This window comes from Nomascus leucogenys, chromosome 9 (genome assembly GCF_006542625.1).
Source record: "Nomascus leucogenys isolate Asia chromosome 9, Asia_NLE_v1, whole genome shotgun sequence".
Taxonomy (NCBI): Eukaryota; Metazoa; Chordata; class Mammalia; order Primates; family Hylobatidae; genus Nomascus; species Nomascus leucogenys.
The window spans coordinates 78,488,885-79,642,317 of NC_044389.1; the positions used below are offsets into that span (position 1 = coordinate 78,488,885).

Sequence of the window (1,153,433 nt, forward strand, 5' to 3'; positions counted from 1 at the left end):
GTCACTCACTATATTTTTGACACTATCATCTAAAAATATTTTGCATTTAACACATATATTTAAATTACTCTGGTGAACATTTGTAAAATGACTAAAATATGGTTCTCAGATTTAATCATGCAAATGTCCTTTTTCACATGGAAATGTGGATTGAGGCAGCTAAAAATTTTAGTAGACGTATGGAACCTTTAGTTGTAATCATAATTACAAATAGTTTTGTTGCCAGTCATCACACATCTGATTATTTAAATAAGATGGGATGGACTTTCTGACTGAAAAGTGCCAGGTGCTGAAAAAGCATTAGACTTTCAATAATTTAAGGTATACACAAAATGTCTGAAAATGGTTAAAAACAGAACCATCTTAAATTTAGAAAGTCAATTAAAATGTGTTTTAGAATAAAGCTTTATAACACATCCCTGTTTCTAAGGTCATTTCTATGGACGAACAAATTCGTGAGAAAGCGTGAATGAGGCCCCCACAGCAGGATATAAAGCTAATCTTTTCTGATATTCTTAAAGATTTCTGTAACTTTCAGTTTCCGTAGTCTTTTTGTTGGGTGCAGTGAGTGTGCATGCATGCATACATGTGCATTTTAAGATAAGGCAAACCCATATTTCAGGCATAAAAGAAATGGAAGGTTTGAAACAGTGTGAAAGTGGTTCAGCGTAGCTGGAGGGTACCTGAAATCTTAGGAGGATTTGGATAAAAATATTTCCAGCTCAGTTTGATAGAATTCTGAAGACAGAAATTGCATCAGAACTTTTGAAACCAAGGCTTTGTTCCCACTGACTGCCCTCTTTGGAGCTGCAATGGGCAAAAGTAAAAGTATTTAGCACATCCAAAGTAGCTCGTTTCCGTATGTCACATATTTCTGTCAGCCTTCATTATTGCTGCTTATGATTTCTTCAAGTCTCTTTTGCTTGATAATTCTTTAGGATGAAATCTCTTCATTCCCCTTTCTAACCTCACTGTTGAAAGATATCTAGAAGGCCCACTGGGTGTGGGTTATTATTTCCTAGTCTTCCGTCTCCTCTGTTGTTCCCCACTACTTATAAAGTAAAAAAATAGAATGAAAGTCTTTAGGTTAGCATTCGTTATTTTCCTAGTCTTTGCCCAACATCATGATTCTTCTTTATAAACGCTCTGCTTCAGTTAGATGGTCTAACTATTGTTTCTCCCAAGTCCTGGCCTCTTCACACCACTATCATATTAGAGAGAAGCTGTCTAGATTGTTCTTCACTCTCAAAATACGACATCATCTTTAAAAACTCCATAAAACTGTCATGACCTATTAGCATCTACTTGACACTTCTTTGTAAGTTCTCAGAGGAATGTGTTATATAATGTTTAAGAAGAAAAGTCTAGATCAGGCTGCCTACACTCTAAACCTGGTGAGGCTAGGGATTAAAGTGACCTAAGCAAGAACTTCAAGCTCATTTGGACCTCTGATTCATCATTTACATAACTGCAAATTCTACCTCAAAGGATAATTGTGAAGATTTAGTATTATAATAATCTATGTAAAAGCTCAATGACCAGCACGTTATAAGCACTCAATATTAACTCTTATTTTTGCTTGGTATCTTTATCATGCCTTCCCTGTGACAGCTCTCATTACCTAACCAACTGCAATGAAAACAACAATTCCTGGTCTTAGTGGGTTAGTTTTTCCTCAGCAAAGCATCTAGTACAATATTCAGCACTCTTTAGCCGCGATAGCTCAACCTTATTCAATGAATGTGATTCAGAATATATATTTAAAAACCTCTTTTTAAATGTGGAACTCTAAAACAATAAAATACCTGAGGAAAGTATAATTTACTTGCAAATAACAACATAATACTTCCTGTACATGTGGCAACAAACCAGTGCCTGACAAATAGTTTAAAAACTATAAGAGTAATACAAGTAAACATGGTGAAAAGTTAATTCCAAGAGTCATTCTCAACTTAGTAAGAAAAGTATAATGTTTATTTATGTTCTGGCAAATTAGATGTAATATGAAGAAGAGGCATTGGTATAATTTTTTAAAGATGACAAAATTCCAATTTTTTTATAGACAGCGTGATTTTCTACTTGGAATCTTCAGAAAATAAAGAGAGTTAATAAAAGAGTTTAATAGAATGCCTATATATAACATAAATATGTCTAACTCAATAGTTTTCCTGTGTACCAGCAATGACCAATTACAAAATACAATGGGAGAAAAAAATAAAATAATGCATGTATTATGTATCAGAAGTTATTTCACTCTTCTGAAGTTATAGTTTTATTTTCTATATGTATATTTACTGTATATTCCGGTTTTTCTACAAAATATCATGACTACATTTTATTTTATTAATATAAAATAATGGTGCTTTTAAAAAATGGGAGAGTAAATGTTGATGATTCAATTCGACAGTAATAGCTGATTTTGAAACTTCCGTATTGTCTCTATGCTTAAAGTGTGATTCTTCAACAAGCTTAGAGCAATCCAGTACATAATAGGATAGTCAGTTTTGCTTAAACTAATTAAAAATTCAGCTTTTATGCAATATATCCCTGCATACATTATGAAATCCCCATATTTTCAAATACCATCACTTCCTTACATACATTTACTTTCTATAGCTGTTACATTATTAGTAATGAATTTCTTCCCCCCACAGAAACTAAACAAGCTTTCGGGCTGGTCATTCCCCTGTTATGGCCAATTCCAGCTTCTAAACCCTCCCTGTGATGCTGAGGCTTCATCTCTACAATTTTCCTGGACTCCCTTCTCAGCTGAGGTCTCGTTAGGTACTGATAGTGGGAGAAATAGTCTGTACATTGAGGGCAGGAAGAAGGTAGAAGGTACTTTTTTCCTATTCCAGATCCTGCAGCAAAGAACAACTATGATGCAAATGCCAACTTTTTTGGCATTCCCAGCCACAATCCCTCAGACATACAACATTAGATAGCTGCATCCATCTTGGTGACCTAAGTAACAGTTCTACTACACCCCATCTGTTAAACTTATGTCTCAGAAAAATTACAAGCTGCTTTAGTCCACAGACTTTCGTGATCACTTTGATAATCAAAATAGATCTATTGAAATGCCAAGCATCTTTTGTATTCCAATAGAGAATTATGAGTGCTGTGTTTCTTTTCACTTTTATGAAATTAATGAGGGGCTACGTATTCCTAATAGATTCTTACATTGTCAAATAAAAGTAATCCAACTAACAATCTGGAATATGTAGCCAGAAATAAATTTCTACCAAAGTTTGAAGATGTAAATGCTTTTGAACTACATCTGTAAAATTAGAAACAACAAATAATCATATCCATAATATTATTTTCATACTTCTAAGTATGAATAGACATATAAATTTTCACAGGCTTTTAGCTATATATCAACTTTGTTTTTTAAGAACTGACTTTACCACTGCTTTGTATTTTGTTTTTTGTCTAAGACTCAAGACCTCATCAATCTTTCCCTCATTTATCTTACTTCTTTTCTAATTTACCTCAAGCCCTTATCCCCTCAACTATGCATTTTTATTCATGGAATTACTGATAATAATAAATGATTCAAAGTAACTTGAAGGATTTTTTATGTTTTGCTTCCCTTGCTTATATACAAAAGATGAAATTGTTACTCCATCCATGAAAATAACTTTTACTCAAATAAAGCAATTAATGTAAGTAACAGGGGTTACATATTCAAACTGGCAGATAAGATGTATTTTGGCCTAAGGGTAAACTTTCTATTCACACTAAAATACAAATTTATTTGTTTTTATGCTGATCGCAATCTTTCCAAAATAAAAAACAACACTGTGAAAAACAGTTTAGAAGGAACTGAAAAGTTGTCTCTATCCTGCTTAACTTATTGCTATTTTTCCACTTCATAATGCAGGTGGAAAAATGATGTTGTATTCTTAACCTGGAGACCACCATTAACATTTGCATTTTTCCTATATTTCCTTGGGGAGTGGAGAATTTACTGATGAGCAAAGCAAAATTGTACTTCTAACTATAGGGATCCTCACTTAGATTAATCCTAATATAAATCTTCAAGGAAAAACAAAGATTTTTCTTTATCTTTGAGAGTTTGAGGCTGTGCTTGGAATTCTGCATTAAAAATGGATTATCTATTTATATACAATTGAGAAATAACTGCAATTTTAATATCTTTTCCCTTCAGAGTGATCAAAGCCAATTGGTCTAAATATATAATAACAAAAATCAGTTTTGATAGTGATAGATAAGTTTGCCCTTACCACATAAAAATGTAGAAGCATAATATGATTTTTGGAGGTCTCCAATATGTGTTTTTTATCTGTTTTTCAATCTTACGGATGTTCCCAAATGAATAGTCTATTGTTTAGCTACACAAAGGGGACCATTCCATTTGACCCACAAGGTGATCAGTCAGGGCCTCAAGTGGGAGAGTTCATTACCTGGAGCTTGGCATGAATAACGATGAATGCCATTAGTCATCATAGAAATTTCGAACAGCTTTCAAAATTCTAGCCATAGTATTTGATTCCATGACCTCTTGCGACAACGAACCCCACAGGCTAGTTGCATACTATGTAATGAAATATCTTTTCATTTACTCTATATTAATATACCATTAATTTCACACATATCAGAAGACAGTATACACATAAAACAACTGTTAGAACTTCCCAGTGATTTTCTGTATATACCGTCTTGATGGAAAATAAAACATCATTCTTTCCTGAAATACCTTTTAATAGGAAGATTATTCTATTTCCTCTGGGCTAAGACCAGGCTTCCTTGGCTTTTAAAATAGGTCTTACATCTATACTATGTTTATGTTACACTAAAACACCATTTTAGGATTTATAGACTGATATAAATAGTTATAAGACAACGTTTTCACAAAATATGAGCAACATTTTTGCAACCATGACATGATAGTGTGGACCATATTTGGCAAATATTCAGTCCCCTCTTCTTTCAATGTTGAGTGTATTTCCCTGATCCCTTGATGTTTAGCTTGGCCATGTGACTTGCTTTAGCCAATAAGATGATTAGCAGAGGTGATACAAGCGGGGTCTTCAAATGTACTTGTCCAGTATGGCTTGGTTCCTTCCCACCCATGATCTACCATGAGAAGAGCAGGTCTCGGGAGCCACTGCCTTGTCACATTAGGCCCCAGATCAAGTATATGTGGAACTAAATTGAACTGAACTGTAGTCTGGAGCCAAACTGAGCTGACCCTCAGCCTGAACCAGAACTAGCCAACCCACCAAGCCTAGATCAGTCCAACTGCCATCAAACTTCAAACCCGGAAGCATGAGCATAAATGCTTGTTGTTGTAAGCCACTGAGGTTTTGGATGGTTTGCTAAACAGCATTATTGAAGCAATAAACTGACAGGTAAACCATGGAGAACAAACTGTTCTAGATTAATCAGTGATTCTGAAGTTATTCTACGTTTACTTGCCAGCTCTGACATGGAAGGGAAACCTCACTAGGAACAGGGCATTTCCAGTTTTAGCTGCTTACATTAGAATGAATTTCAATCATATTTTCTGGAAACAACAGGTGAGGAAATTACATAGTTAATGCATGAATTGTACTTTAAAAGATTTGACACGATTTGGGGACAGGAAATAAGAGATAAATATGGACAGCAAAATGATATATATCTACCTTCTGTTAGACATTTGTGGTGGTCTAGATTTTTCCCAAATTGATTCTGATTTTTTAAAAAAATTTCTGATTAAAGTAATATATTTTCCAAGTTCCCTGCATATAAAAAAAATGATTTCTCTCCTTGCTTAGGCAAATCACACTGTACTATGTTAAATTTGTCATTTGTAAAGAAATATACATATATCCTTAAATTTTTTCTCATGTGTCTTTTCAGGTCACACAACCAGTATTTATTATGAAAGAAAACAGGAAGATAAGAATGGCATGAAGGAAGAGCATGATACAAGTGTCGCAATATTCTTTACCTTATTCAATTTCCAAATTTTTGTTGAGAACATTAGAAAAGGTAATATTTTTAGAAATAGCTAATATTTTTAGAATAGGTAATATTTTAGAATAGGTAATATTTTTAGAATAGGTAATATATTTAGAGGTAGGTAATACTTATAGAATAGGTAATATTTTGTTGAGAACATTAAAATAGGTAATATAATCACTTTTTTGGTATTAGGTTGGTGCAAAAGTAACTGTGGCTTTTGCCATTAAAACTAATGGCAAAACAAAAGAAGACTTAGAAAATTAGTGAGTCATGGAGTTTTAAAACAACACAGCTGTTACTTGAAGTAAGCTCCCCGATCCTATTGTTTTCAATTCTGAAAACCAGTTTTCATAATAAATGGTAGTATACTTATATCAATATATCATAGAATTCCCACCCTATAGGAGTTAAACAAGACCTTATTTAATTCTGGTTCAGATAGAAATTTCACATATATTTCATAAATTTTAAATTATAAAAATCTTTCCATATCCATTGCTGCCAATTCCAGTTCTCTTCCAAGATATTGTCAAATATCAAGTAGTCCTTTTGTCTCCTGCTGAATTCTTACCCTGCAATATTCAATTCATTACCCTATCCTAGTGTTTTTACACTCCAGATGGCTCTTGAATCTAACAATTTCTCTGCCTTTGTGTTGCCCCTGACCTCTTCTGAATAAACATAATATTTTATCTAAAACAAATTCAACGGCTTTGGCCCTGACATGAAACTCCCACCATCCTGGCTTCTCTGATGTAAGTTGGGACTTTTTTTTTTTATCTCTCTGATCTCCCTCTGTTCAGTCTGTAGCTCCAGACTGGGATCCTGGACCTAGGAATTAAAGAACTTATTTTGTTAGAAATAAGTTAGATTATTTATTAGGTTGTGTTAGAAATAGGGGGAAAAAACAACAAACATTTTTCTCTCTCTCTCTTCTCACTACTCACAACACAACACAGAATTATTCACTTCTGGTCACCAAAATGTGTGGAGATTTATCCCTCCCATGCTCAAGAAATTCTCTAGTGGAGTTCAGCGGGGTGCCCTAGAATTCAAGTCAATTCTGACAGTACCTACCTGGAGATAGCATCAGATCCCACAGGTTAAGGACTGAGACCCACAAGACTGTCCCTACCTCAAATGCCAGTCTCAAGTACAGTTGTGTGTCACTTAATGACTGGGACGCATTCTGAGAAATGTGTCGCTGGGTGATTTCATCATTGTATGAACACCATAGAGTGTTTCATACAAACTTAGGTGTTACAACCTAAACACTTAAGCTATGTTGCGATAGGAATAATACAGGGTGGGCACAGGAGAACAGAAAATTCCAGGGAGCAGTTTCACATGACTAGTAAAAAGAAACTGTTGAAATAGCTGCAGAAGCTAGGGGCTGATATGACCCTAAAAAGACAGGGTGTGAGCCAAATTAGCTAAAATCCACTGGACCCAACATGTTTCTGGATTTGACCTTAGAGGACCTCATTATACTCTCATTAACATACTGAATCACACACCCATCAGCGCCATGACAGTTCCAAGAAATCTTCACCTTTTTCCAGGAACCTTCATGAATATTCCTTTGGTTAAAGAAACTCATAAAGATAGAAGCTCCTAACCCTGTTGTGTGACACTTTCTTGAGTACATCCACACTCCCCATTCTTGAGGGTGTACTTTTCACTTTGCAGTAAATCTCTGTACTTTCACTATTTTCCAAATTGTCCTTTAATTCCTTCTTGTGATGATGTCAGGAGCCTGGGTACCAGCTGGGGTTGAGGTCCCACTGATGTTTGGGGACCTCCCCCAGCCCACTGGTATCAATATGGTGTAGCCTCTTGTTGCTCCTAGGCTACATATCTGTACAACGTGTTATTCTACTGAATATTGTAGGCAGTTGTAACACAATGCTAAGTATTTATTGAAACATATCTAAACATAAAAAAGATAATGTGCTGTGCTATGACAATATCAGGAAGTCACTAGGCCACTAGGGTGACATTTTTCAGCACCATGATGGGGCCACCATCACATATGCACTCTGTTATTGATGGAGATGAACTTATGTGGTGCACGACTGTAGTAGGTTGTCACTGATACTTCTGACTAGCTGGCTATAAATCAAGGGTTCCCACAAACCCCTCCTCGAGTTCTATTGATTGCTACAGCAGCTCACAGAACTCAGGAAAGCACTTTACTTAGGTTTACACATTTATTATAAAGCATATTACAAAGGATATAGATGAACAGCAAGATGGGAGAAATGCATGGGACAAGGCATAGGGGATAGGCATGGAGCTTCTATGCCCTCTCCTAGTGGCCTCTCTCCAGGAACTTTCACACAGTCAACTATCTGGAAGCTCCTGGAACCCAGTCCTTTTGGGTTTTTATGGAGGCTTCATTATGTAGGCATGATTTATTAAATGGTTGCTCGTTGATGATCAATCTCCCCTCCCTGAAAATTGGGGGTGGGGCTAAAAGTCCCAAACTTCTAATCATACCTTGAACTGATTAGCCTGCAAAAGACACTTTAATCACTTCAGAGATTCCAAGAAGTTTTGGAGCTACACGCCAGACGGCCAAATACATATTTCAAAATATCACAGTTTGCTATTTCTTATTATGGTCTTCCTTAAATTATTTTTCTGGGTACTTCATGGTTTAGCCCATTTAAATTTCCCCCAGTATTTTTGACATGAAAACTAAAGCAAAACAAATAAACAAAAAAGATAAGAATGAGAAGGCAAAAATGCAAGAAAGAAAGCAACAAAATGCTTTAGGTAAGTAAAAATTCCTTTACTTACCTAAACAAACTCCTGAAACAACCATAGAAGTAGTCACTGTTGCTCTCTGATATCCAAGTGTGAGTGATCTGAGGAACAAGTTTTTTAAGACTTGTAGTCTGTAGCACTTACTGGACTGGATGGTGAAAGTTGGGAACTCCATATCATTGCAGCCTTTCTACTTACTTCCCCAGGACTCATGAAGTAGAGGAAGATTGGTCTCTGGAAGACATAGGAATCAGTGTGAATACTGAAAGAGCACAGGGAACTTCACCCCAAAACATGGCTCCCTTGTATAATGAGTATTTTGAATTAAAGGACCTTAGAGATCAACAGATGCTGGAAGAGACTTTTTCTCTCTCTACGTAAGGAGACCAGAGGGACCCACTAAGAATAATAATCATTTTCCCTTCCCCTTTCCCACCTCTCCCAAAGACAGGATGAAGTTGTTTGCTGTAGTTCCTTTATCTGCCTAAACTCTGGACCTACAAAAGATGAAAGTAATAACTTCTGGGAACATCACACTCCGGGGACTGTTGTGGGGTGGGGGGAGGGGGGAGGGACAGCATTAGGAGATATACCTAATGCTAAATGACGAGTTAATGGGTGCAGCAAAACAACATGGCACATGGATGCATATGTAACAAACCTGCACATTGTGCACATGTACCTTAAAACCTAAAGTATAATAATAATAAAAGAAAGTAATCACTTCTCCTTCCTTCCTTGAATTTTCATTAACTGAACTCATATTCCAGGAAGAAAGGCTGAAGTTTGTCAACAAACCCAAAGAGACTATTGTCACAAAGCATTGCCCACTCTGCAGGCCCAAGAGAATTTTCCCCAGACCACTGAATGTTCTTCAGGCGTATTTAATTATCCTAAAAATCATTTACTACCCTCCTAAAATCATCCACACTTTCAGCACCTGTACCCTTTGTGATACTGGGCAACTGTCTGTGACTCTACCCCATGCACATTAATGAATTTTTATGGCTTTTTTCTAATTAATCTGCCTTTTGTGAGTTGATTTTTCAGTGAAACTTCTGAGGGTGAAAGGGAAGTTTTTCCTTCACCTCTACAATAACGTACCTAGGGATAAGCACTGTTAACATTATGGTTTCCTGTGTATATGCCCAGATCATTCTGTATATGAACCTGTAGGATTTTTTAAATAAAAATTTTAAATAAACAATAACAACAAAATGATATGGACAGGAGGCAGGGAAATACTGGGTAGAAGAGAACTGTTCCTGGTGAGGGTCACACCCTCAAGCCTGGTGTGAACCCTGATTTGGACCCACAGCCCAAAGTGAGAACAGGCATTCATGTTTTCCCACCTGAATATTGCCTTTTCCAAAACCACCCTGGTCCGTCCCAACCCCCATTCTGTACCCATAAAATCCCCAGGCCACTCTGGCAGACTGGCAGAGAAGGGGAGAAGAGAAGAAGCAGCCAGACATCAGAGAGAAGCATCTTGACTTTAGAGAGACGGCTTGATGGCAGAACTTCAGAGAAGAGTTCTGCTGAGTGTGGCCAAACTCCAGGGGAAGACTACCTTCCCACTCCATCTCCTTTCCAGCTCCCCTTCCTGCTGAGAGCCACTTTCAGTGCTCAATAAAATCCTCCACATTTAACACCCTTCAATCCATTCATGTGACCTGATTCTTCCTGGATGCTGGACAAGAACTTGGGTACCAAGATGGAAGGTGCAAAAAGGCTGTCACCTTGACCCTCCACTGAGCTCTGAAACACTTAAGCCATCCATGGACAGCAAAGCTAAAAGAGCACACTGTAACACACATGCCCTCTGGGGCTCCTGGGGTCATGGGTACCCCCCCCCGAAAGATGGTGCCCCGGGACCGCACAGAGTTCTACTCCTGCCAGTGCCTAGAAGCAATTGTCCCGGCCCCTGCACCTGCTCACCTGTGTGTTCCTGGTCCTGTGAGGGGTTGACAGCTGTGGGCTGAGTAAGCAAACCAACCCCTTTGTGAATCCCATGAAGGGGTCAAGGAAATTATCTTGTTTCATCAACACATCTTATATTTATATGCCAGAAAAGAAACAAAAACACATTGAGATAAGCAGAGTCCTAGAAACAGAAAAAGCCAACGGCTTTCCGGGATTTCACTCCTGAAGAACAAAGGGGCTCAGATAACCCCTGTGAGGGACCACAGGGCTAGGGATCTGGAACCAGGGTTAGTCCAAAAAAGTGGATTTGAGGCAGGACTCCTCAATGTGCACCAGAGGTGAGAAGAACTGGGTTAATTGCCTGGAATGGTGGCCTTTGAAGAGGCCCTTGCCTGGGGAGAACTTGAGAACAGAAAAGGCACATACTGAGAGCCAGGGCTACTGTGTAACTGGCTAGGATTTCTACGAGCTAGAAAGTCTGAAATGAAGAGAATGAAATGTTATTTGGAATTGAGTGACCCCAAAATCTTAAGTTGAAGGAACCATGAAATATTCAGACTTGGGGGTAGGGAAAAGAGAAAGAAAAACAAATTTCAAAATAAACAAAAACCCAATTTCCACTTAAAACAAATTTACATATGAACATTTCAGAAGTAAGGTACAAAATTAACTTAAAATTATAGCTCACAATAAATGTGTGAAGAAATTCCCAGAGCAATGAAAAAGAAAGTAAATAATTAAGGTAAGCACAGTTTAAGATTCTCAGGAGGTTGTGAAATAAAACCTCTTGATTCGTCAAGAACAAGTTGAAATAAAAATTAAACAACTAGAAATATTCAAAATTCAATATTAATAAATACCTTTAACACAACACAAAGAGATATTAAGTAAACTGGCAGATAGTAATCAGTATAGCAACGAATAGGTCGGAAAATAAAGATTCTATAGAGGTACACAATATTTGAATGATACAATTAATATTCTTGATTTCCTAAAAATTCTAGAGGTAGCTTATGATAAAGATAATATATTTTTATTGTAGTAAAATATGAAAAATATAAAACTTACCATTTTTACCATTTTTAAGTGTACAGTTCAATGGCATGAAGTATATTTCCATTGTTGTACAGTCATCACCACCATTCATCTCCAGAACTTTTATATCCTCCCAACTGAAACTCTGTATAATTAGATAATGACTTTCATTTCCCATTCCTTCACCCCTTGGCAACCATCAGGGGCTATCTCTATGAATGTGACTACTCTAGGTACCTCACATAAGTGGAATCATACAACATTCAGTATGTCTCCAAGATTCATCCATGTAATGGAATATTTCAGAATTTTCTTACTTACTCCTCAGGTGTGTAGAGGATAGTGGAATCACTCTCTACATTGTGGGAGGTCTGATCTTGTTCTCTCATTATCCACACAGGCCATGACTAGACTCCTTTACACTTTGTGACACACCTCAAAAAGCTCCAAGTAAGATTTTCTGTAACACACATGGAGACAGACATTCTTCATATTTTATAGTCTTTCTTACAGACTGTAACTGTAACTTCCTTCAGCTTCTTTTGAGGCCAGTTTAAACAGAAATATTCTCACACTGTTCACTGAGGATTAAAAGGGACAAGGGCAGCTGATGTGTAGATGATGAGCTATAGCCAGCCAGCCACAGCCACTGTCCTGTGGTGGATGGGAGGAGTTGCAGTTTGAACACCTTTTGCTTTCTTCAAATTTACTATTTCATTGTTAGGATTATGGCAGAATGTATTACAGCAAGTTGCTTCTTAAGATCTTGTTCCAATCTAAAATTATAATTCACTTATTCTGTCTGTAGACCACTAAACTAGGCCTTAAAATTATACTATAAATAGTGCCACTTTAGTTTATTGCAGCTATTTTCATATTTAAATGAGGAAATAGCATTAGTCTACCCTATATAATTTATTTTCAAATATGACTAATGAAATGATTCCAAAATATTTTTCAAGAGTTAAAAATAACGTAAATTTTTTTCCTTAGAGGTCTGCTTTATCAAGTAAGAGCTTAAAGAAACTCTAATTTTGTTTTAACTCTCCACTGGAATAAAAGATTGCCTACTTTAATTAAAAACCGTATGAAATATAACTATTAAGTACCCAACAGAAGCACTAGGAGCAGATCTTAGTAGATATTATATTAGCATTTTAGGCTTAAGTCCTTTTGATATAGACAGAAATTCTTTTTTGTCAATATCTTACAACTCCCAGAAAAGTATTTCTGGTTCAGTTTTTTTAAATTTCACTTTTGCTTTCCCCAGAAATGTTTAATGGGATGATTTCATATCTTGCATTTGAAGACATTGCTACTGGTGGAGTTAATTATGCTAGCTCTCATATTATTATCTGTTTTCTCTTTAGGTTGGGTTTAAAGTGATGTTAAGAAAAAGAGTAGCTTATTACATTGATTAATCAAAGCTTCCAGAGAGAAGGTAGAAATATAACAATGGCTATTTCTGCCTGCCTTGCAGATCTCTTTCATTTCTTCCTACTTTCATGCCCTTTTACTTACAATGCTGGTTTGAAATGACCACTTTCTCCACTCCCTGTGTAATATGTTCCTCCGATCTTCTGTTAAATGGCATTATCCTCATGGAGCATTAGTGACATGACATTCTCTGCTTTCACTGAATCCCCTTAGACAGCCCCCAGTTATTTCACAATCTCGCTGATAAAGCATGTGTTTTATGCCCCCACATTGGAATATCAACTCCCTCACTTTCCATATACCACATAAAATGGTGCTTGTATATAATACACACTCAATAAATGTTGTAAAATCAAGTACGATGTTGTTCAGTGCTTAACATTTGTTGCAAATACAAAATTTGATATGAAAATAATTTGGAATATTAAGAGATGATTTCTTATTGACCTTCTATACTCTTCACACCTATAGGCAGAAAGTTTCTCTTCTACCATTTTTTCCAACTGTGACATCCCAATGTAGGTGTAAAGCTCTACAGTATACCTATAAGAATTGATGCTTAATTGAAATATAAATGTTCTTACTAAAGAAGAAAACTTGGGGAGGAGAAAATAAAATATTAGGTTGGATAGTAGCATTGATTTCTCCTTGTAATATCTGCTTTTAAAAGTAGACATCTGTAGTAAGTAATGTGAGGGTTATTTGTACAGTCATAATTGGCTAAAAATAGTCCTGCATTTTGCCTCTTTCCTCTGTGTTAAAAGGAGATCACACAAACTTTGAAATCCTTCTTTATAATACTGGTTTTGAGGAAGGATTATTTTAAAGTGGCATTTTTACAGCATATTTGCTCTATAATTTTATCGAATAGGAATGAGAAGATAATCGATCAGTGACCACAACATCTGTGCTACTCTGAAAACCAATGCTGCTCTTCAAAGTAAAGGGCTATATAGGATGTGGAAGATAAATCCTAAGCAACAAGACACCACTTCCTAGCTTTGTAATCAGATGACAAAACTTTCCTCCCAATATGTAGTGGCCACTTTAGAGTCGTTTAATCTGTTTGATAATTGTGGTTCTGGGTCAAGTTACCTAGGCAGCAGACTCTGAATTGGACACCCAGCATGCAGAAGCTTATTGAGGAGTTCTTTTAGGATTAGCACCTGTTAGGGAAGTGTAGGAAGCTGAACTGGGCAAAGGGAGAAGTTGAACCCTAGTGTAGTCACAACAAAGGCGTGAGAGAGCCATGCCAGCAAGAAGCTCTGGAGCTGGACTACCACAGCAAGGGTATCATAAGTCGGTGCAAGGATACAAGCCTTTATATCCCTGTGCTGCTAGTCACTGGATCCAAGCTATCCCTGGGAAGGGAGCATAAACTTGTGCAAAGTGACTCTCTTCAAATAATGGCAGTCCCCCCAAAAGGGGTGAGAACTGTTAGCTGTCAACTCTCGCAGTAGTTGGGGGAATGAGTACTTTAATCCTCAAAGTGGGGAGTTGTGTGGCATATCACAGACCCACTATGATTGTCTAATAAAAGCAATTTCTAAATAAAAATATATTAATATGTTAATACATAAAATATATTTTTATGTTTGCATATATTATTTTATGATACATTTTCTTTCAACTATGAGAAAGTTTAAAAAGAACTACCCCTGAAATTCATGTGACGAATTATTGTTATCCAAGAATTCAAATGATGAATCCTAGTCATTAATATTTCCAACTTTATGAATTTTAACTAAAATAACACTTATTAAAACTACAAGATTCACACGTGATATATTTTATACATACATCAATATTTTAAATGTTTACTGTTGATCTTGGGTTTAGAACGAATAATTTCTATTTATGAAGTAATACTGTTTACGAAAATTTGCTAGAAAGTAGTGTATAAACTCACTGAGCCCAAGATAATTTATATCCTTAGAACTACAATTATAAACTGAAACTATTACTCTTTTTTTTAAAGGGCCAAATGTAGGTGGATGTCTATTGCCTAAAACTCCTTGGAGGACAGATTACAGGGGATGGGGTGAAGTAGGATATGAAAAGCTATTAAATGGAAAAAAAAGTATATACACACATATATACATATGTTTGAATGTATGTGTTTGTGTAAACGTAGAAGAAATTTCGTTAATGTGTTCATTATAAAAACCAAAAACCCAACAATTTTTTATTTTCTCTTTTTACTTTCCATATTTCTTGTATTTCTACAAGAAATAAACATATATACATATACACATTTGTCTATCCATATACCTATCAATCTAATGATATAGTTCCTGGAGTTGTATTATACGGAAAAGCAAGCAAAGAATCAACTTATTTTTCTTCTTTCTTAGCTTGTATCTGCTGGGGCATGAGGTAGAAGGAACTCTGGATAATTCTGTCAACTTGAAACAAGAGAAAGGAATCAATTTCTTACACAAGGTAATCAAGACCATAATGTTTTCTTTTTAATTGCTTGTCACATTTCCTCTTATAAAAGATGTCTAAGTGACAGAGGTGAGTGACTGAACAGACTTTTAAAATAGTTTTATCTCCTCTCCATCCCAAATTTAATAGTCATTTGGCTTTGGGATTTAGTTGTCATTAGTCTTACCAAGAATTGCTTCAATTTTTATTTTTTCCATTTGAAACATTTCCCTTATTTACATTCTTTGAACCTCAGTTCAGATGTCTCTTTTTTTCTTTCCTCAGTTTATATTTTCAGTTGTGGATTTTTATTTAATTTTGCCTTTACTTATTTTATTATAAAAACATTTACCAAAAAAGATTATTCAAGAATAGACTGTCGAAATATTTCAGAAATTGCTAAATGTTTTCTCACTTTTCATGTCTTTTGTTACTTGTCACCTACAGACATATTAAATGGCGTTTTTGCAGCTCCTTCTTTCCCCCACTTCAGCACTCCTTTACTTCTTTTACAGATAACACTTTACAGATTGGCTTTTCAGATAGTGGGATGTAGTCAACACTGATGCTTTTTCTGATCGATCAAACCAGCTTCCTTTGTTGCTCACTGGCGACAGGGTTAGTGATTTTGCTCACATCACTGTCAGATACAGTATTATTGAAGTTTTAAAAAATGTATTTTCAACTCTTTTTTTTTAAAGACCAATTTAGAGATTGGAGAAAAGCTATAAATACGCAATTATTTTGCAAAACTTCCTGCCCTAAAGAATTAGACATTGAGGAAAGACTTTCCTATTGCTTCAGGAAGTCACTTGACAAATCTGATACATTTCTTGCAGCAAAGTTTGGTGACTGTAAAGCAGAGGAATATCTTTTGATGGGTAGAGAAACTCATGTGCTCGGACTCCAAACTTGAGATTTACAACCATTTGAGCTCTGTTTCTCAGCTTTTTAGGCTTAAGAACTCATCTTGCCTGTATCTTAAACTTGATTAGATTCTGGGATTCTTACTTAGATTTGTCAAGTTCATAAGAGATCGATGTCCTTCTACGTATACATCATGAATATCTGTGTCTTAATTTGCAGTGAAAATTTTGTTACTTGGAAGAACTACTCACATTAGTTCAACATGAATGCTTCTCCCTATAGCATGCCAAATATCAGTAAGATTACTGGGTGATCACAGAATTAGAACACTGTAGCACAGATTAAGAATTTTCAGGTTAAGATAGCATATAAACTCATTTTCCCAAAAGGCATTTCTTTACCAATGTAATTCTACCTTTTGACGTCCCTGGTAAACATTTCCTTTCTCTTGCATAATTCTTGGAAGAATATTATGTCTTTCTTCTATGACTCTCCATTTTATGTTCTTCCAATGAGCATCAGCACTTTTTCTAATAGATACATGCTTTCTCTAAAGATATTAATGGCTTCAAGGCTGGGCACAGTGGCTTTCACCTGTAATCCCAGCACTTTGGGAAGCCGAGGCAGGCGATCACTTGAGGCCAGGAGCAGGAAGCAGTCCTGCCCTATTGGGTGCAGCTGCAGCCACCCAAGTCAGGGCTGTGGACCCGGGTCTCTCCGCACTCTTAGGGGCTGAGAAATCCCCCCCGCCACCCACCACACTGAGACCTTGCAGGCTTGGAAGTGCCTGCTCCTACTGCCTGGCTTTTATCTGCTGTCAACACCTGCTCCAAACTTGGAGCAACATGGAGCTGAGCCTGGGTGTTGTCACAGCCCAGCCAGGGATACACATGCTCAGGGCATTGCTGACACACCAGCCCCCTGCTGCCTCAGCCCCTCTGGAATTTGGGCACTAACAAGCATGGGAGGGAGGCTGATGGGGGGCTGGGGACAGCCTGGCACTGACCTGCAGGTGCCCCTTTGTGCAAGCAGCCTGGCAGCAGGAGGCAGACAGGCTCCTGGGTGGGAGGAAATGGGTCCCCAGTGAGGCCCCACCTTCAGGGCAGGAGGGCCTGAAGGCTGGCGGCCAGGCTGCTAGTCCCACAGACCAGAGTGGGAACTTGTGGTGCCTTTTCTGGCCCTGCCCATGGCTGTCCAAGGATCAATTGGCATGTACTTCTTCCCTTCTGAGGCCCATAAAAGCCCTGGGCTCAACCAGAGCTGAACAGATGACAGGACGACTTGCCTGCAGAGAGGAGCCACCCACTCTAGGGCTTCCTCTCTGCTGAGAGCTGCAGCGACAGTGGAGAGATGATGAGGAGATGATGGATGACCAGCTGCAGAGAGGAGTTTTCTATCCTCTCTGCTGATAGCTGAACACTTGTTGGGATGACTTGCCTAGCAGAGAGGAGCTACCCTCTCTGCTAGTAGCTGAACACTGTAGGGACACCCTGGCTGCAGAAAGGAGCAACCTGCTGCAGGTTTCCTCTGAGCTGTTCTATTGCTCCATGAAACTCCTCTTCCTCTTGCTCACCCTCTACTTGTCTGTGTATCTCATTCTTCCTGGGTGCAGGACAAGAATTTGGGAACCTCCGAATGGTGAGCTCTTTCAAGAGCTGTAACACAAACAGGGCTGAAACATGCTCCTTGCTCACCATGTTGTGGGCAAAGAGAAGGAAAGAAGAACGGCAACCCTTTGGAGACCCCAGACCTGGGAGCTCCCCCAGCCAGGGCTGTGACTCCCTCTTTGGGGCCCTGCAGTTCCTAGCATCTCCAAGCTTCTGGGAGCCACTGCGTCCACTGGTGCCAGCTGTGGAAGGTTCTTGTGGTGCTCCTGGTTTAGCCACAGCCTCACAGATAGCCTGTGCCCATGCTGGCACCTGGAGCTGCCTGCCCCACTGTAGCAGCCAGCATATCTGACTGAGCAGGGCTGGACCCCATGCTCACTCACACACCCCTTGGCGCTCCACACAGTCCCCCTTGGCAGGCATGGGACCCAGATGGGTAATGTGAGCCAAGCGCAGCCTGCCGGGTTGAGTGGGCGGAATAAACCCAGCAGGCCAAAGCAAAACTCGGGCAAATGCACCACCAGCCACAGAGATTTCTGGCCAGAAAGGTCAATACCCCAAAGATCCCGTAACAGAAGGATCTGGGGTACTACAGGCCTTAGCCATCTCAATGGGGAGTTGAAGCTGAAATGACCCTTCACAGTTGTCTCCTAGTGGGAGGAAGGTCTGGGCCTTTGTGCTTGTGATATGACATGCCTTTGGATGAAATAGTCCTTTCAGCTTGAACAATTACTGTAAGAGTGGCAGCTTAGGCCTTTTGGCCAGCAGCATTCACAGCAGTTGGTGGAGTTAAGTCCTCGATTTCTGAAGGGGAACCTGGGTGCCTGGGTGGTATATTACAGTGCTCAGAATTTATTATCTGGGAGAGCAACGGTCCTGAGCATGAGAATTAACTCAGTTATAAAAAATAATGTTGAATTTACTGAATCAGAATCTATCAAGGTGGAGCCCAAATGACGGAAAATTTTAAAGGGTTCCACAAGTAATTCTGTGTATCATTCAGATTTGGAAACCACTGATGTAAAGGGCATAAACTCTTCTCACAGAGCTTCAGAAATAATTATGCTTTTCTTCCTTGAATATTCAGTAATTTCACATAGTATACATTACTCCTTAATGGGCAGAGCAGAAGGATGAAGGAAGAAATCACATTGTGAATAGCTCTGGATTCAATGAAAGGGCAGACAGGCATTTTAAGTGTGTTCCACATTATATGAGAACAAAGGGATTAAGCACAATAGGAAGCCCATTAAATTGCTATTGCATTTGGAAAAAATTAAAGGTTATGTTCAGACTATTACAGAATAGATGTAAAGATTCATAAAACTGTGTTAATCTATAAAATCTTCAGATAGATACATAATGAGCTATCTGGGCAAGCAGATAGAATAAATAAAGCAAATTAATGATTTTGCAATGCGGGAGCTCTTTTAGTGTGGAAATAGCATGCTATCTGTAGAACTTTATTTGTAATAAGTGGAGGTAGACATTCAGAAAAATTTTACAAAGCAAAGTTAAAAGCATTTGTAACAAAATATTTTCTTTGTATTTGTGGTCTGTTGCTCAGAGTCTCTAAGTAAGAGGTCTTGCTGTCACTCTTTGTTCCAATATTTGTCAGTATTGGATAGTTAGTACTGCATGTTTGGGGTGGTGCCCTTCCTTCCTAAATACCTATTTGCTTCCAGAAATTTGTGTTTTCTCTTTCACCCACCCTTACCCCCTTACCTATTGGGATTCAGTGATGTGGTATGAGTTTTGTTGACTGGAGTAGATCTGACTGAGTCCTGATTGCTGAACAGAACAGTGCCCCTCTTTTTTCAGAAACAATGTGTAGCTTAGAGGTTGGGTGGATGTGACCGAGGCTCAATTGTTAGACACAGCAACAGGGCCCTGTCTTTTTGCACCTAGCATGCAATTGGTAGGCATTCATATCAGCCCTGAAATCATTGAGCCTGTAAACTAAATGGTGTCTGAGACAGATCTCAATCAGTTTAGAGGTTTATTTCACCAAGCTCGAGGAGGTGCATGGGAAACACAAGTTTCAGTAGAATCTGTGGCCTGTGCTTTCTCCAAATATGATTTTGAGGACTTCAATATTTAAAGAGGAAAGAGTGGCAGGAAGGGAAGGAGTGAGTCAATTATGCATTTACCTGGCATTCAGTAAATCTGCATTTTACATAAGATAAAGTTGACATAGAATAGAGGAAGAAGTAAAATATACATTTGTCTTGGGGTAGGTTGAGGGATGATTTTTAGTCCTATATTTGTCCTGTACCTGTAAAAGTAAGCTGTTAACTTGCATCATCAGGGTGAGATTCAACAGAACTCTGGTTTATGGTAAAGATTTTGGAGCTGATAAGAAATTTCCTTATGAGCAACTTGTGAGGGAGGACCCCTGGGAAGATATGTGGCCTTTTACTCTTGGAGCTATCTGTTTAAGAACAAAAGGAAGGTCGTTTTTGCATGACTCAGTTCCCAAGCTCAACTTTCCCTTTGGCATAGCGAGTTTGGGGTTCTGAGACTTTATTATTTTCCTTGCACAAGGCTTATACATGGGGGTACTACCTGAATGTTCATCAATTTTAAAAATCTGGACATTTAAACAACTGAACCAATTGGACCCCAGCCAATTTTCTGTGGAATACCCATGACCAAGTGAGACAGAAGAGTTCCCTTGAACCCCTCGTGCGACTTGCAACAGGGGTGTGGCTTGTTTACTCAGCTGCCATACTCAAACCCCTTGCAAGAGGTGGAGCATGCAGATGAGTGGAAACAGGAGCTGGGGTGAGTGCCTTTGGGCACTGGCAGGAACAAATCCTGTACTGGCCCGCAGCAGTGTCTAGGGGTTGCCTGAAACCCCGGGAGCCTCAGAAGGTGTGTGTTACAAACAATGCTCTTTTAGCATTTGCCTTCTGCAGATATCTAAGTGTTAACCAGCTCAGTAGAGGGTCAGAGTGACAGCCTTTTATAGCCTGTCCTCTTGGTACTTGGGTTCTTGTCACATGGACTTGAAGGATTGTGAATAATAATTTTATTGAGTGATAGAAGTGGCTCTTAGGAAGATGGGGTGCTGGAAAGGGGATGGAGTGGGAAGATAACCTTCCCCTGGTCTGAGGGAGATGATAGCCAACTGTCCCTAGCAGATCTCCTCTCTGACCATAGACTCTGATGTCCAGCTGCCTCTTCTCCTCTTGACGTTCAGATGCTTCTTCTCTCCTTCTCTGCCATGCTGCTCTGCTCCTCTGCCAGTGAAGCTTGGGGTTTTTATGGGCACAGGATAGGGGCATGTTGGGCCAAAAGGCAACATTTGGGTGGGAAAACGGGGATGTGACATTCTTATTTAGAGCCCCAAGTCCAGGATTGAGGGTGGAACACTTGCCAGGGACCCCAACTTTTTTACCTAGTATTTCCCTGCCTCCTGTACATATCACAAGCATTAGCATAGAGGTAGGAAATAGTTCCTTCTCGCCTATGTAGACCATCTCTTTTCTGAGCCAGATAGGAATTGAAGAGATTCTAGTAACTACAACAAAATTGGTGTTGGGTTTCTGAGTCTCTAGGTAGTGGAAGCTTCTACTGAACCTGAATTCTTCATTGACAGTTCAGTGCAGTTTTTTGATGCAACTGAAGCAAGTAGGAGGTGGTTTTGTGGTGAGCAGGAGTGGATCAAATGAAGGGAACTAGTGGGTTCTGAGTTTGACTTTGAGAGGCACCTCTGAGTTCCCATGAGAAGCTAGAGGCAGCAAAAAAGAGAACAGATACTAAGAAAAACTCACTAGGGAGCTTTGGAGCTATCGAGAGAAGGTAACCTTTTGAAAAGACAGAATTTCTATTCGTTAATTAACCACTGCCATTTAAGATATCGATATCAAAGTGCCTCATTTCTAGGAGCAGAGTGGTGAAGCCTGTCCATATGATTTATGTGATGAATCACTCTGCTTAGAAAAGATGCTCAAATGCTCTTTAGAGAAGGCAATTAACACAGGGCTTGCTTTTTGAAATAAAGAATACGCAAATATGCAAAAAAAAATACATCCATTTGAAAACTGCCCTAAAAAATTATTGTAGAGGGTTTTTCAGTGCCATACTTTAGTGTTAAGCATAAGACAAGTGATAGTAATTGTGGTTTTTGCCATTACTTTTAATGACAGAAACTGCAATTACTTTTGCACCAACATAATATTTCAATGGCTGGGAACTTTATATAAATTGGTGACTATAGGGCACAAGCAAGGAAATATAAACATGCAGTTATTCTTTAAATAACTATAGTCAATGTGTTCTTTTCATGAGTTCACGTTTCAAGTAAGAAAGTATTATAGTTGTTTCAGGCTATACTTTCTAGTGCAGAGAACGGATGGGATTTTCTAACTGTCTTCAGTGTGCTACTGGCCCATTGAAGTCTTTGGTTCCCCAGGCATTCCAAAGAACAACGTTCACACAGTGAGCTGTTCCCCTGAGATCCCTCAGATGATCAGAACCTGAGGTAAGACAGCTATTCATGGACAGAAACAAAACTTCTAGGTTCCACAAGCAGCACTTACCTACTGAGAGTTTTGAAAAGAACACTGCACTCTCTGGGAAAACATGGCCCCCTGAGTCCAATTCCCAGGTGACTGCAGCTCTTCAGTTCGTCTTTGCCTGCAGCAACTCAAAAAGAGAGGCTTTTTGCCAAAATAATGTCAGTTTTATTCCTAGTTACTACCCCTTCCCAGAATGATGTTAGTTTACGCCTACCAGAATTCTTAAGGTATTATCACAAGTATGCATCTTCTTAAAGAAGGGAGATGATTCGGCAATTCACATTTGTATGTACGTGTGTATGCGTGTGTGAATGAAAGAGACAGAGAGAGAGAGAAGAGCAAGAGGAAGCACATCTATGCCTTGAAAGTCCTCAGATTCATTATTATTTGAGCAAGATCATTTCAACAGGATCACCCTAGATGTGATACATCTAGCCCATTAAGCACATTAGCCACCCTTCCTGTCTTTGTGCCCAGTAGGGCACATACCTATTGATGCCAGTAAAGCTTGGGTGGCCTTGTCTATCTGTCTTTTAGCAGGAGAGTTCATCAAGGTTACTCAGGGGAAGAATATTTTTACAGTGTAAAGCCTCCACATCTAGGTACCAGAGAATTCTCTGGGAATATTTTGGCTTTCATGCCAATGAGTTTGAATAATCGGTCCTCACATCTCCAACACCTTGGTGTGGGATGGCATGAATCCTTTCACTGAACTTTTGTTCATTAGCACTTATCGAGCCATACAAAATGTGAGCTGATGTTGAGAAAGTGTGATTTAGAAAGGCACTGTGAAGCTTATCTTGTCCAAGAATATTTTTGCCTTAGACTAATATATTACCTTTCCTTTTGACTTAGTCTGAAATTTCCAAGATTGGAGTCAATTCCTTGAACTGGACAACTTCTAGGTTTCTGTACTCAGAATACCATTATTATAGTCCACATGTATTGCCTGAAGGTGGAGGAAGATCCTAAAGCCATATTTTAGTTTTCCACCAGGTACTAACTAAAATGTACATTTTAAGCTAATTGCCATTTTAAAAGTCACAGGACTTCTGAGATACTGGACTGCTAAGCCTCTCAAGGGGTAAATATGCATGTGGGGAATTCACATTAATGCATTCATCATTTTAAAGTAGTAACTGTCTGAGTTTCTGATGAATTTCTAGCTCTTATTCTGGTTCCTCTTATGGCTTGATATAGCTTACTGTTCCTGGATAGTCTGAGATGCTTCTCTATCTTAGCTATTTATCTCGTATTGATTTGAAATTAGCCTAAATAATTTCATGTTACTTCAAGCCAAAAAAGTCTAGATAAGTGACTAAGAGGCATCCACATATGTGCAATAATTTAGGAGTATATTGTACGTAATACAATGCCTAGAGTATAAGATATACATAAAAAATATTGAAAGAAAATCTGGGCAGGTGGTGGTAATAAGACCAGAAAAGACAGGATGGAAACCAGAGATTTGTGATAAAAGAAAACCCCAAAAGATTTGTCAAGTGATAATATAGAAAAAAAAAGATTGATATGGCATAAATCTTGTGAGGATTCATGCCAGAGAGACCTGAACCAACAGGTAGACTTCCATCAGTTTTTTTGCAAAATAATTCTATACAAATAACCTTTAAAAAACCTGAGAACACAGTAAGTAGTGAGAAAACACAGACCAAAATAAACAGTAATGTAAGTAATATATGAAGTATCTATGATTTAAAAATATTGGATGCTTTCTATGCATTTGATGGAAAAGCACCTCCCCCTCTCACCCCCTTTTTATCCTTTCCTTTGTATGTACAGGTTTAATGTCTCTAGGCATTAGAATAGAAGCTAAAGAGGGCTCTCTTTAAAAGAGAATTTTTTATTTTTAATGCAAAGTCAATTTAGCACTACACAATGCAATTCAAAATGGGGTGTTTCTATTTCAGTAAAGGTGTTGGAAAGACAGTGAGTGGAGGAGACAAGGTTGTAAATAGCCCCAGTCACAGTAAGTCATAGCTGAAGGACAGTGTATGCATTTATGGAGGTTGGAAAGGACCATTAGTCACACATCCATCTTTTCAGTCACTGAGAGAACAATCTCCATTAGTAACATCATTTTTGAATAATAAGAGAAAATGCATGTATGTATATCCTTGGAAGTTCAATAAATAGTGACCCTTACACCTGAGAAATTTGTAGGCACCTGGGAAAGTTAATTATCTCTTTTATACTTCACAGTTTTATAGAATATTTTCATATTACTACCATGGTGTATTAAGCTATATCTTGGTGACCATAAAACATAAATAAGAAAAAGCTGAGGGAGAAAATATGTCAAAATCACTTAACATGGTGTCTGTACAAGTCAGCTGCTTAAGATAATAAATTAAGGAAGGAAGAAATGTTTTCCCACTGCATTCCTGAGTTGATGTGTCCAGTGCAAGATGCGCTGGAATCCTGCAGTATAATATCTCGGGTTGCCTCTGGTTTTGATCAGCTCTGTGGACCCATGTTCTGGAGGAGCTTAGACTTACCATGTGCCGACAGTGTTCCATTCAAGTTCATGCTGCTCAGATTTGTGTTTTGTATCCAGGGCCTCCTCCCATGCTGTGGAAACCCACTGAGCCTGGGTATAAGCACAGCCTGGAAATGTGGGAGAATTTACATCTTTAGGGGCAACCCTCAAATGGAAGAAGAAGCCAATGAAAACAGACTTCCATCCTTCGGGTGAACAATTCATAGATAGTTCTGGCAAATTGACCCCAGGAAGCTTGCTTATGCCTTCTCACATTAGCTTTTCTTCCCTCCTTGCCTTTTTTTTACTCTTCTTGTTGCCTCATTCCTGATTTTTGCAATCACCTTTCAAATAAAACAACTGCGCCCAGGTCCTTGTCACTAGCTCCGTTTATAAGGGATCCTAAACTAAGATAGTTGGTCATTGCGTATTAATCTGACTGATGTTTCTCAGAAGGCATACAGTCAAAATCAAAGGCTACAAATCATAATTTGATTTTTAGTAGTTTAAAGGTAAAGATTTGGTAAATACTATACTGAAATACTTAACATACTTCATTTCACCTACAAAAATGGGTATGTTTTGTTTATACTTTACCTATGTCTATGCAATGCTATAGTTGAATTAAATTTTGCAAAACAAATCTGACATTAGGAATTTCCTGCATTAGTAAAAATCAGCTCTTATCCCTTTATGATATGAGTTTATGTTCATATTATTACTCATAAGTAGGTGATAATCATCTGTATAAATCAACACAATCACTCATTTAATACATTACAAGGAACATGTTTTTGTAAAGTGAATAAATTGCTTCAAAATAGAAATAATCTTCAGTTTCTCAATTCTGATTTCAATATGACAAATTTCTTAATCTGGGAAGCTATACTTATTTTGAAATGTACATAATCAAGATTTGAACTTTTATTTTGAAATAAATGGTTCCTAATTTCTTGAAGAATATGTGAACTTAAAAGGACAAAATAGAATTGTCATGAGTTAACTTCACTGCCATTAAAATTCTGTTATTATATTCTGTTATTATAAAGCTTATGAAGTCTACCTAGCACACATTTTATAAGCTCCCATTGGTAATATAAGAAAAATGTGCTTAAATAATCTTGCATATATGAAATATATGGAAAATATAAAAAACTTTAAAGTGTTATTGTTGAAAAATAATTTTTAAACTGTAGTTGTTGAAAATCATTTTCTAAAATAAATGATAAAAGTAATTCATAATGAAAGAGAATGCTAGTAACAGATTGTGAATTTTTCAATTTTTATAAAAATATTTATAGTTTAATTAAAATTCATATAACTTTATAAAATTAATAATTTTAAAGTGGAAAATTCAGAAGCATTTAGGACAGTCACAGTCTTGTGCAATCACCACCTCTATGCAGTTCCCAAACATTTTTATCACCCCAAAGGTACACCTGTGCCCAATGAGCAGATACTCAATTCTTTTGTCTCCGCAGCCCCTGACAACCACTAATTTGAGTTTTTTGCTCCAGCAATTTTTTTTATTTATAGTAATTTCTCACCATTTCTTTAAAGTGGTAAAGTTTTTTAAACTGAAAGTTAAATGAAGTATAATGTTCAAGTAGAAGTCCATATTTCTTATCTAAACTCCCTGTGGAGAAATGCATGTTAAGATTTCAGATGTTTTTGGATTTTATAAATGTTATATATGGACACATGTATATGAATTAATTTCCTAGTGGAATTTTTTTTCATTTAAAAAATATCTTATTTTATTGTGGTAAGAACCCAACATGGGTTCTATTCTGTTAACAGTTTTTAGGTGTACAATACAGTATTGTTGGCTACATGTACAATGGAGTACAGCAGGTCTCTAGAACTCACTCATCTTTAACTAAAACTTCATGTACATTGATTAGTAATGCCCCGTTTCTCTCACCTCAGCTCCTGACTATGACTATTTTACTCCAATTCTATGAGTTTAGCTATTTTTAGATACCTCATGTAAGTAAAATGGTGCAGTATTTATCTTTCTGTGACTGACTTGTTTCAATTAGCAAAACGTCCTCAAGGTTCATCAATGCTGCCTCATGTTGCAGAATTTCCTTCTATTTTAAGGATGAATAATTTTACACTGTATGTACCTACTACATTTTCTTTATCCACTCACCTGTCAATAGACATTTAGGTTGTTTCAACATCTTGACTATATTGAATAACACTGCAATGAATATAGGAGTGATGATAATCTCTTCGAGATGCTGATTTCAGTTATTTTTAAATAAATACCCAGATATGGAATTGCTGGATCATATGACATTTCTATTTTTCATTTTTTGAGGAAAAATGAAAAATAGCACCATTTTGCATTTCCTCAAATAGTGCACAACATGAGGTGATCTCTCATGGTGGTTTTGATTTGAATTTACCCAATGTTTAGTGATGTTGAGCATCTTTTAATATACCAATTGCCATCTGTATATCTTCTTTGGAGAAATGTCTTTTCAAGTCCTTAGCCCATTTAAAAAATCAGGCTATTAGCTTTTATTATCCTATTGAGTTGTAGGGATGTATTAGTCTGTTCTCACACTGCTAATAAAGACATACTCGAGACTGAGTAATTTATACAGGAAAGAGGTTTAATTGACTCACAGTTCCACATGGCTGCGGAGGCCTCACAATCACTGCAGAAGGCAAATGAGGAACAAAGTCACTTATTACATCGTGCAGGCAAGAGAGCTTGTACAGGGGAAGTCCCATTTATAAAACCATCAGATCTTGTGAGACTTATTTACTATCATGAGAACATCATGGGAAAGACCTATCCCCAGGATTCAAATACCTCCCACTGGATCCCTCCCATGACACATGGGAATTATGAAAGCTACAATTCAAGATGAGATTTGGGTGGGGACACAGCCAAACCATATCATAGGAGTTCTTTAGATTGTGGAGATTAACCCCTCATTAGATATATAGCTTGCAAATATTTTCTCTCATTCTGTACATTGCCTATTCACTCTGTTGATTATTTCCTTTGCTTTACAGAAGCTTTTAGTTTGATGTAGTCTCACTTGTTTATTTTTATTTGTCTTGACTTTACTTTTGGTATCATATCCATGAAATCATTGGTGTGACCAATGTGCTACTAAGAGGGAAGTTTATTGTGATAAACACCTACATTAAAAAAGAATAAAGATCTCAAATAAGCAACTTAACATTAGACCCCAAGGACCTAGAAAAAGAAGAAGAGCCCAAAGCTAGAAGAAGGAAAAAAAATTACAAAGATTAGAGCAGAAATAAACAAAATATAAAACAACAGGAAAAAATAAAAAAGAAGAGCTGATTCTTTGAAAAGAAATAAAACTGACAAACCCACAGCTAAACTAAGAGAAAAAGAGAGAAGAAAGAAAGAAATAAAATCAGAAAAAAAGAGGATACATTACAACTGATGTCACAGAAATAAAAAGGATCATATGACACCATTATGAAGAATTATATGCTAACAAATTGGGTAACATAAAAGAAATGGATAAATTCCTGCAAACATGCATCTACCAAGACTAAATTGTGAAAAAACAGAAAGTTTAAACAGACCTATAACTAGCATGGTTATTGAATCATTAATTTAGAACCTCCCAACATTTTTCGATTATATATTCTTTTTAAAATATATTCTCCCTTTGAATAACATCACTGAAAGACAAGTATATTAAAGATAAAATTTTCTCTATGTATAGAAATTAAAGGAAAACTTAAGTTGTTAAGAGACATAGGAATCTATTAATTTGGAAATATCTCTTATGTCAGTTGAAAAGTCTTTCGTATGGTCTGAAAACTTTATTTCAAATTATTAACAACAGATATATTTATAATGTGCCAATAGAAGATCAATAGAAAAGTATAATTGTATGCTTATTTGGAAATATATTTATAAATCCAAAGTGGTCATTAACTAAAAATAAAATAATTATAAATGTCAATTGGAAGTAAGCAGTTGCAGATATGAAATGCCAATTTAGAAGCTATTGATATTTTTAAGGTGACATATATTCTTACTTTATTCTTGCTTCAAACATCTGAGCTTTTATGCTCAGTCTTCATCAGTCTATGACATAGTTCAAAAGCTCAGACTCTTAATTCACAATTTATACATAATTCAATTATATATTTTATTTGGTCAACTTTGGTCAACCACATATGACTTCTGGTACCATGGTATAGATTTTTCCATATTTCTACACTGACACTAGATACATTCACCTAAATCAACTGTAAAGATATTTCCTCAAAAGTGGTTGTAAAAATAATAGCACATTTGTGTGATGTACAAAGGGAAATAAAATTAACTGTCCACAAAATCTTTTAAATCCTATGAGTTTTGGAATAAACTATAATTTACTATTTACTCTATAATTTTCAATTAAAATACATTCTATTTTAATTTTCACCCTCTGTTGTTACCTACAACATTATAACATCTTGAAATCATTATTCAGAGAACTTTTTGTTAGTATACATGGATAGTATATATATCAGCTAACCTCTTTCGTCGTGGGGATATGAGATCAAATACATTATGTTAATTATGTAATAAGGATCTCCAACTTTTCAGAAGGCAAAGTTATATCTGGAGTCAAACAAGACCAAATTAAAGGTAGGGTGGTAGGTGTGGTTCACCCTTGGTAAATGCAGTAAGAGAATGCATTGTTGGGAGGGAATTCAAACAAAATTCTAAAACTTATTAAATAGGTCTGCTTTTTATTAACATAATGTGTCAGCATTTTGGAATAATGTCAGTTAAAAAATACATTCCTCCACCCCATCAAAACCTTTTTTTAACTTCTCAGTTCTAAATAATTGCAGGAATTACTATCTATTTATCCACCCATATATCTATTTATCTATCTAAACCTATATACTTAAAATGAGCCACATTAGTACAGTGTTTATTTCTTATCATTTAATACACATTGTATTCTACATCGAAATTATTTAAAAATTTTTCAGTTTTAATGTTGGCCCATGGCACACACAGACTCAGATGTATGTGTTCATTTCCAGAGACAGTTGTAATGGTTAGAAATTTTTGACATTACTTCAGTCATCGTCTATGTCTTTACCCTTGTGATAGTAGATATCACATATGACTGTGTTTGAATATTCTATTCAAAATAAGCAACAATATCTCAGTGATTGTAAAGACTAAAAACTGAATTTTAGTTGTTCCATTTCTATTATTCGATGTAATTAAATTCAATGTAATAAAAATTGAAATTTTTATTCGTATTCAAAATTCGATAGGTGAAAATTTTAGCTCATACATAAAATATGTTACTCAGTTTGGATATTTTCAAAAAATAAAGTATGTTCTTCATTTTCAGTTGTCAGTTGCTTATTTTAAAACTAAAAAATGGGTCCAGAAAATAATGATTATTAATGATTATTGCATGGTTATTAAGAAAATTAGTTTTGTCCTTTAGCTGATGGTGGTGGGAAAGAAATGATATAACCCAAGTTCAAATGCACTATGTATGCCACTGTCAACATACTTACTAAACTAGATAGATACAATACTAGATAAGTCTATGAGATGTTCTCTCAACCTTCCTACTTATCGCTACATATCCTGAGGTACAATGATGGCATAAAAGTAATTTCAAAAAGGTACATCAATATTTTTAACAGGAATTTGAACAAATGGAAATTCTAATCATAATTAACAATGGATATTATATTATAACTTAATTTTGTCTTTAGTCTTTGGCAGATTAAAAGTGCTCTTTCATTTATAAAATGACTATGTAAAGAAACAAATGTAGGAAAAGAATAATAATACTGTCTCATTTCATTTTTAATACTTGACTACTGCCAGTGTCTAAGCGCTACCATTCCTGCTCCTATTCTGCTCCACAGCTGGGCAAGCTATTAAAAAAAGCTCAGGTACTCTCTAACTTAATGCTGGTGAATTCAAAGCATGCAATCCTTGTCCTATTAAGAGGAACCTTCACTCAGACCCATTCTAGTTCCTGATCTCTTTAGTCACTTTTGAATCTGCTTGGCAGCCTGCCTGCTCTCCCAAGAATCATTATGTGAGTCATAATTCTTTCCTACTCCCTTTGATGTATGTGGCATCTTCAGTCTAGACATCCAAACTAAATGTTAAGTGGAGACTTCATTCCACCTCTGGGGGAGGTACAATGCGGCTGTTCTCCCAACGTAGGACATACACTGAAGTGCAGTCAATATGAGGAACTATAGAAATATGAAAGAACCACTCCCCCAACCCCAACACATTAAATGTTGGATATATTACCCACACAACAAACATTTTATGCCTAGTTGAGCTCAAATCCAAGGCATAACCACCTAAAAATTATATAAATAAAAAATATGAGAAATTAAGTAAAATTTGAAGGTTAAATGGCCCACGGGGGTAAGTACACAAAATACAAGCAGCAAGAGCTGGTGACTGGAGTTTTTCAACTTGCTAAAAGAAAAGAATCTAATCCTCAATCCTTTATGTCTATGAAGAATAGCAACAAAAATACCTGAATAAAACTGGACATCATAAAATCCTGCATCAGCCATGAAATAGAACTAGGAAAGCTCATATCTCCTAGAACATTGTAGGAGAGCTTAGAGTACACCATGAGCCATGGGTGGATTATATCGTACACAAATATTTGGTCAAAACACACCCATCTCAAATTATCCTGGAGACTTTAATCTAAGAAAGTAAGATAAAATCTCTTTCCCCAAACCTACAGAGTACTACTGTAGGTATTCTGAGTCTTCTACTTTTTAAATGAAACATAGAAAGGTGAAAATATTTTTTAAATAAAGCTGATGTATATTTAATAAGAATACAGGGCATAGCCTTGTAATAACAGTTCTGCAATTCAGGACATGGAAAATACCCTTTTTAAACAAATAGCAACGAAGAATATATCATAGGAATATCAAGCACACACAAAGGTACTAGGCACAAAGAGAAAGTATCAATTGTTTTAACTAACCAAAAAGCTTGCATCAGAAAACTGAAAATCTGAAGGACATTTTTGACAAGTCTGCTGAAAATATTCAAAGGGGAGAGAAAAAGAAAAATCAAGGTGTTGTACGAAAATAATGGTCATATTTTTAAATTACATAACCTAAAAATCAGAGTATAATCAAGTAAAAAAACATAGAGGGGTTATAGATTTGATAATACCAGGCTGAAGAGTAAAATATTGTCATAGATACATGTAAGAAATAATTTAAAATGACACAGATATATAAAAAGATAAAGATATCTATCAGATATTTTTTAAGAATTCATGGAAAAAATAATGACAAGAGCATTGTTTGAAAAGTTGAGAACTTTTTAGAATTGAGAAATTAGATAAATCCTCATGTTGATGACTCAAAACAGATGCATACAAACACTTCATGTGATATAGCCACCAAGCATCAAAGTAAGAAAGAAATCCTAAATTAAATTGGGCATTAGTAATTACCAACTAAGCAATAATAATTATACAGTCATTATAAAATCAGGTAAAGTAGAAATTAGCCATGATAGATCTTATTTTTAAGCAGTGAGAAAGAAGAAATTATAACATAAAGTTTTATTACTAGCTGAATTATCATTATGAAACAGCCACTGAAAAAAAAAGTTGCTAATCATAGATACTCAGTAAAACATAGGCTAACCCATTTTTTTCACCAGGAAAGAAGTTGAACTCACAAGGAAATAGTGGCAATGTTAGGTATGCTAAATATAAAATTAATTTGGGGAATCAAAAAATAATGAACTAAAATATTGAACAATAACATTGAAGACGGAAGGTCAAAACCAGAGTTATAAAATCTTGAAGCTTTTGACTATTATGAAATAGGTTAGTAATGGGTAGTGTTATACATTTTTAGATTTACATGTTAAAATATATAAAGGTTAAACCACATAGGACTTACCATTATAAGCAGAGAAATTAAATGTTTACATTTAAAATGAGTAGAAGTTAAAAAAAAAGGCTGAGGCGGGCAGATCACGAGGTCAGGAGATCAAGACCATCCTGGCTAATACGGTGAAACCCCATCTCTACTAAAAATACAAAAAATTAGCTGGGCGAGGTGGCAGGCACCTGTAGTCCCAGCTACTCAGGAGGCTGAGGCAGGAGAATGGCATGAACCCCGGGGGGCGGAGCCTGCAGTGAGCTGAAATCTCGCCACTGCACTCCAGCCTGGGCAACAGCGAGACTCCATCTCAAAAAAAAAAAAAAAAAAAAGAAAAGAAAAGAAAAGGAGGGTATTTATAAAATTGATCAATCTAGTGGTATTTTAAGTGAAGGAAAAAAGTGAAAGAAAAGAAATAAATGAAGACAAATATATGAATAACTACAATAAATGTAAATGAAACAAACTTTCCTATTCAAAAAACAGAAATTATTATATAAGCTGGAACAACAACCAGACAAATCAGACTATATGCTGTTCAGAGAGACACAAAACAAAAACATAGGATAGTCTGAAAACAGTAGATGGAGAAAATATACCAAGACCATGCATACCTAAAGAAAGATCATTTAGAAACATTAATATTAAATTGAATTCAATTTAATTCAAAAGCTTTAATAGATATGAAAGGTAGTACGAAATGATAGTTGTTGAAATGAAAATGATAATTCATTATAAAATAATAAATAATTTCAGCGAGAATATTTGGCAAAAATAAACTCCAATTTTATATACATGTAAAATATATAATATATATGCACATTTAAATATGTATGCATATATATTCACATTTATATATGCATATACATGCACATTTATTTTATATATATATGTATATTATACATAACATGGTGGAAAGGAGCAGAGCAAGCTCTGTTTCCTTCATTTCCTTGTAAGGACACCAATCTCTTCATGGGGCTTTAGCCCCATGACCTAATTCAAATCCTATTACCTTCTCAAGGCCTCACCTCCAAATGCCACCATGCTACAGCCTCAATGTATGAATTGTGAGTTGAAAGGAAAAATCTCAAAAATAATCATAATACATATTTATGTTAATTCAATGCACTTCTTTCAGAAGTTAAGTTTTAAGAAGGTTGTTTATTTTCTATTTGTTTGGTGAATGTTACATTGCAAATGAACCAATCACAAACACTGACTAAATGTGAGTATACAAATCACCACCACCACCATCACTATGAATCACAAAAATATACCAAATTGATATATGCAATAGGTTCTCTGACTATAATGCAGTTAAATTAAAGAGCAACTATAGTCTCCCATATTTTAGGGAAAATACTTTCAAGTAACTTGTGGGTTACAAAGCAAACTACAGGAAATATTTTAGATTATTATATATAAAATTATAATACTTTTTAATAAATAAATGTGTTACTTAGAGGAACTTATGACTTTAGATGATTTGCTAATAAATAAGAACAACAAGAAATCAGAAAATCAATGAGGTAATTACTCAACTCAAAAAGCTAGAATGATACAAACTAAAATAATGAGGAATGTTTCACCCACATTCAGTCTACCCCAGTAGCAGTGGTACTGGAAATTTGAAAATTAGTGGAGTTGTCTTTTTTTTTTTTTTTTAATTGTGGTGTGGTGTTCTATTGACATTTAATGTCAATGGGGCAAGGATACAAAATGCCCTACAATACACTGGATAATTCTCTGTAACAAAGAAACGTCTAACCCAAAATGCCAAGAGACTTTCCATTAAAAAATATTTTATGATGATCAAAGTTTATTTTAAACTCTAAAAATTCTAAATTTGATAATGTTATGCAGTGGGAACTCTCGTATCCTGCTTGCGGGAATATAAATGAGTAAAACCATTTGAAGAGCAATTTCACAATTTCTGATAAAGCTGAAGATGTGCACTTCCCCTACTCATCCTGTGACTCACTCCAGTCTTCACTTATGGGTATATTGTCTAAAGCAGCCCTCACACATGTGTGCCAGGAAACACCAAAGTGTGTATGGCAGCATTGTTTGAAATAGTTAAAATGTGGAAATCCTAGGTATACACTAATAGAAGAATAGGTCAATAGAATATGACAGATTCACATAATGGAATACTGTAGGCCAGTATAAATAAATGTAATTATTTTATATGTAGATCCCAAATGGAGAAAGCAACTTGCAGAATAATTCAGGGAAAAAGGCCATAAAATCAATACACATATAATTCTATATATAATTCATAGAAATATATGTAGTAAAATATGAAATTATGAACAAGAAGTATAACTATCCAATTTATTATAGGGGCTATGTCTGGGGGGAGGGGGAAGAGTTATGAAACTAGAGCACATATGACTTCAACTCCATTTGTTATTTTACTATCCTTGAAGAAAGCAAATATGACAAAGTGTTAATTATCTTAGTTCAGGCTGCTTTAACAAATATACCGTAGACTCTGGCTTACACAATAAACACTTATTTCTCACAATTCTAGAGGTTGAGAACTCCAAGATCAAGACTCTGGTAGAGTCCATGTCTGGTAAGAGTCTGCTTCCTGGTTTATAGACAGCCATCTTCTCACTGTGTTTGAACATGGCGGAAGAGAAGCAGAGCAAGCTCTGGTTCCTTTATTCGCTTATAAGGGCACCAATCCCATCATGGGGGCTTTACCTTCATGATCTAATTTAAATCCAATTACCTTCCCAAGGCCCCACCTCCAATTACCACCATGTTACAGCCTCAACATATGAATTTTGTGGTGATGGGGAATGAGAACACAAACATTCAGTCCATAACAACCTTTGTTAATTTGTCTGGTACTTACATTTGTGAATATTATTCTCTGTAACATAGTCTACGTTTCGAAATAAAAATTTTCATTAGTCATCACAGCTCACTGAATTTAAATTTACAGGAATTGTATATTACATATTAGAGTCTGCACTAAAATAAGATCTTTATGTTACAGAGTCTCTGCTCTGTGTACTATACTACACTGTCCCTTTCATGTTTCCACTAATTCCTAAATATTCTTCCTGGTAGCAACATTTTGAACATTATTAGTTCATATGTTTGAAAATGTTTTCAGTTAACATGTCACCTGTAGGCTAAATTAACCTTTATTTTTTTAACTCTCAAACGCCAAGGCTTTTTCACCTACACGTTGTTTCTTTTTTCTCCCTTTCTTTATTGTCTCAAAGTCCTAAGTTGTGTAAAACTTATTGTAAATTGAATTATATTGTTTACCTATTGTATTAGGCCATTCTCATGCTGCTATGAAGAAGCAAATGAGGCTGGATAATTTATAAAGAAAAGAGCTTTAATTGACTCACAGTTCCACATGGCTGGGGAGGTGTCAGGAAACTTACAATATTGGTGGAAGGCACCTCTCTGCAGAGTGGCAGGAGAGAGAACAAGTGCAAGCAGGGGAATTGCCAGACGCTTATAAAACCATGAGATCACGTGAGAACTCACTCATTATCAGGAGCACAGCATGGGGAAATTGCTCCCATGATTCAATTACCTCCACCTGGTCCCACCCTTGACTCCTGGGGATTATGGGGATTACAATTCAAGGTAATATTTGGGTGGGGACATAGCCAAACCATATCATTCTGCCCCTAGCCCCACCCAAATCTCATGTCCTCGCATTTTAAAACACAATCATGCCTTTCCAACAGTCCCCCCAAAGTCTTAATTCACTCTAGCATTAATCCAAAAGTCCAAGTCCAAAGTCTCATCTGAGACTTCTGATGAGAGTCTGTAAAATCAAAAGCAAGTTAATTACTTCCTAGATACAATGGGGGTATAGGCATTTGGTAAATACAACCATTCCAAATAGGAGAAATTGGCCAAAACTATGGGGTACAGGCCCAGTGCAAGTCTAAAATCCAACAGGACAGTCATTCAACCTTAAAGTTCCAAAATGATTTCCTTTGATTCTGTTTCTCATATCCAGGTCATGCTAATGCAAGATGTGAGCTCCCTGGACATCACTGTCCATATCACTATCAGCATTTTGGTCAAAGCCTTTCAACAAGTCTCTAGAAAGTTCCAAAGTTTCTCCCATTTTCTTGTCTTCTGAACCCCCCAAGTCTCTAGGAAGTTCCAAACTTTCCCTCATTTTCCTGTCTTCTTCTGAGCCCTCCAAACGGTTCCAACCTTTGCCTGTTACCCAGTTCCAAAGTCGATTCCACATTTTTGTGTATTTTTATAGCTGCACCCCAGTCTCTGTGGAAGCAAATTGCTGTATTACTCTGTTCTCATGCTGCTATGAAGAAATACCCAAGACTGGGTAATTTATAAAGAAAAGAGCTTATATTGACTCATAGTTCCACATGGTGGGGGAGGCTTCAGGAAACTTACAATCTTGGTAGAAGGCACCTCTTCACAGGGTTGCAGGAGAGAGAATGAGTGCAAGCAGGGTAAATGCCAAACTGTTTTAAAACCATCAAATCTCGGGAAACTCGCTCATTATCATGAGAACAATGTGGTACCACCTTACTCCTTCAAGAATGGCCATAATCAAAATATCAAAAAATAGTAGAATGTTGGCATGGATGTGGTGAACAGGGAACACTTCCACAGTGCTGGTGGGAATGTAAATTAGTACAACCACTATGGAAAACAGTGTGGAGATTCCTCAAAGAACTAAAAGTAGAACTATCATTTGATCCAGCAATACCACTACTGGGTATCTACCGAGAGAAAAAGAAGTCACTACACAAAAAAGATACTTGCAGAGGCATGTTTATAGCAGCACAATTCACAATTGCAAAAACATGGAACCAACCCAAATGCCCATCAATCAACAAGTGGATAAAGGAACTGTGGTATATTAATATGATGGAATATTACTCAGCCATAAAAAAATGAATTATGGCATTCACAGCGAACTGAATGAGATTGGAGACTGTTATTCTAAGTGAAGTAACTCAGGAATGGAAAACCAAACATCGTATATTCTCACTTATAAGTGGCAGCTAAGCTATTAGGATGCAAAGGCACAAGAATGACACAGTGGACTTTGAGGACTTAGGGGGAAACGGTGGGAAGGCGGTAAGGGATAAAAGACTACAAATAGGGTGCAGCATGTACTGCTCAGGTGATGGGTGCAACAAAATCTCACAAATCACCACTAAAGAACTTATGTAACCGAATACCACCTATTCCCCAGTAAGCTATGGAAATAAAAAAAATTTTAAAAATAAAATGCAAATAAAAATAGAAAATAAATAAATAAAATAAAATGTTGGCCTTCTAACTGACTTTTTTTGTGGATGGCTTTTTTTTTTAATAGAAAAGAAAAAGAGCAATTTTAAAGCATTGCCTTTCTCTTGAACTTTAGAAAATTTCAGAATTATTAGGAAGGTGGAAAGGTGATTTTATTTTTGTTTTTCGAGTACTCATGTGTTTTATTCCCTAAGGTAGCTTCTCAATATATTTGAGAAAGCAACCAGAAACAAAGTAGTCCCTAGAGATATAAACCCAAGAGGAAACCAGTGATATTTTTCAAAATAAGTGCAATGTGACTTTTTTTTTAAGATACAACATAAAAAAGGCTAAAGCGTTCTTTTCTGTCTCGGCCCTTTCCTCTGCTTGATTGGTCATAAATGATGATGTAATTCATCATCTTCACTTCAGCTGTTAGGATTAAACCTTTCGGAAATGCTGACAGGACCAGGAGGACATCTTTTCCCCTTAGTCTCATCTAAAACTCAGTCATGGCTAATTTACCTATGGTGAAATGAGTGAACAGAAAATTCTAAAGGGACATTGCTTCATACAAAGTGTACTGTTTACTTCTTCCAGATGCCAAAACTTATTAAAGTAAACCATCATCAATTCACAATGATGAAATCATGAAGGAGCAGTGTACATGTAACTTTAAAAATCATGCTTGCTCCAGAAGAGATTGCCTCCCTCAAGAAGACTGCTTTTGATTAGAACCACACCAGAAAAACACATTGTGATTTTGTCATTTGAGAACAGCTGTGATGTTCTTTTCCTTCTTTTTGTTTTTTAAGGGAAGATAATTATATAATACATGCAAGCTATTATGACCTGAAATAGTGAATCTCCTATTTTTATTTCAGTTTATTGTCCCATGAGCATGAATTTATATCTTTTATCAATTTGAAAACGGTTGTCATCCTGGACAACATCAGCTTTGACCTAAAGCCTCTTGTATTAATTTTTCAAGTATATTTGAATTTTGAGCTATTAACTATTCAAAATAGATGGAGCAAGGAGTAACCTAAAGGTAACAGGGATAGCATGTAGAACATTAGATACATTTTCTGAGAGATACAAAGATTAAATAATGAAGTGGGTAGCACGTTCCTACATAGAAAGGCAGAATATTATAAAGAAATATGTTCTTTTAGGATGAATGTATTCAGTGAAGTAAATTTTCTTTTATAATTTGACAAAATTATTTTTAAGTTCATATTGAATAAGAACAGAATTCTAAAAACTGGAGAAAAATTTAAAAATAAAAACAATCTAGAAGAGTTTCCATCAGATGTTAAAATGTTGCAATTAGGTTCAGTCTGAAGACTGAACAGAATAAATAGTATTAAATGAGAGAAAAACCTAAAACATACTTAATTATATAAAATTTTAAACATAATAAAAGAAACTCATTAATCAATGGCTTTTGAATAAAAATAATTAGAGTACTTTATTAACTCCATTTTAAACAAATACATTTAGATCCCATATCAGACCATATCAAATTAAGTTTCAGCTGGATTGAAGTGCTCAGTGAATGATATAAACTCTAAAAACTTAGAAGAAATATATCTACCCTTTTGGTCACAGGGAGGATTATTCTTAGTGTGAAATTAGCAAGAGAAGACAAAAAAGAAAAACAAATGGAATGCATAATCCCTGTGAGAAATTTTAAAAATTATAGTCAGCCACAGCAATAGTTGAGAGGTCAGAAGACAGCGGTGTTAAGGGAATCTGAGGAGGGGTGTATATCCAATACAATAGCTCTCCCTTATGTGTTTTAATGTGTTGTAATTTCTTCCATTAAAACACAAATTAAACCGCAGACCAAAACAACAACAGCAAATCCAGTGAGCCCTATTCTTCCTATCTGTCATGCTTTCTCCCTTTTAAGGTGAACATTCTCAAAAGAATTATCCATCATCGCTGTGATGCCTCTAAAATCTCAATTTCCTACCAGTAATTACTCAGGACTTATTTTATCTTTTTGTTAAAAAGTACATTGAGAGTTCTAATCTGTTGATTCTATCTCTTTCACTGTTTCCCCTTTGGTCCTTGCATTCGTCTTTTCAGCTTGGATTCCATTTTAAAAATCACTTTGGCATCCTTTCTCTGTTCTTTTATCACAAATGTTTGGCACAGCTAACCACTCCCTCTTTTTTCTTCACCCTCTCGTTTCCTTGCTTCATTGATTATTTCCCTTGGTTTTGCTCCAGCCTCACTGGTTATTTTATCTTTGTCTGATTTTCAGGTTTCCTCTCTTCTGCTGAATGTCTAAACCCTGTCACGCTGCAGGGCTTTGTCCTGACACACAGTCAGGGTTGAAAACTATTTTTCTACGTGAAACAGCTGTATCTCCTGCCTGTCTCCACTGCCTGTAGCCTTGTTTTTCACACCAGCCACATGCTGTTATTTTGGTTTCTCAGAAATGACAATATTTGATCTTTCTCAGGGCTTTTGCACTAGCTGTCCAGGAAATCTTTTATTCCCACATCCTCAAAAGGATCTTTTTGTTTTTTTTTTTTCTGTACTTTAGGTCTAAAGTTAAAATATCATTAGGGAGGACTTTGCCAAACATTTATGCATAAGATCCTTCTATTTCAACTACATTTTCCTATTTATTTGTCTTCTTGGTATTTGAAAGAGTCTTATCTCCTTATCTGTTGTTCCACTAGACTGGGATCTTTCTCTTTCTGTTGGAAGACCAGCTGTTGAGAACAGTGCCTTGTCTGTCTCACTCACTAGTGTGTATGAAGGAGCCATAACAAGGCCCTACTCTCAGTGGGCATACAATGACTATCTTTTAATGAATAGCACTAAAACAACATTAGCAGATATTTTTACTGGTCAAATAACCTACAATTAAAGAAAAAAGAAAATTCCAGGTATGTTTTGTGGGTGTGAGCATTGTGGGATAGCCACTCTCATACTTGAAGCTGGATTATGACTTCTTTAAAAAAGCATTTTGGCAATACACAGCACTTAAAATATATGTGTGCCCCTTAATCAATGATACACAATAACCAATTAATTAATTAATGATTGACTTTTCACAGTATAGCATTGTATGCTTATAACAGCTATATTTTACTTACGACCAAAAAGTTAAGGGATACATCACACAATTGCACTTAGCTTGCTCTATAATGTCTTTACTTGTGGTTTAGTGATGTTTACTTGTTTTAATAAACAATTACATTGATCTGTCAATTAAAATGGCAAAATTTTTAAACAAATGGCAAGATTTCAGCTGAAACACACCTTATATTCCTCACAGTAGATAATTACTCTAATCCTTTCTATGATCATTCCCCAGAGAAAAAATATAAAACATTATGTGTTAGTATTATTCTGGCATTATAGGAAAAATGGAAATTGACTCCGGTCTCAATGGACACACGAGTACCAAATATCTTAGCTTGGCATGTAAATATAAAATACATAAATGCAGATATAAATTTGAAGGGCAATACAGATGACTGTGTAATCAATATGTTTACAAATATCTGAAGCCATTAGCTAAGCACAGTATTTAAACTATTTGCATTTTAAATTTCATAGTTCCTTTTCTCTTTTCTCTTTAAATATTTCTATTTAATAGGATGTGGTAAATTTTTTATATATATTTAAACTTAAACATAATTATATATCTCATTCGTAAATAAATCAAATAAATTGGGATTCAAATAGAAATGAGAAATGAAAGACTTTTCTAAACAATAAATTTACACTAACCTACTAAGGAAATAAATCATCTAAGACTGCCATAAACATACCACATTTGGTAGGAAAAAAGGGACTCAACAAAGGCGTTCATTTTAAGTGATATGTACAGTGATCACCAACACCAATATAATGCGATATCTTAGACAATTTACATCATTTCTCTTGTGTCTCTGCAGGCGATGTTGCAATAAATAGCAAGTAAAAATGGTTGTTAGGGATTTTAAATATATAAAGTGCTACATTAAGACTTAAAAAGCATGAAGAAAAATGGGAGATGCCGTTTGCTTTTGAATATAATCTATCAACACATATTATAGTTCTACTATTTCTTTGTAAACAATTCCTGAATAGATATAGATTTAAAATTAGCAGAAGCCTTTTACATATTTATTTATAGCAATTGAATTTACTTAAATTGTATAAGTTGAAACGATACTTAAAATTATCTTGTGTCTTTTTACAATAAAAATATAAATTCAAGACACAATATTAATATCAGCACCTGACTGTTGGTGCTCTTTATTAGTTCAGCCATTGAGTCATTGCAAATTCTTCTGTATGATTTAGACATACTCTTGGTTTATTAAGAGTTTTTATCAAGAATAGATATTGATTTTTAAAAGTGCATTTTACTTGACTCTTTTAAAGAGTTCCTGTGGTTTTTTTCCCTTGAATTTGTTAATATGGTGAAGCATAATGCTAGCTTTTACAAAGACAGATATCCTTGTATTACTGGGATAAACCCAATTTCATCATGTAATTATTATACATGATATAGATATTTAATATATATACATATAGCTACGTTTAATTTGCTAATACTTTATGTAATATTTTAACATATACAATCATTGCTAAAATTTATCCATACTTTTTCTCTAATGGATAGTTTTTGCTTGATTATAGTATTGAGGTTATAATACTATCTTAAAATGTTTGAAGTATGTTCTGAGTACCGTGTGGCTTTTATTTTCCTTTGGAATAAGTTAAAATTTTGAATGATCTATTCCTGAATACCTTTAAAATAGTCTGAGTTAAGACTTTTTTCTTTGTGGAAAGATTTTAAGCTAATTTATGTGTATAGTACCATTTATTGTTTCAGTTTCTTCTTGAACCAGTTTTATTATATTTTGTTTTTCTATAAATTTATCTACATTTTTGACATTTTAAACTATATTTACACAGAATTAGTTATGATGGTCTCTTATTTTTTTAAATATTTGCAATGTATTTGTAGTGATTATTACATCTCATATTCCTATGTCAACACTTTTTCATTTTCTTTTTTTAAAATTTAGCTCTCCAAATTTATAGTTTTTCTCTCATTTTGGAAGTTATACTCAATTTCTACAGTTTCTTATGCTTTTTGCTCATTTTAAGGTATACATCATACAATTGTATTACTTATGATTTCCTCATTTTATTTTTTTCACATATTATTTTTTTCAGATTTTTTTTTTCACATCTTAAGTGGCTTAAGTGGTTAATTCCTTAATTTGAAGGTTTATTTGTTTTAAATAAAAGCCCTTAAGTCCTCTAAGGACTTTTAGCTGCATGTCACATGTTTTGATATGTAATATTCATTATCATGCTGTTTCAAGTGTTCTCTAATTTCTGCTATGTTGACTCCATTAACACACAAGCTATTAGATATATAGGTTTTTATAGTTTTGTGTATTTTTAAATTATTAATGCCTCTTTTTATTATATTTTAGTCAGTTAATGTTCTCTGTATAAAGCCAATACTTTGAAATTTGCTGACACTGGTCCCACAACTATATTCTATTACATGTCTTTTAACATAAATGTTTCATGTGAGCTTGAGATGGATTACTGGGTGCAGTGTTTTATGTAAGGCCATTATATTAAGCATACAATTTGTGTGGTTCAAGTATTCTATAACCTTACCTCCTTACAGATTTTGTGTGTATTTGGTTATAACAATTAGAGGAAGAGATGTGTTAACGTCTTTTACCATGAGCATGGATTTATCAATGTTTCCTTTAATTACGTCAAAATTTTTAATGTATTTATTAGTTGTATACAGGTTAGAACTGTAATTTGTTTTCCCAGTAGAGTGTAAGAAGTTTTACACTAGAAAGTTAGTCTTATGAGGGTAGGGCTTTGCATTTACTTTTTCATTGTCATATGTCCGGTATTAAGAACTATGCCATGTGTATAACAGCTTTGTCATAAATATTAATTGACTGATGAAAGGACCATCTTGGTGAGGTAAAGGTTTATCATTAGATGGTAACTTAAAAAAAAAAAACAGCAATTTTTTTTCCTTAAAGTCTACTTGTCTGGTTTTAATACAGTGATAAAAGATTTTATTAGTAATGACTGATATTTCTATTTTCATCCTTTTTCTCTCAATTTTTAGTGTTAAGTATGTTTATTGTAAATAGCACATTGTTTTATCCATACAGCTGAAACTCTGACAACTAAACAGAGCATTCATTGTGATGTCACATATGTGCATTTTTTTACTATTTTATTTATTATATTTTCTTCCCTATATTTCTGCCTTCTTTAATTAATTTCATTTTGTTGATTTTTCCCGCCATACTGCTTATCTTCATATTATTTTGAAAGTTATGCATTCTGTGGGGTTTTATTTTAGTGATTACCATAGACATTTATGTGCATATCTATCATAACAAAGACTGAGCTGGAATAATATGCTTACTGTTCTTCTGAACTTAAAGGAAATCTACAGTGTTTAAATTTGGATTATCACCTCACACAGATTTTTGCTGGTGCATTTTGTCATTTTGATTATATGGGTTTCTTTAACCTCACTTAAAAAAATCACTATTCTTATTTTCAGTTAATATTTCTTTAGACTTATACTGATGTTTACTTTTTTTCCCTTGCCATTCTTTCTTTCATTTCACGTTCCTTTTCAGATTATTTTTCATTTTCTTAACATACATCTTTTAGGATTTCCTATGGTAAGGGCCTATTTATGCTAAACACTGTCAGTGTTCATTTTTCTTAAACCACCTTTACTTCATCCTCATCTTCCAAAATTATTTTTACTGGGTAAAAAATTTAAGTTATTAGGTTGGTGCAAAAGTTATTGTGGTTTTTGCCATTACTTTCAGTTCAAAGTTAATGCTATTAGGTAAGTGCAAACGTAATTGCAAAAGTACGTAAGTTTTTGTTATTACTTTCAAAGGCAAAAACTGCAATTACTTTTGTGACAATCTAATAGCACTGACTTTCTCTAGGATTTTAAAGAAATTATTCCAGTGTATCCTGATTTCCATGTTTGCCATTGGGAAATTCACCATTAGCATAATTATTGTAATTTGTGTTTTTGCTCTACTATTTGGAATATATTATTTGCTTTAAGCTTCCTATGTACAACAAATTAGTGCTAAGTGAACTAACTACAGAAAATCCAAGGTTTCAAGTTGTGTTCTGCATCCCCAAGAAGTAGTTATTCCTGTCCTTAAAGAAAGTAGTAGTAGTTTCTTTTTTTTTTTGACATGGAGTCTCACTCTGTTGCCCAGGGTGGAGTGCAGTGGTACGATCTTGGCTCACTGCAACCTCCGCCTCCTGGGTTCAAGTGATTCTCCTGCCTCAGTCCCCTGAGTAGCTGGGATTACTGGCATGTGCCACCAAGTCCAGTTAATTTTTGTATTTTTAGAGAGATGGGGTTCCACCATGTTGGCCAGGCTGGTCTTGAATTCCTGGCTTCAAGTGATCTGCTCCCCACCCCCCACCCCCTGCTCAGCCTCCCAAAGTGTTGGGATTACAGGCGTGAGTCACCATGCCCAGCCTCCTTTTTTTCAATAATGCATGGCTAGGAATTGGACATAAGAATTACAGCGCCCTGGGATCTCTCAGTCATTCTATATGGCGGGTGAAGATCTGATGGTCTTCACTGCTTGACATTCATGAATCGCCCTAGTGCTAGGCTCACTGGGTGTTAGCCCTTGTCCTCTGCCAAAATTGTTCTTCCTAGACCTCTGCAGTGGTGTGTTCTAACAATAAATCAATGTCTCTTTCCCTGCTTCTTGTCACAGTACCCTACTGAAATTCCTCTGGCTTCTTTCAGTCACTTGAACTGCAGTAGTTTTAAACTCTGCTTGATTGCATGTCCCAGAGCATTGAAAAATCCTTAGGATATCTGAGGCCAGCTGTCTGATCTAAGCAGAAGCTATGAACAAATATGAGCAGATCTGAGATTTATCTCTTTTCTCCATCCAAAAAAAGTATAGATAATAACTTGAGTAAAAATAAAACTTCCCAATTTGCAAATTTACATTGAATATTTAATACCATATAAATCATTTTTTTCAGTCTCATGCTCTCCTTAAATTGCAGTTCTTAATTTAGCATTGGAACCAGGATAGTTCTTGAATCTTTGGTTAAGTACTAAGAGCCACATGACTCATGTCTTAGGAATATATGTGCTTTAATACCATTGTCCAACACTTAGGAAGTCATGATAAATATATATCCTAATTCAGTCTTAAACTGATGAGTTTAATCTGTGATGCCCTTCTAATTTGTACCTATGGTACAACTATAATTTCTAAGTATAATTTGGAAATCTCTCAAATGTGATTCTAAAATAACCATAGGTTCTATTGTGGTTCAATCTCTGTTCGATGTCACATTCAAAGAATTAACTGTTCAACTCCAGAAGCCTATAGTTTTTATTTAAAAATGTGCTTCACATAGAATATCTTCCTTAGAGTCTTTAATTTATTCAGGAAAGTACCTTTTGGAAAGAACATCTTTGAAGTATGTAAAATTGATTCTATGGGGAATAAGTATTGAGTGTCAAACAATGACTGATTAATACATTTTTGGATGAGAGATTATTTCTACTTTAAGAATTATGTGAACTTTCAATTTAAGTAGAATAAGACATGGTGTCTTTTCACAATATTAGAGCTTTGTGAAAGAAAAAACAAAAACCAACAGTAATAGTACCTGGTAAGTGGTATTGTATTTATTTTTTCACAGTGTTTTACAGAAAATCAAAAAAAATTTTAAACGGGCTTTCTTAGAAGGAAAGATGCTTAAACTAAGATTTAAAAGATGGTGGAGAATGATTAGATGGAAGAAGGCAGAGTGGTCTTTTCAGGGAGACAGAGCAGGCTGGAGAGAAGCATAGCCATTTGAAACAGCATGATTGTTTTCAAGCTGTAAACACTATAACATGGCTAGAGTGGAGAATGCTTGCAACCCTCGAGTGGCAAGAGATCAGGTAAAACAATAAACAGGAATCATACTCTAAGGGGCTTCTTCTAGTTAGCTAAAAAATTTATTTATTCATTTAATTTATCTTATTTTATTTTTTTAGACAGAGTTTCACTCTGTTGCCCAGGCTGGAGTGCAGTGGTGTGGTCTCAGCTCACAGTAACCTCCATCTCCCGGGTTCAAGGGATTCTCCTGCCTCAGCCTCCTGAGTAGCTGAGATTACAGGTGCCCACTACCACATTCAGCTAATTTTTGTATTTTAAGTAGAGACATGGTTTCATCATGTCGGCCAGACTGGTCTCAAACTCTTGACCTCAAGTGATCTGCTTACCTCGGCTTCCCAAAGTGCTGGGATTACAGGCGTGAGCCCCATGCCTGTCAGAGCTAAGAAATTTAAACATTACCTTTGACTGCATTAATCACTTTAAATTAAGAGAATGACATACTTATTTGCATTTTAGAGCGAAATCATTTGGTTAGCATTATGAGGCATGAAACCTGGTTGTTGGGATGAGAACTATTGAGCCCAGGAGAAAAAAGGCAGAGGAAGAAGGTAAGAATGATTCTAAAGTTTCCATGCAAATATAAATGGGATCTACCAAAGTAGCTGGGGAATCACGCTTTCCAGTTTGCGGGATCCTAAAATCATCCCAGAATATCTTTCTAGTAATGTTTTTAATCTAAATTATTGAAATATTTCACAAGAATAAGCTTCCCAGATTAACTGGGCGTGGTGGCGGGCGCCTGTAGTCCCAGCTACTTGGGAGGCTGAGGCAGGAGAATGGCGTGAACCCGGGAGGCAGAGCTTGCAGTGAGACGAGATTGCGCCACTGGACTCCAGCCTGGGCGACAGAGCCAGACTCCGTCTCAAACAAGCTAACAAACAACAACAAAAAAAAGCGTCCCAGAACACAGATATACCTTCACTGCATGATGTATGTGAGACAACACACTTCTTCTCTAGCAGCATCTCAAAGTTCAATAAATTACAGTCTCCAGGACCACAGGCATACCAAGTCCCTTGTTAAGTCCTGGAGAAGCTAGTGGTTTCTGGACCTGAAAATTTCCCGTACAGCATTTAGGTAACTCTGAGCAATTGACTCTCCTACCACCATGGGGCCAGGTGGTAAGACAAGGCTGTGACTCATATGCTGTATCTCCTCTGGTTTTGTCAAAATCAAATTGTTTTCATCACGTAGGTGAAGAGAAACTTGAATAATATTTAAAAATTTCCTTAAAGGAAAAAATTATTTGCTATGCAAACATAAAACGATTATTGAGATACATTTACAGTTATAATAATGATGATTTTTACAAATGGAGGCAAATGGTTTGAGTAGTTTGGCTTATGAATAATCAGTTAGGGAAGTATTACATGCCAACAGATTTGAACTTCAGAAGTAATGGGGTTGGGGCCAGGTTCTGTGCCTCACAACTATAATCCCAGCACTTTGAGTGGCTGAGGCGGGAGGATTACTTGAGCCCAGGAATTCAAGACCAGCCTGAGCAACATAGGGAAACCCCGTCTTTACAAAAATAATTTAAGAAATTAGCCAGTCATGGTGGCACACACCTGTAGTTTCAGCTACTTGGGAGGCTGAGGTGGGAGGACTGCTTAAGCCTGGGAGGTTAAGGCCTCAGTGAGCTGTGAGAGTGCCGCTGCACTCCAGCCTGGGTGACAGAGCAAGACCCTTCTTGGAATAAAAATAAAGAGAGAGAGAGAGAAGAGGAAAGAAAAGAAAAGAAAAGAAGGGAAGGGAGAAAAGAAAAAGAAAGAAAGAAAGAGAGAAAGAAAGAAAAGAAAAGAAAGAAAGAAAGGAAAGAAAGAGAAAGAAAGAAAGAAAGAAAGAAAGAAAGAAAGAAAGAAAGAAAGAAAGAAAGAAAGAAAGAAAGAAAGAAAGAAAGAGGAATGGATGGAGGGAGGGAGGGAGAGCGTTGGTTTTGCCTAGCTCTGGCAGAGGATGACTTATTGGTCATCAGTGCCATTTTTGTTTCTCTCTGCTATATAGCCAGATCACATTTTGTAGCCTCCGTTGTGGTAAGTATGGTCATAAATCTGAGTGTTGACCAACTGAAGATAAAAAGAAAAGATATACACCATTCTAGGCATCACCCATAGCAAGATGTCACTCATGACCCTTGGTGTTTTCATATCATCACAAAATGCAGAGGACTACACTGACCTAGAACATAGTGGAGACACCAGATGAAAGCAGCCTGGGTCCTGGAATGCTTACCCAGTCTCTCACAGATTATAGGCACACTCACTTTGAAATTTAAATGTGCAAAAAATAGTTTTCAATTGTGTAAACCACTGAGAATTTATGGTTTGTGTATTTTGGCAGCTAACATAAAATTATTACCTGAACCCAGAGAATGTAAATTACTTAGTGATGAGTGTTTCTGAAACATTAAGATTAATATCAAGGAATGGACAGCCCTACGCAAAGCCTGACTCTCCCCTCATAGGTTTCTGTGAATGTGTAATAGTTTGCCAAGATTGTAAAGGGTCTGAGATTTTTGCCTTACTTGCAAGCTGACAAGTTAGCCTGCCACAACTTTATAAAGGCTGGCAGAAGTCACCGGACTCCTGGTGAGAGGAAGGAACTTTTTTATTCATAGCACAGCAGGTAGTACTGCCTCCAATTGCCTTGACCCTACTTCCCATAGGGGTGATAGTAGATGCGGGCCCAGATGAATTCTGCCCATGCAAACAATTTTTGCCAAAGCTGAGGAACCCTGAATCTAGGACTATTCAGTCTTCTAAAAGAGGACGGCCAGCAAACTGCCCGACTTTGCCCCAGAGTGGAAGTATTGTCTGTGTAATTCTATTCAGAAATAAATCAGCCTCTGCCCCAAAGAGTGACACTATTTCTCCCTTCCAATGCTGTTTGCTATATAAACATCCTTAAAAAGATAGTCTGGAACAAAATCTGATATGAGGTACACAGAAATGCTATGGAGGACTATCTCTCAATATGTGTTAGATTCCAGCTTAGATCACTAAATAGCAAATGATAGAAACATGCAATGTGGGAGCAATTGGTGGATTTTGGAAGCCACTGATTCTGTTCCATCATAGGGATGTGAAAAATGAATGTGAGAGAACAACTGGCTTGCCCAAGGCCACATAGAGAATCAGTGGGAATCCTGAGTCTATTCTTCATAGCTTGCTCCCAAAAGAATCATATCTAGGTGACACATGTATGTATATGATTGACATTAATTCATACATGCAATTCGTTTACATTCTGTGTTTTAAAAGCAGTACTATGAAAGTAGTGAGTATGTGTCGGGAATTGGGAAATATGTACTCTTACCACTGTCCTGACAATAACAGTTTTATGGAACCATTCGGATTTGACCACCTTCAGGGACAATTAACTACCTTCTTCTTTTCTTTCAGAGTACCTTGTTCATATCTCTATTATGTTAAGTTTATGTATATGTCAATCTCCCACATTTGATTATGAATTTCTTAAAGGCAAGAACTGTTTCTTAAAAAAACTTAACAAACTGAAAAGCATACATGCAAATATAAAAATGAGATTTGCTGGCCAGGTACGTTGGCTCATGCCTGTAATCCCAGCACTTTGGAAGGCTGAGGTGGGCAGATCACCTGAGGTCAGGAGTTCGAGACCAGCCTGACCACAATGGTGAAACCCCGTCTCTATTAAAGATACAAAAATGTAGCCCAGTGTGGTGGCACATGCCTGTAATCTCAGCTACTCAGGAGGCTGAGGCAGGAGAATCACTTGAACCTGGGAGGCAGAGGTTGCAGTGATCTGAGATCGTGCCACTGTACTCCATCCTGGGTGATGGAGCAGGACTCTGTTTCAAAAAGAAAAAGAAAAAAAAAATGAGATTTGCTACTATGTGGTTACTGAATTCCCACTCTTCTATTCAATGCTTTCTAATGTCTGGGCTATGATTTATGCCAGATTTCAGTTATCATGTTTTGCTTCCTCGCCAAAAAACTGAATATATTATTTCAATTTATGTTCTGTTACCTTGAATTGTAGGCTGAAGCTCCCAGAGATAATAATTGGTTGCTAGAAAAATGTACCTTGTTTTTTCCATACTACATTAATGATATAATTGGTCTAATTAATCACAGCACTTCCATTATATTTCTGAAGTTGGTTCATACTCCTTGTAGGAAGGAGATTGCTAAATTACAAAAATAAGAAAAATTAAAGATGTATTTTTCTTAAATGCTGTAAAACATTATTAGCATATGAAGTAAGGCTAAATAGTGAAGTCCCTATTAGATTATTGCTGTTATGAGGGTCCTAAAACAGTCTGTCCCACAGTGACTTCTCACATTTCTACACCCACCTAGAAATTTTGTTTGTTTGAACACAGTTGAAGGGGCAAAGAAAGGCAAGAGTTTAAAGTTTGGAACATAGCTGCAGTAAGTGGCAACCACTGCTTTCTCCAGATTATTCAAAGACATCCACTTTTTACATCCAGTTTGGCCCTATGTTTGCTTGTTTTTAATTCTTTCCCCTAATCATGCCAACAACAATTCTATTAGTCAATCACATAAGTTAATTAACTGACTGTATATTAGTATGATATTTAAATAAAAATACAAAAACATAAATATATATTTTGTATAGAAAGTATATTCTCAAAAATATCAAAAGTAGCTGCCAAATTGGTAAGATAATGTTTGTTTCTCATTTTTTTATTTACAAAAATATTCACTGAGAACCCAAATTACTTACATAATCAGAATAAGAATAAATGTTATTAAAAATATAGGCCACAAGGGGAGCACACTTCACCATCCCCCAAGAACATGAGTTGGTCCATTTTTGTGTTTCCATAAAGGAATGCCTGAAACTGGGCAATTTATAAAAGGAGGTATAATTGGCTTATGATTCTGCAGGCTGCACAAGCATGGCAGCCATATCTGCTCGGCTTCTGGGAAGGGCCTCAGGAAGCTTACAATCATGGCAGAAAGTGAACTGGGAGCAAGCCCGTTCCATGGTGAGAGCAGAAGCAAGAGAGGATAAAGGGGAGCTTCTAGACTCTTTTAAACAACCAGATCTTGCATGAACTGAGGGAGAACTCACTTATCAACAAGAGAATGGTTCTAATTCATTCATGAGGGATCCACCTCCATGATCCAGTCACCTCCCACCAGGCCCCACCTCCAACATTGGGTATCACATTTTACCATGAGATTTGGAGGGGACAAATATCCAAACCATATCAACATATAATCTCTTGTTTCTTAGAAGCTATTAGTAATATAAAATAATATGATCCCTATAGTTAGCAGATTAATGTCTCCCACCCTCCCCAAATTTTCATATTCTATTTATCAGAAACAGTGTATATGTTAGTTTACAAGGGAAAAGAGGAATAAGCTTGCAGGTGAAATCAAGAATGTTCATCAGCTGACCTTAATACTGGGAGGTGATCCTGGATTATCCAGGCAATACCAATGTTATCACAAGGGCCATTAAGAGAGAAAGAGGGAGGCAGGTGATAACCAGAGAGGTGGCAATATGAAAAAGACTCAGCTTGAATTTTCTGGCTTTGAAGATGGAGAAAGGGACCAGAGCCAAGGTTTGCAATCAGCTTTTAGAAGTAGGAAAAGGCAAGACAGCCAACTCCACCCTGGAGCCTGCAGATAGAACACAGCCCTGCCTGCGCCATGATTTTAGCCTTGTGGGATATTGGTTGGTATTCTGACCTACGGAACAGTAAAACCATAAATTTGTGTGGTTTTAAGCCCCCAAATTTGTCACCGTTTTTCACAGCACCAATAGAAAACTAGCAACATCTTTATGTGGTTTGACTAGAAATTCAGTTCATGACAGTTTGAAGGCCTTTACAAAGGAGATAGAACACACGAATTCATGTCGGTGCCTGGGAATATTACACAAATTGGCACATTTTCACCCCCTTTCTATTTAGGTAGTTCCTTTCCCACAAGAAGCTGAGTATATTTTACGAATCTTTGCCTTTGGATTTCATCATGTGATTTGCTTTAGTTAAGACAATGAAGCAGAAGTGAGAGGATGCTGAGTCAGACCAGGCCTCAAGAGAACTTGGAGTTATCTTTTTGCACTCCAACATCTCTATGAGAAAGGTGTGTCCCATCTAATCTGCTGGTCCCTGTAAGAGGGTGAGTGTCACATAGCAAAGGGGAAAATTGCCTGATGCAAGCTCAGCCCAGATCAGCCGAACACAGCTGACCCTCAAACATGTGAGAATAAATAAGTGATTGTTGTTTTAAGATACTGAGTTTTGGTGTTCTTTGTTATGCTGCAATAGTAAATTCATATAGCTCCTATCTAAGACTTTTTGTTCTGCTTTATTTCATATTTTTTGTGGGGTAAAGTGATGCATCATAGCAACTGTCATGCGATAATGACCAACGTTTTACTTGGAGGCCTAAATCTGGAAGCTGCTAAAGCTCAGTTCTTCTCACCAACAATCTTTCCTCCAGACTGACAGTCTGCGAAGTTTTCTTACTTGCCTACTTTAGAAAGGTCAGGCTTTTATTAAACATAACTGCCCTCCAACACCCCCTGAGGATCTTAGACATACATATCTTTTGGGGATTTTGGCATAAAATTTGCTATTTTAGTCAGTATTTAAATTGACATTTACATTTTTGTACCTTAATCCTCTTTGCTGATATCCTGGATGCCTGCCTATGTTATATATATATTCTTTCTGATAAAGTTTCTGAAATGAACTAGTGCCAGCTGAGGAGCAAATTCCTTTGCTATCACTGAGGTAAGCATTGGAAATTGAGGAACATTTTAAAATTTGCAAAGTTTCTCTTTAGCATTGGAGGAAAAAAAGCCCCTTACCATCAATTTCTGTTTAATTCAGAGGCCAATCCACCATAAGATATTTTTCAGGAAGACTGATAAGACAAAACTTTGTATGTATTTGTAACTATTCTTTCACTTTAGGGAAATGAGAAGAATGAAAAGTGAAAAAGTAGGTTGAGAAAACAGAATTTAACAGTTTTAAAAATTGTAACATGCTCTAAAATGGGGCGTCTTAAATTACTAAACACTTACCAAATTATACATAGTGGTAGGAGAAAATAGGATGCATATCATAAAAGAGACGTGGCAAGTTCAGATTAACTGTTAGGTTTTGAACTTCTGGGGTTTTCTTTCATTACACCCTTGTAGATAGCATCAGATCTTTGTTGATTAATGTTTTGTCCACAGTCATTAGCACAGGGCTTGAAGCATGTATCAGTGATCAATAAATATTTGGTGAATTAGAACCAATGAACATATGAGTTGTACTTTAGTTACCATGGATTATTTATGGATAAAATAAGACTATTTCCACTAAAATGGAGGTTCCACTGATTATACGTTGGCCCGGGTTTCCTGGCCAAGAACATTACTATACACATGGATGAACAGAAGACTATATGAGAGAAGGATTTGGAATCAGATATGAACCCTGGGAAGTATATATATGCTACTCTCAACTTTTGCCGAAATTGTCCTTCTGAGGAGCCATTTCAAGATAAAAGTCACAGTGGCCAAGAGAGTTAGATATGTAGTTGCAAATGGGCAAGATTTCCTAATAAGTGATAATCAGGTGTTTGCTATTAATGAGTTCAATAATAATCTTACAGGATGTTTTAAAGAAGCCTGACTATTAATGTAAAGCTTGTGAAGATACACTATTACTTTAAAAGCTAAACTAGATAATAGATAAACAAGATAATAGAGAAACAAGAACAGAGAAGTTGTTTTTCTTTAACATTTTTCCTCTTGTTACATAATGAGGATTTCTATGTGTGTAGGATCCAAGGATAAAGTGAAAGCTTTTCTCATTGTCTGAAAGGAAAGATAGCGTATTCTGAAAGACAGAGTAGTATGTTGGCATTGTACCAACTGACTATGCATTAGATCAGACAGCAAATTAGATATTGATAGAACTATTTTGGACAGTCAATAAGCTTTCTGATGATTGATATCTTTACACTGCCTGGTAATATCAGTGCCAGCATTTAGAAACTAGAGAAAGAAGCTGTAATACAATATTCTGTTTGTGGAATCCTTAAGTGTAATCTGAACTCAAAAGTCTCATTACTTAAATAGCAGGATTCACAGAGCTGACTTTCTCAGGAACAAGGGAAAGAAAATTAAAACATCATCCATTCCTTTGTGTACAAAACCGTCCTTCACCCTTCAATCTGAATCAGAGGGCAAAGAAGTCAAGTGGTTTAAAGTTCTTCTGATATGTGGCAAAAAAAAGTGGTTCACAAAAACAGTCAGCAAAAGTGTACCCTAAAGAATAAAAGTAAACGAAATGTGAAGCAAATGGTTCATTTCATTAGGTGACTGTTTCTGATAGGACATTTAGATTAAAACACAGTGCTCAGGAAACCACAAAATATATCACTGTCAGCTTCTAAATAATAGTTTCTGAAATGTAATCAGGAAAGTAGAAGATAATGATAAAAGGCACTGTGACATATAATGGCCTCTGTTTTTCTTTCTCCAATCTCCTCTCATCCTCCATTTTATTGTTCATGAAGAATTTTTCTACAAGTTTAATCAATCAATCAATGAATTAATTAAATGTGCGTTTATTCACCCACTTATTCAGCCAGCAAATACATATTGGCATGGTTATAGACAGTAGAATTCAGTAGATGGTGAAACAAATAAAAATACCTTCCCAGAGCTTAACCTCTAGTGGGAGAAGATAGATGATTAGCAAATAAATAAGTAAAGTATATAGGAGAGCTATTGATGATCAGTGCTAAGTAGATGAATAAAGTCAGTAAAGAAGTTACGAAATGCCATGAGATGAGGTTTGCTATTAGGAATGGCAGATGAAATATGAGGTCTTTAATTATATTTGGATTTCAATTAAAAAGCCACACATAATTATTTTAGTAAAAGTATATCCCAAGTATTACTAGATGAACAAAAAGAAACATGATTGGAGAAGAAGTCATCATGCATGTTGCAAGGAAATTATGTAATAGTCTTACATATGCTTTGAAGAAGTGGTGGAAATATTGAACATACTAAGTAGAACTATAAGAGGATATAAAAGTCCAAATTGGAATTTTAGATGTGAAAATTAAAATGTCTGAGATGAAAAATATACTAGATGAGATTAATGGCAGATAAGACATTTCTGAAGAAAAGATCAGTGAACTTAAAGACACAACAATAAAAAAGATTCCAAATAAAGCACACCAAGAAAAAATGAGTAGAGCGTTAGTGAGCTGTGGCAAAAGTTCAAGTGACCTAATATAACTGGAGTCCTCTAAGGAAAGCAGAGCAACTTTTAAAGAAGAAATGATGAGGTATTTGCTGAAAACTATGAAGCTACAGACATAAGAATCTCAACAAACCCTAAGCACAGCAATATACTGTTGGACATTATAACTGAAGTGCATTAAAACCAGTGATAAGAAAAATGCCCTAAAAGTATCCTGAACAAAATTACATATTACATTAGGAATGTCAGATGACAAATGACAAAGATGATGTATAGCAGATTTGTAGTCAGAAATAATGTAAACAAAAAGGCATGAGGCATTTAAAATGCTAAGAGAAAATAAAAACAAGATAAAACAAAAAAATCTGATAACCTATGATTGTATACCCAGGGAAAATATTTTTCAAAATATGCAAGAAAAATAAAGAGGTTTTTCAGGCATACAAAAGTTTAAAGAATTTACCAATAGCCAACAAGTACTATCAAATATTTGATGAAGTCCTTCAAGGAGAAGGAAAACGATATCAGATAAAAATATGGTTCTACATAAACAAACAATTACTGGACCTAACTTCTATGTGCATAAATATAAACAATCTTTTTTGTTTTAAATTTTTGAAATGATAATTTATTCTTTCAAGTGAAACTAGCCCCATATTGTAGACAACAATATCTACTTTATAATCTCGGTAGAAATAAACTGTATAGCAAAAATAGCATGTAGGGTAGGAGACGAGAAATGAAAGTATAATGTTGTGAGATTCTTATTTTATACTGGAATTGATATAATGTCACTGGAATTGTGACTGTAATAACTAGATAGCTTCCACAACAACCCAAAGAGAACCTCTTATTTCTAGTAGCCATGGGGCTGATATTGCTGAAAATCAAATTCGATTTTTAATCATGTGAGTTTCTTTATCACAATAATAGTTTAATTCAATCTCTCCTAGTTTCTCATATGAGAGTTAAGCCGTGAATCAGGAAAGAATTAAATACCCAAACTCTAAATGAGGCTCTCCCATTGGATTCACATGAAACTGACAAATCTTGAATCTTCTTGTCATTCTTATACTCCCTTAGAAGTACAAGAAGCTAGCCCTCCAAAGGCCAAAAAGACCAGCCTTCCTCATGTGGAAAGCTCTTTGATAACCACGAAAGGCCTTGCTAATTTTCCTCAAGCCACTGTAACCATGTCATTGCTATAAACCCATACTAAGGGTCAAGTCTCATTATGCTTCAGGAGGACACGTATCTTCCATATTTCAAGAAGAAATGGAAATAGCTTGTACGTTAAAAGGTTGCAAGACCATGCTATTAGGTGAGTGCAAAAGTACTTGCATTTTCAGCATTGTTGGAATTTACTGTTTGGTATTGGAAGCAAATTGAATTTGAAACAAATGAGAAAGGTGAAAAAGCTTGATAAGTGGCTGCCTCATGAGCTGAGTGAAAATTTAAAAAAAATTGTCATTTTGAACGGTCGTCTTCTCTTATTCTATGCAACAACCATGAACCATTTCTCGATCAGATTGTGATGTGCAATGAAAGTGGTTTTATACAACAACAGGTGATGACTAGCTGAGTGATTGGACCTAGGAGAAGCTCTAATGTACTTTTCAAAGCCAAACTTGCACTAGAAAAAGATCATGGTCACTATTTGGTGGTCTGCTGCCGGTCTGATCCACTACAGCTTTCTGAATCCTGGTGAAACCATTACATCTGAGAAGTATGCTCAGCAAATGGATGAGATGCACTGAAAACTGCAACTCCTTCAGCCGGCATTGGTCAACAGAAAGGGCCCATTTCTCCATGAAAATGCCCACCGCACGTTGCACAACAAACGCTTTAAAAGTTGAACAAATTGGGCTACAAAGTTTTGCCTCATCTGCCATGTTCATCTGATCTCTTGCCAACTGACTACCACTTCTTCAAGCATCTTGACAACTTTTTGCAGGGAAAATGCTTCCACAGTCAGCAGAATGCAGAAAATGCTTTCCAAGTGTTCATTGAATTCCAAAGCACATATTTTATGCTACAGGAATAAGCAAACATTTCTCGTTGGCAAAAATGTGTTGATTGTAATGGTTCCTATGTTGATTAATAAAGATGTGTTTGAGCCTAGTTATAATGATTTAAAATTCATGGTTCAAGGCTGCAATTACTTTTGCACCAACCTCAATAATATATATTTGCAGAAATATAGGAAGCATGAGTGGTAATGGATTTTAAAGTTGTTAGACCAAGTAAGGCAGTATATAAACTAGATTGGGCTAAATTCATTGATATGGATGTATTTAATAGAGACTCCAGGTTTAATGTATTGGCTTGTGCAGTTAGACGTGTTTTTAAACACTTACTTGGACGTTTGAGTGGCTGTGAGCTCACTGGAGCATCCATTTAGTGAAACTGAGATGCCAGAGCTTTTCTGACATTATATGAGAAGAGAACCCTAAGGCTTGGGAGATAGAAATATTGGGCTGAATTTATCATGTATGATCCACATGGGAGTTGGGTATCTCACAACTACATTCCATAAGGAGATCTAGAAAACACTCTTTTCACTAAGGTATTGATAAATATATCAGTGACAGAAGCAGCTCTAAAAGGCTCTGTGATTGACTCCATTGTAAGCCATGAATGGCTGTAGGAAATGCCACCATTGAGACAGTCTACTTGATTTCAAAAAAAGATGACAGAAGAGCAGAGGGAAAACAGCCACACTTAATCATCAAAGTCAAGGTGGACACATCATCCAATAATGGAAACAGGGACGTGGCAGTAATTAGCATGCTTTGACCTGCAGAGAATTTTAGTGGTGGCTAATTGATCGCAGTGTCCCTAGGAATGAGATAGACAGCTTGGTAGCATATTGCTTGATTTGCATAACAGGAAAAACTTTAAGTCTAGTAGCAAGAAACCTGACTTGGGTTGCTAAAGTGAAAAATGTAGCTTCTCATCCAGTTTCCAAATCTAAGTCTGTTCACAGATTCAGAGCCTCTTGACTGCAGGGGAGTCCTAGTCTCCTTGAAGAAGGACACTGCACTATTGCTGCAAGTACATATTAAAATCTTTCTGTAGGCCTTCCCAAAGGGATCTGCAGCCATTTACTAAAGTGACTGTGCACTGGGGAAAGGAGATACCCAGACTTTTCAAGGATTACTAGACACTGGCTCTGAATTGAAGCTTAATCCTGGTGACTTGCAATGCTACTGTGGCCCACCTGTCAACAAGGGGCCTACAATCACCAAATGGTCTTATGTATGAATCATAGTTATCCCAGTAGGTCTGCATACAAATCTTTTTGTTATTTTCCCAGATCCTGAATATATAACTAGAATAAACTAACTTGACAACTGTTAGAATACCCACATTGGCTACTTGACTTATGTGGTGAGCCATGATGTGGGAAGGGCTACACAGAAGCCCTTTGAACTTCCTCTCCCTGACAATATAGAATTTGAAATTAGAAGCAATTCCACATCCCTGGGAGAATGCAGAAATTAGCGCCACCGTGAAGACTTAAAAGAGGCATGGGTGGCAATGCCTATCACATCCCCACTTAAATCACCAGTTTGACCTATGCAGAAATCAGATGAATGATTGAACTATCAAAACTTTAATCAGGTGTTTACTGCTGTGTATTGAGTGAGAGTTGTTACATGGACAAAACTATAATCCTTTATGGGCAGTTGGTAATAGTTTGAATGGATCGTCATGGATTTAAAGGAAAAAACTTCAAAGATTGATGAAAAGAAAGTGTGACAAAGAAGTATGTAGATATATCTCTCAGAATAGACAGAGACTATAAAAATTTTGTGTCCTATGTGAGTGCCCACCACAAAGGGCATCCATCACAGAGTAAACTCTTAATAGTCACAGCTGACAAACAACAACAAGAATGAGTAAATAAATAAATTGGTAGACAAAATGACAAGTGTGTGGATGTCAGTCAGCTTGTTTGCCCCACTATATTAGCTCTTACTCAATGGGTTCATGAACAAAGTGGTCTTAATTGTATGGACAGAAGCTATGCATAGGCTAAACATCCAGGACTTTCTTAGACAAACTCTGACCTGGCTATCACTACTGCCAAGTGACTAATCTGTCCACACTGGGCTAAACCTTAAATCTCCCATACAACACCATTTCATGGGGTGATCAGAAGATAAGTCTACCATCTGGTGGCAGATTGTTTACATTTTAATTCATCCATGATAAACAGATCACAGGAAGATTTTACATCAGTGAAGTAGACATATATTCTGGATGCAGATTTTCCTTCACGTCTCATAATGCTTCTATAAGCACCATTGTCTGTAGAGTCATAGAATGTCTTATATACCATTATGATGTTTCATGCAGCATTGTGGCAAATCAAGAAAGTCATTCCTTGCAAAGAAAGTGAAGTGAGGAGCTCATATCTGTAGAATCAACTATCTTCTCATATATCCCATCATCCAGAAGTAGCTACCCTTATTGAATGGTAGAATGGTTTAGTAAAGACACCGTTACGGCTCCACTTGAGAAACAACACCCTGAAAGGATGGAGTTATCTTTTATAGAATAATGTTTATGCTTTGAATCAGAAATTATTTTATGGTGCTACTTTTCCCACAGGCAGAATACATGAGTCCAGGAATTAAGTGATAGAAGTGGGAATGGTGACTCTCACAATTACAACTAATTATACTTGCAGGGTTTTCTTACCCTGGCAGCTATACATTCTGCTGGCTTGAAGATTTTAGTCCCCAAAAGGAAAACGCTTTCAACAGAGAAACAACAAAGTTTCACTGAATCAGAAGTTGAGATTTCCATCGGACCATTTTGGGTTTCTTATGTCATTGAACCAAAAAGGCAAAAAGAGAGATAGGCCAGTTGCAGTGGCTCATGCCTGTAATCCCAGTACTTTGGGAGGCCAAGGTTGGAGGATTGTTGAGGCCAGGAGTTTTAGACCAGCTCCGGGCAACAGAGCAAGAGCCCGTCTCTACAAAAAATTAAAAAAATTAGCTGGGCATGGTGATATATGCCTGTAATCCCAGCTACTTGAGAGGCTGAGGTGGGAGGATCGCTTGAGCCCAGGAGTTTGAGGTTGCAGTAAGCTAGGATCCCACTACTGCACTCTTGTGTGAGTGACAGAATAAGACTCCCATCTCTTTAAAAAAGAAAAAGAGAGATCATCTACTAGATGAAATGATTGATCCTAATTACCAAGGGGAAATTGTGGTTGCTGCTTGCATGACAGAACCAAGTCTGGAACCAATAAGATTATCTAGGGTGCCTCTTAGCACTGCCACATCTAATAGTAAAGATAAATGAAAAATTAAAGCAACCTAAGTAAAAGCGTGGTGACTGAAGATTCACAACATTTGGAAATAAATATTTGGGTTGCTCCACCAGGTAAAAGAAACAAGAGAAGCATATGTTCTGGCTGAAGTCAAAGAAAATATTGAATGGATAGTTAAAGAAGAAAGCCCTGGGTATCAACTACAACCTTGTGGCCAATGTAGTTGCAATAGAGAACGTATTTGCTTTGCACATTTTCTCTATGCGGGTTATTTTCTCTCTCCTTCCCATTGCTTTTTCAAAATTTATTTTCTGCATGAATTATTAGAGATAAAATTTACAATTTAGTCTTCAGGTAACAGAATATTCAGTAGGACCATGGCTAAATTCAAGGAGTAATCAATATTTTCTTCAATGGAAACCAAACCTGTTGGGATTTTGTGTTTTTTACTTGGAGTAAAGTGAGAACTTCTTCACCTTAAAAAAAAGATATACCCCTCTTGTTAAGTGATAATAACTGGTTATATTGTTTTACTGTTGCAAGAGAGTTAAAGTATGTGTGGAAGAGCATATCCAAGCTAAATAGCCAAAGAGGTGGAGTACATCAGTTATCAATTTGCCCCCCAGCTCTCAGTGCAACTTCTAATATATGCCCTGTGATAAACAAGGGAATTATATTTAGCATTTACTCAATTAAAGTGAACACAATATCAATTTTTCTTGGTAAAAGGCACTGGAGGGACATTGCAGAAGGAAGAAACTCTCCTGCAGTTTCTGGCTGCAGCACAGGAGTTGGAAGTGTGGGTGCAAGTATATCTGGTTTACCTTCATGAGCCATGAGCCTAGAACCAGGTCCCTCTGGAGCTGTGCAGCCTCAACCTGAAAATAATCTTTCCATAACCCTTTCAGCATGGAAACTGACAACAAAAGACCTCCATCCTACACCTGTACCCTCGCTCTCCCTTCTAGTTCTTGTATGGTCCCAGTGCAGCCTGTTTGCAGCTCAGAAGTTTTACACCAGCCAAACTACTGCTCTTTCTGCAAGCCCGTGCACAGCTCACCTGGTATTTGGAAGGACCTCATTCCCTCTGTGTGCCCACTGAGTGCTCATACCCTGTTATTGATTTTCTGCTCTCCACTTATATTCTGGAGAGTATCCTGTTGTTTGTCCTGTTACAAAAGGTCAGCTCCAGAAACTTGGCCAAAGCAGCAAAGTTCTCTTCTTTTTGATGTGCTAAACTATACCTCCTCCATGCTGTTCTAAATTGTTTCCAAATTTTTTCTTCCTTCAGTGCTCTCCCATAGCCCTAGGTTACAATATCGAGTTTCTTTGTATTTTTTAGTTACTCTTTTATCATAGTTAATAATTATTTATTTTAAACTTCCGCTACATTTAACCTACTCTGTGATTTCTGTCTTCTGATTGGACACAGACTGCTATAGCCATATTAAAAGATTAAAAAAGAAAAACTACATGATCATCTTAGTAGATTTAGAAAAAGCACTTAAAATATTCAACATCAATTCCTGACCAAAAAAAATTATTGAATTAGGAATAGTGAAACTTCTTCAACCTGATAGGGCATTCTACACAACATTCTAGTTAATATTGAAAGACTAAATGCTTTTACCGTATATTAAAAACAAAGAATAGATCTCTGATCTCGTGACTTTTATTCAATACTGGATTTAACGTTCTAGTCAGTGCAGTAAGGTGAGATACACAGATAAATAGACAGATCAGATAAATAGACAGATATCCTGTGCAGAAAGAAGTAAAACTGGCTTTACTTGCAGATGACACAATCATCTATGTGAAAAATCTTATGAATCTGCAAAAATAGCTACTAGAATCAATAAGTGAGTTTTACAAGGTTGTATAATACAAAATCAATATATAAAACTCAACTATATTTCTATATAGCAGCAATGAACAATTAGAGAACATAGTTTTTAAAAAGAATATCATTTAAAATAGTATCAAAATGTATGAAATACTTAAGGATCTATCTGACAAAAAATGTTCAAGAGCTGCGCACTGGGAACTATAAAACACTGTTGAGAGAAACAAATCCCAAATAAATGGACAGATTGTTTATTCAATAAGTGTTGCTGGCACAACAGTAAAACCATGGAAAGAAAACGACAATACCAACACTACAAAATAAATTATTATTTAATTTACACCTAACACCATATAGAAAACATAACTTAAGGTGAATCATTAACGGTAAAACCTAATATAATACTGGTATAACTTGTAGAAGAAAACACAGGAGAATTTTTTGTGACATTGGGTCAAAGATTTCTTATATATAGCACCAAAGCCATGATTCACAAGACAAAGGATTGATGAATTGAATTGGATTTCATAAAAATTGAAAACTGCTACTCTTTAAAAGACACTGGAGAATAGAAAGACAAAATACTGGCACAGAGAAAATATTTGCAAATCAAATATCTCACAAAGGACTTGTACTCTAAATATGTAAAGATTTCTCACAAATAAATAGTTACAAAACATACTAGCCAACATAAAATGAGTTAAAATCTGTACCTAGAACCTAATACCAAATGGGCTAAATATACAACCTAATGCAAAATGGACTAAAATCTGTACCACTTCATCAAAGATGACATACAGATGTCAATACCTGAAAAGTTGGATTAACATTATCAGTCATTAAGAAAATACAAACTACAAGTTCATTAAGATTGATATGGTTAGGCTTTGTGTCCCCATCCAAATTTCATCTTGAATTATAATCCTCATAATCCCAATAATCCTCACGTGTCAAGGGAGAAGTGAGGTGGAGGTAATTAAATCATGGGGGCAATTCTACCCATGCTATTCTCATCACAGGGAGTGAGTGCTCAGGAGATCTGATAGTTTCATACAGGGCTCTTCCCCCTTTACTCAGCATTTCTTCTTTCTGCTGCCTTGTGAAGAAGGTGACTTACTTCCCCTTTGCCTTCCTCCATGATTGTAAGTTTCCTGAGGCCTACCCAGCTATGCTGAACTGTGAGTCAATTAAACCTCTTTCCTTTGTATTAAGAAACTACCCAGTCTTGGGTAGTTCTTTATAGCAGTATGAAAACGGACTAATACAAAGATATTCTTACATATACTAACTATAATGTCTACAATTAAAAAGTCTGACCATACCTAGTTTTGGCATTGATGTGAAGCAAAGGAATGCTGATACACACCTGGTGGAAATTTAACAACTTTGAGAAAACAGTTTAGTAACTAGTTTGAAAAGTTAAACTTACAACAAACATACGATACAGCCATTTCGAATCTTGGTATTTACACAAGATGATATATAGATGTCAATACGTGAAAAGTTGGTTTAACATTATCAGTGATTAAGAAAATGCAAACTAAAACTACATTAAGATTGATGTGGTTAGGCTTTGTGTCCCCACCCAAATTTCATCTTGAATTATAATCTTCATAATCTCCATAATCCACACCTGTCAATAAAATAAAACATACATTCATACAAAGATTTATACACAAATATTCTTAACAGCTTTATTTGCAATAGCTCAAAAATAAAAAAAAACAAATGCCATTCAACAGGTAAAAATGATAAACAAATTGTCCTTAAAAGAAGAATGAATTATTGATACATGCAACAATACAGATGAATGTCAAGTTAATTATGTTGTTTGCATGTAGTCAGATGAAAATGAGAATATACTATATTATTCTACTTATGTAAAATTTTGGAAAAGGCAAACTAATCTATAGTGACTGAGTGCAGATTAATCATTGCCAGTTGCATGATGAGTGGGAGGCAAGACAGAGTGAAGGCAATTATTTCACAAGTCTGGCTGTGAATGGGAAAAGAATGGGGGCTGGATGGAAATTTGTAGTCCAAAAGTATTATCTTCAGATGGAAAGATTAAGTATGTTTTAGTGCTGACGGGAAGAATCAAATAGAGTTTGGAGATACAAAGGGTGGGAGTAAGTGAGTAGAGAACTGGGAAGAACAGGGAGGTTGAATTGTAGGGTTCTTTATGGTCAAAAACAGAAGTTTGGATGGTGGGAACTGCAAGGTTGCTGAGGGCTCCTTGGTCAAGAAGCTGGCTATTCCAGAGGATGCAGGGGCAGTTTCCACAGCAAGGTGATTGTATTAGTCTATTCTCACACGCTATAAAGAACTACCTGAAACTGGGTAATTTATAAAAAAAAGAGGTTCAATTTGCTCACAGTTCCAGAAGCTGTACAGGGAGCATGGCTGGGGAGGCCTTAGAAAATTTACAATAATGACTGAAGGTAAAGGGGAAGCCAGCATGTCCTACATGGCTGGAACAGGAGGAAGAGAGAGCAAAGGGGAAGTACCACACACTTTCAAACAACCAGATCTTGTGAGAACTCCATCATGAAACAGTATTAGGAGGATGGTGCTAAACCATTAGAAACCATTCCCATGATCCAATCACCTCCCACCAGGCTCCATACCCAACATTCAGGATGGCAATTCAGTATGAGATTTGGGTGGGGACACAGAACCAAACCATATCAATGATTATTAGGTTTGGGATGAGGAAGATTTGAGGTCAGAGTGGAATGAAGATATGTGTGCCCTAGAGGCCTGATGGGGCTTTGCAATGCCAGGCCCAGAGTTGGCCCAGGATGACTAGGAATTAAAGATCAGCATTTGGCTTTACTCTTTAACTCCTGGTGTTCCAGATCTCTTTAAGACTTTAACCAAAGCATCACAAATCTTAGCCAACATCTTTGGGCATTTTTCCATTCTTCTGGTATCTCGGTGTCTCATCTGCAACAATTTCTTCTCTTCCCGATCTACATTTGCTGGTCTGTGGCTAACATCCATTGGACAGTAAGGACTCTGGCTGGGCAGTCTTCACTTTCAGTTTCTCATTGTTGTTATTTACCGCATGATATCTGGTCTCCCTCAAAGAACACTTTTCAAGCCTGATTCAAAGAAAAAAACTTCACAAAGCTTTTATAAATGAACCTCAGCTGAATATGGTGGCCTATGCCTGTACTCTAGAATTTTGGGGAGCTGACGTGAGAGGATTACTTAAGCCCAGGAGTTTGAGATCAGCCTGGGCAACATAGAGAGACCCTGTCTCTACAAAGTATAAAAATCAATTAGGCATGATGTTGTGTGTCTGTGGTCCCAACTAGTCAGGAGGCTGAGATGGGAGTATCACTTAAGCCAAGGAGATTGAGGCTGCAGTGAGCCATGATTGTGCCACTACACTCCAGTCCAGGTGACAGAATGAGTCTTTCTCTCTCTCCCTCTCTATGTGTATAGATACATATATATATATATATATATATATATATATATATATATATGTATCTTTATATCCTCAAACTATATATATATATAGTTTGAAAATATAAAGAGTGGGAATAAGTGAGTAGAGAACTGGAAAGAAGAGGGAGGTTGAATGACAGGGTCCTTTATGGCCAAGAACAGAAGTTTGGATGGTGGGAACTGCAAGGAAAGGAACACTTTCTTCTCTTCCCAATCTACATTCACTGGTCTGTGGCTAACATCCATTAGACGGTAATGACTCTGACTGGGCAGTTTTCACTCACCACATGATATCTAGGAGTCCAGACCAGATATCATGTGGTAAACAAAAACAATGAGAAAACTCATTGTAAAAATAGGAGAAAACTCATTGTAAAATATATATATATTTATATATATATATACACACACACACGTAAATGAAGAGAGAGATAAATATATATCTATATAAATCTATCTCTCTATATATTAATATCCTGTTAGTTCTGTCCCTCTAGAGAACCCTGACTAACACACTAATTATGTGAACAAGAGATCCATATAAAAGCAAGGCAGTCTTGAGAAGAATTATGACTAAAAATGACCTAGAAAGAGAAAGAGAAATGAGGTAGAAATTTTATGTTGCAAGAAGAGCAACTCTATTCAACTAGTAAGCTTTCGATTGGTTCATTCTAAGTTCTTTGACATTAAATATTTGATACATAAACAAAGAAGAGATTGGAATCAAGAATTTGAAGATTTGGATTCATGTTTAATCTTTGCCATTAATTGCTGAGTGACTGTGGATAGACAATTGAGTCTCAGTTTAATTATCTATAATATGGTAATAATTAAACCTGTGCCATTTATTTGTCAGAAATCAAAATAAGAAAATTTATTTGGGTCATTATTATGTATAAAATATATCGCTCCAAAGATAATTATGATTTTTGATTGTTTTTATTGTTTTTAATAGGTAAATAGGAGCTATAAGGCAACCAAATAAAGATATCTTGAAAGCAAAAAGTTCTAAGGTAATGAGATTCTCGTTCTTCTCATGCAGATCTGTGTTAAATCCTTCATTTTTGTAAAGCTTTTTCATAGAGGCCCACTGGACATGTAAGATGATGATATTTCAAACCTGGAGAGGTAGCACTATTTCTAAATTGGGAATACATGCCTGGCTGCTTCAAATATTAATCATAAGGCAGCTATCGAATTGACAAGAAACTGAAAACTGTTGTAATCTCAAACATGCTTTAAAAGAATAAATTAAAATATCAAATAAAAATAGTCCGGTAGACCTAGGTTTTGCTTTTTCTACTACTTATCTATTTTATATTAAGAAAGCCTATGCATTATGGCAAATTATTTATTAGTCCTTTATCTATTTTTTCCTTGATGATACCTCCACCCCCTAGCCAACAGAGTATATGTGTCACAATCTTGTACTTAGAGGATCATTGAATGGATCATAGTTGAACAATTTATCTGACTCATTATGGCCATTGTAAACTACAATGTGTTTGACAAGAAGCTTTCCATACATATGCTTTTCAAAGAGGAAGACAGATTTTGAAACATGTTAATATATTAGCTTTTCCAAGGTAATACATTTGGAGCATTGTTGGGATGGCTGACACAGTCCTGTATAGCCTGAGGGAGAACTGCAATGGCTGTTTTACTTCAAGATTTCATTAGATCTAAAATAGTTATATTTCAATTGTGCCTCATAATAGTTCAAAGAATTTTGGAAATGCCATATAGTCTTACAACATAGGGAAAATTATCAAATGTTAATTTTAGAAATTTAGGTGTCTTAACCATAATTGCTTTGTGGATAGAAAGTAGTATTATATCCAGTGCTGATACAATCAAAATGCTGTATTTAGTCTGCATGAAACTTTTCTTCTGGGAATTACGGAATGCTCTGTCCTATTTAACATAGCATATGAACATAGAATATACTATTATTGTAGTCTTCTTTTTCTATTAAAATGCTAATGAATAAAAAGGGATTTCATTTTTATTAAGGAGGTTAGAAGTACAAGTGTGGGAGAGTGAATTAAAAACAAATCTACTGGGAGAAGAGATAAGAATTCTAGACATCTGCATGATTCTTTCTTCCACATATCAAATTCGGAATCATACATCCATAGGGAAGAGGGATATTAAAATACAAAAGAAAACTGAACCCAAACTTATGAAATAGCAGGTCACACCAAAAGGGTTCAATGAAAGCAAAGAATTTTCTTATTTTATTCATAAACAATGTGGATATTCATAAAACCCAGAGACACACATAGTGTGCCTTTTGTACTTTTTGTCAAAGTACAAAGACTTTTGAATTAGCTTTTGTACTTTTTGTCATTTTCTTATTTCTTTAAGAAACATGTAATAATACCATCACGTTATTATTCTGGGCTTTTCTCGTTATGCTCCTGCTTTTTTCTTACTGACTTGCCTTTGCCTAATTCAATATTCATTATTGCCTCCTGCTTGCAAAATGGTTTGTGAATCTGATCCCACCCTAATCCATATCCCAAATCCACACCTCCATTCCAGATTTCAGGTCCGTTCAAGCATTCCTATTATATAGCTATTCAGATGGATAAATTAGGTATCCAGAAAAGCCTACAGGTTACTTTACTTTTTAAAATTGTTGTCACAAGGTTAGAAACTAGCACTTTTCCTAAACATAAAAATGCTTTTGTGCTGACATTCAGCTGAGTTATTTGAGAGACTTTGTTTTTCATGACAATCATGAACAAAGGTGAAGAACCTAAGAGAAACTGTGCTATTCATCCTGGTCCTAGAGTGACAGGAAAAAAAGATTTTGCAAAGTTAAACGTCTCTAAAAGCCGGTTGCACACGGTTTCTATTTCATAGCTACACACTTTTAATCATTATTGTTATTATTAATTTTATTTTAAGTTCTGGGATACATGTGCTGAACGTGCATGTTTGTTACATAGGTATACATGTGCCATGGTGGTTTGCTGTACCTATCAAGCCGTCATCTAGGTTTTAAGGCCTGCTTGCATTAGGTATTTGTCCTAATGCTCTCCCTTCTTTTGCTCCCCATCCCCCGACAGGCCCCTGTGTGGGATATTCCTCTCCCTGTGTCCATGCGTTCCCATTGTTCAACTCCCACGTATGAATTAGAACATGCGGTGTTTGGTTTTTTGTTCCTGTGTTAGTTTGCTGAGAATGATGGTGTCCAGCTTCATCCATGTCCCTGCAAAGGACATGAACTGATTCCTTTCTATGGCTGCATTATAATCATTATTAAGCAATAATAATTCTGAGAAAAAGCAAACAATAATTTATATATTTAAAATTCCTACATAAATGTAATGTTACTTTCAAGACTTAAAACTCTTTAGCTTTAATTACTCATTTATCCTGGAAATTAAGGTTTTTAAAACAAAAATACATGAGCTCAATATCCAAATGGATTTTAATATGGATGGCCTATATATTTAAAATATTCTGCCCAAGGTAATTTATAGATTCAGTGCCATCCCCGTCAAGCTACCAATGACTTTCTTCACAGAATTGGATAATACTACTTTAAAGTTCATATGGAACCAAAAAAGAGCCCACATCGCCAAGTCAATCCTAAGCCAAAAGAACAAAGCCGGAGGCATCACGCTTCCTGACTTCAAACTATACTACAAGGCTACGGTAACCAAAACAGTGTGGTACTGGTACCAAGACAGAGATATAGACCAATGGAACAGAACAGAGCCCTCAGAAATAATATCACATATCTACAACTATCTGATCTTTGACAAACCTGACAAAAACAAGCAATGGGGAAAGGATTCCCTATTTAATAAATGGTGCTGGGAAAACTGGCTAGCCATATATAGAAAGCTGAAACTGGATCCCTTCCTTACACCTTATACAAAAATTAATTCAAGATGGATTAAAGACTTAAATGTTAGACTTAAAACCATAAAAACCCTAGAAGAAAACCTAGGCAATACCATTCAGGACATAGGCATGGGCAAGGACCAAAAGCAATGGCAACAAAAGCCAAAATTGACAAATGGGATCTAATTAAACTAAAGAGCTTCTGCACAGCAAAAGAAACTACCATCAGAGTGAACAGGCAACCTACAGAATGGGAGAAAATTTTTGCAACCTACTCATCTGACAAAAGGCTAATATCCAGAATCTACAATGAACTCAAACAAATTTACAAGAAAAAAACAAACAACCCCATCAAAAAGTGGGCAAAGGATATGAACAGACACTTCTCAAAAGAAGACATTTATGAAGCCAAAAAACACATGAAAAAATGCTCATCATCACTGGCCATCAGAGAAATGCAAATCAAAACCACAATGAGATACCATCTCACACCAGTTAGAATGGCCATCATTAAAAAGTCAGGAAACAACAGCTGCTGGAGAGGATGTGGAGAAATAAGAACACTTTTACACTGTTGGTGGGACTGTAAACTAGTTCAACCATTGTGGAAGTCAGTGTGGCGATTCCTCAGGGATCTAGAACTAGAAATACCATTTGACCCAGCCATCCCATTACTGGGTATATACCCAAAGGATTATAAATCATGCTGCTATAAAGACACATGCATACGATGTTTATAGCAGCACTATTCACAATAGCAAAGACTTGGAACCAGTCTAAATGCCCAACAATGATAGACTGGATTAAGAAAATGCGGCACATATACACCATGGAATACTATGCAGCCATAAAAAATGATGAGTTCATGTCCTTTGTAGGGACATGGATGAAACCGGAAACCATCATTCTCAGCAAACTATCGCAAGGACAAAAAACCAAACACCGCATGTTCTCACTCATAGGTGGGAATTGAACAATGAGAACACATGGACACAAGAAGGGGAACATCACACACTGGGGACTGTTGTGGGGTAGGAGGTGGGGGGAGGGGGGAAGGATAGCATTAGGAGATATACCTAATGCTAAATGACGAGCTAATGGGTGCAGCACACCAACATGGCACATGTATACACATGTAACAAACCTGCATGCTGTGCACATGTACCCTAAAGCTTAAAGTATAATAAAAATAAAATTTTAAAAAAGGAAAAAGGTAAAAATAAAAAAATAAAATGTCTAAAATAAGAAAATCTCTTTTTTCTCCCAACTATTTTATCTCATATTCACTCTCTTAGTAAAAAATAATGTAGATTCATGCTAATTCACATATAAGAAAATTGAGAATCATCTTATATAAATCCTTCCTACCCAATAGCTAACTATTTAGCAAATCTCTTTTACCTTCAAATGCTTTCTGTTACTTCCTATTTCCACTGCTACTTTCTTACTGAGAAATCATCCATAATTCATCCTGCTGCCAAAGAGACCGCTCTAAAACTCAAGTCTAGTCTTTACCTTCTGAGTGCTGGAGAAGACGGCATCGCCCGCCACCATGACATCTGAAGTATTTTTATATTTAACTACTATCTCCCAAAAACCATTTTCCGCAGGTCTAATGCTTTATATTCCACTTACACTTCAGGAAATCTGAGTTTTTTCAAGTTTCCTATACATTATATTCCTTTTACACTTTCACAGTTTTCACACTATTTGTTACCTCTTTCTGCAATGTTTTTCTATCCTTCCTACTTAAGAAAATTTTTTTTAAAAGTACATTCACACTCCAACTTAGGCATTGCATTGCTTAGAAAATCTTTGCGATAATACCTCCACAGGCCAATCCATACATCCTCTACCTTACCTCTGTAAAATGTATATGTGCTTATTTTTGCATTTATCACCAGGACACAAAAACAGTCATATCAGCCTCCCCAACTAAGCTGAGTTCCTGAAAGAACATCACATTTCTATCTTTGCAATAAAACAAGGTTTATGAATGGAATAAATAAAAAAAAACACAGGAAAATATGATTCACATAGGTAAATGTTAGTGTATTGAAAAATGAAGAATGGCAGAATGATAATATCTTAGGATAGAATAAGGAACTATAGTTATTGAGGGCTCATTAGAGTACAGCGTAAAACATTATGCTGCCCCCTATGGGTTGTAACCATTCTGTGAGTTGTGTGTAATAAGGAGCCAATCTGCTTACTGTGGACTTAGTTCAGGTAAGTAAATTCCTTTCTTATATCCTAGGATACCTTCCTATAGTGATTAGGGTAGAAAGGTCCATAGTTAATGGACCATTCAAGCTTTTCTGACTCAGATGAACTTGATCATTGTATAAAGTCTTCCTATCTTAAGTGCTGCCTCAGATTTTATCTTAGTTCCAGCTAATTTGACTTTTTGGTGTTCTCTTCTCCTGTAATGAAATAACAGTCTTGCTTTCCATTTTAATTTTATTGAATATTGAATTCTTATTTTTTATAGACATTTTTGGCTGTTTAATAGATGGCAGATATGTTTTAATATTTATCCTATTTAGAAGTAATTAGGAAACATAACACTTATCTATAGGTAAATATCAAATTAAATGGAACAGTCATTCAAATGAGAGCATTTACACGTATTCACTTATATTTAAATTGTTATAAGCTATTATAATAGGAAATTTAAAAGGTATAATTATTGATACTTTTAATGTCACAGTCTGTAGAAGAACCTTACTTGATATATAAGGGTTTTTTTTTCTTTCTCATCAGATTTGGTTTTAGAATTAAAGTTGTGAGTGACTTAGGATTGTAATGTAATGTAATATTAACTGAACTAAAATGACAATTTCCAGACTGTATTTTAGGTAGCCAGTTATACAGAGACTTGTAGTTCAAATACATTTTACCTTTGCCTAATATATGCAGTGGAGCTTAGAGGAAAGAAAGAGGGAGAAAGACAGAGAGAGAACGAAAGCTAAATAATCAGTGTTGCAATATGGTGGTTAACAGTTATGATGTTTATGGAAGAGATTAGTAGTTAAATCAGTAGACTGAGTAAAGAAAATCATTCCTCACCAATGTGGGTGGGTGTCATCCAATATGAGAGGGCTCCAACATGGAGGAAGTGCAAATTCTTTCTCTTCTTGAGCTGGAACCTTCATCTCCTGCCCTCGGACATCAGATCTCCTGGTTCTCTGGCCTTTGGACTCCAGTACTTACACCAGTGGCTCCTCCTCCACCCCCACACCCCATCACTCCAGTTTTTAGGCTGTTGGACTAGGAACAAAGTATGCCACTGGCTTTCCTGGGTCTCCAGCTTGCACATGGTATATTGTGGGAATTTCCAGCCTCCATAATCACGTGAGCCAATTCCCACAATAACTGTCCTCTAATATATAACTCTCCTCTAATATATATTTATATCTCCTATTGATTATCTGGAGAATCCCAAGTAATACAAGAGTAAAAACGCAGAAGCCAGACTGTCCGCATGTTAGTCCCATCTTTAGCTCTTACAATCACTGAATTCAGGAAAGTCGTATAGCTTCTCTATGCCTCAGTTTCCTTTTCTGTAAAATTTAGATTACATAACAATTCATACCCATAAAAGTATACTTTTATGGTTCAAGTGAGTTAACAAGTATAAAGCAATTACAAGAGTGTCTGGAAATAATAAATCCTATATACATGTTAGGTATTATTATTATTTTTAAATGAACTGTATTTTGTATTTTTAATATTTTTCTCTCCACCCCATTTAAAAAAAAAGATTTAAAAATATTTCTTAATCAAGAATTGCACTTTAAATTAGCAGAAAATCAATGTTTTTAGAAAAATGCCCTTTCACATCCTCAAAGTGTTTCAGGCTCTCCAAAAACTTTGAAGGACATATTATATATTTCTTCACTGATTCATTTATTTATTCATTTATTCACAAATATTTATTGAGTACTTACTATGTGCCAGACGCCGTTCTAACCAAGAGAGATAGAGTGGTGAATAAAAACACATACATGTATGCCTCCCTGCCCTGTAAAGCCTTCAATAAAATATTTCTCATTGTCTAATACATTCAATAAAATAGCTAAACTCAGAAAATAAACTATAGATGAATCACCTTTATATTGTTTCATATGATGAGGAAGTGAAAGAATATTCCAGACAATGGTCATTTCCCATTCAAGCTTTGTGGTGGGAGTGGTTAAGGTCAGTTATCCAGGAAAGAGCAATGAGGACAACGTATCTGGACCTGGGTGAGAGAGTGACAGAGCACTAGGCGATGATGCCAAGGGGTGAAACACCACGTGTATATTTTGTAGGCCATGGCAATGGTATCGTTTCTATTCTGAGACAGGAGGTTATGAGAAGAGGAATGCCAGGATCAGACTGACAATTTAAGAGAATCACTATGCTTGAGTATAGACTATGGGGAGAAGAGAATAGGGTGAGTGATTCAGAGCAATTCTGAGTGAGAAAAATAACTTACTGCAAAGTGAATGGGCTAGAGCAAGAGTTCAGAATCAGTGGGGTACCAAGTACTCGAAGAAGAGCATCCAGTAATTCATATGCACACATAGCACTGTCACTTTGGTCTTAATTTAGCTCTAATAAAATATGCAGCATGAATAATGAATATGGATGCATGGATATTAATAAAATCTATATTCTTTAAGTGCATAGTGATCTAATAGAGAGTTTTATATCATTATGAATTGTCTTAATCAGTAGATTCTAAGAGAACAACTACTACAATGTAAGGGGCCCATAATTTTTCATTATTAAGTTTATGCTATTAAAAATTGGAAGCTCCTATGCTAAATAAGAGATCTTAACCTCTAGGTAAATTTTTTCCTCCTTTTCAAAAGAAAGACCTGAACAGTAGCCAAATTTCTAAAATAAGTCAGCAGACTGGCCAATATTGCCATATTTCTTGCTGTCTTCAAACTCTGTCCTAGGTGCTTCTCATGGCAGAAATTGAAGTTGATAATCTGGGGCAGGAACACCCACAAGAATACTGAGGATGCTGGCTCAGCCATTACTGCTCTGGGATCCCATTTTCTTAAATCTCAAGATCTGGGGGTCTTCAGGCACTAAATGTCTTGAATTTTCCCAAAGCAATACAATATTTCCATTTAAAATATATCCTGTATCTCATCCTCCATATCTGTTTATAGTGATACACAAATAGGAGGAAATAATTTAAATCAAACCTATAAACACCTAAATGATTTTAAATGGACATAGAAAAATTTCATTGTCACTGGTTGTCCAAACTACATTTTGGATTAATAATGAGATTTTAGAATGTTTTTTTTTAATTGGTGCTCTCTTTATTACCTTCCAGAATTGTCAGAAAGTTAGCATAATGATAATAAATAGCACTAAACAAGTAGTGTGACTTTTCTGTTTGATAAAAATTTGCTAGAAGATTGACAGAATTTGTTAAATTCATAAGTGAAAATGGTCAATCTCTATCCATAAATATATAGACATAAGTATAGGCATTTTTGTTTTTGTTGATATTTAGATTAAATCCTCAGTTTGTTGGTTAGAATGAGGAAGTGGCATTTTATAATATTCCCAGCCTCTATTTTGCTACTGTCCACTAAAATAAATCACACTGTAACTAGTATCAATATATTTTCGTTTCCTTAGAGAGCCCCCTTTACCAAGACGTGTCCTCTATTTCAAGGTCAGTGCATTAATGACAGCACATTACTCTGGTGAGTCAGTCCAGCCCCTTAGCTTGCAAAATGCTCACATTTTGCTAAAAGCAACTCTTGAATTAATTGTAACTATTCGGTCAGCTCAGATTCAAATGATTCCATCTGGATTTGCCAAATAGGACTTTGTAGAAGAAAGTGAAGCCTCTTTTAAACAGTAGGCCATGTTCCATTTCATTTTAGAAATAGCTACAGAATAAGGCTTTATCTTTTGTCTCCTGAATTACTATGGCACAACACAGGGCAATCCTTTCTGTTATTTCTCATGCTCTGTTCTTTGTCTCCTGACATTGGAAGCTTTTTTATTTATCTAGTATTTCCACTCCATGATCAAATTAATTTGTATCCACTCCTCAACTTGTCTTCTTTCAAAACTCCAGTTTAATTACAAACAAATCTTTGTGTTAGATAAGCAACAAAGACAGCAATATAGAGAAGGTTGATGGGAATCTGTCTGCATTATTTACCAAACGCTTCAGTATTTCCAAGCAGCTGATGACAGACTAGTTGTCAATCCAAATTCATTTCCAGGGAGACACATAAAAACTTTACTGCTTAACAGAGCTCAAAATATCCACCTGTCTCTCCAACTAAAGTGCAAGCAGAGACTATACTGCTGATGTGGGAGATCTTCTCTAATCTTTTACATTGGGTAGAACCATCTGATGCTAATTATATTATGGCTATTTGTAATTCTTGTTTATTCTTGAAATTTTTATTGCTTCAGGTTTGGCTGATTGAGTAGCTGGGATGAAAATGCCAGATCATGGAAACATGTGTGTGAATATGTACATGCATGTGATGCCTGAAGATATGTACAATTGTCCTGAACTCTACAAGTTCTAACTGCAAATGCTCTCACATCCCTTCTACATTTCTTCTTAAATGCTTGAGCACCCCTACTTCTCATTAGTAAGAAGTCTATTATTATAGTCTGGAGGAAACTCTCTCCCAGTACTTTAAGCAATTACACAGTTTAACAAGGGGTTCACCTGAACTTCCCAAATCAAACGCTGAGAAAATCCAGGATCAGCTTATCACTATCATAGCTTCTTGCTGCTGCACAGTGTGTGGCACAGTCTGATTCTCCTATGGCTCAAGCTGGCTGAGTATGGCTGCCTTTCACCTAGGTTCTCATAAGGCAGTTTTTTCTGTTTACAAATACATCTGCTGAGTGTCATGTTTGCACTGAGATGGCAGTAAGAGCTCAGGGGCTGGTTCTGTGCCCACTCCTCTTCATCCTTGGGTAAATATTCTCCTTGCCTCCATGAGATTCCAATCTAGAACAGTTGGGGTGATTTGCTTTCATAAGGAACATTCTCAAAAGGAGTCTAGGTGATTTTATCATTGGCTAATATATTAAAAAATATGTGTGTGCTTATGAATTCATATCAAATAAAACATGTTTATGTGTGATAGATGTACTCACACATTAAATAATTAGATCTAACATGCCACTTACATTTTTGGCAATGAAACAGGATCACTGTAATGTACATAGTACACAAGTGTTGCTATTTTCCCCATAATCTACATCAGAGGAAACACATGATTATTATATGACTCAAATATTTATTCTGAACTCTTGAAGAACCATTCCATACAGCATGAAGCTCTAGGTACCAATCTTACATATATACATTTGTAATGCATGATCTATTTTAGGTTACTTGTGATGATTAGATGAGAAGGGAAATGTGTAACAAAATTGGATCCTATCTAAAAATCCAGTAATGATTTTTAGATATATATTATGCTGTGACACATTAGGCTTTTATACAAAGTGAAATCACTATGCCAGAACCATGGACATTTAATAAAAACAAAGGAAAACCTGTTAAAGGCAAATGCCTCACTATGTAGTAATATCCTTTCACCTTTCCTTGCAATTTCTCCACTTGGCACAAAGAATCTTGATGCTTTTAAGTGTTTTTATGTAGCTAGCAGAATGGATTTTTCAATATATCTTGATTCCCAGAGGCTTTACAGGTTTTGCAAACCTATGACAAACTATAATTTGTATAAGTGTTATTTTCTTATATGAATGCCATTATTCCATATGATGGGTTTGCTGAGTGGACAGAGTATTGAATTTTCTTCTCTGTGGTATACTCGGGATCCACTGTAGTTCTAAAGACTTAAAAATTGAATAAAGGAGGAACGGGATGAAAATTAACAGAGCAGAGAAGCCCAAGCTGAGGGAGAAATAAATGGCTTCATAAACTTTGAATCAGTGCAGCAAAAGAGGTTACATCCAAGGGCTAAAGACACCTGTTAAAGGTTTTTTTTTTTTCCTTCTCTATCTTAGGATCTTATATTGTGGTATAAGATAGTTCTTATGTTACCTTTGTGATAGATAGCCATGTAACTAATACATATATGATCTAAGTAGGTAAAGTTGTTTGTAACAAATTTACTAATGCCTTCCCTTAACTTCCATACATCTGTGAATTCAATAAGTATTGGTCACTGTTATGGGAGGAATCATGTCTCCTAAAATGTCCAATATTGAAGTCCTAATGCCCAGTATCTCAGAATGTGATCATATTTGGACAGAGTAATCAAGTAAAATGAGGTCATTAGGATGGGCCTTAATCCAATACCATTAGTATACTTATAAAAACAGGAAATCTGAAGACAGACTCGTTTAGAGGGAGAATGTTATATGAACATGAGACATGCTTGGAGGGAGAATTCCATGTGAACATGCATAGTCATCTACAAGCAAGAGAAGCCTGGAACAGATCTTTTTTTCACAGCCCTTAGGAGAAACCAACCCTAGAACACCTTTATTTCCAACTTCTAGACACCTGACCTGAAATACAGTAAATTTGTGTTGTTTAAACCACCAGTTTGTGGTAGTTTGTTAAGGCAGTCCTAGAAAACTATATACAGAAACCTATCAAGTGACAGATAATATTCTAGGTGGTCAAGAGACAGATAAGAAAACATTATATAATGCTCTGAAGTTTCCAGTAAAGAGTAAAGAGCAAGAACATAAACAAGTGCCATCATTGTGACATATGCTGAGCAGAGGGATGTCCAAGACATTTTAGATGCGCAGAAGAAGAATAAACTACCTCAGTTAGGGAACCAGGGAAGTCAGGACCTCAGAGCTGAGTCTTAAAATAGTAATGAGCAAGATTGAAAACAAAAAGTCTGTAGTCTAGATAGGGTGGATTATAAAACCAAGGTGGTATAGGAAGTTGTAGTTCCTTTTGGAAATTTTAAGCAGGTTATTTGACCTAGGTTTGGCTTAGGGATGTTATAGGAAGAGTCTTTGGAAAGACAAGAGGCCAAGACAGAATAAGCTGAAATTAAAAAAAAAAAAAAAGAATATTTGGTATAGCATGCTAAAGATTTGAAATGAAGGATTTAAAGTAGGAAAGTATAAGACATTTTAACATGAAGGAAATTTATTTTGTTATAGTCTATAGATTGGATTGAATAAAAGTATGGTGTTAAGCTGGGAAAAGGGTAGCAAATTTGGTAGCTATTGCTATAACTAAATGATCAAGTTATTGACAAATCAGTTGTTGTATATATGGAAAAGGAGCCTGTCATTCTACAAATGAGATTGCAGTGGTTAGGCAGTTTATTCACATTTGTGCAATTGATCAATGGCATGACTGAAATTTGAAGTTGTACCTGATTCCAGAGCCTGTTCTCCACTCTGCTATATTGCATCCAGAAAGAGTCAGATGCAGGCAATAGTGGGACCTTGAGACACTACAGAAGAAGAACAGGGCGGTGTTGGGAAGAGAACAGTGTGATGATGCACGCTGGAGAGGCTTCTATTTTGGGATGTGGTTGACATCATTGGAATAAGGGGTAAGGCCTCTTCAACAAGCCTTAGGAATGAGAATAGAATTCCAAAGTAAAGAGAAAGGTGCTTGAAGAGAAGAAATGCACTAGCATGATGAGAGTTCATGAATTAGAATCTATGTGCAAGGATATTTTAAAGATGCTCCTTAGATACTACCTAGGATGTAACATGCATGATATGTTGCATGTTTCCACAGATTTGAGGCACCTACACAGTGAGAGAGGAATTTAGAAAGAAGTGACAAATGTAAAGCTTAGTTTTCCAAATATTTTAATCAATGAGATTTTTTTCTTACTATTGTCTTAGATTTTAAAATTACTAACCAAAGAAGAGTCCTTCTCTTAAGAGTGAGATTCTAAATTTCAGAATTGGAATACTACCTTTCTCAGAGTTGGATATTCACTTTTGCAAGGTGTATTCAGCAATTTATTAGATGGAAATCAAGTTTCAGAAGTGAGTCTTAGGCCTTTAAATAGTCAAGACAGGCTACTCTTGAAACAAACTTCGAAAGTCATACGTATTAAGGATAGGTAAGTCTTCTTACTGAATTGAACCCTTTATCATTATGTAGTTACCTTCTTTGTCTGTTTTTATTTTTGTTTGTTTAAAGTCTGTCTTATCTGATACAAGAATAGTGTCCCCTGCTCAAAGAACTTAAAACAGTACTATCATTTGATCCAGAAATCCCATTACTGGAAAATAAATTGTTCTACCAAAAAGACACATTAACTTGTGTATTTGTCACAGCACTATTTACAGTAGCAAAGATATAGAATCAAACTAAGTGCTCATCAGTGGTGGATTAGATAAAGAAAATGTGGTACATATACCCCATGGAATACTATACAACCATAAAAAGAACAAAATCCTGTCATTAGAAGCAATACTGATGCAGGTGGAGGAAATTATCTTTAGAAAATTAATGCAGAAACAGAAAACTAAATGCCATGTGTTCTCACTTATAAGTGGAAGCTAAACATTGGTTACAGTCGGACATAAAGATAGGAACAATACACACTGGGGACTCCAAAAGGAGGAAGAAAAGGAAGAAGAGAAAGGGCTGAAAAACTTCCTTTGGGCACTAGGTGATGGGATCAATAGAAGCCCAAACCTCAGCATCACGCAATATACACTGGTAATAAACCTGTACGTGTACCCCTTGAATCTAAAATTAAAATTTAAAAATGTCAGACACACTAGCTTATTCTACAGAAATATGAAACCTACACAATTCAGAGACTTAAAGAAACACTGATTTATTTCTCTGGAGACCATTATCTCACCAATTAAATGCATTAAAATGAGTGACCCTCATCATTTCTACCCCCATGTCATTGGCCGAAACAGTTCACATGACTACAATTAACTTCAAAGTGGGGGAGAACATTTTTTCATGAACACAGAAACATAAAAAAGAAATATTTGTGAGCAGCAGTAAGGCCTTCTCCAAAACAACCAAATATTTCAGTGACTTCAGACACACAAATGCATTGCTCCTGTCACTGTGTGCCTGCACATGCATGCATATATCTACACACCCATGTGTGTGTAGATATATGCACACAGCTGTGTTTCTCCAGTGATCTGTTCCACATCATCATTTGGAGACCCAGTTCTCTTGCATTTTTTGACTCTATCCCACTCCAGAGTCTTCATGCAGCTGCTGGATTGAGAGAAAGCATACGGCTTACACACAGAAAAATCCTATGGCCCAGGTCTGAAAGTGATGACATCTCTTCCATTTATATTTCATTGACAAAAATGCAGTCATTGTGCCACATCTCACTGCAAGAGGGGTTGAGAAACCTTTCCTAGGCACATGGTTTGCTAACCATGTGCCTAGGAAAAAGTGGTGAACAGACTTTTGGTAATTATTCACAGATTAAATGAACTCTAATTCTTTAAGCAAAATATCTCAATACACTTCCTTCTGACTTCATAGAAAGTAAGTCCCTTAATAGAGACAGAGAGGTCATTGGCCATTAACTCTAGAAAAGTCAACAAAATCTCTTAACACTTTGTGTTAAAGAAGTCAAAATGATTTATCAAATGGTGAATTATTAGCTTATTGCTAATATTCCCTCTCTCTCAACTCCACAGCTTCCTGATAACCTGAGTATGTGAAGAATAAACTTTCATTTATTGAAGTAATTTCATTTTTATTATAAGTAAATCTCATTGTCTGCTACAAATGGCCCTTTGACTCAGGAAGAGAGTACTAATTTAAGGGATAAATTCATATATGTTTCCTTTTTTCAGAGGGTTGGGATCCAGATGAAAGGGAAGGTCATTTTGTTAAATAGTTTTCTAGACTTTTGTAATCTCAGCAAAGCAGGAATAAATATTGTTTTAAATTTTCTATTGAGTGGGCATCAGAATATGGGAACATTATATACAGTAAATGTTATTTGAGCAATGCTGTATGAAAAACTTTGGTCTCACAGGCAGCATGAGAACTGTCTTCTTGCAGAATATGTGATAAAAAAATACATATTCCCTAGTATTTGCTATCTTTTGGTTGTAAAAGACTTTGCTACAGAATGGACAAGGTTTTGATTTTCATTGAGTGTACTAAAATATATCTTGAGGTTACTGTTAAAAATTCACGAATGCTTGTGAGGAAATACGAGGGTGTTTGTGAATTGCTCTGCACCTAGGGTCCATATTAATTTTAGATATTGTGCACAGAAACTCACTTTATACGTATCTGTGTAAGGCTACACTAGTTAAGGGAAACAGTTCATTTTAAAATTTTAGTAATCCAGACTGCTATAATTAGAAATACTAGCAATAATGTTTTCATTGTATAATTAGAGGAAATAAAAATTATACTTAGAACTTATATAGAGATTTCATTTGAGATATTCAAAGTATTTGTTAATATTAATTGCATAATAATTACTCTGCTGGGAACAGATATAGAGGTTCTCTCATGTATCTGGACATTCTTTTTATGTTTTATCTTTCAATGTTAATTTTAGGAGCAGATGGTTTTTCTAGTATCTGGCTGTACTCTATATTAAAAATACCCTACCTCTAATTGTAGATTAAAACATCATTAAAGTCAATGTTTGAAGCTACCATGTTTTGAGAACCTATTCTTAGGTAGGCACTGTAGCAAAAACTAGGCACAAATAACCGTAAGGATTAAGTACTATTTAGTTCAACTTTAAATCCAGAGAAATGGGGAACTAAAATTTAATCACCAAACTCCATACAAATATTAAACAGAGCAGGGATGGAACTCCAGGTCTGTCTTGCTCCACAATCCTTTCCCAATCTGTCACATTAAAAAAAAAAAAAAAAAGAAGAAGAAGAAGAGGTAAGGTAAGAAGATATTACTATCCATTTAATATATTGGAGGTAGCATAGGAAGTTGGAACTAAGCAAATAGTGGTTTTATATTTATTTAGTGTTGGAAATCAGACTCTTTAAAAGATAATGATCTAGTAGTCTAAAGTGTCCCTTGGGGTCATTGGTTATTTGGTAACACTATCAAGGTTTCCCGTGCAGTACCTTTGCCTGTATATTTTCTTATCTAGAAAGCCTTTCTCCCCTTCTCTGCCTGATAAACTCTCCCTCTTCTTTTTCGTTTCTGCATTCTTTCTTTTAATCCTTTGAATAATTCATTGCTCCTATTGTATTTTCTTTGCAGTTTGTATCTATTAGAAATTTGTTATGTTATTGTTCATTATTTAAATGTTCATTTTCCCAGGTGGATTTTGAGTTCCTTGAGGAACTCCTCAGTGCCCTTCACAATTGTTGCTCACAGTCAGTGGGTTAATAAATGGGTGATAAATAGCTCTCATTTATGCGGATTAAAGGGATAGTGTGTTACAATGGCGAGAACACTACCATTGCATGAGTCATTTAACCAGACCTCTATTTTCTCTTCTGTAAATGGTGGGTGTTGGGCTAGATAGCTTCCAGTATTATTTCTAAATCTACTGTTGTCTGATTTACCCAAGTGCTGTTTTTACTGTCAGTAGAAAGCATACATAGAAATCATTGAGAAATGACCTTTTGCTACATTTATTTATTTTTGCTATTTCTACTATGCCAAGCAATATAAGAACTCAAATCTTCTCTATCATGATAAAAATCAAATGTCTACAGATGTAGCATAAGGAAAAAAGTAATTTTCTGTATGCAGTTCTGATTTTCTCTTGCCTATGATAATTGCAAATCCATCAATAGAAATAAACTTTATGTTACAAATATATGTTTGTAGTTGATATTCCGTATCAAAGGCTCATTTTTAAGAGATTGAATTATCATCTTTATATGACTTAGCACCTAAAAATAATCTGGATCAGAACTTTGTAACTGTTGTCAGAACCTTATAAGTTCCAACTTTGCCATCTGCTTGCTCTATGAGATTGGGCAAATCATTTAAAACTAATAGCCTGAGGCCAGGTGTGGTGGCTCACACCTGAAATCCCAGCACTTTGCAAGGCTAAGGAGGATCTCTTGAGGCCAGGAGTTCCAGACCAGCCTGGAAAATATAGTGACACCACATCATTACAAAAATATAATTAACTGGGTATTGTTGGGTGTGCCTGTAGTCCCAGCAACTTAGGAAGCTGAAGTGAGAGGATTATTTGAGCCCAGGAATTCGAGGATACAGTGACCTATGCTAGCACCACTGCACTCTACCCTGGGTGGCAGAATGGGACCCTGTTTCTAAATGAACAAACAAACAAAAAACCTAAAAGCCTTTTCCTCATAGTTAAAAATTATTCAACTGAGCTAGATCTTCCATAAGTTTACTTCCAGATCTAAAGTCCTATGATTTCAAAGTTACATTATTTAGATAAAATTTTTTAGTGAAATCTATCACTTTAGGAATTTCTTTTAAAATCATAATATAATTGTTTGCTTTTAAAACAATGAACAGTTTCTTCCTAGCCTCGATGGTCTTTACAATTTGGCGTGTTTTTGTAGGGGCTGGTAACGGTTGCTCCTTTCCATGTTTAGTGCTTCTTTCAGGAGCTCTTTTAGGGCAGGCCTGGTGGTGACAAAATCATTCGGCATTTGCTTGTCTGTAAAGTATTTTATTTCTCCTTCACTTATGAAGCTTAGTTTGGCTGGGTATGAAATTCTGGGTTGAAAATTCTTTTCTTTAAGAATGTTGAATATCGGCCCCCACTCTCTTCTGGCTTGTAGAGTTTCTGCTGAGAGATCAGCTGTTAGTCTGATGGGCTTCCTTTTGTGGGTAACCCGACCTTTCTCTCTGGCCACCCTTAACATTTTTTCCTTCATTTCAACTTTGGTGAATCTGACAATTATGTGTCTTGGAGTTGCTCTTCTCAAGGAGTATCTTTGTGGCGTTCTCTGTATTTCCTGAATCTGAATGTTGGCCTGCCTTGCTAGACTGGGGATGTTCTCCTGGATAATATCTTGCAGAGTGTTTCCCAACTGGGTTCCACTCTCCCCTTCATTTTCAGGTACACCAATCATACGTAGATTTGGTCTTTTCACATAGTCCCAAATTTCTTGGAGGCTTTGTTCGTTTCTTTTTATTCTTTTTTCTCTAAACTTCCCTTCTCGCTTCATTTCATTCATTTCATCTTCCATCACTGATACCCTTTCTTCCAGTTGATCGCATCAGCTCCCGAGGCTTCTGCGATCTTTGCATAGTTCTCGAAACTTGGGTTTCAGCTCCATCAGCTCCTTTAAGCCCTTCTCTCCATTGGTTATTCTAGTTATCCATTCGTCTAATTTTTTTTTCAAAGTTTTTTACTTCTTTGCTATTGTTTTGAATTTCCTCCCGTAGCTCGGAGTAGTTTGATCATCTGAAGCCTTCTTCTCTCAACTCATCAAAGTCATTCTCCATCCAGCTTTGTTCCGTTGCTGGTGAGGAACTGCGTTCCTTTGGAGGAGGAGAGGTGCTCTGTTTTTTAGAGTTTCCAGTTTTTCTGCTCTGTTTTTTCCCCATCTTTGTGGTTTTATCTACTTTTGTTCTTTGATGATGGTGATGTACAGATGGGTTTTTGGTGTGGATGTCCTTTCTATTTGTTAGTCTAACAAGGAGAATAACCAATAACATCACAATGACAGGATCAAATTCACACATAACAATATTAACTTTAAATGTAAATGGGCTAAATGCTCCAATTAAAAGACACAGACTGGCAAACTAAATAAGGAGTCAAGACCCATCAGTGTTCTGCATTCAGGAAACCCATCTCATGTGCAGAAATACACATAGACTCAAAATAAAGGGATGGAGGAAGATCTATTAAGCAAATGGAAAACAAAAAAAGGCAGGGGTTGCAATCCTAGTCTCTGATAAAATAGACTTTAAACCAACAAAGATCAAAAGAGACAAAGAAGGCCATTACATAATGGTAAAGGGATCAATTCAACAAGAAGAGCTAACTATCCTAAATATATATGCACCCAACACAGGAGCACCCAGATTCATAAAGCAAGTCCTGAGTGACCTACAAAGGGACTTAAACTCCCACACAATAATAATGGCAGATTTTAACACCCCACTGTCAACATTAGACAGATCAACGAGACAGAAAGTTAACAAGGATATCCAGGAATTCAACTCAGCTCTGCACAAGGTGGACCTAATAGACATCTACAGAACTCTCCACCCCAAATCAACAGAATATACATTTTTTTCAGCACCACACCACACCTATTCCAAAATTGACCACATAGTTGGAAATAAAGCTTTCCTCAGCAAATGTAAAAGAACAGAAATTATAACAAACTGTCTCTCAGACCACAGTGCAATCAAACTAGAACTCAGGATCAAGAAACTCACTCAAAACTGCTCAACTACATGGAAACTGAACACCCTGCTCCTGAATGACTACTGGGTACATAATAAAATGAAGGCAGAAATAAAGATGTTCTTTGAAACCAATGAGAACAAAGACACAACATACCAGAATCTCTGGGACACATTCAAAGCAGTGTGTAGAGGGAAATTTATAGCACTAAATGCCCACAAGATAAAGCAGGAAAGATCCAAAATTGACACCCTAACATCACAATTAAAAGAACTAGAAAAGCAAGAGCAAACACTTTCAAAAGCTAGCAGAAGGCTAGAAATAACAAAAATCAGAGCAGAACTGAAGGAAATAGAGACACAAAAAACCCTTCAAAAAATTAATGCATCCAGGAGCTGGTTTTTTGAAAAGATCAACAAAATTGATAGACTGCTAGCAAGACTAATAAAGAAGAAAAGAGAGAAGAATCAAATAGATGCAATAAAAAATGAAAAAGGGGATATCACCACCGATCCCACAGAAATACAATCTACCATCAAAGAATACTACAAACACCTCTACGCAAATAAACTAGAAAATCCAGAAGAAATGGATAAATTCCTCGACAAATACACCCTCCCAAGACTAAACCAAGAAGAAGTTGAATCTCTGAATACACCAATAACAGGCTCTGAAATTGTGGCAATAATCAATAGCTTACCAACCAAAAAGAGTCCAGGACCTGATGGATTCACAGCTGAATTCTACCAGAGGTACAAGGAGGAACTGGTACCATTCTTTCTGAAACTACTCCAATCAATAGAAAAAGAGGGAATCCTCCCTAACACATTTTATGAGGCCAGCATCGTCCTGATACCAAAGCCTGGCAGAGACATAACCAAAAAAGAGAATTTCAGACCAATATCCTTGATGAACATTGATGCAAAAATCCTCAATAAAATACTGGCAAACCGAATTCAGCAGCACATCAAAAAGCTTATACACCATGATCAAGTGGGCTTCATCCCTGGGATGCAAGGCTGGTTCAACATATGCAAATCAATAAATGTAATCCAGCATAAAAACAGAACCAAAGACAAAAACCACATGATTATCTCAATAGATGCAGAAAAGGCCTTTGAAAAAATTCAACAATCCTTCATGCTAAAAACTCTCAATAAATTAGGTATTGATGGGACGTATCTCAAAATCATAAGAGCTATCTATGACAAACCCACAGCCAATATCATACTGAATGGGCAAAAACTGGAAGCATTCCCTTTGAAAACTGGCATAAGACAGGGATGCCCTCTCTCACCACTCCTATTCAACATACTGCTGGAAGTTCTGGCCAGGGCAATCAGGCAGGAGAAGGAAATAAAGGGTATTCGATTAGGAAAAGAGGAAGTCAAATTGTCCCTGTTTGCAGATGATATGATTGTATATCTAGAAAACCCCATTGTCTCAGCCCAAAATCTCCTTAAGCTGATTAGCAACTTCAGCAAAGTCTCAGGATACAAAATCAATGTACAAAAATCACAAGCATTCTTGTACACCAATCACAGACAAACAGAGCCAAATCATGAGTGAACTCCCATTCACAATTGCTTCAAAGAGAATAAAATACCTAGGAATCCAAATTACAAGGGATGTGAAGGACCTCTTCAGGGAGAACTACAAACCACTGCTCAGTGAAATAAAAGAGGATACAAACAAATGGAAGAACATTCCATGCTCATGGGTTAGAAGAATCAATATCGTGAAAATGGCCATACTGCCCAAGGTAATTTATAGATTCAATGCCATCCTCATCAAGCTATCAATGACTTTCTTCACAGAATTGGAAAAAACTACTTTAAAGTTCATATGGAACCAAAAAAGAGCCCACATCGCCAAGTCAATCCTAAGCCAAAAGAACAAAGCTGGAGGCATCACGCTACCTGACTTCAAACTATACTACAAGGCTACAGTAACCAAAACAGCATGGTACTGGTACCAAAACAGAGACATAGATCAATGGAACAGAACAGAGCCCTCAGAAATAATGCCGCATATCTACAACTATCTGATCTTTGACAAACCTGACAAAAACAAGCAATGGGGAAAGGATTCCCTATTTAATAAATGGTGCTGGGAAAACTGGCTAGCCATATGTAGAAAGCTGAAACTGGATCCCTTCCTTACACCTTATACAAAAATTAATTCAAGATGAATTAAAGACTTACATATTAGACCTAAAACCATAAAAACCCTAGAAGAAAGCTTAGACAATACCATTCAGGACATAGGCATGGGCAAGGACTTCATGTCTAAAACACCAAAAGCAATGGCAACAAAAGCCAAAATTGACAAATGGGATCTAATTAAACTAAAGAGCTTCTGCACAGAAAAAGAAACTACCATCAGAGTGAACAGGCAACCTACAGAATGAGAGAAAATTTTTGCAATCTACTCATCTGACAAAGGGCTAATATCCAGAATCTACAATGAACTCAAACAAATTTACAAGAAAAAAACAACCCCATCAAAAAGTGGGCGAAGGACATGAACAGACACTTCTCAAAAGAAGACATTTATGCAGCCAAAAAAGACATGAAAAAATGCTCATCATCAGTGGCCATCAGAGAAATGCAAATCAAAACCACAGTGAGATACCATCTCACACCAGTTAGAATGGCCATCATTGAAAAGTCAGGAAACAACAGGTGCTGGAGAGGATGTGGAGAAACAGGAACACTTTTACACTGTTGGTGGGACTGTAAACTAGTTCAACCATTGTGGAAGTCAGTGTGGCGATTCCTCAGGGATCTAGAACTAGAAATACCATTTGACCCAGCCATCCCATTACTGGGTATATACCCAAAGGACTATAAATCATGCTGCTATAAAGACACATGCACACGTATGTTTGTTGCGGCACTGTTCACAATAGCAAAGACTTGGAACCAACCCAAATGCCCAACAATGATAGACTGGATTAAGAAAATGTGGCACATATACACCATGGAATACTATGCAGCCATAAAAAATGATGAGTTCATGTCCTTTGTAGGGACATGGATGAAACTGGAAACCATCATTCTCAGTAAACTATCGCAAGGACATAAAACCAAACACCGCATGTTCTCACTCATAGGTAGGAATTGAACAATGAGAACTCATGGATGGACACAGGAAGGGGAACATCACACTCAGGGGACTGTTGTGGGTTGGGGGGATGGGGGAGGGACAGCATTAGGAGATATACCTAATGCTAAATGACAAGTTAATGGGTGCAGCAAACCAGTACGGCACATGGATACATATGTGACAAACCTGCACATTGTGCACATGTACCCTAAAACCTAAAGTATAATAATAAAAAATAATTAAAAAAAGATAAAAAAATAAAACAATGAACTGTGTAAAGATCACAATTCCTTTCATTTTGTCAATAAAAACACAAGTCTGTTGCAGGTGACTAGACACACACGCAGCAGAAAATAGAGTTTCACCTACATGACCCAAAGTAAATAAACCTTAATTACTTGGCATGTACTCATTTAAGTACTTTATATCAAGAGACACAGGGATGAAAATGAAGGGAGCAAGATAGTACTTCTTGTCTTACCAGACTAATATATTAAATACGTGAAAATAATTATTTCCCCATAAAAGCAAACTTCATACAATTTCTGGCTCTCACGGTTCTTTCCTTTTTCTATGATGACAAATCTTCAATGCTCTCAAAGACCATACACTTTCAAGCATAAACATGATAATGCTTCTACAGGTATGTATACAAGCCTATGGGATGAGATTTGTCCTTGGTGCCTTTTAATAAAAGGCCAGCCAGAATGTGCTGCTGAAGAAGTCTCAGATGTTGATTCTCAGTTGAACAAACCAGATGCACAAACTTTTGTAAAGCAGAGTGCAAAGTTTACCAGGAAATAGACATAAAAGGGATTTCATATGTGTTTTTTTTTCAAGTTGTATTTTACCTTTAGTGGACACATAATCGTGCATATTCATGAGGTACAGTGAGATGTTTCGATATATGTATAAATTATGTAATGATCAAATCAGGGTAATTAGCTTATCCATTACCTGAAATGCTTGTCATTTCTTTGTGATAAGAATATTCAAAATCCTCTCTTCTAGCTATTTTGAAATATATATATTATTGTTAACTATATTCCCTGTTGTGCAATAGAACATCAGGACTTGTTCTTCCTATTTAACTGTAATTTGTATATTGGCCAACCTCTCCCATTCCCCCCTTTTCTCCCCAGTCTCTGATAACCACTATTTTAGTTTACCTCTTATAAAAATCAACTCGAAATAGATTAAAGACCTACACAGAAGACATGAAACAACTATGAAACTACTAGAATAAAACAGAGGGGAATGCTTCATGATATTGGTCTGGGCAAGAATTCTTTGGATAAGGCCTCAAAAACACAGGCAACAAGAGCAAAATAGACAAACGAGGTTACATCCAAATTAAAAAGCTTATTACAGCAAAGGAAACAATCAACAGAGTAAAGAGACAACATACAGAATGGGAGAAAATATTCACCAACTATGCATTTGACAAGGGGTTAATATTCAGAACATGTAAGGAACCCAAACAACCTAATAGCAAAAAAAAAAAAGAAAAATTCAGATTAAAAAATGGGAAAAAGATCTGAATAGACAGTTCTCAAAATAAGATATGCAATTGGTCAGAGTATATGCAAAAATTCTCAACATCAGTAATCATCAGGGAAATGCTAATCAAACCATGATGATATATCATCTCACCCCAGTTAGAATGGCAATTTTCAAAAAGACAAAAGATAACAAATGCTGAGGAGGATGTGGAGAAAGGAGAACTCTTACATGCTGTTGGTGGGAATGTAAATTAGTACAACCATTATGGACAACAATATGGAGATTCTTCAAAGAATTAAAAATACAACTATTATATGATCCAACAATCCCATTACTGGGTATATATCCAAAGGAAAATCAGTGTGTCAAATAGATATCTTCCACTCTCATGCTTATTGTCACACTATTCACAATAGCCAAGATAGGAAATCAACCCAAGTGTTCATCAACAGATGAATAAATTTCAAAATGTGATATATACACAGTGGAATAATATTAAGTCATAAAATGAATAAAGTCCTGTCATTTGCCACAACATGGATGACCTAGAGGACACTATGTTAAGCGAAATAAGCCAAGCACTGAAGAATAAATACAGCATGATCTCACGTACATGGAGAAACTAAAAAATATATGTGGATTTTACTATCCAACCAATAGAGTAGTCAAAGTGGATGGTCACAGGTAAATGATAACACTATCTTCTTTAATTAACATAAATATATTAAAGAAGTTCAGGCAGTAAGAAATGGGCAACCAAGAGCTAACAATATTCTTTTCTTCACTAGGTTGATACCAGCTTGCTAAAGTGGCTGCTATCAAGAGTATTTATAGCACTGTGTAAACTAGTGACTTGAGTTTTACATCCAAAACCTTTAGTTAATATTACCGTCTACGTTTAAAGCTGAGTTTAATGTCTAAAAGCCGTTCAATAAACATTTTAGTACTGCTCTTTTCCAGTGATCTGAATTCAATAATGTTACCTTTTGAGAAGCTGCAAAACTGAAAGTGAAAGAATGATTTATGAAGCCTGGCTATGCATGGCCAGATAAGAAAGCTTTAACTGATGCTTGCAGGATTCTCTTTAATGAAGTACAAGTTGCCAAGATAAGTTTAGGTAAATGAAGCTTCTGTCACATTATGTTATAGTAAAAGAAATGACAGACATAGCACAGCAGATAGAGGTTAATACAAAATGGTAGTGTCAAACAATGTAGTCTAGGTAACTGCACAAAGTTGGAGCAGATGCATTAGTGTTATTACTACAAACAAGTTCATAATACCACAACACATTCATGGAATCCATTCGAATTAAGCCTAGCAGCTTTCTTTGTTTAAGTTGTCACTTAGGCTGCATGCAGATCATATTTCTGAGCCATCGACTCCTTTCAAGTAAAAGCTCCTGTATTCAGTACCAACTTGTATTTAGATTGTACCCCTGACCTTAAAACCTCTAATGTTTTGCCTTTTCAATGATTTCCTAAGGCAATGTCTGAATACTTTGTTGAAAATGTTACTTTCAGGGCTACGATTTTAATGAAGGAATTGTCACACCTTCATATCCCCAGTTTTCTCAGTCTGAATGCAAAGAGAAATTGTGAATACAATGTATTGAGGGAACTCAGCTGTGTCCCTTAAGCAATACAATGGGGAGTGGGTCTGGAAATCCAATATGTACTTTGTGATTTCAGTTCAGTATGGTCTGGGGGTTGACTTTGCTTGAAAGAAATAATTGTCTTAAATCCATTTTGGCATTCTTCTGTGGAGAATGCAGGTGGCCCACTATTACACCAGAAACAGTCAAAGAAGGAAGGAGGGAGTTAATTGCGCTGTGACATTTGGCATTGAACTTGCCTAACACATAAATACTAGATTTCCCTTAGTTTAAGATTTCCCTTAAACTCCCACAGTTCTAGATTTCTATGTATAATTACAAAGAAAACACATTGACAAAAATAGACATAAAAAGTACACACACACACACACGCATAGATACTAAAAGGAAAAAAAAAATAACCCTCGATTCCAAACAAATGTACTAGACAACCATCTTATGGAAAATATCCAGTCTTTCATTTCTGACACTGAATAGAGAAATCATTTGCTCATATTGCAAACTGAGCTGCACTCAGAAGTCTATGGACCACTCTTTCTCTGAATAATTTTAGAGCAAACTCCTAAAGAAATAATGCTATACTTTTGTGAAAGGCATGCAGCTACATTTTTGAAATAACAGGTAGTACATCATGATGGACTGTATAGTGTTAATGTTTCTATTTTTAAACATTTTCTTAATATCTGATCTAAAAAACGTGGTTTTTCTGTACTACTTTGACTTATTCTTTGTACTTTTCCGTTTCTTTCTTTCTTCTTTTTCTTTCTTTCTTTTCTTTCTTTCTCTCTTTCTTTCTTTCTTTCTTTCTCTCTTTCTTTCCCTTTTCTTTTCTTTTCTTTTTTTTCTTTCTTTTTTCTGCTAGCTGAGTAAAGCAGTCAGCTATGGGTGGTCCCTAACTTACAGCTAAGTTTCTTTAGAACCCAGAAATTGGATGCTCCTCGGCGGGGATAAAGAGTAGTAAGGAATGTAAAAATGGTAATGTGGATCTGGGCTTATATACTGATGTCTACAATCTACAAATGATCACAAGATACCACTTGTGATTTAGGCATTGCTTGTAGCCGATAGATGTCAGATAAAGGGCCAATGGACAAAAATAAGTAAAGTGTTCAGAATATTTTACATTCAATAATAATACACTAGGAGAAAGCACAATATCCAAGCTCAAAAATAGAACAGTTTGTAGCATATAAACATTTCACTACCCTCTCCCTTTTCCCATTTTAGAAGCCCTTGACCCAGTTAAATTTTAGTTTGTTCCATAGAGGCATCAAGCATTTCCTACAACAAAATTTTCCCACCAAATCATTTAAAGAACCAAGATGCAGATTCCGGCACAAGAAAAAAAAATATCCTCCAGCATGATGTGCTGGGAACACAGCACCCTTTACTCCCAACTGTTATACCACTTTCTAGAGAACTCTGGGCTCCACCCATCTAGAAACCCTCCCCTTTAATTATATTTTACAAACAGCCTGTGACTGGCATATTTCCCATCAATGTACACATACCAAGTTCCTAGTCAGTGGTATTTACAACTTAAAGCCTAACATTCTAAAATTTCTCTGAAATAAACTTCAATGTCTCATTTTCTCTCCCCACCCACAAACTGCACACACAGTTTTAATCCTGCTGAACACCATACTCCATAGTTTCATCTCATATTCTCTCATCCCAGCATTTTAAATATAATCTCTATGGAGCTGTGGCCTATCATCTTTTGTCACAGGATCACCTACTTCAGTCATAGGCACATACTTGCCCAGAAAATTTCAATTAAGACACACTGAGCCTCTGAATAGTGGAGTGTAGGCTGGAAATTATTCTTTATGTCTCTGTGTTCCACTATGGTGCCCTTATAACATTCCTCACATGCCCCAACCCTCACCACATGTACCAATTTCCTCTATCAAGGCTCTTGGGCACACTTGCCATGAGACTTCAGGTCTCCACATGCCCTGTTTGGTCTTAGTATGTGAGACTTTCACAGTGGCCAAATTCTCCTTGCAGCTGTCTCCCTTCAGTTGTACTGCCCTTTTGTTCCCCTGAGCTTACCAGCTTTCCACACTCTTCTATGACATAGGGTTTCAATTATGCTCTTACTTTTCATATAGTGAGTCACACTCCCTTCATCCAGTTAACTCCTGCTTATCTTTCTAGTCTCACCTTGAACTTGATTTCCTTCTCTTTAACAATCCAGATAAAGTTAAACCCTTTTGTACACCTTCTTCACAGCAATCATAATGAAGAAGTAATTTTTTGAAATTTTTTAGTGTCTTTTCCACTAAATTTTAAGCTTCATGACATTGGGGGACAAATTTTGCCATACTTACTGCTGTGGTTCCAGTTCTATAGACTCATTGGCTATTTCAGAATAGTTGTGGGATAAATGAATAAAAAAAGTATGTAGAGAAGAGTGAATAAATGTTCTGGATATATATTACCAGATTGCTTTCTAAATTTTTGCAAAGTTAATTTATGCTTTTCTTGCAGATTTGAAAGTGCCCATTTACCTGCACCTTTAAGTGTATTGAGCATTTTTATACTCACTTAAACATTTTTAAATTATATAATTCATATTTTTATAAAATTTTTAATAAGTGAAAAATGTGTAATTTTTCATTAATTTTCATTAATGATATCAATATTTTTCATATGTTTATTATTGATTTATCTGCTTATGTCCTTAGTATGTTTGAAATCATCACTGATTTATTAGATCTCTATTTGTCAAGAATATTACTCATTCTTTATCAATTCATTACAAAACTTCCCTCAGTTTGTCATTTTAATTTTTAAATAGACTTCATTTTTTAAAGTAGTTTTCAGTTTATAGAAAAACTGAGCAGACAGTACAGAGAATTCCCTTACACTCCCTCTCCTCTCACCATCAGTTTCCCTTATTTTTACCATCTTGCATTAATGTAGTACATTTGTTACAATTGATGGACCAATATTGGAACATTATTAAGTCAAGTCTACAGTTTATGTTAATGTTCTTTGAGTTTAATCAAATGTGTAATGTTACCTGTCCACCATTTTAGTATCATACGGAAGAATTTCACTGCCTGAAAAATCCCCTATACTCCCTCTGTATTTTTAGTACAGACGGGGTTTCACCGTGTTAGCCCGGAAGGTTTTGATCTCCTGACCGCATGATCTACCCACCTCGGCCTCCCAAAGTGCGGGGATTACAGGTGTGAGCCCCCGTGCCCGGCCAAGATTTAGTATTTTATATAATGAAATCTATTGTGTAAAAATTTCCTTCTGCACACCAAATAGTCAAATTTAATAAGCCATTCCAACAGAAATGAAATAGTTTTTGTTTTCTATTTACTGTACTCATGTAAGTTCTCCAATTAGAAAATAAATAGATTAGGAGAGAGAACTGGCTATTTTCTACAAAATGTGCTTAATCAGGAACTATGCTTTTATATATACCAAATATCCTAGAATTATAACCAGACATACGTATTGAGTAAAAAGAAGGCAGTAAAAAGGATACGCCAAACAAGTGAACAAAGTTCACTACTAACTTCCTTGAGATCTCTTTGCGATCTCTTCCTTTTCTCTTTGAGAACCAAGAAGGAATGAATAGCTCAAAAGATCCTTCACATCACTCTTCTGAGCCAAAATGCCTGAATTAAATAACAAAGAGTGACTCCTCATGGTAGCAATACCAGGTTTAATGGCTTCTGAAAATCTCATAACAGGAGAGGATTTAAAGTAAAACTGGTCTCCCTGTCTGCTAACTTGCCTTTTCTGATTCTCCATGATGCCTTTGGTGCCTTTTCTTTGGAATGCCTGAGACCCATCCTGCTTGGCTCTTCCATTCCTATTATTACACCCACCCAGTTTTACAATCATTTCAAGTATGTGCCTATATTCATTGCTAGAGTAAGAGTTCCTTGAAGGCTGAGATCATGACTAATTCAAATTTCTGTCTTTGTTCCTAGCACAAAATCTGACATAAAGCAAGCTCCTCTACACCTCAGTCTCTCCATCTGAAAAACAAATACAATAAAAATGTGAAAGCAATATTGAAATACATCAAGCATGGAATAAATTTTAATTTCAGTCACTGGCATTCTCTCAAAATATTCATATAACCTCTTGCATTGCATTTTTCAGATTTCTCAGAAAGAAAGAGGCAAAAAGAGAGGCAATTACATTAAAATGAAGCAAAAGTTATTTAGGAGAGAGTTCTAAATTTATTATTTAAGAAATTATGCTTTCACAGTCATATTTCTATCCTGCAGCTTTGCTTCTTCCAAGTTCATAATTTGTTAGTTGAAGCTCTATTAGCCAACATAAAAGGATTCTCACACATTCTTGGAAAGTATGATTATCATGATACAAGAATATCACAGTTCCAATTACTATACTGTCTATATGAGGATTGCTATGAATCATAGAACCAAAGATTTTTATTTCCCCAGAGGAAAAGCATGCTAAAATGCATTTTATTTATGAGGTGTTTTATTGTTTTATTGGCATTTCCTCTAAGAAATTATTGTTTTCTTAGCCATGTATCTACCTACACACACATATAATAAAATAACTGCTTCATATTAAGCACTTTTGATAGGCACTGCACTAAAAGGGTCTTTTATATAATTTTGTCAAATCCTCAAAACAAATGTATTAGGTAGAATTATTCTTTTTCTAATTTTATAGCTAATGATAGGGACAGGAGGCAGAGAAATTCTAGGTAGAAAAGTGCAGGTCCCTGGCGAAGTCCCATCCTCAAGTTGAAAGGCTTGAGACCATGGCCCAAAGTGAAAACTTACATTCCTGTTTTCCTGCTCAAATGTTGCCTTTTCTAAAACCACCCATGCCACTGCCCATCCCCCGATCCTGTGCTTATAAAAACTCCAGAACTCAGCTGGCAGAGAGAAGCAGCAGCTGAACATTGGATACTATGGCTGGATATTGGAGAGAAGCAGCTTGACTGCAGAGAAGAATCCAGATGGAGATGGCCGGACTTCAGGGGAAGATTACCTTCCTGCCCTGTCCGCTTTTTAGCTCCCCTTCCTGCTGAAAGTCACCTTCATCAGCAATAAAATCCCCCACATTTACCATCGTTCAATTCGTTCATGCAACCTAATCTCCCCTGACCACCAGACAAGAGTTCGGAAGCCATGAGTGCAGATGCAAAGGCTGTCACACTGACCCTTTGCCCTCACTGGTGGAAGAAAGCTGCCTCATGTGAAAAGACAGAGGGTCCACTGAGCTGTTAACACTTAAGCCGTCCATGGATGGCCGAGCTAAAAGAGCTCTCTTTGGGGCTTCAGAGGTCAAGAGAAACCACCTAGATGCTGTGGCAGGGCTGGCATGGAGTTGGCTCCTGCTGGCGCCCAAAGGCAGATGTACCAGCCCCTGAATCCACTCATCTGCGTGCCCCCTCCCGTGAGGGATAAAACACACAGGACTGAGCGAGCAGAGCTTGCTCCTGCTGGTACCAGAGTGGCTGGCTGACTCCAGTGCTCATGTACTCCAGTTCCTGCCTCGTTAGCTCCTGTGCTCCTTCACGGGAGGAGTTGAGAGCTGTGGGCTGAGTAAATGGAGCTCCCCTGTCATGCGTCCCATGAAGGGGTCTGGGAAATTATCCTGCTTCAATAAGAAAACCAAAGCTCAGAGAGGCTAAGTTTAGCCCATTGTCACATGGACAAATACAATAGTAAGGGTTCCAAATGGAGTATGTCTGATTCACATGCCTTCAAAAGCAACTCTGTACTTCACTAAAAAAACTCTTGACTGAATGTCCAGCACAAACCCTATCTTAAAAGACACATTAATAAACTCAACTTTGGTTAATAGACCAACTATAACCTGTGGAGTGAAAAATATTTATTTTAATACAGGATGAATGCTCTGATTCTGTCGTTGATATGGTTGTAATACTATGTATTTCCTTATTTACTGTACTTATTGAAACTTTCCCTTTCCATACATCTCTTTTCAGACTTTTGTTGAGTTGGAATGTAGAGACTTTTAGTTATGAGCATGGACTATGGAGCAAGATTTCCTGACTTGAATCCCAATTTTGCTACATATTAGCTTTTGATTTTGGGCAAGTTGTTTCACCTTTCTGTGCCTCAATGTCTACCCCTATGTAAAAAGAATAATAATTGCACCCCTTCATGGTGTTGTTTTGTGCTTAGTTTCTACATTTAAAGCGTGTAGAATATTCCCATAGCATAGGGAAAAATAAACAAATCTAAGCTCTATTTTTTCTTATCCAAAAATAACTAAATATTAGTTTTGACTGCATATGGCATATATGAGAGAAGCAAAGGATGGACAATGAAAAGGGGAAAAAGAGCAGCAGAAAGTGAACAGAAAGCTTCAGCAGAAAAAACAATAATTCAATGGGACCAAAAAGGCATAGATTCTTGTTGTAATAACTGTTTTTATTTCAAAATATTACTTTCCTGAAGCAGTGACTCTCTACCAGGGGTCAAACCTGGACTCTTAGTTACTAGCTGTGACCAATTGGCAAGTGTGCCCAGGTGAAGAGCCACTGCAGACCCTAATTCACCACTTCCTTCCCAGCTGTTTTACTCAGCATTCTTGGGTCCTTCCGACAGAATTGTTTTTCAAGTACTTTAGGAAATACCACTCCGCTTTTCTGAGGTTTTGGCTTAGCTTCCTAATTTCCCGCTTTATGAACTTGCATAATTTATCAAATGTCTTGAGGGGGAACCCAGCCATGTAGTTGAATGTCCTCAATTTCCCCATTTTGTCCACTCCAGCAGGTGGGGCCACCTAAAGCTCTGCTGTTTTCCATGTCCATTTTGGTCTGCCTAGCCCCCAGAATCTCAGTTTCTAGCTGAGTTTAGAATTAAAAACTGTCCCCTGGAAAAAGTTGAGCCCTCAACTCACCTCTCTGAAATTGTACTCTATCTCTTCTTTGTTTCTACAGCATGTACTGCTTTATTAACTTATTTCAACTTTCATTTTACGTCCATGGAGTACACGTGCAGGTTTGTTACATAGGTATATTGCACCCAGGTAGTGAGCATAGGGGCTAATAGGTACCATATATACATATATTTTCCCCCTAGTTGTTCTCAGAGTGTTTGCCTACCTATTCTAACCAACCCACTAGATTTTATTTTTTTAAAAATCTTCAGATAGATATTTTAGCTAAGTGCTTTGACTTTCTCTATGCCTCAGTTTCACATCCATTAAATAAGGCTAATCAGAACACTGTCTCATGAAAGTATTGTGAGGATTGGATGAGTTAATATATGTAAAATGCTTACAGTGGTACTTGGTGACAGTAAGGGATGGGGTAATAAGTGTTAGGTATTATAATTGAAGACAACTTCAGAGCACAGGAAATCAGATTATTTGTGTAATCGTTCATTTCATATACTAATTTGAAAAGTTAATTTGTAATAAATTAACTTATCCTAATAGTTCTTAACCCTATTAAACTCATTGTCTTCTTTTTAAAAGGCAATTTTAATGACTCATCTACTAACTTAAAGTACATAAATAACATAATCTACATGAAAATAATTATAGAAAAATGTTATAGTGGCCTATGTAAAATATAAATATAAAAGAAATAATTTATGATAAATTAATATAAATTTTGATATAAACATAATCAGGCATGAATACACTAGAAGACAAAATGTAGTCTGATGTTTTTATTTGCTTATAATGAGTAAATTTAAATTTAAAAAAGGTCAAAACCTTTTACATTAAAGAATACAGAAAAAGAAAATTGCAGTGGCATAGAATATTTAAATAAAATTAGTGTTATAATAAGTAATGACATACTTCTTGGAAAAGAAAGCAGAATATAACACCAATTGAAGTAGAATTTACACTCCAAGATACATTACTTGAAGTGAAGAAAAAAATGAGGTAGTGTATTCATGCAAATGTGCCAGGCTGTATTTGTATGTGTAGTATCATTTAAAATTGCGTTATGTTATGATGTGATTGCAGTAAAATATATCACAGAGAACCCAAGTAAAAGCTCTGGTGTCTGAATGTCTGGACACTTCAAAGTCATTATGGGACATGAAAATAGTTTTCATTGTTCAATGAGTGGATATTCAAAATATTTACCATTCTATCCAATAAGGATTGAGAACACTGTTATTACTGAAACTGAATACAAGAGACTTCTTTGAGGCCAGATAATAGCATTAAGTAGCCAGATGGCTACATGCTGGCAGGCCACGGGCACCTGGTAGAGGCCTGCATCTAGCGGAACAGCTTTTACATGTCTACCTGTAAAAGAGCATTTCAATGTTTTAAGAACCAATACAGCTGCACCAAAGTGACCCACCTAAATAGTAGCCCTCACAGTATGAAACTGTCCTGAACACCATAGGCACATAGGGTCTCTGGCCGCAGCCCATATTAGCAGCGTCTTTACGGTGACTGAACAGAGATTACTCAGAATTTAAAAAAAACAATCTGGCGGGGGAAGGGGCTGAAGCATATCACATTATTTCAGTTAGAGTAAAGCAAATACTGTATAATATCTATTATTAACTTTAGTAAGTCTCTATTTGCTACCTGAAAAGCAATATAAAAAGTTGGTAGAGAAAGTACTATCCCTTTCACATACAATCTGTTGCTGGTGAGAAAAGCATTTATGAGAGAGGGGCTTTCATTTTTCTTTTCATAAGAAGTATTCATGTGCTCACATTCTGCATATTTTGACATGTGTAATCTAGTGAATGCAACCTCAGCAAATGAAGCAAACTGATTATTAACTCAAACTCTCTTCTTATGTTATTTGAAGAAAAAATAATGAAACTGGATATTATCTCATTTTTGATATTTGAAACACTGTGGCCATCAGTTACTTCTTTATAGAGCAATTTAGAGACCGGAAAATACTTGTTAGTGTGTCATTTGAATACTGGATACCTTCCTCAGACTAGAGGTCCACAGTTAAAATAATCAAATAATATGAAATATATCCAAATGCAACTTTATTAACAATTTACATATAAGAAGATATGTTATTTCTAATTTATTTCTATATTAACAATTTTTTTTTTTTGAGACAGAGTCTCGCTCTGTTGCCTAGGCTGGAGTGCAGTGGTGCAATCTTGGCTCAGTGCAACCTCTGCCTCCCGGGTTCAAGCAATTCTCCTGCCTCAGCCTCCCAAGTAGCTGAGACCACAGGCATGTGCCACCACATTTTTGTAGGGATGGGGTTTTTGTATTTTTGTATTTTTTGTAGGGATGGGGTTTTCCCATGTTGGACAGGTTTATCTTCAACTCCTGACCTCAAGTGATCCACCCTCCTTCCTTGGTCTCCCAAAGTGCTGAGATTACAGGCGTGAGCCACTGAACAATTTTAACATGTAAATCATTTTACTTATTTTGACCTTGTGCAAAATAAGGTTTTTCCTTTTTCTTATCTTTAAATTATTCACCTGACCTGTAAAATGTATGCATTTAAGATAATTCTGAGAAATATATATTACTTTTTTATCTTCATACAGACATGTCAACTTTGTTTTCAAGCAATAGGGAAGTTGTCTATAATATGTCCAATGTCTTTATCATAAATATAAAATTAACACGTACTTTTTTGAAATAAAAAATACCAAATTTTATAAATCAAATTAAAATTTGAAATACTGAAATGAATAATTACCTTTTGTTATAAGTGGCATTTTAAGGAATATTTACGTGTGTATGTACTGGGGTTGTTATTAATTATCTTATTTTGACTATATACTACTAGAATTTATGTAATTTTGCATTTGGATTATGCAAAAAGCTGTTTAGTTTGTGGGAGATTTGGGAAAATATTTTGGTAAATTTACATAGAAAATAAGTAATACATTAATTCTCTCTTGTATTTTTAGAATAGTAAATTAAGTTCAGGGTAAAATTTCAAATAGCACAAAAAGTTTTTCTCCTACTCTTGAACCCTAGCCCCTCAATGACTCTACCCAGAGGGAACTATAATTTATAGGTTATTTTAAAAATATAATTCTAGAAAATTTCATGAATATTCAGGATATTTAAAAACACATTTTAATAGACGATGCCTATCCAGTTTATATTTAAGCTAAGCTATTTGCTTTTTCTCTCTCTGAATCCTGGAAATTTGATTAACCATTTTACCAATAGCATCTTTCTCCTTTGGAAATCATTAGATTGTTACTTGTTTGTTAGAATTTTGGTAACAATGGGGGAGACAGAGAAGTTGGGTCATAGAAGGCTAAGATTTGCTTAATTTCCAAGTTTTGAATCCCCATGGACGGAATCAAAACAAGAGGATGTGAACAAAAAAGATACAAAGGAGAAGCAAGTTATATACTCAAGTGTTTCCCTTTTTATTTATGGAGACTTTCCAAAGAATAGTAGAATCGTTAGATGCTCAATTAATATTGCAGAATGATGAATGAATGAATGAGTTTTTCTGAACTCAGAAAGAGGCCACTAGAACATTCTTCTTTGTGTCAACATCCGGTTCAATACATCTATAACTCAAACATGCTCAAAAGTAAAATTTTTCTCTGTGGATGAAGGATAGGAAGTTGACAAGATTAAAGCCTTACCCAGGAAAATAGAAAGTCAGAGATTTGTAATGGTCATAAAAGGCTTGATATTTGGGTTAAAAGCCACTATCAAAAAATATGTGAGAGCCACAAAACACTATTACTGGGTCTACATTTTAACTTATGGAATTCTTCTAAAATTTATGACTGTCTCCAGGACAAGCATTTTCAGTGTTGATTCTCAATTTGTTGTCTCTTGAGATAAAGATTTTACATTTAGTATCCAGCGCCATAAGCTCAAATTTTTCCCCATTGAAATGATATTTGCAGGTAAATTTATTATACTTGACAAAGGCCAGATTTATAGCTCTGGTACCTGAATCACTTGGTTATGCCCAGAAATAATACAAGTTTAACAGTAACTCCCACTCTTTGTTGATAGGATGGAATTATTTTCCAAAAGTGCCCTGTACAATACTACTATTTTCTCCAAAATCTGCCAGCAAGTGGCTTTCTGTACCTATCACTCTCATGTATACGTCTACATGGGATAAAATGTCAGATCATTCAGTTGATCATTTCATTTGTTCAGTTATGCTGAACAAAATCCACTTTTAAAAATTTTGCTAAGCTTTTCAGAATATTAGAGGAAGAGCGGGCTAGTTTCTTGTAATCTCAAACCCTAACCTAATTAGATTTGTAGGTGTTTTTCACTAAAGTGTAAATACAGAAAAGGGGGTAGATTGTCTCTTTTTCATTTGATTCTCATTTGAGATTACTCAAGATAACCATTTCTTCTTTGGAAGCTGTAAGTTCTAACCCAATCTCTGTCACATATTAGCAAATAATTAGTATCTGTGTTTCAGTTTTTCTATCTGTAAAGTTGGCATAATAATATCTACTCCAGATGTATTTTGTAACTATTAAATGAGATAATCAAATATGAAAATCCTAGAAAAAGATCTGATACAAAATAAGGACTTAAACAATAATGACAGTGATCATGATGATGGTGATGACTGACATTATGAAGAAGAATCAATATTATTTAACCTGTAAGCTAAGGTCCAATTTATTGATTCCTGTTTTGTTTGGAAGTATTTTTAATTTAATCCTTCCTGACAATTGAGGATAATAACAATCATCTATTAACTACTGTATAAAAGAATTCTGGACCACGTAAATGTCTGGTCAAGTGCTCACCATTTAGTTCTTGATGATCACACAATGGTTTCTGGTAGTCTAAGGGTGGAAAAACTTTAGGGAGTGTCAGGTGAGCAGAAATCACAAAATTTCCATCAATTTTTTTCAAGATGGGGTCTCAATATGTTGCCCAGGCTGGCCTCAAACTCCTGGGCTCAAACATTCCTCCCACTCCAGCCTCTTGAGTAGCTGAAACTACAGGAGCATGCCAGTGCTCCAGGTTCACCATTTTTAACAATAGGGCCAGACACAGTGGCTCACACCTATAATCCTTGCACTTTGGGAGGCCAGGAGAGGAGGATTGCTTGAGCCCAGGAGTTCGAGGCTGCAGACTGCAGTGAGCTATGATAGCTCCACTGGGCTTCAGCTTGGATGACAGAGCGAGACTCTATCTCAAAAAAAAAAAAATAGGTGTTTTAATACTACATATCAATTAAATGCCTGCCCTCTTTGTCATAATCATGATAGCAAGAATAAGACTGATAACTTGGGGGCTGAAATAAGCAGAGAAAATATCTAACCAGTGATACTTCAATGTAGTAAACATTATTTAATCACTTTTGTCAAACTGTGCAGAAAGGAATACCCTTTCTGTATGTTACGGACTGAATGTTTGTGTGCTCCCCTCCTCTCCATAAATTCATATGTTGAAGCCCTAACTACCAATGTGATGGTATTTAGAGATAGAGACTTGGGAGGTAATTAGGTTTAGATGAGGTTTTGAGGGTGAACTGGAGTATTTATAGAAAAGGGCAGAGAGGCCAGAGGTTGCTCTCTCTTTCCACCATATGAAGGCACAGTGAGAACAGGGCTGTCTGTAAGCTAGGAAGAGAGCCCTCACCAGAAACCAAGTCTGCCTGTACCTTGAACTTGGATTTTCTGGCCTCCAGAACTCTGAGAGATAAATGTCTGTGGTTTAAGCCATCCAGTCTGTGGTGTTTTGTTATGGCAGTCTGAGCAGACTAAGACTATCTTTTGAATGAAATAATCTTTCTGTCCATTTGTGTTTGTGGCAGATTCTTTGAAATTTTTCAGGAGGTCAGTTTTCTCATTCTTATCTGGCTGTTTAATGCAAGGCCCATACTGGCCTGAATGTGAGCAGAGATCTTAAACTCACTGCCTGAATAGTTATGAAGGTACACCTGAAAGATGTGCCTTGCTTCCTCAGTTATTCTAACATCTATCCCTTAGAAAGCCACTACAAAGAATGAATCCTTCTCACCTCATTCTGGACTTGCTCTCAAACAATAGGGTTTGGAGTGATGGCATCAGCCCATGTTGAAGTCTCTCATCAGAAATTGCTCTTTAAAGCTCATTGTTGCACTTGTAAGCATTATAAAAATATGATAATAATAGTTAACATATTTATCCATTCATTCATTTTTAAAATTTCTAATCTTTGAAGAATTTTTAGCAGCCAGGCCCTAGGGTGGACATTGCACAATGGAAATTCTCCAATATCAGTTTAGCAATATTAGCATTGTCCTGAAGAATTAATATGTGCTTTTATATTTTGTAACTGATTGGTCTCCTTCTCTGTGTTGGCTGCCAGAAGCTTATACTTAAATCCGAGGCTCATATCTGAACAGGTATTTTATTCTAAGATCATTTTGGTTCTGTTTCTTTCCAAACTTTATTTTCCCTTTGTCCCAATTTTAAATGCTTTTCATTCTTCTTGCTAATCTATATATTTATGTGCATCACCTTGAATTTATCCACAGCAAAAGGCAGAAAATATAAATATCAAATATAAATCACATGTAAATAAAAATGAAGAAAATTAATACTAAGGTAGGAATTAACATTGTATAGATTCAACTAACTGATAGTTGAATACCTTAACTGGTATTTCCCATTAAAATCTTTGCTCTTTCATCATCTTCTATTATTAATACTCAATTGAATGTAGTGAACAAATATTTGCCAAAAATGAATGCCATACAAAAATGACAACCTGTTTAATAAATCAGGGCCAAAGTGAAATTATCATACAAAGTATAAAATAAGTCAAGATATACAAAATACCAATATCATTCTATAGATAAAATACAGCAAACTCACATAAGGAAAGGGATGCAATGTATGACAGACATTCTGTAAACATATTAGTCATGCACAAAAAGTAAAAAAAGCATTGGTCTTTCTTTAAAGTATGACTACGCTTACTTAAAAATAAAAACTTAGTGCTTCGAATATTTACAGAAACAGTCAATTGTTATCTGAAAACTATGGGGAGCAATACAGAATTTATGAGAGCAAAATGAAAAATGCAAGTAAAGGAAGAATATATAAAGATTGTTTAATTAAGCTGCTAAAATCTGAAGGAATGTCTAGTATAATTTTAGTCTTTAGCTTCTTTGAGAACTCTTGGGGTTAAAATAAAGACTTTTTTAAAAAAAAAAAAGTAAAGAGGTCCCACCCTTAAAATTACAGCTATAAAATAGTCTTCAAAAAAGAGCTAAAATCCTATTTGTAAACACCTAGGCTGGAATGATATACTAGGAAACACACAGGGCTTTATGAAGAACAAATTCTGTCACAGTGGTAGCAGATATCTTTCTATTGACAGAATAATGGGATAGTAAATCAGGGAGAAGCATTAGATATAATTCATCTTAACTTCAGAAAGAGTTTGATCCAGTCTTGTACAAAGTATTAATCAAGAAATGGGGAAAAGTGTGCTGAAGGCCTCATTGCTGTTAAGTGGATCAGCATCTGGTCAATTTAGTCAATCAGAGGCACTCAGAATATTGCTATTAATAGCTCCATATGTCTGGAGCTATAGAATACATGGAATCATATGCAATTAATGCCAAAATATAAATATGGCATGAATAAAATAGAAAGTAAATGGGAACCAACACCTGCCCTACCAATACTAAATACCACCATTTACATAAATACATATGGATATTTTACTTTGGTCCTATGTTTTATTTCAAAAAGTCTTTCCATTATAAAATTGGAAGACAGAACAATTCATTGAGCCTATTGGATAACAATAAGTGGATGTAGGTAATTACTGTGTCGAAAAAAGGTGATATAACATTTTGTCATGGTAGAAGTGATAGACAACAAAAGAAACTAGTTTTTATATATTTGTGTATTTGAAAAACTATACCAGTAGCAATGCTTTTTTTGAGATGGAGTCTCACTCTGTCGCCAGGCTGGAGTGCATTGGTGTGATCTCGGCTCACTGCAACCTCCATCTCCTGGGTTCAAGCAATTCCCTTGCCTCAGCCTCCCAAATAGCTGGGGCTACAGGCGCATGCCACCATGCCCAGCTAATTTTTGTATTGTTAGTAGAGATAAGGTTTCACCATGTTGGACAGGATGGTCTTGATCTCTTCACCTTGTGATCCACCTGCCTCGGCCTCCCAAAGTGCTGGGATTACAGGCATGAGCCACCATGCCCAGCGACTAGTAGCAATCTTATCTAGCATTTATTGAAGCTTAATATGTGTCAGGAATTTTGTATGCATGCTATCTCTCTGAATGCAGACAACAAGCCTCTGCAGTACATGTTATTAGAAAGTATTTCTCAATCTCACAGACATCCAGATGAACACAAAAATAGAGGATCCAGGACTTGAAGATTTGTACAGAATCAGCTGGTTCCAATTTCCTTGAGGTGAAGGCACTACTATGAAATCCTTGTCATAAACAGGTTGTTGAGAACATGAAAAGATACCGGATAGGACACTGGGAAGAGAACCCATTGACCAAAATGTAATATAGGTGTTTTGTTTTCTTTTTCTTATGATAGAGAAAGGTCACCAACTGAATGAAATAGAGAACAAAAGGAAAGAAAGATATGCCATTTAAAGTGTTATTAGATTTTGTGAACCAACTTGGGTGATGACCTTGAACATTCCACTTTAGTGGGTAGGAGCAGAAGATATTGCACAGGGGTTGAAGGGGTGTGTGCATAGAGTATTGGGGTAAGGGGCACAAACCATGTCAGAAATCTGACGGCAAAAAGAATAGAAGAAGGTAATAAAAAGAGTCAAAGAACAAAATAAAGATTGTTTTAAGGGTTTTGAAAAAAAATGAGAAGGGAAGGCTTGTATAATAAAGCAGAAGTGAAAAATGTTTAGTACTAGGAATGAAAGTGAACTTTGGTGTATGACACTCTTAGAAGAAGAAAAAAATGAATGCGAGAGGCAGGCAAGCTTTCCCTTAATGTGATGATGCAGATTGGACAAATGCATAGTGAAGGACACTGACATGAAGGAAGAGGTAACTGATGATAAAAATGGAATGGGTATGGATTTAATAAGAACTTAGCTGCTATAGTAAGTAAGCCAAATAGTGATGAAGGTTGTAGAGTGAGGCTGACTGTATTAGTCTGTTCTCATGCAGCTAACAAAGACATACCTGAGACTGGGTAATTTATAAAGAAAAGAGGTTTCTGACTCATAGTTCCACATGGCTGGGGAGGCCTCACAATCATAGTGGAAGGTGAAGGGGAAGCAAGACATGTCTTACATGGCAGCAGGCAAGAGAGCATGTGCAGGGGGAACTCCCCTTTATAAAACCATCAGATCTCATGAGACTTATTCACTATTATAAGAACAGCATGGGAAAAACATGCTCCCATGTTTGAATTACCTCCCAATCAGCCCCTCCCATGACAAATGGGGATTATACAATTCAAGGTGAGATTTGGGTGGGGACACAGCCAAACCATATAATTCTGCCCTGGTCCCTCCAAAATCTCATGTCATGATATTTCAAAACCAATAATGCCTTTCCAACAGTCACTCAGTCTTAACTCATTCCAGCATTAACTCAAAAGTCCACAGTCCAAAGACTCATCTGAGACAGGGCAAGTTACTTCTGCCTATGAGCCTGTAAAATCAAAAGAAAGTTAGTTACTTTCTAGATACAATGAGGGTACTGGCATTGGGTAAATATACACATTCCAAATAGAAGTTGGCCAAAATGAAGGGGCTACAGGCTCCATGCCAGTCCAAAATCCAGGAGGGTGGTCAAAACTTAAAGCTCCAAAGTGACCTCTTTTGACTCCGCATCTCATACTCAGGTCACGCTAATGCAAAATGTGGGTTCCCATGGTCTTGGGCAGGTCCACCCTTGTGGCTTTGCAGGGTTCAGCCTCCCCTACTGGCTGCTTTCACAGCCTGACATTGAGTGTCTGTGGGTTTTCTAGGTGCACAGAGCAAGATGTCGGTGGCTCTACCATTCTGAGGTCTGGAGGACAGTGGCCTCCTTCTCACAATTCCACTAGGCAGTGCCCCAGTGGGGACTCTGTGTGGGGGATCCAACCCCACATTTCCCTTCCACACTGCCCTAACAGAGGTCCTCCATGAGGGCTCTGCCCTTGCTGCCAACTTTTGCCCGGACATCCAGGTTTTTCCATACATCCTCTGAAATCTAGGTGGAGTTTCCCAAACCTCAATTCTTGACTTTTGTGCACCAACAGACTTAACACCATTTGTAAGCTGCCAAGGATTGGGGCTTGCATCCTCCAAATCCATGGCCCAAGCAGTACCTTGGTCCCTTTTAGCCATGGCTGGAGCAGCTGGGACACAGGGCATCAAGTCCCTAGGCTGCACACAGCAAGGGGGTCGTGGACCCAGCACAAGAAACCAATTTTTCCTCCTAGACCTCTGGGTCTGTAATGGGAGGGGCTGCTGCAAAGGTCTCTGATAAGCCCTGAAGGCATTTTACCCATCTTCTTGGGGATTAACATTTGGCTCCTCATTACTTATGCAGTTTCTGCAGCTGGCTTGAATTTTTTTCAGAAAATGGGGTTTTCTCTTCTACTTCATCATCAGGCTGCAAATTTTCTGAACTTGTTTGCTCTGCTTACCTTTTAAACATACGTTCCAATTCCAAACACTATCTTTTTGAATATGTAAAGCTGAATGCTTTTAACAGCACCCAAATCACCTCTCAAAAGATTTGCTCCTTAGAAATTTCTTCTGCCAGATACCCTAAATCATCTCTCTCAAGTTCAAAGCCCCACAGACATCTAGGGCAGGGGCAAAATATTGCCAGTCTCCTTGCTAAAACATAGTAAGAGTCAACTTTATTTCAGTTGCCAACAAGTTGCTCATCTCCATCTGAGATGTGCAGAATTTGGTTAAAGCCATTCAACAAGTCTCTGGGAAGTTCCAAACATTCCCACATCTTCCTGTCTTCTTCTGAGCCCTCCAAACTGTTCCAACCTCTGGCTGTTACCTCGTTCCAAAGTTGATTCCACATTTTCGGGTATCTTTACAGCAGCACCCCACTCTACCAGTACCAATTTACTTTATAGTCTGTTCTCATGCTGCTAATTGGGAAATTTATAAAGAAAAGAGATTTAATGGACTCATAGTTCCAGATGGCTGGGGAGGCTTCACAATCATGGTGGAAGGTGAAGGGGAAGCAAGACATGTCTTACATGGCAGCAGGCAAGAGAGCATGTGTAGGGTAATTCCGCTTTATAAAACCTTCAGATCTTGTGAGACTTATTCACTATCACAAGAACGGCATGGCAAAAACCTGCCCCCATGATTCATTTACCTCCCAGCAGGTCCCTCCTGCAACACATGGGAATTATTACAATTTAAGTTGAGATTTCGGTGGGGCCACACAGCCAAACCATATCACTGACAAATTGTATTTTAGCACACATATGTAGTTTAATTAGTGCTGTTAATTTCTCCAGGTCTTCATAACATTATAAGTCATGGCAAATGAGGGGAAAAGACAAAATCATTTTGTAAAATAGAATACACAGGATATTTTGAAAGAGTAAGTTTTTTGGTTACTAATACTTCTATTTTTAAAGGAATCTCATATTTGCTTTATAGAATAATTTTCTTCTTTCTAAAGCACATGCCTCAGAAGTTTGTTTAGTAAGATTTTGTAGGTAAAAAAGGCAGACAACTGCAGATTTTTTTGTAGATATTTTTACATTCTGTAAAACAACTGTAGATATTTTTACATTTACTATAGTTTCTTATAAATTTATTAGTTATTATTTTTTAAGTTATGGTATTTTCTCCCTGGTAATTTTTTTCTACTGTTATACCTATTACGTATACAGTAGCAAAAATGCCTAGTTAATGAAAAATATCTTAAAATATACATCTCAGTTAATCATTGTTTTATTCTCTAAAACTACACATCATACAAATGAAAATTGTTTATCTGGAAAGAAAAGTAACTTCTTTACTTTACAATTTTGGTGCTAAAATATTACTTTGCTTCATGTGAAAATACCTGAATGGCTGGAATACTATTTGACTAAGTAGTCACTTGATTCAATACAAATTATTGGTCAAAAACACTGTATTTTAGAAATTTTTATTAAACAAATATCTGATGCTCTATGTAAAAAATGAATATTGTACCTCTGTTTTGAATATAAAAGGGAAATTTTATGATTATTTTATTATTTTATAATATTTTCCATAGCATCTAATGAGTGAGAGAGAGAGAATGGGATCAACATTGTATTGGTAAAACTTGAGTAGATGGAAAATCTTTATATATATACATGTACAGATAAATAGCTATAGAATCTCTTTCTTTTGTGCTGTAAATGTGTATTATCTATTTCTAGGATTCCTTATTAAAATCTTTGCACAATGTTGCCCTATATTTTCATCTACTTAAGATAGTCTTTCCACTCTTCACAGCATGATTTCTAATAAAAAGCTTGGAATCATGAACTATATACAGGTTTGACCCAGAAAGCTTTGACATTCAAAATCAGAGTAGTTTGAAAGGCTCAGTCAAGATGCAAGTCTAAATTAATTGGGAAATTTTATATAATAACCCTTGAGGGAAGAGATAATATATTGGACTTTTTCTTATTAAAATGGTATCTTTGTAATTTAAATGAATAATGGTTATTAAAATAGCTAAAAAGAAAATGTGTTCAGGTTAAATACATTAAATAATCTCTCCAGCCATTCTTATAATTCAGTATAGTTGCTTCTGGAATGAATTGGGCTTAAAACCATTGGAACAAAATATTTATGAATGTGTAATTACAGTTCATCGTACAGTGCAGAGATAAGTATGTATGTATTGAATAAATACTGAATTGTTTTGTAAGTTTTTAGCTTTATATGAATTGAAATAAAAAACTCACAGAAATGTTATCTACATGCATAGTGATATTTAACATAAGCGATTATATTGAATTACTTAGATATCTTTGTTTTCCTTACTTGGAATATTACTGAGTATTCTGTTAAGAGTCCAACATTGCTTCTTGTTCCTATAAAGCACATTTGAGTCCAAAGATTTAAAGAATTAGGAAGAGGCAAGATTGTATCTCTTTATAATTATTAGTCATCATTATAACTCAGCATCACAATAAACCATTTGATAATTTTTTGAAGGTAACGTTTTAAGTATGAAATATGCAAACTTTGCAAACTCCTCAAATTATGTCAGTTTGCTTAAGATAAAAATGTTATTAACTTGATCATTCAACACACATTTTATCTATCTCTATATATCGTTAATGACTAGAATTAGAGCAAATAAGAAGACAAACATTCTCTTTTCCCCTGCCTTCACAGGACTTACTTTCTAGTGGCAAAATAAGCTAGCATTCATTATGCAATTAGCATGTAATTTTAATTGTGATAAATGTTACAGATATAAAAATATTGCTATTAAAGTTTATCATGGGGAACTATTCTTGAGGAAATAACCATTTAATTGAACTTTTAAGAAAGAATAAGAAATAAATCCACAGAGAGAAGTGGATGAAAAATCTGCAAGTCATAGGAAAGTGATTATTAAAAAGTCCTGAGAGAGGAACATGGTGTGATGAAGAAAAATGAATGCAGGACAGTCAGTGGCTATGAGGCAGTCCAGTTCATGCCGACAACTTGAAGGTTAATTTAAGGCCCTTATTCCTTACATAAGTAACAATGGAGAGTTAATGAGGACTTTTAAGCATCAGAGGAACATACATTTTCTTTGAAAAATGTGTGCTTTTGCAGCAGAAAATGGATTGAAAGGGAAGAGATCTGAGAAGACTGGTTAAGAGGATCTTTACTGGTCTAGGTGAGCCATGGTTGTAGCTTAAATAAGGGTAGACACACTTGAGAAAAGAAAAATAAATCCCACAGATATTTAAGGAGTGCATTGGGCAGGATTCTGTGATTGATGAAAATATAGGGGATGACAGGGATGGAACAAGCAATATTTTTTCCTAGATTAAGTACCATTTTCTGAAATTTGAAGCCCTGAAGGAAGAACAAACTTAAATGATTGGAAAAGATAATGAGTTAAGACTCAGGCATGTTAAATTTGAAGGCTCTCTCCACATCCACTAGGATGGCTAGAATTTTAAAAATTAGATAATAACAAGTGATGGTGAGAATATGGAGAAATCAGAACCCTCATACACAGCTAGTGGGAAGGCAAAATGGTGCAGCCAGTTCAGGAAATGGTCTGGCACTTCTCCAAGTGATTTCATGTAGAGTTACCATATGACCCAGCAATTCCACTACCAAGCGTATACCCAAAATAAAAGAAAGCATATGCCATATAAAAACCTGTGCTCAATGTGATGGCAGCCAAATGATGGAAATAACCTAAGTGTCTATTAAGTAACAAATGACAAATAAAATGTGATATACTCATACAATGAAATATTATTCCAGCATAATGTAACTGGGAAAAAGACAGTCACAGAAGACAACAAAGCATGATTCCATATCATACGAAGTGTCCAGAACAGTGAAATCTATAGACAGAAAGTAGATTAGTAGTTTTGTAAGCCTGGAAAGGTGGTTGGGAGAATTGAGAGATGATAGATAAAAGTTATGTATTATTTTCTGAGAAGATAAATATTCTAAAAATAGTTTGTAGTGATGGTTGCACATATAGTTGGCTTTTGGTGTATGTGGGTTCATCACCCTGTGGATTCAACCGACTATGAATCAAAAACATTCAAAAAATAAAATTCACAAAGTTCCAAAAAGCAAGATTTAAATTTGCTGCATTCTGAGTACTATGTTTAATCCAAATAAATGAAGTGTAGGGAACATATAGGTATTATAGGTCATCTACAGATGGTTAAAAACAGATGATTTAAACTATAGAAGAGGATGTGTATAGGTTATATGCAAATGTTACACCATTTTATATAAAAGACTTAAGCACCCACAGATTTTGGTATCTACGGAAGGTCCTGGAATCAATTTCCCACAGATACCCAGGGACAACTATATCTTGAATATACTAAAATCCATTGAATTTATGTGATTATATCTCAGTAAAGTGGTTTAAAATGTCTGTGAGAATCTCAGCAATTAGAACTTAGAGAAGATTCTTGGACAGAAGAAATACATTTGAAGTCATTTGTGACTAGGTTGTAGCTGAAGTTGTTGGTGGGATTGAGGAAATATACTTAAATAAGGCCAAGAACAAAAATTGTGGGAATGCATATATATAGAAATTAAGTAGATGAAGGTGAGTCCATAGAAAAGTTTGAGAAGGAGCAATGAGACATGAAGTACAAAACAGAGGATTTAGGGCTGCGGTTTTAAGGAAGTCAATAATAAAAGTTTTAAGAAAGAGTATATGTAGATAGTTTTGAATTAAATTGAGTCAAGTAGGATGTCTGAAAAACATTCATTGCATCGAGTGACTCAAAAGTCATTATTACCTCAAAGAGAGACATTCTGTGCAATAGTGGTGGGAAACGTGATGGATAACGATTATTGGAATTCACTGAGCAGTAAGTATTCTCATGGGAGGATGTGGTGACAGTAACAGTAAAATCTCTTTGCTGACGCTGGGTGTGATTTTAATTAGAGATAAATCAGGATAAGAAGAATTTTATCTTTAAGTTGGGAAAATTCCAGCATGATTATATATACATTGGAAGACTCTCATAGAGATATATTTGCTGAAGATCCAGGAAATATAAGAAAGAATCAGTACTGGAAGATTCCTGAGAAGGAAAAGGATGATTTGGTTGTTGATTGACCTTAAATTACCCTGCTTACATACTGGAAAGAAAGACTTCTACATACATATCTGGCTGGGTGATTGGTGAAACAGGGTTGCACTGAGACTTCACTTTCTGAAGATTAAATTGATTAAAGAACATTGATACAAAACAAATGTCTGTATCAGTACTTAGTTTCTTAGAACGAATCTCCTAAATGTATAGAGTTGTCCTTCCGCATCTGTGAGTTCCGCCTCAGTGAATTCAAATGAGTGACTGATGGTATTCTTTATTTTACCAATATTAGAGTTACTCATGCATCAAAAATATTCAGGCAAAAAACAATAAAAATAACAATGTAACAACAAAAATGACATAAACAATCTAGATATGATTGAAGTATACTGGAGGATATGTGTATGTTATATGAAAATACTACATTATTTTATATAAGGGATTTCAGCATCTGAGGACTTTAGTATCTACAGGGGTCTTGGAACCAATCCCCTGCGGATACTGAGGAAAGACTGTACACAGATACACATGATGGTTAAAAACAAAACTCAAACAACTTTGTAAGGCTCATTACTAAGAATAAAAGGGCAGAATATTTTAAAAGAAGGCATATGGATATGAAATTGATTGTTTCTTATATGTGTGAATTGAATGAGTCATTTACTAGACAATGTCTTCGATCCTCACAAGAAGCTAGTCAGCAAAAGGCTTTACTAGTGAAGAAAAAAACTGATAGTATTTTTTTATTTTACAAATATTAGAGTAGCTTATAGTAAATTAAATTGATTCACAGTCCTCATATTCACCCCTTTTTATTCAATGTTCTAGCTTTATTTGTCAAAACCTTTAAATGAGTAATAAAGGCATTCATAGCTTAGTTATTTTTGTCTCAGGGACTCCAAAGCCTTCTCAATCTGAGAAACAAAAGTGCCAAAACCAAGTAGGTTTGTCATTTATGACAAATTTTGTTGAACACCTGTATTAGTTTTCTGTGGCCAATGTACAAATTACCTCAAACCTGGTAGCCTAAAACAAAAAAAAAAATTTCTCTCACAGTAATGAAGTCCAGAAATCAGATATCAGCTTCAATTAGCTGAAATTATAGTTTTAGCAGGGCTGTGCTCCCTAGAAGCTCTAGGGAAAATTAGTTCCTTGCCTCTTCCCACTTCAGGTATTTGCTGGCATTCCCTGGCTTTTGGACACATCAACTAGTCTCTGTCTCCATGGTCACTCTGATTCCTCCTCCTCCCTCTGTGTATATCAAAGTCGTCTGCCTCTCTCCCATATGAACACATTTTATGACATTCAGGGCTCACTCAGATAATTCTGGATAGTTGAATGATCTCCTTATCCCCAAATCTTTAACTTAAGCAAATCTGTAAAACTTCACCACATAAGGTAACATTCACAGGTCCCAGGGATTAGGACTTGTTATTTTTTGGGGATACCCACCATTAAGCCCACTACACCCTCACTGTTCTATACCTTTAATATAGTATCTTTAGTACTCTTCGTGTTTTCAGCCTCTTCCATTTCTGCCTTTGCCAGCCACTTCCCCCCGCTACACACACGTACACACACACACACACACACACACACACACACACTGCTCTCAATAAAGTATTCAAATGAAATATTCTCATTACTCCTGAGAGTTTTGGAAAAAAAACCAGGTATAATGATTAAATCTTCCTTAGCACCAGGATGAAGTTTCAATTTACTTCTATAGCATCAAAAGCCCATTTGGATTTTTGGTATGGTGCCTCTTGACCCAAATATACCAACTTCCTTCACTGCATCTTCCTTCCTTCATGAAAGCAGACTACTTGTACTTTTCTATCCTTGTCCATTCCCCCTGCTCAGAACACCTTCCCCATGCTGATATGTGAGGCAGCTCTCCTATGCCTGGTCAACTTTCCTTCAAGTTATATACTTGTTTGAATGCATCAGAAACATTCATCTCCCAAATACTTATAAAAGCTTAACAGGACTTGTTTCTTAAAAGGAAAGTATTTGGCTGTGAATCCATCAGGTCCTGGACTCTTTTTGGTTGGTAAGCTATTGATTATTGCCACAATTTCAGAACCTGTTATTGGTCTATTCAGAGATTCAACTTCTTCCTGGTTTAGTCTTGGGAGGGTGTATTTGTCGAGGAATTTATCCATTTCTTCTAGATTTTCTAGTTTATTTGCATAGAGGTGTTTGTAGTATTCTCTGATGGTAGACTGTATTTCTGTGGGATCGGTGGTGAAAGCCAAAATTGACAAATGGGATCTAATTAAACTAAAGAGCTTCTGCACAGCAAAAGAAACTACCAGCAGAGTGAACAGGCAACCCACAGAATGGGAGAAAATTTTTGCAACCTACTCATCTGACAAAGGGCTAATATCCAGAATCTACAATGAACTCAAACAAATTTACAAGAAAAAAACAAACAACCCATCAAAAAGTGGGCAAGGACATGAACAGACACTTCTCAAAAGAAGACATTTATGCAGCCAGAAAACACATGAAGAAATGCTCATCATCACTGGCCATCAGAGAAATGCAAATCAAAACCACAGTGAGATACCATCTCACACCAGTTAGAAGGGCCATCATTAAAAAATCAGGAAACAACAGGTGCTGGAGAGGATGTGGAGAAATAGGAACACTTTTACACTGTTGGTGGGACTGTAAACTAGTTCAACCATTGTGGAAGTCAGTGTGGCGATTCCTCAGGGATCTAGAACTAGAAATACCATTTGACCCGGCCATCCCATTACTGGGTATATACCCAAAGGACTATAAATCATGCTGCTATAAAGACTCATGCACACGTATGTTTATTGCGGCACGATTCACAATAGCAAAGAGTTGGAACCAACCCAAATGTCCAACAACGATAGACTGGATTAAGAAAATGTGGCACATATACACCATGGAATACTATGCAGCCATAAAAAATGATGAGTTCATGTCCTTTGTAGGGACATGGATGAAACTGGAAAACATCATTCTCAGTAAACTATCGCAAGGACAAAAAACCAAACACCGCATGTTCTCACTCATAGGTGGGAATTGAACAATGAGAACTCATGGACACAGGAAGGGGAACATCACACTCCGGGGACTGTTGTGAGGTGGGGGGAGGAGGGAGGGACAGCATTAGGAGATACACCTAATGCTAAATGACGAGTTAATGGGTGCAGGAAATCAACATGGCACATGGATACATATGTAACAAACCTGCACATTGTGCACATGTACCCTAAAACCTAAAGTATAATAATAATAATAAAAAAGGAAAGTAGCAGTTCTTTTCTTATTTTAAGGGCTTAATTTAAAAGACAGTTGCAACATCTAGTTAGAATTAATTTATTTTAGAATTAAATTCAACATAAGGCATATTAATAAAGAGGACAACACAAAAATGAATTAACAACCAATGCTTAGTTAGCTTTTTATTATTCACCAAGTTTTGTAAAACATTAAGTTTACTGCCTCATTTGCTCTTCATTTCTATATGTGACATCTCCATTCTACTGATGAGGAAAATTAAAAATTCACTTAAGTATTAGTAGAAAATGTGGTATTTAAACCTAGGCAGTCTGGCTCTAGAACCTTCTCTCAACTACTTCAGTATGAATATAAGAACTAACTTTTTCAGGTTGGCTTACATTTTGGACCATTAGGGAAGCATAGATTATTTCTCAATAATATAGCTGAAACAAATTAAAGAGCCCTGCCATAGACTGAATGTTTGTGTCCTCTCAAAATGCATATATTTTAATCCTAATCCCCAAGGTGATGGTATTAGGAAGTGGAAACTTTAAAAGATGATTAAGATTAGTGCCCTTGTAGAAGGGACGCCAGCGTGGTTTGTTGCTGTCTCAGCCACGTGAAGAAACAGGGAGAAGGGTGCCATCTGAGAACCAGGAAGAGGGCAGATACTTGGGCACCTTGATCTTGAACATCCCAGACTCCAGAACTGTGAGAAACTGATTTCTGTTATTAGTCACTCAATCTATGGCATTTTGTTATTGCAGCCCAAACAGACTAAGACAAGCTCTAAGAAAATTAATTCAATCATAATTAAATATGATATTGCTATAATTAGAATTAAATTTGATGTGATTAATAAAAATTTAATAACATATTTATAGTTAAAATTTATATAGGCTCTTTTAGATTTCTTTTATAGTGTCTCATATGAATGTTACGACAAACATGTGAAAGAAAAAAATAATTTTATTTAATAATTTAGAAATAAATGCGTTGAAACCATCCACAGAATATAAGGAATGGAGACACACTTTCTGCACACCAGGAAATTCTCCATTTGCAAAATGTACTGTTTCACAACTTAAGAAACTCTAAGTAGTCAGTCTACCTAGAAACCCTGCAATTTCAGAAAAAAACTGGAGAACTACAATTGTTTGTGTGTGTGTGTGTGTGTGTGTGCATGCGTACACGTGCTTCATTTTCCTACTTGTACATTTCATGTCTGATTCACCTTTGGCTGTGAGGAAGAAAGAGAACATTGGAGACCAGCTTTCACTATGAGGACGAAGGACAAGAAAAGTCCCCAGAGGAGTGGCAAGCACATCAAGCCTAAGGGACGTGTTGATTGGTGCCTATATATTTCTGCTATTTTCAGTTTTTTCACTGGTTCATATAATGCACAATTCCACGGTGTTAGTGAATGTGAGTCCCTTTAAAGTTTCTGATCTGCTAGCCAAGGCAGTTATCACAATGCATATTTGAGAACTATGGAAAGTCAAATGCTGAGGGGTTTATTTTGGGAATTACCTAATGTTATAGGCCTTCCTGAAAAATATTACTTTCTATGACATTACCGATTTTCTAAAATGACAACTTTTAAGTTCTGTGGACTTCCCCCCAACTGTATATTAACATACACCTTTGAAAGAATTAATGATTTGAGAAAATAGAGAAAAACATCTTTGAAATATCTTCCTTATTGCCATTCTTTTTAGCAGATTAGAAACACTTCTATCTTGCAGATACTGTTTGACCTTGAACCAAATTTAAAACATGACTTAAATGACTTTTTTGCATATAAATGTAAATTTTTTTTTTATATTCACAGACTGCTATAACAAAGTACCACAAGTTGGGTGGCTAAAACAACATAAATTTATTTTATCAGTTCTGCAGGCTAGAAATCAAGGTGTCAACAGGGTTGATTCCTTCTAAGAGGTATGACAGAAGGATCTGTTACAGGCCTCCGTTTGGCATATAAGTGACTCTCTTCAAGTTTGTTTGGCATTCTTCCTGTATGAGTCTGTCTCTAAACTTCCTCTTTTTTATAGTGACCTCATTGTAACTTGATTACATCTGGAAAAGGCCCTACCTTCAAGGTGACATTTTGATTGCTAAGGGTCAGGACTTCAAATTACAAATTTTTGGAGGGGTCACAATTCAGACCACAATGCTGTTTTACAGTATTTTACTATACTAGCTTTCTGAGTAATACGTATTTTGTGATTACTGACTCATTGGCAAGGTTTTTTTTGTGGTGTTGCTTTATAGCTAGAAAAATAGAGAATATATCCAATATAGAAATGCTGATAGAAATTAGGAGAAATAATTATTTTAAATGGAATGCTTCAAAGAACAAGAATCTATTAAAAACAGGCAACATATAGTTTGTGAATAAATGACTAAAGTATAGCAAAAGTAAAACCCATAATAAATCAATATACCTTATTAACAACTTGAAGGACATAATATAATAATGAAGGGAAAAAAAGAAGAAGAATTTTTCATGGGTGTTGGGATTTCCCTAAATATTAAATAGGCAAATTTCTTCTAACTAAAGAAAAGATACTAATGAGGCTAAATCTCCTGATTATTCATCTCTCAGCTGGAAATGTGGTTCTTATAATTACCATTTTGAGGTTAAAGAAGACGTCAATTTTAATGTTCTTCTCTTTTAGGTGATTAGATGTATTAACATGGAATTCCTTTGTTTACATTTTATTGTACAAATAAATTCAAATCTAAATATTTCAGAGTCTTTTTCACTTTGTTGAGAGTTCTAAATCTTTAATGGTATTCTGGTTGGTTTTAAAGTTTTAATAAGATTAGTTCCTTTTCTTACATGTATACATATCATATATTAAAAATAATGTATTTTCTATATCTTTCATTATACTCCATACTCAATATTGACCTTCAATTGACATTTTATTCATTTATTTCAGACATGCTTGTTGAGCATCTCTTATGTTCCAGGTATTTGTTTGGACACTAGGGATATAGAAGTAAACAAAAGAGATCAAAAGGATTTTTTTTGTAGAGCTCTAGTTACCATGGGTATGGTAGACAATCAACAAGTAGCTGAATGAATTATATAGTATATTGGAGGCTATTATGTAATATGGCTAAAATGAAGCTAGGGAAGGCAATGAGGAATGCTCTGTGTAGAGAGTTTATCGTTTACAGTGGGTACTCAGAAAAATCTATATTGATGAATTTGAGTAAAAACTTGAAAGGGCTGAAGAAGCAAGTCATCTGAAGATCAGGAGGCAGAGTATCACAGACAGAAGGTTCAGCTGGTACAAAGGCCCTGAAGCAGGGGAACAGCATGGAGGCCAGTGTGGTTAGAGTACAATAAAGATGGGAAGGAACAAAAATGATGAAATTGAAGAGTTAACACAGAAAATGAGAGAGTAGTATAGACAATTTTAGATATTTACATAGTTTGGAGGAGTCTCCAAGTTATTTACTAACTGAAGAAGATAGACAAGCTTCCTTCTGCAAATATCAGGATAGATTTCAACCATCCTTATCTCCCTCCTTAGCCACTACGATGCCAGATTAAGCTAACACTTTAGAAAGGCTCTTCCTAAGTGACAGAACTATAGAAGGATTATATAAAGTTCAGGTATAGGAAAGTTAATTTCCTTAAGTTTTGTCATTGTACTGATTACATGGCTGGAAAGTATCACATCCTTATCATTGTCATTGCAATTGGCAGCAAAGGAAGATTGTGAACGTAAAGTCGGAGGTTTGAGCCATTGAGGCAAAAATAAAACTGGTGTTTTGCAGCTTATAGATTCACTATGGTATGTTGAAGTAACCAGAAGGACATTTAATGGGGGCAAAATGCCTCCAAATTAGAAGCTCTATTAAAAATTGTCCTATACAAATAAGACCATTTTTTTCCGTAGTAGGTTGTATTTGGTTGTTAATACCAGAACAACACTAGAGTTATAAAAGACATTATATATAATTTGGTGGATATATATTTAACTTAACTGTTTAGGAGATATGTTTAACTCTTTAGTACACTAGAGAGTTGATTTCACAGGTTGGATTTTTTGTTTCTATTTTCAAATATGTGTTCTGTGTGTCTCTTTTGAAATTCCAAAGTAAAGAAAATCCCTTCTGATTTCTGGTTAAAATTAACCTCCACTGTTTTAAATTATCTAATAATTGCAATCAAAGTGCGGTGTCCAGAATAACATTTGTGGAATAGGTTCTGATTAAGGACTCTTTAGTCCATGTGCCTGCTAATGGTTACTAAGACAAAATAAATCTCATGTTTAAAATATAAAATGCTATTTGTCAAATTTGTATCATTTTAGTGTTTGTGGATGGAAATGCAAATCTATGAAGATACAGATTATTTCTATTCTCTGGAGTCATTTTCAGAAGGGATATTAATTTTTAAAGGTTGAAATTCTATAGAGATACTTTCTTTTCTCTAGCACTTGGGGAAGCAATTTTTACTGAGTGGGTATTATGCTAGTAATGAGAGCAGAATTTCTCTCCCTTTCCCCAAACTGAAAAATAAGTCTGCAGTGAGTGTTTTAACCAATTAAAACAGAAATTGAGAAATAAGTCTTCAATGAGTGCTTTAACCAACTAAAACAGATAGGAAAGACCATGTATAATGTCTCTTTATATTGCATATATACCACTTACCACATCCAGCCTCTTTTAATCCTGTTAGTCAAAAAGATCTCTGCCATTAGGCCATTTATTTGTTATATCCAGTCAACATTTTTTATTGAAACACTAGTTAAATGCAAAGAGGGTGACTTTTCAGCAAGATTTTTATGTAGTTTTTGCTATGGAAGAATGAAAACCGCACACTTTACCTGCTACTGAGTACAATTAAAGTATAATTAGAATCTAATAAATTTGCGAAACCATTTAATGATGAATAACATTTAATTCTGTATACTGTGAAAGGTATCACATTGATATGTTCAATTTGAGTAGTCAAATGAATACACTAATATGAGGTAACATTTAAGAACTGTCATGCAAACCACTGAATAATATGATAGCTTCATGTCTGATATCAGATGTCCACATAATCTTTTTAATCATACTTCTATTATTTAGGATAGAAAATATGATGTCTAGAGTAGAAACTAATATACTCTACCATAGGATACCTCTGGTTTTATGGCAAAAACACATTTTCTAATACTAGAATAAAATGTTTATTAAAATCATTTAACATTTTCCTTATAGGGAGCCTGAAGTTATTTGTGATTTTGGTTATTTATATTTTAGGTTATAAATTGTGAAACTAATTTAATCACTGAGGATAATGAAAAAAACACACAAAATACACATAAACTAGACACTAGAAGCTGGCAATTTTGCAGTGTGAGAAATTAAGCAAGCAAATCTATTTAGCAGTATGTTTTACCTGATAATAAATTGAAAGAGCTGATGTTTTATGCTAATGAACATGGACCTTACAATGGGGTCAAAAGGAGCAAAGTATTTGTAGATATATTCCTTCAATTTCACTTACTAGAATTGTCCTTTTTTTTTTGTTATCATAGTTGAGCCATAGATATAATACATGTTCAAAGTGTAAGGTGATCTTTGTAGCAATCAATCCCTCTGAGGGAAATTTAGCTTTCTGATTGGTATGCAGACAATGAGTAGACTAGTATGTTAACCAAGGTAAATCAATGGTGAATAGCCAGGAGTTAGAATCTATTATGAGATGTGCAAAAGGGCAGATAACTAGAGGTCTATTTTTCCCTAGCCATAATAACAATTATACTAAAGCAAAAGCTGGTGATTTTTAGCAACTTTCAAGAAATACTTGTGGTCCAACATCAACAAATTTTAATTTGGCATTCTTCATGTTTTATTCCATACATACATACTGGGTATATATTATGAAGAAGGTGCTATGACAGTTTCCATATAATATGTCAGTTTTTGATCCAGGCAATATGACCTAGATATTATTTTTCCTGTTCCTTTCAGTAAAGTACAAGTCTAACTCCTGGAAACAATGCAAGAGGCAACCAAATGAGATTTATAAACTGCATGAAGAGGAAGGTGGGAATGGTTAGGAACCCCAGACTGGAGGAGCAATAGAGCAGCAAGTGCCTTTTAATTTAACAGAATAAAGTAGCCCAAGTTTGGCCTTTTGTGACTATCAATCTAGCAAGAGAAGGCAAATCACATAGGCTCCTCCCTGGATCTAATAGGAGTCATGTCGACAACACCAGACAAGCCTGGTGACACCAGCAAGGACATCATCTGGGAGTTCTGCTATTAACAAAGAGTCAGGGGAAGTGCACCCTCTCCTTCCTCAGCAGGAATGGGGAATCCTTTCACCCACTGAACCTGACACAGCTGACTGGGCAGCATCAACTAGGAAAATTTTGCTACAGTAATCACCAGCCACAGGAAACTTCTTCCTGTGGGCCTGGGAACATTGTCCTTCACCAGAGGCAACTGGACAGTAACAGTAAGGGAGGTCCAGCCACAAAAATTGGTCCACATATGAAACCTCTTTTTTGCCAAGGGATGGTGACTCCAGCATAGAGGTGACGTGGCCTGGGCAAGCTCCGTCTTCCCTTTCAGGCAATACTAGAAGGCCCAGTAGGAGTCCCAATGGCACCAAATAAACCAAGCAGACCAAAAGACTACCACAAAGGTTCTAAAAATTAAGTTTTCATTGATGAAAGATGTAAACTACATATTCAAGATGCTGACTGAACCTCAAATGAGAAACACAAAATACCCATGCCAAGACACAAACATCAGTATTAAACTTCTAAAAACTAAAGACCAAAAGAGAATCCAGAAAGCAAACAGAAAGAAACAACGTATTGCCTACAGGGAAAGAAGAATTTACATTATGGCAGACTAATCTGAAATTACAGTGGCCAGAAGTGGCATATCTTTCAAGTGCTAAAAGAAAAAAAGTTATTTGCAGTAAATTCTATATGCTATAAAATTAATCTTTATAAATGAAGAGCAAGTAAAGACCTTTTAAAATGTAAGAAAACTAAAAGATTTTGCAGCTAGCAAATCCATCCTTAAAGAATGGGTGAAAGAAGTTTTTTTGTACAGGAAAGTAATAAAAAACAATCCTGAAATATCAGAAAGTAAGAAAAATAATGAAAATAACAAAAATCTGAGTTCATATAATAGACTTTACCTTTCCTCAAGTATTAGAAATTATATTTGATGATAGAAAGAAAAATTGTAGCATCATGTAATACACAAAGTGATGATATTTAAAAGTGAGGAAGGTAAAGGGATAAAATTAGAAATAAAGGTGTCCATAACACACGTATACTGTGATACACATAGCAACCACCAAGAAATACGTACAAAGAGGTGCATTTAAAAGTACTACAAGTAAATCAAGATATAATTCTAAAAAAAAGTTTGAGTACCCCTTGGTAAGCCAATAAAAGTGAGATACAAAAATTAATTGACGATGGATTAAAGACTTAAACGTAAGACCTAAAACCATAAAAACCCAAGAAAACCTAGGCAGTACCATTCAGGACATAGGCATGGGCAAAGACTTTATGACTAAAACATCAAAAGCAATGGCAACAAAAGCCAAAATTGACAAATGGGATCTCATTAAACTAAAGAGCTTCTCCACAGAAAGAAACTATCATCAGACTGAACAGGCATCTTACAGAATGGGAGAAAATTTTTGCAATCTACCCATCTAACAAATGGCTAATATCCAGAATCTACAAGGAACTTAAACAAATTTACAAGAAAAAAACAAACAACCCCATCAAAAAGTGGGCAAAGGCTATGAACAGACACTTCTCAAAAGAAGACATTTATGCAGCCAACAAACATATGAAAAAAGGCTTACCATCACTGGTCATTAGAGAACGCAAATCAAAACCACAATGAGATACCATCTCTCACCAGTTAGAATGGCAACCATTAAAAAGTCAGGAAACAACAGATGCTGGAGAGGATGTGGAGAAATAGGAACACTTTTACACTGTTGGTGGGAGTGTAAATTAGTTCAGCCACTGTGGAAGACAGTGTGGTGATTCCTCAAGGATCTAGAACCAGAAATACCATTTGACCCAGCAATCCCATTACTGGGTATATACCCAAAGGATTATAAATCATTCTACTATAAAGACACATGCACACATATGTGTATTACAGCACTATTCACAATAGCAAATACTTGGAACCAACCCAAATGGCCATCAATGATAGACTGGATTAAGAAAATGTGGCACATATACACCACAGAATACTATGCAGCCATAAAAATGGATGAGTTCATGTCCTTTGCAGGGACATGTATGAAGCTGGAAACCATCATTCTCAGCAAACTAACACAGGAACAGAAAACCAAACACCACATGTTCTCACTCATAAGTGGGAGTTGAACAATGATAACACATGGACACAGGGAGGGGAACATCCCACACTGGGGCCTGTCAGGGGTTGGGGGGCCAGGGAAGGGATAGAATTAGGAGAAATACCTAAGGTATATGACAAGCTGATGGGTGTAGCAAACCACCATGGCACACGCATACCTATGTAACAAACCTGCATGTTCTGCACATGTATTTCAGAACTTAAAGTATAAAAAAAAATAATCCCCAAGCAAAGGAAACAAATAGAAAAAAAAATTGAAAATGGCATCTTAAGTACAAATATATCAATAATTACTGAAAATCTAAATAATTTTAATATATCAATGAAAAGCAGAAAGTGACAATGTGGATGCTGTGGGCAATGTGGCAGTTGGTGATGAAAGACATTAAAGAAAATCTAAATAAATAGAGAGATGTACCATGTCCATAGATTGGAAGACCCAATAAAATAAAGATTCTATGAATCATTTCTCCCAGGTTGATCCATACATTAAATGTAATTGCCATCAAAATCTCAACAGAAATTTTTGTAAACATAAACAAGCTTTTTCTACAATTTATATGGAAAGGCACAAACCTACGGCAACTAAAACAATCTTGAAAAAAATTAATAAATTGAAAGAAATTACTCTATCTAATATTGAGGCTTGCTTATAACTACAATAATCAAGACTGCATAGTACTTTTGAAGGAATAGACACATAGATTAACGGAACAAATAGAAAATGTAAAAAGAGATCCACTTAAATATACCAACTGAATTTGACAAAGGTGTAAGAGCAATTCAATGGAGGAAGGATAGAATTGTAAACAAAAGGTGTTAGAATAATTGGACATCCACAAGTATAAAAAAATATTGAGGGCAACCCACTCGGGTCCCCGTCCACGCTGTGGAAGCTTTGTTCTTTCGCTCTTCACAATAAATCTTGCTGCTGCTCTAAAAAAAAAAAAAATTGAACCTTGACCTAAACTTAACACCTTGTCCAAAAATTACTCAAAATGGATTATTAACTTACATGGGACATATGCAATTATAAAATTTTTACGTAAAAAAAAAAGGGAATATCTTCAGAGTCTAAGTATATGCAAAGCATTCTCAGACTTAATACAAAGTGTACAACTGACAGAAGGAAAAATGAATAAAATGGACCTCATTAAAATAAATAAAAAATGTTCTGTGAAAGACTGTTAACAAGATGAAAAGACAAACCATAAGCTGGCAAAAAATATTTACAAGCCACGTACCCAAAAAGACTGCTATCTAGAATCCATAATGAGCTTTCAAAACTTAACATCAAAAAAACAACAATAACACAATTCAGAAAATGGCCAGAAGATACAAACAGACATTTCACTCAATAGGATATAAAGATGCAAATAAGCACATAAAAATATGTTCAATGCCATTGGTCATTAGGGAAATGCAAATTAAAACCACCATGAGATCCCTATACACCTATCAGAATGGTTAAAATAAAAATATAGTGACAGCACCAAATGCTGGTGAACAGCGAGAGAAGCTGCATCAACTGGATCACACATTCCTGATGGGAATGTAAAATGGTACAGTCACTCTGAAACACATGTTAGCTTCTCATAAAAATAAATAATTATCAGATTATAAAATACAATACAATTTATCATATGACAAAAAATACAATTATCATATGATCCAACAATTATACTTCTGGGCACTTAGTCCGGAGAAATTGATAACTGTGATCATACAAAAATATTTACACCAATGTTCATAGTAACATTATTAATATTACCCCACAACCAGAAACAACTCAAATGTCCTTCAGTGGATGATGGTATACCGAACAGTGGTATATACATACCATGGAAGACTACTCAGCAATAAAGAGGAATAGACCATTTATCTGCTTAATAACTTAGATAAATCTCCAGAAATTCTGCTAAGTGAAAAAGCCAATTCCAAACATTTACATAGTCTATAGTTTCATTTCTATAACATTTTTGGAAAAACAAAGATAGAAAAAATGGAGGAGAACACATTAGTTATTGCTAGGGTTTAGGGACAAGTATGTGTGTGCATGGGGTGAGCAGAAAGGAGAGGGCCAAAAGGAAGTGAATGTGGGTATAAAAGGCAACAGGAGGGATTGTTGGGATTATGGAACTGTTATGTATCTTTATTCTGGTGATGGATACATGGCTACATATTTGTTAAAATTTAAGGAACAAAATATAAACACAAATGAATATAATAAAACTGGGCCAATGTGAGATTGGTATATTGTATCAATATCAATGTCCTGGTTGTGATATTGTATTATAATTTTGCTAAGTTTTATTGTTTGCAAACTGTGTAAGGAGTACATGGCATCATTTTGTGTTTTTTCTTAAAATGCATTTGAATCTATAATTTTCTCAAAAATGAAAGTTTAATTAAAAAATGCCATCTTTGAAAAGCTTATGCTAGAGAAAGGATATAAAATGAATAAGATTATATCAATAAAATAAAGGAGACTGTTTATGTATAATAAAATAAGAATGAGAAAGTCCTAAGAAGAAAGAAATTTATTTCACCCATGTCAACTGGGTGATGGTCATTAAATGTTGGGAGAATTTTGCCAGTTGGAAAATGTAGATGAAATAGTAGTCCAGATAGCTAAAAATACAAACAAATTTTTCTATTCAAAAATTTTTCTGTGCAAAATTATAGTTTTAATATAAAATTATAATTTATATTTATATTATAATTAAAATATAAAATTATAGTTTTATAATAATATACACAGATCATTTTAGCTGATGTGAATATTACAGATCAAAAAGTGGTCAAAGTTAAGACTGAAGTGGGAAAGAGGATATTAAAATTAAAGGTTTCATCTTTCATCTTTTGTAATTTAGACAACATGTAAACATTGTACAATCTTGAGTAGGTAACACAATTTGCTTAGTTTTTTAGAAGGCTTACCTAGGCATAAATATAAAAGAAGAAAAATAAGGAGTGCTAGGGAGGGTGGAGGAAGGTTGAGTTAGAAAAGTTATGGCATAGTCCACAACTGGACAATGAGTCTCTCTGAAAGGAGGGAATGAAAGATGCATATAAGAGCTGTTGCAGTGGTTGAATCTGATCTAAAAGGAATTTTATTCAAACAGAGAGACAGGTCTCATGATTGAGTTTATGGTTTTAAATCTTAATGGGTGATTCGAGTACTGTCAGAAAAAAGTGGAGCAGAGTTTGTTGGGAGGAGAGGGGAAATGATGACCTTGATTTTAGTTGTGCATTTGAGATGACCCTAGTATATCCAGGTAGCATTGTTCAGTGCAGATTTTCTCAACACTGGCTGCTGTGTTGATATCTGGACCAGATTAGTCATGTTGGGGGCATGAACATTTTAGGATGTGTAACAGCACTTCTAGCCTCAATCAAGTAGATGCCAATAGCATGCCTCTGCTAATTGTCCAGTTTTGATAATAAAAAATGTTTCCTCACATTGCCAAATATTCCCTGAGCGAAAAAATTCATTCCAGTTGAAAACCACTGGCTGGTAGGGTGGGGGCAGTGGTGGATGATGGAAATCTGTGATTTAAATTTAACAGGGAGATAAAGATTTGATAGACAGTAGGTAATTCCTTAGCATTTGTTGATGATACATAAAACTTAATTGATGATTACTTTTCAAAGTTGGCCTTAAAATATGTGACAGCAATAATTCATAATTTGGGCCATTTCAGTAATTTCCTGCTATGTATATGTTCATGAAAATATAACATTTTATGAAGGATAACTTGGGTGAAATTGGATGACTCATAAATCATAAAATAAAAAGGGAATTAGCTTCAAAAAGTTACTCATCAGGGAAGAGAAAAATATGTAGGCCAAATTAAATCCAATTTTTAAAAATTTCACATAATGCAAATGTCTGCCATATGTCTATGAGTCAACCTTAGGATATTTTACATAAAAGTATGCTCTTAATGTAATTTAAATACTTGCCTTTTAGACAGTCCTTAAGGTAAGGAATAAACATAATATGACATACAGTCCTTAAGGTAAAGGAATAAACATAGTACAACATATAGTCCTTTTAGACAGTTCTTAAGGCAAGAAATAAACATAATACAACATACAGTCCTTAAGGTAAAGAATAAACATAATACAACATAGACACTACTGAAAACGTGTGTGTGTGTGTGTGTGTGTGTTTTACATTTTACTCTCTCATGCCTTCTGTTTTACTTTCTACTAGTTATTTTATGGGGAATATTGTTGTTTCTCTCCAAAAGATAACATGTTCTAAATTCATATTATTTAGGCTGTCATAAACTTAAAATATCTATAATCATTTAGTTATAAAATTAGAAAATAAAATTTTAAAGATAAAAGCTTATATAAACTTCTAATATCCTTTTTTGATTAAAAACCTTCATCATAATGGGTATGGAAGAAACAAACCACAAAATAATAAAGGTCATATATGGCAGACCCACAGCTAACATAATGCTGAATGGGGAAATTATGAAGTCCTTTCTTCTAAGGATTGGAACAAGACAAGAATGCCCACTTTCACCACTTTTATTCGACAAAACACTAGAAGTGTTGGCGAGAGCAATTAGGCAAGAGAAAAAAATAAAAGGCATCCACACTGGAAAGGAAGAAGTGAAATTAGCATTTGTTCATAGAAAACACAATCTTATACCTAGAAAAAGAAAACAGAACAGATACATTCATTAAAGCTGCAGGATACAAAAGTAACATACAAAAACCACAAGCATTTACATGTGCTAATAGCAAACAATATGAAAAGAGAAATCAAGAAACCAATCCTATTTATAATAACTACAAAAAATATAAAATACCTAGGAATCGATCTAACCAAAGAAGTAAAATTTCTATCCTTGGTAAACTATAAAACTTTGATGAAAGAAATGGAAGAGGACACACAAAAATGGAAATATATTTTATGCTATGGATTAGAAGAATGAATATTGCTAAAGTGACAATATTGTTACCTGATGGAAGGTCTTTACTGTGAGTGGTCCAGGTTCTGGGTATGTTGAAGAAATAATTGAACAAAACGCACAAAGAAACAAAAGAACGAGGCAATGAAAGACAAAGCAACAAAAGGAAGGAGAAAAAAAAAGGTGCAGGTTTGCTGAAGAAGTGAAAGTACAATTCACAGAGCGGGAGTGGGCTCGAGCAAGCGGCTCAAGAACCCCTCTCCACCATTAGGGTTTTTATTAAGCCAAAAGAATCCGGCAACACCGCTAGGGGCTGTTTTTAAGCCTCCAATTAGATACACCTTATGAAGGCCTGTGGTCAATCAGAGACTGAAGTAGAAACTTCTGTCTTGTTGTCTGTGTCTTCACAGGAGTGAAGGTGTGGCCTGTATGCAGCCCAATCTTGCCTAGAACTGCTGCACCTGCTGTTCTTTTGCTTATACCTTAACCCTTGGTTACCACAGTTCCCTATTCTCATGTCTCAGTACTTTCCAAAGCAATGTACAGATTCAATGGAACCCCCATCGAAATATCAATAACATTCTTCACAGAAATTAAACAAAAAAATTCCTAAAATATATATGGAACCACAAATACCCAGAATAGCCGAAGCAAACCTGAGCAAAAAGAACAAAACTGGAGGCATCACATTACCTGGCTTTAAAATTTACCACAAAGCTATGGTAACCCAAACAGCAGGGTACTGGCATGAAAACAAACACTTAGATTAATGGAACAGAATATAGAGCTCAAATATAAACTGACACATTTACAGCAACTCATCTGTGACAAAGGCATTAAGAACGTACAATGGGGAAGGAACAGTCTTTTCAATAAATGGTCCTGGAAAAAACTGGAAAACTATATACAGAAGAATGAAACTAGACCCCTACGTCTCTCCATACACAAAAACCAAGTTGAAATGAATTAAAGACTTAAGTGTAAGATCTGAAACCATTAAACTACTAGAAGACAGCATTGGGAAAATACTTGAGGACATTGGTCTTGGCAACTATTTTTTTGTGTGTGAGACCTCAAAAGCACAGGCAACCAAAGCAAATATAGATAAATGGGACTACATGGAGCTACAAAGCTTCTGCATAGCAAATGAAACAATCAGCAAAGTGAAGCGACAACCTACAGAATGGAAGAAAAGATTTGCAAACTACCCATCTGACAAGAGATTAATAATTAGATTATATAAGGAGCTGAAATAACCCAATAGGAGAAAAAGTAAATAATCTGATTTTTAAAATGAACAGATGAGTTGAACAGACATTTCTAAAAAATAAGACATACACATGGCCAATGGGTATATGACAAAATGTGATATCATCTCACCCCAGTTAAAATGGCTCGTATCGAAAAGATAGGCAGAAACAGATGCTGGTGAGGATATGGAGAAAGGGGAACACTTATACACTATTGATGGAAATGTTAATTCCTACCGCCACTATGGAGACCAGTATGAAGTTTTCTCAAAAAAAAAAAAAAAAAAAAAAAAACACAAAACTAAACTAAAAATAGAACTACCATATGATCCATAATTCCACTACTGAGTATACATCGAAAAGAAAGGAAAACAATATGGTCAGGAAGTATCTGCACCCTTATGCTCATTGTAGCCCCATTTGCAATAGCCAAAATACAGAATCAACCTAAGTATTCATCAATGGATGAATGGATTAAAAATGTATATATACACAATGAAGTATCATTCAGCCTTAAAAGAGAATGAAATACTGTCACTTACAGCAACATGAATGAAACTGGGGTCATGATGTTAAATGAAATAAGCCAAACACAGAAAGATCAATACTGCTTGTTTTCACTCACATGTGGGAGCTTAAAAATTGGATCTCATGAAGATAGAGCATAGATTGGTGGGTACCAGAGGCCAGGAAGGGTGGCAGGAGGTGGCATAAAAGGATAGAAAGAATATAAATATAATTATTACCACTGAACTATACACTTAAAAATGACAAAGGTGATTACTTTTGTATGTATATTTTACCTAAATAATTTTTTTTGAAAGCATAATACTATTGCAAAATACTTATACTTTTAAAATCTTGAATTTGTAACATTTTTTGAAGACAAAAAAGGAGCAAATCTTCTTTCATAGGCTTTTGGGGTTTTGCTAATCTGTAGAGCAATAGCCTCAACACTCCTACATAAAAAGGGGGTTGGGGAGGGGAGAACTGCTTCAAATTAAATTCTCCCTTCAGAGTTACATGGTACAAATTGGTATATTAGCAGCTCTGAGAAGACTTACAATAAAATGATATTTAACTTTGTTCAACCCAGTTTGTTGACTTCTATAGACACAATCTAGATTTTGATGTACTAAGGTTTCTTTTTATATATACTTGGTATCTAATTTGTACTGTTCCTCTTATGTCTCTTGACATTAAAAAGTGTTGCTCCTTCTCTGCACTGAATGCTGAATAAATGTTACTAATGGTTCTTCCATTATATCTGAAAGCAGTTACCAAATGTATTTACTCTTTTGTATTTTAATGTATTTATTTATATTCTTTTAATAGACTATAAACTTTTTCAGGGAAGAAGTCATCACTTACTCACATTTTTTTATGCCACTCTACCATGTGGTAGAGTATTATTCAGCCATAAATATGTCTACAGCTGCCATGTGGTACTAAAAAAGCACCTCTACTTCACCTATGAAAAGAGAGTTTCCAAGGTCTTTTCATTTTTTCAGTAGATTAGAAGACTGATTGAAGCACACAGTTTTCTGTACAAGTAGAAGACTAACAGCATTCAAAAGTAGCACATTAGTAAACGGCTATGAAGATAGCATAAAAGTGTGTGTGTGTGCATGTGTGTTGTTGGTGTGGGGTCTCCACATGTTGGCCAATCTTGGCTGATATTATTACTATTACTATTATTATCAATGTTACTACTATTGTTTAGCACTGAATTACAAATATAGCACACTGAAATACAGAAAACAGAACTCTCTCCTATCAAAGCACCCTGGTAGAAACTGAAGTTATCTAATAAGATAGAGGTTTCAGTTTAGTTTCTCAAAACCAGATAAAACAAACAAAATAACTCTACCATAGCAATTTGGAATTTCAATTCTAAAAACATACATGACCACACCTAGAGTCTTTCACCTGAAGAGAAAACCTCATTTAAAACACTTAGATAGCTGAATAGGAAGTCGTTTTATTGATTTCTGTTTCAAAAATATTTACTCAAGGGACAATGGAAAGTGTTGATTTATCAGAAAAGACAAGTAATATATTCACTACTAAGACACTTAAAAATTAATGAACTTATTACAACAATGATAGATACATAAAAATGTGCGTGTTTGCAACAAGGTTATGAGCTATAACATCAGAGGCTGATGGTAACAGAGTAACTAATTACTTTTAGAATGTAGACTTTTTTGTTAGAACCATGTTTTTATGTTTGCAGCTTTCATATTACTTTAGTTACAGTTTCATATTTATTTCTATAAACACATATTTCAAATACTGGGTGGAAACTAAGGCAGCCAGATGGCTCAATAAACTAAGTGACAGAATGGAATCTCAGAGATAAAACTTCTCCTCTGTATAACCTTAGGTCTAGGAAGATGATCTTAGTTTGAGTGGCTCTTGTTTGGTAACTCTTCTAAGTTCAGTATTTCTCTGTAACATAATTGTAGTTATTTAATAAGTATCATAGATATTATAAATTTGTGTCCAACCTATATTCTGATAAGAGAATTAGCATGAATCACAGATCTGCACCTAAGCAGCCAGCATCATCATCATTATCCTTCAACTACTTCTGTCTATGTGTTTCAAATCTTCCATTCAATTTGGCAAAATTTTTTGTAAACCTGCACAGGTGCAGAAGCAGTTGATAGCCCCAGGTTGGCAAACTGGCAGGCCAAAGAGGGCAGGGCAAAGCAAATATAAACATGAGTTTCTTGGAAGCCGTTTCCATCCACGTGCAATAGGAACAGCCAAAAAAAGTCAGTTTCCCTGCCAGAGTCCATGGAAGGCTATAAAAGACTGTGATTACCCTTGAGACACAAGGAATGTCTTTAAGGTTCAATGCTAGGACTGTAATACTACTTTGGTGCATGATTATGGGCAAGTCTCTTATATGTTCTGGGTCTTCTGTTTTGTTTCCTCTAAAATGGTTGGAATAATGCATCATTTAGAGGATTGGTGTGAAGTTTTAATAAGATAACATGCTTGATTGAGCAGAGACATAAATTCAACAGGATATTAACACAATTAACATATTTATATGCTATATATGGTGACAAATGGGGGGAAACAGTGTTCAATATCTGTCTCCTCTTCATAACGTATTTTCTGAGCTTTAGCTGGGCTTATAAACTCCAGGAGGAAAGACATTTTCTAGTTTCTCTTTATAGCCAAATGTGGCCATGTGGTTAAATTTTGACAGATATTAGCAAAAGTCTTGTGTACTGCTTTCAGTTATCTTGTTTAAAAAGAGGGTGATAACCTTTCTTTGTCTCTTGCTCCTTCTGCTGACTGAAATGTGAACATAATAGCTGGAGCTCAAGTAGCCATCTTGGGTCATTAAGTATATTTTATGTATTGAAGATGGCAGAACAACCTGGTCCCTGCAAAATCTGTGAAGTCATCTTACCAGTCACTTATCTATGCCGTGAAACTATCCTGTAACATGAATGGAAAAATATACACAATTTTAAATATTCTGAATTTTCTCTTGGCACTGTTAAGGGTCACCTTGCTTGATGTTGTGAAGCAGACAGAAACACTTCATGTCTTCATACAGCTTATATTCTAGTGGAAAAGGTTGGGAGGGGGCAGGAAATAGAATTATTCAGCCTGTCCATTTCTAGGGCCCACACTCTTGTGTGATGGAGAGCCTTGTATTGGGTCCTGTGCTGATGGTTAATTAATAATGCATTTACCGGGACCTAATATAAGACATAGTGAACCTAAGCCTTTCAGAATGAGACCTTTGATAAATTGAATTGTTCACAAAAGGCCAGTCTTTTGACGTCACACAAAACGATTCCCTGGTGTCTTCCTTAGATCTCTGAGTTAATAGGATTTTCAAAGCTCATTCCACAAAATTCCATAAAGACTGACTCTTCATTCAATGTGATATGGATATACGGTGTGTAAGAAAGGACTGGTGACCTTTAAAGCTGTGAGAAGTAGTTTCGGATCAAATAGTGAGGTGCTATGTATTCTAGTTAAAGGTTTAGAGTAAGCAGAAATTAGTATGTTTGTAAGCAAAATAGAATTTTTTATTAACTAAGTACAGATATTGTCAAATAGGGAAGGAGTGGACATGTGGAAAGCAAGTGAGGAGGCAGCTACAGTATCCTCAGTGCCATTTTTGTTGGGTCTCTTTTCCTTGACATTAGAAGGGCAGTGACCCTGCAAAGCCAACTTATATAATTGACTTCAATATAGTCATGTTAAGTTAATTCCCAGAAGGAAAACAGTATCTAATAAGTCCTTTCTAAGTTGTTCTAAACAAACATAAAAACATATAAACAAGTAACCAATAAGCAGTGGTCTTTCAATATGAGAAGAGTAATGAAAAAGCAATCAGAATTCCAGAAGCTGAAGGAGAAAGCAATCACCAAATAAACATCTATCTAAGAACTTATATTGAAAGTTTTTTTAAAAAGAAGCAAGTTTTGTAGACCATGGTGCTAAGCATCAGTTGCTAAAGTTTTAGGTGATCAGTTTGATTCCTTCCGATAGATCCCCGAGCCGAGCCATCAAAGGAACCTATGTCTTTATTCAGAAAAGAACAAATTGCTCACAACATCTTTCTGAATCTCGATTTTCTACTCCAGGAAACTAGAATAAGAAAGGATATTATTAATTTCTTTTTTAAGAAAAATTATAAAATGATGATGGAAGTAGGTACACAGGTATAAAAATTACAGCAGCAGCAGCAACAATAACAATGATTGAATTTAAGATTTTCAATACACCTACCTCTCCAACCTGATTTTGTGCTTCTTTTTACCTCCCTTACTCTTCTCTATCTTGGTCTTCTCTCAGTTCCACAAATATGCGAAGCTATATTGTAACTTGGAGCTTTGCACAGGCTGTTCACTCTGTCCAGAATTGCTCTTTTTCTGACCCTTTGCTTAGTTGCCGCATTCCCTCATCGAAACATTAGCTCACCTCCTTAACATCATCTCATCTCCTTCCCTCTATTTCCTTATCTATCTCTTTTTTAAAAATTATACTTGATTGATTTCTTCCTGTATCATAGAACATTGGTGTTGTCTTTTCTCAATTGTATTATCTATTTTTCTCAGCACTGAGCACTCAGGGACCAACTAGCACAGTGTCTAGCAGATTGTGGCTTAATGGTGATACTGGTTGAATGAGTGAATAAATAAAAAGTGTTTGCATATTTTTCTTGCTTAGCTTGCTGAAAGTATAGTTTCTAAAATATGAAACCATTTAGCATGTGGTACTGAAACAAATGTATTTAGTATAAAATGATAAAATTTCTTGTATAACAAAATCATAATTCTATTAAATAATTACTAGAATACTGTCATTATGATAATGGCAAAGTCTATATGCAGCAGTCAGTATCTTTTTGAGGCAACCAATAACACAAAAGATTTTTTTTTTCTTAAAACAATGTCAATTTGTAAGACTTATTTCTAAATAGAAAGTCAGTATCTCTTACTGATACCTACAAAGTAGCCTGTTTACAGTTTACATTAGCACAGTTTACTTCAAATATATGGAAGTAAATTATTTCACTTTCTCGACTTAGAATAAGCATGTAGGCAGATCAGTAAAATTATATTCTGAAAATTTTCTATTAAAATGAATTTGGTATGCCCACTTTCTATAGGTCAGCTGGTTATCATGCAAATTAAATAAATACTTCTAGTAAGAATAAATAAAGCCAGATTCGGAGAAAATATAACTGGTTGATAAATATTATTAGAGATGTCAAAGTGAGTATATGTATTTATAATTTTTCTTCAACGTTCATGCCTAAAAATTAATAAATATATACATCAATAATTGTAAAGCTATTAGAAACTGAAATTAAATAAAATATATTGCATGTAATGTCTGTGCTATAGACAATGGTTTAGGTGTCATATTAACTTTTGGTCATTCTACAATATGATTTTTAAAGTTATTAAAAACAAGATAAATTTTGTGAGTTGGGAAGCACTAAAATACAATTTCAATGTCTAATTCATAGTGAAATATTTCATTAGCCTTAAATAGAAACAAAATTGGAATTATTTAATTACGCTATAGTCTGTACTGAATAAGTGTCTACTATAAATAAAGATAATGAATTTCTAAAATATAGAATTAGTAGGTTATGCATTTAACAAATATAAAATGGTTCATAAAGTAATTAGCAAATGTATACATTGTTTTTCCCCAAATATATACCTATAATGCATATCCTAGAAAGCCTTAGTCTTAGAAACTAACTACTTTTCTAAGAATGAATAGGCTAAACACTTAACATTTACATCTTAAGGAAAGCCTTTATAAAATGAAAACAGCACCATTAAAATCTACAGTGAAGTTCAAAGCTGAAAATCAGGATAGATCAAAATTAAAACAACAACAAAAATAAAACATAAAGCAAAAGAAATATATGGTGATAAATGTATAAAGTAAATAATCAAGTTATAAAAGTATTCTAAGATTTATTAGGGAGGCCTTATAATTACATCATCTAACATTCCATAAAAATCTTTACATTAGGATAATGAAATCATCTGGGGAATTTGCTGTTCCAAGAAATTACTACATAACCAGAAATGTGTGAGTAATGTCCTTTTATATTTCTTTCTCTTTAAAGGTGCTGATACATGTTAACTGCATGACTGAAAGAGGGAAATTCTGCACCACAATGTCTATGGAAAGTGGTAAGTCCTCTGGCATATTTAACAACATGCTTTGTTTTGAAGATAATGAGGACATTACAAACTGTTTGTGCCTTTTGTCTAGAAATTCCTACCAGAGGCTCTTTTCAAACACCGTGGTTTTCAGTGCCTGATTCCTGTAGAGTCCAAGTCTGGTTTTGCTGCAGCATCAGCTGGTAAACATGCTTGTTGAGGCCTGTGTGCCACTCGTGGGAACATACTTATCTTTGTGAGAAATTCACTCACTTTAGGTGCTCTTCCAGGGGGGCAAATCTTTAATCAGCTTTTCAACCTAAGATTCTTCTGTTTGAAATTTTGAGCGCAGCTACGTATATTAACTTGCCTTGTCCCAACCTGAACAGGACTGAAACGAAAGTAGTAACTGGCATACTGTAATGATATGAAAGACCATATTAAATAAATACCATGAGATATTATTGAGCCCTTTGAATTTTTCAGGACAGTAATGTTCTATCAAGAAAATTATAGTTGAGTATTTTGATTGAGGTGACAAAGTTTAGTCTTAAATAATGAACCATAATGGGCAACTGGCTTGAACAAGGAATTCCTTTTTCTTAAACATGTCATTGCTCTGCAATTAGAACAAGATGATATATCATGGGGAAAACATTTCAGTGACACTGCCTTACCTACTGTAAATTTGTCCAGCAGACTTATGACTTGATCAGCACAGATAAGAGCTAAGAGAACTCTTTGAGGAACTACTAAAGAACATAGAAGAAAATTACCTGAATTCTGAGCGTAAAGTCTTGACAATAATCAAAATAATCGTATGGTTACAAAAATAGAAGTGATTTGGTATAGAAAATAGAACCACATAGAATATGGCTAACTACATGTTAAATAGGGTTTTTAAAGGAGATAGAAAAAATAAATGAGAAAGTGTTTTTTCTTTCTATGTATGTGTGCACACATAAAATGAAAGCATATAAGAATTAACTGAACATGTAGGAGGCTGAAATCATTATAACGTGGGATTAGAGCTATGGGATGATTTTTGCCAACATCATGTGAAATTTCTTAGTGTTAGAAATCTTTATACAAATTAAAAAGAAGAGCAAATAGTATAATGAACTTCCTAGTACCCATAATCTAGCTTCAAAAGTTATCAACCTTGGCCAACCTTGTTTCATCCCTATACCTTCCCATACAGTCCCACCTGTATATATAATATGACATTTTCTTGCAGAATAATACAACTCCAAAGACTATACTTGGTGCTTTCTTCAAGTACATAGGACAAGTTAAATGAAAAAAAATCCAACAACACACACACACACACACACACTCTACAAATGCACCCCTTATAATGCACTCAATAATATGAGAAAATAATTTGGTATTGTGAAAACATCAAATTATGAAATATGCCTTTTTAATGACTTCTAGATAATTAATAATAAATACACAATTATGCTCTTAAAATGACTTAATGTTGTATCTTCTGCTTTTTGAAGTTTGTGAACATTCTACTCGAATTTGAAGCCTGAAATTTAGATGTCCCTTACTCTTTCAGGCTTTCTGAGGAATTCTTCATGGGATTATTCTGTGTATTTTAAGTCAAAAGATAAGAAATGACCTAATTTGAATCATAACATTAACCCTCAAATTGCACAAAAGATTTCTAATAATTCTAGTATTTCATACATCAGACAAAAGATCAAGGGGAAATTCTAAATGTCAGGAAGATAGCTGATACAAAAACACTAATGACCGGTTAAATAAAATTATAAATACACTATGCTACTTCAGCGTCATTATTCCTTGTGAGCTACACATCTAATGAAACATATATTTGCTGAACATAGTAGGTGGGTCAGCAAAATAAAAAAGAAATAAAACAAACTACATATGTGAAGTCATTAGCCAGTCACTTTGGCTCAGTTTACTAACATGAGAATTGTTTCTGGCCAGGAAAAAAAAAAAGTCAGAGCCCATTGTTTACTCAAGATATTACTTGGTTCTCTGTGAGAAGCTCTAGAAGTTTTTACAGAAACCATTCTTGGTCTAATTTCCCTTGAGGTTTTTATACTAGCCAAGGATATGAAAGAAAGAGAGAAAATATTGGCCTAAACTCTACAGTGGTATCTAACTTGCTTTTCTTATGTTGCTAAGTTGATTAAAATGTATTTCCAGAACAAAAAACCCTCACTGTGATAGTTTTTTTTTTAGTAACGTAAATGAAAGACATATTTATGTAATCCTACAAGTGACAGGTAAATACTGCAGTATTATACTTACTGCTGTATTATAAAACATTATAACCACTTTGTTATTTTATAAAGAACCTTACAAAATACAGTGATTCCTTATTTCATAATTAATACCAAAAATTACAATTGTAATGGCTTTAGTGCCTTAAAACTATAAAATTAATATTGAGAGTGGTTTCAAACCCAAAATATTATTTATTTCCTGTAGTAATCATAAGACTAAAAGAGGTTTCGGAAGGAAAAACTGCCTCCAATGAAGGTTAGCCATGGAGAAGATACATTTGGATTAGGCTTCAGGAACAGACTGTCAATTTGCTTTATCCTTTTGAAATTAGAGGAAAAACATCTCTGAAATCCCTGGGAAAGTGTACCCTTTACTAGAGATGGCATCACCTGTAATCTTGTGCTTTTGGAAACCAAAATTTTTTAGTTTAATCTCAACAGAATGCTAAGAAGTAATTAGTGCAACAGAAGAAAGGAGAAAATAGGGAGGAGATGAGGGCGCAATAGCAGGAAGAGAAATAAATGGATGGATATAAAGAAGGATATAGTGAAAGGGGCTGTTAGAGGAAATTTCGGGCTTTGGCTCTAACTACCCATGTGACTTTGGATATGTTATTTATTTTATCAGCACCAAAGTATCTTTGTTTCCAAAAACAGAATCAAATACTTTTCTTCTAATAGTGTTGTCATCAAATGAGACCATTTGGTAAAGTACCTGTACACAGTGGATGCCAAATAAATAGTAATTATGATTATCATATACATTTTCCAACCATCAATTTTTTAAAAGTTTCAGAAAATAACTTTAAAATTAACTAATGAGCCATAGATAAATTAGTCTCATTAATTTATAAATATAATTCATTATTATGTTTTTTGTGTTTATGACACAGAGAAAAGAAACTTCAAGATTTTGAACATTTAATTGTACATACAGTTTCATGTTACAATTATATTGTGACACTTCAAAATGTTTGGTATCAGATTGTTTAGGTATTTACTCTTCACTTTATCATAATTCGTATGTCCTCCTAGGACAGAGTTCCTTAAGTAAAGGATTTTCTTCCATGAACATGAATTCTTAAGCTATTGGTGTATTACTAGGGAGTGACATAAACTATATCCTTTTTCTTAAGTTGATGCTAATCTCCAAATATCACAACCCATATATATAGTTTTCTAACCATTACTATTTTAACCTTACACAATCCTGAAATAAAGATGAGAGAAATGTTCTCTTCCCCATATAGCCCACGTTCAGATAACACAATCGGAGTGCTCAGTTGCTATGGTGAGCATCATTCTAAAAGTACTTTTATAGGAAGTTTGATATAATATCACTTAGCGTCTCATCAGATTTATGAAAATTTCTCAAAATGAGAAAGTACATTGCTGATCAGGAAATAAGAAAAATGTCTACAGTGAACTTATATATTTGGCTTTTTGCACAGCGACTATCTGGATTTACTGCAGCTTCAAGTTCTTTCCAGGGTGGGGAGAGTGGTTAAAAGAATGGTTCTACTGTTTGTTTTATACCCTTGGGTATTTTGTTTTCTTATTTTGTTACAGTGCTTCAGATGTTTATTTCAGCAAACATCACAGGAAATGGACAGGAACATTCGTTCGAGCCAGCTTTATTTTAATAGTTTTGCTCTCTCTGAGGCTGAAACCATTCTGATGGGCTCCCTGGCAATGATCTGGTTTGCTGTTCAAGTCTTCAGCACCATAGCGCTGTCTACTGACAGCAGCTGCGTGGCTCATTTTGGTTGCTTTGGCCTGGCAGCATTGCCAAATGGAGGGAAGGAAGAAAGCTTACCTAGTCTCAAGTTTCCTGCTTAACCTGCTGTATTAGTTTGTTCTCATACTGCTATAAAGAAATACTTACTTGAGACTGGGTAATTTATAAAGGAAAGAGGTTTAATTGACTCACCATTCCACATGGCTGAGGAGGCCTCAGGGAACTTACAGTCATGGCGGAAAGTGAAGCAGGCATGTCTTCCACGGCAGCAGGCAAGGAAAAGAGAAGTGTGAAAGTACAGGGAAAATATTTATCCAGGCAAAATGTGGGGTTGGAGCCCTCACACAGAGTCCTCACTGGGATATTGCCTAGTGAAGCAGTGAGAAGAGGGTCGCAGCCCTCCAAAACCCAAAATGGTAGATCCACCAACAGCCTGCACTGTGCACCTAGAAAAGACATAGGCACTCAATGCCAGCCCATAAAGGAGCTACTTAAGGCCATAGGAGCCCACCCCTTGTATCAGCATGCCCAGATGCTAGACATGGAAGTGAAGGAGATAATTTTTGAAACTTAAGATTAGATAATTGGACCTCCGGATTTTGGACTTGCATGGGGCCTATCCCCTTTGTTTTGGCCAATTTCTCCTATTTGGAAAAGGTGTATTTACCCAATGTCTGTACCCCCATTGTATCTTGGAAGGAACTAACTTGTTTATTATTTTACAGGCTCATAGGCAGAAGGGACTTGCCTTGTCTCAGATGAGACTTTGGACTATGGATTTTTGGATTAATGTTGGAATGAGTTAAGACATTGGGGGACTGTTGGGAAGGCATGATTGTGTTTTGAAATGTGAGGACATGAGAGACCAGGGCAGGGAGGGGCCAGGGGCAGAATGATATGGTTTGGCTCTGTGTCCCACCCAAATCTCATCTTGAATTGTCATCCCCACCTGTTGAGGGAGGGAACTGTAATCCCCACTGTAGAGGGAGGGAGGTGATTATATCATGGGGGCAGTTTCCCCCATGCTATTCTTGTGATAGTGAATGAGTTATCAGGAGATTTGATTTTTTTTTTAATTGGAGTCTTGCTCTGTCACCCAGGCTGGAGTGCAATGGCATGATCTCAGCTCACTGCAACCTCTGCCTCCCAGGTTCAAGCGATTCTCCTGCCTCAACTGAGTAGCTGGGACTTCAGGCACACGCAACCACACCTGGCCAATTTTTGTATTTTTAGTAGAGACAGAGTTTCACCATATTAACCAGGCTAGTCTTGATCTCCTGACCTCATGATCCACCCACCTCAGCCTCCTAAAGTGCTGGGATTACAGGCGTGAGTCACCGTGCCCAACCCAGTCTCAGATATTTCTTTATAATAATGTGAGAACAGAATAATACACACCACCATTTATCGCGTCTATTTAGAACAAAAGATGCACTCAAGATATGAAAAGTATGTGTGAGATGGGAGCAGGGTATGAGTATGTGTGTAAGGGGGGAAAAACTTAGAGTGTAGTCACTAAATTACCTCCTAAAAGTCAATGCTTTTTCATCTCAAACTGGAAGATACACCATGATATGTTTTTAGGAAGTTCATCATGAGGCGTATTTTGCTTTGAAGAGCATAAAAGAACTCCCCTGGGAATAGCAAAACAGATTGTCTGAAGATTTCTAAAGGTTATAGAGAAAAATCTGGGAAAGAGTCCTAATTGTTGCCCTAATGACTCACCATATTCATCCTCTCCCTTCCTCCCTTCCTTTCTCATGCTGCTAATGCTTATTTTATGTAAAAACCTCAACTGGAACTAACTAGGGCATCTTTAGGGTAATGTTAGTTTCTAGGCTATAGTAATTTTCAATTAAAATTGCACAGTGTACCAGTGAATTGAAAGTCAGATAGAAGGATGCTATATTATGGACTTTTTGGTTTCTCTAATCAGCCCTACATCCTGCACATTTCTCAAAATTGGCAACAAGTATTTGGTTGTTTTCAGTTTTATGCCACAGTGCTTATCTGGTCTCCATTCCTCTCTGTGGAGAGGAAACAAAATTCTCCTATAGATTTAGGCTCAGGTCTCCTCAGGCTGTAGTAATGCCTGCATAGCTCAAGATAAGAGAAGAAAGCAGTTCAAACAGCTAGGAATTAATCAGCCAGCTTGGCTTCAAGCTCGGTGTTATAACTGAGCAATTCAGTTTCAGAAGCTCACTTACATTAACTGAAATTAAATGAGACAGGCTTGTTTAATTCTTGTATATAAAAGGCTCGGGAAGCACAGTTTAAACCAGTTACTTTGTGATGTCATGGAGCAGAGGGCTAATTGAGCTCATTGGAAAGGGAAGGGCCCCTGGGTTTGTATCAAAGAGCCATTGGGCTGGCTTTTGAAACAATTTCCTTATGTCTTATTCATACCTATACAGCATTACATTTCGTATTGTCCATTCTCATTTAACCAGAATGTTCATCCCTTCCTCTTATGTCAGTATTATTTGTAATAGAAGAAACTCCTTAGGGAATACATATGATAGTTTAATTGTTCTGTGAACCAATGTGTCTTAAGGCCTTTCTCATTGTATCTCAGAACATTTCCACATGCAAGCAATAGGATTAGTTGTCATTAGTTTAAAGTATTCTAGAAAACAGACTTTTGTTATACAGATGGATTTTAATAAAGGGCTCAAATACATAATAAACACAATCAGCCAACATCTATCTCTGGCTGTTTCAAATTTTCTAATCAGATATTTTATTTCACTAATAACAATATTTTGTGTATTTAGGTGTTTTATTTATATATTTATGTTAGGATTAATTTTTAAATAATTTTTATTGAAAAACACATTAAATCTCAAAGATATATTTACACAAAATTGACTAATTCTCTCCCAAAGTTTGAAAACTATGTACTGAACCAGTTTAGTAACAAAAGTTATCTATTTCCTAATTCAATTATTAGCCAATCAGAGCAATCAATGTATGCTAATGATAGGGCTAAGAAAAATATCTCAAAAGAATTTAAACCTATGACTCTAAACTCAGAATCATCTGTTATAATGATTAAGCCACTTGCTCTCTATCAGATACTAGCCCATTAATTTAGTCAAAGATATTGAAAGCTTTTTGTTCTACAGGCTGTTAGTAAAGCAAATAAAACATTTATCTGTGTTATTGACAAGTTCTTAATAGATTCATTCGTTAGACACTATAACCATTCACTAAGTTTTAGCCATGCAGAGACAAAAATTTAGGAGCATTTGAATGATTTGGGTGTTAATTAAAATTTGGTTCCTCATGAAGGTTAAAGTTGTTCAATACATTCAAAATATGTTTTGTGGCTGTCTAGCCCAATAGTAACACTTTAATTGTGACTTCTTCAGTCATTTTTATAAAAATAAAATAGGATTTGATGAAAAGCAAATTGAAAATTCATAACTCTTCACAAGGTGGTAGATATTTTTTCTTAAATATTGATTTATGTGGAGAAATATTTCTATAGATGATCAATACATAAGGATTTAAATACAAAAAGGAACTGTATTCAGTAACTCATAATGTTTTACATTAATTGAGAAGAAATTGACAGATGATGTTCACCATCCCACATGTACACATTTTGTCAAGATAATGACATGAAATAGCTGAGTACTACTGTTTGTAATATAAAAATGTAGATATAGTCCAAGCATTTATCAACAAAAGAAAGAATAATAGTCATGTATTCATACAGTGGAATATTATATGACAGCAAAAAATGAATAAACCAAACAATCACATATATTGAAAGACTATCAAAAGTTTATTTTGAAAAATCAAAGCAAGCTCTACTTGATAGCAGTATAATCCCTTATCTGTAAATGTCAAAACCAGCCAAAATTCAGGAATATAAATAAATAAATATACATTATATATATATATATATATATATTTTTTTTTTTTTAAGGCACAGTCTTGCTCTGTCGCACAGGCTGGAGTGCAGTGGCGCGATCTCGGCTCACTGCAAGCTCCGCCTCCCGGGTTCACGCCATTCTCCTGCCTCAGCCTCCCGAGTAGATGAGACTGCAGGTGCCCGTCATCAAGCCCGGCTAATTTTTTGTGTCTTTAGTAGAGATGGGGTTTCACCATGTCAGCCAGGATGGTCTCGCTCTCCTGACCTCGTAATCCGCCCACCTCGGCCTCCCAAAGTGCTGGGATTACTGGTGTAAGGGAATGTATTTTTATAGAGATTCATACAAATAGGTTAAACTAAGTAGAAAAGCAAAATAATAGAAAATATATCTAAAGCACTATGTTCCAGACACTTTCAACAAAATACAATATATATTCTTAACTAATATTTTGATTCCCATTCAAATATAGGAAATGACATACAGAGAGATTAAGCAACAGCCTCTAAGTCGCACAGTTATAAAGTAGGAGATCCAGGACTTAAATCTAGCAGCCTAGCTCACAAGTTTTTGAGCCTAGCTCAATGAGCCTGGCTCAATGAGTTTGTGCTTATTCACTGTCCTCTGTAGTCTAGAGGGGATAATCAACAAAATTCACCACAGTGTTTACTTATTGGAAGAGTTGAGGAAGCAGTGGAATAAAGCGTTTGGGAAGGGACTTAGAGAAAGCTTCAAAGTAAAGATATTTTGTCTTTTAGACGGTATATATATATACGTTCATTTTATTATTTCTCTTTAAAACACACATATGCTACATACAGGGTTTATCAAATTTTTATGTTTTTATTTAGATTTATATATTTCACAATTACAGGAGAAAATCTGAGAATCTTGCTACTCTCAGCAGAATTAATCAAATCACTATGGTAACAGAAGTCTACTTTTCTTTAATGAAGTAAAAAAAAAGTTTTTAAAGATTAACACATTTGGTAATGAATTTTCCTGTTATTTTGGTTTATAGTCCATTTTTTCACCCTGAGAATGGGTAGAATGAAAAGTGCTGATAAGTGATTGAATGTATACCAACATTGAAGAGAAGAAATAACAGGACATATAATGACCTGGTGCTTTGTCTTTGAAAGCTGAGATCAGTACTTCACATATTTTTTTTTCTTTTATTTCAAGATATTAAAATCTGCAAGGTAGTAGTAAAAAGTTATTAGCAGCAAATGTTAATTGAGCACTTTATATGTCAAAGGCTTTGTGCTAGGTACTAGCATATATAATATTTTATTTCATGTTTACATCAAACTGAGAGAGGCATTTTATTATGATACCCATTTTCGAATGAGAACAGAAGGCTAAGATAGGTTACATAACACACTAATTTTCACCCAACTAGCAAGTTGCAGAGCTACAGTTAGGGTGCAATTCCTTATGATTCCAAAGGTAGTGCTCTTAATCATTAACTCTATTTGAATTTTTAGTTTATTTTTTAGTCTTTTTCATGTGAATTTTCAAATATATAACAGAGTTGAAAGAATTTTACAATAAACACCTGTTGTATTAGTCTGCTTGGGTTGCCATAACAAAATAATACAGACTGAGTGGATTAAACAACAAAAATTTATTTTCACAATTCTGGGGGCTGATAAAAATGTTTTATTGATATTTATTCAACTCCATTCCTTTATTTATCCATCCAACGATCTTACATTTGATGCGTTTAAAGGAGGGCCATGAACATTCCCATAGAAAGTTCCCATTATAGAGAGCCATAAAATTTCCCATAATACCTTACCATATGCAATATTAATTGGAGTTCAAAATTTGATGCCTTTTATGTGAAATTTACATATAACAAAATGCACAAATCTTAAGTGTGCAATTCAGTGAATTTTGGCAAGTGCCCATTCTTTTGTAAACTGAACCTCGATCAAGATACAGAACATCATTATCCCAGAAATTTGTCATCCTCTTTTCAAATTAACTCCTAATCCTGCCTTCTGGCAACCATTGTTCTAGTGCTTTTCTGCCATCAATTAGAGTCACCTGATCTAGAACTTCACATAAGTGAACAATATAAAATGTATTCTTTTTTTGTAAAGCTCATTTGACTTAGCATAATGTTTTCGACATTTACCCATGTTGTTGGATTTGTCAGTAGCTTGACTCTTTAAATGTGGAATGGTATCCCATTGTATGAATATATTATAGACTATTTACCAATTGTCCTATTGACAGGAAGCTGGGTTATTTCTAGTTTGTGAGTATTATGAACAAAGCTGTTTTAAAGTTACAAAAGTTTTCTGTGGGCATGTATTTTCTTTTCTTTTAGGGAACAATGTAACGTCAGATTGCTGAGTCTTAAGTATATATTTAGTTTTGAAAGAAAGCACCAGATTTTTTTCAAAGTGCATATACACTTTGGTACTCCAAGCAAACACTGTATGGTACCACCTCCACATTCTCACATCTACTTGTTGTTATCAGTCTTTAAAAATTTTAGCCGTTCTGATGAATGCTTAATAATAGCTCATTGTGGGTTTAATTTGAATTTCTCTGATGATAATTATGTTGAGCACTTTCTTATGTGCTTATAGGCCATTTGTGTAAGGCATAACTTGTTTCATTGTGCTACACAGATATTGTATGTTTTACAAATTGAAGGTTCGTGGCAACCCTGCGTTGAGCAAGTCTATCAGCATTATTTTTTTTTTTAAACAGCATGTGCCCTATTTGTGTCTCTGTTTTAGTTTTTGGTATTTCTTACAATATTTCAAACCTTTCCACAATTGTTATATATGTTTTGATGATATGTGATCAGTGACTTTGATGTTACTATTGTAATTAATTGTTTTGGGGCACCACAAACTGTACCCGTATGAGACGTCAAACAATCGGTAAGTTCTAACTGCACCACCAAATGACCATTCCTCCATCTCTCCTCTCCCTCTCTCTTTGGGCATCTCTATTACCTAAGACAAAACAATACTCATATTAGAATAGTTGATAACCCTACAATGCCTCTAAGTGTTGAGTGAAAAAAAAAGTGTGGTATGTTTTGTATTTTAAATCAAAAGCTAGCAATGATTAGGCTTACTGAGAAAAGCATGTCAAAAGCCAGGGTAGACGGACAGCTAGGCCTCTTGGGCCAGTTAACCAAGTTGGGAAAGGAAAAGTTATTGAAGGAATTTAGAAGTACCACTCCAGTGAACATATGAATGATAAAAAAGCGAAACAGCCTTATTGATGGTATGGAGAAAGTTTTAGTGGCCTGGATAGATCAAATTAAACACAACATTCCCTTAAACCAAAGTCTAATTCAGAGCAAGGCCCTGACTATCTTTAATTCTATGATGGCTGAGAAAGATGAAAAAGCTGCAAAAGAAAAGTTAGAAGCTAGCAAAGGTTGGGTCATCAGGTTTAAGGAAAGAAGCCATTTCCATAACATAAAAGTGCAAGGTGAAGCAGCAATTGCTGATGTAGAAGCTGCAGCAAGTTATCCAGAAGATCTAGCTAAGATTATTGTTGAGGGTAACTACACCACACAACAGATTTTAAACATAGCTGAAATAGCTTTCTATTGGAAGAAGTTGCTGTTTAAGACTTTTATAGCTAAAGAGAAGTCAATGCCTGCCTTCAAAGATTCAAAGGACAAGCTGACTCTCTTGTTATGGGCTAAAGCAGCTGGTGACTTTAAGTTGAAGCCAGTGCTCACCTATCATTCTGAAAATCTTAGGTACCTTAGGAATTATGCTAAATCTACTCCTCCCTGTGCTCTAGAAATAGAACAACAAAGCATCAATGATCAAACTTTTGTTTACAACTTGGTTTACTGAAAAATGTAAGCCTCCTGTCGAGAAATGCTGTTCAGAAAAAAAAAGATCTATTTCAAAATATTACTGCTCATTGACAATGCACCTACTCATCCAAGAATTCTGATGGAGATCTACAAGAAGAATAATGTTTTCATGCCTGCTAACACAGTATCAGCTCTGCAGCTCATGAGTCTAAGGGTAATTGCAATTTTCAAGTCTTACTGTTAAAAAACATATTTCATAAAAGTATAGCTGACATAGATAATGAATTTTCTGAGATCTGGGCAAAATACATTTTAAACATTCTGAAAAGGATTCACCATTGTAGTTGCCATTGAGAACATTTGTGATTCATGAGAGGGGGTCAAAATATCGACATTAACAGGAATTTGGGAGAAGTTGATTCCAACCCTCATGGAAGACTTTAAGGTGTTCAAGACTTCAGTGGAGGAAGTAACTGCAGATGTGATGAAAATGGAAACAGAACTGGTATTAGTGGTGGAGACTGAACGTGGGCCTGAATTACTGCAATCTCATGATAAAACTTCAATGCATGAGTTGTTGTTTCTATGGATGAGCAAAAAAAGTGGTTTCTTGAAACGGAAACTATCCTGGTGAAGATGCTGTGAATATTGTTGAAATGACCACAAAAAATTTAGAATATTACATAAACCTAATGAATAAAGCAGAAGCAAGATTTGAAAAGATTGACTCCAGTTTGGAAAGAAGTTTCTACTATTTGTAAATGCTTTCAAATAACATAACATACCACAGAGAGACTATTTATGAAAAATAGTCAATTGATGTGGTAAGCTTCATTATTGTCTTATTTTAAGAAATTGTCACAGTCATCCTAACCTTCAGCAACTACCACCTTGATCAGTCAGCAACCGTCAACATGAGACTGATCCTTCACCAGCAAAAAGATTATGACTTGCTAAAGTCTCAGATGGTTGTTAGCGTTTTTTATGACAAATTATATTTTAATTAAGGTAAACACATTGGATTTTTTAGACATAATGCTATTATACACTTAGTTGACTATAGTGTAGTATAAACACAACTTTTACATGCCCTTGAAATGAAAAAAGTTGTGTGACTTCCTTTATTGTGATATTTGCTTGTTGCAGTGGTCTGGAACTGAATCACAATATCTCCAGCGTATGCTTGTATCCCCTTTTATGAGATGTCTAGTAAGATGTTTGTCTCATATTTTTAATTGTAGAAACTTTTTATTTTGAGCTATAGGAATTCTTTTTATATCCTGGATATCAGTACTCTCTCACATATATGTGTTTCATATTTTTCTTTCTATTCCTATATCTTGCTAATTTTTTTTCTTCATGCTGTCTTTTGATGAACAGAAGTTGTACATTTTGTTGAAAATTTAATTTACAAATTATTTATGGATATTGTTTTCTGTGACTTCTCAAAATGATTTGCCTACACTAAGTCACTAAGATTCTTATGTTTTTGTCTCATGGCCATCATCTAGCTAGACAGGTAGATAGATAGATATTATGAAGAATTTGCTTATATAATAATGAGGACTAGAGAAGTCCCAACAACTGTATTTGGCAAGCTGAAGACAAGTGAGCTAATACTGTTGTTCCAGTTTGAGTCAGAAGGTCTGAGAACCAAGATAAATGATGATATAAGTTCCAGTATAATTATGGTGGCCTGAGAATCAGGAGAGCCAGTGGTGTAAGTTCCAGTTCAAAGGCAGGAAAAGACTGATGTCCAAGCTCAGCAGTCAGGCAGGCACAGTTTCTTCTTACTCAACCTCTTTGTTCTATTCAGCTATTCAGTTGATTGGATGAAGCCCATTCACATCAAGGAGGGTAATCTGGTTTAATCAGTCTGTGATTCAAATGTTAATTTTATCCAGAAACGCCATCACAGACTTACCTAGAATAATGTTTGACCAAATATGTGGGCACCCCATGGCTCTGTCAAGTCAAAACATAAAATTAACCCTCACACTATTTATTCCAGCTCCATTGTTGAAAATATATTTTTTCCTATTTGAAGATTTGGCATCTCTGTTGAAAATCAAATGACTATGTATAAGTGAATCTATATCTGGGCAAATGAAATAACAATTACTTTTATGAATACTTTGAACTTGTGGTGCTGACTCTTGCTGCTGCTTTCAAGAAGTTCAATGAGGATAGCAGGTATGATGGCACAAAGCGTCAATTGTCAAGTCAGATTTACTAAATGCAAAGTATTACCCACAGACTAAATTTCACTAATAATTTAAAGCAGAGGTTGATGAAAAATTTTTTTACAAATGGCTAGATAGTAAACATTTTAGGCTTTACAGGATACAAATGGTAGATATCACTTTTTTTTCATTTTTGAATAACTCTTTAACTCATAGGCTATTATTTGTTTACCCTTTCTTAAAAAAAAAAGAGTAATCACAAGCCACAGGGAAAGAATGATGAAATATGAAAACACTTAATACAGCTTTCCAGGTCTCTATTTCTGCATTAAAATGCATTCCAGCCCAGATTTAACATATGGGGTATCTGAATTATATGTGCATCAGTCACACAAAGTGTATTATTTTGATCACAAAACATCTCCATTTTATACTCTAGTAATTTTACCCTCTGATAATTATATAGTGGATAATGGACAGATAAATTCCAGCAGACAAAAATAGAATAATTCCAGCCTAGATAGAATAGATATATTCCTATAAAGGTGTTTTAGTACATACTACCAAGAGGTCTGGTTAGTGTGTTTGTGAGGAGATTTTCCCAGAACTTTCTTTTTTTTTTTTTAAGTAACAGATTCCTTTCCCAGATGTGTCCAAGGTAGAGGCAATGGCTTACAGACCAGCTACTGTTCGTTCCTTTTAAGCAAGATTGAAGGAAGTTTGCTGTTAATACCAAGAAGACCTGATGGTAGATTCACCTAATAGAAAGACCGAGTAGATTAAATTGTGAAAGTGAGTAAAACAAAGCCTTTGAGGATGTATGAGTGGGTAGGATCCAGACACAGATCTTGGGTCATTGACTTAAGTTGGACAAGCTTTATTTTTCCTCAGAGACTAGCCAATGTAAGAGAGGGGGTTAAATATAATGAAATGCTTTGACATGGAAACATGTAAAAAAGGTATATTCATGCTGGATAACCTTAATTTGAAGAGTGACAATGGATTTTGAAAATCTGTTACAAAAGAAAGAAGAGAAATAAACAGAGGACTTGAAAAAACTGGAAATTTCACTGTAAGAAACATGATAAACCATCAAGGTGCTAAAATACCTAGCAGTTGTGGTTATTTTATTGTGTAATAAAACAATGAATAATAGTCCTCTAATGTGATTGAATGTCATTAACGTGTGAGACGTGATGAGCAGGGCAATTTACAAACATTATTATTATTTATTTATTTATTTATTTTTTTGAGACGGAGTCTCACTCTGTCTCCAGGCTGGAGTGCAGTGGTGCAATATCTGCTCACTGCCACCTCCGCCTCCCAGGTTCAAGTGATTCCTCTGCCTCAGCCTCCCAAGTAGCTGGGACAACAGGCGCACACCACCACACCCAGCTAGTTTTTGTATTTTTAGTAGAGGCGGGGTTTCACCATGTTGGCCAGGATGGTCTCAATCTCTTGACCTTGTGATCCGTCCACCTCGGCCTCCCAAAGTGCTGGGATTACAGGCATGAACCACTGCGCCCTGCCTAATAAACAGTATTGTAAAATAAAATAAAATAAATTGTATCATTCACAAGTATTAGATTCTAAAGTCAGCCAGCATAAACATTTCACATACTGAAATATATTCTTGGAGAATTTCCAAAGAAAGACATAGATTGAACACTTTTCATTAAATCTAATGCAGCCAGCTTTTCCTTCAGCACTGAAACAGATTGCTAGTTCTGTTTGAAATTGGCAGCTTACATTTTGGAACTATGTTGCATGAAAAATATTTATCTTTGACTAAGAGAAAGAGATTAACTGATTTACATCCCTCATCTCAGGCTTACTCCAGGGCAGAGACTTATTGGGTGGAAAAACTGATGGAATCATTCCTTCCATTTACTTTATTCTCCCTTTCTCAAGCAAATGTATTTCACTTTAAGTAAGTTAAATAACCCATGTAATATGACCCTATGATTCCCACAAAAACTCTAAAACTAAAGATAATATTCTGATTTTACAGGTGAGGAAATTGAGGTTCAAACGGCTAAGTAACTTGAGGAAGGCCAAATAGTTCATAAAATGGCATTGGTTTTCAGAGTATTCGATATATTAATGAAATGGCTTATCTTAGAATCATGACTAGATGGGGAAAAAAAGAAGACAAAGTTGAACATGTATTAGGACAACTGGAAAGGATCAGATATTAAAGTTCAATATCATTTGGTACACTTAAATTGAACCCCTACTGTGTTTTACATATTAAACTAGGCAGTGGGATGCTGAAAATGACTAAGGTGTGGTGATTGAACTATTAGAATGTCGTATAAATGAATGTCAGCCTTACCAAAATGGGAGAATGAGCATTGTAGTACTTAAAAAATTAGGCTTATCCATTAAGGCAATTAGAATTGTAAATATTAATTAGATGCTGTGGAAATGAGTCATCATTTGGTGGCAAAGGAAAGAAAACTTTTGAGGCAAGTTTATGTGAACTAGAATTTTAGGGAAAGGCTTATGGGGAATATCATGGGCAACTAGAGGCATTTTATTAAGGGCTCATAGAGACAAGAATTTCATAAATGTGCTGTGATAATCTCACTATATTCTGTCTACATATTAGAGGTTTTTGTACATATGTTCTTCCCACCGAGAGTCTCTATAGTGGATTATATTTAATATATTAAAATTCATTTCTTTGAGACAGAATGAGTTTTCTGCTTAATGAGATTTAAAAAGTTGATTGAAATAAAAAGCTGTGAAACAACTTGTCACTCACAAGAAGGATTTGACAATATCTTCAAAATATTCTTTACTGACAGTTGTATGATAAAGGGTGTGATGCTGAAATACTTTGCAATAGTTACAAATTAACGAAAGAATCAGAGAAGATTAGTGCTCTGTCTTCAGAATGTGTGGGATAACAAAGTACACCATAGGTTAGCAGTTTTCAAAAAAGTCCTAAACTATTAAATTGAGAAAGATTAAAAAAACCTAAATGCATATGTTTAATGCTGCTAATCTGTTGAATTGCTTTATTTTAAGCCAGACTGTGCAAAATATTAGAAAATATATATTTCTAGTCACAGCTGAGTATATTTTTAGGAGTGATTTTCAAAACTTGAAAGAGACTTCAAAGAAATGTAAATATCATGCTCTGCTCTCTTCCTTTCCCCCTAAGGTCAGTTTCTTGGCGGTGTTCTTTCAGTCAAGACAGTTGTCTTTGCCAGTACCAGTCTACTGGGAGACAATTGTGTGTTGGGCAGCTGCCTTTTCAATGAGAGATGTGTCTTCCGAAAATGTGTTTTTGGTACCTTCTCAGGTCTGAGAAACCAGTCCTCTAGTTGTTATTCCATATGCTATGCCATATGCTAATTTGACATGAAACTGTATTGCAGGCAACTTTGTTTTTCCAAAGCATCACTCCAGGAGAGTAGACAGAACAGTGGGGCCACATCAATAAAGGGATCAGTTTCGCACCCGTGAAAGGGACCCACTGGCTATTCACATGGTCCTCCTAAGGAATAAGATGATTTCAGGATGGTTAAACAGAGCTTTAAATGAGAGTCCTGAAACAAAGCAGTGCACTCTAGTGATATATGTAATACACATGGTCCCAGAAATTCTTTGTTAGAATTTCTGATTTCAAATGAAAGACTCCCCGATAAAAGTGGGTGAGCTATTTACAGCATTTAGATGGATGTAATTTGATAGGGACTTTATCCAAAATCTGTTTGGAAACTTGGGACCTCATTGTGAAGCTACTCTTTTTAGAAAAGGATGAAAAGTAAATAAGAATGCATTTCAGAAATGGTTTGAGAAATTGTGCTGTTGTATCTTTGTAATAGTATTTGTGAGGGTGGATCCACCTTGGGTTAATAATGAATGATATTATTGAGAATCGAGAATAAGATTTGGTGGGGAGCTCACAGCCCAGGCTATAAAAGGTGATTTGCTGCAGGGAAAGCAAAACAAGCCTTTATTTTTGTATTAGTCCCTTTTCACGCTGCTGATAAAGACATACCTGAGACTGGGCAATTTACAAAGGAAAGAGTTTTAATGGAGAAGTCACAGTTCCACGTGGCTGGCGAAGACTCACAATCATGGGGGAAGGCAAGGAGGAGCAAGTCACATCTTACATGGATGGCAGCAGCCAAAACAAAAACAAAAACAAACAAACAAAAAGCTTGGCACGTCCCGTTTTTAAAACCATCAGATCTTATGAGAGTCATTCACTATCAGGTGAACAGCGTGGAAGAGACCCGTCTCCATAATTCAATCATCTCCTGCTGGGTCCCTCCCACAACACTGGGGAATTATGGGAGCTACAAGAGGAGATTTGGGTCGGGGACACAGAGTCCAACCATATCAATTGTCTTATTCTCTGAGATGAGTTTGAGACAACTCAACTAATAATGATAGAAACAAGCAGACAAAAATCCATAGCTTTTCTCTTACTGTGGAAATGTGAGAGGGTGGCGCACACTTGATTTCGTTGTGGTCATTTCTTTTTTACCACACCTTAATTAATTAAGTCAATTTTTATTTGTAATATCTGTCCTTGTGGACCTGGACTTAAACACATTATACCTGATCACTGCGCCTACTGGGCATTTTGTTCCAGGAGTTTGGAATTAGGAGACGTGCATAGTAGACACATGAGAAGTGCAATGTGTGTTTTTAATTAAAGCAGGCTGAAGAGGATAATGACAATGGTGTGTGTGTGATTTTCTTAAGTTGGAAAAGGAGGGAAAGTTGGATGGTTGTTATTGTTGTTCCTGATTCTACTTCAGGGACTACTTAGTATTACAGATACTGAAATTCAATTTTTCTGAGCTCTACCAGGGCTTACAGGCTCTGTGGATTCAATGCTGACTAAACTTTCAAGGGAGTAGTGATAAATGGCAATGTCAATTTATTTACAGTAGAATATCTATCTGCCCTTCAGTGGCTTCTCCAGTTTGTCCACTGGGGATATTAGCAATCCTCACTGGGAAAATGTTTATCAGAATTAAACTAGACTGTTCAATAATTTGGCCACCTAAGAAGGAGAAAGTCTCAGAGTTCTTTTAATCCATTCAAATAAGTCAGTGTCAACATCATGAATACCATAGTTGAAACCTTTTAAATAAAATGCTGGGAAACAGAGGCATTGGGACTTGGAGGCTTTCTCATCTTTCTTATTGTCATCAGTTCTTCTATTTCACATTTGTTCATGAATCATTGAGTTGTCCTTTCACCCCTTCCCTCACCTGTCCTGTGGCTGGTAGCCCCTCACACTGTGACACTTATTCCCCTCACCCTGGATTCCTCAGAATCTATATCCAAGTGTCAGACCAGCTAGAGAGCTGTTGGCCTAAAGAATTCGGAGGTATGCATTACTAGTAACAACTCAAACTATTTCAGATCGTCCTTAAAAAGTGATACTAAATTCAGAAGACAAAATTTAAGATTCTGCATGTGCAAAACTCTTCTCATGTTTAGGTAATGTGAGAGTTCTCTGCAATAATACATAGTAAAATTACATAATGAAATTTTTTTATACCCTCAAAAAGAGTACATGGTTTGTGCTGTAGATGTATAATGGAGGAAAAGAGACTTGATTATTCTCCACTAATCTCTATGGGACCAACTATAATATGAGAATTTGCTCATTTCTCGAGGTCCTACTCATTCATTCACTTATCCACCTAAGAATTAAGTATGTATTCCAGTCAAAACATTAAGTAGTGCAAAAATTAAAAAAAATCCATTTATGCCAAATATTACAAATATTACATATTTTGGGGAAGGAATAAAAATGATGATATACCAGCAATAATAACGATGACAGCATCTACCATTCATTTATTGATACCCACTTTGTGTCATGTGTTGTCCTCAATTGTTTTATAAGTAATTGAAGCCTCATAACACTATATTAGTAAATATTACTATCCCTATTTTACAATCAGAGAAGTTAAGTGAATTGACAAAGGTCACACAGCTTTTAAGTGACAAAGCTTGAATGTTAGTTTCTGCCTCACTCTGAACTGTGTAGTCTTATTCATCACGTTAGACTTTTAGTGAAAATTATGATATAGTACTACATAAAAGATATGAAAAGGATGGTCTGCAAGAAAAGAAGGAGGTGGTGAGTGGTTCTGCTCAGGGAATTTTTCAAACAGGAGGCATGACAGGAATTGAAGCTTTGAAGTGCCTTGGGCCAGGAGGTAAGACAGAGCAAAGAACAGTGGGGAGAGAGTCTAGCCCTTTAACAGAATCTCAAATAGCCTGTTTTACTGAACTTTAAGGGAAAGTAAAATATAAAAACTGGAGGGCTAGGTAAAAGCTAGATTCTAGAATCCTTCCATGTTTTCATAAGAGGCTTAAACTTTGTCCTCTTAGCTGTCAGGAGCCACTGAAGAATTTTAAAGCAAGGGAGACGTACACTGTGTATCTGAATATATGTCAAAATTTAAGATTATCCTTTACTTTCCCAGTTGGAAAATATATACAGACAAAAAATTGTTTTTCCCATTTTTGGTAAAGAAGGTATAATTTTATTAATTTAGATATGTGTTTATGCAGTATAATATTATATAAAATAACAAACTGATTTAGAATTATTGCCTTATTTCACTTTCTCATTTCAAACTCTCTATTCAGTATCTGTGGCACTGATATCATCCAGTTCACTTAAGATGCTTTTTGAGTTGGCCAATATACTTTCACTGAGCATGTCACTTCATTTCTATAAAAGTTGTATGAGATATAACATGTTGTGAATTCATATTTAAGGCTGTCATTAGAAATTATGTTCCAAGCTGCAAGAACCCCATTTCTGAAAAGAATTTATCCTATAGGATGCGATTGGAAATAGGACGAAATCTAACCCGCAAACTTACACACCTATATAGTATATTGTTTTTATAAGTGATCACATACAGACTTAAGTACAATGACATAGAACATTGGTAACTGTTAGCCCAAAACTTCAGGAAATATTATTAAATATGCCTTTTATTGAGTGCCTATTGTGTGCTCCACATTTAAGAGATTCCTTTATACATATTATCATTTTATCTTAGCCATTAAAGCCATTTTATCTTAGATCTAGGTGACATCCAACATGGATTCTTTCATATAGAATGTATTCAATGTATCTTTTATGATTGAGCAAATGATTATAACAGATACAGCTACTACTAAGAGCTATTTCTTAAAATATTTATTTTTCATTGCATATTTTCATCTTCACTTGTCATTATGTAATATTGCAAGCTAGGAGAAAGCAGTGTATGAGAGCTTCCAACTTTTACAGTGTATGGGAGTTTCCCATTTTTACAGCAAAACTGGGTTTTGTCAAGTTTTAGAACTTGGACCAATGATGCATATGAAATGGCATTCCCTTACTGCTTTAATTCGTAAGTCCTTGGTTTTAGTAATATCAGGAATGTTTCTCTGTGTTTACTGGCAATTTGGGCTTTCTTTTCTGTGACTTTCTTGTTTGTATTCAATACTCATTTGATTTAGTTGTTTCTTCTTTTATCACTTATTTTTAGTAATATTTCATATATTTTTAATTCACATTCTTGCCTATTATGTGTTTGATATGTCTCATTCTAGGTCATGGCTTCTCTTTGAACTTTGTTCACCATATTTTATATGGAAGAGGCATTTTACATTTAAATGCAGCCAAATACATAGAATGTTTTCTTTCATAGATCCATAAACATTTCAATTAACTCCCAATTACTAGAATCTTATTATATGGATACATATGAAATGTAAAAAGAATGTAAAGGAATGTAAAAAGAACCATCAAGTGTATTATAGGTCGAATAATGAATAAATCAGATAAAGGTGAAGAAAAAGGCATAATATACTTTAATGGGGAAGTTATGGAATGATTTAAATTGGTTTAATGAAAGGAGCTATGTAAATGCAAGGTATTATTGAACAAAATGATTAAAAATGTCATATATTGTTCAGAGTGCACATCTTAGTTACCCTTTTTGTTTTATATATTGGATATTGGGGTGCTTGATATTTTAAATATCACATACTTTCCTTGATGTTCTTTGACATTTTCTACAAACCTAGAATCCATTTTTTTAAGCAGGACAAACTTAGATTGTAAAATGTCACTTGCTTTACTTTCTTGAAATGTATAACTTAAGATACATGGGGTATATCACTGTGGTGGTATATGGATACAATGGATACTTGCAAAACACCTGCTTCAAAATCTTAATACTTTTTCTTGTACCTAAATAATAGTGGTGGCATTTGTCAAAATTCACTTCTTATACAAAGGAAAGTTAAAGAACCAAGAGTTAATACTCCCAAGAGGTAAAAGCAAATCTAATGAAGATAGGAGTGAATTGCTATTGCTATGTCAAATAAGGATGGTTTTGCTCTTTCATCCCCCACTCTAATAACAGAGCATTTTACCTAGGTTGTAGCATTCATAATGCCTTTACTTGTGTTATCTCTTCTGATTCTCAGAGCTTTGTGAGATTGACTGCAGAATAATTATTATCACTAATTTAGAGATGGAATAAGTGAGGCTTAAAAACTGTGCCTTGTGGGCCGGGCACGGGGGCTCACGCCTGTAATGCCAGCACTTTGGGAGGCCGAGGTGGGTGGATCACCTGAGGTCGGGAGTTTGAGACCAGCCTGACCAACGTGGAGAGACCCTGTCTCTGCTGAAAATACAAAATTAGCTGGGTGTGGTGGCATATGCCTGTAATCCAAGCCACTCAGGTGGCTGAGACAGGAGAATCACTTGAACCCGAGAGGCAGAGTTTGCAGTGAGCCGAGATTGTGCCATCGCACCCCAGCCTGGACAACAAGAGAGAAACTCCATCTCAAAAAAAAAAAAGTTTGACTTGTTTGAAGTTAAGGCCCAGTTAGCTTTTAGCTGAGCACATCTGGAATTAAGACCCAGGTCTCTGAAATTCTGGTCTAGGTTTGTTTTTTGTTTTGTTTTCTTTTTTGCCTTACTAGATTCCTAATTCATAAGTTGGGTCCCAGATATTCTCAAATGGGCTCATTTCTATATTCAACACAAAATCCTGGTATAGATATTGACACTGACAGATGGATGCACAGTGACTTAAAAATATGTGTGCAAATTCTTTGACAGTATGTCCATCAAGAAATGAAGTGTAATTCCTCTTTACTTGAATATAGACCGGCCTTAGTTTCTTACTTCTGACTGACATAATTTGGCAAAAGTGATGCTGTATGACTTCCAGGCAAGCTCATAAAAGGTAACACAACTTCCCCTTTGCTCTCTCTTGGACACTTGTTCTTGGCACCCATTCACCACTCTGTGAGGAAGCCACACAGCAACATGAAATGCTTGTGTGTAGGAGTTCTGGCCACAGCTCCAGCAAAGGTCTGACCTAGCAGGCAGCATCAAATGCCAGGCAGGTTTGTATGCAAATCTCACAATGATTTAAGCTCCCCAGGCTTCAGACCACTATAGCTGATGCTGAATGGAACACAGACAAGCTGTCTTCGCCAAACCAAGATCACAAATTCATGAACAAAATAAAAGTTGTCCTTGTTTTAAGTCATTAAGTCTTGGAGAGGTTTGGATACACTGAATGCAGCACACAGATAGTTTTACTTGTGTATATTTACTGTATTTAACACTTCCTATGAGCTGACAATGGTGCTTTATGCTGGGGATAAAAAGAGGAACCACAGAAGGAAGGCTATATGTCATGATCAAGGAACTGTGATTTGTGGTACCTTACATATATTTTCCCAGAGTATTCTTAAAATAACCAGAAAAGAAGGCATAATTATTATTTTAATTTGTTAGAGGAGAAACTGAGTAGCCTCAAGGTTATGTGCTTTGTTTGGATTACATAATTGGTAAACAGTAGAAGTAAGGTACAAATGTAGTTTTTAAGGCTCAATGTTGAGTTAGGACTCATGCTTATTCTTTCTCTCTGTCAGGGGGTGATTAGGTTGTGGTTGCTGAGTCTGAAGATATTATATTTGGGATCCACTTATAAATAACAATTAAGCAACAAATAAATGCTATCATAGAGATAAATAAATGGTGCTTCAGGAGCATCGAAGTTGAAATAATTCTTTATTCTGACCAAACCTCCGGAAAGAATGAAGGCTTCTTTAGATTTTGCATAAGAGTTAGTAGTCACTTGGATCTTAAAAAGAGGTTTGGAGAAGATGGATTTAGAAGAACACTCAGATAATGGTGAAAAACATGGCAAAGTCACAGAGATGCAAAGGCCTGAGGATAAGTGGGGAAAGACCAGTTGGGCTGGCGTGAAGATAGGGAACAAGACAAGGAGTGGTCAGAAGCAACATAGGAAGGAGGGAAAAGATCAGGAAAAGAGTGAAGAAGACCGTGTGTCCCAAGCTAAAGAGCTTGGACTTTATTTTAGAACCAGCAAGAGGCCAGGAATATTTAAAACAAGGGAGTGCTAGACTGAATCATTAGCCTAAAAAGTCAGCTGGGGTTGTCATGAGGCGATCCATTTCAGGGATTGAAACCCATAGGAAACCTGCTGTAATAATTGTTGTGAGAAATGAAGAGGCACCTAAATAAAAGAAAAGTAGTGGGAATGAAGATGAGAGAGGTAATTCAAGAGAGATTTAAAATAATTATTTTGAATTATTTGTGGTATGATTTTTATGGTCAGTAATTGACCCTGTAATGGATGCATGATAAGTCCCTAATTTCAGGCAGAGGGTAGAAGAAGATGTGTATGTGTTAGAGAAAGATTGAGTTTATGTTTTAAAATGTGGTATGAGAAAAAAATTTTAAGTACTCAATACAAAACTAAAAGTTTAACTCAGAAGCTCAGCAGAAAGATAAAATTTGAAAGGCAGATATTTGGGAGTCAGTGAAAGGAACAGATAAGAAAGGGAAATTAATGAGATTACCTGGTGACTACTAAGGGGAGAGGGCAGAGAATGCAAACTCAGGGCATAGGAGATCAGATTACTGTTTAGGGGGTTGATGTTAGAAATCAACCAGTAAAGGAAAATGAGAAATAGATGTTAGAAAGAATGAAGAGAAACAATAGAGCGTGGTTTTCTGGAATCTAAGTAAAAGGAAGGAGCCGAAGGCATCATATGACAGAGGGCTTAGGTAGTGATATAGTTTAGTTGTGTGTCCCCACTCAAATCTCATGTTGAAATGTAATTCCCAATGTTAGAGGTGGGGCCTGGTGGGAGGTAATTGGGTCATGGGGGCAGGCTTTTTATATAAGGTTTCGTACTATCCTCTTTGTGCTGTCCTTCTGATAGTGAGTGACTTCTCACGAGATCTGGTTACTTAACACATGTGCACCTCAGGTGCTCTCTCTTGCTCCTGCTTTCATCATGTGATGCGCCTGCTCCCCTTTCACCTTCTACCATGATTTTAAGGTTCCTGAGGGCTTCCCAGAAGCCAGGCAGATATTGGCACCACACTTCCTATAAAGCCTGCAGAATTGTGAGCCACTTACACCTGTTTTCTTTATAAATTACTCAGTCTCAGGTATTTATAGTAATGTAAAAATGGACTAACACAGGTAGTATGAATGCCATAAAATAGCCATTACCCTTGGCATGTAGAGTATAAGTACGGAAGTTCAGTTGCAGAAGTGAAGTGGGGATTTGAAGAGACTGAACAGAGGTGGACTTGATACTGCAAAAGGGCAAAGGTAAAGAAAAAGTTTCAAGAGCGCAAAGTTATTTTTGTTAAGTTCATGCAATCCAGCACAATCAAAACATAACCTGTCTCTTCTTTTTAACATTTTTGATATTATTTTGATATTATCATTTGATCTTAATAGAACTAAGTAGAAAGCATGAGTAAATAGTATCAAAAACTTCAATGATGTTCCCCTTCCTGTGTCCATGCGTTCTCATTGTTCAAAAAAAAAAACTTCAATGAAACTGAGTTTAAGTGAGAATGTAAAGAAATCCTGACAACATATACAGAAAACTCAAGGAGTTTGCTGAGAAAAGAAAGAAAAATAAGGCAGTAGCTTCTTGGATACATGAGTTTGAGATTTGTTTAAAATTAAAATTTATTTATTTTAATATGGGTTATATCACATTATTTAATATCTGTTTACATACACATATGTATAATATATACATGTAAATATATATAACATACATATATGTATACCATGTATGTATACATATATGTATAATGTGTATATACCATATATGTTTTCATATATATGTATATGCACATGTATGTATATGTGTATATATTTTTTAAGGTTAGCAATGTTGAATGGAGATGATATGATAGAAGAGGAAAATTAATGTGAGAGGCTAGAATTGCTGGAGTGACAGTCTTGAGTTGTTGGTAGGGAAAAGCCACTATGTATTAAGTGGAGACATTGTAGCAGTAACCACAGTTCTTCCAGGTTATCGGGGTGGTGGGCGGGAGTACAGATGTGTATACAACAGGGAAGCTGGCAGATGGGGTGGCAGAAATAAGTGGGAAAAGTCTTCTAATTTCTTCCTTTTCTCAGTGAAATTGAAATCATTGTAATGACTAGGGTGGGAAGGAGGAAAATGGGTGTTAAAGATTTGAAGAGAGAAGGACAAAAACAGTGAGCTGGGAGAGCAAGAGCACAAAAATACAGCATGCAGATGAATTGTTGGGCCTCCTTGCCCAGCGAGGGGAGGGTTTCGATCACAACAAGAACATGAAGAGACCTACCAGAGAATAGTTTTAGGATACGGGAGATTCCCTGATGATCGGGTGTAAATATCAGAGTACTCTGGACTAATTTTAAGAGTTTGATTAGAAGATGTTCAGATTCTTATGGAATGAGAGTCCTGGTGCGGCTGGGCGTGGTGGCTCACGCCTGTAATCCCAGCACTTTGGGAGGCTGAGGCCGGTGGATCACAAGGTCAGGAGATCGAGACCATCCTGGCTAACACAGTGAAACCCCGTCTCTACTAAAAAATACAAAAATTAGCCAGGCGTGGTGGCAGGCGCCTGTAGTCCCAGCTACTCGGGAGGCTGAGGCAGGAGAACAGCGTGAACCCGGGAGGCAGAGCTTGCAGTGAGGGGAGATCACGCCACTGCATTCCAGCCTGGGCGACAGAGCAAGACTCTGTCTCAAAAAAAAAAAAAAAAAAAAGAGAGAGAGTCCTGGTGAAAAATCATAATCTATCAGTGTGAAGTTTCTCATCATGTCTGAAGTAAATGGGAATGAAGAACAAAATTAGTTTCACACTGACCATCTCCATGCAGACTGCTTGGTGAGGCCGTTAGTCTTGGGGTGAAAGAGAGGCAGGGGTATTTGAGGAGCAATTAGAGACCTGGCTTTCTGCTTCCCTTTTACTTATAGGAGTGCGAAGGAAAGAGAAGAAAGCAGGACTTGATGTGCCTAACTCATTTTCCTTTTGCAATCACTGTCCCTGTGTGTATTCTTGAAACCAACAGATTTATACTGCAAACACTCATGAACCTTTGCTTGAAAGGTTTCTCTGACCACTGGAAAGCATTTGATGCTGTGTGAACACATGCCAGAAGTTCTGGGAAATTATGTTCCTAGAAGCATCTTTCAGCCACTAACTGGTAGGAGTTGATGCCTGAATCCCCAAACCGTTTGTCCCTGAGTCAACTCCAAGGATTACTCTATGCAGTCTCCGAAAGGTTCCCTGTGGGATTGAACTACAGTTGCATAAAATGGGTACTTATAAGTAATTTATAAGTTGTGGAAACTGCTTATCAAACAGTGAATGCCAATTTATAAAAATTATTTCCTTTTTAATCCAGCCCCACCCAGTTCACAATAGAATTATCGATAAAGAATATTTTGTATTCTCCTTTGATCCTGATACCATCTCCAATTAAACTATAAAATACATCACAAATGAAAAACAGTAGTTATATATCAGTAAAAATGAAAACAACAAAAAGAAATAACATTTACTATGTCACTTGCCCAGAAGTAATTAATATACTTAATTATCATAAGTTTAATATTGATTTAAACAAAAATTGAGACATCCATACACGGGAAAGACGGCAAAAAGGTGAGCTTCTCAAGAAAGGAAGCTAAAATTCTGCAACCATAGTGAAAGACAATAGATGTTGCCTGAATCAATAAACTAAGAATTGTTATTTTTATTGTTAAAGTCATAAAGATAAACTAGAAAAAAGCAACCAGAAGAAGCTAAACTTATTACCTCTAGGGCACAAGGCTAGGAGGCGGCTTTTGATTTCCAGAAAACTATGTGTATGTACATTTATGAAAAAGTTAAAATACATTTTAAGAATTCCTCTGCTATACGTATTTGTCCCACTGCTGTATGTATGTATACCACTTCCATGTGTATTTGTATTGTGTCCGGAATTGGTGGGTTCTTGGTCTCGCTGACTTCAAGAATGAAGCCGCGGACCCTCGTGGTGAGTGTTACAGTACTTAAAGATGGTGTGTCCGGAATTTGTTCCTTCAGATGTGTTGTTTCTTCCTTCTGGTGGGTTCGTGGTCTCGCTGACTTCAGGAGTGAAGCAGCAGACCTTCGTGGTGAGTGTTACAGCTCTTAAAGGCGGCGTGCCTGAAGTTGTTCGTTCCTTCCAGTGGGTTCCTGATCTTGCTGGCCTCAGGAGTGAAGCTGGAGACCTTCATGGTGAATGTTACAGTTCATAAAGGCGGTGTGGACCCAGAGTGAGCAGCAGCCAAGATTTACTGGGAAGAGCAAAATAACAAAGCTACCACAGCATGGAAGGGGACCCAAGTGGGTTGCCAGCTGCTGGCTTGGGTGGCCTGCTTTTATTCCCTTATCTGGCCCTACCCACATCCTACTGATTGGTCCATTTTACAGAGAGCTGACTGCCATTTTACAGAGCGCTGATTGGTGTGTTTACAAACCCTTAGCTAGACACAGAGTGCTGATTGGTGCATTTACAATCCTTTAGCTAGACACAACATTTCTCCAAGTCCCCTACCTGATTAGCTAGACACAGAATGCTGATTGGTGCGTTTACAAATCTTTAGCTAGACACAGAGTGCTGATTGCTGCATTTACAAACCTTTAGCTAGATACAGAGTGCTGATTGGTGCGTTTACAAACCTTTAGCTAGACAGAAAGGTTCTCCAGGTCCCCACCTGACCCAGAATCCCAGGTGGCTTCACCTCTCAATGGCATTCGCTTCGGGAATTTGCGGCACCTAGCCCGGGCACTCTGGCAGCCCAGAGGGAGCTCATCCCCCTCTCATGCCCAGCAGGCGCCTGCAGGCCCCACCAAGTGCTGGGCTTGCCAAGCCCGCGCCCACCTGGAACCCGAGCCACGCTCGGTGGGAGCCGGCGCCTCTCCCTCCACACCTCCCCAGGAGCAGAGGGAGTCGGCTCTGGCCTCGGCCAGCCACAGAGAGGGGCCCCCACAGCTCACCGGCAGGTGAGTGAGGGCTGCTAGCACGTTGTCACCTCTCATTATTACGGAGGAAATAAAGTTCTTTCAAGAAAAAGACATGGCAGGAAAAGAAAATGGGAAAGAAGAGGAAGAGTTAGAAAAAGAGATAAAATGAGAATGCATTGGTCTCCTGAGCCTTTTCATGCATAAGTTTTTCAATGCTTGTCTTTTACAAATTATTCAGTTATATAATTGTTTAATGTCCTTATTTCTTAGGTACCCAACTAAATTATATGACTCCTTTAGTTAAATTTTTATTTGTTTGCTCTGTAGAATATTATCAATAAACGCTTGGATTATTGACCTCTCTGACTATTACTATTTATCCTGTCTTCTCTTGCAAGGCAGTTCTAGCATGAAAGACAGAACTATTCAATTTTCATACATTGTGTTGGAACATATTCATCTTTCCTTTTTGGTTATCCTTGATATAGCTATTTCAAACTGCATTTTTAGTCCTGTTATCAATTAGGCCTTGCCTCTTCCCTCCCTCCCTTCCTTCCTTCCTTCCCTCCTCCCTCCCTGCCTCCCTTCCCTTCCTTCCTTCCTTCCTTCCTTCCTTCCTTCCTTCCTTCCTTCTTCCCTTTCCTTCTCTATTTTGAACTATGTAATATCTCCCAGGTATTAATGTCTTTTCTTCCTGTAAGACTTCTTCCCAGTTATGGTCAAATGATGATGTATATGGGAAAAATTTTATAGTAATCAAGAGAGATTACTGAACTGCTAATGCCCTCTTATACTAGTAATGTACTTAGCTTTAAAAAGCTGTGTTTTTAATACCTAAGAAATGCTTCAAACATTGTCTACAAAGCACAATTATATTTCATCCAACCGATCTGTGAAGAGTCTTCAAGTCACCAGAGAAAGGACAAGAAGGACAGGAGAGACTTTTCTCTTTTTCCTTTCCTCTCTCTTTCCCTTCCTTTCTTCCTTTTTATTTTTTTTAAATGTTTCTTCTTTCAGGACTAATACAGATGTCACGATCTCTAAATGCACATTTAGAAAGCTAATATGAATTACAAATAAAATGACCCAACTGTAATTAGTAAGTGAATGTCAATTCAGTGAAAGTAACCAACTTTCCTATGTATATTTTAGCTTCTTATTTGTAAATAGGCTTTATTAGAGGAGTTCAAAAGGTGCATTTTGAAAAATGAACACTTTTTTCAACTTTATTTGCAAATGTGCCTTACTTTTCTTGCTTATTGCAGAAATTTTCTTTTTTTGGACCATTTTAACTATTTTTAAGTATACGATTCAGTGGAATTAAGTATATTCACATTATTGTGCAGCCATCACCACTATGATTTTTCAAAACTTTTTTGTCATTTCAAACAGAAATTCTGCATGCATTAAACAACTTATTTTTTTCTATAAAAGTGTCAAAAATTCTGAAATAAATTTGTGGAGTTCTGAGAGTTTTAAAACTATGTACATAAAAAGGAAATCACAAAAACAATATTTAATTAAATAATGTTTTTCTTTTGACAATTTTCAGAACTGAAAAAGATACATTCTGTTAATATGTTAAAGCTTTATCAAGATCTGACTTCTTTCATGTCAATTATGTTATTAAGTATTTTTCTTAAAAGTAGAAAGTTGGTTCTACTTTCTAGCTCTCCATTTTTTTATTCTTACTAGCAATTGCCATTGCAGTGGTGACACAGAAGTCCTAGGTGGCCTCAATCAATGTAGTTTCAATGTCTGTCAAGTAGGTCTGTTTTTTTCAACTGACCTTTCAACAATAGCCTTTAAAAGATAGATTGGAGCGAGTAGATAGTTTCATTCAAGAGGACATAGATGTGGAATTGCAAAAATGTTTAAATTATTTTCTAATTGGAAAGACAAGTCCTCTAGTCAAGATGGGATTTAGAAAGAAGTTTACTGTGGCAGGGCATGGTGGCTCATGCCTGTAATCCCAGCACTTTGAGAGGCACTTTGGGAGGCTAAGGCCGGTGGATCACTTGATCAGGAGTTTGAGACCAGCCTAGCCAACATGGTGAAACCCCATCTCTACTAAAAACACAAAAATTTGCCCCACGTGGTGGTGTTTAACTGTAATCCCAGCTACTTGGGAGGCTAAGGCAGGAGAATCACTTGAACCTGGAAGACAGAGGTTGTAGTGAGCTGAGATTGCACCACTGCACTCCAGCCTGGGTGACAGAGGAAGACCCGATCTTTAAAAAAATAAAAATAAAAAAAAAAAAAAGAAGGAAATTTACTCTGTCCGGTCATGCTCGACATGTATATGATGATGCTTGAATCAAATCCACTACTGCACAAGGACATTGGACATTGCATCCTTAAAAAATAATCTGTGAATAGCCACTTTCCCAAATGGAATAAATGTAGTACATATACCTGAGGCCAGATACATTTGATGTGGACTTTCAGAACCAAAGCTTCTTCTCTTTTGCGTGAAAAGAGTTTATGTTTTCCTGAACCCTTTTTGGGCTTAAAATGTAAATTATAAGACTGCTGTGGCTACTCTGAACTTCATTAACTAAAGATGGTTTAATGTTAGTATACCATGGGATTGCCTATTCCAAGGGAGCTAATTAATGACAAGCCAGACCACTTCCCCACTGAAAATGATTCATTTTCATGAATATGTTTTATGTCTGATCTTTATTTCATTATTTTTCTGAGTGAAAATACAAAACTAATTTTCTGCTATTAAAAAATCACAAATTATAAAGATGATTTGATGAAAAATATTTTCAGATAAACTTGCATATGAGATTTAATTACTCATTGATGAAAACATTATAATATATATGATACTATATTTATAATTATTTACATATAAATATCTTTATAAATATATAATTAGTAATGCATATCTATATAAAACAAAATATTATAAGATATGTAAATGGGAAGATTTTATGATTCTGATAATTTTGTATAAGAAATTCTAGGATGAATGGTTGCTATAAGTTGCATTTTTAAACCTCTAAATTTAGTCCTTTTTTAGAACCAGTGTTGTAATGGATGTTCTATGAACACTTGGGAATAGAGTCAGAAAGTAACATCCAACCTATTGGTTGCTTAATATTTTACAGTACATGCTAAATATACTTTATGGATATTATATAATTTATAATGTAACCTTACCTACTTCAATAGAATTAGACACCTTTAATATGAATGTCATTAATTGAAAATAAAATACAGTTGAACTTAATTTAATTCTTTCAATTTTGCGTTTTGGAAACCACAAAACAGAGCTTGACTTTCGGAGTTCGACACGTTAGCATTTCTCAGGGTCGAATGAGTACATTTTCAATAAGAAACCAATGAGTCATGAAGCCTTTTCAGTGGTGACTTACAATAAGCAGTAATTCATGAAATTTATACTCTGTACAGTCTGTTTTCCTCCTGTAGAAATGTGGGTTGGTTGACATATCTGATAACCTGTTTAATCTTTTGTAAATATTTGCAAGTCTGAATCATTGGTATGGATTTTGATGCTACTCAAGAAGAAAGAAAGACCTCAAAGAAGAGGAGAGAGACTTAAATGACAAGTAAAGAGGAAAGCTTGTGAAAAATATACAAAGAAAATCAGTCATTCTGTTTTTATAATATAGCTAATGCTTTATAATTGAAATGTTATTTCTTGAATATAGGTAGCTAAGGCTTTGTTTTTAGTTTAGTTTTGTTTGTTTTACTTTAACAAGCCTTTTAGAGCCAAATGAGCTATTACACACACACACACACACACACACACACACACAGGCACGCACTAACTTCAGGAATTTTTTCAAATTATACAATCTGTAAAGTCATATGTTTCTTATTCTTATTCTTACCCCTTCAATGAGCTTAATAGCATATTTTGATGTAATACTTGAGAAAATTGATGTATCATTTGACAAAGCCTGAATTTAGTTTGTATAATGTGAATAGTTCTAAAAAAAGGGAGTTTTGTTTCCTCCTTTGTGAAACATGGTCCTCTCCACCCAATCACAATCGATCATTCCTTCCTGGTGCCAAAATCCAGGTTAAGTACACTTACTAGTTACTACATATAATAGTCTATAGTAAGATTAAATTTTCACATGCCTATATTTCCTACAAAGAATGCCTTAAGGGCACATATCATGTTTATTTCTTTATACATTATCTATTTTCTTCATCTGGATTATTGCCAATGCTCCTAAAGGATTTCCTAGCACTTACCTTTGCCCCTCCTTTAGTGGGTTAAAAACAAATTAAGATCATGTTGCTCTTCTTGAACTCCTTTCAGTGGCTCCTCATTTCCTTCATACTAAAAGCCACAATCATTATCATAGCCTTAAAATACCCTTTTTAATTTTACACTGGTATTTCTGTGCTGTCTTCTTCTATATTCTCTTCCTTACTCACTTTGTTTCAGCCACACTTGCTTCCTGGCTGTTTCTTGAATATGCCGAGCACACTCCCACCTCTCAGCCTTTGCATGGATTGTTCTTCCTTCCAGAATGCTCTTTCCATAGCCATTCCTGTGGTTGACTCCTTATTTTGGGACTTGGACCAGATGCTATAGTTTCAGGAAAGCTTCTCCTGACAACCTCATAGTATTGCAGTTCCAAACCTCCTTCTCTCTCCTCTTCTGCCATAGTGGTGCTGTGCTCCCATTTGCTTCCCTCTCTTTTTGCATAGTACTTTTCCTTTTTTAATTATTATAAAAATGAATGTTTTGTTTTGTGTTTTACTGTCTGTTTCTCCTACTAGGACTCAAGCTCTACCAGTGCAGGTATTTTTAAAATTCTTTTTGGTCTGTTTTGTTTCCTAACATATCACCAGCCCTGGTATATGTTCAATTGTTTTTGTTTACTGTCTGACTTACAAAATCAACAGATAAATAAACAGAAGATGTTAAATACTACCCTTAAGTGACTAAAGTAACTAAAAGTACTGAGTTAAGAACTCCAAAAACAGCATATATACCTCATAAGTGTTTCAATAATAGTATGAAAGCCTAATTTTGCATGCTAATAATATTAGTGTATGTTGCATAACGTTTCTAATCTCTAATTTGTAATTTTTACTTCTAGAGGCAAAAAATATTCTGTCATATGTGTTGTTTCCTCCCAAGGACAACATAACCTCTTAGAAGAATACGCAGGCCCCCAATGTAACATTGTTTCTGCCACATCAGAAAATTGTGGGAAAATAAGTAACTACAGTTTCATCATTATGATAGCTAATGGCTTCAGGGATGACCCTAAAGCAGACAATATGGTCCAAACATCTTCGCCATCTGTGTCTCTGCTGTCAAGGGAAATCGGTATATATCATTTTTTATTTCTTTCTTGGTCCAAATGACAAGTAGCCCATACAGTATTCAGCCCTGAACTTCAATGACGGGTGAAAGATGATGGATCGTGAATTGGTAAGTGAATCTAACTTTGCTTCAGAGCCATGAAACTAACAGAGCTACTCTTTTCCTATGAATAGTGCTCTGTGTGTTTGTGTGTGTGCACACAGAAACACGTGTGTGATTTCCTCTGGAAGTCTGTCAGAATAATAAAATGTTGTTTTCAGCATGATTCAGAAATGATTTAGAAAATAAGAAGACAGTACATAGAAGGCAATGAGGAATGAAAGGGACGTCATAAAGGTATTCTGTCATGAAAAGAGCTTAACAGTTTTTCATAGATAGAGCAGACTATTGCCCTAAGAAAACTGTAAAGTCAACCCTTACACAATTTGTACTTCATCCTTTCCTTCAGTGTAAAATTTCGGAGGGTTTTTATGTTCCAATTGTGCAGCTGGATATGTGGCCTGAACTATCTTTACATGAAATCATCATTATTAGTAGTGTCACCAGCAACAGAAATAGCTATTTAATTCTTCAGTTGTGCATGGTGCTGAAAACTGCAGATCTGTTATGGCTCTGGCGTCTGAAAAGTCCACAATAGAAAAATGAACAAAATTGTACCTGCACATAATAAACAAAATAATATGGCAAATTCTTGCTTACAGCTGGCTTGAAAGGCAGAGTTAAGATTAATTTTTAAAGTATTTTTACTATGTGTAATAATAATAATATATTTGCATAAGGTTGGTCTTGGCTGGTGTCATAACAAAGCCAACGTTTCTAATGCTATTCAGCGTCTCTAATAATACGCATTATTTTGCACTGTTCTGTTTCATACATGATATAATTTTGGTCTGACTTTCATGGATAAAAACAACCATGATAGAGAAAAATGGAGATAAAGGATTCTGTTCTGAGTAACACTATTTACATAACAATATCTTCCTTTCAATCTAGACAAAATATGGAGCAATAAACACTTTTAGAAAAAGTACATAGTTTGAAGGAACTTGAAGGTGCAGTACCAGGCAATTATATTCACACATAATAATACTTTGTTAAATGATTTGACATGGTTTTTCCACAAACGCATTGCTAGGTTAATAGCGATGTAGAGAAAGACTACAGGTTTTTTACAATTCATAGAGATGCCTCAGTTCCATAATGTATATCATTTTAGGAGTAAGGGATGAGGGTAAATCATCTTATATGGAACCCTCTGGAAAAATATTCTCCAGAAGCTCCTATCCAGTGAGCCTTGGATGTCAGAGTGGCCTTGAGCTGTGGCAAGGAGTCTGAAAAGCTGTACGCAATCAACATTTTCTGTTAATTCAATAGACATATGACCATTTCGACAGGACACCATGACCTGTTTGAAAATTTCTCATAAAGTGTGAGAAATACAAACATAAAGTGCTTTTAAAATCATGTATGCGTGGTCATACCTGTAGTCACTGACAGGGTACTTTTCAAATATCCACCAAATCCAGTCGACTAAGATAAGCACATACATTGTTGGGTTTCTTAGTGAATGGCAAAGAGGTTTTGAACATCAAGCGTGACCTATTAATTTTTCAAACTTTGATTATGTTTTATACAAATTTCGTCAAAAATCTCTCTTATGAAGTCTAGACAGACAGTAGGGTTAAATTCACATTTCCTCTCAGAGTTTAAACTTGAATTTGTTATATTATATATTGTCATAAAGAAAGTGAAGGCCTTGTTTCTTTTTACCTATTTTTCTAGAAGGTGGTCTTGGTTCTTATTTATAGCAATTTTTAAAAATGTGGAACTTATAATTCATAAATTTATTTGACAGCTGCAAAGGCACATATATTGCTTTGTGTAGAGTCTTTGGTTTGAATCTGCTCAAAAGCAGAATATTTTTAGAGACAGCAGGTTTCCACAGATATGGTGGTAGTATATTTTAATTTCTCTTGGTTAACTACAGACACAAATCACAAATATTAATATTGAGACAGGAAATGCAATTACTTTCCCGTTCTATATTTATACTGCTACCATACATGAATCATATCCCTGAAACTATATTTTGTAGTATTTTTCTCTGCTGAATACAAAATTTAGAGTAAATTTGGTACTCTGGCTCTACAGGAATGGCAAGAATTCTAATATATGGATTCCATTAGATGTGCATTCAGAATTCCTCTTGTGCTTCAAACAATTACTAGAAAACAATGCACACTGCTACTTGCCAACGTAACTGGAACTATATGGGAGAATTATAAGAGCATAAAAGTTTTGGCCTACTTAACATAGTGATATTAGGGCTTATGGATATAACATGATTGTGCTAGGGATATTTTTTATTGTTATAAAAGTGAATTGAAATTTAGTAGGATAGAAATGTTTGTATTGTTGCTGTTAATCATAGAACAATAATAATTATTGTACTGCTAATAAATGGATAGTAGGGATAAAGGCAGAATAAACATGCTATATAAGGGCTGTTTAAAGCTTCTGTTAATGTTCATTTAAATACTAATTAAAATCCAGTAAGAAAGATAAAATAGCTAGGTTAGCTATGATGTACAAGAACAATGGACTTTTTTCATTTGGTTGGGTTTTGTTTGTGATCAAAGGCAGCCTTGAAAGAAACAAGCTCAAGTGCAAGGAATCGCCAAACATATTTCAAAGATTATGTTTGTTTATCAAGAAACAGAATAGTGCTGTCATAGGTTTGTCAAAATAAACACAGAGATGCCATTACTCTCTCTGTCTTCCCTGGGTGGGTTTCACCTGCCCATCAGCAGAAGTAATTTTCCTATTTCCAGATATTTAATGTTCCTTGTGTGCTTTCTTTACAGGTGTTGTCTGGCATACAATATGTTGGTAGAAATAGACTTGTCACTACTTACTACTCTGTAGAAATGGAAGCATTTATGAAGTCTTGCTTTTGTAATTCTTCCTGAGATTCTCTTTGAATGAATTCTCAAGTAAAAAAATATATATATTTAAAAATTTTGCAATGTAAACACTTTAAAAATAAGCTATATATTAGCAATTCAGCAGTAAAGTGAATTTTCAGTGATATGCATAAAAGATTTAAACAGATCCTCAAAGATCCACTAAAAATGCAAAAAATAATTTATTCAATTTCCAGTAAAGCAGCTTACAAATATTTTTAAAAATAAATTTGGAATAGATATTTTGAAAAAACAAATTTTTCTGTATGTATGTTGATTTTTAAGTTGAGTTTTACTTTGCCATATATGAAATGTTTTTTCTTTTCATTTTTTTTGGCGTCTAAAAATTTGAAATAACCAAACACAACAGTGTCCATTTATCTTTTTTATGGCAACATTTAGCATTATCACCCAGGCTTTAAGTATCCTTAGTATCATTTTTAACTTCTTGATTAAAAAAACAAAAACAAAACCAGTCTTGAGATTAAGTTGATTAATTTCCAATTAATTTTTCTCCTTTCTCTTGTAAATTGAATTCTTCTCAATTTTGAATCAAATTAGCAACCAATAGTTGCCATATTGGTTACAAGAACCTAACTATATTTGCCAGATATCCAGCATGGGTCAGCCATCAGTTTAAGGGCAACTACAGGTAGTAGTGCATATATGCTTTTATAGGTAGCCCAATAGGTCTTATGTGATTCTGCGAAGTATCGTAAGTTCAGGAAACACTGCAGGCATTGTTCAGATACAACATTATGTTCCATTTACATTGACTATTTTAAGAAAATTTGTTTTTTCTATTGTTTTTATTCTTATTTGCCATTTTTATATTTTGTTTTATTGCAAGTTTTGTTTAAAAACACATCCCAACTCTGTTTCTGAAACAGATGAAATAACAGGGAGCAGATACACCCTCCTTCCTGAAACAACCAAAAACCCAAATATATGAAACAAAGATTTGCAATCCAATTCACAATCAGGCAATGAAGTACAGTGATCTCACAGAGCTAAGAAATAAACGAGGTGAGCCCAGTGATTTCCACAGTTTGCTGTCTTGACAGAGTTTTCAGAGTGATTCAGGAGGCAAGAACCACTTGAAAGCATTAGAAATAATAGACCGAGCCCAGCCAGTAATAGTGTCTGTTTCCATTTAGCCAGACAGAAAAATTTCGTAGTTCATGGGGAATAAGGTAGAGTTCTCAGAATACTCAATCCTAAACTAAATGCTGTTCTGGCCCTTCCATAAAACATAAAAGGAAGATCGAAAAGGATCAAACTCTTTACAAGTAAATCAGCTGCATCCTAGAATTTTTTTTTTCTCAAGCATATCTATAGGAATATAAAAATATTCAGCACCGAAAATGGTAAAATGTAGAATGTTTGGCACCCAATTATAAATAACCCTGTGCTATAGACTGAATGTTTGTTTGCTGCAATTCGTATGTGGAAATTCTGATCCCCAAGGTGATGGTATTAGCAGGTGGGACCTTTGGGAGACAATTAGTTCGTAAGTTCAGAACCTTCATGTTTGGGATTAGTGCCCTTATAAAAGAAGTCCCAAACAGCTAGCTAACCCCTTCCAACATATGAGCATAAAGTGAGAAGTCATGGTCTATGAATCGGAAAATGAGCCCTTGCCAGACACTGAATCTGCCAGTGGAATTAGACTTCCAGCCTCCAGTACTATGAGAAATAAGTTTCTGTTGTTCATAAACCACCTAGTTTATGGTATGCTTTTATAGCAGCCCAAACAGACTAGGACGCCTGTCATGCAAAGCAGCAAGAACATACTATCCACCATGAGAAGAAAAATACATAAAAACTGACTCAGAACTGATGTTAGAGTTATCTGGCAAATACATGATAACAGTTATTATAATAGCATTTCATACTTTCAGAAAGATAAGTAAACACTGAAGTAATAAAAAGACCCAAATCAAACTTCTGGAAACAAAACCTACCACATCTGGGATAAAAAATATACTGCTTGGAAATAAAAGCTGAATATTTATTACAGAAGAAATGATCAGTAAACTTGTAGACATACCAATAGAAACTATCAAAATCCAAATACGGCAAGGAGAATAATCAAAATGAACGTAAAAGTGAACAGAGTATCAGTAAGTTCGGTGTGACTTCAAGTGGCCTGGTTTGAAGCATGGGCTATTCTTGTGTTTTAGGTATTTATTGAGCACTCAAGTCATACATAGCAATATGTAGGAGACAGGTGTGGTGGTGTATACCTATAGTTCCAGCTACTAGGGAGCAGAGGCAGGAGGACCACTTGAGCCCGGGAGTTCCAGGTTGCAGTGAGCTATGGTCACGTAACTGCACTCCAACCTGGGTGAGGGAGTGAGACCCTGTCTCTTAAGAAAAAAAAAAGCAAAGTGTGAAGGCTATTGAAATATACAATAAAGATGAGATATGCTCGCTGCCTTCATTATCTAACATTTTAGTCAGGATCCCTCTATTACATAAATAATTATTATTTTATACTCCTTTGTCTACATACATTAATTTGATACACAATCAAATATCAGAAGGATGGCATATTCTAATTTATTTCAGTCTCTTAGAATGACATCATTACCTGGTCATTGAGACATCCTTTTTGTGTTAAAAACATTCTACCAAAATAATCCAAATTTGTTACCAAATGTATATCATGTATTTTCGAAGTTGGTGAACTCAATCGTTTGAAAAATTATTATTTCACTCATGTGACTCTCATTGTCTCAAATCTTTCTGAAAATCTATAATAGTCCATTAATATTTTGATGTGAGTTTTCATCATTTGAGAAATTTGATTTATACATTTTCGTTTTCTAATTTTAAAAAGAAACAAAAATACAATATACATTTATATTATTCTGAACAAACATGGTTTGTATTGTCAAACCTAAGTACGCAAAAATAATCAGATTGAGAATGAGAAAAACACTAAATGGAGAGATCTCACTTTTCTTTAAGGTTGTCAAGCTCACTCTTACAACACAGCTTATAAATATTTCTATTTCCTGTGGCGATCTATTATGAACACTCTTTTTAATTTTATTAGACAAGTATTTAACCTATAATGTGTCATTTGATTCACTTATTTCACTGAAAATTGGATCGTTCTGTGGTTATCATTGTTTACAATTTAGGAATGTCTCATCTTTTCCAAGAGAAATTTATCGCTCAAAAAATATTTAATAATGAAGAAATCATAAAAGAAAATGTAATTCTTTAAAAGTGAACGACAGAGACATGGTTAGTGGCAAATTACTTGAAATAAAAAGGAAAGTCACAGACAATAGTAGCTGTTATTTGTACAATGCTTTGGTGTTTACCAAGCACTTTCACATATATTAGCTTATTTAATCTTTACGACACAGCTATATGCTAAATTTTATTTTCTGGAAGAGCAAATTGACATGCATAAAATGAAGTAAATTTATTCCTTTCTTTTTTAATGGCACCCATGCTTTATTCCACAAATGATTTAGAGTGTCAAGCAAAATGGCTTGCTGCAAGTTCACTAGTAAGTGGCACAGCTGGGATTTCAATTCATGTTTTCTACTCCAGGTGATTGTTCGAGGTTGACAAAGTATATTGAAAGGTTTGCTTTGGATAAACAGCTTCCTAATGATGAATCCTGGCAGCTCAGGCTTCTGTGCATTTAACTGTGTGATCAATGTGGGTGCCAATGGGCATGAGAAGATGCCTAGGCCGCATGTGTAGTCTGATGTGGCTATTTGGACCCATAAAAGAAAAGGAACATAGTGTAACTGTGATCTCTCTATTGCATAAATAATTATTATTTTAAACTCCTTTGTCTACATACATTCTCCTTTGTCTACGTACATGAATAGTAAGGACATCAATACCAATCATAAATAATAATCACAGTGGGTTTATTAACTCCATTTCACTTAGATTGGTCAGTGAAATAAAAATCCACAAAGGTTTATGTTTCAAAGACTATTTTTTCATGATAGTGAAATGTATTACTGCACCAAGAGCTGGTTTATTTTGTCTTCAAAGTGCGACACTACCTGTTTCCTCCATAATACTAGTCAAACCTATCTATTCGCTTTAAATATTTGCCATTGTCTCTCCTAGAGAAGAGATGATTGTCAGATCACCCAAACTAGAAAAAGAACAAAAGTCACTTAAAATTAAAGTGAGTAGTCTATGAGATACATGAAACAGTGGGATAGAATTAGAAACATGCCAGCTGGGCGCGGTGGCTCACGCCTGTAATCCCAGCACTGTGGGAGGCCGAGGCGGACGGATTGCCTGAGGTCAGGAGTTTGAGATCAGTCTGGCCAACATGGTGAAACCCCATCTCTACTAAAAATACAAAAAAGGTGCAGGACATGGTGGCATGCGCCTGTAATTCCAGCTACTCGGGAGGCTGAGGCAGGGGAATTGTTTGAACCAAGAAGGTGGAGGTTGCCGAGATTGTGCCACTGCACTCCAGCCTGGGCGACAGAGTGAGACTCCCTCTCAAAATAAATAAATAAATAAATAAATAAATAAATAAAATAATAAAATAAAAATAAATAATAAATAAAGAAGTAGAAGCAAGCACCTGGACACTGTGTGCAATTTCCTAATTGCATTCTCCTAACTCACACGCAGAAATAACCAGCATCCTGAGTTGGTGTTGATCATTTCTTTGTGTACCTATAGTTTTATAAACCTGTTTATTTTCTATAAAAGTCACATCTCTTTATGAATAACTTATTTAAAAGAAGTTTCCTAGAGAATAATATGAAATGCATATTCCTCTGCATTGTCTTTTGCGGAATTGCTCTGCATTTCATATTTCCTTCTAGGAATGTTTTATAAAAATATACCATCTAAGAATTCACTGCAATATATAAACTAAAATTTTGAAGTGAAAAAAGAAGTATCATTTTTTTTATAAGGAAGTCACAGTGTAAGTTTATTCTTTGAATTTTTAATGTTAATAAATAAAGCTATTACCAAAATAAATACTAGTATTTCCATTTGGAGATATCATCTTGAATTTACCACTTTACTAAAACATGGCTAACTTAATATTAGACTGGTTGCAGATTTCATCAGGTGTGTTGTTCTGCCCAAAGTTCTGACAAAGCTCAAATCTTAATCTCGTCCAATGAAATCTAGTTATTCTGGACAAGATAACTTAACGACAAGTTCATGTGAACCCATAATATACTCTTCCATCAATCATTTATTTTAAAAATTGCAGGAAAATTACTGCCTATATAAAAGATAGTTGTTTAATTAAAAATGTTCTTAGCTCTAGAATCACTTACTCCTTAGTAAATCCATGGGGTGCTTTAAAAAATAAAATCATAATGGTATATTCCATTGTCTTCACTAGTTAGAACGTGAATACTAATCATAAAATGTTTCTATATAGTCTACATACTGCATATCTATATGCTAAGCATTGATACTAATTTGGCTTTAATCCAAAATTAGTATATTTCTCACCTAAAAATAGTAACAGTAATTATATTGGGGAAAGACAAGGTGAAGATGTCCTTTCAATAGGATAAATGCAACAAAGATGCAGAGACATATCTCTGAATTAAGTGAAAAGTATTTAAGAATGTTTTTACCAGCAGGACTATGCAGAGCCATCTACAATACATACACGTGTGCACGTGCACACACACACACACACACACACAATGTCTTTGCTTCTTTTGATTTGAGAGTGTAAGTATGAAGAGGATATAATAATCAGCCATTCTGTTGTTTTTTTTTCTTATATATTGCAATTACACAGAATTACAATGAGGAGTTCCTGGAGAAGAAGAACCCAGGAACACTGATGATTGAAACTAACCAGGGTTTCAATATCATTGTTAAATTACTTGCCATCCTATACTTTCATGTAGAGCTCTTTCTGTGGAAAAAGAAGAAAATAGTATGAAATTACCATGCTAAAATGTTGTAGTGTGAACCTACTAATTATTTTTATTGGCTTCAACAAATTTTTTAATTAAATTCTCAGGGAGAGGGAATGATACTGAACTACCCATTTCAGGTAATTTATTAGACAATTTGAAAGCTTTAAAAACATATTCAAGGTAGAAATTTAAATGTTTTGTATTTATCTTTTTCGGTTTCAGCCAATTGGAATAACTTTATTGAACATTTCCCAAGTCCTGATGTAAATCATCTCTTAGGGGCTTAAAACCATCAAGCAGCAAAACCTTGGCAAATCAACAAGTCATGTGGTATAAGGAAGACCCTTGAAATAACCACAGAGGAAAGGACTTTGGAGTAATGGCAGAAACCATTACGTTGGCAGGTAATAAACCAACTGGAAGATCGTGTCTCCCGTAAATTCTTTTAATCCCATAATCTGGGTCAGGGAGAGTACGGTACAATGAATGGAGGCTGTGATTCCCTTAATCATCATGGGGCATCAGGGGCAGGTGCAGCATAAAACCTTCCTTATTAAAGATACTTCCTCCTTCTTAATACATGGTTTCCCCTTGGCTCCCAGGACACTACAATTTCCTGGTTTTTCACTCACTTACTAGACATTCCTACTGATTATTGCTGATTTCTTTTGTTCTTTCATATTTCTCAATACTGCAGAGTCTCAAACCTCAGTCCCAGCCCTCTCCCTTTCTCCTTCTACATCTATATCCTCATATGAGCTAATCTAATTCCGTATCTTTAAATAATATGTATATGCTGAGAACTCTGAATTCTGCATTATTATTTATTTATTTATTTATTTATTTATTTATGCCTCTTGGCTCTCTCTCCTCACAGAACTCATCTCCATAAGTTTTCCTAATTCTAGTACTCATGCCACCATCTAAAGTATGTCATCTCTGGATTATGTAGTAGCTTTCTAATAGGTAGCATTGATTTAAACCCCACTACCTCTCCCCATGGCCCCATTCTTTATATTCAGCAGAAAAGCCAGAGTGATCTTTTAAAGACGTAAGTCCAATAATGTCTCTTCTCCATTCAAATCTCTATAATGGCTTCTCCATTTCACTCAGTGTAGAAGCCACTTTTCACAATGGCCTGAAAGTCAGGGCCATCATTAATTCTCTGATTGTAGCTCTTAATCTCTCTTTCTTACTCAGTCCATTCCAGGGTATTAGCCTCAATACAGTTCAAGGAATACTCTAGGCAAACTCCTTCCTTAGAGTCTTTCCTTCAGACCCCAAACTGAAATTTTCTTCTCCTAAATATCCTTTTGAGTTTGGAAAATATTTTCCATGTTCTTCAAGTTTTTCCCATAGCTTACTTTCTCAATAAAACCTAGTTTTTTTTTTTGCCTTAATATTATACCTACCCCACCAACCTCTTTTTCCTGATCTATGCTTATGTTTTATTTTTTCCATAGCACTTCTCATCTTCTTATGCATAATATAATTTATTGAAAGGAGATAAATTATATTATGGCTTAGCGTCTTTCACTTACCACTAGAATGTAAGCCAACCAAAGAGTAGGTATCTTTTTTCAGTGATGCATCTACAGGGACTAGAACAGGGCCTTGCATGTGGTAGACATCCATAAATATTTGTAAAACAAACAAAATTGGAAATAGCAGTGAGGAGATGTGGAACATGAATGTATTTATAAAAATTTTCCACATCAGCAAAGAAAACCAAGGAACTATTGCAGAAGATTCTCATATAGAAGTGTCAGAACTTCAACATTTGTGCAATTGTGGTTATAAAATAACTGTGCCAATTTTAATATAGTTGATAAAGACTATGTATTAGGAGAAAGGGTTAAAATTTAAAGGAATAAATTTCAAGCAATTAGAGAGATTTGGAATTGACATCACAGCCCTAGGACCTCAATGAGACACAGAAGTGGAAATGTGTGGAGCAAAGAATCACATAAAAACAGAGAAAAGCAGATAGGACATAGCCAGCATGATGAAAAAGAAGAGTATGTCCTAGAATTGTAACAGAAATGGCTATTGCTAATCTTCAGTAAGGGACATACTAGTGATTTATTTGAGAGGAAATATATCCAGAGCCAAATAGCATAATTCCTGGAGCCTATCTGCCTGGCTCAGCTGCTTATAAAGCTGTGTGACCTTGACCAGAGGTTTCGCCTCTCTGTGTTTTAATTTCCTTGTGTCTGAAGTAAGGGTAAGAATAGCACACCCTCCTCACAGAGTTGTTGCTAGAAGAGTCCACATGTGTCAAACACTTAGAACTGCATCTGGCACATAGTGCAGGCCATATAAGCATTAATTATTAGCAGTAGTAGTGGTAATGGTTGCCTACTGTGATGATACATAGAGTAATGACAGCCCAAACTTTGGGTCCTAGAAGGGACTCTGCACCTAGTTCCAGATTCACATATTCAGGGCAAGCAAATGTGAATGCCAAATATCCTAGTTGGAGATAGTGTTAAAGAAAAGACTGTGAACAAATATATTTGGGAGACACTATATACCTTATGAATCTCTTTAGTAGATTCATTTCTACAACCATCCACCTTGTTCTGTGCTAAATACAAATAGTGCTGTTTAATTAAACAATTTCCCACACATATTTGATTGCAGAAACTTTAGTTATAAAATATCAACTAACATTCTATATTTATGCTACAAAGGGAACTGACACATTTTTATTTGTAATATACTGTCACTTCTGAGATTGAGTTTCTTATATCTAATTAATGCTGTATTTTGCCAATACTTTGGTAATTGACAAATGTTTGACTTGGTCAGTGTTGTTATTGCATCCATAAAAAAGTGCTATAGCCATCATATCAATCTATTCAATATGTTTTCATTAAAAATAAGCATCAGTCAAAATGTATTTATGACTAAAAGTAAATATCAATTATAAGTAAAAATAAGCATTGCAATGATTTAAAAAACTTTCCAAATGGAACTGAGGCAGTCACACAAAGCATTAGTTATGTCCAAATAGCTTTTAGCCTCAGATGCTAATTCAAATGAGTGTACTGTAATCTGATTGAATATGATTGTAAAGAGAAACATGTAATATTAACAAGACTTAGAACATATACAATTAAAAATTATATTGAAATTTTCAGAGGCAAAGAAACTGTTATTAAGTGTTCAGGGGAAAACAATACTTTTAACTGGCAGGTTTTCATTATATTAAAAATAAAAATTATAGTCCCCATAATGTGGCTTCTTCTTATGAATTTGACTACACTCCCAACTAGTCTCCCTTTTTCTTACTTTGCTCCAGTCACATAATTACTCCTGGTTGTCACTTCAATACACTGGACCTACTCATAGCTACAAGGCCTGTGTACATGTTGTTTCCTGTGACCACAGTGCTTCCCTCTTCCCAATATCCCCATGGATGACTCTGAAACCCACACATCTCAGCTCAAATGACCCCTTTTCAGTGCAGCCCTCTTGGACCTTTTAACATTAAAATTGTCCCTGTACTTCCATTTGTCCTCCACTACTTTGTTACACAGCTCTCATAAAAATCTCTCATATTACATATTATAGCTGTTTGATTATTTCCTGACTTCCTCCCCTGGAATATAAGCTATTAAAGAACAAATATTCTTGCCCATTTTACTGCTGTAATCTTTTGGACTAACACAGTACCTAGCGTATAGGAGGTATTGAATAGTTGGTGAATAAGTCAACTAAACATTAAATAGTGAATAAATTTTTAAAAATCTCCATGTTAATTGCTTTTTTTATATTTTTAGCTTCTTAATAGTGATAGCCTCTGTGTTAGTCCCTTCTCACACTGCTATAAAGAACTGCCTGAGACTGGGTAATTTATAAAGAAAAAAGATTGAATTAACTTACAGTTCTGCATGGCTGGGGAGGCCTTAGGAAACTTACAATCATGGTGGAAGGCAAAGGGGAAGCAAGGCATGTCTTACATGGGTTAGGAGAGAGAGCAAGCACAGGGGAAAATGCCACTTTTCAACTATCAGATGTCACAAGAACTCCCTCACTGTCATGAGAACAGCATGTGGGAAACCACCCTCATGATCCAGCCACCTCCACCCAGGTCTCTCCCTCAACATGTGGGGATTACAATTCAAGACGAGATTTGGGTGGGGACACAGAGCCAAGTCATATCATGCTCTATCTAAAGACTTTCCTTTGAATCCTTTCTGTTAGGAGTGCCATCCTAGTGTGCCATCCTAGTGCTCATTCAAGAAGTCAGGGATACATGTGAGGTCTTTCTCTCTCTGTTCCACTGTCTGTAATCTTTCACAAGGAATGACAGTCCATCATCCTAATCTATCATTTCGCATACTGATCCTTTTCCGTGGTCACTGCCCCTGCCTTAGTTCAGGTTCCGGTCATATTTTATTCAGAATTTTATAATAGTTTTTTTCATGCCTCCTCGCCCAGTCTCCCTACACTACTCTCATCCATCTTACTATATTTATAACCAATATTTCAGATTGATATATCAGGTCATGTCACTTCCTTCATCAAAGTTCTTTTATATCCCTGTTGTCCATAAGAAGAGAAATAATGTAGCATACAGGTCCCAGACTAATTTCCTTCCTCTATTTTCCTGCTCTCCAGTGACAGTGAATTATGTGCAGTTTTCTGAAACTTCTCAGTCTCAGTGTTTGCATATATTGTTCATTCTACATAGGATACACTCTCTTTCCCAATTGTCCTAACGTTATTTCATTCATGTTATACTTGATGAGCTTAATTTTATTCCATTTGGTAAACTCTGTTTTTCCGTTTTTTTTTAATTGTACAAACTCCAGTTTCTTTGTTATTTATTAATTAATGTTCATATATCTATGAAAATCTTGCTTTCTCCCTAGATAAAATTTGAAAATAATCAAAACTTTGATATATATTTTACAATGAAAACAACTTGCTTTTTTTTCTTTCTAATCAGTAAAGAGCACAAGAGCAGTAGAATGACATTAAATAATGTTCATAATTTAAAACTTTCATTTTCTTTGTTCTTGACTTTAGTTCATTAATACCATAATAGATGTTTTTGGTGTATGTTTCAGCTAATTGCCTTACATATTTAAGGTTTTTACATGCATGTATTACAATCTTTTGTTTCCCCAAAATGTGGCTACAATCAATCAGGTAGTTTTTGAGTTTGTTCTCTTATCACCCCAGCCATGATTTCAAGGAAATTGAGTGCTTTGTTAGCTGTGTTCTCTTATGAGACCACAGAGAACTACAATTTCAGAAAGATGAATTGAGAGAAGGATAATTCTAATATTTACAGAACATGGTCTTTATATGATTTTTAACCATGTTCTAGTCAGTCTTCAGAGAACGTTCCATTTAGATTTATATATTGTGGCAGCCATGCAAATATGCCACTTAGATCTGCTACGAAGAGTGTAACGGACTCTTGACCCCAGCTGCGCCTGTCTGGATCCCCCATTGCATTGCATTTGTGACCACACTCTTCTTTCCATGGCCTGCTCCCAACATATGACTAAACAAGCAATAGTACTACTGAAGGGTTATTAAGTGAGATGCAGGATTCCTCTTACGAGGAATTTGGGCTTGAGTACTCACTATGTGCCTAGCCAAATATTTCTTGCATCTATGTTAGATCCTGAGATTCTCCCAAACTCTTTTTTCCTCTATCTCATTTTATAGGCATCAGACCAGCACTGTGGCATGAAGTCTCCCTCTTCCTTCTTTTCCCTTCTCCTATTCAGTCCCCAGTACATATTTTCTACTTTTAATTTCCTCTAGACATTTGTTTCTCTGTAGATCCAAAATTGAATATGTTAAGCAGGGTTGACTCACTTTACTATTACAAAAAGTTTGCTAAGTAAAAGTACAGAGAAAGTGTGATAGAATAAGAAGATTTGTATAGTATTTTGCCAAGGTAATCCAGCACTTTCAGATTATAATTCATTCATTCATTCATTCAATTAACTTCTTGAATGACTACAATACATAGACATTTTTTAAGAGAACTGGGATCAAAGATAAAAATCCTACACTTTACCGCGTTTTGTTTCTAAGAGTCAATCTAATTCTTTTCTTATTTTTATGATACAATTCAGCAATATTGAACCACTACTTACCTGGATATTTTATAGTCTCTCATTTCTGTATACCTATGTCAGTTGTTCCCTGCTTATAAAACCTTTTTCTACTTCTTGTTGTCCACTTAAACGTGTCATCTTTCCCAACTTCTGTCTACTTAACGCCCTCCTATCTCACCTTCAGACCTCGTCTCAAAACTCACCTGCTGTGAGAAGAGTTCCCATGATTCTTTCAAGTGGATTAAAACGTGTCCAGGTTGCCAAGTATGTGATTTTTAAAGGACAAGTGAATTGTTATCTCTAAAATCTAAAGAAAACGTAAGTTGGGATACATTTCTGTCAATATCATTTCACATCATGCCTCTTATTTTTTGTTGTTGTTCCACAATTCTTTCTATGAAATATATTTAAACATATTTATTCATCAGTAGATGCTCTATCTCGTCAACAATGCACTTTGTATCTATTGTCATCATGAGCATTTCCTGATAGTAATGGATGTTTTCAATGCATAATTGTTTTGCTGTGAGAATCTCAGTTTTCTAATCACAAGACAGATGCTTTTCATCTTTGAATCCCCAGTGCCTCTACAGCCAGTAAATAAATATCAATTTAATGAAAAAGAAAGATCCCAGTTAGTAGGGAGACATATGCATTCACAGATAGTTATAATTCAGTTAGACAAGTTCTTTAATGAAATTGGAATTGCTTGTCATTCACAATAGCTGGTAACTATATATATATATCCAATGAGTTAGAAAAATATCTCAGGGTTTTGAAAGCTGAATATCTACCAGTGATCAATGGAGTTCCGGGAAATCATACCTTTTCTTCCCCCAAATCTCATCATTTCAATTATCTTTGATTTTTGAAATATATATGCTATAATGAATATGTTAAATCAAAAATATTTGGCCAGGCAAAGAAAGATAAATACAGCATGTTCTCCCTCATATGTGGAATCTAAAAAAGTTAATCTCACAGAAGCAGAGAATAGAATAGCAGTTACTAGAGGCTGGTAAATGGAGAGGGAGAGTCAAAAGCTGGTTAAAGAATAAAAACGTGGCCGGGCACGGTGGCTCACACCTGTAGTCCCAGCACTTTGGGAGGCTGAGGCGGGCGGATCACGAGGTCAGGAGATCAAGACCATCCTTCGCTAACAGGGTGAAACCCCGTCTCTACTAAAAATAGAAAAAAATTAGCTGGGCGTGGTGGTGGCTGGCACCTGTAGTCCCAGCTACTCGGGAGGCTGAGGCCGGAGAATGGCGTGAACCCGGGAGGCAGAGCTTGCAGTGAGCCGAGATCGCGCCACTACACTGCAGCCTGGGTGACAGAGTGAGACTCCATCTTAAAATAAATAAATAAATAAATTAATTAATTAATTAAAAAATAAAAAAGTACAGGTAGGTAGGAATCAGTTCTAATTTTCTATAGCACTGTATTACTATAATTAATGAAAATTTATTGCAGATTTTCAAATAGCTAAAAGAGCAGATTTTGAATGTTCCCAAAACAAAGAAATAATAAATATTTGAAGTGACAGATATGCTAATTACTCTAATTAAATTATTACACAGTGTATACATGTATGGAAATATCACACTATACCCCATACATATGTAGAATTATTATGTGTCAATTAAAAAATAAAAAGAAATAAAAATTTAGAAGTATTTATAAAAAGAAGGGGCACTTTTGTTGAAAGTTTGCATATTCATTTTCTAGCAATTTCCAATCATGTTGCAGCAGAGTTGTATAAATATTTGCTTCAGAAATGGAAATGGAATCCTACACTTTTTAATCAAATCATCTATATATTTCTTGGGGGAGCGGGAAAAGTCATAGCCCTTATAACTCAAAACTTTTCATAAGTCAAACCTTTTCCTCCTATAAAAATGTAACTCATCAAAGATTCAACAAATAGTTACTGTATCTATGATGTGCCAGACACTCTTCTAATTTTTAGGGTATATTCTATAAAATTTCTGAAGTGAAGAGACACATTAATATTATAAAATAAAAATAGCCTTTTTGGGTAGATTTTAAAAGTTATTTTATGGGAACTTATATGCTAGACAACAAAATTAAATATAATTAGTTTGTATATTATATATCTGAGTTATATATAAATACTGTTAAATAGATGATTTGCAAGACACTCTTTCTGTGTATGTGACATAGTCATTTTTATAATAATACCCTTGCCCTGGAAACAAAATGGACAAATTACTTAAATAGCTTTTTCTTCACATACTTCAAGAAATAAAGACTGCTTATTACTACGGTTTGTGTGTAGAATTATAAAGATGGAACAGCCCAAAAAGGACAGAGAAGAGCTGCAGCATATGTTGTGCTTTCTATGTTTAGTCCCATGTTTGCCTTCCAAAATAAATAAAATATATGGTATTATCTGGAAACAACATCTGGGGAAGATCTTTAGGGGAAACATGTAGGGTATGAGCTACCAAAATGGCTGCCTGGTTGCTGAGGAAGAGGCTCCCAGAAAAGTGCAGTGTGCAGTGGAAACTTTCCCATCTTTTGCTCTGAGATGCCTAATTCAGATCCCGGCTGACATGCCTAATGGCATTTAGGTCTGTGACAAATCTGATTTATTTGAGTGTTCTTCCTCTGCTTCCATAAAGGAACTGCTGATGTGGTGACATATTAGTCATCGTGCCTCTAGAGCAGTTTCTTCTGCTGGTAGCGGAACCTCTGTTCAGCAGGACTATAAATTTCTTTCAGAGCCAATGTCATGTTGCTGTTGTGCGTGAAGACTCTGTTAGGTCCTCTGTCAAGCAAATCTCCCGACATCCATTTTCTTGAAATCAAGATGTCTGGCTAGACAACAATTTAGTTAATTAAGAAGAACGTTTCACAAAATGCTGATTGAGTGTGAGAGGAGGAGCTTGCGATGTGTGAGGAAACAGTGGGGCTTGCAATTTTATAATTTAAGTAAAATTAGAATTGAAATGTATCATTAAGTATTATTGCCTCTAGTAACATCTAAAGCAGTGTTCTGTTCTTTTCTCCTTTAAAATCTAATTACTGTACAACTAAAACTGCCTTCTTTGTAGTAACACTTTTCTTAAGTGTTATTTGTGGAGGTATTTTCTTTCACAATCAGAGAGTCTAGAAGTTGCCTTTAGACCACTAGACCACTGGGGGTTAAACTGCCAATCACTATATTTTTTTTTTTAAACTGATCCTCATCGTTCATTTTTCCTCATGCCATTAACTGAGCTGTATCTTCCACTGCATTCCTACTGTGCTTGCTTGCATCAGCTCCGTAGAACACTTTCCTTTTTTTTTCTTTTTTTCTCCTTTCTCCTCAGACTAATGAAAATTTTATTGTCAATGTTTCTCTTTATTTGGTAATATTTTAAACTGAAATATTAAAAATAATATTAACACCAGAGTAAACAGTTTCCTTTGCTTTTTCTTGTCATTGGGTAGACTTTAGTACACAGTACACATAATTATGGTCACCGTTAAATTCACATACTTTAGAAATAGTAAGATTTGCATTACTTTCCTTTTTTCTCATATTCAACTTTTATTTTTCTTTTAGTTGGATTTTTAAATGAAAATACATTTAAAATTGAGAAGGTTGTCTCAGTGGTGTGAAAAGTTCAGTGTGTTCTCTTCTTTTCTCACTGGAAGTCTGTCTAAATGTTTTTGTAATGGAAAATTTTCAGGCATACTGAAGCTCATGTTTTCTTTATCATGGCAAATATCCATTAAGTATGAATATTCAAGAAAATTATCTTGTATCATCTTTCATATTTAATTGAATCATACGTATTTCCTTTTGGCTAAGAACTATCAATATTATTTTATTCATATTGTGTAATGAAGCTAATTTGAATATCTTACTTTTTTGGAAACTTTTAAAATGAGAAAATAAAATAATGCTATTGTATTTTGGAGTATTTCTCTCTAATAAGATGCTAGTAATTTGTTCTTATGTGTGAACAGGACTGCAAAGCATGTATTAGGGTACCTGACATATAATAAATACCAAACATATTTTAGGAGCCAACAAAAAGTATTTTGTTAATAAAGATGTCTTTCTTAGCAATTATCATTACCTTGAGTCTTCCAATCAGTAATGTACATCTTCTTCTAGCCCCACATGGGTTTTAGTATGACTTACCCAAACAGGAATGAATAGCTTTCTCTCAGGTGCCATGCTGTAAGCTACAGAACTTAGCTGGTCTTTCTGCTTTCATCCAAGGTTAGCAATTATAATTATACACTTAGTCAAGCTGATTCCTAAGCATCCTCTGAAATTGAGACAACCTCCTCAATTTTAAATGTACTTTCATTTACAAATCCAGTTGAAAGAAAAATAATTAAAAGTTGAGTGTGATGGAAAAGGAAAGTAATGCAAAATCTAGTCATACTTGGCTAAATTATTTGCCACTGACTTTCTAATAAAAACAAAAGGGATTATTTGAAAACAATAAAACCCCTGCCATGAAATGAAGTATATACAGTTTAAAAATCTGTGAAGTGACAATTCCTGCTGCACAGCATCTTTGGTAGGATATGGTATTGTCTGAATTTTTTTTTTGTAAAAAGATTGCCATTGTAGTAGATGTGTAGTGGTATTTCCTTGTGGTTTTAATTTGCATTTTATAATGAACTAATGATGTTGAGTCTTTTTTGTATGCTTATTTCCCATCCTATATCTTCTTTGGTGAAGTGTCTGTTTATATAATTTTCCCACTTTTTAACTGGGTCATTGATTTTCTTATAGAAGAGGTTCAAGTATTATTTATGTATTCTGAATATGTCATTTGTAAAAATTTTCTTTTTCTCTTCTTTTTTTTCTTTTTAAATATGGAATGCTTCACGAATTTGTGTGTCATCCTTGCGCAGGGGCCATGCTAATCTTCTCTGTATTGTTCCAATTTTAGTATATGTGCTGCCGAAGCGAGCACTCATTTGTAAAAATTTTCCTCCAATCCATGAGTTGTGGTTTTATTCTCTTAAGAGTGTCATTTGCATAGAAAAATGTTTTAATTTGATAAAGTATAAATTTTTACTTTATGGTCATATTTTTGTTGTTGTATGTAAAAATTTATCAACAAGCCTCAGGTCAAATAGATTTTTCTTGAGTATTTTATAGAGGATTTGTAGTTTCATTTTTTACCTTTATGCTATGATTTATTGATCCATTTTGAGGTAAGTTTTGTATAAGTTGAGAGATATGAGTCAGGACTCTTTTTTTTTATAGGAGTGCCCAAATGTCTTAGTACCATTTGTTATAGAGGCTATCTTTTCTTCACTGATTTGATTTTCCAACTTTGTCAAAAGTTAATTGATTATATTTGCATGGGTCAATTTCTGGACTCTATTATGTTTCATTGACCTGTCTATCCTCATAGGTCTTAAAATTATTTAGTGATATTTTTCTAACTTTGTTCTTTTCTCAGAATTATTTTGACTATCCTAGTTACTTTGGTCTTCCATAAGGATTTTAAAATAAGCTTGCCTATGTCTATAAAATGCTTGCTTAGATTTTGAATGGAATTTTTTCAATCTATATGTTACATTGGGAAGAATTGTCATCTTAGCAAAATTGAGTTTTCCAATCCATAAACACTGTATATCTTTCCATTTTGTTAGAGCTTTTATTTTTTCATCAGTGTTTTGTACTTTCCAGCATACATATCCTGCGCACATTTTTCTATGTTAGTGGAAATGGTAAATGGTACAGGTACTTTGGAAAACACTTCGGCAGTTTCATATAAAGTTAAATATCCATTTGCTACACAAACCAGGAGTCCTATTCCTACTTATTCATCCAATGAATTAGACTTTCCTACATAAACTTGTAAGGGAATGTGTTATAGCAGCTTTGTTCATGATTACCCCAAATTAGAAACAACCAAGATGTTGTTGGATTAAAAGAAAAACAACTAGGTACATTTATACAATGCAATACTACTTAGTAATTAAAGGGAAAAGGAAATGAAGGACCTTATTCACTCAACCTGAAGGAATTGCTAAGTGAAAAACACCAGACTGCAAAGACCACTACTGTATGATTGTCTTTATTTTATCCTCGGAAAAGGTAAAACCATAGGAATGGAAAATACATCATTAATTGTCAGAGTTTGGTGTGAGAGGAAGGTTTGACTACATACAGTCAACCCATGTAAATTTTTAGCGTGATGGAATTGTGCTTTGAGAAACTTCAGTGGAAACTTGACTGTATACATTTATCAAAACTCGAAACTGGACATCACAAAATGAGAACTTTAATGTATGCAAATTTTAAGAACATCAACCAGGGCATTGGAGGATTCTAGCATGTAATACAGACTATAACTGGAAATGTATGACATAATCTCACCAAAGAGATGGGGGGAAAGGAACTGACATAAGTATCTTTGGAAACAGTGTTTGACTAGATACCACAAGGCCACAGACAAAACATCACCATACATAATAAGCAGTGTACTCAGCTAATAAATTTAATTTTCACAGGTCTATGAATTAGCAATTCTAAAACTATTTTACATATATTTAGATTTGAACAAATACATAAATAAACTATAGATAATGGGATTCAAGTTTCTCATTGTCAGAGGTAGAGTTTAAAATAAGTAAGCAGGGGAAGGGTAGGATAAACTTTGTGGTGCTGAATTAAAGTTGGAGATAATACTATGAATGTATGTTTCTTTTAACATAGATGCTGATAGGTAAAATACGTAAATAAATATAAACATATGTGTATACTTCTGCAGTACACATACATATGCTTCCTAACTCTATTAAAAGGGCCTAGAAGCAGTGAAACTTCAATAACAAAGATCTTACCTAGTTCCCAGATCTAAGATTCTAAATATCAGTCTCTAATAAAAGAAAACGAGGGTTCCTGGAGAATAGCTAATTCTGTGAACTAATCAGGGAAAATACAAGATTAACCTAAAGCATTTTTCAATGCCATTAAATAGAAAGTTTAAAGTAATTTTTAAATTAAAACTCTTTTTAAAGAGAATGTAGCAGTCAATTTGAGATAATATTCAGTAGCCAAAGCTGAAGCAATTTGAGAAAAAACACTCACCAATGATAATAATAGATTATAACCTAGGAATATCCATGAATTCATCTTGATATTAAATGAATGATTGAATAAATAAATGAAGGAAAGGAACAAGTATTTCTTTCATAATTCTAAATAGTGAATGTAGAAACAATGACAGAAATAGAAAATTAAACAGGAATGCTGTAATTAGAGGATAAAAAAGAGACCATATTTGTAATACTCAAAGAATGTCCTGAAAATAATTACTGTGGTAGTTTTAACATTTGACCCCAAGTTTTTTACTCCTTCTTTCAGGAAGTCGATTTTAATTCCCCTCTCTTTGTCTGGGACCTAGTCTTAGTGACTCACTTCTGACCAATAAAGTATAGAAAGGCAAAATTAGTAGTAACTTTACCATGGTGAAACCTGGCAACCACCACCAGAACCAAGCAACCAAAGCTAAACCACCAGGAATAAGTAATGTTGGTAAGATGTACCCCTGATGGGAAGGGCAGGACACCCCTGTGGTATTATTTCTCCAAATCTTTCCTATTAATCTAGTCTTGAGAAACATTCTATTAATGCACACTGAGTAATATTCTGTAAAATACCTAAAAGTTACCCATCAAAAGTGTCAAGGTTATAAAAAATATGGAACTGCTGAGAAACTATCACAGAATGGAAGAGACGAAGGAGACATGAATCATTATAAATAAGAATAAATTTCCTGGAGCAGAAAATTAATGTAAGTGAAAACATTGTAGGATCTGAATAAACCCTGAGTTTGATGAATATTTTTTGCACTAATGTTAGTTTACTAATTCTGATGACCACACCAGGGTTGTATGAGATATTATTATCAGGGGAAACTGAATGAAGGTTATACAAGAATTTTCTGTTCCATCTTCATTACTCTTTTGCCAGTCTAAAATTATTTCAAAATGAAAGTTTAAAAAATATCTGTGGAATAATTTCTGTGCATTCAGAATCATTAGTCTGCCACCAGAGAATAACTGAGAAGAGTTTCTCCCAATCTGGTTCTGGACTTCTGATTTTATTGTCCCACCAGTTTTGCACAATCTACTCAACTGTTTCTGCAGCCTATGTTCGAAGTTCTCTGATGACTCCAGTTAGAATGATCACTTCTCTATGTAGAAATAATTTTGTTATAATACAAAAATAATTGTTTATTTTCACCAGTCTTTTGTAGATTACATACCACATATAATACTCAGAATTGCCAGATAAAAGCCAATGCATATGATGTAATTCCTGGAATTAGTCCTGAAATGCATATATGTGTGTCAGTTAATGACTAGATATTGAGGTCTGAGAGGACATGGTACAGTTTTCATACTTCAGGTAGTTAAATTAGAAGGAAACGTAGGTGTGTATATGAGTGGGCAGAGATGTCGCTGGGAAAATGGGCAAGGGTCATATCTTAGAAATGTCAGTAGATCACACTCCACAATAAGATTTTTAAAATAGAAAGAATGAGAAGCCATTCAGGGATTTTAAAGAAAGGTATGAGCAATCAGAAGCATATGTTAGATAAATTCTTCTGCCAGTGTGAAAAATAATGCTCGAGTTGCAGGAGTGATTCTGAAGGGGTAAAACATATAGCTTCTACTAAGCAATTTAAAGAACTGAAACGTAAGAAATCTAGATAAGGGTCGTTCTTTACTTAATATTTATATGGCAAAGTCATGTCTAAAGGTAATTGCTAAAGGAATAATCCTATATATAAATTTTGTATGTCGATCATACATAAACAAAATTGAAAGATAAAAACAAACCAGAAATAAAATTGTCAGACATGTAATGCAGGTTTTTATTTCTACTCTTCTTAAAACTCATAAAAATATAGGAGCACACCAAAACAAAAATTAATAAAGATTACAAACTGGATATTATGGATTGAAATAAATCATTCCAAAATTCATGTGTTGAGGTCCTTATACCCAGTAGTACCTCAGAATGTGATAGTATTTGGAAGTAGTGTCTTTGTAGATAATAAATTTGAGATGAGCTCATTCAGGTGGGCTTTAATCCAATTTGAAGGGTGTTTTTACAGAAAGGGTTGGACAGAGATCCATATACAAGGGAAGACACCGTGAGGGCGCAGGAAGAATGCCATCCGCCAATTGACATTATGGTGCCACAAGCCAAGGAACTACCAAAAGCTAAAATAAAGACTTGGAATAGAACTTCCCCTGACACTTTCAAAGAAAGGGAAACTCTACCAACACATTGATCTGGAACTTTTAGCATCCAGGACAGTGAGACAATACATTTCTGTTGGTACTTTGCTATAAATGAATACACTACTTTTTTTTTTTTGAGACGGGGTCTTGCTCTGTCACCCAGGCTGGAGTGCAGTGGCGCGATCTCGGCTCACTGCAAGCTCCGCCTCCCGGGTTCACGCCATTCTCCTGCCTCAGCCTCTCTGAGTAGCTGGGACTACAGGCGCCCGCCACCACGCCCGGCTAATTTTTTGTATTTTTAGTAGAGAAGGGGTTTCACCGTGGTCTCGATCTCCTGACCTCGTGATCCACCCGCCTCGGCCTCCCAAAGTGCTGGGATTACAAGCTTGAGCCACCGCGCCCGGCCGAATACACTACTTTTTAACCAAAAAAAAGTAATATAAATGAGTAGTAAAATATAAAAACATGCGCTACCATATTTGCTAAATAAAAATTCAAATTAAGAAAGTAAAATATAATTTTTAATGGCCCAAGGTTTTTAAAATAATAGTGAGAGTATGTTAAAATTGACACTCTTTTATACTGCCCATAGAAGTACAATCTGTTAGACTGAATACATGTAAAGATACACTTAATGTATTACAGCACTTACCATAGTAATAGGTATATTGTAGGAACACAATAAGTGATAACTATAATGAATGGTGGAATTATATATCTGTATTAAAATTATACATGTTATATAATGATAGCAATAGCAATAAAGTATCTCTTGATAGAAACTTGGCAAAATGTATCAAGGCCTTAATATTATAGGCTTTGGTCCATCAATTCCACCCCTGGAAATGTATTTCCTTTCTGTATTTAATAGTACCTTCTCCATGCTGAAGAGAAAAGAAAAGTAATTAGATGACAAAAGAAGTGAACGAGATAAAAGTGCAAGGTGATCGAGAAGGACTGAAGAATGTTTGGGGTGAAAAGAATGAGGAGTATAATTTAGTTTTCTTGTCAGAAAAAGCCTCTCTTTTGAGGTGACTTTTGAACAGAAACTTGAATGAGAAGCAGAAGTCACTCACAGGCAGCTACCTGAGGAATGATTTGTGACCTCCGGTCTGTGGGACCAATCAGAGCAAAGAGCCCAAAGAGCGGTGAAATATTCTGCCTTATTTTAAGTGAAGTTGGGAGGCCAAGAGAATTGCACAGATATATCACTATGCCCCAACTCTCTTTCTTTCACACACACACACACACACACACAAACACACCCACACCCACACCCACACACTCAGGTTTTCACTATCTTTGCAATCATTTACTAATGTGCTATTTTTGAATGCTTAGTCTTCTAATCGTACAGAAGACTGTGCTATCAATCTACCAGTCTTCCAAACTCACTATAAACAAAAAAAGAACTTGACAATTTTATTCTCATAGATGAAATAGAGGTGCTTTTTGGATATCAACAGGAGAGGCCCCTCTTAAGCTCTCTTGAGGGAGAAAATACTACAGAGTTTTGCAAAAGAATGAGCAAAGCAATTAAATTTACCCACAAGAGTTCACACACACACACACACACAAGTCACAGACTATAACATTTTTGTCTTGGGTTTCAAGGAATGATTAGAAGTTACACAAGTGAAAATGGGAGAATCATCTATTAAAGACAGGCTATATCATACATGTAAAATTGCAGAAAATGTTTTATGAATGGAGAAAAGAGAAAAGGGGATGGAAGGAGACTGGGCAGAGGAAGTAAAGAGAATTTGGTTTGCTAAGTACCTGTGAGATTAGTTTGTAAAGGATTTTATACATACTGATAGATAATAAAATACTACACAAGCAGCAGGAATACTATATGGACTAAAGTATTTATTATTTTCCAGTCACAAAATTTTGAATATCATTTTATAATTAAATCCAGAACATGTTCAGGTTCTAAACCTAATACGTATTTAAGGTATTGCTCCATACATTTAATGTATTGCTCCAGGAAAGACTCTGATGAAATCCTTGTTTCCATCAAAAGAGTAATATGTCATATTTTAAATAAAGAGGTGTTTCAGTCTGTTTTGTGTTACTGTAAAAGAATACCTGAGTTTGGCTAATTTATAATGAAGGGGCTCACAGTTCCAAAGGCTGGGAAGTCCAATATTAAGGTGTTAGCATACGGCAAGTGCCTTCTTGCTATGTCATAACACGGCAAAAGACTTCACATGGTAGAAGGACAAAGAGAGAGAGAGAAAGGGGGCGTCTAACTCACCCTTTTATAATGAACCTGTTTCCACAATAATGAATGCATTCCTACTCTAATGGCATTAATCCCTTTGTTAGGGCAGAGCTGTCATGGCTTAACACCTCTTAAAGGTTACATCTTTTACTTCTGTTACAATGACATAGAAATTTCAACATGAATTTTGGAGGAGAAAAACAGCATTCAAGACACAGGAGGGGGAAGAACCCAAATCAGTGGGGTGGGATTTTCCTTTAGGTATTTTTTCACATTACTCCAAAATCTTAATTTTCTCCAAATGATGATATAAAAAATTGTTGTCCCATTTCTCTAAATTGAAATGTTATGCCAATAATTCTATTTTTAATAAAACTTTTTGTTTTTACTATTAGCTCTTAAAATAGTATTAATTAATGTGTCTTACTAGCCTTGAAGTAATTTATGACATTTTATGTATGTTGATGTATTTTTTTGCTTAAAATTGAACCTAATATAATAGTTATAAGAGTAATAGCAAACATTTATACAGGAGTTGGTGTGTGGCAGTAATTGTTCTAAGCGCCTTCTATGTATTCATTTATTTTTAGCCACTCAGAAACCCTATGAGGTAGTAACCATTGTTATTATCAGTTTACAGATGAAGAAACTGAAGTACAAAGCAGAAACCTACCCAAATCATGTATTAGATAGGTGAAATGTCAAGATAAAATCCCTAGATATTTTGTTTATTGAAAAGAAGAAATCTTGCTGCTTAATGTAATTGTATATATTTTAAATTATAAAATTATAGGAAGTGAAATCAGTGTTAGTACATTTTTCATAACATCTAACCTGATTTATCTCTAATTCTCATTTGGATTGAATGTCTAACATATTATTGAATCGATAAAAGAGAAATTTTTCAAATCATTTGAGCAAATTAGAATACTAATTCTTTGTAATAGACTAGAAAACAAAACAAAAAATACTCCCATAAAATCATAGGTTCTTTTGCATCAATTAACTGACAATTCTTATGTATGGTTGAAAACCAGCATATGGGAAAAATGCAGCAATCATCACTACTGACAAGGAGACGACAACAGAAGTACAGAGCTCAACCTCCCTGGGCCCTGGGAAGAGATCCCTTTGGAGAAGTAGGGTCATCTTCTTTTCTCCATTTTCTGAATTTTCATCTGGATTTTTCTTTTGAGTCTGCCTTATTATTAACAAATCAATCAACCAAGTATTAATAAGGTGCTTATTAATAAACTTCAGAAGCTCTAACAGATCCAAATAAGTAAAAATATGATTATTTACTAATATCATGTTATAATTAAGTGAAAAAATGATATGGATTGCTGTAAATATGCACATACTCAATTTTCATAAACAAGGCAGTGTATGACACGTGCCGAAATAATACAGATGTTTTACTCTCTAGCTGCTCTAAAATCGAAGCCATCACTCCTACTAGGTAGTAAAAAAGGTCTTCATTAAAATCATGTGAGAGAGACAGAGAGAATTGTAATTTTATCTTCATTATGCTTACCTCACATCCTGTGATTATTTTCCAGTCTTTAGGAATCTAAAACCATTTCAAGAGTCCCTGGGTGCAGGAACTTCGTTTCTACTGCTCCCCATCTTACTTCACAGGTTGCTCACTCTTCTCTGCAGTGACCAGGATGCAAAGCTCAACCATTTCACACATTGACACAAAACATGGTAATTTAGTAGACTTTACTAAATATTCAACTTATGGTGTGTTGTTAGGGAGCAAACATGGTACTACCAGGAAATTTCCACTCACGAAGTCCCCAGCCTCTCTCACCATTGCACTGCCTCCTTCTGTTCTCCTCCCTCTCAGCTTCTCCTTAACACTAACTGTCCAGTTTGCATCACATCCTCAGGCAGAACTCTTCTCATATTTTGATTAGAGTCTTTTCATTTTCTGTAGTTGATCCTAGAAAAAAAATTAAATTATAATCATCTTTGCATATCCTAATCGCAAACAGATGAGTCTTTGATTTAATATGAGGGATATTTTTGTCTATTATATTAGAATCTCATCATTTGGAATAATGAATGAAATAAGTTCCAAAAAGGTATAAGAGAATTAGCAAAGACATTGAGGTGTGATGATCCATTTGAACAGAAGTAAAGTTATGATGCCAATACAAAGGTTGTCAGACATTTACAAGAGATGGTAAATGCCAGTTTAATTAAAATAAGCTTTATATCTTAGATAGCAGGGATTTATTAGACTTTTTTAGTAGAATATAAAAACAATTTGATAAATGGGAAATAATCTAGATCCACAGACTCCTGTTAAAAGGTCACTGTAATTAATATGACCTAAGTGATAATATCAGAAGACAATGTGGTACCATCAACGGTCAAGAGATCAGAGAAACACCTTGAAGAAATTGTCAAAATTTTCTATTATATTGAAGGCAGTAAAATGCTAAGTGCTCCTGGATTTATAACTTAAGTGAACAAACACACTCCTCTAACGTGGGAGCTAATAATTTTAAACAGAAACCATGGCATACATATTTCTGAATAAAGCAATGTAAAGACAGGCAGTGTATCTAACTCCAAAAATTCTTTGAGAGGCTCTAGTATTATCGCCATGTAATTAAATATATCAATGATGAAAGTGTAACTTAACCTTGAAAATATAGGGTCCAGTATCATGAAGTGAACAAATTCATGCTTGTAAATCATTAGCTTATAACATTGAATGATTCATAATTTTCTAGCATCGGAATAATAAAATCCAGAATCAAGAGGCATCAGAAGTTGTTCATTCTGTAATCCCAGCAATTTGGGAAGCCAAGGGGGGGGCGGATCACGAGGTCAGGAGATCGAGACCATCCTGGCTAACACGGTGAAACCCCGTCTCTACTAAAAATACAAAAAAAATTAACCGGGTGAGGTGGTGGGGGCCTGCAGTCCCAGCTACTAAGGAGGCTGAGGCAGGAGAACGGCGTGAACCCCGGGGGGCGGAGCCTGCAGTGAGCTGAGATCGTGCCACTGCACTTCAGCCTGGTCCACAGCGAGACTCTGTCTCAAAAAAAAAAAAAAAAAAAGAAGTCATTCATTCAACTGTAGTACTGAGCAACTACTCTGTGCTTCAGTACATCAGATTGACAATCCATGCGTGCTGAAGGGCTCATATTCTAATGGGAAAGGTAATTAGGAAACAAAAAAATGTTGATGCTTGTCTCGATAAGATGACTGCATTGACCTGGGAGAAAATTACCAGGGGGAAGTGAGGAAACAGGTACGTCAGGATGCTCGGAGAGGTGAATTGTTATACACCTTATTGTTCTCTGAAAATCTGATTTAAGAAAGTATCTGTATGTTGTTCACATCACTGTTTCTAATTACAACTTCTCTTCATGTATGTAAGATGGAAAGAGAGAATATGGGAGATTATTTCAACCATAGTAAAAGTCTGAACCCAGAAAATAAAACAGAACTTCTAGCATTGGTATGTGAACCATATTGCTAAGCAGGAGTAAAGAATCTTCCTTATAATTACTGCATGAAGATATTCCTTTTTAAATCTATGACGCAAGGTTGCTGCAAACAAACTCTATCTGTTACTGAGGCAGCTTTTGTACCCACTGAAATATCTTCAATTTAATCAGGAGTGTCAAAATCTTCCCTCTTTTACTTACTGAATTTCTTCATTTTGAATTAATTTTATTCATTCAGAAAATATTTACAAGGTTTACGTCAAGGCAATATGCTGAAAGAGTAGGACCTCGTTCATAGCTTTGGAGAACTTAACCAGTTAGTGAATTAGTGAATCCCCCACTCCCCAATCCAGCCTAGCTTTTTATTTGCAAAACTTCTTGGTTCTCATGTATGGTCTTCATTCTATCCTTGCTCCTCTTAATTCTTAGGCTCTTGCTTTCTCCTCCTTCTCTTTCTTTCTTTATTCACTGAAAACCATCTAACTTTTTCCTCTAGGTACTGTCTGTCAGTGAATAGTCTGCCCTGCAGTTCCACAAGCAGAACTAATAGAAACATATGCGTTTAGTAAGAGCACCTGGGGTGGGAGGAGGGTAAGGGAGGAGATTGTGAGGGAGCTTTGTAGGAAGCACTAAATCTGCCTTCTTTTATCATAGGTTAAGTAAATGTGAAAGGAGCCCTAGAAAGCTTAAGTGCTTTTTGATGGTGCTTTCTTCAGAAGATGGAGAGACGAAAAAGAATGAGTGATGTAGCATCTTATGCAAGAAGCACTTAAGGTCAGATCTCTATATTATTACTCAGCAAGTCTTCCCAATCTTGAAGACGTTATCTGGCAGATTTACAGTCCACAGAAATTGTAACTTAGGCATTCTTTCACAAAATGCTGGGGAAGAGAAATATGTATTAAGAAAAAAATAAGAGTCAATCCTATGTCTTTTTAAAGATGTAGAAAGAAGAAACGTGAAAATAGTTGAAGAAAAAAGCTCTATTTCAGGGATAATAAATAAAACATCGTTATAACCTATTTTGCAGAACAATCAGATTATTTTGTGGCTAAGGTATTCTGTCAGATTACATACAAAACAAAAAGTGTATTCTCAATCTAAAGGAGATACAATGAAGATTTGTAGGCATTTACTAAGTGGAAAAAAAAAACCCACAAAAACAAAAACAAATGCTTTAAGAATCAGTAATGGTTATTTTTTCTTTTCAAAAATTTCCAGATAAACTTTTATTTTGATAAATATCTCATTTTCCTGGAGGAAGAGATTGCCATAACAGGAGTGTGTGTGTGTGTGTGTGTGTGTATACATAAATACACACACATATACATGTATACATAATAGGATTGTGTATACGTATATATAAAAGGTACTGATGGCTCTATCTCTGCAACTGAATAGTGTATTCATGAAAGATGCCAAGTAGCGCAGGGGAAAAGAAAATATCTTGTTTCACCCATCCCTAGGTTCATGGCTGAGGGCCTTCAAAAGACAAATTAACAAGAGAAAAGCATATAGATTTATATAATAAAAGTTTTATGTGACATAAGTGTCTTCATAAGAAATGAAGACCCCAAAGAAATGATAAACTTGCGTATTTTTATGCTTAGGTTTGATGTACGTGTGGCTAGTTTCAAGAACAATGGTTGGACAAAGGGAGTCTAATCTAAAGGCAATAAACTGTGGGGGACTTAGCAAGTCCTGTTTGTTCAGATACTTCTCTGTGTCTCTGTATCTTTAGTGAGAAGGATAATCCTTTCCTCTGGGTATAAGGAGGACACATCCTGAAAGAGAGTCTCATGACTCCTTGCAGGGGACAGGAGAGGAAGAAGGTCAGAAAGTGACATTCAAATTTTTATGACCTGCTTCAAGGGAGAAGGGCAAGGGGAAAGTAAGGGTGGCCTTCCTTCTGCTATTTTCCGAAATGCAAAGGTGCCGTGCCTTAGGGTAGTATGTACTGAACCCATCACCAGTGAATAGTATCCTCTGCCACACAACTAGAACAGAAGTTGACAGTCATTTCTGCTCTACCCATTGTTCTCGTGACAACTCTGACTGAGGTCTCTCCTTTCTCAAAGCAGTGCTCAGCCCACCCTTTCAGCACTCAATCTTCTTTATTATACATCGTATTTCCTACTTTTTCATGAAGTCTAGGTGGCAGCCTGAGACTCACATTAATGTTACTGTCCTCTAAACACCTGTGTCTCCTACTGACTGTCCATCATGCATTTTGATCTATTTTATTTTTTGACATTTTGTAATTTCCACTGTACATTTCGAGTGTTGGTCAAATGGAAATAGAAACTTTCACAGCATCAAACTGTGAAGCATATATTTATGCTGTTGTGTTTTCTGTTATCATAGTCCTTGCTTGGTAGGGTATTGTGGCTAGGACACACTGTGCTAATCTAATCATTGTTTAAAACATGTTGCTTTTAAAAGGTTTACTGCAGGGTGACTGAGCAGGGTGTCCATCTTTTGGACTTAATGAAAACTACAGAAATGTAGTGTCTTTTTTCCAAAGCAGGTATTCTTAATTATCATTCCAGTTGTTCATTTTAGTATTTAATTTAAGGACCTGAGATTGTTGGGTAGCAATGAAAAATGAATCTTAAGTTTCCTGCTGTTTGCACGATTTTGCAGTGGTGAATAAAAAATATCAAGGAATATGTGGGAGAATCTGTGTATCTCTTCCAGCCATATCTTCATAAGGAAATCATTTTAAGAATGCCGACCACAGATTTTTAGCCTCATTTCAACTTCAAAATCACAAGCTATACTGACAGATGAGTCATGAATCTCTTCTCTTCTGGTCTAAGTAAAGAAAAAATAAAACATCAGGAAATACAATGGTTTTAAAACAGTGATTGTTTTATTTAGGTCTTGAACATGGGAAGGTATTTTATTCCACTATGCTACAACCTAACAAAACATTCTACTTACATCTCAAAATTCCTGCCTTGTCATTACAGTTTATCACACATAACTTTTGGTATGTTTGTTTGGGGCATCTGATTTCTGTAACTCAGTGAAGCCTAATCTTTCCCTGTTTAATGCCAAGGGCAGATCCTGGGCAACAGAGTCATGCTTCAGAAATGTCAGGCATACTGAGGAAGTACAAACCACCACTGGCAACTGCTCCTTATATTGTCCTTTGAAAAGCAAGCACTCAGGCATCTCTAGGCCCAGCATCCTTGGCAGCTTTGTTCTTGTTGGAAGTAATTGCATACAATGACTTTAGTACAGAAGGGCATCTGATAAGTATAGAGTATTTTTGAAATGTGTTTTTTGCCTTGAAACACATCTGTTAGGTAGAAAGGGTGAGATTTTTGAAAAATTTCCATTTGACAGACATGGAAGCAAATGCACAAAAATTATTCAGGGTGTACCTAAATAGGTCATTTATTTGTGACTTACCAGACCACAAACCTATAATTGATATTATAATATGAATTATAATATCAATTATAATATTCACCAACTACTTAAGAATAGATTTTCGGAACACTTGGAATGGGAGAATAAAATTTATATTAGTGGTACGCATCTATTTTAACTGGTTTCCAATTTTAACATGTTAAAAGAAGCAATAGAGAGACAGAGAGCTGCCCTGTAGTAGCTGGTGCCAGGACCACAACCAGATCTCAAGGATTCTCAAGTGTTCAGTTTCCTTTGTTTCTTGAAAATGACCAGGACTATAGCCAATATTATAAGTAAACAGCAAAAAGAATAAAAATCAGTGTTTTTTTAATTCTAAAAATATAATGAAAGGTGAGAAAACTTAAAAATATTTCAGGTAAATTTTAACCACCTTGTATTTTTTCTTTACTACATTTTGGATGTCTACTATAATAATAAGCTAGAATGCCTAAATACAAAAAATATTGATAACAAAAGTTTTCAAAGGCATGTACATTTGGGTCTTTAAGACCATAAATAAGTAAATAGTATCTGAATTGGATATATTAAATTTTTTTAAGTTGAGACATTGTGCCTGATAACAAGGAATGATATTCCATATAAAAGATTGTTTTTATATAAAGAAAGTTATGCAAAGCACATTTTCTCATAGAGTTTATGGTTTCGTTAATGCAAGTGATTCACATTTATTGTCTACTATGAGCTAAGTTTTCTTCACATGCAGCCTTTCATTTAACTCTCACAACAGTTTCCCAAAGTTGAGATATACAGAGGTAAAGCTATTTGTCCAAGGAAAAAATATAAAAAAGTAGTAATTGGCAAAACCAGGATTTTATTTCAGATATGTAAGCCTTCAGAAGTCAAATTCTTTTCTTCATTTTGTTCAGTAAAAATTTTAAAAACCATTTTACAGAAAGGAATTTTTAAGGAGATGGTGACATTGAAGAATAACAACCTTAGAATTTTTAACAGCTCATTTGTAAAGTAATTTTTGTATTTAAAATATTTAATAGTCAATAGAAAAAGTGAAAAATACAAGACTGAAAGCTGAATTAATGGTTTGGGAAATCAAATGGCAAAGTTTCCCAGAACAAAACAGTACTCTATGAAGATTCAAGAATGACAGGAAGAAGAGAAACGTAGAAGAAATCCAGGGAAACTACTGAACAATAGGCATTCTGGAAGGCAATGAAAAAGACATTATAGGAAACACACAAACCATGAATAGAGCAATCACATTGGCTGCAAAAGAGTTGAGGTTTTAAGTCATGCCAACCTAGTGCCAAGTATGATTAATGAAAAGAAGGTACACACCAAGACCTAGCCTAGTGAAATTTTATCCACTCTAAGGATGAACTGAAAAAGCGTATAAACTTCATGAGAACAAAGTAGAGTCAATTTTGATCACACATCACATCTGCACCAATGAAGTCTAGAAGACAGTACAATTCTCTGAACCAAGAATTCTTCAATTTGTCAAGATATTAAAAAAAAAGAAGAAAAAAGTTAAGCAAGAAAGCAAGCTAGCTATGCGTATGCTTACACACATACATACACACACACACAGACTATACATTCTCTGGGACAATGTGTATATAATCCTTTATATATCCCTATGAAAGGGATATAGACATTCTTAAAAAATTACTCAAGAAAACACTAGAGTTGAATGAAAATCATGTCATTTTTAATTCATATAAAAAAATCTCAAAATAGAGGACAGTTTACTAAGAAAGCACAGTTAAAAATGAATCTAGTCGGCCGCACATGGTGGCTCAGGCCTATAATCCCAACACTTTGGGAGGCTGAGGTGTGAGGATCACTTGAGACCAGCCTGGGCAACATAAAGAGACCCCATTTCAATAAAAAAACAAGAAAGAAAACTAGCCAGACGTGGTAGTGCAAACCTGTAGTCCTAGCTACTTGGAAGGTGATGTGGGAGGATCACTTGAGCATGGGAGGTTGAGGCTCCAGTAAGCTATGATCATGATCACACCACTGCACTCCAGCCTGGGTGACTGGGCAAGACCCTGTCTCCAAAAAAAAAAAAATCTAATGGCATTCACAGTTAATCCAAACTGATGATGACAGTATGGTTGTGAACACAATTTTTGATATAAGAAGCGTTCAGTAAAAACAAAAACAAGAAAGATTACAGTTTTACAGTTCACTTAATGAAACACATAAGAGTTCATGAAGATTGGAAAAATAAAGAAGAAAATAAATATGCCCTGAAGATTTTGTGTTAGAGGAAAGACTTATTAATTGCTTTCGATGGACAGTATTAATAAATAGACAAATGCTTAACTGTTGTCATTAAAATGATGAAGAAAAACAGAGGAAATTGTATATGCATATGCATAAGGACATGAAATTACTGACTTGAGGAAAAACAGACAAATTACTTTGTCAAGTAATACAAAAAGGAAAAAGAAAAGAAAAAGAAAGAATATTGAATGAGAAAAGTCAAATAGGACAGGATGAATAAACTCAAATGTATTTATTATAAGAATAACTGTAAATAAGGTACAATTCTTTATTGAAGAATGGAGACTTCAGTTGGATTAAAAATTTCCAGCTCTATCCTGATTGCCAGAAAAAAGGCAGATCTTTGAAAGTAACAAAGGATGTTATAGGCAAAGATATCTCCAGGGTGTCAATTAAAATGGAATACTTTTATCTTATGATGAAGGAACATCTGTATTTATTGAGTGTTATGTTGCAAGAAATTTGTTTTGTGAAAAAGATTTTATTATCCTTGTTTTACAAATTAAAAAATAAGGTACACAAAGCATAGACGATTTACCTGTTGACTGGTACTCATATAAATAGAACTTTCTTTTCCTTTCTTTTCTTTGAGAGACAGGGTTTTACTCTGTCACCCTGGCTGGAGTGCAGTGACACAATTACAGCTCACTGCTGCCCCGATTTCCTGGGCTCAAGCAATCCTCCCACCTCATGGGACTACAGGCATATACCACCATGTCTGGCTAATTTTAGTTTTTATTTTTTCATGAGATGGGACCTTGTTATGTTGCTCAGGCTGGTCTTGAACTCCTGAACTCAAGCAATCAACCCGTCTCGATCTCCCAAAGTACTAGGATTACAGGCATGAGCCACTGCACCTGATCTTGAATAGAATTTCATTATGAGATTTGACTCACAATTCTTTATGCTATTTATTACACCAAACTTTATTATTTAAAATACATGGTTAAGCACTTGCACATATTTATAACAGCTAAGCTATTATGCACAGAATTCACTACTTATTCCTAACCTTTAAATAATCAATATCAATATTTTTATCCACAATAAAAATACTGTAATCAGATAGGTATCATAATGACACAGTGGCTCAATATTAGAGAGAACCAAAATTTATCCAAGTGTAAATGGGAATTTTATATGTGATATAGATTAAATTATCTGCTGGCTAAAAAAGGCAATACTGATTGATAATAGTGTTGGGCAATTGATGATCCATTTGAAAAATATAAAATTAGATCCAAACGTATACATAAGTGTATCCACATTGAATTAGAGCTCACAATGTAAGGATTGTTAAGTAAATAAATAAACAGGGTTTGATACAAATATCAGGGTATTTTCATAATTTGGGAGTGGATAAGATCTTCTTACTCCTAGAGTCCATGAGGAAATAAAACCTGAACTACTTTGTTGCACAAAAATTTTGAAGCCTCTAAAAAGACAAAAAAGGAAGATAACATATTGGGAAGAAGATATGATCTTACTACTCTTAAAATGATCCTAAAATGTCGAAGAAAAATGTAAACAAACATCTTAATGAACAAAGGATATGCTCAAGAAATTTAAAGAAAAAGAACTATAGAAGTCGGATAAACTCATGAGTAGATGTTCACTCTCATTAGCAGGGTGCTTCAGGGGCAAGCTGCCAGTGCAACCAAATAGATTCTTGCTCTGAGCAGGCTTCTTTGCATGGGGTTTGTTGCTCTTAAGCCATCATCTTGGAATTCTTTTTTAAATTATTTTATTTTATTTTATTTTTGAGACGTTGTCTTGCCCTGTCGCCTAGGCTGGAGTGCAGTGGCGCGATCTCGGCTCACTGCAAGCTCCACCTCCCGGGTTCACGGCATTCTCCCGCCTCAGCCTCCTGAATAGCTGGGACCACAGGCCCCAGACACCACGCCCGGCTAATTTTTTGTATTTTTAGTAGAGACGGGGTTTCACCGTGTTAGCCAGAATGGTCTCGATTTCCTGACCTCGTGATCCGCCCACCTCATCCTCCCAAAGTGCTGGGATTACAGGCATGAGCCACCCCCTCCCGCCCGTCCCCGCTCATCTTGGAATTCTTATAATTTTACTTTTGAATTTGGATTTTGTCAGTGAACTCTACTGGGACAATGGAGCAAACGCCGGGAACTTGGAGTTCCAGGCCACATGAGACCCACCTCGGGCCTTCTTCCTGCCTCCTTGCTACCTCCCTGGGTTCTTCTCACCACCCCGCCACCTACCGGGCGGGGAGCAGAGATCAGCTTGTGTTGGCAGGGAAAGCCCCCATTTTGCGGTTGCCCTCCCTGCCAGCAGGGGGCATACTCATGGGTACCGAAAGGGGCGGAGTGCGACACATTCCCCAGGTGGTCTCTGGGCGGGACAAAGCAGTCGATATCCCGCCGCTGGCTGCGTCACTGCTTGTTCAGCGGGCTACTCCGCGGGGCTCGCGTCCAGTTACTGTGTGCCCAGATGTAAAGGCAGCAGTCGCTTGAAAGTCACCCATCTGCAGTGGCGGTGTGTCTTTTCGTACTGGGCTCCACCAATCACATAGCCAGACTTGCTCACTAGTAGTTAAGGTAAGGACTTTAACAACTATTAACACACTGTGTTATGCTTATCAGACTGACCAAAAACAAAACAAAACAAAAGGGCAACATTCAGTGGTGTGGTGAGGGCGTGGGGAAATGGGTTTCTCTCACATACTGCTGGTGAGAGTGGAACAAGCATTTTTTTTTTTTTTTCAAATTTTTAAAAGCGCTTCTGCTGCCTCAGCAATGCCACTCCGGGAAATGTTTCAGACATTAAAAGTAGTATTAATTCAGGCCGGGCGCTGTGGCTCACGTCTGTAATCCTAGCACTTTGGGAGGCCGCGGCGGGCGGATTGCCTAAGCTCAGGAGTTCGTAGCCCAGCCTGGGCAAAACGGTGAAACCCTGTCTTTAGTAAAATACAAAAAATTAGCCGGGCTTGGTGGCGGGCGCCTGTGGTCCCAGCTACTCTGGAGGCTGAGGCAGGAGAATGGCGTGAACTCGGGAGGCGGAAGCTGCAGTGGGCCGAGATCGCGCCACTGCACTCCAGCCTGGTGATAAAGCGAGACGCCGTCTCAAAAAAAAAAAAAAAAAAAAAAAGCAATATTGATTCTAAATAAATTTCAAGGATGTTTATTGCATCATCGTTCATGGAAGTAAAAATCAGGTAAAACCTGCATTTCCACCTAAAGAGGAATGGTTAAGTTGGTTCATTTAAACTGTGGAATGCTGGGAAGCTAGTAAAATGAAATGGAAAATGTATGGCTCCAATAGTCAGGTGAAAAAACGCACAGAATGTTATGTTTACTATAACTGCAGGTTGTGAAAAAAACAATTAAAAAGCTATATGTGTTTTATATATGACTGTAATAGAAGAGCAAAATACATGGAATAATAATAATGTGTACTACACTGGCAGTGGTGGTAAAGTCTGGGGCAAGGGGTAAGGCCGAGGAAGGCAGAGGCTCATGATTTTAAAATTTCATTTTATATATTTTGGCATTTAAGTGGTGTGAACATGTTTTATATTTACCTTAACAAAGCATATGAATGGAATTATATATAGTTGACTCTCTGTATCCATGGATTCAGCATCCGTGGATTCAATCAAATGCGAATTGAAAATATTAGGGGAAAAATTTCCGCAAAGTTCCCAAAAGCAAAACTTGAATTTGTCACCCTCTGAGTACCAGGTTGAATCCATGGCAATGAAGTGCTATGTAGGCATTGTTTAAAGTATAGGGGAGGATGTGTGTAGGTTATGTGCAAATTTTATGTAAGCGACTTGAGCATCCTCGGATTTGGGTATCCTCAGGGATCCTGAAACCAATCCCCCAGGGATACTGAGGAATGACTATACATGTATATGTGAATAAATGAATACATATATATATAGGTATATGATACGTTTTCACACGTGTACAAAAGAGGCACAAAACCCAAAGAATTGAATAACTTCTAATTGCATAGGAATTTAGTTGCACCAAAATGTGTATGATTTTTGAGAGTAGACCAATGACAACAGTGAGCAAGTTTTTTTTTTTTTTTTTTTTTTTTTTTTTTTTTTTTTTTTTTTAGATGGAGTCTTGCTCTGTAACCCAGGCAGGAGTGCAATGGTGCGATCTCCGCTCACTGCAACCTCCACCCCTCCAGGTTTAAGCAATTCTCTGCCTCGGCCTCCAGAGTAGCTGGGATTACAGGCACGTGCCACCACGCCTGGCTAATTTTTGGTATTTTTAGTAGAGACGGGGTTTCACCATCTTGGCCAGGCTGGTCTTGAACTCCCGACCTCGTGATCCACCTGCCTCGGCCTCCAAAGTGCTGGGATTACAGGCGTGAGCCACCGCGTCCGGCCAACAGTGAGCAAGTATTAATAGTCTGTGCTTTGATGAATTCTGTGATCTGATTTTAAATATTCATCATGGCATCACTTTGAAGAAAACAAAGATAGGCAAACATTTTCCTTGCATAATTCTCCTAGGATTTAGTGTTGATTTTTTTTTAACTTTCTGGGGAGAAAAAGCCCAGATTTTGTGGAACGTGTTGATTTTATATAAATCTGTCTGTGCTGTTCTAATACACTCACCTAAGTCTTTAGTCTAACTTGTGCTCTACTTCTTCAGTTTGATTCTAAATTGATAAGCCCAGGAATGGCATCTCTTTCATTATTATATTATATTCGTAGGCTGTTTCAGACTTACTTTCTTTAAACAAAATCCCTATTTTCCTAGGTTTGGATCTGGTCCTCGATGTGTTAAATACTGTCCACTGATGCCAATACTCCTTTTCTTTATTTTTATTCCAAGGGACTATTCAGAACCTTGCCAGATAGTAGCTAATTTAGCTATGCTGCAAGGAATAGAACCAACAATATTCTTTATCCAAGAATCAGAAAAATATATATCCTTATAAATTTACCTCTATGAGTTGAAGGACATAGTTCCTTTTATATTGATTTAACAGTATTCTTTTCTGTACTTTAAAAATATTTTGCAAAGGGTGGAGATAATGTCACCAATTACACTACTCATTGTTATCAGAGAAAGCACCTCTTGCACTGAAAAATTTTATCTAAATAACCAATATTGCTGTAAAAATTATATGTGACTTGAGGACATGCAAGATGGATATGCTGCCTCTCTGCCATTCTGCTCTGAGCTTAGCATCATGCTTGTCACATAACAAGCTTTAAATATGTGCCTACATTTTGGTTATCATGTAAATTTTGACATCATTTTTAATAAAAGCATGCACAAAAGGCAGTGTTGCTTTATTATCATCCAACTCACTTTATACCAAATCACACACCACCTAATGTTGTGAGTTGAAAAATAATATAAAATTATGGGAACGAGAATAACGTGGACGTCCTTGCATGCTGATGCTGTTTATAGAAGAAATTTGGAGTATGTTTATTGCCATAAGGATTCAGTAGAACTTTCGCTCTCCGTGTCATGGCATCCATGTAAAAGTTACCCAAAATTTCTTCTACCTTATTTCAGGTGCAATATTTAGGAGTGCTTTCAAAAAAAAACCCAAAGCTTTCTATATGCACGTAATTAATATTTCTATGAAGACATTACTTCTCTTTGACTATCTAACCTTATTTGATGGAGGAGAAGGAAAGGGATTTATGACTTTCCTGTTGATTTTTATTTGTTTTTGTTGAGGTTGAGCCAGTGCCCTCTGACATGAGATTTTTGCAGACAAAAATGTTTTTTGATGTTTCTTCTTTCCATTAGATGTGTAAATTATTGTTCTCCAGTCTGTTCTATTAAGCTTTGTGACTCACTGCACTTATTCACTTGCCCTCAATCCTTCTCTCTCTTTTCTTCATTAGGTATTAACTGGAACCTGCTTTCTAACTCTGGGCAATTAAAGGGACATAGTTAATCTTGGTAGCTAAATGTAAGGTGACAAAATATGCAGTAATATCCCTTTAGCACTCCATTTATTCCAACGCGATTTCTGAAGAAAAAATTCCATAGTTCATTTACTATATAACTAGAAGTGAGATTGAGAGCAAAAACAGCTCTCCACAAAAAGAATCTATAGTTGTTATCGAATTATTTTTAAGATAAAGAAAGATATTTAGAATACTTCATTGTCCGAAGATCTATAAGAAATAAATGCTGTCCCTCAGCTATTGTTAACTCTATAGTGGTAAATATATTTAAAATTTAAGAATGAAAACCTTTAAGTCCAGCATTCTTACTTTCTCTCTCTCTTATTCCCTCCTCATTTTTCTCCTTCCTTCTTCTCCCCTTTCCTTGTTAATTTTTATCTCCTGTTACTTTGTAGTCTCAGAAAATACAATTTTGCTTGACTTTATCCACAATGTAGTTATCAGATGAAAAACTCTTTTGGTAAATTTGGTAAAGGGTTAACAGATACACTTATTTATACTAAGCCACTCTTTACTATCCTGGTATTTAGGACTCAATTATTTTCATAAGGTTCTAAACATTGCAACAGTTTTCATTTTATGTACAACTTTTTTAGGGTCAAATTAATTTTAGCTGTAATCATATTTTTGATATGAAAAGATATTTAGGACTTTAGTCAAATTTGAATTATTTAGGAATTTATGTAGATACCTCCAATGGTTCTCCATTCAAATTAATTTTATGTATTATTTGCATTAAATTAATTTTATTACAAAAAGAGCAAATGAGGAAGAAGTAGATTTTTATATTTTATATGCATATGCCTAAATTATTTAAACACTTAAACTTATTATAAATAAATGTTATTTGTGATTTTTAACATTTATAATTTCAGTTGGAATTATTAAGGCCCTGAAAGAGTTAACATATATGGGAATGTCTATAAAAATTCTCAAAATAATTTCACCAATATAATTCTATGAAGACTACTGCTAAGGTTTTAATTTAAATTTTCTTACATTATCAGATGCACCAAATACAAAAAAGGTTATGATAACAAGTCTTCAAATTATATTTAAGGAACCCTCTAAGGCTTTGCAGAAATATACAATTATGTGAAAGCTCTATGACCAGAACTTTGCCATTTAACGTTTTTACTCTGAGGTTAAATTATAATGTTTCTGCCTAGAATTTCTATGATGCTTAGGGATTTTTTTTTATAAAGTAGTATTATATTAAAATAATATTCATATAGGTAATGGAAATAAAATAACAAAATTAAAAATGGAAGAACTGTAAGGAATCATCCCAGACATCATCTAGAATGAGTCCTCAGGGCTCTCTCTGATCTGTAGAATGTTATTGCACCCTTACCATACATACATATATATGACTACATAACTCTCTCTCTCTATATATATATATATATAGAGAGAGAGAGAGAGAGAGAGAGACAGAGAGTCATATATTATGTACATTTGCTACTGTCAGCCCTGTTTTAGTTAAATAAAACAATTATAAAAGAAAAGCTTATTTTCTTTCTGTACTCAACTGGACTATTTTGTGGATTCTCTGCCTGTTGCTTTTTTTTTTTTTAAACTGGGGATATACAAAATCCTAAATACCAAATTTGAGAGATAATTCGAATGAGTTATTCTGTTAGTTAATTACTTGCAAAATCTAGTTGGAAAAACAAGTTGACTCTGTGTCCAAAAACTGCTTTAACATGTGATTACCTTCCTAATAATTCAAGTAATTTCATGTATCTCTGATTGTCAGCCAAATAAACATATCGCTCCCACTTACTGAATATCCATTAAGCACATGAAAAAATGTGAACCAGTTCTCTTATATGTAGAAAACAGCTTGAGGTTATAAAGCCTTAAGAGTTTCTCTGTGTCCTTGATAGTTGGCTAGGAAAATCATATGATTCAATATAACTGAATATGCTGTGCCACTGTGTTTTAAACTAATAGGAACAGAAAGGAGAAGAGGTAATGGAAAGAAATGATTCAAAAACACCTCTAGAGAGGAAGGGTCTGTGTCAAGGAGCCTTGGCAGTGAACCAACAAGAAATCTGCAAGGGCTTGTTGAGTCAAGGCTTTCCTGAGTCTGTAGTTCATGTTAATTCCTGTATTCATTCATTCAACAACTACTTATCGAATGCTTACTTTGTGATAGGCACCATGCCCTCATGCCCTCTGCTTCCCTTGCACAACCTTCTGCTGAGCCCCAGAAGTTCATTCATTGTCTTATGTAATTTTCACCTAGACAAATTCATTCTGACAATTTCATTGCATTCATTTCACCAAGGTTCAACACGTTTGGATTTTATTTTTATTAGTTGTAGGAAATATATTACAGCAAATAAAATCAAAGAAAATAAAATGACTATGCATTTGAGATCCCTCTGGGAGAAAGCAGCATCATCATTAAGAAAATCACAGTTAAGGAGAAAACAGGCTCCAAAATACAAAAGAATATTCTTTTGAGATATAAAGAATTTACTCAGAATTTAAACCAATCTTTGAAGATTTTTGGTCAGTTGTTGATGTATACGCTTATATGATAACATTATTTAAATTGGTGAATTGCTGTTAGTTTTCTAGTTATTACAAATACTCTTTGTGTTTGAGTTTGTATAGGATTTCAATATGAATTATAATTCTGGTAATTTCAATTTTTACCATCTAGTGGATTTAAAAGTGATTACCATACAACATGAGCCAAAATTTCCCACAAAGAAATCATGCAGTATTTTCACCATGCTTTTATTATGCTTTGTGTTTTGTTATGCCTCTGTCATATATGTTAAATATGTCATATAACTGTTTTGTGCATATGAAGGAAGTCTTAACCCAAGAAATAATTAGTTTAAATATAATGATTAACAACTGGGAACAATAGTTGTCTCTAAATATTCTTGCGATTCCTTGGTAGCATGTTTTTTACGTGCAACTGGTAGCAGTTATTCTCTAGCACCACATTATTTTCCTAAGCTGGAAAAAAACCCAAAAAGATAGAATACTATCAAACTATTGCACCATAAAATATGTAAGCTACCTGTATCTCTTCCAAAACCTTATTATGCTATAACTAAATGCATTTAAAAGCTGTAATTGGTAAACTTGAATTATAACAGAAAACATATTGAACCAGAAATATAGTAACAGAACACTGGCATTATTGAATATTTACATTGTGCCAGAGACTAAGCTTTATGTTTTAGACAAACTACTTAGTTTAATCTTTACAAAATTACTATGAAATTATTTTATTAATCATATTTTACATAGGAGAAACTGAGATTTTTTGAGATTCAGTGATGTCACTGAGCTAGTAAATTATAGATCCAGGAAAAAATCTAGGAGTGTCTGACTCTAGAATCTTCTTTTTTTACTTAATCACTGTTTTCACTCTATTACTTTTATTTAACAAACCCAATTCTGAAAGGGATAGCAAGTGTGACTTAGATGCAGTGAGACCCTCATATCTTTAATAATTGTCAATTATTGTAAAATTATAGGATTTTTCGTTAGAAGATTCTGTTAAAGGCTTATAAGACCAGTTATCTCAACTGAAAAGATCTAGCTGCATTTATTTTGTGCACCATGGAAAGCTATGCCTATCAGTTGCAGAGGCGACTGTTGATCATATATGTTTTTTGGGAAGAGTGGTCTTCAGGGATTGGTGGATTTTCAGGGGAATAAATGGGTTGAAAACTGGATGAGACTGTTGTTGATTGGTTAGCATCAAAGGTGGATGAACCTTGAGACATTATGCTAAGTGAGATAAGCCTGACACAAAAAGAAAACTACTGTATAATCTCACTAATATGTGGAATCTAAAAAAGTGTAGCTCATAGAAGTAAAGAGTAGAATGGTAGTTACTGTGGGATGCAGCAGGGGAGGGATGGGAAGATGTTGGTCAAGGGGTATAAAGTTTTAGTTAGATAGGAAGATAAGTTCTAGACATCTATTGTACAACATGGTGACTACAGTTGATAATAACGTACTGTGTACTTGAAAATATACACTTGTGAAGAAGCATCTATATGTTAAATGTTCTCACCATTAAAATTACAAGTATGTGGGGTGATGGATATGCTAATTAGCTTTATTTAATCACTCCCCTATATAATATATATAACATCATGTTGTGCCCCATAAATATACACAATAAAAATAAAGACAGATGTGTAAAAAAGTAAAATTATCTCAGATTTACTTGAATATTTAAGTTAAATAAAACATTTCAAATCACGTTAGACACATGTCTAAAAACAATCCTATCTATTGCTTTACTACAATGGCTTAATACTATATTTTGCTATTATGTAAACAAGATTTTGCTCTCTTGTTTCAGTCCCTTGATTCTACTCTCAAAATTTATTGGTTGTTCTCAGGCAGTATTTGTCTTTTAAAATAGGAAATATATAAATATATAGAAGAACATAACTAAATGAAATTCTCCCCCAAAATTACATTTGAGACTCCAGTTGGATCTGCACAGACATTATCTTTTGGAAATTTAACATATATCACATAAAATATTTCCATATGAGAGAGATACTTAGTCTTTCCATGTATTCAGATAACATTGTGTGACCTTTGTTGAATTTAAATACATTGAAATAGTTCATTTCGTCTTCTGCCTCTCTTACCAACTTTATTCTTAAATTTTAAAGTTTACATATTGACTTATAATTGAAACGACTTTCCCTTTTCCTTTTCTAGGAAGAATGCTAATACTACTGATGAAGAAACATAGCTTGTATGAGATATATTGTTAAACTGTGATACATGGGGGAAAACAACACTGAAATTGTAATAAATAACCTAGTTTTATGGAAGCACTAGTTGATTCAAAGAGTATGCTTCTTTTTACAGTCACATTGCAGGATCATTTTTAACTTACTCAAGTATATCAACCATTAACCGTAGTTAATTTAGCCACATCAAATAGAGACAGTTGTTACTTTTACATATCATTTTTCTTTGGTCAGATTTTAAAATATAGGTTTATCTAATGACAGGAAAAAAAGTAAAATTGCTTCTCAAGTGTTTTGTACTTTAGAATTTCCACAATGCTACCATCTACTAATTATACTTTATTCTCACAATCTTCTGAGATGACCTTAATTAATTAAATGAATGTGGAGTGGTTGCTACTATGTACTAAGCACTGTGCTGTGTCCCAGTGGGTTATAAATGTAAGCCAACCATGGTCCCTGCCTTAGTAAATCTGAGAGTCTATAGCAGAGAATAGTACTTTCTTAAATGCTAGTAAAACCCTCTCTCTATGTATATACTTAAATGCCTTCTGAATTTATAACTCTTTTTGTCTAATCAATTGATGATAATATTAAATGAAAATGGAACTACTACACGTTAATCAACATGAACTAATTAGGTCACTTTGGAAAAAAAAAAAAAAGCCTGCCTATGAAGCCATGGTGAGGTATTTGATAATCAAGATTAATTTATTTAACACTTTTCTATGATTGTAGACTGAACTCTTAAAGCTAGGCAATTCTTATAAGGAGGATTTTGCCAGAGATGGGCGATGTTTCAACACATATCTCCATTCCTAGAAAATATTTTTCAAGTTAACAAATAGCATTATTTTTATCTATACAGGGCAAAATATCTTCAACAAATAAATATTAATATTTTCTTTAAAATGTATTGCCATGAGAAAATCACTTTCTTATGGTTGGAGGACATGCCACATATGTCTTTGTCTCTGATCTCACCTTGTATAATACCCATTGCAGGAAAACTCTGAAGCAAACATAGTATCTTCCACCTGTATAGCAATAGCAATCCTCCTTCATAGAATTAGGACTGCAGCCTCCAACTCTGCTTTTCCAGTGTTGTGTTTTACTATGAAACTAAACGTTATGTCAACATAAAAGCAGTAATTTAACAAATGTATTTGAATTTAGCAGACAATCAATATCCTCAGTTACAGGATATAAATTCAGATAACAAATCAAATATCTCCAGAATAATAGTCATCCACTATCTTTTTCAGGTATGATGTAACGTAACAGTGTTATATTAAAAAGTTGTATTTTTGAAATTTGACATTAAAAAATTGGCAAAAAAAAGACCACAGGGTAAACATTTTACTGATAAACACCATATAACTTTTAGAAAGCTCAAAGATTGTATTGGTAATTTTGTACCTATTATTATATATAATAAGATGGCTCATTATATAGAAATCTGTTACTCCGTTTAGTTTTCATTTTCTCTCCCCTTCAAATCTCTTGTGAATGCCACCATTATTATTATCATTATTATTTAATTTGCAACAGAGTAGAAAGGGAGACCCTTATTTGCTGGGTGCCAAGCAAGGAATATTGGGGTAGTTCATGCTTAAGACCAAAACTTCCCAATGGCTTGAAGGTAAGGGTTTTTAAAGGCAGGAGTAAATTTCAGAAATGTAGAAGCTGGATATCTTTTTTTGAAATTTCAACTTGTATTTTAGTTACAGAGCCTAGATGTGCAAGTTTGTTGTATGGAAATATTATATGATGCTAAGGTTTAGGGCATGGAACCTATCACCCAAGTAGTGAGCATAGTACCCAATAGGTAGTTTTTCCACCCGTGCCCTCCTCTCTCTCCTTCCCCTGTCTGGTAGTCTGCAGTGTTTATTGTTCCCGTGTTTATGTCCATGTGTGCTCAGTGTTCTGTTTCCACTTATTAGTGAGAATATGCAATATTAGGTTTTCTGTTCCTGTGTTAATTCAGTTGCGTTTATGGCCTACGACTCCATCCATGTTGCTGCAAAGGACGTGACTTCTTTCTTTTACGTCACTGTGTAGGATTCCTTAGTGTATATGTACCATGTTTTTAAAATTCTGTCTACTATTGATGGGTACCTTGGCTGATTCTATGTCTTTGTTATTGCGAATAGCAAAGTGATGAATATATGAGTGCATGTGTCCTTTGGGTATAATGATTTATTTTCCTTTGGTTATATACCCAGTAGTGGGCTTGCTGGGTTGAATGGTAGCTGTGTTTTAAGTTCTTTGAGAAATCTCGAGACCACTTTCCAGAGTGGCTAGACTCATTTACATTCCCACCATTGATGTATAAGAGTTGCCTTTTCTCTGCAGCCTTGCCAGCATCTGTTTTTTGTTTTTTTTTTTTTTTTTTTTTTGACTTTTTAGCAATGGCCATTTTGACTAGTGTGAGATGGTATCTCGTTGTGGTTTTGATTTGAATTTCTCTGTTGATTGGTGATGCTGAGCATTTTTTCCTGTTTATTGGCTGCTTGTATGTCTTCTTTTGAGAAGTGTTGGTTCATGTCCTTTGCCTGTTTTTATTAGGGTCATTTGTTTTGTGCTTGCTGATTTGTATAAGTTCTCTATAGACTCTGGATATTAGGCCTTTGTTTCACTATCTTTTTTTTAAGAGCAATGTATCTGTTTAGTCCTCAGCTATTTTTGCCCGTGACTCTAGCCATCAGGTGAATAGTCAATAACTTGACAGAAATAATCGTTCTTTCTGTCTTACAGCACCCTCCCCGTGAACAGCATTCTAACTCCATAAGTATGAGAGCAGTAAGTCTGTTTTCTTAGGATTTGACATGTCAACCAAATAGTGGCTTACTGAAATGCTTTGGAATTAATGTGTGGTTGGGATGTAGGCATTAGGCAGGATATACATTTAGAATTTTAGCACTAAATAAAGCAGGATGGCTTGGTTTGTGGGATATAAATTTAAATAAGATGGGGGTTATAATTATGTAAAAATTTATCAATTATTTCATGTGGAAGTGGGCACTGACAACAAAGAACATATGGAACATTCAAATCTTATCTATATTTCTTTTTAAATAAGAAAAAAGTAACTTGGATTTTTAGTTTACAATGTAAATTTTAATTCTACCTTGATTTTATTAACTTATTGTAACAAAATCAAGCCAATTGTGTAAAATATTTTTAGATTAGAAAAGTATTCTTTATTATAGTAATGTGGATAAAAAAATGGAAAGAAAGATATGATGGGCAGGATTTTAAGTTGAATCTCAATGACCCCTGTTCCTGTCAAATTTTCTCCCCTTTTAGTGTAGGTAGAACCACTGACTATGATGCAACATGATTCCCATGAGCCCTTGAAAAGTGGGGCATTTTCTCCAGCTATAAACCATAGGGTAAATCAGAGAGATTAGAAGCATGAGAATGATTTCACCCCAATAGCTGGCTTTGAAGATGGAGGGGCCACATGGAGAGGTCACATGGAGAGAACCTGAGGGCAGCCTCTAGAAGCTGAGAGCATTATTTGTGTGACAGCCAGGAAGAAAACAAGGGCATCAGTTTTATAAAACAAGGGAATGGATTCCACCAAAAATCCAAATGAATCCTTCTCAAATTCTCCAGGTGAAAATGCAGATTGGGTAGCACTTAGATTTCAACCTTTTTAAGACTCTAAGCATAGAGTCCACCCCATGCTGCCTAGACTTCATTTAAAATGATTGCCTGACATTTAGACATTGACATCGACAGCCTATATAACTATTCCTTGTTATTGGGCATTTAGGCTGTTTAGGTTGTGTCAGTTTTTGGTTAAGAGTGTAGTCTTTGAAAACAGATTAAGTTTATATTTCAACTTCATTATAAGCTTACTGTGTGACTTTGGGCAAGTCACTTAACATTTCTGTGCTTCAATTTTCATACATGTAAAATTAGTCTAACAATAGTCCATATTTCACAGGGCTTATTAATTAGATTAAATGAGTTCATACTAAGAAAATATTTAGAAGAATTCCTGGCATATGAAAGGTCGTCAATAAATGTTAGCTGTTTATATTGTATCACAAATTTTTGTTTTTACAATTGTTATGACAAATGCCTGGATTAACATTGTAATGGCAAATAATTAAATCACTGAATCAAAGTGTTGTACATAGTAAGAACAAAATCATTTTCTACAGAAAAATAGCTTGTAAATTGTAACCTATGGAGAAACTTGAAAATGCATTCTTTTTCTTAAATGGAAGAGAACAATTTGCAAAAAAGTGTTAAGTGGTTGATTCTGCCTGCAATCTTAGAGCTTGAATAATATTTGAGCTTATACTTTATCTAAAATGAGAAATACTTAGAGTAGAATTATTTATTCTTATGACTCACATAACTTTTCAACTCATTTGCCTCTTCTGAATTGTTTTAAATTATCATAAACCATTAGAAGGAAAGAGAAATATAACCTAAAAATGAAAAAAAAGCGGCATATATACTGATACAAAATTATGAATCAATAGTTAGTGTGCCAGTAGAAATACAAACACAAATCCCCTAGAGAATAGAAAGGAGCACTTTCTGTCTTGGCATAGCTACACTGGTTGTAACAGTGGTTCTCAAACCCAAGATTATTAAAATGTAAGTTCTGATTCAGTAGTTCTGGGGCAAGGCCCAAGCTTCTGTATTTGTAAGAAGGCCCCAAATAATGTACATGTCGTTGCCCACAGACCATACTTTTAAGACAAGAAGTTAGAGCACCATTATAAACCACCAGAACTGGAGGTTCACTTGGTTTATTTGCCATAGGCTGATGACTTAAAGTTCATTTTGCTAAATGTTTAATGAAATTTCGTGGAAATAGAGAAATAAGTTCAAAATTTATGTTTGTAAGCATAATTTACAACAGCCTCTCAAATGACTATGATTTTTACAGTTGGTTTTAATTGTAGAGTAGTATAGTGCCAAAGATCAACATGAAAAACCTTGTTCATCAGAATTCAACTCTTGCACCTAGCTGGTGGCTTAGAGATCACATGTGGAGAATAGGCAAGGTTACCTAGAGAACGTCTTCACTACAAATAAACTGCTTAATAAATTCAGCAGTCTAAGGGCACTCAAAAAATAATATTGACTTAGAACCTATTGGTAATTCTTGGGCCACTGCCAACTGTACTGGAGAACCTGCTGTAGAGGCATATTTACACTGGCTTTGCTTTTAAACCTATTTTATTTACAGCATGAATTGAAATTACCAGGCAGTAATAAGCTTTATCTTTTTAATTTCCTTTTTTTAAGTTCCCGTCATGATTCCACTCTCTAAAAGCTTTTCCTTTTGTTTGATTAATTAAGCAAATTTATACACCCATTTACAAGGCATTTCCCCAAGTGTTACTGGAAAAACTAAGCATACATTTAATACTCCATGTAAAGAAAGCTTGAATTATAAAGGATCCATCTAAATGATACATAAAATTTCCCCTGTGCAATTAATATGTACACACAAAAAAACTATAGCTGGTAGGTTAAGGCTGGATTAAAGTGCTTTCACCGGATCCATCATTTTCTCAGCACCAATCTCTGGCCGACTCTCTCTGCTCTTAGATAATTAAACAAAGCTCCTATTAGGTTTAATTTCATTAAATCTTACTAAGTATTTTCACTTTGTCTCTAATCTGATGACAACTTAACTAAGGAAATGGAAAGTAAGGAAAATTCAGCTTGTTACACTTTCACTTTATGAACAAAGAAAGTATCCTGATTGCAACTTGATTTGTCTTCCACACCTAGAACATTTCACAAATAATCACAACTCTCAGAAGTCCAGGAAGTCAGGGTCTCTGAAGCTTAAGCTTCTTTAGCTTTATGGTAAATCCACTTCTGCTTCTCTCACCCACAGCCTTTCAGAATGAATTTGTTTTCTCCTGCTGCTTGTTTCCAGAATATACTTCCTTTGGTCTATTACATGGTCCCCAGTTGGGTATGGAAGCAGCTGAGATTGAATGGTTCAATGATGTTTGGAAATACATAGGTAGATTTTTTTTTCAATTGACAAAGCAATGAGACAATAGTTAAACGTGAATCATTTTTTAGTAATAAAAGAGAAAGTAATTCATAAGAAAATAATCATTTAGAAAAATAAAGTTATGATATCATATGAACTGGTAAAAGATATATGAACTGAAAATTCATGGAAATTCAGTTACTGTTCTCTTTCTTTGTGATAAGAACTTTAAACAGCATAATATCCCTGCTACTCCACACAGGTGCACAGCTAATACTATCAAAAGAAACCAGCAACTTGGCTCTCTCTTCAGTATGTGGTTTTGTCTGAAAGAACTAAACTAAAATTTAGTTTTTAAGTTCATTTAGCCCTCTGTCATAGACAAAGATAATGGGACTGGCCGTGGTCATTGTGTTGGGACTTGCTTATATGTGAGTTGGGGAACAAAGAAAAAAGCAGGAGGTAAGGGTAGGGGTGGGGAGAGGATTTTTAAAAACAAATTCTTCATACTTCAAAATTGAACCTAAATTTATCCTGAAGTAAGGAGTAGAGAGAGTGCTTCCTTTACTTCCTGTCTGTCTCTCCCTCACACTTCTTCTTTTCTCTCCACTCCTTTCTTCTCTTAATCTCCTTCCATTTCCTCTGTCTCATTCCCTCCTCTTCTTTGTCCTCTCTTCCCTTCCAGTCCTCTGCCTTTCCCCTATCCTCCTTCTTTCTCTCCTCTTGTGTCTCCTCTTTCTGTGCCTACCAACTCCCCAGTGGTACCTAGCCTCCCAAAATTATAATTCTGGTTATTTATGGGTTCAACACTTCAGTAGCCTGTGCTAAAAATATAACCCCTATTTACAGTGTTTCCATGGAAAACATTTCTGTATGCACACAACCAACCCAAGAATGCACCTGTAGAAGTTGATGCTTCCCAAAGCATAGAGCACTACCAATGCTATCTCTTACAGTATTATGTGTATTTCAAGGACAAGGTTCATGTTTTGGTGGGAGTCTGAAGCTTGCAGATTGTTTGATGCTCCCCATAAAGGAAAAAAATGCAAATGCATAATTGGGTAGAAAAGGTATATTTATTTAAAATGAAAAAATCACAACAAAGGAGGCGTGTAGATCCAGGTTCGTTTTTCTTTCCAAGGTTTTTAAGAAAATGTATCAGAAATGCTTTCATAAGAAAGTATCCTGATTGCAACTTGATTTGTCTTCCACACCTAGAACATTTCACAAATAATCACAACTCTCAGAAGTCCAGGAAGTCAGGGTCTCTGAAGCTTAAGCTTTTTAGCTTTATGGTAAATCCACTTCTGCTTCTCTCACCCACAGCCTTTCAGAATGAATTTGTTTTCTCCTTTTTTTTTTTTAAGAAATGCAATTTTGAAATTGACAAATAACAATTATATATTATGTACAACCTGTTGTTTTGCTATATATATACATTATGGAATGGCTAAATTGAGTTCATTAACATGTGCATTGCTTCACATACTTATTTTTTGGTGGCAAGAACAGAAAATTTCTTATCAATGTTCAAGAATACAACACATTGTTATTGTAGTCATTAGGCCCTACAATAGATCTCTTGAACTTATTGCTCCTCTATAATTGAAATTTGTTACTCCTCCATAATTGAAATTTGTATGCTTTGACCAACCCTCTCGTCTTTTAATAGAACAAAAGAATAGGTCCTATTAAAGATATAGGTCCATTGGGCTTTTATTTTTAATAATGTCAGAGCTTATAGAACACCAGCAGTGTTTATTGCTCTATAGATTTTTGGGAAAAATTCTGTATTTGGTATGTAGGAATAAAAAATACTTAAAGATTTAATATCACTACCATAGAATTTTATTTTTTCCAAAATATTTAAATATCTGTCCAATCTACATTCATCAAATGGTTTGCCATATTTATTTATTCTAATTGTAATTATCTCTTTATAGTGAAGAAAGCCAATGTGATTGTGATGCATATCAATTATTAAATACACATCCAGTCCAGTTTTTTAATGTAGTTTGAAAATGTGGGGAATGCACAAAACTGTGCATTTGCTTCCAACAACTCAAAAATACATTAGTGAATTCAAAAATAAAGCTTCTAATATGATGTATCACATTTATTATTTTAGTGGCAAGTTTTTCACACTTCATTATTGAACCAAGAATTCTGTCATCTTGTGAAAAGATAGCAAAATTGCCTACACTGGTGAGATTTGTAAATTGGAGCAGAGTGTGAAGGTAACATGATGAGAAAAGCACATTAACCAACCCGGAGTTCAATACAAGATTAACACTTCAGCCAAGACGTGTGTGAAAGGTTGCTAACACAAACTGAAGATTCAAAATTTAAGATAAGGGAGTTGTGGTTACTCAGGACATGAGTAAGAGCAATTTCTGAAAATGAGAAGCTTAACATATCTTGTATCTGAATTTGAGATAATATAAAAATGTATCTCAAAGTAAAATAAAAGTTACTTCATCCTAAACCAGATTTAACAAGCTACTCTAAAATCTGCTATTTTTATGTCTCCCCTCAAACAAAGAAAAGATACAGGAGTTGTTTAAGTTGAGGCACAGGAAGCTTGTTTAACAAATGGAAGAGTAAGAGAAAACCAGAGAACGTGGTTTTAGCTCTCAACCACCCAAATTATGCCTTCATTACTGAGTACTTATAGAGCTTTCAACTGCAGTGAGCTTCTCCAAGTTACCTTATCCCCAAGTTACCTGTAATGGCCCCCAGCTGTAGGTTCTTTACTTATCTGACACATCTTTCTCTTTTTGAAAAATAAAAAAGAGTATCAATCTGTATGGTTGTATCCTTTGTTAAAAATAGACCTTATGTTTTAGGGAAGTCTTGATTTCTCAGTAAAATTCAGCAGAAGATACTGAGACTTTCCATAAATCTTCTGCCGCTACACATGCCAAACCTTGCCCATTATTAACGTTCCCCTCCAGTGTGATGCATCTGTTACATTTGATAAACCTATACTGACATATCGTTATCACCCAAAGTTCATTCATTGCACTATGGTTCACTCTTTGTGTTTTACTTTCTAAGGTACTGATTTATACTGGACAAGGTATAATGACATTTATTTACAGTATCAGAGTATCAGAATAGTTTTATAGTAGTATCAAAGCAGTTGTTTCACTGTGCTAAAAATCCTCTGTGCTCTACCTCTTCTCCCTTTGTCCTCCCTCCAACCCCTGGCAACTACTGATTTTACCATCTCCATAGGTTTACCTTTATTTAGAATGTCATATAGTTGGAATCATACAGTATGTAGCCTTTTCAAACTAGCTTCTTTTACTAGTAATATGCATTTACTTTTTCTTCATGTCCTTTCATGGCTTAATAGCTCATTTCTTTTCAGTGCTGAGTAATATTTCATTATCTGGAAATATCAATTTATCTAAACACCTACTGAAGGACATCTTGGTTACTTCCAAGTTTTGGAAATTATTAATAAAGCCTCTATGAACATTGATATGCATGTTTTTGTGTGGACATACATTTTCAGCTCCTTTGAGTAAATACCAAAGAGTGTGATTGCTGGATCACATATAAGGAGCCGCTAAACTGTCTTCCAAAGTGGCTTCCTGTAAGTTATGAATGAGAGTTCCTCTCGCTCCACATCCTCAACAGCATTTAGTGTTGTTAGTGTTTTGGATTTTGGCGTTCTAATAAATCTGTAGTAGTATTTCATTGTTGTTTTAGTTTACATTTGCCTGATGACATAGAATATGGAACATCTTTTCGTATGCTTTTCGCCATCTGTACATATTTTGTGAACTGTTTGTTCAGGTCTTTGCCTCATATTTTTTAACCAGGCTGTCTTCTTGTTGATTTTTTTAGAGTTCTTTGTATATTTTGATAATAGTCCTTATTCAGATAGGTCTTTTGCAAATATTTCCTGCAGTCTGTGGCTTCTCTTTTTATTTTCTTGAAAATTTTTTTGACAGTAAGTTTTTCATTTTAATGAAGTCCAGATTATAAATCTTTTTTCTTTCATGGATTGTTCTTTGGTGTTAATTCAAAAAGTCATTGTCAAACCCCAGGTTATCTAGATGTTCTCCCATGTTTATCTTTAGGAATTTTGAAATTTTGAAGTTTTGTATTTTACATTTAGGTATATGATCCATTGTGAGGTTTTTTTTTTGGAGAGGGTCTCATCCTGTCACCCAGGTTGGTTGGAGTATAGTGATGCCATCTTGGCTCACTGCAACCTCTGCCTCCTAAGCACAAGCAAGCCTCCCACCTCAGCATCCTGAATAGCTGGAACCACAGGTTCACACCATCATGCTTGGCTAATTTTTAAGATTTCTTCTACAGATGGGGTCTCGCTATATTATGCAGGCTGGTCTCAAACTCCTGGGCTCCAGCAATCCTCCTGCCTTGGTCTCCCAAAGTGCTGGTATTACAGATGGGAGTCACCATGCCCAGCCATTATGAGTTAATTTTTTGAAGAAGCATGTGTCTTTATTCATATTTTTGCAGATGAATTGTTCAGTTGCTTCCAAGACAATTTTTTGAAAAGACTGTCTTTGCTTTATTTTATTGCCTTTGCTCCTTTGTAAAAGATCAGTTAACTATATTTATGTGGATCTATTTCTGGGCTCTATTCTTTTCCATTGATCTTTTTGTCTATTCTTCCACAAATATCACTTAATAATTGTAGCTTTCTCCTAAGTCTTGAAGTGTGGCAGTATTAATTCTCTACATTTGTTTTTCTCCTTCAATATTGTGTTGGCTGTTCTGGGTCTTTTGTCTCTTCATATAAACTTTAGAATCATTTTGTCAGTATCCACAAAATAACTTTCTGGGATTTTGATTGAGATTGCATTAAATCTGTAGACCAAGTTGAGAAGAGCCGACATCTTGACAATATTGAGTCTTCCTATACATGAACATGGAGCACCTCTCCATTCAGTCTTCGATTTTTTTGCAGAATTTTGTAATCTTTCTCATATGTATCTTGAACATATTTGGTTAGTTTATACTTACCTAATTTTCTTGAATGCTAATGTAAATCATATTGTGCTTTTTAATTTCAAATTCCACTGATTCATTGATAGAATATAGAAAAGCAATTGACTTTTGTATATTAACATTGTATACTTAAACCTTGCTATAATAGCCCATTAGTTCCAGAAGTTTTTTTTTGTCAGTTCTTTCAAATGTTCTACATAGGACATTAGTCTGCAAACACAGTTTTATTTCTTCTTTTCCAATCTGTATACCTTTTATCTCTTTTTCTTATCTATTGCATTAGCTAGGAGTTACAGTACCAAGTTAAAAACCATTGATGAGAGGTCTTTTGTCTTTTTGCTGCTGTTAACTTTTAAGATCAGAGGTACATGTGCAGGCTTGTTATATAGGTAAACTTGTGTCATGGGGATTTTTTGTACAGATTATTTCATCATCAGGTATAAAGCCCAGTACTCATTAGTTATTTTTTCCTGAACTTCTCCCTCCTCCCACCATCCACCCTCTGATGGGCTCCACTGTGTGTTGTTCCCTGCTATATGTCCATCTGTTCTCATCATTTAGCTGCAGTGAACATACACATGCATACATGTGTCTTTATAATAGAACGATTTTTATTTCTTTGGGTATATACACAGTAATGGGATTGCCAGGTCGAATGGTATTTCTGCCTCTAGATCTTTGAGGAATCACCACACTGTCTTCCACAGAGTGAACAACTTACATTCCCCCAACAATGTATAAGTGTTCCTCTTTCTCCACAACCTTGCCAGCATTGGCTATTTTTTTTTTTTTTACTTTTTAATAGTAGCCAGCCGAGCATGGTGGCTCATGCCTGTAATCCCAGCAGTTTGGGAGGCCAAGGCGGGCAGATCACTTGAGGTCGGGAGTTCAAGACCAGCCCGGCCAATATGGTGAAACCCCGTCTCTACCAAAAATACAAGAATTAGCCGAGCATGGTGGTGGGCATCTGTAGTCCCAGGGACTTGGGAGGCTGAGGCAGGAGAATCGCTTGAACCCGGGAGGCAGAGGTTGCAGTGAGCAGAGATCATGCCACTGCACTCCAGCCTCAGTGACAGAGTGAGATTCTGTCTCAAAAAGAAAAAACAAAACAAAACAAAAACAAGGTCAAGAAATTCACTCAAAACCATACAATTACATAGAAATTGAATAACCTGCTTCTAAATGACTTTTGAGTAAGTAATGAAATTAAGGCAGAAATCAAGAAGTTATTTGAAACTAGTGAGAACAAAGATATAACATACCAGAATCTCACACACAGATAAGACGGTGTTGTTGAGGGAAACTTAATGCACTAAATGCCCACATCAAAAATGTAGAAATATCTCAAGTTAATAACATAACATCACAGCTAAAGAACTTGAGAACCAAGAGCAAACAAATCCCCAAACTAGCAGAAAACAATAACTAAAATCAGAGGTAAACTGAAGGAGACGGAGACACAAAAAATCATTAGATCAGTGAATTCAGGAGCTAATCTTTTGAAAAAAATAATAACATAAATATCTAGTGTGAATAATAAGAAAGAAAAGAAATAAGATTCAAATAAACACAATCAGAAATGACAAGGGGAATATTACCACTAACTTCACAGAAATAAAACAACCATCAAATAATATTATTAACACTTCTATGCACATAAACTAGAAAATCTAGAAGAAATGGATAAATTCCAGGGCATATACTCATTCCCAAGACTCAACCAGGTAGAAATTGAATCCTGAACAGACCAGTAATGAGCTCCAAAATTGAGGCAGTAATCAATCGCCTACCAACCAAAAAAAGTCCATGACCAGATGGATACACAGCTGAATTCTACCAGATGTATAAAGAAGAGCTGATACCATTCCTAGTGAAACTATTCCAAAAAATTGAGGAGGGGAGACTCCTCTCTAACTCATTCTATAAGGCCTGTATCATTCTGATATCAAAACCTGACAGAGAAACAACAACAACAAAAAGAAAACTTTTGCAAATATACTAGATGAACACCAATACAAAAATTCTCAACGAAGTATTGTTTTTGTTCTTGGTGGAAAAGCTTCAAGTTTCTTACGTTTATGATGTTAGCTCTAAGTTTTTTGTTGATATCTTCTATTAAGCTGGGCAGGTTCCCTTCTATTCTTATTCCTAGTTTAATGAGAATTTTTGTCGTGAATGGGTGATGGATTTTTTTGAGTGCTTTTTCTGCATCTATTGATGTTATCATGTGATTTTTCTTCTTTAGCCTATTAATGTAATGGATTACATTAATTGATTTTTGAATGTTGAACCAGCTGTGCATACCTGGGATAAATCCCATTTGGTTGTGGTGGACAGTTCTTTTTTATATATTGCTGGATTCATTTAATATTTTGTTGAGGATTTTTGCACCTTTGTTTATGAGACGTATTGGCTTGTAGTTTTTTGTGGTTTTTTTTTTTTTTTTTGTAATGTCTCTCTGGTTTTGGTGTTTGTTAATGCTGTCCTCACTGAATGAGTAAAAAAGTAATAAACTCTTCTTTTCCACCACTGTCATGCCTTATTTCACCAATTCTCTCTTGGAATCTTCAATAATCATAAAATTAGCACTAGTTGATATTTTTTAAATGTTTGATATATTTTAGACCCTGTGCTTAAAACTTTATATTTAATGGTCCCAGTATCTTATTTAGTTTTCCTAACACCTATTTAAGTATTGCTTTCATCCCATTTCAGATGTGGAGACTTATTTGCCTTTTCCTTTTCGTTTGCTTTGTTCTAAATCTTTGCCTTTACATTATTTCTTCCTCTCCGTTTAAAAATACAGCCAAGTCCTTTTTCTTTTTACTTTCTTTCCCATAAAGTTATTTTTTCCTCTGTACTCACCATATCATAAGATTAGATGCCTCCAACGCTACCTCTTCCTCAGGCTACCTGTTTATTTTCTTTTTTTCTCTTCAGCAAAAAAAAATACATTTTTTTGAAACAGCAATTGATACTTTCTGTCATCAGTTCTTGAACTCTGGTTAACTTTGACCAACTCAATGTGTCTGAGTAGGTCAACCTGCCAACTTACTGAAACCACCTTTTAAAGTATCAGCACTGTTGCCCAGTCAAATTTTTCTTGTTTGGTCCACAGGACATTTGACTTCCATACAGCAAATAATAGCTCAACTTTAACGAAGATATAAATATAGACTCTCAAACTAAAAATTTCATAAATCAGTAGTTTCTAATGAGAAAGCTTCTCTGAATTAATAATCACATTATTATTATTTAGCTAATATTTATGAGCATTTTGCATGTGCTAAGCACAGCTATAAATATGTTACATATTTCACTCATTTAATCATCACAGAAATTTTATAAGTAGTATTACTTCTTCTTGTTACAGATGAAGAAACTGACACAGGAATAGGTGAACTAAACTTCCCAAGGTCATATAGCTAATAATTAATGGAGCCAGAATTTATGAATACACTTTTTTTTAGTTAAAAATCCATATTTATAACCATGCCACCGTACTGTATTTTTTTTTAAAATACTCATTCTTTTATGTTTGGAAAAGTGAAAGAAGACTTATGAGAAAGTTAATAGTATTTAGTTTTGCAAGGAAAATTCACAAGCAGATGTTCCATTTTTTCTAACTCTACTTGCATCATCAAAAAAACAAGCCAGTCATTAATGCTGATAAGTGCCACCCCTGTCTCTGACATGTTTTATATAACAACCTTGGGAAGGATGTTTGAGTCGAATAGACCTTCACTACAATAAAAGCAATGAAGTGAAGTGAAGGGAAAACTGTGAAAGACATAAGCCTGAACACAGACTGGACTGTTGCCAAGAATCTTCTGCTTCTTCAGAGAGAGACTGATATGCCTTCCTGGCCTCCTCACTAAACAAATCACTAAATTAACTTGTAGTCTAGTCATATTTCTTTAGCATTTTCTATCCTTGTGCCCAGGAAGGTTCACATTCAGTAAGGACAAAGATGTCCAGACACTGGAATGTCCTGCTTTGATACCAAGGCTGAGACATGATGGGAGATGGGCTATTGATATCACCACTTTCACTATTGCAGGTAGGAGTATGAATGGGGTTTCCAAAATTAGACAGTTGCTTCAGGTATGGATATTGCATGTACTAACTTTTACTGTTGACAATGAATGTGGTCCAGTGCAATGGCCATAACCTTTCTAAGCTTCAGCTTCCTCATTCTACAAGATGAAGGGTGCCAACTTAATACTAAATGTTAATTTATTAAAAATTAAATAAGTTAATATTTTAAAAAACAGCTCTGGTCTGTAAGAGTTTGATAAATGCTATTTATTACTACTAGCCTTTATAATATTATTATTAGAATTAAACATGATTTTATATGTTTATATTATACATACAGTGCTTAGTTTTTGATAAGCAATAGTTACCACATAGCATGATTATTTAATTTATTAGTATAATTAAAATTTTATAGTACACTTTTTTAAGTGCTTGCTGTATGGCTAAGTTACATACAATCCATACAGAGGCACTTCCTAGTTAAGATTTTGGAAAATAAAGAGTCTATGTGGTTACCACATAAATTACTGGAAAGTTTAGCATTCTCTTATTAAAATTGAGAAGCAACCTGGATGCTAGTTATTGGATTTCTGTGTGGAATTGGAGCATAAGTAGGCCTCTGTGACAGGCCAGTCTTACCTCAAGAAGCAGTTTTAGATCTTTTCAAATAAAATCAGGCTAAAATATGTAAACTATATAGTCAGAAAAATGTGAGGACTCATTACTGCCTGCATTAGTGGAGCACTGGAGATTTGAGGGGCCAATTCTGTAGCCCAAATTCTTTAGGTCCTAGACGTTATTTGGCACCAACTGGTAGGTGTTTTACTACCAAAGTTAAATATCAGTGATATCATTGGGGATACTTTATGATCCAATTTAGTAACAAGGATAGGGGAAGAGACTACCCATCACCAATGGCATTATATTAGTATTACTAGCGTTCACTTGAGGAAACATTCAGTTAACTCTCTACTAAACTTCATATTAGAATATGAAAAAAATCCTTTCAGTTTGGAAGGATTTAGTTATTGTCCAGAAGTTGTTGAGATGTTGCAACTGATGTTGTCTCTTAATATAGGCATCCAGGTAAAAAGGTAAGAATATGAACAAATGCTTAGCAAGTTGATTGGTGGTGTTCTCATTATCCATTAAGTATTGGAAATTAATGGTTAGTTTCTTCATGTATGTCCAGAAATGAAACATAGACATATTCTCCAGCTTAGTCTCAGCCTTAATGTTTTCCTGGCTCAAACTCACTCAAAGCAAGTTTCATCAAAAATATTCAGAGCAATTGAGTTATTCCCTGCTATTCCTCTAATGGAGGATATAATGAGTTTAGAGTGAGTAGAAAGGAGGATAAAGGGAAGTGAGGGCACTGATAAGCCAAATTGGGCCCTTTTTTAATATGTCAGAGTTGACTGAATAGCAGTCTGATAAACACAGTTGGTTTCATAAATCCTCACGGTAGTTAAAGCATTTTATCACAGCTTATTAGACTGTGATAAAATGAATAGTTCAGTAGATGTCCTCATATATTCTGGAAATTACCAGCACCCGTTTATATGGAACCTGTACTACCAGTTTTAATTAACTGAAATCATCTGCTTGGAATTATGTTCTCAATTTAGCTCACATTTCAATCTCCATAAATTCTTTCTCAGCACTTTACTCTGTAGAATGCAAATGGGTCCTGTGCCAATCCCCAGGAATGTCTAATGGCACCAAGCAATGGCACATTGTAGAGCATTCAGCAATCTTACAGCATTGGGGAATGCTATATTAAACTAGCTTTTTTACGTTGATTTAACCTGAAAAACAAACAAAATTTTCCATTACCCTGAAGTTGTCACCTCTTGTTGCTAGAACAATATTAATATTTGAATCAAAGATGGTTGACTTGATCATATGTCCTCATAAACTATTATTTTGTGTATTATATTAAGAAAATACAATTTCTCATCCAAGGAATGAGAAATATGTAAAATAATATTTGATTATTTCCCCTAAAATTGTGAGTAAAATTGATAGTATTCTATTTAAAATACTATTGAATGTTTTTCTACAATACAGTATCTGATGCATTTATCTAAAATAAAATGGTATTTTTTTTTTTTTTTTTTTTTTTTTGAGACGGAGTCTCGCTGTGTCCCCCAGGTTGGAGTGCAGTGGCGCGATCTCAGCTCACTGCAAGCTCCGCCTCCTGGGTTCACACCATTCTCCTGCCTCAGCCTCCCGAGTAGCTGGGACTACAGGCGCCCGCCACCACGCCCGGCTAATTTTTTGTATTTTTAGTAGAGATGGGGTTTCACCGTGTTAGCTAAGATGATCTCGATCTCCTGACCTCGTGATCCGCCCGTCTCGGCCTCCCAAAGTGCTGGGATTACAAGCATGAGCCACCGCGCCCGGCCAAAATGGTATTATTAATGTATCAAATTTTGGTTATACTAACATTCTTTACCATCCCTTTTCTTATTACCCTTCTTTTAAAAATCAAAAATGAAATATTATTAAATCTGACCAACATTTAACATGTTGATATATGAAAGAATATGAAATAAACATATAGACAAATAACGAGTATCATCTGTGAGTTAAAAAAAAAAACGGAATGTAGCTAGCTTTGGGAGGAATAAACTGGGGTGAAGTGAGCCAGGATGCTAGAAGTGTTAAAAAGAAAAACACTGGCCGGGCGTGGTGGCTCACACCAGTAATCCCAACACTTTGGGAGGCCGAGGTGGGCGGATCACGAAGTCAAGAGATTGAGACCATCCTGGCAAACATGGTGAAACCCCGTTTCTACTGAAAATACAAAAATTAGTTGGGCGTGGTGGCACGCGCCTGTAGTCCCAGCTACTCGGTAGGCTGAGGCAGGAGAATCGCTTGAACCTGGGAGGTAGAGGTTGCAGTGAGCTGAGATGCACCACTGCACTCCAGCCTGGGCGACAGAGTGAGACTCCATCAAAACAAACAAACAAACAGAAAACACCTTTAAGATTTTACTGAGTAAAGTTTACAACTGATGACGAGTTAATTATTTGCTTCTCTCTTTACTGCATGCCATCTACCAGTTTTGCAATGAAATATGTGCATATAAGGTGTTGCTGCCTTAATTTTGCAGACAGACTGAAAAAGCCAGAGTTTTATGGGCTTCTACCTGACTTGTCTCTGCATTAATATTGTCTAGCTCTTTTGGGACTATCATCATTCCATGGATAGTTCTCTGCAAACCGTAGGTGATTAATAAATATTATTGGCTACCTATGTAATTAAATTGGTAGTACATATTCCCTTTTCTTGTGCTTCTTGGCAAACAAACTAAAAGAATACAATGAGGTAATCAGCATCACATGGGTGAGCACAGAGAGTGTTTAATTCAGTACAGTGTTCTTTCCAAATAGTTCCATATTTCCTTGAATTGAGTCTCTTTCCATGAACAGGCAGAGTGAGTAAGATGCTCTTTGGGAATAAAGTGTTCATCCATGTGATGAAAATTAACTCCTTCAGAGCACCAGGGAGTTAATGGTAAATTATTTCTTCTATGGTACCAAAATGAATCAAATTGCCAATTAATCATTTCCCAGGGTATGCCAAAGTACAAGCAGCATTGATAGTCTGTGCCTTCTTACTAGCTTGCCATCTTGCGGGACCTCATGAGTCTTTCCCCTCCCTTTTGTTCTTTGGTTTTCCCCATCCAAACCAGATTTTAGACATGCGTGTGAAAGGAAGGGCATGACTATCTCTTGGGTAAATGAATTGACCTGTAATAGCAGTTGTTGCCTACTCAGCAACATTTACTTCCACCATGCTGGGAGAGTCCTGATTTTCTTCCAATCTCAAAATCTTTCCCAAGTGACTAAGATAAGCTGATAACTTATAGCCAGCCATGCTCATCTCCTTCCCCTTCTGACAGATTGGCTTAGGTGTGGCTCAGTGACTCAGTATGATCTACAGGATATGAGGAAAAATCTCTTGTGGTTAGTCCTTGGTAAAATTTCAATCACTGGTAAAGCAGGATAAAGATATAAACAACCTTTCTTCTACCATAGAATGTTTGGATCTCCAACTGCTGTAGCCATGTTGCCCCCCAGAGAGGAAACAGGCTTGAAATGAGGCTGAGACTAAGGGCCATAGAATAGAGATATGGAAGAAAACCTGTCCTTGAAGACATTGTTGAGCCCTCTGATGGTGTCAATTCCTACCTCTAAGCCAGCGCTCCCCAACCTTTTTGGCACCAGGAATTGGTTTAGTATAAGACAATTTCTCCATGGGTGTGGGTGAGAATATGGTGGGGCACGGGGTGGGGGGGTTTAGTTACCGGGGATGGCTTTGGGCTGAAACTGTCCCACCTCAGATCATCATTCTTGTAAGGAGCATGCAACCTAGATCCCTCGCATGTGCAGTTACAATAGCATTCGTGCTTTTATGAGAATCTAATGTCCCGCGGATCTGACAGGAGGCGGAGCTCAGGAGGTAATGGTGGCTCACTAGCCGCTCACCTCCTGCCGTGCTGCCGGATTTCTAAGCGGCCACACACTGGACTGATACTGGTCTGTGGCCAGGGGTTTGAGGACTCCTGCTGTAAGCCACAACTTTAGTAAGAGGAGTAAATGGAAAAATGAGGAAACTTCTGGAATATTTTAGAAATAAAATATTCTGTATTGCTTATACCAGCTGAGATAATGTTGTCTGCTGATTGTAGGCAAATGAAACACTTCCTCTGGACCTATCTTAAACCACAGGGCATAGATATGTGTTTTGATGGGATCCGGGAAAGACTCTAAAAATGATCGCTTCTGTCAAAACAAGTCCCTAAACACAGACTGGGTCCTGGTCTCAAGATATGCAGCAAAGAAGGCATTTCTTACCATTCTACACTCACCAACACACCATTGCAGAAAAATATTTAAATTCTCTCTTTATTGATAATTGTTACATATTCCTGATTGAAATCAACGTTACTCTTTTTATAAACTAAAATATATTTGTTTCTAGCGCTTTGAAAGATTTAAGAGGAAACTCAAGATCCCCATTTCTAGGAGGAAACTTTTTAATAGCAAAGTATAGCCAATATTTTGATTAGGCGTTATCCTAAGAAAAGGACTGTTATGTGCCTAGAATCTTCCTTAGAATGGGGGACTTAACAAAGAAACAATGACTTTGTTGCAACTAGTTTAAAAGAATACAAAAACTAGATGACCTACTCCAAGATAAGCACACATATTCATCAGTGTAAACTTACAGGAATAAAGAAGGGGGTCAGAGTTTGGAGGGTATACAAGAAAGGAACAAAATATAAAGGGGTGCCGCTGTGTATAAAGCATTTTATATTTCAATAGCACCTTAAAAATAATGTGTACTCTGGATTCTTATTACAAATCAATTTTTTTATACAAGTGGTCCTACAACTAAATATTAAAAAATAGTAATGTCATAATGACATTTCAGATGGAAGAAAAGCACATTACATTGTCCTAAAAATAATAAAACATATTTATCTGAACATCTGGTCATTTCAGCTGAAAAATCTAAAGAGTCTGCACAGTGTCTTCTTATATTAAAAGTCACAGACAAATAGTGGTTGAGAAAAAAAGAATCACTTGTGTGCTTTTACAATGTTAGACTTACTTAGATAGTTAATTTGTATTTGTTGACGCTCGTGAATGTTTTTAGTTCTCAATAATGCCAAGTGAATGGCCCAATAGATTGCTCACTAGGTAAAATACTGTTAACCTTGACTACAAAATGGAATGACATTCACACCGTACTTTTATCTATCGGTAAAATAATAATAATAATAATGTTGTGTTCTTTCCTTAAGACAATCCCATCTTTCATTGCTCCTGGCTGTGTGAAATACTGTTATAGTTGAAAGAGAATTTGCATAATACTTTTGAAAGGCTTAATAGCTATCATAATTTTAATCTATATGAAATGTTTATACTATATAAAAAGCTGAAGTTTTTTATTGTGAGAGAGGATTATTAAGGCATATCATCTAATCAAGAGAATGGTAGTAATAAATGGGTAGGTGACTCTTGAGGGTTTATGTTTCACAAATAGGCTTGAGATATTTCTGTACTGAATTGGCGGCCAATGACTCCCTTTGGAAAAGAAGTGTTTAGGAAATGAAGTCCCTTTATAATGGTTTATCTTAAAATTGTTTTGCTGTCCTCAATGTGATACCTGCTCTAGTCTTACAGATTTTAACTCATGTTGTATAAAAGGATCTCTGTAGAGAATATTGCTTACTCTTTTTATCCTGCTTTTGATCTGGCAGAACCCTTTTCTCATCCCAGAGTTCTAGATAACTAGGGTCAAAAGGCAAAGTGGAGATTCTGCTGGAATAATTTGCTTGGCATTATATAAATCCATAATCTGTAACATCACTCTCCCATGATATGTCATATAATGAGTTTGGTAATTTGACACTTATCATAATAATTAATAAAATCATTTTTATGGGAAGAACTAATTATCTCGTTCAATAATTTATGCATTAGATTTTTCTGAGTGTCTTTTCTCTATATCTAGCTACTTCCAAAACAAAATTTTGTGTCTGCATCTAGAAGAAACTTCATTAGCTAATTGTGTAAACTTTCTGTTCTTGGCCTTAGTTTTTTGTATATAAAATGAACATAATATTAATGACACAGAATTATCACAAGGATTACATGAGTTGATGTAGATGAAAGTGACTAGCATGTTATATACATCTCTATTTCTATATTATCTATTTATTGGCTATATTAGTAATGTTTCTTCTAAAATGATGCAATATTCTTAAATATTTGATAAATCAACTTTATTTTCTCATCCAAAATGAGTTCCTTTAATTTCAAGCATCAGTGAAAATGATATCTTTTCCATTGTCTAATTGCCCCAGAACTTTCTATAAAAATTAATGAATAAATCATTACATATCAACATGTACCTGTATATGCATTTATTGTTTTAAATAAAATTAATAGTTTGAAAACAACTTTTTAAGAAAGTAATTTAAGCATCTTCAACAGCACTTGCTATTTTTAGCTTTACCCACAAACTGATTCCACAGCTATTGTGCACCGATTCTAGAGTATCAAATTTTGTGAGCAACTGTGTTTGCAGTCAGTATGCAGAAAATGCCAAGTTGGAATTCTATATTATACATGTGAAATTTATCATTTACCAACACATGAAAGTGTGCAGAATCTAATGACAAAGAATATAGAAGGTCTACAAATTATATGAAAAATAAAATACTTCGGTAGCCCTACATGCTTGGCACATGATTTGTAAGAAATATTCTTTTATCGAATTCTGAAATTTTAGTGCAATCATTACCCAAGTTGATTTGTAAGAAATATTCTTGATTCATGATAAATCAGTGAAGGGACATGTTTCCTATCCAATGCTATAGAAGTTTGTACTTGAGTTACCTTAATAGGTTTTTATTATTAGGATTACATAAATTGATGTATGTGAAAGTGACTAGCACATTTTATACAGGTAGATAGATCTCTATCTCTGTAATCTATCTATTGACTATATTAGTAATGTTTCTTCTAAGGTGATGCAATGTTCTTAATTTTTATGGGAGTGGGTATATTTTATACTCCTTTACCTTTGCTTTTTTTTCTTTTTGCTTTTTTAGATACTTTGCCACATGTTTTATGGAGGTTTTGATTCTTTATAGAAATACTGCTTAGGCATTTTTAATACAAAGTTTAGTTAAGACTTTAAATGCATTAACATAAAAATTTCCAAATCTACTTGCTCTAGGCCGTGTAGATTATTTCTGTTTCTTCTGTTTTTTTGTATTTTGCACCATTAAGACAAATGTTGCCATAAGAGGATATTATACATAGCATATCACCCATTTTAATGAATGTATTATGTGTTTATTTGAAATGAAGCTCTTCTTATATCCAGTCCTATGTTATGATGCCACTGTGAAGCAACAGCAGTATTTCACTTGAGATAAGCCTTCACTTCAAAGAGAGTTGAAGTGACTTCTGAAAACATCACTTACTGGGTCATGGGAGACACGGTACTGTGTAAATAAAATAAAATTACATAACAAATGTAGTAACTTCAGGAGACAAGCTAATTTTATTGTAATGTATAGAATAATGTCTGCATATAAAATATAGAATCTATTCAATCATTTGGACATCAAAAATCTTTCATGTTTTATAAAAATAACTAATTTGCTATATACTGTACAATCATAGTATATAAATATGATTTAAAAGTTAATTTCAAGGACTTACCGGTCTTGCTAGCATTGTTCTCATTGGCCAGGACAGTGCCTGGAACATAGTACCATTTTATTAACATTTTTGAATGAATGTATAACTAAACTATCACATCATTATTCAGGGATATACATTTAGGACAAAAGGGAATGTTTTCAGATTGAAGTTGCCTACATGAACATGTCTGTTTGCCAAATGAATCTGCTAATTGTCTAAACAGAGACAATTAGGGCATGCCATGCTTTTTCCCTAATAGAATCTAACTGCATTCACCCAGAAAGAAGCTCTCAAACTTCAGTCTGTGTGAAAGTTATTTGGATGTCTATTGAATCATGTACTTTTAACTGTAAATGATTTTAGTAAAAACAAAATGAATACCTGTTTATCCATGCCCAGCTTAAGGGCAGAACATGACATCCAAGGCACTCTGTATTCATCCCTGTGGTATCGTGCTCTCTTCCTACCAGATGTGACCACTTTCTGGAGCTCTGTTTTGGACATCCCACAGATTTTCCTTTTGGTGTATCTAACATGAATGTATATAATAGATAATTAATATTTATTGGAATAAACAAATGTGTATGTATCCATTAATGCTTAGACTTCCTGATTTCGACCTCTATACAAATAGAAGGGATTAATTTTAAACATAGATTTCAGGGACACACCCCCATATATTCTGCTTAGTTAGGTGTAGGATGATGCTCAGGAATCTGCATTCTTCAGGGGATTCCGAAGTGAGTGGACTCTGGGCCACACTAACAAATACCACATCAATTAATGTATGTATTTATTTGTAGGCATAGAGTTAGAAAGAGATAATGATAGGAAAGCGGACATGGATCATTGCAGACAGGGACATCAGTCTTTTATCTTGTTTAACAAAGACTGCCAGTTTGGAAGACTGTGGTTTACAGTGTTTAAAATACAGGCTACATGACATACTGCCTTGGACAAAGTTCAGGCTATGGCACATACTGGCTCTAAAACCTTGGACAAATTATTTGATCTACATAGGTGTCAGGGATGTGTGTGTGTGTTATTTTAGCTGAATGAATGTAATCCCAGAGTCTACCTTACAAGGATGTCATAGGATTTGTTTATATATATGAAGTGTTTAGAAAATTCTCTAGTACATGGTAAGCACTGAGTTATAATTATCACCACTTTCTCAGATGCTGCTTTGCTAGTTGCTTTTTTTTTATTATTGTACTTTAAATTTTAGGGTACATGTGCACAATGGGCAGGTTTGTTACATATGTATCCATGTGCCATGTTGGTGTGCTGCACCCATTAACTCATCATTTAGCATTAGGTGTATCTCCTAATGCTATCCCTCCCCACTCCCCCCAACCCACAACAGTCACCAGAGTGTGATGTTCCCCTTCCTGTGTCCATGAGTTCTCATTGTTCAATTCCCATCTATGAGTGAGAACACACGGTGTTTGGTTTTTTGACCTTGCAATAGTTTACTGAGAATGATGATTTCCAGTTTCATCCATGTTCCTACAAAGGACATGAACTCATCATTTTTTATGGCTGCATAGTATTCCATGGTGTATATATGCCACATTTTCTTAATCCAGTCTATCGTTGTTGGACATTTGGGTTGGTTCCAAGTCTTTGCTATTGTGAATAGTGCCGCAATAAACATGCGTGTGCGTGCGTCTTTATAGCAGCATGATTTATAGTCCTTTGGGTATATACCCAGTAATGGGATGGCTGGGTCAAATGGTATTTCTAGTTCTAGATCCCTGAGGAATCGCCACACTGACTTCCACAATGGTTGAACTAGTTTACAGTCCCACCAACAGTGTAAAAGTGTTCCTATTTCTCCACATCCTCTCCAGCACCTGTTGTTTCCTGACTTTTTAATGATGGCCATTCTAACTGGTGTGAGATGGTATCTCATTGTGGTTTTGATTTGCATTTCTCTGATGGCCAGTGATGATGAGCATTTTTTCATGTGTTTTTTGGCTGCATAAATGTCTTCTTTTGAGAAGTGTCTGTTCATGTCCTTTGCCCACTTTTTGATGGGGTTGTTTGTTTTTTTCTTGTAAATTTGTTTGAGTTCATTGTAGATTCTGGATATTAGCCCTTTGTCAGATGAGTAGGTGGCAAAAATTTTCTCCCATTCTGTAGGTTGCCTGTTCACTCTGATGGTAGTTTCTTTTGCTGTGCAGAAGCTCTTTAGTTTAATTAGATCCCATTTGTCAATTTTGGCTTTTGTTGTCATTGCTTTTGGTGTTTTAGACATGAAGTCCTTGCACATGCCTATGTCCTGAATGGTAATGCCTAGGTTTTCTTCTAGGGTTTTTATGGTTTTAGGTCTAACATGTAAGTCTTTAATCCATCTTGAATTAATTTTTGTATAAAGTGTAAGGAAGTGATCCAGTTTCAGCTTTCTACATATGGCTAGCTGGTTTTCCCAGCACCATTTATTAAATAGGGAATCCTCTCCCCATTTCTTGTTTTTGTCAGGTTTGTCAAAGATCAGATAGTTGTAGATATGTGACATTATTTCTGAGGGCTCTGTTCTGTTCCATTGATCTATATCTGTTTTGATACCAGTACCATGCTGTTTTGGTTACTGTAGCCTTGTAGTATTGTTTGAAGTCAGGTAGCATGATGCCTCCAGCTTTGTTGTTTTGGCTTAGGATTGACTTGGTGATGTGGGCTCTTTTTTGGTTCCATATGAACTTTAAAATAGTTTTTTCCAATTCTGTGAAGAAAGTCATTGGTAGCTTGTTGGGGATGGCATTGAATCTATAAATTACCTTGGGCAGTATGGCCATTTTCACAATATTGATTCTTTCTACCCATGAGCATGGAATGTTCTTCCATTTGTTTGTATCCTCTTTTATTTCATTGAGCAGTGGTTTGTAGTTCTTGAAGAGGTCCTTCACATCCCTTGTAAGTTGGATTCCTAGGTATTTCATTCTCTTTGAAGCAATTGTGAATGGGAGTTCACTCATGATTTGGCTCTCTGTTTGTCTGTAATCGGTGTATAAGAATGCTTGTGATTTTTGTACATTGATTTTGTATCCTGAGACTTTGCTGAAGTTGCTTATCAGCTTAAGGAGATTTTGGGCTGAGACAATGGGGTTTTCTAGATATACAATCATGTCATCTGCAAACAGAGACAATTTGACTTCCTCTTTTCCTAATTGAATACCCTTTATTTCCTTCTCCTGCCTGATTGCCCTGGCCAGAACTTCCAACACTATGTTGAATAGGAGTGGTGAGAGAGGGCATCCCTGTCTTGTGCCAGTTTTCAAAGGGAATGCTTCCAGTTTTTGCCCATTCAGTATGATACTGGCTGTGGGTTTGTCATAGATAGGTCTTATTATTTTGAGATACGTCCCATCAATACCTAATTTATTGAGAGGTTTTAGCATGAAGCATTGTTGAATTTTGTCAAAGGCCTTTTCTGCATCTATTGAGATAATCATGTGGTTTTTGTCTTTGGTTCTGTTTATATGCTGGATTACATTTATTGATTTGCGTATGTTGAACCAGCCTTGCATCCCAGGGATGAAGCCCACTTGACCATGGTGGATAAGCTTTTTGATGTGCTGCTGGATTCGGTTTGCCAGTATTTTATTGAGGATTTTTGCATCAATGTTCATCAAGGATATTGGTCTAAAATTCTCTTTTTTGGTTATGTCTCTGCCTGGCTTTAGTATCAGGATGATGCTGGTCTCATAAAATGAGTTAGGGAGGATTCCCTCTTTTTCTATTGATTGGAATAGTTTCAGAAGGATAGTATCAGTTCCTCCTTGTACCTCTGATAGAATTCGGCTGTGAATCCATCTGGTCCTGGACTCTTTTTGGTTAGTAAGCTATTGATTATTGCCACAATTTCAGAGCCTATTATTGGTCTATTCAGAGATGCAATTTCTTCCTGGTTTAGTCCTGGGAGGGTGTATATGTCGAGGAATTTATCCATTTCTAGATTTTCTGGTTTATTTGCGTAGAGGTGTTTGTAGTGTTCTCTGATGGTAGTTTGTATTTCTGTGGGATCGGTGGTGGTATCCCGTTTATCATTTTTTATTGCATCTATTTGATTCTTCTCTCTTTTCTTCTTTATTAGTCTTACTAGCGGTCTATCAATTTTGTTGATCTTTTCAAAAAACCAGCTCCTGAATTCATTAATTTTTTGAAGGGTTTTTTGTGTCTCTATTTCTTTCAGTTCTGCTCTGATTTTAGTTATTTCTTGCCTTCTGCTGTCTTTTGAATGTGTTTGCTCTTGCTTTTCTAGTTCTTTTAATTGTGATGTTAGGGTGTCAGTTTTGGATCTTTCCTGCTTTCTCTTGTGGGCATTTAGTGCTATAAATTTCCCTGTACACACTGCTTTTAAATACTTTATTTGTGTAGTTTGACCTTTTTAAGAATGTATTTTTCTATTACTATTGTAGGTAGCTTAATTTTCATTTTATAAGTATAGTACTTTTACCTAATGGCTATAAATTGGCATTTTCACTTGTCACTTTTAATGACAATAAGAATGTCAGTGCAAAAGGAACATTCTTAATGCTCTTTCACACTCTAAACATGCCAGGACTGGAATGGAATTTGCTATTAAGACCCAAACCTATTCTAACATCTCGCTGACTTCAATATGCCTGACCTCTTTCCTTTACTCTTTTCTATTTTATGAAAAGGAAAAAAAAAAAAAAGCCGCCACAATGACAACCTCTAAGAATGAATTCACATGTTTATTACCTTTATAGGTTCTCCATGATTCTATGTGAGAGCAGTTGGAAATTAAAAACCATGGTCTCCAATATATGGTTTGCCTCCACTCATGCTTTTCACATGGACCATGCTGTGAGCTCTGAAGTCAGCCAATTACCAGCTTTAATAAACTGGTGGACACACTCAGATTTTTTCATTAAAACCCATGGAAAGTACACAATAAGTGATTGGAAATTGCCTTTTAAACTAAAGTTTCCACCTTAATTCTATAGTTACAATGATTTAATAAATATCCACATCAAGACACTATGCTGGGTTTTGGGTATTTAATAGTGAAGAAAACAGATCATGGTGCTCTACTCATCAATCTTACAATCTGATGTTCAGGAAGTGAGTTGGGAGACAAACATAAACAAATACATTTTTACCAGTTGTCAAATTCTTCTTTGTAATAAAAGAATTTCAGAATTTTATTATGTGGTCTGACCAAGGAACCTTATGCATTTTTTCTTTTCTTTCTTTCTTTTTTTTTTTTTTGAGATGGAGTCTTGCTCTGTTGCCCAGGCTGGAGTGTAGTGGCGTGATCTGGTCTCACTGCAAGCTCCGCCTCCTGGGTTCCCGCCATTCTCCTGCCTCAGCCTCCCGAGTAGCTGGGACTACAGGTGCCCGCCACCACGCCCAGCTACTTTTATTGTATTTTTAGCAGAGGCAGGGTTTTCACCGTGTTAGTCAGGATGGTCTTGATCTCCTGACCTCGTGATCCACCCACCTCGGCCTCCCAAAGTGCTGGGATTACAGGCGTGAGCCACCGTGCCCAGCCCATTTTTTCTTTTTTTAACAGGATTTTTCAGGTATTATACAGTTGTAACATGCAATACCAGTAACTGTGGACTCAATTAAGCTTAACTCAAAATAACGAATATAACCGTTTTCTCCAGTTCTGTTTTCTCAAACAAACCAGCTTACATTGAAAATTTCAGAGTCTGAAAGGATGAGGCTAACTCAACATCCTTCCTAAGTTCCGGTTAAAGCTTTAATAGTATTTGGCCATGAGATATTTTTATTTTAGTATAGTTCATTTGTACTGGAATATAGAAGAGAATTAGTATTAATAGAATATGGGTAAAACGTAGTGGCAGTAGAAATGAGGTTGTAATGTTTGGTTAGAAGCAAATGTCAGGGACGGAGAAATCAATGAATTTCAGACCAACCAAGGAGTATGGATTTTGATAATCTTTGAAGGTTTTTAAAGAAAACAGCAATATTTGTCAGGATTGAACTTAAGGGAGGTATAACTGCAGTGAACTATAGAATGAATGGTCTCCTCAAATATACTATTTCATCTTAAAAAAAGCAGTTAAGAACAACCATGCACTTTAAGACTAGTCTATTTTGATCTATCATTGCCCTCTTCCCATTCCCCATTGTAAGAATCAATGTCTGGGCCAAGTCATGTGATTCCCACATAAATGAAAATCTTATTTATTCTTTAAATCAGTATATATCAGTATAATTATAGACTCAGAATGGGTAGACAACATCTATTGGTGGATGTGTTCATTAACTTATTTAACACCTGCTTATTTATTGAGTTTTTACTCTGTATAGTGTCACCATTCTAGACCCTGGTATGTAGAAGAAATTAAAACATGAAAATCTCTGCCCTTAAGGAACAAATATTCTCATGGGGAAAGAAAAGCCAATGGATAAAATATATGTGTGAATTACACACTGTATTAAAGATGATAATTAGGGTTATTTGGAAATATGAGATGGGGAAGCTCAATATGTAATGTTAGAGTAGTAGTGATGGGAAGCTACTATTTTAAAAAGGGGAGAGGGTAGATAAAAAGACCTTGCTGAGATCAAATTATCATAGTAAATGGGATAAAATGGGGATATATTCCCCCCCATACATATCCACATGTACCTGAATATACTCGTTTAACATTTTAAAATAATTTGACAGAAGCTACATACCCTATCATCTTGCCATTAGAAATAAGAAAACCAGACATTTCCTTCTTTATAAATGACATCATTACACTACAGAAGTCAGAGTGTATCTTAAGCAGCCAAACAAGTTGGATGTAACACTCAGAGACTATCAACTCTGGAGCAGCTAGGCTAAAACTAAATTTGCATTTGGTATAGTATAACTGTACATGAGCCACAGTAAATAATTTCATCAAGAGTCTTTCAGGAGTACATTTTGTAGCTCATGGGCTCAAAACAAGACAGTGAAACTCACAATCATACATTCTAGAGAAGCCAATTGAGATTTACCTCTTCCAAAAATGATCTAAACCAGAGTCTTCCCAACTGTATGGTGCAAATCTCTGTGGGAGTAAATCTTGGTATGTAGATAAATAGCCTGCCTGTTCTCTTGTTCATGGCACATTTCCCTAATAAGTCCGACTGTTTTTTTTTTTTTTTTTTTTTGCCACAGAATTCTGAAACTGCCTCAAAATTCTTCTTAAGTTGGCCTCCTGGGGAGTCAATACCAGTCTAGCTTATATGGCTTTTAAGATAAAACAGAGAAAAGTCTTCAGCTGATGGAAATTGAAAGCTCTTTTTAAAAATTGGTTCTACCCATAGGTCCCCTACTGTTCACCTCCATGTGGACAGGGGATGATCCTCCAAGTGGGAAAAAATATAATTCAACTCCTTGATTTCCATAACAGACTGTAACCTTGCTGCCGGACCATCTGGTAGATTTTCAATCATCAACATAGAATATGTATGTGCTGGGCACTTGTCTGAGAGCTCAATCTTGAAATGACTATTTTATTTAGCTCCAGGCAAAATATGGTTGAGGCAAGTGCTTCTCATAAATATCCATCTAAAAAAACACGGTACCAGTTCATTTCTGTAGGTAGGTTCGAGTTAGAGCACTAGAAAACAATACACATGGGCTTACTTCTCCTTAGCAGTGATTTGTAGCAGTTGATTCTCTCATCAGCTTTCCAATTTTACCAATATAAGCAGTAGCTGAAGGACAGCACTTTCTGCATTTTCTGCAGATATAAAGACATTGTTATTCAGTGTCTTTTTCATGTGATAAATTATGTCTATGTTTAAAACCAGCAAATATTTATTTTCCCCGAAAGCAAATTATTTTCCTTTCAGATGACAAGAAGCTATATTGTTTCAGTTTGCTTCTTACCTTTAAATTTAATTTTCAGTTTCAGTAAAAATCTCCATATTTTGTAATTTATCTCTCATCTTTCCTGCTGGCTATTGTCTATACTGATTTTGATCCTTTAGAAATACTGTGTGAAGAACATTAGTTTAATTCATACATCTCCAGTATATATAGAAGTAGGCATATGTATATTAGAAATTAGTAAATCAATACAGACTTGACTTTGTGTATACCCCTAATGGATACCACGGTGCTCAACCTCCATTCTCTTCTCCAGGCTACTCTAGCCATGTCCAGCTGTTAACAATATAGGCTGCTGCCAGCTCTCAGCTCCGTCTCTCATTGAGGATTGCCCTCAGTATCAGGAAACTGCCTCACCTATGTCCATGTCCTTCCTAGTGGAGGACTCATGATCAGTCACGAGCTGCTGCAAGGATGTAAAGGCTCCACCATTCATTTCAATTAGGAATGAATGGAAGTTCTAAAGGGCCATTCTAGCGCCAGATCTCCCTGCAATCAAATCTCACTTGCAATCACATTGTAGATAAGCATTTCCCTCTGCTTAGTCTTGCTCTTCTGGCTTCGTGAAGGTCAACCTTCCAAGAGCACCTTCTGCACAAAAGTGCCCATTTCAGAGTCTGTTTTCAGGAAACCTGATCTATGTCAGCATCTCAGTTTCTTTTTTTTTTTTTTTTAGATAGGAACAGCATTTTCTAGACAGTAACAAGTCTAAACACAATGTTGATGAATTAATTCGGATAGTGAATGATATTTATTGTATTACTTTTTCTAAAACAGCATATTGTTTTACCAAATAGTACTGTGGACTCATTAAATTAGTTTAAGCTACCTATTATGTATCCTTTTAATTACTTTTTCAAAGCAGTTTTTCAGAGTTTGGATAGGATGTAAGCAGATATATTAGACATCGTTGTTTTCATTTTGTTTTCTTTGGTTAGGCCTTCAAAGCTAGTCTACAAATCTCTATGACTGGCTGCTCAGTATAATTAAAGAAAAGAAGATTTTCTGAACATACATAAAGTTCTTATATAAGTAAATAAAATGTATATGTCATAGCAATATATTTATCTTTGAAGCAGAAAAACTGATTGTAAATTTAAGAAATTACACTTCTGCTTATATTACTAGTCCCAAAGCAGTCTTTCCATTGACACTTTAATCATTAGTTAATGTTTTCAATTGATGAGTGAAGTTGCTTCTCCTAAATGGACTTTGCATGTTTTAGTGAAGTGTAGCATTAAGTAAATGTATCTAAAATTAAAAAAAGTGTCTATAACCCATCATAAGTTATGCTATTCCTACCATTCGCTTTGAGAAAATTTTAAGAAGAATATAGTTTTAAGTCTTTAAATTTAAAGATGTTATATATGTACATATTTTTAAAATTATAAATATCAGACTGGGTGCAGTGGTTCTCATCCCTAACCCCAGCACTTTGGAAGGCTTAGGTGAAAGGATCAGTTGAGGCCAGGAGTTTGAGACCAGCCTGTGGAACATAATGAGACCCCCATCTCCACAAAAAATTAAAGAAATTAGCCAGGTACCGTGGCACACGCTTGTGCTCTCAGCTACTCAGGAGGCAAAGGCGGGAGGATAGCTTGAGCCCAGGAGTTTGAGGCAGTGGTGAACTATGATGGTGCCAGTGCACTCCAGCCTGGGTGACAAAGCAAGTTCCTGTCAAAAAAAGAAAAAAAGATATTCGATAAGAGTTTACTTGTCAACCTTAAAAGTTTCCCTTTAAACAGTAACAACATTGTTGATAAATATTTACCAGTTGGGCAAAATTGGTAAAATCCTACTTACATAATTTCATCTAAGAAATAATCATTAAAATAAATTTAAATGTGAAAGACATTCTTTAATTATTACAGTAAATATTTATCTTTATTATTTCTCCATATATGTCAGGTTGTTAACAACTTCAATATGCTTCAGAATATTATGTAAGATATTTAAACAGTTATATTGATTTTTCCTGTTTTTATTAGCCAATTAATTTATATCTCTTATAGACACAATAGCAAATGAAGATAACACTTTTCTAATGAACTATCCTAAAATGTCATTATTTTACACATAATTACTAACATTTTATGATGAAATATTTTACATATACAGAAAGATATATGTGAAGCAAAACTTTTAACATTTTGCTATAGTAGTTCAGATTTTTTAAATAATAAAACAAATAATTAAAGCTTTTGTGTACTCTTTCCTATTTCTAGTATCCTTTTCCCAGTGTTAATCATAATTCTAAAGATGATGGCTATCTTTTTGTCATGTTTACTACATAGGTACATATCCATATGTAGTTATTGTTTTACATATTTTAAAATTTTACATAAGTACTTTATATTGTAGGTATTATTATGCACCTGGCTTTTAGCTTTTTATTCTGTTTTTGAATTTTAGTCTATTTTTGTACTTTTGATATCTACTACATTTAATTTCACTACAATTATGTACCATTGCAGAAATATGCCACCATTTATTTAAGTGTTCTCCTAGGAAAATTTAGCTTGCTTCAGTGTAGTTATTATTGTTGTTGTGTGTGTGTTTAACAAAAAATGCCGTAGGTCATTCATTTATATCATATACACATACCAAACTTCTTGGCGTCTGGGCGTGGTGGCTCACGCCTGTAATCCCAGCACTTTGGGAGGCCGAGGTGGGCATATCACCTGAGTTTGGGAGTTCGAGACCAGCCTGACCAACATGGAGAAACCCCGTCTCTACTAAAAATACAAAATTCGGTGGGCGTGGTGGCGCATGCCTGTAATCCCAGCTACTGTGGAGGCTGAGGCAGGAGAATCACTTGAACCCAGGAAGTGGAGGTTGCGGTGAGACAAGATTGCGCCATTGGACTCCAGCCTGGGCAACGAGAGTGAAACTCTGTCTCAAAAAAAAAAAAAAAACTTCTTCTTGGCTGTATTGGGCACATACCCAAAAGGGTAATTGTGGAAGATAGATATGCCAGCTTATTAGATAATGGAAATTATTAATCAGGTTAGTTTGAATATTTATACACTTAAATTCAGATTATAAAACATTTCTTTTAGAATCCCAAGCATGTGCATTTTATAGTCCTGTTTCTGATTTTTAAAGAATTTTTGTCTTCTGTCAATTTATCTTTCAATTATTATCATTATTGACTGTCTTTCTTAGCATGTGTTTTCCTGATTTTTTAAAAAATTTATTTTCATTTATTTACTAATTCTGATGAGGAAACTTTCTTTCTTTCTCTCTTCTATCTCTCTTTCTTCTGTCCTTCTCCTTCCCCATCTCCCCCATCTTTCATTCTTGTATTCTCTGTAGATTCAGTCCTGTCTCAGCTCTGTAGTTACCTCCACTTCCACCTTTAAGGATTTTCCGTCAAGAATCAATTTTTATATTTCTATTCAGAGATGGTTATCAGAGAATGCAGCCACCTAGTAAAAGAATTAGCTCAATTCTCTCAAGTTTATTGTTTCTGTCTTCCTGTCTCCCTCTACGTGCAGCTTCAATGAACCTGAAACCCCAGGCAGCTGCTGGAAGAAGGTTTTCTCTTTTTTACTTCCATAATCCTTTTTTAAATGGAAGACCCTCACTCAGATCCTGGGTTCAAGCATGAAGCCTTGCTTTGATAATCCTATGGAGCATGGGGCACTTTTATTCCCTTTATCTCAACATGAACCAAAACCGAGTCAGCCCACAGCTTCAGGCTTGCTCCATATTCAGCATTTGTTTGGGAACATGAAAATATTTCTCTTCTTTTTGAGTTCAGTTATATCTTTATACATTTATATTTTTATAGTTTACCTATCAGTGCTTTCCAGTTTATGTGTCATAAATAGATACTTGTTTCAATATACATACAAAATACATACTATATACATACAATGTTTTAGTGACTCTTAATAGGCCCTCATATGGATGCACTATACCATATTTAAATAACTCTTTATAGATCAATATTTATTTCCGCATTTTTGTTACCATAAAAACACTACAATGAAGATATTCCAAAACATATCTTTCACACACTTGTTCAATTATTGTCTTAAGGTAAATTCCTAGAGTTAGAATTAGTAGGTTAAAGATGTATATCTTTGAGATTAGAAAATAAAATTTAGAAAACCTTTTTAGAAAAATAGTTTATTTTTCAACTAATTTTATCTGAAAAATAAAATTTATAAAAACTAATTTTTATATAATGGAACTACTATTTGGAATTAAATCACGGAGAAGATTAAACTGATGATATAACAATAAATTAATCAATAGGTAACAAGTGTTTATTCAGCACTGCATCACACATTATGCATAAAACAATTGTTTTGAAACTTTTTATTGTCCTACAAGTTCTTTGTAGATTTAAGAATTATTGAGGACACCAAAGTGCTGTTTTTTGTGTGGATTATACTTGTTAAAATTTACCATATTAGACATGAAAGCTAAGAAGCTTTAAATTATTTATATATTATTTCATTTAAATATAACATTAATAATTTTATAGTATAATAAATAACTTTTAAAAAATAAAATATTCTTTTCCAAAACAAAAAAAAACAATTAAGAGTGGCATTACTTGACCATTATCCAAACCTCTTTAAAGTCTAACTTAATGAAGGACGTCTGGATTCTCATAGCTGCTTCTGCATTCAATTTGTTGTGAAATGTTTTGTTTTTTGCTCGAAGCATATAAAGAAATCAAATCTCTCATATGTATGTACTTGAAAAGGAAAATATGTGTACAGATGTTTCATATTACTTGAAGGTAGTCTTTTTTAAACCATACCAAACTCTACACAGGGTAGTTTCTTAAATCTAAGTTACAATGTGATATCTGCAACCATATGAAAGAAATAATTTGTCATATTTTGTTTTGTAAAATCCATTGGTTTATCTTCACTTTGAACATATTTGGAATATCATGTATTGGTCATTTAGAAAAGATTGCTTCTGTGGGTTATGCAAATCTTTCTAATATTTGGGTAGTATTCCATTATGTGATAACAACAGTATTAACAATAACAAATCATATTTGTTAGTACCACACCAAAGCTGTCAAGTTCATGCGGGCTGATACAGTTGTTCCAAAATTATAATCTTTACTCAAAATTTCAAAGTTTATCATTGGCAAAAAGGACTTACTATTGTTTGTTTTCCTTAACGTGACAGGCTTACTTTCAAGAATATTTCTGTCAGATATCCAAATCTGAATAGCCATAGCTTATCAGTTATTTCCAACAAAAATGGTATTCCATGAAAGGGTGGCCAGTTTAGTTTGCAACATACACAATTGCACAGTTGCTTTTCCTTGAGACAAGGTAGTATTCTATTGGCTGAGATATGGAGAGAGTATTGAAGGGCAGGAAAAGGTTTTCTTCTTGGGAAGATCAGTTGGAAAGCTATTGCTATGACTTACACCGGAAACGATGATAGCCTAGAGTAGGATAGGACAACAACTTTGAGAGATATTTAGGAGTTGAATTTGTTAGGACCTAGGTGATTGAATGCAGGAATGAGGAAGACAGCATGTCAAAGATGTTTCTCTCCTTTTTGGCTTTGACTTTTTGGCTCCAATGTTTGAGATCAGAAGCATTGGAGCTGGAGCAGATTTGGGGCGAGGTGGAGGCAGAGGAGAGGGCATAGGTTTGTTTTTTGTAAGGTGAATTTGGTTTGCTTGTAAGAGATCTTGGGGAAATATGGTGTAAACTTGTATAAAGCACACAGAGAAGAGGTCAGGTCTTTATCTGCAGATCTGTGAAATGCAAATCCCTAGAGTGAATAAGATCAACAGAGTAATGGTGTGGAGTAGGAAGAGAAGAGGGACTAGGAGAAAAAGTAAGGAACATGGGATTTAAACATAGGAGAAAAGCCTGTGGAGACTGTGAAAGAGGGGTCACAGAGTGATGGAAAGGACCCCACTGGAATGGTCAGTGTTGTCCAGTTTCTCTGCAGTCAGATAAGGACTGGACAGTGAACACTTGCTTTATCATCAGAGAAAACAAAAACAACCCTGGCTAGAATAGATTCCAGTGGAATTCTGGGTAGAAGCCAGATAAGGAATAAGAAATTCTTAGTGAGAGCCTTCAAATCACCTAGAAAATGGTGGCCCTGTCCTCGAAGGTTTGCATCTGCCACTGCAACATGGTGAAAACCACGCAGTGTGAGCCAAATCAGCCTATGTAATGCATGTCAAGTCACTCAGGAGTGAGTCCCTAAGGCACATGCTGGCCAAGTTTCTCACTATGGGGTGTTTCTTTCTGAGGAAGACTCCCTGAAAGGCATTTCATTGGAAGCTGGCAGAATATTAAATTACTATATGTTGCAAAATGGGGATGTTTTCATTTATATAAAGAGACAGAAACCTCAGAAAATCCTAATGCTAAACAGATCCATGAAAATAGTGGTGGTAGACAACTCTAAGACCATTGGGGAACTCGTGTTTACCATTTGCAGCAGAATAGAAATAATAAACTGTAAAGATTACTCTTAATCCTATTAACTATTGAAGAAAAGAAAGAGGAAGGGTAAATACACCCAAAATGAAAACAAAAACCAAATGAACAGGACACTGTTATGATATGAGAAGGAAATGGAGAAGCTGAAGGCCAAACTTCACATACAGGATGACCAAAATTAGCTGGATTACAGCTGTACATTCAGAAAACAAGTGGTCGATGAAAATGAAACATTGCAGCTTAGATGGAAACTTCCTTACTCTGATCACTTTGTAGATTCCAGGGACCTTGTGCAGCTGCATTTGCTGTGTGTTCAGGCTCAGGGAGGACATCTGAATGGCTCCCACCCTGCAGCCTTTGAGAAAATTTGTGAGTTTGGTGGATTTCAAGCCCAGCTGTAATTTGGACCTCATTGGACATAAACACAAACCTGGATTCTTAAATGACCTTTTATTTTTCTTTCTCTTCCCCTCTCTTCTCCTCCCTTCTCTTATCCTTTCTTTTCTTTTTTCACCTGTTTATATTTGATTTAGTTATGCAAAATACGTATGCTAGCTTCAATCAGTTCTGAGAATCTTAGCTTTTATTCAGTTGACTATGTGACCAAATTTGTGGACCTGGGGGAAAGTAAGTTGCTAAGAAATTCAATGCAGGATTGACTGTAAAAGTTATTCATTCCAAGTTCAGGCAGTGTGTTATTTCCTTTATGCCAGGGAGCCTGTAGCACCCCTCCAAAATATGATCTAGCCTGTCCTAGAATACTTCTGCAGTTGAGAACCTCACTTTCTTCAACCTCGGAAAACCAATGCCCATGAGAACATCGCTTCTTTATACCGAACCATATTTTGACTTCTTTAATTTCTTTTTATGACCCCTGTATAAGAACGAGTATAAATGAGAGAACTTCACATCCTTTATTACAATCTTATAACTTCTTTACTGCATTAAAAGTGTGATGTATACGCTAAACACTTGGTTCCCCCCCAAAAAAAAGGACAGTACTCAAGATCGTAGATTTAATATAATTAGTAATTTAATAAACAATATTTTTTACTATTTTAACAACCTTAAGTGAAAGTGGAATTCTTTTCCCCATGAGTGCATGTCAGTAGAGAATACAATGGCTTAAACTAACATAGTTCAGTGCCATTCCCTTGATTCAAGCTAAGGAACCACCAGTTCTATCCTCTATTGCTTTTTGTCATTAGTGCAAATATCATCATGATGAAAAAGTCACACAACATCTTAGTACTATTATGAGAACAGCTTTGACCCTGCAAACACTTGAACGTGTCTCAGAAATCCTCAAGAATCTGTGAACCACCCTTGGAGAATGATACCTATCAGAAAAGGGTATATGAAATAAACAGGGAAAATAACCACAGCTATTACATGGACATCCCCAAAGCAACTTGTTGCATCCCGCCTTTTCTTAAAGATTAATCTACACTATCTTCTTAATTTACTTACCTCCTCTAGGTAAATATTTTTCTTGCACACTGAAATGATTTTATAATTTCTCAGAAATGGTCGTTTGACATTCAATATCAAATCTCTGATAAATACCTGTCATTTTTGATACAACTTCATATTTAGTTCACCCATATGTGTGCACACTCCTTTGTCTACTTTGACTGAAGATGCAGCTTTTGTGTTTGGCATAAGAACACTCTGTACCTCCAATAATAGGAAACCTAACTCTATCTTGATGTATGACAACTTAATAATTTGTTTTTTGAAAGTTGCACTCAGCCAACACTTAATATATGGCACCAATTATTTAAGATGTGTTGAGTCAGATTTACCCAGTGTTTGTATAATAATTAAGCAGCTTCTGAAAATGGTGCTTATATTTTGAGTTACAATTTTAATATAGCTTCCAAAGATAACTAATTTAGGGTTGGCTACTGGGAGAATCTGACTCCATTTATTACTTAATTGGTGAAAGGGGGTTATGAGAAACACAATGGTGTGAGAATGAAGCAGTGGTGTCATAAGGAAACAATAAAAACTGTAATAGACAGGTAATTTACCTATGTTGGAATGAAATAACCAGTGAAAATTAGATCCATGAGATTCTTTACTACCCCCAAAAGTCTATGCATGGTAGAAAATCTCCAGAGAGTTCACAAACCCCATTTTTCCATATGATTTTCTTCCCTGTTTTGCTATCATTTCTACGAAGCTTAAGCAAATCTTCTATTTCAGCAATTGTGACAGGCCACTCTGGCTGCAAACGCCAGAATTTTTTCCTATTTTATTTGATGTGAAAAAATAATAAATTTATTGGAAAGATGCTTGCTAATATAGTAAAAGGTAAATCTGTTATGATACTTATAAGATGCATATTCTTTTGTCAGAATTCAATTGATTTAAAATTATATTTCTAATATATAACACAAGTTTAGAAACAATTTTATAAATAATCATCTGATCTGCATCTATTATTGAAACCTATTTTTGTATCATTCTACACTGTTATTTTTTTCAACAATAATTGCTAGAACACACATTTTTAAAAACGACTGACAAAACAAATAAGCTCATGATGGAACAAGTTGTCATTTCAACTATTGACAGTATTTCATGACTCTGGCATTTTGAAGCATCCCACGATGATTAAGCTAGTCATTATCTTCATACTATAAATAAAGAAATAGAATGCAGTTTAATAGGCATTAATTGACTATTTTCCTTGCCAAAGATACAGTACCAGGAACCAAGAGAATATAACGTCTGGAACAAAAGAGCTCTGAATTCTGTTAGGGAGAGAATTGTATAAAGTGAATTTTAATGCCAGATAGTCCATGATAAATACAATAATATAGATCTAAGGATGTTTAATAGAAGATCAGATGAATTATCTTTGACTGGAAAGAGCAGCTGACATCTTCATGTAAATGCTGCACCTTAAATAAAGATTGCATTTTGACAAATTGATAATGGTCAGGTAAACATTCCAAGCAGGAGACAAATTCAAATAGTCACCGAAACCTGGTCATAAGGGTCGTATTCTGAAAAGACACAGTAGTCTGGGATAGCAAGGCATGTGGTACAAAAAAGCATTGAAGAATGTTGGAAGAAAGGATTCAGAATAGTTTTGAAGGCGGGGCATATTGAAGTGAATTCTGGAAATTGTCTCTGTGACTTTATGCTGGATTTTCAATAGCAGTTAAGTTATGCTCTCCCTATATATCCAAAAAAGATTCTGGAGGAAGGCTTAATTGGTCCATGTATATAATTTTTTTTTTCCATTGGAAAAGAGTGGAGTAGCTAAAAGGGAGAATATGGCTGAGTATTTTTTGTTTGTTCAACAAATATTGATTATTTAATGTGAGTGCTAAGGATGCAATGGTGAAGAAACTAGAAATGATTCCTGTCCATGTGGAGCATATATTTCATTTGGGGAAATAAACATTAAATAACCATGGAAATATTTAATTATAAATTGTGATAAATACTCCGAAGGAAAAAATAAGAATATGAGGTAAGGTGATTTCAGGTATTCCTGATTTATATTCTTACTATTTATGTTTATATTCAGGTTAGTATTTGCATTTCTCAATGGTGGGTATGAAAGTCTGGATTAAATTGTAATTTGTATATACAGTTTGTCTCTCCTAATCGCAATGTGCTCTTCAGAAAAGATGATCAACTTTGAGGTATGTATTTTGGTTTAAATTCTAGCTCAGCTAATTATTATCTAAGTGCTTTTACCTGATCCTGTTTATCTGTAGAGACAATAATTTCCAACTTCTAAGATTGTTGTAAGAATTAGAATGAGTATATGTAAAGGTCCACAGATGGAATCTCTCATGTTAATTAATAGTAAACACCATCACCACCATTGTAGGCTTTCAGTGGACTTTCAAGATAATACAGGTTATCATGAGAAAAATATATATCTTAGATGGTGTCAGCTAAAATATTTACCAGCTAATAACAGATTGTTGACCACATTAGGGATTAAGGTAACACTTAATCAAACACCCTCTCTCCTACCACATCGCCACACCCTGCAGTTAAGAAGTGATAGATAAGTGAACAAAAGAGTGAGGTAAACGGAAAACTAAATATTAGCTGCATTTCTGTAAGTACTAGACTGGAGAACATGATTAGAATCTGTAGTCAAATTGGTTCCCAACTATTACCTCCTTCCCACTCCCTTCATTCAGCCCTTGGGATGAGTCATCTGGGGGTATTTTGGGTCTACAAAGCATGCAATCACTACCCAGCTAGCAGTAAGGGTAATTATTCTACCTTATCTTTGAAGGCTGTTAGGGGTCTAGTAAAAAATGTCTCCAAACATGCCTCTTAGAAGTTAGCCTGGTCTGACACAGGTGTGCTCTTCCTGTATCAGCAGACAAACAGCAGAAGACACCCACCTGACTAGGGGGAGTGCTACTCTTAAAGGGAGACAGAATGAGGCAGAGACATTCATGTTCAGTTTCCTCTTCCAAGTCAGATTTGTTGCTATACTATCCATCTCCCCAGAAAATGAGCTTGGATGAATAGAGTTGTCCCAAAGATCCATCAAGTACAATATAAATAAAATCAATCTAAAGCAGGGATAAACAGGATTACCTCGTCTGAAAAGTACACTGAAAGGTGAGTAAGAAGGAAGATACCAAGGACAGATTTTACCAACTTTATATTTCTACCTAACACCACCCTTCACTGTGTTATTCTAAAATCAGTTTGCTTACCATCTTTAGCATATGGCTTGTTTAGCTCCGATCTATACCAAAGGCCTGCTTCTCTTTATTAAGCATATTCACACCACTTTCCACTCTACTTATAAGGCTGGACTATTTGTAAAATCATCCCTGGTACTGCAAGAGATTTATTTCACTAATTTGAATAATTTTGAAAATAGCTTTCTTAGTACAAAAATTTCAGAAATAAATAAAACATAATTATGACAATTCTAGTCTTTGGTTTGTATTTTGATCTTTTGACATTCAAGCCTGGGAAAATAGCCCTTAATGAGGACAGAGGCTTTGTTTCTATTTTATTTGAATATTCACGTATTCTAATTAATGAATATATTAGCCCTTATTTAGTTGGAGATGGACATGATGAGGGGGGCAAATTGAGAAGGGAGAGAGAGAAAGTGTGTATCTGTGTGTGTGTGTGTGTGTGTGTGTATGTGTGAAAGGAAGACTGATATTGAATAGATACCTTAGTTGTGGGAAACAAAATAAAATTATTGAATGATAAGTATTAGAAAAAAATCACCTTCAACTTTTTTGTTTTTTAAGATGAGGGATCTGTGACTCAGAACAAACAGTAGCACTGGATCCCAGACAACTTTGACCCCAACCTGGACTTCATCTATGTGATCACACAAATTTTCATCTGTCTGCCCCCAGCCTTGCCTAGTGTCCTGCCACAGTGCTGAGATTACCTCCCTTAGAAGTCTCTCTTTAAATTAGGTCATTGAAATACCTTGTTTAAATCCAAGTGCTGAAATGCAAATAATGCTTCAGAATGATTTTTATCAAATTATGTATCTGTCATCTCTGAAGAATAAAGTTGGGAAGGAATAGGCGACAAGTATATTTCAATGGTGAGAGAGCAGTGGAATGACTCAGGCAAGGGGTACTCTGGTTTTGTTCATTAATGGAAAGTGTAAGAACCACTGAGCCATGAATGGTTATAAAGAACATGTGAAAACATTGAATACATAATTTGTATACCTAATTTTATTACAAAAGCAGGTCTACTCAGACTTAGATGTAACATTTCATCTTTAGATACCGAACCATAATATATCGATCCTATCATTTGCCATGTAAATCTTGCCTTTCCAACTAGTTTAGCAAGTGCATCTGGAGTAGAAACTGGTTTTCTACACCTGTAGCTGATATATATGTCAGCTCACCAACTTGGGAGTACAATAATTATTTATACCTTTATTCCTTAAATAAGAGTTAAATTTGAATCCTATGATCTTGCCAAATTATAGAAATTTTAATTTTTTGGATTATTTTCTTATTTTATGCTCACACCAAATTCAGGAGTCCACTGGTTTAGGAAATAGAGGAAAGGGTCTCAAGATGTGGTCCTTTATAGTACTTAAGTCTCTTCAAAGATTGTAAAACTTAAGGAAGAAAGGAAAGACCTATTGCCTTTAGTATCTCCTGAGTTCCATTTTATAATATAATCTCTATGTTAAGGAAGTACCTCCTTGAGCTATGAAGGAAACGTGTGGAGATCACATTCAAAGTCTTCACCTGTGTCATACACACTCCAAATCCTGCCTGTTACTTCTAACTTTTAAGGTTGCTTTGATGTTTTATTTAAACTTTTCTTTATAAATATGATGGTGGTAAAAAATAACACAATACAACTTGCACTGTGGCATTCTAGAGTACAAAGCATGATGTAGCCGTTTGTTAAATGTATTTTAGATTTCTTAGTTCATAAAGAAGCTTGTCTGCACTTCTGACTAGGGCCCTTTTGCAATATCCAGGGAATTTTATCTAGCATCCTTGTAATTAAACTAACTTTTACCACATTACTGACAGTTTAAAAACTCCTTTTCTACAAGATAGTAGTGTGTGTGTGTGTGTGTGTGTGTGTGTGTGTGTGTGTTCATTCTACCTACAGTGTTTTTGACATATCAAGCAATAAAACAACACAATCCTTCACTGTGAACCTCTGGCCATTTTATATCAATGGCTAACTTTTGCTATACAGACATCAATTTCCTTTAAACCTCCCATCTCCTGAGAAACTAGCTGATTTAATTAGGTTCTTCTGGTCTGTCCAGCCTTGGTGATCCCAACAACCAGTAACAGGAACTAAACATTAATAGGGTGAGTAGGATATAATTTGTAATAGGGTCTCTTTTCATTACCGAACATCTCTTATTCAGCATTTATATTAATGCATAATTAAATAGCTGTCTCTTTAAAGCTTTTACTTATATCAAAGCTGTATCTCCAGAATACCTCATTTTCCCTATGTGTGTGTGAGAGAGTCCCTACAGTATTCACTTTTAATGTAACTATTAAAAATGCAACACAGGAATTGAAAATGTGCCTAAATCGTTTAGTAACCTCTTTTGACATTTTCATTACATTTCCTCTTACTGGAATCAAAATGGGAACATGATTATTTCAGAAATGTAAGCCCTCCATGGCAGACTGTGCATTGTGACATGCAGTGTAGAATTTCATATTGTCAAATGTATAGTGTTAAAAATAAAATATGGGCAACTTTGCATTGTTCTTCCCTGTGGACCTTTCCTGAATGTATTTGGGAACAGGCCTCTCACAAGTGGCTGTGGGAGCTGAATACACTTTGTGGAGAATATTATAGAGAGGATTCAAATATGAAATGGGAGGCTATATTGATTATCATTAAGTTCCTTTTAAATTCAAATTCTATGATTTACCCATAGTAACAAAGGTAGGAGGTAGCATTTCAGAAGGATTTTTCCTCTTTGCCCTGTCCTTCTAAAGTAGCTGCATAACTTACAGAATGAATGTGAAGGACGGAGCTTCCAAAATGCTCTGGCTTTCCCATGAGGAATCAAACAATATTTTTCTCTCGGACAATTGTACTGGCCCAGAGCTCTAACATCAGTGGGCCAACAGCCAAATAGCGACTGTTTACAGAACTCTTATTTTAGGCCAGACACAGTGCTTTGTGTTTTATTTGCATTGTCTAATTGAAACCCCACAATAACCCTATGATTTTAATACTATTAGTATCCCTTTTGACAGAAGCAAAAGTCTTACTTAGCTCATTGTCTTGCTAATACCAGGGGATAGTGTGGAAATAGTTGGGGGTGTGGGGAGAGTACAGTGCAAGCCAAAGAGCTTAGTTTTTGCTACAGCATCAATTTAGAGAAGAAGCAGCCTACACCCCTTTGCCTTGTAGGTAAGAACATGGGGCAGTTGGTTTGTATTCAGCCCATAAGGCAGTCATACTTCTCACGTATTAATTTATTTACTGATACTTATTCATGCCTTCTGAGTGCCACACATCGTGCTGGTTGGTAGAGATATAATAACAAAAAGAATAAAACAAACATGGATTGTGCCAAATGAAGTATAAAAAGTAAAGGAAACACAAATCTATTCTAGATTAATGATGGTAGTTAGGTGCTAGGTGGGGGTAGTAGCTTTGGATAGCCTAGTCAGGGACCATATCATAATAATAATTACGTTTACTTGTCAGGGGCTTCTCCAGTTTTTTTAAAATTTTTTTTCTAGCAAATAATTGATGTCTGAAACATGGTGCTTGATATTGTAGGGGAAATCTAATCCTCTTATGATGTGACTCTTGGGCCTTGCCCAAATCATCTGGCTGAGGCTCTTTCCTTGCTCAAACATCACAATTGCTTAGGGAGTGGCTGAGAGAATACCTTTAGCCCAGTGGGCTACTTCTCTTCTCCATATGTCAGTTTTGTAATGGAGCTGTCAGCCAAGGTGATTTATCTTTGTATCATGTGGTCTTTTAAGAGTTTCTTTCTTGGATAATTGAATGTCACTCATCCAGAGACACTCCTGTTTCCTGCATTAGGATGTCAGGGGATGCATGGCAATCACGAGCCGGATGACCACATATGGCAATGCACCATACATTACAGGAGTGGCTGCATGGCTGATTCTGTTGCAGGGAGGAGTAGAGCAGCCCACCAACTGGAGATCCCAGAGGACTGCTGAATATGCAGAAAACTCTTGACACTTTACTTCACTAACTGTAAATGCAAAATTATAAAGGCAAATGCTGAGACATGCCCAAAAAGTTACTTTTACAGGATTCTTCTGCATTGACATGTCTTAGCTTCAATGACATGCAAAAAAATATATGTATATGGCTTTCAAATGAGGAAAAGAGACCCTGTAGTTGTGCGACACTGAAAGTGAACACTGTTTTGTTTGAGACACTTTGGTGTCTCCAGATATTTGAAGCACTCTCCTGAAATTCATTTTAGATGATGCATGTAAATGAATATTTCATATGAAAGAAAAGATCTGGGAAGAGAGCAAGTTAACAGTGATAATCTCTGGACAGTAGAATTATGATAGTTTTTAATGTTCTTTTGGGTCATCTAGAGTTTCTAGTTTAAAAAATATGTAAGAGTTAATTTCGTAACATAAACAAAATTGGTTCACATTTTTAAAGATTTAGTACTTATTACCTGATAAACTGAGAAGAAACTATGTTATGTAAATAAATAACTGTCAAAAATTTCTAAATGTGGGGTCAGTATTCTAATGCATGGAATATGTGATATTAAGTAATGTTAATTAGTTACATTTCCACTTATCTTCAGACTACAAGCTCAATAAAATGCAATGCCACACTGCAAATAGCATAAACTGATTTTTAAAAACCATACATTAAGTAATGACTTTTTCTCAATTTTGGCCTTTCCTTTTGTAAAATACCTCTGCTCATTAACATACGCAAGTTTTTTTTCATATAATTAATTTTATATGCAAATTCTGGGGGCGTATATTCATTAACATCCTCCTGCTGTTCACATTTTATTAATGAAACAACCCATCACCCTCCTACCAGCAGACACTTAATTCCTTCCCAGAATCCGTCTGCTTTTCATGAACTTCCAAAGCCAAATTCCTTCACAAAATCAACTCTCAGAAAGCCTTAATTCCACAGGTCAAGATAGTTAGTTATTTCCTATTATCAGATGATCAGAAAGTGTGTTTTGGCTGTGATTATTACTCACATGATTGGGGGAAGGATGATTAGGGAATCCAGGTGCTCCTTGTAAAACTTACCGTTTAAATTTTGAATATAGACATTGGGGGAATTTGGCTGTTTTCATCTATCCATTTTGCTGCCTTTCTTATTTTCTCTTTCTGTCTCTCTCTTTTCTCCTTTCCCCTTCCTTTCTTTCTTTACTGTTCTTTTTCTGTACTTGTGCTTAATAATAAATACAATAAAAGTTATCTTATTACCCTATTTATATGTTACTTATGTCAACATTAGCTAGCTTTTGTGTATCAAACTATCCAAGGAATCTTCAACGGAGGACCATTTATAGAAGTTAAATGAAATGGACGATGTTAGTTTTGATTATGTCATAGCAATTTTGAGAATCTGGAATTCTGATAAAATATAAACCTTTATCCAAATGAAGTTCAAATGGATTTTAGACTTTTAAAGTCTTCTGTGTTATGCAACATATATGTTTGTATGCCAGCATTTTCTACATGTGTTAATAACTCAGGATTTTAAAAAGAAAACAGTTTAGCTTCTACCCCTTCATTGATTTTCTCTCTGTTTAATGTGTGACATATTACATTTAATACCTAGCATATTAAGGGTCATGTATTAACCTAGCTTATTCCTGAAACACTCTTCTTCTCTCCAGAGTAACTGGTTTGGTTATTTCATCTAGTTTCATGCCTTTAGATATTAACTACACTGATGATCCCAAACTTATATATCTCGGCATGGATCACTTCCTGGAACTCCAGACTCATATATCCAATTGCCTACTTGACTTCTCAAGCAGGCATCACACTTAACATGTTCAAAGCTGCCTCCATCCATAATCTGCTTCTATTGCAGTCTTGCCATTTCAAATAATGGTAGCTTTATTCTTCTGTTTATTCAAGCCAATATCCTTGGTTTCATCCTGGTTTTCTCTCTATTTTTATACCCCACACTAATCAACCACCAATCTGTTGGCCAGACTCAAAATACATCAGAATCTGACCACCTTCCATTACCTTCAACATTTTCACCTGATCCAAGGAATATTCTCTCATCATTATTACAAATTCTTCATACTGAATTTCCAGGATTTAGTCCTGCTTTCCTATAGTCCACAGCCTATTTTCAACACAGGAGACACAATATTCCTGTTACAATAAGACACAGCATGTCATTACTGCTCAGATCTTTCCACTGGTTCCTCATTTCACTGAAAGTAAAAAGGCAATATTTTTATGTGACCTCATGCCTTTTCAGACCTGATCTCCCACTTCTCTTCCTTCATCCGCATTCTATGTCAGCCACATATGCTGGTTTCAAACAATTCAGGACCTTGTCACTTCTCCATGTCTGGTCTACATTTCCTCCAATAACAATATGGCTTGCCCTCCCTCTTCTTACTTTCTGCACATCTTTGTTAAAAGAAGAGACAGGCAGGATGGTATAATGGCTAAGAGCGTGGACCCTAGAGCCAGGCTGAGTTCAGGAGATGCTTCAGCTCCCTTCCAGCTTTGTGGATCTTGGGCAAATTGTTAACCTTTCTGTTTTTCTGTTGCATTTTCTGTAAGATACAGCTAATAATAATACCTTTTTCATAGAGTTGTCAGAGGATAAAATGAGTTAATATTGGAAAAGGAATTGGAACAGTGACTGGCAGATAGTATTATACAAGTGTTTGGGGTTAACAAAATAAAAAATGTTACCATCTTAATGATCCCTTGTCTGACCCTCTATTGAAAATTTCATACCACCTCTAAACCCAGCACTCTTCGTCTTCTCTTTTCTGCTGTTTTCTTCCTCTTTATGACTTAACTTCCAATAATGTATTTATTTTCTTTTTCATTGCTTGCCATTCTTAATAGACTTTAAGATTTATGAAAGCAGTGAATTTTTATTGTTGATTAACTAAACAAGTGACTAAAATATAGTAGGTGCTTAATAGCTGTTTGTTGGAAAAAAAGAAATTAGTGAGTTAATGCTATATATAAATGAAACGTGAAAATCGAAGACTTTGGGTGCATGAAGCTGGTATATCATCTTACGCTTTGGAATCTGAGAGTCGTTTAGGATACACCATGTTGTAATTTGAAATATATCCCGTTACATTGTTTGGATTTTTATCTACAAGAACAGGGTCACTGACTCTCTCTCTAGAGTGACATTTTGCCAAAGCTGGTAAGCAAACTGATTTTAGAAACTCTGCTGGAGATAAATTGCCAATATAACTTGGAGGCAGAGAATTCAGATTAATACTATTTGGCTGCATTCTAAATGTCATTGTTTTTCTTTCAAAAGGCCAGGAAATAACATTTAAAATATTTGTAGCAAACTATTCAGCATCAATGCATTCAGCAAAAAGGCAGAATCTGAAGGACTTCTGTTCCATTTTTACCACTTTACAAATAGAAGCTTTATGGAGATAAAGTATCTCTTGGCACACAATAGGCATTTGTTTTAAATAGCCTTTAGTAAATCTCTTAACTTTATGAAAGTACGCTTTATCCAACAAGAGAAAGGAGGATCAACAGGATTCATAGGCGTCGTAAGTGTAAAGATAAATAAATATATAGAAATAGAAATACAGAAAGCATAAGTCTAAATAAATAAATATATTCTGTTGCTTTTCATGTCTCCCTGAAGAATGATTAATAATTACTGATTACTAGCCACTTAGGAATTATTAATAATCACTCATAAGAATTATTTTTATCAAAAACTCATCAAGATAGCATGCTTCATTATAAACAATGAGAAGCTGATTTTTTTTCCCCTGAATTTAATTCTTAACATTTTTGGTGACATTGGTAGGGGGGCTGGGCATAAGATACTTTAAATCATCTAATAAAGCAAACTCAGACTTGGCAGCATCTCTTTCAGAAAACTTATTCAACAAATACTTATATCTGATTTGTTTCAAATGATATTTCATGAAGATTATATTTCGGGTATTTATGAAAAAATTTTACAAGTAGAGGGATTAGGGATATTTGAGTACTTGGATCATAAGCATAATTGATAATTAATGTAAATCACAAGATAGAAGGATGTTAATATCATTCCTATTTGATAAATAAACATTAAGTTAATATCATGGGGTTTTTGGTTATGTACATTTAAAAAATTCTGGACAGAAATTTGTAGTTAAAAAGTTAATACTTTAAGAGAATGAAAGGACAAGACTATAGAAAATGTTTGCAAATGCATATCTGATAAAGGGCTTATATCCAGAATATGTAAAGAACTTTTAAATTCAATAATAAAACAACCAACAACCCCCTAAAAATGGCAATAGATTTAAATGGGTATTTCATTAAAGAAGATACACAGATGGCAAATAAGCCTATGAAAAAAATTCTCAATATCATTAGTCATTAAGGAAATGTCAACTGAAATCATAATTTGATGCTGCCTCATACATATTAGAATGTCTAAAATTAAAATGGCCATATCAAGTATTATAAGGATTTGAGTCAAATGAAATGCTCACAAACTGTTGGGTGAGTATGTAAAATATTATACCACTTTGGAAAACATTTTTGCAATTTCTTAAAAAGTTAAATATCCTCTTTCCACATGCTCAGTTATTTCACTAAGTATTTACCGAAGAGAAATAATACCATATTTTCATGAAAAAAAATTGTATGTGAGTGTTTATAGCAGCTTTATTTGTAATAGACAAAAGCTAAAAACAACTCAAATGTTCACCTACAAATGTGTAATCAAATTGTGGTGTGTCTATGTATTGAATTGCTACTCAGAAATTAAAAGAATGAACTGCTGATACCTCTAACAACATGGATGAATCTAGGATAGCTATGGTGAGTCAAAGAAGCCAAGCAACATGAAAGAGTACATACTGCATGATGCCGTTTATATAAAACTCTGTAACATGGAAACTTATCTCTAGTGACAGAAAGCAAATGCATTGTTCCCTGGGGTTTGGGAGAGTGAGACTGCAGTGAGGAGTTACAAAGAGACACAAGAAAACTTTTGGGTGGTGGCAAGTATGTTTATTATCTTGATTGTATTAATAGCTCTACAGGTATATACAAATGTCAGAACACTTTAAATGTGTGCAGTTTTGTGTGTATTAATTATACTGCCACACAGATGTTTTAACAAAATCACTGAGAAAAGAGGAGAGAAGTGAATGTTTCATTCACATGATCATCCTGGATAAATCTATGTCTCAAAGAATACATACTACCAACTCTACAATTGCAACTGTAGGGGATAGACATGAGGCAGGTGGTTCAGACCCTGCTATGAAGGAGTTTGGTTCCAGAGATGAGGTGTCTAATTTGTTGACTATTTCAAGGAGCCATGATGCCTACAGACCAGAGTAGGCCATCCTAGTCCCAATACTAATTCTCCCACTCCTAGCTCATTTTTATTTGTAAAAATTTTAATTCTGCAAAAATGTTGAAAGTCCTGTATAATGAATATTTTACACCCACCAAAAATGTCAATACTTACGTGTTCAATAATTTGTACTTCAGTAAGGCTTAGCATTTTAATATACCCAGAGGAAAGAAAAAGATAGTTGGCTTATTTATAGCATTTATTCGACTATATTCAGTTTTACAACTAAGATTATTATATTTTTAATGTAAAAATAAATATTGATATAATGTAGAAGCCAATTCATTTTACAAAATTTTGGTTCAGAGACTGGTTGATTAAAGAGATTGCAAAATAGCTCTGAAGACATTGAATTGTTGGTTATAAAATATCTTTATGTAGGTAAAAAGAAGTTATATTTACCCTATTAATTCTTCTATACAAGTATATTGTTCATCAGAAAAAAACCTAGTCACTATATTTACAGACAAAGTTTTTTTTTTTTTGCAATCTTAAGAACAAAGTATAGCAACAGAGGTTTTTATAATCTTACTGGCCTTACTTACTCCCGAAGGTACAATATTAAATGGAAAAAATGCCAGACATAATGTGCAACTATAGTTTTAAAAAACAAAGCAGAATATATCATATGTTGTAACTGTGTATGAGAAACAGTTGAGTTTAAGAGTCCTTATGTCTTCATTGAAGATTTGTTATTTATAAATTTAAACAAAGAAAAGAAGATAATTTTTGATAAGTAGAGGAAAGTAAAAATCATCAATACACATATCTATTCCAATAATGCACTGCTAACTTAAATTTGTTTAGTGTATACTAGTGCAAGAATATAAACTTTCTGGGTACCTGGGGGCTGTGGTCTTAGAGGACCCCAAAGCTTTTATGGGATTTACCTCTAGACATCTCACGAGGTCCTTGTGGTGAATATCAAAGAAGGATCCCCTCATGGTTCTGGCAGTTGGTAGGGAAGAATAGCTCTTTTGAATTACACTCAGCACACTCTCCATAACAAATCCTTGTGTTTCAGGGCAACGTACTTTGTTAGAGGATTATTCCAGGTGGGTCAAGGCATTTGTGCCAGTCCAGATTGCTCTAGTCTTCCTCTCTTGCCTAGAAGGTGAAGAAAAAGAAAAGCTACCCAATAGGAGAAAAATTTATGATTTTTTTAAAGACCAGAAAAGAATTCTAATATTGTAAGATTATGTCTCAGCCTTTAAACACTTAGACATAATCTTACAATATTAGAATTATATCATCCATTTATTACCATCACATCAACAAGTCTCAGGCATAATAGCAGTGGATCATAGCCGAAAGAGCTGCAAGAAACAAACTCTTCATAAGGAGTGATACTTAGGAAAACACACAGCCAAGAGGGAAAAGAAAAACAAGCACATTAGAGGAAGACAAAGTCTTTGGCAACTAAAATTATAGTAAACATTAACCACAGCCCAATTCGTAGCCAGATTAACATAAATCTTCACAGTAAACATCTGTTTACTTCATTTTTTATAGTCAATACATGTCCAGGTTTCAAAAAAACTATTACAAGGCATATTGAAAAACAAGATAAAATAGACTGAGGGGATAATGCAATGCTCATAATAAGACTCTGATATGACACATGAGGGCGTTAGAAAATAGGGAATTTAAAACAACAATGATTGATATGTTAAAGGCTCTTCGTCCTTTCATGATGCTATGACAAAATACCTTAAGCTGGGTGGCTTATAAACAACAGCAATTTATCTCTCACTGTTCTAGATGTTGAGAAGCCCAACATTAAGGCACTGCCAGATTTGGAGTCTGGTCCTGGTTCACAGAGGGTGCCTCCTGACTGCATCCTCACATGATGGAAGGAACAAGGCAACTCTCCAGAGCCTCTCTTAAAAGGACACTAATCCCGTTTATCAGGATTCTGCCCTCATGACCTAATAACCTCCCAAAGTCTCCACTTCCTGATATCATCACATTGGTGGTTAGGTGTAAACATAAGAACTTTGGCAACAGTGAGGGGGCGTGAGGGAGTGACAAACATTCAGACCATAGCAGGCTGTAATGGAGGAAGTAGACAACATGCAATAACAGATGGATATTGTAAGCAGGGAGACTGAAAGACTCAAGAGAAAATTCTAAAAATCAAAAACACCTCTAGAAATGGTTACTGCCTTTTGTGGTCTAATCAGCAGACAGGTCGTATCTGAGGAACATATCACAGAGGTCAGGATAAGTCCGAAGAAATTTTGCAAACTAAAATGCAAAGAGAAAAATAATTAGAAATCAAATAGGAATATCTGACAACAGTAGTACAATTCTGAAATTGTCTCATACACATAAGTAGGAGATTAAAAGGATAGGAGATCAAAAGGAGAAGAAAGAGAAAACAGAGAAGAAAATATTTGATGTAATAATAGGTGAGAATTTTCCAAAAGTAATGACAGAAAGTCCAGGAAGTTCAGGATAAATACGAAAAAATTATACCTAAGCATATCATATTGAAACTGCAGAATACCAAAGATATGTAGAATATTTTGAAAGACCCCAGAGTAAAAGGGGAAAAAAAACACATTTCAAATGAATTATAATGTATGTGCTAAAAGAGGAGATAAAATAGAATAATATAAAATGCTGACATCAGGGAAGGGAGAAAAATGGGGATGGGGAGAGGAAGCAAGAAACAAATGCAATCAATAGAAAAGAGTTTAAAGCAAATGGTAGGCTAATTAAACAATCCAACTGTATCAATAACTGCTTTAAATGTAAATTTTTTAATTTTGAAAGAAACCAAAGTAAAAGGGGGAATAACTCACCTATATAGAAATAAAATAAGATTATAGAACACTTCTCATTAGAAATCATGGAAGCAAGAATAGTGGTGTGCAATGTTTCAAGTCTTTGAAAAAGAGAACAATACAAATACTAACGTAGAATTTCATATCCAGTGGGATTATCCTTCAAACGTGAAAGAAAAATAAAGACTTTTCAGATAAAAACTGAAGGTATTTGTTGCCAGTAGATGTGCTCTGCAAGAAATGTTAAAAAAAAAAAAAGTTATTCAGCTAGGCACGGTGGCTCATGCCTGTAATATCAGCAGTTTGGGAGGCTGAGGTGGGAGGATTGCATGAAGCCAGGAGTTCAAGACCAGCCTGGGCAACATAGTGGGGCCCTGTCTCTGTAAAAACAAACAAAAAAAATGTTAATCAAGGAAAGGAAAGTTATATAGGTCAGAAACTCAAATCTACTTAAATAATGGAAGAATGTTAAGTGTTTTCTTATTCTGAATTGATAACTGTTTGCTAAATATAATAGTAATAATTATGTGATTATAAATTATGAATAATTGAAATCAATGAAAGCAAATGTCATAAGGAACAGGAAGATGGAATTGAGAATATTCAATTATAAAATACCTGCACTATCTGTGTAGTGCTATAGTATTATTTATAGGTGAATTTGGTGAGTTAAAATGTATTAAAAACTTGGGGCACCCACTAAAATTTTTTTAAAGGACGTATAATTGCTGTACTAAAAGTGGAGACAAAATGAAATAAAATTATCAAAATCAGAGAAGGAAGAAAAATGGTGGCAGGTGGGAAGAAGCAAGAAACAAATGCAATAAATAGAAAACAGTTAAAAATGGTAGATGAATAATTAATTATCCCAACCATATCAGTAGCCACTTTAAATGTGAATCATCTAAACACACCAAATAAAAGAGACAGTGAGAGGAAAGTAAACTCGCATGCGCACACAACACACACACACACACACACACACACACAACAAAACAACCACCAAGACACATGTAAAGGGATAGGAAAAGGTATACTGTGTGAAGACTAATCAAAAGAAAGCTGAAATAGCTTTATTAACTTCATACAACGATTTCAGAGCAAGTAAAATTATCAGAGATAAAGAGGGTCATTATATAATGATAAAAGGATCAATCCCTCAAGAAGGCATATTTTTTCATGTGTGTCCATCTAACAACAGAGTCTCAAAATGTATAAGGCAAAGACTGATAGAAATGAAGGCAGAAATAGACAAATCTACTATTATAGTTAAAAATTTCAATGTCTTTCAGGAATTTGTAGATAAAGCTAGCAGAAAATCAGGTAGGATATAGTTGATCTGAACAACACTGTCATTCTAGTTAATCTAATTATCATTTATAGATTACTCCATGTAACAAGAGCAGAATACCTATCCTTCTCAAGATCTCCTGGAATATTTACCAAGACAGATGATATTGTAGGCCATAAAGCAAGACTCAATAAGTTAAAAAATTAAAATAATACAGATTTCACAATAGAATGACATAGAATTCAATAACAGAAAGATTTTTGAAATTCACAAATGTGGAAATTAAATACACTTCTAAATAATACACTTCAAAAATTAAACAATAACCATAGAAAAAGGAAAGCTAAAGAAAAATTTTAAATGTATTGAACTAAATGAAAATACAACTTATCACACTTTATGTATGCACAGGGAAATTTATAGCATTACACACATTAGAAAATAGTGGAAGATCTAAAATGAATAACCTAAGCTTCTAATTTAGAAAACTAAAAAATAAATTTTAATTCTAAATTTAAAAAAATAAAATACATAATAAAATTCAGAGGAGAAGTAAATGAAATTGAAACCAGGAAAACTAAAGAGGAAGATCACCAAAACCAAAAGTTGCGTCTTTAAAGTTTTAATAAAATTGATAAACCTATAGCCAGGCTAATCAAGAAAAATAAAAAACACAAATTATCAATATCAAAAATTAAAAAGTGGTCATGACTACTGATACCATGGACATTAAAATGATAAAAAATACTACAAATAACTGTGTGTTAACAAATTTTATAAACATTTTAACTATTTCATATCTTAAGTGAAATTTTTCGTGTTCTTGAAAAACACAAACTACCAAAAGTCACATACATAGAAATAGATAAAGTAAATGGGCCTTTGTTTCTTAAAAACTGAACCAATGATTAATAGCCTTCCAAAACAGAAAGCATCAGACTCCAATGGCTTCCTTCACTGGTGAATTCTTCCATGCAATTAAAGGGTGACGGATTGGGGGGAATGATAGAATTCTCTACAATCTCTTCCAGAAAATATAAGCAGAGGTAATACTTCCTACCTTATTCTATGAGTTTAGCATTAACCAAACCAAGATAAAGTCCATATATAAAAAAAAGGAAAACCAAGATCTACTATCTCTAGTGAACATAAACACAAATGTTTCGACAAAATATTAGCAAATTAAATCCAATAGTGTATAGAGAATTATACTTTGCAATCCAGTGATATTTTTTCAGTTACTGTGAGGCTTTTTCAACCTTTGAAGCTCAATGAATGTAATCTATCAAATCCATGGGCTAAAAAAGAAAAATCGTATGATTTTATAAATTTATGCATAAAAAGCGTTTGACAAAATTCAAACCAATTCATAATGAAAATTCTGAGTAGACTAAGAATAGGTGTGTTTTCTCAGCTTTAGAAGGAACACCTACAAAAAATCTGCACCTAACATACTTAAATGATGGGAAACTGGTCACCTCTGTCAGCATAAGGAGCAAGGCCAGGATGTCATCTGTCACCATTCCTATGGAATGCCATACTGGAAGTCCTAGCTAGTGCAACAAGACAAGAAAAATATAAAAGGTAAAAAGATTGGGAAGAAATAAACAAAACTGTCTTTGTTCACCAATAGCATAATTATATATGTAGAAATTCCCAGAGCACTGATTAGAAAACCCTATTTGAACTAATAAGCAAATATAGGAAGGTCTCTGGATTAAATCTCAATCCACAAAAGTTATTACTTTCCTATATACCAGAAATGAACAATTAGAATTTGAAATTAAAAAATAAAACAAAAAATGACATTTACTATAACACTAAAAAATGATATGCTAAGATACAAATCTAACAAAATATGTAAAGGATACCTGTACAGAAAACTATAAAACTCGTATTATCAGACAAAGAAATCAAAGAAGGTCTAAGACAATAGAGAGATATTCTATGTTCATGGATTGGAAAGCTAAATATTGTTTGTATGCCAGCGCTTTCAACTTGACCTACAGATTCAATACACCATGATCAAAAGCCCAATAAGCTATTTTGTAGCTATGAACAAAATGACTAAGCAGTTTGTATGGAAAGGCAAAAGACCTAGAACAGCCAAAACAGTATTGAAGAAGAACAAAGTTGGGAAACTGACACTTACATTTTAATTACTGTACTTACTAAAAAGACTTATTATTTCAACACTTACTATAAAATAGCAATGAAGACAGCACGGTTTTGTGGAAAGTATAAACACATAGGTCAATGAAACAATAGAAAGCTTGCACATACAAATACATATACAGTCAGATTATCTTTGATAAAAGAGCACTGGCAATTCAATAGAGAAAAGGCACTCTTTTAACAAACAATTGTTGACAATAGTATTATGCAGAGAGAGAAACAGAGTGAATTCAGACCTAGATCTTATACATTTCACAAAAATTAACTCAAAATGGTTATTAGCCTTCAATATAATATTCAACACTATAAACTTCTGAAGAAAATCTACAATAAAATCAATGTGATTATTTTCCTGGGGAGAACCTTTTAGATACAACAGCAAAAGCACAATCTATGAAAACAAAAAGTTGAACATTATTAAAATTTTAAAATTCTCTAAGAAATACTCTATGATAGGCTGCATGAAAATACTTTAAAAACACATATCAGATAATAGATTTGTGTCCAAAATACACAGAGAATTATTAAACAGAGCAAAAATAAAATATGCAATATAATTAATGGGCAAAAAAACCTCACCAAAGAAGATATACAAATAGCAAATAACCATATAAAAGGATAGTTAGTATCATTTCTCATTAGAGAATTCCAAATTAAACAAAATTTCAAAGAAAAACTAAAGAAATACCACTGCACATCTATTACAATAGCTAAAATCTAAAAATCTGGCAATGCAAATTGCTAGCAAGAATGCAGAGCAACTGGAAACTCTCAATCATTGCCTTTGAGAATGCAAAAAGACATAGCCCCTTTGAAGAATAGTTTGACATTTTCTGGGAAAGCTAAACTCTTCTTGCTGTACAATCTAGCACTGTTGGTCTTACATACTTACCTAACTGAAGTAAAAAATTATGTCCCTGCAAAAATATACACATGGATGGTTACAGCAGCTCTATTTTTAATCAACAAAGACTAGAAGCAACCAAGATGGTTTTCAAAAGTGAATGGATAAACAAACTACATACAAGTTGGAGTATTATTCAGTGATAAAAAGAAGTGACTATCAAAGCATGAAAAGACATGGATGAATCTTAACTAGTTACTATGTGAAAGAATCTAATCTGGAAAGGCTACATACACTATAATAAAAATTATTTGACATTTTGGAAAAGTCAAAACCATAGAGATGGTAAAAAAAAAAAAAAAAAAAAATCAGTTGTTTCCAGGGCTGTGGCATAGAGGATGAGGAAAGTATTAAATAAGTGAAAAATATAAAATATTTTAGGACAGTGAAACTATTATGTATAATACTGTAATGGTAGATACATGACACTATGCATTTGTCAAAACCTATAGAAATTTACAGCACAATGCATTCACCTCATTATGTGCAAAGGCTTAATAAATTCCTGTAGGAGGTCATTGAATCTCCTGATGGAATACAAAATGTGACAAAACAATTTAACTGTATTCCAAATGTATGATCCAACCTCAACGAAGTGAGTGTAAGGAGGAAAGTACTAACTTCTGTAATTTTGGAAAGCTATGTAAGTGCTGTACTCTAGTTGATAAAGTTGTTTCCTGCAGGGATATAGGTTTAAAAGTCTAATCCTACTATTCTTTTATATGAGAATTGAATAATTAATTAAATGTATGGTGGATTATGGATACCAGATTTGTTACTGATGGCATGAGAATTTACCAATATGCAAGGGCAGGAAGCTAAAACTATCCATGTGTTAATGGATTAGAGTTGGAGATAGAAGTACAAACTCATGTTTTGCTTAATAGAGATACAGATGGTTACATATGAAAATATTCATAAAAATGTGTAAATACACTGGTTAGTATATACACACATATTCCCTTGCTCTGCAGCTGGCTGGTCCTAAAAATAACAAAAACCAGTAGTACCCAGATACAAGGAAACAGGACTTGTTGAAGTTATGGTTGATTCTAGGACTGGGACAGAAAATACACAAAAGGAGTCTGCAAAATTTTGTAGTACCAGAACATGAGAAAGTGTTCACAAACAAACAAACAAAAACAAAATTTCAAAAATCCCAGAATGATAGAATGATGGGAACATATATGTCAAAGAGAGACAGGAACCAACTGGAAGTTGCTGAAGTTCTTTTGTGTGCTTAAATACCACCAAACTATTCAGGAAGAAAGGTTAATTTTCATTTGCTTATTTTTTCATGTTTTTAGATTTCCTAAAAATTCAATACTATTTGGATACTAAAACTGTAAAATAAATTTTATCAGCTTTATTCCAAACCTTGAGGCAACCCCAGGATGGTATATTTAATTCAAAGCTGAGAGCAGACCAAACTACTTGAGTAGGTAACTTTTAAAATAATTCGTTAAAATTTTGACTTATGAGGTGATTGCTTTTAGGCCCTGGGCCAGTGAGGCCATATTATAAACAGCAGGGCTCATTGAATGCTTTCAGACTCAGCTCACATCATTATATATTTGGTGTCTATGCAGTTCCTGGAAGGGCACTTCTATCCTTAGATGTTTATGAGTTGACGATATGATGTTACTATTCTTTAGGAAATTGGTTGAGTCCTTATTTCTGGAGCTGTGAACATGAATTTAATGTGTCTTCATTATTTAGCTAGTGATATAGGTATCACTTAACTATAAAAATTCCAAAAAATCCAATGATACTAACAATTAATATTATTGCCAAAAAGCAGTTATTGAAATAGCTACATTAACATATGTTGGATGAAGAAAAATGATATAGAATTACTTTTATTGAATGATCTCAAATATCGTAAAAACATACATGAAAAGACCAGGAATAAATTTTCTAATTGTGTGATTTGTTTGGATAGTTGAATTATGGATAGCATATTTTGCTTCTTTATAATTTTCTATACTTTCCTTTTTTTCTTTATAAGAGAGATGTTATTTTTTATTAGTCGGTGACTACTCTTACAGAATTTTACAGTACTCAGCCCAAAATATGTTTATCTACACACTCATTTCTACCTGCATGTTTTGATTGCATTATTACATTTGATATGTATATATTATAAGTTATGCTCACAATCTCTGCCTCTACTCTTAATACTAACCATCAGTGGATGGGAAGAAGTCACAATATACTAAGAGCGCATAATAATGAAAGATGTTTGGGGAAGAGTATTACAAAATCAGTAAAACTAGAGGTATTATTTTTATAATCTGAGATGAAGTAAATACAAAAAGACATTAATCTCCACTATATGACTGGCATTCTGCCAAGCCTGGTGCAGCCTTCCCAGTCTCTCTGTCTGTGGCCCATTAATTCATCTATCTACATACATTATATATATAATCTATATATAGATTATATATATATACATCTATCTATACATATATACATTATGTCAGGTTAACCTTTATAACAACCTTAGTTCATTAGACAGGGATTATCCCCATAATTGGTAGCAAAATGTGTAGACATCAAATAAGTGAAAAGACTCACTAAAGTTGCCACAATTAGAAAGTAGTAGAATAAGAATGAATCCAATTTCTCAGACTCCTATTGAAGTATTTGACATTATACCATAGCATACTGTTTCCAGTCTTGAACCTTATTCACATTAATATTTCAAGGGCCGAGGATCACATTTTTAAAAGCAGTGTTTGTAAATTCCTGAGAGTTCATATAGTCTTCCCTGAGTGTAAGTACGCTATGGTCTGAATGTTTGTATCCCTCTCAAAAGTGCATATATTGAAACCTAATCTCTAATGTGATGGTATTAGAAGGTGGTGAGTCCTTTCAGAGTTGATTAGGTAATGAGGGTGGAGCTTTCATGAATAGGATTAGTACTTAAATAAAAGAAGCCTCAGAGAGCTAACTGGCTCCTTCCACCATGTGAAGACATGCAAGAAATCACCACCTCTGACCCAGAAAGTGGGTCCTCACCAGACACTGAATCTGCCTTTGCCTTGATCTTGGACTTCCTAGTACCCAGAACTGTGAAAAATATATGTCTGTTGTTTGTAAGCTACATCGTTCATGGTATTTTGTTATAACAGCTTGAAAGGAGTAAGAATAATGTCTTTCTGCATTTACTTCATTTCTGAAATGAAGATAAAGATAATAATAATTCCAAAGAAAATAATAATGATCTTGTATTCATGTAACATTTTACTTGAACTTTTCCTTTGATTCTTAATCTAGTAGACAATAAGCTCTGTAAGAACAGGTTATCTTTCTCTCTTTTCATTCATTCATCAAATATATATTAAACAGTAGATATTCTGATATGCTGTTTTAGGAGGTGGGGAAATATGCTGATTAAGACAAACATCACTCTTCTTGTTTTATATACCAAATAATATGTTAATTTTAAGGATCAAAAATTTCTAGAATAAAGAGAGCAATTTAAAAGGAGCAAATTGGGTAAATAAGGTACTTTATTTGCAAGGTAAGGGGGTGGTGTTAGGATAGAAAACAGAATGATGAGAGGAGCCAGTCACACAGAAAGCCAGGGGGAAACGGGATGTTAAGATCATGAGGCAGGAGAGCTTATCAATTTGAATGAGGAGAAAGGAAGCCTATATTCTGGGGTATATTGAGTGTAGGAAAAGTAGTCTAGGAAATATGTAAAATTATATCATGACTGCAGATAAAGCATTTGAAAAGTCATTGGACTGTCCCATGCAGGTAAATAGTGTAGGTTGAATTATGTTTTATAATGATCACTGTGTGAACATTGGGTTTTAGGGTGTAAGGTCAGCAGCAAGGAAACCAATTAAGAACTTGTGAAAATAATCCTAGGAAAAAAGGTTATGGTAGCTTGAATTAGAGTTATAAAGAAAAAAATGAGCACATTGAAAACATGTATCAAAGACTTGGTGATGACCTGAATGTTTGGACTCAAGGAAAGGAATAAATTAATGATGAACTTTGGGTTTTATTTGAATAATTGAGTATGTAGTTTACCAATTACTGAGCTGGAGAAGACTAACGAAGAGATAGATTGAGTATAGAGGAAGGAGTCAAAACTTTATTTCCAGATATGTTCTGTTTAGACCCTGAGCCAGTGAGGCCATATTATAAACAGCAGGCCTCACTGAATGCTTTCAGACTCAGATCACATCATTATATATTTGGTGTCTGTGCAGTTCCTGGAAACTCACTTCTATCCTCAGATGTTTATGAGTTGATGATATGATGTGTTACTATTCTTTAGAAAATTGGTTGAGTTTTCATTTCTGGAGCTGTAAACATGAATTTAATGTGTCTTAATCATTTAGCTAGTGATCTAGGTATCACTTACATATAAATTTTTAAAAAATCCAAATAGCACAAAATCAATGTGGAGGTGTCCAGTATGTAGTTTAATAAAAAAGTTTGGTGTTTAGGAGAGATTTAGAAGATAGATAGGAAAGAAATTATTGTCTTGAGGATATGGGTCGTATTTAAAGCCACAACCTTGGATGGATCACCTACGGAGGGGCTGGAGAGAGAAAATAGAAAAGCCCTGAGTTAACCAATATTTAGAAGTTGGAAGACTCTTAAACCTTGGCCAATTTGCTATGAGAAAAATCTGGGGAAGGAAGGAGATGACAACTGAGTAAAATATTGTTGAGAAGCTGAGTAAGTTGAAGCTGGAGAACTGGGAGACAGAGACAAGGTTAGACTTGTTTGAATAGGATATGGAAAGCATTTTTGATTCAAAATGACACACTGAGTAAAGAGTATTAAACCTGTAGGTCCTAAGGCTTAATTAATGTAATAGAAGAATAACTGAAAAATAACTAAAATCCCACAATAACCCAGAGAGATGGAAGGATGAAATGGAAGAGAAAATTGAATGAATGTTTAAAAGATTATTAGCTAAAAGAAGCATGTTTGCTAATGGTGCGGAATGAAGGAGTTACAATCTGAATTAAGTGAGGGGTCTGTAGCAGAGGAAGGAGATGGCCTGCCTGGCAACATGAGTAGAGAGAAACTGGACATGAACAGTACAAATGTAGTAGAGGGTAGGACAGAGAAGCGAGACAACAAATAAATGTGTTCATTTACATATTGAAGAGCAGATCTCTTTACCTCTTTCCCTCGCATATGATTTGTTAGATCCAATTTTATTTTTACTTTTGCTAGGTAGGAACAAGGTAATGGGATTATAAAGGGAGGGTGACTTGGTGCACAAGAGCATTGCTTCTCAACGTTCAAATGCATAAAAATCACCCAGGGATCTTGTTAAAATGCAAATTCTGATTCGGTAGTCTGTAATGAAGCTGGAGATTCTGCATTTCCAGTAGGATTCCAGGTGATGCTGATACAGTCATTCAAACCAAACACTTTGGATACCAAGGCACTAGCAGGTACTGGTTAAAAGAGAAATTTAAAACACATGCTGTTAAGTCAGCAGTTCTAAAAAGAGTGAAAACAAAATAAGCTTCTTTCGGTTGAACCACCACAGAACTTTGAACAGTGGTGAAGACTTTGGAATTGCAGGATACAGTGTGGAAATAGCTATGAGAACTTCAGAATAGGATGACCCAATTAAAGCAAGGATTGGTGACATCATAGGCAGCCGTCAGGGAGATATGGGAAAATGGTATTCATCAGGGAAAGAGCCTCTATGTAAATGAAACTCATTTCGTTTAATGCAGATGTTTTTGATGTAACGTCTAAATGCTCTCAAATATTACTTGAGTTACCAACATTATAATTACTGTCTTCTATCTGGGATGTGGAAATAAATGCCTTTGTAATATGTATAATAGAAAATCTGCTAAGATGGCTGGGTAGATGAATAGATCACATTTTTCAATGTTAGGAAAAAAATAAAGGCAATAACAATAAATATGAGATCACAATTAGCAGACATTTGTGAGCCCCTGCATTATTTTCTACAGATAATTTTAACTCTAAACTGAACTCTCAGATTTATATATTGATGCATTTGATGGTATCTAAGATTTTTGTGATATTTTCTTATTTAATATGAACATGGAGAAAAACCAAGTACTTCCATAACAATAAGTAAATTCATTAGTGAATTATTTTCTGATAGATTCTTAAGATTTATAACTTCCAGGTAGTTCTTTTTAAAACTCACTCTCAAACTAAATGTTAGCATAGGGATATAAGATAGCATTACTAAGAGAAAAAGCAACACAGTATGAACAGAGTTAGACCATTAGCCAAAGTGAATATGCAGTTTACTATCTGTAGCTTTCATTTCATAGAGGAAATGGGAGAGTATTATTCACAGTTAAAGGAAATAGGTAAATACTGTTTTTCACAAATAAATGGAAGTAAAAGAATCTTTCTGTTCCTATGAAATTTATAGCAATGGAAGTATTAAAGCCTTTAGACCATTATGTTTTATATAACTAAGTTAACATGTATAAATTAATTTTTCTCTTTTTAACCTTTAATTATGAATTACATATTGTGAACCTGGATGAATGTTTAAAAAGATTTTCTAGCTTTCTCAGAATAAAGATTTTCCTCAAAATTATTATGTAAGAAAAATAATGACTGCGCTACCACAAAGGGCTATTCTGAATTACTAGTTTAGATTCACCACTAGATTTAGAAATGTATAAAATGGGAATAATCTGGTATCAATCAAAGATTTCTGAAATAACTGAGCCAAATCTAAGTTTCCTGTTTTGACAGATAACCCAGATTACCCACATTTAGGCATTCCCAGCATCTGTGGTTGTTGAATTGTCTTTGATCTGCTCTTGAATCTCTCACATGATCGCTATAGTAGGCAAGGCCACACATTTATAAGAAAACTGGCAACTGGGAACAGAATAAAGTTCTGTAGGCCTAAACTTAAAAAGAGTTAAGAAAAGCTCAGCTAAATTTGTATATTTATTCTCCAAAGCTCTGAAACAGCTCCATTTTAAATATCAAACAAATACACTTACTTTGTATTTCCCACATACTTGAAGGTTGAAAATAGTGCTTCATATCAGGAGTGTGACTTCCATGTCACTCGTCAAATACCTTTTGCCTTCAGCTATAAAAGTGCTTGTAGTCTTGGGAGTGCCATGCCCAAGTTTAATTGACTTCAAAGGACATCCATTCAATGAAAAGAAACCTGTGTTGGAAGGAGATTGTCCCAAGGCAAATCAATAAGGTCATTTTAGGGACTCTAAATTGGAGAGGAAGTTTCTTCTAGTTCATACTCTCATATGCATCTGAAAGCATACTTTTCTTGTGAAAAGTCTGTCCATTTTATTACTTGCTTTCTTACATTATGTGTGAGTGTATGCGTGTGTGTGATAGGGTGAACTATGTTTTAATTTTAAAATAATAGTTAAAATTAAATTGGATTATTTGATGATATTGTTGGCTTAGCTTAAATGAGATCCACTGAAATTCACATTGAATTAAGTAGGAATTTCTTTAAAATGATTGATTTTATAAATTTTATGTTGTGTTAACAGTTATATTTATTCTTAATAAGTTTAGAGTAAGTCACTAGTAAAATGTTGATTTGCTTCTTCCCCCATATTAGTCTATTCTTTCCAAATAAAAACATCTCATTTTGATATGGTATTTCAATTTGTATCATGACAAAATCTAATTCACTTGGTTTCTAGTTTGAATGGATCTTTAAATATTCATGTAGTTGTATACAAATTAATGGTCTAAGTACTTGGATGCCAAAAGACTTGTAAATTCTTAAATATAAGATTATTTAGATGTGAAGTGATATTAGGAGCAAAAGTGTAGCAGTTGCTAGAAATTCATTAGGAACTATAAAATGCTAGTACTGATAACTCTAAATATAACCTATATCATATGTAGGAGATTTTGATTAACATACATTATTTCAAGAAGAGGCCATGTCATATTGTCATCATATACATATTTATAAGATATTTAAGAATTAAATATTAAAGAATAAAATCCTACAAGTCATTCTCAGATGTCCTTGCCATTCCTCAAAACCAATTATTCTTCTAAAATAGTGAGGATCCTTTAAAGGAACATTACAATAAAATGTTTCTTGTAAAGGGAAATGGTCCTTTCTACTTTAAATGTAGGTTGTTGCCCTTAATATGTAAGTCTGGGTTATTCATGACAAGCTTGGCACACCAATATTCACTGGTTTAACATAATGTTCTTACCATCTCACCTCATTGAGGTGAGACTATTTTCTTCTTACAGAGTAACTTACAGTGTTTGTTTCATCCATTTGGTGCTCACACACAAATAGCCTTGTCTATGGCATGAAACCTCTAGGCTCAGTGCAATGAGTCTTCCATTTCTCCAGACTCATGAAGTAGTACCTGCCTATGTCGAGCCAGTCTAGGTGGCAACTATCTTCCCAGTTCAGGAAAATGCTGGCCTGGATACATGATACAGAGAAGGCATTAGTTTTCTAGAGCAACCATAACAAAGTAGCATAAAAGAGGTGACTTAGAACAACAGATATTTGTTTTCTTTTTTTTTTTTTTTTTGTTTTGTTTTTTTTTACATTTCTGAGAATTAAAAGTCCAGAATTAGCAAGGCCATGCTCCCCCTGAGTCTCTGAGCAAAATCCTTCCTTGCCTTTTCCTAACTTCTGGTGATGGACAGCAATTCTTGACATTCCTTGGCTTGCAGCTGCCGAAGTCCAGTCTCTGCCTCTGTCATCACATGGCCATCTTAGCTCCATGTTCCCTCTTTGTGTCTGTCCAAATTTTCAATTTTTATAAGGATGACCATCATATTGGATTAGGGTCCAGCCTAATTACCATGTCTTAACTCAGTTAAATCTGCAAAGATTGTATTTCCAAATAAGTTTGCATTTTGAGTTACTGGGAATTAGAAATTCAATGTGTCTTCTTTTAGGGAATACAGTGCAATCCATTAAAGAGAATATAGTTTAAAACATATTTTCAGAAGTGAGGAATATACTCCTAGAATCAAAGGGCAGACAGAAGAGGTTTTTATCTACTTTAGTTGGTAACCCGACTTTTATATCTTTAATTTGAATTAGTTACATTTTTTTCTGAAGCCACATTATTTAGTATATAGTTTGGCAAAGAATGAGAATTCTAGTGGCTTTCATAAACTATAACATTGCTTATTGAATTTCAAGCAAAAGATACAGTATATAATGAAATCAACAAAGCACCTGCTAGTCACTTTGTCTTTGGGGTCACTTGCATTTAAACAGGAGGGATCATCAAAAACAATCAGGCTCTGAAATTTTGTTTCACATTGTATTCTCTATATATACACCTCAAACATTCACTCTTTAGGGTGTATTTCTTCCTTAGCCATTTCACCTCTATCTTCCTTTTACTGAGACCTCAAGAGCTTTGAATTGTGTTTATTCATCATGGGAAACAACAAAATCACTCTTTACAATAGCATCTGTTTGTCAACAAATGGGTGTGTTGTTTTTTCCGTTTCATTGGTCCATCTCTGCCTCACTGGCTGAATGTATTTTGCTGTTACAGAATAGTACCTGCATAAACAGTAATGTTTTTATGTGCCATAAAAGTCATTTTACCAGAAAGTGTCATTGATTTACTCGTGGCAATATAGGATTCCTTGATTAAAAGTTTGACAAATCCCCATTGAAACTGCATAATAAATCAATCTTTTACTGGAAAAGCCTGGGGGGGCGGTAAGTGAAGATGCTATACATTAATACCTGGGGGAGAGTTACTAACCTCTGTTCTCTGGTGATCAATCACCTCGGCTACATTGTGCTGACAATGTCTGGAGGTCATCTGGTTAATGAGACAGCACTAGAAAATTCCTTCCCAGGATTACATTGTATCAGTCAATCATTAACACCCATATTAGACACCAAGATTCATTTGCTACTTTTAAGAGAAAATTCTGTGCATTATATCCAGAGCAGATTAATGATTATAAATGGATTACATAAAAACAAGAAAAATATGCAGTTGGTTTTAGGGTGCATCCATTAGGAAGAATTAAACCAAGTTGACACTGTTGGTGAGATTGTAAATTAATATAGCCACTATGGAAAACAGAATGGGGATTCCACAAAAAATTGAAATTAGAACTAATATGATTCAACAATATTGTGTATACATCCAAAGGAAATGAAATCAGTATGTTGAAGAGATCTGCACTGCCATGTTTATTGCAACATTATTTACAACAGCCAAGATATTAAATCAACCCTTCAAACTAAGTGTTCAACACTACATGAAAGTGTAGTATATATACCTAATGGAATACTATTCAGCAATAAAGAAATAATAAAGTCCTGTCATTTTTGGATGGAACTTCAGGACATCATGTTAAGTGAAATAAACTAGACACAGAAACACAAATACCACATGATCTCACCCATGTGGAATATAACAAACAAACAAACAGCAACAACAATGACAAAAGAGTTGATATCATAAAAGCAGAGTTAGAACAGTGGTTACCAGAGACTGAGGAAGGGACAATGGAGAGATTTATGTCAACGGATACAAAGTTACAGTTAGATAGGTGGAATAAATTCTGGTGTTCTATTACACAGCAGGATGGTGGATAACAGTAAGTTATTGTATATTACAAAACAGCTAGAAGAGAGGCTTTGAATGTTCTTACCACAAATAAATGATAAAGCATGAGGTAATGGGTATACTAAGTAATCTGATATGATCATACAACACGTATATGTATTGAAATATCAAATTATAACACATAAATATGTACAATTACAATGTGCCAATTTAAATCAATAAGTAAATAATACAAATCTCCTAAACCAGAAAAAAAAAAAAACACAAGTTGGCATAAAGTTTTTGTTTCCTCTCAGTGTCGTTCTTAAACACATTTTCATTGTGTCATAAGGTAGGAACACAACAATTGAGAAATTATATTACTTAAAAAATGATCAATAGTGGAAATATTAACATTTGATTGAGATTGTAGACATTGTTTCTCAAATGTTGAAATCCATGACATAGCTATTTGAAAATATATCAGAAATATGTTGAAAACATATCAGGAATATGTGTATATTGAAAACATGAAAAATGAATTTAAAAGGAGAAAAAGTATTTATTTTGCAAAGTCCTTTCTCTTCTTTCAGGAGTTTTTAGCTATTAGCTGCAGAAATTAATTAAAATTAATATTTTTCTCTTGTGAGGAAACAGAAGTGAAGAAGGAGTTTTGCCCAGTTCACATTCAGCTTGTGTTTTTAATCTCGAATGAAATAGCAAATTACTGCACTTAATTTCTTTAAAACAAAGTAACAGAAATTATTCATTTTTTTGCTCAGTGACTAGCAAGTACACATTCAAAAACGGTGTTTTAGATGGATTCAAAACTCATACAAAACTGATATTCATCGTTGGTCTTTATAAAGAAGAAGAAGGCTGGAGAAAAAAATTATTACTATTTTTACCTGATATCCTTCATTTATCTGAGACAGTGCAATGTACATATATATCCTATATAAATGTCTATTTTTCTATAACTGACTTAGGCTAATGAAATAATATTAGTTTTTATATAGGCTTTTATAGCTTTCAACTTGTAACTTTGGTCATGCTTGCCTGGTAATTTTAATTTTTTTCTTCTGAAAGTACTTGGATGACACATCTAATTGAAGTATTTCCTGTTCTGTATTATATTTATTTATTTATAAATTTAACTTCTCCAAAATAATTTGAGTTTCCAGCAAACACTGATGTTATCATGTCCATTTAAATACAATTTATTTGTAAATAATCATAATTCATGTATGTTAATATTTATTGTATATCAAAAATGGCTTACAAAATATAGCTCAATTCATAGTACTGCAACCTTTACTATATTTAAAATATTTTTAAAGATGCTTCTATTTCAGTGGTATCATTTCTTATAATTAATAGGTATCATTAATGAATTTTAAGTTTCATAACTTTTGTGAGATGCTCTTCACAGAAGCCTTTTGAAAATATGTTTTCTAGTTTTTGGATACAGATGAATTCTTTTATATTAACCTTATTATTTTTGTGTACCTATGTTAAAATTCTGTGTGCATCATGGAACCTAAAACTAACCTAGTAACCTGATGGATTATATGATTGCTGTGGCAGGTTTTCTTTATCCAAAGATAGCTGCACCAATTTCAATCATCCCACAGGCTTTTCTGCCATGTGACCTTGCCACTCCCCCAACAAGTGACTCATATTGCTTGCCTTTGCAGCCCTGCATCTTGCCTGGCCTTCCAAACTCACTTGTTACCAATAGAATGGGGCAAATATGACACTGAATACTTCCAAAGTCAGGTCAGAGAAAGTCTTGCAGCTTCTTTCCGACTTCCTCTCTTGGAACCCTTGTTTTCTGGACATTCCCTTTTTAGATGCTCTCTTGGAACTCAACCGCCATGTTTTGAGTAACCTGTTACCTGAAGGGGTGTAGGCATATTACATTCAACAGTCTCAGCTGAGCCAACTTCCATGTTATGTTGGCCCAGGCATCAGACATGTGAGTGAAGAAGCCTCCAATGATACTGATCCCTAGTTCTCTGAGATGTTCCGAGCTCTTTTAGTCTTTCCAGCTAAGATCTCAAAGATTGTGGAAGAGAGATGAGCCAACCCACTGAATTCTTTGGAGACTCCTGACACACAGATTCTATTTTTGTGCTGTATCACTAAGTTTGGGTGGTTTATTACACATTATTAAAGAATTGGAATACTTCTCAATAAATAAATATTTGATATTCTCAGGTACCTACACCTGTAGAATATTATATTTAATTTAATGGACTTTTTATAGTCATGTGTGAAATTTCCTAATATATTTTTAAAAATTGACTAAATAAGAATGTAAATTACATGTAGGACAATAACCTAAGATGGGAAATATACTGCCATATTATTACCACCATATTAAACAAAATAAGTCATAATTGGATGAACTAATTCTGTAGTCAGGAGGTTCAAACTTGTTCTTTAGGAAAAAGAATACTAAGTATATAATTGAACTCAAATCATTTAAATCCTGAAACCCTAATATCTAATTTTAAAAATTAATATGGTGTTATATTTAAAATAAGAGCTCTGCATTTGTTGAAGCATACTGTCTTTTGATTTTCTATATTTATTTTCTAGTTTATTTACTTGGTTACATAAACACTGTTGTACTTAATCCATTTTTGAGGTTTTTGCAAAGAAATGTAAGTTTCTTTCTTAACTGTATTGCAATTATGCATTCTTTAGTTAAGAAAATAGCAGAATGATTTTTATTCTTAAATATGATAATATAGATTGGAATAAATCTGGTCATATAATTTTTTCCATTTCAAAGACATATCAATCTTGGAAGAAAGCAATAAAATAATAGTAAACACTTAAGTAGTACAGATTATTAGGCAGACATCTTTCCCAATGTTTACTACATACCTATAATAAAGGGATACTATAGTATGGTACTTTTTCTACCTTTGATTTTGCAGAGGAGGAAACTGAGAGACAGTTTACCTCAGTTTGCTTTTAAGTACTGAAGCTAGGATCCAACTGAGCTTTTAAGCTCTATACTCTACTGCCTGATATGGTTTGGCTCTGTGTCCCCACCTAAATCGCATCTCAAACTGTAATCCCCTAATCCCCAGGTATCAAGGGAGGGACCTGGTGGGAGGTGATTGGATCAAGGAGGTGAATTCTCCCATGCTGCTCTCATGATAGTGAGTTCTCAAGAGACCCGATGGCTTTATAAGTGTTTGACAGTTCCTCCTTTGCCTGCCACCATGTAAGATGTGCCTGTTTCCCCTTCAGCCATGATTGTAAGTTTCCTGAGGCCTCCCCAGCCATGCAGAACTGTGAGTCAATTAAATCTCTTTACTTTATAAATTAGCCAGTCTCGGGTAATATCTTTATAGCAGTGTGAAAACAGACTAGTACACTGCCTCTACAGAAGTTTCCTGCAAAGGAATGGTTTTCTCTTGCCTCCACAGAGGGTCCTACCAAGGTTTCTAGCAAGGAATGAGTCAGGCAGAATTTCATGGACAACTCAGTTAAAATGCATTTAAAATGTTTATAGGTTCTCTTGCAATCATTTTAGCTTTTATTTTATTCTAGACCTTAAAAACTAAACTATTGAATTGATTTGAGGTTAAAAACTTGAAGCTAGTGGATATCTTGTTTATATAAAAGTTACATATGTAAAACATAGAAATTAGCTTTTTTGGTTTGTGACTTTATGCAAATCTTACTTAATGTAGTGAAGAAAAGACCAGAAATTATATTTCAAAGGACAAAGAAACCCAGGAGACAGAAGGTATCCAGTCAGCATCCAAATGAGGGGCAGCTGTGCTTTGAAAATGTGTTCATTTGTTCTTCCCACATAGCACCATGACCTGCCTAGTATGCAACAATTCAATGCCTGAGAGATTTCACACCTGAACTTCTTTCTAACTGGTCCCACTCCATATGCACTTCACCTTGTACACGTAGCTTCAGTAATTACTGCTTTGTCAACATGTAAAATCTTCATGAAAAGGTTTAAAATAATTGCAATCTGTTACTAGGACTCTTCTATATCTTTTCACACCCTGTGCTTGCAGCATTTCTTTATAGCTAATCTTGTATATTTAATAGACAATATAAAATGACATATTCAGCAAAGTGACCATTTTTACTATTCCCATATTTTAAAAACTGAATTAATAACCAATTCATGAAACTTCAGAAGAAATGAAGTGACTAAAGCCATTAAAACCAAGACTGCATCTTTAATACAAATTATGTGAGGCCAAGGTATGAATACCATTATTAATATCTTAACTCTATCAATCTGGTAGAAGATTTTTAAAAGTTTATTTGATAATTGCAGATTTCTGTCTTTCAAAATCTCTCAGCCCTTCACCAAGTTCTTCATTTTCTTCTTTCTCCCATACCAACAACCTCCAATTTATGGAAAACCTCTCTTTGAAGGAAAGAGAAATCAGTAAGACTTAATTAAATCATGAGTAACACTTTGGTTTCCAGAAGTCAGAATTGACTCTTGAATTTACTAACCACAGCAATCCTCCGGAAATGGATAGCATGTCCAGAAGTGTAGTGTTAGGTTCAAACTTACTTAAATATGTGTTTCCCCTTTCTTTTCTTTTCCCTATATGCTAAGAATGCTTATGGGCATAAACCAGTTAACTTTAACTCTCTACAACTGTACTAGAGTCTGGTGTGCTATTCTTCGAGTGTCACCAGCACAAATTTCAACCGTTTTTTAGTAACTTAAAGATCTTTCTTTTCTCTTGACCTTTCACATGTTCCTTTTAACATTGTTGTTTTCACTCCACGCTGTGCCAAAACTTGATAAAGTGTTTGAAGATGATGATTACGACTCTGTACCGTGGACAATACTGGAGAAACCTATACTTGTTATCAGAGATGCTGTGGGATAAAATGATAATAAATAAGGTCATCTAAGCCTTGGATACCAGAACTCTCAATCTGGAAATGCACTTAGAGAATGAAATTTATGACAAGAGCAGAGCTGAAATGGGGCAGAAAGGGGAGCAATTGGACAGAATACTGAGCATTGGAGTTGGAGGTATCACCCTATTTTTTGATTATTTAAGATGGGAAAATTTAAAAATTAGACTCAGTTGGGAATTAAATACCACCCTTGATAATTTATACCAATGAATGGCCTATGTATTTGAATGAAAGACACTCATGTGCTAAAATATCGAAAGAAAAATTGGTTATGTCTCAGTGGTAGAACTATAAAATATATCTGTAATAAATTTCCAAACAGTTACTTCTGAATTTATTTTCAATTTATTGTAGAAAGAATAAAGGCAAGATAAACACACTGAGATCAATAACATTAGTATCTCTCACTTGCCATTAAATGACAATGAAATTTGGCTTGAAGTTCCCTGAATGTCAAAGCAAAGCAAGAAACACATTCAATGCAACAGTCTTATATTTTTACATAAATACTATTTTCTGCTGATAAGATATGAGCAAAATTTCTTCCATGGAGTGAAAGCACTCTGAGGACATCTGTAACACCATGAATAATATTTCCATTGTAGACACAATGACAGAGTTCAAGGCAATTCAGTACATACATGTAGAAACATTTTTGTGTATTACTGCTACAGTAGATTTTCAATTTTTCTGTGCTCTCTGATAACCCTAATCCAATTACAAGTGTTTTAACGATGCTATCATCATTACTTCACATTTTTATAGAAATTTACAATATTGTTGGAAATAAAAAATCAAGTACTAAGGATTTTTGTTTGAATGCTGACTTTGTATTGGGTGAGGAACAAAAAAGGGAAGCAATTCAGGCATGACCTCTGGTCAGGCCCTGTATCTGTTTATTTACCTGTTTTCTGGCTCACTTATGTTTCCTGATCTGTGTTATCTTGCCTACAATCACAAGTATTTGTTGGTCTCCATTTCTAATTTTGGTATCTGTCTCAAATATATTTTGGATCTCTGTGGTCCCAGAGGCAAAGTTTGTACCTGCACTTTGTTGCATTTGTGAAAAATCCTGGCACTTAACTTCTCTGACAGTTGATGATCACTAACTCATGGAGGCAGAGAGAAGGAAAAACAGAAAGTGAAAAAGGAAATACAGAGAAGTCTAAGGTAGACTGGGTACAGAAGGAAAGTGGGAGAACTCCCTCTCATCTTATTAGTTCACTTAGCTCTAGTTAACCTGGGAGCCTGAAAAAGGAGGTTAGATTGTTATGCTGAATTCATAGCAGTTTCTTCAGAAGGTGAATTAAGCCTGTTCAAATTTGAAAATCTATAAGGAACACAGACATTTTTTGGTTAAACTCATATACCTCTAAGAAGCATTTTGAATTCTTCATAAAATTTGGCTAAATTGTGTAAGTTGTTCAAGCTAAGTAATCATATTTAATAATAATCAAATAATGTTAATAGGAGTTTGCTTTAAAGGAAGAACAATAACAAAAATAAAACAGAGAACACAACAGTAACAACAAAAACTAATGGTCAGAGGAGGAGATATTAAAAATATCTGCTGATTTCAAATTGACAGTAGTGAGCTAAGGAATCCACTAGTAGCCAACTGGAGTATTTGCATCCCTGGCCCATCCAGCAAAATCCCAGCTATTTAGAGATCAAGGCTTTTTGTTTTGGGTTAAGTGAAGGTTGCCAGGTGGAGGTAAGGAGGGAGAATGCTAAGTGAAAATGCGATATTACCTGCATGTGTTTTATTAACAGTAGCAGTTCTCCTGTCCAGCCAACCACCACTGGATTGCCCTCTGTGTAAGTCTACTTATTAAACCCTATGTCTTGTTCTCTGGCTCCAGGTCCCTTCTTTGGCCTCTCCAACATGGTACTGTACATAGTGAATCAACAGCGGTCTAGTATGACAATAGTGCCAGGGACAGCTTCTGGACTTCATGGGAAAAAGGGTGGCATGACAACACTATAGTTAAAAAGGAACTCACTGGCTGCTGTGTGGGGATAGACTGGCTGTGATCAAGAACAGAAGATGGAGACAGCTTAAGAGATTATTGCAGAATTTCTGGTAAAATAAAAATGGTAGTTTGGATTAAAGTAATCAAGGAAGAGGTAGTAAAAAGTGATCATAGTCAGGACACATTTTCAAGATGGAAGCAAGGGCATTTCCTGATGATTTTGATGTGGGAAGTTAATGGAACAGAGGAATCAAACATGAAAAATTCAGAGGAAATGCACTGTGCAATCAGTTTTAAAGTTAGCACATTAGGTAAAGGTGTTTCTGGCATCATCATAACAATCATATCAGTGACTTTGCCTTAATTTTTTGGCTTAATCAAGTGTTTTATGATTCATCCATGTAGATGAATATACCTAGAGTAGTTTATATTTTATTACTTAATCTATTGTTCAGCTATCAAGAAGTCTGAAAGGTCTGAGATTTTAGCCTACTTTTAATCAGTTGGCGTATCTCAGTTCATGAATGCTCCTAGAATACACAAAACTCTTGGATCAGAGACAAAGAACTTAATTACTCATGGCATAATAAGCAACGTGTGCGTTAATGTATTTTTCTGGTACTCTGAGCTTCAATTTCCAGAGGGTGACAAGAAGAGGGCGATAGGCACCTGCATGCATAGTGGATTGTGCTACCAGAAGGAAACCCTGAAATTATGAAACACAAATCTTTTATAATGGGAAACCAGCATGCCTTCTTTAACCTGGACAGGGAGACATCATTTTACTCGACAATAAACAGATCGGCCTTTTGCTCTCGGGGAAGGCAGTGCATATCTCTTTCATGGCTATAAGCAAATCTGCCCTTTGCTCCAGGGTGAGACACTGTATATATCAAAGCTGCTGACTATACAAAGGTTCTTGAAAATATAGTCCAGAAAAAAGGGTTTTCAGCGTCTCCCTGGCAAAGTGTACAGAAAAGCAAAAGACCTATAATCATCTCCCAGGAATGTGTATAACATAATTTATTTTTTCTAAACTTACTAGATGTTTGAGTGATTTTCAGACTTTTGTACTATAAGTAATACTGCTGAAAACATTTTTTCATTTTATTTTTGTAGAGACAGGGTTTTACTATTTTGCCCTGGCTTGTCTCAAATTCCTGGGCTCAAGCACTACACCTACTTTGGCCTCCAAAAGTGCTAGAACTACAGGTGTGAGCCACTGCACCAGGCCTGAAAACATTCTTAGGCCGGGCGCAGTGGCTCACGCTTGTAATCCCAGCACTTTGGGAGGCCGAGGTGGGCGGATCACGAGGTCAGGAGATCGAGACCATGGTGAAACCCTGTCTCTACTAAAACAACAAAAAATTAGCCGGGCGTGGTGGTGGGCGCCTGTAGTCCCAGCTACTTGGAGAGGCTGAGGCAGGAGAATGGTGTGAACCCGGGAGGCGGAGCTTGCAGTGAGCCGAGATCTCGCCACTGCACTCCAGCCTGGGCGACAGAGCGAGACTCCGTCTCAAAAAAAAAAAAAAAAAAAAAAAAAAAATTCTTATACATGTCCTCTGGTTCATGTGTACAAGAGTTTTCTAGTATCTGTTCTTAAGAGGTGAATTACTAGATTGTATTTTCACCAGCAGTATATAATTATTTTCATTGCATTTCATCTTCAGTAATCCTTTACGCTGTCAAACTTCTACTTTGGTCAATCTCATGAGTGCAAAATAGTATCTGAACTTAGATTTAATTTTTATCTCTTAATTTTAAAGTTATCTGTTGTTTTTCTTTTGCTTCTGAAAAATTACGTTTATGTCCCATTTTTAAATTCAGTTATCTTTTTCTTAATAAGTATGCTAATAAGTATGTTATGGATGCTACTCTGTCAATTTAATGTGTGTATGTATCTTCCAGATTGGGGGTTTGTTGTGAAAATATCTTTGATCTCTTTCGAAGAATGCAGTCTTACTTTTGATATGGTTTATTTTTAATGTAATTAAAATTATTGCTATTTCCTCTTACAGTGTTGTTTGCCATATAGTTAAGAAACCTGTCACTAGTGAGGTCATAAATGTTTTTTATTAATATTTTATTAATGTTTAACTGTTTGGCTTCTTTACTTCTTCCACTTGGGATAAATTAGGTTTTTGAATCTGAGAATTGGTGTCCTAACCCTAACCCTGACCTAGGGCTTAAGGCCCTTAAAAGCATGTGTACTGTATTCCAGCACAGATCTTGTACACACAGAAGCAGCACTGACTGCATCATCTCCGGACGATTTAATTGATTCTCCTGCTTTGCCCCCATATGTATGGATATTTCCAAAGATTTAGTACTTTATCCCCAGTTCTTTACTTATCAGTGGAAAATGGACATCTTGATCACAAAATTTGAGATCACCTGTAATTCTTAACTGTAGCTCTGGTGTCTTTTCTACTATCTCCATGTCCTGTACTGCTGATAGAACACTTCAATTCAGATGACTCCCTCCTGAAACATCAAAGATTCGCCATGCTTCTTTTTTCAAAAAGTCGTTATCTTCCCAAAACAAGTGCCTTTTTCTGTCTCTCTAAATCTTATAAATAATGCCAGTATTCTCCAAGTTACCCAGGCTCCAAGCTGAGTGTCAACTTTTACTTTCTCATTTTGTGTCTTATTTCCTTCTGTATCATTCCTAACTATGTTTTGGTGTGCATCATTTGTTCCGTATTATGATGACAGCTTTCCAAGTGGTCTCCCTGCTATGGAAATCCCTCTCTACTTCAATCTATCCTACATAGGAGAAGTGAACACACTTCCTAAAGCATTATTATGATGGTCTGCTTCTCAACCACCACTTCAAATCTACAATTAAGCCTCATAATCACAAAATAAAGTACAAACTTCCCTATTACAATATCTGGTGCCTATCATGATTTAGCTGGCTTAGCTGTCATTCTAACTTTACAACAAAACTGTTCTTGGGTAGAAAAACCTGTTATTAATTTTCTCCATAATTGTGCATCTCCTCACCCCACTTACACCCGCACACACACACATACACACACACATACACACATGCTCACGTGTTGTTTTTATTTTGCCTTAACAATCCATTTTTACTCTACTGCCCTTGCAATAGGAAATCCTTGACCATGGACCCAATTACCATCCTTTCCTTTCCTTCTTTGGTATGTTTTTTCATTACAGCTAGATTAGAACTAAATTAAGATCACTTCATGGAGTTAAAGAGTAATTTTCCGTAGAGATTCTCTTTGTTTCAAATGTCATAGAATGGTCAGCCATACTTAAATCAGAACGCAGAAACATGGTCTATGAGCTCAATGAAAAAAAAAAAAAATTGAACGTGATCCACAGTTGGAGAATCAGGCACAGATAGACATTTTTGAGGAATGCGGCACCCATGATGGAAGCCAGAGTAAAATGAACAACTAGACTTTCTATGGGATGAGTGATATAAACATCTGACAGAATGTACCAGAGCATACAGAAGGGACTAGATTCCGGTTGCACTGTGAAGCTATGTTTGTAACCCTTTCTCACTCCAACCCCTTCTACCATTGGTAGGTCTGTTCTCTCCTGGGATATTTGTACACACTAGGAAAAGGAGGGTGGTTGGCAAAAATGTGTGTTATGTACTGTATCTTTCACATAATACACACAGGAATAGGGGTTGTGGATTTAGCAAAAAAGCAAAACCCCAAAAAACCCAAAAGAATGTTGGGTTAAATTTGAATTTCAGTTAAATAATTAATAATTCTTCTTCTAGTATAAGTATGTTCCAAATATTGCATAGGATACAATTGTCCTAAAAAATTATTACACTAAGTATATATATTTTAGTATAAATATATTTTCATATACATTTCAGTGTAATAGAAGTATATACATATTTTAGTGTACATATATCTACATAAGTGTACACTAAAATATGTAAATACTTATAATGTATGTATATACTTATATATACACTTATATACTAAGACATATGTACACATATATATACAACAAAACATATGTATATACTTATGCATGTGTAATAGATATACACTATATATACACACATAGAAAGAGTATATACTCTGATTAACCTATTAAATTTAAGTTTCAGATAAACAATGAATCTTTATTTAGTGTATCTCAAATATTGCATGGAATATACTAAAAACAATGAATTGCTTATCTGAAATTAAGATTTAACCTTAACTGGAGTCCTGTATTTTATTTGTCAATATTACAGAAGCATTGGGTGATTCCCGGCTGGGTGAAGTGAGGAGGATGGGCCTCTGACTGATGTGCAGGGCGTAAGCTGTGAGCTATCAGCAGAAAGACAGCAAGAGCAGCAGGCAACAGAGCAGGGGAACCATAGAGCTTTAGAGGAGGCTTTGATTACATGAGAGCAACACCCCCTGGATCCTACTAGTGCAGGGCAGCTGGATTGCAAAAAACAGCCAAGGGCTTCTGAAGCATTGCCTCCTTCTGCATCACTGAGACAGAATCCTAGGAGTCATAATGAAACTATGGGGCTAATTTGCCTTTAGAGTAAACTATTACCTTATCTTCAAAGATAAGCACCCGGAAGAGAGCAAACAGACTCTCTTTATTCAGAGCTTGTTTAGAGAATGAGAGTCAGCCACCATCACTTGCCTTTGAGAGAGAGTCAAGGCAGGTAGAGAGTTAGGAAAGTTCTATAGTGAAATGAGGAAGGCTTCAGACATGCCTTGATTGGAGGCATTGGCATGAGGGAGCTGGCAGTGGATTAACTAGAATCAGGGGACCTTATATAACTGATTTAAGAAGATTAACTGATTGTTTCTGATTGATCCTGAGTTGTAAGTAGGACAAAAAAATAGTTAAGCTGAAATCCCTTTATCAAGTTCTGATTATATCCAATTGTTGTTAAAGTTGTTGTTTGCTTCCTGGGCTGGTTGCTGCAGAGTTTGTGGGTCACAGTTCTATTTCATATATGATCTGATGATTGTTCAGTTGTATATTTAGTCTGTCAGTATGAATGTATTAAGAATAAAATTAGAAAATCTATTTAAAGCTCTTGGGCAGTATCAGGCACAGCATAGCATTCCATAAAGCATTGCTATTGTTAATAATAATAATGAAAATAATATTATTAGGTCTATATTCTAAACGGACCGAGGACACTGAGAAGCCTAGAAACAGTGAGACTGGCCAGTTTTGTTTCCTAGAGAGTGTCAAATACGACTTGCATTGGCATATAGGAAATTGTCAAAATTTTTATAGGTCAAAATTGTTTAAATATCTATAATTTCTAATCACTCCTCTATCTAACATTAATTAGAATTTATTATGGCTCATTGTATATATTAAAAGTTATATAAAAGCCTATACATTCACCTTAGAATGTTTATTAACAATAGCCTTCCTTTTATACTGCCTCAGCCTGATATTTCATTCAGTGAAGATGTCAAGGTTTTGGGAGCAAGATATGCATAATTACAGAGGGAGTGATAATTATATAGAATGATTAACATAGTGCAGTTGTTTTAAAAGGGAATAAATCAATAAACATAAGGAGAGGTTATTTACATCACCTTAGTGTTCCTAAAAATCCGAACATCTTCGAAGGAGTAAAACGTTTGAATCTCAATCACTTGCCTGCTGTGGTATTTTGCAAAATGTAGAGAGAAGTGCTGCATACAAGAGTTAAGTATTTGTAAGTTTAAAGAGTTAGTTGATTTGCTTTCTGCTAAGCTCAAGAGCGGCTTAAAGAACTCTCAGCTCCAGGTCTAGGTTGCTTGCTTTCTGTAAGATCCTAATACGAAGTGAGCCCAGTTATTACCTACTTAATAATTTGCATATAATCACCAGTATTATTTGGTGATGTTGCTTGTAGGTCTATTTTTATGTAAATGAGATGCACAGCAAAACAACTCTACAATGAGCCTAATGGCATTGTTCAGGTTGTATATCTAATTGCTCTCATTACCCACTTCACTTTCATACACTTAGGTAAACTGGGTGGGGTGGAGGCCTGCACATTTTATCTTACAAAGCTGTTTAAATTTTAGTGAATGAATTATATAGCACCATGATTTCAGAAATTGGGTTTATTGGCTCTGAAATGAAATAAACATTATAGGGTGACTGTAGGTTGCTTTTCCTAGACATCGTCATTCACTGTGTTAATGATGAGAACCGCCTGAGGGATCAATTTAATCCACCTTTTTAATATATTGCTAGTATATGTAAAAATGCTATTAACCTCAATAGGGAAGGCACTGGGTTCAAGAAGTACAAGAGGCCAAAGAAGAGATCCAGAGCCAGCAAACAAGACGTGGGGTTTTGTAAGGGGTATACATACAGGAGAGAGAGACTAGTGTCGGTAGGCTGGACAGGAAAACCCCTTATGTACAGAAACAGTTCGGTGGTGGCAGACTGGACAACATGTCTGCCTTCCTACAGTCCAGTGGCGAGCTGGGCAGGAGAACCACAACCACTTGCAATCATCATGCAGTTTATATAGCATTTTCACTTAACATCTTCCCGCTAACCTCTTCCTCTGCTTGGCAACCTTAATTTAACCCAAAATTCAGAAACTCAATCCTCTGTACAACCCATGTTCCACAGGACAGGACAGGGGCTCAGATGTTCCTCATAGACAAGGAATGAATCTATGGGTTGGCCATTCCAGGATTCCCTATCTCAGAACACATGTTCAAGTGCATCTGCCATACAAGATCATTCTAAAGGTATGCTTACATTATTGCTATCGGGTGCATTTACCCTACAATACTCAATACTCAAACTGTCTTGCCACTCATCTTTGTAAGAAAACTCTTGCTTTCTGATAGCTAGCTGTAAACACATGCATTAATAGTGACTAAACCTGAATTCCACTGGTACTTTATTTTAAAACTACAAAAGAAAATTCCATAGGGTAAATAACTTTCTAGGTATTCAAATATTTCAACATAGAAATTTCTTTATCATAATTAAGCTTCATTATTCTAAAAATGAGGGCATGTTTTGTGTATACTAATGTCACCCTTAACCTCTTCTATATTTCCATATGTAAGAGAAAAATAAACTTTCCCAGTTCCTCAAAATGTTCTTTCCCAGTTCCTCAAACTGTTTCTTTAAAGACTTTATGGTCTTAAGAGAATTGTTTGGCCTGAGTACAAATACCACCAAGCTTTTATTAAAGTGCTTTTTACACTGTAGTATTTTAATGTAATCAGGACAGAAGTCAAGATATAGAGACTAATAAATAACTTAATGTTTTACAGTGGATCTCTGCTGTGGTTGCGTATAATCTCAGTTATTATATGTCCAGCAGATGGGTGCTTAGATAGTTGGATAAAACGTCTATTTGAACAGCTTTTGAAAAAAAAATCCTCAAATATCAGAGAACATTTCTTCTTTTGTCATTTATTTCCCATGAAATAACTGAAATAACTTGGGATCTAATTGCAAAGATTCAAATTCATTTAAAGCATACTAATTAAGAGGTAGTCATAATGCCTTTTATCTGTTTCCATTTACTCTCCCTTAATTTTATAATTACAAAAATAACACTGAGTGCAGTGAATATAAAACTAACTGCAGAACTTCTCAGGATAATCTTCAAGGCTTTTAGCAGCCTTTAGCCATATGGGTTTTGCATATATGGTTCCAAAATGGCTCTTATCCATATACATTTATGGAGAAATCTTAAAAAAAGGAAAATATATTTGGGTAATGTTAAGGACAAGTGTTAGCAAGTATGAAACAGAGTTTGCCACAGGCCAGATATCATCCATTTGTAAGCCACTAGGTATAGGCTTGCCTTTTGTGGGATCAGCTTGTATTAGTTCAGCAGTAGTCCTAACTACAAACAAACAAACAAACAAAAAAGAGCTTTTTATGTTTTGGCTTACTCCTCAAATTTAAACCCACTATAAAATCCTCTTAGGAGAAGTACTGTTTCTTATTAGAATCATATAGCTGACACCATGTGTGCCTCCTCCTGATACCTAAAGATATTCCTTTAGCAGAGCTATGGGAATGATCCCCTGTGTCTATGTGTGTTTCTGAGACCTTCAGAAAATGTCTTGGGTGTTTGAAGTTGCCATGGTTCTCTTGCAAATGCCTGGGACTCTACTTTCCCCAGATGTAGCCAGGCCAGAAGCCAGTGACTAAGTGGCTCTTGGGAGAAGAAGGGGGGAAATACAAGTTCCCATGTCTGAAAAGTAACCACTCCAGAGCCTCCAGCAGTAGGGACAGGCTGAGGCTGCTTCTTCACCTGAAATTGCAGCTTTGCTTGGTTCTTTCCCTTCCTTTCTGCTCCCCACAGTTTATTTTCCTTAGACCTTTGACTTAGGGTTCACTTATCAGATAAACAATCTAAGACAAATTGCATTTGTGCCTCTCCTACTGTGTTATATAGAAGTTTGAACAATAGTTATGAAATGAATAAATACTAGTAAAGTGGCTAAAGAAGAGCTCATTGGTCCAAGAGGTTCAAGTAAATTTGATCATTTTATGATTCTTTCCTTTCTCCCTTCCTTGACGGAATGACTTGTTATATGGTGAATGACTGTAAATTCTCAGAAATCATACAATCTACTATGGGATACTCAGCAGTGAATTCTAAATTTAGGGTGTGTGTAGGGGGACACAGGGAACATAGAGACATTTTGCCATATTGAGCAAATCTTAGTTTCTAGGATTCTACAATATATAGTTCTTTGTCACTGAATAAAATAACCATGGACAAGTTTTTTTGGAACAAATGATAGCATGAAAGCTAGCGTCAGTAGCTCAGTGACCCACCCAGGGAAGGAGAGTAACAGCAAGATGGTCTACAAGAACCTGAATAATGGTAATGTAGATAATGTAAATTAAAATATCAAAATTACATTTTTTCAATTTTAAAGCTTTAAATTTGAAGTGAAACATGTTCATATGGAAGCTAATTTATTTGCCATTATGATGAGCTTCTATAATTTTATACTGCATAATTGCATTTAGCTCCATTTGAGGAAATAGAAACTTATAATAAAACAAACATAATCTTAAGAATTTTACAGTCCTACACTATATGGTTATTATTTGTGCATGGAAGGTAGATTTTTTTATTTTATTTTTTTAGGAATGTATTTCATTTTAAAAGAAAACAACATTTTCAAATAACTACACGAGATTTTTAATGATTAAATTGTCTGTCATAATTCTTGACCCTAGTCAGTAAGACACAATAATTAATGAATAAGTTAGTTGCTTTTAATGTTCCCAGTTTAGTGATATACAACTTACAGTGTCTCGGAATCTTTTAGAGTTATGTCTAGATGAGCAGGCATCTGATATATTGCTTCTTTGGTAAGAGTATAATAGCTAAAGAACAATTACTAGCTTTGTGAGGATGGCATTTTATCAATGGAACTTCCATTAAGTTAGCCTTCCATCTTGTTAATGCCATGCTCTTTTTTCAGGACCTTGACATCATTATAATGTGTCAGTATGGGGGGGGGTAATGTACTTTTAAAGTGCTGTAGATATAAATGTGTATTCCTGTCTTTGGTAAATTAGCATTCAAAGCCTTCTTGCTGCAGTCATTTTAAGGACTACGTGAGAATACTAAATATATGAGATATAAAAAGTATATCACTTTGACAGGAAAAAAATACTAGTTAACCAACTGCTTGTTAATGTTCACTCTTTACATATGGTATCCCTCAAAAAGTAGTTTTTAAGTGTTTCTTATGGTATAGTCAGCATTCTCTTCACTTGTCCTAATGGGAAAACTTTATCTGAATTAAATTAATATTCGTAAAGATGGCATTTTAAATAGCTATTTCCTCTATACAAGGAGTCATTAGTTAGAAAATAAATATTTTTTAAAAAGGAAATCCTCCTTATTCTTATCTGATTTGATTTCATGTATTCTTGTGGGAAGTGGTTAGAATTAGGAACTATAAATTGTAGTAAAACCGTTTTCTTGAATAAGTATAAAATGTTATTGAAAGTGGCTATGCCTGTATAATGTCAAAAGGAGACATTGAGAATTCAGGCAAATTGCCAATTTTTTGATTGACAGGGCTAAAATTGACTGATCTGATAGATTACTTTTTCTTCTCAGGAGTTGTCCAGTTGTTTGATGAAGCTGATCAAATCTGTAAACTCTATAAGTAATATATTACTGAATTAGGAAAATATTAATGCACCCTTAATAAATCTTAGTACAAAACTCTTTACCAGTTAATTTCATATACTATAACTCTAATTATAAGGTGACTGTCTTTTGATGTCTTCAAAATGGTTAAACATAGTTAAAAATATTATCTTACCTGTTTGGAAATAAAAATTACAGAAAAATTTTCTCACCTAAAAATAAAAGCTTACTGTCTTCTTAAATTCAGCATATCCCCTCCAGTGTTTTTCTAGTGGTTTCTTTAGTTGTCAATAAACACATTACATCTCCCTACACTCATAAAATTTCTCAGATTTTTTACAATTCTGTAGGTACCAGTCAAGAATATAAAAGACAACAAATTCAAGTATTCCAAGGCAATAGTGGGAGGATTTTTCATATGGAGGAGAGGTTTTTAGGCTTCAGAGTCTCAACCCTTATTTCTTTTCTTTTCTTTTTCTTTTCTTTTTTTATGAGATGGAGTCTTGCTCTATTCACCCAGGCCGGAGTGTAGTCACGCAATCTCAGCTCACTACAACCTCTGCCTCCCACATTCAAGCAATTCTCCTTCCTCAGCCTCCCAAGTAGCTGGGATTACAGGCACCCACCACTATGCCTGGCTATTTTTATTTTTATTTTTTATTTTTAGTAGAGATGGGGTTTCGTCATCTTGGTCAGGTTGGTCTTGAACTCCCGACCTCAGGTGATCTCACTGCCTCGGCCTCCCAAAGTGCTAGGATTACAGACTTGAGCCACCACCCCCGGCCTCAACCCTTGTTTCTAAGAGTCCTTTTGAAGCATCCTCATTGTTTGGAGTGACACCCAGAGTTCTTGGTCTCACTGTCAAGGAAATCAAGGATGCGGACACACCAAGGGTGAGGTTTAGAGCAGAAATTTAATAGGAGAAAGAAAGAGAACAGCTCTTTGTTACAGACCTCCTTATCTATGTTTGCAGCCTGATCTTCCAGGCTGCTTTCTGTTAGAAAATAAGTGATTTCTTGGGCTGCTTTTTGTTAGAAGGGAAGTTCTGCTGAGGACTCTTTGCCCTCACTTTCTGCCTAGATAGTTTCTTTCTACCTCCTGTATCACTTTCTCTTTTGGAAGTATCTTAGATATTAATCACTGCTGGGCCAATTGACTGGAGGCAAGGGCAGCTATGGAGTTAAACTATAGTACTTGCCCAAGATGCAGAACTCAGCAGAGTAATGCTCCTCTGCCAATATTTCAACCAAAGGAAAACACAGAACCCTTCTCTTAATTTATTGTAGCACAACTGAGAGCAAGCTAGAAGACATAACCACAGCTCCAGTAAGGGTACACATATTACAAAGAGAAAATGGGGATTTATACTTTAGATTTAATATTTCCCTGCTGAGGACTCTCACTGGAATGTCCAACTGTCTACCGCTCTTTGGTTTGTGGTTGACTCAAAGTGGAAGAAGCATCTAACCTGTGTCACTCAGGACTACTCTCAAGCATCTCGAGATTTAGAATTTTAGAGTACAGCGATTCAGTTAAGCAAACAACAAGTAGTACTATTTCCCATCTATTAAAATCTGGCTTCCGCATGGCTTTCTGTGTGTTTACTTATTGCCAAAAACAGACTAACATTTGAATGCAGAGCACCATATCTAACACATGCACAAGAGATAGGCCATTTAGTCTTTGGAGAGTTTTATTTTAATGCTCATAATCCTTGAGTTACCTTCCTTTCTCTCTCCTTTTCTTTTTGTGACTAACCTCTCAAAAAAGTGTTTCTTGCTAGTTTCATTGACTTGTACATTGAGATTGTTTGCAATCAGGTGTCTACCACAGCTTAACTGAAAGATAGCCATCCAATCACAAAATCAAGTGGCCTTTTCTCAATAGGAAACTTTATCTGTTCTCTGTAACTATCCACACAGCTGACTGTCTTTTTAAAACTATCATCCCTGTGACCAATAAACGTATTGTATTCTGCTTCTTTACACACAAGCTGCTCCTGCCCATTTCTTTACTGACTCTTCCTGTTTTTCCACTGTCCCTAGGTTCAAAAGTCACACTTCTTTTCTTATTTGGTCTCTCTTCTTTGGTAATCCCACAGATACAATCACACCTACTTTCTGGGTACTTCCTAAATCTGAACCATGATATCTCTTGACTTATCTAGTCTACAACCTACAGTGGTCCATTGGGATATCTAGCTGAACATTCTAATAGATCCCTTGAACATAGCACATTCTAAACAATATTCATTTTATCAATTACAATACATTTCTTTTTCTAATTTCTCCTGTTTATGACAATCCTATTTTTTCCAATCACCTGGGCTCTACATGCCTAAAAATCATTTTACTTCTATTCTTTAATTCATATATCCAATCATTTTCTAGAGTAATTTTCTCTCTGAGTTGTATCTTGATATTGTCATTTTCTAAAAATTCTTTGTTTTGCCTATTCAAGGTGTTCTTCTGTTCAGTTATGGCCTCAACATTTTTCTCTTATTTCTTTGGTTATCAAAATAATTTTTACTCATAATACAAATAAATTATAATTAAATTTAAAGTTCTCTTCCACCACAAATAGCCCATTTTCTCTATATCATGGTTTTACGTGTATTGTTCAAAAAAACATGCATGTGCACAAATAGATTTCTAAATTATCTCCAAATTAGCTAAAGCAAGGTATTTGTTAACTAGTATTGTATGAAGATGCTCCTAACTTTTATGTTATCATTCCTTAATATTTTCCAATGTGTTCTCTTATTGTTTTAATTTGAATTTTGTTTTTTGCAAATAAGATTGAACATCTATTCGTATGCTTATAAGTAATTTGCATTGCTTTTTCTGTGAACTGACTATACGTTTTGCCTTCTATCATGTTCTTGTCTTACTACCTCAAGACTTTCTTGGCTTCTGTGATGATTACAAATTGCTTCTAGGTTAATCTTTCTAATTCACATCTCTAATCCACATACTTTCCAGTTAAAATTATTTCAATTATTGTTGATTTCAACTGTACAAAATTTGAACCTCTTAGTCTAGTATACCAGTCAAGGTTCTTAGGTACAAGTAATAGATTCTTAGGTGTAAGTAATAGGAACCAGAAACCTGAATGATTTGGCAGAAATGGATTTAATTAGAAGGATATTGAGAAACCCACAATCTATGGCAGGGCTTGAGAAACATATCTAGAAGTCATGCCTTTTGGAGAAAAATATTCAAAATTATGCTGCTAAACTGATTTATCACATTTATCATGCCTTTTGGAGAAAATATTCAAAATTATGCTGCTAAACTGATTCATTACAGATATTAAGTATGTTTCCCTGCTATCATCAATACTTAAAAAGTGGATGCTTTTAATAAAGCTATACCCATAGACAACTTTAGAAAATAAGTTTAGCTGACCCCATTGCAACCATATCTATCTAGTTGGTCATTCCCTTCAGATTCAAAAGTTTGAATGTGCTTATCTGATTGCCCTATATCCTCTGCCTGAACTCAATGTAAAAGACAAACATAGAAAGCAATTATCTAGCAATTTCTGCTTCTAAAGTTGGATGTGTGCTTTGCTTCAAAAGTTGGTGGATTTCACACACACAAGAAAAGGTTCAGTAGCTAGATACCAAAAAGAATGACATATGTCAACTAAAGTTGCTATATACTTCCCTCTCTAATCCTCCTTTGCCTATTTTTTGAAACCTACATGTTTCATTCCTAATATAACCTATAGTCAGCTCATTTAGACCTACCCTTCCTAAGATGTACCCTTAATTTTTTGCATCCCTCATCTTTTCGAATCCCATTCTCTGCATAGATTCCTTACCTTCTTGCATTCTACCCATTCTTACAATTTCTACTTGAAATATCTTTTTCTAATTTTGAAACTTTCTTAATAATTTATCTTTCTTTAAACTGCCATACAATTTTATTCCCTCAAACAATAATACTCATTGTATTGTCTTGTCCAAAAATTATTCTAGTATATGGCATCTTGTCCTATTACTCTGTAGGCACCAATGTTATAGGGATGGTTCCTTTTCATTTTCAATGCATTAAAATATTCAGAAGATTTACACATCAATACAAAGAACCCATCAAAAATAGACCTCTAATTCCCTGTCATTCATTCACCCATTTACCAAATATGTATTTTATCTATACCATATATGCCAACATTCTGGCAGAGCTACAGATAGGATGAACAAAACTGACTCAATCCTTTATATAGTTTAGAAACTAAAAATGAAACAGCAATAACAAAACAACATATAAGAAAATAAAAATTTCAATAAAATTATTTTAATGTTTATAATATGCTATGAAGAAAACTAAATAATTTCCTATGTAAAGAACAGTTTGGATGAGTGCAAGAGGGAACTGGTTTGATTGGTTAGAAGGCTTAATTGGCATGAAAAAGAAAGATGATACCTGATTGGTTTCAAAGGGTAGCAGAGATGGAAAGAAGAAAAAATGATTCAAAATATAGTTTGGATAAAGAATTGATGGGAACGGATAATGATTTGAATATTGAGTATAAGAGGAAATGTCAAAGACTAAATCCCATTGTATTTTGCTGGAGCTAATTTTTCCACTCACATTTTCTATGGTATTAACTCTCTGAGTTTCCTTCACATCTGCCTTACTTACTTTCCCTGTGTTATACAATCTTCTGTCCTCCTAGGATATTGTATATTGCAAAAGAGCATGGTAGAGCACTGTATTTATAATACTGCATATATATTTTTTTCAAATTCAGTTGAATCTGTAACAGTAGAGCTATATTAGGAGATAGAAGTCACAATTTGAACAGAGAAAGTTTAATATAAAAATTATTAACTATGACTAGGGAGCAAATATAAAGGGTCAAGAGAATTCCAAATAATGTCCTAAAGCTGAAAAGAGCACAACCAAGGAATGAGCAAATTGGAAAGGGAGCCCCCTTCCAAAGCTAGGATTCAGACCTTAGTACTGCATATCTGTGAGTTCCACAACTTTGACCTCCAACTGGATGGTGCAGAACTTCACTGGGTTGTCCCAGGCCTGTGTTTTTTCAGTCATGGATTAAACAGTAAATACCTTAGATGGTATATGGACTAAGGTAGCAAAAAGGGAACCATGGAACAAACTGGCAATAAGAAATAGGTTTCAGGAGAACAAGTTGGCTGAGACTGGCACAGCTATGAGGGGTACGGGTGTGCAGGAAACTGTGGCAGGGATTGTCAAGCAGAAATTAACTTTCCAGAGTGCAGATATATAGGGGCTGGTAGAGTAATGTGTAGGAGTCACACCCTGTTCTTGGGCAGGATAGCACAAAGTCTGTGTTGTATACTGTCTGCATGAATGGGCCACCATGAGTTGGTCACCAATCTGCTGGGGTTAGGGACTCAGTCTCACTGAGGGACTGCACACTCTGGGTACCCAGCTGGGGCAGAATATCACTTGATATTCCTCCCCCCAGCCCCATGCTTCTATAGCGAATGCAATAGGAGAAAAAAGAAGTAAAAGAAAGGACCTCATGACCAGAAAGAAATACCTTTTTCTCTTGCAATGTCCTTCTTGAACTCTTTACTATCAAAGTTTAAAGTTGTACTTGCAGGAGGCTGGGCACGGTGGCTCATGCCTATAATCCCAGCACTTTGGGAGACCATGAGGTCAAGAGATTGAGACCATCCTGGCCAACATGGTGAAACCCCATCTGTACTAAAAATACAAAAATTAGCTGGGCGTGGTGGCATGCACCTATTGACCCAGCTACTCAGGAGGCTGAGGCAGGAAAATCACTTGAACCCGGGAGGTGGAGGTTGCAGCGAGCCAAGATCGCGGCACTGCACTCCAGCCTGGCAACAGAGGGAGACTCCGTCTCAAAAAAAAAAGAGAAAAGAATAGAAAAAAAAAAAAAGTTGTACTTGAAGGAAAAGGAAATGCTTACAAGCACAGTCCCCATTATTGCCGTGTAGGTGTAGATAACAAAGAGTAGATTAGGAGCTGCGAAGGAATACATTAGTAAGTGAAAGAGACACCTCTTTTAGGTAATTTTGTATGTGCCCTGCTATATACATTTGAACTTCTGTATGACAACTTTATCATACAACATAAAGAAACAACTTTATCTTTCCACCTAACAAGAAGATATGGCTCTCCTTAGGAATGAAATTGTTTTAGCCATTTCCCCAGATACTAAGTTCCACAGTCAGTGTAACCATTATCCTGTTTCATCACAAAATTCCTGAAACTTCTGTTATCTAAGACTAAATGTCAAAGTTATTCTCCTACAACTTATGTATAAAATAAAAACGTAAAGAGAGAGAGAAAAAGGAACATGGTTAGTTAATAGAATTAAACACATGCAACAAGCAAAGAAAAATATGCAAACATAGTCTTCATTTCTGTAATTGATCACAAAGCTATAATATTTATGGCTTCATTTTTCTGCTCCCCATAACACATTTCCTTTCCTCTCTGCCAGAACCTCAGCTGACATTTAAGCACTAAACACACTCTCAACCCTCAGAAAATCTTTTGGGTTCCAGATACAGTTTTTCTTGTCTATATTGTATAGTAGCAACACAATTTCCTCTTGATAATTGAGAACAATTACTCCAGCTAGTCAAATCATTCTTTATTTTATGTATTTATTTATTTATTTTGCCCATTGGTTGAATGGCATAAGGTGATAAAGTGTTCAGAATGATTAGGGCAGTCTTGTCTTCCAATTGAATACGCCAGGTACTTTAACTTTTTCAGGAAAAGGTACAAGCAGCACTGTGACTCAGGCCATAGCACCCATCAGAATCCATGGTACTTGACTTTCTGTGTAGAAAAACATTTTGTGTTGAGCCTATGACAAGTCACCATGACAGATTCACAGACTCCCAGGGTTCTAGAGCAAATCCATCCCATCTGCAGCAGATATTCTTTCAAAAGAGGTGCCTGGCATGTTATTGTGCCTAAGTAGGAGTGAGGCATCTGGTGATGATACATCAAGTGATTCTGGTAAAATTGCCCAGCCCATCATAAGTGCCTTCTATAAAACTCACCAAATTTTAAGGCCTAGAGGCCCAGCGGGAATACATTTATGAAACCAAAGTGGTATTTCAGGGATCAGGTTGAAAGGACAGAGTAAACTGTACAAAGAGGTGGGTCAGACCACAGTGTCATCCATCTCTAGTACGTTAATATGTAATTCCAGCTCACAGCTATGGCCTCAAAGTGAAGAACAGAACATGATACTGGGGAATATTGTTTAGAATCTCAAAGAATGGCTGGAATGAAGAGTGTGAGTGGGTTCTGACAGAGATAAGGCTGATAAGAGGAAGAAAAGCCAGTCTTGAAGGACCCTGTAAATCTTGTTAAAAAATTTTAAACTTAACCCTAAGGGCCACTATTAAAGGTTTTTAGTCAGGTTAATGACACGAACAATACCAGGTTACAGAAAAATAACTCTGGCTTCAGTATAATCAGTAGAGAGAATATCGAGGCAAGGGAGGGAAGAAATGTCTTTTAGGAGGTTATTATAATGAGGCGTGAGCTTCGGACAGTATTCATAACTTCTCCCCTTGGCGTATGAATGTGCTTTATACTAAAAATCTACCAAAATACAGTTGGCCCTGCATATCTGTGAGTTCCACAACTTTAGGCTCAACCAACCATAGATAAAAAAGTATTCTGAAAAACAAAAACAATAAAAAATAATGATACAACAATAAAAGTAATGCAAATTTTAAAACAATACAGAAAATAACTGTTTACATGGCATTTTTTATTCAATATTATAGGTAATCTAGAGATGATATAAAGTACATGGGAGGATATATGCATATTATATGCAAATAAAGGACGAGCAACCATTGATTCAATTTAATGTGCACCTTGAAAAACTAGAAAAGCAAGAGCACATCAAACCTAAAATTAGTACACAAAAACAAATAACAAAATCGGGGCAGAAATAAGTGAAAAAAAAAGTAAAGAACACAAAACAAAAGATGAATGAAACAAAAAGTTGGTTGTTTGAAAAGATAAACAAAATTGACAAAACTTTAGCCAGACTAATTAGGAAAAAAGGAGAAATGATTCAAATAAAAAAATCAGAGATGAAAAAGGAGAGATTATAATTGACAGTGCAGAAATTCAAACAATCATTAGTGGATACTATGACCAACTATATGCCAATAAATTGGAAAATCTAGAAGAAATGTACAAATTTCCGGACACATACAACTTACCAAGATAGAACCAGGAAGAAATCCAAAACGTGAACAGACCAATTAGAAGTCATGAGATCAAAGCTGTAAGAAAAAGTTTCCCAGTAAAGAAAAGTTTGGGATGTGATGACTTCACTGCTGAATTCTACCAAACATTTAAAGAAGAACTAATACCAATCCTACTCAAACTATTCCAAAAAATAGAGAAGGAGGTAATACTTCCAAGCTCATTCTATGAGGTCAATATTACCCTGATACCAACACCAGACAAAGACACATCAAAAAAAAAAAAAAAAAGAAAAAAGAAAAAAGAAAACTACAGGCCAATATCTCTATGAATATTGGTGCAAAAAACCTCAACAAAATACTAAGAAACTGAATTAAAAAATACATTAAAAAGGTGATTCATCATGACTGTTATTTATTACTGTGATGCAAGGATGGTTCAACATATGCAAATCAATCAATGGGATACAGCATATCAATAGAATAAAGGACAAAAACCATAGGATTGTTTTCAAATAGCCACTGCTTTCAAGTTTATTTAGAACCCCAGAGCATATTAGCCCATGGTGGCAAGGCTGACCACTGGCGTGGGTGGTTCCTCTCTGGCTAGGGCTGGTCTAAATGCCCCCTAGTGCATGGGTGTCAAGTGAGTTTAGCCCAGTTTTGCTTTCCAGTATGACAGAGCAGCACTGAGTTCAATGCAGGATCCCACAGTTGCTGTGGTCTCTCTCCCCAAGCACACAGATTCTCTGTGCTATGCAGCTGCTGCCAGGGGGATGAAAGAGGGGTGGCATCACCAATTCAAGACTGTGTTTCCTACTCTCTTCAATCTTTCTTTTAGTGATATGAAGTTAAAACCAGGTACTGTGATTGTTCACCTGATTTTTGCCTTTTAAGAAAATGCTTTTTAAACGTATATAGTGGTTAAATAGGTGTTCCTGCAAGAAGGATGATTGGTGAAAGTGTCTATTCAGCCATCTTGGTCTGCCTTCCTCTATATTGTTTAAGAACATACTCATATAAGGAGAAACAATGAGGAAAAGCAGGGGAATCATAATTTCAGAACACAGGATAGTGTTTAACTATGGGATGTGGGGAGTCTATAGAGTTCTTCCAATACATTAAAAACATTCTATTTTTCAAATGTGAGAGAAAATACACAGGTGCTTATTTTATTAAAGTGTATTTTTAATTTGGATATAGTAAAATTTACTCCTTTTGCCTTTACTTTAAAAAGACTAATGTTTTGACTAATGCATAGAGTTATGAAACCATTAACGCAGCCAAGATGCGATACAGATTTATACCATCCCATCCTTGCAAATTTCCTTGTGCTACCCCTTTGGAGCCAAACCCTCCCCTAACCACGAACTCTTGTCAACCGCTGATTTATAATCCACCTCTAGAGTTTCACCTTATATAGAATAAACTTTAAATGAAGTCATAAAGCATGTAGCATTTTGGTTCTGACTTCTTTCACTTAGCATAATGTAATTGGGATTTACCTATATTGTTGCATGGATCAATAATAGTTTGTTCCTTTTTAGTGCTAAATGGTATTCCATTGCAGGTATGTACCATTGTTGGTTTATCCTAGGTATAGAACAATTTGGAATCTTTCTAGTTATTGCCTCATTTTAGTTTTTTTCTTGATATATTACCCATACACTAAATAATATTTATATATATTCAACGTGTAATAAAAACTAGTCCAAATAAAGCAAAGGAAAGCAAAGGTTTGTCTTTGAAACATATCAATAATTATAAAATTTATTCAAATCTAAATGAGGTATTGCATAATATAGTATATGTTGCTATTTTATGAGGGAAAATCTAAGGGATTGAAATCTGTTATAAGCATTTTGTGACTACATTGGTACTTTATTTTCATGGCTTACTGGAGAAAAAAATTTTATTTTTCACAATACTATAGATCACATTTGGAAATCCATATGCAAAAACAAAATTACAACTTAAATCAAACATAAAGATTAATAAAAAATGCATCATATACCTAAATGTAAATTACTTAAGTATAAAACTTTTAGTAGAAAACATAAGAGAAGATATTCGTGAACTGTACTTAGGTGAAAAGTTCTTACACATGATGCCACAATTATAACACACACACACGGACACACACACACTCTCTTTCTCTGAAAGATAAATTGAATTTCATAAAAATTAAAACTTTTGCTCCATTAAGAATACTTTCACAAAACTGAGAAGATAAACTATAGTCTGGAAGAAAATATTTGCACATCACATATATTATAATGAATCGCATCCTGAATGTATAAAGAACTTTCAAGACTCACATTTAAGAAAATAAAATTCTAATTAGAAATAGGGCAAAATAATTGAATAGACACTTCACCAAAGAATATAAAGAATATATCTAGATGATTGATAAGATGGATATCTTCAGCATCATTAGTCAGTAGAGAAGCACAAATTAAATTCATAAGAGACCATGACATACCCATAAAAGGACAACAATTTATATAGATATATAGAAGATAAATAGATAGATAGATATCCATACTGCAAAGTGCTGGCAGGGATGTGGAACAACTAGAATTCTCACGTATTGTTGGGGGGCAAAATGGTACAACCACTCTGGAAAAGTATTGCCACTTCTTGTGCAGTTATACATATACTTACCATATAGCCCTGTAATCCTATTCTTGATATTTCTCTAGAGAAATAAAAACTTCTTTTCACTCAAATATCTGTACATGAATGTTTATAGGAATTCTATTTATAATCACTAAAAACTGGGAAACAAACCAGCTGACTTTCAGTAGATGAATAGACATTTAAACTGTGGTACATTTGTACAATGGAACATTACTCAGTAATAAAATTAAACAAATTTTGATATGAACAACACAAAAATTTGGATGAAGCTCAATAGCCTTACGTTGAGTGAAAGGAACAAGTTTCAAAATGTTATATATTATATGATTCTATTTATGTGACATTCTGGAAGTGACAAAACTATAGTGATAGAGAAGAGATCAATATGAGGGTTTGGATTTGGGAGGAGAATATAATTATGAAGAGGGAGCATAAAGAAGTTTGGGGGGTATTGAAATGGTTGATTTTGTGATTGTGGAGATAGTTATATGAATCTATACATGTAATAAAATTTATTAAACTTAGTACTACTAAACTATCGGTGTTACTGTATAATAATAATTTTTAAATTTTAGTCACAAAATATTTTCATGGGGCTGATTTCTGGATCCTTAATTCCTTCTCTTACTGGACTCCTTAAGCACAGTTGCCATTATTGACAAATCCTTCTACCTTTACATTTTGTATTCTTTTGAGTTGAAACATCACACTCTTCTAGTTTTTCTCCCATCTCTTTTCTAAATATACTTTGTAGATTCATGCTCCCATCTGTAATGTTAAATGCCAGAGTTTTTCAGAGTTTAGTCCTATTTTTATTTTCCTTTGGTTCAATGATACCATATTCCCCATGTTTATGTATACCATCAAAAATATAAGTAATTTTCAATTTTGTATGTTGAGCCCAGATTTATTCTTCATGCCTGATAGACCTATTCAACACTGTGTTGTTTTACAGGCACTTTCATATGTAGCAAGTCCAAACTGAAGCCATAAGCTTCTCTAACCCCTTCTTGAAAAGGCCTTGTCCTTTCTATTCCATGATGTTGTTCATCTGTGAATCGTCCCTCCAACTCTATTGTGCAAGTAAGAACTGATAATTCACTCTTGAAATATCTTTTTATATTACCTCCAATATATAATCCACCAATTAGCAATGTTGAATATTTCTCTTAAGTAGCTTCTGAGCTCATCTTTGTATCTCCAGCAGCATGTCATCGCTCACCTCGACTTCTGCAGTGGCTTCTTGAATGACAGTCCTGCAAGCACACTTGCCTGCCTCTAGTCTATTACCCAAACCCTAGTCAGAGCAATTACTTCAAAATGTCCCCCGCTTTAAAATCCTTTACTGGCTACCAATTTCTTAGGTATCTCATTCAATTCAGCCTCCTATAGACTGGGTGGCTTATAAACAAACTGCCATAGACTAGGTGGCTTATAAACAACAGAAATTTATTTCTCATGTTTCTTGAGGCTGGGGATTTTTAGGCCAAAGTACCAGCAGATGCTGTGTTTGTGAGGGCCTGCTTCCTGTTATATATACAGTCATCTTTATGCTGTGTCCTCACGTGGTGGAAGGGGCAAAGAAGCTGTCTGGGGTCTCTTTTATGGAGGCACTAATCGCATTCATAAGGGTTCTAACCTAATGACTTAATCACCTTCCCAAAGCCCCACCTCTTAATATCATCACCTTGAAGGTTAAAATTTCAACATGTAAATTTCAGAGAGACACAAATATTCAGAACACAGCATAGGGTAAATATAAAATCTTTTGAGGTCTTACTGTAGTCAGTGCCCATCTTGTTAACTTCCTGTTCACTATGCCCACCATCGTGGCTTCCTCCCATGCCACGTTTTTGCCCTCACGTGCTTTTCTAGCCAAATCTGCAGTCTTTTTGCACTCTCAAGTCTTCAATTCTCCTCCCTATGTGCCTTAGCACATGCTTTTCCCTTTTCCCCAGATGTCTCATCTTTAGTTTCATTTACCTAGTTAATACCTATTCATTCTTATATCTGAACGAAAATGCGTATTTTTCAGGGATGTTTTCTAAACACATCATTTTCTCATGATGCATGTGTACACATATACACACACTGTCAGGCATGTCTCTTATTTTCTTCATACTGCTTATAGTACTTTTAAATTACACACTTATTTGTGTGATTAATGTATTATAATTTCTCCTTCTGGATTATAAGTTTCAGAAGAGCAAGAGCTGTGACTAGTTTTGCATTTCCCTGTTAAGGCCAAGGCCTGAAAAAATGTTTAGCACACAGTCATTTAGTCAACATTGCACAGATATCCCATTGCTCGTAGTAATGAGACAGCCATTGTGGGAAAGGATTGATCTGACTCAATTTCCGCATTAGGGGAAAGTCACAGCAGCACTTAATGCTGTTCCTCTTCTCCCAGCCTCTTACTCAATGGGTAATCTTTGCCAACTGTGTGTTGTGGCTGCCACATGTAGGCTTCTGCACCACAGACTCAACCATGCCATGTCTTAGATCCAGCTCCAACTCCTTGGAGTCTGTTGAACTATTGGTTTTAGCTGGAATAAATTGTTACTTTATGTGTAGTTACGCTCAATGTAATGAGCCTCCTCATGCACTTTTGCTTGTTCTTTTCTTTTTCTTGTAAAGAGTGCTGTAAGTTTTTGGCATGTGTGTGAAAGACATCTCCCCTTGTTTCAATCATTCATGACTATTCGTTCCTATTTTCAGATTTCTTTGGGAAGGGAGTTAAAACAACATCACCTCTTCTTGACATCTTGAACTAGGGGTTCAATGTTGTGTATGTGTGTGTTTATGTAGGGAGTGAGGTGTGGATGGGAATGGGTTATTGGTTGTGCTATCCCTTAGTCTCCACTTGTTAAAAGTTAAATATAAATGAATTATGATATGAAGATATCACTCTTTAACTCAGCAGATCTTAACTATTTTTGTTTTCATACATACTCGAGTATTTCATAAGTTGCAGAAGCTTACCATGGTATAAAGAGGGAAGGAATGTTCTTCCCTCTTCTCAGCCCCTCAGGAGAATCTCTGGTGCATTAAGTGCTTTTACAAAGCCCTAATACCAAACACATGTCCCTCCCTCCTTCAGTATCCTTTTTTTCTAATTCAGTGAGCAGCCTTATTATTCCAAGTAATCCAACACATAATGATATCCGATTAATCTTCAGAAAACACTGCTGTGATCATGTCACTTTCTTGATCAGAAACCATGCCTCTGACTCCCCATTGGCTGGGAGATAGTTCCCAGATTCTTGATATGTTGGTGTGTAACTTTTCTTCTCTCTCCAAAACTGAATGTTCACTATCCACAAAACTGCAATTATTACCTCCTTCTGGAGATTTTCCCTTACCACGTGTCTTGCTTGAATAATCTTACAGTATTTCTGCTAACCCCCTCATTGGCCTTCACTCTCTAAGGCTTACCACCACAGCCTACCCAAATCTGTTCTATGATATCAGACTACTAAATCATGAGTCTTTCTCTCACCATCCCAAAATGAAGTGATATTTCTGTCCTCTGAATGCCTAATGTGCTCACCACGTTTTTAGTAATTAATCACTTACTTCGGGTTGCTTCCTATCCTAATGGTGCATTCACTTCCATTTAAATCTATTTCTGATATTTAAGTTTTGTAATTATGGCTTGAGTTCCCAAATGGATAGATTTAAGCATTTTAAGAGCAGGAAATGCTTATATTTCTTGGTATCCTCAAATGCACCCACCGCAGTGCCTTTCCTATTTATTATATGTGCTCATAAATATTTTCATTTGATTTTATTTTTCTGAAATTGTTCCAGACTATGCAACTGTGTCCTGCACAATAATTGCTGCTTTTTCAAGATGAGTCATGTCATCTTTCGAGCACAGTATGAAAAGTGTAACTAAATTGAGGCATTAAACAATTATGGCAAAAAGATGAGACAAGTGAAAACTGCAGAGAAAAGATCAGTGAATATAGAACAAAAAGAAAAAAAAAAGACAGAAAACCAAAACAGATAATTTATCTTATGTCACCATCTCTTGTCAATCAGCAGAAAAGAATTTTTGAAGGAGTTGTTAAGGGGTATAGAAGAGAGTCAAACTTTCTGACCTTAAGGGAAGAAATAAAACAAAAGAATATGGAGACATGGCTTTTGCTTTTAAAGGTTGACCCTAATTTTTAGTCATTAATGGGATGTGGGATCTCTTGGACCAACTCCTGAATTGAAGTTAGTGACGATGCCATCAATCTATCTGTCTGTTACTGGCAAAGGCATTAGGACAAATTCAGCGCAAATGAAGAGTAAGACAGATACCCTCTCAAAGGTTGAAGTGAATGATAATACTTGGAATTTTCTAGAATTAAGACTTAAAGAAAAAAAATCTCCTTTTGAGTTTTGCATGAATTTGTCCTCACTATATTTTGACATATAATTCTTTTCTCCCTCTTTCTTACCTCTTTGTCTCATAGCTCATGAGGAACATTATGCAATTTGATTCAAAAATTATATTGATCTCCATTACCAAAAAAAGCACTCAGGTATATTTTCAGAGCAGTCCTTCTAATAGCCTGCTGATGCAAAAAAAAAAAAAAAAAGTAGGAACAATACTAAGAATAACCAGCCTATAATATACATATAGAATGATGTATATGGCTAAAAACAGAGTGTTTTAATATGACAAATTTAAAAAATTCCAACCCATTCCTTGACATTTTCAGTCCTAATGTTCTTTTTCAGTTACAGTAATTTAATCCTTTTAAGCATGCTTTTTTCCTCTTTCCTTTGATTCATTTTAGCTGAACGAATTGAGGCTAGTTTCAAATCATAGTGTAGAATATTAAATGCAAATGTTAGCAGCTGATTAAAAATGGTAGGTTTGTTCAATCAAAATAGAACTTAGCTTAAAAATATAAAGTTGCGATTTTTTTCAAATTATTGATATAGTAACATTTTAATGATGAGCAGCACAGAGCACCTCCTCTCTGAAGGCATATCGAAGCTAAAAGACCTTATTTTTTCTTGTTATGATATTTTGCTTTCTCTTTGTGTGCTCTTCCCAATTTTCCCAAACTCTCTCAACTCCCCCTCCATCCCCAACACACACACTCATTGCCTAATCTTCATCTTTGTTTTCTCAGCTTGAAAAAGGTACTGGAAAGGAACAGCCAGCCCCTTCTTAAGGGTTTGTGAGTGTAGATGGGGCACAACTAAGAACATATCCTTACCCATGTGCATAAATACCTTCAGCCTCAAGAGCCAGTGGTACATTCTAATTCTCTGACACAAATAACAAAGCTTCTGATGTACATTGATTCTTCATCTCCACATTCCTGCAGCAGTCCTCCTTGACTACTGGCTTGATTCTCTGTGAGCCCCAGACTTCCTGGGCTAAATGGATAGTGTGTACACACAGCTTTAAAACGGCCACTAGAAATAAATGCAGAAAAGGTTGTAGAGAGATGCTAAAGGGCCCATGAACTCCATCAGCCATGAGAACCATTAGTTTGCCCTAGGTTTTCCCAGGATATCATTATATAGCAAGTACAACCCATAAAGTCTTATTGATCATCACATTGCTTTCTTGTGAGCCCTAATTGTCTTCGACAAAAGTGCAGCCTGGCAATCAAATTCCCCAGAGAGATTTGGTGGTATTTTGAATCTGAAGCTTCAAGGATACTTAATAAAAATATTTATTTTTCTACATTCTAGTTGTTGGCTATGTCTTATAAATTGAAAATGGCTGACCTTAATAACTCACAAGGTTTTTATTTCCTTGACCCCTTTCCCTGTCTCTTTTACCTTGCATGAACTTTATTTTTCATACAGAAATGTGGTATGCAGAACTGCCTGCAGCATTTTCTGCAAACTTCCCCTTTACCTTCCAATGTAAAATGACAAAACTGCAGATTAAAATATAAATAATGGGGGATTGCAATCTTTCCATTATTCCAGAAATGAAATATAATACTTTGAGCATTTCTGAAGTTTGGGAACACTCCAGCTATGAGACAGGTAGTATCTATATAGGAAAAAGAAATCATGTAGCTGTGTGAGTACTATTTAGAGGGTGTTAAACTACAGTAGTATCCAAATCCTTGAATAAGAGCTAAAATAAAACAAAATTCTTTTGTAATTAAAAAACAATTTTAATATATTGTAATTGGTAAAGAAGTTTATTTCTCAAAGCAAGAAGGTATATTTCAGAATCTGACGTTGAAGGCTATGCCTACATATCAAGACCTACACAAAGCAATCACCTTTTCCTAATTTTAGTCTGTCCTTGACCTTCTCTTAAACTAGCCTTCCTCTAGGTAGCATCTGTCAGAAAGCTTGACTTTGCACTTATTTGACACTCCACTGTGACCTATCTCTACCATCCTCTTCCTTTTGATTTTGTCTGGGGTATTCTTTGCCCTCAATTCTTTCTTGCTAACTGTATATTTGTTGATCATTTTTTAAAGTTTGTATGTAGAAGAAGCACAAGAGAGCATTTCAAATCAATGTATATTTTTTGGAATGCCCCATATCATAATGATTTTAGGGATGCAAATATTAACTATACATGGTCTCTGCCCTCAAGACATTCACAACCTCGTGGAAAGGTTACAAAACAAGCAATTACCATACATTGTGCTACGTAAAATAATGGATACATGCACAGGATTCTATGAGAGCACAGAAGAGAGGCTTCTAACTCAGCCTAAAGGACAAAGGAGTAAAAAAAGTAAGAAAAAGGAAGAGGTTTTCTTGAGTTCTGTTTTGAATAACAATTCAGAGTTAGGCATGTGGAAGAAAAAATGTATTTCTTCTGGGCAGAGAAAGTGGCATAAGCAATAATTAGAGAGACAACAAACATGATGCAGTTGAGTTGGTCAGGAAATACAAGTAGCTGGAACGATAGAACAATTCTCTTTTTTCTTTTTCTTTTTTTCAGAGACAAGGTCTCACCTTGTCACCCATGCTGGAGTGTAGTGGTGCAATCATAGCCCACTGCAATCTTGAACTCCTGGGTTTAAGCAATCTTTCCACCTTAGCCTCCAAAGTCCCTGGGATTATAGGTGTTTACCATCATGCCTGGTGAATTAAAAAAAAAAATGTAGAGACAAGGTCTCACTATGTTGTCTAGGCTAGTCTTAAACTCCTGGGCCAGCACCATCAGCATCCTGAGAAATTGTTAGAAATACTACTAAACCACATCTCATTCCTACTTAGTAGGCTTAGAAATCTGTGTTTGAACAAGCTCTCCAAGTGATTCGGACATGCACTAAAGTTTGAGAATCACTCAAACTTTAGTTAGTTTAGAGATAGAAATCAAGCATTATCCAAGATGTGGTCTGAGATGTGAACTGGAAAGACAGTGTTTTATATCACGATCAAAATACCGAGCTTCACCCTACTTATCACAAGGTACCACTGAATGATTTTACTAATGAGTATTCCATAACTAGATTTGACGTTTCAAGAGAAAATTTTGGTGGCATTACAAAAAAAATTGTTATTATCTTCAGATTATTTTCAGTTTGATAATCTTAAAAGGTAAACATTTCTCTGAATAGAAATTTTTATTCATGAATGTCCAACTTGAGCCTCTCCCCAGAAGCTATTGCTTAGATGCAGTGAAATCTTGCTATTCCTTCTTATCATTTTGGTGAGAAAAATTCAAAGAGCAAATGAGTATAAGCTAAAACTTTGCCCAAATGTTTATGTGTTAACAACACAATATAAAAAATGTATCTGTCCTTTAAAATAATATGTAAAATTTATCTGAACTAGTGAGATAGACTTTGAAGCATTTTTTCATACCAATTAAAACAGGATATTTTCACCAGGTTATTTTAAATAATAAAATTTCTGCAATGACTTTCTTTTTTAAAAATTTTTTTTTGTTATTATTATACTTTAAGTTTTAGGGTACATGTGCACAATGTGCAGGTTTGTTACATATGTATCCATGTGCCATGTTGGTGTGCTGCACCCATTAACTCGTCATTTAGCATTAGGAATATCTCCTAATGCTGTCCCTCCCTCCTCCCCCCAACCCACAACAGTCCCCAGAGTGTGATGTTCCCCTTCCTGTGTCCATGTGTTCTCATTGTTCAATTCCCATCTATGAGTGAAAACATGCAGTGTTTGGTTTTTTGTCCTTGTGATAGTTTACTGAGAATGATGGTTTCCAGTTTCATCCATGTCCCTACAAAGGACATGAACTCATCCTTTTTTATGGCTGCATAGTATTCCATGGTGTATATGTGCCAAATTTTCTTAATCCAGTCTATCGTTGTTGGACATTTGGGTTGGTTCCAAGTCTTTGCTGTTGTGAATAGTGCCGCAATAAACATACGTGTGCATGTGTCTTTATAGCAGCATGATTTCTAGTCCTTTGGGTGTATACCCAGTAATGGGATGGCTGGGTCAAATGGTATTTCTAGTTCTAGATCCCTGAGGAATCGCCACACTGACTTCCACAATGGTTGAACTAGTTTACAGTCCCACCAACAGTGTAAAAGTGTTCCTATTTCTCCACATCCTCTCCAGCACCTGTTGTTTCCTGACTTTTTAATGATGGCCATTCTAACAGGTGTGAGATGGTATCTCATTGTGGTTTTGATTTGCATTTCTCTGATGGCCAGTGATGATGAGCATTTTTTCATGTGTTTTTTGGCTGCATAAATGTCTTCTTTTGAGAAGTGTCTGTTCATGTCCTTTGCCCACTTTTTGATGGGGTTGTTTGTTTTTTTCTTGTAAATTTGTTTGAGTTCATTGTAGATTCTGGATATTAGCCCTTTGTCAGATGAGTAGGTTGGGAAAATTTTCTCCCATTTTGTAGTTGCCTGTTCACTCTGCTGGTAGTTTCTTTTGCTGTGCAGAAGCTCTTTAGTTTAATTAGATCCCATTTGTCAATTTTGGCTTTTGTTGCCATTGCTTTTGGTGTTTTAGACATGAAGTCCTTGCCCATGCCTATGCCCTGAATGGTATTGCCTAGGTTTTCTTCTAGGGTTTTTATGGTTTTAGGTGTAACATGTAAGTCTTTAATCTATCTTGAATTAATTTTTGTATAAGGTGTAAGGAAGGGATCCAGTTTCAGCTTTCTACATATGGCTAGCCAGTTTTCCCAGCACCATTTATGAAATAGGGAATCCTTTCCTCATTGCTTGTTTTTGTCAGGTTTTCAAAGATCAGATAGTTGTAGATATGTGGCATTATTTCTGAGGGTTCTGTTCTGTTCCATTGATCTATGTCTCTGTTTTGGTATCAGTACCATGCTGTTTTGGTTACTGTAGCCTTGTAGTATAGTTTGAAGTCAGGTAGCGTGATGCCTCCAGCTTTGTTCTTTTGGCTTAGGATTGACTTGGTGATGCGGGCTCTTTTTTGGTTCCATATGAACTTTAAAGTAGTTTTTTCCAATTCTGTGAAGAAAGAAGGAGAATGACTTTGATGAGTTGAGAGAAGAAGGCTTCAAAGTACTCTGAGCTACAGGAGGAAATTCAAATCAATGGCAAAGAAGTTAAAAACTTTGAAAAAAAATTAGACGAATGTTTAACTAAAATAACCAATGCAGAGAAGTGCTTAAAGGAGCTGATGGAGCTGAAAGCCAAGTTTTGAGAACTAAGTGAAGAATGCAGAAGCCTCAGTAGCCGATGTGATCAACTGGAAGAAAGGGTATCAGTGATGGAAGATGAAATGAATGAAATGAAGCGAGAAGGGAAGTTTAGAGAAAAAAGAATAAAAAGAAACGAACAAAGCCTCCAAGAAATATGGGACTATGTGAAAAGACCAAATCTACGTCTGATTGGTGTACCTGAAAGTGACGGGGAGAACGGAACCAAGTTGGAAAACACTCTGCAAGATATTATCCAGGAGAACTTCTCCAATCTACCAAGGCAGACCAACATTCAGATTCAGGAAATACAGAGAATGCTAAAAAGATACTCCTCGAGAAGAGCAACCCCAAGACACACAATTGTCGGATTCACCAAAGTTGAAATGAAGGAAAAAATGTTAAGGGCGGTCAGAGAGAAAGGTCGGGTTACCCACAAAGGGAAGCCCATCAGACTAACAGCTGATCTCTCGGCAGAAACTCTACAAGCCAGAAGAGAATGGGGGGCCAATATTCAACATTCTTAAAGAAAAGGATTTTCTGCAATGACTTTCTATGTGATACAGTTTTATTGCTTTGGTTTTGTTTGGAGATTGTTTAAATACTAAAATATGGTCAATTTAGATTGTTGAAGTTTTTCTACAGATAAAAATAGTAAATTTTACCATAAGGTAAGTGGTGGGAGAAAACAAAACACATTCTTTTATATCAATATTAAAGAGCAAGGAAGTTGTTTTAGTATTTTCTTTATAGATAAAAATGCATATTTAATGTGAGAGGCTTTATTTAAGTGAATTCTTAATCCTTTGTTAGCATTCAATGAAAAGTTCCCATTTTATAAATTTCCTTCACATAGTTTATTTTTAAGTTTATCTGTTTATCCTAAATGTATCTGCGACTAATATAAATGAGATTTTCATCTCTATTAATCCACATTTCAATACCAGTAATTACTTGGTCAGCCCTTTCTTTGACTTACATTTTTACTGCTGTGGTATAAATCAAGCACACTGGAAAATGAAAATGAATAATAACTGACATCAAGCCAGCTCCGTGAGTTTGTACAAAATTGTATTTCCTAAAAGTCAGTTTCAGATACTAGTCTGTTGCAAGCAACAAAACGGTTCACATTTCCATGTTTACTCTGGAACTGACCTTAGGCTGCTGTCTTAATTGAGGTACCTAGGAGTACCATTCTTAAATCATCTTAAACCATTCAGAATGAATAATTTATGAAGTGACTTATTTATGGAATTCAATTTTCTATTTTGGTCTTTGGTTATTTAATATATATAATAAGCCAAAAAACAATGTTGGTTAAAATCCTCTATAATTACTTATAATTGCATTAAGATACTTAAATATAATGGGGTTTTTCAGAAACTTTGCTGTTTCCAGTATTCTCTTGAAAAACTATTATTCACATTTATACTCACAATTACTCAACTTTTTTCATTATAATTCACAATAAGTTCTATTTCAATCTATGTATAGAATAGAACCAGTGGGAAAATTGCAATGCAATGTTGTTTTACGTTTTAAAGAGCATAATGATAATAATAGTATACAAACATTAGTAGAGTGCTTTATACACATTATCTCATTTCATCCTCACTATTGTACAAATGTATAAATATTCTACTTTATAAATAAAGTCACTATGGCTGTAATAATTTAGTCTGTTTGCTCATAGTCCTATTGGTAATAGGAGGGAAATTTCAGACTTAACTCAGATTTTCAATTTCCTAGACCCATGCTCACCTCATTCTGCAATTCAATACAGCATAATTCAATTGTTGTAATTGTCTATTGGAAAGTAACATTTAGCAAAACTTTCAACCAGATGTTTCCAGTGTATTAGCAGCATGTTTGTGAAGTTTTGCTATAGAGGTGCCAGCATTGTATTGAAGTGATTGGATGTCATTTTTTAGACAGCTGTACATTTCCAAGAGCAATTCTGGGCATGAATGACCTGATTTGGAGAGCCTTCTAGTCCTACCCTTCCATCTAATACAATTGATGAAACACGGAAATACATTATGAAATCATATTCCTTTATTCTTAGTGCTCATTAACTCCTATAGCTGGATTAAAAGTAACATAAAAATGTATGATTGTCAACACATTATATAAGAAAAAATACTTTGAAATAATTCTCCATAATCTCTTATTTCATCTGTATTTTGCTCTCCCAATTTATACACACACATACACATATACAAGCCCATGTACCTCTTTCTCTTTCTTTATGCACACACAGATATATACATATATATATATATATATACCCACATATATATCTATATAGATATCAGATAGATAGATAGATAGATAGATAGATAGATAGATAGATAGTCTTACAGCATATTTGTTTATTTCTGCTTAGTAAAAAAAGCAGCAAAATTTTGGAGTGAAATGACTCTGGAATAATTCTTAAACCATGCTTACATATTAGTGATTTAATTTTTGGTAAGTTAACAGTACTCAGTTTACTCGTTTATAAGGCTGAGGCAATAATACCTTCCTACGGTATTGTGAAAGTTGGCAAAATACTATACATTTGAAACTAATATGGCATCTCTTAAATGGTAGGCAATCAATAGATGGTAGTCATAATGGAGCAGCTAATATTACTTTATTACAATTATTGAAAATACAATATTTTGACATGACTTTGTTGGATTAATTCCTCTTTGCCACAGAACAGTCTAACGTGACTTTGTGCTGTCCTTGTCAAATACCTAGCCTCTTACCTGCCCCTCCTCAAGTCATGCCTGGTGGAAAGCTACGCTAATGTTCCAGTTCATTTGAAAAGTGGGCTGCAGCAGGAGGAACAGCATGATGGAGAGGAGACTAAGCACAGATTTATACCTGCAGTGCCAACACCTTAGGGCCATCCTAAGGAGCTTTTCTACTGAGTCTGGAATGTGCAGTTGGCATGGTAATATGAAAAGGTAGCGAGTGACTTTTGTCAGAGAGAAAAGGGCTGCAAAGCAGCAGGTCAAGTTTTCCCAGCATGTTTCAAAGAAATTCAAAGAAGAGATGCCCATGCTTACTTGCCCTTGTCTAGATGGGAACTGAAATCATACTTGGTATAGCTGGTGTAAGAGAACAGTGAACAAACTACAGTGATGCTTAATAGAGAGTGTATAAGGGATATATATATTATAGCAGTTAATGCTGAAGCAATATGTTCAAAAAGAAGAATTCATGCTGATTACTTACTCATAAATTGCCTAGAGCATGGGGAACTGGGGGTACAGGGGGACAGAAATAGTAATTAGCAACAAGGTTGGCAGTAGCAAAATTAAAAAAATAAAGTAACATTAAAAGTGGTAGAGCTATTAGGTCCGCTTGGTGCAGAGCTGAGTTCAATTCCTGGGTATCCTTGTTAACTTTCTGTCTTGTTGCTCTGTCTAATGTTGACAGTGGGGTGTTAAAGTCTCCCATTATTATTGTGTGGGAGTCTAAGTCTCTTTGTAGGTCACTAAGGACTTGCTTTATGAATCTGGGTGCTCCTGTATTGGGTGCATATATATTTAGGATAGTTAGCTCTTCTTGTTGAATTGATCCCTTTACCATTATGTAATGGCCTTCTTTGTCTCTTTTGATCTTTGTTGGTTTAAAGTCTGTTTTATCAGAGACTAGGATTGCAACCCCTGCCTTTTTTTGTTTTCCATTTGCATGGTGGATCTTCCTCCATCCCTTTGTTTTGAGCCTATATGTGTCTCTGCACGTGAGATGGGTTTCCTGAATACAGCACACTGATGGGTCTTGACTCTTTATCCAATTTGCCAGTCTGTATCTTTTAACTGGAGCATTTAGCCCATTTACATTTAAAGTTAATATTGTTGTGTGTGAATTTGGTCCTTTCATTATGATGTTAGCTGGTTATTTTGCTCGTTAGTTGATGCAGTTTCTTCCTATCCTTGATGGTCTTTACATTTTGGCATGTTTTTGCAGTGGCTGGTACTGGTTGTTCCTTTCCATGTTTAGTGCTTCCTTCAGGAGCTCTTTTAGGGCAGGCCTGGTGGTGACAAAATCTCTCAGCATTTGCTTGTCTGTAAAGTATTTTATTTCTCTTTCACTTACGAAGCTTAGTTTGGCTGGATATGAAATTCTGGGTTGAAAATTCCCTTCCTTCCTTCCTTCCTTCCTTCCTTCCTTCCTTCCTTCCTTCCCTCCCTCCCTCCTTCCTTCCTTCCTTTTTCTTCCCTCTGTTACCCAGGCTGGAGTATAGTCGGCTTGCTGCGGACTCCCTGCCTCCGGCTCCCGTGATTCTCCTGCCTCGGCCTGCGGGCTGCCTGGGATTGCGTGCACATGCCACCACCCCTGCCTGGTTCTTGTCCTTTGGGTGGAGGCGCGGTTTCACCATGTTGGCCAGGCTGGTCTCCAGCTCCTGACCTCCAGTGATCTGCCTGCCTCGGCCTCCCGAGGTGCTGGGACCGCAGATGGAATCTCGCTCACTCGGTGCTTGGTATTGGCTGGGCTATCTGGGAAGTGAGGAACGTCTCTGCTTGGCTGCCCATCGTCTGGGAAGTGAGGAGCACCTCTGCCTGGCCACCCCGTCTGGGAAGTGAGGAGCGCCTCTGCCCGGCCACCCCGTCTGGGAAGTAAGGAGCGCCTCTGCCTGGCCACCCCATCTGGAAGAAGTGAGGAGCGTCTCTGCCCGGCCTCCCCATCTGGGAAATGAGGAGCGCCTCTGCCCGGCCACCCATCGTCTGGGAAGTGAGGAGCGTCTCTGCCCGGCTGCCCCGTCTGGGAAGTGAGGAGCGTCTTTGCCTGGCCGCCCATCGTCTGGGATATGAGGAGCGGCTCTGCCCAGCTGCCCCGTCTGGGAAGTGAGTAGCGCCTATGCCCGGCCACCCTGTCTGGGATGTGGGGAGCGCCTCTGCCCAGCTGCCCCGTCTGGGACGTCTACCATGGAGGCCAGACACAATGTGGGGGCTGGACGTGGTGGCTCACGCCTGTAGTCCCAGCACTCTGGGAGGCCGAGGTGGGTTGATCACTTGAGGCTAGGAGTTCGAGACCAGCCTGGCCAACATGGCGAAACACATGAAAAATACAACAGACAAACCAACCAACCAACCCAGCTACTACAAAACAGGTCTACCCTGGAGTCATACTCTTATTTTTTCTATGTTACTCCCTTTCTGATCCTTTATCCCACTTGCTTTTTCTTCCTCTTCCTTCTCCTTCTTCTTTGTCAAATAGAGGATTGAGTTATTATCATTGATCCATACAAAGTCCCTCTCTCATTTATTTTCTTTAATTCCCACCCCCCATTTCTATTCCCCGTCTTCCCATGTGCAGCCTTCCTAATATGTTTGATATGCATCTTTTTGTTTGTATGTATTTTTAGAAAATGTTTATTGTTTTGTGTGCAAAAAAATTAATTAAAAAAAGAAATATAAAAGAAAAAATTAAAAAAAGAAATATAATATTTTATTATAATCTGTTTCCTTTTAAAAATACAGTTAGGTACCATATTAACTTTTTTATGACTTAGAAATATATTTAATGGAAAAATTAAGTCATCTTCTCAAATTACCTTTCCTTTATCATGGGCTTAATGCCCCTCAAAAGAGAATGTTTTTATTACCAAGGGAAAGTGTAGTTTTCTTATACTCTATGAAGTACTCATTCTTTGTTCACAATTTAGTTTGCATTATAACAGATGCTTGATTCTCCAGTTCATGTTGACTTTTTGAAATCATGTGTGTGGGTAAGTTGTCTTATTTGTGAATTTCATTTAAAGAAGGTAAAGAGAGCGTTACCAACTGTTTATTATCAAAAGAGGACATTGGGCTTGATAGGGTTGTGAACTAGTGCTCCAGGGTTGATGCTTGGGAATGGAATTTCTGATTGTAGAGCATGCCCATCTGAAAATTTGCTAGAAAATGTCAAATTATTTTCCATAGCAATTAAAAAAATCATGCCACCAAAAAAAAAAAAAGAAAATTCTTTCCTTTAAGCACGTTGAATATTGGCCCCCACACTCTTCTGGCTTGTAGAGTTTCTGCCGAGAGATCAGCTGTTAGTCTGATGGACTTCCCTTTGTGGGTAACCTGACCTTTCTCTCTGGCCACCCTTAACATTTTTTCCTTCATTTCAACTTTGGTGAATCTGACAATTATGTGTCTTGGGGTTGCTCTTCTCGAGGAGAATCTTTGTGGCATTCTCTGTATTTCCTGAATCTCAATGTTGGCCTGCCTTGCTAGATTGGGGAAGTTCTCCTGGATAATATCCTGCAGAGTGTTTTCCAACTTGGTTCCATTCTCCCCATCACTTTCAAGTACACCAATCAGATGTAGATTTGGTCTTTTCACATAGTCCCATATTTCTTGGAGGCTTTGTTCATTTCTTTTTATTCTTTTCTCTCTAAACTACCCTTCTCGCTTCATTTCATTCATTTCTTCTTCCATCACTGATACCCTTGCTTCCAGTTGATCACATCGGCTCCTGAGGCTTCTGCATTCTTCACTTAGTTCTTGAGACTTGGCTTTCAGCTCCATGAGCTCTTTTAAGGACTTCTCTGCATTGGTTATTCTAGTTATCCGTTCGTCTAATTTTTTTTCACAGTTTTTAACTTCTTTGCCATTGGTTTGAATTTCCTCCTGTAGCTCGGAGTAGTTTCATTGTCTGAAGCTTTCTTCTCTCAACTCGTCAAAGTCATTTTCCATCCAGCTTTGTTCCGTTGCTTGTGAGGAGCTGCGTTCCTTTGGAAGCAGACGTAATAGACATCTACAGAACTCTCCAACCCAAATCAACAGAATATACATTTTTTTCAGCACCACACCACACCTATTCCAAAACTGACCACGTAGTCAGTAAAGCTCTCCTCCGCAAATGTAAAAGAACAGAAATTATAATAAACTGTCTCTCAGACCACAGTGCAATCAAACTAGAACTCAGGATTAAGAAACTCACTCAAAACCGCTCAACTACATGGAAATGGAACAACCTGCTCCTAAATGACTACTGGGTACTTAATGAAATGAAGGCAGAAATAAAGATGTTCTTTGAAACCAACGAGAACAAAGACACAACATACCAGAATCTCTGGGACACATTCAAAGCAGTGTGTAGAGGGAAATTTATAGCACTAAATGCCCACAAGAGAAAGCAGGAAAGATCCAAAGTTCACACCCTAACATCAAAATTAAAAGAACTAGAGAAGCAAGAGCAAACACATTCAAAAGCTAGCAGAAGGCAAGAAATAACTAAAATCAGAGCAGAACTGAAAGAAATAGAGATACAAAAAATCCTTCAAAAAATTAATGAATCCAGGAGTTGGTTTGTTGAAAAGATCAACAAAATCGATACAGCGCTAGCAAGACTAAAAAAGAAGAAAAGAGAGAACTATCAAATAGACGCAATAAAAAATGATAAAGGGGATATCACCACTGATCCCACAGAAGTACAAACTACCATCAGAGAATACTGCAAACACCTCTACGCGAATAAACTAGAAAATCTAGAAGAGATGGATAAATTCCTCGACAAATACACCCTCCCAAGACTAAACTGGGAAGAAGTTGAATCTCTGAATAGACCAATAACAGGCTCTGAAATTGTGGCAATAATCAATAGCTTACCAACCAAAAAAAGTCCAGGACCAGATGGATTCAGAGCCGAATTCTATCAGAGGTAGAAAGAGGAGCTGGTACCATTCCTTCTGAAACTATTCCAATCAATAGAAAAAGAGGGAATCCTCCCTAACTCATTTTAGGAGGCCAGCATCACCCTGATACCAAAGCCTGGCAGAGACACAACCAAAAAAGAGAATTTTAGACCAATATCCTTGATGAACATTGATGCAAAAATCCTCAATAAAATACTGGCAAACCGAATCCAGCAGCACATCAAAAAGCTTATACATCACGATCAAGTGGGCTTCATCCCTGGGATGCAAGGCTGGTTCAACATACGCAAATCAATAAATGTAATCCAGCATATAAACAGAACCAAAGACAAAAACCACATGATTATCTCAATAGATGCAGAAAAGGCCTTTGACAGAATTCAACAACCCTTCATGCTAAAACCTCTCAATAAATTAGGTATTGATGGGACGTATCTCAAAATAATAAGAGCTATCTATGACAAACCCACAGCCAATATCATACTAAATGGGCAAAAACTGGAAGCATTTCCCTTTGAAAACTGGCACAAGACAGGGATGCCCTCTCTCACCACTCCTATTCAACATAGTGCTGGAAGTTCTGGCCAGGGCAATCAGGAAGGAGAAGGAAATAAAGGGTATTCAATGAGGAAAAGAGGAAGTCAAATTGTCCCTGTTTGCAGATGACATGATTGTATATCTAGAAAACCCCATTGTCTCAGCCCAAAATCTCCTTAAGCTGATAAGCAACTTCAGCAAAGTCTCAGGATACAAAATCAATGTACAAAAATCACAAGCATTCTTATACACCAGTAACAGACAAACAGAGAGCCAAATCATGAGTGAACTACCATTTGCAATTGCTTCAAAGAGAATAAAATACCTAGAAATCCAACTTACAAGGGATGTGAAGGACCTCTTCAAGGAGAACTACAAACCACTGCTCAATGAAATAAAAGAGGATACAAAGAAATGGAAGAGCATTCCATGCTCATGGGTAGGAAGAATCAATATCGTGAAAATGGCCATACTGCCCAAGGTAATTTATAGATTCAATGCCATCCCCGTCAAGCTACCAATGACGTTCTTCACAGAATTGGAAAAAACTAGTTTAAAGTTCATATGGAACCAAAAAAGAGCCCGCATCGCCAAGTCAATCCTAAGCCAAAAGAACAAAGCCGGAGGCATCACGCTGCCTGACTTCAAACTATACTACAAGGCTACAGTAACCAAAACAGCATGGTACTGATGCCAAAACAGATATAGATCAATGGAACAGAACAGAGCCCTCAGTAATAATGCCACATATCTACAACCATCAGATCTTTGACAAACCTGACAAAAACAAGCAATGGGGAAAGGATTCCCTATTTAATAAATGGTGCTGGGAAAACTGGCTAGCCATAAGTAGAAAGCTGAAACTGGATCCCTTCCTTACACCTTACACAAAAATTAATTCGAGATGGATTAAAGACTTACATGTTAGACCTAAAACCATAAAAACCCTTGAAGAAAATCTAGGCAGTGCCATTCAGGACATAGGCATGGGCAAGGACTTCATGTCTAAAACACCAAAAGCAATGGCAACAAACGCCAAAATTGACAAATGGGATCTAATTAAACTAAAGAGCTTCTGCACAGCAAAGGAAACTACCAGCAGAGTGAACAGGTAACCTACAAAATGGGAGAAAACTTTCACAACCTACTCATCTGACAAAGGGCTAATATCCAGAATCTACAATGAACTCAAACAAATTTACAAGAAAAAAAACAAACAACCCCATCAAAAAGTGGGCGAAGGATATGAACAGACACTTCTCAAAAGAAAACATGCATGCAGCCAAAAAACACCTGAAAAAAGCACATCATCACTGGCCATCAGAGAAATGCAAATCAACACCACAATGAGATACCATCTCACACCAGTTAGAATGGCCATCATTATAAAGTCAGGAAACAACAGGTGCTGGAGAGGATGTGGAGAAATAGGAACACTTTTACACTGTTGGTGGGACTGTAAACTAGTTCAACCATTGTGGAAGCCAGTGTGGTGATTCCTCAGGGAACTTGAACTAGAAATACCATTTGACCCAGCCATCCCATTACTGGGTATATACCCAAAGGATTATAAATTGTGCTGCTATAAAGACACATGCACATGTATGTTTATAGCAGCTCTATTCACAATAGGAAAGACTTGGAACCACCCTAAATGTCCAACAACGATAGACTGGATTAAGAAAATGTGGCACATATACACCATGGAATACTATGCAGCCATAAAAAATGATGAGTTCATATCCTTTGTAGGGACATCGATGAAACTGGAAACCATCATTCTGAGCAAACTATCACAAGGACAAAAAACCAAACACTGCATGTTCTCACTCATAGGTGGGAATTGAACAATGAGAACACATGGACACAGGAGGGGGAACATCACACTCTGGGAACTGTTGTGGGGTGGGGGGAGGGGGGACGCACAGCATTAGGAGATATACCTAATGCTAAATGACGAGCTAATGGGTGCAGCACACCAACATGGCACATGTATACCTATGTAACAAACCTGCACATTGTGCACATGTACCCTAAAACTTAAAGTATAATAATAATAAAATAAAATAAAAAGTGGTCAAGCTAAGAAGAGTTATTTTGAGGGGGGTGTTGGGGGAGTCTCTGACTCTATGAAAATGAGCCTGTAGTATTTCAGGCGCAGTGGCTCACGCCTGTAATCCCAGCACTTTGGGAGGCTGAGGTGGGTGAATCACCTGAGGTCGGGAGTTCGAGACCAGCCTGACCAAGAGGGAGAAACTCCATCTCTACTAAAAATACAAAATTAGCCGAGGGTGGTGGCGCATGCCTGTAATCCCAGCTACTCGGGAGGCTGAGGCAGGAGAATCACTTGAACCTGGGAGGTGGAGTTTGCAGTGAGCTGATATCATACCATTGCACTCCAGCCTGGGCAACAAGAGTGAAACTCTGTCTCTATGTTCTGTTTTGTCTTAAGCAGAGCTCTTGCATAAAACAAGTGACTCTTGCTCAGTAGTTTTATGACTAGCCACTTCAAATTCATAGGGAGCAAGATTAGCAAGTAACAGAAGATTCCTGAATATTTCCCAAAGGATTCTCTCTCTGCGTAGCATAGGTATACAAGGCACCACCCAGGACAAACACTGACTTACCTTCTCTGGTATTAGAAGCAGCAGCAGCAATAGTTTCCACAGAATATAAAAAACATAGAAAGGGTCTGTAGGATATACAGTCGTAGCAAGTATTTCCCATATTTCTGTCCTACATTTTAAACATTCTTTCTAATATTTCATTCTGTCATCCCTTCAATAGCAAAATAATCATATCTGCAGGCTAAGTCAGAATAAGTTATAAAATCATTGTGATGGCATTTGCCATTGGGGTTACATTTCAGTGGGCTGTGCTATATTGTGAGTGAAATTGGTATTTGGACTTTTTTTTATAGTCTCCGGTTTATAAACAAACTGTTTACTCATACTCCTCTTGTACTTGGGGAACAAAGCATTGTTTTTCTCTGCCCTTCAACTTAACCATGTCCTTCAGCACATTTGATGTAATTGTGATTTTTAAATGTAGGCTATTGTGACAGTGTGACACTCTCTGCATACCAGTGTCCAACTGCAGGAAGTGTTTTGAATAGCTATCATAATAATTGGTCAGTAGTTCTTCATTGTTAGTAACACTTTCTCATGCATCATCTCATTTAATTGATAAAATATATGCGGAGTATAGGCAAGGCAGATCTCTACATCCTCATTTGCGAGATGAGAAAATATAGTTTTAGAGAACGTAACTAATTTGCTCAAAATTACACAGCTTGTGAGTGATAGAATTGAAACTATAACTTAGATATTCTCTGTTCTATTTTAGTAGTCTCTCTGATTGTTTATTGCCACTCACTACTATGCTAATTTTTACACGATGTACAAAATAAAATATTTCACTTAAAGTCCTAACCAGTTTAGAGGTTACAGTGAAGCCATGAAAGTCAGATTTGCAAAGGATAAACTGCTAATTGTCTGATTCAGTTAACAGAAGCAAAAAGAGTTGGAAAAATAGTAATTATAAAATGTTCATTTATTAATAAATATATGTTGTTTAATAAGCTATATGGAGTCATCAAAATGAGGTTATATTACAGGAAGTCTTGTAAAATAAGAAAGAAAATTTGAATGAAACAGAAGAAGTGGGGGAGGAGAGAAAGAAGGGGGATGAAATAGTGGAAGGAAAGAAAGAAAATAATTGCTGAGTATTTACTGTGTGATAGGTAGTTTTGCATACAATATTGTGTATAGTATGGAGAGTTACAGTCAGCAAGGACTAGTTAAGGCAGAGAGATTAGGGGACCTTCCAGGGAGGTAAGTTATAATTGGCCTGACATAGTGGTGGCTATGGATGAGACACCTGTGTAATTCATTAAAGAGATTGCTTTCATGGGATAGAGAACTTACGATAACAATTAGGAGGAAATACGATTACATTAATTAATGTAAAGTTGTACTTGGTAAGTTTCTCGAAATTTAGAAAAAAGAGTTATCTACTGGATTAAACATATTTTCTTCTCATCTGCTCAGTGTTTATTTTCCCTTCCTCTGCTATCATTACTTTAATGTAAGAGTGGAAAATAACCCCTTTCTTACTATTTACATTGTTAGAGTGAAATTCACCATATTCCCCATTCTGCTCTAAGGACTATATATGTAACCTGGTCCTGGCCTCTTTAAAGGATAGTTTCATGCCCCAAGCTATGTAAGTGGGAATCTGGTCTGAGACTTTTCCTTAATCTGATAAAAGCAGGGAGTTCTTCTCACAAGAGTTGTTAAACTGGTATAATGTTAGACATGGATTAATTCTAAACATACGTCATTTTATGGTGAAATTATTCCTTAGAAAGAAGTCAAAACAGAAGATAGCTGAAAATGGAAGTGAAAGGACACAGTTTAGTGATGTTGTGATTTGAGCACATGGATAAAGCTGTACCCTGAGTCAGATGCCCTGGACTCTTCAGTTGTGTGAATTGATGAATGTTAAACCTTCACTTAAATAACAACAACAAAAAACCCAAAACACTAAGTTTCAGATTGTAGCCAAATGGTTTAGACTAATACAAGTTCCGACTTAATGTTTTAAAGTACATGACAGAAAGTATATGTGGGTTTTTATGGGTTGGAATAATTGATGAAAACATTGTGGTGTTTCTTTCCTTGGTAGTTTGCAAAATGTATCTAAGTAGATAAGTTAACATTATTGAAACATTTTATAGTAGGTCTGATGAAACAATGGACATTGGAATAAAATAAAGAGGTAAGGTTGGATCTGAATAATGTTTAGTGATGAACTTGTTATGAAGTTACAGAGAAAAAAAAATTTGAAGATTTGGAAGAATGATGTTACACTGAAAGATGAGGGGAAATTGAGAAATAGGGTTGAATCATTTTGGTAAGCAATATCCCTAAATTCCTTTAAAATTTATAAATTATCTATAGAAAATTATGCCTAGCCCAACTGTAAATTTTTAGTGCGCAGAATTCAAAATACTTCATGAATTGCATCTATCTCCTTTTGTTGCACAGGTTTTTGTTCCCTACAAAATAATATAGATCAAACAAATGAGTCAACTGAAATTTTCTTTTCTTTTTTTCCTTTAAAAATTGATGTAATATTTGCCACAAGAAATACATGTAAGTTATATGTAACTTTTAAATCACAAACTTATAAAATCAAACTTATGAAACTATCACCCAACTTGAAAAATAGACCTTGCCCTGTCTCATAGCAATACACTGTTTGCCCTCTCAGATCCTCTCCTGTAATACCCCCCTTCGCTTTTCCACACAGATAACCACCACTTTGTGCTTCACCATACGTTCAGAACCTTAGATATGCCTGTTGGGTCATTTACTTCCGGTTGAGGTACTTACATCTTTAGTAGTAAGGAAGCATAGTAAGTTATCTCACCTTTTGTTTATCTGGAAATTTCTTATTTAACCGTAGTACTTGAAAGATCTTTGGGTGTTCAATTCTTAGCTGACAATTACCATGTCCTAACAATTTGAATGTATTTTGTCCCTAGCTTACATTGTTTACATGGTAGAGCTCATAGGCTAAATTTCTTTCAGCAATTTGCAGGCAATCTACTTTTCTGGATGCTTTAAAAATGCTGTTATCTCACTTTGTGTTTTACCCAGCTTTTAATTCCACCTGTAGTTACATTTGATATTTTTTTCAAATAAATGATTTAGCCAATTTTTCTCTAATTATCTAAGTTAAGTTAACATGAAAACAAATCACTCAAATTATAAATTTAGAAAAGAGAGCTTTATTGCTTAAGAAGGGGATTATCACCTGCATGTGGGAAGCACATCCTCCAGCTGAAAATTGAAAGCAAGCTCTTAGAGGGAGGAAGGGATAAAACAGGAATTTATGGTGAATGAGTTGGGCAAATATACATATTCAAGAGTATATAGTAGGAACTATGAATACTTATAGACAGGAAGTCTCAGGCATGGGTCATAAGCAAACATGCTAACATGTATCCAATGTTCACTCTGAGGTGGAGACTTAACATTTAAATATATTACAGTTGAACCCTATACATTAAAAGGTGAAGCAGGGATATGAGTGAAGGCACTCGGATGCATAGCCTCTGTAAATCAGCCACAATCAGTCCATGGTTGGTGGTCTCTTACCAAGAGAAAGTTACAGAAATCGGTCTCTTGTCAATCAAAGCTATATAGTTATGGCTTGTGGAACAGGGAGCCTCAGTTAGTGTCTGGTGGTTGGCATTCTGCAACTGTTCAACATTACTTATCTCAAGGGCAATGATTGTTTAGCTGCTAGAGAAGAAGGAAAAAATAACAAAATCCTGGTGGCAATTAGAACATAGTTTATTCTAAGTGTAGGGATGTGTGACTTAACTCTTGCCTAGCATGACTTTAGATATTGTTTATAATTTGGTATCTTATAGTTATAAAAAGCCCATTCTGTCAGTCTTATGGTCTGTATTTTAACTTTAATGCTGGTCAGTTGTATCTAAACTGCAAAAGAGTGGGAGCATAACAAGGCATCTGACATCTTGTCCGGTCATGGCAGGGAACTCAGTTTTGACCAAGGAGTGTGTCTGTTTACTCAGTTGAGGGGCTTAGGATTTTATTTTTAGTTATCAGTTAACAAAGTTAACTTTTAATTCTTTTATGACAGATGTTCATTTTTCCCTCTCCTACTTCCTATTCTCCACAATGATAATAGTTTAATTTTAATTCCATATATAATATTATATAATATTGCACATACTACATTATATATATTATTTATACATGAGTATGTATGTACACATAATCCTCAACTTATGATGGAGTTATGACTGCATAAACTCATTATGAGTTGAAAGTATCATCCAGAGTCGAGGTCAAGGAGTGTAATGAATATATATTTTTTCAAACCATCCTAAAGTCAAAAATCATGAGTCAAACCATCTGTATTAGTCTGTTTTCACACCGCTATAAAGAATGACCTGACTACTATAAAGAACAACCTGAGACTGGGTAATAAGAGGTTTAATTGACTCACAGTTATGCATGGGTTGGGAGGCCTCAGGAAACTTACAATCATGGTGGAAGGTGAAGGGGAAACAAAGCATGTCATACGTAGCGGCAGGAGAGACAGAGAGCAAGGGAGGGACTGCCACATACTTTTAAACCATCAGATCTCATGGGAACTCACTAACACAAGAATGGCACGGGGAAAACCACCCCCATGATCCAATCACCTCCCACCAGGTCCCTCCCCTGACACATGGGTATTACAATTCAACATGAGATTTGGGTGAGGCACAGAGCCAAACCATATTACCATAATAAGTCAGGGACATCTGTATATGAATATACATAATTAATTTTAGCTTGTGCATCAAATTCTTATACCATATTATGTTTATTAAGCATGTAATGTTTCAACTTTCTCCATTATTTATTTAATTCTGTAATTCTACCATTTCTTTATTTTTTGTTTTGATTTATGTTTCGGTTGGCTGAAATTGTTCTTGGAGGTATGTTTTCAAGAAAGATAGGTATATTTTTCTCTGCTTTCACCTATTTCTGGTAACTTATCTGACTATAGAATTTTTGTCAAGAACCTTCCTGAAAAACATCAATAATGCTCAATCACCTTTTGGAATTTAGTGAAGCAGAGTAGAAATGTGAGGCTGTTGTTTATAGATAAACTTTTATTTCTGCCTGGATGAATATGAATTTTTACACTTGAAATTAGACTGCATAATGTGAGACTGTGCAGAAATTAGGAAAATAAACTAATTTATTTTAGATCGTGGAAAGAGTTTAGATCATGGCAGAGTTTAGATCATGGAAAAACCTAATGTACCATGCCAAAGATATGGGATATTTTTCCTTTAGATGATGAGGCTTTATTATTTTTATTGTTGTTATGACCATCATTCACAGAATTACTATTACCAGAGTACCATTATATGTAGGAGGTTCCCCAGTTTGCCATGCTGTTTACATTAGTTAGTTCTTGCTACATAACAAACCACATTAGTTTTGCTAAAACTACATGCACACATTTATTTAGCTAATGAATCCACAGGTCAGAAATTTGGGTTAATCTCAGCAGGGTGGTTGTTTTAATTTGGTCTAGAATTGGCTAATCTCAGCTTCACTCATTCAAGTTTCTGCAGTAAGCTGGTAGGTCAACAATGACTGAGTAATTTCTAATGGCCTCAGATATGACAGCTGGGATAACTGGGGCTTCTCTCTTGGTGGCCTGTCATCATCTAGAAGGACAGCTGGAGCTTGTTTACCTGGTGACAAGAGTTTACAGACTTTAAAAGCAGCAAGAGGGCAAGTTCCAATTTACAAGTATGCTTCAAGTCCATTTAAATCATCTTTGCTACTCTTCCCATTGCCCAAAGAAAATCATAGGGCGAAGCCCAGAGTCAGTGTGCACAAGCACTTCCAAGGAATGTGGGTACAGGGAAGCATGAACAAATTAGGGCCATACTGCATCATTGCATCACACTGCCCTACACGAACTCCAAAACACCAGAACACCTGGCAGCAAAATTCCTTCAGGAAGGATAAGTGTGAGTGACCAGTATCCATCTAAGCCTGCTCTGGTGCTCTGCTTCAATTCTTACCTCAGGAAGTCTCCTGAGAAAAGATCAATTCTTGATCTGGACTCTGTCACATTGATGAAAGTGGAAGTTCCCATTATTGTTTATACATTTGTAGAAACATTTAATATATAAGCAAGTTTAAAACAAATGAAAATTTCTTAAATTATTTATTCAATATATTTATAACAGTTTTTTATTTCAAATGTTTCATTTGATGAAGTTTGAAAATACTAGGATTACTATGTTAGAACTTCATTACATATTGATTCATTACATAATTGATTTTTTACATTTAGGACCAAAAAGAAGAAATCATGATGGGAAGTAATGTTAATAGTAATAACAATTTTAGCCTGCCTCCTATATGCTGGAACCATCTTCCTTCATAAGGAGATTGAATGAGGTATCAGAGTGCACAATTCAAGATGTCAGGCTTTTTGGTACAAATACATATTACTTCAACCACATAATTTAATTTCATACTAATACGTAGTTAATAAAATATATATTTAAAGTTTCTGTTATTTGAATAACTGGTTCTGGTGGTTCTATTGATTTTCAAGATTAAGAAATAAAATATTATTCTTAAATATCTGTAGGTGGGAAAGATCTAACTTAATTTAAAGGCAAAACAATATTATTCTTTAAATACACATGTTAAATTCCACCTACCTTTAAAATGCCCTTTGGGGAACCTTATAAAAGGTTTATTTGTACACTGACCATGAAGTTCTTGCCTTTTCCTTCAGTGATGTGTTTCTAAACCCTGACTTAAAAGTTAGTCTTTTATAACTACATGATTTCTGTTTAAATGACTTGTTTAAAACAAGTATGTGCAAAATTGAAATGAGTTTTTCATTGCTTTATATCCTCTTGAAAAGAAAATTAGCCTAATGAGTAAGAATTAGTACAAGATGTTTCAGAACATCTGTAATACTATACAGTGTGGGGACCTGGGTCCCAGCTCCTCAGGCAGATGCTCTTAGGGTAGGGAGCTGTTCTCTCTTTATTATCTTTTGCACAGATTACCTCGGAGGCTTTTAACATTCAGTCTTTCTCTTTCCTTTTCCCTTGTGCTCCTAATAATTTACTGTGGATATTTTCAGCATAACACACAACTGCTCCTGATGATAATGAAAACTGTTCACCTAATTTCTCCCTGCCCTATACTCAGAACGAACTGTCTAGAGTCAAACTACGCAGCAGAAAACTTAGCAGGAAGCAGTAACTGGCAGAATGATGACATAGGTAAAAGACAGGGTCGATGGGCACAAGCAACATGTGATCAGCACAGTGTGTGTTGGTCAGGCCTCAGGGAAGGGAATGTTACTTCACCCTCTCCTAGCTTTGCTGCTTGGGACCAGGTGGCTGTTGGGTAAGGCCCGACATCCAAAATGGGTCCAGGCCTCCTGAAAGCAAACCTTCTTAATTAGTTATAGTTGACTGACTCAAATGAGCCAGAAGGTTAGATCAGGCCTCCTGGTTTGAATTTTGTGTTTTCTGTTGGAGGCACAATAGATTATAATCTTGGAATGCAATTTCTCAGGGCTCTTGTGAATACCAAGAGTCTTTTGGATTAGCTCTTGTCAACCAAATTGGAAATTAATTAACTTAGCAATAAGGGTTTAAGAAATGTCTGCATTTAAAGATATAGGATAATTTTGTGGCATAATATATGTCAACATTTACCATGACCACAGCAACAAAACGCAGTGAGCAGATTTCAAGGCAAATAAAAGAAAATGTCTCTTTTCTCAAGGTATTTTGGTTCATGTCTGATAGCTTTACAGGCAGCCTTTTCAACGGAGTAAGTAAAAAGTAAAGACCTGCGATAATGTGGCAAGGCTTTTATAATACAAAAATAGTGAGATGAAAATTCCACAAAGTATTACAATGTCATAGAGCTAAACACATTACATGTCTTTGGGTCACATTAAATTATACAATTAAGTCAAATTCTAGTTCACTATACAGCAGTTTCTATTTATTAGAAAAAGGGAAAAAAATTCAGGAAGACAATTACAGAAAAAGTAATGTATTTTACAGTTTTATTTCTAACAAAAACAAGACTTTAAAAACTTAACTCAAAAATCTTTCCTACTGATCTACTAGTATTTCTTCCATACCTCCCATTCTCTTAAATAATATCACCATTAATAAGTTGTCTAAATCAGGGACCTTAATATTATAGTTGATATCTTCTTTATCCTTTCATCGCATGTCAATAAAAAAACATGTTACCATTCTAGTCAGGCCTGTACCTCCAAATTCCTGTAGCAACTACCTCCTCTCTCCAGCCCACCATCCGATTTTCAGCCCCTATCATGTGTTACGTGAATGATTGATATGGCCTCTCTACATTCGACCTCTTGACATCCTAGTCCATCTTCTGTCTACTCTGCTGCCACTATGGCTTTTTAAAAATTTTCAGGTGAATTTCCATTACTTATGGGAAAAAAGTCTACACATTAAATCATGGTATATGAGAAACAATGGTAGCTTATGACAATGCTCTGATGGAGATATTTTAATACAATTTATTCAAGATTAGAAAAGTTAATTACCTTGTCAAGGACACACAATAAATAAGAGAAGAGCTGGTATTTGTTTAGCTCCACCTGCCCGAATGTGCAAAGTGTGTCTCTTCAGAGCAAGCCTCTGGCCTACCTTTCCTGTCTCATCCCAGTCACCACCAGACATACCCTTTCCACTGGTATCATACTGGAATCTTACTGTCTCTCTGTATGGCCCATACATCTTGTTAACCTGTCCCATCCCTACCCATATTTTAAAAGTGATATCAAGTGCATCTTCATTTCCTCAGTTTCCTGTGAAACTCTCTCCCAATAAAAACTATTTAATTATGCATTTTCATTCTCAAAATATTTGATTCTTGCTCTTAGCCTCGTACATTGCAGAACCAACAAGGGGGCATTGAGTTTTTCCCATTGCAATATTTCTCTGATAAACTCTGTGTTGTCAAATCTTTCCCTCTGGCCAGCCAGGAATGACTCTCCACTTTTAAGGAATATTTCATATATCTTCCTATTGAAGCAGTTTTCAGATTATATTAGAGCTATTTGATTATGTATTCATCTCAACCATTAGACTAGATGTCCTTTGAGACCCGAGGCGATATGTTACTCATTGTCTAATATTCATTGTGTCTGATATAATTCATATTTCATAGTATGACTTCAATAAACGTACATTGAATTAAATTGATATTTCTAAGAATTTACAATGATTACTTTCAAAATGTCTTATGGAAGGAGACTGAGAAAGAAATTCTTGGTGAATTGCATGTAGTAATTTTTTGTTTTTCTTTGTAGAGTCCTTAGCAAATACAAACATAAATATATTTAATATTGATGTACAGGGACACAGATATCCCTACATTATATGTATATGTATACACAGGTAAAAATACATTGTGGATATACATATTATATGCATATACATATTATTTGTATATACAAATCTATTCTTATTCAAGATAATTTATCAAATAGATTACTGTTAACATGAATACTTTACTTTCCTGTTTGACATCTGCTACTTAACCAGGAATATTAGTTTTTAGAGTTATGCCAAATAAATTGGTAATCATCCACTGATTTTAAAAGCAAATCATCCATTCGCTTTTCAAAAGACAGAAAAGCCTTGTAACTAAGTAGAAAATAAATCCTATGAAGTTTCACTCCAAGAAATATAGTTTTGTTTGACCTGTTTACTATTGATTAGGACCTACATTCTATATCTATAATTTGTAATTCATTGATAGGTAGCAAATAATTTCAATTTATTAAAGATTAAGTAAATTTTCTCCACTAGAAGAGATAAATCCAAATGATACAGTGTTATTGCCTTGTAATGCATTAGCTTGTTTTGTATCTATCCATGTAAATTTGTTTCAGCATTATTTTTGTCTTATTGATTTTATATGGGTCTCTATTTCCCTCTGAATTAGTTCTACTATTGGACTATTTAGCTTATTAATAAGTGTGGTAGGCAGAATAACGCTCCTCCCACAAATGTTCACACTCTATTCCCTGTAATTTGTGAATACATTACATGGAAAAAGGGAGTTTGCAGATGTGTTTATATAATTATAGAATTTAAGATATGAGATTATCCTGGATTAAACAGGTAGGTCCAAGCTAAGCAGAGAACCATTCCTAGCTGTAGTCCAAGAGAAAGATTTGACAGCAGACAGTGTGTCAGAGAAATACTGCCATGGGAAGGACTCAATGCTCCCTTGCTGGTTCTGAGATATAGGGAGCTAAGAACAATAACCAAAGAGAGACCTCATGGTGTAAATGGTGGCCTCTACTTAACAGACAATAGCAACAGAAAATCCCCAGGACCTCAGTCCTACCACTAAGGGAAACTGAATTCTGCCAACAACCCAAATGAATAGGAAATAGATCTTCCCCTATAATCTCCAGAAAAGAATGCAGCTTTGCTGACTTTGTGATTTTATCCATGTGAGACCCATGTTGGACTTCTGTCCTACAGAGATGTCAGATAATTAGTTTGAGTTGTTTTAAGCCACTAAATTTGTGGTAATCTATTACAGCAGCAAGAGAAAACTAATACAAAGAGTTTAAACATTTTTGTATTTGTGTGAGCATTACACTTTTTAACTCTTTGAGAATGACACTTTGACAATTTTGAAGTCTCCTCAAGCGTTCATGCCTACTTTGAAACTTACTTATGTGAAACTCTGGAATTATAGATTGAGAAACACTATTTACTCTCCTTTGTTATTTGGCTTAGAAATTAATGAGCTTCTTAGAGAAAACTCTTCTACTGCTATGAGCAAACATGCTCTGTTTTGAGAATCTTCCAGAATGGGACCTCTTCCTGAGACCTGGCTGGTCAGAGAGTGTGTGGAGTTATTCAGAACCCATAAAATAATCCTTAAACACTCTCATTTCATAAGCATTGGGGGGGAAAAAAGACCCTTCCGTCTGATAAGACATTATAATCATTACATAAGAAAATTTCCCAAGCTGTGAGAAATTTGGTAAGTTATCGGAGATCCATTTACAAAACAAAGAATTCCATTTCTGAGACAGAAGGATGGCAGTAGCTACAAGTGCTGGTATGATCCTAAAAAGGCAGTTAGGAATGATCTCCTTTGAAGACTTTTTCCTCCACTCTGTGGAAAAGCATTTTATTATCTTACATAAGTGACTGAATATGAGTTACAGAAGGATACTACTTCTTTAATTATTTAATTTTAATTTGCTGAAGAGAGACTCATGAAAATTAGCCAGTGTTTATAAAAATGGCTTACGGATTAAAAGCATATAATTTCAACCAGCTTTTGATCCTTAAGATAAAAAAATACCCTTAGAAGATTTGGAAAATTCCTCAAAAGTAGGCAGCTGTTTACACTATTTTGTTCACTACACTCTCCTTTTAGTACATGAGCTAAATATTTACTAAAAAATTCCATTTCACCTAATTAAAAATCTAGAATCAAATTATAATTTTTAATTGTATATCTTGTAGAGATACATCTTTTATCAAGTGTTTCCATTATGTTTAAGACTGTTTTTCTGAGAGACAGAAGATACACACACACACACACACACGTGTGCTTATGTGAATCTACACTGCCTTGTGGCAGAAACAGTGAAATCTATATTAATAAAGGAATTATTAATGATTTACACATTTGGGCAACTGCATAAAATTCTTAATGAAGAGATGTATGTGAGCATAATTATATAAATGTTTTCTATCTGATGTTTATGTCATGGTTTAGCAATTAGTGAAATTTGTAAGTTTGAGCATTACTTCATAGACCATCTAGGAAATTCTTTCAACCTAAGTCATTTACAAAAAGGAATTCAGCTGGGCGCGCTGGCTCACGCCTGTAATCCCAGCACTTTGGGAGGCTAAGGCGGGGTGGATCACGAGGTCAGGAGAGTGAGACCATCCTGGCTAACGTGGTGAAACCCCATCTCTACTAAAAATACAAAAAGTTAGCCGGGCGTGGTGGCAGGCGCCTGTAGTCCCAGCTAATCGGGAGGCTGAGGCAGGAGAATGGCCGTGAACGAGGGAGGCGGAGCTTGCAGTGAGCCGAGATAGCACCACTGCGCTCCAGCCTGGGCCACAGAGCGAGACTCCGTCTCAAACAAAAAAAAAGAAAGAAAAGAAAAAGGAATTCATCATTATTGAAAAGGAAAAATAAAATAAAAGAGAAAGGGATGATCTTACTTTAACTAACACAGTATGAAAAAATTTATAAAGAAATCTTAACCTCACAAGTTGTACTTCTTAAAGACGTAACATGAATTATTTTATTGAATTTAGAACTCAAGTGTAAGTTATTGTTCTTGGTTAATACTGATAACAGCAGATTTTGGTTCCATTTTCCCTCACTCTGACAATATTGACAAGAAATGTTAATCTTTGTATTCATTTTGCCAAAGTAAAACAAGTTCATATTCTGCAAGAAAAAAATATAAAGTATCAATTGCCTGATACTTCTACATTTCAACCAATTGAAGTTTCCATTCAGAAAATACTTTAATTTTTAAAAAAGCTAAAGAAATTTGGTTCTGCATTAATGGTTTATTCTTTAAAAAGAAACACTGCCTTGTCTTAAATGTTGTGCCTGATTTCTGTAACTTGGCCGCAGTGAAGTTTCTTAGATCAGTGTAGTAACAGGAAAGCCCTGATTTAATCTGATTGTAGGTTCACACCCTTATATCCTCCCTTCCCCATTCCTTGCCAATCATATCCCTAACACAGAAGAATCTCACTTGGTCTAAGCAACTCTATTGATGATTTAGAAGCACTAATGAGAGATACACAGAGTAAGAGCTAAAGTGAGAGCAAGACGGGAGACAGGGGGAGAGAAAGGGAGAAGAGAGGGCAAGCACAAGCTCAAGGGAGCAAGAGTATATGCATGACAAAGACTTTCTTTACTTTCAGAGTATCCCTCTTGGTTTCAAACGTGCAGGAATAACTTTTTGTGTTTACTGATTAACTCTAAAGTAAAAATAGAGAATTTGAAATCCAAGAGTACATGCATGAGAAAGACTTTCTTTACTTTCAGAGTATCCCTCTTGGTTTCAAATGTGCAGGAATAACTTTTTGTGTTTACTGATTAACTCTAAAGTAAAAATAGAGAATTTGAAATCCAAGAGTACATGAATGAGAAAGACTTTCTTTACTTTCAGAGTATCCCTCTTGGTTTCAAAGGTGCAGGAATAACTTTGTGTTTACCGATTAACTCTAAAGTAAAAATAGAGAATTTGAAATGTTTATAAATGTGACTGCAAAATTAGCATTAGTAGAAAAATCTGTAGAACACAGGACAAAAGACAGAAATTCATGAAAAATTATTAAGGAGACTTAAAGAATAAAATACTGGTAAGCACATTTTCGGCATAGAAAACTTTTTAAATTATAGACCCTAGTCAGGGAGACTAGCATTATATGAAATTCAATTGATGCTATTAAATGATTAGAACATTTAATTTTTTATGTCGTAATCCTAAGAAAGGACAGATTCATGTTTTCCTCTGTTTAGTAATTGCTCTGGTCTGAGTTCATTTATAACATCATTTACCAAACACAAACCCATAAAAAATCGTTATTAATTCTCAAGAAAACTCTTGAATAGATTGTGTATAGTGCCATTAATTGAAGGTGTATTTCTCAAGGAATATGAAGATGCCCTCATGCTATTCAGTCAAGCACAAATCTAATGATATGTATGAGGCAACAGAATTGATATGTCAGCATTTTTTATATAATTGGAAAGCTTCAGTTTGCCATTACCTCTATGCTAAATAACACACTTACATTATCCCCTAGATTGCAGACAAACATATGCCTAATTATTTTATTTCTGGCGTGCATTGTGAAAGAATTCTTACGCAAATAATAGAATTCGAGAAAATGTTCCTCTGTGTTTTATCACTCTTTCCGACCCTGTGTGAAACTCATTAACTTCCTAGGAGGTGGAAAAATGAACCAATGGATGTTGGAATAAAGTATACGACCAGCACTGTTTCTCATGTTTTTTTTTAACATATTATTTTCCAAAAGAAAACTTTCTAACTTAATAAATAAATTTTCAATTGAAGAAAAGGTTGTAAGCTAAAAGTATGTTTATCTGCCTGAAACATGACTGGGCTAAAGATTGTCATCAGTTAGAGAAAGTCAGATTTTGGTTCTGCCAATGTTTGTCTTTTAGAAGACAGCTAGGAAGACCTATAAAAGTGAAGAATAAATAATGTGACTATGCTTACGTATTTTGATCACTTATATTCTATTTTCATTCTCACAATAACCCTATGGAGTAGGATTCTCTCCACTCATTTTTGATGAGCAAGCTGCAGTTGAACCAGGGTAAGTAACCTGCCCAAATCCTAGAATTAGCAGAGGGAAGAAACAAGACCAGACCTGATCAGTCCGTGTTTTATACCTCGCTTTCACACTAACCCTGGATTCAAATTTATTGGCTTTGAAACTGGCACTCTATTGGAAATGTTCATGTTTATGGGGATTTTTTGTTAAAGTATACCAGGAAATGACAGTGGAAGAGACCCTAGTCCAGGATGTTCTAAAAGGAGAAGAGATTAAAATGAGATTTGGGGATAACATCTGGATTTTATTTGTTTGTGATATTCTAATTATCCATAGAAAAATAATGCCACTGTTTTTAATAAAGCAACGTAATTGTCAGTTTTTTTATGGTTTCATTTTCTTAATAAAAACCCCCATTGAAATGAAAGGAGTAAAGTTGGTCTCATATTTTGAATATAGTCATCCAATTATCACATATATTTTACTTAAAATTTTAGAATCATAGCAATCACTCAAGTTTCTTGCCATCTAATGATTAAACACATTCAACTGAGTAAATAAGGATTAGCAGCACTACATATAAAGTGTTGAAGTTGATGCTGTGAGGTGCTGATATATGACACCCAAATACTGCCAGTCAAGTAAAGGGAATGAAATATAAGCCTTAACATCTATCATAGAAGGTGGAATATGGGAAACTCTGTATCAGCATATGAAGTGCAGTGATGAGTCAGAAGAGCTCAGTGGAAGCTTCAGAGAAAAGACAACTTTTTAGGTCTGGGTCTTGGATGCTGGGTAGATCATTGTTGGCCAGAGAAAGTTACAGGAAAAAACAAAAAAAAACAAGGCATTCCTGAAAGAAGGAAAATCTGAGCAAAAGCATAGCAGTATTAAAATAATTGAACACATTTCGTACGTAATTGTCCTGAAGAACATAAATGGGAGTGACAGCGGGACCAGGTCTTGGAGGCCTCTGAGTGTCCTATTATAGTATTTGAATTTAATCACTGCCTTTGAAAGAGAATCAGCAAATAGCTTATATATACCCTTGAGTTTCTAGCTGTAATCATCACCTAAATTGATGGGTAGATTCATTTAATTTCTATACTAGAAGGAAATGTGATGTTGAAAATCACGTCAAGAGATGATTGCATGAGACTGTGGACTCCTTTGTCAAATCTTTATAGCAGTTTAGACTAGTTGTACTGTGGCCTTTGGTCTCAAAAGAGACTTTGGGGAACTAAATTAATCTGTGTCTTCTTGTGTAAATGCTCATCAAAGAGTTAGTTATAGGAACTTTTAAAATCAATCCATTTTGTTCTCAAATATGGTTCATTTAAATAAATGATATGAGGAATAAGAGACAAAGTGAGATACTTTGTTGATTATTCTATAACATAAAATGCCAATTATTATATGTGTCTTTGCTAGACTGTGCTAACATTTCTGAGAAATAAATGACCTCTATACTAGGTATTCTCTCTGTGATAATAATGTTTATGATAAGAGGAGAATCGTGTTTATAATATATTTACTGAGGCCAGGCGCAGTGACTCATGCCTGTAATCCCAGCACTTTGGGAGGCCGAAGCAGGTGGATCACTGGAGGTCAGGAGTTCAAGACCAGCCTGGCCAACATGGTGAAGCCTCGTTTCTACTAAAAATACAAAATTTATCTGGGCATGGTGATGGGCACCTGAAATCTCAGCTACTTGGGAGGCTGAGGTTAATCACTTGAACCCGGGAGACAGAGGTTGCAGTGAGCTGAGATCATGCCATTGCACTCTGGCCTGAACAACAAGAGCGAAAATCCATCTCAAAACAAAACAAACAAACAAATATATATATATATATTTACCGAGAACAAGTTGTAAAAGTGTACGGATAACATGCTCTACTAAACTATATACAAATGTAAAAAGAATCTTAAAGGATCTGTGCTAGCATATTAACATTCTGTCTTGAATTGTTGGGATTTACGGCTAAGTTTTCAGTGCCACTTTTCTAGTTTACAGACATTAAATCAGTGATTCCAAAGGGTTCTTAGTCTATTCTCAATAAAGTGCTATTGCAGCATTTTGAAGAAATTCATCAAGGTGTACTTTATCCTACCATTCCTACCTATTCCCAAACTCTCCAAAAAAGACATATATGCAGGTATTAGCTATTTGGGGCTTTGTCCCCTTTGCCTTTACCATTTAAGTGAGGTGTTCTGTCATATTAAATTTATAGTAATAGGCCTCCACATCCATTGTCATGCAAATAAGGCACAGGTACACACATAACTTCCTACTATTCCATTATGGGTAAATGGAAAATAGGGCACATTGAGGGAAAACTGACAAGTAAGAAAGTATCAGGGCACGTGTTATCTATGGGCTCTCATTAGACCAGATTGACTTAAACTAGCTATGGCTGTACTGGATGTTCCACAGAAAGAGCTTTTGGGGAAGAAACATCCTAATAAAGGAAATGACAGGCAGAAAATGTCGCAACGAAGGTGAAATAACTAGAACTTGTCAAAGTCTTTATCAAAGTCTTGTTTAAAAAAAAGCGGAATCTCCAGGTCTCACCCTCTAGTATCAGCCAGCTCTTCAGTGAGTGGCTGTAGATCTGCTAAAGGGCTTCTTGTTGGTTATCAAAAGTGGAGATAAGGGGCCTCCAGGGTCATTTGATTTGCCTCTTGGCATTCTTATAACTTAGTCTGGTCAAATTCCATGTTAACATAGATAAGCAGCTAAATAATTACTACAGTTAACTGATGTAACATGTGATAGTTTAAAGTAGGAAAAATGTAGGTCAACGAGGACTTAGTGATAAGCCAGAAACTGGTATGAGGGTGGGAGTAGCTAGTGTATAAATAGTATAGCATTATACATTACCTGTGGCTTCAATGAACTTACAGTTTCACTATGTTTTGAGAGATGAAATACACACGTGAAAACATTTTAATCCTCTTGATGCTCCAAATATCCAAAATGAGTTGTAGAATAATCATTGGTATATAATTTGTTTCTTTAGCAATTTTATATTGCAGTTGGGTGACAAAATAAACACTATCTAGTCAAACCCAGTTATATAAAATAACTTTTCATGATCTCACAAAGATAATATTTAATTTGTTGAATTCATTTAAAATTTGTTTTGTAATTTTTCATCTTTTACCATGTCCAATACTGAATCTAATACTAGGATGATAAATTAACATCTGGTAGTGTGAAAGTTAAGTTTTTCTTTCTCAACATGTAATCAGAGTTTTAATAGTTTTATTCAGCAATTAGCTACTGGCAATTACTATTTCTATTTTTCAGAATGCAACATTTACTCATCTTATAAATAGCTGCTGATAATTAGAATAATAAAGATTTTTTATTAGTAAAATGCAGTATTAATATTTGGTGCACTATAATATTGTCTAGATATTGCCCTTCTTAATTTTGGGTTCCAATCACTGACCTTATAAACATAGAACACAATGGGCTGTTTGGAGTAATCCTCACACAAACCATAATAATTCAGCAAGTGGCATTTTAATGTATTTTAAAATTGTCATAGAATAATCATTAACATCTTGAACCTATAAAAATGTTGGATTTGCTTTAGTTTGTTTCTGTCTCTAATTGAGCCCAATATGTTTTTCTGATTATTAAAATAACATTTATTTCTAAATTGACTTGTTACTTTTTAACCTGTTTGTTATTAAACTATACTGAGAAAATGTGGGTTAACAGTGCCAAACATATTAGTAGACACTCAGTAATTACTGCATTAGTGAATGAAGGTAATAGAGTAAAGGCACAAAACTTTTATCTTGTTTCCTTAGAGTCAGGCAAGTTTTAATTCTAGAGAAGCAACTTCAAGGAATAATTGAAAGTATTTTATTTAATTTCTGATTCTACAATTGACTAACATCAAAGATAAGATAATTTTCTGAGCTGACATAGTGGTTCACACCTGTAGTCCCAACACTTTGGGAGGCCAAGGCAAGAGGATTACTTAAGCCCAGAGTTTGAGACCAGCTTGGGAAACAATGAGACCTTGTGTCTACGGAAAAATAAATTAAAGATAATTTTCTGTAATAGATTCAGGATATTTTGCTTTTGGATGCTATCATAAAATAATTATTACATGTTATTATAGAAACTTTCTAATCATACGAAAATTAGCTGGGTGTGGTGGTGCACGCCTGTAATCCCAGCTACTTGGGAGGCTGAGGCAGGAGAATGACTTGAACCCGGGAGGTGGAGGTTGCAGTGAGCTGAGATTGTGCCACTGCACTCCAGCCTGGGCGACAGAGTGAGACTCCATCTCCAAAAACAACAACAACAACAACAGCAAAACACTTCCCTTAAAACAACCTTGCTGAAAGTACTTACATGTTCAACATGAAATAGTGTTCTCAGGTTAAGGATTAACAGATCTCTATCATGCTATAAATGTTTCTGAGTCTGAGAAATGTTACCATGTAGTTGTCAAATGTGTTTGAATGAGCTGTTTCATAGAGATTATGTATCATGTGGTACTAAATATCCTCATAAAGAATTCACATGTAAAAAGCACAATTAAAAAACAAATTAAGAATGCATATTAGATATGTAAATAAAGTTGATTGGGGAATAGAGAATAAAGAAGAATATAATGTTTATATGAAAATAACTGAACTACTGTGATTGAGAAATAAGACTATTATCTGATGTATAGAAAACTAGTATGATATTAAAGTTAGCAGAGACTGAGCAAGTAGTCTATGAAGTGGTGGATGAGACAGACTTTGAATTAACTAGATTTGTTCCCATTCTAGACTTGATCTCTGATATGGTTTTGCTGTGTCCCTACCCCAGTCTTATCTTGAATTCCCATGTGTTGTGGGAAGAACCTGGTGGGAGATAATTGAATCATGGAAGATGTCTTTCCTGTGCTCTTTTCCTGATAGTGAATAAGTCTCATGAGATCTGATCATTTTATAGAGAAGAGATCCCCTGCACGAGGTTGCTCTCTCTTTGCCTGCTGCTATCCATTTAAGACATGACTTGTTCTTCCCTGCCTTCCACCATGATTGTGAGGCCTCCCAAGTCATGTGGAACTATAAGTCCATTAAACCTCTTTCTTTTGTAAATTGCAGAGTCTCAGGTATGTCTTTAGCAGCAGCATGAGAACAGACTAATACAGTAAACTAGTACCAGGAGTGGGTGCTGATGAAAAGATACCCAAAAATTGGAAGCAACTTTGAAACTGGATAACAGGCAGAGGTTGGAATGGTTTGCAAGGTCCAAAAGAAGATAGAAAAATGTGGGAAAGTTTGGAACTTCGTAGACACTTGTTGAATGGCTTTGCCAAAAATGCTGATAGTGATATGGACAATTGAATCCAGCCTGAGGTGGTCTCAAATGGAGATAAGAAACTTGTTGGGAACTGTAACAAAGGTGACTCTTGTTATGTTTTAGCAAAGAGGCTAGTGGCATTTTGCCCCTACCCTAGAGATTTATGGAACTTTGAACTTGAGAGAGATGATTTAGGGTATCTGGTGGAAGAAAGTTCTAAGCAGCAAAGCATTAAAGAGGTGACTTGGTTGCTGTTAAAGACATTCAGTTTTAAAAGGGAACAGAGCATAAAAGTTTAGAAAATTTGCAGCCTGCCAATGCGATAGAAAAGAAAATCCAATTTTCTGAGGAGAAATTCCAGCCAGCTGCAGAAATTTGCATAAGTAATGAGAAACCGAATCACCAAGACAATGGGGAAAATGTCTCCAGGGCATGTCAGAGACCTTTATGGTAGCCTCTCCCATCAAAGGCCCAGAGGTTTAGGAGGGCCAGGCCCAGGGTCCCTCTGCTGTGTGCAGTCTAGGGACTTGGTGCCCTGCATCCCAGCAGCTCCAGCCATGACTAAAAAGAGCCAAGGTACAGCTTGAGCTGTCGCTTCAGAGGCTGGAAGCCCCAAGCCTTGGCAGCTTCCATGTGGTGTTGAACCTGCAGGTACAGCAAAGTCAAGAATTGAGGTTCGGGAACCTCTGCCTAGATTTCAGAAAATCCATGGAAACGACTGGATGCCCATCAGAAGTTTGTTGCAGGGACAGGGCTATCATGGAGAACCTCTGCTAGGGCAGTGCAGAAGGGAAATGTTGGGTGGGAGCCCCCACACAGAGTCCCCACCTAGTGGATCTGTGAGAAGGCCACTGTCCTCCACACCCCAGAATGGTAGATCCACTGAAAGCTTGCACTGTGCGCCTGGAGAAGCTGCAGACACTCAATGCCAGCCCATGAAAGCAGCGAGGTGGGAGGCTGTACCCTGAAAAGCCACAAGGGCAGAGCTGCCCAAGATCATGGGAACTGACCTCTTGCATCAGCATGACCTGGATGTGAGGCACAGAGTTAAATGAGATCATTTTCAATCTTTAAGATTTGACTGCCCTGCTGGATTTCAGACTTTCATGTGGCCTGTAGCCCCTTTGTTTTGCCAATTTATCCCATTTTGATTAGCTGTATTTATCCAATGCCTGTACCCAATTGTATCTAGGAAGTAACTAACTTGCTTCTGATTTTACAGACTCATAGATGGAAGGGACTTGCCTGTCTTCGATGAAACTTTAGATTGTGGACTTTTGAGTAAATGCTGAAATGAGTTGAGACTGTTGGGAAGTCATGACTGGTTTTGAAATGTGAGGATGTGAGACCTGGGAGGGGCCAGGGGTGGAATAATATGGTTTGGCTGTATCTCCACCCAAATCTGATCTTGAATTCTCATGTGTTGTGGAAGGGACACAGTGGGAGATAACTGAGTTAGGGGGGAAGTATTTCCCATTCTGTTCATCTGATAGTGAATAAGTCTCATGAGATCTGATCGTTTAATAAAGAGGAGTTTCCCTGCATGAGCTTTCTCTCTCTTTGCCTGCTGCCATCCATGTAAGACGTGACTTGTTCCTCTCTGCCTTCTGCCATGATTGTGAGGCCTCCCCAGCCATGTGGAACTCTAAGTCTATTAACCTCTTTCTTTTGTAAATTGCCCAGTCTCGAGTATGTCTTTATCAGCAGCCTGAGAACAGTCTAATAGAATCTCTTAATGACAGTTTACCCTTTACCAAACTAATTTACCTTAGTTTTCTCACTTGTAAAATAGGAAATTATAACAGAACTCATAAACATTAAATTGGGTGAAATATTTGAGAAGGCAGATGGACACATAGGAAAGCCTTGGTAAAGAGCAAGTGTTATAACTTTTATTTTACTATGTAGCACACCCTTTTGTCCAAGGTGTTTTGCTGCAAACCCCAAACCAAGTGCCTGAGTTTCCAACAAAAGAGAAAACCAGGCTCCTTCATGTGCAGTCAGAACAGGATATATCTTATGATCAAGGAGCACAATACTTTCCTTAGGATCTCAGCAGGTAGATTTTGTCATTCCCAATAGGAAGTCAAGCAATTATATATATATATATATATATATATATATATATATATATACACACATATATAACATAGCTTATAATCAAACAAAGCTGCTTCTTCCAATTTCTGGCTACAGTTTCAATATTTAAGAAAATAAAAAATAGACAAACAGATGGAAATTTTAGCAGCCATTTTCTAAACAACATTTTAGTGACTTTATAATAATCACATAGCTACATTATATTATTAAACTTGATGATACTAGGTTATTTTATTCATGTTATTTTTATATTTTCCCCTTACTGACATTTAACATTTGTTGCATATTGACAATCTTCTAAGTACTAAAACATTATTTCATTTAATAATCATAAAACCAAACATGCTATTGTGTTGTTACAAACTGCAGAATAGGAAACCGGTACCCTGCGGAGTTTAAGTAAATTCTGCAGAGTCAGAAAGGTAATAATTATGACCATATTTTTATGTGCCTGTTGTACTTATCTTGGGAGAAAATGTGACATTGGAAAAGAGTTGAAATTATATAATTATTGTTTTTTCTTTTAATTGACTGATATGACATTATTTACATATTGACTTTTGTCTAAAGAAAGAGCACATTATTGTAGTTTTGAAAACATGGGTTGCCTTTTATAGTTGTACCATAGTTTTGATAGCTCAATTTCACTTACAAATGCATTTAATGCCACTAGATACAGAGTAAAAACTTTGTCTATTATCTGCTGAATGTGTCATTTCCCACAGGTGTTAAGAACTCTCAAGCCATGGAGAGAGATGCATTTGGAGTTGTTTACATTCAGACAAAGCCCATCTGGTTGTTTGCAGCTAGTCACAAGGTAAGCAGGGGCATGCATGCACACACACACACACACACGTGAATTATATATTTCAAAATAAATTGGAATTACATAAATTAAAAAATAAATATTTTAAAATATGATTTTTAAATGTAGAATGGCTGTATATTCATCAGTAGCACCACTGACTAATACCCAGGAAAATGAATCTGCAGAAGAGTCCACAAATCTACACTTTAAACAAATAAATAAACTTTATAAAATTGCATGTAGGGTCATATGTTTCGGGGAGGGGGATATGGGATATAGGGCTGATATAAAGAAGAAGAAATATAAAAAAAATGCTGACCAGCATTAATTAAAGTCTACAATATACTTGCTGTTTCACATGGCCTGTCTAATTTAGTATTCTAGCAACCCTATTACATAATCCATTTAACAGATAAAGAAGATGATGCTAATAGATGTTAAATAACTTATAGCTACATGAAATGTGAGGATAGAAATTTAACTTGATAGAATAAAAGATCAATAATAATAGGATGACAGCGGGATTGCTAATTGATGGTTTGATTCCTTTCACTTTGCTTTCTCTGATACTTTTGAGTTTAGCACTTCTTTGTTAAATTTCTTGATGTTCAAGGAAATTGAGTAAAGATTGTTGTAAATATTTCAGAAAAATCTACTATTTTATTTCCATGTCAACAATCTTTATTTCAGACCCTACAAGTTAAAATATAAATTTTAATAAATGAGTATTTACAAATATTTTGATAACTTAGGGGTTTAACTATCACAAATGTAAATCCATAAAGTGAAACCCATTATATTTACATAATATGGAAGTTTAGCAAAATGTGAAATATGAGTTTTGAAAACCAAAATAAGTGGTAATAGGAAAACATTCATAATATTATTCAACTGAAGAAAAACTTCATGAAGAATAAAAAGTTCATGAATTATTTATTCATTAAATTATCACTTAATGCAGAAAAGGTTCTTCCAGGTGTGTGTACTTGTATGAAGGAAGGCACATGTTTCAGTAGAAGGGCAGTAAGCAGGTACTAAAATATTAGATGATAATCATTAAAAGATGGTTAGTGATGTTCCTGTTCTGAAATTTATTGAGTGAATGAATAACAAGCTGATATTTTTGCCCATTTGACTGTCTGGAAAATACAGTTTTTAAACAGATTTTCGGTTTTATAATGTAATTTCTGGGAATTAGTCTCAGAATGCTATATTATCAGATACGTGCTTCTTATTTTTTAAATTTTTTGTTAGATAAATATAAACCTATTTCTAAAATACAAGTTATATCAACTAAAAACAAAGTCTTATATTGAAATGTGTGCTGGGGAGGGCTTCATTTTTATTTGTGTGCTACACATGATTTGTTGGCACTGCAGACTAACAATACGCACATAATCCCAGAGCCCCTGTGGGATAAATTGGCATGTAGCATAGGCTGGTGATAATCACGCCTGACATGTGCTTCCAGGTATTTGGCGTCTGAATGTACTATGTGCATTTGTCAGCTAGACAAACATAGTCACGGTTTGGGATGGAGGAAACTAAGAACAGTAAAACATTTTAAACTTCAAGAAATTACCTGACATTTGCATTTTCAACAAAACAAAATTTCCCTTTAAATCAATCAGTAGGCATTGGAATTTTGGTTTCACTTCCCCCTGTTACTCTTTTGGGCTTTATCCAATTTCATTTTTAAGGAAACTACAGCATTAGTGCTCTTTATTTGCTTCCCAGATCTATATGCTGAAGAGTTAGTAGCCACTCCTGGTGACGTAAGTTCTTTGGTTCTAGCCAACTTTGAGGTGTTTTTTTAATCTGAAAATAATCTACTATAAATAAGGAAATGAATGAATGAAATAATAGATGAAGCTGAGATTATAAGCCTTGCTTTATATAAGGGCTAATTGTGTCAACCAGTGCCCTTTCTGATACAGCATTCTGGTAAATTTCATTACATTTCTTATAGATGGATTTCTTTTTTATTCCTGTTTTCCAGTGTGAAATAATTTCTTTTAATTATATTCCCTGCCATTAACTTGTAGGCATGCTGCAAGTTTTCTTCTCTATAAGCAACTAGTGCCAAGTCCACTTTTGACTGCATGCAGTATTAATTGCCTTTTCAATTTATTCTAGTGATATTATGAATGTGTACTTGAATTCCTTCTTCTAGGACACATCACAAAATTTTTCTATGGGCAATAAAACTATTTCTTGTAAAACAAGATTATTTTATGCTATTGCACAAAGTGCATGAAAAATTCTTGAGTTGATCATTGAAGATATGTATCTATAAGTTAAAAAATAGTTGAAGTACTCTTGAAGATCATTGCTCATTCTGCCAAGAAAAAGCCATTGTTATGAACATTGTAGGCTACATGATAGGAACCATTTCTATTAGCCTCAGCTAAAGGCTTTTTCAGGTGTCTGTTTTTCTAGATTGCTGAATGTAATGCAAGAGTAGTATTTTTATTGCCTCAAGACCTAAGTATAGTCAGTTAATAATTTATCACTATTATCTTAGGTTAATAATGGGGATAATATCTCCTGCAAAGTTTTACAGTATTACATTTGAAAGCAGAAGACTTTCTGTGGAAAGCATTTTCCTCATATAGAAGCAGCACAAATGTTACTGGGTATACCTCATTTATATATTTTAAAAGGTACTAGTACTATGTAGACATGGAACTCTATGAGATCACTTAGTAAGTTAGAGACTTTTATATAATTTTTGAGAGATTTTTTGAAAATTTAAAATAATTTACTCTTTTCTTAAAAAGAAATTGTAATTTCTTTTAAAACATCCAGAAAATAAATATGCTAATATGAAAAGATAAGATTACCCATACATCTCCATTCTGAGAATCCAACTTAACTTCGTGTTTACACTTAGCAGAATTGTTTAATGTATCTGTATATGTACATTTTTAATTTTAATAAAATTAAAGTAATACTTCATATGCTATTTTAATTTATCTCAGTGATATAATGTTAATACATTAAAGCATTTTCATGATAGTATTTTCCATGTCAGTATAAAGTTCCATCCTAATAACTTAATCTTTCAAACCTCAGTGTTATGACCTGAAGATTATTCATATATTTTCCACTATCACAAATAATATTACATTAAAAATTCTCATGGCAAAACATTTGTATACATCCTTAATTATTTTTTAGGATTATTACTAAAAATGGAGTTGCTAGGTATTAATAGCAATGTGCCAGGTACACTTCTTTATGTGCTAAGAGTTTAACATCTATTATCTCCAAGTGGAGTGTGCTGTTTATATTAAATATGAGGTATCTAAGGCAGATTGAGTTTAAGTAACTTGACCAAGATTGCCCAGCTGTTATATTAAGTGATCTCAGTCTATGGTCTACGATATACAACAGAGTATGTATAATCCTTTTTAACTTGATTAATATTGCTAAATAATTTCCAAGTTACAGAAGGACAGTGTATCTTAATTAGCAATGGATGAACATTACTTTTCTATGAAGTTTGCATTGATCCTTTAAGAATTCACAAAACACAGTATGCTATTCTGACAATATGGTTCTACTAACTGACAAGGAGTAAGCTTGACTAGTTGATACCCTACCATATTTAAGTCTGCAAGATTTGATAGTCCATTCTGCAGACATTGATATTTCTATTTCAATTAGGAACTGAAATTGAATTTTGGATTAACAAATTCTTGGTGTTACTGTAAGATTCGTTTTAGGTTGTAAGGACTATTGCATTGGGTAGGCTGATAACGACCATAATAGGAACTTTTTCTCCTAACCTACTCATGTAATTTCACATGTACTCAGCCTAAGGATGTGTATGCCTGTGTCACGTAGTCTGCTTCCACCTGTCTAATTTCTTCAATTACTTAACTAACGTAAAAGGAATGCCCAGAAGAGGTGTATTATAATGAGCTTGCTTCATTAACCTTGAATTTCTGGCATAATTCATTTTTGGAAAGAAGATGGAAAGAAGCATATCAGTCTAACTTCATATGACTTGTAATCAATACTAGAGATTCCTGTGTAGCATTAATACCAAGAAGCCAAAATAAGATTGATATTAATTTATATACTTCAGTCATCTACTTGAAGAAAAATTTAAAAGCATAGGATTATCCACGAGCCTTTTATGACTTGAAATAATTCCAGAATCTATCATATAAAATAACTAGCAATTTGGTATTCGGTATTTGATATCAATAACATTTTAAAGTACCTTATGCAAAAGACTTACTCTAGTAATTTGATAAGTTGAACAAAGAAAAACACCAAATATTTTTATAGCCATAAATAAAAGCAAACTAAAAATTCTAGTTATCGGGGAAAATAATGAATAGGGTTAGGTTTTCAGAAAAAAAAAAAAAAACTATCCATGAAACAAAATAATACCTCCGAATAAATATATATGCATTCTAAACACAATATCTGGATTGTTTTAGAAGTAGATCCCTACCTCTTCCTTAGAATGTAATTTAGTTTTATTCTGAGGATGATTTTGTATGTGGGATAACCCAGATTCATGTACCATTTCAGGACTGTGATATTATAGAATGATAGTTCCAACTTTCAAAGCTATAAACTCATTGTTCCATAAAGAATTTTGTAAATTTCTAAAAAATGTAACTTTCAGTTACTGTCATACTTATTACTTTTTTTAATTCACTTTTTCATCTCCTAAATGAAATTGAGAATAATAGAAGTGGATTATTTTGTATTCTTGTTTCCTGTAGAACAATTAAACAGAACTGCAATATATTTTATGGAAGTTCTTTAGAAAAGTAAAAATTAATAACAGGAATATAGCAATTATATTATTTCATATTTGCAGTGTACTGAATATTCAAATTACCAAAACCATTGAAACAGGTATAAAAATGTGGATTCAATTAATGCAAAATACCCTGTAATTTTTTATCTACAAATTGTGAAAAACAAATTCTTGCTTTTGCTGATCAGTTTACTTGTTAAACCACAATTTCAAATGGCTCCTTACTTTAGTAAGCAGACTATACGTCAATTCTGCAGGTCCTCACTTTAAACTGAATGGATGGTATGTTCAATCTTTTGCCTCTATGTGGGAACAAGCCAGACCAGAATGTTGGCTCTGAATTTGACCTGCAGAGCAAGCACTGTTGCTGCCTTTCCCAGATTCCCCTGAGAATTGATCCACCCATTCCTCAGCTGCTAAGTGCTGGCTGCTGGCAGCCCACAGCTGTCCCTTCCCCTAAGTATAGCCCTTGGCTGATAGGAACTGTCCAGCACAGAAATATTGGGGAAATAGTGCTTCTCTTCCACCTTGCAGGCAGCCTTAATGACTTACTGCCAATCGTGAGAAAAAGACTGGTCCCTTGCTTCCAGATGGGACAGTTGAGTGGTACCATTTCCACTCCTGGATTCTCTGGAATATGAGGCTGAGGCCATACTTTACCTGCATCTCCACCTGTGCTTAGCTTTCCCCTGGCCTATTTTTCTTCCCTCACTTTTTACAGGTGTCATCCCAAACCACTTCAATACATCACTTGCACAAAAATGCATTTCTGAGACTCTGCTTGTAGTGAACCTGATCTAAGACAATCTGGTATCTTTACTGGAAAAAAAAAAAAAAAACAGCGTCAGCATGGAAATTAACTTTTTGTAGTGTAAAGGTAAGGAAGTTCCACATGATTATAATTTGCGCATTCATTTAAAATGAGAATTTTTTTTTTTTTTTTTTTTTTTTTTTTTTTGAGACGGAGTCTCGCTCTGTCGCCCAGACTGGAGTGCAGTGGCGCAATCTCGGCTCACTGCAAGCTCCGCCTCCCGGGTTCACGGCATTCTCCTGCCTCAGCCTCTCCGAGTAGCTGGGACTACAGGCGCCCACCACCACGCCCGGCTAATTTTTTTGTATTTTTAGTAGAGACGGGGTTTCACTGTGGTCCCGATCTCCTGACCTCGTGATCCGCCCGCCTCGGCCTCCCAAAATGCTGGGATTACAAGCGTGAGCCACCGCGCCCAGCCTAAAATGAGAATTTTTAAAATGAGTTCAGCATATTGGTTTATTACTTAGTGCTAGTCTGCATTTTAAATCAGTGTTGTGGCTAATAAAAAATGAAATTGCTTTCCTAGTATAATTTCATATAAATGCATTTTTTACCTTTAAAAACAAAGTTTATTTTTTCCCTACCTTAAAGGTAAAGGAATTTAAGAGTACTGAATACACTTTCCAATTTTCTGGAGAATGTGCATAGTTTAGTTAGAATTAACAATGAATATGAAGAAAATCCAAATTGTTTCGTAGGCATGCTGGGTTGTCTCAGTGTTTTTCTTTACTTAAATGATATTGACGAGTGTCCTTATTGAAGAGGAAATAAGTATGTGCTTGGAGCCTCATAGACAACCATTCATCATTCTCTTATGCAAAAGACAGAACCCCTGTGCCAGCACACAAAATCCAATGGCAGCTACAGTAACAGAAAATCAATAGCCTGTATTAGAAAACTCAGAGGCCAATCAGAGCCCAATCTGCAGGCATGATGTACTCTAAAAGAAGCATTGCTTTAGGACATAACTCAACTCTCTGAACACCAAAGACTGCAGCTTAATTCAAGCATTTAGGGGGAAAATAGAGTCTTTAAAAATATACATTTTGTTCTTTATTGCCTCCCAGAGAAGCTTCAGTGTAGTACTGTAATGAATGATGATAATATACATTCTTAAAAACTGATGTTAGCTCAGTCATTATACCCAAATAGAATGAGTGTCCCTGCTGTGTGAAGCAATGAGATGTCATTAGTAAGCAGCATCTTTGCTAAATGCAGGATGCATATTGTTACTTGTTAAACGCACTATTAATATCTATAAAGGTAAATGACAATTGGTCCTTTCCTTTCATTTGCTGTGAGGTATTTTACCTGATCTTGAACTCTAAGTGAAGATACATACCCAAATTGAAGTTAGTTGTGTGACAAATTTCAAATAAGTTGCACTTTATAATGAAAATCCATTTAGGTTAAATTACTCAAAAATACCAGGCTCTGAACAATATCTGAATATGTTATACTAGTATACTAGTATAATAGTATACTAGTATACTATAATATATAATAATATATGTAATATATATTATAGTATACTAGTATACTAGTATAATGTTTTCCCTCTTGGGAACTTTCCCTCTTGGGAATGTTTTCCCTCTTGGGAAAAGTGTAATATATTATACTATAGCTTTTCTAAATTTTTTCTAAACTAATTAGAACGTATACTTTATTTAAGTATTTTTTGCCATTCTGGAAATATGCATTTATGCATGGATTATATCATCAATATAGGTTCATAACATCATATACACCTTTTCTGCTATTTGTATTATTAACATTTTTAAGTCATCAACAAGTCTTCAATAGTAGGTTAGCTTTTTTGATAAATGTGTAATATATAAACATGATTCCAAATTGCATGTAACAAACTCATGCTTCAATATTAAAGGGACATTTGTATTTTTAATAAACCTCTGATTTTATCTTAGATTAATAACTTGAATTTAGATATTGCATAAATATATGCACTTATTGTAGTAGATGAAATGTCAAGGTCAATTTGATTGTAATAATCCTAAAAAAATGAAAGTAACATCATGAAAAATGACACCCTGCTTGGAAACAAAGCTAATTAAGATTTTTTTAATGCCCCAGAGAGAGAAATGTACAGAGAGTAGTCACAGTTGGTTTAAGATTGGCAACTCTGTCGGATGTGACAGCACATTCAGCTCATCCCACGCAGACACAATCCAGCATCTGGGATGATAATTATTAGACTTCAGAACACTTCTTGGAAATTTTCCATGTATTAGAGTGCTTGTAAAGCAGCCCTTCTGGAACTGTCATAGTTTTATATATTACTAAGTGCCTTATCAATATTTATTTTTCACCTTTCTTATGAATTATAGCTATTCCGATATGCTAAAAATACTATAGATTTAACAAAGTAATATTTTTTAAAATGTGTAAATATTTTTGTTTTCCTTTTAAAATCAATCCTGTAATTTACAATGCAAAATTTAAAATTCTGAACTCATTGCTTTGGTGAGATAATGCTCATGAAAAACTCTCATAAACAAAATAAGCTAAAGGGGTTGGTTTTAGCATAAACTTTAAAAATATTTTACCTTCTCTTAACCACTTAGCAAATTTGAGATGTCTTCTTTATAAAGGTTTTTAAAATAAAATTTTAGATATATTTACATATATAGCATCCCAATACAATATTCATAACAAAAACTGTATTTCATAAGTAATTTTTAAGCTAAATAAGAAAAGACAAATTTGAAGCTTCAATGAATGGTTTCTGATGGATTCCACTAAACACAGAAATGGTTGATTTTATGTTCTTTGCTATCTGAGAGCTAATATGATTTATTTAGACAGGCAGTGAACAGGTCCTGCCACTATATGATTTGGGATAAGTTCCTTCAGTGTGCTCATCTGCTAAAAGGCCCAATTAGTACTGCATTCCTCATAGGAATGCTATAAAAAATAAATGGCACAACATATATAAAGCATTTTAGACAGTATCTGGTACTACTTAAATTGTTAGTACTGTTATTACTATCAGCATTATATTATTAAGATTGCTATTACCATAATGAGAAAATTTGACATAATGAAAGTTTGTAGAACTCTGAAACAAACATATCTGGTTCTGAATTGATTCAATCCCCTCGAAGTTATTTGATCCTGGAAAAGTATATTGGTCTTTTAGTGCCCCATTTTTCTACTCTACTACCCAACAAGTCAGGTTGTTTTTAAAATCATGGTGTTTAAAAATCCTGTGCCGCTGGGCTGGGTCCTCACGCCTTGCCTGTAATCCCAGCACTTTGGGAGGCCAAGGTGGGTGGATCACCTGAGGTCAGGAGTTAGAGACCAGCCTGGCCAACATGGTGAAACCCCATCTCTACTAAAAAGTACAAAAATTACCTGGGCATGGTGGCAGGTGCCAATAATCCCAGCTATTCGGGAGGCTGAGGCAGGAAAATCGCTTGAATCTGGGAGGTGGAGGTTGCAGTGAGCTGATTTTGCCATTGCACTCCAGCCTGGGCAAGAGTGAGACTCCGTCAAAAAAAAAAAAAAAAATCCTAGCCTATAGCAAGTTCTTGATAAATGATGTTTTTTAGTTAGATAGAGGAAATGGCTCAGGGACTTTATTGGTTTCTTTCTTTCCTTTTTTGTTTTGTTTTGTTTTGAGACAGTGTCCCACTCTATTACCCACTCTCCACCCAGTGGAGTGGCACAATCACAGCTCATTGAAGATTCAATCTCCCCTGGCTCCATTGATCCTTCTGTCTCAGGCTCCCAAGTAGCTGGGACTACAGGCACACACCACCATTCTTGACTAATTTTTGTATTTTTTGTAGAGACAGTGTTTCTCCATGTTGCCCAGGCTGGTCTCAAACTTCTAGTCTCCAGCAATCCACCCACCTCAGCCTTCCAAAGTGCTGGGATTACAGGAATGAGACACTGTGCCTGTTTTTTTAATGTGTAAAAATACTATACACAAAATATATTTTCCAGACTTTGTGCTTGCATCTTCTGTCCTTTGTGGTGAAATAAACCATGTAGTATATTTTTATTATTTATATATATTTTTTCAAAATACAATTGCTTTTCTTGTTCAATGAATTACTTCCTTCACTCAAACAGTGTTCACAAGAAGCAATGATGATTTTTGCTTAGAGTATTTCTCCAAGTATGCACGTGTTGTTTCATAGTTAAAATACAAGCTTTGGCATTCATTTCCATGCTTAGATATGTCTAACTTGAATGATATGATTCAACTTATTACTTTTACATAAAAGGATATTAGATGTCAGAAAAACTAACTTGTTTAGGAAATAATAACTACCTTCAAATAAACCACCAGCATTCTAATGTTTGTAAAAAATGTAAATATGCATGCACAAATATATTCATATATCCTAGTTATTATGGCCTTATACATATTAACTTTAAAATAGTTACTATGTAAACAAAAGTACAGACGCATATAACAAAATTTGAAGTAATTTTAAGATATAAATTTAAAGGTTCTGAATTCCTAATCACAAATGACTTTCTGCTGATTGGCTCATAATCACCCTTGTATTATTAGGGTAGTTCTCACTTTGTTCCAGGCACTGCAATGCAATCTTTTGATAAATAATTACATATAATTTTCTCCTCAAAATGAACTCACCTTTTCCTTTCTTTAAACTTATTCCTTGGCCTGAATTCTACATTTCCAACTGCCAGTAAGATGCTTTCATCTAGTTGTCCATCAGGCACATAGAAATCAAACTATCTATGGCTAGGGCCACAGTGTAATGGGGATTATACAAAGCTTAATTCAACTTGTAGAATTTGAAGAAATTTTGTTGACTCTAAACATCTTACTAGACACATTTCTGACCAAATAACACACATTTTTAAAATGCATCTGTGCTTTCATATGAAGATATGTTCTCAAATCTTCTTCCAATTCTATTCTCTCTCATTGCATAAAATTCATGCCTTAGAGTCTTTAGCAAAGACGTAGTCTTAGCTTATGATGTCCATAGTTTCCATGTTGTTTTATGTCCTAGAAATCTTCAAATATACTTAAATATGTTCCTGAAAATCTTTTAGATACAAGTAATAATACCAAACAAAATTTTCTGGCTTCTATAACTGGGAAGTCTATCGTCCATGGTTTAGGCACTGCTGAATTCATGAAATTAATAATGTCAAGGCTATGTTTCTCTCGTGCTTAAACTCTCTGTCCACATGCTTGGTGAAAAGGCTACTGGCAGAACCTGACTCACATCCTAATAGCCTATCAATGCCAGTGGGAAAATGGCATTCTATTGTAGTGGAAAAATGCCCTTGGAAGAACTCTGATTGGTCTAATTTTGTCACAAATATTTGTTTAGAAAGTGAATCTCTTTCTCTTTTCTGTATCAGTTACTGTAGCCATGGGTTTATACACCTTGACTTGCCAAGCCTGCAAAATGGGCACAAGACTGTGAATGGAGAGTACTAATTTCAGTTGTATTTGAAGACAAAGAGCAAGTTCCACAAAGATGAATGGTTCTGCTAATTAGAAGAAAAATAAAAGAAATGATGTTAAACATACCAAGAAATAGATATAAAAATTATGAGATCTCCTGATAATAACTTACATGCTGGTGTTTCCTCCTATTATCAATAATCCATGTAGCAAAAATTCTAATTTATGTGGATCTTATGCACCAAACAAGAGAAAATCTGGTTCTTTAAGAGAGTCATGAAAATGTAGAATGTTGTAGTTGATATTCTGAAGCATTTAATTATGAAAAATAATCTACCATGTAAACAGCGATTTTTTCAGAGTATCACCCAAGCGTGCATATTTAAACAATATGTTTGTTCTTTAAAAAGATTGATATAGCTTTTATGATTATTTTTAGCATACAGACCCCCATCCATTTTTTAGTTTTTTCTATAATTCTTCTGTTGATAAACCTAGACTATTTGATATGAAAAATTTTATACAGTCTGGATTCTATATGCATAGTATGGTTTAAAATTTTCCTTTTTCCTCTCTCTGTATTTTAACCAAATTGGCAGCTGGGTATAGAGGCCTGATGAGACTCATGTCCAAACCTCTGGAAAGGTTATAAGTGGTGGTATGTTTTTTGTCAACTACAGATATTGTCTAGTTTTCTCTCATTTTTATTTATGCTCAATGCCTAGATCCATTAACCCACTGGGGTGACTGCATGGTGATATTATCTTCTATCATTTCTTGATCATTTGTTAGATGATATACTTTTTCAAATTGGATCTGAATAATTCATATGATGATATATGGACAGATACCATAGAGCTGGGAACAACAAACTTCTGGATGCTGTTATACATTTCCATCATTTATTATTTAGATACCCAGTGATATGGTTATTAAGGAAATAGCAAGATTTATGCTTTATTATTTTTCTAGATTTACCAGAATTTGAAATAATAAAGTTGATCCCTATTATGATGATCAGTTTATGTGTTATGTTAGGGTAAAAAGTTTCTCAATAAACACTTATCTAATCCTTACTGTGAAGGTATTTTGGAAATGTGACTATAATACATAATCAATGACTAACTAAGGGACTTTACCAAAGTCAATCAGTTGAAAGGCCTTGGAAATAGATGTAGGCTTCCCTAAAGAAGAAAAAAGTCTGCCTATGGAGATCAGCTTCCACTCATGACCAATAGTTCTAGCCTGCCCTCCCAAATAACCAGCCTTAGATATTTTGGAATGGCCTTGCAATGCCCCACAATTGTATAAGCCAAAATAATATATATTCAACACAGAAACAGAACCAGTTTCTGTTTATGTATAATTATTTATTATAAATAATAAATATAGGTATATATACAAAACTGGTCATGTTATATGTATATATCAGAATATTCAACATAATATTATATCATATATTCAACATAATATATTTTTATTGAATATATATCATATTCAACATATAAAAATATATTGAATATATTATTATGTTATTAATATATTATTTATATATAATATATTCAATATAGTATATTGAATACATACAACTGGTTCTGTTTCTCTGTTAAATATATATGTATGTATATATACACATACACATATATGTATGTGTATATATACACATATACATATATGTATGTATATATATATGTATATGTGTATATATGTATATGTATATGTATATACATACACATATACATATATGTATGTATATACATATATATGTATATGTATATACATACACATATACATATATGTATGTATATACATATATACATATATATGTATATATACAGGCATGAGCCACCATGCCTGAGAATACCCCCACTTTAACAGAAGACATCCTGGGAGGTAAGGAATTCAATTTGCTTTGTAATCCCACCCTTCAAGAGACAGTCTGAGTTTGGTTTTCTAAAATCTCAGTCCTATGATTACAAAACATAAAGATTTCTTTCAAGGAAAATATAGAAGCTTTCAGGTCATTCAGACTCAGCTTGAGATGGGAATTTGACATCATGAGCTCATCCTTATCTCCCCCTACTTTTTCCAGTGCTATGAGGACCAGCCATCTCATATCATTATACTCTTCAATTTTACTACTATAAAGTATCAACTATTAATACATTGTCACCCAGTGACTTCTCTTCTATATTTGATTAGGGGTATGCAAAGGCATATTTCTATTGCCACATCATGTCAGGGATGACCAGCGCCCTCTTTACCACTGAAAATAGAGGCATTAGTACCTTTAGATCTAATCAGATTAGAGTAGCAATTCGACAAAACCCAGAACCTATTCAGAAAGCATAATCCTTAATATTCCTTAATCCTTAATTTATTAATATTCATCAGAGACTTCTGTTGAATCCTGACTGATATAAATGCTGGTACCAGAAGTAGAAAACAGTATATATATGTATATGTATGTATATACATATACATATATATGTATTACATACGTATGTATTACATACGTAATACATATATATGTATGTGTGTATACATACATATATATGTATATGTGTGTATATACACATACATGTATATGTGTGTATATACACATACATGTATGTGTGTGTATACATACATATATATGTATATGTGTGTATATACACATACATATATGTGTATGTGAAAAAGTAGGGGGAGATAAGGATGAGCTCATGATGTCAAATTCCCATCTCAAGTTGAGTCTGAATGACCTGAAAGCTTCTATATTTTCCTTGAAAGAAATCTTTATGTTTTGTAATCGTAGGACTGAGATTTTAGAAAACCAAACTCAGACTGTCTCTTGAAGGGTGGGATTACAAAGCAAATTGAATTCCTTACCTCCCAGGATGTCTTCCGTTAAAGTGGGGGTATTCTCAGGCATGGTGGCTCATGCCTGTATTCCCAACACTTTGGGAGGTCAAGGTGGGCAGATCATGAGGTCAGGAGTTTGAGACCAGCCTGACTAACATGGTGAAACCCCGTCACTACTCAAAAAACAAAATTTAGCTGGGTGTGGTGTTGTGCACCTGTAATCCCAGCAACTCAGGAGGTTGAAGCAGGAGAATCACTTGAACCCAAGAGGCAGATGTTGCAGTGAGCCAAGATTGTGCCACCACACTCCAGCCTGGGTGACAGAAAGGCACTTCTTATGTGGCAGTGGCAAGAGAAAATGAAGAAGCAAAAGCGGAAACCCCTGATAAACCCATCAGACCTTGTGAGACTCATTCACCATCATGAGAATAGTATGGGAAAGACTTGCTCCCATGATTCAATTACCTCTCCCTGGGTCCCTCCCACAACACGTGGGAATCCTGGGAGATACAATTCAAGTTGAGATATGGGGGGGGGACACAGCTAAACCATATTACCTTTCTGAGATAATCACCTTGCAAGCCACTGTTGATTCTAGACAAGTGCTACTCCAGTCTCCCCTCTTCGTTCTAGACTCATAATTAGACTAGGTTTTAGTAGTCCCCAAATGGTACAGTACAAAGCGTAACCCATGAATAGGTGTTCTACACACTAAAAGAATGGCATGATTATTCTGAATTTATACAGGCAGAAATCCGAAGAACATGTATGGGTATGGATCATAAGGGTGTGGATAGTGATGGAAAGAACATAAAGTTAGATTAGGCCTAATTGATTAATAAAGGCCCACTAAGCAGAGATTCTGGACAGTGTTTTTACTCAAGGTATTAGAAATGGCTATAACAGTTTTTTGGCTTATTGGCTAAAATATGGACCCAAAGGTAGCTCTACTAAAAGAAGCTGAAATGTCAGAAATGATTTGGTATACTATAGAGTAGGATATCCAGAGGGCTTAGAGAGATTGGAATGTTAGTGTAGATTAATCATGTCAAGAAATGTTCATCTACAATAGGAGGGTTCATAGAACTCACATTTCACTACAAATGTGAGAAACAACTTTTTGAGGGAAGGCCCAGAATCCTGGATGATTATTCTATGCCAATCATAAATTCAAATGTAAAATGCTACCATCAAACTGGCAACCCTAAATGCAAAGGGGAAAATGGGATACTGGAGTGGAGGGGGCTACGTGTTGATACTTGGTTGCCCAAGGCAAGATAGTTGTAGTTACCCTAGCAGAGAGCAGAGCCAAAGCAGTCCAGAAACCTATAGCCTTGGCTAGTTGATCATGGAGTCCTTAAAAAGGGATAAATTCAACAAGAAGAGCTAACTATCCTAAATATATATGCACCCAATACAGGAGCACTCAGATTCATGAGGCAAGTCCTTAGTGACTTACAAAGAGACTTAGACTCCCACACAATAATAATGGGAGACTTTAACCCCCACTGTCAACATTAGACAGATCAACGAGACAGAAAGTTAACAAGGATATCCAGGAATTGAACTCAGCTCTGCACCAAGCGGACCTAATAGACATCTACAGAACTCTCCACCCTAAATCAACAGAATATACATTCTTTTCAGCACCACAACACACCTGTAAAGCACTCCTCGGCAAATGTAAAAGAACAGAAATTATAACAAACTGTCTCTCAGACCACAGTGCAATCAAACTAGAACTCAGAATTAAGAAACTCACTCAAAACCGCTCAACTACATGGAAACTGAACAACCTGCTCCTGAATGACTACTGGGTACATAACGAAATGAAGGCAAAAATAAAGATGTTCTTTGAAACGAACAAGAACAAAGACACAACATAGCAGAATCTCTGGGACACATTCAAAGCAATGTATAGAGGGAAATTTATAGCACTAAATGCCCACAAGAGAAAGCAGGAAAGATCTAAAATTGACACCCTAACATCTCAATTACAAGAACTAGAGAAGCAAGAGCAAACACATTCAAAAGCTAGCAGAAGGCAAGAAGGCAAGAAATAACTAAGATCAGAGCAGAACTGAAGGAAATAGAGACACAAAAAACCCTTCAAAAAATCAATGAATCCAGGAGGTGGTTTTTTGAAAAGATCAGCAAAATTGATAGACCGCTAGCAAGACTAATAAAGAAGAAAAGAGAGAATAATCAAACAGATGCAATAAAAAATGACAAAGGAGATATCACCACCGGTCCCAAAGAAATACAAACTACCATCAGAGAATACTATAAACACCTCTATGCAAAGAAACTAGAAAGTCTAGAAGAAACGGATAAATTCCTTGACACATACACCCTCCCAAGACTAAACCAGGAAGAAGTTGAATCTCAGAATAGACCAATAACAGGCTCTGAAATTGTGGCAATAATCAATAGCTTACCAACCAAAAAAAGTCCAGGACCAGATGGATTCACAGTCGAATTCTACTAGAGGTACAAGGAGGAGCTGGTACCATTCTTTCTGAAACTATTCCAATATAGGAAAAGAGGGAATCCTCCCTAACTCATTTTATGAGGCTAGCATCATCCTGATACCAAAGCCTGGCAGAGACACAACCAAAAAAGAGAATTTTAGAACAATATCCTTGATGAACATTGATGCAAAAATCCTCAGTAAAATACTGGCAAACCAAATCCAGCAGCACATCAAAAAGCTTATCCACCAGGATCAAATGGGCTTCATCCCTGGGATGCAAGGCTGGTTCAACATACGAAAATCAATAAACATAATCCAGCATATAAACAGAACCAAAGACAAAAAACACATGATTATCTCAATAGATGCACAAAAGGCCTTTGACAAAATTCAACAACTCTTCATGCTAAAAACTCTCAATAAATTAAGTATTGATGGTACGTATCTCAAAATAATAAGAGCTATCTATGACAAACCCACAGCCAGTATCATACTGAATGGGCAAAAACTGGAAGCATTCCCTTTGAAAACTGGCACAAGACAGGGATGCCCTGTCTCACCACTCCTATTCAACATAGTGTTGGAAGTTCTGGCCAGGGCAATCAGGCAGGAGAAGGAAATAAAGGGCATTCAATTAGGAAAAGAGGAAGTCAAATTGTCCCTATTTGCAGATGACATGATTGTATATCTAGAAAACCCCATTGTCTCAACCCAAAATCTCCTTAAGCTGATAAGCAACTTCAGCAAAGTCTCAGGATACAAAATCAATGTGCAAAACTCACAAGCATTCTTATACACCAGTAACAGACAAACAGAGAGCCAAATCATGAGTGAACTCCCATTCACAATTGCTTCAAAGAGAATAAAATACCTAGGAATCCAACTTACAAGGGATGTGAAGGACCTCTTCAAGGAGAACTACAAACCACTGCTCAATGAAATAAAAGAGGATACAAACAAATGGAAGAACATTCCATGCTCATGGGTAGGAAGAATCAATATCGTGAAAATGGCCATACTGCCCAAGGTAATTTATAGATTCAATGCCATCCCCATCAAGCTACCAATGACTTTCTTCACAGCATTGGAAAAAACTACTTTAAAGTTCATATGGAACCAGAAAAGAGCCCGCATCACCAAGTCAATCCTAAGCCAAAAGAACAAAGCTGGAGGCATCAAGCTACCTGACTTCAAACTATACTGCAAGGCTACAGTAACCAAAACAGCATGGTACTGGTACCAAAACAGATATAGATCAATGGAACAGAACAGAGCCCTCAGAAATAATGCTGCATATCTACAACTATCTGATCTTTGACAAACCTGACAAAAACAAGAAATATGGAAAGGATTCCCTATTTAATAAATGGTGCTGGGAAAACTGTCTAGCCATATGTAGAAAGCTGAAACTGGATCCCTTCCTGACACCTTATACAAAAATTAATTCAAGATGGATTAAAGACTTACATCTTAGACATAAAACCATAAAAACCCTAGAAGAAAACCTAGGCAATACCATTCAGGACATAGGCATGTGCAAGGACTTCATGTCTAAAACACCAAAAGCAATGGCAACAAAAGCCAAAATTGACAAATGGGATCTAATTAAACTAAAGAGCTTCTGCACAGGAAAAGAAACCACCATCAGAGTGAACAGGCAACCTACAGAATGGGAGAAAATTTTTGCAACCTACTCATCTGACAAAGGGCTAATATCCAGAATCTACAATGAACTCAAACAAATTTACAAGAAAAAAACAAACAACCCCATCAAAAAGTGGGCAAAGGATATGAACAGACACTTCTCAAAAGAAGACATTTATGCACCCAAAAAACACATGAAAAAATGCTCATCATCACTGGCCATCAGAGAAATGCAAATCAAAACCACAATGAGATACCATCTCACACCAGTTAGAATGGCCATCATTAAAAAGTCAGGAAACAACAGGTGCTGGAGAGGATGTGGAGAAATAGAAACACTTTTACACTGTTGGTGGGACTGTAAACTAGTTAAACCATTGTGGAAGTCAGTGTGGCGATTCCTCAGGGATCTAGAACTAGAAATACCATTTGACCCAGCCATCCCATTACTGGGTATATACCCAAAGGATTATAAATCATGCTGCTATAAAGACGCATGCACACGTATTTTTATTGTGGCACTATTCACAATAGCAAAGACTTGGAACCAACCCAAATGTCCAACAACGATAGACTGGATTAAGAAAATGTGGCATATATACACCATGGAATACTATGCAGCCATAAAAAATGATGAGTTCATGTCCTTTGTAGGGACATGGATGTAACTGGAAACCATCATTCTGAGCAAACTATCGCAAGGACAAAAAACCAAACACCGCATGTTCTCACTCATAGGTGGGAATTGAACATTGAGAACACATGGACACAGGAAGGGGAACATCACACACTGGGGACTGTTGTGGGGTGGAAAGAGGGGAGAGGGATAGCATTAGGAGATATACCTAATGTTAAATGACGTGTTCATGGGTGCAGCACACCAACATGGCACATGTATGCATATATAACAAACCTGCACATTGTGCACATGTACCCTAAAACTTAAAGTATAATAATAAAAAATTAAAAAATAAAACCTGTAATTACTAAAAAAAAAAAAAGAAAGAAAGAAACAAAGGAACAAAAAGCATCCAAATTGAAAAAAAAAAAAAAAAGAAAGGTAATAAATAGTTTGATGCTCAACTAAATCCTTACTTGATTACTGTAAGCAGAAGGGTTTTTAGTTGAGTGAACAGAAGTCTAACTCGAGTCACCAGAACAGAGAGTCTCTGCCTCTCAATCAATTCCAAGACGTATGACAGTTTATAGATAAGAACCCCTTGAATGTAGGGTTCTTCATTCAAGGATTCTTCATGGTTTCCTTGAGGAAAGACCCTGCTACACAGCCAAAATTGTACTGTTTATCTTAGCCTGCCCCCAAAGTGAGTTATGGCCATTTAGCAGGGCTACTGTGTGTTGAGAGAGAGGAAATGATCATACTTTTCAGGAATTACTTGACATTGACTTTGAATTGGCACTGTTCCAGAAGACACAAAATGTCACTATGGTCTATCAGTTGGAGTAAGGACTTAACAGAGGTCAGACGATCAATGGAGTTTTAGTTGAAGTTCATCTCACAGTGGACTCAGTGTGTCTTTGACCCCTTACTGTGGTAATTTCCCCATTTTCAGAATGCATAATTGGAAAAGACATGTTCAGCAACTGTAGAATACCCACATTGTTGTTCTGACCTGCGGAGTGAGGGTTATTATGGTGGGAACCCCAAGCGTAAGTTACCTGAACTAACTTTTCCTGTAAAAATAGTAAACCCAAAGCAATAGCACATTCATGGAGGGGTTGCAAAGATTAGTGCCACTGTAATAAACTTGATGGATGAATGGGTAGTGATTCCCACCATATTCCTATTCAACTTACTGATTTTGTACCTGCAGAAAACAGAGTGTTCTTAGAGAATGACAGTGTATTATCTTAAACTTAATTATGTGGCAATTCCAATTGAAGTTGCTATTCCAAGTTGTGCTTTCATCAGTTGAGCAAATTAACACATCCCCTGGTATCTCTGTGCTGACAAATGTTTTTTTGCTTGATACCTGTAAGTGAAGACCACCAGAAACAGCCTTCTTTCAGCTGGCAAAGCCAGCAATACAATTTAACTGTCCTACCTCAGGGGTATTTCAGCTCTCTATCCTTATGTCATTATTTAGTCCACAGGGACCTTGATCACCTTTCCTTCCCACCAAATATTATCTTGGTCTATTATATTGATGATATGCTAATTAGACCTAGCAAACAAAATGTAGCAAATATTCAAGATATATTGGTAAAACACTTGTGTATTAAAGGATGGGAAATAAATCTACAAAAGTCATGGCCTTTCAATCTCTGTTAACTTTCTAGGGGCCCAGTGAGGTAGAATATGTTGATATATTCCTTTTGAGATGAAGAATAAGTTGTTGCTCCTGGCCTCTCTGGCAACCAAAACAGAGGCACAAAGCTTAGCAGTTTTCTTTGGATTTTATAGGTGACATATTCCTCCTTTGGGTATGATATTCTGGCCCTTTCAATGAGTAACCAAAAAGAGCTGCTAGTTTTGAGTGAAGTCCAGAACAAGAGAAGGCTCTACAAAAGACACAGACTGCCATGCAAGCTGATTGGCCACTTAGGTCATACAATGATCAGATCCAATGGTGTTTAGAGTGTCAGTGGCAGATAGGGATGTTGTTTGTAGTGTTTATGAATCACACTGCAGACCCTTAGTATTTTGGAGCAGAGCCACTCTATACTCTGGATAACTACTTTCCTTTTGAGAAACAGCTTTTGGCTTGCTACCAAACACTAGTAGAGACTAAACAGTTATCCATAGGCCACCAACTGGAAAAGTGACACGAGCAATCCATCATATATAGATATATGGCTTGGTGGGTTAGATTTTCTCTCTCTCTCTCTCTCTAATCTAATCTAGATAGATAGGTAGAGAGATACAGAAATATCTCAGTTCAAGCAGGCCCTGAAGGCATAAGTTACATGAAGAAGTTGGCAAATGCCCTTACTCTTGCTACGTTACTTTCTCTCTCTCTACCCACACCTATGGCTTGATGAGAAGCACTCTTTGAACAGTTGACCGATTTTGAGAAAACTCTGGCCTGGTTTTCAGATGGCTCATCACAATAGGTAGTCACCATCTAAAAACCACAGCATTTAGCCCCTTTGTGGGACATCCTTAAAGTACAATGGTGAAGAAAAATTATCCCAGAGGGCAGTGTACTTTGTGTTTTATTTTCCTTTAAAGCAGAAATTCCAGAGTTCTGAGTGTCTATTGATTCATGGTCTGTAGACGCTAGTTAGCCAATGGTTTGGCTGGGTGTTCAGGGACATGGAAAGGAATATGATTGGAAAATAGGTAATGCAGAAGTTGGGAAAGTGAATATATAGATAAATCTCTCTGAATGGGCAAAGAATGTGATATATTTGTATATTATGTAAATATTCATCAGAGGGTGATCCCAGTAGAGGAAAATATTAATAATGTAACTTAATCATAATGTTAATAATCAAGTGAATAGAATGACTCTATTTCCCTAGCTAATCCTGTTATTACCTTATTGACTCATTAAAAGAAAATGGCCCTGGAGGAAGATGTGGAGTTTATGCATACGCTTAGCAACATGGACTTTCACCAAGGATGGCCTTGATACAGCCACTGCTGAATGCCCAATCTGGGAGCAGCAGAGATGAATGCTGAATCCTCAGTATGGCACTACTCCCTGGGGTGATCAGCCTGCTACCTGGTAGCAGGTTGATTGGTTGATTATCTATTAACCATTTCCATCATGGCAGTCGTGCTTTGTACTGACTTGTATAGACACACTGGATATGGATTTGCTTTCCCAATGTTTTTGCCAAACTCCCATCCATGCATTTACAGAATATCTTATATACCATCATGCTATTCCACATAGCATTACTTCTGATCCAAGAACTCCCTTTAGAACAAATAAAGTGTAGTAATGGACCCGTGTTCAAAGAATTAACTGATCTTCCTGTATTCTCCAGATTCCTGAAACAGAAGGCCTGATAGAACATTGGAATGGCCTCTTGAAGATTCAGCATATCACTGGTATATTGAAGTTACCTTATAAAAATAGTTTTTGTGATCTCATAGTATTTTTTTCTATCGAAGTAATCCAAAGGAGTAAAGATCAACAATGTGATAATCTGAAAATTTCCATTGCTAGTACTTTTTGTTGATAAGTAGTCTCACATGTACTTGAGTAATTCTCTTCTCCTTTTCCAGACATTTCTCTTATGAGTGATTATAATAAATATTTTTGATACATAATGAAATCAGAAGATAATCCCCACTCCTTACTTTGTGACTTTTGTACCTGTCAACATTCCAGTGTCTGCAAAATTTGGTTAGAACAATTGAAGAAGATTGGAAAGTGTTTAATTTTTTATTAACTCCCAGTAAGGAGGACATAATTAAAAACAGAGCAGTGCATTAAATCTATTTTTTTCATCTATATGCTTTACCAGTAATGTTTAAATGAAACCTGACTCTCTCACTGTCCTTTACCTCTCCCAATCCAAATAAAATATATTTCTTTAATATTAAGTATTTTAGTATTCTGCATATAATTACCCAAGCAGTTGTCACAATTCATGTTTCTCATACTAAATTGTAAGCTTTTTAAAGATAGATACTGATTCGGCCGGGAGCGGTGGCTCATGCCTGTAATCCCAGCACTTTGGGAGGCCGAGGCGGGCAGATCACGAGGTCAGGAGATCGAGACCATCCTGGCTAACATGGTGAAACCCCGTCTCTACTAAAAATACAAAAAAATTAGCCGGGCGTGGTGGAGGACGCCTGCAGTCCCAGCTCCTCCGGTGGCTGAGGCAGGAGAATGGCGGGAACCTATGAGGCGGAGCTTGCAGTGAGCCGAGATAGCACCACTGCACTCCAACCTGGGCGACAGAGCGAGACTCCGTCTCAAAAAAAAAAAAAAAAAAAAAAAAAAAAAAAAAAAAAAAAAAAAAAAAAGAAAGAAAAAGTTAGATACTGATTCGTATGTGTCATAGCATTTATGGTACTACACTGTTGGTTCTTGATAAGTGTTGAATGAATGGATGAAAATATAATGAACAATCTTTAAGGAGATACCTGAATCAAATGGCTTCTTAACGTTCCTTAAAAATAGTGATATAATAAATAGTCACAGAAAATACTTAATAATCCAATATGTGTTTCTATGTGTAAATGATTAATCACTGTAATCTGAAATCATTACCTTACTGAATCTTAAACCACTATAAGGTATTGCCAAAAAAATTGAAACATTATATATGTTTTGGCAGTTTACAACTGAGGAGCCTTTAGAAAAATGAAAAATGAACATTAGATGTATCTTCCCTAAGATTAGGGGTGGTATATGGTAAAGAATTTTCTAGGAGGTAAATAACATGAATCAGATATATAGGTATAATAAATAATGTTTTAATAGGCATAATAGAAACTATATACTGCTAACACAAGAATTCTGGCAACTCAAAAAGTTCATTTCTTCTTACCTCCAAATGACTACTCTAGCTCCCCATCAGTGGTTCTTAACCAGACTGGAATGGCTGTAATGACAGACATAGAATTCAGAATCTTTTTTTTTTATTATTTTTTTATTTTTTATTTTATTTTTTTATTATACTTTAGGGTTTTAGGGTACATGTGCACAATGTGCAGGTAGAATTCAGAATCTTGGTGACAACAAAGATCATTGAGATTCAGGAGAAAGGTAAAACCCGATCCAAGAAATCTAAAGAATCCAGTAAGAAGATACAAGTGTTGAATGACAAAACAGCCATTTTAAGAAAGTACCAAGCTGTTCCGATAGAGCTGAAAAACTCACTACAAGTATTTCATAAGACAACCAGAAGAATTAATGGGAGAATAGATTAAGATGAGGAAAGAATCTCAAAGCTTGAAGACAAGTTATTCAAATCAACTCAGTCAGACAAAAGTAAAGAAAAAAGAGTAAAAAAGGATGAACAAAACCTCCAAGAAATATGGTACTATGTAAAAAGACCAAACCTATGACTTATTGGCATCCTTGAAAGAGAAGAAGAGAGAGCAAGCCACTCGGAAAACATACTTGAGAATATGGTCCACCAACATTTCCCCAACCTTGTCAGAGAGGTAAATATTCAAATTCAGAAAATGCAAAGAACCCTGGTGAGGTGCTATAAAATTGGACAATCCCCAAGACACAGAGTCATAAGATTCTTCAAGGTCAAAGTGAAAGAAAAAATGTTAAAGGCAGCTAGACAGAAGGGGTAGGTCACCTACAAAAGCAACCTCATCAGACTAACATCAGACCCTTCAGCAGAAATCTTACAAGCCACATGAGATTGGAGGCCTATATCCAGCATTCATAAAGAAAAGAAATTCCAACCAAGAATTTCATACCAAGCCAAACTAAGCTTAATAAGTGAAGGAGAAATAAAATTATTTTCTGAAAAGCAAATACTAAGGGAATTTATTACCATGAGATTGGCATTAAAAGAATCCCTTAATGGGGTGCTAAACATGGAAACAAAAGACTGAGACTGTTACTGTCACCACATAAACATACTTAAGTACATAGACCATTGACACTATAAAGCAACTACACAGTCAAGTGAACATAATAACCAACTAATGACACAATGCCAAGATCAAATCCACACATATCAATATTACCAATGAATGTATACGGCTAAATGCCTCACTTAAAAGGTGTAGAGTAGTAAGTTGAATAAAGAAGAAAGACCTATCCTTCTGCTATCTTCAAGACATTCATCTCACATGCAGTAACACGTAGGCTCAAAGTAAAGGGATAGAGAAAAATCAGTCGAGCAAATGGAAAACAAAAAAGATCAGGCATTGTTCTTATTTCAGTCAAAACAGACTTTAAACTGACAATAATCAAACAGCACAAAGAAGGGCAATACATATTGATAAAGTGTTCAATACAGCAAGAAGACATAACTATCCTAAATATATATGCATCCAACATTGGAGCACCCAGATTCATAAAACAAGCTCTTAGAGATCCGTGAAGAGACTTAGATAACCATACAAACATAGTGGGAGACTACAACACCTTATTGACAGTATTAGATATATCATAGAGGCAGTAAACAAAGAAATGTATTCTGGAACGATATTTGACACTTGACCAAAAAAGAAAACTTCAGGCCAATATCCCTGATGAACACAGATGCAAAAATTCTCAACAAAATACTAGCAAATGGAATTCAGCAGCACATGAAAAATCTAATCCACAATAATCAAGTCAGCTTTTAGGATGAGAATTTGCATCAGCATGTACAAAACAATAAATGTGATTCATAATATTAAGAGAATTAAAGCAAAAAAAAAAGATCATCTTGATAGATGCAGAAAAGTCTCTGATAAAACTCAACGTCTTTTCATGTGGAAAACATTCAAAAAACTAGGCATTGAAGGGACATAACTCAAAACAATAAGAGCCATCTATAACAAATCCACTGTATGGGCATCAAACTGTATGGGCAAAAGCTGGAATCATTCCCCTTGAGACCCAAAATAAGATAAAGAGACCTGCTCTTACCACTTTTATTCAACGTTGTGCTGAAAGTCCTAACCAAAGCAATCAGGCAAAAGAAATAAGTAAAAGGCATTCAAATAGGAAGAGAGGAAGTCAAACCATCTCTCTTTGCAGACATTATGATGTTATTCCTAAAAAACCCCATAGTCTCTGCCCAAAGACACCTAGATCTGATAAGCAACTGTATCAGTGTTTCAGCATACAAAATCAATGACAAAAATCAGTAGCATTTCTAGACCCCAATAATGGCCAAGCTGGAAGCCAATTCAAGAAAATACTCCCATTTACAATAGCCACAAAAAGGATAAAATACTCAGGAATTCAGCTAATTAGGGTGGTAAAAGATCTCTACAAGAAAAAACACTGCTCAACAAAATCAGATCCAACACAAACAAATGGACAAATATTTTATACTCATGGATAGAAAGAATCAACATTATTTAAATGGCCATTCTGCTCAAAGCAAGTTAGAGATTCAATGCTGTTTCTATCAAACTACAAAAACAGCATGGTACTGGTAGGAGAACAGACACATAGACCAATGGAACACAATAGAGAACTCAGAAGTAAGACCACACACCTACAACCATATGATCTTCAACACACCTGACAAAAACAAGCAATGGGGAAAAGATTCCCTATTTTATAAAATGGGGCTAGGAGAACTGGCTAGCCACAGCAAAATATTGAAACTGGGCCCTTCTTTACACTATACACAAAAATTAAAGATAGTTTAATGACTTAAACATAAAACCCAAAACTATGAAAACTCTAGAAGAAAATCTAGGCAGTTCCATTCAGAACATAGGCATAAGCAAAGATTTCATGATGAAAATGCCAAAAGCAATTGCAAAAAAGGCAAATTTTGACAAATCTGATCTAGTTAAACTAAGAAGCTTCTTCACAGTAAAAGAAGCTATTATCAGAGTGAACAGACAACCTATAGAATGGCAGAAAATTTTTGCAATCTATCCATCTGACAAAGGTCTAATATCCAGAGTCTACAAGGAACTTAAACAAATTTACAAGTGAAAAGCAAACAACGTTATTAAAAAGTGCGCAAAGGACGTGAACAGACACTTCTCAAAAGAAGACATACATACGGCCAAAAAAAAATTTTTCTTAAAGTTCCTTTGGGAGGCCGAGGTGGGCAGATCACAAGGTCAGGAGTTCAAGACCAGCCTGGCCAATATGGTAAAACCCCGTCTCTACTAAAAATACAAAAATTAGCCAGATGTGGCACACATCTGTAGTCCCAGTTACTCAGGAGGCTGAGGCAGAAGAATTGCTTGAACCTGGGAGGTGGAGGTTGCAGTGAGCCAAGATTGCACCACTGCACTCTAGTGTGGGTGACAAAACAAGACTCTGTCTTAAAAAATAATAATAATAAAATAAAAATAAACAAAAAAGCTCAACAGCACTGAATATGAGAAAAATGCACATCAAAACCACAATGAAATACTGTCTCATGCCAGTCAGAATAGCTATTATTGAAAAGTCAAAAAACAACAGATGCTGGTGAAGTTGCTGAGAAAAAGGGATGCTTTTAAGCTGTTGGTGGGAGTATAAACTAGTTCAACCATTGTGGAAGACAGTGTGGTGATTCCTCAAAGACCTAGAGGCAGAAATACCTCTGCCTCTATTTTATCCTTTTTTGTGGCTATTGTGAATGGGAGTATTTTCTTGATTGACCCAGCAATGCCATTACTAGGTATATACCCAAAGAAATATAAATTGTTCTGTTATAATGCTACATGCACGCATATGTTCATTGCAGCACTTTTCACAATAGCAAAGACATGGAATCAACCTAAATGCCCGTCAATGATAGACTGGATAAAGAAAATATATATATTCACCATGGAATACTATGTAGCCATAAAAAGGAATGAGATCATGTCCTTTGCAGGGGCATGAATGGAGTTGGAAGCCATTACCCTCAGCACACTAATTCAGGAACAGAAAACAATACACCACATGATTCTCACTTATAAGTGGAAGCTGAATGATGAGAACACGTGGTTGGGAGGGAAACTACATATACTGGGGCCTCTCTTTGGGGTGGGGAGGGAGAGCATCAGAAAGAATAGCTAATGGATGCTGGGCTTAATACTGAGGTGATGGAATGATCTATGCAGCAAACCACCATGGCACACATTTACCTGTGCAACAAACCTGCACATCCTGCACATGTACCCCTGAACTTAAAATAAATGTTAAAGAAAAAAAAGTGTCCTTGCTACTTTCTTGAGTTAATGGATAGATTTTTTTCCAGTACCCTTTCTATGGAAGAGGCAGCCATCGTAGAGCTTTCATTTTATACTGTGGTCTCTGTCACAGCTCACTGACTCATATAGGCCCATGAACACTTTGTCATTCCTTGGGTATTCACATTACCAATAACCGTTTGCCATTAAATTTTATATCCAGCTTTACTTCTCTATATAACTATGATATGAGCTCATGGGTTTAGCACGCCAGTTATAGTTCCCATTTGTGTTTACCAGACTTACTAGTGGGAGGAGTTCCATGTTACTATATTCAACCAAATTCTGGAATCAGAAGTTGCTACCCTCTCATTTTGCCTCCTTTATTTTTATTTTATTTTATTTTATTTTTATTTCAATAGGTTTTTGGGGAAAAGGTGGTGTTTGGTTCCATGAATAAGTTCTTTAGTGGCAGTTTCTGAGATTTGGTGCACCCATCATCCCAGCAGTGTACACTGTACCCGCTGTGTAGTCTTTTATCACTCACTCCCTTCCCATGCTTTCCCCTGAGTTTCCGAAGTTCATATTACCATTCTTATGTCTTTGCGTCTTTGTAGCTTAGCTCCCTCATTTTGCCTATTCCCTATCGCAACATCATATGTATTTCTATACAGCACAGAATTTTTCATGGTTTGTAATTATAGATTTTATTTCTCATATGCTTCAAAGAGATGGAAAAACATTATGCATGTTATATACTGCCTAGAGCTTGGTGTCTAGGACACAGCTTTGCACAAAGTAATCATAATTACCAGACAATACGTGACAAAGAATAAAACATAACTCCAAATAAAGGAAAATTTCTACAGTTGATGTTCTCCCTCTGTGAGGGCCAAGTAGGTGATAACAGTTTAATCACCCCAGAGATAAATACTATTAACTCTGAACAACAACCTCTAGAAGATCAAAAATAAATTAGGTATATCATAGAAGGAATTTTCTTTTATTATTTTATTTATATTGATCTATAATAGGTGCTAATTTAATACTTCCATATAATTTATAAATATCATGTCTGTGTAATTGGGTTTTGCATCACCATAAATATTTGTCTTTTCTTTATGCTAGAAATAGTTGAATAATGCTATTTTGTAGTATACAATAGATTATTGTAAACAATAGTCACTTTACTGAGCTATAAATCACTGGGTCTTATTTCTTCCATCAAACTGTGTATTTGTACCCATTAATCAACCCCAACTCCCCACTATCCTTCCTGGCCTCTGGTAACAACCAGTCTATTCTCTATTGTCATGATACTCACTTATTTGGCTCCTATGTATGAGTGAGAATATTCAATATTTGTTTTTCTGAGCTTGGCTTATTTAACCTAACATAATGACCTCTGGCTTCATTCACATTACTGAAAATTACAGAATTTAATTCTTTTCATGGCTGAATAAAATTCCATTTTGTATACATATCACATTTTCTTTATTTATTCATCCACTGATGGACACCTAGGTTGATTCCATATTTTGGCTATTGTGAATAGTGCTGCAATAAACATGAGGGTGCAAATATCTCTTTGATATATTGATTTCTTTTCTTGTGGATATATACCCAGTAGTGGAATTGCTGGATCACATGGTATTTCTATTTTTAGTTTATTTGAGGAAACTCCATACAGTTTTCCATAGTGGCTATACTAATTTATATTCCTACCAAGAGTGTACAAGGGTTCTCCTTTCTCCATCTCTTTGCCAATATCTGTTATTCCCTGTCTTTCTGGTAAAAAGCCATTTTAACTGGGGTGAGATGATATGGCATTGTGATTTTGATTTGCATTTCTCTAATGATTAGTTATGTTGAGCATTTTTTCATATACCTTTTGGCCATTTGTATGTCTTCGTTTGAGAAGTATCTATTCAGATCTTTTTCCTTTTAAACAATTCATGCATAATATTTTTACATATTTATGGGGCATTTGCCCATTTTTAACTTGGATTATTTGTTCTTTTGTTATTGGGTTGTTTAATCTCTTTAGATATTCTGGTTATTAATCCCTCCTCAGATGGATAGTTTGCTATTAGGCAAGAGAAAGAGATAAAGGGCATTTAGATTGGAAAGGAAGAGGTTGAATTAGTCTTGTTTGCAGACTACAAAATCTTATACTTAGGAAAATCTAAAAACTCTACTAAATCACTGTTAGAACCGATAAACAAACTAATCAAGCTTTCAGGATACAAAATCAGCATGCAAAAAACAGTAGGATTTATATATGCCAACAGTGAACAATCTGAAAAGGAAATCAAGAAAGCAATCCCACTTACATAGCTACAAAGAATGTAAAACACCTAGGGACCAATTTAGTCAAATAAATGAAAGATATATACAAGGGAAACTATAAAACACTGATAAAAGTAACTGAAGAGGACACAAAAAATAAAAAGATATTCCATCCTCCTGGATTGGAAGAATTAATATTGTAAAAATGACAATACTACCCAAAGCAACTTACAGATTCAATGCAATCCCTATCAAAACACCAACACCATTCTCTACAGAAATAAGAATAACAACTCTGATATTTATATGAAACCACAAAAGACCCCAAATAGCCAAAGCAATCCTGTGCAAAAAGAACAAAGCTGGAAGCATCATACAACCAGACTTCAAAATATACTACAAAGCTGTAATTAGCAAATCAGGATGGTACTGGCATAAAATGAGACAACACATGGACCAATGAAAGAGAATAGAAAATCCAGATATAAATCCACACATTTACATCCCAAGTCATTTTTAACGAGGGTGATAACAATGGGGAAAGGACACGTTCTTCAATAAATTGTGCTGGGAAAACTGGAGAACCGTATTTAGAAGAATGGAACTAGACCCCTATCTCTTCCATAAACAAAAGTCAAATCAAAATGAATTAAAGACAAATATAAAGCCTGAAACTGTGAAACTACCAGAAGAAAACATTGGGGAAATACTCAAAGACATTTGTTTGGGCAAACTTTTTTTGTGTAAGACCGCAAGCTAAAAAGCTTCTGCCAAGCAAAAGCAGCAAGCCTCAAAGAAGAGAGATAATCCATGGAGGAAATTTTAATATGGAAGAAAACAATGTTGAATGAGTTTCTAACATTTATGACTATTAGCCTTAGATTAGGACATGATCAGCATTGCTCAGGGAAGTTAAAACTACAATGAAAAATTCATGAAACTTTGGGCTTGAGTAGCCATTGCACAGTTTATAAGACAACCACAGAAACTGGATATTGGTTGTGGTGACTTAGAAAATACACTGCTGGTGGGAATGCCAATTAGTTGAGCTACTGTAGAAAGCAGTTTGAAGATTTCTCAGAGAATTTAAAACAGAACTAACATTCAACCCAGCGATGTCATTATTGGGTATTTACTCAATGAATTATAAATTGTTCTACCATAAAGACTGATGCATGCATATGTTCATGGCAGCACTATTCACAATAGCAAAGTCATGGAAACTAAATCATCAACCTAAATGTTCATCAGTGGTAGACTGGATAAAGAAAATGTGGTACATATACACCATGGAATACTATTCCACCATAAGAAAAGGAAAAAACTCATGTCCTTTGCAAGGATATAGATAGAGCTGGAGTCCATTATCCTAAGTAAACCAATTCAGGAACAGAATACCAAAAGCCATGTTTCCTCATTTATAAGTGGAAGCTAAACATTGAGCACATATGTACACAAAGAAGGCAACAATAGACACCACAGTTTACTTCAGAATGGAGGGTGTCAGTAGGGTGAGAATCAAAAAACTACCTATCAGGTACTATGCTTATCACCTGGGCGATGAGAAAATTTGTACATCAAATCCCTTTGACCTGCAAATTATCTATATAACAAACCTGCACTTGTACCCTTGAACTTAAAAGTTTAAGAAAAAGAAATTATCTAATCTGAAGACTACAGAGAATAAGAAGATAAAGGGAAAAAAAACCAAGAAATTAATGAGGACACACACAAAAAGGAGAGATATTCCATACTCATTTATCAGTTAGCTAAAGATTTTTTTAGACAAATTAATATTTGGTAGCATACCTGTACTATCAAGTGTGAAATAAATTCACTGTGTGCTGGTTACCAACTTGTCATCGGGGTTCTGGTGAGACAGAAAGTGCTTATATGTGGTAAATTACATGAAGCAGATTTATCAGTTATAAACAGGCAGCAAGGGACAAGAGAGGCCTGGGATTCATTGTGAGCCAGCCCCACAAGACTTATGAAAGCTATGAAGGGTGCATAGAGTCTCCTCTAGGTGTACCCTATTCGCACCACAGCTGAAGAAACCCAAAAAGCAGCTTCCCCAGATTTTATACCCCAGTGGCAATGTGACATGCTGGGCTAACATGTTGAGGGACATCCTGTTTCTAGGTAGGGATTGGAACAAAGCCTGGGCTGATCTAGCTAGTCCTTCCTTGTTTCAGAATATTGCATTCCCATCACGTTCTACAGTTATTCTTGAGAACTACAGATGAGGAAATGGGGGAGAACTGGGTCTGTCACCTGGAGAACTGTCCTACACCAAAATGTTAAATGAAGTTATACAATTTACTAAAACTAATAGAAGATAAAACAGAAAGTCTGAATATGCCCATGACCTTTAAAGACATTGATTTTCTTATTAAAACAACTCTACAAAGAAAATCCAATGCCCAAAAGACTCAATCATGCATTACATTTAAAAAATCACCATTTTATAAAACACACTTCCACAAAATAGCGAAGGCAACAACTCTCCCCAGCTTGTTTTCGTCTCTAACATCTTCTTTCTTTTTTTATTAACTTATGTAAAATATATGTAGAAAGTATCCTGGAATTCTTGCTTCCTCACAAGTAAATTTGAGTAGTTTGCATGTTAGACAATATTGCAGTTTTCTTCTTCGTGGCTACCTGGGCCCTTTCAGATCCAGCTCTTCCTGTAGCACATCACAGTAAAGAAGATTCAAGATTGAGGGTTGGTTTCTGATAGAGTTGATGCCATTTTAGACCTTTATGTAAGCTCTTGGTCTTTCTTCACTCCAACATGTAAAAGATTGCCTGCATTTGGCATTTTAAGATGCTTGCACAAATTAGTAAAATTGCTACTTGATTTCCATTTGGCTAGAGATCCTCATGTGTATATTTCTTCAGCCAGAACCCTGAAGTGGAAGAGAAAGGAGTGCTTGGCCTTGAACCCCTAACAGTAAGTGCTAAATAAATGGTATCTGTTTTTGTCGTAGTTGGAACAGCATGCTCTAACAGGTTTTGAGCAGAGAGAGTAAAAAGAAGATTAAACTTATAATTCTTAGCTTTCTCCAAATTTCTGTATAGCATATTAAACTAAATATTTAAAGAAGGTATCTCCAACATTATCATTAAACATAATAACTGAGAGGAATGATGACACTTGTTCACTTTTTAAGACTAAAATCTTCTGATATTAGCTTGATTTTTAGAATGTTTATTCATTCTGTGAGGCTTCTTCTCAAAGAGAAAGTGTGGAGGTTATTTTGAGAAACAAAATTAATGGCAAAAAATACCCTAGAAACATCACATAGCAACAAGGAAAAATGGTTTCTGAATAATGCTGAGAATATACAGAGAGAGAAAAGCAGAGATCATGCACAAAGCACATTTGAACAATGCTAATATCACAGTGAGATTATAAACATGAGAAACTAAAATGAAGTGGTTAAAAAAAGTTAAATTCAATTTAGAGTAAGATAGATATAAGTAGAGAAAAAAAACAGCTATTCTTCATTCCCAGTATTGGTATGCTTTCTAGTTCCTCAAAAGGAAGGAGGGATTTCTGATAAAATTGTTCAAAGATCTAAGCCATCCAGTAAGTTACATTTTACTTATAAGAAGCTGATTCACCCTTTTTATTTCTCTCGATGTGGCCGGGGCTTATGACCTTGCTAAGCATTATTTTACTGTTTCCTTTCTTCTCTGCATGCAGTGGGGATAAATAAGTTGAGCCAGGGACCATTATAAATAAACCAGATTTCTTACTTTATTCTAAATATAATAAAATATTTAAGGAAGATCCCTGTTCCCTGAAATTGTTTTGATTTCTTTGGATACAAGCATTTCAATACCCCCATTTTTTTTCATTTTTGCTATTTTGTGGCATTGCATTCATAAACATTCTTTTGAGTTGGATTTAAATCATTCTGTCGAATCACCCAAATCTATGTGACACAAAGGATTAACAAATAATGCGTTTGTGTCACGTCAAAATTACATTCAGTTTGTGGGACAGTAATTTGAAATAAATTCTGTACCATAGTGGATCTACTCAAAGCATACAGAAATATTCAAAATGAAATTCCATGTATATTTTAGATATTTTCTTCTAGAGATGGATTTTTAAAAGCCTGAATTTATGACCCAAACTACTAAAATCAGTTCCTCATCTTAAACACAAAACTAAACTACATTTCCCAGCTTTCCTTGCAGTTAGATATGATCATATGACCACAGGGTAATGAATGGATTGCAGATAAAATGTTGTTTGCCACTTTCAAGCCCATTATAGGATACCAAAATATGCCACCCCAAAATATGCGTCTTTGGCTTAAGGATGATTTTGAGCTGATTTTTTTTTCTTTTTTTTTTTTGAGAAACTACAGACAAGGAGAAACTCTGAAATTAGAGTAGAAGTTATCCTTTTGTAAGAAAACTTTACACCTATAAAGGAAATTTCCATTTGTAAGGGAACCCTCCCACTCTGTTCCAGGGAGAGATGAATGACTCTGAATTATTAGAAAAGCTTATCAATGTAGAAGGCACAGACTTAAATCTGCACAACAAATCTTACCCTTGTTTACTGTGCTTTTCCTGGTCACCTCCCATAATTGCACTATCACCCCAAGGCCTTTCTTTCTTTGTTTCAGTTGAAGTCTGAACTCTAAGGCACCTCTAAAATTTACTCACTTCTCTGGGTATCTCTTGAGTATACATTAGGTATACATGTTGATAAACTTCTGTTTATTTTTTCTTGTTAATCTGTTGTTTGTTACTGGAGAACTCAGAACTCAAAAAGTGTAGAGAGAAAACAATTTTCCCTCCCATGCAACATAAACCTCTCCCATATATGATCCACTGAGATCTTTTTCATTTTCAGCTGGTTAGAATGGAGATCACCCACATAACAAACTTGGAAGCCTTGTGTTGAGGATGGCAGAATAACACTGTGGAATAAGCTAGACTTAGTGTACTATGACTTGAAGAAGAATTACCTAATAATTGGAACTATCATTTTGGACTTCATATGTCATACAAATACATATACTTTTTGTAATTACCATGTTAGTTTTGAAGGTTTATCATCATATTTTAATGAAGGTAATGTAAAATAAAAGTAAAATAAATCTAAATATGTCTTAATAAATTACCTGCAATGTTAAAATCATAATGTGTCCCTAAAGGAAAGAGATAAACTAAATGCCACTTCAGTTGTTGTCCTTTTGGGAGATCATTCTCAATGGCATTTGTTTACAAATGCCTGTCTCTGCATCATCCCTGTGGGACTTGGAAAACAACAGGGGACCACTGAGAACATAAAGCTTATGCTGCCTGTTGTGATATGCATAATACAGTCCATTACCTCTAGTGTCTTCTGACATGTGTAAAACTGTAAGAGGCTAACATGCTAGCTTGCAGAAAATCTCAAATCACTCACAGTTCTTGACAGTCTTCTCTAAATATTTAAAAAATCAAGTTAGGTACCATATTTCCATGTCAAAGTAGATGAAATGATGCTTTTCGTTTTCCTGCCCATTTTTGTCTACTGTCCCCCTTGTTCTCCCCACCAACACAAACAGATATGCTGGATTTTCTTCACAGAAGGGTAGTGGAAATGGAAATTTATGAACAGAAATCACATGTGCTTAATAAGAGTTGAAATTAAAATAATAATGACAGTGATGGTGATGATTATAACTCAGAAGACTTTTTGCATAATAGTCATTATTATAAGAACTTCCTATATATGAACTCATTTAACACGCCACCACTACAAGTAGGGAGTACTGTTAATCTCCATATAAAGTTGCCTATAACTAGTAATTTCAGATTTTTGAGGACTTGAGGAAAATGGTTGTGCTATAGACATGACTAGATACATCAAACAGCACCAAATGCCAACCACAGGCCAGAAGCTTAGATGCTGTCACATACCACAGCTGCCAAATAACCTCAGAAAAAGATGCCACCCCTGATGGGGAAGGGGATAAACGAAGAAACTTGCATTGATTCTGCTTTTAAATTTTGTGGTCATCTAATGTGGCTGAGAAATCAGAATCATAACAAAAAGAGGAATTTCTAAAACTGAGGATTTGTTTTGTTTTGTTTTGTTTTTGCAGTGAGGGCTAGTGATAGACATTAAGTGCAATTACCATGGCTGGTAGTGATTATGACTAGAATTAGAATAAGGATAGCAAATGCCGTGAGCTCCTTAAATACCAGATCTACGAGGAACAGAATGATCAGGCTACATATTAAAGAGTAAAGAAGAAAGCCTACTTTTAAGTAGCTCAATAAAGGTAAGATTAGGAAGGCAATTGTTTTAATCAATTTTTGTCTCTCCTCATTTTACTTGAAAAGAACGTAGTTATGGGATATTATGAGATTCTCTTTTACCAAATTTGTGCTTCCACAGTTTAGCAAATTACATTAGACTTGGATCTTTTTCTCATCTTTATCCAATCACCCTCTCACTTATGTCCTAGAATCTCCACAATCCTACAGGTTCACATATCGCTACTGACGTTATTTTTCTTTTCTGAATCACCCAGAGTAGGCTTGAGCATGAAATTATGGTATAATCAGAAGGTATTTGGAACCCCCTCTTAAAAACTGAACCCCACATCAATGACTTCCCGAATCAGATATGGAGAAAGCCTAGGAAATTGGTTAAAACAATTACCTCTTTAGTCTTACCTGCGTTGATCTGCTTAAAAAATAGGATTTCTTCTTCTTTATCTATTAATATATACTCCCTGGTCCCCCTGTCTCCTGTAGACTTGATATTCAAGAAACTTTTAGCAGTCTTTATCTTTATTCTAATTCTAGTCAAAATCACTTCAAGCCAAATTGTTGAGGATACAACAATAATGATAATTTACTATTATTAATAATGATTATTGTTGGTGATTTTCAGCCAAATGATTTCAAATTGACTAATAGAAATTTCTTACTGATTAAGATTCAAATTACTGAGCCTGTATGATTCAGGTGCCCAAAATGTAGTTCAATCCACCAGTTTATGTAATTTGGAAATTTCTGATTTCCATTTAATCTAAATTAGTCATGATATTCGGCGATCCACCTGACTGTTATAGTGAAGATAATAGCACATTTAAAAATGTTTTCATACTTTTTAATTGATGAAGAATGGCATACTAACAGTTATTTTTTAAAAATGAACAACACTTTAAGAATTGTGTTCAAGCTTTGGGAATAGAACCCATTCGAGGATCATCATAGCACTACTCAGAGCACTATGTTTTGAGGTAAATAAGACCGAACATGAACATTACATTCTGAACACTAGAGAATTTTACACAGCTGATTAAATGATCTCATTTTGTTCTAGAGAAAGGATGAGAATCTGAAATATTAAGTGTCCGTGACTGTGAGTGAGTGTGTTTGTGGGTGTTGTATATCTGTATTTCAACTTAAAAACAAATAGTTTATCAAGGTAATTTTCTTGGAATACTTACTGTTCTATTTGAGCAAAACAAATAGTTTGTCAAGACAATTTTCTTGGCACACTTAGTGTTCTATTTAAAAGGACGATTCAGTAGGTAAGACTTCATTTATCCCTTTTAACTAGAAGGGGATGTAGGTTTGTGCAGATTATAAAAACATCCTGAAAATTTGTCTTTTAAATTTGTCTTTTAAACAATATTGCTTAGATCCAAGAAATAGACCCACATAAACGTATTCAACAGATCATTGAGAAAGGGGCAAAAACAATGGGGAAGGAGATATTCTTGTCGGCAAATGGTGCTGGAAAAATTGGACATCCATATGAAAAAAGATGAATCCAGACACAGACCTTTTACTCTTCACAAAAATGAACTCAAGATAGATCACAGATTTAACTATAAGATGCAAAACTATAAAACTCCAAGAAGTTAACATCAGAGAAAATCTAGATGACTTTGGAAATGGCAATGACTTTTTAAATACAACATCAAAGACACTGTTAATGAAAGAAATAATTGATAAACTGAAATTCTTTAAAATTAAAAACTTATGCTCTGCTAAAGACACTTTAATTAAAGAGACTGAGAAGCCAAACCACAGACTGTCTTCTGCAAGACATATCTAATAAAGGTGTATCTGATGAGGTATATTTATTCAAAATATACAAAGAATGCTTAAAGTCTACAATAAGAAAAGAAACAACCCAATGAAAAAGTTGACCAAAGACCTGAATAGACACCTCACTAAAAAAGTTGTGCAGATGGTAACTAAGCATATAAAAAGATGTCCCAACTTGTTTATTAAGGAAATTCAAATTAAAATGTCAATGAGATACCACTATACACCTATTAGGATGGTAAGATTCCAAAGCACTGAGGACTCCCAATGCTGGAGAGAATGTGGGTCAGTGGCAACTCTCCTTCACTGCTCATGGAAATGCAAAATGGTACAGCCATTTAGAAAGACAGGTTGGTAGTTTCTTACAATACTAAACATATTCTTACTATACAAGCCAACAATCACACTCTTAGATGTTTTCCTAAATGGGATGAAACTTATGTCCACACAGGAAACCTGCATATGGTCTTACTGAACCAAACCTGGATCAGCTTGCCTAATGCAGTAAAGTGAAACATCCACACCAAGGTTGTGCAGTGAAAGAAAGGAGGGCATTTATTTGCAAAGTGCCAAGCAAGAGAATCATGCAGCTTCTGCATGAGACCTGACCTCTTTTTTGGCTAACATGCAAGGGTTTTTAAAGGATGGGGTAAATTTCAGGAAAGCAGAAGTTACAGTCAAAATCATAAATTAATACATAGTGGTTATATGTTGGTTTGGCTTAAAAAGGTGGGCTCTCTTAAAGCAGGGACTTACAGGTCATAGGTGGATTCAAAGATTGTCTGATTTGCAATCGGTTAAGGAAGCAACGCTTTGTCTGAAAACTTGAGGTCAACAGAAAGTTAAAGTCTGGCCTGTGGGTGTGACTCTCTCCATGTTCCTCAGGAAGAAATTTAGAACAGATAATTGTGGTCAGAGTTCAGTCTTCAGTGCCCCCCTATCTATGTTCTTTGGTTTCTGTAAAACAACTTAGGGACATATGATAAGATGTTATCTTTAGTTTCTATAGAAAACCAAACATATTGTGGCTCTTACTTCCTTGGCTATTATTTTAAGCTATTATTACCTTCTTGCTTATTAGATGGCTAATGTACTTCTCAAGGCTAGCTAGGTGTCTGGAATTTCCCTTGAGGGACCTCAAGATTTTTCTTAATTTCCGTTCTTGAGGAGTGGCCCAGCAGACCTGTAGAGGGGTTTCTTCTCCATCTCAATGGATGTTTATAACTGCTTTATTGATAATTGCCAAAACTTGGAAAAATCCAAGATGTCTTTCAGTGGCTGGCAAATAAATGGTAGTATATCCAAGCAATAAAATATTTTGGGGGAACCAAAGGAAATGAGCTATCTAGTCATTAAAAGACATAGAGGAAACTTAAATGCATATTAGAAAGTGAAAGAAGCCAATCTGAGAAAACTGCATACTGTGCGATTCCAACTATATGACATTGGACATGAAGGAAAATATTTTGAATTCTGAATTACATATGCAGGAAGCAGTTGTGTTTCATACATAAAAGCATCACAAAGACATATTTATAGATATATTTAGATATATTTATTTTACAAGAATATCTTGTATTCTTGTGGAAGAATACAAGAAATACAGTTCTTCATTAACATTCTAGATGTTCAAAAGATGACTCCAAAGAAATAGCTTACTTGTGGAGAGGACAGTATTTAGGGGGCTTTTTGATAGAAGTTCAGGCATTCTAGACCCAGGTAATCTAAGCTAATCTACGTGTTCATTTCAGCTCTCCTCTCAGTAAGATTTCAAAAGTGGAAATTGGACTTCCAATACTACATGAGGGAAAGTGTGCTAATGGTTTCTCAGAAAATTTCATTATACCTAAGAGAGAATGAAGAAAGAGAAACTCTCTTTTTCACTTAGCTATTTTCCTCTTTGTCTCCTTGTCTTTGGATGTTGCTGTGGTATCTGGAATCTCTCCAGCTATTTGCTGTCAGTCTGAGGTTAAAGTTTACATTGGTCCCCAATGATATTGAGAGCTTGTTTGGAGGTTCTAGCAGGGGAGCGCAGCTACTCGTATACACTTGACCGAAGTCCAGTCCTCATCTATCGAGGTTGGTTGTCCTCTTCAACTGAGTGCGCAGCTTTGGGAGGGACATACATGGAGCAGGGGGAAGGGGAGAGAGAGAGGAAGGGGACACTGGCATAGCCAGCCAGATCAGCTGAATCAACCCTGGCAATCAATAGTGTGACAGATGTCATGGCCAGATCACCCTCACATTTGCTCCTCATTGATATTGAGACTGATGTTCATTGCATTGGTCTTGCGTCCTGTACCATCTGTAGGCTTCTTATTATGAAAGATGCATTTTCTAAAATTTTAAGGCAACTTGAGTTGGGGATTATAAAATTTTTTTCTAAAACATATTACCTGATACGATCTGAAGGGATTAGGAGATAAGTACATCCACTAAAATACAGGCATAACTAAATAACTGATGATTTTATTGAGAAAGGAATAATACAACTTATTTCTCTGAAAAGACATATTATGTGATATAAAAATAACTAGTATTAGATATCTTTACTGGCTGTGATTAAAAAAAAAATAACAAAAACCATAGAACGCACCAGTCACATTAAAAGTGAGGGAAGAGAGGTTGAAGAAAGTGTTCATTAATTCATCAATTTTCTCACCTTCCACAGAAGGAAAATACCACATGCTTTTATCTAAAGTTATTAAAGCAAAGAAAAAAAAGAAGTTTAAGTTATGATTTAAAGTAAAAAATGATTATTTCTAGAAGAATAATAACAGATTATAACTTTTCTGAGGCAACAGACTATAACAAAAGACAGAACACAAAGAGAAAATGAAGATGTATTAACAAAGTCAGATAAGATGTAAGAAAGAAGACCAAACAGATGCTCTATGAGAGGCAGAAGCCTCTGATCTGTCTGCATTTTGTCTGGTCTTGGACAAATCACTTAATCTCTCTAAGTCTCAGTGTTTCATCTGTAAAATGGAAATAATAGTAATAGTAGCTACCTTATAAGGTTGGAGTGAGCATTAAACAAATTAAAGCATATAATGATTAGAATGATGGCTGTGGCTGGGCCAGGTGGCTCATGCCTATAATCCTAGCACTTTGGGAGGCCAAGGCGGGAGGATTATTTGAGGTCAGGAATTCGAAACCAGCCTGGCCAACATGGTGAAACCCTGTTTCTGCTAAAAATACAAAAAAATTAGCTGGGCATGGTGGCGTGTGCCCGTAATCCCAGCTACTTGGGAAGATGAGGCACGAGAATTGCTTGAACTTGGGAGGTGGAGGTTGCAGTGAGCCAAGATCGTGCCACTGCACTCCAGCCTTGGTGACAGAGTGAGACTCCATCTCAAAAAAAAAAAAAAAAAGAATGATGGCTGTCACATAGTAAGCTTTCAAAAACAAGTTAGTTATTTATTGTAAAAAGTTAGCCATTCTTGTGGTGGCTCATCACAAAAGAGAGGATTGATTATGATTCATTCTTGGGTGACAAGTCGCAATATTATAAAGCTGCCTATTTTCACTAAACTGATCTCTTAATTCAAAACAATTACAATCAATATCTTAACAGACTTTTTATATGTGATAAAATTTAGATATATTTCTGATTATGTATACATGTCTGTATCCAGCTATTTTTATTATTACAGTAATCCTACCCAGTTAGAAGGGAAGAAAGCATTAAATATCAATAGAGAAAATACGGATTTCTTTTTTTTTCTCAGCAAATGCTATTGAGTAACTGGCTAGACATTTGGAAAATAAATCTCTTACCTGGATTATAACAACACCTCCTAACTGATTTTCCTACTTCCACCTTACTGACTTTTGGATTATTCTTAACAAAGAGGCAGATAATCACTTCTCTGCTCAAAACTCTGTTGTTGCCCCACCTCACCCGGAGTATATCGCCTGCAGAACTCTGTAATTTGGTCCCTCTTTCTTCTGTGCATTACACTTTCCATCTTGCTGAGCAGCTCCTGCTCCCTAGTCCCCTGGTTGTACTTCAAACACAACAGGCTTGATTTTAGGCCCTTGTGCTCCTTGTTCTCTCTACATGAAATATCTTCTTTCAAAACCGAATTCAGCTTATTCCCTCACCTTCAGGGTTTCTACAATCTCTCCGAGTGTGCTAATGGAAAAACTCTTATAAGTAATTACTGCTCTCTCAGCAACACATAATGACATAAATAAACAAACAAATAAAAAATTTAAAAACCTGATTTTAGCTTAGTCTTTGGGAGAGCTTTAAGGGAGAGTTTAGACTATTTTAGGGTAATTGATATGGCAGCCTGATTAACTTTGGATACTATTTTCTTATATTTTCCCAAATGTGTCTTTTCAAGCATTATTAGCCACATATTTGATGTTAGCATATAAAACTGACATGTCTGATTTTCCGATGATCTTGATATATAGAAATAAACTAATCCACTAAAACAAAAACCTGACAAAATTATGGCAATGATTACATCGTGAAATGGATGATATTGTTTTTTTCCCTGAAAAGATGTTATATAGCTTGAACACCCACCTATCTATACACACACATATATATAAAGCTTCCATATGTAATTAACACACATATGTAATTTTAAGACATATGCATATTAATTTCAAGGCAAACAACTTGAACATGTGAGAACATAATAAGCGCAAGTACTATGTTAATAGCAAGTATTTATAAGTTTATATAGCAATATAACTATCTGATAGTTTCATTATGATTTATATTTTTTAATATATTTTAAGATTAGAATTTTCATTAATTTTGGTTGTGAGTGTTTGACATTTTCCCATTTAGCAATGATTTTTTTTAGTGTCTCAGATCCAATGCTTATCATAGAGGCAAAACACAGAGAAGAATACACAGAATTACATGGCTACATGCATAGGACATGCTAAAATTTTGAAATGCATATGTTGCTTGTCTCAGCTATTTTCTGGTAAGTACAATCTCATAAAAGACTATGTGTAGTTCACTACTGCATTTAAAATTTCTTAAAATTCCTTCAGTGTCTTTATAGGAAATTTTAATGGAAACAGTAGTTTGCAATAAAATTCTAGCAATTTTTAAAATGGCAGTTTTTTTAAATAGAACATATTAAAAACAGAAGACATCCTTTGAACAGACTCCCTGTTCTTTTAGCACCATCTTCACTGTAAGTTTCTGTGAAATCATACAGCTTCCTGCCATACTCACAGGGGCCTGACTGGACAATTGATGCTTTCAGACACCTGCTGCTCACACATCACAGTGTGGATAAAACCTAGTTGATTGTAAACCCAGAAGGTGCAGCCAGAATGCTTTCACAAAGGTTTTGTTTTTGCTGAATCAGTTGAGATGTTTGCAATTGTCTGATGTTTCAACTTCACAGCAGCTTGATAACTGTTCATATCAACAGCACAAACTCACAAGGCAGACTGGAATTTCCTGTTATACGTGTCATAAACAGTAAAGTTCTGTGTGGATGTGAGCACAGTGAAATCATATCATTTAACATAGAATCCGAAAAAGTTGGATTGCATAATTAATCAATTCCTTTTTTTTTTTTTTGAGCACCTACTAACTGCCGTGAGGGTGTATGGCAGTTAACAAAACTGAGAACGCCCTGCCCTCTGGTGGGAAGTCAGATAATAAACAAGTAAAAGGATGAATGCAAATTATGTTAAGCACTTAGACTTTTTGTTGGGGTTTCCAATATGGAATCTTCTAAGATCACATTCTAGAAAAATAAGTCTCTCTCTTTTATTCTTTTTTAAAAGGGACTTGAATATCACATGGTACATTGATTGATATTACCATTTCCTAAATAAAGCTATGTAGGAATGGAAAACACACAGCTACATTTTTAAAATTATTTTTAGTTGACATGTAATAATTGCACATATATAAAATGAATAATGATCAAATCAGGGTAATTAGGATATATGTGGCTTCAAGCATTTATCATTTCTTGGTGGGAACATTCAAAATCCTAAAGAAACTTAAATGTTCTTTAAATTTTTAATCAAGAATACATCATTGACCACTTAGTATTCCATACACCTATCCATACAAAAAGGACATGGTTAATAAATAGATTGAGGATCAGATATGTATACCTAGAGACATTATTCCTCTTCAGATACCAAGACATTTCTGAAGCTGTCCCTTTCATATAAGGCCAGACTAAATGTATACTTGAATGAAGAAATAAACCAATGAATTCATTTTAGAAAACATGTAATGGATATGTTAATTCTCACCTTTGAAAGAGTAAATCAACCAGTTCAAGTTAGACCTATTGTCTAAATTTTAAGTGGCAAAGAGAATTTTTATCCCTATAATAAATACTTGAATAAGCCACAGGTTTTCCTGAAACAGTTGGATATGTACAGTATTTACCATCTCAATGGCAAATGTAAAAGGAATAGTATTTGAATGCTTTGAGATCAAAGTATTTATTATTTATATTTAGATTAAATAAAGCTAGGGTTATTTTTACTTGAGGGGCGCACTTATATAGAGTGCATTAAGTTATTTCTGACCAATTTTCCTGAAGTGTAAATACCAGTGAATGCATAGACTTCTTTTTAACATATTGAAAATTATCCTCAGAATAGCATTGTTTAGCTTTGAATTTGCAAAAAAGTTACATGCATTTGATTCAAATTATATAAAAATCCATATCTGATATATAAATATTATATGTAACCACAAATGGCATTCTCCCAGTATTTTGTATAACTTAAATTCCCAATAAATAATTTATGAGCCTTAAATTTTTATTTTGAAAAATCATCAAGAGTGCTAGAAAGCATGAAATGTTATGAATTAAGCTTGCTATTCATAACAGAAAAATTTAAAGAGCTATGTCATTCGTATAAAAATGAGTGATTTTACTTTCAAGGAAAATAGTAAGTTTCACAGGTATTTTTTATGGTGTTTCAGATGCATTTTATCAGTTGGAGTCTATTTCCATGTTTTGGAAAGAAGGTGCATCATTACTTGATCAATAAGCAGTAAGTGAAAGTCTACTAGATGTAATTATTTAGTTATTTCTGTCTTCTTGGAGTACTCAACTGCTCAATCAACCTAATAGGTGAAATACACATGAAACTGTAGGAGAACAATTCTCATCCTTTTTCTCCTCATCCAGGGAGCATGGATTCCCTCATTTTTGATCCATTGCTTATGCTTTTCATGGCTTGGAGCTGGGAGTATGGGCTGTTGGCAGAGACTCCAACACATAGAAATTCACTGGAGCTATGGAGTAGAGATAGTAACTTTGGAATGAAGAAAGAAAGGAGGTTCCCTCAGACACTCATTCAGAGGTAAACCACCTGAGATGCTTTGCAGTTCCCAGGCTAACATGCAAGTAACACCATTTACTTTCACTTTCCAATGCCAGGGATTTATTCAGCTGCTACTATGTGCAGCTGTAACTGTGATTTCTTTTCTCTGGCCTACTTGGGAAGAGAATGAAATCTTTAACTTTGAACAAAATCTCCTCCCAAAGCACACAGATCTTTTTGAAGTTTTCACATGCAATGTAGTCTCACTTTCAGGGTCTAATCTTACACATATGCGATTTGAAAATTAACTATATTCTTTAGAAATGTTCACAATCATTAAATCAAGCTTTTCTTATAGGAGAAGATAGCTCTGTAGACAAGGGCAAAGCAGGGCATGGAAAGAACAAGAGGTGCTGAAATGGAAAGGCAGTGGGTTGTGGACTTAATTTCTTTCCCAGAGCTTCCTCTGAGGAGTTAGATTTAGAGATGTGAGAAACTCACTAATTGTAAACTCTTTGCCAAATCCCCTTAATGTCTGGTAGAGTTAATAATTTCATTACATTTAGATATTTAGATTGATTGAAGTCTTTTGCTATAATAGAGCAATAATCAGTATTTGCAATAAAGCTCTGCAAATTTGAGATCTGTCCTTAGGACAGATTCCCAGTTGCAGAATAACTAGTTCAAAGGGCTTGATTTGTTTTATTCGTGCCACTTCATGTATATGTATTACTCAGATATTTTCTGAAGATATTCTTATAATTATATAAACAAGCTGTGAACATATCCAATCTACAGTATTCTGATCAGAGTATTTTGATGTGAAAACATTTCCATTAATTTGATAAAGAAAATTAGCAAACACTTCTCTACTTCTAACAACAAAAAAGTAACACCCTATGATGATTCTAAAGAAATGTGTAAACTTTTATTTCATACTTTTAAAGCAAAATTAAAGTAATAATGATAAATGTTGACCTTCCTAAATAAAACATGGTCTAAGATTAATAAAATTAACCCTCAGAATAGCCATTCATGTTTGGTTTCCTTAGCTTTCTATTCCTAGTGGTTTTTTTTGTTTTTTGTTTTTTGTTGTTGTTGTTTTCATCAAATGGTGGTAGCCTTTAAGAGAAAAACTTGCAATTTATGTTGTAGTAGCAACTAAATAACTCTTTAATAGATTCCTTCAAACTCAACTATATAGACTGTCAACATAACATTGCAATTCATTTGCTAATTTCTCCTTATATTTCTCTTACTGCCTGTGTGTTTTGTGTTTTTCACTTTGTTTTTTTGTTTTTATAGACTAGCCCCAAGCCCTCTCATTACGTGATTTTTTTCTTGATAAAAATGCTTCCCCTGTCTATAAAATATGAGTTAAACCTTTTAGTCTTACTGGATAGATTGAATCCTTTCACTACTAGGTGTATTAGTTTCTATGTCGCATCGTAACACCCCACCAAAAACTTAGCAGCTTGAAACCACATCTATTCATTATCTCTCTGGTTTGGAGTCAAACGTTCAGGTCCTCTGCTCAGCGTGTCCCAAGGTGGCAATTTAAATGCAGGCCAGACTGCTTTCCTTTCTGGTACTCCGGATTCATTTCCAAACTCATGTGGTTGTTGTGCTGAATTCAGTTCCTTATTGTTACATTGACTGAAATTGTTACTTCCTTGCTGGCTGTTAACCAGGAAATGCTCTCAGATCCTAGGAGCCCCCTTATACTTTGTTTCCTGTGATGTGGCCTGCTTATGGGTCATTAAAAACATAGCTACTTATTTTTTCAAAGCCAATAGTAGTTCTCACTCAAGTAAGCTAAAAATGGAGTGTATAATCTAATCATTGAAGTGACTATCTCACTACTTTTGCCACATTCTATTGGCTAGACACAAGTCACAGGTTCTCAAAGACTGCCATCTTAGTAATCTATTCACTACAAGAGAAAATATGACAGCATTTTACTGCCCTGGGATCTGTCAGGTGAATTGTTTCATACTTTCTCATTCTGGAGTCTTGTGCTGAATCTACTATGACTGTACTACACTGTCCTACCAGAACAAGAAATCTGGTCAGCCTGTGTAGGCTGGTTTTCTAAATATTTGTCATTATTTGTTTTTTTCTGCATAATCCAATCACCTTAATAATAATAATATTAATACCTAAACTATACAAAGAATTTTCTAATTTATGAAGCACTTTTATGTAGTTATTTTACTTCTTTAATTCTACTTTCCAAGAATTCAGTAAATTTTAGTGGTATTGTTACCAGTGCTCCTGGGTTCTTATAATCCCCCAGGATAGAAATCAAGAGAGATCACCAGACGTAGCAGCAAAGTGAAACAGAAAAGTTTATTTAAAGCTTGTGCACAAGGAAGTCAGCACCGTGAAAAGACAAGGCAAGCTGCTCCCCGGAAGATAGTATGTGGGTTAGTTTTATAGGTCTTTCTACAGGGAAGGGTTTCACCAAGCTATGTATAGACGGGATTTCTCTAGCACTTGAGCAGTGGCTTTACATGATTCGTCATACATTGCATATAATATTAACATTTTAAATCTCCATCCCTGGTCATGATTTTTAGCATTAAAATGAGTAAGAGGTAACTACAAGTTGAGGTTTAAGTCAGACTGTGCATGCAGGGTCCTGTGGAAGTCCTTAGTCATCTAAACCAGGAACTTACTGTTAATAGTTTCTTGGGTCTTTTGTTTATGCTTGACTGGCTGAGGTGAGCTACAGCTTGAGTAACGGGCTTTTGTTCTTTTTGCTCTAAATCACTTCAAAACAAGAAACCAGCCAGGTTACCTGTCTCAGTATTAATTAATCCATACAAATACTTTTACTCAAAAGCTAAATAGTAACTTGCCCAATTTAGCATAATGTTAGTTGAAGCCTTGTGATTTTTTTTTTCTTTTACTATTCCCCAATTAGAATGACCAGACAGTTGTCTCTATGCAATCTTTGGCTGGCTAAGGTCAGAAAGTCAACTATTTCTCATTTTGGTTTAACTTGCCAAGTGCAAAAAAGCAAAATAAAAGTTGTTCTTTTGTAAGAGGCATTCAAACCACAGCGATTACATCTTGAGTGAGAGCTAGGAAAAATAAGGCTGGGACTTGCTGGGCTGCGTTCCCAGAAAGTGAGGTATTCCCAGCCTCTAGAAGTTTATGATTAGGGGAACAGATTGATAACATTTACTAAATAGACCCAGACTTGGGAGTGTCCTGATATCCCAACATCTTGAGAACAGAAGCATCTCTAATTTTGCTTTAAATATAATAATATTGATTCTTGCAATATATAGTGATTAAGAACATTAATCCTTTATCACAAACCCTTGTAGCAGAGTACATCTCCCCGTGATCCTTTTTTTTTTTAACCCTATATATAAATTATTGTACCTAGGGTGGACGCGATCCTCCTCTTACTTTTGGGAATGCCCTACTCTGTCTATGGGGCAGCTGTGCTTTCACCACTTTACCTTCTTAATAAACTTGCTTTCGCTTTGCACTGGGGACTCGCCCTGAATTCGTTCTTGTGCGAAATCTAAGAACCCTCTCTTGGGGTCTGGATTGGAATCCCTTTCCAGTAACACTTTAACTTACTAAAATTCTGAAAATTCATACCTATGCTTCTGATTTTTTTAAAAAGGAGATTTGATAAAAGTATAAAGTAGAAAAATAATAGCTGCTGAGTAGAAACCAAAAGAAGAAAAAGTTAAAAAAGAAAGAAAATAATGCTAACTATGCTAGAAACAAATGTCAGCAAAACCAAAATGAAAAAAGAAAAAAAAGTTTTACTAAATTTAGATTAAAAATTGCTGAATTTATTTCACAATTATATCAATTTGCAATTTGCTGGATGTGAATTGTAAATACTGGCAAGCCACATTTTTTTAGAAATTAAAAATTATCTGCATTCCCTTCTTGATAAATGAGGTCTCCTAATTCTCTGAGGCTATTGTTAGCTTACATTTACCTTTCACCAGTACATTAAAAACACCTCTTTGAAAAAAGAAAAAGAACCACTTGATTACAAAGACTGAATTAAACTGTCATTAGGCTTTAGTTCAAGGAGAACATTTTATGTTAAATGAATGTAGAATGGTAAATGCCACTGCTAACATAAATGTAATAATTACTATAATAAAAAATATACAATTTACATTGTGCTTCACATAGAAAATGTAAGTCTAATCATAAGGAAAAGAGATGGAAAATTAGAGGCAAATAGAAATGAATACATCTAGTTTAAGAAGGTATAATTATCAAACCAAACCAAGCATTAATTTTTGTACTTATTTATTAAAGTTGTCATTAGAAGAGAGAAAACTAGAGTTAGCTAATCTATTCAGCATCAAACAAACAGGACCTCAACATTAAATATTCCACCCTACAATAACGTCATTTAAAAAATTCTACACAGCAAAGATACAGTTTTGCTCATTAAATAAATGACAGTTGGAACAAGAAATGGCTAAAGATACAAGGCCTTATAACTTTAAATCCAAGGAAATCATAAAAAAAATCAGCCAAGATTATATTTTCTAATCATTTATGATTCATTTTTCTACAACATAAAGGTTGTAGATAAAGCTGATAGATTTGATTAATGAACATGCTGTGTTCTATTTTGCTGTATTAGGCAGATGTCAATCCTTGTATTTAAGAAAGATAGAAGGGCTAATGCCCTTGTCTCACAGCTACTAACAATTTTGCAAATATTATGTCAATATTTGAATAGTCCACCAATTTGACAAAAGTTTACTCAAGACATCTCCATGGACTGGTAATTATTCCAAGTCTCTGATAATAGAAAAGTCTAAAGGACAAATTATCCAAGGTAGATTCAAGATCGAGGATCATTCAATAGCCAATCCTTAGGAACTAGGCATCCAGTCCCCTAATAAAGAAAAAGATACAAAACATTGTTTATTATAGGAAGCACTGAAAATCTGAAACAAACCATTATACCTGTGGATAACCATGAAGTGGCTTGCAGCATTCTCTCAATATTCGTGCATCTCAAGTAGTCACTTTATTGCCACATAAGGTCAGAGTAAGTTCCTAAGAATAGGAAATGCCTGGAGGAAGAGTGAATAAAATTTATCTATACTGTACAAACTACCTTTATCTATTTTTAGTCTTTGTATTAAAAAACATACTGAAAGCATGAGCTATTATTTATAATGGTAAATATAATATAAAATTATATTATAATTGTAATGCTGCCACACTCTGCAGAATTTCAGGAAGACCCAAGGTAATTATGCTCCTGCACAGCTATGATGGTGTCCTGTGACAGTGATGTAAACTAGATCTTGTAAAAATAATGATATTCCTAGCAACAATTCAGGTAGTTACAATAGGAAAAGATGGAAAGACATAAAAGTGTGCTAATTAAAAAAAGTCTGTGTGTTATGGAATCAATGAATTTATTGTATTTGACAAACTAAGAAAAAGATGGAAAAGTGCATTATTTACAATTAAATTTTGGAAGTGAAGTTGCTAAGGGAGCAAGAAAGTCGTGTTGGTACCTGAAGACCAGGCATTAATTAATCTTACATAAGGATGACAAATCAAGAAACGTGTATGCAAGTATTTTATTTAAATATATATATGTTTTAATTGCAAAACATTCCATTAAAAAATGAAAAGACAATACATTGGAATGAAATATTTGCAACATATATTAAATATATTGGGATAATAACTCTAACATACAAATAAATTTAGAAACAGTTAAGAAAAAGACAAATCAAAGGAAAGTTATTTAAAGGATATAATAACCAATCCAGAGAAAGGGTAATCCAGATGAACAGCAAATATATAAATAATGACGATGACATATAAGTTTTTGAGCCCTTGATTAATTTTATTTAAAAATTAATAATTTTTGTGATATTAAATATTCAGGGGCAATATGCATTTGGAGAACTGAAACTCATACATTTCCTCATGAGTTCACACTGCGGCAGTGTGAATTTCTACATGTCTTTGGGAAGTAATCAGAATATGTTTATTAAAATATGAGCAAAATCACATGGGAGATTATGTTGTAATGATCACAAAACACCAATACCTAAGAACTTACCTATGTGGGTGATTACTGCAATATTGTTTGTAGGTGAGAAGCTAGAAGCAACCTTTTAAATAGCTGGGTTAGGAAATAGGCAAATGGTACTATATCAATATTACTGATGATGTGAAACTCCTCAAAGTAACACAACAGATATAGAGTTATTGACTTTGAAGAATGCCCGTTATTTACTATTAAACAACAAAGGTAAGGATATTATTTTCCTAACAAAATAAGAGTTTGCAGATTAAGCAGTGTATGATGACTGGTGCAGTGGCTTCTTGAGACATTCAGTGCCCAAACCTTGTTCTATTTTTTGTTCCACTAGTCCTAGAGGCATATGGCTCGTCACATCCCACTTCTCATAGTCATGTTTCAAACTGATAGAAAGGACAAGGCTCGCCAAGCTTAAGAAGGGACAGCTGAGCCTGTTTCTCTTTAAAAACTTTCCCAAAAGCCCACCCAGTGAGTGACATCTCCATTCTTCTCATTGCCAAGAATTGTGTCTCATTGTATCCCTATCTGATAGGAAAACTATGATGGTAAATATTTTAACAGGGCATATTGGCAAACTTTCTCCCTAAAAAAAAAAAACAACTATGAATTAGGGGCTCTATTTATAAGGTAGAAGAGAAAAATGAATATTGGATGAATGACTAACAATGTCTGCCACTCCTGTGGATGTGCACATATGTTTCATAGTATCATATGACTGGAGATAAATGGGCAAAGAAATACAGCAATCTGCTTAGACTGATTACACCACAGGGGTGGGAATGAAGGTTTGAAAAGATTATTAACGTCTTACATCATTTTTGTAGTGTTTCAGTTATCATAAGAACACATGCACTTTTTATTTTAAACAAAGTAAATAGAAACAAATGAAAGAATAAGAAGTTAGATGCAAACATGTCACAAAAGAAAAACAAAAACAATGAAAAATTCATTTATTTTGCATTAATTATTACAGTAGAATGAGCCTAATAAGTTAATATTTTATTTAAAGTGTTATACTGGTCATAATCAACAGATGAAAAAACAAATTCAATAAACAGTGGTAGTCCTTGGGGAATGGGAGCAAAAGAAAAAGGTAAAAAATTTTGCATATTTCCGTGTACCTTTTAAAACCATTGTGATGGTTAATACTGAGTGTCAACTTGATTGGATTGAAGCATGCAAAGTATTAATCCTGGGTGTGTCTGTGAGGGTGTTGCCAGAGGAGATTAACATTTGAGTCAGTGGGCTGGGGAAGGCAGACCCACCCTTAATCTGGTGAACACCATCTAGTCAGCTTCCAGTGAATACAAAGCAGGCAGAAAAACGGGAAAAGGCAAGACTGGCCTGGCTTCCCAGCCTACATCTTTTTCCCATGGGTGATGCTTCCTGCCCTCGAACATCAGACTCCAAGTTCTTCAGTTTTGGGACTTGGACTGGCTCTCCTTGCCCCTCAGCTACAGACAGCCTATTGTGGGCCCTTGTGATTGTGGAAGTTAATACTTAATAAACTCCCCTTTATATATATATATGTATGTATGTATATATACATGAGTGTGTATGTGTGTGTGTGTGTGTGTGTGTATGTATATATATATATCTCCTATTAGTTCTGTCCCTCTAGAGAACTCTGACTAATACAGATTTTGGTACCAGGAGTGGTTCTAGAGAAACAGAATATTAAGGATGATGTTCTTTTGTTGGTTTTGGGTTTCTGGAGTTGTATGCTTAATATGATTAGACCCTAGAATGCTAAGGACTGTACTTCTAGTAGTATGGAGAACATTGATAGTCCTTGGAGTAAACTGTTTAAAGAGTTATGCAAAATAAATACATTTGACACCCCTGATTCACTACTCCTGAGTGTCAAGGAGTTTAGTGACTCTATACACAATACCTTTGACCATATGTAGAGAACCAAGGAACATAATGAAGCTGGCTGGTTGCTCCTAAGTTCAGTGGACAAAGTGATTTAAAGAAATGATGAACTCAGGGATTCTGTCTCCCAGCTTCAGAAGCAGATACTGAGCCTCAAACCTGCTAAGATTGCCCTGAGTGAGAGTCTTATCTCCTGTAGAGAAAGAGGTGAAATTGTGTAAAAACAAACATAAGCTCTTATCATGTGAGAGGCTGACCTGTAACAAAAGGTACATACACAGCTTCTCCAGACGTCTACTGTTAAAGTGAGAGCATTGATTAGAAAAGAATGGGACTCTGCAACTTGGAATAGGGATATGTGGTAGGACCCTGATGAAGCTGGGGACACTGAGTTTGTAAACTCTGATGAACTTTTTTGGCAGAAGGAACAGCTTCCCGATCCCCAAGGCGATATCTCCTCCATGACCCATGCTACCATCAGCCTTTCCACCTTTGTCTGAGGAGATAAACCCTGAGCTGCCTGAGGCAACAGTGATGGCCTACCCTGAGGCAATTGCCAAGCAAAATAATGCTGGTTCTCCTCAGGAGCTACCCCCAACACCTGTGTTTATTTCTAGACCTATAACTAGACTAAAATCCCAGCTGGCCCTTAGAGGTGAGCTTGAGAGAGTGACCCATGAGGAGGTGTGCTACACTCAAAAATAACTGTTTGAGTTTCATAATTTATATAAACAGAAATCTGGAGAACATGCATGGGAATGGATATTAAGTGTGTGGGATAATTGTGGGAGGAACATAAAGTTGAATCAGGCTGAATTTATTGATTTGGGCCCACTAAGTAGGGATTCTGCTTTTAATGTTACAACTTTAATGGTTTGTTTGCTTGGTTAGCTGAAATGTGGATTAAAACATGGCGCACTGTGAGCAAGCTGGAAATACTGGATCTCCCTTGGTTTAATGTAGAATAAGGGATCCAAACACTTAGGGAGATTGGGATGGTGGAGTCGATTAGCCACCTTAGACCTACTCATTCCAGCTGGGAGGGCCCAGAAGATATACCCTTGACCAATGCCTTGTGAAATAGATTTGTGAGGGCAGCACCTGCATCACTGGAGGGTCCTGTAATCTCTCTTCTCTGTGTGTAAGATCTAACAGTGGGAATCACAGTCACTCAACTACAAATTTAAACACAATGGGAATAATTGGATCCTGAGTTGGCAGGGGCCAAGTGGCAGCACTCAGCCATCAAAGGCAAGGTGGACATAGCTACCATCATGGACAGCAGAGGCAAAGTGACAGTCAGAATAGTCTGACTCTTATAGAGTTCTGGCATTGGATAATTAGTTATGGTGTTCCTAGAAGTGAAATTGATAGGAAGCCTACTGCATTTTTACTTAATTTATATAAGCAGAAATCTTTTAGGTCAAATGGACAAAAATTCATTTGCCTTATAAAAACAGTGAATCACAGCCCCTCAATCAATTTCCAGACTTGAGCCAGTTTACAGACCTAGAACCACTTGAATGAAGGGGAAGCTGAACCCCGCTACATTACTGACAATTTATGCAGTGAATCTTTCTCCCATTCTTCCCCAAGGAGACCTCCGACCTTTTACCAGGGTGGCTGTGCATTGGGGAAAGGAAAATGATCAGACATTTCATACGTTGATGACATTATGCTGATTGCATACAGTGAGCAAGATGTAGCAACCACACTGGACTTATTAGTGACACATTTGCATGCCAGAGGATGGGAAATAAATCTGACTAAAATTCAGGGACCTTCTACCTCAGCCAAATTTCTATGTGTCCAGTGTTGTGGGGCCTGTCGAGATATTCCTTCTAAGGTGAAGGATAAGTTGTTGCATTTGGCCCCTCCTACAACCAAGAAAGAGGCACAACCCCTAGTGGACCTGTTTGGATTTTGGAGACATCACATTCCTCATTTGGGTGTGTTACTCTGGCCCATTTATCAAGTGCCCCCAAAAGCTACCAGTTTTGAGTGGGGTCCAGAACAGAAGGCTCTGCAACAGGTCCAGGTTGTTGTGCAAGCTGCTCTGCCACGGGGCCATATGACCCAGCAGATCCAATGGTGCTTGAGATGACAGTGTCAGATAGGGATGCTGTTTGAAGCCTCTGGGAGGCCCCCATAGGTGAAACACAGCAGAGGCCTTCAAAATTTTGGAGCAAGGCCCTGCCATCTTCTGCAGATAACTACTCTCCTTTTGAGAGACAGCTCTTGGCCTGTTGCTGGGCTTTGGTGGAAACAGCATTTGACTATGGGTCATCAAGTCACCATGCAACCTCAACTGCCAATCATGAACTAGATGCTTTCTGACCCATCTAGCCATAGAGTAGGTTGTGCACAGCAGCATTCCCTCATCAAATTGAAGTGGTATATACGTGATTGGGCTCGAGCAGGTCCTGAAGGCTCAAATAAGTTACATGAGGAAGTGGCTCAAATGCCCATGGTCTCTACTCCTGCCACCCTGCTTTCTCTCCCCCAGCCTGCACCAGTGGCCTCATGGGGAGTTCCCTATGATCAGTTGACAGAGGAAAAGAAGACTATGTCCTGGTTCACAGATGGTTCTGCAGTCACCACCCAAAAGTGGACAGCTGCAGCACTACAGCCCCTTTCTAAGGCATCCCTGAAGGACAGCAGTGAAGGGAAATCTTTCCAGTGGGCAGAACTTTGAGCACTGCACCTGGTTATGCACTTTGCATGGAAGGAGAAATGGCCAGATGTGTGATTATATACTGGTTCATGGACTGTAGCCAATGGTTTGGCTGGATGGTCAGGGACTTGGAAGAAGCATAATTGGAAAATTGGTGACAAAGAAATTTGGGGAAGAGGTATGTGGATGGACTTCTCTGAGTGGTCAAAAACTGTGAACATATTCGTATTTCATGTGAGTGCTCACCAATGGGTGACCTCAACAGAGGAGGATTTTAATAATCAAGTGGATAGGATGACCCGTTTTGTGGACACCACTCAGCCTCTTTCCCCAGCCACCTCTGTCATCGCCCAATGGGCCCATGAACAAAGTGGTCATGGTGGCAGGGATGGAGGTTATGCATGGGCTCAACAACGTGGACTTCCACTCACCAAGGCTGACCTGGCTCTGGCCACTGCTGAGTGCCCAATTTGCCAGCAGCAGAGACCAACACTGAACCTTCAATATGGTACCATTCCTTGAGGTGATCAGCCAGATACCTTGTGGCAGGTTTATAATATTGGATTTCTTCCATCATGGAAAGCGCAGAGGCTTGTCCTCGCTGGAATAGATGCTTACTCTGGATATGGGTTTGCCTCTCCTGCATGCAGTGCTTCTGTCAAGACTACCATCCATGTACTTACGGAATGCCCTATCCACCATCTTGCTATTCCACACAGCATTGCCTCTGACGAAGGCACTCACTTTACGGCTAAAGAAGTGCAGCAGTGAGCTCATGCTCATGGAATTCACTGCTCTTACCATGTTCCTCATCATCCTGAAACAGCTGGATTGATAGAACGATGGAATGGCCTTTTGAAGTCACAATTACAATGCCAACTAGGTGACAATACTTTGCAGGGCTGGGGTAAAGTTCTACAGAAGGCTGTGTATGCTCTGAATCAGTGTCCAATATATGGTCCTGTTTCTCCCATAGCCAGGATTGATGGGTCCAGGAATCAAGGGGTGGTAGTGAAAGTGGCGCCACTCACCATCACCCTTAATGATCCACTAACGAAATTTTTGCTTCACGTTCCCAAGACATTATGTTCTGCTGACCTAGAGTTCTTAATTCCAAAGGGAGGATGCTGCCACCAGGAGACACAACAATGATTCCATTAAACTGGAAGTTAAGATTGCCACCTGGGCACTTTGGGCTCCTCTTACCTTTAAGTCAACAGGCTAAGAAGGGAGTTACAGTGTTGGCTGGGGTGATTGACTTTGACTATCAAGATGAAATCAGTCTACTACTCCATAGCATAGGTAAGGAAGAGTATGCATGGAATACAGGAGGTCCAGTAGGGCATCTCTTAGTATTACTATGCCCTGTGATTAAGGTCAATGGGAAACTACAACAGCCCAATCCAGGCAGGACTACAAATTGTCCAGACCCCTCAGGAATGAAGGTTTGGGTCACCCCCACCAGGAAAAAAAAAAAGAAAACATGACCTGCTGAGGTGCTTTCTGAAGGGAAAGGGAATACAGAATGTGTAGTAGAAGAAGGTAATCATCAATACCAGCTATGACCATGGGACCAACTGCAGAAATGAGGACTGTAACTGTCATGAGTGTTTCCTCCTTCTTTTGTTAAAAACATGTCTGTGTATGTATACAATTGTACTAAGAAAATGCCTTCATTTTATTTCCTTTTCCTTTATCATGTGACATAAGATTTATTGACTTTATTTCAACCTTTAAGTATTGTTAACTTTATATAATCGTATTTGGGCTGGGGATTAGTGTGTTTTGGTTGTATGAAGGATAGTTGTATTATGTTAGGTGTAATTATGATGTTATTATTGTGTTTATTTGAAGATTATTTATGATCTCTGGAGATGTGTATGGGTTCAAGTTGACTTGTGATGGTTAATACTGAGTGTCAACTTGCTTGGATTGAAGAATGCAAAGTATTAATCCTGGGTGTGTCTGTGAGGGTGTTGCCAAAGCAGATAAACATTTGAGTCAGTGGGCTGGGGAAGGCAGACCCATCCTTAATCTGGTGGGCACTATCTAATCAGCTTCCAGCAAATATAAAGCAGGCAGAAAAATTTGAAAAGGCGAGACTGGCCTAGCTTCCCAGCCTACATCTTTCTCGTGTGCTGGGTGCTTCCTACTCTCAAATATTGGACTCCAAGTTCTTCAGTTTTGGGACTTGGACTGGCTTTCCTTGCTCCTCAGCCTGCAGATAGACTATTGTAGGGCCTTCTGATCATGTAAGTTAATACTTAATGTATTCCCCTTTACACACACATATATATATATATATATATATTTATGCATATACATACACATATATAATACTAATAGGAAAGGTATATCCTATTAGTTCTGTCCCTCTAGAGAATCCTAATACACACATACACGTAATAATTTACTGTATAAATAATAACTACTTCAATGGATAACATTCAGGAAAATCAATATGAAGGAGGAAACAGAGTATGAATAAGAAGTTCAAATGAGCCAGCCATATTTGAAGATGGTGAGTGCCCCAGGCTGACAGGGTTGGAGGAAACTTTTAGTAGATAATCCTGGAAAAGAACTTTGAAGACTCATTATGGAGCCTCACAGAGTGGCACTGGGGTAAGGAGTTTAAAATGATCTTGCAGTCAACAGAGATTTATGTTTAAATGTAACAGAGCCTGGAATAGTGAAAGTCGAATTTTTGCAAAAAAAAAAAAAAAAAAAAAATGGAGACTAGACTCAAGAAGAGGAGGAAGATACCGAGATGTTAGTTAAATTGTGATAGAAATTGTGTCTGAGCATTCTGGGATATGAATATGATATGTGTAAAGAAAATAAAATCAAGAGACTGTGGTTGTTATCTGATTGAAAAAAATAATTGGTGTAATTTGCTTTATCTAGTAGAGAAAATAGCATTTATTAATAGTGAGTTTTATTTAATTTAAACTAGCCACCTTTTTTCCAGTTTTATAAACTATATCTAGGTGTGATGAAACAAATGTGTGAAGTAATCTGTATTCCAAGTAATGAACATATGTTTTCGTATTGAATAACACATTTCCTCATAAGCACATTGTATAAAGAACATCATTTCATATCATATTACTTATTAATATGCTCCTCCAAATTAAGAATTTAACTTAAAAGTACCTCTAAACTTGCCAAATCATGCATAATTTATGTGAATATATTGTAAGAATAAGTATAGGAGTGCATATGTTGGTGTTGAATATTTATTTAACACAGTGTTTAAATGTTAAGTAAAACACTAGTATCTGAGGCCTTTCTAAAGACTGTAAGCTATGGTATGAAGCAGGAAAGACTAAGTTATCTTGTGATAAAAACCAACCATGAATATCAATGAATCAAAACAAATAAATACACAGATACACATTTCTCATTTTGACTATACGTTTATCTCAGATTTTCCACAAAATGGGACACAGGTGGATGAAGCTTCCTCTGTCTGAAATATGCTTGGTCACCATGGCAGAGAGAAGGGAACATGTTATTCAAGGTCTCTTAATGGCTTCTATGTGGAAGTTACACATGTTCTTTGTAGTCATATTTCATTTGCCAAAGGAAGCAGCGTGGACGCTGTTAACTTCTATATACCAGGAAGAAAACTGGAATTACTATATTTTATTATTTTATGAGCTCCAATTATTGAGAGCATTTACAACCCTTCACTGAAACACGTGTCTGTGTGAGGTCTCCCAACATGTTCTCTTCTGTAGTAGTACTTTGAATAAGGGTAAAGTCATCAGGAATGTATATAGTATATGGCAAATGTTTCATTATTTAGAATGTAATTTCCTGAAATGTCTAAATCTTTCTTTAAAAAAAAAAACAGTATGATATAGTATACCACAGTCTCACACACATACACACACACACACACACACACACAGAGAGAGTTTCCTTTTGAATGTCAAAAAATATCAGGAGTTTTTAATATTATGGTAGATGAGCTCTTATACACTCAGTCTACAGACCTTAAATGATGGAATATAGATTCAAAGATGCTGTAATAATTCAAAGTACATGGCTTTCTTTCTTTACCCATCCAGGATCCAGAGCCGAGAACATTGGTATGATGCAAGGATTTGTGGCCGGCCAATTCAAGCCTGAAAACTTATCTCTAACATGACATTATATTCCTGATATTTTTACTTCTCTTAGCCTCTGTTTACTCGCCTGTAAAACTGGAGTGTGATTCAAGAAGGGTGTAAGAACATTTAATGGGGATAATAGTCTTTTCAATTAATAGTTATAGAACCACTGGATATCCACTGCAAAAGAATTAAATCAGACCACTGCTTCATACCATATGCAAAAATTAATTCAAAGCATTCATAGATTTAAATGTAACAACTAACACTATAAAACTCTTAGAAGAAAACATAGGGGTGAATCATAGTGACCTTAGATAAGGTAATGATTCTTAGATACAATAGCAAATGCACAAGCAACAAATAAAGACTTAAATTGAACTTCATTATAATGAAAAAATGCATGTTTCAAAGGATATCATCAGTAAAGTGAAAAGATGACTCACAAATAGGGAGGAAATGTTTTCAAATTATATAACTGATGAGGAACTTTTATCCAGAATATATAATGAACTTTTACAACTCAACAATAAAGAGACTATTTAATTTTTTAAATGGCCAAAAAACTTAAATAGATTTTTAATTTTTAAAATGGCCATTAATTTTTTAAATGGCCAAAAAACTTAAATAGATTTCCCTCTAAAGAAGGTATACAAATGGCCAATAAGCATATGAAAAGGTGTTCCTTTGTGAAATGCAAATCAAAACAAGAATGAGCTATTGTTCATACCTACTAGGATGGATAGACTAGAAAAGACAGAGAATAACAAATGTTGATGAGGTTGTGGATAAATTGAAACTCTTATGCACTGCTGATGAGAATATGAATTCATGCTGCCCCTATGAAAAACACTTCAAAATGTGCTCAATATTTAAACAGAGTTACCGTATCACTGAGCAATTCTACTCCTAGGTATACACCAAGAAAATTGAAGATTTATGTTCATGTAAAAACTTTTGCACAAATACTCATATCAGCATCATAAATAATAGTCAGAAAGTGGAAACGGCCCAGATCTCCATCACTGATAAATGGAAAACAAATTATCTTATATTCATACAATGGAATATTATTTAGCCATAAATGTATCAGGAATTAAGTACTGATGCATTCTACAACATGGATAAACCTTGTAAACATTATGCTAAGTAAAAGAAGCCAAACACAGAAGAATAAATATTGTATAACTCCATTCATATGAAATGTCCAAAAAGTAGATTAATGGTTACCAGGGCCTTGGGCAAGGCAGGTGTGGGAAATGAATGCTAAGTGTGGATGGTGATAACTTTCTAATATTAGGTGGGGGAGATGGCTGCACAATCCTGTGACTATACAAAAAAATGCTGAATTGTATACTTTAAAGAATGAAATTCATGGTTTGTGAATTATATCTCAATAAGCTGTTTTTTACATATATGTGTGAAATCTGTATTTTATATATTTTATAAAATATATATAATATATATATTATAAAAATATATATATAGTAATATATATAATATATATATTCAGCTTATTTGGAGCATGAGAGTTATGGCTTTTATAAAGTAGGCTTATTTTTGTATGTTTCAGTTGATTTTTTCCATTCTATAGTTAAGGTTAAATGTTCAAATTTATTTTCTTCCCTCTCCATGTCTTAAGTCAGGGCTCTAGCCCCTTCGTATTCCACAATTCCAGATATAACTTTATAATAATATTGTTCACTCAACATTATTGTGAATATCAATGACATCAATATACATGAAAATGATTTGAAAACTGTTTATAGCCATCCAAATGGAATTTTATATTACTTATGTTTATCTGAAAATATCTGGTCTATAACTGTTGAAACTGTTTTTTTCCATCTTGCTTGTCTGATTCATCACTCTATCCAATTGCTTTGAACACTGACTTGAACTGAGTAGGTATCCAAATGAAGGAATCAAATTAAGGAATTCTATAAGCTATATTTTTATTATTGGTATTGGAGTTATTACTAGGTAAAAACCTGCAAATGAATCAGTTGTGCACACCCTTTTAAGTCAGGTGTATTATCTTATATTTAAATGAGCCAGCCTATTGACACCTGACCTATTACAAAATGAAGCAGTAATGAAAAAATTAAAAAAAGATCTTTATGAATGAAATAGCTATTAATGAACCCAGGTACCAAACACTAAATGATGTAGCAATCTAGTCATTATAGAAATATTCATAATTTTAATGTTTGCTTGTATTTGTTAAATAATTTTGCTGAAAGCTTTGTTATCATAATTGTTTTCATTGTTGATTTCAGGACCTGTAAATCAACTTAAAACCACTCATTTTTACCCACTTAGAGATCTGTACTAGCTTCTGAACCAGCAGGTGACCCATTAATTTAAGAGACTCATTATAAGTAATCAATATAACTTGAGTGCCTTTATTATAAGCTCTAGAGTCTTAATATTCAATGTCACTGGTAGAGTTAAGAATATGAATTGCATTTAAATCATATTTACTGGGGGAATTATACATTTTATCATAAGGTAAAAGCTGATTTTACTTTAGTCATTTAAACAATATTAAAGGTATCATTCTTAACTTGTTGATTTCACAACTTACTTAGCAATTTATATTATGCAAATGGCTTTGGGATATAGAATAAAATAAATATGAATTTTATAATTTAAAGATATTTTTGATATAAAACCCAATAAGCCACAAACAAAAATAATGAACAGAGAATAATAAAAATAATTTATCTTTATCTCTTCTAAATATTAAAATGTGTCAAAGCCACAAGGATCCTGGGGTTTTCAACAATAGTATCAACTAAATAGATCAAATGAAATAAAATGCATACATATATATTAACATAAAAAAGAGATTCCTAAGAAAAATTAAAACAATTGCTAATGTAATACTTTAAGTAAACTGACTAGAAAGGCAAAAGTCATTAGCTTTATTAAACCTATGCTTTAGAACTATTTAACTGATGTTAGAGTTTATAGAATATTATAATAAAATTTCAAAGTAAGACTGCATATCTATTTAAGCTTCCATTTAAAAAATAATTGATAATTAGGAATAAGCTATAATTTACTAAACTTACCTAAATCACAATCATCTGTAAAACAATTACCACAAAATAATTAACATGCCGGGTGGCTCGAGTATTAAAGTACTCCAATAGTATTGAGTAAAAATTTAGTATCTGTCCTGGTCTTTCTGCAGTTTCAAATCTTGTCACCTTAGTTTTTTATCATTTGCTAATTTCTGTCTGAATTTCATTATATATCAAGTTTAGCAGATGCTTTTTTTGTATAAGAAAATTTATGCACATTTTTTACATAAAATTTGACATAAAATCCTAAATCCCTGAGTTTGCAATTGTATCAGACATTAACAGGTTTCATCAACTGGGAAAAAATAGTAAGAAAAAATATAAAGCTTTTACTTTTTTGCCACCTGAAATGATCCCTTTGTGCAAAAGTAATTAGTGCTTCTATATTTTCTATGTAGCTATAAAACATATAGTTGTTTTTAAAATTTATGTTAGATTCCAAAAACTGTGGCATTCTTTGAAGACATAAGAGCTGAAAATAAACCTTTTCATGTTGGTATATTCCATTCAGTGCAAATTTCTTCAGGACAAAGAAGAACTAAACACTAAAAACACAATATGAAATTCCAGTGTTTTCTTGGATTATTTACACATCTACTATGTATTCTCAGTAGTCTTTTCTGATGAATCAGATGATTGTATTTAGGTTATGCTATCATCAGAAAATGTATTGTAAATTTTCATATGTTTTATTATTCTGATCTAATTTAAATGACAATGAAATTATCACATTGTTAAGAGAATCAGCTTAACTCTAAAGCTGCATGGAATCTTTGCAAATTTAAATCGTAGGTCTTTAAATTTGTTTTCTGATACTTGTCTGGTTTTTGATGTGTTTTCCTTCACAGAAGTAGATTTTGCTTCAATAGTTCTCTACAGTATCATCAATTTCTTTGTGATTCTGAAAATTTTTGCAATAATATTTTCATAATCATTTTTAACTTTGACTCTATCTTTTGCCTCATTCCCATTTATACTATTACTCTGTCTTTTGACCCTAATCAGAGATGCTTAGAGGTTCTTTTATTGTGCTTTTTTGAAAGCCAGCTTTTAATATATAATTTCAATTTCTTCGAATTTCATCATTTATTTCCATTAATTTCAAGGGAGGAAAATGTTGAACAAATTGTGAGATAAATATTATTTGGAATATTATGCTGATTTTAAAAAATATTGAATTAAATATTTAATTGTTGACCTAAAGGAATATCTATGATGCATCATTAAATCTCAAAGCAAGTGTTTGGTTTAAAGAATGTTGATGAAAAATGACTGTTTATAATGATTACCTTTTTAATACCTTTGCATACTTTGGTTGTCTTTTAAATACATAAATGAAGATTATTAACTTGGTACATCTTTGAATTTTTTTCTTATTTTTTTTAATCTTTGAAAAAACTTTTAGAAAGAGCGTCTCACTTTGTTACTGAGGCTCATCTCAAACCCTTGGGCTCAAGCAATCCACCTACCTTGACCTCCCAAAGTGTTGGGATTACAGGCATGAGCCACTGTGCCTGGCTTTCTTACCTTTTTTTTTTTTTTTTTTTTTTAATGGATTTGGGGGTATAAGTGCTGCTTTGTTACATATATAGTTTGGGTAGTGATGGGAGTCTGGGTTTTTTCTGTAACCATTACTTGAATAGTGTACATTGTGCCTATTAGGTAATTTCTCATCCCTCAACTTCCTCCCACCTTCCCACCTTTGATTCTCCAATGTCTGTTTTTTCACTCCCCCTGTCCATATGTACACATTATTTAGCTCCCACTTATAAGTGAGAAGATGCATTACTTGATTCTGTTTCTGAGTTGTTTCAATTAAGATAATGACTACCATCAATGTTGCTGCAAAAAGACATGATCTCATGCTCTTTTTTTAATGACTAAGTAGTATTCTATTATAAATACCACATTCTCTTTATTCAGTCTTCCATTCATGGACACTTAGGTTGATTTTATGACTTTGCCGTTGTGAATAGTGTTGCGATGAAACATATGAGTGTAGATATATTTTGATATAATTTTATTTCTTTTGGATAGATACCCAGTGGTGGGATTGCTTGGTCGAATGTTAGTTCCATTTTTAGTTCTTAGAAAGATTGCCATTCTGTTTACCATAAAGGTTGTACTAATTTCCATTCCCACCAACAGTGAACAAGTGTTCCCTTTTCTCCACATCCATGCCAACATTTGTTATATTTTGACTTTTTAATAATAACCATTATGACTGGTGTAAGATGCATTTAATAGTGTACGTTGATTTTTTATCCTGAAACTTAATGAATTCATTTATTAAATCTAGGAGTCTTGGAGGACTCTTTAGGAACTTCTAGGTACAAAATTATATCATCAGCAAACAGACATAATTTAATTTTCTCCTTTCTAATTTGGTGCTATTTCTTTCTTTTTCTTGCCTGATTCTTCTGGCCAGGACTTACAGTACTCTGTTGAGTAGGAGTGGTGAAAGTGAGCATCTTTGTCTTGTTCTAGTTCTTAGAAAAAAAGCTTTCAACTTTTCTCTATTCGGTGTGATGTTGGCTATGAGATTGTCTTATATGGCTTTTATTATATTCATGTATGTTCCTTCTATGACTAGTTAACTTGTGGGGTTTTATCATGAAGAGATGCTGAATTTTATCAAACGTTTTTTCTACATTTATTGAGATGATCATATGATTTTTGTTTTTAATTCTGCCTATGTAATGAACCATGTTTATTGACTTGTGTATATTGAAACATCCTTGCATCCCCAGAATAAAATCTACTTGATTGGGGTGTATTAACTTTCCAGTGTGCTGTTAGATTAGTTTTGCCAGTATTATCTTGAGGATATTTGAATCTATGTTCATCAGGGACATTGGTCTGCACTTTTCTTTTTTTGTTTTGTCCTTGCCTGGACTTGATACTGGGGTGATGTTGGCTTCCTAGAATGAGTTAAGTAGGATTCCTTTATCCTCTATTTGTTAGAACAGTTTCAGTAGGATGGGTACTAGTTCCTGTTGTGTGCAAATTCAAGATTTTAATACCCTGTTGAATTGATCCCTTTATCATTACACAGTAACCTTCTTTGTCTTTTTTTACTTTTATTGATTAGAAATCTGTTTTTATCAGATAAAAATATATCTTCTTATTGAACTGATTCTTTTATCATTATATAGTGAACTTCTTTGTCTTTTTTTACTGCTACTGAAGTCTGTTTTATCTAAAATGAGTATATATTCTTTTTGAATTGATCCCTTTATCATTATATAGTGATGTTCTTTGTCTTTTTTTACACTTATTCATTTAAAATTTGTTTTATCTGACATAAATATACCTAGCCCTGCTCACTTTTCGTTTTCATTGACATGGAATATTTTTTTCCATCCCTGTATCTGCAGTCTATAAGTGTCTTTACCATTTAGGTAGATTTCTCTAAGCATCATCTGGTTGGATCATGTTGTGTTTTGTTTGTTTGTTTGTTTGTTTTAATCCATTCTGCCAGTCTACATGTTTTAAGTGGGGCATTTAATCAATTTACATTCAAGGTTAATATTGGTATGTGAGGTTTTGTTTCTGTCTTAATGTTAATTGTTATCTAGTTGCTTTGTAGTCTCATTTGTTTAATTATCTTATGCTGCCTGTTAGTTTTACATGTATGTGTGTATTTGTGTTGTTAAATATCGACTTTTCATTTCCATGTTTAGAATTCCCTTGAGCAATTCTTGTAGGGTCAGTCTAGTGCTGATAAATTCCTTCAACATTTGCTTACCTGAGAAAAGTTTTCTTTCCCCTTCATTTATGAAGCTTATTCTGACAGGATACAAAATTTGGGTTTGACAGTTTTTGTTTTGTTTCTTTTTCCTTAAGCACTTTGAAAACAATTTCCCAATCTCTTCAGGCTTGTAAAATTTCTGCTGAGAAGCCCATGTTAATCTGATGGGAATATTTTATAGATAATTAGATGCTTTCACCATGCTGATTTTAAGATTTTTTTCCTTTATGTTGACCTCAGACAGTATGATGACTGTCTTGATGAGATCCTTCTTGCAATGTATTTTTCAGAAGTCTTTGAGCCCCTTGTATCTGTCTAGATCTTTTGCTAGACTAGGGAAATTTTCCTTATCTGTTTTCTCAAATAGTTTTTCCAGACTTTTTCTTTTTTTTCTCCCTCAGGAATACCTATAATTCATAGGTTCAGACATTTCACATAGTCTCCTGCTATGAGAAGGCCTTTCTGATATTTAAAATTCTTTTTTCTTTGCTTCTATTTCACGAGATTAATTCAAGAGAGCTGTCTTCATATTCTGAGATTCTTTGTTCTGCTTGGTCCAGTCGATTCTTGAAGCTTTCAATTGTATGTTGTAATTACTCCCGTAATTTTTTCATTTCCAGAAATTCTGTTTGGTTTTTCTTTAAAATAACTCTCTCTTTGGTACATTTCTAATCTGAATCTTGAATTGATATTCTGATTTCTTTGCATTGGCTTTCAGATTTATCTTGGATCTCATTGAGCTTTCTAACAATCCATATTTTGAATTATTTATCTAGCATTTCAGGATTTTCATTTTGGTTAGGATCCATTGCTAGAGAGGTCGTTCGATTCTTCAAGGGTGTCATAACACCATATTTATTCATACTGCTGAAATTGTTATGCTGGTTCCCTCTTATCTGGTGGAACTGTCATTCTTATTTTTTAATCTACTTTTGTCTAGATGAGACTTTTTTACTTCTCAAGGGTGTAACAGTAACATGTGTTAAGTCAGGGTATTTAGCTTTGTTTCTGTGTGCTTTCAGGAAGCCAAAACTTTGTATGAATTTCTTGGTTATAGATAGCCTAAGTTTGTGGTTTTCTCAAATGCTAACTGTAGTAGTGGTGTCCCGGGCATGTGAGTAGGCACTCCACCTCCTACAGAAATGGGGAGGTGGTGGTCTCAAGAAACTTGTCTTGCTCCTAAGCACTGTGCTCTTGTGTCAGCCAATTTTGTATTGGGTTGTGCATTTCAACCTCCAGGCCAGTAGGTGGTCCTTGTAGGTAAGAGTTGACTAAGGTGGTAGTAGTATGATATGTGGTTGATCTTTGTTTACATGCAGTTTTATGGTGCCTCAGGCCACAGACTTGTCTGCAGAGAATTGGATCCACTTTCAACTGCACATGGGGGGCAAAGCTGGGCAGAACTGCATTAGGCTAGCCTGCCCTCTTTTACTCCTATGGCAGGTGCAAGCACCAGCCCTTAGAGGGGAGCGGCATAGAGTCTGTCACTCTGTGAGACTTCCTTAGTTATAAATAGCCTTAATGATGGCTTTCTCAAAGGTCTACTGTAATTGTAATGTACTAGGGGGGTGAATGGGCTCAAGGCCTCCTGAGTAGCTGGGGTGTTATAGGCAATTGTAGTAGCTGAGGTTGTACAAAGCTTTTCTCTTTCAAGAGTGCTGGCAATTGTGTCAGCAGATGTTGTAATGCACTGTGCAGGTAGACTTCCCAGCCAGTAGATGAAGCTTGCAGGAGGAAGCCAGCTGCAGTGGTGGCCTTGGGATTTATGCTTGACCTTTGTTAACTAGAAGTATGGTTTCCCAAGTCATAAGCAGGGCCGTGGAACTCTCAGAAGTCCCTGTCCTTTGGTCTGCCACCATGGCAGGTTGAGAGGGCAAAGCTGGGTGAATAATTGTGCAACATTCTTAAACTAAACAAAAATGGAGACAAATTTTTGAAAAGAGAGAAAATGTCATTAAGTAAAGTTTTTTGTCCTATTCAAGGCTTTTGTTTGCTTGCAACAGTAATCCATTCAACCTATCTTAGATAAAACTAGAAGGGTTGAAAAAATACAAAGATCTCAAGAATCTCCTATATGTTGAAACAGTAAATAGACAATTTTCAAATGAATGAAAATAGGTTCTAGCAGATCAAGAAGTTGAGCCATTTTCTCCACATCTCAGAGCCACGTTTTCTTCTACTACCACTTCTTTTTACATTCTCTCTGTTAACATTCTTTTATACCTTATTGTGTCCCTATATCTGCCTTTCATAATATGATTTGGGGGTCTGTTCTTCATCACCAAATAGCATGTTTTCTTAGTTTTTCATGTTCAAACTTCCTGAGAGGGAGTAAATTGATTCGTGTCATTTTTATGAGCAAGGCTGCAAATTTAGAAGCCAGCTCTCCTCATGAATTGTATAAATGTGAGAGTCTCCTGGTGTTCCAGCCAAGGTGGAAGACTCACTACCATCCCTTTACACTTTTAGGTCTTTATTTTCACTAACACTCTTTCCTCAAAAACCCCAAATTCTTCCCATTGTCTGAGGCCAGTACCTCTGTTAAAATTTTAATAATATTTAACCTTTTATTATTATGAATTGCAATAATAGTTTAAGCCAATTATAAAATATTCTTGATCTAAACCTTATAGTTTCTTTTATTTAAGGGTTAACTCCTTATGAACTCGTAAAATTAAGAACTGGATTTTTTTTTGTATTTTTCAAAAATGCACAGTATTTTTCATATACAATATAAATGTTTATAGAGGTTCAAAAACAAAAAAGGTAAAAGTGGACTGCATATTGGTAATATTCCACATATAGTATCACCACAAGAGATATGTAAGACTGTACACAATTATAAAATGCATCCGAAGATATTAAATATGTTGATTAAATATGTTAGCAAAACAAAAGTTCAAACTTGGGGCTCTTATTTTCTGAAATTTCCTGCTCAGTTGAGTAAATTCAATTATAGATAAATAAGTTTACATAAAGAAGGGAGATTAATGGATTAATGTCAATTTATACAGGTTTCTCTAGTATAGTAATGCAGCCTCTTCACTCATTTTTTTGATGTTCCATTTCTTTTTATTGAAGAGATGAATTACAACCGAGAAAGCATGCTCATAAAATTTTTACCATGGCACAAAATTGCTGTTTCTTGCCTCTTTGCCTCTGTGCATGTTATTTATTCTATCTAGAATGTCATTGTTTTCCTTGTGTGTCTAATAAATACTCCAAAGTCAATCCTTATGTAAGATCATCCACATATGCCTTTCCTTTACTAACATGAAAAAACTAAATTTCTCATTTGACTTCTTACTTTGGCTATGATTAACCTGTTCTCCAAGGCTGCTAATCCACTAGTGACTTCCTAGGTTTATGCATTCCCACCTGCATTCTTCATTCACCTCAATCCAACCCAGTTGGTATTTTTTAAATTCCACAAAGTGCTGAGCTCATTCCCACTCAATGCTCTACTTCAGCCTATTTATTTATGTGGAATACTCCTCAGCACCCCAACTTCCCTTCCCTAACTAATTATTCATATTCTGCTTTCAGTTTAAAGGCATCTTTAGCAGAGAACATTTCCTAACCACCCAAACTAAGTCAGATCCCATCCTGTTATTCATTTTCATGGCCCTCTGCATTTTCCTTCATAGTGTATTTACAGGTTTGTAAGTTTTAAAATGTTTGTTTGTTTAATGTTTATCTCTTACATGCATTATAAACTCCAAGAAGGTGGAGACTACATCTATTTTGTTCACCAAACTATGAGCAATAAATATGTGTTATACATTTTCATTATGCCACTATAACAGTTTTTTAATAGAGCTGTAGCTGTCACTGCTACACGTCTATAATGCGAGCCGATTTCAACTGATGACTGTAATTCTAGAAACTTGTCTAGCACTTATATAGACATATGATATTGCCTCAGAAATTGATTACTATCTGGGTTATATAATTAATTAAATTCATTCATTCATTCATAATTGTGAATTAATAAGGTATTATATTACATAGAATAATGGGTTCTCCAAAATATCTCCATTTTAAATTCTGGAACCCCGGATATGTTATGTTACATGAGAAAAAGATTATGTTCAAGGACATTAAGGTTAGGGAAATTTTATAAGATAAATCCTACTGGATTCATTTTAATCAGTTGAGTTGATAACAACAGACCCTTTTCCAGCTATGGTCAGAGAGATGAGACAACAGAAAAGTCTGGAAGATGCAATGTTGCTGGCTTTGAAGATGAAAGAGTGTACAAATAAAGGAATGTGGATGGCTTCTAGAAGCCATTTTCTTTCTGGAAAATGCAAATAAAAGTTCTCCTCTAGTAACTCTATAATAAAGAACAGAGCCCTAAAGACACCTTGATTTTACCTCAGTTAGATCCATGTCTGACGTCTAACCTACAGAACTGTGAAATATATTTTGCTGTTATTTTAAGCCATTTAGTGTATAAGAATTTGTTATACCCACAATAGAAAATGAATACAGGAATATATAATACATATAATACTTATTTTAAGCCATTAAGTGTATAAGAATTTGTTATAGCCACAATAGAAAACTAATACAGGAATATATAATACATATGTAAGATGACAGGATTCAAATACAGAAAATTTTCAATTGCTTAGAAAAATTAGTTGAAATGAACACAAACAATTGACTATAGATCAATATAAAGGTTTACATTCAAGACAAAAATATAACTGGATAAGGAATATCTGACTTAGCAGTAGTTCATGTATAGAAGACCTTTAGTTTCTAACTTGACTATGATCATAATGGGAGTAAGATGTGTGAAACTGTTCCAAAGGCAACTACTGGGACTTTAGCCTACACCAGTCGAAGTTCTAATGGAGGTAGCCAAGACTTACCAAGACATGGGGCATTTATTATCTGGGGGATCAGAATTATCACTCAGAGACAGAAGATTTTACGATTCAGTAAGTGAGGTTCCATGTTCTCTTCCCTCAAAGAGGTAAGCCAAAAAGATGGATATTCAGATAGACATACGAGGTAATGGAGATTCCATCAGTCAATGCACCTGAATGCCTATGATGAGCAAAACACCTTGTTCATTAATTGAAAACTAAGTAAAAAATAAGTCTTTGTTGTTAAAGAAATATTTTAATACTGTTACTTAGTCTTATTTTGTGATCCTTCCCAAATACTTTTCAATGATAAATTATAAATAGTATCAAACTAGCAGTATGCTTTTTTGCTTAAGCCTACACTATATAGTAACATAATATAGCCTATAATCTTCTACTAACCATTTTGCTGCTCAAGTATGATTTCTTAATCCTCTTGTGTTAGTCATCAACATTATACACCAAGTATTTCTGCCTGTCTTCCCAAATAGTTGTTAAGTTGCAATGCCCAGTGGTATTGAAGTGAGATGTCGCCATATGACTTGCTTTTGCCAGTGTGTATCACTTCCTGGTGGAGCTTTATGGACAGTATAAATTCACTATCTTCTCTTTCTCTCTGCTACAGAGACAGTTTTAGTTAGTGGATAGTCTATCAGTCTGTTTCCAAGACTGAGAACAGCAATGCAGCAGGGCCCCAGTTTTCCCTGATAGACATGGAACATGAAATAAACCTTTGTTCAGATTTTTAGGTTGTTTTTTATCAGCATATTCTAGATTGCCCTGACAGATACAAGCTCTCTTGCTAAAGCAGTTACATAAATGATTTTCAAAGAAAATATTTGCTTTTCCAATGATACTTTCTTAGTAACATGCTGCCTCTGAATGTATTATGTTGTTTTAATAACTTCTCATATATTAAAAAACAAGTATTTTGGGGTTTATGGAATATGGTGTATAATATTTAAAAAACGTAGATAAAATATTTGCCTGTAAAACAAGGAGAAAATGGCCTATATGAATTCTTAGAAGTTATTTTATGATAATATGGAATCCCTATTCTCTAATATTTATTTCTATACTTTTTATATTGTAATGCAATGCTGATGCCATATTGACTTGTTACATAGAAAGATACAGTGTGGGACTTTCTATTATTTTTTCTCTATACTGTCCTTTCTCTCTTCCTTTTTTTAAATTAAGGTAGTTTTTCCTGAAATCAGTTTTGTTTGTGGCACTCTCTGACCCATTTAAGGGATTCAAGATAAATATTGCTTAAAAACATTTTAATAGCTTTTCTAAATCATATATGTTAATCGCTTTTATAACAGTTCTTTAGTGTTAGTATTGCTGCCATTTTGTAAAGAAGTAAAGCTCATAGAAATAATCAGCTCAGCAGATAACAGTCCAATAATGACAAATTTCAAAGTAGTTCATCTTGTCCATGCCTGAATAAGTAAGAAAACTGAGCTTTTCTTTTGTAAAAAATGTATCAGATCATTTTTAAAACATTGGATAGCCATTGTATTACAAATACTTTTTTGTTCTTGGCAGAAAACTTGACTATATGTGAAGGCTCACTCAGATAGAATTCAAATGTGCATATTTCAGTGCATTGAAAAACTTTCTGCTTCACTATATCTGAAAAATCACTATATCCCTGTTTTCTACAAGTGAACCTTTTGTTATAGGTATAATATAACATATGTTATACAATATGTAATATTATTTCATTCACGACAACATGTTAAGATCCTCTATGTTAATCATTTGTCAGCTAAGATATCACATTTCCCAGTGGTCACTGTTTCAAAGCCTAGGATAGAAAACCATGTGGATGTTTTAACATATAAGGAGAAAAAAAATAGAGCTATAGTTCAGCACAATAGTTTTCATATAGAGTCTGTTATTGTTTTTGTGTAGAAAATTACACAAAGAATGAATGGTCATTTATTTCTATCCATCCCCAGTTTTCTATTTAAATTCCGTTCCTAACCATGCCTGTAATTGACATTGTAACTGTGTCTGAAATTCATATTTCCTTTAATAGTGGTAATGGCGTCAATTCTTTCTTGCATGAGCATTGGTTCTGTGTAAGTGCTGAAAGTGCTGTATATAAAGATAAAATTGTGAATAAAAAAGACATGTAGAATTTCCATAAAGAGGATTATTATCAGATAACTTCAAATGTTAAAGAAAGTTCCTAGAAGCATCAATATAGCAAAAGAATAATAATATACTTTAGAAGGGATGTACAGTATTAATTGTTCTTGTTCTGGTTGAATATGAACCTAAAATATTTTTTCCAGAATACAGAGGCTGAGGTGGACTGATGGCAAGGTCAGGAGGTCGAGACCAGCCTGGCCAACATAGTGAAATCCCGTCTCTACTAAAAATACAAAAAATTAGCCGGGTATGGTGGCAGGTGCCTGTAATCCCAGCTACTCGGGAGGCTGAGGCAAAAGAATCACTTGAATCTGGGAGGCAGAGGTTGTAGTGAGCCGAGATCGTGCCATTGCACTCCAGCCTGGGCGACAGTGCGAGAATCTGTCTCAAAAAACAAACAAACAAACAAATATTAAAACTACCTTTACCAAACAATTTACACAGATGATTTTTTTTGGTCCCCAGAGTAATTTTTACTAAATAGAGCAATTTTATTTATTTGAAAAAATAAACCAAAAAATGGGGATAAATTTTGCCAAATCAATCATATTCTAAATTTTAATTCAAGTATAACATTCAAAGAACTATTTGACTATTTGACGAACTTTGCTATTACTTGTTGAGTTTGCGCATGAATAGGAATCTCTAATACCATCATGTATTTCCTAACAATGGGGATACATTTCTGAGAAAGTTGTCCTTCGGTGATTTTGTGTGTACTTACACAAACCTAGATGGTATAAACTACTGTACACCTAGCCTATTGCTCCTAGGTTACAAATTTGTGCAGCATTTTACTGTATTGAATATTGGAGGCAATTATAACACAATGGTATTTGTATATCTAAACATAGAAAAGTCACAGTAAAAATATAGTATGAAAGATGTTTAAATGGTACACCTATATAGAGCACTTACCATGAATGGAGCTTGTAGGACTTGAGGTTCTGGGTGAGTCAGTGGGTGAATGTAAAGACCTAGGAGATTACGGAAAACTACTGTACACTTTGTAGACACTTGTACACTTAAGCTATCCTGGATTTATAAAAAGGGATTTTTTTCTTCCATAATAAATTAACCTTTGTTTACTGTAACTTTTATACTTCATAAACTTTTAATTTTTTTAACTTTCTGACTGTTCTGTAATAACACTTAGCTTAAAACACAAACACATTCTACAGTAATACAAAAAATTCTTTCTTTATATGTGTATTCTATAAGCATTTTCCTATTTTTAATTTTTTTCATTTGATTGTGCTTGTTAAATTTTCTTGTTAAAATCTAAGATTCAAACACACACGTTAGCCTAGGGTTACACTGGGTCAAGATCATCAAATCACTGTCTTTCACTTCCACATCTTATCCCATTGTTGGTCTTCAGAGGCAATTCTACACATGGAGGTATCATCTACTATGATAACAATGCCTTCTTCTGGAATATCTCCTGCAAGACCTGCCTGAGGCTGTTTTGCAGTTAACTTTTTAAAAACATAAGTAGAAGGAAAACATTCTAAAAGAACAATAAAATGTATGGTATAGTAAATGCATAAACTAGTAACATAGTCCTTTATTACCATTGTCAATTGTTAGGTATTGTATGTAATTGAATGTGCTATACTTTTATATGGCTGGCAGTTCAGTAGGTTTGTTTATACCAGCATCATCACAAATACATGAGTAATGAATTGCACTATGACGTTATGACAGCTATAAAATCACTAGGCGATAGGAATTTTCAGCTCCATTATAATATTAAGGGACCTCTGTCATATATGTGGTCTGTCTTTTTGACTGAAATGTTATTATGCAGTATGTGGCTGTATTTGACATTATAATTCAACTAAGTCTTTCTAATCTCGATTTTTATATGAAAGGTATGTGTGCTAGGCATCAACACCATTCTGAGGAAAGACAGGATATTAGTAAAATAGATGGAACACCTAACCTTAAAAGTCCTTATTGATGTATTTATTTCCTGCCATGCTCTACTACTAGGTCTCCTAAATAGCTTAACAACAGAATCTTAGAATATCTCTACATTAATTTAATGAAAAGCACTAAAGGTTTTAGAGACAAATGATACAGAAATAATACTTATTTCTTTAAATACTAAGTAATTTAATTTGTTATTCAATGATACTAATTCAAATGAAATACATATTATTGATATATGTGTGTGAATATATGCATAAAAGTTATAAATATTATAAGTATTTTAGAAACTCAAAAATGAAGCCCAAAAAGATGAAAAGCAATACTTATTATTGATAAGTAGCAATTATGCTGCTGAAACACTGAAATGAACATCCTGTATTTATTGCTTCTCTATCCTCTTACTAAATTTTGCCAATTAGATATAGAAGGTCATAGGAAGATTCAAAGCACATTTATAGGGGTAATTGTACCAAGAGTAATCCAATTATGTTTAAATGCTTCCGTGATATTATCATTCTTTATAAAAACCTCTGTTACACTAGCTTCATTTAAGAGACAGAGCAGATGCTGTTTTCCATTTACTTACTTCCCCTCATCCTACTAAGTCTGGAATGTGGTCCAGTCAGGATGTTGTTCAGTACTAACTGTCTTGGTACCAATGTTCTTCAGCAAAACTCATTGGTTATATATAGCTGTCCAGGATTAATGTATAAAGGATTAGAAAATGATGAGCTATTTCAAGAGTTTCCTAAATCATCAACATGAGTAATCTATGTCTGTATTATACAACTTCAGCTCTCCAAATATTCTTTTATGAGGAATAATATTCAGCAACTGGTACAATTTGTTAAGTTTATTGCAGAAAATGATGTCAGTCTAGACTTTTTTATTCCTTTTTGCTGAATGTCATGTGCTCTAAATTATCAAAAGGAGTCATAAGAAAGTGAATATCTAGCAAAATTGTTTCATTCTGTACTATTGAAATAATTCAATACTAAGATTACATTATTTTTTTCTTCTACAATGATAAAAGTACGACTTAGATATTGCACTTTGCTTGTATTACTTCTCATAGTCAATCATAGGAAAATTTCTGCCATTTTTTTTCTGCTGACACATGACAAAATATAAACATCCACTAAGAATAGGATGGTTGAAAAATAGCAAAATAGATTATACTAACTTTTGTCTAAAATTATAGACTTCAAGTGATTTATACCATTATAGCATTGCACGTATAAACCTAATTTTCAAGCAGTATATTAAATTCTGTTTAATTATAATGTAAACAATGTAGATTAATGTGATATAAAGATACATAATTTTATTGCCTATGAAACTGCTGGTGATATGAAGTTGAAAAACACACCAAAACTCAGTTTCTCAAAAATCATAATTTTTGACATTCTTCCTCTTTAACTTTGGATTAATAACCACAGCTCTTACATGAACTGAATGAATATGTGCTACTACTATGGAAAAGCAAAAGATACATATTCTGCAACATGTTGATGACATGACTTTATTGTTGTTGTCATCTAGTAGCTATACATTGTGGTTCAACGGGATAACTCAGGATCAACTATAAAACTCAAATCAATTTTTGATACATGTTCTCCAATGTCTAATTGGCTTATTTCCGACAACCATATCCAGCATGCTAACACATTTAGTTACCTCAGGGTATATTTTACAACTAATTTAGCTTTTACTGGTTCACTAGGAAGTCAAATTGCATAAAATGCTATGTTTTATAGGCCCTGGAGAATGATTGATTATATTTGCTAGGAAAATGGTTGAGGCTACAATTATTGAGGCTATCCAGGATGACATAAGTCTTCCAGGCCTCAATGATCTCTTTCTTTTTATGTTGGAGCAGATCTGAATTATTTGCCAAGGAAATATCAGGCCCTGAACACTTTCTTCTGCTATCCTCATTCAAAGATGATGTGGCCACTTCTTAAGACAAAATTTCTTGTTTTGAAAACTAATTTTCTTAGGAAATATCAGCAATCTGTAGCTGATTTTTAAAGCATGTGTATCGGGGAATTGGCCCCGCTATTCACATAGGTTCTTTTCTATTTTCCTTAAGCGTCGGCCAGCTTGAGAAATAAAGGGACAGAGTACAAAAGAGAAATTTTAAAGCTGGGCGTCCAGGGGAGACATCACATGTGGGTAGGTTCCGTGATGCCCCACAAGCTGCAAAAGCCAGCAAGTTTTTATTAGGGATTTTCAAAAGGGGAGGGAGTGTGCAAATAGGCGTGGGTCACAGACATCAAGTACTTTACAAGGTAATAGAATATCACAAGGCAAGTGGAGGCAGGACGAGATCACAGGATCATAGGACAACAGGACCGATGTGAAATTAAAATTGCTAATGAAGTTTTGGGCACCATTGTCATTTATAACATCTTATCAGGCGACAGGGTTTTTGAGATCAACTGGTCTAACCAAAATTTATTAGCGGGAATTTCCTCTTCCTAATAAGCCTGGGAGCACTATGGGAGACTGAGGTCTGTTTCACCCCTGCAGTCTCAACCATAAGAGAAGGCTACGCCCAGGGGGGCCATTCATAGGCCTACCACCAGGCATGCATTCTCTTTCTCAGGGATGTTCCTTGCTGAGAAAAAGAATTCAGCGATATTTCTCCCATTTGCTTTTGAAAGAAGAGAAATATGGCTCTGTTCCGCCCGGCTCACCAGCGGTCAGAGTTTAAGGTTATCTCTCTTATTCCCTGAACAATTGCTGTTATCCTGTTCTTTTTTCAAGGTGCCCACATTTCATATTGCTCAAACACACATGCTGTACAATTTGTGCAGTTAATGCAATTATTACAGGGTCCTGAGGCGACATACATCCTCCTCAGCTGACAGGATTAAGAGATTAAAGACAGGCATAGGAAATCACAAGGGTATTGATTGGGGAAGTGATAAGTGTCTATGAAATCTTTACAATTTATGTTTAGAGATTGCAGTAAAGACAGGCATAAGAAATTATAAAAGTATTAATTTGGGGATCTAATAAATGTCCATGAAATCTTCACAATCCACGTTCTTCTGCCATGGCTTCAGCCAGTCCCTCCATTTGGGGTCCCTGACTTCCCACAACACATGTGGGCCTACCTTTAATCAACAAAATGACTATCAAGTCTTATAACATGATACTTTTTTTCCTCAATTTTAAGAAAAATAAAAATGAACAAACAAAAGCTATGATTGCCATTAATGGTATTACTCTTAGAGGATGTGCTGAATCATATATCACCCTTGATGTTGAGAGCATTATTCTTGTAGCAAGCCAGACTGGGAACTGCATTTGGACTTCCATGTTTTACCTCTTGAACAGTTGCTTTTATTGGAATTTTCTATGGCATCATGTACTCAACTTGAATTGAGGAAGGCTGTAGAAGATATTATATTAAATTTGCCTTGATAATCATTATATGGATTTGTAAAGCATACTGCCTTCTACATCAGTGGTCCCCACCCTTTTTGGTATCAGGGACTGGTTGACAGGAAGACAATTTTTCCACGGATCTGGTGGAAGGGATGGGATGGTTTTGGGATGAAACTGTTCCACCTCAGATTATCAGGCATTAGTTAGATTCTCATAAGGAATGCACAACCCAGATGATCCCTTGCAAGCATAGCTCACAATAGGGTTCAGGTTCCTGAGAGAATCTAACGCCGCCACTGATCTGACAGGAAGTGGAGCTCAGGCAATAATGCCAGTGGCTCACCTCTTGCTCACTCCCTGTTGTGTGGCCTTGTTTCTAACAGGCCACAGACTGGTACCAGTCCACAGCCCAGTGGTTGGGGACCCCTGCCCTATAGCATGGTGTTCCCTTCAGGAGACATCAAGGAAAATACTCTAGAATTTTAGTTTTGGAAAATCAGAAAAATTATGTCATTTTTATGATTACTTTGAATATTAAAATTGATTATATTTCTCTCTTTAGTTTCTGACAATCTTAGAGCTCAATTTTTACCTAGAACTAACAATATTTTCAGAGTTTTTTTGTTATTTTTCTGGGCACTAACTTTAACCACATTTGTCTTCAAATTAGTAATTGCATTTGTTATTTATCATAGGATTCATTCTTATCAATAGCATTCTCTTAAAGTAGCCAGTAAGATGCCAATAATTGAATATTAACCTAGAATTAGCAATTGTTAAAATTTATGTTTTTTTCTGCTTGCTAATATTCTAATATTTTTTCTTTCAAAATGATCATTTTTTAACTTTTATTTTAGTGTACATTTTTGTCAACTGCCTTTTTTAAAAAATTAGGAAGTGAATACAAACTAAGATTCCTCATTTATTCACTGAACAAAAATATGATGACTCAACTTACTTTTTTCCCGGCACTGTGCTGAGTGTTGGGTTACAAAAGTGAGTAAGACACATTCATTGTCTCTGAGGAGTTCACGGTACAAATGAGTAGACAGACAAGTAAATGAATATTATCAATAACATATAGTAAACTAGACTACAGGAGAGTCAAGGACTGGGTACTAATGAAAGATGGAGGGACATTTAATGCACTCTACCCCCAACAGATTGGGTGGAGAAGGAATTTTCTGGAGATGGCAATGTAGCTGAGTCTTGTAACCAGTATTTAAATCATTTGGGTATGTTCTGCTCCTTTTTCAGGACACCTGTGTAACTGCCCAGTGGGTTCTCCTTGCTCTCTGCATAGACAGAGCCAATTTATCAAGACAGGGGGATTGCAATAAAGAAAGAGTTTAATTCACACAGAGCCAGCTGTATGGGAGACCAGAGTTTTATTAGTACTCAAATCAGTCTCCCTGAGAATACAGGGATCAGAGTTTTTAAGGATAATTTGGTGGATAGGGGGCCAGTGAGTTGGGAGTACTGATTGGCTGGCTCAGAGATAAAATCATAAGGAGCTGAAGCTCTTGTGCTGAGTCAGTTCCTGAGTGGGGTCCACAAGACAGATGAGCCAGTTTATTGATCTGGGTGGTGCCAGCTGATTCCTTGAATACAGGTCTGCAAAATATCTCAAGCACTTACACAACAGGAATGTTTTTCCCAGGAGCAATTTGGAGAGTTTCAGACTCTTGCAGCCAGAGGCTGCTTGGCTCCTAAACCGTAATTTCTAAACTTGTGGCTAATTTATTAGTCCTGTAAAGGCAGTCTAGTCCCCAGAAAGGAAGGGGGTTTGTTCTGGGAAAGGGCTGTTACGGTCTTTGTTTCAAACTTAAACTATAAACTAAGTTCCTCCCAAAGTTAGTTCAGCTTATGCCTGGAATGGACAAAATAGAATTGGTTAGGTCTGATATCTTTCACTGTAGTAATTTCCTCAGTTATGATTTTTGCCAAGGTAATTTCACTTACTTATGTTAAAATTAATCATAATTTAACTCTTATGAATTCTAATTGTTCTTCACCCTAACTACCCCAGGTACGGTTATATAGAAAAAACAAATCAAGTCAGAATCAGACAGTCTGTGTTTATTAGTTCAAGCATTTTTTCCCCATAATTTTATGTAACAATGGAAAATAGAAGATCACAGAAATTATTTACAATTTTTCTTCTAATTATCCAGTGTAGGCTGGGCACAGTAGCTCACTCCTGTAATCTCAGCACTTTGGGAGGCCAAGATGGGTGGATCACGAGGTCAGGAGTTCGAGACCAGCCTGGCCAACATGGCAAAACTCCATCTCTACTAAAGATACAAAAAATTTGCTGGGTGTGGTGGCATGTGCCTATAATCCCAGCTACTAGGGAGGCTGAGGCAAGAGAATCACTTGAACCTGGGAGGCGGAGGTTGCAGTGAGCTGAGACCATGCCATTGCACTCCAGCCTGGGCAACAGGGCAAGACCCCATCTCAAAAAAAAAAAAAAAAAAAAAAAAAGAAATTATCCAGTGATTCAGTATAGACATAAATGACATTAGCTGACATATTGTGATTACGATAAATCAATCTATTAACTCACATTTAATACTTTCAGTTCATTCTTAAGCCAACATCTTTGGAGCAAAAGTTTGTTTGAGAAGCATTAGCTCACATTTGTTTAGAATTGCTTTTTAGGATTAAAAAACAAATAACTTGATTCTTATAGATGCAGGCAGAGTCCTCAAAAATGTCAGGCTGAAGAATTTTGATTTGACTTAATAGCCTGAGGGAAACATATAGGAATACCATCTTTTATATGCATACAAAGGTCGTTTCTTTCATTACTCAAATATTATAGTGTTTTTGCATTGTGTAATTGTAGCCTAGAGGGAAAATAATGAATAATTTATCAACATGTGTACAACTTTATCTCTAAAATTTCTTTGTTATAATCATTCTTTTTATTAATATTAAAATATCTATAAAGTAAATACTATTATAAAAGTATAACCACATTGAATTTTAATTCTGTATTTCCATCTGTATAATTATATTATAGTAAGAACAGACATAAAGCCTGAATACAGTATTATATTTGTATAATGCTTAATTTTTCAGTTTGTTTTAAAATATATAATTCTATTCTTCAGATCACAAAAACAGAGTAGCTTGGAACAAAATATTAAGAATGCGATTTATCAAATTAACCAGCATTTAACTACTTTGGTGTAGCTTGCATGCAAGCTGTGCAATTTTGACATACTATGTTTCAAATACATGTAACTGCTAATGATTGCATTTATATAATTTCCCCAGTTTAAACTAAACAATAGGTTGCATACCAATTCTTCTTGGCAGAACATTTTATTTAACTTACTTTTTTGTATAATTTGCCTTTTTTTTTTTTTTTTACAGTCTCTTATTGCTTCTACTTACAGTAATTGCCATTCTTCATTCTCTCATAGAAAATTTCCTGAACTTCCTATTACTTAAAATATAATTTTATAAGCAGCAATTATCAAAGAGAAAAGCTCAAGTTTTAGCTCTGGTCATAAAACTTCCACTTGTTGATTTTCTGCCACAATTGATTGTGTTTGTCATAATAAATTCGGTATTGCCACTGAATAAATGGTCATAAGAAGAATGAAATACCAGGTAAGTAGGATATGTTACAGGAAGCACATAATTTAAATCAACAGACATTTATTCAGCCCTTGCTGATGTCAAGATGTTTTGAGTACTGGATCCAAATGTAAGAATTGCCATCTCTCAATTCAGATGAGATTTCCTTATGACAGTGCTTCTCAAAGTTTGGTGTGGGACCCATAGCGAGATTTCCTTATGACAGTGCTTCTCAAAGTTTGGTTTGGGACCCGTAGCATCAACATTACTTGAGAAGTAGTTATATATGCAAAATCATGGAGTTAGGTTGGTAATCTGTGTTTCAACTGTCCCTCCAGGTGATTCTAATGCAGGCTACAGCTTAAGAACCACTGCTTAATGAAATGCCCATTTAGACCATTTTCCTTTCATATAATGTGCTTATAATAAGTAAAATTATACATGTCTACTGACACACTGGGCTTCTTCATTACCTTTCTCCAATTAGATTGCCATTTCCATTGAAGCAGGGATCTCCTCTTCTTGCTCATTGCTTATTTCCAGGTTTCTGCACAGTGTATGTCACCTGCTACTCAACATTATTTTTGGTGAATGTCACCATGCTTTGGAACTTGACTCTAAAAGTTCAGAGCTTACACATATACACAAATAACTTGTGCAAAGAAGATTATACTAAATACTAAAATCAAATATGAGGGAGAAATAGGTTTGATCTTCCAGCTTGTGCTTAGACATTTCTTAACAGTATTTGCCACACAATCTATTGAATATCAATACTAATGGTGCAACATTTATCACAAAGGCATTTTCTTAAATGTTTGCCATAATTAGGTCAATGTTTATAGAGTACAGTTTCACTGTATGTTATATATAGATATGTATTTTTACTTCTATAATTAACATATATAAAAATGTTTATATGCATGTAATAGAATTTCAAAATCCTTTTACATCCATTTCACATCCATTTCATCCCATTTACAATATTTATAAAATATGAGTAGATATTTAGTCAAAAAATAAGAAAGTTACCAACATGATAAGTCTGTTGTATGAAAATAATATACTTTTAAAGTCTGTACTTTGCCTGAATTATAATGCTAAGGCATGTGCTTTACTCTTTAACATAGTTAAAAAGCCCATGTTGCTAACTTTGCAGAGACATTCTCCCTTGGTCTCTGGTCTGCTCTTTTTTCTTTAGTTGGGTCTTTGATGACAGCATGCATAGAAGGCCTTTGGCAATTTCATGTATATATAAAACTAAGATGAATCATTTTAATTCTGTATTTACAGATTATCCAAATCATACTCCAAAAGTATTCATAATGTGTTTCAGTTACTGTTCATCTTTGCCTTTAAAGCACTTACAGAAAAAAAAAATAGTCAACACAAACTGAAGTGTAATTATTTATGACATGCAGCATCAGGTCTGTGCTTAACATTTGCAAGTTCAGGATGATAGCAGAAATGGTGGCTCATATTCCATATGTCTATTTAAATATCACATAAAACTCAAAATAACAAAGAGCTAAATACTAACTAATCCCTTTTTTTTTCTTTTTTTTTTTTTTTTGAGATGGAGTCTCACTCTGTTGCCAAGCTGGAGTGCAGTGGCACAATCTTGGCTCACTGCAACCTCTGCCTCCTGGGTTCAAGCAATTCTCCTGCTTCAGCCTCCCGAGTAGCTGGGACTACAGGTGTGTGCCACTACACCCAGCTAATTTTTTGTATTTTTAGTAGAGAAGGGGTTTCACCATGTTAGCCAGGATGGTCTCGATCTCCTGACCTCGCAATCCGCCCTCCTCGGCCTCCCACAGTTCTGGGATTACAGGAGTGAGCCACCGTGCCTGGCCAATACTATCTAATCTTTTACTTTGAAAAAGCCGCTGCTCATAATTACCTAGAAATAAAGAATTTAGTGCTCTAATGGGACTACACAGTGTCCCATTGCTCATTCATCCCCGGCTCAATCCCACACTGTGGGCTGAACACTGCAGCCTGGACTTCTAAATCTGTCTAGTTCCCACAAACAACCTCCCTCTGGCCAACACTTGGGGTTAGCAGTACCCACAACAATGGGGTAATCTATTCTAAAGAGGACCCTTGTAGGCCGTGAAAACAGACTTGGAGTGATTCAAGTAGGGAATTCCAGGGAACTAGAACCAGTACCATGGTCTGGAAGGTGATGCATGGGTTTTGGCTACATATATCCCAATGGACCCAGGAACAGCTCACCTCATGCACAGGCATACAGCTGGAGAGAGACTAGACTGTGGCCTTCTCAAATACATGGCAAGGCAGGCAGGATTTCCATGTGCCTCAATCCAAGCATAGAACTGTGTGGCATGTATGTCAGTGCAAGCATTTGAAGGTAATCCACTCAACTTATCTTCATTCAATTCAGTGAACTTCCTCATGCTTTCACTCTTTTATGGAACAAATAGCTTTCATATTCTTCCCCAGCGCATTTTCCAAGGTGGATTGGGACCTGCCCTCTAATCACTTCTCATATCATTTTTGTTCATTTTTTGTTATTATAATGACATTATTATGAGAAAGAAGTTGTGTTGCCAGGGTAACAAGAGTGGAGAATGGGCATTGCTGCCTTTATAGAAAACTTAACTTTTCTCAAATAAACCTCCACTGTGTATAACAGCCACTCCATTTTTTGTGAATAGTTTAAAATTTCTGCCTCTTTCACTCTGTTTGATTCCCCCACCCCCAAAATGTATCTGTTCTGTTGATTTTCTCTTAAACTTACTCTTTTCTTACCTGCTACTGAACATGAGCACTTTTCTCTTTACTTATAGATTTCCTCATCTATTAATACTATGCATTCAGTGTTATGCCAAATATTAGCACTGGCAGCTCATTGAGTCTTACTGACTCAGAGAACCCTGTTCTTCCGGTAACTTTTCAAGTTTGCCTTGCATTAGAGTATCTACAGCAACCTACAGGCTTAGATTATTTCTCTGTCATTATTACTGACCTAGAGGACAGGATTGGGCTGCCCAAATGAGCAATAGGAGTAAAACCAACATTAATTCCTCTCAAAGTTATTTTCCACTTGCACATAACATTTTTCTGTGCCTTCCTCTCTAATTAATTTCTATTCAAAATAATTTCTTTGAAAGAAAGAGAAAATTTAGCCACCATAAACCAGGCACTAAAAGTGGGAGTGAAATCCCATCAGACTTACCAGTCTATATAGCAAATAAGTAGGCCAAAGATGAGGTTGTTTTGCATGCCTTTAGTGTTATTTTCATATCAGGAATTTGTTTCTATTGTTGTTCATTTTATTTTTTAGTTGATGCTCTGGATAATAATGTTTATTGTGAATTTAAAAAACCTCCACCCTTAGGCATTTTCTTAGCCCATTTTCCCTTGGGATTTAGTCTTCACTAGGAAATAAATTCTCATCCTCTATCAGGCTGTGTTCTCTAAAAGTCCTCAGTAATATTGCATAAGCACAATTTTCATAGACCTGCAGTGGCTAAATTGCAAACAGGTGTCTTTTTCTAATCAGCCTTATACCCTGCCGCTTTCCAAAAACGATTGTGGTTATTTCCCTCTCATTCTAGGGGGAAACAATTTCAAACCTTTCGACTAGTAATTTTTCTTTGATGCTGCAACTTTGCTTGTTTTGTCACTGAACAAAAATGAAACAGGTGCTGAATATAGAATCAGAATTACTTAAAGGGACATTTACAAATAGGTGATGATGTTAGTGCAAAGCAGAAAACACAGAAGTAAAACAAAATACTGGAAAAGAGGAAGAAGTTGAACATGTAAACAGTGAAGTAAGCAAACATATACCTGGGAAATAAAGAAAGCAAAAATAGTAGTGCAATGAATGTAGTGAATACACACAAGTAGTGGATGCAATCGGAATCACATTTATGTCTTATCTTCCTGCACATTTAACTTTGTTAGTGGGGCACATTTTTCACCTGTAGCTGGGATAAAAATTTAGGCAGCCCATAGCTTTTTCTGCTGCCTTTTAGCTAATTCAAGCTGCTATCACCTTAAGTCACAAATCAGTCTTATTTCGGTGCAATGGATGCCCACACCTGTAAATTAAAAATCAAAGTATCCAATTTCAGGCAAAATGACAGGTACTCTTTTTTCTCCAGTCAGGCCCTGTTGTAGGTGGAAAGCCTAGATTCCTGTGGTTACAGACTATGCCAACCAAACTGTTTTCTGGGCTTGGCTAAAGGAGAAAGCTGACTGCCTGAGGGCAGGGCACTCTTATGGTTTCTTTGGGGATTCCCTTTAATCCTTCTACCCATAGTTGAGGGTCTCTTAAATTTTAGTGATGTACCCTCTTCCTCTTATAACTTATATGGGTCTGAGTTTGATCAGAGAAGCAAAACTGCTAAGGGAGATACAGAATAAGGATTCATCATAGGCATCTCACAATTAGAGGAGCTAGTAGAGCAGTCAGTTGCTCTGCATCTGACGAGGAACATTTAGATACTATAGGTCAGCCAGACCGGCAGTCTAAAAGGAAACCTGGATACAGATGGAAGCAGAGACAAACTGGATTAGCATGGACAAGTGGGACCTTCAGGACAAACTATGCCTGATACAGTTTGTACATGTGTCCCCACAGAAATCTCACATTGAAATGTAATCCCCAGTGTTGGAGATGGGGCCTGTGGGAGGTGATTGCATCATGGGGGTGGCTTCTTTTGAATGGTTTAATACCATGCTCTTGGTGTTGTCCTCACCATAGTGAGTGAGTTCTAGTGAAATTTGGTGGTTTAAAAGTGTATGGCACCTCCCGCCTCTCTCTCTTGCTCCTGCTTTCACCATGTAATGTGCCTGCTCCCTTTTTGCCTTCTGCCATGATTAGAAGCTTCCTGAGGCCTCCCCAGAAGCAGATGCCACTGTGCTTCCTGTACAGCCTGTAGAACTGTGAGTCAATAAAACTCCTTTTCTTACAAATTACCCAGTCTCAGGTATTTCTCTATAGCAGTGTGAGAATGGCCTAATAAAATGACCCATGTCAGAGTTTCATTGCCTCCGACTTTGTTGCTGTTCACACCTGCAGTTGAAAAAATGGCACTTGGCTCATGAGCTGCACACATACACTTGGCCGAGAACTTGGAGTAGCTAAAGAATGTCTGAAGGGATGTGGAGGAGTTATGGGTTCAGATTTGGCATCATGCTAACTAGATGAGCCAGAAAACCCGCAACTATGGCTGTAAAATGTCTGATCTCTTTACTGACCTTCAGAGTTCAATGGTTAAACTTTACTTCTCCCTTCCCGATGCCTTTCAGATTTCTCCTGTGGCCAACATAGCCTAATACTATACAGAGAAGGGAATTCTAGGAAACGTACATCCAGTTTTACTAAGGTGATACAGTGGAAGGCCACCACATAGCTCAAAATTTATTTCTTCTGATGCAAATAGAAATCCCAGGAAAACTTCACCTTATCTCTGAAGAGGCTTATTCAGATTCCAAATGGCAAACTTACTGGACAAAATCTTAGAGTCTCATGTTCTCTCTCTCTCTCCCCATTTTACTCCCTCTTTCTTCTTTCCTCATCCTTTTTCCCTTTATTTTCTCCCTCTCCGTTCCACTCTTAACGCCCTTTGAGCACAACTCAAGTTATGGGAAACACCCACATGTCCAACAAACTCTGGAAGGACTTGCCAAGCAACGTGGTCCCCTCTCCTTTACTTCTGCCATCAGCCTTGGGTCATTGCATCCACCCTGCTTCAGAGAATAGATCTCAAACTCTGAAACATCTCATGGAAGTCTTCCTCTTTAGACTGAGGGAAAGGGTGGGCAACTCTATTCCTGAGATTAGGGGAGACTCATAGCATAGCCCAGCTCTCTCTAGAGAAACCATATTTTCCCAAATTCTTATCCCTAAATACCCTTAAAGGGGTGAGAGCTTTCAGAATCATGTAACCAATTTGTAACATTTCCTATGTAAATTTATATCCTTTTCTAACACTGAGTTTTGAACTAGCCAGTCTTCTATACCTCAGCACTTCAGTGATAACATCCAATTGAACTTCCTTTTTATAGAAAAAAAATGTATGTATGAATTATGTGTGTGTGTGTGTGTGTACCTAAAGGAACAACTGACAGCACACAGCTCAGGTTTATATTTTATTCTGCTAGAACTGAAATTCTACTTATGTAACTTCAGAGACAATATAGTATAATGGCTTATAGGCAACCTTCACTTTCCAGTAAGTGTATTGAGTCTACCAACCATTATTATGTTTCAATCCTATAAGAGGTATGTTAATGATAATATTTTAACACTAATATTAGCTATCAATCCTCTCAGGACTCAAAACCATTGCATGTATCCAGACTTCTGCGTTTTTCAATTTTTAAAGCAAAATTTTTTAGCAGCTCTGAAGTCTGCATCCTCTTTCATCAGTAGCATCGTCATGTAGTTGTTCAATAAAACCAATAGTAAACACAATGTTGGCTTTAGAATCATAAAAAGAGCCTGCTGTCTCAGCAATATTGATGATTTGATAATTAAAATGAAACCTAGTTCTAAGCACATTAATTTTTGCCCCTGTGGAGAGAGCTGTGCTTTTTAACTCTTCAAAAATGTCTGTTTGTATAATTGGTAACTATAAACAAGCCTGAAAAAATTAGCCATCAGAAGAGACATCAGACATACAGGGCGGAATACATGAAGCAATGTAGTAAGGAGGCATCTAAACAGAGATCATTCAGAAGCAACGGGAGCAAAATAAAATATATTGGACTGTACTTTGTGATTTATTTTAATGTGTTATTACAGAATAAAAAATCAAAGCACAAGATAATGCTTGTAAAACATAGAAAAGAAAAAACAAACATGATGCAATAACCCATTTTTCTAAACTCCAGGGAGAAGTCTCAACAAGAGTTAAATAACACTTGGCAATTCCCTTTTTCTTTTTAATAGGGCAGAAAAGGTCATGGGAATAAGTAGACAAGTAAAACCAAGTGCTTTTTTCCTTTGAGAATGTTTTAGATAATTATTTCTCATATTTTGATTCATTAACACTTTTTTTTTTTTTTAGTTTTGAGACGGAGTCTCACTCTGTGGCCCAGGCTGGAGTGCAGTGGCGCGATCTCGGCTCACTTCAAGCTCCGCCTACTGGGTTCACGCCATTCTCCTGCCTCAGCCTCCCAAGTAGCTGGGACTACAGGCGCTCACCACCACGCCTGGCTAATTTTTTGTATTTTTAGTAGAGACAGGGTTTCACTGTGTTAGCCAGGATGGTCTGGATCTCCTGACCTCGTAATCCACCCACCTCGGCCTCCCAAAGTGCTGAGTTTACAGGCGTGAGCCACTGCGCCCGGCCTCATTAACACTTTTTGCTTTAATGTATAGTTTTGGAATCTATTTAGGTCATTTTTAAATAATTCAGTTATTTTTTATGGCATGCTAAAATTGAATTTATTTATTATGATAATATTAACAATTGGCATGCAAAATTTATTTTAATACAATGGGCAATACTACTTATTAAATATGAACAAATGGTAGACAAGGTATTTAATTACAGGATGCCTGGGTTTAAATTGCAGTTGGTCATATATTTCTATCTTAGGCTTTCAATGTTAGGCCAGTGACTTAGATGAGTATTTTAATATAGAAGAGTGAGTTCAAGTCAATAAATCTGAGACAAAGTCCAATAAGAAACCTGAATAATAATGAAAATATAAAAAGATGACCCATCTCATTATAGTATTTTATAATCAGGGAAATGTAAATTAAAGTGAGATAATACTTCATGTACATCAAATTGAAAAAATTAAAAGACTGACAATACCAAATGAGACTGTGCAAATCAGGTAACAGATGTGTTACTGGTAAATGTCTAAACTGACAAAACTATGCAACATACCGTACTACATAGCAATTCCACTGCTAGGTTTATCCTAAAGAGCTCTCAGGCATGTGCTCAAATAAAGAAATATATAAGTATTGATTGCAGTACTGTTTGTAATTACGAATACTTGGTAACACTTTATCCATTAATAAGACAAAAGATAAACACACACAGTGATATTAAGTCAATGTACTGTACTAGAGATAAAATTAATGAGTTACAGCTACATGTGAAAATAGTTTCATATATACAAAATAAAAAACCATCAAAATTATGTTATATATTATATATGAATGCACAAGTATTAACACATCCATGAAAATAATGTTAGCAAATTTATGAAAACTGTTATCTCTAAGGGAAGAGGTAAGGAATGTAGTTAGGGATCCAGAGGTAGTCTTACTTATATATCTAGTTTTTGCTTGGTTAAAAATACATGACACATATAATACATATATATATATATATATATATATATATATATAGTTTGAGAGTTGTCATACAGATATTCATTATCTTAAATTCTCCTCAGTTCTGTATGTTTACAATATTTTATACCAAAAGTCAATTTAAAACATAATCTATATACATTATAACATTAAAGAGAAGCAAATGTACCTTAATAATCAGATTACTGGAATTTGTGCATTTCATTTAAAGTATCTGTCTAGTTATGTGTTTATGTGTGTGTGTTTATGAAAGTGTATGTATTTTGTTTTTTAACTGACAAAAGAAGCTAGAGGGCTTCAACATGGTCTGTGCTAGTGTTTCTCTGCAAATAATACATTGTTTTGGTGGATAGCTTTTATCACAAATAAATAAAATTCTACATTCAGTTCAATATTATAATCACCTTATTTTCTCTTTTAAAAGTTTTTCAAGTATATCCACATTTCTCTGGACTGTATAAAAATTTTAATCTGATTAATGCAACTTATGAGACCTGCTCTCAGAAGTATCATTTTTTTAAGTTTTTTTGTTCTTTTAAAATTTTTCCCTTTTATTTTTAGTTGACATGTAGTAAATGTACATATTTATGGAATATGAAATCATATTTCAGTACAGGTATACAATGTGTAATGATCCAATCAGGGTAATTAACATATCCATTACCTCAAACATCTATCATTTCTTTGTTTTGTGAACATTCAAAATCCTCTCTTCTAGCCTTTTGAGATTATACAATAAGTTATAGTTACCCATATTCACTCCACAGTGCTGCAGAATACCGGAATTCATTCCTTCTATGTAGCTTTAATTTTGTATCCATTAACCAACCTCTCCCAATCTCTCCTCCCTTGGACCCTTCCCAACCTCTAATACCCACAATTCTAGTTTCTACTTCTATGAACTCAATTTTTTTTGGCTTCCACATATGAATAAGAACATGCTGTACTTATCTTACTGTGACAGACTTATTTAACTTAAAGTCCTCTAGACTCATTCATTTTGCTATGAATTCATTTTGTTCTTTTTATGGCTGAATAGTATTCCACTGTGTATATACATTCTCTATCCATTCATCTCTTGATAGACATTTAGGTTGATTCCATATCTTAGCTGTTATGAAGAGTGCTACAATAAACATGGGAGTGCAGATATCCCTTTGATGTATTGATTTCTTTTCCTTTGGATAAATACCCAGTGGTGGGATTGTAGAATTGCATGGTAGTTCTATTTTTGATTTTTTGAGAAACCTCTACATTATTTTCCATAATGACTGTACTAACTTACATTTCCACCAACAGTGTATAAACATTCTTTTATCTCTACATTATTCTGAGCATTTGTTATTTTTTATTTTTTATAATAGTTATTTTAACCAGAGTGAAATTATGGATTTGATTTGCATTCCCTTGATGATTAGTGATATTGAACATTTTGAAATACAGTTTTTTGCCATTTGCATGTTTTGTTTTGAGAAATGTCTATAAAGACGCTTTACCCCCAGTTTAATTGGATCGTTATTATTTTTTGCTGTTGAGTTTGAGTTTCTTATGTATTCTGGATATTAGTCCCTTGTCAAATAAGAGTTTACAAATATTTTCTCCCTTTATAAAGTTTTTCTCTTCGCTCTGTTGAACGTTTATTTTGCTGTGTCCAAGCTCCTCAATTTAATACAATCTCATTTGTCTATTTTTGTTTTATGTTGGCTGTGCTTTTGTAGTCTTAACCATAAAATTTTTGCCTAGACCTATGTCTTGAAGCATTTTTCCTATATTCTAGTAATTTTAGAGTTTTTGGTCTTATGTTTAAGTCTTTAATATTGAACTGATTTTTATATATGCTGACATATAGGGGTCTAGTTTCATTCTTATATATATATATATATATATATATATATATATCCAGTTTTCCCAGAATAATTTATTGAAGAGACTATCTTTTCCCTAAAGTATATTCTAGGCAACTTTGTCAAAAATCAGTTGGCTGTAAATGTGTGAATTTACTTCTAAGTTCTCTATTTTGTTCATTGGTCTATGTGTTTGTTTTTAAACCAATACCATGCTGTTTGGGTTCCTACAGCTGTGTAGTATATTTCGAAGTCAGGTCATGTCATGCCTTCAGCTTTGTTCTTTTTGCTTAACATTGCTTTGGTTATTTGGTTCTTTGTGGTTTGACACAAATTTTAGGATTTTTCCTATTTCTGTGAAGAATATCAATGGTGTTTTGATAAGGATTGCATTGACTCTGTAGATTGCTTTGGGTAGCATGATTACCTTAAGAATATTGATTCTTTAAACCCATGGGCATGAGATGTCTTTCTATTTGTTTGTGTCCTCATCAATTTCTTTTATTGATGCTTTGTTATTTTTCTTGTAGACGTCATTCACCTCCTGGCTTAAATTTATTATTTTTTTGTAGCTATTGTAAATGGAATTGCTGTCTTTATTTCTTTTTCAGCTAGTTCATTATTGGTATATAGAAACATGACTGATTTTTTTATATTGATTTTGGGTCTTGCAACTTTACTGAATTTGTTTTTCATTCTAAGATTATTTTTTTGGCAGAGCCTTGAGGTTTTCCTATATATAAGATCATGTTGGCTGCAAAAAGGGACAATTTGACTTCCTCCTTTCCAATTTGAATGCCTTTTATTTTCTCTCTTGCCTAATTGCTCTGGCTAGGATCTCCAGTCGAATAAGAATGGTGAAAATAGGCTTCCCCATCTTGTTCCAATTCTTAAAGGCTTTCAGCTTTTTTCTATTCAGTATAATGTTAGCTGTGGCTTTGTCATATATGACCTTTATTGCGTTGAGGTATGTTCTTTTTATTCATAATTTGTTTAGAATTTTTAATCATGAAGGAATGTTGAATGTTATCAAATTATTTTTCTGGGTCTATTCAGATGATCACATGGTTTTCATCCTTCATTCTGTAGAAGTGATGTATCACATTTATTGTATCACTGCCCATGCTGCTGCAGGAGATCTCTCTGAACCTCTTCTCTTTCTGTGAGCTTCTGATTCATGAGTTGTTCTTTGTTCAAGTAAACTCTACTATATTTATCTAAAGTTTTTCTCTTTTTTTCGTTATTTCTTGTAAAAATAACAACAACAACAACAACAACAAAAAAAACACGGTACATCTGCAGTACGGGCAGGTTTGTTACGTAGGTATACGTGTGCCATGGTGGTTTGCTGCACCTATTGACCTGTCCTCTAAGTTCCCTCCCTTCACCCCCCAACCCCTCAACAGGCTGTAGTGTGTGTTGTTCCTCTCTCTGTGTCCATGTGTTCTCAATAAAAGTTTTTTTTAACATGTTTTATGAATCACGTATAGCCATAACCTGCAGAAAAACTGCTATAGCACAGCTGGCTAAAAAATATCAGTTTGATAAAAACCCTGCTTAACTTCCAAAGGATTTCCCTGTTTTTTAAGGAAGTTAAAGAGGACTATTACTTATGTACCAAGAGTTGTGCTACATACTGATAAATTTTGTAAATATTTATATTGTTTAATCTGTACAGCAGCCTTATGGAGTACCTGTAGTGTTATTAAATATGTCAGATGCTAAAGGAGATGTCTAGAATAGTAAAATGCCTTGCCTTACTCATGGACACATGGATAATAAGATTTTATGAGATTCCAAAACCTGTGTTCTTTCTACTACTTCACTACACTGCTTCTGGATCCATCTATCATTAACTTAGCAAAGACATACATTTTTGTGTTAATGTATTTTTATTATAGTAAACTTAATACACTTAAAGAGGAAGGAATTAATGTGAATGAAATCAATAGTCAAAACTAGCCCATGAGTTGAGGATGGAAATAACAACAGAAAATAAACTCAATTCTTGAGTGTTCAGACTTGTGATAGCTGCAGACACACATTTATTTTCCATTTAGATATGCAGGACCAGAACAGAAACACATGCCTGTAAGAAGTGAAACATCAGCAGCCTACAAACATTGATATTGTGAGAAAAGAGTGTCACAGCTCTTAATAACCTATAGGTGTATGATTTATATTTTTAGTTATTGATACAAAATTTAAAGGAGACTCAGAGCCTTTAAGAAAAGTCTACTTTCTTTGTTGTTTGGGGGTATATTACATTTAAGAATATTTACTTGAAAGTTTTAACATGGTATAAAATTATATGGTGATGTTAGAAATATAAGCATTCTGCAGTATTTCAAGCACACGTTCTATGATGTGCTCATACTCTTAAGTAACTGTAAAGCCCTTCTTTCCCCTGTCCACACAGGAGACACAGCACATTTTTAGAGGGCTTCAAATCAAAGAACTGACAGCTCTTGTATCTGTTGGGTCCTCCAGTTAGCACACATGTCAAGACAGAGTTAGAACTGTAAGAAATTTATTGGAGGAAAACTGGTGAGAGATAAAGGTGAACAGTTGTAGCAGGAGTAGGTGGCGAAATTCTCAGACAGTGCTACAGGTCTGACACCTGCGAAAGAAAAGGGTAATGATGGAAGTTTAGGTAGGAAAAGTCTCAGTCTGCACCTCACTGCAGCTGTGAAAAAGTCCCAGCTAGCCTAAACCAAAGCTCAAGCACAAAGACTGCTAGAAGAGGAGTCTTGAATGAGGCCAAAATGGCCAGGTTTTGTATCTCTACCATGCCCAGACATTGGCAATGTCTGTCCGCAAAGAATGCGAGGCACATTGCTTTAGGCAAATGCCACGTTACATACTTAAGGCACTGATACTGGAGAGTGTCAGCTAACTGAACTCCTCACAGCTGAAAATCTGACAATCTAGTTGTTTTGTGAGGGTAGATCTAAGTGTGCCTCTGTGGCTCCCACAGACTGCTACACATTTAGCAACCACAGTCTTATTCTCTCGATTTTGAAATACTCTCCCTCTACTTGATCTTAAGAGGGTCTTCCTGTTCTTTCTGACTATACTTTTTCTCCAGTGTTTCACCATTGCTTATTTAAATCTGAAACTACCACCCCTGTCTTGTAACAGGAATCAACACAACAGGACAACAACACAAGAATCTATCTGTGGATTCCTGTTGGTATGGAATCTACTGGAACCTGATGAGTTCAACTATAATTTTGGCTTATAACTCAGGATTAATGATAACAGCTTTTTTTCTTGTATTTAACATATATAATTTAAAACAATAAATATACATTGAATACCAATGCCAATCTGATGCTGATTACTTGGAAACTTAATAGGTGAATCACCTCAATTTTTAAAGGATTTCTTGTTGACTATATATATATATATATAGAGAGAGAGCACATATATATATAGCACATATATATAGCATATATATAAGCACATATATATAGCATATATATGTAGCACATATATATAGCATATATATAGCACATATATATAGCATATATATAGCACATATATAGCATATATACAGAACATATATATAGCATATATACAGCACATATATATAGCATATATACAGCACATATATATAGCATATATACAGCACATATATATAGCATATATACAGCGTATCTATAGCGTATATATAGCATATATATAGCATATATATATGCATATATATAGCATATATATATGCATATATATAGCATATATATAGCATATATATAGCATGTATATAAGCATATATATAGCATATATATAGCATATATATAAGCATATATATAGCATATATATAGCATATATATATAGCATATATATATAGCATATATATATATGGCATATATATATAGGTATGTGCTTGTATGTACTCTTTCGTTTCTTTTTCCATCCTTCTCTCCTTTCTTCCTTTCCTTCCCTTCCTTCCTTCCTTCCTTCCGTCCATCCGTCCTTCCTTCCTTCCATCCTTCCTTCCTTCTTTCCTTCTTTCCTTCCTTCTTTCCTTCTTTCCTTCCTTCCAAGACTGCATACTATTCCAACAGAGATGTTTACATGTTTATGAAAAGACATATACTAAGGTGAAATGCAAATCAAAACCACAATGAGGTATCATTTTATGCCCACTAAGATAGATCAACTGGAATGACTAAAATAAAAAATATAATAACAAGTGTTGGTGAAAGTGTGGGAAATTGAAACTCATTCCTTGTTTGTGAAAATGTAAAATGGTGCAGCAGTTTTGGAAAACATCTTGGCAGTTCCTCAGAATAGTAATATTTTGACTCTTTTAAGATCAGGTAGTGGGAGAGGGTATTAAAACCAGGGGAATGACCCAGAAAATCTATTCCTAGGTATATACACAAAAGAATAAAAATATAGGCTTATACATAAACTTACACATATGTTCTTAGCAATATTATCCATAATATTCAAAAAGTAGAAATAGTCCAAATGTCTGTCACCTAAAGAATGAATAAACAAAATGTGCTATATCCTTGCAATGGAATATTATTCAGCCATAAAAAGGAATTAAGTGCTTATACATGCTACAACATAAATTAACCTTGAAATAATTATGCTAAATGAAAGAAAGATATCAACTCAAGAAGCCACATATTATATAGTTCAATTTATATTAATTGCCCAGGATAACCATATCCATAGGTACAGAATATAGAATACTAGGTGTCAGGGAATGTAGGAAGGAGAGAGGACAGTAAATGACTGCTAATTGTCATAGAGTTTCTTTTGGGATAATGGCATTGTCTGGAATTAGATAGCGGTAGTGGCTGCATAACTCTGTGAATATACCAAAAGCATAAAACAAAGAGCACCAAATTATGCACTTTAAAATAATACATTTCATGCAAATTATATCTCAATAAAACTTACACACAGACACACACACACTTCTAAATTAAAAGCTTTATTACTGTGAGAGAAAATATTAATGAAAACCCAGTTGTTATCCAAATATTTAGTTTTAATGCTGGCTATAGTAGTCTTCATGATTACCTTGAATTGTCGTCTGCTTACATTCTTATGTAGTTCATTTCCACATAAGTTGTCCATAGGACCAAGAAAACACAGCAGAAATGATGGTTTGTGGTTTCCAAGATTACATTTTAAAGATACCATGGCTTCCATCACGGTCACTGTCTTTCAATCTCTCTATGGAAGCAAGCCATGTGGTGCACAACTCTATGAACAGTCCATGTGGTGTGGACCTGACGTCTCCTCCGAGCAGCCATGTGAGTGGACTGAGAAGTGGATTTTCCAGCCCTACTCAAGCCTTTAGAAAAATGCAGCCTGGGCTAACAGATTGACTGACCTAAGAGAGACTTGGGGCCAGAACTACAGAGCTAAGCTGCTGCTAGATCCCTGACTCTTAGAAACTATGTGAGATACTTAATATTTTTTGTTTCGAGCTGCCTAATTTTAGTGTTATTAGTTATGCAGCAACAGATAATTTAGCGAAGTTGTAGACATCAAGGTGTTGAGTGATAAGAATGTAAAATAGCTGAATGCTTAATCACATTATGTATGTTTAAATTAGTGTTTTGACATGTATAAATATGTATGTACATATTTCATTATAATATATACTATATGTTATATAGATATATAGCTTAGGTCCATATCCTGTCAGAAAGAGAGTTAAAAGAGATGAAAGGAAGTTGTAGGAGGAAAATGCACAAAGGAAACAAGACTGAGGTAAAGGAAACAAAATATTGTGTTAGCTTGATGTGTTCTTTGATTTAACAACAGAAAGAAAAGGATAATGAATAGTTTCTTAACAAAAGAATACAATAAGGATGATGACACTAAGGACTACTCTTCATGAAAACCCCAGAGAATAATATACATTTTCTGCCAATTGATTAAATGTATTAAATAAATTCAATAAAGTATAAGCTACCATAAATATCTAAACTGCTTGAAATATATTCTTAAAAGCAGAATCAACATTAGATAAAATTTTAATGTACTTTTTATGGCTCCTACTTTGAGAGTTTTAGAATAGTGCTGAATAGAGGCTGTGTGGTGGAGCTGAAATAACTCACAACGCTAAGATCATTGATCTGTTAGGCTACAATATTCTGTGCCTTCATAAATGTTGGAAAATTTTCTTAAAATTCATATCTAAACTGGAATATAATTGTGAACAAAGAAACATTCAAAACACAACTGTACAGAATGCAAAAACTGTTTTAAGTCAGTGTGAAGATGATGCTTTGCTCAGAAAAAAATATTTTTATCATGTTGTTATGTGCTTTGGAATGCACATATAATATAAAGCATCTGAAGTATCACTGCATAACTAATGAAGTAATGGAGCTGTATAACAAATATGCATTAACTAATATATCTCACTGAAGTAGTTTCCTAATATATAACATTATGATGAGAGGAGAAAAGACAGGTAGCACATCCTTATTCCAAAGATGCTCCCAGTAGAGCAAACTTTTTTTTTTTAGTTCTCTTCCGGTATATACTTGCAAAGTCTGTTCTTTCAATACCTTTCAGTGCTACAAATAATCATTTGTGAGTTAACTTTGTTATTAATAACAAAAGTAGTAGCTAAAAATTATATAATTATTCTATAATTTTTATTTTCATGTTAACATCGTTATTTAGATTCTGTTATTGTCCCCATTTTAGAATTTTAGAAAATAGAAAGATTAGTATTTGCCCACAGTAACACAGCTTCATTTAATGCTTCTATTCATTCATCTTTTTTTTAATCTTGCTGTACTGTCATCCAATACCACTCCACTGACTTTCCAACATATTCTCGTACTGCTTCAGTATTGACCTTTTAAGGACTAACAGGCAGGTCTTTCAGGTCTAGTATGTCTTTGTGTCTAAATTTATCAGATATTTGTAGCCACTTATGGATTACCAATCATCTTAGCAGAAAAAAAGAGAAAAAGTTCATGTTTTGCTTTCTTGTGATTATGGGGGAAGAAAACAATAAGACAAAAATTAGGCAAAGAAAAGAAAAATAATCCCAACCTTCATTAGAATTTACAATAAAAATGATTAAAAATTTCCCAAACATTTCTAAGAAATTTAAGTAAAATCAATCTTTTCTTTGAAATTCTCTTAACCCAAAATTGGATAGCAAAAAAATGAATATCTATGTTCACTGATGAAAAGAAATCATGCAATCATATATTGTTAGAGTTATAAGCAGCCTCATTTTACACATGAAGACAAAGAGAACTGAAAAGTCTGTGAGTTGCCCAGGGTCACATTGTTGGGACAAAGACATGCATTTCTTCTATCATCCATTTTTGTTTCCATTCACTGCAATTTTTATGAATGTTTCTCTTCCAGGCTTCTTGTGCACTAGTGCTTTGCCTAATATATTAAGTTTTACATTCTTATCCTCACCATTTTCTTTCTTGCATAAAATGATGAATGCTTAGCTATGAAACATATATTTGAAAGAAGATTTCAGGCTATATTAGATTTTCCTAGAGGTTCTAGATACTTCAACAGAAGATACTAAGATGAGTTAGGGTAGTTCTACTATAGTACAGTCATATATTAATTGTTCATAAATTAATAAATGGGATTATTTGAATTAGTTCACACTTAAACTGATTTTGTCAGAAAAAATAAACATATTTACATGGTATATACATAATATGCATATTCCTATATAGGCATATTCATACACATGCATGCACATACACTAAACCTGTTGAATATCTGGGATCCATGAATTTCCTCAAAGTCTATCTATGAGTCACAAGTCTCATTCTAGATCTTTGTTGAATTATCTTTCTTTTTTATTGCTTATATGACCATTTTCCTGCTTAATAATGTATGTATGTCTCTGAAAGTTGATAAAAAAAATAGTGCCATTGTTGTTCAAGTTTATTTATTGGTCTGATTGATAGTTGGTAGGAACCACTAAGAAGAAAAGGAGAAAATTATTAATTTACATGAGGTTTAGGAATATATTAGGTACTTAATTTACCCATCCTTATTTTCCATTTTTATAGATGATTGACATTCAGCTAGATCCACCATAATAGAAAAATAATTTTGAATTTGAGATGATAACTGTTTATAATTCTATTCTCAATGACTAATTTGAATCTTAATTTTATGTCTTCACACTATTAACATTCATGTAAATTATGAACGAAAGTCTTCAGAAAAACACTGACAAAGATCACTTTTTTGAAGATTAAAAAAAAAATGTTGGGCAAAGGAAAATGCCCTTGGGATGAGACTATTTGAGCCATTTTACCCTAAAGCAAATATTTAAATTTTGAAATAGAAATCTCCAAAACAAGAGTCTATCCTGGAATTGTTGACAAATCCTTAACTAGAGTTTTTACTGGTTGCTACCATAATGCTGTACATATTTCTTTGTGAAAGAATTGAAGTTGCTAATAATAAAGCTTAGCTTTATGGTCGGGCGCGGTGGCTCTCGCTTGTAATCCCAGCACTTTGGGAGGCCGAGGAGGGCGGGTCACAAGGTCAGGAGATCGAGACCACGGTGAAACCCCGTCTCTACTAAAAATACAAAAAAAAATTAGCCGGGCGTGGTGGTGGGCGCCTGTAGTCCCAGCTACTCGGAGAGGCTGAGGCAGGAGAATGGCGTGAACCTGGGAGGCGGAGCTTGCAGTGAGCCGAGATTGCACCACTGCACTCCAGCCTGGGTGACAGAGCGAGACTCCGTCTCAAAAAAAAAAAAAAGCTTAGCTTTATAATATTGAAATTGCCTCTCTCTTTTTTAAGATCCTGGGAGAAAAACAATTAGAGAAAGACAATCTAGCTAAATAGACTGCGAAACAGCCCGGCTGAATCCAGGCTTCATTAATCTCCCTCTTTCTCCTCTCATATTTCCCACAAATGGCTTGATTATGTTTACCTGACATCCTCACACTTCCCTGCTGACTGCGTTTGCCTCAAAGCCAAGATAGACAATGTTTTCTACAAACATTTATACTTCCTTGCAAAAAGGCCAGCCTTTGTGAATATATAATTGAAGCTTCAGTATGCCTGTTCCTCTTTCCCAGAATGGAAAAGCACTTTCTGAACCTAGTCTTGAACAATAGATGTGAGCATAAGCAGGGTTGCTGTGGGGTGCAAATGCTTTATATTAGCTAAGCAAACAGAGTCAGAGGTTAGGAATTCATGCCATGAATAAGAAGCATGCCCCCCAAAAGGTTGATCAAACGTTGAACTCCTTTAAACTTTCCGAAGTCAGGGCTTTAGAAATACGGCTGCCATGTTTTGATGCCCTTTACCCCCAAATCCAGCAGGATAATGGCCTCTAACTGTTGCAATGAAATAAAGTGCTTTTTCTAAGATGAAGCTCTTTGCAAGCACAGTCTGAGATGAGAGCTGTGGAGAAATAACAAGCAGCAGAGCTGATTTTCTGGAGCTCTCTTTATGGACTGAGCCATAAATTTATAACGATGTGAAGGCTTCAGAGATTTCCTAGTTGCCCTCATAAGAAATAGACATCATTCTATTTTCTGACAGTTCAGGTAGTAGAATTAGGCACATTTTCCCCACAGTCGCCAGGCTATGAATCTGAGTAACTAATCTACTGATAATTATATGTGATGCCTCAAATTAGAAACCAATATTGCATCTGTGAATTAACGGCATTTCATTATGTATTACTGTCTGCATTAATAAACAGTGACTAGACTAAGATTTTCTGTTCAGAGGTAACTTAGGAGAGTTCTGTTCAAGTCCAGTTTCAGTCAAGGGCAGTATAAAATGATGAATGGAGAAACCACAATAAACTGAGTATGTCTCAGAGGCAAAAACATCTAGAGCTTCCCATTGTGTGTGAGTCAGATTCCTCTCAGGCTGGAGACAGCAGAGCATTGCCGAATGAAAAGTAAATGAGGATTAAAAATCCAGAGCGACTCTCAACTTACACAGCAGATTAAACAATTACATTTATGAATTTTTAGTTAGGCTGGTCACACACTGACCCAGCTCCTTGAGTAGAAGAAACTTGGTCTGGACTCATGAACCCTAAGTCCTTTAAACCCAAGTTTTGTTTACCAAGCGATAAGACTGAATCAAGAGCAGAAACTGAATTTAATAGGCACCCTGTGATTCTCCTCTCTCACTGGCAACTTCCTGCTTGCTACAGCTGAATAGGCAGCATTTATGCAGTGAATAAAAAGCTGTTTTCCCTACCTCTCCTCCTCTCTTCTCAAATTCAGTATTTCCAAACTCAGTCAGCAATTATCAATGAAAAGAAATGCTGTCACCCTGTCTCTGCATTAGTGGAGCATGAAGAACAACTGGGGTCAGCTCAAAATGATTAACTCTCAGAGGCCCTCCTTCTTTTTGGCCTTTACCAAGGACTGGCCTTGGCCTGTCACTTTGAAGCAAAATTTCCATTTTAGGGGATGGAGGAGCTACGTATCAGCTAGTTATCCCTCTACCATCCTAACTTATTCTGCACCACCTCTTCTTATGTATAGTAATAGTCTTAAATATTGTGTTTTCTTTTGGAACATACATTATGATCCCATGTACTGCTGTTTTGTCTGAACTTCATAATTGATCTCTTAACTATACCTGCTTGAAATAGGTGTATGTGTCACTCTTAGTTTACTCATACTAACATTTTTATTGCTGGATAATATGAATCCATAGCTTTCTCTTCTAAAAACCAGTGTAACTTTTGAGACAGTCTGAGTGTCCTTAATTATAATTTTGCCAATGCTGTTGTAAGCTGTATTATTTCATCTAATCAAATTTAGAATGAAAAGGTAATCCTCTCTTTTTTTATTCTCTATCATATAAAAACTATAATTATTTTACTTTGAAGCATTTCTAAAATCTATTTTTAATCTATTTTTTGCATCATAATCTCTAAATGCCATGCAGTTTGTCTGTGCAAAGACCTATATGCTGACATTAGATTCATAGCTTTGAAGTCTCTATTCTTCATTTCTATTCATTCTAGTAAGAAGCACTTTCATCAAGCATCAATTTCTCATTCAGAAGCCAACATATCCTTGTAATTGCATCTCGAATTAAATGTATAGTTAAGAGATCCACTTTTGACTGTTAATTACTAGTCTCAACAAAAGGAGAAAGGAAGAGAAGAATTAAATATGTCCAGTATCTATTCTGTGTTATGCATTTTATATGCGTCATTCATTTTAGACTCAGGGCAAACCTAAGAAGACGGAAGTATTATTTTCTTTACCCAGGTGAAGATATTGAGACTCATAGATGTCAAGAAATGTGTCTAAATGGACAAGGGAATGTGGACGGTAGGAAGAACAGATATGCCATCTTGTTCCTGCCAAGAAACAAAGGTACTATATTTAAGAGTGACAGGGTAATTGTCATCTGCTTCTTTTATTCATTTGCACATATATAGTTTCTAATTTTTTTCAATATTTACACAGGAAATTTGCAAGTGCTTCAGATATAAGAGAACACAACAAAAGAAAATAGAAGGAAACACAGCCCAAATTAACTCATTTTCCAAAATATATGCTGTCCATGTATTTTGTTGAAAAATACATAACATAAATGATAGCACATAGCAACATTTAACAACATGAAGAGACATGAATAAAAATTATTGAAATTGCAAACTCTACCATCATAGTCAGGCACATCCTCTGACAATCTTAATTTCTGAAAAAAATATTTGTCAATTTGAATTAAACTGTACATTGCATGAAATCTGGATGTTTCCCTTTAAGTACTTATTAGGGCAATATGCAATAACGATGTGAAACAGTAAGCAACTCATATAAATACTAGGAAAACACTATCTTATGAAATAATATAAAGATAAAAACAGTGAAACATGATAAATTAGTTTCAGGTTAACAAAATTGTATGTTTCTTTTACTACTCTCCCCTCCAAAAAAAAAATAGGTTAAAGGGAAACATTACTTGCTGCTATGTTCAGAGCTCTTGGCTTTGGTTTAGAAGGCAATACAAGTTCTAACATAATCATTATTTAATTTGCATAAGAATTCTAACTATTATACATTCTTATGTATGAAAGATGTAATAGTGGAGAAAGATCCGTAAAATATAACAAGTAATAATATGCTGAGTTTTGGAGACTGAAGTGACAAATAAAATGGGCTTTGGCACTATCACTTGAAGATACATTTGTTTTGTATTAAGTTAGGTATGAATAGATTTGTCGGGTACTAACAGCAACCTCTGTATCTTTAGACACTAATTCCATTTATTGTAGCTATGCCCAGGTTGTCCTTAGAGCCTCTGGAGTGTGCTCATTGATGCTATGCAATGACTTTGTTCAGGCAGTGGAATGTTGTTGCCATTAGAGAGTTCGTGAGTCCAGCAGGGTCAGACAGTGCTGGGATTTACTTGCAAGGCTTTCCACTAAGTCATACCACTCAAGCAATAGCTTGTTTGGTTTGACAAGTGCAATAACTATCAAATAGTCTGTTTGCAATTTATGTTTTATTAGCCCTTGCTAAGAACTATGGTCTTCTGTGTATTTTGACTGATGTGTCTCTACTATACAATATGGCCCTGGTGGAGGGTACCAGAGGAGGAGAAACAACCTTGCCATTCATCATCAAATAATATAAAAGGTGATTTATTTGCTTGAGGTAGAAAATAAAGATAAATATGCATTTTGTATTTAATAGTCTCCGAAGGAGACTGATTTAAGGAAAAAAAGTGACACATATATAATTTATAGAGAATGAAGTTTTATATAAGAGATTTTCTTGAAACTGGAAAGGAGCGTAAAAGATAGAACAAGAAAAAAAAGAACAAGAGAAATTAAGTAAAATATTAAATCTTAGTTCATTAAAATGTAATATTAGTAGAAAAGCCAATAATAATAATGTTGACAAATATTTATTGAGCATTTACCATGTGCCACCCAGTTCTGAACACTTTCCATGTTTCATCTCATTTATCTTTGAGACACCACATGAAATAGGTAATATTATTATCATTATTTATGAATGAGTAACTGAGGCTCAGAGAGGGTAAATAACTTGCCTGAGATAACAGTAAATTTCAGAACTGAAGGATGATTATATAATTATAACTAAATGGCTTTAAAAAGCTATTGCCGGCCAGGCGCGGTGGCTCACGCTTGTAATCCCAGCACTTTGGGAGGCCGAGGCGGGCAGATCACAAGGTCAGGAGATCGAGACCACGGTGAAACCCCGTCTCTACTAAAAAAACAGAAATACAAAAAATTAGCCGGGCGTGGTGGCAGGCGCCTGTAGTCCCAGCTACTCCCAGAGGCTGAGGCAGGAGGATGGCGTGAACCCGGGAGGCGGAGCTTGTAGTGAGCCGAGATCGCGCCACTGCACTCCAGCCTGGGCGACAGAGCGAGACTCCGTCTCAAAAAAAAAAAAAAAGCTATTGCCAATATTCAAATATTTATTGAAAGCTAATTGTAATAATAGGAGTTAGCAAGTAGCAATTGCATAGTATTTTACATGGGTCACCTGGATTAATTCTGGTAACAGCTGTATGGAATAGAAATTTTTGTTTTTATCACTTTATAGATAGGGAAATTAAGGCTTGAAGGAGTTAAATAACAACTTCAAAATCACTCAGGTAGTGATACAGCTGGGGTTTAAGCGATCTACTTTTACTCCATAAATATTTCTCTTAACCACTATTATATTCCATTTTACATCTTTAAATTTAATAAGTTATACACAATGCACGGATATACATGTGCATACATACAAATGTGCATACACACAATTACATGTTGTTTTGTCACAGAATAATAGAATAATAAGAGTAATGACGTGTAGAAAACAGAAATACAAGTGTCATAGGAAGAAAAATCTTCTGTGCACACTCTAATAGATTACTTGCCTTCTGCCTACTCCAGAGAAAGATTCCAAATTTAATGTTGCAATAAAAAGAAGTGGCACAAGTTTCAGCCCATTGACCCATGCTGCATCAAGTTTTTTAGTGTGAAAAATAGAACATCAAAAATAGACTTCTATACGAAACACATTGTTCTATAATTTGCCCCTGGATAAACACACAAATGGCTTCTACATAGTATAAACATATATCATTTAAATAATTCAGAATAGCTAAGGGGATTGAAATAAATAAAAAGTAAGGTTGCTAGCCTTTCAAAACAGTTGCTAGAGCCTGACTGTTTTTTTAAAGCTAGTATTGTTCATATTTATTTCTCGTTTCATCCTATGTAGTATTCAAGAACTTATAAAAGTGCATAATTTTTAGCCTTTTATTTATTTATACAAAGTAATTCTGGCATATATACCACCACTGGTTCTAACAAATATGACAGTGCAGCAAATAAAAACATGCTTCATTTATTACATTGCGGAGTGGTGCTGTTCAGTGTGCAACCATTTCTTGAAATATATTTTTGATGATAAGTTACCTGGCTCTATTCAGAGATTGAAATAAAAGATGGAAATGTGGAGGTAAGCTAGAAAATACTAATGACACTGTATGATTTGTACTGGCCTCAGCCACTCTATGGCTCGGGGCTTGGGAGTCACATATGGAATATTACAATCTACCATAAAGGTTAGGTGTTTCTCAAATGGCAGGCCTCTCTCCGTGGAAGCCACAAAATAAGCTGGCACATCTCTCAGGAAAGTAATTTTAATATTTTTAAAAATACATTTATATGCAAACAAATATAGATAAGATATGGTAAAGAGGAAAAAATGTTGAGGTTCTTTTACAGAAAAGAGAATGCTTAACAGAAAGTTCACATATATGGAGAGCCTCTAGAGATTCCATTCCTCAATCCCCCTTTGCTGCTAGAACTTTTTAAAAGGAAATGTTTGAAAACCCAGAAGGTACTACTGGTGGAATATGAGGTAGGGAGAACTTATTTCATCATTGGTAATGACTTGGATGACAATCTTTATTTCCTTCCCTGGCAAATAAGTACTGCACAGTGGAATTAGGGCTCTGCCTTCGTGTTTTTATGACAAAATTAGTCTCCAGCCAAGTGTAGTTTTCTGCAATAACCCTTGTCCACTCACTGACTAGTATGTAAGCTCTTATAAATGAGCTTAAAAAGATGTCTTATGTATTTTAAGATTATAAATATACACACCTTGAATTAGAGTGATTATTTGAATGTTGTTCCCATTTGTCGAAAACAGATATGATCTGTTAGAAGCCTAGGGTATATAAATATACATACAGAGTATTATATATAATATATATAATAATAAACAAATTCACTTCAATTCCTTATGGAAAATGTTATAATAATTTTTTAAAATTTTTATTTTAGAGAAAGGTTCTCTATCACCCAGGCTAGTGTATGGTGGCACAATTATAACTCACTTCATCCTCAAAAGTGATCCTCCTACCTCAGCCTCCTGAGTAGCTAAGATTATGGGCATGTATTAACATGCCCTGCTACCTTTAATTTTTGTTTTTTTAAGAGATGGGGTCTTGCTATGTTGTCCAAGTTGGTCTTGAACTCCTGGCTTCAGGTGATCCTTCCACTTCAGCCTCCCAAAGTGCTGGGATTATAGGTGTGAGACACTGTACCTGTCCCTATAATAATTGTTATAAGAGTTATAGTTCTCCTTTTCCCTCTTCCTCCCTGTATAATGTCTTTGAAGAAGACTGCAGATGATGAACACCAAATTTGTTATTTTTAGTCAACCATCCATTCTCCCTGACATCAGATTCTGAGCAAATCATGCTGGATCCCTAATCAAGACTTCATAAAGCATGTATTATTTTTATGAGCAGGGTGGGCCACTGCAATTAAAAAAAAGAAACAAGAAATTAGAGATCAGAAACTTGGGAAAAAAAAGAAACAAGAAATTAGAGATCAGAAACTTGGAAAGAGAGAAATAAAATTATCACAATTTACAGATGGTAAAACTTGGTACCAGAAACACAAGAAAAACAAAAACAAAGTCTTTTCATACTATAAGAGAATGTGCTTAGGTAGCTGCTTATCAGATCATTTATTTTTTAAAGTGGTTTTCCCATAGTCCATGAAGGAAAACACCATGAAATATCAAATAACTCATCTACTAAAGCAATGAAAAAGATAGAATATTTAAAAACAAACATATAAGAAATATGAAAAAATCTCTATAAAAGTTATTAAAAACCATTGCAGAACATTCAAAAAGATGAACAAATGGTAATACATATTCTATCATTAGCTAGGAAAACAATATTAATTCAATAAAGTCTAATTTGAAAATATAACCACAGTACAATGCCAATATTGTTTTTACGCCTTACTGGAAATAGTCAAGCTAATTCTAAACTTACCCTAAAAATAAAATGAATAACATAATTGAACTTCTGAACATGCATAGCCTCATGAATTAATGGAAAAACAGAGTCCAAAGATAGACAGATTTGCTATATCCAAAATTGGCACCTAGATAAAAGTTAATTACAAAGTTATTTAGTAATCTAAGAACAATTAATTTAGTATGTATTAAAGACATGTACTTGACAAAAATGGGATTATAATATTTTTAAACAATAATTTTCTTTTGAAATAATTTTGACTGGTTCTTTTTTTGTCCAAAATAAAGTATGTTTTAGTATCTAATATGCACATAAAACAGTAAATCAAACACTAATACAATCTTAGCTACATAGAACTATTTCATTTTCTTCTTTTCTTGCAGTCTCACAATTTATTTTAATCTCAATTTGTTCCCATTGAAGTATCACACACATACAGAGAAGTACACAGATTATAATTTGTACAGCTCAGTGATAACGCATTCACATAATCACAATTCAGATGAAGATATAGAATCTTACCATCATCCCAGAAGTCTCCATTTCATCCCCTCCCAGTTATTACCACATCTCAAAGGGAGTGGTTACTTTGATTTCTCTCATCATAATTTCTTTTTGCCTGTGATTGAGTTTTGTATAAATGACATAAAATGTTACAAATTATTTTGTGTCTTGCTTCTTTCACTCACTATTGTGTCTGTGAGATTTCCATGCTTCGTAGAGCCCCATAGAATTTACCATTCTATTGGTGGACATTTGCATTGTTTGAAGATTTTGGGAAAACTGCCATGAACAATGTTGGTCTAGCTTTAATAACTCATTAAGTATTTATATGCTAAACTTTAGTAAATATTATAAAACTGTTTTCTAAATCAGTTGTACCAATCTATATTCTAACCAATAGTGAATGAACATTCTATTTGCTCCATATCCTCACCAATACTTAAAATCATCTTTTATTATTATTATTAATTATTGCCACTGCTGTGATGAAGCTATGGCATTCATTTTAGGCTTTAGTTTTTATTTACCTCATGACTACTGATGTTGAAATCCTTTACATTGATTTATTGGTCATTTGATTACTTTTTGTAAGGACCAGTTCAAACCTTATAGATGTTATAAAATTTGTGTTTTCTTTTTTACTTATTTAGGAATTCTTTATTTATTCTATATATAAGTCCTTTGTTGAATATAAATATATCTTTTCTCACTTTGTGACTTGCATTTTCTCCCTTTTAATGGTTTCTTTTGAGAAACCAAATTTCTGATTTTAATGGCGTTCAATTACCAATCTTTTTTATGGTTAGTACTTTCTGTAGCTAGCTTAAAAATTCTTTTTCTCCCCCCAAAGTGATAGATATTGTATTATTTCTAGAAGCATTATTTATTTAACAGTCAAATATATCTCAATCTACCTGGAACTGATTTTGTGTACAATGTGATGTAAATAGGTTTATTTTCCTATACAGGTATACAATTACTCAGCATTTTTCCCTACTGTATTGCAGAGACATCTGTGTCTTACTCGAGTCAGTTTATGTGCTATTTATTACATCCTATTAGTCTATTTGCTTATCCTTGAGTTAATACAACTGTTTTAACAAGTGAGACTTTACTAGAAGCTTTGATGACAATTGGGAATTGTATCTTCCAACAATGTTCTTTTCCTAAAAATTGTCCTTATTCTTAGATATCTCATTTCTATATGAGTTGAAATAGGCTCATCAATTATACAGTGCTGATATTTTTATTAAGATTGCATTGAATCTATAGTATTATTTCAGAAGAAGTGACAAGTGTGCAAGAGTCTTCTCCATTGATTAATCTTTCTTAATTTATCTAATTAATATTCTTTGTTGTAGAAGTCTTAAGCAAGTTTCTTAGTTGAATTTTTAGATCAATAATATCTTTTTTTAATTATACTTTAAGTTTTAGGGTGCATGTGCACAACATGCCGGTTAGTTACATATGTATACATGTGCCATGTTGGTCTGCTGCACCCAATAACTTGATAATATCTTTTTGAAATTGTGTTTCTTAGTTATTGTTTGTAAGAATAAAACTTACTTTTTTATGTCTACATTTAATACATTGACCTTTCTAAAGTCATATATTGACTCTAATTGTCTAATATTCTTTTGAATTTCCTATATACTAAAATTTTCTGTGAATAATTACAGTGTTATGTCTTCCTTTGCAATACTTATGCCATTTATTTATTTTTCTTTCATCAATAAACTCTCTACAATAAAATATTGAATAGAAAGGATGTTAGAAATCTTCCCTATCTCATTCCTGGATTCACAGGGAAATTTTACAATATATCACCATTAAATAGGATGTTAGCTGTAAGATTTTGGTAAATACCCATATCATATTAAGTAAACTCTCTTCTATTTTTGGTCTGCTTGATATTTTTTAAAATTATAAATAGTTGGTGAATTTTACCAATTTTTTTGCATTTATTAGTATAATCATATGATGATTTTCCTTCCATACTATGTTAATGTAGATAATTACACTGATGCATTTTTAAATGCTTATATAGTTTTGCTCTGTGTCCCCACCTAAATTTCATCTGGAATTGTAATCCCCATAATCCCTTAATGTCAGGGGAGAAATTTGGTGGGAAATGATTGGATCATGAGAGCGGTTTCCCCCATGTTGTTGATAGTGAGTGAATTCTCACAAGATCTGATGGTTTTATAAATGGCAGTTTTTCCTGTAGTCACACACGTCCTGCCATCCAGTGAAGAAGGTACTTCTTTCTGCTTCCTGTTCCACCATGATTGTAAGTTTTCCGAGGCCTCCCCAGGCATGTAGAACTGTGAGTCAATTAAACCTCCTTTGTTTATAAATTACCAGATCTCCAGTATTTCCTTGCAGCAATGTGAAAACGAACTATTACAATTGCTGAACCTATTTTGAATTTGTGGATTAAGTCAAATTTGTAATGATATTTTTTAATATATGCCTGAAATCAATTCTTATTAAAAATTTTTTATCTCTCTGTTTTTGAGATTATCCCATTCCCTCTTTATTTCTGGAACTCCAGTATACCTGAATATTAGACTTTCTTCCGTGTACTTTATAGCTCTTATAACTTTTTCTGAATTTTCAATTATTTTTTCTTTGTGAACTCCAATTCGGTATTTTCTACTAAACTATCTTTCACTTCCCTAATTCTTTTTTCTGCTCTGTCTAGTGTGCTATTAATGTTCACTGACTTTTAATTTTATTAATTTATTTTTTCAGTTTTAGAGTATTTGTTTGATTATCTTTGGTGGATATTAAATCTCTATCTTTCTGTACTTTTGACTATATGAATTAACATTATTTTAAAATCTGTTTTCTTAATGATCTGTTTCCATTTTCTATTTTTTGCCTAGATTTTCAGTTGTTGCATTGTGCTATTTGATTGCTATGATCTCAATGTTTGTTTTCTCCCAAAATTTCTGTTAAAACTTAATCATCAATTTGATGTTGTTAGTAGGTGGGGTCATTAGGGGGTGATTAGGTCATGAGGGTGGAGCCCTCATGAATAAGGTGAGTGCTCTTATAAAAGAGGCCCAAGGCAGCTGCTTTACACATTCCACCGTATAAAGACTCAGTGACAGGACACCATCTATGAGAAATAGGACCTCATCAGACACAATCTTCCAGGGCCTTAATCTTGTATGTCCCAGCCTCCAGAAATGTGAGAAATACATTTCTGTTGCTTATAATTCACACAATCTATGGTATTTTTTAAAAAGCAGCCCAAATAGAACTAGACATTGAGTAAACTGACTTGTAATATTATTAAGAACCTTATAATATCAGTAGAGGCTCTTGTATTATTAAGTTTTTCCTAAATAAAATGTCTTCTGGCCAGCTGTTAATAGCACCTTTAATTAATGTGGGATTGAGATGAGATGTACTGATATACTTCATTTTCAAGCCCAGCCCAAAGTAGAAACATATAAAGATTTTCTTTTCCAACATGATTTTTCAAAGATTTCGTTTTCATTTGTGCATAAAAATCTTGTCACTATAGGACTTGGCAGAGAGTTATTCAACTGGTTCAAGTGAAGAAACAATGCCTGCTACTTAGGTTAGTTTGAGTGACCATTTATCATTTTCAAATAATTTGACAAAATTTGGTTTAATGTTTCCTCAAATACACCACTGAAATTCACCTTTCAGCTCCAAAAGTTTTTCCTGAGAGCTCTCTCTCTATTATGAATCCAGATTTGTTTATGTTTTAAACGATTTAGGTGCTCTTTGTCCAAGTTTTTATATATTTAAAAAATTTTCTCAAGTAAGCTGATCATTATTTAATAAAGTAAATCATTTTGTGCTGTTATCCAGACACTTTAGTTTTCATTTCCTTTTTAAGTATTTTTGACACCAGTATTTCTCTATTAATAAATAAGTGTTATATGACAGTTTCAAGATTTTATTTTATACAATAGACAAAACCTCTCATAGAGCCAACCACTCATGGGATAACATCGGTAAAGAAGCCAACACAATTCCTCCTGAACAGAATTTTTTAGATATGAAAACAAAACATTAAATATATCTTGGCATTTTCTTGTTTTGGATAGTGCTTTGCAGCAGAGAAACATTGTTCATGAATTTCACCAACATTTACACCTTTTACAAATGCTAGAGTTTGACATTTAATGTTAAAATCAGTTAACTCATCAATCTACAAGGACAAACTGTTGTTCTTCCGTTTGTTACCCTGAAATATCTTCAAGCTTCAGGTGGTGTGCCTTCAATATTTCAGTTTATCATACTGTTTGACAGTGGGGTCTTCAATTTATCCAGCTACATCTTGACCTACCATTTATCACTACAACTTTACAAGCTGGCATCATTATGTTCCCATCAACTATTTAACTTTTCCTTTTTTGGTCAATAATTGCTGCTACTAAATAACTTGGTTCTTGAGACTTTTTATTGAATGTGACTTTTTTTTTACAAAAACTTTATTGAATTTATTGATGATTCCAGTACCATTTATAGTACCTCTACTTGTTGGGCAAATGTAGTTTATTTAAGTGTATTTTCAAATTTGTTGGAAGTATTCCTTCATTTAGAAGTTGTTTGCAACAGGATATAACAGCTTGGATTATTAATTCATGTAAAACTAATTAATAATTAATATTTATGGTAAAGACAAGTTTCATTGTTGTTGCTGTTGCTGTAGTTTTTGTATTTTTCTTGGTTGCTGTGGTGCCAATTACTTTGAAATGACTGAATATCTTAATCATGTATTACCAATCTTATCAAAATATCCATAGAAACATGTCTAAAATCATCCTCTTCCATCTCACACTTCAAGTTAAGGAAACACCATTATGGATGTGCAAAAATGTTTGTAAACACAAATATGAATAACGTAAAAACGGACGATAAATAATTTAAAAAGAAAATAACAAAAAATGTTAAAACTTAGCAACTCTTCCAACCTACACTATTCATATTCTGCAGCACTTAACAATAATAGCAAAGTATCAGGAGGACTCCCGATTCATGGAGCATAAAAATTTTGTTTTTAGATGAAACATTTTCAATGATACACGTGGGACTTGCTCTTGTAATTTAATAGGTGGTGCTTAAGAGAAGACTCAAAGAGGTAAAAATACAGAGAGGGTGACATTATCAGCCTACTGTCCTCTTTCTCAATAGAGCACTGATATGATTTGGCTGTGTCCCCACTGGAATCTAATATTGTATTTCCTATAATCCCTACATTTTGTGGGACAGACGCCAACGCCATGGGTGGTAATTGAATCACGGGGGTGGTTACCTCCATGCTGTTCTCATAATAGTGAGTAATCATGAGATCTGATGATTTTATAAAGGGCTTTTCCCCTTTTGCTTGGCACTTCTTGCTGCTGCCACGTGAAGAAGGACATGTTTGCTTCCGCTTCCCCCATGATTGTAAGTTTCCTGAGGCCTCCCCAGCCATGGTGAACTGTGAGTCAATTAAACCTCTTCTCTTTATAAATTACACAGTCTCAGGGATTTCTTCATAGCAGCATGATAATGGACTAATACAAGCACTCACCGATTTTTAATGCTCCCAACCCCCTTACCTCACCCCAATTTGATGTCAAAACCTGAGAACATACACAAAAGGCTCAACCAAATCATTATGGTGTCCTACTGTGCACTGCTATATAAGACTGAAAGATGCTAATAGAATTGCTAGAGGTGTTGTCTATCACTCTGAACTCTATCATTGTGCACCACACAATTCAAAATTATTTTTTAGTCCTAAGATCTCTCAGAACACCTAATGGCATCTCAAGATACCTAAGGATTCTGTGAAGTACTGGTTGAAAAACCCTGAATCTGGCCAGGCACGGTGGCTCACGCCTATAATCCCAGCACTTTGGGAGGCCAAGGTGGGTGGATGACCTGAGGTTGGGAGTTTGAGACCAACCTGACCAACATGGAGAAACCCTGTGTCTACTAAAAATACAAAAATTTAGCTGGGCATGGTGGTGAGTGCCTGTAGTCCAAGCTACTTGGGAGGCTTAGGCAAGAGAATGGCTTGAACCCCAGAGACAGAGGTTATGGTGAGCCAAGATCACGCCATTGCACTCCAGCCTGGGCAACAAGAAAGAAACTCCATCTCAAAAAAAAAAAAAGAAAAAGAAAAAGAAAAACCTTGAATCTATATCTAAACCATAGTAACCTTAACTGTTGTAACAATGAAGTCATAGTCGTACATTACTGATGTGCCTGTCTTCAAAAATGCAGGCAAATTCCCAGGGAAGAAATAAGCAGTCTTTTTTAGTATTGGTCTTGTAAAACCTAAGAATGGCAAGTTTTTTATAAAGTGTGTGTGTGTGTGTGTGTGCGCGCGCGCGTGTGTGTGTGTAAAAACACATAGAAATAAAGATGAATAATTTTTCATACATTTTTACATACATGATGTTGACTTATAAACAGAACACTAAACACTAGCTAATACTTGATTTCTATTGCAAGATACCAGAGGAAAATTACAAAATCTCTTTAGTAAACAGCTCATAGTGACAGTAATTTTCTTCAAGGCAAAAAGTGAGTTTTCCCGAGGAGGATCTATGAGATCCTCAGAGGGCATAAACAGATTAAAAAGGCCAGATAACTCTATTATTTTCTCCAACACTTTAAACCCATTTTAGAATCACCGTTTTGGCCCTACAACTTTTCATAGTTTCTACATGCCCTACTTAGAAAATATGCACTGTTGTATGCACTATGTATGACAATTGAGTTGTCAACAACTCAATTTTAGAATCTGTTTGTAACTGATTATACTTATTAAGATTGACTTGTTAATTGTGGTAACAAAAATAACTTGAAAAATGAGAAAGAGAAATAATTACACTTCTGGTTTTCTAAAGACCATGGAGGTTAGTTTTGCTATTATGAGAGGTTTTCATTTTGAAAGAGTTATAAAAATATTAGTTCAAATCCTATTATACTGTCAGCATTTTTATTGATGTTCTCAACTTAGCAGGGAATACCTGGCTACATACATAAGATCTTCTACACTTATATAGCAAATTTTACCTCTATTACCACCTAATAAGCAGCAAAAGGAGGATAAGTGACACTGATAAAGACAGAGGAAAAGGCAAATATATGAATCTTCTAGTTAGTTCTCTGTATGCCAACTTTCTCTGGAAAGGTATAATTAGATTTAGTTGTTTAGTTGCTAAATGTATTAGTTTCTTTGTGTTACTTAACACAAACTGGGTGGCTTAAAGCAACATAAATTTATTCTCTCAAACTTCTGTAGGCTAAAAAGTCTGAAATCAAAATGTGGGCACCTCTGTACTCCCTGTGAAACCCCTGGGGGGAGAATCCCTTTCTAGCCTTTTCCAGCTTCAGGTGGCTCCAGGTGTTCCTTGGATTATGACCACATCACTCCAATCTCTGTATCCATAGTCATATGACCTCCTCTTCTTCTCTGTATTTGTTTGGTTTTGTGTTTCTCAGTCTAATCTCTCTATCTTTTAAAGACACACATGATTGCATTTAGGGTCTGACTGCATAAACCAGGATAAGCTTCTCCTCTCAAGAGGAAAAATTTAATCCCCACATGCAAACATCATTTACAAAATAAGGTAATAATCTCATTTTGGAGGACAGCGTCTAGACCACTACAATCTGCCCTCTGTTACCCAAAATTCACATCTGTTCCACATTCACCCCTACCCAACTTCCCCGAAATACTCAGCCCATTTAAAGCATTAATGCTAAATCCAAAATCTCATCTAAATATTATCAGTTCAAAGGTGCCAAATTTCATCATATAATTCATCTAAATCAGGTATGGATAGGACTTTGGATATGATCCATCCTCATGCAAAATTTTTCTACTACATTTGTGGACCTATGAAACCAGAAAAAATTATCTACTTCCAAAAGGCTTATTTATATACTTCCAAATTGTCTACTTACAATATGGTACAACAGGATTAATATAAGAGTCACAGTTATTTCCTTTTTAAAAATAGAACATGGAGTAATAAAGTGGTTATTGATCCGAAGCAAGTTCTAAATCCAACAGGGAAAATTTCATTAGGTTTCAAGGCCTAAGAATCATCCCCTATCACTTGAGGCTCTATTTCTAGGTCTCTGGCTCTGCCCTCCATGCCCCTGGGTGTCCCAGCCTTTATCTCTTTAGCTACAGCTTTATCTTCTAGGCCCAAAGCTCTGCTGTTGGAGTAATTCTTCCTCTTTCTTGAAGGATAGCACATGTTTGCTGTTGAGAAGCTCCAACAGTTTTAATTTTTCCTGCCTATAGGGTGCCCCAAGTCTCATAGTCTTCCTTCATTTTGCCCTATTTCTCTTTCATTCCAAACTATGTTTCTGATGATGTAACACTCTCAGAAACCTTATGGAATGCCTATGTATGTCATAGGAATTCACACCATTAGTTAAGAAGGTCCTGCAGTTGCTCCTAGAAAATCTCACATTTAGTTCTCACTTCCACTGAAATGATTAAATATACCCTTTATTCATATGCTAATTTCTTCAGAAAAAAAAATTGCACAGTTACACCCTTGGCCTTGTCTCTCACAGCATGCTTTCCTAATAATTAATCTCCTAAATTTCTTATTTACATTGATAATATACATAGGCTAACAATTTGCCAAGTCATTAAGTGCTAGTTCATGTTTGTTTAACAGTCCTGAGAAGTTTTCTCCCACACCAACTAATTATCTTATTCTCCAACACCATCCAAATGTCCTACAATTCAATTTCATTCTGACACTAAATACCCGGATTTAGCATCAGACTCTACACATGTAAGTGCACAGTCCCATGAGACAGCCTTCACTTCAGACACCAGTCATAAGTATCAGCTCCCTATCCCCAGGTTAATATAAACTTCTGTCCCACTTGGCTACAAAGTTGGAAGTTCTCAAAACCCACCTGTTAGGTTAGATCATTTGCTAGGATTGCTCACGCAATTTAGGAAAATGCTATACTTACCATTATAGTTTATTATAAAGGATACGAATGAACAGCCAGATGAAGAGATACATAGGATAAGATTTGGAAGGGTCCCAAGCTCACAATTCTCTTTTCTATGAAGTTGGGGTGCACCACCCTGTCAGCATGTGGATGTGTTCACCAACTTAGAAGCTCCTAAACCCTTTTGATTAGAGGGTTTTTTTTATGGTTTGGTTGTTTTTTTTTTTTATGGTTTCATTATACAGGCATAATTTTGGACATTAGTAATTAACTCATTCTCCATCCCCTCCACCCTTTCCTAAAGGTTGGGAGGAGGGGCTAAAAGTTCCAAGCATCTAATTAAAGTTTGGTCTTTCTGGCAATCAGCTCCTCTCCTGAAGCTCTCTAGGGACCTGCCAATATTTGCCTTTTTAGAACAAAAGATGTTCTTATCACCTTTATCACTCAGTAAATTACAAGCCTCTTAGGAGCTTTGTACTAGGGATGAAAAACAAATATCTTTTTTATTATAGCATAAATTCTTCCAAAACAGGATATTGGGTATAGAGAATCACCTATCTCACTGTAAAAGTAAATCTTTCTGAGATTTACACATTCTCCAGATGCAAATGTTTCAGTGTTGACAATGCAGAAAGAAGATAGAACTAAGTTGATTCTACTGAAATCTCCTGGAAGAGAGCCTCAAGTGTACCATCTGTATGTTAATACGTCATAAGGCAGTGCATATTTAAAATTATTTACTTCATAGTTTATAGTGCAGATTTCATATTATAATCATTTTATGTAATTGAAAGAAATCTCAATCTCATCACAATTTTTCTATTAAAATTCTACATTTTGCTACTATGTTATAGTTTAATAAATCAATGCAAAGCAATTGATTGATTTTTATTAGAATCAATATAAGAAATGTAACTTTATATGCTCTGACTATATTAATAAGTAATTAGTCACGTTTTCTTGCTTCTTAGGACATCCCAATCCACCAAGTCAGTATGATTCTCAAACTTTAGCATGTATCGTATTCATCTGGAAGTCTTGTGAAAACATTATGCTTAGCCCTAGAGTTTCTGATTTAATAAATCTGGGATAACTCCTAATAGTAATAATTTGCATTTCTGACAAGTTCCAAAGTAATTCTTCTGGTAAAGATTCTAGTCCAGAATCTACACTGAGGATAACTACACTAAGTAACCAGTAAGTACTATTAAATATTTGGTGTATGGATCACCACAAGCAGAAACACTTGGAGCTTGTTAGAAATGAAAATGTTGAGTCCCATCCTGGTTTTACCAAATAAGAATCTCTGGGCTTTAACAAGTTCTTCATCTGGTTCTTACATACTTTCAAGTTTGAGGAGCACTGACTTACTTTAGACGTATGTAACTAAGATTTATATTTACACTAAGGCATCATCCCCACCCCCTCCCCTACCTTGTTATTACATACTGTGATTAGACACCAGAATAATACTTTCACCAGTTCAAATGTATATCAGATAATTAGAGTTGTTGCTATTTTTTAAATAGGTCTATCCAAATAGATAGGGATAGATAGGTTTATTTCCTACAATCTTTACGACCTTGAGATGGCAGGGAAAAAAGCTCACAGGTTTAATACATGTTAAATTCCATAGCTACACTGTTCACTAGGGTAGCTACTGCCCACATATATTTACCCTTAAACTGAATAAAATTAAATGGAAAACTCTGTTCCCTAGTCACAGGAGCCACATTTCAAAAGCTCTACATCAACATGTGGCTAGTGACCACCACATGTGCATAATCACAGAAAGCTGCATGCGTAGCACTGTTCCCGAAGTGCACCAGGGGTACATATTTTCTTTCTTTTTCAACAGTTCATGTCATTGCATTCAAAACATATTGACTCTGCTCCCATGGCAACTGCAAGGTATTTCTTGCAATTTTCCTTAGAAAATCTACTAATTATGTCAAAAGAAGTATTTAAATAACATTACAATTATGTTTTCTTTCTGAACATATATATAGTACATTCACAGTTTTGTGCTTGAAGGTTATTAAAATGCAACTTGTAATGTATCTACTGCTTTTTCTAAAGGGCTCAATCCTTAGAGAGAGAATTTTAAACTAATTCCAACTTTCTGGTTTTTATCTACCCCATCCTCCTCTCAGTAGTGTTGTAATCAATAGAAACATGTCTAACTTACTTGAACTTTCCAGGTTTCTTTTCATTCTGCACTTTAATAATAAGCTTTGCTTCTCTGTGCTAGAGTCACTAGAGATGCAGGAGCAAATCAAATGTTTCTTGTGTTAAAAATAACATTTTTTTTTTTTTTTTTGAAACGGAGTTTCGCTCTTGTTTCCCAGACTGGAGTGCAATGGCACAATCTCAGCTCACAGCAACCTCCGCCTCCTGGGTTCAAGTGATTCTCCTGCCTCAACCTCCCGAGTAGCTGGAATTACAGGCATGCATCACCATGACTGGTTAATTTGTATTTTGAGTAAAGACAGGGTTTCTCCATGTTTGTCAGGCTATTCTTGAACTCCCGACCTCCGGTGATCTGCCTGCCTCGACCTCCAAAGAATTGTGATTACAGGCATGAGACACTGTACCCTACCCAAAATAACATTTTACTTTGATAGAAAGAACCAGAATCCTAGGACTATGATATATGGAGGACATTGTGTAATGAGAATGCCCTTCTGCTTAAGTGCAGCCCAATAAGTACAACTATTTATAGAAATCCAAGAAGTATCTAGACTCTCCACAGTGTCAAAGTTCCTCCCTGGAGGCAAATTTATTATGCAGGGAAGATCAAGATTCCTAAAATATTGGAATACCACCACCATGATCCATTATTCTCAGTATTAGAAACCACAAAATTTCTAAAAACCCAAAGTATCCATTTGGTAAGATTGTGGCAAATTCATTTGGTGGTAGAATTTACATTGAACCAATAGAAGAAGGGGTGTATTATTAGATTGTATATATATATATATATATATATATATATATATATACACACACACACACACACAGAGTATGACTAATAATATGATATATAAGACATATATGATATATATGATAATTTATATCATATTGACTATATATATAATAAGACAATATTATTTTTTTTCCACTGAGGCATCATCCCTGCCCCACACCCCCCACCTTGTTATTACATACTGTGACTGGACACCAGAATAATATTTTCACCAGTTCAAATATATATCAGATAGAGTTATTTTTTAAATGGTTCTATCCAAATAGATCTATTTCCTACAATCTTCATAGATATATCATATTGTCTTATTAGTGATATAATTTTCTAAAGAAATGCCAATATGTTTGATTATGAGATGTTGCCTCAGACCCTGCTGAGAATAATATGGGCCAACTTTTTCAATGCAATATTGCTTATTTGGGTCTCAAATAAACATATAATTTTTAGAAGGCAAAGATGGCAACATTCATTCATCCAAAAGGGTTAGTATGTTATGACTGAGAAAAAAGTATTAAGCAAAGTCATATTTAATGTATTTGAGAAAGTGTCATGAGAGGAGCTCTAAAACTTGGTTTGACCTTGGCTTTCCAAGTTTAATGACCATATTAAACTCTCAAAAGCCTAAATTCCTCAAGAAATGTAAATATTTTGTAACTTTGGTTAGTTTTTGCAATCATCTCTTTCAGTGATTCTATCACCAGGTTATATACACTTCGTCAGAGCAAATAGTAAGATCTGTTATTATGCCATAACTAGAAATATGATCCAAATTATATGCTGTGTTTTTTAAAAAGTAGAAAACAATAAAGGTTTTGAATTTCGGACTTAAAAAGTTTGATTTACAATCCCCGGTTCTTTTTTTTGTCCATTTACAAGGGTAAGAAACAAATCTTATTGTCTAATACAGTACATGATAGTATCGTTCAGATAATTTTTTCAGGAAAGCGCAAACAGGAATGAGGAAAACCTATTTTAAGATTAATGGTTCATCTTACTATAGGCCCAAAGATTATGCTGTCACAGAATATTTTTACTTCCTATCTCATTTATAAACATTCAAACCTGAATTTACAAAATAGTCTAGAGGCCTCTAACAGCTCCAATGGGTCAAGAGTCATAGCTGTAGAAGGTGGGAAACACACGACTTTCCAAGTGGTTGACATTTCAGATAATGGAGGTCATTCTTTCAAGTTATTCTCCCTAAGGATCAGAGATATTACACAAGTGGATGGGGGGGAGAACTGATACTATGAAATTGTTTCTGCTGAAAGGGCACACAATTTTTATTTTTGTGTGAATAAATAGCTCATTAAATTGAATACCAATACTAAGTAATTTTTTTACTGATTTGGTTAACATAAAATTTTACAAATATAATGAACAATATAAATGTATATTTTAGGGATAATATTGAAATTTATCCCATTAAAATATGAAGATAACAATGGAAATATAATTAATAACTTCTAGTAAACATGAAAAATACTTATTAAAATGAAGATGAATGAAATAGAAAATTAATATAAATATCAATTTTATGTAGATAATATGTAGATATATAGATAATAATATACATAAATACATAAAATAATATGTAGATATATAAAGTTATTGTCCTGAGAATTCACTTTTCCCTAAAATAAATACATTCAGTGTGTTTTAAATTCATCTAATTTTATAATATTTTGAACATAAAGAGACACTTAAATGTTAAAAAATAAACCACCAATAGTGACATTAATTACATAAAATGCTATTTTGTAAATTAAAAATTTCCTCTGAGATACTCAAAACATGTTACTGATATCACATGAATTAATTTTCTCTATATACTTTCTTAGTTTCATATTTCAGAGGATAAAATGGTGTTTTCAAGAGTAATTCAGAAGTCTTTTAAGGTAAAAGAAATTTCTTGCTGACATTAAGTAGTAAACATCACACATTTTGAATAAATCTCCTAAATAGTACAAGATTTATTATAGGTTAAAAGACAACTTATTTATAATTTTTTATGTTTATAAAAACCATTTATGACCTATACTAAGTGGAATTCAAAGAGAAAGCATTCATTAATGTTAGCTGCTCTTATTTTATTAAGAGTAAAAACAAGTTACTATCCTCTCACACTATATGACTCTAAATTCCACTTGACTTTTAGAAAGGATTCATGCTTTTGTTCTTCTAATTCAGTGGCTTTATTTTACATATATAATATATATATTCCAAAATGATGCTTTCTAATTAATATCTAGAATAAATGTTTTGAACATAAAATGTCACACTGTCTTTATGTCAGTTAGTGCTCTATTTGCCATCATTATTGTAAATTTTCACTTCTGGCTGGGTGTGGTGGCTCATGCCTATAATCCCAGCACTTTGGGAGGCCAAGGCAGGTGGATCATTTGAGCCCAGGAATTTGAGACCAGCCTGGGCAACATAGTGAAACCCCATCTCTATTTAAAAAAATAAAAATAAAAATTTTTAAAAGAAAAAAAAACAATTTCACTTATGAGTGCCTTAAGTGGATGTAAAGTATAGAAACACAATTTTTGGCTCAGTAAATGAACAAATTAAAGATGCCTGCAAATTTCCCTGGTGTTCTCCTGAGGTAATAAAGTGCTCATCATCGTAAGGTTTAACCTGGAGTTAGATGGCAAACTACTGAAGGAGAAACATAAATTTGGAGCTGCAATAGATTTCAAGGAAGTAATTTTTAAACATCAGTCAGCCTGAGATTAAACTAGTTAAAAATAAAGTTTCCAGTATGCTATGTCCTATAATTCTAATTCATGATGTTTAAAAAGAAACTCACTATATGTAAGAGGCTTGAGAGAACCTGTTTGCTGCTTCTGCCATTTGAAGATGAAGCAAGAAGCCACCATATTTGAAGCAGACAGTGTCTCCTCACCAGACACTGAATCTGCTGACCCCTTGATCTTGAACTTCCCAACTTCCAGATCAGTGAGCAATACATTTCTGTTGTTTATTTAAAAAATTAATTAATTAAAAAAATTAACTTGCTATTTTTACAAAGTAATTTCGATTATGCTGATGCAGGTGGTCAAAGAATCACATTTTGTGATCTGCTGCCTCAAAGATTATTTAGTTCAAACTTCAATTTGTGGAAGAGTAAATAGAGTACAATGGTTAAGTGAATTTGATGTAAACTACAGTTAATTAGTTTCTCACCTGGGACTTGAAATAAGTCACTACCGTAAATTACTCACTATTCTAATAAATTTAATAATAATATTTGTAAATATTAATAAATGAAATTATTAAACCAGCTACATTCATATCAGCAATATTAACTTAATGTTGCACATGGTATCACTTTGCTGAAATTAATACCCACAACATGGGTATCTTGTGGGAACTCCTTTGGTGCACAGTATTTTGCATTAATAACGTCTAGCCATTATTCAGTGCTTATGATGTTCCAGACACTGTTTAACCACATTTTAACTCATTTAGTATTCATAACAATTCCATGCAGAACATATATATTTCCCCAATTTGTCACTGAGGAAGCTGACATAGGAAAAGGTGAAGTCACTCATCCAAACTCAAGTACAGAAGCCAAGCTCAATATTGTATTTTCTTAACCAATACTGCTCTAATGTCTCAGACACACTATGGTATGTTGGGTTATAATTCAAACAACCCATTGCTATTATCTAGTTTAACTACTGAAAAACTGTTATTTATACAGAATGTCTTGACTACATTTCATCCTCGCTTGGTGTACATTTGCATGTGAATTGTACCTCAATCCTTGTCTTGATAGTACTGAAAACAAAGCATTGTCTATCATTATTGTGAAGTAAAATAAAAGCCTCAGTTTATTAACTAATTTCAGAAATCATAATCCTTTTTATGAAAATTGCTTGCAATTGTACATATAATTTTGGCCTTCATAACTGACAACATAATTTGGGTTCAACAGTGGGTGCAGGAGAATTTCTGTGTCATTTTGAAACTTGTCTATATTAACCTAAGGCCAAACAGAAATAGTCTCCCCAACTTTAAAAATTAAATATTGGCACTTAGATAATCACTTATGATTAACACACTAATACAAATACAGGCATCAAAATCATAAAAAAGGCTCAGACCCCTTGAATTTGTTTATCCTGAACAATAAGACAATTTTTTTAAGTAGAAGATTTATCTCCAAGAAAACTAATTGAATATCACAAATACATACTCTCTCCCTCTCTCACTCTCTCTCTCCATATATATATATATAGATATATATGTATAATTATATATATTGGATATATATGGATATATATCCATATACAGGTATATATCCATATATATATATGGATATATATATATATCCGGATATATATATCATATGTCATATATATCATATATATCATATGTCATATATATCATCCATGATATATATAGATATATATATCCATAGATATATATGATATATATCATACATATGGATGGTATATGATATATATGATATATATATCATATGGATATCCATATATATCCATATATATCCATATCATATATATCCATATATGATATATGTATCATATATGTATATATGTGGATACATATATGTATCCATATATAGTATATATATATCCAGTATATATATCTATATAATATATATAACCTATATATATCCTATATATATATCCAATATATAGGATATACATAATATATATATCCAATATATAGGATATATATAATATATATCCTATATATATATCCAATATATAGGATATATAATATATATTATATCCAATATAAGTAGTATATTTATAATATATATCCTATATACAATTTGCATTATCCGATATATATTATATATATATGAGGAGAAGGTGGATATATATATCCACACACATATATATATATATATATGATAGGGCTGAATAAAAAGATTGCATGGTCCTCTTATATTTAGAAAGTACACAAATGTACAGCTGATATATGACTGCATGCTTCAAGTCTTTTTGGGATCAAGTGGGCTTATACATTTTTACAATTGAAAAAATAAAAACTCGTACTGTCTTGTTGCTTTTTTTTTAAGAGAATGTAAAGCATAAAGTCTGATGCAATATACAGCTCCCAAGATGTTTGTTAGATTACACTGGGTTTATGCTTCAATACAATACTTCTTTGGAATATTTGTGTCAGCAGTTTGCCCTTTAAAGCCCTTTTAAATTTCTTAGCAGAGTCTTTTCCCTTTCTGAAGATAGTCCTTGTATTAGTCCATTTTCACACTGCTATCAAGACATACTTGAGACTGGGTAATTTATGAAGAAAAGAGGTTTAATTGAATCACAGTTCTGCATGACTGGGGAGGCCTCAGGAAACTTACAATCATGGTGGAAGGCAAACAGGAAGCAAAGCGTGTCTTCCCATGGCAGCAGGAGAGAAACAGGGTAGGGGGTGGGAGGGGGGAGCACCACTTATCAAACAACCAGATCTCGTGAGAACTCTATCTGGAGAACAGCAAGGGGCAAGTCCACCCCCAAGACTCAATCAACTCCCACCAGGCCACTCCCACAACCAGTGGAGATTATAATTCGTGGTGAGATTTGTGTGGGCACACTGAGCCAAGCCATATCAGTCCTCTTCTAGTTCTCTCCTGTGCTCCAAGGCTTTTCTGAACTCTCATATTGTTGTTCTGCCTAGGGCAGAACCCCTAAATTCTAGGGTTGTGCTTTAGATTATATTGTTTATGACTAATAATAGCTCAATGACTCTAAATAAATTATGAAGAAAATTCCAGTCTTTAACAAGAGGCTACTACTGTTAAAGTTTTTGCTCAAATACTTAAATACCTTACTTTAGAATTTTAAACACGTGGTGATAAGGTAGGATTGTTTAGGGCATACATTCTAGAATATATATGCTGTCCCCAAATCTTTCTTCTAATATCACGTAGGTAAATATCTACTCTATCTGCATGTGGACTAACTGTGCATTCACCTGAACTGCAGTAGCTTTTAAGTAAAGAGTATATTTCATCAGACTATGTGCATAAGTTATGAATTAGAAAAAGTATTATATCTACTCATAATATTAGTTGACTAGAACACCTCATCATAAATATATAGAAAGAAGGATGGACTAGTATTTTCTAATAAGGCCATTTGTGTACCACATTTTATTCTAGGAATAAGAGTAAATGCTACCAGTATTCTGGAGCCAGCTTTCAAACAGAATTACAAAGCTTTGTTAGCTGAATACTGCTGAGAAGACAAGTATGAAATACACTATGCAAGTATAAAGGTGACTTGTCACTCTTCCAAATCATTTTTAAAAGGCATGTCTGTATGCTGTTTAGAGACTAATGTAAAGTAAATATACAAGCTACTACATACCCAGCTTTTTAATATTTTTCAAAATCTTGTGTATTTAACAAACTTTTGTATTCAAAATAGAGATATGTCATGGGGATAGAATTTAATGAGGAGTAAAATGTAGGCACATAAAAAATAACACAAATAGAGCTTAAAAACTGAAACTAAACAACCAATTTAAACAACTAGTTATTAGGTTTTACATCATTGAAGTAATTATTTGTGTATTTCCCATTTAAATTTTACAGTATTTATACTTGATATCGTCACTAATTTGTGTTTATTAACTTGCTTTTAAGACAGACAAGTTTGAATACCTCTATTAAAACTAACGTCACTGTACTTGATGTCAGTATTTATTTCTAATTTTATAAAAGTTTTTATTCCATGCTCTTTTAAAGCCTTTATGCCATCTTCAAATTTGACAAGAAACGCATTTGTGTCTACATTAAACATTCAGTTAATGTCTCTAATAGACATGAAAATCAGTATTTTCAAACCAAATTCATGAGCTTCCTTCAAACCTGGTCCCCTACTGCAGTGAGTGTTTGAACTATCGTCTTGCTATCCAAATCAGAAATATAAGAGTCATCATGTATGTTTTTTTTTTCCACTTGCTCTGGCTTAACAAATCTCTCACCAGTTCCTCCTAAACATGTCTTAAAGAAGTTGACTTTCCTTCATTACGACTGCCAGCACTTACAGTCCAAATTAGTCTGGGCAAATACTCTAGTTTTCTAACAGGCACCCTTCCTTCATGACACTTTCCAATCAATTATCTAAACTACAGCTGGGGTGATCTTGTGAAATGTAAATCCAATCACATAATTCCCTGCTTAAAATAGTTACTCAGGTTAAAAATTAAACCCAAGGGTTCCTGTCACAACCATTTTCTCCTTCGTTGTCTTAACATTTTTGTGTGTTGGGGGGAGGGGGGCGCTAGGAGATGGTGCTCACTGTGATTAGACCACTCTGGGTTTCTGGATTTCCTATGCCTGTGAAACTCATCGTACTCGCTTATTCTTCCTGGAATCATCTTTTCATCTCCAACCTTCCCCATCTTTTAACTCCCCCAGCCGACTTAATTTCTATTATTCTTCTTTCATATTCTAGCTTCATCAACACTTGCTTTCTGATATCCTTCCTGGACTTCCCAAATGAAGTTAATGACCAATACTTCCTGGCACTGTGTGTCTCTCTTCTTCATTGAAACTTCTACAGTAACAATTCTTATTTATTTAGCGTGGCTTATTGATTAATTTCTGTTTTTTTCATCTGATTGTAAGATTCATGAACTACTGATTATTCCATGATTATATTTGCTGGACTTATAGCAGTATATTTAATAACATTTGTTATTTGTAGATTGCTGCATAGACAGCATTAAATTCTAAGTACTGAGGTACAACATTAAAAAGTATCATCAATAGAAATTCTACCCAATATTTCCTAAACTTCAAAATTACCTATTATTAGTTGTTTGGACTCCTAATAAACAGCTATCTGAGCAATTCATTCAGGGCTTTTCAAACACTACTTTCTCTGAATGTTATTTGTGTACATACTTAAAAGATCCCACTAGATGGTAAGCTCCTAGAGGAGAGAGATTGTTAGAGATCTTTATCTCTGCTTCCCTCTCAGCCAAGTATTTAACATACAATATTTTCAACATAATGCATACATAAATACACACACACGCACGAACACTAGCTTACTAAATAAATAAAAACCATTGGTTGTTTTACAAATATCAAAGCTCTTCTATCAATTTCAAATTTCTCTGGATAACTTTTAGTAACACAGTTGAATCCAGCATATACCCCCTCTTCTATCTCACTCCCTTCACCCCCATCTGTTGCACATATCAGTGCAGGCCTCATCCATTTGTGCATTCATGGAGATAAGTTGTTATGCTTCAGTGACATGAGTAATTAGTGCACATTTTTAATTCAGTCTCCAAATGGGTTCATTTGTCTAAGTTTCTCAAAAAGGAAATACTTGTAATTGGTGTTTTCTAAGCATTTCAAATATAAAGTTAAATATATTTAACAATGTTACTCCTGACAATAAGTTCATTGTATGTGAAATAGAGTAAGAAGTGGCAGCAATGATGAATCAAATAATAAGATTAAGAAAGACTGGTAAAAACATGGACTTTTATATATTGTACTAGTAGTTTAGAAGTTAGTATTAAATTGGCTTTCAGAATTCTGCTATTGAAGGTTTTTGCAAGTCATTCATTTTTACATGTTTCTTTTTTTTTTTTTTTTTTTTTTTTTTTTTTTTTTTTTTTTTTTTGAGACGGAGTCTCGCTCTCTCACCCAGGCTGGAGTGCAGTGGCGCGATCTCGGCTCACTGCAAGCTCCGCCTCCCGGGTTCACGCCATTCTCCTGCCTCAGCCTCTCCGAGTAGCTGGGACTACAGGCGCCCGCCACCACGCCCGGCTAATTTTTTTGTATTTTTAGTAGAGACGGGGTTTCACCGTGGTCTCGATCTCCTGACCTCGTGATCCACCCGCCTCGGCCTCCCAAAGTGCTGGGATTACAAGCGTGAGCCACCGCGCCCGGCCCATTTTTACATGTTTCAATTTGAGTTGGACTCTTACGTTAAAGCAAAAATCAAATCATTTTTATATCCTATGCCTCTAGATAAAATCTTATAATAATAAAAAAGAAATGGTGCCACAAGACCTTTATTTTTATGTCCAATCTTGTCCATCTTGTTGCTAGACATTTATAAATCAGCGTAGGTCTCTCCAGATGACCTTTAGTGGAACTCTTTTAGCTGGTCTCCTCCTGTTATTTTTGCTTCTTCTTTCAGGGAACTGAAGTCAACATAATTCCTTTTCTATGTGTGAAGGAATGTGCTAAAATCAAGCAAAAATATCCCAACTGTTTGCTCCAAGAAATACCTGCTCCTAGAAGATAAGATTATGGACCAGCTAATGGCTCACATATCATGGCTAACAGCTTGCTCATTGATAATTTCATGACACTCCCTCACTGCAATCACCAACCCAAAGGTGTTAGGTCATAAACTCTGTCCAATCAATTCCCTGTTTGTCAAGATACACCTTAAAAATCATACAGCCTAGGCTCTAAAACCCTATAAATATAGTACATCTAAAGTAAGGTTCTGCAAAGTGGAGTTTTACCTTTCTGCACAAGTCTAATAAACTTAGTTTTGTTTTATCCACAAGGTTTTCTGGTGGTCTTTTGGGAGATCAACAGTCAGCATTTGTTGGTATTGTTTTTTCTATATTTGCTCTTTAAATATGCCCCTAGTTTCAAATGCTGGCCTTGGATGTTGGTTATTAAAGAAATAAGTTTAAACAAGTTACACTACATCTCTAAGCCTATGTCTTGATGGGCAAAATGGGAATCTCATAGGGTTCTTCTGAGGATAAATGAGACAGTGTGTAAAGAACATCAGCTAACACACTTCCAAGTATATTAACTCATTTAATTTTTTATATACTTTCATGAGTCATTATTTACATATTAAACATGAGGAAAGTGAGGCACACACAGAAAGGTCAGATGACTTGCCCAAGGTTAGAGATCTTATAATTAGCAACACCAGCATTCAAACCCATACCATTCAAACAGCAACATTCAAACACAGAAAGGCAGCCCCACAGTCCATGGCTTGACATTCTAAGTTATGTTGTCTTTGCCTTATTAGTTTAGTTCAATTCCCCTCAATGGTGAATAGAGGCTCCCCCATGTGCTCCCATTCCTATTCAAGTTATTCTAGATGCTATTACTGTCATTTTTGTGGTACATCAAATGTCAAATACTTTTTGTGAATATTGTTAGTCTCCAGTGACTAAAGGTCATTTGGTCCCATTTTTTTTTTTTCCCTAGTCTTGGTCTTACTTAGTCTTTGGAAGGTGAAAATAGCCCAAAGGCATGTCTGGAAAGTTATCTTAAGCCACTTAGGTCTGCCCTGAATTTGTTCTTTTCTTCCACAAATATATAGGCTCAGGGAGGGAAAATGATTTTCCATTTTAAATGAAAAGGAAAAACAGGTAATAGGAACATGGTAATAGTAAAAACAGTAGCAATAGCAGTAGGGATAGCAAGATTAGTAGTTGTTAGAGCAATACTAGTAACATTAGGTAGTCCTGTCTCTCACTTATTTTATTAACAAATGTGTATTGATCATTTGCTGTATATATGGCATTGTGCTGCATCTTAGGGCTCTACCTTTCATTTTTCTACATTGTTTTTACATTTTTATAGTTCAACTCTCACCTTTTCGATAGAGGCTCAAATCATCATATCAAATCCTCATTCTCTGTAAAGCAAAGCCAAATGCCTATTGACTGATGGAAGTCTTTTCAAGAATAAGCTAGAGCCTCAAAAAGCACAGAAAAAAAAATCAATATATTGTATTCCCCAAAATCAGCCTTGCTTTGTTATCTATCTGAATGAATTGCATCATCTCTCTTTTAGCAGTTCATCATATGTCTAAACATTATGGGTCTGCGACTAGTCCAGACCCCAAATGGCAATTTCTGCTGGATGATTTCCCCTCTTCCACAGCTGTACAGTTAATCTCACTTGTCCTGTACATTACCACTGTACCACACAGATTTTTTCCATGTGTCTGTTGTCTAATCTCCAGTCTAATATACAAAGCCTGAAGACAGGTATCGACTTTTACTTTTTTTAAGAAGCTATATATCCTCAAAGGTGAATAAAATGTCCGTCCTTATAATCAAGAAATACCAGTTCATTGGATGAAGAGTGTTTAGAGGCATTGTTAAATCAATTGTAGGAAATAAAAACTTCCAGTGTTATTCGAGAGCTGAATAAAAAGAACCTAATTTCTTAATTGTCATAAGCTTAAGCTGTTACTAAGGCAAGCTTCCTCACTTAATTTTTTAATTGTTTTATCTGAAAAAGTAATTGTATCTTATAAGAATTTCATGATAATTTAGTGATTAATTATGACAAGGTACATTGTACTTTAAATACAGGTAGATTATCGAATGGTTAGCATGGTCTGTGTGTCTTTACTTGCATTACCTCATCGTACTATTACTAGAGTGCCATGATATAAGTGTTATTACATTATTAAATCATTTTGTTCCAGAGCTGAATAAAAAAAAAAATTTCCAAAAAGTAAAGGTATGGACACTTGAACTCAAATGTTTCTAATTCTAAATCCCAAACTCTGAAACTTGCCTTCTTCTTAACAACAGTTCTTTTATCTGACGTGCATAGCTCATATAAGTCTTTTATCTCTAGCTACTCAAAATGGAATGGAAGTCCACCAAACTTATGTCTTGTTTCAGAAGCACAGTAATTTTGCTCTGCTTTAAATCTAGATGGATATATTACCAGATGAATATATCAATCTTAGAGGACCTTTTTTGTTGAAGAAAAATTACATCACATGGAATTCTGCTGAGTTAAGCAGCGCATTGCTTCCCTTGGAAGACTTGCCACGTGGCTCTCAAGACCCACACTTTTCACTTAACTGTGGGCCACTTCTTATGTGCCTATTTTAGTATAAATTATGCTTTTTGAAGAAAGTACAAAGTTCTGTCATATTTATCTATGCCACTGTGGAATCTGTAACTTTATTTTTCTGGTAGAAAGTAACAGTCTATTTTTACTAAGGAAAGAAGACATTTAGGTGTTCTCTCTGTTCTTTTTTTCTTTACCCATCTTGGACTCTTTAGAATGTGTCTAAATTTGGAAGATCACCACTCAGAACATACTAATTTTTTACCGTTTTCGAAGTGCACCAAATTGAAGAAAAAAGATGCTAGGTGGACTCAAGACAAGCTCAAAGAAAGGAGCATATCAAAAGAATTTGATAGCATGTGGTTATGCTTTAAGAAAAAAAAAAACTGTAGGAAAGAACTTGTCTCTCTTAATACATGTGAAGTCTTGAAATAATTTGGAATGGCAGAAGCTGGACTAGTATAGTATATAAAATACAAGAGCTGAACAGAAGATCTTTAGTTTAGGCACCTCCACCGTTACCATATAAAATTTTTTTTAATAAATCTTTTCCTATTCTCTGGCCAGTCTGCTAAATGAGACATACAAGGTTATTACTAAGCTCACACTTTCTATGTGAAGAGAGAAATATCAACTTAAGCTATTTTACAGTCAATCCTATTAGCATTATTAGCTGCACCCAATAGGTTAATGAATGGGGCATTCCCTCTGTGAGTGACTAAATACCATTTTGTGTTCTTTTCTGAAATTTAAGAAATCAAGAAAAGGCAGAGCAGTGTTTGATGTGCATTTAAATATGAGCACAAGCCTATAACTAAAGAATAATTAATCAAGAAAACCTAGAAGTTTTTATTATAATAGTTTTAAAAAATATATGCATGTATAAGCAGCAGAGTGTAGAGTACTAACTTTACATTTTCAAATAGAGAAGCATTGTTTTGACTCAGAGTCTCCTGAAGAAGACATATGACTATTCAATCACCATTTAGGATGCTGCAGAAGTTAATAAATCTAATTCATTTACTAGTGGTTGGTGAAAAAATCCATGATTTTAAAATTCAAAATCCTAGCTTCAAATCTTAGCTATTTGTGTGGCTCTGGGAAAATTCGTGAATTTTTTGTAAACTTTAAATCCTATTCTTCCCAGTGATAAAGGCTGCTAGATGGTGGTGGATTAGTTTTTTGATGTGCTGTTGGATTCAGCTCATAGTTTCTTGAGATCTTTGCATCTCTGTTCACCAAGAATGTTGGCCTGAAGTTTTCCCTTTTTTTGTTGTGTTTCTGCCAAGTTTTGGCATCAGGATGATGCCAGCCTCATAGAATGCGATAGGGAGGAGTCCCTCCTCTTCAGTTTTTGGAATAGTTTCAGTATTATTGATACCAGCTCTTCCTTATGCATCTGTTAGAATTTGGCTGTGAATTCATCTGGTCCTGGGCTTTTTCTGTTAGTAGGCTTTTTACTACTGATTCAATTTCTGAACTCATTATTGGTCTCTTCAGGGATTCAATCTCTTCCTAGTTTAATCTTGAGAGTTTGTGTGTTTCCAGGAATTTATTGATTTCTTCTGGGTTTTCCAGCTTGTGTGCAATAGAGGTGTTCACAATAGTCCCTGAGGACTTTTTTTTTTTTGTATTTCTATGGAGTCAGTGGGAATGTACCCTAATATAGTTTGGCTCTGTGTCCTCACCCAAATCTCACTTCAGATTGTAATCTCCATAATCCCCACGTGTCAAGGGTGGGGCCAGGTGGAGGTAATTGGATCATGGGGCAGTTTTCCCCATGCTGTTCTTGCAATAGTGAGTTCTAACAAGTTCTGATGGTTTTATAAGCATCTGACAATGCTCCTGCTTGCACTCCCTTCATCCTGCCCTCTTGTAAAGAAGGTGCCTGCTTCTCCTTTGCCTTCTGCCATGATTGTAAGTTTCCTGAGGCCTCCCAAGCCATGCAGAACTGTGAGTCAATTAAACCTCTTTCCTTTATAAATTACCTAGACTTGAGCATTTTTCTTATAGCAGCATGAAAATGGACTAATACATTCCTTTTATCAAATCTGATTGCATTTATTTGGATCTTTTCTATCACTTTATTTTTTTAAACTTTTATTATAGGCTTAGGGGGTACATGTGAAGGTTCATTTCATAGGTAAACTTATACCAGGAAGTTTTGTTGTACAGATTATTTCATCATCCAGGTAATAAACCCAGTACCCAATAGTTATCTTTTCTGCTCCTCTCCCTCCTTCCACCCTCCAACCTCCACCATCTAGCTTCCATTTATAAGTGAGAACATGTGGTATTTGGTTTTCTGTCCTTGAATTAGTTTGCTGAGGATAATAGCCTCCAGCTCCATCCCTGTTCTCATAAAAGACATGAGCTTGTATTTTTTTTTTTTTTTTTTTGGAGACAGTCTCACTCTGTCACCCAGGCTGAAGTGTAGTGGCATGATCTCGGCTCACGGCAACCTCTGCCTCCCAAGTTCCAGTGATTCTCCTGCCTCGGCCTCCCCAGTAGCTGGGATTACAGGTGCACACCACCACCCCTGGCTAATTTTTTTGTATTTTAGTAGAGATGAGGTTTCACCATGTTGCCCAGGCTGATCTTGAACTCCTGAGCTCAGGCAATCCACCCACCTAGGCCTCCCAAAGTGCTGGGATTACAGGCGTGAGCCACTGTGCCTGGCCAATCTTGTACTTTTTTATGGCTGTGTAGTATTCTCTGCTGTATATGTACCACATTTTCTTCATCCAATCTGTCATTGATGAGCATTTAGGTTGATTCCATGTCTTTGCTATTGTGAATGGCAATAGCAATGTTTGCTGCAACAAACATTGGCATGCATGTGTCTTTGTAGTAAAATGATTTATATTCTTTCAGGTGTATACCCAGTAATGGGATTGCTGGGGCAAATTTTAGATTTTTTTTTAAGTTCTTTGAGGCATCACCATACTGCTTTCCACATGGTAGAACTAATTTATACTCCCACCAACAGCCTGAAAGTTTCCCTTTTTCTCTACAACATTGCCAGCATCTGTTATTTTTTGACTTTTAATAATAGCTATTCTGACTGGTAAGAGGTGGTACCTCATTGTGATTTTGATTTGCATTTACTAATGATCAATGATACTGAGCTTTTTTTTCATATGCTTGTTTCGCCACAGGTATGTCTTCTTTTGAAAAGTGTCTGTTCATGTCCTTTGCCCACTTTTTAATGGGGTTGTTTTTCCCTTATAAATTTATTTAAGTTCTTTATAAATGCTGGATATTAGACCTTTGTCAGATGCATAGTTTGCAAATAATTTCTCCCATTCTGTATGTTTTTAGTTTACAGTGATGATAGTTTATTTTGCTGTGCAGGAGTGCTTAAGTATAATTAAATCCCACTTGTCAATTTTTGCCTCTGTTGTGATTGTTTTTGGTTTCTTTGTCATAAAATCTTTGCTCATTCCTTTGTCTAGGACAGTTATTGCCTAGGTTGTCTTCCAGGGTTTTTATAGTTGGGGCTTCAAATTTAAGTCTTTAATCCATCTTGAGTTGATTTTTGTATATGGTGTAAAGAAGGGATACAGCTTCAGCCTTCTGCATATGGCTGGCCAGTTATCCCAGCAACATTTATTGAATAGGGATACTTTTCCCAGTTGATTGTTCTTCTCAGCTTTGTTGAAGATCAGGTGGTTGTAGGTGTGTGGCCTTATTTTGGGGCTCTCTATTGGCTTCTATTGGTCCATGTGCCTGTATTTGTACCAATACCATTCTGCTTTGGTTACTGTAGCCCTGTAGTATAGTTTGAAGTTGGGTAACATGATGCCTCCAGCTTCACTCTTTTTGCTTAGGATTGCTTTGACTATCCAGTTTCTTCTTTCATTCCATATGAATTTTAAAGTAGTTTTTTTTTCCTAGTTCTGTAAAGAATGTCATTGGTAGTTTGATAGAAATAGCATTGAATCTGTAAATTGCTTTGGGTAGTGATATAGTTTGTCTGTGTCCCCATTCAAATCTCATCTTGAATTGTAGTGGCCATAATTCCCACATGATGTGGGAGGGAATTATCTCCTGGTTGGAGATAATTGAATCATGGGGGCAGTTTCTCCAATACTGTTCTCATGGTAGTGAATAAGTCTCACAAGACCTGATGGTTTTATAAGGGGCAACCCTTTTCACTTGATTCTCATTCTCTCGCTTGTCACCACCATGTAAGAGTGCCTTTTAACTTCTGGCATGATTGTGAAACCTCCCTGGCCATGTGGAACTATAAGTCCATTAAATCTCTTTTTCTTTGTAAATTACCAAGTCTAGACTATGTCTTGATTATCAGTGCATGAAAACTAACTAATATAGTAAATTGTTACCAGAACTGCGGTGCTGCTGAAAAGATACTCGAAAATGTGGAAGTGACTTTGGAACTGGGTAACTGGCAGAGTTTGGAACAGTTTGGAGGGCTCAGAAGAAGACAGGAAAATGTAGGAAAGTTTGGAACTCCTTAGAGACTTGTTAAATGGCTTTGACCAAAATGCTGATAATGATATGAACAACAAAATCCGGGCTGAGATGGTCTCAGATGGAGATAAGGAACTTGTTGGAAACTTGTTGTGTTTTTGCAAAGAGACTGGTGGCATTTTAACTCTGCCCTAGAGATTTGTGGAACTTTGAACTTGAGAGAGATGATTTAGGATATCTGGTGGAATAAGTTTCTAAGCAACAAAGCATTCAAGATGTGACTTGGGTGCTGTTAAAGCATTCAGTTTTAAAAGGGAAACTGAGCATAAAAGTTTGGAAAATTTGCAACCTGACAAAGTGATAGAAATTAAAATCCCATTTTCTGAGGAGAAATTCAAGTCAGCAGTAGAAATTTGCATAAGTGATGAAAAGCTAAAAATTTATCACCAAGTTAATGGGGAAAATGTCTCCAGGGCATGTCAGAGAGCTTTGTGGCATTCCTCTCATCACAGGCCCGGAGGTCTAGGAGGAAAAAATGGTTTTGTGGTCTGGGCCCAGGGTCCCTCAGCTTTGTGCGGTCTAGGAACTTGGTGCCCTGTGTCTCAGCTGCTCCAACTGTGACTAAAAGGGGCCAAGGTACAGCTTGGGCAGTGGCTTCAAAGGCTGCAAGCCCCAAGCCTTGGCAGCTTCCATGTGATGTTGAGCCTGTGGGTACACAAAAGCCAAGAATGGAGGTTGGGTCTCTTGAAGACTGCATATCATTGGGTCTTGCTTTTTTATTCATCTTGCCACTGTGTGCAGTTTAAGTGGGGCATTTAGCCTATTTGCATTCAAGGTTAGTATTGATATGTGTGAGTATGATCCTGTCATTATGTTGTTAACAGGTTATTATGTCGTGTTTTTTGTGGGGTTGTCTTACAGTGACACTAGTCTGCGTGTTTATGTGTGTTTTTGTATTAGCTGATAGCAGTCTTTCCTTTCTATATTTAGTGCTCCATTCATGATCTCTTCAAAGGCACATCTAGTGGTAATGAAATCCCTCAACATTTGACCATGTGAACAGTATCTTATTTCTCCTATGTTTAGGAAGCCTAGTTTGGCTGGATATAAAATTCTTGGTTGAAAACTTTTTTTCTTTAAGAGTGCTGAATATATGCCCTCAATCTCTTCTGGCTTGTAGGGCTTCTGCTGAGAGGTCTACTGTTAGCCTGATGGTGTTCCTCTTGTAGGTGACCAGCCCTTTCTCTCTAGCTGCCTTTAACATTTTCTACTTTTATTTGAACCTTGGAAAATCTGACAATTATGTGTCTTGGGGATGATATTCTTGTGTAGAATCTTGCAGGAGTTCTCTGTATTTCCTGAATTTGACTGTTGACTTCTCTAGCAAGGTTATGGAAGTTTTTATAGACAATATTCTGAAATATGGTTATTATTTTTTCTTTATTTTTCTGTGATTGTCTTATTTCAGAAAACCAGTCTTCAAGTTCTAAGATTCTTTCCTCAGCTAGGTTTATTCTGTTGTTAGTACTTGTGATTGCACTGTGAAATTCTTGTATTGTGTTATTCAGCTCTGTCAGACCCATAGAGTTCTTTTATATATTGAATATTTTATCCTTCAATTCCTGTATAGCTTTATTGTGATTCTTATATTTCTGGGATTGGGTTTTGCCATCCTCCTGAGCCTCAATGATCTTTGTTTCTATCCATATTCTGAATTCTATTTCATTCATTCCAGCTAGTTTAGCCTACTTAAGAATTCTTGTTGGAGAACTGCTCTGGTCATTTGGAGGACATACAACATTCTGGCCATGTGAGTTAGTGGAGTTGTTGTGTTGGTTCTTTCTCATCTTTGTGTGTGGGTACTCCTTTAACAGCAATGTATATTGAGTGTAGTCAATAGACATCTTTTCTGGATGCTTTCACTGGGCTGAGGCTTTGTGCAGGGTCTTTATTTGGAGCTAACATTCTGTCTCTGGTTTCAGAGAGAGATATGTTGCTGTGATATTTTTGGTGTTGAAGCTTTTGGTGTGATCAAGTAGGTGGCGCTTAGGCTTATTCGTCAGTTGGTAGACTGTTGCTCAGTTGCGTGTCTCCTCTACGTTTCCTCACAGTTGCAGCTATGTTCTCTCTCAATGCTTTGAAATTGTGGGTTCCTCTCCCCATTGAGTGCTAGCTTAAAACTCCTGGACTGCTCACTGCAGCTCTGGGGTGATTTCAGTGTTTATGCTCCTTCCCAAACTTGGAGACAGCAGAGGAAGAGACCACCTTCATTGTGGTTGTGGTGCAGGGTCTTTTGCTTATCTCCTGGGGACTCCATCCCAGAGACATGTGGGTCAGCATTTGCTCAGTGCAATCACCCCAGGATGGAGGGTTTGTGCTGCAGGCCAAAGGCAGGAATTTCCTGTCTGGTGATGAGCAACTGGGGGTGTGTGCGACCCATGGGAGACAAACTGGCCTCCTCTCCTTGGTTCAACTGCAGCTTGTTGGAGGTGTGGATAAATCACTTAGGGTTTTTGCACTAACAAAGGAGCAACTGTTAGTACAGTTCTGCTGTAGAAGAAGGGTCAGAGAAGCTTTCAATTACCTCTGGGGGCTCTGTCCAGGGAGTTGTTGAGTTGCTACTGGCTTGATAGCTCTGGTGGTGGCTGGAGGCTATGGTTGGAAAAACCCACCCAGTGAAGAGGAACAGAATTGGGGACCTGCTTTAAAAAGCAGTCTGGCCACATTTTCATAAGGCAGCTGTGCTGTGCTGGGGGACTACTTCCACCCTCCAGTTGTCTTGGACTCTCCAATGTCTGAAAGCTGGAACAGCTAAGTTGCCCAAACAGCAAATATGTCAGTGTGTCCCTCCCTCTATATCTTCGTCCCAGGGAGGTTTCAAATCTCTGTTGACTAGAGAACACTGATGGTGGTGGCTGGAGGCTGTGGTTGGGAGATCCTGCCCATACTGGGGAGGAATGGGATTGGGGACCCTCTTCAAAAGGCAGTCCAACCACATTTTCATAGAGCAGCTGTGTTGTGCTGGGGGGGTCCTCTCTTCCCCTGGTTGGCTTGGACTCTCTAAAGCCCAATGGCTGAAATGGCTAAGTTGCCCACACAGCAAAGATGATGACCAGCCCCTCCCCCTGGGAGTTCCATCCCAGGGAGATGCAATGGTGCTACCAGTGGCTGGCTGGAATTCCAAGCCAGGGGGTCTTATCCTGTGAGGTGCCATGGAAGTTGGGCCTGCAGACTGTCTTCTCAGCCCCCTGGATTCAGCCTCTTTCCTAGGGTATGTACTGAGGTCTAACCTCTCACTTTGTCAAAGTTGCAGCTACTTTTGCTGGTAAGCATGGAGAACCCCAGTCTCTGGATGTGCCTGAGCAGCTGCTCTGCTGAGACTCCATTTACCTCCACATAGTATGTGTGGAGTCTGATGGCTCTTGTGAAGTGGGTTTGTGAGGGGATCTCCTCACCCAAAGATCCATGGGAGCAGCATAGTTTTGCATATTCACTTACCGCTTCCTTGGCTCTGTATCACTCACAGGTGGCCCATTGTCCTGCCTTGCTTTTCTCCATTATCTTTGGTTCAAGTTGTTTCTTTGATTAATCCAAATGTAAGTACATGGATTTTTCAGTTGAAGATGCTATATTTACTCATTTTTTCCATTCCTTTCCATGAGAGCCACACACACTAGCTGTTTCTACTCGACCATCTTGGGCACCTCACTTGTTTATTTATTTATTAGTCTAGCAAGCAGTATATCTGTCCTATTAATTCTTTCAAAAAATGAACTCCTCTATTCACTGATCTTTTGTATGGTTTTTCACATCTCAATGTCTTTCAGTTCAACTCTAATTTTGGTTATTACTTGTCTTCTGCTAGCCTGAGGTTGGCTTGCTCTTGTTTCTCTAGTTCCTTTAATTGTGATATTAGATTGTTAAGTTGAGATCTTTCTAACTTTTTTATTTGTACGCATAATGCTGTAAATTTCTCTCTTAACAATGCTTTGACTATATCTCAGAGATTCTGATATGTTGTATTGTTGTTTTCATTAGTTTCAAAAGATATCCTGATTTCTGCCTTAATTTCATTATGTACCTAAAAGTCATTCAGGAGCAGATTGTTTAATTTCCATGTAATTGTATAGTTTTAAGTGACTTGCTTAGGATTGATTTCCATTTTTATTGCACTGTGATCTGAGAGTGTAGTTAGTAAGATTTTGGTTTTTTTGAATTTGCTGAGGATTGTTTTATGCCCAATTGTGTGGTTGATTTTAGAGTATGTGCCATGTACAGATGAGAAGAATGTGTATTCTGTTGTTTTTGCATGGAGAGTTCTGTAGTTGCTTATTAGGTCCATTTGGTCAAGTGCAGAGATCAGGTCCTGAAAATCCTTGGTAATTTTCAGCCATGATGATCTGTCTAATACTGTCAGTGAGGTGTTAAAGCCTCCCACTATTATATGTGGGAGTTTAAATTTCTTCATAGTTTTCTAAGAACTTGCTTTATAAATCTGGGTGCTCCTATGTTCAGTGTATGTATATTTAGGATAGTTAGGGCCTCTCATTGACTTGAGCCCTTTACCATTATATAATTCTGTATCTTTTTTGATCTTTGTTTTCTTTTTCTTTCTTCTTCTGTTTTTTTTTTTTTTTTTTTTTTTTTTTTTTTTTTTTTCTGATACGGAGCCTTGCTCTGTTGCCCAGGCTGGAGTGCAGGGGAGAATCTCGGGTAACTGCAGCCTCTGCCCCCTAGGTTCAAGCATTTCTCCTGCCTCAGCCTCCTGAGTAGCTGGGACTACAGGTGCACCCCACCATGCCTAGCTAATTTTTGTATTTTTAGTAGAGATGATGTTTCGCCCTGTTGTCCTGGCTGGTCTTGAAATCCTGACCTCAGGGGATTTGCCTGCCTCAGCCTCCTAAAGTGCAGGGATTACAGGCATGAGCCATCACACTCAGCTTAAAGTCTGTGTTTTCTGAAATTAGAATGGCACCCCTGCTTTTTCCTGTTTCCATTTGGTTGGTAAATATTTTTTCTTCCCTTTACTTTGATGCTAGAGGTGTCATTGCATGTGAGATAGGTCTCCTGAAGACAGCATACCATTTTATTCATCAACTTGCCACTCTGTACCTTATAAATGGATTGTTTAGTCCATTTACATTTAAGGTTAGCCTTGATAGGTGTGGATTTCATCCTGTAATTATGCCGTTAGCTGGTTCTTATGCAGACTTGTTTGTGTGGGTGCTTAATAGTGTCACTGGTCTATTTAATTGAGGATGATTTTGTAGTGGCCAGATATGGTCTTTCTTTTTCATGTTTAGCATTCCCTTCAGGACCTTTTGTAGGGCAGGCCTAGTGGTAACAAATATTCTCAACATTTGCTTGTCTGAAAAGGATCTTATTTCTCCTTCACTTATGAAGCTTAGTTTGGCTGGATATGAAATTCTCAGTTGCAAATTTTTTTCTTTAAGAATGCTGAGAATAGGCCCCCAGTATCTTTCGGCTTGTAGGGTTTCTGCTAACAGGTCTGTTGTTAGTTTGATGGTGTTCCCTACATATGTTACCTGCCCCTTCTCTCTAGTGGCATGTAACATTTTTTTCTTTGATTTTGACCTTAGAGAATCTGATGACTATGTGTCTTGGGGATGGTTTTCTTGTGCAGTATTTCACAAGGGTTCTCTGCATTTCCTGAATTTGAAAGTTGGCCTTTCTAGAGAGGTTGGGGAAATGTTTATGGATGATATCCTAAAATGTTTTCCAAGTTGCTTGATTTCTTTCCCTCTCTTTCAGGAAGTCCAGTGAGCTGTAGATTTGGTCTCTTTACATAATCCCATATTTCTCAGAGGTTTTGCTTATTATTCTTTATTGTTTTTTCCTTTATTTTTGTGTGACTGAGTTACTTCAGAGAGTCAGTCTTAAGCTCTGAGATTCTTTTGTCAGCTTGGTCAAATCTGTTGTTAATACTTGAAATTGCATTATGAAATTCTTCTACTGTGTTTTTCAGCTCTATAAGATAAGTTTGATTCTTTCTTATAATGGCCATTTCATCTATCACCTCCCATATTGCTTTATTTTAATCCTTAGATTTCTTGGAATGAGTTTTGACTATCTCCTGTATGTTGATGATCTTCATTACTATCTACATTCTGTATTCTATTTCTGGCATTTTTAGCCATTTGAGCCTGGCTAAGAACCATTGTTGAGGAGCTAGTGTGGTGATCTGGTGTTAAGAAGCCACCTTGGGTTTTTGAATTGTCATAATTCTTGTGCTGATTCTTTCTCATTTGTGTGGGCTGATGTTCCTTTAATCTCTGAAGTTACTATTCTTTGGATGGATTTTTTCTTTTTTTCTTCTTTGATGCCCTTGCAGGTATAATTGTGGTATAAGGTGGGTTTGATTAACTGGCTTGGATTCTATTTCACTCCTAGGTCTTCGAGGAGCCCCCTCTGATTACTGTCTCTGTGCCTATTTTGTTGTTGTTGTTGTTTTTGGGTGCTTTGGTTCATGGGGCACCTTCAGGCAGGTGCCTCAGTTGTCAGACAAGCTGAATCCTTCTCAGCTTCATGAGGAAACACAGATTTGTGCCTGCCCACAGAGTTCAGGGAGAAGCAGGACTGCTGGATTGGAAGCTCTAATGGGCGTGATTCATCTGGCTACAAGAGGCTGGGGTGGGTGGAGAAGTCCATTCTGCCATCCAGATGTTTGCAGGGCAACGGAAGGCTGTGCCCCTCAGCAAATTCAGGCAGAAGTAGGTCTGCTGGGCTGGAAGCTCTAACAGGCATGGCTTGCCTAGCTGCCAGAAATTGGGGTGGCTGGGGATGCCTGCCTTACATTCTGGGTGTTTCTCAGGGCAACAGGAAGCTGCATCCTTTAGCTGAGTTTACACAGAAGCAGGACTGCTCAGCTAGAAGGTCTAGCAGGTATTGCCTGCTTGGTGGTCAATTACAGGAGTGAATGGGGTCACACGCTCTGCTATCCAGGTGTTTTCTGGGACAATAGGATGCTATGTCTGCAGGTTAACTTTTCACAAAAGTGGGGACCACTGGACCGAAAGCTCTAACATCTATTTCCCACCTGACTACCAGTGACATAGGCAGGTGGGATTGTAAACTCTGCCATCCCAGTGTTTCCCAGAACAACAAGAGACTATGCCCTCCAGCTGAGTTTACATAGAAACAGCCAGCTTGGCTAGAAGCTCTAGCAAATGTTGCCCACGTGTCTACCAGTGGTGAGGGTGGGTGGAGTGGCCAGTCAAGTTCAGGCCAAGTGGGACCACTGGGCCAGAAGCTGGCACTGACTCTGGTCTGGCAAGAGGGGATGGAGCAATCTTACTACTCTCAGGCTCCACAACTGCAGCCTCTGTTTGGACTACGGCACCGGTCTGCTCTGGGGCCCCAGGCTTGTAGAGGTCCCCTTGGACTCAAGAGGCAAAACATCTGGGTGGCTCTCTGTCTCAGTCTAGAAATGCAGTGGTGAGGTGTGGGAGTTGGGGGCAGAGAGATTCTCCTGTTTCCTGTCTTGCACAGGTTTCTGTTGAGAGCATGAATCCCTCTAGGGGCTCTCACTCGCTCACCCTTTCCCGTGTTGGAGAGGTTCTCCCGGCTCCACACTGAGCCCAGACATGCTGATGCCCAGCTTAGATTCTCTCTGCTCTCTGTGGTCCCCTGCTGCTGTGATGTATCCCAATATGGTTTCTCAGATGATTGGCCCGGAGAGTCAGTGTTCCTCTGCAGGCCCTTTTTGTTTCCTCTCTGGAAGAGCAGTACACAGGATCTGCTTCTGGTTTGCCATGTTGGCCCCTCCCGTAAATTCTATCTTTTACAAGCTACATCTTTGTAGTCTTTCAAACTACATCTATGTAATTAAATCCTTCCAGACTTCATCTGTGAAATGGAGATAATGGCTAGGATTTAATAAAATCAAACATTTAGAACCATAACATAAAGCAGAGAAGAATGTCAGTAGAAAATAAATAAGAAACAACACAAGCTTTGGAACCTGACACACTCAGACCAAGTCCTGCCACTACTACCTACGACATAAACTTACTATTGTTGTGTAACTTCTCTGTGCTTTAGTTTCCACATTTTGAAAATGTGGATGATGATGATGATGATAACGGTACATATCTCATTGGATAGTTGAGATAATGCCTATAAATCACTTAGCATGATGGCTGCTACACAGTTAGCACTGGAAAAATTATATTGCTATGATCCATGGCAGGTTCTAGGGTATGTGTGTGCATAAGAAACACTCCTAAGGCAGAAATATAGTTACTAATCCTTTTGAATGGTTATTTATAGCCACTATTAAATATTAATTGTCAAGTGTTTGCTGCACCAAATATCACCAATACAATTCCTTGGAAAGACAAATCTGTGTTTACTGCCTACTCTAGAAAGGGGGAACACCATTGCAAAATATGCTTATTCGCATCACAGAAAGAAGAGGAAAAAGTTGGGATACTTTTTATGATATTTAAATGTAGTTCAAGACAGGTCATTCAATGAAAGATGGCTTTGTTAAGATTGGGCAAGAATTGTGATATAATGATTTAGGGATTGACAGACATAGGAAGATAGAAATTTTTGAGGTGAGCATTCAGAGTCTTGATGTATAATTGGCATTTGATAATTTCTATTAAATATAGCATGTTTCAAGAAGTTCTTGGAATGTACAATACACTTATTTGCAACTTCCGCTGGGCAACAGTAAAGTTATGTTGATAAAACCAGTGGAATAGTAACATCCTGATAATGTGAACAGTGAGCTGTGTGAATGATTTCAACTCTCGAATTTAGTATCTGGCAGTAAAGAGGTCCTAATTTACTGAGCTATACTTCCCACAACTGCTTTTATCAAGATATCATTAATTTTTCAAATCTTGATGACATCCTCAGTTTCCTCTGTATTATTATTGAAAAACTTGCCATTTAAAACAATGGGCACACATGTGCTTTTAACCTCCACGATGTACAAAAAATAAATTTGTCAAACTAATATATTTTTTAAAATGAATATTAAATAAAAATGGTCATTTCACTCTTTATGACATTTAAAAATGGATTAAATCGTATCAATTTTTTTCATCTACATTCTCATAATTACTCTTCACCTTGTTGGGGTCCCTATTTACAAATAATCTTCACGTAGAGCCTGTTCTGCCTCTTCTTGATTTTCTAAACTTCAGAACTAACTGCCATTTAGATACTCACTGAAGCAAGAGCCTACTCATCCATCTGTTAGGTTCAGCTGTGAATGCTATAATCAAAGAGGTGTTTATAAAATAATAAAAACATAAAGCTGGTATTTTTTTTCCATTTTGAAGTATACAGGCCATGTCCATTATTGAGTCTAGAAAACCAAACATATTTTCTTGCAAATTTTTAATAAATTTATTGCAACCTATTTGACATATATTAAATTCTGGACAAGGGCAGACATTTTCCTGGAATTAAAATGATATGGGAATCTGGACAAGTTCACGTAGACTTACTTTTCTCAGCTTCTCCCAGAAAAATATAGCTAAAAACCTTAGAGATAACACAAAAGGGGGCTTGAGAGCTTGAAAAGTTGGTAAGAGGAAAGTGAGTTGATTTAGTACCACGGAACTAGAGAAACAGTACAGCATCAAAGTGTCCTGCATCTGTTACCCAACAGAAGAAAGTGATCCAATCCCAGTGTTTCCAAAACCAGAACCTACCAATAGAAGGAAGACTACATAGGCTTGTTCCTCCCCGAATCTAAAATAAAAGTGGAAATTATTTTAATAAATAAAATTTTAAAAATAAACAAAATAACAATTACTCCAAATAAAAAATTTAAAAAGGTACTTAGGTATGTGCTTAATACAGATATATACAGCATCCATATGCCGCTTATAAAACACCAATAAGTCAAAGAAGACCTAAACTAGGTGAAAGATATATTGCATTAATGCATTGGAATATTCTTCATGGGAAAAGTATTAATTCACTCAAAATTGAGCTATTGATTTTATGTAATTTCTTTTAAGATTCCAGCAAGGTTTTTAGTAAATATAAGCAAGCTTAGTCCAAAAAATAAAATGGAAAGACAGCCAGGCGTGGTGACTCACACCTGTAATCCTAGCACTTTGGGGGGCCTAGGCGGGTGGATTACCTGAAGTCAGGAGTTCAAGACCAACCTGGCCAACATAATGAAACCCCATCTCTACTAAAAAAAAATACAAAAAATTAGCTGGGAGCAGTGGAATGCAGCAATCTCAGCTCCTCATGAGGGTGAGGCAGGAGACTCGCTTGAACCTGGGAGGCAGAGGTGGCAGTGAGCCAAGGTCACGACACTGCACTCCAGCCTGGGCAACAGAGTGAGACTTCATTTCAAAAAAAAAGAAAGGCAAGGCACAGAACTTACAAAAGCTAAAATAATTTTGACAAAGAAGCATAAAGTGAGAAAAAGCACTCTACCTGATACTGTGTTTTACTATATAGCTGTGGTAGTTAAGACAGCGTGTTATTGGAGGAGGTATAAACAGACTGATGGAATAGAATATAGAACTTAGAAGTTAGATCCACACAAATACTCTCAACTAATTTTTGACAATGGTCTAAAAAACAAACAGAGAAATCTGATTCAATTTAATTCAACATCATTTCAACACATGGTATTGGAACAACTGGACATCCATGGGCAGAAAATAAAATAAAATAACCCCCAACATAAATCTGAAGCCTTTTTATAATAATTAACTCGAAAATATAACAAAGACGAATGTAAAAGGGAAAAGTATAAAACTATTAGAAATAAACATTAGAGAAAATATTTGAGATCTAGAACTGGCAAAGAGTTCTTGATCTTAAGGCATGATTGATAAAAGAAAAAATTGATAACTTGAGACTCCATCCAAATAAAAAATAGTTTTCTTGGTGACAGACCCTGTTAAGCAGATGAAATAACAAGCAAGAGATTGGAAAACAACATTTCCAAACCACTTATCTGACAAAGAATAGGTAAGTAGCATATATAAAGAACTCTGAAAACTAAAAAAAGAAATAGATATTTCACTGAAGAGGCTGTACAGTTGGCACATAAGGAGATAAACAGAGGTGTGACATCCTTAGCCATTAGGAAAATGCAAATTGAAACCATAATTAAATATCATTACATACCTAACAGAATAACTAAAAAAACAAATAGTGACAATTCCAAATGTGTGAGGATAAAGGGAAACTAAATTACTCATACATTGCTGATGGGAATGTTAAATGTTACAACCACTATAGAAAACAAGTTTGCAGTTTCTTGTATAACTCAAATGCAAATAGCATATGACCCAGATATTTTAATCTTGGTGATTTATCCCAGAGAAATGAAAACTTATGTTGACACAAAAACATGCATATAACTGTATATAGTGGCTTTATTCGTAATAGCCAAAAACTATAAACAGTATAGATGTTCTTCACTGACTAATGGTTAAACAAACTGTCATAATATATATCATATTAGTACTAGTCAGCATTGAAAAGGAACAAATTATTGATATACATGACAACTTAGATGATTATCCAGACAATAATACTGAGTGGAAAAATCTGATTCTAAAAGGTTACATACTTCATGATTCTATTTATACAATATTTTGAAATTATGATATTTTAGAAATGGGTAGTAAGTTAGTGGCTGCCCAGGGGTTAGGGGCAAGGGTGGGTTGGAGAGATTTATGTGGTTTTAAATAGTAACAGAAGGGATCCTTGTGGTTATGGAATAGTTCCGTATCTTGACTGTGGAAGTGGGTACAAAAACTTACACATGAGATAAAATTGTTTGGAACTAAACACTCATACATACACACACACACACACACACACACACACACACACACAGAGATGAATACAAAACTAGAAATGTGAATAAGTTCAGTAGATTTTATCAATGTCAACATCCTTGTTGTGAAGCTGTACTAGAGTTTTTTGTAATTGTTATTGTGTGAAACTGGGTAAAGTTTACACTGGATATGTCTGTAATGCTACTTATAATTGCAAATGAATGTTGAATGATCTCAATAAGAATATAAATTTAGGCCAGGCATGGTGGCTCATGCCTGTAATCCCAGCACTTTGGGAGGCTGAGGCAGATGGATCACTTGAGGTCAGGAGTTCGAGACCATCCTGGCCAACATGGTGAAACCCCATCTCTACTAAGAATACAAAAATTAGCCGGGCATGGTGGTGGGCACCTGTAATCCCAGCTGCTCAGGAGGCTGAGGCAGGAGAATCACTTGAACCCAGGAGGTGAAGGTTGTGGTGTGCCAAAATTGCACCACTGCACTCCACTCTGGGCAACAGAGGGAGACTCTATCTCAAAAAATAAATAAATAAATAAATTGAAAACTGATATGGACCTTGAGCTTATTCTCAATAATTCAACGTACTATTTCTAGAGATAGATGAAACTCCTTACCTTCAATGAACTGTATCAAGAAGTCAACATTTCTTCTACATATTTTATCTCTTTCTCTTCCTTTCCATATTTCCTTGTCCTCCCTCTCTTCCTATTTGTCCTAGACTTAGTTGGCACTGTACATTCCTTTATTGCCATATGCCAAATGCCCCAATCACAAAATATTGTGGTGTATGCAGGGATTTGTTGTCATCCTGGAAAGCTTTATGAAGGAGAATTGAAAAAAAAGTCTAAGATTTTGAAAGCCAAAACCATGAGGAATAGATACTACAAGAATAGGCACAAGTATCAACATTTACAATAACTTTGAAAGTGTGCTTTCACTGAATGACAAATATTTATAACAAATAGAGTATAGGGTGGTTACTTGTTCACTGTGGGGTTAAAGTTGACTTGACAATGTGGAAAGGTAGAAGAAGATAGAAAATAACTTTGACAGTATGTATTACCAAGGACATGCCCTTAATTATATACTCCAAGGTAATTCATCATTAAATTTTCAACTGAGATGTATTTGAGAGATATTTAGGAGATGGAATCTGAATAACTTGTTGAAATGTTGAAATGAGAGGTAAATCAATGAGAGAAGTCTTAGAAGATTCTCAAGGTTTTGGTCTGAATATTAGAAATCTCATATTGCCATTATCTGAGAAGAGAACAGGCAGAATATTCATATTATGGGAGAAGAATTTTAAAGAGATATTTAGTCCCTTTCAATGATATAATCTGTATGTTCAATGACATTTCTGAATTTTAAAATTATCATTTAATTAAGTACCATTCAGAAATTTGTAACTGAAATTTCCAGGAAATTATGAACAGAGTATTGGTATTCAATTTAACTCCTTCAAAATCAAAATTGTATTTTTGCTTTACAATTCTATTATAATGAATATGATGTCATATATGTCAAATAATTATAGTAGTGTAGAAAAATATATTTGAAGCTAAAATTTAGTCTCAAATGAATGTACAAATACGCTATGTAAAATTTTAATATATAGAAAGTAATTTTCAGAAAATTTTCTAAATTATAAAAACAATTAGCTGTTAACTTTATCTTCTATGGGTATTTCTCTCTGCTTATCTATGTTTCAACTTTCAACAAAGAGACTACCAATAATTCCCACTGTTGTCAGATTCAAAATAGTTATTCCTTTTGGTATATTGTATATAGTAAGCTCACTCCCCTCTGGCTTTTAACTTTATTTCTTTTGTCCCTGGGGTAATAGTTTCTCTCGTTTCTGCTAGTTAAGCTGAAAGAATCATTTTTCTCCTAGTAGGCTTTTGTGACTTTGCCAAGCAACATAAACTTTTAGGAGGTTTGAGTATAAAGAACAGATCAAGATATATACTGTGGTTAATCAAGTAATTAGATAAGAAATAATACTTATAATACAATATGGTAAGGAGACATGCCAAGCGGACTGTGAGTAAATAAATATACCTACTATTTTGGATTGTACTTACTTTATGGCAATGTTTTTATTTTACTCTCAATCTATAGAGTGATTTCTGTTTCTTAGGAAGTACTTAATATACACATTAATAGAAATTAAAAATGAATTCTTCATTTTTAATGTTTTTGTTCTGTGTTGCCATATGTCACTCTTTATCCCTAACTTTATTTTTCAGTATTGTTCTCACCAGTTTATCAGAATACTCCTCCTTTTCCATCTTCATGAGTTTCTGATTTATTGTACAAGGGACTTATAAACCTCAAAACGTGAGCTACTTGACACTTTAGCCCAAACGATATTGTTAAACACATAACCCCAAAAGAATTAGACAAAGAGAAAGGTGAAGAAAAATCAGGGAAAAGAAAGACAAAGGAAATTTCTAAAAACAAAAATAGGAAATGAAAAAAGGAAAGTATGGGAAAGGAAAAAGGGGAGGAGAGTACACGAAGAAGCATATTCAGAGACTGAATCAAGAAAAATAGTAACCACCAACAATTGACTCAGAGGTCAATTTTGTGGTATCTGTATAGCAAATTACTCCTGAGATACACTAAAGAAGTAGTGATAAGTAATGATAATAATCAGAAAAACACTGAGAGAATGTCATTTATTTTTTAAAAAATCTTTTAAATTCTTAGCATTACAGAAAAAGTCCTAAACTTTGAGTCACAAGCTTACTATTAATGACAGATAGTTTCTATTTCGAGACATAAGAAATAAATCAGAAGAGTTAGAAAAATATTCCCTTGATCTAAAATAAGTAGATTGTGACATTATCACAATCATAATAGCATTGTCTCCATGTATTTGGAGTAGGTTTGAACAGATGGCTCTGCTTTGCCTAACACTGAAATCCACACAACAGTCTTCCAAAATGTCCTTACCATCATCACCACTTTGACCTTACTTCTATATTCTCTCAAGCATACAGCCAAGCAAAGGCTCTGCTGCAGTTCAAAGAGCCCAGACTGGTATTGGCAATGACCACTGCTCACACCCTTGAACTTCCATGCCCTGACAGCAATCCTCTACCCAATAGGTTTATCGTGATGGATATGTTTTGTTTTTTGGAGACAGAGTCTCCCTCTGTCACCCAGGCTGGAGTGTAGTGGTGCGATCTCAGCTCACTGCAAGCTCCGCCTCCTGGGTTCATGCCATTCTCCTGCCTCAACCTCCCGAGTAGCTGGGACTACAGATGTGTGCCACCATGCCCAGCTAATTTTCTGTATTTTTAGTAGAGACGGGGTTTCACCATGTTAGCCAGGATGGTCTCGCTCTCCTGACCTCATGATCTGTGCACCTCGGCCTCCCAAAGTGCTGGGATTACAGGTGTGAGCCACCGCACCCAGCCTATTGTGAAGGATTCTTAAGAACAACTGCACCTACCATGTCTCACAACTCCATTATTATTGGTCACCACTCAAGATGTGAGCCCTTGTACTCTCATCCTGATACTAATGTCCAATTTTTCTCTTCCCTTTGAATTCTTTTTAGTATACCTCCTAGGAATCCCCATTTTCCAACTTAAAAAGCCAAAATGAAAATCTCTCTGCTGTGATTAATACTTCCTCAGAACCCCGAGAGATGGAAACTACTTATTTCCCCTTACTAGATTTCTCAAGATTAATGTTCTTCCATGTGCCAACTGCTACATACTAAGCATTCCACATGTACCCTCATGATTAAGTTTCCCACTTTGAAGATTATGCCTCATTCTATCTCTTTTTCTAATCGTAGTTTACTGGCCTGGTTCCTATCCCTTGTACTGTGAAAATGTGTCATCTTGTTTATGGCACGTAGTTCTTTCTACCCCAAACCTGCCTACCATTGAAGATGTTTTCATTGAGCATGGAGGTTAGCCAAACAACTAATTGCGTTTCTGGACCTCACAGGAACTCCTTAACCACTTCTCCATTTTTCCCCATCTGAATTCTCCTGTTTTTCTTTCCTTTACTGTCCAGTTAGATTCTGCAGTCCATTACTTATTCTCTTGACAGTATTTGTGATTTCATATTCTTTTGCCCACCAACCCTTCCTGGAAAATTCTTCTTGTTGACCTTTCTGCCTGTATCAAGGCTGCTGAGTAGTCCTGGAAAAATTTTGACCAACACCGTAAATTTCTCCAACTTCAACTAAGCAACCAATGCAGAGAAACACTGTTCCCAAATGTTTATTTCTGCATATCATTATTTTCAAACCTTTTTCATTAGCTTTTCCTCCTCCTACAAAGAGAATATAGAAGCATGTGATTTCCTAACATGACCTATAAATTTAACTGGATAAGCATATATGTTTCCACATATTTATCATTTCTACTGCTCTTCCTTTCTTCCTGTAGATCTTGGTTTCCATTTGTTGGCACTTCCCTTCAGCCTACAGATCATCATTATCATTTCTTGAAGTGCAAGGTCCTTCAAAACTAATATACTTTTTACTTATCTAAAATTGTTGTTATTTGGCCTAAAGGTCTTGGAAGACTTTTTTAGTTGCCAAATTCTCGGTTGATAGGGTTTACTTATTTATTTTTAAATGTATTTAGGCACTTTAAAAATGTGCTTTCTTTGTAATGGGATTTAGGACATGCTACCCGCAAATATGGAACCATTGTATTTAAGAAAACCCTAGAAGCAGGAAGGTCACTCTCACTTTCCTCCTGCCTTTCTATCATGAAGCAGGTCATAAAGCTCTCACTGCAGTGGTACCTACCCTCTATGCAAATGAAAGGAATGTCTTTATTTCAGAAGAGACAGGGACATATAGAAGAATATGAACAAATAGGCTTTTCTAAGTGTTCCCCAGTTTATTACTATTAGTTTACATTCTCTTTCTCCAACCATACTTCTCCACAACTATCCACTTTTTTATAAAACTTAGCATAAAATACACAGATTTTTTGTTTCTTTAGGTCTTAATTTCCTTATAAAGTGTGTCTCAAGTAAAATAAACTTATATTAAATAAATGTATAATCTTTATTCTCGTTAATCTTTTTTTGTTGTTATAGGGATCTCAGCCATGAACCTAGTGATGAGGGAGAAACAAAATTTTTCCTTCTCTACATTTGTCATCATTCCTTTATTACTTCTGATGAGAAGTCAGCCATTGTGTCTATGGCTTCTTTCACATTTAATATGTATTTTATTTTTTTCTATCTACTTCCAAGATTTTTATTCTCTTGGTTTTTCTGCAATATTACCATTCTTTTCTTCTACGTTTGGTACTATATTTGATATGGTGCAAAGAATTTAGGTTTATTTATCTTCCTCTGAAGAGTATTAATATCTCTTTGAACAGATGGTTAATTTAACTAGACTCAAATTCCAAACTTGTTTCTCCTGTCATTCTTTCAGGCCTCCCACATTGGATTTTGCTAGTGTTCTTGGCATCTTGACCACACATGTGCTGCTCTGGGGCCAGCCAAGGATTTAGGTAAAGTTAGAATAGAAATTTTGTGGGATATCTCTTGGGTGTCTCTTTCTCTTTATGCCCACCCTTCCCCCTGCCCTACCAAACACCACATTCCAGACACTGTAGTGGTGTACTTCATCCTCTTATCCATGGAGCTGTGTGTCTCTTTTTGAGTTGTAGCAACTCTGCAGCCAGTGGACTCACAGTGACTTCAGTGGCAAGCCATATAAACATTAATTTCACCCCACACAGTTCTGTTCTTTAAAGAGTCAACTATTCTCTAGTTTTGGCCTGATTTTGGTTTCTCTAGTGCTTTCAAACTGTTGCTTTGAAAAATGCTTTTTCAGATTTAATAATTGCTATCTGCAGTAAAGTTACTTTGACAGAAGCTATTCTGCCATTTCCAGAAGCAAAATTTTGACATTTAGCTTTAGTTCTCTCTATTCTCTGTATCCACTACATTTTTTCTCATATTCCTAATTTCATTCTTTTATTGTTTACATTACAGATAACATCTTCTCCATACCTTTGCTTTGTGTCTCTGCATTATTCTGCTTTGTAGGTATCCAAGATAAGTCTTAGAGTTGTAGTTTCTTCATCTCCTCCTTTATCTTACTGAATTCTGTATAAACCCATTAAAATTGTAAGATTTCTGTTATAAACAGACATAACCTAACCTATCCTTTGTTATCTGTAGACACGGAGGAATCTCATGATGCTCTTATAGAAGATAAAGTTTCTCCATAGTCACAAACAGAAGTGGTGTTAACTTAGTAATATTAAAAATGCTGACAATATATATTTGAAACATGTCAACATATTTCAGCAGGTAAATATCTGGGATGTATAAATGGTTTCACCATATTTCTTCAGAGAAGTAGAGCATTAGAGCCTTTTTGGCTTATCAAAGTGCAGTAATGCTTACAAGTAATTTATCACAACCAGTTATAGATTTTTTTTTCTCTACTCTCACTGATTCACTTGACTAATGAAAACTAAAACAAATAAACCAAAATCCCTGATCCTTTTTAGTTGAGACAGAGGCTGATTCTCCATCCAAAATGAGGGTGAATTATATACTTTTCCTCTCAGCCATATAGATGATCCATAATCTATTTCCATAATGTTTGAATTTTTTTTCATAGTCCATCTATTGCTGGTTTTGATTTTCTACCTTTAATTATCTTTCAAGGCAAGATTTTTCAGACTTGTTATTTATTTATTTTTTAAAATGATGTTTTTCCCTAATCACTGTTCTCTGGATGATATTAGTTTCCCATTCAAACTCAGAGTTGGAGTACAGGTTGAAGTTTCTCACACTTGCTCAGTTTGCCTACAAATTATCATCTAATTTAGCTCCCCAGGTTCAAGATTATTTCATAATTTTATTGTCTGCATTTTGGTCAATTTAAGCATAAGCATCTCTAGTTAATTAACCAAGGTCTTCAACATGAAACATTAATTATCAGGACTATACCTATCCCAACCGTGGTCTTAATGTTAAATGAACAACTTTTAAAATCTACCACCAAAACCATGATTTTCATTTCCTAATTTCTTATCCATATTCTGTGGGCATTTTGAATCATAAATAGATGTAGAGATGTGCTGGGAAAGGATGAAGTGCAGATAACACAGGTACCTGAATTAGTGCCCTTAGAAACCAATGCCTTTGGAGTATAACTTTCTGATTTTATATACCTCACAACTCTGAATTCAGGGGGATATGATAGATGAAAATGAAATATATTGTGGCCATCTTTTGATTAGCATATTTGCTCTGCTTTAAGCATCAACATTTATACCTAAAAAAACTATTTTTAACAATTCATCTTTTGTCTGATAGATGTTAAAACAATCCCCCATGTGCTAGCACTATAGAGAAGCTTAGTGTTATGTATTGTAGTTATTTTAAAAGAATTGTAATGATATATTGGGAAGAACTATAACTTGAATGATAAGCTTAAAATACTAAATGTATTTGTGTTAAAATATCATCTTCTAGAAATAAAAGTCCTACCCAGAATAGAGAGCAAAATAAGGCATTTAAAATGTCATATTATACACAGACATCACAGACATATGCAGTTCTGATATTCAACTATAAAACAGAAACCAGATTATCCAAATGTATGTTGTTTTCTCAATAAGAAACGTCTTACTCAAGTATCAGCCCACTGCTTCAAAAAGTCAATCAAAACTAAACTACAAGGAAAGTAGAATTTTAAAATGCCAAATGAAGATTTTAAAATGTAACATGAGATATGTTGGAAGAATATTGGGATGAGAAAAGAAAAATAAAATTTAGTTAGAAGTAGAAGACTTCCTAAGCCATTCTTTTTATTTCCACAGTTCACATTAAGTATATTCCATAATATTTGAAGTCTGAAAAAGAATATCCTCACAGATCATGATGTTGATTTAAAGCTATACTTTATTCCTAACAGAAATACATATGTGACAGGAATGATAGCTACCAGGAAAATTTATGATGATGTATTAGTCCGTTTTTACACTGTTGATAAACACATACCTGAGGCTGGGCAAATTACAAAAGAAACACGTTTATTGGACTTACAGTTCCACGTGGCTGGGAAGGCCTCACAATCATGGTGGAAGGGGAAAGGCACATCTCACCTGGTGGTGGCAAAAGACAGAACGAGAGCCAAGCGAAATGGGTTTCCACTTATCAAACCATCAGGTTTCTTGAGACCTATTCATTACCATGAGAACAGTATGGGGGAAACTGCCCATGATTCAATTATCTCCCACTGGGTCCCTCTCATAACACATGGGGATTATGAGAAGACAATTCAAGATGAAATTTGGGTGGGGACACAGAGCCAAACCATATTATTCTGCCCCTGGCCCCTTCCAAATCTCATGTCCTCACATTTCAAAACCAATCATGCCTTCCCAACAGTCCCCCAAAATCTTAACTCATTTCAGCATTGACTCAAAAGTCCACAGTCCAAAGTCTCATCCGAGACAAGGCAAGTCCTTTCTGCCTATAAGCCTGTAAAACCAAAAGCAAGTTAGTTACTTCCTAGATACAATGGGGTACAGGCATTGGGTGGATATAGCCATTTCAAATAGGAGAAATTGGCCAAAACAAAAGGACTAAAGGCCCCATGCAAGTCTGAAATCCAGCAGGGCAGTCAAATCTTAAAGCTCTAAAATGGTCTTCTTTAACTTCATGTCAGGTTATGCTGATGCAAGAGGTCAGTTCCTATGGTCTTGGGCAGCTCCACCCCTGTGCTTTGCAGGGAACAGCCTTCCTCCCAGCTGCTTTCACAGGCTGGCATTGAGTGTCTGTGGCTTTTCCAGGATCATGGTGGAAGCTTTCAGTGGATCTACCATTTTGGGGTGTGGAGGACGGTGGCACTCTTCTTACAGCTCCACTAGGCAGAGCTTCAGTGGGGACTCTGTGTAGGGGTGCCCACCCCACATTTTCCTTCTGCACTGCCCTAGAGAGGTTTTCCTTGAAGGCTCAGCCCCTGCAGCAAACTTTTGCCTGGGCATCCAAGTGTTTCCATACATCTTCTGAAATCTTGGCGGAGGTTTCCAAACCTCAATTCTTGACTTCTTTGCACCCACAGGCTCAACGCCACATAGAAGCTGCCAAGGCTTGGGGCCTTCACCCTCTGAAGCAACAGCCTGAGCTATACCTTGGCCCCTTTTAGCTACAGCTGGAGTGGCTGGGACACAGGACACCAAGTCCCTAGATGACACAGCAGAGGGACCCTGGGCCCAGCCCATAAAATCATTTTTTCCTCCTGAACCTCTGGACCTGTGATGGGAGGGGCTGCTGCAAGGTCTCTGGCATGACGTGAAGACATTTTCTCCATTGCCTTGGTGATTAACATTCAGCTCCCCCTGACTTATGCAAATTTCTGCAGCCAGCTTTAATTTCTCCTCAGAAAATGGAATTTTCTTTTGTTTCAAATTGCCAGTCTGCAAATTTTCTGAACTTTTATGCTCTGTTTCCCTTTTAAAACTGAATGCCTTTAACATCACCCAAGTCACCTCTTGAATGTTTTGCTGCTTAGAAATATATTCTGCCAAATACCCTAAATCATCAGCCTCAAGTTCAAAGCTCCACAAAACTTTAGGGCAGGGGTAAAATGCTGCCAGCCTCTTTGCTAAAAGGTAACCTGAGTCACCTTTGCTCCAGTTCTCAACAAGTTCCTCATCTCTATATGAGACAACTTCAGCCTGGATTTCATTGTTCATATCCTTATTAGCATTTTGGTCAAAGCCATTCAACAAGTCTCTAGGGAGTTCCAAACTTTCCCACATTTTCCTGTCTTCTTCTGAGCCCTTCAAACTGCTCCAACCTCTGCCTGTTACCCAGTTCTAAAGTCATTCCTACATTTTCAGGTACCTTTTCAGCAATGTCCTACTCTACTGGAACCAATTTACTGTATTAGTCCATTTTCATGCTGCTGATAAAGACATACCTGAGACTGGGAAATTTACAAAAGAAAGAGATTTATTGGACTTGCAGTTCCATGTCTCTGGGGTGGCCTCACAATCATTTTGGAAGGTGAAAGTCACATCTCACATGGTGGTGGCAAGAGAGAGACTGAGAGCCAAGTGAAACGGGTTTCCCTTTATCAAACCATCAGATCTTATGAGACTTATTCACTACCACAAGAACAGTATGGGAGAAACCGTCCCCATGATTCAATTATCTCCCACTGAGTTTCTCCCACAACACTTGAGAATTATGGGAGTACAATTTGAGATGAGATTTGGGTGGGGACACAGAGCCAAACCGTATCAGATGGTTTGAGTAATTTAATGTGCCCTTTTCTTTGAGTCTTGCGGTGCTTAACCCTGAGTCCGTACACAATACTAAAATTTACTTTGAGTAAAATGTATGCCTTCCTAAGTAAAATAATTTTAGGAAAGAGGATTAGACCTGGAAAACCCACAGGAAATACATTTGCAGGCAAATCACTTTCTATAAATGGAAGTTGAGGAATCAGACATTGATTATTTTAAATTACATCCTTGAGTATCCATGAGAAAGTCTTCTGGGAAAGGTAAATTGCTGTCTAATATGAAGACCACAGGTTTAGGAAATAAAGGGTAGACCATTTTCTAATGCTCAATTATTTCTAGAAAGTGGAAGGGAACTTTAGAGAAAAAGATAAACTTCCTTTTTTTTTCTTTGAAACAGGATAGAGTTTATGTTTCTTCAGATGGTTTGATGTCTACATATTAATACCATTGCTCATTCTTCATTTGCATCTGAAGACTGAACTGAAACAAGTTAAAAATACAAGAATGGGGCCGGGTGTGGTGGTTCACGCCTGTAATCCAGCACCTTGGGAGGCAGAGGTGGGCGGATCACCTGAGGTCAGGAGTTCAAGAACAGCCTGGCTAACATGGTGAATCCCTGTTTCTACTAAAAATACAAAACAGTAGCCAGGCATGATGGTGCACACCTGTAATCCCAGCTACTTGGGAGGCTGAGGCAGGAGAATTGCTTGAACTAGGGAGGTGGAGGTTGCAGTGAGCTGCGATCGTGCCATTGCTCTCCAGCTTGGGCAACAAGAGTGAAACTCTGTCTCAAAAATAAAATAAAATAAATAGAATAGAATAGAATAGAATAGAATAGAATAGAATAGAATAGAATAGAATAGAATAGTAAAATAAAATGGAATGTCCAGATGGTAACTCTCCATCTAATTTTTTATGTTCCCTTGATGCTTGAACTTAGTAGTACATGTTGTTTTTTCTATCCGTGTTCTCTTTATGTGATTCTTTCAATTTCAAGTTTTTCTTGCCTCCCAGTTCTTGACATGTTGTCTTGTCTCCAGCCCTCTACTTACAATTCTGAGTTGCCATGTTCAACAACAAAATGCATGTTCTTCTGATCTCTGAACCTTTCAGGGCATCTACTTGAGAGCAATCACTCATTTCCAGTTCACTGATAAGAAACATGTTGGCAGATTTAAACAAATCAAAGGAAGAAATCCAAAAGTGCTCCTTCTTGCATCCCAATTCTGGCTTCCCTTCTTACTCAGTGTGTTTTTGGTGATTAGAACTTTACTGAGGTTTATGAATACATTTTGTTTATGTTTTTTGTTTTACTACCTTCAAATCTAAATGTCTAGTTTTATTATAATTTTGAAAATATAATTCTGGAATGTACCTAAGATAAAAAATAATTTTCAAGTAAGAATTATGGCTCACATGTTAATAAAATGAACATAGATCAAAGATTTTAGTCATTATTTAAATGAGAGTACTGGAAATAAGTTACAACTCGTTCAAAGAAGAATCCAAAGAAGAGCAATTTATAGATCTCGAATGTTGAATAAATCTGCAAAGAGATGCAAAACTTACTTCTAATGCAGTTGAGGAGGGAACACAAGTGAATTTCCACAGAATTTGTTTGCATACCTATACACAGGAATTATTTTGCATTGATATCAGTTATTTACAACTTAGTGTTACAAAATAACTTTTAAGTAAATGAAAGGTACAGAGTCCCTAACAGGATCAAATAAATTGGAAGGGTGTGTCCTAAATAATTCATAGTTTTCCTTTAGAAACACTTTTATTCCAAATGTCCTAAATTTTTTCTTATGCAATATTGGGTATATTATTGCCTTTATACCTTGAATAGTTTTAAAATATATTCTCAGAATGAGACTATAAATATTCCTTTCATTTTTCCAAAACAAATCATGATGAAACTAAAGAAGTTTTTCTCTTTTATGCATTAAGTATATTTTGTTATTTAATATTAGGGAATAGAATTTATGTATATACATATATTTATAAAATAAGGTAAAACATATAAGATTAACACATGTTCATATCACATTAATGTATAAAAAATGGTTATATTATTTTATGCAAATAATCAGGGACCCAGTAATTGTGTTACCACAGGGTGTGGTTCTTGGAGATAAGAAAGCTCTATGAGTCTTCAATGCGTTACTTCTGATATGATATTTCTGAGGTTTTTTTCTCATGTGTGGTGAAACATTTACTTTATAGATCAAGCTTAGACTTCTGTACTCTCCACATTGCTATATTAATGCTCTTACTTTGTATCAAGTAAAATAAAAAGCTGTTATAACACATAAGTCACATCACATCTGATGGAAATAAGAGACTTTTGAGAAAGTTTTCTTGTTAGCTTTGCAAAATGTTATTCATCAGTCATCTGTACTGTGTAGGGGCAGAAAGGGTGTGATATCTTTCCTCACCCATCATGAGTTACAGCTGACACTCCTGCAACAAAAGATAAAAGAAAAACATAGCAAACTTACTTAATCATAGTGTTATGTGACACAAAACCTTCAGAAATGAAGACCCAAAGGCCCAAGAGAAAACTGTCACTTTTATGCTTAGTTTTGATGAAGAGTGGACAGCTGTGTAGAAATGTGATTGGACAAAAAGTGAACAATCTAATAGTAACAGACTGAGTGGGAAAAGCCAGCACCACCTGTCTGTTGAGATTCTTCTTGGCCTTTTTGCGTGGCATTCCTTCCTCCCAGGTATGGGGCAGGACCTCTGAAATGAGGATCTTATTACCAACTATAACACATGGGTAGGTCAGAGAATTTCTTTATGGCCAGCTTCTTGACAGAAAGGTGAGAGACGGTTAAAGTAGGAATTCTAGTTTTTATGACTGGCTTTGGGAAAAGGGGTTTCTATCACTCACTTTTGGGAAGAGGAATTCTGGTTTCTATGACTAACTTCAGGGGAGAATGAGAAGCAAGAGACAGGAGGGCAGGATTAGGTCAGAGACCTTGGTTCTGAGGCTGCTTCTGAGGTCTTCCAACATCCTTTAGCTCAATATAGTCTGCATGCCAAAGTTCCTTAATCTGGGGTATAATTTTCTGAACCCCAACAACTGCTATAATGTCAGGTTTTATTCTTTTTGGTTCATGAATTATTGTGGGTAAAATTTTAAGATAGTAACTCCTTTATTATAAGGTTTTTTTTCTTTTCCCCTTACAATGCATCACTCTTGTATAACATTGTTTTATTAAAATATAGCATGACATCTAAAAACAGTGGCCATTTACTTATAAAAAGTATTTCCTCTCAATGGGATACACACTGTCAACTAAGATTATAACTGACTCATACTTTTAGCAGATGAGAAGGAATTCAGTTTTTAGCAATAAAGTTCTATGATGAGTTCCCTGAAAGCTGAGCATGTGTGCCCTATTGTTTAAAAGCACAGAGACTAAAAGCCATTTTATTGACTTGAATGACAATGCCTTTTACATAGAGGCTAAAAATGACTTCAGTCTTTTGCAAGATGAAGAAACTGCACACTATCAATTAAAGTGCTGTGGGCATGGGGCTGATTGAACCTTGGGAAATCTGAGTGCCTGGAAAGATAAAGCACAAATACAAATGCTTAGCTGGGTTAAGTGAAGCAGAAAGTCTTACTTGGTAATTCAGGTGAAAAAAAAAATCTTTTAAAAGGAAGTAAGTGGGGAAAAAGAAGAGATTAGTAATAACAACCAAAACCAAACAAAAATATCCTCAATAACAACAGTCATTTTCACCACAGGTCTTAGTAAACTACATCATTTAAAATTCCTCAATTATGCCCACATGTTGTTATTTGGGAATGAGAAGTAAAAAAGCAGTGCCCTAGGTTTTATTGCTTCAAATGGCCTGGCTCATCATGTGGTGATCTACCACCGTGTTAAATGTGTGTTAAGTCTTGTTACAAACTGACCCTTCGGAGCTCATTTAAGATGGTTTCTAACCCTGAAATGTAAATGCACGTGTTCACTTGTCCAAATTTATCTGTTCAGCTGAAATAAAAATATGGCATTTATAATGATTTTAAGTACGTTTTACTGCATTAACTCAGATACACACAAATATTCATTTAAAAGTAATTTTCTGTTTGACAAAACAAATATTTGCCTGAAAATAAGTAGGATTACACAAGTTTTATCTTCCTGCTTTTCAAATTTAATTTATTTATCTTTGAAAATGAGGATTAAATTGACTATTTAAAACGTGAGAAAAAGATTAAACCAAGATACAGTCAAATGCTGCAAATGGATAGCCAGTAGTAAAATAATAATGCTTGTACATTCGAGGGATCCCTGAACTTTGATGTAATTTTTTTGGCGAAGGTAATGTCAATAACAATAAAGTGATCACACTGTAACCCAAAAATATTAGGACAACTGGGTTTTTTTTAATGGTAAAACTTTCCTAATTGTTTTGCATATACAGCTTACATGATAGATGACACATAGAGCACTCTGTTGTTTCATTATCTCATTATGGCCCATCAAGAATTATTGGCATCTAAAGCGGTGAAATTCCACAATTTTCAAAAGGCTTCTGGCCTAATGGGATCACTGAATTAAGCATAAGTAAAGTCAGTGTACTACAGACAGCAGTATCCATTTTAGAAATATGAGAAAGAACTCCATGGATGGATGGTATTCATTAATTCAGTTATTACTCAATTTGCCTTTTTACAAATTTTTCGTTAATAAAGATTGATCACATTATAAGGCCCTATGATTCACCAGAAAAACTGGTATGTTTGTTTCCATGTGCTCTATTCTTAACTTATAAAAATTGTCATTGCTAATAAGTAATTTATTTGATTTACACAGGTAGGCATAAAATAATTCATACCATATATCTTGCTAGTTCCCTAATATATATAGATGATATATATATGATAGTTAATATATATATGATAGTTTCTAAATAAAATGCAGATTTTCAAACTATTAAATGAGTATATCTTAAGGCATTGATAAAATATTGATAAATTTCTAATTATTTTCCAGTATCTATTATGTATGTGTAGTTATATCTATAAGTAAAATATAAACTAAAATGTGCCCTTTCTACATGCAACAGTATGTCATATTTGTATAAGCTATTAAGAGCTTACGATGAGCAACAAGATTGTAAAGTAGACAGAAATGCTATAGTGTTGTTCAGTTTATAGAAAAAAAAGTGGAGTTTCAAGGGTAAAGAAACATATTCAAATTAGTTCAAATATATTTTTCAATTTTGTTATTTCCATTAGACTTTTTTTAACATAGTTTCTGTTTTTCTATTTTTAAGTTTTCGTGGGTACATAGTAAGTGTATATATTTATGGATTACATGAGATATTTTGATGCAGGCATGCAATATGTAATAATCACATCAGGGTATTGGGGTTATCCATCATCTCAAGTATTTATCTTTTGAGTTATAAACTATCCAATTGTACTCATTTTGTCATTTTAAAATGTACAATTACATTATTTTTTACTGTACTCACACTTTTGTGCTAGCAAACACTAGCCTCTGGTAACCATACTTACCAGCTTCTGATAGCCAGCCTTCTATTCTCTATCGCCATGTGTTCAGTTGTTTTAATTTTTCGCTTCCATAAATGAGAACATGTGAAGTCTGTCTTTCTGTGCCTGGCTTATTTCACTTAACACATGACCTCCAGTTTCATTCATGTTGTTGCAAGTGATAGGAACACATTATTTTTTATGTCTAAATAGTATTCCATTGTGTATATGTACCACATTTCCTTTTCCATTCATATGTTGATGGAAGTTTAGGTTGTTTCCAAATCTTGGCTATTGTGAACAGTGCTGCAACAAACAGGAGTAAGTCTTTAAATCATATTGATTTGACTTTTGTACATGGTAAGAGATAGGGGTCTAGTTTAATTCTTCTGCATATGAATATCCAGTTTTCCCAGCACCACTTGTTAAAGAGACTGTCCTTTCCCTTATGTTCTTGGCACCCTTGTCAAAAGTGAGTTCACTGTATGTGTGCAAATTTGTTTCTGGGTTCCCTGTTCTATTCCACTGGTCTATGTGTTTGTTTTTATGCCAGTACCATGCTGCTTTGGATACTTTAGCTCTGTAGTATAATTTGAAGTTGGGTGATGTGAGTCCTCTGGTTTTGTTATTTTTGCTTAGGATAGTTATATCTAGTCTGGGTGTTTTGTGGTTCCATATAAATTTTAGGATTTTGTTTCTATTTCTGTTAAAAATTTCATTGGTATTTTGATAGGAATTGCATTAAATATGTAGGTTGCTGTGGATAATATGGAAAATTCAACAATATTGATTTTTTCAATCCACAAACATGGAAAGTCTTCCATTTTTGTGTGTCCTCTTCAATTTTTGCATTGATATTTTATCATTTCAACTGCAGCCTAAACCACTGCAGAACACACAGATATCACTGACTTTGATTATAGATGAACAAATCATGTGAAGACTACACTATGGTGCCCATCCAGAATCAAAGCTGAGGGATCCTGCTTAGCCAACACTATAAATACACCTATACAACACTATAAATACACCTAAATTTAAAAAAAAAAAATTTTATAAAATCCAATCCATAAAGTTGAAAAATTGACTGTTACACTACATTTGCAGATATCAACATAAGGACAAAAAAAAAAAAAAAAAACATGAAAAAGCAAAGAAACCTGACGCCTCTAAAGGAATGTAATAATTTTTCAGTAACAAATCTCAGAGTAAAAGAAATTTGTGAAATGTCTGAAAAAGAATGCATAAATAATAATTTTAAGAAAACTCAGCAATATACAAGAGAACACAGATAAGTAATACAAATAAATTAAGCAAAACAAAACAACTTATGATCCTGATGAAAATCTCAAGAAAGAGATAGATACTGCAAAAAAAGAACCAAACAAATTCTGGAACTAAATAATTCAATGAATGAAATAAAATAATATAATCAAAAGCTTCAGTAGTAGACTAGATCAAGTAGATGAAAATAATTTCTTAAAGACAGGACTTTTGAAATAACTCAGTCAGGAAAAAATAAATAAAGAATATATAAAAAGGAAGGAAAAAAGTGTGTATGATATATGGGGCACCATAGAGTGAACAAATATTTTAATATTTGGAATCCCAGAAGGAAACTAAATGGGCAAAGGCATAAAAAACTAATGAAAAAGTTGCTGAAAACTTCCCAAGCATTTTGAGAAATATAAACATCCAGATACAGGAAGATAGAACATCCCAAAATAGATTTAATAAAAAAAAAAAAAAAGGTTTTCTCCAAGACACATACATTATAGTCAAATGGTTAAAAGTCAATGACAAAGAAAATTCTCAAAACATCAATAGAAAAGCATCAAGTCACATGTAAAGGAAATCTCCTCAGACTAACAGCAGACTTCTCAGCAGAAACCTTATGAACCAGAAAAAAATGAAATGATATATTCGAACCTTATGAACTAGAAGAAAATGAAATGATATATTCAAAGTGCCAAAACAAACAAACAAAAAATACAAAACAAAAAATAGAATACAATACCCAGCAAAGCTACCCTTCAGAAATGAAAGAGAAACAAAGTCTTACCCAGACAAGTAAACTGCAGAAATTTATCACCACTAGACCAGTCCTGAAGAATATTTTCTACAAAAGTATATAACTTAATAGTAGATCAGATACACAAATGAGAAGGAAGAAGGAATTAAATGTAATCACTACCAAAAAGCCCCACCAAATTATAAAAGTAAATAATAAAATAATAAATATATAAAATAATCAGAAAACTGTTAACAAAATGACAGGAGTGTCTTCTCATCTAACATTAATCATCTTTAATGTAAATAATTAAAATTCCCAAATAAATATATATGAAATGGCCGAATAGACAAAAGAAAAAAAAGATCCAACTATATGTGCCTAATAGAAATTGCCTATAAAGACACATAAGGACTGAAAGTGAAGGAATGAAAAAAATATTCGAAGTAAATAAACCAAAAGCATGTCAGAGTATCTATACTTAGTTAAGATAGGTTTTAAGGCAGTAAACATAGAAAGAGGCAAAGAAGGTCATTACATAATGATAAAAAAATGGATGTAGCAAAAGTGTATGACAATTCTAAATATATATCCACCTAACTACATGAAGTAAATGTATCAGAGCTAAAGAGAGAGCGATCCCAATACAATAATAGTGTGGAACCCAATACCCAACTTTTAGCCGTGGACAGATCATCTCTAGACAGAAAATTAATAAAGAAACATTAGACTTAATCTTCATTATAGACCAAAAGGACCTAACAGATATTTACAGAACATTTCATCAAACAGCTGCAGAGAACACAGTCTTTTCATCAGCACATGAAACATTGTCTAGGATAAACCATATGTTAGGCTACCAAAAAAGTCTCAACAAATTTTTAAAATTCAAAATCATAACATATATCTTCTCAGACAAGAGTGGAAACAAAACTAGTTATCAATAACAAGAGGAACTTTGGAAATGATACAAATACATGAAAATTAAACAACATGCCTCAGAATAACCATTGGGTATATAAGGAAATTAAGAAAATTTTATTTTATTTCATTTATTTTATATTTTTTTTTTTTTTTTGAGATGGAGTCTTGCTCTGTCACCCAGGCTGGAGTGCCGTGGTGTGATCTCGGCTCACTGCACCCTCTACCTCCTGGGTTCATGCCATTCTCCTGCCTCAGCCTCCCAAGTGGCTGGGACTACAGGCACCCACCACCACGCCCGGCTAATTTTTTGTATTTTTAGTAGAGATGGGGTTTCACCATGTTAGCCAGGATGGTCTCGATCTCCTGACCTTGTGATCTGCCCACCTCAGCCTCCCGCGATCCGCCAGCCTTGGCATCCCAAAGTGCTGGGATTACAGGCGTGAGCCACTGCTCCTGGCCAAGAAAAAAATTTTAAAACATTCTTGAAACAAACATAATGAAATCACAACAAACTGAAACCTATGGGACACACAAAAAGCAGTGCTAAGAGGAAAGTTTATAGCGATAAAAACCTACATTAAAAAAAGTAGACAGACTTGGGTGTGGTGGCTTATGCCTCTAATTCCAGTACTTTGGAAGGCCAAGGTAGGAGGATTTCTTGAGGCCAGGAGTTTGAGACCACCCAAGAAAATATAGTGAGACTTAATCTTTACAAAAAACAAAACAAAACAAAAAAATAGCAAAACAAACAAAAAACCTAGGCATGGCTCTGTGTGCCTGTATTTCTAGCTATTCTGGAGGCTGAGGTGGGAGAATATCTTGAGCCCAGGGGCTTGAGATTACAATGACAATGAGCTATGATTGCTCCACTGCACTCCACCCTGAGCAACAGTGCAAGACCTTGTCACAAAGAAAGAGAGAAAAATTTAAAATAACAGCCTAATTATGCACATTGAGGTAGAAGAAAAGCAAGAATATGCCAAACTTGAGATTAGTAGAAGGAAAGAAATAATAAAAATTGGGGCAGGACTAAACAAAATAGAGAATTAAATACTAATAACAAAAGATCAGGCAAACAAAAAGCTGAGTTTTAAAATGATTTAAAACATTGATAAAATTCTAGATAGACTATCCAAAAAGAAATACAAAGGAAGATTAGAAACCATTATGAACAATTATATGCTAAGAAATCGAAAACCCTTGAAAAATATGTATACAGTTCTGGAGACATCCAACCTACCAACATTGGAGTAGGAAGAAATAGAAAATTGAATCTCATGACACAATCAACAAGATAATACACCAAGATCAAGTGGGATTTATCCCAGAGGTGCACAGATATTTTAACCTACGTAAATCAATACATGTGATACAGCATATTGTGGCTGAGTGCCACAGTTACTACTTGAGACTGTTATTACAGCAGTTAATACTGTTACCGCTTGGGACTGTCATTACAAGACTGAATGAAGGCATGAACGTAGAAATGAAAACTTAAGACAAAAGAAACTGTTTTAAAGGAAGGGAAACTGGGGAAGAAGAAGAGAGCTCCCTGCTTCTAGTGAGCAAAGGCAGCCCCCGAGCTTCCATAGCCCTTCTTATTTATTGGGTAGAAAGAGCAGGGAGGAGGAGGTAATGATTGGCCAGATGCTTGATCACAAATTCTCATTATTACTAACAAGCTTCAATTATGCCTAATCATAAGAAACACTTGCGCCTAGGTCATGACTGCCCTTAGCAGTCCTTCTGGGCGGCAGATGCAGTTTGTCAGTTTGCCAACACTCTGCATTTATGAGAAACAGTTTGCTGCTTACTCGTATAGCCTCCTGTGGTATACTGAGTTGATCACAACCCTCAATCTTTAGGCCTCCAACAGCACATCAGCAGAATGAAGGACAAAAACTATATGATCATCTCAATAGATACAGAAAAATTATTTGATAAAATTTAATATTCATGATAAAACCTGTCAACAATTTAGGCATAGAAGGGACATAGCTCAATGTAATAAAGGACATATACGACAAACTCACAATTAATATAATACTGAATGGGGACAAGATGAAAGCTTTTTCTCTAACAACTGGATTAAGACAAGGATGCCTATTTTCACTACTCCTATTCAACACATTGCTGGAAGTTCTAGCTGGAGCAATTAGGCAAGAGAAAAATATAAAAGCCATGCAAATTGGGAAAGAGAAAGTAAAAGAGTCCCTCCTTGAAGATGACATGATTTTTTTAATTAAAGTTCTGGGATACACGTGCAAAATGTGCAGGTTTGTTACATAGGTATACATGTGCCATGGTGCTTTGCTGCATGTATCAACCCGTCATCTAGGTTTTAAGCCCCACATGCATTAGGTATTTGTCCTAATGCTCTCCCTCCCCTTACCCCTCACTTCCCCGACAGGCTCCAGCGTGTAATGTTCCCCTCCCTGTGTCCATGTATTCTCATTGTTCAACTCCCACTTATGAGTGAGAACATACACCATTTGATTTTCTGTTCCTGTGTTAGTTTGCTGAGAATGATGGTTTCCAGCTTCATCCATATCCCTGCAAAGGACATGAACTCATTCTTTTTTATGGCTACATAGTAGTCTATGGTGTTTATGTGCCACATTTTCTTTATCCAGTCTATCATTGATGGGCATTTGGGTTGATCCAAGTCTTTGCTATTGTAAATAGTACTGCAATAAACATGTGGGTGCGTATGTCTTTATAGTAGAATGATTTATAATCCTTTGGCCATATACCCAGTAATGAGATTTCTGAGTCAAATGGTATTTCTAGTTCTAGATCCTTGAGGAATTGTCACACTGTTTTCCACAATGGTTGAACTAATTTATATTCCCACCAACAGTGTAAAAGCATTATTTCTCCACATCCTCTCCAGCATTTGTTGTTTCCTGACTTCTTAAGGATCTCCATTATAACTGGCGTGAGATGGTATCTCATTGTGGTTTTGATTTGCATTTCTCTAATTACTAGTGGTGATGACCTTTTTTTCATATGTTTGTTGGCTGCAAAAATGTCTTCTTTTGAGAAGTGTCTGCTCGTATCCTTTGCCCACTTTTAGATGGGGTTGTTTGTTTTTTTTTGGTAAATTTGTTGAAGTTCTTTGTAGATTCTGGATATTAGACTTTTGTCAGATGGAACATTGCAAACGTTTTCTCCCATTCTGTAGTTGCCTGTTCACTCTGATGATAGTTTATTTTGCTGTGCAGAAGCTCTTTAGTTTAATTAGATTCCATTTGTCAATTTTGGCTTTGGTTGCAATTGGTTTTGGTGTTTTAGTCATGAAGTCTTTGCCCATGCCTGTGTCCTGAATGGTATTGCCTAGGTTTTCTTCTGGGGTTTTTATGGCTTTAGGTTTATGTTTAAGTCTTCAATCCATCTTGAGTTAGTTTTTTTATAAGGTGTAAGGAAGGGGTCCAGTTTTTTTTCCTATATATGGCTAGTCAGTTTTCTCAGCACCATTTATTAAATAGGGAATCCTTTCTCCATTAAATTTCAGGCCAATATCCCTGATGAATATTGATGTGACAATCCTCAATAAAATACTGGCAAACTGAATCCAGCAGCATATCAAAAAGCTTATCCACCACATTAAAGTCGGCTTCTCCCTGGGATGCAAGGCTAGTTCAACATACGCAAATCAATAAACGTAATCCATCACATAAACGGAACCAATGACAAAAACCACATGATTATCTCAATAGATGCAGAAAAGGCCTTTGATAAAATTTAACACCCCTTCATGCTAAAAACACTTAATAAACTAGGTATTGATGGAATATATCTCAAAATAATAAGAGCTGTTTATAACAAACCCATAGCCAATATCATACTGAATGGGCAAAAGCTGGAAGCATTCCCTTTGAAAACTGGCACAAGACAAGGATGCTGTCTCTCACCACTCCTATTCAACATAGTATTGGAAGTTCTGGCCAGGCCAATCAGTCAAGAGAAAGAAAGCGTATTCAAATTGGAAGAGAGGAAGTCATATTGTCTCTGTTTGCAGATGACATGATTGTATATTTAGAAGAGAGGAAGTCATATTGTCTCTGTTTGCAGATGACATGATTGTATATTTAGAAAACCCCATCATCTCAGCCCCAAAACTCCTTAAGCTGATAAACAACTTCAGCAAAGTCTCAGGATACAAAATCAATGTGCAAAAATCACAAGCATTCCTATACACCAATAATAGAGAGACAAATTATTAGTGAACTCCCATTAACAAATGCTACGAAGAAAATAAAATACCTGGGAATACAACTTATAAGGGATGTGAAGGACCTCTTCAAGGAGAACTACAAACCACTGTTCAAGGAAATAAGAGAAGACACAAACATAAGGAAAAACCTTCCATGCTCTTGGATAGGAAGTATCCATATTGTGAAAAATGGCCATATTACCCAAAGTAATTTATAGATTCAATGCTATTCCCATCAAGCTACCATTGACTTTCTTAACAGAACTAGACAAAACTACTTAACATTTCATATGGAACCAAAAAAGAGCCCATATAGCCAATACAATCCTAAGCAAAAAGAACAAAGCTGGAGGCATCATGCTACCTGACTTCAAACTATATTACAAGGGTACAGCAACCAAAACAGCATGGTACTTGTACCAAAACAGATATATAGACCAATGGAACAGAACAGAGGCCTCAGAAATAACTCCACACATCTACAACCATCTGATCTTCAACAAAGATGATATGATTTTATAAATAGTAAAACTCAAATACTTCTTCAAAAAAATTATTCACTCCCAACTTTAAAATACATTACAAGACTAATGAAATCAAAACAGCTGATATTAGTATAAAAATAGACACACAGACCAGTGGAACATAATATAATAATCCAGTAATAAATCCATGTATTTATGGTGAACTGATTTTTGACAAAAATGCCAAGAATATTCCCTGGGGAAATAACACTCTCTTCAGTAAATAGTGCTGGTATAACTGGATATCCATACGAAGAAGAATGAAACTAGACTCCTGCCTCTTACTATATAAAAACATCAACTCAAACTGGATAGATTTAAACATAAAATCCAAAACTAGTAAAAGACAGGGGAAGAGCTTCAGGACATTGGACCAGGGAAAGATTTTACAGCTAAGATTCCACAAGCACAGGCAACAAAACTGCAAAACAACAAACGGGTTCATATTAACCTGAAAAACTTCTACCCAGAAAAGGAAACAATCAACAGAGTGAAATGACAGCCTGTAGAAAAGGAGGAAATATTTGCAAATTATTTATCCAACAAGGAGCAAATATGCAGAATATGCAAATAAGGCAAACTCAAAAGGAAAAATAATTCTATTAAATAGTGGGCAAAGAAACCAAATTGACATTTTCAAAAGAAAATATGTAGGCTGGGCATAATGGCTCATGCATGTAATCTCAGCACTTTGGGAGGCTGAGACAGGAGGCTCTCTCCAGCCCAGGACTTCAAAACTAGGCTGGGCAACACAGTGAAACCTTGTCTCTACAAAAAATAAAAAAAAAAATTTAGCCAGGTGTGGTGGTGTACACCTGTGGTCCCAGCTACTCAGGAGCTTGAGGTGGGAAGATCACTTGAACCTTGGAGATCAAGGTTGCAGTGAGCTGTGATCATCCCACTGCACTCCAGCCTGGGCAACAGAGCAGGAATATGTCTCAAAAAAAGCTATAAAATGGCCAATAAATATATGAAAAAATAGTGCAACATCATTAATCATCAGGAAAATACAGATCAAAATCACATGAGATACCATCTCACCCTAGTTAGAATGGCTATTATCAAAAAGACAAATAATAACAAATAAAAACAATCCCATATTTATATAAAATTATTATGTGTCATCTAAAATAAAAGAGTAAAAAGAATGTAGAGAGAGGTAGATAAGAAGAAAAATAAAAATCTATAGAATCTGCTTAAAATAAGGCATCAGGACATGAGGCATACATGTAAATAGAAGAAGGTGTAACGAATTGATAAACAGAAGGTCTGGACAATATAAGGCCAGTGAAGCCAAGGAAGACTATTTCAAAGACGAACTAAAATCCAATAATGTTAAATGGTACAGAGACTTCAAGGTACATGGAATCTGGAAAGGGCACTTTGGTGATTAGAAAGCGTTCAGTAATCTTCAACTTTTATTGAGGTGATTGAAGTGGCATGAAAAACACCAAGTAACTTTATTACTTGAGAATGAGGAAGTGGAGATGCAAGAGACGTTGATAAATTTTACTTCTGAATTTTGGCAGGTTATAATTTGAGATAAGGACAGTAACACTAAGGTACTAGAAAGTTTATTGTTATAATTAGATAGGAAATGGGTAAAAATGAGAGAAAAAAAGAGTTAAAGATCTTGAGTTTTTGCATTTTAAAAAACGTCACAGTTGATAAATACTAATACATTGCTTTGCTAGTGAGTGACATTCCTGGCACAATGGCATTTTAAAACAATAGGCTGTTTTGCAAAAACCTTGGATTTCTTTGTTCAAAATGTCAAGGGCCTTTTCAACTCTTTTGAAAAATCTTTGGAAGTTATAAGATTTAGGAGTCTATGATAGCCTTAACAGGGTAATAATATTTTTTTTTTCTTTTGGTGTTCTTGCTGTTTATACATACATGTATAGTTTTTTTTTCTTTTTTAGTTTTTGAAGAGTACATTTAAATAGGTTGGTAATTATGAGAACAAGAGTTTGAAGATCTCAATGTAAAGAAATAAGTACATGAAATTTCTGAAAGGACAAGAAATCATAGAATGAAAGAAGGACTCATTTTGGAAATTTACAAGAAAGTGGCAGCATTCTTCTACCCAGAAAAAATAAAAAAATAAAACTTCTTCCCAATACTCCCCTAGATTCTTTTTTCATGCTGCTTCTTATCTTTTTGCCACCTCTTATCAGCACTTTTAATAGAATTCAATACTCTGATTAAGACAGCCAGGTGGGAGAGGGTCCCTGGAAAAAAACTCTAATGGGCCTGTGCACTGGGAAGAGTGCACACTGGGGTGGAGCTTCAGTTCATGCCCTTTGCATTGGGGAGGAGCCTGGCCCTTCCTCTTCCTGTGTGGAACCTGGAACTCAAGCAGTGGGAGGGAAGTGCTCTAGCAGGGATTCTGGCCTTGTGGAGGATCCCCTTTACCCCTGCCCTTTTTTCCCCTTTTCACCCAATAAAACCCTGCTTTACTCACCCTTCAAACTCTCTGTGAGCTAGAATTTCCATGGCCCTGAGACAGACAAGGACCCCCCATCTTTAGCTGAACTAAGGAAGAGCCCTGCAACAAAATCATGGTCCATATCACACCACTTTTCCTACTACTTAGCATAGATATCCATATCTCTTATTTCTTACAGAACTATATGGCAAAACCACAATTACTTTTGCACCAACCTGCCTGTCTTTGTGAGCTATTGCTGCATAATGAAACACCCCCAAAACACAGTGGCAGGCAGCAATATTCAACTATTCTCATGCACACATGTCTGTAGGTCAGCTATAGCTATCTAAAGACTCATTAGAAAGGCTGCTTATGTATGGATCAGCTGGGGCTGCTCTGTGCCATTCAAGAATCTAGGCTGGAGATGCAGAAGTTACCTGAGCCATGGTTTTCTCATCATAGAGATCAGAATCTACAAGGCTCTTAAGGTATGCATTTGGATTTTGCATTCTATTATTTCCATTGCCAGTTCAATTGACCAAAGCAGGCCTTAGGGCCAAATCCATAATCAATGAGCTTAGAAGTATACTTTACCCATAGTAGGAGGTAGAGAGTGAACAATCGAAATCTACTCTTTTCTTCACAGGTATTTCATATATCCTCCTGCATGCTAAATGCAGGTAGTCCTATTCCAAGTCCACTAATACATTTATCTGTTAGAGCAGCATCACACTTTAAGACAAAAATATCAAGGGCATGTTATCCAGGTGCAGATCCTCTTGATATGGAGGTTTATGAACTATAAAAAGACAAATAATTTTCTCTCCACATTCCCAATGTACAATAGAGGAACAAGGAAAGATATCTATAGTACATTTTCATTTTGTAACAAGGATAGGAGGCAGAAGTTGTTGATAGTCCACAAGAATTCTGATTTCCTGCTGGGAAAATGTTGCCAGAGGCCTTTACCCTAAGGGTAGAAGATGTTCCTCAATTACAATACAGACTTGTTCCCTGGAATTGACTGCCTAGTTCATCAATCTCTATCACTCTTGCTACAAGGAGGACCTCTGGGAGGTCATTCTTTATCTATAATCCTCCTTACCTGCTGTTGGAGCAATATTTCCTGGTGACTAAGCAGCTTTCTCAGACTGTTTTCTATGTGTGGAAAGTTGGTAGCTCTGATGTGTTTTAACATTTAAGTACACTGTCTAGTTTGTTTCAGGACAACAGTGATTCTGCTAATAAAACTTTCTTTAAAACTATAGATTTCCTATGTGTTTGATGCCAGTGAAGGTTAACTGCTAAAAGCCAGAACTGCTAGTTTCCTTTTTTTTCTTTATGTTAATATTTTTAGGCTTATTGCTCTTTCTCTTGAGACATAATTATTATTCTTTTTACATTTCAGACATCTCTAGGACCACATCCTTGGGTTTTCCAGTAGCTCTTTGTTTCAGCTCAAATAATGTACTAGAGGCTACTTTAATTCATTCAGATATCTCAACAAATCGTGTTACATTCTTATCTAGTGCTCTGGACTTTTGGCTTTTTCCTGAAGTTATGTTGTAATGGTTGTGATTTTATTTTAACCCTGCAATTTATGTTTTTTTCTATATTCCCTCTCATCTTTGATTTCAAACCCCAGATCTTTTCTAGGCTAATTTTCCTCCCTGTAGAACCTTACCAAATGCAGCAAGTAGCATTTATCTCATGCTTTCTAAACTCTTTTTATTTTACTTTTTTTTTGAGACAAGGTCTCACTCTGTTGCCCAGGCCAAAGTGTGGTGTTGTGATAATAATCCACTGCAGCCTTGACCTCCTAGGCTCAGGTGATCTTTCTGTCTCAGCCTCCTGAGTAGCTGGGACTGCAGGTGTGCACCACTATGCCCAGCTAATTTTTTGTCTGTTTGTAGAAACAGGGTTTCACTGTGTTGCACAGGCTGGACTCGAACTCGTGGGCTCAAGCCATCAGCCAGCTTTGGCCTCTCAAAGTGCTGGGATTACAGGCACAAGCCACCACACATGGCCTTCAAAATTCTTTTCAAACTTCCTTGCTGAAAGTACAAGTTCATCCTGTATTAGTTTTGTCTTCCATGTTATCCATAGGCAAATGTTTTATCAAACACTTTGCTATCACATACCACAGCTCACTATTTATCCAGCCTTCATTAGGAGTTTAAGAGTTTTCCTGTAATCCAGTAGCCCATCTCAATGCCAGTGTGACTCACTCTAGGTGTTTGTTAATGCAGCACTCCCATTCTAGGTATGAATTAATACATTAATCAGCTATTGGTACAAAAAGTAGCACTTTCAAATTCAGTATTATACCACAGTAAGTATTTATTTGCAATGAGAATTGTCATTTATTCTCAGTAACTATTTTCACAGGGGCTCAATTTTGCTGGGGTGATTTTGCTTCATCTATCTTTTTTTTGGTGGAGGGCGGGGGGCAGGCTAAAGACACAAAAGCTCTGTCTTTATGGCAGAGATCAAAAGTGGCCAGAAAGTTGAGAACGCCCAAAGATACCTCCTCAGGCTTACATTTGGAGTTTGCCTTTTGCCTCTATTGACCAAAGCATCTCATATAGCAAAGGCCAAAATCAATGAGGTATGAAAATATACTCTACTTACAGTGGGGCAGGAAATATACTGACTATTTGCTGAACCATATGTAAATATTCACACTGCCTAACTTATTTTCATCTTCTCAGATTCTCATCCATTTTCTTCTTCCAGCTATTATAGTGAGATAGGTGTCTTCTATCTTTATCCTGATTCTAACCTCATTCTGTCCTTCCATGGATACCATGTTTGTCATGCCACCCTTATTATAGTTTTAATACCTTCTCTACCAGAAACTTCGGATTTAACCCTTATGCTCAACTCACTTCTATTTTAGTTAAAAAGTTCTCTCTTGATGCTCTATCACCTATATTCTCTATAACTGGTTTTGACTCTTAAAACCTAAACCTACCCCACTACCCATACTCTCAACTATTCACCTCCATCCCCCACTAAATACAAGCACACAAACGAGGATACCTGTACATATGTACAATACTCTATGTTCCTTTAATTTAGGGGTCATATATTTCTTATAAGTCCAGAGCCATGCATATTACATATCATATCATAGTCAAAAATGTTAAATGAATAAATTAGAATTGAATATGACAAAGTATTTTGAGTTGAATCAATGAAATGTAAAGTGAAGCAAGCTTAGGCCAAATTTTTCTTTGAGTTTTCCTAGTTCTTTGTGTGTATTTTTCCTATCCACTCTCACAGTTAAATTGCTTGTATTTCTTGTTAATGTCTTTGCCATTTCGTAATCTCACTCATGTTTGACTTACTTACTTTAATCAGCCATGGGCTAAAGTGCTTGATTACCAAGCCTATTAAGCACACTTGAGTGATATAACTCGGACTAAGAGCTCTTATGAGTAAAGGTTATACATGTGGAATGGGCAGAAATACTTGAATTCTGTGTCACCTGATTGTCTGTAGTTTCTGTGAAGGTGAGGTCAGGACTGACCTTCTCATCGTTATAAACAGCACGTATCAAATAGTAAACCCTGAATGAGTGGGTGAATGCATGACTGTTCCTGGCTGATATCCTGCTTCCAGACAATACAGATTACCAAACGAGCGTCCTCTGCCTCTATGTGGGATTATTATGTGTACTTTTCATTCAGACATGAACTACGTTCCTGATAATGAAACATTAGGTACTTTTTCAAATTACATCCACTGTAAAATTACAAAAAAAGGAAATTATTCATGAAGTTAAACAAAATTGAAAATGGGTTATAATTCTTTTGCTAAAAAAAGTTTTTGAACAGATGTTTCTTAACTAGTTTTAATTGAACTGAAATAGAATTCTCTGCATTATGTGCTGTATTAGAAATGTCAACTGTCATTAAAATAATAAATTGGGAATAAATTTTATTAGCACTTTGAAGTAAAAATGAGAAACCTGTAAGAAAAAAATTATAATATTTGCTTTTAAAAACATTACAATATTTATCTTATATCTTGCACAGAGGGAGGTTTAAAGGAATACTTTTGTCCACTTACCAGAAAAATTAATCATAATCTCCTCTGCAATAAACACTTTTTGGGTCCATTATTGGTTTACAATAAAATATAAGAAAGCAATGAATGTCACGATACTCCCCCACTGAGGCAAACAGTATTTTTCCCCATTCAATTTCCAGGCACAAAATTGCTGATGTTCTTCAGTAGGTGTTCACTTATTATAAAAAGTCAGAATTGGAAACTGGAAGTTGATTGAAAAATCTTAAGAAAAATGAGAGCAAGATATCTTTCTAAATCACATCATTTGATAAAAGTCATTGCACATAAAAAAGCATTAAGGAGCCTCTGTTATAATACAAATCACATTTCTAAAAGTCTTTCCCAAAATTTGTTTCAAAGCTTTCACATCCCTACACACATACTGATTATATAATGTGGGGACTATTTCAGGATTTAAACATAGACAGTTCAGTGCAAAGTAGAGTTGGTGACATTTCCAACATGTAATTAATGGATAATTAATTTGTGTCAGAGGGTAGAATTTAGTCTTTCTTAGCAAAGAGACTTTTATGAAATAATCAGTTAGGAGATGAGTGGGAAAATCAAGCAGGTAAAAATATCCCTGATTGTCAATGAAAAGTTTCCCCAAGATTTAAAAGTGGAGACACTCCAAAATATTCATTAAAATTTTTAAAAGTCACATATGTATATTTTTACCCAATTAGAAAGAGGTATAAGTATTACTATGGAGGAAAAACATTAATCTCAATATATATTCTTAATTACTCTAAAATCTAAACTATAAAACCTGGGAATGAAATAAGCTTTCAAAGAGAATAATTTGAAAATCCTAATAGATAGACGCAATTGGCTACCTGGTAGTAAAAATATAACTGAAAACACAAAATACCTGGAAGAGCACCACTATCTTTTGTAGAGGGCCTAACATATACTAAGTATATCAATGATTTTTTATTAAGGATTTGATTTAGCACTCACAATAACAAGTGAAGTAGTTTCTGTAATTCCCAACTTACAGATAAGAAAACTGAGGTTCAGAATTTTAAAGCTTAGAGAATTCTAACTCTCACATATACATAAGTAGGAGATAGGATTGAAATCAAAGAACTCAGTACTCCAAGAGTTTTCAGTGACATAATGATTTCCTGATAACATATTTTATCTTGCAGAAATCTTATAGCAGTAACAGCATTAAGAAATATTGACCATCAAATGACTTTAATTTTCCCTGTATACTAGTGTGTTGAACAACTAATTAGAGATGTATTATAGACATCAGGGTCTAAGGACTTGGAATGAGAACTAGAATGCAAGTTAGACATAAATCATAAATATATAAATAGAGATTTGGAAAAAATATGTGTATATATGCACATAGTAGTTGAAATCATGAGTTTCAAATATAAAGCCCGCAAAGGTCAGATAGATGGCGTGGCCTGAGGGATAATGACGAATAGTGCAGGATAAATATTGTTTAGAATAAAGGAAAATCAACAGAGTTTTGCACTCAGAAATTAAAAAATAAATAAAACAAGTGAAGAAGGAAATGTCAAATTTAGGCAATTTCAACCAGTTACTCCACAGAGAATTGCTTACTGAACCACTTTATATTTTATTTTCTTCTTGAATTTTTAGGGTGACAGGTTGTAAATTTTGCCCCCAAGTCCTAGTGAGCGTGGGTTTATACTGAGGAAATATCAGAGTAAATATTTCTTTTTTTTCCTCTCCCCCAGATTGAGGGCAGAGATAGATAATTATCTCACTATTCCTCCTGGTGAAGAGCTCTGCAAAGCAAGGAGTTAGGTCTTTGGAGATTCAGCTTTATGTGATGGTCTTCACTTCCACCACCCACACTTTACAGGCATTGAGTAGGCAGCCAGTCTTTAGCAGCATGAGTAGGTAGCCAAGATCTAAAACTTTGGGGCCTGAGTAAGAGGCTCCAGTCTTGATATCCCTGTTTTTGTGCATTCTTGCAACTTCAGGTCTCTAAAAAAGAAAAATCCTTTTACATTCTCACCTTCTCAGATGTGCTATATACATAATTTGCCACTATCTCATGGACACTCACAGCAAATCTTCATTTCTTCACTTATAATATGACCCATAATAGAGAGAAAAAGAACACTGAAACTGACCTAGAACTGGCACAGATATTAGAATTAGCAGGTATAAACATTAGAACTGCTATTATTACTGTATTACATATGTCCAAATAGTTAAGTAGATACAAATGGACACAAATCTAAATTTTAGGGATGAAAGATATAGCATTTGAGATGAAAAATACATTGAATAGGGGTAAGAAAGATTAATATACTTGAAACTGTAGCTACAGAAAATATCAGAAATAAAACACATGTGCGGTGCTCACGCCTGTAATCCTAGCACTTTGGGAGGCCGAGGGGGGCAGATCACGAGGTCAAGAGATCTAGACCATCCTAGCCAACATGGTGAAACCCCATCTCTACTACAAATACAAAAATTAGCTGGGCGTGTGACACGTGACTGTAGTCCCAGCTACTCAGGAGGCTGAGGCAGGAGAATCGCTTGAACCTGGCAGGTGGAGGTTGCAGTGAGCTGAGATTGTGCCACTGCACTCCAGCCTGGTGACCAAGCGAGACTCCATCTCAAAACAAAACAAAAAAACACAACAGAAAAATGAAAAACAAATAAAAGCTTCAGTGAGCTGGGACAAACTCAAGTGGTTTAAAATGTGAATAATTGGAGTTACCAAAAGGGTTGGGATAAGGGAGATTTTAAAAAATTAAAGAAATAATTATTTTTAAAAAGTCCAAACTTGATGAAAATCATAAACTTATAAATCTAAAAAGCTAAGATAAACCCAACTGTAGGAAATACAAAGAAAATTACATAGTGCATCATGGTCAAATTGCTCAAAACTAATGATAAATAGAAAATCTTAAAAGTAGAGAAAAAAATGCATGTGTCTTACAGGAAGATAGATAAAGATAAAAGCAGGTTTTTCTTTTGTAAATAAAGCAAGTGATAAAACAGTGGAAGAATATTTTAGAAATACTATTAAGAAAAGAAACTGTCAACCTAAAATTGTATACTAGCCAAAATGTTTTGCAAAAACAAAGCAATTGGAACTAGTTAGAACTGATGTTTGCACAACATTATGAATATACTAAATTCAATTCAATAATATAATTTAATATGGCTAATTTTCTCTTATGTGGATTTCATCTCAATAAAAACTAAGATAAAATAAAAACTTATTTTCAGATATGCAAGAGATAAAAAAATTTAGCACTACAGGGCCAAGGAAAATAAAACCAAATCAAATCATAGATCTATTTAAAAAAGAAAGAAGAATACCAGAAGTGGTAGCTACATGGGTAAATATATGTTTATTTTCTTACTATTTACATATATTTAAATGAAAATTGACTAAAAAATAAGTGCGTTGTTGGATATATATTATATGACAACAGTAGCCTTTAGAAATTGAAGAATACTATTACCAGGTTCTTATATAATATGTAAAATATAAATTGAAGGTAAACTGTTATAAGTTAAAGTTGTATATTATAAACTCTAACACAACCACTAAAGCAACGAAATCATTACAGCTAATTAGCCAATAAATAAAATAAAACGATATAATAGCAAAATTACTGAATCCAAAAGATATCAGAAGAAATAAGAGAAACAAAAGGTGGGACAAATAGGGAAAAAATAGCATGATAATTGACCTAAGTCCAATCATATCAAAAATCATATTAGAGGAGGGCAGAGGAAGATGGTGGAATAGAAGGCTCCAGCTATCGTCCCTTCTGCAAGGACACCAGTTTAACAACTATCTACACAGAAAAAACACCTTCATAAGAACTAAAAATAAGGAAAGCACTCATAGTAACTGGTTTTAACTTCTATTGTTGAAAGAGGCACTGAAGAGATAGCAAAAGCAGTCCTGAGCCACTGACACCACCCCTCCCCCACCCCTTAGTAGTGGCAGCATGGTGCAGAGAGCATCTCTGGGTGCTGGGGGAGGGATAACGCAGCACTTGTGAGGCCTTGAACTCAGTGCTGCCTGGTTAGAGCAGAAAGAAAAACTGGACCAAGCTCAACTAATGCCTAACCATGAAGAGAGCAATTAAACCAGCCCTAGCCAGAGGGGAGCTGCTGATTCTAGTGGTCAGAACTTGATTTCTCAAAAACCGTGCCACCAAAGGCCAAAGTGCTCTGTGTTCTCTAGTGATGAACTAGGCTGAAAGACAGTGGACTGGGGGTGGCATGTGACATAATGAGACAACAGCTGGGATGGCTAAGGGAGTGCTGGCATCACTTCTCCCCTAACCTTAGGCTGCACAGTTCACAGCTTCAAGAGAGACCACTTCCTTCTGCCTGAGGAGAGGAGACGGAAGAGTGGGGAGGATTTTGTCTTTCATGTTGGGTACCAGCTCATCCACAGCAGGATAGGGCAGTGGTCAGAGTCATGAGTTCCTTGTTCCAGGTCCTAGTTATCAGATGACATTTCTAGACAAACCTGTGGCCAAAAAGGAACTCACTTTCTTGAATGAAAGGACCCAGTCCTGACAGCATTCATCATCTGCTAACTGAAGAGATTTGAGGCCCTGAATACCAGCGGTGATAGCTAGGTATTATGTTGAGAGCTATGGGTGAGCCTCAGAGACTTCCTGGCTTCAGATGCCAGCATGGCCATAGTGGGGTAGAGCACCAAACACACTCTTTGGGTCCCTGATTCCAGGACCTGACTCTCAGACGGCATTTCTGGACCTGATCTGGGCCAGAGGGGAGCCCACCACCCTGAAGGGTGAGTCTAGGGCTAGGCAGCATTCACCACAAACTGACATAAGAGACCTTGGGCCTCAAGGGAGCTTTGACGATAGTTTGACACTACTCCTTGTGGTCTGGGGTGGCAGTGGCTATGAGTGAGGCTCCTCTGCCTTTGGAAAGGGGAGGGAAGATTGGGAAGAACTGTCTCTTGTGGTCTGAGTGTCATCTCAGCTGCAGTACAATAGAATACCGGGTAGACTTCTAAGGTTTTTGACTCTAGTCTCTGGCTCCTGGATGGCACCTCTGCCTCTACTGAGGGCTTGAGGACTTTTGCTGCCCTGAAAGGGAGCACGGGCCTGGATGGCTTTGCCACCTTCTCTATGTAGAACCCCAGTGCCTTCCACAAACATAGGCAGTAGCTAGGGAATGATTACTGCAGGCCTTGGGTGAGACCTAGTGCTGTGGTGGCTTCAGGTCTGACCCAGCACAGTCATACTGGTAGTGGCCATGGGTGTGCTTATGTCACTTCACCCCCAGCTTTAAGTGGCTCAGAACAGAGTGAGACTATGCTTGTTTGGGACAAAGTAAGAGTAGAGATTAAGTCTATTCCTGGTAATCTAGAGAATTCTCTCAGACCTTGTCCAAGACCAACAGTTGATACCTCTACAACTCTAAAAGAACCACAGCATTACTGGGCTTTGGTTGTTTCCTAAAGCACATGTAGCTTAGATCACAACACCCAAGTCCTTTCAAATATCTGTATAGTCTTCCCAAAAAGGATGGGTACAAATAAGCCCAGAAATCGACAACTACAATAAATACCTGGCTCTTCAACCCCAAACACCAAACAACATTTACTAACATTAACACCATCTAGGAAGACATGACCTCACCAAAAGAACTAAATAAGGCATCAGGAACCAATCCTCAAGAAACAGAGATATGTGACATTTCAGATAGAGAATTCGAAATAGCTGTATTGAGGAAACTCAAAGAAATCGAAAAGAACACAGAGAAGGAATTCAGAAGTTCATCAGATAAACTTGTCAAAGAGATTAAAGTAACTTAAAATAATTAAGCAGAAATTCTGGAGTTGAAAAATGCAACTGGCATACTGAAAAATGCATCTGAGTTTTTCAATAGCAGAATAGATTAAGCAGAAGAAATAATTAGTAAGCTTAAAGACAGGACTTGACTTTCCAAGACTTGACTTTTAGATAGGATTTCTGGACCTGTCTTGGGCCAGAGGAGAGCCTACTGCCCTGAGGGGTGAGTCCAAGGCCAGGCATTATTCACCAGAAGCTAACTTAAGGGACCTTGGGCTTTAAGGGAACATCAGCAATAGTCTGGCAGTACTCCTTGTGATCTGGGGTGGCGGTGGCTATGAGTGAGGCTCCTATGCCTTTGGAAAGAGGAGGGAAGATTAGGTAAAACTCAATCTTTCTATTTGAAATATGCAGAGGAGATAAAAAATGAATAAAAAACAATGAATCAAAACTACAGGACCTAGAAAATAGCCTCAAAAGGGCAAATCTAAGAGCTATTGTCCTTAAACAGGAGATAGAGAAAGAGATAGGGATAGAAAGTTTATTCAACAGGATAATAGCAGAGAACTTCTCAATCCTGAAGAAAGGTATCAATATCCAAGTACAAGAAGGTTATACAACACCAAGCAGAGTTAACTCAAGGAAGACTACCTCAAGGCATTTAATAGTTAGTCTTCCAGGATGGGCGCAGTGGCTCACGCTTGTAATCCCAGCACTTTGGGAGGCCGAGGGGGCGGATCACGAGGTCAGGAGATCGAGACCACAGTGAAACCCCGTCTCTACTAAAAATACAAAAAAAAATTAGCCGGGTGTGGTGGCAGGCGCCTGTAGTCCCAGCTACTCAGAGAGGCTGAGGCAGGAGAATGGCGTGAACCCGGGAGGCAGAGCTTGCAGTGAGCCGAGATTGCACCACTGCACTCCAGCCTGGGCGACAGAGTGAGACACCGTCTCAAAAAAAGAAAAATAAAATAAAATAAAATAATTAGTCTCCCAAAGACTAATTTTTCATACAAATAAAAGCTGACGGATTTCATCAATATGAGACTGGTCCTACAAGATATGCTAAAGAGGGAGCTTACTCAGGAAGAAAAGGACATTAACGAGCAATAAGTGATTACCTGAAGGTACAAAACTTACTGGTAATGTAAGTACACAGAAAAACACTGAATATTATAACACTGAATCTGTAGTGTGTAAACTACTCTTTTCCTAAGTAGAAAGACTAAAAGATGAACCAATCAATAATAATAATTACAACAACTTTTCAAGACACAGTACAGTAAGATATAAATAGAAACAACAAAAAGTTTGAAAGCAGGAAAACAAAGTTAAGGCATAGAGTTTTTTAGTTTTCTTTTGGCTTGTTTGTTAGTTTGTTTATGCAAACAGTATTAAGTTGATATCAGGTTAAAATAATGGGTTATAAGATAATACTTGCAAGCCTCTTGTAACCTCAAACCAAAAAACATACAATGGACACACAGAAAATTAAAAGCAAGAAACTCAATCATATTAACTGAGAAAATCACCTTTACTAAAGGAAGACAAAAAGAAATGATGAAGAGAACAATACAAAAAAAAAGACAACAAATAACAAATTGGCAAGAGTAAGTCCTCACTTATCAATAATAACATTGAATGTAAATGGACTAAACTCTCCAATCAAAAGATGTTGACTGGCTGATAGATAAAAAACCAGATCTATTGATCTGTTTCTTATAAGAAATACTTTGCCCATAAAAATACACATAGACTGAAAATAAAGGGATTGAAAAAGTTATTCCATGTCAATGGAAACCAAAAATGAGCAAGAGTCACTATACCTATATCAGACAAAATAGATTTCAAGACCAAAACTATAAAAAGAAACAAAGAAGGTCACTGTATAATGATAAAGGGGTCATTTCAGCAAGAGAATATAACAATTGTAAACAGATATGCAACTAACGATGGAGCAACCAGATAGATAAAGCAAATGTTATTAGTGCTAAAGAGAGACACAGGCCCCAATGCAATAATAGCTAGAGACATCACCACTTCACTTTCAGCATTGGACAGATCTTCTAGACAGAAAACCAACAAAAAATAGCAAATTTAATCTTCACTATAGACTAAATGGATCTAAAAATATGTAAACAACATTTCATCCGATTGCTGCGGAATACATATTCTTTTCCTAAGCACATGAATCATTCTTAAGATAGACCATATGCTAGGTCACAAAACAAGTCTTAACACATTCAAAAACACTGGAATAATGTTAAGCATCTACTCTGATTACAATAGAAAAAAACTAGAAATTAATAAGAAGACAAATTTTGGAAACTATAAAATACATGGCAATTAAAAAATATGCTCCTCAATGACAAGTGAGTCAATTAAGAAATTAAGAAGAAAATTGAAAAAATTATTGAAACAAATGATAATGGAAACACAACATACCAAACCTATAGGATACAGCAAAAGCAATACTAAACAGGAAGTTCATAGCTATAGGTGCCTATATCAAAAAAGAGGAAAAATTTAAAATAAGCAATTGAATGATACATCTTAAAGAACTAGAAAAACAAGAGCAACCAAACCCCAAATTAGTAGAAGAAAAGAATAAGAGCAGAAATAAATGACATTGAGATGAAAAAATTCAAAATACCAATGAAACAAAAAGTTGGTTTTTGAAAAGGTAAACAAAATTGACAAACCTTTAGCCAGTCTGAGAAAAAAAGAGGGAAGACACAAATAAATAAAATCAGAAATGAAAAAAGAGACATTACAATTGATACTGCAGAAATTCAAAGGATCATTAGTGGCTACTATGAGCAACTATATGCCAAAAAATTGGAAAGTCTAGAAGAAATGGACAAATTCCTAGACACATATAACCTACCAAGATTGGACCAGGAAGAAATCCAAAACCTGGCAGACAAATAACAAGTAACAAGATCAAAACCATAATAAAAAGTCTTCCAGTAAAGAAAAGCGTGTACCCTGATGGCTTTGCTGCTGAATTCTAGCAAACATTTAAAGAACTAATACCATTCAAATTCAAACTATTCCAAACATAAAGGAGGAGGGAATATTTCCAAACTCATTCTATGAGGCCAGTATTACCCTGATACCAAAACTAGAGACACATCAAAAAAAAAAGAAAACTACAGGCTAATATCTCTGATGAATACTGATGCAAAAATCATCAACAAAATACTAGAAAACCAAATTCAACAATACATTAGAAAGATCATTCATCATGAACAGGTGGTATTAATCCGTGGGATGCAAGGATGTTTCAACATACCCCAATCATCATATCAACAGAATGGATAGAAACTGTATGATCCTTTCAATTGATGCTGAAAAAGCATTTGACAAAATTCTACATCATTTCATGATAATAACCCTCAAAACACTTGGGATAGAAGGAACATACCTCAACATAATAAAAGCCATATATGACAGACACATAGCTAGTATCATAATGCATTGGAAAAAAACTGAAAGCCTTTCCTCTAAGATCTAGCACATGACAAGGATGTTCATTGTCACCACTGTTATTTAGCATTTTCCTGGAAGTCCTAGCTAGAGCAATCAGACAAGAGAAAGATATAAAGGGCATCCAAGTAGGAATGGAAAAAGTCAAATTATCTTTGTTTGTGGATTATATGATCTTATATTTGAATAAACCTAAAGATTCCACAAGAAAACTATTGGAACTGACAAATTCAGTAAAAGAAGACATACAGATGGCAAACAGGCATATGAAAAGGTGCTCAACATCATTGATCATGAGAGAAATGCAAATCAAAACTACAATGCTATATTATCTCACCCCAGTTAAAATGGCTTATATTCAAAAGATGGGCAATAGCAAATGCTGTCGAGGATATGGAAAAAAGGAAACCCTCGTACACTGTTGGTGGGAATGTGTATTAGTACAGGTGCTATGGTGGTTCCACAAAAAGCAGCGCTGCTTCCTTATGATCCAGCACTCCCACTACTGGGTGCATACTCCCAAAAAAGGAAATCAGCATATTAAAGAGATATCTGCACTCTTATGTTTGTTGCAGTACTGTTTATAATAGCTAAGATTTGGGAGCAATGTAAGTGTCCATCAACACATGAATGAATAAAGATAATGTGGTACATATACACAATGAAGTACTGTTCAGCTATAAAAAAAGAATGAGATCCTGTCATTTTCATCAACTTGTATGCAACTGGACATCATTATGTTAAGTGAAATAAGCCAGGGACAGAAAGGCAAATATCACATGTTCTCACTTATTTGTGAGGTCTAAAAATCAAAACAAACGAGCTAATTGACATAGAGAGTAGAAAGATGGTCATCAGTGGCTAGGAAGTGTAATGGGAGATTGGAGAAAGGTGGGTATTGTTAATGGATGCCAAAAAAAAATAGAAAGAATGAATAAGACCTACTATTTGATAGCACAACAGGTTACTATAGTCAGAAATATCTTAATTGTACATTTTTAAATAACTTAAAGAGTATAATTGCCACTTTGGGAGGCTGAGGTGGGCGAATCATGAGTTCAGGAGATTGAGACCATCCTGGCTAACGTGGTGAAACCCCATCTCTACTAAAAATACAAAAAATTAGCCAGGCGTGGTGGCAGGTGACTTTAGTCCCAGCTACCTGGGAGGCTGAGGCAGGAGAATGGCATGAACCCGGGAGGCGGAGCTTGCAGTGAGCCGAGATCACACCACTGCACTCCAGCCTGGGCAGCAGAGCAAGACTCTGTCAAAAAAAAAAGGAGTATAATTGGATTGTTTGTAACTCAAAGGATAAATGCTTGAGGTGATGGAGATCCCATGTTCCATGATGTACTTATTTCATATTACATGCCTCTATCAAAACATCTCATATGTACCATAAACATATACACCTACTATGTACCTACAAATTAAATATTAAAAAATTAAATTAAATGCAAATAGTAATAGCATCCCCAATTAAAAAAAACAGATGGTGATATTTGATTAAAACGTAAGACAAAACATAAAGTCCTTCTAAGAAATGTGCTTTGGATATAAGCCAAATAAATTCAAAGTATAAAGACAGAGAAAGATATAGTCCTCCCCCGATATCCACAGGGGAATGGTTTCAGGACTACCCTTCTAATACCAAAGACCACAAGTATCAAGTATCTGATATAAAATGGGATAGTATTTGGATATAACCTATGCACATCCTCCCCTATACTTTAAATCATCTTTAAATTACTTATAATAGTTAATCCAATATAAATGCTATGTAAATAGTTGTTTATTGTTTTTATGTGTACTAGTTTGTATTGTTGTATTGTTATTTTTATTGTTTTTAAGAAAATATTTTTTATCCCAGATTGGTTGAATCCACAGATGTGGAACCTGTGGATACAGAGAAATGACTATATACCATATGAAAGCTAATGTAAATAAAGCTGGGGTGGCTATATATTAATATCAGACAAAGTTGACTTTGGAGCAGAGAATAACCCTAGGGATAAAGAAAATTATTTTATAATGCTAACAGGACTAATTCTTCAAGAAGACATTAAAATCCTAAATATTAGTTCAGATAATAACAGAAGTACAAAATATATGAAGCAAAAATATGATATTATTGCAAAAGAGAAAAGATGTTCACAATCATAATTTTAGGTTGTATTACTCTGCTCTCAATAATTTATAAGACATTTGAACAGAAAATCAGTAAAGGTATAGAAAACTTGAACAACACAGGCAATTGATTTGACCTGATGTTTATTGAATACTCCATCTAAAAACAGCTGAATATATACACACTTTTCAAGTGGACATGGCACATTCACAATAATATACTATATTCTGTATTACAAAACAAGTCTTGATTTAAACGTGTTTAAGTCATATAAAGTACATTCTCTGAACAAAATGAAATTAGAATGCAAATCAATAAATAACAGAATGGTATCTGGAATGTCTCCAAATATTTGGAAATGAGCACATCTAAATAACCCATGGGTCAAAAAAGAAGGCAAATAGAAATTTTTAATGGCATGAAATAAAAATACAATTTATCAAAAGAAAACGAAAGTATAGAAATTATATCAAGAATGAGAGAAGTGATCTTACTATAGTTCCCTCATATTAAAAGGATAACAAAGGGGAAATATATGAACAAATTAGCACCAATAAATTTAATAACTTAGATGAAATTGGAAAATTCCTTGAAAGATACAAGTTAGGAAAGCTCACTCAAGATAAATAACCTGAATAGCTTCATATTTATTGAAGGAATTGAATTGTGGTTAAAAAGAAACAAAAAAACTTTTACACACACACACACAAATTCCAGGCCCAATGGCTTCATGGATAAATGCTATTATCTATACATTTATACATTAAAGAGAGAAAATAATTCTAGATTTATAAGAGTTCTTCCAGAAAATGGAGACCACTGTCACTTTGATACAAATCCAGACAAAGACAGTCCAAAAACTACAGACAAGATCTTCATGAATACAGATGTAAAAATTGTAAACAAAATTTCAACAAATCAGCCTAACAATATATAAAAAGGGCAACACATCATGACTAATGGAGTTTATGAAAGAATGCAAAGGTTGATTAACAATAAAAATTAATAATGGAATAGTGGAGCAAGTCTTCCAGAAATCTGATTCTATATAGAAGCAAGAACACTAGCACAAATCATCAAAAGCAACTTTTTCAGAACTATGGAAATTAACCAATGACTTACAAAAATTTGAGGAGTATCCATTCCTGAAAAAACAGCTGTATTGTGGTGAGAATAGCAAGGTTTGCGGTGTTTATCTTGCATTTTTCCTATCCCTTCTTCCCCAGTTTTTTTGGTAACCTTGAAAAATGAAAGTCTTGCAACCACAGTAGCTGTGAAAAACAGCAGCCTAGCAGCTACCAGAGGGGAAAAACTAGCTTCGGCGGGCCCCAAAAAAACCCATCCCCAGAGAATTGTCACTATTTGGTTAAACAAACAGATTAATAAAACCCAATAGTGTCCAGAAGTAGATCCAACATATATGAAAAACATTTGATAAATGTTCAAAGACTATTCAGTGATGATCAGATAGTCTTTTCAACAAATATTGCTGAAACATTTGTATATTCAAATATAAAAGCAAACAAAACAAGCAAAAGTAAACAAACTTTAATTCATATAATGCATACTTTACAGGTTCAAAAATTAATTTAAAAAAGCTCACAGACCTAAATGTTAAACCAAAAACTATAAAACTGCTAGATGACAATAGGAGAAAAGCTCTGTGATTTCTTAGATGAGACACCAAAAGCACAATCCATAGAAAAAATTAATAAAATTAATCAAAATCTAAAATGTCTGTCCTTTGAAAGACACTAATGGAATAAAAAAGACAGATTATTGATAGGAAAAGTATTTGCAAAGCATTTATATGACAAATAATTGTTATCAAGAATATATAAGATTTTTCACAGCTCAGTAATAGAAAACAATTCCAGAACACATAAGAAATATATTTTTATAAGTTATTTACCAAAGAAGATATATGGATGGTGAATAAGCACATGAAAATATCCTCCACAGCATTAACAGTTAGGGAAATGCAAATTAATATATAATAAGATTCCATTATATTCTTGTTAGAATATCTGAAATTTAAAATCCCGGCCCTACCGTACTGGGCAAAATAGTGTTCCCTAAAAATCTGTGTCCACTTGGAACCTGAAAATGTGACTTTATTCTTTATTGCTTATGTGTTCTGGAATTGTTTTCTATTACTGAGATTTGAAAAATCTTATATATTCTAGATAAAAATTCTTTGTCATATAAATGCTTTGCAAATATTTTTCCTATCAATAACCTGTCTTTATTCTGAAATAGTTTTTTTGCTGGTGTGAACAAATAAAGGTGAGGTCATATAGAACTAAGGTTGGCCCAAATCTAATGATTAAAATCTGTGTTAGTTTCCTGGGGCTGTCTTAACAAGGTGCCACAGACTGGGAGTCTTAAACAACAGCAACTGACGTTCTCAAAGTTCTGGAGACTAGAAGTTGAAGATCAAAATGTCAGCAGGATTGGTTTCTTCTAAGGTCCCTAAGCAAAGAATTTGTTCCAGGCCTCTCTCATTGACTTGTTGGTGACCATCTTCTCCCTTGTCCTCACATTGTCTTCCTTCTGCATGTGTCTGTGTCCAGATTTCCTCTTTTTATAAGGGTGCCAGTCATATTGGATTACAATCCAGTCTAATGACCTCATTTGAACTTAATTATGTTTGTAAAGACCTTATTTCCAAATAGGGTTGCCTTCTCAGCTAAATTTGGGGAAGAATTGTATGTTGAAGTCCTAACTTCTAGTAGCTGAGAAGGCAACCCTATTTGAAAATTCAGCCCATAATTCAGCCCATATCATTGTCTTTACAAGAAGAGGAAAATTTGAACACAGGAATACATGCAGAAAAGATGACTGTGTGAAGCCAGAAGTTTGAAGTTATCCTACCATAAAACAAGGAAAGTCAAGGATTTTCAGCAACCATCAGAAGTTAGAAGCAGCAAGGAAGGATTCTTACCTAGAGTCTAGTAGGATCTAGCCAACACCTTGATTTCAGACTTCTAGCTTCCAGCACTTTGACAAAGTAAATTTCTGTTACTTTAGGCCACTAGTTTGTGGTTCTTTGTTACAACAACGCTAGGAAATGAGTAGACATACCAACTGTGTGGGAGGATGTGGAGGAGCTGATGGAAATGTGAAATGGCATAAGCACTTTGGAGGAGAGTTTGCTAGTTTCTTAAAAAGTTAAACATACTCATTCTATATGATGCCAGAAAAAGGGTCCTGATCTGGACTCCAAGAGCAGTTTCTTGAATCTCATGCAGGAGAGAATTTGAGGTCAATCACAGAGCACAGTGAAAGAAACAAGTTTATTGGAAGCTACTCAGCTACAGAGCAGGATGTCCTCAGAAAGCAGGAGGAGGAGCACCATGCCCTTTGTTGGTTCCTTTACTTATAAGAAACTATTAGGAGCTATAATTAAACTTGGAATGCACCTATGTGCACACTAAAGGTAGTGGCTATTGGTGTTACTGATAACCTTTAATCCTTCAACCTAAACTTACTCATTAACGTTATCTTTAAGAAAAGGGTGCTGTATTCTTAGGAGTTCTGGATATTCTGCAGGCTTGGTGACAGATATTCTGTATGGTCATAAATATTCTGTAAATATAATTGGTGGTCAGCTTGGGATGTAGATATTTTCAGACCATAAATATTAACCTTACAGGTGCCTTGTGAGTGCCCAACTACTCACTCTAAGATGGAGTCACTCTAGTCATCATTTATTAAACCAGAGGCCTGGTAAGCAGGGGTTCCTCTAATACAGCTATTCCACTCTTATATATTCACCCAAGAGACTTGAATGCACATGACATACAAAGACTTCTGCATAAATATTTGGAGCATTTTCTTTTGTAATAGCCAAAAACTGTGAAAAATCCCAAATGCTTCTTAATAAGTGAATTGATGAATATTTTTCAGTATACTCATATGATGTGTCTCTGCAATAGAAAACAAATGAACTACAAATACATGCAACAACATAAATGAAACTAAAAATAGGCTGAGTGAAAGAAGCCAGATAAAAATGATTATAAGTCATATGTTCCATTTCTATAAATCTCTAGATAATTCAAACCAATCTGCATTGACATAAAGCGGATCAGAAGTTGTCCAAGGAAGGAGGAGGCAGGGAGAGGTGGTAAAGAATTTCTATGAAGTGTCACAAAGGAACGTTTTGGGGTTGTGGGTGTGGTCACTATCTTGATTACAGTTATTGTTTTGTGGGATTGTCACACCTGATCAAATTGTAGACTCTAAGTATGTTCATCTATTTATGTCAATTATACCTCGATAAAACTGTTAAAATATATAAAAATTTAAAAAATGTGATGGTGATCAGGAGAAAATTAGAAGAAATATCAGAGTGATGAACACGGATCAGATATTATAGTGTACCATAGGCCAAACTAAATAGTTTTGACTTTCATACTTCAAGTGAAAGAAAGTAATTGACAGTTTCTGAGCATGATAGTTGCAAGATCTGGTATATGTTTAAATATATCACCCTGGCATTATATAATGAATTACCTGTTGAGAACGAAAGAAAAAATATTGAGGGGTGACAATGTGCCAGCAGCCCTCGCTCGCTCTCGGTGCCTCCTCAGCCGCGGCGTTCACTCTGGCCACACTTGAGGAGCCCTTCAGCCCGCCTCTGCACTATGGGGGCCCCTCTCTGGGCTGACTGAGGCTGGAGCCGGCTCCCTCTGCTTGCAGGGAGGTGTAGAGGGAGAGGCATGGGCGGCAATTGGGGCTGTGCAAGGAACTTGCAGCCAGCGTGAGTTCTGGGTGGGTGCGGGCTCCATGGGCCCCGGGCCCCACACTCCGAGTGGGCCCTGGGCAGTGAGGGGCTTAGCACCTGGGCCAACAGCTGCGGAGGGTGCTCCAGGTCCCCCTGCACTGCCAGCCTGCCTGTGCCGTGCTCAAATTCTCACCAGGCCTCAGCCACCTCCCCTCAGGGCAGGGCTCCGGACCTGCAGCCAGCCATGCCCAAGTCCCCCACCCCCGCCTCAGTCCCCGCCATGGGCTCCCGTGGGCCCAAGCCTCCCTGACGGGCGCCACCTCCTGCTCCGTGGCACCCGGTCCCATCGACTGCCCAAGGGCTGAGGTATGCAGGCATGCAGCACAGGACTGTCGGGCAGCTCTGCCTGCGGCCCTGGCAGGGGATCCACTAGGCAAAGCCAGCTGGGCTCCTGAGTCCGGTGGGGACTTGGAGAACCTTTATGTCTGGCCAGAGGATTGTATGTGCACCAATCAGCACTCTGTGTCTAGCTCGGGGTTTGTGGATGCACCAATCAGCATTCTATATCTAGCTAATCTGGTAGAGACTTGGAGAACTTTTAGGTCTAGCTAAAAGTTCAATCAGCACTCTGTGTCTAGCTCAAGGTTTGTAAACGCACCAATCAGCACCCTGTGTCTAGCTCAAGGTTTGGAAAAGCACCAATCAGTGCTCTGTGTCTAGCTAATCTAGTGGGGTCTTGGAGAACTTTTACCTCTAGCTAAAGGATTGTAAATACACCAAGCAGCACTCTGTGTCTAGCTCAGGGATTGTAAACACACCAGTCAGCGCTCATAAAACAGACCAATCAGCTCTCTGTAAAATGGGCCAATCAGCAGGATGTGGGTGGGGTCAGATAAGGGAATAAAAGCAGGCTGCCCAAGCCAGCAGTGGCAACCCGCTGGGGTCCCTTTCCACAGTGTGGAGGCTTTGTTCTTTTGCCCTTTGCAATAAATCTTACTACTGCTCACTCTTTGGGTATGCACTGCCTTTATGAGGTGTAGCACTCACCGTGAAGGTTGGCAGCTTCACTCCTGAGGCCAGTGAGACCACGAACCCACCAGGAAGAATGAACAACTCTGCATGGGAGGAACGAACAACTCCAGATGCACCGCCTTAAGAGCTGTAACCCTCACTGTGAGGGTCCACGGCTTCATTCTTGAAGTCAGTGAGACTGAGAACCCACCAGTTTCAGACATAATATGAGACATGTATGTGGGTTATTTTAGCATGACAGGCAAATAATAATGGTGTCTAGCACTGACAATAACGAAGGAATAGTAAGGAGTAGTAAGACTTGGGATATCTATTTGAGGGAAGTCTACAACACTTGCTGGTACACTGGGGGAAAAGTGTAAGCAAATTAAGGGAATTAAGGGTGATTCTCCATTTCAGGCCTAAGCAACAAGGTTAAATTGTGTGCAATTAACTGGAATAGAGAAGACTAGGGAACAGACAAGAGGGAAATAAATAATGTTAGATTTTGAATGTGTTTCCTTTGGAAAGCCTACTAAATATCAGAGTGAGTATCCTAGTAGGCATTTTAATATATTTGGTCTGGAAACCCAGACATAAGTCAGGACTAATAACATAAAATGGAAATCAATTAACACAAAGAAGGCATTTAAACTTTGGTGACTGAGCAAAATAATCTAGATAGACTCTATGATTAGAAAAGAAGAGACAGGTAGGAATTGAGAGCTGGACATCCCAATATTTACAGGTGAGAAAGAAGATTTCAAATATCAACTTAATTTTCCTGCTGTCTCTTAGAGTTATCGCTTTCTGACCTTTTAAAAATACATATTCTCTATCTTTTTTATATAGTGATATTTCATAGTAACTATCAGAATTTTTTTTTTGCACTCATATGCTTCCAGATATATTGCCCTTTGGATTCAAATATCAACTCTTATTAATAAAATCTATTCAGTATGAATAATTATCTCTATATGCACAATGATATTCTCATCTTAAATTTAGCATATATAAAATAAGATCCAGAATTTCAAGCTCACAGTATACCAGCTATAGAAAATAAACTCATTTAGCTTCTCTGTGCTTCAATTTCCTCACCTATTAAATTAGGATAAAACAACCCTTTCTTATTAGGTTGTTTCAAGAAGCAGATGGGTTGTCACGTGTAATACATGTGCTTAAAACAGTGACTAGCATATGATAAATATTCAGTAAATTTTGCCATTATTTATTTCGACAAATGTTCTCTTCTCCTACTCACATTTTAGTGAGGGTAAACTGACCAAGATGCCATAGAAACAACTCCATAATCACAGTAAATTTACACATGAAAAAGTCATTTCTTGCTTGGCTGAACATATTGTGAGAATTAGAGGACATTTTATGATTACTTCTATCTATCAAGTTCCTTAAAAATACAGTTCACACGTAGTGCTCCAGCCATCTCAATTCTAGACCTCCACTGTTATCAGATCAGGGAAGAAACATTTCAGAAAGTTGCATGCCTCTTGTTTTTTTTTTTTTTTTTTTTTTTAATCCCAAAAGAAACACATGTCATTTCTGCTCATAGCTCATTGCGAAGTTACGGGACACCAACTAGCAGCAAGAGGCTTGGGAAATACGAGAACACACATAGATATTTGGTGAGTGTTAAATGTCTGCACTTCATCTAAGACATCACCAGTCACTCTGAAAGCCAAGGTGAAATCTAGAATTTATTTCTGACTTCTCTCCTTCTCTCTTCATCCATATATTTTTTTCAACTAAGCCTTCTCATTTCCTCCCCTTAATGTGTCTGAGATGAGCTTTCTTCTCCAGTGGACATAGACTCTTTATAAAGGAAAAAAACACAACTGTATACTCTCCACATGCAACATTTTTGATACGAAGTGTGTGGACTTTTTTCCAACACCAACCCATTCTCCAACTCTTGTATGAAGGGGGCCAGCCCCTCCGCAACCTGTGGCTGTTTCTTGTTAGGTGGGACGAGAGACTGAGAAAAGAAATAAGACACAGAGACAAAGTATAGAGAAAGAAAAGTGGGCCCAGGGGACTGGCGCTTAGCATATGGAGGACTCCCACCGGCACTGGTCTCTGAGTTCCCTCAGTATTTATTGATCACTATCTCTACCATCTTGGGGAGGAGGATGTGGCAGGACAATAGGGTAATAGTGGGGAGAGTGTCATCAGGAAAACGTGAGCAAAGGTCTCTGTGTCATAAATAAGTTTAAGGAAAGGTGCTGTGCTTTGATGTGCACATACACAAACATCTCGGTACATTAAAGAACAGTATGGCCACTAGCATGTCTCACCTCCAGCCCTAAGGCAACTTTTTCCTATCTCAGTAAATAGAACATACAATCAGGTTTTACACGGAGACGTTCCATTCCCAGGGATGAGCAGGAGACAGATGCCTTCCTCTTATCTCAACTGCAAAGAGGCCTTCCTCTTTCACTAATCCTCCTCAGCACAGACCCTTTACCAGTGTCAGGCTCGGGGACGGTCAGGTCTTTCCCTTCCCACAAGGCCATATCTCAGGCTATCACATGGGGAGAAACCTTGGACAATACCTGGCTTTCCTGGGCGGAGGTCCCTGCGGCCTTCCGGCCTTCCGCAGTGTATTGCGTCCCTGGGTACTTGAGATTAAAGAATGGCGATGACTTTTACCAAGCATACTGCCTTCAAGCACTTTTTAAACAAAGCACATCCTGCATTGTATATCAACTGATGTCCTAAATTCAATGACACTAACTACCTGGAGTTAGTGCAGACTCCGCAGGTTAAGGACACAGTCCCACAAGGTTGCTCACCACTTCAGATGCCAGTCATAAGTAGTTACAATATTTCTGTCTGACTTGACTACAAATCAGGGGTTCCCATGACCCCTGCTCAGGTTAGATATTGTGCTATGATAGTTCATAGAACTCAGGAGAGCATTTACTTAGATTTACAATGGATATGATAAAGAATACAGAAGAAGAGTAAGATGAAGAGATACACAGGGAAAGGTCTGAAAAAGTCCCAAGCACACAAGCTTCTGTCCCTGTGGAGTTGGGGTATGCCACCCTCCTGTCACTTGGATCTGTTCACCAACCTGGAAGCTCTACAATCCTGAAGCTCTCCTTGTTTATTTTTCATGGAGGGTCCATTACACAGACATGATGGATTAAATCATTGGCCACTGGTGACTGAACTCAATCTCCAGCCCCTTTCCCTTCCTCACAGGTTGAGGAGTGGGGATGAATGCGCCAACCCTCTGATTATGTGGTTGGTTATTTTGTCAACCAGCTCTTCCTGAAATTAATAGCAGCTTGTTCAGCCATGAGTCATCTCATTAATATGCAAAAAATATATACTTACCCCTCCAGAGATTCCAAGGGTCTTGTGTCAGAAACCAAGAACTAATATCAAATACTATAACAAGAGAGGTTCCTATCATCCCTATCACTTGAGAAGTTACAAGAGTACTAGGAGCTCTGTGTCAGGAACTGGGAAGAGAAACCAAATATATATTTTTGTTACATCACAACCCTTACATAGTATTCTGTTTGATCAGATTCCAGCTGTCTGCACTGTAATCTGTCCTCCTCAGTGCTTCTAAAGTTACAACTATAAAAATATGACTAAGGGATTTCTTTGTACAAAACAATTCTGGTTTTCTACATTTCCTATAATGGGAACAGTCACATTCTTGACATTGGTGGCTAAGCAATAAGAAAAAGAAAATACTATGTGGTTTTGTACCAGCAATTAAATGCTCTGGCATGGAAGTGATACACCTGATTCCCACTCAAAACTTACTGTTCAAAACTGGCTTAAACAGCCCTTAACAATCTAACAATTCATTTCTGTTCATTTTTATGACCTCTGTACCCTAGTTTTTTCTTATGTATTTCAACAATTTTTTACTGCACACCTACTATGCTCAAGGATCATATTCACATTCATTTTTTTCATGCTTTACTCATATTCTTGTCTCCTAAAAGAATATATTTTGCTCTTCATTTAAGGCCAGACAAAAAATCCTTTAAGGCATGATTTAACTTTACCTATGCAAGTGTCCCCAAATATCTATTCTGTACCCATCAGAGGCTAAATTAATCTCGTAACATGTTGTTCATTTTTTGGCACAGTGTTAATACCTGAATTACTGTAGGTATTGATTAGTCTACTCGATGTTGCAGACTGTTAGCACCTTAGGGGTGAGGAACTGGGATAATTCATCTTTGTAACACAAATTATGTACTTGGCACAAATTATGTACTTAAAGTTGTGAATTGAACTGAAAGTTTGGCAACAATTCTATAGAGTTAATGCTTGAGGGAACACTTCACAATTGAAGTGCTAATTATAAAGCCTTTCCACAATTAGGATTTTACTCCATAAATCACTACTCTGTAAGTAAGCTGTGGTAGATGCATTGGCTTGAGCATTTCAATATCCATTCCCACCTCTTTCTAACTTGCTTTCTGAAAATGCAGAAGTGGCGAATTTGTAAAACAAAATAAAAATACAAGATTTTTTATGCCCATATTTCTAGTTTTAGTTTACATACCTCAAATCAGATACATTTAAATGAGACTTGAATTAAAAATCTTGATTTAAGAACAGAGAGAAGAAGGACAGAAAACATCCATTTCTATATATTCATGCGTGTGTGTGTGTGTCTGTTTTAGTACAGGTGTTGTGGTTCTGAAGCAAGGAGCTATAGTAGTGACTTCCTGATTCAACATGCAGTTCTCTGACTATGTCAGGAAAAGTGGCTTCCTTGAAAGACCAGTTCTGTTGTTGACTTGGAAGTTACTTTTGGGATCTCAATCTAAAGCCTCTCAATAATTCAATAAAATATTAAATACATCCCAATGCATAATTTTTTCCTTATACTAACTTCAGTGGGTTCTGTCTTTGCTAATAAACTCTAACCGAGAGTAATTGGCACCTGAAAAAAAGCTTCAAGGAAACGGGCATCTGGTATTTAGCATCTGACCTGGTTGTGTTTGAAGCAATTAGGATCCTGCTATTGTCAGAGTATAGAACACTGTTCTTCCATTGTATGAGATAAACAGCATTAAATGATTAACTGTAGTCTATTGGGAGAAAGTGTCTATTGAAGTCAAGTATTTGGTAAGCTGCTGAGCTGCTGCAATCTACTCTTATGACAAGAATGAAGAATGCATGAATTCTAGAAGGAGCAACTGTTCTAGAGAATTTAGAAAAGGAAAAGGAAACTAGCCCAAGTTTCAAAGTACTACTCAAGACATTGTCACAGGTACAGAGAATGTGAGTGTCCTAAAAATTGTAATCCCTTTTTCTGTGTAGACAAAGGCCTAATATGCATATTAATCAATGTGTTAGTCAGAATGGACTAATCCATGCTTCATTAACAACCCCCCAAATCTAGGTAGTTGAAAACAAAAGTAGTTCAAGCTACATAGCCATTGCTACTGAGATGAATGTTCCCTTATCATAGTTTCTGTTTATATTTATTAGTTTTTCTTCCATGAATGTTGAGAAAATTTCTGATTTACTTCAAGACTTAGAATAATGTTAACTATTGTGGCTACCTTAAAGACATGCCTATTCTTAAGACCCACCACTGTCACCTACTGCACCATTTGCATATTTGTGGAGAGAAATCTTAGGGTGATCTGGGATAACATTTATTTATCATAGTTAATTAACAATTTTTCTAACATATCATGGAAATGAGGAAAATGTATGGGAATTAATTATGAATGTGGTGGATGAAGGAGGGAAAAACACAGTTTTATATAAATATTATATATTTATAGATAAATACATTTACGAGGCTGCACTTATAAGGGGATCTGAGTATTATTTGTAACTGAGCCAACCAAGAGTTATTCTGTTTCCTTGATTTGTTTCTTAAACATGGACTCAAAGATGGCTTGTGCAAAACTGTTGAGATTCCAAAATGTCCATGATACAACACAGAAAAGGGGATCCTAATATCTCAAAGAGATAACAGTGTTGAAGTGGCTTAATTGTGTATAATCCACTTATATATCTGCTAGTTGTGACTCCTGGAGTATTGAGAGTCCTTTCACCAAGACAGTGAGAAATGCATTGGTAAGGAAAGCCATAGCACACTATTTACTATTTTTGGTAGGATAATAATGAGGGTTGAATTAATATGCCTTTTGATTTTATTGAGTATGATGAGTTCTTAGCATTTAGAGGCTAGGTGGAAATGTTTAATGGCCAGAAGCAAGGGCATCATGGTTTTCATAATAGGTAACAGTGATAATAATCAGAATTTCTCACAATTGTTCCCGAAACACTAGATTTAAATAGATGCAGCAGACCACTGATGTCTTACTCTAATGTTTATTCTTATAAATACAATCTTTAAAGTACTTTTTATATTTTATATAAAGATTATAATCTTTATAAATAGAAATGTCCTAAAATATTCAGGAAAAGTAAAATTGCCACTCTAGAAGTCTCTGAACTCAGTGCATCTACCTGTATAGAATTCCTTATTTAATCAGTACATTCTGCTTCTGAACAATGAATTTGTTTTCCAGCCAAAGAAGTAGAGCAATTGGTTTACACCAATGGAACTCACCAATCTCACGCTATCACTGGCAAGTAACTGGTTAGATCCCTTAAAGATCCTGGGGTTGTCATATTTAGAAAAAAACATTTCCAAAGTATGGCATTATAGAAGAGACATAATATTTTATAAATCTGGGGCCAACATACAAGGCTAGACTAGTTCTCCTATGGCCAAACCACGTGGACTTGGGTTCATGCAAAAATAATTGTGGTTTTATATTGTGAATTTTAAATTATTATAACTAGGCTCAAACACATCTTTTTTAATCGAAGTAGGAACCATTACAATTGACACATTTTTCCCAATAAGAAATAAGTTTGTTTATTCCTGTAGCTTAAAATTCTGTGCTTTGGGATTCGATGAACTCTTGGAAAGTGTGTTTTCTGCATCCTGCTGGTTGTGGAAGCATTTTCCCTGCAAAAAGTGGTTGAGATGCTTGAAGGAGTGGTAGTCAGTTGGTGAGAGGTCAAGTAAATATGGCAGATGAGACAAAACTTCATAGCTCAATTTATTCAAGGACATGTTGGTTATGCAACATGTGGTGGGGTGTTGTCATGGAGAAGAATTGGGCCCATTCTGTTGGCCAATGCCAGCTGCAGGTGTTACAGTTTTTGGTGCATGTCATCGGTTTGCTGAGCATGCTTCTCAGATGTAATGGTTTCATTGGGATTCAGAAAGCTGTAGTGGATCAGACTGGCAGCAGATCACCAAACAGTGACCATGAGCTTTGCTTGGTGCAAGTTTGGCTTTGGGAAGTGCTTTGGAGCTTCTTCTCAGTGCAAACATCATTTGCCATATAAAATCTACTTTTCGTCACACATCACAATCTAATCGAGAAATGGTTTATTGTTGTTGCATGGACTAAGAGAAGACGACCCTTCAAAATGACAATTCTTTTGATTTTCACTCAGCTTATGAGGCACTCACTTACGAAGCTTTTTCACCTTTCCAATTTGCTTCAAATGCCGAATGACTTTACAATGGTTGACAGTGAGCTCTTTGGCAACTTCTCGTGTTGTTGTAAAAGGATCATCCGATGATTGCTCCCAATTGGTCATTGTTGACTTCTGATGGCCAGCCACTATGCTCCTCATCTTCAAGGCTCTCGTCTCCTTTGCAAAACTTCTTGAACCACCGCTACAGTGTACATTCGTTAGCAATTCCTGGGCCAAATGCCTAGTTGATGTTGTGAGGTGTCTCCACTACTTTATGGGCCATTTTGAACTTGAATAAGAAAGTCGCTCTAATTTGATTTTGGTCTAACATGATTTCCGTAGTCTAAAACAAACATAAAATAAGCAGCAAGTAATAAATGATTAGCAAGAAAACATAAAGTGAGAAATGTGCATTGATATGATATATAACATAACCACATTTAAGAATGTATTCCAATATCAAACACCAACTTTCAACAGTGCAAAATCCACAATGATGTTTGCACCAATCTATTAACATTCCTTATGTCACACCTAATGACTAACTCACAATATATTAGATTTTCTTCTTATCTCTGTACCACAGAGCTCTATTGGTTTAGAGTTCTTAGATAAATGTTTCCACCAGATGATGCAATGGTGACCCATTGAACTTGTCATTGAGATTATCACCTGGTCATTTGGGCTGCTTATGCTGGTGGATCAACTGGTCAAAAAGTAGGGATAGTACTATGCCACCTGGGATGACAGGTTGTGATTATCATGAGCAAGTGGGCTTGTTTTGATGCAATAGGAGTAAGGAGAAGTATTTCATGTACTGTCATTTTCAGTGAATTTGGTTCATGGAAGACTGGAGTAACAACACATATACAGTAGAGTCAAGTGGTGGATCCTTTGGGAATAAAGTTTTGGGTCACTCCAACAGGTAAAGAATTCTGACAAGTAAAAGCTGTCCCTAGGGACAAAAGAAATATAGAAAGGCTGATGGAAGAAACAAGTGGTATATCTATTAACTTATTACCACTTACAAAAATGGAGACTGAAGAAGCTACCCATATATGACCACTTACAAAAATGGAGACTGAAGAAGTTACCCATATATGTGTCTACAGTGTCTGTATATTCACCAAATTTGTTTTGTTTTTCTCTCCCTTTGTCCAACTACCTTAGACAGGATATATTGGTTTTACATTTACCCCTAGCTAAACATAATGGCTATTATGATCGGATTTTTGTAGAACTGGAGAAAAAGTAAACATCATGCAGAATGTGCCATTTCAGTAATGTTTGGGTAACATTTCAATTGCATGAAAGATATTTGTATTTATTATGTAGGTACCTATTAATACCAACTATTATTTTTCAGAAATTTAAGAATGAAAATAGGCTATTGAGTAGAAACTCTGTTAGACTGTAATATATATATACAGTGTTAATATATTAATGATCCATTTTAACTGCTTTCTATAAAAATTTTTATGCAAAAGAGGCACAAAATCTAAGAAAAAAATCTAATCTTTCTTAAACCTGGAATTTCAAATATTAATCTAGGTATGGCAAATCCTATAGACAAACCAAATTTGCCTTTGGAATTATATGGAATTCCATATAAAAACGGATGGCTTGGGCCATCCATTTTGCTAATGAAGATTACAGCAGAGGAAGTGTGGAGCTTTCTTACCAATCTGAGTTGCTCGCTTCTAGAACAGATTTTTGGTAATAGTTTCTAAAAGATCAGGTTAGAGGCACGTCCTTCAGCTTCCCTAAACTTCTGTAAGCATTTAATGCTCTACCAAAAAGCCCTTTCTGCTACCACAAAATAAAGTGGATTCTTTTCCCTGCAACTGAACTTTGAATCATATATTAACTGAATGTTTAATACTGACTACAGTAACCTCAACCCAGCAAAAAACATGTATAGAATTAATGATGTTGTTAATTATAATACATTTTAAAAGAACTATGGTATAACCTCATACTGAACTTTTAAAATTGCTGACATTGTCGTTTCTGTGACTAACAGAAAATCTACCATGAATAAAATAATGATGTTCATGGGATAAGAGCTAATGTTTTTTGAGCACTGCCTCTGTGCCAAGCAGGAAACCAGACACATCAATAGTTGAGATAGAAATAATTGTCCTTTTTATATAGATAAGAAATCTAAAGGTCAAAGAGCTTAAATGGCTTTCAAAATCATATAGGGAGAAAGTTACACTTATTGCAACATAGGTCTATTTGACTTTTAAGTTTGTGATCTTCTCTTGCATCACGCATTTTTTTCTTTTTTTCCTTTCCTTCTATGTGCCATTACTGTATTGAAATATAGAGAATGGAAATTGCAAACTCTTAAAACAATCCTGGCAGAGTTAGGCTTTTACATTTAGTTTTTACTATACAATTTTCTTATCTATCTCCATTTTAAAGCTCCCCAATACAACAAAATAGAAAATAATACATAATATACACACAAATATATATAGTAAATATATATAGCAAAATTCATATTAAATATATATGCACACACACATTAAACATAAGAGAATATTTTTAAACCTCCAGACAATGTTTACAAAGCTTATGGGGGTTTACTCTACTTCAAAAGGTTTATGTAAATACTTAAAATACTGAATAGAATTACAATACTTTATGTGAAAGATTATAGACATAATTTATTTCTGTATACTTCTAGAGTTATATTTTCTTTTCTTTCTGGTTTTAGAGAAAATAAACAAAGTGACTTCTGGTTGGGAAGGCCTTCACAGAGATACCTTTATTCATTTGCTGGCTGATAACACTTCACTTTTCATTGCTATAAGTTTCAGATCTTTTCTATTCATTCCTGGCCAGGCTCTTCTTTGTTAAGCACACCTCTGTGACAGACAAAGTGACATGATCATTTTCACTAAATCTAGCTTCCATTTGCCTGCTTTTGAGCGTTTGCTGATTCTTTTCATCCTTCCTGTACCCTCTATCCACTTTTTTCATGTTCTTCCAAACAGTATTCATACGACAGAAAAGCTAACGTGATTCCTTGATCTGAAATGTTGAAGAAATTCTTATTTGTCATTTAGTTGACAATGAAATATATATAACATCTTTTTACATGTCTTTACTTCTAAATTGGCATAGTCCTTTTATTGCCAAATAATATTTCAAATTATTTAAGAGTGGGTATTTTATTCACTCACCCTATTAGGATATATTATAGGTATTAACTGACCAGGTCAGTGATACAAAAATCAATTATATAATGAAAACATTCAAAGATGTTTTTTCTGGACCTCCCTGACATCACCACTGTGCAGCACTATAAAATACTTTTAATAGCTCAGGTTTAATAAATCAGTATTACTTGTGTTCAATAGGAAGTTTTTTTAACTATGCTATTTTCCACTCTGGTGATTGAGAGAAATGAAATATGTGCTCTAGTAAGAAGAAAAATAAAAATAATTAAAAATAATGTGATAAAATAATTTCTCTGGTGTCCTATTCAAGTAAAATTTTTTAAAAAATAGAAGAAAAGTGCAGAGACTGCCTCAACTCATTTTCTGCTAATCTAGGAGTAATTCTTCCCCAGGAGAACTTATCTCAGATTTTTGTCTTAAACACTAAATGAATGATGTGTAAGTTGCATTATTCAAGAGGCTACTTAGAGGGCATTAAGTGCTTTCTATTTCTCTATAGAGCAAAATGAATATATAGCACTATATTACAGACAAAACATAATTTCAAGGAAGGAAGGGACAGCAGACATCTAATTCAGACATTTATTAAAACTGTGTTTGAGGCTGGCTGCAGTGACTCATGCTTGTAATCCCAGCACTTGGGAGGCCAAGGCAGGAGGATTGCTTGAGGACAGGAGTTTGAGACCAACCTGGGCAACGTAGCTAGACCCTATCCCTATAAAAGTACTAAAAATTAGCCATGCACTGTGGCATATGCCTGTAGTCTCAGCTTCTTGGGAGGCTGAGGTGGAAAGATTGCTTGAGCCTAAGAGTCAGAGGCTGCAGTAAGCTAAGATTGCACCACTGTACTCTGGCCTGGGTCACAGCTTCAAAGGACAGACTGACTCTCTTGTTTAGGACTAATGCAGCCAGTGACCTGATGTCGAAGCCAATGCTTATTTACAATACTGAAAATCCTAAGGTCCTTAAGAATTATTTTAAATCTACTCTGCCTGTGCTCTGTAAATGGAACAACAGAGCCTGGATGACATTTTATTGAATATTTTAAGCCCACAATAGAGACCCACTGTTCAGAAAAAAAAGATTCCTTTCAAAATATTACTGTCCATTGACAATGCACATGTTCACCCAAGTGCTCTGACGGAGACGAACAAGGAGATGAATGTTGTTTTTATGCCTACTAACACAACGTCCACTCTGCAGCCCAAGGATCAAAGAATATTTTGACTTTAAAGTCTTATTATTTAAGAAATGCATTTATGGCCGGGCGCGGTGGCTCACGCTTGTAATCCCAGCACTTTGGGAGGCTGAGGCGGGAGGATAACGAGGTCAGGAGATCGAGACCACGGTGAAACCCCGTCTCTACCAAAAATACAAAAAATTAGCCAGGTGTGGTGGCGGGTGCCTGTAGTCCCAGCTACTCTGAGAGGCTGAGGCAGGAGAATGGCGTGAATCCGGGAGGCGGAGCTTGCAGTGAGCCGAGATCGCGCCACTGCAGTCCAGCCTGGGTGACAGAGCAAGACTCCGTCTCAAAAAAAAAAAAAAAAAAAAAGAAATGCATTTATTAAGTCTATAGCTGCCGTCAATAGTGATTCCTCTGATGGATGTGTGCAAAATAAATTGAAAACCTTCTGGAAAGTGTTCACCATTCTAGATACTATTAAAAATATTCATGATTCATGGGAGGGGTTCAAAATATCAACATTAACAAGAGTTTGGAAGAAGTTGATTCCAATTTTCATGGAAGAGTTCAAGAATTCAGTGAAGGAAGTAGCTGCAGGTGTGGTGGAAATAGCAAAAGAACTAGAATTTTTTCTAGTTAGGAGCCTGAAGATGAACCTGAATTACTGCCACCTCATGATAAAATTTGAATGGATAAGGAGTTGCTTCTTATGGCTGAAGAAAGAAAGTGGTTTCTTGAGATGGAACCTATTTCTGGTGAAGATATTGTAAACAGTATTGCAATGACAGCAAAGGCTTTAGAATATTCTATAAACTTAGTTGACAAAGCAGTGGCAGAATCTGTGAGGACTGACTCTAACTTTGAGAGAAGTTCTCTGTGGGTAAAAAGTGCTATCAAATACGTCAGTCACAGGCTATGGCGAAATCTTTCATGAAAAGAAGTTATTTTATTCCTCCCCTCCATCCTAGATGAAAGAGTCATTGAATGGAACAAAATTTATTGTTGTCTCATTTTAAGAAATTGCCACAGCCACCCCAACCTTCAGCAACTAGTACCCTGATCAGGCAGCAGCCATCAACATGGAGGAAAAACCCTCCATCAGCAAAAAAATTATGACTCACTGAATGCTCAGATGATCTTTAGCATTTTTTAACAATAGTGTATTATTAAACTAAGGTATGTACATTTTTTAGATATAATGCTATTGCATACTTAATAGAATATAGTATAACTATAACTTTCATATGCACTGGGAAACCAAACATTTTGTGTGACTCACTTTATCCAAATATTTACTTTATTCTGGTTGTCTTGAACTAAACCCACAATATGTCTGAGGTATGCCAGTAAAATATTTATCACTTACCATAATTCAAAGAGTGTAATATATGAACATTCTTAAATATAAGATTATATTTTAAAATATGCTCCAGGAAAAAGACCATGGTTTGTATATGCTTTTTAATAATTGTAATAATGTGTGTTTTCAAATAGAACAACCACTTTGAGAGAGGTGTACCTATATTACTTCTCAATTATAACAATATGACCCTTTCTTATGTGTTACAAATGTGCAGTGTTACCGAATTAATGCAAATACTTGCAATATATTTAGGAATTTAAAAACACATTGCTAATTTTTAAAATGACTTACTATCAGTGCAGAGGCTATCTTATTATGAAAATGTATTGTGGGAAGGCAACTGTGAAATGAAGTGAGTTGCAGGACCCAGTGACAGGAATACCAAGATAACTGCTGCTGCACAGAACATCACTTTTCCCCTTAGGAATGTTGACCAGATTGTAGGGTACCCAAATAGTCCCGTTAAGCAGAGAGTAATTAGGTTAAGAAAGCAATCAGATTGCTTAACACACCATCAGTGACTTTTTCTCCTTCCCATGGCATAAAGTGTAGACAGGTGTGCATTGCAAGCACAGAGATCTACTTCACCTTGCTGCTGCCCAAGACTGCCATTGATATCAATGAAACGATTTGGATATTTGTTCTCCCCAAATCTCATGTTGAAATGTAATCCCCAGTGTTGGAGGTAGCGCCTGGTGTTAGGTGTTTGGATCATGGGAGTGGTTCCTTCATGAATGGCTTAGCACCATGTCCTTGGTGATGAGTGATTTCACCTGAGATCTGGTTTTTCGCAGTGTGTGGACCTCTAATACTCTGTGCCTTACTCCTGCTCTCATCATGTGATGCACTTGCTTCCCCCTAACCTTCCTGCATGATGGTAAGCTTCCTAAGGGCCTCATCAGAAACATGTGCACCATGTTTCCTGTACATCTTGCAGAACTGTGAGTCAAATAAACCTCTTTTCTTTATAAATTACCCAGTCTCAGATATTCCTTTATAGTAACACCAAAATGGCCTAATCCAATTAATTTTCTTTGAATAAATCTTGGACTACTTACTAACCTGGAATGGTCTGCCTCTTTCTTTGTTCTGAGTTTGCTCTGTGTTTTTGGAGGGTGGTTCTCAGTTCTGTCAGGGAGTTTTCCCAGTATATCTTTATTTTGAAAACATGAAAGCCATTATATTGAAGTTAACTTCATAGTGTGATAGTGATAAAGTGATAAAATTATAATAGTTTTTTTTTTTTTTTCTTGAGACAGAGTTTCACTCTTGTTGCCCAGGCTGGAGTGCAATGGTGCGATCTTGGCTCACCACAACCTCCACCTCCCAGGTTCAAGCAATTCTCCTGCCTCAGCCTCCTGAGTAGCTGGGATTACAGGCATGTGCCACCACACCCAGCTAATTTTGTATTTTTAATAGAGACAGGGTTTCTCCATGTTGGTCAGGCTGGTCTCGAACTCCCAGCCTCAGGTGATCTGCCTGATTCGGCTTCCCAAAGTGCTGGGATTACAGGCGTGAGTCACTGTACCTGGCCAAATTATAATAGTTGCATTTATTTAAATATATGTCCATGTGTATTCTTATATATGTATGTTCACGTGTATATATATATATATATATATATACACACGCACACACATGCATATACACATACATACGTAGGGTGTACTTATATCCTATCGCATGATTACTCTGATATTATAGTTTTATTAAATGACACTTTCATATTGTATTTCTCATAAATATTAATATTATGAATATTAATATAAATGTTCATATTATATTTATTTTTTTCTAAGCTATATAGGTTTTCAGAATAAGAATCTTGCTTTGCTTGTTGACTATTATGTTACTAATACTTAGTTTAGGTACTAGTACAAAACAGGCGGTCAGTGTTGATTAATGTCCACATAGTAATTCACTTTTATGATTTATTATGTGGCTACGATTTAACAGGATCTTGTTATAGTTCCAATGATTTAATCAAATAATTTTATTTTTGTTTTAAAATTAAAATATATGGCTAATTAAATGAGTATATGAAATTTTTATTGAGAAAATACAATAAAAATATGTTGGCACAATTATGTAGATATTAAAAACATTACAATTTTCTATTGTAAACATTTTTTATTGAAAAATGCAATAAAACAAAAATTGTTACATAAACAAAAAAGCAAATAATAGGTAAAAACACAAGCAATGACAGAACATGAAAGGTTCAGTTTATCTACAGAATAATTTGAGGTACTAACTGCCAGTGACAGCAATAGATGCTGTACAGACCAAAACATTTGTGTCCCCTCCAAAATTCATATGTTGAAATATGTGCACCAATGTGATGGTATTTAGAGGTGGGGCCTTGGGGAAGTGATTATGTAATGAGAGCAGAGGTCTCAAGAATGTGATTAGTGACCGTATTAAAGAGAACCCAGACAATTCTCTTACTCTTTGTGTCATGTGAGATTATAGGGAAAGAGATGGTCATCTATGAGCCAGGAAGTGGGCCCTCATCAGACATGGAATCTTCAGGTTCCTGGATCTTGGACATCCCAGCCTTCAGAACTATGAGAAATAAATTTCCATGGTTTATAAGACACCCAGTCTGTGGTATTTTGTTAAGGCAGCCCGATCGGACTAAGACAGATACTATAACTACCAACATATTAAAGGAGAACGGAGGGGAAAATGACATTTCGTGAGGTGGTGTGGTCATGAGATTAGGAATAAAAATACAATTTAAGAAAATGATTTTGCTAACTTTGAATCTAAGTAGAACTTTTGACCAAAGAGTAAAGTCAACATTAATCTTCTTATTAAAATAGGTGGAGAATCTTAGCTAGGGTTTGAAAAGTAGTGAATGAAAACAAAGTTAAATTGGAGAGTTACTGATAAAATCACAGAGAACAACAACATGCCTGAGGATAAGATGCTTTGAACAACCGAAGGAGAGATAGTATACGTACTCATTAGAATTGTAAGGATTGTTTTTCTGAGATAAAACACTGCTCCCTCATTCCTATTTGTACTGAACTTTGTGTATGAGCCCGCTATAAATGATCCAAGTTAGGAAGCAGCAACTTGTCTTATAAAAACCATTTCTCCTTTTATGAACTATTTCCAAGGGTAAAACTCTACAAGCCTAAGAAATTAATGTTTATCAATTTAACTATCTTTCGCATTAATGCAGTTCTGCCTTCTCTCATTTGTATTGTATGTAAATTTAATAATAAATAATCTTACCATGAATCTGTGCATTAATTATTTTATTATTTCACCCAACAAATATATATTAATTATCTACTCTGTGCCAGATGTACTGGAGTAGCCATTTGCTTCCTGAAGGACCCTCAGAATTTCTCAAGTGTACAAACTAAATGAGTTCACATCATTGTGCATTTTCATTCATTTGGAGTAAGATTGTTTTAAAATTTGCAGAATATTTTAGAGTTATAAGCATCACTATATAATTTGGTGTTCTTAACTAAACTGAGAAGTACTTAGGCAGCTATTTATATACCTTATTTTCATAGACAAAACTGAAGGTTCTAAGATAAATTCACCTTTTTCCCCCATTAGGTTGTTCTTCCAAATGTTTTTCCTGCTTCCTATTACATCATCACATATACTCGATTTTTTAAAGCAAAAACAGTCCATTATCTTCGTACTTTTTTCCTGCATCAGAATAAAGTGGAAACCATCAGTTACCTTTATTACTCCATCTCTCATCCGTCATTTACTAGCAACAATTAATTGCCATTAGTTACTTCTCCTCTCAGTACCCACTTCTTCTGCCTCATTGTTTTGTTAGTAGGTTGTCGTCTTTTATTTGAAGGGTTCACCTCAGCCCAGTGCCTGCACAAAGAAGGTGTAATAATAACAAAACTTATCCAGGACAATTGTTTGATGCTCAAATTTGTTAATGCATAAAGTATTTATCTCAGTACTTGACATACTTTAAATGAGCTAAAACAGTCAATATCCTTACATGGTTTATAAAATACAAAATATATTATCCCCACTTCCTATCACAGAGCTCTAAAACCTTTGGAATTTCCTGAGTGATACTTTTGTTATAATAATCCCCCTTTTTATCACATCTAAGTTAATGCTAAGGATATGACCTAGGGTGGGGCCCCTAGATAACCTCAGGATGGGGCTGGTGATTAGAGTGTTAGAATGTTCAGCCCCCTCACCCCCCTCCTCACTGCTAACCTCTGGGAAGGAGAGGGCAGAAGGGTGATGGAAACTAAGCTCTATAAAAACTCTTGAACAACAAGGTTGAATGAGCTTCTGGATTGCTGCACACAGGGAGGCACTAGGAGCATTGAATGCCTAGAGAGGGCATGGAAGCTCTGCACCCCTTCCCACTTACCTTGCCCTATGTATTGTTTCCATTTAGCTGTTCATCTGTCATCTGTATCCTTTGTAATATCCTTTATAATAAATCGATACATGTAAAGAAATTGTTTTCCTGAGTTCTGTGAGCCACTCTAGCAAATTAATACAATCCGAGGAGGGGGTCATGGAAACCCCGATTTATAGTTGGTTAGTCAGAAGCACAAATGACAACCTGGGACTTGTGATTGGCATCTGAAGTGGGGGCAGTCTTATGGAACTGAGCCCTGAACCTGCAGGATCTGATGCTATCTCCAGGTAGATAGTGTCAGAATTGAATTGAATTAAAGGACATCCTGCTGGTGTCCAGAGAGTTGGAGATGCTTAGTGTCCAAAAAACCCACATATCCATCACAGAAGTGTTTTGTGTTGTAACCAAAATGTACTAGTAGAGAAACAGTGTGTTTTCCCAGATCTGAGGAGACTCTGCAATACCCCTTTTGCCTTTTTCAATCTGGAAAATGCTGTAGGGGTGGAGGAAGAGCTTCCTCTCTGTCCACTGAAGGCTCATTAAAAATAAACTGACAAAAGAAAAATTAATAAGAGAAAAAGATAGCAAAATTTATTTAACATGCATAAACACAGAAGCTCTACAAAACGTATCAGACTGGAAGAGCACAGCAGCCTGAAGTTTACTGTGAAAATACTTTCTTTAGAGGGGAAAATAACCCAGAAGGCAGACATTATTTTCTAAATGGTTCTCTTTGGAAGCTGGATAGGACAAGATGAGTAGCAGGATTGCATAGGAACAAAATTTGTCTTATTATGCAGACAAAGTACCCCAGGTGAACTCTCAGGACTGCCCTGGTAAGAATAAATGAGGTCTTTCTGGGCATGGCAATGACTCCCAGTCTTGTCTCTTCTCCAGTGGTTAATCTGTCTTGGTTATTTAATGAGTTTCCTAAGGAGGGAGGGTCTTTCTTCCTTCCTTCTTTTTTTTTTTTTTTTTTTTTTTTTTTTGCTGAGACGGAGTCTCACTCTGTCGCCCAGGCTAGAGTGCAGTGGCATGGTCTAGGCTCACTGCAACCTCCGCCTCCCAGGTTCAAGCGATTCTCTTGCCTCAGCCTCCAGAGGAGCTGGGACTATAGGCGAGGAGGGAGGGTCTTAAGACTATTGCATTTCTTTTGGAAAGAAGTTTTCTTAGGTAAGGAAATTCCTGAGAGAGTCCCTCCCACTGCTTTGGGAAAGAGGATCAGAGAGAGGCAGGCAGGGGAAAGTCAGAGAGAAACCTTAGTTTTGAGACTTATTTCTGAAGCCTTTCAATTTTCAAAGCACTCAGCACACCAAAGTGCCACATTTTGGAGAACTGTTTTTCCCACCTCAATAATGCCACTTATCTTAAAGGCTGAGCTCAGTTGTAACTAACTTCATGAGGCCTCTGTTACATTTCTTCAGAAAGTGTGCCATTTTGTGCATATCAGTATCATCACTTTTCTCACTTTATTGAAATTTTGTGTTCAGATGTCTATTTTTCCCCACTAGACTATAAACTTTTCTGAGAACAGCAATCTTGTTGGAGACAATTTTGTATTTTTAGGACCTTATGTAATGTTTGGCATTTTAAAAGACACAGTTTGTATTTGTTAAATTAATAAAAGAATGAATACCAGATAAAGTGGCTTTTCTAATATTATAATACTAGTAGGTGGCAGAAAAGAACTTAGTTCTCTCTGAATAGTAAACTGACAATGATGAAGATTACCTTTTCAGAGAAAACCAACTTGTATCAATACTTATTAAAATGCTTCCTTAAATTAAACTCATCAAACCCCAAATATTGATGGGAAGAGAAGCAGTTTTATTTCTGAACTATGAATAAACCCTTGATACTCTATCAGTTAAGGTGCATTCTACCTTGAAAGTACTTCCCTTTATTGGAAGCTTTTGTGTTCTTCTCCACTGAACAGCTTGCATCTCCCTGCACTTAGCTTTTGGCTTGCTTTGAAGCTGGCTACATCAACATACCCAGTCTTCTTTCCAATTTAATAAATAGGTATTGGCTTACTGGAACCACCTAATACAGGGGTTGATTCTGCCAGGCCTTGCCTCTCGGGTGAACCTGATTCAAACTGAAAATAAAATTACAAACACAAAAGCGATAGCTCTTTTCCTCTCTATTCTTATAACTTTTCATGTCAAAAGAATAGAAATGTAATCCAAGAGTCAGAAATAATGAATTGTCTCTTGTTCTTCCTATATAACTTCTCTTCTCTCTCTTCTAACTCCTCCTTTGGTTACTTAATGATTCCATTTTCTACACAATGTGGTTGTTCATTTGAGATCTGGCTGTTCCACTACAGTGAGAACTGGGAAAGTATGATTTTCAAAAATAGGCTGAGGTATGATCTGTGTAGCGATATAGGAAAATAATAATAATCACTATAATTTATAATCACGTACTATATGCCACTTTCTCATGTATATTGTCTTAGTAATTCTACTATAACCTTGTAAGGTTATTTTTGCCAAATGAGAATCAGGTTCAGGGAAATTCAGTCATTTCCCAAGGCATATAGTTGGGCTGATATAAATGCAGAATGTGTGCCCCAGACACTTTGATTCCTGTGTCCATGCTTTTATCCCATATTTCACTCTTTACATCAGGACTTAAGCCAGAACAAGCCCGTTCTAGAAGACATCATGAGAGCATTTTAACCAAAAAGAGCCCAGTGTGCAGATGTGTTCTTTAGAAGAGTTAAAACATCCTTAGACTATTTTAAACCCTCAATAAAGTAAGTAAGGGGTATTTGGGAATGGTCCCTTTTGGAACTTTATAGAATGTGTTTTCTATTTCTGTAGGCTCTATTTCTCTGTGCTAATGAAACTCATTTTGAATCACTTTGCACAGTATGTTTTCTAATGGAATATCCAATAGTGTATAAGCTTAAGCTGTTAGAAATATGCCTACCATAAAATGTAACTTGATTATTTGTGTCATGCCATCTATAGTTATCAACATCCACCCCAAACCAATACCACACACGTGCCTTCTCTTTGTTGTCTGGATTATACTAAGTTACTTTCTGATTTTCTCACTCATTCTATCTTCCTTCAATAGTTTATATATTTCTTCTCATAAACTCAAAGCAGGCTCTCTAAAGTCATTTTAAACGTGTTAATTTGACCCAATAAGTTAATAGAAGTCTGACTTTGAATGTGAAAGGAAATTTTTTCCAACTTTTTTGTAAATAACTTATGAACGTCCTAGGTTAATGACACCTTTTTACTCAAATGTTCTGCACATTTTTTTTTTTTTTTTTTTTGAGAGGGAGTCTCACTCTGTCGGCCAGGCTGGAGTGCAATGGCATGATCTCCGCTCACTGCAACATCTGCCAGCACTATTCAACATAGTGCTGGAAGTTCTGGCCAGGGCAATTAGGCAGGACAAGGAAATAAAGGGTATTCAATTAGGAAAAGAGGAAGTCAAATTGTCCCTGTTTGCAGATGATATGATTGTATATCTAGAAAACCCCATTGTCTCAGCTCAAAATCTCCTTAAGCTGATAAGCAACTTCAGCAAAGTCTCAGGATACAAAATCAATGTACAAAAATCACAAGCATTCTTGTACACCAATCACAGACAAACAGAGAGCCAAATCCTGAGTGAACTACCATTCACAATTGCTTCAAAGAGAATGAAATACCTAGGAATCCAACTTACAAGGCATGTGAAGGACCTCTTCAAGGAGAACTACAAACCACTGCTCAATGAAATAAAAGAGGATACAAACAAATGGAAGAACATTCCATGCTCATGGGTAGGAAGAATCAATATTATGAAAATGGCCATACTGCCCAAGGTAATTTATAGATTCAATGCCATCCCCATCCAGCTACCAATGACTTTCTTCACAGAATTGAAAAAACTACTTTAAAGTTCATATGGAACCAGAAAAGAGCCTGCATCGCCAAGTCAATCCTAAGCCAAAAGAACAAAGCTGGAGGCATCAAGCTACCTGACTTCAAACTATACTACAAGGCTACAGTAACCAAAACAGCATGGTACTGGTACCACAACAGAGACATAGATCAATGGATCAGAACAGGGCCCTCAGAAATAATATCGCATATCTACAACTATCTGATCTTTGACAAACCTGACAAAAACAAGCAATGGGGAAAGGATTCCCTATTTAATAAATGGTGCTGGGAAAACTGGCTTGCCATATGTAGAAAGCTGAAACTGGATCCCTTCCTTACACCTTATACAAAAATTAATTCCAGATGGATTAAAGACTTACATGTTAGACCTAAAACCATAAAAACCCTAGAAGAAAATGTAGGCAATACCATTCCGGGATATAGGCATGGGCAAGGACTTCATGTCTAAAAAGCAATGGCAACAAAAGCCAAAATTGACAAATGGGATCTAATTAAACCAAAGAGCTTCTGCACAGCAAAAGAAACTACCATCAGAGTGAACAGGCAACCTACAAAATGGGAGAAAATTTTCACAACCAACTCATCTGATAAAGGGCTAATATCCAGAATCTACAATGAACTCAAACAAATTTACAAGAAAAAAAACAACCCCATCAAAAAGTGGGCAAAGGACATGAACAGACACTTCTCAAAAGAAGACATTTATGCAGCCAAAAAACACATGAAAAAATGCTCATCATCACTGGCCATCAGAGAAATGCAAATCAAAACCACAATGAGATACCATCTCACACCAGTTAGAATGACGATCATTAAAAAGTCAGGAAACAACAGGTGCTGGAGAGGATGTGGAGAAATAGGAACACTTTTACACTGTTGGTGGAACTGTAAAGTAGTTAAACCATTGTGGAAGTCAGTGTGGCGATTCCTCAGGGATCTAGAACTAGAAATACCATTTGACCCAGCCAACCCATTACTGGGTATATACCCAAAGGACTATAAATCATGCTGCTATAAAGACACATGCACATGTATGTTTATTATGGCACTATTCACAATAGCAAAGACTTGGAACCAACCCAAATGTCCAACAACGATAGACTGGATTAAGAAAATGTGGCACATATACACCATGGAATACTATGCATCCATAAAAAATGATGAGTTCATGTCCTTTGTAGGGACATGGATGAAACTGGAAACCATCATTCTCAGTAAACTATCGCAAGGACCAAAAACCAAACACCGCATGTTCTCACTCACAGGTGGGAATTGAACAATGAGAACACATGGACACAGGAAGGGGAGTATCACACTCTGGGGACTGTTGTGGGTTGGCGGGAGGGGGAAGGGACAGCATTAGGAGATATACCTAATGCTAAATAACTAGTTAATGGGTGCAGCACACCAACATGGCACATGGATACATATGTAACAAACCTGCACATTGTGCACATGTACCCTAAAACCTAAAGTATAATAATAATAATAATAATAATAATAAAGAAAGAAAATATGAAGATCATCATGGGCAAGTGTACACTAAGATGGAAGTAATATATTGCTGAGAATTCTTCAGAGCCCCAGCTATCTCAAAGCTCATTTGTATCAGTAATCTTTTCCCTTTACATGTAAAATCGCTATGCTGACACCTTCTCAGAAAGTAAATACTAGTTAATAGTTTGGATTAACCCGTATGAAACTGCCATTTTCAACTTAATATTTCAGTTGCTCCTGAACATGTCTCCAGTAAAAACTAGGACTTACTTTAACCAGATAGAAATAGAGTAATTCAGAAAAAATGCTTATATTATAAATTTAACTTTGAGAAATATTTAGGAAAAATGGAAATCTATAACTTATAAATTTGTATAATCATAAAATTATTACTACATTAGATTTTCTCCCATTTCAAGGGGATAGATTGAATCTAATATTACTGTCTTTCTGTGTATTCAAGGTGACCTATTTTTACTGCTTTTTGGCTTTTCAGAAAAAATGGTACAAATAGATATAATATTTATTTACTCTTTGAATTTTTCCAGCAGAAGTCATTTTAAATAATTTTACTTCTTTCACCATCTTTAAATTTAATTTCACAATTACACAAATTAAAGAAAGAGAACTAAACTGCATCTCAGGAAGAGAAAAACATGTTTGTGCCCATTGTCTTAATTTTCTGTTGTTAAAAGATGCAAGTTAGTTGACTACTAAATAATGCTTTATAGAGTCACATTTGAGGCAATTTCTGTTATATTCTTCTGTTCACAGTGATAATTCTGTGTTTGACTTAATTTAATTTGTTTACAATTAAAAACACAAATCTTCTATTCTTAATTACTTATGTTTTGTTCTTGGATTCTCCCTCTTAAGTAATTGTGTAATCAGTGATCAAGTGTACCGGGCTTTTAGAACAGTTTGATGTCTGTAGGGTATTTGTACTGCCTCATTTGGTGGGCTAGTCTAATTGAAGATAATAGGGGTAGTATTAGTGAAGGCAGCTCTGGAACAATGCTTTCAATTTATTTTAAGGACCACAACTCTTGCTATTATATATAATCTTCCACCCATTGGAGGAAAGTACATACTACATTTAAAAGCACAGAATGGGATCTATTTATATCTGAACAGTGTTTTCATGAAACCTTTGAGATCCAGATGCGTTGAGAAGCTTACCTTTTTTCACTTTGACCATGTTAAAAGTACAATTTCCTTGTAACGTTATGTAGATCCTTCAGATTGAGGATGCTGCAAACCAGGATAATTTTCAAAGTAGAAGATAGGGTTACTCTTTGCAGTTGAAAAATCTTTTAGCTGACCTTTTCCTATAGATGTAAATTTACATATGACTAAATTTTTGCTGCTACATTTTATAACCACTTATTTGTGATGAGTCTGAAATCTATTTTATTAAATGGCTGACATTATTTTTAAAGTTTAAAAAGTGCGAAAAAAGAGAAAAGGGAAAGAAAGAAGGAATTTGAAAAAAAAAAAAATAGTTTGCATGCCAAACTTACCTCACTTTCCAACATTCGGGACAGGTCTTCCAAACAAGGGATTATAAATGCTGGTTTATCTTTGCTTTGTTTTCAGAAAGTAAGCAACTACCTATTTACTCTTAATGTGGAAGTTTTTATAGCAGTCTTACTAGAATCTTCAACTGATATCCCCGTTCAGTGTTTATCACCACTGGCTTTCCCTGTGAGACCTGGTTAGCAGCATCAATGCTAGAAATAAACTAAATACAGATAAACAATAAGGAAACAAAATATTTATCTAATATCACAAGATTTTGTTTCCAGTAACATTATAAGCAGATAATATTCTCTTTAAAAAGTTTCAATATAGGCGAGGCGCAGTGGCTCACGCTTGCAATCCCAGCACTTTGAGAGGCCAACATGGTGAAACCCCGTCTCTACTAAAAATACAAAAATTAGCTGGGCGTGGTGGTGCGTGCCTGTAGTCCCAGCTGCTCCGGAGGCTGAGGCAGGAGAATCACTTGAACCTGGGAGGTGGAGGTTGCAGTGAGCCAAGATCGTGCCAGTGAACTCCAGCCTGGCGACAGAGTGAGACTCTGTCTCAATAAATAAATAAATAAAGTTTCAATTGAAAATCTCTTCAAAGCAGTGAAAGCCAACATATTAATATTTATATTTATTTATTTTGATGTATTATTCTCAAAGCATTTGTATTTAAAATAAAAAATTATTCTTAGAAAAACCTTTCCTGCCCCCAAAACAAATCCTTTTATCTGAATTTTTTAGTTTATTTTAGAAATCAAATTAAAAAATCAAGAAAATCAGCAAGACCTTTAGATCCATTTTCTGATATTGCACCACATTCTATTAAGTGGCACTAATTGCTTTGAGAATGGAAATTAATTGGGAAGCCCTCACTATCTTTGCATAGTTGCTTGAACTCACACATTATCTTCACAGTTCATTCTGAGTGAGCAGTTTTTTTACACTGTCTTCATGTACCGTGACCTAATACGAACAAATGCATGTGCAATTTGCCAGTGCCTCACCACTAAAACGCTGTGATTCAATGTAGCCAAAACACATAAAAATGACAATATAGTTATTTCCCAATTATCCCACAGTGGCAGAGTATGCAGGGTTTCAATGTAAAGTATAATTGATTCCTAATTACTGTACTTTCACAGAAAGGCCACAGTCCATAACTTCATTAAATAGTGAAAACACAAATAACTATTCATAAGGAAAGAATTAGCATTTACTATATGCTTATTTACTTTCTAATCTATATATGTTTTAGGTTCTGGGCTGTGGTAAGGCTGCACAGTCTGAAATAATGTGTCATTTGAGTTTTCTTCAGGGAATAGAAAATTTCTCCAGTGGTGTTCATTTAGAAGGGGAAAATAAAATATCGGCTATTTGATATTTGATGCACTCTACAAGGGCTTGGCCCAATTCTTGTTCATTTACAAAAGTGGGATGTATAAGAGCAAGTATCCATCTGTGAATTGAGGGCAGATTCACTGTTATATATATTAAGACTTGTTAGGGCTCATGGACAATGAGAGAGAAGAAATGATAATGTGATAGCGCATAGGGGAATAAGATCTATCTACTGCCTAATATGGGAAATGAAGAGTATTGTTTCTAGTCATGAATACTGCTTAAGCAATTTTTGTTCTGAACAGGTCCAGGAGGTAAAGGGAGGATCAACCCATCTTTATTTATTATGAAGATATGAGCAAACAAACTAGAACACACACACAAGGAATAAATTGAGGTCTGCTATTTAATAGTTACATGAAGGCACAGAATGTTGACAAGAGTGCTGGAGTTGCTTTTCCTACATTCACATTGTTCTGTTAGAGAGCTTTGTAAAGATGTTTTTGGTTACCTATAACTCGGCAAGAAGGTTCAGACAGCCTACAAAGTCCAAATATATAATGGACTGCAATATGAATTAAAATATTCACTTTATGAACAATTCAAATGACAGTAATTTAAAAATATGCATTGGAAACCACCAGTATTTTAACTAATGGCTGTCATAATTTTGGTGTATTCCTTTAAATAAACTTCTCTCGCAACATTTGATAAATGTTTCATTGATTAGAAAGATTACAGTCATACAGTGGTCATTTTTTTAGTTTCAGCTCACATAAAATCATAAAAGAAAATACAAAACTCTAGCATCTGTATGCTCACATAAAACCGTAGAAGAAAATATAACAGTCCAGCATCTGTCTGTTATACTGAATAAAATAAATATCAGGCAGGACACAGGCTCATCTCCTAGTACCATGATTTTTCCTTGGCATGATAATTTAGGCAAAAGCATTTTAAAAAGCACGCAGTAGAAATTCTTCGTGTCCTTCCCAATTTCCTTTGCAGACTGATGTACTTAACTCTCAATTTCTAGGTGTTTCAGTTAATAAAAACTCAAGGCAATCCTCTTTTCTGGAGAATTCCCCATGATCCCATCACCCAGGAGTCTATGCCTCCCCTTTCTGCCCATTTAGAGCTTAGCCAATGACTGACTTTTTTAGGGGTACAAAATGCCAGATACGTGCCTGGCACAATGGTGTGCACCTGTAGTCCCAGCTACTGGGGTGAATCACTTGATCCCAGGAGCTTAAGGCCAGCCTGGGCAACGTAAAATGAGACCCCACTTCAAAAAACAAATGCCAAATCCCTTGTCACAGGTGTGACTGATAATTTGGTCTAATGGTGCTTCAGAATAAAGCTAGTTTCCAGCTATGCTTTCATTATCCCTGAGCTTCCCTGACCTATCCTAGGTCCCTTATTCTCCTAATCCTAAGTGTACTTCCCCAATAAATGGCATGCATAAGAATCCCCATCTCAGTCACTTCTTCTAGAGAATCTGACCTAAAATAGTTGGCAGGGAGTGGTCCCTCAGAAGCAGTAAGAGTGACATTCTGGAAATGAGTCCTTTACTGTTTGGTTGACTTGGAATATTATATCACTATGACAAGTGAGGGATTGATGGATCCCATCATGCTACGGCTGGAGTGAAGTGGGATGGTATGTGAGTGAAACAGGACACACTGTCTGGTACAATGTCTCCAGTGTTTGAAATGTGTTATGGAAACTTAAAAAATAAGAACTGTGGAAGTGGATGCTTGTTGCTGAGCATCCATATGTTGGAGAAAATAACAAGCTCTATTAACCAAAGCCTTAAAGCAAAGGTAGAGTCAGGAGTCTTCCTTGCCAGCATTTAAAGAAAGCCTCACCTCCTGAAGTCCCAGGGCAGAACCATTAAATTTTAAGCCCAGCACATTATCTGTAAGAGTGGCGTAACTTCAGAAAGGCCTGAATTCTTAGCTTAAGCAAATCTTCTATGTCAGGGTAGGGACTGATATGGAAGTAATAAGCCACTGAAATTTTGAAAGGGGTATCTGGACAGGTGTACCTGAGAATCTTGAATCTTGAGGTTCTGTGGAACTCTCAAGGTCAACTCCTTGAAAGATATACTCCCCTTCCAGTTTCTTGCTTAAAACAACATAGGAAATTCAAATTAGGGAGGAACAGACAAAATAATACTTGCTTTCCTCAAGATGTGCCTACAAATGCCCTTTGGAGCCACAGACTCTTAATTAAAGGCAAATCTTAAGGCTGGCCCAACCAGAAAGTAGTGTATCTAATTAGGATGGAACAGTTTTGTCTATGAAGGGAGCTACAAGCAGGAACCAGAGAAGCGGGACTGGAAGGGATCATGAGAGGTGTCAACAGGTTGGGCAGAATATAAACCTCGCTGGGGAGGTTTACCAACATTGGAGTACTCTCTGTTGACAAAGAATTTAATATCCTCACAGAAAATCTCTTGAATTAATGGAAAAAGTATTTATATTCATTAAATAAAGTAGGGATGGCAGAGCTGACTTTGTAATCTATTAAGAAGTAAATAAAAAGGATCAGAAAAGTAGCATGCTGGAATAAATTTCCTAAAGAAGACCAGAAAATCCACACATTAACTACCTTGCTTGGGTGGTCCCAGAGGTTAGTCCAATAAAGAGTGTATTGGTGAGGAAAACAAGCATTTTTTTTTTAACTTTTAGGTTCAGGGGTACTAGTGCAGGTTTATAATATAGGTAAATTGAATGTCACAGGGGTTTGATGTACAGATTATTTTGTCACCCATGTAATCAGTGTAGTACCATGGTGTATATGTACCACATTTTCCTTAGAATGGGCATTATTGAAAGCTCAGTCTTAGCTTCACTAAAGTTCATGGCTAACGGCAGAACACACAGTATATGAGTTGACTCTGAGAGACAGAGATCCAAAGCACCATCCTGGTCTTCTATTGGGATACAGACATAGAGGGATCAAATAGTAAATGAATTATAGCCAAAGTTCACATCATAGTGTGTCCACTTGATCCACAAGCCTAACTAGTAAACATTTCTCAGTTTCCTGAATGTCCTATTGAATCTGTCATACATAGTTGTTAATAGAAACCTCATGTTGTTGCTTTCGGTCATAATATAGTCCCAAGGGACCTGGGCCATCTGGAGATTCTGCAAAGCATCATACTGGCTCACTAGATTGATATTATCTTAATCAGACCTATGAGCAATAGATAGCAAGCATTTGTGTTGTATCGTAAAACACATGTGCTAAAAAAATGTGATAAATTAAGCACTATAAAGGTTGAGTGATGAAGTTTTCAGGAGAAGACTAACATTTGGTATGGTTTTTGGCATATTCTACATGTGATAATGCTGCTACAATAGATTTTACATGAACAACTGCTAGATTTTAGTGGGCCCCAGAGCAAAAATGACTTGGCATCAGGTCCAGGCTGAGGACAGACAGCCATATTATTTAGAACATAAGAACTGATAGGTCCGATCATACTGGAGGTTATCTAGGGTAGCAAAAGAGACTTCCTTTTTCTTTGGAAAGCTGCAATAGTAGAGTTGCTTTATAGCTCTTTAGGGTTCTAGGGCAAGGCAATGCTACCTCTAGTAGAGAACTATCCTTTCTACTATATTCAGCAGTTGCTGGCATGCTAGTGGGCAAACTGAGCATCTGGCCACTGGATATCAAGAGATCATGCATCTAACACTGCCTGTGATAAACCAGATATTGTCACAACCATCAAGTCATATAACTACTCAACAAAGAAATATGTTTGTGAACCAAGAGCTATGGGTAGACCCATGAAGACAAAATTATGATCTCACTTCACTGAATTTCTGCTGCTAAATGTAAAAGATCTGAATTGTCCAGGGCCAATAGATTTTCTTCATTTCTTCTAGGTTACAGTTACTAGCATTTAAGAAAAAATCTATTAATTTAACATTTTATACAGGTTTGTTACTTTGAAATTTACACACACACACACACACACACACACACCCTACATATACTGAATGGATGGTAAATTTGCACGTCCCAGAAGATCTATTTTTTTCTTATAGTCGTTTGAGGGTTAGAGTAGATAATTCTCTATATAGATTAAATTTCCTTTCAAATGTTTTAAAGAATATAATGCAATATGTTAAGATTCAGTATTACTATGAGAGATTGGAATCTGATCTGATTGCCCTTTCCTTAAAAATGTAGACTACATTTTTCTTTCTGGAAATTTCACTAGAAAGACTACTTTCTCAGTATGACATTGACCTTTTAAATATGAAGACTAATATGCAATTTTATTTTTTCAATTTATTTTTCTCTATTATTTCTTCAGTTATATCTTCTCTTCACTATATCTCTCTATCTCTCTCTATACTTCTTTACCTTAATTAGATCAATGTATCCTCTTGCATTCATGTGTCATAACTTTTCTGTCATATTTACCATCATTATCATTTTTCCTCTGTGTTATGAAAGATTTCTTCATGTTTAATATTTTCATTATCTGCTTAATCTTTTGTCTGACATATTCTATTATTCAGTTTATTCATTTAATTGTTTAAATGAGTTTTATAATTTCTTAACTTCTAAGAACTCTTTTTATTCTCTGGTTGCTCTTTCATAACAGCTGGTTATTTTCTTAGAGATACAATGTCTTCTTCCATTTCTCAAGGGATACTAATTTGAATTTTTAATGTCCTCTTTTACTGTCTGAAATAAGTCTGTTTCTTTCCAGGTCATTTGTTCTGTGTGCTCATTTTGGTTCATCTATTTCATACTCATAGTTGCTTTTAAATTTCTGATAATTCTTAGTTCATGCTTTTGAATGAAAGACTAGGTTAATTATGTGGTGTAAGTCACCTTTTGGTTTCACAAAATGGTCTCTGCCTTGAATGGAACAACTGACAACTCACTCCAAGTTGCAGAGATTTGTCAACAGGTATAGACATCTCTAAAGGGCACCCTGATAGTGAAAGGTAGGCATACTGGGAACTCTCATAATCACTTTAGAAGAGTTTTATTCTGGAATTGGATTAATGTAGTGAATGTTACATCTGGGCTGAGCTGTCTTCTTTTTTGTTTGTTTTTTGAGTATCTCATTTTTATATGGAAGTACTTCAAGCTTAAATATTCCTTTCATTTAGTGTTTTAAAGTTTAAACTCACATAAATGTCTTAGGCAGGCTGCTGTCAGCAGTTGTGTACACTGGAAATGTTAGAGGATGTGATTGGCCCAGGTATTTGAACTGCATTTCTCTGAATCCTGAGATGATTATCCTATGGCCGTTTTCTACTTTTTAAATATTTTTAGTTTGATTCTGAAGCTCTCATCTTTTTTTGAAAGGAACTTAGCTCTGGTTTTTGGGTTACGATTCTCTCTAATATTTGTTATCTCAAGAAATCTAGTCCTCTTTCATTCTTAGCTTAAAGAATTTTTTCCACATTTAAATCCCCTAATAACAATTTTACATTTTTTCTAGAAGTGCCTTGTGTTCACCGTTTTTATTCTGTTTTCTTACTATTTTTACATTTGTTGAGTCCAGCACCTTGAACTAGAATGCTTATGGTTTTCTTGTTTATTATAATTTTAAGGGGCTCCATATCTGCCTTTGAATAAACTGAATAAGCACGCTTAACAATTACAGAGTATAAACATCTATGCTTTAAATTGAAGATAAAATACTGGTAATAACATTGAAATTACTCTAGTAAATTTAAGAGTGTCTATAAGAATAAGCATTAAGATAAGTATTTTAAGATAAGATTGAAAAATATTTATAAGATAAATTGGAAAAAAAATACATCTTTCTACCTATAAATGATTGAAAACCTCTTTATCTAGTTCCAGAAAATTGACTACTTAAGGATTTTGCTTCAATTATTAAGGAATAGGAGAAGTTGTTAGATATTATTAATGATTTTCCTTTTCAAAAACATCTGAATGTTTTACATTAAATAATGTAATAATATTGTACAGTGAGCTATTAAAGAAAAAGGTATGAATTTCCAAGTATTTTTCTCTCTCAGTTAGGGTTTGTTACTATAAAATCATATCAAAATCAGAAACATACTAAATTGTAAACTGCAATAAAGTGATAACTCTTCTCCCCACATCTTAAAGTTAAATTTGTCTTATTTCTCCACATATTTTCATCATCCGTAATTAACTATTACATAACTAATGCCATAAATTTGAGTTTATAATATATAAATGTGTGTATTCTAAGATAATACAATTTTATGTTTTTCATTTTTAGTTTATTTTGAAATATTCTGTTAGCTATTCGAGAAATTAGTAATTTTTAAACATTGGCTTTTCCTGTGAAAGTCAAAATTATGAAATCTTTTACTGCTAATATGATAGAAAAATAATGCATAGAATTTTGAGAACTGATTTTTATGTTTATCACCAACTTTTTAATAGCTCATATGTTGAGAAATTAAAACTGCCTTCTAAAATAACCAGTTAAAATACTCTTCTGACTAAGAGCATACTATTTATTTTTGCAATTGAAGGATTAAGTATACACATCTCAGAATTATCTTCATTAAGCTGGCTTATGGAGTTTGAATTTTTCATGAGTTCATAAAATTTCTTGTCATACTGAATTTGGGAAATGCTTTATAAAATAGGAAATAAGTGTATACACGTATGTGTATGTATTTGTATGTGTATGTATGTATACATACATACATATACAGATATATTTTTTCAGAGGTCATCACGAGTGTATTTATTAAAAACCCTTACATTTAACATTCTAGGAGGTAGAATAAGATGTTAAGTATGTGTTGACATACTTTTAATTTCTACAGGGTTCTACTGTGCAACTTAATTATTATTCTTTTTCTTTGTCAAGCAATTAAATATGTCAAATGGCAGGAATTGGTTCTTCAATAATAATCTGTTGAATTATTTCACTACAAACATTTTAATTGAGTTCCAATTTGCTATGCTTGTTTTAAGATATGAAGAAGAAATAAAGCTTCTTTGTTTTCTCAAAAGGTTTCATCTTTCTCATAAAGTCCATTAGGAATAAAGGTCGAGTATAAGTTTTAACTTACCAATTTGATATATTTTCTTTTTTTTTCGGTTTAAGGTATCTTCCAGGTAATTCAGTCTCTTTCAGGTAACTCAGTCTCTTTCAGATAAATGCTAACCTTCAACTACTCTTTCTGAAAGTGTAATCTCTATTTATGGGCGACAGGAGGTTTGCATGACATGATGCTTGTGGGTACTTGAGTTCTCAGCCATTTGTCAAAGATTTTATGTTACTCTCCTTTTCCATTGGTCTTTATGCTGAATTCCCTTATATTTTTTCTTTTTTTATTCTATTATTATTATACTTTAAGTTTTAGGGTACATGTGCACAATGTTCAGGTTTGTTACATATGTATACATGTGCCATGTTGGTTCTTACATCAGCTGTATTATGAAATAGTTGATGTTTCTACTCTTTCCTCTGGCACAGGTATGCACATCATAACTTTATTATGAAGATACTTTGCCTACTCTGGCCCTAGCAACAAAACTGTTAGCTTTACTAAACTATCATGGAAGAATGGGAACTTTTGGATACTTATGAAACCAAGGGAGGCTCATGAGGGCAAAGTCGGGCTTTCTTAATGCCCAAACATGGACAGCTGGGGATTGCAGCATGGCCATGCAGAGCCAGCCCCTGCTGATTGACTTCTGATCTTCACCCTCATTAGTTTAGCAACCACTACTTCTCCCTTCTTGTATTGTGACCTCCATGCCTGAAGAGTCTTCTCTGATAGTCGCAAACTAAGAATATGGTGGCACTTTGGGCTTTTCCCTTATCCTAATGACCCATTCTGGGTTAATTCTACAATTATGTGGGAAATCGGAACACATAAGCCTGACCATTTGTTTCTCTGATGTCTTATTCTCTCTTCTCTTTTCTACACTAGGTGCAGATGAAATGTGTGAACTATATTTATTCCTAGAGTGTTAGTAATAAATAGCTTCATCTCACATATTGCTATGAAAAGAATTCCTGAATAATTTGATAATATTTCTATGAAGAATTATATAAGACCCTCATAAATACCTTATAATTACAAAATTTCCCAAGCCTATTTAACTTATTTTGTAAGTCTGCCAAATAATTTATATTCTTTTTATTAATAGAATACTTTTCTTGTCTGGACATGGTGCCTAATGTCTGTAATCCCGGCACTTTGAGAGGCTGAGATGAGTGGATCATTTGAGGCCAGGAGTTGAAGACCAGCCTGGCCAACATGGCAAAACCCTGTCTCTATTAAATATACAAAAATTAGCTGGGAATGGTGGCATGACCCTGTAATCCCAGCTACTCAGGAGGCTGAGGCATGAGAATCACTTGAGCCTGGGAGGTCAAGGCTGCAGTGAGCTGAGATTGAGCCACTGCTCTCCAGCCTAGGTGAGATAGCAAGACTCTGTTTCAAAAAACAAAAGAAGGAATAATTTTCTTATGTTACTTCTTTTTGATTCCAATTCTAATATTTGTAGTATTAGTTAGGGTTTTTCAGAGAAATTGAACCATTAGAATGCAGATAGAGAGAGAAAGATTTATTTTAAGAAATTGGCTCACACCATTGTCAGGGGCAGTGAGTGTGAAAGTTGTAGAATAAGTTGATAGGCTGGAAATTTGGTTAGGAGTTGGTGCTTGTCTTGAGCAATCTGGAGATAGAATCTCTTTTTTAGGAAACCTGTTTTGGCTCTTAAGGGCTTTACCCAGTTTAATCAGGCCCACCCATATTATTGAAGGTACTCTCCTTTACTTAAAGTCAATTAATTGTAGATGTTCACTACATGTGGAAAATACATGTGGTTTGCATCAACACCCACATTAGTGTTTAATTACATAACCTAACAAAGTTGACACATAAGAATAAAAATTACAGCCACTGAATATAATAAAACTATGCAATTTTAAGTACCTATTTCACCTGTCATAAACTCGTAATAGCAATGTGCTACGTAATATATTCTGTGCTTCCTTTAAATTTCTTTGAAACAAAATATATATGTTTTTCTCTCATATCAATTGCATTCATTAATATTCACATAAAAACTGGTAAAATAAAAGTAAATGATAAAGTATGTCATTAACAATGTAATTTATTCTATGTACCACAATTATTTGATCCTTACCTGTGCTACTTAGGAATAATACTGAGAAAATAATTATCATCAGTATGAGCATATAGAAATATAATCTCTCATTTAAAAATAATTTTGGGGTTTGAGACAAATATTCTCAAAGATTCAATTGTGTACATTATGGGAGCTCAAAAAACACAGAAAAATATGCTTAAACTATTCTGTTCAATTTATGTTTTATTCTAGTCTATATGTGATAGCAATTGTATCGCATACTGAGTCACTAAATCTAAGGTACATTTAGTAATCTCGTTTTATAGGAATGATGATATGATTTTCCAAAATACCAGGACATACGAATCTAATACTTCTTCTGAAAGTAGGACGAATTATTTAAATCAAAATTGTCCTAAAATTTAGGACATGTAGTAGCTAACAGTCAAGAGGGGAAAATGAGTATGTGATTTACATACATGGTTGACTATACTGATTAAATATGTATTGACTATATATTGATTTTCATGATTTTATCTCTGTTATAGTTGTCCTTAAAAACTGAACAGATATGTACAAAAGAGTGTTGTTAATAAAAAACAAAGAATACTCGAATGTAAGATATATCACCAAAAATAGAACAGAACAATATAAAACTCCACAACATAATTATGACTAAATAAGTATACTGCTTTTTTTATCTTCTGAAAATAATAAAAGGATCAGATTGTACTGCTCTAATTGTAGTAACTATATATAGAAAATATAAAGTGAAGCTTGAACACAAAAGGGGAGGTATAAAAAGAAATGAGAATGTTAAGACTATGGAAACAAAGAAAAGGATAAGTTCAAATATTCATGTCACATAATTGATTAACTACAAGATGGGAGTCTGCACATGGAGAATGACTGTAAATCAAGTTACAACCAACAATCTATTTTAGTATGATTGAAAAGACATCCTGGTGAATGAGTTGATAATGGACAAAGTTCTCAGTTGCTGGTGAGAATAGGCCACATTTGCAGTGTAGTAAGCTCAATTCAACGAATAAAGAAAGGAAGGTACATATTTATCCCCAGGCAGAAAAGCAATAGTCTGGTTGACCATATGCCCATGCAAGTTGTTTAGTATGTGCAAAAGGAATTTAAGTTTTATTAAGGTAGTAACTGTACCTAATTGGACAATTGTCATCAGCTACCAAGAGAGTGTGTTTACATGGAAGGAGGTAAAATGGAGCATCATATTATAATGCACTATATTGTTTATTTTGTTTACTGGCCACTTATGCAACTAGAAATAAAATTTCATAAGTAAAGATACTTCTTCTTTGCCTTTTTTGACTACTATATTTGCAGCTCCTATAACAATAGCTGGCACAGTGTAGGTCCATAAGAAATATTGACTGAATGAGTGAATCCATAAAACATAAAGAAATTTCAATCAACAAAATTTAACTCATAGATATCAGTAAAAACAATACAAGTAATAAATAATGAGTAATGAATGATAGCATTGTTTTTCTTTAAAATATTTTTCTTTTGTGCTCATGAGCATAAGATCCAAAGACATTTTGATTTTAAAAAATTACCATTTTGCCCTTAGATGTATTTTAATACAGTGTAGAGGATGTTGATGTACCCTGCAGATGGAGTGTGAATAGACTGAAATTTTACTCCTAGAATTGAAGTAAAATATTTAAAAACTACAAATTTCTATTCATATTTTGCTTAAAAATCATCTTTATATTCTTTTCTATTTACCAGGAATACCAAATTAAAAGGATACTTGGCATAAACCCAGTCAGTGATTTGTGGAAGAGCTAATTTAGTTTTCTCTCCTGACCTAAATAGTTTCTAGGTAATATATAGGTTAGTTTAGCTTGTCACCAGGATGTAATATTGAGGTTCTTGTAAATACAAAAGAGTAATTGTTATTTTAATCCTGACTACTTTTTTTCTCAGCACTGGAAATTTACTGCCATAGTAGCTCTTTATACAGAATTAGAGATATAAGCAATAATTATATTGTCACACATAAATTTGTAACCAGAAAAAGAAAAGAACAGTTTTAAGTTAGTTATGCAAAATAGTATTTTTACATTTTTCTATTTTTTTAAATTTTGTCAAATATATTAGCAGTTATATAATAAACATAACTGGTTAAATTTCTAACATGATGCAACAAATAAGGACATGAGAAATGCCTTTAAGTTTTGCTGTAATTTATTTTTTAAAAATTAACTGATGAAATAGGAATATACACAAATAGTTAAAATCATTATAAAACAAATAATGATTTTAGCCTATTAAAATAAAACCTAAAAATAAATGACTGATACATTGTTTGGTGTAAGAATTCACATATAGAATTTATTTATGGTACTTGGATTTTGTCTACCTAAAAACCTCCAAATGATTTCAAATTCAAAGAAAAATGGTAATCAAGTTGCAAGAAAAAGGAGAGAAGTAGCAGAATATTTGTGCATTTTAAGAAGAGTTCCTAGGAATTCTACTTCCAGCCATAATGGAATAATAGAAATCTGATTTACCCTCTTGTCTTTAAAAAATCAGAAAACAGAACAAAATTCATGAAATAAGTTGTCAGCCATTGAATTTGAGCTAATCCCAGATGCTAATATGTGAGAAGAGGGAAACAAATCAGCTGAGCCCTCAGATTCCTTCAGATTGCGGAGTGGAGCCACAGTCAGTGAGGAACAATTCAAACAGAGGCTGGTAGGCTGGCTATGTTGAAGAGGCAAGGTTCAGTTTTTTGTTTTGTTTTGTTTTGTTTTTAGATGGAGTTTCGCTCTTGTTGCCCAGGCTGGAGTGCAGTGGCGCAATCTCTGCTCACTGCAATCTCCGCCTCCCGGATTCAAGCGATTCTCCTGCTTTGGCCTCGAAAGTAGCTGGGATTACAGGTATGTGCCACCACGCCTGGCTAATTTTATATTTTTAGTAGTGACGGGGTTTCACCATGTTGGTCAGGCTGGTCTTTAATTGCTGACCTCAGGTGATCTGCCCACCTCAGCCTCCCAAAGTGCTGGGATTACAGGCATGAGCCACCACTTCCAGCCAAAGTTCAGTTTTTGTGTAAGAGAAGGGGACAGGATTTGTAGGACAAAATACTGGAGAAAAAATACTGCTAGAGCTCTGTGGAGAGACTGCCTCAAGTTTTAGCTAGAGAACAAAAGATTAGTGAATTTGAAGAATTTGTGGTAGAAGCTTCCAAATGAAACAGTGTGGGGAGAAAACAACAAAACAGAACAAAACAAAACCAAAGACTCTGCAAAGTGAATAGAGCACCAATAAGCTTTGGGGCAGTATCAAATGAAATACCATGGATGCAACTGGAGTACCATAAAGAGAAGAGAAAGAAATAGGGCACAAATACTGTAAAATAAGAACGAAAAATGTTAAATTAGATCATGAAAATTTAAAAAATTTCCTCTGCAAAGAATATTTATGGGAATGAAAAGACAAGCCACAGACTGAAAGAAAATACTTGAAAACCTTCTATATGACAAAGAACTTATATCCAATAAAAGTAAAGGGAAGAAATTAAGAACGTATTGAAAACTTACGGAGCTAATTAGGCAAGGTGGCTGCCTAATATTATGTGCGTAATAGTTGTACTGAGTTTTTACAAGGCTCTGTTCTGGACTAAACCATTCCTCCTTTTATACAATTCAGTAAGCCCTCTCTTTTCCCCTTCTTCTCTGGAAATGATCCTTTCATTCCTGACACAGCTGGCTATAAGCTCTGTACGGATGGACACTACTGGACACTGCAAAATGTCACCGCCCAGCTGGCACTGTCTCCTCTCCATGTGCTGGACCTGGAGACAATAGCCCTTGATTAGTCCCTCCTTCATGCATCAAAGATTTACAACAAACACTTAAGGAAATAAATGAAGACAAATCAAATGAGAACAAACAGAGGCTATTTATTCAGAAGTTGCTGTGCAAAGGGGTTCAGCCACCATCACTCGCATTTGGCAGAGACTTAAAGGCAAGCAACGAAGTGGGAAAACCTAATAGTGAAAAAAGAGAAGGATCGGGTGTATGCTCTCAGAGCAAGAGGTCATGGGGAACCTGGAGGAAGGCTAACTAAAAGCAGAGCATCTCATATAATTAATTGGGGAAACATATTTGGCTTCTGGTTGGTTCTGAGTTGGGGCGGGTGCAAAAAAACAAAACAAAGCAAAACAAAACATTCATTGGCCAAGTATTGGGGCTGGCTGTAGCAGAGGTTGGAGGTCAGCTTTGTGTTATAATATATGGTCTGGTCATTGTATCTTTAGCATATTCAGTCTTCCACACTAAAGACTTTTTACCTTTCGACGACTCCCTGGAAACTCAGAATGAATGGCTTTCTTCAGGTTTTGAAAACAGGGTTAGTCAACTGAGAAATCACTGTATTTCAACTCAGTGGCTGCCTCTGTCTAGGTGCGCAATTTAGTGAATAAAAGCAGACAGAAAAAAAGGAAGGTTGTGAATATATTGATAATTGTCTGTAGTAATATAATTTAGCCTTTCTTTTTTAATCTCTAAAGAAATATAATATTTTTAATGTGCATATGTTTTTAAGTTTAAAATTCAGTTGAATTCATTTCACTGAGCTAGAAATAAATACATCTGAGATAAAAATGTAGTTTCATTTGTGTAAGAGGTAAGAGGGGAGCATTGTAATCTATGTCAAATGTAGAAAGAGTGCTGACATAGATATGCTAGTCTAGATTGGAAATTTAGAAAGAAAACAAAAGGAAAAGTAGAGATCTTCTGAATGAAGTGTTATCAAAGACTAGATGTAGTTGAGCTCAAGTTGTATTTGTTTTATATAAAATTTTAAAATGTCATAAACATGTTGAAAATAAATTAGGAAAAATGCTGTATATCAGCCTGGAATTGAGAACTATAATATTCAAAGTCATCACCCTACCATGTACAAAACCAAGAAGAACCACCTAGTGTCCTACAGGTTCCTTTTGGTTCTCAAATTAATTTGAATATATTGCTCCTATGCATATTATATGTGAAACCACTAACTCAAATTGGAAGAAAAAGATGCTGCTTATTATTCACAATGAATATTAAGTCTTAGCTAAATAATGTTAACTTTAAATAAGCCACATTAGAAAACAATTTGGCAGTATATACCATTAATTTTAACATTTTTCTCTTATTCTTATCAATTTTGTTTAACTAAACTACATTAAGCCTATGTTTCAATATGGTAAAAAAATTGACCACAATCCTGTTAATGGCTACTTTTTTCTTTAAAGTTTCCAGTGAAATTTTAAACAATTTAGCCTAGTGTTTATTTAAGTTGAATTGAAAAAGCAGGCTTTCCAATTGTTTATGTGATATAACTTAGAAAGGCAAAACATATATATGTGAAAGTCTAGAAAAAAACTCATCACTCAAAATTAACAAGATAGTAGAACTGGGAATGTACGTTTTACTTTTTGACTTCATTTTAAGTCTTTATCTAACCTGTAAACACTGTACAACATAAATGTATTTTATTATGAAGATAAAATTTGAGTCAGGATATTCAATAACTATTCTTAATTCTATTCATAAACCCAAATAGGATACTTAGAAAAATTGGCTATTTTATGATGGATTCAAGCATCTTGAAATTGTTACATGATTATGAAGTATGCAATGTTAATGCAGAGTACCCTGAACTAGACATAAACAGTCATGTGCCACAGAACATTTCCATCAACAATGGACTGCATATGCAACTGTGATCCTAGAAGATTATGATACTGTATTTTTACTGTACCTTTTCTATGGTCAGATATGCTTAGATACACAAATACTAGTAACATGCTGTATAGGTTTGTGGCCTAGGAGCAAAAGGCTATACCACAAGGCTTAGCTGTAGCCTAGGTGTATATTAGGCTATACCATCTATGTTTGTGTGAGTACACTCTATTATGTTCACATAATGACAAATGCCTCATACTACAATTCTCAGAATGTGTTTTTATCATTAAGTGATGCATGACACTATTTTAATAGAACTCTCCATGTCTATGTTAGAGTATTAATAAATTATTAATAGAGTAGGTATTATGTTAAAGTAACTAATATAATGTGTGCCATTGGACAATTAACTATGCATATTCATTCCTAACTGTATATGAGTGTTTTGAACATATTTTTTTCACTTTTAGTCTCACTAAGAATTATCAAGTTTCTAATGACAACAATGTTAAAAGATATTAAAATATTATGAGTTCATTTTGAAGGTTATGTCAAAAATATTGACTGTTATTTGGTAGATGGTCTGTCTCCAAGTATTCACTCTCTGATTTCTGAAGTCTGAACATTCATCTTCTTCTCTTTTCATTGCTAACTCTTAATCTTTAAAGTTAGACTTATCTGCCACTTCCCCAAAGATCTTCGAAGACTCCTCATATCAGCATGCATGTCTCTACTATATTTTTAGACAACATCCTGTACTTCTCCTTCACAAAACTGATCATGCTCCTGATGACTATCTCCACTGACTTGCCCTTCCTCACTTCCCACATATGCCATATCACATCAAATTTAGCACATTTTTAATACAAATGAAAACCGACATTTTAAATTATCTGTTCATCATATTTTATTATTTTTTTAAAAGACTACCTGCAATTGGAAATATCTAAGTCACTGATGACTTAAATTTCTATACATTTCTCTTTAGAGATGGAATAAGGCAACACAAAGTAATGGTGTATTTTCTTTCTGATCACAGCATGAAAATAGCCTGCTGAAAGAATTCACTTTGAAAATGCCACAAAACAGACAATGGAAAAATGAGGTAAGTTCTCATTTTTCAGACTTCTGCATAAAAGCTTTTAAACTCATTGACAGCAGCAATATCTTTCATTTCCCCTATCTAAGAGTAAAGAACCATTTCTTAGTAAACAAGCCTTCAGAGAACTCATATGTCTAAGTATATTTGATAGATAAATGAATAACATCAAAACGAATTCTCTGCTTAATGGATGTACAACTTTTCTAGCATCCACTCATCTGTGTGTGAATGCACCGTAAGTCTAGGTGGTCTTCCAGTCAGTTATACTTCAGCTGAGCATGACATGAGGAGTACACAACAAAACAGCCTCCTTGAGGATGCGGTAATGAAGAACAACAAGACAGATAATAATGAGGGATTAGAACACTGCCTCATAAATCTACAGTGAGGCTGACAAGATTTCAGCTTTGAGAATGACCAACCTTTCTCTTACTCCTGCGGTGCAGTGAAAGATGGTAGTCTAATGGGCTTATTTTACCAAAGCCATTGCCCAGGCAATTCATAATTTTAAAAGAAAGATTTCTATATTGTTTTATGCTGATCTATAAAATGATAGTGTTTTGGTCTTAATCCAATGTATCCGAACTATTCTCACTGGATTTGGATAAATTATAAAATAACAATTTTAGCTAGTAATTTGCAGAAATTGTTACCACTACACTGGGAATTGACATCACTGTTATATTTATAAGAGTTTGGTCACAATTAGGCTAACTCTTCAGTTCAGGGAAAACTTATCAATATACTTACAACCCAAAGTATACATATAAATAAATGAATTTATGTTTAAAAGAATGATTTTAGCTAATTACAAACAGAGTTCTAAACCTGAAACTGATTTTCCAAGGTAAGGAAAATTCTACAAGGAGTCAGTGTTTTGCAGACTATGCTATTAACCTAAGCATTGCCTCTGGTTAATTTATACAACTATGATGTTGATTTGCCAGTCATCCAGCTAATTTTGATCAATGATATATTAAAATAAATATGGTAAAAAACAGCCAAAGTCAAACAATTGAGTAATGACACTGGAAAGTATTCATGGATTCTAGACTGCTTTTTGAATAAATATAAGCAAAATTAAGACATGAGAAATTATTTTATTTTAATACTTTAACTGAACAACAGGTTTCAAACTTTGAGTTGACTGAAAATGTCTAATCTCAAGTTATTCATAAAGAACTGACCATATAATCCATAGAGACAGAAGGTAGATTGGTGGTGATGTAGGGCAACATGTGGGACTTAGGAGTGAATCTATATGGGCACAATGTTTGTTTTTTGGGGTGTTGGAAGTGTCTAAAGTTAGATTTTGATATTGTTTACACCACTTTCTTAATGTACTGAAAATCACTGAATTGTGCATTTAAAATGAATAGATATTTCGATGAAGTTAACAGAAGAAATCACAGCATTTTAATAAAGGCATGTTGTCATATAAGGGATGCTTGTGGGCCTTGAGCTCTTCTAATAGCAGGCATTACTTTTCAGGCTCATAGTTGGTGGAGGTTTTCTGTGAATTGACAGGGATTGACAGGTTAATATAGAGAGGATTTGAATGAGAACCCTTATTCCTTAGCATGCTTAAAGAACAGTGAGCAACATATTACCTCATTTTTTAATAGGTGTTGAAAAGACTTTTGTTGATCTGCTATTGAAAATGATGCCAAAATATTGAGATTTTATAAATCTCCATACTAATTTAAACTAGACTGCCAAAAAGCATCAATAATGCATATTCACAAAAGTATACCATATTTTCAAACAATTGAAAGCATATCTGAGCCAAAAAGTTTATCAGGATTATATATGAACCCTTAATATGTAATTAAAATTAAAATAGCATATTATAATTTAACATTTCGGGAACTTTATGAATACATTTACATAACTGATATTTACAAGAGAGGTATTGACTATTAAATTTTAAGGCGGCTGATGGAAGTTTAAGTGTGTGATTAGAAATTCCTGTTTTAATGTAAATAGCATATTTAGGAATGTGTTGAATTCTCAGTACATACAATACTATTTTTTCCTTAGTAGTGTTATGTTTTATGAAACACACACATAGCACACACACACACACACACACACACACCACACACACACAGAGCTTATAAATCCAGTGGTACACAAGGCCCTATAAGGAAAAGCAAAGGTTACATTGCTCCACTGCTCCTTCTCCCACCCCTAATACTTTAAAAAAAATTTCTGTCTCTTTTATTCTGTTGGTTACTTTCACATCACTACATTAGATACTTATAATAGTTAATATAAATTGATTAACTGTGAATATTACCTACTGACTTTTGCCATGGTAAGTGAGGATTTAGCACTTTAAGACTGTGGGAACATTAGCCCTGTTCATTTTTTAACTTCATTGTTTTCGTTATTGTGTACTACTGTTTTTAATAGGATCTTGGGAGGAAGAGGGAAAAATCACATATTATCAGTCTGATTAAAATGGAACCTGAAGTTCAAGTGCTTTTTAATAATGGCTTGTAAATTTCAGTCTGCCCTATATTTAACCTGCAACCCTATTCAGGGACTCAGCACTCTTGGTGTCCCGGAAGGGCATTCTTCAATTAGGGTTGATTCTGGTTTTCCCTCTTACCGTAACTAGTCATAAATCTTACTGGTTTTTCCTCCTGTAAGCCTCTTAGATTTCCCCTTTTCAGGCTTATTTCACCTCATCTGCCTAGTTCAGGTTTGTATAATCTTTATAAAATGATACAAAAGTAAAACTAATTTTCCCCAACGTTTCTAATAATACTTTCGTGTCATAGGTATCCTTTATTTGAATATACTGTGTCAAATAATATGAAAAAAATGGCAATAACTAGATACTTCACAATATATTATTTATCAACTGACTTTAATTGAATAAACAGTTGAAATCAAGTGTGAACCATATACATAATGAGTATCATGTCAGATTGACACTGCATTCATAATACCAAAAATGTTCACCACTCTCACAAACAAAAGTCTTATAGCTGTAGACTTTTCATTACCAGCAAAAGACGCCTCCATTTTGGCTCATATTGTTTGTCGTAATGGCATGAAATGTCCTCTTCCATCCCTCAAGCTGAATGGGCTGTAACTGTGCCAAGGTCTGTACTTATTGATTAGTCACTTTCCAGTATATTAGGATGCACTAGAAAAATTTAGGAGTAAAGAAAATCACACCTATAAAAGTCTTCAGAGAATGTTAGGCTGCATTTAAATACCACACATTCTCGTATAAAATAAAATTATAGATTTACATTTTCCTTTTCTTGTTTACCATATACAGTCAGTTTTCAAGACACTTTTGTGAGGCCACCAATAAATATCATTCAGTGAATAAATGAAGATGGCAAGAGAGGAAAAAAAGTACATAGTCTAAAAGTGGGCAGATTAGTTGTAAAGCTGCATTCTTATTTCTGTTACATTTGCATACAAATTGATCTGGAAATCCATCTGCTGACTCCATTAATGAGGTCAAGAACAACATACAGACTTAATCACACCCTGCTACAGGGTTTTTTTGGCTTACTCTCTCTGGGGATGAAAATTCCAAAGTATGACATCTTACTTTCTATTGCATTTCCTTTCTTTGTAGAATAATTTCTACCATGAGATCATAATTAAATGTCATTTAGAAGTTCCCTCACTTTTTATTTTTCCTCCTTAACTATTGATGTGTGTCATCCTTGTCACTTTAATTGAACTTTGAGACTTAAATGACACGTGGTGGAATTTGGAATGACAGTATAACATTAATGCATTATTTCAGTCATTTGAGCAAAAATCTGAGTCTTTGGATTGGAATTCGTGCTAAGGAAATAGGAAGTATGAATACATTAAAATTTTCTCTTGCTTCTCTATCCCTATTGTTTCTATGCCATCATGTCATAGATACTCTTTATTTGAAGATACTGTGTCAAATCATATTCTGTAATGTGACAATTAATAAAAAAATTCTATAATTTTCTTATTAGGTAAGGTTTTGAAATATTGCATTTTGTAGTTCAAACATTATTTAAGTACCTCAACACATATTTACATAATATGCAATGGAATTGGGTAAACAAAAAGCTTTGGTAAATATTTCCCACACAGTGTGTATTAACTTTTTCTTTCAGACCCTAAGGCTTCTCTGTTAACCCCCATCAGGATTTTATTTGCCATAAAATTGATAATAAAATTTGCTTTCTCCTCTAACAAGATTCTTTCTGTAGACATTACAGTGAATATTTGATAAACTGCTTTTAGCAGTCCTGATTATTCTCTAAACAAAGATGATGTTGTTTAATAAGATATGGAAGGCTAAATAAACACATGGTTAGTCAATTTTACATATGGCTGATTTCTCTCTGTTCAACTGCTATTTTACCATATTCTGTAAATATAAAGTTTATATACTGAAATTTAAAACAGCAGAAGGACATTACCTAAATCTGGTTTCCCATGAAAAACTAAGTACTATGCTTTAAGACTATTAAAATCAATTGTTAAAGTGTTTAAAATTTATATGTATTCAAATCATGTTTCTAAATTTTTATCAGTAGAAAAGGATACGACTTTATTTCTTAATTAATTTATTGTTCCCCCAAATCTTTTTAGATTGAATTAGTAAAGAAAAATCCGATGTCACATTATCTATAATTATGATTCTATTAGAAATACTTGAAATCTATTTGAAGGAGACTAGTCTTAATAACAGTGATGAAGATCTCATCAACACACTTCACATGCATCACCTATGTTTTCCATTCAGTGTTGTCCAACATCTTTACAAAATTCACAAGGCTAGAACTGCATTGAGAACTTTTTTTGGTCTGTTTTACATAGTTTTAGATAATAAAATATTATTGCTATTATAATAAAATATTACAATATATTTTATTAAATGTATATTATTATAATAAAATATTTATTGATGTGATAAGAGTTCCAGTTGTGAGTTACATTAAATCATGTGTTACTAATATACAAACAAAAAACATAAAATAAACAGGCACTTATGTAAGGCTACCCTGTGCCACAGCTGGTTCCCAATTAGTGGAAGTGAATAGTCCACTATCATGATAGCCTTGAATTCTTCTATTTGAAGTTTAGCTATTATGTGAAAAAGACAAATTATAATCTGATTATGCTTTCAAAGATTGATAAATCACAGTCATACCTGCAAGACAGGCAGAATGGGCATACAATACTGCTGCCTATGTGGATGGTGCCTCTTGGGGTTGTGCACTGCACAATGGACACAAACGTGTGGCAGCCCTGAGTGTGATGACGTCATCTTTCTTGGGGAAAATTTTAATAGTTAGCCCTTCCAGATCTTTCTGTACCTTATGCCTTTGCTCCAGGAGGCTGCCATTGATGCATGACCTTAGCAGGGTCCCATGCTCTCTAGCTTCCAAAGGAATGCATTAGCAACAGTTGGGAGGACTGTGGTAGAGAAAGATCAGGGTGTTTATTCTACAGCTTTCTTCTTGTTGGGACAATATTTTATCAGCCATTTTGTTATTTCTGTTGCTACAGCTAGAGTCATGCAGTCAAATTCTCTAGATCCTAGTAACACTTTTTCAATGCCTTGCACCTTCAATTTTAGTAGCATTAATACAAAAGCCAAAATTGACAAATGGGATCAAATTAAACTAAAGAGCTTCTGGACAGCAAAAGAAACTACCATCAGAGTGAACAGGCAACCTACACAATGGGAGAAAATTTTTGCAATCTACTCATCTGACAAAGGACTAATATCCAGAATCTACAAAGAACTCAAACAAATTTACAAGAAAAAAACAAACAACCCCATCAAAAAGTGGGCAAAGGACATGGACAGACACTTCTCAAAAGAAGACATTTATGCAGCTAAAAAACACATGAAAAAATGCTCATCATCACTGGCCATCAGAGAAATGCAAATCAAAACCACAATGAGATACCATCTCACACCAGTTAGAATGGCCATCATTAAAAAGTCAGGAAACAACAGATGCTGGAGAGGATGTGGAGAAATAGGAACACTTTTACACTGTTGGTGGGACTGTAAGCTAGTTCAACCATTGTGGAAGACAGTGTGGTGATTCCTCAAGGAACTAGAACTAGAAATACCATTTGACCCAGCCATCCCATTACTGGGTATATACCCAAAGGACGATAAATCATGCTGCTATAAAGACACATGCACACGTGTGTTTATTGCAGCACTATTCACAATAGCAAAGACTTGGAACCAACCCAAATGTCCAACAACGATAGACTGGATTAAGAAAATGTGGCACATATACACCATGGAATACTATGCAGCTATAAAAAAGGAAGAGTTCATGTCCTTTGTAGGGACATGGATGAAGCTGGAAACCATCATTCTCAGCAAACTATTGCAAGAACAAAAAACCAAACACCACATGTTCTCAGTCATAGATGGGAATTGAACAATGAGAACACTTGGACACAGGAAGAGGAACATCACACACTGGGGCCTTTTGTTTTAAATGAGATGTGATCTTTCATTTTTTCCTGGAATTATCTCAAATCTTGCGCTCTCTCTCTATCTCTATATATATATATAGGGAGATAGTTCTCTCTCTCTCTCTCTCTCTCTCTCTATATATATATATATATATATACACACATATATATACATACATACATATATAGATAGATAGATGTAGATATATCGATATAGATATATAGCAAGGGTATGAGGATAAGAATATATATATGCCAGGTGTTGAGGATGTGTTCCTCTTATAGTCACATAGTATCTACCAGATGTTCCGTATTATTCTTTTAGTCAGACTTGCCTAATGCAGCTCATGCCATGCACCTGGGCCATCTCTTCCCTTTCTGCTGATTAGTCATCTGACTTTGTACCCTTTCTCTCATTTATTGAAAAGTTGAGCACTTTGATTATAGTCTTCTTTTCCACCCTAAACATCAATATCCTGGATGACTTTAGTACCTACATATAAGACCTACCCTATACCAGTCATTTTAAAGAGACAACACATGTTTGAGCCAAAGCTATGGACTGTGTAGTCTACCTGCCTTCCCATTTCTGAACCAGAAAGCTTCATTCACAACCACCAAAGAAAGTTACTAAATTGTCAGTGTCTTAATTTTCTCATAAGTGAAACAAGGATAATTATAATTTCTGAATTTAAGATTGTTGAGAGAAATAAATAAGTAGGGCCAGGCATGGTGGCTCACCGCTGTAATCTCAACAGTTTGGGAGGCCGAGGTGGGTGGATCTCCTGAGGTCAGGAGTGTGAGACCAACCTGGCCAACATGGTGAAACCTCATCTCTACTAAAAACACAAAAATTAGCCCAGCATAGTGGCAGGCACCTGTAATCCCAGCTACTCGGGAGGCTGAGGCAGGAGAATCGCTTGAACACAGGAGGTGGAGGTTGCAGTGAGCCAAGATAGCCAAGGTAGCATCATTGCACTCCAGCTTGGGGGCAACAGCGAAACTTCGTCAAGAAAAAGAAAAGAAAAGAAAAGAAAAGAAAAGAAAAGAAAAGAAAAGAAAAGAAAAGAAAAGAAAGGAAGAAAGGAAGGAAGGAAAGAGAAAGAAAGGAAAGAAGGAAAGAAAAGAAAGAAGGAAAGAAGGAAAGAAAAGAAAGAAAGAAAGAAAAAGAGAGAGAGAAAGAAAGAAAGAAAAGATAAAATGTACCAAAAATGAGTCTGGATCCTCATAGACTCTCAACAAACTTTATTGTTATTATTATTAATTACTTTATCATCATTCATATCTCCACAGCAACCCACCCTTAAAGTCAGATCTTGAACCTGTCATCATCTCAAATTGATGAGCCTATAAAAATCATTATCTCAACCTCCTTTCTTCCAGCTCACGTGTGTTCAATGGCAGCCCTATGACTTCGTTCACTTTTTTGGAGAGTTTCAGTTACTGACATCAGTGACTGAATTCCCAGGAGATAGGCCTGTTCTTCTATGCTAATCATACTTGGATTAAGTTCCTAGGAGCATCATTTCAAGAACATGCTTGCCAATGTCTCAAATTGTTTTATGCCTCTATCTTTTTCGTCACACTTGCCTGGACAAAAATCATAGCCCTGAATGAAACCAAATAAAATGAACTCAGATGGAGCCAAATTTAGCCAGGGGTGTTCCCCAGAAGCTGAGGATTGTTGAGTATGGTTATGAAAAAAGCAGACTCACATTCTATTACAAAGATATATGCACACATATGTTCATTGCAGCACTATTCACAAGAGCAAAGACATGGAATCTACTCAAATCCCGATCAGTGATAGACTGGATAAAGAAAATGTGGTATGTATACACCATGGAATACTATGCAGCCATAACAAAGAATGAGATCATGTCCTTTGGAGGGATGTGGATGGAGCTGGAAGCCATTATCCTCAGCAAACTAATGTAAGACCAGAAAACTAAACACCACATGTTCTCACTTAAAGTGGGAGCTGAACAATGAGAACACATGGACACAGGGAGGGGAACAACATACACTGGGGGCCTGTAACGGGTAGAGTGGGGAGAAGGAGAGCATTGAGAAGAATAGGTAATGCATGCTGGGCTTAATACCTAGGTGACAGGTTGATAGGTGCAGCAAACCGCCATGGCACATGTGTACCTCTGTAACAAACCTGCACATCCTGCACATGTATCACGGCACTTAAAATACAAATAAAAATTAATAATTAAAAAAGGAAAAAGCAGATTGGTTGAACAATTAGCTAATAATCACCAATTTCCACAAAGCCCTACAAATAGCTGTGGTTCCTAAAATATAAAAAAATAGAAATCCTATCACAAAGACTCCCTTCAAAACCTGTCCAAATTACTATTGTCTTTTTCTTCTTCCCTGCTGCTTCAAGGCAGGAGCAGCTCCTGGTGCCTCAGGCCAGTGCCTGTGGTGCTGCATGACCACCCATTATTCCTTCTCAGGGGCTTTACCCACCAACTATTTCTTTACTTTTCTTTTTCAGACTCTTCCTGTCCCCGGAGTCTTTCAGTCTTTAAACATAATTTTTTTCTTGGATTTTACTCCTTTTTCCACTTAGAATCCTCTATCACTCCTTTCCCACATAACCAAATTGTCTGAGTTTTTAAATATTTGCCAGAGATTCATGTATATTTTGTACTATGTTGCCGATGCATATTTCTGACAATGTTTATAGGCATATTCCCTTTTTTTGATGTAAAGAGGTTTTAACATGTTTCGAATATCTTCTTTGATCTTGTTATTTCTCCTTCATCTCCCCAGCCATGTTAGGAAACCGGAGACATTTTCCACACCTCCCTTGCTTCATCCCTTATCAAAAATCCATATTGCTGAGTGCTACTTCCCTTTCGAGGCAGTCTTCCCTTTGCATACATGTTGTGACACTGTCCTGGTTTCTTCTCAACTCTGTAACTTCTCAGTCACTTATGTTTGCTGTCTTCTATTGGGCAGTACATTTTAGAATCCCTGATGGCTATTATACAGCCTGTTATTGACTTATGATATATTTTCTCAGTAAGCTTCCCCATCCATACATCCATAACTGTCTTCCATTATGACATCTATGCAGATGATCTCAAATTTGGCTGAGGAACAGCTTTTACATTTTTACATTGATCTCTAATTTTAAAAATCTAAAATACTAACAGTTATAACCTATCACGATTTAATGTTAGAAGTTCCAAACAAGTTGCTACTTTTAAAAATAAACAGATTGTGTTTCAAAGGCAGCACACTCTGAAATTATATATTAATAAGGAATGAGTTAAGAAACATTCTTTTGAAAATAAGAATAAAAATCTATGGACTCATGCAGAACTATATGTTCCAAGACACGTTCGAAGATTATAAGAGAGGATGCTGATTTGTTATTCTCTAAAACCGTGGTATACGCACTTGCCTGAGTCATCACACTTGACTCCTTAAACAATTTATTCTTCCTTTTCAGCGTTATTTTCACTAACAATACAAAGCAGAATCCTCAAGAATACAGACAAAGTGATGCACATTTACTGTATGTGCTGGCTCTGGTTCAATGAAATAAAGTATTAGCGTGCTGCACCCATTAACTATGTAACAAACCTGCACATTGTGCACATGTACCTGAAAACTTAAAGTATAGTAATAATAAAAATAAAATAAAATAAAATAAAATTTAGTGTTTTAAAAAAAGAAATAAAGTATTAGCAGGATGGGCAGAAAATATACTGCAATCACTATTTCAAAACAGTGGATGTTTAAAGTGATATTTAAAGTTTAAAGTGATATTTAAAGATGATACAAGTAACTATAATTTCTCTTTGTGTTAATATCACTTTTTTTTTTTACAAAAATGCTGAATTTATAGAAGCCACTATCTATGCGGTGAGTGGTGAGAGGGGGGTCATCCAACATTTTTTGGTCTGCCAGAAACCTGGTCTTCAGCAAAAGAAAAAAAAAAAGACAGAGAGAAAAGAGAAAAAGACAATGTAAGCACAGTAATTTCTAACCTACAAAGAATATTCTTCTTTCATTTGCAGTTGCCATCTCTTGTAAGAACTGAATTTATTTATTTATTTATTTATTTATTTATTTCTCTCTGTTTCTTTCTTTCCTTCCTTCCTTCCTCCCTCCCTCCTTTCTTCTTTCTTCCTTCCTTCCTTCTTTTTTTCCTTGAGATGGAGTCTCGCTCTGTTGCCCAGGCTGGAGTGCAGTGGCACTATCTCGGCTCACTGCAACCTCTGCCTCCTAGGTTCAAATGATTCTCCTGCCTCAGCTTCCGAGTAGTTGGGATTACAGGCGCACCACCATGCCCGGCTACTTTTTGTATTTTTAGTAGAGACAGGGTTTCGCCATGTTGCCCAGGCTGCTCTTGAACTCCTGGCCTCATGTGATCTGTCCTCCTCGGCCTCCCAAATGCTGGGATTACAGGTGTGAGCCACTGCACCAGGTCTCTTCTGTTAATTTCTAAAAGGATCTGACCATTTCTTCTGCCTGAGTTCAGGCTAATTTTGGCCTGCAGCCCGGACCTGCAACACATATCTTGTGAAAAAACTGTAACTAGTTTAATTGGCTCACAAAATACGAAGCCCTGCTGTCCTTTCTGTGTACACTGTGTACACAGTTAGCCCTATTCTGCTTCAATATTGATAGCCAACTCTTCAATTCATGACCTTGCTGCTTAAAGATAAGTTCTACAAACATGCTGCTCTCTCCATAGTCCCATTGCTTTGTTTAATCTTTCCAGTGTCAGCTTAAGTCACTACTCTGAGAAACCTTCCTTGAATTTTCATAAGTGGTTGGAAAACTCTCTGTCTCTCTCTCTCTTTGTTTTTCTCTCTCTTTGTTTCTCTCTCTCTCTCTCTCTCATATTTCTGTCACCATATCTGGGGCCCTTTCTCAGGTACGGTTAATATGTACTCCAGTAGTGATCTCCTACAGTTCTGTATTCATAGCAAATAACTTTGTCATTTAAAGGTTTAATTGTCAATTACTCCATTGCAACTGCAAGTTCCAGGAACCCAAAGCTCTGTTAATTTCCTTATATTTAAATCACCAGTGCCTATTCAATTTATATATTTGAGTAAAGTTAAAGAAAAAAGTTGGGAAAAATAATAATTTCCTTTCAAAAAGACATAGGCAAAAATTTACTTGTTTGGTGAAAAGAAACCTTTAATCATTTCAACAGAGTTTACTAATGATATTACTTACTAATATCATTTCTAATAATAACTCACAATGTAATGAGCATGATGTAAAGATTACAAATGCATTAAAATCTCAGAATTCATTGCCATATACTTCATCCATGTAAACAAAAACCACTTGTACCCCAAAAACTATTGAAATACATATATTCAATATATGTTATACATGCAATATATATATATTCAATTTATATACAGAAAATATATATTCAATTTATTTTATATATTAAATATATATTCAATTTATTTTATATGTAACAAATTATTCAATTTATTTTATGTATGCATATATAGATATAAAATCACAGCGAAATAAAAAATATATGTTAGACTACAACTCCAAAGACTCAAGACTTGAAATACACTGCAATTTTAATACTAATTAGTTGATTTTATGCCCCTGACTGATTCTCTAATTTTACTGAACTTCAATTTCCCATTTTAAAATTGAGCAGGGTTGGAGTAAACTGGTGGTTAATGTTGTATTAGTTTCCTGAGGCGGCTGTAACAAATTACTAAAATCACTTTGGTTTAAAAGAAGAGAAATGTATGATTTATAGTTCTGAAGACCAGAATTCCCAAATCAGTGTCTCTAGGCCAAAGTCAAGGTGTTCAGCAGGTGGCACGCCCTCTGGGAGTGGGGAATCTGTTCTTGGCCTCTTCCAGCTTCTGGTGGTTGTTGGCACTCCTTGTCTTTTGCCTGCTTCACTCCAGTCTTCAAGATCAGCATCTTTAAAGCTCTCTGCTCCATCTTTACATGACCTTCCATAAGTCAAGCCTCCTTCTAACTCTCTTTATTATAAGGATACATGTGATGGCATGTAGGGTCTACCAGGATAATCTCCCCATCTCAGCATCCTTTACTTAATCACATCTTCAAAGAAACATTTTCCAGATGAGGTAACATTTACAAATTTCAGAGATTAAGGCATGATATTGGGGGAAGGGAGCATTTTTTAGCCTTTCACAGTAGGCTTATTCATTACTACTGCTGCTACTACTGACATTGCTACTACTCATAGTATTGGAGGCCTCTCTCTACATGAAGTATTATAAGGACACCTTACATGTTAAACACATAAAGCAGAACTGCTTTGTTAGAAGCAAAGGTGGTCACAGCCAATCTTTCTCTATCTTTCCCCTTCCATTGTCCTGGTTCTACCCTTCTCCACAGTTGATACTGAACCCCTATGGTACTTAAGAGTATGAGAACTACTTGATTGGATTATTTTTTTAAATTCTTCATAGAAATTAAGTTGATATAGTATTCCAGCTGACATAGCATATAATTTAATTTATAATAAAGTAACTAAAATATTCTGGAAATGAGCAATAATATTTTAAGTTGTCTAAGAAACCATACATATTCAGATATAAAGAAATCAACTTACTAAGAACATCATTCTACAATAAGCATCTATTACTTGGGTGGGTTAATCTACAATAATACTATACAAGGCTGTGAAAAGTGCAGAATATTAAATGGATATAAATTATCCAATTAAAAACATTAATATTGTGGTATTCAAGTTCTTATTTATTAGTAAGGAAATGCATATTTTAAGCTGTAGGCATTCTGTTTATTAATTTGCAGATTTTCCCAGTTTGCTATTTACATTTATTTATGGAGACTATTACTAAAATTTGATGTGATTAATGTATAATGTTTTATCTATTATTTTGCATCTAGTATTAAACCTAGGTAGGCCTTCAATTGCCAGCACTTGGCTTTCTCCCTATCAAGTAATAGACCTTCAAAAATAATGGCCAAATTAATGATTTTATTTCAAGATAGTCCTTATTATCTTCTAGTATATATATGGCATAATTTTCTGACATTTGAAATTTTAACACATCTGAAATTTATTTTGCGACATATGTGGCAGGGACCCAACCTTATTTTTTTCCAAATAGAAAATGTTTCCTATATTATTTTCTAATTAACCACTGAAATCTCCAGTGATGTAACATGTCTGTTGTATAATATTCTGTATGTTTATATATAATCAGTTCTATTTGTTAATGCTGTAAACTTTCTGCACTACTCCTTTTATCTGTCCATTTACGAAGACAGCATACTCTTGCTTCAACATTTTATTACGTGGGTGAATACTTTACTAACAATCTCAAAATTAAGTGAATGAAAATACTATTGCAAAATTTTATTGTGAAGACTTAATGAAGAAAGTTTTACACATGCAGATTTTCAATTATTTTCCTTCAAGTCTTTCTTTTTATGATATCCTTGTGACATAGCCTCTTATTTGAAATAACAAAGGTCTGAGTTCTTTATGATTCATCCCTCAATTTATAAAGTGTTCCTGCTGGATTTTAAGCTTGCTTTTTGACTTACTATGTGTTTAAGTAAAAGAGCACATAAATTATTAAATGTGAAGCAAGCAATCAATAATTATCTATCAAATTACAAAGGAAATGTATCATAATTAAACTGAAGAAAATTTGATGCTACCTATATAAACAGAAACACTTCTTGCAGAATATAATTACCCAGCCTGCTAAGTAGCAAATAGTGTTCAAGCAATATTTGTTAAATACATTAAATCACATTTTAATATTTAATATTTATCATGTAATCACATACTTATTGTTATGTCTTAACATTTTTCTATCTGTATTTTCCACTTGCTTTATGCCTGGCCCATGTTAGGAGCTCAGTAATGTCAAGTACATGAATCTTCTGCAAAGATTGCATAAACAGGTTAACTAGAAACCTACAACCAATGTGAGGATAGCCGTGTGTCCCAGGAAGTCACCATGAACCAATGGCTTTGCCTAATGAGAAAGATATTTTAGATAGAGTGCAGGAAAAAACATTCTCCTCTGACAAAAATTCACTTTGTTCTAATTGTGCTCTGTATTTATAGGAGAGAGGAAAATGCAATGGTGAGACTTAGAAAGTAATTGCAGCAGCAATTTTAGAGATTATACTCTGGAAGAAGTGAAAAATTTATTTTTCAAAATATGAATGAAAAAAATCCTTCAAAAATTTTGTTCTTAATATAACTCACAAGTGAGAGCTTTTAAAAGTAGAAATGTTAGGGGCCGGGCGTGGTGGCTCACTCCTGTAATCCCAGCACTTTGGGAGGCTGAGGCGGGCAGATCACGAGGTCAGGAGATGGAGACCATCCTGGCTAACACGGTGAAACACCGTCTCTACTAAAAAAACACAAAAAATTAGCTGGGCCTGGTGGTGGGCACCTATAGTCCCAGCTACTTGGGAGGCTGAGGCAGGAGAATGGTGTGAACCTGCCAGGCAGTGGGCCGAGATCACGCCACTGCACTCCAGCCTGGGCAACAGAGTGAGACTCCATCAAAAAAAAAAAAAAAAAAAAGAAAGAAAAAGTAGAAATGTTAAACACTTCGTATATTAATTTATAAAAAAAAAAATAGATAAAAAGTGGCCAGGCGCAGTGGCTCATGCCTATAATCCCAGTACTTTGGGAGGCTGAGGTGGGCGGATCATGACATCAAGAAATCGAGACCATCCTGGCTAACACAGTGAAACCCCGTCTCTACTAAAAATACAAAAAATTAGCCGGGCGTGGTGGCGGGCGCCTGTAGTCCCAGCTACTCGGGAGGCTGAGGCAGGAGAATGGCGTGAACCCAGGGTGTGGAGCTTGCAGTGAGCCGAGATTGCGCCACTGCACTCCAGCCTGGGTGACATAGTGAAGACTCCGTCTCGAATAAATAAATAAATAGTCAGATAAAAAGTATAAATATCTGTTATAATTACAGTGGTTTGGAATGCATTGACACATGGGGAAAACATGGGAGAGCAGCAGGATCTTACCACATACACTATAACTTCTAAGTAAGTTGAAGAGTTAAACTATGAAATCAATACGCAATGATCGAGATTAGAAAGTTAAAAAGCCTTGCCTATCAAAAGAAAGGACAATCCTTGACCATGGTTGAATTGACCAGGTCAGAGGAAGCCTTGCTTCCACTTTGGCATCTTGGAGGGCTCACTCTGCAGAAGCTCTTTTTGGGATGCTGCCTCACAGAACCCAGTCACGGTGCTGTGAAACTCATGAAAAGGCCTTATGCATTTGCTCTCATTGGCAGATCCAGCTTTTTCAGCCTTTAAGTGATCCCCGTCTTCCAGCTTTGTAACTGAAGAAACCCATGAATAATTGCAGACTCTAAACTTTCTAGTCAAAGCCAGATGCTGAGTCTTTTTAAAGTGAAGTCTCTGATGCAGAAAAGCAGAGACGAGCCATATCAGCAATGTTCTCTATGGATTCCTGACCTCAAGAATCCATGGGTATAACAAATGGTTATTGTTTCCAATAACATATTTATCGAAATAGATGTTTCTCGTTTAATGGAAATAAGCTTAGTGTTTCTTCTGCAGCTATAGATAACCAAAATAGATAATAATAACAACAACAATAGCAAATGTGAAATAAAAATAGAGTCCTAAGCCCCCCAGACAGAATTAAAGGACTCTTTGTGGCAGAAAAGACCCCCTCCAAAACCTGGAAAAATGAAATTTCCCAGCTTTGATAAGGTAAGAGGTCAGTCCCGTCTTAACACTACCCTACCTCAATAACCATTTCAGGACTGTGTTTTCTACTATTAAACAGAAACCAGTTCCTGAAAAACAGTGTCTGGAAGATTTCTCCACACATAACCTGATGCCAGGGCCGACCTCCCCTCCCTTCTCACAGTTTTGCTGTGACAGCTGACAAGCCTCACAAGGCATTCCACCCTGATAGCTGATCACCAAGCACAGGCTGGCTCTGGCCAGTCCACAGAGGCTGAGTGCAAGATGCCTTTGTGTCCTGTTATTCACCTTTTGACACAAAGAGCCAAGTTTCACTTTATTTTAAAGTTAAATTTGTACCCCAAAGTAAATATGGGACATAGAAATCATGTAGGTTTATTCACTCATCATATGTTTGGTTTCTCTCTCAAATATTCAAAGATTCTCTTATAATCTGCTGAATAGGTATGTATAGCTAACTCCATTGGGTGTAAATCCTAGGCTTCCTTCCTCCTTTTGTTTGTCTCAAAAGCCTCTGCTTTAGGTTTTGGCCAGTGGCTTCGTTTTCCAACCTACAGGTTGTAACCCTTTATAGGAAATAAAGCTCTCCTTTTTCTTCCTCCACAGATCTCATGGTTTTTTTGTTTAAAAAAAAGTATTCTTTTGTGCTTACTATGTGTCAAAGACTGTTCTAGTTGTGTTAGTTAAAATACTTTAATCCTCAAAACATAGGTGGGCAGCCATGAAGTCATTCAAGGTCTATAGTTGAAAGTTCTGTTGTTTCCTAACTTTTTAATGATTGCCATTCTAACTGGTGTGAGATGGTATCTCATTGTGGTTTTGATTTGCATTTCTCTCATGGCCAGTGATGATGAGCATTTTTTCATGTGTTTTTTGGCTGCATAAATGTCTTCTTTTAAGAAGTGTCTGTTCATGTCCTTTGCCCACTTTTTGATGGGGTTGTTTTTTTTTTTTCTTATAAATTTGTGTGAGTTCATTGTAGATTCTGGATATTAGCCCTTTGTCAGATGAGTAGGTTGCAAAAATTTTCTCCCATTGTGTAGGTTGCCTGTTCACTCTGATGGTAGTTTCTTTTGCTGTGCAGAAGCTCTGATCATTAGAAAGTCAGGAAACAACAGGTGCTGGAGAGGATGTGGAGAAATAGGAACACTTTTACACTGTTGGTGGGACTGTAAACTAGTTCAACCATTGTGGAAGTCATTGTGGCGATTCCTCAGGGATCTAGAACTAGAAATACCATTTGACCCAGCCATCCCATTACTGGGTATATACCCAAAGGACTATAAATCATGCTGCTATAAAGACACATGCACACGTATGTTTGTTGCGGCACTATTCACAACAGCAAAGACTTGGAACCAACCCAAATGTCCAACAACGATAGACTGGATTAAGAAAATGTGGCACATATACACCATGGAATACTATGCAGCCATAAAAAATGATGAATTGATGTCCTTTGTAGGGACATGGATGAAACTGGAAACCATCATTCTCAGTAAACTATCGCAAGGACAAAAAACCAAACACCGCATGTTCTCACTTGTAAGTGGGAATTGAACAATGAGAACACATGGACACAGGAGGGGGAACATCACACTCCGGGGACTGTTGTGGGGTGGGGGGAGGAGGGAGGGACAGCATTAGGAGATATACCTAATGCTAAATGACAACTTAATGGGTGCAGCACACCAACATGGCACATGTATACGTATGTACCAAACCTGCACATTGTGCACATGTACCCTAAAACTTAAAGTATAATAATAATTTAAAAAAAAAAAAAAGAAAGTTCTGTTGCTGAGACTTCTTGTTTTAAAGTGAAAGCCTACCAAGAACATGCAATCCTCATCCTCAATTTAAAGTTGAGGACACTAAGGCACAAGGAGACTAATTTGACCAAGGTACTGAGCCAATACATTGTTTTTAAAGGGTGGTATTTTTTTCCTGTTTTTGTTCTTCAAAATAAAAACCAATTCAGTGCTTTATGATCTTATCTTTTAAATAATATTGACTGTATTGATTAAGATAATTCTCTCTATGTAAGATTTTATCTGCTTTCAAGAAGCAAATTTTAATGTTGTATGCTGCTATTGACATTTTTTTTCCATAATCAAGTTTGCCTAGAGGCTTCTTTCTACTTTGAGGACCTGAGAGAATATAACTGTTACTTTGCTTAAGTTGCAAAATAATAGATTCTGTTTTTTAACCTTTTATTTTTGTTTATCAGAATAAGTATTCCTTCTACATGTTAATATTCTTCACTAAAAGTAGTTAAATAATGCGTCATTTGACTTCATATTTTAAGAATATGGTAAATTGCAGGCTTTCCAAGCACTAACATTTAAGAAAACCATATACCACACGTTTACACATTGAAAGCTGAGATTAGAATGAAGTAAATAAATAAACCACCAGGTGCAGGAAATGCAGAAGGAATTGAAAACAAGGACAAGAGCTCTTTAGGCAATGTTTGTGAAAACAGTTGATGATGGGAGGGGGAGCAGGGGAGGGTGGGTTGTCAGAGTTTGTTACCACATTAACCTGTTAGCTTGGTCATGTGGTGTCAGGAGGTAAGGCCTTGACCTGTGAAATGCAGAGAGTTGGATCTGAGCAGCCTGAACAAAATATGGAGAAATTTAAAGAGCTGTTAATAAGTGAAAAATAGTGCAAATAAGTGAAAAAGGAAATTTGCTTTTCGGTCTCTCATAAGACCTGATGAAAAAAAAGAAAAAATCTATTCTAATTCATATCCATGCTCTATACTTTACAAACATTATGTTTTTTAAATGACCCTATGTGCAGTAGTTCCAAAACCTCCAAACTCAGAAAAGATCATAAAACTGAATCCTGGACCACTAGCCTTGAAGTGCCTGGCAGAATCAGACACAAAATTGCTCAGGGCACAGGATAACTACTGAAAAAGGCTCCTGGAGAAGAGCTCAGAGTGGAAGTTAGTGGGGGAAAACAATACCGTAAGCGAGAAACAGAGAGTAGTAATCCTCAAATATTGCAGAATAAAAGAATGTGCTAAGGAATACAAAAGAAGTATACTAAAAAACATCAAAGACATAGAATAATATATTTACATAATCAGGAGATAAAATGAGAAAATATAAAAAATATGAGTCAGTTTTTTTTTACATACTACTAAAACTCTTAGAAGCAAAGAATACAATTATTGAAATAATATATATACATTAAACTAGTTAAACATTAAGAAAGATAATTAATAAACTAGAAGACAAACTAAGGAAATTACCCGAAATGCACAAATATAAAGAGTTCAAAATTATGATGTAGAAATTAAGGAAAAAGGTGAATAAACTGAGAAGCTAAAGATATGGGAATTTCAACTAAAATTCCAAAAAGAGATGCCATGGAAGATTAGAGAGCAGTAATATTTAAAAAACTATTGGCAGCAAATTTCCAGAGTTCTTGATAACATATTCCAGATAAAGAAAAGATATCAAAATGAACACCAGAAAATACTTTGAAAGCAAGCATGAGAACATCTTAATTACATCAATGCAGGGAAATATTCCTTAGTCAGGGAAACAAAGAAATTCGAGAAAGAATTTCCGCAAATTAATAAGAAAGGAAGTATGCAGCATCAGAAAAATGGGCAAAATAACTAAACATAGTTATTCTTACTAAGACAGAGGGAAATGTAAATTAAGACACTTGGATACCATCTCACATCTATCATATTGACAAAAATTAATATCTAAGAACTCTTGGTGTTATTTGGTGACAATGTAAAGAAATGGGACCTTTTATAGCTTTGCTGACGCATTGAATTGTTACATTTTGGAAATTAATTAAATTAATTAATTAATTAAAGAAAATTAATTAACTAAAGAAAAGTTGATTATTCTCATATCCTTTGATTCAGCAAATCAACTGTGTATTTCCTGTGAACAAGGAAACAAATAAAATAATTATTGCAGCCTCATTTTAAATAGAAAACCATAAAAATGATCTAACTTTCCTTTGATATAAAAATGGATAAAATTATTCATTTATATAATATAAAACTACAAAGTACTGCAAATAAATGAGTGATACATGTATAACTAGGAAAACATTTATAATTCCAAGGTCAAATAAGCGTACATACAGTGAGTAAGTATATATTGTTTCAAAACATGCATTTAAGAATTATAATGAAATATAAATGTGTAATACAAGTTCTAATATAAAAATGTAAATGAATGTGTCAAACCTGGGGTCTTTTTTACCTCCATGAAAATAAAAATGAGAAAAATGGCAGGGGAACTTTAGTTACATCTATCATTTTCATTTTCTTTTTAATAAAATTTAAAAAACCAAATATATTAACATCTATTTAATCTTGATGGTGGATACATGTGTGCCTATTATCTTATTGTTGTTTCTTTCTCTGTCTATAATAATTTTCATTGTTTTAAATAAAATAAAACTTTCTAGAAGAAAAATATCAAGGTTTACAGTTAGGAGCAAAATTGCAATTCAAAAATAGTTTTCAATTATGAGCGGACTTTAATATAAATGATGTAAAGGAAATATTAACATAAAATCAGTAATATCCCTAGGCAAGGGTCAGCAACATTTCAACATAAGACTACATAGAATGTGTCTGGAATCCTTAAATAACTTAATGCTAGGAAAATGACATATAGGGGAATTTCTACTTTGCACAGTGAAGCACATACACACAAATACAATAAGAAATTTTAGTACGAGGATTATTTTACAATATCGTACAATAATTTGGTAGAAAGAATTCCTTGGTAAGAAGTACAAAAGTGATTGTTGTATACACATAAAATTAAAGTGGCTAATGTGCTTTAAGTGGCATTATTGCTTAACTACTTTTCTTCCAAATCAACCCCACAAAGTGAATATGTCGGTAGATCCAGTTGGGTGAAATTCATAGCATAAAGCTTACTTTTGCAATGATGGGCTTCCGGGTAGTTTTCTCTGGAAGGGGTAATGGACACATGTAGGAAGCCTATGTAAAGTGACCAAGTCCCCTCTCTTCTCCACCACCATAGAAGTTGAGAAGAAACATGCCCACTCTCATTCCCCATTCTGCCCTGCTTGTTGTTTTGTCTAACTGGTCAGAATCCATGACTGCTTAATTTTGCCACATTTTACCAGTAAGTAGACTGTAGTAAAGGAGAAAGTTCAGACTTCCCCTCTCTCGCCTGGGGCCACACTGCCTATATGCACGGCTGGCCAGGGCATCTTTTCTTTCATCAATTACTAAATAGGTTAGTTGGGGCCTGCTCTGAGGTTAGGCCATAGCTTACCTTTCCTCACAGGGAGGCTTGATTTGCTAGTGCCAAAATTTAGATTCAAAGTAGAAATATGAGACTGCACTAGAGTTCTAGGGAAAGCCACAAAGCCACACATTCCAGTTCACCTTTTGGCAGTGAGCCCTGCCTTGCCTTGATTTTAGTGGACCCAAATAATCATAAAGTATACTTTAATTCCCATTCAGCGTATGTACAGAGCTCCCTTTGGGAACCCCAGGGAAAGAGGGATGATTAAATGGAAAATATTTTACATTCTTGTCAGGTAAATATTTTAACATCATTAAAATATTGCCAATATTTTCTGCTGACCTCATATGAGTAAACTCCTATTCCCCACACAGAAAAATATGAGTACTACAGATTTTAACCTAGGAATCTCAAAGCTTCAAATAAAAATATCCCAGAGAAAAAAGTTTTTAGAAAAGCTTGCATGTTAACAACCAATTTACATACACCAAGTTATCTTTAATATTTCACAAAACAGTGTGTGTTCTTATCTGTATGTTTAAATTTTTTTGTTGATTGTTTTTATTTTTTCTTTCCCTGGGAAGTCCAACTAACTGGAGTAGGAATTATTTGCAAGTAGAGTATTTATTATTTGTATAGTTATACTTCCTTTAATTAGAATAACATGATCTGCTAATTAAATTCCCTTAGAAAACAAGGTTTATATTATTAGGAGATATATTTCCACCAGTGGTTTTACCATCTCTACTACTTAGAAAAAAATAGGAAGTTTCTCAAAACTCATAAGCAGTACTGGGAAGTATTAGGCTTTCTATATATGCACAACCTTTGGAGAGTTTATGAAACAGTAAATAGGACTTGAGTTTGTTCCTTTGTTTTCTCTGTGGCAGGTAGCAAATTCAAAACCATTGAATATTTAAAGAAACTTATAGGTATAAAAAGGGTTGTGTAAATATTTTCTGTACAATTCTGGAGAGGAAAAGATGGCATGTTAACTGTGGCCTGGCAGAGCAGGCTGGGAGGGCCAGATTGTGGAATCTGCTCCAGGGCTGAGACACACACAGAGCACAGACACTGCAGCACGTGCCAGGAGGAAATCTGGCCAAGCAAGTCATAGATAGTAATACAGTTGCATACAAAATTTTGTATCAGAAAGCTCCAACACTGGACACTTAATCTAACAGGACAGCAGAGAATAGCAATAAGGAATTCAGAAACAAATGATATTTGGAAGATTCGACCAGTAATCAGGAACTCAACATAAAGAAGTCTTCAGAAGTTGGAGGAAAAGGAACTAACCCATGTGGAGTATGTCAGGCGCTGGAGTGAAAAGTTCATATACACTGATCCCTTTATTCTTCAATAATTCTGAAATTGTTTTCCTTTTGTGATAAAGGAAACTGTGGACCAGACAGATTAATTATAACTAGTAGTACCTGGTATTCAAACCCTGGCCTTATTCCAAATCTTTTCTATCTTCTACCCACTGCAAATTAAAAACATGTTATATTTAATTAGCATACGAATTAATAAATCACCCCCAGGCTAGGCAATTTGGGATGAATAAACATGAATTGTTGCAAATGACACAAGTTTTAAAATGTTCAGGAGTCTCACTGTTATTCTGTCCTTATTAATTTATATTCTTTATAACTACAAAAGTGATATTAAACATTTGTTATTGGGTCACGAGAAAATGAAGTATTACAAAGTGTCTAGGCAATGTCTGAAATCTGCACAGTGCTTTTTTGGCATTCAGAAATGTTCTGTTCCTATGTGATTAAAGTCTCAGTTAAAGTTGTTGATAGATGTTATTTATTTTTTTTAAGTTTCTTTTATATGAAGGAAACAGTGCTATATAGTCACCAAAACTCCTTTAATATTCCACCTCGTATACATGGAAAACCATACTTACCAGCTCCCTTGCAATTAGGTGGGCCGTGTAACAAATTCAGGCCAATGAACGTGAGTAACTTGTGTCACTTTTGAACTAAGGGCAAAGGATGGGAGGGGGTTAGGAATTGGGTATATTGGTGAAAGGAGGCTGGTCCAGGGCGGAACTTGACAAGAAGAAATTAGAATTTGAGTCCTGGAAAAACTGGGATCCTAATAAATAATCCCAAAACTTAGTCACTTAACAGGAAACAAAGAAGTTGAATTTTCAGAGCACAGATAAATGGGTCTGATTTGGAGAGGCAATGAAGATGTCTTAGTGTTGAGTGCAGAGTGTTATTGTAGAGTTGCTTATGTATTTTCTACCTAACATTGAGGTGTTCTAGATTCTGGGTAGATGATAAATATGCAAGTATATGTGTGCAAATGTGTACAAGGGGTGCAAATAGCTCTAGATCTGAGGATAAGAAAAGTGTGAAGTATCAAAAACTAGCTGGGATTAAAGAAATGTTTAGGGTAAAAATGTACTTTTTGGATACTACATCTATATTCTGAATTAAAACAATATGAAAGAGGTTATTTGCATAACATGGTAGACTGATCGATTAGGTTGATAAACTGGATTATTTAAAAGAATGAGGCACATATGCACATATGTTGTGCAGATGAAGATAATCCTGTGAGAAAAAATGTGTAACAATAAATAAAGCAATCAATCTGCTAATGTTATGTTTTCCCTTGTTACCAAAATTTGGAAACTTTTAGTAATTTTCTGTAAAGATGCATACATAAATCTGGTCTCTGGATAATCCTCAAACACTTTGACCATAGAAGAATAGGTCCTGTGGAATAAAACAAGAAATTCAAGTCAAGGCTTTTGTTTCATTTTTTTAGTTCCCAATCCCAGTAACTTCAAGACATTAGTCCTATCTATTATGAATATCTCAAGGTTGTTTTCCTCACTTGGACACTTACTGAAGTAATAAACCAGTGACTAATTATACTTCACATTCTTCATGTTAAGTGTGGCTTGTGATGATTTACATTATTTAGAACTATAAAAGTGAGATTAAACTATTGCCATAAATGATTACAGTAAAGGGCATAGAAAGAAATGGCAACATTTTAATGAAAAGGGTAGCTTTTGCTTAGAGGCACTATCCCTGCTCTGTGGCTTTCCTGGTGTTCCTAACATGTTACCTTTAGGGTCAGAGCAATTACTGCAATTCTCTGTGGAATCAGTATTTTGCCATGTTTTATCATCTCAATTTAGATGCATTTAAAATGGTGCAATGTCATCATCATTGCCATGACAGAAGATAAGCCTTCAGGTGAAACATAGCATTATCCCACAAGATAAATTTTTTATAACATTTTCAGACTGAATTTTGTCATGTGTACTTTGCAATGTCACCCTAAGTTTCAGGAAGACACGACATTTAAAACAAATTAGAAAAGAATGTCTCATTTTTTTTCTTGACAAGAAATATATTTCAAACTAACAAGTTGATTAAATTGATAAAAACATGATTATCTTCAAATAGGATGATATGTTTTTCATATCTTTTATACCTGCAGTGACCATAAAGTGAGTCATTTTTTATTTATTTTGCCTCAGATAAAGTCATATCACACTAAGTTTTTCTATAGGCTAGAATTCTATAAACTATACAAAAGGAAGAAAAAACAATAAAAACTAGTAGAAGAAAAGCCCGAGTTATATGGAGTTCCTCGGAATTCACATCTGTAATCTTTAATTGATGAAAATCACAAGAATCTGAGTCATATTGTCTTGACCTGAAAAGCAAAAGATGAACTTGTGACCTTTTATCAAATAATAAAAACAACAGATGCAAAAGTGCTATGGGATTTAAAGGGAATGACTTGTAAGCCTTCACTGTCTCCACCCTAGGTTACCCATCATGGAGCTATGTGCCTGAAGGACTAATGAGTCTTCTGGGAAAAATCTCTCTAACAGAAAACATCTTTAAGATGCATTTGCTTCACAGATAATGTGTCAAAATGCAGGAAGGGGACAATTGAACAATCAGTGCCTCTCTCTTACATTGTCTTAACCTGTCTGCTCCTCCTTTCAAGATAATCTCTAAATGTAAGGGAAAGGCTACAGTGAATTTCAGGTCAAACACGTGACATGTGGCAGAACTGCTCTGAAATCTATGTGCTGGATGTAGCACAAAGATGACAGGAAGGCTAAAGGCTGATTTGCCCTTAAAGAGTCCAGTGGACTACACTGGAGCATGAACCAGACAGAATGGCCTGGACAAGAACTAGAGAGTCACCAGCACCCCAGAGCCTCTCCATGGCCCATCTAGCACTATTCACCTCTACCCACAATGGTAACCACTATTCTAACTTCTAACGTAGGGCTATGTATCTATATGATCCACCTAAAATTCTAGGATAATAATGTTTTATTTAGAATTATTTAAGAGAGATAAGGCATCTTTCAATGGAGAAGCTGAGAAATGTCTTCTACCTTGCCTATGTCCTGTTTTAGAATAGGTAACTAGATTTTCACCTTTCAAAACTGATTTAAATGCTGAAAAAAATAAATCTGGACACCTGACAGCAAATCAGACCCAAGGAATTATGATAAATCCTTAGTAATTTATTTTTGGAATTATCTCTACATGGGCTTCTGAAATCTACAGATTCAAAGGAGATTGATAAAACAAAAAAAAAGGCGTGTGAATAGAATAATGAATACATGTAGGAGGAAAAGAAAATGGAGATAGGAAAAGTGAAAGAGAAATAACGTTAACCTCATATTTTTTATTTTTCTGTTTTTAAATTTATATCAAGTGGCTTTTAACGTCCCCGAAGCTTTAACACTCATTTGGGGTTTTAAAAAAATTGCTTATTTTCTTTAATTTTATTTTATATCTTCTTACTTGACTCTTCAGCCTTTATATTACTCTGCCAAAAAATCTTCTCATAAGTTTAAAAACAAGGAATAAAACCCACAAGACTCATGATAAGCACCATGATAATATAAAATCTACAATGGGAATGTACTTCCTCTATAAAGTTTTAAAGCAAATATTTCAGAAAATGTATTAGGAAAAGACTTTGCAGTTTTATCATACAGGAATAACCAAATAACAGAAGTCATCAGATTAAAATTACTTCACTTTCCCAACAGCAAATCTAATAACACACTCATATGTGTTTCCATAAAATTTGCCTTCCCTCCTATCACAATATATTGTGCAGGGAATCAGTTCCATTTGCATCACAAGGATTTTGCTTCCAAAATTATTCCCTCTCATCTCCATTATACATTTTTCCCGCTCTACTGGAATGCTTTTTTTTTTCAACTCACAGACACATCTTGTAATTTCTCAACTTAAAAACAAACCAAAGCAACAAACAAACCAAAGCAACAAACAAACCACAGCTTCCCTTGATCCCACATTTTCTAGCCCCATTGATCGGTTCAACTCTGTAGCAACCCCACAAAATGTGGCTAGACTTGTGCTATTTCTTGTCCTTTCTTCCATTCTGTCCTCAACACATGCTGATCATCTTCACTCTCCATAACTCTTCTGAAAGAATAATCAGCAATGACCTTCTTCTGGCCACATGCATGGTCAGTTCTCTCTCAGGTTTCAGCTTTCTCTCTGAAGAGTATTGGACACCATTGATAATCCTCTCTTTGAATTATTCTCTTCCTTTGACTCTCAGGGTACCATACACTCCTCTTTTTTTTTCTGCACCAATGATGGCTCATTGATGTAGTTGGCCCTGGAGGCTATAACAAAATACCATAGACTAGATGGCTTAAACAAAAGACATTTATTTTTCACAATTCTGGAGGTTGGGGAGTCCAGCATCAAGGTGCAGCCAGATTTGGTGTCTGGGGAGGGCCTGCTTTCTGGCGTACAGAGGCTGCCTTCTTACTGTACCTTCACATGGTAGAGAGAGAGAGAGAGATAGTTCTGGTTTCATTCTTTTCTTATAAGGACATATCCCATCATGGGGACCCCACTTTCATGACCTCATCTATATCTTGTGACCTACCAAAGGCCCCACCTCCAAATACCATCACTTTCTTTCTATTCTTAGAATATACTAGGCTTTTTCCAACTCCCAGACATTTACGAATTTTCTGTCCTCTTCCTTTCCTATAATCTTCACAAGACCTTTCCTTGTGGTACATTCCTTTTGGGATAAAATGACACTTTGTCAAATGGCCTATCTCTGACCACTTTAAAATATGTACTATCTATCTGTCACTACCAGTCATTATACTATACTCCATTTTTTGTGTTTCTGTGTCTTTCTACCCCAGTATCAGGTAAGCTTCTTAAGGGGGAAAGGCTTTGTTTATTCCACAGTACCCCATACCCTAGAATAATATCTGTATATATTTGCTGAATGAGTTAATGTGTGCACTCATTGCCTTGTACCACAGCAATGTCTCACAGAATGCTGGCGGCTCAGAAACAACTGTTAACCACTAGTACTTAAATGTGTCCCTTCATGAACATTTTTATAGTTTGACTGTGTCCCCCAAAGGTCATGTGTTAAAAGCTTAATTCCCAATGCAACAGTGTTGAGAGGTAGAATATTTAAGAGGTGATTAGGTCATGAAAGTTCTGCTTTCATGAATGAATTAATGCCATGATTTCAGGAGTGGTTTAGTTATCTTGGGAGTAGTTTCTTGATGAAAGAATGAGTTCAGTCTTCTTTTCCCTCTCTAGAGTGTGCTCTTTTGCCCTTCTGCCTTTTTCTTTGAGATGATGCATCATGAAGGCCCTAACAAGATGCCAGTACTATGCACTTGAACTTCCCAGCTTCCACAACTGTGATACATAAATCCCTGTTCTTTATATATTACTCAGTCTGTTGTATTCTGTTACAGCAACATGAAACAGACTAAGGCAAACATCTGCACCATTGAGTTTATACAAAGAACAGAAACAAGCTTTTCAAGTACCCAATCATGTGTTTGGCTTTGCTTTTACTTGTCCCTTAGAAATTTTAGACTTGAAGAAATTGAAAGAGATCAAAAACTTATTACCCATTTGTCTCCATTAGGATTTCTGAGGTATCAAGTTAATATTTCTTAAACTCACAACAAGTAAAAATTTTTGAAAAAGAAATGGAACACTTTGAAATCACATTTGAAGGCTTTCATTTTTGGCATATCTAGATGGGTCTCAGAGTGCAAGTTGCCTGAGAATCCTGCTATTTCTTCACTCAGTGCACATTCTACCTCCCACTAGGCCTAGCGTTAGTAAGATTCTTTTTGATTAGAAGTTTCCTTTTATTCTGGTAAGATGAATGTTTAAGCATACATCAAAGTATACTTGATCAGCTGAAGACATTTTTTACAAAAATAGTTAATGCAACACCTTTATCTTAATGAGTAAGACAAGATTTCAAAACAAGCATGCTGCTTTAAAATCCTTCACTTTATTGCTAATTTTCTGGGGGTGAACCAAGGTCATCTTTACATTGGATAACAAAATGTAGATTTCCTTAATATAAGTAAAATAAATCTAGACAATAATTAGGTAACTCCAAGGGCAGTTTAACTATTTCTCTAATGTCCTCTAATAAAAAAAAAGTATTGTACATTTCTAAAGGGTATTAGAGTAGTATAATTACAAATCAGAATTATTTGTGGTTGATAGGCATCATAATTTGGGTTTAGGAGATTCAGTTTTTTTAAAAATTATTTATTTATTTTTTTTTTGAGATGGAGTTTCGCTCTTGTTGCCTAGGCTGGAGCACGATGGTGCGATTTCAGCTCACTGCAACTTCCGCCTCCCGGGTTCAAGCGATTCTCCTGCCTCAACCTCCCGAGTAGCTGGATTACAGGCACACACCACCAGGCCCGGCTAAATTTTGTATTTTTAGTAGAGACGGGGTTTCACCATGGCCAGGCTGGTCTTGAACGCCTGACCTCAGGTGATCTGCCCGCCTCGGCCTCCCAGAGTGCTGGGATTACAGGTGTGAGCCTCCGCGCCCAGCCAGGAGATTCAATTATTAATCTAGTCAATTAAAAATGTACTGAACAACAAATATAAGCCAGACCCAATGTTAGCACTGAGAATAGCCAGGACAAATTAGGTAGGGTTCTCACTTTTCAAAATCTCAGAAGCTGCTCAGGGAGATAGCCATATAACAAGTCACTGTAGTCCAATATAATAATAATGATTATGAGAACAATACTAATGATACTATCATACTAATTTTTCTGGATTATTTTTTCCAGAGTTTGCAGGGACAGTTAGAGTGAATATGAATTCTCAGAATAAGCACTGCCAGATAGTCCGGAAGCCCTTTACAAGGGAAGTGACATTTTTGCTGTGTTTTGAATAGTGAACAAGAATGTGCAGGAAGAGGATGAAAGGATATCACTAGCAGAAGAAATGCCTCTTTGTAAAACCATAGAAAATAACTCTGAGGTGCCACATAGGACATATGAGATTTTCAGTGTTACTGAAACAAAAGCTTTTGGAAAAAGTATGGTGATTAAATTGGGTATAAAATCCAAAAGGTAAATTGAGGCCAACTTGTGTGCCAGTTTGCATACCTACTATACCTTAAAGCAGTGTTTGATTTTATAATGAAGGCAATGGTTAAAAAACAATCTTTTCGTCACAAAACACCTAACTGGACAATTTTAGGACGATAAATCTGATGATGGTGAGAATGTATATACGTGTTTTTTTCTATTTAAATAAATGTGGTGCTGACAAGAACATTAACCAGGATGTTGTAGTTGAAAGACATTAAGAACCTGAACTAAAAAGGGGAGTGAGAGTGGATCAAAATAAATGCTTAAATTTGGGATATGTTTCTGATATACTTAAATGAATTTAGTGTCTTATTGGAAGAGTAGAATTGAAGAGAAAAAAGTTAACAATTATAAGATTTTTGGCTTAGAAATATGAATGGAGTTATACTCAACCAAAAAGACTAGGAATCTCAGGTGGGTGAATACCTTTGAGAAGGAGGAGGATTATTTATTTTTGGGATATGTGGAGCTTAAAGTACCTGGGGTATTTCTAGTGTTCATCTCGTCACCACATATTCACCTATTGAAAGTGTCACACAGTAGGGCAAAAGGATAGAAAGACATCAGCTAATACAATCACACTTTTAATAGATATAGAATAGTTCTGGCCTTAGGAGCTTTGAATTTAAACATTGCGTAAGTGTTAAGCATTATTATTACTCAGAACAACTTGGAGGAACTCAAATTTTTATGTATGTATGGCATTTCTTAAAATGCATTTAGACCTTTAGAACATTTAAAACTTCCTTGATTCAAGAATTTTATATAATTGGTTTTATCTAATGAAGCCACATTGCTTGGTTATTAAGAGTGTAGTCTCTGATGGCCAGTGATGATGAGCATTTTTTCATGTGTTTTTTGGCTGCATAAATGTCTTCTTTTGAGAAGTGTCTGTTCATGTCCTTTGCCCACTTTTTGATGGGGTTGTTGGTTTTTTTTCTTGTAAATTTGTTTGAGTTCATTGTAGATTCTGGATATTAGCCCTTTGTCAGATGAGTAGGTTGCAAAAATTTTCTCCCATTTTGTAGGTTGCCTGTTCACTCTGATGGTAGTTTCTTTTGCTGTGCAGAAGCTCTTTAGTTTAATTAGATCCCATTGGTCAATTTTGGCTTTTGTTGCCATTGCTTTTGGTGTTTCAGACATGAAATCCTTGCCCATGCCTATGTCCTGAATGGTAATGCCTAGGTTTTCTTCTAGAGTTTTTATGGTTTTAGGTCTAACATGTAAGTCTTTAATCCATCTTGAATTAATTTTTATATAAGGTGTAAGGAAGGGATCCAGTTTCAGCTTTCTACATATGGCTAGCCAGTTTTCCCAGCACCATTTATTAAATAGGGAATCCTTTCCCCATTGCTTGTTTTTGTCAGGTTTGTCAAAGATCAGATAGTTGTAGATATGCGGCATTATTTCTGAGGGCTCTGTTCTGTTCCATTGATCTATATCTGTTTTGGTACCAGTACCATGCTGTTTTGGTTACTGTAGCCTTGTAGTATAGTTTGAAGTCAGATAGCATGATGCCTCCAGCTTTGTTCTTTTGGCTTAGGATTGATTTGGCGATGCAGGCTCTTTTTTGGTTCCATATGAACTTTAAAGTAGTTTTTTCCAATTCTGTGAAGAAAGTCATTGGTAGCTTGATGGGGATGGCATTGAATCTATAAATTATCTTGGGCAGTATGGCCGTTTTCACAATATTGATTCTTCCAACCCATGAGCATGGAATGTTCTTCCATTTGTTTGTATCGTCTTTTATTTCATTGAGCAGTGGTTTGTAATTCTCCTTGAAGAGGTCCTTCATATCCCTTGTAAGTTGGATTCCTAGGTATTTTATTCTCTTTGAAGCAATTGTGAATGGGAGTTGACTCATGATTTGGCTCTCTGTTTGTCTGTTATTGGTGTATAGGAATGCTTGTGATTTTTGTACATTGATTTTGTATCCTGAGACTTTGCTGAAGTTGCTTATCAGCTTAAGGAGATTTTGGGCTGAGACAATGGGGTTTTCTAGATATACAATCATGTCATCTGCAAACAGGGACAATTTGACTTCCTCTTTTCCTAATTGAATACCCTTTATTTCCTTCTGCTGCCTAATTTCCCTGGCCAGAACTTCCAACACTATGTTGAATAGGAGTGGTGAGAGAGGGCATCCCTGTCTTGTGCCAGTTTTCAAAGGGAATGCTTCCAGTTTTTGCCCATTCAGTATGATATTGGCTGTGGGTTTGTCATAGATAGCTCTTATTATTTTGAGATACGTCCCATCAATACCTATTTTATTGAGAGTTTTTTGGCATGAAGGGTTGTTGAATTTTGTCAAAGGCCTTTTCTGCATCTATTGAGATAATCATGTGGTTTTTGTCTTTGGTTCTGTTTATATGCTGGATTACATTTATTGATTTGCGTATGTTGAACCAGCCTTGCATAGCAGGGATGAAGCCCACTTGATCATGGTGGATAAGCTTTTTGATGTGCTGCTGGATTCGGTTTGCCAGTATTTTATTGAGGATTTTTGCATCAATGTTCATCAAGGATATTGGTCTAAAATTCTCTTTTTTGGTTGTGTCATGCAAATCAAAACCACAATGAGACACCATCTCACACCAGTTAGAATGGCCATCATTAAAAAGTCAGGAAAAAACAGGTGCTGGAGAGGATGTGGAGAAATAGGAACAGTTTTACACTGTTGGTGGGACTGTAAACTAGTTCAACCATTGTGGAAGTCAGTGTGGCAATTCCTCAGGGATCTAGAACTAGAAATACCATTTGACCCAGCCATCCCATTACTGGGTATATACCCAAAGGACTATAAATAATGCTGCTATAAAGACACATGCACACGTATGTTTATTGCGGCACTATTCACGATAGCAAAACTTGGAACCAACCCAAATGTCCAACAACGATAGACTGGATTAAGAAAATGTGGCACATATACACCATGGAATACTATGCAGCCATAAAAAATGATGAGTTCATGTCCTTTGTAGGGACATGAATGAAACTGGAAACCATCATTCTCAGTAAACTATTGCAAGGACAAAAAACCAAACACCGCATGTTCTCACTTGTAAGTGGGAATTGAACAATGAGAACACATGGACACAGGAAGGGGAACATCACACTCCGGGGACTGTTGTGGGGTGGGGGAAGGCAGGAGGGACAGCATTAGGAGATACACCTAATGCTAAATAACGAGTTAATGGGTGCAGCACACCAACATGGCGCATGGATACATAGGTAACAAACCTGCACATTGTGCACATGTACCCTAAAACTTAAAGTATAATAATAAAATTTTTAAAAAAAAGAGTGTAGTCTCTTGGTTCAGACAAAGTTGAGGTTCTAATCTTAATTCAGCCAATACCTAACTATGTAATTTTGGACAAGATCCTTAATAGGAATAATAGTTACAACTAGCCATGTAATTAGGAATAAATGATCTGGTTTGAAGGACTTTAAACCAAAAATTTTATTTAAAGAACAATGGTTTACACATGAAAAATCTTAAACCAGTTTATTTATAACACTTAATAGCAAGAGGGTAAAATTAGCGTTATTTTCCATTTCTCCAATTTTTACCTTTCCTGTCTTACAGATATTTCTTTGTTGGGGGACATAATAGGGACCCTAATTAATCTGAAAATTACATCTTAAGAAATTTCTAGTCAGGTAAAGAAAATCTCCAAATAAGAAAGGGTCACAAGTATATTTGAGAATAACCTATACTATTTAGTATCTTCCCCATTAACATTCCTTTGAGAATGACCTTCTACTCCAGAGCCAGATGGTTGTGGTAGGCTGCTAATCCAGGAACACGCCCTCTCCTTGTAGATAGGCTGGGAGCCAATTCAGAATCTCTTTCAGATACACATAGGGATGAAAGTGGTGGGAATTGAGTTGTTTGCTGCTTCATCCTGGAGAGATGCTGCCAGTTTCTGCTGCTGTGATAGATGTCAAACTGCCCTGATTTCTGTCATCCTTGAGATCTTACACTATAATAATTATTTTTATTTTCTGAGCTATGCAATTCTTCAAATAAACCCCCATTTACTTTTCTTTCCTCCCTTTTATTAAGTTAGCTGAAATTAGAACTTGTTGATAATCAAATATCCTAAGTAATACAAAAATTAATACCTCACAGGAACTATAGGAAAAAAGACCATCCAGAAACATGAGGTATTTTAATTTGTTATCAAGTTATCAAGCTCAGATTGGGTAAATGGAATTGAGTTCTCGTTTATATTCTGGACAAGACAGAATTAGTCCATGCCTCTCAGTGTTAGTTTCTGTTTATCAAGTTACTCCACGTGGCCTCATAGTGTAATGTTCCTTTTGATATTGTTTTGGAAGACGAAGCAACCTTTAAGGTAGATCAACATAAAGAAAGAGAAGAAATGCTTTTCGAAGATTGTTTTTAAAGCAATCTATACTTAAATATAAAAAAAAAAACAAAATAAAATTTGAAATTTTCATCACTTAGGAGTTTTATTAGACCGCAATGAAAGAACATTGCAACTGCTGTTGCTGAAAATGATATGTAGAGACTGATTGTAGGAGTTGCTGAATTTGATGATAGTTGCCTTCTAGGTGAAAACTTTAAGATGATCACATTGTTTTTAGGAAGATTAAAAGTATTTGCAGAATCCCAAATTCCCAAATTCCTTAAAAATTATTTGCATTGTGTCCTATCTGACTGGAGATAATGTGGTCCTCCTATAGAGAAAAGTTACCTCTTCTCCTCCTACCATGCTCCTCATATTATTATTTACAAGATAACATGCATTTAAACTTGAGAAAATCTAGAATTGGTAAAGCAGATCAGAAAAGTTAAAGAGTTTTATTCAGAAGGATTTGAAGATGGTTTAAGACACAGATTCTGGTTTATTGCTGACCTTTGAGGGTGATAGCTTGCCTATCTCTGGCCTAGCAGGTGCCCCTACAATTTAAGATGGCAACAGGGACCCAGCCTTATCTCACTCATCTGGCTTTAAAGTGGGAATGCTAGACAATTTGTGCTATCATTAAACTTGGCACATGGGAGAGCTGAGCCGGCTCAGAAGGAACACACAAGGTGCATTAGTTACTATTTCTCAAGTGCCTTGCATGCCTACTACTTCCTCACCACCAACTGAAACCAAAGGAGTGCCTCAGATCAATTAAATAAGGAACAGAAAACCTCTTGCCCACATTACAGATGGCTCTGAAAATGTGCAGACAACAGCAATAAGAGGGCAACTGAAATATTATAGCCTCATTAATAGGAAGTCCCTAAGGACAAAAGGAAAATTCTCTGATTAGGCAAAAACTTCAATCATTACTTTTTCTTTTTTACTTTGCTTAAAAAAAGTGATGGCCTGGGGTCAAGATCTACAATAATTCATGAGTTATGACTAATGGACTAGAAAATTAGGTTCTTGGAAGGCTTCAGACTGAAAGATTGGACAAGAAGTTTGGTCTTTTATTTTCATTTCCACTACATGTGATTTTGGGGAATAATTTTAACACCGAATCTTCTGTAAGTCAGTAATACTTCCTAAAGATACTGAATTTAGATCAAAGAAGACTCATGACATATACCTCTGTAGGCTTTAACTAGACATTATTTTAGATTGCCTCTCTTTGACATGTCGTGAATTTGTTTGCAATTAATTATAAGTGGGTCAGTTTTGTAGACAGGGCATTTTTGGAAGTGAATATAAAGAACACAGAGAAAGGTGGTGTTATTGTATGCATGTGTGTGTGTGTGTGTGTAGTATAGCAATACAACAATATGAAATAAGTAATACAAATAAATAGTGTGAGTGTAGATTACTCATCCAGGCTCAATTTTCTTGAGATGTCTTCTGTTCAAATTGATTTTGGTAAAGCTGTCCATCATAGAATTCTGACCACAGTGTATAGAGTTGGAAGATGACTCGGTCTAGACTAACTTCTTTCTCAGGCTTTTGACTTCAGCAGAAATACTAAGGAATGGAATACCTTTAGTCATGAGTTAAAAACAAGGTAGGTTTTTATAAAGAATGCTAAAGATTGTTATATGGTTGTAATTCCTGGAATTATATGTTTCCTGCTTTTCTGAGACCTTCTTTTATGTTTTTTTTAAGTCTCTTTTTGATGAGTTGTAGTGAGCACTCTTTTCCTGCTCTAAATTAGTGAAAATAGTTAAATATACAAAGAATCTATCAGGGTCCTTATAAAGCAGCTTGGATGTTTTGTCATGAATGTAAATAAAAACATGCATATTTCAAAATACATAAAGTAAATATTTTATTATATTGTGACTATGAGAAAGAAAGATGTTAATTATTTTGAGTTATGGATAATATAATATTCAGCTGTATTTAAATATTGAATCAATAGTAAATTTAACAATATGTGTCAGAGAGGGCATATCTATCGAGTTTCCTTTGCCTTTTTATAATGATGGGGCATTAAAGGTATGGAGAGGATAGCCAGGATCTTTCATATCTAATGTCTGTGACAGAAGAAATTTAATTACTACATTATTCTTCATGTTTACCTCATAGTTAAAACATCTATGTCCGTTCAGTATAATTTAAACTGGGATTATGGGAGATAGTTTTATGGAACAATATTTTATGAAATTTATCCAGTATTTTTACTATCCCTTCTATCAGGATAGGGTATGATCCAACTTCCCAAGCTATTCCTGGATACACAAAACTAATTTAGCTAGAAGTGAGAAGTTCTGAGTTTAGAATGATCTATGGGGGCAGAGTGAATCACTTATCCCTGAAATAGCTATCTAAAATGGACCCTAGTTCTGCAAAAATAAAATAAAATAAAATAAAATCATACCCCTAGCTTAACCTAGCATAAAAGTCAATTCATTCAAAAAGTTCCCTGGCAATTATTTACTGAATTACATAGAAAAGGACCTGCCATCAATGATGTTCCCCTAGCAGCCAAGCCACTTGCCTGTTACAATGGTGATATGAAGAATGTGCAGTAGGAAAAAATAAATGTAAACTGTTAACATGTAGTGTTCATTCAGTCCTTTTTATTCATCCTGAAAAATTCTTTCAACTGGAAAAATTAAAACATATTAAAGCCAATATATATAAAGAAGGACATTAAATTGTTTTCAATCTACATTTTAAGAAATCAAATATGCTTTGGAACTGCCATATTTGAAAATACTTTTTTGTTAGACAGAGTCTCACTCTATTGCCCAGGCTGAAGTGCAGTGGCACTATCATGGCTCACTGTAGCCTTGACCTCCCTGGGCTCACGTGATGCTTCCTCCTCAGCCTCCTGAATGGAAGGGACTGCAAGTAGAAGCCACCATCCGCTGCTAAGTTTTGTATTTTTAGTAGAGACAGAGTTTCAACATGTTGGCCAGGCTGGTCTCAAACTCCTGGGTTCAAGTGATCCACCCGCCACGGCCTCCCAGAGTGCTATGATTACAGCTGTGAGCCACTGAGCCTTGCCCTCTTAAAATATTTTTTATCAAAATTATTTCTGGGAATTCAAAACTTGAATATATTATAATGTACAAAATAATTTGTTTGACAGAGTACAAAATTGATAATCCTATAACAAAATCCCAACATTAAGTATTCACATTTTTATAGTTGCCCTAGATAAAAAGTGTTACATAGCAACACTTTTAATGATAATAGAATTAGAGTATCTGTTTCCTGTGTCAAAAGATGATCTATAAAAATAGCAAAAAAAAAAAAAAAAGGCTGGGCACTGTGTCTCACACCTGTAATCCCAGCACTTTGGGAGGCCAAGGTGAGCAGATCATGAGGTCAGGAGACGAGACTATCCTGACCAACACGGTGAAACCCCGTCTCTATTAAAAATTAGCTGGGGATGGTGGTGCATGCCTGTAATCCCAGCTACTCAGGAGGCTGAGGCAGGAGAATCACTTGAACCAGGGAGTCAGAGGTTGCAGTGAGCCGAGATTGCGCCACCGCACCCCAACCTAGGCGACAGAGTGAGACTCCGTCTCAAAAAAAAAAAAAAAAAGAAATTAAAAGAAAAAGAATTCTGTATCTGTATAGGGAAGGTAATGATAATATGTATGATTAATGACTATCAAATACTAGAGAAAATCTGTCTTGGAGTATTCTAATCATATTTCTCCATAAGTGCAGTGGCTTCATAAATCGACTAAAGGTATATAAGACACTTTGGGAATTTTGTTCTTTAACTGATAACAGAAGTTTTAACAATTTTAATATAATAACATTTTATTATTTTCTTTACAACCAACCTTGTATAGCACTCTCTTTGCATGCACACCATCTTAATAAATGTATCTTATTACATAAAATTTCCTATTTACCATTCTTCATATTCTTGAAACTTTTGACCAGTGCCCAAAATATAATGTGTTTCATAATTCATTCTGTCCTGTGCTTCTACCAGTATACTCTTTCAAGCCTTTCTGTTTTCCTATCTTTGCTCCCAAATATGTCCACTGTGAATTCTGAAACTCTCATTCCGTGATTAAACTTTATTACAGACTCATCCTTTTTGTTTAATCTTGCGATCTGGTGGATATAATTTCTCTGTAGAACATTCAAAAGGAAGTTATTCTCCTACACTGCACTAGCATGTAAGTATCAAGCGGGATTTGTATAGCTTTAGATTTCCATTGCCTTTTCTGCACCACTGCTGCTAATTTCTCATGTAAAACCCAGTCCAGTGCTCTTTGAGGCTTATGCCAGTTGGCTATGTAGTCGATGACCCTTCCTCAGACTTTAACGATGGTTCTTGACCTTTTCTTCTCTCTCATTGATAACTTTGTTGCCTAGCTTTTTCTTGTCTTATTCTCCATTCAAATGTTTACCATCATTCTGAGTGATTAAATGTCCATGTAAAAGCCCACACATAACACACTGGGTTCCCAGTTCCTTGACCCAGATATTCCTGATGACTAATTTGCTCCTAAGTTTCTCCACCTGCAGCAGCCATCCCCATGGCCATATTTTGAACTTGGTCATTACCCAAACTACTTTAAGTCTTAAGTAATTTTTTAAATAAAAATTTTGCTTGATTAAAGAAAAAACTGCTAATCTTTTATCTCTTTCCTACCTGATGTTGGTCAGACCAGCATTGTGTTATATGGATAAGGAAGGGAATGTCACATTATGAACAGTGGTGTGCTACTGGTGCCTGAGTCTGTGAGATAGCTTCCATATAGAACGATCAATGCCTTAATGCAGACAGACTCATTGTGTAAGTAGAGGGACAATGGGTTAACTTGCTAATGACCCCAGCATGCCACCCTATTGGTTCATCTACTTTTCTTTTTAATCACAAAGGGAGCCAGTTATGATTTGGGAGTCATCTCTATCTTCCAGAGAAGCTTCACCTTCTCCTAATAATCCCACTATAATTTTGCACTAAGTGGTCAATTAAATTGATCAAAATAGTAGAGGGACCTTTTCTCCAGACCCAGCCATAAATTTGTTCCATCCTCACTTTTCTTTATCCAGGACATGTAATGCCTTAGATGTACTATAGCATCTTGAACCCATCTATCCAATCCCAGGAGAAGTTTGAAGGGTTAAGTTTTTGTCTTTCTTGGATAAGATCAACCAGTGGTACATGCATCATATATATATAATTTGTATATGTGTCTTCATTCTCATTGCTATGAGTATAATAAAGACCATTGTTTTCATTAAGGTTATTACAACATATCCTTAACTTATTTATATACCTATAGATTTATCATATGATTTCTAGGCCTACATGCCTTCTTGGAGCAGCCATTTCTCATTACTAAATCTCTATAATATTACTGTATAATGCTGATATAAACCCTCTAGTATTTGTGTCCTGCTCAACTTTTCCTCTGTAATGTTCCCTGTCATGTCCTCAACCAATTCTCTATATGTGCACCTATGTATTCGAAAGTAACCTTATCCTAGCATGCATCTCACTATTTGATAATTTTTGTTCAATTGCCTGTATTTTTCTTGTGATTTTTGAATTTCGAAGAGGAAGGGGCACATATATCTGTTCCTTGCTATGTCATCATAGCTAAACTACCTATTGTAACAAATATTTGTTTAAATAATTCATAAGTTATTGGGTAAGTAAAAGCTGTAAATTTTAAGGTTGAACATTTCTATATAAATCCTTCTGTTTTTTAGTTGCCTGATAAGCAGCCATAACCCTTGCTCCAGTCATCAGTAAGATACATAAATGCCAAAATATACATAAGGAAAGGAGAACCATGTGAATACAAACTGCAAGATGGGCTGATTCATCTATCATATTTAGTGTCAGTATGGAAATAATAAGTGAAGTTCTAATTGGGGGTAAATAGATGCTACTGCCGGGAAAATTCAGTGTTATTTGAAATTCACTGTGCGTGGGCATAATAAGGAACTATTAGCTGATATTTTGTAGCATTAGACCTCATGATAATTTAAATTTGTGCTACTTTAGGTGATTCATGAAAGGCAAAGAATTTCTAGAACCACCTACTGTCTAAATATTACACTTAAATAATTAATAGACGTTCAATTGCTGTTGTGAAAGAACCATCATAAAATTTTGTTTAAACAACCAGCTGTTTAACCAATAACGAAGTTGTTCCCCTGTGCCCATTATCCCTCCCTTCCTCCACCCTTTCTGGATCTTGCTGTGTTGCTACCACTTGTCCTACATGCTCAGCATCTTTATATCTAATGGTTCTTTAAAAAATTACTGTTTAATTATTATGAATACGTACTAATTGTACATATTTGTGGGATACACGTGATATCTTGATACAAGCGTACAATGTGTAATGATCAAATCAGGATAATTGAGATATTCCTCATCTCAAGCATTTATCATTTCTTTGTGTTAGGAACATTCCAATTCCATTCTTGTGGTTATTTTACCTGAACCTTATAAATATCCTCCATATTCTGTCTCATGTGAATTAGAATCTTTCCTTCTGCTCCTACCCTCAGCTCCAACTCCTGGCCTATCATCTGTTACCTGCTAAGCTTCTGGGAAAGAAAAATAATCCACATTTTCACATGTACTCTCTGGTCTCCAGGGGAAATTTAAACCATTCATAATTTATTTCTTTTCTTTGACCCTTCTGCTTTGCCATGTATTTTACCACTTTCTCTTAGCTTTTCTTTGGCATTTCTAACAATTCTATTTCCATCCGCCTGTGAGATCTTCTTCCTTCAGCTCTTATTTAAATATTGTTGTTTTCAGGCTCCTATCTTTTGTTCCCTGATGGTTTCTACATTTCTCCACATTTCTCAGGGATTTAACAAGCATCCATATGCAATGGACAGCAAAATCATTATCTCTTCTTCTGACTTTTCGCTTGAACTTCAGACTTGTATAATAAACTTACTCAAATACACGTACACATATATTTGGTAGCTTCCTGACATGTTTATTGTATGAACTAAACTCTGCAGGAAACAATCAGGAAAAGGCTATATTTTCCCCCTTTTCTTATCAAACACACTCTCTAAACTCATTCTTTCCTCTTCTCTTGCATCTGGACTATCGATTCTTTGAGTCATTCCTAGGACAAAGGGAAGGTCTCAATTTCAGTTATTTAACATTTATATCCTATTCAAATGTCCTCTTGATCTGTCTGGGAGCTCTTTTCCTTCTACATCTCAGGCCTGTAATGGGCAAGTGTGATGCAGTGAAACCCCTTCCGCTCTTCATTTCTCTAACTCAGTCATTATCAGATGTTAGCATGAGTCAGATCCACCTGGAGGAATTTTTAAGCAGGTTGCTTTGCCTCTCCCTTAGCATTTCTGATTCACTAGGGTCTTATGGGGCCTGAGGATTTGATTTCTACCAAGTTCTTTGGTGCTTCTCCTGCTCCAGGACTATATTTATGAAATCACTTCTCTAATCCTACCTTCCCTTGCTGGTTTTTATTGGGTTGCAGGGGATAGAAGAAAGATAAGAGATGTTAAAGACCTAACTAGATTATTAAACTTGGAATTTGGTGTCAACATATGCAGGATGGTAGAGAAACAATTTTTGGTTCTTTCTCTTATGGGGCTTCTGTGAGTGCCTCAGAGATCCTCCAGAAGGGACTCGTACCTGTAATTCCCTTTGCATTCATCTACTCCTTTTTTGACCACCCCCGTCAGCCATTGGTCTGCAGGTAATCACCTCTCTGATGGAAACCCTTTATCCCTTTCAGGGCTATTGTTAAGATGACCTTAGGCCAACTAACTTCAGAATTCTCATGAGGTCCCAAACACATGGTATTTGCCCTGCCATCAGGAAAAATAAGGTTTTCTCCATCATAGGCTTATCTTTCTTTTCCTTTTTTTATTTTGACATTTCAGATATATATAATTCAAGTGTTTTATTGTTTTGACTTATTCTGTAGGAGTCAAATGCTAGAATCCAAATCCCTCGAGCTTCAGAAAATTCGTATTAGGCACTCCAAACAATTTCCGTGAAGCCCCACTCTCCTGACTTGAAGTAGTAAAGAAACATTACATTCTCTTCATCCTTCTCCATCGGGTGGAGGAGCAAATGTCACAGAATTCCAACAATGATTCACTTTCAAAAAATATTTCCAAAAAATTATCTCCCAAAATTCTCATTTCCTGTTCTATACAATACCCAACTCCCCTTTTCAACAATAAGGACAAAGGGGAGAAATGGGCTACTCCTGGCAACATCTTATTACAATCTCTTAATACGTCTTACAAAAGTCTCTAGAACATTGTTTTAGGATGTGGAGTGTATGGAAACAATTGTTCTTGGCCTGTGAGTCTTTTCAAAAATTCTGAAACAGAAATAGCCCATTTTGACATCCTATCACACCTTCCATGTGCCAGAAAATGTGTTAGATTCCACTAAAAAGGTACACAAAATAGCCCTTGATTTTGAGGGCTTTGAGTTGAGCAGGTTTAAATCAATCTACATAAAGTAAAATGTTATAGGTGCTCTGATAGAAATTTAGGGAACATCTGGACATAAAGAAAACAGTGGGCCATTTCCTGGGACATTATATCCTGCTGGAGCTGTGCTAGACACTTTCAGCCTGAAGGCTAAAACTGAATCCGCTTTTTTTTCCTTCAGACCTGCTGGTCCTCCTGAGTTATTTGCCTGTGACAAATGCCCCACCTCACACTCAGTCACTTAAGGCAAAACCCATTCTATGTAACTTTCATTCTTTAGCCGTCTGTAAGTAATCAATGTGTCTTTAAAGACAACAGAAGATATTTAATCTATCCTCCTTCTACTCCCTCGTTATCAACATTTATCTTTGTCATGCTCAAAGAGATTATCTCAGTTGGTTATTAAATTTGAGCAAATATTTCTAAATCTAGTGCCCCCAGTTCCAATTATTCGTTGGTTAGAGCCAGAATAAACTGTTTAAATCCCATATATAATCATTCCATTGACTCTTCATCACTTCTATAAAAACTCCAATCTCTTGATTGTGACATCAAAGATGCTTGGTGGCCTGGCAGCTACCTGGCTTTTGTCTTAGTCTTCACTGTCTCTGTCCTCATACTTTTCTCTCTCATAATATGCTGTCATGCTACTTCTGGCCTACATGGTTCCATTCACACTATTCCTCCTTTCTGGAAAGTCTTCTTACATCACTTAATTAATGCCTAATGGGGTAGCTCAACCACCATCTCACATAGCTAACTCATGTGGAACACTCTGGCTGGGCTAGCTGCTTTCTCCCCTCCCAGACTGTGGCACAGTGTGCAGTTTTACAACACCGAACTTACCAGTGCCCATCTCAAAGTGAAAATCAAAGAGGCTATCCTTTTTTTTCTGATTAATTTTTAAAATTATACTTTTTTAAAAAATTGAGATGATTGTAGATTTGCATGCATTTGTAAAAAATATGTCAAGATTCTCTGTACTCTTTGCCTGATTTCCCTAATGGTAACATCTTGCAAATATATATAGTACAATATCACAACCAGGATATTAACATGTATCTTACAGGACTTATTCAAATTTTCCCAGTATTACTTGTACTGGTGTGTCTCTATTTATTTCTATGCCATTTTATCACATGTTTAGGTTTGTGTGTTTATAACCACAGTCAGGATGTAGAGCAGTTGAACACTAAAAGGATCTCTTGTGTTTGCCTTTTTATAATCACATCTATTCAACTCATTCGCCATTAATGTTCTACTAATGTCATTTTTCTGTTCTACAATCCTATCTAGGAGACAACCTTACATTTAACCATCATTTCTCCTTAGTCTCCTGTTGCCTGGATATTTACTCAATATTTTCTTACTTTTAAAGATCCTGAAAGTTTTGAATGATATCCCTAATTTTCTTTTTCTTTTTCTTTTTTTTTTTCTGCTGGTGAGACTAGGGATGCGGGTTATGGGGAAGAATACAGTTTTAAAGGGTGGCTGTCTTCTTATCACATCGTATCAGGGGTACATGTTATAAACATGACATTTTATTTCTGGTGATAGTAACCTTGATGTCTTGGTTAAGTTAAAGTTTGCCAAACTTCTCCACTATAAACTACTTTTCCATCGCTTTTTAAATTTTAATCTTTTAAATAAGTCACTAAGTGCAGTCTATACTCAAGAAATGGGGAAAATAAACTCCCCCTCATGGGAAGTTTTTATATAAACTATTCCAAATTCTTTTTTATTGATTTGTCTATTCAATTTATTTATTTATTCAATTAATTATTTATATAGCATGGAGTTATGGATATTTATTTTACACTTTGAGTTGTAATTCAATGCTGTTATTTATTTTGTTGCTCAGTTGTTCCAGCTTTACCATTGGAAGCGCTTTCAAACTGGCTCTGCTATCTCTTTGGCATGCTCTGATTCTATTTTTAGCGTTTTCTTATTGACTGTCACTACAAATTGCCCCAGACTCATTTTTTATTTTTCCTGCCCCAGCCCTAGAATCAGTTATTTCTCCAAATTCCTATTTCTCCTTTGAATTTACTTTGCAGCTTTGGAAAAATCAGTTAATTATGTTAGTATGTCTCAATTCTGTCCCAATGATCTGTGTTTCTATTATTTATCCATTACCACACTGTCTTGATTACTGTAACCTCCCAGTAAGTCTTGAAATAACGTTATGTGACTCCTCCAGCTTTGTTCTTCTCAGACTTGTTTTGTCTATTCTAGTATCTTTGCCTTTCAATATAAATTTTATAATCAACTTATCATTTGTTAATATCCACAGTTATATTTTCTTTTTATTTTTCTGGTTATTTCTATTTATTGATTGATGTTTTGCTTAGAAAACCCTCCAATACTTAGTGCCTTAAAACTATATTTAGCTCACAGTTCTATATTCAGCATTTGGGGTTGGGCTCAGTGGGGCAATTTGGTCTCATTGACGTTTGCAGTGAGCTGCAGTTCAGAGGACAGCTCTGCCCCTGATGACTGGGTAACCGGTGCCTGGAGCAACAGAGGATTGAGAGGTGGCAGACAACTTGCCTATGTTGGCTCATTATTCAGTAGATTAGTCTGGGATTAGTCACATGGCAGTAAGAAAGCTTCTGTCACAGATAGGCTAGGAAGTTGCTTCTATTGCATTTCTATTGGTTAAAGCATGACACACAGCCTGCCCAGGGTCAAGGAGTGGGCAAACAGACTCTATCTCAAGACGACAAAAGCTTAAAATCATTATGTGATCTAGCATAATTATTATTAACTAACATTAACAACAATGTGATTTTTGGAATCATCACGAGCACAATCACTGTGAAAATGAAGATAAACACACCTCTAATTTTTTGGACAAGGAGCAATTGAGATTTTTAAAATAGCAGTTTTTCTTAAAGGAGAATAATGAAAATTGTGGTTGAGTCAATATTTAATAATAGTTTAACCAAAGAGTTTACATGTCCTTAATCTAAAATTTATATGAATATAAATGTAGATATGGATATAACTAATGACACAGAAACAATTTAAGTCTAAATCAGCCCAAGAAAAATAAGTCCATTTGGTCCAAACGCCATAGCTAACTCTTGGCCAAAGTAGGATTTGGAATTCTGTACCTTATTTATTTATTTATTTATTTATTTTGAATCGCAGAAATTAATTAGAATTGAATGACGTTGTTTAGTTAATCTTCGGTGCCATAAGACTCCATCGGGCTGTCTACAAAGACCACTGGGAAGCTGAGGATCATCTGAGCCCAAGACTTTGAGGCTGTAGTGAGCTTCAAAAAGCCACTGCACTGCAGCCTGGGTGACAGAGCAAGACCCTGACTCTAAAAATAAAAAAAGACCTTTACCCACATTTCCAGATTTCAATTTCAATGGTACTTGAAGAATGCAGAATATCAGATCTTTGATTGTCATCAAGTAATTAGTGGAATTCTGTACTTTAATTCCCAGTTCAGTGCACTTCTCACAAAACTATGTTCTCTTTGTATGGTGGAAAGCTTTTTAGGAAGATTTTGTTTAGAAAGCAACCATACCTCACCTTGATAAATATATTTTTCTGGCTCTTTGAACCAGCAGGCAGAATATAAATTTATAATTTTTATTTACTAGTGATAAGGAAGGGAATTGTCAAAATATATTAATACGGCTATTTAAAAGCTAGTAATGTTGTCTACTGCTTTACAGTTAAAAATATTCATGTTTTAGTTCACTTCACTTGCTGAGGCTTATAAGGAAGAGAAGGAATTTTATTATTCTCATTTTTCAGATAAGAAAAATGAGGCTCAGAAAAACTGAAATTTAAGCAGAGTTCCATTGCTAGTAATAAAGAGGGTCTGGACTAGAGTTTATTAAGTAGGGTCTCTTATTTGTTTCTTCATTTAAAATGTGTAAATCTTAGGAGAAAAGTTGACTAAAATTTTGCTAAATAGTAGAACAAGATACAATAAATTATATTTTAGATGTCATTCTTATTATTATGTCAAGGTTTGTTATGCTTATGAGAAAGGTTCAGGGACTCCTTGCATGATACTGCCTGGGGTGGCGGTGGGGAAGATAGTGTATAGACAAATTCTCAGTCCCTATTCCCAAGACATTTGCTTTTATAAGTCTCTGGTGGCCTAGAATTTTTTGGAAAAAATTCTTCTTATGCATAATTTCAGTTTGAAAAGAACTGGCAACAGGGTTCCCACAGTTAGAGATATTCAAGGTTATGTACGTGTGTGTATGTCTATGTGAGTGTATGTGTAGGCACAGTTAGGTGCGTGCAATTGCACACATGTGTTCCTTCAAGTTTATGTGGGTTTGCACGTGTGTGTGCGTCTTTGTGTTCATGATTAATACTGGAAAGAATTGCTGCGTGGTAACCATTCCTTATTGGTGTGAATGAAATTACATGAAAAAGTATCCCAGATATAAACCATTATTCTTGAATTTTCACTAGGTAATTTTTAGAAATTATATCCACTCAGTAATACACTTTTTACCCCTTACATTTTGCAAGATCAATACTTTTACATCAACTATATCTTTTATGGATGTAGTACATTTCTCCAAGCATCTTAAACATGGGCACATATGTTATATGCAGACAGACGTTTTATATAATGGTGCCTAAAATGGATTGCGAGTTCAGATTGATTTTTCTCACATTAGTTGTTTAAAATGGCTTTTCTAAAGCAGACACATAATGGCATGATTGTCCCTTCCAAAATATCAAAGAGAAAAATATTTAAAAAGCAATGATGTGAGACATGTGGAAAGAAAGCTCATATTTATCCTCCTTTAAGTGGCCTTTGGGAGAATTTTGCTTAAAAATGTTAATGTGTTTTATGAGTTTTGATTTATAGATATTTTTAACAGTAAGCCTTTAAGGTGTCAGCTCAACTAATTGTGCTTCCTTGCTCTTTCTAAAAGCATGAAGGCTGCTGGTTGTACCTTAAGGGGACTGACAATAAAACCAGTAGGAATCAGGTTTGTCATAAGATTTGATCTGAAATAGAAAAGAGAGAAGTATAATAATGTTTTGAATTTGAATAACACGTTAGCTAAGAGGAACAAAGAAACATTAATTCAAACAGAAGGGAAAGCAGCTAAAATCACATTATACAGTAGCAATCACAGAATCGTTGAGGGACCACAATGGGCAACAACAGCATGTCACTTTCTGAAGTAACTGATGTAGACTGTATTGTCTCTCACCCACATAATTGCTTCCCCATCCTTACAATCACTGTCACTTCAAGAGTAGGGAAAAAGTAATTTGGAAACTGGACTGTAAACCAAAGGTAAGAGAATGTCCGAATCAACAGAGAAAGAACACATTCTTCTCTTTTGTCTGTGAAACCCTTACAAAAATAAATCTCATACTTGGCGGCAAACACAGTCTCAGTAAATGCTAACAGCAAGGATTTTAGAGGCCATGTTCTCAGACTTTCATGTAATAAATCTGGAAAGCCAACAACAAAAATAAGCTGAATATTAAATAAACAGCAATTTAAAATGTAAACCTATCTAAATTAAAAAGACATTTTTAAGACAACATATCAAAGCTCCTGATAAAAATAAATCATATTTGTTTAAATACTTTTTTCAGAAATAATAGAAAATGTATGTTATTATTTAGTTATGAAAATAGAAAAAGAACAACAAAATAAACCAAAAATAATGAGTTGAATGAGTATGGTAAAAGCTTAGATTAGCTTCAAAGTAGAAACTAAACTATTACAAAATTCTGGTATAATCCACGTTCTCTTTCCTTATAAAGTGTTATTATGAAAGAGAGAAAATTGAGAGGCCAAGGTGGGTGGATCACGAGGTCAGAGATGGAGACCATCCTGACTAACACGGTGAAATCTCGTCTATAATGAAAAATGCAATAAATTAGCTGGGTGTGGTGGCACGTGCCTGTAGTCCCAGCTACTCAGAAGGCTGAAGCAGGAGAACCGCTCAAACCTGGGAGGCGGAGGTTGCAGTGAGCAGAGATCGCACCACTGCACTCCAGCCTGGGCGACAGAGCGAGACTCCGTCTCAGAAAACAAAAAACAAAAAACAAAACAAAACAAAAGAGAGAGAAAAAGAATACATACAAACCTAAGGATTGAGAAACTGGATAGAACTACAAACATGAAAATGATTTAAATTACTATAAATGATAGTCTGTGCACATTTATGACATCTTTGATGATTTCCCAGCAAAATATATATGATAATAACTGGTTCAAAAAGCAACAAAAGATTGAACGTTTCAAAACTTAAAATGATTTTCAAAGCCAAGGTGGTATTACTTGCAAATTTTAACATACACTTCAGAGGCAAACCGCTGGCCTAATCCTATTACCAAAAGCTTAATTTAAATATTACATGGGCGCACACACACACACACACACAAAAATAATAAGTGAAATGCACTTTTGGGAAAATAGATGCCTGAATAAATGAATACATACAATGAAGGAAAGGCATCATATTGTAAAAATAGTCATCTGGTTATATAAATATACACAGTTAATTTGATATCAACCAGAATTACAATGGACATTTTTAAAATAGAAAATTATTTTAAAGTTGATATGGAAAAATAATATGAAATTCCTAAACAAATAATAAAAAAATATAGTGAAGAGGTACCTGATCATTGGCTGCCAAGCTGCTTTAATCAGAATAGTGTGATATTTGTATAGTAAATGTCTAAGATGTCAGTGGAAAAAATAGAAAGTAAAGAAATTGATCAAAGTATTTATGTGGAAATAATAATATAATAATATGACCAAACAAGTAGGAGACAAATGTGTTTCAAAAATGACTCTAGGGTGCCCAATAGTCTATTAAGAAAAAAATATATAAACTTTTACCTTATACAGTAATAAATTTTGGATGTATTAAAGTTCTAAATGTAAAGTTAAAATAAGTATTAACATATTGGAAAAATGTATAAGAATATTTGTATTATCTGGAGGTGGCAAAAACTTATTTAAGAAATTTAGGTAAGCTCAAATCATAAATCAAAATTCTCACAGTAAATTACATAATATGAAAAATATTATTTTGTAAATGATAGAATAAACAAAGATTATAGGCTACTTCTAATGCAAACTTTACTCTTAATCTTAACCTTACTCACAAATTATAATAAAATTCTAAATCTATATCAAGTTCTATAAGGCCCTACATAGACTGGCCATGGTTACTCATTGATATCCCTAATATATAAAATATTGCTACTAGTTGCTTAATACTTAAAAGATAAAAATAGCCACTTATTTATTTCCTGAAAATACCTTTACCAAATAATCTGTAAAGGTAATGAGAGGCAGATTCTAGGTAAAAAAAAAATAGACAACTCTTACGGAGTTTTGAAAATAGTGTCAATACTATGGTTTAGAGTTTAAAGATATGATGAAAAGTTATTATTTGGGGTCTTTTATTTTTGCCCTGAGTAGCAATACTTTCAAAGTAAAATCACGTTTTTCTTCTTCTAAAATAGATTTTTACAATTAAGCTTTAATTTTGAGATAATTTTAGAACTACCTGCTGTTATAAGAAAGAGATTCCATGCACTGCTTACCCAGTTCCCATGGTGGTTATTCATATTTTTTCCACTTAAAAATTTAAACTTGTTTCTTATATGTTCTGTTGTTTCTTTAATGAGACTTTCCATATTTTGTCTTTTTAAATCTGCTATTAATTAATTAATTTGTTTTTTTCAGACAGATTCTCACTCTGTTGCCCAGGCTGGAATGCAGTGGCGCGATCTTGGCTCATTGCAACCTTGGCCTCCCGGGTTCAATCAATTCTCATGCCTCAGCTTCCCAATGTAGCTGGGAGTACAGGTGTGCACCACCGCACCCGGCTAATGTTTGTAATTTTAGTAGAGATGGGTTTTAGCCATGTTGGCCAGACTGTTCTCAAACTCCTGGCCTCAAGCAATCTGCCCACCTCAGCCTCCCAAAGTGCTGGGATTAAAGGCATGGGTCACTGTACCTGGCCCTTCAATATTTTCATTTGTTCTGTTCTCAGTCTTTGTTGATGTTGGTTAGGGTGAGGCAGGGCATGTATCTAGCTGAGATCTAACAGGAAATATGTATTTCATACTTAAAAAAGGTCATTGAAAAGAGTTTAATAAAGGACATTTTACAATTGTATAGACACACTTATGGGAGATCAAGAAGGAAGGTGAAGTATCAGATGGATTGGCAAGAGCTAGCGACCTCTGCCTCTCCTAGGATTGAACATGGCAGGACTTACATCTATAGAAGGGTGCCCAACTGCAGCTGTGGCTCACAGTAAAGGAACCAGCCACTGGTAATCACAAGCTAATAGAGATATTTAAATGCAATGGCAGTTTTCTGTGCACAGCCACCCATCTCTCATTGGAGTTTTCTACTGAGAAAAATTAAATGTAAGTATTGAAAAGAAGTCTAGCGCTGCAGAACAGAAAAGTCAATTACTGGTGCACAGAGTAAGAAAAAGAAGGGTGGAGAGTGAATCTCAAGGGCCAATTGCAAAATGTTAAGCCAAGAGGGGATTCCATACAGTGAAGAGGAGAACAAATTAAGCACATTTTAGTGAGAAGGTTAGCCTATCTAGAGAAGAATTCAAGTGAGACAGAAATTGTATATAATTGGAATTGTTTTATCCAATTTCCATGAAGTGATCATGGAGCACTGCAAAGGCAGGATCAGCAGTCTCCGCTGAGGCATATGATGGAATGTAAGCAATTCACAGGTTATGAAATGGCTAATAAGCACATATAGGTAGTAAAAGAGATGACATAGCAAAGCTTTAAATATTCAGTCCTCTATTTGTAATGAAGAAAATGTTTTTCACAGTAAGGCAAAAGAATAAAAAGTAAGTGCAATTAACGTAGTAAAATATAGTAATTTATGTTAAAAGGTGTTTAATTACAACAGAAAGTGGAAGGGTTGGAAAGATTGGATATTTTGTAGAGATGAATCCATTTTGAGGAAGATAAAATCCAGATTGATATGCTGAGTATGTGTTATTTTATTTGGAGGATTTGTGTGAGTGTGGCATTTTTTTCTCATTTACATGAACAAGCTGTAGTGAAAATAAAAAGTCTCAACTAGAAATCTGCCTTCCAACGAGAGACTATAACCATCTAATCATGACCCTTTTTTTTTCCAATACAATTAGGGTCATCAGAACTACATCTTCCTAAGGGGAAAGAAACACCCAATAACATTTTGGCAGGTGCTGCATAATCATGCATCAAATGACTTTCTGAAGATAAAAAGAAAGTGGTATTTGCTTGCATAACTGAACATATCTGCCTGAGTTGTTTTCCTACAGATGTTATCCTGGGAATAGAAACAAAATTGTTCATTCCCTAGCAGCCTTCAAGAAGCACTGTGATCTAGGGCAGCACAGAGCCAGCAATGAGAGACAGAATGGCATTCACAATTCTGGAAGGAAACACTGGAGTGGAATATACACAAAATGGCTGTTTGGTCTCAAGACTGCATGAATTATTATCCGGCTATGCTGGATGTTCTAATTCCTTTCTCTCAGAGGACTGTTAAGTAGATACATATGCTGACTACATATGTGGATAACACTGTCGAATGCCAGTTTTCACTAATAGTGTTTGTTTTAAGCTCTCTACACTTTTTAGGCTGGCACTATTTGTGGCCAAAAGCATCTTCTAAAGTATAAATCATTGAGAGCAGTGACTGTCTCTTATTCAACTTTGTATTTGCAACTTGATCCTAGTGCATATGCAGTATCATAAATGCTTTTGACATTAAAGATCTTTTATATTCAAGCTATAGTTACAACTCAAGGTAGCTTAAGAGTAGGGATTATAAAATACCAGTGCCTAATACTTTATATATTTTTATTCCATTTCTAAAATAAACTGAAAGAAAGAAAAGAATTTTTTTTTTTTTTTTTTGAGAAGGAGTCTCGCTCTGTTGCCCAGGCTGGAGTGCAGTGGTGTGATCTCGGCTCACTACAAGCTCTGCCTCCCGGGTCCACTACATTCTCCTGCCTCAGCCTTCTGAGTAGCTGGGACTACAGGCGCCTGCCACCATGCCCGGCTAATTTTTTGTATTTTTAGTAGAGACGGGGTTTCACCATGTTGGCCAGGATGGTCTCGATCTCCTGACCTCGTGATCCGCCCGCCTCAGCCTCCCAAAGTGCTGGGATTACAGGCATAAGCCACTGCGCCCGGCCGAATTTTTTGTTTTATATGAGTATGTATTTCTTGAACTCAACTTTGTTTTACCCCAAATACTAAAGAGAGCTCACATCATTTCAGGGAAGTGTAGAAATAGGACTACACTACACACACTATACCTCAAATTCTTGGCAGGTATTAAAACTTCAACTTGAAGCTTTTCATTGAGTCCAAACTCAGGGTTATACTATAACCTACTCTAAGCCAAGGGTCCCCAACCTCCAGGCCATGGACCCTTACTAGTCAGTAGCCTGTTGGGAACCAGGCTGCACAGTAGGAGGTCAGTGGTAGGCGATGAAGCATTACCAACTGAGCTCTGCCTCCAGTTGAGAGGTTAAGCCAGCTGGACTTCCTGGGTCAAATGGGGACTTGGAGAACTTTTCTGTCTAGCTAGAGGATTGTAAATGCACCAATCAGCACTTTGTGTCTAGCTAAAGGATTGTAAGTGCACCAATCAGCACTCTGTAAAAAAGCACCAGTCAGCACTCTGTCTCTAGCTGAAGGATTGTAAATGCACCAATCAGTACTCTGTAAAATGGACCAATCAGCACTCTGTAAAATGGACCAATCAGCAGGATGTGGGCAGGGTCAAATAAGGGAATAAAAGCTGGCCACCCCAGCCAGTGGCAGCAACCTGGTTGGGTCCCCTTCCACACTGTGGAAGGTTTGTTCTTTTGCTCTTCACAATAAATCTTGCTGCTGCTCACTCTTTGGGTCTGCACTACTTTTATGAGCTGTAACACTCACTGCAAGGGTCTGTAGCTTCACTCCTGAAGTCAGCAAGACCACGAACCCACCAGGAGGAACAAACAGCTCCAGATGCACCACCTTTAAGAGCTGTAACACTCACTATGAAGGTCCGCGGCTTCACTCCTGAAGTCAGCGAGACCACGAATCCATGGGAAGGAAGAAACTCTGGACCCATCTGAACATCTGAATTAACAAACTCCAGACACATCATCCCTAGGAGCTGTAACACTCACTGTGAGGGTCTGCGGCTTCATTCTTGAAGTTTCGCTGAGGCAAATATAATTTCTTAGGAAAAGAATAAAACCAAACATTTCTTTTCATAATGGCAGTGATAACTAGTAGAAGAAGAATAAGAAAAAAAAAAAAAGGGAATATAGATGAAGAGCCCCCTTAGAAAGTTCCACGAACACTTTAGATTCTGTATCTGGTAGTGAATTTGATGTACAAAGAAAGTTTTGTCTTGTTCCGTGGCCTTTCTTCAAATGGTAACACATCTCTTTAATTCATTTAATTAAGTCAATACTCCACACTGCTTGATGTTTAATGCAAACTGACATGCTATTTTAACCACAGTGCCAAACTCACTGTGTAAGAATCACCTAGGGAATTTCTTAATTATAAAGATTCCTGAACATACCTCTAGAAGTTTTACTTTAATAGGTTAAGGGGAGGGTCTAGGAATCTGTATTTTTAAATGCTTTCCCTGTGATTCTGATGTAGAGCCCATGAGAGAAGTATTAATTCCCACTATGTATAATCAACAATTCAATAAAAACATAGCTTTCATAAGAAGATAATTTATTAAATTTCTAGACAATCATCATTTCTTGGTTTCCCATAGGCTATTTCTATCGCTTTTCTAAATTGTACTTTTTCTTATCAGAGAGTTACTTTAGAAGGAGAGAACAGGATTGGAAATGTGTATTAATGTCATCTATTCACTTACCCAATCCATAGTAAATATTCATGTAGAGTCAATTGCAGGAGTGGGGAGGGGGAAAGAATTAAAATCTAATGAAAGTTAATCAAAGAGAAGAACTTCCTTCAGGCTGGCCATGCATGTCTGTGGTTTGTCTGTCATTTATAATGCTGCAGCCTCTGGTTCATAGTCAAGCTGTAATTCTGCCAGTTAATGTATCCAATTAACCCCACTAATGAGCTAATCAACAGTGTAAAATCTGTGTAAAATCACTGAGGATGTATGATGAATGGGAAATGCACTGAACTCTCCTAATATAAAAAGTGCTTTACTGCACTTGTTAAAGTGGCACTGTCTTATCCCTCTCTAAAGGGTAATTTATCACCAGGGTCCATAACAGTGCCATGCCCTGATAAGGCAGAGGTGGCAATAAACCCATCAGAAAATGATTACTCAGGAATGTGGAGCAATTACGATGTCTCCGTGTATCAGAGTCACAGCCTGGAGAGCAAATGTGCTTTTCTGTTGATTCAGGGTTCAAACAAAGAACCAGCAGTAAACTTGAAGGTGATACATAACTTGTAAACGGATGGTATTTTATAAGCATGTATATTCATTTAAAATCCTCTGAAGCAAGTGTTTCTAGTATACCAAGCTCCATAATACTGTTCTATTGTAAATGAAGATAGTGATTCATTCCTGAAACTCCTTATTGTAAGGATAGGGCAATACAAAGTTGGTAGCCTTGTAGGAGCGATCATCACAGTTAACCTCTTTGAAAAAAATCTCACACACTAAAGTACATTTGCTTCCCCCAAATTATCATGCCCTCACTTTCTATGACAACTGTATTTTTGGTCTGTTACATCTCTGATTACTTTTCTTAAAATTATCTTCCATAGGCTTTAGTCCGCTATTCTTTTTATGTATATATTTTACAATATGATTCAATGTACACATTTAAAAATATTCCTACCATGCCTATATACACAACTAGAGTATAGTTCTTGCCCAATAGTTTGATTATATCCTCGATAGTCCAAAGTATGAAACTGCAGTTCTGAACTCATATGTGAATTCCAGGTCTGAATTTCTAAAATCCACTAGCTATTGTTGATATCTCAAACCTAATATTTGAAAAATTTAGCTTGTTAAATCATACTACTCAATCAGTATGTCCTTTTTGGGTTACAAAGAATTTCCACTAAAATTAACTTAGATTAAAGAGGAATTTATTGGACATATACTTGGGTGTGACTAGACTAACAATAGTTAAGTGTCTGTATCCTTGTTCTCCCACCTTGTTTATAAGTGTCAGTTTTATGAAGTCCAATAAAACCCATTCATTTCATAGGGTAAGGAAAGTGATTGCCAGTAACTCCTGATTTTCATTGTCTTAGTCTGCTCAGGCTGTTGTAACAAAATATTATAGATTGGGTGGCTTAAACAGCAGAAATTTGTTCCTCATAGTTCTGGAGGCTGGGAATTTCCAGACTAGGGTGCCAACTGATTTGGTTCCCAGTGAGGGTCTCCTACCTGGTTTGCAGACAGCCTGCATCTTGCTGTTATTCTCACATGATGGAGAGAGAAAAAGATAATCTCTCTTGTGTCTCTTCTTATCCAGGTGCTAATTCTACTCATGAAGTCTCTACCCTCATAACCTAGTAACCTATCAGAGGCCCCAGCTTCAAATAAGATTACATAGAGGATTAGGGCTTCGACATATAAATTTGCAGGGCGGGGAGAAGGACAAATATTTAGTCCAAAGGATTCATATTTGAGCTTCAAGTTTGGAAGTTTTGACTGGATCTTTTTTCCTAGTTCCAGTTTGCAAAATCAGAGAGTATTCCTCTAATTAGCTAATTTTAGGCCATTTGAGAGACACCTGACCGTTGTAAGCTCATAAGTGAAGTGAGGCTGATCTCAGAGGTTATGGCATTGTTCTAATCCAGGCGTGCACTTCAACTGACACCTATTGCTACCTACCTTTTGTTTCTGAACTATGGCATCAACCAAATCACAAAAGCTAAATATTGTAGCATTATCTTTACCACTTTTCTTTTCCTCTAAAGCCAATCACCACACTTTAGTCATTCTATTTCTACATTGTCTTACTTGTATTTCCATTTTCCTCTTTTTCCAGTGCCGATGCTGTAGTTCAAACCAGACATCATATCCCTCCTAGACTATTGCTACACTGATTTCCAACATGAATCTCAAATATTTTTAGAGCACTCTTTCTAGCCAAGTCAAAGATGATGATTACTCTCAGCATACATGCAGACTATAATTTCTCTCTTCCCTCCATTTACAGCCATTTTTTAACTTTTTCTTTTAGTATAGAAGGTTATAACACAACGTTATAATCAAATCTTATGGGAAAGTTGCCAGTTAATACCTTCTGTCTTGAATTTCTCCACTTTCTTGTCTCTAGAAACTGGCAGAGGTTTTCACCTAGAACAACCAATTAAACCAACCCTTTTAAATCGCTAAAGACATCCATCTTGCTAAATTGGCTATCAGTTATCTGTTTCCTTTTTACTCAAACCTTAGCAGTATTTGATACAGATACTCACTTTTCATTCTTTACTTTCTTCTTGTTTTTTACTTTCTACTTCTTTCCAATTTATTTCTTATTTTATAGATGTTTTATTTTCATTGTTCATTGCCAGATCTATATCTTTTCTCAAACTCCAAATGTTGATATTCCCCAGGGTTCAGTCCTTAGGCTTCATTTTTTTTCCTTATACTGGCTTTCTGCATAGGTTACCTGTGCAACATTCTCTGCCCTCTGTACATATAGACTTATTCTTGATCACATTAACATACTGTGACTCTCTGGCATATCTATCATTTCTTTAATACTTCCATATTTCTTCAATACATCCTGTGCCCACAGAATTGACATTGATCAAGTCCTTACCCCTTCTCTGCCTTAGATATCAACACTGTTATCTCTAAGACTCAACTCAGTGCCACCTATCCCATAAAACCTTTCCTGATAATCCCTCCCATATCAACTGGAACAAATTATTCCAGGTTTTTTCTCTGTGTGTAATTTGTGCTTCTTTTAACCACTTATTTCTTATTCTTTTATATTTTGCTATCAAATATTTGACTGGCCCCCCAGACTGTCATTCAATAAAATAATGCTATGATCAGTCTTTGGCACACCATTCAGGCACTCATAGCTAACCTGTCTATAATGTAAATGTATAAATTCAATTTCACCAGAAAACCTAGACTTTTGATCCTATATAGTTCAGTCTATATGACTTGTCTCCTCTCAGGAAATTTTATCCATCTTTCCAAAGTCTGATTTGCTTCCCAGAACTAGTTTGATTAAATTCTTATTCTCAGTCACAAGTTAGTAGGCAATAAATTGTAATATTTAAATATTACACTTATTAATTCTATTAAATTTATTTAACTTGAATTGTTGTTATTGATTTATTTGAAACTAAAATGGTATTCATTTGGTTTTACATAAATCCCTCTTGCCTTATTCAAATGAGAAAAAATAATTATAGATGTTAACTTACTGAGGTTCACAGATCAATACAGGAAAGAGTTAAATCTTTAACGCATTTTTTTTTAACTCCCAAACTCAGACTTTTAGACTCTTTCCCCCTCTCTTAATCAATTTCCTCCTCCCCTTTACTCCTCCCTTTCTGGCCCTAGCAGAATGTCTCCCACCCCACTAGGAGTCCTGTAAATATTTGCTGAATTGCTTATAACTTTTGTGGAAGTTAGTAGTTTTGCCGTGGAAATGCTGGGAGGCAGGGAAGGTTAATTGAACATAAGTCTCAAGGTGTCTGTGTTATTTCTCTCTTCAGTACTAGCTGGCAAAAGGCATTTTTCTTTTTTTCCCAATGCCTCTTACAACCAGCCACAGGGGGCCTTGCAAAGCTTAGGGCAAAGTCAAATAACTCAGTCAACCCATTCTAGGGAGGCTCTGGTATGTGCTTGGAAAGAGATCACAAAGTTGGAAGAAAGAAGAAAGCTCACTTCAAACAAAGCGATATAATTGTAGTACTTGATAGTAAGAACACACATCTGTTACTTTACAGGATCAGATTATTTACAGCATGTGTAAAACATATAGGTTTTCTAACAGACTTACTGAAATTTGACAATACTGAAAACAAAATAAGACAAAAACATGGTAGTGGGAAGGGGTCTTTACATTTTTCTCCGTATAGAACATTTTAAAAATACAACCAATAGCTGATATTAATGATCCAATTAAGAAAATGTTTCAGAGTAAAAAACTACAAACTCTGCTGCCTAGCCAGATAAAATGATGTTACAGAATAATGCCTTACCTTTCTAGTAAGACATAATATTCATGGCTGGTCATTCTGTTATGTTAATTCAAAATTAATTTTTATATTTAAAAAGTTATGTCAGGTTTATATTTTTAAAAGATGAATAATCACTTCCATTTTACAAAAAATATTATGCTCCATAATTGTTCACATGTTCAGTTCCTCTGTGGTTACATTGACTATGGTAGGAGCAGAGAAAAAATCGTTGAAAGACTGTTTATGTCTAGACCATGAAGTGGAAGAAAGCTTCTGGTTATAGTCATATTTAGAGTTAATGCAATGCTTTAGGATTAGGTAAACTTTAAATTCTAAATGTTCACATCACTGACACTATGCCTGATCATCTTTGATTTACCCAATCCAAATTCTTAGAAAGAGTTGTTTTTTTTTTTCATTCTACTTATGCAGGAAAACATTAACTCACCAAAACATGTATTCTGTTCTCCCACTCAGTCACAGAGATCCTGCTCAAGAGATCCTTAGATTTATGTAACTAAAGCCACTTACTACTCTAAGAAGCCCTTTCCAAAAACTCTATGTAAAGTATTACCAATAAGTAAAAAAGTTAATACTTTAACTTGCATTCCTCCAGCTAATAAAGCTTCTACATATTTAAGAAATTTTAGTTATTTTTGTGAAATATCACTTGGTTGGACTTTGTCTAATACTTTCTTCATAATTAAATTCATAGTAGATATTTTTGTCAAAGTCACAGCATAAATGATGTTGTATCCTTCTCTGTATAGCACATCAAAAAGCATATGGCATGTAATTTTTCAATTTCTGGCAATGAAAAAATTCATCACTTGCTTAAGTTGGTATGTTCTAGATTTCTCCATCAAAAAGATACCTTTACTTCTTTATAATGAAAAACAATTAGTGGGGCAGTCCTTTGAACTACGTGAACATACTTTTTCCTACTAAAGTTTACCCCATGTTTTCTTTTCAAAAAAAAAATTATAGAATAGTTTTATATTTACAGAAAACCTTCCAAGATAGTACAGAGTTCTTTCACTTATCATAATCAGTTGCTTTGATATTAATATCTTGCATTAGATGATACATTTTTGATCATTAATAATTGACTACTGACACTAAATATAGTCCATACATTAGCTGGTTTATTTAGTTTTTATGTAATGTTCTTTTTCTGGGTTCTTTTTTTTTGAGACAGAGTTCCACTCTGTTGCCCAGCCTGGAGTGCAGTGGCGTGACCCCAGCTCACTGCAATCTCCGCCTCCCTGGTTCAATTAATTCTCCTGCCTCAGTCGCTCGAGTAGCTGGGATTACAGGCATGCACCACTACGCCCGGCTAATTTTTGTATTTTTAGTAGAGATGGGGTTTCACCATATTGGCCAGGCTGGTCTCGAACTCCTGACCTCAGGTGATCTGTCTGCCTCAGCCTCCCAAGTATGAACTCATAGATACTTATTTTTACTTTAGATAAGAGCTCAGTTCTATGTTATTTATTTTTTCACTCAATTTGTTCCAGCTTTGTCACTAAGAGCTATTTCACTTGGCTCCTGTACTTCTTTGACATATTTCATTCTTTTCCATAATTTCAACTTTTATTTTAGATTCTGGGAGAACTGTGAATGTTTATTGCATAGGTATATTGAATGGTGCTGAGTTTGGGTTATGATTGATCCTATCACGCAGGTAGTGGGCATAGTACCTGATAGGTAGTTTTTCAACCCTTGCCCTCCTCTCTCCCTCCCTCTTCTAGTAGTCCTTAGTGTCAATTGTTGCCATCTTTATAGCCATGAGTACCCAATATTTAGCTCCCACATATAAGTGAGAACATGAAGCATTTGATTTCCATTCTTGTGTTAATTTGCTTAGGACAATAGCCTCTAGCTGCATCCATGTTGCTGCAAAGGTCACGATTTTATTCTTTTGTATGACTGCATAGTACTCCATAGCGTACATGTACCACATTTTCTTTATACAATCCACCATTGATAGGTACCTAGGTTGATTCCATGTCTTTGCTATTGTGAATAGTGCTGCAATGAATATACTAGGGCATGTGTCTTTTTGGTAGAGTAATTTATTTTATTTTTTATTATATACCTAGTAATGAGATTGCTGAGTCAAATGGTAGTACTGTCTTATCTGAGAAATTGCCAAACTGCTTTCCATAGTGGCTGAACTAATTTACATTCCCACTAACAGCATATAAGCATTCCTTTTTTTCCACAGCCTCTCCAGCATCTGTTTTTGTTTTGTTTTTTTTTGACTTTTTACTAATAGCCATTCTGTCACGGAGATGGTATCTCCTTGCTGTTTTTATTTGCATCCCTCTAATGATGAGTGATGTTGAACATTTTGTCATATGTTTATTGACGGCTTGTTTGTCTTATTTTGAGAAGTGTCTGTTCATGTCTTTTGCCCACTTTTTAATGAAGTTATTTGATATTTGTTTGTTTAATTATTTAGATTCCTTGTAGTTTCTGGATATTAGACCTTTGTCAGAGGTATAGTTTGAGAATATTTTCTCCCATTCTGTAGGTTTTCTGTTTACTCCAATGATAGTTTCTTTTGATGTGCTGAAGCTTTTAAATTTAGTTAGGTCCCACTTGTCAATTTTTGTTTTTGTTGCAATTGCTTTAGAGAACTTTGTCATACATTCTTTCCTAAGGCTGATGTCATTGGTTTGTTTTTTAAGCACGTCCTTGCTATCTGGTATTACTAGATGCTTTAGGCTTATCTTACATATTTGCTACCCTAGACTTCTTCCAAGGAGCTCTATTTTTTCTGTTAGAAACTAAGATCATACTAGGTTCTCAGTATGCTCATTGCTACTGGGGTATTATTACTTCTAAGCTTTTTTAGGTGACACAACTTGGAAATTTGTTTCTATTATGCCCTGTGTACACATACATATTTATAAGTATTTCTATATCTATCAGTTTTTAATCATTATTAAATTAAACATGAGTTTATACTGATGTCTCCAACTTAATTTGGTATTCAAAGGTTCATTCTACTCCTGCTCCTTTGATTGTAAGGGAAAAAAAGGCTTCCAGTATCTATAATTTGTTTATGTGTTTGTTCAGTCCAAGTATGTATATATAGTGGTTTCAGAATTACTAACTCATAGACCTATGAGAAACAACTTCACCAACTAGAGTATAGCACTTATGCACAATTCACGTTTTCTTCAGTCTTACTGTCTCCCCTTATCTCCAAAGTCACTTGGGTGAGCAATTTTTCACCCTAATTCCTTCAGTGATGTCACACATTTGTAATACAATTAAATTATTTTCCCACAATTTGTATTCCATCCTGGGATCCCTTGACCTCCCAAGTTACATTTGCATACATTAAATGTTACATTTTGGATTTAAGGTTCTGCATGTTTGACAAATTCAGCAATCACACAAGAGTTTTACACTCCTAAAATACAATCTCCTGTGCTTCACTTATACAATGCTCCCTAAAATCCTGGAAACCACTGATAGGTGTTTTGCCTCTTCCAAAATGTCATCTAATGGAATGATACGATATGTAACCTTTTCACACAAGCTTCTTTCACTTAGCAATATAAATGAAAAATTTATTAATGTCATTGTGTTCATTTCTTTTTATTACTGAATTTAATTCCATTGTATTGATGTATAATAGGGTGTTTTATCCATTCATCTTCTGAAACACATCTTAGCCACTTTCATGTTTTGGAGATAACTGCTGTAAATACTCAAATGCAAAATTTTGGTTGACATAAGTTTTCAAACCAGATAGATAAATACCTAAACGTGCCCTTGCTAGGTTGTATCAGTCGTCTATGTTTAATTGTATATGAAACTGCCAAATTGTCTCCCAAAGTGACTATACCAGTTTGCATTCCCACCAGCAAAAGACAAGATTTCTTGTTGCTCCACATCCTTGTCAGAAATCAGGACTTTCTTAAGAACTCTCCCCTTTTTTTCCATGAACGTATCAATTTTAACGTATTATATTATTGCCATTACATCATTAATTTTGATGCTCACATTTCTCAGATTTGTCTAGTCAGAGCCCATTTAAGTTCTTCCTTTTGCTTTTGACACATATTTAGTATTGACAAGTTTCTAAACAGACAACCAAATGAACTAAACAGCAGCAATAAAAACACAGAGGAAGAAGGTCAGAATCCAGAGTTGCTATGTTGTCTAAAATGTCTAGTTTTCAACAAAAATTCTTAAGACATGAAAAGAAGCCTAAAAGTGTGACTAGTGCACGGGATTAAAAAAAGACACTATCTATAAGGAAACCTAGATATTGGATTCAAGGAAAAAGACTTCAAGGTAGCTGTTATAACTATATTCAAAGAAGTAAAGAAAACAATGCTTAAATAATTTAATTGTGATGACAATAACTCAGAAAATAGAGAATCTCAGTAAATATATAGGAATGCTTGAATAAAGAACCAAATAGAAATTTTGGAGTTGAGAAGTACAATAAATGAAAGAGAAAATTTACCAGACAGGCTTGAGCCTGACAGAACAAAAAAAAAATGAATCAATAAGCTTGAAATTGCTCAATGAAAATTATTCAATCTTAAAACTAGGGAGAGGCTGGGCATGGTGGCTCATGCTTGTAATCACAGCACTGTGAGAGGCCAAGGTGCGTGAATCGCTTGAACCCAGGAGTTCAAGAGCAGCCTGGGCACCATAGCGAGACTGATGAAAGAAAGAAAGGAAGAAAGAAGGAAAGAAAAGAAAGAAAGAAAGAAGAAAGAAAGAAAGAAAGAAAGAAAGAAAGAAAGAAAGAAAGAAAGAAAGAGGAGAAAAAATTATGAAAAATAAAAATTCAGAGATTTGTGAGAAAATATCAAGCATATTAACATGGATATAATGTGACTGCCAGACAGAAAAAAGGAGGGGCAGAAAAATATTGGAAGAAATAAGGCTCAAAAATGTCCCACATTTGATGTAAATATTAATTTACAGATCCAAGAAGCTCAACAACTCCTACATTGGATAAACACAAAGATATCTAAACCTAGATATACCAAAGTCAAATTGCTGAAAAACAAAGAGAAATTCTTCAAAACAATAGGAGAGAAACAACTCAACATGCAGAGTAAGAGCCATGCAATTGATAAATTACTTATAATTTGAAATAATGAAGGCAAGAAGGCAGTAGGATTTACACATTTCCTGCAGCCTATTTTATAGATTCCTAAGCCAGAAGTTTCATTGCTTCAACAAAAGTATGTTACACTTCTTAATGCCTTTCCTTATATCTTTGGTAATCAGTTAATGATCTCTTTTTCTCTCTTTCTTTCTACCTATCTCTATGTATCAGAAAAAAATACATTATTCAACATGCTGATATACTTTTTATCTTCAAGTGTTTAACTTCGTGTCTCAATAATTTTTATTCACTTCAATCAATTATAGCATTTTTTATTGTTAGAGGAGACCTGGATATAGTTAAATATTAGTGTACTCTCTTGAGGCCAAATAATGAATGTTGCACTTGCCAATAAATTCAGAGGAAAAGTGCATTTTTAAAAAATGTTGAGTTCTAAAGCATAGAGCACATATAAATTGATTTTGGGTGACCAATATTTGAAGTTTTGTGATTTTGAGGTTATCTTGTTCTATGTGGAAGAAATTTCATGAGACAGAGTCCATCCTACCAAAACAGCACAGCAAAATAGGTGGCTTAATCCTTCACACTGTCTCAAACACCAAAGTATCCCTTTGAGATATTTTACCTCTTGAACACTAGCCTTAATATTATTTTTAGTCTAATTAATACATACACAATATTTGGGTCTGCAATTTTTTTTGTAATTAAATGTAATTGTTTGGCAACTCAATCCTTTGAGAAGGCCTGGAAAAATGTTAACTTTTATAACTAATGTAAAACTAGTGACTAATTTTCCTATTAGTCACTAGTTTTAAGTGAGTGGGTGTCATGAGTCAAGGTTTCAGCATTCAGCAGGACTACTAGCTGGCTGCTATTTCTGTGATCCTCTGATACCCTTTGACCTATCCCAGCCTACAGCTTTCAGGCACTTCCTCTTGTACTCTTCTACCCACATCTCAAACCACAAAATTCCTGTTTAAGGCAGACTAAGGTATGAATCAGAGCACTGGGTAGAGTCAATACACCTCTATTTTATTTGGTACTCGTAACTCACCTCTGCTCTCTCAAAGCAATAAGAAAATCTTTTCAGGCTACCATGACTTCACAAGCAGAAGCTAGAGATGAGGAAGCCTAGATTTAGTTTTGTGATTTTCATCTTTTAATAACAGTACATTTGAACAGTAAGTAGGTTTTTGAAAGCCTAGGAATCAAACAAGCTAACATTATGGTGACGATTTTTGAAATATGGATTTTAGCCTACATGGCAATTTAATTGCTAGTTAGAAGCAAATCCTGTCCTGTAGCAATAGGGTTAGTCAGTATTTCTGAAAATTCAATACTGAGCTATTGATTCATGGCTGCTATGATATGAGGGCTTGCTGAAATAGCAAGGGTTTCCAGTTAAGGTAATTCTGAACAATAAAATTGTTTAAAGGAAAAAGCTGTTAAGATAACAAATACATTTAAGTCAAACCAAACCAGACTATTAGGAACTTGGAAATCTGTAAACTTGATTAATAGTGGCTGTGTTGTTTAGATTTGAAAAGTAAGAAAGACATGCTTTTAAAATGATTTCTTTACTACTGTTTCCAAAAGCAGTTCAGCTACTTGTTGCAATAAATCTGCTAGAAATATTTTTCTGAACAAGAAAATATAATCTCATACATAATAAGACCTAGAGTCTTGACAATAATAAAGGATATATGAAATTAGTATGGACTACGTTTATTCAGGCCCAAAATCTTTTGTGTGCCTTTTCCTCTCTCTATGGCTTTGTGAACATGTCTGTCCAACACTGACATTTCTTACAAGTCTCAGGAAGAGAGTAAGTTATTAAATAGGTAAAAATCGCCCTAAATACCTCAAACTCCTTAAATATATGCCAGTTTTCCTCCAGGAGGAAATATATTACCTCATATATATATGTATATGTATATATATGTATATACACACCATATATATATATATATACACCTCATATATATATATACCTTATATATATAGATATAATATATATTACCTCATACCTACTCAGTATTTATTGCTTTCTTTTCTGATGTTCAAAATCTTTCAAATCTTTATTTTCCTAATTTTTTGTATCAAGTTAATAAAGAAGATATACTACAGTGTTTTCCTTCCTCATAGTACTTGCATTTTCACCATTAAATACATTTTAAGTGATAAGTGTGATACTCACCAGAGGTCCTGAATTTGAAAGAAATTTTCTGCGTTAATGTTTTTCAATTCAGTGATGCGAGAAAAACAAAATTTCTAGGACATTTGTATGAAAATGTATGTGGGTGAGGAGGAGAAGGGATTGTCCAGACGTAAATATGACTCCTTGGACAATTATGACATATTTGTTCCACTCCCCACTTTATGACTGAAAAGTAGTCACCTATCAAGTCAACTTAAATCAGTACCATCACCCTTCATTCTGTTGCCAGCCACCTCTGCTTTCACCTACTCTCAGATTCTGTCCCGTATCATGAGGAACCGTTGTCAGATAAAGCCCAGTAACCAGCATAGGATATGTTGTGTCAAATAACAGGTATTAGAAAATAAGGAACATGCTTTCTTATCTGATAAAATTTATTCCTTTAGGACAATTCTGGTTGGTCTGAGAGTTGATTTCTTCCCTTTGAGAGAGAGTCTACAGCAGTGCTTCTCAACCTTCAGTGTACATTAGGATCATCTTGAGAGTTTTTAAAAACATCGATGTCTGGCCTCAACCCAAGGATCTTCATTTAATTGATTTAGGAAGAAGCCTGGACATTGATTGTTTTTAAAGTTTCCAGAGTTATTCTAATATGCAGCTGAAGTCTCGAATGTTGAGGCCCCCTCAAAAGCCATAGTGCAAACAATATGTTATTTTATTATAGTTTAAAAAGTAATGTATATTTATTTTTGTGTATTCTTAAAGTTTATTCACATTTATCTTCTTTCATTTTCAAAATGTGATATATGAAGGTACTCTGACACATTACAAAAGTGTAAAGGGTTAATTGACGAAATGAGGTCCTCCTATAGGTAGTTCATGCCAGATAGTGAAATCCAACTATGCTATGCTATGCTGTGCTATAAATGGCTAGCCAAGGATTCTTTCTAAAAGAATGTATTTTCCTAAAGAGACTTCTCTTGAGTTCTGATCCTATAAGAAGTCATCTGAAAGGGTATATCGATCAAATAAGCTGGGAAAATTCTTTAGAACATATGTTAATTTTGAATATTTTTAATAAGGTTGATTTTTTTTTAAAAGACAGGGTTCTGCTTTGTCACCCAGGCTGGAATGCAGTGGTGGAATCATAGCTCACTATAACCTCAAACTCTTGCCCTCAAGCAATCCTCCACCTCAGCCTTCCAAAGTATTGAATTATAGGTGCGAGTCACTGCATCAGGTCTGAATTGATTATTTAAAACTGCTCTTTGAAGTCCTCTAGTGAAATAAATCACTTGGGGTAATTAAGCCTGCATTTTCCTAACTCATTTGACTATAAAATATGTTTTGTAATAACACATAGTAATATTTAGCAAATCTTAATCTAAACACATGTTGAAAATTACTGTCCTATATCACACTATTCTACTTCACATATACAATAAACCTCATTAAAGAATCTTTATAAAAATGTTATGAATTAATGATATTTCCTAAAGTTCAGAATGCTAGAGAGTGTCTTACTCTCCTACCATCTATAATAAGATAGTGTAAGTTCCAAAAAAATACTCTAATAATGTTTTTTAACTTATGGAAATGGCTGCAAATCTATTGAATATTTTGTGTTTAAAAATTCACTTAAAGTGTGATCATAATAGAAAAAATATAAATTGAACTTTTTATATTAGATGAGTTCACAAACATTTATGTTTCTATCTATATATTACTGATGTCAGTGGCGGCCTATCAGGAGCAGCCGCTGTGTAGTCGCCAGCTGCCACAGGGGAGGCACCTCCAGGGCTGTGAGCTCCATGTGAGCTCCACTGAGTGGGCAGGAGCTGGGAACAGGTAGGAGACCAGCTTTCTTCTGAGTTGGTGGAGAGGGAGCCCTGCCTCCTGGGAGCAGCTGCAGCTGCCCAACCATACATCGCTGCATTCCCACAGGGCCTCGGAATCCCTCCCTGCCCCTAGGGGCTAGGAAGTGCTGCTCTGGCTACCTGACCTCTTCCTGCTCCCTGTGCCTGCTTTGATTTTGCAAAGTTGAGGCTGAGCCTGGGCACTGTCATGATCTGACTGGATGTGCACTCAGTCAGGGCAGCACTGACATGCCAGCCCCCTGCTGCTTAGGCCCCCTCCAGGCTTTGGGTGCTGAGGAGCACAGGAGGGAGGTAAAGAGGGTGCTGAGGGCATCTTGGCAGGGACCTAAAAGCACCCCTCTCCATGAACAACATGACTGATGGCAGCCGGAGGCAGACAGGCTCCTGGATGGAAAGTGGTAGGTCCCCAGTGAAGCCCCACTTTCAAGCCAGGGACAGCCTGAAGCATGGGAGCTTGGCTGTCAGTTCTGGGTGGAGTCCACAGCCTAAAGTGAGAACTTATGGAGATTTTTACAGGCCCACCCATGGCCACCAGTGGACCAATCAGGACTCACTTCCTCTCTTCTGAAGCACATAGAACCCCCTGGAATCAGCCATACTCACAGAGACATCAGGACTACCAGCTATGGGAAGGAGCTACCCAGTTTGGATCTCCTCCACTCATACTGATGACCTGCCTGCAGAAAAGAGCTACCCACTCTGGAACTCCTCTTCACCGAGACCTGGACACTCATTGGGATGACCTACCTGTGGAAAGGAGCTACCCACTCTGGGTCTGCTGAGAGCTGGTCTGTCACTCAGTGAAGCTCCTTTCTGCCTTGCTCACCTTCCAGGTGTCTGTGTACTTCACTCTTCCTGGATGTGGGACAAGAATTTGGGACCTGAATGGTGAGACTGAAAGAGCTATAACACACACAGGGCTGAAATGCCCCCGCTCACCCCCATGTATCGTGATATGGGTGGCATGAAGGAGAGAAGAGGTACAGCCCTTTGGGGAACTCAGACCTGGGGGCTCCCTGAGCCCTGCCTGTGACGACCTCTTTGGGGCTCTGCCGTTCCTGGTGTCTCTAAGCTTCCAGGCTCCACTGCGTTCCCCTCGTTCAGACACAGGTGCCCACAGTGGAAGCCATGTGCAGTACTTATGGTTCTGCACAGCCTCACACAGAGCTGGAAACTGTGCGAGCACCTGGAGCTGCCCTCCCTGCCACAGCAGCCAGCATGCCTGACTGTGCGCAGTAGCCAGACCCTGTGGTTGCTCACCCACACATCCCTCATTGCTTTGCACTTGGCTTGCCCTTGGCAGGTGCGGTATCTGGGCTGGTAGTGCAAGCCAAGTGCAGCCTGCCAGGCTGAGTGGGTTGAACGAGCCCAGTGGGCACGAGAAATATTCAGGCAGAAGGTGCCACAGCCACAGAGGTTTCTGGCTGGTGAAGTGATACCCCGAGTCCCGCGACATTGCTATGTAAACACTAATTTATTTTACCAATTTCTGTTAAGTACTGTTAAAGTTTAAGTACATTTTTGGCATTTCAGTGTTTTCTACTACACTCAACTTTAAAGTATTTCTGTGTAGCTTCAGTTGAGCATTCGGTTCAAACGAATCATATAACTAGAAAGATAGACGTAGTGCCTTTTCTTTTTGTAATGAAAGCATGCTGAATAGTGATGCACATGTTGCCCTTTGCCTAATAGAAGACCCTATTGATTCATATTTGCTAAATCATACATTTACTTGGAGACTGTTATCGTAGTATGTATTCTACAGATGGTTACTTAAAAGCGCACATGTGCACACACACACACACACACGGTGTTTACCTTTCATTAACCACTTATATTTATTGGATATATAATGAATTTAACGCATATTCTGTAGCTTTAAAGTCTGTCTTTCAGATTTACATTTTTGGTTTTGTTCTCATTTGTTAAGATATTGGCCTATGTCATTAATCATGGCCAAATCTATGTATGTATTGATTTTCTATTTTAAGGGTAATTTCCATTTTAAAATCATCACCAAATAATTTTTCTTTATTATCCTATGTGCTTCTGGGTGTTTCTCTCTGACATTAATTCAATTCAATGATTATTTTTTCATGATAGAGTAATAATAATTGAGAAATCATGGTTAATCATAAGGGAATGCCTTCTGAAGGAACACTGAAATCCTTCTATGAGTTATCTAATATTGGCTATACGTAATTTTCATAGATTCATTTTTTTTTTTTTTTAGATGGAGTCTCACTCTGTCACCCAGGCTGGAGTGTAGTGGTGCAATCTCGGCTCACTGCAAGCTCCACCTCCCGGGTTCACGCCATTCTCCTGCCTCAGCCTCTCCGAGTAGCTGGGACTACAGGCGCCCGCCACCACGCCCGGCTAATTTTTTGTATTTTTTAGTAGAGACGGGGTTTCACCATGGTCTCGATCTCCTGACCTCGTGATCCGCCCGCCTTGGCCTCCCAAAGTGCTGGGATTACAAGCGTGAGCCACCGCACCCGGCCAGATTCATTTTCAAAACACTTAGCAAAGTGTTCAAAACGCTTAGTAATTGGCTGTTTTGCTTTATTGATACTATAATACCTGTTTATAATAGATGGGAAATCTCATGTTTTAAATATGAGTTTCTTTTAGCAGATTTGTATTCATATAAACAACCAACAATCATTAGAGAATGACAGAAATTTTGTGAAGAAATAATGCAGGAAGTAAATGCATAAATATTTCTAAGCTATTGGTAATTCTTGTCATGTTATCCCCTATTTTTAGGAACCTAAAGTAAACTCACTGAAATGAAACAATAAGATACCATGTCATGTTTCTTTCCCTTGGACATTTTCAACAGCAGGAGGTATCCAATGATTGTCAGGCGGCTTTTGTCAATGATGAATACCAAAGAAGTAAAGAATTGTAATTTAAGCTAAGTTTGGTTTCTAGAGACCTAGTCTAAAAATTCTGAAACCACTCATTTTATTTTGCTATACCTCTAACCTCAGTACCTTTCTCAGTTGCCTCTACTTTTCTTTTCAGGTCTTTTCTTTTCATTAGCAGGCTCAACTAAGTATTTTTCATTGATTTTTTAAATTTGGTCCTACAGTTTGATATCTTTAAAAGTTACGCAAACTCTTCAAAGCATACAACATCCCCATTAATGAGGCAAATTAACCATCTCTATAATGGTTTATTTTGCCTTTATTTGCTTCAACTTTTACCCTGAAAATATTAATTAGATATCTCATCAGTTAAACAAAGAAAAAAATTCTAGTGACAAAATGTGGTCTTCCATTCACTTAAGACTTCAGAATATAAACTTACATGGCAATAGAAACAAGAAGCCTTTTAGTTGAAAGGGAAGTTAGCCTAGTATTCTAAAATTGAAGCTTCCAATATCTATGTGCCACTGAAAATGGTGATTTTAATTTTCTAAGAGGAAGTTCCTTCCTTTGTAAAATGATGTAGTTGAATTTGATAATTACTGAGGATTTATTTATAAACTCAGGATTTATTTTATCAACTCAGCATTCAATATAAAATATGCATTTAAAATACATTACAAAATTAATTTCTACTTAGAATTTAGAACTGAAGAAATCAAGTAAGAACCTACTTATCAGAAAGCTACAAATAATGTAGAACTGCATTTCTAAAATATCTTAAGCCAGACATAAATCAGTTTTCTCCTAGAATAATTACATTTACTTGATGCTCATGTGTTTGAAGAGTAAAGCTAATGTACAGCAATACTTCCTGGACACATACAACCTACCATGATTGAACCAAGAAGAAATAAAAATCTAATAGACCAAAAACAAGTAACGAAATTGAATTAGTAATTAAAAGTCTTCCAACTTAAAGTCAGAGACTGGATGACTTCCTTGCTAAATGCTACCAAATCTCTAAAGCAGAATTAATACTAATTCTTCTCAAACTATTCCAAAAAATTGAAAAGGGGAAAATTCTTTCTAACATCCTACGGGGCCAGTATAACCCTGGTACCCAACTCAGATAGAGACACAACAGGAAAAGAAAACTACAGGCCAATGTCTCTGATGAACCTAGAAACAAACATTTTCAACAAAATGCTAGCAAACAGAATCCAACAATACATCTAAAAGGTAATACACTATGGTCAAATAGGATCGTCCTAGTAATGCGAGGATGGTTTAACATACACAAATAAATAAACGTGATACGTCACATCAATAGGATGAAAGACCAAAACCATATGATCATCTCAATAGATGCAGAAAAAGCTTTTGTTAAAATTTAATATCCTGTCATGATGAAAACTCATAATAATATAGAATAATAATATAGTCCTCAATAATAAAGGCCATATATGACAAACCCACAGCTAACATATTCCTGAATGGGACAAACCTAAAAATGTTTCTTCTAAGAACTGGAGCAAGACAAGTATGTCCACCCTCACCACTCTTATTCAACATAGTACTAGAAGTAGTAGCCAGATAGTCAATGAGGTAAGAAAAAGAAACGAAGGGCATACAAATAGAAAAGGGGGAAGTCAAATCATCCCTATTTGCAGATTACAGGATCTCATATAAAGAAAAACCTAAAGTCTCAGCCAACAAACTCTTAGAACTGATATACAAATTCAGTAAAATTGTAGTATACAAAGTTAATATGTAAACATTAGTAGTGCTTCTACACAAGAACAATGAACTAGCTGAAAAAGAAATCAAGATGATAATCCCATTTATAATAGCTAAAACCAAAAAATAAAATACTTAGAAATGAATTTAACCAAGGGGTGAAAAATACCTCTACAAGGAAAACTACAAAATCCAGATCAAAGAAATTGAGGAAAATACAACCAAATGAAGACATCCTATGCTCATCAATCATAATAATTAATATTGTTAAAATAACAATACTATTCAAAGCAATCTGCCAATTCCATGCAATTTGTATCAAAATACCAATGACATTCTTCACAGAAATGGAAAAAAAAATCCTAAAATTAGTAAAAACCACAAAAGAACCTGAATACCCATGGCAATCTTAAGAAAAAAAAAAAAAAAGCTAGAGTTATCAAACTGCCAGGCCTCAAAATGTACTGCAAACTGTTGTAACCACAACAGTATGTTACTGGCATAAAAACAGACACGTAGACCAATGGAACAGAATAAATAACCCAGAAATTAATCCTCATATCTATAGACAACTGATTTTTGACAACAGTGCTAAGAACACTCTTTGAGGAAAGAGCAATCTCATCAATAAATGATACTGGGAAAACTGGATACTAATATGCAGAAGAATGAAACTAGACACCCACCTCTCACCCTATACAAAAACCAACACAAAACTGTTCAAAGACCTAAATGTAACACCCCCAAAAATAAAACTACTGAAAAAAAACATAAGGGAAATGCTTCAGTACATTGGTCTGGGGATAGATTTTATGAATAAGACCTCAACAGGACAGGCAACAAAAGCAAAAGTAATGAAAGTGGATTATATTTAACTAGAAATCTCTGCACAGCAAAGGAAACAAGCAACACATTGACAATAAATCCTATAGAATGGGAGATAATATTTGCAAACTACTCACCCCAAAAAGGATCAATATCCAGAATATACAAGGAATACAGACATCTGGACAGCAAAAAAACAAATAATCCAATTTTAAATTGGGCAAATTATCTGTCTGAACTGACATTTCTCAAATGATGGCATACAAATGGGCAACAAATAAATGAAAAAATACACATCCTGGAAACAATGGCTCATGCATGTAATCCTAGCATGTTGGGAGGCTGAGGCAGATGGATTGCTTGAGTTCAGTAGTTCAAGACCAGTCTGGGCAACATGGTGAAACCCCATCTCTAGAAAAAATACAAAAATTAGCCTGGAGTGGTGGCATGCTCCTGCAGTCCCAGCTACCTGGAGCGTTGAGGCAAGAGGATCACTTGAGCTGGGGAGGTCGAGGCTGCAGTGAGCTGAGATTGTGCCACTGTACTCCAGCCTAGGTGACAGAGAAAGACCGTCTCAAAAACAAAAAACCCTCAACATCGCTAATCATCAGGAAAATCCAAACCACAGTGAAGTATCATCTCACTTTAGTTAAGGTGGCTGTTATGAAAAAGACAAAAAGCAAATGCCGGCAATGATGCAGTGAAAAGGAAACACTTATACACCATTGGTGGGAACGGAAACTAGTACAGCCGCTATGGAATTTCCTCAAAAAACTACAAATAGAACAACCATATAATCCAGCAATGTTGCCACTGAGAATGTATCCAAAGGAAAAGAAATCATTCTATCAAAGAGAAATCTACACCCCCCATGTTTATTGAAACACTAGTCACAACAACCAAGAATTGGGATCAGCCAAGGTGTCCAACAACAGATGAATGGATAAAGAAAATGTGGTATATATACGCAATTGAAAAAGAAAACAAATGACATCCTGTCATTTTGGGCAACAAGTGTAGAACCGGAGGACATTATGTTAAGTGAAATAAGCCAGGAACAGAAAGTTAAACACCACATGGTTTCACTTATATTGGAAACTAAAAAAAGTCGATCTCATAGAAGTAAAAAGTAGAACAAAGAATACTTACTAGAGGCTGGGAAAGCAAAGGGAGGGAGAGATTTGTTAATGGGTACAGAATTAGAGCTAGATAGAATGAATAAGTTCTTGTGTTTTATACCACTGCAGAATGACTATAGTTAACAATAATGTTTTAAATAGTTTCAAATAGCTAGAAGGAGGCTAGTGAACAATCCCAACATAAAGAAATGCTAAAAATTTGAGATGATGGAAATGCTAACTACCCCAATCTGATCACTATACATTTTATGTATTGAAACATCGCTATGTACCCCATGAATATTTACAGTTATTTGTCAATTAAGAAATAAAATACAAACAAATCTATTTGATTCAATATACCTTATTATCTTTCAGAATGCAATTTACCCAACATTTTTCCTCTTTGTTTCTGTTTTTTTCTCCTTCCCATTTTCCAATTCCCCCCTCCATTCACTTCCCTTACGTTCACTTCAGAAATATTTTACTAATAAAATGCCAAGTTAGAAGGCAAAAATTAATCACTTATTATTGCTTTCATGTTTTTTTTTTTTTTTTGGTGAGGCTTTGGACAAAATAATAATTCCACAATGAAAGTAGAAAATAAGGTAATTCTATCTATTCTCACTTTTACATCCACTACTACAGTGTGAATACGAAATCTTATCTGTCTACTAGATAGTTAATTTTCACATTTAACCTTAGTGAATTTGAATGAACTTTTGAAACTAGAATGTATCGAATGAAATTAAAAAACAATTTTGAAATATGACAGAATCCTTCCTCTTCCTGGCTCCCACATAAGTAAAGATGTGATTCCACTTAAAAATAACCACTTAATCAATCATATTGATATTGGGAATGTTTGCATATCAGTGTGTAGGACATTAGCTAGTCTATGAGTAACTAACTTAATGTAATAAATGTGCAGGTAAAGCGTGAGGAATAAAAAGTGACAAAAATTGGGTATTTATATAGTTCTGCCATAATGTAGCTAAAGTCTCAGGAAAGTCATTTAATCTCTCTGGCCTAGTTTTCTACTTTGTAAAATGGTGTTCTTCTACACTGAGCAGTAATGTGTAGTTATCATTAATTAAGTAAATTAAAATATAAAATATCCCATTAAAAATCTTAATCTAGTATTTTACCTTTTTGACACTCCTTCTTATGCAAAGGAAAATAAAACCAGAGAAGATTAGGGGAAAAAAGACAAGAAAAAAATTATTGAATACCTTCTATGTGTCTAGGCATCTTTATTTATTGTTTCACTTAATTCTTATAACTACCTTATGTGGTAAATATTATCTGAATCATAAGGTTGAGGATTTTTTGGCTTTACCAGGTAATTTGGCTAGTATATAATTGATTGATGCAGGTGTATACATTGTGAGACTCTCATTCAAATTTTATTTGAGCAATGTGACATTAAATGTGAACACACGCTACCTTTCTACTTCCCAGCCAAACATCTCTTCCCTTCCACTACAAGTAAGCAGAAATTCTCTGAAAATAACACACTGTTACTGGCAGAAACTATGTGTTAAGTATATAGCAGCATCTTTTTATGTCCCCAAAGACTTCACACACTTGTGTCACCTTGTTCTTGTTCTTTGAGAAGTTTGTAGTTCTTTTCCTATATTTATACCTCTGACATATACTTTCTAATTCTGCAATTTTTAAAAAAATCTCCTTAGTGTCACGTATTGTTTTTTAGTTATTTTTTTTACTCACTGGAGAGAAGGCAACAATTATCGTAGTTCTTTGGTAAGGTAAAATAATACATCAAGATCTAAATATTTGTTTGCTTTCATTGGCAATGAGAATGTTCTTAACGGCATTTAACTGTGGTTTGATTGGCTCTCATTACCACTTATTTAATATTTTCTCCCAAATCCTAAGATATTTTGTATCCTCTCCTTGAGGTACATGAAAGCAAACAGCATTCACCTTAATCTATTCAACTATATTTCACTGATCATAGACTTATTGTCTTGTACTGTACCTTAGGAGACTAATTTAGATTTTGAAAAATAAAATATATCCATATCTGTAGCATTGTAATTTGCTATTTGTTATTACATAAGCACAAGGCATATATTCTCAGGAAAGTAATAGACCAAAAAAGAAAACTAATCTAAACTAGCAATAAGGTAGTTAATTCTCTTCCTGAAGAGAGTAAATACAAATGACCAAAATAACAAATCATTGACCAAATTTTATAGTGCATTATATATCTTATAGTCAATGGTGGTTTGCAAATAAATGTTTTTAGAGCTAAATTTGTTTCTGTTTGTACTTGATATAATAGATTGTGATACACAATGAAAATGAAGTGTGATACACACTTTGAATTGTGTATGTGTGGTTGTGTACACATAGAGAAACACACGCACACACACACACACACAGGGACACAAACACACATATATCTCAAAGCAGTTGGCAGCTCTGTTCCAAAATGCAGGTTGCTATGTGTTAATTTTAAAAACGTTAGAACTTTCATAGAAAGTCAATGTAGTATTATTGCAACATCTAAAAGAGTTTAGGAAATATTGTACATCAGAGACCTTTATGTGCATTTATTCACTCTAATCTCCCACTGATCAAAACAAATAACCCCAAACTAATAAGGTAGTGTTAACTATGAGAGAGAAAAATTCTAAAAATAATATAATTTGTTTTGTACAAATTCAGAAAGAAGTCATTAATGAATGCTAGAGCTGGTGGGTAGAGATTTGATGAAAAACAGGTATTGCATGTGAAAAATAAATGATAGGACATTCTTAGGAGTATCCCCCACATAGAAGTTATCAAAAGGCAATGAAAAATAAAACACAAGACCTAAATTCTCTGCAGCTGTCAAATTCATGATGGACAAAGAAAGATTGAGAAACTGTAGCAGATTGAAGGGGACAAAAGAGACAGGAAAACTTATCCTATCCGGGTTCCTAGACTAGAAAGCAACAATACAGATTGTTGGGACAATTAACAATATTTAATGGAGGTATATGAACTGCATGCTAGCATTGCAATAACTTTCATATTTGAATTGTTGCATTGCAGTTGTTTTGTGGTAAGGTAGTAAAATGTCTTTTTTTCTAACATGCAAACAGGAGTATTTAGGAATAATGAGGGATTGTGTCTACACGATGCTCCCAAGAGACAGGGTGATGGAGCAAACATGGTAAAATGCTAACAATTGAGGAATAAGAAAGAATCAAAAGAAGAGGACTTGTGAGTTCTTTGTACCATTCTTGAAACTTTTCTGCATGTGAAATTGTTTTTAAATAATATATTAAAATGCATTTAAAAGATAGAATTGGTAAAAAGTAAGTTAAAGAAAAATAAGGGGTGCAAATTTTTAAAAGACATGAAAGATAGGATTCATAGAATAAGCTGAATGATATATACTGTGTGCTTATGATTATGTTAAGGCCCATAAGATAGTGGAAGAAAAATATATGGTCTTCTCTAAAAAATCTTCCACTGTTGGTAAGGAAATAAAATGAAATTTGATGTTAATTGATATACTTTGAAATTCTATATTTTCATTGTTACCCACTTTCTTATTATTTGTCTTCTATGACAAATGTTTGGAGTAATTTGTAATAATATATGTTATTAAATAAACAGAAATTAAATTATAAATTAAAATAAATTATAATATATACAATATGATATATAGTTATATAATATTTAAGTTATAAAATAAAAAGAATCAGAGAAAAAAGCAAGTAGCTAAAGAATGTATACAAATAAAATGTAATTTTGTAGAACCTATAGAATATGTCATTTAGAGCCTGAGATAAAGTCCATGGTTGAATATTAAAGGATTCAATTTTGAATTTTGAATTTTGAATTTAGATGTTTTAACATTTAAAATAGCTTCAGTTGAAGGAAATTCTCGGGAAAATTTTGGAAGCTAATTGGAAATAAGATTAGAAATGGCCAGCTTACGGGTACCTTGACAATGAAGTTTGATTTAATTAAAAGAAATATGGTATCACAATAACCCTGAGATATAAAAATACAAGTCAGATTCCTGAAATGGTTGCTATGGAAGCAAAGGATACTGTTCATCCTTTCAGTCCTTTTAATGCAGAGGGGTCTTATATTTCTCACCTCTGGGCTTCTAGTTTTTTTCAGCATCTCATTAGGATTATTTAATGGAAGTATGTGGCAGGCATATGATTTTGAAAACTGGACTGTTTACAAATGAATTTCTTCCTCAGTTTGCCTGTCTAATTGTAGCAAATGGAAGACTATAAGTTTTATAGTCATGTCTTTGTTGCATATGAAGTTACTTTTGTGCCTATTCTTTTTGCTTCACCTGCACAAAGCCAAAGAATACAATGCACAGAATTTTCATATGTAAAGGCCGCTTCAATTACTACTAATACTTGTGTTTAAATTTACTTTGTGTAGAAAAAGAATGTCTGCTTGTTGCACAGTGCTCCTTTTTAAGTTCCTAAAAGATTAGAATTGTAGTGCAACCGCCCCTGTCATTTACATCTCACTTTTATGTGTTGCTGCTTTTATGGAGTGCTAAATTGCTTAATTAAATTTTACTGGTTTATTCTGCTTGCTCATTCATATCCTAGTTAATCCAGCCTACGACATTTTCCTCCTTTAAGTGAACATATAACACCTTACAATATAATTTTAAAGGTACATTTGGGCTGTGAAAATGGCTAAGTGGTTTAATAATGTAAAGTGCTATTTGTTGAAAAAAAACCCTGAATACTCCATGCAAGTATCAAAGTCATAAGCAACGTCAGTATGTTGGGTTTAACAAAGCTTTTGGAGGCATAAATATGGGTTAAATGCCTACTTTTATTAGGTGTCATTATAGTTTATTTCTATACTTTTTTTTCCAATCTTACACATTTGGAAAACTGTTTATTACTGAAACTAAGAATAACGCATAAAATATGCACTTTAACACATTCCCTTTCTAGGATACATACAAAGAGGAAAGAGTGCCATTTTCTTTATTATACTTCCTTCACAATTGAAAGTAGCTGGTACATGATAAAGCATTTGAAATGTTCCCCATCACTCACTTGCACACCACCTCCAAAACTTTCTAGGTCCTCTCTGAACTGTTTCTTCTTTCTTCAGATGACTTCATACCCTTATATAAACAAAACTTGTGTCCATTTAAAATAAGTCCTTCATTATTTTATTTTCACATATTAAGGATGAACTGCAGTTTTGTCAAACTCATCTTCATCATGCCCATGATCAAGGATGTTTCTTCATGGTACCAAACCCTGTCTTAGCCACTGTTGAATTGGCAACCATTAAAGTCACTCTTTCTCTATTCCTTATAGTTATGCCCAGTATTTTAATGTATTAATTATTTCTATTATTAACAATACACATAACTCATTTATTGGCAGGGAACCTATAAATGAGTTGAACCTTTTCCTTCAGAACAGATTAGTGGTATTAGTATAATCACAAGTAGGGGCTCTTTTACTGGTTGTGAAGGTTCAAATAGAAGCTCTGTTACTGCAGTTTTTAAATCTCAATATACTTCATTTTCTCATTTGTAAAATTATAGCACTCAATATAATAGAGTAATTATAGTACTCAAATGAGCTAACATATGTTTAGGGTGTGAACCCCGAATATCTGAGACAGGTCTCAGTCAATTTAGGAAGTTTATTTTGCCAAAGTTAAGGACGCACCCATGAGAGTGACACAGCCTCGGGAGGTGCCGATGTCATGTGCCCAAGGTGGTGTGAGCACAACTTGATTTTATACATTTTAGGAAGACATGAAAAATCAATTAATATATGTAAGATGAACATTGCTTCTATCCAGAAAGGTGGGACAACTCAAAGCAAAGGTAGGACAACTGGAAGTGGGGAGGGGCTTTCCAGGTCATAGGTAGATAAGAGACAAATGGTTGCATTCTTTTGAGTTTCTGTTTAGCCTCTCCAAAGGAGGCAATCAGATATGCATTTATCTCAGTGAGCAGAGGGATGACTTTAAATAGAATGGCAGGCAGGTTTGCCCAGGCAGCTCGCAGCTTGACTTTTCCCTTTAGCTTAGTGATTTTAGAGCCCCAAGATTTATTTTTCTTTCTCAAGGGCATGGCCTAATGAGGGATCACATTTTATTAATATGTTTAATATTGTTAATAGCCAAAAGATTTGGATGTTCTCTAGGTGTAATAAGTACCTTCCAGTTGCATTGCATGACATTATTCATATGAGGTGCCATGTCAGCTGTTCACCTCTCCCTGGTCTCCCTGCGCTGGGTACCTGCAGACCGAGGGCCAGCCAGCCCATCTTCCATGAGCACCTACCAATCAGAAAGGACACAAGTAACAGTGGTTACAAATACAATCTGCTACTGATTCAAGCTTTAATTGTTTGATCCTAGAAGTTGGGGCATGGGCAGAAGCAGCTGGGATATGAGTATGTGTGGCAGTAACCATCCTCTGAGAACTCAAAGCAAATTGCCAACCTATGAGAATGTATTTTATTATTTTAACTGGCTTTTCCTGGGCTGTCTGTATGAAAATCATCCTTTCTTTTCACCAGTGCTAATCTCTCTTATCTTAATCTCCAGGCAATTTTCACACCAGGACTAGGGTCATGCCATATTAATTTTTGTTCCTCTTTCTCATACAATTTCAGTCTATCTCACTGTATCAAATAATTTTTTTCCTTCAAAACTGTAGACATTTTTCTATTAGGGGAAATAAAAAGAATCTCCTAAGCACTCAAACTAATATCTTATCTCACTCTTTTTCATGGCTATCGTTTGTATGTTTTCTCAATATAGCTTTCAGGGCTGGGTACCAGTTGAGGAATGACCAGTCAGCTTTTTTAGGTGGGGTATTGACTTTAATGAATTCATCCCACTGAATGGAAATGGAATTCAACAGAGCCAGTAAAAGATGGAGCTCTATGCTCACAGTCCAACTATTTTTGTCATGCATATACCTTCTGAAGATTTAAATTCTGATTTAACATCCTGCAGTCCACTTTTACACATATATGTGTTTATAGATACACATACATATATACATTTATATATATGTGTGTATATATATAAATAAATCATTATATATATAAAAAAATAAATCATCTCTTTACATGAGTATCCTGTTGTCCTTTCAAACTCATTATTTCCAGCATATTGAGTAGGTACTTAAACATCTTTCTGCATTCCCTATCTGTTAGCATCTCCTTGTTCTAATTATACAGGATGAAAATTTTGGAGTCATCTTTGATCACTCTTTTTCTCTTTTTTTTCTATGTTGAATTAGTATTTTATTTTCAATAGTTCAATCTCTTAATTTTTTCTTAAATTATTATTTCTAAAGTTATATCTTAGATTCTCATTACTATTTACTTGATGTATCTTAGTCAATTCAGACATGGCAAGGCAAAACTGGAAACCTTAATCTTCCACCAAACACAAACACACATGTGTACATATACACACATATGTACATACCCCCATCTGCCATGTTTGACCTTCCTACAGTGCTGTTTTTTTTAAGGCTTATTTATTAACCATTTGATCAAAGTATGTAACCTGGGAGTTGTCCTTGACCAATCATTACCAATACACAGTCCATCTCCAGGTCCTATCAAGTTTATATATCTGAGATACGTTTTATGCTGGGATCTTATTAAAATGCAGATTCTGATAATATTTATTTAGGGTGAGACTTGAGGCTATACATTCTGAGTTGATCTTAAGGAATGCCCATATTGAGGACTTGAGAAATATATTTTGAATAGCAAGAATCAGTGGGGTCCTACATCATCTGGCCCCTTTGCAATCACTCAGAATTTATCACAACACTCTCCATCTGACTCACTTGGCTTCAGGTCCCTTAACTTCTTTCATTTTCTTAGTACATCAGACTCTTTCATATGTTCCCAACTTTGCATGGAGTCTCAAATTTCCAGACTGCTCTTCATCACTTTTTGTACTACTAACCCTGCTAACCCTGCATCTTTACATCTCAACTTCTTTTATTCCTCTGGCAAACACTTTCTGAATGTGATGGTTGATTTGATGTGTCGACTTAACTGTGCCCTGAGATACCTAGATATTTTGTTTAAGATTATTCTAGGTGTTTCTGTGAGGGTGTTTCTGTATGACCTTATGTCTGGATCTGTAGACTGGAGAAGTAGATTGACCTCCCCAGTGTGTTTGGGCCTCATCCAATCCACTGAGTAGAACAAAAGGGCTGAGTATGGGAGAATTGTTTCTCTCTCTACCTGACTGTCTTCAAGCTGAGACAACAGGCTTCTTCTGCCTTCAGGCTCACATTTAGACTAGGACTGGAACTTACACCATGGGCTCTTCTGGGTCTCCAGCTATACATGCTGTACTGATAAACACCCACATAAATATTTGATTAACATAGCAGTAAGGGCTAAAAAGAAAAAGAAATATGATTATGAAAAAAGAGGTGTATGTTGCATAGGTGGTCAGGGAAGTATTCTAAAAGGAAGTAGAATTTTAACTGAAAATTAAAGAAAGAGTTAGTAGAAAGAAACAAAAAAATCATTTCAGGCAGGGGGCACATCTTTGTCAAGATGTTGAGATGGTGTTATTGGAGCTCATAACACAATACCTCGAAGTAGGGTGCTTTGGCATTCTGAGTATTTTGAATTCAAGGATACTAGAAAGACCTCAGAAGCAATGGTTTTCTCTGACCTTCTCTCACCCTCCTGTCTCCAGCCCCTCTTTCTCTTCAGAAGTGAATCATAGAAACTAGAATTACTCTTCCCCATGACAATTCATAGAAACTAGAAATTCTTTCCTTCAAAATAAGTTGTAAAACCTAGAAATGTCACTCCCTGACTTTGTCCCTTCTCCTCTGAAGATCCTCCAGAGACAGGTGTCCTGCCCTATACCCAGAGGAAGGAATGCTACAGGAGAGGCCAAGAATAATCTGAACAGATAGGTCTTGGTGAGTTCTCCTCCTCACTTTATAACCATTAGATTATACCCTCTTCCCTTTTATTTTTTTGGTAGAGACAGAGTCTTGCTATGTTGCCCAGTTGTCCTAAAACTCCTGGCCTCAAGCAATCCTCCCTCTTGGGCCTCCCAAACACTGGGATTACTGATGTGAACCACCACACCCAACCAAGATAATACCCTTTTTTGTGCAATTGTATTTCTATATGTTGCCCACTCTTCACTGAACTAAGCATAAAATACAGTTTTCCCTGGATCTTTTGATCTTCATTTCTAAAGACTCCCATGTCAGGTAAAACTGTTAAAAATATATTTTTCTCTTGTAATCTGTCTTACGTTATGGAAGTGTTAACCATGACCCTTGTGATACGTAGGGAAAAGGTATGATCATTTTGCTCCTACAATTTCGTGACCAGCTGTGTGTTTGCAGGGTCTAGAAAAAAAAATCAGTGTGTCTTGAGTGAAGGGAGTAATATTTATGAGATGTTGGAGAGGATGCAAGAGGTAAATTATGAAGACAGTTGTAGGCCTTGGTAAAGAATATAGATTTAATCTAAGCACAATGGGTACACAATGAAATAATCAAGGAGGAAATATGACTAATTTTTGTTTGTTATGTTTTACTCTGTTGGGACCTCTGTTTCCAATCATGACAGAGAAAAATGGTACCAGACATGTGATCTCTTCATGATAACTACTGCAGAAAATTATAAAATACATGAGAGACAACATTTCAGGTTTGAAACAATAAGCAGAGATCTGTGATCATGGGGAGAAGGAAAATACACAAGGTGAACCAGATGATTGTAGTATGGTGGCCCCTGGTTTCTGCCTAGAGACTTTTCTGTGCTGCAAAATATTAAGGCAAAATAACAGCGGTTTTGCTGAGCTGAGGAGGAAGGTATTAGATTTTTTGGCTTGTGCAGCAGCTGAAATATACAGCTCTGGCTATCTAAGATGAGGGCTCTCTTCCAGAGAAGGGGCTCTAGAAGTCTTTGTAGTGAATCATCATGGGTCCTTGGGTGAGGGCTCAGTGATTAACTTCAGAAGAACAGGGTGTCAGCCCAGCCAGAATGGAATGATCTGCCCTGCACCCTCTGAGCACATTGAGCATTTAGCTGAGACTCCAGAAAATGCTGTCGCTTAAGAGTCAGGACCACACCATGCAGTAAGTGGCGTGTTCTAAATGCTAAGTATAAAACAGGAATAGAATGTTCTTAGCGATGATAAAATCAAATCTGATAGGGCCAAAGTATAGGCCAGTATTTGAAATACGTGCCAAAACAAAATGCATTGCCTTTTAACGGGTGACAAAATACTTCAAACACTAAATAATATAATCCACGATGGCCAGCATAAAATTAAAGAAAAATAACATATTACATATGTAGAAATAGAAAGTGTCGCCCATAGACAAAAGGAAGAGCAGTTAGAAAAATCAACACTGAAATGTTGTAATGAGCAGAAAGTAGGTTTCAAGGAGCTGTTGATACTTTTGTGAGGTTCCCACGTAGACGCTATTGTTTTCTTGGTGTGATACGGAACAGGGAAAGTGCAGGAGTAAAAGTGTCTAAGCTTACAAAAACAGAAAATGTTTAGCTAAATGAACATGTGGGAATACATGTTGATTCTGAATTTAAGTCGCCAACACATTTTTGTTTAACATATTTATTTTTTTTGCTGGAAATAATAATGTTCAATTATAGTGGGCTTTAGTCTTAGAAAAGTAATGAAAACTTGAGTGTGAATTTTCTGATGGCTTTAAAATATATGAGTGACAGTGGTACAAGATAAGGTTTGACATTTTTGACTTTGAGAGTTATAGAAACTATAAAATTTTTGTATTTATCATTGCCAATTCATTATTATTATCCCTTCTGACTCAGAAGTTGAGTGTTAAGAGAGACACTTTAGTAAATGACTTGTCACGTGACACGTGGACTACCATGAACATGCCTCAAGCTCTCTAAGCTTTCATTTCCCTTCATTTCTACATGTAAGCTTAGAGTAATAATACATATTTCAACATGTGACCCTTTTTTTAGTGTAAGAATGGGAGATGTGCTCCTTTCATCTCTCTACTTCCCTGAGTGGATATTGGTAGCCCTATTCATTTATATTTGAAAACGCAAATATGGTCATACTCAAAAGCTCTTTTGTAATCAGCTATTTTTATTTACAAATTAAGATCTTATATTAAATATGACATCATCAAATATAGACACCAGCACCTAATTATCTTGTTTTGCTTCTTCTGCTTTTGTGTTGTGTGTGTGTGTGTCAGTGGATCTTTTCTAGACAGAATTCTTGGAATACAAACCGTTTCATCTCATCGTACAGTTTTGGCCACAAGTCTCAAAAATCTATTTTGAAATTCTGAAAACAAAAATTCATTCATTGTTTTGCTCAACATTTCTGTTATGTCATCACTCAGAAAATGTCAAACAACCCAGTGCTAAAGCTGTTAGTTTCTGCTGGGGAGAGAGAGGCAGGAGAGATGACATTATTGTATCAAAATGATTGTTTGCAACTCTATGGTCTTGTTGTTTCCTTTTTTTTTTTTTTTGAGACGGAGTCTCGCTCTGTCGCCCAGGCTGGAGTGCAATGGCCCGATCTCGGCTCACTGCAAGCTCCGCCTCCTGAGTTCACGCCATTCTCCTGCCTCAGCCTCTCCGAGTAGCTGGGACTACAGGCGCCCGCCACCACGCCCGGCTAATTTTTTTGTATTTTTAGTAGAGACTGGGTTTCACCGTGGTCTCGATCTCCTGACCTCATGATCCGCCCACCTCGGCCTCCCAAAGTGCTGGGATTACAAGCGTGAGCCACCGCTCCTGGCCTGTTTCTTTAATATGTAAATAATGCCAAACAGAATTCAAACTACCTTAATTCTAACTATTTTTCTTTACTAACTAGGTGTTATACAATATTGATGAGTCATTCCACCACTGGGATCCTGTTCTCTTGCTAAAGTGTAAGCACATTATCTAGCTAGGTTCTGAGAGAGGTGGTGGAAATCAAGTCAAACTAATTCTAATATATGAAAGCATTGTAGTGGATTCCATTCTGTAATTGTTGTAACTATTGAGTCAAATAAGTTCTGTTTTCTTAATTAAAAGGCCAACAAACATTGAACACTGTTTTCATTTTCTTTCAATACATATATTTTACATAACATCCAAGGATACGAAACGATTTTTGAATCAATAAATCAATTTCATTTTACAATTTTTCTGAGTAAATTTATTTCAGTCATTTTATTTCCTCTAACTGCATTTTTTAAAATGTCTAAGCATGGAAAAACTGAAAGCAATATTCTAAGGAGATTCATTTATTCATTAAATATTAATTAGGTCTTTACTATGCAGCAGACATGCTGTACATACATGGAATACATGGAATACAGCAAAAATAGGACAGAAAATTTAAAAAAAAAAACTCTGCTTTCAGCCAGGCACAGTGGCTCAAGCTTGTAATCCTAGCACTTTGGGAGGCTGAGGTGGGTGGATTATGAGGTCAGGAGTTTGAGAGCAGCCTGGCCAACTTAGTGAAACTCTGTCTCTACTAAAAACACAAAAAATTATCTGGGTGTGGTGGCGGGCGCCTGTAATCCCAGCTACTTGGGAGACTGAGGCAGGAGTATGCCTTGAACCCAGGAGGCGGAGGTTGCAGTGAGCCAAGATTGCGCCAGTGTATTCCAGCTCAGGTGACAGTGCGAGACTACATCTCAAAATATAATAATGATAATAATAACTCTGCTTTCATGGAACTTACATTCTGGTGAGGAGATTCACAACGACACATTAGAAATGGCATTACTCTACATCTATACTCAATAAAGATCTGCAAACATTATTTTGTGCTTCACATTTCATGTCATCATAACAGAAATAAAATATATTTATTGATGTGATGTTAGGATTAAAGATTTTAATGTAAGACCTCAAACTATAAGAAGCCTAGAAGAAAACCTAGGAAATAGTCTTCTCAACATTAGCATCGGCAAAGAATTTATGACTAAGTCCCAAAAGCAATGGCAACAAAAACAAAAACTGACGAGTGGGACCTAATTAAACCAAAGAGCTTCTGCACGTTAAAAACCATCAATTGAGTAAAGAGACAACCTAAAGAATGGGAGAATAGACTTGCAAACCGTCCATCTAATAATATTACAAAGGTCTAATGTCAAGAATCTGTAAGAAATTTAAACAAATCAACAAGAGAAAACCAACCCACCCCATTAAAAAAATGGGCAAAGGACATGAACAGACACTTCTCAAGAGAAGACACCCAAGTAGCCAACAAACAGATGAAAAATCAGTCAACATCACTAATCATAAGAGAGATGCAAATCAGAACTACAATGAGATAACATCTCACACCAGTCAGAATAGCTATTGTTAAAAAGTGAAAAAAAAAAAACAGATTGTTGGTGAGGCTGTGGAGAAAAGGGAATGCTTATACACTGTAGGTTGGAATGTAAATTAGTTCAGCCACTTGTGAAAGCAATTTGGAGATTTCTTAAAGAACTTAAAACAGAGCTACCATATGACCCAGCAATCCCATTACTGAATATATACTCAAAAAAAATAGATCATTCTACCAAAAAGACACATGCACTTGTATGTTCATTTCAGCAATATTCACAATAGCAAAAACATGGAATCAACCTAGGTGCTCATCAATAATGTATTGGATAAAGAAAATGTGGTATATAAACACATTGGGATAGTATGTAGCCATGAGAAAGAACAAAATCATGTTCTTTGCAGCAACATGGATGGAGCTGGAGGAGACCATAATCCTAAGTGAATTAATGTAGGAACAGAAGACCAAATAGCACGTGTTCTTCCTTACAAGTGAGACCTAAACCTTGAGTATTCATGGACATAATAATGGGAACAATAAGACACCATGGGCTACTAAAAGGGAGAGGGGGAGAGGTGGGAGAGAGTTGAAAAACTACCTAGTGGGTACTATGCTTACTACTTGGATCCAATATACCCATTTAAACAACCCTACATGTATAACCCCTGTATCTAAAATGAAAGTTGAAATTAATTAATTAATTAATTAAAAAGATAAAAAATCTGCAATATAGAAGCTTGTCCGATACTGTCTAATGCAAGAAAATATTTTAATCATTATTTATAATCAAGATAGGAAATTATTTGGTGATATTTTAGTAAAGTATTGCACCAACTATGGTAGAAAATGTCTTTGTTTTACCAAAGTTTACAATCTAAGACTAACAATAATGACAGAACACAATATTAACACATGATACTTACAAACCATTTCTAAAATTCTTCTTATCTAATATTGCTCCAAAGCCTTCTGGCCATCTTATACATGAACCAAATGGACACAAATATTTAATCACCTAAGACCAAAAATCCAATATTCATAGTTACAATGGGGGAATCCCAGACTAAGTGGTTTTTAGTTATTTTACACATGCACAGTCTCATTTTAAGAGCTATTTCTTCCTTTAAATTAATGCTTAGTTCATTAAACAAGAAACTGTTTAAAATCTGTACTTCACTCAATCATAACCATGATATTGATTTTTTAAAAACTCTAAATGTCAAATAATTTTTAAAAAGAAGAGATGTAAGAGCTAACCTACTTTAACCTCACCCTACACACATAACAGAGGGAGAAACTAATGGCTAATATGGTTAAAGGTTTTGTATTTCAAAACAAACTAGTAGCAGCAGAACCAGGACTTGAATAATTCCCAAATTTCCCAATTTCACACATTTATAAACTTGTTAGTGTCATTTAAGCTCCTTTGATTTTTTAAATCAACATTTTATATTGGTGTAAAGAAACTCCTTCATCTTTAAAGGAGGATCCCTTTACGGTTACATTTGAATGGACTTCGTTCTAATTCTTTATGTCATCAGGAGACTAGACAACTCTCAATGTAATGATGAACTTTCTAGGTTGACGAATCCTTTTTTAATTTTTTAAATTGTTAGAAATAGTTTTACATCTAATTTATAGCTTTAACAAATCACTCATGGAATTTCTGAGACATAAATACATTCAATATTTCTTAGCTTTCATAACTGACTATAGTGTTAATAAAACAACACTGAATTTTTCTTTCTTCTTGCTTAGTCGACAAAATAGATAAATTAATAAGCATTTAAACAGGCATTTGGGCAAATGAATAATTTGGGTTTCTCTGTGTGTATGTATGTATGTATGTGTGTGTGTATGTATGTGTGTGTATGTTTGCAAGCACATAAAACATCAACGTGGAGTTCATTGTTAAGGCATCTAGTAGGTTTTTCTATATCCATTCATGGAACTCATTTAACAACCAGAAAATGAGACTGTATTTTTATTTATTGTATTTATTTTGAGAATAAATTTGATCTAGTTTGCTAAGTTGAGGCCAATCTCTTACTTAAAATGTAAAATTTTTTTCTCCATACCTTTGGTTTGAATCTCTTTCAGAAGCATCACATCAGTTGTCAAAAGAATATTTATGCAATGGAAGGCATAAAACCCCAGAAAATGAAAGAACAGATTGTTTAATAGCAATATTCCCTATACAGCAGAATACGACATTAGGTAATAAAACAGTCTTCCATTCTGTGACTCTTCACCATGTGGTCTCAGTATGCCTGAGAGTGAAGCAGGCATTTATTACTTCATATGTCCTCTGATACTCTGGGATTATCACTTAATTAACTTGGTATAAATAGACTGAACAAGTGGTGTAAATCCCAGTAGACACAACACTTAGAATTCTATAATGGATCCTCAAAAGACATCCTAGAAAATGAACTAACAAGAAATAGAGAAGTGACACATGCTTCAGATCAGAATCTGAGTTTATAATAAACACTTTTTAATTTTTCTGCACATCTTTTTCAGCACTGGTTGCCACATTTAAAAGTTATAAATAGAAAGACAGACATCCGTTGAACTACTATAGGACCTTCTTCATGCTTCTCAGTTTGGGGAGATGTTAAAGGATTAGAGATTAATTTAAATTCCAGATGCAATTTTAAGTGTTTGATTAGGGTAGAATTTAAGAGAAATCAACAAAACCATTAGTCGATGATGGAGATATATTTTTATATTTTAGGCAGTAAAGAGCAAGTATGCTTTATTTGTTATAAAAGTATAAGAAAGATATATGTTAATTAAGGTGATTAAGCTTTGTTATTTTTTAAAGCTCTACACAAAAGTGAACTTAAACCTATTAATCAAATCTCTTTGTGACCATTTAGGAATCTGACTCAACATTTTTTGAAAGGGCTCTACATAGAATATTTTAGAAATTGATTAGGTCAGATCAAAGAATAGTATCTAGATGTTTCAACCTAAATTGCATCTAAAAGCAAGCATTAAAACCCCCAAGAAACTATAATGCAATTTTAGCAAAACTGTACCTTAGATGCATGTTACAGCAGTAACTTTCCCAGGACTATGGTTAGTAGACCTTTCTAAATGGAAATAAATACTTATGTCAAATTTTATCAAAAGTACACTGGACATTTTATAGTTTAATACATTTTTAAAGCATATAAAGAATAGCATACTGATGTATAATTTTGCTAACCCTTCCCATAATTATTTTAGAGCTCAAATGACAAATACATTTGTATTTGCCTCTAAAGCCAATAAGGTGGCTAATAAATGAAACCTTTAGTAAGAGGCATCTCAATTTGTTGGAAGTCACTTATGAATCCTTACAGTGTCTCAAATACAGATCAATTGGCTATATTAAAGTCTATTATGCAGAAATATTTTTTTCACTGATACCAAAAGAAAAGTACTCATTTATAAAACTAAAACTGTGATGCTTTACTAAGAGATTCTGAGAGTCTGTTTTGCTTATCAAAACTTTCCGTTTGCTGACAGACATGAACTGTAGAGAACCATCTATTTCAACAGCTGTTTGTATGTATTCTTTCCAATGGTCACAGGCTTTTGATTAAAGTGACTGCACGGTCATCATTAGTGAGTGATGTCACAAGATTTTTCTGGTAACATGAAAAATTAAGAAATGGCAAAATGCTGCTCAGATTTTTTTCTAGAATATTTAATAGGAATTATCTTCACATTTATGGATTTTGATGCTCTCTCATTTTCCCATATCTTATTTCTTGACTTATATGTGTAAAGTAAAAATAAGATTGGTTTTATAAGGATATTTAAATTACTAACATAGTAAATATTTAGTGTTAGTTTTTATTCTTATGTCTCCCTTCTCAAGTGCATTAGGAGGAGTATGTAGGGGAGTGTTGCCTACAGAAAACGTCACTTTATATGAGAAGTGACATAAGGAATCAGCTTGTGATAGGGAGGAGAATGGAGACAAACCAGTGGCAATTCTCAGTTGGAATTCATGACCACAGGCAGGCATGTATGGAAGAGAGAATCTGATAGCCAGTAAGATCTCTTGAATGCTGAGGACAAACTAAGGACCTGGTCCTGCACCTAGAATATAGACAAGATCTCTAAGGGCACTGAAATATTAATAGTGTTTTTTATATAGTAGCTTTTTGGACCTTATACCTCTGCAGTTCACTGACCCTGAGAGTTAACCAAATTAACTACCATATATAGATTCAGACCTGCCACTGAGAGATGTACAGTCTTGATTATTGGCAGACAGTAGGTGGCTTTCATAAACCTTCAATCCTCTCCATGTCAACTTTCTTTTTAACTTTTTAGATTTGGGGTAATTTTGCATATGTTATATAGGTAAACTGCATGTCACTGAGGTTTGGTGTACAGATTATTTCATCACTCAGCTAATAAGCATAGTACCCGATTACCTAATAGGTAGTTTTTCCATCCTCACCCTCCTCCCACCCTCCACCCTCAAGTAGGCCCTCATGTCTGTTGTTCCCTTCTTTGTGTACTCAATGTTTAGCTCTCACTTATAAGTGAGAACATGTAGTATTTGGTTTTCTGTTCCTGTGTTAGTTTGTGAAGGATAACGGTCTCCAGCTCTCTCCATGTTGCTGCAAAGACATGATCTCATTATTTTTATGGCTGCATAGTATTCCATGGTGTATATGTAATCACACTTTCTTTATCCAGTCTACATTCATGCGTATTTAGGCTGATTCCATGCATTTGCTCTTGTGAATAGTGCTGTGATGAACATATGTGTGCATGTGTCTTTATGGTAGAATGATTTATATTCCTCTGGGTATATACCCAATAATGAGATTGCTGAGTCAAACGGTAATTTTGTTTTAAGTTCTTTGAGGTATTGTCACACTGCTCTCCAGAAGGTCTAAACTAATTTACACTCCCACCAGCAGTGTATAGGCATTCCCTTTTCTCCACAACTTCACCAGCATCTGTTAATTTTTGACTTTTAAATGATAGCTATTCTGACTGGTGTGAGATGGTATCTCATTGTTATTTCGATTTACATATCTCTAATGATTAGCGATGTTGAACATTTTTTCATCTGTTTGTTGGCCATTTGTATGTCTTCTTTTGAAAAGTATCTGTTCATGTACTTTGCCCACTTTTTAATGGGGTGGTTTATTTTTTGCTTGTAAATTTGTTTAAGTTCTTCTTGTGAACTTTATTTCTTCTCTGGAGGTGTCCTTTATTTTCTAGATCCCCAATATTCCACTAGTGATTCCACCTATTTTTCTGACAATTTGAAATTTAACAAATTGTCTCCACTTCTAACTTTGAATATAAACTTAGGGTTGGGCGTGGTGGCTCACTCCTGTAATCTCAGCACTTTGGGAGGCCAAGGCAGGCAGATCAACTGAGGTCAGGATATCGAGACCAGACTGGCCAACATGGCAAAACTGTCTGTACTAAAACTACAAAAATTAGCCAGGCATGGTGGCATGTACCTGTAGTCCCAGCTACTCAGGAGGCTAAGGCAGGAGAATCGCTTGAACCTGGGAAGCAGAGGTTGCAGTGAGCTGGGATCGCGCCATTGCGTTGCACTCCAGCCTGGGCAACAAGAGGGAAACTCTGTCTCAAAATAAATAAATAAATAAATAAATAAATAAATAAATAAATAAACAAAGAACTAAGACAGGGAGCTAATGGGACATATATCATCTAGTTATTTTTCTGTAAATACAAACTGTTTCATCAATGAACTTGAAAATTGACCACTCAGTAAGTTGTTTGCCATTAAATAAGTTAACTCTTCATCATGTTCCTATTTCTCATTACACTGTCTGTAAGTATACATTTTAATAACAAGATTGTAATACCCATATATTAAAATCAAATGATTTTTTGAGGTCTTGAAGGTTTTGAGAGGTACTAATTAATTATCTTTCTTTTATGTTTTGAACCGATTAAAAAATAGACATAGGAATAAAAATTTAAACAATATATTATTTTATTTCTGTTTAACCTGGATTGAATAAACAGCCTGAATTAAGGTTTCAAATGTGTGGTCTGCAGTTCTACCCCATGTACTCTACCTAACTTTACGCTGCAGATGGGGCAACTGTGGAGAGACAGAGAGAAAAACAAACAAACAAACAAACAAGTAGCAGGCCTATGTGTGAGTGCTCTTCTCTAATGAGTTAACTCAACCAATAGGATAGTCAATGAATACAAACAGTTATCTCTTATGGTAAAATAAATGAGAAAAATATGCAGAATTCTTGAAAATAATACCTCATTACTGCTTCTGCTTGGAGAATGAAATGGCCATCTATGCATAGAAATATAACCAAGGGAAAATTATATTTCTTCAACAAATTTGTTGAGAAACTAAAATAGTTCAAGTGGGATGTATTCTAAGTAAGACATGAGATCGTATTCTAAGAAAAAGTAGACTGAGGGATAATACAGTTTGAGAAACAAATAAAGTGAAACTGCTAAAAAATAAATTGATCTTCTTAGTTGTAATACACACAGTTGTCACGAAGTTTTGATTGTTAGAAAGAGTAGCAGGTGGCATTACGTTACCTGGGAGGTCCATAGAGTCATGAAAAGACAGAAACATGTCAAGAAGTATTTAAGTAAGAATGACAGTGAGAAAAACAGAAGGAATGGACTATAGGCCATTAATACAGTAACAGGGGATGCATTCCTATAAATTAGCGCAATTGCAAGATGTAACTGGACCCAGATATTTAATGTGAAATAAGTAGCAACCACTCATACAAACTGCAAATAGAAAAAGCTAGGCCAGGTGCGGTGGCTCACGCCTGTAATCCCAGCACTCTGAGAGGCCGAGGTGAGTGGATCATGAGGTCAAGAGATCGAGACAATCCTGGTCAACATGGTGAAACCCCGTCTCTGCTAAAAATACAAAGATTAGCTGGGTGTGGTGGTGTGTACCTGTAGTCCCAGCTACTCAGGAGGCTGAGGCAGGAGAATCCCTTGAACCCAAGTGGTGGAGGTTGCAGTGAGCCGAGATTGAGCCACTGCACCCCACCTGGTGACAGAGTGAGACTGTGTCTCTCAAAAAAAAAAAAAAAAAAAAAAAAAAGGAAAAAGCTCCTAATGAACAATGCACAATGATAGAGAAGGATTGTCACACCAGACCTGATGAATCTATCCCAAGAAATCTAGCAGTTTAAAATTCTTTTGGTTCAAACTTTGTCCTATGGTCTGGCAGGCTTCATTGTCAGCTCACCAAGATTATATTCACCCCTCTGGGAATACTTAAGTTAAACAAAGAAAATATAAAGTTAAAAAAAGTAAATTGTCTGGTTGAGATGACAACTATGGCGAATGTAAACATATGGCTGTGTCTTTTAGTCAAGACATTTTTTCCATGATATAGGAAGTCACATTATCATCAGTAGGTTGGTTGTCTGGTGAGAAAGAGCGAATTAGAGAACTCAATATTTAATGACATCAAATAAAAACTGTCTGACACATATCTCTCCTGAGTATTGAGATAGAGAGTAGAACCAGGTTCTAAGAAGGCCAGATTTTGAATCAGGGCATTGTCCATATTTGTCTTTGTAATATCTCTCCACATTTTAAACAAGTGTGCTTTTACCTATCATAAACTCATTTAAAAACTTAACACTAAAGACCACTTTATTTTCTTTAATTTTATATCTGAGGTTTGTGAAGACTTATACAAATTATTAGATCACTGAAAAATTCCTATCTAGACTTATTAATTTATTTTATAAGTTAAGAAAATGAAAGGGAGAATGATTCTTCTAATCCTGTTTGAACATAAAAGAATTGATGCATAAACTGGAACTTTTAACTCTCCCTTCTAGAAAAGTACCTGATACCTTACATTATATTGAATCATGTGAAAGATATCAGATTGCCTCCATAGCCAGAGCTTCTCAAAGAGAAAATGGATAAAGAGTTATGATACAAGCAATAAATAATTAAATTATTGTAATTCTAAATTATCTAAAAGGAGAAAAAATGGGAAAGTATGTGAAAACCAAACTGACTGCTCATGAATTCACATCTCTGGGATACTTAAAACAAATAAAAGGAGAATAAATACTGTATTTGCCTAAGTTGGGGAAATTTAAGGTTTAAACCAAATTACCAAGAACAGAATTGTAGGCAGAGGAAAGCTAATCCCTGAAGGTAACAGAGACAAAAGTGGCCCTGCCATTGTGTCTGCCCTGCTGGGCTTGCTTTCCTCAATCAGATGCCTTATCTGGGGGCATAGCGGGAGGCATAGGTTATGAAATACAAGTATCCTATAGGCATTTACAATTAATGTAGTCAGAAAGCCCAATACATATTTGCCTGGGTAGATACCTGATTCTCAAAAAGCAATGACCTAAACCCATGTCTCCTAGAAGCATTTTGCCTACAGATTGATCAGCCAAATGGAAGGTTGGTTTAAACTCATCCTCCCTTTAGATAATTTTGTAGCTATATTGAGGCCTATTGTTTTAGTTGATGTTATATTATTTTGAGTTACTAACATCTTTCTAACATTTTAAGGATTAGTCAATACATATAGAAGTACCTTCTCATTTATGTTTTCATTTCTAATGTACATATATCAAAGTTATAGAATTTTCTGTTATTTTTTCTTGCAATTGAAGTTTTTGATCTTTTAAAAATATTGGAGACATTTTTACTTCTTTAAAGACCTTTTTTAAAAAAATATTTTATTTCTAAGAATACATACTTAACGAAGGTTTATAGCAGGTCTTAGAAATTTTATTCACAGCATTTAGGTCTTTGCTCTTGCTGTTTTATTCCATTATGCTTGTGCTTGTGTTCACTCCATGCATTAAACAATATTCACAAATGAATATTGGCGTTCATAACACAAGTAAATGCCAATATTCATTTGTGTTAGTGTTTTCTTAGGTATTGATATTCTGATGGGAAAAAATGAACAAAGGGGATTTGATGAATCAGAATGTTATTGAACTCCATTAAATCTTATTTTTCAAGATAATTTCATAAAATGCAAATGAGATAAATGTCTTCCATGTTTATGCCTTGTTTAGTTCAGTGTTCTGTTACTGGCAACTTACCTAATGCACTTTCTTTCCTCTCCCTAGAAGATATGTATATATATATATATTTTAGCCTTCTACACATTATGCATTTATCATCATGTTATTTACTTTACTAATACATAACATGACTGTGTCCCTGCTAGGTGGTAAACTCTGCTTCCCTGTTCTTGGGACAGTCCTGCTCACAATCCTTTGTTCAATTAGTAAAATTGAGGTTACTAATCTGTGTTTTTCTGACTATGTTTTTTTTCCCTCACAGTAAAAGTCAGGATGGTAATGTTTTGGTATCTCTCCCACTCCCCAGTTGAGAGCAGGTTCTGGTCTGTTTGCTTGAACCCCAAAACTTTAACTCAAATAACTACTTCTTAAACAACTTCTTGTATGTCCGGAACTGTATTTATTACATCATTTCCTGACTAAATACCAGTATCTTTGTTACAAATGATGTAAAGAATTACATTTGGTAGTTATGCATTCTTTACGCCATCAGGTTTATCCTTCACTATATACCTATCACCCAGCACCTTGACCAATGCCTGGAGATAGTAGAACATTTGTAAGTACATTTTGGTTGAATGAATTATAACCTCTTATCATTGTCTGTCACCAACATTGGTTCTATAATTCCTTGTTACCTTATCCCAGTTCCAAAATGACCAATCCCCATATCTTTTTTTTTTGTCCTTAGTTTCAAGCTTTAATCTTTTTGACAAACTTTCATTAGAACAACACTGTTCTGAAATTTTAAAGCTATGACCCATATCTCCCTCTTACATATATATTTTTAGATAGATTTTACTACAGAAATTTGCCTGGATTGTCTTGCCTCTGCTACTGCTACTTAGAAACATTGAGTGGTTTGGCAAAGGAGCTATATTTATTGCCATTCTAGAAAGGGCTAAATGTAGTTAAAAGCTGTAGATGTGCATGTGAGGGGCAAAAGATAATGTAATAACCTCATATTGCTCTCACTCTATTTTGTCCATATCCCAGAGGAAAACATGGCATGATCCACAGAAGGTTAGACTTTCACTCGGCCAAACCAATCTGCAGGACATATATCAAAACACCCCATATTTTAAAGTTTTCTAACCCTAAAGTGCTATTGGATTTGTACCAGATTGGCTCAACTGAATGCATTCGCCAGAAAAGATTATTCTGCTTTATTCATGTTTGTGCTTCCCAGCCAACCCCAAGAAGTGACATGTTTTGTAGCTCTTCTTGATTTGGTACTGATATGTCAGTCAGTTCTTCCCCTCTCCCTGTTGGCTGACATGACTCTTTCTGATAATAGTCTCTGACAGTCTTCCTTTTACAATGACTCATTCCAAAACAAAACTCAGATATAGGTGGCCTGATGCAGAAAATTCATTTTTATCCCATTTATTATCAATTTTCCACAAGATCAAATAGATAATCTTGGCTTGACAGCCTAAGAGAGGTTGCCTGCATTGAAAGCTATGGTTTTTATAGGAGCAAGTCTGGTAGCAAAGTGAATAGCTCATGAATTAAAAAAAGAATCCCAGGTTAATTCAGTGGCTCAACAGTTTTATCAAATATTCAGGTTCCTTCCATTGGTCTGCTAAACCATGACATCCTTTATGATCAAAACATGGCCCACACATGGCCGGGCGTGGTGGCTCACACCTGTAATCCCAGCACTTTGGGAGGCCAAGGTAGGTGGATCATGAGGTCAAGAGATCAAGACCATCCTGGTGAACATGGTGAAACCCCATCTCTACTAAATCCAAAAAAAAAATTAACTGGGCATGGTGGCACGTGCCTGTAGTCCCAGCTACTCGGGAGGCTGAGGCAGGAGAATCGCTTGAACCTGGGAGGTGGAGGTTGCAGTGAGCCTGAGCCAAGATCACACCACTGCACTCCAGCTTGGTGACACAGCGACACTCCATCAGAAAAAAAAAAAAAAAAAAAAAAAGATGGCCCACACTTAAAATCCCTGCTTGACAAAAGGGAACAGAATTTCCATGATGGCATTGAGCCAATCATGGTCTATCCTTTGGTTAGGGGAAGAACTTACTCCTTGGGCCTTTTCTTTCCTGAACCGTGAAGAAAATTTAGGATCTGTTAGTCAGAAAAGGAAGGAAATGGTTGCCATGGGAAGCTTCCATATAACTGTCAATATTTTACTTGGACATTTACTTGCATGCAAGACTGAGTAATTCATTGTACAATAAGTACAATGCCTGAGGCCCACAATAGATTCTGGGGCCATAAATAGTTTAATTTCTTTTAAATAAGAAGAACAAATAAATTTTTAGGTCAAATAAAATGTTTTAATATGTATCACTAATATATTCATCTTTTATACCAGTGAGATTGTGAACCATAAATTTTAATATAAAGGAAGGGTCCCACGGAAGTCATAATACAGTATTAGCTACATGAGTGTAGCATGTCAGTACACAAGAAAGGGAAGTGCATTCAAGGTGAAAGGAACAGTATATGCTTTCATCATGGGAGAGATGAACCACCTATCCTGTTCACCCCATTTCAAAGGAATGGATATCCTCACTCTTGAATTTCCAAGTGGTCCTAAAATCATTATGTGCATGAACAGACATCTGCAGTGAGGATACTCACATTAATTTATTCTAAGACAATTTCCAATAAACTGGACATAGTAAAAGGATTTTCCTAGGGGTGCCAATGAAAATAATGCAGCAACAGAATTTTAACAGTTTTTCTTCCTATTTTTCAAGATGACAGATCAATATTTCCAAAAGATAGGTGTGTCTTTCTTAAGGCTAACCCTGTGCTCTATAAATATGGTGCCACAGCACACAACACACATCCCCATTCATTTCTGCTTTCTGACACCTTTTCCAAAATAGTATATTTGATAAGTGGATATCTCTGTATTTTTGCTGTCAAATACCTTTATTTGCCAGCTGGTTAGAAAAGAAGGAGGCAAAGGCCAATGTGCTTTTCCCCAGAAACAAATCTGTCATAGCATTGATGTTCCACTCCAGTGACCTTGTGGGACTGAGGGATACCAGTCCTTCTCTTTTAGGGCACTCCCTGTTCAAACACACCCACAACAGATTTTGTTCTAGATAAATTGAATCAGTCGTCAGAATGGCAATCAAGAATATTATGCCAGAAAATAATTGAAGTCACAAAAACTTGCCCAGATATTTCCAACAGAGTACTTTAAACATCTTCTTATAATATATCTGCAGCCATAAAGGTTTTCTGGCCTTTGTGAGTCCAAGAGTCTTATTTTAGAGAGCAAACCTACAAAGTCAAATGATCAAAAGAGTCAAAGCTTCTCTGACAGAAACAAATGTGGTTCAAGCATTAGTAAACATATATGCTGTAATGAAAATATCTTTTTATAATACACTATCCCATCTCAGCTGTGAATTTCCATGGGAATTATTTCCAAAGATAAGCTGCAGGGAAAGCATCAATTAATCTGCTGAATGAATTTTTGAATCTATTCTCAATGCTGAGACCCCCTCCTGGTGCTTGGTAATTACCCCAATATTTTCTGCACGCTTGTTTAAACGGCTTCCTCTTGGGCTTCCTGTGAAGAAGGCCCCTCTCTCTGCTGATCTGAAAGGCAATGTGCCTTATCGCTCTGCCTCATTCCAACTGCAGCTCGTAGGGGGTCTCCCTAATCATTGTCATTGGAACATTGGATGAGCAGTCTGGGGACATAGATAGATGCGACACCAAAGGGGACCAGGGACTTTCCAACAGAGTGCTCATCTTCATAAATGCATCATCCCTCCCAGATTCAAAGCAAGAGATGAACTCCTTTAAAGCAAGGACCTGCACTTTAATTATACAAATGCAGTGATCAAAGTTATTAGCACTCTTTTCAAAAGCCAGGGATTTAATAGAATGGTGTTTTGTTACTTTTGACAGAAAATATTCTGTCTTCATGAAGAGCAAAAGTAACAGAGAAAAACACAATAAGGAGAGAAATAAAGCAAGAGGAAAACGAAAATGGTGTTAAACAAAAAATGGTATTTATAGAGAAATACAATTTAAAAAGTAGTTGGTGCCATAAAAAAGATAAAAGTTGTGAAGTGTTGGGCTGTAAGAGAACTTCTAAGTGTATTCAAAGATGACATATTTTTTATTTTTCTTACCTCCTTAAGTAGTAAGTTTCAAAAGATAAATGTGATCCACAATTTATCCACACATGATTCATCTATAGACAGAAAATAAAGCACAGTGATGTTTTTTCATGTGAAAGAATCCTTACACTGGAAATATTTATCCTTTATCTTAAATAAAGATGACTTTCATACTTTTGGAGATTGTGACATGTGCGAGTATTTCTTTCTAAATAAGTTAGTTCAAAGGTTCCTTGAAACGTCTGAGAGGCATCTGAGGAAAAGCTGTGCTACTTTACTTGGTATGTAATAAGTGGGTGTGTGTAATTTGATTCAGAAAACTAAAAGATATAATTTAAAGAATGAGCTATGACTATTTAATAACTGAGAAGTATTTGAACAAAAGAAAATAAAGTAAAAGGTTAAAAGAAAAGAAATCATTCCTTTTTATCTTAGGAAATAACAATCTCAGTTCAGTTAATTTATTTCCAAGCTGCCTGAGTCTCAATATTAAAAGTGTTTTAGATAGCATCTCATTTATAATGACATTGACTTCTAGGACACAAACTTGAAATATTATAAGTGCAATTGTTCTACTTATTATCATTCAAACAAAGTAGCATATTTAGAATTACCTTATATTTAGAATATTAAGAAAAAATATTTGGGAAACCTCTATCCATTTTATTTTAATGTAAATATCTATGCATCATAGCTCAAAATTTTACCTGTTAAATAAGCACTTTAAATCCTGGAGGACTATACGTCATCCTGTACTGGGAGGAGCCAGCCATAAAAACAGGGTGGGGTCTGAAAGCCAGGAAATCAGATAAAATTCAAAGATGTATATTAATTGTTAATGTGTCCCCTCTTGTGCTCGCTTGAGAGTCCATTCTAATCAGAAATTGTCTCTGCCACTTTACCAAAACACTTTCATGCTATCAGGTTGCTCTCTGTTGTTAAAAATCAATGGTCAGTTCTCCACTCTCATCTTAGTTGACTTATTTTCAAGATTTTTCATGGTTTCTCAGGCCCTCTCCTTGAATATTTGCTTCCTGGATTCCAGAACATTATCTGCTCCTGATTTTCCTCTTACATTGCTCACCGTGTCTTCTGGTGTATCCTGATTTTGTTGGTTTACCTACATACTCCTGACTTCTAATGATTTATGCATCCAACTGTTCAGTCTTTAAATCTTTTCTAACTACTTGATCTCTTTGAAGATCTCATTCAGTTCATAGTTTTAAATATGACCTATGTGCTATATGACTCAGATATTGAAATATTCATCTTGCATGTCTGCCTTGTACTCCAGACTCTTATAGCTATATTTTTATCTGACCTAACTATGTTAATGAATGATAAACATCCCAAACTTAACATACCCAAAGCAAAACTTCTGAACTTCCCCCAAATATACTTCTCCTGAGTTTTCCCCAACTGTATAAATGCAAAACCCATTTTACAATGGATGAAGCAAACCATCCTGGATTCATCTCACTCATTTGTTTCCTTAATTCTCTACACTCAATATATCAAAAAATTGTTCTTAACACAACAGTTAGAATGATCTTATTAAAACTCAAAGCAGACTTTATCATTGCTGTGCCCCAAACCATCAATGGTATCTCATTTTGCTCAGATGCAAAAGCCACACTTCCTTCCAATGGAATACAAGGTTCTATAGGATAAGGTTCACTACTACTTTGCTAGATTCATCATGCCTTATTTTTTCATTTGCTTATTAAACAACTGTCACACGAGTCTTCTGCTGTTCCTAAATCATGCCCAACATGTGGTCATCTTTGCTTTTCGGATCCTTCTGTCTTGAAAAGGCAACTCCCACATTTCTGTTTGGCTTACTCCATTGCTTCCTTCAGGTCTTTCTTCATATATTAACTGTGGGCGTCACTGTGGGCAACCCTGTGTAAATTATATTGACTTTCTGGTATGTATCTTTCCCATTTGTACAATGCTGATTTTACAGGGACATGGAAAGATTTAAATGAGATAGTCCAACAGCATTAATAAAAATCATGTATGGATAATTTGTTCTATTCTCTGTCTTGAACAAAACATGGTCCTGGAGGTTACAACAACACAGTCTGTAAGTGCTCAAATTATGCTAAAATAAAATGTATATCAGCATTGCTTCTCCTCTTGAAAACAGATATGTCAGATTTACCTAGTCTCTCTGGATCTCTGGAAATCAACCAGAGAAAGGAAGGAAAGATAAACAACAATTCAGACAAATATTCAAAATATTTGACCAAAACTAGAAAGATTCATGTTATGTATAAAAATAAAGAGGCCAGGCACAGTGGTTCATGCCTGTAATCCCAGCACTTGGGAGGCCGAGGCAGGCAGATCACCTGAGGTCAGGAGTTCAAGACCAGCCTGACCAACATGGTGAAACCCCGTCTCTACTAAAAATACAAAAATTAGCCAGGCATGGTGGTGCATGCCTGTAATCCCAGCTACTTGGGAGGCTGAAGTAGGAGAATCGTTTCAACCTGGGAGGCGGAGGTTGTGATGATCCGAGATTGTGCCATTGTACTCCAACCTGGGCAACAAGAGTGAAATTCCATCTCAAAAAAAAAATGAATAAATAAAAATAAATAAATAAATAAATAAAGTGAAGAGAGTTTAAGAAACAGGACATTACTCAAAGTGACATGTGTCTCAGAAGAGTCCAATGCTATAGTATTATACAGTTGAACTCAAAGTGTTCAAAAGGTTTTAGAGCCAGTCAGTATCATCTTCAGGATCACTGTCATATACATGAGTAGTCACATTTGAGAAGCAGGAGTGCAGTGGATGACATGGACTTTGGTGCTTGATTGTTTGGGTCCAAATCCACTCTTCTACTTATTAGTAGGTTAGTGTAGCAGAGATTCATGTTGGGCTAGTTATTCAGTGCCTCTAGCTATCTGATTTATCTTTGCTTTATCTTAAGATGTGTAAAGTGGGAATGGTGGCACTACTAACTATTTCTGTGAGGATTAAATAATCAATAATATAAACTCTTATAGCAGAGTCTGATTCACAGTAAATGGTCAATAAGTAGTAGTTATCATAACATTAACCCAAAATCAAATCTCTCATAGAGTCCTGCATGGAGAATCAAGCAGCTTTAAGGAAATTGTAGAATCTAACATAACTGGATGACATTCCCCAGAGATAATTGTTTCTAGCTGTGTGTGTTTGTTACAGTTCCAGTGATTGAGATATATCAAAATCACTATCTGGAAGAGGATAAGAAGCTGTTCACCTGCCTGTCAGCGCTCTCCCTTCAGTTTCTTTGTAGTCTCAATTTCTCAAGGACAGATAAGGAGCCAACTGGAAAAAATATGTGCGTGTGTGTGTGTGTGTGTGTGTGTGTGTTGTGCTCATTGCACTGGGTGATCTGGTCCTAGATGCAGGTTTGAACTAAATCCCATTTGTTGGGGTGTGGGGACTAAGAAGAGTCAACAACTCATGATAGTTTTGGAGTGCCCTGAAACTTAAAATTACTCCCTAGGCCCTTGGAGAAACTTGAAACTCTTAAGTATTACAGTTTCCTGGTGAGACACTTAAATCTATCTGTCGTAATTTTCTGTCCTAATGATTTCTCAGGGACAGTTTATTTTCCATGAGCCTGTTCTTTGAGGAGGCAATCAAAATGATCTATTTTAGTCTGGACCAAGTGTGGGGCACTATAAATCATATGAGTCCTGAAGATACCACAACTTGCTTTTCACTCATAGCTGAATTTTGATAAAAGGAAATAAAGGAATGGCTGACAATTGTGGGTATGGGAGGATCTTTTTAATTTTTTTTTAAACAAGGTCTAAGACACATTCTCTCTTCACCATGTGTTTGGAGCAAATACAGATTTCAATTACTTAAAGTGATAAAACCTTAAAGATTGCATTTAATTTCTAGTGTTATCTAAAATGCAAATGTTGTTTAATTGTCTTTTTTTATCCTACTGACATTTTAGTGTGCTGTTGCCTTCTTTCAGTTAGCCTTCACTTCTTTTGGCTAGGACTTATGGATGAGTATGTGTGTAATATAATTGTAGAAGAATAATGCATTATCCCCATTTTTGATCTCATATAAACCAGATGCTATTTTAATTCTGACTAAACTGTACATTTAATTGTGGCTCACATTCAGTATTGGCCTTTCTCTTTGATGTTCTAAAAATTGCTCTTTCACAATTTTTTTTTTTTTTTTTGAGATAGAGTTTTGCTCTTGTTGCCCAGGCTGGAGTGCAATGGCACGATCTTGGATCACTGCAGCCTCCGCCTCCTAGGTTCAAGAGATTCTTCTGCCTTAGCCTCCTGAGTAGCTGGGATTACAAGTGTAATTACTGTAATTGCTGTAAATTACAAGTGTAACCATGCCCAGTTAATTTTGTATTTTTAGTAGAGACAGGGTTTCTCCATGTTGGTCAGGCTGGTCTTGAACTCCCAACCTCAGGTGATCCGCCCGCCTCAGCCTGCTGGGATTACAGGCACGAGCCACCGTGCCTGTCCGCTCTTTCATAATTTATAACCATAAACATAAAAATATTATTTTGCATACCAAAGTGAAATATCTGATGAGTTAAAAGTAAGTATGTTGATGTGGGCAAATGAGTAGGTAATTCAGACAACATTATACATTGGAGTGAATTCAGGAAAGCTCTAAAATACTGAACTTGGGGGACATAATATCTTTTATATTTTCTTTATTTCAGTTAAATTAACCAAGAGAAAACTAACTAGATCAAAATTTTATGCCTATTCTAATATTAGTAATCTTTTATGAAACATTGATTCAGAGTCCCTATCTTTGGTGAGCCAAAAGTTATTTATTTTCTCTTTTTAGCAACTCAAGAGCTCATAAGATATTATCCATTTCATGAATGCATATGATTGGGAACTTGCAGACTACAGAGCTCTCATTTTTCTTTAGAAGTTTGAGGCTGGGCTGTTTATAGTGAAGTAAAGAAAAGTGCTTCTTAAATTCATGTCCAAAGAAAGGGAATGAGAACAATTTGATCACTCAACTTGCAAATGACTTTTATTTTACTCACACACAGACACACACACACAGACACACACCCCATAGAATGTGTTGTGTAAGCTGGGTGATTTTCTCCTTTTAAAGTGTAAAATATTTTGCAAGATGCCTAATACTTTTCTGAGGAATGAGGGAATCTCTGTAATAATACAGACAGCTAGATATTACTTACAAACAAATTTTCAATTCCTACAAACACAGAAATTAAAAGAATGCCTGTTTTAGAACCAAAAAAATTTGTTGAATGAAATAAGGCTCAGTAAATTTAGCTTATAGAGGATGGAGCATGTCAAGTTTCTGAATGTTAGATTAGAGAGCACATGATGTTTTCTTTCAGGGTTGCCATTTTCTTCTCCCCAATCCAATTTGTACTCACCTGCACAACTTTATAGTTTGAATGGTAAATACAGATGTCAATCTCATCTCATTCTAAACTATCACCTTGTGTTCTATTACCACATATACAGATGTATTTTTCCCACAATTTCGACATAGTTTGAGGAATGCTTCAGTGGGATAACTTTTTTCTTCGATGTGAGGTATTGCTTTTATTGAAAGTTAATTGAAAAAAAAACACTATACATGAAACAAGCTTATGTTTCTGCTTACTATCCATTTGATAAACATTATTCAGCATCTGTTTTATATAAGGCGATCTCTTATGCACATTGGGAAATGGAAAACTCTCTAAGACCTTTTCCTTTTGTTAGATAAATTATATCAGGATTATAAGAATATGGTTGTTACTGACTCACTATCCCTCTGGGCTTACCCAACAGTATTTTACCAGGCTGTTAAAATCACACCAGAAGAATACTTCATCTCTCCATCTTTGTCACATTTTGATTTTTGTTAGTCTGAGCTACAGACAGGCCTGTTTAATTACTGCATCTTTTGAAACACATACACACAAACAAGCATGTACACATATGTATACTTTATTCCTGTTGGATATTGTGCATTGTCAATAAGACATTGACAGTATTATTTCAACCCATTTTGGAAAAGGGAATGTTTCCTTGACTCATTTCCATTCAGAAAGCCACATTATTGATCAGAATAAAGTTTATTTTCTTTTCTACTTCCCTGTGTAGATATGCTAAACTAAATATTAGGCTTTGTTATCTTTTAATCAGGATCCTTGACTTTCCAATGAGTGTTTTTGAAATATGCACTTTAGTTGACTCATTTTGCAATGATATTTTTCTCTTGGGTCTCTTTATTATACAGAATGCCAATGAGCACATTGTGTAAAAAATCTTTACCTGCCTCAAATGAGACCATGCAGGGAATAGAGCTGCCATATGATTCACTGCCTACACTGGCTTCTGAAATTCAAATGGCTGTGAGATATTAAGAAAAACTCTTGTAAGAGACAATTGACTTACAAGCCCAGCCTGGGCCAAAATATGCAGAGCACCATAGGTTTACTCTCTCTCCTAGACTTGGGACCTAGGAATGGAGGGTATCATTGATCATCCCCCTAAAGCCCAAGGACTTAGCTTAATCCCAAATGTCTCAAATTTGAGGAAATGTACTGCTGAAGCAGTAGAATAAGATTTGCATTTCTGTACATGTGGTAGCAATTATTACAAAAGCATTAATAAGCAGTTTGGACTTGAGAAAAGAAAGACTGTACCTTGTCAAAACAGCGGAGAATTGAATGTGTGCTCATGCAGAAACCTTTTGATGAGGGGCTCTATTTCCTTAGATTCTCTTTTTACAGACTCCCAGGGAGGTTCACTTCAGGGAACAGCATGCTGGTTATACAATGAGCAGTGGCCCGTGGCAAAAGTAGACACAGTGGAAAAAGAGCTTATTGTGCTAAGAAAACTTCAAAACCCACAAATCGAAAGTCTTAAGACTACACCATCTCTGCGTATCCTAAATAGCAAAGGGAGCTACTGTTGAAGGGTCAAGAAAAAAAATTAGAGATAAGATACATTATTCACTTAGCTAACCATTCTAGCATAATATGGCTTTGAATAATCATTAACCATCGTATATCTCTGCCATTTACCCAGGAGACAGCCAAATGAAGATGCCCATATGATAACCAAGTACCATCTCACATAACTGACTATAACTCCAGGAGACCAACTCCTCTACCTCACGACTATGAGTGTATGTTTGAAAACTGGATTCAGGAATTTGCCCACATGTTGATGCTATAACAAATGAGAGAAATGTATAAAACACTGAACACATGGATCAATGTGAGCGTAAAAGTTAAGATATATGCCATATATTTCAAATAATCTTCTGTAATCAACTATTATCCTCACATATTATACATTTATTTTTTCAGCAAGTAACTTAGGGAAAGGTTGGAATTATTTCTATTCATATAATATCATTTTAAATATATGCATAATCTATGTTCACTCTAGTGGAAGACGAAGTGACTGGCTCACATTCACAATGAGATTACTCGGACAGAGCTGATCAGTTGTAAAACTTGCCTCAGGCTCTGCCTCCCATGAGGCACTGCGTAATGTTATCATCAGATAAATAATTTTGATTTATCATTAATATTTTTGTGTATCTTTTGAGAAAACTTTTCATATAAAATATAAGGTAAATGATACCCATCAAATTGTGGAACAGGGCAAGAATGCAAATCACATGAATTGGCCAAAAGTGACAAGGATTTTGCAATGTAAATCACTTATCTGATTGTGTTATAATAAAGGGGACTTTTTTGGCTAAATGATCTATAACCAAACATCTGCAAGTTCTTTGAAACTGCTGGTTTTTTGAGTGAAGGGTATTAAATATCTAAATATCTGTATTAAGTTGCAAATGAAAGAAATTGTAAGTTCTTTTGGCCAACAGTCAGTGATTTCTCTCAGATAAAACTGAGAATTTCCCTCCTTTTTTTTGTGAAAATATTCTTTGATTAGTCCCATAAATTTGAAAATGTGCCAGGATTGTCCATTGGACTTTCATTTTTGATACGCCCATTAGCTTTCATAATCTTTTCTGGAACAGTATATTATTTTTACTATTAATTTTTATTAAAATATGATTTACATTAAAAATTGTGAACTAATTATAAGTTTACATGTTTAGTAATTCTTGAGAAGTTAACACACCCATGAACAAATGCAGAACAAGACGTAGGAAAATACCCTGGACTCAGGTCCTGGGAATGGAGGGTATCATTCACTGGTCATCCTCCTAAAACCTCAGGATTTAGCTTGATCCCACATGTCTCAAATTTAAGAAAATGTATTGCTGAAGGAAAATGTAAAGTTCAGAAGTTCCCCTCAAGCCCTGTCTTGGTAACAACACTAATTCTCTTTAGAGGTATCCACCCTCTCCAATATTAGATTGTTTCTGAACATTATTCAAATGCACTTTTAGATCACATGACCTCTTACGTCTGACTTCACAATTATGAATGTGATATTAAACCATGTTGTTGTAGGTAGTTTTCATGTGTTCCTTTTTGTTTTTATACAATATTCCACTATATGAATACTGAACAGTTTATTTACACATTATTCACTTGTGAACAATTTTGTTGTTTTCAATTTAGGACCATTTCAAATAATGCTGCAATGAACATTTTTGAACATGTCTTCTGCTGCACAAATATAAACACTTCTCTTTTCTTTGTACCTAGAATGGAAATTGCCTATTTCAGTGGCAATTTATGTTCATATTAGAAGATACTGCCAAAAAATTCAACAAAGTGGGAGTTTGTCGTGTTAATGTTAAATCTGTTGCTTGGTATCTTGTGTCATTTTTTTTGAAATATCTGTACTCTTATTCTTCAAATATTGCTTCTGCCCAATTTCCTTTTTTAAAATTTCCTTCCTAACTCCAATGGCAAACATTTTAGACTCTTTTTCCTTATCTCATATGTGTTGTTAAAAGAAAAAACCTAAAGATCTGATCAGTTGGCAGTCTGTGGCTGAATCCTGGATGCTGCAATTGGGTGAAGCTATTTGTTACAAGAATATACTCTTAAATTAAGTGGAAGTTAATTTACATACAAAGTTAGGTTACAGTTTACCACCTATGGAGGTATCTTTAGACCAGATTTAGTTTCCTTTATGGTGTCTTATCCTTTCTTTCTGTATTTTCTGAATTTTTCATCTCTCTGTGCTTCAGGTCAGTTATTTACATTGATTTATCATTTCAGATGATATTTGAGTTCTGTCTAAAGTATTATCAAATAAATGTTTAATTATTAATGTTATATTTTTCTATTGCTAGAGTTGTATTTGAATGATTTTCCATAAATTCAAATTTCCTACTGAAATTCTAAATTTTTAAATATATATTTTCTAAAATATATTAATCACAGTTATTTCAAAATTGATGATTGATAGCTCTATTACTTGTTTTTTAATCTCCCTGTAGGTTTTTGTTTTATTTTGTTTTACAGAGGATTGGGTCTAGATTTTTAATTGGTTTCAGTTAGTTTTACTCATTTCCTGGTATATGTGGTATTTTTTTAAATGTTAGACATTGTTTGTGAACATTCATATAGGTTATTTGTAGATCCAGAAATGCTATTTTTACTTTCTTTTCTCCTAACCAGCAGTTACATAAGGAGCAGATTGCTTTAATCCTATCAGAAATTAAACTGTTTCAGGGTAGATTTCAGTCTTCATAAATGTAATTCTATATTCTCTTTGGCCATTCTCTTTGATGCATCTCTTTGGGGATGTCAACCGAAATCCCAGGCTGTATTCCAGGGCCCACCACCCTCCCATCCCCACATCCCATGTCTATGCATCTTCGTGAGACTGTCAGATAAAACATTTTGATCAGCTTCTCAGCCTTTCTTCTACTGGTTATGCTAAGCACAGGTCATCATGATCTAACTGGAGTAGGCAAATAGCTCCAAGTTCAGTGCAACTTCCAATCTCGAGTTTTCATCTTTTAGTCTCTTGTCTCTCTAAGATATTGACCTCTAAAATTTTGGCTGACTGGAGGGTTTTCTGATGTTTTTAAATTTATTTTTTAAAATATTTTATTCATTTTTTAATATTTTCTCAGCAGAAGTGTTGGTCTGATACAATGTGATGTACCCCAGCCCAGCAGCAGAACACTTATATACTCATTCTTCACATAAACCATACCACATTCTAACATTTATTATTCAGCAAGTATAGCAATGTTATGGGTGGTATAATGTATAACTTTTGGTTTAATTTATAAATATGTATTTTATCAGTTCAACATCTGTTTAAATATAAGACCTCACATTAATACACAAATTTATTATTCACATATATAAACTTTTTATGTTTCTAATATCTTGTTTAGATTTTGTTACTCAATCCTTATTTAGGTAAATTGTTATGGAATTATTTGAAACTACAGTCTGAACATAAGTAGAAAGTTAAACAATATTTTTATAAAATGCTCTCCACTGGGTATATAATTATATCTATATGAAGCTATTAAGTTTTAGGTGGAAATGTGTAAACATTCCATAAAATTTCAAGTCATTTTTGCATGACTACCTTTCTTATTTACTTAAATATATATCTACTGAATATATTAAAATAATATATTTTTCCTTTGATTTTAGAAATAATAATTTCATAAAACTAAAAATAATAAGATAGTATACAAGTTTTTTTGGTGATTATATTCAACCATTAATATGAAAAATTATATATAATTATATATGTAAATTTTTTAAATTAATTTTACTACTGGTTTAAAAACCTGAGAACAACTTTTTTTTCATAACCTGAGAGAAAATGAATATTTTTGGTGAACATATAGTTTGCCAGAACAGCCTTCCAAATAATCATGAAATAAATAAAAAAAGCTCATCAAAAACAATTTAATTGCTTTTTTATTTGCACACATATTGATGTCTATTTAAGCAAATATCTTCTCACTCATTTTCTATTTGCGTTGGTGAAAATGGAATAACTTGTAATCGTTGCACTAACTCAATATTGAATAAAATAAAGTGAAGTCTCCTATATTGATTAAATACTTCAGGTAGTTATGCCTTGTATATGTTTCTGGTCCCTCATCCAACTCTAGAAAACCTGATGCTTCTGGAGACTCCCGTCTGATGGTCTTTTTATAGCTCAATGACTTTCATTCAAGTGTAATTTCTGAGCAGTTACAATCTGCCTCTCCCTCTTAGGCTGATTGTGGAAGTGTACCCAGGGCTGAACAGAAAACACTTGAACTACATACTGACCCAAAGGGCACAATCTCTGTGTTCCCTTTTACTGTGGTCCTCTCATTTACATCTCAACAGTCCTGCTCATGTGACTGTGCCAGCAGGCTGGCTAATTTCTTAAACTTTGAGTAATTGTGAGGTCTTGACTACGATCTGGATTTGTCCTTAGACTCTAGATCCCATCCCCTACTGGATCCAAAGTCGGATTATCCTTGCTCTGACTCCTGCAGACATTCACACAAATTTACGGGCAGATCCCTGAGTACCAGCCTTCTGTTAATCTATGATAGTTCTCTGCCTATATTTTCGGACAAATCACTGTTTCTTTATTCTTCTTTGTGGCATATTTTGTCATTTGCCTTTATGATAACTAGATATTTCCCCACTTATTTGAGACTGTCTTCCAGACTGATCTCAGTCACCAGGACCTGGGCACTAGGGCTTGTTTGTGGTTGTGTCAGGCCCCAGCCTCTTTCTGGCCTCCAAGGTAATTTGTTATAAAATAAAATAACTGTCATGCTCTCTTAGGAATTCAGAGACACAGTATGTCTCATATAAGCAATCTTTGCTGTGTCAAGGGATTGAACTTTCTTTTGTCTCCTCTGTTAAGCATGTGATTATTCTGATATAGGGATAAGTTTATTACTCTAAAACAGTCAAATATTACTTTTTCAGTCTTAAAAATAACCCCACATGATATGTTTTATCTAATATACAGGAAAATAGAAACCTTGAAAGAATGAACTTTTACTTATTCATTCCTGTGAGACTCCGGCATTTTTACAAATTTGGTCATTGTTGCCAATCATCAAAATTAAGTCCTGCAGTTCCAACTCCATATTAAAAATATATGACTTTAGATGAAGTAATTCCATCTGATTCAAATCACAGTTTCAGGTGGGACATGAATGGAAGAATTAAGAAAGAATATACACACTCATGAATCTACCTTGGTAAGAAGGGGGTGAGATTATTTTCCAGTCAGATTATCCATACCTACAAAGCGTGAGACTTAATCATATTAATCAGTTAATCCATCTTTGCATTCTGCCTTCAAAATAGAATCTACAATACACGGGCATATAACATTTAAAGAAAAACTTTTATTTTCACCAGCTATTTTGATACTAGAATTCATTTTACTTAACAGTTTTATGTGATCATTCTGACTAGAGATAATTTAGATGAGGTACATTAAGAAAACTAAACATTTAGCCATTTTATTGCCAAGTAATATGAAAGGCATATATTTTCACACTGTGGCTGAATATTACCCTGTCACTACATCCAGATGTGTTTGGGATGAGCTAAGACTTGGGAATTAGCCAAATAAAATATGAGAGTTTAGAGCTATAGATGGAGTTAAAATGGAGAGAAGCTTATAAGTCAAAGATAGAGGGAGGATCAAAGAAGGGATGAAGGATGGAGTTCAGAGATAAGGCTAAGAACTGTTTTTGCTAATAAATTATAGCCTTTAAATAAATTGATGTGACACAAACCATTGCATTCAAATTTTTATGTAGGATCAATCATATCAAACATGTCCAGTTTCATCACAAATACAGAAGATGTTATAATGAAGGACCCCTGAGAATTTATTCTGTAAGAGCTAAAATATTAAAATATATACATAGAGGATGAGGTCATATTTCTGCATCCATAGCTCTTCATAGATAAGAAACATAGAAACATGAAAATCTAAACAAAATGACCTAGTAGAAATCTCAGTAGAGCAAGTTAGAAGGTGATTTTGAATAGGAAGCTTAAGTGTCATTGATTGCACTATTCTTCAGAGAAAGGCGGTGTTAACAGAAAGACAATCTCAATCTTTCAGATGAGCCCAGAAAAACTGCATTCAGAGGCTGGAGCCTGGCTTTTTGACTTTGTATCTGTCTAGTGTGGTAAGAGGTCCACTTGGCTAGAAATGGAGATGGCTGCCTCAGGTTATCCCAGCTTGATGACATCAGCCATTGAAATTTATAAAACTAATTGTGGTTGAATTCATTCTGTATTCACCAAACTAACTTCTGGTTGGAATTTGGCTTCACCAGAAAGACTTGGAGACAGTAGATGTCCTTGCTACTACTATGAACGTAATAGTAATATCACTAATTATAAATTGATATTTTGTGATTCTGGTTTATAACTAAATTTTTTACAAATATGATTATTGTGGGTTAATTTTCAAGGGACTAAGCTACTTGAGCTACATTGAGAAAATCATGATTCTGTTCCAGAAACATTGAGAAGAAAAGCACATCCAATGCATCAAGTTAGAATTGTTAAATATGTTAAATTCAAATTCAATGTACGTTCAGAAAAATGCAGGGATCTGAAGTGTTCACTTGATGGGTTTTGACAAATCTAATACCCATGTATACAGCAATCAAATCAAAATATACAATGTTTCTGTAACCCCATAAATTGTTTTCCTTATCCTTTTGAGTCAATCTCTTCCTACAGAGTCAGCCAATGTTTTGATTTCTATCACCATAGATTATTTTTTCCTCTTTTAGAACCTTATTCCAGTAGAATCATAGAGCATATGTTACTTTTTACTTGGTACCTTCACACAATATGATAGCTGTAAAATTAATCCACGCTGTTGCATGTATCAGTAATAACATTTTCTTGCTTCATTTATCCTGCTTTATAAATATACAACAATTCTTGTAGACAGATATTTTATTTTTATCCCTTGTCTTCCGAGTTTGGAGCTATTATAAATTAAGATGCTAAAAAGTTCTTCAAACATTGGTGGTGAGGGGATGCATGTGTTCACTTGTTTTCATTATGTACCAGGAAGCAGACTTGATACATTAGGCAGGTGCATGTTTAACTTTATAAAACAGTTTAACAATTTTGTATTTTGTACTTCCTCAAGCAATTTATAGCATGAGAGTTCTCAGTTGCTCCACCTTCCTCAAAAATTGTTTTTAAACATTTTTAAAATTTAGCCATTCTAGAAGAAATAGAATGATTTCTGTTTTAATTTGCATCTCTTTGATGAAATATTTTCTCTAGTAAATTGTTTGTTCTAGTCTATTAATTGGGTAGTTGGTGTGTACAATTATAATTTGGAGTTCTTCGTGTAATCTGAATAGAAGTCTTTTGCCAGAAAATTTTATAAATATTTTCTCACAGTATGCAATTTGCTTTTTCATTTACTTAATAGTGTCTCTTAGTGAGAGAAGTTTTCAATTTTTATGAAGCCCAATTTATATATTTTTCATATATTGTTAATGCTTTTGGATCCTAAGAAAGTTTTACCTACACCAGGGTTATAATAATATCTTTCTGCGTTTTCAAAACTTTACAGTTTTAGCTTTTATACTTACATCGATGATACATCTTCAATTAATTTTTTTATATATTCATATGATTCAAAATTTCATTTTTCTCTATTTGAATATTCAATTGTTTCTGCACCATTAGTTGAAGACTGCTTTCTTTTTTAATTGTTTTGCCATCTTTGTTAAAAAATCAATTTCCACTGTTATGTGAGGTTATGTCTGCAGTTTATCTTTAGTTTCATTTAATCTATTTGCATATCCTTATTAATTCCTGTGCCTTTAAAGTAAATTTAAAGATATGCAGTATAAATCAACTTGTTTTCTTTTTCAGATTGTTTTTTAGACCATTTACATTTTTATATAAATTTTTAAAGTTTATCTTTCATTTTCTTCAAAAATCACTCTTGGGATAATAACTGTGATTACAGGGAACCTACAGATAGATATGGAGAAATTTCACATAGTAACAATTTTGTGTCTTCCAATCAAAGAATATAGTATGTCTCCATTTATGTCTTAATTCATCTCAGTAATGCCTAGTAATTTCCAGTCTAGAGTTACTACATACTTTTTATTATTTTAGTGTTATGTTTTTGATGCAATTAAATAATTTTTAAATTATCTTCAAATGTTTTGTTGCTACAATATATAAATACAAATAGTTTTTCTGTAGTGACCTTGTGTCCTATAAACGTTTGAAATTCACTAATAAGTTCTAGCAGGTTATGTGTATTGTGTGTATAAATTCTTTAAAAATTTTTAATGACACAATTTTGTCTGGAAATAATTGCAGTTGAATGTTTTGCTGTTTAATTGTTATGACTTTTGATCTCCTTTTCTTGTCTTATTGTGCTGCCTAGGGTATGAAGCAAAATGTTGAAAAGCAGTGGTAAGATAGGACATTTTTGCTTTTTTTCAATGTTAGGTAGAAATAAATTAATATTGTATCAATAGATGTGTTGTTAATTGTACGATTTTTCTAGATGATCTTTATTATAATCTGGGGCTTTTTTGTATTTCTAACTTGTAGAACGTTTGTAACTGAATGGCTATTGAGTCATGTCATATGCTTTTTTTTTTTTTTTGCCTTTTTTTGGAATTTTCCCATGAATGTGGCTTGATTCTATACATACACTATACTGTAGTGTTTAGTTTTCTGTTGTTAAAACTAAAACCTTTCATTTGCAAGATAAAGTCTTCTTTGTTGAATCTGACAATTTGTTGAGGATCTTGTGTCTCTGTTCATGAAGAGCATTGGTTTGTAATTTTCTTTTTTTATAATGTCCTTGTTAGGAATATTTGTTGTCATTTATGTGTTGTGACATGTTCTTACTTCCTCTACTTCTGAATGCATCCCTGTAAGATTCATATGATTTATTTGATTTCCTCTTAAATGATTGAAAAAATTACCCAGTGAAACCATGTAGTCATGAAATTTAATTCTGGAGAAAGTTTTGAATTAACAATTCAAATACTTTGTCAGATAAAGAGCAATTCAATTTTCTATTTCTTCTTTTGTCCTTTTGGTGTGTTCTTGAATAAATTAGTTTTTCATCTAAATAATTTGAATTCAGTAACCTAGTTATTTATAATATTCTTTTACTAATTGTTCTATATCTACAGAATTGTAATTTTATCTTTAATTTATTACCGATATTTTAATTTGAATTTTTTCCTTTCTCATTTTTCAATGAACACTCTAGCTAACTAGGGGTTTAACCGTTTCATTATTTTTAATGGACTTGATTATTTAACATTTAGAGTTGTAAACTAAAAATAGCTCCCCAACAGCTGTATCATGGTATAATTTACATTACATAAAATGTGTCAATTGTGAGTGTCTAATTCAATGCTTTTAAATATGTTGATCGAATTGTGATGCTAGCTCTCGAACATTTCCATCATTTCAAAATTAATCATTCCAACTCTGAAGTTGATAACCATTTCTACTGGCAAATTCAAGTAGCTACTAATATGCTTGCTCTTTAGATTCCCATTTTATATACATTTCTTATAAATGGAATCATAGAATATGTAGTCTTTTGCATCATATTTTATTCATATTTATGGTTTACGAAGTTTTTCTATGTTGCAGCATGTATCATTTTGTTACTTTTTAATATATGTTTCTCCTTTTTAGGATATTTTTCTGCTGTGAAACTAAATGTAAAAGTCTTTGTAAATGCATATGTCTCACCTTCTGTAGATTTGCAGAAGTAGAATTGCTGTGTCATATGGTGAGTTTGTTTTACTTTTTTTAAAAAATGAAAACTTTCTTTCAATTAGACTACATCGTTTTACATCCCAATACTCAATGTATTAGAGTTCCAGTTGCTGTGCATCCTTACCGCCACATTATTTCTGCCTTTTTAAATTATTATATCTATTCTACTTAATGTGATGTTATCTATTCTTGTGGTTTTAAATTTCATTTCCTTAATAATAAAGATGTAGAATATCATTTTTTCTTTTTTTCATAGTTTCTATTTCTCTGCAGAGAATCCCTAGATGTTCATTCATGCTGACATTTATATTTTTCTGAGTTAGAGTTTCTCAACTATGGTAGTATTGCCATTTTGAGCTGGATAAGTTTCTGCCGGGTGAGGCTGTCCTGTGCATGGTAGGATGTTTTTCAGCACCCTTGACCTTTACTCATTGGATGTTGGCAGCACTCCAGGCAGTTGCAACAAGAAAAAATTCTGCCATACATTGCCAATGTCCACTTTGGGGATTGATAGTTATCCTCGGTTGAGAACCACTGCTTTAATTCTTAATTTTTGTTTGTTAGTTTAGAGAGATGGGATCTTGTTCTGTCACCCAGGTTGAAGTGCAGTGGCACAATCATAGCTCATTGAAATTTTGAAATTCTGGACTCAAGCCATCCTCCTTCTTCAGCTTCCCAGGTAGCTGGAACTACAGGCTAATGTTACCATACCCAGCTAATTTTATTGAATGAAATAAATATATATATAGTAGAGACAGAACCTTGCTATATTGCCTAGGCTGATCTCAAACTCCTGGACTCAAGTGATCCTCCTGCCTTGGCCTCCCAAAGTGATGGGATTATAGGCAAGGGCCACCATGCCTGGCCTCTACTTCTTTATAGCAGCTTTAAACTACATTTCTGCTAATTCCAGCATTATGGAGTAGATTTTCCTATTTCTTCAAGTGTAGAATGATATAATGTAAATATGTATAATAAGACATTGTAGAGACTCTGGATTTTGTTATCCTCCTATTAGGAGTGTTAATTTTTCTTTAGCCCTCAATTAAATAACTGACATATCACCTTGTACAATTAGGAACTTGGTTTTATGTTCTATCAAGGTGGGCCTGTTTTACGTTTTCCTTATTCCAAGAGTAAATCTCCTAGTTCAGGGACGAACTCGTTATTCCTAATGCATTACTCTTAGTGGAAAGCCCAAGGTATTTACAAGCAACTCCATCTTGGCAGGAATTAATATTATGTCTCCTGTGAGATGGGTAGCAGCTGAAATTTCTGCTTAAGTTTTTCAGCATTTAATAATTTCTTTTCCACTTTTTTTATAGTGTCCTCAACATATGCACAGTTCTGTGCCCAGCCAAATATTCGAAGGGGTATTTCTAAATATTTTTGACCTCTCCATTTATTCTGATATATTTTCCCATGCCTAATTTTCCAGCTGTTCTGCTAGTCCTAAACTATATCTTCTGACCCCTCAGTCTGATAAAGTTAACAGATTTATGCTCAAGTATGAGCCATTATTTGCAAAATACTTCCAACAAGACAATCTTGATCAGTTTTGGCTTGGTTTTGTCTCAAATTATCAACTGATTCTTTCTGCTTTTAGTCATTCTCCTGTGCCTTGAAATAGCGTGTTTGTCTGTGTGTGTGTGTCTGTGTGTGTGCATGTGTGTATCTGTGTGTTTATTTTCTAAAATTTATAAATCATTACCTGTGGATATGTTCGTTTGCTACTGTGTTCTGTGATACCACCTGAACTAGAGCTCTCTATGGTGGCCTTTTATATGCCAACTTTACAAACAATTGTGGACTGAGCAAAGTTAAATAACTTGCTCATAATATTAAGTGAAGCGAACCTGGTAAAGTCATGCTCTTTCCATTTCACTCTGCTTTTATTTCCTGACTGTATTATTTCTAGCATTATTTTCTCTATATGGGGTTTTCTAACAATCATTTGGAGGTAAAAGCACATGACTTGTAGCCAGCTGTATAGAAATATTACAGATTATAAGTAATACTCAAACACGGCAGCAATAATGTGTGTTTGGTTAAAGTAAAACAATTTAAGAAAGCTAATCTTTTTCTGTTTATGAGTTAAGTGGGCTGTATCTTAATTCTAAAATCATCCCAGAATGTTAACTCCAAAACCCCTTTCAGCCTTAACAAAATCACTTCTCCAAATGTTTGTGAATCTACTTCTGGATTGTCTATTTTTTTCCATTTATTTATTTGTCTATTTTTGGGTCAATATTGCACTGATTTTATTATTACCACTTTATAAATCTAGAAATAATCTAGTGTTATCTGCTATATTAAGTGAAAGCTTTACCATGGCATAGCCTAACAGAAATACCTCCAGTTAAGGTAATATTCATGCAAGTTAGTTCTTAGATTTTGGGGTACCTAACACTCAAAAAGTAAGATATTTCTGTATTACTCATCATTGGAAAATTAATTAAAATTAAACAGTAAATAAATTAATAGTAATATTGTTGAAATTTCTATTCTTCGGTGTATTTAAGTCTCAGTTTCACAGCAATCAATTCATTGCAAATGAAGAATCTGAACATCAAGAGCTTAACTTGCACACAGATAATAAGTGCCAGAACCGGGAATGAAATTTTGGCAGTTCAAGCCAGATCTAAGTTCTTCCCTTACTCCTAATAAAACATATGAAAGCTCTAAAAAAAAAAAAAAAGCATACAAAGAAAATAATTTTTGCCCCCCACAGTGGCTCACTCCTGTAATCCCAGCACTTTGAGAGGCTGAGGCGGGCGAATCACTTAAGGCCAGGAGTTCCAGTGACACTCATGGTCTGGTAATAAATATTGGCTTATTCAGTATAGCAACAGATGTCTGCTACATTATATTGTAATATCATTATAATATAATGTCTAAATACATTATATCATGGGTTTATTTAACTTAAGACTTTGTGAAGAAAACAAAAGGATTTTTTGAAAATGACACAATCCAAGTTCAATAATGAGAACCATAGTTACCGGTGTTTATGTACAATGAACAACAAATGATATAAAAGGTATCCTCTATTAAGCTTTTTTCTTACTAAGACAACCAATATGGCCCTAAGCCAGCTGAATTTGTTCTGGGACGTTGCCTCGTTCACTGTCCCTCCCACTGAAGTCTTGGTCTTCCTTTTTTCACTTGAGGGAAAGCAAAACAGTGCTTGGGTTGTCTTTCCGAGGTGGGCAGCCATGTCCAAACTCTCCTTAGGGATCAATGTTCTCCTGCTGCAAACATTTCTGTCCAGTCTAGAGGTGTCAGACCATGAGAAAATATTCTTTCCACATAGACTTTGAACTAAACTTGGGTTCCTCGTGTGCATGGACAAGGACATATCATTGTTTCATCACCTTCTTTATACTGGTGTGTTTACTACAAAAGCATCGGTTTCTACTCTGGCCTTGAAAAGTAAAATTGGAATAATTTCTATTATACTCATTTATTGAACAAATGACATAATGTATGAGGTAATAATATTTATAGATGAGTATATTATTAATAATATAATTTCTTATGAACAACCTATGTTCTCATAAACTGTTTCTTTATCCAAATACAGCATTACTCAGAGAAATTAGTTGGGTATAGTGAGCGGAGATGGAGAATAAGGTCACAAGGTAATGGTGGGTGGTTTCGTAAAATAGAGCTCATAGTTTCCCCTGATTTCAATTTATAAAACAAAAATGTGGCTTTTTAAAAAAAGCATTAATTTATTTTTTAGCAAATATATAAAGTTGATTTTGTGTACATATCATGTCTTATAGTCTATTACATATTTATGTTATCCCCTCCTCTGTGAGGCGAAACAGGGTACCTCCCTCGCTTTTTCACCACTGTTTCTAAACAAAGCTACAGGAATAACCCATCCCCAGCTGACAAGGATAATTAAGATAATCAGCTGCCAAATATAAACAGCTTATTATCTGTGTTACTTAGCATTTTTATAAGTTTGGGAAACATGTTAATCAAAGACATCTGAAATTTTAACTTTTGCTTCTCTAAATACTAAACAATTTAAATAATCAGAAAAGAATGTCCTAATCTTTGGATAAATAACTCCTAAATGCATTAAAAATTCCGTTCACTGAATTGTTATGGATGATTAATGTAGGTGCTTCACTGATCCCTGTTCCAGATGAAAGACATGAAAGATAGATGTGTTCTAGTTAGAGGTAGTGTTCAAACAGACATTTAACTTGTGCTAATCAGGAAATGAAAGCGCTTTAACATATCCCCACTGTGGCTAGTCATGTAATACCAAACTCCTGCATTCACATGTACAATTTGTGAACAAAGAAATTCTGATAGGCAAATTACAGAATGGTCTATTTTCTGTAAGTGATGTCTTACTAAAATTATCTTAAATAAATATTTTAAAAACACTAGTTACAATACATGTTAAGTATCTTAAAAATGGAAATGGGAAATTATATACTTAAAGATAGGGCATGAGAATTCAATGAATCATTTGGGAAACTTCCAACGTAGCAACTTCTTAAGAGCACTTTACTGTCATAATAGTAAGGATGAGCTTAATTCCTCTGGGTGCATAGAAATCATATAAGGATGGTATTGTAATTTTAGATGAATGAAAGTGTTGTGAAGGGGTGTAAATTGGCTCATGCACACATATCCACATCCCATGGGAGAAGAGATGAGCCTGAAGCAAAATCCTTCTTGAGATTATAATGCTCTGCTTATAAAGCGTCTATTCCATGTAGTGGGACAAATACACCTACCAGAAAAATCCTTCGTTAACCTTCTGTTGCACCTTCGCCTCACACTAGAAAGCAGTGAGATGCAGTCACTCACACAGCAAGTGCTTATGTTTAAACAGAAACTGAACATTCCCAAAGGGTGAGAATATGACTATTTGCACCTTCAAAATAGAATAATAGAGCTTTATAAATTCGACACAATAAACCACCTCTGTCTCTTTCAAACTCCTCCCAAATCTTGGAGATACTGGCTTTTCTGTATTTATCTAGCAGTTGGGCATTTTCATTTAGTAGCCTCAGATTTGTTAACTCAAGGCGAAAATCAAAATATTTCTTCTTTAACTGCTCATCACTCCAGAAGTCACTATTAGTATAATGGTACCATCATTTCTCTTGTTACATGAATTCAAACCTTTAGAAATACGTTTAAATTCCTTTTTCATCTTCTTAAAGATATCATCAGGTCAGATTCCAAGTGGATTATTAACATACTTGTGCAACTTTATTTTCTCTTCATCTCTATTTTTATTACCACTTCTCTAGGTCAATTTGTCATGCTTGAATTTCTGTACTAGTCTTCTGTTTTTCCTGCCTTCGGTAAAATCATCTCATCCTGCACATGACCATCAGAATGATCTTCCCCTGAAGCATTTCATTAGGCTCTTATCCTAGATCATAACAGACTTGAAAGCTGTGGGGTAACATTCAATATCAAGACTCTAAAATTCAACATCCTCACTGTCTTAAAAGTGACAAAAGTCTCTTTTTTCTAATCTTCTTTAAGATGTTTCCAAGTGCATATATTTCTGCTGTGCTCAATACCTTCCTCATTATGCTCTATTTCCAAAACCCATCTAACCTTTGACATCAAGGACTTCGGTACACATTGATCCCCTACCATTTCAATATTGAACTCATAATGCATTGTTTATACTGAGGATCAACAAATTATGCCCATGGGCTTATTCCTTCTTTTTAGTTGTTTTTGTATTGCCTGAAAGCTAAATATGGTTTTTTACATTTTATAAAAGTTTGTTAATCCCTAATTTATACAAATATCTGAAAACTAGTAAGGGAACATATTCTCAGGGGTTTCTGGGTCATCTATCAGACTTTATTTAGTTTGCATCTTTATTTCATTAACTATTAAACATATTAAAAGTTAATAGAATTAAATATTCTATTAAAATAATAGAAAACATTTCTGGATTACCTATTGTAAACTCTTTAGAACTGAATATTGCCGTGTGGTTTCAGTGCTTGTATCCAGATTCCAATTTTTAAGTAACAGAGTTCAACCTAAGTGGCAGTATTAGTTTATAAATATTTTTTCAAACATGCCCTACCGGCATCAGGCTGGTAAGCCTCAGTTTTCAAATGTAATCTTCAAATGAGCATCTGAATTTTATAGTTATAGCTTAAGACTTTAGATTCTTAAGTCAATGGCAATTCCCTATTGAAATTTATATTCACAGTCTAAGATTTTAGGTTCTTAAATAAGAACTTCTCTAACAATTTTGTGGAACTCTCTTTTTGAAATACATTCTCACGTTCTAGGTTTATTCAAGTTGGAGAAACTTCCACCCTTTGGTCACTTATATATTGCCCAAACTTTCTTAATTATTGAAATAAGTAGATTTTGTCTTCAAGGAGATTGTAATATTATACCCCTTTAGGCTTTACAGTAAAGACGATTTTACTTCACTTATATTATTTCTGCAACAATTTTTATATTTCTGATTGATTAACTTATAGTCAGAGTGAAGGCTATGGGGGAAAGCCATTGCTTCTAGCCAGGGACATTTTCCACGTAGTCCCTGTAGGAGCTCTTGGAAGGGAACACCAGAGCTTCCCCTTGGCACAGAGCTCATACTTGTCATGGAAGTCTTAGTATGGAGATGGATGGACAACTTGAAAGAAAACAGAGAAATCTCATTATGTTTTTCTTGGATAGAAAACATATTCCACTCTTTCCCTAGTGCAAAATATAATACACAGTATGATGTGATAAAATTACCACTGAGTCTTTTACCCTGTTTTCTAATCCAACTATATTCTGTATTCAAACTATGGGAAACAAAAATGAAAAAAAAAATCATCTAAATTCGGAAGGTCGTAAAAGGCTAACAAGAAAAATGAGGAAAGCATCTGAATGATGGTTTGAGGAAGCAGTATTTTAATGTGAGAAGGAGTTTGGGGGGTTTTCTTTTTCATTTTAGGATTCAAGGGGAAGATAGTTTCACTAGTTAATTAAATTAATAAAAAAGAAATGATTATATGGAGAAAATATAAACCATAAAGTATCTTGATATTGCCTTTAGGGCAGGATATACAGTTTTATTATGGCAAACTAAACTTACTAGCCATGATGCAATTGATACATGTCTACACTAGTAAACCCCAAGAGAAAAGGGAGAACGTGCTCTTGTTCTTTAAAAACTTGCTTATCAACCAACAGCATCTACAGTAACTGGGACAAGAAATGCAGAATTACAAACCCCAGCCCAAAAGTATTGAATCAGATTGTATTTTAACCAGTTCCCCATATGATTTTTCCACATAGTAACATTTGAGAATAGTGCTTTAAAACAGATGAATCCTAAATAGCCTACCTAGATCTTCTTTCATTGAATTTTGCTTTTAAAGGAAAACAAGTTATCCCCCCAGATTCTATTAATAGAAATAACAAAATACAGTAGTTTTATCACTTAAAGTGACAGAGTTCAATAAGAATAAAAGAGAAGTTACCAGGAATATATTCCATCAACATGCGTTATACTGATATTTAAAAAAAAATTAATGTAGCATTGATTGTTAATTGTTTCAATTTATACCAACCAAGGAAATTCATTTGGGATACTTTAATTATAGTCAATCAATATAAACAATGCTAATCAAGCTAATCAATACCAATTATGTCTTTTCTTCATATACAGAAAAACACCTACATAGCAAGGGTAATTTTTTAAAGTTTTATTGACTCAACAGCAATTGTTAAAGTATTGTAAACCTCATTTATTTTCAATATTTTTGGCCCACTCAGCTTTCCAGAAAGCTTAAATGTATAAATTTCTTTGTAATGAACTCACTCAGTTAGAGCAAGGGTCATCCATTAACGACATTCCATGGCTTTTTTTTTTTTCTTTGCAGTTTCTTCGAGATAACAACTAATACTTATTTTAATGGCTTATCTAGTAATTTGTTTAATCTGCTAACAGAAAATGCTCCATCTGGAAGAATACATTTAGTTAAGAATAGGGAGAATTAATTTAACCATGATGGCATACACACAAATTAAAAGAACATGGTCTCTAGGGATCCCAGAAATTATACCAAAATGAAGATTATACCCTTTGTAAAATGGATGGATGTACCATACTATAAATCTAAAACATTAAACATGGAAGAATTATGTATGTAATAATGTAATATTTTTAAGGAGTACATTGGAATTTCTAGATCCAAATATATGTTCTTAAAGAGTCAATCTAGGTCTGCATACAATTAAGATGTTCACATTTTCCAATAATATTTAGAGATTCTCTTTTATAATTATCTTTGTAGTCTATAATATATTATCACTTAAAAATCAGAAATGCTGCTTTAATTTTCATTGTTTTTCAATGCATTTGATTTTTGAGAATAGAATCTTTAGTATACTAGTTGAGATAGCAATTTAAGTTTCAATTTCCTATGGAGTGTATTTGTAGACTAACATATTCATATATTGGGCAACAACATGAATAAAATAAATTATTTCAAAGTAATAAAAATAGTACTCTATAGGTCTTATAATTTTTGTATTACTTTAAGAAAGAAAGGATCATTTTTTAAGAAATTCAGATAGATTGACCTTCAAATATATGGGTGATGGACATGAAATATATTTTGCTTCTGTTTTATTTCCTTCTACCTAATACCTAGCAGTTGCTGTAATGAGAAGTAATTACATAGGTATATAAATTCAATAACTACTAAGATACATGGAAGTTCAGTTTAAAAATCTTAACAGATTTTCCTTTAATCCCTCAAGAAATGTATTGAGTTATTAAGAAAAACATTAGGAGTGTGAGAATCTCTCAGGCAAATTGCTAACTAGTTCTGTTGTTATAGGATTGTTTGCTTTTACTTGGGCAAGGGGAAATTCTCCAATACAATAGTCAATAAAATGTGGAGTTAAGTGCTCTGAAAATTATGTCATCTTCCTTTCCTTAAACTAGACACAGTTTATAGATCAGAACAAAGATGAAGATACACTTGATAGTATATATATCTTACATCCCTCACCACAAGGAATAAAAAATCACTGGGCATTTTCTCATATTTCTTCCTGGTATTTCTTCTTTAAAAAGCACGGTCTATTTAAAATGTATGGTCTATTACTAGCACCAACTTTAATATGTTTCTACACAATAAAGTTTTTGTAGCATCTAATGTGCTACAAAACACAAAAGAGCAACGTGATGATATATTTGCTCCAAAAAATATAATTATCTTTCACTGGCTTGTTACAGAACCATGTATTTTGAATACAGAACTGAACATTTCCAAGTCCTCTATTTTCTCTTAGAAGAAAGAAAACAATAGTTATAATACATGTTATAAATATAAACAAAGAAATGACATACATATTTTCTATACCAAACAACAACAAAGGACATATGAATGGGTTTATATGGTTGTAAAGGAAGAAAATATTTATTTTCAGTCTTAGCAAAAAAAGTCTAAATAGATAGATTTCCCCCAAGCTTCATCTCTCAGGAATGGGCAAAGGAAAGCTAGAGCCATCTAAAAGCATTGAGAGGGAGCTAATTATTCAGACAAACTTTCCTCATGTTCTAAATTCATTCTAATTACATGTTTCAAATTCTCAATTTATATAACAAATGTAGTACATGATTAATATCGATTCATATTTCCAAAACAGGTATATGCTTTGATGAATGTGGTATAATGGATGCTCTATCTCTATTTGCAAAATAAGTTAAACAGCAGGTTGTTCCTTACGTTGCTTACCCAGTTACATCATTCATTTTCCCCATTTGTAGTTTGCGTTATGGCCACATCTCCAGTCCTCTTTTTTTTTCTTCAACTTTTATTTTAAGTTCAGATGTACATGTGCAGGAAGTGAAGATTTGTTACATAGGTAAATGTATGCCATGGTGCTCTGCTGTACAGATCATCCCATCACCTAGGTATTAAGCCCAGCATCCATTAGCTATTCTTCCTAATGCTCTCCCTCCCCCAACAACACCCCCTCTGACAGGCCCCAGTATGTGTTGTTCCCCCACTCATGTGTCCATGTGTTCTCATCACTCAGCTCCCATTTATAAGTGAAAACATGTAGTGTTTGCTTTTCTGTTCCTGTGTTAGTTTGCTGAGGATAATGGCTTCCAGCTCCACCCATGTCCCTGCAAAGGACATGATCTCATCCTTTTTATGGCTGCATAGTATTCCATGATGTATATGTACCACATTTTCTTTATGCAGTCTATCATTGATGGGCACTTTGGTTGATTTCATGTCTTTGTGACTGTGAACAGCATTGCAATAAACATACAAGTGCATGTATCTTTAAAATAAAATGATTTGTCTTCCTTTGGGTATATACCCAGTAATGGGATTGCTGAGTCGCATGGTATTTCTGCCTTTAGGTCTTTAAGGAATTGCCACACTGTTTTCCACAGTAGTTGAATGAATTTACACTCCCACCAACAGTGTAAAAGTGTTCTGTTTTCTCTGCAAAGTCACCAGCATCTGTTGTTTCTTGACTTTGTAATAATAGCCATTCTGACTGGTGGGAGATGGTATCTCATTATGGTTTTGATTTGCATTTCTCTAATGATCTGAGTGACTGCTATGATTTCTATTCTTTTGCATTTGCTGAGGAGTGTTTTACTTCAATTATGTGATCAATTTTAGAGTAAGTGCTGTGTGGCAATGAGAATAATGTATATTCTATTGTTTTGGGGTGAAGAATTCTGTAGATATCTATTAGGCCCACTTGATGTAGAGCTGAGTTCAGGTCTTGAATATCTAAGTTCATTTTCTGTCTTGATGATCTGTCTATTATTATCAGAGGGGTGTTAAAGTCTCTCACTATGATTGCATGGGAGTGTGAACATCTTTGTAGGTCTCTAAGAACTTGCTTTATGAATCTGGGTGCTTCTGCATTGGGTGCATGTATATTTATGATAGTTAGCTCTTCTTTTTGAATTGAACCCTTTACCATTACATAATGCTCTTCTTTGTCTTTTTTATCTTTGTTGGTTTAAATTCTGTTTTGTTAAAAACTAGAATTGCAACCCCTGCTTTTTTCTGTTTTCCATTTGCTTGGTAAATTTTCCTCCATCCTTTATTTTGAGCCTCTATGTGTCTTTTCATGTGAGATGGGTCTCTTGAAGACAGCAAACCAATGGGTATTGGCTCTTTATCCAGCTTGTGATTCTGTATTTTTAAAAGGCATTTAGCCCATTTACATTTAAGGTTAGTATTGTTATGTGTGAATTTGATCCTCTCATCATGATGCTAGCTGGCTATTTTGAAGACTTATTTCTGTGGTTGCTTCATAGTGCCCCTGGTTTGTGTAATTCAGTGTGTTCTTGTGGTGGCTGGTAACAGTTTTTCCTTTCCATATTTAGTGCTTCCTTCAGGAGCTCTTGCAATGCAGGCCTGGTGGCAATGAATTCCCTCAGCATTTGCTTCTCTGAAAAGAATCTTATTTCTCCTTAGTTTATGTAGCCTAGTTTGGCCAGATATGAAATTCTGAATTGGAATTTCTTTTCTTTAAGAATGTTGAATATTGGCCCCCAATCTCTTCTGGCTTGTAGAGTTTCTGCTGCTCTGTTGGCTGTTAGTCTGATGGGCTTCCCTTTGTGGGTAACCTGACCTTTCTCTCTGGCTGCCCTTAACATTTTTCTTTCATTTCAACCTTAGAGGGTCTGATGTTTTATATCTTGGAGATGACCTTCTCATGGAGTATCTTATTGGGATTTTCTGCATTTTATAAATTTGAATGTTGGTCTGACTTTCTAGGTTGGGGAAGTTCTCCTGGATAATATCCTGAAATATGTTTTCCAACTTTGTTCCATTTTCCCTGTATCTTTCAGATACCCCAATCCGTTGTAAGTTCAGTCTCTTTACATAATTGTATGTTTCTTAGAGGTTTTGTTCATTCCTTTTCATTCTTTTTTCTCTATTCTTGCATGCCTGTCTTATTTCAGAAAGATATTCTTCAAGCTCTGAGATTCTTTCCTCTGCTTGTTCTATTCTGCTATTGATACTTGTAATTGCATTGTGAAGTTCTCGTGTTGTGTTTTTCAGCTCTATCAGGTTGGTTATGTCCCTCTTTAAACTAGCTATTTTGACTATCAGCTCCTGTGTTGTTTTATCGATTCTTAGTTTCTTTACATTGGGTTACAAGATGCTTCTTTGGCTCAGCAGTTTGTTATTACCCACCCTCTGAAGCATACTTCTGTCAGTTCAACCACCTCAGCCTCAGCCCAGTTCTGTGCCATTACTAGAGAGGTGCTGCAGTCATTTGGAGGAGAAGCACTCTGACTTGTTGAGTTTTCAGCATTTTTGCATTGATTCTTTCTCATCTTTGTGGGCTTATCTACCTTTGATCTTTGAGGTTGCTGACCTTTGAATGGGGTTTTAGTGGGGTATTTTTTGTTGATGTTGTTGTTGTTGTTTTCCATTTGTTTGTTTTTCTTTTTACAGTCAGGCCACTCTTCCATAGAGCTGATGCAGTTTGCTGGTGGTCAGGTCCAGACCCTAGTTGCCTTAGTTTTTCCTGTACTTGGAAGTATCACTGGTGAAGGCTGTGAAACAGCAAAGATGGCAGCTTGTTTCTTCTTCTGGAAGCTCTGTCTCAGGGAGGTACTGACCTATTGCCAGCCTGAATGCAGGCATAGAGGTGGCTGGAGACCCCTGTGGGGAGGTCTCACCTAGTCAGGAGGAACAAGATCAGGGACTCAGTTAAAGAAACAGTCTGGCTGCTTTGTGGTAGAGAAGCTGTGCTGTGTTGTGGGGGGAACCCTTCCTCATCCAGACCATTTGGACTTTCCAAAGCCAGCAAGCTGGAATGGCTGAGTCAATGGAACTGCAGAGATGGTGGCTTCCCCTCCCCTTGGGAACTTGGTCCTGTCTCAGGCAGATTCCAACCTGTTGCCTTGGCTATCTAATTCCAAGCCAATGGGTCTTAACTTGTGAGGTGCTGTGGAAGTGTGACTTGCAGAACAGCACTGCTTAGCTCCCTGGATTCAGCCCACCTTCCTAGGGATATGTACAAATGGATCTCCTGCCTTGCTGGGCATCCTGGGGTGGAGTATGTAAAAATCCTAGGTCTCTGTGAGTGCCTGAGCAACTGCTCCATCAAGACTCCACACAGCTCTGAGTATCAGACCAAAGAACCTAGGGGCATGGGCCCATGAGAGTATTTTCTGATGCAAGGGTTGCAAAGATCTGTGGGAGAAGATGGTTTCCCAGGCAGGCTCATGCAGTCACTCATTGCTTCCCTTGGCCAGAGGTGGGATTGCTTTGGCTTCATGCTACTCCTGGATGGGCTGTTACCCTGCCTTGCTCTTCTTCATTCTCCATGGGTTGAGTTGTTTGTCTAGTCAGTCCCAATGCGAGAACCTGGATATTTCAGTGGAAGGTGCTGAATTCAGTCTCCCTTTTCATTTCTCTTTGTGAGTGCCATGGATTGCAGCTGCTTCTAATCAGATATCGTGTCCCTGTGCAATCTTCTTTTTAAAATTGGAAGAATACATTGCAAGAAAAGAAGACAAAATACTGGGGTGCAATTGAAATTAAGAACTAACTATTTCAGGTCAAAAAGGTGATAAAAATTTTATTATGTGCTATAATCTCTTGTCTAATAAGAATTAATTCAGAATGTTATCGTTGTCCATACCTATAGAGTTATGAGGCAGATATCACGTTTCAGAAAAATAGTCATATGTTTTAAATCAAGCAAGTGTAAAAATCACAGGTGTGTGCACACACATAAACCAACATTCCATTCCTACATCAACATACTCTAATCTGCCCAAATTAAAGAATTAAATTGTTATTAAACTTTATCTGCTTCCTGTTTCTGATGTTCCCAGTAGTATACAGACAGCCTGCTACTTACCATGATGCAACTTGTGATTTTTCAACTTTATGATAGATTTTTCAGGGTATTAAGCATATTTTGGATTTGTGCTATATCCAGTTTCTAAAGGGGTAATCTGGATGTAACCTCATTGTAAGTCAAGTGTATCCAATCTTTTGGCTTTCCTGAGCCACACTGGAAGAATTGTTTAGAGCAACACATAAAATATAGTAGCACTCACAAAGTCTGATGAGCTAAAAAAAAAAAAAAGTACAGAAAACCCTCATAATGTTCTAAGAAAGTTTATGAATTTGTGTTGCACAGCATTCAAAGCTGTCCAGGGCCACATGCAGCCTGCAGACCACAGGTTGGACAAGTTTATTATAAGTCTAGGAGCATCTGTACATAAGTAGTGTGTATTAAATATCTATTGCTGCTTAACAAATTATCTGAAAATTTGGCAGCTTACTAAAAACACACACTTATTATCTTACAGTTCCTGTGTTTTCACTTAGGTTGGATATTCCTGCTCATAGTCTCTTACAATTAAGCAATCAAGGATTCCATTGGGGTTTCAGGTATCTCAAGGTTCATTTGAGGAAGGATTTGCTTCCAAGCTCACTCACATGGTTGTTGGCAGGATCCAGCTCTTCACAGGTTTTTGAACTGAAGATGTCAATTCCTTGCCAGTTGTGAGCTGAGAGTCTCCATCAGTTCTTTTCCATGTGAGTCTCTCCATAGAGCAGTTCACACTGGAAGCCGATTTCCATCTGAGCAGGCAAGTGAGAAGGCAAACAAGACAGAAGTCAGTCGTTTTGTAACTTAATCCTGGAAGTGACAGCCTATTCCTTTCCCTATTCTATTTTTTAGAACTGAATCACCATTCCATTCATGAGTAGAAGAGATTTCAAAAGGTGTGAATACCAAGAGGTAAAGTCTTGAGCTGCCTTCTTTAAGGGTGCCTTCCACTCAGTGAATGACATGTAGTCAGCACTAGATTAATATTTGTCAAATAACTGAACGAAGTATTATATTATTAAAATATCTGTGAATAAACAAATGATATAATTCAAATGATAGTTGATATGGTTTGGCTGTGTCCCCACCCAAATCTCATCTTCAATTGTAACTCCCACAATTCCCACATGTTGTGGGAGGAACCCAGTGGAAGGTGATTGAATTATGAGGATGGGTCTTTCCTGCACTGTTCTCCTGGTGGCGAATGAGTCTTAACAGATCTGATGGTTTTAAAAAGTGGTAGTTTGCCTGAACAAGCTGTCTCTTTACCTGCCGCCATCCACGTAAGATGTGACTTTCTCCTCCTTGCCTTCTGCCATCATTGTGAGACTTCCCCAGAAACATGGAACTGTGAGTTCTCCAGTAAATCTCTTTCCTTTGTAACTTGCCTAGTCTTTATTAGCAGCATAAAAACAGACTAATACAATACTAAAATGAAATGTGTTTCTATACTGAGGAATAACTTTACATCTAATGCCAGCTGAATTAGTTTTAAGTGAGAAAATCTTTGCTTTAGTTAGTAAATCCAGGGAAGAATTTAATATAATGTATTTAATTATTACTATTTATAACCTGGCTTAGTTTGTAACTTGTCAAAAAGAGACTAAGCTATTTACAAAGAAATCTGCTTTTAATAGGTAATCACAATCACAAATATCTTAGGTTAATATTAATATCACATTTTCATATTTAAAATATTGATGGTGGTCACTTTAATACAGTACTTCCTGAGCAAGCAGTTTGCTGATACCAACAGATTTTGAAATCAGTGGAAATGCATATCCTCATTATTAAAATTGTGCAGGTACATATGCATGTATGTTGTATATAGGTACATGTTTATGCCAACTTTCAAATATAAATATTCTAAAGCATATGTGTATCTCCAAAAGATAATATTTATAGAACATAATCTCCAAAAGATAATATTTATAGAACATAATGAATTTATTACTATTTCCTATGTAAATTGAAGTACTTTAGTTTCTCTCACATTTTTTAAATGCTGCTACCAGTTCTGCTACACACTTTGACAATAAGACTTGAAAATTAAGAATGTGTACAAAATCAATTGTCCTTGAAAAATGGCCACTATTAGAATAATCTTTGCATGTCTTTGGATACTAAAGGCCAAGAGATTAAAATTACTTTTGGAACCCATCAGAAAATTAATATATGTCTACATTCACTATAAAGCATTTAATATGACTAACTTTGAAGGAAAAACTATAACTATCAAATGAGGAAGCAGATACATTTTAAATGTCCTTTTTGGGCAGTAACCAATACAGTGCATCAAATTTTTACATGTTTTCATTTCACATGTTTTCACTGAAATGGAAGAGTGGCAAAACTGAAAAAATAATGTTACTTGCCATTCATATTTCTAAGAACCCTAATGCTTATGTTTCTAATTTTCATAGGAATAATTTAATGCTATTTGCCTCTTAGTTGCATTTAAAATATTAGCATATACCCCTAGATCTTCTGATTGCTGATTTGCATCTGTAAAATTTTGTGGGTAAAACAAAATATAAATTTAATATGTGAATTGAGCAAAGAATAGTAGTTAATGTTAATACCATAAAGAAATCTAATTTAAAAATGCAAAATTATATTTTATAGCTCTTTATATTTAGAATATCCTTTTATTTACACATAGCAATGATCTAATGTTTATATTATTGCCACATATGGTGGAGTGAATAGCATCCGGCAAAAAGGTATGTCTAAATCCTAACCTCTGGTACCTGTGAATGTAACCCTATTTAGAAACCTGATATTTGAAGATATAGTTAAGATCTTGAGAAGAGATATTCTTCAATTTGGGGTGTGCCTTAAATCTGATGACTGTTATCCTCATGAAAGAAAGGAGAGGACTTCTTGGTACACATGGAGACAAGAGACAGCAAGGCTCTTGTGAAGATGGAAACAGTATTGGAGTGATACATCTGAAGGCCAAGGGAGCCAGGGATTGTCTACAGACATCAGAGACTAGGAGAGGGGCCTCCAAAAGGAAGCAACCTGAATATATCTTGATTTTAGGTTTCTAGTCCCTGGATCTGTGGAAGAATAAATTTTGATTGTTTTAAGCCAACAAGCTTGTAATACTTTCTTATGGCACCCTTAGGAAATCAATATAGGCCCATTAGCAAATTCTAAAACACAGAGATTCTTATTTTCCCCAAATGAAAAATAATTAACTGACTTGAAATGGCTGTCATTGGCTTAGAAACAAGAGAAAAATCTCTTTTAAAATATGCTGCATTTCCATTTCTCTTGATAAATGATAGTGTACTATAGTGTTTGGACAAAGCAGTAATCATTAACTTTGAGTTGAAAGGTAAATTAAAGGAGTCACACGCTGGAAGTGTATAAATATTAGGACCAGTATAACTAATAATTTATTTATGCTTTCTATTTTTAATAGTCAAAGAATGACAAAAATCTAGTTACGCTAAATCTAAAAGAGTTCTAATTGAGTAATAAAGGTAAAAGTTTAATTATTAGTTTTTTTTTTCTCAAGATAGAACATAAAGCAATGGCATATCTTGTCATTAAATCTTAGATTCAGTGATATATTTGTGACTGTCATATAGCCTACATTAGTTGAAGGGTGGGTTGAAGAACAGTTTCTGCAAAATATCTTTCCAGAGAATCATATAGACCTGGAAATGCTACATTGTCACTTGGCACAGCGGCCCAAAATGTCTGCTTTTCAGTAGAGAGGTTTATTCTGAAGCAGATGCAAATGTTATATTCAGGAAAGTCTGTGCTATGGAGAGGTAAAATATACATTTTCATTTAAAATGCACATTTTCTTCTATTTTTATGATGTATTATTTTGTTTTCTGTTTGTTCCTCTTTTTATTTGAAGTTTAAAATCCATCAAGGTAAAACTTGTGTATCTGGCACAGGGTATTACAAGCATTTACATGTCAACTTGATTGGGCCATATAGTGCCTAAATACTAAGTCAAACATTATTCTGAGTTTGTCTGTGAGGGTGTTTCTGAATGAGATTAACATTTGAATAGGTACACTGATAAAATAGATTACCCTCCTCAATGTGTATGGGCCTCCCACAATTAATTCAAGACATGAATAGAACAAAAAGGTTAAGTAACAGAGAATTTTAACTTCTTAATAGCTTGAACTAGGACTACATTGGTTTTTTTCCAGCCCTTGGCTGGAGCTATACCACCTGTTCTCCTCAGTCTTCAGCTTGATGACTGCAGATCTTGTGACTTCTCAGCCTCCAAAATTTTCATAAGCCAATTTCTTCTAATAAATCAAACTCCTCTCTATCTCATAATAACAGCTTACCGTTACTGTTCATTAACTGGAAGTAGATGTTTATAAATGTTTTCATCCCTGTTATCTTCACATTAAGTAGGCTAAGAAGGAAGAGTGAGAGGAGGGGTTGGTCTTAGTGTCTCAGGAATGGATAATATATATACATATATATATATATTATTTTCTCTTCCAGTTATCATATGTTTAATAATACAATCATTGACAGGGCTGCAGATGGTTTTCTGCAACTCTCTGCTGCAGTCATGGTGCTTGAGAAGAGCTCATGAGGAAATATAACTTGGGTCTTTCTTAGTATCTACTAGAGTCCTCCTATGAGCAGTTCAGAATCTGCTTGCAGAACCACTTTTCAAATCACAAATCCAGGGATTTCCCTACCCCATGGAGGACTCAGGCCGCAGACATACCTCTCCATTGTGGCTCTGGCCAGAATAACACAAGAACCTTGGGCGGATGGGACGTTTTCCTATTTGGAGCTAAAAGCTCTTTCCTGAGCAGCTATGTGCCTCTCCCAGCAGAACAGAGTGAGTGAAGACCCTCATCCTCAGTTCTGAACTTAGTCAAAGTCCAGGGAGATATAGCCATTGGCCAAAGGTCAGCAGTGGCAACAATCATTTTTGTTTTTAATTCATTAATATAATATCCTGGTTATCAGAAAATCTGGCACAGGTCTCTATTTCATTACGTTGATTTGGCAGACTTAACATATTCTCCACAGAGAGGCTTTATTTCCCCACTTGGCTCAGTTTTCTGTTCCTGCTGGCAGTTGTCCCGCCCTTAAGGCTTTGCAATCTCTTGAGAAGTGCTCCTGCTGATGCCCTCCTCCTCCTTGGATCTGTAAGCCAAACTGAATCACAGTGAAACACATTCCCCAGTCCTCACTGATGACCAATGTGGTAGAAGATGTATTTTGTATGTTCTGAATGCCACCCATAATATTTACCTGAATCTATGAAAAGCATAAAGTGTTTGTATATATTATAAGTTTCTCTTTTTACATTTTGATTCCTTAAGCCGTCGAAGACATTTCAAGTTCAAATTTTAAGAAAACTAGGGCACTGTAAAGGAGTAGTAGACAAGAACATAATTCCTCACATCAGACAGATATAACTTGCTGGCTTTAATACTTGCTCTGGTACTTACTGGCCATATGACTTTGGACATATAATTCAGCCTCTTGAAGGCTGAACTCCCACATCTCTAAGATGGACATCACTCTTGTCCTTCCTCATGTGGCAGATAAGATGAATTAGCCAGATGATATATTTCTAGCACTTGTCAAAGCACTTGATATATAATTTGTGCTCAGTAAGTGGTATTCATTATTATCAATATAACTATTAATAAGAAGAAGGTATTTTCAATATCAGTGGTTCTCAACCAGAGGTGATTTTGTTCCCACCCTACCCACCCACCAGAAGACATTTGACAAAGTATGGAAAAATATTTTGCTGTCACAACCAGGGAGATGGGTGAGGAGGTACTATTGACATCTAGTGGGTAGGAGATAGAAAGGATGGAAAATATCTTACAATACCCAGGACAATCCTCCACAACAAAGAGTCATCCATCCACAAATGTCAATAGTGCTAAGGTTGAGAAATCCTGCCATAATTCTCTGGGCTCAACAACCTCCCTTCTCCAGCACTGATAACATTTTCATTTGAAACAGCATACTGTCAAAAAGATTTCAATTGTTCTTTTTTGTGTGTGTACTTCAAAGGCATGTCTAAATTTCTGCAGGCTAATTGACTTGGAGTGCAATAAATGATGCTATTGTATAAAATATTAGGTATAGAAAAGAAGCCTGAATGAAAAGCTTCTTATGAAATGATGGGTAACTCCTTTCTCACAAAATGCATTATTCACTAAAAACCAAATTATGTTGTTTTGGCCTTTCTTGAGACATACATATTTATTGGCCTTTCTTGAGACATATTTATTTGGCCTTTATTGAGACATATTTATAAAAAACTAGATCAAGCATCAGCTGTTATTAGTAAGTTACACAGAGATCTATACAAGTATACCTAGTGATATTAAAACCCAGAACAGTGTTGTGTTTAAGCAAAATAAGTTGCATTAGCTTATTATTGCATTTAGAGTTAATTTTTTCCAACATGACAATCTGAATATTTGCAAAGGTTAGCAGTTATGTTTAATCAGTAAAATTAATCATTATTAGTGCATACTTTATAGTGATCAATCACATTCAATTTTATGAACAGAGTTGATCACATTAGAATGCATTAGTGATTATTCAGACACTGAAAAAAATAGGCTGTTAGCTTTCATTTTATGTCACTAATATTGTATATTACTAATACTTATTTGAATACTTTGAATATTTTTCAGGTAAAATTAATGTTAATTGACAGAAATGGTTATACTTAAACAAATGTAAATTGAACAAATGTCCTACACTAATATACATATTGATTTGGAATTTTTAGTCTTTTTCATGTAGATAACCTCAAAGGACATATAAATCTATATCCATATCTATCTATCTATCTATCTATCTATCTATCTATCTATCTATACCAATAGATTTACTCAAATTCCAGTTTCTCAGTGAAATATTTCCTGAAAATTCTCTGTAAAATAGTAGCACCTTACACCCTCCCAACCCCACATTTTCATTATTTTCCTTCCTTGTTCTATTTTACTCCACATTATGTATAACAAAATATAATATAGTATAACTAGTGTACTACATATTTTATTTCTTTATTTTCACAGTTATCTCCACTGCCACATACACTAGCATATATAAGAATATGTAAGTTTTTGGGTCTAGTGCCCTAGGTTTTAATGACAGGTTACTAACTGTTACTAACTGAGGGACCTGGAGCAAGTTAGGTAACCCCTCTGTTCCTCAGGATCTATGTGAATAATAACGCTACCTACCTTGTAGGGCTGTTATAAAGTTTAAATTAATTAATATATACAAAAGTGCATAGCACATAGTAAGTACTATGGAAATGTTACCTTTAATAATCAGTCTCGCAAAGGTAGAAATTTGTTTTTCAGTGCTATATCCCATGAACCTATAACACACATGGCACCTGATATGCAGTAAATGGCTTGCTTAAAGAATAATACTCATTCTTCATTTACCAAATGTTTTCTGATTAGGTTTTCTGATTTTCCTTTACCACAAACATCTTACTATGGTCTTTTTGAAACCAAAAGTTATGGTTTGACCCTGGATCCCCATCCAAATCTCATGTCAAATTTTAATCTCCATGTGTCAGGGGAGGGACCTGGTGGGAGGTGATTGGATAATGGGGGCAGATTTCCCCCTTGCTGTTCTTGTGATAGTGAGTTCTCACAAGATCATTTATATGTTGCATGTCCCCATTTTCTCTCTCTCCTGCTCCACCATAGCAAAGACATGCTTGCGTCCCCTTCACTTCCACCATGATTGTAAGTTTCTTAGGCCTCACAGCCATGCTTACTGTATAGCTTGAAGTACTGTGAGTCAATTAAACATCTTTTCTTTCATAAATTATGCAGTCTCAGGTAGTTCTTTATAGAAGAGTCAGAACGGACTCACACGGAATGGGCCACTGCTGTAAAGATACATGAAAATGTAGAAGCAACTTTGGAACTGGGTAACAAGCAGAGGTTGGAACAGTTTGGAGGGTTCAAAAGAAGACAGGAAGATGTGGGAAAGTTTGGAACTTCCTAGAGAGTTGTTGAATGGTTTTGACTAAAATGCTAATAGTGATTTGGACAGTGAAGGCTGAGAAGGTCTCAGATGGAGATAAGGAACTTATTAGGAACTGGAGAAAAGGTCATTCTTGCTATGTTTTAGCAAAGAGACTGGTGGCATTGTTTGCCTGCTCTAGAGATCTGTGGAACTTTGAACTTGAGAGAGATGATTTATGGTATCCGGTAGAAGAAATTTCTAAGCAGCAAAACATTCAAGATGTGACTTGGTTTTTCTTGAAAACATACAGTATGTGCCCACAACAAGATGGTTGGTAACTGGAACTTATGTTTAAAGGGGAAGCAGAGTGTAAAGTTTGGAAAATGTGAAGCCTGACCATGTGATAGGAAAAAAACAACAACAACAAAAAAAAACTATTGTCTGGGGAGGAATTCAAGCCAGCTGCAAAAATTTGCATAAGTAATGAGAAGCCGAATGTTAATAGTCAAGACAATAGGGAAAATGTCTCAAAGCCATGTCAGAGACCTTCACAGCAACTCCTCCCACCACAAGCCTGGAGGCCTAGGAGGGAAATATAGTTTTGTGGGCTGGGCCCAGGGCCCTGCTGCTCTGTGCAGCCTCAAGACTTGGTTCCTTGTGTCCCAGTCACTCCAGCTTTAGCCATGGCTAAAAGGGACCAACATACAGATTGGGCATTGCCTCAGAGGGGCAACCCCTATGCCTTGGCAGCTTCCATATCGTGTTGGGTCTTCAGGTACACAGAAGGCAAGAGTTTGGGAGCCTCCATCTAGATTTGAGAGGATGTATAGAAATGCCTGGATGTCCAGGCAGAGGTCTGCTGAAGGGGCAGAACCCTCATGAAAACCCTCTACTAAGGCAGTGAGGAGGGGAAATGTGGTGTTGAAGTCCCCACACAGTCCCCACTGGGGCATTGCCTAGTGGAGCAGTGAGAAGACAGCCACTGTCCTCCAGAGCCCGGAATGGTAGATCCACTGACCAGCTTGTGCTGTGCACCTGGGGAAGCTGCAGGCACTCAACACTAGCCTGTGAAAGCAGCCATGAGGGCTGTACCCTGCAAAGCCACAGAGGCTTAGCTGCTCACGGCCACGGGAGCCCACCTCTTGCATTAGCATGCTTTGGATGTGAGACATGGAGTCAAAGGAGATTATTTGGGAGCTTTAAGATTTAATGACTATCCTGCTGTGTTTCAGACGGGCATGGGGCCTATATCGCTTTGTTTTCACCAGTTTCTCCCTTTGGAATGGGATAATTTACCCAATGCCTGTACCCCCATTGTATCTTGGAAGTAACAAACTTGCTTTTGAACTTTACAGGCTCATAGATGGAAGTGACTTACCTTGTCTCAGATAAGACTTTGGACTTGGACTTTTGAGTTAATGGTGGAATGAGTTAAGACTTTGGGAGACTGTTGGAAAGATATGATTGGTTCTGAAATGTGAGAAGGACATGAGATTTGGGAGGGACCAGGGGTGGAATGATATGGTTTGGTTCTGTGTCCCCACCCAAATCTCATGACTAATTGTAATCTCCCAAGGGTCGGGAGGGGCCTGGTGGGAGGTAATGGGGGGGCGTGCAGATCATGGGGCTGTACTCATGATAGTGAGTTAGTTCTCATGAGATCTAATTGTTTGAAAGTGTGTGGCATATCCCCCTTCTCTCTCTCTCTTCTGCTCCACCATGGTAAAGACATGCTTGCTTCCCTTTTACCTTCCACCATAATTGTAAGTTTCCTGAGGTCTCCCAGTCATGCTTCTTGTATAGCTTGCAGAATTGTGAGTCAATTAAACCTCTTTTCTTCATACATTACCCAGTTTCAGGTAGTTCTTTATAGCAGTGTGAAAGTGAACTAATACACATCATGTCCTACAACTCTTCTCCTCCAAAATGGAGGGAAAAGAGGGTAAAGGCACAAATATAGGCAATCAAATTGGAGAAAAATATTTTTAAGATTATATTTTATTTTTCCTATTATAATTTTTTTACTGATCACCTTTGTCATTTTCATCAAAACATGCTTGAAAAGGCATAGCCTGAAACAGATTAAGTAAACAAAAAATGCTATAATTGTAAAAGCATGACAGTCTCTTGTGAAGGAAATTACAGCGTGTAGGATAAAAATAGCTTTCCACTTAGATAATATATACAGTGATAAAAATGGACCGTAAGTACATGTATTAGTCTGTTCTCATGCCGTTAATAAAGGCATACTTGAGAGCAGGTACTTGATAAAGGAAAGAGGTTTAATTGAGTGGGACACAGCCAAACCATATCATTCTGCCCCTGGCCCCTCCCAAATCTTATGTCCTCACATTTCAAAACCAATCATGCCTTCCTAACAGTCCCCCAAAGTCTTAACACATTTCAGCATTAACTCAAAAGTCCACAGTCCAAAGTCTCATCTGAGACAAGGCAAGTCCTTTCTGCCTATGAGCCTGTAAAATCAAAAGCAAGTTAGTTACTTCCTAGATACAATGGGGTACAGGCATTGGGTAAATACAGCCATTCCACATGGGAGAAATTGGTTAAAACAAAGGGACTAAAGGCCCCATGCAAGTCCAAAATCCAGTGGGCCAGTCAAATCTCAAAGCTCCAAAATAATCTCCTTTAATTCCATGTCTCATATCCAGGTCATGCTGATGCAAGAGGTGGGTTCCCATGGTCTGGAGCAGCTCTGTCCCTGTGGCTTTGCAGAGTACAGCCTACCTCCCAGCTGCTTTCATGGTCTGGCATTGAGTGTCTGTGGCTTTTCCAGGTGCATGTTGAAAGCTGTCACTGGATCTACCATTCTGGGGTGGGGAGGATGGTGGCCCTCTTCTCACAGGCCACTAGGGAGTACCCCAGTAGGGACTCTGTGTGGGGGCTTCACCCCAACTTTTCCTGTCTTCACCACCCTAGCGGAGGTTCTCCATGAGGGCCCCACCCCTGCAGCAAACTTCTTCCTGGGCATCCAGGCACTTCCATATATCCTCTGAAATCTAGGCGGAGGTTCCCAAACCTTAATTCTTGACTTCTGTGCACCCGCAGGCTCAACACCACGTGGAAGTTGCCAAGGCTCGGGGCTTCCACTCTCTGAAGCAACACCCAGAGCTCTACATTGGCTCCTTTCAGCCACTGCTGGAGCAGCTGGGGTGTAGGGCACCAAGTCCCTCGGCTGCACACAGCATGGGGACCTTGGGTCCAGCTCACAAAACCATTTTTTTCTTCTAGGCCTCTGGGCTTGTGCTGGGACGGGCTACCCTAAAGACCTCTGACACACCCTGGAGACATCTTTCCCATTGTCATGGGGATTAACATTTGGCTTCTTGTGACTTATGCAAATTTCTGCAGCCATCTTGAATTTCTCCTCAGAAAATGGGATTTTTTTTTCCTATCACGTTTTCAGGCTGCAAATTTCCCAAACTTTTATGTATGCTCTACTTCCCTTATAAAACTGAATGTCTTTAGCATCACACAAGTCACCTCTTGAATGCTTTGCTGTTTAGAAATTTCTTCTGTCAGATACCCCAAATCATCTCTTCCAAATTCAAAGTTCCACAAATTGCTAGGGCAGAGGTAAAATGCTGCCCATTCCTTTTCTAAAACATAGCAAGAGTCATCTTTGCTCCAGTTCCCAACAAGTTCCTCATTTCCATCTGAGACCACCTCAGCCTGGATTTTTTTGTCCATAACACTATAAGCATTTTGAGCAAAGCCATTCAACAAGTCTCCAGGAAGTTCCAAACTTTTCCACATTGTCCCGTCTTCTTCTGAGCCCTCCAAACCATTCTAATCTCTGCCTGTTACACAGTTCCAAAGTTGCTTCCACATTTTTGGGCATCTTTTCTGCAGCGCCCCACTCTACTGGTACCAATTTACTGTATTAGTCCGTTTTCATGCTCCTGATAAAGACATATCCAAGACTCAGCAATTTACAAAGGAAAGACGTTTAATGGTGAATTCACAGTTCCACGGGGCTGGGGAGGCCTCACAATCATGGCAGAAAGTGAAAGGCATGCCTCACATGGCAGCAGATGAGAGAAGAGAGCTTGTGCAGGGAAACTCTCCTTTATAAAACCGTCAGATCTCCTGAGACTTATTCACTATCATGAGAGCAGCAGGCGAAAGACCTGCCCCCATGATTCAATTACCTGCCACGGGAACCCTTCCACAACATGTGAGAATTCAAGATGAGATTTGGGTGGAGACACAGCTAAACCATATCAGACATGAATAATCATTCTCAAAAGAAGATATACAAACTGCCAACAAACATGAAAAAATGCTCAATATCACTAATTATCAGGGGCATTTATTTATTAGTTTATTTCTAAAGCATTTGAAATTAGTTTGTAGACATTATTGCACTTACCGCTACATATTGCAACCTAAATTCTGAGAACTAAAACATACTCCTATATAAGACCAATACCATAAATATATCCCATAAAAATGTTGATACAATAGAATAAACTGAAATTATGATATAAAGTTTGTATTTAAGCCTTCCCAATTATCTTGTTAATGTACTTTATAACTCTTCTTATGTTATTATTTGCCTAAATATAGGATCCCATTGTGAGTCAGCTTTCATTTTCTTTGTCAGTGTCCTAAAGAAAGTTTCCCAGCCTCTTGTTCTCTTTTCTGATCACTGATATTTTTGAATAGTCAAAATCAGTTGCTTTTCATAACATCTCTCTGTCTTCACATAAATAGTTAAAAGTTATATATTATTGGCAAAAACACTCTCTAGGCAATGTGTGTACTATAATGATGATTTCTTTTTTGAAAGATTTTTAATGACATATTAAATCTCTTCAATAGATATAGGCCTATTAAGATTATTTCTTTTTGAGTAACTTTTGGTAGTTTGTTTTTTTTAAGAAATCAATCCATTCCATCTAGGTTTTCAAACTAATAGGCATAGAGTTATTCATAGTATTTCCTTCATATTATTTTAATATCTGTGACTACCCCTTCATTCCTGAAGTTGCTAGATATACTCTTTCTTTTTTTTCTTGGCTAGTTGGCCAGAGCTTTATAAATTTTATTGTTTCTTTCCCAACAACTTTGATAATTTTTTCATTGATAATTTCTATTGTTTCCTTGTTCCCAATTTCATTGATTTTGCTCACATATTTACTATATAATACTTCTTATTGCATTGGATATAAGTTATCTTATTTTACTTGTTTCATAAGGTGGCTGTTAAGGTTATTGATTTAAGATAATTTATTTTCTTCTAATAAAAATAGCCAATGCTTTAAATGTCCCTCTACTCACTACTTCACCTGAATCTCACATGTATTGATATGCCACATTTTTATTTTTATTTGTTTTACTATATTTTGAAATTTCCTTCCTTCAAGACCTCCTACTTAATCCATACATTACTTATAATTTTTTAATTTAATTTTTATGTTTGGGGCTTTTTGATTTTTTTCTGTTACTGATTTTAAATTTTAATCTATGATGAGATAAGAAAATATACAAATTTTTTTTTTAGTTTGTAGTGGTTTGTTTAATGAGCTAGAAAATGATCTATCTTGTTGAATGTTTCATGCACATTTGAGAAAATGTGTATTCTGTTGTTACTGTTGGGATTCAAATAGATTAATTTAGTTGATTATGTGTTCAGGTATTCTACATCATTATCAATTTCCTCTCTACTGCTCTATAATTTAATGGGAGAAAAGTCTTTATCTTTTATTTTAATACATATTGCTTATTGTTTTATATAGGACAATTACTTTATTTCTTCAGTTAAGGCATAGTTTCAAATATCAAACTAGTTTTAAAAACTAGTTACAATTTATTATCCACAGACTATTATTATACAAGTATATGATAAAATTATTAGTTGGTGAACTAAATAAATTATTGTATTATTACTCTATAATTGTTATTACTCTACATAATCAAAATAGATTAAACATATTATTTATGTATCAAATCACTTCTATTTGTTTCATTTCTTTATATATGAATATGTCTAGATGCAGAGCCAGACATATTTTCAAGAAGAGTTCATTATAATGTCAGATGTTCATTGTGAGTGATTCTACTTTGTTTAAAACATTTTCAGTAGTCTTTTTAAAAGCTAAAAACTTCCTGTGTTATTATTTTCTACTTGGAAATTAAATATCTAAACTAAATTTTATCTCACTTATTAGCTTAGTATACTAGTACTACAGTATGCAGAATCATGGAACATTTAATTAAATTGATTTTATGATATCATATTGCCTTAGGGAAACAAGCAATAATCTAATCTCACTTATAAATTAGAGCAGGGAACAGATAGTATATTTTCCTATGTCTTACTAGTTCTCTTTCATTATTATGAGTGCTCATATCACACACTAACAAAAAATTATGAAAAAGAAGTAAAATAGGTGGCTCTAATGACTTACTTTCTTGGTATATGAATATAACTTCTATTTTCTTGTTAATGTTTGTCATCTGAGGAGTTACAACGTTACCTGTTAAGTTATCCAAGTTCCACGTGACTACATCAATGATTGTAAGTTATACATAATAACCCTTTTAAGCTGAAAATTATATTTTAATGAAATATTATTTGGCATTGAAAAACTAAAAGGAGATAAAAATGAGTTTTGATATTCACTTTCAGTTTGCATTAAGTAACCTTATAAAATAAATCATTAAAACTTTGATTGTTTTGATGAACACAACAGTTTGATTTTGTATTAGTGATTCTTCTGCTTCTCTATTAGATTTTGCCTCACCTTTGTTCTGGGTACATGATATTGAGAGTGTTCTGGTTCCCACAGAGAAATTGCTGTTACTTTATTTGAGCAGCTTCTCTTACAATCTAAAACTACTCTTCAGTTTCATATCAGTTTCCCTGCTGAACTCTCTGAGCTCATCTCACTTCTATTTTTTCCTTGCTGATTTCACTTTGGTCACCCAGATCTCTACTGGTCCTTGATGGGCAGGACTTTCTGTTAGGGCTTTCACACTTGAACTTCCCAGAACACTCTACCCTAAGAGTTTCTAAGGGTTTTGCCATCCCCTCAGATCTCTGCTCAAATATCATCTCATTAGATAGGTATTTCAAAACCATTACTCTTCTGCTCATTTTTTTAATACATTCTTATAGTGACCTAGCATATTATATAAGCATTTTCTATTGCTTATTTTCTCTCCTACCATTCCAGGTACATGAAAGCACTTTGTTTTATTTATATCTGTATTCTTAGAGCCTAGAGCTTTACTGGTAGGTAATGAGCACTTAGGTAATATTATTTTTTATATTTATCACATGAATTAATGAGGATAACATTGATGTATTAAAGCTTGTATTGCTATTAATTTCTCATGCACATATGTCTTGAAGTACTGTATATTGGTATGCTTTTATTTGTACAAACCCGCACAACTTTAGATTCAAAAACAAAGCAAAGCAAAAACAATGCAGAACTGCTCATGTCTTTACTCATTATGCTTTTTCAAAACATTCTAAACATAAGAAAGAGCCATGTCAAGAGAAGAATAGCACAAAATCTTAGCTAAACTGAGAATACACATTTACTTCTTGTGTCTCCAATGTGTTAAAATGTGCTACAATATTCAAGTGTTTTAGGTACCCTTGAAACTTTTACAACATTTATATTTATAACATTTGATTCCAGTATTTGTGAAAACCCTTGAAATATCGCTGTAGAACTGTAGATCTTCACAGAGCACAAGTAGAAAACCACTAAAGAAGAGGAATCTAGATCTCAACAGAAGATGACTTTTATGTAACCAGACAGAAAAGGCAGAAAGCAGGCTGTGGTAAAATCCATTTTTATTATAAAACTCTTAGCCAAGGGGTCACTTTTATAAAGTAGGGCTGCTTAAAACTAAAGGACCTCTGGAGACCTCTTCTGTCTTGAGGAGAGTCTGAATCTTAATCCCCACTCCTGCATAGAACTGCTTTCAAAATATTCACATATCCAAAGGGGTAAACACTAATTAGGTTTCAAAGTCAGACATCTGCAACTAACATTTGTACTTACAGCGTTTAAAAAATGTGCCATAGTTCAATAGGTATGTACTGACTATCTACCATGTGCAAAGAATTAGGAGGCATGGAAGGGGCTACAGAATAAATCAGCACTTTATTCATTCAACAATTATTTTTTGAGTTGCCACTATGTACAAGATATTGCTCAAGACCAAACAATCAAAAAATCCCCAGCTTTATGGAGCTGGAGGAATTAAGAAAGATTCACTGAAGGAAAAAAAATTAAAAGCATGATACTTTAGGGGCATATGTATACTAAAGGTAATAATGTGAGCTAAGGAACATAAGTGAGGACAAGCAGGGTAGTTTCTGAGAATGGCCCAGGTACTTTGTGTTAGTTAAATGTAGATAAGCAATAAGAGAATCATATACAGAGATAGGTAGCATTCATATTCATATTTGTGATCATTAATTTTATGTGTCAACTTGATTGCATTAATGGATACCATGATAATTAGTAAAACATTAGTTCTTGGTGTGTCTGTGAGTCTTTAAGGGTGTTTCTGAAAGAGATATGGACTGAGTAAGATTTGAATCAGTGAACTGAGTAAGGAAGATTTGCCCTCACCGATAAGGGAAGGCATCATCCAATCCATTGAGGACCCATATACAACAAAAAAAGCAGAGGAAGGAAGGATAATGTCTCTCTCCTTGAGCTGGCTCATCTATCTTATCTTTCCCTTGAATATCAGAGATCCTTGTTCTTGAGTCTTCTGATTCAGACTGAATTTGACCACCAACTTTTGTGGTTCCCTGCCTTACAGATGGCATACTGTGAGCCTTGCAGATGGCATACTATGAGCCAATTTCCCTAATAAATCTTTTATATCTATATAAATTCTATTGGTTCTTTTTCTATGGAGAATCCTTACTAATACAGTATTGCAAAGAAACTTAAATGCCAAGTCAGAGGAATCTGTACCCAGTTTATCAGTAATGAAGAGCCAATGTAAGTTTTTGAATAGGCAAAGAGTTCTTAGTGATCAGTACAAAAATTAAGAGTGCACTCGTATGTTGATATTATCTAAAAACATTAATTTACCTACGTTTTGTTTCCGTATCAAAATCCCTATAGTGAAATGAAATGTGTCTCTTCACAAGCTATTAGAAAAAAATAACTTTGGTATCTCTGGTTCCTTTAACAGTTTTTAAGTTTCTCCTCTCTCCCTCTTTCTCTTTCTCTCTTCCTTTTTTCATGAAAGATTAATACAAGCATAGAAAATTCAACATTTTTATATGGAGAACTAGATCCTATACATGTTACTAGTTATGCGGTTGAGCTCCTTGACCTATTTATCATTTTGAAAGAAACTGAAACGACTCTGTCAGATGTAGAATGTGCCCAGATCAACACAATGCTCAGCCCCTGTGCCATGATGAAGAGCAATATATTTAAGCATCTAATATTTATATTCACGTCAACTTGTTTGTTCATTTTTCTTTGTCAGTGCCCATAGAGATGAAAGAAATTAGTTTCATTATTGATGACTTCTAAATACAGACAAGTTTAGGGAGGAATGAAATCAGACAGCGTTGGGTGTTCCGAACTGAATGACATCCAGGCAGTGCCTGTTAAAGAAGGCTAATTAAAATGGTGCTTTCGATGATGTACTTACAAATCACCTTCTTTAATCTGTCATTTACGTACACATATGTACATCAAACTGTCCTTATTAAAGAGGTAACACAAGAAAAATCAAATAGGTAATTTTGACTGATATCACCTTTGTCTTTTGCTTTCACAAACACATAAAAGGGTTGAACAGCAGATTTCTTTCCGATGAAGGCCTGAAACCTTCACATGTGACTCAGCTTGCTACTCTAATGTCTATTCATTAATCTGTAGTGCTTTCTTGGGAGATAAGAAGCTTCTAAATGAAAATAATGAATGTTCTTCCTTCCGAGCATTTCCTCAGTAATTCATATTGTCCTGACATATATACAGAATTCTTTCCCTGAGTTACTTTTGTGACCCATGTTTGAGAGTGGACTAAAATGAGAAAAGGTTCAAGTTGAAAATATTCCTACAAGAAACCTAACTCTAAACACATCTGTCAATACCTAATAAAAGAATAATTTAATACCAAAGAATTCCTAGCAATGCTAATCAACTTCCTGAAAATCTTCAGGCTAGGACAATCATTTGCCCTATATTATTATTCTGCCCTTTTTGCAACAGAGCCCCTAAAAGTAAATAATGTGACATTTTCTTCTCAAAAATAATCTTTTTGACCATATCCATGAAACATACATTAAGTTGTTTTGAAAGTCACCACTAATACCCTTGCCCTTTAAACCTCTGCTTGCAGAGATAATGAGTTAGAGTTTGCTGAACATTTCATCTCTGTTTCAGCCTCTTGCATGGTCATGATATTGAATGACCCATCATGGGAAAACATACTGTTTTTCTTTATTCTCATTACAGATAGAAAGTAAAATCTCATTAGCTAACTGACTCAAGAACCCTGTGTGGTCAGTTGAAATATGACCTAGCAATTGGGAAGCGTTACCTCTTTTTTAAACACTTTTAAGCTGTGAGGCAGACAAGGAGATCAAGGAAAATTCAGTTGCTCTTCATTCATTTAGCCCTTAGTAAATAATGTCTCTAAAAAATAAGCCTAAATTCATTATACTACCTTCTTGAAAGTTTTCTAAAAATGTTCCTAAAATGCAGTTAGAGGTAAGAAGGAGTAGATTCCTAAACTATTTATTATTTTTAGTTATAAATTTAGTTTATTGAAACAGTTATAGCTAAAAATACAAATTTCTTGCTTAACTATTAGGAAATATAAAATCTAATATCAATTCTCTGGATACTGATTATGTTATTATATTGTGTACATTAATTCAAATGTTTTCATTTAATTAACATCAATCAGGACAAATGAATGGATTTATTCATCCACACATTAGTTAGTGTTCCATGCTATACTGAACAGTGTTGATACAGGCAAATGACATGTGGGATCTACCTGTAAATTGAAGACAAGAAAACAGCCAATACTGTTTATATATTTTTATGGATACAGAATATTTTACATATATATGGGCTACATGGGATATTTTGTTACGTGAATAGAATGTATAGTGATCAAATCATCATATTTTGGGTATTTATCACCTTGAATATTTATCCTTTCTATGTGTTGGGAATATTTCAGGTTTTCTCTTCTAGCTACTTTGAAATATATAAAATACATTGCTGCTAACTATAGTCACCCTACTCTGCTGTTGAATATTAGAACTTACAACTTCTATCTAACTGAATGTTTAAATTCATTAACCAACCTCTCTGCGTCCCCCAGTTTCACCCACACATCCTTCCCAGCTGTTGGTTTCTATCATTCTATTCTCTACCTCCATGTGATCTACTTTGTTAGCTCTCACATATGAGTGAATGCATGCAAAATTTGTCTTTCAGTACCCGTCTTATTTCACCAAACATAATGACCTCCAGTTTCATCCATGTTGCTACAAATCACAGGATTTCATTCTTTTTTATGGCCAAATAGAATTCCATCGTGTATATATAGCACATTGATTTATTCATTTACCTGTCAATGGACAATTAGGCTGATTTCATATCTTGGCTGTTGTATATAGTGCTGCAATAAACATGGGGGTGCAGATATCGCTTTGGTATCATGATTTCCTTTCCTTTGGATAAATACCTATTAGAGGGATTTATGGATTGTACTGTAGTTCTATTTTTAGTTTTTTGAGAAATCTCCTGTTTTCCATAATGATTATATTACTTTACATTACACCAATGGTATATAAAAGGTCCCTTTTTCTCACATCCTTGCCAGTGTCTGTTATTTTCTTTCTTTTTGATGATAGCCATTTTAACTGGGGTGAAGTGATATCTCTCTGGGGTTTTGATTTGCATTTCCCTGACAATTAACGATGTTGAGTATTTTTAAAAATATCTCTTGGCCATGTGTACGTATTTTTTTGGAGGCATGTCCTTTGCCGTTAATGAGATTATTTATTATTATTATTATTATTATTATTATTATTATTTTGAGACAGAGTTTTGCTCTTGTTGCCCAGGCTGGAGTGCAATGTCGCGATCTCGGCTCACTGCAACCTCTACCTCCCGGCTTCAAGTGATTCTCCTGCCTCAGCCTCCTGAGTAGCTGGGATTACAGGCACCCACCACCATGCCCGGCTAATTTTTGTATTTTTAGTAGAGACAGGTCTTCGCCCTTTCGGCCAGGCTGGTCTCGAACTCCTGACCTCAGGTGATCCGCCCGCCTCAGCTTCCCAAAGTGCTAGGATTACAGGTATGAGCCACCGAACCCAGCCAGAGATTATTATTATTATTTTTACTATTCAGTTGTTTGAGTTCCTTGTATATTTCTGCACATTAGACTCTTGTTGGATGAATAGTTTACAAATAATTTCTCCCATTGAAAAGGTTGTCTTTTCATTCTGGTTGATGGTTTCCTTTGGTATGCAGAAGCTGTTTTGTTTAATATAGTCCCATTTGTCCACTTCTGTTTTTGTTACTTGAGCTTTTGAAGTCTTTGTCATAAAACCTTTGCCTAGACAGATGCTCTAGAGTGTTTTCTGTACATTTCCTTCTAGTAGTACTACAGTTTCAGATCTTAAATGTTAAGACTGTAGTCCTCTTTGAGTTGATTCGTTTTATATGGAAAGATACACGAGTTTAGTTGTATTCTTTTGTATATGGCAATTCAATTTTTTCAGCGCTATTTATTGAAGACTTTACCCTTCCTCCAATGTACATTCTTGATGTCTTTGTCAAAAATCAATTGGCTATAAAAAGGTGGATTTATTTCTGGGTTTTCTGTTCTGTACCATTGGTCTATGTTTCTGTTTTTACAGCAATATCATGCTCATTTGGTTGCTATAGCATGTAATACATTTTGAAATGAGGTAGTGTGATGCCTCCAGCTTTGTTCTTTTTGCTCAAGATTTCTTTGGCTATGTGGGCTCCTTTTATGTTCTATATGAATTTTAGGATTTTTTTTATATTACTGTGAAAATGCCATTGGTAGTTTGATAGGGACTGCATTGAATTTGTAGGTTGCTTTGGATAGTATGATCATTTCAACAAAATTAATTTTTCCAATCTATGAGCTTGGGATGTTTTTCCATTTGTTTGTGTCCTCTTCAGTTTCTTTCGTCAATGTTTTACAGTTTTCCTTGCAGAGGTCTTTCAACTCCTTGGCTAAATTTATTCATAGTTGTTTTATTTGTTTTGTAGCTATTGTAAATGAAATGAAATTGCTTTCTTGATGTTTTTCAGTTAGTTTATTATTGGCATATAGAAACACTTCATATTTGTATGTGGATTTTGTATCCTGAAACTTTACCAGATTTGTTTATCATATCTAAAAGACTTTTTGATGGCATCTTCAGGTTTTTCTAAATTCAAGATCATGTATTCTGCAAAGAGGGACAATTTTACTTCCTCTTTTCTAATTTGGATGGCTTTTCACTTGCCTTTCCCTTTCACTTGCCTGATTGCCCTGCCTAGGACTTTCAGTACTATGTTGAATAGGAGTGATTAAAGTGGGCATCCTTCTCTTGTTCCATATCTTAGAGGAAAGGCTTTCGGATTTTCCCCGTTCAGTATGATGTTAGCTGTGAGTTTGTCATATATGGCCTTTATTACATTGAAGTATATTCATTCTATGGATCATTTTTTGAAAGTTTTTTAATCAAGAAGTGATACTGGATTTTATCAAATGCTTCGTCTGCATCTACTGAGGTAATTTTGTGGTTTTTGTCCTTCATTCTGCTAATGCAATATATCACACTTATTGATTTGTGTATGCTGAGCCATCTTTGCATCCTTGCATACACTTTTGATTTGTGTATGCTGAGCCATCCTTGCAATAAATAATAATAAAATAAGAATAAATCCCACTTGATCATGGTATGTTATCTTTTTGATATGCTGTTGGGTTCTGTTTGCTGGTATTTTATTGAGGACTTTTGCGTCTATATTTTTCAGAAATACTAGCCCACAGTTTTCTTTTTTGTTGCATCTTTTCTGGTTTTGGTATCAGGATAATTCTGGCCTCGTAGAATGAGTTAGGAAGAATTTCCTCCTCTTCAATTTTTTGAAAGAGTTTGAGAATTGATGTTAGTTCTTCTGTATATGTTTGGTAATATTTGACAGTGAAGCCATCTGATCATGAGCTTTTCTTTATTGGAAGATTTTTTTTATTACTGATTAAATCTTATTACTCATTATTGGTCTGCTCAGGTTTTTGATTCATCTTGATTCAATGTTGGTAAGATTAATGTGTCCAGAAATTTATCTATTTCCTCAATGTTTTCCAGTATCTTAGTGTATATTTGTTCATAATAGTCTCTGCTTATCTTTTGTATTTCTGAGTTACTTGTTCTGATGTCTCCATTTTTCTTACTGATTTTATTCGAGTCCTCTCTTTTCTTCCTGGTTAGTCTGGATAGCAGCTTATTAATTTTATCTTTTAAAAAACTGATTTTCTGTTGATTATATAGTTGTATTAGTCCTTATTTCCTTTAGTTCTGCTCTGATCTTTATGATTTCTTTCCTTCTACTAATTTTTGGTCTGATTTGATTTTGCTATTCTAGTTCCTAGAGTTGAATCATTAGGTTGTTTATTTAAAATCCTTTGCTTTTATGAAATAGGCATTTTTTGCTATAAACTTCCCTCTTAGCACTGTTTTTCCTGTATCCCATAGGTTTTGGTAGGTTTGTTTGCATTTTCATTTGTTTCAATATATTTTTTTTATTTTCTTCTTACTTTTTAAATTGAGCTAATGGTCTTTCAGGAGCATGTTGTTTAAGATCCAGGTATTTGTACGATTATCAAACTTCTTATTGATTTCTTGTTTTATTCCATTGTGGTCTGAAAAGATACTTTATATGATTTTGGTTTTTGAAAATTCATTGGGACTTCTTTTGTGGCCTAACATATGGTGGATCCTGGAGAAAGTTCTATATGCTGATGAGAAGAATGTGTATTCTTCAGTTTTTGAATAAAATGTTCTGTAAATACCTGTTATGGTTATTTAGTCTAAAGTACCGCTTAAATCCTGTGTTTCTTTGTTGATTTTCTGTCTAGAAGATCTGTCTAATGCTGACAGTGGGGTGCCGAAATCCTCAATTGTTATTGTATTAGAGTCTATCCCTTCCTTTAGATCTAATAATATTTGCTCTATGTATCTGGGTGCTCTAGTGTTGGGTGCTCCTTTATATCCTCTTGCTAGATTGATCCCTTTATCATTACATAATAACCTTCTTTGTCCCTCTTTATAGTTTTTGACTTAAAGTCTGTTTTATTTGATGCAAGTATAGCTATTGCTGCCTGTTTTTGATTTTCATTTGCGTGGAATATCTTTTTACAACCCTTTATTTTCAGTCTATAAGACTCATCACAGGTGAAGTAAGTTTGCTATAAGTAGTATAGAGTTGGGTAAGGTGTTTTATCCATTCATCTAGCCTATATCTTTTAAATGGATAATTTAATCCATTTACATTCAGCATTATTATTGATATGTAAGTTTTTATTTCTGTCATTTTGCTAATTGTTTTCTGATTGTTTTTTATATGCTTTATTCTTTTCTTCTCTTTTCATTGTTTATCATTGCAGCTTGGTGTTTTTTGTAGTGATAAGAACAACAATAACAACAACAAAAAAACAGGCTTTTCTGTTCCTCATATGTGTGCTTTTCTATCAAAAGTCTAATAATTGAATTTTAGATTTTTGTCTATTTTTATGATAGTGGATATTATCCTCTCACTTCCAGGCATAGGTCTTCCTTAAACATTTCATGTAGAGCTGATCTAGTAGTGATGAATTGACTCCGCTTTTGCCTGTCTGGACAAGATTTTATTTCTCCTTCATTTTTGAAGGATAAGTTTATTGGGTGTAGTATTCTTGACTGACAGGTTTTTGTTTGTTTGATTTTTTTTCCTCTTTCATCACTTTGAATATATCATCCCATTCTCTCTTGGCCGGTAAGGTTTCTGCTGAGCAATCCATTGTTATTCTGATGGGATTTCACTTATATGTGACTTGATTCTTTTCTCTTGCTGTTTTTAGAATTCTCCCTTTTTCTTTGACTGTTGACAGATTGACTACAGTGTGTCTTGAATAAAATGTTTTTAGGTTGTATGTGTTTGGGAATCTTTGAGCTTCCTGTATTTGGATATTTAAATGTCTTATTAGACTTTGGGAAGTTTCCAGCGATTATTTCCTTAAATAGATTTCTATACCTTTACTCCATTCCTTTCCTCTGGAACACCCAATATTAGAAAATTCTGTCACTATATGGCATCCCATATGTCAAATAGGCTTTTCTAATAATGTTTTATTCTCTTTTTTTTTGTATTTACTGGGTTATTTCTATGACCCATCTTCAATTTTTGAAACAGTTCCTTCTTGATCTGTTGAATCTCTCAATTGTATTTATTATTTCATTCATTGATTTTTTTTATTTGTAGGATTTCTGGTTTTTTTAATGATATTTATCTTTTTGGTGTATTTCTCATTTTTATGCTAAATTATTTTTCTGATTTATTTGTATTGTTTACTTGTGTTATCTTGTGTCTTACTGACTTTCTTTAATATTATTGTTTTAAATTCTTTTCCAGACATTTCATAATTTCTTTTTCATTGGAATCTGTTGCTAGAGAATTATTGTGTTCCTTTGAAGGTGTCATGTTTCCTTAATATTTTGTGCTTCTTGTGTCCTTATGTTGATACCTGTGCGTCTGGTATAACAGTCACTTTTCCAGTTTTTTGGATTGGCTTTCATAGTGGAAGACTTTTTCCTGTAGATATGCCTATGGCATTTGTTCGGTAAGGCACTTTAGCTTTGATTCTGTGTGCATGCAGTAATGCAGTCTTTGATTTCTTCAGCTGTAAACAGCATCAGTCATGTTTGTGATTTCCTCAGTGGCTTAGGTTGAAGTTGTCAGTGGAGGCTGTGGTGATGATTTTCTGGGGATGAGGGTGTCAGGTTGCCAGTCCTTGGCTTCAATTGTTATAGTAGTGGGCTGTGTGTGCTTCTCCTGGGCCCCTAAGTGACATATGCATGCACTGATATTAACAGGTTCAAGTGGGTTATTGGTTTGTTTCTTAGGCCTTCATACAACTTGCTTAAGTGACAGCAGTGACAGCAGTGAACTTCGCATGGGGGTGTGTCCCTGGATCATTGGGCAGCATGTATGGCATGCATGATGGCAGTAGCTGTGGCAGAGCAACCCTCAGGCTAACAGGTGGCACGAAGTGGTGTTAGCCTTGGCAGCAACAGGCTCGGAGGGCCAGTCCCCAGGCCCCCAAGTGGTGTGTGTGTGGAGGGAGTTCCAGCAACGGTGGCGGCAGCAGGCTGGGCAGGTCCATCTTCAGGTCCCCAGGAGGAGTGTATGGGTGCCAGTGGTGGTGGATGGGGCAGGGAAATACCCAGGCTTCTGGATGGCATGCTTAGCAATGGCAGTCGTTCTGAGCATACCGTTAGCTTTCTAAATGTGTGCATGCATGCCCGGGGCAACTGATAGAGGGATAGAGGGGGATACCCAGGCTCCAGATAGAGTGCTAGGGAACTGCAGGGGGACAATGCCAGGCTGGGTGCATCTATCCTTAAGCCCCATGACAGTGTACACAGGTGCAGGCTGTGGTGGGCTAAGCAGGAAAACCCCCAGGCCTCTGGATGGTGTGCTTGGGCACTAATTGTTGCAGGCATTCTGGTCCTGTTATTAGGTCTCCCGGTGGTGCACAGGCATACCCAAGGTGACTGACAAGGCCCCCTGGGTGGTGTGCTTAGGCACTGGGAGAAGTGGCTCCTGGTAGTTGGTCCTCAGGCCTACATAGGTGAAGGCTGTGAATGGGGTTGGAGGGTGAGCCAATTCTGAAGTTCCAGGGTAGTGTGCTTGGGTATTTGTGGCTGCAGTGGCAGTTGGCAGGGAGAACCCATCATCAGGGCATGTGTAAATGCCCTGTGGCTGTGCTGCTGAGGGGAGCCTGGATGCTACCAGTAACAGCAACTTTAGGCAGAGGACACTCAGGTTCTAGGGAGCATATACTTTGGCTCCCTTTGTCCTGAGAGCAGCCTCCCCAGTGTGCTACATCATTCATTTTCCAAAGTGTAGGACAGTGTGTGGGCTAGAGTGCTGGGGATCTGCCTGCACTATGGGTCCAACAAGTGTCAAGCCACTACAGCCCTCTGGATGGATGTAGGAGATGTTGCTAGGGCTCCAGGGATGTGGAAATGCAGAGACTGTTGGAACCCATGGCCTAATACAGTCTGATGGGGGTTGGGATCTCAAAATGGTGCCATGCTACAGCTGCTTGGGTTTCAGGAATTGTGTGAGATGTGGGACCCCAGTGTGAACCTCATCTCTGGGGTACTGCCTTTGCACAGACTCCAGGTAGCTCCTTCTACTGGTCTCAGAGTCTACAGGGATAGAGGAGCTCTCCTGTGGTTAGGATTGCAGGAGTCCATGGTGTGAATATGGATTGCTGGGGACCTCTCATTTACTCTTTCCCCATACTGAGGAGCCTTTGCAGGCTCACAGCCAATCCCGGCTGGGCTGGCTATCTTGCTTCCTTCTTCCATGCCTCAGGTGTTTTCTGGCATTTCTTTGTTGCATTCTAGTGATCTCTGTTAGATGCTCTATTTAAAGTGTGATTATCAACTCCCTGTTTTGATCCTTCCTTGTGGAGGAGGCAAGTGTCACATGCCTCTAGAAATTCATCATGAAGGCCCCCTTCAAAAAGTTTTTAAAATAAAAATCAGCAATTTCTCCACTCCAAAAAAGTCACCACCCATATATGATGCAAATAAAAATGACTTCAGCGTTTTGTGTAGTTGACACTAGGTAGGAAAAGTTAATCTATTTAACATGCATCCAAGGAACGCTCTCATTTTAATGGCTCAGTTATTGTGACATTCAATAACTAGAGTGGAAAACATAATCCCAGGATATTATTTGCATAAAGGAAGAGTTCAATACATTGGCATTATCAGTCCTGCCCACAGGTGTCAGCCAATTACCACATGCATGTCTGCATGCACAGGTTTACTTTTGGCTCATGTTCACGTCTATCACTTCTTCCTCCTGTGTTCTGCCTAAAGTGTAACATTCAACATGTCCTATATCTCTTAAGATGCTTGTTACTCTTTGAAATTTAGTTCACCTACAACCTCAATCTTTCAAAATCTCTAGAGGGGTAAAGTTATAATTATACAATTTGTATGGCTTTTATTGGTGGTGGGGAAGCAATATCTTTCTCTTAATGGCTTTCTAAGTAAAAGTGGAACTCAAGTTTATTTTTCATATTGAAAACTTAGGCCGAGTGTGGTGGCTAACGCCTGTAATTCTAGCACTTTGGGAGGCTGAGGCAGGTGGATCATCTGAAGTCGGGAGTTCAAGACCAGCCTGACCAACATGGAGAAACCCTATCTCTACTAAAAATACAAAATTAGCTGGTCATGGTGGCACATGCCTCTAAATCCAGCTACTCAGGAGGCTGAGGCAGGAGAATCGCTTGAACCTGGGAGGTGGAGGTTGCAGTGAGCTGAGATCACACCATTGCACTTTAGCCTGGATGACAGAGTGAGACTTTGTCTAAAAAAACAAAAAAATAAACGTAATAATTGACTGTGTCTCCCAATTTAACTGGAGGATGAAAACTCATAACAAAAATGAAGTTCAATAATTATATCATTAAAAAATCTGGCTTTAATATTTTATTTTATTCAGATTTCCCTACCTGTTCTTGGTTTTCCTATCTCTATTATGTCAGTAGCAAGTGCATTTATTTTCATCTATTTAAGAATTTGTGGTTTGAAATGGGTTAAGTTTAAAATATGTGGTATTACTCTTCATTTTACAAGTGAAAAATGAGAGGCACAAACAGTTTGAATAATTTATCTAGACACATGTAGATTGTTGCTTATAGCCCAATTTGCATGTCAACTCAATCGAATATTTGGGCATATCTGGGAAAGTCTGTCAAATTGAGTCAAAGTCTGTTTGTATCAAGAACTTAGAAGTCTCTTGGGAATTTATTTACGCTATGGGAAGAAAGAAAAGCAGACAAGTTTGATCTAGTAACAAAACATTAGTCATTAGAGTCAGGGGATAATCAGAATTTAGTAAAGTATTTGTAACTCAAATGCGTCTTCTGACTCACTTTCTCATAGGGAATGGGTGATTCTTCTAAAGCCCTCAGGCACTGGGCCAAGATTACACTAAAGAACACAAGCGCGAACTATTAGAGGTGGTATATTTAAAAACTCAAACGCTGACAACTTCAATATTTTTCACTTTCTCCTGGTGTGAAAAAAGTAGCCACTTCTTTTACAGCCACTCTGATATGGTGCCTTCCATACTGTAAGTTGTCAAAGAATGTTTATCAAATAATACACTTATTGAATAACTTTCAGTTTCCCTCATTTATTTAGCTTTGATGAATACAGGCCACATTATTATAAGACAATTCCTTCTTGATTTAGTTCTTAAATGGCATATCCCTTAAGTACAGCACATTCTAGCACAATAAACGTATCTCTGAGGCACTACAGTACACACATTACACACTCATGAATTCTTGCTCTTCATGTGCCTGTGCTTGCTCTTGTTTCTCTTTCTACATAATCTGGCTAGAATCCAAGTACAAATTATCATTCATTTATCACAGTAATTAATTTTTGTTTACTATTGATACACCCACTCCTACATTCTTCACAAAAGACAAGGAGAAATGGTGTGTGTGTGTGTGTGTGTGCATGTGGTAGGCAGAGGTGACAGTAACTGTAAATAAAAGCCACAAGACTTATTTCACAAAAGTTTTTGCAACACATTGCAGTATAAGCACAAAGGCTTTTGGCTTCCCTGAGGAGATAAATAATACTCAAGCAGAGAAAGGAAAACTACCAGATACTATAAGTTTCACAAATTGACTTTATCAAACTAAGGTCTTCAAAAAACACAAATGCTTGCCGATATTGACAGCAGCAATGATGTTACCCAGAGGGAGGCAATGACAGTGATGCCTAATAGTAAACACCTTAGTGAGAGGGGAAAGAATCCCCTAGCATGGCCTCAGATATGGAGGTGACCAGAGTTGAAGACAGGTAAAAGAGAATGATAGGTAAGTTCTGTTGACATGTGACAGATGACCAGAGTAGATTTAGAATTTCTAAGATGGGGAGACTTCTGAAGGTATAAGCTTTCAATAGAAACAGGATGAATTACCAAGGATTGACAATTTACAAATGGTTAAAAAGAGGCATATTCAGGATATTAACATACATTAACTACAAATTCTTTATTGTTACTATAAATCCAGTTAGTGGAAGTAAGGGAGAACATTTTCACTATCGTTATTTTTTTAGTATTATTTAGTATTATTATAACCTTTTTTTGCTTCCTAACATAGTACTTATTCTTCTTGTGATTAAAAATATTATTATTTATATGGAAATATAAAATGGTAGAACTAGAAGGGATCTTTGATATCATCTCATGGCATAACATCATATTGCAAGGAGATAACTTGAGCTAAGTACATTATCTAACTTACCCATCTGGTGGTCAAGCATGTATTACTAACTCAGAAAGTCATACTGTGGATCTTATGACACTATACTGTAACATTCGGAACACTGTACCTTTTCACAATTGCTATTTTTTGACATAAGCAATCTGATTCAGAATCTAAATTTTGCATGAAACAGAATCATTAAAATTAAAAGTTGTTAAAAACGGCATACAAAAAAGGATAAGAAAATCTAAATTTACATCTTCATATGGATAATTTATAAACTAAATGTTTGAAGTTTTAAAATCAGTTCCATGACTCATGAATTCCATTACTCATTTTGAAAATATCAAATAATTGTGACAGCATGGAGAGAAAAAGTTGAATTTGTACAGATATTTATTTAAAGAGTTGTTGCCATGTTATGCATTTTCTTGAAAGAGGTGGGTGTCAACATCTCCTTGGCCTAAAGTCTAATGAAGGGGCCTTTATGGGGCTACTCAGAGACCTTGAAATGGATTTGTTGCAGTTGAGAGGAAAGGAAGTCTGAGGCCAGACTCAATCACAAGGAAAAAAACAGCTAAAATGTGTCCTGAGGCAGTAAGATAGAGGTGATTATGTTAGGATCAGGCTAAACGTCCATGATTTTCTTGGATCAAGTAACATATGAATGTTTCCCAGGCAACATAACTGCCCTATATAGAAAATCAAGTAAATCTAGAACCACTTAAATTTTTCGTTCAATAGGATCACCAGAGAGATTGAAGGAAATCCAGTAGTACAGATTCATTGTGGAACATTGATGTGGAATTGAACATCAATGAACCAGGGCCTGAAGTTACTCCTGTGAGTCAGAGTAATAGAAAACATTGTCAAGAGGTAAAAGTTCTGCCTATGGGATTCACCCAAGAACTCTCCAAAAGAAATGAGGAAACAATCAGTAAATTCAAAGTTAACGACTTTGTAACTTCAGATTATATGGAACCACTCTCTCCAGTAAGAACCACATTAACTCTACTCGCCACTCACCTCTATTTGATTAGAACAGGAACAGAGGCTAGAAAGTGAAGAAGTAAGTGAACAAGAAGAAAGAGAGCAATGTTAGAGAATCGAGCAACCCAGTGATATAATGGTAAAATATACTTCACAAAAACAGACACTTCACAAAGAAGGATGTACATTTTTTTTAATGGATTGTGCTTTTAGTGTTATTTCCAAGAAATCTTGGGCTAACCCAAGGTAACAAAGATTTCCTCCTTGGTTTTTTTCTAGAAGTTTTATAATTTTAAAATAAACCTTTAGGACTGTAAATAATTTTGAGTAAACTGTATTAAATATTACAAAGTATGAATCAGAGGAGTTTTTATTTATTTTTTCATATGGATATCCAATTGTTCCAGCATATTTTTTTAAATGTTTGTTTTCTGAATTAAATTGCATTTGTAATGGTGAAAAATCAGTTCGTCACACATATTTGGCACTATTTACTAATTCTTTGTTTCATTGCTCTGTTTGTCAATCTTCATACCAATACTGCACTATTTGGCTTAATGTCACTTTAGTGTCTTGAAGTCGGGTAGTGTAATTTCTATAACTGCTTCCTTTATTTCCAAAGTTGTTTGGATTATTGTATAATCTTTGCATTTTTACATGAGTTCTATAATTATCTAGGACATTTTCCTTACAAATCTTTCTGGAACTGTTACTGAGATTGACTCAGTTGTGTCAATGTTGGGGGAACTGACATCTGAAAAATATTAGGTTTTCTGATCTAAGAAAATTGTTTACTTCTATTTTTTAATATTTATTTCTCTTAGCAATTTTCTGTAGTTTTAAGTGTTTAGGTCTTTCACATATCATTAATCAGATTTTTTCATAAATTCTAGATAGTTTTTAAGATAGATACTTTGATGCATTTAAAAATTTTCAATTTCTGCTTATTGTTGGTATATATAAACACAAATGAGTTTGTTAATATTGACAATATATATCCCACAGCATTGCTAAACTCACTTTTTAGTTCAAATAGCTTATGTGTAAGCTTGATTTGGTTTTCTATGTAAACGATTATGTCATCTGCAAGTAAAGGCCATCTAATTCCTTTACTTTTAGGTTGGATTTTCTTCTTTTTCTTGCCTGTTGAACTGGTTGGAATATCCAATGGGGAAAAGCTTACACAGAAGTAGTAAACAATGGCATTCTTGCTTTGTTTTTGATCTTAGGGAGAATGCATTCAATCTTTCACCATTAAATATGACGTTAGCTGTAACTTATTTGCAATTGTCCTTGTTATGCTAATGGAAGTTCCCTTCCGTTTCTGGTTTTCTCATAGTTTTTAGAAGAAGTGTATATACATAGTATCAAATGATTTTTCCGTGTCTACTGAGATCATCATATAATGTTCTTGCTTTTAGTCTGTTCATAAGGTAAATTACATTGATCAATTTTTTAAATATACTATATTATATATATTAAAACAAACTTGCATTTCTACGATTAAACTCTACTTGGTCATAATATATCATCCTTTTTAATATGTTGTCAGATTTGATTTGTTAAGAATTTGTTAACTTTTTATCCATGTTCATTAGAGATTATCATTATAGGCAATAAAATATAGTTTTTCAGGTTTCTATTTGCTTTCGTTTTTGGAGTAATGTTGGCCTTATAAAATGTCATTAAATATGATTGATCCTCTTTAATTTTGGGAGAAATTTTACCTACTGTTCTTCCTTAAATGTCTGTTAGACTTTCCAGTGAAGACATTATGACCTAGAGTTTTCTTTGTGGAATTAAAAATAAAATTCAATTGCTTTAATATATATAGAGATAGTTTTCTATGTCTTATTAAATAAACTTTAGTGGTTTGTGTCTTTCAAGGATTTAGTCTTTTTTAAATTGTTAAGCTTATTGGCATAAAGTTGTTAATATTTTATATGATCATTTTAGTATTTGAAAAATTTGTAAAGGTGTCATTATTCTCATTCCTGATATTGGAATTTGTATCTTCTCTCTCTTTTCTCTTGCACCTGAATAGTTTCACTGGCTTATACATTTCACTGATCTTCACAAGGAACTAACTTTTGTTCCATTTTTTTTCTCTACTTTTTGGTCTACTTTTCGGTCTACTTTTCATTGATTTTTCACTCTGATGTTTACTTTTTCTTTGTCTACTTACTTTGAGTTTTATTTGCTTTTTACACAAATTTTAAGGTGGAAAGTGAAATTATTGACTTGAGTTCTTTCTTCTGTTGTATTAAATAGGCATGTAATGTTACATATTTTCCTATAGGTGATATTTTAGTTGCATCTTACAAATTTTAAAATGTTTTAATGACATTTTTGTTTAGTAAAATATATTTTCTAAAGTGTCTTTTTTCTTTTTTGATACATGAGTTGTTTAGAAATGTGTTACTTAGTTTCAAATAGTTGGGGACTTTTCAGGTATCTTTCTGTTGTTCCACGGTGATCAAAGGACATATTTTGCACGGTGTAAATCACTTTCAATTATTTTTACTTGTTTGTGGCCCACAGCTTGGTGTATCTTGGCAAATATTACATGTACACTTGTAAATAACATTTATTCTGCTGTTGTTGAGTGGAGTATTCTATATATATCGATTAGGTCAATTTTATTAACAATGTGTTCAAGTCGTCTATATACTTTTTCTGTTAACATTTCTATCAAATATTAAGAAAAATGTGATGAAATAGTTAAGTATAGTTATGGATTTTTCTATTTCTCCTTGAAGTTTTATAGATTATTGCTTCATATGTTTTGAAGCTGTTATTAGGTACATAAACTTTTAGATTGTTATTTTCTCTTAATGAACGAGCTCTTTCATTACAATTTATTAGCTCTTATCATCCCTTTTAATATTGTTTTCTCTGACATCGACTTTGTTTGATATTAAAATTAACCACTCCAAATTTTAAAAATTAAGGTTATCATTACATATTATGTTCCACCTCTTTAATTTTTAACATATTTGTATTTTTTAAAATATTGTGGATCTTGATTTTTAAAATCTAATCTGATAATCAGTCTTCTAATTTACATTCAATGCTAGTATAGATATGGTTTGCTTTGGCTATCATTTTGCTATTTGTTTTCAATTTATTCTACTTGTTCTTTTTGTCATTTTTGCTCTTTTTATACCTCCTTTCAGGTTAAGTATTTTTTTAAATTCCACTTTAGATTTTTGTTGGCTTATTAGATATAACTCTGTGTTGTACTTTTAACGATAGCTTAAAGGTTTATAGTGTACATCTGAAACTTATCATAGTCTACCTTCAAGTAATAGTATATGTTTTCATATACGGTATAAAAGCACACTGTATTATACTTATATCTCTCCCCTTTCAGTCCTTGGGATATTGGTGCCATGCTGTTTTACACACACACACACACACACACACACACACACAACACACACACACAATTATGAGTTGTTTTTGCATTTAATAGTCAAGTAACTTTTGAAAACATTTACATAGTCATATACAGTATTTTATCTATTCACATAGTTACCAATTCTGATGGCCTTCATTCTAGAACAGATTTTTATCTCATATTTTTTTCTATTTGAATAACATCTTTTAATATTTCTGGTGATGTACCTCTGCAAGAGAAATTATTTCAGTTTTTTTTGCATAAAAAGTTTTGGTTCTTTTTTTTTTAATGTGGGTAAAAGTATTTAGGAAGGAAGGTTTGCTTTTTCCTTTTGGTAATTTTAAAATGTTGCTTTGTTGCCTGTTTGCTTACAGTATTTCTTATGAGAAATCATCAATTTCTAACATGTCTCTTCAATATATAATGTGCTACTGATAGCTTTATGTTTTTTTTTTTCTCAAAGGTATTGTGTGATTTTCTCCTCTAGCTGCTTAAGACTTTTTCCTTATTATTATTGGATTTAAGTAATTTTCTTATGAAGTTACTTGGTATAGTTTTCTTCGTGTTTCTGGTTCTTGGGTTCCCAAAGCTACCTGGATGTGTAGATTCATTATCTTTCCCATATTTGGAAAATTTTTAAGCTATTTTTCAAATTTTGTCTACCCTCAACCCCCTTTAAGGACATCAGTTATATGTTTGGCTATTTGAAATATTGGTGCTCTATTCATTTGGTTTTGTCTTTCTTTTCCTCTCAGTGTTTTACTTTTGATTAGTTTCTACTGCTATGTTTTCAAGTTCACTAATCTTTTCTTTTTCAGTATCTAATGTGCTATTAATCCCATGTGATGTATTTTTTTATCTTAGACATTATAGTTTTAAATTCTAGAAGTTCAATTTGGGGTCTATTTACATATTTCATGTCTCACCTTATTTGATATTTCCTTTGCCTTTTTGACGTATGAGAAATACTTATAATAGCTGTTTTAGTATCTTTGTCTTCTATTTTTAATTTTCTGTGTCAACTCTGGGTCAATATAAAATGCAAATTTTTCTCCCCATTAGGAGTAGTATTTTTCTGCTTATGTCATGCCTCCTAATTTTTTGTTTGATGCCAGACATTGTGAGTTTTACCTTGGTGGATATTTTTGTATTCTTATAAACATGATTAAACTTTTGGGAGAACCCAATTGAGTTACACTGAAACAGATTAATCCTTTCAGATCTTGCTTTTAAAGATTTTGCAGGAAGGACCAGAGCATCACTTAGTCTGGGTTTAATTTTCCTCATTATTAAGGCAAAACCATTTTGAAAACTTTCTTCAATACCCTGAAAATTACGAGGTTTACTACTGTGACTGTTGGGAACAGGTTCTATTCTCTACTCTATATGAAGGAGCTTCCAGTATTTTTACCTCGTACTTAGATTATTCTTTCTCTGTTCTTGTGTAGTTTATGCCTCACATTGTTTCATATCATCACTGAGAAAAAAATTCAAACACATTGAAACAAAACTCTGCAATAGACATCTGAGAATTTGGACACTTAGTATCAGTATTTTGAAGTGTTTCATTAATATATTAAGACAAGTGAATCAAAACCATTGGCATATTTTAATTTCAAATCACCAGTTTTGTTTTTACTAACATGACAAACTAGGGATTCACTGTCAATGCTAGATCTGCTTAATTTGACTTGAGTTTACAGGGAAGGACATATGAAAGTCATGACTTTGAGAAAGTCATAATTTAGTCATTTTTATATATTGTGGACCCACAGATAACTATCTGGGTTCTAGAAATTATGAGGGGAATCAAGGAGATATAAAATACTTTCCAATATTCTAAAATAATACACATATACTTCAGAACCAACAAAATAAATTTAAAGAAAATGCAGATAAATATTTATGGAAAAACATATAAATACATATTAACATACTTTAAAATGTCTATGTGGTTTTAATTTTATTAAAAATTAAAATATATAAGAATAGTACATTTGATATTTTAAATATATGGTTATTAATTATGGACCCTCATAGGATATAACTGGATTCAATAATGAATAAAAACATCTCTATAAAGTGGTAGCTTTGCTAAATTAGAACTATTAATCTCTAGCCTATTAGTCTCCTACATGCTGAGGCAGCCATGGAAATAAAAATGTGTAATAGAATTATACTTGTTATTAAATATGGAAATTTCTCTTAAGACCTATATGGACAGGAAATGTTTCTTACTACATTTGATTTTAAGTTCGGAGAGGTCCAGATACATGTTTGTATGGCCTTACTGAGGGCTGCCATTTCAACAGAGCCAGTATTCCTTTATTTTTCTCTACCCTCACAGATAAGATGCGATGATAAGTAAGAAAGAAAAAGAGGTTACTTGTAGAGACAGTGGAGTATTCATGAAAAGAGGGAAGAGATACCTCACAGAAACTGCTCATAATGCTAGAAATGAAATAGCATAGTGGCGTAAGTTGGTATTACCACTCTTTCCCTGAGTTTTTGGTACCAGGAAGCATGGAGATTTGAATTTAAATGTGCCTATCGGATCCAGATCCAGAGGATCTCCAGTGTTAGTCTCAAAGAAGTATGACAATCAAGAAATGTTACTTGAGGACTTTGGCTGTAAGCCACCTTGAAGTCAGCTGAAAAAATGTGATCAAATCATTTAAAGGACAATAGTATCTAGAGGAGCTGTTTGAGAGAAAGCCCTCCAAGCTGTGGATCCTATTGCAGTCACCATCTTTTCACATCATTCCCAGCAAAGGCAGTGTGGTGGACATGGTGTTGAGTTATCCAATTTCTGTCTTCAAGGAAGGACTTATTGCCATAGTTTCTGGGCATTGCTGTTTGCAAACAGCCTTGAAACTGTCAGCTTCTGGAGGGATTGCCTCAGGTACAGAGAACCACCTCACCAAAGGTCACAGCTAGCATCCAATGACTGAGAGAGCAGAGGATGAAAGAATTCAGAACAATTCTCAAAGCCCATTTGAGGTCCAGAGCTCTTGAGGGAGTATGCAATAGCTGTTCCCAGGCCCACACTGTATCTCAAATCCCTGTTTTGCCCAGGTAGGCTTCCTTCTCCAAGAGTTTTTTCAGATAAATGTATTAGAAGCTATACTCACCTGATTCTACTTCCCAGAAACCCAACCCCCACTGACAAGCAGTTACAGCTAATCAGAGAAAGAACAGGAATCTCTCCCTGGGCAGTTTAGTAAAAAAAAAAAAAAAAAAAAAAAAAAAAAAAAAAAAATACCCCTTTTCTAAGATACACACTAACAATATTTGCTGGGAAAAAAGACAGAGGCCATGTGGCAGAACATTCTTGTGTAATGAAGAAAGAGGTTTAACTACAAAATGAGAGAAATTTTCAAATGACTTGACTGAGTCTTCTAGGCAGTGATGAGATTTTTCAGATATGAAATAATGACTGAAGAGTCATGGTTTCAGACTTAAATATCATCAAAAAGCCTGATTCCATGTAGAAATGAGGCAATCTGGATAGTAGATTTTAAAACAAAAATTTTGAAAGCACTTCTTATTTATCAACAAATGAATTAAAATCCTTTCTCAGCCAGTAATGTGTGTGTGTGTCTGTGTGTGTGTGTGTGTGGTTGGTGCAAGTCCAATGAATAGAAAAACATGTCATGAAATCAATCTTTTGTCCTCCTTCATAGAAACATCATATTTCAAATAATGACAATGTACATCTGTCTTGAGAGCCTTAAGCTAAATTGGAATTCCAGTACCAGGGCAGCTAGCAACTGTGCCCTGATGAGGAACCTCATGTGTGTTTACAGCTTGCCTTTCACAAGATAGTCTTTTTATCTGGTGGATGGTCTAATACCTAGTTTTCTGACATTTGACCATGTGTTTTTCACACAGGAAATTTATTAACATTGGCAGACACCTTTGTGGTTCTTATCTGACCTATGTCCAGTTTATACCTGTCTGACCATTACTCTGGTTTGAGGAGACTGCCCTTGTGTTCTCCTTGGCATCCGGGAGAAAACTCAACCTATGGTAGCCCGTGGTTCTTTAGGTGAGAGGTTCAAATTCAGTACACCACCATAATTTGAAATCAGTCCAAAGATATGTTACCTACAGATTCTGAGCAGGATGGGAACAATGAGTTAGGAGGGCAGCTCTCTGTCCTTTGGTCAGGGGTAGGCAGGAATGAAGAGTCAAGCTGAGAGAGAGAGCCCATACACAGCTAGCAGTATATATTGGGGAATAGGAAGTGGATCACATATCAGAATGATCTATTTAAAGAAAGCATCAGAAAAGTGGGAAGCCCAGTATGCTGGGTAGAAAAGGTGCCCTTAAGTTCTTATCTCTGGCCACTGGCTTTGGCTGTTTGGGTGTGGTGTCCTATTTCTAATGTTTGGCAACAACCTTTTTTGTGTTGTTCCCATTACAGGCCTATATTTGGATGGACCACATTGAGGAACTGGGAGGAGATATAGAGCTAGAAACTGTGTCATGGGTGACCAAGTCCCACTTATAGTATAAAAAAGTTAAATTTATATTCTAAATAAATGCCAAAGCAACATAAAATTCTAAGAATTTTCTGTAACACTTCATAGTCAAAATATGTCTACTTGTTTATATCAATGAGCTTCATACTCACAGCATTATTTATTCACTTTATTGACCATCACAACACATCAGTTGATTCCAATATGACTTTTAAATTTCACTATAGTAAAATTTATTTAAGTAGACTGGTTTCTTTTGCCAGGAACATCTTAGAATCAGCAGTTATAAATTTCCAATGCTACTGAATACAAATTTAAATGAAATTTTTAACTTCAAAATTTAAAAGACTAACAGCGATAAGCTACATGCTACACTTTTATTATGAGAAAACCTTGGATTCCTTTTGGTAAGAGTTTCCCAGAGCCTTTACATCTTTTTCTAAGCTGTTAAGTGTGTTAGCATTTTTGTCCAAACCTAAATGCAAAAGAAAAAATAAGATTTTGAGTCACAGGTAATGAAGAAGCATAAAGTCAATTAATAAATGAAAAGGTTATGATTGACAGGGCCAGGGCTATATCACAGCAGTATTCAAATATTTAAGTCATTTCATCCTTTTAAGCCAAAAATTAAAAAAATTCTGAGACTGAGAAAAATAATACTGAGGCTAAAAAAAAGTGCTAAATAAAAACATGTTGAATAGATGAAAGTAAATTCCTAAATTATTGATCAATATGAGCTACAAAATGCCAAAACTATTAGACTTGCTCTCTCTCTATATATATATATATGTGTATATATGTGTGTGTGTATCATATAGTGTGTATATATGCACATATATGTATGGATACCTATTACATAAACTAAAACTCTACAATTTATTCATAAATATCCCAGGTGTGCTTCATTGTAAGCTTGCAGGATGAACAAAAAACCACAAGTGGAAGCAAGTTCTTTGGCCTAATTATTTGTCTATTTTAAGATCCACTAAATACATACTCAGCTTAGAATACCTTTAGAGGCCAAATAAATGCAGAAGCTATGTAATTAGTGTTGAGGAGAAACAGCTTAGAATAAGGCTGACACTACTAGCATGAGGCAAAGTTGGATGAAGACGTATTTCACATCCAGAGGGTTCAAAACAGAGGATATAACTGCTTCTGGGGTATGGATAAGAATGCAAATAAAACCACTAAACCAAAATCCTGGCAGTTAGAGAAATACTCTGGAAGATACAGATGTCAATTTGGACAGTAATGGTGATTAGTATGATTTGGTAATTGAAAAGAGGCAGCAAAGGCAGAATCTGAAATCTTCTACATTCAGGTCCAGTGACACATTGTTATTTGACTCAATTAACTTAAATTACTAAGATATAACTGAATAAGTTATGTCATGAGTTATGACTCATCCAAGCACATGCTGTTTAGCAAGGAAATTTTCAGTTTTGTAGGCTATAAATTAAGAGTTAATGGGAGTCTGTAAACAATATTTGATTTCAAGAACACAGCGTTCTGTTTTCTTAAAGAAGACTAATGACTTAAAATGGCATCTTGCCTCACTGGTTAACCAACAGAATGAGAAGACAGGGACTGTGAATTCTAATTTTAAATAATGATTTATCTCACACTAGGTGAGGCAATTAGCTTTGGTTTCCTTGGATATAAAATGGAACAAATAATACCCAATTACCTTGTTGGAACATCATAATGAGAAACCCAAGATGCATACTTATAAATAACCTTAAAAATATAAAGTTCTAAATTACATAAATAATGATGTTTTCAAATCCATCAGTCACATGCAAAGTGTGCTGCCAGTTTTATGCTACGTTCTTGAGCTCACAACATGAAAAGGTTCATGAATATGCGAAAATTGTTTTCATCTTTCTAGATAAAATGACTATAAGACAAAATTAAATGTATTCAAAGAATTTTAAAGTTACAAAATTTAAGACAGTGTAGCATTAGCCCAAGGATGAAAACACTGACCAATGGAACAGAAAAAAATTGTAGAAAGAGACCCACATGTTCACAGTCATTGAACTGTCAAAACAGTCACTGCAGTGCAGTGAGAAAAAGATCATCTTTTTAACACATGGTGCCAAATGATTAGATATAATATTGAAAAAGTATGACTAGACTATAATTACAACTATATACTAAAATCAGTTATAATTGGATTATGAACCTATATGTGAAATGTAAAGCAGTTAAGTTTCTTATAGAACACATTTCAGGACTTGGGGAATAGTAAGAGGTTTCTTACATAGGATAAATTAACTATTAACCTTAAAAAAGATTGATAAATTGGACTACATTAAAATTAAAAACATTGATTTGTCAAAAGAGTCTATTCAGAAAGTGAAATATAAGCCAGAGGATTGATGAAAAGGTGTGCAATCATAATTTGACATGAAGAAAATATTTTTAAACTCTTAAAATCAATTAAAAACAAAGAAAATAAAATAGAAAAATGGACAAAGTAATTAAGCACATACACTTTTTTAAAAAGGGTTATCTAAGCCAGGCATGGTGGGATTACAGCTCACGCCTGTAATCCCAGCACTTTGAGAGGCCAAGGCAAGCGGATCACCTGAGGTCAGGAGTTCGAGATCAGCCTGGCCAACATGGCGAAACCCTGTCTCTACAAAAAAATACAAAAAAATTACCCAGGTGTGGTGGTGCACACCTGTGATCCCAGCTACTCATGAGGCTAATGTGGGAAGATTGCTTGAACCCAGGAGGCAGAGGTTGCAGTGATCCAAGATTATGTCACTGCACTTCAGCCTGGACAATAGGTTAAGATTTTCTAAAAACAAACAAAAAAAAGGTTGTCTAAAGGACTAAATATGTAAAGAGGTAATCAACCTCAGTAGTCAGCAGTTAAATATAAATGAAAACCTTAAAGCAATAATTTCCAACCGGTTGGCTGAAATTTCAAAGATATCTGTTATGGGCTGAATTGTGATCTCTTAAAAATTCATATGTGAATACCTAACCCCCAATATCTCAGAATGTGATTGCATTTCTAGAAAAGATCTTAAAGGCATAATTAAGTTTAAATAAAGTCACTGGAGTGGATCCTAATCCACTATGATTGCTGTGCTTATGGAAGAGGAGATTAGGACACAGACAATACTGAGGAAAGACCGCGTAAAGACAGGGAGAGAAGATGGCCATCTACAAGCCACCAAGAGAAGCTTCAGAAGTGACAATCCTGCCAACACCTTGACCTTGCACTTCTAGCATCCAAAACGGTAAAATAGTTTCTGTTATTTAAGCCACCAAGTCTGAGGTACTTTGTCATGACAGCCGTAATAAACTAATACGAGGATAATACCAAGCATTGTTTGAAAAAGTATATGATCATACACACCTGATGGGTGTGTAAGTTAGTATGACCACTGTGGAAAACTTCTGACAGTACCGACTAAAGCTGAAAAGATATTCTATGATCTAACTGTTTGTGAGTGAAAATATATGCACCAAAGGACATGTACAATATTCATAGTAGAAGTAATCCATAGCCCAAAAGAGTAGCAACCTAAATGCCCATCAACAATAGAAAAGATAAACAAATGGTGGCATTTTTTTTTTTGCTATGTATCTTTTTGGAGCAATGAGATACAACAGATGATTATTATATGCAAAAGCATGAATAAATTTTTACAAACATAATGCTTAACAGAATGTCAGACATGAAAGAGCACATGCTGAATGGTTTCATTTTCTATAAAATTCTAAAATAGGCATAATTAATCTACAATGAAAGAGATAAAGATACTGGCTACCTTTGGGGAGGAAGGAAGAAGGTAGTGACTGGGAGAGGAATGGGGCCTCCCCAGTCACTGGGGCTTGCTCTGCATTGCCTTAATATTCTATCTCTTGATCTGCGTGATGATGACAAAGCTATGCACTGTGCCAAAACGAATTAAGCTGCCAATTGATGATTCCTGAACTTTTCCCTATGTATACTACTCTTCATTATAAACTTCACTTACAATTTAGAATAAAGTATTTCTGAAAACATTTTAGATTATTATAAAAGTTTTGTGTAGCTTGAAGCAATATAGGGCAAATATGTCACTTATCTCTCAAAACACTCCAAACATTCAGCTTCTCATTCAGAATACAAGCTGAAGTTTTTCCTTCTTTTTGCCATCTACTCAACTCTGCTCCCTCTGTGACTTAACCTCATTCTACATTCACCTTTGCTCACACTGGCCTCCTCTGCTGGGAGTGGCTCTTCCTCCCAAACTCCAAGTGTGCTGCTGTGTCAGGCCCTAATGTAGCCACAGTCCTCTATGGAAGTGTCCTTCCTATTCTCGTTTTCCTGCTTTATTCTAAGTAATTATAACTATATGTATTACATAAACAATGTCCCTTCCAAACTAAAATATAACCCTTTGAGGGTAAGGCTTTTGTCTGCCTTTTTTTTTTCTTTTATAGCCTCTTATGGAATACTGCCTGGATATGCAGTAGTCATACAGTACATATTTGCTTAAGAAATGAATAAATGCTTTTCTCTTCATTTTGGTTATTAGGTCAGAATATTACTCTATCATCTACGACTTTTAGTAATAACTAATTGTAAGATGAGAATAACTTATGGATTACCTTAAATTATGAATAAAGATGAGAGGAGGGGTCCAAGGTAGCACAGCATTTACTAACATTAGTCAAATAGTTTGACTTAATACTTATCAGTTGAACAGATCACAGTGATGTTCATGACACAGTTTGGTGGAAAGGCATTACACCAGAGAGGGAAAGAAAATGTATTGTTTAATTCTCCTCAAAGTAGTTGTCTCCTATTATGTAAGTAAAAATTATATAATAATAAGCCATTCTCAAAATTAGTCTAGGCAAAGATTTGAGCAGGACCTCAAAAGCCCAAGCAACCAGAGCAGAAATGGACAAATGGAATCACATCAAGCTAAAAAACTTCTGCACAACAAAAGAAACAATAAACAAAATGAAGAGGTAACCTACAGAATGGGAGAAAATATTTGCAAGCTATTACCTGACAAGAAATTAATAACCAGAATATCTAAGGAACTCAACTCAAGAGCAAAAATAAATCAATAATCTGATTTTAAAATGGGCAAAAGATCTGACTAGACATTTCTCAAAAGAAGACATGCACATGGCCAAGAGGTATATGAAGAAAAATGCTTAACATCACTGATCATCATGAAGGTGCAAATCAAAACCACAAGAAATATCATCTCACCCCAGTAAAAATGGCCTTTATCAAAAAGACAAAAATAATGGATGCTAGTGAGGATGTGGAGAAAGGGGAAACCCTGTACTATGTTGGTGGGATGTAAATAAATATAGCCATTATGGAAAACATTATGGAGGTTTCTCAGCAAATCAAAAATGAAAAATGCCATGTGATCTACCAATTCCACTGTTGGGTATATTTCCAGAAAAAAAAGAAATCAGTATACGAAAAAGATATCTGCACTCCCATGTTTATTGCAGCACTATTCATAATAGCCAAGATATTCAATTAACCTAAGTGTATATCAATAAATAAATGAATAAAGAAAACATGGGAGATATATATATATGATATTATTCAGCCATAAAATAGAATTGAATTCTGTCATTTGCACCAACATGGATGGAAGTGGAGGACATTATGTTAAATGAAATAAGCCAGGCACAGAAAGACAATTATCTCATGTTTTTACCAGATTTGGGAGCTAAAATCATTGATCTCATGGAGGTAGAGAGTAGAATGATGGTTACCAGAGGCTGGGAAGGGTAGTGGGGATTGGTTTTAAAAAGTGTTGGCTAATGGGTACAAAAATACAGTTAGCAGGAATAAGATCTAGTATTCAGTAGCAAGATGATGTGACTGTAGTTAAAAATAATTCATTCTATATTTCAAAATTACTAGATAAGTTGATTTGATTTGGAATGTTCCCGACATAAAGAAATGGTAAATATTTGAGGTGATGGATATCTCAGTTACCCTAATGTAATCATTACACATTGTTTCATTGTATCAAAATATCATGTGGATCCCATAAATATGTACAAATGTTATATAATCCTAAAAATTAAAAAATAAAGACCACAAAAATTTAAAATTGTCTAAGCAAGGCAATTGGAGGTCAATTACTTGAATTACAATTTAATATAATCAATGGGATAATTGATGGAATACAGTGGTATTTACTTTTGGCCTTGTTTCTTTCATGTACTGCCATGTGTCACTTAACAATAGAAATATGTTCTGAGAAGTACATCATTAGGTGATTTTGTCACTGTGTGAACATCATAGCATGTACTCTACACAGATCTAGATTGTATGGCCTATAACACACTTAGGCTATGTGGTATAGCTTATTGCTCCTAGGCTGTAAACTCATAAGGCATGTTACTGTGCTGAATACTGTACGCAAATGTAACACAGTGGTATTTGTGTATCTCAACATATTTAAACATAAAATAGGTACAGTAAAAATACAATATTATAATCTTATGGGTTGATCCTCATAAATACAGTCTGTCTTTGATGGAAACATCATTATGCAGCTCATGACTGTAAAGTATTTGGTTTCCTCACATTATGACCTGCGTAATTATTCAGTATGATTTAGATACGATTTCTCTCAATCAAGAGAAGTGTGAATTGAATTGATAGAAAATTACTTTCTTTCATCCAAAATAAGTTTTCTTGATCATTCTGCAAATGTATACTTCATTTGTTTCTTTTGATATTATAAATTATGTTTTATTAACACAGACACAAATTCTATATACATCTGTAATTAGAATTTCACTTTTCTGGGAAGTTATTTTAAAATGCTCTAGCTAAACAGTTATTTCACGAGTTACTGTCTACTGGTAATTCTCATTCACAGGTGGCCGATTTGTTTCTTCATTAAGAACACTCTACCATAAGCTCTCAGGCTGTCCTATTCCCTTTCAGCAGAATTGGTCCGCAATCTGATAGTAAGCATTTCCATGAAGCTATGGATAGACAGGGCAGATCACTTTCCACTGATTTATTATTTCATGAAGATTTAAAATCATTATCATGGAAGAGCACTCACCAGGTTATCTTGTTAAATCAAGATCAAGATTTAACTCAGTAAGACCAACTTCTCTTATTTCTTCAACTCTATCTTAATTTTTGCCTCTTTTTACTTTTAAGATTTTTGTGGTTGGTCTTTCAGGGTGTAATTTGGAAATACAGAAATGTTGACAATTTTATGCTTCTATGTCAATATATTGTGCATCACAACATTGAGAGATCAGAAGACCAAGTTTATGTGAGACCGAGCAGCTGGTAAAATCAATTTAGTACATAGCTCCACCCCAGACTGTGATCTCCATGTGGGCATGATCACCTCTGTCTTGTTCACCATGATGTCTCAGAGACTATGTCCCATCAACAGTGGTCAAGAAATGTTTGCAAATGGAGTATGTTTTCTGGCTTTTGTATGGCACTCACACAGCACATCATACTTCAAATATCTGTAACTAGCCATTTACCTCTTAGTTATGAAAATTTCCGACTAAAACAATTCTGATTAAAATGTGACCTTTGAATGCTCTTCTGGGAGAAATGTGTAGCTTTAAATTATGAGACACTACAATATTATTTCCCATTAAATTTACATCTTTTATCCTAAAATATTACAGTTACCAATAAAATAAGAAAAAAAATCATTTTTTTGTACTTCATTTCCACCCTTTTATACAAGAGATAAAACTAATTCCCAAAGAATTAACAATGACATTGGAGAAAATTATAGGGAAAAAGTGAGTCAGAGCATAACTGCATGCAAATTATTTGGACAGACATTAACATGTAAAAAATGGTCTGCAAACATAAAAGCTGTAACTGAGAAAGGAGTAGCATTTTTCCTCATTAACCTATAATAAAAAGATGCTTGCAAGGACAAAACTTTAAGTGATTTGTTAAATAGAACTCTTCCTCTGTTCTTTTGAAAACATTGATGTAGGCTGATACCCAGGTTAAAAAATAGATAAAGAATTTCAATATCTTTTAAATTATCTGAGGTAGATATATAAACAACATGAAATCATTTCCCATTCCTTTGAGTAGAGTATTTCAACATAAGTGAAATAAAGAATGTAAGAAAGGGCTTGGCAGGCTTTATACACTCCATTTGCCCTTTTTAGTTAATTAAGTGACCTCAATAAAATGGAGGGCATCTATTTTTAAATCTCAGTATCTCAGGACAGTAGATTACATCTGAAAATCAAAACCCAAATGGTCATCTCTGTTATCAGGGGAAGGGTGATTTCATGGGTGGATTAATTTAGCTTTTTGTTTCATCTATTTCTTTCATTAACTTTCCGTCTTTCCACTACTTTTAACATTCCTTTCAGAAAAGAGCTGGGAAAAGGGAACTCTTATTACTTAATTTTTCAGCTCTAATGAGAAAGAGAGTGAGAGAGAGAGACAGAGAGAGAGAGAGGACATATTAAACTGTTGGCTAAAATTAAGTTTGTGGAATGTTTCTTTTATTTTTCCTCTCTGTTGACTATTAGCTTATAAAATCTATTATTTTAGAATGAAAGACCTCTATTACAATCATGTGTGTAAAGAAAAAATCATAAAAGAGAAAAACATAGGAAAAGGAGTTCAACATTTTTTGTTGCTTTGCTATAAAATGAATAAGCAGGTATTCCGTAAAGCACATCTAACAGATGGGTACAAAGACCTGGCTTTCCAGGAGGCCTATGCTGAGTCTCAGGGGCGGCCAAGAGCAGCTCTCAGTGTGAAAAGTTCTAGGTAGTGCCAAGGAGAATACCCGTTAACAGGTCTACAGGGATGTGAAGCTTGCATGAATAATGCTTGCTCAAATCCAAGGATACTATAGAGGAAGGTGAAACTGGTGTTCTAAATAGGGACAAAAGGCATGGAAAGTTTTGACTTATGACAAACTGGTTCAAAGCTGGGTTCAATAAATCAGTCATGAACTTGAATTTCTTATGTGCTTGTATTTTATGGGCTTTATGTTTACTTTTCAAAGAGCTGAGCCAAATAGGATGGGTGCTCTATTATTACTATGTAGAAGGTTTGGTCATAGTCAACTGTGTGTTTTCCCCAGTGCCGGCAGTGTTTGGTAAATAGATACTCATTCAATATTAGTTTAGTTTAATTTAATTTAACTTAATTATAGATAGGATCTCCAGCAGTCACAGATCAAACCTGGGAATGAATTTTTTTTTTTTAATTTAGAAGAAGTTGACACTTTACTTTGTAGGGAGATTGGTTTATTTAAGTAGTAAAGGCTTTTAATAACTCAGAAAAATATAGAATAATAGTAAAACTTTCCAAATACAGTTTCAAAGATTTCTTACATTTTTCTACTTATTTATTTTTCAAATAATTTTGTTATTGGGTTAAGTTTTATTGATATTGGTATATTCATATATTAAGAAGGCAACTTTAGTTCTATAATAAGATTTTATCGGGCTTATAAAGACAATGATTCTAATAGCATTATTTGTTTAATCAGAAACAGAATGGTGTTCCACATTAATCTGGAATATCTAAGAAAAAATAAATATGAGATGCTAACTTCAATTAATCACCTGCTATTTTAGAAAAAGGTAATTTTATTGTACTATATCATAAAAGTGAATCTTGACAGTATGTAAATATTGTAGCATGATTTTTCTGCTGGAAAACCTAAGTTATATTATTCATTCATAAGTCAGTTTGGACGATTTAAAAAGATTTTACATTTTATAGGGTGATAGCAAAATAGTTATTACCACATATGAAACATAAAACACCACTTGCCATCCAACATACATCAAAATATTGTTGGTATGGCTTCATTTTTTCATATTTCTTTTTTTTTTACCATGACCTCACCCACCTCATAAAACATTTATCATGTAGCTATCATGAATTAGACTATTTTATTAAAACACAGCAATATCAAGAACCTAATATAAAAATAAACATAATACCAAAAATCAAAAGGCCCTAACAATTTTTTTCCAAAGGCTGTCTCTCACTTACGATAATTATTTGCGAAAGGCTTAAGTACTCCACATATATTGACTATTCTTGAGAAACCTATCTCATTTTATGATCCAGAGAAGTGAACACTGACTGAGAGAATGTTGCATTTAGACACATTTTGTCCTTGGGTCACACTTTTACCAGCCTCCATTTCCAGGAATGTTAACTACTTAATGCATGTCATAGTTTTGTTCCTAATAAGTAAAAAGCTCTCAGTTGAATCCAAAGTTGGTTGATGTCAGAGGGGTGTAATGACATACGAACATGTAATCCTTTTTGACATAAAAACTTAATCTTTATTTGTCTACTTTATTAGATGAAGTCAATTGACACATTATGAGGGTCTGAGAAAGGGCTCATGCTCAACCCCCACCCCCGACCCTGTATGGAATTTGCCCATTCTGGCTAGGAGGCAGAAAACAAACAGCTTTGCTGTTAACAAAAGAACCCTCTTGCCCAGGGAAAGATAGAGATAGAGATAGAGATAGAGATAGAGATAGATAGAGATAGAGATAGAGATAGAGATAGAGATAGAGATAGAGACAGAGACAGAGAGAGAGAGAGAGAGAAATAGAAACAAAGAGACAGAAGGGCAGAGATTATTTCTTTTGTTCTATTTTTTTTTCTTATTTTGCTTAATAAAGAACTAATTTGAAAGTGAGAGGGAAAAGAATACGAGATGTAAAAGATAAGGAATTTCTCCACCTAATGTGGAGCAGCCACCCAGGCAATTTGAGTGCTTCAGGGACACACGGGATGAGAGTCAGTTCCAGCTCTCAGGAGCCTGGGAACTTCATCCTGCCGCACAGCACATCCCACCAGTTAGTCAACTGCTCTCATGCCTACAATAGTGGGAGAGATATTAGAAACACATTACCAGAATTCCTTCTCCCTGCTTCTATTTATCCTTAAGAGTGCTTTCCTACAACACATCTAAAAGTATGTGTAAGACCAAAGCATTGATGTACCCTAAAACCTAAAGTATAACAAAAAAAAAAAAAAAAAGAAGCCAAAGGACTCCAAGGAATCAAAAATTTAAAAATTTAAGGCCACGTGTGGTGGCTTACTCCTGTGATCCCAGCACTTTGGGAGGCCGAGGTGGGCGGATCACAGGGTCAGGAGATCGTGACCATCCTGACTGACATGGTGAAACCCCATCCATCTCTACTAAAAATACAAAAAATTAGCCGGGCATGGTGGCGGGTGCCTGTGGTCCCGGCTACCTGGGAGGCTGAGGTAGGAGAATGGCGTGAACCCAGGAGGCGGAGCTTGCAGTGAGCCGAGATCGCGCCACTGCACTCCAGCCTGGGTGACAGAGAGAGACTCCATCTCAAAAAAAAAAAAAAAAAAATTAAAAATTTAAATTTCAAGGTGAAATTTGATGCTAGATGTCACAGGTGTTCATTATGGTGCTAAACCAAAGTAAATAAAATAAATTATTAACGTTATCATCCAAGAAACATATTCTTTTTCCTTTTCCTTTTTTTTTTTAGACAGGGTCTCACTCTGTGGGCCAGGCTGGAGTGCAGTGGTGTGATCTTGGTTCGCTGCAACCTCCACCTCCTGGGCTCAAATGCCTCAGCCTCCCAAGTGGGTGGGAGTGCAGGCGCAAGCCACCATGCCCGGCTAATTTTTCTGTATTTGTAGAGACGGGGTTCACTATGTTGGCAAGGCTGGTCTCAAATTCCTGACCTTAAGTGATCCACCTGCTTCGGCCTCCCAAAGTGCTGGAATTGCAGGTGTGAGCTACTGTGCCTGAAGAAACATAATATATTCTAAGAGACAGGAATTTAATGTTTATGGCCTATAAAGATTTTCAAGTCTTTCTAACAGACAATTCCAACAGTTACTTTTCAGCATTTTTTTGTACTATTATCCCTTAAAAAGGAATTTCCCATTAAAAAAGTTATTCATTTCCTGTTTCATATATATATATATATATATATATGTTTCATATATATATATATGTGAAAAACAACAAAGGTAATAGTAGTTAAAATGCAGAGAGATTTTTGAGATAAGGATGTTCAGTAATAAAACAAGCCACTGAACTAAGGCAGGTTATGAAATCTGCCTCCCTCAAAATCTTTACCCAGCATTTCTCCTGAAGACCTAGGGCAGGAAATGAAGTAGAGTCTCTTAGGAGTCCCTCCCAGTTTTAGGATTCTGTAAAATCAAAGAACTTCTACTTATATAAGAAATAAAATACCTTTTGCAAAGAAAAAAAAAAAAGACCAAAGCATTCACCACTGTTCCAATATTTGTTTTTGCATAAAGTGGCTGCTATTTGGCGATGTTTGCAAAGTGGAATCTGCTCTTGCTACCATAACCACAATTAATTACAGCAAGATGTAGGTCCAATCAAATAGCAGCTAGACTTAAGAACTGCAACCAACTGGGTGGTAACAGTGTCTGATCAGATAAAGTTTTGTGTATTAGGAATGCTGGGTGGACACAGATAGTGGGCCTTTCAAGCCCAGGTTGTATTTTAAATGACTGACCTCCATTATTTGTTGTGGGATCTTAGAAAAGGTACATAAGTTAGCCTTCAGTTTTCTCATTTGTGAAATAAATATATTTCCCTTCACAAGGTTATTAAGATAAATAAATGATTAGTGCATTTTTCATTCAGCAAATACTTATTTATTCATCAGCAAATATGTATCAGACATTCTTCTAGACACTGAAGAAAACCCCAGGCATCAAAATGGAGAATTTTTCCTGCCCTCATGTAGACTGTGAGGGAAGAAAAAATGTAAAAATAACCATGTTATATGTAAGACAGTAACAAGCACCAAGGAGAAAAATAGGGAAGTGGCATAAAGAACATAAAGAATATGTGAACTTAAAATATAGTCATCAACAAGGAATTATTGGAAAGAAAAGATTTAAGGGAGTGGGCCATACATCTATCTGGAGAAAGAGTGCTACAGGCAGGGAAATAACAGGTACAAAATTCCTGATGCAAAAGTATGTCTAAAGTGTTTAAGAAACAGCAACACCTGAGTGAATGGAGTGAAATGAGCAGCAGTTTAAGTGAGAACATGAGTTAGAGAGGTAATTGGAAGTCTGGAAGTCAGTCTAAGTATTTGAGCATTGTTCTGAGTAAACAAGGAAGTACTGGGAGGGTTAAGCAGAAAAGAATCTTGATCTCATGTACAAATCTATTAGGATCTTGCTTACTGCAGAGCTGAGAATAGACTGAAGGGGAAAATTTGGAAGGCCAGATCATATAAGTAGGTTATGAGTGAGAAGTGGTTGAATTCTAGATAAAGTTTGAAGGTAGGGGCAACTGGATTTGCTGATGGAGTGAATGACATTTGTGAGAAGAAGGGAAGAGTCTATGGTGAACAGAATTTTTGGTCTAGGCTACTATAAGGATCAAATGGTCATTGGCTGAAATGAAGCAGCTGTAGTTTTGGTGGGGCTGGGAGCAGAACTGGGATTGAAGGGGGTAGCATGGAGGAGGCTCCATATTAAGTGTGAGATGGACTTCAGATGTCGCGTGATGGTGTTAAACAGATAAATGTATATATCATACATGTGTAGTAATTAACATTCCTCAAAGTACTCAGTAAATGGTGGTTAGGACTGTTCTAAACTCAGCTCTGTTATTCATGAGTAATATACTATGGGACAAAGATTAAAAACTATCCCCCATCTTGTTTTAAAATGATACTTCCCTGAATTTAAGATTTTAAAATTTTCAAATATTTGACATTTATTTGAAATTTGAATTCAAAGTGCTTTAAAATATCAAAGATACTCTAATTTTTTTTGCTTTACTGAATGTCACTGGTCTTTACATTCATATTATTTCTTCAGGCCATTCAACAATTGGAAGGCTGCTAAATTAAGTTATGTAGAATTAATAGATTGGCTACAACAGCTTTATTAGTAATGGCAAATGTTTAGTGAGCATTTAATTTCAGAGTCACTCTTTTAAAAGGCATCTTATACATCTTGTTTCTGATCCTCATAATAACTAGGTAAGGTATTATTAACTCCATGTACAGATTAAGAATCTGAGGCTCAAACAGGATAAGTGAGTTTCCAGAATTTAAACTAAGGTCAGATTGCTCTCCCAACCAACCTATTCAAGCATCCACTCTTCCACACTGCCTCAGTTTAAAGACATCATTTGACTTTTGTTTACTAAAACACATCTTTATTTTCATTTTTATCTTATAATACTTTTAAAAAACCTTTTGTGTTCATTTTCATCAACATACATACCTACCACTAACATACTCTCCTCCCATCCTTTTATAACTAATCATACCACATACAGATATGTTTTTATAATTGTTATTTTTATTATTAATTATACTATATTATTATATACTTATTAATTTTATACTATATTATTTTTATGATTGTATTGTAAATATAAATAATTTATGCCACAAACCCTAACCCTGCTGTAAAACATAAGTTAAAGTAACAAATTCCAGTTTCCCAAATGTAGCACTAATGGCTCACCATGTTGTAGATAGAACACCAATAATATTCTCACATAAATTTCTGCCTTCACTTCCTGAAGCACTAAAATTTTATTGTTATACCTCCAAAAACATTTAGAGAAAGAAATAGAGCAGAAATATTCAGACATATCAAAAATATGTAATTTTTCATTCATGACCTTTGTATATCTATCATAAATATATACCTCTTTTCAATATTTCTATACAAAACATACCATAATTCAATTTCCACCTTTCTCCTCACAATTCAACATACTGGATATTCATCATACAATGATCTACTTTGGTAAACATCTAATTTTTCTGCATTATAAATTTAAGTTTCTCTAATCCATCAATGGATATGACTTAAAATTATTGAATTTTCTTCCTTTTATGAAAATTGCCCAGTATCAGGCTTAAAATTCTACAGCAATTTTTTAGGCTGATGTTGTTTGACATAAGCGCTGAAAAACATTAGTACATTGTTATGCAGAGGGAGATGCAACACACAGGGAAAGGAAGAGATGCTAAACAAAAGCCCACTGCTAAAATAAGTCTAAGCCCCTTAGACTTTCTCCTCAATTGCTTCTAAGGATGTGAGCCCCTTTCTCCCTCCCTCCCTCCCTCCTTTCCTTCCTTCCTTCATTCCTTCCTTCCTTCTTTCCTGCCTGCCTGCCTGCCTGCCATCCTTCCTTCCTGCCTGCCATCCCTCCTCCCCGCCTCTCTCTCTCCCTCCCTTTCTGCCTTGTCTTTTTACCACTATTTGATAGGCAGTTATCAAGATGGATGTTTAATGGGAATAGTGCTCTTGGATTCATTTTCAGAAAGAAAAATATATTTACATTTACCTGTTCATGAAAAATTTTCCAGTTGACTTTATCCTTTGATTCTTTTTCCCTCATCCTATTGCAATTTTATTTGCTCTTTTGGTGACAAGCCAGTGCCATTTCTACTGGCAGCACTGTAAGTGATATTTATGCTTGCTCATGAATGTTCAGCAGTGACCTTCATGCCTAGAATATTTTCATCTTCTTCCAAATTTTCTTTATGTGTGTATTAAAGGACTCCCCAAGTCTATACCGCTTAAATTAATGCTGTTTGATTACTCAGTTCTGAATTTACCTACTTGTACTTAGATTATCTTATACAGCCTGGAAACTGAAAGAATATTTCTTTTCCTTCTGATAATGACATAAACTATAAAATCTAAATGCTGGCTATTGTGGAATGCCATAGAACAACTGACCTGTGCCTAATCATTTCATCCCTACACTGAGACTCACTCATCTTTAGTTTTGTTCTCACTTTTGTGACTGATTTTCATTAAGATTTTCAACAATAAAAAAATTCTGTGTCAAAAGCTATTTACCCTTTTCTAATGTAGAAATAATAAATATCCAACAAGCAATCTACTTAACTGCAGTAGTGTAAAGTACAGTATTTTCATGCATTAAATCATATTTTGATCATGATTAGACTTTCTTCTCACAGAGCCCTATTAATTTCTTAGAGTGAAATATTGAAAGTTCCACTTAAATATTTTTAGAAAGACTAAAGACCCATTCCAAGAGTAGGTAAGAATACATCTCCTTACTTCTCACACACACTTATTGCCAGGGTGCACCTACTAATGTGGAGAGAGAGAGAGAGCACAAACAAGGAAAGTGGTCAGGCCACAGCCCTACTAAAAACCTACCTATTTCTTTTGCTTCCCTCCAACTCACCCACAATCCTCATGCTTCCCAATCCACAAAGCAAGAGCCTAAAATATAATATTACCCAGCATTTATTGAATGATGACAATGTGCTATGTATCATGGAAAGCCTTTTGTATAGACTAATCTTTATTCTTCACAATAACCCTAAGAAGCTAGTATCTTATCTGAACTTTACCACTGACAAGTTAAGTACAGGAAGTCTCAAAGATTTTTTGTCCAAGATCTCATGGATTCTACATATTTAACTTTAAAGAAAAAATCAGGTTGATTTGGTTCCAAGGCCTGTGCTTTGAATAGTCTGTATTGCACAAAACCACAAAGAAAGATTTAGTGCATAGGTATCATCTTCTAAGTAGTAGGAAATATCCTCTCCAGAGTTAAGAATAATTTGGGAATCTCCAAATAAAATGTTTAATAACTCATATTAGTCTACTCTTTCTTTCTGCTGAACCTAGTTCTAAAACCAGGGTGGTCTTCAGATTCCTTATAACTATGGACTCCAAAATCATGTATATTCTTTGTATGACTTGAATTTGGAGTTTGTTCCTAAGGCATGGCACTAGTATCTAGCACTTGCTAGAACTCACATATACTGCAGTTTAATTCCTAACCTTCTGTTCCCAGGCCTAGTCTTTGTAGTGCCAGATACTTCTGATTCCACTAGATCATCTTTCTGGATTGCTACTTAACCCCAGCTATCTGACTGATGAATCCTCTTGATTGCCTAGATTTCTTATTATTTATAATTAGGTCCTTTTAGACTGACTTCAACAACCAAATGAATCTTCTGATGGGGCATATTTCTAATACTTATTTACATTTCCACAAATATTTGTTCTATTATATTCCAAGAACTAGCTAGGTTTTGAGGGTATAATGGGAAACAAGAAAACAAACGACTTTCTTGCAAAAATAATGGACTAGTAAGGTAGAAAAATAGAAACAAAGAAAATGAGCAAATAACTTATTAAAAGTTAACACAAGGGCTATTAAAGAAACAGAAAGAGTTTCCTGAAAGGGAAAAGTGTAGGTTAGATGAGTATTAATTAAGTGGTGCAATTAGGAAAGGCATTTCTGAGAACGTGGAATTTACACTGGAACATTAAAATATATCAGAAATATATGTAAAGAGTGAAGGGAAGAACTGCAATAAGAAGAATCTGTGTGTGTAAAGATACAGGCAGGAAAAAGACTCCTCCTGTTCAAGGAACTGAAAGGCATGTGGTGTGGCGATGAAGGGCATTAGATGAGGTTAGAAAGGCAGATAATCTGGCTTCCATGATCATCTGGCAGATTGAAGACAGTTCACCTACCTTTTTAACCTCATCTAATGCCCTACACTATGGTTAAACCACAAATTTTTTAAAAAGTCAAATTATATTTGTTTTTAAACAGGGCATTGACAGAGGCTGATTTCAGTTTTAAGAGTTCCCTAGCTGTTTTATATATTAACAAAATAGATCAGAAATGACAAGTTCAGACATAGAGCCATCACTGGAAATCTTTGGCAAGGAAATGTTAGGCAAGGAAAGTTGATGGTTGGTGGTGACGCTGAGGATGAAGGCAAGTGAGGGGCCTCATATGCGTTTTTGTGATAAAAAATATTATAAAGCTCAGCTAGGACAAGGGTGGAGATAGAAAGGGGATACTTTTGATTCAAGTAAAATTGTATTACTTGATGAACCTGGTGGGTAGTAATGCCATTTAATTAAATGGAAATACAGAAGGGAATTAGGATGGACCCAGAAAGTAAAATCAATAGTTCATATTTAGACAAAAGTGTCAGACATGTGTGGAACATCCAGGCAGAAATGCCAACTAACAGTTGGCCATGTGAGTCCTTAGCTCACATGTGAGGTCTAGGCTGTACATAGGCATTTGAGAATTTCATCACATTTCCTGGGAATCAATGACAACCTTGGAAAAAGAGTGTAGAAAGAGAAGGAAAGAGAATGTGGGTGAGAGTTCTCAAGCATTCCAGGTAGAGGAGGAGAAGCCACTAAAGAAGAATCAGAAGTGACTGGTGAAGCAGAAAAAATATTTAAGAGAGTGTCTCTGAAGCCACATTTGCATAGAAGAATGGGATTAGCAGTGTTGAATGCTGCTAAGAGGTAGAATAAAATGGTGTTTCTGTTGATTTCCAATTCTGTCAATTGCATTATGCCGGTATTTTTTCATCAGTACTTATTTATTTTAACCTCTGTACATAATCTTAATAGTGTCCAGATCTCTCAGAGAAATCTTCCTGAAGCAGAGAGGGTATTGGAGATAAACATGTGATTATCAAGTGCAACCATTTAATCTGTGAAGTGTTCCTAAAATTTATAAGTGATCTATTCTCAAATGCTTATATGAAGATGTTTCCTATATTGTTTATATTTTAAAAATAAGAACTAATTAAACAAGGGTCATGGTAAAAATAGTTATGTCTTAAGATAATGTTTCTGATATAACACTTTTGTCAAGCTAGATAGATCTTCTACTTATTGAAATTTGGCATATTTATTATTACTTAACTAAATATATGGTCTTTGTTGACTAATTTGTGTTTCTTTCATGTTTTACAATCATTAGGAATAATTATTTCTAAGGCTCAGCTAGGAGAAGGGTCCTAAGTTGTCCCTGATAGGATCTCTCTCTATTATTACACACTAGGTAGAGTATTTAAAAATCAACTCAAAGCAAAATTCTGATTTAAAAAAATTAATTGAACTTTATGAATCTCTCACTATATTGTTGGTTAGCCTAGTACTAATCTGCATGTAGGCACTAGGATACTACTCGTTTGGATACTATATTTCCTATAAATTCCAACATCCATAAATGATTTCAAATTGTCATAAAATCTTAAGTTGTTTTCTATATTTCTTCTAAAAAAATGGGATATATGTGCAGAATGTTCAGGCTTGTTACATAGGTATATGTGTGCCATGTTGGTTTGCTGCACCTATTAACCCATCCTCTAAGTTCTCTCCCCTCACCCTCCACCCCTCAATAGGCCCTGGTGTGTGTTGTTCCCCTCTCTGTGCCCATGTGTTCTCAACGTTTGACTCCCACTTATTAGTGAGAACATGTGGTGTATGGTTTTCTGCTCCTGTGTTAGTTTGCTGAGGATTATGGCTTCCAGCTTCATCCATGTCCCTGCAAAGGACATGATCTCATTCCTTTTTATGGCTGCATAGTATTCTATGGTGTATATATATCACATTTTCTTTATCCAGTCTATCATTGATGGGCATTTGGGTTGGTTACATGTCTTGGCTACTGTAAATAGTGCTGCAATAAACATACGTGTGCATGTGTCTTTATAGTAGAATGATTTATATTCCTTTGGGTACACACCCAATAATGGGATTGGTGGGTCAAATGGTATTTCTGGTTCTAGATCCTTGAGGAATCACCATACTGTCTTCCGCAGTGGTTGAACTAATTTACATTTCCACCAACAGTGTAAAAGCGTTTCTGTTTCTCCACAGCCTTGCTAGCCATTTATTGTTTCCTGACTTTTTAATAATCGCCATTGTGACTGGCAAGAGATGGTATCTCATTGTGGTTTTGATTTGTATCTCTCTGATGATCAGTGATGTTGAGCTCTTTTTAATATGTTTGTTGGCTGTGTAAATGTCTTCTTTTGAGAAGTGTCTATTCATATCCTTTGCCCATTTTTGATGGGGCTGTTGGCTTTTTTCTTGTAAATGTGTTTAAATTACCCGTGAGATTGTCATAATTCCTTAATTTTTTCTTGTCCTTGCAGCTTGCTTGTTTATTGGGCTGGGATTTCTCCCAACTGTAAAATCTGTTTATTATTATGGTAATGATTATCATTATATGTGCTAGTCGATATTGCCTTTAATATGTATGTAGGAGGAGACTCACAGATAACATAATCACTTCATGAAGTAGCGATTATATTATCTTACGAAATTATATTATAAAATGATATTATAAAATCTTATAAAATCATATTAAGTGAAAGATATAAAACTCAATTACTATCTTCCAATTAAAGTTATGAACTACAAAATAACTCACAATAGCAGAAAAACTGTGGTGATAAGGGTTATAGAAGATTGTCAATTTACCCTTAAAGTACACTACTTGTTTTATTAATGCTAAGTGTTTTTTCTATTCATGTACTTTATGAACGTAGGTGCCATATCTGTTATCCTCAGCAATAGTGCTATGACTTCTATTAAGAAGTTTCTCAGTAAATATTTGAGAATGAGTGAATTAAAAAGGATAAAATGCGAGATGTAGTTTTCTAATTCAAATATTCCATTTATAGCAGCAATCCCCAACCTTTTTGGCACCAGACACCTGTTTGGTGGAAGACAATTTTTCCACATATGTGGGATTGGGGATGGTTTGGGGATGAAACTGTTCCACCTCACATCATCCGGCATTAGATTCTCATAAGGAGCGCACAACCTAGATCCCTCACATGTGAAGTTCACAATAGTTTTGGACTCCTATGAGAATTTAATGCCACAGCTTATCTGACAGGAGGTGGAGCAGTAGCACTAATTTGCCCGCTGCTCACCTCCTAGTGCACGGCCTGGTTTCTAACAGGCCACAGACTGGTACTGGTCCACAGACCAGAGATCAAGGACCCCTGATTTATAGCTTTATTTATGCTACTTGCATATCAGCCCTGTGAAGCTTGTTGCATTCTGATATCCTTATAATACAGGATTTTTCACCAGTCCTCCACTTGAATGGATTTATACTTATCTTTAAAGAGTGAAAAAAGGAAAGGAAAGGAAATAAAGAAAAAATAACTCAAAACTTATTCCTCTACTTGTTTGCCTTGATTATCAATGTTTATTCCAAAAAAAGTATTTCTCTAGATAGCATTCAGAATAGCTAAAACAAAAAATAATGATAACACTAAATGCTACTGAGGATGCAGAGAAACCAGATCCCTTATACATTATTGGTCTGAATGTAAAATGTTACAGAGAGCTTGTCCAACCCATGATCCCCAGGCCACATGCAGCCTAGGACAGCTTGGTATGTGGCCCAGCACAAATTCGTAAACTTTCTTAAAACATTATGAGATTTTTTTTTGCAGTTTTTTGTCTTGTTGTTGTTTTGTTAACCAGTTTTTGTCAGTGTTAGTGTATTATGTGTGACCCAAGATAATTCTTCTTCTAGTGTGGCCCAGAGAAGGCAAAAGATTGGATACCTCTGTGTTAGTTAGAGCCATTCTGGAAAAAAGGTTAGGCAGTTTCTTTTAAAACTGAACATCAACTATCATATGATGCAGCACTTATACTCTTGGGCATTCATACCAATAGAATAGAAATGTATAATCACACAAAAACCTATATATACGTATATAGCTTTATTTGTACTAGCCAAAAGCCTGAAGCAAGCAGATGTTTCTCAATAGGTGAATGGTTAAACAAATTGTGGTACATCCATACCATGGAATGTTACTCATTAGTAAAAGGAATGAACTAGTAAAGCACATAACAAATCAAATGAATCCCTGGGGAATATCTTATGACTTGTTTGAGTAAAAACATCAGTCTTTAAATTTCATTTGCTGTGTTTTATATATATATATATATATATATATATATATATATATTATATATATAATATATATATAATTTCAAATATATAGTGGGTATATATATATAAATTTGAAATATATATATTTCAAAATTTTAGATAGCATTCTTTGTATGACAAAACCAGAAATGGAAAATAGAGAAGAGGGAGATAGCAGGAGGGAAGAGATATGACTATAAAAGGACAACAAGAGGGATCTTGTGGTGATGGAACTGTTCTGTATCTTGAATGTATCATTGTCAGTATTCCATGTTTAACATTGTACTATAGTTTCGAAAGATGTTATCATTGGAGGAAACTGGGTAAACAATACCCTGGACCTCTCTATTATTTCTCACAACTACATGTGAATCTACAATATCTCAGTGTAAATGTTACTTTTTACAAAAGTGTTTCCAAGACATTTTTGGATTTTATAAATCAGTAAAGTGGCAATCATCACCACCAGAACAGCAATGTAATCAACAGTGAGTGTTTGTATAGGAATGGTAAATTTTCTCTTAGCCTGAAAGATATTTTAAAAAGCAACAATAAATGCCATTTTCTCTCACTATCATTATGTATGACATAGAGTATTTAAAAATCAAGTCAAAGCATAATTCTGATTTTTTAAAAAAAATGAATGAGTCTCTCACTATACTGTTGGTTAGCCCAATACTAATCGGCATATAAGCATTAAAGTACTACTGTTTTAGATATTATGATTCCTATAAATTCCAATATCAAAAAAGCAATTTGCCTAAGTCTAAAGATATTATGAGTATGTAAGTACCAAAAAGATCTCAGTGACTGTCTCCTAAAGTTTCTTCCATCCCTCCTTCCTCTTTCCCCTCTCCCACTCTCCCTCTTTCTTCCTCCTCTTCTTCTTCTCCTTCAATAAGAAGGTTCTTGGATTGCTCAAAGGCCCCCTACACAGATAGATGTCATGTAACTAAGCTCTGAACAATGGGGTGAAATTGGAATTGGCGTATGCAACATTGGAAAATATTCCTAAAGAGAAAGCGTACAACCTTGCATTACCCTGCCTTCTTTCCTGCTGACTGGAGTGCATCATGATTGGAGCTGGAAAACCCATACTGGAGCGTGAAATAGAAGCCACATGTTTTGTATGATGGATTTTTAAAAGAAAGTAAGTTTAGGTCCATGATGATCTCAGAGTAGCCATTCCAGCCCTGAACTTCCTGCATTCATGTGAGATAGAAATAAACATATATTTAAGATTCTGCCATTACTTACAGATGCATCTAAAGCAAACCAAACAAGCACACTATGGTGCAAATGCTTCATGGTGAGTTTAATCAACCTTTGTTGAGCATTTCAAATGATGACTAGGTGACCTGTCCCAATTCTCCTCTGCTTCTCCCAGCAACTGCTCCCTTGAAACTCCCATAGCACAGCTTTGAAGGTACTTTCTGTGTTTTGTCATGTATTATACTTATTTGTGTGTATGTCTCAGTCTTATTATACAAACTTGAGCTCTTATTGTCTCATTTATTTTTATGCCTTTTATATCTAAATGATTTGCTAGGTATAAAACTGGAGAAACATATTAAGTGATATGTAATAGGACATATCTAACACTCTTCCTACTATTCATATTGCTTTTCATTTGCCTTCATGATGGTAAAAAAACCCTCAATAATTGATATATTTTGAGTATAAACATAGATTATAGCTACCTTATGATAATACTTTTATAAGCACAATGTACATAAGAAAATGTTTAATAAGTGCACGTCATTGACAGACAGGCCAGGGACTCACAGACATGTGAGGCATAAGCAGACCTAGGGGAAGCAACCACACGGGCCCTTTAGCGAGGCTTGGCATGAAGCTGTTTGGTACATGAAATAGGATTTGAGGTCAAAGAAAATAAAAATTGTCTACACAGCTATTTTGAAGGGAGAAGACATTTGGAGGAGTCCTTCAAGAATAGAATTCTTATGAATTTTGTGTATCTACTTAACGAACAATTATTCCATTAGGACGGCCTTAGAGACCAATTTTTAAAGTCATTAACGTGTTCAAAAGTGGACAAGAAAGTGGTGTTTGTAAATGGTATAAAATGTATTAAAGAATAAATAAAAGGTATTTATTCTTTTCAGACATGAGTGACTGTAGGAGACTCTGTGACCCTGCTATTAGGTTTGTGCAAAAGTAATTGCTTTTGCACAAACCTAATAAAATTACTTAATTGTATTTAATAAAATACAATTACTTTTGCACCAACCTAATAAAATGAATAGGGATGTATTACCCGTCCCAGTAAAGCTGGCAGAAAGGGCTTTGTGAATGGCAGCACCGTGGCCCTGGGGGAAGGAGTTAATTTGACCTGTGGCTTGCATCCCTCGTTCTGTATAATCCCTAAGTTGTGCTATAGATATACCCTGGGAAGCTAACTGTAAAAAGCTAGGAAACAATGTTCAGGTGTGGGTGATGAGGCTCAGCGAGGGGCTGTGAGCCGCGTCCTTGGCACAGAGGGTTCAGTCTAGGCAAAGATTCTGAGAGCTGGCCTCACAAATTTGCAGCACAGCAGACAGCTGCATCCCCAAGGTGACCTGGGGCCTTAAGGGAAGTAGAAGTTAGTAAGAAAAGCAGAAAAAAAATTGGGGGAGAGGGCGGCTGAAGCAGATAATTTCTATGTGGTTGTAGAGAAAATAAGAAAATGGTAGCAGCAGCAGAAAAAAATGTTAGAAAACAAGAAAACAGCTGTCTGATGATGGCAGATGTGCTTTGAAGGAAAACATTCTGCCTAGTAGTTTCAGGGAGAAAAATAAGGAAAAATGAGGATACTGTAAGGAAAATGAGAAAGTTGAAATGACCAGCAAACAACAAGGACCATTATAAAAGAGATTCAAGAAGTCCTAAAATAGGTAATTATGAGTATAGAGCAAAAGTTGAGACCATAAAAATCCAGATGAATATTTAAAGAAGAAAAGAGAAAGCTTAAAGAAAAAAAAGTGTTATGATAACAAGAGCTAACCTTTTCATAGTACTTACTCTGTGCCATGCACTGTTTTGAGTAATTTACAGATATTACAGATGTTAATATATTTGTTTCTACAATAATGCTAGAAAGCAGGTACTTTCCTGATTTTATACACAGAAAAAGTGAGGAACAGCAAAGTTGCAAATAAGAGCTGGATTTCCACATTTCTTAATAGTAAAAAAAAACAGAAAATAAGAAGTTACTATGCTTTGAATGTTTGTATACTTCCAACATTTATATGCTGAAATTTTAACCCCAAAGGTGATGGTATTTGGAAGTGGGGCCCTTGGAAGGTGATTAGGTCATGAGGGCAGAACCCTCATAAATGGCATTAGTTCCCTGATGAAAGAGTTCCCAGAGGGATCCCTTGTCCCTTCTGCCATGTAAGGTTACAGTGAAAAGATGGCTGTCTAGGAAATGGGACTTCAGTAGGTACCACATCTGCTGACCCCTTTGATCTTAGACTTCCTAGCCTCCAGAACCATAAGAAATATATTTTTGTTATTTAAAAGCCACCCAATCTAGGGTATTTTGTTATAGTTGCCTGAATGGACTGAGACACAAGTTGAGACTCTTGCACATTGCTGGTATGAATGTAAAATGGTACAGACCTATGAAAAACAGTATTACACTTCCTCAAAACATTAAATGTAGAATTACCATATGATTTAAAAATTCTTCTTCTGAGTTTATTTCCAAAATAATTAATAAAACATTATATTTTCAGATATTTGTACACTCATTTTTATAAAATTATTTATAATAGCCATAAGGTTTAAGCAATAGAAGTGCCCATAGACTGAAGAATGGATAAGCAAGATTTAGTGTATACACACACACACACAAACACATGCACACACATGCACATGCGCACACATCCACACACACATGCGCACACACAGGTGTGGACACACACACACACACCACATAATAGTCATGGAATACTATTTGGCCTTAAAAAGGAAAGAAATTCTGACACATGCTACAACATGGATAAACCTTGAAGATATTACGTTAAGAGACATAGCCAGTCAAAAAAAGGACAAATATCATATGATTCCACTTATTTGCAGTACTAGAGTGGTCATATTCATAGAGAAGGAAAGTGGAATGGTGGTTGTCAGGGACTGAAGAGAGAGGGGAATATGGAGTTAGTGTTTAGTGGGTACAGAGTTTCAGCTGAGGAAGACAAAAATTGTGTGGAGTTAGTGATGATAGTTTTATCATACAATAAGTTTTATCATACAATAATGCGAACGTACTTAATGGCACAGAATTGTATACTTAAAATGGCTAAAATAGCAAAATTTATGTTGTATATATTTAACCACAATTTTTTTATAAAAGAATACTGCCCTGCTCTGAACTGAATTGAGTACTATGAGAATTTAAAGGTTAAAAGACACAAATAGTGACTGAGAAAAACAGTCAAAAACAGAAGGAATGAGAATGTAGGTTATCTATATTTATAGGGATAGCATATATGTTTCCAATTTCGCTTTTATTCTGTTACAAAGTTAAGTAGAATAGTAAATATTAAACAAATGATTTTAGACTAAATTGCAGAAATAGAATAAATTTTTGTCAAAACTTATAAATGAGGGTGCGTGCTGTGGTTTGAATGTATTCCCCCAAAGTTCATGTGTTGGAGACTTAATTTCCAATGCAGCAGTGTTGAGACATAGAAGCTTTAAGACACCATTAGGTCATGAGGGTGCTGCTCTCATGAATGGATTAATGTCATTATCACAGAAGTGGGTTAGTTATGGAGGGAGTGCACTCCTGATAAAGGATGAGTTCAGCTCCCTTCCCGTCTCTCTGCATGCTTTCTTGCCCTTCTACCTTCTACCATGGAATGATGCAGCAAGAAGGCCCTCACCAGGTGTATGCCCCTTAACTTTGAACTTCCCAGACTCCAGATCTGTAAGAAATTTCTCTTTTCTTTATAAATTACCCAGTTGCTGATATTCCATCCACAAAATGGACTAAGACAGTGCAATTACTATAAACTGCTCTAAGAGAAACACCCTGAAATAGAGGTCTTTAAGTAAATATTGCAGGTATTTTCTATGCCTCAGCCCCCCTGTACTATCTCATTAGGTATTACTGACCCCTCAGTACTAAGGATACCTCATTTTCAGTAATTCTTTAATCACCATACAGGACATTATCCAAGTTTGAATTTCATTATTTTTTGTCAACAAATTTAGGGTAGAATATGCCATAAAGCACCTGAAACCAATGCTTATATATCGTTTTTATCCCCAAACTTGAATATATAACAGATGTCAGAAAAAAAAGGATAAAATATCCTAATATGCCTATTATACTTTGCTGTCCCCTTGTCCTTATAAGTAAAAATTTGGAACATCTCCAGTGACTTTTGGCACATTGTTTTATATGTTACCTTTATTTTAGTTTATGTATGCAAGAAAATATAACGGTGCAAAAACAGAATTTATTGGATAAGATCTCAACTGTTTTATATTCAACCTCAGAAATAAATTAATTTTCTGCTTTGAAGATATTTCCTTAAAAGTTTAGAAAAATGTTTAATATAGTTATCTCTTAATAGGAAGAAAACTTAAACAGTAAATTTTACTTAAATATTTTCATGTATTTTCTCATTTTTAATCTCAGCAAACACATACATGGTGAAAAAATTTTATTGGAAACAAAGGTAACTTGTAAATTGAGATATTTTCCAAGTGTAAATCACCTACTTTATCTAATATTAAAGTTTTGGTGCAATAATCTAACCATCTTCAAATTGCTTAACTCTTATTTTTATTATGATACTTGATATTGTCATAGCAAGTATACTGACTTTAGAGTATTAAATATTTTGCTTTGTAAAAATATTGTTTTATAGGAATATCCAGAAAGCTATAAAAGGCACTTAAAATACAAACAGTTGATAACCAATGCAAGCTCAATTTAGAGCTTTCACTCTCTTACTGTACAGTGTAATAGACTTAAATCACTTCCCATATGGAAATTCACATTTGACAGTCAGTGAGCTATGAAGTTTCCCCACGTATCACAATTACTGCAACACCTGGACTAAATTTCTTTGTGATGATGCACTATGATCATACTGTAAAGTGTTAAATAGCTTTCAGAATCTCTCATTCCTTACTTTTAAAAAAATGAGATTTCCACTGGAGTTGTATTGCACTGTATTTCAGAAACTTTTCTAACTTTGATTTAATATCAACTGACTTAGGTTTATTACTCATAGAAAGACCCATCTACACATTTGCATTTATAAATAGATATTTTTTTCCTGATTTTCTGCTTTTATCTAGGGTATTGAATATATATCTAAAAACGTACATGGATTTAGATTTGCTTTATGTAATTGTAACAGAAGAGATCTCTGGGCATTCTCATTTTTGCCCTAAAGTAGTCTGAAACAACTATAATGACACAGAAAGAAAATGCAAACCTTTGAAATGATGCAATTTATCTATTCTTGTTAATTAAATGTACACAATAATAATGATTAATATGTGTCAAGTAGTTTTCTGAAAATGTCACATTTTTAAATTTGTTAATCCATAATAATCCTATGAAATAGTTATTAGTATTATCCCCATTCTATGGATGAAGAAACTTATATAACTTGCTCACATCAATTAAGGAGCAAAGCTGGGATTTCAACCTAGAAGTCTAGCCCCAGAGTTGGTGGTGTTACCTGTAATTTGGGGCGTATTTTAATTGGTGTTGTGTAGCTCAGAATGTTTTAATCTTAGCCACCAGAATTTTTCCACTTTAAGGGCACACCAAAGCAAAGAGCCTCCCTTTCTGGGCCCACGAAGACATGCACAATCAGGTTGGTGGCAGAAGTGGGGCAGCTTTCCTAGATACCTGAGTATTTGAAAAATAAATGATGCTTCAGGAATGACATTGTGCTGGGTCTCTCCTTCTGGGTGTCTAACAGGGATATGAGTATCTGCCTTTTGGGTGGTAGTAGAAAGGACTGCTTCGCTGTGGCAATAAACACTTCTAACAGAGGAAGTCCTTTCAAAGGGACACTATACGGCTGCAATCCCCAAATATCTTTCATGGAATAGCAGTTGCATAAGAAGTTTTATTCTTTAAGTATATCTGGATCCCTTACATATGTCAGGAGCTACATAAATTAACTGTGTTACTTAAGAAGAGGATTCAGATGGAAACTGTTATAGTTCTGAATCTTATTTCACAAACTCTAGTGTAAAAGAAGGATTATATTAAATTATTTTAAATATCAACCCAATTCAATTTGGAGGTACACAATGTGCTAGTTTAGCAGGAAATTCAACATTAGCCTTATCAGTGTTTCTCTGCTGCTTGCTTATAAACTCAGGTTGCACAAGAACACTAGAGACTAAGATGGGTGCTGGGATATGTGTGGGGAGTATTGCTCATAGACAGTCCATCATGGCAACTCCTGGCCTCTTCACTGTCTCAGCTCACAAGACCCCCGGTGGCAGGCTGCCCCATGGCTTTTGTGCCAACCTTGGGCCACATGAGTTTTCATTTTTCTAATGTTTAAAGCCCTGGGACTTAGGCTCCCCACATGCAGCCTCTACCCTCTGGATTTTGTCATCTGTCGAGGGTAAAGTCAGCGATTGAGATGTGTATTCCTATCAAAACCAAGAACTGCTGATTTCAGCTCTGATTCTCAGTCTAGAAAAATGTCTCATTTATATCTGTTCCAAACTCTTGTACCTTTAGGACACTTACTATCTTTCTTTCAATAACCTTATGCTTTCACAAAGAGAAAAATAGAGAGAGAAAGCGATCATATGAAGCATCTTCTGCTTTGAGCCAAGAAACCAAGAAACAAGAAATGAGAAAAGATCAGGATACTTGCCTGAATGATACGAAGAAGACACAGCAGTAAATTAAAAATGAGATTAAAAACCACAATAAATTATTCTGCCATCAAAATCAAATACATTCCTTTTGTAGTATTTCTTAGAGTTTAACCTATGCCTGTGTATCATTAATCCAAGCAAGGGATATAATGTGTAGTGTTTCCCAAACATCTTTGTCCATAAACACTTTGTCTTTTTGTTCTCTGAAGAGTGTCTTTCAAGAACTACTTGGAAAAATGCTTCTCTTAGGAAACATTCTTATTGTTAAAACTTCTAAGATTCTTAACATTTGGGTTTCCTAAACTTCATAGGTTTCCCCCCTGCTTTGTCTCCCAGGAAGTATAAAGGAGGATGGCTTGTTACGTGATGCCTTGAAAGGCTTATTTCTATATTTTTTCTATTTAAAAAGGAGATGGAGGCCAGGCACAGTGACTCATGTGTGTAATCCCAGCACTCTGGGAGGTCAAGGTGGGAGGATCCCTTGAGCCCTGGAGGTAGATGCTGCAGTAAGCCGTGATGGTGCCACTGAACTCCAGCCTGGGCGGCGGAGTGAGACTTTGTCTCAAAAAAAAAAAAGAAAAGAAAAGAAAGGAGATGGAAAAATTATAAAAGGGTCATTGTGTACTCTTTGTAACATTTTTCTGATTAGTATATAAGACACTTTTCTCTAAAGCCTGCTCTTTACAGTCGAGGGCTCTGTGTCTTTCCTAACAAACAAAGCAACAGGTGAGAGGAGATGTGCTATTTACTGACTCAGCCTTGCTTTATCAAAGGGATGATAAAATTGAGTGCAGGAAGCTTTCTTCTTCTGAATCACTGAATTTATTGAGAGATAAACAAAATGGAAAACAAAAACTTCTTTTACCTATACTCTAAGGAAAATAACACTCCAAAACAAAGAGCACAGACAAAACTTGTAATTATAGAGCAAAAGGAAGTCATTTGTGAATTATTTGGATTAAGGCTCACTGATATATTGACATATTGGATAATTCATTGTTTAATACCCTTAGTCTCCTGTGTTTTACAACTTGGATTCAGAAGTGTGTTCTTTTCCTTTATAATGGCAATACTGTTTCAAATATTTAATTATATGAAATGCTTATCGCATGACTTGGGCCCAAAGAAAGAAAGAGAAGGAGAAAGAGAGGGATGGGGTGGGTAGGAAGGAAGGAATAAAAGAATATGACTTGCCTAGTGACCTTTTGGTCAGACACTTACGAGCTATCTATTGGTTATAAAAGGCCCTCTTTCTAAGTGTCTAGGCACTTAGGACACAATACTGGTCAAGACAGGTACAGGTTCTGTTTTCATGGATCTCACAGCCTTATTTTAGGCAGGCACACTTCCGAAAACATAGAATAAGTGCTTCTGGATCAGGCAAACATAAAGTAGTGTAGGGAACAGAAAACAGAAAACATAGAGTAGGTTAAAAAAATAGACAGATGGGGTGGAGCGAGGGTCTTACCTTAGATTGGGGAAAAGCTAAACCAAGATTTAGTCAGAAAAAGGAAAGCTGAGGGTAAAGAGAACATTCCAGACTAATCAACTGGGCTGCAAGGAGAAAGCCAAACCTTACTTGTATGTCACAAAATATGTAGAGCACACTTATTTTTACTGATTTGTTTTGGTAAAATGTTAAATAAAAGTAACAGCTACTGTTCTTTCTATGCTTTTATGTTCCGTGCAACTTCTGCCATCCACCTTTATTTTCTCCTCATTAGCAAATGTTAAGTGTTTCTTTTTTTCTTAAATGTGAAGCACAAGTTAAAATAAAAACCATAGACTATGAATGTGTTTTTTACAAAGGAAAATTACGCATTTGCTTTTGCCCAATATCTTATCATTGTGTTGTTCCCTTTCTTCATTCAAAGTCACAAAAGGGCATTTGAAAAGAGTGGCTTGTGAATAAGGCAAACAGCATTTCTGCTAAATCCCAATCTTATCAAGTGATCTGCTTTGGTACTCTAGGCTCCTACACATTTTTCTGACAGCTGCCACTTCAGTGCCCACCACCACCCTCTGAACTTCCCAGATATGGCTTTTCTGGTTTTGACTATCAACCAGCACATTTCTGCAATGTAAAAACACTCGGGCTTTCTAATGCTTGAACAAGCAGCTGTTTCAAGACCCTTGTATGACACACTTTTACAATATTAGCAAGTTTAAGGGATTTGACTACTTTCCCTATTAGTGGCTGCCACTACTGACTTTGGCTTTTGGGACTATAAGGGAAGAAAAACTATTATTTTTCCTCTACCTATTTTAGGTTCTTTCACTGAGACCCCACAAATTAGACTGACAAAAGACAGATTAACAAGAAAAAATCAATCCAAAATTTATTACTGCGTGCATTGCACGTATACACAGAAGTACTCGTATACACAGAACGCGTAACTAAAGAGTTACCCCTTTTAGTAACTCAAAGGGGTGGTTAGAACTTGGGGTTAAATGGCATTTTAGCAAATAAAGGTCTGTAAAGAAGTAACAAGATAATGGAAAAGGATTGGAATTCTAGGGGCTGCAAATTGTGGAAAGATAAATATATGGGGGAACTAGTAGAAGATAAGGGTTGGGTTTAGCAAGGTTTGTTAAGCAGTTTCTTCTGGTGCCATCTCTGGGGGGATAAGCATCTAGAGTTGTTGTCTCCGGTGATTAGGAATTATCCTGCCCTTCCTGATAGAGAGGAGAACAGCTCCTATCTACAAGAATAATTTTTCTTGTGTCTGCTTTTTTTTTTTTTTTAAATTGCTGTTAGCTCAAAATAATCATTATGCCAGGGTGGCATATTCTGGGATGGCATACACTGAATACCTTCAAGATTTCATTTTCCCAGGTTAGACTGTGGAATGGAATGCTAATTTCTCAGATCAACGATCCTCACCTCATCTTTGTTGACTCTGAAAATGAGCACACAGACCCTGTCATGTATCCTTGTTTCTTTCTCTCATCACTTACCATAATCTTTGTATATTTTTGAAAACTGTGTTTGCCTGTTTGTTTTCTGTTTTGCTCACTATAATGTACATTTGATAGATCAGGAATCTCATCTGCCTTGTTTACCTCTGAATGTCCAGAGTCCATAATAGACAGTATTCAAATTTTTGATAAATTAATGTATTTATGATAAATTGGTATCTGGAATAATAATCAGTTACTCAATAAATTAATAAAGTATATTTATATCTTCTCCCTTAGCCCAGTGCTTAGTATAATATATATAATTTACTAAATGATTAAAAGTTTCAAATAGACTGATAGAAATTACTACCATAAAACAACCAAATACAAGTAAAAGCAAACATATAACACTTAAACATATTTAATTTTAATAGTATTTTAATATTAATTTTAAAATATTTAAAGTTAGAAAATTTTTAAATATTTAAGTCAGGTTTTTATTTTAAAATGTCTAGATAAATCACTCAAGTCTTTGTAGAATTTTTTATGAGTCGGAACTCACTTTTTGTTTTTGTCACTTCATCATTAGGGACCTATTTCCTCTTCTTTCTGAGAATTCAATTAAGGTGGAAAAATTTGGGCAGTTAGCATTACTTTATATGTCAACTTATTTTATCATCTCAGTGGCACATGGGAAGAATTGCTCCTTCTATTCTCCTAGAAAAGCAATGTAAAGTTCTACTCGAGGGGAAGTTCTTCCTTCTTCCGGTGTCTAACATCAGGTGCATCCTGGGCTCACCACCTTGTGGTAAAAGTTCCAACAGTCCCATGGGTGTTTAGAATATCATACAGAGGATCTGAGATGCTTGCTTCTAGCATTGTACTGAAGAGAGATAATGGCTCTATCAACCCCATTCATCAATATTGTCACTGAATTTATTTGTCATATAACAGCCCAAGGCATTATTGCTATCAGAATAACAAGAAAACATATTTTTGACTGAGTTGAATTAACTGGGGAAATTTCCTCATTACTACTGGTAAATTCTTCTTAAATTGGCTATCATTTATGTTGGATCTTGATACCTAAGTTGCTGGTGAACTAAGATGTTCTAATTATTAATTCCATATGGAAATAATATGGGTTGTCCTCATAATATTGACCACAAGTACTAGAACTCACCCTATTAGGAGTTTCAACACAGTAGTTTGTTAAATTTCCTCAGATAGCCTCATAGGATACCAAAAGGTGGGCATATCCTTCCTTAATTATTTCATTATATTTAGGAAAATCTGAAATATAAGGCAGAAATTGTTTTTTTAAAAAAACTTTTAAGTTTAAGGATACAAGTGCAGGATATGCAGGTTTCTTACATAGACAAACATGTGTCACCAGAGTTTGTTGTACAGATTATTTCATCACCCAGGTATTAAGCCTAGTATGCATAGTTACTTTTTCTAGTCCTCTCCCTCCTCCCATTTTCCACCCTCCAATAGGCCACAGTGTGTAGTGTTTCCCTCTATGTGCCCATGTGTTCTCAGCATTTAACTCCTACTTATAAATGAGAACATGCTGTATTTAGTTTTCTGTTCCTGCATTAGTTTTCTAAGCATAATGGCCTCCAGCTCCATCCATGTCCCTGCAACAGACATGATCTCATTCTTTTTTATGGCTGCATAGTATTTCATCATGTTTATGTGCCACATTTTCTTTATGCAATCTGTCATTGATGGGCATTTAGGTTGATTCCCTGTCTTTGCTATTGTGAATAGTGCTCAATGAATATACGCATGTATATGTCTTTATAACAAAACTATTTATATTCCTTTGCATATATACCCAGTAATGGGATTGCTGGGTAGAATGGTATTTCTGTCTTTAGGTCCTGAGGAATTGCCACACTGTTTTCCACAATGGTTGAATTAATTTACACTCCCACCAACAGTCTATAAGCATTTCTTTTTCTCCACCACCTCACCAGCATCTTTTATTTTTTGACTTTTTAATAATAGCTATTCTGACTGTTGTGAGATTCTATCTTATTGTGGTTTTGATTTGCATTTCCCTAAAGATCAATGATGTTGAGCCTTTCTTCTGCAGTTGTTGGCTGCATGTATATTTTCTTTTGAGAAGTGTCTGTTCATGTACTTTGCCCACTTTTTAATGGGGTATTTTTTTCTTGTAAATTCCTTTAAGTTCCTTATAGATGGTGGGTATCAGACCTTTATCAGATGCATAGTTTGCAAAAATTTTCTCCCTTTTGTAGGTTGTCTGTTTACTCTGTTGATAGTTTCTTTTGCTGTGCAGAAGCTCTTTAGTTTAATTAGATTCCATTTGTCAATTTTTGCTTTTGTTGCAATTGCTTTTGGCATCTTCATCATGAAATCTTTGCCTGTGCCTATGTCTTGAATGGTATTGCCTAGGTTTTCTTCTAGGGATTTTATATGTTTGGTTTTTACAGTTTGGGTTTTTACATTTAAGTCTATAATCCATCTTGAGTTAATTTTTGTATATAGTTCAAGGAAGAGGTCCAGTTTTAGTTTTCTGCATATGGCTAGCCAGTTGTCCCAGCACCACTTATTGAACAGAGAATCCTTTCCCCATTGCTTGTTCTTGTCAGGTTTGTCAAAGATCAAATCATTGTAGGTGTATGGTCTTATTTATGGGTTCTTTATTCTGTTCCATTGGTCTATGTGTCTGTTCTTGTGACAGTACCATGCTGTTTTGGTTATTGTAGCCCTGTAGTACAGTTTGAAGTCAGGCAATGTGATACTTCCAGCTTTGTTCTTTTTGCTTAGGATTGCCTTGGCTATTCAGGTTCTTTTTTGGTTCCATATGAATTTTAAAATAGTTTTCTTTAGTTTTGTACCAAGACCTGGCAGAGATACAACAACAACAACAACAACAAAAACTTCAGGCCAGTATCCCTGATGAAGGTTGGTGCAAATATCCTCAATAAAATATTAGCGAGCCAAATCCAGAAGCATATCAAAAACCTTATCCACCATGATCAAGTTGGCTTCATTCCTGGGATGCAACATATGCAAAACAATAAATGTAATTATCCCGTAACAGAACTAAAGAGAAAAACCACGATTATCTCAATAGATGAAGTAAAGTACTTCAATAAAATTAAACATTTCTTCATGCTAAAAACTCTCAATAAACTAGATATTGAAGGAACATGCCTCAAAATAATAAGAGTAGTACATGACAAATCCACAGCCAATATCATACTGACTGGGCAAAAGCTGGAAGCATTCCCCTTGGAAACCAATACAGGACAAGGATGCCCTATCTCACCACTCCTATTAAATATAGTATTGGAAGTTCTGGCCAGGGTAATCGGGCAAGAGAAATAAATAAAGTGCATTCAAACAGGAAATCAGACTCTCCCTGTTTGCGGATGACATGATCCTATATCTAGAAAACCCGATTGTCTTAGCCCAAAAGCTTCTTAAGCTGATAAGCAACTTCAGCAAAGTCTCAGGATACAAAATCAACGTGCAAAAATCATTAGTATTTCTATACGCCAACAACGGTCAAGCCAAAAGCCAAACCACGAATGGAACTCCCATTCACAATTGTCACAAAAAAAATAAAATTCCTAGGAATATTGCTAACAAGGAAGGTGAAAGATCTGTACAAGGAGAACTACAAACTACTGCTCAAAGAAATCAGAGATGACACAAACAAATGGAAATACATTCCATGGTCATGGACAGGAAGAATCGATATTGTTAAAATGGCCACACTGCCCAAAGAAACTTATCAATTCAATGCCATTCCCAATAAACTACCAGAAATTCTTAATACCAGGTGTATGTATATAATTCAGGTAAAAGTCAATATTCAGTATTGACATAGGAAGCTATCAAAATTAAAGAAAAAAAATTAAGAATTTCTATGCCAAGCCTATTATATTTGTCGATATGTAGAATAAATCTACATAGGCTTTTCTGACCCTGTGCTTTCTGTTGTCTTTCCCATTGGTCTGTGATTTTCTATTGTTCTCATGGAGACACTCATCCTCAGAGGGCAGCAATAGATTATGGGGTTGACTATCTTAGTTTTTTGTTAGTGGGCATCATCTATTTTCATCTGTGGCTCACCTTGTGAATTTTATAAGACATAAAAGGTACATCAGTTTTTGTTTTTGTTTTTATGTCTGTAGTTTCTTTTCTCTTTCTCTCTCTATTTCTGGAAATCTGCTCCACCTACCAGTTGGCATATCATTTCCAAACTCCACTGGTAACCTATTCTGTTTAAGCAAAGCACAGATTTATTTCATCCTAACATATCCTGTAGGAATATATGACTATGATGGCTTCTATTTTAAGATTTTATTTTTTTATTTTTGCTATTTTAGAGATGCAGAATCTCTTCTTTGTACAGCTTGATTTTGATGAATCTTAATGAGATAACTTTTGGTGCAGGACTGTGGGTACATTTTCTATTGGGCATCAAGACTAATAGCAATGTTTTTTATTTTAATAAACCTGTTTGCCAATTTTTTGGGGGGGAATAATAGAAAATGAGTTATGTTTGTAAAAATTTTGGAATGCCATTTGTTATTGCTTCTCAGTGTTTACTAAATAATATTTTGGCTTATAGTTGTCAAGAGATGTTAAACATGTTGCAATGGAAATTAATTATCTGATATTTTGAGATTTTACATTCAGACTTGATGTAAAAAAAGAGCCCGAAAATAAAAATTATAAAAATGTAACTGTAAATATTGTAAGCCTGAAAGTAGAAATTAAGTGTTCAAGAATTCTTGGTAATAAATATTTAAATAAACATCAGGAATAAAAAGTTACATAGCATTTTCTCTAATAATATTTTAGCAAAACTTGAAAACTCTAAATTGGAACATAAATATTTATATTATACATTTGTATAAACATAGGTTTAAGAAAACATGTAATTAAAATATCTTAATCTCTCTGAAATACTTGAATAAATAAATGATTAATAATAAATCAGTTAAACACACTTTGTAGACAGTGGACAAGATTGCCACTACTATCAAAATTTATGTTAAAAATAATAATCATTGAAAGTTCAGTTTAAGACATCAAAATGTTATCACATTTTACTCATTACTTTTTTAGCTGTATTCTGCATTATTTAGTTTCCAGCACAGCAGAAACATTTCAATACTACTTACAAATACTCTTTATACCAATACAGGTCTATTATATTCTTGGAGCTGAAGCTTTTATTTGTTGCTCAGATGAAATTTCATTATCATGCTGTGAGACAGAATTTGGCTTGCCTAAATTGGGAGAAAGCTCCAATAGACATCGCTATAAACATGGATTTTCTTATACAGTAAATTAAAACTTATTTTTCATAGGAAAGTCATAATCGCTGGAATTTCTTTTCTGACTACGTGTGGTATAATACATTGAAATGTCAAAAGTTCAAAACCTCATATATACCTGTGATGTAAAACATTTACTAACTCGAGGGAATTAAAAGGCATGTCTTCCTTTCTTTAGAGTTTAAGGCAATTGTCATATTACTCATAATTTTCATAGTGAAACCTTCTTTCATTAGGTGGTGGTTTTTTATTGTCACATTTAATCTATTAGTTGTCAAACATTTTTGCTCATGCACCACCTAAAAAGGTTTTCAAAAATGGTATAGCCCCTTATAGTTTTTCATTTTGATACTTAAATTTTATAGTTAAGTCATTCCCAAGATAAAATTTCTGGGGTGTTGTGTATTATATCTATGGTTTAAATATATTTTCATCAAAATCTTGGAGGTACAATTTACTGCATTTAATTTGTGGACATTATATGGCAATTTTTAGTCTTTGTTATACAGAGCAGCCAAATAGAATTACTCCATCTGAAAATGTGTGGCTTTATTATTAAATTTGAATTTATGTGTTAATATGTATTACTGGGGAAACGATGTCTTTTCCTGAATGCTAACTCTAAACAGAGAGACTGTTTATGTATATAAATAGGATGCCATCCTAACTTTGTGGCATGTAAGAAATGTGATGCCTATACTTTCCTTTTTTTTTAAAGAAGCTATTTGTTTTATTCTCACAATACCCTCCTTAGGGCAATGCATTCTTAAAATACACTTTTGTTTAGTTCCCTGGAGGTAGTTAGAAAGATCATTCTGTCTACATTATAGAAAATAAATGACAGTAAAGATAATACCAGAGCTAGTAAAACAATTGGGCGGATGCTATAGCAATGCAGGTGAAAGAGGTGATGGCCCTGACATGAACAGGACAGTGACGATGGGAAGAAATAGACATACCTAAGAAATACATGCAAAGCATGATAAACAGAATGTATTGATTGCTTGGATGACTCTATTTTACCTTCCAGCGTCCTGACTTGAGAAACTGAAAGATTGATGATGATGTTTACCAAATCAGAAAACACAAGTGATGCCACTGGCCTGGCCAGTAGGAAGAAGAGATGATGAGTTCAGTTTGGGAAATAGTTTTGAGGTCCTTTGTGGCATCCAAGTCCAGAGCTAAGCAGATCATTAGGTATATAAGTCTGAGCCTCAATATATCTCAGAGGTAGGAGGTCAATATTTCTCCTCCAGTTAAGCAATTTCTGAAATCAGCTATTCATAATCTTTACTTGATTAATTATAAAGATAGTCACATTGGTCCTGATTACACACTTGTGTGATTTCTCTGGTACCTACTATTCAACATATTTAACACAATTTCTGTTAAACATCAAATTATTCATTTATTCTTTCATTCTTCTTTAATAACTTTTTGGGGAAAATACACACACAGAAAATTACAGAAACCATGCACGTATCACTCAACAAATTCCCTCAACCTCAATACATTTAAGTAAACAATTGCTCTCCAGAGCAAGAAATAGAATACCACCAATATTACAAAAGTCTTCTCATAGCCCCTCTTGATCGCTTCCATCTCCTCAAAAAAGTAACCCATATCCTAACTGCTAACATTATAAATTTACCTGTTTTCTTGTTTTTTGAGCTTCTTGTTGTGGAGAGCCATTTTGGAAGCCCAGAGTTAGTACAAAGTTTATTTTAAGCTAAATACAGTCAAAACTTCAACAAATGCCAAAATAGTCCTTCTTAGAGCTTTTCTTACTTTCTTAAAGGGGCAATATTGTGAAATCAAGCTACCATAAATTTCCTCTCTGGGATAGTTTCATGGCCATGAAGATGAGAGAAAGACCACTGACATCTGTATAAACAACGTTTTTTATTTGCAGTTTGTTCTAAAATTCTATTTATCTTTGCTAAAGAAACCTATTTATTATTCCCATAGAAGTCTTTTCTCCTTCTCCCTTTCTCTACCAAATTAGGTGTATAAACCTCTAACTTTAGCCATTTAGCCAGCTAGCTATTTCTTTGGTAGCTCCATATGAATACAAATAAACATTTTTTAAAAAAACTTTTAAATCTATCTTTTGTCTGTTTAATTTGCAGGTTCCCATCACTGAACATAGAGAGTAGAGAGAAAGTTTTTTTATCCTAACAATATAGATAAAATTATAAATTTTTTCTTTATATGTCTGGCATTTTTGGTTAAAATCATATTTCTGTGATTAATTTATTTTTATTGCTAAATAAAATAAAATCTTCTTTGTATGAAATCACAGCAATTTATCCATTCTGCTATAGAAAGAATTTTAGGTTGTTTCATTTATTCATAGTTCATCAATGTGCATACCATGTATTTATTGAATACCAATTTTGCACCACTATACTAAGATAAAAAATACATATAAGACACAGTTTATGCTCTCAAGGGACTTATACTCCAAGAGCAGGAATAAAAGATAAATAAATATAACCAATGCAAATAATAGGAGATTGTTATGGACAAAATAGAATATACTAGGGCAAAGATGAATTTTGCTTAAGAAATGAGATCAAAGAACAACTGAGGAGTAAGAGACCTTTGATCTAGAAGCCTGAGCAGGCAGAGGATAGAGGAGACAGCATGTGTAAATAAATTTAGGAGTTAAAAAAATGGCAGAATTATGAACAGTAATTCCAAATGCACTGTTTCTGTTTTTGTTGTTTTTCTTTTTCTTTTTTTTTTTAATGGAGTATTGTTCTGTTGCCCAGGCTGGAGTGCAGTGGAGCAATATCGGCTCACTGCAACCTCTGCCTCCCGGGTTCAAGCGATTCTCCTGCCTCAGTTTCCCAAGTAGCTGGGACTACAGGCATGCACCACCATGCCTGGCTAATTTTTGTATTTTTTAGTAAAGACGGGGTTTCACCATGTTGGCCAGACTGGTCTTGAACTCCCAACCTCAAGTGATGCGCCCTCCTCGGCCTCCTAACATGCTGGGATTACAGACGTAAGCCACCACCCCCGGCTTGTTGTTTTTCATAGAGAAAGGGTTTTGCTATGTTGCCCAGGCTGGCCTTGAACTCCTGGGCTTTAGCAATCCTCCCACCTCAGCCTCCTGAAATGTATATTATTTTTAAAAATGTGATTATATGGTGATGTTGATGATGTTTCAAATAAAGTTTAGAACCAAGTAATGAAGTTAAATGTATTTTTTATTCAGATTTTTATTTTTAAAAGGATGGACCTTTTTTTTGTAGTGATGAATATCACTATAGAGAATACAATTGATGGAGAAAAGGGAAAAACATAAGAAACCAATGCAAGAGTCCTATCAAAAGATGTAGATGGAAATAGAGGAGAGGTGCTAAGATAAGGAATAAATGGGATTTGAATTTCGATTGATGGAGGACTCAAGTAGTTTTTCAATTTTTTAGCAAATAATGTTAATCTCAATATCTAGGCTGAGGAGAACATTTTGCACAAAACATACTAAGTTCAGCTGTGCATTTGTTGAGTTTGTGTTGATAGAATTATCTAGTAAGCATTTATTCCCAGAGTTCTGGAATTTAAATTACTAGTGTTAGTGAATTTTGTGGTAGGAATACAATAATACAAAAATTGAGGGAAAAAATGGCAAGGAAAAAAATTAAGAGTTGGTCCTGGGGACTATGAGAACTTAAAGCAAAGAAGGAGGAAGCTGGACTATATGCATTCCTTTAGTTGCATATATTTTTATAGTCTGTTTTAATAATATGTCATCATTATCCATCAGAGATTATTTAATTTTGTATATAACAAGAGCCAAGAATAATTATCTCTACAGTATACTTAACACTACACTACATAGTGTGTATATGCAACCTATAAATATTTATTCTCATGATAACTAATCAATCTGGGTTTTTTTTTCTTTTTCTGTCTGACATTAGATGAACAAGTGTGAATGCATCATTCTTCTCAGGTTCTGGAAAAATGCTGGTTTTCAGTTCCTGGAAAATTCTCACAAGACATCTGTTTTGTTTTATACCGTCATTCGTTTCCATTCATTGTTCCTACTGTAGACACTGTCTATGATTTTTTTGCGTGGGGGTTTTGGCAAAGTGCATATGATTGCTTTGAATTTAGAGAATTAAACTGTATTTATCCACTGAAAGCTGTTTTTAAGATCTAGCTGTTTTTAAGATCCTGTTGTCACTAGGATATCTAGTTTATTACTTCTACTCGCAAAGTAGTACAATGAGATACTAAACCACCATATTTTTTCCATCTATTTTCTCAATTATGGACACTTTTCAACTTATTACTACAGTAGGGAAGTCAAAGGCTATTTGAATTATTGGAGAACAGAGATACCTAGGATCAGAATTACCAAGTCATAGACTGAAACTTTGGCTAAGACCTAAACTTAATATGGGTAAATATTGTTACATTACTCCCTAGAATATTGATATGGTTTGGATTTGTGTCCCCACCCAAATCTCATGTTGAATTGTAATCCTCAATGTTGGAGGTGGGAAATGGTAAGGGGTGATTAGATCGTGGGGCAGATTTCCCCCTTTGTTGCTGTTCTCTTGATAAGAGTTCTGACAAAATCTGGTTGTTTTAAAGTGTGTGGCACCTCCCCGTTCTCTCTCCTCCTGCTCCAGCCATGGGCATTGAGGCTCCTTTGTCTTCCTCCCTGATTGTGAGTTCCCTGAGGCCTTCCCAGAAGCTGATGACAGCATGCTTCCTGTAGAGCCTGCAGAATCATGAACCTAGTAAACCTCTTTTCTTTATAAATTACCCGGTCTCAGGTATTTATTTAAAGCAGCATGAGAATGAACTAATATAAATATCTTAAGCAGTGTTTTGCCCTTCCAGAATTCTTTAAGAAGTGGTGAAACCAGGGACCCTTTTAAAGGAAAAGACAAATATAAGCACAAAATAAAATATAAAAATAAATACATGTTTAAAGAAAAAAAGAAATCACAACAAATTTCTATTGAAGCATAGTTGACGAATATAAGAATATCATGCCATCCATGGAAAAAGTATTATTTAACTACCTAACATATTCATAAAATACTTTTTTCCTAGTTTTAAAAAATGTATTACTTTTAAATTTCTTGTTTATATGGCAATAATTTTGAAATATCATCTGTAGGTAATGGAAAGATCATTAAACCATCCTTTACTATAGTTGAGTGAAATTAGTTATTTTTATGATTATTGATAGTTGAGGTGTATAAAGCACAGATGTCTGGATTTTTTTAATACTGGTACATATTTTTTCTTGAAATTTTCACAAATTATATTTCACTTAATTCTTATCAAAAGCTTATGAATGATATGTTTGTGATAGTAAACACTGCGTTATGAATTACATTTTGCAAGAGAACACTCTCTTTTGATGAAGTGTCAATGAAAATAAAATTCTTCCTTTATTATTTTGCATGTTTAATGATTGAGATAATATTACATAGAACTGCTTCTTGCTTATACTTTTAAATACTTGTTTCTTCTTCATATCCTCATACTTTTAGTGCTTGATGTTTTAGGACATATTTACATTGTGATAAGACCTTTGGGCTGACATCATCATGTTATGATACTAGGTAGGGAGTAGGGTATTCCTGGAGCCATTTCTACATGGGAATGAGTAGCACTAACTTAATTATATATTAAGTTACATTTTTTGGCTATATAGTCTTCGACCATTTATCCATATGACAATAATTTGTAATATAATTTTCTATAAAGATATGGTATTATAAATGCAAAATATATTCAATGAAATCCAAAATAAATGTATCTTCTTCAACTTAACTTTGACTTGCTCAGATACCAAAAATATATGCAGCTCCTCCAATAGTATTTGACACAGGGCAAGTGTGATAGCAAATGCTCTACCTACTGGCTGGTTACAAGTTCTAAATTTGGGAATGGAATGATGAAAATAAACCATGTCCAAGATAATGAGATCTGAAGAAAATTATGACAGGAATATTATGAGTTTGTTTACCAGCCATTCTAAGAAATAATGAACATCTGATATTGCTAAGAATCCCATTATAAATTGTACAAAATGTTCAACAATGAAGGGACAGTTATTTGCTTTTTTGCAGTTAACTACTTGTATAATATAAATGCATGACTTTGCATAGCACAGTGTCTTAAAGCAAAACAATGTTCTTCCTGAAGAAACCAGTGAAGATGAAATGTCACTGGTATGGTGTGCATTGATTTTTTTAACTACATCCTAATTAATTAGGGTATTTTCCAGTTGAAATAGAAGCTACAATTGTAAAAATATACAAATATAACTGTATATAATTCAAATGTTATATGATGTTTTTAACACTGATTTTCACTCTCAAATGCGTCTCGACTTTGATGAGAGAAGTGATACGAACATATTAATGAAAAATAATAAGCAACAAACAAACCAAAATATGAACAAGTGAAAATGGTACTCTTCATGATGTTCTACTAAAAATTCATGTTCCATTATCTAATGGTATTTACTTCTAGGTACTCTCAATTTGCTTCAGATTTCAATGGTTAACTTTAGAGTTAAAGATGCCATTTCCTTCTCCTATAATCTCTAACACATCCAACACCAGAACAGCAACTTTTAATGGGGAACATTAAATACTTTGCCCTTGGCACAAAGTGGAGACGTCTGTTTGTACTAGTCTTGTGAACATATCAGCCTCCAGAATGAATGACGGCTCTATATTTCACATCTTACACGGTGATTTCTTGACTTATCTGTTATTTTACAGATTGTAAAACGAGTATTGTAGTTATGAAGATGAACTCTGGTCAATACATCAAAGACTTCAAGAAAATTAGGGTAGAACTGTTAAAATTGGGCCCTCAGTCAAGCAAACAAATGTAACAAATATTTCACTTTCATTACTGCTTATGCATACATGGAATGATTCTTACTAAAAGTTGTATACAAAGGAATATTGAATAGAATACAAACAAGTGTTACCTTCCAGATAGAAGTAACCTAGAAAAAATGACTTTTAGGGCATTCGCTAGGTTAAAGTAATTTAAAAACTCATGGGCTGGGTGCTGTGGCTCACACCTGTAATCCCAGCACTTTGGAAGGCCGAGGCAGGCAAATCACGAAGTCAGGAAATCGAGACCATCCTGGCTAACACAGTGAAACCCTGTCTCTACTAAAAATACAAAAAGTTAGCCGAGCGTGGTGGCGGGCACCTGTAGTCCCAGCTACTCAAGAGGCTGAGGCAGGAGAATGGCGTGAACCCGGGCTTGCGGTGAGCCAAGATCGAGCCACTGCACTCCAGCCTGGGTGACAGTGTGAGAGAGACTCCATCTCAAAAACAAAAACAAAAACTTGTTTAGTTCATTGTTTTCTTAGTTGAGGTTGTTACCTAAAGTCACATAATAGCTTTTTATTTGTAGGTTGAAGTAAGGAACATAGATGGTAGAGAAAGAATAAAGATAACACAAATAATACAGGTGATGAAACAAGAAGTGTGCAACTGGCAATCAGCTACAATCTTTGGCATGGTGTTGAAAACCTCCACTGAAATTCAGATTGACTTCAATGATTGCTACCTTTATGTATGAAGCTGATTTTATACTTAGACCTCCTGGTCTCACTGTGAGACCCTCAGCACAGTGCCACCCACTGAGCATTTCATTGACCTAGCAATGAAGAGGCCCAGTGTCTCTGAATTAATGAGAATATCAACTTGACACCTTTAGATAGGTTAAAAACAAAAGACCTCTTTAAAGTATAGCCACAGCTTGAAGAATTAGAATGTAGTGCAGATAAATTCTAAGCCCCTGTGTTTTCCTTTAGTATGGGCAGTTAGTCCTGGTATAGATGGAAATTTCTCTTAGTAGGTAATTTAGCAGAATACCTAAGAATGCTGTATTTTATTACGAAATGATTGTAGCTATTCCCCTTTAGTGATTAAACAGTGAATTATGACCCTGAGTGATAGTAAATTTAAAACTTGTTAACAGCTTGTAATCTTTTATAGGTTACTACGAAGAAGCAGTTCATGTGTGTGCATGCGTGTGTGTGTGTAAAGTAAATGATAAATTAGAGACTAACCAAAATAGATTTTAAATAGCTTTCACAATGTGAAAATGACAGGAATTCTGAGCGAATAATTTAATTAAGATCCGTTTAAGAGGCACATAAGATTATGAATAGTTAACTAACAAATCATGCATGAGGCTCCGTTTCCTTTCCTGGCATTGTGTGGTCACCTAAATACACTCCTCTAGTGTACCAACAGGTAACCAGGAGGAAAGGAGGCAACTTTTCAAGGTGCACCCATCTGGGCTCTGTACAGAAGGAGCCTTTCTTGTGTCTGTATTTAGTCAGGTCTCAACTATAGTCCTAGTTGTAGTTCAAGTCCTACCTTTCCAATAACGCTCCTACAGAGCAGTCCAGACAGAGTATCAGATAGAAAAAGGAGTAGAATTGAAATCAGGATTCTGGGCAGGTTAAATCTGCTCTCCACCTCAAATATTTTAGGCCCTACACTTGAAATTAATGTTTATATTCATTTAGTTCAGTCAAAGTCTGATTTTTAGATGAGCTGTCAGGATTACTAATTTGCACATCCAAGCTAGGTTTATATCATTCTTTCCTAAGACAACACTATTAAAATATAAAGAAGTTTGCTATTTTTTAAAAAAAGAATTAAGTGTCAGCATGTGGGAAAGCAGAGGTATCCAGCCAACTTCCTGCATTAGTTGTAGTAACTAAAATTTTCAAAACAGTAATGAAGAATGTTATGCAGAACATGAAATGACAGCTACTGCCCAATACATCTATTTCATTTCTTCCCTAAATCTACTGACACTGTCTTTACTTCCTTTTCTCCCATAACCTTTTAATCAACTTCTATTTTGCTTCGTCTCCGTTACTTGATCAAAACAACTCTCCTCCAAGTTGCCTGACAATTCATGTTACAGACTCTAAATAATACGTTTTTATTCTCATCTGTTTGAGCATTTTCCCCTTCTTTATACATAAACTTATCTTTGCTTCTGGAATGAGCAGTATCTTAGCTTCCTCCCACCTGTGCCTGTGCTAAGTGTTCAAGTTACTAGAGCTTGATTAACAGTTTTACTCTGTAACTCTGCTCTGTCGCTAAAATGTTCTCCTATATTCCAGTGGCATTAAATATAACCTATATGCTTACATTTCTCAAACTTACATTTTTATATCAGACTTCTTATCTTAGCAGTAAGCTCATATATTCAAATATCTTCTTATCATAGCCTATTGAAATTTCATTCAGATATCACAAATATACTATGCCCTAAGAAAAACTCTTGACTCTATTCTTGACTATATTTTACTTTACTCTGAAGTTTTTGCCTCTCATAGGCTTTGCCAGATCAGCAAATGGCACCACAATTAGCCAAACTGCTTAAGCCACAAAACTGAAACTCATCTGGATTCCCCTACTCCATGCCCGCTAATATTTAGTCCAACAATGTTGCGTATAGACCTCAAATCTACTTTAACTCCCTCTGCTTATCTCCAATTTGATTGCAATCAAAGTAATCCAAATCATAATCAGTTCTTCCCTAATAAAACTGCTTCCTAATTGATCTTGCCATTTCCAATTTTACTTTTCTTAAACTAATTGTGCACATAGCAGCCAGCACAATGTTTTAAAAACTTAAATTAAGCCCTGCCTAAAACCTTTTGGTGGCGTCTTGTTGCAGGTAAAATTAAACAAAAATGGCTTGGCACGTCCTACATAATCCTTTGTGAGCTTATGCTATCAACTTCCCCTCCCTCCTTCCTTTCTCTCTACCTTTTGCACTCTGCACTCTAGCCCCACTGGCCTTTTTTTTCGAGTTTTAAAGCAAATCAAGCATTCTCTCTCAGCTCCAGATCTGTGCATATTTTGTTTTTTTGTTTGTTTGTTTGGTTGGTTGGTTGGCTTGCTTGGCATGCTATTATTTCTACTCTTAACATGTTTGACAGTTAATTTTTGCTAGTTCATTAAAACTGAATGGGAAATAGACATTTTCAAAAAAAATTGCCTACCTATTTAGATGATGTTGAAACTACCAATCCATTTCATTTTAAGTGATGTTAGGTAAGTATTTTGAGAAAAAAAAAAACAAATTTCACCAGACTCTGGGCTGAAGAAATATTTTTCGTAACTACTATATAAAGTAGGTGAGCTGAGAATTATTATAAACATCAGAATTTTAAAGCTAGAGATGATTGTAATAAACAAAAGCACATCGATGGTTCTGTGTTTCTATTCAGTATATAAGATGAATGTACAAAGAAAAACCACAAAAGTCATTGCTAACTTTTTGAAAAGGTTACTGTCTGGCAGAGTTATAGAAAATTGTTTGCTATTGATCTCTTTTCTTAGGAGAGCAAGAAGAAAAGGAAACAAACAAAAGGCTTTACTCAACCCCTGTATGTGTTTGCTGCCTTCCTTTTCCTTACCTTCCCTCTAATGATACATCTCTTACATTGGGCTTGAAATATACTAGTTAGTCATACAAAGCCTTTACTAAATTCCCAAGGTGGGGGAAAGGCTGATTTTTAAGTCTGAATTATCAAAAGTGACAACTGATAAGCTGCAGTGAGGACCAATTTACCCAAAGATGGATTGACACTAACTGAACATATAATGTTCTCCATCTGCCCTTCTGTACAGCAGGAACCTTTCATGTGTCTGTATTTAGTCAGGTCTCAACTATACTCCTAGGTGTAGTTCAGGTCCTACCTTTCCAATGACGCTCCTGCAGAGCAGACCAGCTGCTGTCTAAATTTCTGAACTATATTGCTCTGTTTACCAGTGTATAGCCAATTGATTGCCTTTTGCCTTATCTTCTTGAAAAATGATTTATGACTAAAAATTCTTCTTCCCCAGTGATATTCTAATTTCCCTGAGGGCAATAATGTGTTTTCTTGTTTGTTTCTTAACATATCTTTTCTAATGCTACCCAGTCCTAAGCATTCATTTTATAATAGAAAGTATAATTTATTCAACAAAAGCTTATTGAGTTCTGTCATAAAAACATAACGTATCATAGTGTACTAGGAATGTGCAGTGTTAATGTATATTAAACACTTAATATAAGCCAATTGTTGTTCTCTGTGTTTTACATTTAAAAACTCATTGAATTATCACTATAAAGTTATGATGTAGTTACTTCTATTAACCCCCCTCAACTTACAGATCAAGAAACTGAGACCCAGTCATACTAAATAACTTGTTAAAGGTCATGGAGCTTATAAATAATACAGCCAAGATTTAATCCAGGGAATCTCACTGAAGATGTTTGTTATTAACTCTTTCACTCATTGAACCTACAGTCTTGTAAAGAATACAAATAACTGAATAAACAATTACAAGAAAATATAATTAACAGAGGATAGACAGTGTGCTAGAGAAGCATAGAGGAAAAGATTTAATGTAGACCTGTGGGTTCGAGGCCTATGTATCCTCTCTCTGTGTGTATACACTCACATACACATATATATAAAGTGTATACTGATAAATTATATCTTATATATAAATAATTTATATTAATATACTATATAATGTATATATTATAATATATATGTATTACACATATGTATGTATATAACATATATACTATATTAGTCCTTATGGGAGATTTCGCTCTTTATTTTGCTACTTGCTTTTGCATAATGGCAGTTGTGCATTTAAGCCATTTAAAAATGAATTTGCAAAATAAACATCACTGTCAACAACCAAAACCTTATTATCTACATTTCCTACTAAATTCCTGAGAAAATAGGTTTTGATTATTTTACAGTGTAAAACATAAACATCCTTGTAATATTATACAAATAAACTCTTACAAAACAATAATCACCATTTGCTTACAAAGTTATATAACTGTTTGCCTTTTTGATTTCATAATCCTCTCCAAAAAGAAAAATACTCAAAAGTTCACCAGTAAAAAAAAAATCCTCAAAATTTTTGCAAAGCATATTATTCTTTCAATGCAATTTCGAAATCTTTAGAAGCACCCTGCAAAAGTAGCACTCAAAATATGTAACAATTGTACTTAATTTTCCAAGTCTGATCATTCCTACAATGCCTTAAAGAATTTGGCATATTTGGCATCTAGAAGAGAACCCAAAAGTTCACGCTCAACTTTTTTCAACATTCTTCGAACACCAGGAATAAATTATTCCACCCAGAGGTTATTTTCCTTACTCATTCATTACTTGTGTGTTAAGCACTGACAAGAGAAAAGTGATTCTGTTGTCAAGGAATCCACAGACTAATGAAGAAAGATCCCCTGTTTTTGCTTACTTCTTATCAAAAAAAAAAAAAATAGGTATGTTCCAAGTCTGGACCTCAATGCTTCCAAATGCACCAGGGAGGAAAAACCTGATGTACAGTTATGAAGATACGATATGAAGAATGAGCCATAAATGTATTATTAAATAATGCTCTGACCAAGACTACTGAATAACATAACTTCTGGAGACCTAGCCCTGTTGTTGCCTAGGTAAATAACACTCCCTGGAGTTGTACAATTCACAGCATGGTTAGTCACACCAGGCACCCCTGAGTAGGACTTCACTTTATGCTCCAAATACCAGTTTCAATGAGTTCATTTTAGAAACACGAAAACATCAAACAAGTACAGGTTATTCTTCCTAGCTTCAGAAGCAGCTGCTTTTTCAACATAATAAAGAAAGAAAAGCCTCCTCATGAAATTCAACATTTACATTACAGGCCATTAATGATTAGTTTAAAAGACTGTTTTCAAGTAGCCATGCATGCTGAGAGAAACGGAGCCAAAGTTCTGTGAATGATTTCATCTTGCTCTCCAATACAGCTTTTAATTATGAATACTTTTTAAAGTGCATTACATTAATTAGCCATTTACTCAGCAGGCTGCTTCTCAGGGCTCCTTCCAGCTCCCCTGACTGTGTGGCAGGACCTGGCAGTCACTACAGCAAGAGTATGACTTCAGATGTTCAGAAATGGAATTCAATGATCTTTTGCCAACATGAAGAAGATAGATATGGGCATAAGGAAAAAGGAAAGGAATGCATCACTCTGTAAAACATTGTTTCATTTCTCAAACACAGAGGGAGGGCAGAAGAGCATAAATTTCATCAGGCTGTTTCTCAGCCTTAAAACAGAGGTTTCCAAAGCAGTTCTTTTTTTTTTCTACCATATATCATTACTTTAATATTATTTGGATAGGAAACTGATTTAACTCAATTACCCTTAACTGAATTCAGGACATTTTAGTCACGCAAACAGGAAAGAGAGTGGAGTAGCATGAGAGTTATTAGGGTTGAAGCAGAGACAAAACGTTCTATCCCCACAGCTGCCCAGTAGTACCCATGCTTTTCCCATCCATAATTGCATTCCATCCACAGTTTTATTTGTTTCACAGAGACATAGAATCTTACATAGGAAGTTAACTTTCTAAAGCCATATCATATTAGGAAAGCCTCACATTATCAAAGGCCCTATTGAAAATGCTGCACCTTTCTTCCCCAAACTATCTCATCTTAACTGTTATTTGAACCCCCAGTTTAGGAACCTAAAAGCCTTGCTTGGAAATATTTTTCAATGATATTCTCCTTACAGTACACAAACATGAACCTGTTATAGGAAATTTGGCTTCAAAAAACAAACTAACCGTGGGGGAACCTGGAACCTGGGAAGGCAGGACTATTGCAGGGGCCAAACTGGATACCAACTGGCAGAACTTGGTGAAACAAACTTCAGCATCTCTCTTAGGCACTTCCTGGCAGCCATCTTCACTACTTTCAATTTCCTTCTTTTGTATCCTCCTGTCTTGTTCTCCCTACGTAAGCAAGATATTACTTATAATGAGATTATGATACACTGCTTCCTGTAAAATATAAGATCCCCCTTTGTTGATTTCATATTGTAAAGTCATCCTAAGTAATTTCTTTATTTATAACCAGGCCTTCAGTGTGTGAACCTCTGGTCTAGATATCACCCACAGAATTGTGTGGGTACGCACATAGCTCAGAAGGACATGCAGGTAGAATCTCGTTATTTTTATATATATATATATGGTCTCGCTCTGTCACCCAGGCTAGAGTGCAGTAGCACAGTCATAGCTTACTGCAGCCTCAAACTACTGGACTCAAGTGATTCTCCTGCCTCAGCTTCCTGAGTAGCTAGGACTACAGGTGGACACCACCATACCTGGCTAACTTTTTAAATTTTTTCATAGAGACAGTGTCTCACTGAGTTTCCCAAGTTGGTCTTGAACTCCCAGGCTCAAGTGATCCCCCTACCTCAATCTCCCAAAGCTCTGCGTGGGAATACAGGTGTGAGCCACCACACCCAACCTCAGGAATTAAAAAAATATATACATTGAGTAATAAATAAATTGAGAGCAAAGAGTATATTGAGTATGATTTCTCTTGCCAAATCATTTCAATTTGTGCCATATGCCATTTCCTGGAACCACCTTGCTCAGTTTGAAATTCCCAATATTTTCAGAATAGATTTCAGAAATGGACTGTTTAAATGACCCTGCTCATAGGTAGAAGGCAAATATACTGTGACTACATGGAGGGCTTCTCCACCCCAGGCCTGGAACTCAGATGTTCCCAGGAAGGGAAATCTGATATAGAGCCCTCTGCATTGACAGTCCCTAATGTTAGCACTCAGAGCCCTTAAACAGACTAATCATCTCTATTCTGTGATTCCACATCGTTTTTTTTTTTTTTTTAATTTATTATTATTATACTTTAAGTTTTAGGGTACATGTGCACAATGTACAGGTTTGTTACATATGTATACATGTGCCATGTTGGTGTGCTGCACCCATTAACTCGTCATTTAGCATTAGGTATATCTCCTAATGCTGTACCTCCCCCCTCCCCCCACCCCACAACAGTCCCCAGAGTGTGATGTTCCCCTTCCTGTGTCCATGTGTTCTTATTGTACAATTCCCACCTATGAGTGAGAACATGTGGTGTTTGGTTTTTTGTCCTTGCGATAGTTTGCTGAGAATGATGGTTTCCAGTTTCATCCATGTCCCTACAAAGGACATGAACTCATCATTTTTTATGGATGCATAGTATTCCATGGTGTATATGTGCCACATTTTCTTAATCCAGTCTATCGTTGTTGGACATTTAGGTTGGTTCCAAGTCTTTGCTGTTGTGAATTGTGCTGCAATAAACATACCTGTGCATGTGTCTTTATAGCAGCATGATTTATAATCCTTTCGGTATATACCCAGTAATGGGATGGCTGGGTCAAATGTTATTTCTAGTTCTAGATCCCTGAGGAATCACCACACTGACTTCCACAATGATTGAACTAGTTTACAGTCCCACCAACAGTGTAAAATTGTTCCTATTTCTCCACATCCTCTCCAGCACCTGTTATTTCCTGACTTTTTAATGATCACCATTCTAACTGGTGTGAGATGGTATCTCATTGTAGTTTTGATTTGCATTTCTCTGATGGCCAGTGATGGTGAGCATTTTTTCATGTGTTTTTTGGCTGCATAAATGTCTTCTTTTGAGAAGTGTCTGTTTATATCCTTTGCCCACTTTTTGATGGGGTTATTTTTTTCTTGTAAATTTGTTTGAGTTCATTGTAGATTCTGGATATTAGCCCTTTGTCAGATGAGTAGGTTGCGAAAATTTTCTCCCATTTTGTAGGTTGCCTGTTCACTCTGATGGTAGTTTCCTTTGCTGTGCAGAAGTTCTTTAGTTTAATTAGATCCCATTTGTCAATTTTGGCTTTTGTTGCCATTGCTTTTGGTGTTTTAGACATGAAGTCCTTGCCCATGCCTATGTCCTGAATGGTATTGCCTAGGTTTGCTTCTACAGTTTTTATGGTTTTAGGTCTAATATTTAAGTCTTTAATCCATCTTGAATTAATTTTTGTATAAGGTGTAAGGAAGGGATCCAGTTTCAGCTTTCTACATATGGCTAGCCAGTTTTCCCAGCACCATTTATTAAATAGGGAATCCTTTCACCACAGCCAATATCATACTGAATGGGCAAAAACTGGAAGCATTCCCTTTGAAAACTGGCACAAGACAGGGATGCCCTCTCTCACCACTCCTATTCAACATAGTGTTGGAACTTCTGGCCAGGGCAATTAGGCAGGAAAAGGAAATAAAGGGTATTCAATTAGGAAAAGAGGAAGTCAAATTGTCCCTGTTTGCAGATGACATGATTGTATATTTAGAAAACCCCATTGTCTCAGCACAAAGTCTCCTTAAGCTGATAGGCAACTTCAGCAAAGTCTCAGGATACAAAATCAATGTACAAAAATCACAAGCATTCTTGTACACCAATCACAGACAAACAGAGAGCCAAATCATGAGTGAACTCCCATTCACAATTGCTTCAAAGAGAATAAAATACCCAGAAATCCAACTTACAAGGGATGTGAAGGACTTCTTCAAGGAGAACTATAAAACACTGCTCAGTGAAATAAAAGAGGATACAAACAAATGGAAAAACATTCCATGCTCATGGGTAGGAAGAATCAATATCATGAAAATGGCCATACTGCCCAAGGTAATTTATAGATTCAATGCCATCCCCATCAAGCTACCACTGACTTTCTTCACAGAATTGGAAAAAACTACTTTAAAGTTCATATGGAACCAAAAAAGAGCCCGCATCACCAAGTCAATCCTAAGCCAAAAGAACGAAGCCGGAGGCGTCACACTACCTGACTTCAAACTATACTACGAGGCTACAGTAATCAAAACAGCATGGTACTGGTACCAAAACAGAGATATAGATCAATGGAACAGAACAGAGCCTTCAGAAATAATGCCACATATCTACAACCATCTGATTTTTGACAAACCTGACAAAAGCAATGGGGATTCCACATTGTTTTGCTCTAACCTGGTTAAACCAGAGACAAAAGAGAAGATATGGACCTTTTATCCACCCACATCTTTGCTGTAGGTCTGAGTACAGGCAATAAGAGAAAAATCTCTTGTATGTGAAATGTGATACATACTTTACAAAGGGCTTATTATTACAAATTGGAATTTCATGTAATCCTCCAACAAATGTGGTAAGGAAGGATTAACTCCATTTTTAAGGTGATAAAACTCAGGAGCAAAGAACTTTGGATGTTGGCTCAGGATCATAAAACAACTAAGTGTAGAGTCAGGGCTCAAATCTAAGTACTAGGTTTTTAAATTCAGTGTTCATTCACTTATTGCACATCGTTATATTTACATAAAAATTAAGAGAATTATATGCCATCTTAAAGGCATCTTAAAAATTTCCTCATGATCCAAACGAAAAGCAGAGTTAGATAGCCCAAAAAAAGCTTACGATTTACATATTTTCATGGAGAACTCTTTTTTCATTTAATATGAATGCTGAGAAATGAGAGAAGAGTCATAGAATAGAGGGTAATTCTCTAGAATTAAAGAATAGGATTAGACTAATTTCTTTCTAGCTCACCAAAGTATATCTTATGAACAAAGTGGCTGCTGACTTGATGATGAATTTATAGTGGTGATACACACAAAGGCACACACATATTTTGTCATGCAAAACTAAATTAATACTGTCATCACAGTATACAGGGCAGTGTAAATGAAGCTCACAGAGAATGTGCTTTGATTACTTCCAATATTTCTCTTTTCTAATTTCCTTATATTTTTGACTATGTCACTAATTTTTAAATTATCTTACTGCAGTTTTGAAATGACGATAAATATATCATTTTGCTTTAAAATGGTGTTAAAAAGATGTTATTGGATACCATGAGTTTTTAAATGGTCATTGTACACAAGATTCTTCCTTTTGTAAAATGTTTCTTCTTTAAAGGAAAAAGCTATCTGTTTCAAATAATCAATTTTACTGTATTCATATTTTAAACTCCAATGCTTTAGAAGTGGGTTTTAATAAGTATAAGTTGACATTCACTGTGTTGTCTCTCATGGCTTTTAAATTTTATCTCCTCTGATTTCTTTTTGAGTGTTTTATAAAATTCTTCTTTTTCCTCTAAAAATTCCCTTACATTTGCAAATATGTACAATCTTAAAAATACATAGAACTAATAAAGAAACTTAAATCAAATCTCCTTTTCTTCACTGCTTTATCTCTCAAATTATCACTCTTTTTCCATCTCTTTATCAGCAAACATTGGAAATAGTTTCCATTTTTCCTTACCTTTTCATCTTCCATTTCACCAAGAGTACCACTGATACCTATGGAATCAGGTGTTGTGGCCCATGCGTTTTCTTCTTTCTTTGAGCTCTTCTTCTGTGATATCATCAACAATCAACACATGGGACAAAGACTTCTAGATCTGAATCTTCAGTGCTCACCCCCTTCCTGCCGTTTCTCTCTCTTTCTTACCGGCCATTGATTTACCACTGATAAATCTCTCAAGACCACCCATACTGGCCTGCTTTCTGAAACCATTCAACATTTTTAAACTGAATGGCAGCAAACACTTACTGTGGGTCTCATTTTCATTTCTCTCCCCTCTATTAGAAAGGTAGGATTTCTCTTTCCAAAATGTAAAAGTAAATATAATATTCTTAAATTAAAATTCTCAATAATATTTAAAAAAGGAAGAAATGTAAAATATAAAAATATCTGGCTGAGCACAGTGGCTCACCCTTGTAATCCCAGCACTTTGGGAGGCCAAGGAGGGTGGATCACAAGGTCAGGAGCTCAAGGCCAGTCTCACCAACATGGTGAAACCCCATCTCTACTAAAAACACAAAAATTAGCTGAGCATGGTGGCACGTGCTTGTAACCCCAGCTACTTGGGAGGCTGAGACAGGAGAATTGCTTGAACATTGAAGGCAGAGGTTGCAGTGAGCTGAGATCGTGCCACTGTACTCCAGCCTGGGCTACAGAGTGAGATTCTATCTAAAAAAAAAAAAACCAAAAACCAAAAAACAAAAAAAAGTCTATAGGATAATGTTAAGTAAAATCACAGAGTAAAAATTCTGCATGCAGTATTAGAAAAACTAGGTATATATACATGCATGTTGATGACAACGAACTTCTAAACAGCTGTGCATTGTTGTGGAGAATGTCAAAATATTTTTAATGTCATTTTTTCGTTAACTTTTAAGTTTATTTTAAAATTAAATTATACAAATTTGCATTTAAGAATGGTTTTACCCAGCTTACTTAGTCTAACTGCATCAACACAAAATAGAAAATTTTAAAGGCCAACCCAATTTAATTTTTCTGAGAAAAAATATTAAAAAACAGAAGAATGAATTATATCCAGGTATATACAATGCTATCCCAACTTTAAAAACTATACCTTGTTAATTTGCATCCTGTGTTGGGCATGATACCCATGTTTCAATGCTTGTCTTTTATTTCTACCATGAAATCTACCTAACACTCCTAGGCAGTGAGGCTCTTTATTGTCTATATTTCTAAAAATCTCTTAAAATTCTTTGGCAATTAGGTCCATCACTGGACCATGATCTTCTTGAAATGATGGATATTAGCATGTCATTTTTGAGTCCTCCTCTTATCTTAAAACTACCCCAGAACATGCCCCTTCCCTTCAAAATTCCTCTTGTTCCTCTTACTCCAACTTCAGTTTGTAGAACAGTGCCTGGATTGGACTTGAAGCTGGGCCTTTTTGCTGAAATACTAAATCCCTTGAGACTTGTAGTGGTTGCCAGTTGAAATCAAAGCAATGTTATTAAAAACACAAAGAGAACCCAAACAGTTGTGACTTAGTCCAATCTAATGGGTGGAAGTGCTAAACTTGGAGAATGTTTTCAATTTCTGTCAAGTGAAATAGTTACTAGATCTCAGAAAGGTATCAGAGAGCTACAATGAAGGCATATGAAAGTCAACAATCTAATGAATAAACCCTAGTCATGTCAAGCTATAATGAAGACTATGAGTTTTCTTGGTAAAGGAATGGTTTGGCTCTGCTATAAATTTCTAAAGTGCTTAGTATAGTGTCTGCCTCTTAATATGTGCTCAATGAATATTATACATTATTAAATTAGTATTGGGCCCCTGTGATATGTCATCAACTTCTGTGCACTGGACATATGATACTAATTCCTCAATCACTGCTCTGAATTGCTCAATTTCAAACCAGTCTCAGCTCAAATTTTGTTAATAGTAGCCAGTAACGGAATCTCAGTCTGCCTATTTTGCAATATTCTAAAGTTAATAGAAAATGTCACATTTTCAAAGATAATTCTTGAACTCATACCCAGTTGTATTCAATATTTTTTCTGGATCTTTAATATTATTGATCTCCTTAAAAGCTTACATATCATGGCAACCAAGCTACAAGGTAAAGTTACAATATTTGACAATTGCACTGTTTATTGTGATATCTTTTCTGTAAAAAGCAAAAACGCAAGTTATTGGCTGTTTGATTCAGTAAAAGATAAAAACAGAAAACCCATAACACATTGAACAACATTAATGAAACATATTTTCAAAATATGAGAGAACTAGGTCTGGTTTAGAAATCAGTTATAAATGCATCATTCCTAAAAAATTTGCTTGATAATCAACTTAGACTTCTAATTATGGGTCTCTAAATGGGATTTTTCTTTTTATGAAAAATTAATGAAATAAGGAATGATGGAATGTGGCTAAATTTTAGTCTACATAGTTTTCTAAACAATGTGCACTTGATCTTACAGGTTCGAATTTTTTTCTAAGAAAGAAAAATATGTTTCAAACTCTGGACTGAGAGTATGGAGAGAGTTTTAAACAGTATTTTTGGGAACTTCTTGAAGAAAGCATTTAAATGACAATAAATTAACTATGCTAATACATATAAAATTGGACTTACAGTTTATGTTAATTGAAAGGGACAGGAAGCACTTACTGAAAGCGTTGCTTTGTGCTTGGCCACAACTATAGTAGTTTTAATTCTTTTTTTATTGTTAGGTTATTAACTCAAGGTACATTTGAAATGTTAGTTAATTTTCCTCAACGCTAAATCATAAATGGTGTTTTGCCTCTCATTAAAGATTAAGAAAAGAAAATGTGAATATGAAAGCAGAGCGTGAGAGTGAAGAAGGCACAAACAGAAGGACATCGGGAACAAGCAGCCACTAATCATCATCACAACAGACTCAGGCTGGGTATATTGAAGGTTTATTTTTAAACCATTTTTCATATATTTGACAGTAAGACGAATACTAAGAAAGGACTTGACTTAGCTAACAAGAAAAACATATTTATATCATCTTAAGCTTTGAGTTCTCTCAGACATAAAAACACTGCAAATATATTCCACACTCTTCAGGGAATCTAAGACCAAATCAAGAGAGCTTAAGTTTTAATGACAGCCTTTCCTTTTGTGTGCTATGTCATTTTGTCTCAAGTGGAGCTCTACTGCTACATCTTAGGGACTCCATCTATAAGTGAAGGCATATGTACTCTGTCATCTACTTGCAAGCACACAGAATCAATAAAAAATGTTTAAGTCTCTATAAACTTGGGAAGTATTACGACTTTAGAACACTTTCTTTCATGCAGAGTCTCTCAATAAGTGATAAGTTATTGCTTTTCCAATACACTCATTTATATAGCACATTCTTTTCATTTCCCCAATCTCTCCTTGTTTCTCCTTTTCAAATGCTGTGTTAACATCACCACTATTTTCACATAGTTTAAACCATCACTATACTGATTCTCTTCATTCCTGTGTGTTTTGTTATTTGAATATCATCATCACCATTATATTTTGAGTACCTACTATGTAAAGGATATTTTCAAATGACAAAACGAAGTGAACTTGAGAAGGGCTGCACTCTTCTCCAACAAGTGGAGAAACATGATGAACAGCTCCTCATAGAACAGAGTTTAATCATCATCATAACATGGTGATTCACAGAACAAACTCTTAAAAGTGAGCATATTGTTCAAAAAAGCTCTCAAAGCACTGGGATTACAGGCATGAGCCACCACGTCTGGCCAACATTCAATAGTCTTAATTCTATTGTTTTCTTGTAAAATTATGGCCAATTAAGTTACATTCACATTAGTAATTATTAAAGCCATATAAGATAATAATGAAGATGATTTTAAAATTGTTATAGTTTCCAATATGACACTAAGGTGAAATAGATGGAGTAAAACAACAGGTTCACATTCTAACCTGGTTATAATTGGTGGAGGTTCAAATGGTAGATCTGTCTTTTCTAGGACTAGTATTAATAGTATCACATTTCTTTACCCTCACTGTAACCAGCTAGATAGGCCTATTCCTACCTGAGAGGCACAAGCAATGCACTTCTCAATTATTGGGAGTTATATGCACCCATATATTTCAATGCACTTTTTCTCCTTCCCACTTGTTCCTATAAGGTAGAGGAGCATTTCTCATTTTCAGCATGTTGCTTTCTACAGTTCACAAGAGCTATTTGACACAGTCTGTAAAGCTGAAAATAAAATGCACACTATGTTATTTTAACAAAGTTCATTACTTTAAACAGAGCAGCAAAAAGACTGCAGGGCAATTTCTACCTCTCTCTTTACCAGATGTCTCCCACACTTTAATAGATAGCCTGCTTTTGATGAGCAATTGCTCTACTTTATACATGCACTGTTTGTACTCTTAAGACATTTCTTAACCAGCCATGTAAATATCACGTTGTGGGATATCAAGATATTTTAATTTGATCCATTTGATTTTTTAAATTTCTTGCCTTTTTACCTAATTATTATAGTTACCATAATATAAAGTACAATTTTATATTATACAGTTACCAAACTAAAGAACCACTCTGGTTTGGTTCTTTCTTTTCCTTTTAAACTACTGTTCTATTCTGCTTTGCGTTCTCTTTGTGGAGCTTAAGACTGCTGAGATTTATGAACTCACCGAGTAAAATCTGCTTTTTACTTTGAAGTTGTGGTTCACATCCACCTAGATCCTCCTAAGTGCACTTATTCCAACAAACTGAAAGGGACAGAACCTAATGTAAATCTGCACAAGGACAGAGGGTGTGCTGGGGAAGGTGATAAAAAGACCATGTTAAAGAAAACCAAATACTTGATCAATATGCTTCAAAAGTCTCAAGATCATGAAAGACAAGAAAAGACTGGGGAACTGTTACATACCAGGACAGACTAAGAAGAAATCACAACTACGTGATTCTGATATGAATCTGGAACAAAAAAAGAACATCAGTGGAAAAAGTGATACAAATTGAGTAAGCGCTATACATTTGTTCATGTTATTGTACCACTTTTATTTTCTGTTCTTGACAGCTACACTGTGGCTACATTAAATGTTAACATGACGGAAAGTAAGTGAAGATGAGAAATATAAAAGAATGGTGGAGACCGTATTATCTCTCCAACTTTTGTGTATGTCAGTTCAAAAATCTTTAAAAAGTTAAAAAACTATACATGGAAACCTACACACAAACCAAGGTCATGATCCAAAAGGTGTCTGAAGTCTCATTTTCAGGAATACAGAAAATCTAGGGAATGACATATTTGGTTAGCAGATGGAAAATTTGTTTCCATGATAATTAAGTTTCAGATTTTCTCAGAACCACCTAAATAAATCTTCTAACAAATTCTGGGAAAAAAAAACAGCAGAATAAAGTGCTAGGTTTGGAAAGCAGAGGGTAGGGTACCATGGTTCCCACTATCTTCTTCGACATTTCCAGTAGCAGAGCAAAGAAAGAAAGCTTGAGTAAGCAACAAGCCATCTGTATTCATTCTGTGAGTGCTCCCCCTCCCTTACATTACAGTTTGTCCTTCTTGAAAGCAAAAATGTACACTTAGTTACTGCGACACAGTATCTTTCATTTGGAGGATTTAAAACTCATGCCAACATTTACATGTATAGAAATAAAAAGTACCCTACTTTTGGAATCCTAGATGTGATACTATGGTACAAAAATCTTCTAATAAATTCACACAAATTCTTTCATAGGGTTTATTCATTGCATAATATTGCATGTAGCAGCAACGAATATTTGGTTTAAGCAGAGAGGAACTACAGACGTGGCCAACTGAATACCTGTTTGCTGTAAGGAAGGAAACTGGTTCTTATTGTTTGCTGGTCAGTAGCTCTAATGAGATCATATCTTACAAGTTGTCAAGTAGGAACAAAGTTTTATCAAGTAAAACGTTATCAACCAAAATGTTATCAACCAAAATGTTAGTCTTTTGTTACTACTATGATTCAGATGATTATGGTATTTTTGAAATATGTATCTCTAAATATAATACTGAATTAATTTTATCAGCTCCCAATTTGAAGGCTAAAATGAAGCATAAAATATTGGCTATTATATATAGAAGAACATTTTAAAATTACATTAAAATTATGTAATATTTCTAAATATTATAAAAACTTCATTTTTTAAAGGAATGTGAATGACAAGCTTTATATGTCACACAAAACATATCTGTGGGATACCAGTTTGACATCTGAGTTATGCTCTGTTTAAGTATTTTTGAGAACTTCAGAACAAAAAAAAACAATACTTCAACTATGTCATTTGTTTTTTCAAATCAGGAACAAGTGAGAAAATGCATGTGGAAGGAGTGGTATTTTATAAAATGCTGTACAAAAGTAAAGAATTATTATTACTTTTGTATTTTACTTTGTGAAAAAAAAAAACATGATACTTATGTTGGAAGTTTTGTCCTGGCAGTTCATAAAATATCTCAGTACATTGTCCCAGGTGAGAGTAAAAGAGTTTATGCAAGTTTTAAACACAGAGCAGAGGTAGATGTGCACAATTTTGCTTATAAAAACAAATATAAAATTTTTAGTACTACTGATACTAAAAAATATTTTTCTGTATTGGTAAACAAGTATAATAAAGTAGATAAAACTGTATATCTTCAATTTAGCCTTCAAACAAGAGCTGTTAAAGAAATTAATAAATATTATTATGTTGGAACACATATTCCAAAGATAAGTAGTATCAATAAGTGAGAATAAGAATAATAAAAGAATAATATTTTCCTCAACAAATGAGACAATTGTCTGAAATAAAATTTAAATATGTCTACAGTCACTTTCACACATTACTTTCCAAATACATAGATATAACAGAAAACTAATGGAGAAAATTAAGCAAATGTGCAGGTGCCATTGCATTTTCTTACAGGGTAAGGGTGAGAAATAGAGGGTATTTTGTAGAGATATATTTGGCTCTGGAACTAAATCACAGTCCCTCACAGCCCCCTAGGTCTCTTGTGTTAAACTTCTTCCTCTTTCAGTCCTTCCAAAAAGAAGAATCTGAAATAGGGTTCTATGGTTTGAATATACATTCAAACCATCTTCATATGTTGAATGTATGTATTCCACAAAAATGCATATGTTTTATAATATTAAGAGGTGGTGCTTAGGCTGGGCATGGTGGCTCACGCCTGTAACCCCAGCACATTGAGAGGCTGAGGAAGGCAGATCACCTGAGGCCAGGATTTCAAGACCAGCCTGGCCAATATAGTGAAGCCCCACCTCTACTAAAAATACAAAAATTAGCCAGGCATGGTGGCACATGCCTGTAGTCTCAGCTACATAGGAGACTGAATCAGGAGATTCACTTGAAGCTAGGAGGCAGAGGTTGCAGTACGCCGAGATCATCCCACTCCATTCCAGACTGCCTCAAAAAAAAAAAAAAAAAAAAAAAAAAAAAAAAAAAGAGGTGGTGCCTTTAGGAGATGATTCAGTCATGAAGGCAGAGCATGCATGGATGGGATTAGTGACTCTATAATGGGTCCAGAGAGAGCTAGCTAGGTCTTTTTGCCCTTGTGCCGTTTTCCATGTGAAGATACAGCGAGAAGGCCCTCACCAGACACTGAATAGTCTTGATTTTGGACTTCCCAGACTCCAAAACCATAAGAAATAAATTTATGTTGTTTATAAATTACCCAGTCTGTTGTATGTTTTTACAACATTGCAAACAAACTGAGATGGGGGTACTAAGCCTCATTTGTTATGGAACTTTCCACTTGGGCTTTAGAGCCACACTGACTAGGTTCTGAGCCTTATAATTTTCTGTGAGTGTGTGCAACTCATTTAACTTTCTGCATCTCTGTTTATTGATAAGTAAACATTGGATATTGAATTTACCTCTTAGGCAATGAGTATCTAAAATTGACTCCAATTTATTAAGAAGAAATATTTTTAGATTTTGTGTTCTAGGAACATAATAATTATTTTTTAAAGAGAAAAGGAAAATCGACTCTGCATTGCCTGCTGCTGTATGTTATCTTGACATATAAGGAATATTGTCTGTGTGGGTTTTTATAGTATTCAAAAGGGCTTTATTGTTCTCTTGATTTTGTTCTGTTCTGGTATAATCCTATTTTTACACATATATACATATATATCTACACACATATATGTGTATATATATGTTATATACACAAACTAGTGATTAATTATATTTAACTCTCAATCTGTCAGTGTGTTTTTTCAACAATGCAGTTGCTGTCATCCAAAAATATTTTCTGTTAGCTAATTGGAGTCAATTTTAGATATTGAAAGTTATGATTGTTAGCAGTTATTTGGAAATCTGATTCTGTGTCAGACACTAGGCTAAGCGTATTCACAGCAGCATTACATTAATAAAAGATTAAGAATAGAGTCTCTGGAGTCAGTGATCTGAGATCAAATCTTGACTCTACCACTTCCCACCTGAGTGGCTAAGGGGAAATTATGTGACTATTATGTAACATCTCTGTGTCTTACTGTGCACATTCCTGATGTGAATTCCCTGTGGAGGATTAACTCAATTGGAGCATTCAGATCAAAGTCTGGCATATAGGAAGCACAGAAGTAATGATGACTATTATTGTTACATGTTTTAATTCAGGATAGTTTGTTTTGTTCTCAAAATTACTGTAGTAGGCCTACTAGCAAAACTTCCCATGAGAAGACCTGAGTTTCAGTCTTGGATCTCTGTTGTGACCTTGGTTAAGTCATATGACTTCACTGAGCCTTAATTTATTCATCTCTAAAATATGAATAACATCTGACAAATGAGCCTACTGTTATTATTAAATGGAAGAATACAGGAAACAATTCCTCCTTTTTATAAAGATACAGAACCTTTATAAACATTTAAATATCTTCCTACCTAAACATAGAAAAATAAATATTGCTGTGTCTTGCTTTCCTTCCTAATGTCTCCCCAGTTTCCACCCCCTACTGCACCCAATGGAAGGTGTCAAGCCTACAAACCCCAAATCAGAATAGTTCTTGTATATGTTCAATGGTACAATGAATGCACCTAACAAGAAATATTTAAAGCAGTATCCCTCTTGAGGAACAATCTGCAATTTGGAACAAGTTCTTCCATGTGCAAAAATCAAATAATGATGTACATTTCCCAGTTCACTTTATGAAGCTTGAAATTTTCTCTTGTATATATTTTTCTTAATTCTTTTCTGCCTGTTACTTTTTGGCTGCTAGGGGAACTGAAAGTGACAAAATGAATTGCTGAGCCTCAAGTGTACATTAATTAAAAGTCTCAGACTCAGCTACGCTTTTCATTTGGCAGCGTGTTTTCTGATTGATATATGTACTTGTGGTTTCACTCCTACATTGTGTTGATAAAATGTTCTCTTTTTTTCTATTATTTAATGGTTATGGCATGGGGTAGAAATGTTTCAGGTTAAGGCATCATTCTCTAAGGAGAACCACTTATGTGGTGTTTCCCACACTGGGGATAAGGATTTTTAAGTAATTGGATAGGACTTTATTAAGCAAGTAGAGACTTTGGAAAACAACTTGGAGATATTATTTTCTTGAGATGGAAAACTTCTAAAGACTATGTAAAGTGAATATATAGTTAACTAAACCTTGTTTTTTCCAGCTACTCTGGAAATCATATAATGGTGTTCTGATTTTTTAAATCTTAGTCACTAAATAACTAGTAAAAATTCTTTATCAGATATGGCTAATAAAATGTTCTCTGATTCTTCCAATAGAGAAAAGAACATTCTAACAATAAGTCAGAAATTATCTGAAACTATCTTCAAGGGGACCTGTGATTGGATAGTGTTCTAGAATTGCATTTGGTTAGGCAATTCTTTAAAACTTCTCTCTCCTCATACTACTGAAAGTAGAAAAATGCCTCCTTTGGATACTTCACTCTGGCCTAATACAATCGTTACAGTTCTTTTAAGATTTCTGCTTCTTTTTTTTTTAAGTTCATAAGAACTTTGCATTATATGTTTTAATATAAGCAGATCTCTTTTAAAAGAAAACAACTAAATTTAAAAAATTAAACATAATGTACACCAGAAAGATGTCATATTTATCACTCTTCAGTACAGTGTTCTCCCATTTCAATGTCCATACAGATATTTTAATAACTTTGTTAAGATATAGATTCAGAGTCAGTGTCTTGAGGGAGGCCTAAGATTCTGCATTTCTGAAGCTGACAAATCTCACTTGAGGCTGATGCTTCTGGTCCCCAGATCATGTTCTGAGTAGCAAAGTTTTAAGGGAGAATTCTTTAAAAATCTACATTCATCTCATATAAACAGATTGCAGAAGTGTCAAATTCTGAAGTCATATAGATATATACAATTAATACATTGGAGTAGTGATTTCTGAATTGTAAATAAAACATAAAAAATTCTCACAAATTAGAATGTAGTTACTTATGACAATAATTTTAGTTACTCAAAACTAATTGGTAGCACTCAGTTTGCATACGTTCTTTAAATTTTCATTTAGTGTTAAATTGAATTGACTAGACTCCTTTATGTGCTTTTTGGAGTAATTCACCTTGTTCTACCCGTGGGGCTAAAGACCAAAGTCAGAACCACAAGTTTGTAAGGTCACAGAAATAGTAAATGATGGGGCCAGAATTTGAATTTACTTTGACTCTAGAAGGTGGCCATAAACTCTTACAAAATAATATTGATTTCCTTTCTGATAAACTCTAAGCCCCTAAATTCCAAAAACATTTAAAATGAAAAAGTTAATAAAGTTTAGTAAATATAATTATTTCCTTGAAGATATGTTAAAAGCAGTTGATAGCATACTTCTTAATTTTTTACTTGCTTTATTTATTTGTTTGTTTGTTTGTTTTAGAGACAGAGTCTTCTCTGCGGCCTAGGCTGGGGTACAGTGACACCATCATAGCTCACTGTAACCTCTAACTCTCAGGCTCAAGTGATCCTCTTGCCAAAACCTCCTGAATAGCTAGGACTGCAGGCATGTGCCACCACACCCAGCTAGTTATTATTATTATTATTTTGTAGAGACAGGGTCTCCTTGTTGGCCAGGCTGATTTCGAACTCCTGCCCTCAGGCGATCCTCCCATCTCAGCCTCCCAAAGCATTGGGATACAAGCGTGAGACATCATACCCCACCTAGATCTTTATAAGTACCTAAGGTACAGAAAATATGTAGAACTGAACACATGTTTTTCAAGGTCTGTTATATATAAAAAAAGTGGAATTTCATAACATCTGACACATATAATAGTTAACATGCAGTCTCAGAAACCATGACTTGGTGTTAACATAATACAAAATTCAGGATAATCCTATCATGAAAAAAATCCTACCACGAGAAAAAAAGTTCACACTGAGATCTCTTGTTAACACATTTTGGAAGAACTCTACTTACCATTTTGAACAGTTCTAAATACACTCATTGCATTTTCCTGGTCTGGCAATAGATGTTTATCTATTACATCTATTTATCAGAAATTATTTATCTTTTCATAGTACTTTTAAAATCAGTGATTTAGGGAGAAGGATATTGAGTGTCTAAAAGCCTTTTTTTTTATTTTTATTTTTTTTTAGTATTGGCAAATACTTGGGAAGTGTGAGAAATCTATTTCACAAAGCTATACTTTTCTCCAACGTTTAAACAGCTTGTGTGCTTAGCTGGTGCAATTAGATCAGAGACAGCTACGGAAGGAAGAAGTTTAAAGAGTGGCTCAATCAAATCATGAAACTAGGCAAGTGGAAAATTGCATTTTGTTGCTTTGAATTAGGTAAGCTATTACCTGAATATGTATGCATATATTTACTTTCAATGTTTATTAATTTGGAGTTCTTGACTTCTCTCTTACCCTTGCTATAGCCCCTTATATAAACAAGTTGGCATTTTGGTTTCATTTTTTAAATCCTAGGTGGTATTTCTCAGAGAGTGAGGTTTTCTTCATTTAATTTTAATATCAATTAGTATTTATGAAGGCTGCCCACTTGTGAACCCTAGTGTATTAGTCATGCTCCAAAGTAAAAATTATGTGTGAGACCTCTGGAAGCATTGAAACTAAACTAGAACGCACTAACTCAAATGAATACAGGATTGATGTGCATAGAGTCAGATAGCAATGTGCAATGGACGATTCCATTTTGATCATTTATGTGTCTTCATGCACAACTGGGATGTGCAGTAGACCAAAGTGTTTAACTTGGAGTCCACAGGACCATGAACTGATTCGAGGGATCTATAAACTAGCTGAAATCGGTTGCAAAATTTGTGGATATATACACGTATGTGTATTTCTTGAAAGGGGAGCTGTTGCTTTTAGCAGCTTCTCAAAGAGGCTTAAAGCCCCAAGAAAACATTAAGAATCACTGTTCAACCCATGAAATAGCTGGTTTGGCATTTAAACATGTGTTTCCAAAGATTAATAGGAAACACAGCTAATGCAAGCTAAGACCAAAAATGGACAAGTGTGGCAAATATTGCCCACAGTCCTGAAGATCTTCAAGAGACAAGAGAATACTAGCAACTGTTAATCTACTACTATGAGTCAGGCTCTGTGCTGTTTGCTTTTCACATCTCATTAAATCTTAACTGCAATTCTTTGAAATGATTCTGCTTTACTCCATTTCACAGCTGAAAAACTTGAGGGTCAGAACAATTACATATTAGCAAATTAGACCTTAACATTTATTGAGGCAATTATCATGTACCATGATCTTTGCTAGCCATTCTTCCATGCATTATTTTATTTATTTCTCAGAGCAGCCCTATGAGAAAAAGTGTTATTTTTATTTATAGATGAGTAAACTGAAATTTAGAAATTACATACCTTACCCAAAACGATACTATAGTAAGAGCAGAATCAAGATGAAATCAAACAATAAGTGAAACAAATTATATGCCCATAATTACTATTTTATACCAGAGTTGACTCAAAAATTCAGACTACTTTTGCTAAAGCACAACTCTTAATAAAGTAATAATTATAATTCACATTAATATTCTACTAAAATGATTTTATGTCTTAAAGGAAATTAACAGCAGGAAAAAATGAATTTCTTAGAAGTAAACTTGTAAGACTTAAGCCAAACTCTTAAGATGAGAGATGACTTCAAGAGATTGCTATATGCTTAGAACTTTAGAGTTGAAGACAAAGAATCTTTATATAGTTCAGTCCAACCACTCTCTGATGCTGTGTCTCCTCTATTTTATCTCCATCAAGTCAGTAACTACCCCTTGTTTAAAATTCTCCATGGGTAAAAAACTCACTGTCTCTCAAGATCGCCTGTTATAACATTTTAAATTCTTATAAAGGATCTACATATGAAATAAATTATTTCCTGAACTGGAATATAATGAAGTAGGCTAGGCAACCTAAGCTTAACCTCATTCAGAGCAGGTCAATGTCCTTTTCCAATTTTCATTCTTATTAAGAATCCAACCTCTCTTAGGTTTAGTGCATCTTCTTTTGTTTCAAGATTGTTTTTATTGACAGGAAATATAAGTTCGAAATGCCAGAGATAGGTATTCTTTGTTGTTGACTGCCAGCAGCAAGTGTATCCTTTCTTTGATTTTCTTGTATCATATATGACTTTTAAAAGTATCCCCACCCTGCTTTTTGCTGCCCTTGACATGATGTGTACACAATATTTCATTTATTCATCAAACATTTATTAAATTCCTTTCTTTATAACAGGGACTTCATTAGTAGTTTAAGACATAAAAGCACATTATCTTCTCTTACAGAGATCACAGTCTAGTGGAGGAGACACGCCAATGGATCTCTGTCAGTGGAAATAATAGCATCTCTATAGACTACAGAAGAATGTCCCCAAATCCAAACTGCGCCCTCCCAGAAAGATAAATTCTGGGATGCTAATTTGAGGCTTTGTCCTTGCTAACATCATTCTTATCATACCATGTCAGTCTTCTGTATTTGCCCTGGGTTCTATGACTTTTTTCAGTCTTTGCTTCATGTCGTCTTGCAAAAATCCAAGTTTACCATTGCAGTCTTTGCACAGTTACATGGCTTTCTTTGGGAAACTAATCCTTCTGTCACCCATCAGAATTATTTTCGATTGTACAATCAGAATCACATTTGTGATAGCATTCTCATCATTTGGAAGCCACATGACCCATTCTGATTCATAATTCTTGTGTTTGTTTTGTTGACTAAAAAAAAAAATCAGAAAACACATACTCTCTCTTCCTTCTAACTGCCCTATTCCTTTCTATAATGTGTTCTGGTGTAATAATAGTAAGCATCACCCTCAGATAAGTGGTACATTGGCATATAATGAGTGAACAGACAAGGAGAATATGTTGGCAAGGAATTAGGAAGCAACTAACCACAAAATTGTTATCAAGAATGTACTATTTTCCCCAATGTGAAAAGAAAATATAAAGAGTGAAAAATAATTCATGATTTTTCATCCATGTCTTCAGGTATTGATCATCATTGGTCAAGGATCTAATAATCTAGTAATATGTTAAGATTTGCATTGACTTATTTTTATCCATTTAAACCTTGAGTAATATGACTTTGTCTTTTTTTCACATAACACATTTGCAGCTCAAGCTTCCAGACAAGTACATAGCCTTCTGTATCCTGTGGCTCTGGCTATGCCATCTGACATCTCTTTAATATGGAAGGGTCTATTATGCTATATTCTATGAAGAAAAAACCTCCACTAGAAGTCTTCCCATCATCTTCTTTTATATTTCACAACAATTTAAGTTTCAGAGAAAAAATGTAGCTTTTCGTTCAGATAATAATAGTATATAGCAATCTGGCTCCATCTACTTACTGTCTTCCAAATAACTAAAAGAGCTTTCATGAATATCATCTCATCTCAAAGATATGGAGGCATAGCTTTTATGGTTACCATTTTTTTCTCTTGAAATATTCCTTTAACATTCCTGTTCTCATTGTTTCTAAACTAGGCAACTGTCTTATCTACCACAACCAGAAATGACATAATATTTTGCTTTTATCTCTCTTTTTCCTTTCCAAACATGTTGTTATCCAATATCATCATCTTCCTTTTACAATAGTCCTCAGACTATATCATCATCACCATATTGTCAAAATCCTTTTACAGGAATAAATCTCCTTTAAAGAATCAGATTTTAGCACTCTGCATTCTATATTTTTCCCATTAGCTATTTCAAGCTGTATAATCTTATAAAAGTCACTGAATGATATAAAACAATTTGCTTATTGTATGTTGACTACATAACAATACGATATTTTTCTATATATATATATTTTTTATTATACTTTAGGTTTTAGGGTACATGTGCACAATGTGCAGGTTTGTTACATATGTATCCATGTGCCGTGTTCATTTCCTGCACCCATTAAACATCAGGTTTGTTTTTTCATACTGCAGAAAAAACACAAAATCAAATTTATTTTATTTGGTTCAATCCCTCATGACAGCTTATCCTTACTCTTAAATATGTTGAGCATACATGTGATACCTGGGAAGGAGTAAATTTCTATCCACCTTCCTACCTTAACGGAACCTAGCTAAGGTGTGTAGGCTTCCATTTCTAAGTAAATTGTGGGTCAGTTGTCAAGTAACCCAGAAAAAGTAGTTATCTTCTGAGTCTAAAAGTTTATAACTTTTCCAAATCTCAATAGAATGTATTCTGTTTGTGAGCAGGCAAAGAATGGGTGAATGATGACAAAATAAGCTCCAAAAAGGAAGATACTAAGCAAGCAATCTGCTGTCATTAATGTGAGAGCTGTCAGGAATGTAGCTTATAATAACAGGAACAGATAGCGCTTTTTTCAAAGCCTGAACTTAAAGCTTCAACAGTAAGCAGGGAAATGACATTTACATTGAGATGTAAATTGCAGCCAATGACACTGTTCATTTATGTAAGATGGGTCTATTTTGGTTTTCGGAAATATAAATTGAAACCCTGTGTTTTCTGTTAGAAATGCTGACTGCATAGCAAGGAAAACTTAAGCCTATTCCTGACATGTCAGAAAAATGTAAAGGCCATTTCACTGCCTAAATATGAATATTAATACAGTGCATAGGTAAGCCTGTTTAACAGGATTATTTCTAAGTTCCCTGAAAAAGGGCATTGCTTGAGGGGCAATGGAAAGTCTATAGGACAGAAAAGCCTTCCACACAGAAATAGGCAGACACTCCCCTCTTATCCCTGAACATTAGATAAACAGTTTCAGGATCACATACCCTAGGGGCAAGTGATGCATTTCATGAAACTAAAAGACTGAAAGAGAATTTGGGATGTCATTTTATTTTATTTTATTTCTCTTGGAACAAATAGATTATGGTTTCATCTTTTTCATACAAGCTCCTAGAGTAAGTCACTATCATTATCATAAAGAAGTTTGAAAGACCAACCCCTTAAACATAAATCCTTCTATTCATTTAGTACATTGACAAGAAACTTTCCTCAGTGGAAACTCAAAGCAGAGCTCAATCACCACACACTCTACATTTGGATTTGCTCTTTTAATACGCTGCCTAATACTCTCTTAGCTCCAATGATATTGGACAAAAGTTATTCCTTGTCTCTCTCGCCCACTGAATGGGGCACTCTTTGATGGCAGATGGGGTGTCCTCCCAGTGCCTACATCAATATCTGGAACAAAACAGACATTCAATAAAACTCAAATTTTTGTGTTAAATGTGTTATGTTATGTACACTATATTTAATATAAATACTTTCAAGTATTTCAGATATCAAGAGAAGTTATTTCAAACTCTTTCTGGAATTCAGCAGCATGCTTTGCCAACAGGACCCAAATAAATGTTTTGTGATTATACTAATAATGTGAAATACAGTTGGTGAATTGCTGTGCCGTTCTTTTCAACACCCATCAAGTTGTCATGTTATATTCTGCACATAGAACAGTCTTTGTGACTGACTAAAATCCAGTCTATGATTGGGATAATTTTAAGGGGAATTAAGTGTACATACTATACAATACAAACTGTACAGTACAAACCACAGTATTTTTGTGAACCAATCCCCATCTCCAATTATAAGCCCCAGATATCTTAGGATAAAAGTGATCAAGGCAACTTTATTTAACATTAAGAGAATGCAAATTTAGTAACAGCAGTAGTTAAAGAAATCCTTCTTTAAAGTAGTTAAAGAAAGCCTTCTTTAAAAAGCTTTTACTAATGTTAAAGTTGTCTCCAGAAAGTGTCTTCTGGCTTTAAAGACTGCAGCAATTCTCCCTTTACAGCTGATCAGACCACCTCCATCAACTGTCCCACTTTGGCAATCTGAGTGGTTTGGACACGCCTCACTCTTACCTTAAGCATGACACTCTCCCAACTGTAGCTCTACCATGCTCAAAATGGTTAGTTCATTCATTCAACTAATATTTTTTGAGATTTTTTCTTGTATCAGACATATTTATAGACATTGAACAATGAATTAAAAAGACAGATTATTTTCTGTGGAGCTTACATGTGGCAAAGACAGACAATAAATGCATCTGCAATAAATATACAGTATATTAGATGGTGACAAGTATTATGGAGGGAAAATACACAGGGTAATATAGGGTGACCATAAAAATTATTGTGTAAAATAGGAGACTTTTGAACATAAGAGAAAAAAGGAGTGTTTAACACCATACAATGGAGTTACAACATGGAGTAATAACACCTTGACAGTAAGCAAGAACAAGAACTGTCCCAGGTAAATATGAGCATAATATAGTCACGGCAGATGAGGGAGATGAGAAAAGTATTGGAATGCAAGGAAATGCCTTAATTTCTGGGGTGTACAGACCTGAATATTAGGTAGCCAGCCAACAGATATTGCATAGCAGGGTCTATTTAGAGGATATTGTCCATAGTAACTCATTTAATACTTATCACAACATTTTGAAGTAGGTGCTGGAAACATATGCAGAGACTTGGAAGCAAGGTTTTTCTAGGAATCCTCTCTTGCTCCCCGTGGTTCTCTTGCCTCCTCTGGATCCATTTCTCTATTAGCCTGAAGTGCTCATGCCATCCTTCCCTCTCAAGGAGGCCTCTTCATGTGATTCAATAAGGAACCATGCTTGGTATGTTAAGTTAAAATAAATATGTTGAATTCTGACCATAATTATTGTGCTTGTGTATTGTGGGAGAATACCATTTTAATGGATCTTCCTTTGTGATTAAAGTCTTTGGAAGAAACCTCTGGTGCTTTGGCCAGAAAACTATGTTTATATTTTCCCAATATCCCTCCGTATTGAGATTCTGCATTATACTCAATATTGTATACATATTTTTTTCATATTTATATATTTTTTAAAAAGAAATATAGTGAGTTGCCAGATAGGTTTATTTACATAATCAAGTCTGTACCTTTTTCTAGAGCTATTTGCAAGCAGCAATGTTCCCTAGACTATTTCTTCTAAATATAAATGATTTGGGAAAGTTATTTTTCTAAGTAGATAAGAATAAGAATATAATTTATTTATACGAGTCAGGAAGAAAATACAAAGTTTTATTTGTTATATAAGTATCTTATGTAAACCATAAGTATTAGTGGAAATTGGAGGAAAACATGGCAAAATGAAAATTAAGTAGATTTATTAGAATCATGGGCTTATGCATTATTTTAAATGAATTATTATTATTAGAAGATTGTGCAATGAATAGCTTTTTTATAAAAGAAGTCATTAAGTACAAGACTTGTTCATGCTTTCTCAGGATCACCAGAAAGGTGATTTATGCTCCTTAATTTTCTAGGGGCCATGTAAATGAAACGATTCTCTTTATAATATACTTGCATTGGTATATAGTCTTGTTTTTCAGTTAACCACTTCAAACTTACACAGAATGAATTGGAGAAAGGGAACAAAATTGAGTAGAAAGATTTGTTATAGACCTTGGATGAAATTTCTAACAAGTGTAGACGCTGATAAAGTGGTTTAATGAAAACATTTTTCAAGTAGAATTCTATGACTTGACATCCAGTCCATTTGTGTATTTTGAGGAATGTCTGAAAAATCTGTTGGTGCCCTGAAGAGAGATAGATCCATGACACTGAAATAAATGCCTGTGATAGTTCTTTACTGATAAAATTTGAAGGTTATTTGTGCCCTACAGCTCTGCTCTAAGTTAATCATACTGAAGATATGATACCCTTTACTATAATTCTTCAAGTTGAAACTATATAAATAAGTGTGTGTATAAAATTGCCAATTCTTTGCAATGAAAAGTTTTTTTATAAAAAGCAAGATTAACTAGAGAATTTAAGTAAGGAATTTAATAAATTTTAAATGTATTATCTTTTTATAAAGACTACATTTTGTCATTCAATATGTAGAAAAAATCAACACTTTGGCTTTGATGTTGGAAAAATTCTCTGTATGCATATGTTCTTTTAAGAAATGCTGCCCTATTAATATTGTGCAGGAAGCTGAAAAGATACTCTGCATTTATTCAAAGATAATAGATAAATAGATAAAGATAGATGTTAACCTGTGAGTAGAAAGTTTACTTCAAGATGTAAGTATGTATGTATGTAGATGTTTTCAGAAAAATATATTGGATATGTTTGTATGTAGATATTTATTATTTCTTTCAAAATGTTTTTTAAATTTTAACAAATTTCATAGGCCTTGTGATATAGCCTTTAGAGTGTCTTATTTTCCAAAGGTTACCGAAGTGTCAACTTCAGCAAAGCCTCAGCAAGACTGGTAATGATTAAGCACTCATCTGCTCCAGTCTTTGAGACTTTATGAAGGTAGGAGACAGAGGAAATGAACCATTTCTATGTTGTGAAAGTCTTGAGTGAAACAGACAAGTCTAACTCAATCAGTTCTTATTCATCTGGCCATGAACCTAGAGAGAAGTTATCTAAGGGGACTTTTTCATTAAGATAATCTCAGTTATCTTGAAGCAAATCTCAGTTAATTTGAGGCCAATTTGTAATTAACGACTCTCTCCTTCTATTAAGAAACCTAATCTAGTCAAGCTTTGGTTCTGAAAAGATTATTAATACCATGTGTGCATTTGTTGCTGATCCCTTAATCAATGTTTTATATGTCCAGACTTGGGGTTGGAAAATTGGCAAGGTTGGGGGAATTGGTTAAATGGGTTCCATTTTTATGTTTTCATTTTTTGCATGCAGCCTTTTTTCAATAGTTAGTAGCTCAATCAGGACAATGTTACAATACTTAGCACCCCATCACCTCAAAAACAATAATCATATGTTTAGCATTCCTACTAGAGTGAAGATCATCATGACAATACTCATGAGAATAAACTCCATAGAAACTGGTTAAAGTGCCGTTATATGCCACTGGATGTATGTGTATCAGGAAATGATTTAATACATGTATCATTGTATTATAAGACATTTTGCTATAAAATTAACAGCAATGTTTATGTACAGTTTGAGAAAAATAAGTAGTAAGCAAGCACAATTAGAAGTTCAAAGTCAATCAATACTTTTCATGTAATAGGAATAACAGCTTTCCAATATGTTTAACATAAGCACATAAGCTTTACTAACAAGAACATTTACTTAGTCTTTTCTATTAGGTTTTCTTGCTACATTCATTGTAAAACAATAATAAAACCTTGTTGAGACTTTATGACCAAATAAAATGTACTGATAAATGAATCACCTAACAATAACGCATGATGGGTGATGGCAATCACATTTTAAGGACCTCAGCAAATATATCTGATCAATAAATAGACAGCTGTTTCCTAAACACTACGTTAGGTACAATGGCATCATAAAAGGTGTAACTATATTAAACACAATCTATCATACTGAGGGCATACTATAAAAATACATGTAATATCTCAAAGATTGTGTTGTGACATATGATATTATAGATAATAAATTATAAAGGAGTTCATAATACTTGAGTAGTAAAACATGTTTAATAAGAAAGAATGTTTTGAGTCAGGCATTAGTGAATGATGAAAATTTGGAGAGGTAAAAGGGAGAAAAAAGGGCATGTAGTGGGGTGCGGTGACTCACGCCTGTAATCCCAGCACTTTGGGAGGCCAAAGAGGGCGGATTACCTGAGGTCAGGAGTTTGAGAACAGCCTGGCCAACATGGTGAAACACCGTCTCTACTAAAATTACAAAAATTAGCTGGGCGTGGTGGCGCATGCCTGTAATCCCAGTTACTCCAGAGGCTGAGTGGGGAGAATCACTTGAATTCGGGAGGTGGGGGTTGCAGTGAGCCTAGATGGCATCACTGCACTCCAGCCTGGGTGACAGTGCGAGACTGGGTCTCAAAAAAAAGGGGGGGGGAGGGGGGCATTAGGATGTACTAGGGGCAGTCCACAGACAGTTGACAGACTGGGAGGAGATTTTTGCAGTAGAAAAACCAAAAAAACATAAGGTAAGGAACCAATGTGAATGAAAAATATAGGAAACCTAAGATGAATATTAGTAGATAACAAAAAGGAAATCTAAATTATATGAAAATATGTTCAACCTCATTATGAAGTGAGAAATGAAACTAAAACAATAGTGATATCCCCTTGCAAATATTAGTTTAGCAAAAATAGATTATTGGGTAATAGCAAATATTAGTAAGAATGTTCAGAAGCAGGCAAGCTGAGACATTACTGATGGGAATCTAAGCTAGTGTGGCCATTTTGAGAATCAGTGAAATAACATTAGCTACATTCTATCACCAAGAAATTCAAATTCACTTAGTTTCATACCTCAGAGAAACTAGTACACAAATACAAATAAACATTTGGTGGTTGTTGTTGTTTTCTTATAGCAGAGACTGGAAAGTAATTTAAGAGTCTAAATGAGAAATTTATTATAGGACTAAATAAAATGAAATGTGATGGAAAAACTTCTGAAGCATCTGAAATACAATGTAGATATTCTGATAATGCTTACATATATATCATTGTCTTGAAACAAAAGAAGAAAAAACATCAGATTTCTAGTATAATTCAATTTATTTAAATTTAAATACATGTATAAAACAGTACTATATATAATTTTCAAAGATATATACATATTTCAAAGATACATATTTTCAAAGATACATATCCAGAGATATTTACTATAAACACAAAGAATAAATACTTACAGTGGGGAGAGTTAAATTGAAGTAGGATCTGGGAATAAAAGAAAAAATAAGACTAAGAGAGGGATCTGACAGACTGCAGTTGAAAGGGACCATAAACTGGGGAGTACTCAGCTCTCAATATCTGGGCCCCCAAAATGGGAGGCCAGCCAGCCAACCTCTGTTTTCTTCCCATGAAGTTATTGCTCTGTGCAAAAGAAATCAAATTTGGTTTGATATTGTCTTATATTTTCTAACAAGTACTTTGCAAGATGAGTTAAATCATCAGGATTGCAGGTTTAGGAGCATGTACCATTTGTATTATTCTGTTCTTAAATATAGATCTGAGAAAAGGAAAAAAAAATGGGTAAAGAGTGTGCACTTCTGTCGGGGCAATGACTCTGGGGCGGAAGAGGCTGAAAGAAAGGACCAATGCAGGGAAAAAAAAAATTTGCCCAACTCCTTCCAGGGAATGTAGATGAAAACCTATAGACACAATTGGGAGAAAATTTGGGGCAGGTAAGCCTGTGACTTTCTAGTCCTTTCTGCTTTCCATATACATGTTAAAAGGTTACATGGAGGATTGCTGGATGCCAAGAAAAGCTTTTATCTCTCAGTCTCAAATTGCTGTGTTGTGCTTGGCTTAAGACACAAGTAGAAGCTTCTACCAGGTTCCTCTCACCTGCGTGTAGCTGGCATGAATGAAAAACTAAGAGCTTTCCACTTTACTTTGGGTTATCATCTTAAATAGAAAATGGAGATTGCTAAAGTAGGAATGGGAAGAGGGAAAGGGATGTGGTAAAGAGTATACTGTTTTTCCTTATTGCCCTTCCATGGTAACCCTTAGGTCCTTGGCTGAGTCTTGGGAGAAGATGAACACAAAGGTCAGACTATCAGAAGTAGCCACCACAAGATGGTTGCCTAGAAGAAAACTGGAGAGTTGTAACCTAGTTTAACACCAGTATGATAATGAAAGTTGCAGCTCTGATATTTCTACTGGTCAAGAATTGATGGGCTGACCCCAAGCTGAGCAAGTGGATGGCTCTTGAGGGAAATTTACCTTGGGGGTTTCAGGGAGCTGAGGGAGTAGCACAGTGAGGAAGGGCAATCAGTGTTTCTGCCTTTCATCCCAGGCTCTGAGACTGTTTCCCAAGTTTTCTTTTAAATCAGAGGAACACTCATGATGCTTTACCAGCAACTATGATCTCTCTGTCTCTGGATCTGATTGTTATCTAAGCAGTGGTATGATGACCTATTTCAAGTTCTTCCTCCAGCACCTGCCCTGCTCAAATCCAACCCTGGAGCACTCTATGGCTCTCTTCCCTTTAAGCCTGTTACTTGGCTCTTGGCCTAAAATTTCATCCTCTGCCTCAACCCCCAACATAATCCCGCATTCTTACCATACTGATTTTACTGCCATGGATAATTTTCTTTCTTTTTTTTTTTTTTTTTTAGTACTTCACTGGAAACTTTATTTATTTATTTTTTTTATTTTTTTTTTTGTTGTTGTTTTTCTTTCTTTTTTTTATTATACTATAGGTTTTAGGGTACATGTGCACAATGTGCAGGTTTGTTACATATGTATCCATGTGCCATGTTGATTTCCTGCACCCATTAACTCGTCATTTAGCATTAGGTATATCTCCTAATGCTGTCCCTCCCCCCTCCCCCAACCCCACAACAGTCCCCAGAGTGTGATGTTCCCCTTCCTGTGTCCATGAGTTCTCATTGTTCAATTCCCACCTATGAGTGAGAACATGCGGTGTTTGGTTTTTTGTCCTTGCGATAGTTTACTGAGAATGATGATTTCCAGTTTCATCCATGTCCCTACAAAGGACATGAACTCATCATTTTTTATGGCTGCACAGTATTCCATGGTGTATATGTGCCACATTTTCTTAATCCAGTCTATCGTTGTTGGACATTTGGGTTGGTTCCAACTCTTTGCTATTGTGAATAGTGCCGCAATAAACATACGTGTGCATGTGTCTTTATAGCAGCATGATTTATAGTCCTTTGGGTATATACCCAGTAATGGGATTGCTGGGTCAAATGGTATTTCTAGTTCTAGATCCCTGAGGAATCGCCACACTGACTTCCACAATGGTTGAACTAGTTTACAATCTCACCAACAGTGTAAAAGTGTTCCTATTTCTCCACATTCTCTCCAGCACCTGTTGTTTCCTGATTTTTTTTAATGATGGCCATTCTAACTGGTGTGAGATGGTATCTCACTGTGGTTTTGATTTACATTTCTCTGATGGCGAGTGATGATGAGCATTTCCTCATGTGTTTTTTGGCTGCATAAATGTCTTCTTTTGAGAAGTGTCTGTTCATGTCCTTTGCCCACTTTTTGATGGGGTTGTTTGTTTTTTTCTTGTAAATTTGTTTGAGTTCATTGTAGATTCTGGATATTAGCCCTTTGTCAGATGAGTAGGTTGCAAAAATTTTCTCCCATTCTGTAGGTTGCCTGTTCACTCTGATGGTAGTTTCTTTTGCTGTGCAGAAGCTCTTGAGTTTAATTAGATCCCATTTGTCAATTTTGGCTTTTGTTGCCATTGCTTTTGGTGTTTTAGACATGAAGTCCTTGCCCACGCCTATGTCCTGAATGGTATTGCCTAGGCTTTCTTGTAGGATTTTAATGGTTTTAGGTCTAACATTTAAGTCTTTAATCCATCTTGAATTAATTTTTGTATAAGGTGTAAGGAAGGGATCCAGTTTCAGCTTTCTACATATGGCTAGCCAGTTTTCCCAGCACCATTTATTAAATAGGGAATCCTTTCCCCATTTCTTGTTTTTGTCAGGTTTGTCAAAGATCAGATAGTTGTAGATATGCGGCATCATTTCTGAGGGCTCTGTTCTGTTCCATTGATCTATGTCTCTGTTGTGGTACCAGTACCGTGCTGTTTTGGTTACTGTAGCCTTGTAGTATAGTTTCAAGTCAGGTAGCGTGATGCCTCCAGCTTTGTTCTTTTGGCTTAGGATTGACTTGGCGATGCGGGCTCTTTTTTGGTTCCATATGAACTTTAAAGTAGTTTTTTCCAATTCTGTGAAGAAAGTCATTGGTAGCTTGATGGGGATGGCATTGAATCTATAAATAACCTTGGGCAGTATGGCCATTTTCACAATATTGATTCTTCCAACCCATGAGCAAGGAATGTTCTTCCATTTGTTTGTATCCTCTTTTATTTCATTGAGCAGTGGTTTGTAGTTCTCCTTGAAGAGGTCCTTCATATCCCTTGTCAGTTGGATTCCTAGGTATTTCATTCTCTTTGAAGCAGTTGTGAATGGGAGTTCACTCATGATTTGGCTCTCTGTTTGTCTGTGATTGGTGTACAGGAATGCTTGTGATTTTTGTACATTGATTTTGTATCCTGAGACTTTGCTGAAGTTGAACTCAGCTCTGCACAAAGTGGACCTAATAGACATCTACAGAACCCTCCACCCCAAATCAACAGAATATACATTTTTTTCAGCACCACACCACACCTATTCCAAAATTGACCACATACTTGGAAGTAAAGCTCTCCTCAGCAAATGTAAAAGAACAGAAATTATAACAAACTGTCTCTCAGACCACAGTGCAATCAAACTAGAACTCAGGATTAAGAAACTCACTCAAAACTGCTCAACTACATGGAAACTGAACAACCTGCTCCTGAATGACTATTGGGTACATAATGAAATGAAGGCAGAAATAAAGATGTTCTTTGAAACCAACGAGAACAAAGACACAACATACCAGAATCACTGGGACACGTTCAAAGCAGTGTGTAGAGGGAAATTTATAGCACTAAATGCCCACAAGAGAAAGCAGGAAAGATCCAAAATTGACACCCTAACATCGCAATTAAAAGAACTAGAAAAGCAAGAGCAAACACATTCAAAATGTAGCAGAAGGCAAGAAATAACTAAAATCAGAGCAGAACTGAAGGAAATAGAGACACAAAAAACCCTTCAAAAAATTAATGAATCCAGGAGCTGGTTTTTTGAAAAGATCAACAAAATTGATAGACTGCTACCAAGACTAATAAAGAAGAAAAGAGAGAAGAATCAAATAGATGCAATAAAAAATGAAAAACGGGATATCACCACCGATCCCACAGAAATACAATCTACCATCAGAGAATACTACAAACACCTCTATGCAAATAAACTAGAAAATCTAGAAGAAATGGATAAATTCCTCGACAAATACACTCTCCCAAGACTAAACCAGGAAGAAGTTGAATCTCTGAATAGACCAATAACAGGCTCTGAAATTGTGGCAATAATCAATAGCTTACCAACCAAAAAGAGTCCAGGACCTGATGGATTCACAGCCGAATTCTACCAGAGGTACAAGGAGGAACTGGTACCATTCCTTCTGAAACTATTCCAATCAATAGAAAAAGAGGGAATCCTCCCTAACACATTTTATGAAGCCAGCATTGTCCTGATACCAAAGCCTGGCAGAGACATAACCAAAAAAGAGAATTTCAGACCAATATCCTTGATGAACATTGATGCAAAAATCCTCAATAAAATACTGGCAAACTGAATCCAGCAGCACATCAAAAAGCTTATCCACCATGATCAAGTGGGCTTCATCCCTGGGATGCAAGGCTGGTTCAACATACGCAAATCAATAAATGTAATCCAGCATATAAACAGAACCAAAGACAAAAACCACATGATTATCTCAATAGATGCAGAAAAGGCCTTTGACAAAATTCAGCAACGCTTCATGCTAAAAACTCTCAATAAATTAGGTATTGATGGGACGTATCTCAAAATAATAAGAGCTATCTACAACAAACCCACAGCCAATATCATACTGAATGGGCAAAAACTGGAAGCATTCCCTCTGAAAACTGGCACAAGACAGGGATGCCCTCTCTCACCGCTCCTATTCAACATAGTGCTGGAAGTTCTGGCCAGAGCAATCAGGCAGGAGAATGAAATAAAGGGTATTCAATTAGGAAAAGAGGAAGTCAAATTGTCTCTGTTTGCAGATGACATGATTGTATATCTAGAAAACCCCATTGTCTCAGCCCAAAATCTCCTTAAGCCATGGATAATTTTCTATGCTGCCCTCCTGCTTCCCAAGCATTTGGGGAATTGTGAAAATATTATGTTGATTTTTTAAGGAAGAGCATTAATGGGAAATTAACATTGAAGAGAATTCAGCATATAAGGTATTATTTTGTCTAAAAGAGAGAGACAGAGGCAGAGATATTTGGCAATATATGGTGATGGGGAAAAGTGTTAAATTAGCTTTATTTATATTCTGGAAAACAACCAAAATGAAGATGATGTTAGAAATTATTCAAAAAAACAGAAAACTAATGTCAAATAGTGTATTTTTCATTTACATGTACTAATTCACTGTGAAATAGTTTCCTTATCCCTTTTCTTGAATCCCCTTTCCTTTCCTTCAGCTGATCTGACTATGAACTGTTTTGATAAGATGAATGACCAGAACTCCCAATACTACTTGAGTAGAATCTTCTCCTGTCACTACGAAAAGAGGCTGTGAAGACACTGTTTGAACTCAAACCATCACAAAAGAACAGTATGATTATTGACTTTCAATGAGTTTCCTACAATTTTATGCCTAATTACTATGCTGTACAATAATGATTATGTAGACCATTAAATGTTTCATTAACATTTTACGTCTTTTATTTGATTAGTACACCAAATTCTACTCATGTGTGCTCTGTGTGCATAGTTTATTAAACATGCAACATGGTTTTTTGCCCACAGAGCTTGATCTCCCCTGGTTTAGACATAAAATTGAATAATATGTAATCTGTTATTTTTTTAATCTCCTTTTTATAGCCTTATGTTGGAGTGTAGAGTAGGAACTACCAGAAAAAAGTTACCAGGAATTCCACGTTAGAATGTAATAAATACTAATCTAAGTATTTTTAGAAAATGAATACTCTGGGTATTTTAACAGATGGATTGAGTCCTTTGGCAACTCAGTTCCAGAACTTACCAGCATGTAGCATGAGTAGGAATGTTCTCATTCTGAGTTACCCAGTTCAGTTAAATTTAGGGTGTGTTAGCTGGCAGCATGCATTAATAGTGGTGACAACAAATAGAAGGATGTCTTTCTAAACAACATAAGGTAACCTGGCCTTGAGAACTTTATAATACTTTATTCATTCTCTTTAACAAATATAAAAGATACAACTCAATATTATAGATAAAAACATTTCATGTACTTGATAAGATGTTGATTTTGGGTAATTGACTTGTGATTATAAATTCAAATCCAGGGCCCAATATCCATTTGTTTACTGGAACCACATCAATCACTGCCAAATATAAGTTGTTTTAAGATGATGAGTTAAAATTGAGATTAAATAATTTGCATCATTAAATTCAGTTTAATGAAAATTCTATTTGAACCCTCAGCTTTTAAAACCTAGTTCTGCTTAGCCTTTGAATTTTGTAAGTAAATTTGACATAATGAATCTGCAACCTTTTATTCATTTCCTAAATTTAGTTATTTTGAATTCTCTTCATTTCTCAGTTATTCTGTCATTCTGTTTTGCTAGTTTGTTGATGTCTGTAGTTTCTTCAGAAGAGTTTTAGTTTCTCATCTAATAGTTTCAGATCTCCTGTGAACTTTCTCTTTTCTCTTGCATTCTCATTTTCATCAATATTTGACTTGCATTAGAATTTATTCACAACACTCTCTACAGCTAGAGGTGCTTTATCTTCTTTTTTTGACTTGGCCATTTGTAACAATAAAAATAGGAGTTATTTAATTTCTTGCAATCCTAAAACATATTTTTCCTAACATTGTCACATATCTTGTAATGATGTAAATTTCATTTGTTGAAAGAATATGAAAACAGTTTGCTAATGACGAAATTCAGGACTTGAAATTTTTTAAAGAATTGTAAAAGAAAATGTATACAAGTGCATTTCTGTCTGGCTTGTCATTCTTAAATAACAGTATAAAAGCAGACTGGATACTAAAATACTAGAAAATATAATCATAAGAAGATGAAAAAGACAACACCAGGCTTTTCTTCTAGAGCTTTAAGTAGTTAGCAGCTCAGCATTAATAGGTGGGAATTGAACAATGAGAACACATGGATGCAGGAAGGGAAACATCACACTCCAGGGACTGTTGTGGGGTGGGGGGAGGCGGGAGGGACAGCATTAGGAGATACACCTAATGCTAAATGACGAGTTAATGGGTGCAGCACACCAACATGGCACATGGATACATATGTAACAAACCTGCACATTGTGCACATGTACCGTAGAACTTAAAGTATAATAATAATAAAAAAAAACAAGAATACTTAGTGACTATGATAATTAATTTTATGTGACAACTTACTACACCATAAATGACAGGTGTTTAGTCAAACTTTCATTTAGATTTTGTTATAAAAAGATATGATTAACATTTACAATCAGTTGACTTTAAATAAAGCAGATTATCCCTCATAATGTGCATAGGCCTCATCCAATAAATTGAAGTACTTAAGAGAAAAGACTGAGGTTTCCTGAAAAAGAATGGATCCTGCTTCTCTTCTGCAACATAGAAACTCTATTTGAGTTTCTGGCTTTCAGACACAAGACTGCAATTTCAAGTTTTACCTGAATCTCCTGCCTGCCAGCTTGTCATACAGGTTTTAGACTTTCCAGTTGCCAGAACTCACAAATTGCACAAGCCAATTCCTTAAAATAGATTTATCTATCTATCTACCTACCTATCATCTATGTATCCATCTATCTATCCATCCATCCGTGTCCATCTCTCTATCTATCCATTAATCCATCCTATTGGTTTTCTTTTTCTAGAGAACTTTGACTAATATAATTGTAGTATAGAACCTTTCACAATTTACCATTAAAAAAACAGTAGTTAACCAGATCATAGTTAGTTATAATCAAGATACAAGAAGATGGCTTCTTTCCTTACAAGGTGATCTCCCACTTGTGAAAAAATCATTTTCTGAAAGAAGGTCTTAGAGCCATTATTAGCAAGGGCTCATTAACATGAATATTTTAAATTTCCCTCTGAAAAATTATGCTGTACCAACAGAGGAGACATCTTGTGAGGTTCACTCAATCTATTATCTATTTTATTTTCCTGAAAATTTTTTTCCTATCCCATATGGTCAGACCACTTCTAATCATGTGTGCACTATGTGAAACTGACCTCTGGTCGTTGTTTATTGGGCCAGAAATGGGCACTGGATTCAGGCTAGATTCACTAGGTCTTCTCTCTTTAGATCTGCAGGTTGGTTCCAAAATCTAGTTTCCCTTGGTTAGTCTTGTGAATAAAGAAAATGCTGATTTCAGAGTAAAAGGAGACTTGAATCAAGGAATCAAACAAACGTGTAATAAAAATCAAAGACAACAACTTCTCAAGGCCCACAAAGGCAGGGAGAAAGCAAGGTCCTAAAAATAAAATTAATAATAATGAGGTTCAGTTCCTGAAGAAGTTTAAATATATGTCTTTCTTCAGATTCCATGAAATAGCCCAATAGCCTTATACTAAATTCCCATCTCATTTTCACACATCTTCTACTTCTCTGTTTTTTTCTTCTTCAGGTTAATTTGAATGGCTTAATCACAAGAGCTATGATTAAGATAGACAACTCTTTTTCTTCTGATAAAATAAACTATGAGTTTTCTTTCATTTACTGCCTTATATTTGTATTCTTAAACACTCTAAAGAGATAAAGTAAATTAAATTTTTTAAAATTCACTATCGCTTCAAGAATCACAGCATCATTTTTCCTAATAGCACTGAATGTATTACCTAATACACAACAACTCAAATGTAAATTTTGATTTTTATTCGTTGTTTTAAGTAAGATCTTAAGAATAAAGGATCACAAATCAAATTGTTGAAATTATTGAATTTATTATATTGTAGAATAGCTGCAAATAACCCAAAACATACTAACTGGGAAAAGACTCAAAATAAGTAGTATAGAAAATTAATTAAGGAAAGAAATATGGTAATAAGAAATTCATTTTGGAAGCATTTGAGGTAGGAGTAGGATGTGAGATATGCTGGTAAATATTTCTTAACCAGTCTTCTGGATCTTATCTAATCTGAGTCAATCTTGGGTTGGCTAAAAAAGGACCTTTACTATGGTCAATGAGAGGGCTCAGTAGGAACAGTTCAAGTAAGTACAAGTTTATGGCATATCAACTTTAGAGATCTATAGGTTTATGAGATATAAAGTCAATACACTGAACAATTACCCAGTTTATCTATTACGTCAATTTATTCAAGTGATTCTTTGTATAGTCCACTGACCACTGACCTGAGCACCCACAATACAGAGATTTGGATCAGGAATAATCTTTTCTGTACTTAATACATAGTTTTATTTTATGACAAAAGTTCAAAAAAACTTGACTCTTTCTCAGAAAATATGTCTCATCTAGGAAAAACAATAAGAAAGTGTTGGCAAAGCATGCTGTAAGAGAGACAATGCTTAGTAACAATAATAAAAAACAAACTACCCATTTTACTATTCCAGACAGGAGATGATATAATGACATTAATGCATGCAAAATTTAGGAATGAATAGCTTTAGGTAGTAAATTTGTCATTTCACATTTATGTGACAAAATTTTCAATGAGCCAATCACATCTGAATGCTTCTAAATAATAATTACCCGGATGTTGAATATATTTAGCTGATTGGTATATGAAAATCTCTTTAAACTATTTCACAAAGGCTTCATCATTTCCTAGGTCGAATCTGCTAAGCAGAAATGCATTTACATTTACTAAAAAGGCATCTTCTAAATGTGTTTCTGAATGCATGGTCTTGGCGGCTTGCCTCTTTTACAAATCTTTGTATTTATAGGGTGTCTATCATCTACATTTAAATAAAGATGACTGTATTAGTCTGTTCTCACACTCTATAAAAAAATACCCAAGACTGGGTAATTTATAAAGGAAAGAGTTTTAAATGACTCACAGATCTGCATGGCTGGGGAGGCCTCAGGAAACTTACAATTATGGAAGATGGCAAAGGGAAAGCAAGGACCTTCTTCACAAGGCAGCAGGAGAGAGTGAGCAAGAGCAGGGAAAACTGCCTCATAAAACCATCAGATCTCATGAGAACTCACAAGAACAACATGGGGGAAACCATCCAATCACCTCCTACCTGGTCTCTTCCTGGATACATGGGTATTATGAGGATTACAATTTGAGATAAGATTTGGTTGGGGACACAGAGCCAAACCATAGTAATGCCTATGTGGCACAACAGTACTGAATAATAACTTGTTCTTCATTAATATGGCTTTGGTAATTTGTTTCTTTGTATTATGACAACTACAGTATCAAGCATTTCCAGTACAACCATTGAAGATGAGTATTAGCTGAGTCCAATGTAAATATCCTTATAAATCCTAAGTGAAAGGAGGTGGCATCAAAAACTTGGTCCAATTACAGTGTCTATGATTAAATGAAGAGCAATGTTGACTGCAATATGGCATCTGCTATGCAGACATGTCTTATACACCTGCTGCCATCTCCATGGGCCCACAGCTTAGTCTTCTCAGGAAGATCTTCAATTACAAAATGAAAATAACTTAGAAAATGGCTCACATAATACTTTCTGTGGGATGCAAGGGCTGTGAAATAAATGGGCACAAGACATAGGAGAAATGGGTTATTTTCAATGCAGTGGTACTGCACTGGTATGCTGTAAGTAAGCCTATACAATGGGTGGTGCCTATACAATGAGATGGCTTCGGTGTGGGTGGTAGCAGTTAGTGTTTCAGTGTCACCATTTTTGCCATAGCAATTTCCGTTCATTGAGGTTTTTTTGGAAGAAAAAACAGTTTTGGAGCTTTTAAGCTGCATCATTGCAGCAGCTCTCACAACTCTGGTAGCAATAAGAGCCATGATTCAGGTGACTGTGACTACAGGACCATCAAGAAAAAGCAGCATCCCTACTGGCAGGAGGGAAGGTTCCTTCATGAGGCTTCAAGAAAGCAGGGCCTTCTAAATGAACTTCAGTTTTTAACCAGTTCATTCATCTGCCACAGCTTCATATTATTTCCTTAGAAAAGCCTTTTCCAAATGCTGGGTGTGCATCTGTAGCACTCTGTTTTACTCCTTCAATGAACACATCATACTTTTACTTGTTCATTGCTGCCTCTCCTCCTAGTTTATAACTGGTAGGAGAACAGTTACCTGGCTTATGGTTTTTACTGTTGTATCCCCAAAGCCTGGCATATAACAGAAGCTCAAAATTTGTTTTTTGAATAAATAAAAAGATATCCTGGCTGACCAATTGCAATGTCCCTAGAAGTCTTCTATATGCAATTAAGAAATAATGCCACCTTGAATATAATAGAATGCTATAGCTCTATTTCTTAATTAGATAGAGGTGGACGAAGCCCTGGGAAAGAAAGACATAAAGCTATGTCCTCAATCAGGGTTCATGTATGCATACATTTTTTAATGATCTGATATATAGATTTCAACAAAAGCATTGAGAGAGAACAATCGTCGAACTGGAGCAAAAGTTGGATGGCTAGAAGACCTAACTTATCCACTGCATAAAATTGCCTTTACCCAAATGTTCCCTGGGCTCTAATTTAAGTGGGTCTTACATGGTATTAGATGCACAAATTGTTCCTAAGTCTGTTGAAAGAACTTTTATTCATGCCAAGAGAAAGGACTACATCTTTTCTTATCTGTGAATCTCTGGAAATGTCTATGTGGGTGGGTAGGCAGAGGACATTCTCATACATAATCAGAGCTGCTCTTTATTTTCATTGGTTAAAGTTCTTTTCCTTTACTGGTGCTGTTTATCCCTGACTTTGTAATGCATGCCTCATACTATACTAGTCCCTCAGATACTAATGATGAGGGAAACTAAACATAATTTTTGCTGAAGAACTTGTTTTAGTAGACAAGACAGATATAAAAACAGACCATTTCAAGTCTAACTGTTAAGTGCTGTGAGCAGAATAAGAATAGAGGACTCTGGAAATAGAGAAAGGTCATCCACTGTATTATCATGGAGGCTTCTCAGAGGAAGTTGCATCTAAGTTGAGACCCAAGAATGAGTAGTAGGAGGTTACTAGGTCCAAGCAGAGGGCAAATCATGTGCAATGGTGTGCACAGCATGGTGTATTGAAGAAATTCAAGTTGTTCAGTATAGCTAATTGAGAGTACAAGGTTGAAAGTAGCAAAGGTAGTAGTGAGGATTGATAATAAGCAAGACAGATCATGAGGGTATTGGAAGCTGTGGCAAGAGGCTGAACTTTATCTTGGAAGCATGAGAGAGCTATTAAGCATTTTTAATTGGGAAATGATAGCATCGGTTTCACGCTTTAGTGTAAAAGGATTAGAGGCTTGAAGACTGAAGGTAGGGAGACAAGCTTGGATGCTGCAGGAAAGTTGTAATAATACCAATAACAAATGAGAGTGGTCTGAATGCCAAGACAGCAGAAATAGCAAACTCAAAAGAAATGATAGTCTTAGAGAGCTGTTAAGGACTTGGTGATTGATTTGAGAGAGAGGATAAGGCAGAGGGAAGACTCTTGTTTAGGCACTTGGGTAAATAAAAGAGGTAAATAAAAGCATTATTCCGCCAAGGAAGGAGAATCCACATGGCTGTTAACAAGGTTAACCAGTCACTAGGTATGTGTGCATTGCAAACCTGCTGCATTATGTGGGCACAAAGAAGATGCTAACAGGAAACTTTCATGGTGCTCAGTGGGAAGCCTTCTGTTTTTCACAGTTTTTCCAGGGACAACCACAGCCATAATACTGTCCGCTTCAAGATTTAAGGGGGACAGATCACCATGAGCACTTTGTAGGACTACCCCAGCCTATGTGTGCAGCATCAATTTTGTTTCCACAAGCTGCTCAAGAAACCAAGCCCCCTTAACTGAGCACACTGCTTTCTGGTGTTCCTTTCTTTCCTTTCTACATCATAGGTACTACTGTGACTAGAGGTAGGGTTGATGTCCTCTTTGCTTCTCATTATCAATCTGATATCATTGTCCCTTCGTCTTCATTAAAATACTATTTGCTATAGTCCAAATGTTTGTGTTCCCCCCAAATTCATAGGTTTTGAAATCCTAACTCCGAAGGTGATGATATTAAAATGCAAGGTATTTGGAGTGTGGTTAGATCATAAAGGTACAGCCTTAATGAATGGGATTAGTGCTATTATAAGGAAAGGTCTTAGGGAGCTTATTTGCCTTTTCCATCATATGTGAGTTGTGAAAACACAGCATGAAGGGGAAATTCTATGAACAGGATGTGGGCCCTCACCAGACACTGAATCTCCAGGCACCTTGATCTTGGACTTCTCAGCCTATAAAACTGTGAAAAACAAAATTCTGTGATCATAAGCTACACAATCTATAGTATCATTATTAATTACCCACTCTGGGTAAATCATATAAATTACCCACACTGGATATCCCAGGCAATACGGCCGAATAGGAACAGCTCCAGTCTACAGCTCCCAGCAAGACCAATGCAGAAGGGTGATTTCTACATTTCCAACTGAGGTACTTGGCTCATCTCACTGGGGCTGGTTAGACAGTGGGTGCAGCCCACAAAGGGTGAGCAGAAGCAGGGTGGGGCATTGCCTTACCTAGGAAGCACAAGGGGTGAGAAAACTCCCTCTTCTAGCCAAGAGAAGCTGTAAGGGACTGTGCTGTGAAAACCAGAGCTATCCTGCCCAGGTACTACACTTTTCCCACTGTCTTTACAACCCAAAGACGAGGAGATTCCCTCGGGTGACTACACCACCAGGGCCCGGGGTTTCAAGCACAAAGCTGGGCGGGCATTTGGGCAGACACTGAGCTAGCTGCAGGAGTTGTTTTTTGTTTTGTTTTGTTTTTGTTTTGTTGTGTTTTGTTTTGTTTTTTTCATACCACAGTGGCACCTGAAACGACAGTAAAACAGAGCCCTTCACTCCCCTGGAAAGGGGGCTGAAGCCAGTGAGCCAAGTGGCTTAGCTCAGTGGATCCCACCCCTACAGAGCCAAGCAAGCTAAGATCCACTGGCTTGAAATTCTCGCTGCCAGCACAGCAGTCTGAAGTCCACCTGGGGCATTCAAGCTTGGTAGGGGAAGGGTCACCCACCATTACTGAGGCTTGAGTAGGTGGTTTTCCCCTCACAGTGTAAACAAAGCCACCAGGAAGTTTGGACTTGGTGGAGCCCACTGCAGTGCCACAAAGCCCCTATAGCCAGACTGTCTTTCTAGACTCCTCCTCTCTTAGCAGGGCATCTATGAAAGAAAGGTAGTAGCCCCAGTCAGGGGCTTATAGATAAAACTCCCATATCCCTGGGACAGAGCACTTGGGGCAAGGGGCTGCTGTGAGTGCAGCTTCAGCAGACTTAAATGTTCCTGCCTGCTAGCTCTGAAGAGAGCAGCAGACCTCCCAGCACAGCACTCAAGCTCTACTAAGGGACAGACTGCCTCCTCAAGTGGGCCCCTGACCCCCATGCTTCTTGACTAGGAGACACCTCCCAGGAGGGGCCAACAGATAGCTAATATAGGAGATCTTTGGCTGGCATCTGGCAGATGCCCCTCTGTGATGAAGCTTCCAGAGGAAGGAGCAGGCAGCAATCTTTTCTGTTCTGCAGCCTCCAGTGGTGATACCCAGGAAAACAGGGTCTGGAGTGGACCTCCAGCAAACTCCAGCAGACCTACAGAAGAGAGGCCTGACTGTTAGAGGGAAAACTAACAAACAGGAAGCAGTAGAATCAAAATCCACAAAAGGACAACCACTCAAAAACCCCATCCAAATGTCATTAACATCAAAGACTAAAGGTAGATAATTCCACAAAGGTAAGGAAAAACCAGTGCCAAAAGGCCAAAAATTCCAAAAACCATAATGCCTCTTCTCCTCAAAAGGATCATAACTCCTTGCCAGCACGGGAACAAAACTGGATGGAGAATGATTTTGATGAATTGGCAGAAGTAGGCTTCAGAAGGTGGGTAATAACAAATTCCTCTGAGCTAAAGGATCATGTTCTAACCCACTTCAAGGAAGCTAAGAACCTTGATAAAAAGTTACAGGAAATTCCGACTAGAATAACCAGTTTAGAGAAGAATATGAATGACCTGATGGAGCTGAAAAACACAGCATGAAAACTTTGTGAAGCATACACAATTATCAGTAGCTGAGTCAATCAAGCAGAAGAAAGGATATCAGAGATTGAAGATCACCTCAACGAAATAAAGTGTGAAGACAAGAGTAGAGAAAAAAGAATGCAAAGGAACAAACAAACCCTCCAAGAAATATGGGACCATGTGAAAAGACCAAACCTACATTTGACTGCTGTATCTGAAAGTGATGGGGATAATGGAACCAAGTTGGAAAACACTCTTCAGGATATTATCCAGGAGAACTTCCCCAACTTAGCAAGACAGACCAACATTCAAATTCGTGAAATACAGAGAACATCACAAAGATACTCCTTGAGAAGAGCAACCCTAAGACACATAATTGTCAGATTCACCAAGGTTGAAATGAAGGAAAAAATGTTAAGGGCAGCCAGAGAGAAAGGTTGGGTTACCCACAAAGGGAAGCCCATCAGGCTAACAGTGGATCTTTCTGCAGAAACCCTACAAGCCAGAAGAGAGCGGGGACCAATATTCAACATTCTTTAAGAAAAGAATTTTCTACCCGGAATTTCATATCCAGCCAAACTAAGCTTCATAAGTGAAGGAGAAATAAAGTCCTTTACAGATAAATGTTGAGGTATTTTGTCACCACCAGACCTGCATTACAAGAGCTCTTAAAGAAAGCAGTAAATATGGAAAGGAAAAACCAGTACCAGCCACTGCAAAAACATACCAAAATGTAAAGACCATTGACACTATGAAGAAACTGCATCAACTAATGGGCAAAATAACCAGCTAGCATCATAATGACAGGATCAAATTCACACAAAACAAAATTAACCTTAAATGTAAATGGATAAATACCCCAATTAAAAGATGCAGAATGGCAAATTGGATAAAGAGTCAAGAACCATTGGTGTGCTATATTCAGGAGACCCATTTCATATGCAAAGACACACATAGGCTCAAAATAATGGGCATTAAGTGATTTTATTATTACATGAACATCATAGAATGTACTTACAGAAACCTAGATGATATAGCCATATGTTATTATTGTTCTTAGGCTATGAATCTTAACAGCATGTTACTGTACTGAATACTATCAGCAGTTGTGATACAAAGTAAGTATTTATGTATCTAAAAATATTTAAACAGAAAAAAATACAGTAAAAATAGGATATTCTAAACTTATGGGACCACTGTCATATATGTGGTCCATTATTGACCAAAATGTCATTATATAGGCATATGACTATAATATTGCCTCTATAAACTCATTTGGGTATCCTCAGTTTATTTTATAGAACCCTGTTCTTGTCATTTATAGTATTCATCACAATGTATAATTATACATTTAGTTATTATCTTATTGATTTAGTATTTGTCTTTCCTTTGGTCTCTGACTCCTAGTAGACTGGGCCATGTATGCATATATACCTTCTGGCAAAGAGAAGGATCACCATAAAGATGTATTGGCTATATAACTGACTGACTGACTGAAGGAATGAATAGATGAATGAACAAAGGGACAAGTGAATGAATTCAGAAAAAAATTATTAACAATTATTTTACCTGACATTATCATCAATTTTTCCAATCAAAACTATTGCTTTTGTAGTGTTTATTTGAATACCAAGTTAACCAATGAAACTTTCGTCACTTATAGTCACTCTATTGGATAAATTTATAAGGATTTGTGGCACCTATCAATTGCTGTCTACACCTAATCAACCTCAAGTCTATTTTACTGTCTAAATAGAATTGATTGCCTTTTTTTATAATCACACAGCAAAGTTCTTATATATTCCATCAGTAGATACTACCCATACCACTTACCTCTGATTCCTGGCAGGTAATGCCCTAAATCACATTCACAATGATTTTGCTACCAAAACACTAGGGGTTTGTTCTAAGTCCCATTGCTTATTGCACAGAAAGCCAATCACTGAGACAAAAAGTCATGTCAGGGAAGAAGGCTTTATTTGGGTGCTATAGCCAAGGAGATGAAGATCAGTCTCAAATCCATCTCCTCTACCATCTAAAATTAGGAGTTTAAATAGCAGGGAAGCACCATGTTTGTGAAAACAGAAGGTAGGAAGGGGTGAGGAAGAAGCTTTGAAGCTTAAGAAGCCTTCAACAGAAAGCAGGTGGGCATTTAAGGCAATCATGACGGGTGAGGGGTTTGGCATGTTCTTGACCAGATGTGGTGATCTGATAAGCTTCAGTTTCAAGATACTATCTTGGAGGCCTGATGGTTGGTGAATTACGCCATTCTTGCATTGCTATAAAAAAAATACCTGAGACTGTGTAGTTTAATAAGAAAAGATGTTTTATTGCCTCAGAGTTGTGCAGGCTGCACAGGAAGCATGGTGCTGGCATCTGCTTGGCTTCCAGGGAGGCCTAAGGGAGCATTTACTCATGGTGGAAGGCAAAGTGGCATGTTATATGGCAAGAGCAGGAAGCTGGGCAGTGGATAGAGGTGCCACACATGTTTAAACAACCAGATCTCATGAGAACTCACTATCACAAGGGCAGCACCAAGGGAGTGGCACTAAACCATTTACGAGAAACCCATCCTCATAATCCAGTCACCTCCCACCAGGTTCTACCTCTAACAATGGGGATTACAATTCAACATGTGATTTAGAGGGAACAACAACCAAACAATATCAGTTGGTTTCCTGAGAAGGGAACTCAAATAAGGCAAATGTAATTTTCTACATTTTGAGACTGGGGGAGTCAATTTCTATATTTATTCAAAATAATCCATAACATTAGCTGTATGGGACAATAGGGCTGGTTTCAATTTCAGCTCCTCAGTCCATATGACAAATAGTAACATACCAGTATTGGCCTCAGCATGGAAAAATTACTATTTTATACTATCCTCAAAACTATGCAGGGAATTGATGGTGATGTTGAAAAAGAGTACAAAGTTGGTAGAACTTTGAGAAAGTAAAAACTAGAAAGACAGTTTTATAAAAGCAAGTCCTTGGAATTATCAAAAGAATACTTCTCTTATGCTATTCAGTGACATTTTTCTCATTGTTACCAATTCCTCAACACCTCACTCATGATTTTTTTAAATTTGAAAGTATCCTTTGTACCTTATTAATGTGTAGCCACCTTGATGGAAGACGCTGGAATAGCGGTCAGGCCTCATGGGGAAGGGCACTTAATATATATTTAGGGCCTATACCCAGGGCAAATTGTTCAGCATGAGGGGCATGGCATGCATGAGCAGCACGTGGGCAGAGACAGTTAACAGGGAGAGGGAGTCAGCTTGCCATGGAGGGCTGTGTGCAGGAGACAAAGAGGAAGGTATTTCAGGTGCTTCTCAGAGGGGAAAGATTCAGGAAAACAGAGATATTCCTAAAGCCAATTTTAGAAAACTTTCTCTATGATTTATATGCACTCAACTTCAAGATGTTTAATAATATCTAAATTATTCTATGAGTTCTCTGAGTTCAGACTTTTCTCTCCTCATTTGTGACTCTGCAGAGTTTGGGCCCATGAAGGAGCTGAGAAGCTCTGTGGGACTCATACATGATTCTGTTCCTTGACATTTTATACAGAAGGCATTTTAAAATTGTTTTTTGACTCAACCAACTACTTGAAAGTAAAGAGTAGTAAGAATGCAGTCCTGGAAATAAAACAATAAGGTCTGTTTTTTTTCCTTAAGAAAAATGGAGATATCAATGTGAGATGACTTATTTGTGGTTATATTTAGATTATCTCATAAAAGATTAACTCACAAAAGATATTTAGAGTATCTCACAAAAGAAAAAGGTTATATTTAGATCATCCCACAAAAGAATGCAATGCATTCCAAATTCTAATGTTTAGCAGGAAGATATTCAATAAATATATATAATAAAAGATGATTACTAAAAAATAGAATATATTATTTTATTCAAAACACAAAAAGACTTATAAGAGCACAAAAATGGTAACTTTCTATTAACACCTGTTAATAGCAAAACTGAATTAAAGGAGTTGTGGCAAGATACCCCTTGTTGGGATGAAATTCAAATCTACATCATGTGGGTGACTCACACCCATGAACAGCAACTAGCGCTTCCCCACAATGACCCAGCAGCTGATGTAATAAAATTGAAAGTTGTGTGTGTGGGTTTGTATATGTATAAACATATATGCTTTTATATATACTTATATGTTTTCTTTTGCAGGATATATGTGTATGTGTATATATGTATGCATATGTGTTTCTATGTTATCCTATAAAATATACACACATATATACGTTTATCCTATAAAACATATATATTTATATAAACATATATGTGTGTTTTTTTGTAGGATATACACACATACTACATACACATAAAATAATGCATAATGAAGTTTTAGTTGAGTCTCAATAAACTTTCCATCTGAGACCAAGTTTTACCCCTTTAAAACCTTGGGACTAGTTGCAAAAGGCCAACATTGATAGGAAAAGTTTTGTAAAATGAAAATTAACATTCACTGCTGCCCATACTCTTCACTTCCTCTAAACGTATGATGCAACAGAGATTGCTACGTGAGAGTATTTAAATCAAAGAGGATAATGCACTGTCTCAATAAACAGACATAACATTTCAGTTGAGTTTTGAGGCTAAGCAGAAAGTTTTCAAAGAAAAGCAGAGAAAGGGCATTACCTATTAGAAAAAAAGAAACACAGAATTGCTTGGAGTTATCAACATAGCATGAAATTCTTGAGGACATGGGTTGCTTCTGACTCATTAATGGACAGTCAAGCAAATAAATGTTGCTTATCTTCTGTATTTCAAGATTGTTTTTAAAATCCCTAGTAAACACTGAGCCAAAGGCTAAGTATTCCTGAATTATAAGGCAATGTTTCCCTGCATAAGGAATAATTTAGTGGTGAAGATGAAAACATATAAAAAGACTTTTAGCAATTTGAAATAGCATTTAGAATTACATGTTCTGAGATGTTAGAGAAAGAGACACAATGGTGGCAAGAGAAGAAATCTCAGGATGGGGTAGAATTTAAGCAAGTGATAAAGAGCATGGAAAGGCATTGTCAGTGAAGGATGCCCAGCAGGGCTACCATGTTGTACAGTTCTATAACAAAAATCCAGTGGAAATTTTGCTCCAGGGAGAACTATTTGCGTAGACTAAAATGAGAATATATCATTCACAGTCACAAGATTTTCAATTTAGAGCATCAGAGCTTGTTTACGGCCTATGGAGCCAATTCTTTCTTTGAGTTTGGGATCAAGCAACCCTCACATGGAATCTCTCGAGGGTCCTGAAGGTCACTAGCTTTCTGTGCTTTGTTTTTGCTGATCCAGCACTTAGAATTTTCATTTCCATTTGGAAACCAATAAATCAGCATATCTTGCCAGAGGAGTTTGAACCTCTTAAGATGCAATCAAATTGCTCAGTCAGAATGACTCCTGAAAATTGATCTGCACATTGCTAAGAGTGGAAGAGAACTTTCACATATCTAATGAATATATATTGCTGATGTATAGGATAATGCTAGCTGGAGCCTGCAGGACTGAGTTAAGCTGGTGTAATTAGAAGATCTGGATTTATCTGTACCAAGTAAAACAGAAGGTTGTTCATTAGTAATATTGGCCAGTTATATCTGTATTATTATTCAAGGAAGAAAAAAATTTGCTTTTCCTCTAACCATCTTAAGTTTATTGGCTATGGCCTTGCAAATTAGACTGACAAAAGACAGGTTAATGAAAGAAAAGTAGAATTTTGTTAATGAGTGCATCATGTATACACACAAGAGCATTCAGTGATCAGTAACTCAAAGTGATGGTTAAAACTCGGGCTTATATAGCAGCATAAGCAAAGACCAATAAATTTGTAGGTAAGGGACAAGATAAAGGAAAGGACTTTGGGTTTCTAGGGTCTGCAAATTGTGAGAAGGTAATACATATGGGACAAATAATGGTAGATAAAGACTAGTTAGTAAAGTTTCTTATGTAGATTCCTCTGTTGCCATCTCTTGGCTAGTAAGGATTTGGAGTTGTCTCCAGCAATTAATTTATGGTCTTCTTGATAGAAATTGGAGGGAAAAACACCTAAAAAATGAATGTCTTGTCTTCAGGCAAACAGGGAGAGGCCAGAAACTTTTTCTTGTATCTCTTTCTTCTCGATTTCCTTCAGCTCAAAATAGTCCACATGCCAAAGAAGCATATTTTGAGGTGGCATATTCTGCTACTCTTCATGTAATCAGTGTATTTGCTGATACATTGTTTTGTAATTATCTTCACGTCACTTTATATGTTTGTCATCCTTAATCAATGTTAGAAACCATAAACATAAAATTTATTTAAAATTTCTGAAGTACTTCCCTTGGTGCTTTTTACAACACACCAAAGGTTTTTAAGTTGCTTTGTTTTGTTTTATCATATAAATTTTTGTCCTTATTTTTCAACCTACAGAAATTATCAGTGAATAATTTTCACCAAAATTGAGCCTTTGAAACTATTCGCATTTTAACATATTAATTTTGTCATTCAATCTATGTTTCAAAACAATAGCATTATCAATTTATTGTTTCTCAATTTTCCTCATTCCAATGCTGTCCAATTTCTTTGCTCAGGCCCGGCCCAATCTCACAAAAAATGTCCTAAAAAGATCATTTATCTCCCTATATTGCTAAGAGTGGAAGAGAACTTTCACATATCTAATGAATATATATTGCTGATGTATAGGATAATGCTAGCTGGAGCCTGCAGGATTGAGTTAAGCTGTTGTAATTAGAAGATCTGGGTTTATCTGTACCAAGTAAAACAGAAGGTTGTTCATCAGTAATATTGGCCAGTTATATTTGTATTATTATTCAAGGAAGAAAAAAATTTGCTTTTCCTCTAACCATCTTAAGTTTATTGGCTATGGCCTTGCAAATTAGACTGACAAAAGACAGGTTAATGTTAATTAAAAGACAGTTGAGAAAATGACCACCTGTCTTGAGATGCTACTTCCTCCTTGACAAAGCAATATCTACCTAATTAATTTAATCAGATTATCACAAAGACTAAAAAGGTATAACAAGGTATTCCATGTGTCTTGTGTTATTTAGAGAAAGGCGTTTTGTTTGTGTGTGTGTGTGTATATATATAGAAAAAAACAGCATGATTTTATCTTCACGTTATTCCCTTAGCTCTTATGTTAGCAGACTGGTTTTCAGCTTGTTTGCTCTGAATCAAGTAAACATAATGTCAATGGAGTAATTGTGGGACTCAGATAAAAGAAGAACAAGTGAATTGGCAAACACTAAAATCACTAAATAATATTTGAAGCTCATGAAAATGAGGAATCAGTCTGCTCCTGGGAAATCTAAGAATTGTATCAATTTTTTCTTGCAGACTTTAGCACTAATCTCTCTCCTCTTCAACTTCAAGATGTCATGTAAAATGTCATTTGTGCATGTTTTGCTAAATGAACAAGGCAGTTGGCATCCCTTACTGTCCTGGTGGAAAGGAATGCAAAATTCCCCATCATAAATGGGGTAATCAGGTAAGTGTAACAGAATATGTGCTTTTAGAGTTTTGTATTGTCATAAATAGAAAATAATAGGGACTTTTTTGTTATTATTACCAGCTTGAGAATATTCAAATGCAATAATTTCTAAAATACAAGCTGGTAAAGGGAATTGAAAAATAAAAGGAGTCATTAAAAGAGGGTGGTGAGCAAGTCTAGTAAGACAGCTGCAGTGCATTGAATTATAGTTTAATTGTTTCAGAGTTTTCCTCAGAATGCTTAAGGGAGAATTGCTGGCATATTGGAGAGGAAAGGCCAAGCTGTGCTAGGCATATTGAATTAAAGTATTCTAAACTTCTCTACATATATTATTTTTCCATGTGCTTTTTGTAGCCTACAGGGAAAGAAAAAAAAGAGTAGACACGCCTCATATCCCATGCCCCAACTTTTAGTTGCAAAACCCTCAAGAACACTTTGTCGCTTTGATCTTGCTCTATAATTATGGTATGGGCTTTTTAATGGATAGAGACACGAAAAAGTCAGAAGCATAAACTTCTCATATCACTTTACTCAGAAGTTGTTTTAAATCACAAATTCCTTCTTGATCCCTCAAGAATTGCAGAAGTTGAGGCTGATGTTAAAAAAAAAACATTAAGCTTGTTCACATTTATGAAATTTTGAAAGTCAAGAATGTATATAGGAAAGGAAATATCAGCACTCACTTGTGGGGTCCACTCCTTCTGGTTCCCACAAGCCCATTGTTATATGTTCAGGTATTTTATGAGCTGATTGTTAAACTATTGGTAGCTTTAAATTGGGCTTGGAAGCAATATTTATACCATGGATATTGATAACTGCTACAAATCAGTCTCCCAGTTTACCAGTATTTCAGCATGCTGCCAGGAGAAGCAGCTAGAGTGATGGTGACAGCCATTTGGAACTTAGGTACTTTAGTAAAAACACTGCAGTGTGAGAGGGTTAGTGTTGCGCCCTGCATGATCATCACAGCAGGAGCTCAGAAAGACATGAATAGTAGGATGAGCCAGCAGAAGATAATGCAACAAGAAAGATATATATATATATAAAATAATTATAATGTATAATATATAATAATTATAACATATTATATTATATATAGTATATATATGTTATAATTATTCCCACTCAGGAATAACTTAAAGTAGTTATTCTTAAAGTTCCCCCAAGTGGGAATAACTTAAAGTGGTTATTCTTAAACTAGTTATTCTTAAAGTTAACTTAAAGTACTGTAACCACCAATGACTGATGCCCATCTTATGGTTTGAATGTTTGGGTCCCTCTAAAATTCATGCTAAAATTTAATCTCCAATACAGCATTATTATGAAGTGGAACCTTTACGAAGTGATTAGGCCATGAGGGCTCCACCAGTGGGATCAGTGTCTTTGTAAAATGGCTTGAGGGAGTCAGTTCATGTCTTTTGCTAAGTGAATACATAGTGTTGGTCCCCTCCACAAGACACAGCAACAAGGCACCATATTGGAAGAAGAGAGCAAGCCCTTACCAGACACCAAATTTGCCGGTGCCTTGATCTTCAGCTTTCTAGCTGCCAGAAAAAATGAAAAACAAACTTTTGTTCCTTGTAAATCGCCCAGTCTGTGGTATCTAGTTATAGCAGCAGGAAAGGACTATGAAATCATCCCTAGATAGGAAAGTTTGGTTTTAAATAATACCATACTTGATGATCTGTTTAATTGTATGTTTAATTACCTGTTGTATAAAATTGTATGTGATTTAACCAAAGTTTCTGTCTACTTACTTTTCTCCCAAACAGTTCTCTTAGTGGTGTCCTAAAGCCCAAATTTCAAAAAATTCTTTTAGGTTTTGTTAAACCAAAATCAACCTGAACCTTTTGGAGGTCACTTCATGAGGTTTCTGTAGACAGTAGCCTGACAGGCAACTACTCAGCTACTTACTCAGGTAATATGAGATCCCCAGCAAATTTAATTTTGTACTTATGCTCATGAGTGATGAGTTGCAAGGTATATAACCAAAACAGATTTAAAATTATAGTTAACACTTGTATGCTGTTTACTACTAACCACATATATTGACACTTAATTCTCATAAGAACCTGTGAATTAATTACTGCTATTTTAAAGATGAAAAAGAAAATAACCAAAAAATAAAAATCTGAGTCACAGGAGTTTACTTACATTACATAACACTCACATCAGTAAGTTTGCAGCAAGGCTTTGAATCCAGGGGGTTCAACTCCAGAAGCTAAGAGCTTAATTACTACACCTATGCTCTTCAGGGAGCCATAACATTTTGCGACACTGGAAATGCTACTGGCTAAGAATCTTCCAATTTAAGTGCCCTTTTCACTAGAATGAACTGCACATTATATTTTTTCTTTTTCTTTTTAAAGAATATTAGAGTACATGCAAAGATTTTGACATCTATATCATTTTATATGATTGTTACAGTCACATGTACATGTGAATTTAATCTAATTCCATTTGATTTAATATATGGTTAAGAACTTACTAGAAACTGCACACTCTACTAGGAACTATGAAGAAGAGAAAAGTAGTTTTTAACATATCTGCACCAGAGATTGTTACAATAGAAGTTGAGAAGCAACACATATACTTGGAAGAGTTGGAGTTTGAAACAAGATAATATACAATGAAATACCTCCTTTAGGAAAGCTGGTATAAGAGACAGTATTAAATCTACATGGAACCCATAAAGAGTCTTATAGAGAGAACATAAGGCAAAATAATTAGATGTCAGTTAAATAAATGAAAAATAAAATGTCACTTTGATATAACATCCTTTTATAGAGTTATATAGAGGATGAAAAAATAAATTATGGCAATAAGAGATTTTATTAAAAAAGTAGATACTGAAGGAAGAAAATCTAGACAAGATAAGAAGATAAAAAAGCATTACACAGAATACTAAATAATTGAAAAAGAGAGATGTATAATGCAAGAACAAAGCAGAGTCATAAGTAAAATACAAAGCTGAGGATTTAAAGGAGAAATATTAAATTGCAAATTCAAGAGGTGCCAGTATTCATTCTTATGGGCTAAGACAACTGAAATAGCAGCACTGCCAACTCTTAGACTAGCCTAAAAAGTAGTATGGTTTTTATTCAATGAAGAAGAGTATTTGAAAATAATACTAATAAAAATATATTCTAAAATTAAGTTATTGATATTTGCTTTGACTGAATTTAACTCGTACTTGAATTAAAATTACAACAACATTATTGAATTGAAAGGCATATAAGATCAGTTTCTTAACTAATCTCCACATTAATGGAATGAGTGAGGACCTATTAGGCATGTGAAAGTTGAAGATAGTAACCAGAGCCCTTGGTGTTATTTTTGGAAATAAATTAATTCAGAAAAAAAATGATAAATTTGAGATGTAGCAAAGTATTTTCCAATAAATTAAAAAGTGGACCAAATGTTTTTTAAGACCTGGAGATATACATAAATAGAGCTAGAGGAGCACGAATGGGAACAGAAATTTTAGAAGAATCAAGCAACTTTCATGATAAAGGTAGATTAGTTTTGACCCCATTAAGACATTTAAAGGCAAATTGATAACAAAAAGTAATGACAAAATCCTGAAGTCTATTATCAAGCTGAATTTTATTTATTTTTAGTCATAAGCATACAGTGATTAGGTTAATGGCATAATGCATTTTCTTTAGAGTAAGCAGCCCTAATTGCTGCAACAGAAAAATCCTACATACTCAGAGTCATAACAAATAAGTGCAGTGTCCAACGTGGGTCCAGCAGCCCTCCTTCATCCTGCAGTTACATCTTCTGTAATACTTGTTCTCCAGGAATACCACAGTAGAAAAAATGAGACCTGGAGATTTATGCAGATTTTTAAAAAAACTCCATGACAAGTAATAGTACACATTATTGCCATCAACATTCCATTGGCCAAAACTCAATCTCCATGACACACCTGAATAGCAAGGGAATACCAAATTCATGGGCACACAGAACTCAACTTACTGCATGCCCGGAAAGAGAATATACCAAAATGACAAAAATCACTGTTTATCCCACTATATATTATTAGGATATGAGGTTAATAAATAAATTTATACTTGGAATATATTCTGCTTCTCATTACTCATGACTGGGAAAGAAAACCTAGCAATGGGATAAATTGGAACATCTTATCACCAATGTCTTCACTATGAATCTAGAATACCTCCAAGCAGAGTAGAGTGTCTGAACAATAAATGATAAACTAGTTTTTAAAGGTAAGATGGTGCTATTAATACCAAAATTTAGCTTACCAAATACCAGTTGTCAGAATGAATTTGTATATAGTCTCTCTGTATACACACTATCTTAAATCCTTCAGTCTCTCTGTCCCTGTACCATTCTAGGTTGCAATTTGGTCACTTTTAAGATGTAGCAAGAGGTCCTCCAATGTAGAATTACCTGATTATTCCATGGAGAAAGGCATACTACAAACAATAATTTGATATCCTCCTTAGAATTCTTCACAATTTGTCTCCAATCTGTGCTCAGCTTTGATAAGTACTGCTTACTCTTTGAAACTATCCCTCATAAATTCTTGCTATCTTTATTATACAAATAAATTTACCATTGGGATAGTGCACTTCTAAATGTGAATACTTGGGCTCATCACTTCTGCCAGAAAAGAAAAAGGCCCGATGAAGGTACCTGTCCTCATTGTTTAGAAGAAAGAGGTATAGTAAATAAATGTGTAGATATATTTTTCTGTTTTACTGAGAAGGAGTAAGGGAGGAGAGATAACTGTCAGGCTCGGCAGATCAGAGGACTCTATCTCCTACAATAATTGGTCAAGGGTGTACAACATCTCCAATTATCACAACATGTTCAATTAGAGTGATACCTGGAATTCTTCTGAAACTGTTAGGCAAGATATAGCCTGTCCTCATTTGCCAAACTGGGATAATAAAAGACAGTAGCTAGAGAGGGCCCTTGTTCCATGATATACAGAAAACCTAAGAATGAATTCAATAACAATAGATAAAATACCTGGGAGAAGAAAAGAGAGAGAGGGAAGGGGAGAGAGAGAGAAAAAGAGAGAGAGAGTGAAAAAGAGATTAACTGAATGAATTCTTTATTCTTCTAGGTTTGAAGCCATTTCTAAACTTTTCGATTATTGAGCTAATACATACCTACAATACACTACTTTAGCAATTCACATAACGGGTTGTGCACATGATTGATACCTATCTATTGTGAATAAAATTTTAAAAGTTTACCAGATAAACATATACATCAGTAAAATCAAAAGGTAAATATTAATAACTACTAAATTTTAAAGAACAATATTTTAGAAAAATTTTTGTGTCAGGTAGCACCTTATTTCATTTTATTCTGCTATAACAGAATGTCACATACTGTAATTTGTGAAGGACAGAAATTTATTTCTCAGAGTTTTTGAGGCTGGGAGACCAAGACCAAGGCACTTGTGTCTGTTGTCTGGTGAGGGCTGCTATCTGCTTTCAAGATGGTGCCTTGAGTGCTGCAGCTTCCAGAGCGAAGAAACTCTTGCCTTCACAAGGCAGAAGAGCAGAAGAGAGAACCCATGCCTGCAGGCTCTCTTTATAGTGGCATTAGTTCATTGATGAAGGTGGACCCTTCAGGACCTAAACATTTCCTATTGTACTCCACTTCCTAACACAATTGCACTGGGGGGTTAAATTTCAACATGCGTTTTGGAGGAGGAAAACGTTCAAATCATAGCAGGTAGTATTTAAAATGGGCTTGCATTTATACAGTCCTTTGTACTTAAAAAGATTTCCCATAGATTAGCTAATTTCACTTTAAAAGAGTTCTATAATAGTTACTATCATCACACTCCACAAAAAGTGAACTCGTGGATCACAGAAAGAAAATCATATTCTTAAGGTCACATAATTCGAACTTGAGCAAGAACTCAAATCAGTGTTCTCATTTCCACTGTATGATTCAAAATATTCATTTTAGAGCTGAGAACTACAAACGCTATTTAGCATAATCACATATAGTCAAGAAAGGTTACTTCCAACTTAAAAAGTAATTATACTGAAAAAGCTGTCCTGGCTTGAGTTCACTTGAAAGCAGAACCTGAGCTAAGGACTTGGGTACAGGTATTTTATTTGGGAGTTGATCTCGGGGAGCTAGAGTAAGAGAATGCGGAGAATGAGACAAGGAAATATAAAGACAGTAAAGAGGGAATTTTTGAGCTTGTCATCAATGTGGGCAACTGGGACTGAATTCCCCTTAAGACTTTGGTAAGCCCTGTTATATATACACAAAACTTTCCCCTGAAGGATTGGAGGCTGGGGCTTTTACCCACCAGCTCTAGATTCCTGCTGTTTGAAGTCACCACATGCCTCCCTTTCTTTAACGCTCCCAGGGCCCCTGTAGGCCCAACTGCATCTGGACTCAGAGAGATTGACTCTGCTGCCTAGAGAAATACCTGAGACAGAGGGTGAGAAGAATTCATATTACAACTGCAGGAGGACTCGGAGGCAGAAATATGAAGACCTGGCACAGGACACCAACAGTGTCTGCTACAGTCATTCCTGAAATAGTCTGATGTTAAAGTGAATGTGTTAAAGTGAATCTCATTACTTCTGAGACAGGACATGTACTTGGAAAATACAGAGACAAAGCATAATAGAAAATTTTACATCAGACCTCATAGAAAACAGATGACATACTTTTCTCCTTATCAATTAAAGTTCAGCACACATCTCTCCAAAACAATGTGTAGTTCCCAAGAGATTCAATTTCCAGGTTGAATGATAAATAGAATTATTCATAAGCAAAGAATGAAAATGAATGAAAAATTGTTATATATGGATATAAACACGTTTCATCTCTGTCTTTAATTAGAACTTCTAATATCACCACTACAAATGCATAATACTTCATGACTAAATTACCTTTAACATATACTTCAGGAGAGCAATTTCTTTTGGATAATAGACTAAGATAAGTATAAGTGTGCTTCAAGAGAAATGCAAGGACTTCTTACATGTTTTATGGTGCTATACGTTAAAGGTAAGATAAATCATGTAATGTTAAATTTGAAATATGTACAGAAATAAAGTTTGTATAGTTTCAAGTGAAATTAAAATTTTAGTAACTTGTCCTTCTGTTTAAAATATTCTATTTTTTACGGCCTTAAAAGTCTTTAAAGCATCAACAATATTTCCAAAATATTTATAATACATTTTAATATTTTATTTGCATTAAAGTCAGGACAAAATAGCTAGTGATTTTTGGGGGGCAAGTCATTTATTAGTAGTTACACTTTTTCTAAAGCAGTATTAACTATATCAGTCATGTATTTCTTATTGAATTTGGTTGTGACCGATTTTAGGAATTAATACTACCTCCAACCAGAAAATTGCTTAAGCACACCTCCTAAAACAATTTAACTTGAAGTAACTTAAGAAAAGCAACTTTAAATACCAGAGGAAAACTGTTAAGAAGAGAGTTAGCATTTAGAAATGTGACAATATTTTTAATAAAAAGACTTGAAATAAGATTAATTTTATGAATCTTTCTTATTAGACCACAAATGCTTCACACAGAGATTACAATGCTAGAAATAAGATGACTCAGCTAGTTCTCAATATAAAGTTATATCTGTACAGGTATATATGAATAATTATATATAATATAATTCATATATAATTATAAAATGTAAATCAATTTTATTAAGCTACAATCTGCATTCAGTAAAATGCAACCATTTTGAAAGCACAGTCTGACAAGTTTTGACAGATGTATCCCTGGGACTACTGCCAGAGTTAAGACATAGAACATCTCATCACCTCAAAAAAGTTACCCTATATCCTTAAGCAGTCAGCCTCCCACCACTACGAAAGTCCTGGATGCAGGAAACCACTATTATGTCTTTTGTCAGTGTAGATTATTTTTGCCTGAAGAATTGCAAATACTAGGTTGGTGCAAAAGTAACTGTGGTTTTTTATTAAAAATAGTGACAAAGACTGCAATAACTTTTGCACCAACCTAGTAAATAAAATTATATGTATTGTGATCTTTCTTGCCTGGCCTCTTTTGCCCAGCACAATGTCTTTGAGATTTATCTGTGTTGTTGTATTTATTTGTAGTTTGTTTCAGTTTATTTCAAGCAAGAATTCCATATTACAAATATAACCAGTGATGTGATAAGTGCTTTAAAACCAGCTTTCTGTTGGCGGGGGAAGCGAGGAGTCTTGATGTGTAACTTGTCAGTTTATATGGTGTAACTCTTCCTACCATTGACAGATACAAACTACCAACATGATATAACCAGCTGGCAAAATTTTTGAAAATTTAACAATAGGCTCTGGAGGGTGATAATAAGCTAGCTCCAGAACATTATTACATGTAAATCAATTTATCTTTTAGTGGTTTATCAATGTTGTTTCCAGTTTTTGACTATTGTAAAGAAAGTTGATATGACACCTTGGGCCAACATGTATTTTTTTCCCATAAGATAACACCTTGGAGTGGAAGTGCTAGTTCACATGGTAAATACATGTTCAACTTTATAAGAAAACATTAAGTTATTTTCCAAAGAAGTTTTACCAGTTTACAATTGGATCACACTCAGATTCAGCAAATCACAGGTAGCCTCTATACCTATAACAGGAGCTCCTTATGGGAGAGGCATAAAGATGAAGTTTTTCATTGAAGGTAACTGAGAGACGTGGAAGGTAGTAACATGAGAGAGGAATGATTACATTTGGACTTTTGAGCAATAAATGTGGTGACAATGTGGAAAATAGATGGGAGGGTATGAAATCACTGAAAGTTAGATCAATTAGGATGACATTTCACTGAAGAAATAATGAGGGTCTGAAGTAAGGCAGTAGCATTCTGATGAAACTGAAAAATATTTAGGTTGTAAAATTGACTGTAGTTGTTGACTAAGTAAGTGCAGATAATGAAGAACAAAGAGAAATCAAAGATAACTAAAGATTTCTTGCTCGCAAAATGGGGTAGTCAACCGTAGAAACTGAGACTATATGAAGACGGGTGGGCCTTTCTCTCTCCTTCTCTTTCATTTGTGAACAGAAGGGAGGGGAAAAGTGACCAAGAGTTTAGTTTGGATACATAAAGCTTGACTTGCCTGTGAATCACACCAGCTTCCTTTCTTGCTAACAATATGACCTTGAAAAAGTTCCTTTAACTCTTCATTTATTCATAAGTGAAAGAGAAAAATAAACTTGTTGTGAAGATCAAATTAGGATAATATAGTCAATAAATGTTACCTGGAATGTAATCTCCATGAGGTCAGGAATCACACCTTAATGGGTTACAATTACCTGAGTACTTGAATATTCATAGAATTAACAAACTCAGGTGGAAATATGCAGCTTGAGTAGATATGTGGGAAAGGTGCTTAGGATAAAGGTCTGAATTTGTTATATAGAGTTGGATATCATGATTCTACGATTTCCCTCTCACTCAGGCAAAGAAAGGAAGAAAGGTAAGAATAAGGCTCTAGCATCTTCTCTCTGGAGATGACATACACATATCATATGCATATGGACATGGAGGAAGTGGTGTGGGGAGAGGCGAGTTTAGTGAGTATACAAGTTAAAAGACAGGAGTGGATAGTATCAGTGGATTCTCAGAATGTAGAGAAGAAGAGAGAGTTTGTAATAGGACACATGTAGTAGGCCCTTAAAGAAGCCCTAAATACAGAGTAAAGACTAAACTGGGAATTATTTTCCTTCCTCATTGAAGAATGAGTCAATGTATGGAATCTCCCCTTGGAAGCTATCCCCCTGGAGCTTGTAGGGTACAAAGGTGCCAAAAGTGATCATTGGTTGCTTGCTCCAAGCTTTCTTTTCTTTTTTTCTTTTTTTTTTTTTTGTTGTTGTTGTTTTCTTTTATTTTTTTTGAGACAGAGTCCCGTTCTGTCTCCCAGGCTGCAGTGCAGTGGCATAATCTCAGCTCACTGCAACCTCCACCTCCTGGGTTCAGGCCATTCTTCTGCCTCAGCCCCCAGAGTAGCTGGGATTATAGGTGCCTGCCACCACACCCGGCTAATTTTTTTTTTTTTTGTATTTTTTAGTAAAGATGGACTTTTGCCATGTTGGCCAGACTTGATAAATCTCTTGATCTCTTTCCTATCTAGAAAGACTCTGGGAAAATTAAGTTCACTTCTAAACAATTAGTATTTTTAATTTTTTTTAAAGTGCCCTGTTTAAAATCTGCCAAAATCTAGACAGGCATCTCCCTGAAATCAATACTTTGATTCAACTAAACATAATGAACAAAACACTTCAGAGTAACAACAGGAAAAAATAAACTGATAATAGGGTATCATTTATTCCATGTGCAAACTCAGTCTACATCCCAGTATTATCTATACAGCCTTCTGCTCTCTGCCTAAGGGAAATTTCAGTTTTGCCAGTTGGTCCTGTGCTCTGAGCAACAGTTGTTTGCTTGATGATAATCATCAGACAAAAGGCAAAAAGGGACCAAACGAAGGTGCAACAAGTGGGAAAGTGGTATTCTAAACCTCTTCCATTTTTCTGAGGAAAAGTTTAGGCCTCCACCTACCTCTCAATCCATTGGCTGACATCTTTGCAAGTTCTCATTTTGCGTCATTTGTGACTATTTCTCTTTAATCTAATGGGGAAAACCCAGTGGGCAGGCCACCTGGATTTCTATACAAAGAAATTGTAAATATTAAATTGCATGTGTTATTTATTCTCTCTCATAAAAAACATGTAACTGTCTCATGGAAAAGTTTGCAATTAACTTTGAAATATCTTACTTACATACCTTACTTGTTCATAATGTTAGTAACTTCTGTTTCCATATAAAAAGGAAAATAATTTTGTGAATAGTATCATGGAATTTCAACACTTTTGGAGAGAAAGTGAATATTCTGTCTCAGTATTTGAAGACCTCTCCTAAACGTCTATTTTCTTTAAAAAAAAAAAAAAGTTTAGAGACAAGGTCTTGCTCTGTCACCTGGTCTATAATGCAATGATGAGATCATTGTTCACTGTAACCTTGAACTCCTGGGTTCAAGCGGACAGCCTCCAGAATAGCTAGGACTGCAAGTGCGTTCCACAATTCCGGCCATATTTTACTTTTTTTCTTTCTTTCTTTTTTTTTTTTTTTTTTTTTGTAGAGATGGGGGGGTCTCATTATGTCACTCAAGGTGGTCTCTAACTCCTAGCCTCAAGTGATCCTCCTGCCTCTGCCTCCCAAAACATTGGGATTACACGCGTGAGGCACCATGCCCAGCCAAATGTCCCTTTTCTTCTTTGGCCTTTGGTGTTTCTTCAAATTGTCATTTTTGCAAAAAAATGTAAACCTTGAATTTTTAAGAGATTCTAAATTCGACCACTGGGATTGAGTTTGAAGATTTCTGTCCATCAGAACCCTGCTCCTTCTCATCCCGAATGCTCCTGCTATTTCCGCTGCTTTTCTTCTTTCCCTCACTTCCTTTTTAGACTCAGCACATGGTGGTTGCTGAAGTCCAATGAGCATATTAGTTAGCCACAGGAAAATGTGCAGAAGACAGCAGAGGAAAAACTGGTGTCATAGCATTTATGAAGAATAAGAGTTTACCAATGGAGATGAAGAAGAAAAAAATGTAACAGTGAGAGAAAAGTAAAACTGGAAAGAATGTCAGTTAGTGAAAGAGATCATTAGAGAAGTGGTGAAAGTTAAGATTTGTGAGGTAGATGGTATCAGATCTTGGATGCTCATCACCGTCAGGCTGAGGTGTTTGGCGTTAACTCTGTAGATCATAAATTACAATTGAACTTTTTTGAGCAGGAAGTGAGTAGGTGAAAAAGAAGAACAGAGCTTTGTTTTAGAGAAGTGGATCTGGAATATATTTATAGCATGGATTTTATTCATGTAGCCTTTGTCATACAGCTGTAACTTATGTTTAAAAGTCTCAATTGGGTGTGTGTGTGTGTGTGTGTCTAAGTTAACTTTAATCTATATTTTAATGGCTGTTGTTTAATTTGAATAACCTTAATTAAGAATACATACTTCAGAGATGATTGGTTAGTTTAGCAAGATTTAGCCAAATGCCAGATTTCACTCAAATGTCTTCCATGATCTTTAGTTCTTGTGAGTTTAACTAATACAGGAGATGTTAGAAATGATTTTTCATTGGTGATGTATGTTATTCGAAGTATCTTGATTTGGTTAGCATGTTGTACCTTTCAGAGTAGCATCCTAGGCCCAAAACTTTTGAATCAGCCCTTCATTCAAACATGTAACAAAGAATTATGTAACTATATTTGAACCAGATGAGCAGCTGAGTTCTTCTACTAGAATACTATTATTTATGCCTTGAGATGCAAGATTCTCACTAGAGTCCCCAAAATGATAATAAATTGGACTCTATTGAACTTGTAAGAAAAGGTGATATGACTGTTTTCGTCGCTGTTTCCTAATAAATATTTGCATGCATATTAGTATTCTGAAATTCATATTTATTGTATTTACTATCTGGTAGTAGCATTGTAAGAAATAAAAAACTTAATGGCTTTCACCTAACTAGTTATTGGAGGCTAATGGTATCTATTAAACAAACAAAAAACTAGTAATTGTGAATGTCAAAACTGGTTTGGGCCAGCATACAATAGACTGAAGATGTAAAACAAATTTTCAAAACACATTAAAGTGTCTCTGTGAAGTAGATGGTCTGGACTAGGTTATATGTGAGAATATAAATATTTGGCAAAGGTTGAACTCAAAGTCATATGAACTTTAAGCAAAAGAACTTTTCTCTGAGATGTAATTAAACTTTTCTATTTAAAAAATGAATTTAATCCAAGAACATCAAACAAGAACATTATTAAAAATGTAAAACATACATGTTTTAAGATACTATTTAGTAACTTTAATTAAACTAACAAGAATTAGAAAGGAAGTAGAACTTCAATAATAAAGAAAGTAATTAAATAGGTAAAAATAATTAGTTGGGGATGGTGGGGAAAGGCAGAATTTTAGAGATTGCCAGTGGTTTATCTAGAGGCATATTTCAGGCCCTCTGGAAGAGTATCCAAACATTGTGTGGGATGATGGAACTGTATTGTGTTATGAAAACACAGCTGCACATCCTATTCTGTGCAAAATGCTATGCTATGGTGACAGATTGTATGTAGGTGCAATGTGTACTCAGTTTGTTCGTATAAAGGACAATTTTATGTTTTGCCATTTCTAACAGATTTTAGTCCATTATGAAAATTACTCTATCATCCCAAGGAACACCAAGAAAATTTTGGGTTGAAATGTCTCTTTAAAGGAAAAAGAAAGCAAATACCATGTATCTACTCTATGGATATTCCTTACTTAATAAGGTTTATCTCCAAGTTTTGATTGGCCTGTGGTAAGCAGAATAAAAACAACTTATATGAAGTGACAGCAAAGATGTAAAAATCCTCCTCTTGCCCTTGAAGCATATCTAAATTACTTAACATTATCACTATGTTTTGCATGAGGAAATTAACTAAAGCTATACTCCAGCACAGAAATTTATGACTGTAGCATAGTAGATATCAATGAATCATGTTGAATTAAAATGCATGCATTGGGGTGATAAGTATAGCAAATGATACTTAGCTCCTATTTACAAATAAACACAGATTTTTTTTTTTTTTTTTGCATTAGAGGTAGTTTTTTCTTAGAAAAGGTAGGTCCTGAGTTCCAATAAAAGGGGAGTAAATTGAAGTATGTCTGAAACTTGAACAATTATCTGGGAATGCCAATGTAAGCTGGGCAGGATGGAGTCTGAGAACTACCAAAAGTAAACGGGCAGGAGCAAAAGATGAATAATTTAACAGTATCAAGTTCAAATTATTGCAGTATTAGAAAATACTGCAAAAAATGTTTGCATACTTTTTTTTACCTTTCAATTATAGAAGAAAATTTAATAAAATATATGAATGGCAATCACTAAAAGTTCTGCTAATTATATTTTAAGGATTCCAGTTCTGGTTAGTAGTTAAAGGTTAATATAAAGTCACTTTTAGCCTTTGATTTTTATTTATGATTTACCATCTTATTGATAAGAATATAATAATTCAAGTCAAAAGTCATAGTTATTTTGCAAGTAGAATCTGGTGGGTCAGTTCTGGATTTTATTTTAGGATAAGCGGAACCATTAGATCTATAATTCTTAAATAAAAATTGTGACAAGACAGGCATTCCCAACGTAAGAACAAATTTTATTGGGATATTTTTTTTCCTAAATATAGAGAATTAACAGGGGATAAATTTTAAAACTAAAATTAATTAATTTAAATAATTTAATTTAATGAATTAATTTAAATTAATATAATTTAAAATAAAATTAGTTCAATTTAAACATGCCAGAACACTGTAAATATGTGAATAATATAATAGTATAATATTTATATATTTGCAAACATAAGACACTATTCTTCCTGGCCAAGATTATGTAACAAGAATAAGATTTACTCTCTTGTCTAAAACAACTAATAATCCAGAAAAGAAAATACATGAATGATTGAATATCAAACAAAAGAAACCCAACGATCCCTAAAGATAAAAAATAATGAGCAAAGTCCTATAATTGCTGAATGTGCTGCTTTGAGAAACTTTCTAGGCTGCACCAGATGGAGAAGTAACCAAGAAAACAGCCCAGCAGACTCTCTACATTGAGGAGAAAGAGCAGGGAGTTGGGAAAAAAAGTGACATGGTTAGAATTTACAGGTAGAGAAACACAGAGGACACAGGTGCACAGAGAGAACTCCAAACATCTTTGAAGTACCTTCTTCAGGTATTCCGTGATCAGCACAGGCATGCAAAAAATCTACCTGAGATCAAAAAAAGGACTGCTCACAAACGTTAAGAGTGGCAATTTTCAACTGGGGGCAGGTTTGTCTCTCAGGATATATTTGGCAATATCTTGTGATATTTTTGCCTCTCCCAACTTAGGGTGAGGTTGCTACTAACATCAAGTAGATAGGGTCCAGGGATGTTGATAAACATCGTATAAATCCCAGGAGAGCCTCTGGCAGGAATGAACTGTCCAGTTTAAAATCACAGTTATGCTGAGGTTGAGAAATTCTGCATTGGAAGGAAGAGTGTGCAGGGCACACAGAGGGTTCCTCCCAAATTCTTGAGTGGAAAACCTCATAATTCACAGGGCATCAAGGAGAATAGCAAATAATGGGGAAAATTTACCCAAGACTAAATGCTGATCTAGTTTTATTTAACAAAGCATAAAGCCACCTCCACCCTAACACACACACACACACACACACACACACACACACACACCAGAAGCTATTTCCAAGTAACTTTACCACATTACAAAAGACAGCTCAATAATATTTTGAGAAATATGAAACAACCAGTACAAAACAAAGTAAAATGCATATTGTCTGTAATCCAACAAAAATTATATCCAAGCTAATGTGGTAAGACAACAAAGGGAAATAAAAGGCATACAATTTGGAAAAGAATAAATAAAACTGCTTTTCCTCACAATGACATCATTTTTAAAAATTGACAAAAAAACTACTCAAAATAATAAGTGATTACAAGGTTGTAGAACACAGGATTAATATACTTGATTAATACAAAAGTCACTTGCTTTTCTGTATTTCAGCAATGAACAAGAGTAATTTGAAATTAAAAACACAATTTCTTTTACATTAGCAACCCTCAAAATAAAATATTTATGTATTAACCTAATAAAATACAAGTTGTATACAAGGGAAGCTACAAAACTCTGTTGAAAGAAATCAAAGAACTAAACAAGTGGAGATGTTTTACATTCATAAATAGGAAGACATAATATTTTCAAGCTGTCAGTTTTTCATACCTCATCCATAGATTCAATAAAATCCCAAACAAATTACCAGCACGTTATTTTATGTATATCAAGAAACTAATTCTAAAGTTTATAGAGAGAGGCCAAAAACACAGAATAGCCAACGTGGTATTGAAGAAAAAGAACAAAGTTGAAGAATAAATTTCAAGACTTACTATCAAACTACGGTAATCAAGACAGTGTGTGATTAGTGAAAGAAGAGACAAATAGATCAATTGAACAGAATAGAGAGCCCAGATATAGACTCACATGTATACAGTCAATTAATTTTGACAAAGAAGCAAAAGCAATACAATGGAGAAAAGAGAATATTCCACAAATGGTGCTGGAAGATCTATATGCAAAAAAAAAAAAAAAAAAAAAAAAGAAAGAAAGAAAGAAAAGGAAAAAAACAAAACAAAACAAAACAAAAAACCTAAGCATATCTTGCACCCTTCACAAAAATTAACTAAAAATGGATCAGATAACTAAATGTAAGATGCAAAACTATAAAATTTTTAGAAGATACCATAGAAGAAATTCTAGATGATCTTGGATTTGGCAATGACTTTATATATACAATGTCAATGGCACTATCTATGAAAGAAATAATTGGTAAGGAGAACTTTATTAAAATTAAAAGACACTGTCAGGATAAAGAAAAGACAAGTCACAAACTAGGAGAAAAGATTTGCAAAGGACACATCTAATAAAGTACTATTATCCAAAATGCACAAAGAACTCGTAAAATGCAACAAAAAGAGAACAGCAACTCAACTAAAGTGTAGGTAAAAGATCTGGATAGGTACCTCGCCAAAGAGATATACATACAGCAAATACGTACAGCAAAAATGCTCCACATCATGTCATCAGGGCAGCGTGAATTAAAACAACAATAAAATACCACTACACATGTATTAAAAGGGCCCAAACCCAGAACATTAGCAACACCAAATTCTGGCAAGAATTAAAAGGGCCCAAACCCAGAACATTAGCAACACCAAATTCTGGCAAGAATTAAAAGGGCCCAAACCCAGAACATTAGCAACACCAAATTCTGGCAAGAATTAAAAGGGCCCAAACCCAGAACATTAGCAACACCAAATTCTGGCAAGGATGTAGAGCAGCAGAAATTCTCATTCATTGCTGGCAATAATGCAAATTGGTGCAACCATCTTTGAAGACAGTTTATCAGCTTTTTACAAAACTAAGTATACTCTTACCATATGATCCAAAAATCAAACTTTTAAGTATTTATTTTAAAAATTAAACATTTATATCTGCACAAAAACCTGCACACAGATGGTTATAGCAGCTTCATTCATAATTGCCAAAGCTTGGAAGCAACCAACATGTCGTTCAGTAGGTGAATGGATAAATAAACTCTGTTGCATCCAGCCAATGGAATGTTTTTTCCATGCTAAAAAAAAAGGAACTATCAAGCTATTAAAAGACATGAAGGAACCTCAAATGCATATTACTAAGCAAAAGAAGCTAATCTGAAAAGGCTACACACTGTATGAGTACCTGTATATGACATTCTGAAAAAGACAGAACTATGGATAAAGCAAAAAGGTCAGTGGTTCCTAAAGATAGGGGAAGGGAGGGACAAATAGGCAGAGCATAGCGGGTTCTCAGTGTAGTGAAAATACTCTGTATGATATTATAATGGTAGATATATGTGATTGTAAATTTTTCCAAACCTGTAGAATTTACAACACCAAGAGTGGGCCTTACATAAGCTGCAGACTCTGAGTGATGATGTGTAAATATAGAGGAATCGATTGTAACAAATACATCACTCTGATGGAGGATGTTGATAATGAGGGAGGTTGTGCATGAGAGAGAACAGGAATTCTATAAGAAATGTCTGTACCGTCTGCTCAAATTTGCTGTGAAACTAAAACTACTCTAAAATAACAAAATGTTCAAAAAATTACTCAGCATTTAAAAAAATAGAAAAATAAGACTCATGAAGAAGAAAAAAATCAATTCATGGGTTGATGGGTGTAGCAAGCCATCATGGCACATGTATAACTATGTAACAAACCTGCACGTTCTGCACCTGTATTCCAGAACTTAAAGTATAATTTAAAAAAGAAAAAAATCAATTCATTAAAATTGGGCCAGAAATGACACAGATGACAGAATTGGCAGTCCAGGCTTTAAAATAATTATTGCAAATATATTTCATGTATTCAAGAAACTAGAGGAAATCTTGACATGAAAAACATGTCAACTAGAGAGATGAATGATGATTTTAGAAAGGCCCAAATTGAATTTCTAGATAATAAAATTACAATTTGATACAAAAATTACACTGGAAGCAATTGACAACCGTTCGACATTGTAGGAGAAAAAATTAGTCAGTTGAAGACTTAGTACTAGAAACTATCTAAGAAGGTACAATAGCTACAAAAAAGCAAAATACAAAGAAATATACTTAGCCATGGAGGCAAAAGATCTCTATAAGGAGAACTACAAAACACTGAAGAAATAAATTATAGATGGCACACATAGAAAACCATTCCATGCTTATAGATTCAAAGAATCAATATCATTAAAATGGCCATGCTACCCAAAACAATCTACAGGCTCAACTACCAACTCATTTTTCACAGAATTAGAAAGAAGTATTCTAAAATTCATATGGAACCTACCAGGAGTCCAAATAGCCAAAGCAATCCTAAGCAAAATGAACAAAGCTGGAGGCATCAAGCTACCTGACTTCAATTTCTAATTGGTTGTGTCTGGTATATAAAAATACAATTGATTTTTTATGTGTTGATTTTGTACCTACAACCTTTCTAAATTCTCTAACTGCTTATTTTGTCTATCCCATCAGATTTTCTACATTGACTATGATGGTGACTGCAAATAAAGACAGTTACTTCTTTTTATCAAATATAGATGACAACCATTTCTTTACCTTTCTCTATTGCATTGAGTAGAACCTCCAGTAAAATACTGAATAAAGGTGGAGAGACTGGAAATATTGGTCTGTTTTTTATTTTAGGGAGAAATCATTCAAACTTTCACTAATAAACATGATGTTAGCTATATATTTAACTGTCCTATAACAGATGAAGAAAATTCTAATTTATTTCTAGTTTGCTGAAACTATACTGTAAGTCTACAGTAACCAAAACAGCATGGTACTGATACAAAAATGGATACAAAGACCAATGGAACAGAATAGAGAATCCAGAAATGAAGCTGCACATCTATAGCCATCTGACCTTCGACAAAGATGACAAAAATAAGCAATGAAGAAAGAACTCCCTATTGAATAAATGGTGCTGGGATAGCTGGCTAGCTGTGCACAGAAGAATGAAACTGGACCCCTACTTCCACCACATACAAAAATTAACTCAAGATAGATTAAAGCTTTAATTGTAAGAACTCAAACTACAAAAATCATAGAATAGGTCCTTTGCATCCCTTGCAAGTTGGATTCCTAGGTATTTCATTCTCTTTGAAGCAATTGTGAATGGGAGTTCACTCGTGATTTGGCTCTGTTTGTCTGTTATTGGTGTATAAGAATGCTTATGATTTTTGCATATTGATTTTGTATGCTGAGACTTTGCTGAAGTTGCTTATCAGCTTAAGGAGATTTTGGGATGAGACGATGGGGTTTTCTAAATATACAGTCATGTCATCTGCAAACAGGAAAAATTTGACTTCCTCTTTTCCTAATTGAATACCTTTTATTTCTTTCTCCTGCCTGATTGCCCTGGCCAGAACTTCCAACACTATGTTGAAAAGCAGTGGTGAGAGAGGGCATCCCTGTCTTGTACCAGTTTTCAAAGGGAATGCTTCCAGTTTTTGCCCATTCAGTATGATATTGGCTGTGGGTTTGTCATAAATAGCTCTTATTATTTTGAGGTATGTCCCATCAATAACCAATTTATTGAGAGTTTTTAGCATGAAGGGCTGTTGAATTTTGTCAAAGGCCTTTTCTGCATCTATTGAGATAATCATGTGGTTTTTGTCTTTGGTTCTGTTTATATGCTGGATTAAATTTATTGATTTGCATACCACTGCTCAATGAAATAAAAGAGGATACAAACAAATGGAAGAACATTCCGTGCTCATGGATAGGAAGAATCAATATCGTAAAAATGGCCATACTGCACAAAGTAATATATAGATTCAATGCCATCCCCATCAAGCTACCAATGACTTTCTTCACAGAATTGGAAAAAACTACTTTAAAGTTCATATGGAACCAAAAAAGAGCCTGCATTGCCAAGTCAATCCTAAGCCAAAAGAACAAAGCTGGAGGCATCACGCTACCTGACTTCAAACTATACTACAGGGCTACAGTAACCAAACCAGCATGGTACTGGTACCAAAACAGAGATATAGACCAATGGAACAGAACAGAGTCCTCAGAAATAATACCACACATCTACAACCTTCTGATCTTTGACAAACCTGACAAAAACAAGCAATGGGGAAAGGATTCCCTATTTAATAAATGGTGCTAGGAAAACTGGCTAGCCATATGTAGAAAGCTGAAACTGGATCCCTTCCTTGCACCTTATACAAAAATTAATTCAAGATGGATTAAAGACTTATGTGTTAGACCTAAAACCATAAAAACCTTAGAAGAAAACCTAGGCAATACCATTCAGGACATAGGCATGGGCAAGGACTTCATGTCTAAAACACCAAAAGCAGTGGCAACAAAAGCCAAAATTGACGAATGGGATCTAATTAAACTAAAGAGCTCCTGCACAGCAAAGGAAACTACCATCAGAGTGAACAGGCAACCTACAGAATGGTAGAACATTTTTGCAATCTACTCATCTGACAAAGGGTTAATATCCAGAAACTACAAAGAACTTAAACAAATTTACAAGAAAAAAACAAACAACCCCATCAAAAAGTGGGCAAAGGACATGAACAGACACTTCTCAAAAGAAGACATTTATGTAGCCAATAGACACAAGAAAAAATGCTCATCATCACTAGCCATCAGAGAAATGCAAATCAAAACCACAATGAGATACCATCTCACACCAGTTAGAATGGCAATCATTAAAAAGTCAGGAAACAACAGGTGCTGGAGAGGATGTGGAGAAATAGGAACACTTTTACACTGCTGGTGGGACTGTAAACTAGTTCAACCATTGTGGAAGTCAGTGTGGTGATTCCTCAGGGATCTAGAACTAGAAATACCGTTTGACCCAGCCATCCCATTACTGGGTATATACCCAAAGGATTATAAATCATGCTGCTATAAAGACACATGCACATGTATGTTTATTGCGGCACTATTCACAATAGCAAAGACTTGGTATCAACCCAAATGTCCATCAATGATAGACTGGATTAAGAAAATGTGGCAGTTGTGGCGGTTGCTGGTCAGTAACAGCCAAGATGCTGCGGAATCTGCTGGCTCTTCATCAGATTGGGCAGAGGACCATAAGCACTACTTCCCGCAGGCATTTTAAAAATAAAGTTCCAGAGAAACAAAAACTGTTCCAGAAGGGTGATGGAATTCCACTGTATCTAAAGGGTGGGATAGCTGATGCCCTCCTGCATAGAGCCACCATGATTCATACAGTTGGTGGAACAGCATATGCCATATATCAGCAGGCTGTGGCTTCATTTCCCAAGAAGCAGCAGTGACTTCAATCATCCCAGCAATCACTTGGTTCACATTCATTCAGCTCTCTATGGACCAGTAATCTGATAAATAACTGAGCTCTTCTTTGGGGATCAATATTTATTGACTTGTAGTAACTGCCGCCAATAAAGCAGTATTTACCATAAAAAAAAAAAAAAAAGAAAATGTGGCACATATACACCATGGAATACTATGCAGCCATAAAAAAGGATGAGTTCATGTCCTTTTTAGGGACATGGATGAAGCTGGAAACCATCATTCTCAGCAAACTATTGCAAGGACAAAAAACCAAACACCACATGTTCTCACTCATAGGTGGGAATTGAACAATGAGAACACTTGGACACATGAAGGGGAACATCACAGGCCGTGTCCTGTTGTGGGGTTGAGGGAGGGGGGAGGGATAGCATTAGAAGATATACCTAATGTAAATGAGGAGTTAATGGGTGCAGCACAACAACATGACACATGTATACATATGTAACAAACCTGCACGTTGTGCACATGTACCCTAGAACTTAAAGTGTAATAATTTAAAAAAAACAATAAAGCAGGCTAAAAAGGGGAAAAAATCATAGAATAAAACCTAGAAAACACCACTCTGGACATAGGCCTTGGGAAATAATTCATGACTTAGTCTTCAAAAGCAATTCATCAAAATCGAACATTGACAAGTGGGAACTAAATAAACTAAAGAGCATCTGCACAACAAAAGAAACTATCAACAGAGTAAACAAATAACCTACAGAATGGGAGATAATATTCACAAACTATGCATCTAAAAATTATAATATCCAGAATCCATAAGGAACATAAACAATTCAATAAGCAAAAGAAAAAATAACCCCACTAAAAAGTGGGCAAAGGACATGAACAATTTTCAAAGGAATACATGCAAGCAGCAAACAAACATATTTTAAAAATGCTCAACATCACTAATTATCAGAGACATGCAAAACAAAAACACCACAGGAGAATATCTTACACCAGTCAGAATGGGTGTTACAAAAAAGTCAAAAAATTACAGATGCTGGTGAGGTTGCAGAGAAAAAGGAATACTAATACACCATTGTCAAGAATGTAGATTAGGTTAGCCACAGTGGAAAGCATTTTGGATGTGTCTCGAGGAACTTAAAACATACCTACCATTTGACCCAGCAATCCCATTACTGGGTATATACCCAATACAAAATAAATCATCCTACCAAAAAGACACATGCACTTGCGTGTTCATCACAGTACTATTCACAGTCACAAAGACATGCAGTCATTGCATGTGTCCATCAAGAGCTGGTTGGATAAAGAAAATGTGGTACATATACATCACAGAATCCTATGCAGACATAAAAAGGAATGAAATCACATTCTTTGGAGCAACATGGAGGCAGCTAGAGGCCATTATCCTAAGGGAATTAACAGGAGAACAGAAAACCACTACTGTATGTTCTCACTTATAAATGGGAGCAAAACACTGGGTACTAATGAATATAAAGATGGAAACAATAGACACTGGGAGCTACTGGACGTGGGGAGGGAGGGAGGAAGGCAAAGGTTGAGAAATGAACTGTTGGGAACTGTGCTCACTACCTGAGAGATGGCAGAATTTGTATCTCAAAGTTCAGCAGCATACATTACACCCATATGAGAAACCTGCACATATACCCCCGAACCTAAAATAAACGTGAAAATTATAAAAAGGAATTTGAAATGAAATACAATGATAGCATCTACAGTAGCATGAGAAAAGATAAAATGCTTTGTGAAAAATCTAACAACAGTTATGTAAGACCTGTGGACTGAAAACTACAAAACATTTACTGGCGGAAATAAGAAAACCTAAATAAATCAAGAGATATAGATAGTCATGTGACTAAGAAGGAGTAATTATTCTTCAGAGTAGGTAGGAAAATTAATTATTACAAATTAATTATTAATTCATAACAATTAATATTCTTAAAACGATCATTCTACCCAGTTTAATCTGTAGCTTCAAAATAATCTCAATCAAAATCTCATCAGAGATTTTGTATAAATTGGCAAGCTCATTTTAAAATACATATGAAAGTGCAAAATTCTTAAAACGGCTAACAATAAACAAAGTTTGAAAAAAAAGAACAAAGTTGGAGAACTACACGACATCTAAAATGGTTATAAAGTTACAGTAACCCAGAAAATATAGTACTGGTATAAAGATATAGATCACTGGAAAAGAATAGAGTCCACAAAAAAGAAAATTCCCAAATGTATATGGACAACTGATTGTTGACAAAGGTGCAAAAGATACTCAGTAGATAAATGATTTCTGCAACAAATGGTGCTGAAAATTGGATAGTCATATAAAAAAGAACTTCAATCTATATCAGGCACTAAGAATGGCTCATACACAGTGTAAAATCTAAAACTACAAAATGTACAGAAGGAAACACAGGAAAAAAAACTGTGATTTTTGATTAGAAGGTGTCTTAAATACAACAAAAGCATGATTCATAAAAATTGGTATTTTGGGCTTCATAATTTTAAGAACTTCTGCTCTGTTAAAGACATTGTTAAGTGAATAATAATTAAGCTACAGGCTGGGAGAAAAATATTTGCAAAATATGTATCTGGTTAGTGACTTGTGCCCAGAATATGTAAAAAAACCTCTCATAACCAAATAATAAGAAAATAAACCGCTCAATTAGAAATGAGCAAAATATTTGAATAGACACTCCATGAAAGAAGATATATGGATGGCAAGTAAGCACATGAATAAAATGTTCAACATTACATTAGTAATCGCTAGGAAAAGGAACATTAAACTCACAAGGAGATACCATTACAAACCTATTATAACTCCTATAATCCAAAAGTAATGGTGAGGAATGTAGAGAAAATGGAACTCATTGCTAGTGGAAACGTAACCACTTTGGAAAAGAGTTTTTGGCATTTCCGGCCGAGTGCAGTGGCTCACGCCTGTCATCCTACTACTGTGGCAGGCTGAGGCAGGTATATCATTTGATGTCAGGAGTTCGAGACCAGCCTGGCCAAATGGCAAAACCCCATCTCTACTAAACAAAATTAAAAATAAAAATAAAAATAAAAAATATTAGCCAGATGTGGTGGTGCACACCTGTAGTCCCAGCTACTCAGGAGGCTGAGGTTGCAGTGAGCTGAGATCTTGTCACTGTATTCCAGACTGAGTGAAAGAATGAGACTGTATCCAAAAAAAAAAAGAGTTTGGCATTTATGTAAAATGATAAGCACATGCCTATCATATGGCCCATCCTTTCCATTCATAACTATTTTCCAAATAAATGAAAGTATATTTCCATAAAGATGTGTACACAAATGTCTGCAACTGTATTTACAGCACCCCAAAGATGAACACAACCCAAATGTCTATTAACAGGAGAATGAATAAATAAATTGTTGTATACTCAAACAGTGGAAAATATCCAGCAATCTAAAGGAATGAACCATTCATACACACAATAATAGGAATGAGTCCCAGAAATAATTATGCTGAAAGAAGTCAGACAAAACAGTATCCACTGTAATTTTAACCTAAAATTTCAGAAAATACAAACTCTTCATCTATATAAAAAGAAAGCAGATCCAGGATTGGCAGGGGTGAGAGATGGATGGGTGGGGCTGGGAGAGGGGATCATAGAGCAGTGTGGGGACATTTGGGGATGATGAATATGCACATCATTTTGATTGTTGTGATGGTTTTACACATATATCTATATCTTTATCTTAACACATTTTACAGTTTAAACATTTGAAATTGATCGTATGTCAATTATACCTCAAGAAAGCTGTTGTAAGAAACATTTTCCTAGCTTCTGTGAGACGCTACATAGACCTCTAAGCCCTCCTATGAATGTGTCCTGCTGCATAGCTCATGTTCCCTTTAAACTCACCATAGAAAGGATACATTAAAACTAAAATTATGTGGCACAAAGTCAAAGGATGTAGTTAAAGATGATAATTTTATGGTCTTGAGGGGAACTACTATAAATGCAGACACTAAACAACAGAACGATAGTTCCTAGAATATGACTAAGTTTAAAATCACAGGAAATAAAAGGGAGAAATATCATTAAATCTGACTACAAACTGATCTGCAAATTGAAAAGCAGAATCAGGAAATGGTAAATGTCTTAATGTGTTGCTTTTCTCTGCCTTTGGAATGAAGATAGCCAAATTACAAATTTTTTGAAAAGGCTGTAATTTCAACTATAGGGGAAGCCTAAACATAGTCATTTATAAGTAACTGAGAAAGTGGTTAGAAAGAGATTGAATACTTGAACATATTCAGAGTTTTCTATAAACAGCAAATCCACAGATTATAAAGAGGGCTCCAAGCATAATGTGAGCTTGCCCTTGTAAATTTCCAAGTAGTGAAGGAAATTTCCTGGACCATTAATCTATTTTTGTGCAAAGAAACTGTGTTTATTCCTATGGAAACTAATGGAAGACACCCTGGAATTGCTACAGATAAAATATCTGGATGAATTTATAAAGCACTTGCAAGTGCTTGAAGCCAGAGTCTGGGGGACAGGGGTCTCATTCACAGTTTTGTTTTTTTGCCTTGTATCCAATGCCAAACATAGGCATACTGGTGCTACTCAACAAATCTTGGCTAACTTATGTTTTATTTTATTTGTTTATTTAGAAATCATTGCAGAACCTAGTTTTTAGCACACTGAGATTTTTATCAGTCAATTTAAATTTAATTTTTAAAAAAACTTCTTGGGCAGTATATTTCTGCTCCTCCATCGGTGAAATTAATAAAGTGAGTACAGCACAAAGACAATACAAGAGAAACCAAACACGAGAGTCATCACCAAGACAACCAGAATCGAGGGGCTTATTAGGACAGAGACTAACAAGCTATGGAGTCAAAGCATGACAGAAAAGCAATAGAATTATAGAGAAGGCAAATGACTTCCAAATTAGTAAATCAATCTGATGCAAAGATTCGCAAGCCCTTCATAATTCCAAGGTATTGCACTACTTAGAAAAGCGATAATGCAGAGCAAAGAATAGATGCAATAGTCAAAAACTAATAAGAGAAGAAACTATATCAGTAATAAATAGTGGTGAAATTGCTAAAGGGCAAATAGCAAAGAAAAGTATGGAGAAAAGAAATCTGAAGAAAGGTTGTCAAAAAGCCGAGAGGACAAAACATTCTAATATGAAGCATTTGGGAAGCTTAATTGAGGAGTGAAGGATGCTTAATCTGGGCAGCCACATTTCAGGAAAATTGATTAAAAGGCCACACTGCACATTCGTAGAAGGTTAGAATAGACTCAGACTTTAAATGAATTGTATTTTTACCCCAGAACCATATGGAAAAAATGAATTGCCTAGAAACATAAACATGTAAGTAGTCAGAAGTTAAAACACTAGAATCCTCCTAATTTCTTACTTACCCTATGCCCAAAGCAGCTTGTAAAATTAATTACACCCTGCATGAGTTTCTTAGAGCCATCATAACAAACTACCATGAACTGAGCGGCTTCAAACAACATAAGTTTATTCTCTCACAGCTCTGGAGGCCTGAAGTCTGAGATTAAGAGTGCAAGGCTGCTCTCCCTTTAGATGCTCTGGCCAGGAATCTGTTTCTTTTCTCATCCAGCTTCTGGTGGCTACAGGCATTCCTTGGTTTACTGCTGTATCACTGCAACCTGTGCCTGTGTGCTTAGCTTTCCTTCTCTTCCTCTTTGTTTTCTCCTCTGTGTCTTTTATAAAGACACATGTGATTGCATTTAGGGCCCCCTCAGATTATCTGGCAAAAGTACCTCCTCTTAAATTCCTTAATCATATTTTTGCCATATTAGTTAATATCCTTTTGCTGTATTTTGCAATATTTAGAAGTTCTGGGAATTGGGACATATCTTTTGGGGGAACTGTTATTCAACCCACTTCATATCAGCTCTCTGAAAGAAATGTGTACATATATATGTATGTGAATGTATATGTGTGTCCATTTATATATACGAATGTTGCTAGTATAAAGGGAGTAAAGTTACAATTTACAAATAAAAATGAAATACAGTAGTTCCCCCCTTAACCATGGTTTTGCTTTTTGTTATTTCAGTTACCTGCAGTCAACTTTGGTCCAAAAAATATGAAATGATAAATTCCAGAAATAATTCATAGTTTTAAACTGTGTTATCACTCTAAGAAGTGTGATGAAACTTCATGCAGTCATGCTCTGTTCTGCCCAGGATGTGAATAATCCCTTTGTTCAGAGTATTTGTGCTGTGTATACTACCCTATTAGTTACTTGGTAGCTCTATTGGTTATCAGATCATAAAAACATAGTACATATATGGTTAGGTATAGGCATCCACTGGGGACCTTGGAACGTATCCCATAAAAATGAAAGCAGATTATTGTATATGATACTTTTTATTGTAAATTCTCTATCAATTGATTCTTATGGTATGCTTTCAATTTTTGCTTAACCCCTGTATCCATAGTAAAACTATGGTTTCAATTGGCAAACATGTATTTCTGACAGGAATGTTGATTGACAGTTTAGTTTCTATTAATGAGTAAAATGAAGATGAAATAATGAAGATAAATGTTGGAATTGCTCTCATTCACCATTGCAGTAAGCAAATTTTTGCTGCATTGAATCATAGTTTTTGAATACTAAAAAGACCTTTCTTCAGTTTTGGGGGCTAGTCACAATGTAGCAGCTACAGATAGAAAAGAATGAAATTTAGTTCACATTGTTAACATTTTCTCTATCACCTAGATAATAAACACAACAATAAGTCAAGTACTGATTCGTAGCATTTGCTGATTTCTTTGGTGTAAATATTCCCACCATGGCTGAATTCAAGCTACTGACATAAAACTGCTAAATGCAATGTTGGAAAGAGATGTTCAGTAAGACATAATTATATGGTATTTCCACCATAAGGACAGTATAAAGTGACTAACCCAAGAGCATAAATAAAAGTAAAACATAATAAAATGTTAGGAAGGGGTAAACATTGACATTTATTTTCTTTGTTGTCAATAGAGTTTTTACATTTCAAGTTTACATAATTAATTTTTAGAAATGGCTATGTTCAACAAATGGCTTGAAAAGTTTCTGAGAATTTAAGTTGCCTTTTACAAGTTACAAAGAGCTAGTTCCAACAGCTGCTACATGAAACGATGATGAAGAATTAGAAGAAACATTTTTTAAGCCTTTGTATCAGTTACACAAAATTAATGATAGGTGAGCACTTCTAGTCAAAGCAAATGCATTTGAAAGTCTCCAATCTTTTCCGGAACTATTGCTAGAACTCCTAATCAGATCTGGCTCCAAAGAAAAACACCAAGTTTTGTGTTAAAGGTCTCAATAATTCAGTTGTAATGAGCAGAACAGGAAGCCAAATTTCCTGCTCTACATTTCAAAAAGTTTCAGCTGTTCCTACTGATGGGTCTCCAGGTAGATTTCATTTAAGAATGAGCTTACTGATGAGTTCTAATTATGCCTCATTTCCTATTCACCAACTAATTCACACTTTGCTGTGTGACATTAGGCCAGTCACTTCCTTTTTCCGGCAATTTCTTAATCTGCAAAATGTGGATGTCTTACCTCACAAGGGTACAGTAAACTATAACAAATTAAAAACATTACATATCTAAAATGCAATTACACCATTAAAAACAGTAATTAAGAAAATTAGTGAGAAACTATGACAACTCCTTTGGAATCGTGCCATTAATTTTTAAATAAGGAAAAGAGAAAATATAAAGGAGGAGGCTCATCATGATGTTTTATAATCCCTCTTTTGGGAGAAAGGAATCGGGCAACAGCTACTCTCTCTCAGAGAAAAATAGAGAGAAGCATATGACCCCAGTCTGTTTCTATTATGCTAGCATCTGCAATCATTAGGTTCAAGTGGCATTTTTAAAAATTATCCTCTGCAAAAGAGTCCCAAGGAAACAATAATTATCATTTAATGGGATTCGTGGTGGCACAATAAATATCACTGCTCTTCTCCACCTGAGTTCTAACCCAATTGAGAAAGGCAGATGGGCACCAAAATATCATCTTTATTACTGATAGCAGAGGATGTGGCTTTTATCAGCAGGTAAGTGAGCTTTCTGATAATGGACATCACAATAAAATTGCCTTACCTATGATATCAAAGGCAAAAGGGGACCACTGTATACTTGTATCCTGGAATGAGGTCCTTAAAATTCACAGACTTCTTCCAGAAGAAGGCTGCCCAAAAGACAGAGATTAAGGGGCCAGCTCCCTTTTACCCAGTTTTTCTTTTAAACTCTCCCATCACATAAGTCCCTCTTCTTCACTGGGGCATAAATGGGTGATGAGGGAGAGAATGTCCCAGAATGTCATGATAATAGATCTCTCTTTACATGGAATGAAATTTCAGGAGTTTCTTCCCAACCTTACCCCATCATCATTCAAACTGTTTGGTGTAAGAAAAGAGAGAGAGAGGTAGAAGTTGTTCATAGGTGCATTATTCCCAGCAGAGAATATGGGATCAAGAAAAGGCACACTGTCCTTCATTTCACCCCTAAGCAGCCAGGCTCAGTACTAGGTGCTCAGAGAAGCTGACCAGTATAAGTTCTCACAGCCAACCGTGTTGTATGCCTAGACCATTTGGTCTTCCAAAGCAGAGATTATAGCTTAATAAGTACTTAATAAAGTACAGTTTAATGATAGCCTTGCACATTATAAACAATAGTAAATATTTACAGAAGAAAGAAAAGAAATCAATACAGAAGAGAGGAAGAAAGAGAAAGAGAAAAGAAGGAAGGAAGGAAGGAGGGAAGGAAGGAAGGAAGGAAGGAAGGAGGGAGCGAGCCAGGCGTGGTGGCTCATGCCTGTAATCCCAGGACTTTGGGGGTCAAGGAGGGCAGATCACGAGGTCAGGAGTTCAAGACCAGCCTGGCCAACATGGTGGAACCCCATCTCTACTAAAAATACAAAAAAATTAGCCGGGCATGGTGGCAGGCACCTGTAGTCCCAGCTACTCGGGAGGCTGAAGCAGGAGAATGGCATGAACGCAAGAGGCAGAGCTTGCAGTGAACCGAGATCGCGCCACTGCACTCTAGCGTGGGTGACAGAACGAGACTCCATCTCAAAAAAAAAAAAAAAAAAAAAATTAGCTGGGTGTGATGACACGTGCCTGTAGTCCCAGCTACTCAGGAGGCTGAGGCAAGAGAATTGCTTGAGCCTGGGAGGCAGAGGTTGCAGTGAGCCGAGATCACGCCACTGCACTCCAGCCGGGTGACAGAGTGAGACTCCGTCTTGGAAAATTAAAAAAAGAAAGAAATGAATTAATTGGGAGATAAATTCAAAGCTAAATCTGACTGACCTCAAAAACATAGGTCCTTTTACCACTTACGTCGCCTCCATGTTAGTGTTGTAACTGGGCTTCATGTCTACTGGAATGTTATTACACAGCTAGGAAGAATATATGCTTTGAATGCTCATATCCTTATTAAGAGCATTAAGTCTCTTTAAGGGCAATGTGCTCAGTGTTCCCCTAGCTCAGATATTGTACTGGCTACTTGCTGAGATGATATGTAATCTCTTAGGTATTCAAGCCAGACTGGGGAAAGCAAAATAAATGGCATCTAATACATAATGGTGCTTATAATCATACTTAAGATCAGCATGTTCTTCCATAAATAACAGTGTTACTAAAAGCTTATATTAGCATAGTTTAGGCATTCCCTCTAAACACAATTGCAAGGTTAGTGTTGTCATTCTTTTGCTGTTAAAGTTTGTTCTTATAACGTTGACAAACATTGATAGGTGAGATTAATCCGTTTAACTCATACATTCAAAAGATGATTTTTCATTATGTTCATAGCTGTATAAGCATACAGTAAGTATTAAGAAATCACAGGCAATACATTGGTTAAAAAATTCAGGAAAGAATTGAAAGTGATCATGGGGTTCAAGTGGGTTTTTTGCTGTTCACATTTTTCTGGGATTTAGGGATTCTACTTAAGAAAAACTAAGCTCTCAGTGTGTACACTGAGCTATTTAAAAATTAAGGTGAAATTTCAAAGTGCTCTAATTATAGGAAAAAATACTGAGTCATCTTTTAAACTTCTATATTCAGTAAATGTGAATCTCTCTTTTTCTGAAGATTTCCATTTAAAGATGCTATTGGCCTGTATTTTAGAGCCACCTACTGTACTGAGGGCTAAGGCAGAGGATGGCTGTCCTCTGGGTCTCACTTACTGCACTTTATTCATAAGGATGACAGAAACTGGCCACATAAAAACAAGCCTGGATCAAGTGACTGCTTCATATCATTTTTGGACTTAAATATCATGATCTATGATTATGTAAAAAACTTGCAATTTCAGACAACTGGTGTCCAATGTAGTTAAGCTGCAAAATTGCTGTTATCATCCAGCAGCTCTTGTGCACCCACCGCAGCTCCTGGCACTGAGTTATCTTCCTCTGACTCAGAAGTGTCAGCTGCATCAGCGCCTGCAGCAGTGATGGGAAGGATTATACCTCAATTAAGCCTGATTCCCCGACTCCAGGCAAGCCAGTCTCCTCCAGTGCCAGGAACACTCCACAATCAGGCCTTCATTCCAATTTGCTTTTACAGCACTTACTCAAATCCAAATTCAGTCTTTACATCCCCTTCCTCAGTATGAGTTTTCTATGCTGGCTTTACTAATTATCACAAATATAGTAGTTTTGAACACCACAAATCTATTATGTTACTGTTCCTAAGATAAGAAATCCTGCATGGGTCTCTGGGTGAAAGTCAAAGCATCAGCAGGGCTGTGTTCCTGCATGGAAGCTCTAGAGGAGAATCAATTTCCCTGCCTAGTGGCTGTCCACACTCCTTGGCTTGGCCCCCTTCTTACCATCTTTAAAGCCAGCCTCACCAAATCTCTGCTCTTTCTTTCATAGTCACCCCTCCCTCTAACCACATCCAGGAAATGTTCTCTATTTTTAGGGACCCAGATGATTAGATTAAGCCCTCCAAAATAATGGAGGATAATCTTCCCATCTCAAGGTCCATCCCAGTAATCACATCTTCAAAGCCCCCTGTGCCATGTAAGGTAGCATATTCACAGATGTCGGGGCTTGGAAGAGACTTCTTATAGAGTGTGTGGGGGTGAAGAATTATTCTGCTTGCCACCTCCTTTGTGAAACTTCCCATAGTCTGTCCAACTTTCACTTATTAAACTGTGTCTTGCAGTATTGGAATCCATGTGTCCAATGATTTAGCAATTCATTATTTCAGACTTTTAAACACTCGATTGTTTCAAATGTGTTTTGGTAATGATAAACTTTCTGAATGCAGAGTTCCTGCTTAAGGTGACCTGTGTCTTCTTGCTTTATCTCTATCATGTTCACGGTGCTGAGCATTCAACAGTTAGCAGATTTCTTAGATATTTCTTTGAAAGTGAAAAACATTTTGTAGTTTATAAGGCACTTTAAGTTACATCATATATTTTTTAAAACCCAAATTGAATACCAAAAAATGAACACAAGAAAGATGAAGTGAGCACCTTAGGTAACCCCACAATAAATCAGTACACTTTAATCACCTCAAGTTAAAAGCCTCATAAGTAATAATCTTTCAGTCCTCATTAGATAACAGGCAAGGAAATGTATTTAGGTATATAATTCCCATGATTTACCAGTATGAAGATCTACCATTTTCATAAACCAGTATTATATGCCATTACAATAAAATATTTTAATGAGAGAATATGAAAAATATTTAAATATCAAGGGTTACTATGGTTTTGCATTATGATATTTGCTCCTTTACATCCTTATTGTGTGTACTGCTGAGACTTAACAACAAGTGGTTAGGTCAAGGCAGTTTTTAGCAGTGGAATCTTGCTAAATTCTCCCCATTCCTGGCCAATGTGTAATGCTACCCAGGAAACTTTCCATCACCCGCAACTGAGGATACTTTGGTCCCTGTCCAACAAAGTCACTAAAATCTGACTGATATTAAGAATTTTCTGGATCTATGTTTAAATAGAATTGAGGGTAATCAATAATTCTCAAGAGCAGTTTATTGCTGAGATAAAAGTTGTAAACAAGTAAACAAAGCACGTATTGCTGCTAATTGCCCACAGTGAAAAAGATGATATAATCAATGTTTTAAGTGATCTGGTAAATGAAGGTTGTTATGATATCAGTTGACTTGAGGACAAAAAAAAATCCCATTCAATTAAAAATGATAAAGTTGTCTTTACACATACACAGTCCGAATTTAAAATGTTATATTATGCTGAATCAATTAATATTCATGTTTAATTTAGGAAATGGCTTCCATAATAAAATAGAATGAAATTCTGTCATTTGCAGCAACATGGTTAGAACTGGAGATCATTATGTTAAGCAAAATAAGCCAGGCACAAAAAGTCAAATATCACATGTTCTCACTCATATGTGGGAGCTAAGTTGATCCTATGAAGGTAGAGAGTAGAATAGTGGTTACCAGAGGCTGGGGAGCTTGTGTGTACGGAGGAGATGGTGTCAGGGGATGAAGAGAGGTAGACTAATAAGTGCAAACATACAGTTAGATAGAAGAGATAAGTTATAGTATTTGATAACATAGCAGGGTGACTGTAGTTAACAACGCTATATTGTTTATTTCAGTGTAGCTCAAAAAAAGATTTGAAATGTCCCCAATGCAAAAGAAATGATTCACATTCAAGGAGATGAATATCCTAAATACCCTGACTTGATTGATCATTATGCATTTTATGCATGTGTCAAAATATCACATGACCCCATACATATATATAAATATTATGCAATAAAACCCACAATATCTGAAAAGTGCAATAAAGTAAAGCACAAGGCAAGGAGGTATGCCTATGAAAAATTAATAATAATTTATGAAATAGCCTAAATTGAAACCCAATGGAATTAACCACAAAAATTCTAGTTCACATAATTCTCCAACAGGAATAGTTTCAACCAATGAAACAAGAGTGAACACTCACACGCTGAAATATAAATCTAGACACTGACCTCATACCTTTCACAAAAATTTACTCAAAATGAATCAGACACCTAAAGGTAAACTTAAAAACTGTAAAACAGTGGACCCAAACCTTCTTGGCATCAGGGACTGGTTTTGTGGAAGACAATATTTTCACAGACGGGGTGGAGGAGGCATGGTCTCAGGATAATCCGAGTGCATTACATTTAGTGTGCACTTTATTTCTATTATTATTACATAATAATATATAATGAAATAATTATACAACTCACCATAATGTAGAATCTGTGGGAACCCTGCGCTCGTTTCCCCGCAATTAGATGGTCCCTTATGAGGGTGATGGGAGACAGTGACAGATCATGAGGCATTAGACTCTCAAAAGAAGCTTGCAAACTAGATCCCTTACATGTGCAATTCACGATGGAATCTAATGTCGCTATTGATCTGACAGGAGCTGCAGCTCAGGCACTAATGTGAGTGATGGGAAGCAGCTGTAAATACAGCTTTGCCCTCTTGCCAGCCACTCGCCTCCTGCTGTGCAGCCTGGTTCCTAACAGGCCTCAGACTGGTACTTGTCCATGGCCTGGGGGTTGGGGACTCCTGCTATAAAACTTCTAGGTGATAACATAGGAGAAAATATAGGTGACCTTGAGTTTGGTGATGATTTCTTAGATATAATACCGAAGGCAGTATCTATGAATTTTTTAAAAATTGATAATTTGGACTTCTTTAAAATAAAAAACTTCCACTCTGCAAAATACACTTTTCAGAAAATGGAAAGACAAGACACAGACTGAGAGAAAATATTTTCAAACCACACATCACACATCTGGCAAAGGACTAATATTCAAAATATACGAAGAATCCTTAAAACTCAACAGTAAGACATCGAACAACCCAATTTACCTTCAATTTGAATGCAGGTAAAAGATCTGAGCAGACACTTTACCAAAGAAAACATACAGATGGCAAAGAGGTATGTGAAAAGATTTGCAATATCATGTATCATTAAGAAACTTCATATTAAAACAACAATGAGATAACACTACACATTTACTAAAATGGCTAAAATCTGAAACACAGACAAACCACAACCTGGGTGAGATTATGGAGAAGCAGGAATTCTCATTCATTGTTTGTGGGAATGCAAATGATTCAGCCCCTTTGCAGAACACTTTCATGGTTTCTTATGTCTCTTAGATATTTACCTAAATGAGGTGAATATTTATGTACACACACACACACACACACACACACACAAACCTGCACACAAGTTGTTTGTAGCAACTTTATTCACACTTGCCGAAACTTGGAAGCAACCAAGACGTCTTTCAGTAGGTGATCGGGTAAATAAACTCTTCTACATCCAGACAATAGAATATTGTTCAGTGATGAAAAGAAATTAGCTATCAAACCATAAAAATACTTGCAAGAAACTTTAATGTATATAACTAAGTAAAAGAAGACTTCCTGAGAAGACTACATATTATACGGCTGCAACTATGCAATGTTCTGAAAAAGACGAAACTATAGAGACGTTAAAAGACTCAGTGGTTGCCCAGGGTTGGAAAGGGAGGAGTGATGAATAAATAGTACATGTGGGATTTTTAGGGTCGTAAAGCTATTACGTATGATACTGTAATAGTGGATATTACAGATTATTCTGTACTGTTCCATATTATTATAGATATGGGTACAATGATGAACCTTATGCATTTAGAAAAACAATAGAACTGTACAACACAAAGAGTGAACTCTAATGTAAACTGCAGACTTTAGTTAATAATGTTTCTACATTGGTTTATCAGTTGTGATAAATGTTATCAGTTGTAACCACATATATGGAGAGGTTTATAATTGAGGAAACTGGACGAGAGGGTTAGAGAAGAGAAAATGTATGAAAACTCCCTGTAATTTCTGTTCAAATTTTCCTCAGACTTGAGTGATTAAGAAATAATGGCTACTACTTTTAAGAAGGCAACATCAAGTTATAAGTTACAGCAAATAAAAAGCTTTTTATTTTAGAAGAAAAAATGTTAATCATAAAGCATTGAATATATTTCTTTTATATCCCTTATTATACATATGCATACCTTACTAGGAAATAAAATTGTAGAACACTTCAACTCATAAACCTAACAGAATGGGAACCATGGGGTAAAAAAGAAAGAAACACAACTATAATTCTATGAATGATATCTTTAAAAAGAAATATATTTATATGCCAGAATTCCTATACACCATAAAAATGTATTATTTTTTAACCCCTAAGAGCAACCATAAAAGTAGAATGGTGAGAAAATATAGTATTTAGATTGTTAATAGAAAAATAAATCTACACTGTGTGTGATAAACTGAACTGGAGTGAGTTCAGTGAAAGTTTTTCAGAAATTCCAGCGGTTCTCTAGAGAGAGTAGGGATGCTATTTATTCTCTCCTTGCTGTATCCTCACTCTGGGAAGAAGGAGTCTCTTTGTTCTTCACTCAGACTGGAGAGAAGAAAAAAGAGTTTTGTGAGCTATTCTCTCAGAAGTAACTGCAAAATGATATTGACCATCTCCAAAGGGAAATGAGCCAGTGTGGTGAGACTCGTAAATTTTTTGACTTCCTCTTGCCTGTTAATATTATTTCTACAAATAAAAATTGTTGAACTATTTCATTCATTTGTTCATTTATGCATTCATTGAGTAAATAGCATTGGAGTTCCTACTATCCGTTCTAGAAACTGGCAGTAGAGCAGTGATCAAAGTGGACTATGCCTTTGCTCTCACCCAGTATCTGTACTTACAGGAAAAGGCAGAAAATAAGACATGTAAAGAAATATATGCTATGAGGCTTTTGATTAGTGGAAATGTTATAAATAAAATTAAACAAGGTAATGTAGTAGTATCAGCAAAGGCAGGGTGTGGCTGAAGAAAGAGTAGACAACAAAAGGTTCTGAGATTACATTTAAGTTGAGAACTAAATTACACAATTTATTACATGAACATTGATTAATATTACATACTGGACACTGCTCTAAGAAATCGAATTTCTACCTTCATAGAGCTTGCAATTTAGTGGGGAGGAGAAAGAAACAGAAAATACATAAGTAAGCAAATAGATTGATAGCATAATTTCAAGTAGGTGATCAATGCTATTTGAAAAAAAAAGACAGTGTAGGGAGATCTAGAGTGAGAGTATGTGCATTTTAAATTTTGAACAATAATCTGTTGTATTAGTTAGTTCTTACACCGCTAGAAAGAACTGCCCGTGACGGGGTAATTTATAAAGGAAAGAGGTTTAATTGACTCACATTTCCACGTGGCTGGGGAGGCCTCCCTTAGGAAACTTACAATCATGACCTAAGGCACCTCTTCACAGGGCAGCAGGAGAGAGAATGAGTGTCAGCAGGGGAAATGCCAGAAGCCTATAAAAGCATCAGATCTTGTAGAAACTCACTCACTATCACGAGAACAGCATGGGGGAAACTGCCCCCATGATTCAAGTACCTCCCACTGGGTCCCTCCCATGACACATGGGAATTATGGGGACTACAATTCAAGATAAGATTTTGGGTAGGGACACAGCCAAACCTTATCATTTGTAATCTGCAGAAAGTGTCCTATACCCCACCAGCACTACTTCAGAATCAATATTTCCATACATGCTGGCCAAGTCACTACATTATCAAAATATTTGCTCATTGCTAATCCGACATATGAAAGTGTGATGTCACTGTAGTTTTAATTTGTATTCTTCTATTTATGCCTTGTTTTCAACTACCTTAAGTCTTTCATGGTTTTCAAAGTCTGTAGTCATTAATAATTACTAACATAGTTTTTTAAGTCAACTATATTATCACCAATTAATGTTGGAAATCTACTCCCTCCTTTGGTGTTTCTTTTTCTTTTTCTTTTCTGAAATAAAGTTTTACTATATCTTTCAATGAAAATCTGTGTATGTATCAAAACATTTTTACTCTGCCCTCCCCCATGAATGATTAATTTTTTTTGTAATAACCTTTCAATACATGATCTCTTCCATTATCTTCTGGCATCTGCTTCTGGCAATGATATATCTGCTTTTTATCTCATTGTTGTTTTTGAAGGTAATATATTCTCTCTGGTAACTTTCAGATTTATTTTTGTCTTTGGGGTTCTTTAACTTCATTGAAATATGTATAAATGTGAATTTATTTTTATATCCTGCTCCAGACTTTGCTTGTTCCTCCAATTTGAAAATATCTGCTTCATTGCCTATTGAAATATTAATACCTCTTATCTCAAAGAAAGGACTTCTTTACTTGGTTTTGAGAACAGAATAAGGGGGCTGGTTGTTCATATTTTGTGGGGAATAAGGTGACTGATAAGAAGATGAGATCCTAATCCATATGCAGGCTTGGTGGAGAATTCTTAAAGACTTAACACTAGAAAGCTACTGAGACTAAATGACAGGTGCTTGCCTTAAGGAAGGAGAGCAGGGGGAAGCAATCAAGATCTGAGAATGACGCGTTGGCTTCAAACAATATATTTTTTACATTTTAAATTATTTAATTTTTTTCTTCCAACTTTCATTTTAGGTTCAGAGGTACACCTGTAGGTTTCTTATATTGGGAAATTGTGTGCTACTGGAGTTCGTTGTAGAAATGTTTTTATCACACCAGTAGTGAGCATAGCACCCAATAGGTAGCTCTTTGTTGTTGTTGTTGTTGTTATTTGGTTTTTTTGAGATGAAGCCTCACTCTGTCACCCAGGCTGGAGTGCAGTGGCATGATCTTGGCTTATTGTAACCCCTGCCTCTTGGGTTCAAGCAATTCTCCTGCCTCAGTCTTTCCAGTAGCTGAAACTACAGGCACGAGCCACTATACCTGGCTGATTTTTTGTATTTTTAGTAGAGATGGGATTTCACCATGTTGCAGGCTGGTCTTGATCTCCTGACCTCAAATGATCCACCCACCTCAGCCTTCCACAGTGCTGGGATTACAGGCATGAGCCACTGCTTCCAGCCCCAGTAGGTAGATTTTTGATCCTTACTCTACTCCCACCCTGTACCCTTGAGTAGGCTCCCATGTCTATTGTTCCCCTCTTTGTGTCCATGTATGCTGAATATTTAGTTTCCACTTACAAGTGAGAACATGTGGTATTTGGTTTTCCATTCCTGCATTAGATCAAATAGGATAACAGCCTCCAACTGCATCCACATTGCTGCAAAGGACATAATTTCATTCTTTCTTATGGCTGCTTAGTACTCCATGGTGTATATGTACACATTTTCTTTAACCACTCCATTGCTCATGGGCATCTATATTGATTCCATGTCTTTGCTATTGTGAACAGTGCCAAGGAACATACACATGCATGTGTCTTTATGGGAGAATTACTTATATTCCTTTGGGTATATACCCATTAATGGGATTATTGAGTCAAATGGTAGTTCTGTTTTAAGTTCTTTGAGAATTTTCCAAACTGCTTTTCACAGTGGCTAAACTAATTTACATTTCCACCAGCAGTGTATAAGGATTTGTTTTTCTCTGCAACCTCACCAACATCTATTATTTTTTGACTTTTTAATAACTATTATCACTTGTGTGAGATGGTGTCTCATTCTGTGTTTGGTTTGCATTTCTCTAATGAGTGGTGATGTTGAGCATTTTTCCATATATTTGTGGGCTGCGTGTATGTCTCCTTTTGAGAAGTGTTTTTTCATGTCCTTTGTCCATTTTAATGAGGTGGTTTGTCTTTTGCTTGTTGATTTAAGTTCCTTATAGCCTCTGAATATTAGATCTTTGTCTGATTCATAGTTTGTGACTCTTTGCTCCTATTCTGTGGGTTGTCTGTTTACTCTATTGATAGTTTCATTTCCTGTTCAGATGCTCTTTAGTTTAATTAGGCCCTCCTTATCAATTTTCAACAATAATTCTTGAATGAATGAATAAATGAATGAATGGCTGTTATGGAGTTCACTTTCAACCTAACAGAGTATCAATATTTTCAAAGCTAACCATCAAGGTATTTATATTCACTGGGCAAATTCACATGCTTCTGAGGAAATTGATTAGTATAGCTAAATTACATCATTTTAATTTTCTCTTTTGGTCTGCTTTACCTTGGGAAGTCTACAGCTTCAGGAAGAGGCAGAGTTAACAACGACAAGTATGGTCAATGCATTCAGGATATTTCTGTCTAGCAATTTTTTATTGACTGATACTGGTAAAACTGTGCATTACCTGGCCTAGTCTTATGGAAAGCCTAAGAAAACTGAAAAATCACTATTTGACTTGACAGATGACAGAACTCTGAAAGGGTTCATATACTTGACTGCTGTGGCTTTAGTTATTTTCATTCAGTGATAAAGCACAAGTCTATATCCGAGAATCTCTTATCCAATGTTCACCAGCTATAAAACCAAAGGCAATGTTCTCTCTCATCAATAGCTCTGCAGAAAGAACTGTCTGGATAACGGGAATTGAGGCATTGCTGTGAACTAAAGCCCTGGCATTCTACCTAGAACTCTATATTCATCTAAAAAAAATGTACTTATTCTTTTCCACGTACAAAGTAAGAATAGTAAGAAATCCAACAGTACAGAATCAACAGTCCACATTCTGGAGTCAGAATGCCTGGTTCAAACCTCTGTGTGTTTCTTGCCACTCAGATCATCTTGGACAAGTGATAGAATCACATAAAGCCCAACTTCCTCATCAGTAAATGCTTAGGGTAATTGCATCCTTCTCCCAATAAAAAATGTTGTAAGATTAAATGAGGGTAACTTGAATGCTTTTTAATCATATGTGATCAATAGGAACAATTTTCAAAGCACTTTCTTATTATGAGACATAGAATAAGTAATTAAATTATCATTCTGTAATGGGAGAATTACTGTTTATTGATCTGGGTATCAGACTCTAGACTGAAATTATCTATTGGGTTGCATCCATATATATGACTATTTTAGTGGTACTTTATTTGATTTTCTTTAAATCACAGATCTCATAAACTGTTATAATCGAAACCACATAGTAGAATAAACTACACAGTCTTTACTAGACAATTATTAACTCAAACATACATATGTATTTAACAAGCTACAAATAGTATTAATTTGGCACTTATATTGATTTACTGTTTCCCATTCCTTGAATTAGTGGGATATTTTAGCCAGGAATCTCTGAAGTATATCTTTCTTCTGGTTACAATTATATCCTCATCTTTCATTGTTGAATCCTCTGTTGACCAAAATAATTATCCTGTGTAATCAATGAAGCATTAGATCTTTTAATATCAATCTCTGAGATTCTTATTCCCTCCTTCTTCAATAACTGTTATGTACAGTGCTGAAATTTAAGACTTTTCTCTTCTTTAGCACCTCTTCTGTAAAATGCTGGCTATAGATGCTTATCCCTTAGTACAAAGGATACAATACAGGAAAGGACTAGCTTCTTTATTTGCAAGGTGCTGTGGTTCTGTGCAATATCTCTTGGTTCAGAATTCATGATTTTATAATCTTGTCCCTGTATCATTAAGAGAATGGGAGTGATTTTTATTACCAGCTGCTTTTCAGAAACAGCAAAACTGTTTTCAGGTTGAGAATAACATCTAGGTAGTTAATACGCTACCTGGAAAGAAAATCATCCTCACTCATCAGATGTAAAGAACTTACCAGTTTACATAATTCTTACACTAACATGTAGCACTAACATGCACTAGTATTTTCCCTAAAGTCATTAAGAGCTTAGACATTAAATTGCCATTTCATTACCCACATTTACTCGTTTGTTTAGATTATACTTTCACATATATTATAAATGTTTGATCCTCAAGGCACCCTGTGTGAGGGGCTGGGCAAACATCTCCCTCAGAAAATGCCAAGATTTGAGGAACCACCTGAATGACTCTGTTGTGACTCGGAAAACCCAAGACAAGGACTCAGACTGTTAATCCACATCTAGTACTTGCTTTAGATGTCAGAATGTCTTCGTCACATATCATCTTTACTGAACACCAGTTATTTCCTTGCCTTTAATTCAAAAAATAAAGCTCACCAAAGGAAGAGACTAGTGTTACACTTCTATATATTATTTTCATTTCTGTTGTCAACACAAGTTCTTTATGACATTCTAGTCATTTGGGTGCATAAGTAAATAATATTTACTATCCTTATTCCTACATAGTGATTAATGGAAATAAAGTACGAAGTAGAATATTAAAACTCTAAAAAGGGTGACTCATGATCATGACACCCGGTGTACGTTGGGAACAGTGTAATACAATGAGAAAAGCATAGGCATAGGCACAGGTAGGCATGAGTTCAGGTCAACTCTGCCTCTTATTATTAATAGTTGTTTGACATTGGCAAGTCATTTATGCAGCCTGAACTTTAGTTTCTTCCTGTGTAAAATGGATATTGACTCCTAATTAACAAGATTGTTTTGAGTATATTAGAATATGTAAAAGAGTGAATGACATACATTCAATATTTGATAAATATTAAACATTATAAAAATTGATTATATGGCTTAGAAAACTTGAAGTATAGAGAAACCAGAGAACATTTCGAATGTCAGAAAATAATACACTGTTAGAGCTTGAAAAATAATCTATGAGTCATCACACGGTTGTTTACTCACTTCAAATGAAATCAGCAATCAAGTGTTTTCATTTATAGAAAAAAACACTGATAGTTCTTGGTGTGAACTGTTTAGAGAGTTATGCAAAATAAATGTATTTGACACTCCTGATTCATCGCTCATGAAAGGCAAGGAGTTTAGTGACTCTATACATAATACCTTTGACCATGTGAAGAACCAAGGAACATAATGAAGCTGGTTGGTTGCTCCTAAGTTCAGTAGACAAAGTGATGAAAGAAATTATTAACTCAGAGATTCTGTCTCTGGGCCTCAGAAGAAGATGCTGAGACTCATGTCTGCTAAGATTGCCCAGAATGAGAATCTTATCTCCTGTAAAGAAAGAGCTGAAATTGTGGAAGAACAGACACAAGCTCTTATCATGTGAGTGGCTGACCTGCAACGAAAGGTGCATGGACAGCCTCACCAGGTGTCTACTGTTTAAGTGAGGGCATTGATTGGAAAAGAATAGGACCCTGCAACTTGGAATGGGGTTGTGTGAGAGGACCCTGATGAAGCTGGGGACACTGAGTTTGTAAAATCTGATGAAACTTTATTGCCAGAAGGAACAGGTTGCTGATCCCCAGTAGTGGCAACATCCCCTCCCCGACCCATGCTGCCCTTAGCCTTTCCACTTTGAGGAGATAAACCCTGCACTGCCTCAGGCAACAGTGATGGCCTCTCCTGTGGCGGTTGCCAGGCAAGATAATGTTGATTATCCTCAGGAGCCATTCCCAACAGCCTGTTTACTTCTAGACCTATAAAGTCCTCGCGGGCCCCTAGAGGTGAGGTTGAGAGAGTGACCCATGAGGAGGTGTGCTACACTAAAAAAGAACTGCTTAAATTACCTAATTTATATAAACAGAAATCTGGAGAACAGGCATGGGAATGGATATTAAGGGTGTGGGATAACAATGGAAGTAACATAGAGTTGGATCAAGCTGAATTTATTAATTTGGGACCACTAAGTAGGGACTCTGCATTTAATGTTACAGCTCTGGGAGTTAAAAACAGTTCTAATAATTTATTTGCTTGGTTAGCTGAAATATGGATTAAAAGATGGCCTACTGTGAAAGAGCTGGAAATACCTGATCTCCACTGGTTTAATGTAGAGAAGGAATCCAAAGGCTTAGCAAGATTGGGATGGTGGAGTGGATTCATCACTTTAGAGTTACTCATCCCAGCTGGGTGGGTGTAGAAGATATACTCTTGATTAATGCCTTGCTAAATAGATTGGTGAGGGTAGCACCTGCATCTTTGAAGAGTCCTGCAATTGCTCTTCTCTGTATGTCAGATCTAACATGGGAACCGCAGTAACTCAACTACAAAATTTAAATACAACAGGAATAATTGTATCCTGAGGTGGCAGAGGTCAAGTGGCAGCAATCAACTGTCCAAGGCAAGGTGGGCGTAGCTGCCGTAATGGACAGCAGAGCCAAAGTGGCAATCAGAATAGTCTGACTCCTGTAGAGCTGTGGCATTGGCTAATTAATCGTGGTTTCCTAACAGTGAAATTGTTAGGGAGTCTACTGTATTCCTACTTAATTTATACAAGCAGAAAACTTCTAGGTTAAATGAACAAAAGACTAATTTGAATTACGAAAACAGAGAATCATGGCCCCTCAGTTTTCAGACTTGAGCCAGTTTACAGACCCAGAACACCTTGAATGATGGGGAGGCTGGGTCCCCTTGAGGAAAGACCCCACTACCTTATCAATAATTTATGCAGTGAATCTTTCTCCCATCCTTCCCCAAGGACACAGTCAGCCTTTTACCAGGGTAACTGTGCACTGGGGACAGGGAAATGATCAGACTTTTTGGGGACTACTGGACACTGGCTCTGAACTGACATTGATTCTAGGGGACCCAAAACATCACTGTGGTCCTCTAGTTAAAGTAGGGGTTTATGGCGGTTGGGTAATTCACTGAGTTTTAGCTCAGATCTGACTTCCAGTGGGTCCAGTGAGTCCCTGGACTCATCCTGTGGTCATTTCCCCAGTATCAGAATGCATAATTGGCATAGACATACTTAGCAGCTGGCGGAACCCCCACATTGGCTCCCTGACTGGTATGATGAGGGCTATTATGGTGGGAAAGGCCAAATTGAAGCCATTAGAGCTGCCTCTCCCTAGAAAAATAGTAAATCAAAAACAATATCACATCTTTAGAGGGACTATGGAGATTAGCGCCACTGTCAAGGACTTGGAAGATGGAGGGGTGGTGATTCCCATCACATCCCCATCAACTCTCTCATTTGGCCTGTGCAGAAGACAGATGGATCTTGGAAAATGACAGTGGATTATCATAAGCTTACCCAAGTGGTGACTACAATTGCAGCTGCTGTACCAGATGTGGTTTCATTGCTTGAGCAAATTAACACATCTCCTGGTACCTGGTATGCAGCCATTGACTTGGCAAATGCCTTTTTCTCCATTCCTGTTGATAAAGCCCACCAGAAGCCATTTCCCTCAGCTGGCAAGACCAGAAATATACCTTTATTGTTTTACCTCAGGGTTTGTGTCATAATCTTATTCAGAGAGACCTTGATTGCTTTTTGCTTCTGCAAGACATCACACTGGTCCATTACATTGATGACATTATGCTGCTTGGATCCAGTGAGCAAGAAGTAGCAAACACACTGGACTTATGGGTGAGACATTTGCATGCCAGAAGATGGGTAATAAATCCAACTAAAATTCACGACCCTCTACCTCAGTAAAATTTCCAAGGGTCCATTGGTGTGGGGCCTGTCGAGATATGCCTTCCAAGGTAAAGGATAAGTTGCCGCATTTGGCCCCTCCTACATCCAATAAAGAGGCACAATGCCTAGTCAGCCTATTCAGATTTTGGAGGAAACACATTCTTCATCCGGGTGTGTTACTCTTGCCCATTTATCGAGTGACCCGCAAGGCTGTCAGTTTGGAGCGAGGTCCAGAATAGGAGAAGGCGCTGCAATAGGTCCAGGCTGCTGTGCAAGCTGCTCCGCCACTTGGGCCATATGACCCAGAACATCCAATCATGCTTGAGGTGTCAGTGACAGATAGAGATGCTGTTTGGAGCATTTCGTAGGCCCCCATAGGTGAATCACAGCAGACACCTCTAGGATTTTGGAGCAAGGCACTGCCATCTTCTGCAGATACCTACTCTCTTTAAGAGACAGCTCTTAGCCCGTTACTGGGCTGTGGTGGAAACTGAATGTTTGACTATGGATCATCAAGTCACCATGCGACCTGAACTGCCTATCACGAACTGGGTGCTTTCTGACCCATCTAGCCATAAAGTGGGTAATGTACAGCGCATTCCATCATAAAACGGAAGTGGTATATACGTGATCATGCTCAAGCAGGTCCTGAAGATACAAATAAATTACATGAGGAAGTGGCTCAAATGCCCATGGCCTCCACTCCTGCCACAGTCTTCTCTCCCTGAGCCTGTACTGATGGCCTCATGGGGAGTTCCCTATGATCAGTTGTATGAAGCAGAGAAGCCTAGGGCCTGGTTCATAGATGGTTCTGCACGATATGCAGGCACCATCCAAAAGTGGACTACAGCCCCTTTCTAGGACATCCCTGAAGGAAAGTAGTGAAGGGAAATCTTCCTAGTGGGCAGAACTTCGAGCAGTGAACCTGGTTGTGCACTTTACATGGAAGGAAAAATGGCCAGATGTGTGATTATATACTGGTTCATGGACTGTAGTCAATGGTTTGGCTGGATGATCAGGGACTTGGAAGAAGCATGATTGGAAAATTGGTGACAAAGAAATTTGGGGAAAAGGTATGTGGATAGACCTCTCTGAGTGGTTAGAAAAAAACTTTGAAGATATTTGTATCTCATTTGAGTGTCCACCAATGGTCACCTCAGCAGAAGAGGACCTTAATAATCAAGTGGATAAAATGACCTGTTCTGTGGACACCACACAGCCTCTTTCCCCAGCCACCCCTGTCATTGCCCAATGGGCCCACGAACAAAGTGGCCATGGTGGCCGGGATGGAGGTTACACATGGGTTCAGCAACCTGGACTTCCACTCACCTAAGCTGACCTGGTTATGGCCACTGCTGAGTGCCCAATTTGGCAGCAGCAGAGACCAACACTAAGCCCTCAATATGGCACCATTCCTCGGGCTGATCAGCCAGATACCCAGTAGCATTTTGATTATATTGGACCTCTTCCATCATGGAAAGGACAGAGGTTTGTCCTCACTGGAATAGACTCTTACTCTGGATAAGGGTTTGCCTATCCTGCATGCAATGCTTCTGCCAAGACTACTATCCACAGACTCATGGAATGCCCTATCCACCATCATGGTATTCCACACAGCGTTGCTTCTGGCCAAGGCACTCACTTTACAGCTAAAGCAGTGTGGCAGTGAGATCATGCTCATGGAATTCGCTGGTCTCACCATGTTCCCTATCATCCTGAAGCAGCTGGATTGATAGAATGGTGGAATGGCCATTTGAAGTCACAATTACAGCACCAACTAGGTGACAATACTTGGCAGGGCTGGGGCAAAGTTCTCCAGAAGGCTGTGTATGCTCTGAATCAGCATCCAATATGATTTTCCCATAGCTAGGATCCATGGGTTCAGGAATGAAGGGGTGGAAGTGGAAGTGGCACCACTCACCATCACCCATAGTGATCCAAGGGCAACATTTTTGCTTTCTGTTCTCACAACATTACGTTCTGCTGGCCTAGAGGTCTTTGTTCCCAGAGAGGAATGCTGCCACCAGGATACACAACAACTGTTCCATTAAACTGGAAGTTAAGATTGCCACCTGGACACTTTGGGCTCCTCCTACCTTTAAGTCAGCAGGCTAGGAAGGGAGTTACAGTTTGGCTGGGGTGACTGACCTAGACTAACAAGATGAAATCAGACTACCAGTCCACAATGGAGGAAGGAAGAGTATGCATTGAATATAGGAGACCCATTAGGGCGTCTCTTAGTGTTACCATGCCCTGTGATTAAGGTCAATGGGAAACTACAATAGCTCAATCCAGGCAGGACTACAAATCTCCCACATCCTTCAGGAATGAAGGTTTGGGTCACTCCACCAGGGAAAAAAAATCACCTGCTGAGGTGCTTGCTGAAGGCAAAGGAAATGCAGAATGGGTAGCCAAAGAAGGTAATCATCAATACCAGCTATGACCACGTGACCAGCTGCAGAAATGCAGACTGTAATTGTCATGAGTATTTCTTCCTTCTTTTGTTAAAAATATGTTTGTGCATGTATACTCTTGTACTAAGAAAATATCATCGTTTTATTTCCTTTCTCTTTTATCATGGAACATAAGATTTATTGACTTCAGCATTTAAACATTGTTAACTTTACGTAATAGTATTTGAGTTGGGGCTTGGTGCATTTCCAGTTGTATGTAGGATAGTTGTATTATGTTAGGCATAATTATTACCTTATTATTGTGAGGATTATGTGTGATCTCAGGAGATGTGTATGGGTTCGAGTTGACAAGGGGTGGACTTGTGGTGGTTAATACTGACTGTCAACTTGATTGGATGGAAGGATGCAAAGTATTGATCCTGGGTGTGTCTGTGAGGGTGTTGCCAAAGGAGATTAACATTTGAGTCAGTGGGCTGGGAAAGGCAGACCCAGCCTTAATCTGGGTGAGCACAATCTAATCAGCTGCCAGCGGGCTAGAAAATAAACAGGCAGAAAAATGTGAAAAGAGAGACCGGCCTAGCCTTCCAGCCTACATCTTTCTCTCATGCTGGACGCTTCCTGCCCTCAAATATCAGACTCCAAGTTCTTCAGTTTTGGGACTCGGACTGCTCTCTTTGCTCTTCAGCCTGCAGACAGCCTATTGTGGGACCTTGTGATTGTGTGAGTTAATACTTAATAAACTCTCCTTTATGTATGTGTCTATTCCATTAGTTCTGTCCCTCTAGAGAACCCTGAATAATAGAGACTTAGAACATGTTGCAGAGGCCCCTTAACCACCACAAGGTATCTTCCTAATCACAGTTCTGTAATACTTAGTCCTGATACTGAAACAGGCCCAGTATGAAAACTATTGTGTAGGATGGCTTGACTTGACATTAAGCCAAGGGAAATATAAGAACTTACAGTGCCTTGTTTATAAAAGGTAGAGGGAATTGCTTGTGACTTGTAAATGCTACATCAAATGGTTGACATAATTTCAGTAGCACCATGCTTGGGCATTACAACAAGTATAGCAGCAATTATTTCTGCTGTGTACAGCTAAAAAACAGTTTTCTCCCACTAAAAATCAAATCTGAAAGTTCCCTGTTTCATGTGTGATTAATGGTGGCTACACTCCATTCTCATTCAGGAATGAGAACAGAGGATTGAAGGAGTCATTGAGTACCCAAAGATTCATATTTTTATGCACATTTTAAAGATGATTAGTGTGGACTTTTGAATACATAATTTTAGTATATTTACAAGGAGATTTCAAAGAACTGTACCATCTTAAAACACTTTTTCTAACCACTATTAATGGGTTGAAAATAAACATAAATATATGTATTTTTAAGTTCTGAATATAATAATTTCAATAGGCCCATCACAATATCACACAATGAAATAATAATCTTATATATTGTCACTATATAAAAGATATTAACTCCAGGGTTTCTGCTTTTCCATTTCCTTGTATGTTTGCTTAACAAATATTTTCTCATTTAGATATAAGACCACAATATTGCACTGATTTATCAAACAAGGTAAAATAATATAAACCCCTAGGTTGCACTAAAATTTCACTGTAGATGGGCACCCTGGCCTGCACTTGTAGTCCCAGTTATTTGAGAGGCTGAGGCAAGAGGATCACTTAAGCCCAGGAGTTTGAGGCCAGCCTGTCCAACACAGTGAGACTCCTTCTCCAAAAATAAATTAATTAATTAAATTGTTGAATTAGTGCTTGGTGCCATCTGATTCTGCATTTTCTACTGAACTATTAAAAGAGTTCCGATAAAGATGCCCCCAGCTACAGCCCTAAAACAAACCATTTTCTTAGCTTAATTTTGAACTGCATATCCAGTCTCAAATCAGCTGACTTTATCGAAACTGGCTGAATCATGGCACAGAGATGCAGAGGAAAGAGATGGGAAAGAGAGATACACAAATGTCAGTAGTTCACCAAAAGTGTCTTTCCAAGCATCTGCCATTGGAAAATTCATTTCTTAAAAAATAGAGGCAGAACTATTGTTAGGAACAGTGCACACTTTGTTTTATACATAGTGTTCTTTTTATTATGGTGTAATGAGTTTCTAGTCTCTCTGAAATATATTTTCTAGACTGCTATTAGAAAAAAATATTCTATAGACATTTCCCCAACAGAACAGTCTTTGTTACCATTCTTTATTAAAATTCGTCCAAGATAAAAATGACACAGATTAAATTTGTATTATAAAACTAAAAAAGGAAATCATCATTTTCTTATATGAAATTATTATTTTGATGTAATGAATTACCAGTAAAAAAATCCCTATGTCATTTTAATGCTGGAATCTTCAATGGACTTTTACAACTGAATACTAACAAAAAGGTAAAGACACACATTCCTGCACATAACTGGTGGGTTGAACAAACATAACTAAACAACTATGATCAACATAACTTCATGTACTGTTTCTCGTGGTCCTTTCAAAATTTATTCATAGTTACTTTTTCTTGTTTTCATTAAAAAAATGTATGTAATCCTTTGAATTACATAGTTAGGATTGTTCAGTACAATAGCTTAAATCTTCATGATTCATTAAAAAATAAAATTTCTTGCCACTTCTCCTTACAATGTTCAATGATCTCCATCTCTCACCCACCAGTATTACTGAGTATCGAGTAGGATGTATCTTTCCTGTGAGGGAGTATGATTAACTATGATTAACTTTTTTTCCTGTTCTGCTGATATTGCCTCCCCAGACTTCTAGTCTTTCTGGGATTGGATTTTGGAAAAAATGGGATACAGAAAATTTCTATTAATTGGCATGGTGGTAAGATATCTTTATATTCTTTGATTGGCGTAGATGTAAATTCAAATCTTGGTCTCATAGTTGCTGTTGTGGAACCCTCTGACAGACTGTGCACCACACAATCTCTTCTGTGCAGCCCCTGGCTTCCTAGTGGTCCATTCCCACACAGCCCTCCACACACCTGCCCTCTTGGGCAAGAATCAAGAGGGCTCTTTCTGGCAATTACTTTTCTGTGGCCCAGGGTTTTGTTATATTCTTTTCTTCTTCTGAATAGAAACAGGCCACTGCTCTGCTGCAAAGCTCTAAATTTCTCAGTCTCTGTCAGCATTCTTGCCAAGTCCCCATTATGGGGCATACTCTCTGTATAGTCCCTTTGGGGCCAGTCTCACTGGGGACTGGGAGTCCCTCCACATTTAGGCTAGCCAGAATTATCAAATAAAGTACACCTACCTTAATTTAAATTTCAAATAAGAAATAAATAGTATAGTTTTTAGGATAAATTTATACAAAAATTATGTATTGTTTAACTAAATTTTCAAATGTAATGGAAGTCTTCTATTTTATCTGGTTACTCTATCTACCTTCCCCTTGTCTTTGAGTGGGACAGGATGGCATCTTTCTCCAGTAATGTCTCTTCTCCACTTCTCCTTCTCAACTCTTCTTTGATTCTTGGCTGTAATTCTAATAGGTGAAGGTAGGGAATTTAGTTCTTAGATATATATTTCTTTTCACTAATGCAGTTGGTCTATCTCACAAGTCACTGTCTCTACGACTCATTTAACATGAGAAATCTGTCTTATCTCAGGGCCTCAGTTCAAACTTTAAATTTAACTTCCTATTTAATATATGTGAAACAACGTATCTCTATAAAATATTAAGTCTGGGCGCGGTGGCTCATGTCTGTAATCCCAGCACTTTGGGAGATCGAGACCAGCTTGACCAACATGGAGAAACCCCATCTCTACTAAAAATCCAAAATTAGCCAGGCATGGTGGCTCCTGCCTATAATCCCAGCTACTCGGGAGGCTGAGGCAGGAGACTTGCTTGAACCTGGGAGGCGGAGGTTGTGGTGGGCTGAGATTGCACTCTCCAGCCTGGGCAACAGGAGTGAAACTTTGTCTCAAAAAAAAAAAAAAAAAAGAAAAAAATTTAAGAAAAAAAAATAGACTCTTCACTGCCCTGTAGATTCACCTTTAAGTATTTTGAAATCAGTGTTTGGTCATTTCTTATTATCGCAATTTTTATTCTGATGCCTTAGTTCTTCCAGGAATATTCTTCCCAATATTCCTGGAATTGCACCTTTTCTAGTCTCAACCGTGATCTTCTATGATTCTTTTCTTTATTCACTTTGGCTAAGAGTGGGCCTCTGACCCAAATCAGGACAGCCAGAATTGTCCACTGATAATTTATATCAAATCTAAAAAAAAAATCCATTGAGTTAAACATTTACCATATAAAATTCAGAAGATACAATTTATTCTATTTCTTACCTTCTAGAAAAAACAATTTAGGTAACAGGTACAGAGATAGCTGAGGCTCTGCTCTAATTATTTTTGTGGTTCCACTACCACTCCTGACCTTCTCGCATTTGGCTTATTAAACTATTCCTTGTTTTGTTAAACTGATAAATTCTAGTTTTTCTAATGCACTTGGAGTTAGCATTTGTTTACATTTTAGCCAAAAAGTTGTTTAAATTTTGAAACTCAGTTCATTATTTTAATATTGTGTCCAACAAAATACTGAGGATTTTACAAAATGTCATGGTTTAGGATAGATCATAAATTTAAAACACATCAACTAAAACAGATTAGTTATACTTTGGAAATATAGTTAGAAGAGAGAGAAACAAATAAAAGACATCAAAATAGACAGGATTAATACTTGAACACAATACACACAAATATGCCAGCCACACAAAAAGAATTATGAAGCCATACTCCAAATGGGAAGTTGTACCTGAGTGGAATTATATTTAACTAAGATAGGAAGAGAAGAACTGAGAGTATGGTGTCTAAGAATTCTTAAGCAGATATTCATATACTTTTTGTAAAACATTTTTAAAGTTTACTTTACGTATGGAATTGAGGTTAGAATGAATAACTGCGCATATATGAATATTGAGCAATGGTACTGTTCAATGTTCCTGTTTTTGTCCCTAAAACATACTTCTCACAATGGCAGGCAGATTATCAAAAAAGTACAACTATCTACTTTATATATATTTTAGCATTATTTCTAATCTGGGATGTAGCAAATATTCTAGGCAGATGGTTTGGTCTTCTATCCCCTACCCCTTTCACAGTATTTTCCCTCCTCTCATTTATTAGTATCCTTCTAAAAGTTTGCCAGTGCTCCTTTGCTCTTCTGATTTCTGTGGCACAGATCATTAATTGCTTATTTCCACACTAAATCTAACCCAAAGCCCAATATACCTACTCTGCATTATTTTTTTTTACAACAGTTACCATATCATGACATATTAGATTTGAATGAGGCATATCACCTTTAAAGATGTTCAAGCTAAAGTACCTTCTTTTACTGGCAAACTTAAAATACTCTCTATTTCTATTTTTTGTTATTTTGTTCATAGTTTCTAACAGGAGAAGGATGGATGTCTTCCTAGGGCCTATTCCTTTCCAATAGAACAAGATCGCATAATTTTGATGACCATGCAATGAATCTTTGAGATGACTTTATGGAATTAATATATAATTTATTTAATATTAACTGAGCTTGTGTTATGAATCTACCTTCATTCCAGAGCTTATGTAATCACAAAACAAATAGAAGACACGATCTGAAGATAGTAGCAAAAAAATGCATACTGTAAAAAAAATATATATAATTAGCACATATTCCAATTGGAAAAAAAAAGTGTAAAATGATTCTTCAAGAATACCAATTTGCAGCTATTTCGTATAATATTTTTCCGTGTGTTCATACTCACTTTAAAAATTATATATATATATAAACGTAATAATGAAAACATTAAACCCTCTGATAACTTTCCCTTTGAAAGAACAGCAGTGGGGAAGAGGTCATGGATAATGTCACATTCAATAGAAAAGAAGGGAAACTAAACAAAAGCAGTAGTAAGACAAATGGAGAGAATTAGATTTCCCAGTGACATAAACTTGACTGTTCAGTTAACATGTTTTGCTTGACATATAATTAGAGATGGATGATATCATGGTTAACTAAATATCATTATTATTATTATTATTGAAATTTGAATATAAAAAGTAATAGCTACCATAACCTTTTTTGGAAGGGCCAGAATTCAAGAGAGATCAGCTAAGCTGAGAGGCTGAGGTCTTCTTGAGAGAGTATTAGGAACTCATCTTTTAGTTAAGTGATTAACTGGCCAACCAGCTTTATGTATGCTGAAACTACTTCAAAGCAAAAGATAAAATCAGGTAGCAGGAGTGGGCTGCTATGGCACACTGCATTTAGTTTCTCATAATGTAACTGAAATGAAATTTCAAAATTATTGTATTTGTAAATGATACTAGTTAATTTTACTTATGTGAAAAGTAGAAAAAAAGTTGCCTATCTACATATTCTGTTGTTTTGAAAAATTGTTCCCAATTAAATTTCTCCTGTTTATTTAGCAAAAGGTAATATCAATATTCTAATTACTACTGTGGGTTTTAAAAATTATTATATAATTGGGAAAGGTATGTCTCAGTTGTATGGCAAAGTGAGCTTATGTTGTTTATCTTCCCAGTTTTTTGTTTGTTTGTTTGTCAGGACCTGTCCTATCTCTATGTCTGGACCTGGGGCCTGCAATCATAGTGACTTTGCCTACCTGTATCTCCCCACATTCTACCAAGCTCCAACAAAAGGTGATCATGTGATTCATAATGGCCAATGAATGGGCAGCCTTACACAGTTTGTTGTTATCAAGGGTCTCTGGGCAAGGGAATGAGTGGGGCCTGAAATCTAGCCATGCTTCTCTCCCCAAGCTGTGTACCTTGGCATGGGGTATATATGCCTGAAGAAAGGTCACCTTTTTCTAATTCTCATAAAGGCTCCATCTGCTTGCCAAGCTGTTCACCTGCAGGGCTGTATCCACCTAGTGGGGAAATCATTTGCTCATTTGTACAAAGGCTCTGGAGCCATATGGGCTAACAAAGGCCTTGCCAATGAGAGAACTCCCTACCCCTTGCCTCAGTGACTGCTTCATAGATGGACCCAAGCTCAAAGATGGACTCTCCTGGACTTTTATATGATAATTAGCTAGAAATGTTGCATTTAATGGTGAGGGCTGCTAAGCTGAAAGGATGGTTATAGCTATATTTCTCACTTTGTGGGGAGCATTAAGCAAATGCACAAAGGAAAGGAGAGCTGAGAGATGGAACAAGAGAGAACAAGTCTGGCTTGAACCCCTGAGTTCAGCCCTCACTGAAGTCTCTACCAGCATCACCCAGTTACACAAGCCAATGGATTCTTTAATTAACTTGGTACAAGTTGAGTTTCTATTGTGTTCAAGTGAAAGAGTTCTAATATACACTAGTGGTATTAGTTCAGTTGTTAAAATTTACTGGAAAGGCTGTTGTGCATAACGGAATATTGTAATTCCCCCCTTAATAGTAGTGCTACTGGTTCCTGTGAAATAGCAGGCATCTGTTGCTTTGCAATTTGAACCTGTGTGTAAAGGCTAATGTTTTCAGAGTAAGTGACTGATTATAGTGGGATGAAGTTAGTCAGGAAAGGATCTCTGAAGATAAATGAGTGCCTTTGCCTAATCCCAAGGTAATGAAGCTGGATTGGGTAAAAAGTGAAATGGGGTTTTACAGTTTGAGGAAATAACCTGAATAAAAGCACAGAGGAGCAAGTTAGAGACATATATTATGAATCCTTTCAGTTGAAAGTGAATAAATTTATTAGCTCAGTATTGAAAATCTCTATGGGTAGTCTGGAATCAGGACTTGTATTTAGACATGATTGTCAGGAATCTCTCTCTCTCTCTCTGTGTGTGTGTGTATCTGTGTGTGTGTGTGTGTGTGTGTGTGTGTGTGTAGTATAAGGATCAGCCTCCTCTCTGTTATTCTAACAAAGTCTTAAGGTTATGCTGTGACTAATGCTCTTAGGTCATGGATCATGGGTCTAATCCTCACTAGACCAGATAGGCCAGGGAAATATGAGGCTCTGACCAGCATTGCCCTGACAAGTTCAACCCTGGAGTGGAGGGTGGAGGCAGCACCATCTGACCTAACACACTGATACGTGGTTGCCCAAAGAAAAGGGGTAGGGAGCTTACTAGAAAAGAAAGATTGGTGATGGGTAGGTAAACATCTAATGTCCATTTAAGAGAGTAATGGCTGGCTATATGGCAAGGAGGGAGTTTATTAAGACAGCATGGAAAATGAAGTTAGATAAATGAAGAGACCAAGTCCAGAAAATAGTCAAGTAGTTTAATTGTGAGGTATTTGAACACCAGTGCACATACAAATGGAGTTTACATATGGAATCTGATTAGCATTAGATAAATGTCTGTAAGCTTCTCTTGAACATGGTGATTATGTAACTTGTATTCTAAGCTGGGATACTTTTGAGAGTAAAAGGGAACAATCTTAGTTATTAGACTGAAAGACTGAGCATAAGTTGGGACTTTCCTCCAAAAAACTGGGGCAAGTGTTACCTTTCTTCTGAGCAAAGTGGTCAGAAAGAGTAGCTTACACACACATTTCATGTGTAGTACATTTGACCCTGTTATCACAGCCAGAATCAATTCTAAGAATCTGTGACTATGCTTAAGGCAGTCACCCATCACTGAACATAAGAGGGACCAGGTGACTGGCAGAAAAATCTTTCGCAGAGTTGAATACTTTATCAGATGGTAATTTTCAAAGCCAGTTGGATCCCTTGAGAAGCGTTAGACACAATATACACAGAGCAAAAGTGGTCAGAAAAAAGGAGAATTTGAAAGAAACTCACAGGTAATGCAGTGTATTCACTGGTATAGGCTAAAGCTCTCTAAAAGATAGATAGAACAAACTCATGCATCTCAAACAATAGAAGTTTCTTATCTCATTCCTGTGACAGTCCAAAGTGGGTATTCCTGGTCAGTGGGAAGCTCACAGCACACAGTGATTCTGGGAGCAGGACTCTCCCACTTTGTGGCTCTGCTTTCCCCAAAATGCTCATTACCATTAGTAACAGCCAGGAGGACAGATAAGAGAATCAAAGAACCATAGTGTTTTTTTAAGAGTCTTGTCCAGGAGTTAGTGATTCACATAATTTCCACTCACTTTTGATTAATAAGAACTGATCAAAGGAGATACCTAGATGCAAAGTGGGGTTGGGGGTGGGATTGGGGTCCTGGGAAAGGTAGTATGGCAGGGACACCAGTACACAAAGGGACTTTTAGAGGCCAACTAGTCATCTTTGTCCCAGGCCGTAAGCAGAGTCTTCAGCAAACAAAACCCAAGCGATAGTGAGATGAACAGTGGTGAGTGAGTCAGAAATGGACATTCACTTAACAAGCAGACACAGAAATACTGAGTGAGCCTTCTCAGCCTAGCCTTTAAATACTGGTGTTTGAAGAGTCCCCTCCTAGCCTGCTCTCTGCTTAGAGCAGAGTTACTACATGCTTATATACTTACATGCATTAATCTGGGGAAATTATCAAAGAATTTTGTGGCTTGACCAAGCTTAGGAACAACTACTTTAAAGTCCCCAAGCAACACTGTCCACTTTTATGGCTTTGATTACATTTTTCACAGTGATGACTCCAGCATCTGTCTCTCCAGTACAGATTCTCTCCTGAGCTCCAGCCTGGTACACATAGTACCACTCTGCTATGTCATAAACACAAACAACTCAGTATTCCCCACACTGAATTCATCACTCTCTCTCATTAGGCCTGCTCCCCTTTTATCTTCCATTATGGTGAACAGCACTACTATTCAGCCAGATGCTCAGAAAGGAAGCTTGGGAATCGCTCCTGAATCCCCTTCCATTCTCCCCACTCAAATAATTGATCACAACTAGAGCTGAACTATGGCTGGAATCTCCCCATGTGTCTCCAGGCCGACTGCAGGTATCACAGCCTGGTCTTTCTCACCTAGGTTTTCCCTGGAGCCTCCTAACTACTTCTGCTGCCGTTTATTCTTCATATTTTAGACAATGTGATCACTCTGCAGTAAATACATAACTAAGTCACATACCCAGTTTAAAATATTTTATTTTTTTCATTATTACTTCCAGAAAATGTCCTATTCTCCTTAATATAGCCTGTGAGACTCTTCTCAGCCAGCTTCCATTCAGGCAAATAGATTCCACATAAAGTAATCCAAAGGAGCAAACAGTTACAAAGAACTTAGAAGAAAACAGCAAACCATAATAAAGAGGCTGGAAGAAGTGAAGAGAAACACAAGGGATCCTGAGCCAATTAGAAGTGCACAATAGGAAGAAGGCATTAGCCCTCTAGGTTGGTGTGAGAAAAGAGCATAAGTGATGTTACCAGAACCCAGGGTCAGGGATTACTGGCAGAAGTGGGAACTTGCCTGTTAGGAGCAGGGATCAGGGATGAGGAGAGCCTGGTGGTAGCTGGAATCATGGAGAAGATGCAGCCTCTGCTCAGAAAGGGAAGGAAAACACCTTGGCTTCTCCTCTCCTGTCCTATAGTCTCAGGTGAGCACCCTCATCTCTGAACATACTTGCAAGCCAGCTGGCGGGAAAACCTGAGTAATGGATGTTGCAGAACACAAAAAGATTGGGAAATGAATGTGCACAAAGCTTCAAATTCTGCCCTCTGCTTTCCTTTGTAGCCTCAGCCCTGAACATTGCTCCTTCTCTTGCATGCTCTAGACCTCATCCGACAGGCCTCATTGCAGTTCCTTGGTGCACTCTTTCTGGCTTCTCTGTGCTTGTGCACCCTGTAACCCCTAATTAGTGGATCTGAGAAGTCACCCTTTGTCTTCTCTCATTTGCCTGAGTATCTCTCAACCGTGCTTTGGGTCTCAGCTTGGACATCACTCTTTTGGAAAGTCAGTTTTGGTCCCTGTAACTGGATTAGGCACCTGGGACATGAGCTCTTAATAACCTGTAAATCACCGTCATAGCATTTATTTTAACACTTCAAAGAATAATTTAAAAATATATTATAGTCTCCTATTGTCATTATAAATTCTAATGCGATCAAGGAAAGAGCTCCCTACCTACTAGTTACCATCATATGCCCAGCCTCTGGCAGTAAGAGGTGTTCGCCAAGTATCAATAACTGAGTAGTGTGGATCAATACATGAAGGCATGTGAGTCAGGGAATGGCGGTGGTCAAAGAGGAGCAGTGCAGGTCTCTGCTCAAGGGGGATTCCATGAATTACTGTTAGGACTGTTCTTAGATTCCGAAAGACAAAAGATATTGTTCAAATTTTCCATGATATCCAAATGTATGATTGCTACTTTGGCTTTAATGCTAACTTACTTACCTCTACCCTTACAAGAATTTCCTGGCTCCTTCACTTAGTCAGCACACATCATACTATATGAAATAGGTGAAGGATAAAGACATAGAAACCCGGAGCCTGGCAAAATGGCTATTATATCAGTCTAAGTGGAGGTTATAGGAGAAGTAAATTAAATATGAGAAAAGAGAAATCATGGGGATATCATTTAAACCTGAAAATAGTTTAATTTAGACATAATTATGTAAAAAACTAATCATAAAAGGCTATGGTTACCTGGGAAATTATTAGCAGAATTTATTACAATCGGGTTTGGATACCTCTTTTTTTAACAATAAAGAAAATACAATGCAAATAATAACTTCTCATTTGGACTTTTGAGAAAACAAAAAAAGCTAGGCTGAAGAAAACGCTAAAACCAAACCATAGAATAAAGAACACAGAGTTTGCTAAAATATTTTTTAAAATAAAATATATAACTCAAATTACAAATACTAGTCACTGTGGTTTGCTTTTACTTATTCTTTCCTTATCTTTGGATCAACCCTCACTCACAAGTAAGTCAATTGGTGTCTCTGTCCTTATCTTCCTCCTCTTATTTTCACATAATATTTTTGCTACCAGAAGCTGACACAACTCTCCTATGAAATATTACTTGACTCTGTGTTGTAATGATAACTCTTCATTATGATAATCTATATTTTACAGTTTATTTCCATTTTAGTTAACAGATACTTTATTTCTTATTAACATACATTTGTTCTTGCCTGTGATATTTGTATTCCTAATTTCTGCTACACAGATTTAAGGTGAAACATTTTAGGATTTCTAGTATGACTAACTTTGTATGTGAATGTGCTGTGCTAGTAATCTTTGCTTCTATGTTGGAGGGGGTTTCAATTACTCCTACCTATGAGCAGACCATCTTCTAGAGTAGTCCCTGGAGAATATTCCATGATACACAATGCACTTTCCTGATGGGTGTTTCTTGTCTCCATACTACAGTTATTAACCTGAGCAGCTAGACATGAAATCTCTAAATCTGTAATAAAACACTGCCTCACTACATCTTTGCCTACTATCTGTTGGTTTAATACAATCTCAGCATTAAATAAAGAAGTAAAGTAAAATTGAAGTAGAATTTTCTATAAGCATCATTTGTTAATAAAAGATTATCGAGTTAGGTCATAAAAAAACAATAAAACTTAGGTGTAAAATAGTGTTTTTTTATGTTCTCTAACAAATGCTGCTTGAGCAAATTCATCATTAAATCTGACCTTGTGAAAAAGAATATTCAAAATCAATAACAAGTGTGCATTAACATATAAAATGATTGGTGATTTTCTTATTCAAATGTAACATATACAATTATTGTGCTTGTAAAACACTTGAACCATTTGAAACTGACTTTATGAAAAATAAAATAGGTCTTCAAGCAAGAGAAAGTAACCTCAGAAATAAAGGTTAAGGTCAGCTGGCATGATTTCCCAGGAAAGAATTATTATATCTCTGTTACCTTTTCACCCAATTGCCCATACCGTTGCCCACAAAGCAATTGTGTAGCCCAGAAAACCAATAACAAGTAAAATATAACCACAAGAGTTCATAGCTATAGCTCCCAGTTGAAGAGAAGTTCTCTTGAAGAAGCTGATTTTATGATGCTCTGTGAGTGAGAGAACATACATTTTCCAAATACAGACATAGCAGTGCTGCCTGAAAATTCTGGCTAGACAGAACCGAGAGACAGTTTTATTTAATAGAGATAAATAAACTTACCTCACAGAGTAGCTGTGAGAATTAAATAAAATAAAATATATACAATACCTGTTATGGGTTAAATTTTGTTCCCTCAAAAGTTTATATATTGATGTCCTAACTAACCCCTAGTACCTCAAAATGTGATCTTATTTGGAAATAAGATTGTTGCAGATGTAATTAGTTAAGATAAGGTTATACTCGAGTAAGTAGATCTCCTAATCTGGTATGCCTGGGGTGTCCTCACAAAAAGGCAGATAAAGGCAGAGAGTGTCTTCATCTTCTAGCAGCCAAGGAACACAAAAGATTGCCGGGAAACTGTCAAAAGCTAAGTGGCAAACATGGAACAAATCTTTCCTCACAGCCCTAAAAAGGAATCAACGCTACAACACCTTGATTTTGGACTTCTAACCTTCAGAACTGTGAGACAAGACATTTCTGTGGTTTAAGCCACCCAGTTTGTGGTACTTTGTTATGGCAACCTGAAAAACTAATACACAGTACCTAAGAGTGATGGCACACCGTGGGAATTCAACTCATGCTAGTGGGTCAGTGACATTCTCATGTGAACACATTTGTATTTTAAAAAAGGGATGCAGTAACATATCAAGCGCGGTAGTCAAAAGTTTCATAGCAATTTTGAGGGATAGAATTGCAAATCTCTATTCTAGTTTTTCAGAAGCTAAAGGAGAACAAAACAGGAATCTGAGCTCCAAGGAACTGGGATATGTGGCAGGACCCTAGCAAGGGACTCATAGGGATTCAATTGTTCATTCGATTGACAAGAAAGACCTTTGGTCACAAAAAATAAAAAAAAATTAGGTCAAATCAGGCATTTAATATTTATTGAGTATCTGTACATTCAAGCATTAGATATAGAGGGCAAAATGGTAAGTACTCATGCCTTTTGTGGTCAAGAGCTAAGAGTTTTGGTGGGAGAAAGTCATTTAAAAAATCTATCAGGGAATATGAAGTAGAAATGACTAGTAATAAGTAAAATAATTCCAGATATACTGAGGATTAAGATGAGGCATGAAACTGTATATATACATTGTTTATAATTGTCAGCATAAAGTTGTGCTGAGCCACTAAAGTACTTTCTGAGCTCCTTACAGAGCAACTTTGTTGTTTGGGCTAAACAGTGAAATTGTACATAAATGAGATCAATGAGTGACTACATGAGTAAGTCATTACAATATTACTTCTCCAGGTTTTTCTATGTGCCTGACATTTAAGGCACAAGTGCTTTGGGTGGATCATTTATTTGTTTCTGCTAAATACCTGCATCTTTATTGCAAGTGCAAAAATTATTTATGCAGGCCTAAAGTTTATATATTTTTGCTTGCTAGTGACCTTTCTTAAAAATTCTACAGAGAAAGAGTCTCCCCTAGGCTGTATTCAAAAATCCTCTTCCCTAAAGTTATGTTAACAAAATAGTGAAATAGAAGACACCCCAGCACCAGTTCCCCAACAAAAGTACAACTAGAAACTATTCAGAGACAAGAATATCCCCCAAATTCACCGGAACTTGGGGAAGAAGCATATAAATTCCATGGACCCACAGAACCAAGAGAAGATGCAACAAGAAATGGTTATTTTAGGCTACCACCCTCTCCCCTAGTGAGTATAAAGGTACATACAGAGAATTTCATAGATCTGAGTTTTCCAAAGTGGGAGGAGGGAATCGCACGTAGATGTTTCACCTACCCCCTAGTCTGAGAATCTTCATGGGAAGTCAACTGCTGTCCCATTTTATAGAAATTCTTGGGAATGCCGGGAAGACCGATCACCTGGGGTGAATCAGGAACACTACAGTGACAGGTGCACATTTCTTGGTGGCTGCTAACCTTATGTTCCAATCAGTAGGGTTACCAGGCTAAGGAGACTGCCTGGTGATATAGCAATTCAAGGGACAGGATCTGCAGAAAGGCCTGAATCCCTGCCTGTAGTTCCAGCAAAGCCCTGGTGCTCCCACAGAGCCCTTTCCTGACTCAGAAACAACTAAAAGGCAGCTGCTCAGTTCCAAGTGCTTGCTTAAGTCTTCCCCAGACTGGGAAACAACAGCAGAGTAGTGATATAGCTCCAGTACAGCATTTAAGTTCCTACACTCACTGTGGGTCTTTCTCAAGCTGAGAAACAATGGCAGAGCAGTGATTTAGTTTCAGTGAAGTGTTTTTCGTTTTGGTGATCACAATCAGTCCTCCTCAGAATGAGAAGCAATAGCAAGTCAATAATTAAGTTTCAATATTAAATAGTAAAGGTCTAACACCACCAAATAATAGCACATACAATATCTGGAAGAGGTGGCCTTCTTCTAACGTGTTCAGCCATCTTACAATTTTGCAAGAATTGTAAAAACTCAGAGAAATATGACATAACCAAAAGAAATAAACACAGCTCCAGTAATTGATCCAGAATAATTAAAGATCTATAAAATGCTTGAAAAATAATTCATAATAATTCCCCTAAAGAAGTACAAGTAATCAAAAGAAAATACACATAGAAGTAAACAACATTTGGAAAATAATCTAGGAACAAAATAAAATGATGGACAAAGAAATAGAAACAAAAAAGTAGAAAATCTAGGAATAAAGAATACAATAACTGAACTGAAAAAAAACTTGTTAGAAAACTTCAAAGCATAATCAAATAGAGCAAAGAAACAGAAAGCTCAAAGATGAACTATATTAAATTACCCAATCAGAGTAGCAGAAAGGAAAAGAACAAAAAAGAGAAAAGAAAACCTGCTACCATCAAGCAAACTAACCTTCACATAATAAAAGTTCCCAAAAAACACAAAAGATAAAAAAATGCCTAGAATACATATTTAAGAAAATAATGGCTGAAAATGTCCCAAATCTGGAGAAAGGTGACAGCATTCAGATACAGGAAGCTTAGAGGTAAGCAGTGAAATTCAGCCCATAAAAGCATTCACCAAGATACGTCATAATTAAATTATCAACACTGAAAGACAAAGACAAAACACATAAACTTTCAAGAATAAAGAAACATATCACATTCAATGAAGGCCCAGTACAGTTTTTAGCATATCTCTCAGCAGAAACTCTGCAGGCTAAGTGGGGGTAGAATGATTTATTCAAGGCAGACAAAAACATACATGGGGAAACGACACCCCAGTCAACAAATGGTGCTGGAAAAATTGAAATACTATAGGTAGAAGAATGAAACTAAACCTCTATATTTCACTATATACCAAAATCAACTACATATGGATTAAAGACCTAAGTGGAAGACCTGACATTATAAAAATACCAGCAAAAAAACTAGGAGAAACTCTTTTGTACATTGGCATAGGCAAAGAATTCATGACTAAGACCTCAAAAGCAAATGCAACTAAAACAAAAATACTCATAGGACTTAATTAAACTAAAAAAGTTTTTGCATAGCAATAAAAATAATTAAGAGTGTACAGACATCCTGTAGAATGAAACAAAATATTTGCAAACTATGTATCTAACAAAGGACTACTATGCAAAGTCTACAAGGAAGGTAAACAACTAAACAACAGCAGCAAAAATAAAAGCAATTTACTGCATTAAAAAGTGGACAAAGGACATGAACAAACATTTTTCAAAAGAAAGCATACAAATAGCCAGCAAGCATATGAAAAAGTGCTCAACATTACTAAGCTTCAAAGGAATCCAATTTAAAACCACAATATGATAACATTTTATACCAGTCAGAATGGCTATTATTAAAAATCATAAAATAACAGGTGTTGTTGAGGTTGTGAAGAAATGTAACATCTTTACACTGTTGGTGGGATGTAAATTAGTTAAACTTCCATGGAAAACAGTATGGAGATTTCTCAAAGAACTAAAAATAGATTTCCCATTCAATCCAGCAACCCCACTACTGGGTATATACCCAAAGGAAAAAAAAGAATTATTCTTTCAAAAAGATACCTGCATTGGTATGTTTATTGTAGCAGTCTTCACAATAGCAAAGACACGGAATCAACCTAAGTGTCAATCAAGAGATGAGTGGATAAGGAAATGAGGCGTATATATACCATGGAATACTATTTAGCCATAAAAATGAATGAAATCATGTCTTTTAAAGCAACATGTATGGAAATGGAGGCCTTTATCTGAAGTACATAACTCAGAAACAGAAAGTTAATTGCCACATGTTATTATTTGCAAGTGGAAGCTAAATAATGTGTACCCATGGACATATAGAGTGGATTAATAGACATTGGAGACTTGGAAGGGTGAGATAATGGGAGGAGTTTGGGTGATGAAAAATGAATGTGTACAATGTGCACTCTTTTTGTAATAACTACACTAAAAACTCAGACTTCACCACTATACATCTATGTAACAAAGCAGCACTTGTACCCCATAAATCTATTTTTTAAAAATTAAGTGCTGATGGAAAAAAAATAAAACATCTATGTAAGCTGATAATACTGTAACCAGGAAATCTATCCTTTGAACATAAAGGAGAAATGAAGATTATTCCAGACAAATAAAAGCTGAAGGAATTCATCAACACCAGACACGTCTTACAACAAATGCCAAAGGGAGTTTTTCGACCTGAAAGAAAATGATGTATCATGTAGCAATTGAAGACAATAATTATTGAAGACAATAATAAGTACAAGGGTTTAAAAGGCAATACAAAATGATGTAAATTGAAACATCAAAATGTTGTATTTTGGGAAGGGAATGGTGTTCAAGTGTAGAGTTTGTTTTTATTACATTTATTTTCTTTGCAGTCAAAGCTAAGCGGTTATCAATTAAAAATAATTTATTACAACTATTATTTGTTTTTTAAAAGCTTCATGGTAACCATAAGCAAAAAAATGTAAGGAATATACTAAAAATGAATAGCAGTGAATCAAAACATACTACTAGAGAAAATCAGTTAATCACAAAAGAAGACAATAAGAGATAAACAAAAGAAGAAAGGATTTACAAAACAACCAAAAACAATAACAAAATGGCTGTAGTAAACCCTTATCTATTAATATTAGCCTTGAATATAAATGGATTAAATTATCCAATTAAAAGACATACAGTGGCTGAATGGATGAAAAAACAAGATCCAGATACATGCTATCTATTAGAAACTTATTTGACCTATAAAGACACACAGACCGAAAGTAAGGGAATGGAAAAATATATTCCATTCAAATTAAAGCCAAAAAATAGCACGAGTAGCTATACTTATATCAGATAGAATAGACATTTGGTCAAGAATGGTTTAAAAATATTGATAAAAGGGTTAATAAAGCAAGAAGATAGAACACCAACACTCTGCAAAAGATTGTCAGAAATGAAAATTATTAACGCCTACTCCAGACCTATTAAATCAGAAACTCTTAGTATGGAGCCAGCAATCTGTGTTTCAAATAGTCTTCCAGGTAGGGTTGTCTTGTTTAGCAAATAAAGGTACAGGACTCACAATTAAATTTAAATTTCAGATAAACAACAAATAATTCTAAATATAAGCATATTCCATGCAATAGTTAAAACATACTTATGGAAAAAAAGTCAGTCTGAAATTCCAGCTTAATAGGGACACATCCTGTATATTATCTGATAACTGTCTCCAGATGACTCTGATGCAAGTTAAAATTTGAGAACCACTCTTTTAGTGTAAAAATACATTTTTTAAAAAAGAAAAACCATTTCCTATGCAATACAGAAGTCCCAAGCTGTCTTGTAACATACTAAATTCAATCCCAAAATATTTCTCTTTGGCCACATAGATTTGCTTTGTCCTTTATGTTTTGATGTTTGAATTAATTGCAAGATATAAAATATAAAATTTTATGTAAAATCAGGGTCTGGATCATATTTTATTATGGACAACAATTAAGACTATCAGCAAGTGGCCTCCTGTGTTCCACAGTCCATTCCACTCTTTATTGTGTCTCTACTGTGAGTCTAGATGTTGTCTATCATTTATATTTGTAGTTGTATGGTTTTCATGGTCCCAGGTTGCGATTGCATTACTTGCTTGGGTCCCCTTAGACATGTAAGTGTGTAAACTCTTCTTTAAAGTTTTCCCCCCACATATGGACCTTTTGGAATATAAAACAACTCAAAGATCTCATATAAGAAACAGGGATATCATGTCATGAGATACATATCCCAGGAAATGAATCAATAGAATTAGGATTCAGGGTTGAGGTAAACTTCAGTCTGGAACCATTAAGCTTAATTTATACAAAGGCCAATTTAAGGAAAAAATTATTTGGTTTATTTTGTTTGTTTCATTTAAATTAAAAATATTTTTACTCCTTCTCCTGGTAAAAATGCATATTTCAAATTTTATGATATATTTTAGTGAGGAAAATAGTATCAATATAAAAACTGACACTGTTTTTAGGTACTAAACTGTTAGCATTGGAGAATATTAGGAAGCAAAAGCATAGAGGTTGATTTATAATCTATGCTGGAACCAAATTCTGGGCCATAACTTGAATCTAGACCACGTCTATGCAACCAAAGAATTGTGAATTGCTAATCATTTCTCTGTATCAGTTTGAACTCACTTGTGGATGTCTAGAATCAGATGACTAACATCTTGGAATTTGGTTCCTGGCACACCTCAAAAACATTGTGGCTACTGAAGCAACACAATTTAGATATTTCTTGATTTATTTTAAGCAATTGAATAAATACTGGAGAAAATCTACCTAATTTATACTTAATCCAACTTTTTGACTTCATGACTTGAATTCTTCAAAGTCACTTTCAATACAAACTTTTGCAGCAATGTCCCTTTTACTATCTCAAGAACTTTCTCAGAATAAATCGTTCCCTCTCCAAGCAAGCCTTGGAGAACATGTGCAATGCTTTTGTGACATATGGGCCTGTCTACAGTAATTAATTCCTAGTTTGTCTGACCTAATTGCTCCATGTTGGCAATTCTTGTTATTTTATTAAAGGCAAAATTGTTAAGTATGGGCAGAATATGCCAAAATCGTGATTGTTTTTTCCGAAAGTGCATACATTTTATGATTCTTCCATTACTAATTATGAAATTATCTTAGTTTACTAAATATTTCCTAGACTGTGATCTCAAACTCTGTTGCATGTTCCAATTTAATTTATCTTTTTAATTATATTGATGATTAATTATGTTCCAAATCTATTGTGTAGGTAGAAATTAGATTCAATGTTCTTTTCCTATGCTATGAAATTTTCCATTTTATTTCTCCTATTAGGTAAAGTAGAAAATCCCTGGGCTATCTCTTTTTTGTAAGGTAGGTCAGTGTTCCTTTTTGCTGGGTTAATGAGGAAGAGTATTTTGTCCACCTTTAAATACCTTCACTTCACATTGGCATTTGCATCTCAGTTCCATCCGGCTTTTTTCTTTTCTAACCTGCATCTTTATTTAGTTGAAACTCTAGATTAGTGGCTTGCAGTAAAAGCTGGTTTGAGATACAGTCAATAATTCAGGAACTGACAAAGCTTGATAATTGTCTCTTTGTCCCACTTTGCAACAGAGAAAGATTCCTCAGAGGATGAATTTTATTTATTACTCTCTAGACTTGCAAGATATTTTTAAAGCAATTCCCTACATCTCATCTAGTGTGTTACAGGATGCCCTACTTCTACATGCCTAAATCTAATGCTATCCCTTATGCATCAAAATGTACTGGGCGTATGTAAATAGTAAAATAGCTATGTTATAAATTCACACTGTTCTCAGTTCTGAATTCTAATATGTTAAAGCATTTAAAAAATCATATGGAATTTGTATAGTCTTCACAAGAAGTTTTCACCTACAACAGTTAGTTTCTCTAGTTTCACCTCTCAATTTACAAAAAATTAGTGAGCTCAGAAGATGCAGCATAGCAATCTCTCTTTTTCTCCACCTTCCCCCACCTCCAGCCCCATAAAACTAGAAGAGAAAAATATTTTTGAAACATTTCACTTGAATGTTAATATTCTATAAATAGGTGCTAGGTGAATTTCTTACTCGTTAAAAGCAATGAGTTATTATGCTTTAGAGAAAATACTGACACATTCTAGAAGAAATAGTCCAGCCTCAGCTTTCACTGTCAGATTGAATTTCCCAGCAAGACAATAAATTTGAAAAACAGATGCTGATAAGGGTTGGGGGATAAAGAATTCTAAATACCTTTGGCCTAGAAGATTTGGTTGTAATTCTATTTTCTTAAGTATAAGAGAAATGCACTTCCATGTAGGGTATACTGTTACTGCCATAGGGGTTGGAAAACAGGAGTTACAGCAAGAGAAAGCCCAAAAGCCTGCAGCCAGCATTTCCAATACTGAAATACTGTGGGGGGGTCCTCAGAAGATGAGAGAGAAAGGGAAAATAAGTATGTCAGGTACTAGCATACTTGCCCTAGCACCTCCACCTTACACTTTTATCCTAGCCTATGAGGATATGAAAAAGGGGCTTCAGAAACATTCAGAAAACTCAAAATTTAGGATATTTTACCCCAAAATATACTTTGACATATTTTGAGATGGCTATTCAGAGGGCCTGTAGACAGTAGCCAGTAACAGTCCTTCTACCTCTCCCATAATCTACCTTGCCATGTTCCAAGCCCCTATTATTTTGGTAACGTGAATATGGGATAAAATGTTAACCATCTGGCCCTTTCTTTGAGTTTTTATATTTTTTATAATTCCCATGCACTTGTGTGCATGTAAATAAATTTTTGTACGCCTTTTCTCCTATTAATCTGCCTTTTTGGTTGATTTTCAGAAAATATTCAGAGGGTAGAGGGAAGTTTCTTCTTGGCACCTACACATACTCCTAGTAGTAGAAGCCCTGCCTAAGGCCACTGCCACGGTGTGGTGGGTGATTGTGCAGTCAAAAATGCATAAGGGATATTAAGAGATGAGAATGAAGCAGTGAGATAGTGATATGGTTTGGCTGTGTCCCAACTCAAATCTCATCTTGAATTGTAGCTCCCATAATCCCCATGTATCATGGGAGGGACCCAGTGGGAAGTAATTGAGTCATAAGGGCAGGTTTTTCCCATGTTGTTCTCATGATAGTGAATAAGTCTCACAAGATCCAGTGGTTTTATAAAGGGCAGTTCCCCTGCACACACTCTTTTGCCTGCTGCCATGCAAGACCTGCCTTTGCTCCTTCTTCACCTTCTGCCGTAACTGTGAGGCCTCCCCAACCATGTGGAACTGTGAATCCATTAAACCTCTTTTGTTAATAAATTACCCAGTCTCGGGTATATCCTTATAGCAGTGTGAAAACAGACTAGTAGAGGTAGTTACCCAGATGAGGAGATTTTTATATATAAGGTAAATGTCGAGCTCAAGAGACCCACCTTAATATCTGGGACTTTGGGAGATTATCTCAAATACATCCCTGGTACTAGCTTTTGAGGCTCATTCACACTGAAGTGAATATAACACAAATTAAGCTGAGGTGGCATCAGGGTTCAGTTCTTCAGTCCATTTATTTTCCTTGTAATGACAGTAGGTTTCAAAACATCCCATTTATCATTTGAAGAATATTTCTAGCAGCATCATTTATAATAGTCCAAAACTGGAAAAAAAAAATTGACCATCAAAAGGTAAAATTAAGTTTGATATAATAATACAATGCAATTACAATAAAATGAACTTTTAAAATGCATTGGACATATAGGTGCAATGGGATACAATCCAGTAAACATGAAGAAATAAACTAGATCTATGTATGAAAACAAGGATGATTTTTGCAAATATAATATTAAGTACAAGAAGCAAGACACAAATGTTTACTTAAAAATATTATTGTATTTGTATACATTTGAAAGACAGGAAAAATGAAACTAAATTATATTATTTAGGGATGCATATTTCAGTAATAAAGCTGTGTAGGAAAACAATAAATTAACTGCCACCATTGTCAGAATAGTGGTTGCTTCTGCGGGTTGGAGGAGAAAGGTGCTTTATACAGGTTCATAGGGGCTTTAGGTGTGCTGGGAATGCTCTATTTTTTTTTTAATTTGAGTTGTGGGTACGTTGTTCTTTGTTTCATAATCCTTCAAACTATTCATGTTTTATATACATTTTTAGAAATCGTTATAGTTGGCAATTTTAAGAAAAGTTTTAAAATCTAGGAAGTTTTTCAGAGGTCTTTGTAGCAAAGGACTGTAGAGTGTGCTGACTGCCTGGACTTGCTCCTCATGGTTCCAAAACCTTAGCAAACTTCCTAGCACCAGGAAGGGCTATATGAGGCCATGTCAACCAGAGAGGATTTGCAAGCTCTGTCAAGATAAGGGGAGCAAAAGAACAGACCATGAGTTGTACCAGCTTCTGTCTTCAGAAAGAGATGTCCGCCCTATTTCCTCTGGACAGGAGTGCAGGAGGAGCCCAGATCATCCACTCCTCAATGGAATTCAAAGATTATTCAGAACACACTATATTTATATGTAGTCATGAGTTCCTTTCATTGCCTATCACTCTCCAACACACTTGGATACTATTTTGAATAGAAGCAGGGGTAGAAATCTGAGCATTTTTCTTTAAAGAGACTAACCATTTATGTAACAGGACTGTTTAAATTGTTGCATCCACAATATTTACCAAACTGAACTAAAATTTAGATTTTTTTCCACCATACTGAAAAGTGTGGGATTGTAAGGAAATTTACAGCAGTAACACACAAAATAAACTACATTATTTTTGGACATTTAAATGTAGTTGAGTAAATCTTTGAACCTAACAATAAATATATGTGCATATGTGAAAAATGGGAAGAAAAGAGGCAGTCTGTATTGTTTTTAAGCATTCAATGAAGCTTCACTGGAACAAAGTTGAAGTCCAACTTACCCATTAATTGATTGCTTTTGCAGATATGCAATTATCTCAACCACTTTTGAGTATTAAGATTGTACAGCTCCTAAATTTGGTGGGGCTGAAAGGAAGTTTTTCTTTGTTTCTTTTAGCTGTGATTTACATGCAAAACTATACTGTTTATAATTAACACTTCGCAAAGAGAATATCAAAATATGAGTAGGAACATTCACAGTTAATTGAAGTATTGGTATCCTTAATAACATCCAAGAAACTATAAAATAAAATAATAAAGTAACTGAATATACTGGTGAGTCTTTCAGGAAAAAAATGCTTTAATAGTTTCTACAGGTAACTTTATTCCTCATATTACATTCTGCTTGTTATTCTGTTAGACTCAAATAATAATAATCTTTCTAAAACACACAAAGTAGCTGTCACATAATGAGGTCAGCTGTGAGTTTGCTCATTTCAGAACTCTTCTAAAATAGGAAATCCAGTTAAAATAGCTTTATACCTTCCAAAGCATATAATATTTCAACCAATATTTGAATGAATGAGTGAATAAATAATATTAAATCTTGAACATTTTTTAGTTTGTAGTTCAGAGTAATATAGTAAATAACTTCAAGAATTTTTTTAAATCCAAATTTTAATGATGTTTTCATTATAATTTTCTACTCATTTGGCTTAATTTCCCTACAAACCTGAGAGGAACTGATTCTGAGACGCCGTATTCACAATCCCACACATTCTTAAATCATTCTTTAATGATATAAGGAGACATGTATTTGTCAGATTTCTCCAGACAAAGAAAATGGACATAAGGCTTGCCATATCAGGGCAGAGGATTATAATAATCCATTTTCCAAAAATTTTTCCATTTGGGTATTTGGGTAAGGGCTTTAAACTGTATATTTTATCAATACTATTAACATATTGTCTTAATATTTTACAGGGTCTTTTTTAACGTTAACTTACTGTGAGTGTTATAGCCACTCTATGACATATGCAGGACAGAAATTCTCATCATCTCCTTGCCCCCACTGCATCCTATTTTAAAAAATAAAAGCCTGAGCTTTAGAAAAAGTAAGTGGTTTTTTAAAGTCTATTTTGCCTGATGTCAATACAATCACTCTAGCTTTCTTATGATTTCTGTTTGCATGGTGTCCTTTTTCATCATTTCACCAATTTGTATCACTGAATACCAAGTGCATCTCCTGCAGATAGATCTTATTTTTTGTACAGTTTAACAATCTCTCCCTTTTTTGGATTTATTAGTCAATTCATATTTAATTTTATTATTATTACTATTTTATTTGACATGAGGCAGAACTTTATTATTATAATTCTTCCAATGGGCAATTCTTTGCTTCATGGTTTTTACAATTTATTAACATCTTGGACTTCATTCAAAAAGATGTTTAACAGCTTTGTGGATATTTACTTAATAAGCTGTACATATATAAAGTGTTCAACTGGACACTTTTTGACGTATGTACACATTAATGAAAGCATCAACACAATCAAGACAAAGTGAAAGTTTCCTCATTCTCCCTTGAAATCTTTCTTTTCTGACCCTCCATATTCCTTCCCCATCCTCAGTCAACCACTGATTTGTTTCCTGCTACTACAGATTAGCTGGTATTTATTAAAATTTTATATAAGTGGGAACCTACAGTTTGTTCTCTTTTTTGTTGTCTGGCTATTTTCATTCAGTATAGCAAGAGACCCATCCATGTTGCTGAGTATCAGTAGCTCATTCCTTTTTATTGATGAGTTCCATTCTATTGTATAGATATACTACAATTTGTTTTCCACTCACCTGTTGATGGGCATATGAGTAGCTTCTAGTTTAGGACTATGACAACTAAAACTGCTATGAACATTCTTATAAAAGTGTAGAGATAGGCTTTCATTTCTCGTGTGTGCATACCTGGAAGTAGAAAATATATGATAGGCTTATATTTTACATTCTTACCAACAGTGTATGAGAATTTCAGTTGTTCTACTTCCTCGCTGACACTTGGTATAATCATTCTTTTTAATTTTAGGCATTTTAGTAGATGTGCAGTAGTACCACATATGGTTTTAATTGCATTTTTCTAATGAATGGTGTAGAGTATGTTTTTATATATTTATATACTATGTGTTTAATACTGGTGAAGTATCTACTCAAATTGTCAATTTTCTATTGCCCTGTGAGTTTTTGCATTCATAATTTTTGACAGTGACTTATATGTTGTTAATACAAATTCATTATTGGATGTGATTTGTGAATATATTCCCTCAGTATGAAATTTCTCTTTTATTACCATAATAGTGTCTTTTGAAGAGTGAAAATTCTTAATTTTGATAAAGTTCAACTTATTTGTTTCTAAATGAAGCACACTTTTGGTGTTGGTCTAAGAAATAATTGCCTAACCCAAGATTATAAAGGCTTTCTTCCATGTTTTTCTTCTGTAAGTTTTATAGTTTTAAGTTTCACATCTTTTCCTATAATCCATCTTATATTAAATTTCTCTATACAATGCAAGTTACTAATCAAGGTTTTTTTTGTTTGCTTAAATTTTTTGGTATATAAATATCTAATAATTCTAGAACACTTTGTTGAAAATATTATCCTTTCTCCATTAAATTGCCTTTAACGTTCCAATAAAAATCAATTGACTATATGTAAGTAGTTCTGTTTCTGGGCTCTATATTCTGTTTCATTCATTAAGTTGTCTATGTTGACAAAAATACAGTACTGTATTGATTATTATATCTGTATATATACATAATAAGTCTTGGAGTCAGGCAGTATAAGTTCTTCAAATTTATTTTTAAATTTATTTTTCAAGGCTGTTATCTATTATTATTACTTTGCTACCCAAGATCCCTTACATTTTCACATGATTTCTAGAATCAGCTTGTCAATTTCTAATTAAAAAGACCTATTTTTTTCTGTCTTATTTTGGGTTATTTTATATGATTCATTTTATCTGTGGCTTATTGGTTATACATTGTGTTATTTTAGTGTTTGCTTTAGGGTTTAAAATATTTAGTGTTAATTTATCAGGGTATAGCTTTAAGTAATATTATCTCTTCTCCTTTTGAATTAGAACATTACAAGACCTTAAGTAATATTACCTCTTCTCCTTTCGAATTAGAACATTACAAATATAATAAACTTTATGATACAACACATTCTTATTATTTTGGTTTCAGCAATTGATTTTTCATAGAGATTTAAATAACACCCCAAATTAATTTATATTAACTAACATAGTTATCTTACATGGTGCATGCACTTTATTCTTTTGTGTAGATCTAGATTTAAATATGCTATCACTTTGCTTCTGATTGAAGAATTTTCTTTAGCAATTGTTATAGTTCAGATCTCTTATAAATGATTTTTTTCAGCTTTGGTATGTCTACAAAAGCCTTTATTACACTTTCATTTTTAAAGATATTTTTGTTAGAAAACCAAAAAGAGTTCAGGACCTGATGGATTCACAGCTGAATTCTACCAGAGGTACAAGGAGGAGCTGGTACCATTCCTTCTGAAACTGTTCCAATCAATAGAAAAAGAGGGAATCCTCCCTAACAATTTTATGAGGCCAGCATCATCCTGATACTAAAGCCTGGCAGAAACACAACCAAAAAAGAGAATTTCAGACCAATATCCTTGATGAACATTGATGCAAAAATCCTCAATAAAATACTGAAAAACCGAATCCAGCAGCACATCAAAAAGCTTATCCACTAAGATCAAGTTGGCTTCATCCCTGGGATACAATGATGGTTCAACATATGCAAATCAATAAATGTAATCCAGCATATAAACAGAACCAAAGACATAAAACACATGATTATCTTAATAGATGCAGAAAAGGGCCTCAACAAAATTCAACAGCTCTTCATGCTAAAAACTCTCAATAAACAAGGTATTGATGGAACATATCTGAAAATAATAGTAGCTATTTACAACAAACCCACAGCCAGTATCATACTGAATGGGCAAAAACTGGAAGCATTCCCTTTGAAAACTGGCAGAGCCCAGGGATGCCCTCTCTCACCACTCCTATTCAACATAGTGTTCAAGTTCTGGCCAGGGCAATCAGGCAGGAGAAAGAAATAATGGGTATTCAGTCAGGAAAAGAGGAAGTCAAATTGTTCCTGTTTGCAGATGACATGATTGTATATTTAGAAAACCCCATTGTCTCCGCCCAAAATCTCCTTAAGCTGATAAGCATCTTCAGCAAAGTCTCAGGATACAAAACCAATGTGCAAAAATCACAAGCATTCTTATACATCAATAACAGACAAACAGAGAGCCAAATCATGAGTGAACTCCCATTCACAATTGCTACAAAGAGAATAAAATACCTAGGAATCCAACTTACAAGGGATGTGAAAGACCCTTCAAGGAGAACTACAAACCACTGCTCAGCGAAATAAAAGAGGACACAAGCAAACAGAAGAACATTCCATGCTCATGGGTACGAAGGATCAATATCATGAAAATGGCCATACTGCCCAAGGTAATTTATAGATTTGATGCCATCCCCATCAAGCTACCAATGACTTTCTTCACAGAATTGGAAAAAACTACTTTAAACTTCATATGGAACCAAAAAAGAGCCCATGTTGCCAAGACAATCTTAAGCAAAAAGAACAAAGCTGGAGGCATCATCTTACCTGACTTCAAACTATACTACAAGGCTACAGTAACCAAAACAGCATGCTACTGGTACCAAAACAGAGATATAGACCAATGGAACAGAACAGATGCCTCAGAAATAACACCACACATCTACAATCATCTGATCTTTGACAAACCTGACAAAAACAAGAAATAGGGAAAGGATTCCCTATTTAACAAATGGTGCTGGGAAAACTGGCTAGCCATATGTAGAAAGCGAAGACAGTTATTTTCAATAGAAAAGATCTCTCTTTTCCTACAGACCATGTCTCTCTCTGGGCAAACTCTCTGGGACACTACTCTGTGTTCTGTGTGAGGCAATAACCTCTGGACTTCTTGACTCACCTCTTCCAACATGGAGCCTTTATTTTAAGAGCAAGCTGTCGTTGGACCATAGAATTCCCAGCATTCTCAGCTTGTAGTACATGAAGTGAAGCATCTGTCTTGTGGGTAAAATGGGAACAGTAGTCCCCCACCTGCTGGCTAGCCCTCTACAGGAATCAAACATTTTTAACTTGCATTTGGAATAGATAAGAAGTACTGATAGCCTGTGTCTCTTCGAAAGGTATGACACAACTTGACTGGGAGCTGAGGGGAGAGGGAGCCCCATCCTCTTGGCCACACCTATCCAAGGAATAACTTTCACCCGGCTGAGCTTTGTGGATGAAGAGAAGCAGAAGGTCACATAGCTCAAATGCCACAGTCTCCCACTGTCCTTACTGAGAGAATTAAGAACTTCTATTGTTTTCTTGAATAAGTATTCCTCATTTGCTGTATATCCTTAGACCATTTTCAAGATACTATTTTTTCTTTTTAGTTTTATCATCCCAACGGCTTTGTTTATGTCTCTGAGGAATGGGTCTGCAAAGCTTCTCACAATGCCATCCAGAAATGGAGCCCCGATAAGCTTATTTTTTTAAAATTGTACTTTCTGTTATTTCAAGAAAACAGGAGATGAGATGTGAGGAGGACAAATACGTTCAATTTGACATCTTGATCTAATCTACTTCATCTCTTTTCAAAAGGTCATTTCTTTCTTATATATCTCCTCTGTCCCTAGCTGTGAGTAATCAGTTTGTTCAGTCACATTGCTAGCATTTGGTAGAAACAGACCTAGAAACTCCATGGGTAAAGTTGGGTTCAAATCCAGGTTTCCATACTTACTAGTTGTATGAAATTAATGAGCTCTTCAAATTTCTGTTCCTTCATCTCTAATGAAAAGGAAGAATACATGCCATGTATATTATGGTTAGAGATAGTATGTAAAAATGCCATTGCAAACATCACTCTTAGAGAATCCAGGTTGTCTCATCTTAATAGGAAACTTTTAAAAAACCATAGCAAAATATTATTAATTTCATTTTCCAACTACTGTTTAATTTTAAAAGTCATCTATACACAAAGCAATTATTGCTATATTTAAAAGTTTCAAAAAGAATACAATTAATTCAAACTTATTTTTTTATTTCTGATTAATCTGTATAGTGCCTTGCATTCTCATGTAAGAGACATTGAATATCTGATGACTAGGCAGAATTTTATTTTCATGTGGACACTTTTAGATATTTTGGTATCAGTTTAGACACAACAAGCAGAATGACTTAAAAATGTAGGTACAGAAGAGTTTTATTTCAAAGAGCACTACTGTTTAATTCCACACTAACTGATTACTGTGTCTGGAGTGCTTGACTTAATGTAAAGATTTGTAACTTTGGCATTTTTCATACCACTAAGAAATGCCATATAATTATATTAAAATTTTACTGATTCTTACCCCATTTATTTGACATCTATAAAAATTTATACGTGGATTAAATAAAAATTTGCCATAGTTTTATAAAATGAGTTTTCTAAAAACTTATCAAAACAAAACCTAGCAAAGAACTGTGAATAAAGTGAGTGCCAATAGATAATTACTATATTTAATAAATATGCTCCTAGGTGGGAAAAGCATTTGATAAGCATAGATTTGTCATACTTTTAGGCAAGTGACAAATCAATTACAAAGTTTTTAAAAATTTGGTATAAGTGAAATGCCTTCTGAAACTCGCCTGGCAATATCTTTTTACATCAATTGGTTTCTCAGGGGCTGAAAGCAGCCACATTATCCAGGTATTTATGTGGTTTTTAAGTGGTGCATCAAAAAATCTTCATGGATTTTGTCAGGTCACTTAATGCCCAGTAATGGAAAGTGAGGTGGTATGAGAGTAGGGAAGTGTTGATTACAAGAAATATCAGGAACTCATCTTGCTTCAACCATTGAGCTTTTATTGTTTCATATACTGGGCTTCAACATAATGTTTAATTCATTCAAACAAAGGGTCCTGTGATGGTTACTATTGTGTATCAATTGGACTAGGCCTTGGTACACAGATATTTATTTGGAGAAACACTAGTCTGAATATTTCTGTGAAGTTACTTTTTTAGATGAGATTAATATTTTAATCAAGAGATTTAGAGTAAAGCAGATTACCTTCTACAGTGTGGGTGAGTCACATATAATCAGTTGAAGGACTATGAGAAAACAAAATGAGGTCCCACGGAAGAGGAAATTCTGCCTCCAGACTGGCTTAGGACTTGAGCTCCAACTGGATCTTCAACCTGTCTGCTTACCCACAATGCAGATTTTGGACTTGCTAGCCTCCACAATTTCATGACCCAATTCCTTAAATAAATTTCCTTTCCATCTCTCTCTCTCTTCATATATCTCTCTCACACAAGCTTTCAACTACTCTTTAATTGGAAAAATCATCCACTGACAATGCAACTACTGCTATATTAAAACATGTTTCAAAAAGAATGCAATTAATTCAAATCTATGTTTTGATATTATACACACACATATACAAACACACGCACAGACACACACATTCTATTAGTTCTGTTTCTCAGGAGAACCGTTAATAATACAGGTCATTTGCCTTAAAAATCTTTTTTATTGTTTTTTTGTTTGTTTTGAGATGGAGTCTTGCTACGTTGCGCAGGCTGGTGTGCAGTGGCTCAATTTCAGCTAACTGCAACCTCTGCCTCCTGGGTTCTGGTGATTCTCCTGCCTCAACCTCCTGAGTAGCTGGGATTACAGGTGCGCACCACCATGCCCAGCTAATTTTTGTATTTTTAATAGAGACGGTTTCCCCATGTTGGCCAAGCTGGTCTCGAACCCCTGACCTCAGGTGATTCACTCATCTTGGCCTCCCAAAGTGCTAGTATTACAGGGGTGAGCCACCATGCCCGGCCAAAAAATGTTTTGTAAACCTTGATTTGGTTCAATCATCTGTATAAAGAGTAAGTAAACTAAGGTACAAGGAAGCAATGGCAGTCTCAAGACCACACCGCCATTTTGTAGGTGACTTGGGACTAGAGCCTAATTCCTTCTGCTTCTCTTATAAGCAGTAGATCTCTCTTTAAACTATTAGTCCACAAACTTTAGTGTGAATCAGAATCACCTGAAGCACTTGTAAAAACACATATAATTTGGTTTTGCTTCCTCTCTACTAACATTTCTGAGTCAATATATCCATAGTAGGACACCAAAATTTGCATTTAATTTCTAACAAGTTCCTAAATGATGCTGAGGCTGCTGGTTTAAAATCACACTGGAAAACAACTGCTCTAGACCACAGTTTAAAGTGTGGAGAAGCAATGGAGAAGTTACAATATACTAAGAATGAAGAAAACATTAAATAAATTGTTTGATGTGGCCTCTTTATGGGCTCTTGCCTCGTGCCTACTGAAAGTTTTTTCATATTTCTGCGCCTCAGATTTCTGATTAATAAAATAAAGACTTTAGACCAAATGATATTTGATGTCCCCTCTAAGATAATATAAATACTACTACTTTCTTATGATAATTAAATAAAATGATTAAGAAAAAAATTGAAGCTATGCCACTATAACAGCTAGAAATAATTTGGCAGCATGCATCTGTAAACTTTGCAAGTAACTGTGGTTTGAATAAATTGTTTTCTCACATAGCAAAATGTTTGAAACTAGGTGATTATCACCTTTTTCTTTTTTTTTTTTTTCATTTTTATAGGTTGGGTTCTCTAGAAGAGATGCTGAGACAGACTGTTGGGATGTAAGATGTTTAGTAGGGATCACACCTACAAAGATAAATGGGAGGAAGTAAGATTAGATAGAGAAAAACTGCAATGCAAACCCAACAAAAGCTTATCCAATGGGCCAGGTCCATTTCAGGGCATAAACTAAATGTCATTCTGTCCCTGCAAGAGTGTGGCCTTAACCAGATCACTCTCAGCAGCTGAGTTAGATCCTGAAGGGCTGATGTTGGAGGCTGTCTGTGGATCCCACTCTCTACAGGTAGTAGCCAAACCTTCCTTGAAGGGGGTTTTGGAGGGCACATCTCCAGTTCTATTACACATATCAACACAAGTTCTCTGTGATTCCCTTGGTCTTTCTCTTATGTTCAAACAATGACTCATGAAGTTTCAAGTATTACATGCCATTCAAAGCACAGAGGGACAGAAGGAACAGTAGGGTTGTTTCATTCTGTTCAGGCTGCTATAACATACACTGAGTGGCTTATGAACAACAAACATGTATTGCTCACAATTCTGGAGGCTGGAAAGTCCAAGATGAAGGTGGCTGCAGGTTCAGTGTCTGGTGAGGACCTGCTTCCTCATATCATCTTCTCTCTGTGTCCCATATGAAGAAAGGAGCAAGCTAACTCTGGGGTCTTTTTTATCCAGGCACCAATCCCATTCATGAGAGCAGAGCCTTATGACAGAATCATCTCCCAAAGGCCCCACCTTCTAATGCCATCACCTTAAGGGGTAGGATTTCAACGTATGAATTGGTGAGGGATGACACAGACGTTCAGACCCTAGCAAATGTCTAGCCCCTTTATCAGGAAATTGAAAGCTTTCCTAGAAACCATTGAGTCGATTTTGCTTATGTCTCACCAGAAAGTTATCACGTGATTAATCAAGCTACAGGTAACTAGTTAGTATCTCCAGTCTCTACAGTAGGAAAATAAAAGGAAAAGGGGATTGGGAATAGATGTGGTTTTTCAACCATGAAGGCCTTTGCCACTCACTTTACTAATCACCTAAAATGTCTGCCAGTTACTTCGCCAGATGCTAAACTGTCAAATTCCACAAAAATAGTGCCAAATCAGTATTAGTATTTCTAATTCTAAAAGCCTTGAAACTAAATCCTTGCTTTTTCTTATACTTTATTGAATTTTTCCTCAGTCATCATCATGACACCCAGAATTAAGAGTCTTAGGCTTTCAAGAATTCATTGAAGCAGCAGAAATGGGTAGTTTATTGCAACCTAAATGGAGCTCAATTTAAGAGCAGGAATACACTTTTATTGAAAAAGATGGCATTTACTGAGTTATTTTTATTTTTCCTTCGAGGTTAAAATAAGTTTTTTTCTCTGTCTTGGGAACATGTAGTCAGGCAATTCACAAATGTGACATGAACTGAAGGATACAGGGGCTATAATTTGCATCAAAGAGAAACCAAAGGACTTCTGTCATCTCCTCTTCAAAGCAACATTATCCTAAGGGATGTGGTATTTCACTGTAAACCAAGAAATTAATGCTCAAACATGCAGCTGCTAGCTCAAAATTTAACATAAAAAGCTTTAAAAGGAAGAAAAAGAGAGAAAGCAGGTGAAAAAGAAGCCAAACCAACTCTCCAAGAATTTGCTTGCTCTTAAGTAGCATCCTTAGCCCATCATTGTCTCAGACACTGTGCCAATAAATAAAAATGAAGATAAGTAATGGCCTAGTGAATCACAGTAATACATGTTATTAAATGAATAGGCCAGAACTGAAAATAAGACCTATGCTTTCACAATTGCTGAAGTGAATAAGAAGGAGGAGGAATCCAATTATCTTATATCTGTAGATTGTATGCCTAAAATGTAGATACTACTATTTGAACTCACTTTCCTGTGAATTTATTTTCAGGATCAGTAAATTTGGCTTAGGACTTGAAAAAAGTTAAAAGAAAACATGAAAATTATATAAAGCAGCAGGATAATATCAGAGTTGTAATTTAATATTAAAATTTTAATAAGAAATGATTACATTTTAATGGCAATGTATGTCTTTTCATTATAAACCAAATGGTTGTTTATGATATGCTTTCAGAAACTGTTAGAAAAATAAACATTTCGGTGCACTGGGCAATGTATACTGTCTTCATAGTAATATTGTAAAATGTCTCTGCATTTCTCTAACAACCAGAGTAAACAAATCAATCAGCACTTTTGAATAAAGTGGCTCGTACAAAGCAAAATAAGCCATGTTTTTAAAGCACTTGTTATTTTAAATAAAAACAGCAGAGGGCTCTGAAAATGATCAAATATGTAACGGCAAAAACTAACTCAACTGAGTTCCAACTGGAAGTCAAATACTTGACACACATTTTATCATGTATAAAAAAGACATGGAAACTATAAATAAATTATAAAAAGCAAGATGCTTATGGATGTCTTTCCACATATTATTTATCCTTAAGCCATGCCTTAACTGTCTCATTTTTAAATTCTGTTTTAGTAAAAATTCCAAAGAGACCAGTGGATTCATTCCAGAAAGCTATCAAACATATATTCTCTTGATGTTATTTCTTTACAGAGTAGCATTCCCTATATTGTTTCAATATTAATTTATGTGTGAATTATTTTCTGCCATAGGATGTCAATGGATTTATTCAGGGACATCTATCCAAATTACATCAACATAAAATTTTATTTATTCTTTATAATTGAAAATCTAAGGAGTATTTTTCCCCAGGAATAGAAATATAATTTGTAATGTCCATCTTAAGTCATTAAAATTAATTACACTATTTTCCTAATTTACTGCTTTCATCTGAGCTCCTATGTTCATAGCAATATGTTGATTTTGACTAAGTGTTAACTTTGTGTACATATTTCACTCAGAGGTTATTTTTGAAATTGAGGACAAATCTACTCAAATTGGCAAATATATTTTGAAGATTATTTTTAAGTGCAATTTAAATTTTGGTAATTATCAAGATTAAATCAATTGATTATAGTTAATTTTCAGTAACATCCCTGTCTCTTACTATAGATGATTATGGAGCGAAGATGGCTGAACATCAGAATTATTTATTTTTTCCTCTCTTTTAAGTTCCCAAATGTATATCTTAAGACACAGGAATGACAACTCTAAAACCACAAACACATGCAGAAACAAAGATAACTCCTGTGAAAGAAGTTAATGGCAATGCAACCACAGAATTGTAATATTGAATATTTCTGTAATGTGAGAGACTATAATATTTTGATAAGGGGAAAAGACTCAGAATAACAGCGCACGAATCAAAGCCAGGCTCTGCCACTCACCATCTGCATGCCTATAAACAGTTGACATCTATCAACCTGGGACATAACCATAATATACTTACTATTAATATACTCTTGACTTAAAGCACTAATGTGCCTTCTGAAGGGACCTATTTTATTAATAAGAACGCAACTTAAACCCAATGATAATTGAGTTCAAATAATAGAACGTGGTTAAAGAGTTCAAAATATGTGTAAATAATTTAACTTTTAGACTATTAATATGAATCCAAAGTACATGCAAATCTCTCATTTCTAGTCTTCACAAGTTATCTTTTTCATTTCTAACCCTTCCTCCTCCCTTTTAGCTATAATTTGACACAGAGGTAGGACCAAGATAAAATACATATTCCTAGAACATTTCTTAGAAACAGTCAAGTCCTGTAAACATTATACAATGACTTCTAATAATAGAAGATTAAGAAAATATTTCAATTACAAAAATAAAAGATTAATCCTATTCTGTTTCTGTTTCTAGAGTAAAAACAGGAAGATTATGATTACTTATAAAATATATGTAAAATTTAAGACCAAATAGGCCCTTTGTCTCTCATTTGCCTCTACCCTCTCTATTTTCATCTCTCATATACACAATACCTCTATTAAACTAAAAAGATGTTTTGTCAGTTTTTATTTTTCTCCAAGCACTGTCAAATAACATGTGATACAACTAAAAGTGCTGTCAGATTATATTAAAGATAGGCAAAATCCTAAATGGACGCAAATTGAACAATTTAATTTTCTGCCACTAATATTATCAGCATACTGCTATTGAGCTTCTCTGCTTCACAGGAAACAGCTGCCTGACCAATTATTCCTACTCATTTGTGGAAACTCAAGACTTAGTTTTGTAACAAAACATAATTATTGGATAACTGAGATAGACCCTCTTTTTACTTATTTTATAAAGTAAACCCTCAGAAAGATTATTCAATTAATTATGGAGGGAATTAAGTAAAATGAATTTATTTTGGAATATGACAATGTTAAAAGGTATAGGCAGGACTTGGGTTAGCTCTAAGTGCACTCATCTATTTTCCTTCTCTTATAGAAATGAGAAAAACAGAGATAAATAAATGTATTAAATGTAAAAATTATGGCTCAAGGAAGGAAGTTTGTTGTTTGCTTCAGAGATATAAAACAACTTTTGCATTGAATAATAATTAAATGTATATGTATGGGTGTGCATATACACAGATGAAGTCACAAGAACATTAAATCATTTCAAATTCATTGTGGGACTTAGTTGTAAGAAACATGGGCTCTTTGAAACCCTGACAGTGGCATTGGAATAAGTTAAATTTTAAAGAAGAAGCAATTAGAAAACATCTTCTAATCTTAAACTGTAGAAAAAACACAGAGGAGGGGGACATATACCTGATTTTAAAGGTTTTACATTGTTTGACATATTTATGCTTTCAAGGGTGCTACAGAGTTATTTTATAAATCTCTTCTTCCAGTATTAATATTCTTAATATTTCTGCTCCAGGAGATAAATGAGAATGAGAAAAAAGAGGAAATCTTCAATTATCTTAGTTCTCTTATCACCTTTCCTAGCCTTTCTATGTTGTTACTCAAAGGTTTTGTATTTGACAAGAAGTCATTTACAGAGATAGAAAAACATTTATTTTCTTTGAGACTCAATTAATTGTCCTGTGCAGTGATAGAGTTTGATTAGATCTCCTCTTAGTCCTTTTAATCTCTAAACTTTATTATTAAATCATAGAATATGAAATTACCACAGATCCAGAATGCCATACAGGCATTCTTGTGGATATTAGTACCCCTCATCTATCCACAGTTTTGCTTTCCATGGTTTCACTTACCCACAGTCAACCACAGTATAAAAATAAGTGATAGAGTACAATAAAATGTTTTGAGAGAAAAGGAGACCACATTCACATAACTTTTATTATAGTTCATTATTATAATTGTTCTATTTCATTATTGTTAATCTCTTACTATGCCTAATTTAGAAATTAAACTTTTTTGTAGGTATGTATGTGTAGAAAAAAACGTAATATTTATAGGGTTTGGAACTATCCATGGTTTCAGGCATCCACTGAGCATCTTGGACCATATTCTTCATGGATAAGCGGAACTACTGTACTAAAACTTACCTGACGATAATGAGAAGGTAAAAAAAGACTAAAATCTGTATGAATGAGAGACTGTGGAGTATGGCCGAAAGAGTCATTGCTGTTTAATTCTCCTCTTTTTTTTTTTTTTACATCCAAATTACCAAACTAGTGAAATATAAATATATTTCAAGAGATTTCAAAGCTGCCTGGAACTTGGATAATATACTTATGCATTATTTCATGTTATGCCTGAAAAAGCTGTGACATGGGATAATAAATTGGTTAAATCATGGGTCTTATCATTGACTTTTCTGTTAGTTCATTTATTCATACTTTTACATAAACATTTACTGAATGCTACTGCAAATGACACTATGTTAAAAACTAGAAAACAAATACAAATATGTCATTGTCCCTGTTGTCAAAAAATATTACATATTCTTAGACAAAAATAAGCAAATTCAAGTGGAAAATGTCCTTATTAGAAATACTGTTGTAAATTTATATGTAAAAATAATGAGAAATTGTTCACAAATAATAAAACTAAATTTTTCTTTGATCTTCCCCATCAAAAAGTGGGTAAAGGATATGAACAGACACTTCTCAAAGAAGACATTTATGCGGCCAACAAACATTAAAAAAAGCTCATCATCACTGGTCATTAGAGAAATGCAAATCAAAACCACAATGAGATACCATCTCACACCAGTTAGAATGGTGATCATTAAAAAGTCAGGAATCAACAGATGCTGGGGAGGATGTGGAGAAATCGGAATGCTTTTACACTGTTGGTGGGAGTGTAAATTAGTTCAACCATTGTGGAAGACAGTGTGGTGACTCCTCAAGGATCTAGAACCAGAAATACCATTTGACCCAGCAATCCCATTACTGGGTATATATTCAAAGGATTATAAATCATTCTACTATAAAAACACATGCACACATATGTTTATCGCAGCTCTATTTACAATAGCAAAGACTTGGGACCAACCCAAATGCCCATCAATAATAGACTGGATAAAGAAAATGTGGCACATATACACCATGGAATACTACACAGCCATAAAAAATGAGTTCATGTCCATTGCAGGGACACGAAAGAAGCTGGAAACCATCATTCTTAGCAAACTAACACAGGAACAGAAAACCAAACACCACCTGTTCTCACTGATAAGTGGGAGTTGAACAATGAGAACACATGGACACAGGGAAGGGAACATCACACACTGTGGCCTGCTGGGGGGTGGGAGGCTAGGGGAGGGATAGCATTAAGAGATACACTTAATGTAGATGATGGGTTGATGGGTGCAGCAAACCCCCATGGCATCTTAAAGATAACCTCATATTTAAGGGTGAATATTTAAGATGTCCTCCCAGGAATAGAAATAAAGCAACAATGTCTGCCCTCACTACTACCGTTCAACCTTGTACTGAAGGTCCTAGTCATTGCAGTAGGAAATGAATAACGTAAAAGCCATACAGATTAAAAAGAAATAAATAGAATTATTTCTGTTTGCATAGGACATGATTGTTTACATAAAAAATTCCCAGTATTCTAAAAACCACTATTAAAAGTAATATATGAAACTTTTCAAAGTTGTAGGATATAAGGTTAATATGCAAGAGCTTTTGCAGTTGTATATAATAGCAGAGAAAATATTTGGAAAATAAAACAATATTCTATTATAATAATGCCAAAATATGAAAAAATTAGGAGTCCATTTAATATAAGGTATGCAAGCCTATACACTGAAAACTAGACATAGTTATTGAAAAAAATTAAAAAGACCGAAATAAATAAAGATATTTAATATTTTCATGGATACAAAGGGCCAACATTCTCAAAATATTAATTTTCCTTAAATTGATCTGTACAGTCAGTATAATTTCAATCAAGATCCTAGCAACCCTTTTTATAGAAATGGACAAGGTGATTCTAAAATTTATATGAAATTTCAAACAACCTAGAATAGCCAAACTAATTTTTTTAAAGTTAAAAGACATGCATTACCTGATTTCAAGAATTTCTATAAAGCTATGGTAATCAAAATAGTATGGCATTGGTGAAAAGTATAGATACATCAAAGGGTTAATGGAACGCAATAATAAATCAATGAAAAAAAGTCACACATATACAATCGATTGATATTTGTCAAAAGTTCCAAAGCAATTCAATGGGCAGAGAAAAGTCTTCGACAAATAGTACTGAAACAACTCAATATCCACGAGGATGATGTCATCAAACCTTGCCACACAAAATAAAAAAAATTAACCCAAAATGAATTATATACCTAATTGTAAGTGATAGAAATATAAACTTAAAGGAGGAAAAATCTCTACAACCTTTAATTAGGCAATGCTCTCTTAAACAGAGCACAAAAGGCATAAACCACAAAACAAAAAATGATGAAGTGTACTTCGTGAAAATTATTAGAACATTAACCTTCTCAAAAGATACCAAAAAGGCACAACTTTTGGGGATCTAAGGTACGCTGCGGGTGGTGATAAACTGTTAATTAATGTCTATAAAATCACCATGTTATATGTTGATTTGAATATATTAATCAAATACATTTGATTTGATATATTAATAAAATCACGATGTTATATGGTTATTTGACTATATTAATTTTTGTCAACTAAATATTTTAAAGTAAAAAAATTGGAGATGTAGGAAAAAAAGGCAAGCCATATAATGTGAAAATAGATATACATAGTAACATAGTAGCAAATAATTAGAAAATGATTTACTTTAGTGCCAAAACTTGAAATAAATATATGGTATGAGGAATGCCATGTATTTATAGCAATATAATTACAATAAGTATATATCTGAGGAGCAACATATATTTATGGTATGGTATAAAAATAATTTATAATTCACTAATAATAAGACAAATAATCCAACTAAAATTGACATAAAGATGCGAACGAACACTTCACTAAAGAAATTACTTGAATGACCAGTAAGCTCATGAACAGATGCTAACCCTAAGGTCACAAGGTAAAATACAAATCATAATGAGATAGTACTCTATACCCATAACAGTGGCTAAAGCAAAAAAGATTGGCAGTTCCACATGTTGGCATGCATGTGAAGCTACTGAACCTTTCATACACTATTTTTCAAAATGTAAAAGTGGAATAGTCACTTTGTAAAACATGTTGGCAGCTTATTAAAATGTTAAATATACAACCACAATAAATCACAGCCATTGCACTCTTAGGCATTTACCTTAGAGCAATAAAAACACATTTCCACACAAAGGCTTGTACATGGATATTCACATCAGCTATATTCACAATATGCAAAAAACGCATATACAACCACACTATATTTCACATATTCAAATGAAATCAAGGCTGAAGGAAGGGACCCTAATTACACCCACAGTTAGACCTCAGATGTAGAGAACTGGTCTGGCAGCAAACACATGGGGTCAGGTAGAGAGGCAGGTAGAGACTGACAAAAGCCAAATTACTGAGAGATTGAGCAATGGAGGGAGAAAACATTCTAATAAAACAATGAATTCATCATGTTGATCTGGATTTACAGCTAAATATCAGAAGCAAATAGTGGTTTAGGATACTTTAAGATATGGTTATTCTTTGAGCCAATTTTATTCGAGCTCTACTGGAGGCATTTTGCATACTAGAAATAAAGTGGTAAGAGTTAAGACTGAGAAAGTGCTCTCACAATACTGTCTAACCTTCCAACCCAAGCAGCCCTGTTTAAATCACGCCAAGACAAAATAACACAGAGGAAAGGGGGCCTTTCTAGGTCTTATTTCCCATCCGAAGGCTTAACAGACCTTATGCCTTGTTGTCTGAGAAAATCTACTCATGATTCCTTGAGGAATCACCACACTGTCTTCCACAATTGTTGAACTAATTTACATCCTCACCAGCAGTGTAAAAGCATTCCTATTTCTCCACAGCCTCACCAGTATCTGTTGTTTCTTGACATTTTAATAATCGCCATTCTGACTGGCATGAGATGGTACCTCATTGTGTTTTTTATTTGCATTTCTCTAATGATCAGATATGTTGAGCTTTTTTTCATATGTTTTTTGGCCACATAAATAGGCCTAGGCAAAGACTTCATGACAAAAACACTAAAAGTGTTTGCAACAAAAGCCAAAATTGACAAATGGGATCTAATTAAACTAAAGTGCTTCTGCACAGCAAAAGAAACTATGATCAGAGTGAACAGGCAACCTACAGAATGGGAGAAAATTTTTGCAATCTACCAATCTGACAAAGGTCTAACATCCAGAATCTACAAGGAACTTAAGCAAATTTAGAAGAAAAAACTAACAACTCTAACAAAAACTGGGCAAAGGATATGAACAGACACTTCTCAAAAGAAGGCAGTTTCACTTTCTTATGATTCATTTGCTTACTGGAGTAACACGTTTAATTTCCTTTAAGAACTTTTTCTTTGCATGCACAACTCTGCAAACTTTTTGGTGCAAGAGGCCTAGCATTTGGCCTTCCTCAGCTTTTGATATATCTTCTTCACTAAACTTAATCATATTATTTCTAGCTTCTAATTGAAAGCAAAAAATGTTCCACTCTTCCTTTCACTTGACTATTAAAAGGCCATTGTAGGGTTATTAATTGGCCTAATTTTAATATTTTTATATCTCAGAGAATAGGGAGGCTGAAAAGAGGGAAAGAGACAGGGGAACAGCTGGTTGGTGGAGCTGTCAGAACACACATTTATCAATTAAGTTTACCATCTTACATGGGCATGGTTCATGATGCCCCCAAACTATTACAATAGTAACATCAAAGATCACTAATAGAGATCACACAACAGATATAATAATAAGACAGTTTGAAGTATTGAGAGAATTAACAAAATGTAACAGAGACAGGAAGTGACCACGTGATGTTGGAAAAATGGCACTAATAGACTTGCTTCATGCAAAGTTGCCACAAACATTAAATTAGTAAAAAAAAAAAAAGTATATCTATTACACAATATATATGAAACTCAATAAAGCAAAATACAATAAAACAAGATATTCCTTTATAAGACTGATTTATGTGACCAATTATAAAGTAGCTAGATTTCTAAAATTAAGATATTTTCAAGGTTGTTCAACTTTACCAATTAATGTTGAACAGTAATTTACAAATATGGCAAGAAGATAGACTATTTTTATTTTGTGACTTTGGAAGATAGAGTGGAAATGCAGTAAGCCGTGAATTTTTCACTAGGGCATCCTTCAACATCATGCCAGTCAGTATATGACCTGTGCTAAGCTACTCCAAGGTATGAATCTATTATTCAATATTTCAAATCTGTGTACAAAATAGAAATACCTTGAAATAGTAACAGGTCTTTTTAAACTCCAAAAGGCTTAGATATTGTTGGAATAAACTGTCGCTATGTTAAATAAGAGCTATTACATGGCTCACTAGTTTATTTGTGTTAGTGTATAGCCTTGTGAATTCATTTTTCCTTTCAGAATATATTTAGGCCTAGATTTCTGCCATAGGAACAGCAGTAGTTGAAATGCTAAATAAACAGTTCTTCACAGAGGCAAATATAGAGTGTAGGCTGATCTCATTTTATGTACCTGAGAACTATAAAAAGTGCATTATCAAAAAGCATAATAGCTATACCATAAATATATGATAAACTGAATGACCCTCTATTAGTTTTCACTGTAATTTCTGATAGATATTCACAAAATAAAACATCAAATCCAATTCTTAAAAAAGTGAAAGAGAAATCATAAGTCCTTAGTGCCAGCATGGAGAGGCTTCAGGAGGCGTGGAGCCCTGTGGTTTGACTCCTGTCTCTTCCACTTTGTAGCTGTGTGAGCAGGAACAATCACAACCAGCTCACTGAGGCTAACTCTTCTTATGCACAAAACAAAAATGATAACAACGCCTTAATTCCCAAAGCTTTTAGAATGATCAAATAAAACAATGCATATAAAAGCTTTGAAAACTCAGTCACTGCTGTCAGCTTTCACTAGCAGAAGGATTCTGCCTTTGCCTATAGAAAATTGATTATTTTAATTTAATTTTTCTCCACAAGAATCCTAGAAGAAATGACTCAAATCCTTATTATTTCCATCCATTTAATCTTGTGTGAATTCTAAAAGGATACATTTTTAAGTCATACTGCAGAACTATGCAGTACTTTGTCGGGACTTTTACTGAGTTGTTGGTTCTTAATATTTTGAAAAAACTTCCTGTATCTTTATTCAAGGACGTAAGTGGAATTCTTGATATATAAATTCATATTCAGATGCTATTTTTGGATTTTTTCAGCAAAGTGTGGCAGAGTGAGGCAGGAACTCTCCTTTTTCAGGTTCTATCTCCATTCTATAAAGTCCACACATACTCGTTATTCCCAAGATACAGAGAAATATGACGTATGCATGCAAGTTGCTGTATTTCACAAAGTCTAAAGAGTTTTTTTTTAGATGCTTTCAAAATATTTTTACATTGGAACTTTTGAAAGCTAACGAAATAATTATTTGGGGAGGAAGGGCAAAAATGTTTCTCATTCCTTACTTTTTTGTAGACAAGGGCTCTCTTTTACTCCATAGAAGGGCAAAAAGCCAGTGAGCGCTTGTAGCTTTTCTCTCCACTCCTTACTCACTCTTTCACATTGTAGCGAGTGTTATTATAATACCTATCAGTCCAAATACCATACTCATGTCTGAGACCTCAAATCGGAGAAACATGTCCCATCCCCACTCTTCCCGCATGTGGTCAGTCTCAGATGTAGGTAAGAAGACAATGACTCCTGCTCTAAAGTATTTACATGTTAACTCATTTAATTTTTCCAATAACCTTATGAAACACATCTTAAATTATCTCCATTTTGTAGAGGAGGAAACTGAGGTATAGAAATGTTAAGTGATTTTTCATACAATCCCATAGCTAGTAGTGATGAAAGCAGAAACCACCGTATCTGAGTCAGGACTCCATCTTTCCTTCCTGAGCCCTAGGGTTTTGCCATTCATTAAGTGACCTGGTTTGTAAAATGCCTTAATCCTCTGATACATATGTACTTGTAAAGTTCTTTGCACCCTCAGCTGTACCAAAAGAAGATTTGAGAAGGAGGAAGGAAATTACTGTAATTTTGACCTTAGGTTGTAGCCACTTTTTACCAAATAGCATTGTTGGTAGTTATTGGGCTATTCTAAAATAAAAGCAATATTGAAATCTTCATCTTGTACCTTGTACCTGTCTCTTTGCTATGAGACACTAAACAGAAGGAGTTAAGTTGCTCTCCAGGAGTTCCAGAGGTTCCATTGCTATCCAGGTCTTGTTTATCTTTATTGGTTTGTTGTTTTGTTTATTTGGCTTTTATTTAGGCACTGTTTATTTATTTAATTCATGTTAAACAATAAATATCTGTATAGCATTTATAGTGGTCAAAGAAAGTTAATTAATATCTTGAATTCAAGTTTTAGATACTGAAGACAATTTTCAGTACATATATAATATTTTATAATACATATAATTTCATATATTATATAATATATTTAAAATCATTTTTTAATGAAAGCAAACAAATATTAATAATGTCTATGTTCTCTGCATAACAAGAGCCAAATAAGTTTCATACTGTTATGCCTCGTTTCATAGAATTATATATTAACAATTGAAGATTGATGCTAGAGAGATTGCTCTTTCACTTAAGAGAATAATAGTAGCACATGATGGAGCCAATATTCCAAGCTATTTGGACACCAAAGTCCATGCAACATTACCTCAGTGACGCAGACTTCCTTTGATCTGTTATTATTCCTTTTTAATACCTCACAATGACATGAACTGCCAAAACCTTCAAAATGCAAATCTTATCTGGAATGCCGTAAATACAGGTAGTATATTAAGACTTGATAACTATTTGAAAGATTTTTATTCATAGTTGAAAAATAATTGTCCTCATTATTGTTTACTTTCTTTCAAGTTTAACTTCCTCCCCTTGAGCTGAAGTAAATATTGTTTACTTAACAAACAAAATTCCCTGCTGCTTCTCCAGGGTTTGGTAAACACTACATTGCTGTTGTATGCATGTATTCCATAAATGGTATACTTAATTTCCTGTAGTATTACTACCCATTTATGTGGCTGCTAGTCAATACTTTTCAAGCTTGATGCTTTTCTAGAGAAAACGAACGTTGAACAAAGCATAGAGGAAATTTATGTAACATTTTTAGAAAGTTATGTTTTGTCACATTTCTAAAGTTATCCAGAAACCCAAGCTATGCTTTTAAAGCAACTTAAAAAATGATAAAACAAAAGAAGACCCTTAATCATTGTAGGTTCCTTTCAAACATCCTCTTACATGACAGAATGCTATTTTCTGTTTTGTTTTTTATTTTTTTCCATCAAAATAGAAACTCTATGAAGCTAGGAGTTGCCACATGGAATAATCCAAAGTCACCAATTAACCCACAAGGTCTCTAGGGAAAAGATCATTACTCAGGTTTGAGGGGCCTCTTTTGATAACGTTGAAGTTTTGGTAAGAAAGATCCGAACGGAATCTAGCCCTAAGCATTATTTGCCAGTTCTTTAGTAATTTCAAGACAACTAAAAGTGTTGAAAGGTTATAACTGATACCGATATATTTATGGCTGCAACAGACTAGTCTTCCCTGAACTCAGACCATCACACTATTTCAAATAGGCCACCAAGAACACATTAGATGATCACAGCTTTCAGCTCCTCCTGATTTAGGCTGAATTGGAACCAGCGACCTAGAAGCAAATAGTGTCATATTCCATTACTAAATGTCTTAGCCAGTCAGTTACCCTCAGTTTTTTTTCCCCCTTAATCATTTTTATTAGCAGCATTCCCATTTTTACCACCAGGCAATTTGAAAGCTGTCAAGTATATGCCCTGACACAAATTATAGCTATTGTTTACACTACCTTCTTATAAAGACAGATTATGCCCTTGTGTGAGATTCACCTTGAATTATGTCAGCTGCCTTCCAATTTCAGTATTTGTTTTTCGTTTATTCTCTGTTATAGTCTCTGAATGGCATTAGATGTGGTTGGAATGACAAGTGCCTTCTTACCTCCATAAGTGAAGATGAATTTAAGAAAGAACCAACAGACACTTGTCCATCATAACTAGGTCAAGCTAGCCCCAGGTGTAGAGCTATGTAAATTGGTCCAAATATGCACTTACTGCTTCCATTTGATTTTTTTTTTTCATTTCACCTCACGACTTTTAAATACACTAGAGTGTACAATGTAAAAAATCACTGTTATTCCTTCATATTTTATCAACACACTGATGCAAAAATATAAAAACAGGAACTGGTGCTTTTTTTTAAACTTTTGATCTTACATATTTTTCTCCAGACTCATGTTTTTTGGAATGCTTGTCATGTCTACAGTGATCTGTGAAAGAGAATGCCTAGATAGAAATGGAAGTAGATCAATATTGCTTTAACAGACAGAGTGCTTCATGAAGACACAGAGGTATATAATTAAACATAACAAACATTTCCCAAGGACAGATCTCTCTAACTCAACAAAATCAAACTTGCATTCCTTTGTGCTTTACCCTGAAGAGAACTTCATAACTTTGGAGGGTTGTAAAGGGGTTTAGAGGACAATTCGGATAGCTATTTTTAGAAAATAAGAGGCATCCACCTTAGATAGACACCAATGTGTCTAGAGGAAATGGTGTGGAAAATATAAACACTGGAAAATAGTATACTCAGGCAAATAGTTTGTGCTTAGTCTTTGAGGTTTCTTGTTTTCCTAAGTTTTTACTGTTGATATTCATTGTAATTTCCTTATGAAGTTAAAAACAAAAAGAGAGAGACTCTTTTCTCATAATAAATCAATAAAGAAGGTATAATACAATATTTTATTATAGGGAAAATTTTTATAACATATCACATCTTTTACTTACAATTCAAGATTTTTGGGATTGTGATACATAGATATATTGACTCCATAATATGGTATGGCTGTGTCGCCACCCAAATCTTATCTTGAATTGTACTCCCATAATTCCCACGTGTTGTGGAAGGAACCTGGTGGGAGATAATTGAATCATGGGGGCGATTTTGCCCATACTGTTCTCATGGTAGTGAATAAATCTCACAAGATCTGATGGTTTTATAAAGGGTTTCCACTTTTGCTGTTTCCTCATTCTCTTCTCTTGTCTGCCGCCACATGAGATGTGTCTTTCACATTCTATAATGATTGTGAGGCCTCCCTAGTCACATGGAACTGTAAGTCCATTAAACCTCCTTCTTTTGTAAATTGCCTAGTCTCAGGTGCGTATTTATCAGCAGCTTGAAAATTGACAAATATAGTAAATTTGTACCAGTAGAGTGGGGTGCTGCTAAAAAGATACATGAAATTGTGAAAGCCACTTTGGAACTGGGTAACAAGCAGAGGTTGGAACAGTTGGAAGGGCTCAGAAAAATACAAGAAAATGTGAGAAAGTTTGGAACTCCCTAGAGACTTGTTGAATGCCTTTGACCAAAATGCTGATAATGATATAGACAACAAAATCCAAGCTGAGATGGTCTCAGGTGGAGATGAGGACCTTGTTGGAAACTGGAGTGAAGGTGACTCTTGTTATGTTTTTTTTTATGTTGAAAATGTAATTTTGATAGTTAATTCTTCATCTTACATAAGAGCACAATAAAATACACTACAATCTGAAGAAACTCCAGAATTAGGAGAATAAGAGTGAAGAAAATTCAAATGAGCTACAATATCCATTACCTTAAACTGCAAGAGACAAGGTTGCAACTCGAAGGTTAACATTTATGTATTTATGACTGGCTACATTTATGACTTAAAAATAACAAGAATCAGGAATTAGATATGGAGAGAGGTGGGAAAGAACAGTTTTGTGAGGGGAGGAATTCTGTCAATAAAGAAGAAAAATTACTGAATTCCAAATTAAAGAATAAAACGAGCTCCCATAGCAAATACTAGAGGGATGAAAGCAAGAATCATTAATTGAGGACTTGATACTCTCAAAGGGATAAACCTTTCTGATGACACGCAAGCTGGGTACTTGATATCTGCCTCATCAGGTTTATAAGGAAAACTCACACAAAGAGTCTGGCGACATTTTGCCCCTGCCCTAGAGATTTGTGGAACTTTGAACTTGAGAGATATAATTTAGGGTATCTGGCAGAAGAAATTTCTAAGGAGAAAAGCATTCAAGATGTGAATTAGGTGCTGTTAAAAGCATTCAGTTTTATAAGGGAAACAGAGCATGAAAGTTTGGAAAATTTGCAGCCTGACAAGGTAATAGAAAAATAAATAAATAAAAACATTTTCTGAGGAGAAATTCAAGCTGGCTGCAGAAATTTGCATAAATAACAGAGATCCACATGTTAATCACCAAGACAATGGGGCAAATGTCTCCAGGGCATTTCAGAGATCTTCATGGCAGCCTCTCTCCTCACAAGCCTAGAGGCCTAGGAGTATAAAGTTGTTTTCTGGGCCAGGCCCAGGGCCCCCCTGCTGTGTGCAGCCTAAGTACTTGGCATCCTGTGTCTCAGCCACTCCAGCTGTGGCTAAAAGGGGCCGAGGTACAGCTCAGGTCGTGGCTTCAAAGGGTGCAAGCTCCACGCCTTCCACATGGTGCTTGGCCTGTGAGTACACAGAAGTCAAGAATTGAAGTTTGGGAGCCTCCATCTAGATTTCAGAGGATATATGGAAATGCCTAGACATCCAGGCAGAGGGGTGCTGCAGGGTCAGAGCCCTCATAGAGAAACTCTAGTAGGGCAGTGCGGAAGGAAAAATGTGGGATTGAAGCCCCTGCACAGAGTACCCACTGGAGCACTGCCTAGTGGAGCTGTGAGAAGAGAGCCACGGTCCTCCAGACCTGAGAATTGTTTGCACCACTGTATGCCCGGAAAAGCCACAGACACTCAATGCCAGCCTGTGAAAGCAGCCAGGAGGGAGGCTGTACCTTGCAAAGCCATGGGGGTGGAGCTGCCCAAGACTGTGGGAGCCCACGTCTTCCATCAGCATGACCTGGATGTGAGGCATTGAGTCAAAGGAGATTATTTTGAGCTTTAAGATTTGACTGCCCCACTAGATTTCACACTTGCATGGGGCCTGTAGCCCCTTTGTTTTGGTCAATTTCTCCCATTTGGAATGGGAGTATTTATCCAATGCCTGTACCCCCATTGTATCTAGGAAATAACTAACTTGCTTTTGATTTTACAGGCTCATAGGCAGAAGGGATTTGCCTTGTCTCAGATGAGACTTTGGAATGTGAACTTTTGAGTTAATGCTGTAATTAATTAAGAGTTCGGGGGTCTGTTGGGAATGCATGATTGTTTTTGAAATATGATGACATGAGATTTGGATGGGGCAGGGGCAGAATGATATCATTTGACTGTGTTCCCACCCAAATCTCATCTTGAATTGTACTCCCATAATTCCCACTTGACATAGGAAGAAACTTGTGGGAGATAATTGAATCATGGGGGTGGTTTCCCCATACTGTGCTCATGGTGGTGAATAAGTTTTCATGAGATCTGACGGTTTTATAAGGGGTTTCCACTTTTGCTTCTTCCTCATTCTCTTCTCTTGTCCACCACCATGTGAGATGTGCCTTTCACATTCCACCATGATTGTGAGGCCTCCCCAGCCACGTGGAATTGTAAGTCCATTAAACCTCTTTATTTTGTAAATTGCCCAATCTCAGGTATGTCTTTATCAGCAGCTTGAAAACAGATTAATACACTCCATAGTGTGCATTTCTTAGGGTCCTTCAAAAGTGAACGTTAAAGCAAGGATTTGGACACAAGTGTATAATATATTGAGAGGTAATCTCAGTGAGCACATTGAAGGAGTGAACAAGTGAGGACTAAAAGGGAGAGAAGCCGGTAAAAGTTGCATTAATAAGTGGGTTGCTGTTACGGAAAACTCCTCAGTTCTTCCCAGGACCTCTAAGAGATTCTGTAAAAATATTTCACCATGAGAGGAATAAATAGAGCTATATAGCTACTCACTCCTGCTATTCCTTGGTGGAGAGGAAATCCTGGTGGCAGTAACTTCCTGCCAAGTAGAGTCCCAGGGCCAAAACGTGGCCCGAGCTAAAGAGAGGCAGAAAGCTGTGTGTGTGAATAAAATCTGCATGCCAATGACTTCAAAGGTGGACTGAGGGATGTGGGAGGGGAACTCACTGTCTCATCTACAATGTATATGGAAAAACCTAAAGCAAGAGAGAGCAATGCTAAGTTGGATTTTGCTTTTTTAAAAATGGAGAGAGCACTTGTCAGAAGTTATAAAAGACATTTATCAGCTCTGATTTTCCCAATGTCACCATCTCTATCAACTTAGAGATGCTGGAAGTACTTGCAGTTTTGATGGATAACAAATCCTCTCTAAAGAAAAAATGCTCTCAAACACTCTTTTCTTTACTACATGTATTAGCAGTGTGATGTTTGCTACTCACGAAAGCTTGACTCTTGTCAAGCTGTCAAGTGCTATTTTCAAAGGTATTTTATTTTGTAGAAATGTAGGACTTCAGGTTCAGGGGAGGTGTTGAAGTGTCCAGGGTGTCATTTCCTATCTCAGGAGTTTACGAGGACTCTGAGCTATTGAACAGGTAGGACTGCTTGCTCTTGACGGTTAGTTCTGAAAGCGTTGAGCAATGTTTCAAGGCTGTGGCAGGTGTTACTTCTACCATGTGACTGACTGAAGAAGAACATTCTAGTTGCTGTGAAAGGGAAGTCCTTTTTAAATAATGTTGACAAGAAATACTAATAAATCCCCCTCTGCACTGGTGATGTGGTGTAGATGCTCTTGGGATGGTCTGGGACACTGGGCTTGTCTCCCATGTGGCTGCTTGGAAACTTGCAATGGGGCTTTGTGACTTCAATAGAGAACAGACAGTTCCTCATTGCTGAATTCAGTCATGTCTACATGGTTCTTTTTCTCTGTTACACCAAGACCTGCATACCTGTGTCTCTGTTTTTCCCCTTAGTCATCTGAAGTTTTATTTCTTGGGAATGTGCAGGAGGAGGGAGTCTGTCACTACTGCTCTTTATTCCAGTCCATGTTTATGGCATAAACTTTTTTCCTAGAGATTTTAGAGCTTAGACATTTTGAGCTCACCTAGTATAGCTCTTGCAAATCAGGAACATTGACTTAAAAGTCTATATTTAGAAAATAAAAATACAAAGAAAAGTTCTACTTGGTTTCAGATTCTGCTGGGGCATCTATTTCCTGAGATAGAACCATCAGAGTAGCCTAGGTAGCTGAGCTGCAGGTAGGACAACTGGGTACTAAAAAAGGACAATTGTAAATAATATTTCAGAGCTTAATACTCCCATAAATATACCTATAACCTGGATAATAATAAGCAATCTATATACACATTATAGAGAATATGTAATAATAACAGCCATGAATAAATAGTAATATATTGAAATTGTTTTGGTTGGAAGTTTTAATTTCTATGTGGTTAAGCTGCTAATATAATTTAGATTTCAATTTTATTTTAATGAGCCAGTAATGCAACTTAAATATATATTTGAAATAATAGCTCACATATAACTTTGATAAAAAGCAGTGATTGATATTTCACAAATATATTTCATTACTTATGAGTTCAAGGTAATATACAGGTTTACAAATTGGTTTTAGTTATGCTAAGTTATATACAGAATATATGGCTTCTTAATTTTTGTACTAAATTACCTGATCCACCTCAATACCTTCCCCTACCACCCCCCCCCCACACACACATGCAATGGTAGTAAAAAAATACTAAACTTAGTATAATATAATGTGGCTTATCCCCCAATTTAAGCAATGTCTTCAGTTGACTTATTCTTTTTTGGATGAATTATAAAGCTTTAAGAATGGTTTCACCTTCCCCTGTCTCTATGTTCTTATTGTTTATTTCTGTGGTGGCATCTGCCTGTGTACGGATGTGTGGCTTCTGTGATGGGAAGGAAGAGGGCAAGAGAGAGGAAGCCGTTCGATCCAGGCAGGTTCTCCGGATCCTCACTGACTTCCACTTAAGTGTGACTGGTCTGTGCCGAAAACCAGACTGTTGACACCTGAAGTTCCACTGCTCTGCCCTTTGGCATTTTGCAAGGGTTTTCTGGTAGAATTCCCAGGATGTATATCTCAGACTGATTCTAATCCGAAAAAGTGTGGCAGGCTGACCAGGTACCAGGATTGATGCTTCTGGAGCTATAGACCACCTGAGATGTACCTGTGATCCTCTGTGTGTCTGACCCAGGTTGTCAGCCATTTAACCCTGCTTCACTTCACTTTGCCTCTTCTGTGGCAAACTCCTTAGTCAAGGCACTCAGGCAGATTATTAACGAATTCCTTTACCATATGCTGAGATGTCTTCTGAGTTTTGTCTACTCCATGGAAAACATTAAACTCAGGGCCTCTCTCTACTCAGTAAGCTGGATCACTGCTTATATGACTTGTGTAAGAAGTGTCTATGAGATGTGTTCCCTTCAGAGTCCAAAAAAGAAAACGAGAAAGCCCCTTTGCCCTCAGGATCTTTCAAATAGACATAGATGTTTCTATTGATTTCTGGCTTCTTCAGGTTACAGAGTTATAGTGTTAGATACAAACATTTCTGTACCAACAGAAGAGGTGGCAAGCTATCAGAACTTGTTATTCTAGAATTCAAACTCAACAGATTTAAGGAATAAATCTGTCTGGTTCATCGCTTTACCACATCAAGAGCATAATAGGTATTTGACATGTATTTGTTGAATGAGTGAATGACAAAAGCTTATGATTTGCTAGAATTGCTCCTGAATGCCACAGGGCTTTTCTTTTGCAGGGACAACGGAGGCCACTTGTGTCACAGTTTTCTTTGTTTGAGGGTGGGATATGTTCTTCATGGGTTGTTTCACTCAAATCACCTTTAAGATGTTGAAGAAGAACCAGCGGCCTTGTTTTGAAAGCATCTCCAACAACAGAAACTGAAAACAGCCTCGACCACAGCACTTGCATTCATCACTGCCAGTGGTACTTTCAGAGCTTTTGTCATTAGCTGTAGGTGCCCAATATGCAGACATGTGCTTCTTCAAACTCAGGAATGGGCAGCCACCAGGATAATGTCTGCAGAATGACTGTGCACACTGGTAGTCTCATAGGGCATCAGCAGTGCCAATAGAACCCTAACAGCTGGTCTTTACTGCTCTGCAGCACCGTTGACGACCATTGTCAGTACAATTGCACTGTCATTAGCAGCAGCAACAGAGTAATACATGGACATGGCAAGCTAGAAGAGAAAAGGGGAAGCTGGGAAGCTGTATTCAAGACTGAAGGACTGCTTTGTAATTATCAGAGGCTTTAGAGAGGAATCTGAGTTTCCTCAGAGAAGGTGAGAGAAAAGGTAGAAAAAACTTTATGTTTTCTGTCCATAATTGTGACCATACTTTAATTTAAAAAATAAAGGATGAAGTGGCCTAGAAATCTAGAAATCTTGATGTGTGTGTGTGTGTGTGTGTGTGTGTGTGTTCAGGAATAATTTCGTGGCATAACCAACACACATCAAAATCTGCGCTCTGGCACCATTTTTACTTAGGTAAGTCTTAGAAGCCTTTGAAATTACTGCAGCTTTTCAAGATTCTGTTTCCCTATTTTAATTGAAGATATCAATACCTGCCCTGCTTACCTCACATCCCTGTTGTGAGAATGAAACAGTGCTTACAAAAGTGTTTGAGGAATTATACACACTTTAAAAATCGAAGAATTATTGTTTTCCAAATTAATTTCATGAATAGTTTATTGAATAGTTTGGTAAAAAGGAAGAAAGACCCAATGAAACTAGCTAAAGAAAAATGAAATGGCATTTTCTGAATATAGCAAGTTCACAGATCTCAAAGGCCAGAAGATAATCAAAGCTAGGCCTCATGTGAATAGGTGCTAGAAATGGAAACATTAAGGATTGAAGTTATTCTCTCCCTTCTCTGGGGTTATGGGATTTCTCTCGGTGCTTCTGCTTTCTGTGAGTCTATCCCATCTGTCTTTCCCTTAACCGTTTCCCTCTGAGGCTTTTCTTCCTCATAACCTCTCATGCACAAAGCCTCATACTTGCCAGTGCAGTTCTAACTCTACTTCATTTCATTTCTTTCTTTCTTTTTTTTTTTTTTCAACTCAAGCACACACTTCCCACTGTAACTCTTTCCTCTCTATTGTTTGAAATTTCAGAGACAGGGATCTGATTAACCCGGCTCAGCATAATGAAGGATGGCACAAAAATGATGAGTTATCTGTCAGTCTGTCCATTAGCCTTTTTAAATCAGAGGTTCTCAGTGATCCAATTACCTGGGCCCAGAGCAATATGGTCAAGTCATCCCCTGTCTACTTGTGGGTGGCTATGGGAGGTGCAAGTTATTTGAGAAGAGGTTACAGTAGAACAGATAGGAGCAAAAACTGAACTCAGCTTCTAAGAGGGAAGCAACGGAGTAACACAGGAACACTGTATTGTATACTGGGTATAGTGAGTAGAGTTATGGAAGGAAAGTACAGGCAAAGAAAAGTTAGAAAAAAGAAGAAAAGGCTCCACCAACCTTAGAATTTTGACTAGGTCGGCCTCTGAATACTATCATTTGTGCTGAATAGTTAATTATTTGATGTTTTCCTGATGATAATGAATAATTATACTGACATATGTAAATGAGGCATAAAATAATATTCAAACTTTGTATTGAAATTTGTAAAGGACTGTCACACTTTGATGTGGTAGCATATTTGCCCTCCAAATTATTTTCTGTTTAAATGAATCTACATTTATTGAGTATTCACATTCATAAGCTTTTGTGAGTTAAAGAACTCAGACTTTTTCTGGGTGGGTAGAAATTCACAGACAAAGGACTAGCCACTTACCATGCCACTGAAGTGGCATTTGATAAAAAGATGATAAAAACTTACACGTGATTTTATTTTCTAACAAGCATTTAACATTAAGATTTCTTTTCTTATTTTTTTTCTTCTCCTCTTCTGAAATATCCTTAAGGTTTTTGTTACAGAGGTACTTTGATTGAAGAGAATTTTACCCTCGTTGCTTTGCACCTCTAAGTTGAGACCAGGTCCCATTGATTACTTTTTGGTTGACAAATGACACAAATGTTAGTTATCCTTCCTGTCTCTGCATGTGAAGCTCAGATGTATTATGTCATTGTACAAAACTGCATATGGAATCAATACACTTGAGGAAAATGGCTATAAAACCACAATTCTTTAAGTCAAGGGAAAGTAAATTGCTTGTGCTGCCCAGATAGTTTGGGATTTGTTGCCTATTTCTACAAGAGAGATTTTCTTTCCAATAACTTCTGGCTCAAGAATTACAGTTAGTAACCATCAGCCTAAAAGTCTGATGCATTAATCTTTATATATGTTCCTTTCCATTGTATCTTGCTTTATTGATGGAAATCATTTTGCTAGAGTAATACCATAGCTATACAACTTGTTTTCATGAGAAATTGAAATTTTAAAAAATAAGTAAAAATAAAACTAGCGATGAAATACCATTTGAAAAGTACCCTGAAGAAATTACTATTTATTGGTTTTGATAAATGTTTTTCAAATTTTCTAAGAGGTCAGAAGTTTGGCTGTATTTATAAATCATCACTTAACACTCTAGTGATTTTTTTTGATATATAACGTTTTGGACTAACACTTCCTTTGTTCTAATCCCAGACTCATCTAACGGTTTGCATCTTGTCCCATTAATTTGTCATAGAGTAACACCCATGAGAACTTACCACAAAGCAAAACATGTGAATATGATAGGAGAGGTTTTTCAAAACTGTATTTCATCCCAAAAATCTTTAAAAGAGTAAAAAAAAAAATAATTAAAGCTGTGATTGTGAAAAGGTTGTCCATACAAATGTGAGTTTATTTTATTAAAATTTCGAATGTAAAAATTCTCAATGCAATAGATTTCTTGATTAGTTTCTTGATAGTCTCTAATATATTTCCAGCTGCCATAAATATCTTGTCACTAAGATGTTCATTGCTCCAATCACCTCAACTTTTGGACTTAGCAATGAGATTTTAATTAAAACATGCTGAGTAACTTTCACGAGTAAAGACTCTAATCTGTATTGACCTAGGACTCAAGTCATAAACTTTTCTATCAGATGGCTTATCAATGCTTCTGATATTCTTTCTTACTATTAAAAATGAAATATAATATGTTAGAATTGATTTTATTTGTTTAATTTCTATTAAGTATATTATTAATTATTTATCAAATTTAAAGATGGATTCACAGTTCTTGAAAGAAATGTATTATTAGATGCTGAAGTCCAGAGACCCTCACCTTCAGGAACAATCTTATTATTTAAAAGAGAAGAAAGTAGCAATAATCAAAGTTAACAATTCTAACAATGTTTAAATTGAAACAATGGCTCAAATTTATTTAGAGCTTACTAAATTCTGAGCAAATTGTAAGTTTCTAATAATCATCTTTTTGTTTAATATATGGTAATTCTATATAAATAGTATTTTTCTCTCCATTTTACAAGTAAAGAAACAAAAGGACAAAAAAAATCAACATTTTACTCAAGGTTATACAGCAAGAAAGTAGAGAATCCAGGATTTAAAGCCAAATTGTCGATAATTACAGCCTGTGCGCACTCCTCATACGTTTCTCTAGTTAGGGAAAGGCAGGCTGTAGCAACAGGTTATAAATCCTTTTATTTTGTTGTATTTATTGTCTGCATATGATAAAGTTTAATTTCCTGCCACTCCACATTTGGTATACAGAGAGCTGATCTTATTTTCCAGAAGTACCTGAGTGCACTCGATCTGCTCTGAGTAGGAGAAAAGGCCTGAATTCAATCTAGAATATGGTAGCCATTCTACACAAACTGTGATGGTTAGTGTCTGTTCCCCCATATTCATTCTGTCCTTCTCTGCCCTACTGTATTCCCCAAAAGCTCCCTTGCCCTCTAGATCCTTGCTGGATTTGGCAAATGGAAGAAATCAGCTGGAGATCGGAAGTCTGAAGGAAAGCGAATCTAGGGTATTTATTCAAACCCTTTTCTTCTTGATCAGGAGTACTGTTTTGGCAGTGCCTCCCTTTCCATGACTTTACCTTGTAGCCAGTTCCCTTAAGGACACACCTTTCACTTGCCACTGCAACCCTAAGGATAGTAATTCCTTCTTCTCATTCCCAATTCTGAAAAGCATCATTTTATTAAATTCCCTTCAATTTTCCCTTTGAGCATGCATCCTATTTCTTCCTAAAATTCTAACTGATGTATAATCCTTGAGCGTCAATCAGAAAGCTTCTTTCCAGTGAGTGATTATTTGTGTTAGCTGATATGATCAGACAGCAAAGAAAGAACAAACGCCAATTCTATCTGGACAGTGCAAAAGAGATCTGGAAAAGATTCAGCAATGTATAAATCACCAACTCCACAGAGTCAAGCATACTTGAATCTGATTCTGGTCAGCAGCCATAACCAGGAGGTGTGATCCATGGGATCTGAGACTTGGCTTTCTAGGGATGAGCTTTCTAGGAGGTGGAACTTCTGTTAGAGTAAAGGATATCCATGTTGTTGATTGAAAGGTAATCAAGCAATATAAATTGAGAAGTATTAAAAGTGATTAGGTACAATGTCTGTGCTAACTACGCATATTGATATGGTGCTCCATTCACCCCAGGCACAATGGATACAAGAAAACACCTTCACATCACGTCTGGACAATGTGTTTCCAATCTGGAATCAAGTCTTTTTTTTTGTTTGTTTTTTAAACTCAGGGGTGGATGTGGCCGAATCTGCCAAGACCACATTATTCTTGATGGAAATAGGGCAGGAGCAATCAGACTCTTGTCAGGAGTGTAGCTGTTTTCAGCTGAATGGAGAGAACCAAGAAGCATTCCTCTATGGTTGATCCTATACCCAGTGGGAATTCACACTTTTAACAATGAGCTTGATGACAGAATGCCAATGACACTGAACTAAAGAGTGTGAAGATGATATTCAAAGAAAACAAGAATGTCCCAAATGACCCAAAAAACACATTCTGCAACCATATAATAGCATTCATTAATTAAGGTTCAGTGCAATGTACTTAACTGGAAGAAAACCAACCTATTCCATAAAAAAATCATTGTTCTCAATTAATAAAATAATTGATAGCCAATGTATACCATTAGCTAATAAAATTCTTTAATGGCTTCTAAATTAGAATGATATAGTTTATAAATCATGTAAAAAGCAGAAATATAGTATCTTCACTTAAGATGATTGCAAAAACATCTCATTACTCTATTGTTAAAGAAAAAACACTCCAAAACTTAGTGGTTTAAAACAACCGTTTATTAATTCATGATTCTGTAAGTTGGTGCTTTGTCATTTGAGTTTTCTTTTTTCCCCTCAGCAGTCTTTCACTCTCTAGGAGACTATCTAAGGCTTTTTTGCTTGGTTATAAGGTGTTCTTATATGTTATAAGAGGGTTACAGCAGAATTTGCAAGTATCCTTGAGGCCTGGATCCAGAAATTGCATAGCATCAATTCTACCACATTGTATTAGTCCAAGAAAATCTCAGAGCCAGCTCAGATTAAGAGGAGTGGAAATAGATTTTATCTTTTGATGGAAAGAGTGCTAGTCACATTGCAAGGAAGCATGCATACAGGTAGTAGGAATTATCTATAGCCATCTTTTGCAATTCACCATAGATAGATAGATGTCAGATATTAATCATTAAAATCATTTATTTACCCATAATTGAATAGAATTTTTATTCAATAAAGTATTAATCCTTGAATGATATCCAGTCAAAGGACTGAACTTTTAGGTTTTCTATTCATGTATATCCAAAGATGGGAAACATATTCAAGTTCCTTTTTTCCAAGATATACAAAACTAAAACAAATCCCAAAGCTATTGTTTCTTATTTTACATTTATGAACCTATACACTAGTCTTTATGCTTTCTAGTTAAGTGGAAATAATTAAAGCTAAAATACTTAAATAAAACTGCAAATGCAAGTTGAATTGTAGTTAGTTAAAGTTAATGTGTTTTCTTCAGTTTCTTAAGAAATAATTAAAACAATTTAATGATGGGAAATTATATTTGTAAAAAGTGATATGCAGTTAAAATCCATTAGAAAAATAGATTATGGATCACACTTAGAGGTACCTGTAATTTATCAACTTCCAGCTAGTTATCTTGTTCTGTGCTCCCAGCAAACGGCATCTTTTACTTGCCACGTTGTTTCTTCCTCCATGTTCTTTGGAGTGCCGTCACTGGAGCCAGAGGTTAACAGTGGAAGATGTTCTAACAACATTTGCTTGCATTGTAAAATTTGCTATGCATTGGTGGCTCTTTGCTTTTAGTTAAACTTTAATAGTGGAGAAATGAGATGCATGTGTGGCCTTTATGGAAGGGTATATTGTCTTCATAGGAAAAAAATGTGTCAGGACATATATATGCATGAGGTTAAATAAAATCAGAGAGTCATTTAAACATTTATTTTTATGAATGTTATACATTGGAAGGAATTAAACAAATTTATAAAATGTGTATTTTTGCTGTGAAGAGAACCTGTATGAAGAAAATGTTAATTATGAATATGATTGTTGTTATATTTATCACAGAGTCTTGACAACAAAAATGTATTGCATGTCATTGAAACCTAGCACCTTCCATAAGGATTTCTGCTTTAGCCTTGCCCTAGGAGAGGACACCTATAAGGCTACTCTTGGTATGAGAGGAATAGGCTTCTCTGTAAACATTGAGTATCATGTTGATTTACACTTCACCCAGTGGGAAAAAAAAAAATGGGGAAAATCTGTGATGTAGGTTATGGTGTCTCTAAGACAAAGAAAAACTGCTCTCTCTGTGGTTGATGTCAACCTCCAGTTTCACAGAAAGGAATCCAGGATGGAGGAGAAACTAGGCTAAATATTAGGGGTGTCTCTTTATCTGGTGAATCTCTTCATGATGCCCCAAATGATGGATGTTTGGGGAAGATTTAGAGTCCAATGTTTACATAATGTAAAATTCATCTCTCTGGATGATCTGTTTAGAGTATTTTTCTTTTTGTAAACAATGCAAATAATTGCCTAGACTATTGACTTACGAATAATTTTTGAATATGATGGTTTATCAAGACAGTTTCTATGGGAAACAGAAATTTGGATTTTGTGTGTGTGTGTTCTATATTTTAGAGGTCAGAAAGTGGGTAGTCCAATGATATGAGGTTAGGAATCACTGCTAAATTAATGAATCAAGTTTCTCACATTTAATAAATGAAATAAAACAGTTGTACACAAAATGACTTTCTGGAGACTAGTTATATGACTATTGTTTATTTCATTTTTTAGCAATAAAATATTCTTAGGGGACAAAAAAGCAAAATATATCTTCCACCTTATAGAGAAAACATGACAAACTTGCATGTCTATTTCACACTTACTTGTGAAACTAAATCTTGAAAAGCTATGTGCTTAGATTTGATTCCAACCCAGACTTCAGTACCTACAATTTGAACTACTATTCAACAGTAACTTGGTTTATATTTGTAACATCAAAATTAAGAATACTTTTTATGGTGAAAGTTGCTCTTTCATGTTGAGTATTAGATTTAACTACATGTCCCCTCATTTCCATGTGTGGTTTCTGAATTTATTGATCTTATGTATTTATTTATTTATTTGACAGAGTCTCTCTCTGTTGTCCAGGCTGGACTGCAGTAGTGCAATCTCAGCTCACTGCAACCTCTGCCTCCCGGGTTGAAGCAATTCTCTGCCTCAGCCTCCCGAGTAGCTGGGATTACAGGCCAGCCCGGCTAATTTTTTGTATTTTTAGTAAAGATGGAGTTTCACCATATTGGCCAGACTAGTCTTGAACTCCTGACAGCATTATCAACCCACCTCAGCTTTCCAAATTGCTGGGATTACAGGCATGAGCCACCGCACCTGGCCTGATCTTTTTTCTTTCTATTGGTATCAAATACTTGAGGGAAATAAGTAAGTTTTAAAGAGGAATTAGGAGGAAAGTCCTTGCACATACTTCTAGAGAGAAATTTCAGCTTTAAGGAGTAGGAAGAAAGTAGAAAAGACTAAAATTAACATAAAAATAAAGTAAGCTACCGAGGTCAACCCTCCTGTTGCATATATTAGTTAAGCCTTTTGTTCCTCAAGTGTTTTCTGGGGAAAAAAAATGTCTTTATGGAGCTTCAGGAACAAATAACAAACAAAAACCAGACAAAAGAAAATATGTTATGGTGAAATCAATTTTGAGAAATTGCACATTATATTCACCATTAGAGATTCATGCATAAACTTACACATTGAAGCTGTCAAAAGTGTTGCAGAAAAGAAACTCATCTTACTATTAGCTCAGCATTTTCCAAATATTTTATCATCATGGAACACCTTTTTCTCATAACAGCTATTAATATGCTAAAGCACAAATGTTTCTCTGGACACTTGGGAAATGATCAGAAACAACAAAAATGTATTAGCCTAAATAATTAAAATCAGATCTTTTAGAATAAAGTTTCATAGATTCTGATTATTTAGAAGCAAATTCATTTTAAAGTTGTCAAAATTTTATCCCTGGAGTGTAAAAGTATTGACTGAATTTATGATTCATTCACAGCAACCCAAGAGAATAATTTTAACAAGAGCAATTAAGTCAGATGCATGAATTCATTTTACGAAAAAAAAAAAAAACAAAAAAAATCCCACTATTTTTGGAAAAGGAGCATTTTAAATAATATCATGGTAGTTTAACCAATAGTTATTTGAGATTGATTCTGGGAAAAATAATAGATGTATAAGGAAATTTAGACCATCTATTTTAAATCGTCAAAATATGTGTATGATTTAGCTTTCCCTATAATATCCATGGCTTTTCCTTAGACACCCAGAAGGAACTACAGGTAGAATAAAGAATTTCAGATGCACTAAGAGTTGAACTTTATATCCATTTCATTAATCTATTTAATTTAAATCAATTTACATTTTTCGAGTGCCTATTATGTTCCATTCTCTATGCTTGGCTTCATATTAGTTTGTTCCCTCTGTTTGACTTGACATTGACTCATTCCATTCTAACATCAGCACTCAGAATTAGTTATTATTTTCAATACAGACAAGAAAGCTAAAGTCCATAGAAGTAAACTGACTTCTTGAATACTTCATAGTAAATGGTAGAGTCAGAATATAGACCCCAGGGTTCTTGTACTTTATCTGATGATCGGTCCACATAATCACAGTATCCCTCTAATGCTTTCTATTATGTGCGAGCTCTTGGAGCACTATTGCAAAGAATGCATGCTGCAGTGACAAACTGGGCTCCGACTCTGTCATTGCTGTTTATTATGTGTGACTTTGGGAATATAAGTTAATTTCTTCGGACATAGCGTCACATTCATTAAATGGGAATAATCATTAAGAATATTGAGTTAATAAATGTACAGCACTTAAAACAGCACATAGCACAAAGTAGATGTTCTCTTAATGTTAGCCAAAACAATCTTAATGGTTTTGGAATTTTTCCCTATTTATTTTTTTTATTTGGGAATCAATTAGTTATTTCTTCTTTTTTCTTTTTTTGTTTTGAGGTTTTCATATTTATGACAACTATTCATGAATATTGTTTAAAGATTCAAATAATGCTATCTTTGTTTCCTCTTATTCATTCCATCAATTAATTACTTATTATACTAGTATGACTTTTTAAATGGATTATCTTGGTATTGTATTCTATACGTCTAAATACTTTGCAAATTATTGTTATTAACGTATTTTAACATTGCAGGACTGTTGTCAAACTTCCACAATGGAAGATCAGGATTTATTTTGTTTTTGCATAGCTATCCTGACATCACATATTCATATTTTACATTTCTCCATTATCGCAATACAAACATAGAAATTCAGGGTCAAGTTTATATTCAACTTTATAGGGCCCAGTGCTCTTCAGAGCTGAGCCTTATAATAATCAACGAATGACTCTTTCTAACAGTATAGCTTTTGTTTTCCCTGCAGTTAATGATTACCTCTATTTGTCTGCTTGATTTTCTGTATGACTTACTACTTATTTACCCTTCTATTCTCTTCCAGTGATATAATTCTGTTATTAATGCACAAGACTCATTAAGTATTATATTGACTATTCTAAGTCTTCTTGAAAATTTCTTGCAGAGCATCCTTTTTTGAGAGTGAGGAAGAAACACTTTATCATTCTAATATTTTCCTTTCCTTCTCATTTGTGCTGAAACCCATGACTTTTACTTTAATATTTACTCCTTTGATTTGCTGAAATACATCCTTCAATGGCTTTCCAAAACAAGTGAATTAAAGGTAAACTTTTAAAACATTACCTGTAGCCTGTATTAAAAAGTCTATATTTTACTTTTACATTTGAATTATAGTTTAGCTTGTTTAGATTCTAATTTGAAAGTTATTTTTCACTAAAATATCTCTGTTGTATTCTGGCTTCCAATGCTGCTACTAAAAAGTTCAATGTAGTTTTTACATTGACTAGTGCCTTCTGGATCATGCCATCCTTGTTGTAATGATATGCTTCTGGCTTCATTTTATCCCATACTAACCTCCCCAGTAAACAGTTGTTTGGCCACACCCTTAGTTTTCTCTGCTGAAAAAGTCCTTTAATTCTACCACGTGGTCAGGTTGAGAATTCTTTGAATGCCTGAGTTTTGTTTCACTTTCAATTATAAATTCCACCTTTAAATTATTTCTTTCTTCTCATGTTTTGCTATATGCAGTTAAAAGTACTCATGCATCTCCTTCAATATTTTACTTAGAAATTTCTTCTGCCAGATATCCTAGTTTATCACTCTTAAATTCTACCTTCTATAAAGCTGTAGGACAGAAATAACATTCTGCCAAATTATTTACCATTTTATACCACAAATGGCTTTAACTTCAGTTTCCAATAGCGTATTTCTCATTTCCAGCTGAGATCTCATCAAAATTGCCTTTGCCACATGTATTTCTACCAACATTCTGGTCACAACCATTTAAGTAATCTCTAAGAAAAATCAGACCTTCCCTACAGGTTCTTCTCTTCTTCTGAACCCTAATCAGAATTGCCCTTAATGCCGCATTCACAGCAATATAGGCTTTTTTCAGCATTCACTTCAAAACTGTTTAGGCCTCTACCCATTAACAAGTTCCAAAGCTGCTTTCGCATTTTCAGTTATTTTTTATAGCAGCAGCTCCACTTCTCAGTACCAATTTTCTGTCTTAGTCTGTCGTGTGCTGCTATAACACAATACCACAGATGGAGTCATTTATTACTCAGCCAACACAGAAATATGTTGCTGAGTCATAGTTCTAGAGGCTAGGAAGTCCAAGATCTAGGGGCTGGCATCTGGCAAGAGCCTTCTTTCTGCATTGTCCCATGGTGGAAGAAGGGCAAAGAGAGAGTGAGAGAGAGAGAGAGGCAAAAGAAGGGCAAACTTGCCCTTTTATAAGGAACCCACTTCTGAGATAATAAACCTCCATGTTATCTTCTACGTCTTGCTCATATACTGCCATGATAATGGCATTAATCCATTCACTTCACACTTGTGACCTAATCATGTCTCATAGTAAGACCCCACCTCCCAACACTGTCACACTGGGGATTAAATTTCCAACACATGCTTATTGGAGGACACATTGAAACCACAGCACTATTTTTATAGCTCCTGTTTCATGGAACGATGTATTTTCTTATCTCTCTAAAGATACCATTGGTATACTTTTTCTGTTTTTATTTTGAAAATAAAACAGATTTACAGAAAAGTTTCAAATAGTACAGAGAGTTCTCATATACCCATACTCAATTTCCTCTAGTGATACCATCTTGTATAACTATAGCACAATGATCAAAACTAAGAAATTAACATTGTTACAATACATAAACTAAACTACAGACTTCATTCGTGTTTTACAAGTTTCTTTTTTTTCCTTTCTCTAATGCCCTTTATCTCTTCTAGGATTCCACATTGCATTTAATCATTGTGTCTCTTTAGTGTCCTCTAGTCTGTGACAGTTCCTCAGTCTTTCCTTGTCTTCATGACCTTACTCTTGAAGAGTATTGATCAGTTTTTTTCTAGCATATCATTTAATTTAGGTCTGTGTTATATTTTCCCATGAGTAAATTAAGGTTGTGGATTTTGGGGAAGAATATAAAAGTTATATGCTGTTCTGAGTATGTCATATCAAGGATACCTGATGATATGTGCTATTACTGGTGATATTTACCTTGATCACCTAGATAAGGTGGTTTCTGCCTGTTTTATCCCATTTTTAATGCATATTTTCTTTTGTAGTTAATAAATATTTTAAGAAAAATATCTTAAGACCACATATGCTACATTTCATCTCAAAAGTTTGCACCCTAAATTTATCTTCCGTTGGTGGATATTACTCACAATAATTACTGTTGTGTCTGTGATTTTTATTTTCTGTGTACCTTCTACATTTATTAATTGGAATAATTATATTATTCTGTATGAAAGGATTTTCTCCTTACAATCCCTACAACATATTTTTATTTACTTATTTATTTACTTATTTTATGTTGGTATGGATTCATGACTGTTGATTTTATAATTCAGTACTATATTTATTTTCTTGCTCAATTGTTTTCGTTTTAGGGACTGATTCAGATTAGCTTCAGTGACCATCCAACTTACGTCTACATGTTTTTTAGCACTTAGTTACTCCAGAAAGTACACAGACACCACAACAAGATGTTCCAGGCTTATCTTGTATTTATGCTGTTCCAGGCTGGAATCAGCTACTTTTCCCAGAAACTCTGGTTTCTGATTTATTGAACAATAATTTTTAGAAACTAAATTGTGGTTCTCAGTGTGCTCATTACTATTTGGGTATCATTCCTTCTAGGACTTCACACACATATACACACATCTATATTTACATACCCATTTAGCTGTACTTATCTTTTTAAAATACTCATATAGTTTCTACAGACATCTCCAATTCAATCCAGCACCACTGGGTCCATGTAGCCTTTCCCCTTTCCTTATTTGTAACTACATTCTCCAAAACTGAGAAACATCTTTCAGTGTACATTGTCTACAATATATTCATTTATTTGGTCGACACTACTCTGTATTTAAAGTAGTTCCAGAACTCTAACTGGACTTCCTTTGAGAAACAAACTTCTTATCTAGAGTACAGTATTTGTGCACAGTTTTTCTTTTTGTTATTAGCCTTATGGAACCCAGTTAAAATGCTGTTTTCCAATGTAACTTACTGTATTCATTTCCTGGGATTACTATAACGAAGTAACAAAAACAAGGTGGCTTAAAACATTTAAGAAATTCATTGTCCCACAGTTCTGAAGGCTGGAAGTCTGAAATCAATATGTCTGCAGGCCATGCTTTTTCTGATGACTCTAGGGGACAACCTTTCCTTCCTTCTTGTAGTTTCTGGGGTTCCTTGGCTTATAGGTGTGTCACTCCGGTCATACTGCTGTCTGATTTCTGTATATAGTCACATTGTCTTCCCACTGTGTGTGTCTGTCTTTGTGTCCAGATTTCCTCTTTTTGGATTGGATTAGGACCCACATTAATGACTTCATTTTAAATTGATTGCCTCTGCAAAGAGCTATTTTCAAATAAGTTCATATTCACAGGCACCAGGGGCTTTAAACATTAACATATCTTTTTGGAGGCACCAAATTCAACCTCTTCAGAATGGTTGTATTATTCATATGTTATACAATCAGATTTCATTTGTTACAGTTTATATTCTCCTTTGGGTTCCACTGACATCCTGGTGATTTTTTTAAAACTTGCATATAATTGTTTATTCTTAGTGCTACTTATTCTTAATGCTGTATAGTTGTGCAGGTTTTGACAAATACACAAAGTCATTTATACACAAAGTCATTTATTCATCACCACAGTCATGCTACAGCCCAGTTCCATTACCCTTCCACTGAATTTCTGCAGCCCTGCACAGTCTCTAATAATTTTTTGAAGTGTTATTTTCCCTATATTGACTATTTCTTCCAAGGTTTTGTTTCTGTTTTGTGCTTTTGATTGTTTTAGCTTCTGTCTTTGATATTAAAGGGTTTCCTAAAGTGTGGTAAATTTTGGTTATCTTTTCACATTTAAGAGTGAGACAACCCAAAACTGATTTTGTGTTGTATGTGTGTGTGTGTGTGTGCGTGTGTGTGTGAGAGCTGGGTGATGCTGGTAAACTTGGGCCATTCCTTTGGGAGAAATACTGATGGTAACACCATGTCTCTTGAGCTAGTCCTATTTTTTAGACAAAGCATTTCTAAATTCATGCTGAAAATAAGTCTTATTCTACTCTGAATTCTATTTGGCCTCTTGTATTTATGCCATAAGAAAAAAAAACTTGATAGTATAACACTTTGTATAGTTTGAGGAAGAAATGAAAGTCAATTAATGAATTCAAACTACTATCTTTAACAAGAAGTGTGTACTTTTTTGCTATACATATAATTAAAGCTTTCCTCAAATTTTTGTTTACAGGAAGCAAAATTTATGGAGGAAAGAACTCAAATGTTGAAAACAGGGACAAATGTGGGTATACAATCTGACTTCATGTGACTTTAGCTGCAATGTGGATGACAGATAGAGAAAGATGAGGCTGAAAAAAGGGACGTAGTTTCCATGATTATTGCACTAATTCATATAAGATAAATTGAAGGCCATCGTAGGGATTGTAAGAATGAGTTCAAGAGAAATCAAGACATTTGAGAAATATATGCGGGGTAATATTTACAGAATTAGTTATTAAATGAGGATATAAAAAGCCAACCATGGTGCCACCGTTTTTGCTTTAGGAAACTGAGAGGAAGATAGTGTCATTTTCTGAGTAATGAAAAAGCAAAAGGAGCTTTGGGGAAGTGTTTGGGTTCAATCGAAGGTGTATTTATTATGCAGTAACTACTAGCAATATCCACATGTACCAGGTGTTTGTATATGAGGATAGGGAAAACTGGAGAGAAATCTATTCCAAAGGTATTTGAGAGTTTTTAGCATGTAAATGGCAATTGAAGTTACAAGCATAGATTACATCAACCAGCAAGAATAAGCAGGTTGAGAAGAAAGGCAAGCAAGTGTCCTGAGGCCCACCATCATTCAAGATACAGAGTTTCTTATTTTCTTTGTGTCTAACTTCATTACTGAGAACCTTGGACCAGGCTGTGAAGAGTAATCGAGTTCTCTGTAAGAGTCACTGAGAAGAGCATAGCTTTTCCTTTGACAAGGATCATGCTGAGAGTGATACTCAGATTTCTTTCTTCAGAGAAAATAAAAGCAAAATAACATTATCCTCTTTCAGCAAGTCAAAGTCGCTACTAACCTGTTTTAACATTTTCTCAACAACATTTACAATCTCCAGAAAAAGTCTTATAATGCATGTTAATCAAAGAAAATTTAGAGAAAAACAGAAAACATAGGAGAAGAAAATAAAACTGAAACATATAATCCCATCACCTAGAGTAAAAGATAGTTAATATTTTGCTGAATTTCCTTTAGGCTTTTATATTATATATTCAATAAAATTGTGATTAAATTATATATTCTATTTTAGCTATACTATCACTTAACATCACACGTTGTGAATTTTCTCAGAATTCTATCTTTAAATAATTCATGGAGATTTTTACAGAGAAAATCTGCAAAGGAGTCAACACTATTCTAATTTTAACTTTTGGAGTGAAGGTCTAAATTTCCATAGTTTGTCTTGTTCTGGAAATCCAAGCCATTTAGGTAATATTAACACATTTACAATATTTTCCCTTGGCAAGTGTTTATAGAATCTGATGTTTTCACTTTTAAAAGTGAGAAGACTCACATTTGTCTGCATTGTTTATAGTGCACCCACCAAACACCAGCAAATAGATTGACTAAAGATTACAGTAATAAATAATAGAGCTATGGACTCGCAGCTGCTTTTAACCAACATTTATACAATTCTTTATAAGCTCTGGTGCTGATCTTTGCATACATTCGAGAGTACATTGCTCACCTTGTGAGAGGTACATTAACTCTTTCAAGTCTCAAGGGCACCATTTAGTAAATGACTTCTTTAGTGCTCTAAATGTACCTTAGTGCCTTGAAAGAGACACATTAATCTTCAGAACATCCTATGAGTACATAGGTCAGGAAATAAAATTTTCTTGGTTTTCTCGGCTCAAACATTATGAGCTCACATTATTACACAGGCAATTCTCACTGTATTCTATTTCCCTAAGTTCCTAAGTAGCACCCAGATTCGAGGCCTGAAAAAGAAATAATTATGCACGCAAGAAGTCTGTTTTCATTGAATTCCTAGAACGACTGAAAAAAGAAACCCTAAGTCATAAATCTAATTGCATCATGAGTATCAATCTACCTGATTTACTTACTATAAAAGAAGCATTCTTCTGTCAAGGAAAATGCGGACATAAAAATGATATGAAAACTTTATACTTACAATTGAAAAAGTATAGAATATAATACTTTATACTTAGAACTGAATTTTGCTGTTTACTGGACAAAAGAAGAGGAATCTATGACTCACAACCCAATAGAAAAAAATTGCTGTTTAATGTTATCAATTCAGTGTATGGAACATATGATAATTTTGTATAAGTTTCTAAGTTGAAATAAAATATAACCAGGGTAAGAAATTTATAGATTGCTGCATGCAAAACTACAGGTGTTTTGTCATCAGTTTTCCTGCATTTTCTACTTCTCTGTTTTCATATTTCTCATAATGCGAGGATATTCCAACTCAGGTTTAGGCCACTACTATTTATTTCTTTTTTGAATTTGACTATCTAAATAATAGGAAGACATACAGGAAATTTCTTTGCTTTTTGTTATTAATATTGTCTACTTTTTAATTTAATCACATCTATGTTGAGGGAAACTAACATTCCCAAGTATTGCAATTCTAAGAGAAATGACAACAGAAGTCTTGAAAGTATGCCTTCTTTAGAATGAGAAAATGCATATAAAATTCTTAGCCTCATCACTGGCACATAGTTAAGGCTCAATAATGCTAGCCAAATTTGTTTACATTTAAAAAATTACTGAATTATATTCCAATCCATTTAAGAATCTGATGCTTTCTGAAAACGTTCATAATTATCAAAACTTTCAACTTTTTTTCTGAATCTAAAGAACTCAACCACGAAGTCCACCGAACTCTTTTGACAGCATGCCTAAGGAAAGAAGATGCAAAAAATATGCAATGCCAGGGCCTGAAAACCTAGCCTTGCTTGAGGATAGCTCCGGAGGAAGAGATGGGGAAATGGGCTTCGGGTTCTAATGCAATGTACGCAGGGGAAATTTAGGTTTAGCCTTGACCAGTGCCCAGAGTCTGATGTGAGAGAAGCTGCATAGCTGCTGGAGTCTCCAGATCATTCCAGCACTCACGGAAGGGGAGGCAATAAGATGGTCACAGACGATCTGTCCAATTTGTAGAAGCACTTTAGCTCTAGCTAAGAGTTTAGAGGAGTATATCCATCTTTATTAACTAGGGAAAGGTCAAAAACACGGCAAGCAAAACCTTTGTGGGAGAAAGTCTTCTTCGTGTGTGTATGTGTGTGTGGCAGAAATGTTGGAAAGCAATGAGGATGTCACATGGTGAGAGATGACGCAAGAGAGAGGCCGAGGGGAGGTGTCAGGCTCTTCTTAACAACCAGTTCTCCTGGAAACTATCAGAGCAAGAACTCACTCACCTCTCACCCCCACCCTGGAGTGCATTAATCTATTAATGAAGAATCCATTTCCATTTTGATTATTTCAAGGTGAAAGCACTTGAGAAACTGTACTTGCAGAAAGCGCTATCTGACCTGTCCTTTCCCAAATGCAGCAAGCCATTAAAAATCCTCTGAGGAGGATCCTCTCATACCAGGGTGAGAAAATAACCATTATAATCAGAGGCTGGAAATCGTTGCTTTCATGGACCTATACAAATAAACTTACTGAAGGAACTCTTACCTTCCTTGGTTTTACATGTCCCACTTCCCCATCCCCATATATCTTCTAGTGACTTTCCTAGAATTTACTGCATCTAGCTCAGATCCCTTTGTCCTGTCATTTCTTCACAAATTTATCATTCTTTGTCTAAAATGCATAAAAGCTTTATCTTTTGGCCATTTCTTCAGGTCTTCATTTTCTTGTGAGTGTCCCCATGTACCATGCAAAAATTAATAAAACTTGTATGCATTTCTCCTGATAATCTCTCTTGTGTCAATTTGATTTCTAGTCCCAACTTAGGATCCTATTTAAAAACTAAGATGGCTAGAGGTGATATTTGAACTCTCCTGTAATCAGATGCCCATTCAGAGAAATGTGTAAAATACATTGTGATAGGAGGCAGAAAGAAAGCTTTCACTTAGTGGGCCCAGAAGTTCCCAGAACTCCTGCTAATAATAAGCAATACTGAAGATTATAAAACTAGTTCCAGTTGATGGAAATGCACAATTTATATATTTCCTACTTATCTGCAGAGATTTGCCTCCACTTCTCAAAACCATCCTAAAGACTATTGTACTGAGTCTGTTGTGTCCAAAACTCATAGTTGATGCTGTGTCCCTAATAGTACATTCTGACAATAAATTACCGTGTGGTAGTTATTCTACATCTGTTATTCAATTGTTATGTAAACTAAGCAACAGAGTTTGATTATTCTCATTTTACAGAAAATAACAAAAATTCAGAGATGTTTAGTGTCAGAGTTTCATGGAGCTCCAATTAATTATCGGTTTGTCTAGCTCCAAATGGTTTCTACCACACTGCTTTTTATAATGGGGTTTCATAATAATGCGGAAGATGTCATTGTGCAAACTGTATATTCATCAGGGTTCTCCAGAGAAACAGAACCAATAGGAAATATATATTTTATATCTATATGTAGATATTTAATATGAAGAACTGCTCCCACAATTATGGAGGTTAAGAAATCCTACAATCTGCGGTGTGCACACTGCCGACCCAAGAAAGACAGTTTCATTACTCAGTCTGAGTCCAAAGACCTGAGAACCTAGAATCATTTACTACATCATTTAGTAAATTAAATAAATCTGAAGCCAAGGTGAGAAAAAGGTGAGAAGAGATATCCCAGCTTCTTCAGTGAGCTGCAAACTCCTACCACTGCTTTTTCTCGGCTCTGGCCCTCAGTGGATTGGATAATGCTCACCCACACTGGGGAGGGCAATCTACTTCACTGAGACAATGCCATCCAGAAATACCTTCACAGTTTAATCTGGGTACCTTGTAGCACACTCAAGTTGACACATAAAATTTACCATCACAAATTGCAAAAGGGCTTCACTGGCTCACATGTATGAAATGACCAAAGATAGTGTGGGCTTGACTCAATTTTATGGAAGCTTGAAGCCATTTTTGCCTGTCCACTCCCCTCCACTCTAACTTGGCCTCAATGGATCCTAGTCTCACATCTGGACACCACACCATGAGAGCTAGGGGAAAAAAATCTAACCAGAGAATAAAACTCTGCATTTCATTCTGATTGAACTAATTTAGTTCAAGTGCCCTGGACAGTTACTGAGGTTGGGATGTAGGAGCCATCCAGAGTCCCTCCTGCTATCCACATTAGAATCAACTCACCAGAACTAAATACCTGCCTTTTTAGTGAAAAGGAGGAAAACAGGGAGGGATGGAAACCCAGAATTTCTACCCTAATTTATTGGTAAATGTTGACTGAATAAAGGAGAAAAATGATTTATAAAATGTCTCTCTGGTAACTATTTTCATTACAGCTTTTTAAAATTTTTAATTTGCTGGTTCTATTTTTATTATTTATTAAATATTCATGTGCCATAAATAAATAAATAAATCAGCGTAGTGGCAAAAATTAAATGATTGCAGTTTAATTCATAAAATTTGAGAGAGGAAGACATTCTAAATTAGTGGAGGAAAAAAATAATAAAAGTTGAAAACATTATAGATGTCAGAAATGTTTCGATGATGCCTACCTGAAAAGCAGGTTAAAAATTACCTGATAAGCTAGAATAAATGAATGTTGTTCTCACAAGTCAGTGGAATTAATATTGTACTTAGTATCCTGGTTACTGATCTTGCACAGGGACGTCACATTAATATAAATCATTATGGATGATGCTAAATTGAGACAGAGGTGTTCACAGCAGCCAGCACTGCTAAACATGCAGCCTAACAATATTTGAAATCATAAGGAGAAAGAGAAAATGCTAAAATTATAAATTATTTCTCCATCCACAAAATGCAGGTAACATGCCCAGGAAAGTGCAAGGAAACCAAGAAGCAGTCACATATGAGCACCAAATGGAATAATGTGACAATGAAGTACTATTCCATACAAAAAGAGAATGAGCTGAAATAAACTACTTTCCTTGGCCTAATCCTACCTGACAGAACAGAAACACAAGCTCCTTGAAGAGCGACCTCTTCTTCTTATCCCATAAAACTTACTAGACCTTAACATAGTTCCAGACACATAGGCTGAGCACAATAAATATTTGTGGGACTCATAAAGACTGTAGTGATAAGCACCAGCGAGAGCTGTATAAAAAAAAAAGCCACTGTTTTCAGAGGTTCCTTAGTGACTGGAGTATTTTCGCTTAATCGTGTGTTCACCACTTTCAATCTATCTGGTATTTCAATTCTGGTAGTCTTCCTCCTCAAGCTCCCTAAAAGATTTCTCCTTTTCTCACTTTCAGCAAATCTCTTATTCCTTTGTTATAAAGTAGAAGCCATTGGGGAAAAGTGCCTGGCCACCTCCTCCCCAGTTCTTGTTTACACCTCATAGTACCACCTTTTCTCCTCCCAAGATTCACACTTTCCCTTGTACATTTGTCTCTTCTTGAATTGTCCCATCAATGTTTTTCTGATCTCTTCCAGGTGTTTCAGCTCTACCTCTCTCCTGAACCCTAGTCATCAAATTATTTAAAACCAACTACCTTAGCATTGACTAGATCAAAGAAAAAAAAATGCCTTGCTTTCCCAATTTCCCTAATTCACTATCACCTATGTCAATTACAATTTGACTTCTCTATATATCATTCTTATAAAAATTGCATTCATGGGCATCCTGATATCCAAGATATCCTAATTTCCAAATCTAATAGGTCTATTTTCAAACTCTTTAATACATCTACAGCTTTTCTTTCCATTGTCAGCCATCAAATTCTCTTCTTTAACTCCTTATTTTCTTGCTTTTATTTGTTTCAAATAAGTATCTTTCTTCTTACTGGATTTATGTGCACATAAAGACCAGAGAGCTTCCATTTACCTGTGACCATTGGTAGCAAGGCAAGCTCACTTTCAGCATTTGTGCTAGTCAAAGCTGTACTTACCCTCAACACCCTTGTAACTTCTTGGTTAAGTTTTCTTCATTAAATTTCCTTGATGTAACTTTCTTCTGACAGCTGCTTCATTTCTTTGTTGCTTCTTTAAATATGGGTGTTGCCAAAGTTTTTCCCATCTAATTCTGTGTCTTTCTTTAACCCTATCTATCAGCTACTGTGTCTTATTTCTTTGCCTGGATTATCTTTTCTTTCCTTGTCTTCCTAGAAAATATTAACTCCCTACTCCTCCCTCCTTCTCTTTCTGTCTCTTTCTCTCTCTCTCTGTCTTCATCTCTCTCTCTCTGTTTTTATCTCTCTCTTTTTTTATTCAAGCCTTCCTCAGGCTCTCATGAATTATCACAATGACCTCTTAATTTGATTTCTTGGCATCCAACCCTTCTATCTATCCTCTGCATCATGGTGGGATTACATACCAGGAAAATGCATCCCATATAAAAATATCTCTATTTGCTCTCTACCACATAGAGCAATGGCTTCCACATGGAGGTGCACATACCCTAAAGTAGACACAAAATAATCCGCATGTCTATAAGAACAGAACAATAGAAGCGTGTCCTTCTATGCCCTTAGCATAAAGCTATGCTGAGAAAAAGTTTGTTAAATGAAATATGTGATAATTCCCTTATCAAAGTATGTAGTCAAAACATGTGATACTCATAATACATTCTTATTTGTACATATTCTCTAAGCTTTTACTCCAAATATATGTTGCAAAAAAGTACAGCATTTAAATTACAATCTGTTGTGTACTTCTTGTTATACTGTTCTGAATAAATATCTGAAACGCCTTGAGTGCTGAATGCCAAGGATGATTGAAATCCCTCTGAGCCATAAATTTAAAATGTGTTCTCTGTGATGGTGAGAATTTTGCATTATGCAAAAGATATAACTGGATACTCTATCTTGAAAAAAGACAGGATAAATATTACAGAACTGTCTATACCTAATTCCCACTCTTTAAAAAGAAGAAATAAATTGTATCATCTTACATGGAAGTAGAAAATAAAATACAATCAACATCAATTTTGTTTTCACTCTGATTTAAGTAGCCTCTAATTTAAACATACAGACTAGCAGCTCAATTTTTTTTTGTTGTTGTTGTTGTTAAATTAAGTCTGGCATCTCATTGCGTGAATAAGCATATTAGTCTGTTAAATAAGAAATTAGTTTCTTTTGAAATTTTAGAGTTTCTGCCAAATCTCAAAGACTTTTACCTTCTGCTAGCTTTGCCAAATTCTACCAAAGTCATGTGTGAAAGAAATTTTCCACATAGGGTTAGCCAGATAGAGGAGTAGAAATTACAATGCTACTTAAGATCTGTAATTCCAGGGGCACTGAATAAGCTAACAATTTCCCAAGCATTTCCCAAGCCGACTAGAAATAAATGAGCATTTTAAAAACCATGCTTACTCTTTAAGTACTTTTAGAGGGAAAAAGTCACATTTTATATATGCAAGTCATTTTTAACCTAGGGATTATAACTAATCAGTAGCTAATCACCAAGATATAAATTACTTAATTAATTACTAAATACAATCATCTGTAAACACAGAGTCCTAAAAAATATGTTGGCTGAGAGAAGATTCATCAGTTGTAAGCATTAACTCAATGTGGTCAATGTTTGGTAAAGCAACAACTAGGAGTTAATAAGTTAACAAAATGTGCTAGGATGACTGGGCAGGGTAAAAGTGGTGTTGTGGGAGCTGGCTTGAAAGAGGAGCAGAAAGAAGCTGAAGACATTTTTTAACTTCCTAATTTTGCCTAGAACCAATCACCAGGTAAATAAAAAATTTTTTCTGAGAATCAGAAATAATGTCTGAAATCATCCATTTCGAGAAATATTGTCACGCAAAGACAGAAAGATGACTGATGTGTTTGTTCCATCGCCAGATGGATGGGATGCTGATTTTGTTAGTGTGTAAGCTGTTTGGCTTGGGTGTCTACAGACTGCTTTTTGAAGGTGACGGAAAATGCCTGCACCTGCCAAATCTCATGTTTAACATTCAACAGTTGGTGGTGCTGGCAGGAATATCAAAAATCTCTATTACTCATGCCACTTTAGGTAAGCTATTAGCAACAGTAAGCAAATGGAAACTTTTAAATTCAAGGTTTCTAATTTTGGTCTTTAAGCCTGTTAAGACACTTAGTCTAACACTCAGCAGTTAGTCAGCTTCACCAAAGCATCATGATAACATGAACTCATCATCTAAAAGTATAAGAGACATCTGGCAGTTGCCATATTTTAATTGCTATAATGACCTGCAAATACAGAACCATTGTTTTCCAACTTTGACAGCTGCTTTTCATTCATTATATTAAGCTTCTAATGTATTTAGATAAACTCTTCTGTATTTTTTCCAATATTTAAGTTAGATTGGACTATATGTTCAGAAAATATTTTTAAAGATACATGAGTTCAAAGGATCAAGCAAAAGTGGCTTGGTTATATCATGCTTCACATGTTATCATAAACCATTAATTGAAATGTGATAGCCTCTTCTTAAAGAAGGAATCAAAAGTAACTGATTAAAGGTAGATATGCATTTGTATAGAAATGTGTATCTTGTTTCTTTTAAATACATAATATTTACTCAAAACCAATAACATCTCTTGATTTTTATCTGTTTTGGTCATACTAGAGAAAAATGTTTAAAGTAGTAATAGCAACTGTTCTTAATATGTACTATATAGTAAGCACTGTTTTGAGGGCTAAAGATAAAAATTTATGAAAAAAGTGTTCTCTGCTCTGGTGGAGCTTACGACTTAATCATTAATATCAGACAACCTATATACAATGTTGAAGAGCAATGACTTCTTTATTATAGCTGATTTTGCAATGTTAACTCTACTGCCATGTTAAATAAATAAGTCTCTCAGTGTACTGAACTCCATTTGTAACAAGTTTATTTAAAAACAGCAAAAAAGTTATTAGGTAAAAATGAAAGCATTTCACATTTATGATTCTAAAATTCCAAGTTGAACTACTACTTAATTACTGCCAAAAAAGAAATGCTACTTATCAACTCAATTAAAACCAACCTCATTATTTTTGTTCAATAGAAGGCAATACTCATTTGACTCTGACTTAATTTTAGACACATTTGATTCATGTATTTACTTCTGTATATAATTGGAAACCAATTTATTTTGTGGGACACGTTGGAAATTAGAATGTTCAAGGTTAAATGGCCAATGGAGAACATGCTGAGTTTCATAATTGCTCTGAGTATTTAAATACACACACAATATATTTTCCCCCTCAGGCTGAAATTATTGTTGCCAGATTCAAGGGGCCTTTTTATCAATGAGTTAAAGCAGATCCCAAACTGCCTCATGAGGGAAATTTTGTACCAACTTTTCCCACAGCCATTTTCTTCGTAGAAATGGGGTAGCTATCATTCCAGCTCATTCTAATGCCCCTCCCTCTTCATTAGAAATGCTGTTCTACTCCCAGCCCACATAACAATCAAGTGTGTGGCTTTGCTCTTCATCCATAACACAAAGTAGTTGCACCCAAAGTACTTGTAAGGGAGTCCAACTACAAATTTATTATCTCTCAACACCCATCCAAACTTAAGAGAATAATATCTATGAAAGATTTCCTGAAGCATAATTCAATCCACATAGAGGAACCATTAAAACCTACCCATAGATTAAGTCTGACAAACAGAGAAATGCACACACAGGCTGCAAAATGTTGTCGCCCACAGAAACACCTTTAATAAACTGTGCTTCACCTTGGCATTGTGACTTGTGCCTGCACTGAAGGACTCCGTAACAAACAGTCCCATAAAACGCATTGATGTAGTAAAGTACAATTTCTCCAGGATATTCTTCACTATGTCACAGGGTCCTTTTTATGAGGAATCAAAGAAGAAATTTTTGTCTTGACTTAGTACCCGGAATAACTGTGCTGCTTCTAAGCAACAGGTGAGTTTCTTTTTTATGGAGACTGCACCACGTGTTTTCTCCAGTGTTCTTTTTTCTTTGACGGCTTCAAAACTTAAGTCAAATGTGTGACCTGCCTCAAGCAAATTTAGACAACTTTATGGCAGTCTTGAATTCATCTCATCTTTCCTTCTTTTGCTTTCCTGCCCTCCCCTCCCAGCCCCATCCATTTTATTTTTTTTACTTCAATTTATCTAAATATATGAAAACTGCCATAAATCCTATTCTGGAACAAGATGTGATAAAGAAAGAAGATTAATCATGTGAGATAAACAGCACATATTTTTCATTTTCCCATGTGAGTCCTCCTTTGTGACAGAGACAATAAGCCAGCATTTACCCCAGGGGTGGTGGTCATAAATAGAGTAGGAAGAAAAATTCTTAGCTTTTAATTTTGAAAAGGTTCATTTGGAAGTAAAACAAAAAATTTTTTGAAAATTGAATGAAGCTAGGGAATGAACAGAGATGCTGTTCTACATCCCACTTCTACATAAAGAATGTTCATCGCTAAGAGGGGCAGGAAAAAGAAAAGGAAATAAATGAAAATAGACTTAGAGGCAACGTAGAAGCTTGATCTCTACCCCACATCTTAACTCTCATGGCTATCACCTTTCCCTTCCTGGATAGAGCTGGTAGAGAGAGACGTATAGACACTATAAGAGTAACCATGGATGGCTGAGTACATGTAGTACTCAGAAAGGGGTAGATCAGCCAATTCCTCCACAGCCAGGCCTAGGAAGACATGGCTAGAGTTACAGAGGCTGAGCATCAACACACAGAACTACACCAGAGCAGGCTAAATCTGAAAGAAATATGGGCCTCAGGTGAGGGTGAGATAGGATCAGCCCTCCCAGCTGTACTGCTGACAACAGTCAGGTCCCCTGGAGTTTAGAAATGGAAGCTGGATGAAAGACAAGAGGGTTTTGAGGACAGCAAATGCCAGTTGCGCTGACTTAAACTGAAAATAAATGAGAGATTTTTGTGGTGACAGAGAAAAACCGCTAAAGAACCGACGGTGATTCATTTGTCATTAAGCAGGTTTGTACCCCAGTGTAAGGAAATTAGAAAAAGTTTTATTTTAAAAGCTACATTTTTGCAATTTCTGACTGTCTTAGTCTGTTGAGGATTATAATAAAAGAATACCTGAGATTGTGTAATTTAAAAAAGGTTTATTTGGTTCACAATTCTGCTGTCTGGAAAAGTTCAAGATTGGGCATCTGCCTCGGGGAAGGCCACAGGCTGCTTCCACTCACGGCAGAAGGTGAAGCGAGCCGATGTGTGCAGATATCACACAGTGAGATCCCTATCTCCTATCCCAGCCCCATCTCCAACAGATCAAATTGCAGCATGAGGTTTAGAGGGACAAATACACAAACTATAGCAGTGACCATAATATTTGTCTGTTAAGCAAAAAGAACAATATTTATACACGAATATACACATAAGCCTGTAGTCCAGATTCTCTTCCTATAATATCTCCAAAAGAGAATATGCTCTTTTTGAAGTCAAGAGATACTCAAATAATGAAAATACTGGCATATCAAAATCTTCATTTCATTTCCTTTTCTCTGGTTCTAAGGAACAGTTTCTGAACATCACTTCTTTCAGTTTACATGGCACTGTCCTCTTTCAGTTCTCCTTCTACTAGTTTGGGTATTTGCTTTCTATGTTTTTACTGTCTTATAAATTTGAATGTATGCCATTCAAATTTGTATGTACAGTCATATGCTGTTTAATTATAAGGCTATGTTCTGAGAAATGCTTTGAGCAATTTCATCATTGCGTGAACATCATAGAGTGTATTTACACAAACTGAGATGGTGTAGCCTACGACACAACTAGGCTGTACAGTGCAGCCTATTATTCCTATCGTTCCTTAACAGCATGTTACTGTACTGCATACTGTAGGCAATCGTAACACAATGGTTAGAATTTGTGTGTTTAAATATATCTAAAAATATAAAATGTACTAAAAAAAACACAGTATAAAACATAAAAAATGGTACACCTGTATAGGGCACTTACTGTGAATGGATCTTGTAGGACTAGAACTAGCTCCAGGTGAGTCAGTGAGTGAGAGGTAAGTTACAGTGAAGGCCTAAGACATTACCGTACACCACTGTAGACACTATAAATACCACATATAGACTACACCAAATATATTAAAAGTATTTTTTATCAATAATAAACTTTAGCTTTCTGTAACTTTTTTACTTTACAAACTTTTTTAATTTTTAAACTTTTGACTCTTTTTTAGTAGCACTCAGCTTAAAACACAAAAACATTTTATGCCCGCAAAAAAAGTATTTTCTTTCTTTATATCCTTATAAGCTATTTCTTACTTGAAGTTTTACATTTTCTTACTTTTTAAACTTTTTTGTTAAAAACGAAGACACATACACATTAGCCTAAGCCTATTCATCCTGACAAGGTCAAGTTCAATAATATATCACTAGTCAATAGGAGTTTTTCAGCTTCATTATAATATTATGAGACCAATATCAAATATGTGGTGCATCGCTGACCCAAACATCATTATGTGGTGCAAGGCTCTTTAATCTTTTCTGGCCTTTCTCTTTCTTCTTATTTTATGTCTCATCTGTAAAATAGAGAGAAAAAATGGTTGCCTTACAGGATTGACGTGAGGGTAACCTGAAATAATTTATCTGAAGACCAAGCACAAAATCTGGCACCCAAATAGGAAAGTCGATCATTTCAACTATCCCCACAATTGGCTCTTTCCTTTCTTCCACCTTAGGATTACTAAAAATTACTAAGTAATTGCTAAGAATTACTAAAAATATCACGCATTCCATAAGTTCAGAGTCACAAAGGGTAGCTAGGCTTTCCACAATAATTTACGAATTGTTTAAACTGACTTCTTCCCTTTGTTATGAAGAACAGTTTTGAACCTTCACTATTCGCTATAAACTATCTTAGCTGTTCTCATTTCATTTAGTCTCAGGTGTAATTGCCACCTTCACTGGCCTACACAATTGAGTCTGCCAGGTCTAATTTATCTCATCTTCCTTCCTACCTTCACACTAATAAGTTGAACAGCCTATGTCCTATTTTCTTATTCCCTTGTTCCCTGTCTTAGAGTTGTCCCTCCCTTTGCTCAGTGTCCACCCGTCACCTCTACTGTCTTATTTAGGAATTCATTCCGTTAATAATGCCTTTTCTCTGCAAAATATCCATGACCACTTAGCTCTTTGCCTTAATCTTTAAACTTATTTGAATTTTCTCATCCTAAAATGTCCTTTGTGGATCCTAGCTACCAGTCTACCCCTCTTTTGTACTTTGAGAGAAAATTTGTTTAAAGGATACTCTAAATTCACTCTACATACTTTCTTAATTCTATATTTTATAATAGTCCTCTCCACTGAATTTACATTTATCATTTGTAATGAACTAGAAGCTTGTGTCTCCCCAAAATTCATATGTTGAAATCTTAACCCCAGAGGTGATGGTTTTAGGAGATGAGGCCTCTGGAAGTTGATTAGGTCACAACACTGGAGCCTTCATCAATGGGATTAGTATCCTCACAAAAGAGACTCCAGAGAGATCCTTTTCACTTCTACCATGTGAGGCTGTAGCAAAAAGATGGCCGTCTATGAAGCAGGAGGTGAGTTCTCAGTGGACACCCATTCTGCTGACCCACTGATCTTAGATTTCCCAGCTTCCAGAACTGAGAAACAAATTTCTGTTGTTTACAAGCCTCCCAACCTATGGTATTTTGTTATAGCAGCCACATAGACTGAGACACCAGTCTTCTTGAATTTTCTTTTCTTTTGGCTTTTGTGACCCTACTCATATCTTCTTCCAGAACCATTACTTTATATTCTTTGTTATGAGCTCAATCTGTGCTTGATGCTTAGGTGTTGACCTGTACTATCCTGGAGTGAAATCTCATGTGTTTTTATACTTTGAACAATCATTTGTATGCAAATGATTACTCATTATACATTTATATTTCCAATTTTCAACTCATTCTGTGAGCTCCAGTGCTACATATACAATTCTTTACTCAATGACTAAGCTACACTTCATTCAGCTCTTTCACAGGCCCAGCAACTTTCACATGTCCAAAAGAGAATTTCACACCCTTCTTCAAGACCTCTTCCTCTTTTTTTATTCAAAATTTTAGTTAGTGATGTTGCCATTGCAACAGTTATTGCCCTTATCAGAAACTAATTTTCCCTTTGTCACCTCTATATTGAATCAATGGCCAAATCCTCTATAACTAGCTTACTAAACCTTTCTCCAATCATAATGTCTTCTCCATTCCTAGCACCAGTGATATAATTCAGACCCTCAAACCTCACCTGATCTATGGAAATATATTCTAAATACTAAGCATAAGAAAAGGTAATATAGCATAATCATGAAGATTGTACACTTGAAACAATTTGCTTGTGCTCAAATACTAGCTCTAAAAACTTACTAGCTCTGCAGTCTTAGGCAACTTACACAACCTCTCTGAGCTCCAATTTCCTCTCCATTAAGAGTTCACTTCTCACCATCTTTACCTGATCAACTATTACTTATTCCTCAAGACTTGGTTAAGATGTCACCTCTTCCAGGATCCCTTCCCAAGGACATTGAGTTAAATGAAATAGCCCATCTCTATGTTACCCTGAGGTCATTTCTAGCCTCTATTCAAAGACATATATTTTAATCTGTTCTCCTACAATTTGTGTTTCTTTAATGCAGATCAGCTCATTTGTGATTACTAAGAAAATGAGGTTAATATAATGCAGAGGTCAATATAGTGTTGGTTCATTCATAACGTTTCAAAGGCTATTAATATTTTGAAGAGATCAAGGGCAAACATTCTCACAATTACAGAAAGTATGTTAGTAATATATGAAAAGCTTAAGAAAAAAACCTGAAAACTCAAGGAGTGACTTATTTTAGGCATGGGGTTAGTTGCTTCAGTAATTGCCATACTTCCCACAATATTAAGTTATCTAGTCAATTTGAACTTACAGATGAAATTACTGTGAAGTCATTTCTCTTATGTTAAAGAGCAGATTTTTTTAGGCAAGTTTTTTTTTTAAATATTGATGCATCTGGTCTCTGTTATAGGTGAATGTTTTCAATGATTTTGGAAAAAAGCATGAGCCCAAAGATTAAGTCTGTGAAGTCTTACTCGACTTTGTTACTGGGTACAAATGTGAAGTGCACCAGGTAAATAGTGGAGATATAGCTATGCTCCTGTTTTTGTTAAGATTGTTATTGCTTTTGTTAGTGCTCTGGTTTCAAAGTTACGTAGGCTTTGCATAGTTTGCACAATTTTACTTTTCTTTCAAGTCCTCTTTTTAATATGTAATTCGGCAACACACAAGTATGTTTCAGGAACATATTGTATACATGATTCTACTGCAGAAGTGCCAGTACATTAAAATAATGTGTCTGCTGTTTCACTAACTTGTGTTTTTCTAGCGAGAAAGGACAGTCACATATTAACATTTGTAGCTTCATTCTCTAATTCAGTAATATTTGATAAACTAATCAAAACTATAGGAGATGCTGAATAAATACTAATGTTTTCCCTAATTTGTCTCCCCCTCTTTATTCTTTCCTCTGTTTAATTAAACCAAAACAAGATTCTGAGTACGAAATTTTCCTAAGAAAAATATTTCAGTTGGCTATAGAATAAAGTCCAGGTCTCCTTAGTTAGTATCCAAAGCTGTACCTATTCAACTCTCAGTCACCTCGAGCACCCTATGCCAGCCAGTTGGTCAGCTCACTTTGTTTCTTGGGTACAACATATTTTTGCTTCTTTATTTCATTCATGCCTTTTTCTCACCATCTTCCCCAGAATGGACTCCCAATTCTACTCGAATTGTCAAAGTCCTTAGGCTTATTTTAGCGCTGCTTCATCTTAGTAGGTTTTTCTCATTCTCCTCTTCATTGAAGACCCTGTTGTAGTAAAACGTAACAAACATTTTTCATTAGCCACTTACTTTCATATGCTATCATGTATCCTTTTTATTAAATATTATCTAACTTAACCGTATAAAGTAGGCCTACAAACTGTATTTCTGATCAAGCCATTGTCTACAATATAAGATTGTACTTATATGTATCTACTGATGACTTTAACAAAAGGTAAAAACTAAGCAGAATAAGTCATATGGGCTGAAATGAGAACCAGACAAATCAGCGAAGCAAGCTGATAGATTATGGCAATAATCTCCATGTGAGGTTTTGTGACACTGAAGGTTCCTTGCTTCAGATGGAATGAAAAGGAAGAGAAAGAAATAAAAGAAAATAAGGGCAGAAATACATTAGATAAATAAAGAATAGGGATGAGGAAAAACATGAACCTAAGTTACAAAATCTTTCTTGTTAATTACAAGAAGAAAGGCCATACCACTGAAAAAGGTAGAGCATATCAAGGCTTATTATCGAAAAATAATAATAATTAGTTTGTCCTTTTTCTATATTCAGTATGAATTGTAAGTTGATACAAAACATAAATTAAATAAACTATACCTCACTTGCAATTCAATAATTCCTGTATCCTTAATCCTTTGTCTATCTTGCCTCATGGTCTATGCACTCTTATTTACCCTGGTAAATGATGCTCACTATTGCAAAGCAACAGTTAATAAAAACAAGTAAAAACCCTCCGAAATATTCCAATTACATACCTACCTATATAAACATTTCTAGTGAAAGGATCAGTTGAATCCAAATTATGTTAAGAATGCCCATGTGCAACTTGAAATACACTTAAAAATTCCTAGTCTTTTAACAGTCAGCCTAAGAAACAAGTTAAAATGAAAGTTTTTATTTTTTAATTCAACTAATGTATGATCACTTGTTTCTGAACTGTGTAGCTTAAGGTAAAACATTTTTTAGTTCACAGTCACCCAGTTATTTGGTTTCAGGATTTTCCCTTTTGTTCTGAAAACTAGAAGTATAAGGATAAGAGTATATGTTACATTCACAAAAGAGTGAATAATGTGAAACTTAACACCTTCATTTCTTTAGGGCTATAATGGATAGATCAAGCTAATTTATAAAAGGAGTATTTCCCATGAGTTACTAAAATATTTTTTAATTTTGCTTTACATGTACTTCCCCTCCTCAAATCAATTCATTGTACAACAAAATATTAGAATTGAAACTAAAAAAAAATAACAATTTCAGATCATTTTGTAAACCTGGAATTGATGAAACCATCATATCAGACTTCTCCTAGCGTCTGCATCTGTGTGAATTAAGATCTATGTATTTCTTATACATGTTTAGAGTCAAAGCTAGAAGATCAATCCAGTGTTCCTAAAAATGCATAGATTTCTAAAATCTTTTACATTTTCTTATGTGGAGTAAAAATGCCACTCATTGATATGGAATAGCATTGACACCTCTACATTCACTATTTTTAGTTAACCTTCGAAGAACTTTGGTTTTAACTTGTTCCTCAGGCTGTCTACTGAAATTTTCTTAGGAAAGACTTTCTTCTGTATGATTATATATTTTCTGCAACAAAACTTCTAAATCCTCAATTTGAACTTAGGTCAAGTGAGATTATTCTCCCAATCAGTTCCCTAAAGTCAGGGTAACAACTCCCTTTGGTTTTGTTTTATTTTGTTTTATTCTAGGTATGCCTTAGAATTTCATTATGATAATAATGAAAACTAATATTTATTGAGCACTTAGCACTGCTATCCACTATGCCTGATGTTTTATACATATTAGCTCATTTAATCCTCTCCAATTCTATAAGGTAGGTAATAATGTTATGACTATTTTGTAAAGGAACAAATTGAGACTTTAAAAGGTTATGTAACTTCCCCAAACTCACATAATTAGAAAGCTGTTGCAGTGGTATTTAAATTCTTGTTTGTCTTAGACTACAAACCTCATCCCATATTGTGTAAATGGAAAATTTTCTAGTCTTTTCCATCCGCTTTTCAGTAAGACATTTATTTAACTTTCATAGTGTACTTTTTGTATATTTTTTCTGAAACCAAATGTAACGCATCTTCATGATGGTGTCTGAAACTGCAGTCTAAATACAATTTAAAATAATATTAAGAAAATGCTACTAATTCCAAAGAACATAAAGACTACTTTGTAATGTAATCCTTTCTGTCTCTCTCAGACCCACAAATTTAATGTCATGTTAGGAATATTCAGCATTTAAGGTCTTGGTTCTGTATGTTTAAAAGAGACTTGAAAGAAAGTGAGATTTTCATTGCTGAAAAGGCTGAGTGAATGTCAAGCTGGTCATTTTTCAGCTTACAGGCCGATTAGTTACAACAGTTCAACTAGAAAGTCATTGCCCAGGGCAGTGTTCAAAGTAGTAGACTCTATGATATAAACTGGCAGAGGGATATTCAAGCAAGTGGGAGAAGAGGGTCCTTTTAGGGAAGAATGTGGTTGAAAACATGAAAAACAAAATGCACTTTGAGACTCTCTTGGTCTTCATGGGAAGGCCACCCTCACAAGTCACTTCCTATTGTGACAAAAGGGAGCATCCTCTCTGTACATTTGCATCTATTTCGTGTTCTCTTTTTTTTTTTTTTTTTTTTTTTTTAGAGTAATGTGATATAGCACTGGTGCCTGCTGGATAGAAAGAGTCTGATTAATGTGTGGCACTTCGTGTTATAGCATATACACCCTTGTAAGTGATGGAAGACCCTCACATAATTGGATGTGAAATTGAATAAAATGATGAAAAATTTAGCATAACCTTTGTCTTTATATGCTGCAGTGGGGAAAACCAAGAGGTCAGGATACTTGGAAACGATGAGGGGCATTTTATAGTCTCTGCTGGTAAAAATTTGTTTAACACAGTCCCATGATTAAAAGGAATGTGTATCCTGCTGTGGCACCAAGGTACAAGAGAGAGAATAATAAATTGATGCCATTGACAAGATGTCATTTGTTATCTGCTTTAAAATGTCAGGTCATGTCATTGTGGTGAAATATTTTCTCTCTTGATGTATGTCTTACAAAGCAGGTTCAATGTTTGGCCCTATTCTATTTCAATAAAAGAAAACAGCTTTTAATCTGAAAAGCACTGTCACCAGGAGGAAAATAAGGTCATTTGAGACTCTTATTTAGCCATTTCTCCACAACCCTCCATTAGCAGTATATTTCAGTCACCCAGTTGGTCCAAATTCTTTCTTTAATTTATCTTTTGAGGGGTGTAATTACCCATCTGCTCTCTTGGCCAAAGGCAGGAAGAAAAAGGGAGTTTAGATATTGCAAGGTTATAAAAAGGCTAAAACCTGGTAGCAGCACATTCTTATGTTCTGTACTTATGTGTTTGTTAGATTCTTCATAACTCCTTCTCCCTGAAAGTCTCAGAATACAAACATAAACAACAAAGCTCTCCTAGATTATATCAGTTAGACATAAGGGGAAAAATATTAAATACAGAAATAAGAAAAAATATAAAAGTTACTTGAAATCTGCAACACTGTTATGTAGATATATAATTTAAAATACTGCAAAACATAGATGAAGAAAAACACAGGACTCAGCAAGCTGGCTTCCACTTTTTATGCGTACATATTTTCAATGTAAACTCATCATAGTGACCTCAGACAGAATATTTCTCTTGTGCATACTAGACCAAGCTTAGATCCTGAAGTATGAAGTTATATTCTCATCTATCTCAAAGAGCGAAACCTGTTTTGGATGGTAGGAAACAAATGACTCAGCTGACTCAGCAAATATCTTGGTAAATAAGATATCTGATCTCTTGATGGGCATATTTTAGCTCAATATTTTATACAAAGATCAAAATTGCAAGTGTTGAACTATAGAAACAAATGAAGCAAGAAAGAACAAAGATAGCTCTAACCTACTATTGTGCCATAAGAGAAAGTTACTCTAGAGGTGCTAAGACTTATAGGATAAGAATAGTGTTTCACATACAATTCAGCATGAAACATTGCTTTAAAGGTCCTTGGGTATTTTTCCAAACAACATGTAAAATACAAACTGGTGGTTTTATTTTTATTTGCATGAATATTTACCAATACAAAGGTTTTCAAATTATATTCTCGACACATAAGAATTCCATGGGGGATGTCTCAGAGCTTTAGTTAGGATCATTATGAAGAGATGAAAACATGGATTTACAAACAGTAATTCCCACCATAAACCAAGTGACAACGTTTTGCTGTTGTTTTCATTTTTTAATAGTCTACTGTTAAAAGTAGTTTGTCATGATAGCTAAGCCAATTTCTTTCTGAACCAGACAGAAGTGTTCTGTTTAAATGGAGCTATTTAGCTTCAATTTACTCTTGCCATATTCAAATCCATATTTATCAAAACACCATGCCAAATCTTATTTTAATATAGTTTAAATTTTCAGACTCTTTTCATGTGGAATCTGAAGTTTTTAATACTGACAAATAATTTAAATTCAGTGGTTAAATTAAATGATCTGGCCAGCTGAACTAAACATGTCTGTTAGTATGATGTGACCACTTTCCAGTGGCTGGAAATTACTAATTGTTTTTCAAATTACTGGGATGCATTTGTTCAAAACTTTCTTGTGGCAAATGAATTAGACAGAGTAGGTTTGTTTATTATTATCCTATTCTAAGGCAGAAGAAATTGAAGAGGCTATTAGAGGTAAACAGAAATCCCAGTGAACTTATACAACCTCTAGTCATATTCAGAAACCCAGAGAGAAAAAACAAATTATTCACTTCAGAAGTACCATCTTCTACAAGCTTAGTAGTGGTGCAGTATATGCAGATAAACTAAAGGATAAGACAGTTTGTGAGAAATGACTGATTTCTTTAAAGACTTCTGTACACACACAAAAAAAATCTTCCTTATGATAATGAGTGTATCTAACTTCCTCAGAGATTGCATTTAGATGAATTTCCTATAGTGGTAGCAGCTGCTCCTTCAGTTATGGTTAAAAATACCAAGTCTCTATGTTCCTTTTATTCAAAATGTCTACATAGTTAATTAATTTAGGTGAACATGAAACTATGCTGAGTCCACACATTAATTATTTAAACTTGTTAGTGCTTTCAGTGCATAGGAACTATGTATATTTTTAAGAGAAGAGAAATTTTGGGGGATTTCACACCACAAAACAGAAGTTACTAGAGAAATATAATCCTTAAAGGAGTTGGACTTTGAACATATGAGATTGGAATGGTCAAAGTGTCTTTAATATATATGATATGTAGTTTAATGAAAATAATAAGTTGGCCCTAAATTCTGGAGAAAAACAAAGGCCAACAGTGTAAAGTATAGGGAAGATATGAAACTTGCACAAAGGATGACTAATGTGGCAGGATGATTTATTGAGATATAAACTTGGATTTTGCTCAGGTTGCTATAAACAATCTGATTCCAACAAGACGGTCAATTTTTTTTTTTTCCCACTCAGAGACTGCAGAGTATTTAGTTCCAAAGAAGATATTCCCAGATGTGAAAAGGTAAGTCCTTTCCAATATATGTTTGTAAGAGTTATGGAATTATACAAAATTATCTCAGAAGGAAAAGAATGGAAAAAGCAAAAATTTCTAAACAGGAAAGTTTCAGAGAATCTTCCTTCTAAAACTATGAAAGGCACAAAGGTTTTCTGAATCCGGTAGCATGTGGGTATGGCAGGATCTTGGTAGAAAATGGCTATGTGATGCCTTTAGAGAGGCTGAACAACTGAAACCAGACATCTTTCTATTGCAAGTCAACAGCACCTGAGCTTGGCATCTAAGGTAGTTTGGACACTAGGTATGTCAACCATGACCAGTATTGACTGACAAGCAGGGGGCCCTTCCCTAAATGTTCTACCACCTACTGAGGGAGCTCAGTGACTGAGGGAACACGCACATTTTTCTATACTGTTAGTCTTTATGTTAATCCTTCATTGGCAACTTTTTAGCTTTCCTCACTCCACCTATTTTATAAAAGCCATTTTCATCAAAGCCATTTTCCTTTCCTTTTGTTAACCTTCCTTAGCACTGTTTCCTTTTCACTCCATGCATTCTCCTGGGTAATCCTATTGTTTCAATAACCATCTATTATTTATTTGTTAATTATCTCAGTGTAAACTTTACTTTTACCAGGAAATTATTCTTGGCACTGTAGGTCTAGATTATTTGTCTTTCTGTGTGAGATTTTAGAGTCCAACCTTATAATATCACGTGTTGGAGTCTACTGTAATGACTGTCTCCTGTACTAGAGTATAAATATCTCAATATAAAAACTAATCTTGTTTACTATTATATCCCCGCAAAGAACAGCACAGTGTCTGACACATCATAGCCACTCAATAAACATTTCTTGATCTTTAAAAAACTGATTAGGATAGTAGGACACCCTAAGTATCTCTTTGTCCTCATACCATGGATTATAGAGAGATGATTTCTTTCACATGTAACAAAAAACAACAAAAAAATTCTCCTTAGATGCTAGAATATCCAAGACCGTTGCACCCTCCTCTTCCTAAAGCTGAAGTCATTTAATTTCATCATTCTTCCAGTGTCTAGGATTAATTCCCAGTTTAAGGTGGTTAGAAATGGAGCTGTGAGGCAGTTGTGTAAAGACAGGAGAGCAAGGACAAAAGATTCTAAGTTATATTAACCTTGTTCTCTGGCTTGGCATCAAATCATTCCTACAGCTTGACTAACTTTGTCCTTCTGCTTCAATTTTTATAAACTTGGCTTCCGCCTATCCCGTTCCTGAATCTGTGTCTTAAAAATGACCTAGTGGCCCAATCTCTATGGAATCATCCCTGTCTTACACTTGACAGCCTCTTTCCTACAGATTGGAGGCTGCTTAAATATCACCTCCTCAGGGAAGCTTTCTATAATTCTGTTGACTAGGTTATATTTTCTTGCCATATGGTCTCATAGCACAGTATGGCGCTTATTCAAAATACTCTCACACCAGTTAGTTATGTAATAAATATGTATAATTTATGTTTATTTTCTTCACTAAATCATTGCTGCTGTGAAGGCAAATATCATGTCCACCTTGCTCACAACAAACTTTTGAGGTACTAGTATAGGATCTGGCAAATAGTAAATATTCAGTAGTAAACAAGTGAATAAACAAACCATGGTCATTAGCTGCAGGTACATTGCTCGAAGGCTAGCTATCTACTCTTCCTCCAGGTCTTCAGTGATCTCCACCTTTGTTAATTTAGAATAATCCATCACTGACACTGGCACTTACTGTTTGTCTGGATCTAGCCTTTTAGTGTCACACCTCTGTGTGTGGCTTTTCTTCCAACACCAAATATTTAGTATTTTTCTCCACACATACAACTTCACAATAATCATCTAACCCCAGATTTCGGAACCCCTCAGGCTGCCTTATTTAGTCACAGTTATCTATGTCCCATCTAGTTATGCCCTAAGTTGAGACAAAGTGCCTTTGTAGCTCAAGAAATGCAGTTTAACCAAAACAGCTGCTACTCCTGAGGTCATATTTGATGTTCCCAAACATCAAGAAATGTCATGGTGAGACAAACTAAACATCCCTATTTGAAGCAAGATTTGCAAGTAGGAAGCCTGTTCAAAATGTTCCCTTGCATCGACAAAAAGAAATCATAAACATGCTAATGTTTGCAGAGATAATGAATTGACAGAGAAGACAGGGGTATGGAGATTCCAGAAAGCAAGCTTTTGCATTCTGTATACTAGTAAATGCAGCCTTCAGAAATCAGTTGTTCAAAGGCTGATATTTAAGGGTAATAAACTTTGAAAATGGACATAAGCAAAGACAAAATGTGAGTGAAGTTATAATTAGTAGGCTACTCAGCTCATTTTAAGGTTACAGTCATGTTTTAGCAATTTGCACTGACATAAGTAGAATATCCCCCTTTTTTAAAATAAAGAGTCTGTAAACTTACCACTTCTTTCATCATTTGTATTTCTGTTTCAAGGCTGTTTCTTCAATCTCTGGTAGAAGCTTACCTATGTGGTACATGAAGTCATGCAATTATCAATTGCAAGTTTATGTTTTATTGAACTATTACATAAAATGTACCTTTTGATTTTTGTGAGCTTGGGTTTAATAAAATTATTACATGTCTAGAATTTGAACTATTACTCTGGGCAGTTAGTGGCATAAAGATTTATTATTAAATCTTCTCTGACATTAGGGATCTTGACTTTTAAAGACAGAATTGCTTCTGGAGCTTTTTGAAATAATATCCTTAAAGTAATATTTGACATTTAACATAGCTTAAATAAAAACAAATAAAGTAATCACACACATTTTATCGTTATCTCAGGAAGATTTGCCAAGTCTGCTTCTCTAAATACCTAAACAGTTCATTATTTAATTTATCTCTTCAGAGGTTGGTTGACATTTGCATTTTAATGTTTCCAAAGGATTCTGCACACAGAGACATTTCCAAACAAAGGTATCTTTTCATAAATGAATCATGATATTATTGAGACCTGCCTCAACAATCTCATTTTATCTGTATACCTGAAAGTTGATGTACAAATAATTTTCAAATCAAAAGTGATGTCTAAATGAAATTTTTCTGACCACAACAAAAGTGTGTATGTCATGATGAGCTCACTGCTTAAAGGGACTGCATAGTGAGTGCATTTATTAAGAAAAATTCAGCTAAATAAGTGACAATTTTGATAATAAACATGGGCTATATTTTTATCTTAAGACACATCTCTCAATAGATAAAAGAAATATAAATATCTAAATATATTAATATCTACATGTCAACTCTTTGTTCACCAAAATTAAATAAACGTATTTATTTGCTTGCTAAATGTACCTTCTGCATATTTTGGTACAGGTGTTATAATGATGTGAAATGTGGTCATTACCATTAAGTAGCTTAAGTTATAGTGGGACAAATAACTACTCACACTATATAATATTCTAAAATTTAGTGTAGCAATTTTAAATAAAGATGAAAATTGGAAGCAGATAAGAGGGAGATTGAGTCAATTGGGGACTACATCTTGGAGAAAACCCTTGAAAGATATAATGAAGGGAAGAACATTTTACAATAATGTAATAATAAATACTATACATTTTATACATGTTATTTTTAAGTATTCTGTAATTATCTTAAAATTTGTTTCTGGCAAAAATTCTGTGAAGTATTACATTTCTCACATTACAGATAAGAAGTCTATGATGAAGATGCTTGACCAAAGCCCATACTACCTCTCTGCTAACAAGGTCAGAGTCAAAGTTTGAACCCACGTGTATCTATTTCAAAGCCCGAGTTCTTAATTACTTTATTATATTGGCCTCTTCTGAGGAGAGATAGTGAGAGCAAAAGTAATCAGGCAGACAAGTACAGCAAATACATAAAAGAAGTGTGCTTGTCTAGGGCAATAGTGTCCACGTGTGTCTGCTCAGACATATAAATGAAATCATTCAAAGGTAATGGCACTCAGAATGAAGTCCAAACACCTCACCACAGGTACTATGCTCTTGGTAAGCCGACCCAGACCCATTTCTCTGACTCCATTTCCTGCTATCTTCTCCCTCATCTATGTACATCTTCTTCTTTGAGAAAGCTAAAGGTCTTTCTACCTTTGGCTTTTAATACTTACTCTTCCCTCTCGCTTCCTCCTAATGTAAGATGCTTCCTTCATGTAATTTAAATATAATCTCCTAAAAGACATCATTCATTTAGAGTTAGTCTAAAGAAAGCCCCTCTCTCTCATATAAACATGATTTCCATTCCTCAAGCTGTGGTATTCCTCATCTGGCACAGCATTCATTGCTCCCTGTAATCACTCTGTTATGGTTTTCATGTTTATTATTTGCCCTTGTGTACTGGAATGTAAGTTCATAAAACAAGTGTATGTCTTGTTCACCACTGATCTCAGTGCTGAAGCACATAATAGGTGTTCAACAATTATTGATAAAGATTACATGAATGAAATACTATGAGTCTAGCATTCCTATTAATCTTGAAATCAAAGCCTCTCCTCTGAACAGCTCACAGACTGTCTGTATTTCTCTCCTATGGCACCGATTACTCTCAATCACAGTTTCTGTATGTGATTATGTAAATTATTAGACTGCAACTGCCTTCAGGGCAGGGACAGTTCCTCTCTATCCCTCAAAGCACAGGGAAAACTATCTCTACACACTCATTGGCTTTAATTTCAGCAAATAGGCATCAGTGAGGTAGTTTACAGAATCTACCACGTAGCACAGAAAGTCATTTGAAATGCTGAGTTGTAGCCATTAATCTACAAACATTCCTTGATAGACTGATGAAAGGAATATGATAAGAAATCTGCAGCATTTTGCAAATATGCAAATTTATAAAAATATATTTGAGAGCTGTGTATACAAATGCATAAGGTTTTGGTCAAAAAATAAATGGTCAAGTAATACTTATATTTTCAAAAAGAAACTAAGAAGGAAATTTTCTTAGCACCCTGTTCAAAAGGGAAAAATATTCCCAAACTTTCCTCAATTTAGGTACTGAATTTATATATTTGAATTGATTAGGTTTTTGCTATCGAACAGTTTATCTCTGTGTACATTCATCTATGATCTATTTCTTTTTTTATGTTGCATAGTTTATTTCACCACTTATTCGTTTCTGTACATCCTCGTATATGCATTTTTTTAATAATACTTTAGGTTCTGGGATATATGTGCAGAACGTGCAGGTTTGTTACAAAGGTGTACCTGTGCCATGGTGGTTTACAGCACCCATCAAACGGTCATTTACATTAGGTATTTCTCCTAATGCTATCCCTCTCCTTGCCCCAAAACCCCTGACAAGCCCTGGTGTGTGATGTTCCCCTCCTGCATCCATATGTTCTCATTCTTCAACTCCCGTTTACAAGTGAGAACATGTGGTGTTTGGTTTTCCGTTCCTGTGTTAGTTTGCTGAGAATGATGGTTTCTAGCTTCATCCATATCCCTGCAAAGGACATGAACTCATTTGTTTTTATGGCTGCATAGAATTCCATGGTGTATATGTGCCACATTTTCTTCATCCAGTCTATCATTGATGGGCATTTGGGTTGGTTCTAAGTCTTTACTATTGTGAATAGTGCTGCAATAAACATACGTGTGCATATGTCTTTACAGCAGAATGATTTATGATCCTTTGGGTATATACCCAGTAATGGGATTGCTGGGTCAAATGATATTTCTCGTTCTAGATCCTTGAGGAATCGCCACACTGTCCCCCACAATAGTTGAACTAATTTACACTCCCACCAACAGGGTAAAAGCGTTCCCATTCTCCACATCCTCTCCAGCATCTGTTGTTTCCTGACTTTTTAATGATCGCCATTCTAACTGGTGTGAAATGGTATCTCACTGTGGTTTTGATTTGCATTTCTCTGATGACCAGTGATGATGAGCTTTTTTTCATATGTTTCTTGGCCCCATAAATGTCTTCTTTTGAGAATGTTTGTTCATATCCTTTGCCCAGATTTGATAGGTTTCTTTTTGTACTGTAAACTTCTTTAAGTTCCATGTAGATTCTGGATATTAGCCCTTTGTCAGATGAATAGATTGCAAAATTTTTCTCCCATTCTGTAAGTTGCCTGTTCATGTTGATGATAGTTTATTTTGCTGTGCAGAAGCTCTTTATTTTAATTATATCCCATTTGTAAGTTTTGGCTTTTGTTACAATTGCTTTTGGTGTTTTAATCATGAAGTCTTTGCCCTTGCCTATGTCCTGAATGGTATTGCCTAGGTTTTCTTCTAGGGTTTTTATGGTTTTAGGTCTTACATTTAAGTCTTTAATCCATCTTGAGTTAATTTTTGTATAAGGTGTAAGGAAGGGGTCCAGTTTCAGTTTTCTGCCAGTTTTCCCAACACCATTTATTAAATGGGGAATCCTTTCCTCATTGCTTCACTTTATCAAACTCATTCTCTGTCCAGTTTTGTTCCTTTGCTGGCAAGGAGTTGTGATCCTTTGGAGAAGAAGAGGCATTGTGGTTTTTGGAATTTTCAGGATTTTTGCACTGGTTTTTCCTCAACTTTTTGGATTTATCTACCTTTGGTCTTTGATGTTGGTAACCTTTGGATAGGGCTTTTGAGTGGGCATCCTTTTTGTTGATACTGGTGCTACTGTTTCTGTTTGTTAGTTTTCCTTCTAACAGTCAGGCCCCTCTTCAGCAGGTCTGCTGCAGTGTGATGGAGGTCCACTCCAGATCCTGTTTGCCTGGGTATCACCAGCAGAAGCTGCAGAACAGCAAAGATTGCTGCCTGCTCCTTCCTCTGGAAGATTCATCCCAGAGGGGCACCAGCCAGATGCCAGCTGAGCACTCCTGTATGAGGTGTCTATCAACCCCTGCTGGGAGGTGTCTCCCAGTCAGGGGGAACGGGAACTGGGGACTCACTTGAGGAGGCAGTCTATCCCTTAGCAGAGCTCGAGCACTGTGCTAGGAGATCTGCTTCTTTCTTCAGAGCCAGCAGGCAGGAATGTTTAAGTCTGCTGAAGCTGCGCCCACAGCTGCCCCTTCCCCCAAGTGCTCTGTCCCAGGGAGATGGGAATTTTATCTATAAGCCCCTGACTGGGGCTGCTGCCTTTCTTTCAGAGATGCCCTGCCCAGAGAGGAGGAATCTAGAGAGGCAGTCTGGCTACAGCAGCTTTGCCACGCTGCAGTGGGTTTCCATACCCAGTTTGACCTTCCCAGTGTCTTTGTTTATACTGTGAGGGGAAGATCGCCTACTCAGGCCTCAGTAATGGCAGACGCCCCTTGCCCGATCAAGATCGAGTGTCACAGGTTGACTTCAGACTGCTGTGCTGGCAGCTAGAATTTCAAGCCAGTGGATCATAGCTTGCTGGGCTCTGTGGGGGTGGGATCAGCTGAGCAAGACTGCTTGGTTCCCTGGCTTCAGCTCCCTTTCCAGGGGAGTGAATGGTTCTATCTTGCTGGCATTTCAGGCGCCACTGGGGTATGGAAAAAAACTGCAGCTAGCCCGGTGTCTACAGAAACAGCCACACAGTTTTGTGCTTAAAACCCAGGGCCTTGGTTGTGTAGGCACCTGAGGAAATCCCCTGGTCTGCAGGTTGTGAAGACCGTGGGAAAAGCATAGTATTGGTGCTGGATAGCACCATGCCTTATGGCACAGTCCCTCACGGCTTCCCAGGGCTACGGGAGGGAGTTCCTCGACCCCTTGCACTTCCTAGGTGAGGCCATGCCCCCCCCGCTTCTGGTCACCCTCCGTGGGCTGCACTCACTGTCTAACCAGTCCCAATGAGATGAACCAAGTACCTCAGTTGGAAATGCAGAAATCACCCACCTTCTACATTGGTCTTACTGGGAGCTGCAGAATGGGGGCTGTTCCTATTCGGCCATCTTGCCAGCACCTCCCTGATCTATTTCTTTATATACCTGTGCAAAAGAAAGGGTCTTTATAATAACAAATGCGGGCATTAGAGGATGGGAAAAATGCCCATTTACTTTTTTCTTTCTCTCTATCTTCCTACTTTTTAGTCTTAAATATGGATGTAGTTTCAAGAAATGTGAAGCAGAATGGGATAAATTGAGATCCAGATTTTGTCTCAAGAACAAGAAAAGGGTAGGCCCCACAAACCGGAATATACCTCAGCAATAGAGCAAATTGTTTAACTCAGGAGACAAACCTTTTAAATTTGTTTATAAACTCACCTCTGAGCTGAGCATTGGTGGTTCTGACTTTAGAAAACATACAGAGCATTAAAAACTCACTTGATAGAACATCACCCAAGACCCAGACTTGGTGAATGTATGGAATAGATTAGAATTGGCATTGCAAAGGTTAGAAAACTAAACTGATATTAGAATCACAACACAGGTAATGCTGGTTGGAGCTTTCAGCCTGAGCCCAACTTGGTCAATTGTTTGCAAAGCAAAAATATTGCTTTCTAACAAAACAAAAATATCAATATTCTATACAAATAGCATAACATAACATTAAACTGTATAGAATATTATACGAAATTATTCAGAATATGAAGAATTGAGAAAATTTCAATTCAAATGAGAAAAACAAAAACAATTACCAACACTGAGATTTCACAGATATTGAAATATTTAGACAAAGACTTTAATGAGCTAAGAAAGTACTCTAACAAGTAGTGATAAATGCTCTAAAAATAAATGTAAAGTTACAAAGTCTCAGTGAAAGAAATAGAAAAAATAAGAATGAAGTGAAAATTTTGTAGCTGAAAAGTGTAAACATACCACAAAATTACAAGAAAACCTCAATTGATGGACTTAATGGTGAATTTAAAGATGACAGAAGAAAGTAGTTGCAATAGAAGAGAGAGCAATATGAAAAATCTAATGTGATAAATAGAAAAATAATTAACAAAGATCCAGTAGCCTGTGGGAAAACCTCAATAGATATAGACTATATGTCATCATAAGGTCAAAAGAAAAGGTAGTGTGGTGCATACACAAAGCACTATTTAAAAAAAATAATGGCTGAAAACATACCAAGTATGGCAAAAGATCTACACCTACAGATTCCAGAGAACAATGAACCCCAAAAAGAACAAAATTAAGGGAAACAAGGTGGTCTGCCTTTATAAATGTTTCCTGGGTAATTAAAAATAGTAAGTAATTTGTTGGTAATAATAAGTAATAATAAGTAAAAATAATAAGTAATTCAGTGGTTTTATAAATTAAATAAAACTTAGCAAATTAATAAAGATAAAATTCTTAAAGCGTGTTCTGTGACCAAAATGAAATTAGAGTAGAAATCAACAACAAAAAGATACAGAAAAATGCTCACATATTTGGTAAGTACAAAACATGCCTTTTAAAACCTAACAAAAATGAACAAAATATGTACAAGTTCTATATAAAGAAAACTACAAGACTCTAATGAAATATATCAAACGAAATCTAAACAAATGGAGAGATATTCCATGAACAAGGACAAAAAGAATGTCATTTATTTCTGCTTTGAATTATAGATCTAAAGCAATCCTGATCAAAATCCCAGCTAGTGACTTCATGAATTTCTACAAACCAATTTAAAGTTTACATAGAAAGGCAAAAGACCCAGAATAACTAACACTACGTGGAAGGAGAATAAAGTTAGAAGATTGACAGTACCTGATTTCAATACTCACGTAAAGCTACTATAATTACGACAGTGTGGAATTGGCAAAAGAATAGACAAGTAGATCAATGGAACAGAGCAGAGTCCAGAAATAGACCCACACAGAGCAGATGATCTCTTACTTGCAATGTTAACTTAATATTTTCAACTTTACAATGGGTTTATCAGGGTATTAAATGCATGTTTTTATTTGCTGAAAACAGGGTCTAACTCTATTGCCCATGCTGAAGTACCAAACTGGCCTAATTTTTTCAAAAATTTTTTCATAGAGACAGGGTCTTGCTGTGTTGCCAAGACTGGTCCAGAACTTCTGGTCTCAAGTGATCTTCCCACCTAGCGTCCCAAAGCACTGGGAGGGAGTATAAGCATGAGCCACCGTGACTGGCTAAATTCATTTTTGACTTACAATATTGTTAACATGGTGGGTTTATCAAGACATAATCCTATCATAAGTCAAGGAGCATCCGTATAGTCAACTGATCTTTGGCAACTGAGTAAAGGCAATTCAATGGAAAAAGGATAGTCTTTTCAACAACTTGGGATGGAGCAACTGGACATTCATATGCACAAAAAATGAATCTGGACACAGACTTTCTACCTTTTACAAAAATTAACGTGAAATGGAGTAGAGACCTAACTGTAAAATGCAAAAGTATAAAACTCCTAGAAGATTACATAGGGAGAAATCTAGGTGATCCCAGGTTTGGCAATGACTTCTTAGATACAAAACCAAAAGCATAATCTATAAATGAAAAAAAAAAACCTGACAAATTGGACTTTATTAAAATTATAAACTGCTGTTCTGCAAAATAATTAAGAGAATAAAATGACAAGCCAGAGTCTGGGAGAAAATTTTTACAAAACACACATCTAATAAAGGGCAGGTATCCAAAACACACAAAGAAATCTTAAAACCCAACAATAAAAAAAAAAAATTAGAGTAAAGATAAAAGATTTGAGCAGACATCTCACCAAAGAAGATATACAGATGGTAAATAAGCATATGAAAAGATGTTCAGCCTCATATATTATTAGTTTCAAATAAAAACAATGATATATCAGTACACACCTATTAACATGGCCAAAATCGAGAATACTGACAATACATGTTAGTGAAGATACGGAGAGGTAGAAACTCCTTCGTTGCAGGTGGGAGTGAAAATGGTGCAGCTAACTGAAAAACTTTTTGGTAGTTTCTTATAAAACTAAACATACTCTTAAATATGGTCCAGCAACCCATTTACCTTATAAATACCCAAACGAATTGTCAACTTAAATCCACACAAAAAACCTACACATGAATATGCATAGCAGCTCTATTCATAATTGCTAAAACTTGGAAGCAACCAAGATGTCCTTCAATAAGTGACTGGAGAAATAAACTCTGGTGCATCCATGCAAAGAAATATTATTCCAATGTAAAAATAAATGTTATCAAGCCAGAAACAGACATGGAGGAACCTTAAGTGCATATTGTTAAGTGGAAGAAACCAATCTGAAAAAGCTACATACTGTGTTCATACTACATACTACATACACATTTAAACTATATGATATTCATAAAAAGGCAAAACTACAGATATCTTAAAAAGATTAGTGATTGTCAGGGATTTGAAGTGGGGAGGAGGAATGACCAGGCAGAGCAAAGGGGATTTTTAGGGCATTAAAACTACTCTCTACAATACTACTATGGTGTATTTATATCATGAATTTGTCAAAACCTTTAAAATGCACACTACAAAAATTGAAACCTACTGTAAACTATGGACTTCACTGAATAAAAATTATGAATATTGTCTCATCAATTGTAACAAATGTACACACTATTTAAAGTATTAATAACTGGAAATTGAGAAGGGGCTGTGGTGGTAGTGTTACTGTCATCTAGAGGGCAGAGGTCAGGTATACTGCTAAATGTCCTACAATGCACAGGACAGCCTCCCCTATAACAAATGATTATCTGCTCCAAAATATCAATAGTGTTGCAGCAGAGAAACCCTGTTCTTAATGTTTTATTTTGGTTTTGCCCTCTCTATATAAAACATTTTAAAAATTATTTTCCATTTATCTAATTAATCAGAAAAAGTGTTTATTAATGTCATTTGATATGGACAATTTAAATAACAAAAGATAGTTTTTTTATACTAACAGGCATTTTCAGCCAGCACTGTAATAGCAAAAACATAAATTATAATTTTTAAAAAATCCTTGCTTCACTGCAAGATAATCTCTAACAGAAGCATTTATTGCAGGAAAACAAATGACGGCCTTTGGGCCAGTTTTCAACACTTAAACAGGTCACATGTTTTGTGTGTGTGTGTGAGTTTTTTTTTTTTTTAGTCATTGGAAAAAGCAACAGCCTTAGCAAGAGATGACAGAAACTCAAGGAAATCAGGCATCCTTAATGACTCCATTCAGACTTTAGTATAGGTCTCTGGTAATTTCTTTTTAAGAATTCTAGAGTTCAGGCTTTTGATCTTATGGGAAAATCCAAGCATCAGCAGAAAGCCACTCTATTTGCAGAGCCCTAACTAATATAATATTCCCAATTTGACCAGAGATCTCCCAGCAGGAGGGTTTCTTTCACTCAAAATGGCTGTAAGCCCTAATACCCAGTATTAGGTCTTAATACTGGGAGGTCTCTTGAGGGTTTAAGACAATTAAAGGGCTGAGTCACTATTAACCACATTTTCCCTTTCAGTTTTTAAATATATCCTCTAGCTAAGACAAAGCTGAAAAGCTGCAATCTCTGAGAGCAACATGCCCTTATTTTGTTGGAATTGCGAGTTCTGTACTTGATTACAAGGGGCCTGGAGTGGTTGTGTAGGCATAGCAGTGCTGAGATTAACACCAGGTGTAGCCTCTGTGGCAGTGATTAGGGGACATTTGTCAATAACCAGAGACATTTTCAGTTGTCATATTTGGGGGAAAGGGTCCTACTAGCCTTTCATGGAAGAGACCAGGCATGCTAATGCTAAACATCCTACAATGCACAAGACAGGCCCCCACAACAAAGAATTAATTATCTGGCCCAAAATATCAATATCGCCAAGGTTGCAAAACTATGCTCTATGGGCTTATTCATCTTAATCTGCATTGTAAAAAATTTCCCCACTTATATATCTTAAGATAATACATTATGTGGACCATACCTGAGATAAGAGCTCTTTATAAATGATATTTTCAAGCATGCATTTGTTTTGCAGTGTCTGTCAAGCCATAAAGCTCAATCATATGTTGCTTAATGACAGGGATACATTCTGAGAAACGTTAGGCAATTTTATCATTGTGTGAACATCAAGGAGTGTACCCACACAAGCCTAGATGGTATAACTTAACTATACACCTAGGCCGTAAGGTATAGACTATTGCTCCTAGGATACAAAACTGTACTGAACAGTAGGTAATTGTGACACAGTGGTAATTATTCATGTATCCAAACATATCTAAAAATAGAAAAGGCAATGCATTGCCCTATAACATTAAGATGGCTACAGTGTTACTAGGTGACAGGAAATTTTCAGCTTCATTATAATTTTATGGGACTACCATCATATATGCTGTGCATCATTCACCAAAGCATCTTTATGTGGTGCCTCACTGTATTTATGTTATTTTCTTAATTGTCTGAACAGGCTTGGAGGAAATCTTTTGCTGCCTGGTTGAACTCCAACCAAAGGGTCTTTGGAAATTTGAATTTAAGATCTATCTTCCATCTTCCAGTTTCAGTACACAAGTCTTTAAAATAAAATATGTGCCTTACAGTTACTTGTGATACATGATGCTTGAAACTGTCACATGTTAAGTGGTTATTTCCAAATATTATTATTGTTTCTGCTTCGTTCTTTTCTTACATATATCTGGAGAAGCCACATACGATTATAATCCATTTACCCCTAAAAAACCATTCTCAAAAGAAAACCTTTCAATATTTTTATTGTGTAAAAAGATAAATTTAATCATCAAGCTGATAATATTCAATTAATTGAGTCAAAATTCCGCAAATTGTCACTTGAAACACACAGAGCCCTATCTTAAGTGATTTTGTCAAGCGTTTGCAAGACTTATAAAATGAACTTGCTTTGTGCTTGAGACAATGCTTTAGTATGAGTCTAAACTGAAAACTGGTGTTTACCAACCCTATTTTAACCACAGTGTAAGTATTTAACTATATTTTATGTATCACTTAAACTATAATTGAGTACAAGCTGAGATTAAAAATGACTATTATCTATATCCAATATGGAAATGTCAATACTGCACCAAGGCTCTTCTGCTTCAACCCACAAACAAGGAATCAATACCAAAGTCTATTCAAGCTTGAGAAAAATAGAGACTTGAATAATTGTCTAGTTAATTTAATAAATGTAGACAGCTGACCTAGATAAATCAAGTTGTAAAGAACTCTTTTACCTCATTAGCATTTTTGCCCTGAATTATCCAGATAATTATTCCAATTTTCCACATCACTTTGCTCGTATTGACAGTGTCTTTCAATTTTTCATGTAAATGCATTTCTTCTGTTCTGCTTAAAGCTCAACAAGGTGTGCATCCTTTATGATGTAAATCTAGCATTTCCCTGTTTTGTTGATGCTTTTTGAAATGCTATCATCTCTGTATGTATAACCTTTAACTCACTATAGATAATTTGACCATGATGGTGCCAAATAATCTATTCATGCTTTATATAGTTCTGATTAGAAAAAATCTCTTGACTATTCTGCTCCATTTTTCTTCATTTATAGATGATGTATTTGAATTTCTGCAGAACATGTTTTTCCTTTGCCTTCTCTTCTAATATATTTCTATTCAGCCAGTAAAACTATTTCACTTACTCACCTGGTTTAACCTAGTTACATAGCAATGTCGTATTCAAAACTTTTAAGCTTCTATTTCCCATCACATAAACTAGTGTAATTCAGTTTATCTGTGTCTAATCAGAAAATGCTTATCTAGAATTAACTTGAGATGAGATAACATATTATGGAAAGCAGACACTATAGTAAGTTCAGTCATTATTCATATCACTGTTACCCAAATGCCAACTGGTCATTTAAATGGTCCACTGGAGGGATAATGGTATCTTGCATAAGGTGGTAGTTCTGGAGCTTATAAGAAGTAATTGGACTCAATAATATTTTCAAGTATAAATGATAAGATTTGTTGGGATTCAGATGAGAATATAAGAGAAAGAGAACAGGTAAGGATGACTCTAAGACTTGTACTCCAAATTAGCACATGAATCAAAGTACGACTTTTTAAAAATAGGGACTTTATTAGTGAGCTATTTGCTATTGTTAGTGTTGGTGACATTATTTTTAAATTATCTTGTATTTTCTTGATAAGTGTTGCTTTCCTCCAGAGTCAGTTCTAATCTTTGCCTATCTTGGTTTTTATATTTCAAGCTTTTAATTTTCTTCATACATCTGATTTTTATAGATTGATTTTTTCCAGGTGGCTATTGTGGTTTTTCTTCTGCTCCTACATATGTAGATTTCCCACATTCCTATTTATGTAGGTCTATTTTCAGCAAAGTCTCTCCTGTAAATAAGAATATTCATAGTTAATTAAGTGTCAGTTGACATGGCTGGGCAATTAATAGCCTTTGATTAAGACATGAGTTGTCTGAAAAACCACAAATGAATGTGACTTTGATCTCCAGTGCCAGAATCCTAAATCTTTTTCAAGTTGTTATTTCATTTTTAAAATTTTTTTGTAGATTTTTACTTTTATATATATATATATCTTTGTTTATTTATTTATTATTGTGTTTTTGGCTGGTTAGTTGGTTTTTACCCGGGATTTAAAGCTAAAGGCATGAGGATGGGATGAAGAAATAAAGAGTCGAGTGGAAGATGCCAATTTGTACAGACATTCATCTGCCAGATTTTCAATTAATTGTGTTTTTTCGCCCTCACTTCTTATTACTTCCCTCTTTATGTTCTGATTTCAAGCTAGAGCATGTCTTTGTTTCTGAATAATCGATTGGTTATTGATTTAATTGAGTCTAGTTTTATAGAATTGCTTTCCTCTACCTTTGTTTATTTAGTCTGATTTTTCAAATATACCATCATTCAATAAGTTTCTCATCATACCCTTTCATTATCTTTTTAATCTCTGCCATGATTTATGCACTATTTTTTATTTCTAAAGTTAATGTTTTTATTTGATCTAGTTTCTTTTTCTCTTGATCATCCTCGAAAATTTATCAATTTTACTCATTTTTTATAAAATAACTCAAACTAATTGATTTTTTAATTTTTTGTTTACTTTCTATTTTGGTGGTTTATGCTCCATGTTTCCTTCTTTTTACCTTCTTTACATTTAATCTCTTGCTCTAGTCTCACATATTAAATTATTTGCTTATTTCAATAATTTTCATTTTTTTCCAATGTAAGCATGTATAACTGTTACAGAATTCCCATTAAACTGACCTTTAGCTGCAGTCCACAAGTTTTGGTTCTGCTCTAAGTTTTATTATAATCTATTGTTTAATTATAAATTATTTAAATATTTTATTTTTTCAAATTTGTTTATTAAATGTAACATGTATATAAAATGCACAAAGCACAATGTACAGTGAACTGAACATTCATAAATTGAATACAACAATGTATTATGCAACTAACATCCAATTCAAGAAATGGAGTATTATCAGTAGCTCAAATTTTTCCCTATTTTTGAACCCTATTACAATAAATGAACAACAATAGCCTTTCTTCTAGCACTACAGATTAGTTTTGTCTGTAATGTAACTTTATCATATAAGATCCCTACCCACTTTTGGCTGGCTTTGTCCCCTATATATTGTTTGTGAAATCCATCCATGCTATTATGCGTAGTCATAGTTAATTCATTTTTATTGTTCTATATATTTCATTGTATGATATACCATAATTATCCATTGCAACATTCATGAACATTTTGGTAGTTCTCAGTGTTTAGCTATTACAAATAACCTTTGTGTAAACATTGTGGTACATGTCTTTTGGCAAACACATGTAGATATTTATTTTTAATTTACAACTTTTATAAGTGAGGGAGTAACTTTCCTTGTGGGGTTACCACAGATTACTCCAACACAGTTAGGGAAATTACACAGACAGACATATGAAATTGAGGGATTGATTATACTCACAGGTCCTAGAGAGGGAGGCACACCATACCCAGAGGCACACACAAATGCAGGGAGAGAGAGAACAGAGTGAGGACCCGTGGACCAGTGACTTCATTGAGGGCCGTGAATGGCGTAGCTTGTGAATTGTGGAGCATTCTTGTCAGGGTACTTTGAAAATAAATGAGCCAACATAGAAAGTAGGGAATGAGTATAATGGGGAATTCCTCATAAGGCTTTTCACTCTAATATACATGTTGGAGATGGGCACCCAGAAATGGGCAATAACTAAGCAAAAGTTCAAAACAAGCAGTGTGATGCCAGCACCTAGGGGAGCCACTGAAGCGATTGATAACACCTTCAAATTATGACACACCTAGAATAGGATTGCTGAATCATAAGTAGATGCATATGTTCAAACTTAGCAGATATTTCCAAATGGCTTTTCAAAGTTGTTGTACCAATTTATGATTCGGCAAGCTGTATTACAGTTATACAGAGCATCCAGAAATAGATTCATTTATATATAGTGTTCTGATTTTTAACAGAAGTGAAACAGAATTGAAGTGTGGAAAAATATTTTCATAAGTGATGCTGAATCAATTGGATATACATAAGGAAATAAATGCATTTAGAACCTTCCCCTATCTACCATCTTTCCCAAAACTTAATCCCATATGGGTTGCAAATATAAATGTCGATGGTGAAAAAATAAAGATTGTGGGGGAAAAGCATAGGAAAATATCTTCATGACAACAGGGTAAGCAAAATTTTCTCACACAAAGTACAAAAGCAATACCTATGAAAAGTGACAAATTAGACAATAATAAAATTAAGAACTTGTTCATCCAAGATACATCAAACTGTGTAAATAAAGCTAAAGAAATAGAAAACTTATTTGTCATAAATATATCAGGAAAAAAAAGACATGCATACCAAAAATACAAGAAGAAATCCTATAATTTATTAATAAAAACAGAGTAGAGACAAGTCAGTTATAATATGACTACATACAAAATGGCTAAACTAAAAAGCAGTGGAAATACCATGTAGTGCAATAATGTGGAAAGACCAGAAATGTATTTCTTACTTCCAAACAAATAGAATTTGTCTAGTTATATTTTCTGCTGATTTCCACCCTAATTTCAATGACATAAATACTTATTACATGGATCAGTTAGTGTCTGTCTTCATGCAAGTCCTATAAATGTGTGTGTAGTAATATTTCAAGTGCTCTGCATGAGTCCATTAGATTAAATCTGAAAATTATGTTTTTTGAATTTTCTAATTTTTGTACTGTATTTGAATGCTTGAACTGTCAATAATCAAACACTAAAAAAGTGTTAAAAATCTCCTAATATGATTGTTGTCTTTGCTTCTTATATTTATTCAGTTTTTGATTTATATATTTTGATACTTATTAAAGGTAAATTAAACCTTAATTTAAAAAAATTATATAGTGATAGTCTTATCCGTAGTCATGCTTTCTATTTTGTCTGATTATACACCTTGGCTCCTTTAATTTGTACTGTGCTTGTAATTTTTCTATATTTTGAATTTCAGCTTTTCTGACTATATTTTACTTTTCTCTTTTAAAGAGCATCATTTTAGCCTTTGCTAAAACATGCTGTGTAACAAAAAAAAACAACATGGAAACTTAATGGCATTCAACATTAAGCACTTACTTATAATTTAGGCAACTGCTGGGAATTTTATTGACTGAATCAGTTATGTTGTTATTAGCTGAGATTGGCTGGGTTTGCCTACAAACTGCAGGTTCAATTTAGGTTATATTCATATATCTCTCAGGTTCTGGAACCATTGGTACCCAAAGAATGTTCTTTTCAAGAAACGGCAGAGGCACTAAAGGAAATGCAGAAACACACACTTTCTTAAGGATTAGGCTTTGAATAAACATATAGCTGAATTTTAAAAATGTATTTTTATGATCTTTGTTTTTTATTTATTATTATTATACTTTAAGTTTTAGGGTACATGTGCACAATGTGCAGGTTTGTTACATATGTATCCATGTGCCGTGTTGGTGTGCTGCACCCATTAACTTGTCATTTAGCATTAGGTATATCTCCTAATGCTGTCCCTCCCCCCTCCTCCCACCCCACAACAGTCCCTGGAGTGTGATGTTCCCCTTCCTGTGTTCATGTGTTCTCATTGTTCAATTCCCACCTATGAGTGAGAACATGTGGTGTTTGGTTTTTTGTCCTTGTGATAGTTTACTGAGAATGATGGTTTCCAGTTTCATCCATGTCCCTAAAAAGGACATGAACTCATCATTTTTTTATGGCTGCATAGTATTCCATGGTGTATATGTGCCACATTTTCTTAATCCAGTCTATCGTTGTTGGACATTTGGGTTGGTTCCAAGTCTTTGCTATTGTGAATAGTGCCGCAATAAACATACGTGTGCATGTGTCTTTAGAGCAGCATGATTTATAGTCCTTTGGGTTTATACCCAGTAATGGAATGGCTGGGTCAAATGGTATTTCTAGTTCTAGATCCCTGAGGAATCGCCACACTGACTTCCACAATGGTTGAACTAGTTTAGAGTCCCACCAACAGTGTAAAAGCATTCCTATTTCTCCACATCCTCTCCAGCACCTGTTGTTTCCCGACTTTTTAATGATCACCATTCTAACTGTTGTGAGATGCTATCTCATTGTGCTTTTGATTTGCATTTCTCTGATGGCCAGTGATGATGAGCATTTTTTCATGTGTTTTTTGGCTGCATAAATGTCTTCTCTTGAGAAGTGTCTGTTCATGTCCTTCACTCACTTTTTGATGGGGTTGTTTGTTTTTTTCTTGTAAATTTGTTTGAGTTCATTGTAAATTCTGGATATTAGCCCTTTGTCAGATGAGTAGGTTGCAAAAATTTTCTTCCATTGTGTAGGTTGCCTGTTCACTCTGATGGTAGTTTCTTTCGCTGTGCAGAAGCTCTTTAGTTTAATTAGATCCCATTTGTCAATTTTGGCTTTTGTTGCCATTGCTTTTGGTGTTTTAGACATGAAGTCCTTGCCCATGCCTATGTCCTGAATGGTATTGCCTAGGTTTTCTTGTAGGGTTTTTATGGTTTTATGTCTAAGATGTAAGTCTTTAATCCATCTTGAATTAATTTTTGTATAAGGTGTAAGGCAGGGATCCAGTTTCAGCTTTCTACAAATGGCTAGCCAGTTTTCCCAGCACCATTTATTAAATAGGGAATCCTTTCCCCATTGCTTGTTTTTGTCAGGTTTGTCAAAGATCAGATAGTTGTCGATATGTGGCATTATTTCTGAGGGCTCTTTTCTGTTCCATTGATCTGTGTCTCTGTTTTGGTACCAGTACCATGCTGTTTTGGTTACTGTAGCCTTGTAGTACAGTTTGAAGTCAGGTAGCGTGATGCCTCCAGCTTTGTTCTTTTGGCTTAGGATTGACTTGGCGATGGGCTCTTTTTGGGTTCCATATGAACTTTAGAGTAGTTTTTTCCAATTCTGTGAAGAAAGTCATTGGTAGCTTGATGGGGATGGCATTGAATCTATAAATTACCTTGGGCAATATGGCCATTTTCACGATATTGATTCTTCTAACCCATGAGCATGGAATGTTCTTCCATTTGTTTGTATCCTCTTTTATTTCATTGAGCAGTGGTTTGTAGTTCTCCTTAAAGAGGTCCTTCACATCCCTTGTAAGTTGGATTCCTAGGTATTTTATTCTCTTTGAAGCAGTTGTGAATGGGAGTTCACTCATGATTTGGCTCTCTGTTTGTCTGTTATTGGTGTACAAGAAGGCTTGTGACTTTTGTACATTGATTTTGTATCCTGAGACTTTGCTGAAGTTGCTTATCAGCTTAAGGAGACTTTGGGCTGAGACAATGGGGTTTTCTGGATATACAATCATGTCATCTGCAAACAGGGACAATTTGACTTCCTCTTTTCCTAATTGAATACCCTTTATTTCCTTCTCCTGCCTGATTGCCCTGGCTAGAATTTCCAACACTATGTCGAATAGGAGTGGTGAGAGAGGGCATCTCTGTCTTGTGCCAGTTTTCAAAGGGAATGCTTCCAGTTTTTGCCCATTCAATATGATATTGGCTGTGGGTTTGTCATAGATAGCTCTTATTATTTTGAATATGTCCCATCAATACCTAATTTATGGAGAGGTTTTAGCATGAAGGGTTGTTGAATTTTGTCAAAGGCCTTTTCTGCATCTATTGAGATAATCATGTGGTTTTTGTCTTTGGTTCTGTTTATATGCTGGATTACATTTATTGATTTGCGTATGTTGAACCAGCCTTGCATCCCAGGGATGAAGCCCAGTTGGCCATGGTGGATAAGATTTTTGATGTGCTGCTGGATTCAGTTTGCCAGTATTTTATTGAGGATATTTGCATCAATGTTCATCAAGGATATTGGTCTGAAATTCTCTTTTTTCGTTGTGTTTCTGCCAGGCTTTAGTATCAGGATGATGCTGGCCTCATAAAATTGTTAGGGAGGATTCCCTCTTTTTCTATTGATTGGAATAGTTTCAGAAGGAATGGTACCAGCTCCTCCTTGTACCTCTGGTAGAATTTGGCTGTGAATCCATCAGCTCCTGGAGTCTTTTTGGTTGGTAAGCTATTGATTATTGCCACAATTTCAGAGCCTGTTATTGGTCTATTCAGAGATTCATCTTCTTCCTGGTTTAGTCTCGGGAGGGTGTATTTGTCGAGGAATTTATCCATTTCTTCTAGATTTTCTAGTTTATTTGCGTAGAGGTGTTTGTAGTATTCTCTGATGGTAGATTGTATTTCTGTGGGATCGGTGGTGATATCCCCTTTATCATTTTTTATTGCATCTATTTGATTCTTCTCTCTTTTCTTTATTAGTCTTGCTAGTGGTCTATCAATTCTGTTAATCTTTTCAAAAAACCAGCTCCTGGATTCATTGATTTTTTTGAAGGGTTTTTTGTGTCTTTATTTCCTTCAGTTCTGCTCTGATTTTAGTTATTTCTAGCCTTCTGCTAGGTTTTGAATGTGTTTGCTCTTGCTTTTCTAGTTCTTTTAATTGTGATGTTAGGGTGTCAATTTTGGATCGTTCCTGCTTTCTCTTGTGGGCATTTAGTGCTATAAATTTCCCTCTACACACTGCTTTGAATGTGTCCCAGAGATTCTGGTATGTTGTGTCTTTGCTCTCATTGGTTTCAAAGAACATCTTTATTTCTGCCTTCATTTCGTTATGTACCCAGTAGTCATTCAGGAGCAGGTTGTTGAGTTTCCATGTAGTTGAGTGGTTTTGAGTGAGTTTCTTAATCCTGAGTTCTAGTTTGATTGCACTGTGGTCTGAGAGATAGTTTGTTATAATTTCTATTCTTTTACATTTGCTGAGGAGAGCTTTACTTCCAACTATGTGGTCAATTTTGGAATAGGTGTGGTGTGGTGCTGAAAAAAATGTATATTCTGTTGATTTGGGGTGGAAAGTTCTGTAGATGTCGCTTAGGTCTGCTTGGTGCAGAGCTGAGTTCAATTCCTGGGTATCCTTGTTAACTTTCTGTCTCGTTGATCTGTCTAATGTTGACAGTGGGGTGTTAAAATCTCCCATTATTATTGTGTGGGAGTCTAAGTCTCTTTGTAGGTCACTCAGGACTTGCTTTATGAATCTGGGTGCTCCTGTATTGGGTGCATATATATTTAGGATAGTTATCTCTTCTTGTTGAATTGATCCCTTTACCATTATGTAATGGCCTTCTTTGTCTCTTTTGATCTTTGTTGGTTTAAAGTCTATTTTATCAGAGACTAGGATTGCAACCCCAGCCTTTTTTTGTTTTCCATTTGCTTGGTAGATTTTCCTCCATCCCTTTATTTTGAGTCTATGTGTGTCTCTGCACATGAGATGGGTTTCCTGAATACAGCACACTGATGGGTCTTGACTCCTTATCCAATTTGCCAGTCTGTGTCTTTTAACTGGAGCAGTTAGCCCATTTACATTTAAAGTTAATATTATGTGTGAATTTGATCCTGTCATTATGATGTTAGCTGGTTATTTTGCTCGTTAGTTGATGCAGTTTCTTCCTAGCCTCAATGGTCTTTACAATTGGGCATGTTTTTGCAGTGGCTGGTACCAGTTGTTCCTTTTCATGTTTAGTGCTTCCTTCAGGAGCTCTTTTATGGCAGGCCTGGTGGTGACAAAATCTCTCAGCATTTGCTTGTCTGTAAAGTATTTTATTTCTCCTTCATTTATGAAGCTTATTTTGGCTGGATATGAAATTCTGGGTTGAAAATTCTTTTCTTTAAGAATGTTGAATATTGGCCCCCACTCTCTTCTGGCTTGTAGAGTTTCTGCCAAGAGATCGGCTGTTAGTCTGATGGGCTTCCCTTTGTGGGTAACCCAGCCTTTCTCTCTGGCCGCCCTTAACATTTTTTCCTTCATTTCAACTTTGGTGAATCTGACAATTATGTGTTTTGGAGTTGCTCTTCTCGAGGAGTATCTCTGTGGCGTTCTCTGTATTTCCTGAATCTGAATGTTGGCCTGTCTTGCTAGATTGGGGAAGTTCTCCTGGATAATATCTTGCAGAGTGCTTTCCAACTTGGTTCCATTCTCCCCATCACTTTCAGGTACACCAATCAGACGTAGGTTTGGTCTTCTCACATAGTCCCATATTTCTTGGAGGCTTTGTTCATTTCTTTTTATTCTTTTTTCTCTAAACTTCCCTTCTCTCTTCATTTCATTCATTTCATCTTCCATCACTGATAACTTTTCTTCCAGTTGATCACATCGGCTCCTGAGGCTTCTGCATTCTTCACGTAGCTCTGGAAACTTGGCTTTCAGCTCCATCAGCTCCTTCAAGCACTTCTCTGCATTGGTTATTTTAGTTATACATTCATCTAATTTTTTTTCAAAGTTTTTAACTTCTTTGCCATTGGTTTGAATTTCCTCCTGTAGCTCGGAGTAGTTTGATCGTCTGAAGCCTTCTTCTCTCAACTCGTCGAAGTCATTCTCCGTCCAGCTTTGTTCCATTGCTGGGGAGGAACTGCGTTCCTTTAGAGGAGGAGAGGCACTCTGCTTTTTAGAGTTTCCAGTTTTTCTGCTCTGTTTTCTCCCCATCTTTGTAGTTTTTTCTACTTTTGGTCTTTGATGATGGTGATGTACAGATGGGTTTTTGGTGTGGTTGTCCTTTCTGTTTGTTAGTTTTCCTTCTACCAGACAGGACCCTCAGCTGCAGGTCTGTTGGAGTTTGCTAGGGGTCCACTCCAGACGCTGTTTGGCTGGGCGTCAGCAGCAGTGGCTGCAGAACAGCAGATTTTCGTGAACCGCAAATTCAGCTGTCTGATCGTTCCTCTGGAAGTTTTGTCTCCGAGGTGTACCCGGCCGAGTGAGGTATCAGTCTGTCCCTACTGGGGGCAGCCTCCCAGTTAGGCAGCTCAGAGGTCAGGGATCCACTTTAGGAGGCAGTCTGCCCATTCTCAGTTCTCCAGCTGTGTGCTGGGAGAACCACTACACTCTTCAAAGCTGTCAGACAGGGACATTTAAGTCTGCAGAGGTCACTGCTGAATTTTTGTTTGTCTGTGACTTGCCCCCAGAGGTGGAGCCTAAAGAGGCAGGCAGGCCTCCTCGAGCTGTAGTGGGCTCCACCCAGTTCGAGCTTCCTGGCTGCTTTGTTTGCCTAAGCAAGCCTGGGCAATGGCGGGCACCCCTCCTCCAGCCTCGCTGTCGCCTTGCAGTTTGATCTCAGACTACTGTGCTAGCAATCAGTGAGACTCTGTGGGCATAGGACCCTCTGAGCCAGGTGCGGGACACAATCTCCTGGTGTGCCGTTTTCCAAGCCCATTGGAAAAGCGCAGTATTAGGGTGGGAGTGACCCCATTTTCCAGGTGCTGTCTGTCACCCCTTTCTTTGACTAGGAAAGGGAACTCCCTGACCGCTTGCGCTTCCTGAGTGAGGCAATGCCTTGCCCTGCTTCAGCTTGTGCACAGTGTGCTGCACTGACTCTCCTGCACCCACTGTTTGGCACTCCCTAGTGAGATGAACCTGGTACCTCAGATGGAAATGCAGAAATCACCCATCTTCTGTGTGGCTCACGCTGGGAGCTGTAGACCGGAGCTGTTCCTATTCGGCCATCTTGGCTCCACCCCCGATCTATGTATTGATATATCTGTAAATCAAGTTAAGAAGTTCTGCCCTGAAGTATCAAGTCTTGAAAAAAGATAAAGGCTGATAGATTTGCCTGCTTTATAGTTAGCCAACCATTGGAAAATACGTACTGATTGCCCTCTGTGCATCAATCACTGTGCTAGCCAGTAGGTACATACAGTGGAGATCAACACACTCTCCATGTAGTTTTTGTCTGTCAGACACATTAAATTCAGCTTTAGGAAAAGGTGACATTGCAACTCTAAATCTATACTTGGAATTTATGTAGCCACCTATAAAAAGTAAAGTAATTTACTCAGTTGCCTGGTAATCACCAATTTTCAATGCAGGTCCAGGATATTTAGGGTTGACAAATATTTGGACTTTCTTTTGTATGATGCCCCTTATTCTTAATTATTATTATCGTCTCCTGATAAGTGTAATGTGACTTAAAGTAGGTAATTTGTGACTTCAAAATAGAGAATTACTAAAGTTTAAAACAAAAATGTTTCTTAAGCTGTCATGGTTTGCTCACAAATTCTTACTCATGAAAGTCTCAATATCTCATTTGTCTCAAATGTCTCATTTTATTTATATCTATTTTATTTGGAGCCCTAAAGTAAGAATATATTATATTTACTTCTTCATAATAATGCAACTGAAAATATAAAAATTAAATTGAAAGGACATGATTCTCTACTATTGGTTGATTCTTTTGTTGTAGTAAAAAAAAAAACAAAACTGGTCAGTCTTCCAAAAAAAACTTTTCTTAAAGGATAAAAGGATGTTCTGACCTATACCCATTCTAAGTAATTGAAATAAACAACTCCAGCTTCATAAGGTATACTGAAATGTTCTAAACTTTAATATATATATAATAATCACTATAGAAGCTTGTGAAAAGTGTAAATCTTCAGGCTTTATCCCAGAGATTCTATTTATAGGACAGCTGTGAAACCCAAAAACCAATATTTGCATAAGACCTCTAGATGATTATTATGGAAAGGATCCTGGGACTTAAATTTATGAATTGGTATTACAGAAAGAGAATAAGTTTAAGTGCCAGACAAATTTGGATTTGAATTCAGCCTGTATCTAAAATACTATGTGTGTTAATTATACATTATTACATAACAAATAACTATAATTTACCAACATAAAAAATACACATCTATTATTTCACAGAATACGTGGGTCAGGAGTTGGGGTACAGCTTAGCTAGGTCCTCTCCTTATGTTTTCACAAGATGTTGTGAAATCAAGGTATTGACCCACACTGAGTTCTCATTTGAAGACTCAACTGAGGAAGGGTCCACTTCCAAGATCCTTCAGTTTATTGACAGGAATTAAACTGTGGGAAGGCTCATTTCAAAAGAAAAGAATTTCCTTTCAGGACTGAGATCTTTATTTTTTGTTTTGTTTTGTTTTGTGTTTTGATGTCTCTTAGGCAGATGCCACTCCTAGATTCTTCACACAGTTCTTTGCCTCATGGGCTTCTCCCACGAGGCTGCTTATTTTAGCAAGTCAGAAAGGTGAGTCTATAGCAGAAATCCACCAGCAAGACAAAGTTTTATATAATGTAATATAAGCATATGTCTTATATCTTACCACATTTGCCATATTCTGTTAGTTAGAAAGATGACACAGGTTCTGATCACTTCAATGTAAAGGGATTAAACAAGAGCATGGATACTTGCCTCTGATCACTGCCTCTGAATTTGAATTCAGCCTCTATCTAAAATACTATGTGTGCTAATTAAATATTCAGAGAGAGTAATCATGGGAAGCCACCCTAGGATCTGTTAGCCATAGTGTGATTTTTGGAAAATAGTTTAGTATTATGGATTCTTAACTTCCTTATCTAAAAATTGAGCTAATAATACATGCCTTGAATAGGTAACATATGTAAAGATCCTGGCATAGAGTAACTCTTTGATAAACACAATTAACTAAGAAGAACACAGAAAGAAAAAGAAATAAGATTCACCCATGGGGCTTTAATAGCATATCTTCAAAATATCTTCCAATTCTGTGGCTCGATGTCCAAAAACTATGTGCACAATTTTATTGAATGTGACATATCTCCAAAGCCTAACTTAGAGTCTACCTTATGTTAGTCATTCAGTAAGTGTTTACTGAATTAGTAGTAATTTTAATAAATGCCTCTTTCTTTTATTTCTTTAACAATGCCTTTATTTTAGGATGTGCAAAAACAGATGAAAGGATGACCTCTCTTAGCCATGTTTTATTGAAGAATAATTTCAACTTTTAGGTGAACAGTATGGATGCATCCAGTAAAAATAAAAGCAAAGAGTCACAAAAGACTGCATAGGAAGGGCTTTCATAGGGAAAAAAGCACAGAGAATGTTCTGTGCACAAGAGCAGCAGCCACTTCAGCTTGGGGCCCATAAACTGGCTGTTTTGACATTCTCCCACTGCAGACTGCAAACAGTTGGTAGTGCTATGAGCATTTTCCTTTCTGTTCATATTCAGAGACCTAGCATTTTTCTCTGCTGGCTACCTCAGCACTTTTACTTTGCTGTTCTAACATACCAACAAATTACATAAAAATCTGAAGATAATTATTTGAATTCATGTCTCAAAAAAATATAATTCATCAGGGAAACTAAAGAAAAAGATAATAAATGAAATAAAAATGAAAATAACCCCCAGAATTCTAGTGCCTGTGCATCCTGTTTCTTTAGTTATTCAAATAATTTTTTATTGTTGTTTGTCTCTTTTTTGTAAGAGAAGAATTTGGTAGGTAGAGATATGAGAATGAGAATGTTTAATGTAGTAAGTACTATAGATAAAATATAAAATATTCTACTCCTTTTATCCTATCAATGCATACAAGTCACAGCACAATATCTTTAGAAAACAGCAAGAGAAAGGATAATAAGAGATTTACTTTTTTAAGCAGATAAACCAATAAGCTCTAAAAAATAATTTTTTCTTAATGTGCCATCATTCCTTAAATTAATCTGTTCAGTCTCTGGCCTCTCTGTATATACTGTGTAAATCCTTCCTCTTTGCTCCATGATAAGCTCATTAAATTTATAAACAGTTGCTCTACCCAGTAAGTATCAACTTGTTATGTTTAAATAACTGTCTCAATGTGGCACTTTTTAAATCACACAATATAATACAATTTTGGAAATACTTTTGTCAGCAGTCAAGTCCCTTTTTTTAACTACACATTTCCAAATTACCCAACACATCAGTAAATTTTGAAAATTGGCACTGCTAAGTAAAAATAAAATAAAGTTTGTTTTACCTGGTAAGCATTTCCTAAAAAATAGGATACAAGATAGACCGATAATACACTATGGGAAAAACTTGCAAAACAAAACCATGAAGTGTTATATCTAGGCAGGATATGAAGGATCATTAATGCCAATTCTGAGGTGCTGTGTGCTGGTGTAAGAGCACAAAGCTGGCTTGTGTAAGAGCTAGCAGAAAAATATGTAACCCTGATGCCTCCTGGTCTTGTGCTCCTTCTACTGAGCCATGCTGACTCTATATATGTTTAAAAGTGGAGCTCAGATAAGTGGGTAATAAAAATTCATAACCTTTTCTAATATTATACATACTTTCTTTTTTATGCTTAGCAATCAGGACTTTTTGTGCCTTTCTAAATATTCTTACAAAGTCCTCAGAACAGTTCGAGCAGCTGTCAAAAGGGTAAACTATGGATGGAAACACCTATGCATTCATATTGTACAAAGGGTGGGGAGTAAGGTCTAACAAGGGAAATAGTTTAAAAGTAAATACAATGCTGTTGGGGATTAACTCAAAAATGTGTCTAAATTTATAAAAGAAGTAACTGTTACATTGTTTTTGCTGGTTAACTTTACATCCCCTTTGGTTACACATATAGTTTGCATTTTCTAAAGGTAAAAAATTAATGTAGCTTTTGTAGTTTCTAATCTTTTGATTTATAGGAAAAGATACTTATACTAGCTGTGTTCTCTTAATATATGCTCTAATATGTATGCTACCTGAATTTCTTATGGCATCTCAGTAGAGTATGCTGCCTGGAGCTCTGTGCTTTCCCCTAATGAAAATGTACTGTATTACATTCACTGCAGAACATGAAAGGAGGATCTTTCAGGAATCAGGACAAGTGATTTATCAATTTCACCCTCCAAGTAAACCATGAAGACCTTGGATCTTATTTGGGGCCAGCCATGGTACAACAGCACATTCAGTTCAAAAGACCTAGTTACCAGGAGTCAGTCATTAGGAGGCTTTTCAAGGTTTCTGGTACATAAACTCTCAAAATTTAATTACAGGAATTAACAAGACAGTAATAGTTTCAAAATCCACGGTATTTACTTAGCTAGCCAACCCTGTAGTCATGTATTTTCATTTGCTCATTTTCAGAATAAGAAGAGCATAGTTAGTTATGCTTCTGATACATGGCTCTTAATATAATGCCAGCTGGTTTAGGTTTTATTGGTTAGATCCTCAGTTGAGAATGTTATTTATTGAAATAGATACACAGTGGGCTTGGCTTCAGAAAATGTTAAGCTGCATCTATTTTGGGAAACGTTATCCATATAATGCCAACCTCACCAGGATTTACTGAGTGGTGGTGTCTGTTGGCAGAGATGAACTACTTTGCATCCTATTGTCTGCTGTTCACAGTGCTGTGGGCTAGAATGTAATTGGTAGACAATATCCTCTGGGGAGCCCGCGAAAGGTGGCCGTCCATCTCCTGATGCCCCCTCTATGTGTTGTAAATTTAAAAAATGATTTGCAAGGTGATGACTTTTTTTTAACATAAGTGTGAAGTAATGCAGTCTGCAGGATTAGTATCAGTCACACTAAGATATCACAGACTGAGGATTTAGCATCTTTACTCTGATATTCTGTGCACTGATTAGTAATATTTTCCGTTCATGGAAAGCCTCCTGAAATGTAACTGTGCATTGTGTATTACATGGAAGGTGTTTAATGAGTTTAAAATAAAAAATAAAAAATAATCCTAACTTTGAGTAATATAATTTTCTCTTTGAGTACTATAAATTCTTTCTTCGAGTACTGATTACTTTTATCAGAATGAGGCCATCCAAGTATTTTTAATCTTAGCTATTTCTAGCCAAATTTTTACAATGTACACAAATAAGAATATATATTATAAACACTTATGGAAGCATTTGTCTATTCACCAAAAATTTGAAAAATATAAGTTAGATTGGAGATTACATACTCTTTTGTGAGTTTTAAACACCTCTAATTACCTTAAGTAATAGCACCTCTAATATACCTTAAGTAATCCCAACTGCTTTTCCTATACTACTTCCTAGTAAGATACTATTTTGACAATCAGGCAAAAGTATAAAAGGCAAAACAAAAATAGTTGTCATCAGTTTGCTCAAATTGCTCCACAGAATTGCTTATCCTCTACAGGGTATTTAATTTGTAGTATAAGTAGCCTTGCAGTTAGTGTGATAAATTTGCAAAGCCAACAAAACATATTATTTAGTAAAAGCTTTGGATCAGACAGATCTGAGTATAATCCTAGACATGGTAGGTGCATTAGTCTTTGAGGGCTGCCATAACAAAATACCACAAATTAGGTGGCTTAAATAACAGAAATGCATTTCCTCACAGTTCTGGAGGCTGGGAAGTACATGATCAGGTGTCAGCAGGGTCAGTTTCCTCTGAGGGTTCTGAGGATATATCTGTTCCAGGCCTCTATCTATTCCAGGCCTCTCTCCTGGGCTTGTAGATGACAATTTTCTTCTTGTGTCTTTACATGATCTTCCCTTTGCTTGTATCTGTATCCTAATCTTTTCTTCTAAGGTCACCAGTCATATTGGATTAGGGCACACCCATATGACCTCATTTTATCTTATTTCCCACTGTAAAGGCCCTATCTCCAAATATAGTCACATTCTCAGATATCAGGGGTTAGAAACTCGACATAAAGATTTAAGGGAGGAGAGGGGATGCAATTCAGCCCGTAATATTGGATCCTAACAGAATCCTAACTTTCCTAAGGACAGAGATGCTCGCTTATTTATTTTTCCTCACAATGCCTATCACTTTTTCTCGCCTAAAATAGATGTTTAATAGTTACATAATTAAATTATCACTTTGACAATCAGGCTTTTTAAATATCTCCTTCTAACTTACTAAAATAAGTAATTACTCACCTGATATTAAATACTGTTAAAAGGGATAATCTTACATGAGTTAAATTTAACAGAATTTAGTTGAACAAAGAATGATTCGTGAATCAGGCAACAGTTGGAACCAGAACCGATTCTAAGAACTCTGGCCTGCAATGTGGTCAGGCAGCATTCATGGACAAAAAATGGAAGTGAGGTACAGAGACAGCTTAATTAGTTACAGCTCTATGTTTTGCCATATTTAAATCAGTTGGCCACCTGTGATTGACTGAAGCTCAGCTACTGCAACTGAATGAGCCTCAGTCAATTTGTTACAAGAGTATAATCCTAAATTCAGCTTTCAGTTAGTTCATGTACTAAGTTAGGGTGAAGTTTGTTACATAAGGACTTGAGTACAGAGGCTTCCTCAGGCCAAATTTAGTTTAGTTTAACAATTTGTTCCTTTTGGTCAACCTCTCAATTTGAAGATCATCTAAAACCTGGGCATGAGCACCAGTTTCGATCACCATTGTGAATTGACTTATTTTGTCTCAGTATGGAATTCATGTCAAGTCTTCATGTTAATTGAATTTATGTGCTCACTGGTCTAGTTGAAGTGAGATCATTCAGCACTCAACGGATGACTGCATACCCACATTTAAGACTTGAGAGAACCAGGGGATCTACTAAGATGACTGTCAAGAGAATGATATCCAAAACTGAACTGTACTCCTTAACAAAAGCCCTCTCAAACTGAACCAATCAAAACAAAACAAACCAAAGTTTAGGCAATATAGACAGTTCAATGGAATTTGAGTCCTACTTGTCATAATCTTTGTTTGGGGCGTGACGGCAATTAAGGACCATAGTTTTCTATAAAGCAGCCTGATTTAAAAAGGTATTCATTTTTGTAGTTAACTCTTTTCCAGTAACATTATTAGCAGGAAAGAATGTTGTAACTCTACTTTCCAGGTCCTCATTAAAAAATATTTAGAAAAATGATAGTGATGACAAATGTTATACAAAGTTCAGTTGCATTCTCTCACCTTCATTCATCAAATATATATGAAGGATTTATTGTGTGCTACTATAAAACCAGATAGACTGACAGAGCATAAGTAGGGATGTAATAAAGAAACAACCTAATTAAATAGTTGCACAAATAGTATTTGGTTACAATTGTAGTAAGTGCTATAAACAGACAGTATGAGGTGTTATGGGCACATATAATGGGGATTTATCTAACCTGAGAGGGCGAGGAAAGATTAGGAAGTTTGGGAGGGGACTAATAATGGGGTTTCACCTGACCCGAATGGGTAGGGAAAGATAAATCTAGGAAGTTTGCTTTTTAATGAAAGATCTCAAGCAAAAGGAGAGGCCACTATATGAAGACAGGAGGGAAGACCATTTCAGTTAGAGGACAGTATGTGCAAAAGCCATGTGGTGGAGCTGGAACATTATTTGGAGCCAGAAGAAAATGAGAGCAGTCAGAAGAGGGAGAGTTTGGAAAGCGGTGGGGAATAGGCTGTGGAGGGCTTAAGAAAACATGTTGAAACTTTTGTCATTATTCCAAAAAAATAGGGAAGTCACAGCTAGGTTTTAAGTGGTGTAAGGTGCCACAGTTGGATTAGAATTTCAAAAACACTATTTCAGTTGAGGATTGAAAGAGACCAGAATGGACACAGTAGGTCAGTTTCAAGGCAGTTGCAGTGATCCACAAAAGAGAAGATGGCAACCTGAATTAGATGAAGGAATTTTCAAGATGTCGCACACAATTTCTAAAGGACCAAAGGTCATATTAATATGCCATATTTAAATGCCACTTTATGCATATTTTAGCACATTTGTATGCTTATTTCTCAAGTCAAGTCACCTTAGCAGTAGAGAAAAATACACATACAAGCTTAATAGGAGGGTAGGGGATTGAGAGAAAGAGAAGGACGAAAGGGAGTTTCAGTCCTAGAAGAGACCCTTTCTCACTATTGCTTTTGAGTATTTTATGTTAAATCATGGATTCCATGCCATAACACATTTACAATTACAAAAATGGCATAAAATAATATATTTAATTTTAATATAAAATTATTTTATTTTCATCCCCAAAATCTTTTGGTAAAATTCTTGCTGTTGGAAGATGCACCATCTTTTCCTAAGAACTCTGCATCACTATATTACCACCTTTTCTTCCTGACACTCCTTGCTCTGCATTTTGAGAAGACAAGTCTTACCTTATCTCATTTGACCCTCACAGTCATCCAGTGACAACCATGCTAAGGACAGCCATTATCATTTTAGAAATGAGAAAGCTAAGGCTTTAGAGCAACCATGAGACCCCAAAGTTGCATTGCTAGTCATTTATAGAGCTAGAATTTTGCAACCATTATAAACACAATAAAGTTTTTCATTGTCAGGCCTTAATGACAAAGCTGAAACATGTCAAGATTAGTTAATTTACATCATCACCATATTGGGAAAATTGAAATTTAACAAAACTCAATTGACTCCAAATGCTAAGTCCATATAGAGTCTAAAATATAAATAGGCATTGCCAAGAGAAAGCTGAGAAAACCTATATCAAAATGTAGTTATCATTTAGAATCGATTGCAATTTTAATAGAAATCATACGTTATCACAGACAACATTAAGAATTACCTGCTGCTGTGTCAAGGTAAAATGGAAATAATAGCATCATAACAAATAAAATGAAGGAGCACATCCTTGGAAATTATCAAGAACCTTGATAATTCTTGACATAATTTTTCTGTATTTCATTCCTTCTACAAAACTCCAATTAGGATAAATGATGACAGAGCCAAGAAAACTTTGTAAACCAATTGGAAATAAAACATAAAATATAGCTTTACAAAATATCTACATGAGAGAATTGTTAAAATAATGGTATTAAATGGGAACAAGTTTTAAAACGTAGGGTTTAAAACTTGCTAACACTATCTTTGCCGGCAAAGAAAAATCCACAGTTATTTGAAACACAATTTTTAATACCTGATATGTGTTTGTATAAAAATAACCAGCACTTTCAGGTCTGTGGACTTGCTGACTTTGCAAAGCAAAGAATTTGATTCTGAATAATTGGCGATGGTACATAGACATTTAGTAGTTGATGCTAGACATGAAAACCAAGGACAAATTCTCTTTTTTATTCCTCCATTGTATTCTTCAAAACCGATTTTTGCACATGACACCTTGGCAGGCTTTTCTTCCAACCAGAATACAGTGAAGTAAAATTGAGGTTATCATAACTCTGAAATGTATGTCACTGAAAAATTGAACTAAAAGCCATATTACAGTTAGTGAATATATTTTTCAATTATATTTTATAACAAAGTTCTAAGTAGAAAACATGCTAAGCTTAGCTCAATAAAAAGAAACTATGAAAACAAAACAATAAATATAAACAAAAAGACAGATAAGAAAGTAGTTGCTACATAAAAACAAATCTTCATATTTTATTGCCCGGGAAAAAATTTTTTTTCTAAAATCTGGTATCCTAGTTGTCTGAGAGCCAAATTAACAATATTCAGTTTATGACATATATCAGAGGAACAGAAATGACGAGTAGAGAAAACGAACAGCCATAGAAAAACTGAGGCATTTCATGTGCTGATAGAATTTATAGAACTTCCTCCATTTTCGGTATAAAATGATTATTCCATGTTCTTCCTTGGAAGTATTTACATTTTTTTCATGTTCTTCCTTGGAAGTATTTACATTATTTTTTAAGTAGCGCAGTAGCAGGTAATTGCCACAGATAGAAACTCAGATATCAGGAAAAATGATCATTTTAGATTGAATACATTCTTAACTCCACTTGAAATAAATATTGGAGGCCAAATATAATGAGGAGAGGCCTGATAGCAGGTAGTTAAGAGGATGAACTTGAGAGCTGGTCTAGCAGAATTCAAATCTCGGCTTTGCCTTTTAATAGCTACATGACCTTGAACAAATCACTCAATTTTTCAATGTCTGCATTTCTTCCTCTGCAGAATGAGAACAACAATAATATCTACCTCCTTTAATTTTTGTGAGGAATAAATGAGTAAAATGAAACCTTTCAAGTAATATCTAATGTATTTTAAGAAGTATGAAAGGGTTTGCTATTATGACGTAGTGAATGAACAAAAATACTTATGAATAATGGACACATACTTTTTAATTATTTTGTGCCAAGTACTGTGCTTATTGATTTCTGGCATATCAATTTACTTACTGCCTAAAATACCTCTGTGAAGTACGTATTAAATTACATGCATAGTAAAGATGGAAAAAACATGGATGTCACTTTCTTTGTGGAGCCTTTAATGGTTTTCTAGGACTAGGTTTGCTGCCTCTCCTGTGAGTTTCTCTAGTATACACAGTTGCTCCCATCTTTTCAATTGTCATGCAGCACTGTAATTGCTTATTTAATTGTCTGTCTTCCACAAACTACTGTAAATCCTGTGAAGGCAGGGTCTCACATACCTTGAGTGCTTGGCTTAGTGTCTTTTGTTTGTACAGATCACGTATCTTCAGTTTACTCACGTCTTGAGTGCTTGGCATAGTGACTATTGTTTTTAGTAGCTCAATAAATATACATTTGTTAAATATTCTATGAAATTCTCTGGAACAGATTCTGTAGATCAAGTGGCCTGAAACCCATTTTTAATCGCCCTTTTCCATGTCCTCTTTACTATAGATACTAAAAAATCTTATCACGTGCCCAGCCTCTCTCACAGTCAGAAATCACCATGTGACACAGTTCTAGCCAATGATACATGGATCCGCTACATGACAGAGGGATGATGGTATTGGAAGCTTTTGCTTTACTTTTAACAGGGAATAAAAATTACAAGTTTCATTTTGATATGAACAGGAGAAGGAAATACTGGGTAGAAGAGCGCAGTTCCCTGGCAAAGGCTACACCCTCAAGCCTGTAAACCCACAACCTTAAATCAGAAGACGCATTCCTGTTTTTGCACTTAAAAGTTGCCTTTTGGCCTCCCATGCCCTCCCATCCTGTACCCATATAAATCCCAAACCCCCAGCTCCAAAAGGAGATGAACAGAAGAGCAGAAGAATGCAGAGTGGCAAGGCAGAGAAGAGGAGAAGAGAAGGAGCATCTGAAAGTTGAGAGGAGTTGGGCTGGGGACGGTCCGAGAGGAGATTGGCCGCTGGATGGCCAAATTCTAGGAGAAAAATAATCTTCTCACTCCATCCCCCTTCCAGCTGCCCATCCACCCTGCTGAGAGCCACTGCCATCATTCAGTAAAACCCCCACATTCATCCTTCAAGTCTGTGTGCGACTTGACTCTTCCTGGATGCCATAAAAGTACCTGGATCCCAAGAGGGCACTGAGCTGGTTACACTCTTAAGCTGTCTTCAGATGGCAAAGCTAAAAGAGCACACTAACACGCACCCACTTGGGCTTCAGGAGTCACAGGCACCCACCTTTAGATCCTACCTTGGGGCTGGAGCCCCAAGGCACTTGCCTGGGTTGCTGCACCTGCCTGTCAGCATGCTCCCTGTCCTGCAAGGGGCCTGAGCATGTGTGGTGGCCAAACAGATGAGCAACACCCCTGTTGCACGTCCCTGTTGCAAGTGAGACCCTGTTTCTACAAAAATAAATAAGCAAATTAAGAACGTAGGCATGAGAACTATCACCAAATTCTAGATCAATATGCTACCTGCCTGTCTGCATGAGGTAAATCAGCCAGATTTGGGAAAAAAAAACAAAAATTTAATTGGCAGCTGGAAAAGCAACCTAAATATAATGATTAATTTAAAATAAAATTCAGTAGATTTTTTTTTGTAGTGGGTCTGATGTTCTTTCTAGGAATATGATTAAATAAGATCTTACCTGTAGATATTCTAATATTTCAACATTTCTTGTGGCATTTAATAAAGAATGTACTTCTGTCATAAGAAAGTGAGCAAAAACTTTCATAAACATATATGAAAATATAAGTGACAGAGAAATAAGAAAATAATTGGGCAAAAGTATAATATAGGTCAAAAAGAAACTAAAATTAGAATGATGAACAAAATAGTCAAACATGCCTAAATCCTATTAATTACTTCTAAAATTGTAATAATGGTGTTGCTATTGCACTGCAGGAATTTTTATCGCCCTATTTATCACCCAAAACAGTTGGTTATTTATTTCTTTTAGAGTGAGAAATCTCACTCTAAATTTCTTTTGGAGTGAGAAATCCAACTCCAATTTTTTCCCTGAAGGTCTTTTCTCTATGCCCCCCACCTAATACTAGCTTCCTGAGCCTGAGTTCTTAAAAACAAAACAAAACAAAACAAAACAAAACAAAACAAAACAAAATTCCCAAAGCAAAGCTATGTGGCAGACTGTATTGAAAGAGGCAGTGCAATAGCAGGGAATCAAAAGTGAGGGTAACATGAAGTGAGACAGCGAAACAGGGCAAGTATGTTTAAAGTGGGATGTTACTAATCTGCTCTGGTTCATAGGAAATAAAGTTGACTGCCTGGTCTTATAGAATATCTTGAGGGAGACTATACAATACTGCATCTCAAAGCTGCCAAGAGAGGAAGGAAAAGTAATTTATGAGTGTGCTCTTTCCGGTCACTTGCCTTTCTTTGATCGAAGATCATTACATGTGGTGTTTCCTACTCTTCTGCATTTTAATTGGCCTCTTTAGGTAGGGGAATCTAGCACTTTCACAAGTCCAGTTGGGTTATGATGGGTAACATTGAAAAGCTAGACCTGTTTCACCTCACACCACAAGAGTGCAACAGAATTCATACTGAAGCCCCTCTCTCACTCTTGGGTGGTAAGAAAATTTGAAATCTTAGAAGAGGAAGGAAATGCAGTGGTGATGGGAGTGCAGAGTTAAGCCCGCGGGAACAGTGAAACCATCACTGTGGCTGCTCTGAGAAGTAAGGCAAATGGCTAATTCCCTGGCCCAGGGTTTAGGTGGAGCTAAGCCGATCAGGAACATAAACTGGCCTGAATACAATTCGTCCTGCAGTTATTTATTTGTGTGTGAGCTTATACTTTCCTTTTTTGATAATTGTGCAGCATCATTACACTAACTGATTTATTTGCTTGAGCATGAACAGAATCATATTCTATGTGTGCACTGTCATCTTTATTACTATTTACATATATGACATTATATGACTGATAATGTTTGCTTGAATTTTATCATAATTTTATGCTTCTAAAAACCACTTTTGAAGTATTTGTAAAGTACTCATGAAATTGTTCCAGTGTTCCTCTTTGGGTTGCATGTTAGGGTGATACTTTTGCTTCTTTGAGGTTAGAACTGTAAGCAAAAGTGGCATGTGTCACACCCAGCCAGGAATCGAAGGGTTCACACATGAGTAATCTTACAGCCTTCCTACTATTTGACTGATCATCAAAGTAGGTCTAAACTACAGCCTGAGATGCTGAATGATAGGGTAAACAGGGCTTCCTGCCAACACATGTGGATCGGTGGCCTAGAAAAAAATAAACTTTTACTGTGGTAAGCCACAAAGGATTTGTGGCTGTGTACTACTGAAACATAACCTAATCAGCTGAAGTCCATAAAGAAAGTCCCTCAACATAGATGGTCAGGAAGATTTAAATGAAGGGAGTATTAACAAGGTTGTGGTGATCAGAGGTTAGGAAAACTGACCGGGAATGATGAATTATCCTGAGATTTTATCACTGCAAAGATGTTATGATCACTAGATCTGAATAGGCAAGAAGAGTGAGAGTTAATTTAACAGAACTTAGATTGTATGGTTGTATTGAGAGGCCTGATAAGAACTGTAGACTTCAGTAGAAGAATTCAGCCAAATTGCAGTGATCTGAAGCAGGTAAATCCAGAAGAACCTTGACCCTACTTTCCTTTTACCCTCCAATCTCCTCCCAGTGAATCCTACTGATGACCACTCTTGGAAGCTGGAAAACAAAAGAAATCCATTGATGTAGATAATGACATAAAGCCCCTCACTCTCACCCCAAGGTACAGAGTAGTAAAAGAAGCATTAAAAGTATAGATCTAGAGAGGCAAATGGAAATATCCATCAACATAACCTATTTTGATTGATACAGAAATTGATACTAGATATTGCTGTGGTAACAGAGCTAAAATACATGAAATTAATTCAAAATCTAGGTGACAAGTAGGAAGATAACTGGTAGAAGAGCCTGAAAGGATAATCCACGTTATGCAGTTTCAGACTTTTGGTAATATTCTCACCTTTTCTTAGAAGGCAACTCATATAGTTCTAGAAGTGATGGGGAGGAAAAGAATATTGGTACATGGCAATTGTTATTGATTATATTTGGCAAGTATCAGAGGTCAAGAAACTCAGAAAAACAGATTTTAAAGAAAATGAGGAGAGTTTACAAATTCAGGGACTTGCTGAGTTGCAAGCAGGCTTCTCAACTCCAAACAGTAAAATATTAAATGAAGAAATGCTTTGCATTAAAGAAACAAATTAAAACTCAGACTCTTGGCAAGCATCAAATCAAGGGAATGGCCATTGAACTCATTATTAAAACCTCTGAATGATCCGTGGCTGCACATGGAAAAAATCTTTTCGGTTCATCAAAATCTCTCCAGGAAAACAGATTAAATGTTTGGATTTCCTACCAAAGCCTGACAAGATCACTATACCTGCAATTAAGTCAAGAGACAGATTCATGAGGCTTTACTCAATAAAATGTGAGCAGATGAGACACATTAGTTCTGGGCAAAAGCTCTTGGAGCCAACCCATGAGTTGCCAGGTTCTCTTCCCTTTGCCATGACCATCTGAGAAACAGGTGTCAAGATGAAGCCACCGAAGGCCAATGTTCCCAGTGACTGTAGTGAGGAGAGCTCCCTGCTTGTCTTTTAGACAGGAAGCAGAAAGCCAAGACAACATTTAGTTATATTAAGCTACTGAGTTTTATGGTTATTTATTATTACCTAACATCTTGAATAATACAAGTCCATAATCAACTTTTGGAATTGAAAATGTTATTCAATATAGCAATACCTATGAAAATACAAACTGAACAAATGAAACCATTAACAGGAAAATAGTATACAAGTAGGAGAGGCATGAACAACTGCAGCCAAGATGAAGTGACTGACGTAATCCTTCAGCCTTTATCACAGTCTTGTGGAGTATAAGAACAAAAGAGAATTATTATAAAGACCATGAAGAATTTTGCATTTCAATTTTATAAAATGTATATGAATTTTTTTATCTAAAGCTACTAATCAGCCCATGCAATATTAAATAATTTTCAGAGACTCTGTTTTAATCAGTTCAAAAAAATAATACAGGCCTCAGCAAAAAGAACAAGAGTTCATGAAGGAAATGAAGGTTCTGGCTTGTCTATATATCACTTCTGGAAATTCAGGAAAAATCCTATGGTATAATAAAAATATATTTGGTCTTTGTTTCAAGTTCCTGGCACAGAACTCCTAAAACCTTTGGAATTTTCTAACTAATAATAATGTATTTTGTTATTTCTAAGTAACTCCTTTAAAGCATGCCTGAATTTATGCCAATGTTGACTCATAGCAGGCCCCTAAATACCTCCAGGATAGGCTGTGATCATCAGAGGAACAGGCCACATGATCAGAGGGTTGAAACTTTCAGCTCCACCTTCCCCCATCCCTTGCCCCTTGCCAGCCTCTAGAGAAAGGCACTGGAGATTGAGTTTAATCGGCCATGGTCAATGACTTAATCAATTATGCTTCTGTAATGAAATCTCTGAATTAGAAGCTCTGAATGATGAGATTTCAATGGCAAGGGGTTGGTTCTGGGTTGGTGAAAACACTGAGGTCCTGAGAGGGTGGTATACCTGGAGAAGCCATGGAATGCCACTATTTTCCTTGTACTGTGTCCTGTAAACTACTTCCATTTGGTCTTTCTTGAATTGTATCCAATTAAAACTGTAATAATAAGTAGAGCCCTTACCTGAGTTCTGTGTGCCATTCTAGCAAACTATTGAATCTGAGGAAAAGACTGGGGGAACCCTCCTCAAATTGTTAGCCAGCTGCAAAGAAGTGCTGGTAGCCTGACAGCCTCATTATAGGCTGGCATCTGAAGTGGGGCAATCTTGTGGAACTAAGCCCCTTAACCTGTGGAGGTCTGCACTAACTCTGGGTAGTTAGTGTCAGAATTGAATTGAATTATTGGACACCCCAGTGCATTTGCTTGTTTTTTTTATAATTGATATTCTTGTTTCAGTTTGCTTGGGTCCTTTTAATCCTATTAAGTGTTTCATTGGCTTTGAGCCTTTTGTTTTCTGGCTGTTTCTTATGGATTCAACTGTTTCCATAATTATTTATTCCATGGTTTCTCTTTGGTCAAGTTTCAGAGTATTCGTTTTTTCCTCTGCCATAGCTTGTTCTCAGTTCCTACCTTTTCCAATTAAGCATCTGCTTGTTTCTACATTCGTACCCTTTAGTCTTGCAAACTATCCATGCCCAGAGAGCTCTGCATTCCAGCCTGTTAGTTGGGGAATCATAAGCAAATGGTCCAAGGAACAATAGCCTCAGCATCATGCAAGTTCAGGAAAGCTACAGGCAATCAGGAGTGTCAAAACATTTAATATGTCAAGCATAGCATATCACTAAGAAATTCTATTTAGATTGTTGATTAGAAAACACAATTCATCTGTCTGTATTTAGCAAACCTCCACTCCAGCTCTCCAGGAATTGGGGATTGCAGAAAGTATAATTCAGCCCCAGAAAAGGAATAAGGGATGGAATTAGTTAAGTTAGGACTCATATTTAAATACTAAATGAGAGTTTGAGTATCTATCAGACATCATTCAATACTACTAATAAGAATTAATAAGCCCCATAAGACATTCTGAACTGCAACTACCAGGCTAACTCCTTTGGTTACCATATATTATAAGAAAGGAACTAAACTTCATTTTCATTTCAAAGTTGCAGTAAACTCTACTAAATTGTCTAAAGAAAAAAGGTTCTGAAAAAGATCTCGTTAACTGTAGATTGAGATAGAGGGTTAATGGGTATTTAGACCAGTTCTATCGCCACTTATTGACACTTCTTTCTTCCATTTAGACTTAATCACAAACTCTTCTTAGTAGTCAGATGGCTACCATAAATGTCATGGTTATTCTTCCATGATCAAGTAGAGTATAAAAGAGTCTTCCATCCCCAGACTCCAACTAACATCTCAACATTCCTAGGTTATATTCCCGGCCAGGCATGGTGGCTCACGTCTGTAATCCCAGCACTTTGAGAGGCCGAGGCGAGTGGATCATGAGGTCAGGAGTTCAAGACCAGACTAACCAACATGGTGAAACCCCGTCTCTACTAAAAATACAAAAATGAGCCGGGCATGGTGATGCGTGCCTGTAATCCCAGCTACTCGGAAGGCTGAGGCAGGAGAATACCTTGAACCCAGGAGGCAGAGGTTTCAGTGAGTCGAGATCGTGCCACTGCACTCCAGACTGGATGACAGGGAAAGATTCCATCTCAAAAATAAATAAATAAATAAATAAAATAAAAATTTATATCCCCATCTCTGAGTTAATCAGTGTAGCCCAGAGAAAATGGTGAGTTTAGAGGTGCTGGGACATTTGGTAGACAAAAGACTAGAGATACTGGTCTCGTTTTCTGACCGTTACAGTTCTCCTACATCTTTGAGCATCACTGAGAAGGCAAGAGAGACAAAGCAATGATAAAAACAATTTTTCCTCCAGCGCAAGATAGGCTACACAATAAAATTTATCAAAATTCTACCATTACGTATGTATGTGTAAGCATTTTAGACTACTGAAAAGAGGCTGGCGAGTAGGCCAATTTTTGGATAATAAGGCTGAAAGAATAAAGATCAGAACTTGGAAGCTCAACTGTCCTTCAGGACCAAAATAGCTAAAAGGGTTCAGGATACAATCTTGCCTAGATCCATCCTGGAGAGCCCAAAATCCGACCCAAGTGCAATTTCATGTATAATGTGCATGATGCATTGCATGAGAATCTTGTTAAGGGATAGTACACAGAGTAGACAGAACTAAACAAATTTCTCATCTTTCACTCTCAGTCTCCCTAAACTTACAGAACTTGGGACAGCCCCACCCTGCATTTACTGTTATAGGGTTAAAACAAAGTTGTTACCCAGATGTCTCTGTGAGTCAGGTTAACAAGTTCTTGAATTAGTTTTAGAGTTGATTTTCCCTCTTCATCTGACAGAAATACATACCTACAGAGACCGGACCTACTCATGTATAATGTTGGAGAAAGAAGAAATAAATAATATCTATTAAGTCCTTATCATATGCAAGGCTTTTATTTACATTATCCACTTTACATAAATTATCTCTTTTAATTCTTCCAATAGCATGAAAAAAAAAATCTATTTTTTTTTCCAGGTGACAAAAGTTCAGGTTTAGAGAACTCGAGTAATTTGCCTAAATTTACACAGCAAACAGTAATGTTCCAACTTAATCTCAGGGTATTTGGCCTCAAAATACTATTCCCATCCCTACTTTCTTGCTTCCTCCCTTCCTTCTATTTATATATATATTTTTTTCATATATTTTGCTTTTGGGATTTAAAAGATAAAAACCTAAAACATTTCAGATATATTTGAAATTATCTTTGAAATCCTTCTCAGTCTCATTTCCTGTTACAGTAGCAACTACTAGAGTGAATTTGTTGGATAATCTTACAATGAACTTTTACTTAATGTAACTCTCCATATATAATGTATGGTGTTTCCAGTTTCAATAAACAAATTTTACAAATGGTATAAGAATTAATTGCCATTCTGTAAGTTGTTTTGGTGTTTCAGTGTTTTGGAGCTTCTTTTCTGTTCTTTTTTAACTCCTATTTTTCTCCATAAATATCATGAATCTTTTAGTCTATATATTTCTAAGTAAAGTATTATCTTGTGGCTATTATCTTGTGGCTATTATCTTGTGATTTGAGAATTTAAATATGTTGATATATGAATATTTGGCTTATTCTGTTTTAACTGCTATATAGTATATCAAATATAAATATACTATTGTTTGTTATCCATTCCCTAATGATGGACATTTAGATAGCTGTTAAAATAAGCTATAATTACGACAGATATGTTTGATGGTTGCAGCATTCTATCTATAATGCTATAATTATAACAGATGTTTCATAATTGCAGCATTCTATCTATCTATGTATCTATCTATCTATCTTAGTCTATCTACAGGCATCTTATTATGCAGATTGTACTAGTTTCTATTACTGCTGTAACAAATCACCAAAATTTAGTGGCTTAAAACAACACATATTGGTGTCTTCTACGTCTGGAGGTTGGGGTTCCAAAATGGATTTCACTGCACTGTAGTCAAGGGGTCCACAGGCTGGTTACTTCTGGGAGGCTGTAGGAGAGAAACAGTTCCCTTGTCCTTCCAGCCTCTAGGAACCTCTCAGATTCCTGGGCTCATGCCCTCCTTCCTCCATTTTCAAAGCCAGCAATGGGACCTTCTCAAGCTGCCGTTCATCAGTTATCTGCAGCTCCGAAAATGTTTCCACATTTAAGGATTCATGAGATTATACTGGGCACACCCGGATAATCTAGGAAACACTCTTCACCTCAGAGTCCTTAACCTTAATCACAACTGCAACTTCCTTTTGCCATGTAAGGTAACATCATCACAGGATTAGAATGCAGACATCTTTAGGGGGATATTTTTCTACCTAACACACATGTATATTTATGGCCACATTTTTGTGTTTTTCAAATTATGCATCATGAAACGAATTCAACAGGTAATAACTGCAGATTTTTTGAAAAGATATTAAATTCATAAATAATATCAAAGTACATTGCACAGAATAAAGGTACCTATTGTCTTATGAAATTGTATGTATATATACAGATATGTATGTACATACAGTTATTCTAAATGCCAATATAAAACAAGTTTTTTTTTTTACTATGGCCTGGGCTCAGAAACTTTTAGGAAACACTGTTCTAGAGATGTATTTGCTAGGATATAGGTTATACACATCTTCAACTTCACTAGATACTGACAAATTGATCTCCAATTTAGTTGTACTAATCAGTACTCTCAATAACAGTGTATGAGAATTCCCATTTCCCCACATCATCATCAACACTTGCCATTTTCATTTATTTCTATTGTTACGATGGAAAGATATATCATGCATTTTCCTAAGTTCAAAAATCTTCTCTTATGTTCGTTGGCATTTTTTTTAACATACAGAGTCTCCTGAGGCTCAAGCAATACTCCCACCTCAGTTTCCTGAGTAGTTGGGACTACAGGTGTGTATCACCATGCCTGTCTATTTTTTGGGTTTTTTTGTTTGTTTGTTTTTTGTAGATACAAAATCTCACTGTGCCGCCCAGGCTGGTTTTGAACTCCTGGGCTCAAGCAATCCTCCTGCCTCAGCCTCCTAAAGTGCTGGAATTATAGGTATGAGCCACTGCACCTGGTCTGGAGCTTCTTTTATGTTCCTTTTTAACTCTTATTTTTCTCCATAAATATCATGCATCTTTTAGTCTATGTATTTCTAAGTATTATCTTGTGAATATTAAAATTTCTGTTTTATCACAAATATTATTTTCAGTAAAATAATTAAAAATGGCATTGTCTTGAATTTTTTTTTTCTGACTCTTATTTTAGGTTCAGGGGGCATATGTGCAGATTTGTTACATGGGTAATTTGCATGTCACTGAGGTTTGGTGCGTAAATAATTTCATCACCCAGATAGTGAGCATAATACCCACTAGTTAACTTTTCAACCCTCTCTCTCCCTCACCCCCTTCTCCCCTAATAGTCTCCAGTGTCTGCCTATTGTTCCTATCTTTGAGTCCACATGTACTCAATGATTAGCTCCCACTTATAAGTGAGAACATGTGGTATTTGGTTTTCTGTTCTTCCATTAATTCACTTAGGAATGGCCTTCAACTGCATCCATGTTGCTGCAAAGAAGATGATTTCATTCTTTTTTTTTTTTTGACTGTGTATTGTTCCATGGTGTATATGTATCGAATTTTCTCTATACACCCCATCATTGGTGGGCATCTAGATTGATCTCATGTCTTTGCTATTTTGAATAGTGCTGTGATTAACATATGAGTGCCTGTGTCTTTTTGGTGGAATGATATATTTTCCTTTGGACATATATTCAGTATAGTATTGCTATTGGTTGTTTTGTTTTACGTTATTTGAGAAACCTCCAAACTGCTTTCCACAGTGGCTGAAATAATTTTAATTTCCACCAAAAGTGTGTAAGTGTTCTCTTTTCTCCACAACCTTACCAACATCCTGTTATTTTTTGACTTTTTAATAAAAGCCATTCTGACTGGTGTGAGATGGCACCTAATTGTGGTTTTGATTTGCATTTCTTTAATAATGAGTGATGTTGATCTTTGTTTATATATTTGTTGGCTGCTTGTAGATCTACTTTTGAGAAGTTTCTGTTCATATTATTTGCCCATTTTTAATGGGGTTATTTGGCTTTTGCTTGTTGAATTGAGATCCTTATGGATTCTGTATATTAGACCTTTGTTGGATGAATAGTTTGTGAATATTTTGTCCACAAGTTGTCTGTTTACTCTATTGATAGTTTGTCTCTTTACTCTATTGAGTTTTTGTTGTTGCTGTGCAGAAGCTTGATAGTTTAATTAGGTTCCACTTGTCACTTTTTCTTTTTGTTGTGATTGCTTTTGGTGACTTACTCATAAATTCTTTGCCAAGGCCAATGTCCAGAAGGGCATTTCCTAAGCTTTCTTTTAATATTTTTATAATGTTAGCTCTTACATTTGTTTTTAATCTATCCTGAGTTAATTTTTGTATATGGTGAATGGTAGTGAGTCAGTTTCAATTTCTGCATATGGCTAGCTAGCCAGCTACCCTAGCACTATTTGTTGAATAGGGAGTCCTTTTTCCATTGCATTGCTCTATGTATCTGTTTTTATAGCAGTACAATACTGTTTTCGTTACTGTATCCTAGTAGTATAGTTTGAAGCCAGGTAGTGTGATGCCTCCAGATTTATCCTTTTTGGTTAGGATTGCTTTGAGTATTGGGGCTCTTTTTTGATTCCACATGAATTTTAGAATACTTTTTTCTGGTTCTAAGAAAAATGACGTTGGTAGTTTGATAAGAATAGCACTGAATCTGCAAATTGCTTTGGGTAACTTGGCCATTTAAACAGTATTGATTCTTCCTATCTAGGAACATGGAACGTTTTCCAACTTTTTTATGTCAACTTAGATTTCTTTCAACAATGTTTTATAATTCTTATAGAGATCTTTTACCTTCTTGGTTAGTGATTCATAAGTATTTTACTCATTTTTGTGGCTATTATAAATGTGACTGCATTCTTGATTTGGCTCTATTCATTGGTGTATAGAAATGCTACTGGTTTTGGTACATTTATTTTGTATCTTGACACTTTACTGAAGTCATTTATGAGCGCTAGAAGCCTTTTGGCAGAGGCTTTTGTGTTTTCTAGTATAGACTCATATCATAAGTGAAGAGAGATAATTTGATTTCACTCTTCCTATTTGGATGCCTTTCAGTTCTTTATCTTGCCTGATTGCTCTGGCTAGGACTTCCAATACTATGCTGAATGGGAATGGTGAGAATGAGCATCCTCATTTTCTCCCAGTTCTCAAGGAAAATGCTTCCAGGTTTTGGCCATTCAGCATGATGTTGGCTGTGGATTTGTCATAAAATGGCTTTTATTATTTTGATACATGTTCCTTTAATGCCTAGTTTCTGAGGGTTTTAAAAATAGATGATAAATTTTATCAAAAACATTTCTCTATTGAGATGATCGTATGGTTTTTCTTTTTATGCAGTGAATCACATTGATTGATTTGTGTTTGTTGAACCAAACTTGCATCCCTGGAATAAAGCCTACTTGAGAGTTGTGAATTAACTTTTCATTGTGCTGCTGAATTCGGTTTGCTAGTATTTTGTTGAGGATTTTTGCATGTACATTCATCAGGTATACTGGCCTGAAATTTTCCTTGTGTGTGTGTCTGTATGTTTCTGCCAGATTTTGCTATCAGAATGATGTTGGCATCATAAAACGAAGTAGGGAGTTATCACTCCACCTCAATTTTTTGGAATAATTTCAGTACGATTAGTTGTAGTCCTTTGTATGTCTGGTATAATTTGGCTGTAAATTCATCTGGTTCTGGACTTTTTTTTTGGTTGACAGATTTTTTTTATTTTTGATTCAATTATGGAACTCATTGATCAGTGCAGGGTTTTGATTTCTTCTTTTAATTTCTTCCTTTAATTTCTTCCCACAATCTTGGGATGGTGTGTTTCCAAAAGCTTATCCATTTTCTGTAGTTTTTCTAGTTTGTGTGCATAGAGGGGTTTGTAATAGTCTCCATGGATTTTCTGTGTTTCTTTAGGGTTGGTTGTAATGTCACCCATGTGCTTTCTGATTGTGCTTATTCGCCTCTTCTTTTTTTCTTTATTAACCTAGTTAGTGGTCTAGAAATCCTGTTTATTCTTTCAAGAAACCAATTATTGATTTAATTTAATCTTTGGTATGGATTTTCACATTTCAATTTTGTTCACTTCCTTTCTAATTTGGTTATTTCTTTTCTTCTGCTAGCTTTGAGGTTGGAATGCTCTTGTTTTCCAGTTTCTACAGGTGTGATGTTAGGTTGCTAATTTGAGGTCTTTCTAATTTCTTGATGTAGGAATTTAATGATATAAACTTTCTTAGCACTGTTTTAGATATGTCCCAAAGATTCTTGTATGTTCTATTTCTGTTCTTATTAGTTTCAGTACTGGCAACCCGATGCAGTGCTGGCAGCTTCCTCTCCCCTTAGCCCCAGTGTCTGTGTCATCTCTCCAATCCCTCTCAGTGCATTCTCTTAGAAGATCTATTTGGAGTATGCTGGTCTACTAGATATTTTGGTCTCTTTCAATGGGAGAAGCTCTTCCTGACTGTGTCTACTTGGCTATCTTTAACATTCCTCCTGGTTTGCTTATTAAGACCCCAAAATGAGTAGGAAAATTGTTAACAAGACTTTAGTGAAAGTTAGCAATTAAAATGTAGAAATAAAATCTGGCCATCGTTGAATTTAATGTAATATTTAATACAATACCAAATGTCCTTGGGTATCAATAATGCTTAGTACAATAAAAAATGGCTGCCCTACAGAATCCACAGAATGACTAGCTAACTGAACAGATCAAGAGGAGTAAGGCAAAGCCCAGACCTGGCCACAGTAACAGTGTGGGTGGCACAGCTTATGCATTCACCATCAGACACTCTCCAAATGCCACTCATATCTAGAAATAGCCCATTTAGCAGCTAAAAAATCATGATTGTCCTTGAACCTTTGTACAGTTATCTCAGATGTCAAATCCTAAATACGATCATCCAATTGTCTACACTGAGGCCGCAAGTCCACATTATAGCTGTCTCTGGAGTGGAAGAGAACATATTTATTCTATAGTACTTTGGTAGTGAGAGGTGGAATACCTTTGACCTATCTTGGAATTTTCTCCAAATAAAAATAATTATTTTTTGGCCAAAAAATACAAATGACTGCTATATTCTAGCTGACATTTTTTTGTGTATGATCAGTTTAGTAATGGTACTTTTCATGTTGCTGTCAACCCATATACTATGTGAATTTAAGAAGACACATGTGTAAGATTACAACATCCTGAGGACAGAATTCTGAGGATTGTTTTTTCTATTACAGCTTCATTGGTTAGCCTATGCCTTGCAGAAAATGCAAGTTACATTTTCTACCCACAGTTAGCTTCAGGAAAAGAAGTATTCCATAAGCCAATTAATTATCTATGGTTCCGCAAACACTGAGAAAAGGTACAACGTCTTTGGTTGTTGGTCAGTCTTAAAAGTAGTGGCTCAGCTAACATTCAAACTGCCTGACAAGCAGCAAGCTGCACATTAAATATTATTCCTTTCTCTTTTATTTTCTGCCAATTATAAAAGTAATATCTATTTATCACATAAATTTGCAAAAATTAGAAATTTTTGAAGAAGAGAAGAAAAAAACACCTGAAATCCAATGGCAGGTAATCATGCCACTTTTTTATATCTCCCAATGTTTTTCTGTTTTGGTATTTATTTTTAAATAGGGTTATATTACAGACATTTTATAATGTGTGTGTGCTTAGCATAAAAATATATTTTAAGTAGTTTCCTTCATTCTATATATTCTTTGAGGACAGCTTTTTTCACTCTTCTATTTCACAGATGTATCTCATCATTTCAGCCTTACTGTTGAACATTTAGATTCTTACCACTATTTTGCTAATTTTAACTGACATGTTTTAAGTTACTCGCCCAGCCTACAATGAATTGCTCATGTCTGAGAACATTCCTCCCTCACTCCTCATTGTTTACTGTTTTATGTCTAATATAGTGTCCAGTCTCTGCCAAATTGTATATGCTCATATATTTTGAATAAACTCATAGGAAGTTGTGGTGGGACCATGTAAATATGTCTTATTTCATGGCCCTGTCTACTGCCCATAACTTGGATCAGGGGAGCACACTTAGTTCAAGCTGAGCTAATGAGGCTCCCTTCCCTGGGAATAAAATGAAGCTAAGTAAATGTAGTCTCAGACTTTGCTGGTTTCTTTAACAGGGATGTAAAAATAACATACATTGTGATTAGACTCTCTTCTTCCGGGTGGACTATATAGCAGACAAAGCTAGGCTGCGGAAAACCATGAAGCAGATGTGCTGAAATAAAAAAGTTAAGAGATAAAGAAAGTGCTAAAGACGAGTTCCCTGATTATTCTTAAAACAGTTTTCCTTCTACTTATAAAAAATCAAAAATATATTCTTTATTATCAATTGGTCTCAATCCTTAATGTACCTCAGAATTGCCAAACATGTTTGTTAAAAATTCAGATGCTCTGTTCAACCCTAAAAGATTTTCATCCAGTGTGTTTCGAGTGGTCCCCGAAATTTGCATATTTATTAAGTATTTCAGTTAAGTGTAGTGCAGGTGGTATGAGAACTACTGCTTGCAAAGCACTGCATTGACTGTGCCATGTTCCCTCTTTAGTGCTTCTTCTGAACTCCTTTCCTCCAGGCTTCTTTCCCAACTCATCATTATCTAACCCTTCCCAAAAAATAAATCTCCCTTTTAAGCATTATATACATTTGCTCATATAATATTATGTGATGCAAGTACAAAATTATCTCTGATTCTCCTCTAGCTAGTCATCTATCAACCAGGTGTCTAAATTTCCAAAAAGGGAAGTCGTGTTACAATAGATTTTATTTAAATTGGAGCTACTCATTTAAGTGAAGGTCCATGTATTTCGGGTAACTTTTGTCCTCCAAGAAGAAACAGTAAAATAAGTTTTGTTTTCTGTCACCCTCTTTAGATAGCTCTCCTGAAGCCAAAAGGAAACTTACTGTTGAATTACCTGTAGAAAGTCACATATTTAAACTCATTGTAAGAGGCAAATTCACAAAATGAATACACACTAAACACTTGGCACTGCAATTTATAAAGCTTTTATGATTTTGTACTTATTATCAGAAGATAACTTTATTGCCATCAGTAAGCATTAATTGCCTAATGTCATTTGGATATGATGATAAGACAATAGGAATTAACCCAAATATCTACCTATAAAGCCAAATATTTTTTATTTTATTAGCAAGTAAATCTTACAAATGGAATACATTTAGTCTTCTAAACATGCCAGGCTATTTAGTTCCATTTATAAGATTGCAATGAGAGTTAATGAGGAAGCATAATTATCTGACTCATGTTTATATTCTCTTCCTCTCATTTTTATTTTTAGCTCCTTCATGTCTTATTTTTTAAGATGGATGCTATTCTGCTTAACTCTTCTATTTTATTTTATTATAAACCAAATATGCCATAAATAAGCATGTTATACAAGAATAATTGTTTATTCTTCTCTCTGAACCATTCAACTTCCTTCTGTGACAGGCAGCAGAGTCAAGCAAATGAATGTTGAGAGGCACTATGTATTCATCAGACAAACACACATTAAGACTGGATATTATAAACTAGAAACTGTATTAACATTTTGGTCATTAAATCTGCTTAATTAAATTTAATTGTGTTTTCCCTCGCATTATAGCAATTGCACACTAACCACATTGTCTTTCCTGTCCTAGAAAAGAAAACATTATTCCAGGAAAGTCAACAATTTAGACTTTCAAAGTCAGATGTATCTGAGAAGAATAATTATCTATTATTACCAAGGAAAGAAATAAGGAAGATTATTGTGTTATTTTGATGGTGCCAGGGAAATGGTCAACATAAGGTATTAAAGTGCTTCTATAGGCCACTATTAATTAATTAATTATCATGTAAGTGCTGCTATCTGTCAACTTGGTATGATTTTTCTATAGGGTGAATGACACACTCAGGAATCATCAAGTCAAACCAGTCAAACAAGAAATATAGATTTGATGATCAGACAACAACAACCCACATTTATAATAGTTAAGTGCTTTGCATTTTTTAGGTTCTAATGGACATTGTTCACTGCAGAAATGCAAGCACAAACAACTTAGACATGCAATATATATAAAATGCATAACAATAAACAGCATTATATAATTTTAAACAAGGGAGAAAACTATAGTCCTACTGCGGATTTAAGAAGGTGTTATTGAAGGAAAGACATATTAACTGGTCAGGATAACAAACTTGGGACAGAAATGTCCTTGAAGGGTAACAGACCTTGGCAGCTATAACCTTAACCAGTATTCCCCAGTCCATGCAGACAAAAGTGAAGTGCTAAATGTTCAGTCAAGACTAAGGTGCCATCTAGCTTATTGATGAAGGTGACTAGAGCATGGCTATGCTGAGACTGTGTGTTCCTGGTAACTACAAGAATGAAAACTCTTGCCATTAGCATGAGGGAATATTTCTTCCATGGAATATCTGCTACTGCTCGTTTTCTTAAAAAAAAACAAACATAATTGGTAATTATATTATTGCTCTGAGTAAGACAGAAGGCACAAACATATCAGTATGTATTTCCTTACCATTCAGGTTGTTTTTGTGTACCAAAAATATATCAATCTGTGTGCAATACAAATTGTGCCGTTTCTCTGACAGGACAGGTCATAAATGAAACAGTGGCTGTTCACAATGTGCACCGGTTGCTTACAGTTCCGTTTGCCTTCTCTCATGACAACTCCACTGATTTACTCATGATGTACTATAGTTTGAGTTTAAAAAGTTACAGACACACCCACCAGGATTTTAGGAGGTCCTTTTGTTTTATGTCAACCATTTCAGCGTAAGATATAACTTGGCATAATGAGTCTTAGCCTGAGGGGGAGCATAACTTGCCAAATATAGAGAAAGATAAATTTGGCTGCTTCAGTATTACCACAGAGAGATTAATATGTAAAATTTCTCTTGCTCATTTAGATGTTTTATTATCAGCTTCCAGCCTACCCATACATTTCAAAATGGACCTATCTCTAAAATTAATAAAGTATTTTAATGGAGATACATTCATACTTTTCTTCCTGGGATATTTCTAAAGAAAAAAGCATTGTGACCCTTTGAAAATGAATGAAATGCCATTGATTCTACAATCGGTTTCCAAGAAATGTATTTACAAATAATTTATTTTTATTAGTAGACATTAGCAATAATGTGCAGAATATGAGACTTAAGATCTCTTGTCTAAAGGTACTGAAATCTGCTTAAGTGTGTAGGCCATGGCTTCTTAACCTTGGCATTACTGACATTTTGAGTCAAAAAATCATTTGCTGTCTGGGTCTGTCTGTGCACTGTAGAATGGTTAGCAGCATCTCTGGCCTCTACCTTTGTGAAAACCAAAGAAAATTCAAATATTTTGATATTGCCCAATGTCCCTTGTTTGAGAACTAGTACCACTGAATTTGTACTCAATAGCTATGTAACAAATACCCCCAAAATTAGCTATTTAAAACAGGAAACATTGCCTCACAATTTCTGTGGATCAGGGATTTGGATATGGCATAGGTAGATCCTCTGTTTTGAATATCTCAAAAGACTGCAGTCAAATTGTCTGCCAGGGCTCGGGTCTCATCTGAAGATTCAATTGGAGAAGGATCCAGTTCTGAGCTCATCTCATTACTGGAAGCTTTCAGCTTCCATAGAGCTGTTCCTGGAGAGACTGATGGCCTAAGTTCCCTGCTGGCTTTTGGCTGGAGGCACCCCTAATTCCTTTCCGTGTGGAACTCTCCCACATGAAAGCTTATTCACCAAATTGTACAAACTAACAAAGCAATATCAAGAATCTACTAGCAAGATAGAAGTGACTATCTTTTGTAATTTAATCATAGAAGTGGCAGTCCTTCATTATTTTTATATTCGATTGGTAAGAATGAAGTTACTCAAGGGGAGGGTCTTACATAAAGCCATGAATACTAGGAAGTGGAAAATATTGCGGCCATCTTAGAGTCTGCCTAACTCAATCAAATTGGCAACACCTGACAACTAGCAAACTATGTCAGTATTATGCAGTCTTTTGCTTTTTGGGACAACCACAACTGCCCCCCATACCCACCCCCTGCTGAATAACCAGTATTGTATGCACTGTGCAATTATGATATAAAGACAGTATGAAAAACTATGCACTAAGTAAAAGAAGTCTCAAATCTACAAGACACAGCTATATGATTGGGAGAGAAGGTAATTTTACCGAGTGATGAAAAATGCTGGTTTTTAAACAGGCTCACATCTTACTTTCATCTGTAGTAAAATGAGGATAGAGGAATTTAGCTAAGCCAAAAAGGATGTTTTATAAAGAAGTAGTATTCTAAGGCATCAAGCTCCACTCCCCTTTTCCCTTCAGTTGCCAGAAGAACATTGGCCAGAGTAGTTTGACCTAGATAGCACAGAAATACACAATTGTTTTGGTTTGCTCTCTTTTGCTACATTTGTCAAATTCAAACTTTTCTTTTCACCACAACTTATAACACATTTTATATCATAACCCAGAACACGCGTACACCTTCCACACCCCCACCCACACAGACACAGAAAGAGACAGAGAGAGAAAGAACTAAACATTTTACAAAACATTACTCACCTCCTGAACTATTCTGCTTCTATCATATTCTAGTCTATTCTTCTATATTATCTTATTATATTCTGTTTCATTTTAAAAAGTATGGTCAAGATTTACTAAATTATTAAATTGATTTCATGTCCCACTAATTTATACTAACTGTTTAGACACTACTCATCTACTCCAAGCTGACAGTCAGATGCTGCTCAAGTTCTCACAAGTAATTAAATCCACAAGACTGAATTGAGTCTAGAGAGACACATGGAAAGAATTGTCCCATTATATGTTCCCACTATGGGCATCTAAGCAAGAAATTTTAAAAGTGTAAGCCAGAGAAAAGCTTTTTCTTTTACTCTATCTTCATTTGTTACAAATCATGCATGTAACAATATTAATGACAAGCTTCCCAGTAGATGATGTCAGCATGGATTTCTCATTATTTTCTTTCTTCTTTTGGCCACTGAAGATGCAACTGTACTTTAGTTCATTTAACTTCTACCTCTTTATGATCTCTATAAATAATAAGTATACCAGGTATAAAATTGAGCAGGTCTTTTTAATAATACCTTATTCATTTTCCTACAGAATTTCCTGCAGAATCCAAACTATATCCTGACAGCATTGACCTTTTAAACAAGAAGTCCAACAAATAAGAAAAAAGTTTACTTTTGTTTGATCAATGTTGGTGCAAAAGATAACATAATACATAGATAAGGAAGGGATAAAAGTCCATTGGGTCAAATTCATTGATATCTCTGGGTCACATTTTAAAAAATAAACTAAGCTACTAGTGAGTTTAGCACTGTTGGCCGTCCATCACTGAGTATTTCAGGTGAACAGCAGCATCTGTTAACATATTTAAGTTTAGAAAAATTATCTGTGTACCTGGAGGTTAGTGATGCTAACTGACCCACTAAGTATATATACCTGAGACTTTGGCTTCATTAGCACCTTGAATGCTAACTAGAGATCTACAGAGAGAAAATGAAGCAGTTCAGTAATTTTGTTTTTGGATGATGTCAAAGGTTAGAATTATTATTATTATTTTGAGACAGCGTCTCACCCTGTCACCCAGACTGTAATGCAGTGACACAATCTTGGCTCACTGCAACCTCCGCCTCCCAGGTGCAAGTGATTCTCCAGCCTCAGCTTCCCAAGTACCTGGAATTAGAAGCTTGTGCCACTACTGCCCGGCTAATTTCTGTATTTTTAGTAGAGATGGGGTTTCATCATGTGGGCCAGGCTGGTCTTGAACTCCTGATCTCAAATGATCCGCCCACCTCGGTCTCCCAAAGTGCTGGGATTACAGGCGTGAGCCACCATGCCCAGCCAGAATTATTTGTTAATTTTAAAGATTTTTATGTAACTGCTTAAGTATAAACTAAAATTGCATATTTTGGCATGTCTGGAAGGCTGGTGGGAAAGAAAGAGCAAAGAAAAGCATATATTACATTGTTTCAAAACTCTTAGAAATCACAAAAAATAAAATTTAGCTTTTCAGATTTTAAGGTTTTGAGCATTAGTGCACAGTGCCTACTTTGAAGGCTGTTTGAAGGCGACGTGTTACAGTATAAATATTATGACTTTACAAAACTCTGTCTATCCCAGTTTTTCGTTTGTGGTGTCTTAACCACCCCTGTCTGCACTAGGTGGTGGTGGGGGTTGATCTGCAAACTCTGTTTCCCAGAGTACTTTTTAGATGGCCAACTCTGAGTGTGATCAATAAGAGGCACTACTGGGACACAAGAGAGAAATCAGGAGAGGAACAGACATATTCATCTTTCTCTTTCTCTTACTCTCATTCTGATTCTCACTCTAGTTTTCCTTAGGCTGACATTGCCTCTAGAGCATTGGTTACTAAACGTTAGGCCTTTGTCTGTGCTCTGAGATTCTTCTCCTTAACACTTCTTCACTTGTGTTCTCCCAGCCTTGCAGGTAGGAACTGCTTCTGAGAGTTTCTAATTCCTGAGTTAACACATAACTTTTGCTTTCTCCATTTTCAGAGATCCATGCAACACACCAATTCCTTGTGTTAAATATTTCCTATTTGAAATACTTGTGAGGTTTTTTTCCTGATTATAAGCTACCTGATAGAAATTTAGGTTTAAATATTACCATTGGCACTAACTAAATGGATAATCCTGAGTATATTATTTAAATATTTTGGGCTTTATATCTGATAATAGGACAGAAAAAATATGATAAGATAGTGTATTATGCATATACTAATGCACAAAGTTCATAATAAGTATTCAAAAATTATTAAGAATAATCATTATAACATATATTTCCATACCATTTAAAAATATCTAGTAAATTGATACTGCATATAAAACAGTAAAGTTAACTGAGTATGTTGTGTGTTACTTTGTGTGAAGCAACAAAGAAGTAGCTCAATTGATTAACTACTGGCTTGGAAATTATCACCCTCATTTCAAAATTTTACTTGATGGCTACATTTCATGCTGACATCTTATATTTATAAAGATCACGTTGAATAGAAGCTAAAAATATCCTGTAACAGATCTCCAAAGATCTACTTGATGGGATGGATCAGCATGAAATCTGCATGTGAACTGGAATGTGCAGGCCTGAATAGGTCTTTTTGTATACCATATGGGATATATTTACTTTTCAAAGAAAAAACTATATAGCAAGTTTATGTAACACATTTGTCTTTTTAAGATTTTTTTTGGCAATAACTAAAGACTTGCAGAAAGTTGCAAAAATAGTACAAAGAGATCTAGGGTACTTTTCACCAATTCTCCCAATGGTTACATTTTACATAATTATGACATAATACCAAGATGTTGATTAATACATACACATATACAGTTTGATTGCAGAAATTAGACCTAGTGTTTAATAGATCAGTAGGATGATTATAGTTTACAAAAATCTACTCTATGTTTCAAAATAGCTAGAAGAAATAATTCTTACATTTCTAACATAAACACAAATGTTTAAAGTGATGGATATCCCAATTACACTGATTTGATCTTAACAAATTCATGAATCTATTATATTATCATATGTGTTCAGAAAATGGATACATCTATTCTGTATCAATTTTTTAACTGAGGAAATTAACATTGGTACAACCTATATGCATAGTTTCATCCGTTTTATCACATTTTAACTGTTTGTTTAATTACAAAATTAACTGTTTCCTTACCATGAAACACCTTACCTTCCTTTAAGCCCCTTTGTCCTTTACAGTTTATGATAAAATTGTCTTAAATATGTCCTTTACATATATTGAGAATGACATCAAACAAATTTTATAATTTTCTTCAATCATCAAATGCAATCTAGAAATTCATGAGAAGGAAAGTTTATAGTATTTGTCTATGTTTTTCAGGTGTCATTTCATCTTCCAAGATTCTTTTTATCATGTTCATTTTGTCTCAAAAACTTTTTTAGCCATTACATTAACAAAAATTATGAATACATCATAGGGGTATGTATTTGTGATACACATGAGATATTCTGATACAGGCATACAATGAGTCATAATCACAACAGGATAAATGAGGTATATTATCACCTCAAGGATTTATCATTTCTTTGTGTAACAAACATTCCAATTATACTCTTCTAGTTATTTTTAAATGTACAATAAATTATCGTTGACTGTAGTTACCCTGTTATGCTATCAAACGCTAGATCTCATTCCTTCTATCTAGTATAGCCACGTTTAAGAGGAAATATGCTGGTGATAAATTATCATAATTTTCCTTCACTTGAGAATATCTTACTTTCCCTTTCATTCTTAAAGGATATTTTGATGGGTATAGAAGTCTGGGTTATTCAAATTGTTTTACTCCTACATCTAAGGTGTTATTTATCTTTGGCTACTTCAAGTGTTTTTTTTTTTTTTTTTTTTGGAACTGAGTCTCGCTATATTGCCCAGGCTGGAGTGCAGTGGCATGATCTTGGCTCACCGCAACTTCCGTCTCTTGGGTTTAAGTGATTGTCGTGCCTCAGTCTCCTGAGTAGCTGGGATTACAGGCACCTGCCACCACACCTGGCTAATTTTTTGTATTTTTAGTAGAGAAGGGGTTTCACCATGTTGCCCAGGCTGGTCTCGAACTCCTGACCTCTAGTGATCCACCTGCCTCGGCCTCCCAAAGTGCTGGGATTATACCTGTGAGCCACTGCACCCAGCCTTTTGTCTTTATTTTTCAGAAATTTAATTATGATTTATTTTGACTTGGCTTTCTGTTTTATGCTGTTTAGAGTTCTTTTACAGATTCATGTAAGTGTATGTCTTTTGCCAAATTTGGGGAACTTCTAATCATTATTTCTTTGAATAATTTTTCAGCCACACTCTTTTTATACTCTCCTTCTGGAAATCCTGTTGTACAAATGTCAGATATTTTCTTACAGTTATATAGATTCCTGAGGTTCTTTTCATTTTGTTTTTCTATTTATTCTTTTTCTTATTTATACTGGGTAATTTCTATTGTTACATCTTCATGTTCATGGATTCCACTGATTCCCTCCTTTATCTTTTACATTGTTTTTAAGATCACTCATTAAGGGTCTTTTCTTTTTTCATTATTTTAAATTTTATCTACATTTTCATTTCTTCTTTATATTATTTATTTCTTTGCTGATATTTTCTGTTTTTCAGTGTGCTTAAATCAAGTTCATAATTGAACTTTGAAACCTTTATGATGGCTGCTTTAAAATCTTTGTTAGATAATCCTAGCATCTATGTCATCTTACTGCTGGAATCTTTTCTCATTCAAGTCAATATTTTCTTGGCTTTTGATATGACAAGTGAGTCTTGATTGTATACTGGACATTTTGGGTATTACATTATTAGACTCTGGATTTTATTTAAATCTTCTGTTTTAGTAAGTCTCCTCTGACACTATACTAGCAGAAAAAGGGGGCTACCACTTGTCAGGAGCATGATAATCTAAGATTTCTGTGTGGCCTATGCTCACACCATGAGTATCACAGGCTCTTTACCACCAGTCAAGGAAGGAAGTTCAGCTTTTCACTCAGTCTTCTCTGATGTGATTCCATCTGGAGGCAGAGTGGAAGGGATTGCTCATGATAGACTGGAGTGGTGCGGGTCAAGACTTCCCATTTAGCTTTTGCTGACACGAGTGGGTTGGAGTATGGCCCTTTTCCACAGTGTTTGGCTCAGAAAGGAGAGTTATTCAAGTTTTCTTACTTGCAGTTTGATCATTTTCCTGTCCTTTGGCTAAATTGAACAGACTTGTGAGTGTGTGTGTGTGTCTTTTGTTGGTTTGCTTTTTGATATGTTACTGTATTAGTCTGTTCACACACTGCTATAAATAACTACCCAAGACTGGGTAATTTATAAAGAAAATAGGTTTGTCTCACAGTTCTATAGACTGTACAGGACATGGCTGGGGAGGCCTTAGGAAACTTACAATCATGGCAGAAGGGCAAAGAGGAAGCAAATACATCTTCACATGGCAGCAGGAGAAAGAGACAGAAGAAAAAGAGGGGAAGTTCTATACATTTTTAAACCATCAGTTCTCATGAGAATCCACTCACTATCATGAGAACAGCAAAGGGGAAATCCGCCCCCATGATCCAATCACCTCCCACTAGGTGTCTCCTTCTACATTAGGAATTACAATTAAAAATGAGATTTGGGTGGAGACCCAAACCATATCAGTTCGTTTTTGTGTTCCCAAGCTGCTGGCTTCCTTAGTTCCCAGTCCTAGATATATGAGGCAAAAAGAAAAACATACAAACTTTTACTGTATTATGTCTTGGACCCTAAGGTCCACAACTGATCTGCCATCTTTTCTACCTTTCAGAATTTCCTTATGTTTGTTTTATATATAACCTCCAGGGACTTCAGCTGTATTTATCAAGAGCAATAAGAAGAACTAAATATATTCCATCTTTGTCTGGAAGTCAAAATATATTCCATCTTTGTCAGAAGTCCCTAGCCTGGTTGATTTTGAAAGAACAATGCATTTCTAATAAATATTGTTTTTCTAAAAAATATGCCCAAATTGTTCTTTGTCTTTTTAAATTTTATATACAGGGGTTATGCCTGCAGATTTTTTACACGAATCTGTAATAAATACTGTTTGTACCAAAAAATTTTTAGAATGTTGCTTTAACAAAAAACAGTAATTGGTGGTTAGAATTTCAATAATAAAAGTTGTTTAATCATGATACAAATAAAGAATAAAATGTAAGCATCCATGGGCAAATTTAGCATTTAAACATTCTAGCTCCTGCTCAAGAGTAATGATTTTATTTCTCCTATCACCAACAGCAATATCAAAGCCCAGGGCTTCTAACACCTTTTTATCATCTTTATCACTATTATCAGCCATTGGTATAATGAAATAGAATCCAAGAGCTTTCTTCTCATCTCAAGTCCCTATGGTAAAGAACTAGTTCTATATTGCCTATACCTTATAGCTAAGAGTGAAAGCATACTGTGACTGTTGTTCAGTCAAATGATTTATTTAAATATGTGTATTACAAAAACTCACTGTATAGGAGATATGTCTATAAACATTAAACATACATTAATACTTGTAATGCCCATAGCCTTGCAGACATACACACAAACTTGCAATCATAGCTTTCAAGCATTTTGTCTTGATTAATTAATTTGCTCCACAGATCTTATTGTTCCTTATATTCTCATGATTCAAAGGCAATGAACAGTTCTTAGTCAAGAAAATATGTTATAACATAAAATATACAGAAATTAAAGTTTTCTCTGCCACTTAAATCCATTTGTTCAATAAATATTAAGCAGCTGCTACAGTCATGTGTTGCTTAATGATGAGAATATGTTGTGAGAAATGCATTGTTAGATGCATTGTTAGGTGATTTTATTGTTGTGTGAATACTGTAGCATGTGCTTCTACAGTTCTAGATGTTACAGCCTGCTATACACCTAAGCTATATGTTATAGTCTATTGCCCTCAGAATACAAATCTGTACAGCATCATGCTGTAGGGATGTTACTATGTTGAATGCCATAGGCAATTGTAACACATTGACAAGTATTTGTGCATCTAAATATATCTAAACATAGAAAAGGCAAAATAAAAATATGGTATTATAATCTTATATGATTATACAGACTGTATATGTTGTATATGGGGTCTGTCATTGACCAAAAGGTTATTAAATGGTTCATGACTGTGTATGCGAGATACTGGAGATATAATGTTAATACAAGACATTATTTGCCCTCCTAACTTTAGGAATTTGAATTTCATTTGAAGAGACAAACTGCCAAGACCAGCTTGGTCGGGGAGACCCTAACCCAGCAGCACTAGAGGAATTAAAGACACACACACAGAAATATAGAGTGTGGAGTGGGAAATCAGGGGTCTCACAACCTTCAGAGCTGAGAGCCTTGAACAGAGATTTGCCCACATATTTATTGACAGCAAGCCAGTCATAAGATTTACTAAAAGCATTCCTTACAGGAAATAAAGGGATGGGGCAAAATAAAGGTATGAGTCTGGCTAGTTATCTGTAGCATGAACACGTCCTTAAGGCACAGATCGCTCATGCTATTGTTTGTGGTTTAAGAACACCTTAAGCAGTTTTCTGCCCTGAGAGGGCCAGGTGTTCCTTGCCCTCATTCTGGTAAACTGAAAAGCTTCCAGAATGGGCGTCAAGGCCATCACGAACATGTCACAGTGCTGCAGAGATTTTATGTCCAGTTTTGGGGCCAATTTATGGCCAGATTTGGGGGCCTGGTTCCCAACAACAAAGAAAATATTTATGAAAGTATGTCAAAGAGTGTATCCAGGAAAATAAGTTACAAGAATAGCAGTCTCAACAATCTATAATCTTAGTTTGACATTTCCTCACGCATTTTCCTAGAATCATTTAGTTATTATTATCCACAGTTCATTATTTTTTTCAAACTCCTATTCACATGCCAAGTGTTAAGAACAAGGATTTGTTTTTTGACAAACTGAACTCTTAGAGAAGGAGTTGATTAAAAACTTTTGCCCACACGACCCTCATTGCTAAGTTTAATATTTCAAAAATATCTAGTCAAAATTATTTTTGAACAAAACTTACACTTTTCATTAAATAGTTCATTTTCCAAACTAATTGAAGATGTCAAACTTAGTTCATAATCTATTAGCAAACTAAATGGTGTAATGCCTTAATAATATTTAGGCCATATTAAATGGAACCAGAAATAATAGTAGATATGGCATTGGCCTAATAACACAGCCTTGGGCTCATATGTAACAGTATATATTCACTGGGCCTTCATGCTGCCACCACTGTGATTCGGTGGGGAAAGGCAGCTTAGGAATCAGAAACTGGTCTCATCATACTTGTGTGACTTTGAGCAAAGTACTGAAGCTCCCTAAGGCTTTCCTCTCATCTCTCCAAATGGGGTTGTGGTGAATATTAAGTGCAATCGAATGTATAAAATTTCATTTTCTTTGTGCTACTGTTGCTACCCTGGTCTCTGCCAGACTCCAGATGAAAGCAGCAGAGGACAGAGGACATTCTCAGGAAAGACTAGAGGATGGTCTCGATCTCCTGACCTCGTGATCCGCCCGCCTCGGCCTCCCAAAGTGCTGGGATTACGGGCGTGAGCCACCGCGCCCCGTCTCTACTAAAAATACAAAAAATTAGCCGGGCGAGGTGGTGGGCGCCTGTAGTCCCAGCTACGCGGGAGGCTGAGGCAGGAGAATGGCGTGAACCCCGGGGGACGGAGCCTGCAGTAAGCCGAGATTGCGCCACTGCACTCCAGCCTGGGTGAAAGAGCGAGACTCCTTCTCAAAAAAAAAAAAAAAAAAAAAGACTAGAGGAAAAGCTGGAGGACAAACATGAGGCTCTCTTACCTCAAATTGCAGGTCATGATAAAAATAGTAAAGAGGAAGATGGCATTTTAGTGACTGTTGGAGGCACATGATCCAGCCTGTGTGAATAGCAGTGGCTGGCATGGAGTTAGAGCATAGGCAATAAACCAGCATCCTGGAAAGGTCATGAATGTGGAGTCCAATGAGGGAATTAAGAGTATGGCCTTAAAAGAAAGACACTTAGGTATACCTAGACCACTGGGCTCTGGAATATTGTTATATTAGGTTTACTCTAAACCTATTTAAACCATAGTCTCTGACTCTATCTACTTTAATTGGGCAAATAGGCTGTGGAACATATTCATTATTTGCCATTCTTTTTCTTCCCACTGCAAAACAAAGTTTGTGATACCCAGGAAAACTCAAAACATTTATGAAGACTTTTATTTTACAATAACAATTGGTACTTAAAAATAAACATTTGTATTTTAAATACAAATGTAATTTATCCTAATTTATTTCAATTAGACAAATCTACCTAAGTACTAATGACTAGATTATTTTTAGTACTATAACTCTCATAAATATTTACTTTGGTGATAGAATTTATTTCACAGGGTATCCTAGACACAATTGAGATAAAATTTTGTTAAAGTCTTTCAATATGTTGAACAAACTGATAATATACAGTAATATACAGGAATAGAAAAGAAGAATTATTATTTTTTAACAGTTCTTTCTTACAATATCTCAATTTCTGGCAGTTAGGACAGGAGTGAGTCAAAATAGCTTTTTAAATACCTAAGATATGAATTAGCTGGACGTGATGTCACACACCTATAATCCCAGCTGCTCAGGAAGCTGAGGCAGGAGAATTGCTTGAATCCAGGCAGAAGCTGTAGTGAACTGAGATAGTGCTACTGCACTCTAGCCTGGGTGACAGAGCAAGACTCTGTAAAAAAAAAAATAATAATAATAACATATGGCATAGTTTTCTAATTCCTGACAGAGTTCTCTTTAGATGTGGACATGTCACGTATGTAACAGTATTCAGAAATCTAAAACAAACACCAAATTTAGAGATATTACAATCTCAGCATCTTTAAATGGTAAGACATGAGCTGATGAAGTAAAGAGTGCAGACATGATGATGCTAGAATCAAATGCCTCAAGGTAGATTTAAATAACCAATTGCATTGTGTTCAAATGGGTTAGACAGGTTTAAGTGGTATTAATGAAACAAATTCAGCAGTACTTTTAAAATCACTCCTATGCATAGCACCTAACCACTTTAAATCTGTCCTTTCTTACTTAGCTGCTATGGCATATCCTTCAGACCATAAAGCTCTTTTCACTTTTCCCAAGGCTCACGTTTCATCTGATGCTTTTCACTGTGTTGCTTAAGAAGGCTAAATTTGCCATGTTAAACTTAATTCACTTTTAAATACTTACACAAATAAAGTTATAAGAATGATTCATTTCATGATCTTGACATTTTTGACCAAACTCAGGAAGCTAAGGATAGACAGTACTGCAGTGTTGAAGAGCAATTAGCAATTAGGAATATTTTAACTGAAAGAAAATCACACAGTATCCTATTTCTTTAAAACGATTTCCCCATTAAAGGGAGGAGAAAAAACCTGACATTGGCTAGTAAAAGTCATTAAAAGAAACATAATACAATTGCAAATAGAAAAAAGTACTGCCAGAAAGAAAATGGTGTGACTAAGATGCCTGCAACTGTAGTTAGCAGTGAAGAACTACAGCACTTTGAACAATAAATCACATTTACTGCAATATTGGAATGTAGAGTTTTTTCCTCAAAAATATTCTGCCTCCTTTCCTATGCGTAAGTGATCCTGGCCATAATTGATCATTATGAATAACCAACCCAACATTTGAGGCATTGATGGAAAATTGATGGCATTCATTTTTATGATTTCTTATTCTATAAACATCAAGTAATACCATGTAGTTTAGAAACTGGGTACTTTCTTAAAATTAATGAAGCTCTTTAGTTCTTCCAAACACAATAGTTACTATCTAACACAATAGTAAAAGTTCCATTTCCAAGCGTCTAACTGAGCTCATGTAGTGGAGAGTGTATTTTATGAATTGATTCAAAGCAACTCTTTAGGCTCTCACTAAGTAGGTACAGTACAAAGTGATACTGGCCCTATGAGTCAGTTAGTCTTACTCTAGTTAAACATATACAAAGAGAAAGAAAACCATGCAGCATCCTAGAATCTGGGCTTGAAATCAATTTGTGTTGAGAATAAAAATGTCTCCTTTATAAATATTTATAAAATAGGATTTCAGATTATATGTTCAGCATTGAATGATGTATATTATTCTTATTAATGTTTCATAAACATTTGTATAAAAAACAATATGCTTCACTTTGCTTCTAAGTATTAAGTAGAATTATTGCAGCATCTGCTTCCAATGGTTGAGTGCACAAGCTATTCATGCCTTGTCGTAAATTCCATGATGCATTAAGAGGTCATTAAATGTACCTTCTGTGGTTGTCTCCTAATTTACATACCTTGTAAATCATCAGGTAAAAATCAAGAGAGCTGGGGAATAATCTCCTACGCTCTTCCCTTCTGCCACAAACTCAGTGCCATTCATAATCTTCATCCTAAACTGTATCCATCTCAAATGCATCTTTGAGACTATGCGTCAGAACACTTGATAATGTATTTAATAAACACAATTATTAATGGTTTCTAAATGGTGTTTATGAGTATAGAAACAAACTTAGGGAGTAGGCTAGCAGAGTACAGATAAAGTTAAAAATGCCAGTTAAGTGTGGAGTAGAAAAGGTCACCTTTTCAAAGAGCCAGCAAAAAGAAATTGTAAGAAAACTGGGATTAACAGTGTCTCTTTTCTCTCAGTCTTGTTTTTAATGCCCTCACCATATGGTTCCTAGAGCACAGAATCTCTGTATTAAACAAAGCTTAGAGCTCACCTGGTACAACTTCCACCTACTGCAGGATTCCCATAGATTAGTGTCCATCTGTTGTCTGAGCACATCCAGAAATGAGAAGCCCACAATTTTGTAAGAAAGTCCATCCAATCTGTCATTTGGATTAACTTGCTTTTCAGTTCTGGAAGGAAAAACCTTATTTAACTTATGATGCCTTGTTTTCTCCTGTTTCACAATAATGAACAGTGGTTATTTTCCTTCAGTTTTCAGTGGCCAGACTGTAGATTTCTCATGTTAAGCATCACTCCTTTGTTAAAGGACAATGTCATTGCAATATCATTCCTCTGATTTCTGTTACCTAAGGCATTTAGCCCAGAAGCTGCTAATAAAACTAACATCGTTTCCACCTGCCTGCCTAAGTCACAATTGTAAGGATGCTGGGCAATTTTGACTGGGAAGAGTACATTTGCATTTTTAGTAAACTAAACTTAGAACATTAATAATGTTTTTTCTATTGTAGAGAAAGATAGGAATTTTAATGTTGACTATCGCATTTTGATGAAGTTTTGATGAGATTAATATCCAAAAGAAATCTAACATAAAAGATTTTTAGGACACTGTCATTAAGAATGGATAAATATGTATGAATTTTGTATCCAAGACCTTAACAAGAGGAGAATAATGGGGAATAAGATAGGAAGCATAAAGCCATTACCGAGCAATACATGAATCTGAAATGAACCATAATTTTGCCAGATTAAATCAATTTGTTGCATTTTGAATTTATTTCTTCCAGAAGTTTTTTAATAAATAAAATAACCTTTTATTTCTAGATCAGATTTTCTTTTTCATATGTTATGTGACATGTGACTTACAGATTGTAACAATTTCAACTACTAAAACCAAAGGTCACTTGTCATAGATTTTAGAAGATGAACCTCTAAAGCTTTGCCTTAGAGAGGAGAGGAAGACATGGTTACCAAATGATAGACAGTTTTTAAAACACTGTGACATGTACAACAGACCTCAGCTCCTTGTTTTTCCTTGCTTTTTTTTTTTTTTGCTCAAAATACATACATTGGTCTTTGTAACAGTGACTTCTTGAACTGCTGTTGAAAGGAGGATGGTGAGAAATGGGAATTTCTTGCAGTATCTAATCCGTATTAAAAGCACCAAGTTTCCTTTTGTTTCTGTCCCTCAGAAAAACACTACAGTGTCCCAAGGAATCAAGGGAAGGGAAGACGATGCATATGGGATAGAGAGGTCAGCCATAGGAGAGCAGAGAAAGTTGTTTCCTTTTTAGTATGTACTAAAATATTGTGCACTGCTTTAATAGAGCATTTTGCAACATGTTTTTCTTTTGAGGTGCACTGCAGGCAATTCCAAGAAGCAGGTATCAGGAGAAAAATACAGGCAGCAGAAACAAATCGAAGTGTACCAGCTTCTCTGACATTTTTCTCCTCTTCCATCTGTGAGGTTTCTTTGGGCACACCAGGTCTAGAAAACCAATTTTAAATGTCACTCTCATCAGAACACAATCATATTTTCTATCAAATGGAAAAGCAGATTCATTCTCAATAATAACACGTATACAAGATTAAACCTGTGTTAACTCAGCTTCTCAGAAGGAATTAAGATCCTGTTAATGTCAGAGAAAACAAGTACACACTTCCCACATGTTATGATTTAGAAACTAAATTTTCCTTGTATCCTAATCAGTGACAATTATTTAGAAGTCTCGGAAATGAGTTTATGTAGACAGGACAAGCCTGGAAAGCTAATATAAAAAAGTTCACAGGGAGAAAAAAATTTTTTTTTAGATTTCAAAGTCATAAGTTTTTGCATGGTGGATTTCACAGAACAAATATCAAAGATACTTGCAGATTACACCAGGCCTCTGAGTCAATCTCAGATTTACATAAATTGAAAAATAGAAAATATCTTTAAAATCACCCATCTTCTCCCTAGTCATCAGAAAAGAAAATTGAGACTTCCTTACCTTGCGCTTATCCAAGGGAAACTGGACACTTGGTAGTAGAAATAGGACCAAAGCTCTTGGCTCCCGTTTTTCACTCAGTGTTTTTTCTTTTACACAACATACTGAAAAGTCCAACAGCTTTGCATTCCCTTTTCGTAACTTTAACCATGTGAATCCTGAGTACCAGAAATCATAATATTTCAAAATAATAATGATATATATCATCTATATATACACTTTACTAGGCAATTTGGATTCATTTATTCTAACTTATTTGAGTAAAGTTTGATTGAAAACAAACCTTCTACACAAGCTTAGAAAATGACTCATGAGTCTAGAGTTACAGAGACTAATTTCAGGAACAGTAGTAGTTAGAAAATTCTAACCTCCTTGTTCCATTTCTCCATTCTTCGTTTCTGTTTTTCTTTTATATTACACCTGTTTTACCCCATGCTATCTCTCTCTCAAGAAGTTCTTAGCCTCATCTTTCTAGAAATTTCACCAGACAAGAGGCTTCAAGTAGTCATAGAACCATCAATCCACTGATACCTCCAAAGACTAAAACCCAATTCCTGAAGCACCTCTTCCTCTTCCTCCTCGTCTTTCTTCTTCCTCTTTCTTTTCATCCTCCTTCGCTTCTCTCTCTCATTTTTAATTGATAAGTAAGATAATCTGATTGTCTTCCTTTCATTAATTACAATCAACTTTTTTGCAATTCTGTACAATTCAACTGATATCTGTCTTCTAAACACACACACACACACACACACAGAGAGAGAGAAACATACATTGTTTCTCTCACTAACAAAATAGTGAATTCCTTAAGGTCAGGTGCCACGTTTTATGCTTCTTTTATATCCTCCAGAACACTGAACACACAGCTGATAATAAATAAATAATATACTGATTGATTGAACTGTCCGTGCTTGCCATGAATTTTGATGCAGTCTAAGACAGTTTCCCTGAATTACTCCCTCAATGATTAGCCATGATTGTCTTCAGTTTCTGACATTCAGAAGTATGTGACAAATTCCACTCTTTTCGCAACTTAATGTATTCAGATGGGAAAGGATTTAAAACTTAGTTTCTAATGATGGTAAGAGTCATTCCCTTTGTATCCAGAGAGTATTGTATAATGGAAAAATATACGAGAGCCCCGTAGTCTAATTTCACTTCTTTCTCTAACATGTAACCATGGGGAAATTACTGAAACGCTCTGGTTTCAATTTCTTCATCAAATGCCCGGATTATAAAATGGTAGAAGAATATGGAAGAAGGCAAAGTAGACAAGCAGCTTACAAACTGTTTTCAGTCCATTCTGAGGTTCCTGTGGTACTCGGACCTTTCTGAGAGAACTTACTTAGTTGCTTAGGGAGAGGTGGCCAAGAGGGGAAAATTCAATAAGGTGCAGCTTTGTTAGTCCCTTCAAACTTCAACGAAGGGCTTCCGTTTTTATTGGCTGTTGTCAGTTTCAGACATTGGAATTCCGTGATATGCTTTCCTCTGAAAAGTTTTGCTGCCATTTTTCCTTAACTATAGAACTCAATGATATTTCAACTTTAAAGTTGTGTGTTAGTGAGAGATTTTTTTTTTTTTTTTTTTTTTTTTTTGAGACGGAGTGTCGCTCTGTAGCCCAGGCTAGAGTGCGGTGGCGCGATCTCGGCTCGCTGCAAGCTCCGCCTCCCGGGTTCACGCCATTCTCCTGCCTCAGCCTCCCGAGTACCTGGGACTACAGGCGCCCACCACCACGCCTGGCTAATTTGTATTTTTAGTAGAGACGGGGTTTCACCGTATTAGCCAGGATGGTCTTGATCTCCTGACCTCGTGATCCACCTGATACTCTCTTAGGAGTTAGAATGTCCTGCCTCTTTTACTTTTCATTCTCCAGCTTCTGCACAAAGTCCTGTGGCCCACACTGTGGCCAGGTGAAAGCCTGTCCATAGAGTCTTTGCAGGCAACACAGTAGAGGCCTAGTGTGGCACAGTGAAGATGAAATGTCCGGATCAGAAGAACCTGGTGGATTACCACTGGCAGTCTTCTGGTCTCTCTGTCGTCAGATGAAACTGTCATCAGACACAACTTTTCCCAGCTTGCTTTCTTTTATGAGAAAAACACCTAGAGCCTGGAGAAAGAATAAACAGAGAAAATCCAAATGTATATGAAAGTATCCAAATTACAAGTTTGAGAATTACTGCTTATAGGGGGCAAACACAAGTTGGAGGGTTTTTAAAAGTAGGTCTTATTTATGATAAGTTTTATTTCTCCTGTCTGGAGGAAAAGTGGGAGTATGGGACACTGAATACAGTAGTGAAAATTGCTGAATGGTTAACATTTTATCTTTAATTGACCATTGATGAGGTATTTTTGCTGTGCCAAATACTGAATTAGACACAGTTGCTCTCCAATTACGTCATTTTTTGTTAGAATTTTTTTATTACTATCCAACTCTAATCCATTCTCATGCCAAAAAAACAGAGAATCAATTAGGGACCGTAGTGTCTTTGGGACCCTGTTTTGAGAAGCATAATGTGTGGTTTTTCAGAGTTAAGTCTATATTTCTATGTAGTAATCCATGATCATCTCTGCTATGTAGGTAGTCCCTCCATGCCATATTTTTCTTGGCAGAAATATTTAAGAACCTGTACATGGATGAGTACTCCAGAAACCTATCCCTGACGTATATATATGATATATATATAAAATATATATCACATATATGATCTCATATATATATTTTATATATATATATATATATCACATATATATGACTGACCTATTGGACCACACAACAATGACTATATGTACACTTACTCCTCTGCCAAAGATTTTCTGCATTATGGTTTCATGTGCAATATAAACCATTTCACCACTGCTTCAGACACAAAAGTTTTATCTTACCGAGTTATCTTACTGAGTGTCCATATCAGTTAGGAGTTGTGTTTTGTTACTCATAACGCATATCAGACTCTAGCAGCTGAAAAAAATTAGTGTTCATCATCTCACAAAAGAACAGCTCCAGCATTAGGCATTATAGAGTTGGCAAGGTGACTTCATAATGTCATCAAGCACTCTGGCTCCTTCCATTTTTCTGTTCCACATCCTTCTACGTCTATTCAAAGTGAGAAGATGGCATTAGAACTCCAAATACCATTTGTGTATTGCAGCACAAAGAAGGGCAAGAAGAATGAAAGGGCAAGGGGCAAAAAGGCTCCTCCCAGCCAGCTTAGCTCTATTTGAAGCCATTTCAGGAGTCTCACCAACCCCATGTGTCTATATCTCATTGGCTAGAACTTGCTCACAGGGTCACAACTAGTAAAGAAGGGATGTACATGTAGTATATTAGCTGTATCATGGGACTGGATTTCTTCCTAAGAAAGGAGAGAAAGGATATTAAGTAGTAACTATTTGTTTAAAAGATTAGAAAGTGATTCTTCTTTTTGCCTCAAACTGGTTCACACTATATTACCTAGTTAGAGTACTGCATATTTTCCCTAGTTCAAAGTTTAGCATGCATAAATATCACCTAGTAAACTATTAAGAAAATCTACCTATTTGGACCCCAGCTCTCGCCTCAGCAAGACTTGAGTGTGGCTCAAGAATCCACATTTTTTGAAATATTCCCCATGATTTTGATGCATAAATTACATGGACTATAATTTGAGAAATATTGCCCTATTTCTTTTACTTTGCAATTATTTTAAAATTGTGTTATAAGAACTTGCTTTTATATCACTTCACATTCCTCCTAGACCATCTCTTTTGAGGGCATTCGCTCTGTGACAATGTCTATACTTTCTTGAAGTTTTTGTGACCAGTTGTCTTAACGTCAAAATTACATACCTGAGTATAAATTTATTTATATGGATATCATAAATTCCAAGATATGATCACTTTATTTACTTACCCAGTATTATATTTACTTTATTCATTATTGTTTAATTAGTTGTTTATAAGCCTATTCCCTTTTGTAAAAGATTGATCACTATAATAATACCTCAGTGAAACACAAAATTAAGAGATAATGTTTATAGAAGTGTCTTATAAACTACGAAGCAGATATTTGTCTAATTTTAGGTCATAGTCTATACAAGAAACAAATATTTTGTGACAACTTAAATCCTATTTATCCTTACAAATTAATTTAGTTATAATAAAAATATGACTTATCACTATATATTTCCTATATTGTTACTGAAGTAATAAACTAAAATTTTTTCCTCACCCAGTACAAGGTTCATGCAGACACCCTTATAACAAAAGAAGATTAACTATAGAAGAGCATATAAATGTATGTAATATAAGCCTTCAGAAATAAAGATGAAAAGATCTAGAGAAAGTTGTGTGCTTTTACACACAGACATGCAGAAGTATAATTAAAAGACAAAACAGAAAGAGCTAATGGTAATAAACTGGGGAAACTTAGTGAAGCCTGTTTGTTTAGATTATTTTTTGTGTTCTTGTGTGACATTTCTTTTGGGTATAGGACAAGACACCTGACATGAGGGTCTTCAGGGCAGAAAGGAAAAAGGTCAGCAAATGGCCTTCCTAGATTTTATGGCCTGCTTCAGGGAGAAGGCAGCAGGAGAACATCACAGAGACCTTCCTGCTTCTGCAGTTTTTCTCAATGTCTTTCAGTATAAAATGCCTAGTAGGCCAAGGTGCCATATTTGGAGGGATCATGTTCTTGAACACTGACAATAATCATGATAGCTACGGGCAGAGCCTCCCTAATCTGAAAATCTGAAATCTAAAATGCTCCAAAATACAAACCTTTTTAAGTGCCAAAATGACACTCAAAGGAAATGCTCAGTGGAGCATTTCGGATTGCAAATTTTTGGATTAGGGATGCTCAACCTGTAAGTACAATGCAAATATTCCAAAATCTTACAAAATTCAAAATCTAAAAGAATTTTGGACCCCAGCAGTTTGGATGAGGAATATACAATATGCTCTACATAGTAATTGCTGTCATGTCTGGACATTTTTCTGAAGACTTTGCGTTTGTGTACTCTTAACAGAAAAAACAAACTTTATAAAATATTTGAAGAGGCTTTTTCTGAGCCAAAATCAGTGATGATGGCCTGAGAAACAGTCTCAAGAGTTCTTAAGAAAGTGTGCCTGAGACAGTCAGGTTACAGTTTGGCTTTATACATTTTTGGGAGACAAAAATTGTAGGTAAATCATAAATCAACACATGGAAGGTGTACATTGGTTCAGTCTAAAGAGGCGGGATATCTTGAAGTGGTGACAGTGGGGGCTTACAGGTCATAGGTAGATTCAAAGATTTTCTAATTGGCAATTTGTTGAAAGAGCTAAGCCTTGTTTAAAGACTTAAACAGTGGCAATAAATGCTTGAGTTAATATAAGGGGAGTTGTGTAGGCCAAGGTTCTTGTTATGTAGATGAAGACTTTAGAGAGAATGGATGGTAGTATCTCTTTTCAGACCTTAAATGTGTCAGGCTCTCAGGCTCTCATTTAATATCTCCTAGATCCAAGGAAAGCCTAGGAAGGGAAGACCTGGTTGCATTAATGGATATCCTGCATGGATGCAAATTTCAAACTACAGCCCTACTAAGTGGAAACTATCATTACACCTCTTTTAGAAATGGAGGAACTAAGATTCAGTGATGCTGAGCTAGTGTATTGAGTCACAGAGCTAGTAATGAGAAGATGCTAGATTTAAATACAGTCAGAAAGGCCACAGCCTTAGTGCTTCAAACATTTGCACTATATTGCTTGGCAGTGGTAACATACAAGGTTGTACAGGCAAATGTAGGCTCCATAATGAGTTGAGATTTTTTAATTATTTAGTTTATCAAATCCAGCAGGTACCACACTGATTTTTATTTAACTAGTAATTATTTAGGAATAGTCTAAATATTTATCTCTTACAGTAATCAAAGATCAAGTATGTTTCTTTTTCTTTTTATTTTATTTTTATTTTTACTTTTTACCTCCACAGGTTTTAGGGAACAGGTGGTTTTGGTTACGTGAATAAGTTCTTTAGTGCTGATTTCTGAGATTTTGGTGCACCCCTCACCCAAGGAGTGTACACTGTACCCAAGTAGTCTTTTATTCCCCACCCCCTTCCCACCCTCTCCCCCAAGTCCCCAAACTTCATGATATTCTCATGCCTTTGCATCCTCATATCTTAGTTCCCACTTAGGAGTGAGAACATACAATGTTTGGGTTTTCATTCCTGAGTTACTTCACTCAGAATAATGGTCTCCAGTTCCATCCAGGTTGCTGCAAATGCCATTATTTTATTCCTTTTCATGACTGAGTAGTACTCCATGGTATAGATATACCACAATTTCTTTATCTACTCGTTGATTGATGGGCATTTGAGCTGATTCCATATTTTTGCAATTGTCTAATTGTGCTGCTATAAATATGAGTGTTCAAGTATCTTTTTCGCATAAATCTTATTTTCTTCTGGGTAGATACCCAGTAGTGAAATTTCTGGATCAAATGGCAGTTCTATTTTTAGTTCTTTAAGGAATCTCCACGTTTCCTAGAGTGGTTGAACTAGTTTATATTCTCACCAGCAGTGTAAAAGTGTTCCCTTTTCACCACATCCCCACCAGGATCAATTTTTTTGTTGTTTTTTTGATTATGGCCATTCTTGCAGGAGGAAGGTGATATCGCATTGTGGTTTTGGTTTACATTTCCCTGATCATTAGTGATGTTGAGCATTTTTTCATGTTTGTTGACCATACGTACATATATATATATTTTCTTGAGAATTGTCTATTCATGTCTTCAGCCCACTTTTTGATGGGATTGCTTGTTTTTTATTTGCTGATTTGTTTGAGTTCCTTGTAGATTCTGGATATTAGTCTTTGTCAGATGTATAGATTGTGAAGAATATCTTTCACTCTGTGGATTGTCTGTTTACTCTGCAGATTGTTTTCTTTTATTGTGCAGAAGCTTTTTAGTTTAATTAAGTCCCATCTATTTATCTCTGTTTTTGTTACATTTACTTTTGGGTTCTTGGTCATGAGGTCTTTGCCTAAGCCAATGTCTTGAAGGGTTTTTCTGATGTTATCTTCTAGAATTTTTATGGTTTTAGTTCTTATATGTAAGTCCTTGATCCATCTTGAGTTAATGTTTGTATAAGGTGAGAGATGAGGATACAGTTTCAATCTTCGATATGTGGCTTGCAAATTATCCCAGCATCATTTGTTCAATAGGATGCCCTTTTCACGCTTTATGTTTTTGTTTGCTTTGAAGAAGATCAGTTGCCTCTAAGTATTTGGCTTTATTTCTGTGTCCTCCATTCTGTTCCATTGGTCTATGTGCCTATTTTTATGCCAGTACCATGCTGGGATACAACAAAGGTGGTGCTAACAGGAAAGTTCATAGCCTTAAATGCCAACATCAAAAAGTCTGAAAGTGCACAGATAGACAATCCAAGGTCACACCTCAAGGAAGTAGAGAAACAAGAACAAACTAAACCCAAACCCAGCAGAAAAGAAATAATAAAGATCACAGGAGAACTAAATGAAATTGAAACAACAAAAAAAAATACAAATGATAAGTGAAACAAAAAGCTGGTTCATTGAAAACATAAATAAAATTGATAGACTATTAGTGAGATTAACCAAGAAAAGAAGAGAGAAGACCTAAATAAGCTTAACTAGAAATGAAACAGGAGCTATCCCAACCAATACTACAGAAATGCAAAAAATCATTCAAGGCTACTATGAACACCTTTATGCACACAAGTTCAAAAATCTAGAGAAGATGAATAAATTCCTGGAAATATACAACCCTCCTAGATTTAAGGAAAAAGAAATAGAAACTCTAAATGAGCCAATAACAAGCAGCAATATTGAAATAGTAATTTAAAAATTTGCCAACAAAAATAAGTCCAGGACCAGACGGATTCACAGCTGAATTCTATCAGACGTTCAAAGAAGAATTGAAAACAATCCTATTGACACTATTCCACAAGATAGAGAGGGAATCCTTACTAAATTATTGTGTGAAGCCAGTGTCACCCCAATACCAAAACTAGGAAAGGACATAACAAGAAAAAGAAAATTACAAACCAATATCCCTGATGAACATAGATGCAAAAATCCTTAACAGAATACTAGCTAACCAAATCCAACAGCATATCATAAAGATAATCTACCATGATCAAGTGGGTTTCATACCAGGGATGCAGCATTGGTTTAACCTACACAAGCCAATAAATATGATACAGCACCTAAATATAATTAAAAACAGAAATCACATGATCATCTCAATAGGCTCAGAAAAAGCATTTGACAAAACCCAGCATCGTTTTATGATTAAAACCCTCAGCAAAATCAGCACAGAAGGAACACAACTTAATGTAATAAGCACCATCTATGACAAACCCACAGTCAACATAATGCTGAATAGGGAAAAGATGAACGCATTCCCCTTGAAAACTGGACCAAGACAAGGATGCCCACTTTCCCCACTTCAATTCAACATAACGCTGGAAGTCCTAGCCAGGGCAATTAGAAGAGAGAAAGAAATAAAGTGTATTCAAATCAGTAAAGAGGAAGTCAAACTGTCACTGTTTGCTGAAGATATGATTATATACGTAGAAAACCCTGAAGAATCCTCCAAAAAGCTCCTAGAACAGATAAATAAACTCAGCAAAGTTTCAGGATACAAAATTAATGCACACAAATCAGTAGCTCTGCCACAAACCAACAGCAACCAAGCTGAGAATAAAATAAAAAACTCAACCCCTTTTATGATAGCTGCAAAAAAAAATAAAATAAAATACTTAGGAATATATCTAACCAAGAAGGTGAATGATCCCTACCACAAAACACTGCGAAAAAAACATAGACAACACAAACAAATGGAAACACATCCCATGCCCATGGATGGATAGAATAAATATTGTGAAAATGACCATACTGCCAAAGACAATCTACAAATTAAATGCAATTTCCATCAAAATATTATTATCATCCTAAATAGAACTAGAAAAAACAATCTTAAAATTCCTATCAAACCAAAATGGAGCCTACGTAGCCAAAGCAAGACTAAGCAAAAGAACAATTTTGGAGGCATCACATTACTTGACTTCAAACTGTAGTATAAGGCCGTAGTCACCAAAGGACAGGTATGTTTCAATGCAAAAAGGGAATAAGTGTATATTTATACATTGATTGTCAACTTCAAGATGAATTTTTTTAATTACAAGAATATTTCACAAGTATTCTTCCACATCATCTTTTTAAATGTTCAGAAGAAAGCATCTGATTGAACTAAGATACAATCAGATGTAATGACAACCATTCTGCACTTGTCTACTTCTTCATACCTGTTTGCATTTTTAAAGAGAAACTTGTTAGCCAAAGAAACAGTTTTCTCACACTTGCCTTTGCATTTATAAAGTTGGTTTGAAAGCCTTACAATACTTGTTTTTGACCTAGAGAAAGTATTTTTACTTCCTTTAAATTGCCTTAGCACTGAAATTTAATATGGATTAAGCCTCAGATATAAATCTGAATCACTGTTAATTTTATAAAGATAACTACCATGGAGAAAAGTTATTATTACAGGTGTTCATCTTCAGAACCAAATTCAAATTACAGCTCTAATCTCTTTGGAGAATTGCTTTTCACATACCTGAATCACTTCATTATGAAACATTATTTTGCTGTAAACATCTTATTGTTCTCTCTTGCAACCAGATGTGCTGAAGACAACTCTTTCACTTAAGGTAAATTATGTGAGAATAGAAAGAAAGAAAATCATTTTCTCTTTTACTTAGTTGGAAAGTAAGCTACATGTTGGCTCATATAAAAATAGCTAAGAGTGAGTTGAGAATTTTTAAGATTTTCATTTTCCTGGAATACTACTGTTTCTTGTTTTAAGAGAGAGGGAGCAAGTAAGAGAGAAGAAGGGAGAAATGAAAATTTGGAGAATGTAATGGGATTCAGAAACTACACATGACTAATTACATGTACACTAGATAGGGTTCTACCACTGGCCTGAAGGAAGTATTTTGTTTACTTTATGAAGGTTCATTAAACCCATGTTTACAATGTAATTCACAAACATTTGAGAAAATAATATAATCGTTTAATATGACAGAGCAGGAGAATAGGATAACCAAATAACTCGTCCTAATGAAACATTTTTTAAAACCAGAGTTTCTTTTGTTTGCTTTTGCCTTAGTCAATTTTCTGTTGCTTATAACAGAATACCCAAAACTGAGTAATTTATAAGAAATGAAATTTATTTCTTACAGTTCTGGAGTCTGGGAAGTCCAACGTCAAGGAGACACCTTTCTTTTTACTGATGGAAACCCTTTGCACAGTCCTGAGGCAGCACAGGGCAACACACGGTGAGGTGGCTGAGTGTCTAGCTCAGGTCTCTTCTTATATAGCCACCAGTCTTACTCCCATGAGAACTCATTACTTCTTTAACCCATTAATCTATTAACCCATGAATGGATTCCTCTATTCAAGACAGCAGAGCCCTCTGACCAAGTCACCTCTTAAAGGCCTCATCTCTCAATACTTTTACTCTGGGTATTAAATTTCAACATGATGCTTGGAGGGGAAAAATACTCAAACCATAGCCCTTAAAAAATACTCAAACCATAGCCCTTAAAAAATACTCACATACATATCACAAAAATACTCTGACCTAGAGAAAGTATTTTTACTTCCTTTAAATTGCCTTAGCACTGAATGGATTAGGCCTCAAATATAAATCTGAATTGCTGTTAATTCAGATTTATATGTATATATGTACGTGTGTGTGTATATATGTGTATATGTGTGTTTGTGCATATATACATATACACACACACAAAAATAAAACCTGTTACTAATGGTATACACATTTGTTTTTATTACATAGTTGTAATTATAGGTATATTAGGAGCTGGGATTTAAGTCTCATGCTTAGAATTTACTAGGAAGAGGAGGTTTATCAAAGGATATGGTTACATGCCCAGAGACAAGTAAACAGGCAAGATCCTGGTCTCAGGACATTGTTCACATGGATGAATCAATTTTCCAACTTGCAGAGCTAAGCTATAGTTACAAAAATAATCAAGAAAGAATTTAGTGGTGAGTGTAGGAGACCATATTATACCACCCTAACATATACCTCTTTGGCATAAGGATTATTTTGAGCTAAAGGCAATTAGAAGAAGCAGATACAGGAAAAGCTCTTTGACCTCCCCTATTTGCCTAAAAGAAGAATGTAAATTTATAAAGGTGTTCCTCCTCCCTTCTCTACTGGGGAGGACAAAGGTTAATCTCTGAGGACTACTTAAGGCTCTTGTCAGCCTACAGATGGCACTGGAGAAATCTACATGACAAACCCTCATTTATTTGCCTCCTCACAATTTGCCATCCCTAGAGACTAAAAGTCCTTTTTCTTTGTCTTATCACTTCTCTAAAAATGTACAAGTCTTATTGAGGATGTTCTATAAGCCAGATTTCTAAGCCCCTCTTCAAGAATTCACTGCACATTTCCCATGTATATATTAAATATGCATGCTAATAAACTTATGTCTGTTTTTCTTTTGTTAATCTGTCTTTAATTACAAGGGTCTGTCCCAGCTAAGAACTATAAAGAGTAGAGAGAAAATTATTTTTTCTCCCCTACAGTAATAACTGAGGTAGAAACAAAATATAGATTCTGAAACTAAACCAAGGTTAGCTTTTAGTAGTTCCTCTCCAAAAAAGGTCTGCAACAAATTACAGTTTTGTTATTTGGGGCAGCTGATTGCACCATAGTCTGATGAGGGAATCCCTAAAGACACTATTAAGAAGATACTGTCCTATCATTACTGACTTAATTGATTCCTTTGTGATTGAGGAGATTGTAAGATCTCTAAGCCTTGGGATCCTCTGTATCCAAATCTTCTTCCTCCAGGCTCCTGCCACTCTCCAGGTCCAGGGCAAAAGTCGTAAAAGGTAACAAGTTAGATAGAAGTTCACCCCAAATTTAAGATACAATATGCAATAATAATAATGAATATAAGAGCTACTTTTCATGCCCAATTTCTCAAGGTTTGAAGCTCCTTCCTAGTAAGCCATATTTTTCAAATATTTAAATGTTTCCAAATAGTTCACCTAAATAGTGTAGAGTAATGCACAATGTAGGTGAACACTGAGTGAATTTTGGATTTATATTTATATGGACTAGATGACTAGTATGTGGTAATCATTATGAAGACTGTGTCTATAGAGGGCAATTCTAACAAATCACAATTAAAATCATAATTTGATTCTATTTCACATATTTGTGTCATTTTTATGAAAAGGGAAACATTCAGAAAGACAGGAAAAGATTTTCCTTCCTAAAATTTAAAAGTAACAGTTGTACTTTTATTTAAATACAATTATTTGCCAATGTCCATTTAAAATGATACTTATTAAAAATGTATCATGTATTAATAAGAATTGAAGACGTTACTCATACCAAAAATAGAATTTAATGAAAATCTGCTTTATTTGTATAATATGGATTTAATACACAATTAAAATATGTCACATAACCTGAAATACATAGGTAGGTATAACATTAATATATTTATATTCATTTGGTTTAAAAAATTAGTGTATTATATATTATATAAGAATTATATATTTTATTCATTATAAAATATGAAGCCAAATGAAAAAAGCAAAAGGATAACCACCTGTAATTCTACAATGAAGAAATTACAACAGTTTAAAGTTATATGTGGCATAAAAATGTATAAACAGTTGTTCATATGCTCGGTAAATGTAAGCCTAGATCTACAAACTTAGTTTCCTTTGTTCTACTAAAATACATTTCCACATTCTGAAAATGGAATTTGTCTTAATGAGAGAAAAGTGTAGGAAGAATAATGAAAATTATATATAAATACAGAGTTAAGGTTCAGAATATTATTATTATTATCATTATTTTGAGACAGGAGTCATGTTATGTTGCCCATGTTGGTAGCAAATTCCTGGGCTCAAGTGAGTCTCCTGCATCAGGCTCCTGAGGTAGCTGGGATTTAAAAGCATAATTAATGAGGGCTTTCTCATTATTTTCAGTTCTGTACAGTCAATTAGGCCAAACCCAAGAAAAAAGAGGCTAGCGTTTAGCCATAATGTCCAGAAACTTTTGTTTATCAGACAATTTTCTCTAATGCACTTAAAAGCATTTACTTCAAAATATGGACTAAGTACATTGAAACAGTCATTTGTTTTGTTTGAATTTCCAAGCCCTTTTTAAAACTATGTATATTTTTTCACATAGCATTGTCCTTATGTCTGCCAGCCTCTCCTGGGGCCCTAGCGTGGCCACAGCTGCTTGCATTGTAGCCTCGGATACCAAACCAGAGTGCTTCTCAGGTGCTGACATCACAGCTCCTTCACTGGCAGACCATACCTAACCATCAGAGAACTCCAGCAGGCTGGCACATGCCAGTGCACAGCCACGCACTTGCAGTCTCCCTTTATAGCATCCTTGGCAGCTTTCCCAGCACACACACACACACAGCCCCCCATCACTACTTTGTTGGCACATGCACATGGGCAGACCTTGCCTTCCCCAACCCCTCCTGCAGTGCATGCATGGGCATGCAGCCTGCTGTCCCTCCACCACTGGGGCCCCATCCTTGATGACATGTATGCACCATGCTGCACTGTTGTGCCTGCACTTGCATTATTGTAGCTAGTGTACCAGGAGCACATTGGTTTCTCTAGTGCAGTAGGTTCCTAATCTTGAGGGATGAGAGAAAAAAGCCAGGGGCCCAGCACCAGCCCCCAAGAGTTAGAACATGCAGCCAAGGAGTGCTGAGCTGGGCCTTGGCACACTGAAATATCTCAGAAATGAAGACAATTGACTGAACCCACCTTATACCACAATCAAACCCTCAAGGGCAACAAAGAAGATAAAAGCAAAAAATCCCATTGAAAGGACAGCAACTTCAAAGACTAAAGAAACATCAGCCCACACAGATAAGAAATAACTATTGCAAGAACTCTGGGAACTCAAAAAGCCAGAGTGTTTTCTTACCTTCAAATGATCACACCAGATTCCCAGCAATGGTTTTTAACCAGGCCGAAATGACTGAAAATACAGACATAGAATTCACAATGTGAAGAGGAATGAAGATCATTAAGATTCAGGAGAAAGTCAAAACTCAATCCAAGGAATCTGAGGAATACAATAAAATGATACAGGACCTGAAAGACAAAATAGTCATTTTAAGGAAACACCAAACTGATTTTATGGAGCTGAAAAATTCACTACAAGAATTTCATAACAAATTGCAAATATTAACATCAAACAGACCAAACTGAGGAATGAATCTCAGAGCTCGAAGATTGGTTCTACCAATTAACCTAGTCAGACAAAAATAAAGAAAAAGAATGAACAAAACCTCTGAGAAATACGGGATCATGTAAAGAGACTAAATCTACTACTAATTGGTATACCTTAAGGAGAGGAAGAGAAAGCAAGCAACTTGTAAAACATATTTGAATAGGTCATCCACAAAAATTTCTCCAACCTCACTGGAGAAACCAACATTTAAATTCAGAAAATACAGAGAACCCCTATAAGATACTGTACAAGACAACCATCCCCACGGCACATAGTCATCAGATTCTTCAAAGTCAGTATGAAAGAAAAAATATTAAAGGTAGCTAGAGAGAAGGGACAGGTCATCTACAAAGGGAACCTTATCAGGCTAACAGTGGACTTTTCAGCAGAAACACCATAAGCCAGAAGAGATTGGTGGCCTATATGCAGTATTATTAAAGAAAAGAAATTCCAGCCAATAATCTCATATCCAGCCAAAGTAAGCTTCTTAAGCAAAGGAGAAATAAGATCCTTTTCAGACAAGAAAATGCTAAGGGAATTTGTTACTAACAGACTTGCCTTACGATTTGTTCTAAAGTGAGTGTTCAATAGGGAAATGAAAGACTATTACTGTCCACCACAAAAACACACCTAAGTATGTAGATCATTGACACCATAAAGCAACTACACAATCAAGTCTCTATAATAACCAGCTAACAATATGATGACAGGATCAAATCCACACATGTGAATATTAGCCTTAAACGTAAACATGCTAAATGCACCCAATTAAAAGGCATGGAATGGCAAGTTGAATAAAGCAACAAGACCCAACTGTATGCTGTCTTCAAGAGACTGATCTTACATGCAATGATACTCATAGGCTCAAAGTAAAGATATGGAGAAAAATCTATCAAGCAAACAGAAAACAAAAAAAGCAGGAGTTGCTATTCTAATTTCAGATAAAACAGACTGTAAATGAACACTGATCAAAAAAGAAAAAGGACTTTATGTAATAGTAAAGATTCCATTCAAGAAGACTTACCTATCCCAAATATATATATGCACTCAACACAGGGGTGACCAGATTCATAAAACAGACTCCTAGAGACCTGTGAAAGGACTTAGATAACCACAAAATAATCCTAGGAGACTGATACAGTGTGAATGTCTCCCCTAGATCTCATGTAGAGATGTAATAGCATTATTGGAGGTGGGGCCTGGTGGGAGCTGTATTGGTTAAGGGATGGTGGGAATCCCTCATGGCTTGGTGCTGTCCTTGAAACAGGGAGTGAGTTCTCATAACATCTGGTCATTTAAAAGTGTGTGGCACCACCCTCCCCACCTTGCTCCCACCCTGCAATGTGAGATGCCTTCTACCATTTCACCTTTTGCCATGAGTAAGTTCTTTTAAGCTTCCCCAGAAGGCACGCACATGTTAGTGCCATGCTTCTGTGCAGCTTTCAGAACTTTTAGCCAATTAAACCTCTTTTTATAAATTATCCAGTCTCCATTATTTCTATATAGCAATGAAAGAACAAACACCTTACTGACAGTATTAGAAAAGTCTTCAAGTCTGAAAACTACTAAAGATATTCAAGACCTGAACTCGAAACTTGAGCAAATGGACCAAACAGACATGTACAGAACACTCCATGAAAAAACAGAAGAATATGAATTATTCTCATTTGCACATGACACATACTTGAAAATCAACGTAAAACTTGGCCATCAAACAATTCTCAGCAAATTAAAAAAAAACTGAAATGATACCAACCACATTCTTAGACCACTGCTGAATAAAAATGGAAATCTAGACTGGTAATATCACTCAAAACTATACAAATATATGCAAGTTAAACAACCTGCTCCTGAGTTACTTTTGAATAAACAATGAAGTTAAGGTAGCAATCAAGAATTTCTTTGAAACTAATAGAAACAAAGATGCAAACCAGAATTTTTGAGACCCAGCTAAAGCAGTGTTAACAGGAAAGTATATAACACTAGATGTCTACATCAAATGTTAGAAAGATCTCAAATTAATAAGCTAACCAGAAAAATAAGAGCAAACCAACCCCAAAGCTAGCAGGAGAAGAGCAATGACTAACAGAGCTAAACTTAATTAAATTGTGATATAAAAAACATTCAAAAGATCAAGGAAATTAGGCTTATTTTATAAGAGAATAGATAAGACTGATAGACCACTAGGTAGACTAATTAAAAAAAAAACAAGATCCAAATAAACACAATCAGAAATGACAGAAGGAAAATCAATGCCACAGAAATACAAAAATACCCTCAAGACTATTAAAAACACATCTATACACACAAACTAGAAAACCTAGAAAAAAATAGATACAATTCTGGAAACATACAAGCTCCCATCATTGAAACAGGAAGAAACTGAAACCCTGAAAAAGCCAAAATGAGTTCTGAAATTGAATCAGTAATTAAAAACCTACCAACCAGAAAAAAACCCTGGACCAGATTCACAGTCAAATTCTACCAGAAGTATAAAGAAAAGCTAGGACCATCCCTACTGACACTATTCCAAACAAAATTGAAGAGAAGGGAGTTTTCCCTAACTAATTTTATGAGGCCACTATTTTTCTAATACTAAAATCTGGCAGAGACATGAGAACAAAAGAAAACTTCAGGCCAATATCTTTGATGAACCTAGATGCAAAATTCCCCAACAAAATACTAGCAAACTGAATTAAACAGTACACGAAAAAGCTAATCCACTATGATCAGGTAACCTTTATTTATGGGATGCAAGTTTGGTTCAACATATATAACTCAATGAATGTGATTCATCATATAAACAAAGGTAAAAATAAAAAACACATGATCATTTCAACAAATGCAGAAAAGGCTTTCAATAATTCAGTATCCCTTCATAATAAAAATCCTCAACAAACTAGACATTGATGGAACATACCTCAAAATAATAAGAGCCATCTATGACAAACCCACAGCCAACCTCATACTGAATAGCCAAAAGCTGAAAGCATTCCCTTGAGAACTGGAACAAGGCAAGGATGCCTACTCTCACTAATCCTATTCAACATAGTACTGGAATTCCTACCCAGAGCAATCAGGCAAGACAAAGAAATAAAAACCATCCAAATAGGAAAAGAGGAAGTCAAACTATCTCTCCGGATGCTGTGATTTTATACCTAGATAACCCCATGGTCTTTGACCAAGAGCTCCTAGATATGATAAACAACTTTAGCTAAGTTTCAGGTAACAAAATTAATGTACAAAAATTATTAGCATTTATATACACCACCAATAGCTAAGCTGAAAACCAAAATCAAGAATGCAATCCCTGGTTCTAGATCCTTTAGGAACCACCACACTGCCTTCCACAATGGTTGAACTAACTTACTTTCCCACCAACAATGAAAAAGAGTTCCTATTTCTCCACTGCCTCACCAGCATCTGTTGTTTCCTGACACTAATAATCGCTATTCTGACTCACATTGAGATGGTATCTTATTGTGGTTTTGATTTACATTTCTCTAAAATTGACCCAGCAATCCCATTACTGCATATATATCTAAAGCAATATAAATCATTATTCTATAAAGATACATGCACATGTATGTTTATTGCAGCACTATTCACAATAACAAAGACATGAAACCAACTCAAATGCTCATCAATGACAGACTGGATAAAGAAAATGTGGTATATATACACCATAGAATACTATGCAGCTATAAAAAGGCATGAGATCACGTCCTTTGCAGGGACATAGATGAAGCTGGAAGCCATCATTCTCAGCAAACTAACACAGGAACAGAAAACCAAACATCACATGTTCTTACTCGTAAGTGGGAGCTGAACAATGAGAACACATAGACACAGGAAGGGGAACAACACACACCTGAGGTTGCTGGGGAAGGGGGAGGGAGAGCATCAGGACAAATAGCTAATGCATGTGGGGCTTAAAACCTAGGTGATGGGTTGATAGGTACAGCAAACCACCATGGCACACGTATAACTATGTAACAAACCTACACATTCTGCGCATGTATCCTAGAACTTAAAGTAAAAAAAAAAAAAAAAAAAAAAAAAAAAAAGCAATCCTATTCACAATGGCCACAAAAATAAAATAAAATAAAATAAAATAAAATAAAATACCTAGGAATACAGCTAACCAGGTAGGTGACAGATCTACAAAAAGAAGTACAAAATACTACTGAAAGAAATCAGATGACACAAACAAATGGAAAAACATCACATGCTCATGGATAGAAAGAATAAATACTGCCTAAAGCCATTTACAGATTCAATGCTATTCCTATTAAACTACCAATGACATTTTTTACAGAATTAAGACAAAACTCTTTTAAAAAGACAAAACTAATTTAAAATTCATATGGAATCTAGAAAGAGGCTAACTATCCAAAGGAATCCTAAATTAAAAGAATAAAGCTGAAGCATCACATTACCTGACTTCAAATTATACTACAAAGGTACAGTAACCCAAACAGCACAATACTGATACAAAAACAGAAACATAGACGGATGAGACAGAATAGCTAGCCCAGAAATAAAGTCACACACCTATAACCATTTGATCTTTGGTAAAATTGACAAAAACAAACTATGGGGAATGGACTTCCTATTCAACAAATGGTGCTATGATACTGGCCTGCCATATGCAGAAGATTGGAACTGAACCCCTTCCTTATATCATATATGAAAAACGAAGCCAAGATGGATTAAAGCCTAAAATGTAAAACCTAAAATAATAACTCAGAAAGAAAACCCAGGAAATACCAATTCTGGATGTGCGCCCTGACAAAGATTTCATGATCAAGGCATCAAAAACAATTGCAACAAAATAAAAATTGACCAGTGGGACCTAATTAAACTAAACCATTTCTGCACAGAAAAAGAAACTATCAACAGAGTAAACAACCTATAGAATGGCAGAAAATATTTGCAAATTGTGCATCCAACAATGGTCTAATATCTAGAATCCATAAGGAACTCAAATTAACAGGCAAAAAACCAACAACCCCATTAAAATGTGGGCAAAGGACATGAACTGACGCTTGTCAAAGAAAGTCATACATATGGTCAACAAGCATATGAAAAAGTGCTCAGAATCACAAATAATTAGAAAAATGCAAATCAAAACCAAAATGAGATACCATCTCACACCAGTCAAAATGGCTATTATTAAAAAGCCAGAAAATAATAGATGAAGATACCGAGAACAGAGAACACTTATATACTGAGGGTGGGAATGTATATTAGTTTAGTCATTGTGGAAAAGCAGCTTGGCAATTTCTCAAAGAACTTAAAACAGAACTATGATTGGACCCAGCAATCCCATTACTGAGTATATACCAAAAGAAAATAAATCATTCTACCACAAAAACACATGCATGCGTATGCTCATTGCAGCACTATTCATAATAGCAAACACATAGAACCTAAATGCCCATCAACAGTAGATTTGATAAGGAAAATGTGGTACATATACACCATGGAATGTTACACAGCCATAAAAAAAGAAGAAAATCATGTCCTTTGCAGCAATATAGACAGAGCTGGAGGACATTAGCCTAAGCAAAGTAACACAGAAACAGAAAACCAAATACCACCTTGTTCCATGTTCTCGCTTATAATTAAGAGCTAAACATCAAGTACACATGGGCACAAAGAAGGGAACAATGGACTCCAAGGACTACTTGAGGGTGGAAGGTGGAAGAAGGGTGAGGATGTAAAAACTACCTTTGTGTATTATGCTGATTACTTGGGTAACAAAACAATCATGAAGGTACACCAAATCTCCATGACATGAAAATTACCCATGTAACAAACCTGCACATGTATGCCCTGTACCTAAAATAAAAATTAAAAGAAAAGAATGATAACTAACATTTATAAAGAGCTTCTTAAGTGACAGGCTTTTTCTAATTTATTTTCTCATGCACCAAGTCTTTGAGTCCTTAAATTAAACTGTAAGTTTGGTACTGTTATTATCCTCATTTTAAGGTAATTAAACTAAGCTACAGAAAAGACACTTGCTCAAAGATGGAAAGTGGCAGACATAGGAGTCACAGCCAGGACTCTGTCCAGTGTCTCTTCTCCAAACATTTGTGTGACACTTCCCTGATAGAACACATAAAATGCTCCAGGGGGCTGGTGGGTGCATCTGCAAGGTGGAACTGTAAACCCCTGAAAAAATCATGATGGGAAAAAAGCAAGCCAATCTCACTCCAAGCCAGAGCCAGAGCTTTTCTTTATGCATATTAATGATCATTCACTTTCATTAGGATGAGACCATTCCACCCTTATACATTACCACACTAACACATGATTAATAGTTACCTTTAGGCAGCTACCTCTCTGTGATGGTTAATATTGTCAACTAGATGGGATTAAAGGATGCAAAGTATTGTTCCTGGGTGTGTCTGTGAGAGTGTTTCCAAAGGAGACTAACATTCGAGTCAGTGGACTGGTAGAGGAAGACCCACCCTGAAGCAACTTATCTAATCAGCTGACAGCACGGCTAGGATAAAAGCAGGCAGAGGAATGTGGAAGGACTAGACTGGCTGAGTTTTCCAGCCTTCATCTTTCTGCCATGTCGGATGCTTCCTGCCCTCAAACATCAGATTCCAAGTTCTTCAGCTTTTGGACCCTTGGGCTTACACCAGTGGTTTGCCAGGGGCTCTCAGGCCTTCAGCCACAGATTGAAGGCTGCACTGTTGGCCTCCCTACTTTTGAGGTTTGGGGACTCAGACAGGCTTCCTTGTCCTCAGCTTGCAGACACCCTATTGTGGGACTTCACCTTGTGATCGTGTGAGTCAATACTCCTTAATAAACTCCCTTTCATACATACATCTATCTTATTAGTCCTGTCCCTCTAGAGAACTCTGGCTAATACACTATCAAAAGAAACAAAACAGATTAACAATTACATTTGTTTCCTGGTGATTCTAATTCTAGATGACGTTATTTCTACAGTAAATTACAACCCCCAAATATTGCATTATTATCCAATAATTGCCATGTTTGTGCATTACTATAATTTATATAATACTCATTTTGTCTTCTGGATTCAAAATGTAACTACTCAGTTTCCGTCTTCCACTTTAAATTATGTTAGTTGTTTTATCTATGTCCCCAAACATCTTGTTTCTGACCAAAAATACCATATCTATAGTATCTATGTCATTAAAGCATTAAGGATACAACTAAACAATTGAATTCATGTTTTTTTCTTCTGTATAAAATCAAGTATAACATCTAGATAATTTATTTTTCGAATGCAAGTATTCTGTGGCATGAAGAAATAGCCTTAATGTGTACATGGCTCCATAATTACACAGTACGTAGTAGTATTATAATAGTATTTACTAGTATTTTACAGGTATTTGACTTCATGTTTATTGCCTCTGTTTAGCACTCAATGGTAGCACTGAATATACTACCTCTTCTTTGAAATTTCAAAATGTGTTTGATGCAGATTCTGTAAACACTTTTTGTGCAATATATAGTTAAAACAGTGACAGAAAGCCTCAATTGCAGCACCCACACGTTCTATATTGAAACACATACTGAAGATTTTAAGAATTCTGAAGCAATGCTACTACTTTTCAAAAAACGCCTGTGAGTCATCCCTGGAAGGCTTTCCCTTTCTTTTCCTAAAACTATAATGAAATGCTAGTGAACTGACTTAAATGATGATCTGTATCTGTTATAATAATAATAATAATAATAATAATAATAATAATAATAATAATAAAACACTTTCAGAAATAAATTGAATGATATTTTGACCTGCCACACTAATGGAGAAAAGCATATGCCTTCTTTATCATACATCTTCCTTCAAGTATATTTTAAGGTCTCTTTGTCACTGGCATCAACAGCTGAAACATTAAGCTCTCTTGGCTCCTTTAGTAGGAAGATCCTGTTTGACCTAAGTCATTGAAGGTAAAAAGTGCATATGATTTAGGGGCTCTAATGCAATAGTTAATAGCTCTGCTAGAGCAGCACATTTTATGTCCCCAGTGGATGCTTCCTGTTTCATTTACTTTAATTATCCAACATTTTAGATACAATTCTTTTCATCCAACTTCCCTGTTTTCGTAGAGTTAATTGCTGCTCATAATCATAGTACTGGATCATTGAGGAAGAAGAAAGTGACTATTCTTTGAAGTCATGTATTCTTCCTGCTGATAGCAGAATTATTCCCTAAAGGATATTTCTAGCACTTTGTCCATTTCAGTTACAATTGTCTTCAGAGACATGATTTCTATCACTTTCCCTGAAACATCACTTGACACATTATTAATTTAATGGGTTTTATGATTTTTTCCTTTTATACAAAAAACATACATTCCATTTTCTTAATTTCATCTCACTTTTACTAGATATGAAACATAATGGCTTAAGTAATTTCTCTTCAATTTCTAACAACTACATTCTCTGCATAAGGTAGTGACATAAAATGATCATAGTGTAATTTTTATCTATATCACATAATATTAAATTGGTTTTTCACCTATTTTATTATGAAAATTGATTTATATCTTAAGATATTTACCTTTCAAAAGCACCAAATAGTTGATTAATCACCGAGAGAAAAATAAGCAAAATATTTTATTGGAGAATCATAGTCTTCTAAAATTTTATTTTTAAAAGTTAGTAATACATTCACTTGGTGTAAAATACAGAAGGTACTAGAAGTTACATAATCAAAATAAAATCCTCTCCTACACTTTGCTCCCAAGAACTCATTACCCCAATCAATTTCTCCATCAGTCTTTCAAAGATATTTTCTTACCTATTATCTATGCAGGCAAAACAAACACATGTATAAATATAATAAATTACTATACACAAAATAAATAATGAAACAAAAATGGTAGCACAAGACAAAAATTATTTTGTAACTTATTACATTTAATATATCATATTGGTCTTTCTATATTATTGCTAATAGAGCTGCCTCATTCTCTTTGATAACCAGTTCCAAACTTTTAGCACTAGAAGTGGAAAAAGGTAGTCAGATTCTGAATTGATTTGAAGATAGAACTGACAGGATCTTCTGGGTGTCAAGAATTATTCCAATTTTCTTAAAACTGGAAGGATGCAGTCACCTTAACATAGATGGAGGTGATTACAAATAGAGAAAGAGCTTGGGAGATGACCAAGAGCTTAGGTTTGAACGTGTTAACTTTGTGATACATATTAGGCTTCATAAATACATATACTTACATATTTAAGAAATTTTACATCTACTTCTATTTTATTAAGAGTTTTCATCCATAATTGATGTTGAGTTACATCAAACATCGGTCCTAAATTTATGGAGAGGCAGATAGGAATTATTGGTTATTTTAAACAGTCTGATTATCAGTTCCATATAATCAACATCGTGGTTATCTAATAACTTAATGGGATTTTTAAATGGTAGCTCTTTTCTGGAGTTTCCATATTGGAGATTGATATGTATATAGCAAGATTGAAAGGAGAAAGATGTTGAGGGATAGTGAGAGAGGTTGGAGAAGAGAGTAAAGAGAGGCCGCTCACCCGACTTAAAATTGGTGAGATGTTCCTTGGGCTGGTTGGTCTGAGGACCAGAGGTCATAGGTGGATTGTTCTCAGGGAGCAAAGAGCAGGAGGACAGGGGATTGATCTCCCAAGGGAGGTCCCCAAAGGGAGATCCCTCGATGTGAGTCATGTTTTGGCACCAAATTTCATGCGCATCCGTGTGAAGAGACCACCAAACAGGCTTTGTGTGAGCAATAAAGCTTTTTAATCAACTGGGTGTAGGCAGGCTGAGTCTGAAAAGAGAGTCAGTGAAGGGAGATAGGGCTGGGGCTGTTTTATAGGATTTGGGTGGGTAGTGGAAAATTATAGTCAAAGGGGGTTGTTCTCTTACGGGCAGTGGCAGGGGTCACAAGGTGCTCAGTGGGAGAGCTTCTGAGCCAGGAGAAGGAATTTCATAAGGTTAATCACTCAGTTAAGGTGGGGCAGGAACAAATCACAATGGTGGAATGTCATCGGTTAAGGCAGGAACCGGCCATTTTCACTTCGTTTGTGATTTCTCACTTGCTTCAGGCCATCTGGATGTATACAGGCAGGCTTGGGTTCAGAGGCCTGACAAGAATCTACCTATTTTACAGTTTTCTAGCCTTCAGCTAAGGAAAGTCCCAGGGTTAACTGTTACATGGTTCAGTCATCTAGCAAGATATTGAGGAAAAGTGAAAAGTCAATATAAAGAACAAGGTAAATACAGAAAAATGGAGTAGTTTTGCTATGCCTATTAATATATTATACATATAATGTATAACATGTGTTATATACATAAAATATACTTTTTATATACTATATATCATATAGATAATTGGTTCTGTTTCTCTGAAAAGATTCTATCGAGAGAAAATAAGAGAGAGAGAGAACAAGAGAGAGACAGAGAAACAGAAACAAATTTATGGATATATATCCTACTGGTTCTGTTTCTCTGGAGAGAATAGATATATATTCTCTAGAGAGAGAGAGAGAGAGAAGGATTTATGATGGGAATTGGCTTACATTATTATAAAGGCCGAGAAGTCCCACAATCTGCCATCTATTCACAAGCTAGAGAACCAGAAAAGCCATGGCTTAAAACAGTCTGAGTCCAACAAGTCTGAAAGCCGAAGAAACAGGAGCACTGATGTCAAAGGACAGGAAAAGATAAATGTTCCTGCTCTAGCCCAATCTCCCTTTTTATTCTTTTTTGTTCTATTCAGGCCCTGGATGGATTGGATGAGGCCCATCCACGTTGGTGAGGGCAACTCTTTACTCAGATTCAAATGCTAATCTTTTCCAGAAACACCCTCACAGACACACCCAGAAATAATATTTTACCAGCTTTCTAGGCATCCCTCAGCCCAGTCAAGTTGACACATAAAATTAATCATGACAGAGCATGTGTATCAATAAGCAAGTGACTCTGGAATTCTCTGCCTCAAGTTTCATCTTAGTGAGGTTCTGAATGCTCAATGATATGCTGACTACACAGAGTAGAGAAGATTTCTTGGAGCATCCAATTCAGCTGAATATTTGATTAAAGGTGATCACCTATGAAGAAAATAATTATGCTTTTTATTAAGTTGTGCTTTAAATTCTCTAAATTTGCCATTTTCTTTAATAATTAGCTCAGGTATTGTCCTGTCTCAAGAAACTTAAAAAAATAAAACAGGCAATTTTTGTTTATTGAAAGAGAACTGTGGAAACAAAGACTTTTCATTAAAAATCAATTTCTTAGGAAAATTATTATGTGACAATACTCATTGCATAGCATAATGGTGAGGAATAGATTGAAATACTAGAGAAACAAACTGTCACGCGCGTCCATGTGAAGAGACCACCTAACAGGCTTTGTGTGAGCAGCAAGGCTGTTTATTTCACCTGGGTGCAGGCGGGCTGAGTCCGAAAAGAGAGTCAGCGAAGGGAGATAGGGGTGGGGCCGTTTTATAGGATTTGGTTAGGTAGTGGAAAATTACAGTCAAAAGGGGTTGTTCTCTGGTGGGCAGGGGCAGGGGTCACAATGTGCTCAGTGGGGGAGCTTCTGAGCCAGGAGAAGGAATTTCACAAGGTAATGTCATCAGTTAAGGCAGGAACCAGCCATTTTCACTTCTTTTGTGATTCTCCACTTGCTTCAGGACATCTGGATGTGCAGGCTTGGGCTTGGAGGCCTGACACAAACCTATAATTATATTCATTAATCTTATTTTCAACATTTGAAAATGAATCGTGAAAAATTTTATTAGGTGTCCAAACTTTATAAATGCTTTATATATCTAAAGATTATTTAAATTTTAGACCAATGTAACCATTTTTCCTCCTTTACAAAATTTCTAATACTTTATATGTTTCCATTCTTCTTTGGCAGCATGGAGAAAATAATTCCCATTGAAGAACCGAGATTGGTCTGTATAATTATTATTTGACGACATGTATATTTACTAGGTGCTTTCTGCATTTACAGCATTGAGGTCCCAAACATACACGGCATGAGAGAAAGACCAGCACACAGCCCCTTTCCAAAGAGTTCAAGGAGAATTGACTGCTATTTTTTTCTGTAACAAAGTGTCCGGATTACGACTGTTTCAACTTTCGAAGCTTCTGAACACAGAACAGTTTAATAAGCTCAGTGATCTCTAAGATACATTTGCCAGAAAGAAAACCTGCGGATCATGATTTCAAAGTGACTCAAACAGAGCTTTTGGCTACAAAGTGCCTTTTCAATTAGAATGCTGGAAATCAGACAGTGCAAAGATGTAAGGTAACCAGGGCAGGCAAGTTAGGGCTGCCTATGGCTAGACAGAACTATTCCTTTCTCGTTTAGTTCAGCTCCTTGAAGAAACCTGGGGTGCAAGAACAGCACATACCAATTTCTTGCATTTTCTCCCCTGTTTTTGTCTTGAGTGCCTTTATATGGTGTCTTATTCCTTCAAGTCTATTGTGAAGCTGCTATTAGTTTTTAAAAGCTTTTGTTTCCAAGAAGTAGGATGCTACCTCTTCCACAACAAGAAAATAAAATTACTAAGTACTACAAGCTTGGGCCTGTTTCTAATCATTGGGAGACAAAATGAGGGGATCATTTGACAGTCACTGCACGCTGGAAACATCAACTAATGACCTTTATTACTAATGACCTGGTCCCTCAGGCAATGAACCTAGACAACACTGATTAAGAGAGAAGCCTGCTGGTTGTTACAGCCATATAAAATTGAAGGAATCTTTGTGTTTAATAGAGAAGGAGTAGGGCAGAGAAAGAAATGTAAAAATGAATGAGCTATAAAAAAAGAAGACTTTTTTTTCTTCCATTATGCCACGTATTAGAGAACTAGTTAGTAAATAGTAAGGCTCAGAAATACTTTTGAATTAATGTGTGAGACTGAGTCTTTGGAATAGACGAGTCTTTAAAAAATAACAATTATCTGCTGAATCCTGCAATCCTGTAAACTTTGTCTGCATGTCCCTAGAAAATATGTCATATCTAAACACAGCCACATCAAGCACCACAGACTTATCAACTTCCCACCTGACTTCTGTAGTGAGTTTAGCCATTAATATAATAATAGTCCTCAGGGGTCTCTTCTGTTAAGTGCTCTTTCCGTTCTCCTGAAGTGGCACCAGGGGACTGCTCCACTGCTCCTCTTGGCAGGGCGTTTTTACACAGGAACCACCCACTGCTTAAAACACTTCATTGAGATTCCTGTCCAAACTTTATTTAACCATTGTTAGTCCATTTGTCCATGTCCTAGGGGTGTAATTAATGAAGCTGCTTCATATCCCCTCTTCATTTTAAAAGGACGTTAATACTTAAATCCACACTGGTCTCAAATATTTCAACCATTATGTTCACACATAGTGATTATTTTTGTAGTTGCATTAGAAAATTATCTTATAAAAATTATTTGAAGAAGAAATATTGTGAAAAAACATAGAAGCAGATTAAATAAAATTAAAATCACACACAAGCCAAACATCCCATAAAAGTCATCAGTTTTACCAGCTGGTTATATTTCCGAAGAATCTATCTTTCTTAAAAAAGTGAGTTTACACTATGTACAGAATTCTTATATTCCTCTTTTTATTGAACAGTGTATTGAGAAAATTTTCGTATGATGTTGGGAATTTAACTTTATTGGCAGTCCATGCTGAACATGTGGAATGCGCTACTCCAACAGATATTCCAGAGGAAAATAATCAGATCAAACAATATGTTATTTCAAAGCCAATCAGCACATAATTAATAGCTAACTGTTAAATTCAGCTTCTTGGTTAATATATGAACTGGTTGTGAGAATTGACAAATTGTTTCTAAGCTCCCGAATAATATTACTAATTTAACTAGCTTATGACTTATTAAAATGCTTTCCCTAAGAAGAATAAGATACAACATTAGATCATTGTTAGAGGAAAAAACGATTAACTGTATTTTAATGGATCCAGTGTATTAATTATGCAGGCAATGCTTACACAGAAAGCCTACACTTCACAACTACGCACTGAGTCCAAGCAACAAAGCTGCACTTGTTCCCTTCAAATTTATATAAATTTTTTAAAAGTGTTTATTCTCCCCTTTGTAGAGATATGTTGAGTTTGACAATCATACATTTGGATGTTTCATTTCTTCACGCATGCATTAATTCAACAAACATTTATGACTAGAGATTATGTTAGGTGTTGTCAATACTGCAGAAAACAATAGAAAAGAGCTTGACACTCATATATCTTACATTCTAATAATGGGAGCATATAAAATCTAGGGAAGAAAGAGCAATGTGCTAGACAGCTTTCTGGAAGGAATAAATCTGTCAACAGAGTTCTCCCTCAGGAGGTAGCATTGAAATTGAGACCAATGGATGACAATGAGAAGAGGTGTGGGGAAAGTATTTCAGTCAGAAAAATATCTGCAAGACCCCTGAGGCAAGAAAGATCTTGGCTTCTTTGGGAAACAGAAAGGAGATCAGTTGCTGGTGAGAGCAAGTAAGGTAAGAGAGGTATCGAAGTGAGGATAGAGAGGAGATGGGGCCAGATTTGTGCAGTGCCTTCAGGGCATGGCAAGTGTTGGGGCCGAACTGAAGGCAACACATTTTTCCTGTTCTTGGAGGTCCCACAGAAAGGTGAGAATTTCCACTTCTCAGAAGGGAAACACAGTATGAGAATCTTAATCCATTTACCTGAGAAGAATAGAAGAGTATGTTGGTTTTAGTCTCTTCTGCATCCTTGTTTTGGCCTAAGAGCTCCGAAAATGGTTACAATTCCCTGCAAACTCTGTCCTCCACGAGGAAAGCCAGAGTCCAGGCCTGCCTTCCAGACGCAGGTCTGTAAGTCGGCCTCTCTCTGTGAAGTCATGATTCTGTATCTCTATGTCCTCTCTGCAGACTCAAATATGCCCTTAAGCGTGCCTCTTCCAAGGGCTGGATAAGTGATGAGTACATCTGTGTTTGCCATATTATCTAAAAAACGTAATAAACACTTAATGGGGCTACCATGCTGCTTAAACATATGAACTCATTTATTCCTCAAAACAACCTTGAGGTGAGTATGATTATTTTTCCTATTTTATAGGTAGAGAAATAGAGGCACAAATTAATTAAATAACAACCCAATGTGCAGTGGAGAGCTAGTTAGTAGTTGACCTGGAATTTGAACTCAGGTTTCCACTAAAGTTGATGCTTTCAGCCATATCATTAATGTCTCTTCAACTCTGCTGTGTATCTGCAATACTTTAATGAAAAATTTAAATATTAGTGTGGAAGACAGACACTAAAATGACTCCAAATTATCTCTACTTCTTTGCATTAATGGCCTTGTGTACCCCTTTCACCTCGAGTGTTGAAGGGACCTGTTACTTGCTTTTAACCAATAAAATATGGCAAAGGGCTGGAGTGTTGCTTTCATGATTACATTACATAAGATTGCAGTTTCCATCTGGCTAGGAGCCTATTGACTCGCTCCTTTGTGGGTTTGGATGAAGTCAGCTTGCCGTTGGAAAGGCCCACATGACAAGAAACTGAAAATGGCCTCTGACCAACATTCATCAAGGGTCTGAGACTCCCAGTCTGGTAGCCAGCAAGAAACTGAATCCCGCCAAAAGTGGATCCTTTCCTCGTTGATTGTCAGATGATTGCCCTGCCCTACTAACTCCTTGATTGTACCCTTGTGATAGGTCCTAAAGCAGAGGACCTAACTAACCATGTCTGGATTCCTGACACAACAGAAACTATGAGATAAAAAAAAAAAGCACTATTTTTAGTCACCAAATTTACTGTAATTTGCTGTGCAGAAATAGATGACAAATTCAGCTGGTAGTAGGGCATATATATTGGCTAGAGTGGCAGTACATTAGTGACATATTGGCACCAATACACTGTTTTCTCCTTATCTTCTATCTCTTGTTCAAGTTGTGATACTACTATAGCCTGAGTATTCTTTCTGGAAGTGGATATATCATATCCTTTCTAGATCATGACTAGTTCTCAAAAGGGGAATTCAACTAGTTTGGGCTGCTTTCCTGGAATCATCAGATCCACAGTTGGTAGCCTTACTCATGATGACCTGCAGTCCCTTTGCATGGCTTTATCATATCATTTTCTTCACTGGACCATCCTCTCAAGACCGTCCATTGGAAGCACTTACTTTCTCACTGACTCACACCACACATAACACACTCATGAAAAGTAGAAATACATTACCATCAGTCTAATTTCATTGTTTTGGTTAGAATAACCACAACAAAAGAAAAACAAAATCCAAGCCAATAGTCAAGTGTCAATAGCCAGTACTAGGTTGTTACTTTTGTTTTCTTATCAGAGTCCTTGTAATTTATAACCAAATTATATTTGTTTTCTTCCCTTTACTCACTGGCTCAACAAATGCTTGTAGAATGGAAGGAATAAATAAAAGCATCAATTGATTTCACTTATGGCAAAGATTGCTGGACAGTGACAAGCATCAGAAAGGAAAAACGCAAGAAAGAATGATAAGATGAAGAGACAGCGAAAGAAAAATAAAGGAGTACAAAAAACAGTACACTTTGTCTTTACTTGAAAATAAAATTTGCCCTGACATTTAAAGCGACAGTTAAGCAAAACAACACTAAATCCACATGCAACTATTCCCTACTGCATCCTTTAACAGGTCTAGAGTCAGAACAACTTTCATAAATGCTATGGCTAACTTTTCATCTGTGAGATTTTAAAAACTATTCCATTTACTAAAAAGATTTCACTGATCAATAGTTCCTGTTTAGTTTGTGGGTTATTATTAATTTCCATTAATTTAAAAATATCACAAAGGGCAGCAACTATTTTATGAATAAACATAATTGCATCCACCAAAGATTTTACTGCCTTATCTTGCAAGGTTTTGTTGTTGGTGTTGGTGTTGGTGGTGTTGTTGTTGGTGGTGGTGGTGGTGGCTTTGGTTTAATATTAATGGAGCATTATATGAATAATACAATTCAGAACATGACACAGGCTAATTCTCAGCTGAAAGCTAACACATTTTTAAAAGAAGAGAAAGTGTAGTAGATTCAAAATCTTGCGCTTCAATTTACACAAAATATTCACAGTATATTGTGTCACAGGTTAAGAGAATAGTGATACTAGATACTTAGGTTGGACCAGATCTATAATCTCCCATGGTCAGTTAGAATTTTAACATAAAATATTTAAATTATCCACAACAGATCACTGAGAAAAGTATGTATGGTCAGCTTGTGCTCTAAATTTACCATTTCAAAACCTTCATTAATTATAAACATATGAAAAAGTCAACATCCTCAGCATTAAAAAGGTCAAATTCACATTATTAATCTATACTTCATTTATACACTGGTTTATTTTCTCACCAAATAGATTTTCTTCCTTTTTAATTGTCTATCTTTGTCAAATATGCCACTATACACCAGAGACTCAAGCCAAAAATAAAGTCATTCTAGGGTTTGACTTCTTTAGCCACTACTCTAGGCATTGGACTCAAGGACCTGTTGGTTAAGTCTCCTTGCTACACTGTGAATCCACTGCTATCCCGTCACTATTTCAGATTCCTTTTAAATGTGGCTTGCCTCTGCTTCTGAAATAGTCTCCAAATTTGTCCCCCTACTTTTGTGCCTCCCTCACATCTTTCCTCCACAGTTCATGTCAGTGTGATATTCCTAAGATCGAGTTCGCTCTTATCAACCCACCACGTCTAAAACCATCTATAGTTTCTCAATACCTTTTGACTAAAGTACGAATTATTCAAAATGACATAGAGTCCTGAGGAATGACACAGGGACTTTCAGAATTCCCTGCCTTCAGTCATATTTCTCCTAATACAGCCCACCCTGTGCCATTCTTTTTCAAACTGCTTAGATGTCTTGTGTTTGTGAGGTTGCCTCATGCCAGTCAACATCCAACCTGGTTATGCCACGTCACGGTGTCTTTTCTATTTCTGGTTGCTCTCCCTAGAAGAGCTTCACTGCTCTGACCAGGAAAAGGATATTTGGCCATCTTTCAACAAGACATCCTAACCCCTCCCCATCCAAACAGAAATGAGCACTTCTAGACTTTAGCCATTGTCAACTTTCTACATATTTTCATAATCTATAATACTTTAATACAAATATTCATGTGTTCTTATTCTAAAGTAGGTCATAAATACCTAAAATAAATTTGTTTTTGCATCCTGAACACCTAGAAAGAATGCCATAAAGGTTCATTTATGGATTTATTTTGAAATAATAAATATATATTATGATATAAACTATTCAGTTTATATAGCTTCATTTATAGTACATTTGATTTTTATTTGAACAAAAAATCATAAGGTCATAATAATATACAAAAATGTAGAAATACAAGTGTTTGACATATTATCCATTGTGAATTTTTCCTGAATATTCTCCCTTTTACTTTGCTTTATTCCCCATTTTGAGAAGTTAGACTTTTTCTTACTCAATACAGTATCTCATGGGAGTGATGGAAAAGGTAGAAAAGAGACTTGTTCTGCCTTTTGCCTTCCAAGAGCCTAGTTCCCTTAGTAAATGAAAAAATATTATGTATACGATAAGTATTTAAGAGGGGTACACTAGGCCAGGCATGGTGGTTCATGCCTTTAATCCCAGCACTTTGGGAGGCTGAGGCTGGCAGATCACTTGAGGCCAGGAGTTCAAGACCAGCCTAGCCAATGTGGTGAAACCCCGTCTCTATTAAAAATACAAAAATTATCCGGGCATGGTGGTGCCCGCCTGTGGACCTAGCTACTTCGGAGTTTGAGGCATGAGAATGGCTTGAACCCAGGAGGTGGAGGTTGCAGTGAGCCGAAATGGCACCACTGCACTCCAACCTGGATGACAGAGAGAGATCCTGTATCCAAAAATAGGGGGTGTGGGGGTAGACTAAAGAGGGCAATTTCTGCTCTTACCCCAAATGGAAAAATGTCTCTTGGAAAAGAGACAAGGAAGATATGGGACATGATGAGGACAAGATATTAAAATGGGTGGTTCTCTCCAAGAAAAAAAGAGTCTGAGCCTTTCTTCACAAACAGTACCAAAGAAGTGGAGAGCAGACCCTCAGCCTTCCAGGGATTTCTGTGCTCTTGTTTGCATGGAAAGAGCAGCATGACAGTTGTGCCTATGAATGACCAGAGCATACAGGAAACAGAACCACCTGATGAGTCAAGGAGGAACAAGAGATGCCTAAGTGGCAACTTAGTGGTATATGGATTGGTTAACAGTCCAGACAAAACAGTGGGTCTTACTCATATAAAAAGAAGACATTGAGGCCCCAGTGAGTCCCTCCAATGACTTTTATAACATTTCCCAAAACTTAATATCATCTTAGGAAAAAGAAAGAGATTGGTTATATCTTGAATAAAATTATGTTTCTGCCATACTGGCAAAAATTTATTTGAGTTATAGAAAATAAACTTCTTATGGAAACAGAGACTCCTACGTGCTACATAAGTTTGAGGCAGAGCATTCCCAGACAGAAACTTCATTTATAGCCAATATTTCTTCCAGTTACCTTAATAACAATACTCTTCATTGAATACTGCATCAGTCACTCAGGTGATTGAGTCAGCCATTTATATCATCATGACTGACAGGTTTTCAATCACTGTACTTTTGCCAATTAAATACAAGCATATATGCCTCACTACTGTTTCTGTTTATGTTTACTGGTTTCAACTTCAACTAATTCTTGGCTTGATTTCAGATTTATCACATTTTAAGTAATTCAAGGTGTGACTTTACAAGAAAAGTCTTCAGAAAGTTTCACCACCCCCTCTAGCACAACTGAGAATGAATAATTTACACCTTTCCCAGGCAGCTTACTGCTTCATCTCTTGTATCATAGATATTTATGTGACTTTCTTATTATCTGTCCTAGCCTATAAGTTCCTAGACGATCTATTTATTTTTGTGTATTAAACATTTTTGTATCTCTCATAGGGTCTTGTAAACTTATTTAAAGGTGGAGGTGCTCAGTAAATATTTATTGAACAAATGAATACAAGAGTAAGCCAAATTTTCTATGTTCTCATTCTGTGAAGCCAAAATCACAAATCCATATTAGAACCAAAGCACATTAGGATAGAAAAGAGTTATGCCTACAGCCAAGGAAGATGTTAATATAAAAATTGATTATTTCTTAACTATTTCAAATCTAGACATTGTTAATAATGAAATGTCCTGGTAAGATACAAGTTATCTTAAAAGTGACCTGTGCACTTTGTATAATATTTAAAGGTATTTGTGGGGATTTTTGGAAGTTCCATATCACTTTGGAAAAATCATCAACTAGATTATTCATGCCACGAGCTAGACAACCTTCCCTGGGGGATGTTTCCCCTCTGTGTAGTTGGGAGTCTGAGTAATGTTCTCTTGAAGATTGTCTTATATCATGAGGTGAGGTACTGCATTTGGTACCAGCTGCAATCTCTACGTGGTTTTCTACTTTCGTTTCAGAAAAACACATTGAAATAGACACATCTGAACATGATAAATGTAGGGATCACTGTTGCAGAGTCCTGTGCACTGTAGGAAAGGATGCAGACAGTCAGTCAGATGGAGAGTTTAAAAGGGCATCCTGGCTGCCTAAGCAATCTGAAAACCATCAAAAGTGATAAATCTAGTGATATTCGTAGGTCATGTTCCAACTTCACAGTTTGAATATAACCAAAGTTCAATTTGTGATCCAATTTCTCTCCTACACACTATCAAAGTATGCTTTCCTTTTTGACAATATCACTTTTTGTTAACTGGGGTTCCACTCATCCACTTATACCAAACATTGAACTCCACTAGTTCTTTTATTATTCATTGTCCATAACGAAACTGTGTTTATGTTGTATATAATCTAAACATCCAATATTATCTTATTATGATTCTGTCTGATACTTATCATTTAAATGTGTGCATGCCCCTGCCACTCATGTATATTAACAATGCCTGCCCTAGACTATATCCACCAAATGTCCCAACGAAATTGATGAAATGTGACAAAATGAAAAATAAGTTTTGCTTTGTGTCATTAATACCTATTGATAGATATCGTAAAAATTTATTGACACTTTTCATATTTTGTAAGAACCTACTCTCTCCTGGGCACTGTATTTGGCATTGGAAATACATCTGACTCACATACTGAAAAGCCCTAAATGGAAAAATGCCCACTAATGACTCAGAATGAGAACATTCGTAGCGACGATGATGACAGCCATCTGAATTAAATGACAGAAAGTTAGGGATGTCTGATTCACCTCTCTTCACACACACATTGAAACACAACACAAAAGAAAAGGCGCAATACGGAAAAATTTAACAGCACTGGAAGTTAAAACTATTTTATTTTGTCTGGAAAATACCAATAAAACGTTCACTAACCGAAGTTCTGATAAAGCCCTGCGGAGAGATAGCAGGTGCACACAAAGAAAAACCATGATATGTTTCTCTTCACTCACCAGTACTGTGCTCACTCACCCCAAGTCTCTAACAAATTCAGACATTTTTGTGGCCAGAAGGAAATAAGCCACTCCCTTATAATACTGAACCTGGTTTATAAAGCATTCAAAGCTGTTTTAAGCTTTCTCACTACCTCATATCTCTCTTTACACAATAATTCTTTCCCACATCAATTTTTAGAGATGTGTTGCATTTCACAGAGGAAAAAAGAAGTGCGTTAGAGCTTTATGTCTGGCCATAGCTGTAAGGGACTGAACCTTGCCAAGGCATAGGAGCAATGCAATCTGGCCATTGTAACTTACCATTTATTATCCTGGAAACATAGGATTTATAAAGTGTTTCAGTTTATTCAGAAATAGGTAATTGCTGATTCGAAATTAGCAGTACCCATTCCTTCTTCCTTTTAAAAATTGTGGACACTGAAACAAGTAAAATAACAAAGACTTGAGAACTGTAGGTCAAAATATTAATAGCTTTTGTCTCTTTTTCACCTTGGTGTTTTTCAAATTTTCTAAAATAAACTTGCATTATCCTTGCAATCTTGAAAAACTAAATGCTCTCCAAAATAATGCTGAGAACCAGTTTAAACTAGGTCAGTCTTATGTTTTTAACAGATACCAGGACAGCTGGGATCTTGCTCTATTGGATTTGATTCAAAGATGATGTAGAATTTTGTGTTCTACACAAGAACTGCCATATGAGTCAACAGAGTTTGTGACCTTGCTCAGACTTTAACTAAATAGGCTGGTGTACCAAGCCCTTGAAATTATCTGCCTTGGAGGAAACACAGTGAAGTGAAATTAAACCAAACAATTTACCAGAGCACAAAAAACTTCTTCTGGTACCCAGAACAATCGACAATAAAATCTGTTTTGGTGATGATATCATGGATATGCTATGACAGGTTTAATTTCAAGTTTTAAGGCAAGGTTTATGCAAAATAGAAAAAATAAATTCAGGTATTCAGGTAGCTCGGTGCAAGGGTTAAATGGATTTATGTTTAAGTCTTATAAGCAGTAATCACACAGGAAAATAATAATGACAAGGATGACAGTATTACTAAGTGGGAAAACTAATACAAATGGTTAGATGATTAGTAAGAAAATGACTCTATTTTATTTAAAGTTCAAAATTGCCCTAGAATATTGGTTTTGGTAATATCATAAATTGTCGAAGGGTGTTATCTTTCCTACTTCATTCTCATTAATTGACTTGGCATGGTAGTTTACATGTAATTGGCAAGGTACCCTGCCAGCTTATCACCTGTCTCAGATGTACCCTTTTCCTTCATGCCTTTCACTATGAATCTGGAGGTACTCAATTCTCAAAAATTAAAAACCAGCTCATATTCTATAAGTGTAGTGTCATACAGAAAAAGAAAGAAAAAGATGGGTCTATAAATGAATTGCATTTATTTTCCTGGAACAACAGCCACCAAAAAAAAAAAACAAACCCAACACAGCAAAATACTGTATTAATTTACTTCTAGAGACCAAATGAACAAAATCACTGGACTTTGTAAAACCCTATTGTTTCGCAAGACTTACTGACACCTGGTGGCTAAATCTCAACAGACTTTGCAATAAACAGAGAAGAGCTCTTTTTGCCAGGCAACATCTAGGATTTGCATCACACTTGACATTGAGGGAACACTAAACACATACCTCTAGTCTAAGCAGAGTAAGAAAATCTATGTCAAAGCAGAACTCTGCAATTTATTCTTGTTCAATGGCACTCATGAGTATTCATTTTCAAGTTTTCAGGTGTGAAAACTTGGAATTGAATTGTCAATAACTCAATTCATCTGCTCCAAGTTACCATGTGGAGAACATCTGAGAGGTTGGGGGCTGAAAGAAAATCACCAAGAGGTCTTTTACTTATTTTGAATAGATTTTGGTCCTTCTTCCTTTACATACAAATGAACTAGTAAAAACACCAGTATTTCTTTTTAAACCTCAGCGTTACTATGATAGATGTTCATTTTATGGTCTAGTTATTTTTTTCTCCAGATAAAAAGCAACATAAAAATTATATAAATTCACAGCTCAGAGAAACTGTATACATTGAATTAGTGGTAACTTCATGCCTTCCCATGGTTATAATTTTATCCAGTGCTTCTTAAACTCTAGTGTGTGAAGAATCACTGTTTTCTTATTTTAAAATGCACCTTGACAGGGCACATGTCTAGGGCACCTGATTCAAGTAGATCTTGTGTGGAGATCTGGAGTATGTACTTTTAACCTATCCTTGGACTAGTTCTTAGAAATCCCACTGGAATCCGTCTCTCATCCTTTAATTTTGTCTGATCCTTCTCAGATTCTCAGTATCCTGATTGTCTCTATAATCCCCAACTTTCCGATCTATTTCCCAGCTAGCTTCCGTTTCTACCTCTTCTAATAACATCATCCTGATTTTCTTTTAGGGAGCTCCTCTACAATTTCAGTCACGTTGACCCAATGCAATTCAGAAGAGTCCAACCACATGCCTACTCGAAGTTTGGGCATGTGAACCAGGCCTGGACAAGCGGGTCATTTCATTTCTTACCCTATAGTAATTAGTTTGGGGTGGGTAGATGACCTGGAATTAAAGGAGGCTTTTATTGTGATAATTGTTGAGAAAGAAACACTAGCTCTCATCGGGGTCACTTAGCTGGTAGAATATGACCTTGGAGATGTTATTGGCCATTTATGTCATTCTGTATGAAAAATAAAATCACACACAGAAAAATAGAGCTAAGAGATGTTGAAACACAGCTTTCTGCAGTCACTGAGTGCCTTTGAGGTTTTTGTTTTTTGCTTTTTTGTAAATAATTCAATCTAATCATAAATAACCATAAAGGAGCTCAAAATAAATCTAAGAATGCAAAGGTTAGGAATACATAATGGGTTATTAAAGGAAGATAGAGGTTTAAATAACAACTTTGGGAAATGTTAATTTATCAACTATGCTAATTTAAGTTTAGGCATATTATATAGCACAACACTGAAAACGTGAAAGTAGCCATGAATGTATTGTTCCTGACTGCAATAAGAAAGCTCTTTATATATCACCAGAAGATAGGATTTTGCAATAGTTTTCTGCTAAGTGCTCAGTATCCCTTTATCTACAGAAAGATTTATTTTTGGTAACGTGTATTATAATTCATAACATAATGTTGGATATCTATCACTTTAATAATATTTAATTTCCTCTTTAACCTATTAATGTAATAAATTACAATATTAGATTTCCTGACATCAACTAATCTTTGAAGTCATAAGACTACTTCATGAGTTGTTTTTGTTTTAATACAGTGTTAAGCTATATTTGCAAAGTGTTACTTATTTGCATTAATTTTGTTGTTTTGGTTTTGCTTACCTCATAGAACTAGTGGAAAGATCTAGAAACTTTAAAATAAAATAAGAGTTTTAGCTTCCTTGAAGGGTTGGCGAAATTTAGTTTCTATGTTGCATTTTAATTTTTTTTTTTAACTTGTGATTCCCTGACAAAAATTCTTTTCTTGACCCTCAGTTTCCTCTGAGCCCGACTAGGCCCTGTCCTGGGGTATATCCTTCAAGAACCCAATTTTAGCAAGAATTCTGCTAAGTTAGTTTAGCCAGGATCCCCCAACCTTAATATCAGATCATCTTCAATATCTGATCGGGTTCCTCTTCCTCCACCATTCCCCAGGGAATGTCTGATCACACTGGCCTGCCTTCAGCAAGAATCTTGTTAAGCTGGTTTTAGCTATAATTCTTCTTTACCCCTAATGTTTTCTCTTAGTAATTTTCCATCCACAATTCCCCACTTGGCTCCCTGGGTATAAATTCCCACTTTTCCTTGTTGTATTTGGAGTTGAGCACAATCTCTCTCCCCTACTACAAAATCCCACAGCAGTAGTCCCTATAGCTATCGTGATGGTTTCCATGAATAAAGTCTGCCTACTATTGTCAGGAATCAACCTCAACTGTAAATGTTTTCAGCTTAGGGACTAGCCCTGCCCCTCTGCACATCTAATACTTAGCACAGACTTTGCCATGTAGCAGATCTTAGATGAACATATCTTCTATCAATTAAGGTAATACAGTTGGATAAGTTTTTGGATCTGACCACGCAAAAGTGAAAAAAAAAATCTTTCTTTAAACTGTCAAAAATATAAATCAAATCAAATTAGCAAAGGAAATATTAATGTTTATTCTCACACAAAGAGGAAGTGCAGATCGTGATCCAATAGGACTAACTCAAAGTAACGGGTTAGAAGCTCAGAGGAGGGATGTTACAGGCTGGCTTACATAGTGAAAATTAGGGAGCTTTTATAACCTGTGCAGTCTTTGACATTACAATGGGATTTCCAGATAGGAGGGGATCAATAAATAGGAATTATTTTTACCATTTTTGGAGGGTGACTTAGTTTTATTTTTGATTATCAGAGGCATTTACAAGAAATAGCCTGTTTAGTTTTATTTACATTCACAAATCAAGAAAGATTAACGTTTCCTTGTGGGGCCTAACTGGCTTGTTCTGCTTGGTGAATCCTCAGGACTGCGATCCATTTAATTTAATTTAATTTAATTTAATTTAATTTAATTTTATTTTAACAATTCAAACTCTGTGTCAATTCTTCCCAAATAATAAATGATCCCTCTGCTCTAAGATAAGATAAACATAAATTTGTTTAATAACAATATTGTTAATTGGATACTATTCCTTACATTCCTATGGAATGTTTTTCTGTTTTAGCTAGTTTGTTATGCTATTATTCCTACACGCAAAATGATTCTTTTATGTAATTCAGATGGAAGAGAAGCCTTGTCTAAATTCAAACAGCAAGTTAGCCCACTGTACCATATAGGCAGTCAATCTATGTCAGCTCAAGTTCAATAATCACAGCAAGGCAACAAAATCACTAATCTGATGAAAATAATGAGGACTAGTGAACAGAATCATATGTAATGACAAAGATTTAATAAAAAGAGATTATAGTGTACTATATAAGCAATAGTGTTTCAGTTCAAAGTTGAAATTCTGCAGCTTACTGAACATCTCTTCAAACTGGCATTCACTCAGTTTCCACAGCTCTTGAATATCACAGCATACAGCCATACATTAAACATTAAAATGTTCATTTTTGTCTTTTAAGAAATGACAGCCTTCTAGAGAAAACATTGAGATAGAGAAGACAACCAAATTCCGCACATTAAAGGTGTAAAATGTTTTCAAAAACCTGAAAATCTCTACCTATGTTCCGCTTTTTCAAAAACAAAGGAACTGAAACAGAGTGAGACGATAATGAATGCACATATATTTGTTACTCATCTTTTGGAGATGAACCCTTAAGTTTTTATTTCCATTATTAGCGATTGAAATATTTAGCATATTCTTGACAATAAAAAACACAGGAAAAGTACTTAATATTCAAGACAACTCTCTCATATTCTACTAAGTATGTTTTTCTATTAAATGTACTCAGCTCATTTCTCCTTCTAGACTGCTTAAGCTCTTTCATAGGATAGATGATGTCTTACTTATCTTTATATCCTTTAATATGCTTAGCATAATGTCATTCACAAAGTAAAACATTCTGTAAATATATTAAAATTTTCCTTTTAAAAAAGGTATTCAAAATATACAACAGTGAAACGATGACATTAAGAGACCAAATTAAATGGAAAGTTTAAAAGATACACTAGAACCTAATAAACCATATGGGAAACATGATTGAGTGTACAACCTTTAAGTAATATGTTACTATCTCTATAATATAAATATTCCTCTTTGGCTTGATCATGTGAGGCTAAATATCTCATTTATTATTATATGACATGTTCCTTCCAAGCACTTAAATATTTCTATAAGGTTTTGTATTTCATTTTGTTTTGTTTCTGGATTAGAAGTTCTTGCAATTGGCATTACTAATTAGGAAAATACAAGGAGTTCCAAGTTTAGGTTTGCATAGTTTTCCTAAATGTAGGAATTTTCAATAATATCCTAAGCTTTAAAAAAAATCCTGAAAAGGAAATTATAAATTATATTGGCATAAGAGACAGATTTTAGGCAACTGGACACAGATGGGAAGTTTCAGAACTTTACGAAATTCTTAAATAAACATTTTTCTTCCAATCTCTTTCTTTGGTGATTAATTTCATAGAGATTGAAGTCAAGTGAATTATTCACATATGCACTTAATACTTTTGAAACAGTGGTTGACAAGTTTTCTCAGTATATTTTTTTACATTATAAAGAGCCCCAAGCATTGTAGTAATTTCTCCCATTAAATATATAAATTGTCTTATATAAACTCTGACTATTGTTGCTGTGTTGGGCTTTAGGATTTTCTCTTCTGGGCATTATAACAAGTTAAGCACCTGTATTTGCCTTAAAATTCATTATACAACCACATAAGCCTCCAATATGACAACTCTGATTATTTTAGGGCTCCTTTGTCTAACCATAAACATTTTTTACAAAATCATTTTAGATTTTTTTTTACATATGAGTATAGGGAGGAAAAAGTAGTATCTTTTTCTTACCCATCACAAAGTTTATGGCTGAGGCCCCTGGAACGAAAGACAGATTAACAAGTGAAAAGCATACGGATCAATTTAAGTTTTGCATGGCATGGAAGCCTTCAGAAATTAAGACCTGAAGAAACAGAGAAAACTGTATTTTTATGGGTTGTCATGAAGAAGTACAATTAGAAGACAAAATGATATGATAAAATGGTAATAAAATTGGGGGAACTTAGCAAACCCTGTTTGGTCAGAATCTTCTTGGTATCTCTCTTCTTTCATTTCCTCCAGGTACAGGGAGGAATCCTCTACAATGAGGGTCTTATGACCTTTAGAGCAAGGTCATAGAATTCTTCTATGGCCTGAGTCAGAGGAGAACAGTAGGAGAAGGTCAGAGAAACCTTCCTACTTCTGCCATTTTTTAAAAATGTCAAGGTGCCATATTTGGAGGTAGCATGCCCTGCACCCTGTAGAGGACAATAATTATTTCAAGAAAACATAACCCTTGAAGGCCAAAGTGTGTGCCAAATGGAATGGACCACATTTCTGTAAAAAATTAGTTAATTTTTTGAATGACTATTATGTGTCAGGCTATGAATTGATGAGAAACAAAGTGGTGAATTAACTAGGTGTTGAGTATTACTATTATTATAGGTGTTGAAAGAAATAAAAGAAAAAATGTTTTGTTGAGGAAGCTAGAGGTAGGAGTATAGTTGCAGAGGCCTAGGACATATATTATATCATTCATTGATCTTTCCACACCATCTAACATTTCTATATGCCGAAACTTCACCTGCAGAGGCCCAGGACATATGTTACTATTCAGTTACTCATTACTCTTCTCTCCAAGCAGGAGTGTGCTGAGTAAGACTGAAAACAAAGCATAGTAAAATATTCTTTATTACAATTATATTGGTTGTATATATTCCCAACCTACGGAATGGGAGAAAATTTTTGCAATCTACTCATCTGACAAAGGGCTAATATCCAGAATCTACAATGAACTCAAACAAATTTACACCACAAGGATGTACACCACAGGGAAGGAAGGAAGAAGTTACTTTCCCTGTAATTTATTCGATGGTAAAGAGTAGGGAAAATTTACAAGGTAGAAAGGAGTAAGAATAGCATTAAAAGTTGAAAAGGCTGGTCCAAGTATTCACATTTTTATTCCTGTGTAGATTTGGAAAATGAAATTCTATAGAAAATGCCCTAATTTACCAAAGTCAGACACTTAGAAATGGATTGATAAATATATGTTTGTTTTCTGAGTTCCCAGTTAAGTGTCGTGAAGGAGAAAGAAACCACATTTGCTGTGTTTATTTCATACTCAAAGCCTCAATGCCCAGATTCTGTAGAGGTTCAATAAATACTTATTGAATTAATTAATAGATGCATTAATTCTCAGTCCATAAGCTGCATCATCATTTTCCTGTTTGGATTAAGAAAAAAGAGAAGCAAAATGTTAAAATGTTAACATATATCAACAACTAATATTTTAAAAACTGCTTCTTAGCTACCAGGCTAAATTTCCAGTTGGATCAAAGCTAAGGAGTATAATCAACTTGTGAAAATAGGTTTAGTAATGCAAGTGTGGGCAGCACAATTGTGTAAAGAGCATCATTATGATTCTTTCCCTTTTTCCTTACTCACATTTAGGAAACCATCAAATTACATTCTGGCATGCACAGCATATTGGGAGAATAGGGTGGCCAAAGAACATGGCATTCGTTACAGAATTTGAACAGTTGATAAAACTTCATACCCCTTAATAAGTCTCAGAGCAGCACATGTTCTAATATTGAAAATGAAACATTATTTGTAAAGAATTAGCATGCCAGAAAGTCTTGTTAAGATGAGGTTTTAAGAATCTTTAAATAGCTGATATTTAAAGGAATAACAGCCTCATGATTGGAAGATGCTTAATTCAGTTAAGTATGTACTCTCCAAGCTAATGAATTGCTTTTAGAGAGAGAATCACAGTACATTTGGATGATAAAGTAAAATTAATTAACTCAGTGTCACAGTACACAGAGATTTTGAAACACAAAAAGCACACAACCTGAGCCTGAGGCAGAAACTGGATTTTCCAGACATAGACCTAGATGATAGCTGTAATTCATGCCATTTTATGACATTTCATGGAACATTTGGTCATTATGGCATTCATGATGCAATGAAATAGGCCATAAAATGCTGTAAATTGTTGGGAACAAAAGACATTCATATATGTGATGGGCATTTTAGTTTTAATCAAGGTATTAGTAGGTTAAATCAAAATTCAACTTAGAGTTGGATGTTAAGTTTTAATTTAGGTTTCTTTCTTTTTTCATTCTCCTTCCCACTCTCCATCTCTCTCTTTTTCTGACTACTTTGTTCCTTCTTTTCTATGAAATCAGGAGTACAGGACTACAAATTTTAAAAAAGAATTTTTTTTTCATATTTTCTGTTTCCATGTTTCTAGAGAGTAAAACAAATTTATGAACCTATGGATGAGAGAAGCAAATTCATAAATTGAATATTACATGGTTCCCAGTTCATTTGGATAGCTCATGCCTTTCTAAAATGTATAAAATGAAAAATTTCTGGTAGTAAGTGATGACTATGGTTTTCCTACATCTGGTAATATTATTTCCTAAAAACTTTTTAGCACCTGCTGTCAGACTTTTTTAAAATGTCAGAATTGACCTCATTGAATTATGCACAGAAATTAATAATAAAGTGTTTTTCCAGGAAATAGATTTTAAAGGCATAGATATTGATCTAAGGAAGAGAAAGATAAATAAGAGCACTTTACTAAAAAAGCTTGGCTATTCTTTTAGATATCATTACTACTTTGTTCAGTTTAGTATTTATAAAGTTACCAGAGTATCATTTGAATATTAGAGTTTGATACCGTATACATTACCACCAAACTGTTCCGAAAATATAATCAGTCACTATGCTAAAATAAGTGTAATGGTAAAAGGCCCAGTTACAATACTATATGAAGACAAATAAGAGTATTACTATTATTACAAATGACACAGCATTCCTAATTCACACTATTATTGTTGTTCCACAAATAAAAAGCTAGTTTCATCACCAAATGCATATAAACAATACTACTATCTAATTATTATCTATTGGCAAGCTCACCTTTTACTACTAGGGTTAAAGATAAAGGCAGTTGCCACATATCTACAACTATCTGATCTTTGACAAACCTGACAAAAACAAGCAATGGGGAAAGGATTCCCTATTTAATGAATGGTGCTGGGAAAACTGGCTAGCCATATGCAGAGAGCTGAAACTGGATCCCTTCCTTACACCTTATACAAAAATTAATTCAAGATGGATTAAAGACTTACATGTTAGACCTAAAACCATAAAAACCCTAGAAGAAAACCTAGGCAGTACCACTCAGGACATAGGCATGGGCAAGGACTTCATGTCTAAAACACCAAAAGCAATGGCAACAAAAGCCAAAATTGACAAATGGGATCTAATTAAACTAAAGAGCTTCTGCACAGCAAAAGAAACTACCATCAGAGTGAACAGGCAACCTACGGAATGGGAGAAAATTTTTGCAATCTACTCATCTGACAAAGGGCTAATATCCAGAATCTACAATGAACTCAAACAAATTTACAAGAAAAAACAAACAACCCCATCAAAAAGTGGGCAAAAGACATGAACAGACACTTCTCAAAAGAAGACATTTATACAGCCAACAGACACATGAAAAAATGCTCATCATCACTGGCCATCAGAGAAATGCAAATCAAAACCACAGTGAGATACCATCTCACACCAGTTAGAATGGCCATCATTAAAAAGTCAGGAAACAACAGATGCTGGAGAGGATGTGGAGAAATAGGAACACTTTTACACTGTTGGTGGGACTGTAAACTAGTTCACCCATTGTGGAAGTCAGTGTGGCGATTCCTCAGGGTTCTAGAACTAGAAATACCATTTGACCCAGCAAACCCATTACTGGGTATATACCCAAAGGATTACAAATCACGCTGCTATAAAGACACATGCACATGTATGTTTATCGCGGCACTATTCACAATAGCAAAGACTTGGAACCAACCCAAATGTCCAACAATGATAGACTGGATTAAGAAAATGTGGCACATATACACCATGGAATACTATGCAGCCATAAAAATGGTGAGTTCATGTCCTTTGTAGGGACATGGATGAAGCTGGAAATCATTATTCTCAGCAAACTATCGCAAGGACAAAAAACCAAACACTGCATGTTCTCAATCATAGGTGGGAATTGAACAATGAGAACACATGGACACAGGAAGGGGAACATGTCACACCAGGGCCTGTTGTGGGGTGGGGGGAGGGGGGAGGGACAGCATTAGGAGATATACCTAATGCTAAATGACGAGTTAATGGGTGCAGCAAACCAACATGGCACATGTATACGTATGTAACAAACCTGCACATTGTGCACATGTACCCTAAAATTTAAAGTATAATTAAAAAAAAGATAAAGGCAGTTGTTCAAAATACTTCAAGTATTAAAAATAAAAATACATAGAAGTATTATCTAAAAATTTTTCCAACTTTTTTTATGTTTTAGGAAAACATATTATTACATAAACAAACTCTGGAACATGAAAATACAATTAATGAAAAAGCAATTATCATGATATAATTACTTTTATTTTTCAATATATTTGAAGCATGTTGTTGAATTTGCCATTTCTCATTTAATACCCAAAGCAAATTTTTAATGTATTGCTATTTTAAAAATAAGAAACTTTAAGTAAATAATGTTAATTTCCTTAAGGTGACACAGCTGATGACGGTTTGAATCTACACCTGATGAATGCCAGTTTTCCCGGGTTTTTGTTGCTGTTGTTATATTGTTGTTTTGTTATTGTTATTTTTGTTGTCATGCAAATTCAAACTGTTTCTGGAGGTATTTGGGGTTAAAGATCAGGAAAATTTTTTGTTGTTTGTTTGTTTGCCTGTTTTTTCTTGAGATGGAGTCTCACTCTGTTGCCCAGGCTGGAGTGCAATGGCAAGATCTTGGCTCACTGCAATGGCCACCTCCCAGATTCAAGCAATTCTCCTGCCTCAGCCTCCAGAGTAGCTGCAACTAGAGGCATGCATCACCATGCCTAGCTAATTTTTTGTAATTTTAGTAGAGATGGGGTTTCACCATGTTGGCCATGCTGGTCTCGAACACCTGATCTCTGGTGATCCACCTGCCTTGGCCTCCCAAAGTGCTGGGATTACAGGCATGAGAGATCAGGGTAATCAATAGGGACTTTTATCTCCCACAAAGTTCATATTTTGAAGCTCTAACCCCCAATGTGATAGTATTTGGAGGTGAAGCATTTGGAAAATAATTAGGTTTAGAAGAGATCCTGAGTATGGTGTACTCAAAATGTGATTTAGTGCCTTTAAAAGAAGAGGAAAAGACAGAAAAACATTCTCTCTCTGTCTGTTTCTCTCTCTCACTCCATGTGCACACATGGAGGAAAGATTGTGAGTACTCCACGAGATGATGGCTGTCTACAAGCTAGAAAGAGAGCTCTCCCCAAGAACCAAATCTACCAGAACCTTGATCTTAGACTTCCCAGCCTCTAGAATTGTGTGAAATCAATGTTGGTTGTTTAAGCCATCCTGCCCATGGTATTTTAATACAGTGTCCAGAGCTGACTAATATAGAGGGAAAAGTCAAAAAGTTTTATTGGGAGAGGTCTTTTTTTATTTTAAAAAAGTGCTGTTATGAGGAAATATAGATTAATCTAACTTTACAAGGAGAGGCTCTCTCTGATAAGCTTCATCATCCTGAATAAGACTATATCACCCATAAACACTCTCAGATTTGGGTACACCAAACATTGACAAGTTTCATATGCTAGGCTCTATCCTAGATCCTTCAAGTAAAATAGATAATTTTAGTCCTCAAGAAATCTATAATAACTATCCTATTATTCCATTTTACAGGTGGTAAAGCAGGCTTGAGGAGCTTGATCAAGGTCACGTGATGATTAAGTTTCAGGACAAGGCTCTAATCTCATGTCTTCATACTCCCAGTAAAGCACTCTATTTTCTTTATCCTCTGTGTAATAATTTCATTGATCCATCCTGGAAACATGAGTGCATATTCCCAACAATCCATTTTGTTGCTGAAATTATTATTGATTGTAATATATTAATAGTATCAGTGAATTAGTTTTATAGAAACATCAGATATTTTAGTATCAGAAAAATTGAAACTGCAGTTTTGTGTCCTTATGTTTTTAATTGTTCAATATTAATTTTCAATTTACATACTGTAAAATTCACTCTTTATGACATAAAGTTCTATGAATTTTGGCAAATGCATAGAGTTGTGTATTCACCACCACAGTCATAATATAGAACAGTTTCATTCCCCTAAATTTTCCTTCTGTGGTCCACTCCCTTCCACTTTTCCAAATCCCTGGAAAACACTGATATAGTCTCATCAATACAGTTTTGTATTTTCAAAAATGTTATATAAATGGAATCATTTAACATGTACCTTTGGGGGTTTAAGTTCTTTCACTTGGAAAAGTTAATTTGAGATATGTCCATATTGTTTCATAAATCTATATTTTTTTCTTTATATTCCTGGATAAAATCCATTGTATTGATGTATTACAATTTGTTTAATCATTCAAAAATTGAAATACAAATGATTTTGTTCCAGATGTTTGATGGTTAAGAATAAAGCTGACTTTTAAAGTATAATAAAAATGAATAAATAAATAAAAAGAATAAAACTGACATCTATTCAGAAACAAGTTTATATTTAATTATAAATTTGTATTTCTTTAGGGAAAATACCTAGAAGAAGGATTGTGGGGTCATATGGCAAGTATATGCTTAACTTTACAAGAAATTGCTAAATGATGTTCCAAAGCAATTGTACCATTTTATGCTCTGTATTAGTCAGGGTTCTCTAGAGGGACAGAACTAATAGGATAGATGTATATATAAAGGGGAGTTTATTAAGGAGTATTGACTCAGGATCACAAGGTGAGGTCCCACAATAGGCCATCTGCAGGCTGAGGAGCAACAAAGCCAGTCCAAGTCCTAAAGCTGAAAAACTTTGAGTCCAGTGTTTGAAAGCAGGAAGCATCCAGCATGGGAGAAAGATGTAGGCTGGGAGACTAAGCCAGTCTAGTCTTTTCACGTTCATCTGCCTGCTTTTATTCTGGCCACACTGGCAGCTGATCAAATTGTGTCCACCCAGATTGAGGGTGGGTCTGCCTTTCCCAGTCCACTGACTCAAATGTTAATCTCCTTTGGCAACACCTTCACAGACACACCCAGGATCAATACTTTGCATCCTTCAATCCAATCAAGTTGACACTCAATATTAACCATCACATGCTCTTACCAGCAAATGGTTCCAATTGTTCCATATCCTCACCAGCACTTAGTATTGTTAGTTTTTGTTTCTGATTTTGTTTTTGCTATGCTAATAAATACATACCAGTATTTCATGTGATTTTAAGTTCCATTTCCCTAATGATTAATTTTGTTAAGCATCTTTTCATATGCTTGTGTGTTATCAAAATATCTTCCTTGCTGCAGCATCCAGATATTTTGCTCATTTTATATGTTTATTTTCTTTTTGTGTGATTTTTATAATTTTAGAATTCTAAACACAATTTCTTTGTCAGTGTGATTTGTAAATATTTTCTCCAGCTCTGTGGTTGACCCTTTTATTCTCATGATAGTTTCTTTCACAGAACAAAAGATTTTAATTTTAATAAACTCTAATTTATCCAGTTTTCTCTTTTGCATTATGCTTCTGATGTCCTATGCAAAAACTCACAAACCCAAGATTATAAAGATGTTAACTTATGATTTCTTCCAAAAGTTTTAGAATTTTACATTTTACATTTAGGCTTGAAATCCATTTTGGCTTACCCTTTATAAAATATGTGAGGTATGTGTTGTGGTCCATGGTTTTGCGTATGGATGTCCAATTGTTTTAACACAATTTATTGAAAATACTTTTTTTCCCACTAAACTGCACTTGTGCCTTCATCAAATACCAGTTTATTATTTGTTTGGGTCAATTTCTGGACTATTTGTTCTGTTCCATTGATTTATGTTTTATATTTTAACCAACAACACATTGTTTTGATTATTTTAACTTTATAGTAAGCCTTGAAATCAGATAATATGAATATTCCAAATTTGTTCTGAAAGGGAAAGAACGAGGAGGATTGCATTCAGTGTTTTATATGGGCCAAGTCTGGAGATAATTCACTTCACATCATTATCAAAATGTGATCATATAGCCATACAAAACTGCAAGTGATGCTTGTAAATGAAGTTAATATCTATCTAAGGGAAGAAAAAGACCCAAGTTTGGTAACCAGCTGGCCAGTTTCTGCAACAAACATCAATAAATATTTTATGTCATTTTTAATGACATCACAGCCAGGATAAACTAATTTCACTTCAGCTTCATCTTTCCAATCTCATCTTCCATTATTCTTTAATTAAACTTTACTAAACAGTAATACATCCCTAAGTCCTATGATTATGTTTTCTCCTATTTCTTCTGCTTTAGAATTACTTCTCAAAATTTCTACCTGTCACTTCCAGATTGTTTCAGGTACCACCTGCTAAATGAGATATTTCTGGATTCCTTACAATAGGTATTATCTTCCCTTTTTCTCAACCTTCAAAATACTTTAGCAATGTTTTAATTATAATTTTCCTTTCTACATAGTAATTTATATACTCTTATGACTTCTACTAGGTTTACAGTCCTTGAAGAGAATGGCCATAGTTTATAAATATGTAAAATTCATTCCTGTATCCATAACAGAAGAACTTAGTAAACACATGTTTTACTGTTGATGGTTCAGCCAAATGGCCCTAACATTCTTAGTGAATTAAATTGAAGTCAGCATCAAGTCAAAGCTCAAATAATAGAATATCAGAATTCATATGGCATTTTGTCATGATCACATATAGGGACCAAAGTATTGCTGTCTAAATTATAACTCCTAAATCTGTCAAGATTAAAAAAGGTGACTGAAGGGCAGAAGGGTGGGCTACTGTTTCCCAATGCCTAGAAATTATGGTTATCCTCATGGCCATGAGTTTTTTAAAATCACATAAGTTATTGCCAAGAGAAAAAAATCAATTTATACCTCTACTACTTCCTATTCTTCTTGTCCATCATAGGCTAGTTGAGATTTCCAAAGGGACTTTGAGGTATAAACTTGAGAAGGAGGAAAAGAAACAAATAATGAAATAAGGGTGGTGACCCTGAGCCTAAGGTAATTTGAAATATTCTTTGAGCCTGTATAAGTCAACTCACTCAGTAATAAAATAAAGAGCACTATCTGGCTCAAACCTCATTAATTAAATTAAAAGGTACAATTACATTAATTAATTTAGTCTACAGTATTCTAATAGAATCACTGTGCATTCTCAGCATTTTTGTACCAATTTTTGTTGTAGACAGTCCCATTCTACTTTAATTTTCTCCACGTTCCATTGTGCAGCATGATTTGTATTTTTAATCTAGGCAAATGCATTTAAACAGTTACGTGCAAATAGCCCACACAAGTATACCTTTTTTCTTCAATATTACATTTGCTCTTTTATTTCTAGGAAAACTGATATATTTGTTAATATACACACACTTATGTTGATGATTTTGTCTTCTTATCCAAAAAGTATCATATCTCTCAAAACATTATCATCCAGTTTCTAAAACCAGAAATCTAAAATCATCCTCCATTCTATACCATCTGAGTTTTAATTTAGTCAAGTTCAATTGATTATACTTCCCAGAGATAAGTTTTTTTCCCTACCCAATCATCATTGCCCTATTCAGATATCTGTATCTTATTGCCTGGATTACTACAATAGCTTAATAATCTGCCTCTTTCCCCCGATCCATTAGTGACACTACATTCATTGTTAGTGAATACCCTCAATTATTCTCCTTTTTAAAGTTTCTTCAGAGACTGATCATTACCTGGTAAAATAAAATTCCAATTTCCTAGGAAGAATGCCCTTCAAAATTTTTCTCAGCCCCAATTAACCTTAAGGTTTTTGTTTGTTTTTTAACTTGGGTCTCAGAAAAGTAAAAAACAAAACAAAACAAAACCAACAAAAACAACCTGTTGTATTTATATGGTATATTCCTTTGAGAAAAGTATTGTTTTTCATCAATTATTCAAATAGATTTTCAGCCTTTCCAAAATTTAAGATCTATTGTCTACAATTTTATCCATGACTTGTCTCCATAGCTTCATGACTCAGCATGCTTTCCTATATTCTTCCAGCTTCCAGAAATGTCTTTATCCTCTTATGTTTTAAATATCCCTATCCCTACAAAAGACCCATAACACAATATAATTTAACTACTGTACAAGCTCCATCCCACAATTCAAATACCTCTTGCTTCTTTTCAGTTCTTACTCCAACTTTATTAAAATCTGTTAGATTATTTACTCCCACTTTGTTAAAATTTATTAGATTTAAAGACTTCTCTGAGCAACTAGTATATTTTGTATACGGCTTGTGGTAGCCTCTTCTAAAATAGTTTCAAATGATGCCCTATGCCTAGTATTCATGCCCTTGTGTAATCGCCTCCATTTCAATGTCAGCTGAACTTAATTATTTGCTTCTAATGGATCGAATACAGCCAAAGTGATGGAATGTCATATCCAACATCAGCTTACAAGAAAGATTCTAGCTTCCATCTTGCTAACCCATTCTTGCTCTCTCATTTGCTTGCTTTGATGAAGAAAGTTATCATGTTGTGAAATGCTGTATGGAGAGGCGTATGAGACAAAGTACTAAGATAGGTGTCTGGCCAACAGCTCATGAGGAACTGATTCCCTCAGTCCAGCTACCAGAGAAAAACTGAATCCTGCCAACAACCACATGAGCAAGCCTGAAGATGACATTTCTTCCTGTAGAGCCTTGAGATGACTGCAGCTCCAGCTGACACTTGACTGCAGTCTGTGAAGGACCAGAGTGAGAAGACACAATAAAGTCATTCCCGGACTCCACCCCTACAGAAACCTGAGATAATAAATGTTGCTTTAAGCCACTATTTTGAAGTAATTTATTACTCAATAATCTATCACAAATATATATCTTTTGTATTTTGTTTGCTTCTCAAGAAGAATATACAATACAGGAAAGAATGTGAGTTTTGGAACTAAACCAAATTGAGTTAAATGCTACTTATGCCATATTGTTAACAGAGTGAGTGTGGATTAGTTACAATATCAGTTTCAATACTGATCAAATTTGATATCTATGTTATATGGTTGTTGTGAGAACTGCACCTTACAAATAATAGATGCTCAATATTATTGTTATTCTATTATTTATTTATAGGAATGACCCTTCTGCTGATATATCAGACTCTTAAAGGCAGGAACAATGTCTTTATTCACTTTTGTATCACAGCACTTGACATATGGTATTCAATAGTAAATGTTGAACTTAAAATTAAGTAATGAAAAATGTGTATTACAATAATTCTTTCTCTTGAAAGTAAGCATTCAGACACACACAGTGATTTGAATTCTTAGTGACTTAGTGCTTAGCCATTGAAAAAGCAAAACCTGGACCCTATTCCTTTATACAAAAGTTGAAAGTTTATTTTGCATGCAGCTTTTTTCCCCCTTCATCTTCAAGCAACTATGGTTTTCATGTTGGCTTTAATGTAAAAATATATTCATTATTAATTACTTCATTTAACTCCAATCAGTGGTGAAAGCAAAACCTTCAAAGAATGCTCATCAAAGTAAAAGAGAGCCAAAGTTTCATTCATCATTGTTGAAACCATTGTTCGCTCTACTTCCTCCCTCACTTAGAGTTCACTACTTAATGAAATAAATAAATAATATTGTGAGGCACACTACTCTGTAATTCCTCAAGGATAAATTTTATTGTTTATGAATTAAAGACAGATTTCCCCATAAAAGGTCTGATTTTTAAAAAACTACCTCCCTTCTGTATCTCATCTCTTAACATTTTTAAAGAGAGAACCTCAAACTCTCACCTCCAGACTAAGGTTACTCTTAAGTAACAAGTCTTCTCCACTCAGATATGGCTTGTCACAATCTCTCCTAGACTTCACGTATTCTGTGAGCAAATCAGCAGGACATATTCATCTGTATTTTGCTATAGTTTCAATCCCTGTAGACAAATCAGCAAATTACCAAAGCAGTAGTCCTCATGCATATAATCCCTCTCTACTGGATCATCCATGTCAGCATAAAAAAATGCTGCTATGTCTCCCTTCTAACAAAGGCATCTCTCAATTGCACTGCATTACCCCCACAACTATTATTTTATTTATTTATTGTCTTTATAGTAATACACTTCCAAAGAGTTTTCTATATTAAAAATTTCCTCGAAACTCTTTCCTCTAATTCTCTCTCGTAAACATTTCAGTTAGTCCCTCACTCTATAGCTCCACAGAAATTACTATTACCCAAATAGCAATAATCTTGATGCAGCTAATCCAATTACCAATCCTCAACCCTAATTTTGAGGCATCACAGTTCATTAAAAAATTTGACATGGTAGGTCACTCCTTTCTCCTTGAGATATTTCCTTCATTTGACTTTCTGGGTGCAACCATCTCCTGGTATCTTTCTCACATCATTAGCTGCCCCAACATCTAGTTTTTGGTTTCTCCTCATCTTCCAAATATCTTAATCTAAGAGCTCCCAGAGCTCAATCATTGGACTTCTTTTTCTCTATAGTTTCACTGCCCAATCAAAATACAAGTAACAAATATGAGCCAAATATGTAATATTAAATTTTCTTCATTACATTAAAAAGAAAAAAGAAACAGAAAAAAATTAATTTTAATTATATATAATCCAATGTGTTGAGATCTCATTTCAACAATTAGTAATATAGATAAGTTAGTAAAATGTTTTCCATTCTTTTTTGCATACTACGTCTTCAAAATCTGGTGTATATTTCACACTTAACAGTATATCTCAATTGGGAGTAGTTGTATTTCAAGTGGTCAGTGTCTATATGTGGTTGTGGTTACCATATTAGACAGAGAATATCTATATCCTCACTCCCTTAATGTTTGCTTTCTTGTTTCATGGTGTTAAATACCTTCTGTATTAGTCAGGGTTCTCTAGAGGAACAGAACCAATAGGATAGATGTATATATGAAGGGGAGTTTATTAAAATGTATTGACTCACAGGATCACAAGGTGAAGTCTCACAATAGGCCATCTGCAAGTTGAGAAGCAAAGAAGCCAGTCTGAGTCTGGAAACCTGAAAAGTAGGGAAGCCAACAGTGCAGGCTTCTGTCTGTGGCTGAAGGCCTGAGAGCCTCTGGCAAACCACTGATGTAACTCCAAGAGTCCAAAAGCTGAAGAACTTGCAGTCTGATGTTTGAGGGCAGGAAGCATCCAGCACAGGAGAAATATGAAGGCTGAAAGACTCAGCTAGGCTCCTCATTCCACTTTCTCCCGCCTACCCTACTTTATTCTAGCCACTCTGGCAGCTGATTAGATGGTAACCACCCAGATTGAGGGTGGGTCCACCTCTCTCAGTCTGCTGACTCAAATGCTAATCTCCTTTGGCAACACCCTCACAGACACACCCAGGTACAATACTTTGCATCCTTCAATCTAATCAAGTTGACAATATTAACCATCACACCTTCTTTACGATGATGACTCCCAAATTTGTACTACAAAGCCAGATCTCTTCTCTGAAGTTTATACTTTTATATACAACTAACTGTTAATACTTGATGTTTACATTTGAATATGTAATACTCATCTCAGACTTAACATATCCAAAAACAAACTCCTGATCTCCCCCCTCTATTCCCGCCAACACACATACCTTCCATTCTCCCTCATTTGATTTTATAGCAAATTTCAGGATTCCAATTATTCAGTCCAAAAATTTTGAGTCATTCAGGATTTGGTTTTGCTCTCACAATCTACAATCTTGTTGGTTTTACTTTCAATATATTTCCAGAATATGATCATTTCCCAACAACTGAAGTTCAAACACTATAATCTCTTGCCTATATCAATGTTCTAGTGTCCCAACTAATCTCTTGCTTCCCTTACATATTTCCCAACACAGTAACTAGGGTGGCCCAGTTTAAATATATCAGGTGATGTCACTCTGCTTTTCAAAACCCTTCAACAACATACCATCTCACTCACAAAAAAGTAAACAACTTAGACCTAGATATTCATCTTCTTTTCATCTCCTGTAGCTCTTTCAGCACGGCCACACCAGCACTCTTGAACAAGGATTATACTTGCTCTTTGCTTTGCCTGAAACATTTTTTCTTCATATATTCATGTTGCTGACTCTCTTTTTTAAGTCTTTACCCTTGTGTCTTCTTTGACCATTTAAAAACAAACTGTTACCCCTTCCACTAGCAGTCTTCATTCTCTTTCTTTGCTTTATTTTCCCCCATAGACGTCATCGCTATCTAAAAACTATATATTTTACTTAATTATTTTGTTCATTGTCTGTCTTCCCCACCAGAATGTAAGCTCCGATGAGGATAAGTATTTGTGTCTGTCTGGTGAACCACTGGACACTTATCAGTGAAAGAATGCCTAAACATAGAAGGTGGTCAGTAAATGTCTGTCAAATAAACATATAAATAAACTAACATATCATAGTGTTATGATGACTTTAAAAAAAAAGCAGTTTAAGAAATAAATACATCTAGACAAAGACACAGCACATATTTTCTTATCAATCATTCTTGTAAATTGTGGCATTATTTTATTTTCCATTACATAAAGCATCGCATCATGAAGTGTAAGACCTGTCTAATCAATGTGAAATTGGCTCATTTCTCACAGAGAAGAATAAGGTAAGGGAAGAAGAAAATAGGCCTCTCTCACCCCATCAGTATTTTCAAATAAGTAAATAATTTTAATAATGACTACTACTGGTTACTGCCTTTTATTGCCAAACCTATCGTTATTATATAATATTTGTACATACTTAATTGTTAACAGGTAATACTTATATTCCAAAGAAAAAAAAACATCCCTCAACCACTCCTACCGATTTTGTATAGTCTGAAAAAATAGCTCTGAAATAGACCTTGGAAAAGTAGAGCAAATAATAATCACTTCCTCCAAAGTTATCAATATGTCTCCTTCAAGTACTTTCTCAAGTAAAAGTTAGAGACGCACAGCTCCACCTGCTGCATTTATTGATGCCTAGAGTGTAAAGTAATTTGTACTTTGGATGTAGTAATTTGGATGTGGTCCAAATATCATTTATCTTTTATTGTTTTCTATTGCTTAATTTTCATATGAGCTTTACACATTTATTTTTGTACTAGATCCTGAACCAATTTTTTTTTTTTTTTTTTTTTTGGTACTCAGTCTCTAGTCAGAAGCTGCAGACATGTTTAAAGCACAGCTAATTCTCGAGGGAAAATAACAAATGTCATTTTGAGGAAAGCATGCACTGATGTTATCTAATATTCTGTGGGTTTTCAGTGCTCTCTTCCAAATGCAACTTACTCAAAAAAATCTTCTAGTTGTTTCATATTATGTGAGATTTAGAGATAATGTGAATAGAGGATAAGAGCATAGACTCCAAAGGTAGCATGCCTGGATTCCAATTCTCACTCTGGCCCTTACTGGCTGTGTGGTCTTTGAAAAGTTACTTAGCCTTTCAATGTCTCATTTTTCTTGTGTACAAAATGTGATACTAATTATATCTCCTGTATAACATTGTTATCAGACAAATTAATACATGTAAAGCATTTGCAAAAGTATCTAGAATGTATATAATACTTGATCAACAGATGAATTATTACTATTATTATATTATAATTCCATATTATATTATATCTATTACTAACAAAATACAAAGCTTTTTCACGGTAGTATAGCAATAACAAAGAAGTATTATTTACCTCCAATCTGGTAAAGAATGTAGAAAATTCTCTGGGAAACTTGTCAGTGAGTTGACACAATATAGGCTATAAAAAGGAAAAGAAGTTGAAAAAGATGTTATCAAACTTATTTCATTAAGGAATTTCTCTGATGTAACCCTGGAAGTGTTATGCTTTGGGGCATGCAAATTAAATGCAAATTCCCTATTATGACATTTAAAATTTCATTTATCTATTTATTCAAAAATGCAATATTTTTTCACCAGTTGTTGATTGATGGCTTACAATGCCAGGTTCTAGAGAGACAACGAACAGAATATGACTCCTACATTCAAAGTGTTTATGATCTGAGAAAACATAGACAAATAAATAATCACAAAAAATTAGGAACTATTATAATCAAAGAAAATATAGTCTACTAGATGATTACAAAGGGATAAGGGCACATATCCAATATTTGTAGTACAGAGCTTTAACGGAAGGCTTCCTGGAGGCATGAAGTGTAGGCCAGCTCTTGAAGGCTAAATAAGGATTAGTCCAGAAAATGAAGATAAGATGTGGGAGCATGATCTCATTAGATAAGATAGCATTAGAAAATTTTAAGATCAAGAAATAACATAGAACATTAACAAAACTGAAAATAGTTCAATTTGATTATTGCTTCAAGTGACATCTAAATAGAATCAGGCAAAAAATGAGTTTTGGAAGATTCAAAAAATCAGATAATTACAAGGTATTTTCTGACAGTAAGATGAAGGATTTGGGCTTTATGCTGAGTACTGGAGGCGTAAACTAATTAGACTCTTTATTTAGAAAATGGGGTAAAGAATCTGGCAGGGAGCAATGGGAAATCTGGGAGACTGGTGAGAAAGCTTCTGCAGATCTAAGTGAGACAAGAAAGTAGCTGACTTTGAATATTTAAGAAGTCAGTCCAGAGTGTGCCCTGTTACGCAAACCAGAATGGCCAGATTCTTTCTGACACCTTCCTCTCCTATCTTCCCACCCCATATTCATTCATATTCATATTCTTATCCCATAATCATGCCACATTCATGCTTAAAATGCTTCAAAAACTCTCCATTTCCTAGAATGAACATAAAATTCACTTAACAAGACCTATGAGGCCGTGCTCAGTCTGACTCATGTATATGCTACCAAGCACATCTCACGCCACTGGCTCCTAGGCCCTGTCCTGAGGATACTTCCCCTTGCCACAGGGCCTTTGCTAATATTTATCCTCTTCTCTCATTTTTGCCTGATAAGTTCTCACTCTTATTTTGCGCCTCATCCCATCTTTACTTTTTTTTTTTTTTTTTTTTTTTTTGAGACAGAGTCTTGCTCTCCTGCCCAGGCTAGCATGTAGTATTGTGATCTCAGCTCACTGCAACCTTTCCCTCCTGGGTTCAAGCGATTCTCATGTCTCAGCCTCCCTAGTAGCTTGGACTAGAGGTGTGTGCCACCATACCTGATTAATTTTTTGTATTTTTAGTAGAGACGGGGTTTCACCATGTTGGCCAGGCTGGTCTCAAACTCCTGAACTCAGGTGATCCACCTGCATCGGCCTCCCAAAGTGCTGGGATTACAGGTGTGAGCCCATCTTTACTTTCTCAGGGTAGCTTTCCCTGGTATCCCAAAGTTAAGTTATGTTACTTTAGTACTTTGTCTCTCTCATTCATATATCCATCACACTGATAACATTTTATGTATTGGCATGGTTATAGAATTAATGTTTATCATTTGTTTCCAACACTAGAATGTGAGCTCCATTAGGAATGGATTCATGCCTATTCTTGCTCCTCATAGTTGACCAGTGTCTAACACAAAGTCCAATATACTGAGGTGTTCAGTAAGTATTTTTTAAATGATTGAATGACAAAGTTGGTCTTTGAAGGAGGAGAGGGGGGCAAATACAATGCTAAGCTTTCTGATTTGGACAGGAGAATAGATATTAGTATGACTATCTCTGGCAGGAAATACATAGGCTTATTGATAGAAACCAGGAGATAATCTTGCAACATGTTGTAGTTAATATTTTAAGACATCCAGGTAGAAGTACATGTAGGTAGTTCGAAACATAGCCCTGATGCTTAGAAGGTAGATATAGCTGGAGATACCAAATTGAAATTCTTTAACATATAAATTATAATTGAAACTATGGAAATGGATGATGTTGTCTTGGTAGTATGTCTACTAAGTAAGAACAGGTCTAAATAACTTTGGAAAGAATCTTGAGTTTCACCAATATACCAGCATTAAAGAGTGAGTAAAGGTGGGATAGTCCTGCAAAGGAGACTGAGAAAGTGGCCAGGGAGAATCCTGGAAGCCAAAAGAAAGGGCATTTCCAAAATAAGCCTACAATCAAAGTGTCATCTATTTACAGAAAAAGTCAAAAATATATTATTGAAACTTGTAGTTGAGAAAAATGAGAAAGTGACTAGAAAAGATAAGATACCTAACATAATTACTCAGGAGTGTTGAAAGTCCAATTTATATTTTTATACCAAATTTATGATGATAACAATAAAATTGATTATGTAAATTATTTTGCATAAGGGATGAGGATCCTGGATATAAAAACAAAACAAAAGTAGATGGTTGAATTCATTTAGGGTCTTTTTTTTGTTTTTTGTTTTCTGGTTTTTTTTTTTAGATGGAGTTTTCACTCTTGCCCAGCTGAAGTGCAGTGGCATGATCTGGCCTCACTGAAACCTGCGCTTCCTGGGTTCAAGTGAGTCTCCTGCCTCAGTCTCCCTAATAGCTGGGATTACAGGCATGCACCACCACGCCCAACTAATGTTTTTGTATTTTTAGAGAGACGGGGTTTCACCATGGTCTCAGCCAGGCAGGTCTCGAACTCCTGACCTAGTGATCTGTCCCCCTCAGCCTCCCAAAGTGCTGGGATTACAAGCATGAGCCACCAAGCCTGGCCTAGAGTTTGGAGTTTCAATGAAAGTGTGACAAAAGACCAGAAGTAAGGCAGTCTGACAGTGATGACTGCTTGCAAGAGATAGACTACAGAATTCAAGATGGATAGGACTGTGGGCAAAGGCAATGTCTTAGTCAATTTAGTGTTGCTATAAAAGAATACCTGAGGCTAGGTAATTTACAAAGAAGCAAAAAGTTTATTTGGCTCATGATTCTGGTGGTTGGAAAGCAGATTGGGCAACTGCATCTGGTAAGGGCCTCGGGCTGCTTTCACTTATGGAAGAAGGTGAACGGAAGTTGTCCTGTGTAGAGATCACATGATGAGAGAAGAAACAAGAGGGAGAGAGGCAGGAGGTGGTAGGCTTTTTAAAACAACCAGCTCTCCTGAAAACTACTAGAGTGAGCAGAGCACTACTCGGACCTCCTTGCCCGGGAGTGCATTTAATCTGTTCATGAGGGACCCACCTGCATGACCCAAACACCCCCCCTAAAGCCCCACCTCCAACATTGGGGATCAAATTTCAACATGAGATTTGGTGGGACAAAAAAACCATATTCAAACTATAGTAGGCTAGAAGATGAAAATGCACCAGGAGAATTAGAAGGGTTAACGGACTGGAAGCTCCAAAGAGTTTGAGATATAGCAGAAACAGTGGAAAGCAAATTAGAAGATAAAAGAGGTTTTGGTCAGAGACTGCAGAGTTTGAGTTTAATATTTCAGAAATGAAGTGGCTTTAGGTTGTGACAAGTACCAAGATAAGTACCAGGGTATGATGGAAAGAAAATGTGACTAAGGACTAGTGTAATCTTGTTGAAAATGAGAAAGTCAAAGAACACAGAGCCAGGGATTTTGGATGAATCATCTGTACTGGGTTGAAAAATTTTTCCCCAAATTCATGTGCACTTGAAACTTGTAAATATGACTTTATTTGAAAGTAAGATCTTTGCAGATATAATCAAGTTAAGATGAGACCATACAGAATTAGGGTGGGGCCTAATTCAAGTATGACAGATGTCCTTATAAAATGAAAAGAATTGGAGCATGGATATATAGATAGATAGGGTAGAGGTTCACATCAAGATGGAAGCAGAGATTGGGGTGATACATTCAGACACGAGGGAGTGCCAAAGACTGCTAGCAACCATCAGAAGCTAGAAGCTAGAAGCAGCCATCAGAAGCTAGAAGCAAGGAAGGATTATTGCAAAAAGCTTTCAAACACAGTATGGTCCTGCCAAGAGCTTGATTTTGGACTTCTACCTTCAAGAATTGTGAGAGAATATATTTCTGTTGTCTTAAGCCACCGACTTTGTGGTAATTTACTATGGCACCTCAAGGAAAGTAATACACCATCCGTATTGATATAAAACTCACTTAGTATAATTGCAGGTTTGAGATGAGGAAGATTATGTTTAACTCAAAGCTAAGGACTGCAGATTGATGGGTATAAATAGAGACTAATGCATAGACTGGTTTACAGAAGAAACAGATTGGGTAAGTTGGACAGGGTTTTAAAAGAAACTAACTCCATCAAAACTATGGAAGGAATTTATTATGGCTTGAATTTATCATTCTAAAAAAAATTTCTAGTCCAGCACAACAGGACAGTGATGGAATTAATTTCCCCTTCAACCTCTCCACCCATTTAAAGAGAAGCAGGCTCTGATAATCGGAAGGCCTCTTCCACCTTTCTGAGAAAATCAGACTCAAAAAAATTGATTTCGGAAAGGCACAATCTATGTTACTAGTTAGATTTAATGGGCAAATAAAATCTATTATGCCTGGTAAGAACAATTTTGATTTAAAAAATAACTTTTAAAAACTTCTGGTTGTAAAAGTAGCACATGAGAATAGTAAAATGATACAGACAGTCCTTAAAAGAATAAAGAGAACAGTAATCGTTCATAATTTTACTACGTAGGGGCAACCACCATTAATAATGTAGTATATATAGAATCAAATAACTATTACACACTTATTTTAACAGTATTATAATTTTAATAGATGCCAAACATTTAATTATATGAAGAATCATAATTTAGTGCCCTAAAGATGTTATTTTTCAAAGTATTGTTATTATAAGCATAATTCAGTTAACATCTTGTGCATATATTTTTGCACACATACCAATCATAGAACCTTGGGAAGAAAAATCAATGAAATACACTTATCAACTCAGATGATAGGTTAGTCAGAATGTACTAGTTGCTGTAACACTTCACACCAAAATTTAGTGGCTTAATGCAGTAAAGTTTATTTCTTGGTCATGCCACAGCCTATTATGAGGAAAGAAGATTTTTTCCAAGTGGTGTTTTACGGACTCAGGTTCCTCCTATATCAACACTCTGCCGTTGTCTAGGGACTGGAGTCCTTCGGTGGGTTCCCTACAGAGAAAGTGTGGAGGATCACTTTGCAGGTTTTTTTAGGAGTTGGACCTAGAGGTATCACACATCACTTTGATCCACACTCCGTAATTAAGTCATATGATCATATTGATGAAAAACATGGTCTAGCTGTGTGCCCAAGTGGAAAAGGAATATGTCTTTTGGTCAACCCATCACAGTCTCTGACATAGTATGTTTCTCTGGTCCCCAAATATTAGTTAGGTTCATGTTTTTTTCTACTTACTCCTTTCTCAGAGATATATTCTGAAACGGCAGGCATTGGAGAGCAGACATACAGAAATGCCACTAAGGAGGCCTTATAATGACCCCCTATAAGTGGAAGATACTACTTGACACTCTTTTTAGGCCTTCCCTGGTTTCACAGCCTATTCCTCTTCATGCAAATATGGGAACTAAAACATTATTTTATCTTTTGGTCAGTGGCTTTCAAGTTCAGGCTCACATTTCCTTTGGTAATATTATTATATTCTCTCATAAATGTGGTCTCTCTTATATTTGCTTCCAGTGAGTTCCATGTGGCACTAACTACAGCCAAAGCTATTTTTCAGGCAAAAAAATTCTCAAGACCCTTTCTTGCTTTCTCAAACCCATGGGGCAATCTCAAGGTAACAGCAATTACTTTGGCCAACTTAAACAATAGGTGAAAAGTCCATATGTTTAATCTAATCTTTACCACAGAAATGACTCACTGTTTTCAATTTAGAAGCTTTGCAATATCTTTGGTGCTTAAAGCTTTTTTCACTCTTGTCTTTGACTGTTTAAATCTAGGGAGTGTAAGGTTTTATAAACTTTTATTGCTCTAAATCTCTGTACTCTCTAAATTCCTTTTCACATCCAGTTACACGCCAGCCAAAACTTTCTTGAGCTCATTATTTTCTTCTAACTTGCCAAAGGCAGCCAATAATGCATACCAACACACAAACACTTCGATTCTTTCCAACCACTTTCTGTAGAACTATAAGATCAGTAAAACATGTCGTCTGCTTTCCAAATATTCCACTACCATATTACTAGATTGCCATCTTCCTAGCCTCTGATAACAGTTTCCTTGCTGCCAGCCATCTGTCTACTTAACTCAGTGCCTTATATATTAGGTTTTGCTATGGCTGCATTACACTTTAAGGTACCAATTTGTGTAAAAATCAGTGTTTATTAAAAACAACACCCAAATTTTGGTGAATTAACACAAATGTTTTATTTTCTCATGGGGCACTCAGACCCCTTCCAACTCATAGCTCCTCCATCCCTTCGGGTCTTCAAGTCCTGTGCTGAATTATCATAATTCAATTGTTAGATATTAAATAGGATATAATAAATCATGTGTGAAATTTTTTAGTGGTCAGGATTTAAGGTGGTATATAACACTTCCAACAGTTTCCACTGGACAAATCTTAGTCACATGACCACCTAGCAGAAGGTCTACCAACTAATAAGAAATCTTATTCAGCTATATGCCCAAGAAAAAACAGGAAAGTGGGCTTACTGAGCACTTGTCTCAATAAGCTTATTGAGACAACCTCTAAACAGGTTTTACATTTTGATACTTGTTACCACATTGTCCATCAGAAATACACCAGATTATCTGTCTATCAGCATTGTATGAGAATTCTCACCTTCCTTACCATCTCACCAACCTTGGTATTATATTATTAAGGTCTTTAATAACTCTCACTCTAGAATATAAAACATACAATTTCACAATTTTGTTTTTAGATGTAGTTTCGCTCTGTTGCCCAGGCTGGAGTGCAATGGCACAATCTCGGCTCACTGCAAACTCTGCCCCATGGGTTCAAGTGATTCTCCTCCTTCAGCCTCCTGTGTAGTTGGGATTATAGGTGCCCACCACCAAGCCCAGCTAATTTTTGTATTTTTAGTAGAGACAGGGTTTCACCATGTTGGTCCTGACCTCGTGATCTGCCCACCTTGGCCCCCAAGAGTGCAATTTTATAATTTTTTATGCTTGCATTTAATTAATATGAATTTAAAATCTTCATTATTTTTTGGTCACCTTTATTTGCTATTTTATCTGTTCCTGTTATTTGCACCTTTGGTATTGGGCCATTCAGCTTCTTCTTAATCAGTGTAACTAACAAAGTAACTCAGTTAATTGTGTGTGTGTACGTATGTGTGTATTATATATACATACACACAATTATATATTATATATTAGATATAAACATATTATATATTAGATATAAACATATATAATATGTACACACAATTATATGATTTATATTTAATAAGTTATATATTATAAATAATTTATATATAAGGTAAATATATATAACACATTTATAAGGATTATATATGGATATATATAATTCTTTAATTGCTTTTCTTTTTTTCTGCATATAGGGTAAAAATTTTTCATATGTTCGCCATTTCTTTGAATTCTCTTTCTGCATATTAATTGAACTCCTTGCTATTTAAAAAATTATTTGAAGGTATCATTATTTTTACTTTAAAGTTTATAATCTCTTATTTGTTGAAAAATTAATCCTTTAATTTCCATGTAAGTAAAAGCAATTATCTATCTTTTAGTATAAATCTTTTTTGAGATTATGATAGTCATTGGCATCATCTTGTCTTATGAATTATAACTATTTTGTTATAGTTGTATATGTTTACTCACATTAGAATTGGACATCACTCTTTTAACCTGCCTTTGATCTCCCAAAGTGTATGTTGATTCTATTTTAAACTTTGTCCCTGTTTTACCCAGAGTTCATTTTAAAACCTCTTCTAAAATTTAGATATTCTGCAGATGTATTTAATCTATTTTGTCTTTCAGCTGCCTGAGAAAGATGGGACAAAGTATAATAACATATGAGATTATTTAACTTTCTACATTTTGGAAAGTATCATTAAATTCAGTTAGGGTAACTTATTGCATTGAGAGGTGAAGCCAGCTGGACTTCCTGGGTTGAGTGGGGACTTGGAGAACTTTTCTGTCTCGCTAGAGGATTGTAAACACACCAATCAGCGCTGTGTGTCTAGCTAAAGGATTATAAATGCACCAATCAGCACTCTGTGTCTAGCTAAAGGATTGTAAATGCACCAATCAGCATTCTAAAAATGCACCGATCAGTGCTCTGTGTCTAGCTAAAGGATTGCAAATGCCCCAATCAGCATTCTGTGAAAACACACCAATCAGCGCTCTGTGCCTAGCTAAAGGATTGTAAATGCACCAATCAACACTCTGTAAAATGGACCAATCAACACTCTGTAAAATGGACCAATCAGCTGGCCATGGGTGGAGTCAAATAAGAGAATAAAAGCTGGCCACCCGAGCCAGCCGCGGCAACCCGCTCGGATCCCCTTACATGCTATGGAAGCTTTGTTCTTTCGTTTTTACTGATAAATCTTGCTGCTGCTCACTCTTTGGGTCCACACTACCTTTATGAGCTGTAATACTCACCACGAGAGTCTGCGGCTTCATTCCTGAAGCCAGCAAGACCACGAACCCACTGAGAGGCACAAACAACTCCGGACACACCACCTTTAAGAGCTGTAACACTCACTGTAAAGGTCTGTGGCTTCACTCCTGAAGTCAGCGAGACCATGAACCCACCAGAAGGAAGAAACTCCGGACACATCTGAACATCTGAAGGAACAAACTCCAGACACACCATCTTTAAGAGCCATAACACTCACTGTGAGGGTCTGCAGATTCATTCTTGAAGCCAGTGAGATGAAGAACCCACCAGAAGGAATAAACTCCAGACACACCATTAGGCAGTGATTATGTTTGTTCTATCATTTAATGAATAAAGCTATTTTGGTAAGAGAAAACAAGGCTATTTCAAAGGTGACCTGCATCCTTTCTTTATATGTTGTTGTTAATCCACAGTCAAAAAGAATGGCTCTTAGAAGACACTTTCTTGAAAATGGACAATTCTAAAGTCTGTAATTCTCAACTGAGCTAAAACAAAACACCATGGCACTTACAGATTTACATAATACTGAGCTCAGCTTGAAGCTTAAAGTAAAACTGTTATCCAAGTAGGTAATTGAGATTTGTTAGATAGGCCGGGCGTGGTGGCTCACGCTTGTAATCCCAGCACTTTGGGAGGCCGAGGCAGGCAGATCACGAGGTCAGGAGATCGACACCACAGTGAAACCCCGTCTCTACTAAAAATACAAAAAAATTAGCCGGGCATGGTGGCGGGCGCCTGTAGTCCCAGCTACTTGGAGAGGCTGAGGCAGGTGAATGGCGTGAACCCGGGAGGCAGAGCTTGCAGTGAGCCGAGATTGTGCCACTGCACTCTAGCCTGGGCGACAGAGCAAGACTCTGTCTCAAAAAAAAAAAAAAAAAAAAGAAATTTGTTAGATATTTGTGTCAATATAATCAAACTTTCAACATTGACAGATTTGAATATCATCAAATATTGATGTATTTGAATATTTATATATAACATTAATAGGAAAATACATATGAAAATCCTTTTTCTCTTATTAAAAGTGATAAAGAAAAATTGTTTGAGTCACAACTAGGAAAATGAACAGTGTTTACTCTTAACTCATACAAAGTTAATAGTCAAGATATTGGATATCATTACTTAAGGAAATTATCTGTATCAGTTATCTTAAAACAGGGGCTTAAAACTTAGTAGCTTAAAATAACAGCAATCATTTAATTTGATCACAAAATGCAATTGGGGCAGGTTTCAGAAAGGTTTGTCATCATTGCCCTCTGCCACACCCACAGAGTGGCTTAACTACAAGCTGGAGAATCCACTTCCAAGATGGTCTATACAAATGGTTGGCAAGTTAGTAGTAGCTGTCAGCAGGGAGCCAACCTGGTCTAGGGGCCAGGAGGTTAGGTCACTTCTCTATTTAGGCCTCTCCATTATCTAGTTGCTCATGGTGGCTGGATTCCAAGAGCAAGCATGCAAAAAAATCAGTCAGAAGTTGTATTACTGTTTATGACACAGACTTAGAAGTCACATGGCATCATTTCTAATATAGATATAATTACATCCAGGTTTGAGGAGAGGGAATATAGACCTTATCTCTGGATGTAAGGAATATTAAAATAATATTTTGAGAGGAGAATGTGAAATGGGAGATATCGTGGGTATTTTTGGAAAATATTGTCACTTACATTATTAAAGCAATGTCATTAATACCTAGGTCTCAGATCTATAAGACAGTAGAAACTGTACCTTGAAAATGCATCCATTGATGTTTGTTTTTCCAATATTTTCTCGTTTTCTTAAAACAAATTTCTTGAACAAAACAATCTTAATGAAATGCAATAAAAACTGTATATGTGAAAGAGGAAGTCAATTAAATTTCCTTAGGGTCACTCATTTGAGTAGGTCATTATGAGAAAACATAAAATCTAGGTGCAAACAGAATCAACAAATTTTTCTGCTACATTTGATATCTTTTCAAACTTTTTATTTTATACATTTTGTATCTCTGTACTGTGATTTCTGTATGCTTTCTTGTTGTAATATTTGAAATAATTCAATATCAGTTAAGCCATAATTTTTTTCTATTATTGAGCAGATATAACCAAAACAATAATTTAAAAAGATAAAATATAAATCAAATTTATATTAAATAAAGATCATTTTCTCATGGTCAGGAGGAGAAAAGCAAGTATTTATTGCCTTAAAACAAACACAAAAGAAGCCAGGAGATGAGATAATCATATCTTGAGAGACAGAAGTTACACTTTTCAATTGTTGTTTGTATATTTCTATAATTCAATATAAGTGTCTTATAATATATGTGAAATACCAGATTATAAGTAAAAGTTCCAGATTATAATTAATCCCCCAAATAAGACCTCATTCTTCACAATGAATTTTCTTAGGATTCCTTTCTGTGGGAATTCTATTTTTCAGAATTCCTAAAATGTATTAAAAACAGAACTCAGTAAAACTAGTATAATTTTAAAATGTTTAATAATCTATCAAAATTAAATTCGAATATTGAACTGGTACCATGTCTGAAGCATGTTTAGTAAAATACACATGAAACCAGTTTGACTAAATTAAAATGTATGCTAGGTAAAGTACTAAAAAAAACCCCCAACAATCTGGGAAAATTTATAGTCTATATGATAAATAAGTTAATTGATATATTTAACTTTTTCAGTGATTTCCTTATGACATACATGGGTAGGAAAAACTCACGTTATCAATTTGACACATGGGATTTTTATCTTAACACAGGAACATAAAGAATATGGAGTTTTGCAACAGTGTGGTGACATTTCACATGTTCAAAAAATCTCAATTATTCAGAAAACAGACAAAAACTTAGATGTAGGCAGCCAAAACAGTCAAATGTAAACACACTGAAGAGCTTCTCAGACATCCAATCACAGCCAATTTACCACTATTTCATATAACACCTTATCAAGCTAGATTAGCACTCTCCAACAACACAGCAACAACAAAGGCATGCCTTCAACAGCATGGGAGAATGTAGAAAGGAGAAAAGTTCCATTGACTATATATATGTGTTTCAGGAATTCTGTTACATATTTTTTAAATTTTGTTCACTTGATTCACACAACAGGCACTTCCTGTTATCCTCATTTTTCAGGTAAAGATAGAGAGCTTCATTTAGTTTGAGTAGCTAGCCCATAATGGGAGATCCAGGGTATAGCTGAGGTTTGTCTAACTCCAAGGTTCATTCAGTTTTCACTGTAAGTATACTATCCTGTTTCCCCTGGGAAGACAAGAAGTGACTGCTGTGGCAGGTGTACTGACCACAGGATGATTTCTGACAGTTTGACATAAGAGAGAACCAAACACTGCAGAATGAAACATTGAGAACAAAATGACAGTCTGGGACAATTTATGTTTAACGAAAATTTTCCAACTCAGCTCAAATGACTCACTCTATTACAACCCAGATGAATAACTAATACTGAAAATAATTTTCTCCACAAAGTATGTAATAGAATTCAGAAAGATTTTCATATCTATAATCCATCCATCCATCCATCGATTCATCCATCCATCCATCCATATTTTCTCTGCTTAGAATATAAACTTTTATTACAGGGAAAATAATTCGGTTAGGAGTCAGGTGATCTGGGCCCCCAGGTCATTCAGTCAAATCCATACTGAAAGCCTTTCAATTTATCACCCTATTACTCAGCCCCATCCTCATCCCTCACTCCACCAATTACTCTGGTTCTCATTCACTGCCATAGCTGTTCTTTTAAAAATGCTGAGGACATTCATTTTTAGTTTTAGGAGTTAACTCAAAATGGCCATTTAATGTGTTAAAGTCTCTTATATGTTTTTCTTTTTTTATTATACTTTAAGTTCTGGGATACATGTGCAGAACATGCAGGTTTGTTACATAGGTATACACGTGCCATGGTGGTTTCCTGCACCCATTAACTCATCATCCACATTAGGTATTTCTCCTAATGTTACCCCTTCCGTAGTCCCCTACCCCCCTTTTTTAAATTCTATTTTTCTACAGGGGTGTCATTAATTAAAAGTCCATACCAAAAAAAAAAAAAAGCAACTTAGAGATTCCACTTTTGGAAAGTTCTACAGACATAGTCAGAAAAATATTTCCCCCATTGTGCATGTGACTCTACAGACTTGTTTGTATTTTCAGAAGTGAAAGCATTATTACCAAACTAATATTAGTTACATTTCTATTATCATTGTGTATATTATTTACATAAATTAGGCCATTCTTAGGACTTTTTCCAGTTATCAAACTTCATAAATCTTTCTAAAATGACCCATTTTAGTCAACATATTCACATAGAGACATTTCAAAAGGCATGGAATTTTACTGGAATACACAAATTATTATCATTACACGTCACAAGTAGGAACCCAAAACATGAATTTTCCATTCAAACTGTTCCCTATTTAAAGATGAATTCAGATTAGGCATATGTAGCACATGATTAGGCATGTAACACTTGTTTTTTTCATTAATGTTTACTAAATGTTAACGTCCTCAAGGAAAAGGATATGTATCTAATTTGTGTTAGGCGAAGTTCACTGGAATCTGGTCTTCTCCGTCATGTAAATCCCAGGAGTGTGGAAAACACTTTGCACTTGAAGTTAATGGAAACCAGTTTGCTCAACTTCCCTTATTCTGATTAATTTTGATTGGATTTTGGATGAGGTTGGATTTTTAACTTTTTCTTGAGACTAATGAGATAATGGGAGGAAAATGACATTGTGGATGTGTGTTCTGTGACAGGTACTAGGCTTTTTCTGTTTCTGTCCCAGATATTAGCTCATTAATTCTTCACAATAATTCTGGCAGATAGAGTGTGTTAGGTCAAATTAGAATACAAGGAAATTGAATCTTAAGAAACTTAGAAAACTTAAGATATTTTCCCAAGCTACATAGTTAGAAAAAAGCAGTGCCAAGAATTTGAATTCATGACCAGCTATAAATTAGATGTCAGACAATACAAATCAATTCCATAAAACATGTGATCTAAAATTTCCTAGCTAGATTCAATGTAAAACTGTATTTCATTAAATTGCCATTTTTAATAAATATGTTTTATTTTATAACTTTTATACTTATCAAAATACCAGGGTTTTTTTCTCATTTTAAATTTGCCCTGAATAATTGCAGCATAATTTTTATACAGTTTTGATTATTAAAGCTTCAAAATCCTTTAAGCATATTTGTAACCCTTAATTATTGAAATTCTATAGAAGTTTAACTATTTTAAACTTATGAAATTCCTTGAAAGCAGTATAATTGTTCATTTTTAAAGGCGTTCAACTAAGACGGAGGAAAAAAATGGTTGCTTTCTTGGATGAGTTCGTCAAATTCTCTTTTGCACCATAATGAAACCGTTATCCTTTTTCTTTTCCTCTCAATTTGTCGCTCATTAATCATTCACTATTTTGTTGTTTCATATTGTCACATCATTCACTGCGCTGCTTTTCGCATTAGGCTCATCCAAATGATAAATTACTGCCTGAAAGTTTGAGATTTCCGTCTTCCTTTTTACCAATGCTTCCATTGATCTTTTATGCTATTCTGGTCATTCCTGAAGAAGTGGTCTTATCACCTCCATGCTCCATGTGTATGTCCTTAGTCCACATGGGCTTTCCTCTGTATTATTCATCTAAAGCAAAAGCAAACAAAACCACTTGCTGCTTAAAACATTACTTTTAATTAAAATGAACCATCGCCTAATAAGAACAGCATATGCATTGAGGACAACTGTTTCTCCTCTTAGGACTGCACTGGCAGAAGATCAAGGAACTGCTCAGCAGTCTCTTTTGCTTGGCCTGTACAGTCATTGACAGTCCAGCATCCAGGCCTGAAGTGAAACATTAGAAGCAATTTGCTGCAGAAAACATGAGATGATAGAGCGATCTACGTCTCTCCTGATCTTCCAGGGCTCTTGCCAGCATCATTTACAGGTATTTTTGTTCATATTTGGTCCAGAGTTTCTTCAGAACTGAAAGTCTACCTCTCAATATTGTCTCTGACCACCTACTCATGGGCAATTCAATCATTTGAAAATATTGCTAATCACTGGCCGGGCGCGGTGGCTCACACCTCTAATCCCAGCACTTGGGGAGGCATAGGTGGGAGGATCACGAGGTCAGGAGATAGAGACCATCCTGGCTAACACAATGAAACCTCATCTCTACTAAAAATACAAAAAATTCGCTGGGCATGGTGGCGGGCGCCTGTACTCCCAGGTGCTCAGGAGGCTGAGGCAGGAGAATGGCTTGAATCCAGAAAGTGGAGGTTGCAGTAAGTTGAGATCGTGCCACTGCACTCCAGCCTGGGTGACAGAGCGAGACTCTGTCTCAAAAAAAAAAAAAGAAAAGAAAAAAGAAAGAAAGAAAATATTACTTATCACTTAGCTACAATCAATGTGGGACTGGTGGAGTCAGTTAGTGGATAAATTCCTTGTAATAGGCAGCAAGATTTGAATTTTCTTCCAGCAAGTAATCTGGAATTAGCACTCAAAGGCATCAAACATAGAGGGAAGGTTGCCAAAGGACACAGTCTTCAAGGGAGGTATGTTTATTTCTTTAAGATCTGCTTCAGGTGCCTTCGTCTCACTCCTTCCACCTACCAGCATTCTGTCTATTCTTCAAGGAAGAGCTCAAGTTACACTTCTGAAGGAAACCTTGAATCCTCTACTGGCATGATGATTGTCCCCTTTGCTTGTATTGTCTTGTCACATATTTTTCATTTCTATCAGAAGCATCACTCACCAGCATTGTTTTAGTTGTTTATGTGCCTGATTACTCACTGAATCATAGAGGAACTATATAAAAATTGATTTTTCTGTTTAATCTCCCTTTGTACCTACTGCTGTGCCTGCATGGAAGAGAAACTCAATAAATGTTTGTTGAATGGACCTAAAATATCAAAGCTGTTGTTTGAGTGTGGCCAAACTGAAAGCTCACAGTGTAATTTGATCCTGATCCATAACATCAAAGGTGCTTCCATCTAAACCCTGAACTCTGCCTTCTGATAAAGATTTCTGCAATTACTATAGAAGAGTGTGTGCGTGAGTGTGCACATATATGCATGCATGTGTGTGCACTTCTATTTAAAAATTATTCTAATGTAATTTTAATGATTACATAGATTGCCTATGAAGTAACAAGTGAGGATTTTTTTTACTAAATTTTATAGGATACATAACCAAAGTGAGTGTTCTACTTCAAAGAGTTCCCTTGGGGGAACACAATTTATTCCATTTCACTGTCTTTGCTCAGAGCAGTTTTGGAATGAAACTCCTCTTAAGAATTTGCCTTTTAAAAAGAAAAAGAATTTGCCCTTAGAATTTGCTGTAGAAGAAAATTGTCAACCTCATTACTTTGTAGTCATAAGACATGCTCTCTTACCCTGAACCTTTATTTTCTCTTCTTTTCCCTTCCTCTATCCTAATTTTTTGATGTTAAGTTCTACAATTTCCTCTGTATACTCAATTGGTTTTAAAACAAAAGCCACTTAGGACTGGGCGCGGTGGCTCACCCCTGTAATCCCAGCACTTCGGGAGGCTGAGGCGGGCGGATCACGAGGTCAGGAGATCGAGACCATCCTGGTTAACACGGTGAAACCCCGTCTCTACTAAAAATACAAAAAAAAAATTAGCTGGGCGTGGTGGCAGACGCCTGTAGTCCCAGCTACTCAGGAGGCTGAGGCAGGAGAATGGCGTGAACCTGGGAGGCAGAGCTTGCAGTGAGCCAAGATCACGCCACTGTACTCTATCCAGCCTGGGCAACAAAGTGAGACTCTGTCTCAGAAAAAAAAAAAAAAAAAAAGCCACTTAGAGAAGAGGTAAAGGTGGTAGGCTTAGTAAGACCTTTGTAAAGCTTGTAACACATAGTAATTAGAACTGTTACCACTTTTGGGCCATTTATTATTCATTAAGTGCCTTGATAAGTACTTTATAGGAATTAATTTATTTGTTCCTTCCCAAAACCATCATTACGTTCTATAAACGAGACCAGTAAAGTTACCTGTCTTGCCACTAGTTAAGTAGTGAAACACAGACTCAAACCCTATCAGGTTGACCTCAGTTCCTGAGCTCTTAGTAACTACCCTAACTAGTTTAGATGGGTTTCAGTGTAATTGTAATTCTGTCCCTTG

The 1,153,433-nt window shown here is 35.5% G+C and overlaps 2 protein-coding genes, 2 long non-coding RNA genes, 1 other non-coding gene and 1 pseudogene across 6 annotated transcripts in view; 2 read left to right on the forward strand and 4 right to left on the reverse strand.

Annotated features, from left to right (window-relative positions):
* Window positions 1–194,845: 194,845 nt before the first annotated feature.
* On the reverse strand, window positions 194,846–194,952 carry LOC115836865. Its single transcript, XR_004031857.1, has one exon. It is a non-coding gene; the product is annotated as a U6 spliceosomal RNA (small nuclear RNA).
* Window positions 194,953–213,148: 18,196 nt separating this feature from the next.
* LOC105738204 lies at window positions 213,149–812,273 on the forward strand. Its single transcript, XM_030818452.1, has 5 exons — window positions 213,149–213,195; window positions 361,353–361,444; window positions 502,990–503,059; window positions 600,134–600,199; window positions 812,123–812,273. Exons 2-5 carry the CDS (start codon window positions 361,383–361,385, stop codon window positions 812,252–812,254), a joined length of 330 nt encoding a protein of 109 aa, XP_030674312.1. The 5' UTR covers window positions 213,149–213,195; window positions 361,353–361,382; the 3' UTR covers window positions 812,255–812,273.
* A 79,891-nt stretch (window positions 812,274–892,164) lies between these two features.
* LOC100599078 lies at window positions 892,165–892,532 on the forward strand (annotated as a pseudogene). Its single transcript, XR_001113984.2, has one exon. The product of XR_001113984.2 is annotated as a cytochrome c oxidase subunit 7A2, mitochondrial pseudogene (transcript).
* A 131,996-nt stretch (window positions 892,533–1,024,528) lies between these two features.
* LOC115836640 lies at window positions 1,024,529–1,026,763 on the reverse strand. The gene is made up of 2 exons (XR_004031643.1): window positions 1,026,414–1,026,763; window positions 1,024,529–1,024,816 (listed from the first exon to the last, which is right to left on the reverse strand). It is a non-coding gene; the product is annotated as an uncharacterized LOC115836640 (long non-coding RNA).
* A 33,465-nt stretch (window positions 1,026,764–1,060,228) lies between these two features.
* Window positions 1,060,229–1,076,897, reverse strand: LOC115836639. The gene is made up of 3 exons (XR_004031642.1): window positions 1,076,404–1,076,897; window positions 1,067,822–1,067,942; window positions 1,060,229–1,060,306 (listed from the first exon to the last, which is right to left on the reverse strand). It is a non-coding gene; the product is annotated as an uncharacterized LOC115836639 (long non-coding RNA).
* Window positions 1,076,898–1,147,242: 70,345 nt separating this feature from the next.
* Window positions 1,147,243–1,153,433, reverse strand: part of STPG2 (sperm tail PG-rich repeat containing 2) — a 931,943-nt gene continuing 925,752 nt past the window's right edge. Inside the window, exon 11 of the mRNA XM_030819148.1 lies at window positions 1,147,243–1,150,935. Coding sequence (XP_030675008.1) covers window positions 1,150,852–1,150,935 — 84 coding nt within the window. The 3' untranslated portion in view covers window positions 1,147,243–1,150,851. The remainder of the gene's footprint in view (window positions 1,150,936–1,153,433) is intronic.

Coding starts and splice junctions, on each gene's coding strand:
- LOC105738204 (XM_030818452.1), top strand. CDS start 361,383: ATGCATTTGGAGTTGTTTACATTCAGACAAAGCCCATCTGGTTGTTTG. Junction 361,445..502,989: donor TGTTTGCAGCTAGTCACAAG/GTAAGCAGGGGC, acceptor TATCACTCACAG/GTGGCCCATTGTCCTGCCTT. Junction 600,200..812,122: donor ACAGACAATGGAAAAATGAG/GTAAGTTCTCAT, acceptor GTCTGACATTAG/ATGAACAAGTGTGAATGCAT.